The sequence below is a fragment of the Diabrotica virgifera genome, chromosome 4, assembly GCF_917563875.1.
Source record: "Diabrotica virgifera virgifera chromosome 4, PGI_DIABVI_V3a".
NCBI lineage: Eukaryota > Metazoa > Arthropoda > Insecta > Coleoptera > Chrysomelidae > Diabrotica > Diabrotica virgifera.
In genome coordinates, this window is record NC_065446.1 from 62982540 (window position 1) to 64103263 (window position 1120724).

General features: G+C 33.3%; 4 protein-coding genes across 8 annotated transcripts; 2 read left to right on the plus strand and 2 right to left on the minus strand.

The window, feature by feature from the left end:
* Nucleotides 1-85010: 85010 nt before the first annotated feature.
* Nucleotides 85011-810060, plus strand: LOC114325841 (fibronectin type-III domain-containing protein 3a). 5 transcript variants are annotated; one of them, XM_050649163.1, is made up of 14 exons: nucleotides 85011-85135; nucleotides 119756-120179; nucleotides 634035-634219; nucleotides 748856-749254; nucleotides 756697-756933; nucleotides 768877-769154; nucleotides 778088-778363; nucleotides 781328-781504; nucleotides 782894-783140; nucleotides 787028-787353; nucleotides 789557-789815; nucleotides 797757-797962; nucleotides 804012-804417; nucleotides 808426-810060. In XM_050649163.1, the coding sequence occupies exons 2-14, from the start codon at nucleotides 119789-119791 to the stop codon at nucleotides 808774-808776; spliced, it is 3738 nt and encodes a 1245-aa protein (XP_050505120.1). In that variant the 5' UTR covers nucleotides 85011-85135; nucleotides 119756-119788; the 3' UTR covers nucleotides 808777-810060. The 5 variants fall into 5 exon arrangements, with proteins under 5 accessions (XP_050505120.1, XP_050505121.1, XP_050505122.1 ...); XM_050649164.1 differs by lacking the exons at nucleotides 85011-85135; nucleotides 119756-120179 and adding an exon at nucleotides 395717-396171; XM_050649165.1 differs by lacking the exons at nucleotides 85011-85135; nucleotides 119756-120179 and adding an exon at nucleotides 400435-400464.
* A 29763-nt stretch (nucleotides 810061-839823) lies between these two features.
* LOC114325833 (uncharacterized) lies at nucleotides 839824-891809 on the minus strand. Its single transcript, XM_028273962.2, has 5 exons — nucleotides 891667-891809; nucleotides 853224-853390; nucleotides 849565-849743; nucleotides 843084-843299; nucleotides 839824-840412 (listed from the first exon to the last, which is right to left on the minus strand). The coding sequence occupies exons 1-5, from the start codon at nucleotides 891682-891684 to the stop codon at nucleotides 839976-839978; spliced, it is 1017 nt and encodes a 338-aa protein (XP_028129763.2). The 5' UTR covers nucleotides 891685-891809; the 3' UTR covers nucleotides 839824-839975.
* A 54582-nt stretch (nucleotides 891810-946391) lies between these two features.
* On the minus strand, nucleotides 946392-983957 carry LOC126883528 (uncharacterized). Its single transcript, XM_050649167.1, has 3 exons — nucleotides 983758-983957; nucleotides 962436-962714; nucleotides 946392-951713 (listed from the first exon to the last, which is right to left on the minus strand). The coding sequence occupies exons 1-3, from the start codon at nucleotides 983767-983769 to the stop codon at nucleotides 951111-951113; spliced, it is 894 nt and encodes a 297-aa protein (XP_050505124.1). The 5' UTR covers nucleotides 983770-983957; the 3' UTR covers nucleotides 946392-951110.
* Nucleotides 983958-988817: 4860 nt separating this feature from the next.
* On the plus strand, nucleotides 988818-1023900 carry LOC126883580 (ribosomal biogenesis protein LAS1L-like). Its single transcript, XM_050649229.1, has 3 exons — nucleotides 988818-988872; nucleotides 1013468-1013691; nucleotides 1023613-1023900. The coding sequence occupies exons 1-3, from the start codon at nucleotides 988818-988820 to the stop codon at nucleotides 1023898-1023900; spliced, it is 567 nt and encodes a 188-aa protein (XP_050505186.1).
* Nucleotides 1023901-1120724: the final 96824 nt, after the last annotated feature.

Consider the following 1120724-nt stretch of genomic DNA (forward strand, 5'->3'; position numbering starts at 1 on the left):
CTGAATATCAAAACATAACCTAACATAACATCATTTAGCTCTACAACTCTATGTGAGTCTTGGTCGCGTTTACTATTTCCCTCCATTGTTGTCGGTCTTGAGCAGCTATTTCCCATTGCTTTACTCCCATTTTGTGTAGATCATTGGCTACTGCGTCCTTCCGTCTCCTTCTTGGGCGACCAACTGACCTTTTTCCATCAGGCCTTTCCCAGTATGTGGCGTTCAGTAGTCTTTCATCACTCGATCTTAGCACGTGTCCCATCTTATTCTGTTTGCTTTTGTAGTGTACTATGTTTTCATCTCCATATACTGTCTGGAGTTTATCATTGTGTCGTCTTCTACATTCTCCTGTTGTCTCATATCTGCAAGGCCCATAGATAGTCCTCAGTATCTTTATTTTAAGTACCAGTAATTTTGTCGTTTCCCGCTGGTTCAGAGTCCATGTCTCCGTTCCATACGTTATTGTGGGACGAATTATTGTCATATATACTCTTATTTTTGCTGGTCTTGAGAGTATTTTTGATTTAATTACGGTCATTAATGAGTAATATTCCCTGTTTCCTGCAATGATCATGGTTGCCACGTCCTTTTCATATTTATTTTCAGATGTTATGATCGCTCCCAGGTACTTGAATTCTTTGACGACTTAAAAGTTGTATTCATGAATTGTTACGTTTTGTCTAACCCTTGGTCTTAGGTTCTTCGTAACCACCATGTACTTGGTCATGTCCTCGTTGACCTTAAGACCAACTTCCTTGGCTCCGTTCTCAAATAGGGTGAAAACTTCTATTGCATCTCTGGTGGATTGTGCAATTGTGTCCACATCATCCGCAAAGTCCAATAGTATTTTTGATCCTTGGGCGACAAATCCGTTTGTCAGTTGTGGCTGAGCTTTCCTTACTGCATGTTCCATTGCGAAGTTAAACAGCAGGGGGCGAGAGGATCTCCTTGTCTAAGCCCGGTATCAATGAGGAATTCCTCCGACGTGGTGCTGCCAATTCTGATCCGTGCGGAAGCGTTCTCCGTGCTGACCTGTGCTAATCATAACAGCTTTCCAGGTACTCCCATTTTTACCTTGGTCTCCCACAATGCTTCTCTGCTAACAGAATCGTAAGCTTGTTTAAAGTCCATGAAGATTTGGTGGGCATCGCGGTTGAATTCCCAGTTTTTTTTCCAGCACTTGACGTAGGACGAAGATCTGGTCTTCCCGATCTGAATCCGCTTTGGTAGTCGCCTATTATTTCCTCTGCGTATGGAGTTAGTCTTCTAAATAGTAGTATGGATATAATTTTGTATGTTGTATTGACTAGCGATATTCCCCTATAGATCCGACATATTTGTTTATCTCCCTTCTTGTGGATAGGTATTCTATGGCTTTCATGCCAGTGTTTCGGTATTTCTTCTCTTTCTCAGACTTCTCTTATAAGATGAAACTATCTCCATTGGCGGCTTATCTCTTCGTCGTCTGTGAGCAATTGTCCTGTATTGTCTTTTATAAATTTTGGGCTGTTGGTCGTGTTGCCCTTCATTGTTTTTAGGTCCCTATAAAACTGTCTAGACTGACCGGTTCTATGTTCCTCCTCGAGTTGCTGTACTCGTGCTTCTAGGTACTGTTTCTTTTTTCTTCTCTAAAGTCTTCTCGTTTAAGTCCTTACTCTGGTGTAGTCTTCCCTTTTCTCTTCTGTAGGTCGTGTTAGGATCTCCAGATTGCCCTCTTGATTGCTTTCTGCTGCAAGCTTTTTTCGCAATCCTGATCAAACCACTAGTTGTTCTTCTTGTTATTCCTTTTTTCTCTATAGTTTCCGCTGCGGCGCTTTCTATGGCGTTTGTTATATTTTGCCATTTCTGGTCTATGGTCAATTCTGGTGTTGATGTTTCTTCTTCTTCCAGTGTCTGCAATTTATTTTGGATCAGTGACTAATATTGTCGTTTATTATCGATCGGGTAGATCGAGCCTTGAAATGCCCCATCTGTTTCCTTGTTGGCGTTGCTTTTTATATCTCGTGTTTAGCCTTGTTCTCATTTTTGTTCTGACCAGAAAGTGGTCAGAGTCACTTTCTGCTCCCTTCAGACTGTGTGCGCCGATGAAATTGTTAGAGTGTCTTCCGTCGATAAGCACATGGTCTATCGGTTTCGTGTGATTCCGTCATTTGATACCCAGGTTACTTTATGTATATCTTTCCTTTCGAACTGTGTAGTTTTTACTACCATATAATTGGCTACAGAAAACTCTGCCAGTCTTGATCCGTTATCATCAGTGTTACCGTGTAAGCTATGTGTGCCGATCACCGCTCTAAGATGGTCTTATTTACCTAGTTTGGCACTGAAGTCTCCCAGTATGATTTTGACATCTTGTCTGGGTGCCGTTGTGTACTTTTGTTCTAGAATTTCATAAAATTCCTCCTTGTCGTCATTTGTTTCTTCAGTTGGTGCGTTGGTTGAGAAGAGGGTTAGGTTAGACCATTTTCCTTTAAGCTTTAGAGAACACATGCGCTTGTTGATTGATTTGAAATCAATTATGGCTGACTTGAGTTTTCCGTTAACTACAAACCCACATCCAAATTCGTGCCTTTCCTCTTCTCCTGACCAGAAAACCAGGGAATTTTCCATTTGTAGTCTTCCCGATCCTGTCCATCTTATTTCCTGAATCGCTGTTACGTCCATCTTATATTTTTGAAGCTGTTTTGTGGCATGTGTTGCAATTATATTCCGGGGCAATAGTATTCGATTCGTAGTGTCTTTCTTTTTCCATGTATGGGTTGCTGGTCCATAGCAAAACCCACTGACCCTGTCTTCCACTGGGGTTGGGAACTTAATCTCCAGCAGGGTTGCTCAGGTTCTCCGGGGTTCACCCGTGCAGCCTAGGCCGCACTTCGTGGAGGTGAGGATAGGAATTGAGTAGGACAGGCTAGAGATGCTAACTGGAAACAGCATCATGTATTGAGCTTCACTACCCCATTTGGACCACAACTTAACCATATATACATTTCAAAAATTACTTACCTGAATGTTGTTCTGAAGATATTTCCTTGTGGCATTTTTTAATCAACTATTTCTAATGGGAATAAGCCACAATTTTACCCAAAAAAAATGTTTGACTTTTCGAACTTACGCAACCACAAAGAAGACACTTAAATGGCATTTAGTTAAAATGTTAATAAATGACCCTCCAAAATTAAAAATAAAATTTCCTTTTCACATAAACGTTGACAAATACCTACGACCAATGACATAGGTATATAATATATAACGATCTTTTGATATTGTCAACTTCATAAAGATTCTTCTTTTTTCTCTTTTTATTGGCTTGCATACTTGTGCATCTGCCAGTACATTGGGTTACATTGCAGCTCGTATAAAAAAAATAAACAACAACAAAGCAAATCATGCTTGTGATACTTTTTACAGCATTGGCTGGGTCTATATATTCTACATCATTGTTATTACACGATAGTAGATATCTCTTGGACAGTGGCGCCATTGGTAGGTGAGGCTAAGTACTTATCGGACGTATCTAATCATAAAGATTATTTTTTCTCATACTTATATAACGAAAAGTAAGTAAGTGCATTCATTTCATTATGACAACTTCAACCTACACAAAAAAGTCAAAGAACTAGCCGGAATAGGAAATAGAAGAACCTCAAATATATTGCTCGACAAAAATGGAAATATTATAATGGAGACAGAACGAAAACTACGACGATGAAAAGAGTACATCGAGGAAGCGATCTGATAAAGTTGGTCAACGAGAAAAACCTGGACATAATAGTAGAACTGTTCAACGCTATCTATATTACGGGAATCATCCCTAGAGAAATGTTGATATCAGCATTTTTGTGTTTGCCAAAGAAAGTGAATGCCAAAGAATGCAGTGACTACCGAACCATAAGTTTAATGTCACATACCTTGAAAATTCTGCTGAAAATTATCCACGCCAGAATACACTCTAAACTGGAGCTGGATATTAGCGACACTCAATATGGATTCCGCAATGGCATGGGTATCAGAGAGGCATTATTCTCATTCAACGTGCTGACACAGATATGTTTGGATGTTAACCGTCCTCTTTACGTCTGTTTTATAGACTACAATAAAGCGTTTGATAAAACATGATCGACTCATGGAAATTCTGAAAACTAAAAACCTAGATGAAGAAAATTTAAGACTAATAACACACCTCTATTACAATCAGAGAGCAATAGTAAGAATTGAAAAAGAAACATCTGAAGAAATAGAAATAAAGAGAGGAGTCCGGCAAGGCTGCATACTATCACCTCTATTATTTAACGCTTATTCTGAAGAGGTAATGCGAGAAACTCTGGAAGATGAAACAGTCGGCATAAGAGTAAATGGAGTCTTAGTTAACAACATCAGAGATGCAGATGATACAGTAATAATAGCCGATAGTTTACAAGACCTGCAAAGACTCATGAGTAAAATAGTAAGGTGTAATAGGGAGTACGGACTCTCTCTCTCAATATCAAAAAGACGAAGTTTATGAAAATTAGTAAAAACAACCATAATACTAACGAAATCTTGATAGTAGAGGGCCAGCAGATCGAAAGAGTAAAAAAGTACACTTACCTAGGAACACTTATAACAGAAAATAATGACTACACTCCAGAAACCAAAGTCAGAATCGAAAAGCACATTGTAATTTTATGAAAATGAAAAAGGTCCTATGTAGCAAAGATTTAACATTAGCTCTTAAAGTACGCCTAACAAAATGTTAGGCGTACATATACAGTGTACTATACTATGGAGTGGAATCATGGACATTAAATGTAGAGACAATGAGACGACTTAACGCCTTTGAAATGTGGACCTATAGAAGAATTATGAGGGTTTCCTGCGTAGATAGATTTACGAACAACGAAGTACTAAGAAGAATAGGTAAAGAGAAGGAAGTTGAACTAACAATTAAAGAAAGAAAACTACAGTATCTCGGACATGTGATGCGGGACGAGAAGTATGGCATCCTGCGACTCATAATGCAAGGAAAGATAGATGGCAGAAGAAGCATCGGAAGAAGACGAATTTCATGGCTGAAGAACCTGCGAGAATGGTTTGGATGCAGCTCAAAACAACTATTTAGAGCTACTGCCTCAAAAATTAAAAGAGCTATGATGATTGCCAACCTCCGTAGCGGAGATGGCACCTGAAGAAGAAGAAGAAAATTGCATTATGATGTAATCATCTCATTCTGATTTGTGTAGAAATTACACAACTACACAACTGAAGGACAAAAATATTTATAAATATTGCAGAGAATGTACTTTGTCTAGTAGTAAAACAAAAGTTTTTTTTTGGCACAGGCTTTTGCCATTCAGCCAGTCACAACTTTTTAAGTTCTTCCTAAAGCAAAGAAAAGAAAGTAATTATCACAATACCTATTTGATTATCAGTAAGGAATACACATGGTTACTCGCTTCTCGTCTAGGGACCCATCCAGACATTAAATTAATACACAATCTAGACTGGGTCACGGAAAGAAATATAACAAAAGTTAGAAAATATAACATTGCTTATTACTTATTACTTATTACTTAGATAACATAAAAGAACACCGCGGTTTTTTATATGCCATTTTCTACAAAGTACTGTTTGGACTTTTGAGTTTTTACACTAAGCCCACGATATGAATACATTTAAATACTCATTTACCACACAAACTTTTTTGCAAAACTTCGCTGTTACCAAAATTGAAATATTGATACGGGAAACATTTTTAAAAACTTGTAAATAATATTTCAATGTTTCAAATTTTATCTAGCTGCTACGCAAGTTTTTATCAATAAAATCTTGCCAAGAACAGGAATTGTGTACGTATCTTACAATTGAGGTATTTGAGTAGTGTATAGAAAATAATTGAAATAATCTAATTTGAAACACAACCGGAGTATAAGAAAGGGTAATGACAAATCTCATTATAGTTCATATTCAGTAGTAATTTATAATAAATAAGCTCTCAAACGAAAGCTTAGATGTGTACGGAAAAGTAAATCGTTAGCATTTGAGTTTGCAAGAAATATACCTAGTTGATTTTGCGACCGCGACTTAAATTGTTACGGATACAGTCCAATTAAAAAATATTTGTACATTTTAATGATTCTAAAAATCTCACCAATTTAAAAGTTCTACCGTTGAAATATTGTTTTGAGTTCTTACTTTCTAAAGATCCACGAGGAAAATGAAATTCCTCTAGCTGGCTGTATACCATAAATCACAAAAAATACAAGATCCTTTGTAAAAGGTATATTTAAAAGACCCCAATAAGGGTTACATCACAAAACACAACGTTTTCGGATTAATAGGTTATCCATCATCAGTGTTAAGCCAATAGCATGCATGCGTGAGCCACCAAAAAGTTATGGATGAAAACCCTTTAAAAGTTTTAAGATCTTAAATGATACTACATATTATTATTAATACAGATGAATGTTGCAAATATTCCTGGATATAACCCAGGACAACACAGGTCTCTAACCCACGTGGATGTGATATGCAAGGAAGAATATGCTATGCTTCCTTGCATATCACATCCACGTGGGTTAGAGTCCTGTGTTGCCCTGGGCTATATCCAGGAATATTTGCAACATTCATCTGTATTAATAATAATTATGTAGTATCATTTAAGATCTTGAAACTTTTAAAGGGTTTTCATCCATAACTTGTTGGTGGCTCACGCATGCATGCTATTGGCTTAACACTGATGATGGATTTCCTATTAATCCGAAAACGTTTTGTTTTGTGATGTAACTCTTATTAAGGTCTTTTAAATATACCTTTGACAAAGGATCTTGTATTTTTTTACTTTCTAAAGCTCTTTGTTTCTATTTTCAAAACGGGATAAATCATATAGGTCTGGATCCCGCATAAGAAAAAAAATTTGATTAATAGCAAGCTGAAAATTTTTTAATAGCTTAACGGTGTCTAATCTGACAAGCTTTGATATATGGGAACATTGGAACAGGGGAAGTTTTAATGGTGGAACAGGTTAAACATTCGGAACGTCAGACTACGAAAACGTCAGATGTATTTTGTCGGACAGAACTTCCAATTGATTTGTTCCCCTTTCATTAAACTCTCTTGCAAAAATCAGACTACTATTACTAACCAACATGATTCCTGTCATTTGACATATGCTTCGTGTTCCACTCATTAAAATGCGCAGTGGGTGATAAACACCAGCTGCAACATTATTTTGACAAATTAAATTTAGATGAAGTAAATCCATCTATGATCTCAAATGCTGTTATAACTCCAGGAGTCTCACTTGAATAAGTAACGTGTTTATATTCTGATATGGCAAAATTTTCTTTAATTTTATTTGTACCCATGACGAGTTCCCTTCCATTTTTTTTAAATAGGCTGGCCACCAGTCCTGTCCTGTTTGTCGATCAGGTTTTGTAATTACTTTTTGACTAACACAACTTTTTCCAAGTAATCGAGCTTAAATTCGCATATTATTCTTATATTTTTCAGGGTTTCCCAGGCCCCTTTTGGTTTCCCTTCTTTTCTCAATTTAATAGTTTCATTACTTGCATCAGAGATATCAGACATTATGCCAACGAATATTGTTAAATAAAAAAATATTAATGTTTATCAGCAAAACTACTAATAATCCGGTCAACTTAGACATCAAAATGCTTGGCAAATAACAAAAATTGCCGGAGAGCCAAATTTTGGTGGAGAGCTAGGGTATACCATAACAAATAAAGTTTAAAAAGTCCCCATCGATCCCATGTGTGCGTCAAAAGTTATTCGGGGTCAAAGGTCAAAATTTGAGATTTTTTGGATTTTTTTCGAAAACGGTAAGTTTTATCAAAAAAAAACCTCAAACCAAAGTTGTATATCTTAACATTCTCTACAAAAATTGTCCTTACAGTTTTTTTCCTAAGAGTTACCATTCCTGAGATATCGCGATTTTAAAAGTTACTTTATACATTATATGCACATATAAGCCACGTATATTATACATATGTGGCCCTTAAGACAAGTATAAATGCCTATTTGTGTCTCTTTTATATAGTATATTATACTATTCTGAAAATATTTCTTCAAAAGGTAATCAGTCCCAAACTGAATTTCCTCTGTTGTTCTGAAGCTATTTCTTTGTGGCATTTTTATGATTAATTATTTATATGGGAAATAAAATTATTTTTTCATTTTAATTGTGGCTTATTTCCCATATAAATAATGAATTTCCTCTATCCACGTGGCCTTGAAAAACATTTGGCTATACCATTGTTTAAAAAAGAACAGATTGTCTATTATAGGCAATGGCTACAGTATTGTCCGTAGGTCTGGTTCATAATATTATTTGTTTCTTTTAGTGCTAAAGGTTCAGTTCAAGTGAATATAAGTACTTATTACAAGCGTCTACCATTTAGTACCGTTACCGTTATTTGTACAATTTTATAGTTTTAAAAATGTCTCAGTTTTGCTTTATTTGCAATAAACTTTTAAGTGAAACTAAAACAGTTGTGGTTGATCGTCGAACTACAAAAACATCATCGGGTTCCGAGATTATCTTTGATGAAAATATAACAGTTCCAGCGAATCAACAACAATTTTTCGCCAACATTAATAATAAATCTCGTTTCATTTCCATGTTAACTGACAAATTAATAGCTGCGAATATTGAAGTGAAACAAGCTAAAAATGACGCAGATGTCCTTATAATTGAGACAGCAATTGAAAAATTTAAGGCAACAAACACAACAATTGTAGTTGGTGAAGATGTTGATTTGTTGGTACTGATTACTGCAAGGACTCCAGTAGATAAAGTTATTTATTTTCTGAAACATGGAAGGGCTCAACAGCGAACAGAGATATATTCTTCGAATAGTTTATCGGCTTATCCCAAATGCCAAAAGTACATTTTATTTTTACATGCGATAACCGGCTGCGACACTACGTCCTCAATGTACAGAAGGGGCAAAACGTCAGTACTTAAATTATTCGAAAAAAAAAAGATTTGACTGACTGCTGTAAAGTTTTTACAGAACTTGATTCTACACCGCAAACAATAATTACGGAAGGAATTCGCTTTCTTCTTGTGGTTTATGGAGCTCCAAAAAAATTATTTGTCTTGATATATACCGATACTTAACTTTTGTAAAAAATACGCGAAACAAGAAACAAGTACAACTATCATGTCTTCCTCCAACATCAGCATCTGCTTTTCAACATTTGTATCGAGTATATTATCAAGTTCAAACAGGGCTAGGCAATGAACTGAGTCCAGAAGACTGGGGTTGGAAACTAATAGATAATACTCTGGAACCGATTAAAACCTTACTCCCACCTGCTCCAGAAAAACTCCTTAACACTATTTTTTGCAATTGCAATAAAGGTTGTAGTGCCAAATGTGGATGTAAAAAAGTCGGGTTGCTGTGTTCTCTAGTGTGTACCAACTGCCAAGGTCAGTCTTGCTCAAATGTCCAGTTTAGTACAACAGAGGAAGACTCCTGTGATTTTAATGAAGAGACCAATGACTCAGTCACATTTGAACAATTTTTGAACATCCAGCAAGAGGAAGAGGAAGAAGATGAAATCGAAGAAGACTTGACTGTTGAAGTAGACTTTCAAGAATATGAATCTGATTAAAATATCTAAAGAAATCAAAACAATAGTTAACCTAATAATCAATAGCAATATCAATAATCAATATCAATAATAAGGTAATATCTAGAACTTGACCGGTATTGTTTCCTTAAATTATCCTAAAATTGTCAAAACAGCTAGTGGAGTAGGCCTACAGGGTATACCACGGTAAAAAAATCGCGCCGAGTACACTACCTCACAGTAGGTGGTGTGGAAACGTGTGCATATCATGTATAATGTGACTCTTTGAATCGCGATATCTCAGGAATGGCAACTCTTAGGAAAAAAATAGTAAGGACTATTTTTGTAGAGAATTTTAAGATCTACAACTTTGGTTTAAGGTTTTTTTTTGATAAAACTTACCGTTTTCGAAAAAAATCCAAAAAATCTCAAATTTTGACCTTTGACCCCGAATAACTTTTGACGCACACATGGGATCGATGGGGACTTTTTAAACTTTATTTGTTATGGTATACCCTAGCTCTCCACCAAAGTTGGGGTCTCCGGCAATTTTTGTTATTTGAAATGTCTATATAGACCGGGTTATAATGCACACACGTGTTACAGCTAACGGAAATAATAAAATCAACGACTCTGTAAACAAAATGACACAAACGATGGTGGCGCCACAAGAATTATTGTATAAAGGTAATCAGTCCTGGACTAGTTCCCTTTATACACTCAACAAAAATTTTATCGTACGATATTTCGCATATTATGATAAGAGATACAAATTTCCTTTGTAGACTCATCGATCCGTCGACGTTGGTTTAACAAAATGTATACCTATCTCACTTTAATTTCGTACGGAAGTGGACTTATTTCCTTTATACAATAAGCGATTCAAATATACCTAGCTTTTGACATCAGATTTCTTTCAACAATAATACACTACTCCAAGAAATTAACTCACCACCTTAAAAATGGGTAATTTTTGATATCTCGAATTTCCTAAACCTGTTGTCCGATTGAAGTGATTTTTTAATACGTTATAGCCTTATTCTTTACCAATATCGCTGTAATAAAATTGTTGCTAGACAGGTAAATTGTCACTGTATACCGGGTGTACCAATCAAACTGTGTTTTTTTCTCAAAGTTCACCGCACAATGTGGATAATTCCAGCCCTATAAAATACTGAAATTGAAACCCAACTATAGTCTCATGTTTTCTTATCATTCTGTTTTTTGATTCGTTCGCTTATGTTGGATAATAAAAAGGTTATGAACTTTAACAACTAGCCATGTTTTTCATCAATACAGGTTGTGTGACAAACTTTAAAGGTTAATTCTACATGAAAAAAATGATATTTAGTTTGCTTAATAAAATTATGTCCGCAAATGCTTCGTTTCCGATATACGGGGTGTTGATATTTTTTTTACAAACTGACGATTTATTTATTGCTCTAAAGCCGGTTGAGATATGAAATTGAAATTTGACGGGTTTTAAGAGGCAGTTATTGCGCATTTTTTGACATAATTAAGAATTTTATATTTATTATTGGCGTGCATGAATATAAGATCGGCAAACGGTGAATATAAAACGATTAGTTATATGTCAAAAAACGCAATAACTAACTCTTAAACCCCACCAAATTTCAACTGCATATCTCAACCGGTTTTAGAGCAATAAATAAATCGTCAGTTTGTAAGAAAAATTTTAACATTCCGTATCTTGGAAACGAAGCATCTGCAGACATTCTTATAAAACAAACTGTCATTATTTTTCATGCAGAATTACCCCTTAAAATTTGCCGCACTTATTTAAAAATACCCTGTATTGATGAAGAACATGGTTATTAAAGTACCAAGTACCAAGAAAAGTAAGTTTTTATTATCCAACATTAGCGAATGAATAAAATAACAGATTGTTAAGAAAACCTGAGGCTATAGTTTTGTTTTAATTTCAGTATTTTATAAATGCTGGAATATTCCACAGGTTGCGGTGAACTTTGAGAAAAAAACACAGATTGATTGGTACATTCGGTATACGGTGACAATTTAACTGTCTAGCAACAATTCTATTACAGCGATATTGTTGAACAAATATGGCAATAATATATTAAAAAATCACTTAAATGGGACAACAGGTTTAGAAAATTCAAGACATCAAAAATGACCTATTTTTAAAATGGCGCGTTAATTTCTTTGAGTAGTGTATATGTATATATATTGGAATATTCGCTCTTTTATTAAAATCATTAAAAGTGGGACTGCTTATGAAATTTTAAATATCATTATTGAATCATTAACATCGTTAAGTTTTTGACAGTCTATTAGTTTTTAGTGGTTAAATTTGAAACATTGTTTATTTATCCACAGAGAACGGCAGTTCTCACCAGTGGCGCACAACACCCCTACATGCGACACTATATATACACGAAATTTTCGATTTTCTAAACCTGACTGAATTGAAAATTGGGACAAATTCCATCTTAAAGTTTAGGAAAAGACTCGTCCATTTATATGTCAACCATCAATTTTGGTCTAAGAGTGTGGATTTTACGGCCCTTCCCATTTAAAGCCTGTTTTTCGTTCTCGTCGTCAAAACTCCCAAAAATTTCAAAAATTTAAGCCCGACCTTTGCGGCTTCTGATAGCACAGATAATTGCCTTTCCAACGCATGTTAAATTTTGAAAATCGGTTATACCATTCAAAAGATATCGAGCTCAGAAATATGACTCAATTTTTATTTAAAAAATGGAAAATGTTTGTGGATATGTATGTATGTATGTATGTATGTATGTGTGTGGAAAAGTAACACCGATCTGAATGTTTTTTTCTGTGTTTCAAGAAGGTGTGAGGGCCGATTCAGGACCGGTCTAATTTTTGACTTCTGACTACCCTTAAGCCAGCTAGAGTGCTGGGTAGATACAAAATAGCATATTTTTTGGGCGTATCTATCTTAGGTTCAAGGAAAGACAGGAAAACCGCAAATACACCAAATCAATAGGGTTGAGTCAAGCTTTCAAATGGCGCCTAAGTGATCAAGCTAATACATACACACTGCTCACCATAGCCAAAAAACTGAAAAATTAAACTTTGAAAATTTTGGTTTTTCGACAATTACTCAAAATTTCAACCTATGAATTGCGCCAATAACTGAGCGTTTGTAGAAGGACTCAGGACACGTCTAACGGTGTATACCTCATATCTGGGAAAATTCGAATTTTTAAGTTATAGGCTTCATAAATATGATTAAATCTATTTCTTATGGGAAAAACGGTTTTTCAAGCTCAATAATTCCTATAATACGTTCAGTTATCACACTCGATCTTGGATGCATCAGATACTACTTGTCAATACGTTTCAAATTCATGTTTAGTGATCAACATCAGGTAAGCCGTTCAGAAGTTATAGAGCTCCAAATGTATAATTAGTCCAGGAACTGAAATTTTTCACTTCGCAATTTTTACAAAATGGATAGATTTGCTTGAAAATTTGACAATAAGTAGTGGATAGTCCAAGGATGAAAATCTATATGATGCAGAAATACGCTTTTACCATGGGGTGGTTCCCATATCATTTTGAGGGTGGAAATTTTTTATTATATTTTGACCGCAAATGCTGGTAAAAACATTATTTATAAGCAAAAAATGTTCATTATACATTTTTTTGATAAAATTAATAGTTTTCGATTTAGTTGTTATCGAAGCTGTTAGTTTTATATCGAAAAAATTACCAGAGAACGGCAGTTCTCGCCAGTGGCGGAGAAATACACCCCCCAATACGCGACACTATTATATGCACGAAATTTTCAATTTTCTAAATCTGACTGAATTAAAAATTGTGCCAACTCCCATCTTCAAGTTCAGAAAAAGACTTACCCATTCATATGTCAACCATACATTTTGGTCCAAGGGTGTCGATTTTACGGCCCTTCCTATTTAGGGTCTGTTTTTCGTTCTGGTCCCCAAAACTTCCAAAAACTTAGAAAATTTAAGTCCGACCTTTGCGGCTTCTAACAATACTGATCATTACCTTTTCAACTCATGTCTAATTTTGAACATTACCAGAGAACGGCAGTTCTCGCCAGTGGCGCACACCCACACCCCCTACACGCGACAGTATATATTATATACACGAAATTTTCGATTTTCTAAATCTGACTGAATTGAAAACTGGGCCAACTCCCATCTTAAAGTTCAGAAAAAGACTCACCGATTTTAATGTTAACCATCGATTTTGGTCCAAGGGTGTAGATTTTACGGCCCTTCCTATTTAGGGTCTGTTTTTCGTTCTCGTCCCCAAAACTCTTAAAAACTTTAAAAATTAAGCCAACCTTTACGGCTTCTAATAGAACTGATCATTACCTTTCCAATGCATGTCTAATTTTGAAAATCGGTTATACCGATTTTAGGGGGTCAGAGCTGATTTAGAACCGGTGTAGTTTGTGACTTTTGACCACCCCTAAGCGAGCTATAGGACTTGATAGGTACAAAACGGCATATTTTTTGGGGGTATATATATTCGGACCAAGACGAGGCAGGAGAACTGCAAATACATCAAATCAATAGTGTTGACCTAAGCTTTCAAATGGTGTTTAAGCCGTCAGGATCAGACATACACACAGCTCAGTATAGCCGAAAAACTGAAAAACTAAACTTTGAAAATTTTGGTTTTTCGACAATTACTCAACATTTCAACCTACGAATTGCGCCAACAACTTAGCGTTTGTAGGACTCAAGACGAATCTAACGGTGTATACCTTATATCCGATAATATTCGAATTTTTAGGTTATAGGCTTCATAAGTATGATAACATCTATTTCCTGTGGGAAAAACGGTTTCTCAAGCTCAATAATTCCTGTAATAGCTTCAGTTATTATACTTGACCTTAGATCCATCAGATACTACTGGCCAATACGTTTCAAACTCATGTTTACTGATCAAAATCGGTTAAACCGTTTAGAAGTTATTAAGCTACAAAAGTATAATCCAATTAACGATTATTCCCGAAGTGGTTTATGTAGTTGTAGTGGTTACGACGCTAAATTTAATCTGGCAACGGGCAATCCGACTTCATTTACCGGCCATCTCAATATTTTTGTTTCAATCTATTTCGAATAGAAAAAAATCTAGTGTACATTCTAGTGTACACTAGATCATTTGGGATATAATGCAACAAAGGTGACCATTTATAAAGCTTGACGTGTAATATGGGAACATTGCATTCAACTTCATACATTTAATTTATAAATAACTTTGAAAAACTCCTGATACAAGAATAAAAAACCGCTAAACGCCGTAAAAATGAGTGGCGCATAAAATATTCCAGCTACAAAAGATCTGATATGAATATTACGTGGCGCGAAAATGGATTCTCATTTGATGCAAAACAAAATTCTAGTTTTATTTTAAAAGATTTTTCCATAATATTTGCTAAATTTAAAGTAAACGCGCCACAAAAGAGTTTCAAAATTCAAACTGTATCAAAGTTACTCTTTTGTGGCGCGTTTACTTCAAATTTAGCAAATATTTGGAAAAATCTTTTAAAATAAAACTAGAATTTTGTTTTGCATCAAATGAGAATCCATTTTCGCGCCACGTAATATTCATATCAGGTCTTTTGTAGCTGGAATATTTTATGCGCCACTCATTTTTACGGCGTTTAGCGGTTTTTTATTCTTGTAGATATAAACACTGCGGATTCCGATATAACCTAGCAATAGGAGAGAATTTGCAACAAAATGACACTTATACATTTCAATTTCATTATAGCTATGTCCATTTGAAAACGAAAACGCGAAAAAGGTATTCAAATGTTGCTTTGTGCATTTAAATCAAATTTAATGTATTATTGCGTATGGGTTCAATTTTTAATACGTTTTATTCTCTATGTGAAAATTCATAAATTCCGATGATTAAATTAAGATAAAATACACTACACACCGATTGCTATATGAGGTACATCCATACCAGAAAGTGAGGTTACACGGCAAAAAATGGAAAAGTGTTTGGCCCCAGTTTAACCAAAATTTTTGACAAAGGATATTATAAACTAATTGCCTTAGATTGTGGTCACCAATAAATTCAATAGGTTAAATACAGCGTCATGCTAGACGTTGCATACCACATTTGTCGGTCACCGGCAACTATACAAAATAGGCTATGATTTATCAATAAACGCCGTAGGTCGCGTCCAGCGTCAGGCTGTGGTCTCCAATAAATACCGTAGGATGCGTACAGCGTCATGCCAGATGATGCATACAGCGATTATTGGTTACCGGCAACATCCGATTTGTGTCGTTTTTTATGATGTCACAAAAAATTTATGTATTAATTATTATTATTATTTAGTTAGTTGATAAAAATAAAGTAATTTTGAAAAAGACATATATGTTTTGTACACACTTCTGACAAATGAACGAAAGGAAAAATAAAAATATTTTGAAAATGTGTAAAGTATTTTTAACACTTTTAAAATACTTTTGTTTTTACATTCATTCATTTCACTTATTTTTCCCAACGTTTGATTTTCAAGATTGTTTTTATAATTTTTACCGCTGGCATCAATTGGTCCGATAGCTGTGAGACATTTTTGAGTAGGTAATTTAGGCAACCTGAAATTTTTCCAGGTGATACTTCCATGACTGCCCAATACAAAAATGCCGGTCTGGCTGGAGGGTAGCGGTTATTTTATCCAAAAATTCCCCCCAAAGTTAAAAAAAAAGGTAAATATTGTTGTTACAAAAAATATCATTGGCGTGACTTTAAACTAAATTTAAATATTCAAATATAAAGAAAATAAACAGACCAGGCGATTTGAGTTCGATTTTAACTCTGCAAGATACTTTCATGGGCGCCCCAGGATTATTTTCAGGGGGTGCATCTGAACTTCAGAAGATTTCATCTGGATCTGTACATACTATTAACGAGTATAAAATATACAACTATACATGCATAGCTGTGTACGTTCCTTCCTCACAGGGAGGTGCAATTGTTATTTTGACAGGGTATTTTTTAATATTAAAAATAAATATTCTAAAAAAGACAGGTTTTTTTTGGTGAAATTTTCCAACTGCCAGATGATTAAATAAATTACGCGTGCATGTGAATGAAAAGGGCTATCGGTAATTCTTCAACACCTAACGGAAATGGATGCATACTAACATATTTTGCCAAGGAATTAAAAAATATTAAATTTAAGCAGAGTTTCGTAAAATTTTGAATTGAACATTGGTCTACAGATTAGATGGTGCCTTTTGTTGGCAATTTATTAATAATTTTAAATTATGATTTATGTGATTCGTATGTTGTAAATAATGATGGTATAGAAATGTCGATCAACGGTAACATGTCCTGCGAAAATCACGGAGAAGCCGACACGAAGATAGTTCATCACGTATGTAAGCGTACTACATTAGCAAAGACCAATGTTCTTATTAAAACTTCTGATACAGATGTTTTAATGATTATGCTTTTAAACATGGATCATCTCCAAAGTGACGATCTGGAGATTTTTATGGAGTATGGTACTGGAAATTCTAAAAGGTACATAAATATAACGAAGCTACATAGAGCCATCTTTATGTACGAGTTTGCCTGCTTTCCACGCATTAACCGGATGTGATTATAATTCGTCTTTTGTCCAAAAGGGCAGGATAAGACCGTTTAAAATATTTTTAAAAAATGAATATATCAGATAGCATTAACGGATCTTGGAGTTGCCCACGTTACCGGTACGCGCGATGAAATTTTCGAAACTTTGGAAGAATTTGTGTGCGAAATTTATGGTAAAAAAAATTTATCAAATATCAACACAGCACAATTTCAAACCTTCTGCCGAAATTATAAGTCTAATAAGAAAAATGAGCCTTTTATGAAAATATTGAAAAAGTGTGATCCATCTACTTTGCCTCCGTGCAAAGCCGAATTGAGACAACATCTGCTAAGAACTTATTATATCACAAGAATTTGGCAAATCGCATATTTACAAGTCCCTAGTTCTTTAACACCTATCGAAAACGGATAGATACTAAATATGGATAAATTAGATTTTAATTGGTTTGAGGGAGATTATTTGCCTTAATCAGTTTATTCAGATATATTGCTGAAGGTAAGCTTACATACATGTTCTTTTTATAACTGAAATAATTTTTTTAGTTAACTCAATTTTCTGCTTCTTCGTGTGCCTCATCCTTTCGTGATAATGAATTCTGAAGAGTTCTATTGTTGTTTTTGACACTCCACTACTTTAAATTTTTCAACCAGGATATGCATCGTCTTCCCGGATCTCTTTTTTCTTGCACTTTTCCTTATATAACCAATCACATTACGTTTTTTTTAGTATATGACCAAAGTAGCTCATTTTTCTTTCCTTCATAGTGTTGAATATTTCTTTTTCCTTTTTTATCTTTCTTAATGTTTCCGTGTTTGTTTTTACAGATGTGTTAATAGTATTTACAGATTCAGATGAAATCTTCTGAAGTTCAGATGCACCCCCTGAAAATAATCCTGGGGCGCCCATGTAAGTATCTTGCAGAGTTAAAATCGCCCTCAAATCGCCTGGCCTGTTTATTCTCTTTATACTTGAATATTTAAATTTACTTTAAAGTCACGTCAATGATATTTTATGTAATAACAATGTTTATCATTTTTTTTTAAATTTGGGGGGATTTTTGGGGAAAATAACCGCTAGCCTCCAGCCAGACCGGCATTTTTGTATTAAGCTATCATGGAACAGTCACCTGAAAAAATGTCAGGTTGCCTAAAATACCTACTCAAAAATGTCTCACAGCTCTTATACTATATATTGACCTTTTTGACCAACTGAATTATTAACAGCTCGTCTTTTTCTCTTTTATGAATTAATTGACTCATTTCGCCGTGTTAAAACGCATACCAGCCGTACGTGCAATGCTCTAAAGTAGCTAACGACGCTGTGTACAACATTTGAAGTCGGTCATATCGGATACGCACTGCGTTCAAGGTCCACTAGAGACCAGATCCATTATTTTTATTGTATAAAGCACTCAGACGCGACCTACTGCGTACGCAGCGTACGTCGTCTATTAGTGACCCGCCTGTGAAAACACGTTCAGCAGTCTCATGCTGCTTTCGATATACGATAAGAGACCGCAACTATTATTTATTGTATTAAGCATTCAGACGGGACCTACGGCGTCTATTGGAGACTACCGACTTAAGTCGACATGTGTCACAATACCAAAGAAACATCGTGCAACGACATGCGGTGATTATCAAACAATAAGCCTAATGAGTCCCGTTTTGAAAATCTTCATGCTAGTAATATGTAGCAGAATATACACGATATTAGAAGAGAGAATTAGCAAAACGTCAGATTTAGGAGTGACTTGGAGAGATTAGAGAAGCCATTTTCAGTATCTAAACAGAGATGCAGAGATATCAATCAAAATGTATACCTTTGTACTTTGTGCATCAGGCGCGGATACAGAGGGGGGTCAACAGGTCTATGGACCCCCCTATTGTATTTAGTCTATAAGTATTTTTTTATTATATATTATTTTTTTCTGCCAACCAGAGCTCAATTCTTTTGATACCGTAGGTATCTGAGATGACTGAATTTTATCCTTAGAATAAGTGTGAGTCGTATGGCTAAATCTGGACAATAAAATATTTGCGGTACTTCTGGCCCCCCTATTATGAATTTCTAGATCTGCGCCTGTGTGCAATCGATTCGAAAAAGATTTGACAAAGTCCGACGTAAAACTGCTAAAAATATTCAAAGGTTGGATTGGACGACAAATCGAATAATTACAATACTCGATGGATTCATATCTAACTAACTTGACTAAGTCACTAAATTGTGGTGACTGTCCGAAAACTTACATCGGTCAAACTGGCAGAACCTTTGACAAACGGATAGCAGAACACAAAAGGTCTTTCAACAATAGAAAAACAGACACTTCTACATACGCACTTCACCTTCTAGATCATAATCATTCTTTTAATGATGAGTTTCAAATTCTGCATATTCAAACTAAAGGCCTTAAGCTATCTTTATTAGAATCTATGGAAATTAATAAATTAGAAAATACAGATATAATTCTGAATGCCCAACTCGAGACAAACAGCTCCCCACTCCTCAACCTCTTCAGTTAAAGACTTTAAAAAAGCAAACACATAGTAAACTAAATCACTTGAGAAATGCACTCTGCAGAAACAGCTGTAGTCACATAGTTATAATAAATTTTGTGGAAGTATAGCAAACAAACGTTTTCAGTGTTTTATTGTTAGAATTACAATACTGGCATCAAGTGACCAGAATAAAAGTTGAACAACAACTGTCGGATGAAATAAATATAAAAAGCGGAGAGAGACAGGGATGTATACTATCGTCTTTACTCCTTAACTTGAATTCAGAGGAAACATTTAAGGAAGCCTTAATGGAGACAACAGAAGGTATTATTGTGAACGGTGTAACCATGAACCGTATATAGATAGTCCGACAATACCTTCGCGCTGACTAGTTGCGGTCTGCGGAGAAGGTCTTCAAAATTTGATGAACAAAATAAAACAAATTTTAATATGTGATTAGTATGGATTAAAACTCAACGTCAAGAAAACTAAATATGTACCACCTATAAACAAACAAAATTATATACAGGGTTACGCTATAAAAGTCGTAGATGCCTAGCAGAGTAAAAAAACTCGTGTATCTCGGTAATATGAATGCGAGCTGGGATCCATCCGTAGAAATAAAAAGCCGATTAGAACAAACGTGTAATAAGTCCGAGATATTCCAATTTTCTTGTTTTAACTGTATTTGATTTTCATTTATTTATTCATCCTTGTAAGAACCTCTTTATGTTGTTCTGAAGCTATTTCCTTGTGGCATTTTTATAAATAACTAACTAGATGGGAAATAAGCCACAATTAAATTGAAAAAATAATTTTATTAACGTTTCGACGCCCAAATCGGGTGTCGTTGTCAAAATACAACATACTACTGTTTATGACGTGTTCTATCCACGATATTTTCAGAACTCTTCTATACACCCACAACTCGAATGATTCCAGTTTATACATTGATGTTGCATTCAAGGTCCAAGCTTCCATTCCATAAAACAAAATCTATAAAACGTTACACATCGCTAAGCTAACTCTTTACTCCAACTTTAAATCTCTTGTGTAAAGCATTCTTCTCATTATATTGACATTTGCTCTAACCTTTTCTATTTTTAACAAAATCAATGGGAAAATCCCATTAGCTGGTTGTATACCATAATTAAAAATCATACAGAACAAGTAAAGACTTCGTTTGTACAATGGTATAAAAAGTTTATTGAAAAACTATTAAAAAGTCATCCAAAAGGATTCGCAAAACGTTTTCGATCTAGATCAGATCATCTTCAGTGCCTAGAACGAAGTATTTCCACGTTAGAATGAATGAAAAAGGTTAAAATTATGACTAGTTAAAGAAAAATGTGGATAATACTTACGTTCTGCTTAGTAGATGAAACTAACAACCTTATAAAATGGGTGACATCGAGAAATATGATTTACATGTTGATAATCTGATGGTATTAGCGACTCTATGTCGATGTTAAAAGATAAATTTGTTAAGAGTGCTCAAAGGGCAACATGATTCACTGCTCAATAAGAACGTGTGGTTCTTGCCAGTTCAATGGACACAGACCAACAAGAGTATAGGGGATGACAATCTAATTATCAGACAGAAGTGAAATGACAAGAGAGGTAGTCAATGTTTGGTTATGAATAAAGCTCGGATTATAGGCAAAATGCCTTTTCTTTGCCTATTTTGCCTATTATAATTGTTTTTTGCACTTTTTGCCTTTTTTCGTAAATTCCGCCTATTTGTGCCTTTTTTAAAATTTCATGGTACTACCCATGATATTATTCTATTACTAAACCATTCTATAATAAAATTTTGGGTCAATATTAAAATATCAATGGTTTGTTTATATAACAGATTTCTAGGAAAATGTACCTGATCGAGACTTGAGGGTTAACTATTTGGAAATCCCTAAGCTTTATTAGTTTATTATCAGTTGTACAGTCGGTTACTGTATCAGAGTTTAGTCACAAATTGCTATATCCTAGTTTAGTTTTGTTGCGTATACCGACAAGCAAAGAACACGTTTTAAAACATTTTAGACATTTGTGTGAAAAGATGACATCTAAGTTAAGGCTATTTAAGCGGTAAGTTTTATTTTTTCTCTTTTTTTCTCGTCCCACAATATAACTAAATTCTAAAGCGGTTTTAGAATTCTAATTATTTTTTTTTAAATTCTCAGATTTCAAGTAGAAAAAAGTACTTTATTGACCAGCATTGTAGAACCCCACTTCATAAACGTAATTTGGAAAAATTAAATTCCTCTAAGTTAGCCCAAATATCTCTGCGGGATAGTTTAAGCAGTTCAAAAAAAAAGGAGGAAGACGCATTTAAATTTGATTTATGCCAGATGATCATTGCATCCAACATTCCTCTATATTAAGTTAATAACCCTAGTTTTAAATGCTTTTTCGAAAAATATCTTAATAAATCCTTACCGGACGAGAGTACATTGAGAAAACATACTATGGAAAAATGTTATGTGGAATGTATTTGAAAAATTAAGCGGGAGTTAGAGGGCAATTTTTTGTATATTATCGTGGATGAAACGACAGATATATGCGGCAGGTATATAGCTAATTTAATGATTGAAATTTTGAACGAAAACTTTGCGAGAAAACCTTATTTAGTTGCCGTTAAAGAATTGGAAAAAACAAACAATTTAACAATAAGTCGATTTATACAAGATAATAAAAATGTATACCATTTTTTTACCAATTTTTGTACCAATAAGTTTTCAATTTAAAAATCTTTTAGTAATATTTTTAATATTTTCAATATTAATAATTTACTATTAGGATTGAAAACTACTTCGTCTTCGTCTTATACAAGATAGTTTAGCAAACCTCTTTTTACCCAACCCTATACCAGTGAATAAAATAGTTTTAATGCTTTCAGATGCTGCGGCATATATGTTAAAAGCTGCTGTTAATTTAAAGATTTTTTATCCTAATTTAATTCATTGCACTTGTGTAGCCCACCTGGTAAATAGAATTGCTGAAGAAATAAGAAATCTGTTTCCGTTGGTAAATAATTTTATTAATTTTATGAAAAAAGTTTTTGTAAAGGCTCCGTTGAGGGTGCAAATATATAAAGAAAGATTTCCCGGTGTCCCTTTGCCACCTAAACCAGTAATTACAAGGTGGGGAACCTGGCTCGAAGCAGTTTTTTTTTTACTTTGAACACTGCAATGAAATAGAATTAGTTATGTCAGAATTTGATGATGATATTTCCGAAGCCATTCGAGAAGCAAAAAAAATATTAAAAAATCCCAAATTGAAACAGAAACTCGCTTATATCAATGACAATTATAAATTAATAGTTACCACAATTACCTTATTAGAAAAACAAGAGATAAATTTATATGAGTCAGTAAAATTAGTAGATAATTTAAAGACGAAAATTAAATCGGCACCTGGAAGTAACGGTCAATTAATTTTTTAAAAAAATGAAATATGTTTTCGACAAGAATGAAGGTTTTTCGTTTTTATCTAATGTTGCTAAAGTTTTGAATGGGACATTTTCCGAGGAATTACAAATTATGCCAGATTTATTATCCGCTCTGAAATATGCTCCAATTACATCTGTCGATGTCGAACGTTCGTTTTCAATGTACAAATTAATTTTAAGTGATCGAAGACATAGTTTTAAGACCGAAAATATTGAAAAACATTTAGTTGTTTCTATTAATGATAAAATTTTAAGTGGTTATAAATAATAAATTATATTCCTTTATTGCCTATATTTTGACTAAATGTTAATATTCCTGCCTTTTTTAATAAAAATCTTTGCCTATATAGACGGCTTTTTCTTCAATTTTTGTTGTCTATAAATCCGAGCTTTAGTTATGAACTTAAAAATAGTGTAGTTTATGAATTTAAATTATTAGTTAAGCTGAATGGATGTTAATAACTGTATTAAAGTGGAATTTAAATTATAATAAATTAGATTCTATTGTAAAAGTCTAAAAGGTAACTCTCTGTTACAGAAAGGACTATTATTATTATGTTAATAAAAGTGTTATTCATAGCAAAGTCAATGACGTCATTGATGACAGTTTAAAAAAGAAGACGAAAGTTGAATTTAGTTTGAAATAAAAAGAGAAATGAAAAATACTTAAACGTAAACAACTTATAGACGGAAAAAATATAAGATACATAGTAATGTTGTAAAAGATGAAAAGAGAACCACACGTTCTTATCGAGCAGTGAATCATGTTGCCCTTTGAGCACTCTTAACAAACTTATCTTTTAACATCGACTTAGAGTCGTTACTAACATCAGGTTATCAACATGTAAATCATATTCCTCGATGTCACCTTTTTTATAAGGTTGCTATATAGTTTCATCTACTAAACAGAACGTATTATCCACATTTTTCTTTAACTAGTCATAATTTTAACCTGTTGCATTCATTCTAACGTGAAAATACTTCGTTCTAGGCACTGAAGATGATCTGATCTAGATCGAAAACGTTTTGCGAATCCTTTGGGATGACTTTTTAATAGTTTTTCAATAAACTTTTTATACCATTGTACAAACGATGTCTTTACTTGTTCTGTATGATTTTCTGTTTTTATTTTTATTTCCTTTCTTAAAATGCAAGACATTAAAAAATTAAACAAATTATGTGTTCGTTGGTAAAAATCCTTCTATTAATTTAATTTTATCTTTCTCATTCATATTGACATGGCAGACATCTATAATATATTTTAAAGGAGATGACTTTAAAAATTTTTCAATATTTTTGAGTTGCGTTCCTGAGGCGACTTTATTGGAATATGGCTCATTCGATTAGGAGAAATATAAATCTTAAGAGTAGCCCTCAGAAAAATCATAGCATGTGATTTGTCTTTAAAAAGACAATCGTGTAAATAATGGTAAAATATAAGGGAATGTTTCAGATACGAAATATAAGTATTTTTCTTCATTGAGGATCTTGATATATTAATTCTAACTTTGTAAAATCAATCATAAACTGTTCGACAAATAGTAATTCCTTTTTTTGTCTTCTTAATTTTCGTTTTTGATCTGCATTACCGCTTGGTTGTTTAAAAGTTTTTGTAAAGTTGCACTTTATTGTGAAAATATCATTTTTTCTTCCAAAAGAAAATTGTTCCACAATCTTTCGTCTACTGCTGGTAACCCGAAATGAACAGTTTGACTGTATACTGTTAGTGCTGTTTCACAATATAAGAATTTAAACGTGCGAGGGTTAGAACGCACGACGACATTCCAATGGTGGCCCATGTAATCATATGGAGCCTTTCTCACTAGACGGTGGTTGGAACGTTCGGTGAAGTCGCCGTGTTTATGCCGTCCCTCGCTTATAACAACAGACGGCAGACGTGCCGTCTTTACGCACCCAGTAGCATAGGGGACTTAATGCATCCTTTCAAATGATACTGTCGTTCAGTCGCACGAAGGTAGTTTCTTTAGTTGTTTAGTACATTATTTTCATTTACACTTTGTGGCTGTTTAAAGTAGGTGCATATATTTCATATTATGATGTCGCAGATTGATAGTGAAATATTAATAATATTAATTGAAGCGACACCTCTTCGTTGGGACAAAACAATAGAAATATATAAAGATAGAAACTTGAGAAATGCTTGGAATGGTGTATTCCAGGCGCGGATCTAGATATTCATAATAGGGGGTCAGACTTACCTCAAATATTATATTTTCCAGATTTAGCCATACCTACGACTCCACTTACTCTAACGATAAATAAATACACATATTTATAATCCCAGATACCTACAGTATCAAAAAGATTGAGCTCTGATGGGACTCTTTCCGTATTATCAAGCCGTAGTTGCAAGTAAAATTAAACGGAATTATCATAAATACATTTAATATTAAATCATTATTAATATACACAATTTTAAATATAAAGTGACAAATGTGACAAAAATCTTTTTCTAAGGTCGGTAATAATATAACAATAAAGACAAATATATTAATATAATGGTTTCTAAAAGTTGTGAATAAAGTAATTATAAACCAGATTTATGGAAAGCAATACATACGCTACTAAACACAATTTGTGATACTGGGAACAGTTTGGTTTAACAATACACATAAAGAAAACAAAACTAAGTTATCCTAGTTTATCTAAGAAAACTTACGATTATCAGTAAGAAATGTAAAGTCATAACAAGAATCCAGATAAAAAAATGAAGATATTGAACAAATGGACAAAATGAAATACTTAGGAGTCTGGATTAAGGAAAATCTAAATATGCAATCATAAATTTAATCAAGAACAAACCAATCAAAAGCAGCCTTTTTGAAGATAAGGAAATTACTAAGTATGAGTAACCAAAGACTCAAATTGCAACTCCTATATCGAGTGGTAAAATGTCCACTCTATTCTTCTTTTAAGGTACTGAAGCTTGGATTGCTAATGTTGACATAATTAGAAAGTTAGAGACTTTTGAGATGTGCCTTCTTAGAAAACATTTGAAAATACCATGAACTGATCATATTACGAACGAAATGATGTTGCAAAAACCGGAGGAGACAGAGAACCTTTGACCACCATTAAAAGGAGGAAACAGCATATTTTGGGCACATACTTAGAAATGATAAATACGATTTGTTATAGCTAATTATGAAGGGTAACATCGAAGGAAAAATGGGTCCTGGCAGGCGACAAATGTCCTGGCTGGAAACATTCGCGACTGGACCGGGTTTAACACACAGACGCTTTTAAGAAAAGCAGAAGATAGAACCGCTTCAACAATTTTTTTCTCAATAGCACTACCACAACTGTCTATGAGGTCATTTTGCGTTGTCTTACTTATTAGTGTTGAATTCTTGGGAGAATTTTTGAGATGGTGTTCCAGAATCTGATCACCTGCATCAATTCTATATTTAAGAAGTTCCCTGAAGTTCCCTTCGTTTGAATTATTGATTGATTCAGACGATTCCATTTCAAAATCAATAGCACCATCATCTCTGTGCCCTCTTAAACGAATGTTTTGTCGACCGCACAAAATAATTTTTTTTATAATAGGAACAAGTTTTATTCGATTTTCCTTGACTGTTTTTGAAACTTTATTATTTAATTGACAGATGACGTTTTCTGACTTACCTTCACACACTCTTTTAAAGTTGGTACATTTTAATTGAGCCGCTTTATGATAGTTATTATCAAAATGGCTTTTTAATATCTCACTCGCTTTCTTGAATTTAACGAAGGGGCTTAGTAACTAAATTTTGTAATGCGATTTTACTTTAGCCCCCCTCTTTAGGCCCGAATAAAACACACACACGGCAGTAAGCACCTTCATCTTTCTTGCTGTAAGATAAGATTTTAAGATTTTAAGATTTTAAGTCGTCACTGCACTTCTCGTTACCCACAAAGCAACCGATATCGTTATAATTAGTGGCTGCCGAATCTGTATCACACGTAATAATCCGGTCAACTTAGACATCAAAATGCTTGGCAAATAACAAAAATTGCCGGAGAGCCAAATTTTTGTGGAGAGCTAGGGTATACCATAACAAATAAAGTTTAAAAAGTCCCCATCGATCCCATATGTGCGTCAAAAGTTATTCGGGGTCAAAGGTCAAAATTTGAGATTTTTTGGATTTTTCGAAAACGGTAAGTTTTATCAAAAAAATCCTTAAACCAAAGTTGTAGATCTTAAAATTCTCTACAAAAATAGTCCTTATTATTTTTTTTATAATAGTTGCCATTCCTGAGATATCGCGATTCAAATAGTCACATTATACAGGATATGCACACGTTTCCACACCACCTGTGAGGTAGTGTACTCGGCGCGTTATTTTTTACCGTGGTTTCCCCTATAGGCCTACTCCACTAACTGTTTTGACAATTTTAGGATAATTTAAGGAAACAATACCGGTCAAGTTCCAGATATTACCTTATTATTGATATTGATTATTGATATTGCTATTAATTATTAGGTTAACTATTGTTTTGATTTCTTTAGATATTTTAATCAGATTCATATTCTTGAAAGTCTACTTTAACAGTCAAGTCTTCTTCGATTTCATCTTCTTCCTCTTCCTCTTGCTGGATGTTCAAAAATTGTTCAAATGTGACTGAGTCATTGGTCTCTCCATTAAAATCACAGGAGTCTTCCTCTGTTGTACTAAACTGGACATTTGAGCAAGACTGACCTTGGCAGTTGGTACACACTAGAGAACACAGCAACCCGACTTTTTTACATCCATATTTGGCACTACATACAACCTTTTTTGCAATTGCAAAAAATAGTGTTAAGGAGTTTTTCTGGAGCAGGTGGGAGTGAGGTTTTAATCGGTTCCAGAGTATTATCTATTCATTTCCAACTCCAGTCTTCTGGATTCAGTTCATTGCCTAGCCATGTTTGAACTTGATAATATACTCGATACAAATGTTGAAAATCAGATGCTGATGTTGGAGGAAGACATGATAGTTGTACTTGTTTCTTGTTTCGCGTATTTTTTACAAAAGTTAAGTATCGGTATTTATCAAGACAAATAATTTTTTTTGGAGCAAGAAGAAAGCGAATTCCTTCAGTAATTATTGTTTGCGGCGTAGAATAAAGTTCTGTAAAAACTTAACAGCAGTCAGTCAAATCTTTTTTTTTCGAATAATTTAAGTACTGACGTTTTGCCCCTTCTGTACATTGCGGACGTAGTGTCGCAGCCGGTTATCGCATGTGAAAATAAAATGTACTTTTGGCATTTGGGATAAGCCGATAAACTATTCGAAGAATATATCTCTGTTCGCTGTTGAGCCCTTCCAGGTTTCAGAAAATAAATAACTTTATCTACTGGAGTCCCTGCAGTAATCAGAACCAACAAATCAAGACCTTCACTAACTACAATTGTGTTTGTTGCCTTAAATTTTTCAATTGCTGTCTCAATTATAAGGACATCTGCGTCATTTTTAGCTTGTTTCACTTCAATATTCGCAGCTGTTAATTTGTCAGTTAACATTTCAGCTTTTTTCAGCTTTCTTCTTGCGGTTTATGGAGCTCCAAAAAAAATTATTTGTCTTGATAAATACCGATACTTAACTTTTGTAAAAAATACGCGAAACAAGAAACAAGTACAACTATCATGTCTTCCTCCAACATCAGCATCTGCTTTTCAACATTTGTATCGAGTATATTATCAAGTTCAAACATGGCTAGGCAATGAACTGAATCCAGAAGACTGGGGTTGGAAATGAATAGATAATACTCTGGAACCGATTAAAACCTTACTCCCACCTGCTCCAGAAAAACTCCTTAATACTATTTTTTGCAATTGCAAAAAAGGTTGTATGTAGTGCCAAATGTGGATGTAAAAAAGTCGGGTTGCTGTTTTCTCTAGTGTGTACCAACTGCCAAGGTCAGTCTTGCTCAAATGTCCAGTTTAGTACAACAGAGGAAGACTCCTGTGATTTTAATGGAGAGACCAATGACTCAGTCACATTTGAACAATTTTTGAACATCCAGCAAGGGGAAGAGGAAGAAGATGAAATCGAAGAAAACTTGACTGTTAAAGTAGACTTTCAAGAATATGAATCTAATTAAAATATCTAAAGAAATCAAAACAATAGTTAACCTAATAATTAATAGCAATATCAATAATAAGGTAATATCTAGAACTTGACCGGTATTGTTTCCTTAAATTATCCTAAAATTGTCAAAACAGTTAGTGGAGTAGGCTTACAGGGGAAACCACGGTAAAAAAAACGCGCCGAGTACACACCTCACAGGTGGTGTGGAAACGTGTGCATATCCTGTATAATGTGACTATTTGAATCGCGATATCTCAGGAATGGCAACTATTAGGAAAAAAATAATAAGAACTATTTTTGTAGAGAATTTTAAGATCTACAACTTTGGTTTAAAGTTTTTTTTGATAAAACTTACCGTTTTCGAAAAAAAATCCAAAAAATCTCAAATTTTGACCTTTGACCCCGAATAACTTTTGACGCACACATGGGATCGATGGGGACTTTTTAAACTTTATTTGTTATGGTATACCCTAGCTCTCCACAAAAATTTGGCTCTCCGGCAATTTTTGTTATTTGAAATGTCTATATAGACCGGGTTATAACTGATTCTGGTGAAAATACATTTACACCAATACTATAGTTTCCGACAGCTGACGTTAACGTAGGCGTACTATTTCCATCGGCAACATTAGTAGACCGAGGACTTACTTGAGAACGTGGCTTCTTTATGAACTGCATTATGTCGGTTTGAATCTTTCGTTTGGACATATTCACTATTAATAATTAATGAATAATTATTTGTCAACGCTAGCAAACACAATTCACGACTATTAATCTCACTGGTCACTTTTTTCCAACTGGAGGTGTAAAGATTAACGTTTCTACCATCAATGAGTAGGTACGCGCCCCTGGATTATCTAGTAAAATTCAAATTTTTATATCTTTATTATATCTACCGCAAATTTGAAACGTGACTTTTCATGAGGTAAGGTTTATACCCAGTGTAATGTATTTGCATTTTAAGATATAATTTCTGTTATTCTTTGAATTGAGAAAAATATTTCAGTTGTTTATGGCTTTATCGGTACCCAAACAAATCCGGCTTCAACTTATTTTTCAGAAAAGGCTGGTTTTATTAGATTTTATTGCTTCTTTCAATAATTCTTTGGAAGCGGTTTTCGATCAATTTATTGTTCTACTGATGGCTTAAAGTTTAGGGTTGACAGAAAGAAAATAATAAATAATAAAAAAATACTTATAGACTAAATACAATAGGGGGCTCTATAGACCCTTTGACCCTCCCCTGTATCCGTGCCTGGTGTATGCCGTGCATTTAACAGTGCACGAATTAATTTGAATTAATTAATTTGACGAATTAGGTGAAAAAAACCGGTTCCTCTTATTTCTCTTTCTTCGACGATAAAGTAAACACAACGCTATAATTTGATTTCGCTTCATATAAATATACATTTATTCTACGAAATTATATTTAGTTTTATAGGGTAAACAACTTTGTGAAAACTGGAGTAGGGTTGCGGTCACGTCTTGTGTGAAATTATCTAAAAACAACATTTAAAACGAGAGGAACAACATTTAAAAATGAATGGATGACAGAGGGTCTTTTAAATTCTATACATGAAAAACATAGATTGTAATGTTGTTCTGAAGCTGTTTCCTTGTGGAATTTTTATAATAAACTAGTTTAAATGGGAAATAAGCCACAATTTAACTAAAAAAAATAATTTTATTAACGTTTCGACGTCCAAATCGGATGTCGAAACGTTAATAAAATCATTTTTTTAGTTTAATTGTGGCTTATTTCCCATTTAGAATAGTTTATTACATATAGTGTATGAGCTAATTGGTCTACCCCAAAATCCCGACAGCCAAAATCCCGACAGCACAAATCCCGACAGCCACAATCTCGATGGCCAAAATCCCGACACGCCAAAATCCCGACAGGCCAAAATCCCGACAGGCCAGAATCCCGACAGGTTTGATAAGTTTCTTTTTAACATATAATTACATTTATTTCTTGTTTTTTGTTTATGGCCATCTGTTTTTTATTTTTTGTTACCAAACAAAAGTATTTTGTATTAAAAGTATTAAACAAAAGTCGGAAATTTTACTTATGCGAGGATTGTTGCATGTCGGGATTTTGGCCTGTCGAGATTCTGGCGTGTCGGGATTCTGGTGTGTCGGGATTTTGGCTGTCGGGAATTTGGCTGTCGGGATTTTGGGCGGCACCGGAGCTAATTAGATGAGCTAATGCAAGATCCCACAAATAACTTAGTGGAACAACGATTGTAAAAACAAATTAAGGCTTTTAATTAAAAACATAAGAAATAATAACTGACCAAATAGAAATTGCAAATGAATTAAATACGCATTACAGTACATTAGGACAAAAGTATGGACAAAAAATACTCATGTGTATATACATCGGATACATCGTAATTATATAATAAATATCAGACATCGTATCATGTACCTACCTCAGCCACAAAGTGTAAATAAAAATAAAATATACCAAACAACACAGCAAAATATCTTCGTGCGACTCAATTCTTACTGTGTGTAAAGGATAGGTGCATCAAAACTATCGCACGAGAAATTCCCTCGCACGTTCAAAATTCTTATAATGTGAAACAGCACTTGGTCATTTTTTTCTTGTTACCAACCACGCATGTTCTTAGTTCTTTTAATATCGACATCGAGAATATAGTAGAGTATGACGTTATCATATTAGGTGAGTCTCCTCTTCACATACTGACAAATATATAAAATAAAACCATCAAAATTTGGGCGATTCATTTATCAGTGAGGTCCATCGTTCACGGTGCAACTGTTTTATAAAAACGGTCTGAAACCGATTGCACTCGCAACTATTTTGTTATATCGGCAGCGTAAACGCATGAGGATTCGCCCACGAGGCAATCCACGTGGAGCTGGCAATCCACGTGGAGCTGGTTTCCAACTAGTTTTCAACCGTTATTTTAACAATTACGTCGTGGGCGCTGGTCTAAGACATCAATTCTTTACAAAAAATGAATAATACAACTACGCTTAACTTACTGCCACAAAATCATAGATACTTTTAATAGTATAGTATATTATCGTTATCCTGAGCACATATATTTGTGGACGAAAAATATTTGATTACAGTTAGTCACACAAAAATCAGTTTTTTGTGACATTTTTCGTTTGGCCATAATAGTCTAGTCAAATAAAATTACGACGAAAATCACAATTTAATTCCGTACAGGTTGGAAAAAATTTTATATCAATGTTTAGGTGAGAACAAAAAAAAATTTCAAGAAATTATTAGTAGTAATTGCACAAGAGCTCTAAAATTATGGAATTTTTCCCGAGTGACACTTTGACAGTTTTAATTTCACGACCCGAAGGGGAGTGAAGGGGAGTAAAATTATGTCAAAGTGTCACGAGGGCAAAAATTCGATAATAATTTTAGAGATCGAGTGCAATTTGTTGCGATTATTTCATGAATAAAACTGTTCAAAACCAAAATTTTATTGTAATTTATTTATGTAAGTACAAATTAGTACAATTAAACACACAGTTGTTATAAATATTTGACGGTTGAAAGTCATCACTTTTATAATTTTTAAAATATTAATTGTCATTAATGTCACCGAATGTATTTTTTCGTAGCAACGAAGGGCATCTGACGTAATATACTTGACGACGGGATATTATAAAAAATTATCAGTTTAATTTTTATTTCTGTAGCTTTCTATTGGTCAGAATCTCCTATGAATGAAATAATCTTATCTATGTTTATCATGGAATCATTGTTTAAATAATTAAAAATGGGACATTTTTGCACACAATTTACCTTTTCAACTGCTGCGGTAATTTCTGTTTTTATGAAGGTTTTTACGATTTTTTTTCTGAAAGAAAAAGCTTTCTTTTAAGACTTATTAAATTAAATTTGAACCTTTGTTTATTGAAATAATTGTATATAAAGCTTGAAAAACAAATTTGAAAAAAAATATTTGCATTATACATAAGAACTATTAAATACATTATTTTGCAAAAAAAATTTGAAAAAAAATTGTTTATGACAAATGAATGAATTTCTATTTATTGTAAATAGGCTCAAGCAGATAATATTATTATTCTTATAGGCTACCTTATTTTTCAAAATATTCAAAATATACAGTGTGTCCAGAAACTCTACCGACAAACGAAGACAGGAGATTCCTCAGATAATTTTAAGACAATTTAACCCAATTCACCTAGTCCGAAAATGCTTCCTAAGGGAGCTAGAGCTCTTTGAAGATGGCGCCATGTAATTAGTTTTTCTTAAATACCTCTAGAACATTTCTATTTAGAAAAATGAAAATTTGTATACATATTTACTTTCCAGAAATTAATCGATTACATCTATTGCAAATTTCTAGTACCGGTCATAGACGTTCGTTTTGGGTAGGGCAAAGGTTATTTTATCGCATAACTTTTTTGTCTTTAACTTTTAAGCATTTTTGATACTGGATTATTAAATTATGAGGTATTCTAGTACTAAAAGGTACTCTTACTTTAAGTCGGTAGGACACACTGTTTTCTAGAAAAATCGATTTGAAAGTTTTTAGTTTTGGGAATTTGAAAAAAAATTGAAAAAAATTAAAAAAAAAGATGTATTTTACCAAGTTAAAGCAAGAGTAACTTTTCGTACTCGAATATCTCATAATTGAATAATCTAGTGTCAAAAATATTTAAAAATTAAAGACAATAATAAAGTTATGCTATTAAATAACTGTTGACCTACCCAAAACGGACGCCTATGACCGGTACTAGAAATTCGTCATTAATGAAATTGATTAATCTCTGAAATATAAATAAATGTACCAGTTTTCATCTTTCTAAATAGTTTTTTTTTAAATTTTTTTTTTTTTTAATTCAAAGAAAGAAAAATTTTCAAATTGATTTTTCTTGAAAACGGTGTATCCTATAATCCTATCGACTTAAAGTAAGAGTCCCCTTTAGTACTAGAATACCTCATAATTTAATAATTCAGAGTCAAAAATGCTTAAAAATTAAAGACAAAAAAGTTAGGCGATAAAATAACCGTTGCCCTACCCAAAACGGACGCCTATGACCGGTACTAGAAATTCGCAATGGATGGAATCGATTTATTTATGGAAAGTAAATACGCATACCAATTTTCGTTTTTCTAAATAGAAGCGTTCTGGAGGTATTTAAGAAAAACTAATTACATGACGCCATCTTCAAAGAGCTCTAGCTCCCTTAGGAAGCATTTTCGGACTAGGTGAATTGGGTTCAAATGTCTTAAAATTACCTGAGGAATCTCCAGTCTTCGTTTGTCGGTAGAGTTTCTGGACACCCTGTATATAAATAACATTGTTAATTAGTAGGGATGATAGCTGTACTCATGCAGTTTTAAATGTTTTTTGCTATTTTATTTGAGAATAAAGCCACAATTTAATGTTAAAATTATATTTATTTTTGACCTTTCGACTTCCACTTTAAAAATCGTGTTCTTTATTTTTTTTATAGCGATTTCCCAAGTCCAAACTCACAAACGTCAAAAATAAATTTAATTTCAAACTAAAATTGTTGCTTTATTCCCAAATAAAATAGTAAATTACATAAGATGCCACAAGTAAATAGCTTCAGAACAATATTAAACGTTATTATTGATAAATAAACAAATTATAAATTTTTAAAGTGGGGAAAGCTATCTCGGCAAAAAATAGTCCTATAAAAACGTTTTTTATATATATTGTAGCGTGATTAGTGTAATTACTTCTAATTACAATAAAACTAGCGGTTCGTAATTTATATACGACTTTATTTATATAAGTTACAGACGAATTTATCTTATACACTAAACTTATTCACAAAATATGCCCGTATTTATACCCGGTTGTTATTCTGGAACAATCGACTCCCATCTCGAGCTATCGGCTTGTTCCGCCTACGTGACGTACCTTCCAGAATTCTCCGGCGAGGCCTAGCACATCCGATTACGTCATTCTCGAGGTGTTTACTGTTATACGGGGATCGGCCAAGATTTCTCTTCCGCTACACTGCTCCCCTCTTAAGATCTGAGCGTCTCGATCAGCAACTCTAAATGAAGGCCCAGGATGGCGGAATCTACACGACTCTCCAGCTCTGCATACACCCTTCAAGAAGAAATAACAGTCTACTGTCTTTGAAGGGTACGACATCTTCGGGTTCATGCAACACACAGTGATTTGTACACCAGTTCCTCTGAAGACCACTTCAAGCATGCTTCTCACAATCTTCCAATCCAGATTTTCTACTGCATGGCCTATTTTTGGTAAAGCCAAATTTTTGATGTCATAATTACACACGATTTTCTTCAAATTAGTTAGAGCACGCCATATGTTCTCGTAGATTGGCGTGTCCGTATAAGACTTTCTGGTCACCATATACAGCAAAGATCGAGGACCATCTTCCAATCGCAGTACTCTTCCAATTTTAGGCTGCTGATTTCTTAACTCGTCCAGGCGGCCGAACTTTCTATTGAATACGGACGATATTCCTTTAGTCATCTCGAGGTCTTGGGCAACACAGTGGGCCAGAGAGACGTTTTCTGGAACACCAAACAGATCTTGCTGAACTTCTGTGATCACGCCGAATCTAGCACTCTTTCTCGCTGCGTAATTTGACATAAATTGATTAAAACTTGGCTGTGCGACATCTTTCATCTCCTGTTGGAGGACTCGTGCTTCTTCTGTTTCATTTGAGCCAGCATATGGTGCAAGACGATTTATGTGAATAACTTTTGGTTTACCGTTTGGCAACTTCTTAATTCTATATATTACGTCATTTATTTTCTTCTTAACTTCATACGGACCTTCCCATTGTCTTTGCAGTTTAGGACACAAGCCTCGACGACGTTGCGGATTATAAAGCCAGACAAGATCACCTACTTCGAAGCTTTCATTCTTGCATCGAGAATCATATTGATCTTTCATTCTGTCACTGGCTATCTGGATGTATTGTCGGGCAAGTTCATGAATGTTGTTCATTCGTAATTTCAGGCGGTCAACGTAGTCTTCGCCTGCAACATGTTCCTCGGAAGGTCCGCAGCCAAACTCTAGGTCGCAGGGCAACCGAACTTCACGACCCAACATCAGGCAGGTTGGTGTTTGACCTGTAGTTTCATTTACGGCCGAGCGGTAGGCCATCAGGAATAAATGAATGTGTTGGTCCCAATCTCGCTGATGTTCAGATACAACTTTGGACAAGTGTTTACCCATCGTTCGGTTCATCCTCTCGACCATCCCATCTGATTGAGGATGCAGGGGTGTTGTTCTGGTCTTATTGGCACCAATCAATTTACAAACGTTTTGGAAAAGAGCTGACTCAAAGTTTCGCCCTTGGTCGGAGTGGATCTCCAAGGGAACACCAAATCGGCTAAAGAATTCTTTAACAAGTACCTCTGCAACGGTAGCAGCTTCTTGATTTGGTAATGCATAGGCCTCAGTCCATTTTGTAAAATAATCCATGGCTACCAGGATGTATTTATTTCCAGCATCGGTTTCTGGAAATGGACCTGCAATGTCGATAGCTACTCTTTCCATAGGACTTCCAACATTGTACTGTCTCATGGGTGCTCTCTTTTTACCAACCGGGCCATTACCGGATGCACACGGTTCACATTTTCGGCACCATCTTCTTACATCATCTTTACAGTTCACCCAATAGAACCGTTCTCGAACCTTTTGCAGAGTCTTCGTAATACCAAAGTGTCCACCTGATGTACCGTCATGCAACTGACGCAATACTTCTGACACTTTACTTTTAGGTACAATTAACTGAAGCTTAGATTCTGTACCATCATCGTTCTCAAAGGTTCTGTACAGAAGATCATCTTTTAGTACCAGGCAATTCCATTGGCTCCAGTAGGCCTTGACTTCTGGACTACATGCACTAATGTTCTGCCAACTAGGTCTCTCACCTTGCCGCATCCAATCCAATACTCTTTTTATACATGGATCATCTTCTTAGGCGTCTTGTAACTGTTGGGGCTGCCATTGCTCATTAATTACGGTGGTTCGTCTCACGGGGCAAAATCGTTCCTCTAATTTGGCACAGTGATTACAATTCGCACTGCATGGTCGTCTCGAAAGGGCATCAGCATTTGAGTGAACTCTTCCGGCCCTGTGTTCTATCTCGTAATCATATTCTTGTAATCGTTCTAACCATCTTGCCATCTGGCCCTCTGGATTACGGAATTGTATGAGCCATTTTAGAGCAGCGTGATCGGTGCGAAGAAGGAACTTTCTGCCATACAAGTATTTATGGAAATGTTCGCAAGCCTTCACTACACCCAGCAGTTCTCTTCTGGTAACGCAATAGTTTCTTTCCGGTTTCGACAGGACTTTGCTGAAATAAGCGATGACTTTTTCCTGTCCGTCCTGGATTTGGGAGAGAACAGCTCCTATAGCACTGTTGCTAGCATCGGTATCCAAAACAAATTTTCCTGCCTGTCCCGGGTAGCTTAATATCGGTGCACTGATCAGAGCCATTTGTAGTTGTTCGAAAGCTTTTTGGCACTCTTCACTCCATGTATATTCTTTGCCCTCCTCCGTCAACTTTGTTAGGGGCTTGGAGATATTGGCAAATCCTTTGACAAATCGTCGGTAATATGTACATAGGCCAAGGAAACTTCTAATTTCATGTTTATCTTTTGGTACTGGCCAATCTTTAATTGCTTCAATCTTTTCAGGATCAGCTGTTACACCATTACTCGATACAATATGTCCCAAATACTTAACTTCTCGTCGAAACATGTGACATTTCTTCGGACTTAACTTCAAGTTCGCTGCCCTCAATCGTTGAAAGACTTCTATTAGATTCTTGGCATGTTCATCAAAGGACCTTCCAACCACAATTACATCATCCAAGTAAACCAGGCATGTTTTCCATGTTAGACCTCTTAAAACTGCCTCCATTAATCTTTCAAATGTGGCAGGGGCATTACATAAACCAAACGGCATAGCCGTAAACTGCCAAAGCCCTGATCCTATCGAAAATGCGGTTTTCTCCCGATCGGCTGGCTCCATGTCTACTTGCCAATATCCACTTTTTAAATCGAGTGTGGAAAACCAACGAAAACCGGAGAGAGTATCCAATGTATCGTCTATTCTGGGCAAAGGATAACTATCTTTTTTTGTTACCGCATTGAGCTGGCGGTAGTCGATACAAAAACGCGTTGAACCATCTTTCTTCTTTACCAGAACTACTGGTGATGTCCATGGACTGTTCGATGGTTCAATTACCCCTTGTTTGTCCATATCCTTGATAATCTCTTCGGCTTCATCTCTTTTCGCAAATGGAAGTCGTCTAGGCCGTTGTCTGATTGGCTGAGCGTCTCCGGTATTTATTTTATGCGTTACTATGCTTGTTTTGCCCTTATCCTTCTTATCAATAGCAAAAACATCTTGATACTCTATCAGCATAGACCTTACTTTTTCCGTTCGTTCATAATCAAGGTCTTGGCATCTTTCAATGATCATCTCGACAAGGTCTTTTGGATATTTTGACTTTGATGATTTCTCATTGGTATTCATAGAGCAAATAGAAGCCACGGAAACACACTGTCCGATCAAAGCTCCTCTACTTAACTTAATAGCAGTTTCCCTTAAATTCATAACTCTTACAGGGATGACATCTCGAACTTTTACCAAAGTTTTCGCCGTTAGGAACTCGACATTTTCTACATCTTCGACCATCCTTAAACTTCCCTCTCGGCAGTGTCCATCAAGCATGGTCATCAGAATTTTCTCACTATTACCGGGTATGGTTACGTCGCATGTAGTTAGTAAGCGGATGACATCTTCTTTGTCGTCGTGAAAGGGCAACTCTTCACCGTTGATCCTGAGAACTCCATTTTGAACATCCAATATTGCCCCCACTTTTCGTAGTACGTCCATCCCCAATATGAACTCGTCGGAGATCTCGGCAATTAATACTTGATGTTCAACTGTGGTCTGGCCAATGGATACTGACATATTAGCCTCGCCATATGTATTAATTAGCTCACCAGTCGCTGTTCTAAGCTTTACTGTTGCAGGTGATAATTTATTATGGTCTCGTACTACATCTGGACGTGCGATAGTTCTCGTTGCACCTGTATCCACCAAAAATGATCTACATCTATTACTGATACGACCTTCGATGTATAAGTTGTGGATTCCACCGGAGGACGTAAGGTTGACAGTTACTATGGGGGCTCTAGTTCTCGAGGTCGGCAGTTGCCCCTTGGTGTCGACCCGCTCTAGTTTTCCGACGGCTGTACGATCTTCTTACAATTACGACGAATGTGGCCTACGTCTCCACAATTCCAACATCTAGGCTCGCGTCTCTTTGGCATCTGATTACTTAATACTCTCCGTATCATTTCCTCCAGACGTTCATCGTTGTGTTCGTCACTTTCTTCAATGGTTCTTACTCTATGGCCTCGTGAAGTTTGACTAGCCGTTTCGTGTTCCAATGCAATAGCAAGTGCTTCATCTAAAACTTTCGGTCTTGCTAGTCGTAAAGCTTTCTGTAGTTCATTATCTTTCAGCCCATTGACGAAGGTATCTACTGCAATTTCTTCTAAAACGCTGTCTGGCACCTCTGGATAAGCCAACCGCATCACACGAGCCACATCTGCTTCAAATTCTTGCAGATTCTCACTTGCTCGTTGACTTCTACTTCGCAGTTGTGCTTTGTATACTTGTTGTAGATGGGCATCTCCATAGCGTTTTTCTAGACGAGTGAACAAGGTCTGGTAACAATTTTCTTGACCCTTGGAAATTGACCTTAATATATCTGCAGCATCACCTCGTAAAGCAGCAGTCAAGGAAACAGCCTTTTCTTGTTCGGTCCAATGATTGGCGGTCGCAATAGCTTCAAACTGTCTAAGATATATGGACCAAGAGGACTTTCCATCAAATGGTGGTAATTTGAATCTCATATTATGCGACGTTTCGTCTCTCGGTAGTTCATCTTTCACTAAAGGATCTAACGCTGCTGCATTAACTGATGGTTGTACTTTTGTATCGGTTATCCTGCTCTCTAGCTGTTTGATCTTTTCTTCTACGGTCTCTACACTTTTCTGCATCTTATCGAATGTTCTAGAAACTTCTTCAAATTTCTCATTGTTCTGTTTACAAACTTCTTCTAGTTTTTCGTTGTTTTGCCTACAGACCTCTTTAATTATTTGAGAAGTCTCATCGAATCTTTTAGCAACATTTTCGAATTTCTCGTCGCTTTTTCTACTAACTTCTTCAAGTTTCTCGTTGTTCTGTCTAGAAGTTTCATCGATCTTTTGAGAAACACTTTCAAATTTCTCGTTGCTTATCTTAGAAGTATCATCAATCGTTTCAGAAACAGTTTTTAATTTCGATAAGATTGCTTGTTCTGCTGACTGGAAATGGAACGTCTCTGGATCATCTCCGTTCTTCGTTAAGACTTCCTCGAGTCGTTCTTGTAGGACTATCTTGAGCCCACTGCTGTCCAGATCCCGTTCCTCTAGCTGTTCACGGAGCTGTTTTACTGTAAGTTCTCGTAGCAACATCTTTGGTCGGCACACACGTACTTTCCAAAATGTCTTTTAAAAGTCTTTCCGAATACCGAACAATCAACGCACTTTAACTATTCCCGACGAATAAAGTCCAAAAGTCTTTTAAAGTCTTTCCGAATACCGAACAATTAACGCACTCCGGTTATTCCCGACGAATAAAGTTCAAAAGTCTTTTAAAGTCTCTCTGTAATTCACTTATTTATATCGCACTAAGTTTACCGAACACCGACACCAACTGTAGCGTGATTAGTGTAATTACTTCTAATTACAATAAAACTAGCGGTTCGTAATTTATATACGACTTTATTTATATAAGTTACAGACGAATTTATCTTATACACTAAACTTATTCACAAAATATGCCCGTATTTATACCCAGTTGTTATTCTGGAACAATCGACTCCCATCTCGAGCTATCGGCTTGTTCCGCCTACGTGACGTACCTTCCAGAATTCTCCGGCGAGGCCTAGCACATCCGATTACGTCATTCTCGAGGTGTTTACTGTTATACGGGGATCGGCCAAGATTTCTCTTCCGCTACAATATATTAAAAATTGTCAGCCACACGAATATCAAAACAGAACTATTATTTTAAACAACGTTATTAAAAAAAAACAAGTTAAAAACAAATTACAACAATTTTAGAACACCATTTTGGAGGGCAGTTTGCCCTCCAAAAAAATTTTGATTTCTGATTGCATTATTTATCGAAAAAATACATAAAAACAAAAAAAGTGAGAGCTTGTAATAGTGTATACTTTTTCGGCAACAACCGTGTTTTTGCAATTGAAAAAATAGTAACATTAAAAAACAAATTAAATATCTCATAAACTTTTTAACATTTTTCAAATAAAAATTGCTTTATATTGGTAACGAAACGCAACTTTTCCTGCAAAATAAAATATTTTGTAGTGCTTATTTAATAATGCAAATAATAATTTTTTGCAAATTTAAATTATAATTTTTTGCAAATGTCTTTTTTAAGAGTTATACATAATTATATAAATAAATAAATAAAGGCTCCGATTTAATTTATTAACTCTTAATTGGAAGCTTTTTCGTTCAACTTTGCAGAAAAAATCGTAAAAATCTTCATAAAAAGATGAATTACCGGAGCAGCTAAAAAAGTAAATTTTGTGCCAAAATGACCCATTTTCAACGAAAACTTTTCGTTTATAAATTTGCAAAAGTCTGTGTGTTATTGCGTTGCCGCTCCTGCAATACTTAGAGCAGATGTATCGATGGATTCTTATGTAGTTTTGTCTTCTGAATCCAAATCTGAAAACGGCATTTCGATATCTCTAACCTTCTTCGAGATAATCGACCTCAAAATCTAAAATGTGACGTCACAATCCGGTTATCTCCTACCAGGCACTAAACGTCAGCTGAAATCTTTGATTAGGAAGTAGGCTACTTTTTTAATCTGAATTTGTTAAGCAAAGCAAATGTTATTATTTATATTTGAGTTTGACACTTCGTTAATGTCAAACTAAATTTTAAATTATTTAGCTATTAATAAAACATAAATGTCATTTTATAGTGAATTTAATTATTATATTATTATAAAATAATATGTGTAATAAATGTATAAAAATACAATTTGAGTATATTTTGAAAGCAATAATACATATTATACTATATTAATAATGAATCAGTAGAAACGATTATATTTAAATTTGGTAAATTATCTGTAACTCCACTCGACCAGCGACCAGCCAGCGACCAGCGCACACAACTCAAAACACAAGTACGTAAATACGGTTGCGTGAAGCGTGGCGCAAAGCCGTGGAATTTACGAGACTCGCTAGGTCTGTAGATCCAAGTAAAGTTCATCAGTAAAAAGTATCTTTATCATGTATGTATTATTTATTTTACAATATTGGAAAATTGTTATTTAAAATGTGGTTTGGAATAAAAAAGTATGTTCTGATATATGAAATTACATCCTTCTAATGGAAAAAAATATTTGACGAATTTTCTCAAATTATGGATACCAACATCATTTTCATTTATAACTTTTGTATTTTTAATTTGACGAAGAAAAGTTATTCTTCATAAAAATCTCTTCTTGGTCTAAGATTTATGATGCAACCATCATGAATAAAATTTTATTAATTTTATACGAGGTATGTAAAAAAATATGAATTTCGAGTAAAGTATCTTTATAGTTCACAACATTTAAATTAGAATGATGTACTTGCACATTAAAACACAATTTTTAATTCTAAACAGTTTTTCGTAATAGCAATTTTCTATGTTATGAATTTAAATAGGTATATAAACAAAGTTTTCGTTATGATAATGCTCGCATTTTCAGCTTGTTAATTATTGAAACAATGATCTCCTTATATAAATTATATACCTTTGTGAAAATATATTTTGTTTTCACCCAAATTTTGATATAAAATATGTTCCAAAGCTAAACAGAATTACATGTTGATTGTTTTATTTGATTATGCTATAAATAAAATAACATTGTTGTAGATATTGACGAAAAAACATTACATTTGTTAGATTCTCTTCGTAATTACAACACGCATACCTAATACTCCTTTTGGATAAGTTAAAACTTGGTAAACATAAACTTATAAAAAAAATAAACTGTAAGTCTTAGGTATACGTAACTAACACCTTGTCCTTTAATATTAATAGACAAAATAATGTCTTTCGTGCTAACCTAGAACTTATAGTTTAACAGGGTCTGTAAAGGTTTTTCTTATTTTTCTATACATGTAGCAATAATAGTCCAATGGAATTTTGTATCTAATAATTTTTAATAGATCATCCTAGTGAATGTTCAATTTCAAGGGATTAGAAATTCAACCTACTACTGTATTTTAACCTGTAAATAAATGTTTTTGTACATATTATATAATAATAAATGAGACACAGATACACTAAATGTTTCTTTTACTCCCTTAATTCCCCATTAAAAGTCCTACTGGGTACTCTTAATAAAATAAAGTCAATAATATGTAGTTAGCAATAAAGCTACAAATGCGCTGTAATGTTTATAAATGTGAAACGGAAGTAAAATGTGTTTAACGGTTAAAAAGTTCCCAAACAAGACACAAGATTAAATAGAAAATAAAAGAAAAACAAATGTATGTAACAACGTTCTATAAGTGAACGGCACTTGATACACTACAGCAACAATGCGACTTTGCATTAAATAATAAGTTTCCTGAAAACTTGAATCCCACGAGGAGTGCAGGATCATGGCTGCGCAGCGAAAGACACCACTGACTTCTAGGTAGGCTAGGAACCAAGGTCCCTATACCATAGGTTGTATGGTAACTTTGACATTGACAAATGAAATATTGTCATCGTGACGTCACCCAGACGATCAATTTTACGAATTGTTTGTAAACATAATAGGATACGTGGTTTGGAGGCTATATTTTGTTATTAAATATCGTTAGTGTTTTAATTTGTGTTTATATCTTGAGATATAATGTATCTATAGATATCATTAAGTGTTTTTAGTATAATAACTTAAACCCAAAACTCTTTTACAAGTGTTAAGATACATTTTAATGTGGTTGTATTAAGTACCTACTGGATTTTCTTTCTGCTGTATTGTATAGTAAAGAACATTCTTGTATAGAGACATTACAGTTCTGTAATGTCTCTTGCGGTTCTTCACATCAAGTTTACATCATCTGTGTAGGTTGCAATCTGCTTAGACTTATTGAACAATATATCTATTTAAGTCTATAGATAATAGATCTATTATATGTAATTGTTTCATATAAAATTATAACCAATATTGCAGCCATCTGAAGATCGTTTGAATAAACAATTATAAACTAAATGAATATATAAAATGGGGAAAATTCCCTTTATTGCACTGAAATTGTATTTTTGTATAATTTACTGTTAATGTAAAACTTCACAGGTACCTATTGAATGGAATCATAATGTTTTAATAGTTTTAGATATTATAATCCAGTACCTAACGTAATCAGATGCTCTTATGTTAAACTTAAGAGAAAAACTACTAATTTTGATACATAAATCTTTAGTTGAATCTCTTTTTCACCATGGTTTACATGTTAGGAGGAATTTATAATAATGTACTACATGCATTATCCCCAATTCAAAATTATTATATACCTACTCAAAATCATTTAAAAAAGTAAATTGTATTCAACCCATTATTAATATACCTAGGATATTTGAATGATTTAGTCCCATATATACACAAGAAAGAATCTCCTTCTGCTTTAATTAAGTAGTAATGCTATTCTACTGCATATATTTAATTGCAATTATATTCTATGATTTTTGTAACTCTACAGGTATCTACCACATTTTTTAAAGAATATCTGAAATAAATAGTCATTAAAAATCCAAACGTATTTTTTTTAAATATACACATTTTCAATACATTCCTACTTTCCGAGTTCATTTCAATGAGTGAAGTGAATGAATTTGTATGCAGCATTCTGGGTGACGTCACTCCCGCCATTAGATTCTCGACGCTGATTGGTGGAAAGTTACCATGCAACCTGTCTATTTATGAACCTTGGCTAGGAACAAAGTGATGGTGGCCTTTATAGACACGCATACTTCGTTTGCGACAAAATGCAAAAATTGCGTACAAAAGCTGCACTTTTTACCTTTGACATGCATTTTCATTTTTGTCGATAGAACCCTCTGATCAAAAGATATCGAATTTTAACCGTTGGGTTGATACAAATTCTATTTAAAACATTGATAAGGCGCGCGTAACTGACATTCAAAATTGGGACAGCTTGTATATTAGTGCACCCTAAATATTTTGGCATTGGGTCAGAGCTTGACATGTAACACCGTTGCCATATCCTCTATTTTTTCATACTATTACATTACATAAAGTTACATTATAAAATAGTTTTGAAACACCAATTAAGTAAGTTTTTTAATAAAAAAAAGCTCAAAAGAGGCATTTTCAATCAAAGTTATCTTAAAATTGTTATATAAAAAAAGATCAACTGATAAATAAAAAAGATCAATGAAGATAAACTATATAAATGTTTTTAAGTCAAAGATATTTTAAATTGTTATAGAGAAAGTAGATAAATAGATAAATCAAACAGACCAATGATTATAATAAATTAAAAAATAGTTTCGAACACCAATAAAGTATAGTTTTTTAATACAAAAAGCTCAAAAGAGGCATTTAAAATCAAAGTTAATTAAATTTGTTATAAATAAGAAGATCAAATGATAAATAAAAAAGATCAATGAAAATAAACTATCAAAATGTTTTTAAATCAAAGTTAATTTAAATGGTTATAAAAAAGTAGATAAATAGATACCTAAATCAAACAGATGAATGATTATAATAAATTATTCTTATAATAATAAATCTTAAAAAATTCTTACAAAATGATTATATTATTATTGTAGGTACATTTAACATTGATTGAAATTATGAAGGAAATAAACAAAAAAGGATGGCAACACTGTGACGCACAAACATAAGATTCAGATGTAGAGTACGTAGGGTGCACTAATATACCACCTGTCTCAAAATTGCCGGTCGATTCAAGCGTTAAAGCGTTATTTCTAAAGCACATCAAAGAAACATGAAACGTAAATCACGTTTCATAAAATTAAAACACTGCTAAACAAATAGACGTCCGGCCATTTATGAAACTCTCCGAAAATAAAAATGTTTTATGAGCATGAATCACACTCGTTTCATTGGTAGGCGGACTTCAAGATTTGTTTACCTGTGTTTTATTTTCATGAAACGTGTTTTACGTTTCATGTTTCATGTTTCCTTGGTGTGCGGCTTGCCTTAAAGAACGGTTCATTCTACACAAAAATTGCTAATAAACATTTTGTTACAAAAATATATCAGCTACATTTCTTACTTACTTCCTCACTGAAACATTTTTTTTTCTATGGCGTACAGATTCTTTTTGTGGTCCCAAATTGATATTCTGAGCAAAAGTCAGCTTGTTTGTATGACTTTTAGGAATCAAATCTCTGACAACTAGACCACAATAATAATATAAAATATAATCTACCTGATCAATTTGTGCCTATTATTGACCTTCTGGTCGATGCACTTTATCTCGACTAATAAAGAGTGATTCATTTAGAGGTACTTTTTTGGTGAGGATTTTTTGGGAGATCGTGCATGAATGGTATCACCTAAAGTTAGTTTTTTTATTCAGTATTGTTTGACATTTCATCCTAGAAAGACTTAACTCGGCACAACGTCTAGAAATTATTTAGCTGTATTACGAAAATATGCGTTCAATGAGGAATGTGTTTCGTGCGCTTAGAGCAAAAAAATGTTTTACGATGAGGCCAGTTTTTGGCTTAATGAGGACATGAATTAACAAAATGCCCGTATTTGGGTTGATCAGCAACCCAAAGAGGTTTAAGAGTTGCCAATTCATTCAGAAAAAGCCACTGTTTGGTGTGGTTTATGGGCCGGTGTCATCGTCGGTCCATGTCTTGGACCGGCCAGAATGTTATTGTGAATGGAGACCATTCTCGCGCCATGATAACGGACTATTTGGTACCAGAAATTGAAGTTCGTAGTTTAAGTGATATTTGGTTACAAAAATATGGCACCAACTGCCATACATCCCGTGAAAGCATGGCTTTATTGAGAAAACGGTTCGGTGAGCAATTTATTTCACGCTTCGGACCAGTGACTTGGGCGCCTATATCCTGTGACATCACACGTCTAGTCGTTTTCTTCTGGGGCTACCTCAAGTCCAAAGTCTACATGAATAAACCTGCTACGATTGTGGTATTGGAGGCCAGTATTACTCGAGTCACTGGACAAATACCAATCGAAAAGCTCGAACGCGTCATGGAAAATTACACCTTCAGAATTGACCGTCTTAACTGCAGTCATTGCATTGCATCAGTGAAAGAAATTTTCTTTAAGAAGTAATCGTAAAGAATGGTTCTTTTTTAGGACAATAAAGATTTTCAAATAAAATTCATTTTTTCATTGTTTTTTCTTTTTAAAAAAAGTACCTCTAAATGAATCATCCTTTACATGTATTTATTTCTTTAACTCACTACATATTCAATTTTATGTCAATATAAAAGTGGGTAAATGTGTTTTTAATCCACATTATCCACATATTATAGTATCCACGTTCATAGACTATTATCTCTGTACAACACCGTAAAAAAATCGTTAAAAAAACCTTTAAAACGAGGACGTATGTAATACTGTTATCAGCATTTCTTTACTTTCTAAGAAAATATTGCGTGTTCTTATCGTAAAAGTTTTATAAGGTATTAGGGAACCCTTAACCACTTTTGACTGCCTCTTACATAGGACCGGACCCTATAGACATAAAAGTTTTAGTCGTATTCCACAGATAATCTTTGGAAAGCTATCTGTGTTCTTTTTACTTGTACAAACTAAAAACCAAATAAACTTTAAGGGGATCGGTACAAAATTTCGGCTCCAATGCTATTTAAATGGGATTCATTTTTTTTCGAATCCTGAGAAAACTAATAATAGTCTGGGCAGATTATCGGAGAACAGGCCATTTTTGGGAAAAGTTATTTACCAGCTATTTTATTGCTGGAATTGAATCTTATGATTGTATATATTAATAATATAGGTATGCAAAGTGCGCAGATAGTGAGCTATTTTTTTATAAACAAAATGGCGCCCGAAAATCGTGTTTTTTTCAATTTTTGCTCTATAACTCCAAGGATTTTAACTTTACACCAAAAACACCCAAATAAAAATTCACCGTAATTAAATTCTAAATAGAGACGTGTTTTCCCGATTTACCCCGACAAAAATTTTCCCCGGAAAATGCCGGTTTTTCCAACAAGATCTTTAATTTTCAACTAAAATTTTAGATAAGTAATTGTATATCAATAATTAAATAACTTGGTAGCATAAAAGCCCCTTTTGTATAGATTACAATTCCAGAAGCCGATGGAAATTGAATGAACAGTTTAGCAACAATTGAATTATTAATTAAAAATTTACGGTCGCTATAATAACCACAATAATTACGATAAATAAGAATAACTATGATTTTTGTATAACAAGACACTGTACCTATCTGGTATCCTTTACAGAATTGAAATTGGACTATTTAAGCGGCCTCAGGAATATTTTAAAATTATAAACAATGTTTTGTATAAACAAATATAATATCTCGGGAAATATTAAATTAAATTAAATCACGAAAACAGTATTGGAAAAAAAGTGGCAGGACGCTTCTTTTAAAAGAAAAAACATTTAATTGTGATGAGTGGTACCTGAGATACAACCGGTCAAAATTGACCGGCATTTACGGCAAAGATATAAAAAAAAATAGGATCATAATTTTCAAACCATCACCTTTTAATTCTTATCTTCTCTCTTCACACCAATTTTCATATCTTTAAAATAATTATAACATATATTATTATAATAAAAACTATCGATATTACGAGTGAAAATTGCCAAAAATAGCAAAATTCCAATCAAAAATTAGGTTTATAATTTGTAATTTGTTTAAATAAAGATTGTTTAAATAATAATACAGCTTTCAAATGAGAATATTTGTGATTTTAACGTTAAAAGGTACACTTGTAGTAAGTTTATCTAAAAAAAGTCTACAACTGGAAAAAAATATGTAGTTTTTTTTTCTTATAAATAAATTAATCTATTATAACAAAAAAAAGCAACTTTGACATTTAATAATGCGTTAGTTAGATGGCTCTACTCGAGTTACTTGGGAACAAAAAAAGAATGAAGAAAGAAAATGCATGTTTTTAACGTATACCGACTTTAAACTTTGAGATTACATTTTCTCAATATTTTTGGCAATTTTCACCCGTATTATCGATAGTTTTTATTATAATAATATATGTTATGATAATTTTAAAGATATGAAAATTGGTGTAAGGAAAGAGAATAAAAATAAAAAGGTGATGGTTCCAAAATTATGATCCTATTTTTTATATCTTTGCCGTAAATGCCGGTCAACTTTGACCGGTTGTATCTCAGGAACGGCTCATCACAATTGAAGATTTTTTCTTTTAAAAGAAGCGTCCTGCCGCTTTTTTTCAATACCGTTTTCATGATTTAATTTAACCTAATATTTCCTGAGATATTTTATTTGTTTATAAGCCAAAAAATTGTTGATAATTTTAAAATATTCCTGATACCGCTTAAATAGTCCAATTTCAATTCTGTAAAGTACATAAGCGTTAATTTTTAATTAATAATTCAACTGTTGCTAAACTGTTCATTCAATTTCCATCGGCTTCTGGAATTATAATCTATACGAAAAGGGCTTTTATGTTACCAAGTTATTTACTTATTGATAAACAATTACTTATCTAAAATTTTAGTTGAAAATTAAAGATTTTGTTTTAAAAACCGGCATTTTCCGGGGAAAATTTTCGTCGAAGTAAATCGGGAAAAACACGTCTCTATGCAGAATTTAATTAAGGTGAATTTTTATTTGGGTGTTTTTGGTGTAAAGTTAAAATTTTTGGAGTTATATAGCAAAAATTGAAAAAAACACGATTTTCGGTCACCATTTTGCTTATAAAAAAATTAGCACACTATCGCGGAGTTTGCATACCTATATTATTAATATATACAATCATAAGATTGGATTCCAGTAATAAAATTGCTGGTAAATAGCTTTTCCTTGTATTTTGCTAATTAGCCCAGAGTAAAAATATTTTTGAAAAATTTAAACGCAGAATGAAAGATTACGTTCTTACCGAGGGCCGAAAGTCCCTGAAAACTTCTATAATGTTTATTTTAATAAGTTACAGGGGTGAAAAACTAAGAGAAAATGTAGTGTGATTTTTAATTTCAAATATTATATCATTCAAAAGAAACTTTTTATTTATTTTAAGGAACTTTCAGCCCTCGATAATAATTTAGTCTTCATTCTGCATTTAAATTTTTTTAAAATATTTATTAGTTTTTTCAGGATTCGAAAAAAATGGACACCATGTCCGTGGTGATATTTTCCAAATCGAGCATTCGCTATCTTTGTCATACAACGCACTGAATCGAATAGAATATGGTGACAAGACAATGACAATTTTTAATATTTGACATGGCATCGGGAATATTTTGAGTTGTTGATTAAGTAATATTGATAGTGTATTTGATTAAGACGTGAACTTATTAAAAAGTTATTTATTGTTTATTATTTATGGAAGATCCAAGCAGAGAATACCCCAGAATATATTCTGTGATCCAAGTATTTTGTTGTTAAAGATGTTAAAAATTGTAAGCCTTCCATAGTAACAGTATATTATTAAAAAATCACTTTATCACTTTTCCTATCTTCTCGATTGAGTATTAATTTTTGTTGTACAGTATATAAATTATTACAATCACTGAATACATAGTTATACAAGTAACAGTCATCCAAGAACATTCAAAAGCTATCTCTTTAAAGTTCATGATGACATTGTCAAGTAATGTTTACATATCCATACCAGTGAGAATTTTACTACTCGTACTTTGCCATGTATAGACAGAAAAAGTAGGGATAGCTATAAACTATTTGCGCCTACACTCTTAAGCAAATTTGTTTACAATTGGCAGTCTTTGCTGCCAAGTTTTACATTAACCCACTTTATAGGGCAAATACTACTTAAACTGTGATTAATTCTAGCATTTGCACTTTATGGCTCTTCTTTCAAAAACCAAAAATTATTAAAAACACAACAATATCAGCTTGTGTTTGTTATAAACAATGTAAGTATATTAATTTTTTGTACGAGCGTGCAAAATAGCTATTTGTATAACAAGGTAGGAAAGTGCTACTTTTCCTCCCGAGAATGAAGTTTACTGCTCGACGCGTAGCGGAGGGCAGTAATCATTCAAGGGAGGAAAATGCACTTTACTCCCATGAGTCCCATGTTATACATATGATTTTTCCGCCTTCCTCAAATAACAAGTATTTTTTTCATTTTTAAATAATGTATTTATGTAACTAACTAACAAAATTTATTAGAGCACTATTAGAGCAAAACTATCAAGTAGGTACAGTATAACTGTCAACTGTCAAATATAAGTCAAATTATTAATGTATTGTTAAATCAAAATAACAATTAACTATTTTTATCATTCTGCATAATACAGTGTGCTCTATAAATAAACGTTAAAATGTATAGATACTTACGTAATAGATAATAGAATACTGTATAGGGCGTCAATAAGTTATTTAATCAATGACATACGTCACTTTTACTTTTCCCCCTAGGGAGTAAATGTAAAAGTGATGTCATGGTATGTCATTGATGAAATAAATGATTGACGCCCTGTACAATATTCTATTGTCTATTACGTAAGTATCTATACATTTTAACATTTATTTATAGAACACCCTGTATTTTGCAGAATGGAAAAAACAGTAAATTGTTATTTTGATTTAACAATGTTTACATTAATAATTTTTGTAAAACCTCCAAGTTGGGGGTTAAGGCATCGGGCTAACTCCTCGATACTTGTAAAAACAAGCAAATGTTAAACGACCCAATAATCAGACTCGGATGAATGGACGGATCACTCGGCAACGAAAAAAGCGACGAAAAAGGACTATGAATTTTGGAACGTGGAACGTTCAAAGCCTCTCAAATAAAATGGATGAAGTTATATTAGAGCTAAAATACATGAAAATGGACATCGCAGTGGTGACAGAAACTAAGAGGAAAGGCCAAGGATCACAGAAATTGGGCTACTATGATCATTTTTATAGTGGAGTTCCAAAACACATAAGAGCTCAACAAGGAATATCGATCTTCATACGCAGAACATTAAGAAAGCACATAACATCGTGGGAAGGAATAAATGAAAGAATGATAAAGGTCAACATGAACATATATGGCTATAGAATAACTATTTTGGGAGTATATGGTGTAAACGAGGACGCACTGGTAGCTAACAAAGATGAGTTCTATGAACAGCTCAACGATGAAATCGTCAAAATAGGAAATGCCAGAGAAATTATATTATTAGGAGACCTAAATGGCAGAACAGGCAATAAAAAACAGGATGACGTAGTAGGCAGATACGGCGAGGAAGTACTCAACAATAATGGAACAAGAATAATTAACATCTGTAAACAGAACAATTTAAGAATTATGAACGGCTTCTTCCAGCATAGATGCATTCATAAATATACTCGGACCCAACCTACTATGAACCAGAAAAGTATAATTGATTATCTTTTCGGATAGTACAGTTCCCCGTAATGAAATCTCAAAAAAATCTAAATCCACGAGAACAAGGAGGAAACAAATTGGCACCAAAAAAAAATACAACCTAGAAGGCTTACAACAAACAAGCATAAGAACGTTATACGAAAAGCGACTGGACGAGAAACTGAAAGGACAATATACATTTATAAATACGGAACATCTTCATACACATATAACACAATGTATACACGAAGCTGCATATGAGGCATTGGGGGAGTACAAAGACAACATAAGAAATAAACCATACTGGTGGGACTTAGAAATAGCCACCGAAATAGACGATAAGAGAGAAAAGTACCGGAAATATATGAGTACACAGAAAGATTCCGATAAGGTTTTATACAAAGAAGCACAAGCAAGAGTGCGGAAAAAAATCACACAGAAGAAAAACGAAACGTGGACAAACAAATGCAATCAACTTAACGCCTATATAGGGGGGACAAGAAACACAGAGAGCTGGAAATTCCTTAAAACGTTGAGAACAGATACCAAAAGGGATATAATAACACCGATTACTCTGGAAAAGTGGGATGGCTATTTCAAGCAGTTACTAGTAGAAAATAGAGAAGATTTTATTAAAAACGAAGATCACGAAAGTTTCAATGTAATTGTCAGTGGCTCACCGATTCGGTTAAGACTGGAAGAAGTACGAAATGCATGCAAATCCCTAAAAAATAGAAAAGCGTCAGGGCCTGGCGACATAGCACCAGAACTGCTCAAATACGGTAGCAACACCCTGTATGAATACCTACGAGATCTATTTAATAGATGTATGAATGGCGAAGTCATACCAAAAGAATGGCAATTATCTGTAATTTCTACAATACACAAGAAAGGCAGTAAAAATATATGCGATAATTACCGGGGAATATCTGTCACAAGCACCATCAGCAGAGTTTACGGAAAAATTATCAAAAATAAAATAGAAGAAGAATACAAGGACTTAGAGGCCGAAGAGCAAGCCGGTTTCCGCGCTGGCAGATCCACCACTGACCACCTATATTGTGTAACACAGTTAATAGACAAACAAATAGCCTACAATCAAGAACTGCATTTAGTGTACATAGACTTAAAAAAAGCATACGATACTGTACCACAAAGTAAACTTTGGGAAGCCCTCGAAAAAACTAACATCAGTCTGAACCTCATTAAAGCTGTAAAAAATCTATACCAACATAATATAGCAAAAGTTAAGCTAGGCAAGGAAATCTCGTCAGGATTTGAAGTGAATAAGGGTCTTAAACAGGGCTGCTGTCTATCGCCGACACTATTTAAAATATATTTAGAGCAAGTTTTGAAATCCTGGAAAAGGAAATGTAAGAATATGGGTATACCGCTAAATGATGATAACATGCTATACACTCTATGTTTTGCGGATGATCAGATTCTTATGGCCCAGGATTATCACGATATTGAATATATGACCCGAAAAATCATAGAAGAGTACCGGAACTGGGGTTTAGAAGTGAATACCAAGAAAACGGAATATATGTGCGTTGGAGGTATACAGCAGGATCTAGCGTTGGAAAATGAAATAATTATTAATCACTGTCAGGAATATAAATACTTGGGTCTTACAATTACACAAGATGGAACGTTGGACAAGAATATCCAAGAAAGGTGCACACAAGGAAGGAAAGCTATCGCATTATTGAACAAAATCCTATGGGACCAAAGTATCTCCAAAGAAAATAAACGTAACATCTATAACAGCATTGTTAAGAGCATTATAACATACAGCAGCGAAGTTTGGCCACTTAAAGAAAAATCCGAAAATATGCTCAGAACAACTGAAATGGACTTCTGGAGAAGATCTGCTGGTATATCAAGAATACAAAAAATCAGAAATACAAGAATATTGGAGATAATGGATGTAAAGCATACAATAATGGACGATATAAAAACAAAGCAACTAAGATGGTTTGGCCACGTACAACGTATGGGAGAAGACAGATTACCCAAGCAAGTGCTACGATGGGCACCAAAAGGACGGCGGAAGAGAGGAAGACCTAGGAAAAGCTGGATAGAAGGAATCCATAGGGAAATCGGAGAAAGAGGCTTGAACGAAGACATGTGCTACGATCGAGAGCAATGGCGATTGGGAATCGGAAGACGTCGTAGAACGTTATGAACCGATTATATATATATATATATATATATATATATATATATATATATATATATATATATATATATATATATATATATATATATATATATATAAGAAATACTGGATATTAGTGACTGTCGATATAAACAAACAACTAGTTTATTAGGGTTGCAGTCAGAAGGTTGGCCAGGATGTTAAAGAAACACTCTTTTGACTTTTTGTCTAGCTTTCGGAATGGTTTTATTCCTTTTTCAAGACTCTGTAATATAGATAAAAAGAAATATGTAAATTTTTATAAAATATCACAATTCGTCAGTTCAACTTACTAGTCGTTGAGATTATTTAAAAGCTTTATGACCCTCAACAATACTAACACAAACATAGAATACAGAAAATAATGGACAAAATATATATATATATATATATATATATATATATATATATTGATGTGATCTTGATTATTGATATGAGATAATATTCTTATATGTCACTTAATTTAATCAATGTATTAATACTAATCTAATTAATTAACCAGATCACATATCAATATGTTTTCAATCTCAGGGCGAATTATAAATTAATTACTTACTTTCGTGGCTTCAAATATTTCTTAATGGTTCCTAATCGGGATAGAAAAGAAAAAAGTAAAAAAAAATACACATATGGGTTACAATTATAATCAAAATATTTTTTATTTTATTTAAAAGGCAATCAATGCTTAATATTTGCTATTTCTTATTATTCTTAAACATAACATTTACAAATGGGAATCTTATTTCCTTTTGGTTTTCAATTGAAAGTTTTTATTAACATTTAACTATTAGGAGTTATTAGGAACAACTCTATTTAAGTTTGATGAAGCTTTTCTGATATTATTGATTATGTTATTCAATTTTTTTTGTGGAATTTAATACGAAAAACCCATACATTCATGTCCAAACAAATGAGACTGACCTTTTCCTGGTGAACTGAAAATGTCCTCACACAAGACCCGTTTCCTGCTATCCTTGGCTGCGATCAAACCTCGTCCTGGCTTCCAGTAATGTTCTCCTTTGAAAAACTAGCTCGAATAGCTCTCGTTCCTGCGTCTGTCGTGATGCTGTGTTCTACCTTTTTCGAAATTGCTATCAGCTACCGGGACACTCTTGGCTCAAGGAGGTTCTTTTACTCTCGACCTGGCCTACTTCTCGTTCCACGATAGATACTCCACACTCACGGAACTATACCGGCTTTCTCACTCTCCGTACACTACCGTCTACTACTCGACTTCACTTCTCGACAGCTCAAAACATTCTGATCTCACTTTCTCATGCATTCCCCTACTTTCTAAATATCCCTTCCAGATTCACAAATCAATCTTCCACCACCAACTCTCATTCGTAATATTCCTCAAAACCAATTTTTAATCTTTCTAAATATGCTTAATGGATTTCAAAAGAAAATATTTAATTCCCATTCTAAAATACTTTCTAACTATTTACAAATTTTAATGACCTATTCTCTCTTTCAAATGAGTCTTATTTAGCATAGGCTAATGATCGAAACCTTCCGCGAAAAACAATAATGAACTATCATCTATTTCACTGAGTTTTATTTAGCATAGGCTAATGATCGACCTTCCGAGAAGAACGATAATGGTACGCGTCATTCACTTTGTTTATCTAAGCACATTGTTCCGAGTTTCGTACGCTTATTCTAATCACTTCTTAAAATTAAATATAACAATTTGTTGTATACAGGTTGTTCTAAATTTATATGCCCGAGGTTGAGAAAATTAAAAATATTTTATATTAAAGTGAATTTTGTTTATAATTATCAAAATTTAATTTTCATATCAAATAGAAATATAACAAATCCCCGCCTTGTATTCGATAAAATTTATCTGCATTTTTAAATAAATTTTCTCGAGGCAAAACCAACTCCCTGTATATTTCCTTACTTTAATCTACGTCTTATATCCTAACTTACTATCTACTTCATGTAATTCTGTCTTTTATTCGTGATATTTGTATACATCGTGAATATTATAAATTCCTCGGATCTTTTCCGAGTTCCTGTGCCTCAACTCATAACTATTTATCCCATTTTCATTATTCACGATGTACGGGCCTTCGAAAACAGGCATCAACTTTGCGCAAATGCCCCCAGGAAGATTTGATACTCGTAATGCCCTCACGAGTACTTTTTCACCCTTTTGGAAAGTCACTGGTCTTCTTTTTCTATTTTGTTCCTGTCTTTGGATATATTTTTCGTTGCTTCGCCGTAATCTTCTCTGTACGGTTTCAATCACCTGTTGATATTCTTTTGGCTCTTGGTCTTCCCATGGCCTTATCGGCAGTACACCCTTCATGATGTATTCTGGGGTCTCTTTTGTTACTGTGCTCGGAATTGTATTTAGATACCTTTCTATTTCCGCCATTTTCCTGTCCCAGTGGCGATGTTGACCATCTGTTGCAATGCGAAGAAATTTCGTCACTTCCTGTATGAATCGTTCCGAAGGATTACTCTGTGGATGCCTGATGCTGACAAAATTTGTCTCTATTCCTCGTTCTCGAAGTTGTCCCTTGAAACGATCATTTCGGAAATACGTTGCATTGTCCAGTAGAATCTTTTTTGGTGTTCCTACTATGGCTATAAAATTGTCGATTTTTCTTAATATTTCCTGCCCCTTTGTGGTGCGGCAACTATATAATTTTACGTATTTTGAAAACACATCCACCATTACCAGAATATGTTTGTTCCTTTTAGTGGTCATAATTAGATCGCTTAACATATCTATTGCTACAATGTCTAGTTTGTTTCGGGCTTCAATATTTTTGGCAACATTTTCGTTTTTGAAATTCCGACTCTTATATTTTTGACATACATCGCACTTCTGGGTAATTTCCTTTGCAATGCGGTAATCCTGTCGGCTGATGTAATTTTCCCTAAAAACGAGCCAAACTTTTCTGCTACCGATATGCCCATTGTCCTCATGTAATTTCTTTATTATCTTTTCGGCCAATGTCTGTGTCACTAAATATAGTTCCTTTCCGTCTATTCTCTTAAAATATATGTCATTTTCTATTTCCGCTCTTCTTTTCTCTCTTTCCTCTAGGTCTTCTTGGTTTGTCCTTATCTCATTTAACGAATATATCCCTTCTTCTTGTATTAATCTATTTAGTCCCACCTGTAGAGTAATTGTTTCCTTTTTTCCGGTGTCCTCATCCCGTGTTAGAGCGTCGGCTATTATGTTGTCTTTTCCTTTTATATATCGGAACTCAAAATCATACTCCTGTAATAATAGAATGCCTCTATGTATTCTATTATTTACTAATCTATTCTTCATGATATGTACTAAAGCTGCATGGTCTGTTTCGATTGTGAATTTTGCTCCCAATAAGTAAAACCTCAATTTGTTTACGCAATATAGTACACTGGCAAACTCCAATTCTGTAACACTATATTTTCTCTCATGTGTTTTAGTCACTCGAGATATAAAATATATCGGCACTTCTTGGTCGTTTTGTATTTGAGACAGAACTCCTGCAAATTTTTGTATGGACGCATCAGTTCGGAGTATAAAAGGTAAATTGTAAATGGGGTGGTATATTTTCGTTCCTTTTGCGAATTCTCGTTTTAATGTTTCGAAAGCTTCCTCCTGTTCTTCTTTCCAATTCCATTTTATTCCTTTTTTAAGCAACTTTATCAGAGGGATTTCCTTTTGGCTCAAATCGGGAATCAGTTTTTTAAAATAATTAATCGTGCCAAGAAAACCTCTCAATGTTTTCAAATTCGTTGGTCTTGGGTATTCATCTATGAGCTTGACTCTGTCTTCGGCTAATCTTACTGTTTTGGTGTCCAATTGAAAACCCAAATAAATGACTTCTTTTTGAAAAAATTGACATTTTTCAATGTTTAATTTCAATCCCGCTGTGTCCAATTCTTCCAGAATTATTTCTATGTGTTTCAGATGACTCTGAGTATCTTGTGAAAAAATTAATAAATCATCGATATAATGAACTATGAAATCTTCGTGGCGATTCAAAATGGTATGTAGAGCTCGGACGAGTGCAGCACAAGCACTCTGCAATCCAAACGGCACTACCTTAAACCGGTAGACAATACCATCAATAGAAAAAGCGGTGTAGTTTCTACACTTTTCAGCTAACGGTATCAACCAAAAACTGTGTTTTAAGTCAATTTTCGAAAATATGTGTGACCCCGTGATTCTTCCAAAAATGGCCTCGATGTTTAGAGGTGATTCATATTGTGATACAGTGTGCTGGTTGATATTCCTGGCATCTAAACATAATCTCAATTCTCCACTGCTTTTCTTTACTATCACAATCGGGTTAACATACGGTGAATCACATCTTTCGATGATTTGATCTTCCAACATTTTATTTATTTCTTCTTTCACCTCTTGTCGATACTTGTATGGAATCGGGTAAGTCTTTGATCGAAAATTTCCCAAGTTTTTCACCTCAAATGAATGTTCGTACTTTTTAGCCACTCTGTTTTCCTCATTGATCAAATTTTCGTAGTTTCTTAACATCATCCGTAATTCTTTTTCTTTCCCTTCTCCACATATCAATTTTCTGTCTTTTTTCTCAGATTCTTCACACATGTTTACCGTGCATTCTGCATCCTCGTTTGCATATACCTCCTCTTCAAATACCACTGTTTCAATCATATTCTTTTCACTTTCATTTTTTAGCTTTATTTCTTCTTCTCCTGAGCCCGTCTCTTCTTTTGAGGAATCCCAGGTTTCCTTTGTTTCTGATACTCTCAAATTTTCTTCTTCTGGGCTCAACTCTTCTTTTGAGGAGCCACAGGTTTCATTTTCTTTTATCTTTTTCTGACCTTTTCTCCTTTTTCTTCTTTGTCCTTGCTTCGCTGCCAAATTCATTTCCACTGTTTGTTCTTTACCTGATTCGTCCGTATTTTGTTTCTCATGTTCCTTGTCCTGTTCTTTTTCTTTTTCTTCTGTTAGTTTCATCGTATTATTTTTAAAATCTATCACTACATGTTTTTCTGCCAATTCGTCCACTCCTACTATCATGTCATGTGACATGTTTGGCATTATTACACATTGTAGTGCATACATATTCTTGCCCAGTCGTACCATTACTCGTATGCCTTCATTTATAGTTGCCAATGTCCGTTTGTTTGCGCCCACTAAATTTACCCTAGGTATTTTATAAATTAAATTTGTTAAGTTAACTTCTTCTATTAGTTTTCTGTTGACCAATGTTATTTCAGATCCAGTGTCTATCATAATTTTAATTGGTTTCTCGTTGATAAATCCATCCACAAATTTTAAATTAACTCCATTTTTCTTTTCGTTGTTTCCTGCCAATTTAATAAACTCCTTGGGGTGACAAAAGATTCCTGTTTGATTTTTGGTTTTTAGTGAGCGCCGTCGTGAAAAGACGCCGGTTGCTCATCGTTGTTTATATTTTCGTCATAATGTCTCTCTCCGTCATATTCATCTGTCTGGGTATTATTTACTTCTCTTCTATTTTCTCTTGGTCTGTCGGATCTGTTTCGGTTTTCTCGATATCCCTGTTCATTTTGTCTACCATTATTTCTGTTTTCTTGATTTGAGCGTGTGGTGTTTCTATTCTGGTATTCTCGATTTCTGTCCTCATTCCATTGCCTATTTCTTTGTTCATAATTTCCTCTTCCGTTGTCTCTTCTATTGCTTGTTTCATTTTTTGTTGTGTTTCATCCATTTTTTGATCCAATTTTTGTTGTGTTTCATCCATTTTTTGTTGTGTTTCATCCATTTTTGTTGTGTTTCATCCATTTTTTGATCCACTTTATCCATTTTCTTTGATGTTTCTTCCATGGCTTGTCTCGTTTCATGTTGATTTTCATCCATTTTCCTTTTTGCTTCATCCATTTTTTGTGACTGGAGTTGCATCAGTTGTAATAGTTTATCTATTCCTGATAATTCTTGCTGTTCTGATGCCATGATTGTGGTGTCTAAAATATCTTCTTGGTCTGAATGTTCTTTTTGTTTTTTGTTGTCCTTGCTTTGGCTTCTTGTCACAGACATTTGTTTTCAAGAAGTATTATCCCCGCCAAATATGAAATTTTACTAGTATGTTACCAAGACGACTTTTTTTTTACCCAAATATTATAAATTGTCAATAAATATATCAAATGTAAATATCGTAAAAATAAAATATTAAATCAGTTATGTAAAATTTGTACCTAAAGAGATCTAAAATTTTATGTTATCAAATGTAAGTATCTCACTTTTTACCACAGGCATATAAATTTTCAAACACCGGCTTTACTCTTTCTATCCTTCAAATTTGCCACTAGAAATACTTTACAATGCTTTCCACGTTGGACGACAGTTGATGTGATCTTGATTATTGATATGAGATAATATTCTTATATGTCACTTAATTTAATCAATGTATTAATACTAATCTAATTAATTAACCAGATCACATATCAATATGTTTTCAATCTCAGGGCGAATTATAAATTAATTACTTACTTTCGTGGCTTCAAATATTTCTTAATGGTTCCTAATCGGGATAGAAAAGAAAAAAGTAAAAAAAAATACACATATGGGTTACAATTATAATCAAAATATTTTTTATTTTATTTAAAAGGCAATCAATGCTTAATATTTGCTATTTCTTATTATTCTTAAACATAACATTTACAAATGGGAATCTTATTTCCTTTTGGTTTTCAATTGAAAGTTTTTATTAACATTTAACTATTAGGAGTTATTAGGAACAACTCTATTTAAGTTTGATGAAGCTTTTCTGATATTATTGATTATGTTATTCAATTTTTTTTGTGGAATTTAATACGAAAAACCCATACATTCATGTCCAAACAAATGAGACTGACCTTTTCCTGGTGAACTGAAAATGTCCTCACACAAAACCCGTTTCCTGCTATCCTTGGCTGCGATCAAACCTCGTCCTGGCTTCCAGTAATGTTCTCCTTTGAAAAACTAGCTCGAATAGCTCTCGTTCCTGCGTCTGTCGTGATGCTGTGTTCTACCTTTTTCGAAACTGCTATCAGCTACCGGGACACTCTTGGCTCAAGGAGGTTCTTTTACTCTCGACCTGGCCTACTTCTCGTTCCACGATAGATACTCCACACTCACGGAACTATACCGGCTTTCTCACTCTCCGTACACTACCGTCTACTACTCGACTTCACTTCTCGACAGCTCAAAACATTCTGATCTCACTTTCTCATCCATTCCCCTACTTTCTAAATATCCCTTCCAGATTCACAAATCAATCTTCCACCACCAACTCTCATTCGTAATATTCCTCAAAACCAATTTTTAATCTTTCTAAATATGCTTAATGGATTTCAAAAGAAAATATTTAATTCCCATTCTAAAATACTTTCTAACTATTTACAAATTTTAATGACCTATTCTCTCTTTCAAATGAGTCTTATTTAGCATAGGCTAATGATCGAAACCTTCCGCGAAAAACGATAATGAACTATCATCTATTTCACTGAGTTTTATTTAGCATAGGCTAATGATCGACCTTCCGAGAAGAACGATAATGGTACGCGTCATTCACTTTGTTTATCTAAGCACATTGTTCCGAGTTTCGTACGCTTATTCTAATCACTTCATAAAATTAAATATAACAATTTGTTGTATACAGGTTGTTCTAAATTTATATGCCCGAGGTTGAGAAAATTAAAAATATTTTATATTAAAGTGAATTTTGTTTATAATTATCAAAATTTAATTTTCATATCAAATAGAAATATAACAATATATATATATATATATATATATATATATATATATATATATATATATATATATATATATATATATATATATATACATTAATAATTTGACTTATATTTGACAGTTGATAGTTCTGCTGTACCTACTTGTTAGTTTTAGTTTTCTAATAAATTGTGTTAGTTACATATATAAATTTTTTTAAAATGAAAATATGACTTGTTACTTGAGGAAGGTGGAAAAATATAATAAGCGACAGCGTGGATAATAAGAGTATAAAAAGCGTGGACATAATAAACTTCGTTGTTTTGGGGAATGTCAGCGAAATTTCTGTATGAGATGTTCCGGGCTCAATAAGACCACCACAAAAACTCTCCTGGACCCAAAAAATTCAAATTTAAAATTTTTCTGTACAGTATGTGATTCGCCAAGCCTCAGATATTTAAATGAACAAATAACAAATCTATCAAAAAATCAGATACCACAAGAGAAATTAATGCCTTAATTCAACTAACTAAAAAACTGACTGATAATTTGCCCGTTTTCACGGAGACATATCTACGACTTATTAACAAAAAATGATGGCAAATTGGATTACCTTACAATAGATGCAACAAGATATCTTCAATATATCGTCAGTTTTTTTCGGCTGTTCCGATGAGACTATTAAGGTTCAAGTTGAAGACTCAAATTCATCCGAGATCAAATTTGGATTACAAAGGCTATCTGCAAACATCAGTGAGATATCTAATCAGATGAGTAATCTTTCTAACAAACTACCTGCTATACAAACTGAAAAAGAGGTATCAAAGAAAAAGATAGTGTGTGTCACTTCAAGCACCCGAACTGACGACCCTCAACATTTCCAAACCTGTCCAGAAAGAAAGTCAAAAATTTCAGAAGATAGGTGTCACTTTGTTGTTTTTAGTAACTTATCCCCAGTATACATCTCTATACAAATAGTTCACTACATTAGAGAGAAGCTAGGTATTAAGGAATATATTAGATGTTACGCTCTCCTTAAAGACGCCAACGCAGCAACTGGTTCCTCATTCAAAATAGCCAAAAAATCTAAAACATATATCGACTTATTATTTAATAAGGACATTTGGCCACCTGGTGTCAACATTAAATGGTCTACAGTCTACAGAATCATCATACTCTGAACCAAAGACTTCATTTAAACAAAATATGAATCCGAAGTACATCAGAAGCCCGGTTAGCTTGGAAAATCCAATTACCATTCCAAGCAACAATAAAAATGAAGTTGAAAACACAAATATATTTACAGACAAGCAAATATAACTCGAAATGTAACTAGAAAATGATAAGAGATACGAAAAAAAGATAGTGTACAAAAATGTAAAGTTTTTTTCAGATAAAAATTTTGTTTTCATTTTTGATTACTGTATCTCTGATTATTTATAAGTTACATGGAGACAAAAGAAGATTTTTAAGAAAATTTAAAAAAGCGCTCTATAATTTGATCTTACTTTTTCAAAAACCATTCATTTTAAACCCGTGCAACTTTTTGAACCTATAAATAACACTATAATAAAAAGTATTCTAGAAGGAAAACGATGCATTTAAATTCTGGCGGATGAGGGGTTAAATAAATTTTTCATTTTTTCTTAAAATAGATACATTAGTCATCAATTTTTTTTGCAGCAATTCTCTTTTATTTCAAGTTGAATGCACCGATTTGAGCATGCACCATAAAAACAAACTCTTTTCACCTACCATATTTCTGTTTGTATTATAGCTAGTAGGTTTATGAAGGAACGAATCTCTGTGTTTTTTATAAGCTACAAAAATGTTATATAGTTTTTTTAGTTAGATGCATGGTTTTTAAGGTGTATTCGCAAAAAACCGTCCGAAAAGATGTCGTTTTTCAATAAAAATGCTTAATTTTCAACCACGAATAACTAAGAAAGTATTGAGTTTTCAAAAGAAAATTATAGAACAGTTTTTGCTTAGAGTTGGGTTATCTAAACACACACTGGTGGTTATTTTGACCAAAAAATTTTCCACCCCCTTGAAGGGGTGGTATCCGCCCCCAAGATAAAAAGCGCCATAGTATATAGGGTAGACTTTGAATTAGGAGATAAGTAGAGGCTATTCCCAAAATTTCATTAAAATCCATGCAGTAGGATAGAATTCTGAGGTAACATCGTGTTCTTGCTCTCATTCACTGCCGTAAATTTTTATCCAAAAAAATCTATATATTAAACGAATGAACCAATCCTGATCTCAGTAACTCCTCGCAAAATAAATAAGTCTCAAAACAGTCTAATTATTATTATAACTCTCGAGCAAAATCGCTGAGACGCGTCACTCACGAAAACTTTCTTTTCGTTACTTTTACGGCAATATTTGTAATTAACACCATAACTTTACTCTTGAGTATCAATAAAAAGTTTATCGCCGACACCATACTAATAAAATACTGTGATGGCTCATAACGATAGAAAGAATATATATCTGTATTTTGAAAAATAAATGCTCTCAAGAAGATCATAAAATATTGACTTTAAAGCGTGTGAAGTGCTGACATGTTTTACATGACTTAGTGTCATTATTCTAAGTTATATTGCACCTGGGATTAGCTCCTGTTTTGGTCTTGTAGGAAGTATTTAAATTTATAGATATATCAGAGGTGATTTATTGTACCGGGTGTCCACTTATATTTCCCCCATTTTAACTCCCTATAACTTCTAAACGGCTCAAGATAGAAATATGCGGTTTTCGCTGAAATGTCTTATTTTAGTAAAAGTTTCGTTTGAATGAATTGAATTTTTCATATCGCTTTTAAATAAAAAATGGCGGATTTTTGAAGAAAAACGTTGTTGCCTTTTTTTATTGAAACATCCAGTATATTTTTTGTAAATTGAAAGAACGGTCATTTGCCTATCCAGTAGGGATGGCGGTTTTTGACAAAACACCGGTTTTCGGTTATACCGGTTTTTTTTGCTTACGGTTTAACCTGGCGGTTATAACCGGCCGAAAAAAAACCGGTTTTTGGAAAAACCGGTTATCGTTTTTTTTTAATCCAATAGGTTACAAAGTTACATTTACAATGCACTTTAGTTTGCGATACTCCATTCGACTCGATATCGATATGATCAAAATTAGTACTATCGAAAGAACATCAATATCAATATAAATAAAACACAATTTTTAATAAAACCATTTTATTCTATTAATTAATATATTTATTTATTATCTACAATACCCACCAATTTTCCTCTCCTCCCAAACTTAAAAAATTCCCCAACCATTTCAACTTATAAAAAATTTCCCAGATTCTTTGAAATGGGATTTAAAAAAAAAATAATATCAACATAAATATTTTACTTAAAACTAAATTGGATAATGCAATTTATCTTTTATTTTTACTACCATCAAAAAAAATTATCATGTATTACTTTTAACACGTTTGTATATATTTGTAGAATAGGTACATTTTAACTTTAACTCATTTAATACTTCCTGTATGCGTGTATCGTTTTGAAAACGTAGCGAAATTCTTGGCGATTCGTATTCGTAATCAGTAATACGATATGCATAGTCGGAGCATTATTTTTGGTAATCAGAAAAAGTCATTCAACCACTTTCAATGTCAAGAGTTAAGAGTTTAGTGTGAAAAATAGATGATGTTTGCATCTAATTCAAACAGACACTTCTTATGTAAATATTATGATTAGAGATACCTTTTCAAGGAAATATTATAATAAAAATAACTGCTTCTGGCTGATGTGAGATTGCACTTTCAGTTTGCTTCTGTATTTATAAAATAAAATAAAATTTGAATTATGGTTTTGTTGGGAATAATTACTTGAGAATAATAATTATGATTGAGATAAAAAATAATACTTAATCACCGTAAAAACCTAATAACCGGTTTTTACTTTAAAAAGAAAAAACCGGTTATAACCGGGACAAAAAATAACCGGTAAAACCGGTTACTGCGAAGTAAAAAACCGGTTTTAGGTTTAAACCGGTAGGTTTTTCCCATCCCTACTATCCAGCGATATAAAGTTTTTTAAATTCGGTTGTCAAATGACTAAGCCATTAATTTTTAAAATGAGAGATGCAGTGTGGCAATCACATAACATAATATCAATTTGCTTAGTTATGTAATATAAATATATGATATACACGTTGCACCTCTCATTTTAAAAATTAATTACTCAGTCATTTGACAACCGATTTTAAAAAACTTTATATCGCTGGCTAGGTAAATGACCGTTTTTTCAATTTACAAAAAAAAATATACTGGGTTTTCCATTAAAAAAAGTCAACAAAGTTTTTTTCAAAAATCCGCCATTTTTATTTCGTAATTGAAAGCGATACAAAAAACTCAATCCATTCAGACAAAACTTTTGATAAAATAAGCGAAAACCGCATATTTCTATCTTGAGCAGTTTATAAGTTATAGGTAGTTAAAATGGGGGGAAATATAAGTGGACACCCGGTATAATATGAATATGGAACTATGTATAAAGCACATATTATTATGTATGGTTGGTACAGTATGAATACCATTGCACGTCATTATCTACGTCAGAGATCTAAGTTGACATTGTTGCCAAATTACAAAAAAAATCCTGAATTCATTTTAGATAAAATATTATATTAAATCCCTAATTATTGCAGAAGTGGATTATACAACAACAAAAATTAATATTCTATGTAAATAAATAAATAAGAAATTGAAAACAAGAATTACGTAATAATCTTCATCATTATCATCAGTCAGCCTATATTTGTCCACTGCTGAACGTAGGCCTCCCGTAGTTCATCCCACAAAATCCTGTCCTGAGCCACTTGCATTCAATTTTGGCATATCCGCTTCACGTCATCTGTCCATCTTGTTGGTGCTCGTTTTCTGCTTCGAAATGCGTCCTATCTGGGTCTCCACTCGAGAATACGTTTTGTCCATCTGCCGTTCTTCGTTCGCACGATATGCCCTGCCCAGTTTCATTTCAAGGTCCACATTCTTTTGATTGCGTCGGTTACTCCCAATCTACAGCGCAATTCTGTGTTGGTTATTCGGTCTCTTAGGATTAATCCCAACATGTATCGTTCGATTGCCCTCTGTGTTGTTCTAATTTTGTCTGCAGACGTCTTAGTGATCGTTAGCGTTTCCGCACCATGGGTTAGAACCGGCGGCACACATTGATCAAAGACATTTCTCTTTAAGCAGATGGGAAGAGCTGATTTGAAAACGTCTCTTAGCTTTCCATAAGTAGGCTTACCATACGTTCCGATTTGACCGGGACGGTTCCGGTTTGAGATCCCTGTCCCGGCCGGTTTGTATTAGCGTCCCGGTCAAACTTGAGCAACACCGACACCCCGCCCATTGATCAAGGACCATATCAAGTGCTCGAAACACAAGACCAGCGCAAGTGCCATTCTCTCTTCACAAGCTCGTTTTTCAAATTGCGGAACTAAGCGGAAAGAAGCTATTTGCATTCCATGCAGCAATGCACAATTGCTCCTCTAAACTAAACTAAACTTGCTAAAACACCTGATTGCTTCTCTAAATTAATATCGAATCTTTTTGAGCCCAAATTCGGGTCTCTGCATACCAAGTGCGAAGCGATCATGACGACTGTGATCGCACTGACGCGATGGAAAGAGATCACAATGAAAGAATTACACAACGAGCTAAAAGAATGCAATTCTTTGAGCATTTCAACAGATACATTGATACATCAAACAGACATGATGTTAAATTGGCACCCATAGTTGTTAGGTACTTTGTACCTGAGAAAGGCATAACTGTAAAGTTACTCGATTTCGTCTATTCCAGGCTCAAGGAAGGTTAACAAGTATACAAAGCATTGGTTGCAGCGCACACATCGTTCACAATACAATCCAACATACAGTTGATGTCTTCCTGCCGATATAGAGGCTATCGTAAAAATGTACAAATATTTTTGAATACCGTACCTACGCGTTACAAACTTAAAAGAGTTTTGTGAGACAGCTGACATCGAGTACAAAAAATTAGTGAAACATGGAAATACAAGATTTCTGTCTTCATTACCAGCTGTGGAAAGAATCCTGCAACTATACGGAGGCCTGAAATCTTATTTTCTTGCTGAAGTAAACTGCCCTCTCGACAGTGCTTCTGTTTGTGCTGGGACAGTTACATGTATTCAACAAAAACATTGAGTCTATGGAAAAGACTAACTCAACTGCGACAGATGTATGGTACGGAGTTGGCAAAGTTAACTAATCTTCTGAACAGGATGAAAAACAAATTTCTTCCTCAAGCAGCTAAACAACTCTTAAATAAATAATTGAGAAATTCCCTAAAAAGTGTCGAAAACTTTATGAGTGACGTTCACGCTTTTTATGAGCGCTGCATTTCGAATATAGAATTGAGGGAAAAGAGCTTCGACGGAGCCGATGATTTTGAGTGGATCTGCTTGGAAAATTAGCTTACTGGAGTAAAATGAAAAAAAAAATAACAGGAAGTATAAATAAAATGAAAAAACTTCAATCGAAAACCCAAATAATGATTGATGAAGTGTTATTGGCAAAAGGCTTCTTCCAATATTCTAATAGTTACTCCTGAGAAATGGAGTGCCAGATGAAAACCATGAAAAACACAAATTAAGCGAAAAGCAAAACAAACATGAGACTCTTCCTCTTTTGCGTCCCGGTTTAGCTCTTCGTAATTATGGAAAGCCTATCCATAAGCCGCCCAAGTCAACCCTATTCTACGTACTAATTCATTGGTCTGGTTGTCTCTACTTAACCGAATTTCGTGCCTCAGATATTTGTATGCTGATGTTTGTTCTATACGCTCTGAGCTTCGCTGGTGTCGCTCCTAGCGGATTACTAATGCAACTTTCACCGGTAATTTTTAAATTTATTATTTAATTGTTATCGCTTAATATTTACAACGCAAAAAAGTAATTAAATTGTAATCGATTTTTTAAAGATTTTGCTAATCATTTTAACGTTCTATTAATGAAATATTAATTTCTTACTTCGGATACTTTCACAATTATCGTGTAGATGGCGCTTAGATTAATTTATAATTACATATTACGAAATATTAAAAAAACTTGAATTCAGTATTTAAAACGTATGCTTCTTTTCATGAGAATTTTTCAGTGCGTCACAAATAATAGAAAAAAAGGTAAGTCCGTGATAATATACATTTTAGCGACATGACATTTTAGTTAAATCTGACAGTTGTCACATTTTATTTGCAATTTGGCATAAAATCAAATCAATTGTGTTTATTGCATTTATAAAATGGTATTTTCTTTGATTTGTATAGTGTTATAAATTGAACAGATTATATTCGTAGATATATTATATATTTCGTAAATATTTTCTTTCGATTACAGCGCCATCTATTGACAACCAGAATAAATGTTATAAATTTCACCGACGAAATGTAATCACCGACGTGCGTTTTTTTCTGTCACATGCAATTTAATGCGTTAGAAAGAAATCGAAAAACTGGGGCGCACTGAAAGATCCTCATGAGAAAAAGCATACAAATATATTTAAGGTAACAATATACACCACAGATTTGACCAACTAATATTATTTCCTATTAATGTTTTTAATTTCAATGTTTTAAATTAATCACTTTGACATTTATGTCAAATTTCCAGTAAAAGCTTATAGACTTGTTACTACTAGCGCTCGCGAATTTTTAATTATCCTGAACGAGGTTTGTCATCACTTGTGTTTTTGAGTGGTTGATCTTTAAACCCACTTGTGGAGAGACATGGTAGAGCCTTTCGCACATTTCGATGGCATGATCAATGCGATCTGTTATGAGGACTATGTCGTCCGCGAACCTAAGGTAACTAAGTTGCTCTCCATTTATGTTAATGCCCTTTTCGTCTAGGTTTGCACGCTTACACATGTATTGCAATAATGTTTTGAAATTTTTGGCGAAATGGTGTCACCCTGGCGAACTCCACGATGAATGTTGAACTTATGTGTGTCTTCATGGACTCTGACGCATGGCGTAGCATTATCGTAGATATTTTTGATGACAGTGGTGTAGCGGTGATCTATTCGGCATTCTTTTAAAGCTTCTAGCATTTTCTGATGGTTTAATGTGTCAAATGCTTTCTCCTAATCCACAAATATTAAGACGAGTGGTTTGTTGTACTCTACAAATTTTTCGATGAGGCTTTTAACCCGCGAGTAGTCGCGCCGTTAGATAGAATCTCACATTGTATCCTTATTTGCGATAACTTGATCAAAAATTTAACAATTTTGAAAAAATTTCATAAGTACCTCGAGGAACGGTGTAGTAATGCGTAAGTATTTTTTGTCTTCTTCTTCTTTTTGTGGAATTTATGGCTTTGGAGAGAGCCAATTAGCTTTAATAATTGTTAGAAATAATATTTCTAACATCGCAAGTAAATAAAAATACTATAAAATAAAAATTTATTGTAAATTCGTATTTAATACAGTGGTGTTAAAAAGTCCTGCATCACCTTACCAAATACGCGGTCTGTCGTCGATTTTTCCTTGTTCAGCATACTTCTTAATGACTCTAATTACTGTAGATTGGTTACAGTTTACTGCGGATGATATTTCGCGACTAGAATTGTCGTTTTTATGGTGAAAAATAATTTCAAAACGCTTTTCGTTCGATAATTTAGTTTTTTTGGTCTGGGATGACATTTTGACCTTTTTATCAAAAATCAAAGAGCGAATAAATGTGTTAGGGTAACTACAGTGTTTATATAGTCAAAATATGTGGCAAATTTGTCATTAAGATTCATTTAATAGTACTTTAACGACTTAATAATCACCTCATAATTTTCTCGGATTATGGGAAATCCCTTCAATCAAATTATTTTAATCTTTTCTGTAGAATTTTGGGTTAGTAATTAAAAAACATTAGTAAGTATACCGATAATGCTAATTAGAAGCACAAACTTAAAACGAATTATTAGCGAAAATATACAAAAACTTGTGTTAAACCTCAAAAACTATAAGGCACTTAGGTGATGCAGGACTTTTTAACACCACTGTAAATTCGTATTGTGAGATGAAATCTAACACGCGACTATTCACGTTACAGAAGTGAGCGCGACTACTCCCGGGTTAATAACTTGTAGATGGTCATTTGTGCCGAAGCCGGACCTGAATCCTGCCTGCCCACATGATTGGTAAAAGTCCATTTTGTTCGAAAGCCTGTTGGTTATGACTCTTGTACAAAGCTTATATATGTGTGACATGAGGTTGATTGGTCTATAGTTTACGAGATTTGTTAAATCTCCTTTCTTAAACATTAGAATGATCACTGCATTTTGCCATTGGGATGGTGTTGTTCCCCGTTCAAGGCATTCTGTGAAAAGTATGGTATGCATTTTTATGGCCAAAGCTAATTTTATGGCTTCAACAACGACCCCATCATCGCCAGCTGACTTATTGGTTTTCATTTGTAGGAGAGCTTTTTTAATTTCCTCTACAGTAACATCTGGTATGTTTTCAGAGCCCTGGTTTAGAACTTTTGGCATGTTGTCATTTGGGACATTTTCTTCTATTTTGTTGTAGAGTTCGCTGTAAAATTGTCCGACATTTTGTAGAATTTCCTGTTTAGCTGTTATGATTTCGCCCTTTGTGGTTTTCAGTTTGTAAATATTTTTCTTTCCTGCTGGCTGTTTTCTTCTAAAGACTTTTAAACTTTTGTTCTTTTCTATGACTTTTGATATCTCTCTGGTCTTGTAGTCTCTTATGTCGTTTCTGATGTTCTTTGTGATTTGTTTGTTTAGTTTTCTCATCTTTGTTAGATTAGTTCCGTACTTATCTGTTAGTTGTCTTCTTTCCTCTAATAAAGTTTTCGGGCTTAGGCTTTCGACTATTTTGTAGTTTAGTTGTTCGATATGTATGTTTTCTGGTCCTTCATTTTGTAATTTTTCTTCAACCGTACGTTCAAACAGTTTTGCATTTTCAGGTGGTATACCCATCTTCTAAAACTTGGTTTAGGAACATACTGTATCCTTTCCTTTTTAAAGTTAAGGATTACTTTTGTTCTTATCACCCTATGGTCGCTGCCAGCAGAGAACTTGTTGACTATTTTACGACTTGCATTATATATTTGTTATCTGTAATTATTATAAAGTCTATTTCATTTTTCACGTACCATCAGGGCTTATCCACGTCCATTTGTTTTGGGTTTTTTTTTTTAAGAAATAATTAATTTAAAACGTGCATTGATGATGTAGAAAGTTTAGAAGCATGTCCCTTTTGCGTTTCTTATCCCGTAGCCGTATTTTCCTAACGCGATCTCTGCTTGGTCTTGTTTGAATCCGAGTTTTGCGTTGAAATCGCCCATAAGAACAGTATATAGTGTTCGTGTTCTTTGTTGTGTAGAACATTCTGTTCTTGTTGTACTTAGTCTACATTGTAGACTAAGAATGTGTAGGTAAATACCAACTAGCTATGTTAGAGGTTATTGACAGGTTTAAGGTTTATTTGAACTGAGTGACAGGTTTAAGGCTTTGGACAATAAACAGCAAGTTTAGATTTTTAAATTGAGTTCGAGTTAAAGAAATACAAACAAAAAATCTAAAAATAAATGCACAAGAATTGGCAAATATCTATATACACTGCTGATCTCAACGTTAAAGAATTTAAATTTGAAATAAAAAGTTTCAAGCACCACGTTTTATCAATTGACGAAAATTAAAGGGAACCGAATCAAGACTAATCAAGGTTAAATCTAACTTAAAAAAAATAAACTAGAGGATGGCTACTGTTATAAAACTGCCTTTTACTATTTTATTATTTTTTTTATGCACTAAGTTTAATTTAAATAAAGGAAGATTAACCTATTATTATTTTATTTTACATCACTTATTTATTTAATAGTTACAAATAACTCAAACTAACACATCTAATTTTTTTACAAACTCAAATTTATGATTTTACTAACTAAACATAATAATTCCGATAACTAATACATTTCAAATACACTCGATTCGAATACAATAATATCACGCGTCGATCACTGACTGGCCTGACTGACGGAATTTCTCCTCTTATATACTTCGGTAGCGTTCGTCCCGAATGCCGTGGTAAGGACTCGTATTCTCTCGTGATGACTAGATTCTTCCATCAGAAATAGGCCAGGTTGTGAGCGGCATATTATAAATAATGTCACATTGCCCCCTCCTTAAAAGATGGTTCCTCTTGGAACCTTGTCGGGACTGGAACTGGATGCTGGTATCTGCAACTGGACACTCTTTTACAACTCAAGAATTTCTTCTACCATATTTCGGATAACTCTCCAGTCTAATTGGCTGCATTCTAACTTTGGCATGGCTAACTTTTGCACGTCGGACTCCAACACGTGCTCTCTCAATTGAATTAATGCATCCCATACATCTTGGTAGGTAGGTTGGTCATGGACAGTGTCTTTTGTTACCAGATAGAATAGGTAACGTGATGCATCTTGGAGTTTCAATGCTTTGCCAGGAGCTGGCAGTTGGCATTGAAGTTCTGCAACTCGACCAAACTTCCTTCGGAAGGCGGATGCCAACCCTCGTGCGTCTCTGATACTGGCCGGGATGGTATGGGCCAGTGAGTAGTCATTGGAAAATGCGAGTAGATCTCGCTTTTCTTCAGTGGTAACACCATGTCTCGCTTTACCGGTACCTCCATAGGCCCCCATTACTTGCATCCGTATCTAAGATGAACTCTCCTTCTGGCAGTGGATACCCTAGTATTGTCGCTGTAATTAAATGCCTCTTCAAAGTTTCAAAGGCCGTTTGGTAGTCTCCATCCCAGCAATAATCCCTTGCTTCCTCTGTAAATCGCGTTAGTGGCTTAGCGATATCTGCAAACTTCTTAATGAATCTCCGGTAGTAAGTACGTAGTCCCAGAAAACTTCTCACTTGATGTTTATCAGTTGGTTCAGGCCATTCCTTAATGGAATTGATTTTTCCTTTATCCACGGCCACTCCTTCTTTACTGACTATATGACCTAAATAATTGACTTTACTTTGAAATAGGATTTCAAATTTCTTGGGATTTAACTTTAACTGGCAGCTTTAAGTCGATTAAAAACGTCTTCTAAATTCTTCAGGTGGTCTTCAAACGTCTCCCCCAAAACGATTATGTCGTCTAAATACACCAGGCACGTTTTCCAAGATAACCCTCTCAACACATTTTCCATAAGCCTCTCAATTGTCGCAGGAGCATTACAGAGTCCAAACGGCATAACGTTGAATTCCCATAATCCAGATCCTGTCGTGAAGGCCGTCTTCTCCTTGTCCACTGGATCCATTTCTACCTGCCAATATCCAGACTTTAAGTCCAACGTAGAGAACAATTTACTTCCAGCCAATGTGTCCAACGTGTCGTCGATCCGAGGCAGAGGATAGCTATCTTTCTTGGTAACATTATTCAACAAACGGTAGTCCACACAGAACCTCGTAGTTCCATCTTTCTTCTTGACCAGGACCACCGGAAAGACCCATGGGCTCGTAGAAGGTTCTATCACCCCGTCTTTCTTCATTTCTTGAACAATGCTTTCAGCTTCCTCTCTCTTCGCTTGTGGTAATCGTCGAGTTGTTTGACGAATTGGCCTAGCGGTACCAGTGTCAATTTTATGTTTGACAACTGTCGTTCTTCCTGTCTTTCCTCCTTTCGTTACGAATACGTCACGATATTGCCGAAGAAATTCCCTTAATTTCCTTTTTTCTACTTGGTTTAGAGACTGGCCTGCAACTGCAACCATTTGGTCGAACTTGTCGTTGGAATTATCTGATGTTGTCGTCTGACGGATTATGGACGTCCCGGGTACACAAGTTCCTACTTTTGTCTCCTTCTTGATGGTCACCGGGTAGTCATTGACATTAATCAATCTCACGGGAATTTCTTTAGCGGGAGTAACCAATTCCTTTCCAATTATGATTCCTCGGCCAACCTCCTCGTCGTGGTTCCATGGCTCCATCATAACAGGTGTTCCTTCTTCTACAATTCCCTGTAGCCGCGCTATGATGATCGTTTCACTCCTCGCAGGCACAACTGTATCTTCTTTAATGACTGCTAGCACAGTGCTGTCATCATGTGGATGAAGAAATACCTTCTCGTTGCCAACTTTGATTACCCTGTTCTTAAAATCCAATTGAAATCCATGCAAATTCATTACGTCTATTCCTAATATAACATCTTCTTCTATGTCTGCAACTATAACAGTATGGACGAACTTTTCTGCTCTAATCCCTAATTGTATCTGGATTCCTCCGTGGGTGTTGGCATTTTCACCCGTGGCAGTCCGCAGTCGCAACCTCGTTGGTAAGAGTTTCTTACGGCTGTTTATCACTGACGGTCGTATAATGGTCCTGGTCGCTCCGGTGTCCACCAACAATGTATACTTTTTACCATTTATTTCTCCATCTACATATACACTATCTTCACGACGTTTCAAAGAAGCTATTAGTATTAGATGGTCTTTAGAGAAGTTCTGAGTCGAGGCTGCACTCCTAGGGTCTGTCCGTTCTCTTATTTCCTGCTGGCGAGTTTCTTTATTTGCGTTCTTACTTAAACTCCGTGCGTGGCCCTTTTCGCCACAAGTGCAGCAATTCATGGTCTTCGTTTTCTTCGATGTAAAGCCTTTCACAATATTTACCAGCTGGTCAAGTTTGTCTTCATCCTCTTCTTCTTTCACAGTTCGAACTGCACTGTACTCACCAGAGGCCTGTGTAGCTGATTCGAACTCGAGGGCCGCGGACAATACATCGACCAGCGTCTTGTGACGAGCTAATCGCAGTGTTCTCTGCATTTCAAAATCACGAAGACCATCGATAAATGTTTGAACAGCCAACATTTCCATCATGTTTTCGGGAGCTGTTGGATAAGCAAATCGTACTAGCCTGGCAATATCTAGCTCATATGCTTGAAGAGCTTCATCTTTCTTTTGTCGTCGGTTTTTAAGCCGCGCCTGATAGACATACTCCAAATGTTCGTGTCCGTAGCGCATGTTTAGTCTCTTCATAAGTTGTTCAAAATTGTTCGTCTCCTCTACAGCTATGGTCTGGAGTACATCCAAAGCCTCTCCTCGAAGAGCAATAACCAGATTTACAGCTTTTTTTCAGACCATCCGTTCGCTCTTGAAACTGTTTCAAACTGTTTTTTATAACTGTTCAATGACGACTTTCCGTCGAAATTTGGCACCTTAACCCGAGCATGACCTACACTCCCTTCAACTATCGACCGTGGCTCCAATTTTTATTTGGTTTCATCATCTTTAATGTCTGTTAAGATGCGTTCCATCTCTTTGTCTACTTTTTCCGTTTCCTCCATTTTCTTTTCTATTTCCTTGATCTTTTCTTCAAAAGTAGATTTTATGGATGATATCTTATCGTCAAGATCCGAAGTGACTTTAGAGATCTCGTTAGTCATCTTGCTTTCAAAGGATGAAATATCACCCGAAACTTTCAAAATCTCACTAGAAACTTTATGTTCTAATGATGTTATATCCGCCGAAACTTTGTTCTCTAACGATGTGATGTCTGTCGAAACTTGGGAGATTTCACCAGAAACTTTTTTTCTAACGATATAATGTCCGTCGAACCATCCGAGGAAACCTGGGAGATTTCACCAGAAACTTTCGAAATTGACGAAATCACAGCAGCATGCTTGTCTTCAAATAAATAGGTTTCTGGATCTTGACCCTCTTCTTGCAGAGCCTTCTTTAGACGTTCGACTAGATCAGCTTTTTTTCCAGTAGTGTCCATGTCTCTCTCCTCTAACTCGTTGCGTAGCTCCTTAACGAGCAGATCAGTAATTTTCTGCTTATGCTGTGAAAACATGGTCACACACTTTATTTATTACGATTTATATTTTATTTATTTTTAAAGATTACACACTGTATTTAACGCGAAAATTTATGTTGATTTTATTTATCTAAAATATCCCCACTTCTCACACCATTTGTTATAAAACTGTCTTTTACTATTTTATTATTTATGTTTTTAGGCACTAAGTTTAATTTAAATAAAGGAAAACTTACTTATTATTATTTTATTTTATATCACTTATTTATTTAATAGTTACAAATAACTCAAACTAACACATCTAATTTATTTACAAACTTAAATTTATGATTTACTAACTAAACATAATAATTCCGATAACTAATACATTTCAAATACACTCGATTCGAATACAATAATATCACGCGTCGATCACTGACTAGCCTCACGACTGGCCTGACTGACGGAATTTCTCCTCTTATATCTCTCCTACTTCGGTAGCGTTCGTCCCGAATGCCGTGGTAAGGACTCGTATTCTCTATTATCTCGTGATGACTAGATTCTTTCATCAGAAATAGGCCAGGTTGTGAGCGGCATATTATAAATAATGTCACACTACCTTAACATTACTACTGCACTGAGAATGTCTCACGCTGCTAGTTATAGTGTCATCTGAATAACGAATTTCGGCAAACTTAATATCATTAAAAACTTCATGAGAAGTACAATGGAACAGAAGACACTCTCTATTATAAGTACATATAGGTAAAATATCAATTGAACACAAACGAGCATGCTTAATCTTAATCCTTAGCTTGCACTTTGCAGCTAAGAATGCTCGAGGAATTAATTTTTGAGGTACAATACTGTAGAATTATTGAGATAATCTTTATTTAGCACATTATTACAATTATTATATCTAAAAGCAATAGTCTCTATCATTAACCTATCTTCTACTGCCAATCACCCAATCCGACAATGGGCAATCCGACAATCCTGACATCTTGTCATATGTCATTCTCTCTAAAGAGGTTCTGTCTACTGCACCGACTACGGTTCTGAAGAAAACATATAAGTGGTTGCATACCGAGCTGACTCTACATTCTCCTCTTTTTACGTGATGTGAGCTACAGAGCTCTCTATGAAAATTCCAGGACCCCAGCAGATATAGAATGAATACCTAACATGATACATAAATTAACAACTATAGTCGGACAAGTAAATCGGCTTTTAAATGTTCCTTTTGTGCCTCAATAACAGATCAGGTTTTTGTACAGGTAAGTGTCTGTTTTGAGTCTGTTTCAAAAATCAAATCTTTGACCCTTGTTATATAATGATTAAACTTCTCAGCTGCCCACGTAATTGCCAGGGCTTCTTTTTCTATCTGTGCATAGCAACCTTCTACTTGACTTAATAATCAAGATAAAAATGCCACTATTTCGCGAGACTTATTTAGATTTTCCTGCATTGGACAAGTTCCTATACCAAAACAACTAGAGTCTGAATTTATAACAATAGTCTTGTTCGCATTAAAATATGATAAATTTTGGAAACTTTCTAAACATTTTTTTAGAGTATTTAGAGCTTGAATTTGAGCAGGTCTCCATAAGAATACTGAGTCCTTTTTTAGAAGAGATGTTAAAGGTTCTAAAATTTTAGATTAGTTTTTAATAAATTTACCAGCAAAATTCATCATACCTAATAATCTTAAAAGTTCTGTTTTATTTTCTGGTTCTGGGAATTCTCTAATTGCCCTGACCCGTTCAGGATCTATTTTAACACCAGAAGTAGTGATGACATATGACATGCTCCAAGTACTTGACACACTTAGCAGCAATGACACATTTGTTTTTATTAAGGGTTATACCTTCATTGTGTAATTTTAGTAGAACTTGGTTTAAAATTTCGTCATGTTCTTTTACTGAACTAGCATAAATTAAAATAGCATCCATATAAAAGACTACCACTTTCATACCTGAAAGAATCTTAGAAAACCTAAGTGCAAAATATTCTGGAGAACATGAAATTCTAAAAGAAAGACGTGTAAAAAAGTATTTACCAACTGGTGTGATGAAAGTAGTTAGCAATTGGCTTTCTGGTTTCAGTTTAATTTTGAAGTAACCACTAGTTGTGTCGAACTTAGAGTAGAGAATATTATTGAGTTTTTCAGTTGAGCCAAAGTATGCTCTATTTTTGGAAGTGGGAAATAAGCTCTTAATACTCTTTGGTTGGGCTTTATGTAATCTCCACACAACCTAACAGAGTCACCTTTTGGTGCACAAACAATAGGACTTACCCACCTGGTATGTTCTTTAATGGGTTTTATTATACCCAACTGAAGTAGACGGTCTAACTCAACTTTTAACTTGGGCATGAGTGGTAGTGGAACTACTCGTGGTACTGACTGGGCAAATGGCTGAACATTAGATTTTAGCTCAAGCTTTATTTGTGTTTTGAATTCCCCAATATCATCAAATATTCCCTGAAATCACCCGGCTATCGTTTCTAATGAGTACTTGCTAGCACTGTAGCTATCTGATTCTGCCCCAAATGCATTTATAGTTTTAGATACTAAATTATTAATATAATGTGAACTATTTTTATTAATATTGAGCATTTTTAATTTTATTATTCCAGGCCGACCAAGAATAGGCATCTTAAGATTTTTTACAACAATTAAAGATTCTGAACACATATTGTCATTATTAGGGAGCGGATTTATATGCGATCAATTTTGATGAAATATGCGCATATATATGCAGTAAAAAATTACGAAATATGCGCGAGATATGCACAAAAATTCAAAAAATGCGCATTTCGAGAAACCACAAATTTTCTGTTCTATTCTATTCTAGGGGGTTCTTTTATAGGGGCGGCGGCAATCTTATTTATTATCTTTCAAATAAAATCATTATTTTTTATATATATGCAATTTATTCACATTTTTTACAAAAACTGATACCAATAGTTATGTACATATTTAAAATAAAACAACGATATCACTATATATCGTCGATTATAATTCACTAGGTACAATGTGTTTTTCCAAATTTTTTACGGGGAAACATTTTCTTTGATCAAATAAAATATTTTTATAACTTGAAAAACTCCTTTTAACATCAACAAGAATAATTGGGGTGTATTTAAAATAACTTGATAAAACCGAAAATTCTGCACCAAAATCAATTTCAAAATTTCCATTAAAAATTTCGCATATGTCCTCCAAAGTTTTAAGCAGTTTAAAGACGGGATCTGATCTAAAGCATGAATATTTAATTTTCCGTTAGAAAATCGAAAAACTATGGTTAAAGTTGTAAATTCTCTTAACAATAGGGGATTTAAAAAATCATCAGAATTATAGGTAGGTACCTATGTACCTACTAAATTGGGATACAAATTGTATCCCGGTAAACCATCCTTTATCATTTTAACATCCTATAATCATTTTATAACGGCGTACTATAAGCACTATAAGTACTTTGTGTAAAGATCGGGTATTTTCTAAGAAAAAATGAAAAGGCAGTGAATGAACCGTCTCTCTTCAGGTAGTTCTCGAATTAATAGATACTACAGCCTGTGCGAGGAAATATTTTGTGTCGAATTAAAAAAGGAAAAAAAATTTTTTGGACTTGTTTTTAAATGTTTTTAAATAGGCACAAAATATGCATGGTTTTTTAAAAATATGCAAAATTTAGTAAAGTTCTCAAATATGCGAAATATACATGCAATATGCATTTAGCATAAAATCCGCTCCCTAGTCATTATAAGTCAAATTAACATCAATTTTACCCTCAATTTCTAGTTTTTTATTATCAGGGCCGCCTATGGACTCCTGGCAAACACATTTTATTTTTGTAAAAATCGGACAACATATTTCTAGAAACACAGCTTACATCAGCACCTGTATCAACAAAAGAATGCATAACATATTTATTGTCAACTAAAACTTTTGCAAACCACTGATCTTTATCATTTGTGTAAATGTGTCCTTATATGAAAATCAAAGTCATTTACCTGTAAGTTTTCCATTTCATTTTCTATTCCTACCTCACTTTCAGCGCAGTTTTTGACCAACTACTCTTACATTCCTGCTGGATATACACCTAGCTTGCCAATGTCCTTTCTTTCCACATAATCGACAACGACTATCTTTTGCTTGACATCTTTCTCTGCTGTTGCAGCTTGGTACACTACAGTATGTACCTACTGCAGTTTTGGTTGGATGTCCCCTGTGTGTTCTGTTGTCCATATTTCTTTGGTTCTGCTTGTGATTGTGACCAGTAGTTACCTCTGTTTGCATTGACTGTAGCTACTTCTTGTACTCGTTCTTGCCTAAGAATCTTGTTTTGAGAATTCTGAAGCTCGGCTTGACGTAGGTACTGTTAATACAGCTTCCCCTAATGTTAGATTATTTTGGAGTTGTAACCTCTCACTTACTTTTACATCTAAAACTACTACTACTATGCGGTCTCTTATTAACTCATCTTTTAGAGCACCATAACTACAATGCAAGACTATGAAGTGCAGTGATATATGTATCTACTATACGGACTCCCCTGGCTGTCAACTACGTGTGTTGAACTTAAATCGTTCAACTATTACATTCTTTTGGCGTACAAAATGAGCATCAAATTTCTCGATAATAAGTACTATAGAACGCTATAGGATAGGTATAGTCCGTCCGCTATAACTTTTCCCATGCGGTACAATTCATTTTCAATCAAATTAAGTCAAAACATAAATTGAAACGAACGTCGATGTGTATGTATATACATTTTTTATACTGTATACTATATACTACACACATCGGCGTACGTTTCACTTTCTGTTTTGACTTAATTTGATTGAAAATGAATCGTACCGCATGGGAAAAGTTGTAGCGGACGGACTATTTACTTGCTGTGCGGGTGTTAGATTAAATTGAGTAATAATTTCCTCTGCTTCTGTCCCCATTAAATACACTAGCATAGCATATCAATTTTTTCAGCTTCTGGTTTGTTTATAAAACCGCTAACCGACATGTGTATCTTTGTAACATCTTTTTTCACTGATTCCATGATACTGGAAGCAGTGGCGTAGCGTAAGTGTCGGCTGCCCGGGGCGGAAGAAAATTTTGCCGGGCTCTTATTTAGGTATTTTAATTTAATATATAATATACATTACATACATTAATTATAGAGAACTTTTCGGCGAGAACAGTCATCATTATTTTGCATTACACAGGTTAGATTTTAAATAAAAAAAGTTTATTAAGTTCTACAATCACGTTTATTAATACAAAAATTCTTTTACTTTAACCAATTAGATACATTGATATAACTTAGGTACCTATCACTTAAGATTAGGTACACCTTGACGATCGACAAGATTAATTAAAATTAATTTTTAATTAGAACTAGAACGATACTATAATGTTATATTTTTATTTTTATTGAAAAATAATATGAGTATTTGTTAGAATTAAAAACAAAACTTCCGTTTTCAATTAAAATTTTATACGTCTACTTTTTTTAAGAGCAAAGTCTTTTATTGCACCGTCAATGTCTATCGCATCACACACCTCTTGCTCAATAGACAAAATAGCCAAATTAGTTAGTATTTAGAGTACTCACTGTCGATCTTAAATAATTTTTAATTAATTCAAATTTTGAAAAACTTCTCTCACAGCTGGCATTGCTTATAGCAACTGTGGAAATATTCGGAACATTATTAAAATATTGGGCAGAGTATCTTTCAGCTTGGATTTAACAATAAATTTAAATAATTCATTAATCAATTTATTTTCGTTGCCTGTAGCAGCAACGAAAGTCCGAAGTCGAAGTATTTCCAGCTTGAAATCCTGCTCGTCAATTTCGTCAGATGCGTAGTCTAGATTACATTCAGTGTTGTCTGGATCTAATAATATTGGGACCGTGCAAGTTCGGCAAAGCGACCCCTATTTCTACGCTCTATACTAAAATTCGCACTTTTAATTATATTGGCCAATTATATTAGTCCTGGTTACTGGATAATTGTCAAGGCCATACTCCAAAAAAAATAATAAGAAGAAAAAATAAGATTCAGGTTATGTTATGAAAACGTCAACAATTGTATGTAGTAAATAAAATTAGTTATTAAAATGCAGTACTGCAAGCAAAATAAAATTAATTAAATTTACCTTTATATAATAATTGCATATCATATCAATATTGTGGAGCAATATATAATTTTTCTACTTCATTGACAGAAGGTATGAAATATACGTCAATTTGACAATTTCAATTGACAATATGAATTATTTAAGATAGTTGCAATATTTCTCCGCGACTCGCGCAGGGTCGTTTCTCGTTTCCCCTTCCAAGTACTTGCACACCGCGAATAGCCGGCGTTAGATAAGCAAACTTATCCGTTAAATTCTGTAGCTATTAAAAACGCTCACGAATTTCTACAATAACTATCTAACGAATAAAACAGCTTTCGTCTCAACTCATTTTACCATGACAAGTTAGCATCTCTAGTTCCGTCATCAAAAATATGCTTTCTTGTTATGCGCCTCCGAGGTTTTATGGAAATTCCAAGTTCTTCACACATATTTTTTGCATAACCTGCAGCACCATTTGCCCATTTCTCTCTGCACATCATCTGCAAAGCATTCACTTTGTGAGCGCACAGTCAAGTTCCCTTGTTTTTAAATATGTTTGTGCATCAATCACTTCATGTACCACCGGTTGCCACAGGCCCAAAAAACAAAGAAAGGAAAATGACTGCATCGAAAAAAAAAAACAATTAACTTACATAACAAAATAAATATTTATTCTTTTTATAAGAAAACAACTAACTGAAAAATTTATTCTCAATCATTTAATTAAAATTAAAGGCATTAAAAAAAACTCTAAAGAATTAAATGTTCGACTCTTGAAGTCAACAAAAACCTAATCGATCATACAATGCAAGTCTCATTGCATTCAGCTGATCTGGGCTGTATCTGACTGCCGAGTCAGTATAGACGTTGTTGTCAGTCGCTACAAAATATCACTCAAAGAAAAGAAATTCCCCGAATTCGTCACAAAATAAGTAATGAAAAATTCCGTGCTCCTCTTTCAATCGGTCGGATTTGTAGCTGCAATCAAAATATAAAATGGTTAAAATATTTACAAAATATTTTTATTATTTATTGTTAAATTTTGCCGCCCCCTAAAAAGTTTCGACCGGGGCACGCCGCCCCTGCCGCCCCCACTACGCTACGCCACTGCCCGGAAGGAGCATTTGAATTCTAAAAATGATGGACATAACATACAAAAATGGGGAATTTATTTTCTTGCGCGCCATCTATTATTGAAATGGCCAATTTGTCACGACGTTGTGACGTTCTCAGCGAACGATCGAACATTTCGTACAGTTACCTACAGTCGTAGGTCATAGATCGAACATTCCGTACAGTTTCCTACAATTTCGGTCAGTTTACTGCGTCGTAGATATTTGTTTATTTGTACAGAACCCTGACATATTGGTTCTTGTCGTCTATACCTCGTCGCGTCAATCGCAGTAAACAAAAAATCGATAAATATGGTGGTTAAATGTATTCGTGTGTGATAGGTTGTCAATTGTTTTTATAAAAACTACGGTAAGTAGGTACTAAATTAATTCTTCTATTGGCTAGTAGTACTGTATTTATAACTGTATTGCCTTAGTGGATTGATGTACACGCGTCAGTGAAGAATGTTGTTTCAAAGAAACACTAGAATTTGTTGACATATTCGAATTTAACTGACATGTGGGCGTATTTTAAATGTCAAAAACCTTTGAAATGCATATTGAAACTGGTTTTCTTCGTATTTGACGAAGTTTTTAACAATTTGATTAGTTGATCTGTTGTTTTAAATTGTACTTTTCCATTATTAGTAATATAGTTTGATCTTTAGGTAACCTTAAAGTCGGTGTTGATACGGTGTTATAGAAATTTAGCAGGTTTATCCTGCTTCATTGTTGATATTAATCATAGGTAATTTGAAATGCATTTAAAACCAAAAAAAAAACATGATACTACCTGTGGAAATTTATATATTTTAATCGTACCGCCCATATCTGTTCTATCAATATGACATATTGCAATTCTTGCAATCATAATTACCAATTATTTCAGTCCTGATTTTCCTGCATGGATGGAATTCGTTTAGGAGTGCCTAATTAACATGTTAGCAAGGATTTTACTTATTTATTAGAAATTTAAATGATTTGTTCATAATATGCAGTTATAAGTGAGGCGTATCATTTTGCCAGAAAGATTCCAGTCGGTTAAGACGTTTCTGATAATGGCAAAGTAATTCGGTTATCATCTGTAGATTATGGGAACTTCCTGACCTGAGAGAGTAGTTTGATAATTAAACATTTACTTAATTTATAGCAATTAAAATGCAGATGTGTCACTTTTTTAATAGGTCAGTCATTGAACGTAAAATACGGCGATACCGTGTAATTTTCCGTCTCACCACCGAATTGCATGAAAATTTTTACTTAGGTTCTACTTATCCTCCACTTTAAAGTTGGACTTGTGCTGTTGGTTGCTTTTACTTGGGGGGTAAAAAACAGTGGCGTAACCAGGGGGGTTTTGTGGGTTGCAACCCCCCATGGGGATGTACTTTGAGCTCTACACGCTTAACACCATTACTATTCCATACCCCTAGAGACCCTCCAGTAGTTGTAACCCCTTAGGATAATCCTGGTTACACTGTTGGAAAAACACCTCTTTTCGGGGGTGAAAAACATACGCTCAAAATACGTCGGAAATGGATAAACTTATCTACTAATTCTGAGTAACTTTTGTGCTATGGAGTTTTTTCACTTTTCGAGTTATTTTCAAGTGAAAATGTTAATTTTTCATCCAAAAAACCACGTTTTTAGACGGTTTTTCGTAAATAACTCGAAAAGTAAGTATTTTATCGAAAAAATATTCCTAGCAAAAATGTAGCTTATAAAAAAATAAAATTGTGTATGTTTACCCCATTCCACGAATATACGACACTCTTGGATTATCGCGACAACGAATATTTTACTGTGCAAAATATGAAGAACCAAAGTAAATTGCAAATTATATTGTTGTTTATTGGAGTAATTATTAGAGCAAAATACTTTCGTACTTCTTATGTTGCACAATAAAATATTCGTTGCCGCGATAATCCAAAACCGTCATATATTCGTGGAATACACCATATAAAGTCTGCTGACCCAGTAGAAGCAGAGTTGTAGCCAGAGACATGTTAACCGTAGACAAGGCATACTGAGCAAAAAAGCGTAACGCGCGGCAGTCGATCGGTGGTCTGTTTATCCTTTTTTACTAAGCGATACCGCTCATATGACGGGCAAAGATGGCTAGACCACTCAAAATGAATATTGACCAATGGCGTCCTTGATATCGCCGTTACACCTCGATGCACAGAGCGGCCCATAGCTAGTCTAATCTACAGCTTATTATATCTATGGTTGTATCTCATAAAAAGTATTTAAAAACACCTTTAATTTCGTTTTTTGTTATACAAGTTTCTATCATTAAAACTAAGCAAGGTACGCTCAAAATAAAGTTTTTCGTAAATGAAATTAATCGTTACAATAACTTAACTTATGTATTGCTTATATTATCTATAAGTTTCACTTGTTCAAAGTGCTTATTTTTAAAAAGGTTGTAGTTGAAAGGGATTGAATGAGTGACTAATCTCGAGTGTATGCAAATTATGAACAGCCATAATGTTAACAAATTTTTGTCTTACAGAAAAACAAAAAAATCTACTAAAATATTCAGAAAAGCAAATCCATTTTTTTAATCTTCGAGAGTTTTCGTATCAATAATACTTTGTAAGTTATGTTGAAAAAAATGAATTTTTGTCAAAATATCAGAAAAAAATTACTTTAAAACCAGATTTTTTCAAAAATAAGCCCTTTGAACCGGTAAAACTTACAGATCTTATAAACAATACATTTATTTCATTTGGGATGCTAAAGGGAAAAACTTTATTTTGAGCGTATAACTTGCTTAGATTTGACGATAAAAACTTTTATTAAAAAAAAATAAAAAAAAAAGCTTTTTTAAACACTCTTAAGTTATGAAGAGTTTTCCCCGAAAAATGCTTCATTTTTTGGTTATTTAACGTAAAATTAAATATGTAAATTCCAATAAAATTAGATAAAATTAATTAAAATGATATAAACTTAAATATAATTAATTAAAATTATACAAAATAGAATAAAATTACTTAAATAGAATTAAAAAAAATTAAAAAATGAAAAAAAGAAAATTAAATTGAATTAATTAGGTAAATAAAATTAATAAAATAAATCGAATCGAGTAGAAACGAATTAAATCGAACCGAATATAATCGAATTTAAAACAAATATTTACTTCTGTCGTCACTCCGCAAGTGCTCTGTTCTTTTTGTCGATAACATACTTATTTTTTTGAGTTATTTGCGAAAAACCGACTGAAAAGGTGGTTTTTTGTTGAAAAATAAACATTTTCACTCGCAAATAACTCGAAAAGTATTGAGTTAGGTAGTTGAAAAACTCTTAGTTAAGTGCTTAGAATTAGCCAATTCGCCCATTTACGGACTTATTTTGAAGGTATGTTTTTCACCCCCGCGAAGGGGTGGCTTTCACTCACCAAGTATCCCTGTGTTTAAGTCCACAAGTGACGAGAAAAATTACACTAAAAAACGGTCATTTACTGACTTCTAAGTGTAATCAAAAATGTACCTACAATATTTAGCCCAATAAATGACCGTTTTGGAGTGTAATTTCCAGGGGCAACTCCGAATTGCATGAAAATTTGGAATTAGGTTCTACTTACCCTCCACTTCAAAGTTGAATTTGTGCCGTTGGTTGCTTTTACTTGGGGGGTGACATTTGCCCCTTCTCGGGGGGTGAAAAACGCGTGTTTAAAATAAGGCCGGAAATGGATAAATTGACTTATTTTAAACACCTTTTGTTCTACAAAGTTTTTTACGTAAGTCAATACTTTTCGAGTTCTTCGCGATTTAAAATGTTGATTTTTCGACAAAAAACTACGTTTTCAGACTGTTTTTCCCAAATAACTCAAAAAGTAGATATTTTATCGAAATATATATTTTTATCAAAAGTGTAGCCTATCAAAAAACGAAAAAAATGGTGTACCATTAAAGTCTACAAATTGAGCAGAAGCAAAGTTGTAGCTCATGAAAAATACGTTCTTATTCGTCTAATTCCAAATCGAATAATTCAACGCGAAATCACCGAAGAAAGAAGCGTTTTTCGGGAAAACCTTATTAACATTTTTAAAGTATCGAAAAAAAGCTTATTATTCGTTTTTTACAAAAGTTTACAGCATCAAAAATAAGCGAGTTACACTGAAAAAAAAGTTGGCCCCTTTTTTTGGTAAAAAATAATCGTGAAAACCTCCCTCTATTTAGCACCCTAAATGAAATTAATCGTTTGGCTTTACCATCTATGTTAACTGTATGTGTATTGTTTATATGATCTGTAAGTTTGATTGGTTTGAAGTGCTTATTTTTGACACCATTTGGTTTTATCTTAAAAAAAATTTTCTAAAAATTTTTGAAAAATTTAATTTTTTCAGAATAACTTAAAAAGTATTAGTGATAAGAACAATTTTGAAGAGTAAAAAAATGTAGGTTTTGCTATTATAAATATACTAGTTTCATTTTGTTTCTCTGTAAGACAAAAATTGGTTAAAATATGGCTGTTCAAAATTTGCATACACTGATTAGTGACCGATTCAAGCTTTCTCAATTATAACCCTTTCAAAAATAAACACTTTAAACCGGTGAGACTGACAGATTATATAAAAAATAGATAGGTAAGTTAATTGTTTGTAAAGCGGCAGCGATTAATTTCATTTGAGGAGCTAAACACGGCGAGATTTTCATGATTTTTTACAAAAAAAAGAGGGCCAACTTTATTTTGAGCGTAACTCGCTTATTTTTAATGCTAAAACTTTTGTTAACAATTAAAACAATGCTTTTTATAAACACTTTAAAAAAGTTTAAATGGGTTTTTCCCGAAAAGTGCTTAATTTTTCGGTGATTTCACCTTGAAATATTCGATTTGGAAGTAGACGAATAAGAACGTATTTTTCATGAGCTACAACTTTGTTTTTATCTGATTGATAAACTTTAATGATACACCATTTTTTTGGGTTTTTTATAAGCTACACTTTTGCCAAGGATATATTTTTCGATAAAATATTTACTTTTTGAGTTATTTGCGAAAAACCGTCTGAAAACGTAGTTTTTTTTTGTCGAAAAATCAACATTTTCAATGGCAAATAACTCGAAAAGTATTGACTTACGTAAAAAACTCTATAGAACAAAAGTGGCTTAAAATCAGTCCAGGAGCGTCATTTGAAATTTTGTTTGGGGGGGGGGCAAGCACTATATATACACTACATTATATGATGTTATGATGAATATTGATGTATTTTCTGTAAATTTAAGTCATTTTCAGGGTCGGGGGGGCAAATGCCCCCCCTGGACGCCCAAATGACGCCCCTGAATCAGTAAATTTATCCATTTTCGGTCTTATCTTGAACGTATGTTTTTTCACCCCCGAGAAGGGGTGACTGTCACCCCCCAAGTAAAAGCAACCAAAGGCACAATTTCAACTTTGAAGTGAAGGGTAAGTAGAACCTAAATCCAAATTTTCATGCAATTCGGAGTTGCCCCTGAAAATTACACGGTATCGAAGAATTTCCCGTTCATTTACTGGGCTAATTCTATTAGGCGAGCGGCACACGCCTAATTTGAGGCTTAGAAATAGAAAAAGTGACCGTGATAGGTGAATGGCAAATTTTGGTTATTCTTTGTTTTAGAGGTCGCTGAATACGAATATGAAGTTTATTTTTATCTAGAATTGGTGGAACATGTTCAAAAATCTACTTTTATGCAAAAGTGCGAAAAATCAATTTTGATAATTTTTCATAATATAATTTACCTCGCTGTATCTTTGGTCGCTGTAAATATTTTCTTTTAAAAATTTTACTGTGTCGTCTTTGAAGAATTTAGATAACAATGAAATTTGTCCGAGATGTTTAAACAAATTAAAAGAGAAGCTGTTAATTTTTAAACAATTTGTCGCCAGATTTCGTTAGTTTAATGTTTACTTAAAAACGTTGGGTGACAAATTTTTAGTTTAGAATAATTTTAATCAACACAATATTAAACTATTGTCCTTTTCATGATCATTTTTCAGTGCGTAACAAATGATAGGAAAAAGGGTAAGTCCGTGATAATACACATTTATGACATTTATTCTAACATGACCTTTTAGTTAAATCTGACAGTTGTCACATTTTATTTTCAATTTGGAATAAAAACAAATCAAATGTGTTTCTTGCATTTATAATGGTGTAAATTTATACCGGGTGTAACAATAATACTGTGTTGTTTTCTAAAAGTTCGTAACACCCTGTGGAATATTCTGGCATTTAAAAAATATTGAAATTAAAACTCAATTGTAGCCTTAGCCTTTCTTAACATTCTGCTTTTTGACTCATTCACTTATGTTGGATAATAAAAAAGTTAGGTACTTTGACAACTAGTTATGTTCTTCATCAATACAGGGTGTTTCAAAATAAGTGCGACAAACTTTCAGTGTTCATTCTGCATGAAAAAATAATGACAGTTTGCTTTATAAATATATGTCCGCAAATGCTTCGTTTCCGAGATACGGGATGTTGAATTTTTTCTTACAAACTGATAATTTATTTATTGCTTCAAAACCGGTTTTCATATGCAAATGAAATTTGGTAGGTTTTAAGAGGTAGTTATTTCACATTTTTTGACAAACAACTAAAAATTTTATATTCGCCATTGGCGTGCATACAGGTAATATGACCGGATAATATGGCCCGTATGCACGCCAATGGTGAATATATAATACATAATTGTACGTCAAAAAATGCGCAATGACTGCCTCTTAAAACCCACCACATTTCATTTGCATATCTTAACCGGTTTTAGAGCAATAAATAAATCGTCAGTGTGTAAGAAACAATTGAACACCCGGTATTTCGGAAACGAAGCATTTGCAGACATATGTTTATAAATCAAACGGTCATTATTTTTTCATGCAGAATTACCCCTTAAAGTTTGTCGCACTTATTTAGAAACACCCTATATTGATGAAGAACATGCTACTTGTCAAAGTACCTAACTTTTTTATTATTCAACATAAGTGAATGAGTCAAAAAGCAGAATGTTAAGAGAGGCTAGGGCTACAATTGAGTTTTAATTTCAATATTTTTTAAATGCCAGAATATTCCACAGGGTGTTTCGAACTTTCAGGAAAAAACACAGTATTATTGTTACACCCGGTATACAATGACATTTACCTGTTCAGCAACACTATTACTACATCCATATTCTTAGAGAATAAGGCTATAACATATTAAAAAAATCACTAAAATCGGACAACAGGTTTAGGAGATTCGAGACATCAAAAATGACCCATTTTTAAGGTGTCCCATTTTTTTGGCCAGGAGCGTATATATCTACCGTTGATTGATAAATACGGAAAGATACGAAAGCCTATGCATTATTTTGTTGTCTTTAAAACCTGCCCGTATAGTGGCGCGTCTAGCTTAAATTTGTTGGAACTAGCCTTAGAGGGAAGTGTAAAATTCTCCGTACTCAAGGAACTAGCCAAGAACACGCGGTTATTTTACGTGGCCCGTATTCAAAATTTTAACGCAGCAGTCACTATCATATTAATCTGTATTATTTTTTTTTGTTTCTGTTTCTGCAAAAATGTTGAAAATATAAATTGACTATAGAGTTTTTTTCACTAGTCTTGACCTCACAAGTAAATACTTTTCGAGTTATTTGCGAGTGAATATATTCATTTCTCAAAAAATAGTACGTTTTAGACGGATTTTCGCAAATAACTAAAAAGGAAGTATTTCACCAAAAAAACATTCATACCAAAAATACAGCTTATCAAAAAGTGAAAAAAATGTTTTATTTATATAAATATGACATATGAAGTCGTAGACCCAGTAAAAGCAGAGTTGTAGCTAATGAAAAGTAGGTTCTTATTATTTGTCAAATTCAAAATTGAATATTTCTACATGAAATAACCAAAAAATTAAGAACTTTTCGGGGAAAACTTATCATAACTTTTTTAAAAAGTTTAAAAACAGCTTTATTTTTTTTTGAGTTTCTAGTATCAAAAGTAAACAAGTTGCGCACAAAATAAAGTTGATCCCTTTTTTTGTAAAAAAATCTAAAAATCACCTCCTAATTAGCATCTCAAATGAAATTAATCAGTAGCGTTTCATAAGTTACTTTACGTATGTATGCTTATAGAGGATCTGTAAGTTTCATCGGTTCAAAGTGCTTATTTTTGAAAGGCTGTAGTTAAAAGGGCTTCAATGAGTCACTAATCACGAGTATATGTAAATTCTGAACAGCCATATCTTAACCAATTTTTGTATTATAGAAAAACAAAATATTCAGAAAAGCAAAACCTTACAACTTTGGGATATTTCGTATCACTGATAATTAGAAAGTTATTTAAAAAAAAGGCATTTTTTTTTTCACAATAAAAAAATACTGTAAAACTAAATTTACGATGAAACTTACAGATCATATTATAAACAATACATAAGTAAAGTCACTTGTGAAGCGGTAACAATAATTTGATTTTATTCGTCTTGAGGGGCCAAACGAAAAACACAAACAACTTTTTTTCTGTTTAAACAGTGTTCTGTTGTGATTTATAGTGGTAGGGGAGCCCAAGCGGGGATTTTTGTAGTAACTCGAGCGCGTCAGATTATCATATGGGGAGAACCCTGGTACCCTGTAGATGTACCTCTACCATATATTGGCTCTAAACACAGGGGAGTTCGTTAAGGGGGGGCCGAAAAAAATATATATCCTTAGAAAAACTTGAAACCGTCAGATTAAGACAAAGTAAGTTAAGTACATGCAAAACAGTGTATATTTAAAAAATCTGACGATTTGGGCGGGGCGTAAGGAAATGGGTGACGAAAGTTTCACAAGAAAAAAGCGAATATTTCGCGAAATGAACGATAGATCTAAAAACTAAAAAATACGTGCTTAATATTTGTCAAAAGTCTAACGAAAGATATCAAACACGACTGCCCACGAAGAGGGGTTGGGGGTAAATTTGAAATTTTAAATACGAATCCCGCGATATTTCGCGAAATGAACATCAGATCGAAAAACTGAAAAATACACTTATTCAATATGTTTGAAAAATCTATCGAATGGCACCATACACGACCCCCCACGGATGTGGGGTGGGGGGTTACTTTACAATTTTAAATAGGAGCCCCTATTTTTTATTGCAGATTCGGATTCCTTACGTAAAAATAAGTAACTTTAAAGGCGCGTTTACATGTATCCAGTAACTGGCGCCAGTCGCACTGGAACGACAGTGCTGGCATCATGTAAACGCTTTTTTGTTCCAGTCCAGCGCTGTCTGCCAGCGCTGTCTCGAATAGAAGGCTGGTCTATTTTTCGTGCCAGTGGCACTCGTCCGCGTCCCCTCTAACCCCGTGCCAGTGGTTGTAGACACGTGTAAACACAGCGTTCCAGTCGCTAGCGCTGTCGTACCTGTGGTTTCAGTGGCCGTATTAGGATTTTTAATAAGAGTGCCAGTGAGATTGGCGCCAGTTACTGGATACGTGTAAACGAACCTATCCAGCGCTGTCTTAGTCAAGCACTCGCATTCCAGTGAGACTGGCGCCAGTTACTGGATACGTGTAAACGTTACTTTTTTGAAACATTTTTTCGAATTATGGATATATGGCGCTATAATCGGAAAAAACTATTGTTGGAAATGGAAAATTAAATTAAAAATGGAAAGTCTCCACTAAAATGGCAAACTTTACTTAACTTTTTTTTGGTTTTAAGACCTACTCTTCACAACCCAATAGGTCCCCAAGGCGCTTGAGTGACTGCGCATTTAGCATACTTTCCTCCCCTACTATAGCAAATTTATAGCATCTCTTTCGAAATAAAAATTTTATGCAAGTTCCCTTTTAGAGGGTGATTTCACGCTTTTTTAAAACTATCTTTTACAAAAAAGGACCAACTTTATTTTCAGCGTAACGTGCTTACTTTAATGCTAGAAACTGTTTTAAAAACAAAAACAAAGCTTTTTTAAACTCTTTAAAAAAGTTGTGATGAGTTTTCCCAGAAATGTGCTTTATTTTTTGGTTATTTCACGTTGAAATATTCGATTTGGAATTTGACGAATAAGAAATTACTTTTCATTAGCTACAACTCTGCTTCTACTGAGTATAAAGATTTTATACAGACATTTATTTTTAAATTTTTTATATACTATATTTTTATTGAATACTTTTTTCGATAAAATACTTACTTACTGTGTTATTTGCGTAAAACCGTCTAAAAACGTTTTTTTTTATTAAAAAACGAACATATTCACTCGCAAATAACTCGAAAAGTATTAGCTTAGTGAATAAACTCAATAGAACAAAACTTGCTACAATTAATCAGTTTATCCACTTGATAGATAATAGATACATAGTATTAACTTATTGATATTATCGCTACCTAGCCCTATACAAAGTGGATTTAGAAAGTCCACATCTACATTAGACAACCTAGTGGATATTGAATCTGTAATTCATGGGTCATTTGGATGTGATAAAGTATGTTTGGCTTATGGCTATCTTTTATTATATTTTATAACGCGTGCCATTTGGGGATTAGATATAAGAATTCTATTAAGTTGGTCAATTCCAGGAAATATAAAATTTATTAGAAATTTCCTATATATACGAAACTTATTCGAATAGATAACGTTCTTTTAACATACGAAATAGATAACATACATTGGGGTCAAAATTTACCCCCCTTGGTCAGCCTAAAGGTTAAGCAGTTATAAAGAAAAAAGTGTTAAATAGAAAATGAAATAAACCAATAAGTAATGCTATAAAAATTTACAATATTTAAAAGTTCTAATTAAAAATGGAGTAATCCTGAACCTATCGACTTAATTATTTTAATGTGAAATCAAGCCCAACTAAGTTGTCTGTCTCGTAAAATCTCGATTGCTCTTCTCGGGTTAATTCTGATTTATTTTTTAGTTTTATCTTCATTAAAATACCCCATTAAATGTCGTTAATTCGGAAATTTCTAGACGTCTAATTAACCCCTCTCTCGGAATCAGAAAATGTCTTAAACACCTCTCGTATTTATCAAGATCTCTTTTTCTTAGCATCCGCCGTGTGTACACGTAGTCAGACATTTCCATCTCTTTCTCTTTTGCAAGCTTTTCGGGTGATTGCGATCTACAATGTTGCCGATATAGTTGAATTGTTCGAGTTCTTTAGTCTGTGATAAAATATTTAACCCCTGAATTATCGTTTGCAATTTCAATAAACTGAAAAAAAAATGAATAATAATACAGAATATAAATACAAAACAAACTTCTACTTGACAAAAGGTTCATAATTAGTAACGTGTATGAACGTTTTGTACATTAAAACATTTTTACAGTATTTAAATCAAACTTTTACTTTAAACCAAATACAGTGGAACCTCGATAACTAGGATTAATCGGGACCGCGGCCGATTCGGATTAACCGGAGAATATAGTAAAAATTCATAAAATACGGTATACTTACAGATAAACTCCGTTATAATTGAAATAACATGAAATATATATGCAAGTACACATCTAAATTACTAAAAACACGCAAACACAAACCTAATCAAACGGAAGCGAACAATACAAGACTGTACTACACACAATACAGTCACAATCGGAACGATATTGTTATTTAAGAACAGTGGACACGAAGACCATTGTTTAAAAAACAATTTTTTAAATAGTATTTTTAGTCTTTTTTAAACAATGCTAAGACAGTTTGAAATAAATACTTAAAGGAAACAGGTGCCCGTTGTTTCCGATAATAGTCCGAGAAAATGAATGTCGCTCTGTCGCCGTGTCCCATGAGTCATTTTTACTATCGCATAGTTCAAATTACACAAATACACATTATCTCTCAAATATTATTTTAAATAAATTTTTATTGTTGAAATGTTTGTCTGGTGAAAATCGGTCCGGGTTAGCCGAACTTCTGGGTTATCGGGGGCCGACTTATCGGGGTCCCACTGTACTTTAAAGGCAAAAACGTTCGAGCACTACGTGTTGCCAGTTCTGACATACGGAACTGAATCTTGGGCTTTTAACAACAGCGTAGTCCACCAACTTCAAGTGACTCAGAGAGATATGGAACGGAGAATGCTCAACATTAAGCTCAGCGATCGCAAGTCCAATGAAGAGATAAGAAGACGATCAAATGTAACAGATGTGATCCAGAAGATTGCCATTTTAAAATGGAACTGGGCATGACACATAGGAAGAATGAAACACAAACGTTGGAGAAAGCGAGTTCTTTAGTGGCGATCAAGGGCAAGCAAAAGAAGAGGCAGACCTCAAACAAGATGTACTGATAACATCAAGCAAATGGCTGGCCACGAATGGATCCAAAAAACACCCAATAGATATGAATGGGCAAACCTAAGGAAGGCTTACATCTGACGATGTGGAATAGCTGTTGATGACGAACGTTTTGTATCGCTGAAAGCAGATAACACACGCGTGACTCACCGCCAGATGTTTATTTTTACTTGTTTTTGTTTGCGAGATGGACGTATCTCAAATGAATACGGATGTTACCTAAGTAAAATTTATTATGATAAATAAAATATTATCATAGTCAACACACCGAGTGAAAACTGCGTTGTCTTTGTCATTAATTTCTGTTAACTTTTGGTAGACTAAATAAGCGGCGATACGAAATTAATAATCAAAGTTATGCCTTTACAAAAACACATTATTAGAAAAATAAGTTGAAAAATGATTCATGTTACTTAAAGCCGTGATCGATAAAAATATCGTATTACCCTCAAATTCAACTTATCGGCATATTACATTTTTGTTTATTACATAGTACATTTTTGTTTAAGCTAAAAATTAAAAACGAAATATGCAGATAGTGTTATTTTTTATGACCGATCAGTATCGAAGGGATTATGAATTATGACCTGCAGTAATTGTAAATGATTGCGATCCTGCAGTAATTGTAAATGATTGTGATTAGAGCAGTAAATTGAGGAATATGAGTTATGACCGAGCAGTAGGGAAGAGATTATTTTAAATATGTAGGTATTATGTGCAGAAATAAAATACTCAGCGTAAGATATCTATTTATGCACCCGCTTATGATCAAATTCGATGTTTTCGAAAGTCATACCGCTACGACTACTAGGGACGTGTAAGATATTTTTAAAACGTTACTAGTTGCAAGTACATCAGTATTTTGTAATCAGTATTTGTGCTCAGTACCACTAAGAACCGGTATCAAAAGTAACCGTTACATGTCCGCACTGATTTTGCCCGTCTCTATTCGCCACGTCGATAGCCAACGGTTGGGTTGGGTTGTGTTCAATATGCGGTACGCTAGAAAAATAAATGCACGGGTCACCCGTCCCGCCGGCGCAGGTTGTGTCTAGCTTAGGTTCAATTTGCGCCGGGCCAAGTGTAGCATACCAATGTATAAACACAAATGGAATGAAGGCTGCGTTGCTCAGAACCATAGGGGTAACCCCCCTGTGGTTTTGGGGGTTATAACCCCCCTTTTGGATGTACTTTGAGCTCTATACGCTTAACACCATTATTATTCCATACCCCCCAGATATCTTCAAGTAGACATAACCCCCAACCCCCTTAGGATCATCCTGGTTATACCTCTGCTCAGAATCGCAAGAGATGCGGGGGTGGTTCGTATCCGCGATCTAATTCACACAACTTTGAATCTCCCCTGGATTCTCACGACCTCCTCATGCCTATCTCGCGGCGATTGGTTGCAATCGCAGAGGGTACCTGGCAAATACTTACAACCACTTTAATTTTGCTAGCGACTTTCTAAGTCCCAAATGTAAATAAATAATTTAAACTTTTTTATACTTATTGTAGAATGTTTATTTGAATGTTTATGTAAGTTCCAATATTTCAAGATACCTATAAAAATTTTCGTTGGAATACGTAAAGGACACCGCACACATCTTATGGAAAATATTCTTCTTCTTTACGTGCCATTTCCGCGACGAAGGTTGGCAATCATCATTGCTATTCTCACTTTTGACACTACAGCCCAAAAGAGTTCAGTTTTAGCTGCATCCAAACCATTCTCTGAGATTTCTTAGGCAGGACATTTTTCTCCTACCTATGCTGCGCCTTCCTTGAATCTTTCCCTGCATAATTAATTTTAGGAGTTCATATCTGTCACCACGTGTTATATGACCCAAGTATTGAAGTTTTCTTATTTTGATGGAATCCAGTATCTCCCTGCTGTTCTGTATTCTCCTTAGTACTTCCTCATTGGTTATTCTGTCTGTCCAGGAGATTCTCAGCATTCTTCGATACGTCCACATCTCAAATGCTTCCAATCTATTGAGACATTGTTTATTGAGAGTCCATGTCTCCACACCATACAAAAGAACAGAAAATACATAATATTTTAGTACTCGCTTTCTAAGATTTAGGCTGAGGTCTCTACTACATAATATTTGTTTCATATTAGTGAATGCACTTCTAGCCTTTTCTATTCTAATTCGGATTTCTTTGGTATAATCGTTTGTTTCACCAATGTTTGTCCCTAAATAGTTATAATTCTGAACTCGTTCTATCGTCTTATTATTTACGTGTAGATTGATGTTTCTAATATTTTCTTTGATATAACCATGAATTTCGTTTTTGTGATGTTTAGTGACAGACCAAATTCTTCACTCGTTACAACAACCTTATCTAAAATTCTGTGAAGATCTGTAATAGTTTCTGCTATTACCTAGTATTGTGTCATCGGCGTATCTAATTTCACATATGGGTGGACCATTTATTTTTATGCCTGCTACTTCATCTTCTAATGCTTTTTTGAATATTTCTTCTGAGTATGCATTAAACAATGATGGCGACAAGACACAGCCCTGTCTAACGCCTCTTTTGATTTTTATTTTATTGGTGTTTAAATTATTTATTCTTATTTCAGATTCTTGGTAAATATATGGAAAATATAGTGTCACTCAAATGAAATTAAATTTATATGAATATAATTGTCCCAAAATTTCAATAATTTGATACCATTGCGCCAGCGCCAACTCTGAATTTTGCTTAATTAGGGCGTTAATTATAATTAAAGTTTATCGATATCGCATTTTGAAGTCCATAAAACTGGCAGTTATAAATAATATTAGTCTAGCGGCTATTAGAAGCAGTTTATTCACCAAGAGCTTAAGCCGATTAGAGGCGGTACAACGAGCAAATTGTACCTACTTTATTATAAATAATAATGAGATAAGATAAGAGTAAGCCTCTGCCTTAAACCCCTTAAAATGATTTACGGACTAAGCGATTTTTTTCTCTCTAAATACACACGCACATTCCCATTTGAAATTAGATTTATTTTTATCAATTTTCGCTTTTACTATTCAAAATACAGAGTTGGCGCAATGATAAAAAATAATCGAAATTTAGAAACGAATCTATTCATGTAAATTTTATTTCATTTGAGTGACATTATATTTTCCATAAGATGTGTGCAGTGTTCCATAAGACGCAAAACATTAGGACTTAGCGAGGTCGCATACCGATGCAATATCTTAAATCGCATGTGGCATGCATTGCGAAAAGATACACACTGAGTGTCACATCTGGTTTTCGGTGAATCTTCGGTGACTTTCGGTGGAATTTCGTTCACCGAAAACCAGATGTGACACTCAGTGCGTATCTTTCCGCAATGTATGTTGTGCGATGTAGGGATATTGCTTTGGTTTGCGAGCTCCCTTAATGTTAAGCACTTAGTGCTTCGGGCAACTATAAACATTTTATCATATACAGGATCGCATAAAAGTCGTTGCTTTCTGAATTAAATGGAATTAAAAAAAAATAGTAAGCGGGCTCCACACTCTCGGCGAAGTTACTTCGCCAAAGTTGACCGAAGTCCGAAGTACCTCTCTACACACTCGCTATACTTCGCGAGGAAGTGCGATACCGACAAAGAGCGGTGCGATACCGACAAAGATCCCTTTGACTCGGACGCACCAGACCGACAGAGAATGGAAGTAGAACGAAGTAAGGCAAAGTTGCGCAAGGTGGCCGTCTACACTTTCGTACTTGTTGAACCTCGATCAACTTCGGCGAGAGTGTGGAGCTGACAGTAGAACAGTTAGTACATTTCTTTCATCAGTCCGTTACTTCGTCGGAACTATTTCTCCAATAAAACCGTTCCCAAATTCTTTGAAGGGTTTTCTTTTCACCGAAATGCCCTCCTGATGGACAGTCGTGTAACTGACCAAGTACTTTGACTATTCTGCTCTTTGGAATCACGAACTGTGTTCTCTTCTCTGAACCATCATCTTTTCCCAGTACTCGTTTAAGCAAGCCGCATTCCATGATAGAGGAGTCCTACAAGGAGTACAGGTAAAAGAAGGCCCAGTACGTTTGCACTACTGTGCATAGGTTTGCTCAGTAATCATTTTTTGCCAAGACGACGGTTTTCTTCTTTCTATTTTCGAATGGAAAATGTCATTTGTTGTTCCTCTGTATATAACTTTCAAAGTTGCGTCTTTTTCGATTTGTTAATAAGTAATTTTCAATTACACTTTTTTTATTAACATAAATTTTCATGAAGCATCAATTGGCTTTGTTAACGAATCGATAAATGTTTTGGTAATCATTTTTCATTGCTAAGTATAGTCCTGTCACCAGGAGGGGTACAATGGCCTTCTTTATTCAGATGGACTTACCCAAGTTTCTTTTATGTATTTTGACCCGTAGAACACGAATTTTTTGGGTAACAGTGGATCCGGATGTCGATAAGATTGTTATAAACAAAGAACTTTAGGAATTACATAACAGCGATTTTTCGCAAAACAAAACATTTTTTTGTATTTTTTGGGTCATTCTAAGCAAAAAATGTTCTTACATGTTTTTTCGTAGGATGCATAGTTTCCGAGGTAAACGCGGTTGAACTTTCAAAGAATCGAAATATTGCAATTTTTGAACCCGAATAACATTTGAAAGTACCGCGTTTGAAAGTTCAAGTCAAATACTGCCAGGTTTGATTATTTGCATTGCTAAAAATTAATTTTTTTATTGTTAAACAAAGCTATAAACAAATAGTGTTTCCGTGCCCAATGCATGGGGTTTAATGCATGCTACGTAGAAATTGCCTGTTTGTATGCGCGCCTACTCGTTCAATTTTAAATGAGAGTAAGTTGCATTGAAAACATTACTCAAGCACTATGGTTTATAGCTTTGTTTAACAATAAAAATATTTATTTTTAGTAATGCAAATGATCAAAACCGATAGAATTTGACTTGAACTTTCAAATGCTGTAATGCTATTTTATTTTTTAATCAAAAGTTATTCGGGTTCAAAAATTGCAGTTTTTCGATTTTTTGAAAGTTCAACCGCTTTTATCTCGAAAACTACGCATCCTACGAAAAAACTTGTAAGAACATTTTTTGCTTAGACTGACCCAAAAAATACAAAAAATGTTTTGTTTTGCGAAAAATCGCTGTTAAGTAATTCCTCAAGTTCTTTATTTTTTATAAAACAATCTTATCGACATCAGGATCAACTGTTACCCAAAAAATTCGTGTTCTACGGGTCAAAATACATAAAAAACTTAGGTAAGTCCATCTAAATAAAGGAGGCCGTTGTGCCCTGCCCCCCCCCCTGACGACAGGACTGTAAACCAGTTTTTTTAAGTAAACCAGTTCTATTTTTTTATGGAGAACATGGGTATCCGGATTCTTCTCCCAATTAATCTCTGATATATAGTTCAGTGGGAGCAAAACTGCATAATTTAAAAAGGCAAATTTTAAGTAGATAAACAACATGACCTTTTACTGTCCCGAGTGCCACTAATTTTCTTCAAAGCTGTGGCAACGTAGCCTCGAGTGCACCAAATCCGTTTCAGCGTCGGCTACGATACAGACGTCGGCGTCTGTGACGTCGGTGACGTCTATCACATCGTTTACAACCCTGCGTTTTGCCACTAAGGGCACTCTGGGTCGACGGGGCGCGTAAACCGCTCCCTTCCCACCTCCGCCCTGTCCGCCTCCTCATGCAACACTGCCATTGCAAGAAGTTAAAATCTTAGAACGAGACTTACAGATAAAATCCGTTTAAGGAGTTGGTTGTTTTGTTGGTTTTTCTCATGTTGGTAAAAATAAGTTCGAGATTTGTTCTAATGCGATGTACAGACTGAAAAAGAGGCAGGTATGGCAGACAAGTTTTTTCAAGACCTTGGGGCGGCGGCGACCTTCAATTTTTTGTTAGATCCCGAAAAGGGTTCGAATTTATATAAAAAGTTAATGAAAAATTACAGCTAATATTTATGAGCTACATTATCACACACTTTCATGTCATTGAAACCAGAAAATAAGATTATTCGGAAGAAAAAAACAGGTGAAACAATCTCATGCATTTTTTTTCTTCCCTATTTTTTTTTTCTTTTTTAATTTTTGGTAAGATTTGTAAAATTTTTGGAAAGTGGTAAGACTTAAAATTAGTTTATTCTTTAAATAAAATATAAATAAATATACAAGGCGAAAACGGCGGGTTCGTTAGAAAAAATATTCCCATGAGATTTTTTTGCATAATCACATTTGTGAGAAATCCCAGAATAAGGTTCAAGAAGTCGCCCACGTGAAAAGTGGTCCAATTTTGTTTAACAATTTTTTTTAATCAAATTGCAAAAATCGATATTTTTGGTCCGTACAAATTTTTGTTAGGTTTTTTTGGACCATTCTGGTCAAAAAAGGTCTCTTGTAATCTTCTCTAAAGTTGATAGTTTTTGAGTTATAAACAATTTAAAATTTGAAAAAAAAAACGAAAACTGGCGATTTTCAAGGCTTAATAAATTGGTTAAAAGTTATTATTATGAAAGTCAGAAAGTGACTTAATCAAAGTTTAAAGCGCCCACCCCCCTACAAGATCCTGAAGAAATTTTTGTAATAATTTTATTACTAAGCTGTTATTTTTAAGTAATAATAATGAGCGCCAGCACGTATTAGGCGGCAGTCTATGGTGAGTGCGAGAGACATGCCATTCCGGCAGTCGGATGGGGCACTTACTCGCATTCACATTTACAGCCGCGTCAATACGCTCTTACGGCTTATTGTTAATAATTAAAAATAACAGCTTAGTAATAAATTAATGACACAAATTTCTTCAGGATCATGTAGGGGGGTTTTAAACTTTGATTTAGTCACTTTCTGACTTTCAGGGAGTATACATTGATTGAATACTCTTGTTTTTAGGTATTGCGGGTATTTTCTGTTCTTTAGAATATAAGACAGTTTTCCGAATGATGCCCAGGCCAATCTTATTCTTCTCTTTATTTCTTCGGTTTGATTTTCTTTATTTAATCTAGCGATTTGTTCTAGATATATATACTCTTTTACTTGTTCCATTCTTGTTTGTGCCACTGTAATTATTAGTTCTTCTTGTTGATTGGTCATGGTTTTTGTTTTACTGTAATTCATCTTCAGTACTATCTTTGTCGATTCTCTATCTAGTTCTTCCATCATTATTTGTAATCCTTCACTTGTTTCTGTTATTAATACAATATCATCAGCATATCGTAAGTGATTCAGATATTGCCCGTTTATGTTTATACCCAAGCCATCCCAGTGTAGTTGTTTGAACACATCTTTTAGCTCTTGGTTGAAGAGCTTGGGCGAGATGGTATCTCCTTGTCTTACTCCTCGGTTTATTTTAATAGGCTCCGTTTGTTTCATTAGCGTAATAGTTGTTGTTGCCTTATCATATACAGGGTGTCCAGAAACTCTGCCGACAAACGAAGACAAGAGATTCCTCAGATAATTTTAAGACAATTTAACCCAATTCACCTAGTCCGAAAATGCTTCTTAAGGGAGCTAGAGCTCTTTGAAGATGGCGCCATGAAATTAGTTTTTCTTAAATACCTCCACAACGGTTCTATTTAGAAAAACGAAAATTGGTATGCGTATTTACTTTTCAGAGATGAATCGATTCCATCCATTGCAAATTTGTAATACCGGTCATAGGCGTCCGTTTTGGGTAGAGCAACGGGTATTTTATCGCATAACTTTTTTGTCCTTAACTTTTATGCATTTTTGACACCGGATTGTTAAATTGTGAGGTATTTTAGTACTAAAAGGTACTCTCGCTTTAAGTCGGTAGGACACACCGTTTTCTAGAAAAATCGATTTGAAAGTTTTTCGTTTCTGGAATTTGAAAAAAAAATTGAAAGAACTTTTCAACATAAACCGAAGTATTTTACCAACATAAAGTAAGAGTAACTTTTAGTACTCGAATACAATTAATTGAATTGAACTCGAATTAATTCAAGACAAAAAAGTTATACTATAAAATAACTATTGACCTACTCAAAACGGACGCATATGACCAGTACTAGAAATTCGCAATTAATGAAATCGATTTATCTCTGGAATATAAATAAATGTACCAGTTTTCGTCTTTCTAAACAGTGTTTTTTTTTTAAATTTTTTTTAATTTAAAAGCGAAAAATTTTCAAATCGATTTTTCTAGAAAACGGTGTGTCCTACTGATTTAAAATAAGAGTACCTTTTAGTACTTGAATACTTCACAATTTCATAATCCAGTGTCAGAAATGCATAAAAGTTAAAGATAAAAAAGTTATGCGATAAAATAACCGTTGCTCTACCCAAAACGGACGCCTATGATCGGTACTAGAAATTTGCAACGGATGGATTAGATTTGTATCTTGTAGATAAATACGCGTACCAATTTTTGTTTTTCTAAATAGAAACGTTCTGGAGGTATTTAAGAAAAAACTAATTACAAGACGCCATCTTCAAAGAGCTCTAGCTCCCTTAGGAAGCATTTTCGGACTAAGTGAATTGGGTTAAATTATCTTAAAATTATCTGAAGAATCTCCTGTCTTCGTTTGTCGGTAGAGTTTCTGGACACCCTGTATATTTGTAATTAAGTCGGTATATCTGTAGTCTATTCTGCTGTTTTGTAGGGAATTCTTTACTGCCCAGTGTTCCACACTATCAAATGCTTTTTCGAAGTCAATAAATGCCATGTATAGCGGGATATGATATTCGTTAGCTTTTTCTAACGAAGCTTTTTCTAAAAAGCTAACGAAAAAAAAGCAAAATCTTTTACTTCTGTTTAATCTGGATTTTAATTAGTTGGTTTAAATTAACTGCATCTCGTGTATGTATAATCGAAAATAATGAAGTTTGCATCGAGATGCTAAAAATAAACTTGTTGCTGTTTATCATACTTCAGTAAGTGCAGTTTTTCCAATATCTGTAAATATTTAATAATCTCAAAATAGAGTTCTGAGAAAATCTCTACTATATTATTTTTAAAAACGCAATTAGGTATTTATGTCTACGAGCCTTTTTCTTTTGCAAATATAAATGATGTCAATAAAGTGTCATCAAAAAAGAAATGTATCTGCTTTTAGACAGGAATAAGCAACATGAAGAGGAAGAGACAAGATTGGAAGAAAATTACCACAATAATTATAAATAATTAAAAATAATGCATGTGTTTTTATAAATGTGTAAAAAGCTCAGGCAATAGATATAGTCCTGTCTCCAGGGGGGGCACAAAGGTCTTCTTTATTTAGATGGACTTACCCAAGTTTTTATGTACTTTGACCCGTAGAACACGAATTTTTTGGGTAACAGTTGATCCGGATGTCGATAACTATCCAGATTTAGCCATTCGGCTCACACTCCCTCTAAGGGGAAAATTGACTCATCTTAGATACCTACGGTATCAAAAGGATTGAGCTCTGGTGGGACTCTTTCCATGTTATCGAGCCCTAGGTGACTTGGTATGCAGGTGTATCTCCCAAAAATGTTCGTACACTTCTGACCGTTGCGAGTAGTACAGCTTTCTTCATGGTCTTATAAAGATGTTCATTCAGGCCTTTTTATGCTTTCGAGGAGGGTTTTCGGAATGGCTCTAGTAGTAGACATAATAATCGGTATCGCCTAGTACCTTGCATTCTCCATTGCCTTTGTATTTGAATTTCCAGATCTCTGTACTTGAAGATCTTTTCAGTAAATTTACTACGTAGATTATTGTTGTTAGATGTCGCCACATCAATTAGTGTTATTTGTCTTGTTGATTTATTAACTAGTACGAGATCTGGTCTACTATGTGCCACTGTTTGGTCTGTGAGCACAGTGCGGTCCCAGTATAGCTTGTAGTTGCCATCCTCAAGCGTGGAACGTATTGATAATACGGGAGATGGTCCGTTTGGAGAAGTCCCAGCTTGATAGCTATCTCTTGATGAAGGATTCTTCCCACTGCGTCATGCCGTTCCGTATATTCATTTGCAGCAAATGTCTGGTAGCCCCCTGTTAGATGTTGGATGGTTTCTTGGGCTTGACATCCATATCGGCATCTGTCGTTTTGAACCTGAGGGTCTCTGATGATATATTTCAGGTAATTTCTGGTTGGTATAACCTGATCCTGAATGGCCAGTAATGAACCCTCCGTTTCAGGGAACATCTTTCCTGATGTCAACAAATAGTTCGACGCTGTATTGTCCACATAGTCTTGGCTGATCTCATTGGGATGTCGCCCGTGTAGAGGTTTACCCATCCAGGTGCACATTTTTTCGTCTTTAGTGAGGTGGTTTATGCGCATTTCTGGTTCCCTCAGTTTGATCGGTGTTGTGTCATCCACTGCGCAAATAGACCGATGTAGAGTAGATGTCTCAGCTTGCATCTGAAAATAAGTTTTTAAATTAGCAATTTGTTTATCTAATTGCTCTCCTTTATCCATAAGTCCTCTTCCTCCTAGATTCCGTGGCAATGTCGTTCTTTCTACTGCACTTTCAGGATGGTGTTTTTGTGCCTTTGTGAGGTGTGTTTGTACTTTTCGCTGAAGATTTTCTATATCTGTTTTTGTCCACTTAACAATACCAAATGAATAGCTAAGCGCGGAACAAGCATAGGTGTTTAGTACCTTAAACAATTTTTTACTGTTAAGCTGTGAACGAAGCAGCTGTTTTATTCTTCGTATAAACTCAGTAGTTATCTCAGTTTTCATTTGCTTATGGTCAATTTTCCGCGCCTGCTTTACTCCAAGATATTTGTATATATCGTTGCACCCATGGCCTCGATGTTCTGGCCATATTGCATATCGAATCCACCGGGCTGTATCTTTCCTCTGACTATATTTAAAACGCGGCACTTGTCTAGTCCAAAGTGCATATGAATATCATTAGAGAATGTTTCTACTGTTTTTAGCATCTGTTCTAGATTGTCTCGAGTAGAAGCCATTAATTTCAAATCATCCATATACAACAGATGATTAAGTTTCGCTACTACAGTATTGTTGTTTTTAATGCTAAAACCTCAGTCAGTGGAGTTTAATAGCTGTGATAGGGGGTTCAGAGCCAAACAGAACCACAATGGACTCAGTGAGTCTCCTTGAAACAGGCCCCGGTTGATTGCGATATTTTCCGTTTCGATATTGTTTTCACCAGGTATTTGGAGGTGAATTTTAGTCTTCCAACTTGTCATTATATGCCTTAAAAAGTCACTATGTTATCATCGACTTTGTATATTCTTAAAATATCTATAAGCCATTCATGCGGCACTGAATTAAGGGCCTTTTTCTAGTCAATAAAAGCAGTAAAGAGGTTCCTTTTTTGGTGAATGCCTGGTTAGAAATGACTGAGTCGATGACAAATTGTTCTTTGCAACCCATAGAACCTTTAGCACATCCTTTCTGTTGAGGCTCTATGATATTGTTTAGAGCACAGTGTTAGTAGATACGCCGGGTTATAGAGGATGTAACCAATTTATACAAAGTTGGTAGACAAGTAATTGGGCCGTACTTGGCTGGATCTTGGGTGTTATTTTGATCCTTCGGTATTAAATAAGTGGTTCGCTGAGTTAGAAATGATGGTATTTCCTGCGGGTTAGAAATAGCACGATAACTATTATTATGTTTCCATTTTCTCAACTGGCTCAACTTTTCGGCAGCTATACTCTTGACGTTATGATTCTTGTGACTGGCCTATTGCCAGAATAAATTTCGGAAAAAGTTATCACTTCTTTTTCTTCACTGGCTTTACAACTCAGTGTGAGTCTTCGCCGCATTCACTATAGCTTTCCATCTTCTACGATATTTCTCTTCCATTTCCCATTGTTGTACCCCAATCCTAGATAGATCGGCTTCAACAACATCATCCTTCCATCTTTCTCTGGGCCGGCTAACTGATCTTCTACCGTCAGGTCTCTCAAAAAAACACGACAACATTTATCACGTCTTCCATAATTTAGTCTGTTATTAATACTTTCAGTATTGAGTGGTTCATTATTGAATTAAGATGGATCCTTGTTCGTTCGTCAGGTGTGAAGATCGTCTTATCCCTGTCATGATGCGCGTTAAAGTCTCCTGCCAAGATCACAATTTCTGCGGAAATCATGATCTTTTACATTTCTTCAAGTATATTTGCAACTCTCCTGTACATAGAAAAATGATTAGTGTTACCTTCTTCTTCTTCAGGGTCCTGATTCTAAATCAAATTTCGACACTAAACAAGTCGCTTTCAATCTTGTGGATTTTAGTTGAACTAACGAAATGACGTCACGAAATAGCGACTATCGAAATTAATAGCGACTCCAAAAAAATGGTTGATATTATAATTTCGATGTCGAAATTATTTGACACGGAGATGAATGAATGGCCAAAAGCGAGGTTAGGTTTAGTTTAGATGTGTTTTATTTATTTCTTGCAAGGAAAACTAAAGCAAAAGGTATTAATATGGCTGGGTTTAATTGAAATTTGCTTGTTTTGAGGAATTAGATAGAATAGTATTAAATTAGAAATATAATAATTGAGAATGTCCACAACATGAACAATCAACTCAATGAAAGATGTAAGATAATAATCTGGGAAAATTAGTAAAAAACAAGGAAAATTAATTACCAGCTATTTTATTGCTGGACATGCTGAAATCAAATCTTAAGATTTCCTATATTAGTAATATAGCTGTGCAAAGTCCACAGAAAGTGTGCTATTTTGTTTATAAACAAATTAGCGCTCCGAATTCTTTTTTTATTATTGCTCTATAACTCCGAAAATTTTTACTTTAAACCAAAACACTCGCATAAAAATTGACAGTAATTTAATTCTGCACATTGATAATTTATTCCAATTTCCTTCGACGGAAATTTTCCTCGGAGAATTCGGGTTTTCAAAACAAAATCTTTAATTTTCAACTAAAATTTGGGAGAAGTAATTATTTATCAATAATTAAATAATTTGGTGACAGTGACATAAATCTTTTTTGTTATGAGTGTCTTGAAGATATGAAAATTTGTATGTACAAAGAGGACCGGAATTAAAAGGTATCTAATGGTTCAAAGATTAAAATCCTGTTGTTTATAACTCTGTCGCAAATGCCGGTCAAATTTGACCGGTTATACCTGGAATCACTCCTCGCAATTCAATTTTTTTTTCTTCGAAAAGTGCACAGAAGCCGTGCCCTTTTCAACAGCGTTAACATAATTTAATTTAATCTAATATTTTCTGAGGGGTTCTATTTGTTTATAAGCCAAAAAAATGTTTCATTCCTGAGACCGCTCAAATGGTCCAATTTTAATCCTGTAAGGTACGTTGAATAGGTATAGTGCTTTTTTATACGAAAATCATAGTTATTCTGGTGTATCATAATCTTTCTGGTTATTATTTCGACCGAAATTTTTTAATTAACATTTTAATTATTGCTAAACTATTGGTTAGATTGTCGCCGGTCTCCTGATATACAGAGAGGGGCTAAATTATGGAATAAATTCATTTTATCTAAAATGGACGAAACAGGCCGATTTTTATTTTTAAATTAAATTTTTTTGGCATATATTTCAATCTAGTGACGTCATCCATCCGAGCGTGATGACGTAATCGATTATTTTTTAAATAGGAATAGGGGTTCGTGTTGTAGCTCGTTTACAAAGGCGTTCAATTCTCTATTCAGTATAGGGCTTTTCATTCACAGTCATTTATTTCGAGCTTCTGTCATATTTCGTATAATCCGTAAATATTAATATTATACACAGATTATTCAACATATGACAGGAGCTCGAAACAAATGACAATCGATGAAAAGCCCTATTATAAACATTAATATCATTATTTATACAGGGAGGCCAAAAAAATTTTTGAATTAAATTAATTGACGCAAGAAGAATTAATTTATTTAACTCAAAATACATTCTATTGCTGTCAGAAAATAGAAAAAAATGTTTATTTTGCAAATAAACATTGGTTTTAGCTTAAATTAAATGTTGAAACTGCCAATAGGTAGGAGGGAGGCTGTTTGTGATTTAATTTAAGCGAAAAGAAATGTTTATTTGTGAAATAAACCTTTTTTTCTATTTTCTGACAGCAGTACAATGTATTTTGAGTTAAATAAATTACATACATTCTTCTTTTTGCGCCAATTAATTTAATTCAAAAATTATTTTTTGGCAACCCTGTATAAATACCTCATTATATTAATGTTTATATTACTGAATAGAGAATTGAACGCCCTTTCAAATGACCTACCACACGACCCCTATTCCCATTAACAAAATTATCGATTACGTCATCACGCTCAGATGGATGACGTCACTAGTATAAATATATGCCAAAAAATTGTAATTTAAAAATAAAAATCGACCTCTATCGGGATTTTGCTCCAAAATCGTCCGTTTTAAAGAAATGAATTTATTCCATAATTTAGCCCCTCTGTATAATCTACTATAATAAATCTTTCAAGTCATCAATTATTTAATTATTGATAAATAATTAGGTACTTCCCTATTTTCCCTATTTTAATTGAAAATTGCAGAATTTTTGGGAAACCTCGGATTTTCTGAGTAAAATTTTTGTTGAAGGAAATCAGAAAAATAAATAACTTTGTGCAGAACTAAATTACGGTGAATTTTTATTTGAGTGTTTTTGGCTCAAAGGAACAATCTTAGGAGTTACAGAGCATGCACTAATTGAAAAAAAAAGGAAGATTTAGGAGTGCTAATTTGTTTATAAATAAAATAACACACTTTCTGCGGATTTGTCATACCCCATATTACTAATATATGCAATCTTAAGATTCGATTTTAGCAATAAAATAGCTGGTAAATAATTTTTCCCAAAAATGGAATTTTTTCGATAATTTTCCCAGACTATCAACAAATTCCAATAAACCGGAGCGCCAACCCAAATTCTGAGCAGTGTCAACATGATAAGGTTAATATCCCCAGTTGTAACTAATATCGAAATGAATAAGAATCGCTATACTCTGCGGCTGTCATGGCGGTGTCGAAATGAAATTGCGACTGTCGAAATGAATTAGAATCAGGGCCCAGGTGCCATGTCCGTATTCAGACGTTGGCCGTTATCATGTTTACAAGTTCGTGAAACCTTTCTCTGTCGGCTGCTGCGCGAAATAAGGTAGATGCAAACCAGAGATCTCGATGAAGATAACTAAAAAACTATTTGTATTTGTACATTCGTATTTTTGTGCAAATAAAAGGTTTTGTACGCAATTTTACTTTTTTCCTTTTTATGGGTCTATTAAATTACTTATAAAAATTGCATTGTTATTAAGGGTGATTTTTAAGGGTTAAAATATTATGATATTATATCCTACAGCATAAAACATCATTATTTAACCAATCAAACCCAAATTTTACCCATATTAAAGTTTACAATGTTTTTATATAATTTTTGACAATAAGTGGTAGTTGCACCCCTAAAATTAATCAACGCCCTTGAGCATGATAACTAAAAAACTATTTGTATTTGTACATTAGTATTTTTGTGCAAATAAAAGGTTTTGTACGCAATTTTACTTTTTTTCTGTATAGATCTATTAAATTACTTATAAAAATTGCATTGTTATTAAGGGTGATTTTTAAGGGTTAAAATATTATGATATTATATCCTAAAGCATAAAACAGGGGTGGCCAAACTGTGGCTCGCGAGCCACATGTAGCTCTTTGAAAGATAATTTGTGGCTCTCAATAAATGTACCTGGATTACTTTTAATTTTTGGGTTTCAAAATGTATTAAATTACTGACAACAAATATAAATGACTAAGTGTAACATCAGGACTTAAACAAGGAGACCCCTTATCACCGTTGATAGTCAACCTGGTCTTAGAATATGTAATAAGTAAAATACCATCTGAGTTGACAGGGTGATTTGCGAATGAAGTATCAAAACTATTGTTAGCCTTTGCTAACGATCTAGGTGCAGTCGCTTATTCTACAAGAGACGTGAGAAAGGTGTTTTCACAACTCGAGGAAGACACAGGTATTCTGGGCCTTCGAATAAATGAAGAGAAGATGAAATACATGATAGTAACCAAAAATCCAAGACCAAGAGATAGGCAGAACATAAATGTTAATGACCACAACTTCGAAGTAGTAAAAAAGTTTAAATATCTAGGGGCGGTAATCACAGATGACAACCACATGTAAAAAGAGGTCTCAGCAAGGATAGCTGCGTGGAATAGAGTATTTTACTCCCTATTATCATTACAAAGATCTAAGCTGCTAAAAAGACAATCGAAATTAAGACTGTACATGTCAATTATTCTCCCAATTCTTACATATGGAAGTGGAACATGAACTATACATCAGTGAGAAATAAATAAGCTGCTGGTATTTGAAAGGAAAGTTCTCAGAATGATATTTGGCCCTCAACGAGATGAAGTGACAGGAGAGTGGAGAAGAGCCGCAAAGGTGAATTGGTGACTGTGTATGGTACTGATAACATTCTCAGACATATAAAAGCTAAGATAAGATGGACAGGTCATGTGGTAAGATCATTGTAAGATGGAGTGTTAAACAAGAGTGTTTTTGAAAGACGGTAGATCAGTTAGTAGGCTGTCCCAGAAAACGATGAAAGGATGATGAAGAATCGAAGTATCCTGAATTAATTTGTAGAATTATTTGCATATTTGAAACAACGACGTGAACCATTTTATTTCACTTTAAAATTCGTGAAATGCAAACACTGAGAGAAAAATTTAATACCTTTTTTACACTTTTTAAATAATTGTTTAATTGCGACTCGCGAAAAATTTCAAATTTTGAAAAATGACTATCAAGGAGCTTCTTGGCCACCCCTGGCATAAAACATCATTATTTAACCAATCAAACCCAAATTTTACCCATATTAAAGTTTACAATGTTTTTATATAATTTTTGACAATAAGTGGTAGTTGCACCCCTAAAATTAATCAACGCCCTTGAGCATGATATAGAATATAGAATATGAAGTACAGGGTTAGATGACCCGAATCCCAAATTTTTATGCAAATAAATGCAAGCCGAAATCATTCTCTTAGGATAAATAAATTTTTTATAATAGCTCCAACAAGGGTGGTTTTAAGGCTTGAAATATTATGATATTATATCCTAGAGCATAATACAATCATTATTGAACTAATAAAAACCAAATGTTGTCCACATTAAGGTTTAAAATATTATTTTATAAATTTTTACAATTAGGGGTAGTTTTGACCCTTAAGAAACCAAAAGCGTACAACAGCTCAGTATAGAAAATGAACTAGAGGGTGAAATGAGCATAATCCCAAATTTTTGTACAATTCGATGCTGGACGAAAAAATTGCGAGGTTTTGCCATTTTTTCAGCTTCATTTCCTGACCTACATATGTAATACAGAGTATACAGCTCATCCATCGGTAGACCTCAAGCTGTAGAATATATGCGACGGTAGACCGCATACTATAATGGCATTCACCAGACTGTCAATTAAAGTAAAATTAATTGGGAAATGTCTGTAACTTTTTACAATTCCCACTAGCATTGTAATAATTAGTTACATAAATCCGAGAAAAAGTTAGTTACGGAAATTACTCTCAGAAATTAACTTTTCCTACCGAATCTTCGATATACCCCGAAGTCCTTTCTAGTTTTCTCTCCATTATTTTTCTTTTGCCTCGAGGATTACAAACAAACCCTGCCGATAGAACGCCCGGAAGTAGACCAGATGGCGGACTTAAATGGATACACAAAAATGCACTTTTTCATAAATCTAATCTTAAGTCCGAACAATAGTTACAAGATCTAATAATAAGAAAGATTAACGTGTTTGTTTTTGTTGGCTATAAAAGGTTGGAAATAGTTTTTTGGGATTAAAACAAACCAAAGAAAAATTAAATTTTTGCTGCCTTAATTTGCGGTGCATTTGATCGAGTATTTTTCTTAGATATAGAAAACTTTGACTATCGAAAAGTATTTACCATTACCATCAATTTTTATTTAATATTTCCAATGTCCAATTTTATTAGTTTGGAGATTAGGTGTCTAAATTTTTACGAATTATAAGTAAACCATGACGGACTTGTCTAAAACTGACAGTTCACCATTAATGTTTGTGTATATGTTATAGTCATAGCCCGAATTTCAGGCACTCCTAGGTTTGACTACTCAATCCTCAGGTCTGACTGACGGTCTTAGTCAAAGCCCGAAATAAATTACAGTTTCGGCCTTTGACTAGTCAAACCTAGGAGAGACTAAGTTGGTCAGGCAAAGGTCGAAGTTTAATTTTATGAAATCGGCGTTTGACTAGTCAAACCCCGATCAGCTATTAAAATGTCGTAATTTGTTAGATTAGGTTTAATAAAACGTCAATATTTTAATGTTTATTATTTTTATATTGTTCTGTGCCGGGCCGGGCTGTGCCGTGCCGGGCCGGGCTGTGCCGTGCCGGCCGTTCATAATGGGTTTCTTGCTGTAGTCTCTCCTAGGTTTGACTAGTCAAAGGCCGAAACTGTAATTTATTTCGGGCTTTGACTAAGACCGTCAGTCAGACCTGAGGATTGCCTAGTCAAACCTAGGAGTGCCTGAAATTCGGGCTTTGACTATAACATATATACTACATAGTGATAATGAATTTTACTCTTGATGAAATGCTATACCGGGTGGTGAATTGGAAAACGGGCCATAGGAAACTCGATGTAAAATTCTAAACTGTTGAATTCCTGCTTCCCTAATTATTCTACATCAAAAGATATGAGAAACTATTTGTAGAGGATTGAAACCTTTATTGAAAGCAATAATTGTTAAAATTGTTCTACGAATTAAACACATTCCAAAATTTTGTAAAATATAATAAATTTTATCAAAGTATTTGCCAAATTTAGGCCACACACAGTGTAAGAATGTGTATAAGGTTGCCTTCGGTCACAATGAAATTATTATATTAACAATATTTTGAACTGTCAGTATTTTTATTTTATCGTTTTTATTGTTTAAAAAACAATAAAGTCGAAAAGATGTCCTCAGTTGAGGAGAAAGTAGTAATAATAAAGATGTTTTATTCAGTCAATAGTTTGCGTAATGTCAGAAATAGTAACGTGTGGCCTTACTTTTACGCACTTACTTAGGTATGGCAAATTTATTCTAATTTTCAAAATTTTGGACTCTGTTTAAATCGTAGAATAATTTTACTTTTTGTTTTTAATACAGATTTTAATCCTCTATAAATAGTTTCTCATGACTTTTGATGTAAAATAATTAGGGAAGCAGGAATTCAACAATTTAGAATTTTACATTGAGTTTCCTATGGCCCGTTTTCCAATTCACCACCCGGTATAATATGATCTGGATATTCGGGGAATGCAATAAAAATTAGTTATTATGCTTCTTTTCATGAGTATTTTTCAGTGCGTCACAAATTATAGAAAAAAAGGTAAGTCCGTGATAATATACATTTTAGTGACATGACATTTTAGTTAAATCTGACAGTTGTCAAATTTTATTTGCAATTTGGCATAAAAATAAATCAATTGTGTTTATTGCATTTATAAAATGGTATTTTCTTTGATTTGTATAGTCTTTTAAATTGTTCAGATTATATTCGTAGATATATTATATAATTCGCGAATTATTTATTTTCGATTATAGCGCCATCTATTGACAACTAGAATAAATGTTATAAATGTCACCGACGAAATGTAATCACCGACGTGCGTTTTTTTCTGTCACATACAATTTAATGCGTTAGAAAGAAATCGTTAGAAAAAAACTGTGACGCACTGAAAGATCCTCATGAGAAAAAGCATATCAGTAAGAATAGTAACAATTGAACGAACGAACAAAACTAAGCGAAGCAATAAAGCACTAAAATCGGCCTTACCTCCGAAAAAAAAGACAAGACGGATCTTAGTAATTCCTTTTGCATTCGATTCGTGAATGCGCCAGGAAACTTTGTGACCCCTAGCCATGAGATAATATTGCATACAAGAAATGCATTCTTAAAGTGCATCTCAGACAATAAAAAAAATTCAGAACTCATCAATTATCGGAGGAAATGGTCTCCGGAGTGTAAATCCTTGGAAGGATCCTTGGAAGTGATCTCCGGAGTATCTGGTGCCCAGGGGACCTACTGTTTACCTTGTCTTCTGGAGTTTTCGGCAAATTCATTAAAAAATTAGTCAAAAATCATTGCTTGGGGGTTTTTGGGCTCGCTGAAAAAGAAGATGACATTGAAAATTATTTCCAGAGTACCTGGTGCCTAGGATACCTACTTTTTACGTCAACTTATGGAATGTTCGTTATACAATCAATCAAACCAAGCTTCAATCAGCCAATCAAATAACTTCCAAGTAAACTTGGAAGTTATTGGATTCACCGAAAGTAAATTTCTGAATGTTAATGGTCTTCAAGATATGTAGTATAGATTGCAGTTGGATTTAATGCGAATTCTTTGATTTTGTATTATAAAAATACATGTATTTAAAAAATACAATTAAATGGATGGACACATTGATGTTTATATTTCATTATTTTCTTCTTCTTCGCTTTCCAATGAAATTAGACTATACTTTGCAAGTGGACCAGGCATTAGAGTCATTTTTATAGGAACTAACGATTTATCCATTAATTCCCAATCACACTGTGTTGGATCCAAACTGTCTTCACCTTCTCCATGCATCCAACTTTGTACTTGGAAGTAAATTCTTTTTAAATGTTGGGTGAAGGCATCTACAGTAGAAAGTATACTGTATTAGCCACATACTGTGTCTTGGTGTTAAAATGGTTAATGTCAATTTTTGGGTTTTGTTTTGTCAATATTAAATTTTAAATAAATCTGTACAAAAAAGTAAAATATTGACATTATCTCTTTTAGCTCTAAGCCATGCATATATTTTAAGCGGGAGATTGTATTGTTTACTTTCTCTATTCTCTCCTTCTTTTCATACGCAGTGGTACAATAGATTTTATAAAGATTCATCAATGCTACCAACAGAATTTGAAACGCCAAATTAAAAAGGGTGTTATTTTTTAAAGATAACAAATGAAACTCTATGACGCAGAGGTTGTTCAGAAGATCGTTTTCGATATTTAATACGTTCTCATCGAGCACAAAAGCCCTCAAGTATCAAGTTTTCACTAATTATTTATCAAAATTATCGAAAACTCCAGGAGGCGAGGTAAACAGTAGGTACCCTGGGTACCAGGTACTCCGTAGATCACTTCCGATATCATATTCGTTGTCAGCGACCCCAAAAACCCCCCGAGTAATGATTTTTGACTAATTTTTTAATGAATTTGCCGAGAACTCCAGAAGACTAGGTAAAAGTAGGTACCCTGGGCAACAAGTTCTCCGGAGATCACTTACGACGTCATGTTCGTTATCAGCGACACCAAAAACCCCCCGAGTAACAAAATTGTACTCATTTCCGCCAATAATTGACGAGTTCTGAATTTTTTCATTGTCGCCCTGTTTTTAACCCTTTTCGATTCAACCGGTTTGCGGTTTATTAGGGGAGCGCATGCCGTATCCATTTGAGCAGCTACACCGAGCACGGAGCACCCACGTATGGATACGTACCTTGAGAGATGCGATGGAAGAAAATTTAATTTAGCATTAATTTGCTTAAAATAATAAAAAGTATCAGATGATTCCATATAAGTTTGGTTGAGTGTACAGGGTGTCCCAAAAAGATTGGTCATAAATTATACCACACATTCTGGGTTCAAAAATAGGTTGATTGAACCTCACTTACCTATATACAATAGTTCATACAAAAAAAGTTACAGCCCTTTGAAGTTACAAAATGAAAATCGATTTTTTTTTCATATATTGAAAACTCTCAGAGATTTTTTATTAGAAATGAACATGGGGCATTTTTATGGCAGCAACATCTTAAAAAAAATTAAAGTGAAATTTGTGCATCCCATAAACATTTTATGGGGGTTTTGTTCCCTTAAACCCCCCAAACTTTTGTGTACGTTCCAATTAAATTATTATTGTGTCACCATTAGTTAAAAACACAATGTTTTGAAAACTTGTTTGCCTCTTATTTTCGATAAGCCAGTGTTTATCGAGATATTTTGAATATTTGTCGAATCCACCACATATTTGTATATGGTTAAGTACCATTATACAAATGTAGAGACCTGTTAATAATTTGAAAATTTATTTATAATTTACATTTTTAGGTATATTTTGAAAAAGAAGCTACATCTCGATAAAAGGTGACTTAGGAAAAAAAAAGACTAAGAGGCAAAAGTTTTAAAAACACTGTGTTTAACTAATGGTACCACAATAATAGTTTAATTTCAACGTACACAAACATTTGGGGGGTTTAAAGGAACAAAACCCCATAAAATTTTTACGTAAATATATTGAAAAAGCAGCCGCATCTCGATAAAAACTGGCTTATCGAAAAAATACTAGGACGCAAAAAGTTTTAAAAACGTTGTGTTTAACTAATGGTACCACAATAATGAATTAATTGGAACGTACACAAAAGTTTGGGACGGTTTAAGGGAACAAAATCCCCATAAATTTTTTATGGGGTGGACAAATTTCACTATAATTTTGTTTTAAGATGTTCCTGCCATAAGAATGATACATGTCCATTTTCAATAAAAAATCTCTAATAGTTTTCGATATATTGGAAAAAATCGATTTTAATTTTGTAACTTCAAACTTTTTTTTTATGAGCACATTTGTACTAAGGTAAGTTAGGTTAAATTGAAATATTTTTGACCCCAGAATGTGTGGTATAATTTATGACCAATCTTTTCGGGACACCCTGTATATACGAGTGAATAGAAGTATGCAGTTACTGATTTCATTAACACATGATTTTATTCCAGGTAACGAGGTCCATTTCGCGCTAAACTAACCCTATGGTGAAAGTAAAAGACGAGCCTCCAATGGCAGAACCCAATTCTGCACCAAATCACCGCACGTCATCAGCATCAACCAACAACCCCCCTTCCACGTACTACCCGCGAAAGCCTCGTCCACATTCCCACCACCATCACCATCCACCTTTCCAGCACTATACGCACTTCCACCCATGCTCGTACTCGCCCGAAAACGCCGAAGCTAGCAATGGTGCTACCTCGCCGGCCAAGTTCTATTTCGGTCCTGGATTCGAACCTCAACAGCAAATGCCGGGAGGGGGCTTCCCGGGACCGAGCCAAACTCAAGGAAACGAGTACATAGTTTTGTTCCACGTTAATCCTGGAGTTACAATCAACCTACAACTTGGTGAAAACTTGGAGGTTTTGACAGGTATGTCATATCTTATATTTATTTAATTATTTGTCTTGTATTGTTTAATGCTTTCGTGATGTATTATTATTGCATTTGAATAGATGTGGATCAGTGTCAATATCAGAATTTTGTAGAGTACAAAATTGTAAGTAATAGAAACGCTAAAATTCCAAGTGCCAACAAAAATAATAATATTAATAAAAATGTATATATAGTGGCTAAACACCCCTTTAGGGGTTACGCCGCTTATGCTCTCTAGATCTATGTTTTGAGGTAGATCAGTCCTCATGTTCTTTATTTAATTTTCTCGGTTATTTTTCTCCACTCTTTCCTATCTCTGGTTTTTTCTTTCCATTGTCGGATACCCACCCTGTTGAGATCATTAATTGATTGGGCGTTAAAATCTCACATTACCAGTATTGTGTCTTCTCTAGGTAAATTCTCCATATCTCGTTCGAGTTCCTCATACAAGTTGTCTTTTTCCTCCGCAGCAACATTTTCAGTTGGGGCATATACGTTTATAATTGATATATTAAATCGTTTGGCGTTAATTCTCAGGTAAGCTATACGTTCATTTATTGGTTTAGATTGCATGATGTTATTTTTTATTTTTCCCATAATTATGAAAGCAACTCCATATTGACCTTGTTTTTCATGTCCCGAGTACTTGGTATGTAATTTTTCTTATTTATTTCTCCTTGACCTGCCCATCTAATTTCTTGAAGCACTGCAATATCAATTTGGTATCTTTCTAGTTCTGAGACGATCTCCTGCATTTTTTCTGGTTCAAGCCTTGTTCTGATATTCCACGTATGTAAAAATGACACTTAGAAAAACTATTTGTGCTGTGAAATGCAATGGTCTACAATTTAAATGGTCAAGTCGTAGAACTAAATGACGAATTCGTTGAGAGAATGATTAAATCACTAAAAAATAAAAAAGCATGTGGTCCAGAAGGAATCCCAGCGGAACTTATAAGAAATGGAACTGCAAAATAGATCAAACTAATAACCATAATTTTCAACAACTACACAAATGGAGAAAAAACATACCAGAAAATTGGAAAATAGGATGGATAACCCCAATACACAAAAAGGGTAACAAGGAAGACTGCCAGAACTATCGCTGTATTAATGTAACCAGCACCTTTAGCAGATTATATGGGAAAACTCTAAAAATTCTAATAGAAAATGAATATGCACCTTTAGAGATCGACCAACAGGCAGGATTCCGAGCAGGAAGATCCTATATCGACCACATCTTCACGATCAACCAACTCAACGAAAAAAAAGTAGCCAGAGACAGATAAATACATCTACTATTCGTCGATCTAACTAAGGCATATGATACCGTACCACTTTGTAAATTATGGCAAGTCCTGGAAAAATCCCCTATTAATATAACTTTAATAAAAGCAGTGCAACAATTATATAACAATATCCAAGCAAACATAAAAATCAATAGCAGATTATCCAATAGCTTCATGGTAAATAAGGGACTATGACAGGGATGCAGCTTATCGCCAACACTGTTTAAAATCTATATAAATGAGGTCTTGAATAAGTGGCGAAAATCGTGTTCTGGAATGGGGATACAGCTAAACGACGACTCAACACTATACACACTGCATTTTGCTGATGATCAGGTGGTGATTGCATAGGATAAAGATGATCTAATATTTATGACAAACCGGCTGTTTCGAGAATACAAAAAATGGGGCCTATACGTTAATATAAAGAAAACCAAATATATGTGTATAGGAGGACAGAAAAGTGAGTTACACCTAGAGGATGATATGGTTATCGAGCCAAGCTCTGATTATGTATACCTTGGAACGAGAATCCAACAAAGTGGAAGGACAGAATTCGAAATAGAGGAAAGAAGGTAATAGGAGCTTTGAACTCACTACTTTGGTCAAAAACCATATCAAAAGAAAAGAAAACACAGCTTTATAATAGCATCTTTAAAAGCGTGGTACTGTATGCATGTGAAACTTGGCAACTGAATAAGCGAACAGAACAGAAGTTGCTCGCACTGGAAATGGACTTCTGGCGAAGATCGGCCTTCATCTCCAGACTCTCACATATAACCAATGAACGGGTGCGAGATATTATGAATAGAAAAACAAACATAATTGAAGAAGTCCAACAAAAACAACTTTGTTGGTATGGCCATGTACAAAGAATGGAGGAACATCGACTCCCAAAGCTAATAATGAAATGGCAACCCCCGGAAAGAAGGAAAAGGGGCAGACCGATACAACCTGGATAAGTGGAATCCAGAAAGCCATGTCTGAGAGAGATCTCCGACCAGGAAATTGGACAGATCGACGCGGCTGGAGAATAGGAACCGGAATGCGGAGGACGCTATAAACCGGTGTTATATATAAATGTAATGGTACAGTCTCAGAAGAATTCGAAGTAAAAAAAAGGGTTGGTCAAGGGGACCCATTGTCCACTTTGCTATTCAATATAGCTCTGGAAAAAATTGTGATGGATATTGGGATAATTAGGTCCGCAACTCTTTTCTACAACGAACACCAATGCTTGGCGTTTGCTGATGATGTAGTTTTCATTGCAAGAAGTGGAGAAGAACTGGCAAGAACGACAAAATGACTGTTTCGAACTAGCGCTAAAATTGGACTGAAAGTGAATATAAATAAATTCAAGTACATGGAAATTGCGAGGAAAAAAGAAAGAAACAGCATGGGACACTTTAAGTTAGAGGTGGATGATGCATCAGAGGTAGAATTTCAGAAGGTGGATGAATATCTGTATTTGGGTACACATACAGGGTGATTGATTAGTGGGGTAAAGCTCAATAGATCCGCTATAGTAATAGATAGCAATAAAAGTTAATAACTAAAATTTTAGCCACCTTTGAGCTTCACATTACAAAATTAGTTAGAATGTTACATGGTGTTGGATAACACAGTGGCAGACTAAACTTATGGCACAAAAATATAAAGATTTGTTATGTTATACAGGGTATTTACAAAGTTATAACCGATTTTATATGAAAAGCGTAACAAGTTCAACTCCCTGTGTAAATAAAAATAAGCAAAACAGCAATGGTTTATTAATGCCATATTTTTTACGTATTGTCAAAATTTTCAATAATGATTGATTGATATTGCTAATTTTCTTTATATCAAAGACAGGGTGAGTCAAAACGCAAGTACATTATTTTCTCAGTAATTTTAAACGGAACACCCTGTATTTTATATCACTATTGAAAAGTACCATTACCGTACTTTAATTTTTAGATAACATTCCCTATGTCTAAATTTATTAGTTTTCGACATATTTTCGTTTTTCAATGGACCAGTAGCGTGACCACCCAAATCGCCAGAATTTAATAAACTGGACTGATTTTTTTGGGGTTACGTTAATAATGAAGTTTATAAAATACCTCCAACAACAAGGAATGAGATCAAAAATAGAATACAAAGTATATTTCGATCTGTTAATTTACAAATGCTTCGTAGAGTAAGTAGCTCATTCAGTGATCGTTTTTAGGCGTGCATAAATTTGTTAGGAGGTAATTTTGAACACCTAATGTAATTAGTTATTAAAAATATTTTATTAAAAGTAGCTTCTACTTTTTTCAAACATGGTTTTTTTGCAAAATGTATTACTGATAAATTATTTTTCGTCCTTTATTTGTTACATTGTTACATTTACATACAAAAGTAGTGTTTAATTGTCTTCACAAGATGTTGTGTTTTGGGTTTGTGGGTTTTTTTAAATTTATTACTAATTTTCTTTCTTTATTTGTTACATTTACATAAAAAGTAGTTTTTAATTGTTTCAAAAATGTTGCATGTTGTGGTTGTGTTTTCTTTTGTGAAATGTATTACTAATAAATTATTTTTATTCCTTTATTTGCTACATTGTTACATTGCATACCGGATTGATAATCAGTAATCGTCAATTGTCAATTCAGTCATGGCTCATGGCTTACTTAAAATTTAGATAAATTTAGACACCTAAAATAATTTGCTCTGAAAAATGAAAATATCTCGAAAACTAATAAATTTAGACATAGGGAATGTTATATAAAAATTAAGTTACGGTAATGTTACTTTTCAATAATGATATAAAATACAGGGTGTTCCATTTAACATTACTGAGAAAATAATGTACTTGCGTTTTGACTCACCCTGTATTTGATATAAAGAAAATTAGCAATGTCAATAATTCTTGAAAATTTTGACAATAAATAAAAAAGTATGGAATAAATAAACCATTGCTGTTGTGCTTATTTTTATTTATACAGGGAGTTGAACTGGTTACGATTTTCATACAAAATTGATTACAACTTTGTAAATACCCTGTATAACATAACAAACCTTTATATTTTTGTGATGTAGAAGTTAACAGGATTTCGAATATAAAATAAAATATAGGGTGTTCCATTTAAAAAACGATAAGTTTGGTCTGCCACTATGTTATCGAACAACCTGTAACATTCTAACTAATTTTGTAATGTGAAGATCAAAGTTGACTAAAATTTTTTTTATTAACTTTTATTGCTATCTATTACTATTGATCCGCTATTGAACTTTGCCCTACTAATCAATCACCCTGTATTGACCAGCGTGGCCCGTCAAAATGGCCCGGTCAAAATAGCCCCATCAAAATAGCCCGGACACAAAATAGTCCCGACAAAATAGATCGCACACAAAATAGACCCGGTCAAGACAGCCCCGGCTAAAACAGCCCCAGCGAAAACACCCCCAATAAAAAGTTTTACCTTTTAACGGAGTACCATTTATTTTCACTATTCTAATTGGAAAATAAGCCACAATTTAACTTAAAAAAATGATTTTATTAACGTTTCGACTTCCACTTCGGACGTCGTTGTCAAAATACAAAATATTAATAAATTAACCAAAAATGTTGTTTAGTAAAAAAATTCTTCTAATAATTTAATTTAATCTGACTCATTCCTATCGACAATTCAGACATATATTAGGTATACATTTTAACGTAGAAGACTTTAAAATGATATTGCCAATATTTATGAGTTGCGTTCCTGGGACGACTTTATTGAAAGATAGTTCATTCGAGTTCATGAAATCAACTTTAACTTAAGAATATCCGTCACAAAAAAATCATAGCATGTGATCCGTCTTTAAAAAGACAACCACACGCAATTGTAACAGTAAAATTCTCGTGTTAGTGATTCCATAGTAAATCACGAGGAAAAACCAGGAATATTTTTTCCTGGTTTTTCCTAACAGAAAACATTGGGTCCGAGTTCTCTGAAAAGACCATTATTATTTAATGTAGTTAAGATAAACATCTGAATAGAGGATAATTACCATTTCCGAAAAAATGTATTGTTAAGGGGTTATTTCAAGATGAATTCTGAAGGGGGCTTTTTTATCGGGACTATTTTGTGGGCGAGCTATTGTTTCGCGGCTATTTTGTCTGCAGGCTATTTTGTGTGCGGGATATTATATCGGAACTATCTTGTCGGAGCTTTTTCGACGGGGCTATTTTGACGGGGTACCATTGACCAGATATATAAGGAAGAAGCAGAAATCCGGTTTAGACTGGCCAAGAGTAATAGGGGTTGGGGCTACGAACAAAATAATTAAGGCCAAAGAAACATCGCATAATACATAAATAAGAAAATACAAAACGATAATTAGACCCACAATGCTATACAGGGCCGAGATATGGACTATGAATAAATCCATTCATTATAGCTTGGAAGCCTGGAAAGAAAGATTCTTCGTAGAATATTTAGCGGAAAAGTAGTTGAGGGAGAATGGAACAGACTGTACCAATTGTATGCTAACATAAGTCAGAAAAAAATGAACTTACCATAATTCTACGGGTTGCATAAGCAAGGGAGTGAGTTATTCCATCAAAAGAATTTAAATAATTGATGGATTCGGCCGTTACTTGATGAAAGTTCATTTTATCTAACAATGAAACACTGAAAACGTTTGTTTTCTATATTTCCACAAAATTTATTATAACTATGTGACTACAGCTGTTTCGGCAGAGTGCCTTTCTGAAGTGATTTAGTTTACTATGGGTTTGCCTTTTTAAAGTCTTTAACTGAAGAGGTTCAGGAGTGGGGAGCTGTTTGTCTCGAGTTGGTTATTCAGAATTATATCTGTATTTTTTAATTTATTAATTTCCATAGATTTTGATAAAGATAGCTTAAGGCCTTTATTTTGAATATGCAGAATATGAAACTCTTCATTAAGAGAATAATTATGATCTAGAAGGTGAAGTGCGTATGTAGAAGTATCTGTTTTTCTATTGTTGAAAGCCCTTTTGTGTTCTGCTATCCGTTTGTCAAAGGTTCTGCCAGTTTGACCGATGTAAGTTTTCGGACACTCACCACAAGTTAGTTTGTAGACACCACTCTGTAGTTGTTCTCTTTCGGCTCTTATTGTTCTTAATATATTTGCTCAAGTTGTTGTTAGTTCTGAAAGCTGGTGTTATTCCTTTCTTTTTTATGTATCTGGCTATTTTTGTTGTTATCTTGCCAGTATATGTGATAGAGCAGAAGGTACTGGGTTGTTTCTGTGGTGGTGGAGATACTAATTTCAGGGCTTTCTTATGGAGTTTTTGGTTTAATATAGCAGTAAACAGTGGCTATAACGAACAAACAATTAATAAAATTTTAAACCAAAAACTCCATAAGATAGCCCTGAAATTAGTCTATCCATCACCACAGAAAGAACCCAGTACCTTCTGCTCTATCACAGAACTAACAACAACTTAAAAGTAAACCAACTAAACCAAGAAACCTAGTTTATGGCTGTTTTAATGATTTTTTATAATGGTTTTTAGCATTTGTCACTGTCACCATATACATGATTTGATGCAGTTTTGTTTTAAATCTGACTCACGTATGAATATTATGTGTTTGTTTACATATAAGAATTTACCATGTAGGTCTAAGATAAGTACGTGTTGTAAAAAAGTGACTAATTGTATAGAGATATGCAAAAATTATTCACGAACATAGTTCCGGAATGGTTTTACGATATAAGTCAAAACGTTCATTTGATAAGAAAGTCACGACATTGTAATTTATTTTTTTGAGATGAATTTCGAGTGTAAAATATTAAATGACGGTATATTGTACTTACTTATTCATGTTTAGAATAGAATATCTCGGACACATAATGAGAAACGGCACTAAATACTGAAGGTAATCCTTCAAGGTAAAGTATTCGGAAAGCGAGGAATTGGGAGAAGAAGAATATCATGGTTAAAGAACCTAAGGAAATGGTTCTCCACAACAACAACTAATCTATTTAAAACATCAGTTAATAAAATAATTATAGCCAGAATAATCGCCAAGATTCGAAACGAATAGGCACTAAAAGACGAAGAGATTCATGTTTATTTTATAAGCAGCATTAGGCCTCGTTCGCACGGCAAAGTATTGCACTCTTTTTTGCAGTATTCGATTTACCGAATAAACAGTGGAACATTGGTTATACATAGATCAGTTGGATCCAGTGGCGTGCGGTGACTTTTTCGGAAGGGGAAGCGATTCAATAAGGATATAAAAATATTTTCTTAAGGGTCGAGGGTCGAGCCACTTCCCACCTGATAACACTCTGATGCGCTATAGGGGCTCTCTCTCAGCAAAGTGCTTATGTGAGACGTCCTGGGTACACACTAAATCCTACCCCGATCAATGCGTGAGGCACTCTATTCCCGCTATTTCTAGTGACTAGTGACCTATCATTGATCTATATTGCTAGCTCGGGCCTTGAGTCCTCGCGCCGGGCTTTGTTTCCTAAAGAAGAGTTCTATTTTAAAAAAAAATATATTCCGAGGCATTTTCCACAACACACAACTTTCAACAATATGACACTTATTTATACTTGAGGTCTATTCTCCTATCAACTTCTGATAATTGTTGAATGCAGTCTTTTTCAATGGATAATAGGGCTAAATTTCGCTTGTTGAATTTCTTTTAAACTCTTAATTTGAAACTTTTAATGCATTTTAATAATGAAAAACTTCGTTCAAGTGATGCAGTTGTGGCTGGGATAGTTAGTACCTACTACTTCACACAACTTGACCACTTCGCACAGTGACTTGTTTAAACCAGTAGTTATAAAGAAATACCCAGATTTCTGGGTATTTCTTTATCACTAATGTCAGTTGTTTCATAAACGACACTTAACTGAGAATGCAAAGCTGGGATATCAAAAGATTTTCATTATTTAATCGTAGTGAAATAAGTTCCTCTGCGGGAAATTTTGATGAATTATAATTAGAAATATTAAGATTATTATATAAATCTACAAATTTTAAATCGTTAAAATTTTGAATGTTAGAATTCATTTGTTATAGAATATTATCAAAAGGTCTCTCTGTTGCCGACATTATCAATCTTCATTATTTTTTTTTTCATGTTCAAACCCCATATTTTCAGTTTTATCCCAAATATTTTTAAACTGCTCTCGTTTTTTAATTATCGTATTAATAAAGTCATCAATTTGTCTTATACAAAATGCAATGTCATTTGACTTCATCTGTAAAATGTCAAATAAAAGATCAGTAAAAGGAAAAATATCTGCAAAAAATTTAAATCGAAATACATATTCTTTAAGCGAATGTACATGTACGTACCTAACCACCGCTGCAGCAGTAACAGTCGGAAGGCGCTAAGATGCGCTAGGACTGTCGCTTCCAGAGAATACCAAAATTCGCGCGACTAGTGGGTTGCTGTCATTGAACCCTGACCAATTTTTAAACCGAACTACCGGACAACTGCTTGACAAGCGGCGATTTTGAGATGCGCTTCTGTCAGGAGTGGACCGAATATGTAGTTGAATTGTGTGCATATTGATTTCGTTCGTACGCGATTAATTTTTAATATTTTTCAATGTAGGTAATATGTAGATTACTTGGATTAGGGAAAAATTTTTGTTATTAAATAGGTATTAATTAATAATAGATATATTTTCTTATATCGAAGTAGGTATAGGGAAGCGGCGCTTCCCCCGCTTCCATGGACCGCACGCCTCTGGTTGGATCAGTTCACACGGCGGCGTTTGTACTGCAAAAAAACGGACTTAGCCTAAACACGTTTATCGAATACCCAACGATTTTGTCTTTCAGAGACGGACAAACGTACTTATGCTGCACGCAAAACTGCAACGGATTTGTTTTTTTTTTCGAATGTAAGATGTATTAACGTTTAAAATCGAATACTGCAAAAAGCATGCAGTACAATGCCGTGTGAACTTAGCCTTACAGTATTATACTCTTTTCTATTTCATACTGGCATCGATACAAACACATAAAACTATCGATCCTTTATTTACAAAGTATCTACTAGAGATTGCAATGGCTGGATCCAGCATCTAGCAATGCAGCTGGATCCAGCGTCTTTTTTTACATGCTGGATCCAGCAAACCTTGCTGGATCCAGCAGCGCGGATCCGCAAACGTGTCAAATTCAAAATAAGGTACTGCATGTCTTCATTAGCCTCTTTATTCAAAGCCGTGTGTCGGCAACAGTTTGCTTAGTATGCTGGAACGTTTCTATAGCCTAAAATTTTTCATCGAAAAAGCGTTGATAAACATTGATTCTGCGATAAAATTCTCTGCTGGCGAGTGGTTAATAGTCAATGAGTTTATCGCTACTTTTCAGTCGGTGAAACTAGCTGTAGAAGATCTTTGCAGAAGAGAGTCCACTTTGATAACGGCCTACACAACCATGAAATTTGACTTAGACAAACTAAATAGCCAGGACTCTAGCCTTAGTGCCGAGCTGTCGGAAGCACTACCCAACATATAATCGCGAAACGGCGCCTCTCTGAAATTACAGCTACATTAATGTACTTACAAAATCCAAAAGTGGATGACGAAGGACTAAATAGTCCTGGTTATTTTCCCATGCCGAAAAAAAAATGCAATGCGACAAGAGATGAAAAATTTGTTGAGTGGTATAAATAAACAAGTGATTGTGGAACCAGTGCAAGAGGACATAATGGAAGTAGAAGATGGGCCGCTAATCCGGAGTCCGTGAATTTTACTTTAGAACAAGAATTTGAGATTGAACTGAAACGAGAGAAAAAAAAAACTTTTATAACCAAAAAAAAGCATAAAATCCTTTATAAAAGGTATATTTGTTAAAATCCCTATACAGGGCTACATCAAAGACAGAACTAGTTTTCGATCGGTTGACCGATCATCATCAGTGCAATCCTAAAATGTGTACAACCAGATAAAATGATGAAAAGTATTTAAAATGTTGACTAAGGTTATAAAAAGTTATAGGTTATACTCAGTTAGAATCTACATGCAAGCCACCAAAGTAAAAATAACAGGGTAAAAACCCTTTACAATTGATCCGTCATCGGAACATATGACAAAGATGTGAATTATAACATGGATGATTAAGATATCCAATGTTTTTCGCCCGAGGTACCAATGAGCTCTATCTGACAAGTTCACATCATGACTGTATGGAAGCAAGTGATTTTGATAACGGAAATTCTGAATGGTGGCATGACAAGAATGACAGTTCCACAGGAGTTCCACAGTCATTCTTGTCATGTCACCATTCAGAATTTCCGTTATCAAAATCACTTGCTTCCATACAGTCATGATGTGAACTTGTCAGATAGAGCTCATTGGTACCTCGGGCGAAAAACATTGGATATCTTAATCATACATGTTATAATTCACATCTTTATCATATGTTCCGATGACGGATCAATTGTAAAGGGTTTTTACCCTGTTATTTTTACTTTGGTGGCTTGCATGTAGATTCTAAGTGAGTATAACCTATAACTTTTTATAACCTTAGTCAACATTTTAAATACTTTTCATCATTTTATCTGGTTGTACACATTTTAGGATTGCACTGATGATGATCGGTCAACCGATCGAAAACTAGTTCTGTCTTTGATGTAGCCCTGTATAGGGATTTTAACAAATATACCTTTTATAAAGGATTTTATGTTTTTGTAATGGTATACAGCCAACTACAGGAAATTTTTCCTCGTGGATTTCAAAAAAAAAAGGTTCTCAAAAAGATTATGCAAAGATATTGCAAAAGGAAATGACCGTTTACGAGACCGAAGGAGCGAAAGGCGATCGTTTGTCAATGGTCTATGACTATTTGATGACCTTAAAACTGACCAGCACAGATGCCGAAAGGGCTTTCTCCGCAACCGGCTATATGTGCAGTTTTGTGCGAAGTAGGTTTGGCGATAAGACGATAGATAGAATATATTTTTTATGGTCTCACTTCCAAAAAACTAATTAATTCATGTTTCTTTTGTTTAGAAATTTATAATACAGAATACAGACTGATTTTTATCATGAGATCCAAAAAACGTCCTCAGTAAGCCATGGAAGGAAAAATATTATGTTGCTTAAATTTGCTTCAAATTAACTACTCTTATAACAGATAAGTTCATTTGGATAAAGTTTCATTCGTGACAATTCTCAGCCGATACAAGCAATGTGTCACTTCCATGGCTTACTGAGGACGAGTGTTTTTTTGGAATCTCATGATAATTATAGCATTTGCCCTAGCCATTTTAAGTTAAAGAGACGTAAGATTAACTGCGAATTGCGACTGATTATACGTCTTTATTTGATTAGATTGATACACCTAAGATAATTTTTATTTTGAGTTTTTATTTTATTAGTTTGTGCAAAAACGCTTAAATAATAAATTAATAAAAAAACGTGTTAAACCGTTAAAATAGTGTTTTTATTTTGAATCCACATTTTGTTGGATCCGCGCTGGATTCAGGCCAATCTTGCAAAAATCCAGCTGGACTGAAAATGCTGCTGGATTGCAATCCCTAGTATCTACGTCCGTACGGGAATAATGCAACCAAAACTGAAACAGTTGTTCAAAAATTGGATTGGCTTTTTGTAAATAAATTCCTGACCGACATCAACAATAGAGAAGAGTCAATCAAATGCACCATGGAAAAAGAACAAACAATTCACTTCCTTTTCTGGATGTGCTCATCACTAAAGAACGTTCAGGATATGCAACTAAAATTTACAGGGAACCAACCCACACCAACAGGTATGTAAATTTCCACTCAAAGTACAACGTAAACATCAAAAAAAGAATCATCAAATCATTATATAATACAGTGGAACCTCGATTATCCGTCTCTCCATTAACCGTCACCTCTGTTAACCGTCAGGGTTCGTACATAAGTTGTATTGACTACATAAGCAAAAATTGGGTCATCAATTGATTTTATTTGAGCATTGCGATAAGCCAAACGAAATTCGTTGAAATGTACAGTGTGGTAACAAATGAAGTTATGGCTGAATGGCTGTTTTGTTTTTATTGGCTAAAGATGACATAAACGAATTGTTAATTTGTGATAAGGACGCAAACGGCTATCGATTGCGGGCAGATGATGAAATCATTGCAATGGCAAAAGAGGCGGACGAAACAGTTTCAGAAGCTGAAAATGTCAATGATGTTATTGCAACTGGCAAAGATTTGCGCAGAGAAGCTACATAAGCTGCATCGCACATGCAACAATTCATCGAGTGGTATTCTTGACAAGAAGCCAATAAAGTAGATTGCATGATCTTACGAGAATTAAGAAAAATGTGAAGCATCAGTAAAACAAACAGCCCAATATATCTGCTTCAATGAGAAGGCATTTCAAGGAGAAAAAACCTGCTAACAAAGGTTTTAACAAAAATTACTACCCATTGTAATTTACACAAAAGGAATTCCATAACATAGAAGAAAGAAAACAACAAACCACAACACAAGAAATGCAGCAATACCCACAAGAAGGAACTCTAGGATGACACTAGGATGACAACAATATCATTATGTAAAGGGATTATCAGAAAAATTAAAAAGGATAGGAAACAAGTACAACATTTAAAACAACCATCACACTCAGATCGATCCTTTCCAAAACCAAACCCATAATATCTAATTTAGTGCTAACATTCGCGACTATCCGCGGTGTGCAAGTACTTGGAGGGGATACGAGAAACGATCGTGCGCGAATAGCGGAGAAATATTGCAACTTTCTTAAATAATTCATATTGTCAATTGAAATTGTCAAATTTACGTATAGAAAAATTATACAGAGAGTCTGTAAAGTGGAATAAATTCAATATCTCAAATACTAATTGTTTTTTTGGAAAATGCTCAGGCCCGTCGATTAGTATTTCAAATTGTCCTTTTTGACATTCAATAAAAATGTATACAGGGTCTCCCAATTTAGAGATATGACGTCATCGTCGATTTTCTTAAATGGCAACACTGTCATTTTGATAGCTAATTTGATAGGGTTTGTAAAGTTATACATAACTGCAAAATATCAAATTTTTATTCTCTACCATTTACAAGATAATAGAAAATAACAAAGTTATATCTGTAATTTGGAATATATTCAATAATTAAAATACTAACTGTTTTTTTGAAAAATGCTCAGACCCGTCGATTAGTATATCAAATTGTCATTTTTGACATATAATAATAATGTATACAGGGTGTCCCAATTTAGAGATATGACGTCATCGTTGATTTTCTTAAATGGCAACACTATCATTTTGATAGCTATTTTGATAGCGTGTGTAAAGTTATACACATCTGAAAAATTTCAAAATTTTATTCCCTACCATTTACAAGATAATAAAAAATAACAAAGTTATGAAGAACAAGAAGTAATCAAATAATAATTGAATTTATTTATTTCAATTAAGCAAATGCTCATAACGTTGCCCATTGACAATTTGACAATAATTGAGGGCAACATTATGAGTTTTTGCTTAATTTATTGAAATAATTAAATTCAATTATTAGTTGATTACTTCTTTTTCATAACTTTGTTATTTTTTATTATCATCTAAATGGTAGAGAATACAAATTTGAAATTTTGCAGTTGTGTATAACTTTACACAACCTATCAAAATAGCTATCAAAATGACAGTGTTGCCATTTAAGAAAATCAACGATGACGTCATATCTCTAAATTGGGACACCCTGTATACATTATTATTATATGTCAAAAAGGACAATTTGATATACTAATCGACGGGTCTGAGCATTTTTCAAAAAAACAGTTGGTATTTTAATTATTGAATATATTCCAAATTACAGATATAACTTTGTTATTTTCTATTATCTTGTAAATGGTAGAGAATAAAAATTTGATATTTTGCAGTTATGTATAACTTTACAAACCCTATCAAATTAGCTATCAAAATGACAGTGTTGCCATTTAAGAAAATCGACGATGACGTCATATCTCTAAATTGGGACACCCTGTATACATTATTATTGAATGTCAAAAAGGACAATTTGAAATACTAATCGACGGGTCTGAGCATTTTCCAAAAAAACAATTAGTATTTGAGATATTGAATTTATTCCACTTTACAGACTCTCTCTGTATATTGCTCCACAATATTGATATGATATGCAATTATTATATAAAGGTAAATTTAATTAATTGTATTTTGCTTGCAGTACTGCATTTTAATAACTAATTTTATTTGCTACATACAATTGTTTACGGTTTAATAACATAACCTGAATCTTATTTTTTCTTCTTATTAATTTTTTGGACTATGGCCTTGACAATTATCCAGTAACCAGGACTAATATAATTGGCCAATATAATTAAAAGTGCAAAAAATGTTGCTGAGCGTAGAAACCAGGTGTCCCTTTGCCGAACTTGCACGGTCCCAATACAATTTGACCTGTTTAAATTTTTATACAATACTAACTCGAAAACGGCATAAAATTTTTGTATCTTAATGAGAAATATAGTAAATACACTCTGATAACTACTCGTACTTACTATTCTATTTCGTTAGTATTATTCATAGAATATGACTCTGTATGGTTAGCCAATTTATCCTACGATACGTGGGCGCAAATTGAGTATACTACAGTCATCACTGTAATCTTCTTACATAATTAAAAAAAAAAAGAGAATTGCAGTCGATACAAACTATTTTAGGACAGTGTCGGGAGTTTTGGATAACACTACAGGCTAATGCAGAAGAGAATTAAATTTTCGCATATTCAGACATACCTATTAGTGGAGTCACTGAAGGTGGATATGAGCTATTACCTCCGATTTCGTTGAACCTCCATCGATTTGCATGAAAATTGGTGAGTGGTTAGAGGATATCTTAAGGGTCAAAGGTGACATGGTGCCAACTTGCGCTTTTACCCTGGGGGTGGATGCCACCCCTTCTCGGGGGTGAAAATTATTTTATTAAAAATAACCCCATAATTCGATAGAGGGATAAATTTCAAGCAAAATTTGTTATATAAAGTTATTAAAATAAATCAAAACTTTTTGAGTTATTAAAGATCAAAGATTTTAATTTTTCTTGAGAAAAATGCATGTTTTTAACCAATTTTTCATCAATAACTCAAAAAGTGTAAGTTTTTACAAAAAAGTTATTATTATCAAAATTGAAGCTAATAAAAAACGAAATAAACCCGTTACTAGAAAAACCTTTTAATGTTAACTAAAAGTGAGTTATAGGTAATTGAATGTATATTTTTTTCGGCGAGTAAAAAACTCTTAAGTATTCAAGCTGAAATAACGGGAAATTGATGCATTTTATAACATAAACTTATTAAACATTTGTCAAAGTACTTAAAAATATTTATCAAATGAGCCCCGAACATGTAGATAGCGTTAAAATTTATGCACCAAATTTTTTTCAAAATTTATCTTAAAAATTTTTCCAAAAAATGTTATTGTTTTTTTATAACTCCGTTCTTGTTTACGATATCAGGTTCATCTAAAAACTGTTTGAAAGTTAATTCCAAGTTCTATTTAAGCACGTTGAACTTAATCTTTTAAACCCCTTACTTTTTTAAAAATAAAAAGTTAAATGACCCCGGTTGCATGGTTCCCACAGCAAAATTTAAGATTTAAACGTTTCTATCTCGGTTATTTTTTACCCCATAGAAATAGTAAAACAGGTAAAATATTTGGCACAGAAAAAACTAAAATGTGATTATATATAATTTTTTACGCATATTGAGTATTTTTGGAGTTATTATCAAAAGAATATGAGAATTACAATAATTTTAAACAGTATGATTTTTTTAAAATATATTTTTTTCAAAAATATGCATTCTAAACCGGTCAAAATTATCAGTAGTAATTGCACAAGAGCTCTAAAATTATTGAATTTTTCCCGAGTGTCACTTTGGCAGTTTTAATTTCACGAGCCGAAGGCGAGTGAAATTATGTCAAAGTGTCACGAGGGCAAAAATTCTATATTAATTTTAGAGTTCGAGTGCAATTTGTTGCGATTATTTCATGAATAAAACTGTTCAAAACCAAAATTTTATTGTAATTTATATATAAGTACCAATTAGTGAAATTAAACACACAGTTGTTATAAATATGTATTTGACGGTTGAAAGTCATCACTTTTATAATTTTTAAAACATTTGTCATTAATGTCACTGAATGTATTTTTTCGTAGCAACGAAGGGCATCTGACGTAATATGCTTAACGACGGGAGATTATCAAAAATTATCACCTTAATTTGCATGTCTGTAGCTTTCTATTGGTCAGAATCTCCTATGAATGAAATAATCGAAAACATTACTTATGCTAATATAAAGAAGTTCTTTTAAGGATTACTATAAATTTGAATTTTTGTGGAAATGGCGTATGTTTTATTTTTCACTTTTTCCTAAAAAAATCGAAACGGTTCTTTTATTTTCATTATAACTTGCTTAATTTTGACGCTATTACCTTGTTCTGAAGCTCATTTGATAGGTATTCCGAATTATTTTGACAAATGTTTAGCAGGAATATTTTATACATTGCATCGTTTTCCCGTTATTTAAGCTTGAATACTTAGATCTGAGTACTTACTCGTCGAAAAAAATACACATTCAATTGCCAATATCTCACTTTGAACTAACATTAGTTTAGTTCTTTATGTGAGGAATGTATTCAATTTTTTATTATCTTCAATTTCAGTAATAATAACTTTTTTTGTAAAAGCTTATAGTTTTTGATTTATACGTAAAAAACCGATTTAAAACATGCATTTTTTACGAGAAAATAAAATCTTTGGTCTTTAATAACACAAAAAGTGTTGATTTATTTTAATAACTTTATATAACAAATTTTGCTTATAATTTGTCTCTCTATCGACTTATGGTATTATTTTTAATAAAATAATTTTCACCCCCCAGAAGGGGTGGCATCCACCCCCAGGGTAAAAGCGCAAGTTGGCATCATGTCACCTTTGTTCCTTGAGGTATCCTCTAATTACTCACCAATTTTCATGAAAATCGATGGAGGTTCAACGAAATCGGAGGTGAAAACCTTCAGTGACTGCACTATATGTACAGCATGATTTGTGAAAGAATATTTATCAATGCTTTGCAGGAAACTGAAAGAGGTGTTTTGCTGGACGGGTACCTGCTAAATAACATCAGATATGCAGTTAATACCATAGTATTTACGGACAACCTAAAAGACCTACAATCTACAACTTCTTTTGAACAAAGGCACGTATTAGTCAACAATATGGACTGAATATTAATGTAAAAAAAGACAAAGTTTATGATCATTAGCAAGAAAAAGATAAAAGAAGGTCAACGCTACGTCAACCAAACCTCCGTAGAAAAAGTGACGAACTACAACTACATCAGCACCATAATAAATAAAGAACGGACCAAAAACCAAGAGATGAGAGCGCGCATCGGAAAAGATAAATCCACCTTCAACCGGATTGGGAGCCTTCTTCATGAGCCACAACCATCTCTTGGTTCTTCTCCGACACCTTTTTTATGATGTTACATCGTGGACCTTAAACGAAGCTATGTGCAGAAAATTTGAAGCATTTGAGATGTGGCTATATCGGAGAATACATAGAATCCCGAGGACCTCCCTCACTTATGACTCGAAGAATGAGGAAGAACCGAGAGGTCCTGACCGCCATCGAATCTCGAAAGTTACAATTCTTCTGACACATTATGCGAAATGAATCCACATAAACGTCATCATCGGAGCTAATTTTCAATTAGTAAAATAGTACCGCTACATTGAGGTTTAAGCATGAGCATTTTAAGAGTATAAATACCAATTTTAATTAAAACTGCTAATAGGCGAGCGGCAGCAACCACTACTAAAATTACGTTATACCGACCACGAAAATCAACTTTTTCTACAACCGTGTTAAAAATGCAATTTTTAGCACTAGTATATAGTGTAGGAAACAAAGGTTGAACCTTGCAAAATGGACACAAGTCCGGTTTTATTTTTTTCTGGTATATCAAGGGTTGTTTATTATAAGACTAACTTTTTCTGAAAAAATTTCGCCCCGACCCCCATTTTCACCCCTTTAAAGGGGGTAATTTGTGGTTTTTGCGGAACGTAGCCCTTCCTGTACCTTTTACAAAAAATTTCTTTTATAGAAATATGAAGAGGACTCTATTTTCTACGATTTATTTCCCGACGGTAACTGTCTATCATCCACCGTTTAGCGGGGGTGGCGCCCAAAAGTTGACAAGTTTTTAAAAAGGATGTTTTAAAAAAAATACATTTTTCCCTAACTGTAACGGAAATTAAGAAGAAATCCTGCGGCAATTATTCACAAATAATTGATTGATTTTTTGGTATAGGTTTCACTTAAGGTTAATAGCCCTTTTTTTAATTACAGGGTGTTACATTTTAAAAAACCCCTTTTTATACCATCTGAACCGTTTATGCTAGTGTAAAAAAACTTTCAGCGATTACCCATGTACTGGTGCTATTTACAGATTTGTATATTGCACCCCCATTTTTCCCCGGAACCACCCAAAAAAAAGAAGAATTAATAAAGTGATTTTCTTGGAATCCTTCACACACAATGCCCTTCATTAATATGCTTCATATATCATTTTGTGCTGGTTATTATTACCCATGCATGGACACCAAAAGCGATTTCCTAGTGCAACCCCTGTAGCCAAAAAAAAATAAATAAAATGGAGGGTTGAAATTTTTTTTTGTTTTTTGCTTTTTGATCCATATGGGCCTATGCTTCATCAATAGTGCTTTTTAAAAATATATATGGTTATTGCAACATCCCTGCGGAAATCACCCCTATCCTTGAAAATATACTGCAGAAACTACCCCTAGCCCTTGGCGAGCATGTTTTTACGATTTTCTCATTACCTATGCATTATTTTTAAACAATAATTATGCAAGTTTAAAGACCTCTATTTACTCTAAAAATTAGGTCCTATTAATTTTTTTCGTATAAGCAACCGTTACGGCACAGTGGCGCCGTAAACCTCATATATGCTTTGGCGGGCTCCAGTTTTTGTTTTTTATTTCGTCATCTGTTCGTTTTATTGATAAAGTACTTATGTAAAATAAAACAACACAGTGTAGCCTACAAATTATGACCTATGCACATTTTACATTCTTTCCGCCCCAAAGCCGCAGTGGTGACCCAAAGTCAATTTTTGCATATTTTCGCCACCTACACGCATTTTGTTGCATCAATGCTACTTTAATAGCACAATATTCACCCTTAAGTGGTCACTAAGCAGTGGCGGATCCAGGGAGGGGTGATCGGGGCGATCACCCCCCCCCCTCTCAAACCAAGTGATATTCTATTTAAAGATTATAAAAATATTCATTTATTTTTATAGAAATACTTATATTATATTATTATTTTTATAAGAATGGCGTACGTTTTATGCTTTAGCGACAGTGGCGGATCCAGCATCGTTAAGAGGGGGGTGCCAATTGGCTAAATTTTTATAAAAATAAATGAATATTTTTATAATCTGTAAATATAATATCACTTGGTTTAAGAGGGGGGTGATCGCCCCCATCACCCCTTCCTGGATCCACCACTGCTTAGTGACCACTTAAGGGTGAATATTGTGCTATTAAAGTAGCATTAATGCAATAAAATACGTGTAGGTGGCGAAAATATGCAAAAATTAATTTTGGGCCACCACTGTGGCTTTGAAGCGCAAAGAATGTAAAATGTGCATAGGTCATAATTTGTAGGTTACACTGTGTTGTTTTATTTTACATAAGTACTTTATCAATAAAACGAACAGATGACAAAATAAAAAACAAAAACTGGAGCCCGTCAAAGCATATATGAGGTTTACGGCGCCACTGTGCCGTAACGGTTGCTTATACGAAAAAAATGAATAGGACCTAATTTTTAGAGTAAATAGTGGTCTTTAACGTTGTATAAGTTTTGTTTAAAAAGAATGCATAGGTAATGAGAAAATCGTAAAAACATGCTCGCCAAGGGCTAGGGGTAGTTTCTGCAGTATATTTTCAAGGACAGGGGTGGTTTCCGCAGGGATGCTGCAATAACCATATACATTTTTGAAAAGCACTATTTATGAAGCATATGCCCATATGGATCAAAAAGCAAAAAACAAAACAAAAATTTCAACCCCCCATTTTATTTATTTTTTTTTGGCTACAGGAGTTGCACTAGGAAATCGCTTTTGGTGTCCATGCATGGGTAATAATAACGAGCACAAAATGATATATGAAGCATATTAATAAAGGGCATTGTGTGTGAAGGATTCCAAGAAAATCACTTTATTTATTAATTCTTCTTTTTTTGGGGTGGTTTCGGGGAAAAAATGGGAGTGCATTATACAAATTTGTAAATAGCACCAGTACATGGGTAATCGCAGAAAGTTTTTTGACTCTAGCATAAACGGTTCAGATGGTATAAAAAGGGGTTTTTTAAAATGTAACACCCTGTAATTAAAAATAGGACAATTATCCTTAAGTCAAGCCTATACCAAAAAATCAGTCACTTATTTGTGAATAATTGTCGCAGAATTTCTTCTTAATTTCCGTTACAGTTAGGGAAAAATATATATTTTTTTAAAACATATTTTTTAAAAACTTTGGGGCGCCACCCCCGCTAAACGGTGGATGATAGACATATACTGTCGGGAAATAAATCGTAGAAAATATAGTCCTCTTCATATTTCTATAAAAAATTTTTTTTGTAAAAGGTACAGGAAGGTCTACGTTCCGCAAAAACCACAAATTACCCCCTTTAAAGGGAAAATGGGGGTTCCGGGGCGAAATTTTTTCAGAAAAAATTAGTCTTATAATAAGCACCCCTTGATATAACAGAAAAAAAAATAAAACCGGACTTGTCTTCATTTTGCAAGGTTCAACCTCTGTAAAAGTTTTTGTAGATATTGTTAGCCCAATAAATGAATGTTTTGGAGTGTAATTTCCAGGGGCAACTCCGAATTACATGAACATTTGAATTTAGGTTCTACTTACCCTCCACTTCAAAGTTGAATTTGTGCCGTTGGTTGCTTTTACTTTGGGGGTGACATTTGCCCCTTCTCGGGGGGTGAAAAGCGCGTGTTTAAAATAAGGCCGGAAATGGATAAATTGACTTATTTTAAGCACCTTTTGTTCTATAAAGTTTTTTACGTAAGTCAATACTTTTCGAGTTATTCGCGATTTAAAATGTTGATTTTTCGACAAAAAAAAACTACGTTTTCAGACCGTTTTTCCCAAATAACTCAAAAAGTAAATATTTTATCGAAAGAAATGTTTTTAGCAAAAGTGTAGCCTATAAAAAAACGAAAAAAATGGTGTACCAGTAAAGTCTACAAATTGAGTAGAAGCAAAGTTATAGCTCATGAAAAATACGTTCTTATTCGTCTAATTCCAAATCGAATAATTCAACGCGAAATCACCGAAGAAATAAGCGTTTTTCGGGAAAACCTTATTAACATTTTTAAAGTATCGAAAAAAGCTTATTATTAGTTTTTTACAAAAGTTTACAGCATCAAAAATAAACGAGTTACACTGAAAAAAAAAGTTAGCCCCATTTTTTTGGTAAAAAAATCGTGAAAACCTCCCTCTATTTAGCACCCTAAATGAAATTAATCGTTTGGCTTTACCATCTATTTTAACTGTATGTGTATTGTTTATATGATCTGTAAGTTTGATTGGTTTGAAGTGCTTATTTTTGATTATTTCATTCATAGGAGATTCTGACCAATAGAAAGTACAGAAATCTGAATTAAATCGATAATTTTTTATAATCTCCCGTCGTTAAGTATATTACGTCAGATGCCCTTCGTTGCTACGAAAAAATACATTCAGTGACATTAATGACAATTAATGTTTTAAAAATTATAAAAGTGATGACTTGCACTCGTCAAATATTTATAAAAACTGTGTGTTTAATGGTACTTACATAAATAAATTACAATAGAATTTTGGTTTTGAACAGTTTTATTCATGAAATAATCGCAACAAATTGCACTCGACCTCTGAAATTAATATAGAATTTTTGCTCTCGTGACACTTGTGACATAATTTCACTCGCCTTCGGCTCGTGAAATTAAAACTGTCAAAGTGTCACTTGGGAAAAATTCAATAATTTCAGAGCTCTTGTGCAATTACTACTGAAAACATTTGGTTTTATAGTAAAAAAAATTTTCTAAAAATTTTTTAAAAATTTAATTGTTTCAAAATAACTACAAAAGTATTAGTGATAAGAAAAATCTTAAAGAGTAAAAAAATGTAGGTTTTGCTATTATAAATATGTATGCTAGTTTCATTTTGTTTCTCCGTAAGACAAAAATTGGTTAAGATATGGCTGTTCAAAATTTGCATACACTCGTGATTAGTGACCCATTCAAGCTTTCTCAATTATAAACCTTTCAAAAATAAACACTTTAAACTGGTGAGACTGACAGATCATATAAAAAATAGATAGGTAAGTAAATTGTTTGTAAAGCGGTAGCGATTAATTTCATTTGGGGAGCTAAACACGGCGAGATTTTCATGATTTTTTACAAAAAAAAAAGAAGGTCAACTTTATTTTGAGCGTAACTCGCTTATTTTTAATGCTAAAACTTGTGTTAACAATTAAAACAAAGCTTTTTATAAACACTTTAAAAAAGTTTAAATGGGTTTTTCCCGAAAAGTGCTTAATTTTTCGGTGATTTCACCTTGAAATATTCGATTTGGAATTAGACGAATAAGAACGTATATTTCATAAGCTACAACTTTGTTTTTATTTGATTAATAGACTTTACTGATACACCATTTTTTTTTGGGTTTTTTATAAGCTACACTTTTGCTAAGGATATTTTTTTCGATAAAATATTTACTTTTTGAGTTATTTGCGAAAAACCGTCTGAAAACGTAGTTTTTTGTCGAAAAATCAACATTTTCAACAAAATGGCAAAATAACTCGAAAAGTATTGACTTACGTAAAAAAGTCTATGGAACAAAAGTTGCTTAAAATCAGTCAATTTATCCATTTCCGGTCTTATCTTGAACGTATGTTTTTTCACCCCCGAGAAGGGGTGACTGTCACCCCCCAAGTAAAAGCAACTAACGGCACAATTTCAACTTTCAAGTGGAGGGTAAGTAGAACCTAAATCCAAATTTTCATGCAATTCGCAGTTGCCCCTGAAAATTACACGGTATCGCCGAATTTCTCGTTCATTTACTGGGCTATGTCCTGTAATTACGTTTGTAGAAAAAATATTGTATGATATGCGTGTTAAAAAGTACATTTTTAAGGCAGTCATGTGAATTGCAGAACTCGCTATCGCTCACTCTGCAAACTTTCATATGCGTGCCTTAAACGTGTACTTTTAACACATATCATAAATAACTATTAAGGTGAATAACCAATTTTGGTGGTTCTTTATGTTTTTGAGGTCGCTGAATCTGAATATGAAGTTTATTTTTATCTAGAACTAGCTGACCCGGCAGACTTCGTACTGCCTCAATAAATAAAAAAAAGCTAAACTTTTGTATAAAATAGACTTAAAATAAACAAAAGGAATTCGTAATTAATTAATAAACAAATAATGCTCGATATGACTGAGGTTTTATTATAATTTTCAATTAATTAGAATATAATAGAAATATGCTTTATTGTCACTGAAAATTATACAAATTTTATGGACAAAGCTTAATTACACATGGACGTTTGATGTTTGAAGTAATAAAGTTTAGTTGGGAGTAACAGAATAAAGTTTGTAGTGTAACAGTTACATTCTTAAATTTGTTTATTAATATATTTGAAATTATTAAATATATGTTTTTGTTTAATCAAATAAAATTTAAACAAAATTAATAAAAAGTAAATAAAATTTTATAATTTGCTGCTTGTTCTTTTCGTGTGCTCAGAATTTTTCTCCTGCTTGTCGTTCGTCAGAAAAGTTCCATTTAGAGATATTTTTTGAAAATGTCGATAAATTAAAAAAAAATGTATTTTGCCCAATTTAAGTCCAAAAGTTGATTTACAACGTATGCTGCACCAATTCAACATAATCGCCAGAAAATTTAACATGTTAATTTCCTCAAAAAAGACAAAATGCATGGTTATAACAGCAGATCCAATAAGATGTAAATTGGAGCTGGAAGGTCAGATAAGAGAACAAGTGATGGAGTTTAAATACCTAGGCATCACACTATCTAGCTACGGAAGACTCGAAACAGAAGTGGAAGATCAAGTGAATAGAGCAAACAGAGCCGCAGGTTGCCTGAATGACACAATATGGAGAAATAAAAATATTGGAAAAGAAATGAAAGGCAGAATTTACAAAACAGTCATCAGCCCAATAAAGACATACGCGGCAGAAACACGACCCGACACAGAGGGGACAAAAAGATTGCTCGAAACAGCGGAGATGAAAACCCTTCGAAAAATCGATAGTAAGACTCTATGGGACAGAGCTAGAAGTACAGATATACGACGGAGATGCAAGGTGGATAACATTAATAACTGGGTAAGAAACAGAAGATTAGAATGGAATGACCACATAAGCCGAATGACATCAAATAGGGTAGTCTGGACAGCGAGAGACGGTTCCCCAATAGGAAGACGATCAGTGGGAAGAGCACGAAAACTAGTGTTGCCCAAAATCGGTCCTGGTCTTGCAGTCTTGGTCTTGTTCTTGCATTTTCGCAAGACCAAGACCAAGACCAAGACCACTTTATTTTAGCAAGACCAAGACCAAGACTGACCGTGCAAGACTTGAGCAAGAACAAGACTAAGCCTGCAAGACTCTTGCGTCTTGCAGTTAGGATTGAGTGTCGTTTTAGGGAATATAGTAGTTCGGGTATATGCTTAGAGACTATGAGACGCCAAAAAAGGTAAAAAAATTTTGGAAAATTGGACTTATGCGCATTATGAACAATACAATAAACATACATAGCGAATCAAAATATACATTAACCCTCGTAAGGCGGTGCGGGGTGCAACTGCACCCCAGACCTCGTTTTTCTCACCTATCTTTTCTAATAAATTTTTTTGATTTTTGTCCATTTTTTTTATTCGCATTAAATTCAATCCTAAACACATTACACCCATTGCTGCATCTAAAAAGTTTTACGTTTACGTGATTTTTTAGAAAAATGGTGTTCCACTTGGAGCTAACAGAGCTACGGGACAAGGTCGGTGTTACTTATGTCGGAGAAAAAAGCCCGAAAGTCCCGACATAACTGTATTTTGTGTAAAAACTTTGCGTTGGTCACTCTGTGAAAAATTTCATGTGTTTATCTTGCAACGAGAATAATTTTTTTTAAGAAGAAATGGGTACTTTGTTTGTAAAATTATGTTTCATACTAAAATAAACAAGTCCTAATTATCTTTCAAATCAATTTTCCCCACGTTCACATATAAAAAAATGGATATACAGATGGGGTGCAAATGCACCCCGCACCGTTGTTTACGTAAGAATCTAAGCACCGCTTTACGAGTGTTAAAAGAACACTTGACATATTTATTTGACACGTACTCACAGGTCATAATAAATTTGTACAATGTAAAAATAAAATATTTTATAATACATTCTTTCTTATATAGCAGACCACGCCTTCGCTCTGAAATTCATTGTAATTGTCTGGATTTTGAGAATAGGTCCTTTCATAAAATAATCTTGTGTTTTGACACCGACAGTAATAAATATCCTTTTGAAACTTGTTATGATGTCACCAAAGCTGATATAATACGACACCCACTTGATTGTTTTTCCTTATCAGTCTAAAGACTAAAGACTATCGTAGGTATATAAACTTTTTGCAGAGTGTGCAATTATATCAATGCGTCAAACAAAATACCATTCTAGACAAATGTTCTTTAATACAGTCAAGTTTATGCCATTTATTGGATTTTTTGTGTTTTAACCATGTTTTTAGCACATGTAAGGTTATTAAATGCAAATGTTTATTAAGAAACAGACTGACTCCCGTGGGACATCGTAGATAGCTCAGTTAGTGAGAGTACCTATAGGCAGGGATAGTTTAGATTGTGGGTTCAAGCCCCACCCGATGTGAGTTGTTTATACATTTATTAATTTTGTTGGTTTTGTAACTAAAGGAACAGAATCATGAAAATTGGAACGAAGGGGTTTTAAAGAGTGATCTATTTAATGAAAATATTTTCATCTATTTCCTACTTCCGGTTATACCGGAAGTGGCTTATAACTTCATTTTTTTGAATGGGACACCCTGTATATTTTTACTTACATTTTTAAATTCTCCTCGATGTCTTCGTTGTTAAAATGTTTTGTAATGTTATATAAGGTAGTTTAAAAGAGAATTAAATTTTTTTCTTAATTTCGCAGCAATATTCACACCCTGTAGAATTGTAGTAGTTTGACATCCAAAACTATATTTATGTTCAGATGATTTTTAATGTAATCTACTATTGTTAAGAATTGTTAGTATACCCCATTCCACGAATATAGGTACGACTCTCTTGGATTATCGCGACAACGAATATTTTACTGTGCAAAATATGAAGGACGAAAGAAAATTGCAAATTATATTGTTGTTTATTGGAGTAATTATTAGAGCAAAATACTTTCGTACTTCTTACGTTGCATACTAAAATATTCGTCGTCGCGATAATCCAAAACAGTCGTATATTCGTGGAATACACCATATAGCTAAATTTGTACTTTTAGAATACAGGGTTGGTCGAAACTCGGAAGGAGTATTTTCTGAGTTTGCTTAAATGGAGAACCCTATATTTTAGTATTGTAATGATATAATATGGTACATACTTTTTTATTTATTAAGCGTTTCCTATACCTAACTGCTTTAGTTTGTGAGTTATTGGTGATTCAAGCCAAATATTATTTGCAACAAAAAATATGTGAAATTTTATTAGGTTGGCCGTGAACATAAAATGTTCGCAAATAATTCAATAACAAATAATTTTTCGGAAATAGATACATATTAATCTAGAGTCTAGAGTCTAGAAGTCTAGACTGATCCTAAAAATTACCAATAATTGTTGAGCTATCAATACGTAGTTAAGATTGTTAGTGCGATTAACAATTAAGCACAAATTAAGGCAGTTAGGTATCGAGAATGCTTAATAAATAAAAAAGTACCATAAAATATCATTTCATTACAATACTAAAATACAGGGCGTTCCATTTAAGAAAACTCAGAAAATATTCATTCCGAGTTTCGACCAACCCTGAATACCAAATTCAACATTTAGCTATACTAATAATTTTTAACAATAGTAGACTATATTAAAAATCATTTGAACATAAATAAAGTTTTTGATGTCAAATAACCAATTCTACACGGTGTGAAAACTGCTACGAAATTAATAAGAAAACGTAATTATCTTTTAAACTACCCTATATGATATTACAAAACCTCATATTTCAGAAAGAAGACATGGAAGAGAATTCAGAAATGTAAAAATATACAGGGTGTTCCATTTAAAAAAACGAAGTTATAGGCAACTTCCGGTATAACTGGAAGTAGGAAATAGATAAAATATTTTCATTAAATAGATCACCCTTCAAAACACTCCATTCCAATTTTCATGATTCTGTTGTCTTTAGTTCTGGAGATATTTTTAATAGGAAAGTTTATCTGCCTCACCCTGTATGTTAAGTCAAGCTGAAAATTTACCTATATGTTACGTTGTTCTAAGATCTAAAGTAACGTTTAATAAATAGTAATATGCTAGTGGGCAACTGCGAGACTTGCAAGACTCTTGCTGCAAGACCAAGACCAAGACCAAGACCGGGAGTGCAATACCAAGACCAAGACCAAGACCAGGTGTATTGGTGCAAGACCAAGACCAAGACTCTCTAAGTCTCGTCTTGGTCTTGCATTTGGGCAACACTAACGAAAACGTTGGAACGACAACTTAATAGAGGCACATTGAAAAAACAGACAGTCATGTCTATACAAAAAGAAGAAGAAGAAGAAGAAGTCCAAAAGTTAAAGAGTTGCACTTTTCTCCGATGAAATTTGTTGCTCGTTGTACGGGTATGAAATATAGATAACGACCTACTCCCAGTCCGGTCGAATATACCTGCCAAATTTCATAAAAATCGGTCAAGTCGTTTAGGAGGAGTATGGTAACAAACACTGTGAAAAGAGCATTTTATACATATAGATGTAAAAATTTTGGTGGCTACTAAAATGACTATATAAAACCGTGTAAACCTTCCCTGAACTTCCACAAATCATTCAACATCAAAATTAGCCAAATCGGTCCAGCCATTCTCGAGTTTTAGCGAGACTACCGAACAGCAATGGATTTTTATATATAAGATGTAAATATTTAGATGGCTATTAAAAAGATAACGGTTAGCCAAAGAAAAGTGAAAAATTAGAATTGTATTTATCTTTATATCTACATCATATAAAATTAAGAAAAAAACATTTGTCCAAAAAAATAAAAAAAAAATATCAGGGGGGCAACCCCCTTTGTGACGTACGGGTATGAAAAATAGATAACAACCTATTCTCAGTCCTGCCGAATATAGGTGTAAAATTTCATAAAAATCGTTCAAACCGTTTCGGAGGATTACGGCAACAAACACTGTGAAAAGAGGATTTTATACATTTATGTAGATGTAAAAATTTTGGTGGCTACTAAAATGACTATATTTATAAAACCGTATAAACCTTTCCTGAACTTCCACAAATAATTCAACATCAAAATTAGCCAAATCGGTCCAGCCATTCTCGAGTTTTAGCAAGACTAACGAACAGCAATTGATTTTTATACATAAGATTTATATATAAGATTGGTAGAACATCTTTAAAAATCAAATTTTATGCAAAAATGTGAAAAATCAATTTTGATGATTTTTCAAATTTACCTCGCTGTATCTTTGCTCGCTGTAAATATTTCCTCTTGAAAATTTTACTGTGTCATCTTTGAAGTATTTAGATAACAACGAGCTTTGTATAAAAATGTTTATACAGTGAGCACGTAAAGGTTGGAATGAATTCATTTTCTCGAGAATGGACAATTTTGGAAAAAAATCCTGAAATAGGTCAATTTTTATTTTTAAATTACGATTTTTTGGCATATATATTATACTAGTGACGTCACCCATCTGGGCGTGATGACGACATCGATGATTTTTTAAATCAGAATAGGGGTCGTGTGATAGCTCATTTGAAAGGTAATTCAATTCTCTATTCAGTAATATAAAGATTAACATAAATATTTATACAGGGTGTCCAAAAATATTTTTTTTTGAATTAACTTTGTTGACATAAAAAGAAGAATGTGTGTAATTTATTTAATTCAAAATACCTTTTACTGTTAACAGAAAACAGGAAAAAATGTTTATTTGGCAAATAAATATTGTTTTTTGTTTAAATTCAATATTAAACAGCCACTCACCAGCTCCGGGACAATTTGAACATTAGTTTAAGCGAAAGGCCGTGATTATTTTTCAAATAAACATTTTTTTCTGTTTTCTGAAAGCAGTAAAATGTATTTTGAAATAAACAAATTACATACATTCTTCTTTTATGTCAATAAATGTAAACAAAAAAAATTTTTTGGACACCTTGTATAAATAATTATGTTATTGTTTATATTACTGAATAGAGAATTGAAGTACCTTTCAAATGAGCTATCACACGACCCCTATTCTCATTTAAAAAAATCATCGATGACGTCATCACGCCCAGACGGGTGACGTCACTAGTAAGATATATATGCCAAAATATGTATTTTAAAAATAAAAATCGACCTGTTTCGGGATTTTTTTCCAAAATTGTCCATTCTCGAGAATGAATTTATTCCAACCTTTACGTTCTCACTGTATAAATTTAAAAAAGAGCTGTTAATTTTTAAACATTTTGTGGTCAGATTTCGTTAGTTTCAAGTTAAATTTACTTAAAAAAGTTAAGTGACAAACTTTTTAGCTTATAATTTTAATCAAGACAGCAATAAAACATAATTCACGGGGAAGTTTTCTAAAAAAATTTAAGTCAAAATATTTAATAGGAAAAAAGTTATGGGACTTTATAGACGAGCGGCACACCACTAAAAACGCTTATTTCTCGAGATGCTGTGTGGTGTCGTGGTGTGATGACCACGGTGTGGTGAATGGGTAATTTTGGTCATATGTACTTTATATTTTTGATGGTGGTGAAAACGAAAATTAGGTTTATTTTGAATTTTACGTGAGGGAACAGTGGCAATATCGCAATTTTACCCCAAAAATTCATGGTCGCTTTTTCGATTTCTAAGCCTCAAATTAGGGGTGTGCCGCTCGTCTATAAGTACTTTGTCCTCGGTACAACCCTAAACATCAGAAAACAGAAAAGTCAGCCACATACACGTTAAACAAACACAAAAAATTTTTATCATGGGATAGTAGAATTATCTCTAGTTACTAGGCCAAAATGGATGGGTGATACCTAGACCTATACCATGATAAACATTTTTTGTGTTTGTGTAACGTGTATGTGACCGTTTTTTCTGTTTTTGCTGTTTGGGGTGTACTGAGGACAAAGTACTTAGCAGTCATAAAGTACTTAGCAGTCATAGGTGAATATTAAATTCTTACATGTATGTAAAAAAATCTACAACAACTACGTCTTAAAACCCACTAAATTTCATTTGCATATCTCAACTGGTTTTAAAGCAATAAACAAATCGCCATTTGCGGACATATATATTTATAAAGCAAATTGTCAATATTTTTTCATGTAGAATTACCCCTTGAAATTTGCCATACTTATTTAAAAACACCCTGTATTGATGAAAAACATGGCTAATTGTTAAAGTACCTAACTTTTTTATGGTCCAACATAAGCGAATGAATCAAACAACAGAATGTTAAAAAAACATGAGGCTATGGCTGGGTTTAATTTGAGTATTTTATACATGCTAGAATATTCCACAGGGTGATGCGAAGTTTGAGAAAAAAACACAGTTTCATTGGTACACCCGGTATACAATGAAAATTTACCTGTTTAGCAACAATATTATTACAGCGATATTGTTAAAGAATAAGGCTATGTGTGTGTTTTGTGTTTTATTGTCACTGGTTTTCACAACCAACTGGCCAGTCAATTTCATAATTGTTTTTTAGACTATAACTTATCACTAACTCGGGAGTAATGTGTAGTGTGTGTGTGTGTGTGTGTGTGTGTGTGTTGAGTAAGTGTCTTGTTACTTTGCAAAGTCGACGTCATTGTCTTTGCACAGAGACGCTAATTGTATCCGAACGTCTGCGGTCCCTCCGGTGAATACCGATCCCACAAGGACAGAAACTATTTTCATTTATTAATTTATAATAAACGAAAAATTTCTGACCCTGGTGAGATTCGAACTCACGACCTTTTCGGATTTTTCCATCCATAGGCAGGCGCTCTTACCACTGAGCCACGGAGGGGGTAGAATAAGGCTATAACATATTAAAAAATCACTTAAATCGGACAACACGTCTAGGAAATTCGAGACATCAAAAATGACCCATTTTAAGGTGTCCGCTTAATTGTGCACCCCAGTGTATATCATACTAGTGACGTCATTCATCTGGTCGTGATGACGTAATCGATGATTTTTTAAATGAGAATAGGCATCGTGTGAAAGCTCATTTGAAAGGTTTTTTAATTCTCTATTCAGTAATATCAACATTGACATAATTATTTATACAGGGTGTCCAAAGAAATTTTTTAATTAAATTAATAAAGACAAAAAGAAGAATTTATGTAATAATGTTACATAAAGTCTTCTATATGCTTCATTAAAATTTAATTGAAAATACAATTTACTACTGTCAGAAAAGAGGCAAAAATGTTTATTTGACAAATAAATATTGTTTTTCGCTGAAATTCAATGTTAAAGCTGCCACGCGCCTTCCTCTTTGCAGTTTGAACATTTAACTTAAGCGAAAAGCATTGTTTATTTGGCAAATAAACATATTTTCTTTTTTTTTTTTGAGAGCAGTAAAATGTATTTTGAATTAAATAAATTACATATATTCTTCTTTTTGTGTCAATTAATTTAATTAAAAAAAATTTTTGGACACCCTGTATAAATAATTATGTTAATGTTTATATTAGTGAATAGAAGATTGAATAACTTTCAAATGAGCTATCACACTACCCCTATTGTCATTGTCATCACGCCCAGATGGATGACATCACTAGTATGATATAGTTGCCAAAAAATCATAATTTAAAAATAAAAAATGACCTGTTTCGGGATTAATTTCCAAAATCTCCCATTCACGAAAAAATGAATTTATTGCAACCTTTACGTGCTCACTGTATATAGTGATAGTTCATAAGCAAATTTTGCCAAAAAAAAACATGAACGTTTATTATAGTCTTTATTTTGCAGTTGTAATTTTAGGAGTCAGGGCAGTCATAACGACTACCAGCTTTATAATATTGATGGCAGTTAAAAAAAATAAAAAAAATATGAGCTATTATCTATTTTTCAAATAATATTTGAAAATAAGTTTTCCTTCACGATTGCATCTTGTCTTTGTTTTATCAATATTACTTCTGAAAACTAGTAAAAATGACCACCTAACCTCAAAAATTCGTGGTTGCGCTACTGGTATTATACACTTATTACGGATGAATGAACTTTGTTGATGTGCTGGCTAGAAAGTGTTGAAAGAGTTATTTTGCATTATTTGAGTATGAATCGTTTATTATTAAAATTCAGTACAACCGTGGTCGGGGGCATGTATGTGCGGGAAAAATATCTTAACCATATATTTCATTGAAAATTAAGGCATTTTTTAGGTCATCTATTTGACACAATGGGTGGTATGAATAACAACGAAGTATATATGTGATGAGTTTCTACTCACCGTACATAAGAGTAGATACTACCACGTGGAGTACGTACTCCAAAAGTTGGAGTGTAAACTACATTCTCATTTTTATTCATACGAGCAAATATCTTTGACTTATTTATTCTTTGCGATAGAGGAGAATACTTCTCTTATAAACTCATCGTAATGCTGCCCATTAGCTTTTTGTAAGTCGTTAATTTTTTGCTGATACACATTTTAGAAGTCTGGAATCCTGTACTGTCTAATGGATGGGTACTATATTAAGTTCTTGGAGCCACTTAGTAAGTTCCAAAAGGTGTTTCACACCTGCGGTCTATTGCCTCGTAACTCTTAGTCATGCAAGATATGGTTAACAATTTCATGTTTTCTGCTACAGAATCTACAACTTAAATATCCATCAAACAGCCTCATTTCATGCCTGTCACTTGACTGGCGCATGTCCAGTAAGGTGGCCTTTTGTGACTCTGAGCTGATTCATGTTTATTCTCCGCAGTACTTCATCACTGTTAACACTTGTTCATCCTATTGACATTTGACCGTGTATATTTTCACAAGTTATAGTTATGTTGCCTTCGGATTTGGAAAACCGCTGTTGGAACGATTATTATCTGTCTAACAACGGACATCATTATCATACGGTGACAGCTTGGTAATTAATTATTAATCAGTGGTTGCACACATTTCAAATAAAAACCAATCTACCTAAATAATTCTGGTTTTTCATTCTGGGTTCGGCTAAAAGCTCCAAATCATCCTCACTACTATCATAGTTGGAAAAATTAAGGCTTCCTTCCCCGTCAGACATATCAAAATATAATTATATTAACAAAAAGGCAACTAATAAGACACTAATTAATATCAACTCTAAAATAACAGTAAACGGGAGATCAATCAGGAGATAAACGTATTAACTTAACTTCTTTCTTCTGATCAATTACAGTTTCAATATAATTTAACATAGGTCTAAAAAATTTAAAGAATAAAATCCTACTGCGCAAGCCAGTCCAACCTGTCCATGCATATACCCGATTACTGAAATGATCAAGTGACGAAACCGTCACTGGAAGATCACAATTCTTGTTGAAACAGTGGGAAGGACGATGCGATGAACGATCATGTTTGTGTTTGAACGTATTTTGTTTACTGCGCAGGAGCGTAACCGTTACGTGACGGTTTTTCTTTGGCGCGCCGCACATTGAGACGCAGGCAACGCAGCGTAGGACAGCACAGGTTTCTGTTTTTCCGTACAATTACATTATTCCGCGCAAATTGGAACGCAGGGCAGCACAGAACTGTGTTTAAGAAAACCTGCCAGCGCAGTCGTCCGGACACAGATTCCTGTGCCACGTGCAGAGCAGTTTGTTTGTTTCTAGTAAAATTTTGTGGGGTTATATTCGAAATGTATGAACAATTAATTGAATTGGTGAGAAGCCAGACAATTCTTTACGATACCAACGATCCCAATTATTTAAAAGCAAAATTGAAGGATGAATTATGGAATGATATAGGAAAAAACTAAATTTAAAAAGCGGTAAGTTAAACAAATACTTGTAATTATATTAATTATATCAGAACAGTGAGTACATAGCTTCGTTATTTTTAAAAACATAGACGCAAAATGTCGCCTGTCAAAATGTTCAATGTATTTTAAATGCATTTTTTTTCGAATCCTGAGAAAACTAAAAAATATTTTTGAAAAATTTAAACACAGAATGAAAGATTACATTATTACTGAGGGCCGAAAGTCCCTGAAAACTATGTTTATTTATTTTAATAGGTTACATAGGTGAAAGTCAAAGAGAAAACTTAGTGTGATTTCTAATTGCAAATAATTCATTCAAAAGAAACTTATTATTTATTCTAAGGGACTTTCGGCCCTCGGTAATTACGTGACCTTTCAATCTGCGTTTAAATTTTTCAAAAATACCTATTAGTTTTCGCAAGATTCGAAATAAATTGATACATTTAAAACATATTGAAAATTTTGACAGGCCACATTTTGTACCTTTCCCCTTAAGGCCACTACAAGATTTTTCTGCGTAAATAAAATATTAAAATTTTCCTTGTAAAATACTTGATTCTTGCTAAGGTATTTGCCCTTCTGTATTTAAATATTGCGTAAAGTTTTCCCTTATTAGGAAAGCGTTTGATGTACTTCGGATATTATTGTTTCGCAATGAAAGTAGCTGACTTGTAGTGAGTTCGGTATCGGTTCCATCCACGTGGCTACAGGCTTCTTTACAGCATCTTATGTACTTGTGCAGGACACAGGCTGCTTTTGTAAAATTCACAACACTTTCAACTTTTATTTCAAAAGGCTTTTTGAATACACGAAACCAAGAGGAGAGAATTCCAAAGGCACATTCAACACATTGACGGGCTCGCGCCAGCCTGTAGTTAAATATTTTATTTTCAAGATTACCATTACCAATAACGCTTCGTCTCGGATAGGGTCGCATCAAATTTTCTGTTGGCGGAAAGGCTTCATCGCCCACAAAAACGTATGGTAAATGCACTTCAGCTGTACCAAATAAAGTCGGCTGTGGAAGACCCAAAGTTTTTCTCATCATGCTTTTCCCAAGTGGGCTGCTTGAGAAAATATTACCATCGCTGAATCTCCCCATGGACCCAACATCAATGGTAGTAAATTTATACCATATTGCATCTCGTTTACTATTTTAGCAACTGTTCGATCCCCCCTTCTATAGCTGTACGCTATGCTTCTGTAGCTATCTCCAGAAGCTATATACCTACAAAAAAGTTACACATGTGCTACTATTTTTCAACACATCATGCAATATTGCATAAATCTTTTATCCCCTTTACGCCTGAATTAATTTAAAAACAAAACTTTGTTACAGGAAATGAGACGAAGACACTTTGGCTTAAGCTTCGTAACTGCCACCGCGATGCACTGCAAAGACAGAAAAAGTGTCTAAAAAGCGGAGCTGCTGCTGTCGTCATAAAAATATGGAAATTTCAAAAACAGATGAATTTTTTGATTCCATGTATGTCCAATAGATCACATGAAGGTAATTTACAAGAAGATAGTGAAGATGAAGACCCACAACAGGAAGACTCCATAGTTGATCCAGACAGTGAAATTGTTGACGAGGTGACCAGCGACATTCGACATGATATCGAAGAAATCGAGAGTGTTAAAAATGACATTGTTAATGAGCCGTCTACGTCTGGTATTGTTATACAAAAAAATAACGAAAAAGAAAATGCCAAACGTAAGGCAACTGAAGACCAATCAATCACAACCAAACCAGCTAAAAATAAGAAACCTAAAAATGATGATATACAGGAAGTGATAAAGCAGTCAATTATCCAACATCAAAAAAGGACCGAAGAAAGAGCAGTTGAAAGAGCAAATGATGATCTCTATCATTTTTATATGTCAATGTACAAAATAACCAAAAAAAATGCCTCCTAAATTTCAACATCGTGCAAGAAATGATGTGTTTCAAGCTATATCGCAGCTGGAAGCTGCATATCTAGAAATTCAGGATCCCAGTCAAGGAAACTACACTCATAGTGAACAAAGAGTTTTTACAGGTGCATATGTTAATGTTAATACCCATATTCAGCAGCCCCCTTACTCGTCAACACCTCTTCCATCACCAAGTTCCAGTCACAGTAGCCAGCATACTGAGAATCAACATTATAATAATCCTCTAGCTCCTATTACTATCAACTCTTTTTTATGCTCAAATGCTTACAACTCTAGAAGCACCAATAATTATTCATCTACTACACTTACCCCCAGGTTGTCTTCTGAGACATCTCCTCAAACCGCTAATACCGGTAATATTCGTAATTTTGTGGAAAATTATAGAGTATAGAGTATAGAATTATGATTGTTTAAATGGATATTTTTGTATTTTTTGATAAAACATAAAATTAATAAAAATAATACCTTAAAAAATAGCTAGTTTTTCTTTAGTTCCTATTGGTTTTTGGGCATTACAACCATCTGAATAAATACTGTTTTCTATTTTATTATGTATTTCATCAACTTGTTTTCTGCTTAACCGAAAATAATTTAAATAAGCAGGCACAGAGAATTCAGATGATAGTGCAAATTCCCCATGAGTATTTCTCTTTTTCAAATAGTTGCTTTTCCAAAATGATTTTTTTCTCTTTGACATGTTGAATAATAAAACTGTTGCTTCAAATTCAGCGTTTCTCTTTGACATGTTGAATAATAAAACTGTTGCTTCAAATTCAGCGTCTGACTCTGACTCGGAACTGTCCAGAAATAACGCCATTATTTAAATTATAAAATTCTCTTTATATGTTCACATAATTTGATATTCGCACCTCAAAATTTTCGAGAGGACTGCTTCCAAATATGCGCTCACACTGCGTGACACGAATATTTTCTGACCTGTGTAACCTGCTCTGCACTGCGTCGCCTGTGTCACCTGCGTCCCAATGTGCGGGTTGCTTTGTGTTGGAACAAACCTATAGATAGATGAATATGGTAAGACTGGTGACGTTCTTAAAAACTGTTGGACGTTAAAAGACGTTGTGAAAAGTGTTTTGTTTTGTTGTGTTCAAGAATTCTATCGTGTACACTAATGCTCCATTGTATTGGTTTATTTTTAATGTGTTGATCACTGCAGGTTTTATCAAGGCTGAAAGACGTTTACTTAACACACTAGTGTTGACTTCTATTTCTTTGCACTCACACAGTACTTTGTTGCTTTCCCTCGTAAACGTAATATCCGAGCGAATGCAAAGAACGTACAATGGCGTTAAAATTATCGACTTTCACTATTGCGTTGCGTAACACACAGCTTCCATGTTAGTGAACGCAAAAACCATATTTCCTGTTTGAAAAATCACAATTACAGGCGAAAAATTCTCTCACACCAGACACAATACAATTGGATGTCGGAAATATCTATCGGTTGTACACCTCTAACGTGATACGTGTTATGTACACCGGGATTAAACACATTTTAAACAAGGTTGCATTTTCCTCCTATTGTTTTCAGTTGGATCAGTTCAATTTTTGCAGACGATCAGATCCGTCTTTGGTTTCAGTTTTTGCATGTGCAATACACTAGAAACTAGAATGCTATCAGAACAGGACTATCGGTTTTTGAGGGTTTGTATCATAGGTTCGATAACATGTGAGATTATCACTTACCACACATATGAGCTTTAAAATTAATTATAATTATTGAAGTTGTCATCTAACTTTATCTGCAAAAATCCGAATGCCACTTCAAAACAGATCCGGCCTGGGGTCTAATTCCCATGCCCAGTAATTTGTATTAATTGCTGTTCAGCGACACCTGATTTAGTTAACCTACAGACAACGCAAAGGTTGGAGACGAAACAGTAGAAGAATGTACAGGAGGATATGGTCTGGGCAACAGAAACGAAGGAGGTGACAGGCTTATCGAATTTTGCCAAAATAATAATTTTGTCATAACTAATACATTGTTTACAATGCCAAAGAGAAGACTATATACCTGGAAGTCACCAGCAGATCAAGAAGGGTGAAACACCGTCGAATGATACCAAACACGACTCCCCACGGAGATCGATGGGGGTAAATTTAAAATTTTAAATGCGAATCCCGCGATATTTTGCGAAATGAACATCAGATCGAAAAACTAAAAAATACACGTATTCAATATTTTTGAAAAATCTATCGAGTGGCACCAAACACGACCTCCACGGAGGTGGGGTGGAGGGTTACTTTAAAATCTTAAATAGGAGCCCCCATTTTTTATTGCAGATTTGGCTTCCTTACGTAAAAATAAGTAACTTTTATTCGAGACATTTTTTCGAATTATGGATAAATGGCACTATAATCGGAAAAAACGATTGTTGGAAATGGAAAATTGCATTAAATTGCATCTACAAATAAACCGCTAAGAAAAATTCTAACTGTGAAAAAAGAACAAAACAAGAGCAAAAATAACAGTCATGGAAGAATAAAAGGAGGAAGACCGGATAATAGCTGAAGAAGAACTGTAACAAGAGATCATGAAACAATTGGCATAAGATGGAGAAAGGAGGAAATTTCGATGGAATAAAAGAGAGTAGGATGCGTTGACCCAGCCAAGCAAACATCTTTCATAACATAAAATAATTATACAATAAATGTGTTAGTATAAGCGATAATTCAATATTTAATTAATTCCACTATTATTAAGCGATAATTCAATACCACTAAAAAATTAACATAAGGGACGTTACACCACACAAGTAAATAAATTATACAAATCGCTTTCTTTATCACGACCTAACGTTTAATACCATTAATTTAGTATTATAGATTTGCTATTATCTTTATATTTGTACGGAATACTGTATAATTTGAATTCGTGACAGACCTTATTCACTATCGGTCGTTATAATATAAAAATGTTGAACCTATAAACGTTTGCAGTTGTATTATGAACGAAACATGAGACACGTTTTTAAGCAATTAACCCAAAATTTTAAAGAGTGTAATAAATTATTGTTTGTGATAATTTTATTTTTTGGCCCAATTACCACAACTATATATAATATGTCACCGGCCAAACCCGATTTCAGGACAAACTAGTTTGCTACATTTTATAAATTTTATAAATGCTAGATAATTCCACAGGGTGTTCCGAACTTTTAGAAAAAAATACAGTATTATTGGTACACCCAGTATACAATGACAACTTACCTGTCTAGCAATATTATTATTACAGACATATTGTTAAAGAATAAGGCTATAACATATTAAAAAAAATCACTCAAATCGGACAAGAGGTTTAGGATATTCAAGACATCAAAAATGCCCCATTTTTAAGGTGGTGCGTTAATTTTACTGCTTAGTGTATTAATCACTATTGTTCAACTTTCGATACGACCTCGTATATATAAATAAAGAATTAGGTTATTACGTCGATTCTATCTGATGCAATGTGTGTAATAGCTTTATACTTTAGCGTTTGAGGTTTATTAAAACGTTCGTTGCAAGGATGCAATTATTTTAAAATAGTTATTAAATCGATTTGACAAAAGCTACGTATATAGGTTATTGATTTCTAGAATGGTAAATGCCAATCTCGACAAGATGCCGGCATTTTTATTCGATCCAACGTTGTGCATGATACTCTTTCCAAGGGCGAATGCGTTTAAACTGAATAAATATAAATAAAACAGTTGGAGATCTTTGTATTTTTACTATCGTTAACAGCAAAAGAAACATTCAGAGAAAATTTAAACATAAACAAACCAGAACCGAACGAATAAAGCAAGAAAATATCTAACTAATAAATAAAAAAGATAATAAAAAGGTATTAAAGGTATAGAAAAAGCCAGGGAACATAATAGACCAATGCTGCTTTGTTTCATAGATTATACAAAGGCTTTTGATTCAGTAAAATGGGATCTACTCTGAAGTATAATGGAAAATATATGGGAGTACCTAATCACTTAGTTAACCTAATGAAAAAACTGCATGATAAAGAACAATTAGAAGTTTTAGATCCGAAACTCTATTAACTTCTACTGTTGGAACCAAGATCTTGTGACAACCCAAATTCGTACCTTCTAAAATTTTGCAAGGCAAACGAACGATAAACGAAAGAAGACTAGGGGGAATCTAAGATTGCATTCCACAACCCGTCTATTTATCTAGGTACAATTCCATCGAATCTTGGTTCCTTGTACTAAGATGGAAAAGGAAAGACAGTTAATATTTCATTCTGTTTCAGAGGCGATCATCATCATCTTACGTACGTTTGACTCATTTCGAAGGTCTCAAATGACCTTCGAAAAGGCCTATGGTCTGCTCTGAATCAAAAAGACCTCTGTAGATCTCAAAAAAAGTGAAACGTACGTAAGGGGATGATGGTCACTTGTGAAACAAAATGAAATATTAATTTTACTCCTATCTGTGTACAAGGAACTAAGATTCGATGGAATTTTACCTAGATAAATAGACGGGTCTTGGAATGCAATCTTAGATTCCCCCTAATCTTCTTTCATTTATCGTTCGTTTTCCTTGCAAATTTTAGAAGGCACAAATTTGTCACCAGAATTTTGTTTCAACAGTTGAAATCTTTTGATTTTCTGATCTAAAACGTGTAATTGTTTATATAGTTCTTTCACGCCATCTTTTCCCTTGCATAGGGTGACCAACTAGCCCGAAAAATCCGGGACATGGCCCGAATTACGAAGTCGCGTCCCGGACAAGGCTTCCGGGCATCCGAATTTTCAACGTTTTGGTAAACTTCTATTTTCAAATTTTGACTACGTTATTCTTCTAAGAATTCACATCAAATTGAATTGGCGATAAGAAAAAAATTCGATAATTTCTAGAGTGTAATACTAATGCCACATCCAACACACATGCATTTTATATCGTGGTATTATAGTTCTACGAAAAGTAAAACTCTGGACTTTTGGTCGTTTCTGTATTTTTATAAATAATTATTGTCTTCTGAAAAGACGATTCGAAAACACGAATATGTATTTTTATAATTTTTTTATAATTCTATTTTTATATTAAATTAAGGTTCTTTAGATGGAAGTCCAACATCAGTTTTATATTATATTTCTGAAACCACCTTAGTCCCACAGAAAAACATGTTAGTGTAATAATCTCAAAATCGCTAAAATGTGACTTACGTTGTTTCTAAAATAAGGGATTCAGTTAATTTTATAATTTTTCTTTTTTGAAAACTATTTCGGGATTAGAAGCGAAACGTCAAAAACAAACAAAAATGTGATTATCATTACAACCCATACCACCAAAAAAATTTTTGTCAACATGAAAATATTAAATAATATCAATAAAATGATGATATTAATGCTCTATACAGTGTGGGCCAAAGAAAACAGTCCACCTCGATATTTGGCAGTAGTTATTGGATTTTAAGGAAAAGCCGAAACAGGTCGATTTTTGATCTAAGAGGGACACATTTTTACGGTACATACATCTATCATTTGTCAACCCCCTCCCTTCCACTTCCCCTACCCCTTATTTTTGAATAGGGAATACGGGTCGCGTGATAGTTCATTTGAAAGGTTATACAATTCCCTATTCAGTAATATAAATATTAACATAATTATTTATACAGGGTGTCTAAGAAAAAAATTTTAATTAAATTAATTAACACAAAAAGAAGAATGTATGTAATTTATTTAATTCAAAAGCAAAATACATTCTACTGCTTTCACAAAACAGAAAAAAATGTTTTTTGATAAATAAACATTACTTTTCGCTTGATTTCAGTGTTCAAATTGCTACCCATCTGTCTCTTGGTAGGTCGAATATTGAATTTAAGCAACAAACAATGTTTATTTATGAAATAAACATGTTTTTCTGTTTTCTGTTAGCAGTAGAATGTATTTTGAGTTAAATAAATTACATATATTCTTCTTTTTGTGTCAATTAATTTAATTCAAAATAATTTTTCTTGTACACCCTGTATAAATAATTATATCAATGTTAATATTACTGAATAGAGAATTGAATAAACTTTCAAATGAGCTAGAACATGACCCCTATTCCCTATTTAAAAATAAGGGGTGGTGGAAGTGGAAAGGAGGGGGTTGACAAATGACAGATGTATGTATCGTAAAAATGTGTCCCACTTAGATCAAAAATCAACCTGTTTTGGCATTTCCTTAAAATCTAATAACTACTGCCAAATATCGAGGTGGACTGTTTTCTTTGGCCCACACTGTATTAAAAAAAAGATTGCCCGATTTTCATTGAAAAGTCCCGGATTTCAGGTATTTTTTTCAGCCTTGTCCCTAAATCGACCGAATTGGAGTTGGTCACACTACCCATGCATGAAATTATTCACGAATTACTTTTTAAACAAGTAATTGGACTTCGTAAGTCCTATAGGTTTTCACCCAAACTAATCGAAAGCAGAACTGGAAGTCGGTATTTAAACTCTTCGTGTAACTATGCGTCGATTGATATAAATATATGGTTTTACTAATTTTGAGTGATTGTTGCAACTATAAAACCGGAAGTGCGATGTCAAATTTTTCATCTTTAATACCATCCTTGGGTTAAGCTTTCATTCGACACCTCATTTGTCATTCTACCTGACATAGTGATGGAGTAGTTATATTCACGGTCAGACGGACAGACAGCCTAGATCAAATTTCTTAACTTTAGTACCATCCTCGGAATATCATCTTTTTTTGACACATCATTTGTTATTCTACTTGGTATAATGACGGAGGAGTTATATTCGCGGTCGGACGGATAGACGGACAGACAGCCTAGGTCAAATTTATCACCTTTAATACCATCTTTCCTTGGATTATAAGCATTCATTTGATACCTCATTTGTCATTCTATCTGGTATAATGACGTAGGAGTTATATTCGCGGTCGGACGGACAGTCAGCCTAGGTCAAATTTATCACCTTTATTACCATCCATGGATTATAAGCTTTCATTTGACACCTCATGTGTCATTCTACCTAGTATAATGACGGAGGAGTTGTGTGCACAGACAGACGGACAGCCGGACGTGAATTCAAAGTTTTCACATTTTTTCAAAATTGGGTGAAAACAACTAGGTTTTTTTTAACTCACAAAAACTAGTATCGTAAAATTAAGCCGCTTTTCAGTAGAAATCACAATAAGTTAAACAAGGATAAACAATAGCTTATCAAAGACGTACAAACAGTCTTTGATAGTTTATGAATTTTGACGTTTATAATTTTCAGTGACAGTGACAGTTTATTGGTTTATTTGCATTTATTGTTTATTTGGTTTTATAAATCAAGAAAGTTCTATTTATCAATAAAGTTTGCTTGGTTTTATATTTATAAAAGATAAATATAATATTTCAGTTAAATAAAGGAAGAGTTGCAATACTGACTTTTGGGTCCCCAGACAAAGACGAGTAATTCACTTGATAGTTTCGTATTTCTCGACCTTAGGTAATATTAAATCTTCTTCACAATATTAGCTTTTTTGTTGTGACTGTTTTTAATTTACTTATTACCGTTCTATATTTAGCTTTATAGGTCTTATCTTTATGTTTATTGTTAAGTCCATCAATCTCCTCAATAGTGGAAAAATATTAAAAACTTCAATAAAATAACTTCATAAAATACGTTAACGGGGTAATAGCCATTTCCTAATTATTACCACTTATTAATATCACATCAATATTTACATATTAATATAACCACATTTAATAAATATAAATATTACACATCAATCTCCTCAATGGTGAAAAAAGATTAAACAATTCAATAAAATAACTTACTTATAAAATACGTTCACGGAATAATAGCAATTTCCTAATTATTACCACTGACACTCGGATAGTACGTATTTGATACTACACATCGACGTACATTTCACTTTATTTTTTGATTCAACTTGTTTGAAAATGAATCGTGATGCATGGGAAAACTTAAAATGGAAGAAGGAAGAACTATATTTGACTAAATTTTTCATATATCGCGCACCCCTGCACGGCACTGGTCAACGACACATCAAGTTTTACACTATTAAATGGCTGTGAGAAAAATTGTATAATTTCAAATAAAACAAGTCGTTGCCCAATATTCTTTTAATTATTATTACTGTTATTAATGTAATGGAGAAAGAATCGCACTAACCTACCTCAACAAGAATTACCTTACAATAATTATTATTACCGACAACTTTCAATATCATGAGAAATATATATAAATGTGAAGAAACAAATGAATGCAATCCCATAAGTGGGTGGGAAAATGCTTGCTTAATGTGATGGTTGCTATTTATATTTAATATATTTTTTATTACTGTATAAAGATCACTTTTAAGGACATTTGAAAGAACCCTTTTGTAACGCATAATAAGCTAACGGTAATTTTGTTGTTCGTTTTTCCTTTGTGACTTTGTCAAATATGTCTGAGATAGACATAACAATAATTCGGCATTTCGACTTCCAACTTTAATCCATTATCTCCAGGAATCTTACTGTTCTTATTGCGTACTTAGTCCATTACTAAAAGTTACTCTTCTGTTACTGAAAAGTCTGTTGGAACCATTCTCGTTGGAGCTTTACTGCGCTGAGCAGATGTGACGTGAATTATAAATTGTAAAATTCCCTCATCTTCCTTAGTCTCAGCATCCGTTATGGCTTGCAAATTGTAGAAGCCTCGGAGGTGTTACCAGAGAAGGTTCCAATTGTTTTCAATTTGGTAGGATGTAGAGTAACATCGTTTGGTGTTGTTTTATGCGGACTGGGACGTTTCGCCGTCGCCATTTCGCCGTCGCCGTTTCGCCGTCGAGCCACTTCGCCGTCGGCCGTTTCGCCGTCGAGCCAGTTCGCCGTCGGCCGTTTCGCCGTCGCCATCCCGGCATTGGTTAAGTTTACAAGAACGTGATAACATACTAACTTTTTTTTATACTAAATGTCAGTGTAAATAAAATGCTGATGTTGATAGTTAAACCAAGTTATATTTTCGTATTCAACTATACATTGTTTTCGTCTGAAAAATAAAATATTTACAGTATTCAAAATATGAATATTATCAGATTCCCGGAAATAAACAATATTGAGAAAAGGGATTTCAATTTCAATTGTTTTTACTGTATCAAAAATAAAAAACTTCATTATGCAAAAGTGTTAGAAATATAATCGTTCGAAAACCATTCAAAACTTATATACAAGTAATAGCGACGGCGAAATGGCTCGACGGCGAAACGGCGACAGCGAAATGGCTCGACGGCGAAAGGGCGACGGCGAAATGGCGACGGCGAAACGGCGACGGCGAAATGTCCTAGACCCGTTTTATGTGCTATTAGATTGACAACACAGTCAATAAAGTCATGATAGAAGGCAGTTTTTCAAATCAGTTTAACGTCAACAGAGGATTAAAACAAGGGGACCCCCTGTCAACAGACTTATTCAATCTAGTGCTGAAAAAGATAATTAGAGGAGCCAATATCCAGACAAGCGGCACGATTCTTAACAGAAGACAACAGGGTATAGGTTTTGCAGATGACTTGGTGTTTCTGACACGTTCAAGAACAGAACTTTAAAAAATGTTCAAGCAATTTGAAGAAGAAGCAAAAAAATATGGCCTGACTATAAACCAAGAAAAAACCAAGTATATGGAAATGAGAGGAGAAAACGCTGAAGAAAATAAGTGGATTACTCTAAGGACAAACGACAAAGATGATAAATCTCAGAAGGTAACTAAATTTGAGTAACAGTTACAAATAGAGGAGACGAACAGAGAGAGATAGATAAACGGTTGTTAAAAGGTAGCAAATCAGTAGGTTCATTAAACGCACTGTTGAAGGCAAAAATCGTGTGAAGGGCAGTCAAGATCCGAGCGTATGAAACAATAGTGAGACCAACGGTGTTGTATGCATGTGAAACTTGGACAATGAACCATAAAGTAGAAAAAGCTAGAAATTTGGGAGAGAAAAATATTCAGAAAAATTTTTGGTGGTATAAAGAAGGCTAACGGGGAATGGCGCAGAAGAACAAACCAGGAGCTAATGGAGATGTATAAGTAACCTAAAATAACTCAGAAAATCAAGGCACAGAGAGTTAGATGGTTGGGTCATGTTTTACGAATGCCACAAGAAAGAAACGTCCTAAGAGTTTTATCAGCAGGAGAACAAGGGAAGAAAAGAAGAGGGATACCACGAAAGAAGTGGTTTGATGCCGTCCGGACTGACCTAGAAGAAATGGGTACAAGAGACTGGAGAGGACAAGTACAGGACCGCAAAAAGTGGAAGAAATTAGTTAAGACTATCGAAGCCAAGGGCCTCTAAGGCCTGTAGTGCTGTTATAAATATACAATTTCATCGAATCTTGGTTCCTTGTACTCAGATAGGAGTAATAGGCCAGGAACCGAAGCTTTTCACCTCGCAATTTTTACAGAATGGATCGATTTACTTGAAAATTTGAGAATAAGTAGTGGATAGTTGAAGGGTCAAAATCTATATGATGCCGAAAGGCGCTTTTACCATGGGGGTGGTTGCTGCTTCATCTCGGGGGTGGAAATTTTTTATTATATTTTGACCGCAAAAGTTGATTAAAACATTCATTCTAAGCAAACCATGTTCTATACATTTTTTTGATAAAATTTAGTTTTCGATTTTTTCGCTATCGAAAGTGTTAGTTTTGTATAGAAAAAATCAATGTTTTTCGATATACATAGTCATTTCCGATTCACTCAATTTTTGCCGTAGAAATTTTTTTTTTCAAACCAAGTTCTTGGGAATTAAATAACCTACAATTTTATATTGAAACATTTTTTCGTATCTCTGATGCTAATCTTTCTATTCTGAAGAAAATGGCGTTTTATACCAAACTACAAAAATTCGTTATTCGCTTTTAACTCCAGTTTTTTAAAATTAATCATTCCAAGCCAGTCAAACTTCTAGAATATATTAATAATAAATAAGTAAATAAGAATGAATAAGGCCAATGACTAAAAACACCGCCAACTTACATTATTATGCTTCCAATTGGATTTCTCCTTTTTTTTTTTCAAAAAAAAATATTGATTTTTTAACCATACCTTTTTTATTTTTATCCTAGAAAGTTTGGTAAAAAATAATTTTGTAGGTTTTTACAAGATCTATAAGCCTATTAATACTAAATATTTTTAAAATCCTGATTCGCAAAAAGAGGTAACTTCGAAAGGGTTGGTAAAGGTGGTTTTTGCATGTTATTACAAGTTTTAATTGTCAATAGCTCACTCAATCACTCAATAAGATTGAAAACTTAGATTTTGCTAGCAGTTGCCGCTAAGGCATCCCTGCCATTTCGTTCGTTGCAATCCGTGACTGCATGCCGGGGTTTGTTCTAGTTGGGTCAGAAATAGCAGCATATGTGCCTCCTGATGAGCGACTAATAAGTTTCGAAACCGGTAGAGGTGCTTGCTGCAATCTCTGATTGGACTAGAATAATGATGCGGCTGTAGTTTCGTGTTGCAGCGAAATTGAAAATGGTTATTCATTTTTGATTTACATGTTTACTCGGATTGGAGTACGAAGGGAACAATTCTCGTTGGAACTTTACCGCGCTGAGCAGATGGGATGTGAATTATAAATTGTAAAATTCCCTCATCTTCCTTAGTCTCAGCATCCGTTCTGGCTTGCAAGTTGTAGAAGCCTCGGAGGTGCTACCAGAGAAGGTTCCAATTGTTTTCAATCTGGTATAATGTAGAGTAACATAGTTTGGTGTTGTTTTATGTGCTCTTAGATTGAAAACTTAGTTATTGAAAAGTCTGTATTACTAAAAAACAAACCAACATCTTAAGATATTCGAATGATACGTTAGATAGGTCCACATATTAGCTCCCCAAATCTGTAAGAGGCGAAGATCATTATGAAAAATTTGATGACCGTCAGAGGAAGATTTGTTGCAAAAGACAATTTCGACAAGACCAAAGATAGAAAATACTAATGCTTTTGATCTTTATCCTAGAAAAGTTAATGCTTTTGATGTTAACTTGCCTAAGATTTATATTGTTTTATTGTTATATATCAGTAGAAAACATTCTCCAATGTCCTCCGATTTCCAATATCTACCCCGATTGGTCATTCAATAAGTTCTTTTCCAGGTCCCTTTCACTCATATCCTAATTTCTGGACTTTCTGTTTCCTGCTGGTGTTCATTCCATGGGGTGTTTTGAGATTCTACTTATATCCATGCGCCGGACGTGTCCATCCGACACCAGGTGTTTTTAATAGCTTCTGTGATTCTCTTTTGAGGTTTTGTGAGCTATTATTTCTCTTCGACATATCCCCACCAATGTCCTCTTCAATACTCCATTACTATTTTTTTTAATTCAAGATTAGATTACTCGTTCTATGGAACACATGATAGTGATAAAAGAAATGATTCAAAGGCACATATAAAACCTAAATTTGTCGATTAACAGTTCAGACCAGGCTGTATACTGCTGTCTTGTGGTGATAAGCAACAGTTGATTGTCTAAACCAGCGGTTGTCAAACTTTTTTAGTCGTGGCACCCTGGTAGGGCTAAAAATATTTCGAGGCACACCAACCCTTGAAGCGATTTGGGAAACGACAATAAATGAAAAAAATACAATTCTGAGCTCATTTGATTTCAATATAAACTTTATTTCAGATCAATAAAATACAGTAGGTACATTTGATATTCAAATATCCTTACTTAATGTGATGAATGAAACTGTTGCGATGATGTTTTCATTAAATCCTATATAATTATGAGAATCTTTGTAAGTTTGACCCTGTGATCGAATGAAACTGCTGCGATGATGTTTTCATTAAATCCTATATAATTATGAGAATCTTTGTAAGTTTGACCCTCAAATCCCTTGATGCTTGAAGTTTGCTTCTGTATTGGTTTTTAATGTAAGCATATGCGGAGATAGAAGACTCACAGAGATAAGTCGATGTAAAACACACAAGTTTTTTCACTGCCACCTTGTCAACAACATTATTTTCAGAATATACCTGCATCCAGAACTATTCTTGGCTTCCTTCACGGTATTTGAGTTTTAAACTGCTATCTCCGCTGATCTCAAGTAGATTTTCAAAAACTTCATTTGTCATTCCGACAGGTTTATTTTTGGGTTTTCCAGCTTTTGCAATGTGCAAACCAACAATAAATGTTGCTTCAGTACTTCAGTGGCGTTTTAGTTTTCATTTTTGCAGACTCTTTCCATCATGCATGACCCTGCCTGAAGAGATGAAGTACGACGTTTGAAGGTTTCTTCGGCCTTATCGGCTAAACCAGGATGATTACTTTCCAAATTGCTTTTTAATTTAGATGGAACCAAGTACCCATTACCAACAATTTTGTGACAATTAACGCTTTGGCCTTCTGGTGCCTGTTCGTTGCCAACTTAAATAAAGCCATATAACGTGAGATAGCTAGGATCATACCTTCTTATTTTTTCCCGAATTTCTTTTTGGTAAGGAACCTCCTTTTAACGAATTGAGGGAGAACAAGTTGGATGAGCTCAACTCGAATGGATCTCGTGGACACTTGCATCTTCTCCATCTCTGCTAGTTGCCACTGAATCAGTTGATTCAGATGTTTCACTGAATTCAACTACATTTCCTTTTCAAAGCCAATTTTCCATTATTCTGGAATGAAAAAAGTGTCCTAAATAAAAGAGAGCAAAACATTGCCAACAATGAAAGGTATTTTCCAACCGTAATAGTGCAAGACATATTTTATGGCAAAAATAGCAACAAAAGTACATAATATTATACATACTAATTCCAATGAATATATGTAATTACTTACGTCGTCACTTTTCTTCTGCAGTTATATCTAAAACTTCCACTTTGAAATCTAAGTCTAATTTTTACAAAACTCACTTATCGGCTGCAAGAATTAACTGTGGAATGAATGCAGGTATCAGTCGCGTCGGTCGAATTCGGCTGTTTGTGGCGCAGCGGCCGGTTGTTCGACTTTTCTTAAATGTTCCACGTCACCCTTGGCAAATGCTTGAGGCACCCCAGGGTGCCGCGTCACCCACCTTGAGAACCTCTGGTCTAAACACCTCCTCCTTTTAAGTGCCTTCTCTATTGAGGTTGACGATCAATATGGCAAATATGGTTCTCTCTGTTCTGGGCTAGATGAACTAAGTCATTTCCTGTTGAGTAGGTCCAATCTCTGATGTTTCGGAGCCAGGATTTTTCTTTCTTCCCATACCCCTTTTACCTTCGATTTTGCCTTCTAATATTACCTGGAGCTGCTCAAATTCCCTATGGCGCATTATGTGTCCTAGATATGGCGTCTTTCTTATTTTGATTGTATTGACTAGATGAGGACGTATGTTTTTTTCAGTACTTCTTAATTCGTAGCTGTGCTGGTCCAGCTTATTCTTAGCATTCGGCGGTACACCCACATTTTGAAGGAATTCAGTTTGTTGACGTCATACTGTTTTAATGTCCCGGTCTCACAGCCATATAGTAATAGAGACCACACATAACACTTTAGTGTTCTCAATCTTATTGTGACTTAGCTTGTGGTACGTTCTTTAAAGGTAAAATATTGCAAAACCTCTAAATTTTTAAAGAACCGTTTGGATTGACATGAAATTTGGCATACACATAGCTAACAAGTCAAAGAAAAAAAGTGATATTGTGCCGATATGTGCTTTTGCCCTAGGGGTCAGTTTCACCCCCTTTTGGTGGTGAAAAATATATGTTTGAAATAAGTCCGGAAATGGATAAAGTGACTAATTCTAAGCAACTTTTGTTCTATAGTTTTTTCACCAAGTTGATACTTTTCGAGTTATTTGCGAGTGAATAATATGTTAATTTTTCTACAAAATAACCACGTTTTCAGACGGTTTTTCGCAAATAACTCAAAAAGTAAGTATTTGGTTGAAAAAAAAAATTTAATCAAAAATATATCACGTAAAAAAGTGAAAAACATGGTGTATACAGGGTGTTCCGAAAAGAATGGTCATAATTTATACCACACATTCTGGGGTCAAAAATAGTTCGATTGAACCTAACTTACCTTAGTACAAATGTGCTTACAAAAAAAGTTACAGCCCTTTGAAGTTACAAAATGAAAATCGATTTTTTTCAATATATCGAAAACTATTAGAGATTTTTTATTGAAAATGGACATGTATAATTCTTATGTCAGGAAAATCTTAAAACAAAATTATAGTGACATTTGTCCACCCCATAAAAAATTTATGGGGATTTTGTTCCCTTAAACCCCCCCAAACTTTTGTGTACGTTCCAATTAATTCATTATTGTGGTACCATTAGTTAAACACAAAGTTTTTAAAACTTTTTTGCCTCTTAGTATTTTTTCGATAAGCCAGTTTTTATTGAGATGCGGCTTCTTTTTCAATATATTTACGTAAAAATTTTATGGGGGTTTTGTTCCTTTAAACCCCCCTAATGTTTGTGTACGTTCCAATTAAACTATTATTGTGGTACCATTAGTTAAACACAGTGTTTTTAAAACTTTTGTCTCTTAGTCTTTTGTTCATAAGTCTCCTTTTATCGAGATGTAGCTTCTTTTTCAAAATATACCTAAAAATGTAAATTATAAATAAATTTTCAGATTATTAACAGGTCTCTATAACCGTACTTAACCATATACAAATATGTGGTGGATTCGACAAATATTCAAAATATCTCGATAAACACTGGCTTATCGAAAAAGTACTAAGAGGCAAAAAAGTTTTAAAAATAATGTGTTTAACTAATAGTGCCACAATAATAATTTAATTGGAACGTACACAAAAGTTTGGGGGGGTTTAAGGGAACAAAACCCCCATAAAATTTGTAAGGGGTGCACAAATTTTACTTTTAAGATTTTTTTTTAAATTTTTTTTTAAGATATTGCTGTCGTAAAAATGCCACATGTCAATTTTCAATAAAAAATCTCTGAGAATTTTCGATATATGAAAAAAAATCGATTTTCATTTTGTAACTTCAAAGGGCTGTAACTTTTTTTGTGTGCACTATTGTATATAGGTAAGTGAGGTTCAATCAACCTATTTTTGACCCCAGAATCTGTGGTATAATTTATGACCAATCTTTTCGGGACACCCTGTATATTAGGTCACTATACCTAGTAGAAGCAGAGTTATAGCTAATGAAAAATAGGTTCATATTCGTCAAATTCCAAATCGAATATTTTAACGTGCCATAACCAAAAAACGGAGCACTTTTTTGGGGAAAACTCATTTTACCTTTCTTAAAGTGTTTAAAAAAATGCTAATTTTTGTTTTTTAAAATAATTTTTTAACATCCAAAGTAAACAAGTTACGCTCAAAATAAAGTCCCTTTTTTTTTGGTAAGAAATCTGGAAAATCACCCCCTAATTACCATTTCAAATGAACTTAATTGTTACCACTTCACAAGTTTTTTACTCGCGTATGTATTGATCATATATGATATGTAAGTTTAATTGGTTCAAAGTCTTTATTTTTGAAAGAGCTGTAGTTAAAAGGGCTTGAACGAGTCACTTATCACGAGTGTATGCAAATTTCGAAACACCGAATCTTAACCAATTTTTGTCTTACAGAAAAACAAAAAATACAAAATATTCAGAAAAGTAAAGCCGATTTTTTTTAATGTTTAAGATTTTTGGTATCTCTAACTTTAAGTTATTTTGAAAAAAAGCATTTTTTTCAAAATTAAAATTTTTAGAAAAATTTACTTTAAAACCAAATTTTTTCAAAAATAAGCACTTTGAAGCGATGAAACTTACTGATCAGATAAACACAACATAAGTAAAGTAACTTGTGAAGCGGTAACGATTACTTTCATTTAAGTTGCTAATTGGGGGGTGAACTTCCTGATTTTTTTTTGCCAAAACAAAAGGGACCAACTTTATTTTGAGCGTAACTTGCTTACATTGGATGCTAGAAATTTTTTTTATAAAAACAGAAATAAAGCTTTTTTTAAACACTTTCAAAAAGTTGTAATGGTTTTCCCCAAGAATGCAAAGTTTCATTATTTGGATATTTCTCATTGAATTATTCTATTTGGAATTTTTCGAATATGAACCTATTTTTCATTAGCTATAACTCTGCTTTTGCTAGGTATAGAGACCTAATATATTCACCTTTTGCAAAAAACTGTCTAAAAACGTGGTTATTTTGTTGAAAAAGGAACATATTCCCTTGCTAATAACTCGAAAAGTGTTGTTTTGGTGAAGAAACTCTATAGAACAAAAGTTGCTTAAAATTAGTAGTTTATCCATTTCGGGACTTCTCTTGGACATATATTTTTTCACCCACAAGATGAGGTGAAACTCACCTTCTAGGGCAAAAGCACACATCGGGACCATGTCACTTTTTTTCTTTGACATGTTAGCTATGCGTATACCAAATTTCATGTCAATCCAAGCGGTTCTTTAAAATTTACAGCAAAACCCGTGAAAGAATGTACTATTGGGGTTACAGAGCATTTTACGCATATTCATGAAACCAGACCTTACTATTTCAATGCGTCTTCTAATTTCTTTTGAGTGGTCTAGCTGACTATTTAGCTTTCTGCCCTGGTATATGAGGCTTTGGGAACTCTGAAGGGTGATGGGTGATACCATTTATTTGTATATTGAGTGTAATTTGTTCATGGGGGTTGTGAAATACCATGATTTTGGTTTTGAAAAGGTTAATGTCCAAGCCCAGTCTGTGCCTTTCTTCTGGTAGTATGTTCATCAATATTTTTAGTTGGTCTTCTGTTTCGCTAATAATACGGTGTCATCGGCATATCTTACATTGTTAATGATGATTCCATTGACTCTGGCACCTTCAGGGCGATCTTCAAGAGAAGCTCTGATGATATGTTCGGCATAGACATTAAATAGTAGAGGGGACAGAATGCACTCTTGACGCACTCCTCATTCTATGTTTATGTAATTGGTGTTTCCGTTGACTGTTCGAATGTATCCTGTGTGGTTCCAGTATGTATTGCTTTTTATAGCTATGTCGTGTCCGTCCAACCCTACTTCTTTTAGCACCTCAATCAATTTTTCGTGTCTTATGCAGTCGAAGGCCTTTCTATAATCGACAAAGCACACATACAGCTTGTAAACACCACAGTTCCAAAATTAGATGAATGCTGTCATATGTGAATATTTTATTCAGACACGTAGAGGAAAAAATCATTCCTCATACTGACATTTATGTAACTTATAGTCTAAACAAACCATCTTCAAAATTTATCAAATTCATAGAGACACAGAATAGTAGCCTCGGTACTAAGAATTGGAGAACGGTTGCTAAAATTGAACTGGTCTTTAAGTGAACCATACATCTGTAGAAGCTTTATACAGATGGCTATTTGTTCAACTACAAATTTAGGAAGACAAAAAGTTACTCGGGCTAGATCAAGTTCTGCATCTTCAAGCAGAGCTACGACAACAGCCAATAGCAAAGGATCAAAGAATAAGGAGATTTGCAACTGTTGCAATCGATTCATGAAAGATCCTCAAAATCCGTTAAAAATGATTTCCCTAAAACCAGTCAGGTTCCAGCCACTGAATGCACGTCTCTCAAAAACTGCATCTAGCATAGTTAATTGGAGCTTCAGCAAAAACCTAAGTTATATTGGACTCCAGTCACCTGTGCAGCTGGATAATACTCCACTCTCTGGGGCAATAAATTTAAAAAATCATCTGACACAAGCATAGTTTTGGTTGAAACATTCTAGAAGTATTTCTAAATATTATTGCTAACCTAAAGGACCAATAACACCTATTATTCTCATTATGTTCTGTGTTTTTGGCCTATTAGTATGAAAAGTAAAGGAATCTCTTATGATTTGAGCGAAGTATTACCATGCTCAGTAAAAACATGTTTTCAGTATTAGTCCAGAAAGCCACTGCGCATCTGCTAGAAAAAATATTCCGATTCGGAATTTTTGCACAATCTTACTCAAAAAGGACCCCTTATGGACCTCAAAAGGACACGTTATGTGTGGTCGTCTCCATTAAAATTATATTATTTGTAATTAATATTGTGTAAATTTCAACGCTCAAAGAAAATTATAAACTGAATAACATAAAATCGTTTCAGATTTCCGAAACAGCTCGGCAGACTAATTTGTTACGTTTTGACTTCGAAAAATGATGAATGTGCTGTTAAAATGGAATGAGGTATAACTGCGGCCATGTATTTGGTTTCGTTACTTTCGATCATTATTATTACTCCTCGTCCTCAGGTCTCATGATATTATGTCTAGACTTTGTTTTGGTTTTTCTTTTTTATTTAGTAAAGTGTGAGAGTCCACAGTTAAATATTTTTTATGATTCTACCCCAAAATCCCGACAGTCACAATCCCGACGGCCAAAATCCCGACAGGCCAAAATCCCGACAGGCCAGAATCCCGACAGGTTTGATAAGTTTCTTTTTAACATATAATTACATTTATTTCTTGTTTTTTGTTTATGGCCATCTGTTTTTTATTTTTTGTTTATGGCCATCTGTTTTTTATTTTTTGTTACTAAACAAAAGTATTTACCATTTAATATGAACTAGGTAATTTTCTAAATAAAATTTCTAACATGGGTATATGATTTAAATTATTTTTTTTGCCAATATATAGTCCAATAATATAATGTATAATCAAATCCTGAATTCAAGTTTACTTTCATATAATAGATATTATCACGTCACTTACAACCTTCCATTTCAGTAAGTATAGCTTTTATATTATAAAATGAAGTGTTTAAATAATTTTTTCTTTTAAAATACATAATAATTTACATGTCGGGATTCTGGCCTGTCCGGATTTTGGCCTGTCGGGATTCTGGCGTGTCGGTGTTTTGGCCGTCGGGATTTTGGCTGTCGGGATTTTGGGCAGCACCGATTTTTTATATGAAGTCAATTTCTTCTGGAATGTATGTTATTTTCCCACCAAAAAGAAAGTTCAACAGGAAAACACCCGTGGTCCAAAATTTAATGTGAAAAATAGTAAAGATTCAAAATTACCAGGAAAATGGAAATAGTCGCGTGAAGAAAATTGGCAGGACATCGTAGTGAAATCGTATATCAATCGACGCAAAATTACACGAAGAGTTCAAATATCGACTTCAGTTCTACTTTCGATCACGTTGGGTAAAAACCTAGAACTTACGAAGTCCAATTTCTTGATATGCAATAGCAATATAATTACTATAAATGATTTCCAGTCTCTTTAAAAATTACTTTTTCATTAAATCAACACTATCGAAAATGAAAATCGGTTTAGCACAAATTCCTGATGAAACTTTCACCTGAAATCTGTCAGTGGAAACGATGTATATTCGATATAAATATTTTTCGTATTATTTAAGAAAACCCATTATATAGAGTTATAGAGTATAAAGCAATTTATAGTATACATAGTTATAAGATTATAAGATTACGTAGATTGTAGATAATACTATTACTAGATAGATGGTTTGTCTACGTCACTACGTCACTGACAAATACATTTGTGTACATGGACAGAAATTGTTGGTCGAACAAAACCCCAACCGTTTAGAAAACATAAACGGTTTGGAAGATTTAAGTATAGAGTCGGGCTCCAGAGAATTATTGAATGTTTCGTCAACTTCTCTTTTTTTGGTACAATCCGGGAGCTTGAGACTGTAGTTATATTTGGAAAACAATTTTATCTGTATGAAATACCGATAAAATTTCTATAAAAACACAAATATTACGTTTCTGTTCTCATTACTCCGTACTCCGTGGCGTTTACAACCCTTCGTAGGTTGTAAAAATCAATAAAGCTAAGACAAAAATAATGGTGGTTGACAGATTCGACACTATTCAGCTGACTAACAGGTTTCAAGAATACCAGATAGTAAACACCTTTGTCTATCTCGGGTCTAGTATAACTAAAGATGGTAACTGTGAAGCAGAAGTTCGGAGACGTATTGGTATGTCAAAAAATGCGATGAGTCGCCTAAATAAAGTTTGGAAAGACAGATCTATCTCTCAAAATATCAAGATGAGACTGGTGAATGACCTTGTATTCTCAATATTTCTATACGGAGCAGAGACTTGGATTCTTCGCGCATGCGAGCGCCAAAAAATTGATGCCTTTGAGATGTGGTGCTGGAGAAGAATGCTGCGCATACCTTGGACAGCTCATAGGACAAACGTTTCCATTCTAAACCAACTCAAGATTAAAAAAAGGCTGTCCACAATATGTTTGCAACGAATACTGCAATTCTTTGGTCACGTGGTTCGCAGAGGTGACAACAGTTTGGAGAGATTAATTGTTTCTGGAAACGTTACGGGGAGAAGATCAAGAGGACGATCATCAACTAGATGGTCCGACCAAATTAAGAATTTAGCTGGAAAACTAATTCTGCGAAGCTCTTAGAGCAGCTGAAGATAGAGACCAATGGAGAAACATTGTTAGGAATATTGGAAGAAATCACGATCCTCAGTAATGGGGAAACGACAAGAGAGAGAGAGTAGGTTTTAGCCGATTTGACAATATACCTCAATTTCTCTCTGTCTTGGGCAATCTCCATCCAATTCTCCACGCGCCCATAGCTTTAAAGTCTCCTACTATATTATCTCGCCTTGGAGTCGAGGTCGTTCACGTGGTATTCCTCCAGTTGGGACTTCTTCCCATTCCAGCTTTACTATTCTTTCGTAAGAATGTATTCTGTGTAGGTGTGGTATTTAGGAGCCTTATTCTCCGGTAGATAATACATTGCTTTTTGTTTCAATTGGTACAATAACCCCTTCCGTCCATTCATCTGGCATTATGTCTTCTCGGCAATGCGTCTACTGCCTTATTATTTTTATTTTTAATTGCCCGGTTTACTTCTTCGTATGTCGGGTATTGGTCTTCTATTTCACCTGTATGCACTTCTATGTTTGATGTATGTCTCCTAGATTTGTTGTTTAACAGTTGATTGAAGTATTCCTTCCAGATTTTTAGGATTTCCTTGTCATCAGTAATAATCTGTCGGCTTTAAATAAGTTTCCTGTTCTTTTTTGGTACTCGGCCTGGGTCTCTGAAACTCCTTTAAAGAATTGTTTTATTTGGTTGGTCTTCCGATTTTATTGAATATTTCTGATTATTTGTTCTCCGTACTCCTTTTTTTTTTTCATTTTCATTAGTTTTCTTAACAATCGTTAGTTTAGTTAATATATCCTAAAAGAAAGTTCATTTTATAACTGTTAATCCCAAACCCATAGAGTTTTTAAAGTTTGGTTAATATGGTCCAGCAAAATAAGTACGATTATATTATAGTCTTCTTCTACGGGTACCATCTTCGCTGAGAAGGTTGCTATGATCATGGCTATTTTAACTTTACAAACAGCCGCTCTGAAGAGTTGACCTGAACTGCATCCAAATCACTCCACCAAAGTTTTGAGCCGGGATATACGCCTTCTCCTCATACTTCTTTTGCCCAGTATTTTTCCTTGTATGATTGAACTCGTAGAATTCTGTCTTTCACCCTGCGTTTTGTGCTCCAGGTATTACAGTTTTCATTTCTTAACAATTGTTTCTACTTATTTTTCTTTTCCCATTCTTTTCAGCACCTCTTCCCCCATTAATAACTCTGTCAACCCATGATTTGCTGAGAGTTCGCTTGTATAACCGCATGTCTTCTTCTTCTTCTATTTCGGCTTTTTCCCATTATGAATCGCCGTTTACGTTAGGTGAAAACAAGATGGCTACAAGATAAAAAAACGTACATAGAAAATGGTATGATAGATAAAGACCTCAGAGAAGTTGATTGGAAGAATAGTGCTGTGGAGAACAAAAACGGCGAACTCATAATGAGAAAAAGCCGAAGAAGAAGAAGACCTCGTACTCCAAACTCAAAGAAACAAAATTTGGTTTCATTAATTCACATACCTACTTCATTGACATTTCTTAATGCCGGATTTATACTCAGCTATTGCCACTGCTGCTACCGCTGACGGAAATATTGCCCGAAATACGATATCGACGCGGGTGAGGTGTTCACATCAGTTCCTCGCCAGTGTACTCACAACTCATTATCGAATAGGGGTCGCCAACTTCTTGAAAATTTCAAGATCCTGTCTTGATCTTGTCTTGATTTCAAGACAAGAAGTAATTTTAGATTTCAAGACAAGACAAGGAATTTTATGTCAATACCAAGATTTCTTGTCAAGAAAACAAGAAATCTTGAAATATCTTGACTAATAATGAAAACTCTAAAACGTATTTATTTGTGAAAAAGATAACATTATTATAACATAACATAACATATTTTAATTTATTGAACACTTTTTTTGCTAAATCGATTTGCAAAAATGTAAATTAAAAATAATAATTAATGCTTACACAATCCTCTTGAAAATAAAATTGCAAACTAGATTTTATTTTAAATTACAAATTTAGCACCTTTTTGAAATCGCAATTGATAAGCCAGATAACACTTCACATGGAGTCAACGCCCAGCCGATTTCTTGGCTTAGTTCTTTATCACCTTTCTAAATAATATCTAAATCAAGATCGTTATCTTCTTTTTTCAGACTAAGTGCTGGCTCTGGTATTGGATTCTGTAAATCAGCGGTTCTCAATCTGTGGTACATGTACCACTGGTGGTACATATCGTTATTTGAGGTGGTACATAAAACGCAAAAACAGCTAAAATCAGCACCACTATTATAGTTAATTAGATCACCTAGCTAGATAGGGATTTAGATCACCTTTAGTTAGGTGGTACAATAAAAATAATAAAAGTATTTGGTGGTACATGGCCCAAAATGATTGAGAACCGCTGCTGTAAATCATTCTGGGATTTATTACTTTATTACAGTAGTCAGTCAGCTTTAACTATTTCTTCAAATTTTTGTACTACCTTTGATTGTAGAAGCTTTGCCCAAGATGAAGAAGAAAATGCCTCTACTTTGTGCCGAGGATCCAAAATAAGAACTATACAGTATAATATACAATTAGTTTTATTATAGTTTTTCAGTATTTTATCTCTCGCAGCTTGATTGCAGTAACGTCTCTCTATCAATTTTATTATCAAATTCATGAGCCCAATATTTCCAATTTATCTAAAAGTAAGTTTACTCCAATTATCACCAATGGGAGTGTGCAATATTTTTGCCCTTCGAGTATTGAAGAAAGTGTTTTAAAGCTTCTCAGATGCTGACAAAATTTACTGATCAGAACCCATTCTTCATCTAATATTTGGCAATTATGTATTTAGATTTTTGATGTTGTCGCAAAATATAGTTAAAACATTTTTACACTTAAACACCATGTTGGCATCTCGAAAGTTGAATGCCACTTTGTAGGCACATCTAATTTTGGCATAGTCATTTAGTCATCTTACCCTGAGTTTTTGATATTTTTTGACAAGATGTTTAATTTTCCTTATAGGAGAGTTGAAATCCAAAGCCGTATCATTTATATCATTTTCTACTTCGATCTTATCCTCCAAATAATCAAAATCTTTTCAATATCGGCACTGTTATGATTTGGTTCAATCATTTTTATGAAATCCTGGACAGTTAAGTTAAGAATATGTGCGAAACATACAAAATGCTTATTTTAAGCATGCAACTACGAATCAAATTTGGTATTCGTCAAGGAAACAACCGCAGATCGGGACACCCCCCCCCCCCAGTGGCAGTGGAAGCCGTGTTAGCAAGAAACGCAATAAAAAGGTCGCCGGGGAATCACCGGACTGGGTAATCAAGAAATTTCAAGATCTTGAAATTTCTTGAGTCAAGACAAGATATAAGATGTCAAGAAAACGTCAAGACAAGATTTGTTTAAATTTCTTGATTTTTTCTCAAGACAAGACAAAAAGTTGTAGTCCAAGTAATCAAGCTTAAAATAGGACAAAACCTCGCAATTTTTACAGAATGGATCGATTTGCTTGAAAATTTGAGAATAAGTAGTGGATAGTCCAAGGATCAAAATCTATATCATGCCGAAAGGCGCTTTTACCATGGGGGTGGTTACCACCCCATCTGGGGGGTGGAAATTTTTTATTATATTTTGACCACAAAAGTTGGTAAAAACATTCATTCTAAGCAACAAACGTTCTATATATTTTTGTGATAAAATTAATAGTTTTCAATTTATTCGCTATCGAAAGTGTTAGTTTTATATCGAAATAATCAATGTTTTTAATAAGTTTTCTGCTAATAACTCCAAAAGTTTTCGTTTTATCAGAACAACTTTACTAAACAAAAATGTACCTTTTGAAAAAATAAACAAAACCGTTTTTTTAAATTTTCTTTAAAACCAATAGTAATCGAGCTATACTTTATTATAGTTAGCTCATCTTTGTCAAATGCTAAATATTGTAGTTTCAGAGTCAAAAGACGAGAAAACTATGCATTTTTCGAGGATAACTTGTTCATACTAATTTAAAGTATTTAAAAATATCTATCTCCAGAAATAGAAAAAAAATCTCTTGCTCAAAAATTAAGTGACTTATAATGAAAAGAATGTCAGTCACTATTTTTTTCAGCGAAAAAGTGATCTGAAGCAACCGCCCTAATCACCACCCTAATTAAAATTAGTCATTGACCTTATTTGGTCTTCTTTATTTATGTATTATTAATAGGTTCTGAAAGTTTGACCGGCCTCGAATGATTGGTTTTTAAAAAAATGGAGTCAAAAGCGAATAACGAATTTTTGTAGTTTGGAAAAAAAAAGGATTTTTCTTCAGAATAGATAGATGAGAATCAGAGATACGAAAAAATGTTTAATAATGAAATTGTAGCTTATTTAATTCCCAAGAGCCTGGTGTGCAAAAATTTTTTCTACGGCAAAAATTCAGTGAACTATTGACAATAAAAACTTGTAATAACATGCAAAAACCATCTTTACCAACCCTTTCAAAGCCACCTGTTTTTGCGACTGAGGATTTTTAAAAGATTTAATAGTAATATGCTTGTAGACCTTGTAAAAACCTACAAAATTCTTTTTTATCAGGCTTTCTTTGATAAAAAGTAAAAAAGTTACGGTTAAAAAATCAATATATTTTTTTGAAAAAAAAAAAAAGGAGAAATCCAATTGGAAGCATAATAATGTAAGTTAGCGGTATTTTTAGTCATTGGCCTTATTCATTCTTCTTTACTTATGTATTATTAATAGATTCTAGAAGTTTGAGTGGCTTAAAATCATTAATTTTTAAAAAACTAGAGTTAAAAGCGAATAACGAATTTTTGTAGTTTGGTAAAAAATGTCATTTTCTTCAGAATAGAAAGATTAGCGTCAGAGATACGGAAAAATGTTTATTTATAAAATTGTAGGTTATTTAATTCCAAAGAACTTGGTTTGAAAAAAATTTTTCTACGGCAAAAATTGAGTGAATCGTAAATGAGTACAATTGATAAAACATTGAATTTTCCGATATAAAACTAACACTTTCCATAGCGAATAAATCGAAAACTATTAATTTTATCAAAAAAATGTATGGAACATTTTTTGCTTAGAATGAACGATTTTATCAACTTTTGCGGTCAAATTATAATGAAAAATTTCCACCCCCGAGATGGGGTGGTAACCACCCCAATGGTAAAAGCGCCTTTCGGCATCATATGCATTTTGATCCTTGGACTATCCACTACTTATTCTCAAATTTTCAAGCAAATCGATCCATTCTGTAAAAATTGCGAGGTGAAAAGCTTCGGTTCCTGGACTATTGTTGTCAAGACAAGAATTCTGGTCTTGTCGACCCCTATTACCGAACGACTCACAAGAATGGAATGTGACGACAGCATCGTCTTGCTCCCTTACTCACTTGCCGCCGGCAAAGCGAGTGAGTAGTTGAATGTGAATGCTTACTCGCGCTCGCGCTGCCCAATTCCCTGTCCAACAGGACTGAGTATAATGCGGTATATGACTTCAACTTAACGTTATCAACAAAAAATAATTATGTAGTACGTATCTACTCCTAATAATTAACCAATCGATTGGTAATTTTTATCTCGAGGCTGCGTTCTGAGGCCCATATATGATCGCATGACCTCCGTGTCTGCAGAGCGATGTGGTTCAAAAAGTATATAGTTACTCTGTGTCGTTTCCGTGGTAACCGCATGCCTTTCTATCTATCTATCTTTGCCCTTCATTTGACCAAAGTTGAACGGTAGGCCTCCCCCTTATTTTTCCACTCTTCTCGGTTCAGTGCTAATCCTGTTCATATGGTCCCTGCGTATCTTTTTAGGTCATCCGACCATCTCATCTGTGGTCTGCCCCTTCCTCTTTTGTGGCCCCAAGGTCTCCAGTGGGTTATCGCTTCATTCCATCTTCTGTCTCTTTGTCTGCTGTTGTGTCCTGCAAATTTCCATTTGAGACTGCAAGCCTTTATGTATAAGTAAATATATTGTAGTTTAGAGAACTTTAATGCCTTAATTCAACTAACTAAAAAATTGACTGATAATTTGCCCGTTTTCATAGAGACATACGATTTATTATCAAAAAAAGATGGCAAATTGGATTACCTTACAAAAAAAATTGACGAGATCCATAAATTAAATAGCCTGATGAATCCGGAACATCTTTTAAAATCGGTACGGCAAATGCAACAAGATATCTTCAATATATCGTCAGTTTTTTTCGGCTGTTCCGATGATACTACTAAGGTTCAAGTTGAAGACTCAAATTCATCCGAGATCAAATTGGGATTACAAAGGCTATCTGAAAACATCAGCGAAATATCTAATCAGATAAGTAATCTTTCCAGCAAACTACCTGCTATACAAACTGAAAAAGAGGTATCTAAAAAAAAGATAGTGTATGTCACTTCAAGCACCCAAACTGAAGGCCCTCAACATTTCCAAACCTGTCCAGAAAGAAAATCAAAAGTTTCAGAAGATAAGTGTCATTTTGTTGTTATCAGTAACTTAACCGCAGCATACACCCCTATACAAATAGTACACTACATTAAAGAGAGGCTAGGTATCAAGGATTATATTAGATGTTACGCTCTCCCTAAAGACGCCAACACAGCAACTGGTTCCTCATTCAAAATAGGCATAAAATCCAAACCATCTATCGACTTATTATTTAATAAGGAAATTTGGCCACCTGGTGTCAACATTAAATGGTCTATAGAATCACCACACTCTGAACCAAAGACTTCATCTGAAGAAAATATGAATCCGAAGTACATCAGAAGCCAGGTTAGCTTGGAAAACCCAATTACCATTCCAAGCAACAACAAAAATGAAGTTGAAGACACCAATATATTTACAGACAAGCAGGCCATCACAATTTGCAAATCTCAAGAGCCTTTCCGTTCCCTTATCAATTTTGTTAAGAAAGATACTTTGGAACCATCCATAAATTTGGATCCTTTAACACCACCAAGAGTTAGACTAACTAATAACTCGAACAGTCGATATCTTCTTGCAAGATTAAGGGAACCGGACATCTTAAGGGCAATTAAACTACATCTTGCTTTTCTTCACGATCAGCCTGCTTCTGTATTTTACGACGGATATACCAACACCAGCGTGAAACTCTTTTTGGCTTCCGAAGGACTACCTACTAAGACTGAAGAACTACGAAAAGTTCTTCTAGAATTTAACCATGCCTATGGAATTGGTCCAGCTGAAGTGGAAGCTGATCTTGCCGCTTATAGGTCCTATCTCACTTCGGAAAGAATTATACACCTACAAAAGTCAAGGGAATGTCACCGAAGTTATTATTCCACTGGCTCTCCAAAGCGAAATTTTTAAACAACACGACGTGTTCTGAGGGACTAGAAACCTCAAATTATTGTAGAGATGACAACTTTGGCATGGTTCTGATTAATATTCGTTCTATAAGAAATAAAACTGATGAATTATTTTTGTTTCTGGAGGAATTAGGATTTCCTCCGATAGTTGCGGTTACAGAGCACTGGCTTGAAGTTAACGAGCCTTTTTTTGTAGAAAAATATACCACAATTGCCAGGTATGATCGTCCAAGTTCGGCTCATTGAGGCACCCTGATTCTCTCTAGAAATAATGATTTTTCTCTGGTAACAAAATATGACTTTTTGTTAAGTGAATCCTTCTTTGAGTTTTCCTTAGTTTATAATAAAAATCTTAATCTTTACATTATCTGCATTTATAGATCACCTGATTCTACCGTGGAACTATTTTTTCAGAACCTGCTAAATTTGTTAGATGACCTGCCTCATAAAAGCAGAAAAATTCTATGCGGTGATTTTAACATTAATTATGCTGCTGCTAGTGCTACCCAAGTATCCCTGGCAAACATATTTGAATCGTATGGTCTCTCAATGCACGTTGATTCTCCTACAAGGATTACAAAAACTACATCTACCATAATCGATTATATTGTCTCAGATTTCTCACCCCTTGATGTCTGCTCTACAGTTATTAATGCGGGACTATCTGATCATGAAGCAGTGTATACGAAGTTTAACATCTTCAGCAAACCCTCCTCAAAAACCCGACGTTTAGGTAGGATTTTTTCCGCCCAGAATTTTCGTAAATTCCAAAATTTATGCTTAACTTCTGAGTGGCAATTTCCTTCTATAGACGTGGACTATAATTTCAGTGTTTTTCTAGATAAGCTTCTCCACATCTTCAATAAGGCATTTCCTTTAATTCCTATTAAGCCAAAACATCGGAAACCTTGGGTTACGAAAGGTATTCGCATATCAGCTAAGAATATGCGTTCACTACTATACATCAAGAAATTTACTACCAATGTTGCTGTCACTGAATATATCATGAAGTACAGGACAACATATCTAAAACTTGTCAGGTCAGCTAAAAAAGCCTATTATCAAAATCGTCTGGGAAGCTCTAAAAGTGTTGCAAAAGAGACTTGGTCTATAATAAACGATCTTCGAAATAAAACTCACACAGCTCAATCATTTTCCCTTCCAAATCCTGAAAGTCTAAACGACTACTTCGTTAATGTGAGTAAAAATATAACATCAACAATTTTGCCGCAACAAGATCCCATTTCCTATCTTCCTAATTCAAGACAGGTCTCGAATTCATTCTTTTTACGACCAGTCGATAATTCTGAACTTATCCAAACAATCAATTGTATCAAAAGCAAATCATCCTGTAGTACTGATGGACTATCTATAAAAATTTTCTCTAATCTCACATAAAATGTGTTGGAAATCCTCCTCTCACTAATTAATGATTCCTTCGAAAAAGGTAAATTACCAGAGTGCCTAAAGACAGCCATTATTATTCCTCTTCATAAGGGTGGCGAAAAATCTAATGCCTGCAACTATAGACCTATTGCCTTCCTAACGGTACTCTCCAAAATTATTGAGAGACTCATTAAAACTCGGCCTATGTCATTTATCGTTGATAACAACATTTTATCACAAAATCAGTTCGGCTTTTTAACAAATAAATGTACCACTGATGCCATGTTTTCTGTACTACATGAGGTTTACCAAGCACTAAACAATAATCTTTATACTGCCACTGTTTTCTGCGACTATGTCAAAGCTTTTGATTGTGTAAATCACGACATCTTGATTACAAAACTAAATTTCTACGGAATTCGAGGTATTTCTTTGAATTGGTTCCAATCCTACTTGAATAATCGGAAACAACTAGTTAGAGCAAATGATACTGACTCTAGTCTCAAAAACACCGTATGTGGAGTACCACAAGGTTCAGTATTGGGTCCTATACTGTTCCTTATCTTTATAAATGACATCACTAATTTAAAAATCAATGGGAAAATTTTTCTTTTTGCTGATGATACCAGTATCACTTGGAGCAACTCAACTATTGCATCTCTTCATGAAACTATAACTTCGGATCTACTGACGATAAAGACCTGGTCTGACTCTAATTTACTCTCTTTTAACGTAAATAAAACAGTAGCATTATCCTATAAAGGAGCTCTTCAACCTTTGCCACTTTATAACAGCCAGATCAGTACCGTTGATTCTGTAAAATTTCTTGGTATTTTTTTAGACAGCAACCTCAAATGGTCACTTCATATCGATTCGTTAAGTAAGAAACTTGCCTCAGCTTGCTATGCAATACGATCTGTCTCAAGGGAACTCAATTTAGCATCTTCTAAAATAACATATTTTTCGTTGTTCGAGTCTCATCTTCGATATGGTCTTCCTTTTTGGGGTTCTAGTACAGCTGCTCAATTTGATGTCATTTTTAGATTGCAAAAAAGAGCAATAAGATATTTGTTTGGCCTCAGAAGATCTACACATTGCAGAAGTTACTTCAGAGATCACGAAATTTTAACACTTCCATCTTTATATATTCTAGAAACGGTTTGTTTAATTCGTAAACACCTTCATGTCTTTCCATCGAGGCCCAATCATCTTTACTCCACCAGAAATTCAATCTTTGATATTTATTTACCGATTCCATCCACTGAGTTAGTAAAGAAATCTATATTATATTCCGCAAAGAAACTGTACAATCTTCTTCCGTTACAACTTCAATCTGCAACATCTTTCCCTAAGTTCCGAAAAATGACAAAAGCCTATCTATCCAAAAGACCATATTATTCAATAGAAGAATTTCTTAATGAATAACTAAGAAAATTGGGTTCCATGCGCAGTAGCATAAACTTGTCAGCTCCTTATGTTGTACCTATTTTATTTTATTTGTTGTATGTTTAATTTGCAATTTATATATATTTTGCAATAAATTGTTTTTGTCTTGGCTTTTATATCTTATACTGTACATTATTGACGATTTATCTAATTTTATTAAATTGTAGTTGTTATTTGTTATTTATATTATGTTTTTCTTTTGACTGTATGTAAGCTTTGTCCATAAAATTGTAAAAATTTTCAGTGACAATAAAGCATATTTCTATTCTATTCTAGTGAAATACAGTTTCAACAGAAAGAAAAGTGTGACTATGAAACATGAAAATATGAAATACATTTAATTGTTTGAACACCATTTTTCTAGAGAGCCATTCCTCACCAGCCAAAACATTAAAAATAGCCGGAAATAGTCATTTATACAACGATAAATTAGTTTCTTGATAATAAGTTTTTGTATAAGTTTACTTCACATTTCGTTTTTTAACTGAACTAACGCTGCTACATCCATATAGCTCAGCTCACTTACTATTCCTTTTTAACGTCTTACTGGCCACTACAGACCTTTAAAAATGTCGATGAGATTAGAACTTGGAGGATAGAGAATCCTATAAGGAATTTTAAGACGCTGGAAATTCCATATCGGCTTACAAAACTTAAGATTATTCATTTGTGTTGAAGTAAGTGATGTTTGATCTGTCGTTTTTTTGTTAGTTTTTTAATGCAACTTAAGAAGCACAAAGAAAATAATATTATTTTCTCCTGATGTTGAAGTACATATTTAAAAAGTTTAAATGCAATTATATTACATACATACATACATACATAATCGATGATCCTCTTATACCGTAAGGTGTCGAGGGTAATTATATTAATTCGATTTTAAGCAGAGTACGCAGATATTAATCAAAGTAAGCAAATACATAGAGGGATTGTAAGAAATCAAATTTAATATTTTAATTTTGTGGACATAAAACTAAGTAACTGCTACTGATGTGTTTGTTATAAGTTATATTCATTAATTTTAAGTTTGCTTTTTTAATTTCACCTTTAAAGGTATTTCAGATATCACCTATTATTAAAATATTGCATTAACCTTTCGTTATCCCTCGTTAGTTAGAGAAGTGATCTCTCTAATCATACGAGCTAAGGCTTCATCATAAAATAGTATAGCCATAACCAAGCAAGAATTAAATGGATATCAACTAAAGAAGAACAATGGATATCATCGAAATGAATAGAAGAACAGAGTAAAAAGAAAGTCGTCGCAGACCAATGCTGCAAAAACAATAAAAAGCTGTGGATGGAAGAGTTTTTAAAGGACCTAGAAGAGAATAGTCACGACAGCGCTAAACTATTTGGATACCTAAAATCTCAACAAAGTGGTTAAAATTGACAATGGATCACACATGGGAAACACACCTGAAGAGGAGGAATGCGCAATGGAAGACATGAGATTTAATGAAACAGGGATACCAACATATGATGAATATTTATATGTACATCATTAAAAAAATGAATCAAAAAAAAAAATACTTGGCCCAGATGAAATTGGCTTGGCCAATCCAGTACAGATGCGATCCACATAATTACACAAACAATCGAGAAATGCCACGAACACAACATAGAACTCTACACCCTCTTCGTATACGTCAGACAAGCCTTTAACTGTATTGGAAGAAGTAAATTATTTATTGAAATGAAGAATGAAGATATACCGGTAATGCTAATCAGATTAACACAAATGACTATGGATGAATCTCGAGCTTAAGTAACAGCAGAAGAAGGTAGCACAAAATCAATTGCAACAAGGTGATTCCCTGTCAACCACATATTCAACATAGAAGTAGAAGGAACAGTCAAGACCAGCGGAATTAAAGGAACTGTAGCCCACTCCTCAACACAAATAGTAGCATATGCAGGTGACATAATTCTTATGGGAAGAGACAAGGAAAGATTAAAAGAGTCAGTAACAACCCTGGCAAACGAGGTACGGAAAGGAGGTCTAGAAATTAACGAAGGAAAAACAAAATAATATCTACTCTACTGTAGAAGAGAAAATAATATATAACAAGATGAGAGAAATCAAGATAGGAAACTACACTTTTGAAAGAGTTTAACAATTTAAATATCTGGGCGTAGGTAATTGCAAATTTTTAGACATTCTTTTCATTCTTAACCTATTTTAATTTTCAACCAGTCTATTATACTTTTATAAACTATTTTATTATATGAATAACTAAGTGAAATAACTTGCCAATATCGTTATGCAAGCAGACCATAAAGTAATATTGTTATAATAGAAATGAATTCATGTATGTTTAGCGCAGGTCAACACTCTCGATTCATTCTACTGTTTCATTTATTCAAATAATAATAACTAATAACATTTTTTACATTAAATTTGATTTATGATCATTCTATAGTCATGTAGTTATATGACATCATTGGCTGACCAGCATAATAATAACGGCTTGTTAAATCAGAACACTAATAATTCCAGAATTTAAATGACATCAATTATCAGGGGATAGATAATATAACTGACAAAACATATTTTGCTGCAGATATTTGCAATAACTACAGGAAAACGTGTTTTATTCAATAATAATTTCTTCATATCCTTGATGAAAAAAATTACACCAAGCAAAGATAACAATTTTCTGGTATTCGCTATTATAATAATAATAATATAATAATACACGGTGTTCAAGAGAAAATCTAAATAAAAGTTGATCGAACCCCCTATTTTTTTTGCTTTTATGCTAGCAGTATCCCTTGTAGATTAAAAATACGTCAAAAATAAAATCGGCTACGGGGCACTTTTTTGCGCATGCGTAAAAGAAAATTTTTTCTATTTATTTTTCTTTTTTTTTATTTTTCTTTATCTGTATAATCGGATTTACATATATTTTAATATGTGTGAGTATGTATATGATGTGTATACATACCCACACATATACACACAGACATACACATACACACACAAATATACCGGGTGTTGAATATGTAGTTAAACGGGCCATAGGAAACAATGGGGAATTCTAAACTGTTGAATTCCTGCTTCCCTAATTATTTTAAATCAAAGGTCTTGAGAAACTATTTGTATAGGACCGAAATCTGTATTAAAAACAAATGTTAAATTGTTCTACGAATTAAACACATTCCAAAATTTAAAAATATTTTGCAAAAATTTAAAACAATTTCCAGATTATTATTAGTCCAATCGACCTCTAAAAGTCAGATTTTACCTCTAAAAACCATACCAACTAGCTGAATTTTGCTAAGAATATCAATTTTAGGAACACAAAAAAGACGCAAAAAAGATTGCCACTCCTACCCCCGGGCTTTCCCCTAAAACCACCCGTCGTAGAGGGGGAAATCGAAAACTTCATATTACCAAGAATATGTTTACGCCGAATAAAAAAATTATTTATACAAAATGTAGCTGAGATTTTGAACAAAAATGTTTGTTAGCATTTTTTGTGCAGAATGAACCGTTCTTTCAGAAACAACGCTTGAAGCGACCGGCGATTTTAAATGCAGTTACGCCCGCGAACTCAATTTTTGGAATAGAATTTGTATCAACTTGACGGTCAAAATTCGATATCTTTTGATCAGAGCGTCCTTGTAACAAAAATCAAAATGCGATTTAAAGATAAAATATGTTTAGCTTTGGTGTCTAATTTTTTGCATTTTGTAGCAAATGAAGTCAGTTTCTGTATAGCTGTTAAAGAAATAAACACTACTCGATTTTTGCCTCATTTTTGACGATTTTCATGAGATCAATAAAATGTATTATTTTCATTGGCTGGTCGCTTTGGAGTTTCCATTATTAGAGCAGAATCTTCAAATATTCAAAAATTCGATTTTGAGTTTTGGCAACAAATACGAGGCATTTGAAATATGCCTAAAACACGCTAAATTTAAACTTTCACGTTACAAACGATCTAAAACATTGAAAACTGCTTCTGTTCGATAACACAAGTTTCTCGAAATTAAACAACTTTAGAAACAAATTCCACTCACGTCTTTCTTCCTGGAAGCATTTCCCTGACGTGAGATCATTTGTAATGTGATATTTTAAATTTAGCGTGTTTTAGGCATAATTCAAATGCCTCATCATAGTGGTTGCCAAAACTCAAAATCGAAATATCATGTTACAAATTTTGAAGACTGTGCTCTACTCTAATAATGGAAACTCCATAGCGACCAGTGAATGAAAATAATAAATTATATCGATCTCATGAGAATCTTAAAAAATGGCAAAAATCGCAAACATTTATCTATTTAACATTTATATAGAAACTGACTTCATTTTCTCAAAATGCAACAATTGGATATCAAAGCTGCACATTTTTATCTTTAAAGCGTATTTTTATTTTTTGGTAATAACACTTTGATATACCGAATTTTTACCGTCGATTTGATACAAATTATATTTAAAAAATTGAGTGTTTGCGCTTAACTGACATTCAAAATCGCCTATCGCTTCAAGCGTTGTTTCTAAAAGAATGGTCTATTCTGCACAAAAAATTCTAACAAACATTGTGGTATAAAATCTGAGCTACATTTAACATTTTTTTTATACGGCATAAACATATTTTTGGTAATATGAAGTTTTCGGTTTCCCCCTCTACGAGGGGTGGTTTTAGGAGGAAGCCCGGGGGTAGGAGTGGTAAACAGGTTTTCATCTTTTTGGGGTCCCAAAATTGATATTCTTAGCAAAAAACAGCTTGTTCATAAAATTTTTTGAGCTCAAATCTGACTTTTAGAGGTCGATTGGACTAATAATACTCTGACAATTGTTTTAAATTTTTGCAAAATTTTGGAATGTTTAATTCGTAGAACAATTTTAACATTTATTTGTTTTTAATACAGATTTCAGTCCTCTACAAATAGTTTCTCATGACCTTTGATTTAAAATAATTAGGGAAGCAGGAATTCAACAGTTTAGAATTCCCCATTGTTTCCTATGGCCCGTTTAACTATCCAACACCCGGTATATTTGTGTGTGTATGTGTATGTCTGTGTGTACATGTGTGGGTGTGTATACATACTCACAGGTATTAAAATATATGAAAATCCGATTATACGGATAAAGAAAAATAAAAAAAACAGAATAATAAATAGAAAAAAATTTCTTTTACGCATGCGCAATAAGTGCCCCGTAGCCGATATTAATTTTGATGTATTTTTTATCTACAAGGGATAATGCAAGCATGAAAGCAAAAAAATAGGGGGTTCGATCAATTTTTATTTAAATTTTCTCTTGAACACCGTGAATAGTCTACCCTATTACGTCGTAGAAGCCCACACATTGGAATATCTGCACATGCTAATCTACTGTGCAGCAACAGCAATTGCTAATGTAATGGGCATTAAGATCAGAACACGACGGCGTACTAATAACGGAAGAACTTGCAGAATAGAATTGCACCCTAGGAAAAAAGACTGCTCGGAAAAATTGAATTACTGCGTAGGGATATTGGTCAAGTCGCAGAATATAATTCTATAGACTAGAATTCACCTTCAAATACCTGGTGAAAATAACATCGAAACTGAAAATATCGCAATCAGCCGGGGCGTGTTCCAAGGAGACTCGTTAAGGCCACTGTGGTTCTGTCTAGCTATGAACCCACTATCTCAGCTATTGAACTCCACTGACGCAGGTTTTAGCATCAAAAATAACAACAATGTGGTGGCGAAGCTTAATCATCTGTTGTATATGGATGATTTGAAATTAATAGCTTCCACTCGAAACCAACTAGATGAGATGCTAAGAACTGTAGAATCCTTTTCGAATGATATTAGTATGCACTTCGGACTAGGCAAGTGCCGCGTTTTAAATATAGTCAGAGGAAAAGTACAGCCCGGAGGATTAGATATGCAAAATGGCCAGAACATCGAGGCCATGGGTGAAAACGATGTATAAATATCTCGGAGTAAAGCAAGCGCGGAAAATTGACCATAAGCAAATGAAAACTGAGATAACTTCTGAGTTTATACGAAGGGTAAAACAGCTGCTTCGCTCACACCTTAACAGTAGAAATTTCTTTAAGGCGCTAAACACCTACACATGTTGCTTGGGTCTAGGAAAGTTGGTCGAGAACACTTCGTCGACGGAAAATTAGTCGACAACATTTGGTCGACAAACAGTTGGTCAAATGCACAATGCATCGAATGTACAATTCGTCGACGAACATTTGATCGAATGGATTTTTCGTCGACAAACTGTTATTTATCTTTAGGATAAAGGGATTAATGGTGACAAACGACGATTATTGTTTTTTATTTTGTTAACTGGAATTATACATATCTGAGTTTTTTTTGGGGTTTTGTTAATTTTTTTTCTAAATCTTAATTATTTTCAAATTTAATGAAAAAATTGGCTGCGTTGGGAGAGTAGAGAGCAAATATAAACCGATATTTTAATTAGTGATGTTGTACCGTTCTTCTTTTTGGTGTCGGCGCACTTGCAAACTGAGCTTTTTCGGACAATTCAAATTTGTGGGCACTTGCGAACAAGGCGAAATATGCGAGATGCTGAGGTAAATAAATTGTTAGGGAATTGAGGCATTTCCGTACAATTTTTTTGACTGCAATAATCAGTCAATATCAATAAAAAAGTAAAGAAATCGTGAGAATAAACTTTCCTTCACACTTTATTGACTGGCAATCTATAAAGTATATTTTTTTTGATATGGTTCAAAGAAATTAACTTTATATATTGCCATGTTTCCGCCATGTATTATTCCCTTTAAGTCTTTGTCGATGAAAAATCCATTCGATCAAATGTTCGTCGACGAATTGTACATTCGATGAACTGTGCATTCGACCAACTGTTTGTCCACCAAATGTTGTCGACTAATTTTCCGTCGACGAAGTGTTCTCGGCCAACTTTCCGACACCGTCCGCGCTTAGCTATTCGTTTGGCATTGTTAAGTGGAAAAAAACGGACATAGAGAATCTTCAGCGAAAAGTAAGAACACACCTCACAAAGGCACAAAAACACCATCCTAAAAGTGCAGTAGAAAGAACAACATTACCACGGAATTTAGGAATAAGAGAAAGAGATGGATATAGGTGAGCAATTAGATAAACAAATTGCTAATTTAAGAACTTATTTTCAGATGCAAGCTGAGACATCTACTCTACATCGGGCTATTTGCTCAGTAGATGACACAACACCGATCAAACTGAGGGAACCAGAAATGCGCATAAATCACCTCACAAAAGACGAAAAAATGCGCACCTAGATGAGTAAACCTCTGCACGGGCGACATCCCAATGAGGTCAGCCAAGACTATGTCGACAAAACAGCGTCGAACTATTGGTTGACATCAGGAAAGATGTTCCCTGAAACGGAGGGTTCATTACTGGCCATTCAGGATCAGGTTATACCAACCAGAATTTACCTGAAATATATCGTCAAAGACCCTCAGGTTCAAAACGACAGATGCCGGTATGGATGTCAAGCTCAAGAAACCATCCAACATATTACAGGGGGCTGCCAGGCATTTGCTGCAACTGAATACAAGGAAAGGCATGACGCAGTGGGAAAAATCCTTCATCAGGAGATAGCTATCAAGCTGGGACTTCTCCAAACGGATCATCTCCCATATTATCAATACGTCCCTGAGAGTATGCTTGAGGATGGCAACTACAAGCTATACTGGGACCGCACTGTGCTCACAGACCAAACAGTGGCACATAATAGACCAGATCTCTTACTAGTTAATAAATTAACCAGACAAACAACACTAATTGATGTGGCGATACCTAACAACAATAATCTACGTAGTAAATTTACTGAAAAGATCGCCAAGTACAGAGATCTGGAAATTCAAATACGAAGACAATGGAGAATGCAAAGTACCCAGACGATACCTATCGTTATGTCTACTACTGGAGTGATTCCGAAATACCTCATCGAAAGCATAAAAAGGCTGGGTCTAAATGAACATATTTACAAGACCATGCAGAAACCTGTACTACTCGCAACGGTCAGATGTGTACGAAAATTTTTGGGAGATACACCTGCATACCAAGTCACCTAGGGCTCGATAACACGGAGAGAGTCCCACCAGAGCTCAATCCTTTTGATACCGTAGGTATCTGGGATGAGTCAATTTTCCCCTTAGAGGGAGTGTGAGCCATATGGCTAAATCTGGGTCTTTTTGAATAGAATCAGAACAAGAAAATTGGGGTATCTCGGATATATTACACGTGGGGAGAGATACAACTTACTCCAACCGATTATGCATAGAAAGATCCAAGGAAAGAGAAGTATTGGGAGATAAAGAATATCGTGGCTGCGCAACTTGAGAGAACGGTACAGATGTACATCAAATGAACTTTTTAGAGCAGCCCACTCTAAACTCCGAATAGATGTGATGATTGCCGACATCCCTCGCGGAGATAGCACTTGAAGAAGAAGAAGAATAGTGTTTTCCCTCTAAAGGTCTGTCTTCATTGGCATCACAACACGTTTCCTATTTATTGACAACTCGCCAGATGAATCTAGATCCGAAGACAGATTGAAAGAGAGAAACACAGGCATGTGAGCAAATTTCGCACATATCATTCCGCTATGTAATCCGCCATCTAATTTAAATGACAGAAAATCGATACCACTATGTCTTTGACCTATGTAGCCTTGCTTATCGTTGATAGTTGCTGAGTAAAGGGAACCTGCAACGACAATATATAGTTAACTTCACAAGTCATTCATGCTGTCCCCCTATATTTCACCATGACAAGTAAACCTAAACAAATGGCCCTTAGTCCAAATGGCAGATATTATTTACTCACACCGGCTGGACACAGTGATATTAATTAACAAAATAGTGACATAGAATGTACAAGCATTGTTTATTTAATGATGGTGAAACAATGACGCAAATTAGATGGTTTATGGTTTAATAAACTATTTATTAAATAAATTTTGTTTAAATATTGCATATCCGGAATGTACGCAAAAAGTACATACAAACTATAAAAAGAAACGTCGAAATCCATAAACAAGAACTAGAGATACAGTTAACAGCTCCTTTCCTTTCAAAGCAGATTTTGAGAACCACATTTTGAGGCTTCGTGGACGATTTCGTTGATAGGTAATGTTTTTCGAATTTGGCACATTAAGGGCCGATTGTTCGAACGCTAATCAAAACTGATCATTATCAAATATTTAATTACAATTACATTTGATTAAGCGTACTTCTGACAGATGTCGCATTTTGAGGTTATGTTGACTGATTTATTTTATTATTTTGGTTTTAATTTAAAATAAAACATAATTAAACTCTTTCTGATGTTAATTTCTTGTTTTTACTTACAAATCAATAATAATAATAAGCAATTTTTAATAATTTAAGAGCTGCGGCTATATTTTAATTACTGTTTTACCTACAATCAATAATTGATTAGTGTTTTACATGTATTTTTCATGTCGCGATTTGATTCCCATCAAGAAAATTGATTACAATAAATGATTGATTATAATCAACTTCTTGATTAGCGTTCGAACAACCGGCCCTTAAACTTTAAAGCGTGGTAATTGTTATAAACAAAGCAGCTGTGAATTAAAAAAAAAAAAGGATCAACTTAGTCCCGAAATGTCTTAGGACAAGAATTTTCTTTTGTTAAAATTGTGAAAAAAGACAAGCTTTCCAAATATAAGACTATAATTTTCCAGTAGGCAATGGTTAAAAAGTTATTCTAAATATTTGTATGCAAAAAAATCGACATGTTTTTGCAAAATAGTTTTGGAATATACAGGGTGTCCAGAAACTCTACCGACAAATGAAGACAAAAGATTCCTTAGATTATTTCATTCATAGGAGATTCTGACCAATAGAAAGCTACAGAAATCTAAATTATATCGATAATTTTTGATAATTGCTCGTCGTTAAGTATATTACGTCAGATGCCCTTCGTTGCTACGAAAAAATACATTCAGTGACATTAATGACAAATGTTTTAAAAATTATAAAAGTGATGACTTTCAACCGTCAAATACATATTTATAACAACTGTGTGTTTAATTGTACTAATTTGTACTTACATAAATAAATTACAATAAAATTTTGGTTTTGAACAGTTTTATTCATGAAATAATCACAACAAATTGCACTCGATCTCTAAAATTAATATAGAATTTTAGAGCTCTTGTGCAATTACTACTGACAATTTTAAGACAATTTAACCCAATTCACTTAGTCCGAAAATGCTTCCTAATGCTAAGGGAGATAGAGCTATTTGAAGATGGCGTCTTGTAATTAGTTTTTCTTAAATACCTCCAGAATGCTTCTATTTAGAAAAACGAAAATTGATACGCATATTTATCTTCCAGAGATAAATCGATTCCATCCATTTCGGATTTCTAATACCGGTCATAGGCATCCGTTTTGGGTAGGGTAACGGTTATTTTATCTTATAATTTTTTTGTATGTAATTTTTAAGCATTTTTTTACTCTGAATTATTAAATTGCAAGGTATTCAAGTACTAAAAGGTACTCTTGTGTTAAATCGATAGGATACACCGTTTTCTAGAAAAATCGATTTGAAACTTTTTCGTTTTGTGAATTTGAAAAAAAAATTCAAAAAAAACTACTTAGGAAAACGAAAACTGGTACGTTTACTTACATATATTCCACAGATGAATCGATTTAATTTATTGCGAATTTCTAGTAGCGGCCATATGCGTCCGTTTTGGGTAGGTCAACTGTTATTTTAGCGCATAACTTTTTTGTCTTTAATTTTTAAACATTATTGACACTAGATTATTAAATTATGAGATATTTTAGTACTAAAAGTTACTCTTGCTTTAAGTTGGTAAAATACGCCGTTTTTTTTTTAATTTTTCATTTTTTTTTCAAATTAAAAAGACGAAAAATTTTTAAATTTATTTTTCTAGAAAACGGTGCCTTTTAGTACTAGAATACTTCAAAATTTAATAATCCAGAGTCAAAAATGCTCAAATTTTAAAGACAAAAAAGTTATACGATAAAATAACCGTAGCCCTACTCAAAACGGACGTCTATGACCGGTACTAGAAATTCGCAATGGATGGAATAGATTTATCCCTGGAAGATAAATGTGCGTACCATTTTTCGTTTTACTAACTAGAACCGTTCTGGAGGCATTTAAGAAACACTAAATACAAGACGCCATCTTCAAAGAGCTCTAGCTCACTTAGGAAGCATTTTCGGACTAGGTGAATTGGGTTAAATTGTCTTAAAATTATCTGAGGAATCTCCTGTCTTCATTTGTCGGTAGAGTTTCTGGACACCCTGTATAAATATTTTTCTTCATTTTTGAAGTTATACTTCTTTACGATCGAGAGTGAAATTTTATAATACCGGGCGCATGCGCACACAGACAGTATGTAGTTCGTTGCTAATCTTTTAGTATATGTATGTATCAGCACTGTCAGCGCAAATAAGCCATTAAAAGGATATATTAGTGTTTTTAGTAAATGTATTATTTATTATAATTTTTGTGTCTTTGGATTTGTCTTCCTCGGGAATAAGATATTTTATAATAATAGTAAGTATATTTAAAGTATTTTTGTATACTTCACTTTTGGTCTATTAATTTGTCAGTATGTATGAGAAATCTTGTAACCTGTCAAAGCGAAGGGAATATAGCTCAGTGGGAGAGCGTGTGACCGGAGATCGAGAGGTCCCGGGTTCAAATCCCGGACGATTCATATTCTTTTTTTTTTTATTTTTGGTATCGTTTTAATATTTTTTTTAAAGTGGTAGGTAAGAAAGTTAGTTTAATATTTAAGTAAAATACAAATAACCTGTTAAGTATACTTATTTCTTTGAAATTATATAATAGAAGTATAACTTCTTACGTGCGTACAAAGTACACACACATTCTTTTTTTTTTAATTATTGATAGAATAAACCTTCTTCTTTCATAAGCTACTCTTAGAATTACTATAACTTCATGTAGTTGCAAAAAAGTTAATTTGGGATAAATAAATAAGATAACTTTTAAACTACTTAAATTTCGTGTAATGTGAATGTTTTAATTAATTTTTTAACAAGTTATTACCATTTATAAAAAACTGAAATTTTTTACTTATTTTTTGCAATTTTCTAAGCAACCAGGGTAGAAACGCCATTTTGAAGGTTTATATGACTTATAAGCTTCTGACTTTCAAACTTGTTTCAAATGCTTCACATGTTACATGAAAATGTTAGATGTTCAGTGTTAGATGAAAAAAGCTTACCTTTGTTTGTTTACCTAATTAAGTAGAAACAATTGGCTGCAGAAAACGTAATGTGTATAGGCTTGTGTTATAGAGGTCCATACTACTCAAAACAATTGTCGTTTGCCTACTATTTAATTGTAACGTACACAAAAATTGGGTGCTGATTAGGAGTATTCTATAAAAATTTTACTATACTGCGTTCCACGGTCACCTTTCAGTACAGACTCTTATGAAGAACAGTGTTGCCAAGAGATATTAATATTTATATTAAATAAATTTTTAAAGTATTTTTATACCTCACTTGGTCTATTAAATTTGTCAGTATGTATGAGAAATCTTGTAAGCTGTCAAAGCAAAGGGAGTTAAGCTCGGTGGTAGCGCGTTCGACCGGAGATCGAGAGGTCGCCGGTTCGAATCCTTGGGTTATCTAACTTTTTTTATTATTTTTAGTATTGTTTTAATAAAAATTTTTGGAAAGTAGTAAGTAAAAATTAGTTTAATCTTTAAATACAAATAACCTGTTGAAAGTATATTTATTTCGTTGAAATCATATAATAGAAGTATAACTTCTTACGTGCGTACAAAGTACACGTGTTAAAAAGTACATTTTTAAGGCACTCATGTGAATTGCAGAATTCGCTTCGCTCATTCTGCAAACTTTCACATGCGTGCCTTAAAATTGTACTTTTAACACTTATATCATAAATAACTATTAAATATAATATTAATCACAGGCTAATTATAATTAATATTCAAATGATATTATATCTTTAGTATCTTATAAATATCTTTCATAGTACATACCTATCTATGAATTATTTAAAAATAATAAAACCCACAGATTTTCAAATCAAGATGTTTTGGACTTCTGGAATATTCTATTTAGACGGACTTTAAGTTCGTCTGCTTAAAACCGGCAACACTGAGCTGCAAGGTTCCATAAGTTTTATATTGGGATTTGCTGCCCACACTGCAAAGTGACTGCGGAACGCAGAATAGGTGCACAGATTTCGTTAATTTTGAAATGTGCTCTTATCATAAGAAACCCACGTATCAATTTCCATTACAAAATGTCCGAAAGTTCAGGAAGTATTGGGAATAATCGATTTTCAATTTGTAACTGCAAAGGCTGTTACTTCTTTTGTGTCCACATTTGTACAAAATTAGGTTCGATCGAGCTATTTTTGGTCCCAGAATATTTGGCTTCATTTATGACCTATCTTTATGTTACACCCTGCACATATATTGATAATAATAATTTGGTCATCAATAAATAGGTGCAAATGTAGTGTCCAGTACAATGCCATGTGCAGTTGTATTCTTGCCCATTGCTGATGACGTTACTTAATTCTTTTACCACAGTTTTTCGCGAAAGAATGTCGTATTCGACATACTTCCCAGTCAGTGTCAATTCTGATCGACGGCGATACCGTTAGTCGTACCCGTTCTATCTACCAGTACCACCATGTAAACAACAACCGGCCAATAAGTATGCAGGGCCGGTTTTAATGATGAATGATAAATTCCTTATCGCTGAATAATCAAAATCTGCATTATTGTTGATATATGAAATCGTATGATGCCTAACTGTCGAATGTCCTATCTTTTACTGTTATTTTGGCTTGTGAAAATGTGACAAATTGTCAATAAAGTGGACTAGATGATGAGGTATTTCCATCTCTGCCAGCACGCTCAAAAGTTAACTCCACTTCAGTTGATCGAAGGTCTTTTGATAATCAATAAGACATAATTCAACCCCTGCAAGGAATAACGTTGTAACCAGCATTCTTCAGCAGTGATAAAAAAGATGCCAATTATTTCATTTTTGTGATTTCTGAGTGCAACTCATAAGCAAATTAAATCTTTTTGAATTTTTTGTTTCGTATGATCTAGTGACGAGTTCTGATGTCCACCGCAAAATCCATTTTTTTTGTGAGCTGCCTATCAAAATTTGTCACCAATGGCTTACTTTTCAATATTTTGGATTGAATTTTTTTCTAAATATTATTTGAATTGTACTTAATATGTTTATTAAAGTCCCCCACTTTATGAAAAACTTTACTTAACTTTTTTTTGGTTTTGGAACTTACTCTTCACAATCCAATAGGTCCCCATAACGCTCGATTAACTGCAAATTTAGCATACTTTCCTCCCCTACTATAGTATCCACCTGCATAGGCGTAACCAGGATGATCCTAAGGGGGGGTTAACTACTGGAATACAGGAAGGTCTCTGAGGGGTATGGTGTTAAGCGTATAGAGCTCAAAATCCATCCCAATGGGGGGGGGTTATAACCCCCAAAACCACCCCCTGGTTACGCCTATGTCCACCTGCACAAAATTATCGGAACTTAGCAGCCAGTGCGGCGAATAAAATTGTAACAATAGTTACGGCGTAGTTTTGAAATGTGAGAATTATTTTGATACGTTGAATCTGTAGTTACTCTGTTATTCTACAAATAATTCAAATATTTTTTGTATTTACGTTATTACTCCATTCGGAATCTTTCTTATATAGACAAGGCAGAAACGGCGGGTTCGTTGGGAAAAATATTCCCATGAGATATTTTTGCATAATCACATTCATGAGACATCCCAGAATAAGGTTCAAGAAGTCGCCCTTGTGAAAAGTGGGCCAATTTTTTTTAACAATTTTTTTTTAATCAAATTGCAAAAATCAATATCTTTGGCCCGGACTAATTTTTTTTAGGTTTTTTGAACCATTCTGGACAAAAAAGGTCTCTTATAATTTTTCTCTAAAGTTGATATTTTCCGAGTTATATGCAATTTAAAATTTGATACACGCGAAAATGGCCATTTTTAAGATTTAATAACTCGGTTAAAAATTATTATTATGAAAGTCAGAAAGTGACTAAATCAAAGTTTAAAGTCGCCGCTACATGATCCTGAAGAAATCTGTGTGATTAATTTACTACTAAGCTGTTATTTTTAATTAATAACAATGAGCGGTTAGATCGCATTGACGCCGCTGTAAATGTGAGTGCGAGTAAGATGCACAAATGGACTTCTGAAATGGCTTCTCTCTCGCACTCAGAATTTACAGCGGCCGCACACGTGCATGGCGCTTATTATTATTACTTAAAAATAACAGCTTAGTAATAAAATAATGACAATTTCTTCAGGATCTTGTAGGGGGGGCCTTAAACTTTGATTTAGTCACATATTGACTTATATAATAATAACTTTTAACCGAGTTATTAAGCCTTGAAAATCGCCATTTTTCGTTTTTTTCAATTTTAAATTGCTTATAAGTCGAAAACGATCAACTTCAGAGAAAAATTATAAGAAACCTTTTTTGTCCATAATGGTCCAATAAATTAAAGAAAAAATTGTTCGGGCCAAAAATATTGATTCTTGCAATTTGATTAAAAAAAAATTGGCCCACTTTTCACGTGGGCGACTTCTTGGACCTTATTCTGGGATATCTCACGAATGTGATTATGTAAAAAAATCTCATGGGAATATTTTTCCCTTCGAACCCGCCGTTTTCGCCTTGTCTAATAAATGAAGTTACAGCCACACCGATCATATTGGCAGATACAGCATAAAAAGTTGTACAAAAAGGACACTGTAACTCAAAATCGCCAAAAATGTTAGTTACAACGTTATTCTGTGCAGGGTTGTAAATGTGCCCCAGTTTGTTGAATTATCTTCTGATATTTTCCATAATTTGTTGTATATTCAGTATATATTCTCATGTGCCCGGTCCATGCATAAACCGTGCTTGTTCTTGAGGTGTTGCTGGATAAATGTGGAGTTCGAGTCTTTCGTGAATTATATGTAGTAATATCTTGCTAATGAAAGCTGCAGGTAAGGAGGGAAAACCAAACGAATTATTAAAATATTCTGAAGCAGCACTGACAGAAAAATTAACAACAATAATTAACAAAATTATAAAACACAATAAAACACCTGAAGAAATAAAAACTAGCGAACTAATTCCACTATTCAAAAAATGAGATAAAAACAGACAGAAAACTACAGAGGTATAAAGTTGTTAAATACTACCCAAAAACTTAACTAAAATTTTACAAGAATTAATTAATCAAAGGATTAGTTTAGCAGATGAGCAACAAGATTTTCGTACTGAAAGATCAGGTACAGATGCAATCTTCGTCATAAAGAAAATTACTGAGAAATCTCTGAAACTGAATATAATAAACCAGCATTTCGGTATCTGATTGACTTGAAAATAGCATTTGTAGCATGTTAGCATAGTAACACTGTAGCGTATTTTCTGTAAATCACTGTATTTTCCAACAATGTTATAAACAACAACTGTTTTTATGTTTGTATCCATTAGTACATAAAAAATGGAGATTATGTTGCCGGCATCTATTTAAAGTTGATCAACCCCAGTAACTTATTCACCAAATTCCTGAAGAAATTTGGTGAAGTATAACAAAGCACCAGGTCCAGATATGATAGCAGCAGAAATACTCAAAACCATGGAAGAAACCGGAATTAAAGTGCTTCACTTGTTCTATCACAAAACATGGCATTCAAAGCAATGGCCTGACGACTGGACCAAATCTACAATAACGGCAATACATAAAAAAGGCAGCTTCCAGAAATGCGACAATTATAGAACCATCCTCCTTATCTCACATGCCAGTAAAATATTGCTACACATAATTCATAATAAACTTTCCTACAAAGAGAAATACCCCAAGAGTACACTGGATTTACCAAAGGTAGAGGTACTAGTAGACGCCTATTGAATATAAGACAGGTAATCTAAACATCTAGGGAATTCATTATTACACTGTACTTTTGCTTTATAGATTATCGTAAAGCGTTCGACAGGGTCAAGTGGAGACACTTATAGCGTTATATTAAAAGAGGTAGGTGTACGATAATACTTAATTTCACTTATAACTGAACTATACGAACACACTACTGGAACAGTTAAAATACTTGACAGACTCCAATTCCATCCAGAGCAGGGTAACAGACAAGGATGTACACTGTCTCCACAATTATTTAACATGTATTGGGAGCATATTATAGCAACCTAGGTTTTGGAGATGACACAGTTCTTCTTGCAAATAGTCAAGAAAAGTTAAATGATCTCATACGACTGGTTAAAAACGTAATTCAAATATTTGGTCTGCAGTTAAACATATCAAAGACAAAGGTCATGATAGTGGATAGACTACATAACACTGATCCACACATAACGACATAACCACGATTGGCCGGTTTGATCTTGTGATTTCATACTTATAATATCTGGAAGCATTTATCACAAACACAGGGTCACTACAAGAAGAAATAAAACGTAAATGTGTCTCCACCCTTCTCTGTCCTGGGCAGCTGCAGTCCAGTTTGTCGCTATTCTCTTAATATCGTCGGTCCATCTGGTAGGTGGTCTTCAACGACTTCGTTTGTCCGCCTTTGGCCGCCACTCTAAGATCTTCCTTGTCCATCTGTTATCTACGTCTTGCGACGTGTCCTGACCATTTCCATTTCAACTTCGTAATGCGCTTTATGATGTCTTCCACTCCAGTTCTTCGCCGTAATTCATAATTTCGTATTATGTCTCTCAAAGTTAGGCCAAGCATGGATCTTTTCGCGGTAGGAAAGCTGACCAAAATATGGAAGGGTTCTTGAATTTCACGAAATCTAAAAATGTGGTTGACCAACTGCTTAATAGTCCCAATACGGATGTGAATATTGGACTCTAAGACGAGTGGAAAAAAGGAAGATAGATGCCACTTTAATGTTTTGTTGGACAAGCATGTTACGAATTCCGTGGACCCACCACATGATAATTCAGTATTAAGTGAACTAAAAGTCACCAAACAACTCTCCAGCAAAGTCCGTCTCCAACAATTAAAATACTAGGACCTCGGATAATAAGACCTTGGACGTATTGTCCAAAGAAAGGTAGAAGGCCGAAGATCGCGAGGAAGGTCCCAACAAGATGGATGGACCAAATTACAGGCATATGCAAAAGACCTACACGTCAGTTAAAAGAAGTGACCAGAGACAGAAACCTTTGGAGACGGCCAATACGACATCATGATGACCATTACACTCTCTCCGGGGGATCAGGACTGAAGAGAGAGATCCATTAATACTGAGTTAACAAAATTGTGATAGTATAACCTATAATTGAATCGATTATTTCATAAACAACCTAAGTCACATTTTAGCGATTTTGAGTTTATTGCACTAACATGTTTTTCTGTTGGACTAAGTTGCTTTTAGAAATAAATATGAATATTTTAAATCGTTATAAAATCATCTATGCTTACGGGACTTAGGTGTATTCTGCATTATATTGTGTGTAACCCACAGAAATATAATGTTGGTTTAATAAATTCAAAATCACCAAAATGTGACTTAAGTTGTTACTGAAATAAGCGATTCAATTGCATTCAGCCAAATTACTATGACTTATTTGTATTCTTTTCTATTTTTAATCACGTTTCCATCGGTGTTTAAATCAGATTCTGTAGAGACTACTACCATATATTTTTGTTTTCTCAGCGTTAATGATCAAAATCGATTTGTAGTGTTTTCCACTAATTTTTTAATTAAATTTATAGTATCGTCAATATCTTTAGCAAGGATAAGATTATTCTGCAAATAATAAAGTATTTACCTAATTTTTATTCCCATTTTATTGCATTTCTTGTTTCCATTTTTCTCAGTCTAGATTAATCAATTAGGATTGAAAGCGTAGCACCTTTGCCTCGATAGTATAGTTTACTAAAGACAGAGTAACATTTAAATCAGCAGCAAAATCAGCGTCGAAACTTTGCTAATAAAATTCCATTTTAAGCATGCCATCAGGACCTAAATCTGGAAGATACTCTTTCATTGTTGTGGAGACATCAGCCAGATGTATTGATTTGTCCAAAAAAGAGTTAAAAATCTATCTACTTGTCATTGCGAGCTTCAGAGTGCAAGCCTGGAAAGTATGTCCAAAGTTGCTCTTTTAAATTTTCCAAGCTCTGTATCATGCAAGGAATTTTAGCCGATATTGCAAAACTTTGGTCTGTTGTATTATCTTTAACAGTCTTCTGAACACATGGACAATACTGAAACATTTTGGGCTGCAGGTAGGTTGACTACAAACGAAGTTTTGCATGAAATGCTTTTACTTTATCTTTAGCTGTATTCTCTTCTCTCCTGTCTTCCTTGAAGGTTCTTGTTCAAATTGTTAAGGTGACCAAAAAGCTAATTTCAAAAGCCAATAGGATCAGAAAATCGATAAGCCTATTTAGATTTTTCATCTTGCAAGAACATTAACAATTCAACTCTCAGTTCCAGAACTCGTTTCAATACCTTTCCTTTGAACTGCCACCTGACCTCTGTGTAATAAGGAGATTTTGACGAAGCGAGCCCATATCTTCACAAACGATTCTGAAAAGTCGGGTTTGCAAAGCTTTGCCTTTGATATAATTCACAAGTTTTATTACCTCCTTGAGCACGTCATTTAAATCAGAAGGTACTACCTTAGAAGCTAGAGCATGTCGATGAAGAAAACACTGTGTCCAGGATATGTTTGGCATTATCGATTTTATTTTGCAATGAGTTAGCTATATTTGCCAGTCGTAGCTTTAGCGCCATCGTTACAAATAGCGCTACATTTTTTCCAATCAATATTGTAGTCGCAAGTGATTTCTAAAAACATATCGTACAAACACTGGCCAGTAGTGTTTGCAGGAAGTGCTTGGCAAAATAAGATTTTTTCCGTGATACTGCCATCTGCTTCAAAGCGTACAAATACATTTTATTTCTTTGGCTTTCTATGACACAAGGGGGTCGCCAGAATATGTCAACCTGTAGAGGGGTAAGGAAATCAAGAAGATTGAAAAACACTGCTATAAACTATAAAGTAATAATAATATCTTCGCAGGATACAACAAAAACAAAATTCCCCGAACTGAATTCGGCTCTGTATCCAGACAGTATTCTTCAGATCATTCGGCCTTTGCTGCGTCTCTCTCTTGCATAAATAATCGATGATGATTTCTTTTTCTTATACATGTGAATGCATTTTTGCAGGAAATTCCGAGCGTACGTGGAATTTCTCTGACGGTGGACCACTTTAGAATGTAATCGTCGCATGGTCGCATCAGTACGACCTACTGCATTGGCTTTGATGCAGTTCTTGATTTTAATGATTGGGATTTTACCTAGTTCAAGAAATTGTCCGTGGATTTATATATTCTGGAATTTTGTATTTCTTCTTGTTTTTGTCGGTTTTATTTATTTGTTTTTTTTTATGATACATACATAATATATTTTGTGTATAAAAAATGTGATAATATAGCCTCCAAAAAATTAAGGCACCACCTTAAAAATGGGTCATTTTTGATGTCTCCGATATCCTAAACCTGTTGTCAAATTTAAGTGATTTTTTTAATATGTTATAGCCTTATTCTTTAACAATATCGCTGTACTAATATTGTTGCTAGACAGGTAAATTGTCATTGTATACCGGGTGTACCAATCAAACCGTGATTTCTTCTAAAAGTTCGCGTGACCCTGTGGAATATTCTAGCATTTATAAGATGCTGAAATGAAGACCCAACTATAGCCTCATGTTTTCTTAACATTATGGTTTTTGATTCATTTGCGTATATTGGATAATAAAGAAGTTAGGTACTTTAACAACTAGCCTTGTTTTTCGTCGACACAGGGAGTTTTTAAATACGTATGGCAAATTTTAAGGGATAAGGGCCGGGGTTCGAAACCCAGCGCCGGCGAGAATATAGACATTTTTAAATGTCTTAGTCCCCACGTCGACTTAGCCTGAATAAAAATGAGTACCTTGGGTAAAACCAGGAGTAATAATAGGCGGTTGAAGCGTAGCATTGGCCGTTACCTTCCTTGTATACCTTGGGCCCTATATATAGCAGACTACCCTGCTATAATCCTAAAGCCGCGTTAGCGGTATAAAATGGGAGACTATTATTAAACTTTAAGGGATAATTCAGCATGAAAAAATAATGGCAGTTTGCTTTATAAACGGATGTCCGCAAATGCTTCGTTTGCGAGATAGGGGGTGTTGAAATTTTTCTTACGAACTGACTATTTATTTATTGCTCTAAAACCGGTTAAGATGTGCAAATAAGATTTGGTGGGTTTTAAGAGGTAGTTATTGCGCATTTTTTATTTACAATTAGGAGTTCAATCTTCACAAAGGTCGCGCATACGGGTAATATATAAAATTCCTAAATAATAATAATAATAATGTTTATTTAGGAATAACAATAAAGATTTACAAAAAAAATAATAAAAAGCATAATAAGTACTACCTAAATAAACATAAATAACTCACTGAAGTTGAGCTACCCTGTATATATATTACTAATATACATACAAAAGTAGCACCCCTTGTGCGTGAGACTTAAAAATATAATATACTAATTTACAAATATAAACAAACACAAAAAATATTTAACAAATGTATAAATGTATACAGTTATATGAAAATTTATAAAAATACTAAAAACTCTTAACATTAATCAAGAAAAAATAAAAATATAATAATTTTAATATAATTTGTGATATAAATGTGGCCATCAATAATTCAAGAAATGTCGCAGTTGATAATAAAAATCTATTTAGATAACATTTTTATTTTCGATACAATTTTTTATTTCTAAGTAAGTTTATTTATTACAATTATTGTCCATTAATAAGTTCTTCGCAGAATTTTGTTGATTTGTTCCCAATCCATTGTTTAATTTCATATAATTTATACCTATGTTTTTTATAATTTTTAAATTGTTTTAAATTATCCGGTAGCAAATTGTACAATTTGCGCCCTATGTAACCAACATATCTTTGAAGGATGGATTTATTACATTTTGGTAGAATTGTATTATGTTTTATATATCTAGTTTGGTGGGCATGACTGTTAAAATTTAATATTATCTTTTTTTCATGTATATGTATAAGGGCTTTATAATAGAATAATTTACGTACATTTAAAAATTTACTTTCGTTATATAACAGTTCACTAGAATATCTTAAATTTTTCCCGTATATAATTCTGATTAGCCATTTCTGAATAATATTTATAGAATGTAAGTAATTATTGCGTATTCCACCCCATCCTAAAAGGCCATATTATGTAAGTTGAGATTGTATAAGTGCATAATAAAGAATTCGCAAATGAGTTATTCCTAAAAATTGTTTTAAAAATTTAAATCTTGATAAGAGTCCTCTTAATTTATTTACTATATTATTTGCTTGGGTGTTCCATCGTAAATGTTTATCAATTATTATACCTAGATATTTAATCTCGTATGTATGTGGAATTTCATTTTTTGCATCAATTTTTAATGAGCCAAGATTTGGGAGGTTATTAACATATGATGTAAATGGTATATATTTTGTTTTTTCTATATTTAAGGTAAATTTATTAAACTGAAACCATTTCTGAATTGTAGCAAAATCTGTTTCAGTTTTTTGTTTTAAATTATTCCATGTATTTGCATCATAGAAAATAGCTGTGTCATCTGCAAAACTTATTATCTTACCTGTGACATTCAGTGTGAATAGATCATTGATATAAATATTGAAGAGAATTGGTCCCAAGACTGTTCCCTGTGGTACTCCGTAAGAATAATTCTTCCGTTACTGATTTCTCCATCTACAGAAACATGTTGTTGTCTATTTAGCAGATAACTTTCTAGGATGTTATATGCAAGTCCTCTTATACCATATTTTTGAAGTTTATTTAGCAGTATTTTATGTGAAACTGTATCAAATGCCTTTGCTAAATCTACAAATATACAAAGAGATGGTTTTGCATTATCAAGAGCTTTGTAGATGTTAGCTGTTAGAGCACAGATTGCATCTTCTGTTGATTTTCTCTCTTGAAACCCTTATTGACATTCAGATAGTATATTAATTTTTTTTAAAAAATGTGTGAGTCTTATTTTAATTAAATGTATGTCAAAAATGCACAATAACTACCTCTTAAAACCCACCAAATTTAATTTGCATATCTCAACCGGTTTTAGAGCAATAAGTAAATCGTCAGTTTGTAAAAAAAAATTCAACACCCCCTATCTCGAAAACGAAGCATTTGCGGACATACGTTTATAAAGCAAACTGTCATTATTTTTTCATTCAGAATTACCCCAGAAGTTGCAACTTCAACTTCGAAAGCGCATGATTAAATGTTACATTTGGTCAGTCCTCTTGTATGGTGTCGAAGCATTTACATTAAAAATATCCACCATTAATCGTTTGGAGGACTTTCAAATGTTGCTGCACAGACGTACACTGAAAATACCATGGACGGCTATGCTGACAAATGTGGCAGTCCTTAAGAGAGCAAACGCTGCCCGCGAGCTGCTTGATAACATCAAATTATAGAAAGATGGCCTATTTTGGACACGTAGTAAGGGGAGACCGGTGTACTATTCTTCAACTTATTATGATGGGTAAAATCGAAGGACGCAGAGGAATTGGTAGAAAGCAGGCCTCTTGGTTGAAGAATATCCGGGAGTGGACAGGAATAAAGAAAGCAGAACAACTATTTAGAATAGTTTGAGACAGAGACAGTTTCGTCATTTTAATCGCCAACGTCAAGGGAACTTGATAGGGTACGTTAAGAAGAAGTTCTTTGACCTCTCCTGTATGTTCTTAGGTTTAGTTTTGGACAGGACAGATCTAAGTGTGTTGGTTGTTTTGAATGCTGATATTATGTTGCAGTTCCTATCCTTTTTAATTTTTCTGATAAACCCTTTACATATGATATTTTTATGAACCTTGAGTCCCTTTCTTGGGTGTAGCTGGATAGCTTGTGTTGTTTTGTTGTTTCCTTTCTTCTATCTTGTGGAATTCCGTGTTTATAAATGACAATGGGTAGTCATTTTTTGTTGAAACTTTGTTAGCAAGTTTTTTTCTTGTTGAAATGCCTTTTCATTGGAACAAGTATTTTGGACTCTCTCGTATATTGATGTGATAATTTATTTTTTGATGTTTACATTGTAATTTGAGTGGAAATTTAAATACCTGTTGGTGTGGGTTGGTTTTCTGTAGACTTTGGTTGCATATCTTGTAACTTATTTGCTGGTCAACACGTCCAGGAAAGGAAGTGAATTGTTTTCCTCTTTTTCCAAGGTGAATTTGATTGATTATTCTTTATTGTTGACTTCAGTAAAGAATTTATCCAATGCTACCGGTCCGAGAGGCCAAATGGAAAACACAACGTCTACATATCTCTACCATACTGTAAGTTGTTTCGTTGTTCATATTGTTTGTGTACAATATTCTGTTCGAAATCCTCCATCCAACCTCATATCTTTTAACCAACCTTATATCTTTTCAGCCAAAGTTGGTTGATGCGTACAACCATGATAGGCAAAGTACATTCAAGACTCAATATTTGTAGACTTATAACATAACCTCAATAACAACAATTGGCGGTTATACACACTTTCTCAAACAATTTCTCTTAATTTTTTGATAACGATTTCCGGTGAAGAAATCGAAACGACAAGTATTATTTAAATAAAATATGTAATTGTCATTACAACCTATCTGTGGCAAATCCCATATTAGTACTGTTGCCAGGGGGATACAACGGCCTCCTTTATTTAGATGGACTTATCCAAGTCTTTTTTATGTATTTTGGCCCGTAGAACAAACATTTTTTGGGTAAGAGTTGGTCCGGATGTCGATAATATTGATATAAACAAAGAACTTGCAGAATTACACAAAAGCGATTTTTCTCAAAAAAAAACATTTTTTTGTATCTTTTTGGGTACATTCTAAGCAAAAAATGTCCTTAAAAGCTTTTTCGTAGGATGCATAGTTTTCGAGATAAGCGCAGTTGAACTTTCGAAAAATCGAAAAATTGCAATTTTTGAAGCCGAATAACTAGGGAGCGGATTTTATGCTAAATGCATATTGCATGCATATTTCGCATATTTGAGAACTTTACTAAATTTTGCATATTTTTAAAGAAACATGCATATTTTGTGCTTATTTAAAAACATTTAAGTCCAAAAAAAATTTTAATTTATTAATTCGACACAAAATATTTCCCCGCACAGGCTGTTCTATCAATTCGAGAACTACCTGAAGAGAGACGGCTCATTCACTGCCTTTTCATTTTTTCTTAGAAAATACCCGATCTTTACACAAAGTACTTATAGTGCTTATAGTACGCCGTTATAAAATGATTGTAGGATGTTAAAATGATGAAGGATGGAGGATAGTTTACCGGGAAATCCGAATTTTATTTACTTTTATTATATTTAGTACAATTTGTATCCCAAGGTACCTATAATTCTGGTGATTCTTTTAAATCCCCTATTCTTAAGAGAATTTACACCTTTAACCATAGTTTTACGATTTTCTAACGGAAATTGAAATATTCATGCTTTAGATCAGATCCCGTTTTTAAACGGCTTTAAAAATTTGGAGGATGTTATAAAAATATTTTATCTGATCAAAGAAAATGTTTCCTCGTAAAAAATTTGGAAAAACATATTGTAGTGAATTATAATCGAAGATATATAATGATATTGTTATTTTATTTTAAATGGCTAACCATTGGTATCAGTTTTTGTAAAAAATGTGAACAAATTGCATATATAAAAAATAATGATTTTATTTAAAAGATAATAAATAATATTGCCGTTCCCCCCGCTAGAATAGAATAAAACAGAAAATGTGTGGTTTCTTGAAATGCGCATTTTTTGCATTTTTGTGCATATCTTGCGCATATTTCGTAATTTTTTACTGCATATATATGCGCATATTTCATCAAAATTGATCGCATATAAATCCGCTCCCTACGAATAACTTTTGACTAAAAAATAAAATAATTCTGCTTACAGCTTTTGAAAGCTCAGGTCAAATTATACCGATTTTGATTATTTGCATTTCTGAAAAATAATTTTTTTATTGTTTAACAAAGCTATAACACGTAGTGCTTTAGTGATGTTTTCAATGCGTCTCATTTAAAATCTAAAGGCGCATTTAAATCAAAGAGAACACGAACGAACGAACGAAGGAACGAATTCGTAGGTGTTCGCTTGGTCATTCGTTCGCTACAAAGTAGGGCCATTTACATTGAAGCGAACGTTCGCATTCGTTGATGATCGGCATATTGCCCGCAGATGTTTTAAGATCGGCCAGTCCACACATTGTGTTTAAGTTTATTGTCGTGTTTCTTGTGGGGTAAATTTTAATACAATAATAACTTATAAAACGCAATGTGTGTTCTGTAAGAAAAAAATATGTCATATTCATAAATATAAGTATAAATTTTGATATGACTTCAATAATTTCATTTTGTCCTGTGTCTATTTTATAATTATTTAATTTAAAAATTTGATTTTAATAATTCAAATAAAATAAAAATTATTTCCCGTCTCAAAAATAATTTATTCAGGCATTTTTTATTATTTTGTTAAAAATTTTGATGATAGTTTTATTTATTAATATTTTATTTAAATCTGGCATTACCAACTAAAGTTTGAGATATAATAAAACGTCCAAAAATGTCTACCAATTACAAATTCATATTTCTTCTTCTTCTTCTTAAGATGCCGTCCATTTCTGCGTAGGCGTCCACCGTACATTGTCTTGTTTATACAATATTACTGTTTTTAGCAGCATTGCAAAGCATTTCACAGACGTGGATTCTTGTCCACTGGCGGTGGTGATTACGCAGCCATGGCATCTTTTTCCCAGACCGCTCTTACCCTCTATCTTTGTTGCTGAAAAAGTGTATCGTTCCCCTCGTTATATGTGCCTCAAGTATGCAGTTTTCTTACTTTTACATAATTAAAAAGTTCCCTATCCTGTAAACCCGCTCTTATTAGTACTTAATCATTTCCGTCCTTCCATGACATTCTAGGCATTTGACGTAGGCACCACATTTTAAACACTTCAAATTTATTAATGGAACTGGCCTTTAACGTCCATGCTTCCATTCGGCACGAGAGCAAAGGTCAAACGTAACACTTTTTAGCACATAAATTACTTACAAAATATTTGTATTCATATTTCTAATAATGACAAAAGTAATGACAAAAAAAATTATCTTCTTAAAATAATTTTGAATTCAATATATTTAGATAGGTAGGTACCTGTAATGTGCTTCGAACTAATGAACGCAATCTGTATCAGCAGCCAGGTAGCAGGTATCATACGCTGTTTGAGGGAGCATAGAGAATATATTAAAGAACCAGCTTTCTTAAAATTATTCTTCGAAAAAGTTGCTTGCTCTTGGTATTATAACTATATTATGTTCAAATAATAAATTGTCAAATTGGTGTATCAAAATAAATTTCCTTTTAATTAATTTTAGCAATTAATTTGATTTGCTTACCTCTTTAGTCTTTCTGGGTTGTAATTTATCGAATACAAACATTAGGATTTTAAAAGCAAACCACTTCGAACCCTCTTCATGCTTCGAACCCGCTTATGCCAGGTGCTAATTCATTTTTTTTTAGTTCAGAGACATCACAACCCATTATTTCTATACAATGTTATATTCCTCCTATGTTATATCAAGCATCAGTTTTTATGTTTATTATTTTATATAGCTTCGATTTCAGGTTTCATAGGCATTCTTAATTTCTATATAACTCAATTAATTGAAGTATCTTTTCATTGGACCATTCCATATTGCAAAATTATATTTTCACGACTACACAATAAACAACCCTCTCAAACTAATGTTTGTAAAAATAAAAAATTAAATCAGTACTTCTAAACGAATTCGTTCGCTACCGTCTATCCACTGTCCACATTGAACAAAGATTTCCTTTGATGATTCGCTAACTTACCGACATCGGTTGGAACATGTGCGATTGCGAACGAATTCGTTCGGTCGTGCTCGATTCGCTGTACAAATACAATAAAGTTAACGAACGAATTCGTTCGTTCGTTCGTGTTCGCTTTAATTTAAATGCGCCTTAACGAGTAGGTACAAGTTCAAGCGCCAGCAAACAGGGAATTTCTACGTAGCATGCCTTTAAACATATGCATTGGGCACGCGTCAAGACGCTCAAACACTATTTGTTTATAGCTTTGTTAAACAATAAAAGAAATAACTTTAAACAATGCAAATAATCAAAATCAGTATAATTTAACTTGAACTTTCCAATGTTGTTAGCAGATTTGCTATTTTATTTTTTGATCAAAAGTTATTCGGGTTTAAAAATTGCAATTTTTCGAAAGTTCAACTGCGTTTATCTCGAAAACTATGTATTCTACGAAAAAACTTGTAAGCACTGGCGAAGCGTCCATGTAACCACTGTTACCATTGGTAACAGTTAAAATTCTTGCAAATAAATATTTTATGACTACATACTACGAAATAATTCCATTTATATTTTTTACCAATAGAAATATTTGTTAATAGTACCTAATTCAGTAAATAGCCAACTAGACGCACGAAAATATTGGTGAGCTTATGTGAATCAGTTGCACGTTATTATAGGTTGTTGCCACTTTTGGTTGTGGTAACGTAGGAAGATGAGGGACTGACTCGTTTTTGAAAATTTTGAAGGAGCGACGGATCTTTCTAGCGACGGCGTGGGCACGCTGTGTATATCTGTATTGTTACCACTTTTTGTTTTGGTAACGTTAGTTTAGTATCTATTATAGATTACAGTGTGCGTTCATTTAAATATGGAAGAGTGTTGCTGCGTAATCGATCAACTACTTGAAAAGTCATTCTCCTTGTATATTTTTTTATATATATAATTTTGAAGAAAAAAATGAGATTATTGAAAATGGAAGACTTAAAATATAAACAATAGTTTTCAAAATATGTTTTTTTTCCTACTTGTTCATTTTTTTATGTTAATTTTATGGTAGAATAATCTGGTTAGTTTGTTTATTATTTTACTGTTATACCTATTGCATATACATAATTACATGCATATGATTTGGGAATAGTGATTTGTTTAATTTTATCCTACAGTATTGAAAACAAAAACTTGGGCTGGGAGGTTCAAAATATTTTTTTAAATAAGATTTTTTTACATCTGGTTTTGGTAACACTTTAGAAAAAGTCACGCGTCGCCACTGCTTGTAAGGACATTTTTTGCTTAGAATGACCCAAAAAATACAAAAAAATGTTTTGTTTTGCGAAAAATCGCTTTTGTGGAAATCTGCAAGTTTTTTGTTTATAACAGTCTTATTGACATCCGGACCAACTGTTACCCAAAAAATTCGTGTTCTACAGGTAAAAGTACATAAAAAACTTGGGTAAGTCCATCTAAATAAAGGAGGCCGTTGTACCTCCCCTGGCGACGGCACTATATAAACGTGATATTTAATTTAAACATGCCACAAGTCAACAGTTTTAGATGCTCGAACTAATTCTAGGTTCTGGTTTATCAAATATAGTAAATATACCTACAAAAGAAAATGTAGACTCTATTCATATTAAAAAAATTGAAGTAAAAATTAATACGTACTATACATATTAGTATTGCTACAGAGATTTGTTGCATAACCGACTGCTCGTTAGATTGAGTCGATGACGACGTGAAAAAATCAGCTAGAGATTGCACCATCGAAAGCATGTACTTAAAACGTTTTGATATATCTGTTCAATCCATTCACATTTACGCCTGCTTGACGTGAAGGACAAATGACATCATTCTTGATCCATTGCCGTCTGGAAATTGTTGACAATACTGTTAAAAGAAGCAATATTGTTCATCTAAAAATCTGTAAAACGGCCTTAAAACATTTCGCTAAAAATGTAACTAGTTGTAATGTAGAAGAGGATCTGAAATAAGGTCGATTTGTACCGATCTGTTTAATGGATAAAAGTTATTGGATGTGTAATTTAGCATGTTAACAATTACAAAAAACAAGGGTTGCCCGATCTAATTTTGTTCTAACTATAATTAATTAATAATTAAAAAATGATATTTTTTGTGAATTTAAAAAAAAAATCTACCCGGGAAGATATTATATCTGCCATTTTGTTTAGAATGATCCAAAAAATCTGCCCGACCCAGGCAGATTTTTTGGATCATTCTAAACAAAAAAGGACTTTTGTAATTCTTCTCTAAAGTTGATCGTTTTCGAGTTATAAACAATTTAAAACTGAAAACATAACGAAAGATGACAAGTCTCAAGGCTCAAAAACACAAGTAAAAAATATCAGGAAGTACAAAACTCAAAGAGGTACCACAAAAAGTGTATATTAATAAAAGGTCATAAAAGGACGCCTTTCGGCTCTTCACGAGCCATCATCAGCTTTAAAATACAGGAGCAAAGACGAAAACTGTCCTACAATGTAAAATGGAAATTTTAAGCATGTGGTGATAACGCCCACCTCAGCAAAAGAACTTACCAGACCAGGAAGGAGGAAGAATCTACTAGATTACATTATTTAAGGTTCTATAGGCTTCAACATTTAAAGTTTTAAGTACTGTATTAGACATTAAGTTATATGTGAATATAAAAATTCATTAGAAAGATTTTTATGACTTCCACGTTGGGAGGAACCATCTTGCGAACAGATCAGGTGCAAGGAACTTTTTGGTGAAATGTCTAATTACTGTCAAAAATGACCGATGACATGTAGTACTCAAGGATGAATTTGTCGTTATGTGGTAAATTCTGTAACTAGAAGACCCCACAGACTAGGAAAAGAAAAAAGAAGAAGATTAAACGTCAGATTCAAATTTGTAAGGTGAATGAACAGAGGAAAAATAAATATGACAATATTGAATGTGAACGGTATTAAAACGACGAGGAAATGCGTAAAAACAATGAAGAATAGCAATAATCGATAATATTTGATAAGTAATTACCGAGGTGGACAAGACCACTCAAAGTTTAAAAAGAAGTAGGACAGTTTAAGAAAAAAGAAAAAGATTCAATCAGGACAAAGCATATTAGGTAGCTCCATATAAATTACATTAAAAAGTCAAGTATCACAGTCAAGTTGTGTCAATGTAACATATAAATTAGATAAATCACAGTTTTTTCAGTAATTTATATGTTATATTGACATAACTTGACTGTGATACTTGACTTTTTAATGTAATTTATATGGAGCTACCTAATATGTTTTGTCCTGATTGAATCTTTTTCTTTTTTCTTAAACTGTCCTACTTCTTTTTAAACTTTGAGTGGTCTTGTCCACCTCGGTAATTACTTATCAAATATTATCGATTATTGCTATTCTTCATTGTTTTTAAGCATTTCCTCGTCGTTTTAATACCGTTCACATTCAATATTGTCATATTTATTTTGCCTCTGTTCATTCAACTTACAAATTTGAATCTGACGTTTAATCTTCTTCTTTTTTCTTTTCCTAGTCTGTGGGGTCTTCTAGATACAGAATTTACCACATAACGACAAATTCATCCTTGAGTACTACATGTCATCGGTCATCTTTGACAGTAATTTGACATTTCACCCAAAAGTTCCTTGCACCTGATCTGTTCGCAAGATGGTTCCTCCCAACGTGGAAGTCATAAAAATCTTTCTAATGAATTTTTATATTCATATATAACTTAATGTCTAATACAGTACTTAAAACTTTAAATAATGAAGCCTATAGAACCTTAAATAATGTAATCTAGTAGATTCTTCCTCCTTCCTGGTCTGGTAAGTTCTTTTGCTGAGGTGGGCGTTATCACCACATGCTTAAAATTTCCATTTTACATTGTAGGACAGTTTTCGTCTTTGCTCCTGTATTTTAAAGCTGATGATGGCTCGTGAAGAGCCGAAACGCGTCCTTTTATGACCTTTTATTAATATACATTTTTTGTGGTACCTCTTTGAGTTTTGTACTTCCTTACCTCGAGACCACATTTGAGAATGGATACTTCTCTTCATGTAAAAAATATCATTTTTGTAATCGTCAAGTACAAAAATTCAAGTTGAAACCTTTTTCTATCAGGTTTCGATAAGAATTTTAGCTATGTTTTATTCTAAATCATATTTTTTAATTGATAATGAGGAAGGTTTCTTATGGGGACACGGGCATTAACAACTAAAAAACAATGTTTCAGAATGAAATAAGTCCAAAAGACTTATCCAAGAACTGATAGAATACGGTTTTAACTTAAATTTAGGTACTTCGTGATTTCAAAGATGATATTTTATACTTGTACTATTGAGCTTGATTTTCTTTAAGACCAATAGTAATCGAGCTATACTTTATTATATGTTAGCTCTTCTTCTTCAAATGCTAAATATTGAAGTTTCAAAGTCAAAAGACTGGAAAACTGCATTTTTCGAGGATAACTTATAGGAACTAATTTAAACTCTTAAAACAGATATGTCTCTAAAAATAAAAAAGTCTCTAGATTAAAAATTAAGTGACTTATAATGAAAAGAATGGCAGTTCGTATTTTTTCAGCGAAAAAGTGATCGGAAACAACTTACTAAATACCACCCTAATTAAAATTAGTAATGGACCTTATTCGGTCTTCTTTATTTCTGTATTATTAATAAATGCTAGAAGTTTCACCGGCTTAGAATCATTAGTTTTTAAAAAAACCGGCGTTAAAAGCGAATAACGAATTTTTGTAGTTTGGTAAAAAATGCCCTTTTATTCAGAATAGAAAGATTAGCATCAGAGATACGAAAAAATGTTTAGATATGAAATTGTAAGTTATTTACTTTCCAAGAACTTGGTTTGCAAAAAATTTTTTTACGGCAAAAATTGAGTGAACTATTGACAATTAAAACTTGTAATAACATGCGAAAACCACCTTTACCAACCCTTTCAAAGTCGCCTCTTTTTGCGACTGAGGGTTTTAAAAGGATTTTATATTAATAGTCTTACACATTTTGTAAAAACCTACAAAATTCGTTTTTTACCAAACTTTCTAAGATGAAAAATAAAAGGGTTACGTTAAAAAACCAATATATTTTTTTGAAAAAAAAAATTGGGAAATCCAGTTGGAAGCATAATAATGTAAGTTAGCGGTGTTTTTTTGTATGGTGTACGTTAGAAACTTATATATACGCATACATTGATTCATACTCGACTAATGAAACCATATAACATATACGAATACGTATACATATTTGTGTATGCGTGTATCCGTAAATTTTAGGTGGGACGAATATAGATGAATATAATTATTACATAAATCATTCGAATCAAATTTTATCCTCCTGAAGCATTCTTGAGCAATTTTGGGCAAATTTAAGCAATTAGGAGCAGTTTGCACCCTTAAAATTGAACTTTTAAAGGGTCAAAATAGTCAATAAATATACTTAGAGTGTTAGACAATTATTAGGTAATGCATCTGAACAAATTTGACTCTTTTTAAGCTTTTTATAGGTTTTAGCAATAAGGGGTAGTTTTCGCCCTTCAAAAATAAATTTTTAGGGGTTCAAATACTCAGAAATTATATTAAGAATATCAAACCATTATTACATAAATCATCCGAATCAAATTTTATTCTCCTTACGCATTTTTGAGCAAATTTGAGCAATGAGGGGTAGTGTGAACCCCTAAAAATGAACTTTTAAAGGGTCGAAATAGTCAATAAATATAGTTAGAGGATTAGACAATCATTATGTAATGCATCTGAACAAATTTCACTCTTTTTAAGCTTTTTTATAGGTTTTAGCAATAAGGGGTAGTTTTCTCCCTTCAAAAATAAATTTTTAGGGGTTGAAATACTCAGCAATTATATTAAGAATATCAAACCATTATTATATAAGTCATCCGAATCAAATTTTATTCTCCTTAAGCATTTTTGAGCAATTTTGAGCAAATTTGAGCAATGAGAGGTAGTTTTCACCCCTAAAAATGAACTTTTAAAGGGTCGAAATAGTCAATAAATATAGTTAGAGGATTAAACAATCATTATGTAATGCATCTTAACAAATTTCACCCTTTTTAAGCTTTTTTATAGGCTTTAGCAATAAGGGATAGTTTTCACCCTTAAAAAATAAAAAACGCCTGTCAGCACAATATAGATTTTGAAGTAGAGGGTAAGGTGAATTTAATTCCAAATTTTCATTCAAATCGATACAATCTGTAAAATGAGGTTTTGTCCTATTTTAAGCTTCATTTCTTGGACTATAAGTTCAAATGTATTTTTTTTTATTTTTCCAAGTGAACCGATAATTTTTCACAAATAACTAACAAATAAAAAAACAATTTCGCCGAATCGCTTCGGAATTTTTTCAATTGTCTCTCATTGAAATAACCAGTTTTTCTCAATTAGCAATTTTTCAAAAAATGCTTCATCTTCGAGTTATGTTCAGTCTACTGTTGAAAAAAAAAATCTTAAGTAATATTTAGGATTTTTTTCTAAAAAACTAGGAAATAAATTGTAATTGTACAAACAGCTTTATAATCTATAAGCCTTCAAGTACAAGAACAGTGCAGTCTACCGCTGCTATACAGCGTGTACAGCGGCTGCGGCGATACAAGCGCGCAGCGCATAAAAACCTTTGTTTAAATTTAAAACATTAATTTAATACAAATAGTACTTATAATTTATTTAGAAAAATAGATATTATCTAATTATTTTTATAAAGACGTATTATAATAATTAAAACAATTGAAATTAATTTTTTTATTTTAATAAAATTTTAATATCATTGAATCTTCTATTACAGTGAAACATATTAGTCAATATATTTCCAACTGGAACGCTGATTATAATCGAGAGAAAATTCAAATTATAATAGCCAGTCCGAAACGCGCCCTCATTGGTCGTGGCGCCATAAAATTAAAAATGTTAAAGTTCCTCGCCATTAATTCATTAGGTTTGATATTCGTTTACTTGTTGTAGTCATCTTATGGTGTATCTTAGTTTTATAAATCTTTAGATAGTTGCTGTGAACAACTACAGATTTCATAATACATAGTGTGTTTTTTATTAAGACAGTTTTTTTAAAATGACCGGAGACGGTTTTTCTAAAAGACAGTATGATAACTTAACCATTATGAACATAAATTTTTATTATTATGATTAGCTTATTTTAATTTTATAGTTAAAACAGCTCCAGAAATATATTGTATAGGTAAATATCATTCAATCTGTAATGTACATCTACCAAAATATACCAAAAGTTATATTTTATTTTCGTTCAAAATACACTTGATTTATAAAAAAAACTATTAAGCAGAGAACATACATTAAATACTTACATTCAAATTATTTTCACATACATGAACACCTCTAGAATGAACTAAAATGTGTTTAATGTCCTTTCAACAAGCATATGACCACTTTATTAAACGCCGTTTATTCTCGACTGGTAATCTAATAAATATTTTATTGGGGGGTTTTAATGGTTGTACTTTAACACAGTGGTAGTAAACAACACTTATAGTATCTACTTTTATTTTCCAAAGACATACAATTCAATACTATCTCTTCGAAAACTGTATCAAATAGTTTTATGTGAGATAAGAGAAATGTCATTACAAAATATTACGGTATAACGTCACAAGTGATGGCGCACTTTTTCGATCGTTTGAAATGATTTAAATACATCTTCTTCTAAAAGTGCCTATCTTCTGGAGATGTTGGCGACCACATTGACCCATCGTATTCGATTTACGGCAGCTCGAGATAGATCAGTTGACGTTAGACCAGTCCATTTTCTAAGATTGGCCAGCCAGGATATACGTCTACGTCCAGGGCCTCTCCTGCCCTCAATCTTGCCTTGTAGAATCAACTGTAGCAGTCGGTATTTTTCATTACGCATAATGTGGCCGAAGTAAGCCAATTTTCTGTTCTTTACGGTGTTAATTATTTCTTTGTCTTTTCTTAGCCTCTGGAGAATAGTTATGTTAGTTGTGTGGTGTATATATGAGACCCTCAACATACGTCGGTAGCACCACATTTCAAATGCCTCTAACCGTTTTATGGCATCTTCTGTCAGGCTCCAGCTTTCAACTCCGTAGAGGAGGACACTAAAGACGTAACATCTAGGAATTCTTATGCGTATATTGATACTTAAAGACAAGTTGCACAGAATTTTCCTAAGACTGTTAAAAGAGTTTCTGGATTTTTCAATACGAAATTTTATTTCGTAGCTATGATCCCAAGTATCCTTAATGTTGCAGCCGAGATAGCATATTTTCTGTACTCTCTCAAGGGGTGTATTGTTTACGGTAATTTGGGCGTTTATGTTGGTGTTTTTACTAATGATCATTATTTTTGTCTTCTTACAGTTTAGTTTTAGGCCGTATTTGTTACATGCTTCTACAACATTATCCATGATCCTTTGGAGCCCCTGCGCACTATCTGCCAGCAATACTGTATCGTCTGCATATCTAATATTATTTATAAGTTATCCATTCTGATTCGTCCAAGGCCTCTCTAAAGATGTTTTCAGAGTATATGTTAAATAATGCTGGTGACAGTAGGCAACCCTGTCTAACTCCTTTTTTGACTGTGAAGATTTCGGACAGTTCATTTTCGAATCGAACTGTTGCTTCTTGTTGGAGATATAAGTTTGAGACGAGTCTTATATCCTTACCATCTCGAGTCCCGATGTTTTTAGGATATCGATTAGTTTTCCATGTGGGACTTTATCAAATGCTTCTCGAAATCTATGAAACATGCATACACATCGCAGTTGACATCCCTGGCTCTCTGTATTAGAACTTTGCAAGCTGAAAAGTGCTTCCCTCGTTCCGAGTCCTGCTCTGAATCCAAATTGAACTTCACTCAGCTATTCTTTTAATTTGGTGTATATGCGCGAGTGAATGATAGTAAGGAGTACTTTAAGTACATGGCTCATTAAACTAATTAATCTATGTTTTTCACATTTTCTAGCGTTGGCTTTTTTGGGAAGTGGAATGAATATTGATCGTAGCCAGTCTTTTGGTAAGTTACCAGTCTCGTATATGTTGTTGAATAACTTCGTAAGAGCTCTAATTTGGTGTTCCTCTAATAGCTTTAAAATTTCACCATGGACCTCATCAGGTCCTGGTGATTTCCCATCTTTAATCCGCTTAATGGCCATAGTTACTTCTTCGTTTGTTATTTCTGGGCCGTAGGCATTGTCTATTTCATACGGACTTTGTGCAGCATCTTCGAATAATTCTTGCATATATTCTTTCCATCTTCTTAATTTATCTTCAATTGTAGTCAAAATCTGACCTTCGACGTCTACGATTATGCCTGTATTACATTGTTTTCTGATGTTCTGTACTTCTTTAATCTTTTTGTGCATATGGAAATCGTCACGTTTGCGTTGTAGTGTGTCAATTTCCTTACATTTCTCCATCAGCCATGCTACTTTTGCCCCTTTTATTTCCCTTAGTATACTCTTATTCAACTTTTTGTATTAATTGTCATTTCTACCTTTTAATTTCCTTCGCTCTTCCATCATCTGCAATATTTTATCTGTCATCCATTCTTGCTTCTTTTCTCTTTTTGAAAGATATTCATGCGAAAGTGTGTTAATAGATGTCTTCATTTCGTTCCATTGTTCTTCTATGCCACTAGGAGTGTCTTCAAATATTTTCGCAAAATTCTTATTAATCTCTGTTTTTACTTTTTCCTGGATGTTATTTTCTTTCAGTAGTTCGATATCTATTTTGGGTCTCATTTTCTTATGAATTATTTTGAGTCGATATTTTGATGTTGATATTGATAACTAATAGACTATGATCTGAGAAGACATCGGCGCCTGGATATGTTTTTGTTAAGGTGACAGAATTTCTAAACCTTTTGTTTATGTTGATAAAATCAATTTGGTTTCTTTGATTTTCCCTGGGGTATCTCCGGGTGCTTTCCATGTATAAAGCCTTCTTGGATGTAATTTAAAAATGTGTTAATTACAACCATATCCGTCTCTTGGCAGAATTGTATCAGCCTTTCTCCTCTTTCGTTTCTTGTGCCAAGACCATATGACCCCACAACATTCTCGACTGTTCCTTGTCCTATTTTTAAATACATAGAAGATTTTAAATTTGTACTTCTAAGCCATTATGAGGTTTGAGGCGTGAAATTTTGGAAATCTTATTTTTAAATGAAACTGAACATTATTATGTAACAAAACAAAAATATGCAAGTTCCCTATTATCATATCGTGCATGCCGTCTCAACAGTCTTAAATATGCTTCCAGTATGACTTCACTTGTACAAAATCTGTGAAATGTACTATACAATATTTTCTTATATTATCGTTACAATGTTACGTGCTTTGCTTTTAATTTCCTTCTTTTCATATTAAACATTAAATTAAGTCAAAATACGGGTTCTTACATTCTCACATAATACACGTCGTAAAATCAGTAAAGAGGTTATTATAAAAAAACATTGGCCGTTGATATTTACTACTTTGATTTTCTTATACATGATTATGGGTTTTTTTATTACTGAGAATTAGATCATTTGCATTTTAAATCGATATTTATGCTGAGAATCTTTCGAATTATTACCATATATACAACCTGTAATAGACGGGTATACCCGTGTCGCTAGTGTACGCTAGTCAATGTTGGTTTTTAGTGTTCTGTGATTTTTCTTAAATATTTCATCATCATGTTTAGGTGTTTAATGTAGATCGTTGTATAAATAAAATACTGTTATCCAATAATAATGAAGGCAAATTTTTATAATTACTTAATAGAGAAATTTACATCTGCATAGATCGCTAATATTGCCCTGTGGTCACTACCACCAAATTCAAATTATCTGTAAAGCAGAAGTTGATCCCTGGTTGTGCATTGCCTAGAGCAAGATGCACATAACTCTACATGTATTGTGTAAATGATTACATAGTCGAAACAGCAAAAAAAAAGAAAAAGAAGTAGGCTTTTTACAATATGATTCTGATGTGATCATATAACCCTACATGTATTGTGTAAATAAACATAGTCGAAACCCAAAAAAAAATGAAGAAGAAGAAGCAGGCTTTTTGGTTTTTTATATTTCTCGACTTCTAGTTTTATGTACGAGTAATAATTTATTGTAATATTTCCATATTATATTGTAGTAAGTATGTATGTTGACATTTGTCTCTAGTATTATTACTGTCTTTATGCTAGTTCTCTATGTTTCTCTATTCTTGGTTGCTTGTACTGCACTGTATCTAGCAGTTTTTATGACTGTGTAAATCCGCTCTCTTTGAAGAGGAAGAATGCGCAATGGAAGACATGAGAGATAATGAAATAGGAATACCAACATATTATGATTAATATTTATACATAATTGAAGAAATGAAACTGAAAGAAACACCTGCCCCAGATGAAATCCCAACGAGCTATTTAAAAACGGAGGGAAAAGTTAATAAAAAGTATCTATAACCTAACAGTTCGAATATGAGAAGCAGAAGAAATGCTCGAGGATGGTAAAGAAGGCAGAATTATAACAATATTTAAGAAAAGGGAATTAACAGACTGTAACAACTATGGAGGAATATATCTACTGACTACAAGATACAAAATTCTAATAGCTCTCATTAGACAAAAACTCACTCAATCCACAGAGAAAAAAATTGGGGACTACCAGCAAGGATTCAGAGAAGGCAGCTCCACTAGAGATGCGTTCTACATAATTTCACAAACAATCTAGACCACGAACACAACATAGAACTCCACGCCCTCTTCGTCAGACAAGCCTTTGACTATGTTGGAAGAAATAAATTATTTATTGAAATGAAAAATCGGAAAGATATACCGGCAAAGCTAATCAGATTAACAAAAATGACTATGGATGGATCTCGAGCTAAAGTAACAAGAGAAGAAGATGACACCATCTATCTATCGTCGGTCGGCAAATTCAAATAAAAATATAACTCCAGGCCATCTTTTACCACCTTTAGTCCAGACAAATTAATATATGTATTTAATATATTTTTACCTCCAAAAATGAGATGTTTTAATCAAATATTGCTTCAAATATAATCTGCAGAATAATTTTGAATCACGTTCCGCTAATGAAGTTGCTTTTTTATCCTTAAAAGTAGAAAAAAGTTTCAATTCTATTGCTTAATATTTCATCTAAATATAATCGTCTAGCAATTTTAACTGTACTAATGCCCAAGTATACATTTTCAAGTGTTAAACTGATTGATTTACGATGAGTAACCCGGTTGTAAAAATACCGGCATGTGCCTTATCAAAGGGACATTGGTTTACTCGAATTTCATAACATACAAATGTTATCTGTTTGAATTGGCCGACGGACGAAATATCTATGGACCCGACTTTAGCACAATATCAATTGCAATAGAACAGGAGTGCGGCAAGGCGACTACCTGTCAACAACACTTGGAACAGTCAAGGCCAGCGGAACTAAAGAAACTATAGCCCACTCCGCAAGATGGTTCCTCCAGATGAACACGTTTTCTTCATATCTTCCAGCACCAACCACTATTTTATTGAAACACAATAATGTAAATCGTTACAAAAGAAATTTTAATATACTTGTGTACGTGAATCTTATTGATCGAGCCTAATAGATCCTTCCTCCTACCTGCGGGTCAGTTTTTGGTTTCCTGTAATTGCTGATGATGGTTTGTGTTGTGCCGAAGCGTCCAATATTTTAACATTTAATATTTTAATAAAATTATCTTTATAATTAAAAATCTTCTTAGAGTTGAGTACTTTGTTGGTATTAATAAGTTATTAGAATGACAATTATTAATTTGCTTTGATATATCTATTAGATGTCTAGACGTTTTTAGAACCAATATATCAAACTGTAGTTCTATCATATCATTATTTTCTTTTTGTGTCGCAAATTTAACTCACCGACTAATCATTCTAGTAACTAGTTGTCAATTTTTTTTGTCTAAAAATGTTTTTGTAACAAATATATTTAAATAGTTATCCGAGTATTGCATTCAATAGTATGCATTTTTAAACATAATTTAGTTGTCTGATTCAGACGAAAAATTTGAATTACAGTTTTATATAGCTATGGTTTGCTACAAAATTAAAGAGTTTGCATATTTTCAAATTCATATTTTTTTACCTTTCTCATTGTTGTTCTGAAGCTATTTCTAAATAACCTTTCTCATGTTATCTATAGAAATAGACATTTTTTAATGTTTATGATATTTGTTTTAACTAAAATTATTTTTTTTGCAGGTATGTTTTTACATTACTGGAACGATATCGGATATTGTAAGTAATTCCAATGTACCTTCTGAACAACTAGATCTAACATATTATATTGTCTTTATTTCCTTTTAGTCTAAGAGCTAGTGAACCCTTCGACTAACGGTCGTCCTGTAAGGTTAGAAAATTTTCTAGTGATAACTCATAGCACACCAAGGCTAAAAACCATGACCTGGCAGGCCTCAGTGGTGCACGTGTATCTACCAGGTGAATCGAAAAGTGCAAATTTAGGGGGTAAAATAAACTTTCTCCTGTAAGGTTTAAATTTAAGTATGTGTTTAAGTAAGTCATTTAAAAGAAATGTGTACAATGACAGGCGATTCTGAAGAGCATAAGACCTTGCCAGGCGAGGGGAAAGATTAGGGGTTTTTCTTAAATTTATTTTTTTACATCAAACAAAGTTTTTTTAAGTTTTTTAAATCATTCCAAACAGAAAAGGTCTTTAGTGATTTTTCTCTTAAGTTAATAGTTTTTGTTATATAAGCGATTGAAAATTTTGAAAATTGCGAAATCGACCAGTTTTAACCCTAAATCGGACATTTATCTAAAAATTTCAAAGTTGCCAAGGTAGGTAGATATTCTTTAAACATTGATTGATGAAATCCCAAAGAGTTTTTTGCAATACAATATCGGAAACCCCTTTGTTTTTTAATTGCTAATCAAGCGGACGCGACACTGTAGTATAAGTGAGGACGTTTGAGTTGGCATAAATGCATTACAGTAGAACCCCGTAAATCCGAACCCCGCGAATCCGAACTTTCGGCAAATCCGAACCAATGGAAAGTGAAAAATATTTAAAAATTCAAGACAAAAACTTAAAAACATGTTTATTATACAGAGTAAAGCCAGAAAATTGGACAATGTAGGATTACTAGGACTTTAACATTTAAAATTTCTTAAAAATAAATATTATACTTTAATATATAGGTTTATAAAGTGTTTATATAAAGGTTAAACACAAACTTACTTTGGTTCTCTCGTAGTCAACTTGAGTCCAAAAATATTGTCCACACTCTTGCGAGAACGTTTGGCTACTCAAAATCACAATGAAAGCTTTGAACTACTAGTTAAGGCTAACTTTCGGATAATCCGAACTTTTCGAAATCCGAACAGGCTGTCCCCCCAATTAGTTCGGATTTGCGGGGTTCTACTGTATCTCGAGAATAAGCAAATATCAAGAGCAATCCTCAGACAGGTCGATTTTTATTTTTAAATTAGGACTTTTTGGCATATATATAATACTAGTGACGTCATCCATCTGAGCGTGATGACGTAATCGATGATTTTTTTAAATGAGAGTAGTGGTTGTGTGATAGCTCATTTGAAAGGTTATTTAATTCTCTATTCACTAATATAAACATTAACATAATTATTTATACAGGGTTTACAAAAAAAATTTTTTTATTAAATTAACTTTGATTAAATTTGACAAATAGAAGAAAAAATTTTTTTGTACACCCTGTATAAATAATTATATTAATGTTTATATTACTGAATAGAGAATTAAATAACTTTTCAAATGAGCTATCACACAACCCCTACTCTTATTTAAAAAAATCATCGATTACGTCATCACGCCCAGATGGATGACGTCACTAGTATTATATATATACCAAAAGTCCTAATTCAAAAATAAAAATCGACCTGTCTGAGGATTTCTCTTGAAATTTGCCCATTCTCGAGATAATGAATTTATGCAAACTCAAACGTCCTCACTTATACTACAGTGTCGCGCCCGCTTTATTAGCAATTAAAAAAACAAAGAGGTTTTCGATATTTTATTGCAAAAAACTCTTCGGGATTTCATCAATCAATGTTTAAAGAATATCTACGTACCTTGACAACATTGAAATTTTTAGATAAATGTCCGATGTAGGGTTAAAAATGGCCGATTTCGCAATTTTCAAAATTTTAAATCGCTTATATAACAAAAACTATTAACTTAAGAGAAAAATCACTAAAGACCTTTTCTGTTTGGAATGATTCAAAAAACCTAAAAAAAAATTAATCGATACAAAAAGAATAATTTTAGGAAAAACCCCTAATCTTTCCCCTCCCCTGGCAAGGTCTAATGCTCTTCAGAATCGCCTGTAATTGTACACATTTCTTCTAAATGACTTACTCAAACACATACTTAAATTTAAACCTTAGAGGAGAAAGTTTATTTTACCCCCTAAATTTGCTTTTTTCGATTCACCTGGTAGATACACGTGCACCGCTGAGGCCTGCCAGGTCATGGTTTTTAGCCTTGGTGTGGTATGAATTATCACTAGACAAATTTCTAGCCTTACAGGACGACCGTTAGTCGGAGGGTTCACTAGCTCTTAGACTATTTGGTCGTCTGCATATCTATTAGGAGACGCTCGTTACATGAGTATTTGTTGTGTTTGAGGTATAAAGTTTTCTTCCCGTTTTTAAATTAGTCAGTATATTATCGTACAGTAAATATTGAAAAATATTTTCAAGACAAAAACAAACCCGAAAAACAAGGTATTTGTAGCTTTGACACTTTGATCTAAAGATTTTATTTAAAAACCTTGATTTAAATCAATTGTTTTTGTCGATTTGACAAAGACGTACGACAACGTGCCGCTTTCTAGGCTCTGAACTGCAATCACACTTATATAAAAACTGTAAGGAATCTCTACAATAAGAATACAAGCTATGAAACACTACAATCCTCTGTCGGAAATTTCAGAATCAGAAAAAGGATTGAGGCAAGGATGCTGTGTGACGATAATATAATTTTATCGTCTAGAGTACGTCAATGAAGTAAGTAAAACGTGTTTTTGTACCGTCTTGGACGATATAAAAGTGGGAACGAAAAGCCTACTTGATTATTATTCTTGAAGCGTTGATCGAAGAATAATAAACAACAGCGAGGTATAAGAGGTGAGTTTATGTAGGTAGTATTTCTCTACCATTTTCGGCTGTCGTTTTGGCGAGCTGAGCGAATCCGACAGTTTTCCTCTTACCTATCCTTTTACCTATCCTTATACGAGCGGTGATCGTATATCCCTAATATGTCTTTTCATCTGGCGAGCTGAGCGAGATTCCCTTTCTTCCCTTTCCTTATACATTCAGGTCGTATTAATGAAAGCAATTCCTATTTCACGCGATCGTCAAAGTCATTCATTCATGTACAAAATATCGTCACATCGGCCCGAACATAAAGCTCGATGCGTAGATTATAAATATATTTTATTAACGAAATTAACGAGTAATTAAGGCTAATTATCTTATCTTTTGTATGTTTTGATTCCATATAAGAATGTCTTAAAAAGCGAACTCTTTTCTTCGACTGATTTAGTTAACTGGAGCACCAACGCAACGACCTCGTTACAGCTGTAATGCCCCAACCCTATTCAAAATATACCTAAATGAAGTTTTAAAAGAAGACTTCAGTTGAAGACTTAAAAAGGCAAACACATTGTAAACTATATCACTTGAGAAAGGCACTCCGCCGAAACAGCTGTAGTCACTTAGTTATAATAAATTTTGTGGAAGTATAGAAAACAAACGTTTTCAGTGTTTTATTGTTAGATAAAATGAACTTCCATCAAGTAACGGTCGAATCCATCAATTAGTTTTAAAAGAGTTGAAAAACAAATGTGACAGAATGGGTATTGAAGTAAACAAAGAAATATGATTCTTCCTCAGCTTTGCCGATGATCAGGTCACTGTAGCAAGTGACGAAGAAGACGTCCTTTACATGATAAGAAAACTGAATGAAGATTTTGTCAAATAGGCCATGGAAATAAAATATCTAATAGTAGGGGGAAACACTAGAGATTTTATAATGAAAAGCCGATCATTAGTAAAAGCTCACCACAAAAATGCAAACATTTTGGATCATTAATTGCAGAAATGTGGGACAGCGACAAGGATATTTTAGAAATATGGTACAATTGCAATTAGACAACGGCACTCATTAATTTGGAATAGGAACACCAAAACAATAAGAGTTATAAAACGACTTTACAATAGTATTGTAGATAGCCGCATCTCCCACACATCCGCTCCATTGTGATATACAGATCAGCGCTGTAGGCCATTACAAAAAAAAAACTAATAAGGTATGTTCTAGCAAAACAGTCAAACTAGTCAGCAAACAGTTGGTCAGTGAGAAAACATAATACAGTCATCACGTCATCAGTGCTATCCCCTCTACTCGCGCTGGTCCACTATTCGCTGATGGTTTCAAACCGTTTGAAACTGATGCTAGAACAAACCTAATAGTCTCCCTTTTACCGCAGAAACAGACGAGCCACTCTGCAGCGCTACTGAGGAGCCACAAGTGGCTCGTTGACGTTTAGACGCCGCGATAAATGCGAGCAATTTGTTGTGACGATAAATTGCTACGATTTATTGATTTTTTTAAAGCTGTTTAGACGCTGCGATATATTGTCGCGATTGATTATAAACTGAAAGAACTCGATCGTTACAATAAATTGATGCAATCCGATACCAACTCCAATCCAACTCCAATTCCGATAAATCGCTGAAATGTACCTTTTACATATAACGATAAATTGAAATAACTCGATTGATATCGATTAATTGCTCGGATTTATAGCGATGTCTAAGCGCTGCCTTATGTGTTGCTTCTCCCTCTTTTGTCTAATAATATGACCGGTTCCAAAGCACCCAGAAATTTTTTAAAGAAGCATTAGCAAAAGCTAAGCTACCAGTTACTGCCGAAGACCCTGAAAAAAACGTGGGAGTACACAAATAAGTGATCATTGAATAAATAATTGATGAAGAAAATGACGAAGTTATTCAAGGTCAAATTTGACTATTCAAGCTCAAATGGCTATTCAAGGTCAAATGACTATTCAAGGTCAAATGGCTGTTCAAGCTCAAATTTGACAAATTTAAGTACCTAGGATCGGTATTACAGAGTAATGGAGAAATAGATGGAGATGCATGCAGTAGAATTAGGGCTGGATGGATGAAGTGGAAAGAAGCGAGTAATGTGTTGTGTGACAGACAAATTCCAATGAAGCTGAAGGGAAAATTCTATAAAACAGCCATAAGACCGGCTATGATGTACGGAACTGAATGTTGGGCAGTGAAAAAGAAAGAGGAACAACGAATGCATGTGGCGGAAATGAGAATGCTTAGATGGATGAGTGGAGTGACAAAGAAGGATAAAATTAGAAATGAGTATATTAGGGGAAGTCTAGGTGTGGTACCAATTGATGCCAAAATGAGAGGGCATAGGTTAAGATGGTTTGGTCATCTTCAACGTCGAAAAGATAATCACCCAATACGAAGAATTGCTGAAGTGCAGATTCCTGGAAGGAGTAGGAGAGGAAGACCAAAGAAGACCTGGGGGGAGACGATAAGGCAGCACATGTTGGTAAAGGGGATTAACATTGATATGACCCAAGATAGAATTGTGTGGAGAAATGCAATTAGGGAAGCCGACCCCGCATAGGGATAAGGCAAAGAGAGAATGAATAAATTCAAGGTCAAATTTGACGTGTACAAAACACAATTTGACATCTAATTTTGCTGTGAATAAAAAGAAAATGAAAAAATTTAACGAAATAAAACATGTACTATAATAGGACATGTTCTACTTCGTCAAATTCCTTCATTTTCTTTTGATTCGCGGTAAAATCACAGAACACTTTAGGTGATCTGTGGGCAAAATTGGATGTCAAATTGTGCTTTGTACCACAAACTATACTTGTTGTACACGTCAAATCTGACCTTGAAGAACTCAATTTATTGTTGGTGTAAAGCGGGTATAAGGCCGTGGTTTTTATTATGTTCTAAATATCATTGGAAAAAGTAAAAAAAAATAAAAATTTTGGGGGAGGTAATAAATATAGAGGTTGCATGAAATCGTCAACTTTGGTGCGTCCGACAACTGGAGTACGTGTTTAGGGTGCCGGACGAACAAAAATACCCCCTTGTTCGACAAAATGATTTTCGTTTTGTGCATAAAAAAACTGGCGATTATAAAGGAAACATTCATTGAGGTCATAAATTTGGACATCTTGTATATTAGTGCACCCTAAGGCCAGTATTATATTAGGCAACTAGTGACGCCACCAAGTTGCTCCACCAGTGACTCATTACGTCACGGGGCATTTAAGTAAATGAGACCTATTAGACTACGGTAACTGGTTGTGCCACCAGTTGTCCATATTGGCCACCAGTTGCCCGTAATATTTTGTGTGCTTTAATTTGGTGGAGCCACTAGTTGCGCCACCAGTTGCCCCACTAGTTGCGCCACCAGTTACCTAGTCTAATAATGGCCTAATATGTCTGTGTAGATTTTGGCATTGGATCCGACCATCACTTGTAACACCATTGCCGTATCCTCTATTTTTTCATACTACCACGTTACAATTTTTTGTGATATTATACACTAGCGGGACACCCTCAAGAAAGCGCTTAGTTTTCGAGATACTGACCACGGAGGGGTGAATGTCTAATTTTATTCACACTTTATATTTTCGAGGGTGCTGAAAACGAAAATGAGGTTTATTTTGAATTTTATGTGGGGGAACATTGTCAGAATCGCAATTTTAACCTAAAAATAAAAAAATGAAATCACGTTTTTTGCGTTTACCTCGCTACAATTCTGTTCCATTTTAATATTTTTTTCTGAAATTTTTACAGTATATAGCTCTAACATTTCTGAAGACAAAGGCGCCTGCTTCAAGTTTTTATTCATATCATGATAAAGGTTATGAATTTTTCAAAGAAAAAGGTGCGGATTTGTGCATTGCAAAGTTTAATCGCAAAAGTTGTGTGACGAAGTTTAAAATTTAGCTTCTTAATCACGTTTATTTGAAAGTAGAGAGTACAAAGAAGTTTTCTGGTAAGTTTTAGATCAAAATGTTTTATAGAAAAAAAAAATAGTGCAGCTTTTAATGTCGACATTAGAAATCCCCAATATAACGCTTATTTTTTGAGGGACAGACAATCTAGCTCTAATTTCTCACCTTTAATACTATCCTTGGATTATAAGCTTTCATTTGACACCTCATTTGTCATTCTACCTAGTATAATGACGGAGAAGTAAACGTTCTTGTTCTATTATTCTTGTAGGTACATTTAACATTGATTGAAATTATTATGAAAGAAATGGCATGGCAACACTGTGACGCACAAACATAAGATTCAGCTGTGCGTTACATAGGGTGCACTAATATCCAAGATGTCCATAAATTTTTTGAATAGGTACATCAAATTGACGACTTTTCACTGAATCCCACAAAAACGCCCCCTACCAAAAATTTTCCGAAATAGAAAAGTTGTCAGACTCGAACTCGACATGAATAACTGAATAAACGAAGTCTTATGAGAGACGTAATCATGATTTTTTTAAGGGTAGGCCCAAGACCTATTTCGACTTCATTCGCTGGTAGTATAATTTGGGTATAATTTATAATTTGCCATTTGAGTATCGCAGATTACTGATTTTTCTGCCTCCTATATATGATTCCTCCATCCATTATCTAGTACTTTTTTCAGTATACAGTGCATCCATAAAATAACGCATAAATTCATTATTTTGTAAACCGGCGACTTTGTGAAAAAATCCCGAAACAGGTCGATTTTTATTTTTAAATTATAATGTTTTGGCATATATATCTTACTAGTGACGTCATCAATCTGGGCGTGATGACGTATGAGATGATTTTTTTAAATGCGAATAGGGGTCATGTGGTAGCTGGTTTGAAAGGGTATTTAATTCTCTATTCAGTAACATAAACATTAACACAATTATTTATACAGGGTGTCCAAAAAAATTTTCAATAACTTAATTGACAAAAAAAGATGGATGTATGTAATTTATTTAATTCTAAATGCATTTTACTGCTGTCAGAAAACAGAAAAAAAAAACTTTGACAAATAATTAACATTGATTTTCGCTTAAACGAAATGTAACTTCTAAGGGGCAAGTAGGTGGCAGCTTTAACATTGAATTTAAGCGAAAAACAATATTTATTTGTCAAATAAATATTTTTTTCCTGTTTTCTGACAACAGTAAAACGTATTTTGAATTAAATAAATTACATACATTCTTCTTTTTGTCTCAATTACCTAATTTAATTTAAAAAAAAATTTTTAACACTCTGTATAAATAATTATGTTAGTGTTTATATTATTGGATAGAAAATTGAATACCCTTTCAAATGAGCTATCACACGACCCCTATTTTCATTTAAATAATTATCGATTACGTCATCACGCCTAGATGGATGACGTCACTAGTATGATACATATGAGAAAAAATCAAAACTTGAAAATAAAATCGACCTGTTTTGGGATTTTCTCTTATATTCGCCGGTTTACGAAATAATGAATTGGTATTTACCAAGCATTGGGTTGGAATGTTTTCAGGTTTTGCCTTTTTGAGGTAGATGTTTGAAGGATACCTATCTAAAATTTTAAACTTACAGGCTTATTCCCAATAAAAATAGTAAATTGTATTAAGATTCCACGAGTAAATAACTCAAGGAGAAAGGCAAAATGTCGCCAAAAAAATCCTGAGAAAACTAAAACTATTTTAAGGGCACCCAAAGTCCGAAAATTTAACTTTTTTGGGTTATGATTGAAAATTATTCTCTGAAATGTTCTCTTTTCAACGATATATAACACATTATAGTATAAAATATCCATGGTTACAAAACTATTTGTTTTCTAAACGTCTGCACTCAACTTACCGTGTACCGGTAGCTCTATAGTCTATTAGAGTGTTTTATGTTTTTGCGATTTCCCGAATACTAGGTTTTTAACTTTTGATGTCAGATATCTTTGTTTCCTGAGATGATAAAAGGTCCAAATTTTTACAGTAATTGTAGATAGATAATATCTAGTCCCGCGTAAATTTTTATTGAAAAATGTGCAAAAACAAGTAAAATAAAAAATAAAATCTAAATTTTTTTGGGTTTTTTTGTAAGAGTATTTTAAAAATTTTTAAAATAAATGTTTCTTTCACTCTAACTTTACAAAAATCTACGCGGGACTAAACAATACATGTAGTTTCAAAATAAAACAAAAATTAGGTCTCTAAGTGCTTTGGTTACAGAGCTATATGACATAATGTTAACATTGTCGTTAAATGGGACTTTGGGTGCCCTTAAGGTGAAATTGTGATTTATTCCTAATAAAAATAATAAATACGTATATAATGTCCCTTTTGTACAGACAAAAACGTTTGAAGGATTTAATTGTTCGTTCAATTTTGGTGTAACTACCAAAACTAGATACAACGCTGTATTACGACAATAATTCCACTCCTCAATCGTCCTTTTCCAATCTTCAGCTAAATTAAACATTTATTTCAAATCTAGAGGAGATTCCTCCGAGCGATAAAAATTCAATTTTACAATTATTTCGCCAGTCGAACCGATGCCGATCCTACTCGCATTATACTTACAAACAGAAAAGAAACACTTGAAAGCCTATCATTACCTACTACGTTCTTTTCGATATCGCAAACAAAACATCTGACTTGAAACGTGCAATTGTCTTTACTCTCATAACTCTTACTGCAATTGTTTCACGATATTCACTTGGCAACAGCCGGCAGTTCTGCTACAGAGTGTGGCATATAGAGAAGATAAATTCTTTACACATTCTCATCAAGAGATGAGCATCTGGAACGTACAAATTACTGAAGTTTTACCTTTTACATAATGTCAACAAGCAATTTGGATATCGATTTTTCGAATTTGTCGGACAAGGGGATATTTTTGCTCGTCCGACACCACAATCACTTACTCCAGTTGTCGGGCGCACCAAAGTTGACGATTTCATGTAACCTCTATATTTATTACCTCAAAAAACCTTTGAGTTTTGTTTACTTTTTCCAATAATATTTAGAACATACATATAAATTAAACACTACGGTCTTATACCCGCTTTACACCAACAATAAATTGAGTTCTTTAAGGTCAAATTTGACGTGTACAATAGGGTGGGCCGAAAAAACTAAAATTATTTTTTTCAAGTCGTAATACCGCGGAAAAGTTGCGAATTTATGCGACTAAAAAGGGGTAAGAATTTAAAAAATATCGGTTTATATCTTCCATTCGCGCATGAGCCATAAAATTTGCCGAAATTGGTAAAAAACTGATTTTTTGCGATAATTTTTAACAGATTAAATTTAGCGTGGATACGTTTGTAATAGTTCATTTTCTCATTCTTAATACCCATCCTAACTAAATTTAACCGTGTTATTAAAATCCCTTAACATTTTTCGTTCGCGCATAAGCCGTAAAGATAGCCAAAATGTAAAATATTTGCATATTTCATACACGTTAAATCTTTCATATTTAAAGTTTTTCTGAACCTAATAGTTCAGAACGTGCTGTATTAGCTTAAAGTAGCTTCCCCGCTGTGTTGTGATTCAGTTGCGTAAATGCATAATTGAAGGCCTATACTTTGATGGGAGGAAGGACGACACTTTAAAGATAGAAGTAGCTCATTCCAAACGATTTCGCAGAATGAAGAAAGAAGAGCACATCTCGTTAATTCAAGAACCTAGTTCAGAATATATCGGACATGTTACTCCCACCTCCGGAAGTTCTGAACATATTGTCACATGTATTGTTTCTTATCGTCTAGTCGTGATATTTCTCTTGATAGACTAATTGTTATTGGATGTGATGGCACTGCTGTAAATACCGGTTTGAAAAGTGGCGTAATTGGTCGCATCGAAATACATTTAGAGAATCCGTTACAATGGGCAAGTTGCCTCATTCATTTGCACCTAAATTTGAGATGCACCTAGGGCATTTGCCTAAATGGTGAATCAACGGGACCAAAATCCCTTAAAGGACCGATTGGAGAAAAGCTTATTGACTGTGAAAAACGTCCAGTAGTTGCATTCAGTAATATTGAGTGCCAGATACCTACAATTGACAGAAGTCAACTAAGCAAGGATCAGCAATATCTGCTTGATATTTCAATTGCAGTATATTCAGGGATCTGTAAAGATGGTGTGTATGAGAGTCCATACGAGATCCTGGTTTCTTGTCGCATTCTAGGTGCTTGACAACAGCAAACCGAACCCTCAGGTTATACTTAAGTGAAGAGAATCCAACTTGTGATCTCAAAGAAATCGTTCAATTTACATTGAAAACATAACTACATGCCCATGTGGTTTTGTATAAAAAATAGTAACAGCTTTACAGATAAACCAAAACTTGTACACCAATCAATACAAACTACAAGGTACCTGCCTGAAGAATTGCGTAATGTTGTTGACCCTGTTATTGAGCGTAATGCTTTTTTCGCCCATCCAGAACATTTGATGTTGGCCATGACACAAGATAACAGAAAACATTTAAGAGAGCTTGGACTTCGCAGAATTCTGAATGCTAGACAGCTAGATAAAACAAGATCTAACATTAGATTATTCAAACCGCCAAAACTAAATTTTGAATGTCGACACTATTCAGAAATAATTCATTGGTTAGACTGTGACTTATCTTCTCCTCCATTATTAAAAGATATAAATGATGATGAAATAACATTAATTATTCAGAGTGATTCAGCCCCTAACTGGGATGTAATATTAAAGTCATTTCCTGTTCATGCACAGGCAGTAGAACGATATGTAAAACTCGTAACAGAAGCCGCTGGAAAAGTTTGCGGAGCTGAGAATCGCGACGGCTTCATAAGAACAACATTGTTATCAAGGTCTGCAATGCCGGACTTTACACAGAAATCACAGTTCAAAGTGCCTTCTACTATCTAATAGCAAAAAGGTGTTAAAATAATACAAGATGGACTGGACGGACAATGGACTGGTGGACATTGGACCATATTGTTTTTTTTTATACTCACAAACAATATTTTTAAATAATAGCCTACTAAAGTTCTGAAAATGATGTGTTTAAAGTGTGTTTATTTTAAGTGTTCTCAATACAAGTTTAACAAAATGTATATGTGAGTATTATCTTCATTCAACTAAACTCTTAATTACGAAACATTAAACGTGTATGAAATATGCAATTTTGTCACATTTTGGCTATTTTTATGCCTTATGCGCGAACGGAAAATGATAAGAGATTTTAATAACACAGTTAAATTTAGTTAATATGGTTATTAAGAATGAGAAAATGAGCTATTACAAACGTATCCACGCTAAATTTAATCTGTTAAAAATTATAGCAAAAAATCAGTTTTTTACCAATTTCGGCAAACTTTATAGCTCATGCGCGAATGGAAGATATAAACCGATCTTTTTTAAATTCTTACTCCTTTTTAGTCTCATACATTCGCAACTTTTCCGCGGTATTACGACTTGAAAAAAATAATTTTAGTTTTTCGGCCCACCCTAGTGTACAACATGTATGATTTTTGTGGTACAAAGATGGTACAAAGCACAATTTGACATCCAATTTTGCCCACAGATCGCCTAAAGTGTTCTGTGATTTTACCGTAAATCAAAAGAAAATGAAGGAATTTGACGAAGTAGATCATGTCCTATTATAGTACATGTTTTATTTCGTTAAATTTCTTCATTTTCTTTTTATTCGCAGCAAAATTGGATGTCAAATTGTGTTTTGTACACGTCAAATTTGACGTGTTGATCTTCAATGATCACTTTCTTATTTGTGTACTCCCACGTTTTTTCAGGGTCTCCGGCAGTAACTGGTAGCTTAGCTTTTGCTAATGCTTCTTTAAAATTTTCTGGGTGCTTTGGAACCGGTCATATTATTAGACAAAATAGGGGGAAGCCACACATAAGGTGGATGAAGAAAAATACTACATAAATATTTCGAGAGATTAATTAAATTATTCTCGGAAAAGTATTTCCAGGCGCTGGCTCAAAATATATAATATTAGTTTAGACGCGCGCACCCTTTTTTTTTACACTAAAAAGATTCGTTGATCTCGATTTAGTTTATAGGCGTTCAAAGATAGTTATTGGTAGAAATAAACAAACTCACCCTGCGCTGTGGTTGCCTCTGGTTGTTTTTTCTTATCTGGCCAGATAGGTATCCTTGTGTAGCTGTTTGAGGTAACCTACATACGGTTTGCGAAAAACTGTTTTATAAACACATAGATACGCGCACTATTTTACGCACTTTTGGCTCAGTAAAGCCGGTAGAATTTTTTTGGCGGTAAATTTTTCACGTGGATGACGCGGACCCGTTAATGAGAAGTGTTTTTAGTTATTCACTCCTCGAGATTGAAGAAGAAAGTGATCGATGCAACGTGGTTAAGTCTTTTTTCGGGAAGGGAGGAACGCTTCGCGCCAGAAAAAATAATACTTATATACGCCGCTAGAGTTTGCGGTTCACTTAGGGGTTATTTTACGAGGGAGCGTCTGAAATTATTATTTTGGACGCTGGTTAAAATTTGTATTTTAACATATTGCCGGGGGGCGCCATGAGCGAGTACGCCTCTGGTTATGTAGTAGTGTTAATAATATAGAAAGTGAAATATAAAAATTGAAACATTCTGAGATACCCTCGTAACAACTAGTGATTTTTTTTTTTTTAGCTAAGTAACATATTTATTATAATTAGTATCTAACGCATAAAGGATTGAAAATCAATAAAAATTAATGAGTTTACCTAAATGACTAACCTAGAAAGACAAAAAATTAAATAAAAATTACTGAACTAGTAATTGCATGGTAATACTGCAATCTTTCTAATAGCTCGCAAGTAGTCGCCGTTGGAGGAATGAACCCTGACTGTGCGAATGAGATTGTCCCTACCAGGGAGTACCTCGGTCACTTTTGCCAATGGCCAAAGTAGAGGAGGTGTATTGTCGTCTTTTAATAAGACAATATCACCTACTTGTACAGGATTGGTAGGTACCGTCCATTTTGGTCGGTGTTGGAGAAGATTCAAGTAATCCACTTTCCACCGTTGCCAAAAATTCTGTTGGATCCGGCTCACTTGTTGATAAATAGTGAGACGGTTTTGAGGTATATCAGAAAGTGTAGGCTCAGGAGGTGCAGTCAAGCTCTGTCCTACTAAGAAATGACCTGGGGTCAAAGCTGTTAGGTCATTGACGTCATTAGAGAGTTTGGTAATAGGTCTAGAATTAAGGATAGCTTCAACTTGACAGAGAATTGTATAGAATATCTCAAAAGTAGGGAATTCCCAATCAACCTATATAAATGGTACTTAGCACTCTTGATGCCAACTTCATGTAGTCCGAATTGAGAGGGATTACGAGGAACGCCAAACTTAAATTTAATAAAATTCTGGGTACAGAAGTCTTGAATTTGACGAGTATTATCCTGATTTAGAAAAAATTCATGAAGTTGTTTTAATTGATTACGACCACCGTAGAAGTTGGTCGCGTTGTCTGATCAAATGATGCTGGGAGTTGACCTTCTAGCGATAAACCTCTTGAGGGTAAGAAGAAATGCATCAGCAGACAGTCCAGTGACCAGTTCTAAATGAACACATTTGGTGGTCATACAAATGAAAAAAGCAATATATACTTTATAGAGTTTAGCATTTTTTAAAGGCGAGGCTTTGACAAGAAAAAATCCACCATAGTCAATGGAGACTCTTTCGAAAGGTCGGCTAGATAAGACACGATCTGGATGAACATCTGCCATTTGTTGAAAATAATTAGGAGTCATGAATCTAAAACAATTGATGCAATTATGAATGACTTTCTTGGTTTGTCGAAGACCATCAAGGGGCCAGTATTTCAATCGTATATGAGATAAAGTGGTTTGTGCGCCTGCGTGGCACAGCTTTTTGTGTTGCTGTTCAATCATCAGAGCAATAATACGATTCTTAGAAGGAAGGAGAATTGGATGCTTTTGTGAATAGCTTATGGAAGCGAAACGTAACCTGCCACCTACTCGTAACAGTTTATCATTTTCATCGATAAAGGGATTCAGGGCTCTGATGGCTTTATTGGAGACAGACAGCCGTTTGGACAATTCATGAATCTCCTTAGTGAAAGAAATGGATTGAATATACTTGAGAACAAGGCAAGTAGAAAATTCAATTTCCTCCACGGAAAGTACATCAGTATCTATAGCAGTGTGATTTGATTTTGCTTTAAGATTGGAAACAAATCTAAGAACATAGGCTAGGGATCTTTGAATTTTTGTGAAAGATGAACAACGATTAAATAAATCATCCAAGGTGTCATTTGACTGAGCAGTAACAGTGACATTTAAGGAAACTTGATATTTTCTTAATTCAGGTAATTCCCCATTCCATTTTTTAATCTGAAATAGTGAGTAATCGATTTCCGGTTTAATTAGAAATTTCGGACCATGAAGCCACAGATCAGTAAGTTCAGCATTAGAACAAATAGATTTTGCTCTGGAGGGCAGATCCGCTGGATTTTGTTTCGACTCAACGTGGTGAAATTGATAAGATTCACTGAGGGAACGTATCTTTATGACTCGAGACTGTACAAACTGATTGTAGAGAAACTTAGATGTAGTTACCCAGGTCAGGGCTATTGTACTGTCCGAGAAGAGATGAGTTTCAGAAATTTTTAAATCTTTCTGTAAGATACCTTGTGAGCGGTGAGTTAACTGGATTCCTAATAGAATGGCGGACAGCTCTAATCTTGGGATAGTTAGTTTGTTTTTTAGGGGAGCGATTTTTGTCTTGGATGTGACAAGTCTCACCGAGACGGTAGAGTCGTCATAAGTGACTCGGAGATACACGCAGGCAGCGTAGATGTCCTGAGAAGCATCACAGAAGGTAATAAGCTGAGTTAAGATAACCTTTTTATCTAGGACTAAGCATCTAGGAAATTTTGTTAGATTTATGGATTGGAATTTCGTTAGAAGAGATTGCCAATCAGAAAGAATTTTATCATTGGTAATGGGGGTGTCCCAATCTAGTGACAATGACCAAATCCTTTGCAACAGAAGTTTTGAATATACAAGAGTTGGTGAAAGAAGCCCTAAAGGGTCGAATAAACGAGAGACATAACTAAGAATTTTTCTCTTAGTAATTGGCGATGTTACCTCGCATACAGGAGGCTTGAATGAAAAAGTATCCTGATCAGGTGACCAAATAATACCTAATATCTTGTCTGAGGAACCAGCCAGGCTTAACTTAATTTCTGGAGTTGGAATCAACTTATGTTTTTTAAGAAATTCTGGATGGTTCGAGCTTAGTTTATGGAGCTGAAAGCCGTGCTTACTCAACAAGGAACTTAACTGAAAGTGGAGAGTCTCAATTTCTTCTAAATTGTTACCACCAGATAGTACATCGTCCATATAGGTAGAGTTGAGCAAGGTTTTTGCCGCAGATGGGTGTGAAATTGCATGAGTATCAGCAATGTGTTTTAATACACGAGTGGCTAAGAAAGGGGACGAGGATAAACCAAAGGGTAATCGGTTGAAACGAAAACACTGAAGTTTGTCATCCTGTTTATCCCTCCATAGAAAGTTGAGAAGGAAAGTTTCTTGTTCATTTATGGAAATTTGCAGAAACATATGCTTAATGTCAGCTGCTAGTATATACTTGTAGTGGCGAAAAGTGATTAAGATATCAAAAAGTTCTGGTTGCACCGTGAAGCCTTTATCTAGAACCTGATTTAAACAAATACCTGATGTGGACTTGTTGTTGGGATCAAAGACAATTCTCACGGGAGTGGTGGAGCTTGTTTTTATTATAGGAAAGTGAGGCAGAAAATAATTGAATTTTCCGTCAAAATTTCTTACTTGAAGAGGAACGTCTGAGACTAAACCTTGAGAATGGTAATCTTGAATAATTTTAGAATAGCTTTGCAACAGGACAGGGTCTGAATGCAATTTTTTCTCCAAATAAAAGAATCGTTTTTTAGCTGTGATAAAGGAATTTCCCATGTGTAGGTCATCAACAGAGTGTTTTAAGTTTAGATTAACTTGATATCGACCTGAAGGCAAAATCTTAACAGTTTTCAGAAAAAGTAATTCAGATGGATGATTTTCAACAGATTCAGAAATAGGAGGGTTGACTTCTTCGGATTCCCAGAATTTTTGAACAATCTGAGAGAGATTTTCATCAGTGGTTTGAGATTCAGGTGATTCTGGAGTAGAAGACAGTGTCGTACATGTAACCAAATTATTTACATATTGAGAGGTACCATGCTTGCTTTTTATACAATTTTCAGGAATGCGGCCAGAGATGATAAAACCGAATATAGTGTTCTGCAGAATTGGTAGACCAGTACCTAAACGAATAATTTGACCTAGTATAATATCTCCATAGTAATCAGCACCGAGTAAAATATCAATGTCTGAAGTGATATGGAATTGAGAGTCAGCAAGTTCCATTTCTTGTGGAATTTTTAGTTTGTTGGCAATAATTGGCAATTGTGGCAGACAGTTTGTAATTTTAGGTAGAATGGAACAAGAAATGTCCAACCTTGAATCATTTGTGGAAGAATAGATAGTCAGATTAGCCGTTGATTTGGAAACCGAGACAGTTTGATTTACTCCGGTGATCTGTAACTGCTTGTTAAAGGTGGGAGTGCTTAGCTGATTAATAAGATTTTGTGTAACAAATGTAACTTGACTTGCTTGATCGAGAAGCGCCTTTACATAAATTCTTTTCCCACTGGGGGCAAGGAGGTATACCTGTATGGTACTTAGAAGGACAACAGGTGTGTTGACCGTATTAGCTGACAACACGTGTGACATAGAAGATTGAGATGGGTGCGTGTTGTCCCTATCCTGATTTTGTGAAGAAGAAGGTCTATTATTTGAATTAGTTAGTTCATTGTACGTGTTTGGATTTATTGGATCACGTTGGGGAGAAGAAGAATTTTTTCTCATATCAAAATGTAAATAGCTATGGTGCTTGCCACCGCAGTGGGAACAAGTTGTCTTACTTAGACATTTTGGAACGGAATGACTTGAACCAAGGCAGTTATAACAGAGATCATGTTGTTTGACGAACATGCTCTTGGCTCGTGGTGTGAGTTCTTTGAAATCCCTACAGATGTAGATGGAATGGTTACCTTTACAGTAGGGGCATAGTCTAGACTTAGAATTATTGAAGGAGTTCGTTTGTTGGTTGTCGTGTTGGTTATTAGTGGTGTGATATGAATGTCTTACTTCCTTGGAAGTTTGTGATTTGTAATTATTTTGGGACTTGGACGAAGAAGAAGATTGCAGATTTTCCAAATGGTTGGCTCTGATATTTATATTTGCTAGAAACTTTGAAAACTCTATGACCTTGTCAGCATCAGGGGCAAATTCCATTGAACGCAATGTGGCTTGGTCAAGCTTCTGTGAAGTAATGTGAATTAGGATTAAATTTAATAATTCATCGGATGTCTTATTGAGATTAAGCAAAGCCTTGTAGCTATTTGAAACAGAAATATGAAATTCTCTTAACTGGGAGGAATTGGCATGATTGTTCAAGGGTTTAGCTTCAACAATGCCTGAAATTAGATCTCTAATAAGAATGCGATCATTAGTATATCGAGCTTTCAGGGTATCTAAGGCGATGGTATAATTAGTCTCAATCAATGGAATATTTTCTATTAAGCGGTAAGCATCGTCCCTGAGTAGATTTCTTAAGTAAATAAATTTTTCGATGTTAGTGAGGGTTTCATCTTGATCAATGATGCTGAGAAAGGTTTGGTAGAAGAATTGAAACTCACTTAATTTTCCGGAAAAATTATTGATACGAAGTTCCGGGAGCTTGACAGTTCTCTGTTTGGTGGTGGCATTTTGAGTAATTTGAGTAGAAGGAGACGGGACATTGGGATTTGGGACACTAGATATTTCAGATGTTGTAGAACTTGTAGGTGGAGTTAGGAGGCTTTCGAGTTTTTCCTCAAGTAAAGAAATGCATTTATAATATTTTTTTACTATCGGATCTACGTCTTCAGTAGTAGCTAGCTCTGCAGCGAGAAGATTAGTTGCGTCATTATAGGTACGAAAAGCATCTCTGAGTTGACAAAGTATTTCCTTAATCATATATTTAGTTAGAGAAGCTAAGTCAGTTTCTACACTACTACATAATCTAGTTAAATCTAATTTACTGGCAGTTTTGGACCTCGTTAATTTGTTAATTTGTCCCTGTTCCATTGTGATAATTTATTTTAATTGGTAATCGATAATAAATGTTTAATATAAGAATTATTTAAGATATTAAAGAGTCTTTTTTTTGTAAAAATGTGTAAATATTATCAAACGCACCCCCGTATGTCAGTGGAAAATTCTTTAGCGTTGTTAGAGCAAAGTGATTTGTACGTGTTGTGACGTAGGTGGTTTCTTCGTAGTACCACGTGACCGATGGAATATTCCGTCAAGTCGTAGGGAAAGAATCGAAAACGAAAATACCGTTATAAGATGGCGCGCGGCGAGATTTTGCAAATGAATACAAGAATTTTTTCTTTTTTACGCAAATTAGAAATGGCTAATTATCCGGCTAGTAACGAAGGACCACTAGATACTTATGAAGAAAAATACTACATAAATATTTCGAGAGATTAATTAAATTATTCTCGGAAAAGTATTTCCAGGCGCTGGCTCAAAATATATAATATTAGTTTAGACGCGCGCACCCTTTTTTTTTACACTAAAAAGATTCGTTGATCTCGATTTAGTTTATAGGCGTTCAAAGATAGTTATTGGTAGAAATAAACAAACTCACCCTGCGCTGTGGTTGCCTCTGGTTGTTTTTTCTTATCTGGCCAGATAGGTATCCTTGTGTAGCTGTTTGAGGTAACCTACATACGGTTTGCGAAAAACTGTTTTATAAACACATAGATACGCGCACTATTTTACGCACTTTTGGCTCAGTAAAGCCGGTAGAATTTTTTTGGCGGTAAATTTTTCACGTGGATGACGCGGACCCGTTAATGAGAAGTGTTTTTAGTTATTCACTCCTCGAGATTGAAGAAGAAAGTGATCGATGCAACGTGGTTAAGTCTTTTTTCGGGAAGGGAGGAACGCTTCGCGCCAGAAAAAATAATACTTATATACGCCGCTAGAGTTTGCGGTTCACTTAGGGGTTATTTTACGAGGGAGCGTCTGAAATTATTATTTTGGACGCTGGTTAAAATTTGTATTTTAACAGTGGATGACCTGAAAAATCACTCTGGTTCGACGTGGATGCACATAGCTTGAGATAGAGAAAGATGGAGGTGCGAAGGGGATGCATATTTCCAATGGATTTCTAAAGTTTAATAGGTAAATAAGGGACTAATTTTATTATTATAATACCGGGTGTCCACTTATATTTTCCCCCATTTTAACTGCCTATAACTTCTAAACGGCTCAAGATAAAAATATGCGGTTTTCGCTGAAATGTTTTATTTTAGTAAAAGTTTTGTCTGAATGGATTGAATTTTTTATATCGCTTTTAAATACGAAAATAAAAATGGCGGATTTTTGAAAAAAAAACGTTGTTGACTTTTTTTTAATGGAACACCCAGTATATTTTTTTTAAATTGAAAGAAAATTCATTCACCTATCCATCGATGTAAAGTTTTTCAAAATCGGTTGTCAAATCACTGAGTAATTAATTTTTTAAATGAGAGGTGCAACGTGGATATCACATACCTAAATAACATAACTAAGCAAATTGATATTATGTTATGTGATTTCCACATTGCATCTCTTATTTTAAAAATTAATTGCTCAGTCATTTGACAACCGATTTTAAAAATAATTATATCGCTGGATAGGTAAATGACCGTTTTTTCAAGTTTTTAGGTAAATGACCATTTTTTATATCGCTTTTAAATAAAAAATGACGGATTTAAAAAAAACGTTGTTGACTTTTTTTATTAAAACACTCAGTATATTTTTTCGTAACTTGAAAAAAAAACGGTCATTTACCTATCCAGCGATATAAATTTTTTTAAAATCGGTTGTCAAATGACTGAGCAATTAATTTTTAAAATGAGAGATGCAATGTGGAAATCACATAACATAATATCAATTTGCTTCGTTATGGTATTTAGGTATGTGATATCCACGTTGCACCTCTCATTTTAAAAATTAATTATTCAGTGATTTGACAACCGATTTTGAAAAAGTTTATATCGCTGGATAGGTGAATGACATTTCTTTCAATTTACAAAAAAATATACTGGGTGTTCCATTAAAAAAAAGTCAACAACGTTTTTTTCAAAAATCCGCCATTTTTATTTTCGTATTTGAAAGCGATATAAAAAATTCAATCCTTTCAGACAAAACTTTTACTAAAATAAAGCATTTCAGCGAAAACCGCATATTTCTATCTTAAGCCGTTTAGAAGTTATAGGCAGTTAAAATGAGGGAACATATAAGTGGACACCCGGTATTAGGGTCTCCCAAAAGTAGCGGAACGGTCGAATATTTCGCGAACTAAACATCGGATCGAAAAACTGAAAAATACGTGTTCAATCATTTTCAAAAATCTATCCAATGACACCAAACACCAATCCCCACCAACCCTCTGGAGGTGGGGTGGGGGGTAACTTTAAAATCTCAAATGGAAACCCCCAGTTTTTCTTGCAAATTTGGATTCGTTACGTAAAAGTAGGCAACTTTTATTCAATACATTTTTTCGAACTGTGGATAGATGGAGCTATAATTGGGAAAACGATTTATCCTGATACCATAGGTAAATTATAGAAACGGTCTAATATCTCACGAAATACACTTCAAAATGAGAAACCAAAAAACAGATTTTTAATCTTTTTCGAAAACCTATGGAATAACATCAAACATGACCCTCCAACCCACCTCCTGGAGGTGGGGTGGGGGTAACTTTAAAATCTTAAATAGCAACCCCCACTTTTTATTACATATTCGGATCCGTCATAAAAAATTAAGCAACATTTATTCGAAACATTTTTTAGAATTGTTAATAGATGGCGCTAATAAATCGTATTTTTCCAATTAAAGCGGCATCTATTAACAATTCTAAAAAATGTTTCGAATAAATGTTGCTTAATTTTTCATGATGGATGCGAATCTGTAATAAAAAGTGGGGGTTGCTATTTAAGATTTTAAAGTTACCCCCACCCCACCTCCAGGGGGTGGGTTGGAGGGTCACGTTTGGTGTTATTCGAAAGGTTTTCGAAAAAGATTAAAAATCTGTTTTTTAGTTTCTTATTTGAAAGTGCATTTCGTGAGATTCTAGACCGTTTCTATAATTTACCTATGGTATCAGGATAAATCGTTTTTCCCAATTATAGCGCCATCTATCCACAGTTCGAAAAAATGTCTTGTATAAAAGTTGCTTACTTTTACGTAACGAATTAAAATCTGCAAGAAAAACTGGGGGTTTCCATTTAAGATTTTAAAGTTACCCCCACCCCACCCCCAGGGGGTGTAGTGTGGGTTGATGATTGGTGTCATTGGATAAATTTTTGAAAATGATTGAACATGTATTTTTCAGTTTTTCGATCCGATGTTTAGTTCGCGAAATATTCGACCGTTCCACTACTTTTGGGACACCTCGTATATAGTATCATATAATTAATGTGAATTTATCGCAAATTCTCCAATTTGTAATAAATATAGGATAATCATAAATATCCTTAATAAATCTTCAGTAAGAAATATAAAACCTAAGTAAATTTGACTGCGCGAAATTAAGTGATTGCCAATTCGTTAGAATTTATCTGCGACTTTATAGACCTGGATCCCGCGTAAGAAAAAAAAAAGTTGATTAATAGCAAGCTGAACATTTGTTAATAGCTTAACGGTGTCTAGTCGGACAAACTTTAATGGGGAAGGGGAAGGGGAAGTTTTAATTGTGGAACAGGTTAAAAATTTGGAACGTCAGACTACGAAAACGTTCCATGTATTTTTTCGGACAGAACTTCCACTTGATTTGTTACCATTTCATTAAACTCTCATGCAAAAATCAGACTGGTGTTTATCACCAACTGTGAAACACCAAGAACATGTCAAATGACAGGAATCATGTTGGTTAGTAGTAGCAGTCTGATTTTTGCATGAGAGTTTAATGAAAGGGTAAGAAATCCATTAGATATTCTGTCCGACAAAATACATGGGACGTTCTCGTAATCTGACGTTCCAAATTTTTAAACTGTTCCACAATTAAAACTTCCCCTATCCCAGTGTTCCCGTACATCAAAGTTTGTCCGACTAGACACCGTTAAGCTATTAACAAATTTTCAGTTTGCTATTAATCAACTTTTTTTGGTACGCGGGATCCAGGCCTATTACAAATTAAAACATTTGTGGTGTTGTAATCTCTAATGAGATCTAGATACTAATTGTCCAGTTTCGGTTACAAAACATCGCCGACAGTGGTATGCTTAAAACTTGTCATTTCGTTAATACCGAATCAAATTCGCGATACCTTTCTAAAAATTATCATAAAAATAAATACCATGCTATGACTATTAGTCGCGGTATAAACTCTATTATTGCTGTAATTAACATATTTGTTTTTATTATTGAAACTATCATAGAACTATCATACCATGGAATCGTTACATTGACCTAATTTTTGACAAATATGCACTTGGTTTTTTTTTGTTGTTCATCTAATGCTACAGTCTAGTCCTAGTCAAAGACCAATCAGTAACTTTTTTATAGATCCTAACTTAATATATAATTTAATGTAAAAATCAGCCCAGTGGTGTATTCTGTTGTTCTAATTTTTAAAGCAGTTTTTTCTTGTGCGCCAATCTCAATAGCATTTTCACTTAAATGGCACTATACATAGGGTTACCATAATTTAAGGCCAAATCCGGACAGGGGTAGTCCAAGGAGTTGTAGAAAAGGTAAAATGTGAATTTGACTGTGTTGCTACCCCTACATTGTACCTAAGTACATATATATGCGAAATGCTTACTTTGTACTGGGCCCAGGGATAGGATGTTCTTTATCTGTTCTTCTTTCGTACTTTTCAGAAGACATAATTTTTCTCAAAAGTGGCTTATCATTTTTTATTTTATCATGGAATTCGGAACATGACATTACAGAATTTGCTTTAATATTGATAAGCTCCTTTATAATAGGTCTATACACTACATTGACTACACTAATTCATGATTTTGTTCTCTTGAGTCTTCTTTTTGCCAAGAGTTGTCCAGAAATGATCTAAATGGTGTCTGTGAAAGTCTTTTTTCGTGCCTGCATGCGATTTTTTGTATTTCTTCATCAACATACCCATGCAAAAACACTTGCACTGCAAATCTTAAAAGATTGTAACTTAATTCTTGTTCTCTATTTCTTAAGTTTTTACTTATTTACATTGAATATTAATTTGTTTTGTTGTATAATCCACGTTTACAATATTATGTGATATATTTGATTTAAAATGGATTCAGGATTTTTGAAGTTATACTTCTTTACCGGCGATATGAGGGTGAATTTTTATATGTTAAAACCTATGATCCCGGCGCATGCGCATTATAACTTTGTTCTGATTGGATGTTCAAATGACATGTCAAAAATTATTCAATATGGCGGCTGTGGCACAGCTGTACGTAGTTTGATTATTTATGGTTGTTGCGTTTTGAAATTTGTGGGAAAAGAAACAAAGTTAGTTAATAGTTATACTGCCTTTTTAAATAGTTTTCATATACCTATATTTTTGGACTTTTGGACTATTTTGGACAAGAAAAACTCATTCTAATTTGCTAAGTATATATAATATATAGTAAGTAATACATACATTTATTTTCTCAAGAATGGGGATTTTAGAGAGAAATCCCAAATTAGGTCCGATTTTTATTTTTAAATTATGATTTTTTGGCGTAGATTTATTTATCTAGTAGGTATGTAATGCTTTGATTTACATACTTAATTTGATTACCAACAAAAGTTCTACCAATATTCATCTAATATATTATTTTCTTACTGTTTTGTTATATTTTAATATATTCTTCCACAAAATTTAAACTACATAATTTAATTATATTCAAAACAACTGTCAAACAGTAAAACGTTCAGTTACCCTATTTTTCCACATGACAAATAATGTGGAATTGGACGAGTGAGTCTAAGCTTCGATTACGAATCAAAGCGCCCCGAAATTCACGGGTTCGATTCCCGATGCAAGTTTTTATTTTTTATGCATTTTATGATTGTAAGTATATTTGTTATATAATTTTTTTTTCAGAAAATGCGTATTTAAAATTTTTGCCAACAATTATTATCGTTCAGAAATAATTTTTTCTTTGTGGCATTTTTCAATGTGTTTGTGTGCGTTTTATTCTTTTATTTTTTTAAATTTTTGGTATTGTCTTAAAAATCACATAATATGTAGTAGAAGTATAACTTCTTACGTGCGTACAAAGTACACACACATTCTTTTTTTTTATACTTTGGCAACTATGTCAACTTAGATCTCTGGCGTAGATAATGACGTGCAACGGTAAGTAAATTAGATGGACTATAGGTGTGTACATATTTATTGTAAAACTAATAATAAACGAGATATTTCAATAATTCAATAATTATGCTCCAACTGTCACTATTTCCCCTCATAACACGGAAAATATCGACAGCACGAAAAAAATTATCGCATTTTCAACAATTTCAGTTTCTACACTTTTTGTTAAAAAATTGAAAATGGCGGAGATATTAAACAAAAACGGTTCTCGTTTAAAATCAAGATGGCGGCTAACGCAACGGTGGAATTCAGTCGAGATTTTAAATTTATACTAATATTGGCCCTCCCTAAAGATTAGAAAAATAAAATTTGGGGCAGCTCGTAATGCAAGGTCAAATGCTATCCCGACTGGGCTATATGCAGTTGATCTATAATGCTTTGCTTGGATCTAAACCCAAACTGATATGACACAGGTTTTTATCTTCAATACGTTTTTATAATCTTATCGGGAATAGTTTCTCAAATAGTTTTGATAAAACAGGTAGTAGAGATATTGGTCTGTAAGAGGAAACATTATTTGGAGATTTACCTGGTTTCGGGACCAAGATAGTTTCTGCTACCTTCCATTGTAAAGTAATATATTTTAATCTAATTACTGCATAAATGATGAACTTCACAAGTGCCCTTTTTGGATATGGTTCCAGTTCCAGTTATCAAGTCAAATCCGCGATATCTTTCTAAAAATTATCAGTAGTAATTGCACAAGAGCTTTGAAATTATTGAATTTTTCCCGAGTGACACTTTGACAGTTTTAATTTCACGAGCCGAAGGCGAGTGAAATTATGTCAAAGTGTCACGAGAGCAAAAATTCTATATTAATTTCAGAGGTCGAGTGCAATTTGTTGCGATTATTTCATGAATAAAACTGTTCAAAACCAAAATTTCATTGTAATTTATTTATGTAAGTACACTTAAACACACAGTTTTTATAAATATTTGACGATTGAAAGTCATCACTTTTATAATTTTTAAAACATTAATTGTCATTAATGTCACTGAATGTATTTTTTCGTAGCAACGAAGGGCATCTGACGTAATATACTTAACGACGGGAGATTATCGAAAATTATCGATTTAATTCAGATTTATGTAGCTTTCTATTGGTCAGAATCTCCTATGAATGAAATAATCAGTAGTAATTGCACAAGAGCTCTAAAATTCTATATTAATTTTAGAGATCGAGTGCAATTTGGTGCGATTATTTCATGAATAAAACTGTTCAAAACCAAAATTGTATTGTAATTTATTTATGTAAGAACAAATTAGTACAATTAAACACACAGTTGTTATAAATATTTGACGGTTGAAAGTCATCACTTTTATAATTTTTAAAACATTAATTGTCATTAATGTCACTGAATGTATTTTTTCGTAGCAACGAAGGGTATCTGACGTAATATACTTAACGACGGGAGATTATCGAAAATTATCGATTTAATTCAGATTTCTGTAGCTTTCTATTGGTCAGAATCTCCTATGAATGAAATAATCAGTAGTAATTGCACAAGAGCTCTAAAATTCTATATTAATTTTAGAGATCGAGTGCAATTTGGTGCGATTATTTCATGAATAAAACTGTTCAAAACCAAAATTGTACTGTAATTTATTTATGTAAGAACAAATTAGTACAATTAAACACACAGTTGTTATAAATATTTGACGGTTGAAAGTCATCACTTTTATAATTTTTAAAACATTAATTGTCATTAATGTCACTGAATGTATTTTTTCATAGCAACGAAGGGCATCTGACGTAATATACTTCGACGGGAAATTATCAAAAATTATCGGGTATAATATTACAAGAGAGTGAAAATAAATTGAAAATAATGCGACAGTTTTTCGAAAATTTGTTGTCTGGCAATAGACACGAGAGCCCGCAGGGCTTTCGTGTAGTCTAAGAGCTAGTGAACCCTCCGACTAACGGTCGTCCTGTAAGGCTAAAAATTTTTCTAGTGATAATTCATAGCACACCAAGGCTAAAAACCATGACCTGGCAGGCCTCAGCGGTGCACGTGTATCTACAAGGTGAATCGAAAAGTGCAAATTTAGGGGGTAAAATAAACTTTCTCCTGTAAGGTTTAAATTTAAGTATGTATTTGAGCAAGTCATTTAGAAGAAATGTGTACAATGACAGGCGATTCTGAAGAGCATAAGACCTTGCCAGGTGAGGGGAAAGATTAGGGGTTTTTTCTAAAATTATTCTTTTTGCATCGAACAAATTTTTTTTAGGTTTTTTGAATCATTTCAAACAGATAACGTGTTTAGCGATTTTTTTCTTAAGTTAATAGTTTTTGTTATATGAGCGATTGAAAATTTTGAAAATTGAGAAATCGGCCATTTTTAACCCTAAATCGGACATTTATCTAAAAATTTCAATGTTGCCAAGGTACGTAGATATTCTTTAAACATTGATTGATGAAATCCCAAAGAGTTTTTTGCAGTAAAATATCGAAAACACCTTTGTTTTTTTTAATTGCTAATCAAGCGTGTGGGACACTGTGGTATAAGTGAGGACGTTTGAGTTTGCCTAAATTCATTATCTCGAGGATGGGCAAATTTCAAGAGAAATCCTCAGACAGGTCGATTTTTATTTTTGAATTAGGACTTTTTGGCATATATATAATACTAGTGACGTCATCCATCTGGGCGTGATGACGTAATCGATGATTTTTTAAATAAGAGTAGGGGTTGTGTGATAGCTCATTTGAAAGGTTATTTAATTCTCTATTCAGTAATATAAACATTAACATAATTATTTATACAGGGTGTACAAAAACAATTTTTCTTCTATTTGTCAAATTTAATCAAAGTTAATTTAATAAAAAAAATTTTTTTGTACACCCTGTATAAATAATTATGTTAATGTTTATATTAATGAATAGAAAATTTAATTACCTTTGAAATGAGCTATCACACAACCCCTACTCCCATTTAAAAATATCATCGATTACGTCATCACGCCCAAATGGATGACGTCACTAGTATTATATATATGCCAAAAAGACCTAATTTAAAAATAAAAATCGACCTGTCTGAGGATTTCTCTTGAAATTTGCCCAGTCTCGAGATAATGAATTTATGCAAACTCAAACGTCCTCACTTATACTACAGTGTCGCACCTGCTTGATTAGCAATTAAAAAAACACAGGGGTTTTCGATATTTTATTGCAAAAAACTCTTCGGGATTTCATCAATCAATGTTTAAAAATATCTACGTATCTTGGCAACATTGAAATTTTTAGATAAATGTCCGATTTAGGGTTAAAAATAGCCGATTTCGCAATTTTGAAAATTTTCAATCGCTTATATAACAAAAACTGTTAACTTAAGAGAAAAATCACTAAAGACGTTTTCTGTTTGGAATGATTCAAAAAACCTGAAAAAAATTTGTTCGATGCAAAAAGAATAATTTTAGGAAAAACCCCTAATCTTTCCCCTCGCCTGGCAAGGTCTTATGCTCTTCAGAATCGCCTGTCATTGTACACATTTCTTCTGAATGACTTACTCAAACACATACTTAAATTTAAACCTTACAGGAGAAAGTTTATTTTACCCCCTAAATTTGCACTTTTCGATTCACCTGGTACATACACGTGCACCACTGGGGCCTGCCAGGTCATGGTTTTTAGCCTTGGTGTACTATGAATTATCACTAGAAAAATTTCTAGCCTTACAGGACGACCGTTATGGAGAATTCTCACGACGAGGTCGAGGCGCGTGTTGAAGCGAGATTCAAGTGGGTCCTAATTTAAACGTCGGCAAAGAGAGATATAATATATATAATAGTGGAAAAGAAAGAGAACGCAGATACCCTACAAGACGGTAAAATTAGTAATATTTACACTTTGTGATAAAATGTCCCGAAGAATACCGGCAACCAAAAAGTTGACCGCTCTCAGTGGTGGAGATAAAAATATTAGTTGGTTTTTTTAATTCTCACAATGATAAAAATTAGAACAAAACGTAGTTTGACCATAAAATTACCACGCCACTGATCATACCCTCGGCTGACGAGACATCCACACTATCTACAGGCTAATAAATTTTACCATTTGGTGTTATTTTAAGGGTCATAAATACCAAATTTTGACAGAAATTTCTCTATCTCTTCTTACGTTTAATCTTTTTCACGTTGGGTTGAATTCCGTCTTCAGTTTTTATCTTTTTCTGTTACATTTTTTTATTTCACTCATAATGTCGCAACACGCTCTGTCAGTTTTCCTCTTTAGTCGGAGGGTTCACTAGCTCTTAGACTAGTGTCTATTGCCCAATGACAACAAATTTGAGTAAAAAATGAAGCATTATTTTCTTATTTATTCTTACTGTCGTGTGATATTCGTATATTATGGTTATTTTCTTAAATATGACAGTTGGCAAAACTAGGAAACTGGTTGCCACTAAACAGAAACAATCTACTTAAAAAAATTCTATCGGTAATTTTCTGCAGTAAATAATTCTCAGTATAATTTTAATCTGATTGGACAGAATTAAACATGTGACCAAATATCTTACTATACGATTGGAAGTTAAAATCATCAAAAAATAATCAGTTTAATTTTTATTTTTGTAGCTTTCTATTGGCCAGAATCTCCTATGAATGAAATGATCATAATAATAAATACCATGCTACGACTATTAGTTGGGGTATAAACTCTATTATTACTGTAATTAACATACCTATTTGTTTTTATTGTTGAAACTATCATAAAATTATCATACTATGGAATCGTCACAACGTTGACCTAATTTTGACAAATATGCACTTGGCGATAGATTTATGGTATTGAATAGTTTGGACGATTTTGAATTCCTAATTGGTCTAGAGTAGAGCTTCGAGTAGAGTCTTCCATTTAATTGAAAGGATAAGTTAAAAATACAATGAGCGGTCAATAAATAAACTCCTTAAAAAATCTCATCGAAAAATTGAACGGTGACAAGAAAGCAGTGAAAGCATTGAAATGCACCATTCAATACGGTTAAACAATGAGAATGATTCAACCAAAGTGAACCATGTATTTTGCGATTCAATAAAAGCGTTCAACAAAATTGAACGTTGAAATAAGTTTGGACAATTTCTACTTTTGTTCATCTTCGTTGTACAACTAGGATAATTCATCATCATTGACGCGTCTATACAAGCTTGTCGATTGTGTTCAATTCAATTTCAAATGTTATATCATTTTGACTTGTATTCATTTCATTTTTGGGACATATATAGTTGATTCCTATAAGCTTCTGGATCTTCCGTTGCCATTTCCAGCATTAACGTTTTTGATACCCCTTTCTTATTTCGCCGCATCACCCATAGTCTAGTCATCTAGTCCTCCAACGCCGACGTCTTCTTTCTAGCCTTTTCTGCTTATTTTTCAGATATTTTTCACACGCTTCAAGTAAATGTTCGAATAATCATAACACCGATCCACACAATTTCATTTGCCGACATTTTGAAATCAAAATAATAATTGAAGCGCCTGTGCCCTATATAGTGGAGTCACTGAAGGTTTTTACCTCCGATTTCGTTGAACCTCTATCGATTTTCATAAAAATTGAGGAACAGTTAGAGGATACCTCAAGCAATAAAGGTGACATGATGCGAACTTGCGCTTTTACCTTGGGGGTGGAAGCCACCCCTTCTGGGGGGTGACAATTAGTTTATCAAAAATAATACCATACATCGATATAAGGACAAATTGTAAGCAAAATTTGTTATATAAAGTTATTAACATAAATCAATGCTTTTTGAGTTAATGAGGATTAAAGATTTTATTTTTTCGTAAGAAAATGCATACTTTAAAACTTTTTTTCACGTATAACTCAAAAACTCTAAGGTTTAAGAAAAAAGTTATTATTACCAAAATTTAAGATAATAAAAAATTGAATACACTCCTTACTCAAAGAACTAAATTAATGTTAACTCAAAGTGAGTTATGGGTAATTGAATGTAAATTTTTTTCGACGAGTGCTCAAATCTAAGTATTCAAGCTTAAATAACGGGAAAACGATGCATTTTATAAAATATACCTGTTAAGCACTTGTCATTTTAATAGCATTAAAATTAAGCAAGTTATGATGAAAATAAGAGAAACCTTTCGAATATTTTAGGAAAAAGTGAAAAATAAAACATACGCCATTTTCACAAAAATTAAAATTCATAGTAGATAATCCTTACAATAGTTTCTTTATATTAGCATAAGTAATAATTTCAACAATTTTGACCGGCTTAGAATGAAAATTGTTGAAAAAAGGTATAATTTAAAAAAATCAGTTTTTTTAAAATGATCGTAATTTTCATTTTGTTTGGATAATAACTTCAAAAATACGCAAAAAATGATATATAACCAAATTTTAGTTTTTTCTGTATCAAATATTTTACCTGTCTTATTATTTCTGTAGGGTAAAAAATAACGGAGATAGAAACGTCTAAAGCTTAAATTTTGCGCGAGAACCATGTAACCGGGGCCATTTAACCTTTTATTTTTAAAAAATTAAGGGGTTTCAAAGATTACATTTAACGTCGTTTAATTGCCCTTGGAATTGACTTTCAAATGGTTTTTAGGTGAATCTGATATCCTAAAAATGAACGGAGTTATTAAAAAAAACAATAACATTTTTTGGAAAAAAATTTAAAAGATAAATTTTGAAAAATTTTTGGAAAATAAATTTTAATGCTATCAACTTGTTCAAAGACTTATTTGATAGATATTTCTAAGTACTTTGCCAATAAGTTTAACTTTGCTAATAAGCCAATAATAAATTTATGTTATAAAACGCATCATTTTCCCGTTATTTAAGCTTGAATATTTAGATTTGGGTACTCACCGAAAAAAATATACATTCAATTACCTATAACTCATTTTCAGTTAACATTAAAAGGTTTTTTTAGTCACAGTTTTATTTCATTTTTTATTAGCTTCAATTTTGGTAATACGCACTTTTTTACAAAAACTTATAGTTTTTGAGTTATTTATGAAAAATCGGTTAAAAATATGCATTTTCTCAAGAAGAATTAAAATTTTTGCTATTTAATAACTCGAAAAGTTTTGATTTATTTTCATCACTTTATATATCAAATTTTGCTTAGAATTTGTCCCTCTATCGAATTATGGGATTGTTTTTAATAAAATAATTTTCACCCTCGAGAAGGGGTGGCACCCATCCCCAGGGCAAAAGCGCAAGTTGGCATTATGTCACCTTTGTTCATTGATATATCCTCTAACCACTTATCACCTTTCCAGCAAATCGATTGAGGTTCAACGAAATCGGAGGTAATAGCTCATATCCACCTTCAGTGACTGCACTAATATGCATGCTTTTCAATTTGTTTGAACAATGTAATTGAATCATCAGCATTGTTCAACCGATTTGAATGCTGTATTCCTCCTTTAGATACGTTGACGACACTGTCAGTTTTGCGACAGTCTCCAGTCCAGGGCCTTATTGGTTATTGGTTTTTCAAGTTGTCGTTTCATCGTTTTCGTGGTCTTCCCACTGATCGTCTTAGAAATATGCTTTATTGTCACTGAAAATTATACAATTTTATGGACAAAACTTAACATAGATTCACGAAAAAGATATACATAACAATAACAAATACAATTTGATAAAATTAGATAAATCGTCAATAAAAAAAATATAAACAAGTTAAAAAAGTGAAGTAAAAACCAATATATTGCAAAATTACTATAAATTGCAAAATTGAACATACAACATAATATAATAAAACACAAACAAAGGAACTAATAAGTTTAAGCTGCTGTATGTGACACCCAAATATATATAAATACACTTTAGTTACTTATACATTACTGTGATTTCTAGTTAGTCATTAAGAAACTCTTCTACTGAATAATATGGTCTTTTAGATAAATGAGCTTTTGTCATTTTACGGAACTTGAGAAAGGATGTTGCAGATTTGAGTTGTAAAGGGAGATGGTTGTATAGTTTTTTTGCGGACTATAGTATAGATTTCTTTACTAACTCAGAAGACGGGATCGGTGAATAGACATCAAAAGTTGAATTTCTGGTGGAGTAATCATGATGAGGCCTTGCTGGAAAGACATGCATGTGTTAACGAATTAAGCAAACAGTTTCTAAAATATACAAAGATGGAAGAGTTAAAATTTCGTGATCTTTAAAGTAACTTCTGCAATGGGTTGTTCTTGTGAGGCCAAACAGATATCTTATTGCTCTTTTTTGTAATTTGAAAATAACATCAAATTGGGCAGCTGTACTAGACCCCCAAAAAGGAAGACCATATCGAAGATGAGACTCGAATAAAGAAAAATATGTTATTTTAGAAGATGCTAAATTGAGTTCCTTCGAAACAGATCTTATGGCATAGCAGGCCGAGGCGAGTTTCTTACTTAACAAATCGATATGAAGGGACCATTTGAGATTGCTGTCTAAAAGAATACCAAGAAATTTTACAGAATCAACGGTAGAGATCTGGCTGCTATTCACAAGCAGGGGTTGAAGAGCACCTTTATATGATAATGCTACCGTTTTATCCACGTTAAAGGAGAGTAAATTAGAGTCAGACCAGGTTTTTATCGTAAGAAGATCAGAAGTTATAGTTGCATGAAGAGTTGCAATAGTTGAGTTGCTCCAAGTGATACTGGTATCATCAGCAAAAAGAAAAATTTTTCCATCGATTTTTAAATTAGTGATGTCATTTATAAAGATCAGGAAAAGTAGAGGACCCAATACTGAACCTTGTGGTACTCCACATATAATGTTTTTGAGACTAGAGTCAGTATCATTTGCTCTAACCAATTGTTTCCTATTATCTAAGTAAGATTTGAACCAATTCAAAGAAATACCTCGAATTCCATAGTAATTAAGTTTTTTAATCAAAATGTTGTGATTTACACAATTAAAAGCTTTGGAATAGTCACAGAAAACAGTGGTAGTATAAAGATTATTGTTTAGTGCTTGGTAAACCTCGTGAAGTACAGAAAACATGGCATCAGTTGTACATTTATTAGTTAAGAAGCCGAACTGATTTTGTGATAAAATATTGTTATCAAAGAGAAAGGACATAAGTCGGGTTTTTATGAGCCTCTCAATAATTTTGGAGAGTACCGGTAGTAGGGCAATAGGTCTATAGTTGCAGGCATTAGATTTTTCGCCACCTTTATGAAGAGGAATAATAATGGCTGTCTTTAGGCACTCTGGAAATTTACCGTTTTCAAAGGAATCATTAATTAGTGACACGAGGAGTTCTAACACATTATCTGTGAGATTTGAGAAGATTTTTATGGATAGTCCATCAGTACTACAAGATGATTTGCTTTTGATACTATTGATCGTTTGGATCAATTCAGATTTATAGATTGGTCTTATAAAGAATGAATTCGAGACAATTTCTGAATTAGGGAGATAGGAAATGGGATCTTGTTGAGACTGAATAGTTGATGTTATATTTTTACTCACGTTAATGAAGTATTCGTTTAGATTGTCAGGGTTTGGAAGGGCAAATGTTTGAGCTGCGTGGGTTTTATTTCGAAGATCGTTTATTATGGACCAAGTTTCTTTTGCAACACTTTTGGAGCTTCCCAGACGATTTTGATGGTAGGCTTTTTTAGCTGATTTGATGAGTTTTAGGTATGTGACTCTGTAATTGGTGATATATTGAGTGACAGAGACGTTGGTAGTAAATTTCTTGATATAAAGTAGTGAACGCATATTTTTTGCTGATATGCGGATACCTTTGGTAGTCTAGGGTTTGCGACGTTTTGGCTTAATCGTAATTAAAGGAAATGCCTTATTGAAGATACAGACAAGCTTCTCCAAAAAATCACTGAAATTATAGTCCACGTCCGTAGAAGGAAAATGCCAGTAAGAAGTTAAACATAAATTTTGAAATTTATGAAAATTCCGAGCGGAAAAAATCCTACCTAAACGTCGGGTTTTCGAGGAGGGTTTGCTGAAGATGTTAAATTTCGTATATACTGCTTCATGATCCGATAGTTCCGCATTAATAACTGTAGAGCAAACATCAAGGGGTGAGAAATCGGAGACAATATAATCAATTATGGTAGATGTAGTTTTTGTAATCCTTGTAGGAAAATTAACGTGCATTGAGAGACCATATGATTCAAATATGTTGACCAAGATCATTTGGGTAGCACAAGCAGCAGCATAATTTATGTTGAAGTCTCCGCATAGAATTTTTCTGCTTTTGTGAGGCAAGTCATCTAACAAATTTAGCAGGTTCTGAAAAAATAGTTCCACGGAAGAGTCAGGTGATCTATAGATGCAAATAATGTAAAGATTAAGATTTTTATTAAAAACTAAGGAAAATTCAAAGAAGGCTTCATTCAACAAAAAGTCATATTTTGTTATCAGAGAAAAATCATTGTTTGCAGAAAGAATTAGGGTGCCTCCATGAGCTGAGTTTGGACGATCATACCTAGCAATTGTGGTATATTTCTCTACAAAAAAAGGCTCGTTGACTGCAAGCCAGTGTTCTGTAACAGCAACTATTTGGGGAAATCCTAATTCCTCTTCCTATTTTGGAACCGTCTCTCGCCATCCTGATTACTCTATTTGTCGTTCCATTCTACTTTTCTGTTCTTACGGTGTTTGGAAATTAGAAATGCTAATCCCAGACTGCGTATGGGAGTGGGTGGCTCGTTGTCAACATATATTTGGAATAAACTACTTAGATGACATGGTCAAGTACACAAGTAACAGAATGGACTAAAACAGACCGATTTAGAATCACTGAACCGTAGGAAGTAAGGGAGACCTAAGAAAACATGGAAAGAGGAATAACTAAAGCAATGAATGCTGGATGCATTGATGCATAAAATTGTTATTGAACAATAACAATTTGATTATTTTGATGCAACTTGAGAGATGCCCATCAAAATAATAAAACTTTTAACTCAACCCTCAATTGTTATGGTGATTTATTTAACCGTCTAAGGTATGTTGGGTCAATGGTGACCCGCGACTATAAATCCTGCCTGCACGTTTTTACATATTAGTCCATTCTTTCACGGTTTTTGCTCTAAATTTTAAAGAACCGCTTGGATTGACATGAAATTTGGCATGCGTATAGCTTACATGTCAAAGAAAAAAAGTGATATTGTGATGGTGTGTGCTTTTGCCCTGGGGGTGACTTTCACCCCCTCTTGGGGGTAAAAAATATATGTCCAAAATAAGTCCGGAAATGGGTAAACTGACTAATTTTAAGTAACTTTTGTTCTATAGAGCTTTTTCGCCAAGTCAACACTTTTCGAGTTATTTGCGAGTGAATATGTTCATTTTTCAACAAAATAACCACATTTTTAGACGGCTTTTCGCAAATAACTCAAAAAGTAAGTATTTTGTCGAAAAAAACGTTCTTAGCAAAAATATAGCCTATAAAAAAGTAAAAAAAAATGGTCTACGTGTTAGGTCTTTGAATCTCGTAGAACCAGAGTTATAGCCAATGAAAAATATATTCATATTCACCAAATTTCAAATAGAATATTTCGATGTGAAATATCCAAAAAATTAAGCACTTTTTGGTGAAACCCATTATAACTTTTTTAAAGTGTTTAAAAAAAAACTTTATTTCTGTTTTTACAAAAAGTTTCTAGCATTAAATTTAAGCAAGTTACGCTCAAAATAAAGTTGGTCCCTTTTGTTTTTGCAAAAAAAATCGGGAAGACAACCCCTAATTTTAGCAACTTAAATGAAATTAATCGTTACCGCTCCACAAATTATTTTACTTATGTTGTGTTTATATGATCTGTAAGTTTCATCGATTCAAAGTGCTTATTTTTGAAAAAAATTGGTTTAAAAGTAAAATTTTTAAAAATTTAAATTTTGAAATATATGCTTTTTTTCAATATAACTTAAAAATTGTTAGAGATACCAAAAATCTCGATAAACAAAAAAAGTCAGATTTGCTTTGCTGAATATTATGTATTTTTTTGTTTTTCTGTTAGACAAAAATTGATTAAGATTTGGTGTTTCTAAATTTGCATACATTCGTGATCAGTGACCCGTTCAACCCCTTTTAACTACAGCCCTTTCAATAATAAGGACTTTGAACCGATGAAACTTACAGATCATATAAACAATATACGCACGAGTCAAGAAACTTGTGAAGTCGTAACGATTAAGTTCATTTAAGATACTAATTAGGGGGTGATTTTCTCGATTTTTTTAGCAAAATCAAAAGGGACTAACTTTATTTTGAGCGTAACTAGTTTAATTTTGATGCTAGAAATTTTTTTATAAAACAAAAATGAATTTTTAGACACTTTAAATAAATTGTAATGAGTTTTCCCCGCAATGTGCTTCATTTTTGGTTATTTCACGTTAAAGTATTCCATTTGGAATTTGACGAATATGAACCTATTTTTCATTAGCTATAACTCTGCCGCTACTAGGTGTAGAGACGTGATGTATACACCATTTTTTTTTTAATTTTTTACAGGCTATATTTTTGCTACGAATGTTTTTTCGACGAAATACTTACTATTTGAGTTATTTGCGAAAAAACGTCTAAAAGCGTGGTTATTTTGTTGAAAAAATGAACATATTCACTGCCAAATAACTCGAAAAGTATTAACTTAATGAAAAAACTCTATAGGACAAAAGTTACTTAAAATTAGCCAGTTTATCCATTCCCTGACTTTCTTTGGACGAATATATTTTCACCCCCAAGAGGGGGTGAAAATCACCCTCAGGGCAAAAGCACATATCGGCACAATATCACTTTTTTTCTTTGACTTGTTAGCTATGTGAATGCCAAATTTCATGTCAATCCAAGCGGTTCTTTAAAATTTAGAGGTTTTGCAATATTTTACCGTTAAAGAACGGACTATATTATATCCAAAATATGTTATCTTGTAATTAGTTTATTTTATTAATTAAACCTTTAGGAAAAATATAAAACAAGAAAATAAATGGATACAGATTATAATATACCTTATTATTATGTTATGAACTAAACATAAACATTGCATTTTTTTGCACGTTGACACAAAAACTAAAAATAATAATAGAAATATTTAAAAAACGCCAGTTTGATTATACTTTTTTTTCAACTTATTTATGTTCGTCCTGTAAAAAAAGGAGAGTACTGTAAAAAATAGAAGAATTCATAGCTGGCCAAATGCTGTGCGCGGATTGCAATATTGGTTAAATTGTCAAACTAAATTTTGTTGGGTCAATATTTACCCACCATACCAGTTGAGGTTTAATTTCTTCTTCTGTACTTTATCTGTATTTTCACACATTTGTGTATTTCGATTGCCATGTTAGACTTAACTCTATTACATTATCTTACGGTATTATAAGGTTTATTGATTGATTTCCTGAACCTTATCTATATTCGCTTGTTCTGTATAATTTTTGATTATAATATATTTTTTAAACGTTATAAAAGTTATGATACGGAGAATCTTCGTTTACTCAGATTTTGTATACTAATTTTTAATCGTTAGTTTTTGTTAATTGGGGTTATCGAATTAATGGTTTTATTTTGGCATTATTTTCCTTAATCTGCATATATCAAGGATAACCAGTAATTCGCGGTATTATTGTTCTTTGAAGAATTTTATTTTTTTTTTATTAAAAAATGTAAAGCAAATTAATAACAAAATAACAAAAAGTTTTTAGAAATCATCGCTAGATATAGTTGCTTCAAGTATTCCAAATATTTAATACAAAATGTTTTAAAGGTTTCAAAATAAGTAATATAGTATAATATACATAGTGTTTGGTAAAGAATGGGCCATAGCTTAACCTCAGATTCCTTAGGTTAAAATAGGTCGATTTAAGCTAACTTACCTTAGTACAAAAGTTGATAATAACCGAAATAGGGCAGGCAATGAGGGTATTTGGCTCCGAATTCCATCCTACAACATCGATTCACTTGATATTTTCACAGTAAGTAGGGAATAGCCCAAGAAACAAAGTCTACCCTATGCCGATGTGCGCTTTTATCTTGGGGTGGTTCCCACCCCTTCTCGGGGGTGAAAAATGTTTTGGTTAAAATAGCCACGGAAAAGGCTAGAGAACCTAATTTTAAGCAAAAACTGTTCTATGATTATTTTTTGAAAACTCAATACTTTTTGAGTTATTCGTGGTTGAAAATTAGCCATTTTCATTGAAAAATGACACCTTTTCGGACGGATTTTTGCGAATACCTTAAAAACTATGCATCTAACAAAAAAACTATATAAAATATTTCTGTAGGATATAAAAAAAACAAAGATATTCGTTCCTTCATAAATCTTCTAGTTCTAGTTAAAATACAAAGAGTGATATGGTGGTATGTAAGACGAGTTTGTTTTTTTGCTGCATGCTCAACTTGAAATAACAGAGAAACTGTCGATTTTAGGTGTATAATGATACTAATAACTTTTGTAGTCCTTGAAAAGACCTTTAAAATGAGCAATACTAATTGTCGATTACATGCAAACTAAGCGAGATATTCAACAAAAAAGTTAATGACTAATGTATTGTAAGAAGAAATGAGAAGTATATTTAACCCCTCATACATCAGAAATTAAATACATCGTTTTCCTTCTACAATACTTTTTATTATAGTGTTATTTCTATGTTCAAAAAGTTGGGCTGGAATAAAATGAATGGTTTTTAAAAAAATTAAGATCAAATTCTAGGTAGAGCGCATTTTTAAATTTTCTTAAAAATCTTCCTTTTCCTCCATGTAACTCGAAAAAGATAAGAGATACGAAAAAAAGATACCACACAAAAATGTAGGGCTTTTTCAGATAAAAATTTCCTTTTTATTTTTCATTACTGTATCTCTTATCATTTTCAAGTTACATGGAGAAAAAGGAAGATTTTTAACAAAATTTAAAAATGCGCTCTAAAATTTGATCTTTTTTTTCAAAAACCATTCATTTTAAACCCGTTCAACTTTTTGAACATAGAAATAACACTATAATAAAAGGTATTGTAGAAGGAAAACCATGCATTTACATTTTGGTGGATGGGGGTTAAAATTACTTCTCATTTTTTCTTAAAATACATTAGTTATCAATTTTGTTTGCAGCATATCTCGCTCAGTTTTAATGTAATGGACCTTTATGATAGCTCATTTTAAAGGACTTTTTAAGCACTACAAAAGGTATTAGTAGCGTTATACACCTAAAATCGACCGTTTCTCCGTTATTTCAAGTTGAATACACCAATTTGAGAATGCACCAAAAAACAAACTATTTTCACCTACCATATCTCTTTTTGTATTATAACTAGAAGATTTATAAAGGCAAGCGTCTCTTTGTTTTTTTATAACCTACAAAAATGTTTAATATAGTTTTTTTAGTTAGATGCATAGTTTTTAAGGTATTCGCAAAAAACCGTTCGAAAAGGTATTATGTTTCAATGAAAATGGTCAATTTTCAACCACGAATATCTCAAAAAATATTGAGTTTTCAAAAAAAAAATTATAGAACAGTTTTTGCTAAGAATTAGGTCCTCTAGCGAATTTCGTGGTAATTTTAACCAAAAAATTTTCCACCCCTAAGAAGGGGTGGGAACCACCCCCAAGATAAAAGCACACATCGGCATAGTGTAGACTTTCAATTAGGAGATAAGTACATAGAAGCTAGGCCCAAAATTGCATTAAAATCCATGCAGTAGGATAGAATTCGGATGTTATATCCTATTCTTGCTCCCATTGACTGGCGTAAAATACAGGGTGTCAAAGTTGAACTTTTATTTTATTTATTTTTGAATATTTCCTGACAGGCATGGGACAACAACACGAACTTTGGTAAGTGGTGCTGGTACTGTACATCCTACTAAATTATGTTAAACAAACGTTTCTGGCTACTACCAGAGGCGTACGACGGGGGAACGTGAATGGTTGACCCTTCCCAAATTCTACGCCACTGGCTGATTTGCTATTCTAGTGCAATTTTTTTATTCTCCAATACTTTCTATGTAAATAACATACTCTTTATTCGTAACGATAAAGCCATTAGTTTTCGAGATATTTGAAGCTAAAAACGAAGTAGTGTGACCAACTAGCGCGAAAAATCCGGGACATGGCCCGAATTACGAAGTCGTGTCCCGGCGTCCCGAACAAGGCTTCCGGGCCATCCGAATTTTCAACGTTTTGGTAAAATTCCATTTTGAAATTTTGAATACGTTATTCTTCTAATTCACATCAAATTGAATTGGTGGGACGAAAAAAATCGACAATTTCTAGAGTTTAGATAATTCTAATACCACATCGAAAACGGTGGACGGTGGACTTTTTTCGTTTCTGTATTTTAATTATCGTCTTCTGAAAAAAAAAAATGGCCCGATTTTCATTGAAAAGTCCCGGATTTCAGGTATTTTTTTCAACCTTGTCCCGGATTCGACTGAATTGGAGTTGGTCACAAATCATTAGAGGTATGTTTGTAATAACCGATACTTTAGGTAGTCAGTTAAGTACTACATTAAAATCGATTACAGAAAATATTTTTTCTACAACCACTATTCAAAGTGCACTTTTCTGCACGGTTTTATGTTAGCAAACTTGATATTTTCTCACAGTATAAGATATTTGACATTAGTGTGCAGAAAAGTGACGTTTCTGTGCCGCAAAGTGACGTTTCTGTGCCGCAAAGTTCTTTTCTGCACAGTTGACTACCTCATTCTGAGTAACGTTATATTCTGTTTACATCCGTGGACTACCGTATTCTGAGTAACGTTATATTCTGTTTACATCCGTGGTTAAACTTTAGACAAATATATAACCTATAAGACAATTATTATATTTAACTATAGCACAGAAACTAAATTATGGAAGTTACAACTGTTTTATTTTACAATTTTATTCTTACTAAACATTTTATAATTATCAAATAACCAATAAGGATTTAGCAACCTGTGCAAGAGACGTCGAATGAAGTAGGTTTTGTGTAAATCCGTGACTGCATAAATATAATGTCAATAATGTGTAATAATTGTTTAAATTTAAACAAATTAAGGCAGTGCATTAATTTTTTAACTGATTTCTGTGTAATTTATTTAGGTATAAGGAATTTAAATTGATTAGTAGGTATTAATTAAATACAGTTTAAAATTTATCACATAGGTACCTATTATAAATAATCGTCGTTTGGAAATTGTGATTTTTATTTTTAGGAAAAACTGTGCTTGTAGAAAAAGTATAGTGTGAAACACGTGCAGAAAGATAATTTCTCACTCGTTTGAATTGCGGCACTCGCTTGCGCTCGTATCGCAACTTTTCAAACTCGTGAGAAATTAGTATCTTTCTGCACTTGTTGCACAATATACTATTCTGTGTGACCGCTCGGTGGTATATCAGTCTAACGCTTGTTTTTTATTATTGTTAATATTATTTTATGAAATTAACCATATTGTCTGGTTGACGACGCAACTGTTAATTTATTGAACCAGACGCGAACAAGTCACTGCTCGGATTATTAATACTGATGGTTAAATTATGGTTAAAAAGATTGTTTTTACATGACTGGTGATCTAATTATTCTATAAATATTCTAACGTGCTTAATAAATAAGAACTGCTGTTGTAAACTGTAACATAGGCTGGTGACGCCAGAATGAAATAAAGATATGTTTAAAGTAAAATATAACTGGATTGCAATGAAGCACAAAAAAGTGTAGTTGTAAAACACTATTTTAGTCTAGGGCCTGTTTCGTGGCCGGTCCAAGTACACAGAGTTGTTCTTCTTCTTCTGGTTCCTATCCGTTTCGGATGTTGGAAATCATATTGGCAATCATAACCTTGCTCGCTGCTGCTCGAAACAGTTCCGTTTAAGTTTTCTTAAACCATGTTCTCAAATTCCGCAGCCATGATTTTCTCCTTCTGCCGGGTCCTCGCTTACCTTTGACTTTACCTTGCAATATGGACTGCAGCAGGGTGTAACGGTGCTGATTTCTCATAACGTGTCCCAGATACTGCAGTTTTATGCGTTTGATGGTAAACACAATCTCCGATTCCTTCTTCATTCTTTCTAGAACTTCCTTGTTCGTGATCCTTGCTGTCCAGGATATTCTCAGCATTCTTGTATAGAGCCACATCTCAAGCGCTTTTTTTTAATAATGGCCTCTGTAAGCGTTCTTGCCTCCGCTCCGTACGATAATATAGAGAAAACTGGTTTTTACACAGAGTTGTAGTTGCAAATATTTCATTTCATGTCATTTCTGATGTCACATTCTAGTTCTTCTTTATCTGCAACCAAAAAGTTTCTGAAACCGTTTTCTAGTGGAATGTTTAAGTTAAATATTGCATTCAACATTCAACAATACAACTACTGTACACCATTCAACACCATTAAAGATATGAGGTAGAAAAGAAAAAAATGAATACTTGAAAAGCATAAATTGGTCCAGTGGCCAGGGCTGTTTCGTGACCAATCAAAGTACACAGAGTTTCAGAATATAGGCACAGAATAAATAACCACACAGAAGCGAAACTCCTGCCGAAAACGGTAACATAATTTTCATGCTCATGTGTCAACGTAACTGGTGCAACCTCACTTTTACGACTGACGTGACAGTTGTTTATAGTTAAATTTTATATTTATATATGTTTTATTTTATATTTTATTTATATTTTATAGTTAAATTTTATATTTCATATTTAATTAATAACTACTTGTCAACAATATTAGCTAATTTTTAATGGTCTATTCCTTAGAACAGTGGTGCTCAGATTTATACTGCGTGGGATCTACCACATAAACTGCAAGCGTCCAGCGATCGACTACTAGTAAAAAAAAATTGAAAATAAAAAAATTTTATTGCACATTTCTATTTAATAAAAAGTTGTAACTACAGGGAGTTGTAATTAAGGTCATGTTTTTCATCTGAATTTTATTTGTATGTTGATCCATGATCTATCCCAAGTTTTTCTTATGATGGTAAGTAATTACCGAGGGCCAAAAGCAAGCATGATGAGAGATGTTCGTAAGTAAGCCTATGACGCTACTTTGATTTCACTACCTTCATTTGGGACATTGCAGGCTTACACAAGTACGTTGATCCAAAATGTAAGCTCCAGAGCTACTTGCTTCAAAGATGGACAGTTGTCAGACGATATGAAAGACCAACATGTCGTATCGGTCGCTCTGAACTTACAGTGTACATTCGAAATTATTTTCAGTACCTCAGTTTGGGCGGAAATGATCTCCATGTTGAAAGTAATGAATATTTCTGTGGTAATTTTTTCTACGTCTTCACAAGAAAATGGATTAGACACGAATGTTACAATATCTGTCAGATTTTTTAAAATCAGCGAAGCGTCTTTTAAACTCGCTATGTGCTTGCAGCTCCGTCTCGTCATAAACATAATTCAAATGAGCGGCTACCCTTTTTTTTCAACGATGGAAAGTTGTTTAAATCCTTTCTGTTCATTTGATTAATCAATGTTTTTTCTGTATTTGTATTTTTTCCGTGAATCGCGATCGCCTTCAAAATCTTTGGCGATCGACCCTTTGAGCACCACTGCCTTAGAACATCAAGTTTTATTCTGTAACTGGTGCACAAGGTCAAATATTTCGGTTCCAACAAAATCAATGGAATTGACAGTCAGATTCGCTTCTATGTGGTTATTTATTCTGTGATATAGGTATTGTTGTATAATTTTTATGGGAAAAATTTAGAAAATAAATTTATATCAGAGACCACGAGATCATAGATTTTCATCGCCCTGTATATGACCAAAAATTGTAAATATTATAACTTAGTTAGTAAACAGTGTTTTTCGCGGAAAGTGAAATCGTTAAGTGATTTGTTAATGGGTCTCGGAACGGATTCAAACAATGGTGCGGTAAAAATTAGAAAGTACATTTATTTCGCTTTAGAATGAACAATGACGTTTTATAAATAAATTTAAATTTAAAATAAATAAATAAATGACAAAATAAATTGGTTCTTATGAAATGAAAATATGGATGTCGTGGGTAGAGAGGATGTCTGTGATTGGCGGAGAAAGATAGATGGTGGGGATGAGAGTGTTGAGTCGGATTTTGAGGAGAGAAAAAAGGTCACTGTGTAATGAATATCTGGAGAGTACAGTCCAGTTTTTAAAAAGTGAGAAGTCGGTGTAAAGTGGTGAAATTGGCCTTTGCGAGCAGAATCGTAGTGAAACGAAATCGTTGACCGAGTTGAGAAGTTAATTTTCCTTGTGTCCGAGGAGATTACTGTTTTCTGTCTAGAACGAGTAGCCGGTGGGTATCAATTTGCACAAGATATCGAACATAGTGAAAACTGAATAGAGATTTCGAGCGAGTCCCGTTGTTTGTTTGTTGGTGAAGCAGTTTGGACGAGAAGGACCTTTCGCTACATCCTAGGAGCACGTGTGGGAGAATCGAGGACTGCGCAATCCAGGAAGAAGAAGTACAGAAGAAACAAAAAGGTTAGTCAGAATTTTTGTGAAACGGAGAGAGTTTGTTTATATCCACACCATATTTGTTTATTTTTGTATTGATCATTTCTATAGCATAATTTAGTCATTCCAAAATTTAAAGAAGAAATAAGTAATCATTGTAATCAATTCAAAAGGAGAAAAGTAAATTTTAGTATTTTTTGTAAAAATAGTCTAACGAATTATTTAAACAAAATTGTTGTTAAAACAAAGGAGATATCAGAATTAAAGTTTAATTTATTAGATGAAAAATAGTTGCAACAGAATAAATTTTAGTATAATTTTTAAATCTTGATTTTATGGTATATTGGAAAAATAAAAAATATTTATAACATTTATATGACATCGAATGTGTTTAATTTCCCTGTTTTGTCCCTGGATGAAGTAAGCAACTAGAGATACTAGAAGCCACAAACGGAAGGTAAGGCATTAAAATTAAAATAGCCCTAAGAATAAAATTTGTTAGAAAATTTAATTTAATCTTGGTTTAATTTTATATAAGTAATACTTAATTAATATCTATAAAAAAATATGAAAAAAAAATTTTTAGGAAACACTTTTCTTTAGTTCCGAATAACTAAAATTAAAAATATTAAAAAATCTACTAGAAAGCAAAAAATAAAAAAAATTGAAAAAATCCAACACATTCGTCAAAGAAAAGCGTGGCGCGTCTTCATCGAATAAACGGTTTTCGCCCCACGCTTTTCTTTAACGAATGTGTTGGATTTTTTCAATTTTTTTTATTTTTTGCTTTTTAGTAGATTTTTTAATATTTTTAATTTTAGTCACTCGGAACTAAAGAAAAGCGTTTCCTAAAAATTTTTTTTCCATATTTTTTTATTTTTTACTTTTTAGTCTTACACTTTTCAAACATTAAAATATATCGTCATGTTTATTAAAATATGTATATAAAATATATGATGTACAAACATAAAAAGTAGTCGGTATCGGCAAAAAGTTTGAAACTTCATTGTTTATTTGTGAAGCATAACGTAAACAATTAACGTAAAAAGTGAAATTATGTATAGTTCTTATCATTAGCTACAATCCGTAAAAATTTCAAATTTCTACATTGTAAAAAACAAAAGAATTTAAGCATTTTCCATTACAATCGTTTTTTTTTTTTTATTTAAACAATTATTAAACATAAACAAAATTTTTTTTAACTATTCGTGTATTGTTCCCGCGAATGCATATGTCTGCAAATTTTCATTAATTTGCATTGAAGAAAAGGCAGGCAAATTGACCTTTAAAGATTTGACGCAAACTATTAAACTAAAGAAAAGCGTTTAAAAAAAGAAGAATGTGTGTAACTTATTAAATTTAAATTAAAATACATTTTACTGCTGTCAGAAACCAGACAAAAATGTTTATATCACAAATAATCATTGCTTTTCGCTTAAATTGAATGTTAAAACTTCCAAGAGGCAGGTGGCTGGCGGGAGCTGGCTTGAATATTTAATTTAATCGAAAAGCAATGTTTATTTCTGAAATACACATTTTTTTCTGTTTACGGGCAACTGTAAAATGTATTCTGAGTTAAATAAATTACATAATTTTTGTCAAATAATTTAATTAAAAAATTATTTTTGGACACCCTGTACAAATAATTATATAAATTTTTATATTACTGAATAAAGAATTGAATGACCTTTCAAATGAGCTGTCGCATGTCCCCTATTCTCATTTAAAAAAAAAATCATCGATTACATCATCACGCCCAGATGGATGACGTCACTAGTATACCATATATGCCAAAATATCGTAATTTAAAAATAAAAATCGACCTCTTTCGGGATTTTTCCTTAAAGTCGCTTTTTTACGAAATAATGAATTCATTCCTTTCATTTGCATCGTACTGTATAAACAAATATATGAGTGTTCAAAATTTAAAACTTTATTGTTTATTTATGACTCATAACGTAAACAATTAACGTAAAAAGTGAAATTATGTATAGGTTATATCATTAGCTACAATCCGTAAAAGTTTCAAGTTTCTACATTGTAAAAAACAAGAGAATTTAGGCCTTTTTCCATTAAAATCGTTTTTTTCTTATTTAAACAATTAATAAACATAAACAAAAATTTTTTGTTGTCTATTCGTGTATTGTTCCCGCGAATGAATATGTCTGCAAATTTTCATTCATTTGCATGGAAGAAAAGGTAGTCAAATTAACATTTAAAGATTTGACGCAATCTATTGAACTAAATAAAAGCGTTTAATAATAATTAAGTAATTAATCAAAAGAAGAATTTACTGATCAATCTCATAACAGAGAGAAATACAGAGCATAACAGTATATATTTACAAAAACCGCTGAATTCGAATTTAAAACTTACTTTTGCGTCGGAAGTGACAGGAATAATTCGTAAAGTAACAAATATAAATATCCTTCTTCTTCTTCCTTCTTGTATGTAGGCTTTAAAGCCTGTTTCTTCTTCAATATTAGCCTCCTAAATTATTTATGTTAAGTATCGCACCATCTTTTTCTTGGTCTGCCAATACTTCTTCGTCCATTTGGTGACTTATCTCGTGCTATTCGTACTATCCTATCCTCTGTCATTCTACTAATGTGTTCGTTCCACTCCTGTTTCCTTTTTGTCACCCATCTATTTATGTCTTCTACATTGCATGATGTTCTTATGTTTTCGCTTCTCTCCCTATCCAACAAACTTTTCCCTGATATTCGTCGGAGTATTTTTATCTCTGTTGTTTCTAGTAGTCGTCTCGTTTTAGATGTGTCAGGTCTTGTCTCCGCCGTGTATGTCAATATAGGTCAAATTGCTGCTTTATAGATTCTTACTTTTGTGTCTTGTCTTAGGTGTTTGTTCTTCCAGATTGTGTCGTTAAGGGATCCCGCCGCTTTACTCGCTTTTAAGCTTTGTTGTCGTACTTCCTCTTCAACATCTCCGTAACTGGTTATATCTATTCCCAGATATCTAAATCTTGCTTCCTGCTTTATTATTTTCCCATCAATTTCGATTTTACATCCTAGTGGGTATTTAGATGTTGTCACACATTATAAATTATATTGGCAAAATTACCAATTATTTAGTAATTATTAACTAATTAGTAATAATTTTTTTTGTCCAATTGGCAAAATTATTGACTAAAATCACTAGCCAGTTGTGTCTGAGTTTAGCGAACCGACAGTATATGAAATAATATTGTTTGGTATAAAAAATTATGGTCTGATATGTGCAATTACATCCTTCTAATGGAAAAAAATATTTGAAGATTTTTCTCAAATTATGGATACCAACAATATTTTCATTTATAACTCTTTTATTTTTAATTTGACGAAGAAAAGTTATTTTTCATAAAAAGCTCTTCATGTTCTAAGATTTATGATGCAACCATCATATATAAAATTTTATTAATTTTATACGAGGTATATAAAAATATGAATTTCGATCAAAAGTAAACTACCTTTATAGTTCATAACATTTAAATTAGAATGATAGAATTGCACATTAAAACATAATTATTAATTCTAAACTACTTTTCATAATAACAATTTTCCATTATGAATTAAAATACGTAAATAAACAAAGTTTTCGTTATGATAATGCTCGCATTTTCAGCTTGTTTTATATTTCTATTTTTCACTGTACATATATGTTATATTATGTGTTCTTGTATTATTTCTTAGTTATTTCCTATGTATACAAAAGTGACTTATTTATATTGTGACATGACATGTAGTGTTTACTATGTAAAAATTATGTCTTAACTAAACAAATATAATCACACAGAGGAAAACAAAATAGTATTACTACAATAAGTACGTACGTGTCTAATGAGTCTTTCAAACAAAGGTCAATGTGCACTATTTGTCTATCAAAACTTTACTGGCACGCAGGTCCTGGATATAGTGGTATGAGGAGCACCTGGCAACGTTGATTGGTTCCAGCTACCAAGGGCGATGCAACTTCTGAACACTACTAGTAACGTGTAAACAAAGAGCACTACTAGTAACTTTCTATATTGCTTATATTATACCAACAATGCACATTGTGCCAGATGTTAGAGAGTACGTAGAGTTAAGGCAGGGTAGGTACCGGGAATTCTTGACGAACTTGTGAGAAAAACTGCCAAACAGAGATGTTGTTTGGCCAACGTCTTGAATTGCTCTTTTAAGTGGAGTAAAATCCGGGTGGAGCGCAACAGGGAGGTTGCGTCAGCTTCTTCTTAACTTACTTTGGGGAGTGGAGTACATGGTAATAGGGATGTTGCGTCAACTTTTTGCACACTGAGGGCCTCATTGGCCTATTGCATCGGCCTCACCTGTAATCATACTGCGGGTTGAGAGCGGGTGCACGGTATTTGGAAAGTCTTGTCAAAACACATGTCTTTTTGGCACAAATTAAAACCAAACTCCGTTTTTCTTTTATATTTACAATGTTGACAGTGTTGCATTCAACGATGGAGTTAAATGTATTACAAAATTAAAAATATTTTTAATAGTTTTTTACCATTTCAAAACAAATGCCGCCTGGACTATATGTTATAAAATACGAAGTCATCTTATAAAAAAGGATTCCTCGGCTGATGTAAGTTTTCTCATGGAAATTTACAGAACTTACAGAAATTTCATAATGCTTGGAATTTTTAATAAAAAGCACTTTTTAATTATGATATTCTAAAGCGATTTAATAGTTATTTATGATATAAGTGTTAAAAGTACAATTTTAAGGCACGCATGTGAAAGTTCAATTCACATGAGTGCCTTAAAAATGTACTTTTTAACACATATATCATACAATATTTTTTCTACAAACGTCTTATATATCAACATTTATAATTTATTCATTCTCAATTACAGGACAATATCTACGAAAACTTTTACTTGAACTTGACTGACATTCCATTTTTATATTTTTCCTGACATTACATCAAAACTGCCTATACTGTCAATACGTAAATCATAACAACTATAGAATAACATCTTACTTTTATTGTTGTATATTCTAACAAATTTTAATAGTTTTTTTCTACAAATGTGTTAAAAATGCAATAATACAGTTTAAATTAAATTTTAAAAAACCTTTTACACCACCCTTTTCAAATTGCGCAAGTTGTGGTTACTATTAATATTAATGTTAATAAATGAAATATAAATATTTTGACGTTTCACAATTTGACAATTCACTTTTAACTGCAGTGCCTTAAAATTTTTAAAGCACTAGTGCTTTAAAGTAACATTTTTTACGCTCCTGTGGAGTGCTAAAAATTGCATTTTTAACACGGTTGTAGAAAAAATATATTAAATGTTCCCAAACTAATAATCGTGTGTGTTGAGATAAAATTAATTTCTACAACAATCGGGCGAACATGAAGAACGTCCTAAAAGAGATAGTTATGTACAAGCATAGGTTGCTGGTTGAAAAATATGAGACTCTTGCCTGTAATATAGGTATAATATATTAACGTATTATAATAAATATAATATATACTAACCAAGTATTGGTTCAGCATCAGAATCAAACGGCAGAGATAACTAGAAGAATCCGAATGACTTGGGCAGCACTAGGAAGACTCAGTGATGTGTTGAAAAACAAAAAGAAACCAGTAAATCTAAAGAATAGGTTATTCTACCCATTATGATCTATGGAATAGAGTCTATGACTATGACACTTACAGAGGTATCAGCCAATAGATTAAGAACGACACAGAGGGCGCAGCGCCGGATAAAGAGGCGGGCGAGCCGGGCGACCGCCCGGGGCCCGAACTTTGAAGGGCGCCAAATTTTGTGGGATGCTGATATGAAAATAAAATATTTTTTACATGATTTTTTTATAACTTTGAGCATTATTCCTAAGACATGATTGAATAATAATTTTAATAATAAGAAAACTATGGCTAGCTATAATCAGAATCAATAACTCAAAAAAAGAATAATAGACAAAAATAAAAATTTTCTAATCATTGTAATGCAACCTAAGAATTTTTATCGGCCATACAATATTAATGCAGACTAAAAATGTTTCTTACGATCTAAAAAGTTTGTTCAGTTTTTAAAAGGACATTTTTGTCACGTACCTATCACTTATGGTAACAATGTAATACATACATACTTAAAAAAATTGACAAAGATCAAATATATGAATAGTCAGGGATATTATTATAATACTGGCGCCTAATCAGGGATATTATGTTAGAGATGTTACATACGCCTCAATGGTTAAGGTTAAATAATTTTGTCTTTCTGTTCTATAAACTTCCGTTAACAAGACTGGCGTGTGCCCGTGGGTGTGTAATAATTAAAGTGAAATTAAACAAAGATTTGTTAGATATTGAGAATTTGTGGTATTGTGGTATTGATTAGGTATTTTTTTTATTTTTACGTTATATAAATTTCGGTAAGTAGGTATCGACGTAAAAAAATATATAAAATTTGTGGTAGGATACATATTATTAAATTGCACATTGTCAGGAGGTAAACAGAATTTTGAACATTAGAAGAGGATTTTGAACATTTGAAGTGGTTTTTTAAAATTATTATTCTCATCCGTGTTAGTAAATAAATTTACCTATTATTTCATTTAAAAGTGATTTATTTCTTCTTTTGACAATATGGGTATGGACGAATTAGAAATGACAAGTTCTTTTTCATATGAATATATTATATGTTTTATTTTTTGCATAAAAACGGCGCGTTCCATGAAAAAAGAAAAGATCAATTTTTGTATCACAAATTGAACGAAGAATTCCAAAATGATAATTTCCAAACGGTAGATATAAAATTCTTAATTTTGTGTCAAAAAATGCGCAATAATTATCTCTTAAAACCCATCAAATTTCATTTTCATATCTCAACCGGTTTTAGAGCACTAAATAAAACGTCAGTTTGAAAGAAAAATTTCAACAGCCTGTATCTCGGAAACGAATATTTGCGGACATACCCTGTTATTTAAAAACACCCTGCATACAGGGCCGCGCCGTCCATAAGGGCGAAGAGGGGCGGCGCCCCTCGGCGCCGAGTCAAAAAGGCGCCGAGCCGGTAGGTGTCGAAAAAAAATTTGACAATACCGAAATTACTAGAAATATTAGTAATATTTTATTATCTTGTAAACTTGAAAACTTACCAATCGTAGGTATCTAAATATTAAAATAGCAATTAGTATTACCACAGAATAACTAACTATACAGAAGCGAATCTGAGTGTCGTTTCGATTGATTTTGTTGGGACCGAAATATTTGACCTTGTGCACCAGTTACAGAATAGAACTTTATGTTCTAAGGAATAGACCATTCCAAATGATGTAATATTTTTGACAAATAGTTATTAAATAAATATGAAATATAAAATTTAACTAGAAAAATAAATAAAACATAAAATAAAACATATACAGGGTGTCTGCGTAACTTGGAACCATATGGGAAACTTTTTTAATATCAATTTTACGAAAAAAAGTCATTCTTTATAAAGTGCTCTGCATAGTCTAAAACCTAAGATGCAATCATCAGATATCAAATTTTGTTAACAGTATACGAGGTATGTCAAAAAATATGAATTTCGCTCAAGAGCAAACTACGTTTATATTTAAAAATATCAAAAAATTTTATTATAAAAAGTTATTTGTAATTAAAAACCATATTCAAATATGCAATAACAGCTTTCTACTTGAAAAAAGAATTCTGAAATTTTCCTAAATTACCGATTCCGAACATCATTTTTATTTATTAGACATGTAATAACTCTTTTATTCATAATTTTAGAAAAAAATGTTATTCTTCATAAAAATCTGTGCATAGTCTAAACCTCAAGATGCAACCATCAGTTATCCAAGTTTGTTAATTTTATACGAGGTGTGTCAAATAATATGAATTTAGAAAGAATTTTTTTTAATTCATATTATTTGACACTCCTCGTATAAAATTAACAAACTTGGATAACTGATGGTTGCATCTTGAGGTTTAGATCATGCACAGATTTTTATGAAGAATAACTTTTTTCCTAAAATTATTAATAAAAGAGTTATTACATGTCTAATAAATAAAAATGATGTTCGAAATCGGTAATTTAGGAAAATTTCAGATTTTTTTTAAGTAGAAGGCTGTTATTGCATATTTGAATATGGTTTTTAATTACAAATAACTTTTTATAATAAAATTTTTTGATATTTTGAAATATAAAGGTAGTTTGCTCCTGAGCGAAATTCATATTTTTTGACATACCTCGTATACTGTTGACAAAATTTGATATCTGATGATTGCATCTTAGGTTTTAGACTATGCAGAGCACTTTATAAAGAATGACTTTTTTTCGTAAAATTGATATTAAAAAAGTTTCCCATATGGTTCCAAGTTACGCAGACACCCTGTATAAATATAAAATTTAACTATAAACAACTGTCACTGTCAGTCGCAAAAGTGAGGTTGCACCAGTTACGTGACGCATGAGCATGAAATTTATGTTACCGTTTTCGGCCTGTGAGTTTCGCTTCTGTATGGTTAGTTATTCTGTGGTATTACTTTGATCCCATAAGTGTACGAACCTACGAACCCTTATTTCTCTCCTTAAACTGAACTATTAGTCCATTCACTCACGGTAAAATATTCCAAAACCTCCGAATTTTAGAACAGCTTAGATTTGACATGAAATTTGGCATACACATAGCTAACGTCAAAGAAAAAAATTGATATTGTATCGACGTGTGCTTTTGTCCTAGGGGTGAGTACCACACCTTCTTAGAGGTAAAAAAATACAAGTTCAAAATAAGACCGGAGGTGGACAAACTGACGAATTGTAAGTATGTAAAATTGTTCTATATGTTTTCAGATTAAGTCGATACTTTTGGATTTATTTACGAGTGAATATGTTCATTTTTCAATAAAAAAAGCACGTTTTTAAACGCGTTTTTCCAAATAACTCAAAAAGTAAGTATTTTAACGAAAAAATATTCTTGGAAAAAATTTTGAAAAAAAGCATTTTTTTCAAAATTTCGATTTTTTTTAATAAAACCAATTTTTTTTAAAATAATCACTTTGAAACGGTGAAACTTAGAGATCATATAAAAATACATAAGTACATAAATACATAGGTAAATTGTAAAGCTGTAACGATTAATTTCATTTGAGATGCTAATTAGGCGGAGATTTATGCGATTTTATTATCAAAAAAAGGCACAAAAAAAAATGCTAGAAACATTTTAAAAAAACAAAAATAAAGCTTTTTTTAAAGACTTTAAAAAGGTTATGATGAGTTTTACTCGAAAAGTGCATTTTTTGGTTATCTCAACTTGAAATATTCGATTTGGAATTTGACTAATAAGAACCCATTTTCCACGAGCTACAACTCTGCCTCTACTAGGTCTACTGACTCCATGCATACACAATTTTTTTCATTTTTTTTATAAGCTATATTTTTGATAAGAAAATTTTTTCAATAAAATACACACTTTTGTTTTATTTGCAAAAAACAGTCTAAAACCGTGGTTTTATGTTGAAAAATGAACATATTCACTCGCAAATAACTCGAAAAGTATTGCCTTGTGGACATATATTTTTTCATCCCCGAAAAAGGGCGGCACTCATCCCCAGGGTAAAAGCACACATCGATGCAATATCAATTTCTTTCTTTGATACGTCAGCTATGATAGTGTAATCTGTTCTCTGATAGTGTAATCGTTGTTTTTTGTAAATATTTATAGTATCCATAATAACTTATTAGCATATTACCTTCATGTTGCTGAAAATCTAAGAGCAGATAACTAAGAGTTACCCAGAGGGCCATGCTAGGAATCACAAGGAGAGACAGAATACCAAATAATATCATCAAGCAAAGAAAAAAATCAAAGACATAGTAGAACATGTAGCAAAAAAGAAATGGAAATAGGCAGGTCATGTGGCAAGAACACCGTCATGTGGAATAGCGACCGCGGGCGGACAAACGAAGCAGAGATCGGCCACCAACGCGCTGGAGTGACGACGTAAAAAGAACTGACGGGAACTAAATGATGGTAGCTCAAGATAGGGAGACATGAAGAAAATTAAAGGAGGCCTATGTTCGGCAGTGGACGATAACGGCTAGATTATGATGATGATGGTACTTTCCTAACACATAACAAATAATAGTTTGTAGGTATACCGTATACCGATTCACTAAGTTGCAAAAAACTACTTACAAAGGGAGGAGGAAAGGGGCGCTTAAAATTACCTGCCCCGGGGCGCTTGAAAGCCTTGGCGCGGCCCTGCCTGCATATTACTAAAGATTTAAGCAGTTTTCACTTTATTGGATTAAATGGACTGCATATTCTATTATCCATTTGGATAGCTACTTTTTTATTCTTGTAGATTTCTCTTATTAATATTAGTGGAATTTCCATGTCTTCCATTGCTTTCCATAGTTTGGTTCTGAGTATCGAATCATAGTCCTACTCATTATATGAGATAAATAAAAAATTAATGAATGCTTTTAATTGAATTTAGATTTAGATGATTGTAAGGCCAAGGATATGACAGTGGCTCTAATATGAATGGATAAAATAAAGGTGTACAAGCTCGTGTTTGCAAAGACTATCGTTCTGCTTTTTTTATGCCATATAGATGCCACTCCCTCAATTTAGTCACTGGGGATGCAGCTGTATCTTGCGCACAATCAACATCTTTTTTGGTATTGTACAACATTATTAACATTTTTTTCTGCTTGATGACAATGTGCATTTATCTTTATCTTTTATCTAGCCCCTTCGTCGTTTGAACTTCCTTATGCTATGTCATATGTTTGATCAGTTATAAATAATAACTACTGTACTATTTTTTAAATAAATATATTTTCACATAGTTTTTTATAGTGAAATTTTGATTTTCTTGCCTTTTCTTCTATTTTTTTTATATTTGCCGAAAATTTGTAGGTATATTCTTGTATGAAAGGGCGCCAAATTTTATTTTGCCCGGGGCGCTCAAAACCCTAGAACCGGCCCTGAGAGGGCGATCGAACGAGCTATGTTAGAAGTATCTCTGAGGGAACATATACGAAATGAAGTGCGAAGAAGGACGAAGGTGGAAGATGTAATTGGAAGAATTGCGCAAATGAAATGAAACAGGGTAGTAGACAAAAAATTGGAAGGTGGACGAGAAACATTGTCCATTGGAGACCACGCGAGCACAGTTGTAGTAGAGAAAGTCCACAAAAACGATGACTAGACGACATCAAAGCAAAAGAATAGAAGAAACTGGCACCAAATACAAGAGAAGAATGGAGAACTCATGGGGAGGCCATTGTCCAGGAGTGGATGTAAACAGGCCGAAGAAGAAGATTGGGTCAAAAAGCTTTTCGAAAGGGGTACTAACGAATTATTCTAGAGAAAAATAAAGAGAAATAAAGGAGCAGAACTAGGAAATAAAGAGAAAACATACATATAAACAAATAGATCATACCGAGAAAAACAAAGTACTATAACTACCATAAGTATTTACGAGTACCATGGGCGATGCAACTTCTGAACACTTGTGTACACTAAGAGCACTACACTAATAACTTTCTATTGATTGCTTGTATACCAACAAAGCACAATCTGCCAGATTGTAGAGAGCACGTAGAGTTAAGGTACAATGGATACCGGGAATTCTTGACGAACTTTGAGAAAAACTGCCAAACACAGATGTTGTTTGGACAACGTTTTGATTTGCTCTTTTATATATATTTATATATATATATATATATATATATATATATATATATATATATATATATATATATATATATATATATATATATATATCGGTTTTAAAACGTTCTCCTACGTCTTCCGATGCCTAGTCGCCATTCACTTCGGTCCATCCAAAGGTCTTCATCCAATTCTCTTTCTCTCATTTCTCGATTTATGCCTTCTCTCCAACTCAGGCGGGGTCTTCCTCTTTTTCGTCTACCATGAGGGGTCCACGTTAGGATTTGTTTCGGGAGTCGTTCTTCGGACATTCTTTGTACGTGTCCATACCATCTAAGCTGTTTGGTACTAATGTCATCTACTATTGTGTGTTTCACATTCATTATTTCCCTAATTCTGTTGTTGGTTACCCTTTCTAATCTTGATTTTCCTGCTGAGCGCCTCCAGAAATCCATTTCTGTTGCTTCAAGTTTTCTCTTGTATCTTTCTTTTATTTGCCATACTTCACTGCTGTAAGTGATTATACTCTTAACAATTGTATTGTATATTCTATGTTTGTTGTTGTTTGATATTGACTGGTCCCAGAGGATGCTATTGAGAAGGGTAATTGCTTTTCTTCCCTGGTTGTTTCTTTCTTCTATCGTCCGGTCTACGCTTCCTTCTTGTGTGATGGTCATACCAAGGTATTTATATGCGTCGCAATGTTTAATAATTTCGCCATTCCCCAGTGTAAGGTCCTGCTGTGTCCCACCGATACACATATATTCGGTCTTCTTTATGTTTATTTCCAAACCACCTTTTTTGTACTCCTCTATTAATTTTCTTGTCATATATTCTATATCATCGTAGTCTTGCGCTAGTACAAGTTGGTCGTCTGCAAATGACAAAGTGTATATTGTATTGTTGCTGATCGGTAATCCCATGTTTTTGCATTTGCGTTTCCAAAGTTTTAGAGTTTGTTCGAGGTAGATCTTAAATAATGTCGGTGAAAGGCAGCACCCTTGTTTTAGGCCTTTGCTAATTTGGAATCCTCTCGATAGCCTGCTTCCAACTTTCACCCTTGATGCAGTTTTGGTATACAATTGTTTCGTCGCTGTTATTAAATTTGCGCTTATATTGGTTTTCTCTAATGCTTCCCATAATTTGTTTTGTGGGATGCTATCATACGCTTTTCTTAAGTCCACATATAACAGATGCACCTCCTGGTTGACGGCCAGTTTCTTCTCAATAATCTGTGTAATACAAAACAGATGGTCAACCGTTGATCTCCCTGCCCTGAATCCTGCCTGTTCTTCAGCTTCTATATCTTTATATTCGTTTTCGATTTTATTTTTAATCAGTTTTCCGTATATTCGGCTGATCGAGTTCGTTACAGCGATGCCTCTGTAGTTGTCACATTGATCCCGTCTGCCTTTTTTATGTATGGTGGATATCCATGATGTCTTCCATTCTTCTGGGATTTCCGCTCCGTTGATGCATCTTTGAAAGAGTTTAGCCAGGTTTTCATATAATTTTGTTGTGCCATATTTTATTAGTTCAGCTGGTATGTTCCCTGGTCCTGGTGCTTTGTTATTTTTTAAAAACTTACATACTTCTTCTACTTCTTTTGTTGTTACCCGTAATGGTGAGGCTAAGATATTTACATTGCTGGTATCACTGTTATTTAAAAATTCCGCTCTGTCCTCATTTAGGAGTTTTTCAAAATATTCGTCCCATTGATCCGGTGTGATTGCTGATATTATATCTCTTTTCTTTTCCTGTCGTAGCGATTTTAATACTTTCCAACTTTCTGTACTTCTCCGTCCTCCTAAATGTGTGTTAATCATGTTACACTTTTGCTCCCAAGCCTCATTCTTCTTTTGGCATATCATTTTTCGCACTTTAGCTTGGACCCTCTTGTATTCTACCTTATCGGCGTCGGTCCTTGTGTTCAGAAATTTTTTATACTTCTCTCTTTTATTTTTAATCTCTTGTTCTATTTCTTCGTCCCACCAATACGGAGTTTTTCTGTGGTTTTTTATTTGGAGTCCGAGGGCCTCTGTTGCTGCTTCCTGAAGACATGTTTTTATATAATGATAATGCTCTTCATTGCTGGTAAATTGTATGGTTTCTAACTTTTTATCTAATCTACTCCTGTATAAATCCCTCACGCTTTCTTGTTCTAAGCTGTTTAGGTTGTATTTCTTTTCTGTTAATTTTTCTATTTCCGCTGCAGCTTCTTTTAAATCTCTTGCTCTATCTATTCCTATTGTGAGCTTTGTTTTTAATAGATGGTGGTCACTGCCGCAAGTGGCTCCTCTATATACGCGCACATCCTGTACAATCAATTTAGTCTTTTGTCTTATGATTGTATAGTCTATGATTGATTTCAGCCCTCGGGTATTTTGTGTCCATGTATATTTATGGATATCTCGGTGTTGGAAGAATCCGTTTGTGATTTTCATATCATTTTGTTCGCATAAGGCTATTAGCCTAGTACCATTGTCATTTATAGCTTCTTCACCATATTGGCCTATGACTTTATTGTGCTGTTTCTTGCCTGTTCTACTGTTTAGGTCCCCCAAGATTATAATTTCTCGTGATCTGCCGATATTTGCAATTTCTGAATGTAGCTTTTCAAAAAAGTCGTCCTTAATATTCACCAGTGCATCATCGTTTACTGCATATACTCCAATAATCGTAATCTTTTTTCCTTTGATAGTTAAATTCATTTTTATGAGCCTTTCGCTGATGGCTTCCCAAGCAGTTATGAATCTCCTTAGTTTCTTGCGTATAAGTATACCTACACCTTGTTGTGCTCTTTTCTCCTTTGGTACCCCGCTGTAGAAGTAATCATATTCTCCGATATTTTCTGATCCTTGACCCTTTCGTTTTGTTTCGGTAATCACTGCGATGTCTATGTTCAGTCTATTTATTTCGTGTATTACTTCATTTATTTTTTGTTTAAACCCTTGTACGTTCCAAGTTCCAATATTCGTCATCCTTTTCCGTAGCATGTGTCGTCGTTTTATAATCAATCGATTCCGAGGCGTTTCGCTAGGTTTTTTAACAGTTTGAATTTTTCCGAGTAACGGGGAGTTAACCCGATGCCTCAACCCCCGACCTGGAGGACCAGGGTTTGATTTTGGAGTATTCCTTCTCCTAGAGGATTTGCTTTCTCTACAGCTTTAGAGCATCCTCCGCCCTACCTGTTGGTCCGCGGGTAGTATTTTATTTCCTACCTATCCGCCAGCACTAGGCTGGTGAGGACATGCCCCTATCCGCCACCTTGGGGACGCGCTCTCTAGGGGTTACAGGTTCCCCCGAGAGGATTTGCTCTTTTAACTGAAGTAAAATCCGGGACGAATTTTATTGGAGCGCAACAGGGAGGTTGCGTCGGCTTCTTCTTAACTTACACTGGTGCCTGGAGTACACGGCAACAGGGATGTTGCGTCAACTTTTTAACCCACACTGAGAGGTGCCGCGAAATCCCTTTGAGGTAGCAACAGGGTGTTAGAGACCGACCGATTAATCGGCATCGGCTTCGGCCACCTTCGGCCAATATTTAAACCTTCGGCCAAAACGAAGCCGATGGTTTCGCGGAAGGTGGCATATAAAATGCTCTGTCAGTATTATACTATACTATACCTATAAATAATCTCTAAACAATATGCTTCGGCGAGCCCTTGATAAGTTGAATAATATTTACACTTTATACCCTAAACTAAAATGTTTCACAAACTTTCAGATAGTAGGTAGGATATAAGTTTTAACAATAGGACAAGGTGTCTCAAAGATCTTCATTTGAATATTTCTCACGTAGTAAAATTCTGAGAAACTAATAATTTTATTGTATTTGTTAAAACTTAAGATTACTGGTGTTTTGACTACCTACTGCCTAAATATTAATAGCAAAACATCGACTATCCCTACTATGCAAATGTTTTATAACAGTTTAGAAGAGCTAATTTGTTATGAGAAAACGCTGACAAGCTTCTTTTTCTGACGTATAATATTAGGATGTTTGATTTCGAATATTAGCTACGAGATCCAGTAAATTGAAACGGTTGGAAAGTTTACATACAGTCGGAAAAATGAAAGAATACCCATGAACGAACATATAAAACACGCTGTATTTTGCTGTCACCGTGTCACAAAGAAAATTGCCCAGCGCAAGTACTGCGCAAGTACATGTAATAATATGTACTTGCCTAGCGCAAGTACATGTAATAATAATTATTCATGTACTTGCGCTGGCCAATTTTTTGTGTGACACAGTGACAGGAAAATACAGCGTGTTTTATATGTTCGTTCATGGGTATTCTTTCATTTTTCCGACTGTACCTGGGAGTAGAAATATATGCCGACGGATCAGAAGATGGAGAAATACGGAAGAGAATAACGCAGGCACACAGCGCTTATTTTACCCTCTCCCTATTTCGGTCTAAAAGTGTCCACCGAAATACAAAGATGAGAATCTTACTTACTTACTTACTTAAGCCGTCCTCTTGTACCTTACGGTGTCGAGGTATGTCACGAGGTGTGTACGATGTCGAGATGAGAATCTATAAAACCTTAATTCGACCAATAACTTGCTATGGCAGTGAAGCGTGGGTCCTGAAAGAAACATCCAAAAACAAGCTCGGCATATTCAAAAGGAAAGTACTGAGGAGAATACTCGGACCTGTGAGGGAAAACGGAATCTTCTGAAGTCGATACAACAACGAACTTTATCAACTTTATAAGGAAACCTCCCTGTCAGACTTCATTAGAATACAAAAATTGCAATGGGCCGGACATGTGATAAGAGTAGGAGAGGATAGGCTACCAAAAAAATCACTGAATGCTAAAACGCAGTGAAAGAGACCGGTTGGAAAGCCAAGAAAGCGCTGGGAAGACACAGTAAACAGCGACACACAATCCCTTTTAGGAGTCCATGTATGGAGAAGAGCAGCCACAGACAAGCAAGGGAGGAGGCAAAAAATAAAGGAGGCCAAGGCTCAATTTGGGCTGTAGTGCCGTAGAAGAAGAAGAAGAAGATCCAGTAATCAGAAATACTCACTTTCTTTAATGTTATTTATTTTTAGTATAGCTTATATTATTATTACCAAATAATGTATAAATGTTTGATTTTTTTTATGTTATAATTTCATATTTTTGTTTATCACTCATCAGTTAATAAAAATATAATGCACATTATTTAAATTATTAACATTTAATATATTTTTAGTCACCTTCGGCTTCGTCTTCGGCTTCAGCGAAGATACAGTCGAACCCGCTTATTGCAATAGCCTTCGTGACAATCAAAATTATTCTTATAACCGGGATATTCTAATAACCGATCATTGATCGATAGTAGAAACGTTTAGCGACCTCAAATTTCTATTCCTTAAACCGGGATATTCCTTTAAGAGGTATTCTAATAAGCGGGTTTGCGATCTCTCCAGGGTGTTGCATCGTCCTCGCCTGTAATCATACTGAGGGCTGAGAGCGGGTGCACGAGCGGGTGCATGGTACTTGGAAAGTCTTATCGAAACACATGTCTTTTTGGCACACATTAAAACTAAACACTGTTTGACTTTTATATTCACAATGTTGACAGTGTTGCAGTCAACGATTGAGTTATTGTATCATCATCATCATCACTGGCTCGACAGGCTTTTCTGGGTCTTGGCCTGTTTCAGGATTCTTCTCCATTCTGATCTGTTTCGTGCTTTTTTTCTCCAGTTTTTTATTTTTAAGGTTATTATATCATTTTCTATTTGTTCTAAATATCTCAGCTTCGGTCTTCCTCTTGTTCTTTTTCCTACTGGCATATTTTCTATTTGTTCTAAATATCTCAGCTTCGGTCTTCCTCTTGTTCTTTTTCCTACTGGCATCTGTTTGAATATTTTGTTTGGTATTTCGCCTTCTTCCATTCTGTCTACATGTCCCATTCAACGCAGCCGTCCTATTTTAATGAATGTTATGATATCCGGATCCTGGTATATTTCGTATAGTTCAAAGTTGTACCTTGTTCGCCTAGGTTATTGTATTACAGAATTAAAAATATTTTTAATAGTTTTTACTTTACCATTTCAAAACAGATCCCGCCTGGACTATATTTACATAAAATACGAAGTCATCTTATAAAAATGGATTCCTCGGCTAATGTAAGTTTTCTCATGGAAATTTATAGAAGTTACAGAAATTTCATAATGCTTGGAATTGATAATAAAAAACACTTTTTAATTATGATATTCCAATGTGATTTAAAATATATTAAATGTCCTCAATCTAAACGAATTTCAACACAATCGTGTCGGTTAATAAACAAATTACGAGAACCATAAAACTTTCCAATTTTTCAATTAAATTGATGGCCAGCAATGTAGCAACGTGATCGATGGAGAAAATAAAACGTTGGGTTTATCTTGTTTTTTTACAATTGCAATTATGTACTGCATAGTGCAATAATCCAATGATTCAATGTGTATAGTTGTGGTGAAAGTAGGATCCAATTGTCTGTGGCGATTTGAAGTGTTTTTATTGTGCATACAGGGTTTTTTGCTGACTGAAATGAATTGTATATATTTATAGTTTTATTTTCTGGTTTATAAATATTATTTTACGGTGAAAAATAAAGGCTCTATTGGCCCTAAACGCTAATTTGCTCTCAACCAATGGGAGCAAACATAGGTTGTCCTTTTCATGAGCATTTTTCAGTGCGTAACAAATGATAGGGAAAAGGGTAAGTCCGTGATAATACACATTTATGACATTTATTCTAACATGACATTTTAGTTAAATCTGACAGTTGTCACATTTTATTTTCAATTTGGAATAAAAACAAATCAAATATGTTTCTTGCATTTATAAAATGGTATTTTCTTTGATTTGTATAGTCTTATAAATCATACAGATTATATTTGTAATATTATTATCTAATTAAAAAAAATTATTTTTTTTATTATGACGCCATCTATCGACAACTAGAATAACTAGAATAAATGTTGTAAATGTCTGTAATCTCGGACGTGCCTTTTTTTCTGTCACATACAATTTAATGCGTTAGAAAGAAATCGAAAAACTATGACGCACTGAAAGATGATCATGAGAAAAAGAATACCTCCGATTTCTATCCTAGTGCATGGATTTTAATGGAAATTTGCGAATAGGGAATTTGGGAATTTAAAATCTACCCTATGCTGATATAAAATCTACCCTATGCTTACTAGTGTTTGTGGAAAAACTACCCCGTATTCCCAAAATTAAATAAAAGTAGTTGTAACGTAAATCAAAGAACTTTTTAGGCTTTAATAGCGTTTGATTAAGTTAAATAATGTTTTTTTATACTTTAAAACATTATTGTTGGTTGGCTGAATAACTTATCTCTTATAAACCAACCCCTTGTGTAAAAAAAGTGATTTATTAATATTTTTATTTAATTAGAAATATCATATAATTATATCATTATATCATATAATTATATCAGTATTTTGGGTCAATGTTGTTTTTCGTTTTTTATATCTTTATAACATAACGAAATAAAAATATGTAAATGTGAACATATCATTTATTTATTTATGTCTTTATTTACATGGCGCATGATTCGTTTTTGTAATTTACAATAAAAAATACCTTTTTGTAATTTTACATCCCTTAAACCTACCCCTCATGACGAGAGAATAAAATTAAAGAAAAAAATTATCTTTGCAGGAAAAAAATTAAAGAATTTATACAAAAGGTGTACAGAAAAATATGTAAAAATGTTTTAAGACATTTAAAGAAAAACATTCCTGACTAACTTTTTTTTACAAGAACTCCGTTCATTTTAGAGTTGCCGGATCCATTCAAAAACCATTTTAGAGGAATGTTGAAGGACTATAAAACCACATTGATCACATCAATTCAGACTCTTTAGTTTTTAACAAGAAAAGGGTTAAAGGTCGCAAGAAATGTGATACTCACGCTATCAACCTAACTTATAGTAGTTATATCTCTGATAGTTTTTATGCTATACTAATGAAAAAATCAAAACTTTTGTCAAAAAAACCCTACATTTTTGTATTGAATCTTTTTTTATGAAAAATTGATATTTGATTTTTACTTTTTTGCCACTAGTCTAAGAGCTAGTGAACCCTCCGACTAACGGTCGTCGTGGCTGGAAATTTTTCTAGTGATAATTCATAGCACACCAAGGCTAAAAACCATGACCTGGCAGGCATCAGCGGTGCGCGTGTATCTACCAGGTAAATCGAAAAGTGCAAATTTAGGGGTTAAAATAAACTTTCTCCTGTAAGGTTTAAATTTAACTATGTGTTTGAGTAAGCCATTTAGAATAAATGTGTACAATGACAGGCGATTCTGAAGAGCATAAGACCTTGCCAGGCGAGGGGAAAGATTAGGGGTTTTTCCTAAAATTATTCTTTTTGCATCAAACAATTTTTTTTTAGGTTTTTTGAATCATTCCAAACAGAAAAGATCTTAATGATTTTTCTCTTAAGTTAATAGTTTTTGTTATATAAGCGATTGAAAATTGCGAAATCGGCCATTTTTAACCCTAAATCGGACATTTATCTAAAAATTTCAAAAGTTGCCAAGGTAGGTAGATATTCTTTAAACATTGATTGATGAAATCCCAAAGAGTTTTTTGCAATACAATATCGAAAACCCCTTTGTTTTTTAATTGCTAATCAAGCGGGCAGTGGTAGCGGGTAGATACTTCTCTGCGATCCCGGCAGGGAATAGATCTACTTCAGGAATAGCACACCTGCCCACGCGAGCTCATGGATTTCCCCAGCATCCCTTCACCGGGGAAACCATGTCCTATCCCAAAGCAATCCCATCTCCACCCTTTCCTCCCTCCACATCCAGTCCAACTCGCCAACACGCACTAGCCAAGCGTGGCGTTTTAATGGCTTAAAACCCCAAAGGCAAATTTTCATGAAAGACGATAGTACTGAACGGCCCTCAGTCTCCGGCCGCTCCAATACCCCCAACCAAGGTAGCGGATGGAAAAGGGTTGGAGCAGAGGGTGCTAAGAATCCCCGGAAAAGATCAGGCTACCACAAAGAACGACAAATGCATATCACCTCATACAATGTTAGAACCCTTATATCGGACCAGAAGATGATGGAACTGGAGGAAGAGCTGAAAACAATAAAATGGGACATCATCGGCCTCAGCGAAATCAGACGAAGAGGAGAAGCCCAAATTACTCTTAAATCGGGACATTTATTTCATTTTAGAGGAGAAGAAGACACTTCACACGGTGGAGTAGGATTTATTATACATAGAAAACACACCCAAAATATAACTAAAATTAACAGCATAAGCCCCAGGATTGTATACCTCATCTTCAAACTAAATGCAAGATATAACCTTAAGATAATCCAGGCATATGCTCCAACGACAAGCCACTCCGATGAAGAAATTGAAAAATTTTATGATGACCTAGAAACAGCATTACATACTACACCAGCATATTATACAATAATTATGGGCAACTTTAATGCGAAAATTGGCTTCAAACAAGATGATGCAGAAGTAGCAATGGGCAAGTATGGGTATGGCGACAGAAATGAACGAGGACAAAGACTGCTTAATTTCTTACACCAGGAAAATTTATCCATGATGAACTCTTTTTTCGATAAAAAGCCTCAGCGTAAATGGACATGGATAAGCCCAGATGGCAGTGTCAAAAATGAGATAGATTTTATCATAACAAACAGAAAAGAAATCATTAAAGACATTGAAATACTTAACAAATTTTTGGTAGGAAGCGACCACAGATTAATCCGAGCAAAGATACGATTAAATGTCAATTTCGAAAGAACCAAGATGATCTTCAAAACACGAAAGACGAAATGGATTCCCCCAGGAAACAACAACCTCTATGAAGATGTACTAACCAGACGTATACAAGACCTTGAAAACGACATAGAAGACATTGAACAAGCAAATAATGTCATAACGAAAGCACTAAAAGAAACAGAAAGGGAGTGCTGCCCGACTGTCGTGACCCATAAAGAAAAATTAAGCCAAAATACCAAAGAGTTAATAAGTAAAAGAAGACAATTGACGGAAAAATACGACTCCAACTACACAACACTGAAGAAATTAAATAAAGATATCCACCGATCAATCCGAAAAGACATAAGAGAAAACAACACAAGAGAAATAACTCACATAATTCAAGAAAACAAAGGTTTAAAAGTTTTGAGGCGTAATACGAATAACATCGGTAACAAAAATATGTACAAAATCAGAAACAAAGATGGCAACATTGCCATCGATAAAGCCGAAATCCTCAAGGTTGTCGAATCGTTTTATCGCGAAATGTATGAGAGCACCAACGAAAGGCAAGATCAGCCCCTGCCCAAAATCACAAACCAGGGATCAGAATTAATGCCAGAAGTAACACCACATGAAGTTAAAAAGGCACTTTCAGAAATGAAAAATAATAAATCCCCTGGCGATGACGGAATAGTAATCGAAGCAATCAAACAAGGTGGAAATAAAATTATCCAGGCTTTGGCCAAACTTTTCACCCAATGCATTTACCAAGGAAAAACTCCTTCTCAATGGAACAATGCAGTCATTGTTTTATTACACAAAAAGGGTGACATAACAGATCTGAAAAACTACCGTCCTATCAGTTTGCTATCACACATATATAAACTTTTCACAAAAATTATCAAAAAAAGACTGGAGGCTAAGTTAGACTTCTATCAACCTAGAGAACAAGCTGGATTTAGATCTGGATATAGCACTAACGACCACTTACTGGTAATAAAAAATCTAATAGAGAAGTCTGCGGAATACAACAAACCATTGGCACTGATATTCGTGGACTACGAGAAAGCATTTGATACCATAAGCCAGCAGAAAATGTTAAAAGCATTGACAGAATGCCGAATAGACCATCGCTACATTAACATGATCAAATATATCTACCAAACGGCAACGGCTAGCGTAAGACTGTCTGAACAACAAACAAATACATTCTGTATACAGCGAGGAGTACGGCAGGGAGACACCATCTCACCAAAGCTGTTCACAACCCTTTTAGAACACACATTTAAGAAGGCAGATCTAAACGAATATGGTATCAATATAAATGGAGAGAAGCTCAGTCATTTGAGATTCGCAGATGACATTGTCCTTATAGCCGATCGTATGGATGATGCAATAATAATGTTGAACAAATTATATTACGCTTCCTTAGAGGTCGGACTAAAGATTAATATCAACAAGACGCAAATAATGACTAATCTGGTGCTAAATCGTAATATTGTTGTTGATGGAATGGATATTGAGCAGACTGCATCTTATAAGTACTTAGGACATGAAATTCGGTTGGGACGAGATAACCAGACGTGCGAACTCCCACGTCGCATAGGATTAGCCTGGGCAGCGTTTGGTAAACTTAACTATGTATTTAAATCGGACTTGCCCATATGCCTCAAAAGGAAAATCTTTGACCAATGTGTGTTGCCTGTACTCACTTATGGAGCCGAAACATTAACACTAACAAAAAAGGTAGTGAACAAGATTCGCGTAACTCAGAGGGCTATGGAGCGCCAGATGTTGGGTGTCTCCCTGAGAGACCGAATCCCAAACGAAGAAATACGCCGTAGAACAAAAACAACAGACGCTGTCGAAAAAATCGCGTCGCTTAAGTGGAATTGGGCAGGACACGTCGCCAGATTGCCAGACAACCGATGGACAAAACGTATTGTCGAGTGGAGGCCGCGAGAAGAAGCACTACGGAGCAGAGGACGCCCACTAACCAGATGGGCCGATGATTTGAAACATGTTGTCGGTAACTGGATGCAAGCCGCACAAAATAGAGATGAATGGAAAGAGCTGAGGGAGACCTATGTCCAGCAGTGGACGCGTACGGGTTGATGATGATGATGATGAATCAAGCGGGCGCGACACTGTAGTATAAGTGAGGACGTTTGAGTTGGCATAAATTCATTATCTCGAGAATGGGCAAATTTCAAGAGAAATCCTCAGACAGGTCGATTTTTATTTTTAAATTAGGACTTTTTGGCATATATATAATACTAGTGACGTCATCCATGTGAGCGTGATGACTTAATCGATGATTTTTTTAAATGAGAGTAGGGGTTGTGTGATGTGCTCATTTGAAAGGTTATTTAATTCTCTATTCACTAATATAAACATTAACATAATTATTTATACAGGGTGTACAAAAAAAATTTTTTTATTAAATTAACTTTGATTTTTGACAAATAGAAGATAAATTTTTTTTGTACCCCCTGTATAAATAATTATGTTAATGTATATATTACTGAATAGAAAATTAAATAAATTTTCAAATGTGCTATCACGCAACCCCTACTCTTATTTAAAAAAATCATCGATTACGTCATCACGCCCAGATGGATGACGTCACTAGTATTATATATATATATATATATATATATATATATATATATATATATATATATATATATATATATATATATATATATATATATATATATATATATGCCAAAAAAACCTAATTCAAAAATAAAAATCGACCTGTCTGAAGATTTCCCTTGAAATTTGCCCTTTCTTGAGATAATGAATTTATGCAAACTCAAACGTCCTTACTTATACTACAGTGTCGCACCCGCTTGATTAGCAATTAAAAAACAAAGGGGTTTTCGATATTTTATTGCAAAAAACTCTTCGGGATTTCATCAATCAATGTTTAGAGAATATCTACGTACCTTGGCAACATTGAAATTTTTAGATAAATTTCCGATTTAGGGTTAAAAATGGCCGATTTCGCAATTTTCAAAATTTTCAATCGCTTATATAACAAAAACTATTAACTTAAGAGAAAAATCACTAAAGACCTTTTCTGTTTGGAATGATTCAGAAAACCTAAAAAAAATTTGTTCGATGCAAAAAGAATAATTTTAGGAAAAACCCCTAATCTTTCCCCTCGCCTGGCAAGGTCTTATGCTCTTCAGAATCGCCTGTCATTGTACACATTTCTTCTAAATGACTTACTCAAACACATACTTAAATTTAAAATTTAAGTAATACGAAAGTTTATAATAAACGAAAGACAGTTTCAAAGCCAAAAAAAGAGCCACTTTCAGGCACGCATTTCGTTTCCGAAAGTTGCACTTTCCCGCACGGTCTGCGGGAAAGTAAAATACCTTGTAATATGGCATTATAATATATTATAATACATGCAATAAACTAATATTTAGATATTATTTACTAATTTATTTTAAATTTATCTTATTGTGCTCATGTTTTAATGAAATTAGCACGATTATTTCATTCATAGGAGATTCTGACCAATAGAAAGCTACAGAAATCTGAATTAAATCGATAATTTTTGATAATCTCCCGTCGTTAAGTATATTACGTCAGATGCCCTTCGTTGCTACGAAAAAATACATTCAGTGCATTATTGACAATTAATGTTTTAAAAATTATAAAAGTGATGACTTTCAGTCGTCAAATATTTATAAAAACTGTGTGTTTAATGGTGTTTACATAAATAAATTACAATGAAATTTTGGTTTTGAACAGTTTTATTCATGAAATAATCGCAACAAATTGCACTCGACCTCTGAAATTAATATTGAATTTTTGCTCACGTGACACTTTGACATAATTTCACTCGCCTTCGGCTCGTGAAATTAAAACTGTCAAAGTGTCACTCGGGAAAAATTCAATAATTTCAGTGCTCTTGTGCAATTACTACTGATAGTTCGATGAAATAAAATTATTTTGACATAATATTTAAAAGTCATAATGTTGTTCTGAAGCTATTTTCTTGTGGCATTTTTATAATCAAGTATATTCAAATGGGAAATAAGCCACAATTTTACCTAAAAATAATTTTATTAACGTTTCGACGCCCAAGTCGAGTGTCGTTGTCAAAATACAAAATAATTTTATTTTGTATTTTGACAACGACACTCGACTGGGGCGTCGAAACGTTAATAAAATTATTTTTAGGTAAAATTGTGGCTTATTTCCCATTTGAATATACTTGATTATTTAAAAGTCAGATCAGTAGACAATTACAATGGTTTTGAATCGTCGTCATGGAAACCAATATCGTCGCCGTGGTAACCCATTATATTGAAAGTTTGGTTTTGACAACCTTGTCAAAGAATTAATTTGTGTATTTTCACTTCTACATAAAAATTGATATAACTCTAGTTTTTGTGGCTTTTTTCCAAACGTACGGCCCTACAAAAAATATTGTTCCTAACTCATGCGGAAAGTGTCTTCCCCGCACTCGACTGCTTGCCCGAACTCCGCTATCGCGTCGTTCGGGTCAACGGCAGTCTCGTGCGTGAAAGTATCACTTTAACAATTTTTTTTAATCAAATTGCAAAAATCAATATTTTTGGCTCGGACAATTTTTTTGTAGGTTTTTAGGACCATTCTGGTGACTAAAGTGACTAAATCAAAGTTTAATGCCTCGCCTACAAGATCCTGAAGAAATGTTTGTCATTATTTTATTACTGAGCTGTTATTTTTAAGTAATAATAATGAGCGCCATGCACGTGGTAGGCGGCCGTAAATGTGAGTGCAAGTGAGATTCACAATTGGACTGCCGGAGTGGCATCTCTCTCGCACTCAGCATTTACGGCCGGCTACCACGTGCATGGCGCTCATTATTATTACTTAAAAATAACAGCTCAGTAATAAAATAATGACAAACATTTCTTCAGGATCTTGTAGGCGAGGCATTAAACTTTGATTTAGTCACTTTCTGACTTTCATAATAATAACTTTTAACCGAGTTAATAAGCCTTGAAAATCGCCATTATTCATATATTATTCATTATTTGTATAACTCGAAAACGATCAACTTTAGAGAAAAATTATAGGAGACCTTTTTTATCCAGAATGGTCCAAAAAACCAACAAAAAAATTGTCCTGGTCAAAAATATTGATTTTTGCAATTTGAATAAAAAAAATTGTTAAAAAAAATTTGGCCCACTTTTCACGTGGGCGACTTCTTGAACTTCTGGGATGTCTCACGAATGTAATTATGCAAAAAAATCTCATGGGAATATTTTTCCCAACGAACCCGCCGTTTTCGCCTTGTCTATATACCTTCTTTAAGTAAAAATAATAGTGGAATAAAAGTTTTGACCTCAAAATTATGTAGAATGGGGGAACAATTTAACGTATTAAATTAGCGCCGAAAGCGGCATGTGGCGCCCTCTAGGTAATATATAATTTTTGGTGAAAAATTTTGGTTTTGTCGTTCCAAAAAAAAACAATTACCAAATTTCGTGTTGTTATCCCATGCCTGTCAGGAAATTTTCAAAAATACATAAAATAAAATTTTAATGTAATAGTATTTTGTATTTTGACAACGGCACCCGATTTGGGCGTCGAAACGTTAATAAAAATCATTTTTTAATAATATTGTGGCTTATTTCCCATTCTAAATAGTTAAAATTATAAAATTTTAATTTTGACTCACCCTGTATTTCGGTTATTATCAACTTTCGTACTAAGGCAAATTAGCTTATCGGCTTATTTTAAGCTCAGAAATCGAGGGGTAAGCTATGGCCCATTCATTACCAAACACCCTATATATTCTGCGATGTATAATTTGAAGAAAAAGTTTTAATGTATGGCTCATTAGACTTATTAACCTATATTCTCTGCACTTTTTCGCTCCCCGTTTCTTTGGTAACGTAATAAATTCTGAAATAAGTCAATCTTTTGGAATATTGCCTGTGTCATAGATATTATTGAAGATTTTGCATAGTATTCTTAAAGATTCATCATCAAGAAGTTTAAGAAATTCAGACTGTACTCCGTCTGGTCCTGGAGCTCTCCCTTCTTTTAGTGATATTATGGCTGCTCTTATTTCTGCCACTCAATAGTCAATATTATAATATACGTATTTGAAGCACCCGCCACTGTGAAATTGCGCAAAAGTGTAAGTGCATTTTGTGCACGATAATTATTTACTCGATTGCTCACTCCAATCAATCAACATTTCATTAACAACATAGAAATTAGCGCCGCAAAATATCATGTTGCAAAATTTTTGGGTTCGATACACGCCGTAATTATGACTATGAAATTTAATGTGAGAGAGTACTGCCCTACAACATTGGAGTAGAAAACCTTGTGCCATTAGAAGTACTTTGATATTTTTCCTTTTAATGCTGGGGCCACAGTAACGTCTAATGCCATTAATTAACGCATTATTTGCATTACAGAGATGGCAAATAATGCGTTAATTATCGGCATTAGACGTTACTGTGGCCCCAGCATAAAAGAGATAAATTGAGTTGTGTCGAATTACTGGTAGTTAAAAGTAAATATAGTGTGTAAATTACATATGAAACGAATTTTTTTTTTGGAGTGTTTTAGAAGAAAAGGTAAATATCTGTTCCAAAAATACCTACTCATTTTAAATCAAAATTGCAAAAAATATACACTTTTTCGAAAAAAAGTACATTTTTAGGTTATGTACACTGAACATACGGGTCTATAACAAATAGATAAGGTTTAGAAAAGCCTCAATCAAGTATTCGTGTGGGTTGTTTGAAATTTTTAAATTGATTGCAACACGCAGAAAAAAAAACAAAATAATGACGGTTTTGGTCAAGGGAAGGGGGCGGCGGACTAAAATTGCACTCAGTCTTATTTTTTTAAACACATAAAACGTGAAAAAAGAATATGGTTGTTGGGGGGTTCAAAAGTGTTTCGCCCAATTTTTGAATGTTCTAGATTCTAGAGGACTCAGTTAGTTCAAATTATATGTATATATAATCTATAAAAAAACCTTGAGTATGTATTATCGTTGATTGATAAATATACCTTGTATATTTCTATCAACGGTATTATTTATATTATTTTAAAGTCCGCATGTTCCACTTGTCGTGGACTAGTAATAGTCCTGTCGCCAGGGGGGGTACAACTGCCTCCTTAATTCAGATGGACTTACCCAAGTTTTTTTATGTATTTTGACCCGTAGAACACGAATTTTTTGGGTAACAGTTGATCCGGATGTCGATGAGTTTGTTATAAACAAAGAACTTGAGGAATCACATAGGCAACAGCGATTTTTTGCAAAACAAAACATTTTTTTGTATTTTTTGTGTCATTCTAAGCAAAAAATGTGTTTACAAGTTTTTTCGTAGGATGCATAGTTTTCGACATAAACGAGGTTGAACTTTCAAAAAATCGAAAAAGTGCAATTTTTCAACCCGAATAACTTTTGATTAAAAAATAAAATAGCAATTCTGCTTATATTATATTACTGCATTTGAAAGTTCAAGTCAAATTCTATCGGTTTTAATTATATGCATTGCTAAAAATTAACTTTTTATTTCTTAAACAAAGCCATAAACACATAGTGTTTCCCGTGCCAAATGCATGCGTTTTAATGTACGTAATCTACGTAGAAATTGTATGTATGCGCGCCTACTCGTTCGATTTCAAAGGAGAAATGCATTGAAAACATCATTCAATCACTATGTGTTTATAGCTTTGCTTAGCAATAAAAAAATTAATTTTTAGCAATGAAAGTAATCAAAACCTATAGAATTTGACTTGAACTTTCAAATGCGGTGAGCAGAATTGCTATTTTATTTTTCAATCAAAAGTTATTCGGGTTCAAAAATTGCAATTTTTCGATTTTTTGAAAGTTCAACCGCGTTTATGTCGAAAACTATGCATCCTACGAAAAAACTTGTAAAAACATTTTTTGCTTAGAATGACCCAAAAAATACAAAAAAATGTTTTTTCTACAACCACTATTCAAAGTGCACTTTTCTGCACGGTTTTATGTTAGCAAACTTGATATTTTCTCACAGTATAAGATATTTGACATTAGTGTGCAGAAAAGTGACGTTTCTGTGCCGCAAAGTGACGTTTCTGTGCCGCAAAGTTCTTTTCTGCACAGTTGACTACCTCATTCTGAGTAACGTTATATTCTGTTTACATCCGTGGACTACCGCATTCTGAGTAACGTTATATTCTGTTTACATCCGTGGTTAAACTTTAGACAAATATATAACCTATAAGACAAATATTATATTTAACTATATCATAGAAACTAAATTATTGATGTTACAACTGTTTTATTTTACAATTTTATTCTTATTAAACATTTTATAATTATCAAATAACCAATAAGGATTTAGCAACCTGTGCAAGAGACGTCGAATGAAGTAGGTTTTGTGTAAATCCGTGACTGCATAAATATAATGTCAATGATGTGTAATAATTGTTTAAATTTAAACAAATTAAGGCAGTGCATTAATTTTTTAACTGATTTCTGTGCAATTTATTTAGGTATAACGAATTTAAATTGATTAGTAGGTATTAATTAAATACAGTTTAAAATTTATCACATAGGTACCTATTATAATTAATCGTCGTTTGGAAATTGTGATTTTTATTTTTAGGAAAAACTGTGCTTGTAGAAAAAGTATAGTGTGAAACACGTGCAGAAAGGTAATTTCTCACTCGTTTGAATTGCGGCACTCGCTTGCGCTCGTACCGCAACTTTTCAAACTCGTGAGAAATTAGTACCTTTCTGCACTTGTTGCACAATATACTATTGTTTTGCAAAAAATCGCTGTTATGTGATTCCTTAAGTTCTTTGTTTATAACAATCTTATCGACATCTGGATCGACTGTTACCCAAAAAATTCGTGTTCTACGGGTCAAAATACATAAAAAAACTTGGATAAGTCCATCTGAATTAAGGAGGCCGTTTTACCCCCACTGGCGACAGGACTATAAGGGACTGTCTCCGCAAACATACTTAATGGTTTTGAATCGTCGTCATGGAAACCATAATCGTCGTCATGGTAACCAATTTTATTGAAAGTTTGGATTTGACAACCTTGTCAAAGATAGTATTAATTTGTGTATCTTCATTCCTAAATAAAAATTGATATAACTCTATTTGTTGTGGCTTTTTCCCAAACGTATGGCCCTAGAAAAAATATTGTTCCTAACTCATGCGGAAAGTGTCTTTCCCACACTCGACTGCTTGCCCGAACTCTGCTATCGCGTCGTTCGGGTCAACGGCAGTCGTGTGCGGGAAAGTATCACTTTCCGCACTTGTTAGGAAAATAACTATTTTGATCAAATACATAAAATAAAAAAATTAGACCTGCAGTGTACTCATCTTTGCACTACTTCTTCTCTTCTACGAATCAGATCCCCTTCTTATCCTTAATAATTTCGATCTTTGACTGGAAACTTTTCTTTATTGTTCTAGTTTTCTTTCTCAAATTTTCTATGGTTTTGTCTGGATTTTTCTTTACTTTTTTGTCTACCTGCTTACTATTTTCAGTATGTCGCTATTTCTGTTTCGTAATTGTCTAGATTACTCAATGAATCAATCTGTTTTAGTACATGTAGGCTTCTTTACAATTACTAGTTCTTCTTAAACCTAACAACTGATTGTTACCTAAACTCTGCCATGTGAGGTCCTACCTTTAAATATTCCAACCAATATGGTTGTGGTCATGTGATGCCAGGGGTTAACCTACAAAATATTTTAACAGCCTTTAAAATTTTTATAATATACAGGGTGCGCCAAACCTCTGGTCTTCTTTGATTACGGCTAAACTATGAGATATACAAAAAAATGTTTATACCAAAACTAATGTGTATCAAAGAGGTCTATAATTTAAAATTATTTTCAATTACACAGGGTGAGTCAGAACGACGGTATGAACCAAAGTTGTATTATTTTAAATGGAACACCCTGTATATTAAATCATTTTTGAATATATTATTTAAAAATATGAAAAATTTGTATAAGGTCTTATAGGCCTAAAGTTAATAATTTTCGAAATATTTACATTTTTATTGAGAAAAATGGTAATATTTATAGGGTTGTGGATTATGTTTCCAAGGAAATAAAAATTTAGGTGATAGGTCAAAGTTTTTAAAATATAGTGTTATTTTTAAATAATTTAATATTTTTTACTTTTAGCCATAAAATATACAGTGTGATCACTATTTGCAAATACAAAATTTTCTCATTTTTTTTTAAATGGGACACCCTGTATATTAGTTTTGCGTTTGGTAGTAAATATTACAACCTTTCTTTTGATATAAGGTTGTATGTACCTAGCATGTTTCGTTTTGTAGATATTTTAAAAAAACTATAGATTTTACGTTTTTGCGGATTTTTTATTTAAAAAATTTTTTTCAAAAAAAAATAATTATAATCTGGTTTTAGAAACATACACTAAAATATAAAATATGAAAATAAAAACGTAATTAAAGATTAAAATAAATCGTATGCTAGTACAATTCAATTGAATTTAATAACTTTAAATTATTTTACAAAAAATATTTTACGTTATTAATGAATACATAAATTAGTTACTAAATTAAATAAACAACCAAATTTTAAATCAATCGTAGCAATTCTTCTACCGCAGCAGCTTTCCTGTACCAAATTAATTGTTAGTTATATTGTATTTACGAGTAAGATCAGTTAATAACTTTTTAATTTACCTACATCTTGAGAACGTATAAAGTATGCTTTGAAACAAATGAACGTTATGGAAGTATATTAAGAAGTAAATAGTATCTATGTACCTACTCGTGTCACAAAAGCTGGTAATAATTTCTAATGGTTTCGCCCAAAACAAATGTCATATCCAAAAATTTTTCGGTTAAAAAATTAAAATTTAAAATATAAAAAATTGTTACAAAAATTTCAACTACAAAAGTATTACCAGTTTTTGTGACACCAGTAAATACTATTTATATTAATAAATAATTTGGATGATACATTTAACATTCATTTGTTTCAAAGCATACTTTATAATAATTTTTATATTCTCAAGATGTATGTAAGTAAATTTAAAAGGTAAATTAAAAGTTTAACTAAATACAATTTAACTAACAATTAATTTGGTACAGGAAAGTTGCTGTAGTAGAAAAATTACTACGGTTGATTTAAAATTTGGTTGTTTATTTAATTTAGTAACTAATTTATGCATTCATTAATATGGTAAAATATTTTTTGTAAAATAATTTAAAGTTATTAAATTCAATTGAGTTGTACTAGCATACGATTTATTTTAATCTTTAATTACGTTTTTATTTTCATATTTTATATTTTAGTGTATGTTTCTAAAACCAGATTATAATTATTTTTTTTGCAAAAAAATTTTAAATAAAAAATCCGCAAACACGTAAAATCTATAGTTTTTTTAAAATATCTACAAAACGAAACATGCTAGGTACATACAACCTTATACCAAAAGAAAGGTTGTAATATTTACTACAAAACTCAAAACTAATATACAGGGAGTCCCATTTAAAAAAAATGAGAAAATTTTGTATTTGCAAATAGTGATCACACTGTATATTTTATGGCTAAAAGTAAAAAATATTAAATTATTTAAAAATAACACTATATTTTAAAAACTTTGACCTATCACCTAAATTTTTATTTCCTTGGAAACATAATCCACAACCCTATAAATATTAATTTTAGGCCTATAAGACCTTATACAAATTTTTCATATTTTTAAATAATATATTCAAAAATGATTTAATATACAGGGTGTTCCATTTAAAAAAATAAAACTTTGGTTCATACCGTCGTTCTGACTCACCCTGTATAATTGAAAATAATTTTAAATTATACACCTCTTTGATACACATTAGTTTTGTTATAAACATTTTTTTGTATATCTCATAGTTTAGCCGTAATCAAAGAAGACCAGAGGTTTGGCGCACCCTGTATGTAATGTAACCTTTACAATTTTAAAATAACTTAAGGGTTTTACCCATATATTTTGGTGGCTTAAAGCGTGTAAACCTGTGATAACACTGATGATGGAATATTGATGCCGAAAGCGGTCTGTTGTCATATAACCCTTTTTAGGGATTTTAAATATACCTTTTATAAGATAAGGTTTTTTTTTGTCCTATAAATCTTGGCCTTTGTTTCTGTCCGTAGATGTGTGTTGCGCCAGAAAGTGTGTTTAAGATATCCTGCTATTCTGTTGCCTTTGTTTATTTGTTGGGCAACTTACGCTTCTGTATCTCCATAACTTTGCATTAGTACTCCCAGATAGCTGATATTTCTTTCTTGCTGGATTATTTTGCTGTCCACTTCCAACTTGCACCTTATTGGATCTTTAGAGATTACTATACTTTCTGTTTTATTTGGTGATATTATCAGGTTGAACTTTTTTACTGTTATATTAAATTGATACAAAAGTCACTGAAGGTCATTTTCAATCTCTGCAATAAGTATGGCATCATCTGCATAGCATAGGTACTATAGAGATAATTTCTTCACCCATTCTGTACCCTGTACTCAGGTTTTTGACTTTATGAATAATTTCATCCATGATTAGGTTAAACAGCAGCGGGCTCAATGATTCTCCTTGACGTACGCCTCTTTTCACTGGTATCGGCTGTGTTAGTTTGTTATTAATTCTGGCTTGTATACCTCATCTAATTTACTTACCGTTGCACGTCATCCGCGCCGTAGCCTGTGACACGATACCAACACGAAATATTTAGGCGGTGGGTGTGTTCTTTTTTAGAATCAAAATGATTCTAAAGGGGAACACACCTACCGCCTAGATATTTCGTGTTGGTATCGTGTCACAGGCTATAGCGCGGATGACGTGCAACGGTAAGTAAATTAGATGAGGTATATGTTATTCCTGCTGTTAGTTCAGAGAAATAAGGAAAAAAAATATCCTGTTGGTGACACAACCCCCTCCAGGCCGAAACCAAATTTTTTGAGTAGTATGGACATCTATAATAATAACCTATATGTTTCCTGCAGCCGATTTTGATGATATACATAGTTATAAACAAATGAAGATCAAAAAACGGTAAAGTTTCGCTTTTTTCGTCTATTACTAAAAAAATAAGCATTTTAAACAAATTTGAGAATAAGAAATTCATAAACCGTATAAAAAACTTTAATATGGCGTTCGCTTAATATGTCTATCCTTATTGGTTGCTTAGAAAATTGCAAAATAAATCATAAATTTTGAGTTTTTATAAATATTCATAACTTATGTAAAAATTAACATAGAACCTTCTTATTACACAGAATGCTGAGACTTATGGTGCTTAATTCGTATCCTAAATTTCAAAGCAATTGGTCAAATCGTTTAAAAGTTATTTAATTTGTTTATCCCAAATTATTTTTTTTTGCAACACTGTAAGTCAGAAAATGATGAAGCTACACTAATACTTTGGATAGTTTATGAAAGAAAAAAAATTTACAGTATTAATTTAATTAAAAAAATAATTATAAATATTGCAAAATAATTTTGCAAAAACATGTAAATTAAAAAAATGGGGGGGCTAACTTTGTCCCTAATTGTCCTAGGACAGTTGTTTTTCTTTCTAAATGTGTATAAAAATTCAGTCTTTCTAAATATGAAAAAATAAATTTTCTACGGGTAACGGTTAAAAAGTTATTCTAATTGTTTATAAGTAAGCAAAAAATCGACATGTTTTTGCAAAATAATTTTCAACTGTTTAAAATTATTTTTTGTCATTTATTTTTAATTAAGGTAATAGTATAAATGTTCTTCTTTCATAAACTGTCCGAAGTATTATTGTAACCTCATAATTTTCTAACTTATCGTGTTGCAAAAAAAATGAATTTGGGATAAACAAATTAAATAACTTTTAAACTATTTGACCAATTGCTTTGAAATTTAAAATATAATTTAAGTGCAAGAAGTATCAGTATTCCGTGTAATAAGAAGGTTCTAAATTAATTTTTACATAAGTTATGAATATTTATAAAAACTCAAAATTTATGATTTATTTTGCAATTTTCTAAGCAACCAATGAGGATGGACATATTCAGCGAACGCCATATTGAAGTTTTTTATACGATTTATGAGTTTCTTACTCTCAAATTTGTTTAAAGTGCTTAACTTTTAGGTAATAGACGAAAAAAGCGAAAATTTAGCGTTTTTTGATCTTCATTTGTTTATAACTATGTATATCATCAAAATCGGCTGCAGGAAATATATAGGTTAATAATATAGATGTCCATACTACTCAAAAAATTTTGTTTCGGCCTGTAGGGGGATGTGTCACGAGAAAAATCTTATTTCTCTGGACTATGTATATGTTTTCGATAGTCTTGATAATATCTGATGGAATGTTTCGTTTATATAACAGGTGAATTACGTCATTCAGCTCTACACGTTGGAATGCCTTTTGTAGATATATGAAGCAACAGTAAGCCGGGACGTTGTAATCTAGTGATTTTTCCATGACTTCCCTGACGACTGCTTGTTGTTCATCTGCTAGATTTATTTCGTTGGTGATTTTGGTGGTTAAGCCTTTTGTGGCAATTTCAGAGCGGTACTAAGCAGGTTTATTCCTCTGTAGTTTTCAGGTACCGTTTTATCACCCTTTTTAAACATTAAGATCGTTGTGCTAGTGCGCCAGTTGTTAGTATGTTCCGAAAGATTTTTTTGTTAAAATATCCTAGTTGTTCAGTTAATGTGTTTCCACCGTATTTCAGCATTTCGTTTGGAATCTTGTCCGGTCCTGGAGATTTACGGTTTTTCAGTTTTTCTAATGCTTTAGATTCAAAATATCATCTGTATAAATCTTTTTCCGTAGGTGTTCATCTAGCAGTAGATACTCTGGAAAGTTTTTGAGGATATTTGCTCTTAACAAAATAGTGATTTGCATCTTCTCGGGCTTCTAGGCTTCTCTGCACAATGATACAAGAATAAAAAAAGAATGTGTGTGTACTTTGTACGCACGTAAGAAGTTATACTTCTATTATATGATTTCTTAAAAATAAATAATAGTATGTATGGAGAACGGTAACGGTTTTATACCGATCGAAGACAATTGTTTGGAGGAGGAACAGGGCGACGACTCCAATTATTGTCTGAGATCGGTTACCCTTAACGTTCGACATGCTTATAACGTTTTTTGCACGATTGATACCATTATAAATTATAAAATTAAACATTTTCGTCATATTGACTAGTTTCATTCATTTTATCAAGATAGATACTTTGATTGTTAGGTAGTAACTAGGGTGCATAACAACAATGGAGAATTGAGTTTTTATTTAGTTGTCAATAATTTTAAGTACAATTTTGATTATTATAAATTAAAATTTGAGCGAAAGTGAATTTGAAGAAATTGAACGGGCTTGGGAAGAAGGGTGTTCCGCAATTATTCCCGAAAAATCCAAAATCCGTTATCAAAATACCTACCAAAGTTTTAAAAAATGGTGCGAAGGCAAGAATTTAAGAATCGAAGAAAAGACTATTGGCATATTTCGTTCAAAGACATATGCAGTTGAAAGCTCCTGGAAGCCTCTGGGCAGAATATTCAATGATTAAATCCACCGTTTTTCTTTATGATGGCATTGATATTTCCAAGCTTTCAACTTTGATCGCGTATTTGAAGAGAAAAAATTTTGGCTATGGACTAAGAAGTTTTAATATTAATAAATAATTCGTTAGTTTTCTTTATTCTTTCAAAAAATAAATTAAAATTAAGAGATTTTTTAACTCGACGGTAAGTGAATTACTTACCGTCGAGTTGGAGTACTTACCGTCGAGTTGGATTACTTACCGTCGAGTTGCTAATAAATGTCACCTACTGACGTAAAATCTGTCACGGTAAACAGTCAAAAATGATCAATCGTGCAAAAATATACTTTTTAAACAGTTTGTTTTAATTTTTTTAAACACCAAACTAATTTTACGCTTACCGCTTTCAAAAAAATAAAAAAAAAGTATAGGATTGCTCCGGATTCGAACTCAAGACCTCTCGATCTCTAGCCGAATTCTATTGGGACCGTGCAAGTTCGGCAAAGCGACCCCTATTTCTACGCTCTGTACTATTATTCGCACTTTTAATTATATTGGCCAATTATATTAGTCCTGGTTACTGGATAATTGTCAAGGCCATAGTCCAAAAAAAATAATAAGAAGAAAAACTAAGATTCAGGTTATGTTATGAAAACATCAACAATTGTATGTAGTAAATAAAATTAGTTATTAAAATGCAGTACTGCAAGCAAAATACAATTAATTAAATTTACCTTTATATAATAATTGCATATCATATCAATATTGTGGAGCAATATGTAATTTTTCTGCTTCATTGACAGAAGGTATGAAATATACGTCAATTTGACAATTTCAATTGACAATATGAATTATTTAAGATAGTTGCAATATTTCTCCGCGACTCGCGCACGGTCGTTTCTCGTTTCCCTTTCCAAGTACTTGCACACCGCGAATACCAAATACGCTGCGAGGACTGTGTCTGTATCGGTTCGGACGTACCTAATGACAATTCACGGTAACAAACAGACAAGGTGAAATATAATAAATATACAATAAAATGTTTTAATAATACTCATCTTACTCCTGAGGAAGACAAATCCAAAGACACAAAAATTATAATAAATATATTTACTAAAAACACTAATTAGTCGAGGCATTGAAGCACAAAAAAAGCCTTACTGTCGATTTTTGGCGCAGTAAGACGGATTTTAATGCAGTTTGGGGCGTTGGATTCGTGAGAATGTCAGGAAATTTTGTGAACTAATGTAATGGATAAGAAATCTGAAATTGGATTTGTGCATAAGAAAAATGCATTTCAAAAGTGCATTTTGAAATAGGCAATTATTATAAATTTGCCACTCGGTAAATAGTTGGGCAACATCCCGATTAATTATTTTAATTATTTTTAATCATTTTTTAAGTCCATGTAATAGTCTAACATGTCAATAACCATTAATAATAAACAAAAAAATTTTCCGTATGCGGAATCGAACCAAGTACTAACATGTCCGTAACTAGATACACATACCGCTAGCCTACGCAGACACTTGCTAGAAACGGGCGATATTAGGTATAAAAAAAGAAATAGGTAAGTAAAAATTGTAAAGAAAATTACTACAGACTTAAATGTATTATAAAATTAATATATTCCTAAATTTTAGAAGAAACATTCGTAAGTAGGTACATTTATACAAAACATTCGTAAACACAAAAGCATGTAGGTACCTGCACATAATAATTGCCTATTTCAAAACGCACTTTTGAAATGCATTTTTCTTATGCACAAATGCAATTTAAGATTTCTTATTCATTACATTAGTTCACAAAATTTCCTGACATTCTCACGAATCCAACGCACTAATCCACATTAAAATCCGTCTTACTGCAAAAAGATCAACACTTTAATCCTTCAATGCCTCGACTATTTTTCTAACTAGAAGCATTCTGGAGGTATTTAAGAAAAACTAATTACAACAGGCCATCTTCAAAGAGCTCTAGATCCCTCAGGAAGCATTTTCGGACTAGGTGAATTAGGTTTAATTATCTTAAAATTATCTGAGGAATCTCCTGTCTTCGTTTGTCGGTAGAGTTTCTGGACACCCTGTATATAGATGGCTATTCAAAAATAGAGGTTGGTGAAAGAAGGATAAAAATTAAGGGTTGTATGTATTTTTTAAAGCTATATCATAAAAATTTATGGTAGACAATTTTGGCCAAAAAAATAAAACAAAAATGTCAGAGGGGTAACCCCCCTTATAACTTATGGGTATGAAAAATAGATTACAACATATTTTCAGTCCTATAGGATATACGTGTGAAATTTCATCAAAATTGATCAAGCCGTTTCGGAGGAGTATGGTAACTAACACTGTTACAGGAGAATTTTATGTATATATAAGTAACTGTGAATTAAATAAAAAAAAGTGGCCAACTTAATTAACCGTAATTAACCTAGGCGAATTTTTTTTTGAAAATTCGTGTAAAAGTACCAGCTTTTCAAATCTGAAGTAAATTTAGTCCACAGTCAATACTAACAAAGTTATTCAAATTATTTATTTATAAGCCAAAAATGACTCTACTTTAGTAAAATGTTTTCGGAATTGTAAAAATGACTTTTTATTGATTTCTTTAAATACTTTGAAAATATAAGTATAATCAGAAGTAAATCATTATTATTTTGTGGGAAACATTGAAAAAAAAGCTCTTTGGGATAAACAAATTGAATGAAATTTAAACTAATTGACGAATCGTCTTGAAATTTTTTGTGTATTATATAAACTGTTTGACTCTACTTTTCATGCAATATCAAAGTCTTAAGTTTATTTTCGCAAAAGATACATATAGCTAATTTTTGATTTTCGAAATTTTAGTCTTACTTTGCAATTTCCGAAGCAACAAATGATGGGACCAAAATTCTAAAGCTGCCATTTTAAACCTTTGCTCATCTACTAAAAGATGAATACTCCAAACAAGATGTTTAATTATCACATTCTTACATGTAGCGATTTAAACGAAAAAACTGCCATTTTTGACCCTTATTTGTTAATAACTAAAATTCTCGTCCGAACTGTGACGGGAATGTTTGTATTTATAATGTATTAGGCATATAGTACCCAAAAACCCATTTGCAACCTGGCTGGTCAAGTGTCCCGACAAAAACCTTATTTCTCTGGACTAATATTCTCGTGCCAAAATATAATGAAAAAACGTTACATAAAACAAGAACTTAGTATTCGTGTCACTTCCAACGTTTAAAAAATATCCCGATCTCAATGAGCTCCAAAGTATAAATTATCAGTAAGAAAATACGTATTTAGTATAAGCTATCGCTAAAACTTCAGTAGTTTTTCTGGTCTGTAGCAACCGACAAATACCGTCATACCCTTAAATTAGGGTCGGCATAATTATTTCATGATTATCAAGTAATTGCAGTATATCAGTGCAGTCACGTTATACTCATACCTGAACGGCGCCAGACATGAAGAATTGTTTTAAGAGTAGTAAACAGTTTTGAATTTTTCAAAATGAATATGTTTATATAAACTTAACCGCAGAAGTCTTGCACCACCAAAAATTAAGCTCATTTTAAAAGTTAATTTTATCGTGAATGGATTTCACTAATTTTTTTTATGTTTTTCTTATGTTAAGTTTGAGACAGCCTGTAGGGAGGACAGAGTACAAGGGTGGGTATACATCTAAATCATATTGTAGCCTTATGCTTTGTGAACATTTTGTTTTTAAATATTGTTTACGTGTATTTTCTCTCTGTTACGAGATTGATCAGCATCTTATTAATTCAATTAATTAATTATTTTAACTCCTACTCATGGAAACAAAACTAAAATTTAATAAAACTTTCCAATAAAATATATTTTCAGGGATAATTGGTTTTTAATATATCACCTTTAGTTTGTGGCTTCGAGTATTTCTCGTTGCTTACTTTACCCAGGACAAAACAGGGAAAATAAATATAAGTACTCAAAATCATATAAATTTTATAAATATTATTTATTTATATACTAATAAATATAAGATTCAAAATGGATGCTAAAACTTTATTCTGTTGTCAAAATTTCTTATCTAATAAAAATAATCTTTAATTCTACTATCTCCTTTTTCTTTTAACAAATTTTCGTTTAAATTATTCGGTAGACTGTTCTTATTATTATGAAAAAACAATATCTAATTTACCTTTTAAATAGATTATTACTTCTATGAATTTTTGAATGAATAAATTATGCTGTAAAACTGTTAAATTGACAAAAAACAATTATGGTATGTAATATACAACAACTCTCCCCTTTTCACAAATAATCTGACTAACCTTTTTTACCTTCTTTACTTCTCCTCATGGATTGTGTGGTCCTCGGTTCTCCCACACGTGCTCCTCGGATGCTGCTACGGTCTTTCTCTTCCAAACTGTTTCACAAAACAAAAAAAACAGCACTCACTCGAAACTTCTCCTCTATTTAGTCTCCGACTCGATACAAACAATATCAATCTTTATAATTCCAAGATTTTTTCTCTCAGCTCGATATCTTGTGCAAAATTGATACAAACCGGCTACTCGTTCTAGACAGAAACTGGAATCTATTCGGACACGAGGAGATTGTACTTCTGGACTCGATCACGATTTCATCTTAAGAGGAATCTGCTTACACGGACACCAAATTCACTGCTTTACACAAAATTACTAATTTTCAAACTGGACTGCTCCCTTCCGATCTTAATAACACAGTATAGCTATTTGTATAACAAGGGAGGAAAGTGTAACTTTTCCTCCCGAGAATGAAGTTTACTGCCCGACGCGTAGCGGAGGGCAGTAATCATTCAAGGGAGGAAAAGGCACTTTACTCCCATGTTATACATATGGTTTTTCCACCTTCCTCAAATAACAAGTAATTTTGTCATTTTTACTTAATTTATTTATGTAACTAACCAACAAAATTTATTAGAACTAAAACAACAAGTAGGTACAATATAACTGTCAGCTGTCAAATATAAGTCAAATTATTAATGTAAACATTGTTAAATCAAAATAACAATTTACTGTTTTTTACCATTCTGCAAAATATAGGATGTTTTATAAATAAACGTTAAAATGTATAGATACTCCGTAATAGAAAATAGATATTATACAGGGCGTCAGTAAGTTATATTTCATGAATGAAATATTATGACGTCACTTTTACTTTTCCTCCCTAGGGAGGAAAAATATTTTCCTCCCTAGGGAGGAAAAGTACAACTTTGCTCCCTACAATCAGGTCCGGAAAAGTATACTTTCGGTAGAGGTAGGTGGAAAAATCTTTTTCCTTTCCACTTTCTAATCCGACCGTATTTTAGTTCATTGTTTAATTTGTATAAGCCCGTTCGTAGAACCTTTACCACTAAACATTTCCTCTTTCCACGAAACACTGCTTACGGCTAAATCATATTATTTACAAATTTTGGCTATATACAGGGCGATGTAAATTTTCCCCATAAAATTATTTAACAATATATTCCTGATATCTTTAAAAACAAAGAAAATAGCCGGTCTTATTCTTTAACATAATATTGTGTTTTAACTAAAACAATACTAAATTAATAATAAAATATAACAATTAACAAAACTTTAAAAACAGAAAGCCACAATGAAAACAGTTCTGATCGACACTTTTGTCGACCAGGTGATCGGTATGCACAGCGCAACATAAGATATTGTTTAATGGAGGCTCGGTGACGTTTTGGGATGAAATTTACTTGACAGCAAAAACGGATTTGGTGTCTTTACGTGGAGACACTTTAAATAGCGAAAGGTACATTACAGAGATTTTCTTTCTTCGAACACTTTATTCCTTCGCACTTATATAGGAAATAATTGCATTCATAGGCGTAACCAGGATGATCCTAAGGGGGGTTACAACTACCTTAAAGGGGGGGGTTACAACTACTGGAAGGTCTCTGAAGGGTATGGTGTTAAGCGTATATAGCTCAAAGTACATCCCAATGGGGGGGTTTATTATAACCCCCAAAACCCCCTGGTTACGCCTATGAGTGTCCTCACGTATCCCGTGTCGTTACTCAATATTTAAGTGAGGTAAATATTCAGATATTGAATTAACCACCTCACAGTCCCCACATGGATCCTATTGATCACCGTCAATATCCGGATATTGGCGGTAGAAAATTAAGACTTCGTCAGCATCTTCCTGTTTCCCTGCAAGATATAGAAACTATGGTTACTGTTATCTGAAACTACATAGACCAAAATCAAATAGTCCGCTTAATATCTAGCATGCCTAGGCGATGTGAAGCTGTCATTACAATTAGATATTAGTTTACGTTGTTTCTTTCTGTTTTTAATAGTCCATGTGGTGAGACCGCTCCCGCCTGAAAAAAATTCTGATTCGGTTTCTTTGTGGATTCCTATTAAAAAATGTCCCTTTTAAACAAATCTGAAGGGTGCCGGGCGGAATTTTTGGGCAGAAATTGTTTAAACAATATTTTTAAACAAATACAAAAGATCACCTTTTTTGAGCCGAAGAATATTTTTTTAGGTTTTTTGGGCCCTTCTAAACAATAAAGGTATCTTGTATTGTTTCTCAAAAGTTGATAGTTTTCGAGTAATAGGCGATTTAAAATGTGAAAAATGCGAAAATACGCATATTTAAATTACGCAAAACTCATATTTAAATAAGTATTTTTGAGGTTGCCAAGTACTTGAATTGTAGTTTAAACATTCATTTTCAAGATTCTGCAGACTGATCGGGTGTAACTTAAATTTACACTGTTGTGATTTAATTGTTAATTATGCGTGTCCATCCGAATTTTTTGCCGGTGCGGCGCGCACTTTTTCCAAAAATCTCCTATTTTCCTCCGAAAAATATATTTTTTAGATTTTTCGGGACATTCTAAATAAAATAGGTTTCTTGTTATTTTTCTCAAAAGTTGATAGTTTTAAAGTTATAAGCGATTTAAAATCCGAAAATGCGCTTTAAATCGCTTATAACTTATAACTTTAAAACTATTAAACTTACTATTAAAGTTTTTTATTATGGTATACAGCCAACGAGAGGAATCTTTTCCTTTATATTTTAAAACTATTAACTTTTGAGAAAAATGACAGGATACCTATTTTATTTAGAATGTCCCGAAAAATCTAAAAAATAAATTTTTCGAAGTAAAATAGGACATTTTTGGAAATAGTGCGCGCCGCACTGACAAAAAAATCGGATGTACACGCATAATTAACAATTAAATAACAACGGTGTAAATTTAAGTTAGACCCGATCAGTCTGCAGAATCTTGAAAATTAATGTTTAAACTACAATTTAAGTACATACTTGCCAACCTCAAAAGTACTAATTTAAATGAGTTACCTCAAATCATGATTTGGGAGTGCTCCTCGTGATTGTTTATTTCTAGTGCATCTTTATTGTGATTGTAGTGTAGACAGTTGTGTCTCAAATTAGCGAATCGACTATATAGGCCAATCAAGTTAGGTTTTTACTAGACATAACGGAAAAGACGAGGTTTGACAGTTGAAATGTGTAGTATGAGATATTACAAAAAGACTACCATCTTTGGATTCATCAGTTTTTTAGTGGAACATTTTTTAAATAAACAATCAAAACGTCAAACTTAGTTTTTTACTCATAACTTAAAAACTTGTTTATTTAGAAATTTGACGTCCACAGGTAACTTTCTCAGAAGAAAAAGATACATCGAATGAGATACGCTAAATAAAAATCGGTTAATAAACAAAAAAGTTATTGCAAAACGGATGACAAAATCACTGTTTTTGAATAGAGTTAATAACAATTTTATTGTTTGTTAAAATACGTTTTAATATACCCAAAACTGAGGGCACTATGGTGTTTGAATGGTGTGCAAAAAATGGTCCAGATCTGTTAAATAGTTTTCGTAAAATTGAATTTGTTTATAAATTTTTTTGAAAAACGAGCTAATTTCTGAGGCTGGTCCAGTTAATATGGCTGAATCTATCTCAATAATCCGGAGCTCATTTCCTTCGTTAAGATGTATACTAACAGCTTATGAAAAAAAAAGTAAAAGAAAATTACATATACGTACACAAAATTATTTGTTAATAAATAGCAGATTTTAAGCTTATAAACAATTACAATAATTTCGTAGAAGTTAGATCAAATTAAATGGCAATAAAAAATACGGAAAGCTGGTTAAAATACACAACTTTCAAAAAAAATTTTTAGGTCCTACGACCCTTGGGGTCTGAGATAACCCCTTTTTTTGAAAAAATCACTGTTACGTTAATTAACAACACTAAGAGCTGAAATTAACCAATCTTTTATAAGAAAAGTCAAAGTTTTTAACAAAGTTTTTAGTAAGAAAAAATGTTAAAAATTGTTTAAATAGGAGTGTTATAAACACAGAGTATTTTGCGTTCCGACTAAAGTAAAAAATAGCGGGCCTAGTCGACTGACTGAATAGTGGGCGCGGTTGGCGACCGGCATGCGGCAGCAACTATTAAAATTACGTTATCCCGACCACAAAAATCCACTTTAAGGTGAATGACAAATTTTCGTCTTTCCTTATGTTTTCGAGGTCTCTGAATCCGAATATGGAGTTAATTTTTTTCTAGAATTAGTGAAACATGTTCAAAAATCAAATTTTATGCAAAAATGCGAAAAATCAATTTTGATGATTTTTCAATTTTAACTCACTGTATTTTTAGTCGTTGTAAATATATCCTTTTGAAAATTTTAATGTGTTATCTTTGAAGCATTTAGATAACAATGCGATTTGTCCAAAATGACTCAACACGTTAAAAGAGAAGTTGTTAATTTTTAAACATTTTGTCGTCAGATTTCGTTAGTTTCATGTTTACTTAAAAAAGTTGAGTGACAAACTTTTTAGTTTATAATTTTAATTAACATAGAAATAAAATATAATTTATGAAGAAGTTTTCCAAAAAAATTTAATTTAAAATATGCAATAGGAAAAATGTTATGTGACTTTATAGACGAGCGGTACACCCCAAAAAAAGCTTATTTCTCGAGATACTGATACTAATTTTGGTCATACTTTATATTTTTGATGGTGCTCAAAACTAAAATTAGGGTTGTTTTGAATTTTACGTGGGGGAACATTATCAAAATCGCAACTGTACCCTAAAAATAAAAAAAAATCACGTTTTTTTGAGTTTTTTGCTACAACTCTGTTCCATTGTAATATTTTTTTCTGATATTTTTATAGTATATATTTCTCACCTTTCTGAAGACAATGGGACCTGCTTCAATATTTATGTCTTGCCATAAAGAAAGGTATAAATTGGTTGAAGTAAAAGGTGCAGATTCTTGAATTGCAAAGTTTAATCGCAAAAGTTGAGTAACAAAATTTGAAATTTAGCTGTTTAATTAATTTTAAGTTAAAATCTAGAGGACAGAGAACAAAATGTTTTATAGAAAAAAAGTGGTGTAACTTTTAATTTTAAGAAAAACGTGATTCCATCTTTTTTTTATTTTTAGGGTAAAATTGCGATTTTGACAATGTTTCCCATCTAAAATTCAAAATAAAACTCATTTTCGTTTTCAGCACCATAAAAAGTATAAAGGAAGACCAAAATTAGCCATTCACCACACCGTGGTTGATATCTCGAGAAATGAGCGTTTTTTTTTGGGGGGGGAGTACCACGTACCACTCGTCTGTAAGGTCGCGTAACTTTTTTTCTGTTGCATATTTTGACTTTGTGGCCTTTTTATTGTTATTTTTTAAATTTATTTATTTAAAATATAATTTTACTAAATAAATGTGCAACATAATAATATTCATAAAATTCAAATTTCTACCAAAATATATAAATATAATATTAAGCTTCAAATCCGGTATACTGTCAATGTTAAAAATGGGCTGCAACGCTGTAGCGCTAGCGAATGCTAGTCCGCGAATTTATTCTCATTCGGCTGCGCCCATCATTTTTTTTACTTTAGTCGGAACGCAAAATACTCTTTCTTTATAACAATACTGTTTAAACAATTTTTAACATTTTTTCTTGCAAAAAACTTTGTTAAAAACTTTGACTTTTCTTATAAAAGATTGGTTAATTTCAGATCTTAGCGTTGTTAATTAACGTAACAGTGATTTTTTCAAAAAAAGGGGCTATGTCAGACCCCAAGGGTCATAGGACCTAAAAATTTTTTTTAGAAGTTGTGTATTTTAACCAGCTGTCAGTATTTTTTATTGCCATTTAATTTGATCTAATTTCTACGAAATTATTGTAATTGTTTATAAGCTTAAAAACTGCTATTTATTTAAAACTATATATAAAAACAAATAATTTTGTGTACGTACATGTACTTTTTTTTACTTTTTTTTTCATAGGGTATTAGTATACATATTAACGAAGGAAATGAGTCCCCGATTATTGAGATACATTCAGCCATATTAACTGGACCAGCCTCAGAACTTAGCTCGTTTTTTCAAAAAATTTTATAAACAAATTAAATTTTGCAAAAACTGTTAAACAGATCTGGACCATTTTTTGCACACCATTCAAACACCATAATGCCCTCAAGTTTAGGTATATTTAAACATATTTTAATAAACAATAAAATTGTTATTAACAATATTCAAAAACAGTGATTTTGTCGTCCGTTTTGCAATAACTTTTTTGTTTATTAACCGATTTTAATTTGGTGTATCTCATTCGATGTATCTTTTTTTTCTGAAAAAGTTACCTGTGGACGTCAAATTTCTAAATAAACAAGTTTTTAAGTTATGAGCAAAAAACTAAGTTTGACATTTTGATTGCTTATTTAAAAAATGCTCCACTAAAAAATTGATGAATCCCAAGATGGTAGCCTTTTTGTAATATCTCATACTACACATTTCAACTGTCAAACCTCGTCTTTTCAGTTATGTCTAAAACGGCTTATTTTTTACTAACTTGATTGGTCTAATACCAGTAAAACAATAATTGTTACATGCCGCACAAGATCGAAAAGATTTCAGAAACAGGCGACTTTTTTTTAAATCATAAACACGTTAATTTTAATTTTTGAATGGCCATCGATTGCTATATACGTGTGGAACATTACGTCATCAGTGTTGGCATAATCACGTAATCGATGATTTTTTTAAATAAAAACCGAAGTCACGACACATCATTTGAAAGGTCTAACCGGCTTTGCAACGACACAATTATTGGAATAGCCTTCGTGAAAAGCAAAAGTATTCTTATAACCGGGATATTCTAATAACCGATCATTGGTAGCTAGTAGAAACGTTTCGGGACCTCAAATTTATATTCCTTAAAGCGGGATATTCCTATAACAGGTATTCTATTAAGCGGATTCGACTGTATTTACTAACGTTTTCGACGACTTCAGGAGATTGTTGTGCCATTTTCGTTCTCATGCGCTCCTTCAACTCTTCTATATTATTCGGTCGATTTTGATACACTTTGCTCTTTATATCCCCATAAAAAAGTCTAATAGAGTCAAACCTGAAGACATTGGTGGCCATTCGATAGATACCCTTCTTGCTATCCACCTAACTGAGGAAACGTTTTTTTAAATAATTTCGTATCTCAACTCCGTAGTGGGGGGAGTCCCATCCTGTTGAAACCACACATCCTTTTTATTTGGAACTAGGTGATTTTAGCATTAGATCATTCTGAAGGAATTCCAGCTAACGAGGAGCAATTAAGTTTTCCTGAAAAAAGTATGGCCCCATAATAGATTGTTTATAATGCCCAGGATTTTTATTTGCCCAGTATCGATATTATGTCTGGCGGTTTACGTGACCGTTGATAAAAAAAGTCACTTAATCTGAAAAAAGCACTTTTCTATGAAACTTTGATCTCTGTTGAAACATCTTTCAAACATTCTATGAAACATCTTTCCATAATGGTTTCTCAGAATATCACTCAACTCTTCTATAACAGCCCTGAAACAAATAATAATGTACTTTGTACGGATGTCACTTCTTCTTTTTTAGCACTCAGACAACAGTTGATTGGTGGACATTATTATTTAGTCGATCTGTCTCGAACTTGTAGGGGGATTTTCTTGAAACGTCAGTACAGTGTCTAGTTTTTTGTCTTCGGGTATTGATTTTCTATCAGTTCAATATTGCTAATTATTGATTGCGCTGATCCGGTCATCAGCCATCTTTCACTTTTGGCTAAGAAACGCAAGAGAGCCCAATACTCCATAAGGAGGGAAGGCATTAGAGAGAATTATTGATTGAGAAATCGGTTCGCAATTGGGATATTTAGTATCAAATAAATAACAAGCTTCTGCTTGAGTCCTCACTCCTCACTCTATCTCTTCAACCAATAATAATTAAAGTTTCGGTTCGTTCTGATTCGGTAAGTGGGTGCGGAGTCAGATATTTTATGGGCTCCAGGAACTCATCTTTTGTAAAATAATATGCTAAAAATAGGGAGAATAAAATCTCAAGAAAAATGCTCTACAACAGTTGATGATGCATGAATGATTCCTCATTTTGTCATCATGTTTATGGCTCATTTAAGACAATTTCGCTGATTATAAAACTTTGACATGAAGGTATTTGGATCTAGTAACTATACTTTTTTATCTTGAAGCTTTATTTTTCTTAATTTAGAATTTTTACAAAACAGGTTACAAATAAACATTATTAACGTGTTGTTTTAAAGTATTTAAAAGCTTCGCCTTTATTTTATAGCAGACATAAACACTGCATAATCGACTAATTGTTTCAAAGGTCTTTTATACAAACTAAAACATGAATGCTCAGTCACGATTTTTTGTAGATCCTGGTAAGTTATTATAGAGTCACGCATACACAAGATGCGCTTTATGCGCATACTACATTCAAGCAGTATCAATATTCTTTAAGAGAACGTGGAAGGACGTTTGGATACAGGGTAAATCTAAAAAGTGGCTTAGTAAACAGTACTTTAAATGTTTCTTTCCTTTTCATTTCGCTTTCATAAGAAAGCTCAAATATCTTACAAATGATTTTCACATGGGTTTCACCGAATGGAAATACAGCTAATCAGATTGACCAAGTGCTTATAGATTCTAGGCGTCTCACAGATATACATAGTATCCCAGAACGGCAGTTCTCGCCAGTGGCGCACAACCCTCCTGCATGCGACACTATATTTTGTATACACGAAATTTTCGATTTTTTAAAATCTGACTGAATTGAAAACTGGGCCTGATGCCATCTTAAAGTTTAGGAAAATACTTGCCCATGCATACATATGTCAACCATCAATTTTGGTCCAAGAGTGTGGATTTTACGACCCTTCCCATTTAGGGCCTGTTTTTCGTTCTCGTCACCAAAACTCCCAAAAATTTCGAAAATTTAAGTCCGACCTTTGCTACCTCTGATAGTACTGATCATTACCTTTCCAACGCATGTCTAATTTTGAAAATTTGTTATACTATTCAAAAGTTACTGAGCTCAGAAATATGACTCAATTTCTTTTTAAAAAGGGAAAAATGTTTGTGGGTATGTATGTATGTATGATGTATGTATGTGTGTGTGTGGAAAAGTTACACCGATCTGAATTTTTTTTCTGTGTTTCAAGAGGGGGTCAGATTCAGAACCGGTGTAGTTTGTGACTTTTGACAATCCATAAGCCAGCTATAGGACTGGGTAGGTACAAAACGGCATATTTTGGGGGAATATATCTTAGGTTCAATGAGAGACAGGAAAACCGCAAATACACCAAATCAATAGCGTTGAGTTTAGCTTTCAAATGGTGCCTAAGTGATCAGGATCAGACATACACGTGTCTCAGTAAAGCCGAAAAACTAATGAAAATTTTGGTTTTTCGACAATTACTCAAAATTGCAACCTACAAATTGCGTCAATAACTGAGCGTTTGTAGGAGGACCCTAGACGCGTTTAACGGTGTATACCTCATTCTGGAAAAATTCGAGTTTTTAAGTTATAGACTTCATAAGTATGATCACATCTATTTCCTATAAGAAAAAAAGAATGTGTGTGTACTATGTACGCACGTAAGAAGATATTCTTCTATTATATAATAGGTAATTTAAACGAAGTAAATATACTTAAAAGGTTATTTGTATTTTTTTTTAAAATCAAACTAACTTTCTTATCTACCACTTTCAAAAAATTTTTATTAAAACGACCAAAAATAAAAAAAAACATGAATCGCCCCGGGAATTGAACCCGCAACCTTCCAATCTCAGTGCTAACGCATTTCTAACTACTCCATCGAGGCACTAGAAATGAACATGTAAGTTTCGGATATAATTACACAACACGGCGATATATAGTGTAAAAATATTATGCTTACATAATATTTTATTAATCCAAAAACACAAGAATTATAATAAATAATACATTTCCTAAAACCACTAATATATTCTTTTAATGACTTATTTGCACGGTTACAGATACATACAGTAGGAAAAATGAAAGAATACCCATGAACAAACATATAAAACACACTGTATTTTCCTGTCACCGTGTCATACAAAAAATTGGCCAGTGCAAGTACATGTAATAATTATTATTACATGTACTTGCGCTGGGCAATTTTCTTTGTGACACGGTGACAGGAAAATACAGCGTGTTTTATATTTTCGTTCATGGGTATTCTTTCATTTTTCCGACTGTACATACCTATCTTGCTTGAAAGATTAGCAATGAACTACATACTGTCGGTGTTTTCAAGCTCAATAATTCCTGTAATACCTTATCATCCTTGACCTTGGATCCATCAGATACTACTTGTCAGTATGTTTCAAACTCGTGTTTAGTAATCAAAATCGATTAAGCTGTTTAGAAGTTATGGAGCTCCAAAAGTATAATCCATTTAACCATTATCGCCGAAATGGTTTATGTAGTTGTAGTGGTTACGACGCTAAATTTGATGGGGAAATCCAAGTTCATTTGCCGGCCATCTCAATATTTTTTTTCAATTTCGAATAGAAAAAAAATCTAGTGTACATTCGATTGCCACAAAGAATTACATTAAAAAAAAGTATTAGGATGGCTGGGATATGAACTCGGATTGTCCTATCACAAGTTTATCGACGTAACAACTACATCATTTGGGAGATAATGCGACAAAGGCGACCATTTATAACGCTTAACTTGTAATCGAGAAACATTAGATTCAACTTCATACATTTAATTCATAAAAAACTTTTAGAAACTCAAAATACAAGAATAAAAAACCTCGAAACGACGTAAAAATGAGTGGCGCACACAATATTCCAGCTACAAAAAAGCTGATATGAATATTACGTGGCGCGAAAATGTATTTTCATTTTGATGGAAAATAAAATTCTAGTTTTTTAAAAAATTTTTCCATATTATTTGCTAATTTTGAAGTAAAACGCGCCACAAAAGAGCTTCAAAATGCAAACTATATCAAAGTTACTCTTTTGTGGCGCGTTTTACTGCAAATTTAGCAAATATTATAGAAAAATCTTTCAAAATGACACTATAATTTTATGATTAATTATTTATATGGGAAATAAGCCACAATTAAAATGAAAAAAATATTCTTGAGTTGGGGTTAATTTCATGTAATCGAATGAACTATCTTTCAGTAAGTCGTCCCAGGAACGCAACTCATAAATATTGGCAATATCATTTTAAAGTCTTCTACTTTAAAATGTATAATATATGTCTGAATTGCCAATATAAATGAGTGAGATTAAATAAATTATTAGAAGAATTTTTTTTTTGCTTAGCAACAACACTTTAGTTTATTTTAGTAATATTTTGTATTTTGACAACGGCACCCGATTTGGGCGTCGAAACGTTAATAAAATTATTTTTTTCATTTTAATTGTGGCTTATTTCCCATATAAATAATTAATCATAAAAATGCCACAAGGAAATAGCTTCAGAACAACACTATAATTTTATTTTCCATCAAAATGAAAATACATTTTTGCGCCACGTAATATTCATATCAGATCATTTGTAGCTGGAATATTATATGCGCCGCTCATTTTTACGGCGTTTAGCAGTTTTTGAAGTTATACTTCTTTAGGCGCGATTGAGAGTAAAGTTTCATAATACTGCGCGCATGCGCACACAGACAGTATGGCGCTTAGTTGCTAAATCTTTCAAGTTATGTATAAAAAATATATATCAGTGCAAGAAAAGGCGTGAAAAGAATATATTTAGTCGAGGCATTGAAGGATTGAAGTGTTGATTTTTTTTGCAGTAAGACGGATTTTAATGCGGATTAGTGCGTTGGATTCGTGAGAATGTCAGGAAATTTTGTGAACTAATGTAATGAATAAGAAATCTTAAATTGCATTTGTGCATAAGAAAAATGCATTTCAAAAGTGCATTTTGAAATAGGCAATTATTATGTGCATGCTTTTGTGTTTACGAATGTTTTGTATAAATGTACCTATTTACGAATGTTTCTTCTAAAATTTAGGAATATATTAATTTTATAATACATTTAAGTCTGTAGTAATTTTCTTTACAATTTTTACTTACCTATTTGTTTTTTATACCTAACATCGCCCGTTTCTAGCAAATGTCTGCGTAGGCTAGCGGTATGTGTATCTAGTTACGGACGTGTTAGTACTTGGTTCGATTCCGCATACGGAAAAATTTTTTGTTTATTAATAATGGTTATTGACATCTTAGACTGTTATATGGACTTAAAAAATGATTAAAAATAATTAAAATAATTAATCGTGATGTTGCCCAACTATTTACCGAGTTGCAAATTTATAATAATTGCCTATTTCAAAATGCACTTTTGAAATGCATTTTTCTTAAGCACAAATGCAATTTCAGATTGATTATTCATTACATTAGTTCACAAAATTTCCTGACATTATCACGAATCCAACGCACCAAACTGCATTAAAATCCGTCTTAGTGCGCCAAAAATCGACAGTAAGGCTTTTTTTTGTGCTCCAATGCCTCGACTAAAACGAAAATCTGTAATCATATTTATCTTTCAGAGATAAATCGTTTCCATCCATTACGAAATTCTAGTACCGGTCATTGGCGTCCGTTTTGGGTAGGGCAACGGTTATTTTATCACATAACTTTTTTGTCTTTAAATTTTAAGCATTTTTGACTCTGGAATATTAAATTGTGAGGTATTCTAGTACTAAAAGGTACTCTTGCTTTAAGACGGTAAGAGACACCGTTTTCGAAAAAAATCGATTTGAAAATTTTTCGTCTATTGAATTCGAAAAAAAAAATTTTTTTCAAAAAAACAATGTAGTTTACCAACTTAAAGCAAGAGTAACTTTTAGTACTAGAATACTTCATAATTTAATAATCTAGTATCAAAAATGCTTAAAAATTAAAGACAAAAAAGTTATGCGATGAAATAACCGTTGACCTACCCAAAACGGACGCACAGTAGGAAAAATGAAAGAATACCCATGAACAAACATATAAAACACACTGTATTTTCCTGTCACCGTGTCATACAAAAAATTGGCCAGTGCAAGTACATGTAATAATTATTATTACATGTACTTGCGCTGGGCAATTTTCTTTGTGACACGGTGACAGGAAAATACAGCGTGTTTTATATTTTCGTTCATGGGTATTCTTTCATTTTTCCGACTGTACATACCTATCTTGCTTGAAAGATTAGCAATGAACTACATACTGTCGGTGTTTTCAAGCTCAATAATTCCTGTAATACCTTATCATCCTTGACCTTGGATCCATCAGATACTACTTGTCAGTATGTTTCAAACTCGTGTTTAGTAATCAAAATCGATTAAGCTGTTTAGAAGTTATGGAGCTCCAAAAGTATAATCCATTTAACCATTATCGCCGAAATGGTTTATGTAGTTGTAGTGGTTACGACGCTAAATTTGATGGGGAAATCCAAGTTCATTTGCCGGCCATCTCAATATTTTTTTTCAATTTCGAATAGAAAAAAAATCTAGTGTACATTCGATTGCCACAAAGAATTACATTAAAAAAAAGTATTAGGATGGCTGGGATATGAACTCGGATTGTCCTATCACAAGTTTATCGACGTAACAACTACATCATTTGGGAGATAATGCGACAAAGGCGACCATTTATAACGCTTAACTTGTAATCGAGAAACATTAGATTCAACTTCATACATTTAATTCATAAAAAACTTTTAGAAACTCAAAATACAAGAATAAAAAACCTCGAAACGACGTAAAAATGAGTGGCGCACACAATATTCCAGCTACAAAAAAGCTGATATGAATATTACGTGGCGCGAAAATGTATTTTCATTTTGATGGAAAATAAAATTCTAGTTTTTTAAAAAATTTTTTCATATTATTTGCTAATTTTGAAGTAAAACGCGCCACAAAAGAGCTTCAAAATGCAAACTATATCAAAGTTACTCTTTTGTGGCGCGTTTTACTGCAAATTTAGCAAATATTATAGAAAAATCTTTCAAAATGACACTATAATTTTATTTTCCATCAAAATGAAAATACATTTTTGCGCCACGTAATATTCATATCAGATCATTTGTAGCTGGAATATTATATGCGCCGCTCATTTTTACGGCGTTTAGCAGTTTTTGAAGTTATACGCTATGAGCTTCGCTGGTGTCGCTCCTAGCGGTTACTAATTCAACTTTTACTGGTAATTTTTAAATTTATTATTTAATTGTTATCGCTTAATATTTACAACGCAAAAAAGTAATTAAATTGTAATCGATTTTTTTAAGATTTTTCTAATCATTTTGACGTTCTATTGATAAAATATCAATTTCTTACTTCGGATACTTTGACAATAATCGTGTAGATGGCGCTAAGATTATAATAGATTATTTATAATTAGATATTACGGAACATTAAAAAAACTTAAATTCAGTATTTAAAACGTAAGTATATTTAAGGTAAAAATATATACCACAGCTTTGACCAACTAATATTGTTTATAATTAATGTTTTTAATTTTAATTTTAAATTAATCACTTTGACATTTATGTCAAATTTCCGGTAAACGTTTACAAACTTGTCACTACTGGCGTTCGCGAATTTGTAAATATCCCCTCTACGTACGAGCTCACAGCGTATACTTCTTTAGGCGCGATTGAGAGTAAAATTTCATAATACTGCGCGCATGCGCACACAGACAGTATGGCGCTTAGTTGCTAAATCTTTCAAGTTATGTATAAAAAATATATATCAGTGCAAGAAAAGGCGTGAAAAGAATATATTTAGTCGAGGCATTGAAGGATTGAAGTGTTGATTTTTTTTGCAGTAAGACGGATTTTAATGCGGATTAGTGCGTTGGATTCGTGAGAATGTCAGGAAATTTTGTGAACTAATGTAATGAATAAGAAATCTTAAATTGCATTTGTGCATAAGAAAAATGCATTTCAAAAGTGCATTTTGAAATAGGCAATTATTATGTGCATGCTTTTGTGTTTACGAATGTTTTGTATAAATGTACCTATTTACGAATGTTTCTTCTAAAATTTAGGAATATATTAATTTTATAATACATTTAAGTCTGTAGTAATTTTCTTTACAATTTTTACTTACCTATTTGTTTTTTTATACCTAACATCGCCCGTTTCTAGCAAATATCTGCGTAGGCTAGCGGTATGTTTACTAGTTACGGACGTGTTAGTACTTGGTTCGATTCCGCATACGGAAAAATTTTTTGTTTATTAATAATGGTTATTGACATCTTAGACTGTTATATGGACTTAAAAAATGATTAAAAATAATTAAAATAATTAATCGTGATGTTGCCCAACTATTTACCGAGTTGCAAATTTATAATAATTGCCTATTTCAAAATGCACTTTTGAAATGCATTTTTCTTAAGCACAAATGCAATTTCAGATTGATTATTCATTACATTAGTTCACAAAATTTCCTGACATTATCACGAATCCAACGCACCAAACTGCATTAAAATCCGTCTTAGTGCGCCAAAAATCGACAGTAAGGCTTTTTTTTGTGCTCCAATGCCTCGACTAAAACGAAAATCTATAATCATATTTATCTTTCAGAGATAAATCGTTTCCATCCATTACGAAATTCTAGTACCGGTCATTGGCGTCCGTTTTGGGTAGGGCAACGGTTATTTTATCACATAACTTTTTTGTCTTTAAATTTTAAGCATTTTTGACTCTGGAATATTAAATTGTGAGGTATTCTAGTACTAAAAGGTACTCTTGCTTTAAGACGGTAAGAGACACCGTTTTCGAAAAAAATCGATTTGAAAATTTTTCGTCTATTGAATTCGAAAAAAAAAATTTTTTTCAAAAAAACAATGTAGTTTACCAACTTAAAGCAAGAGTAACTTTTAGTACTAGAATACTTCATAATTTAATAATCTAGTATCAAAAATGCTTAAAAATTAAAGACAAAAAAGTTATGCGATGAAATAACCGTTGACCTACCCAAAACGGACGCAAATGACCGGTACTAGAAATTCGAAATAAATGAAATCGATTCATCTTTGGAATATAATTAAACGTACCCGTTTTCGTTATTCTAAATAATTTTTTTTTAATGTTTAAAACGACAAATTTTTAAATCGATTTTTCTAGAAAACGATGTACCCTATCGACTTAAATCAAGAGTACCTTTTAGTACTAAAATACCTCACAATAGGGCTTTTCATCGATTGTCATTTGTTTCGAGCTTCTGTCATGTGTCACATAATATTAATATATCTACGTCATACGTCTTTGGTTTGTATCATTGGTATATACCAATAACGTATGACGTAGATATATTAATATTATGTGACACATGACAGAAGCTCGAAACAAATGACTGAATGAAAAGCCCTATTATATAATACGGAGTCAAAAATGCTTAAAAATTAAAGACAAAAAAGTTATGCGATAAAATAACCGCTGCCCTACCCAAAACGGACGCCTATGACTGGTACTAGAAATTCGCAATGGACGAAATCGATTTATCTCTAGAAGGTAAATACGCATACCAATTTTCGTTTTTCTAAATAGAAGCGTTCTGGAGGTATTTAAGAAAAACTAATTACAAGACGCCATCTTCAAAGAGCTTTAGCACATCAAATAAACATGAAACGTAAATCACGTTTCATGGAAATAAAACACTGCTAAACAAATAGACGTCCGGCCATTTATGAAACTCTCCGAAAATAAAAATGTTTTATGAGCATGAATCACACTCGTTTCATTGGTAGGCGGACTAAGATTTGTTTACCTGTGTGTTATTTTCATGAAACGTGTTTTACGTTTCATGTTTCATGTTTTACGTTTCATGTTTCTTTGGTGTGCGGCTTACCTTAGGAAACATTTTCAGACAAGGTGAATTGGGTTAAATTGTCTTAAAATTATCTGAGGAATCTCCTGTCTTCGTTTGTCGGTAGAGTTTCTGGACATCCTGTATATTGTCCTGTACTTCAATAAGCCTGGTTGTTTGCAATAAAAAAACATACAAATAAAAAAAAATTAAAGCAAAGATACAGTTTTAGAGTTTTATACTTTATGTCTATCTATCCAAACATTTTGTGAAAGTAGCGTAGTTTGAATCAAAATCACAATTAGTTGCGTTGCTAACATCTTACGAACACCGCTTAGTTAAAGGATAAACAGAAATTAAAGAAGTGTTCAGGATTCTTCTAACGAACCCTTATTTTTATCCCCCAGTAAGTTTGTGCCACCCAGTATAGTGCAGTTATACATATGCACATACTTTCGCATGATTTATGTTTGAAGTAAATCGAAACAGTATGAACGAACGCAACAACAAACAACTGCATTAAATATTACACGAAGACTGGAAAGTGCAAATCGCATTTCTATTCACTAAAAGTGGGACAAAGCACGGCATCAACTACTTCCTCGATTAAATAAAATAATGTTAATGACCATTCTCGAATGACGTCTGCATGTACATATAGTATTTGGTAATTTTTTTAATACATATTATCTGAGCACAGGAATTCCAGAAGTCTATGTTATTTTCATTCATGTATTTTTTAGCACTAACCTGCAATATATTTGATTCATTTGAGTTTAGCTAATTTATACAGGGTGTCGCATTAGAGTGAGCAAGTCCAATTTCTCGTAATAGATATCAAAAAAATGTATTTAGATAAAAGTTGAGGAAGATAATTTAAAAATATTTTCGGAACACTCTGTATATTTTACATTTTTAGATTCTCCTGGATGTTTTCTTTCGTAAAATGTCAGGGTTTTACTCTGGGCTAATTAGCAAAATTCATGGAAAAGTTATTTACCAGCAATTTTATTGCTGGAATCGAATTATAAGATCCTATATATTAATAATATAAGTATGAAAAGTCCGCAGATAGTGTGCTACTTTTTTTTATAAACAAAATGGCGCCGACAAATCGAATTTTTTTTAGTTATTGCTCTATAACTCCGAAGCTTTTAACTTTATAACAAAAACACCCAAATAAAAATTCACCGCAATTAAATTCTGCATAGAGATATGTTTTTCACGATTTGCTCCGACGAAAATTTTCCTCGGAAAATGCGGGTTTTCCTAACAAAAACTCTAATTTTCAAATAAAGTTTTAGGTAAGTAATTATTAATCAATAATTAAATAACTTAGTGATATCAAAGCTTTCTTGGTATAGATTGTAATTCCAGAAGCCGGTGAAAATTAAACGAATATTTTAGCAACAATTCAATTGTTAATTAACAATTTATGATCGCAATAATAACCAAAATATTCATGATACATTGATCAAACTTATAAAGATTATAAAGATGAGATGCTTATTTAATATTTTATCGACAAAATATAAATTTTTCTTTTTTTTTGCATTAATACTCTGGTCTAATTAGTAAAGTACAGTAAAACCTCGATATAACGGAATAATTGTGGGGACGGGATGTCCGTTAAAGCCGAAAGTCCGTTGTATAAAAATAAGTTTAAAATCAATATTTTTTTTAATTATGTAGGTACTGTATTTAGTGTACAGTGTACAAATCTGTAAGTTAAAAAAGGAATAAAGTTTGGTTTTGTTCACTACTTTTTTACTTTTCTACTTCATCTAAAAGCTTTCTGCAATATACCTACTCATTTGGTTGACAAAATTATTCACTGATGCATGGGCTGAATAATTGATGTATTTTTTTGGCAAAACATACAATTAAAGTTGCCATCTTCTGAATTTAGAATATTTTCAGGGGGATAAGCAGGAGCTTTGTCTAAAATCAATAAACATTTCACCTCTTTAGGCGGTATTACCAGTTTCTTCTCTTGAAATTTTCTCACTGCTAGTAGAAATTCTTTAAAAAACAATTTTTGAAAATATGTATCTCTGGTGAAACATGCACTATTAGAGCTATAATATGAAACGGGCAGATGATGCCTTTTGATGATCTCTGACAACACTAGTTTTACGAGATTTACCAACAATTATAGTAGTCATTCCATGCAATCCATCGGCGTTAGCACAAAGCAATGCCGAGATCCTGTCCTTGTTGTTTTTCCTTCTAGAATTCGATTTTTCATATTTTTTTGTATTTAAATTTTTTTTACTCATTTGATCTGATTTTTTGTCCGTTATATCCGACGTCCGTTAAATAGAGGTCCGTTCTATCGAGGTTTTACTGTACAAAGAAAGGTTATTTACCAGCAATTTTATTGCTAGAATCGAATTATAAGATCCTATGTATTATTAATATAGGTATGCAAAGTCCCCAGATAGTGTGCTACTTTTTTTATAAAGAAAATGGCGCCGACAAATCGTATTTTTTTCAATTATTGCTCTATAACTCCGAAGATTTTAACTTTACACCAAAAACACTCAAATAAAAATTCACCCCAATTTAATTCTACATAGAGGCATGTTTTTCCCGATTTGTTCCGACGAAAATTTTCCTCGGAAAATGTGGGTTTTCCCAACAAAATCTCGAATTTTCAAATAATTTGTTTGGGCCAGTAATTATTTATCAATAATTATATAGCTTGGTGAAATAAAAGCTTTCTTGGTATAGATTATAAATTCAGAAGCCGGTGAAAATGAAACGAATACTTTAGCAACAATTCAATTGTTAATTAACAATTTACAGTCGCAATAACAACCAAAATAATCATGAGACATTGATCAAACTTAGAAAGATTATAAAGGTGTGATGCCTGTCGACAAAATATAAATTTTTCATTTTTTTGCATAATCTTTAAATGTTTAAAAAAATTGTTATAAACAAATTAACATTTCTCAGAAGTTGTTTATTATATTCTAATTTTAAAAATACTTAAAATGCGTATTTCATAGGTCTTGAAAATGAATGCTTTAAAAAAATTTTCCAACCATTTACAAAAAAGTTATGAAACAGCAAAGTAAATATACGATTTCTTCGTTGTTTATAATTTGTTTTAATTGTTTCAAAGCTTAAAAGTGAGTCTATGGTACAATCTAATTACTCACACAGAATGTCAAAAATTAGTGCAATGGTTATATTTTAATCAAAGATTAAAAATACTTTTTTTTGTAATTTTTAGCGAAAAAGTAGGCCTGATACAGAGTCGGAGCTAAAATGTTCACTCGAAGCGACTGACACGCAGCATACATTATTTATTAAAAGTGTACGTCGCGTGTCCGCCGGCCGGTCGTCGCTCCGAGTGAAAATTTTAGCTACAGTACTATATTATTCTACTTTTGCGCGTGTAAATTACAAAAAAATATATTTATAATCTTTAATTAAAATATAACCATTAAACTTATAATCGATATTTTTTTGTAAATAATTAGCTTGTACTTTAAACTCACTTCTACGCTTTGAAAGAATTAAAAAAAATTATAAACACCGTAGTAATCGTATATTTACTGCAAATGGTTGCAAAAAAGTTTTAAAGCATTCATTTTCAAGATATTTGAAATGCGCATTTTAGATATTTTTTTAAATTATAATATAATAAAAACTTTCTGAGAAACATTAATTTGTTTATAACTATTTTTTTTAAACATTTAAAGATTATGCAAAAAAATAAAAAATTTATATTTTGTCGACAAAATGTTAAATAGGCATCTCATCTTTAAAAGATTTCAAAGTTTAATCAGTGTATCATAATTCTTTTGGTTATTATTGCGACCATAAATTATTAATTAACAATTGAATTGTGGCTAAAATATTCGTTTAATTTTCACCAGCTTCTGGAACTATAATCTAAACCAAGAAGGCTTTTAAGTCACCAAATTATTTAATTATTGGTAGATAATTACTTATCTAAAACTTTATTTGAAAATTAAAGATTTTGTTGGGAAAACCCGCGTTTTCCGAGGAAAATTTTCGTCGGAGCAGATCGGGAAAAACACGTCTCTATGCAGAATTTAATCACGGTGAATTTTTATTTGAGTGTTTTTGTTGTAAAGTTAAAATCTTCGGAGTTATAGAGCAATAATTGAAAAAAACACGATTTTCGTGCGCCATTTTGTTTATAAAAAAAGTAGCACACTATCTGAGGACTTTGCATACCTATATTATTAATATATAGGATCTTATAATTCGATTCCAGCAATAAAATTGCTGGTAAATAACTTTTCCCAAAAATGGCCTATTCTCCGATAATCAGCCCAGACTATTTGTAATGTTATTCGAGGTAGTTTAAAATATAATTACGTTTTTTTGTTAATTTTGTAGCAACACGAACAAAAAAGTTTTTTTGTAGTAAAATGATTTTTAATATAGTCTACTATTGTTATAGTTGTTCTATTTTATCTTTGCCCATGTGTTATGATTCATTTGCAAACAAGGAAAAAAAAGTCACAACAACAAAGTTAATATTATGGGCATCCTTGTCATTTCGTTCGTTGCAATCCTTGACTGCACGCCGGGGTTTGTCCTAGTTGGATCAAAGAGAGCAGCATATGTGCTTCCTGATGAGAGACTAATTAGTTTCGAAACCGGTAGAGGTGTTTGCTGCACTCTCTGATTGAACTGGAATAATGATGCGGCTGTAGTTTCGTGTTGCAACGAAATTGAAAATGGTTATTTATTTTTGATTTACATGTTTACTTTGATTGGAGTACGAAGGGAATCATTCTCGTTGGAACTTTACCGCGCTGAGCAGATGGGACGTGAATTCTAAATTGTAAAATTCCCTCATCTTCCTTAGTCTCAGCATCCGTTATGGCTTGCAAGTTGTAGAAGCCTCGGAGGTGTAACCAGAGAAGGTTCCCATTATTTTCAATCTGGTAGGGTGTAGAGTAACATTTCTTTATGTTGTTTTATGTGTTATTAGATTGAAAACTTAGTCTTTTGCTAGCAGTTGTCGCTAGGGAATCCCTGCCATTTCGTTCGTTGCGATGCGTAACTGCACGCCAGGGTTTGTCCTGGTTGGGTCAGAGAGAGCAGCATATGTGCCTCCTGATGAGATACTAATAAGTTTCTAAACCGGTAGAGGTGCTTGCTGCACTCTATGATTGAACTAGAATATGATGCAGCTGTAGTTTCGTGTTGCAACGAAATTGAAAATGGTTTATTCATTTTGGACTTATATTTATATTTAAGGTGTATTTATTTTATATTTTCATATAGACAAGACGAAAACGGCGGGTTCGTTGGGAAAAATATTCCCATGGGATTTTTTGCATAATTACATTCGTGAGACATCCCAGAATAAGGTTCAAGAAGTCGCCCACGTGAAAAGTGGGCCAAATTTTTTTTAATCAAATTGCAAAAATCAATATTTTTTCCGGACAATTTTTTTGTAGCTTTTTGGACCATTCTGGATAAAAAAGGTTTCTTATAATTTTTCTCTAAAGTTGATCGTTTTCGAGTTATAAGCAATTTAAAATTAAAAAAAACGAAAAATGGCGATTTTCAAGGCTTAATAACTCGGTTAAAAGTTATTATTATGAAAGTCAGAAAGTGACTAAATCAAAGTTTAATGCCCCCCCTACAAGATCCTGAAGAAATTTTTGTCATTATTTTATTACTAAGCTGTTATTTTTAAGTAATAATATTGGTCCATAAAACCTACAAAAAAAATGTCCTAGCCAAAAATATTGATTTTTGCAATTTGATTAAAAAAAATTGAACCACTTTTCACGTGGACGACTTCTTGAACCTTATTCTGGGATGTCTCACGAATGTGATTATGCAAAAAAATCTTATGGGAATATTTTTCCCAACGGACCCGCCGTTTTCGGCTTGTCTAATACTATTAACATTATTATCATTATTGCATATCATTACACATACATATTACACTTACACCTTCTGAATTTGAATTCATTTTTAGAGTTCACTATATTTTGATAAATGTAAATCCAATTATACTTCTATAAATCCAATTAACCTACAAAGATAAATGAAAGTACAGAATATACTACAGAACAAATAAAAATGGATAAAAATAACAAAACGAAAGAGGTAAACACAGGATATTAGAAAGAAATTTGTTTTTAATACTGTGCCTACTGTAGTAAACGCGTCTATAAGGTCTATTTTCGAAAGTTGACAATCGAACTGTCAAGTGTCAAATCGAAAATCTGTGACCCGTGATTGGTCCAAATTCTCCCATAACACCATTCCTGGAGAAACTGAAATCTAGCGTGCATTAGCTGTTCAGAGGAAAAAATTCGACCTTATCGAACACCCAATTTTGTAATGCGCAGGCGTTTTCCCTCTGGATAAGTTCAGGATGTGCTCTGCGAATAGGACCTATAAAGAACTAAGCAGTCAAATTTCTCATTAATAAATTTTGCTGATGTTTACCATAATTCTTGTAAATATGGAGTTAAAATATAAACAACAATATGAACTTTCTAAGAATATTTTCGGTTGTATAAATTATTAAATTAGTTGGAAACAAATAACAGAATAAAAATTTGTCTTTAATAAATGATAAAAATTATTTTGGGATTGAATATAGCAGGAATTTGGAAAGCTATTAGTAACACTTTGATAATTAAATAATAAAAATAAGTATTGCTTGTAAATAGAGTTTGATAAGACGGGGTCATGGAACGCAATAATTAACACTCGTGTTGCTGTTTGGTTATTGTCAAAAGGTTACAAAATTCTCAACTATTTTCCATCACGCTGATCTGTCAGCTTTTTTATGAATGACAGTAATTACACCTTCAATGTATTCGTTCGGGAAGGTTCATGATTTTAATATGTTTCCACCTAGGATCATACAGGGTGTAACAAAAAGGTAGGTTATAAGTTAAATTACATATTCTGGAACCAAAAATAGTTCGATTGAACCTAACTTACCTTAGTACGAATGTATACTAGTGATGTATCGAATATTCGTATTCGCATTCGCGAATATTCGCATGTTCTTGCATATTCGCATTCGCATCCGCATTCGCGAAATTTGTGCGAATGTTTTGCGAATATGAAAACCAGAAAAAAATAATTTTAAGATACTATGAGGTTAATAAAATCAAAATATATTCACTTCTCATCTTTTTTATTAAGAAAAGGTAACTTATCCTCAAACATGCAGCTACTCTCAAATGGAAATATGCAGGACACAACAGCAGACAAAGAGACGGAAGATGGAATGAAGCGATAACTCACTGGAGACCTTGGGACTATAAAAGAGGAAGGGGCAGACCACAGACGAGATGGTCGAATGACCTAAAAAGATACGCAGGGACCAGATTAACAGCATTAGCACTGAACCGAGAAGAGTGGAAAAATAAGGGGGAGGCCTACGTTCAACTTTGAACAAATAAAGGGCAATAGATAGTAGATAGATAGAACTTAACCTTGTATAATCACATTATCAGCCTTCACTTTTTTTTATTATTTGGTATTGTGTAATAAAGCTTAAGATTCAAATTGATTTACACTAAATATCAATTAACTTTTCATTATAAATTTAGGAAACATTACAAGAATAGAAACAAATTAAAAAAAACTGAATATTCGCATTCGCATCCGCATTCTCGAATGTCAGTAGCAGATATTCGCATTCGTATTCGCGAATGTTCAAGAAATGACATTCGTTACATCACTAATGTATACTAAAAAAAGTTTTGAAGGTACAAAATGAAAATCGATCTTTTCCAATATATCGAAAACTGTCAGAGATTCTATATTGAAAATGAACATGTGGCATTCTCATGGCAGGAATATCTTTAAAAAAAAAATAACAGTGAAATTTATGCACCCCATAAAAAATTTATGGGGGTTTTGTTCGCTAAAGTCCCCCCCGCCCCAATGTTCGTGTACGTTCCAGTTAAATTATTATTGTCTTTATTGACTGCAACTCTTTTGCCTCTTAATACTTTTTCGATAGGCCAGTTGTTATTGAGAAAATCCACCACATTTGTAAATGGTTAAGTACCTAAGATTATAGAGACCTGGTAATAATATGAATTTGTTTATAATTTACATTTTGTTAGATAGGTGCTCAAAAATTTTGAAGCATATTAAAAAATAAGCCGCATTTCGATAATACGTACTGGCTTATTGACAAAGATGGACAGGGTTACTGCTAAGGCACTTCATCTGGACCTCCGGAGTACCTGGTGCTCAGGGTCACTGCACGTCATCTTGTAGAGTTTCGTGGGTTTTTGGCACTAAATTGATACAAACCGATTACAGTTTTACATTAACAATTACAGCAAATTGATACAACAGTTTTTGGGGTTGCTGAACACGAATATGACATCAAAACGGACCCTTGGAGCACCTAGTACCCAAGGTGATTGATATGCACGTCATCTTTTGGAATTTCGAAGATTTCGGTTTTCGGATGTCGTTTCTGACGGTGTATTCGTATTCAGCTACCCCAAAACCCCCCAAGTAATCTAGGTGTATCAATCTAGTGTCGGAAAGCCTCGAAATTCCAGAAGATAATGTGCATATCATTCACACTGGGTACTAGGTGCTCCGAGGGTCGGTTCTGATACCATATTCGTGTTCAGCAACCCCAAGAACTCCCCGAGTAATCTTTTTGTATCAGTTTAGTGACGAAAACCATCGAAACTCCATAAGATGACGTGCCTCAGCATTGCTCCTAGGCACCAGGTGCCCACGGGCACCCTGGTACACCTTATTTCTGAGATCTGATCCACATTCGTGTTCACTGACCCCAATAACTCCCTGAATAACAAAATCTGGCCCTTAATATACGTATTCTAACATGTTTATTCACTTTTAGATGCATTTTAAAGTGCAATTATGCATTTCCACCCATTTTTGCATAGTAGACTTTTTCCTGACGTCATCCTGAACACAATGCAAAAAATTGCAAGTCTCTAGGTGCTGTATTTAAAAATCGATTTATTTTATACTAAATACCTTTGGTCTATTTGTAATTCTTCATCATCTAGTACTACACTAATCATCAAAATTAACGCACCACCTTAATAATGGGACATTTTTGATGTCTAGTATTTCCTAAACCTGTTGTCCGATTTTAGTGATTTTTTAATAGGTTATAGTTATTCTTCAAAAATATCGATGTAATAATATTGTTGCTAAACAGATAAGTGTTATTGTATACCAGGTGTAATAATGATAGTGTGTTTTTTCCTCAAAGTTTGGAACACCCTGTGGAATTTTGTAGCGTATATAAAATATTGAAATTAAAACTCAACTGTAGCCTTACGCTTTCTTAACATTTTGCTATTTGATTCATTCGCTTGTGTTGGATAATAAAAAAGTTAGGTACTTTATTTAACAACTAACAACGTTCTTCATCAATACAGGGTATTTCTAAATAAGTGCGAGAAACTTTAAGGGGTAATTCTGCATGAAAAAATAATGACCGTTTGTTTTATAAACATATGACCGCAAATGCTTCGTTTCCGAGATAAGGGATGTTAAATTTTTTCTTACAAACTGACGATTTATTTATTGTTTTAAAACCGGTTGAGATATGCAAATGAAATTTAGTAGGTTTTAAGAGGTAGTTATTGCGCATTTTTTTTTTGGATACAATTAAGAATTTTATATTCACCATTGGCGTGCATACGGGTCATATTACCCGTATGCACGCCAATGGTGAATATAAAATTCTTAATTATATGCCAAAAATGCGCAATGACTACCTCTTAAAACCTACCAAATTTTATTTGCATATCTCAACCGGTTTTAGAGCAATAAAAAAATCGTCAGTTTGTACGAAAAAATTCAACATCCCGTATCTCGGAAACGAAGCATTTGCGGACATATGTTTATCAAGCAAAAGGTCATTATTTTTTCACGCAGAATTACCCCTTAAAGCTTGTCGCACTTATTTAGAAACACCCTGCATTGATAAAGAACGTTGCTAGTTGTTAAAGTACCTAACTTTTTTATTATCCAACATAAGCGAATGAGTCAAAAAGCAAAATGTTAAAAAAGTGTAAGGCTAAGGTTTTAATTTCAATGATTTATTTGCGCTAGAATATTCACAGGGTGTTCCAAACTTTTAGGAAAAACACACTATCATTGTTACACCCGGTATACTTACAATGACACTTATCTGTTAATAGTATTACATCGATATTCTTGACCAACAAAGCTATAAAATGTTAAAAAAATCGCTAAAATCGGACAACAGGTTTAAGCAATACGAGACATCAAAAATGTCCCATTTTTAAGTGTATGTATGTAGTTGATTTATTAATTTACAAGTATTGTTCGTCCGCTATAACTTTTCCCATGCGTCACGATTCATTTTCAAACAAATTAAGTCAAAACATAAAGTGAAACGTACGCCGATGTGTGTAGTATATAGTATACAGTATACAAAATGTATTTACACATCGACGTTCGTTTCACTTTATGTTTTGACCTAATTTGTTTGAAAATGAATCGTGACGCATGAGAAAAGTTATAGCGGACGAACAATATATCAGTATAAATATTTTTAACCATAAGTACATAAGTCATCTGTTTTTCTAATTTGCAGATATTTAGTCAAAAACTAATTTACACTAAGCCTCCCCTAATTACGTTTTTTCATTAGGTACTATTATTATTATGATAACCAGATAGGTTTTAGTGGTTCAATTTGATACTTTATCTCCTGTGATTGAAAGTAGGGAATTTTCAGAATACCCCCGTACAGATCCAGATTAGTTAAACATTCCAGAACAAAAATTATCATAAATCTGGGACTTATCGATATGGAAAGAATGTGAAATTGTAAAATAACCGCTCACTCCAAAGAACAACACTCGCATGAACTGTAAATAATAGTGATGTACTGTCTAAAATTAACTGAGAAGTAACTGACAGTGTTGCCAAGTCGGCGGAAGTGAATTCTTTAAGCTTACAAACGTTCATTAAAAATTTCATTGACCAGTAACAGACCAGACGCCTACTTATTATAAAAAGAAAAAAATATCGAGCTGGAGAATTTAGATTATGTATTGCAATATGCTATAAATTTGTTTCTATATAAAATGAAATGATTTCATCTTCTTGAATTATGTAGAAAGAAGTATGTCATTAATAGAAAACTCATGATGATTTTGACATTACAGATTTCAGATTGCGCAAACCTTCTGAAGTTTAGTAAATTTGTTTGTTTGATTTAGTGTTTGCGTCTTTTATTTGAGATTATCTGTCAATATACCTATTGGGACCGTGCAAGTTCGGCAAAGCGACACCTGGTTTCTACGCTCAGCAACATTTTTCGCACTTTTAATTATATTGGCCAATTATATTAGTCCTGGTTACTGGATAATTGTCAAGGCCATAGTCCAAAAAAATAATAAGAAGAAAAAATAAGATTCAGGTTATGTTATTAAAAAGTAAACAATTGTATGTAAGTATGTAGTAAATAAAATTAGTTATTTAAATGCAGTACTGCAAGCAAAATACAATTAACTAAATTTACTTTTATATAATAATTGCATATCATATCAATATTGTGGAGTAATATATAATTTTCTTCTTCAATGGCAGTAGGTATGAAATATTCGTCAATTTGACAATTTCAACTGACAATATGAATTATTTAAGAAAGTTGCAATATTTCTCCGCTATTCGCGCACGATCGTTTCTCGTATCCCGTCCAAGTACTTACTTGCACACCGCGAATAAGTCCTTTATTGACCTATAGTCAATGTCATCGTTGAATATTGGGTGATCTTAATGTGGGCTAAAATTTAATGTGAGCTAAATAGCTACCAATAAACTAACTAGACTAACAGGAGATTAACTGATTAAGTCACTTTACAGACCAAATCATAGAAAAATACCAGGATCAATTGAGACCAGGACGGTCTACTATTGACTAGTTATTCAACGTAAAACAAATTTAGCTAAAGCCTGTGAGCACGATATGGATAGTATCCATTGGAACTTACAAAATCTTTGTACATTTTTGACAAGCTTATGATAAACCGTTATAAACCATTTATAAGAAAGAGAGGGGAAAGACAAGAAAAATTTTATAATTTTTTTAAACATGTTTTTAAATTCTCGTTTTAATAACTTACCAATAAGAAACAGTGTTTCAGTGATTGACTTCCCGAACCGGATGTTTCTATTTAGTTTTAGTTCATTTACTCACGGTTTTTGCTCTAAATTTTAAAGAACCGCTTGGATTGACATGAATATTGGCGTACACATAGGTAAAATGTCAAACGAGAAAAGTGATATTGTGCCGATGTGTGCTTTTACCCTGGGGGTGAGTTTTACCCCTTCTCGGGGGTGAAAAAATATACGTTCAAAGTAAGTCCGGAAATCATCAACTGACTAATTCTAAGGAACTTTTGTTCTGTAGCATTTTTTCATTAAGTCAATACTTTTCGAGTTATTTGCGAGTGAATATTTTCATTTTTCAATAAAAAAAACAAGTTTTTAGACTTTTTCGCTAATAACTTAAAATATATTTATTAAGCGCAACAGGCCTTGTAGGCCTAGGGCTAAAATGTTTACATTTCTGATTACATAAATAATATAATAAATAACTTAGTATAACTTAAATAACTTATAAAACTTGTAAATTTTATTTAAATACACTTCAGTCTTTTTATACACTCCTTCACCACCTCTCTCCATCTCCTTCTTTCCAATGCTAGTTCTTTCCATCTCTCAATGTTACTTTTCTTCAAGTTTTCATATACACTGTCCTTCCATCTTTTTCTTGGCCTGCCTTTCCTCCTCTTTTGTATTGGTCTTCGTGAGAATGCTATTTTTGGCATTCGTTTACTTCCCATTCTCTCTATGTGCCCCAAGTATCGTATTCTCTGTGCTTTGATCGTCGTCGTAATCGTTGGCTCTTGATATAGTTCTTCCAATTCTTTATTGGTTCTTCTTCTCCACTGACCTTCTATTTTCACACCTCCATATATTGCTCTTTGCATTTTTCTCTCCCATCTTTCTAAATAGGTCTGTTTCTGACTTTTTGAGCACCCATGTTTCACTTGCGTATGTTACTGTAGGTCTGATAACAGTCTTATAAATTCTTATTTTTGTTTTTCTTGATACGTATTTGGATTTCAATAATGTGCGTAATGCTCCATATTTTTTATTTCCTTTAGCTATTCTTGTCTTTATCTCCCCTTCCTCATGACCATTTTCATCTATTCTGGCTCCCAGGTAAATAATTTCTTTGGCTCTTTTGAACGAGTATGTTTTTTCTCCATCTATTTGTACTATGATGTTATTCCCTTTTTCTTTTTGGATCTCTCCCATTATCATATACTTTGTCTTTTCTTCATTTATTTTAAGTCCGAATTTTTTGGCTTCCGTTATTATGTTTTTCATTAACTTTTGTAGTTCTTTTTTGCTTGTTGCTAATAGCGTCAGATCATCTGCAAATGCTATGCATTGGTGGCCGTTTTTAAATATCGTTTCTTGCATGTTTATTCTGCTTTTCCTGATTATTCCTTCCAATGTTAGATTGAATGCCATAGTTGATAGTGGGTCTCCTTGTCGTAATCCTTCCTTGGTTTCAAACTTTTTGGATGTATACCCTTTCCAAGCTATTTCGTTTGTTGTGTTTTCCATCGTCATTTTTATCATCCTAACAATTTTACTTGGTATCCCCAGTTCTTTCATCAGTTCGTACATCTGCTGTCTATTTACTGTGTCGTAAGCCTGCTTAAAGTCTATGAAAAAAGCATATAGTACTGTTTTATGTTCGTAACAGGTAGTCTGTATTTCTTTTAAGGCAAATATTTGGTCAGTCGTTGATCTGTTGTTTCTAAAACCTGCCTGGTATTCCCCCAGTATTTTTTCCGAATAATGACTTAGCCTTTTTCTTATACTTTGTGCCAAGATTTTGTAAACTATTTATAATAGTGCGATGCCTCTGTAGTTTTCGCATAGCATTCTGTCACCTTTTTTATGTATAGGGCATATTCTTGCTATGGTCCACTCTTCTGGCATTTTTTCTACTTCCCATATTCTTTTTATCAGGTTATATATCTCTTTCTGTAGTCTTTTCCCTCCTGATTTTATCATTTCGGCCGATATTTCTGTTATTCCTGGGCTTTTGTTATTTTTCAAGCTCTTTATTTCGTTCTTTATTTCTTGTTCTGTGGGTATTTCTATTGCTATCTGATCATCTTCAATTTCATGGCTTGTTTCCTTTTGTACTTCGCTCTTATTTAGCAGTTCTGTGAAATAGTTTTGCCAGTTTTCCATTATTTTTTCCGGCTCATTTAGCAACATCCCTTTATCATCTCTCATATATGGGTTGTTTTTTTGATATCCTCTTTCCATTTTTTTTGCTTCCTGGTAGAATGATCTTATTTCCTTTTTTTGAAATTTTTCTTCTATTTCTTTCAGTTTGTTCTCATTATATTTTCTCTTTTTGCTTCTACATTTTCTTTTCATGATTTTTTTCAATTCTCTGTATTCTTCTCTAGTGCTTTCTTCGTCATTTGTGAGATTTTTGAGTCTTACTTTTCTTATTGCTTCTGCTACTTCTTGACATTCTTCATCATACCAATCTTTTGTTTTGTGTTTTCTTTTGGTTTTCGCTAGAATTGCTTTACTTGTGTTCAAGATTGCTTCTTTGATATTTTGCCATTGTTTGTCTGGGCTTGACGTTTCTTGTTCCCTGATTAGTCTGTTGGTTATTCCCTGTTCATACTTCTTCTGTGTGTTGTTATCTTTTAGTAGTCCTATGTTGAATTGTTTTCCAATTTTTTCCGTTGTTTTATTGTTTCGCTTTATGTTATGCTCGATTTTGTATTCTGCTCTCACCAAGTAGTGGTCAGAGTTACAGTCCGCTCCTCTCATGCTCTTTACATTTATTACATTGTTTGCATGCTTCTTCTCTATTAAAATATGGTCTATCTGATTTACTGTCTTCTTATCAGGGGAAATCCACGTTCCTTTATATATATATATATATATATCTTTTCGGCGTAATTGTGTGCTTCTTATCACCATTTGCCTTTCTGTTGCAAAGCCTATTATTCTTTGGCCATTATCGTTCGACACCTCATGCTTACTATATTTCCCTATTATGTGTTCGTATATATTCTCTCTTCCGACTTTGGCGTTGCAGTCTCCCGTTATTATTTTGATGTCAAACCCTGGTAATTTATCATATTGTAGCGGAAGAGAAATCTTGGCCGATCCCCGTATAACAGTAAACACCTCGAGAATGACGTAATCGGATGTGCTAGGCCTCGCCGGAGAATTCTGGAAGGTACGTCACGTAGGCGGAACAAGCCGATAGCTCGAGATGGGAGTCGATTGTTCCAGAATAACAACTGGGTATAAATACGGGCATATTTTGTAAATAAGTTTAGTGTATAAGATAAATTCGTCTGTAACTTATATAAATAAAGTCGTATATAAATTACGAACCGCTAGTTTTATTGTAATTAGAAGTAATTACACTAATCACGCTACAGTTGGTGTCGGTGTTCGGTAAACTTAGTGCGATATAAATAATTGAATTACAGAGAGACTTTAAAATACTTTTGAACTTTATTCGTCGGGAATAACCGGAGTGCGTTAATTGTTCGGTATTCGGAAAGATTTTAAAAGACTTTTGGACTTTATTCGTCGGGAATAGTTAAAGTGCGTTGATTGTTCGGTATTCGGAAAGACTTTTAAAAGACATTTTGGAAAGTACGTGTGTGCCGACCAAAGATGTTGCTACGAGAACTTACAGTAAAACAGCTCCGTGAACAGCTACAGGAACGGGATCTGGACAGCAGTGGGCTCAAGATAGTCCTACAAGCACGACTCGAGGAAGTCCTAACGAAGAACGGAGATGATCCAGAGACGTTCCACTTCCAGTCAGCAGAACAAGCAATCTTATCGAAATTAAAAACTGTTTCTGAAACGATTGATGATACTTCTAAGATAAGCAACGAGAAATTTGAAAGTGTTTCTCAAAAGATCGATGAAACTTCTAAACAGAACAACGAAAAACTTGAAGAAGTTAGTAAAAAGAACAATGAGAAATTCGAAACCATTTCTCAAAAGATCGATGAAACTTGTAGAAAAAGCGATGAGAAATTTGAAAGTGTTTCTCAAGTAATAAAAGACGTTTGTAGACAGACCGACGAGAAATTTGAAGAAGTTTCCAGAACATTCGATAAGATACAGAAAAGTGTAGACGACAATAAAGAAATGCTAGAAGAGAAGATCAAACAACTAGAGAGCATGATAACTGATACAAAAGTACAACCATCAGTTAATGCAGTAGCTTTAGATCTTGTAGTGAAGGATGAAACACCGAGAGACGAAACATCGCATCATATGAGATTTAAATTACCACCATTCGATGGGAAGTCCTCTTGGTCCATATACCTTAGACAATTCGAAGCTATTGCGACCGCCAACCATTGGACCGAACAAGAAAAGGCTGTTTCCTTGACTGCTGCTTTGCGAGGTGATGCTGCAGATATATTAAGATCAATTCCTAAGGGTCAAGAAAAATGTTACCAGACCTTGTTCACTCGTCTAGAAAAACGCTATGGAGATGCCCATCTACAACAAGTATACAAAGCACAACTGAGAAATAGAAGTCAACAAGCAAGTGAGAATCTGCAAGAATTTGAAGCAGATGTGGCTCGTGTGGTGCGGTTGGCTTATCCGGAGGTGCCAGACAGCGTTTTAGAAGAAATTGCGGTAGATACCTTTGTCAATGGGCTGAAAGATAGTGAACTACAGAAAGCTTTACGACTAGCAAGACCGAAAGTTTTAGATGAAGCACTTGCTATTGCATTGGAACACGAAACGGCTAGTCAAACTTCACGAAGCCATAGAGTAAGAACCATTGAAGAAAGTGACGAACACAACGATGAACGTCTGGAGGAAATGATACGGAGAGTATTGAGTAATCAGATGCCAAAGAGACGCGAGCCTAGATGTTGGAATTGCGGAGACGTAGGCCACATTCGACGTAATTGTAAGAAGATCGTACAGCCGTCGGAAAACTAGAGCGGGTCGACACCAAGGGGCAACTGCCGACCTCGAGAACTAGAGCCCCCATAGTAACTGTCAACCTTACGTCCTCCGGTGGAATCCACAACTTATACATCGAAGGTCGTATCAATAATAGATGTAGATCATTTTTGGTGGATACAGGTGCAACGAGAACTATCGCACGTCCAGATGTAGTACGAGACCATAATAAATTATCACCTGCAACAGTAAAGCTTAGAACAGCAACTGGTGAGATAATTAATACATATGGCGAGGCTAATATGTCAGTATCCATTGGCCAGACCACAGTTGAACATCAAGTATTAATTGCCGAGATCTCCGACGAGTTCATATTGGGGATGGACGTACTACGAAAAGTGGGGGCAATATTGGATGTTCAAAATGGAGTTCTCAGGATCAACGGTGAAGAGTTGCCCTTTCACGACGACAAAGAAGATGTCATCCGCTTACTAACTACATGCGACGTAACCATACCCGGTAATAGTGAGAAAATTCTGATGACCATGCTTGATGGACACTGCCGAGAGGGAAGTTTAAGGATGGTCGAAGATGTAGAAAATGTCGAGTTCCTAACGGCGAAAACTTTGGTAAAAGTTCGAGATGTCATCCCTGTAAGAGTTATGAATTTAAGGGAAACTGCTATTAAGTTAAGTAGAGGAGCTTTGATCGGACAGTGTGTTCCCGTGGCTTCAATTTGCTCTATGAATACCAATGAGAAATCATCAAAGTCAAAGTATCCAAAAGACCTTGTCGAGATGATCATTGAAAGATGCCAAGACCTTGACTATGAACGAACGGAAAAAGTAAGGTCTATGCTGATAGAGTATCAAGATGTTTTTGCTATTGATAAGAAGGATAAGGGCAAAACAAGCATAGTAACGCATAAAATAAATACCGGAGACGCTCAGCCAATCAGACAACGGCCTAGACGACTTCCATTTGCGAAAAGAGATGAGGCCGAAGAGATTATCAAGGATATGGACAAACAAGGAGTAATTGAACCATCGAACAGTCCATGGACATCACCAGTAGTTCTGGTAAAGAAGAAAGATGGTTCAACGCGTTTTTGTATCGACTACCGCCAGCTCAATGCGGTAACAAAAAAAGATAGTTATCCTTTGCCCAGAATAGACGATACATTGGATACTCTCTCCGGTTCTCGTTGGTTTTCCACACTCGATTTAAAAAGTGGATATTGGCAAGTAGACATGGAGCCAGCCGATCGGGAGAAAACCGCATTTTCGATAGGATCAGGGCTTTGGCAGTTCACGGCTATGCCGTTTGGTTTATGTAATGCCCCTGCCACATTTGAAAGATTAATGGAGGCCGTTTTAAGAGGTCTAACATGGAAAACATGCCTGGTTTACTTGGATGATGTAATTGTGGTTGGAAGGTCCTTTGATGAACATGCCAAGAATCTAATAGACGTCTTTCAACGATTGAGGGCAGCGAACTTGAAGTTAAGTCCGAAGAAATGTCACATGTTTCGACGAGAAGTTAAGTACTTATGACATATTGTATCGAGTAATGGTGTAACAGCTGATCCTGAAAAGATTGATGCAATTAAAGATTGGCCAGTACCAAAAGATAAACATGAAATTAGAAGTTTCCTTGGCCTATGTACATATTACCGACGATTTGTCAAAGGATTTGCCAATATCTCCAAGCCCCTAACAAAGTTGACGGAGGAGGGCAAAGAATATACATGGAGTGAAGAGTGCCAAAAAGCTTTCGAACAACTACAAATGGCTCTGATCAGTGCACCGATATTAAGCTACCCGGGACAGGCAGGAAAATTTGTTTTGGATACCGATGCTAGCAACAGTGCTATAGGAGCTGTTCTCTCCCAAATCCAGGACGGACAGGAAAAAGTCATCGCTTATTTCAGCAAAGTCCTGTCGAAACCGGAAAGAAACTATTGCGTTACCAGAAGAGAACTGCTGGGTGTAGTGAAGGCTTGCGAACATTTCCATAAATACTTGTATGGCAGAAAGTTCCTTCTTCGCACCGATCACGCTGCTCTAAAATGGCTCATACAATTCCGTAATCCAGAGGGCCAGATGGCAAGATGGTTAGAACGATTACAAGAATATGATTACGAGATAGAACACAGGGCCGGAAGAGTTCACTCAAATGCTGATGCCCTTTCGAGACGACCATGCAGTGCGAATTGTAATCACTGTGCCAAATTAGAGGAACGATTTTGCCCCGTGAGACGAACCACCGTAATTAATGAGCAATGGCAGCCCCAACAGTTACAAGACGCCCAAGAAGATGATCCATGTATAAAAAGAGTATTGGATTGGATGCGGCAAGGTGAGAGACCTAGTTGGCAGAACATTAGTGCATGTAGTCCAGAAGTCAAGGCCTACTGGAGCCAATGGAATTGCCTGGTACTAAAAGATGATCTTCTGTACAGAACCTTTGAGAACGATGATGGTACAGAATCTAAGCTTCAGTTAATTGTACCTAAAAGTAAAGTGTCAGAAGTATTGCGTCAGTTGCATGACGGTACATCAGGTGGACACTTTGGTATTACGAAGACTCTGCAAAAGGTTCGAGAACGGTTCTATTGGGTGAACTGTAAAGATGATGTAAGAAGATGGTGCCGAAAATGTGAACTGTGTGCATCCGGTAATGGTCCGGTTGGTAAAAAGAGAGCACCCATGAGACAGTACAATGTTGGAAGTCCTATGGAAAGAGTAGCTATCGACATTGCAGGTCCATTTCCAGAAACCGATGCTGGAAATAAATACATCCTGGTAGCCATGGATTATTTTACAAAATGGACTGAGGCCTATGCATTACCAAATCAAGAAGCTGCTACCGTTGCAGAGGTACTTGTTAAAGAATTCTTTAGCCGATTTGGTGTTCCCTTGGAGATCCACTCCGACCAAGGGCGAAACTTTGAGTCAGCTCTTTTCCAAAACGTTTGTAAATTGATTGGTGCCAATAAGACCAGAACAACACCCCTGCATCCTCAATCAGATGGGATGGTCGAGAGGATGAACCGAACGATGGGTAAACACTTGTCCAAAGTTGTATCTGAACATCAGCGAGATTGGGACCAACACATTCATTTATTCCTGATGGCCTACCGCTCGGCCGTAAATGAAACTACAGGTCAAACACCAACCTGCCTGATGTTGGGTCGTGAAGTTCGGTTGCCCTGCGACCTAGAGTTTGGCTGCGGACCTTCCGAGGAACATGTTGCAGGCGAAGACTACGTTGACCGCCTGAAATTACGAATGAACAACATTCATGAACTTGCCCGACAACACATCCAGATAGCCAGTGACAGAATGAAAGATCAATATGATTCTCGATGCAAGAATGAAAGCTTCGAAGTAGGTGATCTTGTCTGGCTTTATAATCCGCAACGTCGTCGAGGCTTGTGTCCTAAACTGCAAAGACAATGGGAAGGTCCATATGAAGTTAAGAAGAAAATAAATGACGTAATATATAGAATTAAGAAGTTGCCAAACGGTAAACCAAAAGTTATTCACATAAATCGTCTTGCACCATATGCTGGCTCAAATGAAACAGAAGAAGCACGAGTCCTCCAACAGGAGATGAAAGATGTCACACAGCCAAGTTTTAATCAATTTATGTCAAATTACGCAGCGAGAAAGAGTGCTAGATTCGGCGTGACCACAGAAGTTCAGCAAGATCTGTTTGGTGTTCCAGAAAACGTCTCTCTGGCCCACTGTGTTGCCCAAGACCTCGAGATGACTAAAGGAATATCGTCCGTATTCAATAGAAAGTTCGGCCGCCTGGACGAGTTAAGAAATCAGCAGCCTAAAATTGGAAGAGTACTGCGATTGGAAGATGGTCCTCGATCTTTGCTGTATATGGTGACCAGAAAGTCTTATACGGACACGCCAAGCTACGAGAACATATGGCGTGCTCTAACTAATTTGAAGAAAATCGTGTGTAATTATGACATCAAAAATTTGGCTTTACCAAAAATAGGCCATGCAGTAGAAAATCTGGATTGGAAGATTGTGAGAAGCATGCTTGAAGTGGTCTTCAGAGGAACTGGTGTACAAATCACTGTGTGTTGCATGAACCCGAAGATGTCGTACCCTTCAAAGACAGTAGACTGTTATTTCTTCTTGAAGGGTGTATGCAGAGTTGGAGAGTCGTGTAGATTCCGCCATCCTGGGCCTTCATTTAGAGTTGCTGATCGAGACGCTCAGATCTTAAGAGGGGAGCAGTGTAGCGGAAGAGAAATCTTGGCCGATCCCCGTATAACAGTAAACACCTCGAGAATGACGTAATCGGATGTGCTAGGCCTCGCCGGAGAATTCTGGAAGGTACGTCACGTAGGCGGAACAAGCCGATAGCTCGAGATGGGAGTCGATTGTTCCAGAATAACAACTGGGTATAAATACGGGCATATTTTGTAAATAAGTTTAGTGTATAAGATAAATTCGTCTGTAACTTATATAAATAAAGTCGTATATAAATTACGAACCGCTAGTTTTATTGTAATTAGAAGTAATTACACTAATCACGCTACAATATTCTCTTTCCAATTGCTCGGAGAATTCATCTTTTTCTTCTTCTGTGGCATCTTCAATCCGTGCGTGTACATTTATTATACTTATGTTTCGTTTGTCCCCTTTTAATCTTATTGTGCATAATCTATCTGATATTGGTTGGAATGCCATTACTCTTTCCTTCCATTTTCGCTGTATTTTAAAACCTGTTCCTAACCTTCTGGTTTCTCCCCCGCTTTTAAAAAATACCACGTCTTCTATTTCTACTATTTCTGTCTCCAATTGTTTTGTCTCTTGTAAAGCTATTATTTCTACATTATATCTTTTAATTTCTCTAATTAATTCTTTGAGTTTTCCTGTTTCGTATGTGCCTCTTACATTCCATGTACCCAAGTTGACTTTAGTTTTCTTTTTGTTATCTTTACTTATTTCCTTGTCCATTGCCTGCGTCGTTTCCGTCTTATTTATCTCTGTTGCAAACTGTATCTTGTCATTTTTCGGCTTTTCTTTTTTATTGCTGTCTTGATTTGTTTTATTTCCATAGTTCGTAATCCTCTTCTTTGCATTTTTCGTCGTAATTTGTTTCCTTTCATTGCTATTGCTTAGTTTTTTGCTTTGGTCTCTACCACCAACGTTTGGTTCATTCCATCCCAGCGCCATATTTCATGATCTGCATATATTTTCTTATACCTTAATAACTTAAAATGTAAGTGTTTTATCGAAAAAAATATTCTTAGAAAAAATATTCTTAGAAAAAATATAGCTTATAAAAAACTGAAACAAATGGTGTATATTGGAGGTCTCTAAACCCAGTAGAAGCAGCGTTGTAGTTATTGAAAAATAATGTTCATTTTCGTCAAATTTCAAATCGAATATTTCAACGTGAAATAACCAAAAAATGAAGCACTTTTAGGACGACTCATTATAACTTTTTTGAAGTGTTTAAAAAAAAGCATTACTTTTTGTGTTTTAAAAAGATTCTAGCATCAAAAGTAAGCAAGTTACGCTCAAAATAAAGTTGGTTCCATCTTTTTTAAATCGGGAAAATCACCCCCTAATTAGCATCTTAAATGAAATTAATCGTTATTGCTTCACAAGTCGCTTTACTTATTTATTATTTATATGATCTCTAGGTTTCATCGGTTTGAAGTGCTTATTTTTGAAAAACATTTTGTTTTATAATAAAATTTTTATAATTTTTAATTTTGAAAAAAACAACTTAAAAATTATTAGTGATACCAAAAAATCTCACACAGTAAAAATGTAGGTTTTGCTTTTCTGAATATTTTGAATTTTTGGTTTTAATGTAAGACAAAAACTGGTTAAGATATGTCTGTTCAAAATTTGCACTCGTGATTAGTGACTCGTTCCAGCGCGTTCAACTACAGCGCTTTTAAAAATAAGCACTTTGAACCGATGAAACTTACAGATCATATAAAAAATACATACACGAGTAAAGTAACTTGTGGTGAAGTGGTATCGATTAATTTCATTTGGGATGATAATTAGGGAGTGTGATCTGGGTCTAGTGATCTCATGCATACATAATTTTTTTTTTTTCACTTTTGTATGGGCTTTATTTTTGCTAAGAATGTTTTTTTTTTTATTAAAATAATTACTTTTTAAGTTATTTGCGAAAAACCGTCTAAAAACGTGGATTTTTTGTTGAAAAATGAACATATTTACTCGCAAATAGCTCAAAATTAACTTAATGAAAACACAGTATAGAACAAAAGTTGATTAGTGATCTCATGCATACATAATTTTTTTTTTTTCACTTTTGTATGGGCTTTATTTTTGCTAAGAATGTTTTTTTTTTATTAAAATAATTACTTTTTAAGTTATTTGCGAAAAACCGTCTAAAAACGTGGATTTTTTGTTGAAAAATGAACATATTTACTCGCAAATAGCTCAAAAAGTATTAACTTAATGAAAACACAGTATAGAACAAAAGTTGATTAGAATTAGTCAGTTTATCCATTTCCAGACATATTGAACGTATATTTTTTCACCCCCCGAGAAGGGGTATGAATATGAAGAAGGTGAATATCACTTTTTTTCTTTGACATGTTAGCTATGTATATGCCAAATTTCATGTCAATCCAAGTAGGTCTGGATCCCGCGTATCAAAAAAAGTTGATTAATAGCAAGCTGAAAATTTGTTAATAGCTTGACGGTGTCTAGTCGGACAAACTTTGATGTACGGGAACACTGGAACTGGGAAGTTTTAATTGTGGAACAGTTTAAAATTTGGAACGTCAGATTACGAAAACGTCCCATGTATTTTGTCGGACAGAACTTCCAATTAGTTTGTTACCGTTTCATTATAAACTCTCATGCAAAAATCAGACTGCTATTTATCACCAATGTAATTCCTGTCATTTGACATGTTCTTCGTGTTGAACTTCTATTAAAATGCCCAGTTGGTGATAAATACCTACCAGTCTGATTTTTGCATGAGAGTTTAATGAAAGGGTAACAAATTAATTAGAAGTTCTGTCCGACAAAATACATGGAATGGTTTCGTAGTCTGACGTTCCAAATTTTTAACCTGTTCCACAATTAAAACTTCCACTGTTCCAGTGTTCCCCTTCATCAAAGTTTGTCCGACTAGACACCGTTAAGCTATTAACAAATTTTCAGCTTGCCATTAATCAACTTTTTTTGGTACGGGGATCCAGACCTAAAGCGGTTCTTTAAAATTTATAAGTTTTGCAATATTTTACCACAGAATAGGAAACAATTATTTCCTATTCGTGATTTTACCGTCGGTGAACGAACTATTTGGGTTAACCAGCGTTTCCCAAACTTATTTTTCCGTGGCCCGGTTATTTTTGTGTTAAACATATTTAAATATTTACAGTTATATTTTAACAAAGAATCAATAGATTAAACAAAAATGTAATAAAAAAAAATAAAAATCAAATACTTAGCGATCAACAGGTAGCAAAAACGCGTTCCAAGATTGCGGCTGTAATTTTGAATATTTTTTCGAGATATTTGGCACACGTATTCGTAATATAATAAAGAATGACGGTACACAGCCCAATTTGAAAAATATATTAATATGTGGAAATTACTCTGTAATTAAATACAATATTAAAAAAACGAGCCTGTACCGCCATTAAGAAGAACAAAAAAATACACTTTCTTCAAATAAACTTTTTTATCCGATGCCCAGATTTCGTGTCATTTTGGAACTACTAAAATTTTTTACTTCATTAGTATGTAGTTCCAAAATGACACAAAATCTAGGCATCGGATAAAAAAGTTTATTTGAAGAAAGTGTATTTTTTTGTTCTTCTTAATGGCGGTACAGGCTCGTTTTTTTAATATTGTATTTAATTATAGAGTAATTTGCACATATTAATATATTTTTAAAATTGGGCTCTGTACCGCCATTCTTTATTATATTACGAATACGTGTGCCAAATATCTCGAAAAAATATTCAAAATTACAGGCGCAATGTTAGAACGCGTTTTCGCCACCTGTTGATCGCTACTGTTTCCTCTTAATGAGACATATCGTTTTTGGTTAAAAACTTCACTTTTGGAGGAAAACATGACAATTTTATCCTCAGGTCCGGTTCGACTTCCAAACGATTCCTATACTTATTTTTGAGGAAAGCCAGTGTTGAAAAAACTGCCTAACACTTATAGGTCGTAACAAAAGGAATTAAAAATTATCGCTTTTTCTGCTGAAACTTGGTACTCCTGGCGGCAAGATTGCCAAAAATTTATCAGTGGTATTTTGTCAAGTATGTCTTTGAGTGCTCTGTCACACGATAGTTCAGTTACTGACTCAATATCTATATCCGGAAGCCTTGTCTCGGATTCTAGGTCCATTGTAAATGGATTCCCTATCCATGCTTTGTTGCTGTAGATGGGGGGTAAATATTCCTTCAGATTTGCCCCAGTCCTAGCAGGTGTTCCTTGAAAGCGGCTGAAATCTCATCCGGCAATGATTCACATTATACTCTTTTTGTAGTTCTGTTAGATTTGTAATTTCCTGCTTCTGCGCGACGTGTCCACAAATTAAGTTTTTGTTGCAGCTTCCACCTTCTCTGATACTACATTGCTACCTTGTAATGGCATAAAGAAATCAAAAATATCACAAAGATAGGCTACCTTGACTAACCAATTGACATCATGAAAATTGTCTTTAAATTAAAATATTGCATCCCTAGCCGTTGGTGGATGTTGTTCTAAGAATATTGAAACTTCTTCCTTCTATTCAATTAATTCAATTAAAGTTTTTTTAAAACATTCCATTTGGATTGCCAACGCACTTCGCAGTGTAAAAGAAGACGTTCATGTAAAACGGCGAGGCGAGGCGACCCGGCGTTTTGCTTTCATGACCCGGTATTGGGTCGCGACCCACCATTTGGGAAACGCTGGGTTAAACAATAACGGCTTGTATTTTGCAATACCTACTTGAAATCTGATAAACATAATCATCTGATATTGAATTTCTCGAAATAAATTCTTTTTATTTTTTCAGTCACTAAGACGCCGGATGCCGCTCGAGACTATAAAGAGTTTTACTAATTTTTTTCTAGGAATTATTTGCCACAAAGTCCAACAACGATGGCGTCCAGCTTCCTATTCTTTTCAATATTTACGATTTTTTTCTTTTGTCGGTGCACGTCCTACATGGCGTACTATAGGTACCAATCATTTTCAAAGAATTTAATTATTTACCTGTTGAAATATACAGGATGTATGAAAAGAAAAGGAACAGTCGAATATTTCGCAAAGTGAACATCGGATCGATAAACGGGTGTCCAATATTTTTCTTAAATATATCGAATAATACCGAACACGTATAGTCCAGAAAGCCACTGCGCATCCGCTAGAAAAAATATTCTAATTCGGATTTTTTGCACAATCTTACTCAAAAAGGACTCCTTTTAACAAATTTGCATGTTGCCAGGACCAAAAGGTGGTCAAAAATTTTTTAAAGGTTTTTTTTTTTTGTTTTTTTCCTAAAATTATTTTTTTTGCATGGAAAAAAGTTTTTTTAGGTTTTTTGGATCATTCCAAACAGAAAAGGTCTGTAGTGACTTTTTTCTAAAAATGATAGTTTTTGACATATAAGCGATTAAAAATTGAAAAAATGCGAAATCGGCCATTTTTAACCCTCAAAAACTATGTGAAAAACTGAAAATTTGAATGTTGCCAAGGTTGGTAGATATCTTTAAACATCGATTGATGAAATCCCGAAGAGTTTTTTGCAATACAATATTCAAAACTCATTTGTTTTTTAATTGCTAATCAAGCGTGCGCGACACTATTTTCCACCGACAGTATGGTGCAAATGAAAGGAATAAATTCGTTATTTCGTAAACCGGCGACTTTAAGGAAAAATCCCGAAACAGGTCGATTTTTATTTTTAAGTTATGATATTGTGGCATATATGGTATACTAGTGACGTCATCCATCTGGACGTGATGACGTAACCGATGATTTTTTTAAATGAGAATATGGGTCGTGTGCTAGCTCATTTGAAAAGTTCTTCAATTCTCTATTCAGTAATATAAACATTTATATAATTATTTATACAGGGTGTCCAAAAAATTTTTATTAAATTAAATTATTTGACAAAAAAAGAAGTAGAAGGACACCCTGTATAAATAATTATGTAAATGTTTACATTACTGAAAAGAGAATTGAAGAACCTTTCAAATGAGCTACCACACAACCCCTATTCTTATTTAAAAAAATCATCGATTACGTTATCACGCCCAGACGGATGACGTCACTAGTATACCATATATGCCACAATATCATAACTTAAAAATAAAAATCGACCTGTTTCGGGATTTTTCCTTAAAGTCGCCGGTTTACGAAATAATTAGTCAGCACAGTAATTCAAGAAAGAGCCAACAGACATCACGAGAAATTGGAAGACCACCCCAACCAATTAATATTACCATTACTGCAGCCACTAAACAACAGAAGATTGCGAAGATTATGGCCCATAGATCTTCGCTGAAACTGAGGTGAAACCGCTGGGTGATGTACCTCATAACGCCATTTTAGTGTACAATAATACATTGATATATGTTATTGTACTTGTTATCAAATTAGCTTATATAATATGTAATTATGATTGCTAATAAATGCTTACAAAAAAAAAAAAAAAAAAAAAAAATTCCTTTCATTTGCACCATAATGTCGGTGGAAAATAGTGTCGCTTGAGTAGCAATTAAAAAACAAAGAAGTTTTGAATATTGTATTGCAAAAAACTCTTCGGGATTTCATCAATCTATGTTTAAAGAATATCTACCTTCCTTGGTAACATTTAAATTTTCAGTTTTTCACATAGTTTTTGAGGGTTAAAAATGGCCGATTTCGCAATTTTTCAATTTTTAATCGCTTATATGTCAAAAACTATCATTTTTAGAGAAAAGTCACTTAAGGCCTTTTCTGTTTGGAATGATCCAAAAAACCTAAAAAAAACTTTTTTCCATGCAAAAAAAATAATTTTAGGAAAAAAACAAAAAACAACGTTTAAAAATTGTTTGACCACCTTTTGGTCCTGGCAACATGCAAATTTGTTAAAAGGAGTCCTTTTTGAGTAAGATTGTGCAAAAAATCCGAATCAGAATATTTTTCCTAGCGGATGCGCAGTGGCTTTCTGGACTAGTACCCTCCCAGCCAGACCCTTATTTAGAGATGCGAGACTTTGAAAACTTAAATGGGAATCTCCATTTTTATTGCATTTTTGGATTTCTCATGAGTCATGAAGATGGAGTTACTACAAATAAAATGATATCTTTGGATGGTGAAATTATTGTGAAAAGTGAAAGTTTTAAATACCTAGGATCAGTATTACAGAGTAATGGGGAAATAGATGAAAATGCATGCAGTAGAATTTAGTCTAGGCGCCAGAAGGGTCACCGTGTCATATTCAATTCTGATGGACAAACTCAACGGTTTCGTATGGATTTTTGGCTGCTGATTACGAATTTCGAGGGGGATTTCGATCCGAGTGGTCAAAAAATTGTTATAAATAATTTAATTGTTTATAAATTGTTTATAAGGCTCTGGCTCATAAACTAAAAGAGATAAAACAAAAATGTTTCAAATAAAATTTGTTCCTTAATAAAAAACGAAGAAAAAACCGTTTACTAAACTTAAATCTAACAATTAGAACTCAAGATATTGTAAAATTAGTGCACAATGCAAATTGCAAATTGCAAAATAAGTATTTTTCGAAGCTTTATCGATTGTAACTTGGCTTCTACGCACGCAAATAAGTCTTAGAAGGTGTCGTTTTAAAGCTTAATTAACAGGCTTCCAAACAAAGTTTATTAAATTACTTGATCTTCATTTGTTGTAAAGTTATACCCGTTTGAAGTTACAATTTTCTTAAAAATATTGTACATTCATTTGTTTATAAGGCTTTTAAGCAAATTTGAGCTATAAACATTTATACTTTAATGAACAATAATGATAGAAAAACTCAAAAGGAACAATTTGAGGTTATAGAAATGTTCATAAGTTTATTTTTGGCCAAGATGTCGATATTTTAATGGCGCGCGCTATGAGGCGCAAGATCGGCTCACCGCGTAAAGGTTCACGCGCTAACTTCTCGATGCAAATTATAATTTCTATGTATACATACGTTATCTTCATTTTTCATTTTTGAAGATCCTAATAAAATTTTATCATATAATTCTTATAATTAAATCATCATACTGTACCTCGTATCACCTTTCATTCTATTTACATTGTCTTCTATTTTTTGCACTAAATGAGAAAAAAACATTAAAAACTAATATTTCAGAAGTTTAACTAAAAAGTAAGTTGATATTATTTATTAATACTATTTTTACAAACATTTTTTTCATGCATCTGCAAATCTGCATAGAGATATACAGGGAATATCAGCTTTTTTACATCTGCATAAGTTCTTAGCGAAATTTTAACAGTTATATGGTGGTACAAGTCTGTTCTTGTAGGCAGTAAAACTAAAACTTTTTGAGGCTTCAGAGTCTAATTATCTATATGATATCCATATAAAGTGGATCTAGTTCTTTTGCAGCATCATCAAGGCCCGTCAATTGTGTGTATGCCGCCACATCATAAATGCTCGTTTTATATGCAGTGATGATGCTGCAAAAGAACTCGATCCATTTTTATATGGATATCACATATTGGCTCATTTTCATGCGTAGAAGCCGAGTTACGATCGATAAAGCGTCGAAGAATACATACTTGACTGTGAGCCAATCTTGCGCCTCATAGCGCGCCATTAAAATATCGACATCTTAGCCAAAAATAAACTTACGAACATTTTCGTAAGCTCAAATTGCTCCTTTTGAGTTGTTTTATCATTATTGTTAATTAAAGTATAAATGTCTATAGCTCAAGTTTGCTTGAAACCTTTATAAACAAATTAATGTACAATTTTTTAAAGAAAATTATAACTTCAAACGGGTATAACTTTAAAACAAATGAAGATAAAATAATTTAACAAACTTTTATTGGAAGCCTCTTAATTAAGCTTTAAAAGGACACCTTATAAGGCTCATTTGCATGCGTAGAAGTCGAGTTACGATCGGTAAAGCTTCGAAAAATACTTATTTTGCAATTTGCAATTTACATTGTGCACTAATTTTACAATATCTTTAGTTCTAATTGTCGGATTTCAGTTTAGTAAACGGTTCTTTCCTCGTTTTTTATTAGGTAACAAATTTTATTTGAAACATTTTTTTTTATCTCTTTTAGTTTATGAGCCAGAGCCTTATAAACAATTTATAAACAATTAAACAATTTTTTGACCACTCGGATCGAAATCCCCCCTCGAAATTCGTAATCAGCAGCCCAAAATCCATAAGAAACCGTTGAGTTTGTCCATCAGAATTGAAAATGACACGGTGACCTCTATTTGGCGCCTAGACTAATTAGGGTTGGATGGATGACATGGAAGGAAGCGAGTGGTGTATTGTGTGATAGAAAAATTCCAGTGAAGCTGAGGGGAAATTCTATAAAGCAGCCATAAAACCGGCTATGATGTACGGAACTGAATGTTGGGCAGTCAAAAAGAAAGAGGAACAACGTATGCATGTGGCAGAAATGAGAATGCTTAGATGGATGAGTGGAGTAATAAAAAATGATAAAATTAGGAATGAGTATATTAGGGGAAGTCTAGGAGTGGCACCAATTGATGAAAAATGAGGGAGCATAGGTTAAGATGGTTTGGTCATATTCAACGTCGAGACGTCAATTACACAATGCGAAGAATTGCTAAACTGCGAGTTCCTGGAAGAAACAGAGCAAGACCAAAGAAGACCTGTGGGAGACCAGGCAGGACATGTCGGTAAAGGGAATTGTTATTGATACGACCCAAGATAGAAACTTATGGAGAAATGCAATTAGGAAAGCCGACCCCGCATAGGGATAATGGCAGAGAGAATGATGATAATGATGATTTTTTATTTCTCATAAAAAGAATTGTAACTTTTATAAGAAACTTTTTTTTGAATTATTGATAGATCTCTAGATATATTGATAGATTTATTCGGATTATTCGGATTTATTGTGATACTTTATCGGTTCATCGTGATAAATTACACAGGCCTACAGAAAAAAAAATTGTTTTGGTGCCGTGAATCCTTAAGCTGATTTTTACTATATTAGGGGCGGTAAATCGAAATATGGATTTCGTTTTTTTGTATCAGCTCTAGTTTTATGGATATGGCAAAATCCGAAATTAGAGCTTTAATATTTGAGATAATGAAGAATGTGCTATTCAAAGGAATGAACATTGTTAATTAAACTTATTCCTCAGTATATATTTGTTGTCCTCACTGTATTATGCCTTATTTATGCAAGAAATAATACTTTATTATCGTTACATTACTATTTTATAAGGAAATAAAACAGCTTGGAGAGTATTTTTAAACTTTTAAAATGATACATTTACCACTTGTAAACCCATTCAGCCTCCATCTAATAATGGCTCATAGCCCATGGACCATGCTTCGCCTACATAGGAAGGAAGCTTCCCCAGATAAGTATGGAAAAACTTAAAGCTGGAATCTTTGATGGACCACAGATCAGACTTCTTACAGAGGATCCGGCTTTTGTGGGGTCAATGAATGAAGTAGAGAAAAAAGCTCGGCTTTCATTTGTGGATATTATGAAAAATTTTCTGGGAAATCACAAAAGTGACAACTATGCTGAGCTGGTAAACTGTTTGCTGAATGACTTCCAATCACTTGGATGGAATATGAGCATCAAATTCAACTATCTTCACAGCCACCGGTCTGGATCCCGCGTATGAAAAAAAAAGTTGATTAATAGCAAGCTGAAAATTTGTTAATAGCTTAACGGTGTCTAGTCGGATACACTTTGATATATGGGAACACTAGAACAGGGGCAGTTTTAATTTTGGAACAGATTAAAAATTTGGAACGGTCAGACCACGAAAACGGCACATTTATTTTGTCCGACAGAATAGACGTAAACTCTCCCAACAGAGATTAAACTCTCATGCAAAAATCAGACAGCTATTTATCACCTGTCATAATTCCTGTCATTTGACATACTCTACATGTTCCACTCATTAAAACGCCCATTTGGTGATAAATAGCAGTCTGATTTTTGCATGAGAGTTTAATCTCTGTTCGGAGAGTTTAAGTCTGTTCTGTCGGACAAAATAAATGTGCCGTTTTCGTGGTCTGACCGTTCCAAATTTTTAAGCTGTTCCACAATTAAAACTGCCCCTGTTCCAGTGTTCCCATATATCAAAGTTTATCCGACTAGACACCCTTAAGCTATTAACAAATTTTCAGCTTGCTATTAATCAACTTTTTTTTCATACGCGGGATCCAGACCTATGTACCGTATTGCTGAAAACTTAGATGGCATAAGTAATGAGCAAGGTGAGAGACTTCACCAAGAGATAAAAACCATTGAGGACCGCTACCAAGGAAGACGGGGCATGGGCAGCCTATGGAAAACTCAAAGACATCTTCAAAAGCGATATACCAATTTCTTTAAAACGTAAAACATGTGACCAATGTGTGTTGCCTGTGGTGACTTATGGTGCCGAAACTTTGACATTGATAGCTACAACTTCTAAAATGCTGCAAATAGCTCAGAGGAAACTGGAAAGGTCAATGCTGAGTATATCGCTTCGTGACCGAGTTGGAAATTAAGACTTAGACTAAGAACATGAGTTACCGATGTAATTTCCCGAATTGCCACCCTGAAATGGAACTGGGCCGGGCACGTCCCCCGAATCAGTGATTGGAGGTAGACGAAGAGATTACTTGAGTGGAGGCCGAAATTAGACAGTAGAGGAAGACCCCCTACTCGTTGGACTGACGATCTCAAGAAAATGTCAAGAAATTGGATGCAAAGTGCTCAAAATAGAGCACAATGGACAAAAATGAGGGAGGCCCATGTCCAGCAGTGGACGCAAAGGACTGGATGATGATGATGATGATGATGAAATGGCTTAAAATATACGTATTTTTTAATTGTTTGGTTTTTATTTTAATTTAGTATATTCATATCAGCATATTCGAATTTTAATGCATAAAAGCTGGCATGATCTACGTTATCTTGAAAACTAGAGCTGATAGAGCAAAACTAACTGAAATACTTCGGCACCAAAAACACTGTAGGCCTGTGTTATAGAAACTGTCTAATATCTCGAGAAATACACGTCCAAATGAAAAACAAAAAAGAGGTGTTTAATATTTTTCAAACATCTATCGAATGGCGTTATCGACGAATCTATGGGGATTAGTGGGTGGATAATATTGAAATCTTATGGAAAACAACATTTTCAATTACTGATTAATATTCTTCGGAAAAAAACAATTTTTTTTTGATTTTTTATTGGATTTGCGACAGATGGCGCTGTACGCACATAAAGCTATTATACAGATCTGAAGTCAGCAAACTAATTTTTATGGTACTGAATACAGTTTGTAAAGAATGTGTTGTGGAATCAGGATCTGCAGTAAAATATGGGGTTACCTGTTAAATATTTCAAAGTTGTCCCTCACACGAATACCAAGGAATATTGTGGGGGTTCATGTTTGGTGTCACGCGATAGAGTTTTTAAAAATATTGAACAAGTGTTTTTTAGCTTTTCTTTTAGAAGTGTATATCTCGAGATATTAGACCATTTCCATTATTTTCCTGGGGTATAAGGACAAACCTATTTCCGATTTTAGCGCCATCTATTATCAGTTCGAAAAAATGTCTCGAATAACAGTTACTTATTGGTCTAAGGAATCTTGCATAAGGAATTCAAAACTGTAATAAAGATTGAAGGCTTCTAATTAATATCTTAAAGTTGCCAACCCCCACCCCACCTCCAGGGGTGAAATGGTGGGTCGTGTTTTTAAGTTTTTCGATCCAATGTTTATTTTGCGAAATATTCGACCGTCTCGCTCCTTTTCACACACCCTATATTATATATCAATATCACAAATACTATGAGTTCATATTATACAGAATGGTGCAAATGTCTGGAATAAATTCGTTATTTCGTAAGCCGGCGACTCTAAGGAAAAATCCTGCAACAGGGCGATTTTTATTTTTAAATTATGAATTTTTGACATATAAATATTATATTGTACTAGTGACGTCATCCATTTGGGCGTGATGACGTAATCGATTATTTTTTTAAATTAGAATAGGGATCGTATGCTAGCTTATTTGAAAGGTTATTGATTTTTCTGTTCAGTAATATAAACATTAACATAATAATTATTGTTTGTACAGGGTGGCCACGAAAAAATTTTTTGAATTAACTTAATTGACACAAAAATAAGAATGTATGTAATTTATTTAATTCAAAATACATTCTACTGCTGTCAGAAAACAGAAAATTTTTTTTTTGATAAATAAACATTGCTTTTCGCTTAATTTCAATGTTCAAGTTACCACCCATCAGCCTCTTGACAGTTTGAACATTTAATTTAAGCGAAAAACAATGTTTATTTGTAAAACAAATATTTTTTTAAAAGGGAAGTTCCCTAGGTTGGCTGTATACCATATAGTTAAAAAACTCTAACAAGAAGTAAAACCACTTCTATGTAAATTGGTATATTTATTAAAACTTAAAAATCCCAATGGATTGAATAAAATATGTCCAATTCAGAACGTTTTCAGACCTATCGGTCCATCATCAGTGAATGTGCATACTTGCTAAATAGCCCCAGAACCAAACAATGGTTGAATTTAAAATTCGATTTACATTATTTAAAAATAATATTCAACAGGCTAAACGCCGATGTTACAGGATATTGCCTATGGGAACATGGTGAAACCCTACCAAAACCTCAATCAACCATCTTAGGCCAACTTTGACTATAAAGTTTATCTAAGTGACTTTATAGTCAAAGTTGGCCTAAGATGGTTGATTGAGGTTTTGGTAGGGTTTCACCATGTTCCCATAGGCAATATCCTGTAACATCGGCGTTTAGCCTGTTGAATATTATTTTTAAATAATGTAAATCGAATTTTAAATTCAACCATTGTTTGGTTCTGGGGCTATTTAGCAAGTATGCACATTCACTGATGATGGACCGATAGGTCTGAAAACGTTCTGAATTGGACATATTTTATTCAATCCATTGGGATTTTTAAGTTTTAATAAATATACTAATTTACATAGAAGTGGTTTTACTTCTTGTTAGAGTTTTTTAAATATTTTTTTCTGTTTTCTGCCAGCAGTAGAATGTATTTTGAATTAAATAAATTACATACATTCTTCTTTTTGTGTCAATTAATTTAATTAAAAATAATTTTTCTTAGACACCCTGTGTAAATAATGATGTCAATGTATATATAACTGAATAGTGAATTGAATAACCTTTTAAATGAGCTAGCAAACGATCCCTATTCTAATTTAAAAAAATCATCGATTATGTCATCAAGCCCAGATGGATGACGTCATTAGTATGATATATAGGTCAAAAAATCATAATTCAACAATAAAAATCGACCTGACTCACCTGAATCGACCTGGATTTTTCCTTGAAGTCGCTGGCTTATGAAATAACGAATTTATCCCAAATGTTTGCATCATACTGTATATTCATATTTTATAGATATAAAGTAGGGCAAATTGAAGTTTAATAATCGCAAATTAGAGAGCAACATTTTTAGTTTGATAAAATTTTACCGGCAATAATCAAATTGTTGATTTGTCAGTGAATATTAATTAAAATTCATTTTTGATTTGCAGATTTTCATAATTTTTGTGGAATTTCTGTTTTTTATTTATAGGTCTGGATCCCGCGTATGAAAAAAAAGTTGATTAATAGCAAGCTGAAAATTTGTTAATAGCTTAAGGGTGTCTAGTCGGATAAACTTTGATATATGGGAACACTGGAACAGGGGCAGTTTTAATTGTATAACAGGTTAAAAATTTGGAACGGTCAGACCACGAAAACGGCACATTTATTTTGTCCGACAGAATAGACTTAAACTCTCCGAACAGAGATTAAACTCTCATGCAAAAATCAGACTGCTATTTATCATCTGTCATAATTCCTGTCATTTGACATATTCTACATGTTCCACTCATTAAAACGCCCATTTGGTGATAAATAGCAGTCTGATTTTTGCATGAGAGTTTAATCTCTGTTCGGAGAGTTTAAGTCTGTTCTGTCGGACAAAATACATGTGCCGTTTTCGTGGCCTGACCGTTCCAAATTTTTAACCTGTTCCACAATTAAAACTTTCCCTGTTCCAGTGTTCCCATATATCAAAGTTTGTCCGACTAGACACCCTTAAGCTATTAACAAATTTTCAGTTTGCTATTAATCAACTTTTTTTTTCATACGCGGGATCCAGACCTATTACATATTTAGTCTAGAAATAGTAGTATTAGTTATAACCAATTTGAAATTATACGAGGTTATTCATCAACAATTATATCCTTTTATTCCAGTGCACAATACTTCCTGTATTTGTTTTGGTGCCAAAACCAATCGATACTGTTGAAAATACACAGTTGAAGAATTTTTTCTAATTTTTTAAATTCCTCTGAGCAGTATAATATATTATGCAAGAAAATTTAGTTTTACGAAAAGTTCTTTAAAAGTCAATTGATTTCCTTAACACCTGAAACTATTTAGTAAGATTTCTTCTTCTTCTTTTTCTTTCTCTTCTTCTTCTTCTTCTTAGGCGTTGACCTGATGGTGATATCATGAAGCTATTAGCTGATTTTTTCAATGTTCCCTTATAGCCCGATCAAAGAACAATCTGATCCAAAAAAATAAAGGATGAAAATTTGGGACTAGGTAGTTGAAATTGTCTATTATTATATGAGAAAAAGTTTACTATTCTACATCCCCTCCATTTTACAGAAGTATACCCCCTTCTCGGGGGGTGAAAAATATACTTTAAAATAAGTCCGGAATTGAATAAAATTACTAATTTTAACAAACTTTTCTTGTATAGATTTTTTTCACTAAGTTAATACTTTTCGAGTTATTTGTGAGTGAATATGTTCATTTTTAACAAAGAAAAACATGTTTTTGACGGTTTTTCGCAAATAACTCAAAAAGTAGTATTTTATCAAAAAAATATTCTTAAAAAAAATATAGCTTATAACAATGTGAAAAAAATGGAGTATGCTTGAAGTCTGTAGACTCAGTAGAAGCCGAGTTGTAGGTAATGAAACGTAAGTTCTTCATCAAATTCAAATCGAATATTTCAACGTGAAATAACCAAAAAACGGAGCACTTTTTGGGGAAAACTCATTACAACTTTTTAAAAGTATTTAAAAAAAGGTTTTTTTTTAAACTTCTAACATTAAAAGTAACTTATTTACGCTCAAAAGATTGTTGGCCGCTTTTATTTTTTGGTAAAAAGAATCGCCAAAAGCACCCCCTAACTAGCATCCAAATAAAATTAATCGTTACCGCTTCACAGGTTACTTTACTTATGTATTGTTTATATGATCTAGAAGTATCATTGGTTCAAAGTACTCCTTTAAAAAAAATTGGTTTTAAAATAAAAAAAAAATTAATTTTGAAAAAAATTCCAATTTTTTTTTCAAAATAACTTAAAAATTATTAGTTATACCAAAAATTTCAAAGAGTAATAAAATTATTATTTTGCTTTTCTGAATATTTTGGATTTCTTGTTTTCCTGTTAGACAAAAATTGGTTATGCTATTATATGGCTGTTCAAAATTTGCATAAACTCGTGATTGTGACTCGTTCAAGCAATTTTAACTACAGCCTTTTAAAAAATCAGCACTTTGAACCGATGAAACTTACATATTATATAAAGAATGCATAAGCAAAGTAACTTGTGAGGCGCTAACGATTAATTTTATTTGGGATGCTAATTAGGGGGTGATTTTCGCGATTCTTTTACCAAAAAATAAACAGGACCAACAATATTTTGAGCGCAACTCACTTGCTTTTAATGTTAAAAGTTTTTTTTAAAACCAAAAATAAACCAACCTTTTTTAAAATACTTTAAAAAAGTTGTAAAGAGTATTCCCCGAATAGTGCTCCGTCTTTTGGTTATCATGGTGTAGCTAGCTAGCATGGGTGACACTACTACTACTATCATTGTTTGATTTGCGTGTATAGATAAATTGCTATGTGGAAATGCGATCAATGATTGTCCCCGTTTAGGATTTTGTCCTCTTCAGGGTTTGTAGTGAATGTATAGTGTTGGCAGCAAAAGCAAGCAGTCCGAGAAACACACTGGGGCAAGCGCCGTGTCCTGGTGTTTTTGGATCCTGGGTTATGCCGGACGGTGGTGTCCAGAAGGCTAAGAAGTCAACAGAGAGGAAAGTTTGATGGATTGTTGTTGGTTCCATAGACATTTACGTGTACTGTCCGTGCTTTGCTCTCGACCAGTCTCCCTAGAAACCATTGTACAACGACAGGCGAACCTGCGTCCCTCGTCGGCAGTCAGGAGGTGGCTTTGAGCGCAGCGTGGACAGTGTGCGTTCGAGTGGAGAAAATAGTTGCGGCTATTTTCTTGGGACGAACAGGTATAATTGTGCAATGAAGTTGGGAAACCGCAAAAAACCAACTTCTCCCTGTTCGGGGTAGGGAAGAGGAAATGTTAGAGGTGGGTACGGTAGGCTAACGGGGTAGCCTCGAGGATGTTTTCGTACTCCACCGGGAGTTCGTCAATGCATGTTTGCATTAGAGCGGACGGTAAATGAATCTTTTTGCGTTTGGGCTTTCGGTGGAGTACGTGGCCGGAAGATGAACAGGAACATTTGAGAGATTCTTGTGTGTCGGAGGGGGGGGCGTTGATTACTTTGATTGTGAAGTTCCTGTTCAGAGAGTTTATTCTCTCGGTGATTTTGGGGATGTTCGAGATGTTATGGATTTCGTTTGAGGGATATCGCCAGTGCTCATAGTTACATCTACGCAAGATTCTACGTTCAGCGCGCAACAACCACTCTTGTTTTGCTCTAGCGCAAAGAGAGTAGAGGCAAGATTTGTACTCCATGACGGGTCGAATAAAGGTCTTGTAAGTGTGAATGAGAGTCTTCTTGTGTGTCTTGCATGGGTGACACCCAGGGCGGTAATCAATGGTGTCACCCCAAATTCTAAATATAAAGATTGTGAAAATCAACGATAATCCGATAAATGTATGGTTTGTATAATGAAAAAAAAATAAGAATTAGTTATAGTTAATGAAATTACACCGATGTTATTTGGCCATGTTTGCGTTATTGTTGCTCGCAAGTAATTCTGGATTAATTTTAGTTACTAAAACTTCTCTCACATGAAGCAACCAATACACAAATGGTCATAAACATTTTTAATGCGACCATTAAGTATGGGAGGGATTCCATGAAATCCCATTCCACAATAAATTTTAAAAAAGTCTACAGATAACCATTTAGAGGCTGTAATATTGGCCGCTTATAAATGTCTTCTGAACCTTGGTATTTCTAACAGCAAACCTGCTTCGAATACTTTTTCATGGTAAAAATCACAAAAGGTTGAAACAGCTAATTTCAACTGTTCACTGTTCGTGAAAAGCAAAGTGTGTGTCTGCACAACCTCGAACAATGAAGCCACATCTTGAATGGACTTTAATTTGGTTTCGAGTTCAACATTGGATACGTCAAACCATTCAACATATCCTTTTGAAGTTCGGTTTGAAGTATGAGTCCTGTATCGTTAGCCAACTCACCATTTTTGACGTCGAAGACGTTTTTCTCCTAGAACGACGAAGTTCTCCTATTTTGGTCGCTGATTGATTAACGGTTATACCTTTACTTTGCAGTTTAATCTGACAAAAATTGATTTCTCTTAGTACATAATTCCAAAATAAAAGATAACAAAGAAATGTGAAATTACACACAGCGGGCATAAGGTTATGGGCCACACCTCTGGTGTCTAAATTTTATTGCTGATGACATAATTCTTCAATTGCAGCAACTTTAACTTTAGCTGCCAATACTTTAACTGCGGCATAGTGAGCACTCCAACGCGTTGTGGATAGTCGCTTAACAGATACAGCTTTGCTGTGTTTAATAAGCACTTCCCAGCAGCTAGTGGAAACGGAAGAAAAATTAAAAATTGCCTCTAGTGTTCTGAAACTTGTTACATTAGATGTATTTTGTACAAAAAAGTGCTAGCCACATAAATTAATTAAATGATCAATACATCCAATGAAAATAGCCTTTTTGTTTTTTGCTTTAATAATAGCTTGTATTCCTCCATGTACGCTGATCATAATTATCGTATCGCATTATCGTATCTCTGTGAACGGTACTTCATAACATCTAAATCATCAATTTCAAGCTTCTTCACAATTTCGTTACTTAGATCAACTACATTTTTGCTTTTAACGTAAAAAATCCAAAAATGCCCCTTTGACCTCGACTTTTCTCTGTTTCGTGTGTTCACAAAATAATGTCGAATTGTATTTTGATTGTAAAGTGAGTAAAGTTACAAATTAACGATTCATGATTTTGTGATCGTGTCTCCCAGGTGTCACCCCCGAACGGGTGACACCCGGGGCGGACCGCCCCCTCCGCCCCACCCTAGCTACGCCACTGATTTCACGTTGAAATATTCGATTTTGAATATGACGAAACTTGGTTAATTACAACTCTGCTTCTACTGGGTCTACAGACTTCATGCATACACCATTTTTTTCAATTTTTTATAAGCTATATTTTTGTTAAGAACATTTTTTTCGATGAAATACTTACTTTTTGAGTTATTTGTGAAAAACCGTCCAAAAACATGTTTTTCTTTGTTAAAAATGAACATATTCACTTGCAAATAACTCGAAAAGTATTGACTTAATGAAAAACTCTAGAACAAAAGTTGCTTAAAATTAGTCGTTTTATCCAATTCCGGACTTATTTTGAAGTATATTTTTTATCCCCGAGAAACAAAAATGGAGGGGATGTAGAATTGTAAACTTTTTCTTATATAATAATAGACAATTTCAACTACCTATTCCCAAATTTTCATCCTTCCTTTATTTTTTTGGATGTTTTTTTAAAGTTTTGTGTTCTTTGATCGAGCTATTATTTGTCTCTAATTTCTGTCATTCTAGAACATTCTAACAATGCAGCGCCAATAGTAGTAAAAATATGGTTTGTCTATCGTGTGGGAGATCTACCTTGACTTCTTTTGCCTCCTACCGTTACCTGGATGGTAAGTTTTCAAGAGCATTTTTTCGAAGTACATGTCCAGAATAGCCTCTTATTTGTTCTGATATTTGTGTTCTTAGTATTTTCTTTATGTTTAGCTGGTTCAGTATAGATTCATTTGTTCTTCGGGTCACCCATGGTATTCGTCTCCAACAGTACATCTTTAATCAATCAATTCGTAAACATCTACATGTCTTTCCACCAAGACCTAATCATGACTACTTCACGAGAAATTCTACCTTTGACGTCTATTTACCGACCCCGTCATCTGAGTTAGTAAAGAAATCTATATTATATTCCGCAAAAAAACTTTACAACCATCTCCTTCCCCAAATTCCGTAAACTGACAAAAGCCTACCTATCCGAAAGACCATATTTATTATGCAGTAGAAGATTTTCTTAATCAATAACTAAGAAATTACAGTACCCTTTGCACAAGTAGTATTTTTATTATGTATTATTTTTCATCTATATTTGGGTGTTATATGCAGCAGCTTACCTTTTAAACTTAATTGCTAGGTAGACTATGCAATTTGCAATTTATTTAAATTTTGCAATTTATTAACTGTTTAACTTCATTATTATTATTATTATTTTATTTATGCTGACGATTTATGTAATTTTAGTAAATTGAATTGTTATTGTTTTGTTTTCTTGACTTTTTGTAAGCTTTGTCGGTAAAATTGTACAATTTTTCATGACAATAAAGCATATTTCTATTCTATTCTATTCTAAATACATCTATCATATTTGCATCTATCTCCATAAGGGTCCAGTATTCCGATGCATAAGTGAAAACTGGAAAAATTAGACTTCATAGTAGTCTCATTTTTGTATCGATAGTTATTTCGGCTTTTCCAATTTTTTGGTAATTTTGCCATAGAGCTTTTTGCAATTGCTGAGTGCGCTTTATTTCTTCAGTAAAGTCCCCTTATTAGTTATTAAGAGCCCGTATACATAAATTTATCTACAACAGCGATAATATTTATCATCGTTAGATAATTTTGATTGTTGTTAGCTCAGTCAATTATCAAGATTCTCGTTCTGTCTCTGTTTATTTTAAAACTCATCCTTAAGCTTACTTCTTCAATCCGTTGTAGCAGGTGAAAAAACCTGCCACATTCTACTCCAGTTGACTAGGTCGAAAGCTTTACTATATTCTATGAAGCACAGATATGTTGCCATGTTGAATTCTCTGAAATTTTCTATAATGTGTCGTACGTTTAAAATTTGTTCCTTAGTACCATGTCTGAGGACGAAACCTGTTGTTTCTCCGCAATTTCAAAAAGTAAAAAGGGCTTTATCCTCTCTAGAATTATGTGTAAAAGTATTTACTGCAGTAAATGCAATTTTAGAGTAATTTTGAAATAGTTGCTACATAAATATTTCGCTCCCTTTAATGTATGGGGATATATACAGTCCGTCTAATATACTTACCGTTGCACGTCATTATCTACGTCAGAGATCCAAGTTGACATAGTTGCCAAAGTATAAAAAAAAATCCTAAATCCCTTTTAAATCAAATAGATCACATAATTATTGCAAACGTGGATTATATAACAAAACAAGTCAATATTCAATGTAAATAAATAAAAACTTTAGAATTAGAAAACAAGAATTAAGGTATAATCTTACGTTAAGGCCATGGGTACATAATTCGCAAATATTTTACAGCTATCCGTACCTTTTCTGTCTTTACATGACAAATTACGTGTATGTAGTAAAATTCAGACTGGTATGGATATGAAAATATTACTAGAATGTCATTCTACTTGACAATGTCATCACTAACTTAAAGAGATGGCTTTTGAATGTTCTTGGATAACTGTTATTTTTTGTATAATTGCAAATGTTAATTCAGTTAATAAATGTGATAATTTTTTCACTAACTATGTATTCAGTGATTGTAATAATTTATTTTATGTACCTACAACAAAAGCTAATACTCGATCGAGAAAAGAGGAAAAGTATTAAAGTGATTTTTTAATAATATATTGTTACTATGGAACGCTTACAATTTTGAACTTCTTTAACAACAACATACTTGGATCACAAAATATATCTTGATGTATTCTCTACTTCTATCTTCCATAAATAATACTCAATAAATAACTTTTTATACAGTTCACGTCTTAAATCAATTATTTATCAAATACAGTATATATCAATATTATTTAATCAACAACTCAAAATATTCCCTATTCATGTCAAATATTTAAAATTGTCACTGATTGTCAGTGTCTGACTGACAATATTCTATTCGACTGAGTGCGTTGTATGACAAAGATAGATTTGGAAAATATTACCACGGACATTGTGTTCATTTTTTTCGAATCCTGAAAAAACCAATAAATATTTTTGAAAAATTTAAACGCAGAATTAAAGACTAAATTATTACCGAGGGCCGAAAGTCCCTTAGAATAAATAAAAAGTTTATTTTGAATGAGATATTTGAAATTAAAAATAACACTAAATTTTCTCTTACTTTTTCACCCCTGTAACTTATTAAAATAAACATTATAGAAGTTCTCAGAGACTTTCGGACCTCGCTAATAACGTAATCTTTCATTCTGCGTTTAAATTTTTCAAAAATACTTATTAGTTTTCTCAGGATTCGAAAAAAATGAATCTCCATTTGAATAGCATTGCAGCCGAAAATACGTACCGATCCTCTTAAAGTAAATAATGAAAACAGTAAATATAATAAAACAAATGCTTGTAGTAAAGAATAAAAACAAATATGAAGTGTCATCACCGCAACTGTCAAATAAATGTTACCAATTTATGCTAAAATTACACCTTCGTTCGATTACAGTGTTACAGTGTGTTTCGAACAAATGTGCTTCATAAAAACGCATTATAATCCATTTATACAAATTAAATGAAACATAATAATTGTGTATTTCTTTAAGTTAACATTAATAGAAATCTTCAAATATTATTTCTACGCGTATATTTATAATAAAATATGTCTAGTGGCTCTAATTCCAGTGTACTCGGCAAAATGATTCTAAAAAAGAGCACACCTACCGCCTAAATATTTCGTGTTGGTATCATGTGACGTCACGGGCTATGACGCGGATGACGTGCAACGGTAAGTATATTAGACGAAGTATAGTTATGTATTTTGTTCAATCATCAGGACCTCGATTTTTGACCCTTTGCTTCGTTATCGATCATTCGCTATCTGTACACTAAACAGATACGAAGCAAATACGTTCGATAACGAAGCGAAGCGAAGGGTCAAAAATCGAGGTCCAGGCCATGTACCGGTCTCCCACACTCTTTGACAAATTTGATGTATTATATCCACTCCAACGTCGTCTAGGATTCAAATCATTTCAATAGGTATGATATCTAGTCCAACAGGGTGACTCTTTTGCCTCATAATTGCTCCTTCAACTTCACTTTTGATTACGTCAGGTTCCGTCCCTTAAATAGTATATTCTTGTTGTGATGGAGCGTCTGTGCTCTCCTCCATCAACAATCATCCACAATATTCAATCCACGTACGTAAAATATTTTTTTGTGGAAGTGAGTACATAGAGTTCAGTTATCATCTTTGATAGCAAAGTAATTTGGTGTAAAGTAATATGTGTTTTCTTCATTTTTTTTAAACATGTCTCTGGTCTCACTTTTAGTTTATGCTCTTCAATTTCCATGCAGAGTGTCTTCAAGTGTGTGTTTTTATCTCTTTTGCAGAGTCGTTTTATTTGGGTGTTCAGTACTTTATACTCCTCTTAATAATTTTCACTGTTCAGCCCTGTAGCTTTTAAGCACTTTCTCTCCTGTATTTTAGTCCATATGTAATCTGTTATCCGTTGTTTCCTTTTTTCTTCTCTATCACTCTTTATGTTAGGTTTAGTGTTTCTTATTTACACCGAGACCATTGATATCTATACGGGGACATGTAATAAGAACAAACACAAGCTCAGATATCCAATTAGGTTTAAACACTCATGTTTGTGAAAGTTATAGTTTGAAACAAAGTATATCAAAAGGGTACTCGATATTTTATGTTATTTTTACATTATTTTTCTGCAAAACTTATTATAGTCCTAGTCGACTCTCAACGTATAGAAATTAGATAATATTCCGTAATAATGTTGTGCTTTTTCTGTCAGCAACAGTAACAGAAAGAAAATAATATTGAAATTTCGCAATATATTCTTTGGAAAGACCTCGATTATATGAAACTGCTTATTACAAACCTAACTACATAATTAAAAATAATTGCGGTCTTGTTATATACAGTTATTACATTACTAACCAGTTGCACCGCCAACTGAAAGAACAACAAGAATAAGGAATTAAAAAACTGCGCTCTCTTGGGAAAATTACATTTTCAGCTGACAACTTAAAACATAAATGATGACCTGCAGGATGTTAGATATATATGTTGACAATAACGATTTCTTTTTCATTTTTGCAATTTATTTGAGTTCTAGAAGATAAATACAAAACTGTGTGTCTTATTGATTAGTTGTGTCGTAGTCGTAGCCAGTGCCGGTTTAACCTAACTTCAGGCCCTGGGCGCTGAATATTTAGGGGCCCCCTTAATTGCTACTCGTTGTCAGATTTTTTTACAAGAAAACACATTCATGTATTTGTACCCGTAAAATCCATACACTTCATTTTCTATAATACAATAGTGATATGCGTCTAGATTTTCTTGACCCAAATTTGGCGTTATAGTATATTAAGTATGGAGAACGGTAAGGGTTTTATACCGATCGAAGACAATTGTTTGGAGGAGGAGCGGAGCGACGACTCCAATTATTGTCTGAGATCGGTTACCCTTAATGTTCGACATGCTTATAACGTTTTTTGCACGACTGATACCATTATAAATTATAAAATTAAACATTTTCGTCATATTGACTAGTGTCATTCATTTTATCAAGATAGATACTTTGGTTGTTAGGTAGTAACTAGGGTGCATAACAGCAATGGAGAATTGAGTTTTTATTTAGTTGTCAATAATTTTAAGTACAATTTTGATTATTATAAATTAAAATATGAGCGAAAGTGAATTTGAAGAAATTGAACGAGCTTGGGAAGAAGGGTGTTCCGCAATTATTCCCGAAAAATCCAAAATCCGTTATCAAAATACCTTGTTTTGGTTTTAAAAAATGGTGCGAAGGCAAGAATTTAAGAATCGAAGAAAAGACTCTATTGGCATATTTCGTTCAAAGACATATGAATTTGAAAGCTCCTGGAAGCCTCTAGGCAGAATATTCAATGATTAAATCCACCGTTTTTCTTTATGATGGCATTGATATTTCCAAGTTTTCAACTTTGATCGCGTATTTAAAGAGAAAAAATGTTGGATACTACTAATGTATGCGATTCTGCAGGAGTTTCTGTTAGAAGTGAAACCACAGCCCAAACAAGTGGGATTTCATTAAATAATTTAACAAATTGTACCATAAGTTTCAATATTAATAAATAATTCGTTAGTTTTCTTTATTCTTTCAAAAAATAAATTAAAATTAAGAGATTTTTTAACTCGAGGGTAAGTGAATTACTTACCGTCGAGTTGGAGTACTTACCGTCGAGTTGGATTACTTACCGTCGAGTTGCTAGTAAATGTCACCTACTGACGTAAAATCTGTCACGGTAAACAGTCAAAAATGATCAATCGTGCAAAAAATATATTTTTATCTTTTTAAAGCCGAAACAGACCGCTCGCCTGATGCATTAGAAGTTGGCATCGTGAAATAAACTCGCAGTAAAGGTAAAATATTGGGAAATGTTGCCTTTACAATCTTTATATGCTGGATGACACCAAATTTTATAAATGTTTATTCAACTATTGACATAATGTTATAGAATGGGTAATTTCATTATGCAAGTTCTCTTTGGTTTCATCAACATATTTTTTATATTTCACATATAAAGTATTAATTGACGTCTTGACTGCTTCTTTATCTAGCGTAGAAAATCATTTAACAGCTGATGTAACATCTTTGTAGCATATAATAGGTATCCTCGTCTTCGCAAAAAAATAATTTTGGCTTCTAGTTCAATTTCGCTTGACATATTTCTTACGTCTCCAACAAATCTCAAAATAGATGTCATTATTTCTACTCCAATTGACACGTTTAAGTCCATAGTTTCTTCACGTTCACGTACTGCTTTTGCATTAACTCGTTCCAAAGTTTTTGTCCAAATCAGTGTCAATAGAGTCTCAAAGATTTTATTCTGCAGTCTCTTGGCTTCATTTTTAATTACTAATTTTTCGTCTCTGTTATTGCTTAACTGGAAAAATAGGTTAGATGGATCTCTAGTTTTTAACTAAAGCATTTACAGCGTCAAAAGTTTATACAAGCTTTGATTTCACTACTTCCACTTCCAAGAATTCATTGCAAATTTGGTGAGACAGATAGCTGACTGAACCTTTTCATTTATTCTCATTCCGTTGTAAATGCTTATCTAAGAAGTAGTCAAATTTGCTTAAGTAGTTTTCTTTATGATGACTCGTTAAACCCTCATTGCATCAACGGAAAGCTAGTCCTTGAGAATTTAGCAAGTCATTTAGTAATGACAACAACTCTTCTTAGGACGTTTATCCAATAGTCAGGTTCGCATTTGATTTGCTCTTTCAAGGCAGCGTCTATAAATCCAATCAATGATGATCTTGTTATTAATGTAACCATAGAGTTCAGATGAAATTTACTTTCTTCGTGAAATTTGAGCAAAATATTCAAATGTTTCCATTGGGTCCATCCAAACTCAGTTAAACTATTTTTTCAAATGAAAATAATTTGCACGGGTAACAATAAACAGCTTTAACATTTGCGTCGTATATTAGCCAATCTCTCTTTTCTTTGCCTTCATTGGGTTTTTCTCTATAAAAGTTGCTTTTATTTAATCTTCTATAATAAGCTTTTTCTCCATCTTCAAACATTTTTTTACATTGTTCTAAGGAATCACTTTTTTGTTTAAAAGTTCACAGTTTTTATAAAATCATCAATCTTAAAATCAGACCATTTCGAAAACGCAGGTATTTCGTCGTCTTTTTTTTCTATTCTGAAAAATACGTAGATTATTTAAAGGAGTTTACTCTTTTATTAGTAAAAGGAACGGGTCCTTACGGGCCCCTCCGGGGCCCCAAGCCCCTGGCCGCCCGCCCCAAGCCCCTGGCCGCCCGCCCCAAGCGCTCAGTGCATAAAACGGCAGTCGTACAAGAAAATTTGAACGTCCGCTTCTTTAATGGAGTATCTTTTGGATTTATTATATTGCAATAATATACAAAGCAACAAAAAATCCATACTCAATTATAACGTTATAAACGTCACTTGTTTATTAATTTCATTTAATTAATTATTTTATTCCAATTTTGGTTTATTTTTTTTTTCATTTAACTTTGTGTTTTATTTTACTATTTTTCTTTTAAAAATAGTTGGTGCTCAATTCTTTTGTCAACTAAATATCCTGTTGGAGTTTTCAGTTATCTTCTATCCACCGTATTCAAACGCAATAGCTAACTTAATCGTAGGCATATAAAATTTCTGTGATGTGTAGACCTAACTTGTTGTAAAAATATATTTGTTAGTTAGCAACTCTTGAACTTTTATCGTGTCATGTAATGTTTTTTCTGGATCTTGTATATATATATATATAACATGATGTTCCTGTGCAAAATTCATTTTATTGCTTTAAAACTTCTTAATGTTGTTCTGAAGCTATTTCCTTGTGGCATTTTTATAATTAACTATTTAGATGGGAAATAAGCCACAATCAAATTGATAAATAGCTATTTGTATAACAAGGGAGGAAAGTGCTACTTTTCCTCCCGAGAATGAAGTTTACTGCCCGACGCGTAGCGGAGGGCAGTAATCATTCAAGGGAGGAAAAGGCACTTTACTCCCATGTTATACATATGGTTTTTCCACCTTCCTCAAATTAATAACAAGTCATTTTTCATTTTTACTTAATTTATTTATGTAACTAACCAACAAAATTTATTAAAACTAAAACTAACAAGTAGGTACAATATAACTGTCAACTATCAAATATAAGTCAAATTATTAATGTAAACATTGTTAAATCAAAATAACAATTTACTGTTTTTACCATTCTGCAAAATACTGGGTGTTTTATAAATAAACGTTAAAATGTATAGATACTTACGTAATAGAAAATAGATATTGTACAGGGCGTCAATAAGTTATATTTCATGAATGACGTCACTTTTACGTTTCCTCCCTAGGGAGGAAAAGTACAACTTTGCTCCCTACAATCAGGTCCGGAAAAGTATACTTTCGGTAGAGGTAGGTGGAAAAATAATTTTATTAACGTTTCGACGCCCAAATTGGGTGTCGTTGTCAAAATACAAAATATGCCCCAAAAAAAAGGACACTGAAATCCGGAAGAGTGTGAAATATAATCGCGTCATATGAAACAAGTGACAATAGTTGTCATGGTAATTTTAAACATTGTTTATTCTAACAAACTGTCAAAAAGATTCGAAATGGTGCTTACAACGCAAGAAATAGCCATTTTCCACCTACCTCTACCGAAAGTATACTTTTCCGGACCTGATTGTAGGGAGCAAAGTTGTACTTTTCCTCCCTAGAGAGGCAAAGTAAAAGTGACGTAATGGTATTTCATTCATGAAATATAACTTATTGACGCCCTGTACAATATATATTTTCTATTACGTAAGTATCCATACATTTTAACGTTTATTTAAAAACACTCTGTATTTTGCAGAATGGTAAAAAACAGTAAATTGTTATTCTAATTTAACAATGTTTACATTAATAATTTGACTTATATTTGACAGTTGACAGTTATATTGTACCTAGTTGTTAGTTTTAGTTCTAATACATTTTGTTGGTTAGTTACATAAATAAATTAAGTAAACATGAAAAAATTACTTGTTATTTGAGGAAGGTGGAAAAACCATATGTATAACATGAGAGTAAAGTGCCTTTTCCTCCCTTGAATGATTACTGCCCTCCGCTACGCGTCGGGCAGTAAACTTCATTCTCGGGAGGAAAAGTAGCACTTTCCTCCCTTGTTATACAATAGCTATTTGTAAGTGCTACTTTTCCTCCCGAGAATGAAGTTTACTGCCCGACGCGTAGCGGAGGGCAGTAATCATTCAAGGGAGGAAAAGGCACTTTACTCCCATGTTATACATATGGTTTTTCCACCTTCCTCAAATTAATAACAAGTCATTTTTCACCTTTACTTAATTTATTTATGTAACTAACCAACAAAATTTATTAGAACCAAAACTAACAAGTAGGTACAATATAACTATCAACTGTCAAAAATATAAGTCAAATTATTAATGTAAACATTGTTAAATCAGAGTAACCATTTACTGTTTTTTACCATTCTGCAAAATACAGAGTGTTTTCAAATAAACGTTAAAATGTATAGATACTTACGTAATAGAAAATAGTTATTGTACAGGGCGTCAATAAGTTATATTTCATGAATGAAATACCATGACGTCACTGTTACTTTTCCTCCTTAGGGAGCAAAAATATTTTCCTCCCTAGGAAGGAAAAGTACAACTTTGCTCCCTACAATCAGGTCGGGAAAAGTATACTTTCGGTAGAGGTAGGTGGAAAAAATATTTATTATTGTGTATTATTTCCGCTCATACGGGAATGGACGATCAAATGGACGTAGTTTGTTAATGGTTGCCAATCAATGTCGGGAAGAGTTTCAGAAGCCTGCACCGACTAATAAGGACTTGTTAAGAGTCGTTGCAAAATTTCGACGAACAGGAAGCGTTCTAACTCAACGCAAAAGCTGTACTGGTCGTCCAGTTACCGTGACAACAAATGCTAATCAAGGAAGGCTATTTCAACAGGTGTTAGAATCACCAAAAAGAAGTCTCATCTCTAAAAACGAATTTGAGTGAAACGTCTACCCGAAGAATGTTTAAGAAGATTGGTGGTTTTCCCTATAAAATAAAGATTAGGCAACACTTGACAAGACAAGAAATCAAGAGTTGTTTATTGTGCTTCAGTCTTGGCAATGGTTTATGAACAACCCTTTTTTTTTCTAATGTGTGGTTTACAGACGAATGTCACATCCATCTGAATGGATTTATCAATCGACAGACAAATCGGTTTCTTTTGACACCATTTTTTATTGATCTCAGACAATTCTGTCGTGCCAGAAACATACAGTTGAATACCCAATGGTTCCAACAGGATGGGGCTACTTGTCATACCACGAGAGCATCCTTAGATCTGATTCGAGAAAATTGAAGACCGCGTAATTTCCCGTAACACGAATTTTCCTTACCCTTCTCATTCACCTGATCTAACAACTCTTGATGCTTACGTATGGGGTATGCTGAAACAAGCCGTTTTTACAGAAAACCCACCGGCAACTATTGATGAACTCCATGAAAAAACTTTGACCTTTTTCAGAAGAATGCAGCAGCCTATTTTTAATAACATGCTAAGCTGCTAAGCAATCTTGTTAAGCGTTATGAGTACTGCTTGGAACGCAATGGCGAGTACTTGGAACAGATTTTGTATACAAGCAAAACTTAAAATTCGCATTATTTGAAATGTTGTTATTTAATTTTTCATGTTTAATAAAGCTTTAGAACCCCCTCTGTGGCTCAGTGGTAAGAGCGCCTACCTTTGGATCGAAAGGTCCGAATGGTCGTGAGTTCGAATCTCACCAGGGTCGGGAATTTTTCGTTTATTATAAATTAATAGATGAAAATAGTTTCTGTCCTTGTGGGATCGGTACTCACCGGAGGGACCGCAGACGTTCGGATACAATTAGCGTCTCTTTGCAAAGACAATGACGTCGACTTTGCAAAGTAACAAAACACTTACTCAACACACACACTACACATTACTCCCCTGAGTTAGTGATAATCTAAAAAATCATTATGAAATTGACTGGCCAGTTGGTTGTGAAAACCAGTGCCAATAAAACACAAACACGCACAATAAAGCTTTTCAGTGTCGTTTGTTTTGGCGCATACTGTACTAGGTACTTAAAACTTTTTGGGTGAGTAGTGTTTTTTTTTCTTTCATACCTTCACACTTAAAAAAAAATATTACCTCTTTTATGAGACTTCTTTTATTCAGTTATTTATGTCGAGTCGAACAACTGTTTTATTTCAGAAAATTTTCGGGAGGGGGGCGTTTTGTAAATATAGAGGTTTCTAAACTTTGGTGCGTCCGACAGCTGGAGCAGCCTTTACAATTTGTCGGACAATGTCACCAGGTAATTGTAATTGAAACCTGCAAAAATCATCTGTGAGGGTATACATTTTATGACTCTTTATTATGCGTACGCCTCACCTCCACCCCTCCCCCCCCCCCCATGGGGGCGAACTATGGAGTCATAAAAGTTGATTTTTTGCAGTGGTAAAATTGTCCGTTAATAGTACGCCTATAGAAAGCTCGATATTTACGAAAAGACCCCTCCCGAAAATTTTCCGTATTAGAAAAAGTCTCATGAGGGAGGTAATATTTTTTAATTGTGGGCCCAAGGTCTGCTAAATACACTCACCGGCACAAAATTCCGCTACACAAAATTTTTGATTAAGTTTGACAATTTATAACTTTATAATTTGTGCTCCGATTTTCAATATTCTTGCACCAGTTTGTAGGTACATGTATTGATATCGCTATTCCGGTAATAAATTTTTTTTGCTTAGATGGTATACGAGGGTGAATCAAAGCGTTGTTTTTTCTCCAAATTTTAAAAAATTTTGTGGAAAAATTGGAGGGCTGATTTTGTTTCATAGTCCTGTTCTATTATCCCGGAGGCATCACTAAGATTTTGTTTTTTGAATTATCCGAATATCTCTTTTGTTGTAAGAGCTGTACCATTTTTTGTAAATAAAAACACTGATTGACTCATAAAATAGAGGTTGGATTGATAAGATTAGAATGGTCCGCATGCAGCCCAGATCACAATCCTATTGAGCATTTTTATAAGATGAACTAAAATTTGCCGTCATCCTAGCCCTCCAGAAAATTTGGTACAGTTATGGCCCTGGTAGAGGAATATCGGGCTATTCCCCAGGCTAGTACATCTTTATTCGATGCTAAACAGATTGCGAGCACTCGTTGCTGCAAGAGGTGGGACATACCCACAGCTCTTACAAGAAAAGGGACATTCGGATAATTCAAAAGACAAAACCTTAGTGATACCTCCAGGATAATACAAGGGTTTGAAATAAAATCAGCCCTCCAATTTTTCCACAAAATTTTTTAAACTTACGAGAAAAAACAACGCATTCATTCACCCCCGTATAATGCCATCTAAGCAAAAATTTTTGAAGTTATACTTCTTTACCGGCGATATGAGGGTGAATTTTTATATGTTAAAACCTATGATCCCGGCGCATGCGCATTATAACTTTGTTCTGATTGGATGTTCAAATGACATGTCAAAAATTATTCAATATGGCGGCTGTAGCACAGCTGTAGTTAGATTATTTATGGTTGTTGCGTTTTAAAATTTGTGTGAAAAGAAACAACAAACAAAAGTTAGTTAATAGTTATACTGCCTTTTTAAATAGTTTTCATGTACCTATATTTTTGGTCTTTTGGACTATTTTGGACAAGGAAAACTCATTCTAATTTGGTAGGTAGTTTTTATTATAATCATATTGTAATTATACATTTGGATTAGGTTGAAATAGAGTAGAGCGTCGATTATCCGAACTAATTTTGGGACATAGGTGTTCGGAAAACCGATTTGTTCGGATAATCGAACTACAATATATTCATACATATTTATAGTCATACATATTTATCCACAAGTGAATAAAAGCCATATTTATATACCTACATATTTATTTATATCTTGATAATGACAACTAGCAACTAAACAAAAAAGTGCAGTCTTTGCAACAACATAATTATTTTTGGATACAATATTGAAGAAAATTGAAGATATTTTAAGCGTCAATTACTAACGCTTGCTCGGTATTCGAGTGCGGGACGCGGGAGTCGATAGTTCGAATAAGCGGTCGTGCGGTTGATCGACGTTCGGATAATCGACGCTCTACTGTACATTTATTTTCTCAAGAATGGGGATTTTAGAGAGAAATCCCAAATTAGGTCCGATTTTTATTTTTAAATTATGATTTTTTGAAATAGTTTTGAAAAGCCGCAGGTACGTAATTCTAAATGTTTCAGTTGTATGCCAATAAAAAATTATCTTCATACCTATCTATTTGGAAAATGTAAAAAAATAATGTAGTTACCTATTAGTAGGCAATGCTTTAATTTACACAATCTGATTACAAACAAACTTTCTACAAATCTTCATCTAATATATCGTTTTCTTACTCTATGTTTTGTTGTATTTTAATTCGACAAAAATCAAACTAATAATTTGATTCATATAAATAAACAAAATGTCAAAAAGTTTATGGTGTAAACGTTTAGTCAAGCAAGTTGTTATTTTTTTATTTTTTTTTATAGATTTTATGATTGTAAGTATATTATTATATAATTTTTTTCAGAAAATACGTACCTATTTAATTAAAATTTTTGGCAACAATTATTGTTCAGAAATCATTTGTGGCATTTTTCAATGTGTTTGTGTGTGTTTTATTCTTTTATTTTTTTAATTTTTGGTATTGTTTTAATAAAAATTTTTGGAAAGTAGTAGAGAAACTGTTTAAAGTATATAGGGTGAGGCAGATAACTGGCCTATTAGAAATATCTCAAGAACTAAAGGCAACAGAATCATGAAAATTGGAATAAAGGGGTTTTGAAGGATGATCTATTAAATGAAAATATTTTCATCTCTTTGCAACTTCCGGTTATACCGGAAGTTGCTTATAACTTCGATTTTTTAAATGGGACACCCTGTATATTTTTACATTTTTGGATTCTCTTCGATGTCTTCTTTCTTAAAATGTAAGGTTTTGTAATATTATACAGGGTATTTTAAAAGATAATTACGTTTTTTTATTAATTTCGTAGCAACATTCACACCCTGTAGAATTGTAGTAGTTTGACATCTAAAACTCTACTTACGTTCAAATGATTTTTAATATACTCTACTATTGTTAAGAATCATTATTATAGCTAAATTTTTAATTTTAGTATACAGGGTTGGTCGAAACTCGGAATGAGTATTTTCTGAGTTATCTTAAATGGAACACCCTGTATTTTTGTATTGTAGTGAAATGATATTTTATAGTACTTTTTTATTTCTTAAGCATTCCCTATACCTAACTGCTTTAATTTGTGAGTTATTGGTGATTCAAGCTAAACATTAATTGCAACAAAAAATACGAAAAATTTTATTAGATTGGCCGTGAAAATACTCAATCCCAAATATTTTTTCAGAAATAAATACATATTAATCCAGACTGGTCCTTAAAATTACCAATAATGGTTTAGCTATCGAAATACCTACTTAGTTAAGATTGTTGGTGCGATTAACAATTAAGCGCAAATTAAAGCAGTTAGGTATAGGGAATGCTTAAGAAATAAAAAAGTACCATAAAATATCATTTCATTATAATACTAAAATACAGGGTGTTCCATTTAAGAAAACTCAGAAAATACTCATTCCGAGCTTCGACCAACCCTGTATACTAAAATTAAAAATTTAGCTATACTAATGATTCTTAACAATAGTAGAGTATATTAAAAATCATTTGAACGTAAGTAGAGTTTTAGATGTCAAACTACTACAATTCTACAGGGTGTGAATATTGCTACGAAATTAATAAAAAAACGTAATTATCTTTTAAAATACTCTGTATAATATTACAAAACCTTATATTTTAAGAAAGAAGGTATCGAAGAGAATCTAAAAATGTAAAAATATACAGGGTGTCCCATTTAAAAAAACGAAGTTATAAGCAACTTCCGGTATAACCGGAAGTTGCAAAAATATGAAAATATTTTCATTTAATAGATCATCCTTCAAAACCCCCTTATTCCAATTTTCATGATTCTGTTGCCTTTAGTTCTCGAGATATTTCTAATAGGCCAGTTATCTGCCTCACCCTGTATTGACTTCGTTGAAATCATATAATAGAAGTATAACTTCTTACGTGCGTACAAAGTACACACACATTCTTTTTTTTTTGTTACCGGAATAATAACAAACGACATCAATACATGTACCTACAAACTGATGCAAGAATCTTGAACATCGGAGAATAAATAATAAAGTTATAGATTCTCAAAGTTAATAAAAAATTTTGGATGGCGGAATTTTGTGCCGGTGAGTGTATGTTTAGCGCCACCGATAAATAAACGCATAAATGTTGTAAAACTTCACTTGAAAAAGGTGCGTTGTCACCGAAATATATGTAGCAAATGTAGCACCATAATGTACGGATTTATTACTAATATTTATTCTTGTTCCAGGTAAGAATCTCAATTGAATGGGAGCAAGAACTGTTGTATCATGGGTAACGTATTCAAACAGAATTTTACATCATTAATAATAGGCAATCATTATTAATAGCCTAGGCCAAACTAGGACAAACTACTTTGGCCTGCAGTGTGTGTATTTATATCAGGATAAACTAGTTTGGCCTAGGCCATACTAGTTTATCCTAAGGTTCTGAAATCGGGTTTGGCCGGTAACATAATATACATATTTCAAAAATCTGACGATTTGAGCGTCAGCTGAGTAAGGAAATGGGTGAGTCTCAAAGTTTCACAAAAAAAAGCTATTTTTCATTAGTTACAACTCTGCTTCTCTGGGTCTAAAGACCTCATGGATACACCGTTTTTTTCACTTTTTTATGTTATATTTTTGCTAATAATGTTTGTTTCGATAAAATACTTACTTTTTGAGTTATTTGCGAAAAACCGTCTAAAACGTGTTTTTTTCCTTCAGAGTTGAGACTTCTGAGCTTCACTGATGAGGCATAAGGATGCTGAAATAGCTATATGGAGGTGGTGGTCCAACTCTGAATCAAATATAAACAAAACCTGCCTTGATCTTTTTTATGTTTTTTTTTTTTGTTAAAAAATGAACATATTCACTCGCGAATAACTCGAAAGTATTGACTTCGTGAAAAAACGCTATAGAATACAAGTTTCTTAGAATTAGTCAATTTGTCCACTTCCGGACTTATTTTGGACTTTGGACACCTCAAGGCACACATCGGCACACTTTGGGCACACATCGGCACAATATCACTTTTTTCTATGGCATGTTAGCTATGTGTATGCCAAATTTCATGTCAATTCAAGCGGTAGTACGAAAGTTGATAATAACCGAAATATAGGGTGTCAAACTTAAACTTTTAAATTTGGTAGGTGTACAGTACCTACACTTTCTGCCAAGTGTGATAACGTCACACTTGGTATAAAGTGTAGGTGCTGTAGACCCTACTAAATTATGTTAAATAATCGTTTCGGGCTACTACCAGAGGCGTACGACAGGGGAAAGTGAATGGTGGACACTTCCCAAATTCTACGCCACTGACTTAACTGCTATTTTAGCATAATTTTTAGATTCTCCAATACTTTATATGTAAATAATGTACTCTTCATTCGTAACGATCAAGTCATTAGTTTTCGAGATATTTGAAGTTAAAAATGAAACGGCAGTTCTTTTGATTAATGTATTATGCTCCTTCGTTTTTAACTTCAAATATCTCGAAAACTAATGACTTTCTCGTTACGGATGAAGAGTATATTATTTACATAAAAAGTATTGGAGAATCGAAAAATTGTACTAAAATAGCAAATGCGCCAGTGGCGTAGAATTTGGGAAGGGTCAACCATTTACTTTCCTCCGTCGTACGCCACTGGTAGTAGCCAGAAACGTTTGTTTAACATAATTTAGTAAGGTGTACAGTACCTACACTTGAACGAAAACTACTTGAAATGGTTTTTAGTAGCTACAATGAAACACAAAAAATTGAATTTTGCATCGTATATTTAAAATGCGTTTATCTCGATTATTTCATTCATAGGAGATTCTGACCAATAGAAAGCTACAGAAATCTAAATTAAATCGATAATTTTTGATAATTTCCCGTCGTCAAGTATATTACGTCAGATGCCCTTCGTTGCTACGAAAAAATACATTCAGTGACATTAATGACAATTAATGTTTTAAAAATTATAAAAGTGATGACTTTCAACCCTCAAATTAATATTTATAACAACTGTTTGTTTAATTGTACTAATTTGTACTTACATAAATAAATTACAATAAGATTTTGGTTTTGAACAGTTTTATTCATGAAATAATCGCAACAAATTGCACTCGATCTCTAAAATTAATATAGAATTTTAGAGCTCTTGTGCAATTACTACTGAAAACTGTTCAGTTCAGTGAGATGATATGAAAAGTATATCTTTTTTAAGTAAAAATAATAGGGGAATAAAAGTTTTCATCTCAAAATTATGTAGAGTGGGGGATAAAAAAAATTGAACGTATTAAATGAGCGCTGACATATGAGCGCTAAAGACGTATGTGGCGCCCTCTGGGTAATATATAATTTTTGGTGGGGAATTTCGGTTTGTCATCCCAAAACCCCCCACTTACCAAATTTCGTTACTGTCAGGAAATATTCAAAAATAAATAAAATAAAAGTTTAACTTTGACACCCTGTATTTCGATTATTATCAACTATCATACTAAGGTAAATTAGCTTAAATCGACCTATTTTGAGCTCAGAAATCTAAAGTTAAGCTATGGCCCATTCGTTACCACACACCCTGTATAATTTATTGTATGGTTTATGTACTTACCGACCATCAAATATTTGAAGAATTTTTAAACCACCTTACCTAGTGATTAAAAAAACACTTAACCTTGGCCCATTTGTCGGATATTGTGTGACCTGTGTGTGGGACACAACCGGTCATCATCTTCATTGATAAATGTATTTCTTCTTCCAGTAACTAAGCAGTTATATAGAGAAAACTAGTTTTGTTTTTCTTTTAAATAAATGTGCTATTCCAAATATCAATATTTCTTTTGTTACAGAACAAAGAGAAGATATAACGATATCTTGTTCTTGGGAACACTGAAATTTACATTTTCGTCACGTATGGGGTATGAGATAAAAATATTTGATAAAAAATATATAATATACATTCAATTTATACAAATTCAATCAAAACGTAAAGGCAAACGTATGACTAGTGGAGTCAATGAAGGTGGATATGAGTTATTACCTCAGATTTCGTTGAACCTCCATCGATTTTCATAAAAATTGGTGGTTAAAGGATACCTCAAGGAACAAAGGTGACATAGTGCCAACTTGCGCTTTTTGCATTTTAGGGGTGAAATACACCCCTTTTTTAAAAATTATTTTTTAGATTTCTGAAAGTGCAGTCACTGTAAGTTTTCACTTCCTATTTTGTTGAACCTTCATCGATTTTCATGAAAATCGGTAAGTAGTTAGAGGATATCTCAAGCAATAAAAGATATATAGCATCAACTTGCGCTTTTACATTTTAGGGGTGTCATACACCCCTACTTTTTAAATTGTAAAAAGCAGATTTCCGCGTTATGGCGCAAGTAATCTCGTTTAATTAAGAAAAATAAATATTTTTTTTATATTTATGTGCATGAATTACATTTTTTTTTTTTAATTTTTCAAACCTTATAGCAATTAACAAGTCGAAAATCACGAAAACCTTATTCTTCTATATTTCTGAAAGTGTAGTCACTAAATGTTTTCACCCACGATTTCTTTGAACCTTCATCGATTTTCATGAAAATTGTTGATTAGTTAGAGGATACTTCAAAAAACAAAAGTGATATGGCACCAAGTTGCGCTTTCTGCATTTTAGGGGTGAAATGCAGCTTTTTTTTTAATGATAAAAATGCAGATTTCAGCATTCTATGGTCCATTCGTTACCACACACCCTGTATAATTTATTGTATGGTTTATGTACTTACCGACCATCAAATATTTGATGGCACACTTTGATATATGGGAACACTGGAACAGGGGCAGTTTTAATTGTGGAACAGGTTAAAAATTTGGAACGGTCACACCACGAAAACGGCACATTTATTTTGTCCGACAGAACAGACTTAAACTCTTTGAACAGAGATTAAACTCTCATGCAAAAATCAGACCGCTATTTATCACCAAATGGGCGCTTCAATGAGTGGAACATGTAGAATATGTCAAATGATAGGAATTATGACAGGTGATAAATAGCAGTCTGATTTTTGCATGAGAGTTTAATCTCTGTTCGGAGAGTTTAAGTCTGTTCTGTCGGACAAAATAAATGTGCCGTTTTCGTGGTGTGACCGTTCCAAATTTTTAACCTGTTCCACAATTAAAACTGCCCCTGTTCCAGTGTTCCCATATATCAAAGTTTATCCGACTAGACACCCTTAAGCTATTAACAAATTTTCAGCTTGCTACTTTACAGGCTACGTTAAATATGAAGTAAATGTGGAAGATATACACTGGTTATTCATTTCAATTTAATTTGATTGTTTTTTAATCGTTTACAATATTTAAAATAATTAAAGACATAAAGTTAGGGATTTCAAAAATAAATTCAGTTCTCACTGGCAGGGTGGAAAATAATAAAGTGCCATACAATAGCATTTCATTACAATGCTCATTACACGCATTACAGGCTGCTCCGTTTGAGAAAACTCATACTCTCAAACTTTGAGAAAACACTCATTCAGTTTCGACCAACCCTGTATTAGCTAAAATTAAACGTTTTGCTAGATTAATAATTTTTGATTTCCAAATTGATTTTCTGATGTCAAATCACTACAATTATACAGGGGGTGAATATTGCTATGAAATTTGAAAATAAAAACGTAATTATCTTTTAAACTACTTTGTATAACATCACAAAACCTGATATTTTAAGAAATAAAACATAGAGGAGAATCCAAAAATGTAAAAATATACAGGGTGTTCCATTAAACAAAAGATAATTTTGTTTCACCCTGTCAATATGGGTGGCCCTGTATATTTGGAAATGTATTTAAATTCTGATATTATCTATGCCCCAATCTCACCTAAATAAACTTCTTTCGTATCTCCTACAACAAACGACTAATTGGACTTCCCACAACCTGTATACATACAAAATCTCCGCTATAAAATTTTTTCAAAGAAAATGTTATTGGTTTTTTTAAAATAACTCCGTTAAATTTTGAAATATGAGATTTATCCAAAAACCATTACAAAGCTAAGTAAAAGGTCTATAACACTGTATTAAACATAATTTTCTAAATCCTTTATTTTTTTTAAATACAAGGTGAAAGGGCACCGGTTACATGGTTCTCGCAGTAAAATTTAGGTTTTAAATGTTTCTATCTCGGTTATTTTTTGTCGTAAAAAATATTAAAAAAAGAAAAAGCTTAAATAAAGTTAAAACTAAAATTTTGTTCTCTACCATTTTTTAAGTATATCGAGTATTTTTGGAGTTATTATCAAAAGAAAATGAAATTCACGAAAATTTGAAAAATTCTAATTTTTTTAATCTTTTTTTTTTCAAAAATATGCATTCTAAACCGGTCAAAATTGTTGAAGTTATTACTCATGTTAAAATAAATAAAGTTTTAAATGGGTTACTATAAATATATTGCATATAAAAGTATTCCTAATATCGTCCAATAGCTTCCAGTAAGCTTGAAAATCTCAAAAGTTGAAACACTTTGGACACATTATGCGAAATGAATCTAAATATGCGCTCCTACAAGCCTCCTGCAAGGATAAATATTTGAACAGCGGGGTCCAGGATGAAGAAGAACATCCTGGTTGAAGAATCTCAGAAACTGGTTCAACACAACATCTGTTCAGCTTTTCCGCACTGCTACAGATAAAATTAAGATTGCCATGATGATCGCCAACATTGGTCACGGATAGGCAATCAAGAAGAAGAAGCTCTGTGTAGAGAAGTCTCTCGACTTCTTGTTGCTTGTTGCTTCACATTATTACATTTTGCCGGAAATGTAACAATGTATGTGAGAGATACAATAAGAAACAAGGGACTTAAATGAAGATGCGGGATAACAAAGATCCAAGTAAAATCGTTGTGTTTTAACTGTAAAAAATGAGATGAAAAAATGAGTTCAAATAAATTTAGTAAAACAAAGTGATTTTGGATTTGTGCCCAGTAAGTAATAATGATTAAATACATTGTTCCGACCAACTAAACACGCATATTATACTCTTTTTATGAGATCTTTCAGTTTCGCATCGTAAATTTTTGTCGCCAAACAATTACATCGTTATTTCACGGTTTACAAATTCGTTATATATTTCAGGCTATTGTCCGATGAACGAATACACTTGGCAACGTCGCGAGCTCGCTTCACCTCTCCTCGCAGAGAGAAAACTCCGAACTCCAAGCAAAGATCCTTGTAGTTCGCGGTCCGTTCAGTTTAACCAGCGCCTGGTCGCTGATAGCGCGTTTTCATTCCACCAAAATATCACATTTTTTTATTTTTTACTGTCGAGCGAGAGAGCTGACTAGGCTCAACACTCCTTTCACAAATCCGAGGCATGCGGTCGTCCACGTAACCGTTTACGCTAACACGGTGAACAGTGTTTCAGTGAACCAACAACGGAGAAATATAATTCTATTAGGAGGCAAAAAAGTGTGAGAAAAGTGCGACAAAGTGTCTCAGCGGGATTTCGGGCGTCAAAGACGTGGAGTTATACGACCACGCAGTGTTATGGTGGCCAGTCAAGGCGTTGAACCCCAACAGAATGCAGAGATGTACTGCGGACCCGTACATTCCCCATATGGTGATTACTACCAGGAAAATCAGTACTACTTGCATCCGGAAATGTGCCCGGCGCACGTCTGTGCTATGGGAGATTTCGGTAAGCAAAACTTCAGATCCTCTTCTATTTATGTGGGATGCCTTAAGGATTATAGAAATTATATTTAAATTTACGTCACTTCTGAAAAGTTTTACTAGTGAATGAGAATAGAAGATACTTTACGATTGTATTAGCGAGAAATCAATATTTAATATTTTACAAATTCATAAAAACATACCTTTATAAGTACCTAATCTAGTTTCTGCTAGAAAGCAATTATTGTTGTCGTTTTACTACTTTTACTGAAAGTTTGTAACTTTCAAGGCGAGTGCAAAAACACAAAATACAAGTTAAATTGCAAAAGATTTCTTATACCATCATGGTGTGAACTTAAACTGTTTTTGTAAACTGTACCTATAATCTATAATACGTGATAATCCTTTTACCAAAATTCACAACAAAGCTTTAAACATTTTCAAGAGTAACACGTTCACCAACTGTTATTAAATAGATCAAATTATTTATAATTTATCTTTCATAGAAATTCCCAATCTTCTTCCGATTGTACCTGAGGCCTACTACAACCACTTGTTGATTACTTAGTTTTTCAACTTGCTGCATGAAGACTAAAGCTGCCAAATATTGCCTTGCCGATTTTGAATTTTATGTCATTTCAGTACTTTGTTAGACTCACTAGTACTTGTTTTATACTTTATGAACTTTCAATATTCTTTCAGTATCGGGTGCGAAAGTCATTATTTTCATCTGTTTTTTCAAATCTTCATTGGAATTCAGTTTGCACGAAAGTTAGAGAATTTCGAACCATTCTTTACAGAATTGGTATGGAACGAATGGGATCAAACATACATAGGTACGTTAGTAGACAGGCGCGGATCTAGAAATTCTTAATAGAGGGGCTAGACTTCCCGAAAATATTAGATATTATTATCCAGATTTAGCCATACGGTTCATGCTCCCTCTAAGGCTCTGAGCACAGTGCGGTCCCAGTATAGCTTGTAATTGTCGTTTTCAAGCATTCAATCAGTTGTTTTCAATCAATACGTCCCAATCTCAACAGGTTATTAAATTAGCAACATGCTTGTCGACTTGCTCGCCTATGCCCATAAGCCCTCTTCCTCCTAGATACCGCGGTAATGTTGTTCTCTCTACTGCACTAAGTGGATGATATTTTTGTGCCTTTGTGAGAAGTGTTTTTTGTTTCTGCTGAAGACTTTCTATATCCGTTTTTGACCATTTTATAACTCCAAATGAGTAACTAAGCGCGCAACAGGCGTTAAGCGGAAAAATTCACTCATCACAGATACTTACGGTATTAAAAGAACTGAGCTCTGGTGGGGCTCTTTCCGTGCTATCGAGCCCTAGGTGACCGGGTCTGCTGGAGTAGGTATCTCTCAAAAATCTTTGTGTATATCTGGACGTTGAAAGTGGTAAAGCTTTCAGCATCGCCTATAGAGATGTCCATTCAGACCCAACTATTTTATGTTTTCTAGAAGGTTCTTCGGAATGACTCCAGTAGTAGAGAGACTAAGAGGTATTGTCTGGGTACTTCCAAATCTCTGTACTTGGCGATTTTTCGTTATATTTGACATGCAGATTATTGTTGGTAGGTACTGCCACATCAGTTGTGTTGTTTCTCTCATGAATTTATTAACTAATATGAGATTTGTTCTATTATGTGCCACTGTTTGATCTTCAGTTCCAGTTTAACTTGTAATTATTGTCATTCTCAAGCATGCTCTCAGGGACGTATTGATAATATGGGAGATGGTTGGTTTGGAGAAGTCCCACTTTGATAGTTATTTATCTCTTAATGAACGATCTTTCCTACTGAGTCATGCCAGTTGCCAGTTGCAGCAAACGCCTGGCAGCCCCTGGTGAGATATTGGATGCTTTCTCGGGATATACATCCATATCGGAATTACGTAGTCGTTTTCGATCTGATTGTCTTTTAATACCGCTAGTTTTGCTACACCCAAACCGAATTACAACAGTGAATAAAATATATTGAATGAAGTACCAATGTTGCCACATAGGCTAACATACTGTCCATTGTTTAAAAGGTGTAAAACATATCATTTCATAAATTAATAATTCAAATTAAACATTCTGCGTCAAATAGTTACACAAAATGATAATTTATAACAGTGATGTTTCTTTGCTGAAGGCGGGACAATTGTAAAAATTTAAAAAAATAATATTTATAGACTAAATATAATAGGGGGTCTAAGGACCCATTGAGCCCCCTCTGTATCCGCCCCTGTTAGTAGATATACTAGCCATTCATGTGATTTTTAAATACACAGTGTCTAGTTTCTAGTACTCCTTACGTACTCCGTGACGTTACAACCCTTCGTGGGTTTTAGTTGACTCAACAACATGCCTCCATTTTTCTCTGTCTTGAGCTTGAGCCATCTTTATCCAGTTCTCCAAGCCCATAGCTTTCAGGTCTAGTGCTATATTATGTCGCCACCGAAGTCGAGGGCGTCCACGTGGTCTTCTTCCAGTTGGAAATGTCTTCTGAGGTGTCCTCTCCATTGGAGTCTTGTGGACTTTATTTCTTTTATGATCTTGGCATCTGGGTATAGTTCTTCCAGCACTTGTTAGTTCTTATCCTATATTGTCCTACTGCTTCATCAAGCATAGGCCCAAAGATCTTCCTTAAGATTTTTCTTTCCTAAACACGTAGTCTCGTTTCGCTTCTATACATTACTACGAGTCGTATTATTGTTTTATATAGTTGTATCTTTGTAAGTCTTGTTAGTTGTTTCGATTTTGTAGGGTTTTGAAGGGCATAGTGGGGTGGCCAAGCTCTTTGATAACCCGAGCCATTTTTCAAAATTTGAAATTTTTCTAGAGCCGCAATTAAACAATTAGATATTGAAAAGGTGTAAAAAGGTATTAAATTTTTCTCTCAGTGTTTGGATTTCACGAATTTTAAAGTGAAAGTAAACGGATCATATCGTTGTTTCAAATATGCTAATAATTTACAAGCAGCCTTTACTAATTCAGGATACTTATTCGAATCTTCATCATCCTTCGATCTTTCTCTAGGACGGCCTAATCTTCTACCGCCTCTCAAAAAACACTGTCTTTAACACTCTGCCTTCCTCCGATTTTACCACTTGACCTGTCTACCTTTTAGCTTTTATATGTCTCACGATGTTTTGATTACCATACACAGTCACCAATTCAGCTTTGCGGCACCTTCTCCACTCTCATGTCAATTTATCTTTTTGAGGGCCAAATATCATTCTGAGAACTTTCCTTTCAAATACCAGCAAGAATTGGGCGAATAATTGGCATGTACAATTTTAATTCAGATTGTCTTTTTAGCAGTTTAGATCTTAATAATGATAATAGGAGTAAAATGCGCTATTCCACGCAGCTATCCTTGCCGAGACCTCTTTTTTTATATGTGGTTGTCATCTGTGAATACCGCCCCTAGATATTTAAACTCTTTTACTACTTCGAAGTTGTGGTCATTAATATTTATGTTCTGCCTAATTCTTTGACAATTGGATTTTTGGTTACTAGCGTGTATTTCGTCTTCTCTTCATTTATTCGAAGGCTCAGACTACCTGTTTCTTCCTCGAGTTGTGAAAATACCTCTCTCACGTTTCTTGTAGAATGAGCGACTGCACCTAAATCATCAGTAAAGGCCAACAATAATTTTGATCCTCGATACGCAAATCTCCTGTCAACTCAGATGAGATTTTACTTATTACATATTCTAAGGCCCATTGAATAGCAACGGTGATAAGGGGTCTCCTTGTCTAAGTCCTGATGTTACACTAGTCTTTTATATTTGTTGTCAGTAATTTAAGATATTTTGAAACACAAATATTAAAAGTAATTCAGGTACATTTATTGAGAGCCGCAAATAATCCTTCAAAGGTGTTTCAAATCACATGTGGCTCGCGAGCCACAATTTAGCCACCGCTGGATAGTTGTTTCTAGTAGGTCTTTCTAATTATTTTTATTAGGAATTTTCTATTTTTGATATTTTTTACTAGTTTATCAGACACTTCTTACCGTTCCGTGTCTGCTAGGACGTTGAAAGTAGTTATTTTTATGTTCTTTTTTTTTGTCTTTCGTTGGCAATAAAGTATGAGACAGTGGGACAAAGTGTCTCAGCGGGATTTCGGGCGTTAAAGACGTGGAGGTTATGACCATGCAGTGTTATGGTGGCCAGTCAAGGCGTTGAACCCCAACAAAATGTAGAGATGTACTGAGGACCGGTACATTCCCCATATGGTTATTACTACCAGAAAAATCAGTACTACTTTAATCCGGAAATGTGCTCGGCACACGTCTGTGCTATGGGAGATTTCGGTAAGAAAACTTCAGATCCTCTTGATTCTCTTTATGGGAGATGCCTGAAGAATTACAGAAACTGCAATTATTAAATTTATGTCACTTCTGAAAAGTTTTGCTAGTGAATCAGAATAGAAGTTTGCCATTGTGTACCCAGAAAATAACATTTAATATTTTACACATTCATAAAAAACACCTTTATAAGTACCTGCCTAATTTAGTTTGTGTACTATAAATTAGAGCGTATAGAAAGCAAATTGTTGTTGTTTTACTACTTACTACTTATAAGTTTGTAGCTTTCAAGTCGAGTGCAAAAACACAAAATACAAGTTTATTTCTTATACCATCCTGATGAGGACTTAAAGCCCTCCACTCACGGTACTGCGGCATAGTTCAATTTAGTTGATCGTGTGTGACCGTGCATCCACAAAATCGTTCAATTTGTCCACAGAGAGACTGGCCTGTCTCCTGTCTGCTGCAGTATGCAGAATTGATATCATCGACGATCTTGTCAAACGCCCTACTACAACCACTTGTCGATAACTTGGTTTTTCCACTTGCTGTATAACCACCAAAACTACAAAACTTTCCTGATTTTATTAACCCTCTTAAGGCGGTGCGGGGTGCAGCTGCACCCCCGATCTCGTTTTTCTCACCTATCTTTATTAATAATTTTTTTTTGATTTTTGTCCATTTTTTTATTCGCATTAAATTCAATTATAAACGCATTCGACCGATTACAGCGTTTAAAACTCTTTGCGTTTACGTGCTTTTTTGGAAAAATGACTGTAGGGTGCAAATAATGAAAATTTCATATCCTGAATTGGACGTTTCTGATGTTTTACCTGGAGCTAACAGAGCTACAGAACAAGGTCGGTGTTACTTATGTCAGAGAAAAAAGACCGAAAGACCCGGCATAACTGCATGTGTTTATGTGTAAAAACTTTCTGTTAATAATAATTTTTTTTAAAGAAGGAATGAGTACTTTGTAAAATTTATGTTTCATAGTATAATAAACAAGTCCTAATTATCTTTCAAATCCATTTCCCCGACGTTCACATCTAAAAAAACGGACATACAGGTGGGGTGCAAATGCACCCCGCACCGTTCTTTACGTAAGAATCTAAGCACCGCCTTACGAGGGTTAAAAAATGCGTTCGACCTCTCTATTTGATACTTCGAATCATTTCAGTACCTCTTGTAAACTAGTACTTCTAATTTTTAAGACTATAAATTTTAAAAATGTTCTGTCAGTATCGGGTACGAAAATAATTCTTTTCAGCTATTTTTTTTTTTCACTCGAATCCATTTTGCACGAAAATTGAAGAATTTGGTCTTGTCCCATTCTTTATAGAATGGAATGATAGGAATGAAGCATACACATGTTGGTAGCTACACCAGCTATTCATGTGATTTTTTTTATACTTCGAATCATTTCAGTACCTCTTTTAACTAGTACTTCTAATTTTTAAGACTATAAATTTTAAAAATGTTCTGTCAGTATCGGGTACAAAAATAATTCTTTTCAACTATTTTTTTTTTCACTGGAATCCATTTTGCACGAAAATTGGAGAATTTGGTCCCATGCTTTATCGAATTAGTATGGAATGATAGGGATGAAGCATACACATGTTGGTAGCTACACTAGCTATTCATGTGATTTTTAAAGAGACAAGTTTTGCTAGTATAAAATTAGAATGGAAGATACAGTCGGAAAAATGAAAGAATACCCATGAATGATCACATCAATCACTTATTTTGTATTTGCTGTCTTTTTCTATAAATAACAAACGTTTGTTATAGAAAAAGACAGTAAACTACAAAATAAAATGATTGATGTGATCTTTCATGGGTATTCTTTCATTTTTCCGACTGTAGTTTACGATTGAGTACCTAGAAATCAATATTTAATATTTTACACATTTATAAAAAAACATCTTTATAAGTACCTAATCTAGTCTGTGCCAGAAAGCCACATAGCAATTGTTGTTTTACTACTTAAAAGTTTGTATGAGTTAGTTTGCAAAGATTTCTTATACCATCGTGGTGAGGACTTAATATTGTTTAGAACTATAATATATTATAATACCTACTTAGTCATCCGTTTACCACAATTGACACATTTATAAAAAAACATCTTTATAAGTACCTAATCTAGTCTGTGCCAGAAAGCCACATAGCAATTGTTGTTTTACTACTTAAAAGTTTGTATGAGTTAGTTTGCAAAGATTTCTTATACCATCGTGGTGAGGACTTAATATTGTTTAGAACTATAATATATTATAATACCTACTTAGTCATCCGTTTACCACAATTGACACATTTATAAAAAAACATCTTTATAAGTACCTAATCTAGTCTGTGCCAGAAAGCCACATAGCAATTGTTGTTTTACTACTTAAAAGTTTGTATGAGTTAGTTTGCAAAGATTTCTTATACCATCGTGGTGAGGACTTAATATTGTTTAGAACTATAATATATTATAATACCTACTTAGTCATCCGTTTACCAAAATTGACAACATATCTTTAAACATTTTCAAGAGGAAGACGTTCAAGAATTTTTATTAAAAATATCAAATTATTCATAGTTTGAAAATTTGGGAAAAAATTCTTAATCTTCTTCCGAATGTTGGAAGACCAATGTTGAGGCCTATGACAACCACTTGTTGATAACTTTGTTTTTCCACTTGCTGCATGAACACTAAGCTGCAAAAAATTGCTTTACTGATTAAAAAAAATGCTTTTAATCTCTAGACCGGGAGATATTAGATAGAAGTTCAGCCATAATTTTCCGAGTCCTGCCCTTTGCAATAGTGAAAGGTTAGAGGAGGTACTTACAAAATCCACGGGTTTTCCGTGACATTTTCCTGTGAAAATGGGGTGTTGCAATGAATTTCTGAGTCGCCATATCCATAAAATGACAGGATATTATGTCGATTTTATGACCTACCTACCTAATCTAGTTTGATCTACCTGCTAGAAAGCGATTGTTGTTGATTTTCTACTTATAAGTTTGTAGCTTTCGAGGCGAGAGAAAAAACACAAAATACGAGTTAGGCTCTTAGTCTAAGGTGAAATTTCTTGAATCATTTTAGGCACGATGGGACCCTATAACTTAAATAGTAGAACCTAAAAGAAAACGTTTGAACACTGTGCCGTCACTTTTCAGTGGCACATGCGTCGACAGTGGCGCATCAAACTTTCCACTTATGGACGGGATAAATAAATTAAAAGATACCCTCCCTTACTAACAGAATTAATTTTTTTTATTTTTTTAAGTTCTATGTGATTAACACATAGGATTCAGCGTAATTTTAACCCACCACCCCCTTCCCCCTGCCCTCACCATCAAAAACTTCAGTTTTCGTTTTTATTTTTTTTGGTGGGATGCAATCAATTTTTAATTTTAAAAAAATCCACACGCATAGCTGAGGCTTTTATAAAACATGCCTATTTTTTATAGACCATAGGTAGAGTGTACATAACCTCAAAAAATTAAAAGAAATTTTTTTTTTCAAAAAAGCGTATAACTTTTTTTAAGGAATAGCTGCAGGTCTAATTTTTTCTTAATCTTGTGTGTTTTATCAAACACTATATTTTTAATTTTTTTCAGATTTTTCCGTAAGGCTCCCCACCTTCAAAAATCCGAAAAACTGTTTTTTGGGGGGTTTTGGGGGATTTTCCCTATTTTATAGACTTCATAATATATCAAATCAATTTTGTTTTTATAGGTTATATGTAACTTGAAGTAACTGAGTCCTTTAGAATATTTAAAAATCAGAAAAACACGTTCAAACCCCCCAAAACCCCCTTAAAAAACAGTTTTTTGGATTTTTGAAGGTGACCAGCGTTACAGAAACATCTAAAAAAATTAGAAATATTGTGTTTGATAAAATACACAAGACTAAGAAAAAATTAGATCTGCAGCTATCCCCAAAAAAAAGTTATATACTTTTTTCCAAAAAACAAATTTTAAAATTTTTTTGAGGTTATGTACACTCAACCTACTGGTCTATAAAAAATAGACGTGTTTTATAAAAGCCTTAACTATGCGTGTGAATTTTTTGAAATTTTAAATTTGATTGGATCCCACCAAAAAAAATAAAATCGAAAAATAAAGTTTTTGATGGTGGGGGCAGGGAGAAGGGGGTGGTGGGTTAAAATTACGATGAATCTTATGTCTTAATCACATAGAACTTAAAAAAATGAAAAAAAAATAAAATTCTGGTAATGAGAAAGGGGATTTTTTAATTTATGTATCCCGTCCATAAGTGGAAAGTTTGATGCGCCACTGTAGACGCATGTGCCACTGAAAAGTGACGGCACAGTGCTCAAACGTTTTCTTTTAGGCTCTACTATTTAAGTTATAGCGTCCCGTCGTGCCTAAAATGATTAAGAAATTTCACCTATAGCGGCTCTTAGTCTATTAGTTTTCAAATATTTTTTACACCATCGTGTTGAGGACTTACTGTTTAGAACTATTTTACCTGGTCATCATTTTACCAAAATTCACAACAAATCTTCATTCACGAACTTTTATTACAAAGATCAATTTATTCATAATTTGAAAATTTGGGAAAAAATTCTCAAACTTCTTCCAAATGTTCTTTAGGCCTACTACAACCACTTGTTGATAGCTTGATTCGTCCAGTTGCTGCATATATGCACTAAAGCTAAAAAAGCATGCTTTCTTGATTTTATTAAAAAATGCTTGTGAGCTCTCTGTTTTCTTCTTCGATTTTAGGTCATTTTAGTACCTCTTTTAGAGTCACTAGTACTTCTAATTTTTAAGACCTGATAAATACCTATATCTTTAAAATGTTCTTTAGGATCGGGTGCAAAAATCATTGTTTTTAGTTATTTGTTTCTTCATTTGAATCCATTTTGCAAGAAAATTGGACAGTTTCGTCCCATTCTTCACAGAATCAGTATGGTATGAAAGGGATGAAACATACGCACATTGGCAGATTCGGTTAGGGCTTGTTCTTATAAGAGCTGTTTGCCAACGTCGACGCCGCGATTCACCAGTTTAAACGCTGGTAAACTGGCGGTTGTATATTATGTACGATGTTGAGGGGTTGCATTGGTTTCTATGTTAACTTGAACCGCGGCGGTTGGGTTTTTCAGGTAAACCGCGACGTCAACGTTGGCAAACCGTCCGTATATGAACGAGGCCTTAGCTGTTCATGTAGGTTTTAAACAGACAGCGTCTCGTAGGTCTTTTAAAATTACGTCTTCAATAATTACTTCTTGTCTATCATTGATATAGATCAGGGGTGGGCAAATACTTTTAAGCGCGGGCCAAAATGAAATTTTCAAATTGTTTCCCGGGCCGGTGTACTATACCGCGTACGTACGCTGTGCACATGCGAATGTTTTTGGTAAAGTTTTGCCCTGCCCAAGAAATTTTTTGACAAAAATACTTCTTCTTCTTTTTATATAGACATGACTCTGTCTGATTTTTCAATGTTCCTCCAGTAAGTTGTCGTTCCATAGTTTTTGTGGTCTTTGCACTGATCGTTTTTCTATTGGGGAACCGTCTTTCGTCGTCCTTATAGTGCTCTATTTATGGTCATTTGGCTTATGTGGCCATTCCATTCTACTCTTCTGTTTCTTACCCGCTTATTCTCCCGGGATCTCCGTCGTATATCTATAATTCTAGCTCCGTTCCATAGTGTCTTGCCATCGATTTTTCGAAGGGCTTTCATCTCCGCTGTTTCGAGCAATTTTTTTTTCCTCTCTGTGTCAGGTCCTGTTTTTGCCGCGTATGTCAATATTAGACTGATGACTGTTCTGTAAATTTTGCCTTTCATTTCTTTTGCGATAATTTTATTGGTACATATTGTGTCATTCAGGCAACCTGCGGCTCTGTTTGCTCTATTCACATGATCTTACACTTCCGTTTCGTGTCTTCCGTAGCTAGATAGTGTGATGCCTAGGTATTTAAACTCCATCACTTGTTCTATTATCTGACCTTCCAGCTCCAATTTACATCTTATTGGATTTGCTGTTATAACCATGTATTTTGTTTTTTTTGGGAAAATTAACATGTTAAATTTTCTGGTGGTTATATTAAATTGGTGCAGCATACGCTGTAAATTATCTTCACTCTGAGAAATTAGCATTGCATCCTCTGCATTGCAGATTATTTTAAGTTGTTTTTCTCCCATTTGGTATCCTTTTTTGGTTCTTACTTTTTTTATTGTTTTATCTATGATTAGGTTGAACAATAAGGGTACACATAATAATAACTCATAGAATCCCCCTGTCTTATCCCATTTCCAGCTTCAATTGGGTCAGTTAGTTAATCTTCTACTTTTACTTTTATTGTGGTAGATGTTTTAGATCGTTGACAACAATATGTTAAAGCATTTGGACAAAGAAATTTTACTGTTTATAATAGATAATAGTAACAATAAATTATCTTACTGGGGTGTGCATGCAAACAATTTGTGCCCAGTAAAATATGTCACGTAATGTTTAAAGAAATATGGTTCATTGTATCATTCATAACAAGGATCCAGATAAAAAATGAAGATATTGAACAAGTGAATAAAAGGATTCTGTATTACAAAAGATCTAAATCCGAAATCTGAAATTCGATCAAGAATAGGGCAATCAAAAGCAGCCTTTTTGAATACTAGGAAATTTCTGAGTAGCCAAAGACTCAATCTGCAAATCCAATATCGGATGGTAAAATGTTATATCCACTCTATTCTTCTTTATAGTGCCGAAGATATTGAACAAGTGAATAAAAGGATTCTGTATTACAAAAGATCTAAATCCGAAATCTGAAATTCGATCAAGAATAGGGCAATCAAAAGCAGCCTTTTTGAATACGAGGAAATTTCTGAGTAGCCAAAGACTCAATCTGCAAAACCAATATCGGATGGTAAAATGTTATATCCACTCTATTCTTCTTTATAGTGCCGAAGCTTGGACTGTTAATGTTGACTTAATGAGAAAGCTGAAGCTTTTGAGATGTGGCTATTTAAGAGAATTTTGAAAATACCCTGGACCGATCATATTACGAAAGAAATGGTGCTGCACATAATGGGAAGAGACAGAGAACTTTTGACTTATCATTAAAAGAAGAAAGATGTCATATTGGGGCACAGAAATCATAAGTATGAGTTGTTGCAGCTGATTATGAAGGGTAAACTCAAAGGAAAAAGGGTTCCTGGTAGACGACAAATATGCTGGCTAAAACCAAAACATCACTCTCTCGAAGAGCGAGAGAAGTGATCGTTCAATTCTATGTAGTAAAGTAGGAATATACGTAGTTACAACTGTTCGAAATTATAATACTCTTTATTATTTACATATTTCATTATTTATATGAACATTACGCACATTAATACTGTTAATTTCAACAAAATCGCATAAAAGAGATTAAAAAAATGCTTCTGGGATTTTTCAACGGGCCGCGGGCCGGCTTTTGCCCACCCCTGATATAGATATAAACAACTATATCAGTGTTTTTTAGTCCACTGTCATTATGATTAAGGGCGTAGGCGCAAAATTTCGCGCCAATGTGTTTTAAATGCATTGAAAATGTTGTGTGATTTTTAATTTCAAATATCTCATTCAAAAGAAACTTTTTGGATATTCTAAGGGACTTTCGGTCCTCGGTAATAATGTAATCTTTCGTTCTGCGTTTAAATGATTCAAAAATACCTATTAGTTTTCCCAGGATTCGAAAAAAAAATGCATTTAAAACACATTGGCGCGAAATTTTGCGCTTAAGACCTTAATCCAGGAATTTCGTCGTGATCCGGTTATCTTCTACCTTCGATCTTTTCTTCAGGTATGAATTGTAGAAGTATATTTTTCACTTCTCATAATATGATCGAAATATTTTTCCACTCTTTAACCCTGTATTTGGCAAAGTATTTCAGAGTGTAAAAAATATCTGAAATTTGATGTTCTGTGTCAGTTTGGCATCACAATCGATACGCAACAAAAATAAAATTCACAAAACCAAAAGAACGTGACTTTTGAATTTGTAGCTAAGAAGCTCCATAGCCAATTACAAAGCAAAGTTACAAGTTTGAGGTACAAGTCTTTCCTAGCAAGGTGTGTAGTTATATAAATCAGATGATCAAATTTAATATTTTATGTTTATTTACAATAAAATGTAATAAAAAATATCAAACATGTTAAAGGACATTCAGAAGAACATGTGAAATTTTTCCAAAAATATTAGAACTGAACTCTGAGTAAAAGACATGTTTATGCTTCATTGTGAAAACAAAAACATTTCTTTTACTCAGAGTTTAGTTCTAATATTTTTGGAAGCATTTCACATGTAGTATGCTTCATTGTGAAATCAAAAACAATTTTTGGTTTTAGTCAAACATATTCGTTTGTCGCTTATACTGCATGCTATAACAGCAAATCCAAATGTACAATATCTACGACTACCTTGGTAGTATGTTTGGAGTTTGGGCCAATGAGTAACTGACTTTGGTTGGTGGCTTTATCTCATACAAGAGATTAAAATTTATTTTTGGTCTTCAGGGAAGGTCTACCTCTTTTGCTTTCTTTATCTATGTATGAAAGTAAACTTGCTAACTCTATTCTAAATGCTTTCATAGGCATATGTTTTTCTTTCAGATTCGTACAGATATTTTTGTAGAGCATTATATACAATTTTCCTATAGGTAGGTTTATCCAATATTTAAGTCAGATTGGGAAAATATCATATCTTGGCTCTACTTTGACTTCTATACATTCCAAGCAGAGAGTTTGCTTTATCAACCCCTTTCATGTACTTGTTATATTGGGAATTCGAGTAGGGCAGGATCTATTTACTTTCCTTTTTTTAGTTTTACAGAATCTTTGTACATAAGTTAGTAAATCCCATAAAAAGTACTCGCTAAAAGTACACATTTACTGTCACTCCATTTAGTAATTATAATACCCTTTTCGGTTGTTTGATACTTCGGTTGTTTGATTGTCCTTACCTATCTTAATTTCCAACATAATCAAACAACCGACTTATCCAGAAGAATAATACAAGGATGGGCAGCATACGGAGCTCTTAGGAACGTTTTTAAGAGTGACATTCCAACTAATATGAAGAAAAAAGTTTTCGACCAATGCGTGCTACCGGTGATGACATGACCTATGGTGCAGAAACATTATCGCTCACAAAGAAAAACGCACAAAAGCTAAGAGTAGCGCAGAGAAGATTGGAGCGATCAATAATAGGGGCCACTCTGCGAGACAGGATTAGAAACGAAGATCTACGAGCTAAGACCAAAGTCATAGACGTCATTGAAAGAAGCTGTAACTTAAAATGGAAATGGGCTGGACACGTTGCCAGAATGAAGGACGGAAGATGGACTCGTAAACTAGTTGAATGGAGACCAAGAGCCGATAAACGTAGCAGAGGAAGACCACCAACACGATGGCAAGATGACTTACGAAGGACAACAAAAAACTGGGTACAGCAAGCACAAGATAGAACACTTTGGAGACAAACAGGGGAGGCCTATGCCCAGCAGTGGATTGAGAGAGGCTGCTGCTGATGATGATGATCGAGATGATGATGATGGTGATGAATACCCTTTTCGGTATCAGACTTATACATATACTGATAGTCCTTGTCCTTACCTACTTTGTCGCTTTCGAATATACATACATCCCTTGATCCTCTTTGGACTAATTGTTCCTTCAGAGAAATAAAAAGCTCCAGATCGAAAAACCAGCTGTCACAAGGAATTACTGAATTTGGCGAATCATCATAATAAAAAGTAGTTTTCCTTGTAAAATCTGCAACAAAAAAAACTTGTTATAAACTTGCAATGTTGCTTTTTAGCTACAGTTTTTTGAATGCAGATTTTACCGTTACATAGGTCATCTGTCATTGTAAATATTTCAAAAAATAAGTAATGAACCTTTATGTTTATGGACAGATGGTTATAATGAATCCTATAGATTTATATAGATTTCAGACATATAGAGGTAGGGGAAGACTTCTGATACAGAGAACGGATGCTATAAAATAAAGTACTTCTTCTTTAAATGTCATCTCCGCGACGAAGGTTGCAATCATCATGGCTATTTTGACCTTCGAGGCAGCTCCTCTGAACAGTTGCCTTGAGTTGCAACCAAAGCATTCTCTCTGGTTCTTCAACCAGGAAACGTGTCTCCTTCCTACTCTTCTCCTGTCCTCTCTTTTTCCTTGAATTATGAAACTCAAGATGTATATTTCGCCTTTTATCATATAACGCAGAACTAGTTACAATAGTTACAGCAAACTAGATTTGTACAACATATAAGATCGGGAGCACTAGAGACAACTAAGGGAGACTTATGTGCAGCAGTGGACGCTACAAGCTGTGTAAAGATGGTAAATTCTCTTGATAGCTGATGAAAAAAACACACGTTAAAAAATCTATACAGAGCAAAACTAGCTCCAGTAATGAATATTGCCATGTATAAAAAACTATACAGAGCAAAACTAGCTTCAGTAATGAATATTGCCATATCTAAATTAAGTTAGATAATCCTAGTTAATTATATAATATAATACTTAATTGCCACGCTAAGTAGGACTTATGTCACGCAAGTTCAATTTTAGAATAGGAACAAAACATTCATTAACTCATTTAGTCACCACTTACCAGAAGCAAGATTGAAAAATTAAAGTTCTGATGCTATTACTGCATCAATTTAAATGCGGTTTATGACCAAATTAATTATTTTCTACAGTTTCTTTTATTTCCCGTAAGTAGAGATATTGTTCGAGATATATTAAAACTGCGAAATGGCTGTTGTAATCTGGGCTGATTATCGGAGAATAGGCCATTTTTGGGAAAAGTTATTTACCAGCAATTTTATTGCTGGAATCGAATCTAATGATTGTATATATTAATAATATAGATATGCAAAGTCCGCAGATAGTGTGCTACTTTTTTTATAAACAAAATGGCGCCCGAAAATCGTGTTTTTTTCAATTTTTGCTCTATAACTCCAAAGATTTTAACTTTAGACCAAAAATACTCAAATAAAAATTCACCGCAATTAAATTCTGCATAGAGACGTGTTTTTTCCGGTTTACTTCGACGAAAACTTTCCCCGGAAAAAACGGGTTTTTCCAACAAAATCTTTAATTTTCAACTAAACTTTTAGATAAGTAGTAAATTATAAACAATTTTTTGGCTTATAAACAAATAGAATATCTCAGGAAATATTAAACTAAATTAAATTGTGAAAACGGTACTCGAAAGTCAGCGGCAGGACGCTTCTTTTAAAAGAACAAACGTTTAATTATGGCGAGTAGTTCCTGAGATACAACCGGTCAAAGTTGACCGAAATTTACGGCAAAGATATAAACAATAGGATCATAATTTTTAAACCATCACCTTTTTATTTTTGTCCTCTTTCTCCACACCAATTTTCATATCTTTAAAATCCTCATAACATATTATTATTATAATAAAAACTATCGATAATACGTGTGAAAATTGCCAAAAATAGCAAAATTCCAATCAAAAATTAGGTTGGAGAAAATGTAACCCTCAAAGTTCAAAATCGGTATATGTTAAAAAAATGCATTTTCTCGGCTTCCCATGGAGCAATTTCCTTCATTCTTTTTTTGTTCCCAAGTAACTCGAGTAGACCCATCGAACTAACGCATTATTAAATGTCAAACTTGCTTTTCTTTTGTTATAATAAATTAATTTATTTATTATAACACAATATTTTAATTTGTTTAAATAAAAATTGTTTAAATAATTATACAGCTTTCAAATGAGAATATTTATGTTTTTAACTTAAAAAGGTACACTTGTAGTAAGTTTATCTAAAAAAAAGCCTACAACTGGAAAAAATATGTAATTTTCTGTTCTCATAAATAAATTAATCTATTATAATAAAACAAAAGCAAGTTTGACATTTAATAATGCGTTAGTTCGATGGCTCTACTCGAGTTATTAGGGAACAAAAAAAGAATGAAGGAAATTGCTCCATGGGAAGCCGAGAAAATGCATTTTGTTAACGTATACCGATTTTGAACTTTGAGGGTTACATTTTCTTCAACCTAATTTTTGATTGGAATTTTGCTATTTTTGGCAATTTTCACACGTATTATCGATAGTTTTTATCATAATAATATATGTTATGAGGATTTTAAAGATATGAAAATTGGTGTGGAGAAAGAGGACAAAAATATAAAGGCGATGATTTGAAAATTATGATCCTATTATTTATATCTTTGCCGCAAATTCCGGTCAACTTTGACCGGTTGTATCTCAGGAACCACTCGTCATAATTAAACGTCTTTTCTTAAAAAAAAAAGCGTCCTGTCGCTGTCTTTTGAATACCGTTTTCACAATTTAATTTAGTTTAATATTTCCCGAGATATTCTGTTTGTTTATAAACCAAAAAATTGTTTATAATTTTAAAATAATCCTGAGGCCGCTTAAATAATTCAATTTCAATTCTGTAAAGTACATTAGATAGGTATAGTATCTTTTTATGAAAAAATCATAGTTATTCTTATGCATCATAATTATTGTCGTTATTATAGCGACCGTAAATTTTTAATTAACATTTTAATTGTTGCTAAACTGTTCATTCAATTTCCATAGACTTCTGGAATTATAATAAATACGGAAAGGACTTTTACGTTACCAAGTTATTTAATTATTGATTAACAACTACTTATCTAAAAGTTTAGTTGAAAATTAAAGATGTTGTTGGAAAAACCCGCTTTTTCCGGGGAAAGTTTTCGTCGAAGTAAATCGGAAAAAACACGTCTCTATGCAGAACTTAATTGCGGTGAAATTTTATTTGGGTATTTTTGGTCTAAAGTTAAAATCTTTGGAGTTATAGAGCAAAAATTGAAAAAAACACGATTTTCGGGCGCCATTTTGTTTATAAAAAAAGTAGCACACTATCTGCGGACTTTGCATATCTATATTATTAATACATACAATAATTAGATTCGATTCCAGCAATAAAATTGCTGGTAAATAACTTTTCCTTGCATTTTGCTAATTAGCCCAGAGTAGTTGGTACCTTTTAGATAAGCGCCAGCCATTTGTTATTTGCATTTTAGTATTTCCATCTCCTTGTAATGTCCCAGAAATGTTTTATACTTAGATCTTATTCGAAATAAACTATGTATTCTTCTTCCTCTTTAGCAATTCTGCTTGTTTATCGGCGGATTGGTTTCTCTATGGAAGGTTGCCACTAGTGATATACTTCTTCTGCAGAATGGTGATTTATCTCTTGCTATTTTGACCACACGCACACGGGTCAAATTTTAGTATACTCCGTCTAATTTACTTACCGTTGCACGTCATCCGCGTCATAGTCCGTGACGTCACATGATACCAACACGAAATATTTAGGCGGTAGGTGTGTTCTTTTTTAGAATCATTTTGCCGAGTACACTGGCATTACAGCCACTAGACATATTTTATTATGTACGCGTAGAAATAATATTTAAATATTTCTATTAATGTTAACTTAAAGAAATACACAATAATATTTTTCATTTAATTTGTTTAAATCGATTATAAAGCGTTTTTATGAAGTACATTTGTTCGGAACACACTATAACTGTAATCGAACGAAGGTGATATTTTGGCATAAATTGGTAACATTTATTTGACAGTTGCGGTGATGCCACTTCATATTTGTTTTTATTCTTTACTATACGTATTTGTTTCTTTATATTTACTGTTTTTATTATGTACTTTAACGTAAGATTATAACTTAATTCTTGTTTTCTATTTCTAAAGTTTTTATTTATTTACATTGAATATTAATTTGTTTCGCTGTATAGTATAATCCACTTCCGCAAAAATTATGTGATGTATTTGATTTAAAATGAATTCAAGAATTTTTTGTAATTGGGCAACAATGTCAACTTATATCTCTAACGTAAATAATGACGTGCAACGGTAAGTAAATTAGACGGACTGTACACGGGTACTAAAGCCCTGTATAGACCACGATTCATATTAACTTTACGTCTCTTAAGCTGGCAGAGCAAGGTCAGCAGAATCGAAAAATTTTTTGTGCAAAATTTAAGGCTAATTAAAGACTAATTAAATGCCCTAATTAAAAATTTAGGGCTCAATTAGTTTGCCGTAAAATGAATGTTCTGCTAGCTTAAGTTTAAGTCAGCAGAACAATGCGAAAAACAGTGCTAAAACTATTTAATTCGCAATTCTATTGAGCCCTAAATTAAAGGCTATTTAAAGGCTCTAAGAAAAACCAAAAATGAAATTGATTGAATAAACGATTTTCCGAAAAATTAACCATATCTATAATCAGAAGCTCGAACGAGCAGAGCAATACAGAAAAAGTTATAAAAACTATTTAAATCGAAATTTATCCAACGTCATATTTAAAGGCTTTTTAAAGGCTCTAAGAAAAACCGAAAATAAAATTGATTGGAAAAACGATTTTCCGAAAAATTTACCATATCTATAATCAGAAGCTCGAACGAGCAGAGCAATGCAGAAAAGGAAATAAAAACTATTTTAAACGAAATTTATCCAACGTCATATTTAAAGGCTCTTTAAAGGCTCTAAGATAAACCGAAAATGAAATTGATTGGAAAAACGATTTTCCTAAAACTTAACCATTTCTATAATCAGAAGCTCGAACGAGCAGAGCAATGCAGAAAAAGAAATAAAAACTATTTCAATCGAAATTTATCCAACGTCATATTTAAAGGCTCTTTAAAGGCTCTAAGAAAAACCAAAAATGAAATTGATTGGAAAAACGATTTTCCGAAAAATTTACCATATCTATGATCAGAAGTTCGAACCAGCAGAGCAATGCAGAAAAAGTAATAAAAACTATTTGAATCGAATTCAATCCAACGTCATATTTAAAGGCTATTTAAAGGCTCTAAGAATAACCGAAAATGAAATTGATTGGAAAAACGATTTTCCGAAAAATTTACCATTTCTATAATCAGAAGCTCGAACGAGCAGAGCAATACAGAAAAAGTTATAAAAACTATTTAAATCGAAATTTATTCAACGTCATATTTAAAGGCTATTTAAAGGCTCTAAGAAAAACCTATAATGAAATTGATTGGAAAAACGATTTTCCGAAAACTTAACCATTTCTCTAATCAGAAGCTCGAACCAGCAGAGCAATGCAAAAAAAGTAATAAAAACTATTTTAAACGAAATTTATCCAACGTCATATTTGAAGGCTCTTTAAAGGCTCTAAGGAAAACCGAAAATGAAATTGATTGGAAAAACGATTTTCCGAAAACTTAACCATTTCTATAATCAGAAGCTCGAACGAGCAGAGCAATGCAGAAAAAGTTATAAAAACTATTTTAATCGAAATTTATCCAATATAATCAGAAGCTCGAACGAGCAGAGCAATACAGAAAAAGTTATAAAAACTATTTAAATCGAAATTTATTCAACGTCATATTTAAAGGCTATTTAAAGGCTCTAAGAAAAACCTATAATGAAATTGATTGGAAAAACGATTTTCCGAAAACTTAACCATTTCTCTAATCAGAAGCTCGAACCAGCAGAGCAATGCAAAAAAAGTAATAAAAACTATTTTAAACGAAATTTATCCAACGTTATATTTGAAGGCTCTTTAAAGGCTCTAAGGAAAACCGAAAATGAAATTGATTGGAAAAACGATTTTCCGAAAACTTAACCATTTCTATAATCAGAAGCTCGAACGAGCAGAGCAATGCAGAAAAAGTTATAAAAACTATTTTAATCGAAATTTATCCAACGTCATATTTGAGGAAATGACAATTTGCCTCAAGACAAAACCTTCCTTGGCAACTACACCGCTATTTGCCTGCAGCGAGAAGTAAAATGGGTCGAATTCGATGATTTACGCTACCAGGAAAAGCCAAGGGGGAAATCGTTCATGTGCCGTCCAAGCCTACTGATATTCAGAAAAAAATTGTAAAAAAGAAGCCGGCCCTAATAAAAAATTCCTTTTGACAAATCTTCAAGGTTTTGTTTTTATTGAAAATTGAACTAATTTATCAGAAGACAAATTGACGATGAATGTTAAATTTAAAAATAATATTTAGCAGAGGACATAATAATCAAAAAATTAATGAACATATACCTCGTACAAGAAGATCGCACATGCACAGATTCAAATAACATATTCAGTGATAATATGGTAAAAAAACAAAGTAGTAACTTTTCTAACATGAATTATCTACGGCAGGGCTAAATGTATAAAGAAATTTCGATCATAACAACTTTAATCAATGTTTTTAAATTGCTCTGCTACATCGAACCTCCAAAGATTTTAATCTTGAATTTTTCGAAAAATCGTTGTTTCAATCGATTTCGTTTCATGTTTTTTTTTTCAAACCCTTAAAAAGCCGTTAAAGATGAAGTTCAATACGTTTTGATCGAAATAGTTTTTGTTACATTTTTTGCTATACTGTACAAATGAAAGGTTTAATTCTAGAAATTTTCAATTTTTCAAATCAATTTCATTTTTAGTTTTTCTTATAGCCTTCAGAGAGCTTTCAGAGATTACGTTAAATGAATTTAGATCAAAATTGTTTTTGTTACTTTTTATCCCTTGTTCTGCTAGCGCGAGCCTCAAATTATAGAAATCGTTAAATTCCACGAAGATAGTTTTTTAAATAAAATGCGTTTTTGTTTTTTCTTATAGCTTTTAAAGATGACGTTAAATAAATTTCAATCAAAATAGTTTTTATTACTTTTTCTGCATTGCTTTGCTGGTTCGAGCTTCTAATTATAGAGATGGTTAATTTTTCAGAAAACATTTTTCCAATCAATTTGATTTTTTGTTTTTTCTTAAAGCCTTTGAAGAGCCTTTAAATATGACGTTGAATAAATTTCGATTAAAATAGTTTTTATTACTTTTTCTGCATTGCTCTGCTCGTTCGAGCTTCTGATTATAGAAATGGTAAATTTTTTGGAAAATCGTTTTTCAAATCAATTTCATTTTCGGTTTTACTTAGAGCCTTTAAAGAGCCTTTAAATATGACGTTGGATAAATTTCGTTTAAAATAGTTTTTATTACTTTTTCTGCATTGCTCTGCTGGTTCGAGCTTCTGATTATAGAAATGGTTAAGTTTTCGGAAAATCGTTTTTCCAATCAATTTCATTATAGGTTTTTCTTAGAGCCTTGGAATAACCTTTAAATATGACGTTGAATGAATTTCGATTTAAATAGTTTTTATAACTTTTTCTGTATTGCTCTGCTCGTTCGAGCTTCTGATAATAGAAATGTTAAATTTTTCGGATAATCGTTTTTCCAATCAATTTCATTTTCGGTTTTCCTTAGAGCCTTTAAAGAGCCTTTAAATATCACGTTGGATAAATTTCGTTTAAAATAGTATTTATTACTTTTTCTGCATTGCTCTGCTCGTTCGAGCTTCTGATTATAGAAATGGTTAAGTTTTCGGAAAATCGTTTTTCCAATCAATTTCATTATAGGTTTTTCTTAGAGCCTTGGAATAACCTTTAAATATGACGTTGAATAAATTTCGATTTAAATAGTTTTTATAACTTTTTCTGTATTGCTCTGCTCGTTCGAGCTTCTGATAATAGAAATGGTAAATTTTTCGGAAAATCGTTTTTCCAATCAATTTCATTTTCGGTTTTCCTTAGAGCCTTTAAAGAGCCTTTAAATATGACGTTGGATTAATTTCGTTTAAAATAGTTTTTATTACTTTTTCTGCATTGCTCTGCTCGTTCGAGCTTCGGATTATAGAAATGGTTAAGTTTTCGGACAATCGTTTTTCCAATCAATTTCATTTTCGGTTTTTCTTAGAGCCTTTAAATAGTCTTTAAATATGACGTTGGATTAAATTCGATTAAAATAGTTTTTATTACTTTTTCTGCATTGCTTTGCTGGTTCAAACTTCTGATTATAGATATGGTAAATTTTTCGGAAAATCGTTCTTCCAATCAATTTCATTTTTGGTTTTTCTTAGAGCCTTTAAAGAGCCTTTAAATATCACGTTGGATAAATTTCGTTTAAAATAGTTTTTATAACTTTTTCTGTATTGCTCTGCTCGTTCGAGCTTCTGATAATAGAAATGTTAAATTTTTCGGATAATCGTTTTTCCAATCAATTTCATTTTCGGTTTTCCTTAGAGCCTTTAAAGAGCCTTTAAATATCACGTTGGGTAAATTTCGTTTAAAATAGTTTTTATAACTTTTTCTGTATTGCTCTGCTCGTTCGAGCTTCTGATAATAGAAATATTAAATTTTTCGGATAATCGTTTTTCCAATCAATTTCATTTTCGGTTTTCCTTAGAGCCTTTAAAGAGCCTTCAAATATGACGTTGGATAAATTTCGTTTAAAATAGTTTTTATTACTTTTTTTGCATTGCTCTGCTGGTTCGAGCTTCTGATTAGAGAAATGGTTAAGTTTTCAGAAAATCGTTTTTCCAATCAATTTCATTATAGGTTTTTCTTAGAGCCTTTAAATAGCCTTTAAATATGACGTTGAATAAATTTCGATTTAAATAGTTTTTATAACTTTTTCTGTATTGCTCTGCTCGTTCGAGCTTCTGATTATAGAAATGGTAAATTTTTCGAAAATCGTTTTTCCAATCAATTTCATTTTCGGTTATTCTTAGAGCCTTTAAATAGCCTTTAAATATGACGTTGGATTGAATTCGACTCAAATAGTTTTTATTACTTTTTCTGCATTGCTCTGATGGTTCGAACTTCTGATCATAGATATGGTAAATTTTTCGGAAAATCGTTTATTCAATCAATTTCATTTTTGGTTTTTCTTAGAGCCTTTAAATAGCCTTTAATTCAGGGCTCAATAGAATTGCGAATTAAATAGTTTTAGCACTGTTTTTCGCATTGTTCTGCTGACTTAAACTTAAGCTAGCAGAACATTCATTTTACGGCAAACTAATTGAGCCCTAAATTTTTAATTAGGGCATTTAATTAGCCTTTAATTAGCCTTAAATTTTGCACAAAAAATTTTTCGATTCTGCTGACCTTGCTCTGCCAGCTTAAGAGACGTATTAACTTTAAATTAAGTACTTTCGATAGATACGGTCAAATACTTCCCGTACGCCTATGTATAAATGGTTGGCGGTTTGGCTTTCATTAAATTGAGATTTAACTTTCAAATACTCTGAGATTTAGTTCGAATAGCTTTTATCAACAAAGAGTATCAATAATATATTGACTTTTGTTGACAAAATATACAGGGTGTATCATTAAGAATGTCCGATCTGTGAGTTGTAGATTCTAGACCTCAAAATATTTACATTTAACCCAAATCATTTAAGAAAGTGTGGCTACTATACACCCTACTAAATTATGATAAATAAACGTTTCTAGCTACTACCAGAGGCGTACGACAGGGGATAGTGAATGGTTGACCCTTCCCAAATTCTACGCCAGTGGTGGAATTACTGATTTAGAGAAATTTTTCGACTCTCCAATACTTTCCATGTAAATAATAGACTCTTCATTGGTAACGATAAAGTCGTTAGTTTTCGAGATATTGAAAGTTAAAAATGAAACGGCATAGTTATTTTGATTAATGTATTGTGTCGCTTCGAATGGTCGTGAATTAGAATCTCACCTGGGTAGAGAATTTTTCGTTTATTATAACTTAATAAATGAAAATAGTTTCTGTCCTTGTGGGGTCGGTACTCACCGGAGGGACCGCAGACGTTCGGATACAATTAGCGTCTCTTTGCAAAGACAGTGACGTCGACTTTGCAAAGTAACAAGACACTTACTCGACACACACACTACACATGACACTAGGTACCTAACTGCAAAAATTCACCGTACCTACCATGCCAGTGGCCATTAGTTGTTGAGGCATTGCTAAACAAAAAAAAAATTAAAATTTTATTTTTACTCCGGAGTAAGATATTTTTTAAATCAAAATTATAAAATATGGATACTAAAATCGAGTATTTCTTCCTCCAACTCGAATAAGAGCTCTCATAATTTCTGGTATAGACTGGATCAAAACAGCAATCTCGTTTTGCGTTATTTGTTCCCACTCGTTCTAACCCTCGTATTTGATCTAACGCTACCATAGTTTCAAACTCGCCATAATTTTGCCTAGCTACCCTTCCCAAGTTGTCCCACAAATACTCCATCGGGTTAAGATCTGGACTTCTAAGAGGCTAGGCTAGCAACTGAATACCAACAGCTGTAAAGTATTACATTGTTATCCTGGCTGTCCGCGGTCGACCATTATCTTGCTCTTGCATCAGGAGAAAATCTTCATCTACAAAATGTATATGAGGTAACACATGCACTTCCAGACATTCCCTAATGTACCTATCAGAATTAAGGCCACCTATCACTAACATCACAGACCATTTTACCTCCACCATCAAACTGTACTCTAGGAGTTAAGCAACATTTATTAAAGCATTATCCAGGCCTTCCACACACTCTTTGACGGCCATCAGGTAAATATGTCATCATAAACAAGATTTGTTTGTGAACAGAAAGTGTCTTCCATATTCCAATATGCATGAGCACGACAGGATTTCAAGCGTTTTCCCCGATGGGCTGCGGCCAATAAATGGCCTGTAGGAGCTAGATAAGATAATAACCTTTGTTCGCTTAATCTTCGACGAATGGTGTCAGGTCAAACATGCTACCATGAACATCTACCAGTTTTCTAGTAACTGTCCGCTCTCGAAGCAACTGAAGTCTAAGAATCCGATTTTCCACGGCGTTTGTGGACCTTGGTCTTTCCTGTACAGGTCTTTTTGAGTAAGAATCAGTTTCCGAAAATCTTTCTAAAGCATCGGATATTGTACTTCACGGAAAGCCAAGCATATTTTCAATATATCGAATGGAACGCCATCATGATGAAGAGTAACAGCTTGCACTACTTGACCTGGCTTCATTACAGATTATTTTTTCTTATTAAACACATTTTTCTTTTCCCGAAAAAGCTGCCAATATACACCAAAAAGGAATACTATCCCAGAGAACGGCAGTTCTCGCCAGTGGCGCACAACCCCCCGTACATCCGACACTATATAATATACACGAAATTTTCGATTTTATAAATCTGACTGAATTGAAAATTGGGCCAAATCACATCTTAAAGTTTAGGAAAAGACTCGCCCATCCATATATCAACCATCCATTTTAGTCCAAGGGTGTGTATTTTACGGCCCTTCCCATTTAGGGTCTAATTTTCGTTCTCATCCACAAAAATTTCGAAAATTTAAGTTCGACCTTTGCGCCTACTGATAGTACTGATCATTACCTTTCCAACGCATGTCTAATGTTGAAAATATGTTATACCATTCAAAAGTTACCGAGCTCAGAAATATGAGTCAAGTTCTATTTAAAAAGGGGAATATGTTTGTATGTATGTATGTATGTATGTATGTATGTATGTATGTATGTATGTATGTATGCATGTATGTATGATGTATGTGTGTATGTGTGTGGAAAAGTTACACCGATCTGAATTTTTTTTCTGTGTTTCAAGAGGGGGTCAGGGCCGATTCAGAACCGGTGTAGTTTGTTACTTTCGACCACCCATAAGCCAGCTATAGGACTGGGTAGATACAAAACGGCATTTTTTTGTGGGTATATATCTTGGGTTCAAGGAGAGGCAGGAAAACAGCAAATACGCCAAATCAATAGCGTTGAGTTAAGCTTTCAAATGGTGCCTAAGCGGTCAAGATTAGACTTACAGACGGCTCAGTATAGCCGAAAAATGAAAAACTAAACTCTGAAAATTCTGGTTTTTCGACAATTACCCAAAATTTCTACCTACGAATTGCGCCAATAACTGAACGTTTGTAAGAGGACTCTAGACACATCTAACGGTGTATACCTCATATCTGGGAAAATTCGAATTTTTAAGTTATAGGCTTCATAAGTGTGATCAAATCTATTTCCTATGGGAAAAAACGGGTTTTCAAGCTCAATAATTCCTGTAATACTTTCAGTTATCATACTTGACCTTGGATGCATTAGCTACTACTTGTCAATACGTTTGAAATTCATGTTTAGTGATAAAAATCGGTTAAGCCGTTTCGAAGTTATTGAGCTCCAAAAATATAATCCATTTAACCATTATCGCCAAAATGAAATAGAAAAAAAATCTAGTGTACATTTGATGGACACGAGATCATTTGGCAGATATGCGAGAAAGGCGACCATTTATAACGCTTAACGTGTAATCGAGAAACATTACATTCAACTCCATACATTTAATTTATAAATAACTTTTGAAAAACTTGATACAAGAATAAATAACCGGTAAACGCCGTAAAAATGAGTGGCGCATACAATATTCCGGCTACAAAAGAGCTGATATGAATATTACGTGGCGCGAAAATGTATTTTCATTTTTATGCAAAATAAAATTCTTGTTTTATTTTAAAAGATTTTTCCATAATATTTGCTAAATTTGAAGTAGAACGCGCCACAAAAGAGCTTCAAATGCAAACTGTATCAAAGTTACTCTTTTGTGGCGCGTTTTACTTCAAATATAGTACCTAAATATTATGGAAAAATCTTTCAAAGTAAAACTATAATTTTATTTTCCATTAATAGTCGAGGAAATGAAGCATTTTGGCTCGCAATTTTTTCGTCCAGCATGGATTTACTTGAAATTTTCACAGGCGGTAGGGAATAGTCCAAGGATCATTTTCTATATCATGCCGCTGTACGCTAAAACCTTGGGGGTGGTTGCCACCCCATCTCGGGGGCAGGAATTTTTTATTACATTTTAACCATGTAAATCGATGTAAAAAGTAATTCTAAGAAAAAAATGTTTTTTACATTTTCTTCGTAAACCTACTATTTTTCGAGTTATTCGCGCTTGAAAGTAACAGTTTTTCGACGAAAAAATCGACTTTTTTAGAGGGTTTTTTTGAGAATACCTCGAACAATATGCATTTAATCAAAGAAACTGTAGATATATAAATTGTATCTTTTAGTAACACAAACCAAATTCTTTTTCTGTAATATCTTTAAGACCAATACAAATCGAGATACAGCATGTTAAAAGAGTTTTTTTCGTCAAATGCATAATTTGAAATATTCAAAGCCAAATAACGGAAAAACTTTGCATGTTTAGAGGAAAACTTAAATAATATTTTTTCAATTATACAGTTAGTCCTTTCCAAAAATAATAATAAAAAGTTTCTAGCCTGAAAATTAAGCAACTTATGATCAAAAAAGGTCGGTACCTGCTTTTCTCTATGAAAAAATCAGTGAAAACAACCCCCTAACTACCCTCCTAATTAAAAATTGGTGTTCGCCTTTTTGTAAGTCCTTTTATATTTATATTATCAATACACCCAAGAAGTTTGACCTAATTAAAAGGCCTAATTTTAGAAAAATTGGAGTTTAAAAAAGAATTAATTTTTTGCAATTTCCCATTTTTTACCTTTTACTTAAAAATATATCCGAAAATACTAGAGATACGAAAAAAATGATAGACTACTAAATTGTAGCTTTTTTAATAGCTAAAATTTTCTTGTGCATAGATTTTTATTACAGTGAAAAGTTAGCGAGATATAGCTATTTAAAACCTCTATTTACGAGCAAACACCCCCTTATTCAAGCCTTTTAAACCCACCCTAATTAAAACCTAAGGGAACTTACGGAATTAAGTTTACACAGTCTTATAACTCTTTTAAAATATTATAAAGTCATTTTTGAAAAAACTTTTTATCGCCAAAAATGAAGGAGATATGTTTATAAAACGAATTTTTTTTCGAAAAATTCGAATAGTCCGCTTATGGATAATTTTCAATGTATGTATGGCACCACAGAACCAGTTCTTATACTGGAAGATGACAAAAAACTATTTGTATTTGTACATATTTGTAAATTCGTATTTTTGTGTAAATAAATGTTTTTGTAATTCTTTAATTCTACTTTTTTTCTGTATAGATCTATTAAAATATCTACTTATAAAAACTGTAATATTATTAAGGGTGGTTTTTAAGGGTTGGAATATTATGATATTATATCCTAAAGTATAAAACAATCATTATTTAACCAATCCAAACCTAATTTTACCCATATTAAAGTTTACAATGTTTTTATATAATTTTTGACAATAAGGGGTAGTTTACACCTCTAAAAATAATCAACGCCCTTAAGCATGATATAGAATATGAAGTACAGGGTGAGATGATCCTAATCCCAAATTTTTATCTAAATCGATGCAAGCCGAAATTATTCTTTTAGGATAAGTAAATTTTTTATGTATAGCTCCAACAAGGGTGGTTTTAAGGGTTGAAATATGATGATAGTATAACTTAAAGAATAAAACAATCATTATGTAACTAATAAGAACCAAATGTTGACAATATTAAAGTTTAAAATGTTATTTTATAATTTTTTACAATTAGGGGTAGTTTTCACCATTAAAAAACCAAAAGCGTACAACGGCTCAATATAGAAAATGAAAGGGTGTAATGAGTCTAATTCCAAATTTTTGAACAAATCGATGCTGGACGAAAAAATTGCGAGGTTTTGCCATTTTTTCAGCTTTATTTCCTCGACTATAAATGGAAATACATTTTCGCGCCACGTAATATTCATATCAGCTCTTGTAGCTGGAATATTGCATGCGCCACTCATTTTTACGGCGATTAGTGGTTTTTTATTCTTGTCAATTTAACAAGCATTATTTTAAGGACATCGGCGCAAATTGTCATATTTTTGAAAAATTTAAAGGCAGAGTGAAAGATAACGTTATTACCGAGGGCCGAAAGTCCCTGAAAGCATTTATAATTTTTATTTTAATAAGTTACAGGGTTAAAAAAAAAAGAGAAAATTTAGTGTGATTTTTAATTTCAAATATCTCATTCAAAAGAAACTTTTTGGTTATTCTAGGGGACTTTAGGCCCTCGGTAATAATGTAATCTTTCATTCTGCGTTTAAATTTTTCAAAAATACGTATTAGTTTTCTCAGGATTCGAAAAAATGAATGCCTTTAAAACACAGAGCAACATTTTGCGCCTGTGCCCTGTAACTATTCGATTTATCGAGGGCATCTTAACAAAAACTATCTTCTCAAGCAACAAAAAATGAAGAATTTTTACCTGTTCAAAATAAACTAATGGACAAAAGCAACAAAAAGCACCTTATATCTTGATAAATATATTTAATTGCTATATAGGGCAATTTAACAAGACTAAAAGGTGAAAACTATAGAATTTCACATGTCCGGTTACTTTTGCGGGTCTGTGTAGTTTACAGAAACACCTCGCAACCCTCAAAAATGTTATTTTTATTTCAATCTAAAGATTTTTTATAAGATATCAACTTGCATAGATACCTTCACCATAATAATAAATTTTGTTGAAATACGGATTTGTTACACTTTCTTTCGCAATTTCACTAGATAGTAGTATACAACATTGTAGTTATGTATACGCTCAAGGACGTTACCAAGAAATCTCAACGTCGCACAAAGAATTTCAGGACATTTAAAGAAAAGTCCGTGCTGATTTCTTAACGTTCGTTACGGTTGCTGCATTTGTACATAACTTATACACGCTAGTTTGATGTTTATTTAATAAAAAAATGCATATATACAGGAAGACACAAGCTAACATTATTTGATTGGAATTGTGAAATTAAACGTGGTGTTAGTTACTTTGGCTGTCTTATTTTTTTTAATGGACTTTCAGGATATTGTTACATAATTTCCGCGATCATCTACTGATTATCGATACAATCAAAATGCTTTTTTTTACTGCAGGTTATTATTTTGTTTATAATCGTTCCATTGTACTTTGACCTATATCTCTCAATTTCTGTCATTCCATGTAGTGTCTGCCATCATCTGTCATCCATGACTTGCATGTGGTATTCCTATATCGGACAGTTCGGAGGATTGGTATATAAGCCTGTTCGTCCTTTGGGTGATTTCTCGATAGTATATGTTGCTGTCTGTGAAAATTTAATGGTTTTCCAGGTACCTTCATCCTACAAATAAAAACCTTTGGGAAAATAAACTAATTGAAAAAAAAAAATATAAATAATTCGAATATTTGTATATTTATGTTTCATATTATTCTATTATATAAGGTGTCCCAAAAGTAGTGGAACGGTCGAATATTTCGCGAACTAAACATCGGATCGAAAAACTGAAAAATACGTGTTCAATCATTTTCAAAAATCTATCCAATGACACCAAACACCAACCCCCACTACACCCCCTGAAGGTGGGGTGGGGGGTAACTTTAAAATCTCAAATGGAAACCCCTAGTTTTTCTTGCAGATTTGGATTCGTTACGTAAAAGTAAACAACTTTTATTCAAGACATTTTTTCGAACTGTGGATAGATGGCGCTCTAATTGGGAAAAACGATTTATCCTGATACCATAGGTAAATTATAGAAACGGTCTAATATCTCGAGAAATACACTTCCAAATGAGAAACCAAAAAACAGGTTTTTAATATTTTTCGAAAACCTATGGACAAACGCCAAAAATGACCCTCCAACCCACCCCCTGGAGACGGGGTGGGGGTAAATTTAAAATCTTAAATAACAACCCCCACTTTTTATTGCAGATTCGAATTCGTCATGAAAAATTAAGCAACATTGATTCGAAACATTTTTTAAAATTGTTGATAGATGGCGCTAATAAATCGTATTTTTCCAATTAAAGCGCCATCTATCAACAATTCTAAAAAATGTTTCGAATAAATGTTGCTTAATTCTTCATGACGAATCCGAATCTGTAATAAAAAGTGGGGGTTGCTATTTAAGATTTTAAAGTTATCCCCCACCCCACCTCCAGGGGGTGGGTTGGAGGGTCATGTTTAGTGTTATTCGATAGGTTTTCGAAAAGTATTAAAAACCTTCTTTTTGGTTTCTCATTTGGAAGTGTATTTCTCGAGATATTAGACCGTTTCTATAATTTACCTATGGTATCAGCATAAATCGTTTTTCTCAATTATAGCGCCATCTATCCACAGTTCGAAAAAATGCCCAGAATAAAAGTTGCTTACTTTTACGTAACGAATCCAAATCTGCAAGAAAAACTAGGGGTTTCCATTTGAGATTTTAAAGTTACCCTCCACCCCACCTCCAGGGGGTGTAGTGGGGGTTGGTGTTTGGTGTCATTGGATAGATTTTTGAAAATGATTGAACACGTATTTTTCAGTTTTTCGATCCGATGTTTAGTTCGCGAAATATTCGACCGTTCCACTACTTTTGGGACACCCTGTATAAATACCAAAACAATACAAAGTACTGCATATCGCTAGTACCTATGATTAATGTGATTTCTAATACATTTCCAGTGAAAATAATAACTCTTTGATAAGTATTGGCGATTACATTTTTTTATATGCGTGTCCGCGAAGATTCTTCTTCTTCTTCAGCCTGTGTTCGTCCACTGCTGGACATAGGCCTCTTTCATTTGCTTCCATCGATTTCTACTCTTGGCAATTCTCATCCACTGTTTGCCCGCGACTTGTTTGATATCATCTGCCCACCTCTTCTGCGGTCTGCCTACTCCTCGCCTGTTCTCTCTTGGTCTCCAGTTTGTTAGTCTCTGTGTCCATTTTTCGGGATTATCTCGGGCAACATGTCCGACCAATTGCCACTTGAGCCTTGCTATACGTTCTACGACATCAGTAATCTTTGTTCTTTCACGAAAGTCGATATTTCGAATTTTGTCTCTCAAACTAATCCTTCGCATGGCCCTCTCCATCGCTCTTTGAGTTGTACTGAGCTACTCTAAGGTTTTCTTTGTAAAGGCCATGGTCTCCAGTCCATATGTAGTTACAGGCAAGGCCGCGAAGATTATAACTCCCAAAATATTTATAATGAAAAGATTTAGTTCATAATAGTTGCCGACGAAAACATTTATTTCCCTTTCTGTTTCTGTGTCTGCCGACAAAAACAATTATTTCTGAGAACTTTTTACTAATTATAATTTTCGTGGACCCACAAACAGAAATGATGTTTTTTGCCGATACTCCTCAAAAAATAAATTTTCTCGCTAACACTTCATTAGGGATTATAATTTTCACAATCATATAATCGAAAATAATATTTTTTGCGGCGTTCATTGAAAGTTCTACTCTTAACGGCATTTTTCGGAGTTATACTTTTCGTAGGCGGCGGCGATATGTAGACGATGTAGCTATCATTAGTAGGAGAAAGCAACGTCTAATGGAAGTGTTCAAGACTTAGACTAGAAGATGCAAAAACAGCAAAGAAAATATTACAATGGAAGCCGATATAAAGACGAAAAAAGCAAGGCCCAGAAAGAGATGGTTGGATGAGGTGGAAGATGACCTGAAAACCATGAATATAAGGGGGGGGAGGAAAGGGCACAAGACAGATCTGAATGGAAGGAGCTAGTCAGAAAGGCAAAGACCCATCCAGGGTTATTATGCCAAAAAAAGTAGAGATCATTTTGTTGCAGCCTGACTTAAATTTTATTTGGTTAATTTACAGAGTTTACAGATAATACTACTTATTTTCATTAGCATTAATTTTTGGGTTTATTAATTTTTTTTATTTTAAAATAATATTGTTTTTCTGTGGATGCTATACAATGTGCAACTTCTCTCACTACTTACATACATTCAAAACGAAAAATTTCCCATGCAGTGAGAAATATTTTTTCTCATGGGTTGTCCTACGGTTTTTCTACATGATCGCCGTTTCCATGGTAACATGCACAATACAAACACAATTAATATCGCCAAAAAAATGTGTTGAAGCAAAACTTACCAGGAATTACCTTTCAAAACTGTTCAAAAATAACTCTTAATTAGAATTTTATATAAATAACGTATATAATTTTAAGAATAATAAATACCTACATATACAGGGTGTGAGCGTAACTTGGAACCATAGGGGAAACTTTTTTAATATCGATTTTACGAAAAAAAGTAATTCTTTATAAAGTGCTCTGCATAGTCTAAAACCTAAGGTGCAATCATCAGGTATCAAATTTTGTCAACAGTATACGAGGTATGTCAAAAAATATGAATTTCGCTCAAAAGCAAACTACCTTTATATTTCAAAATATCAAAAAATTTTATTATGAAAAGTTATTTGTAATTAAAAACCATATTCAAATATGCAATAACAGCCTTCTACTTGAAAAAAAAAATTCTGAAATTTTCCTAAATTACCGATTCTGAACATCATTTTTATTTATTAGACATGTAATAACTCTTTTATTAATAATTTTAGGAAAAAAAGTTATTGTGTGTCAAATAATATGAATTTAGAAAGAATTTAGAAATTCTTCAAAAAATAATATTTTTTGATATTTTGAAATATAAAGGTACCTAGTTTGCTCTTGAGCGAAATTCATATTTTTTGACATAATAATAATAGGATTTATTTAGCTTTTTAGCTATTACATTACAAATAAACATTTACATATATTTAAACAAATATAACTTAAAAACGAAAAATCAACTAATTCTTAAAATACAATTTTTTTAACCTACTTTTGAAGACTTTAACATTTGGTGAATCTTTTATGCTAGATGGTAGACTGTTATATATTCTTAGTCCTTCAACAAAAAGAGTTTTTTCCATGGCACTTGTATTGAACCTTTCAATATGATAATTATCAAATCTTAAATTATACTGACCTAACAAAAGTGATCTTTTAATGACATAATATTGAAGTATTGAGGAGCTTGCTTGTTAATAATTTTAAATATTAACACCAAACATGACTCAGTAATAAGCTGATTAACATCTAAAAAATTTAATGTTTCCAGCATAAAGTTTATAGAGGTATACTTGCTACATCCAAGGACAATTCTCATAGCTTTATTTTGAAGCAATTTTGACATACCTCGTATGCTGTTGACAAAATATGATATCTGATGATTGCATCTTAGGTTTTAGACTATGCAGAGCACTTTATAAAGAATGACTTTTTTTTCGTAAAATTGATATTAAAAAAGTTTCCCATATGGTTCCAAGTTACGCAGACACCCTGTATATGTATTTTATTTCAATGTATGCATATAATATACCTAAAAGCATCTAAATTATTTAATTTTGAAGTTTGAACTCTTGACAAAACTGCATCCATAGAAAAAGTACAGTGTACAACACATGAGAAAATGACATATTTCTCCCTCGCTTAATTTGCGGCACTCGCCTCGTGCCTCGGCTCGTGCCAACAAACTTCTGCGCTCGTGAGAAATATGTCTTTTTTCTCACTTGTTGTACAATATACTATTTCTCATAACTCATAACAATAATATAATTCTCCCATGGACAAGCCAACGGCAGCGAAGACATGAGAGAATTTATACATAGGTACCTATATTTATATTGGAGTAGAAAATATTCTATGAAATCCAATTAGACCAAAACTAATGAAAATGGGTAACTGTTATAGGGGAGTGCAATTAGAACGAAAAGATACAATGTTTCGGAAAAAATCAAACAAGGTTATATTTTTCTAAAACTTTTTTTGTCAGTTTATAAATATGTTAAAGTAAAAAGTTCTACTCACAAATTTCGCCGCTAATTGTTTATTAATTGTTTAAACAATAACAATTGTTTTGTATAAATATAATGTTAAGAATATGGGTGAATTCAACATTTTATTTTGATAAAAAATGTTTTTACTTAAGTTTTGATTATGCTGAACCCGAATCTGACATTACAATTTGCAAACTCAGAATGGCGGATTTTTCCTAAAAATCCTTAAAAAGTAGTTGTAAAATCCGATTTTTGTTTATAAAACGTGTTTGTTTACATATATGTGGATATTTTTGAGAGGTTGCTGAACCTGAATCAAATTTTGATAATTTAAATTATAAAATGGCCGATCCAAAATGGCGAATAACTTAAAACATAGTTGTAAAATCATAATTTCTTTACAAAATGTATTTATTTCTACATATATTTATTTTTGAGAGCTTTGATAAACCTAACTTAAATGTTAACATTATAAACTGTAAAATGGCGGATCCACAATGCGGATTTTCTAAAAAGAACATAAAAAAGAACATTTTTCTAAAACATTTATTGTCTTTATTTTTAAGAGGTTGTTGAATCTGAATTAAAGATTAAAAATTTAAATTTCAAAATGGCGGATCCAAAATGGCGGATTTTAAATGAAAAACAAGTAGAATCCAATCAAACAAATATGGAATTTCATTCTTAAAAAAAAAGATAAACAAATAATTTTCACAATAATATTAAAATTTAAAATGCATTAGAAAGAATATTAAAAAAAACAAATTTTTGATATTAGAAGGATATAATTACATACTGGAACATAGTTTTTAATTCCAAACAACTTTCCTTTATAAAAATTTTCGATCTTGTGAAATATAAAGGTACTTTACTCTTGAGTGAAATTCATATTTTTTGACATACCTCGTACAAAAGTAACGAAATTTGATATTTGATGGTTGCGTCTTATGTTATATATGATGTAGAGTATTTTACAAAGAATAACTTTTTTTTCGTAAAACTGATATTAAAAAAGTTATCAATAGGTTCCAAGTTACGCAGACATACTGTATAAGAGCTAAAAAAAATTTTTTTGTTGAACATTTATTATTGTTGAAGCTTATTATTAAATGTATTTTAGGTAAGTTTTACAGAAAAAAGTTTTGATCACTCTGTATATACATTTTTTCAGCTGGTCATTTTCGGTTTTTGTATTACATTTTTGTTATCTTTCTTACTTTTCTCAAAAAGAAATTGTTTATTTCATGTTTGAACTAAAATAATTCAGTGTTTTTTAAAGATTACATCCCAAGCTTTAAAAAAATAGCAAAAAAAATTGTATTAGATTTATTCAAACTTGAGTAATACCGTCTTAAAATGGTGGAAATTCTGTAAAACTACGAAGTTTTCAAAAATTACATTTTTTGAGACATCGTATTATTTGAATTAAATTTTTGAGATTTTTTTTGAATAAAATATCGTTTAGTAAGATTATTGAGAGGTAAGTTGTGCAAATTTGAGAGTTTTATAAGTAAAATTGTATTAGTTACACATTTTTAAATCATTTTTAAACAAAATTCATGTAAGGCTCACTTTCCGCCCACACCGTACTTATGTCCATACATTTTATTTCTTTTTATTGCAACCATAAGATAGCTTATTTTATCTTCTTTCATGTCCAATTTGTAAAATTTCTTTTGATCCATTAGTTAAAGAATTACATTAAAAAAACTCAACCGTGCACTTCTTCCAACGCTAGTTTACAGTGCGCCAATGTGTGTGAGAAGGGTGACTTTAGCGTTATAAATAAAAAATTACAGAAGCTAGAGATTTAATTTTAGAGAAATCTTTATGTAAGGTTTTTTTTGTAAAATTTTCTGAATTTTTCAATGGGCGAGTCAGTTTTTTTCTAAAAATTTATTTTCGGAGTTATTTAAAAAAAAAAAAACATCTAACTTCGCTGTTCATTTGTTTAATAAAAAATGAAGCACCCACTTCTCAAGTAGAACTTTTTGATATGTTGTTTATTAAACATTTCTTAATGAAATTACAAAAAGTTTTATCTTGTTTGATTTTTTCCGAAGTGAAAATCTAAATGCACCCCCTATTAATCGAATTCTGCCAACAGCAATTTCTAAAGTTCTTAAACGGATTCGACCAACATAAAAACATATTTTATATAAATATACCTGACTCCATCAAACGAGAAACACCAAGTGAATCATAGACTTTGTTATAATAAAACAAATGAAAAAGAGGACCGTCATTGTAGACGCACGTCCTGGTCCTAGCATATAAGCAAAACGCTCGGACAGGTCGATTTTTAAAATAATCATAGTATATTATAGCATCAACGTTTCGAACTTTGCGCGATCCCTCTTCAGGTAACAGGCATAACTTTGATTTTTTTAAATGGTACATCATGTGACACCTCATTTAAAAGCTTTTGAAATACTTATTACGGAAATGTATAATACTTTAATCCTATTTGAGATCATAGGCGCAAAATTTCGATCGAAGTCTTTTTAAACGCATTCATTTTTTTTTCAAATCCTGAGAATACTAATAAGTATTTTTGAAAAATTAAAACGCAAAATGAAAGACTACATTAATACGGAGGCCTGAAAGTCCCTTCGAATAAACAAAAATTTCATTTGAATGATATATTTGAAATTAAAAATCAGACTAAATTTCCTTTTTTTCACCCCTGTGACTTATTAAAATAAACATTACAGAAGTTTTCAGGGGCTTTTGAGCCTCGATAATACTGTAATATTTCATTCTGCGTTTAAATTTTTCAAAAATACTTATTCGTTTTCTCAGAATTCGAAAAAATGAATGCATTTAAAAAGAATTATATCGAAATTTTGCACCTACGTTCTACGAGTAAAGTATTATACATTTTTGTAATCAGTATTTCAAAAGCTTTTAAATGAGGTGTCACATGACACATGATGTACTTTCCCATTTATAAAAATCAAATTTATGCCTGTCACCTGAAGAGGGATCGCGTAAAGTTAGAAACATTGATGCTATAATATACTAAGATTATTTTAAAAATCGACCTGTTCGAGCGTTTTGCTTATATGCTAAAAATAAATGAGTTAATAAGAGGGGTAACACTTATTCCAGTGCACTGTATAAAGCAGTGGAGTGGAAAAACAACAATAGAACTCTTCAGAACCGCTGCAGACAGAGTAAAATGGGCCATGATGATCGCCAATGACCTTACAGAATGAGGCACATGAAGAAAAGACAATAAGAAAGTCATATAAGTAGACAACGTCAAGAGTATTAAGAGGACCGGAGTGCGGTACTTAGAGTTGCACAAGTTTGACTTGAATGTTTGAACTTGACTTGAGTTTGACTTAATTTCAAGTCAAACTCAAGTCAATCCTTCTGACAAATAATTCAAGTCAAGTCAAACTGGTCAATCGTACAGGTTTGAAAATTCAAACTGTTACTAGTTTGAAAGAGTTTGAAAAATAATTTATTTAGTAGAGAGAGTTTTTTGTCGAGATTGACATGTTAGTTGCTAATTAAGATAAGAAAATTAATATTACAATGAGTGCCACTTAAAAGTATCTTCATACAGGAAGCGATTATAATGAAATAGGGTACATTTTTGGAAAATGATTCCTGTATGTATGCTTAGAATTGCTTGCTGGTAAGTTTCGTTTTATCAATATAACTTTTTTATCTTTTTTATATTAGAGTGTCACTAGATTAAAACAAGGAATTCGTTGGATAGTTTTTTTATCATACCAAGTATAATTTTATCTACTTTGGAAGCTTTAAAGTATTACGTAACGTAAGTTGGGGGAGGGTAACGCAAGTTAGTAAATGGAATAATTAAACATCTAAGATCTAACAACATCACGAGAAAAGCCAAATGCAAAATATACAAAACCCTGATAAAACCGGTCCTTATATATGGATCAGAGACATGGACACTGTCGAAAAGCGATTATAAGGGGGTGAAAGCAAATGACCTATGGCGCAGAAGATATAATTTTGAACTATACTCAACATACAACGAACCCGAGGTCATAACATCCTTAAAGATCGGACGTCTGCGCTGGATGGGCCATGTTAAACTAATGTTGGAGACCGAAACAGCAAAACATATAATGAGGCAAACACCAGTAGGGAGAAAGTCAAAGGGAAGAACCAAACTTAGATACATGGAACAAGACCTGAAAACACTTGAGATTACCAATTGGAAGAACAAAGCAAGGAACAGAACAGAATGGCGGAAAATCCTAGAACAAGCCAGGACCCAAAAAGGGTTGTCGAGCTGCGAACAGCGCGTTACATAACATTGTTTTTTAACTTAAATAAAAAAAAACTACGGAATCACAATCTCCCAACTTTTCAACTTTCGTTTATATTTTACATAGAACCCCTGGATTGTATTATATTGTCCCCTCACGCTCCGCTCATGTTACAATAGGACAATAGTATTCAAGTGAAAAAATCTTAAAATTTGTCTAAAAGATCAAGCACAGTAACACATGTTGGCAATAAATAGCTGGACCGTTCTTCACAACAAAAGATAAAAAGGTACAGATGGGATAAAGAGGTTGTAAAATTGTGTTACTATGATACTTGAACGGCCCCTTTAACAAAAATTTATGAAGGAACAACTAGTGATGTAAAATTTCCGGGAAGATTCGAACGCTGGAAATTTTACGGAAACTTTCCGGGAATATTGGAAATTTTCGGAAACTTATGGAAATATTGCAATTTTTATTAAAATTATTATAGTCAATTATACAAATCAGTAAGTTAGCTTTACTTATTGTTGTGGTATTGTATTACGACTACAGAAAAAATCGGTTAAAAATTAAATGTCCAAAAATACTTACAAACATTTATTTAACTTAATTTAAAAAATACTCTGAATATTTGTTATTAGCCATTAAAATAATTAAAACATTAGATTTGGCAGACAGACAAATCCCAAATATGTATTCCTATAGATAAAATATGTAAATAACTAAGAGTCTAGTATTGTGAGTCGGAGACATTTTCTTCACATAAGCTGAACTCTGTATTATGAAGAGAATATATAATGAAGAGTCTCTCTCCGTCTGGCTTAATCTTTCATTTTCTGATATGGATTTATAGTCTTGCCCTGGTTCCAACAGATGAGTTATAGAAAGACTCTCATCACATACCATTTTTCCATGTTTATAATATTTTAGGAGTTTTTCATTATGAGCTATTCACTTTAACATTAACTTCCCTGCTCTATCTATAGTCAGTCTATTTCTTCTTTTGTTATGTATGAAAGAGTATGTGGTATAACTACGCTCTGTTTCAGCGTAGTAATCTAGTAAACCCAGTATTGTAATTGCCAAATCTTTTAAAGAAGTTTTGGTGCACATTCCTTGTCACCAATCTACTGATCGTGCTGTAATCAAATAAAATCCATTGACCAAACGTCTGCTTTTGCACAGAACTTTGTTAGTTCTGTAAAAATATTTTCTTTTTTGTTAAGAAACTTGGGACGATTGGTTAATATCTTTTCTATACACTGCATAGCTAATATTATATGCTCTTCACCAGTGAAGCTTTGTTATGTTAAAGAAGAATCAAGTAAGTTTGCAGCATAGTACACATGATTCACTGCCAGTTTTTTTCTTTTTTCTAATTTAGATAAGCATTCCTTTTTCTCAGACTTACTGATTGAAAGTAATGGAATATTCTCGGTAAAAATATTTTCTGTATCCTTAAATGCCTTGACAACCTAGGATATTTTAAACATATTGCCTTCCAATAAATACCTAATCCACACACAATTGGTGTTAGAAAAACTGCTACTTTTTGCAACTTTATCCAAAATATTTCATCATCCAGACAGTTCTGTTTAACATTCCGTGAACATTTTAAATTTTCTCCCTCTATGACCATAAGCATCGTTAAAGCACTTTTAGACGCAATAAGGTTATTTATACAATTAAGGATTGAACCCCAACTAGTTTTTACAGGAAGTTTTAATGTTATAACTTTATTGTAGTTTTGATTTTTTTCTTTTTATTTATTATTTCTTTTTGAAATATTCCCACGCGTTATACCTATACTACAATCATAATATAGATGCACTAGAAATAAACAAACCAAGGCACATTGAATTTTCGAGGAGCACTCCCAAATCATGATTTACAATGTTTATAAATTGTAAATCCCAAATCATGATTTGCAAAGTTTACACATTTTAGTATAGCTTTAGGCATTTTTAGGATAAAAATAATGAAGGTAATGTTCCTTTTGTACTTGGTAGTGGTAGATGTTCGCCGGCCGTCTGAATTAAATAGCGCTACTTCCATGTAAATTCAAATTACGTCACTGACTCTTATGTCCAAAAGGCTCCTTGGTATATTCTCAAAAGTTCTCGGAAATATTATGGAAAGTTCTCGGAATTATTCTCGAGAATTTTCCATTGAAATTTTCCTAGAATATTCGCGGTTAGGAGAAGATTTCCATTTTTTACAGGCGAATATTCTCGGAAACTTTCCAATGTTCGCGAATATTCGCTTGGAAATATTCTCGACTCACATCACTAGGAACAACAAAATATTATATTTTTGATAGACTAGGTTTAATGATTTTTTTGCGACTTTTCAATGTCGTCTTAAAGAATTAGTTCACTTATTGTCATTTTATAACACTGTTCTTTATTTTTACATAATACAAGTATGTACTTTTCAATTTTCATTGTTTTGAAATCGCCTGCCGCAATATCAAATAAATCAGTATATTTATTTTTCTTAATTAATACTACTTCAACTACAGATTTTTGTCTCTTAATTTTTGCAGTGGAAGAGAAGAGATACCTTCAAAATCAGACTCAATTTGATCTGGTACTTGTTCTGAGCCGAAAAATATTCAGGTTCAGATATTATTAAAAGTAAGAACAAAAAAAGGATACCAAATGGGAGAAAAACAACTTAAAATAATCTGCTATGCAGACGACGCAGTACTAATATCTCAAAGTGAAGATGATTTACAACGTATGCTGCACGAATTTAATATAACCGCTAGAAAATTTAACATGTTAATTTCCCCAAAAAAGACTAAATGCATGGTTATAACAGCAGATCTAATAAGGTGTAAATGAGAGCTGGAGGGTCCAATAATAGAACAAGTCATGGAGTTTAAATATCTAGGCATCACACTATGCAGCTACGGAAAGCTCGAAACATAAGTGGAAGATCAGATGAATAAAGCAAACAGAGCCGCAGGTTGCCTAAATGAAACAATATGGGGAAATAAAAACATCGGAAAAGAAGTGAAGGGCAGAATTTACAAAACAGTCATCAGACCAATAATGACATACGCGGCAGAAACACGACCTGATACAGAAAGGACAACAAGACTGCTAGAAACAGCAGAGCTGAAAACATTGCGAAAAATCGATGGTAAGACGATGTGGGATAGAGCTAGAAGTGCAGATATACGAAGGAGATGCAAGGTGGACAACATTAATAACTGGGTGAAAAGCAGAAGAGTAGAATGGAACGACCACATAAGCCGAATGACAACAAATAGAGTAGTAAGGACGGCGAGAGACGGTTCCCCAATAGGAAGACGATCAGGGGGAAGACCACGAAAAAGATGGAATGACAACCTACTGGAGGCACATTGAAAAACAGACAGAGTATTGTCTATATAAAAAGAAGAAGAAGAGAAGATATTATTTCACAAAGCACACACTTCAAAACGAACGTAATAATCAAGCCAAGCACATACTTCTTAATATGAACTACAAACTAATTTGAGGAGTAGCAGAGTACAGATTCAGACCTATCCAAATAAGTCAAAACAAAAAAGTCAGTAGGTACCATCTCAATTAGAAATGGAAATAAACACGTTGCACAATATGATATTCAAACTTCAAACTGTTTGAAGAAGTTTGATTTCAAGTCAAACCTAAAGATATCGAAATCAAGTCAAGTCAAACTTTTTTACAAAAAAAAAATTTTGGTTGTCAAGTCAAGTTTGTTAAATAAAATCAAACTAGTTTGACTTGATACATCTCTATGCGGTACTGACCACGATATGGTTAAAATGCTACTACCTACAGCATTGACCGCCACTACTACTACACCTAAGTGACCAGCACAATTAAAATCACTGGAAATGAACACAATATTGATCCAGTGCATAAGGACTCAACCAAAAATTAACAAACCTGATCTCCTCAGTCCAGAGTACGTACCAAGACAATATAATGAATAAAATCACTTGCCCGGTTGCACCAACAGATCTTAAGCTTAAGTCGAGAATATCATAAGAATTAATATAATATAATTATAATATATTGCAATAAGAATACCATAATATAATAATAGATATAATTGATAATAAGGTAAGAATCTAAAATTATGGTGCAACGTAAGTGATATTCAAGGAGGCCCTATCTATAAGTAGAGCTTAGCTAAGCTGGAGCTTAAGATCTGTTGGTGCAACCAGGCATTATGCCTTGGCATTAAAGCATTAAAGCAGCTTGCGAAGCTTGACACGATCTCAAGAAACAAAAAGCATACTCCACTATGGTGGACAAAAGATCGATAACGTAGTACACAACAAATGATCGATAATGTAGTGCGCAAACAATCGTATCAAAAGTAGCAACAAACAAATGATCCAGATGATAGTTGAACATATGCAAGATTAGACAGAGGATTAAAAAACCTAATAACTAAAGCAAAAATGTCTTCTGGGAAAGTAAATGTGAAAAACTCAACAAATATAGTAGAGTCAAGGGAAGCATGGAAAACGGTCAAAACCTTAGAACAAACAGAAAAGAAACGAGTAGAAAATAGAATATAAGAAAGATCTTGGATGGAATGTTACAACTTCTAACTGAATACAACAACAACAACAGATATCGAGTGGAATACGATGAAATAACAGTGGCAGGAAGTCGAAGATGCAGTAAAAACTCTAAAAAATCGAAAATCATGTGGACCACAAGGTATATCTTGCGGTCTTGTTTGTTTTTTCCCGTGTTGTTCATGTCCCATAGGTATGATTTGTGTCCTTTTTAAGGCTTTTTCTTTCTAGACTAATATCCTGTATGTTGATGTTTAATTTAAAAGTATTTGGTCAATTATTAAAAACTTCTGGGGAAGTTTTTAATAATTGATTTTCTATTTAAAAAAAATGGGATTCTCAACGTTCCTGGAAATCCATTGACGTTCTTAAATGCTAATATCGGTTGATCAAATAACATATGTTTATTAATCATATCGCACAATACTTGGAAGACAAATAACACTTAAATTATATTTTTAAATTAGACTTTGAACTATGCATTTAAATAATAATAATAGTTGTTAGTGGGCTTACACATTTGAACTAATGAATAACTACAAACAATTTTTTTGGAAGTAGAATAATAAACATAATAAATTGTTCAAAGGAGAATACAAGACGTATCAATAACTATACTTATTGCATGTGTGTATATTGTAAATTATCCAGTACGAAGAATGAAATGAATGAAAATAATTTTCTTCATACAACTGCTCTCAATAAGTGATATTTATTATCCAGTTAAATAGATAAGCAATTCTAATAGTGGTTTGGTACAGGAACAGAAATAAACGCCAAGATAAATCAGGCACAACGATGAGACACTACACAATAACAAATTTCTAAATACTGTACCATATTTTTATAATTCGACCAGCAGTCACGTATAGAAGCGAAACATGGACGCTAACAAAAAGGGAAGTAAATAAATTGCTGGTGTGGGAACGTAAAATCCTTCGAATTATATACAGGGTGTCCAATAATTAATTGGACATTAGCTAATGGGTGATAGAAGACATCAAAATATTAACATTTAACCAAAATCGCTTAAATAAAATAATGGCTCCTTACTGAGTTACAGGGTGTTTTATTTAAAAATTTAAAAACTATTTTTGCTCAGTATTTTAAAACTATTCGACGTATCCTCCTCATACTTGGCAGAAAGTGTAGGTATTATACACCCTATGAAATTATGATAAATAAACGTTTCTGGCTACTACCTGTGGCGTACGACAGGGGACAGCGAATGGTTGATCCTTCCCAAATTCTAGGCCACTGGCGGAATTGCCATTTTAGCGCATTTTTGAATTCTCCAATACTCTTTATGAAAATAACGTACTCTTCATTCGTAACGATAAAGTCATTAGTTTTCGAGATATTTGAAGTTAAACATGTAACGGCACAGATATTTTGATTAATGTATTGTGCCGCTTAATTTTAAACTTCAAATATCTCGAAAACTAATGATTTTATCATTAAGACTGAAGTGTATATTATTCATTCTTAACGATAAATTAATTATTTTTCGAAATATTTAAGATTAAAAATTAAGCGGCACAATACATTAATAATTAAAATACCTAACTGTGCCGTTACATGTTTAACTTCAAATCTCGTAAACTATTAACTTTATCGTTACGACTGAAGAGTACGTTATTTACATAGAGAGTATTGAAGAATCGAAAAATTGCGGTAAAATGGCAATTCCTCCAGTGGCGTAGAATTTGGGAAGGGTCAACCAATCGCTGTCACCTGTCGTACGCCACTGGTAGCCAGAACCGTTTATTTATCATAATTTCGTAGGGTGTATAATACCTACACTTTCTGCCAAGTATGAAAAGGATATGTCGAATAGTTTTAAAATAGTGAGCAAAAATAGTTTTTAAATTTTTAAATAAAACACCCTGTAACTCAGTAAGGAGCCATATTTTATTTAAGCGATTTTGATTAAATCTTATTATTTTGATGTCTTCTATCACCCATTAGCTAATGTCCAATTAATTATGGGACACCCTGTATATGGCCCTTGCAGAGACAGCGTGACAAACAAATGGAGGCGTAGAAACAATAATGGAAACAATAGACTCAGATGGGCAGGGCATGGGATACGCAGTAATGAACTTAATAAACAATGTGTTTTGGCAAAGGCCAGATGGAGAAGGTCTGTGGGACGGCCTAGAAAATGGTAGAAACATGCAGTCAGAGAAGATCTAGAGAAAATGGGAGTGAGATAATGCCGCCATTGATGATGATTTTAGAGTTCTAGGAAATACAAGCAAAACATAAACTCCACTGTCCTTTTAGTGGGAAACAACCATTAGAAATTTTATTCTAATTAAGACATATTCTTCATTAGAACCCGTTCACATGGCAGGCGCTTAACGCGCGATTACAATTACATACATTTTACTTGAGACCGTTCACATACTAACGCGCGTTTTAGGTCATTAAAACGCGCGTTGGCATATGAACGGTCTCGAGTAAAGTATGTAGTTGTAATCGTGCGTTATCAAAACGCGCGTTAAGCGCCTGTCATGAGAACGGGGCCTTAGCGTTTTATTTTTGTCATAAAACAAATAATGTTTTCCTACATTCGCCGTAAAATAATTATTAATATCTTCTAAGTAGTCATTTAAAAGGAAAACAAAAAAGTAAACTGCTGTTAAAAAATATTTAATATCGAAGAAACTTGCTTTATAAAAGAACACGATACTAAACATGTCAGAAAAATAAGTACAATAGACTCTCTTTGTAACGAACACGGATATTACGTGGTTTCGCTTATAACGAGGTACACTGGATGTCCCATGAAATTCCTATTGAACTATAACACCTCTATAACGAGGCATATTTGGTTATAATGAGGCAAATTGAAATCTAAGAATATGTTTCTTTACATGTTGTTGGCGTGGGGATGGCCATAAATAAATACCCCAACTGCCTATATACAGGAATGCCCAACATCTGTGTGCTTATCGAGACCAGTGCTGTAATAAACTCCAGCGCCTGTAATAAACTTCTTCCTAGTTGTTTATCTATCGACCGATATTGAATATTGTAGGAAATTTACTTAATTTTTTGATAACGATTTCTGGAGTGAAAATTGAAACTTCCAAGTATTTTTTAGGTAAAAATGTAAGTGTCATTACAACGAAGCTGTGACTAATCTGATACAAACATAACGTTTATCCATATGATCCATTGCCAATTTTTTGTATAAATTCAAAAGCATAAGCTCAAAAATGGCCAAAAGCAGCTATTTTTGAACTTTTAGGATAGGATATCTCAGAAATCAGAGCCAATTCGGCAATGTGGAGCTCAGATTCGTATTCAGCGCACCAAAAACTTTCGGAAAAGTATACTCTGTTTACTGGGTCTAATGCGGCCTGTGTAATTGTATTGTATTAAATATACCAATAATTACAAAAAATATTTCCTTATCATTCCCTTTAATGTTTTAAATGATGGTATAATAGCCAACCATATTTTAATTAAAAATATCTCAATTTATATGACAAAGTCCGCAGAATGGCAACTAACAAATTATTCTACTTGAAACTTTTGTTCTGTTATGCGCAGATACATAAAAACGTTCTCGCAACTGAATGTAGGTATCCTCGATTAAATATAAAGTGAATGAACTCTTTTAACCGTAAAAATTTCGATACTTTCAATACAACAACCGAAGCGAGAGTTAGTTGCCTTCGAATATAGTCAACAACCTTATTTATTCTAATTGGTTTTCTATTTGGCCAATTCGTCAGAGACAAGAAAAGGGAGCATCTAGAAACCGTAGAAGTGTCAATATTCTTAGAACTAATGTAGTTTGAACTTAAAATACTTAAATTATATATCTTCTTCTTCTTCTTTTACTTCTTGGAGATCTGTCGATCTGTTTAATTCTGAAGTAGCATCCTCTGGTTAATTTCCTGGGAGGTGGATTACCAACTATCCCTCTATCTTTTAGGTGGTCTTCCGGGGGTCTTGAACCGGGCGGGTTGTTTTCTAGGACAATTTTTGGGAGTATATTCTCATCTCATCCATTCGTCTTACATGGTTGTACCACATCATCTTGCGCTGCCTTCCCCATCTTACAATATCTTGAATTTTGCATTGCTCTCTAATGTTTTGTATTTCTCACCCTGTCTCTTCTTGTTTTTCCCACTATTGTTTCCATTTCGGCAACCCTTAGCATCTGTTTCGTTTTGTTTTTTTGTCTTCGCGCACTTCTGTGCCATATGTCATGATCGGTCATAATAATATGCAAGTCTTGTAGATTCTAATTTTACTATCTGTGTGCATATACGGATTTGACCAGACTATCTCCCGCAGACATCCTGACTATGCAGATGCTTTGTTGTTCTGACTCCTTAGGTCCTTTACTGGGTCGTGGGTGCTTGAGATATCTATGCCCAGATATCTGAATTGCATCACCTGTTCTATGGGGTTGTTCTCAACCACTAACTTACATCTGAGCGGATCTTTTGCTATTGTCATACATTTAGTTTTGTTGGTAGAAATGTTCATATTGAATTGGCGGCTTATTTGAAAGAACTAAAAGAGCTGTCTCTGAGGATCATCTTCTGATTCGGCATTAGGTAATTGCTGCATCATCTGTGTAACACAACATACCAATTCTTTTGTTGCCCATTCTATATCCGAGATTAAGAGATGTTACTTTGTTTATGATTTTGCCCATGAGTAGGTTAAACAAGAAGGGGCTTAAACTCTCGCCTTGTCTAATTCCTCCCGGTGTTGGAATATTTTCAGTGAATTGGTATCCTGCTTTATCTTTTGTTACGTTATTGTTATTTAGGTTATGGATCTTTGTTATGCTGGTCGGTGTTTTATTTTTTAATAATATATTTAGAATGTCTCAAGGCCACCCGGTCAAACGCCTTCGTCAGATCAGTAAAGCAAATATACGCTGGTATGCCGAACTCTATAGCTTTTTCTTTTATTTGTTTTATTATAAATACTGCGTCTGTTATAGACTGCCCCTTTGTAAAACCTTGTTGTTCTTCAGCATTAGTGATTTGACTTTCCAATTTGTCCTTAAGAACTCCCGTGAAAAGTTTCATCGTCAAAAATTATAAATCAAATTCTGGACCTCGGAGGTAAACTACACTATGTCGACATGGTGTTATTTTAAACAAGTTCCTTTAATCCACTTATTTTATTAGTTGGTCATATAAATATGGTCATATTGTCTTTCAACCAATTATTTGATATATATATATATATATATATATATATATATATATATATATATATATATATATATATTATATAAGATTTTTATTAATATCCTAAGTGCTCTAAACTTTGTTGCAAATACAGGATAAATATTTGCCCGAAATGACATAGTGTAGTTTACCTCCTAGGTCCAGAATTGTACTATTGAATACAATTTACTATTTTTACTACGAATTAACCACAATTTTAGTTCAAAATATATTTATTTTGAAAATCCAGAGAAAAATAAAATTCCTGTAGCTGGCTGTATACCATAAATCACAAAAAATACAAGATCCTTTGTAAAAAGGCATATTTAAAAGACCCCAATAAGGGTTACATCACAAAACAAAACGTTTTCGGATTAATAGGTAATCCATCATCAGTGTTAAGCCCTAAAATAGTTTATTTATTTAGCGTATGGCTTAAGTATATCACAGAATATATTTAGATTTATGCATTATACAATGCATCACAAACAGATGTCCAATTTTTTTATATATTCGATTGACCCTTCGGTTGCCATTACAAAGTCTATAGGCTCGCCTGTGTATGCTCTGCGTGGGCAGTCCTGAACAATGTGACTGATCGTCTGTCTTGCAGCGCCGCAGTCACAAGAAGGCGAGGGGAGTTTACCCCATCTGTGGAGGGAGTCAGCGCATCTTCCACAGTTTGTTCGAATTCGATTAAGGGCTGCCCAAATCTTACGGGGACGTTCAAATTCGCCAGGTTTCCCTATGATGTCCGGTAGACTATGGTAATGCGGATCTGTCCTACTTTCCCAATCTTCTCTCCATCGGGTATTTAAGTCAAAGTTGGATTGCTGCAGCGCTTGAGCAGATTGTAGAGGGGGTAACCTGGATCGGAGACGGTTTCCAAGAATATCGGGGATGTCGTTGTGGACTAGAAGCTGGCGACTGTCCATTATTTTGTTATATTCTTTAACCAATGCATGTTCGCGGCGTAGGTTGGGTGGTGCTATATTACTAAGGGTAGGTAGCCACATTGTAGGGGTGGGCTTAATTGTGCCTGTTATCATACGCATAGTACGGTTTAGTTGGGTGTCGACCAGGTGGGTATGCCTGCTATTTAGCCACACTGGAGCACAGTATTCTGCCACCGGATATATCAGGCCAAGAGCAGAGGATCTTAATGTTGATGCTGTGGACCCCCATGTAGTGCCGCAGAGTTTCTGTATTATATTGTTGCGTGTTTTCAATTTTGCTGCTGTTTTCGTCAGGTGTTCTCTGAATGTGAGCGTTCTGTCTAGAGTAACCCCAAGGTATTTCGGGTATTTATTGTGTTTTAACAGTTTGTTATTAAAATACACTCGTAATTCTCTGTTTGCCAACTTTTTGTTTAGATGAAAAGCTGATACTTCAGTTTTTGTAGTACTTGGCCTAAAATAGTAAGTACATATAACCCAATTACTAATAGACAATTTTATAAAAGTTGACTAGGGTTAAGAATAGACAGAGGCCATACTTACAATAGCATGCATGCGTGAGCCACCAAAAAGTTATGGGTAAGAACCCTTTAAAAGTTTCAAGATCTTAAATGATACTACATATTTTTATTAAAACAGATGGATGTTGCAAATATTACTGGATATAACCCAGGGCAACACAGGACTCTAACGCACGTGGATGTGATATGCAAGGAATGAACCTCACATATTAAAAATTGAGTGTCAACTGAACTGAAAGGTGAAAGAACTTTAGAAGTATGATAGTGACAGATTGTCAATGCGACGTTATGAACTATTTTGTTACTTCAGCCAACGAATTTAAAGTTTATGTTGATGTTGAAAATAAAACTTTATCAAATATCCATATATTGGTGTTAAGGAAAAAGGCCTTTTTAATAATTCTAAGTCTATTACCACTTCTGTAAGATCCTAATGTGTTGCTGACTGTATAACTCCTAGTACCTATTTATCATTTGTCATGTTCATATATATTATTTAATCATCAAATATTTCACAATTTTACATTTATGTTCGAATATTTCTAACACCAATATATGGATATTTGATAATGTTTTATTTTCAACATCAACATAAACTTTAAATTTCTCACCACAAAACGCTCAAAAATGACCAGAATGGACCTTAGCGATTTCTTATGGGATTTTACAGGGAAAATATCCAGAACCTCCAAATATCCAATAAGTATTTTTTAAAAGACACTAAAGATTCTTTATGTTTATTGCTTAACTTCCAGAACTGCACAAAAACAACTAAAAACAACAATGTTGAGTACAAGTACACAGTAGTATATTATTACTAATATAATATGTATACAATCTCGTGACCAGTAAAGTTGAACTGATATGACAAACGATTGAAATAGTTAATTCTAGGAACTGCAGAATCATAGGGCGCCAATAAATGTTGACCAAGATTTATAAAGGACTCAAAAATCGTCAGAAAACATACCAAAAAATTCTCTTCTTCTTTAAGCGTCCGTTGCGAAAGTCGGCTATTAACATGACAATTCTAATCTTGCTTACGGCACTTCTGAATAGTTCGGCCGATGTGAGCCCGAACCATTCCACCAGATTTTGGAGCCACGAGTATCTTCTGTTGCCCGGCCCGCGCTTACTGTCTATTTTCCCCTGGATAATCAATTGCCGTAGACGGTACATGTGGTCTAGATATTCAAGTTTTTTTTGTTAAATTGTGCTCATGATTTCTTTCTCTTTTCCGATTCTGTGGATTACCTCTATGTTGGTGACATGTTCGGTCCAGGAGGTCCAGGATATACGAAGAATGCATCGGTACACCCATATCTCGAATCCTTCTAGTTTCTTCGTGAGCGTCTCTGTCAGCGTCCAGGCCTCCACACCAAAAAACTACGTAAGGAAAACTATTAATGTTGACAATTGACATGTTCATCTATCTATATGCTGCAAAAAAATATATATGTTACAGTTCAAGTTCATTATCCGGTTGGACTCCAACTAGTTGGAGTCAACTCTAAGGGCTGGTTTCAGTAAAAGTTGATTCTAATATAAAATGAAGATTTATATTCAACATTTACTAGTAAAAGTAGACTCCAACTAGGAAAAGTATACTCTTCCCAATGCCATTTAGTAAAAGTTGATTCTGATTCACACAAACAGCCGATTCTAGAAATTAAATGTTACTGAATATGTTCAAATTAGTCTAGGCTGTATCGTCGCCCCCGTTAGGTAAATTACTCCGATTCGCATTTTTTGCACAAACTTACTAAAATAGAGGTCCTTATAACAAAATCTACTGGGTGCCAGGCAGTACCTTGATCGATAAATTGTTTAAACAATTTTTTTAGACAAATTCACAAAAATAATTTTTTCACTTTGAGTAATTTTTTTTAGGTCATTTGGGTTATTCTAAGCAAAAAAAGGTATTTTGTGATTTTTCTCTAAAATTGATTGTTGTCGAGTTATACGCGATTTAAAATTTGAAAAATGCGAAAATAGCCATTTTCAAGGCTTAATACCTCGGTTAAAATCCATTATTATGAAAGTCAGAAAGTGACCAAATCAAAGTTATAGATCTCCCCTCTACAAGATCCAGCAGAAATTTTTTGTCACTATTTTATTACTAAGCTTTATCTATAATTATTAACAATGAGCGCTAAGTGCGTATTAGGCGGCCGTCAATGGTGAGTGCTAAAGAGATGCACCATTCCGGCCGTCCAATGGTGAATCTCACTCGCACTCACATTGACGGCCGCCTCAATACACGCTTAGCGCTCATTGTTGATAATTAAAAATAATATCTTAATGAAATAATGTTAAAAATTTCTTCAGGATCTTATAGAGGTAGCTTTAATCTTTGATTTTTTTTAGTTTATGACTTCACCAAAATCATTCATTATTGTACTCATTTGCCCTCATTTTCGGCAGTAAAGTAACACTTTGTTGTATTGAAAGAAGAATGTTACTTTACCTGCCGCGATTATTAATCAAATTAACCGAGATTGAATGTAAGTGGTCAATGGCAGCAATCGACTATTTATTTGAATGAAATTAAAATTTATTTACTTTAATTATTAAAAATATTGAACAAAATTTATCTTATTATTAATAAAATTTATGTCAAAAAGTAAAACTCTGTAGTGTTTCGCAATTATATTCATACAAAATAGATTGTTACTTCACACACACTTTAAACCCTTCATGTACTGCTATCTATATTTACAATTGTCACACAATAAAACCTTTACACTTTACATAATATGAGATAGAGTAGATAAAAATTATTTTTGTGAATTTGGTTAACAAAAATTGGTTAAACAATTTTTCGACCGCGGTACCGCGTGACACCCTGTGTATTTGTTATACGGATGTATTGCTTTGAGTAAGTTTGTGCAAGAAATCGAATCAGAATAATTTACCTACGGGGGCGACGTTACAGACTGTACTAATAAGTAGTTGAAACGGTCAAAACAAAGAAACACAAACTCATCGAAAATGCACTTGAGATTCTCGTATAATCAACATTTACTGAATCGATCCAGGAAGAGTCAACTCCAACTAGTAAAAGTTTATTTAAATTTTTAAAATCAACTTTTACTGCTCGTTTCAGTTGGAGTTGACTCCAACTAACTCTAACTGAGAATCAACTTGAACTGTAACATATACATATATTCAATAAAATGAAATCATAAAAAAATAGTTAACTTCAAAAAATATAGACGCATACTAACATCAACAATCTTATAGCTAAATAGATTGCGGTCTTTTATAAAATCGAAATAAATGATTATTCAAAATTAATTAAGTACTGCTTAAACATGTATTTTTTAAATATTGGTAAATGTGGCTTTGGACCACAATCTTTCAAACCGAAACATCTTTTTGGTTAAATATAAATTACACATACCAATATTCGATATAAAAAAAATAATGTGTAAAAATATGTAAACACAAAATGTGATCATACAATGAATTATGTAAGCATTTTGCTTTGCTTCAATTATTTTTCATCATCCTTTTTGTTGGCCACCGATTTTTAGTATTTAAACCTCGTCGATGGTAATGATGCCAGTTATTTGTGTTTTATACATATTAGAGTTTTCAGTCTAATATATTCACTGTTATTTTTAATCCTTATCCGAAATCTATTATCTTTGGTGTCATTAAAATCAGTTTATTCAGTAATTTGTGATAGGTATATTTTGTAGAATTTATAATTTATACCATTAGATATGAGAATGGTAGTGACAGTAGTGAGTTGTATTAAGCCATTAAGCTTTAAGGCATGTTCAGCTGGTTTAATATATATTAATTCTTCGTTATTTTAGAATGAAATGTAAATGTATTGTAAAGATTTGAAAACCTGTTCTATGGTAACTTGCCATGTAAGATCATTTACCAACAAGTTAATGATATTGCCGGTTTATTATGTATAATATGTTCAAGCAAAGTCGACTTATTATGAGCTATATTACACTGCCTGTCTGTGAAAAGAATGAAAAAATTCATAAGACCTTTTTTATTACCCCAATTTAGTTAATAATCTGTTCCGTTAGGAACAATCAGTTAAAGTTATTACTTTCTTAGGCTATGATATGTATCTTCTTCTTATGGTGCCTATCCGTTACGGATGCTGGACACTAACATGGCTATTCTGACTTTGTTGACTGCTGCCCTGAAAAGTCCGGTAGTGGTTAAGTTAAACCATTTTCGCAGGTTATGCAGCCAGGATATCCTTCTTCGTCCTGGACATCTTTTCCCGTGCACTTTACCTTGAAGTATGGTCCGAAGTAGGTCATATCGTTGTTCATTGCGCATTATATGGCCCAGGTATTCCAGTTTGCGACGTTTTATGGTTACGACTAGTTCGCGCTCTTTACCCATTCTATGTAGAACTTCTTCGTCGGTAACTCTGTCTATCCAGGAAATCCTCAACATGCCTCTATAGCACCACATCTCAAATGCTTCGAGTCTCTTCAGTGATGCTTCAGTTAAGGTCCATGACTCCACGCCATATAAAAGAACGGAGAATACGTAGCATTTTAGTAAACGAACCTTTATTTCCAATTTTATATCGTGGCTGTTAAAGATTTTTTTCATTTTGACGAAAGCTGATCTTGCCTTCTCGATCCTTATCTTAATTTCCGTCGATTGGTCCCACTGTTTATTTAAGTTTGCACCCAAATAACAAAAGTTGGTGATTTGTGTTATAGGTTGTTGGTTAACTAGTAATTGACGAGGTGGTATCCTATTTTTGCTTATAACCATGTATTTGGTTTTTTTGATGTTAAAATCAATCCCAAACCTGCTACTTACTTCTGCCACCCTGGAGACAAGTGTCTGCAGACCTTCAAGACTGTCTGCAAAAATGACAGTATCATCAGCGTATCTTATGTTGTGCAATCGTTCTCCGTTTATAAGTATTCCCTCGTCTATGTCCGTTAGCGCTAGGTTCATAATGTGCTCTGAATATGTATTGAACAATAATGGGGACAATATACATCCCTGTCGCACACCTCTTTTTATCTTTATGTCGTCTGTTAACTGATCCCCTACTCTAACAGCTGCAGTTTGTTCGTAATAGATATTGTTTATTATACGGCGATCTCTGCTGTCTAGAGTCTAGACCAATTGAATTTAATATTTTCATCAGTTCTTCATGTTTTATTCTATCGAACGCTTTCTGGTAATCAACAAAACACACGTATATATCACAATTCACGTCTCTACATCTTTGAAAGAGAACTTGTATTGCAAAAAGTGCCTCTCGAGTACCCAATGCATCCCTGAAGCCGAATTGTGTGTTTGTCATGTGTTCTTCACACTTTTTATATATTCTTTTTTATGTATAATTTTTAAAAAAGTTTTCAGGGGATGGCTCATAAGGCTTATTTTCGATAATCTTCACATTTTTTGGCATTGGGTTTTTTAGGGATTGTTATAAAAGTTGATCTTAGCCACTGTTGGGGTATTTTTCCACTTTGGTATATATTGTTGAAGATCAAGGATGACATGTATGTAGGTAAGAATTCCAATGAAAACTTTCCTTTCTAAATTATCAACAAATGTATAGATAGTACTACTAGTAAAATAAAGTAACACTTAAAATAGTTCTAATTTATCTCAAATCTGTTTGGTAAGTCAGTTGGTTTATAACGCTTAAGTATGCGAACTTCACCCTCCCGTAAGACCTAATAAAATTCTCGTTGTTTACGAATCAAAGAAGCTTCGCGGAAATGATTATTTTGAGAACTGTATGACTTATTGAAGTATGTTCAGAGTGTTAAATTGCTGTAAAATGGAGCAAGTCAAGGGGATGTGGCAAGACAATGTTAGTCGTTCAACTGTGCAGAAAACTTACCAAGGATTTATTAAGACCTCATTAACGGTGACACGGTACGGGTGCCAAAACGAAGACAACAGTCAGAGAAGTCACTATTGCTGCATTGCTAGACCGGGCGTAAACTGCTAGAAAGCTCCAAAGCCATCTTCAGCAATCTCAAGGACCAGCAATAAGCGTTTCGAATGTTTTCCGTCGGTTCAAAGAGCAGAGTTTGACAGCTTGCAGTCCAGCAACGGTGCATTACTTACTGCTGCTCACAAAATACTTACATTTGCTCGCAAACACGTCAATTGGACAATAGATAATTGGAAAAAGTATTTACGAATGTGTGTATAATATTCTTCTTCTTCGTCTTTGTAGGATGATCGATCACGCTAGTAGGCTACTGTCTGTTCATTGCCATCAAGTCTCCCCGGACGATGAGGTCCAGCGTTCTCGCCATCGTTTTGTTGGTCTACTCTGTGGTCTTTTACCTACTGGGTTATTCGTTTTTGCGCTTTTAACGAGTCTGCTGTCCTCCATTATCTTTATATGTTTGTTCCAATATCTTCGTCTCTGTCTGGCCCACCTTCCTATGTCCTATATTCCACGGTTTTGTCTGATGCCTTCACTTCTTATTCTGTCACGTAGAGTTTTGCCTTACATACTTATTAGTGTTCTCATATCAACTGTTCTCATCATTTTATTTGTGTCTGGCCTTGTTTCTGCCGCATATGCTATAATAGGTCTTATTGTTGTTTTTATTTTGACTTTGCTTTCAGTATTTAGATATTTGTTCTTCCATGCGGTTTCTTTCAGGCATCCCGAGATTCTAGCCGGTTTCTTTGTTTGTCTCTGACCTCTTATGAGAGATTTCCATTGCTTGTTATTTCCGCTCCAAAATATTTGAAGTGATTCACCTTTTCTACAGTTTTGGAGTCAATTTCCAATTTGCATCTTATCGGTTCTTTGCAAATTGTTGATGGGTTGATGAGCATATTTAGTTCTTTAGCTTTGGCATTAAATGCATGCAGTAGCCTTTGGAGATTGTCTTCTAACACATTCTAAAGAATGTGTTACCCATCTTAAATCCAACTGTTCTGGTAATTTCTATTATTTTGTCCATTATTAAATTAAATATGAAGGGGCTCAGTGAATCGCCTTGACGGATTCCTGTGTTTATAACTATGTCTTCTGTTGTGAAATAATGCCCTACTTTTATTTTTAATAACAGAGTAGAATATTAATTTGTGGAAAAGATGGTGGAAGTAAGGGCTGGAGAACGCTATGCTGCCTGCACTAGATCATAGCGGGTTAATTTTTTAGCAATAAGATAATGCAAAACCACACTCGACAAGGATTGTATTACAGTATCTCGAAGAGGTTGGTATTCCAAAAACGGACTGGCCTCCTCAAATCCCGGAAATTAATCCTATATACTATATAGTATTTATATGGAACCGGCTTAAAAGGCGTAAAATGTCGCAAAGCTGCTACAACATGTGAAGAGTTTTTAATGGCGCTCATTGAGAATGGACCACTTTTGCCCAAAGGAACATCTAAAACGTGAGCAGTTTTATGCAAAATCAAATAAGTAGTGTCGTCCAGAACCGTGGTGGGGACACACATTATTAAAAAGTAATACTTGCCTTTTCTTGATTATATAATTAAATTCTTGTTAAGGCCCTGATCGACAGTCGAGTAAAACCGCGGTTTTGTGGCTCGTCGGTAAAGCTCGCCAGTGTATCATTGCAATACGGCGGTTTTATTTACCGACAAGCCTGGCTCGCGGCTCGTCAGTTTGTTTTATTTTTTACTTGGCTCATCGTTCAAAACCGCGCGTGTATCACGGCTGGCGAGCCAAGCCGGCAGTTTTCGGCGATCGTTGAAGTGAAAAGACCAGTTTTTAATCATGAATATGCGAAATCTTAGCCACGACTTTTTTAGAAATGTACATCGCCAGAGTATAAAAACAAAGCAATTCGACTTACCGCATAATATGTTAAACTCTTAAATATCGTAAAAAACATGAACCCAACTCAACTAGAGCCGATGTCAAGAAAAAAATTCAATCATTGCAAGCTTCCTACAGGAAAGAAAGTAACAAGGTTACGACATGTGGGCTGTGGACGGTTGACACGACTGTTTTGCTCGCTAGTCGATCAGATCATATCAGCACCAACGAGCCGCGAGTAAAACCGTCGTTCGTAAAACCGCGGTATTATCGCTCGCACGTCGATCACCCACTTAACAGTACGTACAGTGACGGTATTTCCCGCGATTTGAAATACTAGAGACTCCACGAGCGATTTATCTGTGAACCATATCCATGTATAGTATCCAACAAGCTATATAAGAGACTCATTAATATTCAGCTGAGTAGAGTCTATTGTTCGAGGTGTGAAATTCCATGGACCAGGGCTCTACCTGTTTTATGAAGTGATCCCTTGTTTATATAATTGCACACCTCGAACAATAGCACCCTGCTCAGTTGAATATTAATACCGTATTTTATTAGACCATCTTCCAGATCTACAGAGCGAGTTATCGAAACTTTATTACCTTTGTGTGTTTATTTGAAACTGGTCTTTCTATTTATTATTCCTTGCTAAGACCGGTGCGGTGTCACAACTAATATATTTATTTTAATATTACCAGAGAACGGCAGTTCTCGCCAGTGGCATACACCCACACCCCCTACACGTGACACTATATTTATATACACGAAATTTTCGATTTTCTAAATGTGACTGAATTGAAAATTGGGTCAACTCCCATCTTAAAGTTCAGGAAAAGACTCACCCATTCATATGTCAACCATCCATTTTGGTCCAAAGGTGTGGATTTTATGGCCCTTCCTATTTAGGATCTGTTTTTCGTTCTCGTCCCCAAAACTCCCAAAAACTTTAAAAATTTAAGTCCGACCTTTACGGCTTCTAATAGTGATCATTACCTTTCCAACGCATGTCCAATTTTGAAAATCGGTTATACCATTCAAAAGTTACCGCTCTCAGAAGTATAACTCAATTTCTATTTAAAAAAGGGAAAATGTTTGTGGATATATAATATGTACATATTATGTATGTATGTATGTGTGTGGAAAAGTTAAACCGATTTGAATTTTTTTTCTGTGTTTGAAGAGGGGGTCAGGACCGATTCAGAACCGGTGTAGTTTGTGACTTTTGACCACCCATAAGCCAGCTATAGGACTTGGTAGGTACAAAACGGCATATTTTTGGGGGTATATATCTTCGGTTCAAGAAGAGACAGGACAACCGCAAATACACCAAATCAGTAGTGTTGAGTTAAGCTTTCAAATGGTGTCTAAGCCGTCAGGATCAAACATACACACGGCTCAGTATAGCCGAAAAACTGAAAAACTATACTTTGAAAATTTTGGTTTTTCGACAATTACTCAAAATTTCAACCTAAGAATTGCGCCAATAACTGAGCGTTTGTAGAAGGACTCTAGACGAATCTAACGGTGTATACCTCATATTCGGGAAAATTCGAATTTTTAAGTTATAGACTTCATAAGTATGATCAAATCTATTTCCTATGGGAAAAACGGTTTCTCAAGCTCAATATTTCCTGTAATAGCTTTATTTATCATTCATACTTGACCGTAGATCCATCAGATACTACTGGTCAATACGTTTCAAACTCATGTTGATTGATCAAAATGGGTTAAGCCGTTTAGAAGTTATTAAGCTACAAAAGTATAATCCAATTAACGATTATTCCCGAAATTGTTTATGTAGTTGTAGTGGTTAAGACGCTAAATTTGATCTGGCAACGGGCAATCCGAGTTCATTTACCGGCCATCTCAATATTTTTTTTAATCTATTTCAAATAGAAAAAAAAATCTAGTGTACATTCGATGGACATTAGATAATTTGGGAGATAATGCAACAAAGGTGACCATTTATAAAGGTTAACGTGTAATCGAGAAACATTGCATTCAACTTCATACATTTAATTTATAAATAACTTTGAAAAACTGATACAAGAATAAAAAACCGCTAAGCGCCGTAAAAATGAGTGGCGCATACAATATTCAAGCTACAAAAGATTGATTTGAATATTACTTGGCGCGAAAATGTATTTTCATTTTGATGCAAGACCAAATTCTAGTTTTATTTTAAAATATTTTTCCATAATATTTGCTAAATTTGAAGTAAACGCGCCACAAAAGAATTTCTCGAAAGTTACTCTTTTGTGGCGCGTTTACTTTAAATTTGGTAAATATTATGGAAAAATATTTTAAAATAAAACTAGAATTTTGTCTTGCATCAAAATGAAAATACATTTTCGCGCCACGTAATATTCATATCAGATCTTTTGTAGCTGGAATATTGTATGCGCCACTCATTTTTACGTCGTTTAGCGGTTTTTATTCTTGTATTTTAACAAATTATAATATATCTTTATGAGAGTACCTATATTATAAACATACTACAACGTGTGTGTCTGTGCATAAGTGCATACATACTTTGATTTGATTTTGGTTTTTCCAAATACCCTGAAAGCCCCCATTCGCTTGAGTAAAACCTGTCCCAGACTCCATAATAACGATATGTTGAAAAGTTTACCAACCTAAAGTGTATTTTCGTACATATTTGAAAGTAATCGACCTTGAGTTGAAATGTTTAACAGCTTCTTAGAATTTAAAGATTGACGGGTGGAGCGTGGTTAAAAATAAAACGAATCAACATAATAATAAATGTTGAAAACGAATTTTTGCTGTTTTATTCCATAAATTTAAATATCAATTTTGTGTAAATACCCCGTTTTTATTATTTGCTCAAATCTACCTAAATTTTGATTTTGTACATGGTGATCCGGTTATCATCATGGCATTTACACTCCTAGCGGAGTGATTGCCGCCCTCTTTGGGCTCTTCCGATTCGTTTGTCGCGGTGAATCAATCCGCATTAACATTTTGGTTTTACAGTTGGTTGTGTGACTTGGTATCTTCTACAATTTTCCTCCATTCGTTCCTGTTTTTGCTTCTGGTTACCCATTCTCTGACTCCCATCTTCTAAGGCCCTCCACTATCTGGTTCTCCCATCTAGTTTTGGGTCTTCCTCGTGGTCTACCTGATACAGGTCTCCATTTGGAAATTTTCTTGATAACGGCTTCTGGATTCCTCCTTTTTATATGTCCGATCCATCTGAGTCTCTGTGCCTTGATAAATCTGACGATGTCTTCTCCTTTCAGAAATTCATTATTACCTAAGTTTAGTGGTCCTGCTATCCTACGAATTATTTTCCTTTCTAGGATCCTCAATCTTTCTTCCTCTTTCTGTGTCAGACACATTACTTCAGCACCATATGTGATTACTGGTCTAATTGCTGCTTTGTAAATTTTCAGTTTTGTATTCTGAGTAAGCTTCTTATCTTTGAGGAAGTTACTGTATTTCCAGTAGGTTCTGTTTCCTGCCTGGATTCTTTCATTAATTTCGACACTTCTATCATTAGTTCCATTAACTGAGACTCCAAGATATTTAAAATGTTCTACCTTTTCAAATTTATATTCACCAGTATTTAAGCTTATCATATTAACTGGTTTTTTTCTTGAGCATATTAGGTATTTTGTTTTGTTTTGATTTATTTCTAAACCCCTTTTGGATGCTTCTTTGCATAACTTCATAAATTCTTCCTTTAAACTGTTTAGGTTTCTGCTAATTAATGCTATGTCGTCAGCATACGCCACAAGTTGCGACGTCGATGTTATAATCGTACCTTTTATTTCTGTAGCTCTTATTGTTCCTTCTATAGCGACATTAAACAGTGACGTTGATAGAGAGTCGTCTTGTGGTACTCCACTTGCTATTTCTATATTTTTGATGATTCCGTTATATGTAATTATTGCTGCAGTCGATCCTTCCATTGTCATTTTCGTAAGCTTTATGAGTTTCATTGATATATCTAGGTTTTTCATGTCTTCTATTAGGTCGGGTCTTGTTAAGCTGTCAAAGGCTTGCTTGAAGTCTATGAAAAGGATGTGTAAGTCGATATCATGTTCGTAACATTTCTCAATTGACTGTGTGATTATGTGAACTGCGTCTATTGTTGACCTTACCTCTCTAAATCCGTGCTGGTAGTCTCATATTTTAGTTTTAATGTGTTTTGAGAGTTTTTGTCTAATTAATGATATCAATATTTTGTAGCAGCTGTTTAACAGTGTTACTTCTCTTTAATTGTTGCATTTTGTGGTGTCCCCTTTCTTAAGAATCGGAAATATCCATCCAGTTTTCCATTCTTCGGCCATTCTTTCTTCTAACCAAATCCTTATTATTAGGTCGTATATTTTCCGTTGTAGTTCTTCTCCGCCTCGTTTTATTAGCTCATTTGGGATTTCATCTGGGCCTGCTGCTCTCTTTTGTTTTAGATTTCTTATCACACGTAAAAAGTCCTCATATGACGGCTTTGCGATTTCGATTTCATCATCAAGGTCTGTTTCTTCTGTATATTCGGGAGAACTTTCTCTCGCCTTAAATAACTGTTAGTAGTATTTCTCCCATATTTTGGCATCAATCTTAACTGTTGGTTTCTTCTTGTTTTGTGATTTTATATATTTGCAAAGCTATTATTATTCTTGCTATTTACTTCCAACTCTTCTATAACTTCATCAATCCATATCTTTTTTTTATTTGTACAGCATTTGTCTGAGTCTTTCTTTTTCCTCCTATACTCTTCCAGATCTTCTTCTCTACCTGTCTTTAGCCATTTCTTTCGAGCTAGGTTTTTCTCCCTGGTTGCTGTTTCGCAGTCTTCGTCATACCATTCTTTTTGCCTTTTTATTTCTTTGTATCCTATTACTTTTTCTGCTGCTATCGAAATGTGACCTTTTATTTCTTTCCACGGTTCTTCTATGTTAGTAGGGTTCGAAACTTTTAAATTTGCTTCAAACTCTTTAGAATAATATTTCTGAGCAGTATCCGAATCTAGTTTCCTTACGTTCCAATTTTTTCTTTTCGTGAATTTCTTTGAAATTTAATTATTTTCATTTCCATATTTCCTATTACTAGGAAGTAGTCAGAATCTGCATTTGCACCACGATACGACCTGACATCTTGAATTGTTCTCCTCCACTTTTTTGAAATCAAAATATGATCGATTTGATTACCCTCCGTTGATGCTGGTATTAGCCATGTTACCTTATGTTCTTTTTTGTGTTTGAAGTGTGTGCTCATTATAAATGTGTCTGTTGCTGCTGCTAGGTTACAAAGCATTCTCCCATTAGTATTGGTAATTGTGTGGAGAGTTTCCTTACCAGCTACGTCCTTGTTTATATCTTCCTTTCCTATCATTGCGTTGAAATCACCTAGTAAAATTAATATCATTCTTGGGTATATTTTCATATATCTTCGAATTTCTCGTAATAATCGTTTTTGTCTTCCTCATTCGCATTCTCGGTGGGAGCATATGCATTAATGAATGTTAAATTAGATTGCTTGTTCTTTATTCTGATATAAGATAATCTTCCACATATTGCTTTGAAAGATATCACCTTGTCCCTTAATTTGCTGCCAATTAGGAAGTCTGTACCATTATGTCCTTGTTTGGTATCTCCGGAATAAAATATTGTATATTTCTTTTTTACTATTGCCCCTTGATCTTTCCATCGAATTTCTAGTAGCGCTAAGATTTCGATCTTGTACTTTTCCATCTCATTCTCCAGCTCTTCCATTTTCCCTGCTCTTATTCCATGTTCCTATTCTGATCCTGTTGGTTTTCCGTTTACTTCGATTTTTTTGGTTTTTGTTTTTTATTATACTCTTTACAACCGTTCCCTTATTCATAGCCAATTTTCGTTCCTGATTTTTATCGTTTGCTGAATTATTTTTTAGTTTTTTGGAGTAATGTTTAGCTTTGTTATCTTTGCTATATTATCTTCTGTGCTTGAGCTTCCCATGGGAGATCTTTGACTAACTTTCCTAGAATTATATTTGTTTTCCTGTGATCTACTGTCTTCTCCAAATTGTTTTTCTCAGTGGGCACATTTCTTTTGTCGGTTCGTTTATATCTTCGCTCTGAAGTTGGTCGAGTGAATACCTTTCTCCATGTATCCATAATGTATTGTATCTTAAATGTGCCAGGTATCCTTCCTCTCTTGTTCCGTGATCCGGTTATCTAGTAATAATTGAACGCCAGTCAGGCTGAGGCCAGACAAGCGACAATTTATAGCGCTGGAAGAGCAGTAAAATGAAGCGCGAAAATGGGTCCTATCCTATGTTGCTATGTTGCTGCGCGATATTTTACAGCTTAGCGGGCCATCCATTACACTCACCGGTGGACCCATTTTTCGCGTTTCATTTTACTGCTCTTACTGTGCTGTAAATTGACGCTTGTCTGGCCGTAGCCTTAGATAATTACACTTTTATAAAAAGAACTTTTTTATAATTCTTAAAAACTTTTTATTATTTATAGGCAAGAATATAAAATAATTTAACGATAAACGATTTAACGATAACATGCTTAAAATTCCAAAAATTACACTCGTAATAAAAAAGTACTTTTTATAATATCACGGTTTTGTTATTGTACATATTTTTTTAATGTTGTAATATTTACAATCTGTTCTTAACTAAGAACAATAGGTAAATTCTTTGACAAAAATTGAAAATTTGACCTGTAGAGGGAGATCCAGTGATCACCCTCTTTACATAAATTAAACTAAAAAAACAAGTTAAAAGTTTAGTTATCACAGATTATTCGAATCTTCTTGCTAGGTCCACTACTTTGAATCTCTTCAGGCGTCGTACATCATTGTGGTCATCAATGAGGTTGCAGGCTAACTCGTTTGGATGAGATTCTAGTATGTATCTTGGAATATTTTTTGTAATATTCTGTTATTACTGTTTTATGGATGGCACATTGAGGTCTTGCTCTATCACTTAGTTTGGCACGTACCAAGGGGCATTCAGCATTGTTCTAAGGACTTTGTTCTGGAATCTCTGCAGTATTTCTAGGTTACTTTAACTGACTGTCCCCCAAAGTTGGATACCATAGGTCCACACTGGTTTTAATATAGATTTATATATCGGCAGTTTGTTTTCAAGAGATAGTTGAGATTTACGACCGATGATCCAGTACATTTCTCGGAATTTTATTCCTAGTTGTTTTCTTTTTGTAAAAATGTACTTTTGCCAAGTTAATCTCCTATCAAGATGGATTTCTAGGTACTTGACAATATCGGTTTGTTAGAGTTGCGTTTCATTTAGTGTTACAGATGGACATGTTTGTCTTTTCATGGTGAAGGTTACATGGATGGATTTACTCTCATTCGCCTTTATCTTCCATTTTTTAAGCCATCTTTGTATATTATTAAGGTCTTTCTGAAGGATTCTGGATGCTGTATTTGGATCATGGTTAGAGGCTAGTACAGCAGTGTCATCAGCAAAAGTTTCACACGTTGTTCTGTTACTTGTGGGTAGGTCAGCAGTGTAGAGCAAGTACAATATTGGTCCCAAGACACTTCCTTGTGGTACTCCGGCTTTTATTGGTCTTAGGCTTGTGTATTCATGATCCTGCTTGACTAGGAAATGTCGGTTGGAAATATAGCTTTTTAGGATTTGATAAAAAGGATAAGAAGGTTTTTCTTTAGTTTAAAGAGCATACCAGCATGCCATACCTTGTCGAAGGCCTGACCAATGTCCAGGAATGCCGCAGAACAATACCTTTTATTTTCTAGATCGCTTCTGATATGTTTTACCAGTCTATGTACCTGTTCTATCGTTCCGTGTTGTGTTCTGAACCCAAATTTGTGTTGGGGAATTAGTTTCCTTCCTTCTTTAACTGGGGATAATTGTTTAAGGAGAAGTTTTTCCAAGATTTTTGATAGAACAGGTAGCAGGCTTATTGGTCTGTATGAAGTCACCTGAGTTTTATTTTTCCCTGGCTTAGGTATGAGAATTATTTGAGCAACTTTCCATTGTTCTGGGTAGTAACCTAGCCTAAATATTGCATTAAATACTTGCGTTATAATTTTCAGACCTTTGCATGTCAATTGCTGCAGGACTTTCCCGTTGATCATGTCATACCCTCTAGCTTTTTTGCAAATGCTTCGGCTTTTTCCTTATTATTTCTACACCAGTTTCCCTCTTGGTTCCGTATTGGTGGTATTTGTTGTTTCGGGTGTTTGATTTTTCCCGTGGCCTTCCAAAGGGAATATTCACTATCTGCGTTTGTTGATAAACCTGTAAGATATTCGTGTATTTTATTATTTTTGATATTATGCAATTTTAGTTTAATTTCCTTGGTGATTTTATTTAACTTTGTCTTGTTCCCAGGTGTTCTTTTTCTTCGCCATTCCTCCTTTATTTTTCTCTTTCTAGCAATCATTTCCTTTATTACAGTTGGGCAATGCTCTTTAAATTCTGTTTAGTAGCAGTCAGGGGTAGCATACCAAGCAGCTTATTGTATAGATTTCTGAAGATTTTCTACTGCTGCGTAGATGTCACTTTCTGTTTTCAATGGGATGTTTATGTCAATTAGTTCATCTAGTTTAGTCTTGAAAATGCTCCAGTCTGTTTTGTTACTGTATAGTGATGGTTGTTTAGTACTTTTTGTTATTTGTGCATACCATGTCGCGATTACGCTAGAGTGGTCAGAGGGTAGATTGTAACAAGATTCTACTTTTGCCAATTTAACATTAATTCCTTTAACAATATAGAAGTCAAGTAGATCAGGTATTTTTGCATTGTCGGTAGGCCAGTAAGTTGGTTCCTTTGTGGTGAGATAATTTGCATTGGTCGCTTTTATAGCTTTAAGAAGTTCTCTGGATCCCCAGGTAATATGATTAGAATTAAAATCTCCTCCTGCTATAAATCTATTTCCTAATGTTTTAAAGAAATTTTCAAACTGTTCCGTTTTGTTATTGTGCTTTGGCGGACAGTATATAGCTGATACTGTTAGTGGGCCTAGTTGATCTTCCACAATAATGCTGGTGGCCTGTAGATAGTCGCATTCATGTTTTTGTATTTCGTAGTGCTTTAGTTTATTACTAACTATTATTGCAGTGCCTCCATGTGCTTTTTCGTTGGGATGTTGCGTATGATAAGTTGTAAATCGTGAAATCTTAATGTGGTTTTTGGATGTACAATGAGTTTCTGTAATCAGCATTATGTCATTTTTTTGTGTGTTAATAAATAGTTTTAATTCTTCTACATGTTGACTTAAGCCATTGGCGTTCCATAATACTAGCTTTAGTAACTGAGTCTGAGCTTTAGTAACTGAGTAACTGATTGTACATATAGGACACAACATGTTTGGAAAGAATAATTAACTTATAAAATATGATTTTTAGTAGGTGTATTAACTGTTATTTATAATTATGATTCCAAAAATTACACTAGTATAAAATAGTATTTTTTATAATACCACGGTTGTTTAAAATGGTATATATAATTTTAGATATATAAACTTTTAATTATTTATTAAAAAAATTAAAAAAAGATACGCAACAGCCGGGTCCCAACTGGGGACCTCTCGATCTGCAGTCTAATGCCACTGAGGCAATATCAATTTGTAGATATCGATTTATTAACGTACTTTAAAATATCATTGCATTAGTCACATTTTTAAAATAGTTTGAAATAAAAAAAAATCGATTTATCCATACAGTGTGATTGGTCAGTGGGGTAAAGCTTTGTAGATCCGTTATAAGTAATAGATAGTAATAAAAGTTAATAACAAAAATTGTAGCCAACTTTGATTACAGATTGATAATCAGCAATCGTAAATTGTAAGTTTTAGACAATTATTCAGTCATGGCTTACTTAAAATTTGGAAAGATTTAGACCCCTAATTATTAATAATTTTACTCTGAAAATTGATATTATCTCGAAAACTAATAAATTTACGCATAGGGAATGTTATACAAAAATTATAGTATGGTAATGGTACTTTTCGATAATGATATAAAATACAGGGTGTTCTATTTAAAATTACTGAGAAAATAATGTACTTGCGTTTTGACTCACCCTGTATTCAATATAAAGAAAATTAGCAAAACAACCATTTTCGAAAATTTTGACAATAAATAAAAAATATGACGTCAATAAGCCATTGACCTTGTGCTTGCTTTTATTTATACAGACAGTTAAACTTGTTACGATTTTCATACAAAATTGGTTATAGTAAATACCCCGTATAACATACCAAACCTTTATATTTTTGTAATCGAAAAGTTACGAAGATTTCGAATATAAAATAAAATACAGGGTGTTCTATTTAAAAAAACATAAGTTTGGTCTACCACTATTTTATCGAACACCTTGTAACATTCTAACTAATTTTGTAATGTTAAGCTCAAAGTTCGCTACAATTTTTGTTATTAAGTTTTATCGCTATACATTATTATAACGGATCTACTGAGCTTCACCCCACTAATTATTAATCACCCTGTATAATAGCAGTAAAATATTGTATTGTCAGCTAGTTGTAAGCTATCCTGAAAATTGCAGGTGTCTAGGTAGCCTAGAACTATTTTTAAAATGGATTATAAAATTTGCGGAGTCCGTGACACCAACCAAGCCAAGTATATAAAAAGGTTTTAAAATGAATATATATGTTACCGTAAAAACCCGATTTCAGTTAAAACCCGAATTTACTAGAAAAAACTACATAGTGTTAACTATGAGCTTTAGACAATTCTAGTTTTAACTAGTGAAAACTATAACTATCAAATATTTTCAGTTAATTCTAGTTGAGATTAAACATATTTCAGTCAAAACTAGTTTTTACTAATAGGTCTGGATCCCGCGTATGAAAAAAAAGTTGATTAATAGCAAGCTGAAAATGTGTTAATAGCTTAAGGGTGTCTAGTCGAATAAACTTTGATATGTGTGAACACTGGAACAGGGGTAGTTTTAATTGTGGAACAGGTTAAAAATTTGGAACGGTCACAGCACGAAAACGGCACATTTATTTTGTCCGACAGAACAGACTTAAACTCTTCGAACAGAGATTAAACTCTCATGCAAAAATCAGACTGCTATTTATCACCAAATTGGCGTTTTAATGAGTGGAACATGTAGAATATGTCAAATGACAGGAATTATGACAGGTAATAAATAGCAGTCTGATTTTTTCATGAGAGTTTAATCTCTGTTCGGAGAGTTTAAGTCTGTTCTGTCGGACAAAATAAATGTGCCGTTTTCGTGCTGTGACTGTTCCAAATTTTTAACCTGTTCCACAATTAAAACTACCCCTGTTTCAGTGTTCCCATATATCAAAGTTTATTCGACTAGACACCCTTAAGCTATTAACAAATTTTCAGCTTGCTATTAATCAACTTTTTTTTCATACGCGGTATCCAGACCTATAAACTTTTCAGTAATTTTTAGATTCAACTAAAACTCGGTAAATAATTTGCTGCTCTGGTTGTTTGTAAATAATTTCTCTAAAACGTAAAATACTGGACACGATCGTTAACGTAAAAAACGCAAGTCCTTTGACCACTTGTTGTTATTATATTGCATCCATTTTCTCGATGTCTTGGTTAGCTCGCTCTACTTGAGTCTGGTTGTGCCTTGGTTTTCCATGAACTAATTTCGCCTTAGGCCAGTATGACATTACCGCATTTATAACTGCATTACCGAACTCTCGGCCATTATCGGAAAGTAAAATGCATGAATGTAAAAAGTCAAGAATATATCTGTTAATTATTGATAACCAACTTCGTCCGCCCTCTTACTTTGTAATGGTCTCAAAAAAATTTTTTGTTAAATTATCTTGATAAACCACAATAAACTTGTAGCCGTGATCCTCTTGTGATTGCATATCGATCAAATCTACCTAACACCGACTATTTCTTTCTGAATGCAATATAGGTTTCGACACAAGACCCCTCTTCGCTTTACTCTTCTTCCGTTGGCAGGTCTCAGAAATTGATATAAAATTATTGAACATACCAATTGTTATATTTGGGTATTTTCTGGCTGTTTCAGTCTTCAACCTATCTCAACTTCCATGACCAATAGCAACGTGGGCTGCTTCAATTATGTCAAAAATGTCTTCAGCAGGTACATAATATTTGATGGGTTAAATTCCAGAAGCCAACTTTTTTATTTCGCCACTTCAACAATTTTAAATCGTTTTAGTGTTTTCTGGGCAGACAGTTCCGCATCTTGTACTTCGGGCATTAATTTATTATACATGCTTTGGTCACAACATTGTAGTGACTTTCTTTCTTCTCGGTCTATTCCTTTTCGTGACCCGTCAAAATAGCCCGGTCAAAACAGCCCCGTCAAAAAAGCCCCGTCAAAATAGCCCGGACACAAAATAGCCTCGACAAAATAGCCCGCAAACAAAATAGCCCCAACAAAATACATAGATCGCACACAAAATAGCCCCGGTCAAAACAGCCCCGGCTAAAAGAGCCTCTTAGAAAACACCTCCAATAAAAAGTTTTGCCTTTTAACGGAGTACCATTTATTTTAAATTACTATTCTAATTGGGAAACAAGCCACAATTTTTTTAAAAAAATTTATTTATTAACATTTCGACTTCCATTTCGGACGTCGTTGTCATAATACAAAATGTTGATAAATTAAACAAAAATGTTGTTGCTCAGTAAAAAAATTCTTCTAATAATTTAATTTAATCTGACTCATTCATATCGGCAATTCAAACGTACAGTATGGTACAAATGGAAGGAATAAATTCGTTATTTCGTAAACCCGCGACTTTAAGGAAAAATCCTGAAATAGATCATTTTTATTTTTAAATTACGATATTCTGTTATATATCTCATACTAGTGACGTCATCCATCTGGGCGTAATGACGTAATCGATGATTTTTTTAAATGAGAATAGGGGTCGTGTGCTAGCTCATTTGAAAGGTTATTTAATTCTCTATTTAGTAATATAAACAATTACATAATTATTTATACAAGGTGTCCAAAAACTTTTTTTAATTTAAATTATTTTACAAAAAAAGAACAATGTATGTAATTTATTTAATTTAAAATGCATTTTACTGTTGCCCGAAAACAGAAAAAAATGTTTATATCACAAATAAACATTGATTTTCGCTTAAATTAAAGGTTCAGACTTCCAAGAGGCAGAGAAGACCGGACTCGAGTTCTCTGAAAAGACCATTTTTATTTAATGTGGTTAAGATAAACATCTGAATAGAGAATAATTACCATTTCCGAAAAAATGTATTTTTAAGGGATTATTTCATGATGGGGAGCTTTTTTGTCGGGGCTATTTTGTCGGAGCGTTTTCGACGGGGCTATTTTGACGGGATACCATTCCTTTTGTAAGATCTTTTCCAAAAAACGTTCTTTTAGTTTTTTCTACTAGTTTAAACTAGTATAAACTACTCTAAATAAAATTTGTTCGGGATTTCTGGTTTTAACCGAATTTAGCAGTCAAATCTAGTTTTGACTAGTTAAAACTAGAATTGTCTAAAGCGCTTAGTTAAAACTAGTTTTTCCTAGTAAATTCGGGTTTTAACTGAAATCGGGTTTTAACGGTAACTTATACAATAGTATCCAAAATTCTGGAAACTTTATAAAAATTATTGTTTTCCAGCAACACTCATCCCGTGATCGTGATTTATATAATCACGTGATTGTGATGGCCGTTTGCCAAAAGCTGATATGTCCACTTTTTGTGATTTGGACTTTTTTATGCCAGTTGATAATGTGTGATTATATGCTCCATCTGCCCAAAGTAGATATGTCCAGTGTACTGTGAAATGTAGTTTACCCTCCATGTTTAAATCTGGATATCTCCACATGACCAGATCAACGTTTGCCAATAATAACCGATATGTATCCTTGTAAGTTGTAAGTCATAAAATATTGCGCATGCCAAAAGCAGATATATTTATGTACACTTGAAATGGATTTATCATATTTTGGCAGACGTTTTTTTCTATTTCTTGAACTTATCTTGTTTCTTTATGAGCAGTATTTTTTTTATTTTGTATAAAGATTTTGTTTTAAAAATGTTTAACTATATTATGTTTTCAAATTTTTTTTATTTAGGAAGATTACATTATAATATACAGGGTGTTTCTAAATAAGTATGACAAACTGTAAGGGGTAATTCTATATAAAAACTAAGTACAGCTTGCTCGATAAACATATGTCCGCAAATGCTTCGTTTCCTAGATACGGGGTGTTGAAATTTTTTTTTCAAGCTGTCAATTTATTTATTACTCTAACACCGGTGGAGCTGTGAAAATGAAATTTGGTAAGTTTTAAGAAGTAGTTATTGCGCATTTTTTGACATACAAATAAGAATTTTCTATTCATCATTGGCGCGCTTACGGGCAATGGTCTAAATTTTTTTAAAGAAAAAAATAGTACGCCACTGAGAGGTTCCAAATTAAAAATTATTTCTGAATTCCATTGTTAATTAAAAACCTCTCCTGCCTTATTTTCGTATGATGAACCGTTTTTATGCAGAAAAATATAACATCTTAGCGCGTATTTTTCATTTCATTAATACATTACCAAGAACTACAATAATACTAAACTAGAAACTTGTATCTAATACAATAATACTAAACTAGAAAAATAACGGAAAATAATACTAATAAGATTTCAACTAGGCGCAAAGCTACAACATATGTTCAAAATGGCCTCCTTCACTGGTGGCAGAAGACTTTTATATTCATCATTGGCGCGCGTATGGGTAATGGTCTGAATTTCTTTTTAAGAACAAAATAGTACGCCACTGAGATCCGTCAAATTAAAATTCATTTTTGAATTGCTCGTATAATTTGTGACAAAAAATATATCTTACCTTTTTTCATATATGGCGCCCTTTTTATACAAAAAAAATAATACATCTTAACGCTTATACAGTATTCGAGGTAGTTTCCATATTTATTATGCATAGAAACTTATTTCAAATACTTTGTAAGCGTTAAGATGTTTTATTTTTTTGCATAAAAACGGCGCATCATATGAAAAAAGACAAGCTATATTTTTTTATCGTAAATTGAACGAGGAATTCAAAAATTATTTTTAATCTGGAATATCTCAGTGGCGTACTATTATTTCTATTAAAAAATTCAGACCATTACCCGTACGCGCGCCAATGATGAATATAATTCTACTGTCACCTCTGAAAGAGGTTATTTTGAACATTTGTTGTAGCTTTGAGCGCAGTTTAAATCTTGTCAGTTTTATTTTATATTATTGTTCTAGTCTAGTATTATTGTATTAGATAGTTCTTGATAAAGTATTAAATAAATGAAAAATACGCGTTAAGATATTTATTTTTTTACATAAAAACGGTGCACCATATGAATATAAGACGACAAAGGTTTTTTATCATAAATTAAACGAGGAATTCAAAAATAATTTTTACTTTGAAATATCTCAGTGGCGTACTATTTTTTTCTTTAAAAAAATTTAGACCATTAGCCGTATGCGCGCCGATGGTGAATAGAAAATTGTTAGTTTTATGTCAAAAAATGCGCAATAACTACCTCTTAAAACCCACCAAATTGTATTACAATGTTGCCAGTAATTTATTTAAAAAACGTTTGCCAAGAGCTGCACTTAGATCCGTAAATTTTTGCATTTTGCAAAATTAACAGAAAATATTTATGAAATTTGTAGTTAGTTTCAATGTAAACTCATATGGATAGCTGTAAGAAAATTAAACTCAAAACCAAATATGATATTTCTAAAACTGTGATTTTATGGACGTCGTAGAAATTTCAATTTGCTCTCCTGAAAAGTAGCAAAAATGGACATTTTGGCAAACGACCACTCATTTGTATTTTATTGTTTTATATTTCGGCTTACACATCAGAGTCGATTCAACGAAAATGGTTTCCACAAACGTAAAACGGGTTGACTGATCACCAGGACAGATATCTAAGCAATTACCCTTCGTAAATGTTACATATTATCAAGAGATGGTAAACAAATTAAGTGTTAGCACCAAAGAATCAGATGTAATGAAAGCGTGTAAACGTTGACATGATACTAGAATGACAAAAGCACCAGAATAAAAAAACAGGAAGACAACCGAAACTTAGTAAATACGATAAGTGCAGATTGTGCTGCATGTCTTTAGAAGATTGTCGCAGTTTCGCAAAAGACATTAATGCTTTTGTCAAATTAACTGGCTTGCAAAATATCGGACTCCGTTATCAGAAGAAGGTGGTGTGAAAATGAATAAGGTGGTGTGTAAATAAGACAGGAGTCTTATTAGCAGACAATGGTTTCTGAACAAAAAATACAGACAAAAATACATTAATTGGGCTTTGCCACACAGGAGGGGAACAGAAACTTCCTAAAAATCAAAAACAGTGGGTACAAATTTTAGTGGGGGTACAAATTTTAAAAAGTGTGTCGAAAAAAAGTTACTTTTTTTGCGTAAGGAGTATCCAAATGTGCAATAAAAAATGGGGTGGCGTAGGGTAGCTTTTGGGGTCATTCGATATATTTTTGAAAAAAATTACACGTATTTTTCAGTTTTTCGATATGATGTTCATTTCGCAAAATATTCGACCATCCCGCTACTTTTGGCACACCCTATATTATGTGGTTTTAGCTACATCGCCCCATAAAAATCGTCAGATTATATTTTTCCGAAATTTAAAGGTTCTCCTTCAAAATAAAAAAAAATCAATCACGCCCGAGTCGGTATTTCAAGATGACGTTTTTTTTACAACTTTGTGACTTACCCATTTTCTTACGCACTGCTTAAATCGTCAGATTATTGAAGTATACACTGTTCTTTATGTACGTAACTTATCTTGTCTTAATCTGACGCCCTCGAGTTTTTCTGAGGATCAATTTTTTTTACTAACAGCCCTCAACGCACCCTGCAACTTAAAAGTCCATATATATGGTAGAGGTGCATTACAGGGTACAAGGTTTCTGCCCATGTGATTTTCTGACGCGCTCGAGTAACGTGCAAAATCCTCTCTTGGGATTGAAACCAAAACAGTGAAATAGGATAATTTGGAGTGATGAAACCAGAATTTTGATCTTTGGGAGTCATGTAGTGAAGTTTGTTCGCCTCCGACCGAGGGAAGGCCTTTTTCCATGGGTACTGCGGTCAGTATGAAGCACCCTCTGTGCCAAGGTATAACTTTGTATGAACACTAATGGAGTTGGACGTTTTTACATTAATAGAGGGCAAAAAAATATCAGAAGAAATACTGTAAAACAATAACTGCTGCCGACTATCAGAGATTTGTTTGAAGGGGATGCTCAACAATGCATCTTCCAGCAGGATGTATCGCCCTCTCACACAGCTCAGACTTCTATGCAAGGATTGAGAAACCATGACGTCACTATTTTCGCTTGGCCTAGAAATATCCCCGATCTAAATCCAATAGACAATCTATGATCAAGGCCGAAAGTATTAGTATCACTCGAAAACCAAGTAATAAGCGAGAACTGAAAGAAGCCATTATTCAAAATTGATTTAGAGTTATTACACCAGAAAATTTGGCTCGTTTTGTGAACTCCACGCTTCGCAGAATAGGGAACTTGCATAAAATTTTAAATTAGAAAAAAATGTTATAAATCACAACAGAAACATGTATCAAAGATAAAAAAAAGTTGTTTTTGTGTTCCGTTTTTCCCCTAAAAACGATTCTAAATTCAAATTATAGCAGCTAGCTCAAAACGCGTCGTGACGTCATAATCTGGTTTTATGTTTACATTCTGCACCAACAAAGTAAACAAAATTGTATATAATTTTAAATTAGACATTATAAACTTCCGTAGAAAATACAGTTACGTGACGTCACAAGTGTTTTTATCTTTTGAACTATTCATAGAAAACTTGTACTTTTACAAAATAGTTTTATTTTCCATAGTAAACCTTCTTTCATTTCCTTCAAAAACTATATCATACTACAAACTCAACAAACTGGTATATATTATTACAATGACATACGATAAATGTCATTAGTACGAGTATATAAATATTTTTCCTTTTTTCCGCGAAGATGAGCTGGCCAAATACCCAAGTAGGTGGAGGCCAATAAACTAAAGAAGGAGAAGGTGAATATACCTAAATATAACCATAAACATAGCCATATAGTAAAACTATGTGACGTCACGGGTCGTCTGAACTATTTTAAATCAGAGATGATTTTAAATTTGTATTTCTAAGTTATTATGAGTTTTTGAAGCGTTAAATTTTGGAAATCTCATTTTTAAACAAAACTGAACATTATATTATGTAATAAAAAAATGTGCAAGTTTCCTATTCAGTCTGTGCTAAAAAACAAAGCTAATTCCACCAAATACTAGTTTTATTCATAATAACTAGGTATTGTGTCATTTTTTTAATATATCTACTAATAGCTAAATGCTCTTTGATTTATTTTTAAATTGTCAGATGTTTTGCCATCTTAAAATAGACGTTAAATTTTAAGTACAAGCATAAAACGATGTAATAAAATTATACATTATTTTGTAAATAATATAAGTTGTGTGAAAAAGAGGAATGCTCCTAACAAAACTAAATTTTTTGTAAAATTTCCAGAATTTTGGCCACTGGTGTAAATTTTGATTCAGCCGTTTTAGTGAAAACTTAGATATTTTAAGATCACTCAAGATTAAACAAATCATTCAAGATGTACAGTGAGTGATCATATTATTAGAGCCACCTAGTAAAATTCAATGTTTTAGAGGAAGGGTATATAATTAAGCTGTATCATATATTGATGGATTTGTTTCCATTTGGCTGTCTTGCTACATTTTATGAAAGTGCAATAAATAGTCTGACAATCGCAATGTGTGGCAATGCGTGACTCAGATGCCATTGTTTGTCAGTGCTGCCCAGCCTAGCTTGCAACTCGTGTGCGTATTATTTTGTATTCTTGCTGTTTAGAGTTATAATAAACTTTGCGAGTTGTCATTGCTCTCTAGTGATATTCTGACAGACCTATACTATTTTTTGTGAATTTAGTAAAAATTGCGCGTTCGTTACACTAGTGGTACCAGAACATCATGGGAAATCCAAAGACACCTCACCAAGGAAAATAGCAGAAATACAAACTTTAATATTCAATACTAATCACTCCAACAGAAACCTAGCATCCATTTCTAAAGTTTCAAAGGCAACGTGGACCGTATAAAGAAAAAACTTACCATTATTAAACAAAAGTAAAATTTTCTGAGGTGGCTCTAATAATATGATCACCCACTGTATTATACATATAAGTGTTTCTTATAATAAGAAATGTGCGGAAACCCCACGATCTAATACAAGCCTTCAATACTAGTATTAGATCGTAGTAAGATTTAAAAGTAAAATATTTGTAGGAACAAACTAACGATTAAAACTAATAAATTTCAATATTATGCATCTTCGTCATTCAATCTTCTCTTGTCCACTGCTGGACAATCATTTCTCACATAATCTCCCTCATAATTTTCCATATTCTTCGATCTTGTACCTGTTGCATGCAATTCCTATGACAAAATGTAGTCATAAGATCATCACTCCAACGTGTTGGATCATCATCTCTTGGTCTCCGTTCCAATATCCTCATTGTTCATGTTCATCTGTTATCTGTCATTAGAGCCACGTGAGCTACCCAATTCCATTTCAGTAATGCCATTCTCTCTACTACATTAGCCAATCCTGATCTTCGTCATAGGTGGCGGTTTGGATCTTGTCTCGCAGTGAACCTCCCAACAAGCGCGCTCCATAATCCTTTGAGCCACACGGATTTTTTGCACTGTTTTCCGTGTCATGGTCAACGTTTCCACTCCGTGGTCCGTGAGTCGACACTGACAAAACCCAAGGATTAAAGGTTTTTCTCTTAAGAGATATTGGTATGTCGGACGATTTGAAAATGTGGTCCAAGTTCAGATGTACGTCTTATGATACATGGAAGACAACTAAATGGACACCGTCCTTCCCATTCCGTAAGCATATAAAGGCATGCCACTATTTTTGTTTCAGAATTTGTTTATTTTGTTGTTTTGTGCCACATAAATTTATGCTGGTTTTTGGTACATCGCAAAATGGCTGTGGGCCGGAGTATTAGCTCCTTCGTTAGCTTCAGTACTATTATAAATCTCATTGCCAATAATTTACTTAAGCGCTGGTACCAAAAGAGGAGAAGAAACGAGCAGAATATTCTTTACACCCTTCATTTCGCTGGCAGTCAAGGTGCTGTATCCCAATTCAAGGAAGAAGACCTAGAATTTATGGCTAGAAGGTTGTTTGGAGCTTCTTATTTTTAGTGGTTAACCTATTACAGGTATGATTTCATGAGTTGAGCATCTCGATGTTGCTCAATTTTTCTCCATCTTTTGTTATTTTTCTACATTTTTTCAGTGGAAAACCTATGGTTGCAAATAATGTGATCCAAGTATCTTGTGCGGTGTAAGTCTCTACTTCTTTTACCTTCTACCTTTCTCTATCTTCTTTGCACCATATACAAATAGACATACGTGCCATACCATACCACAGACAAACGTGACTAATATGGCAATTTTTTCTGTATATGCCGTTGTTACTCCAGGAACTCGGCAACAGCGCGTTTGTATAAATATGTATGTCTTGATTTCCAAGCGCTAAGAATTAACGCATTTTTATACCTTCATTGTTATTTCACAGTCGTGCGGAAGTTTTAATTTAGAATGCCATTAAAATTATATGGTTCGCAAGTAATCAAGGAAATTTTATTAACTTATAACTATTTCAACTTTCAACAAGTCTGAGTAGTACTTTTTTATCTACCGTTTTACATTGAAACCGCAACATTAAAACAAGTAATCTCGACGAAATTTTTACAGATAATGTATGTGAAAGTAAATACATCCTCCTCCTCTATCTGTTCTCCTTCGTAAGGATGTAGTGGCGTCATGTAAGTCGTTTGACTATTTTTTTGTCCAGTTCTCTCTCTCCTGTGCGTGTTGTTTTGCTTCGGAGAATGAGTAACCGGTCATGTCCTTTATTTGGTCCGACCATCGTAATGGAGATCTTCCTCTGGATCTTCTGCCCTGTACGTTGCCTTCAACTATCATTCGTTCCATGCCTTCTCTTCTTCTAGTTATATGTCCAAAATATCTCAGTATATTTTGGTTGATAGTTGTGCTGATGTAAATACATATGTACTAATAAAAAGGCTATGGCGGGATAAGATGGGAAAATATGCACTCGGCTTGATATTTATGTGAGCTCCACACTCTCGCCGAAGTCGATCGAGGTTCAACAAGTACGAGAGTGTAGACGGCCACTTTGTGCAACTTTGCCTCACTTCGTTCTACTTCCATTCTCTGTCGGTTTGGCGCGTCCAAGTCAAAGGGATCTTTGTCGGTATCGCACCGCTCTTTGTCGGTATCGCACTTCTTGGCGAAGTAGAACGAGTGTGTAGAGAGTTACTTCGGACTTCGGTCAACTTTGGCGAAATAACTTCGCCGAGAGTGTGAAGCCCGCTTTAGGTATTTGGGATTGGGCACTCGAAAGTGTCTACAATTTAAAAACCCCTTTAGATGCAGTTTTTTCGAATTGACGGTCTATGTTTCTGTCTGAAAATGGCCAATGTGACTCTAGTATTAGAAAAAACGGAGAAATTTATGAGAAATAGTTCTTCATTCACATGCAGTTGAGGTTAGGGGCTAAAATTGTTAAAAATGTCAAAAAAAGAAGAGTATTTCGGACATGTTATGAGATGTCCCAAATATAGGTTGCTACAAAATATTATGCAAGGGAAAATACATAGCAGGCAAACCCAGTCCAGGAGGAACAAGAACCTCATGGTTAAAGAACTAAAGAAGTTGCGAGATTCTTATGGGGTTGATACAAGCATGGTATTTAGGATGGCAGTGAATAAAATTAAGATAGCTATGATGGTAGCCTACGTTCTGAAAGGACATGGTACATGAAGAAGAATTATATTGTTCTGTATTCACTGCAGTCTTTAGTGTTTGTATTTTTTGGAATAGCGTAAAAGGTGGAAAGGAATAGTCCAGAGAAATAAGATTTTTCTCGTGACACATCCCCCTCCAAGCCGAAACCAAATTTTTTGAGTAGTGTGGACATCTATATCAATAACCTATATGTTTCCTGCAGCCGATTTTGATGATATAAATAGTTATAAACAAATAAAGATAAAAAAACCGTAAATTTTCGCTTTTTTCGTCTATGTATTACTAAAAACTGAAGCATTCTAAACAAATTTGAGAATAATAAACTCATAAATCATATAACAAACTTCAATGTGGCGTTCGCTGAATATGTCTATCCTTATTTGTTGGTTAGAAAATTGCAAAATAAGTCATAAATTTTGAGATTTTATAAATGTTCATAACTTAGAACGTTCTTATTACACGGAATGCTGAGACTTCTTGTTCTTAAATTATATTTTAAATTTTAAAGCAATTGGTCAAATAGTGTAAAAGTTATTTAATTTGTTTATCCCAAATTCATTTTTTTTGCAAAACAATAAGTCAGAAAATTATGAGGTTACAGTAATACTTCGGACAGTTTATGAAAGAAGACCATTCATACTATTAACTTAATTAAAAAAATGACAAAAAGTAATTTTAAACAGTGTAAAATTATTTTGCAAAAACATGTCGATTTTTTGCTTACTTATAAACAATTAGAATAACTTTTTAACCGTTATCCGTAAAAAAAATATTTTTTCATATTTAGAAAGACTTAATTTTTATACACATTTAGAAAGAAAAACAATTGTCCGAGGACCATTAACCCCCCCCCCCGGTTTTTTTTTAAATTCATATATGTTCTTGCATATACATATATTCAAAAAAACCTTTTTACCACATAGGCCTGTTTACCACATGGTGTAAGGCTTCTTGCAAAATAATTTTGCAATATTAAGAATTATTTTTTTGTCATTTTTTTTAATTAAATTAATAGTGCAAATCTTCTTTCATAAACCATCAAAGTATTACTGTAAGTTCATCATTTTCTGACTTATAGTGTATCAAAAAAAAATTAATTTGGGATAAACAAATTAAATAACTTTTAAACTATTTGACCAATTGCTTTGAAATTTAGGGTATGATTAAGCAACAGAAGTCTCAGTAATTCGTCTAATAAGAAGGTTCTAAGCTAATTTTTACATAAGTTATGAATATTTATAAAAACTCAAAACTTATGATTTATTTTGCAATTTTCTAAGCAACCAATAAGGATATACATATTCAGCGAACGCCATATTGAAGCTTTTTATACGATTTATGAGTTTCTGATTTTTAAATTTGTTTAAAATGCTTAACTTTTTGGTAATAGACGAAAAAAGCGAAAATTTACCGTTTTTTGATCTTTATTTGTTTATAACTATGTGTATATCATCAAAATCGGCTGCAGGAAATGGTAGGGGAGCCCAAGCGGGGATTTTTGCAGTTACTCGAGCGCGTCAGATTATCATATGGGGAGAAACGTGGTACCCTGCAGATGTACCTCTACCATATATTAGCACTTAACACAGGGAAGTTCGTTAAGGGGGGCCCGAAAAAAAATCTATCCTTAAAAATACTCGAAATTGTCAGATTAAGATAAGGTACGTTAAGTACATGCAAAAGAGTGTATATTTCAAAAATCTGAAGATTTGAGTGGGGAGTACGGAAACAGGTGAGTCAAAAATTTTCACAAAAAAAGCGAATATTTCGCGAAATGAACGTCAGATCGAAAAACCAAAAATTTCGTATTCAATATTTTTCAAAAATCTATCGAAAGATACCAAACATGACCCCCCACGGAGAGGGGTGGGGGGTAAATTTAAAATTTTAAATTCAAATCCCGCGATGTTTCGCAAAATAAACATCAGATCGAAAAAAACTTTTTTTGGTTTTAGGACCTAATAATCACAACCCAATAGGTCCCCAAAGCGCTAGAGTGACTGCACATTTAGCATACTTTGCTCCCCTACCAAAACATATAGATTATTATTATAGATGTCCATACTACTCAAAAAATTTAGTTTCGGCTTGGAGGGGGTTGTGTCACCAACACGATATTTTTTTTCCTTATTTCTCTGAACTAGAACGATTGTTTCTGTATATGTTCCCTTTTGTATATTGTGTTGAACGAGTGTACTACAATGTCTAAGATTTCATCATTTATGCATTTTCAGTTTTCTACTGGAATTTGGTCTGGAGCTACTGTTCTGCAATTTTGCTGTTTTTATCGCTATTTGGTTCTATATGTTTGTCTTTCTTTTTATTGTGCCGTCTTCTAACGAAGTTTGGCGGTTACGTCTTTAAACACTTTCCTATCTTTTGCAACCAACACTGAGATTACTCCAATCTTTGATATTCCTCAGCCAAGAATTTTTTGCTCAGGTGCAATGTTTTTCTGATTTTAATTGTGTTCATAAGCTTTCTGCCATATTCAATTCGATTTTTTTTTACCAATTTGGCTTTCAGAGTCCAAGCTTCTACCCCATATAGTAGTTGAGGCCAAACAACATTTAACGAACCTCAATCTGACGGCCATACTCAATTTCTTATTTGCAAACATTGACTTGTATTTTATAAATCCTTTTCGAGGTATTTCTGTTCTCACCTTTATCTCCTCATCTTGATCTAACTGTGAGTTTATAATTGAATCGTTTATTTCAGAAAGGGGTCAAGTCACAAAAACCTGCTTTTGAAAAAAAAAACAAAAAAAAACGTGTTTACATTCAACAAAAATTTTATTTATATAAAATAAAAATTCTCACTAATAACCTGTAGTGTTTGTCAAAAAGTATTGTATTTTTCAAAAATTTATCTTGTGAATTTGGTTAAGAAAAAAATAAATAATTTTTTTGCACTTGGCCCCTTTCTGAAATAAAATTGGTGTTTACATTCAACAAAAATTTTATTTATATAAAATAAAAATTCTCACTAATAACCTGTAGTGTTTGTCAAAAAGTATTGTATTTTTCAAAAATTTATCTTGTTAATTTGTTTAAGAAAAAAATAAATACTTTTTTGCCCTTGACCCCTTTCTGAAATAAAGTTGGTGGTTACACAATTTTTAAGCAAGGAGTCATGCGTTGCATGGCCCCTTTCTGCACTAAACGCTAATTTCCCTGCGCTGCCAAGGCAACACCTATGGCAGCAATTGATTCCTTTCTGCAACAAAAGCTGTATTTACGTTTAAATTAAAAAAATCCACCAAAAACTCATTTTGTCAAAATTAGTCACTTTACCCCTTTCTGAAATAAACGATTCAATTGCTCCGAGGTATTTATACTTGTCGACCCTCTCTAGCAGTTTACCCTCCAATGTCAGATGCATGTTGTCAACAGGGTTTTTTGAGATCACCATGTATTTGCTTTTATTTAGATTCATTCTTAGTCCCATCTTTTTGCTTTCTCTGTTAATGATTTCTAGGAGAATTTGTAAATCAAATATATTCTTTGCCATGATCGCGGTATCGTCTGCAAATCTTATGTTATTAATGAGTTAATTGACTTTTGACTAGCACTGTATAAAATGAAAGAAAATTAACAGCGAAAATCTGAGATGCTGATATCTCACAATTTCTCTGAAATAACACAAGTTTTCGACGAGTAAAATAGTAAATTTGCTATAAATACAGCAGGAAGGTTGGATTAATTTTAACGGGTTCGGAACTGAGGAAAATATGTAGGCGTTGTTTGTTGAACGTGAACTTTGACATTTCGTGGGAGTACATAAACTTTCAGTTTAACGTAGTAGTGGTCAAAAATTGAAATATTTTCATGCTGCTGCGACCAATTTTAAATCGTTATTAAATTTGTACAGTGCCATAATACCGTTGAGAGGTAATGTGACTTTTTTTGATAAATCAAACAGTGGACAACATGAAAATTATTGAATGAACACGTCAAGAACCACAAAACTTCCTACGTGGACAAAAATACAGTAGCTAAATACTACTATTACTATCGGTTTACAGCGTTCTCCGACGCCTTCCGACTCATATCAGCCATTCTTCTGCACATATCTTCGTTCAAGGTCCACGATTCGACACCATGAAACGGTTCAAAAGAACTCAATTCGTAAATGTCATTGTTACATATTTTTGTCTCACCCTGTAGACATAACAATAAATTCAAGAAGTTTATTTCTGTCCCAAAAAACGTGAGTATAATTCAATACGGAATTGTACTTTATCAATTTTGTTAAAAAAAAAGACATTATGTACATTATTTTGCAGACATATCTAATTTAAGTTTTTCTGTGGTTATTTATATTATCGCTCGAAAATTGAACTCTTTAACGTACAGTTTGTGAGGTAGAAAAGAGTTACAAAGTATTTTTAATGGTCAATGGCGCCACGAATTTAGGTAGTTAATATGTATGTATCTAAGTTTTTTTTTTATTAAGTGTCAATAATAATAATAAAAACTTCGGAGAGGAAAAAATATCGGAGAGGACCACAAAAAATCAAGTGGTGGCTGCTGAAAGATGAGAAAGAAGGTCTATTCAGGAGAAGAATAGTAGAAAAAATATGTTGGAACATGAAAGGAAGCCCTAATACAATTTGGAGAAAAATGGCCAGTAGTATTAGAGAGACTGCTATTGAAATACTTAAGAAAACGTCAGGAAAAAAGTTTGAGGATAAAGAGATTTGGTGGTGGTCAAACGAAGTACAAGGAAAAATAAAAGAGAAGAGAAAATTATATAAAAAGTGGCAAGAAACCAGATCCGACACAGATCTTCAAAACTATATGGTGGCGAAAAAGGAAGCGAAAGTAGCAGTAGCAAAAGCCAAAGCAGAAGCGTATTCAAACCTATACGATCAACTTGATACCAGGGAAGGCGAAACGAATATATATAAAATAGTCAAGCAGAGAGCAAAGAAAGCAAAAGATTTTAATCAGATTAGATGTATCCGAGATGAAAATAATAAAATACTAGTTCACGAAAGGGATGTCAAAAAGAGATGGAGAAAGTACTTTGACAGCTTATTAAATGAAGAATTTGACAGACAGCCTGTAGAGTCAACGGAGACAGTAGCAGCAATGGTCACCAAAATAACCAACGAGGAAGTGGCTCAAGCGCTTCAAAAAATAAAGAAAGGAAAAGCGGTAGGACCAGATGATATTCCTGGGGAAGTGTGGGGAGCATTGGGAGAGACAGGAACTAGGTGGCTAGCAGGTCTATTTAATAGAATTATGGAAGTTGGACAAATGCCAGACGAATGGAGAAGCAGTATACTGGTACCTGTTTACAAAAACAAGGGAGATATACAACAATGTACAAACTACAGGGCTATAAAACTGCTTACCCACACCATGAAAATATGGGAAAGAGTAATTGATAGACGGATACGTGAAGAGACCGAAATATCCGAGAATCAATTTGGCTTTATGCAGGGTAGATCAACAACAGATGCAATTTTCATTATAAGGCAGTTGATGGAAAAATACAGGAGTAAAGAAACAAACGCTCATATGGTATTCATTGATCTTGAGAAAGCATATGATAGAGTTCCTCGAGAGATTCTTTGGTGGGCACTCAATAAGAAAGGAGTCCCTGGTGAATATGTAAAGATTGTGAGGGATATGTATGAGGGAGTAACGACTAGTGTTACGACAGGTGTGGGAGAGACTGATAAATTTCATGTGAAAGTAGGATTGCACCAAGGCTCTGTGCTTAGTCCGTATTTATTCTCATTAGTTTTGGACCAGATAACAGCGAAACTACAGGGTAACATTCCATGGTGCTTAATGTATGCTGATGATGTCGTGTTAGTAGGAAATAGTGAAAGAGACTTGGAACAAAAACTGGAACAGTGGAGACAAGCTCTGGAGGAAAAAAGTTTAAAACTTAGTAGGACAAAAACAGAGTATTTGGAATGTTCATTTAAAGATGGAGCTACTACAAATAAAATGGTATCTTTGGATGGTGAAATGATTGTGAAAAGCAATAGTTTTAAGTACCTAAGATCGGTATTACAGAGTAATGGAGAAATAGATGGAGATGCATGCAGTAGAATTAGGGCTGGATGGATGAAGTGGAAAGAAGCGAGTGGTGTGTTGTGTGACAGAAAAATTCCAATGAAGCTGAAGGGAAAATTCTATAAAACAGCCATAAGACCGGCTATGATGTACGGAACTGAATGTTGGGCAGTGAAAAAGAAAGAGGAACAACGAATGCATGTGGCGGAAATGAGAATGCTTTGATGGATGAGTGGAGTGACAAAGAAGGATAAAATTAGAAATGAGTATATTAGGGGAAGTCTAGGTGTGGCACCAATTGATGCCAAAATGAGAGAGCATAGGTTAAGATGGTTTGGTCATGTTCAACGTCGAGACGTTAATCACCCAATACGAAGAATAGCTGAAGTGCAGATTCCTGGAAGGAGTAGGAGAGGAAGACCAAAGAAGACCTGGGGGAGACGATAAGGCAGGACATGTTGGTAAAGGGAATTAACATTGATATGACCCAAGATAGAATTGTGTGGAGAAATGCAATTAGGGAAGCCGACCCCGCATAGGGATAAGGCAAAGAGAATGATGATGATGAATAATAATAAAAACTTCCAAGAATTTAATTTGAAGTTATTTAAGTATTTTTAAAGTCAATATGAGCAGAATCATTTGGAAGTTTATTTATTTTTGAACAATCATTTGGAAGTTTATTTATTTTTGCTGAAACTTTTCATGAAAACAACCATTTTTGTACTTTTTATGTAAATTCAGTGAAATGTGAGTGTTTTTGACATTAACAACGAGAAGAATAAAGACCGAACTATCTACAACAAGGTATTTCATGTAAACTTTTTTATTTTATGAAAATGGTCTCTTATATTGTACATCCACAAGAGATCCATCATTTTCCTTTTTATTTTTATTTTAATAAAAAGTTGATTCATTTTGCAATAATGTTTTTTAACTATTAGTTATTATCTGATCCCTTTCTCTTGGTCCTAAATGCATTTCTTCTTATCTCCCTTTTTACGTATCGAGGTTATAATATGTGCTTTGGACCATCCATCTGGTGAAGCTAGGACAAATAATCCCTGGACAAATAATCCCAGACAAAAAATCCCCACAAATTATCCCTGGACAAAAAATCTCCAGACAAAAAATCCCCGGACAAATAATCCCCGGACAAAAAATCCCCAAGAAATATTTACTGCCGAATAGTTTTACTAGTTTTAGTAAACTCTAAAAGTTTTCCTGAAATTTTAACCAATTTCGAATTCCAATTCCATGCTGAAAACTTTATTTGTGTTATATTTTTGTTAACTTTATTTGTTTATACATGACAAAAAAGTGTGAGTTTTTTCAAAAATCGTGGGAAATATGGGGAATGAGCTAGGGCGCCGTTTTCATGTTTAACGTGCATTTTGATAACGCGCGATTACAACTACATACATTTTACTTGAGACCGTTCACAAGCAAAACGCGCGTGTTAATGACCTAGAACGCGCGTTAGTATGTTAGTCTGGGCTGAGTATCGGAGAATAGGCCATTTTTGGGAAAAGTTATTTACCAGCAATTTTATTGTTGGAATCGAATTATAAGATCCTACATATTAATAATATAGGTATGCAAAGTCCTCAGATAGTGTGCTACTTTTTTTATAAACAAAATGGCGCACGAAAATCGTGTTTTTTTCAATTATTGCTCTATAACTCCGAAGATTTTAATTTTACAACAAAAACACCAAAATAAAAATTCACCGTGATTAAATTCTGCATAGAGACTCGTTCCTCCCGATCTGCTCCGACGAAAATTTTCTTCGGAAAATGCGGGTTTTCCCAACAAAATCTTTAATTTTCAAATAAAGTTTTAGATAAGTAATTATCTACCAATAATTAAATAATTTGGTGACTTAAAAGCCTTTTTGGTTTAGATTATAGTTACAGAAGCTGATGAAAATTAAACGAATATTTTAGCAACAATTCAATTGTTAATTAATAATTTACGGTCGCAATAATAACCAAAATAATTATGATACACTGATCAAGCTTTGAAATCTTATAAAGATGAGATGCCTATTTAATATTTTGTCGACAAAATATGAATTTTTTATTTTGTTGCATAATCTTTAAATGTTTTAAAAAAATAGTTATAAACAAATTAGCGTTTCTCAGAAAGTTTTTATTATATTATAATTTTAAAAAATAACTAAAATGCGCATTTTAAATATCTTTAAAATAAATGCTTTAAAACTTTTCTGCAACCATTTGTAAAAAAGTTATGAAACAGCAAAATAAACATACGATTACTACTGTGTTTATAATTTTTTTTAATTCTTTCAAAGCGTAGAAGTGAGTTTAAAGTACAAGCTAATTATTTACAAAAAATATCGATTATCAGTTTAATAGTTATATTTTAATTAAAGATTATAAATATATTTTTTTGTAATTTACACGCGCGAAAGTAGAGTAACACAGTACTGTAGCTAAAATTTTCACTCGGAGCGACGGCCGGCCGCGTGATGTACACTTTTAATAAATAATGCATGCTGCGTATCAGTCGCTTCGAGTGAACATTTTAGCTCCGACTCTGTATCAGGCCTACGTTTGCGCTAAAAATTACAAAAAAAAGTATTTTTAATCTTTGATTAAAATATAACCATTGCACTAATTTTCGACATTCTTTGTGAGTAATTAGGTTGTACCATAGACTAACTTTTAAGCTTTGAAACAATTAAAACAAATTATAAACAACGGAGATTTGGTATATTTACTTTGCTGTTTCATAACTTTTTTGCAAATGGTTGGAAAAATTTTTTAAAGCATTCATTTTCAAGACCTATGAAATACGCATTTTAAGTATTTTTTTAAATTAGAATATAATAAACAATTTCTGAGAAATATTAATTTGTTTATAACAATTTTTTTAAACATTTAAAGATTATGCAAAAAAATGAAAAATTTATATTTTGTCGACAAAATATTAAATAGGCATCACACCTTTATAATCTCTCTAAGTTTGATCAATGTCTCATGATTATTTTGGTTGTTATTGCGACTGTAAATTGTTAATTAACAATTGAATTGTTGCTAAAATATTCGTTTCATTTTCACCGGCTTCTGAATTTATAATCTATAACAAGAAAGCTTTTATTTCACCAAGCTATATAATTATTGATAAATAATTACTGGCCCAAAAAATTTATTTGAAATTTCGAGATTTTGTTGGGAAAACCCACATTTTCCGAGGAAAATTTTCGTCGGAGCAAATCGGGAAAAACATGACTCTGTGCAGAATTAAATTGGGGTGAATTTTTATTTGAGTGCTTTTGGTGTAAACTTAAAATCTTCGGAGTTATAGAGCAATAATTGAAAAAAATACGATTTGTCGGCGCCATTTTGTTTATAAAAAAAGTAGCACACTATATGCGGACTTTGCATACCTATATTAATAATATATATTAGGATCTTATAATTCAATTCCATCAATAAAATTGCTGGTAAATAACCTTTCTTTGTACTTTACTAATTAGACCAGCGTATTATAACTATTTTTTTTTTCAAAATTTAAAGATTATGCAAAAAAAAGAAAAATTTATATTTTGTCGATAAAATATTAAATAAGCATCTCATTTTTATACTCTTTATAAGTTTGATCAATGTATCATGATTATTTTGGTTATTATTGCGATCGTAATTTGTTAATTAACAATTGAATTGTTGCTAAAATATTCGTTTAATTTTCACCGGCTTCTGGAATTACAATCTATACCAAGAAAGCTTTGATGTTACTAAGTTATTTAATTATTGATTAATAATTACTTACCTAAAACTTTATTTGAAAATTAGAGTTTTTGTTAGGAAAACCCGCATTTTCCGAGGAAAATTTTCGTCGGAGCAAATCGTGAAAAACATATCTCTATGCAGAATTTAATTGCGGTGAATTTTTATTAAGGTGTTTTGGTTGTAAAGTTAAAATCTTCGGAGTTATAGAGCAATAATTGAAAAAAATACGATTTGTCGGCGCCATTTTGTTTATAAAAAAAGTAGCACACTATCTGCGGACTTTGCATACCTATATTATTAATATATAGGATCTTATAATTCGATTCCAGCAATAAAATTGCTGGTAAATAACTTTTCAATGAATTTTGCTAATTAGCCCAGAGTATGTATGTAGCTGTAATCGCGCGTTATCAAATCGCGCGTTAAGCGCCTGACATGAAAACAGGGCCTTAGCTTATTCCCCATATCTTCCACGACTTTTGAAAAAACTCACATTCCTTTGGCATGTAAAATTTGAAGTTTTCAGCATGGAATTGGAATTCGAAATTTGTTAAAATTTCGGGAAAACTTCTAGGTAACTGTTAGGCAGCAAATATTTCTTGGGGATTTTTTGTCCGGGATTTTTTGTGGGGATATTTTGTCCAAAAAAATTTGTGGGGATTATTTGTCCGGGATTTTTTGTGGGGATTTTTTGTCCAGGGATAATTTGTGAGGATTTTTTGTACGGGATTATTTGTCCGGACCCCCCATCTGGTATTTCGTTCAGGTTTATAGCGTTATTGAACATTTCGTGTATAATTTTGTGTAATTTGTGTGTTCCGTTTGGCTGTATGTATTTCAGTACATGAATGAATAAATTAATTATACATTTCAAACAGCTTATCTCTGTTTAACCAAACTAAAAATCTACGCAGATAAAACTATTGTTAGAATGAGACAACTATGATAAATCGCCATTCTATATTTCAAACGGACAAAGTCTGTTATCTATATATTTATTGAATGACACAGTTTCATATACTACTTTCATCTAATAATGATTATTTTTGACGGCTTTCAGGGGCAACTGGCAAGCTCTCGCGTGATATGATATCAGTTACATGTAACAGTTACATTGATTTACATTATATCTAAGTGCTAGCGATAGTTTCTCAGCACTTGCATAATTCATATTTTCGAAGAAGAACTAATTTTCTCGTGAATAATGGTAATACGGATTATACAATAATCGTTAAATAGGTAACATTATGAAATTATGCGTTTTAAAAGATGTAAAAGCTGAAATACAGATGCGGTAGTTTCGGTTAAGCAAATACTTGCTATTATGGTCAGCGTATGGCAAACTAACAGACGTGTTCAAGGAAAACGTCCCTATAAAGCTAAAAAGAAAAGCATTTAACCAGTGCGTACTTCCGGTGCTTACTTATGGAGCTGAAACACTGACATTGACTAAAGCATCAATAAGAAAATTACAAATAGCACAACTTCTTCTTCATGTGCCTTGTCCGTTCCGAACGTTGGCAATTAACATGGCTATTCTGACTATTTTCTGCTGTCTATTTTCCCTTGGATGATTAGCTGTAGTACTACTCTATATTTACTGTGCCTCATAACGTGTAAGCTGCTATATTATATTGCAATAGTAGTTGTCAGATAGATGGACCAATTGTTTCCAATTTGTGTACTTACAAGCCCTCGCTGATGAGTGGAAAACCACGAAACACGTATAGAAGAATGATGAGAATCGAATGAAATGCAACCGTCTAAAGGACACCGCACACATCTTATGGAAAATATAATGTCACTCAAATTCAATAAAATTTATACGAATAGATTCGTTTTAAATTAACGACCAATTCTTATCATTGCGAGAACTCTTAATTATGATTAATTACGGTGCAAATTGCAATTGTTTATCGAAATCACATTTTTGGAGTCAATAAAAGTGTCAGTTACAATCACTATTGCTCTGGGTGCTATTCAAAACAGCCTAAAACCCCGCTGGGTCTAAGCGAATTAGTGAAACTATTATAATAAGATGCTTAATAGCCCGAGAAGATTTATGAAGTACCGATAATTTGGGTATTTTAAAATATTTTTTTCTCTCTAACTTATGTACGTACCCATTTGATTTCAGATTTATTTATATCAATTTCTGCTCTTATTATTGAAAATTCAGAGTTGGCGCAATGATAGAATTGGCCGTTAATTTGAAACGAAACTTTTTTTTTCTCTGATTCTGGCTTTGGTTTAGAACTATAACCTTTAGCCACGTAATTGTATAACTTATCACTAAGTCAGGGGAGTAATGTGTAGTGTGTGTGTTGAGTAAGTGTCTTGTTACTTTGCAAAGTCGACATCATTGTCTTTGCAAAGAGACGCTAATTGTTTCCGAACGTCTGCGGTCCCTCCGGTGAGTACCGATCCCACAAGGACAGAAACTACTTTCCATTTATTAATTTATAATAAATGAAAAATTTCTGCCCCTGGTAGGATTCGAACTCCCGACCTTTCGTTTCAAAGGTAGGCGCTCTTACCACTGCGCCACAGAGGGGGTTTGAAACGAAACTATTCATATAAATTTTATTGAATTTGAGTGACATTATATTTTCCATAAGATGTGTGCGGTGTCCTTTATATACTTAGTTTAACGTCTTTACTTTACGTAAAGAGGTGGTTTACATGAGTAAACTGCTGATAGTAGGGAAGGCAAGTATGCTAAATATGCAGTTACTAGAGGGTTATGGGGACCTATTGGGTTGTGAAGATTAGGTCCTACAACCAAAATAAGTTAAATTTTCCATTTTAGTGGGGACTTTCCATTTTTTAATTTAGTTTTCTATTCTGTGCTCTGGTATATGTATAGTACTGAATTCAGGTGTAATCAACTGTTACCAATCAACGCCAGAAGTCCGACGGATTGTGCTTAATAAGGACCAAAAACTGCCGAGTGGTGGTCACACGATCATGTTTGTGGTCAATTGTCACCAAACGCAGGACCCAGCGGCAGGATAATTTTTTCGAATTCAAAACTTTGTTCAATAATAAATATAACTAGAAGTGTGCTATTATGCGTTCTTTAGTAATTCCTGTGGTCACTTTCAAGCACCTTCACTTAACGATCAGCTAAAGGCGTTTGATGAACTCTCTTCACATGCATCATTTCTTGAACTTGAAAGATGCGACTCCCTCGAAATAATGTTGTTTGTAGAGATCACTGCGCCTTAATCGGCGAATGAAGCTACTTTGGACCACCAGATACAAACTTAAATTTAGCTCTATAGCAGAGCTACTCATGTTGTGTAAAATGAGCAAGTATTTCATCATCATCATTGCACAGCCAAATTTGTCCACTGTCGGGCATAGGCCTCCTCAAGATGTCTCCACCCTTCTCTGTCCTGTGCAGCTGCACTCCAGTTTGTCGTTATTCTTTTAATGTCGTCGGTCCATCTGGTAGATAGTCTTCCACGACTTCGCTTGTCTGCCTTTGGCCGCGACTCTAAAATCTTCTTTGTCCATCTGTTGTCTCTCTGTCTTGCGACGTGTCCCGACCATTTCCACTTTAACTTGGTAATGCGTTTTATGATGTCTTCCACTCCAGTTCTTCGCCGTAACTCATGATTTCGTATTCTGTCTCTCAAAGTTAGGTCAAGCCAAGTTTACACTAACAGCGACCTCTACATGTGCAAACATGAAGTCAGGGGACTCAGTCTAAACTGAGTTGTTAATAAAAAGTTATCACCCATATATTTTTATAACTACAAATCGAATAGAGTTCAGCAAGTCAGAGCGGAATTTGTAGGAATTGATATTCTGTAAATCATCTATCATCTCGATCTCTACTATTGGAACGTTGAGTAGTAGTCCAGGGCTCATCTGTTTTGAGATGGACGTTGAGAGGTGACTCAATTTTTTTTTGCAGATATTGCTTAAAAATAACTCAAATAATAATATTTGAGTTATCCTCCCACTCAAAATGGTCCGGAACATTGTTTAAATAATCAAAATGTCAAAATATGAAGGAAAAATTCGATTTTTTTATTGGTTTTTTGAATATAACTTTAAAACTGTTCATTTCTGAGAAAAGTTGTACTGACATAAAAGTTGCGTAATTAAATTTACTATAATATAGGATTGGTTACAAATTTAAAAAATAGTCACCCTTGTTGCAAAATAGCAATACTTACGAAAAAACCATACAAAAACAAGTACCTATTCGCATTTTACGTTTTTCAACCATTTATGCTACACTTAGGACCTTCATATTTTACCCAGAAAAACTTTATGATATAGTAAAACAACACTGTAAATTTCATTAAGATCGGTTTAATAAATTTTGCAAAATAAATTTTGAAATCCAGCTTTCGCAAAAAAAATTCATTTTTTAAAAATGTTTCAGGACTGAAAATAAAGCAGATAGTAAGTTGAATTTTTTTTGCTTATAGAAGTGTACTGTACCTTTCATTTGCAATTTTCAAAATTAAAATTGAATAATTACCACGGCGTCAGGAAATTTTTTAAATAAACATTAATTTTTGGTGCTGCGTGCAGGACAGCGGTGTTCGATTCACACAAGTTGATTTCCATCAAAATTTCTTCTAATCTTTATTTAATATATTATTTTCTTACTCTATATTTTGTTGTATTTTAATATTTTAATTCCACAAAAATCAAACTAATTTTATTATTGTTTGTGAAATATTGTTTAAACAATTGCATATGTTTAAAAATAATAAACTTTTATTCTCTAAGTTAAAATATATGAACAAAGAAAGTTTTTGCTAAAAAAAGTGTTATTTCAAAGGATAGAGTATGGGTTTTTATTTTGCAATAAACAAATTTATTTATTTATATCGAAATGTAATAAAAATTAAAATGTATCAATCATTATCAAAGGTCATTGAAATGCCCAATCAGAGCAAACTATCCGCTGTCCTGCGCGTAGCACCATTAATTAATGTTTATTTAAAAAAATTCCTGACGCCGTGGCAGTTAATCGATTTTAATTTTGCAAATTGCAAATAAAAGGTACAGTACACTTCTATACGCAAAAAAAAATTTCAACTTGCTATCTGCTTTATTTTCAGTCCTGTAACAATTTAAAAAAAACGAATTTTTTTTGCGAATGCTGGATTGCAAAATTTATTTTGCAAAATCTATTGAACCGATCTTAATGAAATTTACATTATTGTTTTACTGTATCATAAAGTTTTTCTGGGTGAAATATGAAGGTCCTAAGTGTAGCATAAATGGTTGAAAAAACGTAAAATGCGAATACTTGTTTTTGTATAGTTTTTTCGCAATTATTGCTATTTTGCAACAAGGGTGACTATTTGTTAAATTTTTAACCAGTTCTATATTGTAGGAAATTTAATTATGCAACTTTTATGTCAGTACAACTTTTCTCGGAAATGAATACTTTTAAAGTTATAATCAAAAAACGAAGAAAAAAATCGAATTTTTCCTTCATTTTTTGACATTTTGATTATTTAAACAATGTTCCGGACGTTTTTGAGAGGGAGGATAACTCAAATATTATTATTTGAGTTATTTTCAAGCAATTTCTGCAAAAAAATTTGAGTCACCTCTTAACGTCCAAATGTACTAATATTTTTACAGATCCGCCCTGGTCTATAGAAATTGATTTCGACTACACAAGCCCTGTCGAGATCACATTTCGACATCGAAATAATGGGTCTTGACGCTTGCGCATTCGCATTATTATTGTTGTTTTGACATTTATTTCTTAAATTACTTAGCGATTTTAGTCTGTGTTATTATTTGTATTTAGATAATTATTGTATATTTATTTTATGTACCAATAAATACAGCATCAAGGTTAGTAGGAATCATTAAACCTTTTAAGAAATGCTACTCTAATTAATTTACGTTCAAGACGTAGTAAGATCAGAGATATGTCAACAATAGATCTGGCTCTGGCTAGTCATATGCCGCTCAATGCTTCGGGGTGTAACGCCGATATCAAGTACGGTGGTCTAACTATCTTTGTCTGTCGTGCGAGTGTGAGCGTATCTACCAAGAGGTGGGAGTAATGGAACGACAGTGACACAGAGGCGGCAGCCATCATATTCTAGAGAGAGAAAGCTAAGCGCCGGTAGAGAGAGATAGATAGACCACCGACCCGAATTGTTCCGCGTTACGCTATTTTTCGGACTGGCCTAATCTATTCTGTTATTATATCTATGAGTAAGATGGACAAAAGCACGACGACACTTGTGGAGAGACCATGTAGATCGGATGGACCCTGAACGTATGGCGAAATGGGCGAAGACACTGAAACCCAACATCAAGCGACCCATAAGAAGACGCAAAAGCGATGGTACGAGAGCTGGAATTCCGGATCGCAGCAGAGACTAACAGAAGAAACAGGACATATTCCTATTAAAAGAAGGAGAAGAAGAAGATTCATTTACTGGTAGAATGTGTAAACTTGAACGTACCTAGTGTGTTTCAGACGAAAAACCAAAATTTTTCTTAAGGAAAAAACTTACTTTTACCGTGCAACAATATTGTATGTTCAGAGATAAAGTCTACTCTTTAATTTAGATGTTTTTTTGGTGTTCGTGTTCCCAATCGGTGTTGCACTTGCCATTTTTTATTCTTAGTGTGTTGAATTTGTCAAACTTAACCACAACCATCCAAAACAAAACCAAAATATCTTCTTTCTTTTGATGAATCCTTCGCACAGAACATCTATTTTTTCACTTTACAGTGCGGTGTTGCCACTTCCTCCTGAGCGCGTCAAGTAGAAGTTTGAGTTTTCGATTTACAATGATTACGATGTGAGTTACAGAATGCCAATCCAAACACGAAAACGACCCGATAGATATCCAACATTCCGATTTCGGGTAATTACAATTCGACTTGTCATTTTAATTCGATTTGTTAAAAGTTCTAAAATAAGGCTGAAAACGGTCTGTGGCATAGTCCGAAAGGGTTTTTTTTAATAAATTATAGCTTGTTTAAGGGATTTTTAATAACATTGTAGAATGTATTGCTACTTGGGGTATATATGTTACAGTTCAAGTTGATTATCCAGTTGGAGTTGACTATTCCTAGTTCGAGTCAACTCAAACGGCTGGTTTCAGTAAAAGTTGATTATAAATATAAAATGAAGATTTTATTCAACATTTACTAGTAAAAGTAGACTCCAACTAATTAAAGTATACTCTTCCCAATGCCATTTAGTAAGAGTTGATTCACACAAACAACCGATTCTAGAAATTAAATGTTACTTGATATTAGGTCAGTAAATGAAGCATTTTGGCTCGCAATTTTTTCGTCCAGCATGGATTTACTTGAAATTTTCACATAAGGTCGGGAATAGCCCAAGGATCATTTTCTATATCATACCGCTGTACGCTAAAACCTGAGGGGTGGTTGCCACCCCATCTCAGGGAGGGATTTTTAATTACATTTTAACCATGGAAATCGATGGAAATTGGATTCTAAAAAAAATGTTCTTTACGTTTTCTTCGTAAAACTAATATTTTTCGAGTTATTCGCGGTTGAAGTAACAGTTTTTCAACGAAAAAATCGAATTTTTTAGAGGGTTCTTTTGAGAATAACTCAAAAAATATACATTTAATAAAAAAACTGTAGCTTTAAAAATTGTATCTTTGAAGCACAAACACAATCCTTTTTTATTATTTTTCTACAACCAATACAGTTTGAGATATGACATGTTAAATGTTAGCTTTTTTCGTCAAATGCATAATTTGAAATATTCAAAGCCAAATAACGGAAAAACTTTGTATTTTTCGAGGAAAACTTACAGGATATTTTTTTAAGTATACAATTAGACCTTTCAAACGAAAAACTAGAATAGTCCTCTTGGGAGTGTAATAGAGCATTTTCAATGTAGGTATATAATATCACAGAACCGTTTTTTGGCAGTAATACGGTATAATATATTCCACTTTCCCCATTCAAATCGAAAGACAGAAAAGAAGAAACAAATACCACTTCTTCTGGGTGCTCGGGGGATGATTGCAACAATAGCCCACCAGTTATAGAAAAAGACGAAGATGATAACGATCTCGATGAAGATGACTAAAAAACTATTTGTATTTGTAAATTCGTATTTTTGTGTAAATAAATGTTTTTGTGCGTAATTTTACTTTTTTTCTGTATAGATCTAGCAATTAATATGTATGTACTTATAAAAATTGCAATGTTATTAAGTGTGACTTTTAAGGGTTGAAATATTATGATATTATATCCTAAAGCATAAAACAATAATTATTTAATCAATCAAAACCAAAATTTTACCCATATTTACATTTACAATGTTTTTATATAATTTTTGACAATAAGGGGTATTTTACAAGCCTTAAAAGTAATCAACGCCCTTGAGCATGATATATTAGAATATGAAGTATATGGTGAGATGATCCCAATCCCAAAATTATTTTAGGATAAATAAATTTTGTATATATAGCTCCGACAGTCATTATCAAAATAATCATTATTTTAGTAATAAAAATCAAATGTTGACCATATTTAAGTTTAAAATGTTATTTTATCATTTTTTTACAATTAGGGGTAGTTGTCACCCTTACAAAAGAAGCGTACAACGGCTCAATATAGAAAATGAACTAGAGGGTAAAATGAGCCTAATCCCAAATTTTTTGTACAAATCGATGCTGGACGAAAAAATTGCGATGTTTTGCCATTTTTTCAGCTTTATTTCCTGGCCTATATGTTCAAATCATGATAAGTAGTTGCAACGATCAAAACAAAGAGACGCACAGTCATCAAAAAAGCACGCGAGATTATACTCGTATAATCAACATTTACTGAATCGATCAAGGAATAGTCAACTCAAACTAGTAAAAGTTGAATTAAATTTTTAAAATCAACTTTTACTGCTCGTTTTAGTTGGAGTTGACTCGAACTAGGAATAGTCCTAACTAAGAATCTTGAACTTTACATAATATTATATAGTGTGACTAACTAGCCCGAAAAATCCGGGACATGGCTCTAATTACGAAGTCGTGTCCCGGCGTCCCGGACAAGGCTTCCGGGCCATCCGAATGTTCAACGTTTTGGTAAAATTATACACTCGCGATCATAAAAAACGGGTCACTCGATGAATTATTCAAGTTGGATGTCTCGAATTTTCTAAACCTGTTGTCCGATTTGAGTGATTTTTTTAGTACGTTATAGCCTTAGTCTTTAAAAATATCGCTATATTAATATTGTTGCTAGACAGGTAAATTGTCATTGTATACCGGGTGTAACAATCATACTGTGTTTATTCCTCAAAGTTTGAAACACCCCGTGGAATGTTTTAGCATAGATAAAATATTGAAATTAAAACTCGATTGTAGCCTTAGGCTTTCTTAACCTTTTCTTTTTTTATTTATTTGTTTATGTTGGATAATAAAAAAGTTAGGCACCTTAACAATTAACCATGTTCTTCATCAATACAGGGTGTTTCTGAATAAGTGGTACAAACTTTAAGGGGCAATTCTGAATGAAAAAATAATGACCGTTTGCTTTATAAACGTATGACCGCAAATTCTTCGGTTTCGAGATACGGGATGTTGAATTTTTTCTTACAAACTGACGATTTATTTATTGCTCTAAAACGGGTTGAGACATGCAAATGAAATTTGGTAGATGTTAAGAGGTAGTTATGGCGCATTTTTTGACATACAATTAAGAATTTTATATTCACCATTGGCGTGCATACGGGATGTATCTAAAATGTTTATACCCGTATGCACGCCAATGGTGAATATAGAATTATTAATTGTATGTCAAAAAATCCACAATAACTGCCTCTTAAAACCTACCAAATTTCATTTGCATATCTCTATTGGTTTTAGAGAAATTAATAAATCGTCAGTTTGTAAGAAAAATTTCAACATCCCGTATCTCGGAAACGAAGCATTTGCGGACATATGTTTATAAAGAAAACTGTCATTATTTTTCATACAGAATTACCCCGTAAAGTTTGTCGCACTTATTTAGAAACACCCTGTATTGATGAAGAACATGGCTACTTATTAACGTGCTTAATTTTTTTATTGTCCAACATAAACAAATAAAAAAAAATTGAGTTTTAATTTCAATATTTTATCTATGCAAAAACATTCCACAGGGTGTTCCGAACTTTTAGGAATAAACACAGTATGATTTTTACACCCGGTATACAATGACAATTTACCGGCCTAACAGCAATATTATTATAGCGATATTTCTGAAGAATAAGGCTATAACATACTAAAAAAATCACTCAAATCGGACAATAGGTTTAGAAAATTCGAGACATCAAACTTGAATAACTCATCGAGTGACCCGCTTTTTATGATCGCGAGTGTATTTTAACATTTGGAATACGTTATTCTTCTACGAATTCACACCAAATTGAATTGGTGGGACGAAAAAAATATATATTTTTATAATGTATATTTTTATATTAACCTAAGGTTCTATTTACATGGAAATCGAACATCAGTTGATTTTCTAATTTTTCATTTTTTGAGAACGTTTTCCGGATTGGAAGTCGAAACGTCAATAACTAACAAAAATGTAATTATCATTACATTCCATCCCATCAAAAAAATTTTTGTCAACATAAAAATGTTAAATAATCAATAAAATGATGATATTAAATTTTATATTAAAAAAATAGCCCGATTTTCATTGAAAAGTCCCGGATTTTAAATATTTTTTTTCAGCCTTGTCCCGAATTCGACTGAATTGGGTCACATTTAGGAAGCTGAAATTAGAAATAATTTTTGGATAAAATTGACCATAACTTTTTAAATACCCCGTAAAGTGTCATAAAAACTTTAATTGACGGTATGGGAGAAATGAGCTTCATCTAAATTTGAAATGATGTATAGGGTGTTCCATCTAAACGAAGTGTAGTTTTATCAAAACTTTAAAAAGGGGGGTAAACCCTGTAGGTGGCTGTAAACCTTCAATATAACAACGTGGAATGAAGTAAACACTTCTATTGTATGTGGCCTATGAATTTATTAAAAATTCTTAAAATTTATCCACAAGGAAGTGAAAGTACAAAACTTTTTCGGTCAAACTGACCATCATCAGTGTAAACGTCCAGTGTACAAGTAATTGTAACTAGCCACTTCAATAGGTATAAAAACCTCTAAATTACATTATTGTTACATTCTATATTAAAAGTGGTCGACATTAAGTCGATGTCTTAAGATTTTACAGATCACATGTGGGTGTATTTCATCCTTGCTCGAAAATTGCACAAGGTAGGTACTTGTGTTCAAGTGAGAGGTTACCAACCAACCACTTTTTAATATAGAATGTCACAATAATGTAATTAGAGGTTTTTGTACCTATTGAAGTGGCTAGTTACAATTACTTGTACACTGGACGTTTACACTGATGATGGTCAGTTTGACCGAAAACGTTTTGTACTTCTACGCCCTTGTGGATAAATTTTAAGGATTTTTAATAAATTCATATGCCTACATACAACAGAAGTGTTTACTTCATTCCACGTTGTAGTTTTATCGTTTTATTACTATATACCAGGGGTGGCCAAACTGTGGCTCGCGAGCCACATGTGGCTCTTTGAAAGATTATTTGTGGCTAATTGAAGGATTATATTTGTGACTCTCAATAAATGTACCTGAATTACTTTTAATTTTTGTGTTTTAAAATGTCTTAAATTACTGACAACAAATATAAAAAACTGTGTAAGATCATGACTTAAACAACGAGACCCCTTATCACCGTTGCTATTCAATTTGGCCTTAGAATATGTAATAAGTAAAATATCATCTGAGCTGACAGGGGATGGCCGAATCGAGGATCAAAACTATTGTTGGCATTTGCTGATAATCTAGGTGCAGTCGCTCAATCTACAAGAGACGTGAAAGAGGTGTTTTCACAACTCGAGGAAGAAACAGGTTGTCTGGGCCGTCGAATAAATGAAGAAAAGACGAAATAATTAGTAACCAAAAATCCAAGACCAAGAGTTTGGTAGAACATAACTAATAATGACCACAATTTCGAAGTAGTAAATGGTTTAAATATCATTATTATTAAGATCTAAGCTGCTAAAGAGACAATCTAAATTAAGACTGTATGTCAGTTATTCGCTCAATTGTTACACATGGAAGTGGAACATGGACTACTCTACATCAGCGGGAAATAATAAGCTACTGGTGTTTGAAAGGAAAGTTCTCAGAATGATATTTGGCCCTCAAAGAGATGCATTGACAGGAGAGTGGAGAAGGTGCCGCAAAGTTGAATTGGTGACTGTGTATGGACTGAAAACATCGTAAGATATGTAAAAGCTAAGATAAGATGGGCAGGTCATGTGGTAAGATTAGAGGAAGACATACTGTTAAAGACAGTGTTTTTTGAGAGACGGTAGAAGATCAGTAGGCCCTCCGAGAAAAAGATGGAAGGATATGATGAAGAGTTGAAGCATCGTGTAATTAGTTAAGGTTGCTTGTAGAATTATTTGCATATCTGAATCAACGAGGTAAACCATTTTATTTGACTTTAAAATTTGTGTAGTCCAAACAGTCACAGAAAAATTGAATACCTTTTTTTACCCTTTTAAATGATTGTTTAATTGTGGCTCGCGAAAAGTTTCAAATTTTGAAAAATAGCTCGATTATCAAGGAGCTTGGCCACCCCTGCTATATACTACCTACATACGTAAGCCTTGCAGTTCGACCTATAATGGGTAATTTGGAAGCTAACTATAATTATTATAAAATCTACACATTAAGTATTTTTACTATTATTTTTGTACAACTAAAATACATTTTACTACATTTGATCAATCATTACACGTTCTTATGAATTCGTTTAATGTTTTGAATTTTTGTTATGTACTTATATACAAACGCTTGTAAAATGTTCGAAAACATCCCAGTTTATTTCTATGCGACAGGTCTAAAATTATCTTTTTGAATCTGGATCACTAACTAAATGAATCGACCTTTATTCTCTTTTGTTTTTTTGTGTAACGTCGTCTAGCAAGGTCGTACCCAAAAATAATTTTTAAAAGGGATAACATTAATATCGACCAATGAATGGTAGATATGTGTGAATATCGTCTTAATAAGTAAATATCAGGCAAATAATTATTATTAATTTGTATTGTGTTTTAACATTTAAACACTCTGTACTTTTAACATTAGCTTCCGCTGATTAGCCATAAATTCTTATATAAATTAAAAGTGCCATTTTAGACTAGCGACAGTGGGCAACAACTGTCGCCGATCCTCGCTGCTAGTCGCGTTCACTACAAAATCGCATGTCTAAGCCACTTTGTGGCGCCACAGAGTAGCGCTGCAGAGTGGCTCGTCTGTTTGTGGGCTAATAGTTGAGCGATTTATCCCTAAAAAGATGCCTGGAAACGGAGTATGCCGGCTAATTTTTTTTTCATTTGGACTGCATTAATTCTTTTTTATTCGATTCTATAATAAATTCTTCTAAATTTAAATGTATTTTTTAATTTTTCCAAGTGGGCCTTCTTCTTCATGTACCATTTCCTTTCAGAACGTTGGTTACCATCATAGCTATCTTAATTTTATTCACTGCCACCCTAAATAGCATGCTTGTATCAACACCATACCATGAAGCCGGCCGGAAATTGTTATTAACAAATAACTTATAAAAAAAAGAATGTGTGTGTACTTTGTACGCACGTAAGAAGTTATACTTCTATTATTATGATTTCAACGAAATTAATATACTTAACAGGTTATTTGTATTTTATTTAAATATTAAACTAACTTTCTTTACCCACCACTTTTAAAAATTTTTTATCAAAACGATACCAAAAAAGGAATATGAATCGTCCGGGATTTGAACCCGGGACCTCTTGATCACCGGTCACACGCTCTACAACTGAGCTATATCCCTTCTGCTTTGACAGGTTACAAGATTTTTCATATACTGACCAAGTGAAGTATACAAAAATACTTTAAATATATACTTACTATTATTATAAAATATCTTATTCCCGAGGAACACAAACCCAAAGACACAAAAATTATAATAAATAATACATATATTTACTTAATACTAATATATCCTTTTATATGATATAATATGACTTATTTGCGCTGACAGCGCTGATACAAACATATCTTGAAAGATTAGCAACGAAATACATACTGTCTGTGTGCGCATGCGCCCGGCATGTGATAAAATTTCACTCTCGATCGTAAAGAAGTATAACTTCAAAAAACAGATGAATCTTAACTATACAGTCATTCAGGCCTATTCTGTATCTGTAACTACAAATCGAATAGAAATAAGTCAAATCGAATACTCGTAGAGTTCAGCAAGTTGGATCGGAATTTGTAGGAATTGGTATTCTGTAACTCATCTCGACCTCTACTATCAGAACGTTGTTGGGTAGAACTTGATTTCGACATTTCGACTAGATAAGCTCTGTCGAGATCACATTTCGACATCGTAATTGGTCTTGCTTGACGATTGCGCATTGGCATTATTATTGTTGTTTTGACGTTTATTTGTTAAATTAATTATCGATTTTAGTCTGGGTTGTTATTTATTTGGATAATTGTATATTTAATTTTATATACCAGTAATTATACAGTATCAAGGTTAATAGAAATCATTAAACATTTTAATTATCTCCATATTTATTTAAAATCTTCATATTGCAGAAGTACGAGAAGGCTTCGCAATGGTGATCGCCAGCGTCGGATAATTCTGATAAGGCACGTGAAGAAGAAGAAACATTTTAATAATTAATACTCTAATTTCTAATTAATTTACTGGTAGAATGTGTAGATTTGAACGTATCTATACTCAATTTACATTCAAGATGCAGTAGAAATAAACAAATCAAGACACGTAAATTAGGGTGGTTCGAAAAAAACTTTTTGTTTTATTTCAGATCGCTATAGTGCGCAAAAGTTGCCATTGGTATAGACTTGAAAAAAGCGCTAATTATTATTTTTTTATTAATTTGTCTTCCGGTCGCGCAATGCCATCGAAGTTAGCAAAAATTGAGAAAAATCTTAAGTTTTCATATATTTTTTTAAACAGGCCAGATGGTTTTAATTGCGTTCCTATACCATGAATTAACTAGTAAAAGTATGTAAAATCAATATAAATGCACTTATTATACATTTGTTTCATATCTTCCGGTCGCGCAACATAATACAAAATGAGTAAAATTAGTAGTTTTTGCAAAATTTCAAAGTTTGACTGTTTAGTGCAATTTAATCATACGACTTTTAGAGATGCTATAGTTTAATTAAATTACAATAATATATTTAAAATCCAAGCATATAGGATAAATTTTGATATTCAAGTGGAGTTCGGTCGCGCAGCTTCGTCAAAAACAGCAGACTACCGAGAGGCGAGGCGAAAGTGACGAGTGCCAGGGAAGCGCGCAGCCACAAATAGAGATACATGTGGGAAGACCTCTACAATGGAGTATTTGTCTTCTCCATTATAACGAACTGCCATTCCACCACCTTTTCCAACACTTAGATGAAAATTCAACAGGCCCAACAGGATATTCCGGACCAATTGGAAAGGCCCTACCTGATTGTGAAAGACTACCATTTATTGATTTTAATCCTATTGATTTTGAGATTCCAAAAGTTGAAAAGCGTATTCTTAGCAAGCATCAATAATTGTACTTGCTTGAGATATCATTAGTCATCAAGTCAGGACATTGTTCAGAAGACTTTGTAGTGGGTACGTGATCCTAGCCTAACGTCACATTCAAGATGGCTTGCTACTGCTAACAGAGTTTTGCGTTTCTACATCAGTGTGTCCAACCCATCTGAAAATCTGAGAGAGATTGTCACATTCATTCTCAAAAGTTATAATATGCCTATATGGTTTGCCACAAAAATAAACCACAAATTCACAGATGAGCCTAGACATGATTACAAAATCATTTAATCTTCAAGGTTGTTACCAAAAGAGCTTCTTCAAGTTGTTGATCACGTCTTACAACAGAATGCTTACTTTGTCCACCCGAAAATTTACTTTTGGCTATGGTAACTGATGAAAGAAACCATATCCGAGAGCTGGGCTTTAGGTGTATCATGAAGGAGAAGCCAGCAATATCTGAAAGAGACTTTATCAGAATCTTTAAACCATCAAACTTAAACTTTGAAGGTAAATATTATTATGAAATTATCAAATGGAACACCAGTATACTGACTCCTCTCCACTGCTAGGAACATTGACTAATGAAGAGATAAAACAGTATGTGAGCAATGACTTCAAGCCTGTTATGAGTATAGATACTTTCCCATGCCATACACAGGCAGTTGAAAGATGCGTTAAGCTAGTGACCGAAGCTTCAAGTAAAGAGTGTGGACACAGTTCCAGCGACGGCTATATTAGAACCACATTATTGCACCGCTCAGCGATGCCAACTTTGACATTGGGCCAGGATCACGTACCACAAAGTTTTCTGAACAATGTCCTAACTTGACGACTTCTGATATCTCAAGCAAGTCCAATCGGTCTTTGCTAAGAATCCGCTTTTCAATTTTTTGAATCTCACAATCGATAAGATTAAAATCAACAACTGGTAGTCTTTCACAATCAGGTAGGACCTTTCCAATCGGTCCGGATATCCTATTGTGTCTGTTTTATTTTCATCTAAGTGTTGGAAAAGGTGGCGGAATGGCAGTTCGTTGTAATGGAGAAGACAAATACTCCATTGTAGAGGTCTTCCCACATGTATCTCTATTTGTGGCTGCGCGCTTCCCTGGCACTCGTCACTTTCGCCTCGCCTCTCGGTAGTCTGCTGTTTTTGACGAAGCTGCGCGACCGAACTCCACTTGAATATCAAAATTTATCCTATATGCTTGGATTTTAAATATATTATTGTAATTTAATTAAACTATAGCATCTCTAAAAGTCGTATGATTAAATTGTACTAAACAGTCAAACTTTGAAATTTTGCAAAAACTACTAAATTTACTCATTTTGTATTATGTTGAGCGACCGGAAGATATGAAACAAATGTATAATAAGTGCATTTATATTGATTTTACATACTTTTAGTAGTTAATGCATGGTATAGGAACGCAATTAGAACCATCTGGCCTGTTTTTAAAAAAAATATGAAAAATTAAGGTTTTTCACAATTTTTGCTAACTTCGAAGGCATTGCGCGACCGGAAGACAAATTAATAAAAAAATAATAATTAGTGGTTTTTTGAAGTCTATACCAATGGCAACTTTTGCGCACTATAGCGATCTGAAATAAAAGAAAAAGCTTTTTTCGAACCACCCTAACGTAAATGCTACTAGGAGCACTCCAAAATCATAATTTACAATTATTTGGAAATCATGATTTGGGATTTACAATGTATATACATTGTAAATTATGATTCGGGAGTGCTCCTAGTAGCATTTAACTTGTTTTGGTTTGTTTATTTCTACTGCATCTTTATTTTGAATTTAGTGTAAAATGTATTAAACGAAAACAAAATTTTTCTTAGGTAAAAAACTTACTTTTACCGAGCAATAATGTTTTATGTTTAAAGATAAAGCTGCTCTGCTATGTAATCTAAATGTTCAGCAAATGTTTTTTTCTTTTGTGTTCGTATTCCCAATTGGTGTTCCACTTGTCATTTTTTAGTGTTGTTTGTTGGTTGAGTTTGTCAAGCTTAATCAAAACCAAAACAAACCAAAATTTCTTCTTTTTTTTCTGATGAATTCTTCGTACAGAATCTTTATTTGACTTGCCACCTCTTTTTGAGCGCGTCAAATAGAAGTTGGCTTTTTCGATTTACCCTAATTACGATGTGAGTTACGGAATGCCAATCCTTCTCTTCTTCTTCTTCTTCTTCTTCTTCTTCGCGCGACTAGGATTACTCCTGTTTGTCTGCCTCTTATTCTGTTTTAGTTGTTGTTGAATGTACATTGTCTTTCCACCTTTTCGGCGGCCTTTCAACGGGTCTTCTGCTATAATGCTTGTTGTTTTTACAGATGTTCGCTAGTCTATCTGGTTCCATCCGGTTTACATGTTTGTTCCAGTTTTTCTTTCTTGTTTTTATCCACCTGTTAATATTTTGAATTTTGCATCTTTCTCGTATACTTCTGTTGCTTTGTCTGTCTCTTAATGATATGCCCGCTATTGATCTGAATACTTTCATTTCGATATTGTTGATTTGTTGTTTCGTCTTTCTTGTATCGGTCCTTGTCTCCGCTGCATATGTTAGGATAGGTCTTACTGTTGTCTTGTATACTTTTATTTTGCTTTCCGTGGTCAGATATTTGTTTCTCCATATGGTTTCTCGGAGGCAACCACTTACTCTTGCCGCTTTTGTTGCTTGTGTTGTGGTCTCTGTTCTTATATTCCTGTCACTAGTGATCTCTACTCCTAGGTAATTGAATTTCATTACTTGTTCTATAATTTTGCCGTCTATTTCTAACTTGCATCTACGCGGCTCTTTACTTATCACTATACATTTAGTTTTTTCTACTGATATTATCATATTAAGTTTATTTGCTGTGATATTGAAAGTGTGGAGCTGCCTTTGTAGGTCATCCTCTTATCAGCAATTAGTAAAGCACTTTTTAAATCTACAAAGCACATGTATGCTGGTTTTCCATATTCAATAGCCTTTTCTACTATTCGCCTGATAATACAAATTGCATCTATTGTGCTGCGGTTCTTCCGGAAGCCTTGTTGTTCATCTGCCATTTTCGCTTTTTCCTCCATTTTATCTTTTATGACTGCCGTCAACAATTTTAATGTGCTGTTCATCAGACTAATGCCTCTATAATTTTCAGGATTTTTCGAGTCTCCCTTTTTGAGTATCGGTAGCAGGAGACTTTCCTTCCATTCCGCTGGTACTACTCCGATATTTATTATATCGACAAATAATTTTAGGAGCCATTTGAGTAGTGTTCCTCCTCCATATTTTAGCAGTTATGCCAACTCAAACACGAAAACTACTCGATAGATATCCAACATTCTGATTTGGACTAATTACGATTCGACTTGATCATTTCTATTCGATTTGTTAAAAGTTACAGAATAGTTAAGTTAGTTACAGAACTGTTCAACTCAGCAAGTAAAAAAAACGTTATACCAAAAAAAAGTTGATTAATAGCAAGCTGAAAATTTGTTAATAGCTTAAGGGTGTCTGAGGTTTCTGAGGAAAGCCTTGGGGTAGGAATGGCAAACTTTTTTTGAATTTTTTGGGGACCAAATATTGATCCTTTCAGCAAAATTCAGCTTGTTCGTGTGATTTTTAGAGGTCAAATCTCTCACGATTGAACTAATAATGCTCTGGCAAATGGTATTGTATTTTTGCAAAATTTTAGAATGTGTTTAATTCGTAGAACAAATGTAACATTTGTTTTTAACAGAGATTTCAATTCTCTACAAATAATTTCTCATGACTCTTGATGTAAAATAATTGGGAAAGCAGTAATTCAATGATTTGGAATTTCCCATTGATTTTCCTATGGCCCGTTTGATGATTCACCACCCGGTATAAAATTTCTCCGTCTACTAGGCATACGACATACCATAAGGATCCGTGATCTTTAACCCTCGAAGCGTATTATCGAAGCGTAAACAATTGTATAGAAGGTGTTAGCGAACTTTGTAGAATATGCGCCCTCCAAAATTAATTACTCATCACATATTTAATCCCGACACGACAAGCGGTGGCTCAGCCCTACTGTCAAACGGTGTTACACAATGAAATCCGTGCTTTTGTTAAACACAAGACGGAATGTTGGTGTACAAAGATATGGACAAGAAAGTCAAAGTTTTCAACCTAATAGAAATATTAAAGATATTAAAAATATTCCTAAAAGGACCATTTTCCTGGTAACACCTCCATGGCTTCTAGAAATTGCAAGACAGATGGATGCTGAAGCGAAGAAGACAAGAAGGAATTCAAAAACTTATAATTCACGACCCCGTCTGTTCAGCTGGTTAATTTCAACGGAAAATGGACTTAGTTATTCAAAGGAGTAAAACTAATATAGAATAAAATAAAAATGTATACCATTTTTATTCAGTTGCAATGCGAAGGCAAAAGTGTCTTATTTTTCACTTAGAACAGAGAGTGCAAACCAGCACTCTAAATCGACGATTTTCGACTCTAATTGGAGTCATCATCAGAGAGGCGTAGGTTTGCTGCTCTCTGCCCCAAGTGACGAAACTCCGAGAGCTTATCCCCGCATTGTTTACTCCATAAAACTGACGTTTACTCCATAAACGGCAGTTGCAGTGCGCCAAGTGACGAAACTCCGAGAGCTTATCCCCGCATTGTTTACTCCATAAAACTGACGTTTACTCCATAAACGTCAGTTGCAGTGCGGGGATAAGCTCTCGGAGTTTCGTCACTTGGGGCAGAGAGCAGCAAACCTACGCCTCTCTGATGATGACTCCAATTAGAGTCGAAAATCGTCGATTTAGAGTGCTGGTTCGCCCTCTCTGTTCTATGTGAAAAATAAGACAGTTTTGCCTTCGCATTGCAACTGAATAAAATTGGTATACATTTTTATTTTATTATATGGACAAGAGTTTGTTCACATCCCATACCTAATGTACGAGGGCTATCCAGAAATTTCATTACGTTTTGATCTGTAGCCGCTAGGGGCGGGGCTAGCGCGGCCATCTTAGCATCGTGGCGTTCCTCTATTCAGTAGCTGCCCAGCCGTGCTAGCGCAAAGGCACTGTCTCTTTTTGTTATTTTGCAATAACTGTTTAAAATGTGTGCCGCGATCGAGAATTCCTCCAGTTGTGAGGTGCGATAATACAGTAGTTCTTGTTGGCTGAAAACAACAAACCAATTTATCGCGAAGTTTGTGCTGTTTATAGGAACAATGTGATCACTGAAGGTGGAATGCGTCAGTGGTGCATTATATTCAAAAATGGCCGAACCAATGTCGACGATGAAGAACGAATTGGACGGTCAAGCATTGTGACTGATGAACCTGTGTCTTCAATTCAAGTGGGATGTGTTTCCTCATCCGCCGTATAGTCCGGATCTTGCACCTAGCAACTTCCACCTGGTTCGAGCAAAGAAGACCTGGCTTGTAACGCAGCGCCTTGATGACGATGCGGAGCTACGGAACGGCATTGAACATCTGGTTGAAGTCTCGGGCCGCAGAATTCTATGGCAATGGTATTTCAAAGCTAGTTCACCGCTATAAGTGCCCGAATTTGATGTGAGATTATGTAGAAAAATAGTATTTGAGTGTCTCCTTCAAATATATAAAATAAAATCTTTTTCTTATACATACTTGTTTTCTTTTTTCTACTCCAAAACGTAACACTTTGTGGATAGCCAGCGTATATAAGACCAATATTTTTACTTTTCGACCACACGTAACTTCTACAGTTTTGCAAATTATTTCATCAAAAAGTTGACATTATACCGAGAAAAATAAGACCTTGTGCGATAAAAGCAGTCCACTGGGCTCAGAGATCTAACCCTTCCTTCTTCTTTACGTTCCATCTCCGCGACGAAGGTTGTCAATCATCATTGCTATTCTCACTTTTGACACTACAGCCCGAAAGAGGTCAGTTAAACTGCATCCAAACCATTCTCTGAGGTTTCTCAGCCAGGACATTTTTCTTCTACCTATGCTGCGCCTTCCGTGAATCTTTCCCTGCATTATCAATTTTAGGAATTCGTATCTCTCACCGTTTGCTATATGGTCCAGATATTGTAGTTTTCTTATTTAGCTCTTGCAATATACCGTAAAAAGGACTATTGTTGACCCTTTCGATGGGCATATCTCAGGCCCAAGGTTACCTCTGCCGTCCTCAAATAAAACGCGGTATGTGCAGCCGAGTATTGATAAAACCGAGAAATCGGCTCTCAAAGTTTTTTCTCAGGACTCTATATGTTTTGACAACTTTTAACGTAAAACATGTTCTAATGATAGTTGAACATTGTTTAAAAATATATTCTTAAAAAAACATGTTTTTATCAAAGCTGTAAATAAAAAGTCATATCTAACAATAAAACACTGAAAATGTTTGTTTTCTAGACGGATAAAAAGTCATATACTTACCGCGTTTTAATTGAGCGGCGGACATATTACTGGATCAGAAATAGTGCCGTATCTGCATTTTATTTACAAATAGGATTTTTTACAAACAAGAATAGTTACCAAAAAAGAAAAATAAATAGCTTATAATTGTTTATTATATACGCAAAATACCTACATGTCATAAATGTTCAAAATACGAGGTCGCAACACGAGTCTCGATAAAAACGCGGTAAATGTGCTGGGCTCAATTAAAACGCGGCCAGCACATGATACTCGCTAGCACATACCGCTTTCTAGTTGAGTACTCTGTAGATACTGCATTTTAATTAAGCAACTGTTGAAATTTAGCACATACGGCATATTCCAATTTGTTTATTTTGGTAGTAAATAAAATGATACGGCTTTCAGACATTGCAGAAGCATAAATAAAGTCACAAGGAAACCAAATATAGAAAAAACTCTGTTTTCAATATTTTGCAGATACCGCGTTTTAATTGAGGACGGCAGACCTAGACGCTACCTTTTTAAGATACAATAATATACTAAAATTTGGTAAAAATCAGCGAAATTTCACGTAAAAATCCTAGTAAGTTTGGAGGTTGAGAAGGTATATTATGAGGGGAAGCTTTTTGGCTTGCTTTTTTTTAACGGTCATAAAAAGCGAAAATATCATGTTTTGTCTATATCCCTCCTAGAGTCCAATCGAGAAACGTCTTACATACATAGGTTACATTTGGTGTAAGGAAGAACCCGATTTAATTTGGGGTCAATATGCCTTCCTTTTCTGTTCATTTTATTCTCATGCCGTTTCTTTTTCTTCAAGCACAGATCTTAAAAATGACAAGTCCTTGAAACTTTGTTTACAGGTAGAGCTCCATTCCCTGGAAATTCCCGAGACAAATTTCGCAAGTCCTTGAAACTTTGTTAACAGGTAGAGCTGCATTCCTGGGACAAATTTCCCGGGAAATCAGTAAAAAATGAAAATCGCGATTACCGGGAATTCTTACAGATTTCCCGGGATTTTCTTAAATATTTTATTTTAAATTATGAGCGGAGATATTACTAACTCAAAATGAATAAATGATTCTGATACAATTATTATGTCTGTCTGCTTAACCCGGGAGCAGTCGCGCCGTGAGAAAAAATCTCACATTTTATCCATTTCCGTGATAACTTGATGAAAGATTTTTCAACATTGCTTTCCACTCATAAGTGCCTCAAGGAAGATCGTAGTAATGCTTGGAAGTTTTTTAATTTTTTTTTGTGGAGTTTTGGAGTAAATTGTTAATAGATATTTTAGCAAGTAAATAAAAATATTATAAAATAGAAATTTGATTTAAATTCGTATTTAAATCTATATTGTGAGATTTTTTCTCTACGCGCGACTACTTACGTTACAGAAGTGAGCACGACTGCTCCCGGGTTAATAATCATTTTAAATCATTCCACTTAAAATATTTATTTTTCAATTATATTTTAAACCTTCCAATTTTGGCGTTAAATCGGGATGTATCATATAAATCAGCATAGACATTCTTTTGTTTATGCGGGGATCTGATTCATTCGGAAGCATCCAGAATTATTGTTCTGAAGCTATTTTCTTGTGGCATTTTTATAATCAAGTATATTCAAATGGGAAATAAGCCACAATTTTACCTAAAAATGATTTTATTAACGTTTCGACGCCCAAGTCGGGTGTCGTTGTCAAAATACAAAATAATATTAAATAAACAAAAATGTTGTTGCTTAGTAAAAAATTCTTCTAATAATTTATTTAATCTGACTCATTTATATCGGCAATTCAGACACGTATTATACATTTTAAAGTAGACGACTTTAAAAATGATATTGCCAATATTGATGAGTTGCGTTCCTGGGACGACTTTACTGAAAGATAGTTCATTCGATTACATGAAATCAATCCCAACTCAAGAATATCCGCCACAAAAAATCATAGCATGTGATCTGTCTTTAAAAAGACAACCAAATGCAACGGTGGTACTGAAATTCTCGCGTTAGAGATTCCATAGTAAATCACGAGGGAAAACCAGGAAAAACCTCGTGATACTATCCCGACATCGCAAGTATTTGGGTTTACATTTAGTTTACTCTCAAAACTAATACCAAATTCTGACTTGATATTTTAAATTTTAAATAATATTAGTATTTTAAATAAATAATATTTAGTATTTTAGTATTATTTAAAATTTAAAATATCAAGTCAGAATTTGGTATTAGTTTTGAGAGTAAACTAAATGTAAACCCAAATACTTGCGATGTCGGGATAGTATCACGAGGTTTTTCCTGGTTTTCCCTCGTGATTTACTATGGAATCTCTAACGCGAGAATTTCAGTACCACCGTTGCATTTGGTTGTCTTTTTAAAGACAGATCACATGCTATGATTTTTTGTGGCGGATATTCTTGAGTTGGGATTGATTTCATGTAATCGAATGAACTATCTTTTAGTAAAGTCGTCCCAGGAACGCAACTCATCAATATTGGCAATATCATTTTTAAAGTCGTCTACTTTAAAATGTATAATACGTGTCTGAATTGCCGATATAAATGAGTCAGATTAAATAAATTATTAGAAGAATTTTTTACTAAGCAACAACATTTTTGTTTATTTAATATTATTTTGTATTTTGACAACGACACCCGACTTGGGCGTCGAAACGTTAATAAAATCATTTTTAGGTAAAATTGTGGCTTATTTCCCATTTGAATACACTTGATTATCCAGAATTATTATAACATAAATATTTATTTTGAATTAAAATTATGTTTATGAAGAATTAGTACATAGGAAATTTAATACGTTATTATATTGGTGCGAATCAGCTGACCGGACGTTTAAAAAAATGACCTATACTAAAAAGCATCAGACCTACATCAACAGAAAATGCGTTTTCACCTTCAGCAAATTTCTGTACAAAAAAAAGCCAGCCTAAATGATCAATGTACTCAACAAATTTATGGTTTTTTAAACATATTTCAATAAGAAAAAAAAAACAACGAAAATTCAGATTAAACACATATTTATAATTTTTCTATTTTTAAAATTTCCTTTAAAGTTTTGATTTTTTTTTTAATTTTTGAATTTTTCTACACATTTTTAATTCGTAATCAAATGTATACGTTTTTATACTAATTGCATTGAAAAATTAAAACAAAAACAATTTCTTCTTTTTATTTTTAAAGGACCAGGCAACACTCCTTATGGAAAAGTGGTCCCGGTCAAATTTGATGAAAGTTTGGTCAATGATACTTCTTGATGTGTAGATTAAAAAAGTCCATGGCACCTGGGTCTGAATAACTACTATTCTCGAGTTACAGCCTTCTGAAGTTATTGGATTCGGGTGCTCGGTTTACGTTAAATGCACTAATTTACGGTCAAGTGAACGAAAATATTTATTATTAGAAGAAGAGAAACTCATGTTCTTCATACATACTTGCGTGTTGTATATGAATTTGTGGTCAAAAATAGTTGGATCGTATTTTAGTCTTCAGAAAACCTCCGAAAAGTCTTCAGAAAACTAAAGAAGTGCGTATAAAATGTGCTGCTAGATCGATATAAGCATTATCATGTTTTCATGAATGCTTCTCAGTTATGCAATACCAGCAAAACTGCAGTTCAGCTTTATCTTTAGAAAACTACTGAACAGTGGCGGATCTAGGGGGGATAGGGGTAATTCCACCGGTAGCATGTTCCAGAATTAATGAAATAACTTTATTTAACGAAAATGAACGAGATGGAGCCATCAAAACACATTTATAACCAAAGAGCGGATATTGTGACGAAAAGACGTAAGCCCAGAGCACGGGCGCCCATATAAATATTTTTAGGGGGGTGGCAAACGTGAACATGTTGCACATTATATTTTGTATACTTTGAATAACCATATATAATTCAAAGCACCCGAAAAGCCAGGGGGGTCACGGCCCCCCTGCCCATGGGTATGGACGCCCATGGCCCAGAGTACGATTTAAGGACCAGAGAAGATGAGTTACGGGTGTTAAGAGTACGAAATTAGAAAACCAAGGCGGAGGATAGAATGGAATGGAAGCTGATTCTCGAACAGACCGAGGTCCGCCAGGGGTTCTACAGCCAATGATGATGAGCTTTTTAATACAAAATATTATGGAGAATAATTTTGTAGGGTTATTTTTATAACAATTATAATATTCATACTGAGGTATAATCATATAGAAGAAATGGTCAATGCAGAAGGCTTCATAATCATGATTTTGCTAACTTTCCTGTTTTCGACTTAGACTACCTAAAAGACCTTACGATTGGGATATATCAAATTAAACTGGCACCATCTTACATACAAGATAAAATAATAAAAGAAAATGACGAAGAGTTTCAAATTAATGAGAATATGGATGAACCGGGATTCATAAGAGTTCGAATATTTTCTAGGTTTCAGCAAGCTACAAAACACCAAGTATTCATTTCCTATACGGTTGATGAAGATAATGATGAAGATGACCCTGTAGAAGAACCGATTAACGGGTACTACTGTACCTGTCAATCTGGTGCGAGAACTGTAGGTACTTGTGCTCATATCACCAGTGTGTTATGGTTCTTAGGCTTTGCAAGACATCAACCCAATGTTAAGTATCCTGATAGGTCATTAGTTAACACGACGTATGATGCATCTAACCGAAATCAGCAAAATGTTAACATACGAATAGTCGAAGATGATTTAAACCCGATTTTTACATAGACAATTGTAATTAATATTGTAACAAAATAATTATTGACCTACCCTCGTATACCAGCTCCCGTCTCCGGACAGACAGAACACTATCGATGTTTCGAGATACGCCGATGCAGCGCCGATGACGTGCAAGCGGTCGAGTCACATGGACATAGCTGGAGATATATAGATATTTCTGGAATATCTGTATCGCATATATAAATAGGACATATTTGTAAATAGAGTTAGTCTTAAGCTAAAAGTTGTAAAGTAAAGTCTGTAAAAAATAAATTCGTCTGTACTGTTATATAAATAAAATCGTATATAAATACGAACCGCTTGTTTCTTTGTAATTATAAGTTATTACAGTAAATAACCGCTACAGTGGTGTTAACGGTGTGGAGTGTAAATAAATGAAAAGTGAAAAAAAAGACTTTTGAACTTTATTCGTCGAGAATAATCGGAGTGCGTTAATTGTTCGGTATTCGGAAAGACTTTTAAAAGACTTTTGAACTTTATTCGTCGGGAATAATTGAAGTGCGTTGATTGTTCGGTATTCGGAAAGACATTTTGAAAAGTACGTGTGTGCCGACCAAAGATGTTGCTACAAGAACTGACCATAAAACAGCTCCGTGAACAATTAGAAGAGTACGAATTAGACAGCAGTGGGTGCAAGATAGTCCTACAAGCACGACTCAAGGATGTCCTCACGAAGAACGGAGATGACCCAGAGACGTTCCACTTCCAGTCAGCAGAACAAGTAATCTTATCCAAATTAAAAACTGTTTCTGAAACGATCGATGAAACTTCTAGAAAAAGCGACGATAAATTCGAAAATGTTGCTAAAAGATTCGAAAGTGTTTCTCAAAAGATTGATGAAACTTTTAAAGAGGTCTGTAGACAAAACAACGAAAAACTTGAAGAAGTTTGTAGACAGAACGACGAGAAATTTGAAGAAGTTTCTAGAACATTCGATAAGATGCAGAAAAGTGTAGAGACCGTAGAAGAAAAGATCAAACAACTAGAGAGCATGATAACCGATACAAAAGTACAACCATCAGTTAATGCAGCAGCGTTAGATCCTGTGGTGAAAGATGAACTACCGAGAGATGAAACGTCGCATAATATGAGATTCAAATTACCACCATTTGATGGAAAGTCCTCTTGGTCCATATATCTTAGACAGTTTGAAGCTATTGCGACCGCCAATCATTGGACCGAACAAGAAAAGGCTGTTTCCTTGACTGCTGCTTTACGAGGTGATGCTGCAGATATATTAAGGTCAATTCCCAAGGGTCAAGAAAATTGTTACCAGACCTTGTTCACTCGTCTAGAAAAACGCTATGGAGATGCCCATCTACAACAAGTATACAAAGCACAACTGCGAAGTAGAAGTCAACGAGCAAGTGAGAATCTGCAAGAATTTGAAGCAGATGTGGCTCGTGTGGTGCGGTTGGCTTATCCAGAGGTGCCAGACAGCGTTTTAGAAGAAATTGCAGTAGATACCTTCGTCAATGGGCTGAAAGATAATGAACTACAGAAAGCTTTACGACTAGCAAGACCGAAAGTTTTAGATGAAGCACTTGCTATTGCCTTGGAACACGAAGCAGCTAGCCAAGCTTCACGAAACAATCGAGTAATAACCGTGGAAAAAGGCGATAAGAGAAAAGATGAACGTTTGGTGGAAATGGTACGGAGGGTGATTCGTGACACGATGCCGAAGAGACGCATGAAGAGGGCTGGAAGAGTTGGTTCAAATACAGATGCTTCCTCGATACGGCCATGCAGTGAAAGTTGTAATCACCGGCTTAAACTAGATGAACAGCTTTGCCCTGTGAGACGAACTACCGTCGTTAATGAGCAATGGCAGCCACAACAGTTACAAGAAGCCCAAGAAGACGATCCATGTATAAAAAGAGTATTGGATTGGATGCGTCGAGGTGAGAGACCTAGTTGGCAAAACATTAGTGCATGTAGTCCGGAAGTCAAGGCCTACTGGAGCCAATGGAATTGCCTGATACTAAAAGATGATCTTCTGTACAGAACCTTTGAGAACGATGATGGTACAGAATCTAAGCTTCAGTTGATTGTACCTAAAAGTAAAGTGTCAGAAGTATTGCGTCAGTTGCATGACGGTACATCAGGTGGACACTTTGGTATTACGAAGACTCTGCAAAAGGTTCGAGAACGGTTCTATTGGGTGAACTGTAAAGATGATGTAAGAAGATGGTGCCGGAAATGTGAACTGTGTGCATCCGGTAATGGTCCAGTTGGTAAAAAGAGAGCACCCATGAGACAGTACAATGTTGGAAGTCCTATGGAAAGAGTAGCAATCGACATTGCAGGTCCATTTCCAGAAACCGATGCTGGAAATAAATACATTCTGGTAGCCATGGACTATTTTACGAAATGGACCGAGGCCTATGCATTACCGAATCAAGAAGCTGCTACCGTTGCAGAGGTACTTGTTAAAGAATTCTTCAGCCGATTTGGTGTTCCCTTGGAGATCCACTCCGACCAAGGGCGAAACTTTGAGTCAGCTCTTTTCCAAAACGTTTGTAAATTGATTGGTGCCAATAAGACCAGAACAACACCCCTGCATCCTCAATCAGATGGAATGGTCGAGAGGATGAACCGAACGATGGGTAAACACTTGTCCAAAGTTGTATCTGAACATCAGCGAGATTGGGACCAACACATTCATTTATTCCTGATGGCCTACCGCTCGGCCGTGAATGAAACTACAGGTCAAACACCAACCTGCCTGATGTTGGGTCGTGAAGTTCGTTTGCCCTGCGACCTAGAGTTTGGCTGCAGACCTTCCGAGGAATATGTTGCAGGCGAAGAATACGTAGACCGCCTGAAGTTACGAATGAACAACATTCATGAACTTGCCCGACAACACATCCAGATAGCCAGTGACAGAATGAAAGATCAATATGATTCTCGCTGCAAGAATGAAAGCTTCGAAGTAGGTGATCTTGTCTGGCTTTATAATCCACAACGTCGTCGAGGCCTGTGTCCTAAACTGCAAAGACAATGGGAAGGTCCGTATGAAGTTAAGAAGAAAATAAATGACGTAATATACAGAATTAAGAAGTTACCAAACGGTAAACCAAAAGTTATTCACATAAATCGTCTTGCACCATATGCTGGCTCAAATGAAACAGAGGAAGCCCGAGTCCTCCAACAGGAGATGAAAGATGCACCACAGCCAAGTTTTAAGGAATTTATGTCAAATTACGCAGAAAGAAAGAGTGCTAGATTCGGCGTGACCACAGAAGTTCAGCAAGATCTGTTTGGTGTTCCAGAAAACGTCTCTCTAGCCCACTGTGTTGCCCAAGACCTCGAGATGACTAAAGGAATCTCGTCCGTATTCAATAGAAAGTTCGGCCGCCTGGACGAGTTAAGGAATCAACAACCTAAAATTGGAAGAGTATTGCGATTGGAAGATGGTCCTCGATCTTTGCTGTATATAGTGACCAGGAAGTCTTATACGGACACGCCAAGCTACGAGAACATATGGCGTGCTCTAACTAATTTGAAGAAAATGGTCTGTAATTATGACATCAAAGATTTGGCTTTACCAAAAATTGGCCATGCAGTAGAAAATCTGGATTGGAAGATTGTGAGAAGCATGCTGGAAGTGATCTTCAGAGAAACTGGCGTACGGATTACTGTGTGTTGCATGAACCCGAAGATGTCATACCCTTCAAAGACAGTAGACTGTTACTTCTTTTCTAGGGGTGTATGCAGAGCTGGAGAATCCTGTAGATTCCGCCATCCTGGGCCATCTAGAGTTGCTGATCGGGACGCTCAGATTTTAAGAGGGGAGCAGTGTAACAAAATAATTATTGACCTACCCTCGTATACCAGCTCCCGTCTCCGGACAGACAGAACACTATCGATGTTTCGAGATACGCCGATGCAGCGCCGATGACGTGCAAGCGGTCGAGTCACATGGACATAGCTGGAGATATATAGATATTTCTGGAATATCTGTATCGCATATATAAATAGGACATATTTGTAAATAGAGTTAGTCTTAAGCTAAAAGTTGTAAAGTAAAGTCTGTAAAAAATAAATTCGTCTGTACTGTTATATAAATAAAATCGTATATAAATACGAACCGCTTGTTTCTTTGTAATTATAAGTTATTACAGTAAATAACCGCTACAATATTTAGCATTTACAAACTACCATTTACTTTGTTTTTTTTTGTATTGAAATCAAATGATGTCCATGTTCTCTACCTGTCTTATATCTGATATGAGGCACAAGTTTCATGTCAACTAATGTATTTTTTTATGTTTCAACAATTTTTTCTTTAATTATTCTGGAACATGTTACGAGTGGAATTACCCCCATCCCCCCTAGATCCGCCACTGTTCAGTAGTTTTCTAAAGATAAGGCGGAACTGTAGTTTTGCTGGTATTCCATAACTGAGAAGCATTCATGAAAACATGATAATGCTTATATCGATCTAGCAGCACCTTTTATACCGCACTTCTTTAGTTTTCTGAAGACTTTTCGGAGGTTTTCTGAAGACTAAAATACGAACCAACTATTTTTGACCACGAATTCATATACAACACGCAAGTATGTATGAAGAACATGAGTTTCTCTTCTTCTAATAATAAATATTTTCGTTCACTTGACCGTAAATTAGTGCACTTAACGTAAACCGAGCACTCGAATCCAATAACTTCAGAAGGCTGTAACTCGAGAATAGTAGTTATTCAGACCCAGGTGCCATGGACTTTTTTAATCTACACATCAAGAAGTATCATTGACCAAACTTTCATCAAATTTGACCGGGACCACTTTTCCATAAGGAGTGTTGCCTGGTCCTTTTCCGATTTTTGGGAATTCCCGTGAAATCCAAATTACAGACTCCCGATTCTCGGGAAATCAAAAGGGCCCGTTAAACTGGAGCTCTAGTTACAGAAACCTCTTGATGACTTAATTTGAGTTCAACAGGTCTTTTTGATCAGCTTCATATACTTTTTCGTTTTGAAGAAAAACTTCTAGAGTCTTAAAACTTGGAAATAGGCACCTCTTAATAATATGAAAGAATCCTATTGTCTTTGTACAATCTTTTCTTGTTGTTATATTCTTCGAAGAAAAGATCTTGGGTGTAGAAACTCTAAAATCAATAGGTATTCCTCTTATTTTGGGCGTTTTCTTTTTCTTGACGGGAAAGTCAGCAATTTTTAAAACTTGGTGTAACTCCTCTTAATGTTACTTTCAGGAATTCATTATGTATCCTAGAGAAGTCCAGATACATCTATGTATAAAATAATAATTATTATTAAAGAAAATGCTGACAGAAAAAGACAAAATCTCATGCAATTTAGTAGTTTTTAGATAACCAGACTTACATGCTAATTATTTATTATCATACACGGAAAGAAACCTAAAAAGCTCGGATATGCAAATTTTTTTAAAATTAGAAGTTATCATTCTTTGTAGAAGTTAATTTAATATACTTAGTAGAAATACTAAATTATTTTAGATCACAGTTGATAATAAATGGAAAATTCCCATTAAAGTTATAAATTTTAAAACTATTATGAATAAAGACTAAGTTTTCAATCTAATAGCACATAAAACAACACCAAAAATATTACTCTACCACCAGATTGAAAACAATGGGAACCTTCTCTGGTTACACCACCGAGGCTTCTATAATTTGCAAGCCATAACGGATGCTGAGACTAAAGAAGATTAATGAATTTTACAATTTATAATTCACGTCCCATCTGCTCAGCGCGGTAAAGTTTCAACGAGAATGGTTCCTTTCGTACCAAAATCAGAGTAAACATGTAAATCAAAAATGAATAACCGTTTTCAATTTTGTTGCAACATGAAACTACAGCCGCATCATATTCTAGTTCAATCAGAGAGTGCAGCAAGTACCTCTACCGGTTTCGAAACTTATTAGTCTCTCATCAGGAGGCACATATGCTGCTCTCTTTGACCCAACCAGGACAAACCCCGTGTAGTTACGGATTGCAACGAACGAAATGGCAGGGAAGCCCTAGCGGCAACTGCTAGCCAAATACTAAGTTTTCAATCTAATAGAATAGCACATAAGACAACACCAAAAATAGTACTCTACGTCAGGGGTTCTCAATCTGTGGTAATACCACTGGTGGTACATATCATTATGTGCGGTGGTAGTATACACAAAACGCAAAACACAGATAAAGTCCAGCATATTTGTAGTTAAGGATTGCATTAGGATTTTATAAGATTAGATAGTTTTTCCTTTTTATGTAGCTAGTACATATTTATGTTTTTATTAAGTAACTAATATTCTTTTATTATTTTCAGGTAAGGCCCGTTTTAATCAGAAATTGGTGTTTACGTAAGTAGTCCGTTAAATATAACCCTAAATAAAATTCAATAGGCAGAATCCAACGTACCTCTTAAGGCACGTATCCACTACAATTGCGCTACGCGCTGCCTACAACTGCTCCAATCGATACGGCTTGCGCTCCTCTACATATAAAACGCCCCCCATTGGAGCGGTGAGGCGGAGCGCGCAACGTTGCACGGTCCGGGAGTGCCAACGTATCCACTATGTGGAGCAGCTGCTGGAGCACGGAGCGCAAGTGTAGTGGATACGTGCCTTAACCAACCCTTAACTACAGAAATTCCATTATTACCACGTAACAACAGATCCCCGGTATTTTTTACCGGCCATTATAAAGTAGAGTCAAAATATAGTTAATAATAAAAAACAATAAAATTATGTATTATGCGTTTTTATGGAGTCTCTAGATATGGGAAAACTGGTGAAATGAGTGATTTTAATAATATAGGTCAGCGGTTCTCAAACTTTTTGAGTCATGTACCACCTACAGTTCTTTTTAAAAATTTTGGTACCACCTATATTTTTATATTGTATTAACAAGACTCACTATGTACTACTATTTTGATTTTTTTTGTGTTTTGTGTACCACCGCAAATGATGAGATGTACCACCAGTGGTACATGTACCACAGATTGAGAACCGCTGATATAGGTAATACGAGATTTTTAGAGAATAATCTATTCAACGATAATTTTGGTAACATTTTTGGTATATTGAAACAAACGGCGTTAAATGCTATGAACAAAAAATTTAGATTTTTTTTAACAAATAAACGTAACATATAATCACAAAGAAAATATAAAAGAGTATTTATGAAAATTTACACATCCATGAAAAAAAATCTCCAAGAGGTAAAATTGTCACACAATTAAATATCAATTCGATTTTTGCAAAGTTTCCTTAAAATTATGTTCAAATTTAACCTTTATTGAAGGTCCAGGATGACTTCCACAGTCTATTTCTTAACTCTTTCCCTAAAAAACACTTTTTCACATAATAACCAAAAAACAAAATATTGGAGCCAACGTGAAAAATTTTAAATTGAAATGTTCCAATCGTCCTTTATATATTATATTATGTTAATGTTGTAAATCAGTGTTTCCCAACGTGGGGCCGACGCCCACAGGAGGACAATTTGATTGTTAAGGGGGCAATTCGAAATGGCTTCGGTACCAAAGACGAAAAAAAGCAAAATCTTAAATAATTGCGGTAAACAATTATTAGGTGTAATTTCGCTAGACCAAAAAATATCAACTGGATCTTTGGCGCCGTCAAGTAAACTTAAAATTTTGAAAAAAAAACATTTTCTCTATTTGCTGCTCACACTTCAAGTAATAATCGGGCTCTTGAGGATAGTAATCCAATTTCTTTTTTAATCGCTCAAACAGAAAAAAATCATACTATAGGGTAGAATTTAATAACACCGTCACCGTCAATAGCAGCATTTCTTAACGGTTCTTGAAAAAGATCACAAATATGTAAACGCTGTGCAACTCAGTAACAATACATCCGAAAAATAGACGAAATGAGTGAAGATATTGAAAAACAACTTATTGAAAAGCTAAAAACAAGAAATTTGTCAGTGAAAATGGATGAATCAACTTTAAGAGACAGTGAATCAGTATTGATAACTTACATAAGATATACCTACTGATAAGTATAATAGGGCAGTTTGTTGAAAAATTGTTGTTCTGTAAAAGACTAGAAAGCACCACTAATTTCAAAGATATTGTGACACTATTTAGTCCGCTCACGAATTGGCCTATTTCTTCCCGAAGCTTCTCGGCGTTGCGAGACAATACCATTCCTATCCACGGCGTGCGAGACGACCGCTGCCGAAGTATATATAGAACCGAGATTCGAGCACAGGCCAGTCATTCATTCATCGAAGCGCGTCGCGTAACTTAATGTATTCGAATCGAAGATATGAAATGTATTTATTAGTTATCGGAATTATTATGTTTAGTTAATTAAATCATAAATTTGAGTTTGTAAATAAATTATATGTGTTAGTTGGTGTTATTTGTAATTATTAAAATAAATAAGTGATGTAAATAAAATAATATAAGTAAGTCTTCCTTTATTTAAATTAAACTTAGTGGCTAAAGATATAAATAAATAAAATAGTAGAGTCAATCGCGTAACAAATTGGTGTCAGAAGTGGATAAAAAATAATAATAAATAATATAAAGCTCGGTTTAAAACAGTGTGGAATCCTTAAAAATAAATAAAATATAAGTCGTAATAAATAAAGTGTGTGACAATGTCTTCACAACATAAGAAAATCACTGATTTGATCGTTAAGGAGCTCCGCAACCAGTTAGAGGAGAGAGACATGGACACTACTGGGAAAAAGGCTGATCTAGTCGAACGTCTAAAGAACGCTCTTCAAGAAGAGGGTCAAGATCCAGAAACCTATTTGTTTGAAGACAGGCATGCTGCTGTGATCTCGTCAATTTCGAAAGTTTCGACAGACATTACATCGCTAGAGAACAAAGTTTCTAGTGAAATCTCCCAAGTTTCCTCGGATGTTTTGAAAGTTTCGACAGACATTACATCGTTAGAGAACAAAGTATCGACAGACATTACATCGCTAGAGAACAAAGTCTCGACAGACATTACATCGTTAGAACATAGAGTTTCTAGTGATATTCTGAAAGTTTCGGGTGATATTTCATCCCTTGAAAGCAAGATGACTGACAAGATCTCTAAAGTCACTTCGGATTTTGACGACAAGATATCGTCCATAAAATCTACTTTTGAAGAAAAGATCAAGGAAATAGAAAAGAAACTGGAGGAAACGGAAAAAGTAGACAAAGGGATGGAACCCATCTTAACAGACATTAAAGATGATGAAACCAAATACAAACTGGAGCCACGGTCGATAGTTGAAGGGATTGTAGGTCATGCTCGTGTTAAGGTGCCAAATTTCGACGGAAAGTCGTCATGGAACAGTTATAAGAAACATTTGAAACAGTTTCAAGAGCGAACGGATGGTCTGAAAAAGACAAAGCTGTAAATCTGGTTATTGCTCTTCGAGGAGAGGCTTTGGATGTACTCCAGACCATAGCTGTAGAGGAGACAAATGATTTTGAACAACTCATGAAGAGACTAAACATGCGTTATGGGCACGAACATTTGGAGTATGTCTATCAGGCGCGGCTTAAAAACCGACGACAAAAGAAAGATGAAGCTCTTCAAGAATATGAGCTAGATATTGCCAGGCTAGTACGATTCGCTTATCCAACAGCTCCCGAAGACATGAGGGAAATATTGGCTGTTCAAACATTTATGGATGGTCTTCGTGATGTTGAAATGCAGAGAACACTGCGATTAGCTCGTCACAAGACGCTGGTCGATGTATTGTCCGCGGCCCTCGAGTTCGAATCAGCTACGCAGGCCTCTGGTGATTACAGTGCAGTTCGAACTGTGAAAGAAGAAGAGGATGAAGACAAACTTGACCAGCTGGTAAATATGGTGAAAGGCTTTACATCGAAGAAACCGAAGCCCATGAATTGCTGCAATTGTGGTGAAAATGGGCACGCACGGAGTTTAAGGAAGAACGCAAATCAAGAAACTCGCCAGCAGGAAATAAGAGAACGCACAGACCCTAGAAGGGCAGCCTCGACTCAGAACTCCTCTAAAGACCATCTAATACTAATAGCTTCTTTGAAATGTCGTGAAAATAGTGTATATGTAGATGGAGGAATAAATGGTAAAAAGTATACATTGTTGGTGGATACCGGAGCGACCAGGACCATTATACGACCGTCAGTTATAAACAGCCGTAAGAAACTCTTACCAACGAGGTTGCGACTGCGGACTGCCACAGGTGAAAACGCCAACACCCATGGAGAAATCCAGATACAATTAGGGATTGGAGCAGAAAAGTTCGTCCATACTGTCATAGTTGCAGACATCGAAGAAGATGTTATATTAGGAATGGACGTAATGAATTTGCATGGATTTCAATTGGATTTTAAGAACAGGGTAATCAAAGTTGGCAACGAGGAGGTATTTCTTCATCCACATGATGACAGCACTATGCTAGCAGCTATTAGAGAAGATACAGTTGTGCCTGCGAGGAGTGAAACGATCATCGTAGCGCGGCTACAGGGAATTGTAGAAGAAGGAACACCTGTTATGATGGAGCCATGGAACCACGACGAGGAGGTTGGCCGAGGGATCATAATTGGAAAGGAATTGGTTACTTCTGCTAAAGAAATTCCCGTGAGATTGATTAATGTCAATGACTACCCGGTGACCATCAAGAAGGAGACAAAAGTAGGAACTTGTGTACCCGTGACGTCCATAATCCGTCAGACGACAACATCAGATAATTCCAACGACAAGTTCGACCAAATGGTTGCAGTTGCAGGCCAATCTCTAAATCAAATGGAAAAAAGGAAATAAAGGGAATTTCTTAGGCAATATCGTGACATATTCGTACCGAAAGGAGGAAAGACAGGAAGAACGACAGTTGTCAAACATAAAATTGACACTGGTACCGCTAGGCCAATTCGTCAATCAGCTTGACGATTACCACAGGCGAAGAGAGAGGAAGCTGAAAGGATTGTTCAAGAAATGAAGAAAGACGGGGTGATAGAAAGTTCTACGAGCCCATGGGTCTCTCCGGTGGTCCTGGTCAAGAAGAAAGATGGAACTACGAGGTTCTGTGTGGACTACCGTTTGTTGAACAATGTTACCAAGAAAGATAGTTATCCTTTGCCTCGGATCGACGAGACGTTGGACACATTGGCTGGAAGTAAATTGTTTTCTACGTTGGACTTGAAGTCTGGATATTGGCAGGTAGAAATGGATCCAGTGGACAAAGAGAAGACGGCCTTTACGACAGGATCTGGAATATGGGAATTCAACGTTATGCCGTTTGGACTCTGTAACGCTCCTGCGACATTTGAGAGGCTTATGGAAAATGTGTTGAGAGGGTTATCTTGGAAAACGTGCCTGGTGTATTTAGACGACATAATCGTTTTGGGAGAGACATTTGAAGACCACCTGAAGAATTTAGAAGACGTTTTTAATCGACTTAAAGCTGCCCAGTTAATGTTAAATCCCAAGAAATGCCAGTTATTTCAAAGTAAAGTCAATTATTTAGGTCATATAGTCAGCAAAGAGGGAGTGGCCGTGGATAAAGGAAAAATCAATTCCATTAAGAAATGGCCTGAACCAACTGATAAACATCAAGTGAGAAGTTTTCTGGGACTATGTACATACTACCGGAGATTCATTAAGAAGTTTGCAGATATTGCTAAGCCATTAACGCGACTTACAGAGGAAGCAAGGGATTATTGCTGGGATGGAGACTGCCAAACGGCCTTTGAAACTTTGAAGAGGCATTTAATTACAGCGCCAATATTAGGGTATCCACTGCCAGAAGGAGAGTTCATCTTAGATACGGATGCAAGTAATGTGGGAATTGGAGGAGTGCTGTCGCAGATCCAAGGAGGACAGGAACGAGTCCTTGGATATTTTAGTAAAGTGCTTTCAAAAAAAAAACCTGAACGAAATTATTGCGTCACGAGAAGAGAACTTCTAGCAGTAGTGAAATCAGTGGAACACTTTTATCAATACCTCTACGGAAGGAAGTTTCTAATCCGAACCGACCATGCCGCCCTTAAATGGTTAATGCAGTTTAAGAATCCAGAGGGTGAGATAGCCAGATGGATTGAACGACTTCAAGAATATGATTTCAAAATCGAGCATCGGGCCGGAGTTAGCCACAGGAACGCTGATTCTCTATCTAGAAGACCGTGTCCAGCAGAATGTTCCCATTGCAACAAAACAGAGTCAAAGGAAGCAGCAGTACTAAGAACAACAGTGGTCAACGACGAGTGGACGCCTACCAAGATCAAGGAAGAACAAGAAAAAGATCCAGTTTTACAGAAGATTCGAAAATGGAAAGAAGAAAATCGTCGACCATCTTGGCAAGAAATATCAAGCCTAGGCTCAGTAGTTAAGACGTATTGGGCCCAGTGGGACTCATTTATCTTAGAAGACAGCTTGCTTAAACGAGTAATAGAAAATGATAATGGTTCAGTGAGGAGGACACAGATGGTGATTCCAAAGAGCAGAGTAGCCGAAGTACTCCGTCAGTTACACGACAGTCCATCAGGAGGGCATTTTGGTGTAAAGAAGACCCTTCAGAGAATTCGGGAACGATTTTATTGGATGAATAGTTCTGACGATGTGAAGGACTGGTGTAAGAAATGTACTACCTGTGCTACAAGTAACGGACCCTACCGGAAAAGAAAGAGAATGAGACAGTACAATGTTGGAAGTCCGTTTGAAAGAATAGCTTTGGATATTGCCGGGCCATTTCCAGAAAGTGACAATGGATGCAAATACATGTTGGTGGTAATGGATTACTTCACGAAGTGGGTGGAGATCTACGCAATTCCAGACCAGAAGGCCGCCACTATTGCAGATGTGCTAATCAAAGACTGTATCAGCCGATTCGGAGTACCTCTGGAGATCCATAGTGACCAAGGAAGAAACTTTGAGAGCGATCTATTTCAAGGAATCTGTGATAAACTAGGCATGAAGAAGACAAGAACCACGGCCTATCACCCGCAATCGGATGGAATGGTGGAGCGAATGAATAGGACAGTCGGCAAGTATTTGACAAAGATGGTGTCCAATCATCAACGAGACTGGGACCAGTACCTTCCATTCTTCGCAATGGCCTATAGATCTGCTGTTAATGAATCAACTGGCCAAACACCAGCAAAAGTCCTATTTGGACGTGAGATGCGTCTACCCTCTGATCTAGAGTTTGGATGTCGACCTGGAGAAGATGTTGCTGATGAGGATTACGTGAGTGAATTACGAAGAAGAATGGACGATATACATGAGTTGGTCCGTTCTAATCTTCAGATCGCTAGCGACCGAATGAAGAAACGATACGATACCCAAGCCGAGAGGGGATGTTTCAAGGAGGACGACAAAGTCTGGCTTTATAATCCAAAGAAGCGAACAGGTTGTTCTCCCAAGTTGCAGCAGTTCTGGGAAGGTCCGTACCTCATTGTCAAGAAAATTAATGACGTTATCTACCGAATAAGCAAGATTCCTAGGGGAAAGCCGATGATAGTCCACCATAACCGGTTGGCGCCGTACGAGGAAGACCACGACGTAGATGAAGAAGTGGAAGTAAACCAAGTTCGAGAGATGCCTGACCTCACGTTTGAGGAGTTCATGGGGGCCTATGGAGGTACCGGTAAAGCGAGACATGGTGTTACCAATGAAGAAAAGCGAGATCTACTGGCACTTCCCGATGACTATTCACTGGCCCATACCATCCCGGCCAGTATCAAAGACGCACGAGGGTTGGCATCCGCCTTCCGAAGGAAGTTTGGTCGAGTTGCAGAACTTCAATGCCAACTGCCAGCTCCTGGCAAAGCATTGAAACTCCAAGATGCATCACGTTACCTATTCTATCTGGTAACAAAAGACACTGTCCATGACCAACCTACCTACCAAGATGTATGGGATGCATTAATTCAATTGAGAGAGCACGTGTTGGAGTCCGACGTGCAAAAGTTAGCCATGCCAAAGTTAGAATGCCGCCAATTAGACTGGAGAGTTATCCGAAATATGGTAGAAGAAATTTTTAAAGACACCGAGGTCCGGGTGTTAGTCTGTTGCAATCCGCATAGTTACTGGTGCGGAGCGAAGACCGTCCCCTGCCACTTTTATACAACTGGGAGTTGTAAAAGAGGGTCCAGTTGCAGATACCAGCATCCGGTTCCAGTCCCGACAAGGTTCCAGGAGGAACCATCTTTTAAGGAGGGGGCAATGTGACACTATTTAGTCCGCTCACGAATTGGCCTATTTCTTCCCGAAGCTTCTCGGCGTTGCGAGACAATACCATTCCTATCCACGGCGTGCGAGACGACCGCTGCCGAAGTATATATAGAACCGAGATTCGAGCACAGGCCAGTCATTCATTCATCGAAGCGCGTCGCGTAATTTAATGTATTCGAATCGAAGATATGAAATGTATTTATTAGTTATCGGAATTATTATGTTTAGTTAATTACATCATAAATTTGAGTTTGTAAATACATTAGATGTGTTAGTTGGTGTTATTTGTAATTATTAAAATAAATAAGTGATGTAAATAAAATAATATAAGTAAGTCGTCCTTTATTTAAATTAAACTTAGTGGCTAAAGATATAAATAAATAAAATAGTAGAGTCAATCGCGTAACAATATTATATATTATAATAAGCTAAAAAACTGCTTGATGTCAATGATATACCAATAAAAAATATATCATCTTGCACTGTCGATGGTGCTCCTAACTTGATGGGAAGAAAAATGGTTTCTTAAAACTGATGAAAGATGCAAATTCAGAAAGGATTATTGTGCACTGTGTTATCAATAGGGAAAATTTGGTAGCTAAAACATCTCGTCTGTTCTAAATGAAGTACTGCATTCAGTAATAAAGTGTGTTAATACTATTAAAAATAACGCCAAATATGAGCGTCTCTTCAAGCTGTTTTATGAAGAAAAAATGAAGTGCCTATGAGACTTTTATTTCATACTGAAATAAAATGGCTACCTAAGATGCTTGAAAAGATTTGTGGGACTGTTTGATAACTTGTTGAAAAAGTTTGCAGTTTCAGTGACTCCAAATATTATGTGAAGTAACTGATACCGCTTTACTTGTTATTGCTAATCATCTGTGAACAGTCAATGAACAATTAAATTTTTTAATATTAAAAAAATTATATATCTTACATAGGGAGGGGGTGCATAAGAATTTTAGAAAGGTTAAGGGGGGCATGGTCCAAAAAAGGTTGGGAAACACTTGTAAATGAATTTTATTTTGTGTGAATGTTGTTGACAAATAATTTTAAAAATTTCAATTGTTGTCCCACTAACAGAAGAATTTTCTCCAACTGTTTTCAAGAAAACTGGAGTATTCTCTAAAAATGATAAAAAATCTGTGTTCTTCTACTCATATGGAAGCTAAGAACTTTTAGTTTAATGCTGTACCTCGAAGGGATACAACACTATGTCCATTTTCATAACTAAGGAGAACAGTTTTAAATTGCTTTTCAACACAGGGACAAATGACTTGATGTTCATTATCTCCATTAACAAATGGTTTAGATCTAGTGCTCCATTCTTTTAAATAAAATGATAAAAGTTGATTATTAGTATGTAAAAATGTCATAATTGAAAAAAATGGACATAGTATATTATTGTATCCTTATACATATTTAACATAATTTACATCAAAATCTACTATCTTTTTTACCATTTTATTTTGATCGAAGATCATAACATTGAAGACAAATAGACATAAACATAATACACTAAGCAGCAAAACTAACGCACCACCTTAAAAATGGGACATTTTTAAGGTCTTGAATTTCCTAAACCTCTTGCCCAATTTGAGTGATTTTTTTAATATGGTATAGCCTTATTCTTTAACAATATCCCTGTAATAATATTAATGCTAGACAGGTAAGTTGTCATTGTATACCGGGTGTACCAATCATACTGTTTTTTTCTAAAAGTTCGGAACACCCTGTGGAATATTCTAGCATTTACAAAATATTGAAATTAAAACTCAATTGTAGCCTTAGGCTTTCTAAAAATTTGTTTTTTTGATTTAATCGCTTATGTTCGATAATAAAAGAGATATGTACTTTTATATTACAAATGAGGTTTACTATTTGGTCTTGAACAATATCATTCCAAATCTCGAGAGCTACTGTTTCTACCTCTGTAAGGTTCTAGGCCTAGGAGGTGGCAAATGCTGTCATAGTCTTCTGCCAATTATGCCCCACAAATGTTTGATTGGGTTAAGATTTGAACTATGTGGTGGCCAATTCAAAGTCCGAAAATTTACCTGTTGTAAATATTCGGTAACAGTTCGTGCAACGTTATGTCTTGCATTATCGTGCATTAGCAAAATAAGCCTTCATTATGTAAGGTCACTGCTTGAATACACTCATCGCGGGTCAAATTCCTTGTAGCGCGTTCCATTTCTACCAAACAACAAAAAATATTACGGACTTAATTGAAACTTTAAATAATAAATCTACTAATTTTCACAACAAATCACAACAATTTTTAACTATTAATAATTTGACATTTATCAAATTGTTAATTTCTCATAGCCCACTGTAAGCTTGGTTATTAAACTAAGCAGAAAATGAGGATTTATCGATAAAAACATGGCTAGGTGTTAAAGTACCTAACTTTTTTATTTTCCAATATAAGCGAATGAGTCAATAAACAAAATGAGTCAATAAACATTTTATAAATGCTAGAATATTCCACAGGGTGTTCCGAACTTTTAGATAGAAACACAGTATGATTGGTACACCCGGTATACAGTGACAACTTATCTGTCTATCAACAATATTATCACAGGGATATTGTTAAAGAATAAGCCTATAACATATTATATTAAAAAATCACTTAAATCGGACAAGAGGTTTATTAAATTCGAGACATCAAATTTGTCCCATATATTCATCAAATTTAGACATCAAATTAACATAATTATTTACAATCGACTATAGTTTACGATTATTATATTATAAAGTTAAACGTAATGTAGAATCGGCCTTGAAGAATATCACTGAATCTTAAAGAAATTCAAAATAAAAGACACAACCAATAAAATACACGCCTAGGAGGAATCACGTTAAAGAATATTTTAGCTAGCAAACAGGTTCTGAAAGTTTGATTAAATTTTCTTTCAATAATTCTATAATAGCCTTTATTAATTCAATGTGTCATGTAATTTATTGTGTTCTAAAAATATTCAATATGTTAAATAAACTTATTAAAAACTTATAAGCAAGACGCTATTATTATTAAAACCTTGTTTTCTACAAATAATAGGTACATGCCATGGTGATTAGTTAGTCAATTCCACTCTTTTATTAAGGCAAAGAATTACATTACATTCTATTACATTAATGTAAACAAATCAATTCTTCTTAAATCTTCTATCGAAGGTTGGATATCAACATGGCAATTCTTATTTTACTTACAGCAGCTCTAAATAGTTGATTAGAGCTCAGACTAAACCGTTCCCTTAGATTCCGTTACCATGATGTTCGTCTTTTTCCTACATCTCTTTTACCTTTTATTTTGCCCTCTATAATTAAACGCAGCGGACTATAACGAGGACCTTTTACTATATGACCGAAATATTCAAGCTTCTGCCTCTTAATTGTGTGTATAATTTCTTCCCTCTTATTAACCCTATCAACAACTTCAATATTGCTAATTTTGTCTACCCATCATATTCGTAGCATTCTTCGATATCACCAACGGCAAGAGCTTCCAATGTCTTAATCTCTTATTGCTTCAATGTCCAGATCTCAGATCCGTAGAGCAAAGTTGTAAGAATGTAGTAGAACCTAATCCTTAGTATCTAGAGTACCTTATCCTTAAGGTAAGTACCTTATCGATCCATTCTTAGGTCTCTACTACATAATAGATGTTTCATTTTCACACATTTTGCCCTTGCTATTTCTATACGGTTTTTAACCTCTTGTGTTCTGCGTTTTGACTTAGTATTTAATACCATATATGGTACACTTTTCGATCAGCCGTTTCACTATGTTTGTCAGACTTTGTAGAGTTGAAGTGAATATGACAGTGTCATCGGCATAATCTCCTATTACTAAAGATTTTACCATTTAGGATCATTCCATCCTTATACTCTCCTAAAGCTTCTTGGAAGACGGCTGAAGAAGGTATAAATGAAAAATATTTTATCTAGACATATGTCATATTATATATAAGTTTTTAGTTTGTGAAAACTGTCATTATAGATAGCAGTGCGTGAAGTGTTTAAAGTGTGCGTGAAGTAACAATGTATTTTAAATGGGACTTACTTTTTCGCACTGTTTTTGACACACTTTATAGAATAGAGAATAGAAATATGCTTTATTGTCACTGAAAATTTTTACAATTTTATGGACAAAGCTTACATACAGTCAAAAGAAAAACATAATATAAATAACAAATAACAACTACAATTTACTAAAATTAGATAAATCGTCAATAATATACAGTATAAGATATAAGAGCCAAGACAAAAACAATTTATTGCAAAATATATATAAATTGCAAATTGAACATACAACAAATAAAATAAAATAGGTACAACATAAGGAACTGTTATGCTACTGCGCATGGAACCCAATTTTCTTAGTTATTCATTAAGAAATTCTTCTATTGAATAATATGGTCTTTTGGATAGATAGGCTTTTGTCATTTTACGGAACTTAGGGAAAGATGTTGCAGATTTAAGTTGTAACGGAAGATGATTGTACAGTTTCTTTGCGGAATATAATATAGATTTCTTTACTAACTCAGTGGATGGAATCGGTAAATAAATATCAAAGATTGAATTTCTGGTGGAGTAAAGATGATTGGGCCTTGATGGAAAGACATGAAGGTGTTTACGAATTAAACAAACCGTTTCTAGAATATATAAAGATGGAAGTGTTAAAATTTCGTGATCTCTGAAGTAACTTCTGCAATGTGTAGATCTTCTGAGGCCAAACAAATATCTTATTGCTCTTTTTTGCAATCTAAAAATGACATCAAATTGAGCAGCTGTACTAGAACCCCAAAAAGGAAGACCATATCGAAGATGAGACTCGAACAACGAAAAATATGTTATTTTAGAAGATGCTAAATTGAGTTCCCTTGAGACAGATCGTATTGCATAGCAAGCTGAGGCGAGTTTCTTACTTAACGAATCGATATGAAGGGACCATTTGAGGTTGCTGTCTAAAAAAATACCAAGAAATTTTACAGAATCAACGGTACTAATCTGGATGTTATGAAGTGGCAAAGGTTGAAGAGCTCCTTTAGAGGATAATGCTACTGTTTTATTTACGTTAAAAGAGAGTAAATTAGAGTCAGACCAGGTCTTTATCGTCAGTAGATCCGAAGTTATAGTTTCATATCCTTTCATATTATAATCAAATATCCTTAACTTTCGCGTTGTCATGGTGATGACATAATGAGCAACAAATTACGACAAAAGTTTTGACAGTTTTGTGGTTTGAAAGAAGTTAGAATTTTTCAAAGTTCTAAAAATTGTAGAATAGAAATAAATTCCAGTGACGAAGAGTTACAGTTCTTTTATTTGTTCATCATAGATAAAATATTGTATGAAACTGTGCGTGAAGTACTTTTTGCGAACTTACGCGATGTATATTTAAACATCGCGTGCGTTCGCAAAAAGCATACTTCACGAACTGTTTCATAAATAACTATTTGAATATGAAAAATGTGAAAAATATAAACAAAATACAGTTTTATTTGTCATTTGAAAATATGTCCGTACTAAGATGTATCATTTCAACAACAATTACTGTTTATATGTTCACATTAAATATCAACGAAAATGCTTTTTGAAACACAAACAAAAAATATGATTGCTTTTCTTAAAGCATCATGAAATCGTTGAATAATGCTTAAAGCAACTGCTACTAACGTTGCAGCTATTTTTCACTGCTATTTTAATTTAGCAGTAGCAGAATCAACTACTATATCAAAATAACGAGTCGGACAGATCTCTCGACTGAAGTACTCGAAATACAACGTAGTAAGATGGAATCAAAAGAGTTTATGAAATAGTATAGGCATGAAATGCCTATTACGATATTAACACGTTAATCGCCATGACACCCGACATTTGGGTTTCAGATTCTCTGGTCGTATACGCCTCGACACCCATAGGGCAACCTTCACTACTAGCGTTAACATCAAAGCCTGTAACCCAACTGCAGTGCTTCGAAACACATTTATCTATATAAAAGTGTTTACAGAGGGGCCTAGCAGGCAATACTAGTGAATGAGCTCGGCACTTTTTATGTGTTTACTATGATTAAAAAAATTTTCAAAAAGTTATAAGGATTTATGAAAAAATATTTTTATTTTAATTAAATAATGCAAATAGTTTTTATTAATTATACAGAATAATGGTGAACATAAAAAAAACATAACAAACAATAAAACTTATTACATGCATCACATGCAAATTTTGATTTTGGTCCCTTCTTCTGAACGGTTTTCTGCCTTCTTCAGCGCTTATTTTCACGTAACATTCTACACATTTTCGATGATCTTTTAAAGCAACTTCATATGTGAAATATGCTTTCTGTTATCATTTTCCGGCACTCTCCGGACATCTACTTCATCGATTTGTAACATACATACTTAGAGCAATGCTCTGTCTAAAATCCGTTATTGATATTTTGGCATTTGTCACCGTTTTGTATATTATAAAAGCGTTTACTACTGCTGAGCCAAGTAATATTTCAAAGGCAAGTGTTCTATACCACTTAATCCCTTTACGCAAAGGGGAAGAATATGATTTCAATGACGGATAGAATGACTTTCATGAATTATAGTCCACTATAACAGATGGATTTTCTAGGTCTGTTCCTCTTCTTGTATATTTAGTGGTTGTGTCAGTATGAATAGTGCTTAGGCAAACAATATCACGTTTATTCTGTCATTTTATAACACCTACTTCTGTATTACTTTCCTTTGCATAAAGGTGTTCTTTATTTAATTTTTTGGCTTCCACATCCTTTGGATTGTTTTTATACTTTTTCTTAACCCATTAGCGCCGTGCGTTGCTTTAAAGCAACGGCAGACATGCCTGTATTTGGGAGGAGCTTGAAGTCATAAGAAAGTCAAAAAAGAGGTGTGACCTTGCAAATTCCATCAACCATAATCGCTCACACTCGGTTATGCGTATCTATTTGCGGTGTTAAGAACTGTTTGTTAGTTTGGTGCATTTGAAGTTGATTATAATATTAGAACGTGAAAATAATGGACATTCGATTTGAGTAAGTACCATAATTTCGATATAAATGAAACTTATTATTTATATACGTTAAATTTGTGTTGATTATACTTCTAACAAAACATATTTTAAATAATTTATATGAATTGATCAATAACTACTTGTCAGTGCCTGTTGTAACCCAGCCGTTGCCTTAAAACAACGCTAGGCGCTTGTACTAGGTACCTATATTTTAAATTTTATCGTTTTTGTTCTAGATTCTAGACGAGGATTTTCGCTTGCTCAAGCCCTTGATATAATTTATAATGATGAACTAGGTGGCGATATTTTTGTAGAACCTCCAGATACAAAAAATAATGTAGACACTGACGAGAATTAATATGAACCACTCGCGAAAACCGAGTTCCCAGAGGATGTCCGTTAACTCCTAAAAATGGGTTTCTGAAAAAAGATCGAATTTATTTTGAAACAGCTATTGAACGAAATGATGGACAATTATATGTCCGGTGGATGGATAATGCAGCAGTAACAATGATTTCATCATCCTGCGGCATTCAAGAAGTAGGTCAAGTAAGAAGATTTTCTCAGAAACTCAAACGAAACATACTTGTTTCTAGACCGAAATTCATCGCCGAGTATAATACATTTATGGGAGGAACTGACCAAATGGATCAGAATGTAAGTTGCTACCGGATCAGTATTCGTGGCAAAAAATGGTATTGGCCAATTTTTACGTGGATGCTTGATGTTGCATTACAAAATAGTTGGATATTGTATAATAAAACTGGCAAAGAAAAGGTATCGCAATTAGATTATATTATAAGAGAGATTGTAAGCACATGCTTAGCGAAGTATCGTGTACTTAGTAAAGGAAGTGGAAGACGGTTGGCTTCCTTGACAGCATCTGTCGACAGCCGAGTATCGGATGACATTATTTTGGACACCATCCAGGGGCGTCATTTTATATGCATATAGGGGGGCATTTGCCCCCCTGACCCTGAAAATTACTGAAATTTACAAAAAATAGATCAATTTTGTATTATCTTTGCATATAATATAATGTATTGTATATATAATGCTTGCCCCCCCTACCAAAATTTCAAATGACGCTCCTGACAACATCAATCATTTGATAAAGTACATTCCAGATATGAAAAAGAGAAGATGTGCGTCTAAAACATGTAAATCTATCGTTAGAACAATGTGTTTAAAATGTGATATTGGACTATGTACTTCTTGTTTTATACCGTTTCACTCTCGATAGTGTAAATTGTTATAATTAATAACATCGAATTACATTTTTTTATGAATAAATATCTATTTTTGTTTTATTGCTTACTTTACTGTATCCCAAATGCTTTAATTTTTTGGTTTATTATTTTCAACAAAAACTAGGTAGTGTAAGCGCCTAGCGTTGCTTTAAGGCAACAGTTAATATCTCAGAAATGAAATATCTCAGAAAAAATATTTTATAAAGTTTTTTATTATTTAAACACAATTCATTATTAATATTGCAAAAAATAATACAAAATCAATAATTTATTAATCTCGGCGCTAATGGGTTAAAGTACCGACAAGTTTCAACGAATGGATTGTAGAGTAAATAAAACATCTGAAATTTTAGCACACACAGACTTGTTAGAATTCGAAAAAAATGACAACCGATATTCGGGTTTCGCGGCGCTCGGTCGTCAGAGGATCTGAAACCCATAAGTAGGGGGTCATTTTCAAAATACATTTTTAGGGGATTTTTTTAACCTAGCACTTTATAACAGCATGTATATCAAATCCAGTGTAAAAGCCTAATTATTTACTAGAAAAACTAAGTTGGGCCTGGGGGTGGGATATTTTTCGCTTCATTTAGGCGATTAACGTGTTAAGAGCTTTACCAAGATAATAAGATATTATCTTGGTAAAGCACTAATCAAAATTTTGAGGGCAGTTATTGTTAGAAAAAGAAAAACCCTAGAACACGTGTACGCTATTGAAAACAAAAAATTACGAAAATCTCAAATTCCAGTTACAAAGACAAGCGAGGTACGGGAAGCATCCAAACATTTCGTATAATATCTCTTTCGCTCCTAGGCCTTTTCTTTTGGTTTTTTGAGGCACGCGGCCATGTTTTAACCAATAGGCGGCGAGGTGCCAAACACGTATAACATGGAATTATTTTGGTGCGAAATTCATATATGGAATGGTTTACATTAGCGAGACAAATTTAACATGAGGTTATTGTGTTAGAAAACACTTCACAATGTCACTATTAATTATTAAACACGTTTTCTGGCGATAAAATGGCTCAATGTCAATTTTTCCATTAAGGGGTTGTTTTCACCCCTTAAAAATAAAAAACGGAGTTCGGGTCAATATCACTTTTGAAGTTAAGGGTAAGATAAGCCTAATTCCAAAATCTCATGTAAATCGGTTCATAGTACAAAATTTCGGAGGTAAAAACCTATTTTACGCTTTAATGACTGCACTAAATAAGACGTATGTAGCGTGAAAACCGGCCTTTAGATGCGTACAGGAAGACCACGGAAAAAATGATCATGATACCCTTGCGAAGACGGAACAGTCAAAGTTCTGTAGCGAAGACGGTTCCTTATGTATGATTCCTTAAAAATAAAGATAAATTAACCCATTAATGGCCAAGCATTGAAATAATTAGATTTTTCGCAATTCAAGTTTATATACTTTATAAATAAAGGTATAAGAACAATCTTTTACTTAAAATTATAAACAATAATAATTGCAATATACAAAAAAATAATGTTTCGTTAACAAAACTTTGGCATAATATAGGTAGTAAATTGAAAGTTATACGTTTTATAGTGTGTAAATGAAATTTCTTAGTTTTATCAATTAAAAACTAAAGATATTGCTACAATAGTTAATTATATAAAATAAAATGATCACTTGGCAGTATGGTAGTATGGCAAGAGAAAGCACTAAAACAGTCAGCGTTCAAGTGAACCTTGCATTTTCCGCACATATAAACAGAGTTAGTTTTGCACAGTCTGCACCGCCGTCTACGGCCCTCCTCCTCTTCGCGAACGAAGTTATGACCAATCTGGTCATATTGAATATCAGAAGGCAAACTTCCTTTAGAAGAACGACCTCATGCTGATTTGGATGGCGTTGGCTCTGGGTCTGATTCGGAGTCACCTTCTTCAGCAGCTGTTTTTACTGTAAATCTTTTTTCGTTCAGTATCAGTGACAAAACCAACGAAGAACGGAATTGCAATTGGGATAGTTATTCGCAATGTTGTAAATTCTCCATGAATTTACAACTGTGCAATCTACAAAGTTCATAAACAAGGGCCACTACCACTTTTTACTACTTACTCAGATCCTGTAATTTGATACCAAATTATCTAGGAGACTTTGACCCCTTATAACTACCTTCGTCCCTCACACAGCGTTCGGCCCCTGAAGATTTTACTCAGTTAGGTCACGATCTACCTATTCCCAAATTTTGGTGCCCTATATCGATCTCGAACGTCACAAAAAACCCCTCATAATTTTTATATTCACCCCTGCCCCCAACTCTTTATCTCCCACGCAACGTTCCACCCTTGGAGATTTTTTTAGTTACGTCATGACCTATTTATTCCCAAATTTTAGTGCACTATTTCTATCATGAACGTCACAAAAAAACCCTTATAATTTTTATATTTACCCCTGCCCCATCCCTTTGTCCCCCACGCAGCGTTTCGCCAATGGAGATTTTACTTATTTACGTCATGACTTATTCCCAAAGTTTGGTGCACTATTTCAATCATGAGCGCCACAAAAAAAATAATAAAAACGGCGACTTTGACCCCTTAAAACTACCCTCGCCCCCCGCTCTGGTTTCCGCCCGTGTGGAAAAGTGACTAATTCAACATATCCCCGTATAGTTTGTCCATATTACTTATCACGAGCAAAATCCGCTTCCAGCTCTTGGACTATTAGTAAACTATCCGATATGGATCATAAATTCACGGATCCTGCCAAAGTTTCATAAACGAAACATTATCTTTAAAGCGTTATAAAATTTTATGACTAGTCATATTTCAAATCATGTTTGGATAATATTATTCTACAATATCTAATTGAACAAGGAATGCTGATTTGGTCGAATTTTAAATATTTTGTGATTTATTCTGCGAGCTCAAACGGCACCCACAGATATTACTAAATTTGGAGTGTTTTGTTTATTATTTCAAAAATTATGCAACAGGTAATTGAGACCATTAAGATAACAAACACGTCAATAAACTATCCATATAAAAGAGCAATACATAAAATATAATAATCATCATATTAAAATCATAGAAAAAAAATAATTAAAGAAATGTTTCGTTTTCGATACTTTGGCCATTAATGGGTTAACCATAAAAAGTTCATTGGTTTTCCGGAACCCCAACAAACGTACTTTCTCTACTTTGACGCCGCCAATGCTTGCCAAATGAGTGGGCAGAATGAATTAAACGTCGGTGAAACAGGTGTTCTCATATGTAAGCTTTTTTTCAGATGTCAACGACACTGTTTTCTCTCTCGTGTACTCACTGAATATGGCCAATGACTATTTCACAATTGCTTTTCATAAATTTAGCCGCGAACACTTAAAGACCATTAAATATTTGTATTGATTTCTACGGAACTGACTTCCTTTGAAATGAGAATATCTAACAGAAAATTTACACCGACATTACAGAGTTAATTGCTCTTTACCATAGTCGTTAAGTCCTTCACTTCAAGTTATATTAACTTAAGAATGTAGAATTAATAAAATGATTATGAAATAATACTAATAAAGAGAGCAATATGTCTCTGATTTCTAGATTCTCCGGTAGATCCACATTTCAAAAGCCTCCAATTTATTTACGGTTGACGTTTTAAGGGTTCACGTTTCAACTACATAGAGAAGAGTCAATCGGACTCTGGTCTGTTTTATTCTCAATCTTAGTTCTCGATCTCGATACGAGACATTAATATCTGAAATCCTTTCATACTGTCCACAAACACGACTGTATCGTCTGCATATCTAATGTAAATGAAGTGAAGTTCTTAATTAGTTGTAACATTCATACAATGCTATTCAGCGATAATAATTAATGCATATGGATATCCTTCCAATATCGTCTAATAGCTGGGATATGCGTTTAGTCCATTCACTAACGGTAAAATATTGAAAAACCTGTAAATTTGAAAGAACCGCTTGGATTGACATGAAATTTGGCATACACATAGGTAACATATCAAAGTAGTGATATTGTGCCGATGTGTGCTTTTGCTCAGGAGGTGAGTTTCACCCCTTCTTGGGGGTGAAAAAAATGTACGTTCATAATAAGCACGGAAGTGACTAAACTGACTAAACAACTTTTGTCCCATGGCTATTGTTTTTCACTAAGTTGATACGTGTATAGTTACTTGCGAGCGAATATGTTCATTTTTCAACAAAGAAACCACATTTTTAAACGGTTTTTCGCAAATAACTCAAAAAGTAAGTATTTTATCGAAAAATATAGACTACTCGTAACAAGTAAAAAATGGTGTATGTACGAGGTCTCTATACCTAGTAGAACCAGAGTTGTAGCTAATGAAAAATAGGTCAAATTCCAAATTGGATATTTTAACCTATAAAAACCAAAAAATGAAGCACATTTTAGGAAAATTCGTTAAACCTTTTTTTAAAGTACTAAAAAAGCTTTATTTTTTTTTATTTTCTAGCATCAATAGAAAGAAAGTTATGTTCAAAATAAACTTGGTTCCTTTTCGTCCAAGTAATGAAGCTTAAAATAGGACAAAACCTCGCAATTTTTACAGAACGCATCGATTTGCTTGAAAATTTGAGGATAAGTAGTGGATAGTCCAAGGATCAAAATCTATATGATGCCGAAAGGCGCTTTTACCATGGGGGTTGTTACCACCCCATCTCGGGGGTGGAAATTTTTTATTATATTTTAATCGCAAAAGTTGGTAAAAACGTTCATTCTAAGCAAAAAACGTTCTATACATTTTTTTGATAAAATTGACAATTTTCGAGTTATGTATTCGCTATCGAAAGTGTTAGTTTTATATCGAAAAAATCAATGTTTTTAATAAGATTTCTGCTAATAACTCCAAAAGTTTTCGTTTTATCAAAACAACTTTACTTAACAAAAATGCACCTTTTGAACAAATATACAAAACCGTTTTTTTTTAATTTCCTTTAAGACCAATAGTAATCGAACTGTACTTTATTATATGTTGACTCTTATTCGTCAAATGCTAAATATTGTAGTTTCAAAGTCAAAAGACGGGAAAACTATGCATATTTCGAGGACAACTTGTTCAAACTAATTTAAAGTACTTAAAAATATCTATCTCCAGAACTAAAAGAAGTCTCTAGCTCAAAAATTAAGTGACTTATAATGAAAAGAATTTCATTCCCCATTTTTTAGCGAAAAAGTTATCGCAGGCAACCCCCTAATCACCACCCTAATTAAAATTAGGCATTAAGCTTATTTGATCTCTTTTACTTATGTATTATTAATAGGTTCTAGAAGTTTGACCGGCTTAGAGTGATTAGTTTTAAAAAAAAATGGAGTTAAAAGCGAATAACGAATTTTTGTGTTTGGAAACAAATGCCTTTTCTTCATAATAGCAAGATTAGCATCAGAGATACGAAAAAATGTTTTAATATAAAATTGTAGGTTATTTAATTCCCAAGAAAAAGGTTTGAAAATAATTTTTGTACAGCAAAAATTGAGTGAGCTATTAATAATTAAAACTTGTAATAACATGCAAAAACCACCTTTACCAACCCTTTCAAAGTCACCTCTTTTTGCGACTGCGTATTTTAAAAAGATTTAATATTAATAGGCTTATAGATCTTATAAAAACCTACAAAATTATTTTTTATAAAACTTTCTAAGATAAAAAATAAAAAAGTTACGGTTACAAAATCAATATATTTTTTTGAAAAAAAAAGTAGAAATCCAATTGGGAGCATAATAATGTAAGTTAGCGGTGTTTTTAGTCATTAGCCTTATTCATTCTTATTTATTTATGTATTATTAATAGATTCTATAAATTTGACTGGCTTAGAATGATTAGTTTTTAAATAATTGGAGTTAAAAGCGAATAACGAATTTTTGTAGTTTGGTAAAAAATGCCATTTTCTTCAGAATAGAAAGATTAGCATCAGAGATATGAAAAAATGTTTTAATATAAAATTGTAGGTTATTTAATTTCCAAGAACTTGGCTTGAAAAAAATTTTTCTACGGCAAAAATTGAGTGAATCGTAAATGAATATATCGAAAAACATTGTTTTTTTCTATACAAAACTAACACTTTCGATAGCGAATAAATCGAAATCTATGAATTTTATCAAAATAATGTATAGAACATTTTTTGTTTAGAATGAATGTTTTTATCAACTTTTGCGCTCAAAATATAATAAAAAATGTCCACTTGATCCTTGGACTATCCATTACTTATTCTCAAATTTTCAAGCAAATCGATCCATTCTGTAAAAATTGCGAGGTGAAAAGGTTCGTTTCCTGGCCTATTTATTTTTGGAAAAAAAGTTACTTTAGGTATGTATTTGAAAGGGCTGTAGTTGAAAGGCCTTGAACGAGTCAATAATCACGAGTATATGCAAATTTTGAAGAGCTATATCTTAACCAATTTTTGTCTTACAGGAAAACAAAAAATCCAAAATAGTCACTTTGAACTGATGAAACTTATAATATCATGTAAATAAGACATACATAAGTTAAGCTACTTTTGAAGCGGTGTTGATTAATTTCATTTAAGAAACCAAGTAGGGGGTAATTTCCCGATTTTTGTTTTACCAAAAAAGGGACCAAATTTACTTTCAGCGAAACTTGCTTACTTTTGATGCTAGAAACTTTTTTAAAAAACAAAAATTCTCAATCCAAGCCTTCTTTAAAATTCGGAGCGAAAACCGTGAGGAAATGGACTATTTATTTTGGTTTAAAATTTATTTATCAGTGAAACTCTCTCATGTATCTAATAAGTAACGGTATCTGTTATTTAATTGAATCTAATTTTCTATTAATAGCGTAGCGCTATAAGGGCATATTATTATTTCTCAGTGCCATACATTTTATTTCACAGCGTAATTATAAAGCAGTATTACATGAACTAGTACAAAAAATCACACAAAAATTTCACCATTTTAAATTCGAACAGACAACTATTGTTAATTTGGTAAAAGCGCCACGAGTCGAGTAGTAGTGATATAAACCTTTAATAAAAAATCCGCCTTGACCATGACAATTACACACAGAACACACAGAAGAAGTCAACGACATTAAAACTGCTTACAAATAGTTCCATAACTCGCTGCTTCATATTTGGACACAGCCCGTACGCCAACCAACTACAGCAAGTGGAATAGAGGTAACTTCTATACCGGGTGATCCACGTTCACAAAGAATTATTTCGTGTGAGACAAAAAAAATATGTTACGGTTAAAACGCGAATACTTATTAGTCTAGTCGCAACATAGGGGGTCCCGTGGACACTTTTAGTTCGCCGCGATTTGATGGTGGTATTATAGGTTTTTTGGGTCGCTGAATCCAATGGAAGTGGTCAGGAAGCCCAAATGTGGTGCGTTTAATTGTTATTTACAAATTATGGTAAAATTAGGTGTTTTTCAGGAATTATGAGAAGCCCTGTAAATAAATTGATAGTGTTAAGGTCTTCTCTGGTGTATTTTTGGTCGCTGAATCGAATGCGACTAGTCGCGATTACTCAAAATGTGTTATTATTTTGTTAATAACAAAATAATTGTTTATTCGCCGAAAAGCTCGAAATGCATTATCTACAGCAAGTTTGTAGTCTTTTTCATAGTATTTTTATACGCTAAATCGATTATCACTAGTCGTGATAGCTTAAACCACGTTCCGACTTTGTTATTAATAAATTATTGCAAAAATAACGTTTTATATTACGTTTACTCACGGTTTTTGCTCTAAATTTTAAAAAACCACTTGGAATGACATGAAATTTGGCATACACCTAGCTAACATGTCAAACAAAACAATTGATATTGTGCCGATGTGTGCTTTTACCCTAGGGGTGAGTTTCACCCCGTTTCGGGGGTGAAAGAAGAAACCTTGAAAATAAGTCCGGAATTGGATAAACTGATTAATTCTAAGCAACGTTGGTTCTATATAGTTTTTTCACTAAGTCAATACTTTTCGAGTTATTTGCGAGTGAATATTTTGTTCATTTTTCAACAAAAAAACCAAATAACTCGAAAAGTATTGACTTAGTGAAAAACTGTATAGAACAGAAGTTGCTTAGAATTAATAAGTTTATCCACTTCCGGACTTATTTTAAAGGTCTCATTTTTCACCCTCGAAAAGGGGGTGAAACTCACCCCCAGGGTAAAGGCAGACATCGGCACAATATCACTTGTTTTGTTTGATATGTTAGCTACGTGTATGCCAAATTTCATGTTAATCCAAATGGTTATTTAAAATTTAGAGCAAAAACCGTGAGTGAACGTACTATAAACCGTTATTTTTGCAATAATTTATTAATAACAAAGTCGGAACGTGGTTTAAGCTATCACGACTAGCGGCAATCGATTAAGGGCCAATTTCTCATATCGAGTTCAACTCCAGTTTAACCTGAACTTTTAGTGAACGTGAGTTTAAAGTCAAAATCGTCTTTCTCAGTTCGCGTTCAACCGATGGCAATTTAAACTTGAACGATGCTTGAACGCTGGAATTCGGCCGTTCAAAGATTTCTGAACCCAGTTCAGATGATTTCATGGATTACGCATGCGTTGTATTAACACGAAACGCTGTCATAATATAAATATAACCTATTTTATTATATTAAGCCTAAAGATAAAAGATAACATTATTTTTGTTTTTATAACATTTATTTATAATTATTAAAATTACTATTTGACTATAAATACTTAAATTTAACTTCGTTCAAAAACAGCATAAAAAAAGGTAGTTCAAAATGGCGACAGTTTTTTACCTTTTGCCATCTATTGGCATTTCTCGAAAGCTGTAGAACGTGCACTGACATGAACGTGCAATGAGAAATGTATCCCAAACAAAACCGAAGTTCACCGGTGAACCTGGTTCAACTGAACCATAGATTACCGCAGGTATGAGAAATCGACCCTTAGTATATAAAAATACTATGAAAAAGACTACAAACTTGCTGTAGATAGCGCATTTCGAGCTTTTCGGCGAATAAACTATTATTTTGTTATTAACAAAATAAGAACATATTTTGAGTAATCGCGACTAGTCTCATTCGATTCAGCGACCAAAAATACACCAGAGAAGACCTTAACAGTATCAATTTATTTACCGGGCTTCTAATAATTCCTGAAAAGCACCTAATTTTACCATAATTTGTTAATAACAATTAAACGCACCACATTTGGGCTTCCAGACCACTTCCACTGGATTCAGCGACCCAAAAAACCTATAATACCACCATCAAATCGCGGCGAACCAAGAAAGTCCACGGGACCCTCTATGCTGCGACTAGACTATATCGGGTAATTCTAGAATTACTCTGATAAAGTTAAAATAAAAATATCCAAACATATTTGTAAATATGTACTTTGTTGTATTCTGGATTTGTCTAATATTTGGTTAATACTGTATAATCTGTTCAAATAAATAAATAAACAGAGTTTGTAATTTGGAGTAAACATGAATATGATTTTTGTCTTCTTCTTCCCGCTTCCTTAATAGGTTGTCACTTCATCTCTTCCTTGGCCTTCCTATACTCCTTCAGCCGTTTGGTGGTCTGTCCCATGCTATCTTTACCAGTCTTTCTTCTCACATTCCGCTTATATAGCTATGCCATTCTTTTTTTCTTTTCAGTGGCCAGTCATTTATGTTCTCTATATTACAGCTTTGCCTGAGGTGTGTGCTACGTTGTCTGTCCCATAATGATTTTCCTGTGATATCTCAGACTATTTTTATTTCACACCTTTCCATTAGTCTTTTTGTCCTTGTGGTGTCAGGTATTGTTTCCACAGTGTAAGTCATAATTGGCCTAACTACTGTCCTATAAATCTTGACTTTTGTTTCTGTCCGTAGATATGTGTTTTGCCAGATGGTGTCTTTAAAACATCCTGCTATTCTGTTGGCTTTGTTTATTTTTGGGCAACTTCTGCTTCTCTATCTCCATAACTGTGCATTAGTACTCCAGGTAGCTGATACTTCTTTCTTTCTGGATTATTTTGCCGTCCACTTCCAGCTTTCACCTTATTGGATCTTTAGAGGTTACCATACTTTTTGTTTTATTTAATAATATCATCATGTTGAACTTCCTTTCTGTTACATTAAATTGATATAAAAGTCTCTGAAGGTCATCTTTACTTTTTGCAATAAGTATGGCATCATCCGCATATCATACTATACATATACATAATTTCTTCACTCATTTAATTCTGTACCATATATTCAGGTTTTTGAGTTTATGAATAATTTCATCCATGATGAGCTTAAACAGCAGCGGGCTCAATGAGTCTCCCTGACGTATGCCTCTTTCCACTGGTATCGGCTGTGTTAGTTTATTATTAATTCTGGCCTGTATGATATTTTTGCTGCATGTTTCGATAGTCTTGATAATATCTGATGGTGTTGAATGACGTCATTCAGCTCTACACGGTCGAATGCCTTTTGTAAATCTATGAAGCACCAGTAAGTCGGGACGTTGTATTCTAGTGATTTTTCCATGACTTGCCTGACGACAATAACTGCATCGTTACAGGATCGTTCGTATCTAAAGCCTTGTTGTTCATCTGCTAGATCTATTACGTTGGTGATTTTAGTGGTTGCGACTTTTGTGGTCAATTTCAGAGCGGTACTGAGTAAATTTATTTCTCTGTAGTTTTTGGGTACTGTTTGATCACCCTTTTTAAACATTAAGATCTTTGTGCTAGTGCGCCAGCTGTTAGGTATTGTATTTCCCGAAAGAATTTTTTGTACAAGTATCCTTTGTTCTTCAGTAATGTGTTTCCACCGTATTTCAGCATTTCGTTTGGAACCTTGTTCGGTCCTGGAGATTTACGGTTTTTCAGTTTTTTTAATGTTTTAGTAATTTCCGTCATTGTGAAATAATTACATTTTCGGTTGTTATTTCTGGAGTTTCTGGTAAGGTCTGGTCTTATGATTTTTGTCAATGTTAGTTATAGAAGGTTCTCAATGCTTAGTTTATCTTTTGAGCAATTTCGTCTTCAACAGCGAGAAAATAACATAGTGATAAACTGTCTTGACATTCTATACTGTATTAGGTAGGAAGAAATCTAAATTAATTACATGGTAACAACAGAAAATTATGATATAAAAAGAATAGCCGGAAAAAATTGGAAGTATATTGCTCAGGATAGAGATCGGTGGAATGAATTGGGATAGGCCTATGTCCAAACGTGGACGATAGAATTATTTATGAAACAGTTCGTGAAGTATGCTTTTTGCGAACGCACGCGATGTTTAGAGCACGAGCGACAGCGGCGCGAGTGCTATACATTGCGTAAGTTCGCAAAAAGTACTTCACGCACAGTTTCATACAATATTTTATCTATGATAAACAAATAAAAAAACTGTAAATTTTCGTCACTGGAATTCATTACTATTCTAAAATTTTTAGAACTTTGACAATTAAAAATTCTAACTTCTTTCAAACCACAAAACTGTCAAAACTTTTGTTGTAGTTATACAGGGTGTCCCCGAAAATAGTGCGTTCCTTAAAGGCATAGGTAGAAGGCATCATGTAGAGCAAAAAATCTTATAACATTTTTTTCTAAATTCCGCTGTTTGAGCAAAAAATCAAAATACATTTTGGAAGGCAAATTTAAATCTGACAACTATGTGCAGTACAAAAATCTAAATAAAGACAGTCACAACTTAAGAAAACATTATTGAACATTTTCTGTTGTATTTTCAGTCGTAACCTTACGAATTAAACCATAGTACAGTGGAACCTCGATAACTCGGATTAATCGGGACCGCGGCCGATCCGGGTTATCGAAAATCCGAGATAGCCGGAGAATATGGTAAAAATTAATAAAATACGGTATACTTACAGATAAACTCCGTCAGAATTGAAATAACATGAAATATATTTATAAATATGCACAGTACCTACACATCAAAATTACTAAAAAAAAAACACCAAACACAAACGTAAGCAAACGGAAGCGAACAATACAAGACACACAATACAGTCACAACGATGTAATGTTATTTAAGAACAGTGAAAACTAAAGACCATTGTTTATAAAAGAATTTTTTAAATAGTCTTTCCTAAACAATGCTAAGACAGTTTGAAATAAAAAGGAATAGGTACTACAGACAGGTGCCTGTTGTTTCTGCGGCGTGTGCTATGAGTCATTTTTACTATCGTATAGTTCAAATTACACACATACACATTATCTCTCAAATATTATATTACATACATTTTTATTGTTGAAAGGTTTTTCTGATAATTAACTATTTTGATGGGAAATAAGCCACGGGTGCGGGTTAGCCGGACTTCCGGGTTATCGGGGGCCGACTTATCGGGGTTCCACTGTAGATAGTTACTTACTTATGTTAAAATAATAATGTATTGAAAATTTCCAGCTTTAATCCAAAACATCAATTAATTCAGATAATAGCAAATGCCATATTATTAAAACAAGAAATAGTTATTTTGCAGATATTAAGTACCTACATTAGGATGAAAAAACGTCTCGTAAAAACGGGATTGTCCCGTTTTTTAACGATCGTACTGAGGGTCCCGAAAAAGTCTCCCGGGATGCCCAAATGTCCCGTATTTACGTTGGCATTATTAGAACATAATATGTGACGTTGGGTTGATGATTTTTGTTGCGTCTCTCTTCGATCCATCCAATAATCCTTTAAGTGGATAATTAATACATATGGTTTGTCCATAGAAAATTTAATATTTTTCAGCAAGGAATTAAAAAGATTGAAAGAAGTACAAAAAGTGTCATGAAAGTTAGGGACCGTTCAAGTATTACGTAACGCAGCTGGGGGGGGGGGGGGTCAAAAATCTTCAAACATTGCGTTACGCAATAGTTAAACGCCCATTAAGTAGAGTGCGTTACGTAGGGGGAAGGGGGTCCAAAATCGCGTTACGTAATACTTGAACGCTCCCTTAATGATGTATTGGAACCTATTCTCATAGTTTTGACCAGAAGAAAAAAGGAACAGTTCTTATCATTTAATGTAAAATCCATTCTTAAGTGTGGCAGTATTATGCAACAAGACGAAATTAACTTCAGAACTGAAGTTAATGACTTTTATGAAACCTGCAAACTTACTGTATCTTGAAAAATGGAGCGTACTTTTCTCTACTTTCTCAAAGTTTAAATGGGTGCTTTGAAGGAGATTCCCAGTTGGAACAAATTGAAGAAACTCTGTGTTATTCGAATGAAAACCCCATTCGTAGAAATCATACTTTGCTACTTGATCAACTTGCACCATTAAGGGATTTTGTAAGTAAAAAAAATAAAAAATGAACTGATCAAGATAACAAACTACCTCAGTGTCACGAAAAATGGGTTTGTTTTTTAAAACGCATACCAGACCAGGAATTTTTAAAGATATGCAAGTATGTGTTTGCGATCCCTGCCCTGAACATTCAAAGGACTGAGGAAGGAACAATATGGGAGTGGATACCCTTTCTGTAATCTTGTAGGTAGTTAGTCTACAATTTAAAAATGGACTGTTTTAGTTTTTACAACTTTATATTGGAAAAAGAAGAGGTTTTAAAATTGGCTGGAACGAAAGAAAAATATCCCCAATTAAAATCCTAAAGATCTTTTGATTCCTAAAATTTTAACTTTGACCAACAATTTAAGCTATCTTGTTTAATTACGTTTTCAAGTACCTATGCTATAATAAATAAGTGTTCATTCCAAAATTGTTGTTTTAAATTAAATTACATATTCATAGGAAAAATGAAAAGGATTTATAGGTCACAAATTAGCTAAAAAAAGAATGTCTCAATACATAATTATGTCTCCATGCAGGCGCCTCGGTCGGACACCCCTTTAGTTGGAGTTCATCGCCCCAAACCCTTCTTGGTTATGACCATAGATAAGATGACCTGTTTTTTCAATTGGTCACCCTAAAGGCTGATTCACATTATAGCTCAAGTCACGCTCCGCTCACGGTCAGCTCAAGCCACGATCAAAATATTCTCTCGGAGAAACCACGCGGTCCAAAAAAAGGGACGGAACTTGACCGTCGTGTTTAGTGCGGATAGCATGATTAAAATGCGTGTAAGAATAGTTGACCGAACCTTGAGCTGAGCGTGAGCGTACCGTGACCTGAGCTATAATGTGAATCAGCCTTAATCCACATAATAGCTCAGGTCACGCTCCGCTCACGGTCAGCTCAAGCCACGATCAAAATATTCTCTCGGAGAAACCACGCGGTCAAAAAAAAGGGACGGAACTTGACCGTCGTGTTTAGTGCGGATAGCATGATTAAGATGCGTGTAAGAATAGTTGACCGAACCTTGAGCTGAGCGTGAGCAGACCGTGACCTGAGCTATAATGTGAATCAGCCAAATGGCTGATTCACATTATAGCTCAGGTCACGGTCTGCTCACGCTCAGCTCAAGGTTCGGTCAACTATTCTTACACGCATCTTAATCATGCTATCCGCACTAAACACGACGGTCAAGTTCCGTCCCTTTTTTTTTGACCGCGTGGTTTCTCCGAGAGAATATTTTGATCGTGGCTTGAGCTGACCGTGAGCGGAGCGTGACCTGAGCTATTATGTGAATCAGCCTTAACCTACATAGATGTCGACGACCTTGAAATAATAGTAAATAAAATAAGGTTGGATTATGCTAAAAGCCTTAAGTCACAAACGATAATATTGAGTGCCCCTTGACTGCGGACGGCGACGTTGTCAGATTGGTTAAATTTCTGTAAATAAAAATTCACGTATATGGAAAACAATGTAATTTTTATTTTGGAAACGGCTAACTTTAGAAAAAAATGTTATAGGACTTTTTTGTTCCTAATTGTGAATTATATTCATACCTTAAAGGAATGTACTATTTTCGGGGACACCCTGTATATAATGACAGTTTTTACAAACTTAAAACTTATACATAATATGACATAGAGCAGTGGCGGCCCGTGAGGTAGTGCCATAGAGCCATGGCACTACCTTCCTAACTATGCAGAAGCATATTTTTTATTTTTAAAATCTTTTAATGCCTGCTCATTTTTTTGTGTATTTCTTTTTATCTTCATAAATTATATAAAATCTGGCAACTGTGCGCGTAGTACAATCGCTGCCACTTAGCCCCGGCGCAAATAGATCCTAAGCCAGACACAACGCGTCGGCGGACTGCGTAGAGCGTTCTGCGCATCCTACTATCACTTCATGCGTTCGCAGGTCGAGCTTGGGAAGGCCTGTCGTCAACGTACAGTTTTCTGGGCCTTGGGACGGGTGACTCACCGCCAGATGTGTATTTTTACGTGTTTTTGTTTGCGAGATGGAAGTATCGAAAATGAATAAGCGGCGATATATTTTACACTATTTTTATGAATAACATTTTATTGCTCTGTTGTATCAATCAGCACTGCTCTAGAAGTTTTCGTTTATTCGTTTTAATATTTTATTGCAATAGTAGGGAATATAATACATCTGATTAAAACAGTGAATTTTTTACATGTTAATTATTTTTAATTTCTTGTGAAGTATCTAGTGTGGCTTTAGCCAATAAATCAAAGTTATGCGTTTACAAGAGCATATTATTTGAAAAATAAGGAGTACCATAATGTGTCATAATTATAATCTCTTTTATACAGATCAAAAAATTGTTTAGTATGTATTTTTAAATCCACACAATCATTGGAAAATTATTCATGGTAAAAAATATCTATTAATGACACTGTAATCGACAAAGTCGATCAATTTTAAACTTGTCATCATAATATATTTATTAGACTTTTGTTTATCGTTAAAAATTAAATGATGGTTGTGAATTGTATTTGTTGTGTTATTTAATATTTTAACAAAATACATAATCAGCAAAAATCTTAATTAAAACATGCGAACCGTTTTTGCAATCACAATCAATGCAGTGTTTAACTTATGTTTGTTATTATAAAGGTATGTAGAAATAAAATACTCAGTGTAAGATATCTTTTTATGCACCTGCTTATGATCAAATTCGATGTTTTCGAAAGTCATACCTCTACGACTACTAGGGACGTGTAAGATATTTTTAAAACGTTACTAGTTACAAGTACGGAACTACCGATTTAAGTTGCCTACTCAATTCAGTAAATACAAGAATCAGATACATCAGTATTTTGTAATCAGTACCACTTAGAACCGGTATCAAAAGTAACCGTTACATGTCCGCACTGATTTTGCGAACATGCGAACCGTTTTTGCAATCACAATCAATGCAGTGTTTAACTTATGCTTGTTATTATAAAGGTATGTAGAAATAAAATACTCAGTGTAAGATATGTTTTTATGCACCCGCTTATGATCAAATTCGATGTTTTCGAAAGTCATACCGCTACGACTACTAGGGACGTGTAAGATATTTTTAAAACGTTTCTAGTTACATGTACGGAACTACCGTTTTTTAGTTGCCTACTCAATTCAGTACAAGGATCAGATATATCAGTATTTTTTAATCAGTATTTGTACTCAGTACCACTGAGAACCGGTATCAATAGTAACCGTTACACGTTTGCACTTATTTTGCCCGTCTCTATTCGTTACGGCGACAGCCGACAGTCGGGTTGGCTTGTGTTCAATATGCGGCACGCTAGAAAAATAACTGCACAGGTCACCCGTCCCGCCGGCGCAGGTTGTGACTCGCTTAGGTTCAATTTGCGCCGGGGCTTACAGCGGAGATTATTCGGCTGGAGAATCTTGAGCCAAAATTGGTACTGGCACGGCTGAAAAGAGAAAGATTTTACGAGCATCCTATATAAGTGACAGAGAAAGAGCTATATTGGACTATTTAGTATACCTTAAATGAGAATCTCGTGCCGGGCACAAGGGTATGTCTATTTTCTGTTAAAGTTTTTGTATTTATAATATTATTATTAAACTTTTAGTGCATTGTGATCGTGGGTGTAGTATAAATAATGTTTTGATTATTTCTTAAGTTTAATTTATTAATTGACAATAAATTAGATTAGTATCTTAAAAAATTCTTTTGATGGTTTTTCTTTACAAATTTTATAAGGTTTTGTGGAGCTTTCGAGTTAGCTTAAAGAGGTCACGACGAAAAAAAATTCACATAATAGAGGCATATTTAAGGAACTGGTCAATTTTAGCGCCGAATTAGACAACGACTTAAAGGTTCATAATATTTAAAGTTCCAGATCTTTCAAAGGTCTACCGTCTCCTAACATGTAGTTGCTTCTAATTTATTTATGTCGGAGAAGTTTTCTGCTTACAAGCGTCGATTCCCCGAATCATTTTTTAATGAAACATGGAGACAATTTTAATTTTTAAACAAAACTCGGTTTAAAACTGAATTAGAAGTACTGTATTAGTGAGACGAATTAAGTACTACCTCTGGGGCTACTCCGCTATGAGTTTTATTAAATGAGGAATGTTTAAAAAGCACATTGGAAGAAACTATTAAACTTTTAATCATTTTAATTACCATTCCTATATCAATATCTGAAGCAGAACGCTGTTTTTCGATGTTAAAACGAATTAAAACATTAGTTAAAAATACAATGAAAGAAGAACGACTTAGGTATGTTATCTGCAGAAAAGCATTTTGTAAATGGTATTGATAATTTTAATAACAAAGTCATTGAAAACTTTGCAGCCAAAAAAAAACAAGAAGGATGTATCGTAAACTTTAAAAGTGGTATTAACACAACTTTGTGCATGTGTGTAAATAATGAAATAGTATTATTTTTATAATTTTGTAAATAGAGACTAAATCGTAATACAAGCTAAGTAATATTAGCATTAAATAATGGTTGTAAGTTGAGAGTTTTTTATTGTTAATGAATTTACGGAACTGTTTTGATAAATTATGAACAATTTCTTGGCACCTCAGATAAATATACATAAGGTAAAAGTATCAGCGCCTATTTTTTTTAATTTTTTTTTATAACTTTTTTGACAATATTGTGAACCCGTCACTAAAAATTTTGGCGGCTGTCCGAATTCTGGAACTACCTTCTTAAAGTGGTACGAGCCGCCACTGACATAGAGTAGATAATACATAGTTATTTTTCTACAACCACTATTCAAAGTGCACTTTTCTGCACGGTTTTATGTTAGCAAACTTGATATTTTCTCACAGTATAAGATATTTGGCATTAGTGTGCAGAAAAGTGACGTTTCTGTGCCGCAAAGTGACGTTTCTGTGCCGCAAAGTTCTTTTCTGCACAGTTGACTACCTCATTCTGAGTAACGTTATATTCTGTTTACATCCGTGGACTACCGCATTCTGAGTATACTACATTCGCTCTCGCGAGATTTTTTTTGAGACATTCGGAATAGGAAACGTACAACACAAAAATTCCTACCTCACACTATTAACTGCTAAAATCAACTCAAATCAACCTAATCTTTCATTAAAAAAAGAAGAATTATTAGAAATAGTGGGAGTGTCTACTAATCTCATAAAATTTTGTGAAGTTTATTTCTACAAAATATTTTTATTTTGTACAATAAATAATTTTCTCATTTGCTATCAATACATTATAATGGTTTAAATAAATAAATATTGATTGGCGTAAGGTTTATGTTATTTTTATGTCTGTTTACTATTAATAATATTGGATATGAGCAGGTGCGTTGGTTTTGTAGTAATTTCCAGTCACTTCTGACAACTGAATTTTTCAAAAAAGAAATTACTAACGTCAGTGTCAAAAAAAATCTCGCGAGAGCGAATGTAGTATAACGTTATATTCTGTTTACATCCGTGGTTAAACTTTAGACAAATATATAACCTATAAGACAATTATTATATTTAACTATAGCATAGAAACTAAATTATGGATGTTACAACTGTTTTATTTTACAATTTTATTCTTATTAAACATTTTATAATTATCAAATAACCAATAAGGATTTAGCAACCTGTGCAAGAGACGTCGAATGAAGCAGGTTTTGTGTAAATCCGTGACTGCATAATAATATAATGTCAATAATGTGTAATAATTGTTTAAATTTAAACAAATTAAGGCAGTGCATTAATTTTTTAACTGATTTCTGTGCAATTTATTTAGGTATAAGGAATTTAAATTGATTAGTAGGTATTAATTAAATACAGTTTAAAATTTATCACATAGGTACCTATTATAATTAATCGTCGTTTGGAAATTGTGATTTTTATTTTTAGGAAAAACTGTGCTTGTAGAAAAAGTATAGTGTGAAACACGTGCAGAAAGGTAATTTCTCACTCGTTTGAATTGCGGCACTCGCTTGCGCTCGTACCGCAACTTTTCAAACTCGTGAGAAATTAGTACCTTTCTGCACTTGTTGCACAATATACTATTTCCTAACAAGTGCAGAAAATCATCATCATCACAAAAACTCCCGCTTCGCGTCGTTCGGCAAACTACAGTCGCGTGCGGAAAAGAGACTTTCTGCCAGAGTTAGGAACAATATTTTTTCTAAGAGTCTTTAAAAAATTACCAAATCTTAATCAATTAATTTAATTAATATGAAAATACATACACAAATTAATTCTTTGACAAGGTTGTCAAAACTAAACTTTTAATATAATGGGTTAGCACGACGGTGATCTTGGTTTCCATGACGATGATTCAAAACTACTGTTATTGTCTACCGATTTGACTTTCGAATATTATGTCAGAATAATTTTATTTCATCGAATTTCATTAAAACAAGAACACAATAAGATATATTTGAAATAAATTAGTAAATAATATCTAAATATTAGTTTATTGCATGTATTAGAATTACTTAAGGCCATATTAACATATCTAAATTAACACGCGTGCGGAAAAGTAAAAACCGCGTGCGGAAAAGTAACACGCGTGCGGAAAAGTGAAACTTTCTAAACTAAAATGTGTGCGCGAAAGTAGACATTTTTGCACGCTCTTAGAAAAAAGGTATTATCTATCACTGGTACTTTAGTTTAAATGAAATGTAACGTATTTTCTAATACTGGGGCCAGAGTAACGTCTGATGCCGTTAATTAACGCATTATTTGCGTTACAGAGATGGCAAATAATGCGGTAATTATTATCGGCATTAGACGTTACTGTGGCACCAGCATAAGCAATTTTGATTCCGTTTAGATGTTAACAATTTTTAAAGTGTAACTTTTAATTGTTTGACGTCTTATCATAAACTTATTTATCTAACGTGTTCGTAGCATGCAGATGTAAGAAACTTGGTAGCAGCACTTTAGATAATTATTACGAATAGATTTGTACAAAGTGTGATGAAATTAACTTTTACCCAAGTTAAATTGAGCTCAGCTAAAATATTTCGTCATTAAAGAGCAATAATTTTAATTAGATAGCTCGTAGGTTAAGCATTCACGATAAAGTTTCTCATCACGTTAGGTAACTATTAACAAACTTGATAGAAACAGTGGTATGAAATGAAAATAGACAATAAAGTCATGTTACAAAGTAAGAAACATTGTAGAGTTTTCAACACATCAACGTTTTCAACGAAAATTTTGTTTTTGTTCATAAATTCGCAAAGTTTGTTCGTGCGTTGCTGCCCCTGCAATACTTAGAGCCGATCTACCGTTGGAGTCCTATGTAGTTTTGTCTCTTGAATCCAAATCCGAAAGCGGCATGCAAAGAAAATGCGCGGGGCAGTTAGCTACTAACGTCTTTTCGGGACGTATGTAGAGCTGACCCTGACAAGGATGGTCAGCGAGTTCTGTCGTGTCGGGTGTTCAGATCGGTTCGTGTGTAGGCTCTCTTAGGATAAATCCTACCCATAGATAATTTAACTTAGACCAGGGCCTAGATTCCGTGCACTGTAGATATCTACATGTCGCTTTCTATCGATATTTCAATATCAAAATATTTGAATTTTTAGCTTTAATTGAATTATTTTCTAGTTTTGCTAGGTTATACTCTAATTGATAAACTAGAGCAAAACTAGAAAATAATTCAATTAAAGCTAAAAATTCATATATTTTGATATTCAAATATCGATAGAAAGCGACATGTAGATATCTACAGTGCACGGAATCTAGGCCCAGACCTCGACTAAGAATAGTTAAGAGATCACAGCAGGTCCAGATTTGTTCAAAATATTTGTAAAGTTTAAGAGGCTACAGTAGCGATCAACAGGTAGCAACAAACGCTCTCCAAGAGTGCGGCTGTAAATTTGAATATTTTGTCGAGATGTTTGGCACACATATTCGTAATATAATAAAGAATGGCGGTGCAGAGCCCAACTTGAGAAATATGTTAGTATGTGGAAATTACTCGTATAACTAAATAAAATATTGCAAACAGGAGCCTGTACCGCCATTAAGAAGAACAAAAAAATGAACTTTCTTCAAATAAACTTTTTTATCCCATGCCTAGATTTTGTGTCATATTGGACCTAGTGAAATTTTTTATCTCTAACAAGAAATCGAACATATTATAACTAAATATCTGATAAGTCAACATAGAGAAAGTGTCACTGTCATTTTGACAAACCTGCGTCAGATTTCTGTTCTGTTATCTGCATAGGGATTACGAACACTCGATACGAATCGTATCCGCCATGTTTTCCCGTAGCGCCGTAGAGTGTTCGTAATCCCTATGCAGATAACAGAACAGAAATCTGACGCAGGTTTGTCAAAATGACAGTGACACTTTCTCTATGTTGACTAATCAGTTATTTAGTTATAATATGTCCGATTTCTTGTTAGAGATAAAAAATTTTATTAGGTTCAATATGACACAAAATCTAGGCATGGAAAGAAAAAGGTTATTTAAAGAAAGTTTATTTTTTTTATTCTTCTTAATGGCGATACAGGCTCCTTTTTGCAATATTTTATTTAGTTATAGAGTAATTTCCACATACTAACATATTTCTCAAATTGGGCTCTGTACCGCCATTTATTATATTATGAATATGTGTGCCAAATATCTCGACAAAATATTCAAAATTACAGCCGCAATCTTGGACCGCGTTTGTTGCTACCTGTTGATCGCTACTGTTGCCTCTTAACTGAACGAACATTATTTACAATCTCATATAAATTGATTAACTTTTACTATGCTTTATTTTTAAACCAGGAGGAGTAAACTAAAAAGACAGATTGACCCCAAGAAAGTTAGTAGAAAATCACCAAATATATGTACATCTTCTTTTTTTGGTTGATCATGTCGGTCTTGGACGGTAATCCATAAATATTATATTATACTAATAAATACATCATTAAAAAGATCTAAAAACAACTGTTTTTGTATAAAAGCAGACTGAAAATCTCCAAAAATAAAAGGTATAAGGTAGAAAACACAGAAAATCGCCGATATAACTTAACTAACGTATGGAATGCCAATAGTGTCAAAAGTTCATAAATGTCAATAGTGTCCAAATTTCATAATAGTGGAGTAAACTTGCCTGCGGTTCGACCAATTACAAAGAAGCATAACGGCGCGGTAAATTAGATTACTCCTTCTGGTTTAAAAACAGACCTTAGGAGTATGCAATTCAACAATCTTAGCAATGCAGTTCTGTAGTTACAACTGTAGCCAACAATCTTAGCAATGAAGTTGTAATTACTGAAGGTATACAAACAGTTCATATTGTTGGTCCGCTATAACTTTTCCCATGCGTCACGATTCATTTTCAAACAAATTAAGTCAAAGCATAAAGTGAAACGTGCGCCGATGTGTGTAGTATATATATACAGAGAGCACGTAAAGGTCGGAATAAATTCATTTTCTCGAGAATGGACGATTTTGAAAAAAAATCTCGAAACAGGTCAATTTTTATTTTTAAATTATGACTTTTTGACATATATATCGTTCTAGTGACGTCACCCATCTGGGCGTGATGACGTCATCGATGATTTTTTTTAAATGAGAATAGGGGCGTGTGGTAGCTCATTTGAAAGGTAATTCAATTCTCTATTCAGTAATATAAATATTAACATAATTATTTATGCAGGGTGTCCAAAAAAATTTTTTTGGATTAAATTTATTGACATAAAAAGAAAAATGTATGTAATTTATTTAATTCAAAATACATTTTGCTACTCTCAGAAAACAAAAAAAAAATGTTTGAAAAATAATCATTGCTTTTCGCTTAAATTAAATGTTCAAACTCTCAAGAGACAGGTGGGTGGCTGCTTTAATATTGAATTTAAGCAAAAAACAATATTTATTTGTCAAATAAACATTTTTTTCTGTTTTCTGATGGCAGTAAAATATATTTTGAATTAAACAAATTACACACATTCTTCTTTTTATGTCAATAAATTGAATCCAAAATTTTTTTTGACACGCTGTATAAATAATTATATCAATGTTTATATTACTGGATAGATAATTGAATTACCTTTCAAATGAGCTATCACTCGACCCCTATTCTCATTTAAAAAAATCATCGATGACTTCATCACGCCCAGATGGGTGACGTCACCAGTATGATATATATGCCAAAAAGTCGTAATTTAAAAATAAAAATTGACCTGTTTCGGGATTTATTTCCAAAATTGTCCATTCATGAAAAAATGAATTTATTCCAACCTTTATGTGCTCACTGTATAGTATACAGTATACAAAATGTATATACACATCGACGTTCGTTTCACTTTATGCTTTGACTTAATTTGTTGAAAATGAATCGTGACGCATGGGAAAAGTTATAGCGGACGAACAATATCACAGTAAACAAAAATTGACACCGTTAAGAATAAAATGACAATTTTAGTAGAAATATTAAAATTTAGCAAGTTAGAATTGCAATTCATGAAGCTGAAAGTATTCGACAAATAACCTCGTTAAAAAACTTAGAATCAGAAAATGAAGAAACAGGATCACAAAGCAAGGATGATCCACATACGTTTCTTTTTTTACTTAATTAGGTGGCTATGGTAAGGACCAATTAGACACGATAATTTTTTATTTCGTTTAAATACGGTTTGAATATAGTTTAAATTACTCGGGGGGTTTTTGAGGTTGCTGAAAACGAATATGTCATCAGAACGACACTCGTACCACCTGGTGTCTAGGGCCACGTCAGCTTCTGAACTTTCGAGTGATTTCGCTGTTAAGTTGATGCAAACAGATTACACGAGGGTTTTTTGGGGTTGCTAAACACGAATACGTCATCAGAAGCGACTCCCGGAGCACCTGGTGCCTACGGTCACTGCTAAGGAACATCACCTTTAGTTTTGAATTTTTCTGCACTGAATGCATGCAAATAGATTACTAAGCTGTTTTTGGGGTGGCTGAATACAAATACGCTATCACTGCCCAAGGTCACAGCAAAGGCATGTTATCTTCTGAAGTTTGGAGGGTTTTTTGGATCCAGGTGTACCGGGGGTCGGTTCTGATGGCGTGCACTTCTTCAGCAACCCCAAAAACGCCGGAGTAATCTGTTTGCATCAATTTGGTGCTGAAAACCCTCGAAACTCCAGATGACGTGCCTTAGCAGTGAACCTAGGCACCAGGTGCTCCGGTAGTCGGTTATGATCGCCTATTTGTCTTCAACGACCCCAAAATGCACTGAGTAACAAAATCTATCCCTTAATACACTTATGTTGACGTGTTTATGCAATTTTGGGTGCATTTTATGCACTTTGAAATGTAATATTATGCAATTCCATACATATTGCTATTGTATACTTGTTTCTTGACATCATGCTGAACAGCATGCAAAAAGTTGTAAGTTTCTAGGTGCTGTATTTAAAAATTTTAAAATCCAATACGTTGTAAAATTCATTAAGGTAGTCAGCCTTAGGTCATGTAGTCAGACGAGAGGAAGATGCCATAGTCAAAAAAGGTTTTGACCGAAGAGGGCCGATGGGACAACGAGCAAGAAGAAGACTGAGACTTAGGTACCAAGACAACCTGGAAAATGATTTGAAATCTATTGGAATTAGAGCATGGAGAAGAGTTGCCAGAGACAGGAGCGAATTGAGGATTGTTCTGAAGAAGGCTTTGGCTCATAAAGAGCTGTAACGCCACTGATGATGGTGATAATGATGAAAATCCAATACTCCTAAAATCGGGATTACCTCGAAAAGACAGAAAGAGATTTTTACAGTGAAATTAAAGCAGTGAATAGAGAAGTTTTGTGAATGTATCTTTTAGGTAAATTAGGAAAAGACCGAGTTAAACAGACATTGTATAGTCGGTCTAGAAAGTATCCGGAATTTTATATTTTTCCTAATTTTAATAGATTTCCTTTTTGTAACATTTTAAGACAAAAGTAATACATCAAGTAGGTTGTGCCGATATTAGGTTATGGACAAAATCTCATGACAACACCATCTGTCAAATATTGTTGTTTGTAAACAGACTTAAGATTTGTGAAATAATGTCGCAAGTATAAAAAAGAAAAGTGGTGGAATATTTGTATAGAAAGGGTGTCCGAAACGTTAAAAAATTAGTGCAATTGACTGAACTCGCAAAAAGTGCAGTGTATGAGACAATAAAGAGGATAAAAAAATGGAATAGATATGAGACATAGACCAGTTTCGGGTAGACCGCGTAAGATTCGCGGAAACAATTTAAATGCTCTAGTGACTTTAGCACGACAAAATCCGCGCCTAATGGCGCGTCCGCATTGGTGAATTTTTCGTGCGTATTGAACTAATGGTTCGTCACAAATTTTTACCAGTGAGGACGAGGTGCTCAAATAATTTGATCTTCGCTCGAAAACGATAACCGATGGAGCATCTGCGTTGTGTGCGTCGAAAATTCTTGCGTCCGATTTATGCGACGAACACGTCCACACTAGCACAATTATTTACTTCGAGCACGCAAATATTTGCGACGAACAGCTTGCTCGACGCAAATTTTTACCAATGCGGACGCGCCATAAGGTTTCGAAAATTAGCGAACAGATTTGGAAATCAACGAAGAATAAAAGTGTGCCCAGAAACTGGGCCTAGATTCCGTGCACTGTAGATATCTACATGTCGCTTTCTATCGATATTTGAATATCAAAATATATGAATTTTTAGCTTTAATTGAATTATTTTCTAGTTTTGCTCTAGGTTATCAATTAGAGTATAACCTAGCAAAACTAGAAAATAATTCAATTAAAGCTAAAAATTCAAATATTTTGATATTCAAATATCGATAGAAAGCGACATGTAGATATCTACAGTGCACGGAATCTAGGCCCTGTCCGCATGTCACTGAAAAAGCAAGGCTACATATCGAGGAATCCAAAAAAAAATCCCTACGACACATCTGCAAAGGCAATGAAGAATAGATTTTTGTCAACGTTTTCGAGAAGATAATTTTAATAATGTCTTTATATCTGATGAAAGTTGTTTTCAGCTTGGTGCAAATAATCTAAAAGTCCTATTAAGAGAAAATGTTACCGTTCAAATTTCCAAATTTCCCACTAAAATAATGGTTTGGGGAGCAATATCTCAGCGTGGTGCTACACCTCTCTGTATAGTGAATGGCACTATTAATAGTGCGAAATATTGTGACATCCTAAATGGTTTTCTTCTTGAAAGATAATGCAAGATGCCATACTTCTGCTTATACTCAAGCTTGGATGCAAGAACACGAATTGGCAACAATTCCGTGGCCAGGAGCATCTCCAGATCTTAGGCCCATTGAAAACATATGGGGACTCACTGGGGACTGATGAAGATTGAAGTGGAACGAGCAGCGCCACGAGATAAAGAAGGTTTGATTCGGTCAGTTTTACATGTCTGGAACACCATTACCGAAAATTATGGCCTTGACCTAGTTTCGGGTGTACCTGGACGTTTAGTTAAGTGTTTAGATTTAAATGGAGGTTGTATAAGTAAATGAGATGAATTGTTTGTTGAAATTTTATATTTCAAGTGATAGAAATAAATACCGTAAAATTATAATTCTGCTTTCTTGTTTCCGGATACTTTCTAGACGGACTATAATTTTTTGGTATGTTTATTTAAAAGAACCCTTTCAGGCTACATCACAGAACGTGGTATACATGGGTGGAATCCCTTTAGACTTTAGGTTATAAAATTGGTATTATATTACATTGTCGCTGATAATTTTATCTTTATCTTCTTCTTCTTCTTCTTCATAAGCCTTGTACTTCGGAACGTTGGCAATTAACATAGCTATTCTGACGTTGTTTACGGCAGATCTGAATAGTTCGGCAGGTGACAATCCGAACCATTGCCGCAAGTTTTGGAGCCACGAGTGTCTCCTCCCTGGACCCCAGGACCCAGGATAATTTTATGGGTTGTTTAAATTTTAAGGTGATTTACTTCATGGTAACGTAAAACTCCCAACTAGGGGGTTGCTGGCCTGGAGGCCTTGTAAACGGTTAGCTACCTAAAAGGTCTGTTTAAAGAGCATGTCTACGGGCCAAAAACCTCCTAGTTTTTCTTTGCCATAAAGTGAATCAGTTTAAAATTAGTAGTTATTTATGTATTAAGAGCGAAAAGTGATACATTATTGCTTGAGATAAGGGCCGTCACATAGCGTGAAACGCAAATGTAACGAAACTGCAACCCTCAGTTACTTTTGAGTTTCATTTGGGTTTATGCCACACACACCTATGAGAGACCACACATCATGGCTTTCATCGGATTTCGCGTCTTTGTGGGTACAACAAAATGGAAAATCAACAGGAATCCTATATAGTTCCATAGAATACTCTTCTGTGAACCAAGACATGAATTTTGGAAACTTGTTATGAATGCGTTGCATGCCTAAAAATGACTTAGCTCATTTAATGTTTAAATATAAGTAATAGTATTGATAAATACTATTTTGACAACGACACCCGATTTGGGCGTCGAAACGTTAATAAAATCATTTATTTAGTAAAATTGTGGCTTATTTCCCATACAAACTAGTTAATTGAAAAAATGCTACAAGAAAATAGCTTCATAACAATATTTATAAACATTTGATTTCATCATTTCATCGTTTCAACTCACACATTCCCTCACATTAGTATTGTGTTTCTATAGCTGAGGTGTCATTATTTCAACAAGTTCAAGATAATAATATGTAGTTTTGCTCATACGATAACAATGCATGAATTTTCTATCAGTTTCTTGTAATTCTTTGGCAGCCACAGACATACAACTGATATTCTTCTCAGTGTACAATGTAGGGATGTATCCACACCACACAGTTCTTCTTTTGCGCCATTTTCTTTGCCGAGAATATAAATACATAACCACTACTGCTTCATCATTTTTCCCCGAACAGGGAGAAGTTGGTTTTTTGCGGTTTCCCAACTTCATTGCACAATTATACCTGTTCGTCCCAAGAAAATAGCCGCAACTAGTTTCTACATTCGAACTCACACTGTCCACGCCGCGCTCAAAAGCCACCTCCTGACCGCCGACGAGGGCCGCTGGTTTTGCCAGTTGGCGTACAATGGTTTCTAGGGAGATTGGTCTAGAGCAAAGCATGGACAGTACACACATATGTCTATGGAACCAACACCAACTCCATCATGCTTTCTTCTTTGTTTCTGATAGCCTCCTGGACCACCACCGTCCGGCATAACCCAGGAACACCAGAACCACCACACTTGCCCCTATGGTTTTTCGGACTGTTTGCTTTTGCGACCATTGTTTATTTGTTGTTCGACTACAAATCACATTCACCACAAACCCTGAAGAGGACAAAATCCTAAACGGGGACACTCAATGTTAGCATTTCTACAAAGCAAACCAAATCTTTACACGCAAATCTATACATTGATGATGATGCTTCATCACTTGAACAAGACCTTTTACAGACGTCTGTTCTCACAGAAAACTGAAATGATTGTGAGGTTTGAGGTTGCGGCGTGTGTGGTAAGCGATTGAAACAAGTTTCAAACTAACGATTTCAAAAGGGTTTCGTTGCAGTTTCGTTTCACCGTATGTGCTGCGCCTAAGAGCGGTAATTACTCGAAAGGCAATAATGTCACTTTGCGGTTGTAACACATACAACATTTTGTCTACAATCACTTAATAAAATGATATACAGTGATGAGCGCGCTAATAACCGGCAAAATAGCGCAAAAGATGGAAAATATAATACCTTGCGAAACAAACAGACATGAAACTAGTGGAGGTGGAAATGATCGTTATAAACGTATAAAATAACATTACATTACATTACATAGTTTCCTACCTTTAGACCTCTGTGACAGGAGTATTTTATAAAATTCTACTGTCACAGTGACAGTTGTCATACACCTAGGATACATCTAAAGGTGGGAGCCTATGTATGTTTTTAACGATTATTTCCATCTCCACTAGTTTCATCTCTTATTGTTTCGCAATGTATTATGTTTTCCATCTTTTGTGCTATTTTGCCGGTTATTAGCGCGCTCATCACTATATAAATATTATATAGATTTCATAGCGTTCTACGCCTTTCCGTTCCTAATCGCCACTCCTTTCTATTGTAGCTTTCTATTAATAAAATGAAACTATTTTTATTGAATCATTACCTTAATTGTAACTATTTTATATCTGTCATTATAATGTCATATCATTTACTTTTATATCTGTCAGTTTGAATGTTCAATGTGTTTGTATTATATGGTTGTACGGTTGCTACGGACGACGAGCGTAAAATCAAACTTTACGCGCTAGAGCGATAAAGTGACGGTATACTCAGTAAACGTCAACTTTTCGTTGCCATTGACAAGCGAAAAAATCTTCTTTATCAAGTGATTGTAGAAAAACATCCTTAATCACCAATTTTATAACATTTAGGGCCGATTGTTCGAACGCTAATCAAGAAATTGATTATAATTAAGTCCCCTTAACAACCATCAAATAACAACACCCCTCATTGGTACGTCAATCAGTCAATTGTAATCAATTATGTAAATTATCATTATGATAATTAACATAATTTATTGATTAATTAATTAATATTTATTAATTAACATAACAATTATTAACATAATTGATTAATAAATCTCATAATTGTAATCAATTATGTTTTCAACAACCCAAACAAAGTTGACATTGACATTTGGTGACAGTAATTAAATATTTGATAATGATCAGTTGATTCCATTTTTGATTAGCGTTCGAACGCTAATCAACAATGATCACTATCAAATATTTAATTACTGTCACCAACTGTCAATGTCAACTTTGATTGGGTTGTTGAAAACATAATTGATTATAATTATGAGATTAGTTTATCAATTAACATAACAATTATTAATATAATTGATTAACTAATTTCATAATTGTAATCCATAATTATGTTTTCAGCAACCAAAACAAAGTTGACATTGACAGTTGGTGACTGTAATTAAATATTTAATAATGATCATTTTTGAGTAGCGTTCGAACAACCGGCCCTTAGGGCCGGTTAGGCTAATCAAAAATGGAATCAACAGATCATTATTAAGTATTTAATTACTGTCACCAACTGTCAATGCCAACTTTGATTTGGTTGCTGAAAACACAATCGATTACAATTGAAATTAATTGATTAATTAATTAATAATGTTTATAGTTCTTATGTTAATTAATAATTAATTAATCAATAAATTATGTTAATTATCATACTGATAATTAACATAATTGATTACAATCAACTGATTGGCGTACAAACAACGGATTTTGTTATTTGATGGTTATTAAGGGGACTTAATTATAATCAACTTCTTGATTAGTGTTCGAACAACCAATCCTAAAAGGGTTTTCACCATTTTATTTAGTGTACCTTGTAGCAGCACTGAAGATGCAACTTTCATTCTGAAATTTTGTAACTTTTTACATTCATTTTAAATTGAAAGATTTAAGTAAGAAATACTTACAAAAAATAAATTAGACTAAATTATTAATATGTATTTTGTATATATAGATCGTTTCAACGAGCACTAACAAGAATGTTTATTATTCCTTTATTTAAAAGAGGCCGTACCATTGGTAGTAGGTACTACTTCCACGAGCGCTGATGACGCACTTGGTACGACCGGTCACCTGGTGCCTCTGTGGCGTCCTTGACGATGGCGTTGTCCTCTCTAGAATAACTCTACGATGACCTTCTGGTCCGTGAGTTTTGCCACTGCCAACATTGAACTGCGAGTGCTCAGTCTATTATACCAGAATTCCCGCTGCACGAACAATTTAGACTAATCCGTAAATTTTGTTTTTGTGGTATTTTATCGAAGCATGACAATATTCTTTGAAATCTTTTAGAATTTGTATTAGCTGACCACAGACTGTAAAATTATTGGTGAAATCCAAAAATAAGTCATAAATTAACATTTATCTTTTTTTAAATGAAAATGTTACAAATATGCATCAATTTACTTGATATTTTTTTATGTAAGTGGGGAATAGCTGGCTAATAGTAACAAAATCTATCCTATGCCAAAATATGCTTTTATCTTGGTGGTGGTTCCCACCCTTTCTCGGGGTAGACATTTTTTTTGTCGTCAAAATAACCTCGGAAGTCGTTAGAGGACCTAATTCGAAGCAAAAAATGTTCCATAATTTTTTTTTGAAAACTCAAAACTTTTTTAGTTATTGGTGATTGAAAATTTCCCATTTTTATTGAAAATTAACATCTTTCGAAACCATTCGTTTTTTCAGTGATCTAGTTTCAATAAAAAAAGATATGGAAAGAAGACATTTTTATAAATGCCCGAATCGGTGCAATCACCTTTAAATAACATATTATTATAAATGATCGATTTTGGAATTAAGACAGTACTCATAGAATGAGTACTGTTAAATATCGATTGTATGTATTAAAACTAAGCGAGATACGGTGCCAAAAATGTTGATCACACATATACATATTGTAAGAAAAAATGAGCTCATCCACCACAATTTAAATACTTCGATTTTTTTCTGTAAAAGCTATTTTTAGTATTATTAATATGCACAGAAAGTTTAACTGGTTTAAAGTGCATGATTTTTGAAAAAAAAAGATCAGATTATACAACCCATTTTTAATTTTTTTTTTAAATCTGCCCTTTTCTTCGTGTAACTTGAAAATGATAAGAGATACGAGAAATATTATTCAGATTAAAAATTTGTTTTTTTTTGCCAAAATTTTGATTGTCTTTCTTTACAACAACTATCGATAGACATCGCTACTTCAAGTTAGGTTGATGGCGCAAGTATCTGAGATACGGTGCCAAAAATGTTGATCACACATATACCTATTGTAAGAAAAATTGAGCAGTATATTCCTCTCATCCACCACAATTTAAATACTTCGATTTTTCTGTAAAAGCTATTTTTAGTATTATTAATATGCACAGAAAGTTTAACTGGTTTAAAGTGCATGGTTTTTGAAAAAAAAAAAGATCAGATTATACAACCCATTTTTAATTTTTTTTTTAAATCTGCCCTTTTCGTCGTGTAACTTGAAAATGATAAGAGATACGAGAAATATTATTTAGATTAAAAATTTGTTTTTTTGCCAAAATTTTGATTGTCTTTCTTTACAACAACTATCGATAGACATCGCTACTTCAAGTTAGGTTGATGGCGCAAGTATCTATCTCATTGCTTGCGCCCTTTAAATCTCTACTTTGTAAAAACTAAAGATTTTTAACTTATGCAATCAATGTGGATTTTATAGCCCTTCAAATTTCCTTTAAAATAGTTTTTGACCATATATGGAATCTTTAAAACGAACGGAGTTTTGTAACAAACATTGTAAACAAACCTAAGTTTAAAGTTTATAAATTAAGCTTTAAAATGAGACGTTGTAAAGCTCATTTGTATGCATCAAAGCTGAGTTACAATTTAAAAAGCTTCGGGTGCAAAATACTTATTTTGCAAACCATTTTAACAGGAATGAATATTATTATGGCAACAATGATGTAGATTAGAATAAATTAGTGACATGACTGTTTTTCTTTAAATGTCTAAAAGTTTTTTACGTGTTTGTCTATACATCTTTTCTATAAATTTATTTATTGTTGTGTGTAAAGATCATTTTTTCTCTACCTTTATATTTTTTATCATAAGGTGTAGTTTTAAAAGTTATTTATGATATAAGTGTTAAAAGTACACGTTTAAGGCACGCATGTGAAAGTTTGCAGAATGAGTGATAGCGAGTTCTGCAATTCACATGAGTGCCTTAAAAATGTACTTTTTAACACGCATATCATACAATATTTTTTCTACAAACGTAATTACAGGACAATATCTACAAAAACTTTTACTTGAACTTGACTGACATTCCATTTTTATATTTTTTTTGACATAACATCAAAATTGCCTATACGGTCAATACGAACTGCAGTGCCTTAAAAATATTAAGCACTAGTGCCTTAAAGTAGCATTTTTAACGCTCGTATGGAGTGTTAAAAATTGCATTTTTAACACGGTTGTAGAAAAAGGATGTTAAATTATAAAAAGATATTTTTATTTGTTTTAATATTTTTTTATTTATATTTTTATATTCATAAAAAGTATCAACGTCATGTAAATAAAGATAAAAATAAATGATTATGTTCAAATGTTATCGGCATAGAAGGGTAGACTTTGAGTTAGCAGTTGAGTAGAGCCTATCCCCAATATTTCATCAAATTCGATGCATTAGGATAGAAATCGGATATAATATCCTATTTTTGCTTATACTCCAGGGTAATAAGGCTAGAAATAGATCATGTTCGGGACACTCAAAGATCCAGGTACCTGACTACTTTTTTAGTTATTGTATACCTATAGGATGAAAACCTACCTGTTTCCTGGCTAGAGTTCGCGTCCGTTTTTTAATTATTAACAATTTAGTGCAAAAATCGCGATTTTTTCGATTTTTTTCACCCCATTCAAAAGCTAAATAGTTGACATAAAATTACAAAATTTAATTTTTTAGAACATTAAAAAACCTTCAAAATGCCGATTTGTGAAAGTTAAAAAGTTAATTTGTTGCTACTCAAACTGAAAAATAAGTGAAAATCGTTATTTGTTAATAACTTTTTCTAAAACTACCTTTGAACTTTAGTGTTTCACCCAAAGTTGGGTATTGGGTACTTAACAAACCTTCAAAATTTGAGACCGATCCATTAATTAGTTTAAGAGTTATTCTAATTGTTTATCCCAGAGACCTTTATTTTGCAATAACATAAGACAGAAAATAATGAAGATAGGGCAATTCTGCGTATGCCAAATGAAAGTAGAAAACTGATACTATCAAAATGTACTAAAAAACGATAAAAAAATTATCTAAAATAGTCAAAAATCCTAATGCCAAATTTGTGAAATTTTGTAGTTTAAAAACATTTAGAATAACTTTAAAAATATTGTCCGTAGAAAAAGTCATTTTACATATTAGAAAAGCTGGTATTTTACACGAATTTTTAAAAATGTAGTTCAATTGGTGACTAGTCGTGGTAAGTGAAAGGGGAGCTGGGAGCCGACAAATGCACGAGTTCAAAAACTAAAAAAAGTAAAACTACTATCATTTTCTATATCTCGACTGAATATATTTTGATCGTTCTTTTTTTAATCTGTATGTAATTTTTCTGTACATTACAAATATGCAATTTGTCTAGACATATATTAATTAATAAACAGTCTAATTTGTTTAAACAATTTTTGAAAAAATAATTTTTTCCCAAAAATCCATGATTTTAAGGTACTAGTACACTTTAGAAGACCAAAAATAAGCATTTTTTCAAGATATTTTTTCTCAGAACCTGTATTAAAAATGAACATAAAACTTTTTACATATTAATATCTAACTCTTAAAGAATATAAAAAATATATCTCTTTTCATTTATGCAGGTGTACTAATATTGTAAAGGGCGCCAAAGTCGAGGCCTCGAAAAAAAGTAGTTCCGATGGCGGACAGTTAATCTCAGGATTGGGATCTCTGAAACAAAAATATCGTACGGTATTTGAAAAAGAAAGGTTTCTTACGTGACAATTTACCACCGTTAGTGAAAAATTCCGCAATAAAATAGATTTTACGGAAACTTGAAAAAATTTTGGGAAAAAATCGCCCTTTTTTCTTCAGTTTTTCATGGTTAAAAAATATTTATTTTTTATTTTTTGGGCAAATTATGGTAAATTGTCACGTAAGAAACCTTCCATTTTCAAATTCAGTACGAATTTTTTGTTTAAGATATCCCAATCCTGAGATTAACTGTCCGCCATCATTTTTCGAGGCCTCGACTTTTGCGCCCTCTACAATATTAATGTACGCACACAAATAAAAAAAATATATTTTTTGTACTCTCTAAGAGTTAGATATTAATATGTAAAAACTTTTATGTCCATTTTTAATAAAGGTTCTGAGAAAAAAATTCTTGAAAAGAATGATTATTTTTGGTCTTCTAAAGTGTACTAGTACCTTACATACTATCCCTATTAATCATAGAAAAAGTTATGGTATACTTTAATAAATAAATTATCTTCAATAAATAATTATCTAATAAAAATCATTTATTTATTAACTACTATGATTAAAAAAATAGATTTTTGTAAAAAAAATATTTTTTCAAGAATTGTTTAAACAAATTAGACTGTATTAATTAATGAACTTATAAACAAATTGCATATTTGTAATAATTGTACGTAAAAATTACATACCAATTAAAAAAGAACGATCAAAATCCATTGAGTTGATCCGGAGATACAGCAAATTATATTCGTTTGAAATTGCTTTTTCGGTATTTTAACTCGCTGGATTTGTAGATTCCCCCTAGTAATCGTCTGCACTACATTTTTGAAAAATCGTAGAGGGTGCTGTGAAGGTATACTGTTTGTGCAAATTTTTTAAGAAAAAATACAACTCCCATTCTTTAAAATGGCATTAATGAGATTCCTTAATTATAATAAACAAATTAGCTGTGAATTAAAAAAAACATATGGCTAACTTTGTCACAAATGAGCCCAGGCTAAATTTTTTTATTTGAAAATTCGTGTTAAAATACTATCTTTTCGAATATATAAAAAGATTATTTCTACGGACAACATTTTTAAAGTTATTCTAAATGTTTATAAACTACAAAATTTTAAAAATTTGGCATTAGGATTTTTGACTATTAATTATTTTTTTATCTTTTTTTAATACATTTTGATACTATCACTCTTCTACTTTCATTTGGCATACTCAGAATTGCTATATCTTCATGTTTTTCTGTCTTATCTTATTGCAAAATAAAGGTCTCTGGGATAAACAAATAGAATAACTCTTAAACTAATTAATGGATCGGTCTCAAATTTTGAGGGTTTGTTAAGTTAAGTACTCCAATATGCAACTTTTTGTGAAACACTAAAGTTCTAAGGTAGTTTTAGTAAAAGTTATTAACAAATAACGATTTTCACTTATTTTGCAGTTTGCGTAGCAACAAATTAACTTTTTAACTTTCAAAAATCGGCATTTTGAAGGTTTTTCAATGTTCTAAAAAACTGAATTTTGTAATTTTATGTCAACTATTTAGTTTTTGAATGGAGTGCAAAAAATCGAAAAAATCGCAATTTTTGCACTAAATTGTTAATAATTAAAAAACAGGTAGGTTTTCTTCCTATAGGTCTACGATAACTAAAAAAGTAATCAGCTACCTGGATCTTTGAGTGTCCCGAGAAAATCCTTATTATCCTGGACTATTAGGTTCATCGGTCGGTCCATCGATTAGTTTGATTAGTGATTAGTTTGACATTATTTAAATTGTTTTAATTGTTTAATTTGAATTATTGTAATAAATAAATAAAAATGTATTGTTTATGTTTACTTACTTGTATATTGACGGAAAATCTCGTCAAATATCTGCCGAGAATTATTATCTTCACATATTTATTTATAAATCTGGCAATAAAAAATATTTTAATTACATTTCTTTCTAATTTACTTTTCTTTCTAACTAAATATGATTTTGTTTTGTTACAGGTAAGAGAAAAGTCTAGTCTAAAATTAGAAGCAATAGTGACTTCTTTATACGTCCTTGTGTAATATTAAAACCTAAATGGTGAGTATTATTCTTTATTCCCCACATTTATAGCCCCACATCAAAAAATCAATTTTTTACTATCCTGGCGATCGTGGTGGACAAACAGTTGGTCATTTACTAGCCTAGCTCTACCTCTAGCCTATCTAAATAAAGTTATTATTTAGATTATGAATAAAAGCAGTGTGATAAACTGGAGCACTGTCGTGTAAAAACCACATTTTTCGTTGATTCTTGGTCTCTTTACACATTCAAAAATCTTAGAACCATTCACGTGGCCGTCAAAAAAATGTAGGCCAATCACATAATTCCCAAAATACCACCCTAACATGTTAGGGCTTGGTCCACACTTAAAAAAATGGACAGCTTGTATATTAGTGCACCCTAATATTAATGTGAGTATTTTGGCATTGGATCCGAGTTTGACATGTAACACCGTTGCTATATCCTCTATTTTTTCATACATTACATAAAGCTGCATTTAAAAAATAGTTTTGAAACACCAATTAAGTAAAGTTTTTTATGTTGTTGTTTTCACCAATTTTGAAAAAAATGTGAAAACGTTGAATTATCTACGTCCGTCTGTCTGTCTGTCTGTAAACTCAACTCCTCCGTCACTATACCAGGTAGAATGTCAAATGAGGTGTCAAATGAAAGCTTATAATCCAAGGATGGTACTAAAGGTGAGAAATTTGACATAGGCGGTCTGCGTCCGACCGCGAACAAAACTATTCCGTCACTATGCTAGGTAGAATAACAAATTAGGTGTCTAATGAGAGCTTATAATTCAAGGATGGTACATTGACCTAGGTTGAAGATGAGACATTTGACCTAGGTTGTCTGTCCGTCTGTCCGTCCGACAGCGAATATAACTCCTCCATCACTATACCAGATAGAATGACAAATGAGGTGTCAAATGAAAGCTTATAATCCAAGGATGGTACTAACGGGGAGAAATTTGACCTAGGCTGTCTGTCCGTCCGACCGCGAATATAACTCCTCCGTCACTATATCAGGTAGAATGACAAATGAGGTGTCGAATGAAAGCTTATAATCCAAGGATGGTACTAAAGGTGAGAAATTTGACATAGGCAAATCCTATCCTAAGTCCGTCTGTCCGTCCGACCGCGAATATAACTATTCCGTCACTATGCCAGGTAGAATAACAAATGAGGTGTCTAATGAGAGCTTATAATTCAAGGATGGTACATTGACCTAGGTTGAAGATGAGACATTTGACCTAGGTTGTCTGTCCGTCTGTCCGTCCGACAGCGAATATAACTCCTCCATCACTATACCAGGTAGAATGACAAATGAGGTGTCGAATGAAAGCTTATAATCCAAGGATCGTACTAAAGGTGAGAAATTTGACATAGGCAAATCCTATCCTAAGTCCGTCTGTCCGTCCGACCGCGAATATAACTATTCCGTCACTATGCCAGGTAGAATAACAAATGAGGTGTCTAATGAGAGCTTATAATTCAAGGATGGTACATTGACCTAGGTTGAAGATGAGACATTTGACCTAGGTTGTCTGTCCGTCCGACAGCGAACAAAACTATTCCGTCACTATGCTAGGTAGAATAACAAATGAGGTGTCTAATGAGAGCTTATAATTCAAGGATGGTACATTGACCTAGGTTGAAGATGAGACATTTGACCTAGGTTGTCTGTCCGTCTGTCCGTCCGACAGCGAATATAACTCCTCCATCACTATACCAGATAGAATGACAAGTGAGGTGTCAAATGAAAGCTTATAATCCAAGCATGGTACTAACGGGGAGAAATTTGACCCTAGCTGTCTGTCCGTCTGACCTAGGACTTGCGGATTTATTATATTATTCGACTTTATTATATTTCGATTTTATTATATTTTATTATTCGACCTGCCAAGACGAGAACAAATATATACTTCCAGTTTCATGACTGTCTGTCCGTCTGTCCGTCCGTCCGCGAATACAACTCCTCCATTATTAATATAGATAGAATGACAAATGAGGTGTCAAATGAAAGCTTATTACCCAAAGATGGTACCGTAGGTGAGAAATTGGTCATTTTATCTGTATTAATAACGGAGGAAGTTGTATTCGCGGGCGGATAGTCATGAAACCGGAAGTATATATTTGTTCTCGTCTTGTGAAGGCGCGTCGAATAATATATCGCTTGTACTATTCCAGTGACTTTAAACCAGTACTTCTAGTCGCATTTTTAAAACCGGAAGTCCTAGGTCAAATTTCTCACATTTATTACCATCCTTGGATTATAAACTTTCATTTGACACCTCATTTGTCATTCTGCCTGGTATAATGACGAAGGAGTTAAATTCGCGGTCGGACGGACAGACAGCCTAGGTCAAATTTCTCACCTTTAGTACCATCCTTGGATTATAAGCTTTCATTTGTCATTCTACCTGGTATAATGACGGAGGAGTTGTGTTTACGGACAAACAGACAGACAGACGGACGTGGATAATTCAAAGTTTTCACATTTTTTCAAAATTGGCTTCAAGTTAAACGTTCTTATAAAGTTATTCTATTATTCTGGTACATAGGTACATTTAACATTTATTGAAATTATGAAAGAAATAAACAAAACAGTATAGCAACACTGTACACGCGTGTGACGCACAAACATAAGATTCAGATGTAGGTTCCATAGGGTGCACTAATATACAAGCTCTCCAAAAAAATTATTACGTCCCTCATGAGACTGTTTTTATTCAGTTATCCATGTCCAGTCGGGCAACTCTTCTATTTCGGAAAATTGTCGGGAGGGGGGCATTTCGTAAATACATATAGAGTTTTCTAAACTGTGGTGCGTCTGACAACTGGAGTAGCCTTAAAAATGTGTCGCACAATATTACCAGTTAATTGTAAATATTTTTATCAAACAATCCTGAAAAAATCTGTGATGGCTACATCAGCCATGATGGGCGTACTATGGGGTCATAAATCGATGGCTAAGAGGACAAATATTGTATGTCCATTTTTGTTTAAAATGAGATAGTTCCTGGTCTATGCCAGTCGAGATGGAATCTTTATTTTGCTCAATGTCTACTTAGAACGGTTTGGTAGTTACTAAAGTAGCATTAAAGACATGTCCATTAACAACATCATAAACTTGTAGAGCACAAATGGTGTAGATCCAATAATACAATACTTTTGCGTTCACAAAATTCAAACCAAACGACTCTTTTATTGTATGTCCAAATATACAATATTTGTCCACACTATGAATTTCGGCCCTCGGTAATAATGTAGTCTTTCATTGTGCGTTTTTTCAAAAATAAAAAAGGGTTGGTACGAAATTTTGCACTTAAATAAAACATTAATTTGTACTACTAATACTATTTTAAACATAATTTTATGATATTTTCACAATAATTGCAGTATGGAAATAATATATTGTATGTCCAATGTTTTACTTCACATTTATTGTATGTCCATACAGGAGGTTACTTTTAGCTTGTTTAATGTGATTAACATTTAACCCTAACAGAAATAGAACTGAATAAGATATAAAAGAAAGGTGTAGCAAGAACTTAACTGTAATTTAGTTACTTTTAAAGTATGTACGGTTTGTCACGGATAACGCAAACTTTTAAATTGATTTTACCGAAAACATCAATTTTGGACATACAATATTTGTCCTTTTAGCCATCGAAATGATGATTTTTTTAGTCCCTCCTTAAAAATTTCCTAAATAGAAAAGTTACCGACTTGACATGAATAACTGAATAAAAATGTCTCGTGAGAAAGGTAATAATTTTTTAAGTGTGGGCACTAGGTCTGTTTATAGAGCACCCCAAATATTTGTTATAGACCATCTAGTTTGACAATTACTTATTTTTTGCCAATAATTTTAGGCACCATAAAAGTCTATAACTTAGATACTACTTAGTAGCCTTAGTAGCCTACTATCTGAGTTATAGACTTTTATGAAAATTATTGGCAAAAAATAAGTGATTGTCAAACTAGGTGGTCTATAACAAATATTTGGGGTGCTCTATAAACAGACCTAGTGCCCACACTTAAAAAATTATTACCTTTCTCATGAGACATTTTTATTCAGTTATTCATGTCAAGTCGGTAACTTTTCTATTGAATTCTGGAAGTGAGAGCATTTTACCTATTTTACCGGGGGTACCCTTTAATATATTTACCCGGTCCATATAAAACGTTACATGGTCCATATAAAATGGTCCTACACGGTCCATATAAAACGTTAATGATATAAAACGATACACATACGATAAATGACGAAATCAACGAAATACAACTACGATGGTTTGGTCACGTACAAAGAATGCATGAAGAGAGAATCCCAAAACAGGTACAAAACTGGAAACCGCAAGGTAGAAGAACAAGAGGTACACCGAGGAAAAGTTGGCAGGTAGGAATAAACAAAGCCATGGATGGAAGAGGTCTGCAAGTAGATCACTGTGCGGTGCGGACAGAGAGGAATGGCGACCGAGTCTTCTTTTAGGTCCTACTATTAATAGGACCTAAAAGAAGACTTATGAGCACTATGCCCTCAATTTTCAGTCACATGAGTCGACCGACGGTGGAAAATCAAACTTATCACTTATGGACCGGGTGTAAATATATTATCGGTTTACAATGTTATCCCTCTTCCGATACCCGTTCGCCATTCCTCTCTGTCCGCACAGTGATCTACTTGCAGACCTCTTTCATCCATGGCTTTGTTTATTCCTACCTGCCAACTTTTCCTCGGTGTACCTCTTGTTCTTCTACCTTGCGGTTTCCAGTTTTGTACTTGTTTTGGGATTCTGTCTTCATGCATTCTTTGTACGTGACCAAACCATCGTAGTTGTATTTCGTTGATTTTGTCATTTATCGTATGTGTATCGTTTTATATCATTAACGTTTTATATGGACCGTGTAGGACCATTTTATATGGACCATGTAACGTTTTATATGGACCGGGTAAATATATTAAATGGTACCCCCGGTAAAATAGGTAAAATGCCCTCACTTCCAGAATTCAATTTTTTAACATTATATGTGATAAAAAATAAGACTCAGGGCAATTTTAAAGAAATTACCAAAAAAAACTTATAAGTAGTAGAACCTAAAATAAAACGTAAAGCACTATGCCCTCAATTTTCAGTGTCACAAGCGTCGACGACGGTGGAAAATCAAACTTATGGACCGTGTAAACAAATTAAAGGGTACCCCCGGTAAAATAGGCAACATGCCCTCACTCCCAGAATTCAATTTTTTACAAATCTAGGTCATATCAAATAAATTTTTTCTATCTCTTCATCATCATTCTCTTTGCCTTATCCCTATGCGGGGTCGGCTTCCCTAATTGCATTTCTCCACACAATTCTATCTTGGGCCATATCAATGTTAATCCCCTTTACCAACATGTCCTGCCTTATCGTCTCCCCCCAGGTCTTCTTTGGTCTTCCTCTCCTACTCCTTCCAGGAATCTGCACTTCAGCTATTCTTCGTATTGGGTGGTTAACGTCTCGACGTTGAACATGACCAAACCATCTTAACCTATGCTCTCTCATTTTGGCATCAGTTGGTGCCACACCTAGACTTCCCCTAATATACTCATTTCTAATTTTATCCTTCTTTGTCACTCCACTCATCCATCTAAGCATTCTCATTTCCGCCACATGTATTCGCTGTTCCTCTTTCTTTTTCACTGCCTAACATTCAGTTCCGTACATCATAGCTGGTCTTATGGCTGTTTTATAGAATTTTCCCTTCAGCTTCATTGGAATTTTTCTGTCACACAACACACCACTCGCTTCTTTCCACTTCATCCATCCAGCCCTAATTCTACTGCATGCATCTCCATCTATTTCTCCATTACTCTGTAATACCGATCCTAGGTACTTAAAACTATTGCTTTTTACGATCATTTCACCATCCAAAGATACCATTTTATTTGTAGTAGCTCCATCTTTAAATGAACATTCCAAATACTCTGTTTTTGTCCTACTAAGTTTTAAACCTTTTTCCTCCAGAGCTTGCCTCCACTGTTCCAGTTTTTGTTCTAAGTCTCTTTCACTATTTCCTACTAACACGACATCATCAGCATACATTAAGCACCATGGAATGTTACCCTGTATTTTCGCTGTTATCTGGTCCAAAACTAATGAGAATAAATACGGACTAAGCACAGAACCTTGATGCAATCCTACTTTCTCATGAAATTTATCAGTCTCTCCCACACCTGTCCTAACACTAGTCGCTACTCCTTCATACATATCCCTCACAATCTTTACATATTCACCAGGGACTCCTTTCTTATTGAGTGCCCACCACAGAATCTCTCGAGGAACTCTATCATATGCTTTCTTCAAGATCAATGAATACCATATGAGCGTTTGTTTCTTTACTCCTGTATTTTTCCATCAACTGCCTTATAATGAAAATTGCATCTGTTGTTGATCTACCCTGCATAAAGCCAAATTGATTCTCGGATATTTCGGTCTCTTCACGTATCCGTCTATCAATTACTCTTTCCCATATTTTCATGGTGTGGCTAAGCAGTTTTATAGCCCTGTAGTTTGTACATTGTTGTATATCTCCCTTGTTTTTGTAAACAGGTACCAGTATACTGCTTCTCCATTCGTCTGGCATTTGTCCAACTTCCATAATTCTATTAAATAGACCTGCTAGCTACCTTGTTCCTGTCTCTCCCAATGCTCTCCATACTTCCCCAGGAATATCATCTGGTCCTACCGCTTTTCCTTTCTTTATTTTTGAAGCGCTTGAGCCACTTCCTCGTTGGTTATTTTGGTGACCATTGCTGCTACTGTCTCCGTTGACTCTACAGGCTGTCTGTCAAATTCTTCATTTAATAAGCTGTCAAAGTACTTTCTCCATCTCTATTTGACATCCCTTTCGTGAACTAGTATTTTATTATTTTCATCTCGGATACATCTAATCTGATTAATAATTTTTTCTATCTCTTAAATAGTATATTATAGATCTTGGGCCCGCACTTAAAAAAATTATTACCTCCCTCATGGGACTTTTTTAATTTCGTTCATTTGAGTAAGACAAATTTTCTAATACGGAAAATTTTCGGGAGTGGGGCGTTTTGTAAATATAGAGGTTTCTAAACTTTGGTGCGTCCGACAACTAGAGTACCCTTAAAAATTTCTCGGACAAAATTACCAGTAAATTCTAAGTATTTTTATCAAGCAATCCTGCAAAAAAATCATGATTTATGACCCCATAGAAATGGGGGTGCGCACGTAGTATAAATAGTCATAAAATTCTCACAGCTGATTTTTGCAGGATTGTTTGGTAAAAATATTTACAATTAGCTGGTAATATTGTCCAACAAATTTTTAACGGTACTCACTTTTGTTGTCGGCGCACCAAAATTTAGAAACCTGTACATTTACGAAATGCCCTCCTTTCGAAAATTCTACGTATTAGAGAAGTTGTCCGACTTGGCATGAATAACTGAATAAAAAAAGTCTCGCGAGGGAGGTAATATTTTTTTAAGTGTGGGCCCAAATCCTATTATTGTTGTTTTGATAACATATTAGCAGAGAGGTACATTTGAAATCGGTAGACTAAATTTTGAATTTAGTTCGCCTTAATTAAATCACCCTTTAAGGACATAGAAACCAGAGTTTCAACTCCTCCTCAGCAATGTTCCTCAATTAATTGGATATTCACGTGTTTCTAGTCTTATGTACATAGTTAGTGAAAATTTAAAGGAAAATTCTACATGGTTTGGAAACGTGTTGATACACTCGTCAAAAAAGATATTTATATATTAGAAAAAGGTTTCAGGTTTAAAATTTGATAAGTCAATCATCCAAAAAGTGTTTACCACAAATTAAAATATATAATAAAAAAAGAATGTGTGTACTTTGTACGCATGTAAGAAGTTATACTTCTATTATAGATTCCAACGAAATTTATATGTACTTTAAACAGTTTATTTATATTTCATTTAAATATTAAAATAATTTTAATACTACTTTCCAAAAATTTTTATTAAAACAATACCAAAAATTAAAAAAAATAAAAGAATAAAACACACAAACACATTGAAAAATGCCACAAAGAAATGATTTCTGAACAATAATTGTTGGCAAAATTTTTAATACGCATTTTCTGAAAAAATAATATATAACAAATATTCTTACAATCATAAAATGTATAAAAAAAAAATAAAAAATAAAAACTTGCATTGGGATCGAACCCGCGTTTATTCGGGTGCTTAGGATTTGAAGTTGAATCCTCTACTCATTTTGCCACCTACACGTACCTGTCATGTGCGAAGATAGGCCAACTAAACGTTTTACTGTTTGACAGTTCTGAATTTAGCCAAATTAGTTTGATTTTTGTGGAATTAAAATATTAATTAAAATACAACAAAACATAGAGTAAGAAAACAATATATTAGATGAAGATTGATAGAAATTATGTTGGTAATCAATTTACGTAAATCAAAGCATTACCTACTAGATAGGTACATACATTTTCCAAATAGGTAAGTACCTATGTAATTTTTTATTACAATACTGAAACATTTACAATAATTACGTACCAGTTGCTTTTAAAAACTATTTAAAAAGTCACTACAATAATTATAAACTTGCTTTTTTCTCTGTCCTCACAACAATAAAAACTAATATACACAACATTTGTTTACCCATAACCGACATATTGAACAATTGTTGACAGGTTATTGTAATTACCCAATCAGAGCCCGTATTACGTTTGAGCTGCGCTCAGGGCCAAGACTTATGATGAATTCGCGCGCATATAAATTTACTCCCAACACGCCTAAAGAAGTAGGTATAACTTCAAAAAACAGTAAAATAATTAAAAAACAAAATAATAGAAAGCAACACTACCTATGTATCTATACAAATAATATTGTAGTACTTAGTGTAGTATGTTGTGAAATACGAAATTTATGACTATAAATCTGCAAGCAATCACAAACAAGTCTGACTAACTGGCTCTGCTAAAGCCATTTTTCAGGAAAAAATCATGCAAAAATTGAAATTAAGAAATTTGTGGATAAATTTTTTAAAAGCAAAGGAAATTGAGGATATAATTCAAACAACTTTTTTATAGAATTATTTAATAATATTAGTTATTGGTAAATACATTTTAATTAAAAATAAATTTTTTAGATTTTCATTTTCTATTTAGTAAGGAAACAGCACCTCTTGTAAAGTAAAAAATATTTATCAAAATTATGATATTTTTTTTCTAACTCGTCCATAACAGTAATTTCTGAAAATATTTAAATTATAGCGATTATTTTTTAATTATTTTAATTTCCAATCATATAGTAAGATTTTTCATCACGTGTTTAATTCTGCCCAATCAGATTATTATTATTATAGTAGGGATTTTCTAATTTTCTACCTAGATTATTGCAGTGAGAATATTTTTACGTAGAGTGTTTCGGGTTATTTACAACGAATTTCCTAGTTTTCAAAACTATCACATTAAAGAAAATGAACCATAATAAACTTCTAGTTCTGCATCTAATAGTCTAAGAGCTAGTGAACCCTCCGACTAACCGTCGTCCTGTAAGGCTAAAAGTTTTTCTAGTGATAATTCATAGTACACCAAGGCTAAAAACCATGACCTGGCAGGCCTCAGCGGTGCACGTGTATCTACCAGGTGAATCGAAAAGTGCAAATTTAGGGGGTAAAATAAACTTTCCCCTGTAAGGTTTAAATTTAAGTATGTGTTTGAGTAAGTATTTAGAAGAAATGTGTACAATGACAGGCGATTCTGAAGAGCATAAGACCTTGCCAGGCGAGGGGAAAGATCAGGGGTTTTTCCTAAAATTATTCTTTTTGCATCGAACAATTTTTTTTAGGTTTTTTGAATCATTTCAAACAGAAAACGTCTTTAGTGATTTTTCTCTTAAGTTAATAGTTTTTGTTATATGAGCGATTGAAAATTTTGAAAATTGAGAAATCGGCCATTTTTAACCCTAAATCGGACATTTATCTAAAAATTTCAATGTTGCCAAGGTACGTAGATATTCTTTAAACATTGATTGATGCAATTCCGAAGAGTTTTTTGCAATAAAATATCGAAAACCCCTTTGTTTTTTTAATTGCTAATCAAGCGTGTGCGACACTGTAGTATAAGTGAGGACGTTTGAGTTTGCATAAATTCATTATCTCGAGAATGGGCAAATTTCAAGAGAAATCCTCAGACAGGTCGATTTTTATTTTTGAATTAGGGCTTTTTGGCATATATATAATACTAGTGACGTCATCCATCTGGGCGTGATGACGTAATCGATGATTTTTTTTAAATAAGAGTAGGGGTTGTGTGATAGCTCATTTGAAAGGTTATTTAATTCTCTATTCAGTAATATAAACATTAACATAATTATTTATACAGGGTGTACAAAAAAAATTGTTCTTCTATTTGTCAAATTTAATCAAAGTTAATTTAATAAAAAAAATTTTTTGTACACCCTGTATAAATAATTATGTTAATGTTTATATTAGTGAATAGAAAATTCAATAACCTTTCAAATGAGCTATCACACAACCCCTACTCTCATTTAAAAAAATCATCGATTACGTCATCACGCTCAGATGGATGACGTCACTAGTATTATATATATGCCAAAAAGTCCTAATTTAAAAATAAAAATCGACTTGTCTGAGGATTTCTCTTGAAATTTGCCCATTCTCGAGATAATGAATTTATGCAAACTCAAAGGTCCTCACTTATACTACAGTGTCGCACCTGCTTGATTAGCAATTAAAAAAACAAAGGGGTTTTCGATATTTTATTGCAAAATACTCTTCGGGATTTCATCAATCAATGTTTAAAGAATATCTACGTATCTTGGCAACATTGAAATTTTCAGATAAATGTCCGATTTAGGGTTAAAAATGGCCGATTTCGCAATTTTCAAAATTTTCAATCGCTCATATAACAAAAACTATTAACTTGAGAGAAAAATCACTAAAGACGTTTTCTGTTTGAAATGATTCAAAAAACCTAAAAAAAAATTGTTCGATGCAAAAAGAATAATTTTAGGAAAAACCCCTAATCTTTCCCCTCGTCTGGCAAGGTTTTATGCTCTTCAGAATCGCCTGTCATTGTACACATTTCTTCTGAATGACTTACTCAAACACATACTTAAATTTAAACCTTACAGGAAGTTTATTTTACCCCCTAAATTTGCACTTTTCGATTCACCTGGTAGATACACGTGCACCACTGAGGCCTGCCAGGTCATGGTTTTTAGCTTTGGTGTGCCATGAATTATCACTAGAAAAATTTCTAGCCTTACAGGACGACCGTTAGTCGGAGGGTTCACTAGCTCTTAGACTATAATGTCAAACTATCACAAAGACAACACAAATTGGCAATAGTAAGCGCTCGATTGTACTTCTGTAAGATTGTTTCATGAAGAAAACTGTATGTATAACTAATGTTACCTAATATTTTATTGATATCTTGGTCTGTATACTTTGATTGAAGTTGAAAATGTGTGTCACATTAATTGGGATAAATGTCACTCAATATTTTATACATAGACTTGAATTTTGTGTGTAAGTATTAAAAAATAACCTGTCAAATATCACAGAATAATAAGAATAAATAAGAAAATAATGCTCCAATTTTTTTCTCAAACTTGTAGCCATTCGGCAATAGTCACTTGATCATTCCGGGCTCTCGTGTCTGTTCCAAATAACAAGTTTTCGAAAAATTGTCACATTATGGTCAATTTGTTTTCACTCTCTTGTGATATTAATGTTGAAAATTTTGGTTGATGCATAACGTTTGAAACTATGTGTAGAATTTAGTCAATGATCCAGAACTTTTTGATTTTAAATACCTTTTACCGGAACTACAAATTAATAAAGTTAAATAATTCGCAGCAATGTTTGAATATATTTTGTGGCCCGTCTACGCAGTTTAAAATTCTACGTATGAAATATAATATGTATGGAATGTAATATAATATAATATAATATAATATAATATGGAATATAATATAATATGGAATATAATATAATATAACTGTAATTAGACCTGGATCCCGCGTACCAAAAAAAGTTTATTAATAGCATGCTGAAAATTTGTTAATAGCTTAACGGTGTCTAGTCGTACAAACTTTGATGTATGAGAACACTGGAACAGGGAACAGTTTATGCTTGTGAAAACTAGCAGGTTGTTTTTAAGTTTATTCAATAGCAAAATTTTATAATATGAAAAAATTTTTGTCTGGCATTTTAATATGTCCGACATGTAGAACATGTCAAATGACAGAAATTATGTTGTAATTGGTAATTGGTGGTAAATAGCAGTCTGATTTTTGCATGAAAGTTTAATGAAAGGGTAACAAATCAATTGGAAGTTCTGTCCGACAAAATACATGGGACGTTTTCGTAGTCTGACGTTGGAAACCTGTAACGTGTTCCACAATTAAAACTTCCCCTGTTCCAGTGTTCCCATACATCAAAGTTTATCCGACTAGACACCGTTAAGTTATTAACAAATTTTCAGCTTGCTATTAATAAACTTTTTTTTTGGTACGCTGGATCCAAGCCTAAATAGTTTCCATTAAAATTACCACATTAGATCACAAACACACCAGCGTTAATCAGCAAATGGAGAAAGTCAACCGTTCGTGCGTTTCTACTGGTTGTTGAATATGTATTTTATTTTAATTAATACTCATGTAACGATTCATTAAGTTTTAGTTTGGTTTATTTAACTATACGGGATGTTGGAATGTAATTATATATTATATGACGTTATAGATAAAAACATTAGTTATTAAAAATAACTCTAAGCAATTTATTTATCTAATGACTAATAAGCAATTATTTTATCTGTATTTAGTTCGGTCTAAATGACCATACACTAAGTATCTATATACTCTTTGTTTCGCAGACGGCCAAATACTAATAGCACAAGACTACTATGATATCTGTTACATGTAATAGAGAAATACAGGAAATGGGGACTAGAGGTCAACATAGGAAAAACCAATGAATATTGGTGGGACGCAGTAGCACTTGAAACTAGACGGAGGAGAAATAATCAGTAAATGTAATGAATGTTAATACCTGCGCACAGTATAAAGAGGGACAGTAGAACCACTCTCCGAAAAATTGGAAGTAAAATCTTTAGTCGCGCATGGCGACCGCGCAATGTCCCAGTCGCTTTTGCCCCACTCTCGCATTGCTAGTCGCATAGAAACGTACGGGTTTTAACAGGGAAAACCCACATCCACCACTGGTGAATTATCAATTGCGTACTGCCGCTATTACTTCTTGAGATCAAAGTGCCGACATGGAAGAGGTTTTACTGTCCCTCTTTATACTGTGACCTGGGTATGAAAATCACGAGTGACAGAACACTGGACGGGGCCATTCAGAACGAAATATTCAGGGCAGGACAACAATTACGCTTCTAAACTCAGTATGAGACAAGCAAATAAACAATCAAAAGAAGAAAAAGATCTATAACGCCGTAGTGAAAAGCATTATAACATAGGTACAGTTACGAAGTATGGCCTATGAAGGAAAATCAAAACAGATGTTAGAGGTCTAGCCCAGTCGGGATAGCATTTGACCTTGCATTAGGAGCTGCCCCAAATTTTATTTTTCTAATCTTTAGGGAGGGTCAATATTAGTATAAATTTAAAATATCTACTGAATTCCACCGTTGCGTTAGCCGCCATCTTGATTTTAAACGAGAACCGTTTTTGCTCAATATCTCCGCCATTTTCAATTTTTTGACAAAAAGTGTAGAAACTGAAATTGTTGAAAATGCGATTTTCTATAATTTCATTTAGTATAATTTTTTTCGTGCGGTCGATATTTTCCGAGTTATGAGGGGAAAATAGTGACAGTTGTAGCATAATTATTGAATTATTGAATTATCTCGTTTATTATTAGTTTCACAACAAATATTTACCTATACAAAAATGAAGAGAATTAAATTTTGTACAATTTTGATGCCGTTCATTTTTTTGATAAAATCAATATTTAAGGTAGTACGTATGTGGTAAAAGTGCGAGCGTAAGACCTGATTGATTTTGTAGAAATGGTTTTTGTTCAATATCTCCGCCATTTTCAACTTTTCGACAAAAAGTGTAAGAACTGAAATTGTTGCAATTACGATTTACTACAATTTTTCGAGAGAATCAGTGGCGGGTATACAAGGGGGGAAATGGGAAAATTCCCCCCAACAGGGTCCAAAATTAAAAAAAAAATTGTTGGAACATCACGATATATTAGCTGACATAAAACTTAAAATATCGACAGACAAATTCAACCAATAAAACCCGCTAGTTAATAAAATTAAGTGAACTTAATGTATATAATGTCTTTTTATGTCTTTTATATACTTAGTTTGGTTGATGTTTCATTGGAAGTTTCAAAAATTGTATAAAATATAATTCTCTTTATTTTTGTTTATGTACAATTATGTCGTAAAGTTAATAATAAATGAGACAATTCAATAATTATGCTTCCCCTCCGCTTCCATTATTTTCCCCCTTAACTCGGAGAATATTGATCGTATAAAAAAATTGTGCCAAAGAAATTGTAGGAAATTGTATTTCCAATAATTTTCTTTCCCACCATTTATATCGAAAAGTTGAAAATGGCGGAGATATTAAGCAACAACAGTTCTCATTTAAAATCAATATGGCGGCTGATGCAACCGCGGAATTCAGTCGAGATTTTAAATTTACACTACTATTGATCTCTCCTAAAGGATATAATTATAAAATTTGGGGCAGCTCGGATACAAAATTCAATTCAATATTTATGCTCCCCCCTCCACTTTTTATTATTTTCCCATGTAACTCGGAAAATATCAACCGCATGAAAAAAATTGTTAAAAAGAAATTGTAGGAAATTATATTTTGAACAATTTTAGTTAAAAATGGCGTAGATATTGAACAAAAACAATTGCTATAAAATCAATCCGGTCTTACGCTCGCGCCATTACCGCATACGTACTACCTTAAATATTAATTTTAGCAAAAAATGAAGAAAATCAAAATTGTGTAGAATTTAATTCTCTTCATTTTTGTACAAGTACATATTTGTTGTAAAACTAATAATAAACCAGATAATTCAATAATTATGCTCCAACTGTCACTATTTTCCCCTCATAACTCGGAAAATATCGACCGCACGAAAAAAATTATAATAAATGAAATTATATAAAATCGTATTTTCAACAATTTCAGTTTCTACACTTTTTGTCAAAAAATTTAAAATGGCGGAGATATTGAGCAAAAACGGTTCTCGTTTAAAATCAAGATGGCGGCTAACGCAACGGTGGAATTCAGTCGAGATTTTAAATTTATACTAATACATTTTGACCCTCCCTAAAAATTAGAAAAATAAAATTTGGGGCAGCTCCTAATGCAAGGTTAGGCCTGTTATTCGTCTAACCCGACTGGACTAGTCACCGAAATGGGTTTCTGGAGAAGGGCTGCAGGAAGATTAAGGGCCGATTTCTCATATCGGGCTCAACTTCAGTTTAACCTGAACTTCTAGTGAACGTCAGTTTAAAGTCAAAATCGTCTTTCTTAATTCACGTATAACCGATGGCAGTTTTAAGCTACGTTCAACTTGCACGCTGAAATTCGCCCGATCAGAATCCACTGAACCCAGTTCAGATGATTGCAAGAATTACACATGCGTTGTATTATTGCAACTTGAGATGAAACGTTATATTAAGCATAATGATAAACGATAACATTATTTTTATTTTTATTAGATTTATTTATAATTATTAAAATGACTGTTTGACTATAAATACTGAAATTTAACTTTATTCAGAAACAGCATAAAAAAGATCATATACATAATGGCGACAGTTTTACCTTTTGCCATCTATTGACATTTCTCGAAAGCTACTAGTTACGGTGTAGAACATGATCTGACAATGAGAATTGCATTTCCAAACAAAACCAAGTTCACGGATGAACGTCAGTCAATTGAACTGTAGATTAACTCAGGTATGAAAAATCGACCCTAAGAAGAGAACGTGTCACCAATGAACGGATACGAGAAATAATGAAGGTAACACATACAATAAATGAGGAAATCAACGAAATACAACGTATATGGTTTGGTCACGTACAAAGAATGCATGATGGCAGAATCCCAAAACAAGTACAAAACTGGAAACCGCAAGGTAGAACAAGAGGTAGACCGAGGAAAAGTTGGCAGGAAGGAATAAACAAAGCCATTGATGAAAGAGGCAATTGCAAAAGCAAGTAGATCAATGTGCGGACAGAGAGGAATGGCGAATGGGTATCTGCAGACGGAGAACGTTACAAATCGATAGTATATATACCTATTATATAGGGAGGAAGGCAATTATGGAATAAAATTATTTCTGTCCTTAAGCCTCAAATTAGGAATGTAGTCTGGGCAGATTATCGGAGAATAGGCCATTTTTGGGAATAGTTATTTACCAGCAATTTTATTGCTGGAATCGAATCTTATGATTCTATAAAATATATTAATAATATAGATATGCAAAGTCAGCAGATAGTTTGCTACTTTTTTATAAACAAAATGGCGCTCGAAAATCGTTTTTTTTTTCAATTTTTGTTCTATAACTGAAATTTAATAAACAGTTTAGCAACAATTAAATTGTTAATTAAAAATTTACAGTCGCTATAGTAACCACAATAATTTTGATGCTTAAGAATATATTAAGATTTTTGTATAGAAATAGACAAGGCGAAAACGGCGGGTTCGTTGGGAAAAATATTCCCATGAGATTTTTTTGCATAATTACATTCGTGAGACATCCCAGAATAAGGTTCAAGAAGTCGCCCACGTGAAAAGTGGGCCAAATTTTTTTTAACAATTTTTTTTTTATCAAATTGCAAAAATCAATATTTTTGGCCCGGACATTTATTACTGAGCTGTTATTTTTTAGTAAAAATAATGAGCGACATGCACGAGGTAGGCGGCCGTAAATGTGAGTGCAAGTAAGATGCACAATTATTGGACTGCCGGAGCGGCATCTCTCTCGCACTCAGCATTTACGGTCGGCTACCACGTGCATGGCGCTCAATATTATTACATACTTAAAAATAACAGCTTAGTAATAAAATAATGACAAAAATTTCTTCGGAATCTTGTAGGGAGCATTAAACTTTGATTTAGTCACTTTCTGACTTTCATAATAATGAAAGATAATGGCCTTGGCAATGGCCATTTTTCGTTTTTTTCAATTCTAAATTGCTTATAACTCGAAAACTATCAACTTAAGAGAAAAATTAAAAGAGACCTTTTTTATCCAGAATGGTCCAAAAAACCTACAAAAAATTGTCAGAGCCAAAAATATTGATCTTTGCAATTTGATTAAAAAAAATTGTTAAAAAATTTGGCCCACTTTTCACGTGGGCGACTTCTTGAACCATATTCTGGGATGTTACGAATGTAATCATGCAAAAAAATCTCATGGAAATATTTTTCCCAACGAACCCGCCGTTTTCGCCTTGTCTAAAATGCACTATACCTATCTGATGTACTTTATACTACTTTACAGAATTATTGAAATTGGACTATTTAAGCGGCATCAGGAATAGTTTAAAATTATAAACAATTTTCTGGCTTATAAACAAATAGAATATCTCGGCAAATATTAAATTAAATTAAATTATGAAAACGGTTTTGGAAAGAACGCGGCAGGACGCTTCTTTTAAAAGACAAAACGTTTAATTGCGATGAGTGGTTCCTTGGATACAACCGGTCAAAGTTGACCGGCATGTACCGCAAAGATATAAACAAAGTATGGTAATTTTCGAACCATCACCTTTTTGTTTTGGTCCTCTTCACACAAATTTTCATATCTTGAAAACACTCATAACATATATTATAATAATAAAAACTATCGGTATTACGAGTGAAAAATACCAAAAATACCAAAATTTCATTCAAAAATCAGGTTGGAGAAAATGGAATCTCAAAGTCCAAAATCGGTTTACGTTAAAAAAATGCATTTTCTCAGCTTTCGATGGAGTAATTTTCTTCATTATTTTTTTGTTCCCAAGTAACTCGAGTAGAGCCACGTAACTATTATTAAATGTCAAAGTTGCTTTTGTTTTGTTATAATAAATTTATTTATTGATAAGAAAATAAACTACATATTGTTTCCAATTGTAGACTTTTTTTAGATAACTTACCACATGTGTACCTTTTACCGTTTAAAATACAAATATTCTCATTTGAAAGCAATAATAATTATTTAAACAATCTTTATTTAAACAAATTAATTTTTTTTGTTAAAGTAAATAAATTAATTTATTATAACAAAACAAAAGCAACTTTGACATTTAATAATGCGTTAGTTAGGTGGCTCTACTCGAGTCACTTAGGAACAAAAAAAATGAAGAAAATTGCTCCATGGGAAGCTGAGAAAATGCATTTTTTAACGTAAACCGATTTTATACTTTGAGATTCCATTTTCGCCAACCCGATTTTTGATTGAAATTTTGGTATTATTGGTATTTTTGGTATTTTTCACTCGTAATACCGATAGTTTTTATTTTTATGATATATGTTATGAGTCTTTTCAAGATATGGATATTTGTGTGGAGAAAGAGGACCAAAATAAAAAGGTGATGGTTCAAAAAATTACCATCCTATATTTTATATCTTCGCCGTACATGCCGGTCAACTTTGACCGGTTGTATCTCAGGAACCACTCATCGCAATTAAACGTTTTTTCTTTTAAAAGAAGCGTCCTGGCGCGTTCTTTCCAAAACCGTTTTCATAATTTAATTTAATATTTGCCGAGATATTCTATTTGTTTATAAGCCAAACAAATGTTTATAATTTTAAAATATTCCTGATGCCGCTTAAATAGTCCAATTTCAATTCTGTAAAATACATCAGATAGGTATAGTGCATTTCTATAGAAAAATCTTATTTATTCTTATGCATCATAACTATTGTGGTTACTATAGCGACCGTAAATTTTTAATTAACAATTTAATTGTTGCTAAACTGTTTATTAAATTTCAATCGGCTTCTGTAAAGATAATTTATACCAAAGTAGCTTTAATATCACCAAGTTATTTAATTATTGATAAATAATTACTTACCTAAAATTTTAGTTGAAAATTAAAGATTTTGTTGGAAAAACCCGCATTTTCCGAGGAAACCTTTCGTCGAATTGATTAATGAAAAACATGTATGTATGTATGCAGAATTTAATTACGGTGAATTTTGATTTGGGTATTTTTGGTGTAAAGTTAAAATCTTTGGACTTATAGAGCAAAAATTGAAAAAAACACGATTTTCGGGCGCCATTTTGTTTATAAAATAAGTAGCACACTATCTGCGGACTATGCATACCTATATTATTAATATATAGAATCATACGATTCGATTCCAGCAATAAAATTGCTGGTAAATAACGTTTCCTTTTATTTTGCTAATTAGCCCAGAGTAGTGTGCCTACTACGGGTCTATAAAAAATGTACATGTTTTGTTAAATCCTCGACTAGGCGTGTGAGTTTTTTGAAATTTTAAAATTGATTGCTTCCCATCTAAACAAAATGAAAACGAAAAATGAAGTTTTTGAAGGGAGAATGAGGGAAAGGGGTGGTGGGCTCAAATTATGCTAAGTCTTATTTTTAATGATATATAACTTAAAAAAAATTAAAACAATAATTGAATTCTGATAGTTAGGAAGGGTACCCATAAGTGGAAGTTTGATGCGCCACTGTCGACGCATGTGCCACTAAAAAGTGACGGCACAGTGTTCATACGTTTTCTTTTATCTACTATTTAAGTTATAAACTTTTATGGTGCCTAAAATGCTTAACAAATTTCACCTATGCCGGCTCTTAGTCTATCAGGGATTGTAGTCGGATCCTATCTCTGCTCCAGGCAATTCCGAAAAATTTGTAATAGCATTCCAATATTATGTTCTATTAATTGTCACGTAATCTATTCGATTCCTTTAAAATCGGCGACTTCCATGTGTAAAACCTCCTGGGTGGTAACGTTTACCATGTACCTATTCGTTATGACTAGTTCTTTGTCTTGGGAGACTTTGTAGCTATTATTTGGTTTCTTTTATTTATAATATTCTGCCATAAACCTTCGTAATATATGTATGGATGACACTCTTTATTAAAATTAATATCGTCCATCGTCCTCGATTTTTTATAGACCGTTTATAAATGGTAGATTCTGCATGACTAACCATTCCGCATATGCACGTACTACTTGTCTATATTATCCACCTTATAAAATTAGAAATCTGCATTTTATGCCTACGTAATAACCATTGAAGATAATAATTATTTATGCAATTTGCTTAATTTGTTTACATAATTTTGCAAAATTTCCACTTACGGTTATTGTACCGAAAGATTACCATCAATCAGCTACTTTCAACATCGTTCTTTAAGAATTTATCTTCAGAACTACTACGCAACTATTCATTTTTATTAGATGAAGTGCCGGGATAAGTAAAATTTTCTAATCATTTTAGGCACCGTAAGAGTCTCTTGGTTTAACAATAAACAAAAAGAAAACAAAAACCATGGTGCTCAGTAAGAGGGGTAAAGTCGTAACAAGGATCCATATAAAAAATAAAGATATCGAACAAGTGGACAAAGTAAAATACTTAGAAGTCTGGATCACGGAAGATCTAAATCCGAAAGCAGAAATTCAATCAAAAATAGAGCAATAAAGAGAAGCCTTCTTGAAGATAAGGAAATTTCTGAGTAACCAAAGATTCAATCTGCAAATCCAATATCGCATGGTAAAATGTTATATCCACTCTATTTTTTGAGATGTGGCTTTTTAGGAGAATATCGTCGGGTTACAAGCAAAACACACTAAGTCAAAAAAGTGGCTTTTGAGTTATTGCAGTTTTAAATTTGACTCTTCATCTTATTCATCATTTAAAGATCCGCGTTAGTTTTTTTAAATTAAATCTCTGCTCAGTATATCTTCACACAAGTTTTAAAAACAATCTTTTATTAAAAAAATAATAAATTTAATAAAGGAAGAACTATACATGGTGTCTATGAACTATGTATAATAAACTAGTTTTTGTTAACGTGCCAATTAGTCCTGTCGCCAGGGGGGGTACAACGGCCTCGTTAATTCAGATGGACTTACTCAAGTTTTTTTTATGTATTTTGACCCGTAGAACACGAATTTTTTGGGTAACAGTTGATCCGGATGTCGATAAGATTGTTATAGACCAAGAACTTGAGGAATCAAATAACAGCGATTTTTGGCAAAACAAAACAATATTTTGTATTTTTTGGGCCATTTTAAGTAAAAAATATTTCTACAAGTTTTTTCGTAGGATGCACAGTTTTCGAGATAAACGCGGTTGAACTTTAAAAAAATCGAAAAATTGCAATTTTTGAACCCGAATAACTTTTGATTAAAAAATAAAATAGCAAGTCTGCTTACCGCATTTGAAAGTTTAAGTCAAATTATATCGGTTTTGATTATTTGCATTGGTAAAAATTTATTTTTTTATTGTTTAACAAAGCTATAAACACGTAGGGTTTCCCGTGCTTTTACATGCGTTTTAACGCATGTAACGTAGAAATAGTCTTGATTGCACTAGTACCTATTCTACCTACTCGTTCGATTTTAAATGAGAAATCATAGAAACATCACTCACGCACTAGTTGTTTGTAGCTTTGTTTAGCAATAACACAATAAATTTTTAGCAATGCAAATAATCAAAACCGACATAATTTGACTTGAACTTTCAAAGGCGCTAAGCAGAATTGCTATTTTATTTTTTAATCAAAAGTTATTCGGGTTTAAAAATTGCAGTTTTTCGATTTTTTGAAAGTTCAACCGCGTTTATCTCGAAAACTGTGCATCCTACTAAAAAACTTGTAGAAATATTTTTTGCTTAAAATGACCCAAAAAATACAAAATATTGTTTTGTTTTGCCAAAAATCGCTGTTATTTGATTCCTCAAGTTCTTGGTCTATAACAATCTTATCGACATCCGGATCAACTGTTACCCAAAAAATTCGTGTTCTACGGGTCAAAATACATAAAAAAAATTTGGGTAAGTCCATCTGAATTAACGAGGCCGTTGTACCCCCCCTGGCGACAGGACTAAATGACTTAATGTGTTTTACCTGAAACTGAAAAATTAATGTGTTTTTTCTTGTACTTTTATAATCACATTGTTGACTTATTCGTACTTTAAATTTTCGTTTTATGGAAAGTATTTAAATAACCTCATAGAAAATTAGTAAAAAAAACTTAAAAACAGTTTTTTATTAAGTAAAATTAATGTGACAGTATAAAAATTATTTGAAATGTTGAGATTTTAATTTATACTATCTCTTCATCCTCTGAATCACTAAACAGATGATGGTTCGGCTGCATTGTCCCTTACTAAGGTTGAAGTTGGTAGACTCTTATACCAACAATCAAGAGTAGAAGGTACAATTTTTTTTTGCTTCAGAAATTGGCAACTTAGTGCCAACATGTTTAGTGTAAAATTTAGGAATGGTCACAATTTTTGAAACGTCCTCTTTAACGTTTCTCTTGCTAAGAAGGGTTTGTTTAAAGTTAACATGTATACTTTTAAAGTTATCTACAAAATTATATTTATATTGAATAATGTTGGGCAACTGTTTTTAATACCTAAAACATTTCACGTTTAACCAATTAACAATATTTCCTTCAAAGTCCTTGTTTTTATTTATTATCATCATCTGAGCCAGTTTCTTCAAATCCAAAAATTCCTTATGTTCAATTTCTCTTGTTTTGTAAGCATGTACACTAAAAATATATATTTTGTGCTTGGCGGTTTCGATGACACTATGCATAGTATCCACTTCCATGTAGGAATGCCCACTAACCATAAACTTTTGTTCAATGACATCAAGGGTTGGATGGCATTGAACAGTATGAAGCAATACAGCGGCTATTTAAATGTTTCGATTTTGGCCACCACACGTATCAGAGAAGATAGTTATTATACACGCATCACATTTTTTCTATTCTCTGTTAATGATTGTATATAACAGGAATGGCCAAGCTCCTTGATAGTCCTAGCCATTTTTCCATATTTGAAATTTTTCGCGAGCCGCCATTAAACAATAATAATTATCTAAAAAGTGTAAAAAAGGTATTACATTTTTCTCTCACTGTTTGGATTTCACGAATTTTAAAGTGAAATAAAATGGTTCACATCGTTCTTTCAAATATGCAAATAATTCTACAATCAGCCTTTACTAATTCAGAATAGGTACTTCGTTTCTTTATCATACTTAAATCTTTTTCTGGGACGGCCTACTGATCTTCTATCATCTCTCAAAAAACACTCTGTCTTCCTCTGATCTACCACAGGACCTGCCCATCTTAGCTTTTATATGTTTGACGATGTTTTCAGTACCATAACAGTCACCAATTCAGCTTTGCGCTGCCTTCTCCACTCTCCTATCAATTCATCTTTTTGAAGGCCAAATATCATTATGAGAACTTTGCTTTCAAATACCAGCAGCTTATTTATTTCCCGTTGATGTAGAGTCCATGTTTTACTTCCATATGTAACAATTGTGCAAATAATTGGCTGTACAGTCTTAATTTAGATTGTCTTTTTAGCAGCTTAGATCTGAATAATAATGATAGGAAGTATAATGCTCTATTCCACGCAACTATCCTTGCTGAGACCTCTTTTTACATGTGGCTGTCATCTGTGATTACCGCGCCTAGTTATTTAAATTATTTTATACTGCTTCGAAGTTGTGGTCATTAATAGTTATGTTCTGCCCAACTCTTGGTCTTGGATTTTTGGTTACTAACATATATTTCGTCTTCTCTTCATTTATTCGAAGGCCCTGACTACCTGTTTCTTCCTCGAGTTATGAAAACACCTCGCTCACGTCTCTTTTAGAATGAGCGACTGCACCTATATCGTCAGCAAATGCAAACAATAGTTTTGATCCTCGATTCGCAAATCCTCCGGTCAGCTCAGATGATTTTACTTATTACATATCCTAAGGCCAAATTGAATAGCAACAGTGATTGATAAGGGGTCGCCTTGTCCAAGTCCTGATTAACGCTTAGTCTTTTATAATTATTGTTGTCAGTAATTTAAGACATTTTGATACACAAAAATTAAAAGTAATTCAGGTACACTTATTGAGAGCCACAAATAATCCTTCAAAGAGCCACAGTTTGGTCACCCCTGGTATATAAAGTGACAATCAGGTGCCAATTTCACAAGTACCTTTTGTTCAATTTACTTCTGTCCAAAAATAACAAAATGCGTTAGTGGGTGGAGCAGCTTCATAAATTGTAAAATTGTATTAGTTTAGTTTCTGTAAATAATGAAGAAAACTAATTTCAGATGTTGGAATTTGTAACACACTTTGCATGGCACAGGAAATGAATATGAAACCATTGTCATCAGTGGCTCTCTGATTGTCATCTTTTCGTTCTAAATGCATTTGATACTTTTGTTCCAGCTTTGTCCTTTCCTCTAGAGCGGCCTCTTTATATTCTCTGCAAGCCATACATTGATCTTTCTTTGGTTTGAAAAATGAAAAATTGAATTCCTTACAGAAGATTCGTCTGTAATAGTCCACAATACATCGTGCTTTTTGGAAGGTGATTATAAAAGTCTTAAAAATGGTCTTAACTGCTTCGTTTGAGCTAGTCTACCACTTTCTGAAAAATTTCACATTGCAGGTTGGACACGTTTCCGCGTCACGCGTCATTAACATATTTGTGTTGTCGGACTAACGAAACGCGGCTGTAAATTTGTCGAACAAGAGATCGACAATATTTATTAATTAAATATAAGTACTTTAAATTGAAAGTTAAGAGTTTTGTAATAACAAAATCGTAGAGTCCGACGTCACTCTCGCGCGGTAGTTTTGTTATTACAAAACTCTAAATTTTCAATTTAAAGTACTTATAGTAGGGGAGCAAAGTATGCTAAATGTGCAGTCACTCGATCGTTATGGGGACCTATTGGGTTGTGAAGAGTAGGTCTTAAAACCAAAAAAAGTTAAGTAAAGTTTTCCATTTTAGTGGGCGCTTGCCATTTTTTAATTTAATTTTCCATTTGCAACAATCGTTTTTTCCAATTATAACGCCATCTATCCATAATTCGAAAAAATGTTTTAAATAAAAGGTACGTACTTATTACTAAGGACGTACGTACGTACTTATTTTTACGTAAGGAATCCAAATCTGCAATAACAAATAGAGGCTCCTATTTAAGATTTTAAAGTAACCCCCCACTCCACCACCGTGGGGGGGCGTCGTGTTTGGTGCCATTCGATAGATTTTTCATAAATATTGAATAAGTGTATTTTACAGTTTTTCGATCTGATGTTCATTTTGCGAAATATCGCCGGATTCGTATTTAAATTATTAAATTTACCCCCACCCCTCTCCGTGGGAAGTCGTGTTTGGTATCATTCGATAGATTTTTAAAAAAATATTGAGACATATTTTTTAGTTTTTCGATCTGTCATTAATTTTGCGAAGTATTCGCTTTTTTCTTGTAAAACTTTGGGACTCCCCCATTTCCTTACGCCCGGCTCAAATTGTCACATTTTTGAAATATACACTGTTTTGCATGTACTTAACTTACCTTATCTTAATCTGACAATTTTGAGTATTTTTTAAGGATAGATTTTTTTTTCGGGCCCCCCTAACGAACTCCCCTGTGTTAAGAGCCAATATTATATCGTAGAGGTGCATCTGCAGGGTACCAGGTTTCTTCCCATATAATATTCTGACGCGCTCGAGTAACTGCAAAAATCCCCGCTTGGGCTCATTAGTCCAAAGTCATTAATCCATGTAGTATCTGTTCTTGTATCAATAACCGCAAGTAACATTGAATTGTCATGTTTTGTTATTATTTAAATGTGTATATAAACATTAACTCGGTGGAGAAAGATTATTGTACTCAGTTAGTAATTATTGTTGTAGTAGGTCGTTACTGTTAAATGTAAACATATTGTTATGGTTAGTCGTTGATGGAGGTGATTGTAAATATAATGTATTTGAACCAAACAATAGAGTTTTAATTAATTGGGACCAGAAGGCATAACATCACACTATTTATTACATGGCGATCCTGCCAGGATCGCCATGGATCGCCAGGATAGTATATTAGTATTGAGTATTATGATTGAGGTTGTGAAATTTGTAGAAGAGTTTGATCTATGCAACGGAAGTATACCCGCTTTTATTTAGGTAAGACGCAGAGGTTTCGTGGCTAGTATATGGAATGATTATTATGATGAAATGATATAGGAAGATGAATTATGTGCACTGTAGAAGTGTTATATGTGGAGAAAAATGAAAAAATATATAGTGTAGTACCAGACAAGAAGAAGAAGAGAAAAAAAAGAGAATTTTTAATAAAATATGTGGGAAAAATGAAAGAAGAAACATAAAAAATGCCAAAATAAACAAGCAAAATTAAGAAGATACTAAGCAAATAAGTAGCTAATCATTGAATTTTTGTCTAAGAATTAAAGTTGAAATTTTTTTCTCTAAAGTAACGTAAACTATAAATAACTTATTTTTAAATGTATATAATGAATTCAGGTTAAATTTTCGTGGAAAATGGAAGTGTTTGAATTAAGGATAGACAATATCTTACAATAGTGTTAGTAGATAGTAAGCAAAGGGACACAAAAAGTGAAGTTCTTAGAGAGATTAAATCTTTATTATAGGTACAAGAGAGTTATTAGAAGTTTTTAGAGACACATATTTAGAGAGTTTTAGAGAGATTACATTTCTATTATATGTACAATATTTTAAAGTTAGTAAGGCGTATATAAATAAATCAAAATAAGACTGAAATAATAAGATGAAATAGTAAAGTAACGTTAAATTCTTTTTTTATATACCATTTAATAGAAGTTTAGGTAATATTTAGCTTAGCTTAGGAAGTATTAAAGTCGAGATTTTATTACAATTAGATTAGTTACGGCTTATAGGCACTAAAAGACTATTTAAAAGTAAGGATCAATTTCATTCACTGTGGACACTGTTTTGATGAAGTGAATTAGTGAACGAAAAAAAAAAGGACGAAAAGACACGACGTGAAAGTACGTGAACTAGTAATAGGTTATAAAATACCAGTTTAGTATAGGGAAAATATGAACTTTTGTGTAAAATAGGAAAAAGAATATACATGTTTAGGGAAAAATTGATTGATCTGAAACGTACCATGTTACAGTTAGTTAGGATAGTTAGGAAATTTAATTTTTGAAAATAGTATTAGGTAATCATAAACACTCTGTGAAAGGGAAAGAGGGATATACACTCAGATATTCTTCTTCTCTTCTTAGGACTTTCTTTTTAAAAAAAAACGGCGATGATAGACAATCAATCTTATTTTAAAAATATGTAATTTTAACAAAACGGGGAGGTGTGGTATTATAATATCACCCTGTACAAAATATGTTTAAAACTCATTCAAAGTCATTAATCCATGTAGTATCTGTTCTTGTATCAATAACCGCAAGTAACATTGAATTGTCATGTTTTGTTATTATTTAAATGTGTATATAAACATTAACTCGGTGGAGAAAGATTATTGTACTCAGTTAGTAATTATTGTTGTAGTAGGTCGTTACTGTTAAATGTAAACATATTGTTATGGTTAGTCGTTGATGGAGGTGATTGTAAATATAATGTATTTGAACCAAACAATAGAGTTTTAATTAATTGGGACCAGAAGGCATAACATCACACTATTTATTACACCCTACCATTATATTTAATTAATAAAGATTTCTACGGACTTTCACTAAACACTAAGAAAACAAAATGTATGATTATCTCTAAGAACAAACAGCAATTTGGACGAATCAGTGTGAATGGTCAACAAATAGAAAGAGTAAAAACATATACCTACCTTGGTACGAACGTCAATGAAAATTGGGACCATTCTATAGAAATCAAATGTAGGATAGAGAAAGCAAGATCTGCATTTCAAAAAATGGCGAAGTTGTTCAAATGCCATGATTTGTCGATACCCATAAAAGTCAGATTACTACGATGTTATATCTTTCCTATACTGTTGTACGGAGTTGAGTCGTGGACTCTCACAGACGCCACCTGCAATACATTGACGCTTTTGAGATGTGGCTTTATCGTCGAATCCTGAAGATATCTTATACCGACCACATTACTAATGAGGGTGTTTATCTGAGAATGCAAAAAGAAAAAGAGCTGTTAATCAAAATAAAAACAGCCAAAATCGAATACCTCGGTCACATCATGAGGAACAGTGAAAGATATGGGCTGCTGCAACTGGTCTTACAGGGAAAAGTAGAGGGAAAGCGAGGACCAGGAAGGCGAAGTATTTCGTGGCTGAAAAATCTACGTACGTGGTTCAACACAACCACTACAAATATTTTCAGAGCAGCAGTGTGCAAAGTACAGTTTGCCATGATGGTCGCCAACATCCGAAACGGATAGGCACTACAAGAAGAAGAAGAATAAAGATTGTCGATCTCTTGACCGACAAATTTACAATTTCGTTCTCAAATTTTTTAACGTTGGCAAATATTTTGTCAATACGTTTCACAATGAAGTTTTCGTTTCAACGTCTGGGACTGGGACACGACTGACTCTTCAATCACCACATATAAAGCGAGGAAGAAATAATTTGCAAGCTAAAACTTGTACTAAATCCTTCTTAACGGGAGTTTTAAAACCAAATTTAACCAGTAAAATCCACTATGTGAAATAATTGCCTTCAGCAAAATCCACTAAGTGACTTAATGGATTTTACCTGAACAAAAATTCGTTGTAAAGACTTAGTGAATGTAGAATTTTATTGTTTTGTGTTGTCAAGGAAGAGAAAATACTTACTGGATTTTGCTAGTATGTACATAAACTAAACAAATGGTCATATCAATATGTATGTAATTATGTACAATGTCAAATTGACAAATGACAAAAACTGACTTAGTGTATTTTGCTTGTAACCCGATGATATTGAAAATACCGTGGACCGATCATATTACGAACGAAATGGTGTTGCACAGAATGGGAAGAGACAAAGAACGTTTGACCACCATTAAAAAAGAGAAAAACTGCATACTTGGGGCACATACTTAGAACTGATAAGTACGAGTCATTACAGCTGATTACGAAGGGTAAAATTGAAGGAAAAATGAGTCCTGGTAGACAACAAATATCCTGCCTGAAAAACATTCGTGATTGGACCGGGTTAAACACACAGACGCTTTTCAGAAATGCAGAAGATAGAGACGAATTTGCAATGGCTATAGTCAACCTTCATTAGTGGAGTCAGTATTAGAACAAGAAAAGTCTTAACTAGTAGAACCAAAAACAAAACACAATTATTTTCATTTACACAAAATCAAACTTTCCAATTTGTGTGGATAGGGTAAATAAATTCACGCGCACCCCTCGTTAAGACACGCCAAATTCCCTCACCCCCAGAATTCAGTGTTTTTACATTCTATGTGAGTAAAAATAAGACTCAGGGCATTTTTAACCCACCACCCCTTTTCCCTTCCCCCATAATCAAGAATTTGTTTTTTTTAGATGTGATGCAGTCAATTTTAAAATTTCAAAAATTTCACACCCATAGTTGAGGCTTTTACAAAACATGTCTATTTTTTGAAGATATTCTTCTTTAGCGGCGAATCGATTGAGGGTAAAATTTGATTGATCCGCGCGCATGCGCACACGGACAGTATGGTATTAGTCGTTATACGGGCTCTGATTGGGTGTTGAAATTTTGAAATGATCTGTCAATAATTGTTCAATATGGAGGTTATCGGCAAACAAAAAAATATTGTATAATATTAGTTTTTATTGATGTGTGGACAGAAATAAAATCAAATTTATAATTATAGTGACTTTTTAAATAGTTTTGAAAAGCCGCAGTTACGTAATTCTAAATGTTTCAGTTGGAAATACCTAATAGTTTCAATACCTATCTATTTGGAAAATGTAAACAAAATAATGTAGTTACCTGTTAGTAGGCAATGCTTTAATTTACATAATCTGATTACGAACAAATTTTCTACAAATCTTCATCTCATATATCGTTTTCTTACTCTATATTTTGTTGTATTTTATTTCGACAAAAATCAAACTAATAATTTTATTAAATTCATATAAATTTATGGTGTAAACGTTTAGTTTGTGTATATTCCCAAATGACGTATACGCGAATGTGGTGCAGTTTGAAATGCCGTCAACTTTCGTACGGCGCGGTAGACGTGAAGTGGGTTCGAGCCCCAAGCAAGTTATTATTTTTTTATTTTTTTTTATAGATTTTATGATTGTAAATATATTATTATATAATTTTTGAAGATATTCTTCTTTTTTGAAAGTGGTAGATAAGAAAGTTAGTTTGATTTTTAAATAAAATAAGTACAAATAACCTTTTATTTACTTCGTTTAAATTACCTATTATATAATAGAAGAATATCTTCTTACGTGCGTACAAAGTACACACACATTCTTTTTTTATAGACCCATAGGTTGAGTGTACATAACATGAAAAAAAATTTTTTTTGATAAATTTGTATACTCATACATTTTTTTGAAGATTGCTGCAGGTGTAGTTTTTTTATTTTGTGTATTTTATCAAATACATACTTTATTTCTATGAATGTTCTAAAGGACTCCTACGTACAACCGACCATCTTCAAAAAGTTACGTTTTTTGTTAAAAAAAATGTTTTCGAGTTTATGTATTCAATCTACGTTTGTATAAAATTCTGTAGAAGCCTCATAGTCCAGGAACCGAAGCTTTTCACCTCGCAATTTTTACAGAATGGATCGATTTGCTTGAAAATTTGAGAATAAGTAGTGGATAGTCCAAGAATCAAAATCTATATGATGCCGAAAGGCGCTTTTACCATGGGGAGTTGCCATCCCATCTCGGGGGGGGGGGGGATTTTTTATTATATCTTGACCGTAAAAGTTGAAAATAACATTCATTCTAAGCAAAAAATGTTCTATACACTATTTTGATAAAATTAATGGTTTTCGATTCATTCGATTTATATATGGTAGAAAAAAATTTTTCAAACCAAGTTCTTGGGAATTGAATAACCTACAATTTCATATTTAAACATTTTTTCGTAACTCTGATGCTACTCTTTCTATTCTGAAGAAAATGGCATTTTTTGCCAAACTACAAAAATTCGTTATTCGTTTTTAACTCCAGTTTTTGTAAAACTAATCATTCCAAGCCAGCCAAACTTCTAGAATCTATTAGTAATACATAAATAAAGAAGAATGAATAAGGCCAATGACTAAAAATGGAAAGTTTGATTCGCCACTATCGACGATGTGTCACTGAAAAATGATGGCATAGTGCTCAGCTCATACGTTTTCTTTTTGGTGCTACTATTTAAGTTATAGAATAGACTCGTACGGTGCCTAAAATGATTATAGACCGTATCACGTTAAGAATGGAACGTTGCTTAGATAGACCAATGTATTTCTTATGGAAGATAGAAGCGCGCCGATGCCACGACGTACTGATTAGAATAAATCGTATATCGGCAGTCTTGAGGAGTAGCCAACCGTGCCCAAGAGGTTTGGTAACACTGATCTCCATAAGTTCAATGTTCCTTTCTCAACGTGAAACAAAGTATAGCAAGTTTTACCTATTCCGGCTCTTAGTCTATAAGAACTACTACGCAACTATTCATTCGTATATCATAAATATTACAAATTGCTGGCATTGTTTTTTTTTTCGAAAGGTAACCATAAATATTAAATTCCCGTTTGTTGACATTTCTAATATTTACTGTATTGGTAATAAATAACTACTTTTAACAATACTTATCTACAACAAATTATTTAATTGGCACATTAGTTTATGAATAAGTACTAAAACTCATTTAGGTAGGTAATTATTATTTAGAAATATGTACTCTTTTATTTGTACACTAATCAATAATAATATTTGAATAAAGGACAACTATTAAGACTTTCATCATATTTATAATATTATGAGTACTATTAAGCCGGGATCCAATGGAGTGTGATGTAGCGCTCTTACCAGTTTACGTCGGCAAAGAAAAATAGAAAATATTATAACGTTATACAATAACATCATTATCATCACGTAGCGCTACAACCCTCGGCGGGTTTTGGCTGACTCTAAACTGACTTAGTGGCGTAGCTGAAGATTGCGGGGCCCCCCGCGACAATTTTTGTGGGCCCCCGTATTTTAAACATAACGACAACAACTAATAACAGTATAATTACTAAAATATGTGTAAATGACAATAATTTGGCCTTTCTTTAATAAGTCTTCATTAGTTAGTGTTAATAGTTTTTTTGGGAATAGACATGAAAACCTTTTATACATATATCTTAATACGACAAACCTATTAGTAAGTTAGTAAGTTGTTGCAATATTATATCTAAATTTAGGTCAAGATCCCGCATAAGAAAAAAAGTTGATTAATAGCAAGCTGAAAATTTGTAAATAGTTTAACGGTGTCTAGTCAGACAAACTTTGATATACGGGAACACTGGAACAGGGGAAGTTTTAATGGGGGAACAGGTTAAAAATTTGGAACGTCAGACTACGAAAACGTCAGATGTATTTTGTCGGACAGAACTTCCAATTGATTTGTTACCATTTCATTAAACTCTCATGCAAAAATCAGACTGGTGTTTATCATCAACTGGGCGTTTTAATGAGTGGAACACGAAGAACGTCTCAAATGACAGGAATCATGTTGGTTAGTAATAGCAGTCTGATTTTTGCATGAGAGTTTAATGAAAGGGCAACAAATCAATTGGAAGTTCTGTCCGACAAAATACATCTGACGTTTTCGTAGTCTGACGTTCCAAATTTTTAACCTGTTCCACCATTAAAACTTCCCCTGTTCCAGTGTTCCCATATATCAAAGTTTGTCCGATTAGACATCGTTAAACTATTAACAAATTTTCAGCTTGCAAATTAAACAAATTAAAAATTAACTTTTTTTTCTTATGCGGGATCGAGACCTATTACATTGAAAACAATAACTAGAAAACATTTTTTCTAAAAGTTATTTTTTCATCGCAGCTGAGCTCATCGTAAAATTGTTTTATACATTTTATCCGTTTTTTTTTTAAATTCCGGTATAATACCCCACTATTCTGCTATTCCTGCTGCTTTTGCTAACGTTTCGGAAAACGAATTTCTCATTTCTAGAAGATTATCAAGAGTTTTTTCAAAAAGTTGAAGGGCGACCGTTAACTCTGCCGTTTCAGATTGCAAAAGTGTAGATGTTAGATTAATAAAGTTAAGTATTTTAGATTAAATAGTAATGTTAACGACAAATTCAAAATTATTCATATGCTCTAATAATGCATTACTTATAATTTTTCATCGTTTTTTAGATAGCAATGATTTCATTACTTGTCGGAAAGCTCGACGCAAAGCCATAACAGCATCATGTCTGGATGACCACCGGGTTTCACATAACCTTATAAGTGTTGGCAAACGCGATGGATCCAGTCATAATAGTAAATATTAATAGTAATAGTACATCCTATCTTTTAATACTTGCACTAAAAACATAATCGCTTAATTATATCCTAAAAAAACCGACTCCTGTACACCAGCAACGGCATCATTCAACACTAGGTTCAGTTGTGTACGGAAAGGTGCTTTGATTGTATAAATATTAAAATTTCATTTACAAGACCTTCTTCACTTTGGGCTAACATGCGAATAAAACCCCAAAAAACTTTGACAACCTATGCTTTAGAAGATAAATTATTTTCATCGCAAGTTACGTACCAGAAAATAAAATTAAGCTAATCGTGTTTCGAAATATTTTGAGTGGTATTAAGAATTATTGAATAAAAACAATTTTTTTTTAAATTAATCAATTCGTCTTCAGTTTCTTGAGCCAGCAAATTTATAACTTTGTTTTGTATTTGGGGGCCTAAGTAATGTGTTTTTTTTTAGTTATTGTTTTTATCGATTAATTTAGCTAAAACAGGATCATATTTAGCTAGTAAAAGAACCACCGACAAAAATTACCTTTTTGGGATTCACTGTCATCTAAACTACCAATGTCCACGAAAGTACGAAACGCTAAATTGCGCCCGAAAACAGAAAGAGTTAAGTCAATTACCCTCTTCACTATTTCCTTCCAAGTTCCCTATTTTGATGCTTATTAGGAAAATATGTTTTGGTCCCCAATTGAAAGATAGAAGTATTAAGCTTGAAGGCTTTAAGGCGCCTTGTGGGTTACAATACCGGAATTCCGGGATCCCGAATACCGGGATTCCGGACGATTTTTTTCCGGTATTCGATACCGGTATTTATAATAAAAATACCGGTATTTCGGTATTAGCTTAATTTATAAAAAGTGAAATGATGCACAATAAACTTTCTTCTAAGATATTTTTTTCTATTATAAGAAATTATTTTTGAAGATAAACAACCAATATCATTGTTAAAAATATTTATTAAACACGTTTATTACACATACAAGTCAAGTATGTCAAGTAGTTCTAAAAGCGCGAATGTCGTTAATTTAAGGCGAAGGGTTATATCAGCTTCTACAACCAAATTATTAAATCTCGTTTACACAAATACATAAAATGAGATTTAGCTAATGCCTCGACTAACTAATGGCCTCGAACTAATGGCCATCGGCATGATAGTTACGGTGAATTTTTGCAGTCAGGTACCTAGTGTCATGTGTAGTGTGTGTGTTGAGTAAGTGTCTTGTTACTTTGTTAAGTCGACGTCATTGTCTTTGCAAAGAGACGCTAATTGTATCCGAACGTCTGCGGTCCCTCCGGTGAGTACCGATCCCACAAGGACAGAAACTATTTTCATTTATTAATTTATAATAAACGAAAAATTTCTGACCCTTGTGAGATTCGAACTCACGACCATTCGGAACTTTCGATCTAAAGGCAGGCGCTCTTACCACTGAGCCACAGAGGGGGTAGAATAATCAGAATTGTTTTTACATTTCATATATATTTTTCATTTTTTGTGTGTATCGTGGTGTATAAATTAGGCTCACTTATTTTCTGAATTATTAATAATAATTGAAAATATATAGCGGTCTAAATACAGAGTAATCCATATAAAATATTTGTCACAGTAAGTTAATCTTTGTATTAATATATTTTAAAGTTAAATTAATTTACAAATAGCAAATTTCATAAATAAAAGTACTATCCTATTATATGCAAAATTTATTCTAGAATCAAATATATAGTTTTTCTATTTGCACATTTTTTGTATCTATCTATTTCTACTCTCTATGTAATGTTATAAACAACATCTACTCTTTTCAAAACAAAATTTAATAGGTTTCATAATATATATAATAATTAATAACAAGTCAATATAACAACTAAGGATAGTATATAACGTGTATATTTTTTATTCATAATAGGTACCGGTTTTAATACCGGGATCCCGGTATTTTGAATTTTTAAATACCAAATACCGGTATTGAGATTTTGGCTCGGTATTGTAAGCCCTACTTGTGGGCCTGTCAGCTACGCCACTGCTGACTGTACAAGATTTTTCCGATTTGTTCGGTTTTCCATCAAGCTAAGGTCAAATGGAATGTTCATGTTCCGCAAATCTGCTTGGATGTTATCTCTCTATCGCATTCTGGGACGTCCGAGTGTTTTTGCCTGTAGAAATCTCCTCCCATACCAGTCTTATAAGTCTCTCGTTGTGAAGTCTGTGCACGTGGCCTGCCCATCTTAGTTTCTGTGATTTAATTTCTTGGACAATATCAGTGTGATTGTAGAGTGCTTTTACTTCGATATTGGTTCTGATCCTGTACTGGTTTGTGGTGAGGTTCGAAAATGTTTTTAAAGTATTTTTCGTTCAAAACGTCTGAGCTTTCCTTCGTTTTCTTTGGTCATGGTCCGCGTTTCGCATCCATATGTTAGTACAGGTTTGACGATGGATTTATAGATTTTGATCTTTGAACTTCTTGAAAGATTTCTTGATTTTATAAGCTTATCCATATCCAGTGTGAATAGACAGTGATTGTCCGATTGAATTCTGTCTTTTATTTCTTCAATAACATCCTTCTCAGCTGTCATTCCGGCCCCCAGATACTTAGATGTTGTACTCTTTCGAAATTGAAGGTGTTGACCGTCACATATTGTCATATCCTGTCTCTTCGTATCGTTCTATTTATAAACATACATTTCTCCTTCTTTCATTAATTTTCAGTCCTACTTCACTTGTTGCTCCTTGCATCTTTTAAAGCCGATGCCGCACTGCAGGATGCTAGATGGTGGCTTGGAGGGTGGATTTTAAAGGTGGATGGTGGAGGGTCGCTGCATCCTGGACGCAGTGAAAGAGTGAAATGAAGTCAGAAGTCAGTATCCAACTGACTGCTGAGGAATCGTTTGTTTCATTTGTTACGTTACATTTGGTTTGTTTTTTAGCTTATTGTCATATTAGAGGTAAAACTCACTCACTAAACTTTTCAGAAAGTGGAGAAAAATCGACTTAAAGGCAAAAATTGTTTTTTAAATTCACCTGACTTGAATATTGGATTTTTTTTAATGCAACTGCAAAGAATAAATAAATCAGATATTTTAAGCCATGTTTCGTCACAAAGTGGGTCAGCTGGCTCCCAAATTGCCCTTCTTTTATACACAGCACTTATTACGCTTTCATCCATAGCAAGGCTACCCGGATGGATTATCAAACACGACTGATATGGGTGGATAGACGCCTGGCGGACCACCGGGTGGGTAGATGGTAGTGACAGGCCACTGCGGCTACCGTCATTGTATTATTCGTGGTATAAGTATCTGGATGGTCGCCAGGTGGGTATCTACCATCCACCATCCTAGCAAACTTCCTGCACTGCGGCATCGGCCTGGATAGGATGGATATGGATAGGATGGAGTCTTCAACGAGATCAATTTCATCTGCATATGCTATTAATAGCTTGGAACCTTGAATCGATAGCAATTTTGTTTTTATTTCGGCCGACCTCATGCTTTCTCTAAGACAAGGTTAAAAAGTAGTGGAGATACGCATCACCCTGTTTGAGTCCACTGTTGATTTCAAAGATGTCAGACAGTTTATTATTTACACGTATTTTAGATATTCCACCCTCCATATAGACTTTGATCATTCGATTGAGTTTCTTTGGTATTGAGAACTCCGCCATGGCATTCCATACTTGGCTTCTTTCTACGGTATCATATGCCTGTCAAAAGTCTATGAAGAGATTGTGTATGGGTCTGGTACACATTCATCCTTTTTCTAGATGCTGTGTATGGATGTGACTAATAGGAAAATGACAGATAGATAAAATGAGAACAAAAAATCAAAAAATACTTAATTCTAGAAACTGCAAAATTAATGGGCGCCATTAAATCTTGACCAGAAATCTATAAAGGACTCAAAATCATCATGAAACATCAAATAATTACTATACATACTCAAAACTACTAAAATTGCCTGTTCACTATATTTTATAAAATTCGTCAATCAAATAAAATAATCAAAAGAGTAATAAACTTCAACAAAAAAGTATTTATTCATTACTAAAAAAAAAAGGACACATGCTGACATCAATAATATAATAGCTACAGTAGTAAATTATCTAATAGTAAACCTGGTAGTTTACATAAATAAATTTATTCATATTTATAAATTACATATGTTAATTGATGATTGCAATTTGTTAAGGTGACAAAGAATTATTAGACTCGTTAAAAAAATTTTTATTACACATGTTAATATTACAACATTTTGGATCCAGCATTTATAGGGGAGCAAAGTATGCTAAATGTGCAGTCACTTGAGCGTTATGGGGACCTATTGGGTTGTCTTTGGGAAGACTAGGTCCTAAAACCAAAAAAAGTTAAGTAAAGTTTTCCATTTTAGTGGGAGCTTTCCATTTTTAATTTAATTTTCCATTTCCAACAATCGTTTTTTTAGATTATAGCGCCATCTATCCATAATTCGAAAAAATGTTTCGAATAAAAGTTACTTATTTTTACGTAAGGAATCCAAATCTGCAATCAAAAATGGGGGCTCCCATTTAAGGTTTTAAAGTAACCCCCCACCCCACCTCCGTTGGGGGTTGTGTTTGGTGCCATTCGATAGATTTTTAAAAAATATTGAATGAGTGTATTTTTAAGTTTTTCGATCTGATGTTCATTTTGCGAAATATCGCGGGATTCGTATTTAAAATATTAAATTTACCCCCCACCCCTCTCCGTGGGAAGTCGTGTTTGGTATCATTCGATAGATTTTAAAAAAATATTAAGCACGTATTTTTTAGGTTTTTGATCTGTCATTGATTTTGCGAAATATCCGCTTTTTTCTTGTGAAACTTTGGGACTCACCCATTTCCTTACGCCCCGCCCAAATCGTCAGGTTTTTGAAATGTACACTGTTTTGCATGTACTTAAATTACCTTAATCTGACGATTTCGAGTTTTTCCAAGGATAGATTTTTTTTCTTCTACCCCCCCCCCCCCCTTAACGAACTCCCCTGCATTAAGAGCCAATATATGGTAGAGCTACATTTTCAGGGTACAAGGTTTCTCCCCTTGTAATAATCTGACGCGCTGGAGTAACTGCAAAAATCCCCGCTTGGGCTCCCCTACCATGTGATTTTTAATAATTATTATTGTTCTAAGTTGTCGTATATTTTGTATGCAATTTAGGATCTGCAGTTTAGATTATTCAAACCTTGATATCATAATTCGTATTCAGCTTGGTCGAAAACATTCCATACCGATTTCCTCCTCCTCTATCCTTTATCCTTCGTAAGGATGTGGTGATGTTATGGTATTTGACGAATCGAATGGTTGCTATCCATTCTTCTCTCTCCTGGGCGCGGTGTGTTGCCTCAGACAGAGAGTAACCGGTGGCGCATTTTATTTGGTCTGACCATCGGAGTGGCGATCTTCCTCGAGTTCTTTTACCCTCTACCTTGCCTTCAACCACCAACCTCTCCATGCCTTCTCTTCGTCTGGTAATGTGTCCAAAGTACCTCAATATAATATTTTGGTTGATGACGGTGGTAAGCCTAGTGTGTTAAGCCATACCGATTTATGTCCTATTAATTCAAATTTTATGACAACCACATTCGCAACCACTTGACTCGTACCGTATCTATTTATGTCCAAATAGTTCGAAATATATGAAATTTGGTCCGTCATATTGGATTATCGATTACGCCATTTTGAATTTTTCAATTTTGACATCAAATTCATAATCAGTAGGGTTGAAAGGCTTAGAGCAGCGGTTCTCAACCTTTTTGAGTGATGTACCACCTACAGTTATTTTTATTATTTTTGGTACCATCTATATTTTTAAATTGTATTATCAATACTTAGTACCTACTACTATTTTAATTTTTTCTGTGTTTTGTGTACCACCGCCAATAATGATATGTAACACCAGTCGTACATGTACCACAGATTGAGAACCTCTGGCTTAGAGTACATAATCATGTCCAAATTGTTAATATCTCGAAAACGATCAACTTTATAGAAACAATTTTAGAGACACTTTTTGTTCAGAATGATAAAAAAACCTAAAAAAGTTGATTTGTACCATTTGTGTTCAAAATGTTTAAATAAACTAGGACCACTTTTGGAATGAGTAACTTCTTGAACCTTATTCACAAAACATATTAAACGTATATTAAATCATTCTGTTAGCGGCTGCTTTTGCACTTAAGGGGAGGGGGTGTGGTTTGAAAGTTTCAATTTTTTTATTATTTCAAACGAAAGTGCATAACTTCAAGAATAATTTCTGAAAACTTCACATTGAGTGGAGTAAAATTACCAGAGATACAGCATGTTGAATATTCCTACTTTTGACTCAATTTACCCCGGTTTCGCGCCAGCAAGCTTGAGCATGCTCGAGTAATGTGAGTATTGTCCAACAACTGTTCTCTTTTGTAGATTATTCCGCGGTTCAAAAACATATTTCGATGTTCATCACTTTACGATTTGACAGATAAATAAGAAGACGAAGACTAAATTGTCAAAGCTTTAAAGGGGTTTTTCTCAAAACTGCTTTTTTAGCATTGTAACTCAAAAACTACTTGATGGATCTACCTGGCATGTGGCATGTGCATATATTTTCTTTAGACATTTCGTGAGGTAACCCTGTCGAGGCAACCCTGTTGTTTTTATGCTTATTTTTTGTTTATCAATAATAATTATGTTGATGTTGATTTTCACCCTTTTGTTACAAAGAATTTCGTTTTTTTTTTTCCTCCGAGCGATACCTAGAACTCAAAAATCGTTGAAAATAAAAACTCGAAAGCCTTACTTCGAAAAACTCATAGGCCGATAAAATCTTTTTGAATTTTTTTTTTCACATAATCCAGTGGCGAGTTCTGTGTCCAGTGTCTGTAAAAAAAATTTGCCAGGGTTGGCTTATTTTCCAATATTTTTCCTTGAAATTTTTGTTAATATTCTTTAAATTGTACTTAATATGATTATTTAATTAAAAAAAATTGTACCATAGTTTAAAAAAATCACAAAAATGTGCTTGAAATGTTGATTTCAAACCATACTTCTCCCCTTAATTGGATATTTACTTTAGACACTTTACAACTATTTAGAACAAAAATACACTTTTATAAAAAAGAACTTTTTTATAATTAAACGTTTTTATTGTTTACAGGAGAGAATATAAAATAATTTGACGATATAAAATGCTTGAAATTCCTAAAATTACACTGTAATAAAAAAGTACTTTTCATAATAACACGGTTTTGTTATATACAAGACACAACATGTTTCGAAAGAATAAAATATGAATTTTTAGTAGGTGTATTAACAGTTAAAATTATAATTCCAAAAATTACACTAGTATAAAAAAGTACTTTTTATAATACCATCATCATCATCATCATCAATGGTGCTACAGCCCTATGAAAGAGCCCCGACCTTCCCAAGTCTATTACGCCAGTCAGTCCTATCCATTTTTATAATACCACGGTTGTTTAAAATGGCATATATAATATTTATATATAATAATTAACTTATTAAATATGAATTTTAAGTATATCAACTTTTAATTAATTATTAAAAAAATTAAAAAAGATACGCAACAGCCGTGTTCGAACTAGGGAATTCTCGATGTGCAGTCTAATGCCACTGACCTACCATCAATTTGTAGATATCGATTTATTAACGTACTTTAAAATATCATTGCATTAGTCACATTTTTAAAGTAGTTTGAAATAAAAAAAATCGATTTATCCATACAGGGTGATTGATTAGTGGGGTAAAGCTCCGTAGATCCGTTATAGTAATAGATAGCAATAAAAGGTTATAACAAAAATTGTAGCCAACTTTGATTAAAGATTGATAATCGGTAATCGTAAATTGTCAGTTTTAGACAATTCAGTCATGGCTTACTTGAAATTTGGATAGATTTAGACCCGTAATTAATAATTTGCTCTGAAAAATGAAAATATCTCGAAAACTAATAAATTTAGACATGTTATATAAAAATTAAATTACGGTAATAGTACTTTTCGATAGTGATATAAAATACAGGGTGTTTGATTTAAAATTACTGAGAAAATAATGTACTTGCGTTTTGACTCACCCTGTATTGAATATAAAGAAAATTAGCAATACCGATCATTTATGAAAATTTTGGCAATAAATAAAAAAATATGGCACCAATAAACCATTGACGTTGTGCTTATTTTTATTTATACAGGGTGTTAAACTTGTTACGATTTTCATATAAAATTAGTTATAACTTTGTCAATACCCCCTGTATACCATACTAAACCTTTATATTTTTGTAATGGAGAAGTTAAGAGGATTTCGAATATAAAATAAAATATAGGGTGTTCCATTTAAAAAAACATAACTTTGATCTGCCACTATGTTATCGAACACCCTGTAACATTCTAACTAATTTTCTAATGCGAAGTTCAAAGTTGGCTACAATTTTTGTTATTAACTTTTATCGCTATACATTACTATAACGGATCTACGGAGCTTTACCCCACAAATCAATCACCCTGTATAATAGCAGTTAAATATTGCACGTTAGCTAGTTCTATGCTATTCTGAAAATTTCAGGTACCTAGGTAGCCTAGAACTACTTTTAAAATAGATTACAAAATTTGCGGAGACTGTGACAACAACCAAGCCAAGTACACACACCCAAACTTATATGGAATCACCATGTATTTCAAAGTAATTTTTATTTCTTTTGAAAAAATTTGTTATTGTTGCTAAGAATAAAGGTTTTTATTGAAAATAAACAAATATATAAAACAATCGGATAGTATTGCTTGGTATATAGGTTATTTGCTTGAGTTGCAAATTGAACGAAAATAAATAAACTAACTTTTGCGTCCAAAAACAAAAATATGCCTGATGTGGGTTTATAGAACTTACAACGAGGAAAGATTATTTGTCTTGTGGAGAAAGTAATGTTCTCAGAGGGACATAGCTGTAGAGCTAGGGGTAATACAGGGCGTTCTGTCCAAAACCTATGCTAGGTAACAGGAACTAAAAAAGCTCAAAAATAAAGCAAGGGAAAGTCGCCAAAAGTAATAACGGCTCTCCAAGATCGTTTAATTTTCCAATCAGCTGGAAGACACCCAACCATTTCTCACCTGCAGCTCCAAAGGCAGCTTTTGGAAGCTACAGGTGTAACTGTTTCAGTTGAAACGATAAGAAGAAGAGTTCGTACCAAGAAGTATACAGCAGGAGACAGTTATGGGTTCCCGAGTTATCCAGGCAGCACAAGATTGATCGCCTAAATTGGTGACTTCACCACCAAAACTGGAACATTGGGAATTGACAAAATGTGCTATTTTCAAAAAAAGTCAGGATTTGCGTAAAATCAGATGACCCATGAAATCTTGTACTTAGAGGTCGAGGAACACAAGCAAGAACGAAAACTGTCAGATCTGTTCACAAATATACAAGGGAAAGTGTAATGTCTGGATAGGAATTGTGATCCGTAAAAAAACTCTTTTAATTTTCATCCAACCAAGTTTAACTGCTCACAGGTATGTTGATAACCTGTAGTCAGGCACTAGAAAGGTGCAACAGGAGAAAATTTAATTTTATTGGATGATAATGGACCTCTACATACCATTAGAGTGACTACAGACATCATTGAAGCATAAGGTATCCCTTGTTTGGAGTGGCCTGCTTGCTCACCCGAGCTTAATTCTATAGAGTATTTCTGTGATATGCTTAATAGAAAAATTAGAGCTTACCGGGATAATCCATAAAACACCGCACGGTTAGTACAAGCTGCTCTTAAAGGATGGAGCAACCTACCACAACAAAATGTTGATAATTTGATTAGGAGCGCGCCCACGCAAAGTGAAGCTTGCATAAGGACTAGAGGTGATAACACTGACTACCACAAAATACAAAAAAATAAATAAAAACAATTTAAGCATTATTCGTTTTACATTGAAATTTTGTATGCTATTGACTTTAAAACAACTACTTTCAATTTGTTTGTTAAATACTTTATTGTTTTATTTAATTGTTATGTATTTGTTATTAAATTGCTTTAAAATAAATATTGTTTGACTTCGTGTGTTTGTTTTTTTAAATTCGCACGAAATAGTAAGAAATATCAGATGATTCCATATAAGGTTGGGTGTGTGTATATATAAACGTTTTAATAATATTTCCTAAACTATAAAATGTAGTTTCATAGTACCAATTTCTACATTATTTGCTTTTCTTGCTAAACATTATCTTTATGTAGTTTCCTAGAACAGCAAGTTTCTTTAGCTATGTTTAACGGTACTTAAATATGAAATAAAAAAAGGTATAACCCATGAGAACTTTTTTTTAAAGTATGAAACTTGTTATAACATTTGATTTTTTAATTGCCTGTTTAATGGTCTTGCTCATACTTTAGTATCCTGAGATTGTCGCAAATATAAATTATAATTTCATAATATTAGTACTCATGTTAAGATTACGTGTGATTAAAAGAATTAAACGGGAAGCATCGTCTCACGAACATCCACTTTTAATCAACGTGAATTGCCTTACACACGTAATTTTATTGATTTAATGGTTTTAAAAATTAACATTTTTTGTTCACCAAAATAAGAAATGGAACTGAAGGAAGGTTCTTCAGTTTTCGTTTATCTAAAGGTGGATATACATATGCGCTCTGCTCGGTGTGCGAGCCGCTCGCGCGCAGCGTATTCGTCAGATTAGTACGTGTTTTCAAGTGACGCACAAACGGCACGCACACGGCGCACCACGGTCTAAATTCTGTCGGTTTTTCAACAAACGCTTTGATGGTTCGCAGTACGTATTTGGACGGGTTTGCGAGTGGTTTGTTGGTTTTGGCGCGTCTGAGTTGAATATTTGTTAGTAATGGAATGGTCGGAACTGTCGGAAGGAAATATCTAACTTATTGATGTTTACCGTGGAGAATCATTATTGTGGGATCCTCAATAAAGAACCATTTAATTTAAAGAAACAACTTAAATCCGATCTGAAATAGAAGCTCAAATAAAAAATATACATGCGGACTAATGTAAAAAAGGTTAGTTCATTGTTGTATTAAAAATATCATGTTGTATTAAAAATAAGATTTACTATTTTATTTGGGCATAAGCCACAATTCGAGTTTGAAATCAAGTTCCACAATTCGAGTTTGAAATCAAGTTTACTTGACCTTTCGACTTTCACTTCAGAAATAGTTATCAATATCAAAAAAACATTCATAAGCAGATATATTATGTGTCACCGGAAAGCGAAATAGGTAACGCACAACTTGGAGAACCTATAGTTTTCTAACTTCATGTCTGGTGAAGCAACGCAGTTGAAACAAGCAGATATATTATAATTGTTTCACCGGAAAACGAAAAAGGTAAAGCACAACTTGGAAGAGCCTATAGTTTCCTAACTTCGCTTCTGGTGAAGCAACGGAGTTGGAACAAGCAGATATATTATAATTGGGTCACCGGAAAACGAAAAAGGTAACGCACAACTTGGAAGAGCGTATAGTTTCCTAACTTCGCTTTTGGTGAAGCAACGGAGTTGGAACAAGCAGATATATTATAATTGTGTCAACGGAAAGCGAAAAAGGTAACGCACAACTTGGAAGAGCCTATAGTTTTCTAACTTCGCTTCCGGTGAAGAAACGGAGTTGGAACAAGCAGATATATTATAATTGTGTTACCGGAAAGCGAAAAAGGTAATGCACAACTTGGAAGAGCCTATAGTTTCCTAACTTCGCTTCTGGTGAAGCAACGGAGTTGGAACAAGCAGATATATTATAATTGGGTCACCGGAAAACGAAAAAGGTAAAGCACAACTTGGAAGAGCCTATAGTTTCCTAACTTCGCTTCTGGTGAAGCAACGGAGTTGGAACAAGCAGATATATTATAATTGGGTCACCGGAAAACGAAAAAGGTAACGCACAACTTGGAAGAGCCTATAGTTTTCTAACTTCGCTTCTGGTGAAGCAACGGAGTTGAAACAACCAGATATATTATAATTGGGTCACCGGAAAGCCAAAAAGGTAACGCACAACTTGGAAGAGCCAATAGTTCTCTAACTTCGCTTCTGGTGAAGCAACTGAGTTGGAACAAGCAGATATATTATAATTGGGTCACCGGAAAGCGAAAAAGTTAACACAGGGCTTGGAAGAACCTATAGGTTTCTAATTTCGTTTCTGGTGAAGCTACGCAGTTGAAACAAGCAGATACATTACAATTGTGTCACCGGAAAACGAAAAAGGTAACGCACAACTTGGAAGAACCTATAGTTCTCTAATTTTGTTTCTGGTTGTAGGAACAAGCAGATATATTATGGTAGGGGAGCAAAGTATGCTAAATGTGCAGTCACTCGAGCGCTTTGGGGACCTATTGGGCTGTGATTATTAGGTCCTAAAACCAAAAAAAGTTAAGTAAAATTTTCCATTTTAGTGGGGACTTCCCATTTTTTAATTTAATTTTCCATTTCCTACAATCTTTTTTCCGATTACAGCGCCATCTATCCATAATTAGAAAAAATGTTTCGAATAAAAGTTGTTTATTTTTATACAAACGATCCAAATCTGCAATAAGAAATGGGGGCTGCCACTTAAGATTTTAAAGTAACCCCCCACCTCACATCTGTGGGGGGTCGTGTTTGGAACCATTCGATAGATTTTTGAAAAATATTGATAAAGTGTATTTTGCAGTTTTTCGATATAATGTTTATTTTGCGAAAGATTGCGGGATTTGTATTTAAAATTTTAAATTTACCCCTCTCCTTGGGGGTCATGTTTGGTATTTTTCGATAGATTTTTGAAAAACACTGAAAACGTAGATTTTAGTTTTTCAATCTGACGTTCATTTTGTGAAATATTCGCTTTTTTTTGTGAAACTTTTTGACTCACCCATTTCCGTACGCCCCGCTCAAATCGTCATATTTTTGAAATATAGACTCTTTTGCATGTACTTAACTTACCTTATCTTAATCTGACAATTTCTAGTATTTTTAAGGATAGATTTTTTTTCGGGCCTTCCTGAACGAACTCCCCTGTGTTAAGAGCCAATATATGGTGGAGGTACATCTGCAGGGTACCACGTTTCTCCCCATATGATAATCTGACGCGCTCGAGTAACTGCAAAAATCCCCGCTTGGGCTCCCTTACTTATATATATTTGTGTTGCCGGGAAGCGAAAAAGGTAGTTCCCGAAATGTTCCCAAACTGTGGCTTATTCCACATAAAATAGTAAATTGCATAAGATGACACAAGAAAATAGTTTCAGAACAATACCAAAATAAGATGTAGTAGAAGTACAGGACAGAGACATGATTATCTACAATTACTAAACGTTCGTAAGTTTCCTCTGGATCGTCAAAATGAAAAAATTTAACGAACAATAACCGCGCGGCGCACACACGGCGCGGATATCTGTCTCCGCCTTAAAGGTACGTATAGATATGCGCGCCGAACACTTCGCGCCGTGTGTGCGTTAAGGCGCATTTATATCAAAGCGAACACGAACGAACGAACGAACGAGGAACGAATTCGTAGGTGTTCGCTTGGTCATTCGTTCGCTACAAAGTAGGGCCATTTACATTGAAGCGAACGTTCGCATTCGTTGATGATCGGGAGTGCATATTGCCCGCAGATGTTTTAAAGATGGGCCAGTGCCAGTCACACATTGTGTTTAAGTTTATTGTCGTGTTTCTTGCTGGGTAAATTTTAATACAATAATAGCTTACGAAAATACAATGTGTGTTCTGTAAGAAAAAAAAATGTCATATGTATTCAAAAATGTAAGTATAAATTTTGATACGACTTCAATAATTTCATTTTGTCCTGTTTCTATTCTATAATTTTTTCATTTAAAAAAAATTGATTTGAATAAATAAAATAAAATAGAAATTATTTCCAGACTCAAAAATAATTTATCCAGGTATTTTTTATTATTTTGTTGAAAATTTTGATGTTTTATTTATTAATATTTTATTTAAATCTGGCATTATCAACTACGGTTTGAGACATATAAAACGTCCAAAAATGTCTAGCAATTATAAATTCATATTTCTTCTTCTTCTTAAGATGCCGTGATTTATAAAATATTACTGTTTTTAGCAGCATTGCAAAGCATTTCATAGCCGTGGATTCTTGTCCACTGACGGTGACGATTACGCAGCCATGACACCTTTTTTCCAGACCCCTCTTACCCTCTATCTTTCTGTCGAGTATGTTGCTGAACAGTTTATCGTTCCCCTTGTAATATGGGCCCCAAGTATGCAGTCTTCTTACTTTTAACATAATTAAAAAGTTCCCTTTCCTGTAAACCCGCTCTTCTTAGTACAGTGGTACCTCGATATACAAGCGTCCTAATATACGAGTGTTTTGAGATACGAGCCGCCGAGCGAGCGATGTTTTGCTTTGAGATGAGAGCAAAATTTGAGATACGAGCAACCGCTTTTTATTAAAATTTATGGCTCTTTTTGACTACCTACTTCTAACTTGAAGGAGGTGATAAAGGGTATAATGCCAACTAAGGGCGTTACAATAATTTTGAAGCTCCGGACCTCTCTCCATGAAAAGATAGAGAAACTAATGATGGTGTGGGTGACAGAGAAGCAGCATCAAGGAGGAACCTTAACACAAAGCATCGTATGTGAGAAGGCACGAGCGATTTATGAAAAGGAGGAAGAAACAAACCTCTTTAGACAGTTTTTTAAACGAGCTGCAGATGAAAATGAGCAAAGTGTGATGAAAAAGCGAAGAACACTGACGAAAATTAAGCGCTTCCGTAAGCACCTCACTTTTTCTTATGTTTTTACAGAATATGTATGTATTTTTTGTTATTTATAAATAAATGTCTCTTTTTGTAAAAACATTTTTCTTATTTAAAAACACTTAACAAAAACAACTAAAGTGATTTTTTTGGGACTGAAACGGATTAATGACATTTCGGTTAATTTCAATGGGGAAAATTGCTTTGACATACGAGCAATTTGACATACGAGCAAGGTTACGGAACGAATTACCCTCGTATGTCGAAGTACCACTGTACTTAATCATTTCTGACTCTGTCTGTCCATGATATTCAAAGCATTCAACGTAGGCACCACATTTCAAACACTTCAAATTTGTTAATGGAACTGGCCTTAATGTCCTTGCTTCCATTCCGCACAAGAGTACAGTTCAAACGTAACACTTTTTAGCATATAAATTACTGATAAAATATTTGTATTCATATTAATTTCTAATAATGACAAAAGTAATGACAAAAAAAAATTATCTTCTTAAAATAATTTTGAATTCAATATATTTAGCTAGGTACCTGTAATGTGCTTCGAACTAATGAACGCAATCTGTATCAGCAGCCAGGTAGCAGGTATTATATGCTGTTTGAGGGAGCTTAAAGAATAACATAATAAAGAACCAGCTTTCTTAAAATTCTTCCTCGAAAAAGTTACTTGCTATATTATGACTATATTATGTTCAAATAATAAATTGTAAAATTGGTGTATCAAAATAAATTTGCTTTTAATTAATTTTAGCAATTAATTTGATTTGGCTACCTCATAGCTCGCTAGTGTTTCTGGGTTGAAATTTATCCAATAAAAACATTAGGCTTTTAAAAGCAAACCACTTCGAACCCTCTTTTTGTCTTTCTCGTCTAAATGATGCCAGAAGCTAATTCATTTTTTTAGTTCAGAGACATCATAACCCATTCCTATAGAAATGTTAAAACAAGCATCAGTTTTTCTGTTTATTATTTTATATGTCATAGTTTCCTTTAAACCCATACGAAGGAAAGACTTATTATTACGGCATTGATTACGTCTAGAAGTAAATGCATGCGTAGTATCATCATAATAAATGCATGCGTAGTATCAATACATACAAACCAAAGAGATAGCAATAGCCGCTTTTTTAGATATCGAAGGGGCATTTCATAATGTTACCACCAACTCTTTGATAAAAGCAATGAGTAGACGAGACACACCTGCGGTAATATACAGATGGATAAGGGCATCCCTCGAGAAGGGGATCGTAATATCCACTCTGGGTAAAGGAATCACCAAAGCAAGATCAGGTTGTCCAGAAGGTGGAATTCTGTCAACTCTGCTTTGGGCAACCTTGATACATCATCTCAAAAATCTGTGTACAAAAGACATTTACTTCCTAGGATACGCTGACGATTCGGTAATCACCGTCAAGGGTTTTATGTGGGAGAATGCAAGAAGCCCTAAATATAGTTGATAACTGGTGTAAACGTGGGAATTTAACTTCACAAAAAAGCCCTAGAACATCAAGTCCATCAAGTTTGTTTAATATCGTTATGAAGGTGGGTCAAATGGCAGATGAATACCAATGCACAAATTATACGAGTTAAAAAACTGCTTAAGCTGCACCTTGTGATTAACAAATATTAATTGATTGAGATTCATATTGAGATTGAGATCCATAGAAAATAAAATTGTAGATAGGACAAGCATGAAGAATGTTCTACCACCTAGATCGTGACTGTAGAGGGGGATATGGCAACTCTGGTGTCTAGGCTACCAAAAAAAGATAAAAACTTCTAACACTTACTAGTTTAAACAAAAAGGGATTAATTGCTCTTATACTAAAATTGGGACACTCTTTGACTTATTGTAGAGCACTTTGTAAGTACAGTAGAACCCCGCAAATCCGAACTAATTGGGGGGACAGCCTGTTCGGATTCCGAAAAGTTCGGATTATCCGAAAGTTAGCCTTATCTAGTAGTTCAAAGCTTTTATTGTGATTTTGAGTAGCCAAACGTTCTCGCAAGAGTGTGGACAATATTTTTGGACTCAAGTTGACTACGAGAGAACCAAAGTAAGTTTGTGTTTAACCTTTATAAACACTTCTTTATAAACCTATATATTAAAGTATAATATTTATTTTTAAGAAATTTTAAATGTCAAAGTCCTAGTAATCCTACATTGTCCAATTTTTTGGCTTTACTCTGTATAATAAACATGTTTTTAAGTTTTTGTCTTGAATTTTTAATTTTTTTTTCACTTTCCGTTGGTTCGGATTTGCCGAAAGTTCGGATTCGCGGGGTTCGGATTTACGGGGTTCTACTGTATATAGAGTAAATCCTTGACGGATTTTTGAGAATGTCTGCCAACAGAGATGTTGCTTCGTCCTCGTCTTTGTCTTAATTTGCGCTGATTTTTAGGCGGGTGTTTGGTGAGTATTTTCTAAACTTACATGTCTTTTAGACACACATTAACACTAAACACTGTTGCTATTTATATATTTAAACAATTGGTGAATCATTGTCAAAAGTGGAGTTACATTTTAAAATAGTTTTAGAAATGTACCTAAACTAGGTACGAATATTTTTAAATAGTCTTAACTGTTTGAATGGATTTATTTCAACAAAAATGATGACTTGTTCCATAATTTTACCATGATGTAAATATGGTTGGTTATTAAAAAAATATTTTACAACAAATAAGTTCAGCTGAGGAATAATAACGTCCTCAGTTCTAGATGCTCATTACTTAATATTCAGTATATTTACTTACCAGTCATTGTACATTAATGTTGTCTTAAGGATGAGCATACGTCGTTGTTGCTGCTGCAGCAGCTAACATCAAAAGAAAATAAGATAAAAGATTAAAACGTAGGCGTTGCGGTTGTGCGATAGGAGGTCAAGTGACCGGTGCATCTGGTTTTGCCGCATTATTTATTACTGAATCAGACATTCCTTGACTACAGCAGTAACAACAGTTGAAAACTCTCAAGGTTGGGGCGATCCGACGATCTAATAGTAAATGCGATTTAATATACGTTTGTATTTACCGTATGTTGCACATACTTTGGTTGTTAATAGATTATAGAGGAGTCAATGTAGATCAAAAACTTTCATTGGTTCGAAAAAATCAAACAAGCTTACATTTTTCTAAAACCTTCAGTTTATCAATATGTTTAAGTAAAAAGTTCTACTCACAGATTTAGCCGCTAATTGTTTATAATTGTTTAAACAATAAAAATATGTTTGTATAATATGTTACAGTTCAAGTTGATTCTCAGTTAGAGTTGACGTATTCCTAGTTCGAGTCAACTCCAACTAAAACGAGCAGTAAAAGTTGATTTGAAAAATTTAATTCAACTTTTACTAGTTTGAGTTGACTATTCCTGGATCGATTCAGTAAATGTTGATTATACGAGTATAATCTCACGTGCTTTTTTGATGACTGTGCGTCTCTTTGTTTTGACCGTTTCAACTACTTTTATCATGATTTGAACATATTGGCCAGGAAATGAAGCTGAACAAATGGAAAAACCTCGCAATTTTTTCGTCCAGCATCGATTCGTACAAAGAATTTGGGGTTAGGCTCGTTTTACCCTCTAGTACATTTTTTATATTGAGCCGATGTACGCTTTTGGTTTTTTAAGGGTGATAACTACCCCTAATTATGGTAAAAAATTATAAAATAACATCTTAAACTTTAATATGGTCAACATTTAGTTTTTATTAGTTAAATCATCATTGTTTTATGCTTTAGGATATAATATTATAATATTTCAACTTTTAAAACCACCCTTGTTGGAGCTATATATTTATAAAAAAATTATTTATCCTAAAAGAATGATTTCGGCTTGCATCCATTTGCATAAAAATTTGGGATTAGGATCATCTCACCCTGTACTTCATATTCTGTATCATGCCCAAGAGCGTTGATTATTTTTAGGGGCGTAAACTACCCCTTATTGTCAGAAATTATATAAAACATTGTAAACCTTAATCTGGGTAAAATTTGGTTTTGTTTGGTTAAATAATGACTGTATTATGCTTTAGGATATAATATCATAATACTTCAACCCTTAAAAATCACCCTTAATAACATTGCAATTTTTATAAGTAATTTAATAGATCTATGCAGACAAAAAAGTAGAATTACGTACAAAAACATTTATTTACACAAAAATACGAATTTACAAATACAAATACAAATAGTTTTTTAGTCATCTTCATCGAGATCGATGTCATCTTCGTCTTTTTCTATAACTGGTGGGCTATCTTATAGCTATAAGATCTAAATTACATATATATTATACTGGATCAATCTATCAATCAAAGATAGAATAAAAATTTTAATTTTTTTAATATAAGGCGGGCACATAAATTTGATCCACCCTGTACATTGATTTGTAACTATTTATTATAAGTAGTTTTTAAGAAGTGATTTATCGTTAGTAAGTTTTTTCCCTGAAAAATAAAACATTAGGAAAGAAAGTGATATGAATAGACCATAATTGTTCAGGGTATTTGGAGATTATAACGGTATTTTGTTATGCATGCCACAGTAATTAGTTCTTAGGAAATTGAGGTAAAGAAAGTTTGGAATTTTAAATATGTTTGTTTAATGATAGGAATATTTAGATAATTATAATTTCCGAAAAGTCATAAGTTGAGTAGGAATATTTTTGAAAGAATGACTGTTTTTTTTTTCGAATGTAAAGAAAGGAAGGTGGGGAGATAAATGTTTCTGATTGGCTAGGCACTTTGGAATGGGGGAAGTTTTGTTTTGAATGTTGAGATAGTTTTGGAAAGAGGAATTCATTATGTGATTGGCATCGCTGAAGAGCAGTCAACGTTTTCGTGGATAGTTAGATAGCAAGTACCAGTGGGTGTTTTGATAGTGGAGAATAGAGCTGAAAAGTGGAACGAGAGACGGATCAAATTGAGACGAAATACCTCTTTGATTCTGTATTATTGTGAGAAGGAGAGGAGAGAATTTTTGGAGTTTGTGTTTTGTTGGAGAATTGGTGCTGGTATGCTGATAGATTTGAAGCTTGAGAACGGAAAGGGCTTTGATGGGTAGCCTAACATAGTCAACGAGGGAGAGCTGTTTTGGGTCAAGAGAAGACATCAGAGTGAGTGAAGCAAAAGGTCAGTCAATTTATGTGAAAGATATTTTTATGTTCGGAAACTAAAATTTTGAGTAAAAGCATATGAATTAAGATTCCAAAATTTCAAAAAGTAAATAGGAAGTATAGGTAATTTGCGAATACCTAAATTTGTTTGTTTAGCTTGTTTTATCAAAGTCATCGGGAACAAACCGATAAATTGTTTTTTTAACTAGAATAAATTTAAGTGGTAAAAATTTCATTCGGACAGCTGTGTCCACAGGTTTTAAATTTGATCGATTTTTAGAGTATTGATTTTGATAATAAAATTCTGTATGCTTATTTTATATTTCTATTTAATTCCTTTTCCTAATATTTTTTCCCGATTAGAACCAACTAAGAGATACTGAAACCACGAGAGAAGATAAGTAGAACATAAGATAATTTAGATATTTTTTTGTGTTATAAAAAGGCACCCTGAGATTTTTTATTAATTTTTTTGTATGATTTGCGACCAATGGATAAGTCAGTGCTTCCCAACCTTTTATGTCTGGCGACCCAACTTCCGATGTTTTTTCATATTAGCGACCCATCCCTCACCAATGATGAGAGAAAAAAATAAGGAACACGGCCACTGTACGCTACTCAGCTACTGTAAGAGCCACGCCGCGACCCACTTGAAATCCGCCAGCGACCCACTAGTGGGTCGCGACCCACCAGTTGGGAAACGGTGGGATAAGTGATTAAATAATTAATTGGAGTAATCAAATAAAGATTAAGTGATATTAAAGTAATAAAAAGTAGATCATAACAATATTTATATAAAGACTTATGTTTTTAAGTAAGGTGAGTTTAAAGGGCTTGTTTGCTTGTAAATAGAGGTTTTAAGCAGCTATACCTCGCTAAATGTTCATTGTAAAGAAAATCTTTGCAAAGGTTAATTTTAATTATTAAAAAAGATACAATTTAATACATACTTTATAATTTTTTTTTGTATATCTAATATTTTCGGAGATATTTTGAATAAAAGATAAGAGATATTTTGAATAAGAGATATTTGACGACATTTCAAAAACTAGTAAATGTTGAATAACAATCTTCATTTTACATTTATAATCAACATTTACTGAAACCGGCTGTTTGAGTTGACTCGAACTAGGAATAGTCAACTCCAACGGGATAATCAACTTGAACTGTAACAGATAAACAATTTAAAAAATATCGGTGAGTTCATTATTTTACTGTGATCAAAAATTGTTTCCATTTTTTTTTATTATCCTGAACCCGAATCTTACTTATTCATAAAATAATACTAATGTAGTAATATTTTTAGTATTATTTTATGTGTCATTAGATTGAAAACTTAGTCTTTTGCTAGCAGTTGCCACTAGGGCATCCCTGCCATTTCGTTCGTTGCAGTCCGTAACTGCACGCCGGGGTTTGTCCTGATTGGGTCAGAGAGAGCAGCACGTTATGTGCCTCCTGATGAGACACTAATAAGTTTCGAAACTGGTAGAGGTGCTTGCTGCACTCTCTGATTGAACTAGAATATAATGCGGCTGTAGTTTCGTGTTGCAACGAAATTGAAAATGGTTATTCATTTTTGATTTACATGTTTACTCTGATTGGCGTATGAAGGGAACCATTCTCGTTGGAACTTTACCGCGCTGAGCAGATGGGACGTGAATTATAAATTGTAAAATTCCCTCATCTTCTTTAGTCTCAGCATCCATTATGGCTTGCAAATTTTAGAAGCCTCGGAGGTGTAACCAGAGAAGGTTCCCATTGCTTTCAATCTGGTGGGAGCAGAGTATGGGGTATGGAGTAATATTTGTAGTATTATTTTATGTGCTATTAGATTGAAAACTTAGTCAATTAAGATAAGATTCTATTATGAAAATTAGTTTGTTTTGTTTAAAATTTAGCCATAAAAGATAGTTAACTCCTTTAGTTAAAATAAAATATGATGGCAGGACGAAACAATTTCACAGCAGACAGACGGTAAAACGAAATTCACATCTGCTCCAAATTCGTGTGTAAATAATATACCCTTCATTCGTAACGATAGATAAAATTATTAGTTTTAGAGATATTTGAAATTAAAAGCGAAGGGGCATAATACGAGTACATTAATCAAAATACTGAAAGATAGGGAGAAGCGTACAAAAGTACGCTTCTCCTTGTCTTTCAGTAGTCATAAGTGTGTTCGAAAAACTATTTCGGTCTTAACATTTTTAATCAAAATAGCTGCCGTTTCAAAAACACCCTGTAACTCAGTACAGAGCCACATTTTATTTAAGTGATTTGGGTTAAATCATAATATTTTGAGCCTAAGAATCTACAGTTAAAATATTTCCAGTTATTAATGAAACACCCTGTATAATGTCGATTGTGAACTATAAGGCACGTATCCACTATGTTCGCGAGCCTCTTGCGCTCCGCGCTTTTTGAAATTGCTCCAATCCCATCGATACGGCATGCTGTCCTCGACATATAAACCGCCACCGATTGGAGCGCTGAGGTGGAACGCGCACCGTTGCACGGTCCGGGAGCGATCCACTATGTGGAGCAGTTGCAGGAGCGTGGAGCTGAAGAGGAGCGCGAACATAGTGGATACGTGCCTATATTATACTTGTGATATTATGTGTTTATATTACCAATGTACTAGTAAAACCTCAAATTCTTTTTCTGTTATAATTTTATCAAAGGGGTCGTCCATTAATCACGTGATGTTTTTTTGGCATTTTTTAACCCCCACCCTCCCACTTGGTGATACATGGCGAAGTTTAAGACCACCTATATAACGTGTACAATGACATTTCGTGATTTTTTATGGACTCCTCCCATCCCTTTCGAGCCTCACGTGATTAATGACAGCCCCAAAACTATAATTTTACACCCCTGGCACAATAATCGAATATGTATTTCCCTTCTATTTGTAAGTGTACTTCCACATGCTGCGGATTATCATCTATTGTAGTGGTTCCCAACCTTTTATGTTTGGCGACCCACCTTCTGGATGTGTTTTCATATTCGCGACCCATCCCTCACCCATGATGGCTACTAGGATGCGCTACTCAGCTACTGTAAGAGCCACGCCGCGACCCACCTGAAATCTGCCCGCGACCCACTAGTGGGTCGCGACCCACCGGTTGGGAAACGCTGACTATTATTGTGTAGTAGTTGTCGAATGGAAAAATTATTACATATCTTGAATGTTCATAAACAATTATATAGAAACCAATCAAGCTGCTTTAACAATTTGGAATTTCCTATAATATTATAGACATGTGTTATTATTATTGCGGTTTTATCTCTGTAAGCTGTTTATTAATTTCGACTCTTGGCTTATTTGAGTATGATTTAATTTACAAATTTTGTGATTTATTTGTGAGTTCCTGGAAATTAAATTGATTAAAAACATGTTCTATAAAACAGATGATATTTACTAATACATACTAACAAAACTAATACTGGTTAAGTATTATGTTAATTCCACATACATGTATCATTGATAGAAATTTCTATTAATATTGTATACAAAGGGAAATTAAGCTGAATAAATAAAGCTTAATTAATAATTAATATTAGAGGAGTAATTGGTATTAGTGAAATGGCTGATTTTCCACTCAGAAAGGATTTTTCAAGCCGTAACAGATCCAGCGTCGCCTCACAGTCTACGCTTCATAAATTTAAGTTTTTGGTCAACAAAATTTTACTCCGATTTCTAGTTATGTCTATTCTTTCTTCTAGTACTAGTTGAGACATAACCTTCTTCTAGTACATCATAAGACGTTGATAAAACTTTTATCAACTGCAATGATTAACAAAAATGTTTTAAGACATCTGCTCAATAAGATTTTAAAAGTAGATTCTCAGTCTACGCCGGATCATCCGTGTAAATTTAACGATGCAGCAGATTTTATAGGGGAGTCAATATAGAACGAAAACTTGCATTGTTTCGGAAAAATTCAAACTTTCTAAAACTAAAAGTAAAAAGTTCTACTCACAGATTTAGCCGCTAATTGTTTATTAATTGTTTAAACAATAACAAATATTGTTTTGTTTAAATAATTTTAAAAATATCGTTGAATTCATCATTTTACTTTGATCAAATATGTTTCTATTTTGTCTGAATATGACATTACAATTTGAAAATTAAAAAAGTTTTTTTGGCCCTTTATACAGTATGTCTGCGTAACTAGGTATGGGACACTTTTTTGTTATCAATTTTACGAAAATAAGTTATTCTTTATAAAATACTCTGCATAGTCCAAAATCTCAAACTCAATCAGATATCAAACTTTATCAATTTTATACGAGGTATGACAAAATATGAATTTCGCTTAAGAGTTAAGTACCTATATAGTTCACAGTATTTCAATTAGAGGGATGTAATTAAATGTTGAAACATAGTTTTTAATTCTAAACAACTTTTCTTAATAACAATTTTCGATATTGTGAAATATAAAGCTACTTTACTCTTGAGCGAAATTCATATTTTTTGACATACCTCGTATAAAATTAATAACATTTGATAAATATCTGATGGATGCATCTTAGATTCTATACGATGCAGAGCATTTTATGAGGAATAACTTTTTTTCGTAAAATTAATAACGAACAAGTTTTTAATAGGTTCCAAGTTCCGTGAATATACTGCAAGGGCGATTAAAAAAAAATTTTTTACGTTTATTATTGTTTAAGCTTGTTATTAAATGTATTTTAGGTAAGTTGTGCAGAAAAAAGTATTGATGACTTTTTAAATTCCATTTCCAATTTGTAAATTTTTTTTTTTGATCAATTAGTTAAAAAATTATAACAAATTAACTCAAACGCGCGCTGCGTCGAACGCTACTATACAGTGCGCCAATGTTTGTGAGAGGGGTGACTTGAGCATTATAAATAAAAAATTATAGAAGCTGTAGATTTAATTTTAGAAAAATCTTTATATAAGGTTTTTTTGTGTAAAATTTTCTGAATTTTTCAATGGTCAAGTCAGTTTTTTCTAAAATGTATATTTTCGTAGGTATTTAAAAAAAAACAATTAATTTCGTAGTTCATTTGTTTAATAAAAAGTGAAGCACCCACTTTTGGAGTAGACCTTTTTGATATGTTGTTTATTAAGCATTTCTTAATGAATATAATAGCAGGAAAAAGGTCCATAGGAAGAAGACGAAACTCCTGGCTAAAGAATCTACGGGAATGGTATAGCTGTAGCAACAACGAATTGTTTCGGTCAGCAGTTTCGAAAATATGTATAGCCCTGATGATCGCCAACCTTCGGAACGAAGATGGCACTTGGAGAAGAAGAATGAACTTACAAAAAGTTCTATCTTGTTTGATTTTTTCCGTAAGCATAAACTCCATTGACTCCCCTATTAAAAATATAGCTCGTCTATTAAAATGGTACGATGACAATTATTCTAGTGATAGTGATGGAGATAACCTAACAGAAATTTTTAATATTGAATCAGACCAATACGGATTCGGAGTTCAAATTCAGAAAGCAGTGGTTTAAATGATGATGATTAAAAGAACATAGGTAAGAATAGGTACAGGTGGGGCATTTCAGAAGTTCCTCCCTCATCAAAAATTCGAAAACTCAACATAACATTATGATGTAAGTACATATTCTAAAAGCAAATAAGCGATGGGGAAGCTGCTGATCCATATTAGAAAGGGATGATACCTTGACAACAAAGACCAAACTGAACGTATCAGCTATACTGGTAGGGGAGCCCAAGCGGTGATTTTTGCAGTTACTCGAGTGTGTCAGGTTATCACATGGGGAGAAACCTTGTACATTGCAAATGTATCTCTACCATATTGGCTCTTAATACAGGGAATACCCTAAGGGGAGCACGAAAAAATAAATCTATCCTTAGAAAAACTCGAAATCGTCAGATTAAGATAAGGTAAGTTAAGTACATGCAAAACAGTGTATATTTAAAAAATCTGACGATTTGAGCGATGGAACGTAAGGAAATGGGTGAGTCACAAAGTTTCACAAAAAAAAGCAAATATTTCTCGAAATGAACGTCAGATCGAAAAACTAAACAAGACATTTTCAATATTTATCAAAAATCTATCGAATGATACCAAACACGACCCCCTACGGAGAGGGGTGGGGGTAAATTTAAAATTTTCAATACGAACCCCGCGATATTTCGCGAAATGAACATCAGATCGAAAAACTGCAAAATACACGTATTCAATATTTTTGATAAATCTGTCGAATGACACCAAACACGACCCCTCACGGAGGTGGGGTGGAGGGATACTTTAAAATCTTAAATGATGAGCCCCCAATTTTTATTGCAGATTTGGATTCTTTACGTAAAAATAAGCAATTTTTATTCGAGACATTTTTTCGAATTATGGATAGATGGCGCTATAATCGGAAAAACGATTGTTGGAAATGGAAAACTAAATTAACAAATGGAAAGTCCCCCACTTTATGTAAAACTTAACTTTTTTTGGTTTTAGGACCTACTTTTCACAACCCAATAGGTCCCTATAACGCTCGAGTAACTGCACATTTAGCATACTTTCCTCCCCTACTCTAAGGGTAAGAACAGAACAAGTGGGTCTCGGTGGAGGTGGAGGTGGAGGTCGCGGTCGATGTCGACATCCATGTAAAACAAACACATTGTAGTGAATGAAAGAGAACAGAGAAGGTAAGTCGCGGTGAGGGTTTAGCGCGATGCCATCCAGGAGGTTTACATCGATGCTTTTGAAAATAAAAGAGTTTGTTTTACATGGATGTCTACTGCGCGGCCTACAAGGATGCTTCCCTGTGATTGGTCCGTTCGAAGCCAAGTTGTCATTACCTGCGCTATCTGAGTTGATAATTTTTATATAATCCCTTTTTTGTATTCAGTTTATTTTTGAATTTCTTAGGGATCTAGATTTCTAGACGATCTGATTATTTACAGCTGACATTTCATCACTATCATCACTTGACTGACACAACATCGCAAAAGCACAGTCTTTTTGTTATTCAAATTTCATTAAACTACTTCACTTGATAGTGGTTCTAGCTCGACTGACAGCGCAGGTGACCTCCTTGCTATGTGCTGTCGACATCGACCGCGACTTAACTAGTAGCATCCACCACGACCTACACCTCCACCTCGACCCACTTGTTCTGTTCTTACCCTAATGGATCTACTTGTTGTGAAATTGAAAATAAGTGTGATCTGTGCAAACTGTTACTTTGCACCGATCCTTTGCACAGATTACATGCAGACTGAGCAACGCCACCAACGGGTAGTCACTGTTCTTACTTGGCCCTACTAATTGGCCAAACGTATACTGGGGACTTTACATTACAAAACATAATAGGTTTGTTCTAGCAAACAGTTAGACTAGTCAGAAACCGTCAGCAAACAGTTGGTCAGTGAGAGAACATAATACAGTCACCAGTGCTATCCCCTCTACTCGCGCTGGTCCACTATTCGCTGCTGGACTCAAACCGTTTGAAACTGATGCTAGAACAAACCTATTAACACCAATTAAACATATACAGGGTGTTTCATTAATAATTGTCCATATAGTAACTGGAGAAACCTTAGCACAAAATACGAAGATTTAACCTAAAACACTTAATTAAAATGTGGTTCCTTACTGAGTTACAGGGTGTTTTATCTAAAAATTTAAAAATTATTTTTGCTCAGCATTTTAAAACTATTCGACGTATTCTTTTCATACTTGGCAGAAAGTGCGACTACTATAAACCCTACCAAATTATAATAAACAGACGTTTCTAGCTACTACCAGAGGCGTACGACAGGGGATAGTATATGGTTGACCCTTCTCAAATTCTACGCCACTGGAGGAATTCCTATTTTAGTGCCATTTTTAGATTCTCCAATACTTTCTACGTAAATAATATACTCTTTTTTGGTAACGATAAAGTCATTAGTTTTCGAGATATTTGAAGTTAAATATGAAACGGCACAGTTATTTTGATTAATTTATGAAATAATTCATATGATTAAAATTTATAAATTATTTGTACCCAGTACTTTAAAACTATTTGGCGTATTCTTATCATACTTGACAGAAAGTGTAAGTACTGTACACCCTACTAAATTAAGATAAATAAACGTTTCTAGCTACTACCAGAGGCGTACGACAGGGGATAGTGGCTGGTTGACCCTTCCCAAATTCTACGCCACTGACGAAATCGCTATTTTAGTGTACATTTTTGATTTTCCAATACTTTTTATGTAAATAATATGCTCTTCATTCGTACCCATAAAATGATTAGTTTTCGAGATATTTGAAATTAAAAATGAAGCGACACAATACATTAATCAAAATAACCGGGTCGTTTCATTTTAACTTCAAACATCTCGAAAACTAATGACTTTATCGTTACGAATGAAGAGTATATTATTTTCGTAGAAAGTATTGGTGAATCTAAAAATTGAACTAAAATAGCAATTCCGCCAGTGGCGTAGAATTTGGAAAGGGTCAACCTTCACTTTTCCCCGTCGTACGCCTCTGGTAATAGCCAGAAACGTTTGTTTAACATAATTTAGTAGTTTGTATAGTACCTATACTTTCTGCCAAGTATGAAAAGGATACGTCAAATAGTTTTAAAATGCTGAGCAAAAATAATTTTTAAATTTTTAGATAGTACACCCTGTAACTCACTAAGGAACCACAATTTATTTAAGTGTTTTAGGTTAAATCTTCGTATTTTGTGCTAATGTTTCTCCAGTTAGTATATGGACCATTATTAATGAAACACCCAGTATTGAAAAACTTTAGTGTGAGGAAACGTGTGAGGAAATATCAAATAGTGATAACGGATATAATTTTTCTTAATAAAAAAGGAATTTTAATATTTTTTTATTATTTCGTGGCAGTATAAAATGATACAGTACTAATTTTGATTATTTTATTAATATTCCGCTTTTGTTCCAGGACCGGTGACAGTTCCCATGGTGTCAACTAATTCCTCGCCTCCCATAGCGATGCCTGTTCAAGTTCCTCCAGGCCACATGGTGCAGCAAATAGTTGACGAAAGTGGTACCTTAAGGCATGTTATACTGTCACCACAACATCCACCGAATCTCTTACCTATGCCGTCACATAATCCTCAACATTATGTAAGTACATTTTGTATTTTATTTCTTTAATTTCTTTTTATTCTATTGCTAATGAATGGAGACATCATACATTTTTCTGTTTTTCACATCATGGAGACTGGAGACATCATACATTCATGTTTCTGTGAACATTTTAAAAACGTGAATATAAATCACTTTTTTAATTTTCAATTCAGTAATGATCGTTCAGTAATTTTCGATCGTTATTTCGAGGGTTGAGAACCACAGGGTTCCAAGCGACATTTTGTACAAAATCGGTTTTTGTAAAGGATTCTATTTAATAAAGAATTCTGCATCGAATGATATTTGAAATACGTTGAATTGTTTCTAGATAACGATGCAATCAATAATGAAATAATGGTTTCGAGGACGTGAAATATTTTCAGGTTTATAAGGTTCCAAGCGACAAGTACATATGTCAGAAATAAAGTAAAAAGTTTGTTGATTCGTGATGTATTCAATAAATAAAAAAGATAAATTTAAATAAGTAGGTACATTTTCCATAATGTATAATATAATTCTTTTTTTATTTTCATTTCAAGTTCTGTTTTTTGAGCTTAATTTAGGAAAAATATTTTTTTTTGTTTTCTGTTATGATTTTCAATTTAATAATAAATATTCGCTTTACAATTTTGAAACTTATTGCTTAATTTCACCATTGCGCTAACAATATTTTGGAAAATTAAAAATTTTCTGTGGACCGTTTATCTTATAATTCGATAAGGTTCCAAGTACAATCCTTACAGTGCATTAAGGTTCCAAGTATACTGCGGACGTCGTAAAAATGTTACAAAATCACACATTAAAATCCTAGAGGAACTGGTCCGAATATGGGCCCCCCATTTGTTTTTCTATTGAAACTTGCTTATAATATTTTATAACAATGTCTAAATATCATTTATACATGCTATGAGACCTTAGAAAAAAAACTGCTAACTATGTATTTTTTATAACAAAGTTTATTTATTTTACGGGTAATAATATGATGTGAGGCATATTTTTCTAACCAGGCCAGGCTGTCTAAAATATGGGCCCCATTCAAAAACCAACAAAATTTTCTTTTGACAACAAAAATACGAAATAACCTAGCCAACAATTTATGCTTGGAGAATAAGAAACATATATGTGAAAAAATAAAATGAAATTAACTGCAAAAATCGCAAACGTAAGAGTCTTTCTCAGTTCCGGAACACTGTTCATGTGCCCAGACATTGCACATTAAACATTGAACCCACGGTTCTCCTCTAGTATCATCAGAAAACTGTTGTTCAGGAAATAGACATGCGGTGTCATTGATGCTTTCAGGAGAATACTGTCCTATCTGTTTTACGTCAAGGTCTTCGTCAGCAGGCAAAAATTCCTCTTCCTCTTCTTCATCCGAACTGAATTTGATTTTTCTCTTGGGTTTCTTTACATTTTCTTTCGGCTTTAGCGCAGAATTTATTAGGAAGTTCCCCCCTTTCCTTCCTTGGTTTTTACATTTTCTTTTGATTCAACTGAAAACACAGTTCTGTTCCCCGTTCTTTTTTTGATTTATTTATATTCTCAATTGATAATTCAAGGTCTGATTTATACGAAGATGAAATTATAACTTGAGAACGAGAATTTTTCCTTCCTCTTGAAGACGCTCGCTTCGTAACTGATGGGACAGTTGAAAAAACGAATGGACTCGTGAATGTTTTGAACGGTGTTCTAGCACAGTTGTTGTGTTCGTTGTTTTCCTTAATAGTTGATCTGGGTCTTTAGAATAACTTGGTCCTTGATCTTCTGAACGAACTGTTATATTTTCTGAAGAAATCGTTTTTGCAAGGTCGCTTGTCAATGCTTACAAATAAATTTCAGTCAAGTTACAAGTTTTCTCAGATTCAAGTTTTTCAGCACTGAAATCAGCATCAGAAAAAATGGTTATATTTATTGGCTCTATTTCTGTTACTTTAAAACCATTCTTAGCTATCTCTGCCGCCTAGCATTTCAAAAATAATGCCGTTTCCCATAGTTCTGCTAGATTTATGCGAGCGGTCTAAATATGGGCCCCTAGCCCATATTTACGTCACACAAGGGGCCCATATTTCAAAATATGTACGTTCAAGAAAAATAGTAGCTTATGATTTTGTAATTATTTTTTGTTTCCAACCTATATCAAAACTATTTTCCTCCCTTTTTCTGCCACACAAGCATAATATATCAATTCCGCAATAATGTCAATAAACACAAATATCACGTAATATAAACTTGCCCAATAAATTTTTTTCAAAAGTCAAAATCAAACGGTGTACACTGTGTAACAACAACATATGTGCTGGTCGACGAATCTGTAAATATATGACAAGAGAGGGGCCTTCTAGTATATTTGGGCATTTTCTAACAGATAGCACTACTTGTTTCATAGATAGTGGGGTGGCCCATATTAAATACATAGCCCATATTCGGACCAGTTCCTCTACTTATGCCATTATCTAACGTGAGGCGTTGTCACAATTTGCCACACTGTAGTATAAAGGAATTTTAACATTATTAATTTACAGACCTTCAAATAACGAAGTTATAGACGGAGAGGCAGCGCTGAAAAATCTATTTGAATCTACTAAAGCTAGATTTTTCACAGTTGATTACTGTGAGTGTGTAGAGAAACATACTGCGATCGGTCAAGCGAAACGTAGAACAGGGGTTACTGAGAGGGTATCAAAGTTGCATTCCTACGAAGGTAATTATTTCCATTTACTAAGGCTGAAAATAAGTACACACATTCTAAATTAAATATAAATAAAAGTTATTATGCATTTTGGCTCGCAATTTTTTCGTCCAGCATGGATTTACTTGAAATTTTCACAGAAAGTAGGGAATAGTCCAAGGATCATTCTATATCATGCCGCTATCGTACGCTAAAACCTTGGGGGTGGTTGCTACCCCATCTCGGGGGTGGGAATTTTTTATTACATTTTAACAATGTAATTCGATGGAAAAAGTGATTCTAAGAAAAAAATGTTTGTTACATTTTCTTCGTGAAACTAATATTTTTCGATTTATTCGCGCTTGAAAATAACAGTTTTTCGACGAAAAAATCGACTTTTTTAGAGGTTTTTTTTTGAGAATACCTCGAAAAATATGCATTTAATCAAAAAAACTGTAAATATCAAAATTGTGTCTTTTAGTAACACAAACCAAATTCTTTTCCAATAATATCTTTAAGACCAATACAAACCGAGATTCGGCATGTTAAAGGTTAGCTTTTTTTCGTCAAATGCATAATTTGAAATATAAAAAGACAAATAATGGGAAAAATTTGCATTTTTCGAGGAAAATTTAAATAATCTTTTTTCAAGTATACAATTAGACCTTTCAAAAAAAAAATAACAAAAAGTTTCTAGCATGTAAATTAAGCGACTTATAATCAAAAAAATGTCGGTACCTGCTTTTCTCTACTAAAAAATCAGTGAAACAACCTCCTAACTACCTTCCTAATTCAAAATTGGTCTTCACCTTTCTGTAGTTCATTTTATATTTATATTATCAATACACTCAAGGAGTTTGACGTATTTAAAATGCCTAATTTTGGAAAAATATTATATCTCACTGTGTGCTGATTTTTGCCTTAGTAAATGGATTTAATTACCTTCGTAGGAAAGCAACTTTGATACCCTCTCAGCAATGAGACCCCTCAATAACGATTTTGTAGGATTTTTAAAGAGCTATAAGTCTGTGTAAATTAAATTCCGTAAGATGCCTTAGTTTTTAATTGGGGCGGGTTTAAAGGGCTCGAATAAGGGGGTGTTTGCTGGTAAATAGAGGTTTTAAACAGCTATATCTGGCTAACATTCACTGTAATGAAAATCTATCCATCCATCCATCCAATGGCACTACAGCCCAAATCGAGCCTTGGCCTCCTTCAACAATAAGTCTGTTGTTATTCAATATTTTTTAACCACTTTGGTGGAACTTAGAACCTTTGTAATTCGCTTAGGAAATTCTTTGTAACATACTTAAATCGTGTACCAAATTTCATTAAAATCGACCTAATAAATTTTGCATAATAAATTTGCAATCTAAATGTTTTTAAAAAAGTTCAAATTTTTTAAAATTTTTCAACAAAAAGTAGACCATTTAGAAGTTGGCTAATTTTTTTACGTATAAAGAGGTACTCTACCTATCTAATACACTTTACAGAATTAAAATCGGATTATTTAAGGGGCCTCACCAATGTTTTAAATTTATAAACAATTTTTTGGCTTATAAACAAATAGCTTTGTTTAATAATAAAAAAATTAATTTTTAGCAATGCAAATAATTAAAACCGATATAATTTGACTTAAACTTTCAAATGCTGTCAGCAGAATTGCTATTTTATTTTTTAATCAAACGTTATTCGCGTTCAAAAATTGCAATTTCTCGATTTTTTGAAAGTTCCACCTCGTTTATCTTGAAAACTATGCATCCTACCAAAAAACTTGTAAGAACATTTTTTGCTTAGAATTACCCAAGAAATACAAAAAATGTTTTATTTTGAGAAAAATCGATGTTATGTAATTCCTCAAGTTCTTTGTTTATAACAATCTTATCGACATCCGGATCAACTGTTACCCAAAAAATTCGTGTTCTACGGGTCAAAATACAGAAAAAAAACTTGGGTAAGTCCATCTAAATAAAGGAGCCCGTAGCACCCCCTCCTGGCCACAGCACTAATTTGTTTATAAGCCAAAAAATTATTTATAACTTTAAAACATTGCTGAGGCTGCTTAAATAATCCGATTTCAATTCTGTAAAGTGCATTAGATAGGTGGAGTACTTCTTTATATGTAAAAAAATTGACAAATATTTTTATGTTCTAGTTTTTGTTGTGCAAGATTTGAAAAACTTTAAATTTAAAAAAAAAAGTTTATATTGCAAAATTATTATGCAAAATCTAGTAAGTCAATTTTAATGAAATTTGGTGTACGGTTTAAGCACATTACAAAAATTTTCTAAGCGAATTAGGAAGGTTCCAAGTGTAACCTAAGTGATGGAAAATCATTGAATAAGGACAGACTTGTTTTGCCCCCTTATTTTATATTCATTGCTATTTTGAAGCAAGGGTGGTGATAAATTAAGACATTTTTAACCAATCGCATCTGATAGAAAATTTAATTATCTTTGTTTTATTCCTTTACGACTTTGTCCTAAATTCTAAAATGAATAGTTTTTAAGTTATAAGCAAAAAAAAGTAGAAAAAAAAACGAAATTTTTTGAAATGTTTAAATATTTTATTTTTTTTATTAATGTTCCGGGCATTTTTGAGAAGGAGCATAATTCAATTATTATTAACGAAGTTATCACCTAACTTTATCCGCAAAAATCTGAATTCCACCTCTCACATCCACCTAAAAACAGATCCTTACTGGTCTAATATTATGTGAAGTTCGTATTGATCTGTTTTTTATTGAAAGTCCTACTTGTTTGACATACACTTTTGACTATGTACCACGAGTGGCTTTATATTACATTATTTATATCACACCAGGATTTAGCTTTCCGTAATCCTCCCTTTATTATTGTTTCAATGTCTGTTCGATGAGTTGTTCTTTTCTCTTTCTTCGGTTTGATTTTTTTTATAATTGGTTTGGCTTAGTCAATTAGCCAGACTATTTGTTGTAAGTTAATTATTCTTTTTTTGTATACAATAAATTTACTGGCATATTAATTAATTAATGATGTTTTTTCTCTCAAATCTAAATATTATTATTTTTTGTTTTGTTTTTTAGTTTTTACGAGATTTTTTTAATGATTTTTTTATCTAATTTTTATGCGATTTTAATCTTTTTTGATATTAATTTTTTTATACTTTTTTTTTGTTTTTATTTATTTATTAATTACCTTGATTTTTTATTCTTTTTTCTTAATTTGTGATAGATGGCCTAGGACCTGCTGTATAGTAACCTTTTTCTTTGTCTTGTCAGCAATTTTTTTTACCAATCCCTGTTTTGACACGATACAATATTTTGTTTAAAAGGTCAATAATTTATGTTAATAAATTCAACTTTGGAATTTGATGTAGGTAATCAAACTGAAATCACTGTTATTTTTCGATAGACACAAACGTGTTTCATAAATTTCATGTTTCCGTATACTATTGATTAGCTTGTTGACGTTGATGTTATGTATTCTTCAATATTTTAACATTGAATAAACATAACTTTAGTGATTAGAAAGTCGGAACTTATTAATTTAATGAACTCGTCAAACTCATAGAAGAGTATTTTGGTTGCGTCATACTGCCATACCGATTGCATAAAATAAACTGCAAGCAATTATTTCATACGACTTTCCTAAAACAAGTTTATGAGTAAAGGTCGCGGCAGATTATCATGCTCGAATCGTTTCCAGCACGTAGCGTAGTCTCCGAAAAACCTGATTTTACAAATATGTGTCTGATACGATACGTTCCGGACAGTGTGAATTGTTCATATTTAAAACCATTAAAATCAATATTTTTCGGAAACTAAACGCTACGTGCCGGAAACGATTCGTGCATGATAATCTGCCGCTACCTTAATAATGCTACTTCTATCAGCACGATGTTTACGTTTGCATTTTAATGTTGCTTCGAATACCAACTGTTTTTAATTTATATTATTGGTCCAATTTAGCATTCCCAACATATGTTTGTTGTCTATAATATGATGTCATGCCATTCCCAACATGTCAATTTTGCGCAAATTTACTTTGATATAGATCCACATTTCAAAAGCCTCCAATTTATTTGCGGTTGATTTTTAAGGGTCCACGTTTCAACTGCATAGAGAAGAGTCGACCAGGCGTAGCATGTGTGGCGACACGCTTCAATTACTATTTTGCTAATTTTAATTTTTAATAATTTTTCTCTCAAAACGAAATAATATGCCCCATTTAAAATTCACATTTTTTTCCGCTGATAATATACCAAACCATATTCATAAAAGGGTCTGTTCAGTTTTAAGAAACGAATTATATCCCTATTCAGATAAAATGCCATTTCAGCTTTTCAAATCTAATAAATTATCGCCTGTCTGGCCATATGGTAAAACCACATAATGACAAATTAATGTTTGTAGTTTAGTTCAGTCACAACTTGCAGTCCGGTCGGTCATAACCCCTCGCTCGGCAAAAGAATAACAAGCCCTTACGAGATATAAACAAAGCACGCCTTTTTACCGAAATAAATAAATACATTATTGACAGTTGTTTTACGTTTTATTTATTACTTTTATTTTATTTGTTTCCGTGGACAATAAGGTTATTACACGCATCCACACACACCAAGGAACAGTAGTACAATTTCGAGTTTTATTCGAGAATTACACAGCAGTCTTTTGATTTTTTCGAAAGATTTTCTGGCCTGTTCTATTCTCGATCTTATTTCTCGATCAGGATTTATCAATCCAACATCCCAGGTAGGTACTTAGATTTGTTGACCTGTTCTAAAATGTGCACGTTTATTGTGCAGGGTTGAGGCACATTTTGGTTTTTTTTTTCGGATTGACATTAGGTACTTTGTTTTTTTTTTTAATGTTTATTTTGATACCAAATTGCTCACAAGCCGAGTTGGTCCTGCGATGAGTCATTGTAGATGTCTGTTGATATTTACCCCATTCACGTTGACGCAGTCCTTGGAATCCTCCACCGCATCTTTAAATAGAAATTTGGAATAAAGCTTAAATAGCAGGGGTGACAAAACACATCCTTGTCTAACTTCCCTCCTAATTTCTACTTCTACGAACGTGGAACCTTCGATCCTAACTCAGGCGTTGTGGTTCCAGTACAAGTTTTTTAGTTGCTTGATGTCTTTTCCATCTAAACCGACTTCTTGCAAACGTTCTAATAGTAGGTCGTGTCTTACTCTATCAAATGCTTTTTGTAAATCTATGAAGCATATAAATATATTGTTCTGTTGGTCGCAGCATTTTTGAGCCAGGACTAGTAAAATGAACAGGACATCTCTCGTTCCCATGCCGGCTGTGAATCCAAAGTAACTCGTCTCCGATTGTACTTTTTCTAAATTCGGTTATGTAATATGTAATGTATGACTTTTAATAGGACATTTACTGCATGACTCGTAAGGTTTACCATACGAAACTCGTTGCCATGTTATGGATTTGGCTTTTCGGTAGTGAGATGAATACTGATTCTAGCCAGTCTTGTCACTAATTAAAGTAAAAAATAATGGCGTATTCGCAGTTTCTTTATTCGGTATTAAATAAAAAAAATGAAATAACAATACCTCTTAGTAATATGAAGACGTATATTGACGTATTTATTAAAATTATGCACAAGAAAGTTTGCAATCGGACTGTTACGTCCATAAGCCTTTGACTTTTTCCTCTTTGTATTTCCTCTGTTTATGTCTTTTTATTATACGTGTGAAGTATTAAAGAAAATCCGCATCAGCCGAGTCGTATCCCACGTCCATACGCGTTACTAGCGTGCTGTCTGCTACAATATATTAAACGCAGACATTTCGGACAGCTTGTATATTAGTGCACCCTTATACCGCATTTATACCCTTATACCTCAGTCCTCTTGGACAGGGAATTGGGCAGGGAAGTGGGCAGCGTGAATGTGTAAATAGCTCACTCGCGCTGCTGCTCGTCATGCTATTGCCATTGCACCTACATACCCTAAAAAGTCGGTTTTTGTGGCGGAAGTCAAAAGAGAGGCAGCGCGAATACGAGTGGGTATTCACATTCAGCTACTCTCTCTCTCGCACTTGCCGCCGGCAAAGCGGCAAGTGAGTAGCAAGACGATGCTGTTGCCACATTCCTTTCTTGTGAGTCGTTCGGTAATGAGTTGTGAGGACATTGGCGAGGAACTGATGTTAACACCTCACTCGCGTCGATATCATAATATTTCGGGCAATATTTCCGTCAACGGCAGCAGCAATGGCAATAGCTGAGTATAAATCCGGCATAACACAGTTGCCATATCCTCTATTTTTTTATACTATCACATTACATAAAGTTACATTATAAAATAGTTTTGAAACACCAGTTAAGTAAAGTTTTTTAAAACAAAAAGCTCAAAAGAGGCATTTTAAATCAAATTTATCTTAAAATTGTTATATAAAAAGATCAACTTACTTACTTACTTACTTAAAAAAGATCAACTGATAAATAAAAAAGATCAATGAAGATAAACTGTATAATTGTTTTTAAATCAAAGATATTTTAAATTGTTATAAAAAAGTAGATAAATAGATAAATCAAACAGATGAATGATTATAATAAATTAAAAAATAGTTTCGGAACACCAATAAAGTAAAGTTTTTTAATACAACAAAAGCTCAAAAGAGGCATTTAAAATCAAAGTTAATTAAAATTGTTATAAAAAAGAAGATCAACTGATAAATAAAAAAGATCAATGAAGATAAACTGTATAAATGTTTTTAAATCAAAGATAATTTAAATTGTTATAAAAAAGTAGATAAATAGATAAAGCAAATAGATGAATGATTATAATAAATTATTCTTATAATAATAAATCTTAAAACATTCTTATAAAATTATTTTATTATTCTTGTAGGTACATTTAACATTGATTGAAATTATGAAGGAAATAAACAAAAAAAGTATGACAACACTGTGACGCTCAAACGTAAGATTCAGATGTAGGGTACGCAGGGTGCACTAATATACAACCTGTCCAATACTTCTCCTGTGTACAATAGAGACACATAACGGTTTTAATATGAACATTATGTATTTAAATTGTATCTTGTATCAATTGTAGGTCATCTTAATTTCGTAATCAAGCAGATGTATGCTAACTGTCCTATTTTGTAAATTTATATTATGATTATATTTGCTGATCGAGTATCTTAACCACAAAAGCTGTATTTATTTGTTATTATTTTGAGACCTATGTCGATATTCAAGTGCCTCCATTTCAATAAAAATAAATAAACAATCTGTATTTACATTTTGATATTACCTGTCTAGACGGTATGTATTTCGTATAGCTTTACTCCAATCAATACTTGATTGTTGAATTTTACCTACAATATTAAAAACTGGTTTGGTAAATATTTTAAATAATTTGCATAAACAACCTGGATTTTAGGTGCCTCTCTCCATAGAATGAGACTGTTTTTGTTATGTTTTTAACATCATATTCTGCGGAATTGGAAACAATCTTGTATGGTATGCTACATATATTTTATTTTGATCTATCTATACTACTTATTTCGATGCATTTTTTTCTGGAAGTCTTTTATCGTCAATATTTTTCAAATGTGCTTCTGATGCACGGTACACAGAGAATGTAAATTTACTGTATGTAAACTACTACTGTATGTAAAATGTTAATGTACGAATGTAAATTGATTGTAAATCAACCTTCTTCTTCATGTAGGTACCATGTTTTTTCAGAACGTTGGTTACTATCATCTTCTTCTTCTTTTTCTTATGCAATACACTAATGGATGTTCGCGATCACGTTTGACCATTTTTCTCTATCCCTTGTATTATGTATTAGGTCTCCTATGTTTCTTAGTCCTGTCCATTGTTTGACATTACAGAGCCATGCCATTTTCTTCCCGCCCACTCCCCTTCTTCCTTCGATCTTTCCTTCAATTAAGGTTTGCAGAAACTTGTATCTTTCGTTTCTAATTAGGTGCCCCAGGTATGCTGTTTTTCTCTGTTTAATTGTGCATAGCAGTTGTCGTTCTGTACCAATTCTCCTCAGGATTTCTTCATTTGTTATTCGTGCGGTCCAGGGAACTTTAAGGATTCGTTGATAAATCCACATCTCAAATGCCTCTAGCTTATTCATTGTGTTTATTTTTAAAGTCCATCCTTCCATGCCATATAGGAGCACCGACCCTAATATATAGCATTTCGTGAATCTTAGTCTTAGGTTCAGGTCCAAGTCAGAGTTCGTAAAGACGTTTTCTAAATTTCATGAATGCACTGTTGGCCCTTTCTATCTGACATTTAATTTCCATATCCGACATCCAGTCTTCACATAGCCAGGTTCCCAGGTACTTAAATTTTCTTACGCGCTCTACATCTTGATTCTTATATGCTAGTCTTGCATTTTGATGTTGACATAATTGACGACTGATTTTAAGGAACTTCGTCTTTTTTATGTTGATGCCAAGTCCCATGTTCTCGCTATGTTCTCCAATTTTATTAAGGTTTTGGAGGTCTTCTATATTGTCTGCTATTAAGACCAAGTCATCCGCATATCGTATATTATTGACCCAGGTACCATTTACTTTGATGCCGCTTTCGCATTCCTCAAGAGCTTCCTGGAAGATACTTTCTGAATATAAATTGAACAGTAGTGGGGGGAGAATGCATCCCTGTCTTACACCTCTAAGAATTTTTTGAACTTGCGTTGTTTCATTATCCACCTTGACGACAGCTGTTTGATTCCAGTAAAAAGCTTCTATGCAACGAATGCCTTTTTGATCTATGTCGAGTTGTTTTAGTATATGTACGAGTTTATGATGTTGTACTCGATCGAAGGCTTTTTCATAATCTATAAAGCAGATCATTACATCCTTTCTTTGATCGTAGCAATTATGTGCTAGCACTTGGGTTGCAACTAGTGCTTCCCTGATACCCAGGCCTTTTCTAAATCCATATTTCCATATTTACTTTAAAGACTATTAAAGATATCGATCGCATCAAGCATCTTGTCGAAATGAATCGCGAGCAGCGCGTCGAGAGTCCTGGCGAGCAGCATGTCCAGATGAGCGCTAAGATTACAGGAGACTGTTGATATTTTATTGTTAAACAACATTTTGTTCACATTCATTATATTCCATTGCTAATGTTTACCAAAACTTTGTGTAGACTATGTGCACACCTTTTCTTGTTTATGTATAGGTTCAATGTTCTTCGGAATGCAGATTTTTATTTCTGATAAAAATGTTTCACTGTGCACTTCTCACGTCCCCAAATGAATCGTGATTTAGGAAAGAGGTCAGGACTACTTTGACGTCGATATTTTCAGTTTATTAATATCTGTGTTCTTGTTAAAATCGATAAAGTAAGGATTTATTTCTCCGTTGGTCGGTGTAGATACATTGTTGTGTTTGTAGTGAATTTCTGCTTTATTACGTCTATAAAGTTCTTTCACCGTGGTCGAATTATACGGTAATGATGAATTTTGTTATTAGTTTATGTGGTGAGACCGCTCGTGAAGAAATGTCTGATTTGGTTTCTTTGCGGACTCCTATTCAAAAATGTTCCCTTTAATTAAACAAATCTGAAGGGTGCCGTGCGGAATTTTTGGGCAGAAATTGTTTACACAATTTTTTTAAACAAATACAAAAGATCACCTTTTTGCCCCAGAAAATATTTTGTTAGGTTTTTTAGGTCATTCTAATTCTAAACAAGAAAGGTATCTTGTCATTTTTCGCAAAAGTTGGTAGTGTTCGAGTTTCCTGTTATTCTATCGTACGGTTTTTGTAGACACGTTCATGTTTATGTATCACTTACAAGAAGGCTTTTAAGATAAATATGGTTCACCAAGGTGATGTTCTATATTCTTCACATTTTTCACTATTTTAAGTAGTTTCAACTCTCGATACTTCTTTTCTTTTTTTCACCAAAATTATCTTCATTTCCTACAAACAGGGCCCCCGCAAGGTTGAGCGGCGCCCGTGTGTGGGACATATTTTAGCGCCCTTTAAATCCACTACATACAGTGCGCTGGAATAAGTGTTACCCATCCTTAATAACCTATTTATTTCTAGCACATACGCAAAACACTCGGACAGGTCGATTTCTAAAATAATCAAAGTATATTATAACATCAATGTTTCGAACTTTACGCGATCCCTCTTCAGATCAGATGATAGGCAAAACTTTGATTTTTCTAAATGGGAAAGTACATCATGTGATAGCTCATTTAAAAGTGTTTGAAATACTGATTACAAAAATGTATTAATACTTTTATCCTTTTTAAGAGCGTAGGCGCAAAATTTCGATCGAATTGTTTTTAAACGTTATCACTGTCACCTGAAGAGGGACCGCGTAAAGTTCGAAACATTGATGCTATAATATACTATGATTATTTTAAAAATCGACTTGTCCGAGCGTTTTGCTTATGTGCTAAAAATTAATTACATTAACATTACATAATTAATATATACAGTTATGAAAAAACTCTATATTTTTTAATTTTTTACTTGTAATAAAACAACAGAAATTGCAAGAACTCAAATTTTACTTTTCTTGTAACTGATTTGCTAATGATGGCAAAAAGAAACAAATAAAACATTCATATGTTAATTAAATCTAGAAATCGGTACCTTAAATCTAAATCGAATTAAATGAGCCAGGGGTGTCATTTCAAATTTTGATTTGGGGGGGGGGGGGGACAAGCAGTAGAAGAAGGATGAAATTTTTACTGTAGGTATACATCTCATACAGTACCAGTACAGTAGGTACTGTACTGTTTTACTTTATAAATTGATACTGTAGTTATTTTGTTCCATTAGTAATGAATCATTAGTATATATTATAAAGTTTATGTTCCTAATTATTACAAATAAATTATTATAGTCAGTTTGTAAATTCCAATATTATAGAGAGGGGGCAAATGCCCATCCTGACTCTATCAAATGACGCCCCTGAAATGGGTATTTTTCTAGATATGACTGTAGCAAATTCTTTTATAATATGTATCTTTAAAGTTAATTTTATTGATTAGTTTTTGCTTTATAACTAATATTGCCAAACTAGATAATCTTTTCTCTGCCATAGTAGACCTCAAATAATTTTTTATTAAAATTTTGAAAATGATCTCTCACCAGAAGCAACAGACACAGGTAAAGTGAGGAGGATTCTGAATGAAATACTGATATTTGGTAAAGATGAAGTTAAATATTTTCAAATATATATTGAAGATTATGAAGAGGATCTGATGAGTCGTGCAATGAAAATAATTTTAAAGCTTTTATCTCACTAAATAAATCAGTTTCACCAATATCCGCCTCTGTTCTGACTGGATCAGTTAGCATTTGTTGAAGATCAAGACAGTTTTAGTTTTTACACAAAACAAGACAGTTTTTAGACAAAATATCTATCTATATTTAGTACACTTATGTACTAAAAAAACAATAACGTCATATCAAATCTACTATTTAACGAAATTAGTACCTACTTGATCAATTATTATTCTAACACTGTCTACTTTCTATGTAAAAGGTAAAAGGTATATCTGCTATATCTGTAAGATTCTCACAAATTTTAATTATACGAAATTTGAAGGGCTTGATAGCTTCTATCCTACTCGACCATCTTGTTTCACTTAGGGGTTTTAGATTTAACTCAGGAACATCTAGTTTATAATATTTCATCTTTTATGGAGGAATAGAAACATAGTAAAAAGTAAACAATACAATAATAGTAATTAGTAATTATTAACACCAAATATAGAATACTTAAAATATTATTTATTTTTTCAGTAATACCACAATATTTGATTTTTGAGACTTCTCTAGGTGTTCATGAAAAAATTAAAATTAAAATTGAAAAAATGATTATCCCATTTAAAATAAATATTTCTTAGTTACCAAACCCTCGGGTTTGCGCCCTTCGGGGGTTGCGCCCGCGTGCGTCGCACGCGTTGCACGCCCGGTTACGGGGGCCCTGCCTACAAAAGAAGATCTGGAGTGTGAAAGACAGGGCAGTCAATGAGGATATTTGGCTCCGAATTCCATCCTACTACATCGATTTACTTGATATTTTCAAAGTAAGTAGGGAATAGGTCAGGAAACAAAGTCTACCCCATGCCGACGTGTGCTTTTATCTTGGGGGTGGTTCCCACCGCTTCTCGGTGGTGGGAAATTTTTTTGTTAAAATAACCACGAAAGTGGCTAGAGAACCTAAATATTAGCAAAAACTGTTCTATAATTTTTTTTTGAAAACTCAATACTTTTTGAGTTATTCGTGGTTGAAAATTGGCCATTTTCATTGAAAAATGACACCTTTTCGGACGATTTTTTACGAATACCTTAAAAACTATGCATCCAACGAAAAAAACTATATAAAATATTTTTGTTGCTTATAAAAAAACAAAGAGACTCGTTCCTTCACAAATCTTCTACTTATAACACAAAAAGAGATATGGTAGGTGAGAAGATTTTGTTTTTTGGTGCATGTTCAAATCGGTGTATTCAAATTGAAATAACAGAGAAACGGTCCATTTTAGGTGTATAATGCTACCAATATCTTTTAGAGTGCTTGAAAAGACCTTTAAAATGAGCAATATTAAAAAATGTCGATTACATTCAACTTACGCGAGGCTGCAAAATACTGATGATTAATGTATTTTAAGAAAAAATGGGAAGTTTTCTTTCTACAATACTTTTTATTATAGTGTTATTTCTATGTTCAAAAAGTTGGAGGGGTTTAAGATGAATGGTTTGTGAAAAAAGTAAGATCAAAATTATAGAGCGCATTTTTAAATTTTCTTAAAAATCTTCGTTTTCTCCATTTAACTCGAAAATGATAAGAGATACGAAAAAAAGATACGGAACAAAAATGTAGGATTTTTTAGGTAAAAATTTTGTTTTTGTTTTTCATTACTGTATCTCTTATTGTTTTCAAGTTACAGGGAGAAAAAGAAAGATTTTTAAGAAAATTTAAAAATGCGGTATATAATTTGATCTTATTTTTTTTCAAAAACCATTCATTTTAAACCCGTCCAACTTTTTGAACATAGAAATAACACTATAGTAAAAGGTATAGTGGAAGGAAAATTATGCATTTAAATTTTGGTGGATGAGGGTTAAATATACTTCTCATTTTTTTTTAAATACATTATTCATCAATTTTTTGCAGCATATCTCGCTTAGTTTGAATGTAATCGACATTTAATATTGTTCACTTTAAAGGTCTTTTCAAGCACTACAAAAGGTATTGGTGGCATTATACACCTAAAGTCGACCGTTTCTCTGTTATTTCAAGTTGAATACACCGATTTGAGCATGCACCAAAAAAACAAACTCTTCTCACCTACCAATCTCTTTTTGTATTACAACTAGACGATTTATGAAGGGACGAATCTCTTTGTTTTCTTATAAGCTACAAAAATGTTTTATATAATTTTTTTAGGGAGATGCATAGTTTTTAAGGTATTCGCAAAAAACCGTCTGAAAAGGTGTCATTTGTTAATGAAAATGGCCAATTTTCAACCACGAATAGCTCATAAAGTATTGAGTTTTTGAATAAATATATAGAAGAGTTTTGGCTTATAATTAGGTTATATAGCCACTTCCGTGGTTATTTTAACCGAATAATTTTCCACTCCGGAGAAAGCGCACATCGGCATAGGGTAGACTTTGAATTAGGAGATAAGTAGAGGCTATTCCCAAAATTTCATTAAAATCCCTGCAGTGTGATAGAATTCGGAGGTAATATCCTATTCTTGCTTCCATTGCCTGGCGTAAGAAAACGTATATCAAAAACATGAATTATTATTTGTGTTTATGTGACAATAAAACTAGTGAATCATATTCGTGAATTTTCTGACTCACCTCTTTTTAACACGTACTGGTTAACCGAATGGTCAACATCCGTCTAAATTTATATGCTAATTTTAAAACATTCAATAAACCTACGAGACTGGATTTTGTTGAATATGAGTCTGCTCTGTGGTAGTTTTTATAATTTTTCATATATTTAGTTTTTAAAAAAACTGTTATAAAAATATTTATTTTTAAATGATCAAGGTCGATTAGAAAATTAATAATTGTTGTTTCTCTTTAGCATTATTACGGTATATTTTTGAATTTACTATTATTCTAATTGGGAAATAATCCCACGATTTAACTTGAAAAATTCTCGTGCTAAAATATTTTATATTTTAAAAAATATAATGAATTAGCTTATTGACGTTTCGACTTTCACTTCGGGCGTCGTTATCAAAATACAGTGTTAATAAATTAAGCAAAAATGTTGTTGATTAGTAAAAAAATTCTTCTAATAATTTATCTTAATCTGACTCATTCATATCGGCAATTCAGACATATATTATACATTTTAAAGTAGAAGACTTAAAAATGATATTGCCAATATTTATGAGTTGCGTTCCTGGGACGACTTTATTGAAAGATAGTTTCATTCGATCACATGAAATCAACTTTAACTCAAGAATATCCGTCACAAAAAAATCATAGCATGTGATCTGTCTTTAAAAAGACAGCCACATGCAATAGTGACAGTAAAATTCTCGTGCTAGTGATTCCATAGTAAATCACGAGGAAAAACCAGGAAAAGATCTCATGATCATATCCCGACATGGTAAGTATTTGGCCTTAGATTCAGTTTACTCTCAAAACTAACACCAAATTCTGATTTTATATGTGTGATTATTTTAAATTCTAAATATTATTAATAATACATAGATATATAAATAATAATAAAATATAAATTATGTATTATCCTCTATCTATGTTATTAACTTACTAATCGTTGTATTTTCTTTCTATTGACTTTTAGTATGGGTAACAACATCAATAAGAGCAAGTCAATATAAAGAAAATACCACGATTAGTAAGTCAATAACATATCGAGAATAGTACATAATTTATATTTTAGTATTATTTACATATCTATACATATTATTAATATTATTTATAATTTAAAATATTATACCTATAAAATCAGAATTTGGTGTTGAGAGTAAACTGAGTGTAAGACCAAATGCTTACCATGTCGGGATAGCATCATGACTAATCATGAGGCTTTTTCCTGGTTTTTCCTCGTGATTTACTATGGAATCACTAGCACGAGAATTTTACTGTCACATTGCACGTGATTGTCTTTTTAAAGGCAGATCACATGCTATGATTTTTTTGTGACAGATGTTGTTGAGTTAAAGTTGATTTCATGTAATCGAATGAATTATCTTTCAATAAAGTCGTCCCAGGAACGCAACTCATAAATATTGGCAATATCATATTATACATACTTTAAAATGTATTATATATTATGTCTAAATTGCCAATATGAATGAGTCAGATAAATTAAATTATTAGAAGCATTTTTTTACTAAGCAACAACATTTTTGTTTAATTTATTAATATTTTGTACTCATTTTGATAACGACATCCGAAGTGGAAGTCGAAACGTCAATAAAATAATTTTTCAAGTTAAATTGTGGCTTATTTCCCAATTAGAGTAGTAAATTACATAAATTCTACAAAGAAATAGCTTTAAAACAATATTAAGAAGTCTTTATGAATGTTAATACACATTGAGTCATTGCAGAATCTTTTACATGTTCTTAAAGACAAGAGTCCAGTTTGACTATGAGTTCAGGTTAGTCACTGCAACTCAAGTACCGCACGTACCTGGTATACATGTGTCAAGGAAGGCAGGTGATATTGACAGCAATATTGTTCCTAGGCAAAAAACCAAGATTCGTATAAAAACTAGGACTGAGAAATAAAACAACAACACTCCGGCCACCGTAGGGTAAATGAAGTAATACTAGCGATCAGTAAACTCAAGTAAAACGTTCAGATTGATCAGTAAACTTAAGTAAAAAGTTCAGATATGATAACAGCAGAAATGCTCAAAGCCACAGAAGAAACTTAAAATAAAATTGTTCCACTTCTGTAACAAAATGTGGCATTCCAATCAATAACATGACGACTGGAGAAAATCTTCAATCACGACAATACATAAAAAGGCAGCTTCCATATATGCGACAATTATAGAACCCTCTTCATGATCTTACTTATGAGGAAAATAATTACTACACATAATCAATGAGAGACTGAATATTTTCCTACAAAGAGAAATACGCCAAAAACAAACTGGATTTATCAAAAAGAACACTACTTGAATAATCGAGAACACCTGAATATAAGACAAATAATAGAAAAATCTAGGAAATTCAATATCCCACTATACATACATTTGTTTTAGAGATTCGCACAGGTTCGACAGGGTCAAAATACTACAACACTTAATTTCTCTTATAACTATACGAACACACTATAAAATAACACAATAAAGTTATTTTATCCCTTTTGCATATAAATCTTGCAATAATTTTTGATTTCCGGCATGACGCACATATCCAAAAATTTTGCCAAGTTTTCTTGCTGATCTCACTCGATTTATTGAATACCTGTGCCCCTTTCCAAAAAGCGATTACTAGTGTGTTTAATTATAAATACATCCTAGCTTTGGCCTAACTTCCCATAAAAAATCTTTAAAATGTTACAGGCACGTTGCCAGAAACGCCGAACGGTAGTTTCATGTGACATTTCGATAACAGATGGTTCTGTAGAGGTTAAGTCGGGTCTGCAGGTCTTGACCGCATCAATTTATATCAAATGAATTGGCTCATGAAGTCATCAGCTGACAGGTGGTTTTCTTTGTGTGCTTTTGTACGTGCCTACGTGGCATGATGATGGTGACATCCGATTTAAATTCCAAATATCACATGTTTAGAAAGTTGCATTTGGAGAAGATGAATAGAGAGGTAAATGCAATAAACCGTATTTTTGTATTGTATTTTTACTACTTTTTCTCAATGAGATCGAAAATACTGTACAATTTTAGCACAAGAATATTTAGAGACCATAAATGTGAAGTACTAAGACTCATCATACGAGGAAAGATCAATAGTCCAGAGAAATAAGGTTTTTGTCGGGACACTTGAGCAGCCAGGTTGCAAATGGATTTTTTGGGTACCATATACCTAATACATTATAAATACAAAAATGCCCGTCACAGTTCGGACGAGAAACTTAGTTATTAACAAATAAGGGACAAAAATGATAGTTTTTTCGTTTAAATCGCTACAGGTAAAAAAAGGAAAGATGTAATGATGTGCCTTTATAGATTATGAAAAAGCCTTCGATCGAGTACAACATCATAAACTCGTACATATACTGAAACAACTCGACATAGATCAAAAAGACATTCGTTGCATAGAGGCTCTTTACTGGAATCAAACAGCTGTCGTCAAGGTGGACAATGAAACAACGCAAGCTCAAAAAATTCTCAGAGGTGTAAGACAGGGATGCATTCTCTCCCCACTACTGTTCAATCTATATTCAGAAAGTATCTTCCAGGAAGCTCTTGAGGAATGCGAAAGCGGCATCAAAGTGAATGGTACCTGGGTCAATAATATACGATATGCGGATGATTCGGTCTTAATAGCAGACAATATAGAAGACCTCCAAAACCTTCTTAATAAAATTGGAGAGCATAGCGAGAACATGGGACTTAGCATCAACATAAAAAAGACAAAGTTCCTTATAATCAGCCGTCAATTATGTCAACATCAAAATGCAAGACTAGCATATAACAACCAAGATGTAGAGCGCGTAAGAAAGTTTAAGTACCTGGGAACCTGGCTATGTGAAGACTGGATGTCGGATATGGAAATTAAATGTCGGATAGAAAGAGCCAGAAGTGCATTCATGAAATTCAGAAACGTCTTTACGAACTCTGACTTTGACCTAAACCTAAGATTAAGATTCACAAAATGCTATATATGGTAGGTGCTCCTATATGGCATGGAAGGATGGACTTTAAAAAATAAACACAATGAATAAGCTAGAGGCATTTGAGATGTGGATCTATCGACGAATCCTTAAAGTTCCCTGGACCGCAAGAATAACAAATGAAGAAATCCTGAGAAGAATTGGTACAGAACGACAACTGATGTGCACAATTAAACAGAGAAAAACGGCATACCTGGGACACATAATTAGAAATGAAAGATATCAGTTTCTGCAAACCTTAATTGAAGGAAAGATCGAAGGAAGAAGGGGAGTGGGCAGGAAGAAAATGTCATGGCTCCGTAATGTCAAACAATGGACAGGACTAAAAAACATAGGAGACCTAATACATACTGCAAGGGATAGAGAAAAATGGTCAAACGTGATCGCGAACATCCATTAGTGGATTGCATAAGAAGAAGAAGAAAAATAGGGTAATTAAATATCGTATTTATAATATTCTTCTTTTTGTAGATGGGCCAAGGTTTAAAATGGCACTTTTTGAATTTTGGTCCGATCCTTTTTTGTTTCGGAAAGTGCAAAATAAGACTAAAATTTCAAATTAAAAAATGTTCTATAACTTTTGCGAAAATGGCCTTAAGACTTTGATATTGCACGAAAAGTTGAGTCAAACATTCCATATAATGCACAAAGAATTTTAAGACGATTCGTCAATTAGTTTAAATTTTATTTAATTCGTTTATCGCAAAGAGCTTTTTTTTTTCGCAATGTTATTGTTCAGGAAATAATAATGACATAGCAATTCTGTGGAAACCGCATGCAAGAATAATAGTTATATTTTTAAAGTATTGAAAAAAATCATTAAAAAGTCGTTTTTATCACTCCGAAAAAAGTTTAATAAAATAGAGTCATTTTTGGCTTCTAAAAAATTTGAATAACTTTGTAAATATTGACCATAGAGTAAATCTACTTTAGGATTTCAAAAGCTGGTATTTTTGTACGAATTTTCAGAAAAAAACTTTTTGCCTAGGCTAATAATTAGGTTCAAAGTTAGCCACTTTTATTATTTAATTCGCAGTTACTTCTATAAACATCAAATTCTGCTGTAACAGTTTTAGTTACCATACTACTCCGAAACGGCTTGGCCGATTTTTATAAAATTTTGCACGTTTATCCTGTAGGACGTTGAAGAGGTTTTAATCTATTTTTTATACCCATAAGTTATAAGGGGGGTTGCCCCCTGACATTTTTTTTTATTTTTTGGACAAAATTATCTAACTCAATTTTATATGATATATAATTAAAAAATACATACAACCCTTAATTTTCACTCTTGTATCACCAACCCCTATTTGTTAATAGCCATCTATACATTTACATCTATAAAATTCTCCTGTCACAGTGTTAGTTTCCATACTCCTCCGAGGCCGCTTGACCGATTTTTATGAAATTATATATGTATATTCGGTAGGTCTTAGAATCGGTCGTAATCTATTCTTCATATCCCTGAGTGATAAGGGGAGTTCCCCCTAACATTTTGTAATGTTAGGTGGGGTTGTGTGTACATAACGTAGTCTATAAGACTACTAGTACATACAAATTAAAAAAATTATGATCAAAATCCATCAACAAGTTCCAGCGATATTAATCGCAGCATATGTTTGCAAAATCAGTTTCATTTTTTGAGTTCACGTATTTTAGTAATTCCCCTCCACCGACCACGAATTAACTCCGTTCGGACGCCATTTTTAAAGCTTTATTAACCACTCTGTTGAGGTTCAAAGTTTACTCAAACTTTTACACATAACCTATATATCTTCAACTTCAAAATGGCTCTAGTTAGGTTGCTTGATTGTTATAAACAAAGTAGCCGTCAATTAAATAAAAAAAGTGACTAACTTTGACCGTAATTAACCTAGGCGAAAAGTTTTTCTTTGAAAATTCGTATAAAAATACCAGTTTTTCAGATTCCATTGTAGTTTTAGTCTACAGTCAATATTAACAAAGTTATTCAAATTGTTTATAAGCCAAAAATTACTCTATGTTAGCAAAATGTTTTCTGAGTGATAAAAAAACTTTTGAATGATTTTTTTAAATGCTTTGAAAATATGACTATTCTTCTTTCATGTTGTTTTCACAGAATTGCTGTATCATTATTATTTTTTTTCTCGATCCTGGCCTTGGTTTAGAACTAGAACCTTTAGCCACGTAATTTTATAACTTATCACTAACTCAGGTGTAATATGTAGTGTGTGTGTTGAGTAAGTGTCTTGTTACTTTGCAAAGTCGACGTCATTGTCTTTGCAAAGAGACGCTAATTGTATCCGAACGTCTGCGGTCCCTCCGGTGAGTACCGATCCCACAAGGACAGAAACTATTTTCATTTATTAATTTATAATAAATGAAAAAATTTCTGACCCTGGTGAGATTCGAACTCACTACCATTCGGAACTTTCTATCCAAAGGTTAGGCGCCCTTACCATATTATTATTTTCTGAACAATAACATTGCAAAAAAAATGCTCTTTGGGATAAACAAATTGAATAAAATTTAAACTAATTGGCACATCGTCTTTAAATTTGTGCATTGTATGGACTATTTGCCTCAACTTTTCATGCAATTTGAAAGTCCTAAATTCATTTTCACAAAAGTTATAGCAATTTTTTTATTTTCGAAATTTTAGTTTTATTTTGCAATATCCGAAGCAACAAATGATCGTACCAAAATTCAAAAAGGGCTATTTTAAACCTTGGCTCATCCGGCGGGTGTAATTTCCTCACCAAAATAATCTTTTACCTGCATTTAGAAGGGTATGTCTTAATCCCACAGGTATTTTCCTCACCAAGACATAAATGGTTATTTCAGTTATTTCAGGTAGATTTTACTAAAAGGCATTCAATTGAATTATTTATCTACTATTAAATTACTGTTGGTACCTATAACAATTAATTGATTAATTATATTATATCATTTTTAGTCACATTTGTAATTTTGACAAAAATGGCATGTTTAATAGAAAGTGATCGCGGTAAAACCTTACTCGGTATTGGTATTTGAAAATTTTATTTTTTATAAAGTGAAAGTTTTAAAAAGTGCAGAAGTGTTCTGGAGGATAAAACAACTTGTAGTGCGAAATTTTTTACTATTGGTGCAACTTTTACAATATCTAGAAGTAGCCTACAACATAATCATGAACCAGATTGTCAGAAGTTAGATCGAAAAATTATTTCTAACTATTGTAAACGTAAAGCCAAAGAGAATATTGAAAAACCAACAAAAATTATACGCCAAGCGCTTGCAGCTAATTTGTCTGAAACAAATACTACGATTGTTGTCAGTTACATAAGAAAAAATATGTAATTATAGGCGAAAAATGATGCCTGGTCGACTTACTTCCAATATTGATGAGGTTCAAGAATTTGTGAAGAGGTGTGCTCAAAAAATAACCAAGACCAAGAGGGAAAATTTCCTCTTTATAAACTGTGTCAAAAGTAGGATAATTGTATTAAGTTGTGAAACAAATACAAGAAAGATTTTAGCCACATTGAATTTTATTATATGGATGGCACATTTTCTTACTGTACCACATATTATTTGCAATTATTCACTATTCATGGGATAATTAATGGGCATTATATTTCTTTATTATACTGTTTACTGCCAAACAAAAAAACAGAAATTTACAATATTTTTTATTCGTTAAAATCAGAAATTTTTAAAGATCTCAAAATTGAGTTTAATGCTAGTAAAATTTTTGAAGATTTTGAAAAGGCTATACATAATGTAATCATTGAAATGTGTCCGAACACTGAAATACATGGTTGTAAATTTCGGCGGGTGTAATTTCCTCACCAAAATAATCTTTATACCTGGGTTTGGAAGAGTATGCCATAATCCCACAGGTATTTTCCTCACCAAAATCGAAGTGATTATTTCAGGTAGATTTTACAAAAAGGCATTCAAGGGAATTATTTATCTACCTGCTCTAAGATTACAGTAGTAATAATTAATGAGTTAATAATTATGGTATTTTATTTTTAGTCACAATTGCAATTTTGGCATATTTAATATGCAATGGCATATTTAATAGAAAGTAATCGCGATAGACCTTTACTGCTATTTGAAAATTTTATTTTTTATTAAGTGAAAGATTTATAAAATGAAAGTTTTAAAAAGTGAAGAAGTGTACTGGAGGTGTAATAAAACAATTTGTACTGCGAAATTGCTTACTATTGGTGCAAATTTTACAATTTCTAGAAGTAGCCGACAACATAATCATGAACCAGATCGTCAGAAGATAGATCGAAAAATTGTTTCTAACTCTTGCAAGCGTAAAGCCGAAGAGAATATCAGTGAAAAACCAGCAAAAATTATACGCCAAGAGCTTGCAACCAATTTACCGGAAACAATTACTACAACTGATGTCAGTTATATACGAAAAAATATATATAATTATCGACGGAAAATGATGCCTGGTCGACTTCCTTGCAATATTGATGAGGTTCAAGAGTTTGTGAAGAAGTGTGTTCCAAAAACAACCAAGGGAGAAAATTTTCCTTTTTATAAACTGTGTCGAAAGTAAGGTAATTGTATTTAGTTGTGAATCAAATATAAGATTTTTACCCACATTGAATTTTGTATATATGGATGGCACATTTTCTTACTGTACCAAATATAATTTGCAATTATTCACTATTCATGGGCTAATTAATGGGCACTATATTCCTTTATTATACTGTTTACTGCCAAACAAAAAAAAACAGAAATTTACAAAAATCTGTTTTACTTATTAAAATCAGAAATTTTTAAAACTTTGAAAATTGAGTTTAATCCTAATAAAATTTTTGTAGATTTTGAAAAGGCTATACATAATGCAATTAGCCAAATATGGCCGAACGCTGACATACATGGTTGTAGATTTCACCTACACCAAGCTTAGTATAGAAAAATTCAGTCTCTTGGTTTAACATCAGAGTATACAAATGATTCTGAAGTAGGCAAGTGGCTCAAACTTATTTTTGGCCTTACATATATAAAACCAGAAGACGTATCAGATTGTTTTGTGTTTGATTTAATGTCATGCAAACCAGAAAATGATATTTTAGATAGATATGTTGATTATTTAGTTGAAACATATATAGACGAAAATGCCATATTCTCCCCATATTTATGGGCAGAGGCAAATTCTTCTGTTATTCGTACCACGAATGCTTGCGAATCTCTTTATTCGCATTTTAATTCATCTTTTTATAATACGCATCCATCCATATACATTTTCTTAGAAAAAATTAAAGAATTTCAGGTAGATACGTATGTTAAAATTCAAAGTTTGCATATTGCAAAACCAATCAAAGATAAAAAAGTTAAACTAAAATTGAAAAATGTAGAAAATTTATTAATAAGGTATGTATCAGTCAAATCTACTGACTAGACTGGATTTTGTACAGTGTGTCTCTTATTATAGTAAATATTAAATAATAATTTATAGGGGAGTCAATATACAATATGTCCCTGTAGGTTGGAATCATATAAAACTTTTTTATTATTAATTTTACGAAAAAAAGTTATTTTTCATAAAAAGTTCTGCATGGTCTAAAACCTAAGATTCAACCATCAGATATTTTCTTAATAACAATTTTCGATATTTTCAAATACTAAGGTACTTTACCCTTGAGTGAAATTCATATTTTCAAATACAAAGGTATATTTGATATTTGATACATTTTAGATTCTACATTCTATACGATGCAGAGCATTTTATGAAGAATAACTTTTTTTCGTAAAATTTATAATAAAGAAGTTTTCCATAGGTTCCAAGTTGCGCAGACATACTGTATAAGAGCGCAAAAATTTTTTTGAACATTTAATATTGTTTAAGCTTGTTATTAAATGTATTTTGGTAAGTAAGTTGTACAGAAAAAAATTTGATGACTTTGTGTAAACATTTTTTTAACTGATAATTTTCGGATTTTGTATTACATTTTTTACCTTTCTTAATTTTCCCAAAAAGAAGTTGTTTATTACATTTTGAAGTAAAATAATTTAGTGCACTTTAAAGACTATATCTTAAGCTTTAAAAAACACTTATAAAATTGTAATATATCCGTTTAAACTTGAGTACGGAGCACACTAGTTAGCTCGCGAGTTCAAAAATCCCTTTTAATATAATACAGTTTAAAAATAATAGTTTTCGATCCGAAAACTGTATACATACTGGTTCGCTTCAATGGTAAAGCAGGCTATCACAGGCAATGGTTTTACGCTCAAGTAATGAACTGTTTTCCTTGTTCACTAAGTAATCAGCAAATCTAACTAAAGTCTATAGCAAAATATTCACGTACGTCTAATGGATCTAGGAAAATCCAATTTTTGAATTTTTCTACACCATGATTGTCCGAGATGAAATCTAATCATTTTATTTTCGCAGAGAGAAACACTTCACTTACGGCTGCATGGATCTCTTTTTCGAAATCGGAATACACAATCTTGGGATTAAAAAGGTTTAATTTTTGACACAATTTAAGGCAATCACATATGAATTTGCTAACTTATTTGAAAGCAAAGAATAACGGCACAAAGTGTCCATTATTGAGTCCATGAATTGTAAATAGTTAAGTAAAAAATTTTGTGCAGTATTTAAAAGTTCCATCAACCTAAATAATCGCTTCTAATTTACTTAAAAACGTTAAGTTGATTTTTTTTGAGTAAAACATCGTTTAGTAAGATATTTAATAAGTAAGTTGTTTAGTAAGATTTTATAGTCCTATAGGTAAAATTGTATTAGTTACACATTTTTAAACCATTTTTGATTATAATTCATGTACGTCTCACTTTTCGCCAACACCGTACGTTTGCCCATATTTTTTCTGTTTATTTCAACTGTAAGATAGCTTTAATATTCTTCTTTCGTTTCCAATTTGTAAAATTTAGTTTGATCAATTAGTTAAGAAATTATAATAAATTAAAAAAAAACAATAGAATCCTTTATAAAAGGTATTTTGTAAGCACACATCATCAGTGCTTATCTAAAATGATTGGTCAACCAATCGAAAACTAGTTCTGTGATGTAGCCCTTTTTAGGGATTTTTAAATATATACCTTTTATAAAGGTTTTTTTTCGTTTTTTGTATTATATGGTATACAGCCTACAGGAAAGCTTTTTCCTTGTGGATTTTTATAATAAATTAATTCAAACGCGCGCAGCGTTGAACGCTTCTATAAAGTGCGCCAATGTTTGTGAGAAGGGTGACTTGAGCGTTCTAAATAAAAAAATTATAGAAGCTGTAGATTTAATATTAGACAAATCTTTGTATTCGGTTCTTTACGTAGAATTTTTAAGTCAGTTGTTTTCTAAAATTTATAATTTTCGTCGGCATTTAAAAAAACAATTAATTTCGCAGTTCATTTTTTTAATAAAAAGTGAAGCACCCACTTTTGGAGTACCTACTACTTTTTGATATGTTGTTTATTTAACATTTCTTAATGAAATTATAAAAGTTCTATCTTATTTGATTTTTTCCATAAGCAAAAACTCCATTGACTCCTCTATTATGCGTTTTGCCTATTATATTATAAACTATTATTATAATGTAAGGAAATTAACGACTTTATATTCGGATTTCGGATTCTTTCATAATAAATATTCTTAAATTACATCTACCTTTTTATTTTATTACCTGAGTGAGTTGGTGAGGAAAATACCTGCCGGATTAATATGAACCTTTAAATTTGGTGAGGAAAATACCTGTCGGATTATATGTTTTTAATGGTTGGTGAGGAATTTACCTCCGCCCGTAAATTTCACCTACATCAAGCTTGGTATAGAAATGTTTTGGTTTCCTGAATCAGAATATAAAAATTATTCTGTAGGAGGCAAGTGGCTCAAACATACTTTTGGCCTTACATATAAAACCAGAAGACGTATCAGCTTGTTTTGTGTTTGATTTGATGTCATGCAAACCAGAAAATGAAATTTAAGATAGATATGTTGATTATTTAGTTGAAACTTATATAGACGAAAATGCCATTTTCTCCCCATATTTGCGGACAGAGGCAAATTCTTCTGTTATTCGTATTACCAATGCTTGCGAATCTTTTCATTCGCATTTTAATTTATCGTTTTGTAATACGCATCCATCCATATATATTTTCTTTGAAAAAATTAAAGAATTTCAGGTAGATACGTATGTTAAAATTTAAAGTATGCATATTGCAAAACCTATCAAAAATAAACAAGTTAAACTGAAATTGAAAAATATAGTAAATTTATTAATAAGATATCAGTCTAATCAAATGACTAGAATGGATTTTGTAAAGTGTCTGTCTTATTATAGTAAATATTAAATAATAATTTATACGTCTTGCATATTATCTATACTATAAACTATTATTATAATGTAAGGAAATTAATGTCTTGTGTTCGGATTTTGGATGCTTTCATAGACATTTTTAAATTAAACCTACGAGTATATTTTTATTTTATTACCTGAGTGAGTTGGTGAGCAAAATACCTTCCGGATTAATAGGAACCTTTAAATTTGGTGAGGAAAATACCTGTCGGATTATATGTTTTTACTGGTTGGTGACGAATTTACCTCCGCCCGGCTCATCTACTAAAAGAAAAATATTATCAATAAGATATTTAATTACCCTACTTTTACCTGTAGCGATTATAACGAAAAAACTCCTATTTTTGACCTTTATTTGTTAATAATTAAATTTCTCGTCCAAACTGTGACGGGCATTTTTGTATTTATAATGTATTAGGTATATAGTACCAAAAAAACCCATTTGCAACCTGGCTGCTCAAGTGTCCCGAACATTGTATATTTTTGCCTTATTTCCCTGGCGTACAAGGTTAAAAGAGCCATAGACCGAAAGATTTTCTGGCTGAGAACCCTTTTAGAGCTGCTACCAATAAAATTTGAATGGATGGGATGATAACCTACCTCAGATAGGGGAAGAAATCATAAGAAGAAGTACGTTAAATTTATCTATGATCGATCCTCGTGAAGTGAATACTTCTTATCGTTCGGTATGGAATTTTGGCGGGTGTAAAGTAATTGGGCGCCATTGAAAATAGTGATGCGAGAGCGTCTCGTGACGCTAGAGGTTAGCTTGAGGTATAAATATCATAATTAGTCCAGGGCGCATCTGTTTTGAGATGGACGTTGAGAGGTGACTCAAATTTTTTTGCAGAAATTGCTTGAAAATAAATCAAATAATAATATTTGAGTTATCCTCCCTCTCAAAAAGGTCCGGAACATTGTTTAAATAATCAAAATGTCAAAAATTGAAGAAAAAATTCGATTTTTTTCTTCGTTTTTTGATTATAACTTTAAAAGTATTCATTTCCGAGAAAAGTTGTACTGACATAAAAGTTGCGTAATTAAATTTCCTATAATATAGAATTGGTTAATAATTTAAAAAATAGTCACCCTAGTTGCAAAATAGCAATAATTGCGAAAAACCCATACAAAAACAAGTATTCGCATTTTACGTTTTTCAACCATTTATGCTACACTTAGGACCTTCATGTTTCACCCAGAAAAACTTTATGATACAGTAAAACAACACTGTAAATTTCATTAAGATCGGTTCAATAGATTTTGCAAAATAAATTTTGCAATCCAGCTTTCGCAAAAAAAATTCATTTTTTCAAAATGTTACAGGACTGAAAATAAAGCAGATAGCAAGTTGATTTTTTTTTTGCTTATAGAAGTGTACTGTACCTTTCATTTGCAATTTTCAAAATTAAAATCGATTAATTACCACGGCGTCAGAAAATTTTTGAAATAAACAATAATTTTTGGTGCTACGCGCAGGACAGCGGTGTTCGATTCACACAAGTTGATTTCCACCAAAATTTCTTCCAATCTTTATCTAATATATTATTTTATGACTCTATATTTTGTTGTATTTTAATATTTTAATTCCACAAAAATCAAACTAATTTGATTATTATTTGTGAAATATTGTTTATACAATTGCATATGTTTAAAAATAATAAACTTTTATTATTTAAGTTAAAATATTATTAACAAAGAAAGTTTTTGCTAATAAAAGTGTTATTTCAAAGTCAGTATGTGTTTTTATTTTGCAATAAAAAATTTATTTATTTAAATCGAAATGTAATAAAAATTAAAATGTATCAATCATTATCAAAGGTCATTGGAATGCCCAATAAAAACAAACTATCCGCTGTCCTGCGCGTAGCACCAATAATTATTGTTTATTTAAAAAAAAATCCTGACGCCGTGGTGTTAATCGATTTTAATTTTGCAAAATTGCAAATGAAAAGTACAGTACACTTCTATACGCAAAAAATTTTTCAACTTGCTATCTGCTTTATTTTCAGTCCTGTAACATTTTGAAAAAATGATTTTTTTTACGAAAGCTGGATTGCAAAATTTATTTTGCAAAATCTATTAAACCGATCTTAACGAAATATACATTATTGTTTTACTGTATCATATAGTTTTTCAGAATGAAATATGAAGGTCCTAAGTGAAGCATAAATGGTTGAAAAACGTATAATGCGAATACTTGTTTTTGTATGTTTTTTTTTCACAATTATTGCTATTTTGCAACAAGGGTGACTATTTTTAAAATTTTTAACCAATTCTATATTGTAGGCAATTTAATTACGCAACTTTTATATCAGTACAACTTTTCTCGAAAATGAATACTTTTAAAGTTATAATCAAAAAACCAAGAAAAAGATCGAATTTTTCCTTAATTTTTTGACATTTTGATTATTTAAACAATGTTCCGGACCTTTTTGAGAGGGAGGATAACTCAAATATTATTATTTGATTTATTTTCAAGCAATTTCTGCAAAAAAATTTGAGTCACCTCTCAACGTCCAAATGTACTAATATTTTTACAGATGCGCCCTGGTCTAAACATACGTATTACGTATCTATCTATTATCTATACATTTAATTAAATTAAATAAAGGAATTATGTTATTGAGGTGAATACTTTTTATCGTTCGGTAAGGAATTTTTTCGGGTGTAAAGTCATAGGTATTGGGCGTCATTCAAAATCGAGACGCGAGAGCGTCTCGATACGCTACAAGTTAGCTTGCGGTATAAATATCATAATATACGTAGGTATCTACACACCTATTTAAATTGAGTAAAGGAATTATTATTTATTTACTAATTGGATTTAAGCAAATTTTGTTATATTCAAATAGTCATAAAAAATTATAATGATTTTATGTATCAACAAATAGGTCTGGATCCCGCGTATGAAAAAAAAGTTGATTAATAGCAAGCTAAAAATTTGTTAATAGCTTAAGGGTGTCTAGTCGAATAAACTTTGATATATGGGAACACTGGAACAGGGGCAGTTTTAATTGTGGAACAGGTTAAAAATTTGGAACGGTCAGACCACGAAAACGGTACATTTATTTTGTCCGACAGAATAGACTTAAACTCTCCGAACAGAGATTAAACTCTCATGCAAAAATCAGACTGCTATTTATCACCTGTCATAATTCCTGTCATTTGACATATTCTACATGTTCCACTCATTAAAACGCCCATTTGGTGATAAATAGCAGTCTGATTTTTGCATGAGAGTTTAATCTCTGTTGGGAGAGTTTAAGTCTATTCTGTCGGACAAAATAAATGTGCCGTTTTCGTGGTCTGGCCGTTCCAAATTTTTAACCCTTTCCAAAATTAAAACTGCCCCTGTTACAGTGTTCCCATATATCAAAGTTTATCCGACTAGACACCCTTAAGCTATTAACAAATTTTCAGCTTGCTATTAATCAACTTTTTTTTCATACGCGGGATCCAGACCTAAAAGTGTATTGTTCGTTCGCTATAACTTTTCCCATGCGTATTTATTTTCAAACAAATTAAGTCAAAACATAAAGTGAAACGTACGCCGATGTGTGTAGTGTATAGTGTACAGTGGCGGCTCGTGGTAATTTAAGGAGGGTGTTCAATTAAAGAATGTAATTATACAAACGCTGAATAAGCGCCGCAGGCGAAAAATTTTTGGGGCCTCGCCAAAAGATGTTCTGTAAAATGAAACCTATCTTTGACCCGATTAGTCAGGATGTCACACACTTTTTTTGTTTTGTGCAGAATATAATACCTACTGAATGATGGCGCTTCTTCGGTGGTGAAGGTGGAGGCAGAAGTTACGAATAATGAAATTGCTTTGTCAAAACTGTTTAAAAATCCGTTTATTTTAACGGCATCCAAAGACCCAGATTGAAATTATAGTTTTATTCTTTGAAAATACTAAACATGGAAAACAAAGAATGTAGTTTATCAGACACACATAATCACTAAGTTTTTCTGTATTGTTCAACTTTAAAACAATGTTTAAACTTTTGTTTCTTATTGCACATTCTTGTACCAAGTTTATCTCCGGCCAAGTTAGTCCATTCTTTTTATAAGAAGTCGATTTTCAAAACTATTTGCATTTTCTTTTATAAACTTCACTGAATAAGCCTCCACCATCCTAAAAAAACTACCTACCAATATTGTATTTAATAAAATCCCACAATAGAAAATGCCAAACTGTGAAACGAAACGCTTCGTCCCGGTCTCTGTGTGCAGTGCACAAAATCGTCAATGTTTTAAGATAGGAGAATCCCTGGTTCACGGATTTAAGAGCTCTCGTTGTTCTATAGGGTTACTGTATAGTGGCTGGGTTCAATTTGAATTCTGCACTTACCACGTGCATCTAGCGTAGCGGTGTTGTGCAAACAAATTATGTGATTAATAAATACAGTTATGTTTTAATAATACTATGATATTTATGAGATTTAAGAAAAAATATTTTAATGATATTTATGAGATTTTTAAAAATATGTAGTTTTATGAAATTTGATTGGGTGTTCACTGCACGAGTGAACCAATGGAGAAACCGCCCCTGATGTGTCCAGTATACAAAATGTATATACACATCGACGTTCGTTTCACTTTATGTTTTGAATTAATTTGTTTGAAAATGAATCGCGACACATGAGAAAAGTTATAGCGGACGAACAATATACGTTGTTTGCGTTTGAGTTTGACAGATCCGTCAAACTAATTTAAACTAATTTTTAAATTATATACCTTTCAAATGATGTGCCACTTGACTAATAAACAAACTGGGGTGCTGATCCGGGGCAGGGATAGGGGGACGAATTTTGCATGAAAACATCAATACAAATTGACATGTTTTTTTTTAATTCTGAAAAAAACTCTTGGGTCCTGAGTAACTGCGGAGGGGGTCAAATTTTCGTTGGAACATCCTGTATATAAACACACACATACATACATACACATTATATCATACTAGTGACGGCTTCCATCTGGGGGAATAGGGGTCGTGTGCTAGTTCATTTGAAAGGTTATTCAATTCTATATTCAGTAATATAAACATTAAGATAATTATTTATACAGGGTGTCTAGGAAAAATTATTTTTAATTAAATTATTTGACACAAAAAGAAGAATGTATAATGTAATTTATTTAATTCAAAATACATTATACTGCTGGCAGAAAACAGAAAAAAATGTTTATTTGACAAATAAACATTGTTTTTCGCTTAAATTAAATGTTCAAACTGTCAAGAGGCAGATGGGTGGCAGCTTGAACATTAAAATTAAGCGAAAAGCAATGTCTATTGATCAATAAACATTTTTTCCTGTTTTCTGACAGCAGTAAAATGTATTATGTAATTAAATAAATTACATACATTTTTCTTTTTGTGTCAATTAATTTAATTAATTTTTTTTTGTTGAACACCCTGTATAAATAATTATGTTAATGTTTATATTAGATACTGAATAGATAATTGAATACACTTTCAAATGAGCTAGCACATGATATGACCCCTACTCACATTTAAAAAAATTATTGATTACGTCATCACGCCCAGATGGATGACGTCACTAGTATGATATATATGTTGCAGGATGATATATATGTACCTGTTCCAGGATTTTTCCGTAAAGTCGCTAGCTTACGAAATAACGAATTTATTGCAAACATTTGCACCATACTGTATATTAAATAAAATTAAATCTAATCGAATGACATCAAACCGAATATAATCGAATTTAAAAGAAGTATTCACTTCTGTCGGCACTCTGCAAGTGCCACCTTCTATTTTTTTTTAATTGTACAAATCTCAACCTCTGACCGTTTGGAGCGCTTTTTCTCTTTCATCCAAGTTATTCAAATTAAAATTAATATCTTGGCTTGATGGTTCACTAGATCCTTGGATTTACGATTCTGGTGTATTTTACTGTGAATTATTTTTACATAAAACATTTCTGCAAGGTTAATTTTTATTTCTGTAGAACAATAATTTGATTTGGACAAATTATAAGAAATATATACTGTTTTCGTTCTTACGATTTATAATAAAAGTAGGAATATCGTGAAATACTTGCATGGAGAAAATTCCATACAACCAACACCATAAAAGGGCAACTTTCTCCATACCAGAAGGTAGATTCGTAGATTTGTAAATGACTTGCTAAGAAATAAATAAATTGTTTTTACAATTCATTACCTTCAAATTTTCTAGCTGGAATTTCATATCAATGACACATTACTTACATGTTACAATAACAAAATGGTTCGTCAAAGAATGCACTGATGAATTACCAATCATTTCGAGAATATGCACACATATTGCTGGACGTGAGCCAGAAAATATGGAACTTGTGTTAGATTTGTATTTTAGAAACTATTGTGAGACTAAAATAGATTTTTCGATTGTAGTGCAATCATAGTCTAAGAGCTAGTGAACCCTCCGACTAACGGTCGTCCTTTAAGGCTAAAAATTTTTCTAGTGATAATTCATAGCACACCAAGGCTAAAAACCATGACCTGGCAGGCCTCAGCGGTGCACGTGTATCTACCAGGTGAATCGAAAAGTGCAAATTTAGGGGGTAAAATAAACTTTCTCCTGTAAGGTTTAAATTTAAGTATGTGTTTGAGTAAGTTATTTAGAAGAAATGTGTACAATGACAGGCGATTCTGAAAAGCCTAAGACCTGGCCAGGCGAGAGGAAAGATTATGGGTTTTTCCTAAAATTATTCTTTTTGCATCGAACATTTTTTTTAGGTTTTTTGTATCATTTCAAACAGAAAACGTTTTATGTGATTTTTCTCTTAAGTTAATAGTTTTTGTTATATGAGCGATTGAAAATTTTGAAAATTGAGAAATCGGCCATTTTTAACCCTAAATCGGACATTTATCTAAAAATTTCAATGTTGCCAAGGTACGTAGATATTCTTTAAACATTGATTGATGAAATCCCGAAGAGTTTTTTGCAATAAAATATCGAAAACCCCTTTGTTTTTTTAATTGCTAATCAAGCGTGTGCGACACTGTAGTATAAGTGAGGACGTTTGAGTTTGCATAAATTCATTATCTCGAGAATGGGCAAATTTCAAGAGATATCCTCAGACAGGTCGATTTTTATTTTTGAATTAGGACTTTTTGGCATATATATAATACTAGTGACGTCATCCATCTGGGCGTGATGACGTAATCGATGATTTTTTTAAATAAGAGTAGTGGTTGTGTGATAGCTCATTTGAAAGGTTATTTAATTCTCTATTCAGTAATATAAACATTAACATAATTATTTATACAGGGTGTACAAAAAAATTTTTTCTTCTATTTGTCAAATTTAATCAAAGTTAATTTAATAAAAAAAATTTTTGTACACCCTGTATAAATAATTATGTTAATGTTTATAGTATTGAATAGAAAATTCAATAACCTTTCAAATGAGCTATAACCCCTACTCTCATTTAAAATAATCATCGATTACGTCATCACGCTTAGACGGATGACGTCACTAGTATTATATATATGCCAAAAAGTCCTAATTTAAAAATAAAAATCGACTTGTCTGAGGATTTCTCTTGAAATTTGCCCATTCTCGAGATAATGAATTTATGCAAACTCAAACGTCCTCACTTATACTACAGTGTCGCACCTGCTTGATTAGCAATTAAAAAAACAAAGGGGTTTTCGATATTTTATTGCAAAAAACTCTTCGGGATTTCATCAATCAATGTTTAAAGAATATGTACGTATCTTGGCAACATTGAAATTTTTAGATAAATGTCCGATTTAGGGTTAAAAATGGCCGATTTCGCAATTTTCAAAATTTTCAATCGCTTATATAACAAAAACTATTAACTTAAGAGAAAAATCACTAAAGACGTTTTCTGTTTGGAATGATTCAAAAAACCTAAAAAAAAATTTGCTCGATGCAAAAAGAATAATTTTAGTAAAAACCCCTAATCTTTCCCCTCGCCTGGCAAGGTCTTTTATGCTCTTCAGAATCGCCTGTCATTGTACACATTTCTTCTGAATGACTTACTCAAACACATACTTAAATTTAAACCTTACAGGAGAAAGTTTATTTTACCCCCTAAATTTGCACTTTTCGATTCACCTGGTAGATACACGTGCACCACTGAGGCCTGCCAGGTAGCCAGGTCATGGTTTTTAGCCTTGGTGTGCTATGAATTATCACTAGACAAATTTCTAGCCTTACAGGACGACCGTTAGTCGAAGGGTTCACTAGCTCTTAGACTATCAATTCTGATTCTAGCAGTCTTAATTCATGTTATCGATGGTTACTAGGAAACAAAAGGGTTATTATTAGAAATAATTAAAAGTAATGAATATATTTATAAAAATGGTGAAAATATAAATAACATTCGTTATGCCGACGATACAGTCATTATCGCTGAAAGTGAGAAAGACCTGCAGACAATCACAATTTGTGATACTGGGGAACAGTTTGGTATAACAATAAACAAAAAGAAAACAAAAACCATGGTGGTCAGCAAGAGGGGTAAAGTCATAACAAGGATCCAGATAAAAAATGAAGATATCGAACAAGTGGACAAAATTAAATACAGTAAAACCTCGATATAACGGACTAATTGGGGGGACGTTAAAGCTGAAAGTCCGTTATATAAAAATAGGTTTAAAATAAATAAAAAAAACTTCTTTTTTGAAAATGTGTACACTGCATTTAAATATAAATAAAAAACACAAACAAAATTCTATTTAATTATCTTCAGAAATTCGTCGTGAAGTGACGTTGTTTGATATCGACACGCTTGCTTTCGGTATTCCTGCTTTGAAAAAAGAATCAAGTTTTGTTTGCACTTTTGAAGTTTGCTGTTTTTTATAATTAACTCTCTAAAATTAAGAAATTGCCTATAATACAGTTGAACTTCGTTGTCTGAATAATCAATAAATGTTATTTGATCGTTAAGATGCGATCTTACCTCTGAGAACTTCATTTTTCGCAGTGTTGTTTTGCCTTCTTTGCTATCTTCACTTCCATCCTCATGTTTTAGGTTCATAACTTCATCTGCTATTTCACTTTCAGTCGTGATATTATACCCAGGGACACTTTCATCTACTTCTAGCCATTGTAAAATAAAACATCTCAGCTACCTACTTCTTCTCCGGCATTATTAGATATGTATTGTCTTACAGAAATCAGGAATTTCCAACCCTTCTAATCTTATGTCTGCATCTTGGCCAACAGACAATTTTTTTTACTAGATATTCGTTTGGTTTCCAAAATTATTCCCTGATCCATGGGTTGAATATGCGATGTTGTATTTTTGGCAAAAACTTACAACTAAAGGTTCTAGGTAGGTGTAGCATTTGGAGTCCACGGGGACCCCGTTGGTATTCAATGTATCTTGGTATGTGACAGGTTAAGGATGTATCATATCAACAGGACGTTTTTAATTTTTTTACATTTGACCGGATTTTTCGTCCGTTATATAGAGGTCCGATATATCGAGGTTTTACTGTACTTCTGAGTGGTGCGCAGTCTAAATTACGGAAGATCTAAATCCGAAATCAGAAATTCGATCAAGAATAGAGCAATCAAGATCAGCGTTTTTGAAGATGTTGATATTTCTGAGTATCCAAAGACTCAATCTGCAAAACAAAAATACCTAAAGTTTTTTTAAACTTTCAAAAAGTTGGAATGAATTTTCCCCAAAAAGTACTTCATTTTTGGGTATTTCACGTTGGGATATTTGATTTGGAATTTGACGAATATGAACCTATTATTCATTACTCTGCTTCTACTAGGTCTAGAGACCTAATAGAACACTATTTTTTTTTTCAGTGTTTTACAGGCTATATTTTTGTTAACCCGTGAGTAGTCGCGCGGTGAGATAGAATCTCAATTTTTATCCTTTTTCGCGATAACTTGATGAAGAATTTTGCAATTTTGAAAAAAATTCGTGCCTCGAAGAAGGGTGTAGTAATGCGTAGGAATTTTTTTTCTTCTTCTTCTTTTTGTGGAATTTATGGCTTTGGGGAGAGCCAATTAGCTTTAACCCGCGAGTAGTCGCGCCGTTAGATAGAATCTCACATTTCTTCCTTTTTCGTAATATAGTAAAATCTGTCAGTAACGACCACTAAAATGAAAGAACTATTGGCCGATATAGAAAGGTGGCCGCTATTGCCAGTTTTTGTAGTCTACATATAATTGGTTTGGGAAATTTTTAAACTGGCCGTTAGGGCAGGTGGCCGATGTTGACAGGTGGCCGTTAAAACATGTCTTACTGTACAGTAAAATTTGTCAGTAACAGCCACTAAAAATGAAAGAACTATTGGCCGATATAGAAAGGTGGACGGTATTGCCAGTTTTGTAGTCTATGTACATTACATATAATTGGTTTGGGAAATTTTTAAACTGGCTGTTAGGACAGGTGGCCGATGTTGGCAGGTGGCCATTAACACAGGTTTTTTTAATAAAATTGTTAGAAATATATATTTTCAATATAAAAAGTAGATAAAAATAGTACAAAATAAAAATTTGTTTTAAATTCGTATTTTGAGATAGAATCTCATACTCGACTATCGACGTTACAGAAGTGAGCGCGACTACTCCCGGGTTAAGAATGTTTTTTCGACAAAATACTTAATTGTTGAGTTATTTGCGAAAAACCATCTAAAAACTTGAAAAATGAACATATTTACTCGCAAGTAAGTCTAAAAGTATTGACTTGGTGAAAAAACTCGGTGATATAGAACGAAAGTTGCTTAAAATTAATTGGTGCATCCACTTCCGGACTTATTTTGGACGTATATTTTTTCACCCCCAAGAAGGAGTGAAACTTACTTCCAGGGTAAAAGCACACATCGGTACAATATCACTTTTTTGTTTGATATGTTAGCTATGTGTATGCCAAATTTTATGTCAATCCAAGAGGTTCTTTAAAATTTAGAGGTTTTGCAATATTTTACCGTCAGCGAACGAACTATATACCAAATAATGCAAGGACTATCCGGAGGATAAAATAAGGAATAAGAATAAGAATTAATACTATCCTACAACTAGACAATGGTTCAATTAATTATTACTTACAAGAGTTAACAGATGAGGTAGCACTGGTTATTTCTTGTGGAAGGCTACTGAAAAGACTCTTTCACTCTTCGCCATTAAACTAGAAAATGAAAACTGGGCCCGAAGTAATGCACAAAAATTAGAGCTATTTGCTACATATTTTGGAAATACATTAAAACCAAATGCAAGTAAATGATGAGAACTGCAGTCAAGAGAATGTAGAGAGATAAGAGGAATCTGTTCAATTAGAGGTAGAAAATCCACTAACTGCATCAAAATAGTGCTTGTAGAAATAAAGGAAAATATTTACCCGACTATTTCACTAGACTGTTTTTAACTGATAAAACTTCATAGCAACGCATCGTTTCCTACTGACAAAACTTCTTAGCGACGTGATTTCTCAGCGACAAAATTATGACAGGTCCGTCACGAAAGTGTCTGGTAATAACAAATAAATAAAGATTATATTTCGTTGATATGGTGCATTAATTGTCTCGTGAAATAGTCTTGTCGAATATCATTTGAGAGAAAATTATTTCCGGCAAAATTTTCTCCTGGTTTCATTCAAGTTCGTTGCCTTTTGGTAATTTTCGCTTATGAAATTTTGACAAAATCACTCGACTGACGTCTCGTGATTTAAGTCAAAATTTAATTCGCGAAAATAGCCAGGCAACAAACTTTCATACCAGTCGAAAATATTGCCGGCAAAATTTTCTCTCTTGTGATATTATATACGAATAAAGCTCCGGACTATGAATTAATTACGGGTGAGCTGCTAAAAAATCTTCCCCGAAAAACCTAATTAATGCTGCATTCAGATTAAAATATGCACCAGTGATATGAAAAATGGCCGAAGTCATACAGACCGACATCTCTGCTCCCTGTAATACCAAAACTGTTTGAGAAACTTCTCAAGAGAATTAAACCAATTATTGAAACAAAGGATCTGATTTCGACATGTCAATTCGGGTTTAGGAATAAGCAAACAACAATCGACCAGGTGCACAGAATCACAAAAACATAAAAGGTTTTTGTCTAAACACTACTCACAACTTTTGCAGTTGTATATAAATGAACTGCATTTTAGAATTAAGCAAGGAGACTATTTTTCAGAAATTAGGGAAGGTGTTCCATACGGCAGTGTTTTGGATACGGTCTATACCTACTATACACGAGATATATCTGTACAGGAAGACAACAAAGTTGCAATATTTGCTGATGATACGGCTAGCGAAGCAGTAGGGACGACTAGTGAAGAGGTGACCAACTAGGTTCAAATCATTTGGACTACATTGGGTTTGTAGACCAACGCTGGCCACCGATCCCGAAGTTACGCCAAGTATCCTGAGGTTACGCCAGTAACGAGTACACGTTGGCTCAACTAATTGGCCACTACTGGGGCCTTAATAGTCTAAGAGCTAGTGAACCCTCCGACTAACGGTCGTCCTGTAAGGCTAGAACTTTTTCTAGTGATAATTCATAGCACACCAAGGCTAAAAACTATGACCTGGCAGGCCTCAGTGGTGCACGTGTATCTACCAGGTGAATCGAAAAGTGCAAATTTAGGGGGTAAAATAAACTTTCTCCTGTAAGGTTTAAATTTAAGTATGTGTTTGAGTAAGTCATTCAGAAGAAATGTGTACAATGACAGGCGATTCTGAAGAGCATAAGACCTTGCCAGGCGAGGGGAAAGATTAGGGGTTTTTCCTAAAATTATTCTTTTTGCATCGAACAATTTTTTTTAGGTTTTTTTAATCATTCCAAACAGAAAACGTCTTTAGTGATTTTTCTCTTAAGTTAATAGTTTTTGTTATATAAGCGATTGAAAATTTTGAAAATTGCGAAATCGGCCATTTTTAACCCTAAATCGGACCTTTATCTAAAAATTTCAATGTTGCCAAGATACGTAGATATTCTATAAACATTGATTGATGAAATCCCGAAGAGTTTTTTGCAATAAAATATCGAAAACCCCTTTGTTTTTTTAATTGCTAATCAAGCAGGTGCGACACTGTAGTATAAGTGAGGACGTTTGAGTTTGCATAAATTCATTATCTCGAGAATGGGCAAATTTCAAGAGAAATCCTCAGACAGGTCGATTTTTATTTTTAAATTGGGACTTTTTGGCATATATATAATACTAGTGACGTCATCCATCTGAGCGTGATGACGTAATCGATGATTTTTTTTAAATGAGAGTAGGGGTTGTGTGATAGCTCATTTGAAAGGTTATTGAATTTTCTATTCACTAATATAAACATTAACATAATTATTTATACAGGGTGTACAAAAAATTTTTTTTTATTAAATTAACTTTGATTAAATTTGACAAATAGAAGAAACATTTTTTTGTACACCCTGTATAAATAATTATGTTAGTGTTTATATTACTGAATAGGGAATTAAATAACCTTTCAAATGAGCTATCACACAACCCCTATTCTTATTTAAAAAAATCATCGATTACGTCATCACGCCCAGATGGATGACGTCACTAGTATTATATATGCCAAAAAGTCCTAATTCAAAAATAAAAATCGACCTGTCTGAGGATTTCTCTTGAAATTTGCCCATTCTCGAGATAATGAATTTATGCAAGCTCAAACGTCCTCACTTATACTACAGTGTCGCACACGCTTGATTAGCAATTAAAAAAACAAAGGGGTTTTCGATATTTTATTGCAAAAAACTCTTCGTTGGAGATCTACTTACCTTGGAAAGACTGAAATTTTTAGATAAATGTCCGTTTTACGGTTAAAAATGGCCGATTTCTCAATTTTCAAAATTTTCAATCGCTCATATAACAAAAACTATTAACTTAAGAGAAAAATCACTAAAGACGTTTTCTGTTTGAAATGATTCAAAAAACCTAAAAAAAAATGTTCGATGGAAAAAGAATAATTTTAGGAAAAACCCCTAATCTTTCCCCTCGCCTGGCAAGGTCTTATGCTCTTCAGAATCGCCTGTCATTGTACACATTTCTTCTAAATGACTTACTCAAACACATATTTAAATTTAAACCTTACAGGAGAAAGTTTATTTTACCCCCTAAATTTGTACTTTTCGATTCACCTGGTAGATACACGTGCACCGCTGAGGCCTGCCAGGTCATGGTTTTTAGCCTTGGTGTGCTATGAATTATCACTAGAAAAATTTCTAGCCTTACAGGACGACCGTTAGTCGGAGGGTTCACTAGCTCTTAGACTATAAGATCGAGACCTGCATCAAGCAATTTTGAACTGATGCTACGCATGCGATTTTTTTACTTCTTTTTTAACTGATATTTTATTTTTTAGCATTATCATTAATTTGATATATAAATAAATGTAAACGTGGTCTTGACACTTGCTCTGTGACTGTGAGGTGAGGACAGTCTGTTTCTACTCATGTCCAAAGTACACCCATAATATGTACTTATTAGCTGTTTACAAATTTTTAAAGGAAACGACAAACAACTTTACATAATCAAATTAAGTACATTCTTAAACATCCAAAACTGATACGAATGATAACATTTAATAGTTAAAACATTCCAATTCTTCTGGGGTATTTAAGAATTTAGATTAAGCATATAGTCCGTCATAACAAATAAGTGTGTTAGTGTAAACAACACACTGATCAAAAAGAGATGTCATATGTTTTTGATTTACTACAAAACAAAATTAATTAGACTGTGACTTCTTAGCAAGTCATTGACTTCAGTAATGATACCACGAAAGTCAGCAGCAATTTTTTTTACAATCAATTTTTTTGTTATAAAAATCAACTCATGCTTATCATAGGAAACAAATGTGTTTTGTTAGTAATAGTGCTTTCTTATTATTTTATAAACTGTTGTATTAACCATTTTATTTCTTTTCAATAGAACTGAAATATAGATACAGTTGTATACATATACAGCGTGTCTACTTAAGTTGGAAACATATGGGAAACTTTTTTGTTATTCATTTTACGAAAAAAAGATATTCTTTATAAAAAGTTCTGCATGCTCTAGAACCTAAGATTCAATCATCAGATATCAAATTTTGTCAATATTATACGAGGTATGTCAAAAAATATGAACTTCGTTCAAGAGTAAAGTACCTTTATTTCTCTCAATATCGAAAATTCTTATTATGAAAAGTTGTTTGGAAATAAAAACTAAGATCAAATATGCAATTACATGCTTCTAATTGGAAAAAAATATTTTCCAAATTTTTCTCAAATTTGTTGATACTAACTTCGTTTTTATTTATTACACATACGATAACTCTTTTATTATTACTTTTACGAAAAAAAGGTATTCTTTATAAAAAAGCTCTGTATGTCCTAAGACCGAAGATGCAACCATCAGCTATCACATTTTGTTAATTTTATACGAGGTATGTCAAAAACTATGAATTTCACTCAAGAGTAAAGTACCTTTATTTTTCACAATATTGAAAACGGTTATTAAAAAAGTTGTTTAGAATTAAAAACTATGTTTCAATATGCAATTACATCCTTCTAATTGAAATATTGTGAAATATAAAGGTACTATAATCTTGAGCGAATTTCAAATTTTTTGACACACCTCGTATAAAATTAATAAAAGTTGATATATCATGGTTGTGTCTTAGATTTTAGACCATGAAAAGTTTTTTATGAAGAATAACTTTTTTTCGTAAAATGAATAATAAACGAGTTATCATATTTGTAATAATTAAAAACGATGTTGGGTATCCATAAATTTGAGAGTTTTTTTTTCAATTAGAAGCATGTAATTGCATATTTGATCTTAGTTTTTAATTCCAAACAACTTTTTATCATAAGAATTTTCGATATTGAGAGAAATAAAGGTACTTTACCCTTGACCGAAATTCATATTTTTTGACATAAGTACCTCGTATAATATTGAGAAAATTTTATATCTGATGATTGAATCTTAGGTTTTGGGGCATGCAGAACTTTTTATAAAGAATAAATATTTTCGTAGAATATTTTCGTAAAATTAATAATAAAAAAGTTTCCCATATGTTTCCAACTTAAGTAGACACGCTGTATATGTAAAATACCAATACCAGAACCAGAAAATTATAAAAACTGTAAAAGAAAACATAAACATGAAACCATTGAGGAGAAAAATCGAAAACGGCAAAATGTAAATCTTCCAACTGAAAGACAAAAATGAAAATTTAGTTTCAGATAGATCAGACAAATAATATGCCATGTTATGCGACACCCAGATAGATCTAATATACTTGATTTAATAATACAACGCAAGGTAGACGGAAGAAGAGGGCCAGGTCGAAGAAGAACGTCATGGCTTAAAAACCTGAGAGAATGGTTTGACAGATCCTCTGCATCCCTTTTCCGAGCGGCCGTCAGCAAAATCACTATAGCCAATGTGATAGCCAACGCTCGATAATCGAGCACGGCACATGAATAAGAAGAAGATGACAAATTACATAGGGTGTAAAGTTTCTATGAAAGATTATATCAAAGTCAGAGTTAGTCATATTCATCATCATCATCATTGGCTCGACAGCCCTTTCTGGGTCTTGGCCTGTTCCAGGATTCTGGGTCTTGGCCTGTTCCAGGATTCTTCTCCACTCTGATCTGTTTCGTGCTTTTTTTCTCCAGTTTTTTATTTTTAAGGTTTTTATATCATTTTCTATTTGTTCTAAATATCTCAGCTTCGGTCTTCCTCTTGTTCTTGTGTCCACCGAAATACAAAGATGAGAATCTATTAAACCTTAATCCGACCAATAACATACTATGGCAGTGAAGCGTGGGTCCTGAAAGAAACATCTAAAAACAGGCTCGGCATATTCGAAAGGAAAGTACTGAGGAGAATACTAGGACCTGTGAGGGAAAACGGAATCTTCAGAAGTCGATAAAACAACGAACTTTATCAACTTTATAAGGAAACCTCCCTGTCAGACTTCATTAGAATACAAAAATTGCAATGGGCCGGACATGTGATAAGAATAGGAGAGGATAGGCTACCAAAAAAAGCACTGAATGCTAAAATGCAGTGAAAGAGACCGTTTGGAAAGCCAAGAAAGCTCTGGGAAGACACAGTAAACAGCGACGCACAATCCCTTTTAGGAGTCGATGTATGGAGAAGAGCAGCCACAGACAAGCAAGGGAGGAGGCAAAAAATAAAGGAGGCCAAGGCTCAATTTGGGCTGTAGTGCCGTAGAAGAAGAAGAAGATCCAGTAATCAGAAATACTTACTTACTTTAATGTTATTTATTTTTAGTATAGCTTATATTACTATTACCAAATAATGTATAAATGTTTGATTTTTTTATGTTATAATTTCATATTTTTGTTTATCACTCATAAGTTAATAAAAATATAATGCACATTATTTAAATTATTAACATTTAATATATTTTTAGTCATCTTCGGCTTCGTCTTCGGCTTCAGCCGAAGGTACAGTCGAACCCGCTTATTGCAATAGCCTTCGTGACAATCAAAATTATTCTTATAACCGGAATATTCTAATAACCGATCATTGGTCGCGTAGAAACGTTTAGCGACCTCAAATTTCTATTCCTTAAACCGTGATATTCCTTTAAGAGGTATTCTAATAAGCGGGTTTGCGGTCTCTACAGGGTGTTGCATCGACCTCGCCTGTAATCATACTGAGGGCTGAGAGCGGGTGCATGGTACTTGGAAAGTCTTATCGAAACACATGTCTTTTTGACACACATTAAAACTAAACACTGTTTGACTTTTATATTCACAGTGTTGACAGTGTTGCAGTCAACGATTGAGTTATTGTATCATCATCATCATCACTGGCTCGACAGCCCTTTCTGGGTCTTGGCCTGTTCCAGGATTCTTCTTCATTCTGATCTGTTTCGTGCTTTTTTTCTCCAGTTTTTTTATTTTTAAGGTTATTATATCATTTTCTATTTGTTCTAAATATCTCAGCTTCGGTCTTCCTCTTGTTCTTTTTCCTACTGGCATCTGTTTGAATATTTTGTTTGGTATTTCGCCTTCTTCCATTCGTTCTACATGTCCCATTCAACGCAGCCGTCCTATTTTAATGAATGTTATGATATCTGGATCCTGGTATATTTCGTATAGTTCAAAGTTGTACCTTCTTCGCCAAATTCCATTTTCTTTTGTGCCCTTATATATGTGTCGCAAGATTTTTCTTTCAAAGGTGGCTAGCAATGTTTCCTCTCTTTTAGTGAGTGTCCAGGTTTCTTAGCCGTATGTGAGTACCGGTCTTATTAGGGTTTTGTATATTTGGCATTTTGTTTTCCTTGCGACGTTGTCTGATCTTAGTTGCCGAATTAAGCCATGATAACTTATATTGGCAATAAATATTCGCCTCTTCACTTCCTCTGCTACGTTATTATCAGATGTGACTAGGGATCCCAAGTATGTAAAGTTTTTTACCCCCTCAATGTTGTATTCTCCTATTGTTATATTTTGTGGCTGCCTTATTTCTGTGTTTTTACTTACCTGCATATATTTTGTTTTGTTCTGGTTGATTTTCAGGCCACTATTTTGTGCAGCTCGTTCTATTTGATTGAATGCCTCTATCATTTCTCTTCTTGATCTTGCGATTATGTCAACATCATCTGCAAATGCTAGTATTTGCACGCTTTTATTAATTATTGTTCCTCGAGTATTGACTGTTGTGTTCCTCTTTCTCGAGTACAATGTTGAACAAGATGCATGATAGAGCGTCTCCCTGGCGTAGTCCCTTTTTCACATCTATTGTTTCCGTTAGTTCGTTTTGTATCCGGATTTTACTTTCTACTTTTAGAGATTCTTTTATCAATTCTATTAGTTGTGTTGGTATATTAAATTCTTTCATTGCTTTTATTAAGAATTCTCGGTTTATATTGTCATATGCGCTTTCGAAGTCTATGAAGAGATGATGTGTGTCGATGTTATGTTCACTTGTTTTTTCAAGGATCTGTCGCAGAACAAATATCTGGTCTATTGTTGACTTCTGTCTACAGAAGCCACTTTGGTACCTGCCAACTATTTTTTCAGCGTGTAGTCTAAGTCTTTCATAAATGACGTTGGACATTATTTTGTATGCTGCATTCAGCAGCAGAGTTAGTCATATTATGTCAAGTTATTCCATAGATCATCGAACAGCCAATACGAAAGGTACAGAATGTAGGATCGGAGGATATAATATAGTAGGCTCGGAAATCAGCTAGAAAATTTAAACAGAATATAACAAAATTCAGTTTGGCAACATTGTGTGAATACCAAGTCCTCTCGGATATAAACAGAATCGTAATTTAGTGCGGACAAATTAATATATTTTTTACCAACAAAAATGAGATGTTTTAACTAAATAACGTTTCAAGAATGATATCCAGAATAATGTTGAATTCGGTTTAGCTGATGAACTTACCTTTTTTGTCCGTAAAAGTAAAAAAAGTTTAATTTCTCCTGCTTTATTTTATCGTCTAATAATTTTAACTATACTAATATGCAAGTTGTTTACTGTAAAACGGGCTCCACACTCTCGGAGAAGTTGCTTCGCCAAAGTTGACCGAAGTCCGAAGTACCCTCTCTACACACTCGTTCGAAGTGCGATACCGACAAAATGCGGTGCGATACTAGCGATACCGACAAAGATCCTTTTAACCAGACCGACAGAGAATGGAAGTAGAACGAAGTGAGGCGAAGTTACACAAGGTGGCCGTCTACACTCTCGTACTTGTTGAACCTCGATCGACTTCGGCGAGAGTGAAGTGCGGGCTTAACGACGTTCTACACCTTCGTTGCGGGGTATGCCTCTCAGAGGAAAGGGGGGAAACTTATATGCAAGCGAAAGTTGGTAACAATGTATTTATAGCAGAATACTCAAATCATATATTTCAGTATTGAATACTTTATAAAAATAAATTATAATAAATTACGGAAATTACGGAATAAATTACGGAATTAATTATAATAAATAAATTAAAAATAAATGGTACGGTAAACAATCCTCATTTTTTAATATGTTATTCCTTACAAAAAAACCTTTAATTTAAGCAAAAATAATTAAAAATCGTAAATTTGGGTCAAAAGTTATTAACTGTTTAAGAATTCCCATAAGAGCCCATGTTAAAACTTAACTTTGACCCTTAATAGTAATTAAACGGCACGGTAAAACAATTTTTAAAAAATCAAGTCTTAGTTTTTTGACGTAAACTATAACATACTAAAATTTCATGCAAATCCTTAATTCTTTGCCGAAGGTGTAGAACGTCGTTAAGTTCTAAAAAGAATAATTTACGTGATTAATGGGATGTTAAAATATCGGCAAGTTCTTATTGTTAAAGCGGCTTCTCGAATTTCTTAAATATTTATACCTACCATTGCTACCGCCATGTTTTTGTATATTCTGACAGAATTCCATTTCTACTCTACCACATATTATATCACGGGAGGACATTCTAGTGCGGCAGATTCGTGCAAATATTATAAGAATTGTGCATTTAATGATAGAAGCATATAATTTGAACACATATACTAAACATATAAAGATTCAAAATTAGATAGGAGGCCATCTCAGATTTTGCCTTCTACAAAAATGGCGGGGATTCAAAATGGCGACTATACATATATGTGACTAATAGCACGATAACTTTTGAACGAGACTTCAGATTTCAACCAAAACTGGTATATGGGTTGATTTTTGATGTATAATTTTTGATGTATAAGATCGAGGTCTTGAACCGGAAGAATCGGTTTACCAGAAGTTGTGTTTTTCCTGGTTTTTATGTAAAAATATGTTGTTTTTTTTTAATTATTTCACCCTGTATATATTAATTTTTCAAATAGTTAATACGGTCATTAAAAAGAGCGTAAAAATATTTTTTAGGAAATATTTTTAACTTTTTAGTTATGTTAATTACCATTTATTAAGTGTAAAACGTATCTTCACGTGTACCTATAAGCGGCAGATTCGTGCAAATATTATAAGAATTATTGTGCATTTAACCCGGCACCTGCCACGTGGCTTTGCAAGGCGCCAACTGCCACGTGGGGTGCTCACAGCACCCCTTAAAAATTGTCCGTGATCTACTTGTTTATAAACAAAATAATGTGTTGAGTTACACAAGTATATAAAAAAACATGCTTTATTAACTTACTAGCTACTAATATATTATAAAAGTTAAAAAATAAAATTAAAAATGTGTTATAAGCAAATTATCAAGTACCAACCCATAATAAATGAAGTAAAGTAAAATATCTAAAAAAATTAAGATTTATTGAGTATAGAGACTATATTAATAATTTAAATCAGTTGTTACAATAAAAAATGTAAATTCCACCTGTTTATCAAAAACACAAAAAAAAATTTAAAACTTAAACTGCCAGATGATGACACCCCGATTCGACTTTAGAGCTACAAGTTCAGAATAACACTAAATAACCACTTCAAACGCAAACAGATCTATGCAATATAATATTATATAAAGCTACTATGACGCACAGCACGGTTAACAAACTTGAAATACCAAATATTTGATGAAAATATGTTATGGGGTGCTGGTAGCACCCCACGTGGCAGGTGCCGGGTTAATGGTAAATGCATAATTTGGACCACATATACTACACATATGGAGGTTCAAATTTAGATACGAGGCCATCTCAGTTTTTGTTCCTTTTACAAAAATGGCGGGCATTCAAAACGGCGACTATATATGTGACTAATAGCACGATAACTTTTGAACGAGATGTCAGATTTTAAACAAATTTGGTATATAGGTTCTTTTTTTGATGAATAATATCGAGGTCTTGAAACGGAAGAATCGGTTTACCAGAATTTGTGTTTTTACTGTTTTTTATGTAAAAATATGTTGTTCCTGTTTCAATTCTTTCACCCTGCATATATTATTTTTTCAAAAAAAGGTGATACTGGCGTTGAAAAGAGCGTAAAAATATCTTTTAGGAAATATTTTGAACTCTTTAGTTATATTAATTACCATTTAATACATGCATAACGTATCTTCACATGTAGGTACCTATGTGCGGCAGATTCGTGCAAATAATAATATAAGAATTATTGTGCATTTAATAGTATATATAATGTTCTTGAACTCCTAAGTGGAGCATAGAGCTTCAGTGAAAACGCGCCATCGGATTCTATTTTGCGCTAGGGCCTTCACCTCATTCCAAGACTTTCCTTGACTTCTTATCTCGTCCATGATGGATCTTCTCCAAGTTTGTGCTGGGCGACCTCTTTTTCTCTTTCCTTGGGGATTCCACTCTAGGGCATTTTTTGCAATACTGGAACTATCTTTTCGGAGTGTGTGACCTATCCACCCCCACTTTCTGTATTTTATTTCATTTTCTACCCTCTTTTGTTGGGTCAGGTGTAGCAGATCTTCGTTTCTGATGGTGTTTGGCCAGAAAATACGAACAATTCTTCGTAGACATTTGTTAACAAAGACCTGCAATTTGTCTGTAAGGTATTTTGTCACTTTCCAGGTTTCACATCCATAGAGTAGAACAGACATAACATTTGACTGGAATATTCGGATCTTTGTCCTTGTAGTATATTCTCCAGACCTCCAAACAGGGTTAAGCATGCTGAAAGCTTGTTGAGCTTTTCGTATCCTCATACGAATATCGTCTTCTGTACCTCCGCTTTCTGTTATGACACTTCCAAGGTACGTGAAGTTCTCCACATTTTCAATCTGCTTGTTGTCGATATTAAATAGCGTGTTGTTCCTTGCATTTATTCTCATCGACTTGGTTTTACCAATATTGATTTTTAAACCTATTTTATTGGCCTCAGTGGATAGTGTTTCCAATTGGTCGGCCACATCCTGGAACCTTTGTCCTAACAGGCAGATATCGTCGGCGTATTCCAGATCACTTAGGCGTGTGGTTAACGTCCATTGTATCCCTTTTGTGTCGAAGTCTAGTTTGGAGAGAACATAGTCCAGAGCTATGTTAAACAGAAACGGAGAAAGCACACATCCCTGTCTGACTCCAGTACGTACGTCAAATTCGTCACTGTTGACCCCATTGTGTGTCACGCTGCACGTCGCCTCAGTGTACAGTGACTTTATAATGGAAATTATTTTATGAGGAATGTTTCTTAGCTCTAAAATTTTCCATATAGCAGCATGAGACAGGCTGTCAAAGGCACGTTCGAAATCGACAAAGACCATGTATAGAGGTGTGTTCCATTCAACCGATTGTTCCATTATTACCCTCACTGTATTAATGTGATCTATGCAGGAAGATTCTGGTCTAAAACCTGCTTGATTCGCTCGAAATTCAACCTTGTTTGTTAATCTTTTATGTATGATGATCGTAAAAATTTTATTTATGACGGTAAGCAAGGTTATTCCTCTCCAATTTTTGCACAGTGTGAGGTTGCCCTTTTTTGGAAGCTTAATAATATTACCTTTTTTCCAGCCCGCTGGAATGCGGTTTGTTTCCCACACCTCTCGGATTATGGGGAGCAAAAGTTCAGCGGTTAGATGCGGGTCAGTTTTAAGTAGTTCGGCAGCAATGTTATCGATTCCCGGGGACCTGTTATTTCTCAGAGATTTGATAGCTGTTATTATCTCCATTTTGGAAGGGGGCTCGCAAGATATATGCAAGTCTACATTCTGCGGGTTTTCGACAATTTCATCCGCGTTATCCCTGGGCGTGCCTAGCATCTCCTGAAAGTGCTCTTTCCATCTCTCTACTTGATCATCCGTTGTAGTAAGTAATTCACCTGTCTTGGATCTTACAATGTTCGAACAGTTGGGCCCATTTTTTGTTAATCGTCTGGTAATTTGGTACAGCTCTCTAGTCCTGTTGTGTTGTGCAGCTGTTTCTGCTTGTTTTGCCAGTTCTTCAGCCCACCTTCTTTTGTCTCTTCTTGCATTCCTTTTAACTGCTTTATTTAGTGTTTCGTATTCTTGTTGTCGGTTCGTTCTTTCTTCTACAGTTCTTGCTTGCAAGATATCTTTTTTTCGTTGTTTTCTTTCCTCGATAAGATTCCAAGTTTCATCTGATATCCATTCCTTTCTATCTTTCTCTTTTTTACCCAGTTTGTCTTCAGCTATTTCTGTCAGAACATTTGCCAAATCTTCCCAGCTATTTACTTCACGTTCTCTTGTTTTTACTTGAAGCTCCTCCCTAAACATGTGTTTTCCTGGAAGAGTTTTTAATTTGTTCAGGTTATATGTGGGTCTGTTGGTGTTTCTTGTGATTTTGTTTTTGTTTTTTGCCATCTTGATTTTAATGGTACCAATTAACAGATGGTGGTCACTTGCGATGTCTGCTCCTCTTTTATTTCGTACATCAAGAAGAGATGATCTCCACCTTTTTGATATGGCGATGTGATCTATTTGGTTTTCTCTGGTATGACCAGGGGCAGTCCATGTTACCTTGTGAATATTTTTATGTGGGAAGATGGTTCCACCAATAACTAAACGGTGATTGGAGCAAAAATTTGTAAAGCGCTCTCCATTTTCATTCATCACTCCCAGGCCATGTTTGCCCATTACGGTTTCTAAATTAATATTATCTTCTCCAACTTTGGCGTTCATATCGCCCATCACTATTAGGATATCGCCTTTGTTTACTTGTTGGGTTGTTTGTTCTAGTTGTTCGTAGAAAATGTCTTTATCTTCGAGGAGAGATGTGTTCGTAGGAGCATAGCACTGAATAACTGTTATCTTACGGTATCTGGTATAAAATCTGACAGTCATAATTCTGTCATTAATGGGTTTCCATGAAATGAGGCTTTTTTTGGCTTGTTTACTGAGTAGAAGACCCACTCCGCTCTCGTGACTTCCATTTTCTTTACCACTATATAATAGAAGTTCTCCTGTTTGGGTATGGTGTTCACCATTGCCCAACCATCTTACTTCCGATAGACCAACAAAGCTTAATTTATATCTGTTTAATTCTTTTACTGCTTGAGCCAGTTTAGAAATCTCATACAGTGTTTTTACATTCCAGCAACCAAATCGTGTCCGTGTTTTCGGTGATGCCAAAGTCGTCAACATTTGATCCGTCCGGTTTGTTTCTACCAAAGTTTTAGTAATAATAGTAGAAGCATATAATTTGGACCACATATACTACACATACAAAGATTCAAATTTAGATATGAGGCCATCTCATGTTTAGTCTTTTACAAAAATGGCGGGCATTCAAAATTAATCTGCCGCCCCTAGGTACATGTGAACATACGTTATGCATTTATTAAATGGTAATAAACACAACTGAAAAGTTCAAAATATTTCCTAAAAGATATATTTACACTCTTTTCAATGGCGTTATTACCTTTTTGAAAAATTTATATATACAGGGTGAAAGAATTGAAAAAGAAACAACATATTATTACATAAAAAACAGTAAAAACACAAATTCTGGTAAACCGATTCTTCCGATTCAAGAACTCGATATTACTCATCAAAAAAAGAACCTATATACAAAATTTGGTTGAAGTCTGACGGATAGTTCAAAAGTTATCGTGCTATTAGTCACATATGTATAGTCGCCATTTTGAATGCCCGCCATTTTTGTAAAAGGAACAAAAACTGAGATGGCCTTGTATCTAAATTTGAACCTTTATATATGTAGTATATGTGGTCCCAAATTATGTGCTTCTACCATTAAATGCACAATAATTCTTATTATATTTGCACGAATATGCTGCATATACGTTCAAAATACTTCCTAAAACGTTCAAATTACTTCCTAAAAAATATTTTTACGCTCTTTTCAATGGTGGTATTAACTTTTTGAAAAATTAATACATACAGGGTGAAAGAATTGAAAAAAAAAACAGCGTATTTTAACATAAAAACCAGGAAAAACTAAACTTCTGGTAAACCGATTCTTCCGGTTCAAGACCTCGATCTTATACATCAAAAAAAGAACCTATATATCAAATTTGGTTGAAGTCTGAAGTCTCGTTCAAAAGTTATCATGCTATTAGTCACAATGTATAGTCGCCATTTTGAATCCCCGCCATTTTTGTAAAAGGCAAAATCTGAGATGGCCTCATATCTAAATTTGAACCTTTATATGTGCAGTATATGTGGTCCAAATTATATGCTTCTATCATTAAATGCACAATTGTTTCACATATCGGCTGCACTATTCAGCATGCTCTCAAAATCACTCGTTTAAATGTTAATTATAATAATATCTCAAAATATTTGTTAAAATAAATAGTATCTACTTGTGTCACAAAAGTTGTTAATATTGTAGTTGCATTTTTTGTAACAAATTGTAAATGAGAATTTTTCAACTAAAAACGTAGATCTGACGTTTGTATTGGGCGGATGCCTTATGGTTGGGGAGCCCAAGCGGGGATTTTTGCAGTTACTCGAGCGAGTCAGATTATTACATGGGGAGAAACCTTGTACCCTGAAAATGTACCTCTACCATATATTGGGTCTTAATGCAGGGGAGTTCGTTAAGGGGGGGCCGAAAAAAAATCTATCCATAGAAAAACTACAAAACTACGGAATATGGCTACATATTGTAGAATCCTTTTCGCTTTCTTTATTCGTCGTCTGTTGTCTTATAAATTATAAAAGTCACAGGTTAAGGATGTACCAGAAAGAATTTCCAACAAGAAAAGTTTTCAGATTTAAATAATTATTTACCATTTTAATTTTTATTCTAATGGTGAATTCTGTATCTGAGGATTTTCGCTTTTATTAAACTATACATTATATTATGTAACCAGTTTTTAGTAGAATTATATACGGGCAGACACATTTCTTTAATAAAGAGACAACTGTTACATAAATGAATTTCATACAATTCGATAAGAAACAGTTTTATTTTAACCTTTCACAAATGAAAGAATAATGTGATTGTGATAATAAAAGATAGTTCAATTTATTTAATATGAATTACAAAATACTAACTAAAAGAGAAATTATTCTTAACTATCAATTCTCTTTGTGTTAGTTTGTAATCTGACGCTAGTATAAATTTTCTTTTACAAAATTCCATTCACGGCAATCATTCGATCAATTTTAAAAGTCAGTCTATCGCTAGTAGTATAATAATTAGATCCAGCAAAGAACAATAGGCCAGAGTAAAGTGTACTTTCTCTTTTTATGCTGCAAAGGTTACCGCAAATCCGATATCTCGAACGGTTACCTTCACATTTAACCGGATGCATACTTGCAGTAGACTGTGTACATGTACATTCTCTCATAAAAATTGTGGGAATTAAATAATTTAAAGAATAAACAGACTTTGCGAAGAAAAAATCAGCCGTTCACAGTTTGGTTTTCGGAACGCAGTGGGTACGAGAGAGGCTCTCTTTTATAGACCAGGGCGCATCTGTAAAAATATTAGTACATTTGGACGTTGAGAGGCGACTCAATTTTTTTGCAGAAATTGCTTGAAAATAACTCAAATAATAATATTTGAGTTATCCTCCCTCTCAAAAAAGTCCGGAACATTGTTTAAATAATCAAAATGTCAAAAAATGAAGGAAAAATTCGATTTTTTTCTTCGTTTTTTGATTATAACTTTAAAAGTATTCATTTCCGAGAAAAGTCGCGTAATTAGATTTCCTACAACATAGAATTGGTTAAAAATTTAAAAAATAGTCACCCTGGTTGCAAAATAGCAATAATTGCGAAAAAAACCATACAAAAACAAGTATTCGCATTTTACGTTTTTCAACCATTTATGCTACACTTAGGACCTTCATATTTCACCCAGAAAAACTTTATGATACAGTAAAACAATAATGTAAATTTCATTAAGATCGGTTTAATAGATTTTGCAAAATAAATTTTGCAATCCAGCTTTCGCAAAAAAAATTCATTTTTTCAAAATGTTACAGGACTGAAAATAAAGCAGATAGCAAGTTGAAATTTTTTTGCTTATAGAAGTGTACTGTACCTGTACCTTTCATTTGCAATTTGCAAAATTAAAATCGATTAACTACCACGGCGACAGGAATTTTTTTAAATAAACCTAATTATTGTGCTCGCCTGCAATGCATCCCTTGCAGGTCCGTTATCGCCGGCCCTGGTCACGAAGTTGTCTCATGCTCTAAACCCTCTTTTTGAATTACTTATGGTTTGAAATTCACATCTCAAAAAATACTTTTCAAAAATACTTCTTATTTTTACACCCATTTCAACACCCTGTATCTTGAGTGGAATTTGAATTTTTACCACTTCTGTCGTCTCGATCGACAGTCATTTATTGGCACTAATCATAAACACAGAGCTACAAACAAGTCATTTTAATACGTTACTTGAGTTCAAATGTCGAATTTAAATGAATATGGAGCATGAGTCAAGTGGGAGGGCGGTCGAATTATATATGATTCCAGTGGCGTACTGTCCCAAAAAAGATGTTGGTGCTTGTCGACGACGCAGAAAAAAGATTGTGAATAGTAAAACTGTAAAAAAAAACACTTGGCGACGATGGAATACTTTAAAAAGGATTGTGAGTGGTAAAGTACAAAAACATGTTGATTTTTAAATTCAGTGTTTAAAAGGATATATTCATTCACATTCATAAATCACTTATTATGGGAACGATCCGACCTTTGTTGTCTGATGATATATTAGATAATTTAAAAAGAAGTATTTTTGAACATTTAGCATTTTTCTTTCTAATTATAGGTGACAGTGACATTATCAGGAAAATTGTTGAATGATAATGATAAACAGAATGTTAATCGATGACATAAAATTTATATAGGGTAAGTCCGGGATACTTGGCCACGAAGAAACATTTTACTTGGTAGTGCGGTAGTGAGGGCTTAAAACATCACGCTAGCACACGACCCCTCTTCCCTATTTAAAAATAAGGGTTGGGGGAAGTGGAAGAGAGGGGGTTGACGAATGACAGATGTGTGTACCGTAAACATGTGTCTCCCTTAGATCAAAAATCGACCTGTTTCGTCATTTCCTTAAAATCTAATAAATACTGCCAAATATCGAGGTGGACTGTTTTCTTTGGCCCACACTGTAAATTTATAATCCAGTGAAAACTGTGTCGAATTGTGTAATCGTGAATTAATTTTCACTCATAAATTAAAAAGAAACGACTTATGTCTGACAGCCAGTCCCTTGTACCAAGTCCTGTTCTTTCATTAAACTCTAAAATCAGAAACTTGTTTAAGAATTTCTCCTGGCTCAATACCGACTTTGTCAGCATATGAGTGTATATCGTCTCATGTATCTATTCCGGTAGGTGTGAGTTGACGGAATTAATTAAAAATAATAAAAATAAGTTAACGACGAACAGCAAAATATTGAGAGTGCGGGCGTGTCCGCGTGGTTCGCATGCTGTGAAGAGACTGTAAGAAAGCCACAGACGCTAATCTGTTTGTGTTTCTACCCTCTGACCAGATGGGCAATAAATTATTTAGATCTGGCGTATAAAAACAGAAACACTTCTACAGTTTTCGAATGCATGTCCAAAGTGAGTTGTTGACACATATGGTCTGATATGGTAATTAATTTATGGGGAATTCATTTTGTTAAACTGAACAAACCAAAAACCGTATGGTTAGGGATGCATTTCGTTTCGTAAAACCGTGTCTTTCTTAGCATCTGGTTTGTATATGAACTGTGACTTTTCGTTTTGAGAAAAATTATTAAAATTAAAATTAGCAAAAATAGTAATTAAAGCGTATCGCTATATATCTAAGCATTTTACATCTACAATATCTGGCTGATTCTTTTTTCAGCTCGCATGGTTAATGAACCCTACCTATGTTACAGAAGTGTTCTCTCAGCTGAGAGTATTCGGTCACCATCTGTGTAATCGTCTTTAGCTCCCGTCTTTTGAAATTAATTAGACCAGGCCAAAGACTCCTGTGAATGTTGTACACGATTTTTTTTAGTATAGGCTTTCCCATGTAGAGCTCTACATTTGTTATTATGACTCTTTTTCCATTCACTCTTAATTTTATTTTTAGCACAGATATACATTACTTATTCCGTGACGTTACGACGCTTCGTGAGTTTTAGTCGACAAGATGTCTTCATTCTCCATTACCATAAAATTCTCGATGCCCATAGCTTTAGCCTATCAATGTTCTCATTGTCAGCTGATGATCTGATGTACTATATCCTTTGCGGAAGCCAGCCTGTTCCACCGGTTGGTAATTGTCATATCTTGTAGGTCAACAGGTTGTTGATAATTCTCATAAATAGTTTGTATACTTGACTGAGCAACAATATAGGTCTATAATTCTGTAGGTCACATGTGTCCCCTTTTTTGTGTAAGAGTATTACTAAACTTTCGTTCCAGTCTTTAGAGATAAGGCTATTAGCGGTGTGCAAGTTCTTGGAGGGGATACGAGAAACGATCGTGCGAGAATAGCGGAGAAATATTGTAACTTTCTTAAATAATTCATTGTCAATTGAAATTGTCAAATTGACGTATATTTCATATCTACTGTCAATGAAGAAGACAAATTATATATTGCTCCACAATATTGATATGATATGCAATTATTATATAAAGGTAAATTTAATTAATTGAATTTTGCTTGCAGTACTGCATTTTAATAACTAATTTTATTTACTATATACAATTGTTTACGTTTTAATAACAACCTGAATCTTATTTTTTCTTCTTATTATTTTTTTGGACTATGGCCTTGACAATTATTCAGTAACCAGGACTAATATAATTGGCCAATATAATTAAAAGTGCGAATAATGTTGCTGAGTGTGGAAACCAGGTGTCGCTTTGCCGAACTTGCACGGTCCCAATAACATAACATGTATTAAAAAAATTACTTAAATCGGACAACAGGTTTAGGAAACTCGAGACATCAAAAATGACCCATTTTTAAGGTGGCGTGTTAATTTCTTGAAGTAGTGTATATTTCCATTAATGAAATGTCATACCATACAAAGTTAACAACAAGTTGATAACATTACAATGCTAGTGAATCATAGTAAATTGTGGCTTTTAAATAAATTGTCTTTGGCGACTATTAACTTTCTGTAACATGCTTAGACCAAGAACACATTAGAATTCCGATCTGATATCTTTTCAAGCAATCTCGTTGGGATACTTAAAATGTAAGTGACAACCACAATGCGCAGTTATATAACGTTTTTATGTGAATTCATGTATTTCAATTGTTTTATGTTTTACTAAAATAGACATATATTGCTCAAGCTACCTAACGATAAAATTAATCAGTTGTCTTGATATTAGTCATACTTAAACTAACGAGACACTATGTGCTTTGAATTTCATTGAACTGAAAATCAAAAGAATTTATAAAAGACATAATTGCTTAAGGTATGTGTATAATACGGGAGGATGCGAAAATTCTCCCCGCACATACATACACACGCACACAACAAGGTCCAAAATTAAAGAAAACAATCTGGAATATGAAGTAAAACCACTTCTATGTAAAAGGTATATTACTAAAATTTTTAAAAATCCGAATGGATTGAATAAAATGTGCTCATCAGAACGTTTTCGAACCTATCGGTCCATCATCAGTGAATTTAAAATCAAATAAGTAATCCCACTATTAAAATTGAAAAGATGGTTGAAATTTTGAAAGTTAAAAAGTGTGGTTATGATAACTTACTTGCGTACTTGCAAAATAGCCCCAGAACCAAACAATGGTTGTGATTATAAATCAATCTACATAAGTAGTGTCAAAATAATATTGTAAAGGCTAAACGCCGTTGTTCATGAATATAACCTCTGGGAACATGGTGATACTCTACCCGTGGACCCAATCAACCATCTTAGGTCAACGATGACTACCAAGTGTCAAAGGTTTTTAAGGAAATGCTTGATGTGACATTGACAGTTAAGGAAGAAGATAGTCGATTTTCAAAAGAATTTAAAACAAAAGTCATGATCCAAAACGATGGTATGGTAAAGATTTTAATATCTGAAAATGTCTGTTATTTAAATTTATTGTTTTATTAAAAATGTGTTTTACAAAATAAAAATTATTTTTAACTGTAACTACAAATTGACTATATAAAATAAAATTAAACTGATCAAATTAATCAAGATGAAAAAAGTGAGCTGATTAGTAGTAATGATAGAAATAATTTTTTTTTTTTAATTTTGAATTGGGATATAATCATACAAAGGAATTACTATGTCAGCAACATAATGTATACTAATATTGTATTGGTGGTTGTATATGTAGAAGGGAAATTTTTATTTGAATGTAGGTGAAAAAGTTAAAAATAAATAAATTGGAATTAAGATATAGTCATTCTGATAGTAGGAAATGTATGATTAAAGGAAAGCAATTATTATGAAACATTTTTTATAAAATTGAGAAAATTCTTGTGACAAAATGGTGAATGTGTAAAATTGAAGATAAATAATTGTAGGTTTATAGGTGAGCCTAGGTGTGAATTGTAGGTTTATAGGTGTGAAGAAAACAATAGTTAAAACATAATCCTCTAGTTAACAAAATGGAGGGAACTTACCACATGTAAGTTATTATTTATATCTTTTATGTAGTTTGCGTTTATTTGGGGTTTTTATGTACCGGGTGTCCACTTATATTTTCCCCCATTTTAACTGCCTTTAAATTCTAAACGGTCAAGATAGAAATATGCGGTTTTCGCTGAAATGTTTTATTTTAGTAAAAGTTTTGTTTGAATGGATTGAATTTTTTATATCGCTTTTAAATAAAAAATAACGGATGTTTGAAAAAAAAAACGTTGACTTTTTTTAATGAAACACTCAGTATAAGGTTTTTTAAAATCGGTTGTCAAATAAATGAGCAGTTAATTTTTAAAATGAGAGATGCAATGTGGAAATCACATATCATAATAATTCAATTTGCTTAGTTATTTTAATCATGTTATTTAGCTATGTGATATCCACGTTGCACCGCTCATTTTAAAAATTAATTACTCAATCATTTGACAACCGATTTTAAAAAACTTTCTATCGCTGAATATTCGAATGACCGTTCTTTCAATTTATAAAAAAATATACTGAGTATTCCATTAAAAAAAATTCAACGTTTTTTTCAAAAATCCGCCATTTTTTTATTTCGTAATTAAAAGCGATATAAAAAATTAAATCCATTCAAACAAAACTTTTACTAAAATAAAACATTTCAGCGAAAACCGCATATTTGTATCTTGAGCCGTTTAGAATTTATAGGCAGTTAAAATGGGGGAAAATATAAGTGGACATCCGGTATTTTGGTTGGTGTTTCATTGGAAGTTCGCCCCTCCCAAGGCATGTCTAGATCCGCCACTGGCTTTTACTGAAGGGCAGACCGCATCTTACGTGATTCAGTGAGTGGTTTTTGAGAAGATTAAACTAATCTGAGCCCTAAAGTTATTATGACATGTCAGATATCTTCTGGAAGTGTACAGAATTAAGAAATGTTGTTAAAATGATAATATAATGATAAACATTACAGTGATAAACTATCCTTCGGTTTTGTCGATCTTAAAAAGCCTTTGACTTGGAATCACGGGAGAAAATATAAAAAGCTGTTGAAGAGAGAGGGACTGACAAGCTATTCCTAGCTCTCAAATGTATATGGCTGTACAAAAAAGGTGATCAGAATCAACAACAAAAAATCGAAAGAAAATGGGTGTTAGACAGGAGGGGTACTAAGAGCTCTCTTGTTTTGTCTACGAACATTAACGAAAGCCAAATACGTCTCCAGAAGAACAAAAATCAGAATTTACAAGACAGTTATCAGACCTACAGCAACATACGCATGCGAAACATGGGTACTGAAAAAGTCAGAAACAGACCTGTAGGAAAGATGGGAGAAGAATGTGCCACGAGTAATGTATGTAGGTGTGAAAATAGAAGGCCAGTGGAGAAGAAGAACCAATAAAGAGAAGAAGTGTATAAAGAGCCAATGATAACTACGATAATCAAAGCACATAGAATACGATATTTGGAGCACATCGAAAGAATGCCAAAAATGGTATTCTCACGAAGATCAATACAAAAGTGAAGGAAAGGCAGACCAAGAAAAAGATAGAAGGACAGTGTGTACGAAGACATGAAGAAAAGTAACTTTGAGAGATGGAAAGAACTAGCACTGGACGGAAGATGGAGACAAGTAATAAAGGAGTGTATGTTGTTCTGAAGCTATTTCTTTTGTGGCATTTTTATGATTAACTATTGTAGATGGTAAATAAGCCACAATTAAATTGAAAAAATAATTTTATTAACGTTTCGAACATTTATTAAGCAACATTATTAAGCAACCACATTTTTGTTTATTTTAGTAGTATTTTGTATTTTGACAACTAAACCCGATTTGGGCTTCGAAACGTTAATAAAATTATTTTTTCAATTTAATTGTGGCTTATTTCCCATCTAAAATAGTTAATCAAAGGAGTGTATAAAAAGACTGACGTGAAATTAAATAAAATTTATAAGAATAAAATTAAATGTAATTAGAAATGTAAACATTTCAGCCCTAGGCTTACAAGGCCTGTTGAGCTTAATAAATAAAGCCACGATTGTACTTTAGAATAAGTCTACATATTTGACGTTTGGCTTTCTACTTCGAAAATCGTGAAATTAACTGGAAATCGAAACGTGAAATAAACTTTAAAGTAAAAGTGTGCCTTATTCCCAACAAAAATAGTAAGTAACTCCTTTTGGTATCAAAAACCTTGTGCAACTTAAACAATTTTGTTCTGAAGCTGGTTCTTTGTGGCATCTTATGCAATTTACTGTTTTATTGGGAAATAAGCCACAATTTAAGTTAAAAATGAAATTTGTTGACGTTTCGACTTCCACTCCTTTTATTAAAGTTCTTCCTTCTTGCAGCTAATTAATTTTGCGATCAAATAAACCCTATTCAAAATATTAAAGCATACAGCACAATATTGTAAAAGTTTAGTTAGGTAACTCGTCTTATATTTGGCAAAATTTACAATCTCATCTAAATTGTCATGCCCTTAAAGTTAGGAAAAGGTCTGACAGTCGATGCAATGCAGTAACTCTCGCGTGGAACGTGGTCATTATCATTTAGATGAAAGAGAAGCGACAGAGAAGCGGAAAGAGGAAAGAGAAAGACGATATGAGTTGAGTTTGGAAGTTAAAGGAGTTTGCTTTGGCGTTTCTGATGAAAACAGGGACTAGAGAGGCGTACTGTTTTAGACGAATAGTTCCCAAGTAACTTGACTATTAAATAACTTTCAAGTTATTTCAAATACTATAAAAGTGAGTAAGACTAAATTGTTATATTATTTAGGCTATGGTCTCCAATAAATGCCGTAGGTTACGTACAGCGACAAGCCAGACGTTGCATACAGCGTTTGTCAGCCACCGGCAACTTCACGTTGTCAATACAAAACATAGTCCATGGTTATTAACAAACACCGTAGGTCGCGTCCAGCGTCAGCTGTGGTCATCAATAAATGCCGTAAGTTGGGCACAGCGTTTGTCGATGGCCGGCGACAACATTGCGATCGTTTTCGTTATCAGTTAAGCGCGATATTGCAACTTGTTGATAAGCAACTCGTCTTGTTCTTTTTTACTACTTGTTTTACTCATTTCGCTAGGTTAAAACCTGCACAGAACGCCAAACATAGCTGAAAGTGTGAAATTCCCATTGCCTGCGCGACCAATGAAGTGAGAACGCCATACAAATGGTCTGGTCCGTCAGTGCGAGTGAGAGGTCGGTCGTATGACGAATGCGCATCATGAGCGTGGTTATTTTCACACTTTCAGCTATGTTCGGTGAACTGTACCAGCCGTACGTTGACATGCTCGAAAATAAAGACGCTGCTTCCAACATTTAAAGTCGCTCATAGCAGATCGACATTGCGTTCGACATCCAATAAGTAGAGACCGTATCCATTATTTATTGTATAAATAAAGCATACATACGCAACCTACTGCGTGACAGTGTAGGCATCGTACGGCGTTTTTTGGTGAACACCGACCGCAACTATTTATATTGTATAAGCATATAGACGCGAACTACGGCGTGACAAAATGGAAACATTTTATAAATATGTACTTACTTTTAGTGCAGTTAATGAGGGTATTTGGCTCCGAATTCGGCCCTAATAAAAATTTACTTTACTCGTGTTATCGTTAACTTAAAGAAGTAGAATAGTAGGGAATAGCTCAAGACACAAAGTCTACGTGATGCCAAAATACGCTTTTATCTTGGGGGTGGTTCTCACCCCTTCTCGGAGGTAGAAATTTTTTGTCAAAATAACCACGGGAGTGCAATTCTAAGTAAAAACTGTTTTATATTTTTTTGTTTGAAAAATCAATATTTTTGAGTTATTCGTGGTTGAAAATTTGCCATTTTCATTGAAGAATGACACCTTGTCGGACCGTTTTTTGCGAATAATTTAAAAATAATGCATCTAACGAAAAAAACTGTAAGAAACAATTTTGTAGCCCATGAAAAAACAAAGAGATTCGTTTTTTCATAAATCTTTTGGTTACAATACAAAGAGAGATATGATATATGATGTAATAGGTGAAAGGAGATTTTTTTTGCATGCTCGAATCGGTGTAGTCAATTTGAAATAACCGAAAAAGAGATCAATTTATAGAGCCGAATTTATAACCGAATTTTTAAATTTTCTTAAAAATCTGCCTTTTTCTACAGGTAACTCGAAAATGATAAGAGAAAAGGATTCAATACAAAAATGTAGCGTTTTGTAATAAAAAATTTGTTTTATTCTTCATTAGGGTAGCAAAAAAACTATCAGATATATCACTTCTTTAAGTTAACGATAACACGAGTATCACCATTCTTGCACCCTTTAATCCTTTACCTACCTTTTAGAAACTAAAGATTTAGAATAGACGTGATCAATGTCGTTTTATAGTCCTTAAAATTTTCCATAAAATAGTTGTTGAATGGAACCAATATTTTTAAAATAAACGGAATTATTTAAAAAAAAACAAACAACTTTTTTTTCAATTTTGGAGCATATACCAATTTTGGAGCAGATGAGAATGGGGTCTCAGTCTACCGACTATTCACTTTTCACAGTTGCTGGTCAGAAGCGCTGCTGTCAAATTACCATCACTCGTACCTACATTATAAAACAAAACCTACAAATTTTTTATATCTTCAAGAGACTCGTAACATATTTATTATTGTAATAAAAACGATCACGTATTATGCGTGAAAAATAGCAAAATCCCAATCAAAAACTAGGTTAAAGATAATAGAATCTTAAAGTTCAAAATCGGTATGCGTTAAAAAATGTATTTTCTCGGCTTCCCCTAGTAGTGCTGTCGCCAGGGGGGCACAACGGCCTCCTTTATTTAGATGGACTCACCGAAGTTTTTTTTATGTATTTTGACCCATAGAACACGAATTTTTGGGTAACAATTGGTCTAGAGGTCGATAAGATTGTTATAAAAATAAAAAAAAATTGCAAAACTACAAAAAAGCTATTTTTTGCAAAACAAAACATTTTTTGTACCTATTTTTTAGGTCATTCTAAGTAAAAAATGTCATTACAAATTTTTTCGTAGGATGTATAGTTTTCGGGACAAACGCGGTTGAACTTCCAAAAAATCGAAAAATTGCAATTTTTGAACCCGAGTAACTTTCGATTAAAAAATAAAATAGCAATTCTGCTTACAGCATTTGAAAGTTCAAGTCAAATTATACTGATTTTGATTATTTGCATTGCTAAAAATTAAACTATTGTTAAACAAAGCTATAAACACATATTTGAGTGATATTTTCAATGCATATCTCAATTAAAATCGAACAAGTAGGTACAAGTGCAAGCCCCTGCAAAAAGGTAATTTCTACGTAGCATGCATTAAACGCATGCATTGGGCACTCGCCAAAACGGTCAAACATTATTTGTTTATAGCTTTGTTTAATAATAAAAAATAATAATTTTAGCTGTGCAAATAATCAAAACCGGTATAGTTTGACTTGATCTTTCAAATGCTGTAAGCAGAATTGCTATTTTATTTTGAATCAAAAGTTATTCAGGTTCAAAAATTGCAATTTTTCTATTTTTTGAAAGTTTAACCCCGTTTATCTCGAAAACTATGCATCCTTGTAAGGACATTTTTTGCTTAGAATGACCCAAAAAATGCAAAAAAGTTTTGTTTTGCGCCAAATCGCTTTTTTGTAATTTTGCAAGTGTTTTGTTTATAACAATCTTATCGACATCTAGACCAACTGTTACCCAAAAATTCATGTTCTACGGGTCAAAATACATAAAAAACTTGGGTAAGTACATCTAAATAAAGGATGCTGTAGTACCCCCTTGGCGACAATAATTATAGAGCCATTTTTTTCATTTTTTTCAATCCAAAGTAACTCAAGCAAAGCCAGCGAACTAACGCATTACCAAATGCCAAAAATGCTCTAGTTTTGTTATTAAGCTATAATATAGTCCATGTGGCGAGACCGCTCCCGTCTGAAAAACATTTCTAATTCGGTTTCTCTGCGGTTCATATTCAAGGTTTTTTAGGTCATTTTAAACAAGACAGGTATCTTGTGATTTTTCTCAAAAATTGACAGTTTTCGAGATATAGACGATTTAAAATTTAAAAAATGCGAAAATACGCATTTTCGAGGCTTAAAAACTCATATTTAAATTAGTATCTTTGAGGGTGCCAATAACTTGATTAAAGGTTAAACATTCCTTTTCAAGATTCCGAAGAGTGATCGGATCTAACTTCAATTTAGACCGTAGTTTTTTAATTGTTAATTATGCGTGTCCATCCGGTTTTTTGCCGGTGCGGCGGCACTATTTTCGAAAATCTCCTATTTTCCTCCGAAAAATATTTTTTCTAGATTCTTTGGGACATTCTAAATAAAATAAGTTTCTTGACATTTTTCACAAAAGTTACTAGTTTTAAAGTTATAAGCGATTTAAAATGCGAAAATGTGTTTTTTTGTCATTTTTCGGATTTTAAATCGCTTATAACTTTAAAACTATTAACTTTTGAGAAAAATGTCAAGAAACTTATTTTATTTAGAATGCCCGAAAGAATCTAGAAAAAATATTTTTTGGGGGAAAATATGAGATTTTTGAAAATAGTGCCGCCGCACCGGCAAAAAATCGGATGGACACGCATAATTAGCAATTAAAAAACTACGGTCTAAATTGAAGTTAAACCCGATCACTCTTCGGAATTTTGAAAAGGAATGTTTAATCCAAGTTATTGGCACTCTTAAAAATACTAATTTAAATATGTGTTTTTTTTTAAGCCTCGAAAATGAGTCTTTTCGCATTTTTTAGATTTTAAATCGCCTATAACTCAAAAACGGTCAATTTTTGAGAAAAATCACAAGATACCTTTCTTCTTTAGAATGACCCAAAAACCCTAAAAATATATTTTTTGGAGCAATGAAAGGTGATATTATGTATTTGTTAAAAAAAATTGTTAACAATTTCTGCTCAAAAATTCCGTCCGGATCCCTTCAGATTTGTTTAAAGGGGACATTTTTGAAAAAAAAACACATTTTCGCGTTTTAGATCGCTTATAACTTTAAAACTAGTAACTTTTGTGAAAAATGTCAAGAAACTTATTTTACTTAGAATGTCCCAAAGAATCTAGAAAAAATATTTTTCGGAGGAAAATAAGGAGATTTTTAAAAATAGGGCCGCCGCACCGGCAAAAAACCGGATGGACACGCATAATCAACAATTAAAAAACTACGGTCTAAATTAAAGTTAAACCCGGTCACTCTTCGGAATATTGAAAAGGAATGTTTAATCCAAGTTATTGGCACCCTTAAAAATACTAATTTAAATATGAGTTTTTAAGCCTCGAAAATGAGTCTTTTCGCATTTTTTAGATTTTAAATTGCCTATAACTCAAAAACTGTCAATTTTTGAGAAAAATCACAAGATACCTTTCTTCTTTAGAATGACCCAAAAACCCTAAAAATATATTTTTTTGAGCAATGAAAGGTGATATTAAGTATGTATTTGTTAAAAAAAATTGTTTAAACAATTTCTGCCCAAAAATTCCGTCCGGATCCCTTCAGATTTGTTTAAAGGGGACGTTTTTGAATATGAATCCGCAGAGAAACCGAATTATAGTCTGTTCGCTAAACTCAGACGCAACTTTCTAGATATTTTAGTTGGTAATTTTGCCAATTTTAGCAAAATTGGCAAAAAATAATTTTTAAATAGTTAATAATCACTAAATATTAAGTAATTTTGCCAATTTTTGCAAAATTGGCAAAAAACAAAAAAATATCGACTAAAATATCTAGCCAGTTGCGTCTGAGTTTAGCGAACCGACTATAGAAATGTTTTTCAGACGGGAGCGGTCTCACCACATGGACTGACTAATATAAGATTACCGAATATGTTTTAATATTAATTAAATAATATTCCTCTACATCAACGCAAAGCTGTGTATAATGTCCATCTCTAAAAACACGTTTTGTCCTCTTCGATCTCATCAGCTCTCCGCATTTCTGTTAAGTGTCGTCGGTTGACGACGCTTATGGCCCTTCTTGCCGAATAGATGTCATTTGATTTTACCGAGTGCATGGAAGGAATAATCTATGATTTGGATAGATATAGGGTGTTGTATTTAAGAAAAATAATAAAAATGGTTTTTACAGCGAAATTGGTTATCAAAATGGTTTTTTCAATGGTTATAGACAGCGAAACCGATCGTCGAATGTAAATATACGGATTGTGAGAACGTCTTTTGTTTCATTACTTACTTTATGATTTTAATTTGAAAAATGTAGTAACTTGGGAATAAAAAAAATTGTAAATTTTTATTTTTTGTTACATTAGTCATTATTTTGGAATGTTGGAACGTTGGAATGTTCATTTAAAGATGGAGTTACTACAAATAAAATGGCATCTTTGGATGGTGAAATGATTGTGAAAAGCAATAGCTTTAAGTACCTAGGATCGCCATTACAGAGTAATGGAGAAATAGATGGAGATGAATGCAGTAGAATTAGGGCTGCATGGATGAAGTGGAAAGAATCCAGTGGTGTGTTGTGTGACAGAAAAATTCCAATGAAGCTGAAGGGAAAATTCTATAAAACAGCCATAAGACCGCCTATGATGTATAGAACTGAATGTTGGGCAGTGAAAAAGAAAGAGGAACAACGAATGCATGTGGCGGAAATGAGAAATGAGAATGCTTAGATGGATGAGTGGAGTGACAAAGAAGGATAAAGAAATGAGTATATTAGGGGAAGTCTACGTGTGGCATCAATTGATGCCAAAATGAGAGAGCATAGGTTAAGATGGTTTGGTCATGTTCAACGTCGAGACGTTAATCACCCAATACGAAGAATAACTGAAGTGCAGATTCCTGGAAGGAGTAGGAGAGGAAGACCAAAGAAGACCTGGGGGAGACGATAAGGCACGACATGTTGGTAAAGGGGATTAACATTGATATGATCCAAGATAGAATTGTGTGGAGAAATGTAATTAGGGAAACCGACCCCGCATAGGGATAAGACAAAGAGAATGATGATGATGAGTCATTATTTTGGAATTTGTTTTCTATTTTATGGTTTGTCATTGAACATACAATAAAAACAATACATTGGAATTGAAGTGAAATTACTTTTTATAATCTTAGTGTCCGGTAAGTTTTGCTGGTCAGTGTAGTTTGGATCTGGCTATATTTGGGTTGAGTTCGTTTAAAAACATTCAAAGTAAAGGATATCCTTAAACAAATCTTAAAATTACATTACCAACCGTCATCTGCCGATATTGCAACTTAGTATGCAACTTAAAATTCCATAAAGTATGTTTGTTTTGGCAGCGAAACCAAATGAATATAAACTAACCAGCTCTGTTATAGTTCGGGATATAGCGTCAAATTTGACCGGAGCATTTTGGCATGGCTGTTTTTTTTTATACAGGGTGATTGATTAGTGAGGTAAAACTTAATAGATCCACTATAGTAATAGATAGCAATAAAAGTTAATAACAAAAATTGTAGCCAAATTTGAGCTTACAAAATTAGTTAGAATGTTACAGGTTGTTCGATAACACAGTGGCAGACCAAACTTATGTTTTTTTAAATGGAACACCCTATATTTTATTTTATATTCGAAATCCCGTTAACTTCTCTATCACAAAAATATAAAGGTTTGTTATGTTATACAGGGTATCTACAAAATTATAACTAATTTTGTATAAAAATCGTAACCCTGTATAAATAAAAATAAGCACAACAGCAATGGTTTATTAATGCCATATTTTTTTATTTATTGTCAAAATTTTTAAGAATTATTGACATTGCTACTTTTCTTTATATCAAATATAGGGTGAGTCAAAGCTAAAAGAAGAATCTGAAGCAATCGGAACAATACCTGAAGCACAGTTCGGATTCAGATCCGAGCACTCGTGTGAACTTCAAGTGCTGAGGTTAACAGAATATATCACGAAAGGGTTCAACGAAAAGAAATATACAGCGGCCGCCTTTCTAGACGTCAGTAAAGCATTTGACAGGGTATGGCACGACGGCCTGCTGTATAAAATGAACCAATATGGTTATAGTGAGGCGATGACGTGCCTTCTCTCGTCATACCTAGCCAACAGGAGGTTCAGAGTTCGGATAGGGCCAACCCTGTCCGAAGTTGGGACCATGGAGGCTGGTGTGCCACAGGGGGCAGTGTTGTCGCCATATCTATATACCATATATACGGCAGACACCCCAACTCAACCCAGATCGTTGCTAAGTCTATACGCAGATGATACAGCGATAGCTTTTAGCAGTACCCACCCAGATTTTGCAACAAGACATCTACAAAGAGCTCTTGACGAACTACAAGAATGGTGTGTGCAGTGGAAAATAGCTGTCAATCCTGACAAAACACAGGCCGTTATGTATCAAAAAAGAAGAGGCAGACCAAATGAGGTACTATCCCTATTTGATACCCAAATTGAATGGTCAAATCAAGCCAAATACCTAGGCGTAATGTTGGACAAAAGGCTGACCTTTACAGAACACGTAAAACAAACGGTCAACAAAGCTAAAGCCCTTAGGAGTCAACTGTCATCGCTAATAGGTCGAAAGAGTAAACTGAGATTTAAGACAAAGATTAGGATGGCAAATTGTATAATTTTGCCAACACTAACATACGCCTCAGCCGCATGGGGGCACACGTGTAAAACCAATAAGAAAAAATACAAACCATCCAAAACCACATGATCAGGGAAGCTCTGAATATACCTACATATGTCCCATTAAGATATGTATTTGGACATACGCAACAAAAGAAAGTCCTGAGAATGATAGACGAAAGAGCACATGAAATATTTAACAATATCAGAAACCATCCTAGCAGATTATTAAGAGAATTGACTAACTACGACGAAAACCAAAGAACGGTACATAGACGGCCTAGACAGCAGTTAGCTGGATTTAGAGGAAACCCTTAAGAATGAAAAATTGAGATAACCACAGAATATCGAAACACAAATGTCGCCCTTCAGGCACTAAGTACCCTTCAGGTAGGTCAAATGGACCATAGCCGCGGAATGTGAGCATCAAGGTCACGTACCGACAGACGTGGGCTTGATGGCCACACCTTTCGGGCGCTCAGCCGTCGAGGAGAACAAAATTTATTTTGCCAATTCGCCGGCTGAGTGACCGAGCACACACGGTCTGGACAGCAAGACACCGATTTAGATTGGTGCCTTGATGTCCGGAACACATTTTTTTAGGACTCAAGTCCAAAGTAAAGTAAAAAATTAACTTAGTCATTAATAGGGAGAAAAGCTCTTCTAGCTACCCCTAAAACCAGGTGGCTTAACCACATGAAGTAATACAAAGGATGTCCCATTACCCAGGGCATCCAAAGTAACATTAAGATCAACGCCTCCCCATTCGGTATGTCCTTCGATGGGGAGGGGTGGAGGTATAGCTTGGGGGTCAGATAGGTACCACTCCATTACGGGGTGTGACCGGTTTGATCTTCGGACATGTGGGTTCCACTTTTCCATTGGAACACACATGTTCCCCGGGGCTGGAGTTGATACGAGCATGTGTGTGTGTGGGTGAGTCAAAACGCAAGTACATTCTTTTCTCAGTAATGTTAAATGGAACACCCTGTATTTTATATCATTAATGAAAAGTAACATTACTGTACTTTAATTTTTATATAACATTCCCTATGCCCAAATTTATTAGTTTTCGAGATATTTTCATTTTTCAGAGCAAATTATTTAAGGTGTCTAAATTTATCTAAATTTTAACTAAGCCATGACTGAATTGACAATTGACGATCACTGATTATCAGTCCGGTAATCAATGTAACAATATAGCAAATAAAAAAAAGAAAATTAGTAATAAATTTTACAAAAAAAAACACAAACACAAAATACAACATTTTGTGAAGAAAATTAAACACTACTTTTGTATGTAAATATAACAATGTAACAAATAAAGAACAAAAAATAATTTATCAGTAATACATTTTGCAAAAAAACATGTTTGAAAAAATTAGAAGCTACTTTTATGGTGTATTCCACGAATATACGTCTGTTTTGAATTATCGCGACAACGAATATTTTAGTGTGCAACATAGGAAGTACAAAAGTATTTTGCTCTAATAATTACTCCAATAAACAACAATATAATTTGCAATTTACTTTCGTTCTTCATATTTTGCACAGTAAAATATTCGTTGTCGTGATAATCCAAAACAGACGTATATTCGTGGAATGGGGTATAATAAAATATTTTTAATATTTAATTGCATAAGGTTTTCAAAATTACCTCCTAACACATTTATGCACGCCTAAAAACGATCATTGAATGAGTTACTTACTCTACGAAGCATTTGTAAATTAACACATTGAAATAGGTACACTTTGTGTTCTATTTTTCATCTCATCCCTTGTTGTTGGAGGTATTTTATAAACCTCATTATTAACGTAACCCAAAAAAATCAGTCCAGTTTATTAAATTCTGGTGATTTGGGTGGCCACGCTACTGGTCCATTGAAAAATGAAAATATCTCGACAACTAATAAATTTAGACATTGACTAAAAATTAAAGTACGGTAATGGTATTTTTCAATAGTGATATAAAATACAGGATGTTCCATTTAAAATTACTGAGAAAATAATGTACATACTTGCGTTTTGATTCACCCTGTATTTGATATAAAGAAAATTAGCAGAAGAAAAATAGAAGAAAAATATCAGTCGTTCTTGAAAATTTTGACAATACGTAAAAAACTATTGCGTTAATAAACCATTGCTGTTTTGCTTATTTTTATTTAGGTATAGAGGGAGTTGAACTTGATACGATTTTATCTGCTAACATAATATATAACATAACAAACCTTTATATTTTTGTGATAAAGAAGTTAACAGGATTTCGAATTTAAAATAAAATATAGGGTGTTCCATTTAAAAAAACATAAGTTTGGTCTGCCACTGTGTTTTCGAACACCCTGTAACATTCTAACTAATTTTGTAATGTGAAGCTCAAAGGTGGCTAAATTTTTGTTCTTAACTTTTACTTGCTATCTATTACTATAGCGGATCTATTGAGCTTTACCCCACTAATCAATCACCCTGTATAGTCAGTTGCATGGAAAATGAAAACGAGGGCATAAAAATATACGGTGAGTTAACCAACAATATCACATATGCCGATGACACGGCGATCCTTGCCAGTAGCAAGGTAATGGAAAGGGTTAATTCAGTTAGTGATGAACAGGGCCTGAGTCTCAACTTTGAGATGACAAAGTAGATGCTAATAAGCAAAAAGCAACGACCTGCTCGACAGTTACGGATAAACAACATACTAATTGACAATTTAGAATCTTATGTATACCTTGCCACTAACGTAAATGCAAAATGGGAACACGGCGAGAATAGAACGAGCTATAGCAGCATTTAACAATATGAAAAATCTCCTCATAAGCAAAGATTTATCTAATTGATGGATTCGACCGTTACTTGATAGAAGTCCATTTTATCTAACAATAAAACACTGAAAACGTTTGTTTTCTGTACTTCCACAAAATTTATTACAACTACTTATGTGATTACAGCTGTTTCGGCAGAGTGCCTTTCTCAAGTGATTTAGTTTACCAACTCAATGTATAGATGCGTTTAAAGATTGAAATGCTTTGTAGAAATGCTTACAATGAGTGTCCCCGTTTAGGATTTTGTCCTCTTCAGGGTTTGTAGTGAATGTATTGTGTTGAACATCGAAAAAGTGGTAGCAAAGGCAAACAGTCCGAAAAACGCACTGGGGCAAGTGTGGTGTTCCTGGTGTTCCTGGGTTATGCCGGACGGTGGTGACCAGAAGGCTATAAGACAACAGAGACGAAAGTTTGATGGAGTTGATGTTGGTTCCATTGACATTTTTACGTGTACTGTCCGTGCTTTGCCCTCGACCACCCCTCTAGAAACCATTGTACGCCAACTGGTAGAACCAGTGGCCCTCGTCGGCGCGGTCAGATTTAGTTTACTATGTGTTTGCCTTTTTAAAGTCTTTAACTGAAGAGGTTGAGGAGTGGGGAGCTGTTTGTCTCGAGTTGGTCATTCAGAATTATATCTTTATTTTTCAATTTATTAATTTCCATAGATTCCAATAAAGATAGCTTAAGGCCTTTATTTTGATATGCAGAATTTGAAACTGTTCATTAAAAGAATGACTATGATCTAGAAGGTGGAGTGCGTATATAGACGTGTCTGTTTTTCTATTGTTGAAAGCCCTTTTGTGTTCTGCTATCCGTTTGTCAAAGGTTCTACCAGTGTGACCGATGTAAGTTTTCGGACAGTCAACACAAGTTAGTTTGTCAACACCACTCTGTAGTTGTTTTCTCCCTCGGCTCTTATTGTTCTTAATATATTTCCTTAAGTTGTTGTTAGTTCTGAAAGCTGGTGTTGTTCCTTTCTTTTTTATGTATCTGGCTATTTTTGTTGTTATCTTGCCAGTATATGTGATAGAGCAGAAGGTACTGGGTTCTTTCTGTGGTGGTGGATAAACTAATTTCAGGGCTTTCTTATGGAGTTTTTGGTTAAACATTTTGTTAATTGTTTGTTCGTTATAGCCATTGTTTACTGCTATTTGTTTAATGATGTCCAGTTCTATCTCGAAGTTATTTTTTGACATGGGAATTTCTGTCGGTCTATGTATCATGCTATGGTAGGCTGCTAATTTGTGTTGTGTAGGATGGGATGATGAATTGTGTATAGTTCATGTGGGTGGGGGTATCGATGCATTCTTCATATATCCTGGACCGAAAATGTCACCAACATAGAGGTAATCCACAGAGTCGGAAAAGAGAAAGAAATTGTGAGCACAATTAAATAAAAAAACCTGAATATCTAGACCACATATTGAGACACGATAAGTACCGTCTACTGCAATTGATTGTCCAGGGGAAAATAAACAGTAAGCGGGAGCCAGACAGGAAAAGCCACTCGTGGCTCCAAAATCGGCGGATGTGGTTCGGGCTCACATCAGTCGTCAGAAGTGCCGTAAGCAAGATCAGAATTGCCATGTTAATAAGCCAAAGCTTATTAACAATGAGGTGTCAGCTGGCCCAAAACCGGGGCATAAAATGAAAAAAATACCAGGAAAATTAATAATTTACTTTGTACTTTGTACACACGTAAGAAGTTATACTTTTATTATATGATTTCAACGAAATTAATATACTTTAAACAGTTTATTTATATTTTATTTAAATATTAAACTAATTTATACTTACTACTTCTCAAAATTTTTTTTAAAACAGTGCCAAAAATTAAAATAATACAAGAATAAAACACACACAAACACATTGAAAAATGCCACAAATGTTTTCTGAACAATAATTGTCGGAAAAAATTTTATATAAATACATACGTATTTTCTGAAAAAAAAAATTATATAATAAATATACTTACAATCATAAAATGTATAAAAAAATAAAAAACAAAAGTTTCTATTGGGATTCGAACCCGCTTATCAGCGCAGTTAGTATTAAAATTCATTCACCTTAAACTTTTACCCACGGAGACCATGCGTCATCATGTGCGAAGATCAACGAACTAAACGGATTAAACTTTTAACAGTTCTGAATTTGAGGTTTTCAAAGCAAGAAAACAATATATTAGGTGAATATTGATAGAAATTTTGATGGTAATCAAATTATGTAAATCAAAGCATTACATACTATTTTACTCTTTTTAAATTTTCCAAATATGAAATTTTTTATTAGGATACTTAAACATTTACAATTATTATTACGTACCTGTTATTATGTCGCTTTTAAAAACTATTTAAAAAGTCACTACAATTATAAACTCTTTTCTCTGCTATCACAACAATAAAAACTAATATAATACACAACATTAATTTTTACAATTAATTTTACATTAATACAATTAATTTGTTTATGCAAAATCTCCATATTGATTATTGACAGATGATTTTAACACCCAATCAGCTCCCGTATAACGTTTATACCATACTGTCGGTGTGCGCATGCGCCCAGTAAAATCAGAATTTACCCTCGTGCCTAAAGAAGTATAACTTCAAAAAAGAACTTTTATAATACCACGTTTTTTTTTTATTTATAGGACACAATATAAAAAAGTATTATAAAAACAATTATTTTTCAAATGAAAATGTCAATTTTAAAAATAAAAAGATTTCCGATGCTGGGAATGAAATCCGAGCCCCCTGGGTGCAAGCCAGGTATGGGAACATCCATAAACTACGTCGTTGAGAAGAAGGAGGGGGGGGGGCTTGCTTATTGCGACGGAATACGAAAGGGGGAGGGGGTATATGAGTGCAAATTCGACGTCGTTTAATATATTGGTATATTTAAATTTGTCGGTATTGTCTCTATAGATATAATTTTTTACTAGCTTTTACCAGCATTAAAGTATCAGATATTCATATAAAAACGTATTAGGACAGTCAATGAGGGTATTTGGCTCCGAATTCCATCCTACTACATACATCGATTTACTTGATATTTTCACAGTAAGTAGGGAATAGCTCAAGAAACAAAGTCTACCCTATGCCGATGTGCGCTTTTATCTTGGGGGTGGTTCCCACCCCCTTCTCGGGGGTGAAAATTGTTTTGGTTAAAATAGCCCCGGAGGAGGTTAGAGAACCTAATTTTAAGCAAAAACTGTTCTATAATTATTTTTTGAAAACTCGATACTTTTTGAGTTATACGTGGTTGAAATTTGACCATTTTCATTGAAAAATTACACCTTTTCGGACGGATTTTTGCGAATACATTAACTATGCATCTAACAAAAAAACTTTATAAAATGTTTCTGTAGGTTATAAAAAAACAAAGAGATTTGTTCCTTCACAAATCTTCTAGTTAAAATACAAAGAGGTGTATGATAGGTAAGAAGAGTTAGTTTTTTTGCTGCATGCTCAAATGGGTTTATTCAACTTGAAATAACAGAGAAACTGTCGATTTTGGGTGTATAATGATACTAATAACTTTTGTAGGGCTTGAAAAGACCTTTAAAATGACCAATACTAAATGTCTACCACATTCAAACTAAGCGAGATATTCTGCAAAAAAGTTGATGACTAATATATTTTAAGAAGAAATGAGAAGAATATTTAACCTCTCATCCATCAGAACTTAAATACATGGTTTTCCTTCTACAATACTTTTTATTATTGTGTTATTTCTATGTTCAAAAAGTTGGACTGTATTAAAATTAACGGTTTTTGAAAAAAATAAGATTAAATTCTAGAGTGCATTTTTAAATTTTCTTAAAAATCTTCCTTTTCCTCCATGTAACTCGAAAAAGATAAGAGATACGAAAAAAGATACCACACAAAAATGTAGGTCTTTTTCAGATATAAATTTTATTTTTATTTTTCTTTATTGTATCTCTTATCATTTTCAAGTTACATATAGAAAAAGGAAGATTTATTAAGAAAATTTAAAAATGCGCTCTATAATTTGATCTTTTTTTTTTCAAAAACCATTCATTTTAAACCCGTCCAATTTTTTGAACATAGAAATAACACTATAATAAAAGGTATTGTAGAAGGAAAACGATGCATGGACCTCTAATATAGCTCATTTTAAAGGTCTTTTCAAGCATTACAAAAGGTCTTTTCTCAATTATTACAAAAGGTATTAGTAGCATTATACCATTAAAGTTGAGCGTTTCTCTGTTATTTCAAGTTGAATACACCAATTTGAGAATGTACCAAAAAACAAACTATTTTCACCTACCATATCTCTTTTTGTATTATAACTAGAAGATTTATGAAGGCAAGTGTCTCTTTGTTTTTTTATAACCTACAAAAATATTTAATATAGTTTTTTAGTTAGATGCATAGTTTTTAAGGTATTCCCAAAAAACCGTTCGAAAAGGTATTGTTTCAATGAAAATGGCCAATTTTCAACCACGAATATCTTAAAAAGTATCGAGTTTTCAAAAAAAAATTATAGAACAGTGTTTGCTTAGAATTAGGTTCTCTAGCGAATTCCGCGGTAATTTTAACCAAACATTTTTCCACCCCTAAGAAGGGGTGAGAACCACCCCCCAAGATAGAAGCACACATCGGCATAGGGTAGACTTTGAATTAGGAGATAAGTAGAGGCTAGACCCAAAATTTCATTAAAATCCATGCAGTAGGATAGAATTCGGAGGTAAAAATAAAACAAAACGTTTACGAATAAATATACCTTTGTTAAAATTAAAAAGAATTCTTTTATAGATACTTTTATCGCATACTTTTCATTTCGTTTTTATCAGTCACAGCGTTAAAATAATATTAGGTAGCACTTTTGTACAGGACAACAAACAATACGACATTGTTCTTTGGGTTTAAACGAGCGCTTTTATATACAGAACAACGTCTGGAAGCAAAAAATATTAAATTGTTAGTTCATTCATGTGCTGCATATTGTGTGTGAAACAATAGTTCTGAAAAAACGAATAGAAATAAAATATTGTGTTCAATTTAGTTAGTAAATCGTATTTATTCTTCGAAGATTTATACGCAAAATCTTGGTCCAATGCTATTTAAATGTATTTTTTTTTTCGAATACTAAGAAAACTACTTCTTCTTCTTCAAGTGCCATCTCCGCGACGGAGGTCGACAATCATCATAGCTATTCGGACTTTGGAGACGGCTGCTCTGAAAAGTTCGGTTGATGTACCTACATCCGTACCATTCTCTCGGGTTGCGCAGCCACGATATTCTGCGTCTCCCTATGCTTCTTTTTCCTTGAATCTTTCCTTGCACAATGAGTTGGAGCAAGTTGTATCTCTCTCCACGTGTAATATGTCCGAGATATTCCAATTTTCTGATTTTGATTGTATTTAAGACTTCCATTGCTTTATTCATCTTTCTCGGAACCTCTTTGTTTGTGACGTTTCTGTCAATGATATTTTCAGAATTCTTCTATATACCCACATCTCGATTGATTCCAGTTTTTTCATTGATGCCGCATTCAAGGTCCAAGCTTCCATTCCGTAAAACAGTCGAGAAAACGTAGCACCTAGCCAACCTTACTCTTAGCTCTAACCTTAGATCTCTTGTGCAGAGCACTTTTCTCGTTTTGTTAAAATTCGCTCTAGCCTTTTCTATTCTAATTTTAATCTCCTGGAAGTAATAATTTGTGGAGTTGATCCTTGTTCCAAGATATGTATATTGGTCTATTTGTTCTTCTCATAAATTTTGTCTTCTTGATGTTCATTGTTAAACCGTATTCTTGGCTATATGTCGCTATTCTGTTAACCAGTGTCTGAAGATCTTTAATATTTTCGGCTAATACGACAATGTCATCCGCATATCTAATGTTGTTAATGGGAACTCCGTTAACCTTTATTCCAGCTGTTTCACCCTCAAGAGCTCTTTTTAGGATCTCTTCCGAGTAGGCATTAAAGAGAACTGGCGACAATACGCATCCCTGTCTCACCCCACGTCTAATTTCAATTTCTTCTGACAACTGTTCGTTAACACGTTAACACGAGAAAACTACTAATAAAGATTTTTGAAAAATTTAAACATATATTGCGAGATTACATTATTACCGAGGGCCAAAAGTTCCTGAAAACATCTATAATGTTTATTTTAATAAGTTACAGGGATAAAAAGAAGAGAAAATTAAGTCTGATTTATAAGTTCAAAAATTTCATTCAAGAGAAACCTTTTGTTTATTCTAAGGGACTTTCAGTCCTCGGTAATAATGTAATCTTTCATTCTGGGCTTCAATTTTTCAAATATATTTATTAGTTCTCTCAGAATTCGAAAAAAAATAATGCATTTAAATAGCATTGGACCAAGATTTTGCGCCTGCCTCCTTAATTGTTCTTGTTATGAAACATTCGCAAATAAAGTTTCAAAGTTGATTTAAAAAAAAAACAGAAATAACATTGAATTTTTTTAAATCACTGAAAGGGGGGTCGTGAATTACAATGACGACGTCGACATGGGGGGGTTCGTCTGTAAACGACGAATTACGACGGAGGGGGAAGGGTATTAAAAAGTCCAAATTTTTTACGACGTACATAGTTTATGGATGCTCGCTATCCTAGCCACTAGACTAGATGGATGTGATGCATGAAGATAAATATTTGACATATAAGTTCTAGTGATTTTTTTCAATCTATGTACTTTCATATTATTTTTTCTTGTCTAAAAGCCCCGGAGTCGCGCCAGCTGACAGACATTTTCAAACAAGTACTAACCACCAAAATAAATTCATAGAATCCGTGCCAAAATATCCGTAAAAATTTGACACTACCTCCCAGACTATTACTCGGCCAAAAACCAATTACGTAAAAATTAAAACTATGATTGTAAAACAGTTATAATAAACCGATATGTTACCAACGATGTGTTACCAACGCATATAGACTCTGTGTTACTCCGTTAAGAATCTCGATGGCGTCATTTCAAGGGGAAATCCTTATTATTTATTGTTATATCACTCACAAGGCTATGTTTTTAGAAGTAGAAATTTTGCTATAAATAACTGTGTTCCATTTCTAGTTCCGTTTGTTACTCTTTCGCGTAGACAAAAATTATAATAAAACAACATACCGGATGCATGCAGAAAAGAGTATTTTTAATTGTTTATTTTGATTGAAAATATTATCTCTTAATGAATATAAATAGTCACAACAACAATGATCACAATAATATGTTTAAATAATTTTTTATTTTGTGTTTTCCTTTATAATCTTACTTTACTTTATACATGGTATTGTATGTATACCTTGACACTGTAGATTGTAGATGGAATTTTTTTCCGAAAACGTTCTGTGGTGTAGCCCAATAGGGTCTTTTAAATAAATATACCTTTTATAAAGGACTTTTTATTGCAAATTTTTGCAAATCTAATATTTTATTGTTATTACTTTTATATTTTAATATAGAAATATTTTTATTCCTCGGGTTTTCGGTCTGATAAATTCACTATTATAACAATATAACATAATACTATATAACATAATACTATATAACATATAACTATACAACATATAACTATATAACATATATCACTATATAACACTATTCTTGCTTAAACGTTTCGGCTATCCGTTAACATCTCGAGCTCGAGAATGAAGCATACATTTTTCTGAATGTTAAAATATAACGTGTATGTGAAAATATATTGTTAAAAGTGTAATGTTTTAATCAATAAAGTGCTTATTATAGTGTTTCAATTATCAGACCGAAAAACCCAGGAATAAAAATATTTTTATTAAAAATTTTCACGGTCAGGAAATAACAAACTATTTATATTTTAATATAGAAAAGACATTGGATGTCTATGATCGTCAATATAAAAGTATATTGACTTAGTCACCTACTACTCGTAGTAATTGATGTACCTCTACAAGGTCTGAAACATCAAAGGATAACTAAACGAAAATTGAATTTATAAAAACTAGAATTAGAAGAATTGAATAACGAATATAACATGGACATGTCAAAATTATTTTACTGTACTACAATCACAATAAAGATGCACTAGAAATAAACAATCCAAGACACGTTAAATGTTATAGCCAGGGAGCTAGTGTCAAATTTGACTGGAGCATTTTAGCATGGCTGTTTTCTTTTTATTTAGTTAGGTGTTCCAAAACTTATTAACAAATGATGTGTCAGCTGGCCCAAAACCGGGGCTTTTAGCAAGAAAAGGTAAAATATGAAACTAGATGGAAAACCCTACAACTTGACAGTTACATCAATAATAGCCTAGAATACCTGGCTCCTGGTTTTCACCCAGGCGATCCGGGTTCGATTCCAGGCGTCGGAATTTTTTTTTGTTTTTAAAATTGACGTTTTGATTTGACAAATAATTATTTTTATAATACCACGTTTTTATTATTTATACGACACAATATAAAAAAGTCTGTATGTCCTTTATAGAATCGTAAACTATGCATTTGATCATATGATGACCTCAAGCAAAGTTGTTGTACATGAACCCGGGAAGGTTTCTTAGTTAATACGACCAACCTAAGTAATCATTATTTAAGCAGACATCACAAAAAAATTTTGTTAGAAAAATTAGAAAAAGGGGTTGTTAAGGGTTGCATGTATCTTTTCGCTCTAGGTACATGATATAAAATAAAGTTTGTCAAAAAAAAATAAAAAAGAATGTCGAGAGGGGGAGGGGCAACCCCCTTTTCACTTAGATTGGTCGTACCAACTCAGGAACCCTTAGGGGTTCATGTACAACAACTTTGCTTAAGGTCATCATAATATGATTCGACGATTCTATAAAGGACATAGAGACTTTTTATTTATTGTGTCGTATAAATAATAAAAACGTGGTATTATAAAAATAATTATTTTTCAAATCAAAATGTCAATTTTAAAAACAAAAAAAATTCCGACGTCGGAAATCGAACCCGGCTCGCCCGGGTGAAAGCCAGGAGCCATTTATTCTAGGCCATGATGTATGTAAGTCATGGAGATAATTATTTGACATATAAGTTGTATGTTTTTTCATCTTGTTTCATAGTTTATCTTTTCTTGCCTAAAAGCGTAATAGCCCAACTAGCTGACACATCATTTGTTAATAGGCTTTGGAACACCTTGTAATGGTATGCCGTGAGCAGCACGTCGACAGATTGAACGTTTAAGCGTTTCACCGTTCGCGCAACACCAGGCCTCACTCATTTCCACTTCTCCAAAACATTCCAGGCAGAGAGCGTACTTAACGAGGCCACCGAGCGGAGAGTCTTCGTCTTCAGTTTTGTAGCGACAGCTCTGGACTCCAAGGCCAGCCAAGCGGAGTGAGCAGGCAGGCCGACCTGAATAGCTAGGCACCGTACTGAAGTGATTCGCACACTCGTAATTAAACGGTAGCCGTGGAGTGAGCGTGCTTCCGATAAAAACCATATGGCTCCCGTATGATTATTAATATTTTGATTGCGTGACTGTTTGTGCCTTACACTGGAGTGAGGTGTAAGAATATTTCATTTTGTTATTAATTTTATTTTTCTTTCGCAGACATCTATCCAGGGGAACTTACTGCAACGGGACGATATATTTTATTTTGTTTGTTTAACCTGTATATACAAATCGCCGAAATATATTTACTTTGTTTTTAACCTGCGTTTTACTGAGTCTGTCGTTCTGAAAGAGCTACCCGTCACAACCTATCCAAATAAAAAAACACAGCCATGCTAAAATGCTCAGGTCAAATTTGACACTACCTCCCGGACTATTACTAGGAGCACTCTCAAATCATGATTTACAATGTATATACATTGTAAATCCCAAATCATGATTTACAAACTTTATACATTGTAAATCATGATTCGGGAGTGCTCTTCGTAACATTGAACGTGTCTTGGTTTGCTTATTTCTAGTGCATCTTTATTGTGATTTTAGTATACAACCAAATTATGAAGCATAGTTTTAAGGAAGCATAAATTAAGCAGTGATTATGAGAAAACAATATACGAGTATGATAATTATATTATGGGTTTAATCAAGATTGCGAGAATGCAATGGAAGAAAAAAATAAATTAATTGAAAATATAGATATCCTTTACTGACATGAAAAAATTAAACCTGCTAATATAATATACACCTACATTACCAAACTATTTACGTTTTTTTATTGCCTTATCTTTAATAACCGAAAATATCATGGGACGCCTACAATGCGCTTATCTCTTATTTGCCGTTCGCATGCCGATGTATCTTCTTTTGAGTGGTCCGGTCTAGGTATAAACATAAACGTAAAATAGATAAATCAGCAAAATTTATTTAGTAAACTCCTTTAAATAGGTTTAAACAGTGCGTCCATAAAGTAACGCATAAATTCATTATTTCGTAAACCGGAAACTTTAGGGAAAAACGCCGAAACAGGTCGATTTTTCTTTTTAATTTACGATTTTTTAGCATATAAATAATACTAGTGACGTCATCCATCTGGGCTTGATGACGTAATCGATAATTTCTTTAAATAGGAATAGGGGTCATGTGATAGCTCATTTGAAAGGTCATTCAATTCTCTATTCACTAATATAAACAGTAGCATAATTATTTATACAGGGTCTTCAAAAAAATGATTTTTAATTAAATTAATTGAGACAAAAAGAAGAGCATATGTAATTTATTTAATACAAAATACCTTTTACTGTTGTCAGAAAACAGAAAAAAAATGTTTATTTGAGAAATAAACATTGATTTTCGCTAAACGAAATGTTTAGAGCTTTAACATTGGATTTAAGCGACAAACAATATTTATTTGTAAAGGAAACATTTTTTTCCTGTTTTTTTGACAACGGTAAAACGTATTTTGAATTAAATAAATTACATACATTCTTCTTTTTGTCACAATTAATTTAATTAAAATTTTTTTTTTGAACACACTGTATAAATAATTTTGTTATTATTTATATTAGTGAATAGAGAATTGAATACCCTTTCAAATGAGCTGTCACATGACCCCTATTCTTATTTAAAAAAATCATCGATTACGTCATCAAGCCCAGATGGATGACGTCACTAGTATGATGTATAAGCCAACAAATCGTAAATAAAAATAAAAATCGACCTTTTTCGGGATTTTTCCTTAAAGCCTCCTGTTTACGAAATAATGAATTTATGCGTTACTTTATGGACGCACTGTATTTATTAAAAGTCCATTAAAGGCATCAGTTTCAATTCAATGCAAACAACACTTCAAAAACCTACTTCAAAAGCTATGTCAAAAACCTGTGTTCTGCATTTTCATAACAAAGCTAAACATTCGTAATAGGGCAAAAGTTTTGCATGGATGCACACAGACAATAGGCCTTGTTTTGAACATAGTTATTCAAAGCAGAGTGAGCAAAAGATTTAAGCTAATGATTACAACATGATTCCCACAGCCTTAGCTCATTCCCCATATCTTACACGAGTTTTGAAAAAACTCACATTTTTTTGTCATGGAATTGGAATTCAAAATTTAGTAAAATTTCGGAAAAAGTTTTAGAGATCAATTCGGCAGCAAATATTTCTTGAGGATTTTTTGTCCGGGATTTTTTGTGGGGATATTTGGTCCATAAAAATTTGTGAGGATTTTTTGTCCGGGGATTTTTTGTCCGGGGATTTTTTGTCAAGGGATAATTTGCGGGGATTTTTTGTCCGAACCCCTCAGGGAAGGAGCAACCCGTGTGGGGAGTCCTGTGATGTCTGGTGCTATATCTAGAACAATTTCAACCATCGCTTATAATTAAACACAACAATGTAAATTTTTCATAATTGTAGGTACTATTTGTTAAAGATTTTTTACCCACATATTTTTACTTTGGTGATCAGCATGTTATCATCCTGTTTCAGCACTGGTGATGATTTTTTTAGATCGAAAACGTCCTGTGATTGTGATGTAGCACTTTAAGGGACTTAACCTTATAAATACCATTTATAAAGGATTTTACTAAATACATTTTTTGTTGTTTTGGAAAAACTCAAGATCCATACGATAATTACAAGACTATAAGAAACGAAACACATTCAGTCGTAAGAAGAATAAAAAAATTATCACTGGGAACGTTTTTCGAAAGAAATGGAACATGATTTTTATGGTCTTCAAAAGGAAATATGGCGCTTTATAAGAGATCAAAGAACGGAGGTGAAGGAACTAATAGAACCAAAACACATAAAAAAGGATACATGGGTTGAATATCTAAAAAAGCTCTATACAGAGGAGGAACAAATGATACTAGAACCGGAGACACCAGAAATTACCACAAATGAAAATGTTAATGTAAGTACACAGGAAGTACGAAAAACACTCGAAATGCTGAAGAACAGAAAAGCTGCAGGTAAGGATGGAATACCAAACGAATTACTGAAATATTGTGGAGCAGCAATAACAGAACAATTAACAACATTAATTAACAAAATCATAAAACACAATAAAATACCGGAAGAATGGAGAACGAGCGAACTAATTTTACTATTCAAAAAAGGAGATAAAAAGCAGCCAGAAAACTACAGAGGTATCAACTTGTTAAATACTACCCTAAACCTTACAACTAAAATTTTACAAGACCTAATGAATCAGAGGATAAGTTTAGCAGATGAACAACAGGGTTTTCGTACTGGAAGATCGTGTACAGATGCAATATTCGTCATAAAGTAAATTACTGAGAAATAACTAGAGTATAATAGACCAGCATTTCTATGTCTGATTGACTTGAAGAAAGCATTTGTATAATACATCTTCTGTTCTAAACATCTTCTGTATAATAGAGAAGTCCCTCTAGATATCATAAAAACTATTGAAAGCATCTACCAAAAGAACAAAATGGAAGTTAGAATAGATGGACAGCTTACAGAACCTATAGATATAGGCAGCGGAATAAGACAGGAAGACTCGCTGAGTCCTATGCTCTTCAATTTAATCATGTATGAAATCATCAAAAACGTCAACAAAGGAAGAGGATATATAATGGGAAACAGAGAAGTAAAAATACTCTGCTACACAGACGACGCAATATTGATAGCTCAATATAAGGATTTAGTCCAAAAGTCTGCAAAGATTAGTCCACAGATTTAACAATTGAGCAAAAGAATTCAATATGACAACTCCATCTCAGAAAACCAAAACAATAGTAATCAGTAAAGAACCAATCAGATGTAAAATAGAAATTGATGGTATCAGTATTGAACAAGTAATGGAAGTAAAATACCTTGGAATTACATTGTCAAGTTACGGAGACCTAGCCAAAGAAGTGAGAAATCAAGTACAAAAAGCAAATAGACTGGCAGGATGCCTCAATAACACTATATTATGGCGAAATCGGCATATTAACACTGAGATGAAGTCAAGAATTTATAAAGCCAGTTTATTACCAATAATGACATATGCATCAGAAACAAGACCCGATACAGCCACATCACAAAGACTATTGGAAACGGCAGAGATGAGAGTACTGAGAAGAATTGCAGGAAATACACTGAGAGATCGAAAGAGGAGTGAAGATATCAGGAGACAATGTAACGTACAGTGTATAAACGAATGGGCACTAAATAGAAAAAACGAATGGAACAACCACATAACCAGAATGGGGGAGACACGTGTGGTCAAGCACGAGATAAATCACCAATCGGTAGAAGAAGTATCGGCCGATCGCGCAAAAGATGGAGTGACAACCTTCCATGGAGGTATCAATCCGCCAATGAACAATCAGAATTGCTTATAAAGAGGAAGAAGAAGAAGAACACATTTATTGTACAGCCAGCTACTGGAAATCATTTTCTATGTGGATTTTGGATAAATCAGGTCAAAAAATAGAAATTTGAATATTTTTTAAAAAGCATCAGAAACATCCAAGGTGAAAAAATATGTGTATTCTCTTAATATTCTCAAAATATTTTTGTAATTAGAATTTTAATATGGCAAAATTACTGGAACGCCTGATAAGTAACCTCCTTTGAAATGAAAAACAAGTTTTTCCAGACAATTCTTTTATTTTATTTGATATAGTCTCCTTTTACCTCAGTACAACGATTCCAGCGATTTTCCAACTTCTTTATGCCGTACGAATAATACCATTCTGGAAGCTCTACAAATGTTTCGTCCATTATCTCTTCGTTTGAGATGAATTTTTATTTACGAACCAGCCCGTCAGATTAAAATTTAGGAACAAATAATAATTGGAAGGGACTAAATTAGAAGCTTCTCACTGATTCAGTTCGACTTGGCCGATTCGGCACTTTTGTCGGCTTCAGTCCACTGCCATGCATTCATTCTATTCTCTGGTGTGTAGTAATAGATCCAGGTCCAGGTTTCATCAACCAATCGACGCCAAAAGGAAGACGCATTGCGCTTAATAAGTTCCAAACACTGTTGAGAAGTGATCGCACGATACACGCTTATGTTTTCAGTCAATGATCTTTTCATATTCAAAATTTTCAAACTCATATCGAAATACTTTTTTCGTATTTAAAATTTCGTTCAAAATATGACTAGTGGGCTCTTTTCTAATATTGTTGTGACCTCTGCTAATGCACACACCTTCACTTTACTATCAGCTAGAACCATTTAGTGACTTTTTCACATTTTCCGGTGTAACTGCATCGGTGGACCGCCCAGAACCTGGGTCATACAATGTTTACCATCCAATGGAATCAAAATTTAACAGTGTAATCTGAAGGAGCATTAGTCTCGTAATATGTATTTAACCTTTCTTTTGATTCGCTTTCGCCGTTTTATTCCTCAATTAATAATGTTTAATGAGAGAATTTTGCCAGGAGCATAATGTTATAGCCGCAAATACATTCTTTAAATTACTTAAGCGTCGCCTTTATACATGGAAATCGCCAGCTGACAAAGACAACAAAATCGTCAGAACTCAAATTGACTACATCCTAATAAAGCACAGATATCGAAACTCAATTAAGGCAGTAAAAGCATATCCAGGAGCGGACGTATCTTCTCATCACAGTCTTCAAATTGCTAGGTTTCAACTTCAACTAAAAAAGGCGCAAAAAAGCCGCAACAACAATAAACTTAACATACAGAAACTAAAGTCAGAAGAAACAAAAGAAAATCTGAAACACGAAATTAACACAAATCTAGACAGAAACCCAGGAAATAATTGCAACGTAGAATAGCAGTGGCAATTCTTCAAAACCTCTATATTAGAGCCAAGTAAGAAAGTACTTACAACAACCAAACGCAAGAACGAAAAATGGATGACGGAGGAAATTCTAGAGTTGATGAATAAGAGAAGAAAAAACAAAACCATCAATAATACCCATACCCGCTATAAACAGCTTCAAAACCAAATAAGAAGAAAAATTAGGGAGGAAAAGAAACCTATTTCTCTGAAAAATGTAAAGAAATAAAAGAACAGCAAAACAGATATGACAACTTTAACCTACATAAAAAAGTCAAAGCACTAGCCGGAATAGGAAATAGAAGAACCTCAAATATATTGCTCGACAAAAATGGAAATACGATAATGGAGACAGAACGAAAACTACGACGATGGAAAGAGTACATCGAGGAACTACTTCATGTCCAGAGAGAAGCTAGTACATCCGTAGATAGCCAAACCGGAGATGTGGGCCCAGAGGTAACCAAATCAGAGGTTAGTCAGGCAATAGACTCGTATGAAAACCAATAAATATGCTGGTCCAGATGAATGACCTAGTGAGCTGATAAAGTTGGTCAACAAGAAAAACCTGGACATAATAGTAGAACTGTTCAACGCTATCTATACACGGGAATCATCCCTAGAGAAATGTTGACATCAGCATTTGTGTGTTTGCCAAAGAAAGTAAATGCCAATGAATGCAGTGACTATCGAACCATAAGCTTAATGTCACATACCTTGAAAATTCTGCTGAAAATTATCCACGCCAGAATACACACTAATCTGGAGCTGGATATTAGTGACACTCAATATGGGCTCCGCAATGGTATGGGTACCAGAGAGGCATTATTCTCCTTCAACGTGCTGACACAGAGATGTTTGGATGTTAACCGTCCTCTTTACGTCTGTCTTATAGACTACAATAAAGCGGTTGATAAGGTAAAACATGATCGACTCATGGAAATTCTGAAAAAATAAAACCTAGATGAAAGAGATTTAAGACTAATAAAACACCTCTATTACAATCAGCGAGCAATAGTAAGAATTGAAAAAGAAACATCTGAAGAAATGGAAATACAGAGAGGAGTAAGGCAAGGCTGCATACTATCACCTCTATTATTTAACGCTTATTCTGAAGAGGTAATGCGAGAAACTCTGGAAGATGAAACAGTCGGCATAAGAGTAAATAGAGTCTTAGTTAACAACATCAGATATGCAGATGACACAGTAATAATAGCCGATAGTTTACAAGACCTGCAAAGACTATTGCAAAGATACTGAGTAAAATAGTAAGGTGTAGTAGGGAGTACGGACTCTTTCTCAATATCAAAAAGCCGAAGTTTATGAAAATTAGTAAAAACAACCATAATAATAACGAAATCTTGATAGTAGAGGGCCAGCAGACCGAAAGAGTAAAAAAGTACACTTCCCTAGAAACACTTATAACAGAAAATAATGACTACACTGCAGAAATCAAAGCCAGAATCGAAAAAGCACGTTCTAATTTTATGAAGTGTACATGAAGTGTATATGAAAATGTTATGTATACAGTGTACTATACTATGGAGTGGAATCATGGACGTTAAATGTAGAGACAATGAGACGACTTAACGCCTTTGAAATGTGGACCTATAGAAGAATTATGAGGGTTTCCTGGGTAAATAGAGTTACGAACAACGAAGTACTGAGAAGAATAGGTAAAGAGAAATAAGTTGAACTTACAATTAAAGAAAGAAAACTACAATATCTCGGACATGTGATGCGGGGCGAGAAGTATGGCATCCTGCGACTCATAATGCAAGGAAAGATAGATGGCAGAAGAACCATCGGAAGAAGACGAATTTCATGGCTGAAGAACCTGAGAGAATGGTTTGGATGCAGATCAAAACAACTATTTAGAGCTACTGCCTCAAAAATTGAAATAGCTATGATGATTGCCAACCTCCGTAGCCGAGATGGCACCTGAAGAAGAAGAAGAATGAGAGATCGAAAACTGTTTTCCTCCACATGCATCATTTCCGTCATTTCTCGGACACGCCAATTTTATGCAACTGTCAAAAATATAAATAACATAAGCATAATATAAAAAATATGAAAAAGGTTTCTAATGTTTGTTTTTGAGATGGCAGCGACCTAATCAATAAAGGAGGTTACTTATCAGACCACCAGTTTTAAGGTCTTGTACACAATACATACATGCATTGTTATTGTCTTTTTTTTGCTTTATGAATTTACGGTTATATCTGTCTTCCTTCTCCTTCTAGTGACAATCACGTTCAGATTGAGTCTTAGTCTTCTTTGATTTCTGTCACTTTTTAATGTCATTTGTTCTGTAGCATTCCTTTTGATCTTCTACTTTGCATTTTATTTTTTGGTGCTCTTTTTGTCAATTTGCTCTGGAGCCTGGAGAGTTTTAAGATAGGTATTTTTTTTAAATATTTGCTGTAGTTATAGTTTATTATATAGTATCTGTATCTCCATACCTATTTCCGTTGGGATATCTTTTGCCTATTCTGTCTTACTCAAATATTCGTCTATTGATAGTGGAACTTTTTACTGCGTCATGGTGTTTCATTTAACACGTTCCGTGCGGATGGCATACATGTGAGGCACATGATGCCTTTACCAATGTGCGGACGGCGCGCATGTATGCCATTGATTTTAAATATGTATTTTTTTTGTCATAAGTATAAGTCTTAGGATCAGACACCCGCACGCAATGTGTTAAGCGAAAAAATCGACTTTTTTCATTAATTTCAATATTGTGAAGAAAGTAAAAAATTTCTATACACACGAGACTGTACGCCTTTTCTCTTGACTTCCTCCGAATATTCCAGTTAAACAATAGCGCCCAGTAATTTTTACATTTTTAAATGTTTCGTTTCCTGTTGTAGTTGTGCTGTTATTTTTGATATTAATTATTGAACATTAATTTCTATCAATGGTCGCTTTCTAGGTTTAAATAAAAGATGAGTGTGTTTGTACTTTGTACGCGCGTAGGAAGTTATACTTCTATTATATGATTTCAACGAAATCAATATACTTTAAACAGTTTATTTATATTTTGTTTAAATATTAAACCAATTTTAACACTTACTACTTTCCAAAAATTTGTATTAAAACAGTACCTAAAATTAAAAAAATAAAACACACACAAACACATTGAAAAATGCCACACAGAGATGATCTCTGAACAATTATTGTTGGCAAAATTTTTAACTAAATACGTATTTTTTGAAAAAAAAATTATATAATAAATATACTTATAATAATAAAACGTATAAAACAAATAAAAAATAAAAATTTACATTGGGGATCGAACCCGTGTTCATTAGGTTGTGAATCAAGCACCTTAAAATGCAGCCAATTAGACACGCCAACTGAACGTTTTAAACTTTTTGACAATTGGTCATATTCGCTTATTGTGTGAATTAACCAAATTAGTTTGATTTTTGTGAAATTAAAATACAATAAAATATAGAGTAAAAAACAATATATTAGATAAATATTGGCAGAAATTACCTACTACATTTTATATTTTCCAAATAGGTAGGTATGTAATTTTTTACACAACTTTTAAACAACATTTAAAAAGTCACTACAATTATAAACTTAATTTTGTCTCTGTTTTCACAATAACAAAAACTAAAACAACATTTGTTTACCCATAGCCGCCATATTGAATAATTTTTGAGAGGTCATTGTAATGCCCAATCAGAGCAAATGTATAATGTTTCATCTGCGCGCAGCGCTAAAATTTTTTTAAGAATTCGCGCACATATACATTTATTCGAAATCGCACCTAAAGAAGTATACAAAAATAATTTGTTGACCAAATTTCATCAGTAATTTTTGTGTTTTTTAGAAAACACCTCCTTACACCGGACCTGTTTTCAGAGAGAATGGTTCGTGTGTAATAATATATTTAGATAAGCACCTCCGGAAATGCTCTAATCATGAAATGTTATTATGTGAAATTGTATCCGGCATGATACAAACTACAAAATTTATCTGGCTATCTTCTTGAAATGCGTGGAGGGGTTACTTCTACTATTACGACGTATCTCATTCATAAAGTACGACCGGACGGCCATCCATTCATAAAATTTTGATGCCGCCTTTGACACGACGATTTTGTAAAATTGGACAGATAGGCGGACTGATGTCAGAAAAATTACTATAGATGTGATTGGTATAAAAATAGTCACGTGTATATTGTTGTGATATACCAGATGGTATTTGGTGGTATTTGGTGGTATTTGGTGGCTGAACAAGCAGATTTATTAAAAGAATGTACCTATTTTAAAGTCTTAAGCAATAAATTTGTTTAGATAAAGTGTGCCAGGAATGCTCCTCAAAATATTGGAGGCTTGACTTTAAACTTTTATACACGGTGACAACTAATTGTTGTAATTGTTATAATAATTGAATAAAACACTGAAAACTTTTGTTTTCTACACTAAAAAATGATTACACTGTCTGGTCAGTCAAGAATTTGTATTTGTATTTTTTAATTTATTAATTTCCGTAGATTTTAATAAATATACATAGCTTAAGGCCTTTATTTTGAATATGGAGAACTTGAAATTGGTCATTAGAATAATAATTATGATCTAGATAATCTAGAACGTGAAGTGCGTACGTATGATCTGCTTTCCAGTATTGAAAACCATTTTGTGTTCTGCTATACGTTTGTAAAGGTTCTTCTAGTTAGGCCAATGTAATTTTTTGAGCAGTCACCTTATTTAAGTTTGTATAAACCTTTGTGTAAGTGCTTTTCCTGTTGGCTATTATTGTTCTTTATATTAGCTAAAAATGTTGTTTGTTTAAAGTAAGGACTTTAACATAAATTGTATTAAACGAATAAAATGGTCTAAAATACGTTTAAACACTTTTAATCACTTGTAACATAAATAGGTTATCAGTTGTCAGTAATGCAATAAAATTCTGACTATGTTGTATATTTTAACTATTTTAAAAGTTATAAAGCATGTGAAAATCCTACAAACTACACTGGGGTGCAAAATTAACCGGACACCTTAAAAATGGGTCATTTTTGATGTCTGGAATTTCCTAAACCTGTTGTCCGATTTAAGTGATTTTTTTAATATGTTATAGCCTTACTCTTTAACAATATCGCTGTAATAGGCACGTGTTTCCTAAACCTGTTGTCCGATTTAAGTGATTTTTTTAATATGTTATAGCCTTATTCGTTAAAAATACCGATGTAATAATCTTGTTGCTAAACACTTAAATTTTCATTGTATACCGGATGTACGAATCAAACTGTGTTTTTTTTTCAAAGTTCGTATCAACCTGTGGAATTATTTAGGCAGCCTCAGCAATGTTTTAAAGTTATAAGCAATTTTTTGGCTTATAAACAAATTAGAGCTGTCGCCAGGGAGGGGGTACAACGGGCTCCTTTATTTAAATGCACTTATCCCAGTTTTTATATGTATTTTGACCCGAAGAACAGAAATTTTTTGGGTAACAGTTGATCCGGATGTCGATAAGATTGTTATAAACAAAGAACTTGAGGAATTACATAACAGCAATTTTTCGCAAAATACAACATTTTTTTGTATGTCTTGGGTAATTCTAAGCAAAAAATGGTTTTACAAGTTTTTTAGTAGGATGCATAGTTTTCGAGATAAACGCGGTTCAACTTTCAAAAAATCGAAAAATTGCAATTTTTGACCCCGAATAACTTTTGATTAAAAAATAAAATAGCAATTCTGCTTACAGCATTTGAAAGCTTAAGTCAAATTATACCGGTTTTAATAGTTTGCATTGATAAAAATTAATTTTTTTATTGTTAAACAAAGCTATTTGTTTATAAGCCAAAAAATTGTTTATAATTTTAAACATTGCTAAGGCCGCTAAAATAATCCAAAATTAATTATGGAAAGTGTATTAGATAGGTAGAGCGCCTCTTTATATGTAAAAAAATTGGCCAACTTCTAAATGGTCTACTTTTTGTTCAAAAAGTTTTTAAAAAATTTGAACTTTTTTAAAAAAATTTAGATTGCAAATTTATTATGCAAAATCTATTTGGTCGAGTTTAATGAAATTTGGTAGACGGTTTAAGTATGCTATAAGAATTTTCTAATCGAATTACTAAGTTTCCAAGTGCCATCAAAGTGGTTAAAACACATTGAAAAACAACAGGCTTATTTTGCCCCCTTATTTTGTATTTATTGCTATTTTGCAGAAAGAGTAATACTTTAAGACATTTTTAACCAGTCGCATATCATACAAAATTCAATTATCTTTATTTTATTTTTCTACAACTTTGTTCCAAAACGAATCGTTTTAAAGTTACATATAAGCAAAGAAAGCAGAGAAAATCGATGTTTTTCGAAATTTTTAAATATTTTAATTTTTTTATTAATGTTCCGGGCATATTTGAGGAGCATAAGTCAATTATTATTACTGAAGGTGTCACCTAACTTTATCTGCAAAAATCCGAATGCCACCTCTCACATCCAAAAATAGACGTTTTTTCACAGATCAGCCCTGGTCTAAATTTAAATTTATAAAACTATTATTGCGCTGCTAAACAATGCAAATGGCGTCAATGAAAATGCCGAGAAAATAATTTCTACACTCACTCAAGACTCAAGCTGCTATTTATTAACTGCGAATATTGGTATGTCAATTAATGCGCTGGTGTTCTATCATTGGCCATGCTAAAAATAATATTTTATCATTTGAAACTAATCTGTTACTAACGTGTTTATAGTTATAATGAACTCTTATTGTTTTACTATAGTTTTAATATTATATCTGTTCAAAACCGGGTCAGCTAGTTTTTTCATAAAGAAATTTATTGGGGAATCACATAATCCTGCTTTATATTTTTTGTACTATATTATGTACTGAACAGATTTTTATGAAATTTTACACGTATATTCGAGCGGACTGGGAATAGGATAATATGGAGTTTCATACCCGTACGTCATAAGGGGGCTTGCCCCCCTCATGTATTTTTTAAATTTTTGGAAAAACCGTTTTTTACTAATTTTATGAGATGTAGATCCAAAAGATACATACAATCCTAAATTTTCAATTTTCTATCTCAGACCGTTATTTTTTAATAGCCATTTAAATATTTTACATCTATATATTAAAAATTCTCCGGTCGCAGTGTTTGATACCATACTCTTCCGAAACGACTTGACCGATTGTTATGAAATTTGGCAGGTATATTTGACCGGACTGGGAGTTGGTTGTTATCTATATTTCATACCCGTACGTCATAAGGGGGTTGCCCATGACGCCGTAACTCTCACAATAATGACGTGAAAAATACGAAATTAAGTAGGTAGACTCCTTGCTGAATTCCGAGCAGAACCGTACTAAAATAGTAATAGTAAAACCGTAGAAATATTCTGAGGACAGAAGAAGAACGAGCGACAAATTTCGTGGAAAGAAGTGGAACAGTTTAACTTTGGGACTCAAATTGGGCAAAATATGAATTTTTTAATTTTGCGAAATTTTCAAAAAATATCTAATCTTGAGTTCACTGATGATTGATGATGGACTGATAGGTCCGAAAAACGTTCGTTCTGAACACATTTTAGACAATCCATTGGGATTTTTTAGAATTTTTTAATATACCTATTACATAGAAGTTGTATTATGTACTTTGGTGTTAGAATTTCTTAACTATATGGTATACAGCCAACCCAGGGAAATATCCCTTTTTAGTAAATATTTACATCTCTAAAAACGAATTACTCTATAGTATACACAGTAAATAATTATGTTTTATGTAAATTGTTTGATAACATAAATATTTTCTTTTCGGTTCATTGAAAGTTTGAGGTTAATATTTGACGCTGAATGTTTTTGTTATATACCTTGCTTGTTGTAAAAACAAACCTTATATACCTCGTCCAATTTACTTACCGTTGCACGTCATCCGCGCCATAGCCTGTGACACGATACCAACACGAAATATCTAGGCGGTAGGTGTGTTCCCCTTTAGGATCATTTTGATTTCAAAAAAGAACACACCCACCGCCTAGATCTTTCGTGTTGGTATCGTGTCACAGGCTATGGCGCGGATGACGTGCAACGGTAAGTAAATTGGACGAGGTATACCTTGATATTGACTGGAAAGTTGGGTATATTAGTGTTCAAAAAGGGGTTAAAGTTTCAGAGTGATTCATCAATTTAGTTTTAAAATTATTCAATTTGTTTGTCACAAAAAACCTTTTTTTTTGCACTAACATAAGTCAGAAAAAAATGAAGTTATATATACACCGTTCTTAGGCGTCAACGCCCTTCGGTAGGGATCTATGGAGGAGTATCACCAAGCCGCAAGCCCTTATTCCTTGCCGTACCGCTCCTCCATAGGCCGATCAGACGCCAGTTTATTCCAGACCAAGCCATAGACTATATTATTGAGTTTTATACTACGGCGTTGGCCTTTTATTAATTTCATGACTTAGCTGATGCTCGAACCAGCGATCGCAAATCGCAAATCCACTAAACTTGTTGATCGACTGCGCCTCAGCTAACTGGACCGTCTAGATCGACAAAAAAAATGAACTAAAAACAATGAACTTACAATGAAAATTAGAGATAGCCCAAGCACGAGAGAGAGAGAGAGAGAGAGAGTTATTATATCAAGAAAAAAGTTTGATTTTGAAAAGAACGATTTGACAGACAAAAAAGAAATTGAAAATAAAAGTTGACAAGACTTTCAATGCCTTTTTCTCAAAACTGCTTTTTACAAAGGCGGTAGACATTGTAACTCAAAAACTACTTGACCGATTCACCTGCAATTTCGTAGATATTTTCTTTAAACATTTCGTGAGGTAAGGCTGTCAAGATATTTTTTATTTTTTGCTTAACAGTAATCAATATGTGGATTGTCACCCCTTTTTTGCAAAAAAACCTGTTGTTTTGACTTATGAGTAAGGGCTTGTTCATATAAGAGCGGTTTGCCAACGTCGACGCCGCGATTTACCAGTTTAAGGCAAGCGTCCACAGACCCGCATCGTACGCATCGGACGCATAGTACGCAACGGATTTTAGTTTGCCTTGTACAGAAACTTATGTAACCGCGTCCACTGATCCGCATCGTACGGATCGCATTATCGATTGTCAAACTAAAATCCGTTGCGTACGATGCGTACGATGCGGGTCTGTGGACGCTTGCCTTTAAACGCTGGTAAACTGGCGGTTGCATGTGTACGATGTTGAGCGGTTGAATTTGTTTCTATGTTAACTTGAACCTCGGCGGTTGGGTTTTTCAGGTAAACCGCGACGTTAACGTTGGCAAACCGCCTTTATATGTTCGAGGGCTAATACCAAAAAGTCAAAAATCGTTAAAACTAAAAAAACTCGACAGGGTTACCTCGAGAAACTCATAAGCTGATAAAAACTTTTTGAATTTTTTGGTGGACATGATCCAATGATGAATTCTGATGTCCACCGCAAAATCCATTGTTTTTTGAGGTGTCTTTAAACCGTTGTTGGCTTATTTGTTAATATTTTTCCGTGAGTTTTTTTTTGAATATTCTATGAATTGTACTGAACACGCTTATTTAGTTTAAAACTAAAATAATTCTACTATACTTTCAAAAAAAAGTTCACAAAAATATGCTTGAAATGTTTATTTGTCTATGTATGAAATAAAAAAAATGTTTCATCCGGAAAGCAGATGGGTGAAGGTCGACATAGATTCGGATCTTAGATTAGTATGATTTTTAAAAAGTACTTCACGCACAGTTTCATACAATATTTTATCTACGATAAACAAATAAAAAACTGTAACTTTTCGTCACTGGAATTCATTTCTATTCTACAATTTTTAGACCTTTGCCATTTAAAAATTCTAACTTCTTTCAAACCACAAAACTGTCAAAACTTTTGTTTATTGCTCAGATGTCATCACCATGACAACGCGAGTTAAGGATATTTGATTATAACGACAGAGATGTACATGTCTATTCTTAATTCAGATATACTTTCCAGTTTACCCTATGAGTTTACCTCACATTTGCAGTGTACGTCAACTTAACAAGAAGAGTTAGGTTATGTAGAGATGTTGGTGGTGGACATATACAGCATATTGTTTGATTTTATTTATTATTGTTACTTATAATTTTGTTAATTCTTTTTATTTTTTATTAAAGTTCTGTGTTAAAGGTTTTGACTGATTTTTTATGTTTTATAATGTTAATCAAAATTAATTGATAAACCAATGATGTAAATTCAGATTAAAACAAGACATACGTAATTTTTTGCACGGCTAGCTTTGATCCCAATAATTATGGATCGCTCGTTATGAAAGTGTGCCAAAAAACAGTGCGAAAAAGTAAACCCCATTTAAAATACATTGTTACTTCACGCACACTTTAAATCCTTCACGAACTGCTATCTATAATATAATGACAGTTTTACAAACTAAAAACTTATGCATAATATGAGATAGAGTAGATAAACGTTATTTTAGGTGTTCGGTGTCCCAACTTTCTCACATAACTCCTTACATTTAACTACTTTTTGAATGGTTTAAAAATAATATTAATATTTATATCCCACAATATTAAAGTTATATTTTTGTGATAAGCGCATATTGGTTAAGTGCTCATAATAACAAGCAAGTAATAAGCGGAGCGAAATCTACTTAAATGTAAAAATATAATTTGACTAATTCTGGTAATAACAATTTTATTATTTAGTCGTTGGTATATTTTAAATTTCGCGCACAATTTGACATATAGTACTACCTTTCGACAAGGTCAAAACAATATTTGACCCATTATAGAGACAGGTTTACATGGAACACATATTTGCGATAATGAGCAATATCAGCCAGCAATCATTACCGCTCTTTTCTTCGTGAGGTTTGGTTGTATCGGTTCCAAGACAAAGGTAACTAAATTAGTTTTTAATATAATTTTTGTTGCCTTTTTTGTCATTTCAGTATAATGTTTTAAATAGATAATTTAATTATAGTTAGAAATAAATATAAATGTTGAATACATCTCCCAGAAAAGTGTTGTTGGCCAATAAGTAGTTATATTTAGGCAGAAGTATTTAGTTATTTCCAAATTTAATCAAAACAAATCTAGTAAGTCTTTTTTCTTTTTTGTAAATTTTACAAATCAACTTTTCTACAGTCTTTTGTAATTTTAATATGTACTTGCATTCGATGTATATATGTATTTGTTTTCTCGTAGTAATCTATTATTGAATTGTTAGCATATATCTATCTATAAGCGAGGTTCCTACAGCCTCTGCCGCTTCTCGCATTTCGACCGCCATCTTTTTCTGTCCATCCATTCGTCTTCTTTGAGGGCTCTATCTCTCATGATGTGCCGTACATTTTCTTCCCAGCCAACTGAAGGCCTTCCCCTTCTTTTTTGTTGTGGTATGCAATTTAAAGCTTTCTTTGGCCATTTATCTTCATTCATTCGTTTCACGTGACCATACATACCACACTAGTTGTCTCGTTTCAATTCTATCTACACTGGAATCTTTTTTGGATATACCTACCACACGCTCTCCTTAGATAATCCATTTCTACTACTTCTATCCTTTTTCTATCTTTTTTCGTGATCTATCAAACTTCTGCCCCATAAGTCATAATAGGCTCTACCAAGGTACGATAGATTGTCAATTTCGTTTTTTGTCTTATATCTTTAGACCATAGTAGAGAGCTTAGAATGTTTACCGCTTTTTGCCCTGCTGCGTTCTGTTTTCGATGTTTCTTTTGGTAGTGCCTTCTTTAGATATTATATATCCGAGATATTTATATTCTTTATAAATCTTCAATATTATCTTCATCATCCCTTATTTTAAGATACTCTGTCTGTGACATAAATATTCATATTGAGGCCCCATTTTTCATACTCTTTCTTTAGTTTTCTAAACATGTAGTCCATGTCTTCCTCATCATGCGCTACGACTACCTGATCATCTGCGAAAAACAAAATTGTTAGACATTTACCACCGCCTATGTCTATTCCCATTCCGAATACTTGTTTCCTCCACTGCTCTCGCGATGATTTGAATATATATATTTTAAATAAAGTCGGAGACAGACAACATCCTTGTTTAAGCCTCTTTGTTATTCGAAATGATTCAGATAAGTTTCCTTCTTTAACGACACTTCTTGCACTTTTGTATATATTTGCGATAGCATCCACATACATAAAACCTACTTTCGTCAATGTTTGAAACAGTTTTTCCTAGGTCCTAGCGGGATCTGAAAAAACTCACAAACTGCAAAACTCGCCAGTTTTCAAAAAATTTGCGAAAAGTTGCAGTTTTGTTTTATTCGAGAGGAGCTTTTGTATTGTTTTTGTTTTGTGCATTTAGTGGAAAACGGTCATTACATGTTTATTGCGGTACAATTATTATATATTTTACTACCCATACAAGATTAGTTTGAAAATATCTAGGACATTATCGCCTGATTACGGACGTAAACGATACGTTTTCAGTGCTTCACAGAGGTGGCATACCATAGATTGTCGTCATTTAAAAAAACATACAATTCTATTAATCCATTAAAATAATCTTATCTATACGTTAGCAAATTATACTCCCGCGAGGCAACGTAAGCAATACAATCATTCATATACCAGTATCAATTCCTGCCACATCATATATTTTTTAAGTTAGTGAAGTGTTTGTTACCTATGTATGTAGAGTTCAGTAAGTGTTTTCGATATACAGGATCGGTATCATGCAAAAAGACGATGATAACATTTTTTGTAAAGATGTTGAAGATGACAAGAGTGATAACAGTAAGGTAGGTTAGTTATTGCATAATTTAGTGACCTTAATTGTCGCTATGGAAGGAACATATGGTGACCTTGTGATAGTGGATGTACTGAATAAACATATATTTGCGATTAGCGGTTAGGTTAAGTATTGTTGTATTGTTGTCTTTATTTATTAGAAACCAATTATTGCTGTCTATTCTTCTGGGTTTTCACATATTTCTTCTTCTTATGGTGCCTATCCGTTACGGATGTTGGACACTAACATGGCTATTCTGACTTTGTTGACTGCTGCCCTGAAAAGTCCGGTAGTGGTTAAGTTAAACCATTTTCGCAGGTTATGCAGCCAGGATATTCTTCTTCGTCCTGGACCTCTTTTCCCATGCACTTTACCTTGAAGTAAGGACCGAAGTAGGTCATATCGTTGTTCATTGCGCATTATATGGCCCAGGTATTCCAGTTTGCGACGTTTTATGGTTACGACTAGTTCGCGCTCTTTACCCATTCTATGTAGAACTTCTTCGTTGGTAACTCTGTCTATCCAGGAAATCCTCAACATGCGTCTATAGCACCACATCTCAAATGCTTCGAGTCTCTTCAGTTAACAGTTAAGGTCCATGACTCCACGCCATATAAAAGAACGGAGAATACGTAGCATTTTAGTAAACGAACTTTTATTTCCAATTTTATATCGTGGCTGTTAAAGATTTTTTTCATTTTGACGAAAGCTGATCTTGCCTTCTCGATCCTTATCTTAATTTCCGTCGATTGGTCCCACTGTTCATTTAAGTTTGCACCCAAATAACAAAAGTTGGTGATTTGTGTTATAGGTTGTTGGTTAACTAGTAATTGACCAGGTGGTATCCTATTTTTGCTTATAACCATGTATTTGGTTTTTTTGATGTTAAAATCAAGCCCAAACCTGCTACTTACTTCTGCCACCCTGGAGACAAGTGTCTGCAGACCTTCAAGACTGTCTGCAAAAATGACAGTATCATCAGCGTATCTTTTTAACCATGTATTTGTTTTTTTTGATGTTAAAATCAAGCCCAAACCTGCTACTTACTTCTGCCACCCTGGAGACAAGTGTCTGCAGATCTTCAAGACTGTCTGCAAAAATGACAGTATCATCAGCGTATCTTATGTTGTTCAATCGTTCTCCGTTTATAAGTATTCCCTCGTCTATGTCCGTTAGCGCTAGGTTCATAATGTGCTCTGAATATGTATTGAACAATAATGGGGACAATATACATCCCTGTCGCACACCTCTTTTTATCTTTATGTCGTCTGTTAACTGATCCCCTACTCTAACAGCTGCAGTTTGTTCGTAATTTATATTGTTTATTATACGGCGATCTCTGCTGTCTAGCTAGACCAATTGAATTTAATATTTTCATGAGTTCGTCATGTTTTATTCTATCGAACGCTTTCTGGTAATCAACAAAACACTCTACATCTCTACGTCTCTACATCTTTGAAAGATAACTTGTATTGCAAAAAGTGCCTCTCTCTCGAGTACCCAATGCATCCCTGAAGCCGAATTGTGTGTTTGCCATGTGTTCTTCACACTTTTTATATATTTTTTATGTATAATTTTAAAAAAGTTTTCAGGAGAAGGCTTATTATTCGATAATCTTCACATTTTTTGGCATTGGGTTTTTTAGGGATTGTTATAAAAGTTGATCTTAGCCACTGTTTGGTATTTTTCCACTTTGGTATATATTGTTGAAGATCAAGGTAAGTCTTTTTACTTCGTCTTTATCCATAATTTTTAAAAATTCTGAGTAGATCTCGTCTGGTCCTGCGGCTTTTCCCTCCTTAATGTTGTTTATAGTAGCTTCTACTCCCGCTTCGAGAATAGGTGGTCCGGTATCGTCATTTTTATTTTGTGTGACATTCCTATCGTCTTCAAATGTTGTCACATAGTTCATCCATGTTGTTTTTGTTTCTTCAATATCAACTATTTGATTTCCTTGAGCGTCTGTTAAGTGTCCCGGCCTTTTTGATTTATAGTTGCCCGCTGCTTCTTTGATCTTTTTGTGGAGGTTGAAGGAATCGTGTTTACGTTCCAATATCTCGATTTCTTCACACTGTTCTTCCAGATTTCTGTTTTTAGCTTCTCTGACAGCTGTTTTTATCTCTTTGTCTAGAAACTGATATACAAGGTAGTCTTTCCGCTTGGATTCTCTTCTTCTGTCCATCATCTGTAATATACCGTCGGTCATCCATGGTTTTTTCTTTTCTGTCTTTTTCGGTCGCAGGTATTAGTCTAATATTTCCTTCCCAATGTTTTCTAAGTGGTTTATTTCTGTGTCAACATCATTAACTACTTCTGACTTAGATATGTTGTTCTTCAGTTATTCCCGTACTTCTTGCTTTATGTCATCATCTCTTAGTTGTTTGAGATCGTATCTTATAGGATTAGGTTTGTGGATTTTTTAAATTTCAGACGAAACTTACCGGCAAGTGGGTTATGGTCTGAAATAATATCTGCACCAGGGTAGGTTTTCACTGATGTTATTGAGTTTTTGAATCTTTTATTTATTAAAATATAGTCAATCTGGTTTCTTATGAGATTTTCTGGCGTGTCACCGGGTGAGCGCCATGTGTACAACCTTCTGTATGGTAATTTGAAGAGTGTATTGGTGATTACCAATATATTACACATATTACAAATAATACTTGTTTTTTATGGTGTTCATGTGCATTAAGTAAGCCACATGCTTGGCTTTAGATATTTTAAAAGAATATTTTTACTACTACTACTACATACAGTCGGAAAAATGAAAGAATGCCCATGAACGAACATATAAAACACGCTGTAGAAGCGCTAGCAAAAGCACGCAAAGAAAATTGCGCTGAGATTGAAATGAGATTCCTTAATTATTATAAACAAATTAGCTTTGAATTAAAAAAAAACACATGGATAACTTTGTCCCAAATGAACCCAGGCTATTTTTTTTTATTTGAAAATTTGTGTTAAAATACTAGCTTTTCGAATATATAAGAAGATTGTTTCTACGGACATAATTTTTAAAAATGAATAACCATTTTTTAAAGTTATTGTAAATGTTTATAAATTACAAAATTTCAAAAATTTGGCATTAGGATTTTTGACTATGTTAATTAATTTTTTTACCTTTTTTTAATACATTTTAACCCTGGAATGCTACCTGGGGTACAGTTGTACCCCAACCTTGTTTGTAAGTTACACCAATTTGCAGTAGTGGGTGTGGAAAATATGAAAATAAACTTGTGGATAATAGTATAATAAAATATTTTTGTATACAAAATAAATTCTTAACATGTTATCTTAAGATTGTTTTTGTCATAAGTTCTTAAAACATACATAATATATAATTATTTTAGGTCAATTTTATTTGGGGTACCAGTGTACCCCGGTGTAGCAGATTGAGTTTAGAAAATAAGTGTAGCAATCCAGGGTTAATACTATTACTCTGCTACTTTCATTTGTCATACTCAGAATTGCCCTATCTTCATTATTTTTGTCTTATGTTATTGCAAAATAAAGGTCTCTGGGATAAACAAATAGAATAACTCTCAAACTAATTAATGGATCGGTCTCAAATTTTGAGGCTTTGTTAAGTAGGTACCCCAATACAATAACTTTGGGTGAAACACTAAAGTTCTAAGGTAGTTTTAGTAAAAGTTATTAAGGTGACACAGTAGCGATCAACAGGTAGCCAAAACGCGTTCCAAGATTGCGGCTGTAATTTTGATTATTTTTTCGAGATATTTGGCACACGTATTCGTAATAATATTACGAATAAATTACGAAGTAATTTCCACATACATATTATTATATTTTTCAAATTGGGCTCTGTGCCATTCTTTATTATATTATAATAAAGAATGGCACAGAGCCCAATTTGAAAAATATAATAATATGTATGTGGAAATTACTTCGTAATTTATTCGTATAATAATTATATTATAATAAAGAATGGCACAGAGCCCAATTTGAAAAATATAATAATATGTATGTGGAAATTACTCTGTAATTAAATACAATATTAAAAAAACGAGCCTGTACCGCCATTAAGAAGAACAAAAAAATACACTTTCTTCAAATATTAAAAAAACGAGCCTATACCGCCATTAAGAAGAACAAAAAAATACACTTTCTTTCAAATAAACTTTTTTATCCGATGCCTAGATTTTGTGTCATTTTGGAACTACCAATGAAATAAAAAATTTTAGTAGTTCCAAAATGACACAAAATCTAGGCATCGGATAAAACAGTTTATTTGAAGAAAGTGTATTTGTTTTGTTCTTCTTAATGGCGGTACAGGCTCGTTTTTTTAATATTGTATTTGATTACAGAGTAATTTCCACATATTAATATATTTTTCAAATTGGGCTCTGTACCGCCATTCTTTATTATATTACGAATACGCGTGCCGAATATCTTGAAAAAATATTCAAAGTTACAGCCGCAATCTTGAAACGCGTATTCGCTACCTCTGTTCGCTGTTTCCTCTTAACAAATACCGATTTTCACTTATTTTTCAGTTTGCCTAGCAACAAATTGACTTTTTAACTTTAAAAAATCGGTATTTTGAAGGTTTTTCAATGTTCTAAAAAATTAAATTTATTTTTAATCGCAATTGTTAATAATTAAAAAACGAACGCGAACTCTAGGCAGGAAACAGGTAAGTTTTCATCCGATAGGTCTACAATAACTAAAAAAGTGGTCAGCTAGCTGGATCTTTGAGTGTCCCGAGAAAATCTTTATTTCCCTGGACTATGTAGGACAAAAGCTATTTTCGTAATCTATAAAACAACAAAAACAGCTTGACAGCTTGATTATAGCATTTTGGATCAACATTTTGACTGAACGCCTCTCATGCTTGTATTAATCCGTTTAAGAAACCCAATTATGTCTCTCCGATAAGTTCTTCACGTTTCGAGTATATTCGAGTATGTCCAGTCGTTAGGTCCTTCCCTTTGCGTAATTGTTACAAAAATTGATTTTAATCAGTCAGTTGAATTTTGCCTGAAACATCATATACATATTCAGTTCAACAAACACGTGAGATGTTTAGGGTCAAATATTTTAAGAACCTTGGTATGCACATCCTCATGACCATTCTCCATTGCTATCGGGGCTTAATGAATCCCAGATTCAAGAATTTCCAAGCCAGACCATTTTTCTCAGGTGTCAGTTTGTCTAACCCCTCTCTGATCTTCAAACAGCAATTGAGGCATATCTTTCCCATACGTTGCATAGCTAGCACTGGATGCAAGATCAACTTTCCATCATGTTTTAATAATACTGGAGGTTTCTCTGTCATATCAGTACTTTCTTTAATATTTTTATGAAAATTGATATCGTCATGTAGAGTATAAATATAAGCTCTATGGTTGTTAAAATTAGAAAATTAGCCACTTTTCTTTAGCATGTTTGCATTTTTGTTTAAGGGGATGGGTACGAACTTTCGGGTTCAATGCTTTTTAGATGGGATTCATTTTTTTCGAATCCTGAGAAAACTAATAAGTACTTTTGAAAAATTTAAACGCAGAATGAAAGATTACGTTATTATCGAGGACCGAAAGTCCCTGAAAACTTCTATAATGTTTATTTTAGTAAGTTACAGGGATGAAAAACTAAGAGAAAATTTAATGTGATTTTTAATTTCAAATATCTCATTCAAAAGAAACTTTTTATTCATTCTAAGGGACTTTCGGCCCTCGGTAATAAAGTAATCTTTCATTCTTCATTTAAATTTTTCAAAAATACTTAGTACTTTTCTCAGGATTCGAAAAAAATGATTACAGTTAAAATACATTGAAAATTTTGATAGGCGTCAAAATGTTCCTTTCCTCTTAAGAATTCTGTTTAGTTCAAAATACTTTTGATGCTGCAGTTGGCTTTTGCCCATATCAAGGACATTAATGTTGTTTAAAAGCACGAGACAATATTTTGAGTCTTACGTATAATAGACCAGTAAGGATCTGCGAAAAAACGTCTATTTTTGGATGTGAGAGGTGGCATTCGGATTTTTGCAGATAAGGTTAGGTCACACCTTCAGTAATAATAATTGACTTATGCTCCTTCTCAAATATGCCCGGAACATTAATAAAAAAATTAAAATATTTAAAAATTTCGAAAAACATCGATTTTTTTCTGCTTTCTTTGCTTATAACTTTAAAACGATTCGTTTTGGAACAAAGTCGTACAGAAATAAAATAAAGATAATTGAATTTTGTATGATATACGACTGGTAAAAAATGTCTTAAGGTATTACCTTTTCTGCAATATAGCAATAAATACAAAATAAGGGGGCAAAATAAGTCTGTTGTTATTCAATATTTTTTAACCACTTTGGTGGCACTTAGAACCTTAGTAATTCGCTTAGGAAATTCTTTGTAACGTACTTAAATCGTGTACCAAATTTCATTAAAATCGACCTAATAAATTTTGCATAATAAATTTGCAATCTAAATGTTTTTAAAAAAGTTCAAATTTTTTAAAATCTTGCTGAACAAAAAGTAGACCATTTAGAAGTTGGCTAATTTTTTTACATATAAAGAGGTGCTCTACCTATCTAATACACTTTACAGAATTAACATCGGATTATTTAAGGGGCCCCAGCAATGTTTTAAATTTATAAACAATTTTTTGGCTTATAAACAAATAGCTTTGTTTAATAATAAAAAAATTAATTTTTAGCAATGCAAATAATTAAAACCGGTATAATTTGACTTAAACTTTCAAATGCTGTCAGCAGCATTGCTATTTTATTTTTTAATTAAACGTTATTCGCATTCAAAAATTGCAATTTCTCGATTTTTTGAAAGTTTCACCGCGTTTATCTCGAAAACTACGCATCCTACGAAAAAACTTGTAAGAACATTTTTTGCTTAGAATTACCCAAGAAATACAAAAAAATGTTTTATTTTGCGAAAAATCGATTTTATGTAATTCCTCAAGTTCTTTGTTTATAACAATCTTATCGACATCCGGATCAACTGTTACCCAAAAAATTCGTGTTCTACGGGTCAAAATACATAAAAAACTTGGGTAAGTCCATCTAAATAAAGGAGCCCGTAGCACCCCCTCCTGGCCACAGCACTAATTTGTTTATAAGCCAAAAAATTGTTTATAACTTTAAAACATTGCTGAGGCTGCTTAAATAATTCGATTTCAATTCTGTAAAGTGCATTAGATAGGTGGAGTACTTCTTTGTATGTAAAAAAAATTGGCAAATCTTTGTATGTTCTAGTTTTTGTTGTGCAAGATTTTAAAAAATTTTAATTTTTTTAAAAAAAGTTTAGATTGCAAAATTATTATGCAAAATCTAGTAAGTCAATTTTAATGAAATTTGGTGTACGGTTTTAGCACATTACAAAAATTTTCTAAGCGAATTAGGAAGGTTCCAAGTGTAACCTAAGTGATGGAAAATCATTGAATAAGGACAGGCTTGTTTTGCCCCCTTATTTTATATTTATTGCTATTTTGAAGAAAGGGTGATAAATTAAGACATTTTTAACCAATCGCCTCTGATAGAAAATTTAATTATCTTTGTTTTATTCCTATAGGACTTTGTTCTAAAATGAATAGTTTTTAAGTTATAAGCAAAGAAAGTAGAAAAAAAAAGAAATTTTTTGAAATTTTTAAATATTTTATTTTTTTTTATTAATGTTCCGGGCATATTTGAGAAGGAGCATAAATCAATTATTATTAACGAAGTTATCACCTAACTTTATCCGCAAAAATCTGAATGCCACCTCTCACATCCACCTAAAAACAGATCCTTACTGGTCTATAACGTAAAGTAGCATATTTATTTTGGTACATTTGCATATTTACAGTTCTATTTTAAGTTTGTTGTATATCACTTTAGCAATCTAAAATTCCATCTGGTCTTTTTATATAATACTGTATAAAGTATACAAAGAAATGACAAATATAATAATAAAATATTACTGTTTTGCCAATGTAATCATTACCTAACTAACTTAAACAAAATCCATCTAAAATAGAGCTTTTCTGAATTTTTGCACGAATTTCGTATGCAGTTGACAGCGGAATGGTGATTTTACTTGTACCTTGAATTTTCTGTAGTTGGCTGTATTAGTTGGTCGTTAACGTCTCACTTGTGCACTACCTTGTGCAATTTTCGAGCAAGGATAAAGTACATCCACATGTTAATTTAAAAAATCTTAAGACATCGACTTAATGTCGACTGCTTTTTAATGTCTAATGTAGCAATAATATAATTAGAGGTTTTTAGTTTTTACACCTATTGACGTGGCTAGTTCCAATTACTTGTACACTGGACATTTACGCTGATGATGGTCAGTTTGACCGAAAACGTTTTGTACAGTTTTCACTTTCTCGTGGATAACTTTTAATAATTTTAATAAATTCATATACCTACCTAAATACAACAGAAGTGTTTACTTCATTCCACGTTGTAAATTCTAATACTTTTTTGATGTTATTCGTTTCGTTTAGAACGTTAGAGTTAGGATAATCTTCCATAGAAGAACAGGCGAGGGGAGTCCGTTATACAACATCTAAAGTTTTAATTTTATTAAAAATCTATAACAAGGATATTAACAAACAGCGGTTTTATGTACTTTCGAATGTACTAAAAATAATTAAAATAAATAATTACTTTGTAAATCGATGATTGTAAAAAAATAATAAAATAAATAATATATAAATAAATAAAAATTTTTTAATAAAACCACTTAATTCGTTTTTAAAAATATTATTTAATATTTAAAGATACAGAAAACATAGTATGAAGCAATTAAATTAAGAAAAACATAGTATATGAGCCACATACTTTTTTTTTTTTTTTTTGGAGGTCGTCTGACATATGTCTCCGATGGCACTGCAGCCTCATGGGCTTATTGTGCCAACCATCCTACCTTTTATGTCACCCAATCCACAAGCTTGGTTCCACGTACCAAATTGTACATCCCTAGCATGGGTTGGGTGGCATATTCTGCTGGACTTAATTTTGGTTGTCCATAAATAGCCTGCCTTTTGTGATCCAAAGCCTCACACTCGTACAGTACATGATGTGCTGTTTCAGTTCCCCTATTGCACAGTCTGCAGTTAAGGTTCCCTTCGTACAGCCCAATTCTATTCAGGTGTCCTTTTAGGGCACAGTGACCCGTGAGAAGACCTGTAATTATGCGGAGCTGACTCCTATGTAATTTTATTAGTTCCTCAGCTCTCCGTTTTGAGGGTTCCCTTATTAAGGGCCTCCCGTGTCGCTGACCAGGTACGTTCCCCCAGTATTCTTTGTGTTTGTTTTTGACCCATTCCCTGACTTGTCCCCTAATTATTGTTTTAGGTACTCCTAGAGCAGGTTCTGGGCCAAAATATAAAGTTGATGAACCGTTCCTTGCCAGCTCATCTGCTTTCTCATTACCGTCTATCCCGGTGTGTCCTGGCACCCAGAATAGAGTTACACTATTTCTTTCGGCCAGTTCTTCCAGTTCTTGCCGGCATTCCCATACCAGCCTTGACGTCACTTTCGGGCTCATTAGTGCCTTCAGTGATGCTTGGCTGTCTGTGAGTATATTGATCCGTCTATTTTCATAGGCCCTCAAGTTGTTCATTGCGACACACTGCAGAATTGCGTACATTTCCGCTTGAAACACAGTTGTGTATGTTCCTAGTGAGAAACTGAGCCACATACTAAAAATATGTACTTCGAAACGATAAAAATATACTATCTGCTACACGTCATCATGCAAGGAAGAGTGGAGGGGAGAAAAGCCTTGCGTAGGAAGAGGAAATCTTGGCTGATATTGGACTAACCTAAGTTTTGAACAGATATTTCACATTGCAAAAGGTAGGGAAGCATTTAAAGAAGTGACTGCTAACCTTCGTTAGAAGACGCTAATAAAAAGAAGAAGAAATATGAAATTTCGCGGTAGTCTGCCGTAGCACCTTCTGTAGCAATTTTTTTTATACTAGATAATAATCCTAATCACTACTATATACAAGGCGAAAACGTCGGGTTAGTTAGAAAAAATATTCCCATGAGATTTTTTTGCATATTCACATTCGTGAGACATCCCAGAATAAGGTTCAAGAAGTCGCCCACGTGAAAAGTGGTTCAATTTAAAAAAAAAAATTTTTAATCAAATTGCAAAAATCAATATTTTTGGCTGTACAAATTTTTGTTAGGTTTTTTGGACCATTCTGGACAAAAAGGTCTCTTGTAATTTTTCTCTAAAGTTGATCGTTTTCGAGTTATAAACAATTTAAAATTGAAAAAAAGAAAAATGGCGATTTTCAAGGCTTAATAAATTGAATAAAAGTTATTATTATGAAAGTCAGAAAGTGACTAAATCAAAGTTTAAAGCCCCCTACAAAATCCTGAAGAAATTTTTATCATAATTTTATTATGAAGTTGTTATTTTTAAGTAATAATAATGAGCGCCAGCACGTATTAGGCGGCCGTCTATGGTAAGTGCGAGAGAGATGCCATTCCGGCAGTCCAATGGGGCATCTTACTCGCACTCACATTTACAGCCGCGTCAATATGCTCTTACGGCTTATTGTTAATAATTAAAAATAACAGCTTAGTAATAAATTAATGACATAAATTTCTTCAGGATCATGTAGGGGGGCTTTAAACTTTGATTTAGTCACTTTCTGACTTTCATAATAATAGTTTTTAACCGAGTTATTAAGTCTTAAAAATGGCCATATTTGGGGTTTTCAAGTTTTAAATTGCTTATAACTCGAAAACCATCAACTTTAGAGAAAAATTACAAGAGACCTTTTTTTGTCCAGAATGGTCTAAAAAACCTAAAAAAAATTTGCCCAGACCAAAGACAATAATTTTTGCAATTTGATTAAAAAAATTTGTTAAAAAAAATTTGGACCACTTTTCTCGTGGGCGACTTCTTGAACCATATTCTGGGGTATATTACAAATGTGATAATGCAAATTTTTTTTTCCATAATCATCACTACAATGATGATTATTACAATTACAATCTGGTCATAATTGACCAATGAGCAATTTTAATTTAACCTAAATTACTACTGTTCCTTAAAATTAAGAGCTTACCCCATAGCGTCTTTATCTAATATAACAAGATAGTGCATTATTCTAGCATAAACACTAACGCGCACAAGCACTATGCTCTGCTTTTCACTATCACCTATCACTTAAACTAGTTCAAAAGGCTTTGTCCTCTTCAGTCTTCTAATTTGCCCAGTGGTATCGAGGAGCTGGATTGCCTCAAAAAATCTCATGGGAATGGCGCCGTTTACGCCTTGTCTACTACTATAAAACTAACTACAGTTCATTTCGGCGCGTACCTATTATCTTGATCTTATAAATTATATTCCCGGTTTTATATTATTATTTCCGATAATATAATTACTTTCAGTTTTATATTTCCGATAATATAAGTATTTAATAAAAGGGGGTAGTTCCCTGGGTTGGCTGTATACCTTATAGTTAAACAAACTGGAACATGAAGTAAAACCACTTCTATGTAAAAGGTATATTTACTAAAATTTTTAAAAATCCCAATGGATTGAATAAAATGTGTTCATCACAACGTTTTCGAACCTATCGGTCCATCATCAGTGAATCTAAAATCAAATAATAATCCCACTATTAAAATTGAAAAGATGGTTGAAATTTTGAAAGTTACAAAAGTGTGGTTATGATTACTTACTTGAAATACTTGCAAAATAGCCCCAGAACCAAACAATGGTTGTGATTATAAATCAATCTACATTGTGTTATAATAATATTGTAAAGGCTAAACGCCGATGTTCATGGATATAACCTCTGGGAACATGGTGATACTCTACCCGAGGACCCAATCAACCATCTTAGGTCAACGATGACTACCAAGTGTCAAAGTTTTTAAGGAAATGCTTGATGTGACATTGACAGTTAAGGAAGAAGGTAGTCGATTTTCAAAAGAATTTCAAACAAAAGTCATGATCCAAAACGATGATATGGTAAAGATTTTAATATCTGAAAATGTCTGTTATTTAAATCTATTGTTTTTAAAAAATGTGTTTTACAAAATAAAAATTATTTTTAACTGTAACTACAAATTGACTATATAAAATAAAATTAAACTGATCAAATTAATCCAGATGGAAAAAAAATGAGCTGATTAGTAGTACTGATAGAATTTAATTGTTTCAGGGTGGCGGTCCAGGCAACAACAACCCTCAATCTCAGCAGTTCTACCCGGGACTTCCTACCGGCTTTGCCCCACAACAATTCCATTCCAATCTTCAAACCGGTCATCCGGTACCCAACCACCTAGGTCACTCTCCACCTCCAAATCCAACTTTTTACAAAGACGAGAGGACACAGCGACAACACATCAAACTTAAGAAAAAATTACATGACAAACAGCAGAAAGGCGACGGTTTGATACCTAGGAAAGAATTAGTAAATGGTTTAAAAAGAGCGGGATTAAAAGATAAAGGTATGAATAGTGTCGGGACTAGCGAAGATGGAGAGGAGAGCAGCGTACCCGATGAAGAAGACTCTATACAGATTGCTACTGATATTTTGTCGTCCGTCCAGGCACCTAAGGTAAGTGATGTTAGAAGAGAATATTCTCAAGAGAATATTCTCGGCCAGAAAATTCTCTCGAGAATATTCTCGGCAAAAATTTTCTATATTTTCAAAAACCGAAACAAAAATAAAAACTAGATTCGGGTCAAATTATTATAATTTAAAAAATATGTAGGTATATTGTTTTTGCCAATCCCACGAACCACTAGCAAGGGTGTTTACAGTGTCAATATTTATTGTTTTGGTGCAATATTAACGTGCAAATATTTAGAATGGTGTTAATTTAAGCAGAGAAGAACAAGTTGAGGAAACTGAGTTTGTAGATAATTTAGCAACTTTAAAATATGGTGATGAGTCGGCTGAAATAATGGCAGATTTGGCACTTTATCGGTCTAAGGAGGGATTTTTTTGGAAAACCATACGTTGTAAAATCAATTGAAAAACTAGACTTAATCATATTTATGGTGAAAAGGTACATGTTTCGGAAGTAGTTGATATATTAAGCATGCCTTCATCCAGTGCAGCGACTGAAAGAAGTTTCAGTACTTATGGTTTTTTTATCCACTCCTCTAAAAGAAACCGACTCACTGCTGAACGGGCTCGTAAGATAACTTTTATTGCTCACAATTTAAAATTGTTAAACGTAGACCAATCCATGACTGAGCTGGCCACTCGTGAAAAACAAAATCCCACAACTCATCAGTACATTGAAATGCAGATTGTAGATGACTAGGATGAGCTAATGATAGACATATATTCTGAATCTGAGGTCTCATCTTTTATCATACCACATCGATTATTTGCTGTTAAGAAGAAAATTTAATTTTCTTATCAAAGAAATTTTGTGTTTTCTGTTGTTTTTGTATTTTTTATATACAAAGAACACTTTGTTTCGTCTCATAATTTTGTATATAAGACATGATTTATAAAACCCTATTTTTTTTGGGGTTCATTCTCAGAAAATTCTCCATATCGAGAATTTTCCAACACTACCTAAGGTATGTTTGCAATTATGTTAAGCTCACTAAAAATGTTTTAACAATTTCATCACTACCCAACACATTATTTTAAATTCTTTCAGTTTAGTATCAAAGTTTAAAATATTGTATCGATATAAACAATCTCTACTTTTAATACCTCTATCAAACTAATACATAGTGCACTACTTCTTCATGTACCATGTCCTTTCAGAACGTTGGTTACGATCATAGATCTTAATTTTATTCATCTGACAAGTTTATCAACCATGAAGTCCTTCTTCGTCCTGGACTGCATCTTTACCTGCTATTTTCCATTGAATAGTGCACTTATGAGGAAGAAATTCAATAACCCAATATGCAAGTGGATTATTCAGGTGGTTCAGAACAGAATAATATCGACACATACATGTGATAGTGTCATAAAACTGGGGGCAACTACGAGGTGTATTATTATCATCAACATTATGAAATCTAGTCATTGGCGACCTGATTCATGAACTTAGCATCCAAGTAATCTTGGTCCAGGGTTTTCGCTGACAATATTCTAATAGTAGTTGTGGGAAAATTTCCCAGTATTGTTCTGGATCAGATGCCATGTCCCCTTCATTACATAAACAAATGGTGTCTGAAAGATTACGTCTCTGTAAACCCTTCTAAAACTAAACTAATAGCTTTTATTAATAAGAAGAAGCTCAATGAATGAGCTGAAATTATGGGGGAAAGAACTAGAAAGACCAATTAGATCAAGTATCTAGGGATAACACTGGATCCCAAACTCAAATGGAAAACTTATATTAACAACATAACCTACGCGACTCGTCTGGAACTGCAGCTAAGTTGTAGGTAAAACCTGGATGTTGAAACAGAAGATAATATGTTATACAGATGACATATGAGAGATACGACTAAGAGTTACATATGGTTTAGTACTTTGGTGGAAAAAGACGGCGTTGCAATCTTGTATGACTTCTCTCACCACCCTAGAAGGACGAGAGTTTTTACATATGGCAGGAGGCTTTATGACCATCTTGAGAGCAAACCACACTTGGAAGCCGAATTATGTATTAATTATTAAAAGATCACTGGGTCTATCCTTTAGATGAACTCAGATATGATGACACCATAATAGACTAGGAAGGATCTGTTTTTAGGTGGATGTGAGAGGTGGCATTCGGATTTTTGCGGATAAAGTTAGGTGATAACTTCGTTAATAATAATTGACTTATGCTCCTTCTCAAGTATGCCCGAAACATTAATAAAAAAAATAAAATATTTAAAAACTTCAAAAAATTTCGTTTTTTTTTTCTATTTTCTTTGCTTATAACTTTAAAACGATTCATTTTGGAACAAAGTCGTATAGGAACAAAACAAAGTTAATTAAATTTTCTATCAGATACGATTGGTTAAAAATGTCTTAATTTAACACCCTTGCTGCAAAATAGCAATAAATATAAAATAAGGGGGCAAAACAAGCCTGTCCTTATTCAATGTTTTTCCATCATTTAGGTTACACTTGGAACCTTTCTAATTCGCTTAGAAAATTTTTGTAATGTGCTAAAACTGTCCACCAAATTTCATTAAAATTGACTTACTAGATTTTGCATAATAATTTTGCAATCTAAACTTTTTTTAAAAAATTAAAATTTTTTAAAATCTTGCACAACAAAAACTAGAACATACAAAGATTTGTCAATTTTTTTTACATATAAAGAAGCACTCCACCTATCTAATGCACTTTACCGAATTGATATCGGATTATTTAAGCAGCCTCAGCAATGTTTTAAAGTTATAAACAATTTTTTGTCTTATAAACAAATTAGTGCTGTGTCCAGGAGGGGGTGCTACGGTTGTTTTTATGTATTTTGACCCGTAGAACACGAATTTTTTGGGTAACAGTTGATCCGGATGTCGATAAGATTGTTATAAACAAAGAAGTTGAGGAATTACATAACCTCAATTTTTCGCAAAATAAAACATTTTTTTGGATTTCTTGGGTGATTCTAAACAAAAAAATGTTCTTACAAGTTTTTTCGTAGGATGCATAGTTTTCGAGATAAACGCGGTGGAACATTCAAAAAATCGAAAAATTACAATTTTTTAACGATAATAACTTTTGATTAAAAAATAAAATAACAATTCTGCTGACAGCATTTGAAAGTTTAAGTCAAATTATACCGGTTTTAATTATTTGCATGGCTAAAAATTAATTTTTTATTATTAAACAAAGCTATTTGTTTATAAGCCAAAAAATTGTTTATAATTTTAAAACATTGCTGAGGCCCCTTAAATAATCCGATTTTAATTCTGTAAAGTGTATTAGATAGGTAGAGCACCTCTTTATATGTAAAAAAATTAGCCAGCTTTTAAACGGTCAACTTTTTGTTCAGAAAGATTTTAAAAATTTTGAACTTTTTTAAAAACATTTACATTGCAAATTTATTATGCAAAATCTATTAGGTCGATTTTAATGAAATTTGGTAGACCAATTAAGAAAGTTATAAGAATTTTCTAAGCGAATTACTAAGGTTCTAAGTGCCACCAAAGTGGTTAAGAAACATTGAATAACAATAGGCGTATTTTGCCCCCTTATTTTGTATTTATTGCTATATTGCAGAAAAGGTAATACCTTAAGACATTTTTGACCAGTCGTATATCATACAAAATTCAATTATCTTTATTTTATTTCTTTACTACTTTGTTCCAAAAGGAACCGTTTTAAAGTTATAACCAAAGAAAGCAGAAAAATTGACGTTTTTCGAAATTTTTAAATATTTTAATTTTTTTATTAATATTCCGGGCATATTTGTCTAGTATAGTAAATTCTAGTATAAATCCGGAGCATAAGTAAATTATTATTACTGAAGGTGTCACCTAACTTTATCTTCAAAAATCCGAATGCCACCTCTCACATCCAAAAATACACGTTTTTTACAGATTAGTCCTGGTCTATAACTAATCTTCACTGAGAAGATTAACACAATATTACTATCTAGAGAATAAAGAATACCAAATATTAATGAGGACTTAATATTATGGTTCACTGATTGATCTAAAAATGCCCTGGCACTTTGTCCTGTTGATACTGGATCAGGAATATTTGGGCAAACATGAAATTAAAACGAATCTTACAGCCTAGGTCAATATACACATGTATTCTAGGCTGAAATGTTTGCTTTGGTGGTATTGATGAAATACTGAATGTAGGTCACAAAGCAATGAGAATCAACAGGTGTACAGATGACCAAAAGGATATTATGGCCATAAAGAACCCACTCACCAAATCAAAACTTTTAACGAACTGCAAAGATATCCTCTCAACATTCTGGCAAAAGACAATAGCGTGTCTTTAATATTGGTGCCGGGTCATGAAGAAGTGCATGAGAATGAACGAGAAGATTTATTAGCAAAACATGTCACGAGAGAATCTATGTATGCCCAGAATTATTGTGTGGAACCACCAAAGATCCTGCAAGAAACGGAAGTCAGAAGTGATAAGGAATCATCAAAAGAAATGGAGAGCCACGATTATTTCCACATCGGAATGATATCTCTTGCCACGGAGTATTCTTTTAGTTCTTAAAAAAGGTGGTAATTTCTCGGGGCCAGATCTGGACTATACAGTGGGCGGGGATGCAACTCTTTAACAAATAAGGCCCTTTCTTTTAGATTTTGTTCTTCAAAATGACCAATAATGTGATTAGTAAACAATACTAGGAATGCACAAGTTGAACGGTACTTTCCACCACTCTCGCCCAAACAGGTGAAGAGTACTAGTCATTTCAAAAACATACTTCCTTTGAGCTGGACCCTGTATATCATGAATGAATACATTACAATGAAATAAAAATGTATGTAATTCAGTTGCAATGCGAAGGCAAAACTGTCTTATTTGCGGGGATAAGCTGTCGGAGATTGGTCACTTGGGGCAGAGAGCAGCAGGCCTACGCCTCTCTGATGATGACTCCAAATAGAGTCGAAAATCGTCGATTTAGAGTGCTGGCTGGCGCTCTCTGTTCTAAGTGAAAAACAAGACAGTTTTGCCTTCGCATTGCAACTGAATAAAAATGGTATACATTTTTATTTCATTTTATATTGGTTTTACTCCTGTGAGTAACTAGGTCCATTTTCCGTTGGAATTTACTAGCTGAACAGACGTGGTCGTGAATTGTAAGTTTTTTGAATTCCCTCTTATCTTCTTCGCTTCAGCATCCATCTGGCTTGCAATTTTTAGAAGACATGGAGGTGTTAGCAGGAAAATGGTCCAATGAGTTTTCAATTAAATATCTTTTAACAATATTTTTAATATTTTTTATTATTATTAATATTTCTATTACGTTGAAAACTTTAAAACTTTGAATACATTACAATTTTTTAAGACTTTTTTTTATTAGAAATAACCCGCATCAACCATAAAAGGTTATTAGCGGTGGTACAATGATACATATTAATTTGATATAAAATATAAACTATTTTACAAAGTTTTTTTTACAGAGTTTTTACAAAGTTGATTTTAATTTATGATTGTTCTGAAACGTAGCACTCACATTTGGTTATATAATTGAGTTTCCTTTAAAAACCTAATGATTTTGTCACAATCCGCACTGTTTAACGCACACTTTATATCACATGGTAGTCCAGTAGCTTGTCTTTGCAGATGATATAATGGACAGTCTATAACAATGTGACAATGTGACCTATATTGGTGTCACAGGCGTAGCACATTTATTGATTTTTTTTTAATTGAGGTTTTCTTGGGAAACATCTGTATCTTCGGAGTTATCATTTTCAGTTTGATCTAGATTTAGTTGACGACGTATTTTCTTCCTTATTCGTGTAATTCTAGATTTAATGCGTCTGTCTTCGAGTTTGGGGTAGATTTCTGTTAGCATTGTTAATAGTCCTGCTATGTCCTTCGTGTATTCCTGTGCGATACTTAATGGATTGGGGGAACCGTGTGCATCATCGAGAAAGCTGACTATCTCTGTATAGTTTAATTCAAAAAGGGCTGAAGCTTTATCAAGAAATTCCTTTGCCGGTTGGATAAGTGATTCAGTAGAAACTGTTTCTCCAGTTTTTGTATCAGATTTAGTGACTTTTGGCTTTTTTGTTGATCTTGCTTTAGGTTTTGTAAAATCTATTTCTGTGTTTTCTACCGGTGGTGTATTAACTGGAGACGACATTACAGAATGAGAACGTTTCGGTATAGTAATTTCTGTAGGGAGTTCTTGGGAGTCCATTACTTCACCAGTGTTTTCTGTTTGATTCTGGACAGAGTGATTTTTGTCTTCAGCTGTTGCATTACAGGAAGAAATAGAGTCTTGGTCAGTTTGGGATGTAGGTATGGACGGGTTTGACTGGGGCCGTATAGGTACATGCTGAGGCGATATGACCAGATTGATGACAGAGATAGCAAGTGAGTCCATCAGAAAGAAAGATTTGGTAAGATGTATTATCGAAGTCAATGAGAATTGATTCAGGAATAACAAGATTGTCGACAGGTGTATAGTACACCTGCCTACAAAAGCTTAATACGTGACTATATTGAGGATCTTGAATTCCCGCTCTTAAGAAAGACATCGGTGAAAGAAGATGAAAGCCCTTCTCGGCAATATATTTTTCGAGGATGTGATGAGGAATAGACGGACAGACACTAGACAGCAGTAACCTATTAGCAGGAGTGACTAGTCTTCTTGCTCTGATAACATTATCTCCTATTTTTATACCTCCGTGGTCTGTTAAAAAAGTGTCAACAACTTCTTTGCTGGAAAGGTAGATGCAGATTCTGCCGTTAGAAATTCGTGATGAAAGAAGTACATTTTTGGGTTGTACTAGTGATCCTATTGCTGTAACGTAGTCTTCTAATTTTAGTGTGTCTACTGCTGGGATAATAACGGCTTGTAGTTTCGAAGGGAATGTAGCTGCTTTCTGTTGGGTAATTGTAGAGTAAGATGGTGTTTGTTGATCGGGCAACATTGGAGGACCTCTGTAGTCAGAAGTACCAGCCATCGGATGAAATTGTTAAATACTTTTTATTTTGATTTTCTTATTTCGTTTCATTATATTGTAATTGGGTCAGTACGACTCTGTCAATTACAAAGTATTTAACTTATCGAAGAAAAGCCAAAAAACAAGTTTTTGTTAAACACCTTTGAATTTACAAAACTGTATGACTGGATTGAAATTCTATAAGATTTTGATGAAACCGTAAATATATTGATAAAATTACTTACGGCAATCAAATCACAATTAATAACTAAACTACTGGTTATGTTTCTTATAATTAATTTAAAAATTTACTATGGTAAAGCGATGAAAAACTTCGAGACTAAATTTAGGTGTACTTAATCAACTAGGTTCAGGACCGCACTCCTTTTTAACACTTCTTTTCAAATAGTTTCGTGTTTATGTGAAGATGTTGGATGAATTTTTTTGAATACGATAAATAATTAACAGGTTTCAAAATGCATATTTTTATTTTAGGTGTCTGAATTAAGTTCCCGTAGTGCCTTATTGCAATGGGCGCCACCCGTCCGTTTATCTGAATCAGCGAGCAACGATAGCCACGACATTGACATTTCAGAGTCCGATCTAAGGTACGAGGTCCTCCTTAGCGATAAAAGCAGAGAAATGAAGTTTAAATCCATCTACAGTGGTCCTTCTCTCTCCTGTAGGATACAAGACTTAAAACCTGGTCAAGAGTATTCCGTATGTGTTCAGGTAAGAATTTGAAATACATTTGACAAGATTTTGAAACTATGTTGAAAGAAACTTCTTAATGATGGTTATTTACAAGAATAGTATAGCTTCATATTCCTACTCTTGTACGCACTATAGCTACACACACCACAGCAATATGCTCTGCTTTTACACTCCTTAACACTTTACAAAACATGGTTTTCTCCCTTTGAGTCTTCTTTCTAACCCAGTATTATCGAGGAGCTGGATGGCCTCGATGTTTACATGACTATGGAGCCGTTGTTCGCGATTACCTGCTATCATCTTGATAACCTTATCTACATCTTCCATCTCAAGGTCCTTGTGGAGGTCTGGATTTCTGATATGCAAAGGATCATCAACGATGTTCCTTAATACTTTATTTTGGAACCTCAAGTCTAGATGGTTTGGATATTATTTGAATTGCCCTAGAGCTGGCAACCATACGTTCATACTGGTCTCGGTTTTTGTTGTTAGTATAACAGGTGTTTGTTATGTATTAACAATACTGAATTTCTTCCCATCAGCCAATACATTTTCTTGTAACGGATACCTAGTTATCCCGTTTTCTTTTTAATATGGACTTTCCAGCGAAGTCTTGCTTTGATGCCTAAATATTTTCTGGACGCATAAATATGGTATTTACACATCATTTATTATGTATAATTGGAATATTTTGGATTTTTGTATTTGTAAAATAAACGTGAATTTATTTAGATTCATTTAGCCTACTTCCTTAATATGTACTTTCCAGCGAAGTCTTGCTTTGATACCTAAATATTTTCCGGACGCATAAATATTGTATTTACACATCATTTATTATGTATAATTGGAATATTTTGGATTTTTGTATTTGTAAAATAAACGTGAATTTATTTAGATTCATTTAGCCTACTTCTCCGTTTTTTATCCAATTATGGATTTTATTTATTGACAACTGTAGTTGTTCAGCTGCTTCTTCGCTGGTATCAGCTACTGCAAAGATAGCGGTATTATCTGCAAAGGTGGTAGATAGTATTATTTTCTAGTTCAGTATGTTGTATGGCGTATAACAGGTCGAGGACTGGACCTAATACACTTCCTTGAGGGACTCATGCTTTGATTTCTTTTAGATCTGTGTACACGTTTTTTGCTTATTCTGAAATATATCTCAAATATATATGAATGCAGTTTGAGTTTGTAGATTAAACCTTCATGCCATACTACTACTATCGGTTTACAGCGTTCTCCGACGCCTTCCGACTCCTAACCGCCATTCTTAACTGTTCTCTGTCTAGTTCTTTTTCAATTCTCTCCTTCCAGCTTTTTCTCGGCCGTCCTCTTTTCCTTCTCCCTTGTGGTGTGCGCGCCAAAATCTGTTCTGATTCTGTCTGTTCTGATCCTGTCATCTGACATTCTCTGTATATGGCCGTACCATATTAGTTGTTTTGTTTTTCTTCCTATGTCTTCTTTTTCTTTTATATAGGCAGTACTGCCTGTTTTTCTTCAACGGTGCCTTTCATTCTGTCTCTAAATTGTCATTTCATCTTGCCCTTGGGTGTCCTATACTTCTTCTGCCTAACGGTGACTTGTCCCTGGCTATTCTTACTATTCTTGGTTCACAAATCCTGCTTATGTGTTGATTTCTTTTCTGTTCTTTACTCAGGTATTTATATTGTCTACCCCGCATATGCGTCTGATTTACTCACTTCTTACGCTGTCCTGTAGTGCTTTTCCAGCAGTCCTTCTTAAGATCTTCATTTCGTTGGTCTCCAGATGTCTTTGTGTTTTGCTTGTATCTGGTCTTGTTTCGGCCGTGTAAGTCATAACTGGCCTATTAACTGACTTATACATATATTCGGGCGTTTGTTCCACTCTTAGGTGTTTGTTTTTCCAAATTGTCTCGTTTAGGTATCCTGCCGTTCTACTGGTTTAATAATTATTTGATCTTTTAACTCTTCTTCGATATTGTTGTCGGCTGATAGATTAATTCCCAGATACATATTTGAAAGTTATGTTTTGTTTTTAGTAATGGATGTGTGACTCCCATCATTTCTCGTATTCTCTCATTTGGTATCCGATCTCTTCTTGATTTACTTGCTGCTTTTCTCCAGAAATCCATTTCTGTTACTAGTAACATTTTCTCTGTTGTTTGTTTCAGTGGACAAACTTCACTGTCATATGTGATTCTACTTTTAAGTATGGTATTGTATATGAGCTGTTTGTTCGCTTACATATTGTTTGGTCCCACAGAAGCCGTTCATCATGGATATGGCTTTTCTACCCTGTATGTTTCTGTCTTTTATAGCAGCATCGAGTGTTCCATCTTGATTTATCTTCATGCCCAGGTACTTGTATTCATCACAGCTGTCATATCTTCATGCCATACTTTGTCAAAAGCCTTAGTTACGTCTAAAAAGATTATAGAACAGACTTTCTTTTATTCTAATGATTTTCAGTCTAAGCATGTGTACCTGATCAACCGTAGAATGTTTATTACTGTATGAGATTGATGTAAGTGATATATATTCCAACTGTTCGATCTAGTTTAAATGACAATTTCAGATTTATAGAAATTAATTTGCGTCTTTTATGATTTGTTTAAATTTTAAGACGAAATTTCCAAGAAATTCAAACATTTTTTTACTCTTGAACCGTCTACTTTTTACTTGATAAGTAGAAGTTTATTCTACTTATGTTATGAAAACTGCCAATAGTTGTTATTGTTTATGAATAGCTATTCAATTTTAATAATAAGTATAAAATGTTTCACTATCTTTGTGTATTTTATTTATACACGTGAAATTGTGAAATGTGTTAACAAGATAACCTCGGGTCATACATACATTGTATCATTTTCGTGAACTAGATATGAATTCATTCAGTATTTCTAATTATCCGTTATCAGTATAAAATTGTATTATCAACAAATTTATAACACTTAATGCAATACGAGTAAAAATTTTGTCAGGAAAATATTATCATTTTTTTTTGTGAACTATTTTATTATTTTCATCTCGGGACAGAATAATTAACTATTTAGATGGGAAATAAGCCACAATTAAATTGAAAAAAATAATTTTATTAACGTTTCGACGCCCAAATCGTTCACGCCCCGTTTTAACATAAATCAGCCAACGTTATCAACAATGTGGTCGCCAACGTTTTTAGAAGATAGGCACCTTTAGAAAAAGAAGATATATATTTTTGTTGTACCCTGTCTGGTGTCAAAATGATGCTATAAATGCTTCTGCTTATTTATAATGTAATGTAATGCTACAAATTATAGTTTTGATGATATATGTCAGACCTATTGTCTGGCCACTCTGTATGAAGCTGTCTCTCTCTTCCCTTTATTTGACCACCACTAGCTCTCTTTAGTCTCAAACTTTTTTCCTCAGATTTCCAAGTATTTCACTAACTGTATCTCTAACAATAAAAGCCATCTAACGATAAAACACTAAAATCGTGTATTTTCAACCCTTCCACAGAATTTATTAAAATTTATTATCACTATACCTACGTAATCAATAAAATACAAGTGGCACAGAGAGCAATGGAGGGGTCAATGTTGAACATATCAGTTACAGAATTACAACGCTGAAATGAACCTGGACAGGACAGGTTGTCAGATTCAAAGATGGAAGATGGACAAAGAATATTTTAGAATGGAGACTAGACACGATCCTTATCGTAGTCAGAGGCATCCTCCAAGCCGGAAGACATCAAGCGCATTCAGCACAATTGGATTCGGGTTGCTCAAGATCGAATGCAATGGAATTATTTACGGGAGGCCTATGTTTAGTAGTGGATTCAAAAACGCTAATGGTGATGATGATTTTCACTACTGCTATTCCGGCGGTGTGCCTCTCTCAAATCTCTCTCATTATACTAATATAAAATAATACACATCCAGAGTTGAAATTTGAAACGTCCGCATATTATATTGCATCTGTTTTCATAGTGCATATAGATTTTCACTTCGGAAAAAATCAAACAAGATAGAACTTTTTGTAATTTCATTAAGAAATATTTAATAAACAACATATCAAAAAGTTCTACTCGAGAAGTGGGTGCTTCATTTTTTATTAAACAAATGAACTACGAAATTAGATGTTTTTTTAAATAACTCCGAAAATATAAATTTTAGAAAAAAACTGACTTGACCATTGAAAAATTCAGAAAATTTTACAAAGAAAACCTTATATTAACTTCGTATCTTCTGTGATTTTTTATTTATAACGCTAAAGTCACCCTTCTCACACACATTGGCGCACTGTAAACTAGCATACGGCGAAGTGCATGCTTGAGTTATTTTAATGTAATTCTTTAACTAATCGATCAAATGAAATTTTACAATTTAAACATGAAAGAAGAATAATTAAGCTATCTTATGGTTATAATAGAAAGAAATAAAATGTATGGTCTTAAGTACGATGTGGGCGGAAAGTGAGCCTTACATGAATTTTGTTTAAAAATTATTTAAAAATGTGTAACTAATACAATGTTTCTTATAAAACTCTCAATTTTGCACAACTTACCTTTCAAGCATCTTACTAAATGATGTTTCATTCAAAAAAAATCTCAAAAATTTAATTAAAATGATATGACGTCTCAAAAAATTTAGTTTTTGAAATCTTCGTAGTTTTATGGAATTACCACCACTTTAAGACGGTATTACTCAAGTTTGAACAAATCTATTACAGTTTTATAAGTACTTTTTTAAAGCTTAGGATGCAATCTTTAAAACGCATTAAATTATTTTACTTTAGAAATGAAATAAACTATTTATTTTTGAGAAAATTAAGAAAGATAACAAAAATGTAATACAAAAACCGAAAATTACCAGCTAAAAAAATGTTTATACAAAGCGATCAAAACTTTTTTCTGTAAAACTTAGCTAAAATACATTTAATAATAAGCTTCAACAATAATAAATGTTAAGTAAAAAAAATTTTTTTAGCTCTTATACAGTATGTCTGCGTAACTTGGAATCTATTGATAACTTTTTTATTATCGGTTTTACGAAAAAAAGTTATTCTTTATAAAATACTCTGCATCGTATATAATCTAAGACGCAATCATCAAATATCAAATTTAATTAATTTTATACGAGGTATGTCAAAAAATATGAATTTCACTCAAGAGTAAAGTACCTTTACATTTCACAATATCGAAAAGTGTTATTAAGAAAAGTTGTGTGGAATTAAAAAATTTGTTTTAGTGTTCAATTACATCTTTCTAATTAAAATATTGTGAATAATAAAGGCACTTAACTCTTAAGAAAAATTCATTTTTTACATACCTCGTATAAAATTAAAAAAGTTTGATATCTTATGGTTGTATCTTAGATCTTAGACCAGGGAGAGCATTTTATGAAGAATAACTTTTTTTCGTAAAAGTGATAATAAAATAGTTATCATAATTGTAATAAAATGATGATGAGTATCCGTAATTTGAGAAAAAATTGATTTTTTTTTTCAATCAGAATGATGTAATTGTATATTTAAACATAGTTTTTAATTTCAAACAACTTTTCATAATATCATTTTTTGATATTCTGGAATATAAAGGTACATACTTTATTCTTTAACGTAATTCATATTTTTGACATAACTCGTATAAAATTGATAAAATTTGATATCTGATGGTTAAGTTTTAGATTTTTGACTATCCAGAGCATTTTATGAACAATAACTGTTTTTCGTAAAATTGATAATAAAAAAGTTTTCCATGTGGTTCCAAGCTACGCATACATACAGAGCTTCTGTATAAGAATTTTCAAATTGCAATGCCATATTCGGATTCAGCATAATCAAAAACAAAATAAAAACATATTTGATCAAAGTAAAATGACGAATTTAACGATATTTTTAAAATTATTTATACAAAACAATTGTTATTGTTTAAACAATTAATAAACAATTAGCGGCCAAATCTACGAGTAGATCTTTTTACTTTAACAAGTATACAGGGTGTTTCATTAATAATTGTCCATATAGTAACTGGAGAAACCTTAGCACAAAATACGAAGATTTAACCTAAAACACTTAAATAAAATGTGGTTCTTTACTGAGTTACAGGGTGTTTTATCTAAAAATTTAAATACTATTTTTGCCCAGCATTTTAAAACTATTCGACGTATCCTTTTCATACTTGGCAGAAAGTGCGACTACTATACACCCTACTAAATTATCATAAACAAACGTTTCTAGCTACTACCAGAGGCGTACGGCAGGGGTAGTAAATGGTTGACCCTTCTCAAATTCTACGCCACTGGAGGAATTACTATTTTAGTGCCATTTTTAGATTTTCCAATACTTTCTACGTAAATAATATACTCCTTATTGGTAACGATAAAGTCATTAGTTTTCGAGATATTTGAAGTTAAATATGAAACGGCACATTTATTTTGATTAATTCATGGTATGATTCATATGATTAATGTTTAAAAATTATTTGTACCCAGTACTTTAAAACTATTTGGTGTATCCTTATCATACTTGGTAGAAAGTGTAGGTACTGTACACCCTACTAAATTAAGATAAATAAACGTTTCTAGCTACTACCAGAGGCGTACGACAGGGGATAGTGGTAGATTGACCCTTCCCAAATTCTACGCCACTGACGAAATTGCTATTTTAGTGTAATTTTTTATTTTTCAATACTTTTTATGTAAATAATATACTCTTCATTCGTAACGATAAAATTATTAGTTTTCGAGATATTTGAAATTAAAAATGAAGCGACACAATACATTAATCAAAATAACCGTGTCGTTTCATTTTTAACTTCAAAGATCTCGAAAACTAATGACTTTATCGTTACGAATGAAGAGTATATTATTTTCATAGAAAGTATTGGAGAATCCAAAAATTGAACTAAAATAGCAATTTCGCCAGTGGCGTAGAATTTGGAAAGGGTCAACCATTCACTTTCCGACGTCGTACGCCTCTGGTAATTGACAGAAACGTCTGTTTAACATAATTTAGTAGTTTGTACAGTACCTATACTTCCTGTCGAGTATGAAAAGGATACGTCGAATAGTTTTAAAATGCTGAGCAAAAATAATTTTTAAATTTTTAGATAAAACACCCTGTAACTCAGTAAGGAACCACATTTTATTTAAGTGTTTTAGGTTAAATCTTCGTATTTTGTGCTAAGGTTTCTCCAGTTACTATATGGACAATTATTAATGAAACACCCTGTATAAACTAACAGAAAAGGTTTTAGAAAAATATAAGCTTGTTTGAATTTTTCCGAAACAATGCATGTTTTCGTTCTAATTGCACTCCCCTATAAATTTAAGTTAAAGAATTTCATGAGAGCTATATTATATAAGTTTTATTTCGACAATTTCTTGTGAAATTCATAACGTTAGCTACGTCTTTTTCAATCACTCTGTGATTATTTGTCAATTATGCAAATGAAGTATCAAATAATTCAAATAACATCTTTGTTCTCCTTTGCCAACAAACAAATGCCATTCTCCATTGCAGTTTGTCTTTTGCATTTCGTATTTCGCAGAATTAATTATATTAAACAACGGGCAAAGTTGAAATTACAGGTGTGTTGAAAAATGTAAGAGAAATATCGAATATTTTCTTAATAAACATTTCACAAGTACCTAGTTAAGAACATGTTTATTTCTTGTTTTCGTAAATATTTAGTCTAGTAAAATTTTAGTTGATATAAACAGACTATTATCAGACTACCGAGATTTTCGCATATTTGTAAACACGAATTGATTTTTCATCACCGTTTAATAACTTTGGTTTTAGGAAATATACGAGGATTTTCAGTTTTCGCAAAACCAATAAAAAGGGAAACATTAGAATAATCTGTTTTATTTTAGTGATTTCCAAATATTCAACGCAAAGATAACAATGACAGTGTATAAAAATAAAAATGCACCAGTCGATAGTCACAGTCTCCAATACGCGCTGTACGCAGCCTATGGCGTCTATTGGAGACAATCGGCTAAGTTGGCGTGGCCACTCCAGTTCACCCCGTAATTTGAATTTGTTGTAGTATTAATCTTTTTCAACTATTTTCGGTTATAAGAAAGTTTTTGTCCTTCAAAGTTTATTAAAAGTAACGAAAATTAACAATTGACGCTGTACGCAGCCTACAGCGTCTGATGCCCTAGCGGCAACTGCTAGCAAAAGACTAAGTTTTCACTCTAATGACATATAAAACAACATAATGTTACTCTACATCCCACCAGACTGGAAACAATGGGAAACTTCTCTGGTTACACCTCCGAGGCTTCTACAATTTGCAAGTCATACGGATGCTGAGACTAAGGAAGATGAGGAAATTTTACAATTTATAATTCACGTCCCATCTGCTCAGCGCGGTAAAGTTCCGACGAGAATGGTTCCCTTCGTAATCCATTCATAGTAAACATGTAAATCAAAAATGAATAACCATTTTCAATGTCGTTGCAAAACGAAAATACAGCCGCACCATATTCTTGTCCAATCAGAGAGTGCAGCAAGCACCTCTACCGGTTTCGAAACTTATTAGTGTCTCATCAGGAGACACATATGCTGCTCTCTGATCCAACCAAAACAAACCCCGGCGTGCAGTCCCGGATTGCAACGAACGAAATGGCATAGATGCCCTAGCGGCAACTGCTAGCAACAGACTAATTTATACTATACCTAATACTGGTGGGATGTAGAGTAACATTATGTTGTTTTATATGATATTAGAGTGAAAACTTAGTTTTTGGTAGCAATTGCCGCTAGGGCATTTATGCCTTTTCGTTCGTTGCAATCCGGGACTGCACGCCGGGGTTTGTTTTGGTTGGATCAGAGAGAGCAGCATATGTGCCTCCTGATGAGAGACTAATAAGTTTCGAAACCGGTAGAGGTGCTTGCTGCACTCTCTGCAGGACATTGAAAATGGTTATTCATTTTTGATTTACATGTTTACTCTGATTGGAGTACGAAGGGAACCATTCTCGTTGGAACTTTACCGCGCTGAGCAGATGGGACGTGAATTATAAATTGTACAATTCCCTCATCTTCCTTAGTCTCAGCATCCGTATGGCTTGCAAATTGTAGAAGCCTCGGAGGTGTAACCAGAGAAGGTTCCCATTGTTTTCAGTCTGGTGGGATGTAGAGTAACATTATGTTGTTTTGTATGCCATTAGAGTAAAAACTTAGTCAAAGTGTCTTTATTTTTTTCGTGCAGAATTACCTCTTAAAGTTTACCATGCCCATATTAAAAGCACCCTTGATGAAAAACATCGCTAGTTATTAAAGTACCTAACTTTTTTAATGAAACATAATGATTTTAAAAAACAGAATGTTGAGAAAATATGAGGCTGTATAGACCAGGGCCTTTAGCACAAAATAAATATTTTTTTAAATACAGCACCTAGAGACTTGCAGTTTTTTGCATTATGTTCAGGATGACGTCAGGAAAAAAGTCTACTATTCAAAAATGGGTGGAAATGCATACCTGCACTGTAAAGTGCATAAAATGCATCCAAAATTGCATAAATATAAAAATAAAGTGAAAATCAGTATACTAAGGAACAACATTTATTATTAGGGGGGTTTTTGGGGTCACTGAATACGATTACGCCATCAGAACTGACCTCCGGATCACCTGGTGCCCAAGGTCACGGCAAGAGACGTCATCTTCTGGAGTTTCGATGGTTTTCGGCATTAAATCAATGCAAATGGATTACTCGCGAGTTTTAGGGGTCCCTAAATACGAATATGCCATCAGAATTGACGTCCGCAGTACCTGGTGCCCAGGGTCGTTACTAAGGCACATCATCTTCTGGAGTTTCGAGGGAATTCGGCACTAAATTGATGCAACTGGACTATTCGGGGGGTTTTTGAGGTGGTTAAACACGAATACGAATATGCCATCAGAAGAGACTTCTGGATCACCTGGTGCCCAAGGTCACTGCAAGAGACGTCATCTTTTGGAGTTTCGAGGGATTTCGGTATCAAATTGATGCAAACGGATTACTTACGGGTTTTTGAGGTCGCTAAAGACGAATATGCCATCAGAATTGGCCTCCGGGGTACCTGGTGCCCAGGGTCGCTAATAAGTCACGTCATCTTCTGGGGTTTCGAGGGTTTTCGGCATTTAATTGATGCAAATGGATTACTCACGGGTTTTTGGTGTCGCTAAACACGAATATGTCATCAGAATTGACCTTCGTAGTACCTGGTGCTCAGGGTCGCTACAAAGGCACGTCATGTTCTAGAGTTTGGAGGGCTTTCGGTATCGAATTGATGCAAACGGATTACTTACGGGATTTTGAGGTCACTAAACACAAATATGCTATCGAAACCGACTCCCTGTGCACCTGGAGCCCAAGCTCACAGCAAGGGGCGTCCTGTTCTGGAGTTTGAGAAATGTCGGCATTAAATTGATAAAAGTGGATTACTCGGGGGGTTTTTAAGTCGTTAAACACGAATATGCCATCAGAATAGACCACCGGATCACCTGCTGCCCAAGGTCACTGCAAGGGACGTCATCTTATGGAGTTTCTAGGGATTTCGGTATTCAATTGATGCACACGGATTACGGTGCAAAGGTCTGTCATGATGGCATCTTCGTGTTTAACCACCTCAAAAACCCCCGAGTAGTCCAGTTACACCAATTTAGTGCCGAAATCCCTCGAAACTCCAGAAGATGACGTGCCTTTGTAGCGACCCTGGGCACCAGGTACTACGAAGGTCAATTCTTATGACATATTCGTGTTTAGCGACACCAAAAACCTGTGAGTAATCCTTTTGCATCAATTAAATGCCGAAAACCCTCGAAACCCCAGAAGATGACGTGACTTATTAGTGACCCTGGGCACCAGGTACACCGGAGGCCAATTCTGATGGCATATTCGTGTTTAGCGACCTCAAAAACCCGTAAGTAATCCGTTTGCATCAATTTGATACCGAAATCCCTCGAAACCCCAGAAGATGACGTCTCTTGCAGTGACCTTGGGCACCAGGTTATCCAGAGGTCTGTTCTGATGGCATATTCGTGTTTAACCACCTCAAAAACCCCCCGAATAGTCCAGTTACATAAATTTAGTGCCGAAATCCCTCGAAACTCCAGAAGATGATGTGCCTTAGTAACGACCCTGGGCAGCAGGTACTGAGGAGGTCAATTCTGATGGCATATTTGTATTTAGGGACCCCTTAAACTCGCGAGTAATCCATTTGCATCGATTTAATGCCGAAAACCATCGAAACTCCAGAAGATGACGTCTCTTGCCTTGACCTTGGGCACCAGGTGATCCGGAGGTCAGTTCTGATGGCGTAATCGTATTCAGATACCCCAAAAACCCCAAACAATAAATTTTGTTCCTTAGTATACTGATTTGGACTTTATTGTTATATTTATGCAATTTTGGATGCATTTTATGCACTTTACAGTGCAATTATGCATTTCCACCCATTTTTGAATAGTAGACTTTTTCCTGGCGTCATCCTGAACATAATGCAAAAAACTGCAAGTCTCTATGTGCTGTATTTAAAAAATTATTTATTCGGGTGTTTTTAGTGCTAAATGCCCTCGTCTAGTAGTTGGGTTTTAATTTCAGTATTTTATAAATTTTGGTTTGTGCAAACTTTGAGAAAAAAAAAACAGTTTGATTCGTACACCCGGGATACAATGATAATTTACCTGCTTAACAACAATATTATTACAGCGGTATTGTTAACGAATAAGGCTATAACATATTAAAAAAATCACTTAAATCGGACAACAGCTTTAGGAAACACGTGACATCAAAAATGACCCATTTTTAAGGTGGGCGGTTAATTTTGGCCCAGAGTATAGAACGATAAGATTTAAATTTTGCCGTACCGGGGACCTGAGGATGCATAGTAAATTATATTATGGGAAACATATGAATGTCTTATTTATTTCTTTTACCTAAAATTATGTATGAATGTATGCAAGAGGTAACCAATTTTTTTTATCTATTTACAGGTACATTTAGACGAGCTTCAAGGCTCCGCATCAGATCCAGTTAAATTCATCACTCCGGCGTGCGAGCCTGACCAACCGCAGCCTCCAAAGCTATTGAACAGAACCAAAAATTCACTACAATTACGCTGGAATGCTGTCAACGACAACGGCGCTCATATACAGCTCTACATTTTGGAATATGACGAAGGAAAAGGAGGAGAGTTTGTGGAATTCTACAAAGGAAAGAGCAAAACGCACACACTTCAGAAATTGCTTCCAGCTACAGTATATACCTTCAGGTATGAATGATAATTTTTATTAAAAAACATGAAGTAAAGACCATTTCTATGTAATTGGTATATTTATTAAAAATTTTAAAAATCCCAATGGATTAAATAAAATGTGTCAAATTCAGAACGTTTTCGGACCTATCGGTACATCATCAGTGAATTCAAATACTTGCTAAATAGCCCCAGGACCAAACAATGGTTGAAATTATAATTCAATCTACATTATGTTGTAGTAATATTGCAACAGGCTAAACGCCGATGTTAAAAGATATAACCTCCGGGAACATCGTGAAACTCTACCAAGAAACTCAATCAACCATCTTAGGCCAACGTTGACTACCAAGTCTTGGTAGTAAGTTTTCAGGGACTTTTGGGCCCTCGGTAATAACGTAATTTTTCATTGTGCGTTTAAACTTTTCATATATTAGCCTTCTCTGGATTCGAAAAAAAAATGAATGTATGTAAGTAAATAGCATTGGAGTCGAATATTTGCGCCTATCTCCTTAAATATATTAAATAAAGAGTGGAATCTGTTAATGCATTTAACGCACCAGATAAAGTTATATTCTAGACTTGAATTTGTAAAAAAAATAAACAAAAACCATATTTTTAACCTTTTAAATAAATATATCACATACTCTGAAACTATCAAAACTATTTTAGTTATTATTTCGTAAGATTAATATGACTGACGCAGTGATGAAAGTTTTATATCTCAAGGGAAACAGTTTATTGCTTTTAATAAAAGTTGAAATTTAATTAAATTTTATTAAAATCTAAAACTTAACAAACATTAGTCCAGGAACCGAAGCTTTTCATATCGCAACTTTTACATGATGGATCGATTTTCTTGAAAATTTGAGAACAAGTAGTGTTATTTCGCTATCTAAAGTGTTAGTTTTATATCGAAAAAATCAATTTTCGATATACTCATTTGCGATTCACCCAATTTTTGCCGTAGAAAAATTTTTTTCAAACCAAGTTCTTGGGAATTAAATAACCTACAATTTTATATTTAACCCTTAAACGCCCAAGGGTGGGTAAAAAATGTCCACCTAATGCGTATTCCCTTGTAACATATCTATTACGTGTTTAAAAAATTTTTAAAAATTATTTATTGTTAAAAAGACAGCCTTTTATCGAATGTTAATTTGGTTCTACCGATATTTTTGAAAATAAAAGTAGCATCTTGAGTTAAATATCGGTGGACATAAAAAGTACACCCTTGGTAAAACTTGTTCCTAAAGGTTTCTATATAATTTCTCGTTGGTAGGAAGATAATCCATATAATTATTGACGTATAATTACATAATCTACATAATTATCCGCCAATGAGGAGGCTGAAAGGAAGAATGTGGAGAAAATCGACAAATCTGAATTACTAGCTTTTACTGGTATGTTAATTTTTATGTACATTGTAATTTTGTTGTAAGGTTTGTAAATTGTTTATATTAATATTTTAGAAGATGCTGTGTTTATTAAGCATAAGATTCTTAAGTTTAATCCATTTCCAACAACTCTCAATAAATATATTAGCTATTTTCGAGGTGGACAATTTTTACCCACCCTTGGGCGTACATGGAACCTAAAAAAGGTTGGGCGTTTAAGGGTAAACATTTTTTCGTATCTCTGATGCTAATCTTTCTATTCTGAAGAGATTTTTACCAAACTACAAAAATTCCTTATTCGCTTTTAACTCCAGTTTTTTTAAAACTAATCATTCTAAGCCAGTCAAACTTGTCGAATCTATTAATAATACATAAATAAAGAAGAATGAATAAGGCCAATGACTAAAAACACCGCTAACTTACATTATTATGCTTCCAATTGGATTTCTCCTTTTTTTTTTTCAAAAAAATATATTATTTTTTAACCTTAAGTTTTTTATTTTTTATCTTAGAAAGTTTGGTAACAAAGTTTTTTGTAGGTTTTTACAAGATCTATAAGGCTATTAACATTAAATCCTTTTAAAATCCTCAGTCGCAAAAAGAGGTGACAGGGTTGGTAAAGGTGGTTTTTGCATGTTATTACAAGTTTTAATTGTCAATAGCTCACTCAATTTTTGCAGTAAAAAAATTTTTGTTAACCAAGTTTTTGAGAATTAAATAAGATACAATTTCATATTTAAACATTTTTTCGTATCTCTGATGCTAATCTTTCTATTCTGAAGAAAAAACCAAACTACAGTTTTTACCAAACTACAAAAATTCGTTATTCGCTTTGAACTCCATTTTTTTAAAAACTCATCATTCTAAGCCGGTCAAACTTCTAGAACCTATTAATAATACATAAATAAAGAAGACCAAATAAACTCAATGACTAATTTTAAATAGTGTGGTGATTAGAGGGTTGTTTCCGATCACTTTTTCGCTAAAAAAAAAATAGGGACTGACATTCTTTTCGTTATAAGTCACTTAATTTTTGAGCTAGAGACTTTTTTTATTTCTGGAGATAGATCTTTTTAAATACTTTAAATTAGTTTGAACAAGCTATCCTCGAAAAATGTATAGTTTTCCCCTCTTTTGACTTTGAAACTACAATATTTAACATTTGACGAAGAAGAACTAACATATAATAAAGTATAGCTCGATTACTATTGGTCTTAAAGAAAATAAAAAAAACGGTTTTGTTTATTTTTTCAAAAGGTACATTTTTGTTAAGTAAAGTTATTTTGATAAAACGAAAACTTTTTGAGTTATTAGCAGAAAACTGATTAAAAACATTGATTTTTTCGATATAAAACTCACATTTTCGATAGCGAATAAATCAAAAACTATTAATTTTATCAAAATATGTATAGAACGTTTTTTGCTTAGAATGAATGTTTTTGCCAACTTTTGCGGTCAAAATATAATAAAAAATTTCCACCCCGAGATGGGGTGGCAACCGCCCCCATGGTAAAAAGCCTTTCGGCATCATATAGATTTTGATCCTTACTTTTTAGTACTTTAGATTATTAAATTTTGTTAATGTAACTTATTTAATCGGATCTTAATTGATCCATTATAAATTTAATGCTTTTGTGACTTTTGGTTATCACTAATCATCGTAGATTCAGATAAGAGTGGGAGGTTTTAAGGATTAAAAAATATGAAGTGATAATCATTGTCGACATTTTTATAATCCCATACTTTATTATTACGAAAATTAGTATTGTATCTGGTACATATGATACTTTTATCTTTATTGTCATCTTCAGACTGTGCTCCCATATTTTTTGTTTTTATTATTTTTGCTCTATTATTTATAAAGAAAATAGTACACATATACAGGGTGTCCCGAAAAGATTGGTCATAAATTATACCACACATTCTGGGGTCAAAAATCGATCGATTAAACCTAACTTACCTTAGTACAAATGTGCTCACAAAAAAAGTTACAGCCCTTTGAAGTTACAAAATGAAAATAGATTTTTTTTTCAATATATCTAAAACTATTAAAGATTTTTTATTGAAAATGGACATGTATCATTCTTATAGATGAACATATTAAAACAAAATTATAGTGAAGTTTGTCCACCTCATAAAAATTTTATGGGGGTTTTGTTCCTTTAAACCCCCCCAAACTTTTGTGTACGTTCCAATTAATTCATTATTGTGGTACCATTAGTTAAACACAACGTTTTAAAAACTTTTTTGCCTCTTACTATTTTTTCGATAAGCCAGTTTTTATCGAGATGCGGCTTCTTTTTTAATATATTTACATAAAAAATTTATGGGGGTTTTGTTCCTTTAAACCCCCCAAATGTTTGTGTATGTTCCAATTAAACTATTATTGTGGTACCATTAGTTAAACACAGTGTTTTTAAAACTTTTTTGCCTCTTACTCTTTTTTGACAAGTCATCTTTTATCGAGATATGGCTTCTTTTTCAAAATATACATAAGAATGTAAATTATAAATAAATTTTCAGATTATTAACAGGTCTTTACAATGGTACTTACCATATAAAAATATGTGGTGGATTCGACAAATTATATTCAAAATATGTCGATAAACACTGGCTTATCGAAAAAGTACTAGGAGGCAAAAAGTTTTAAAAACATTGTGTTTAACTAATGGTGCCACAATAATAATTTAATTGGAACGTACACAAAAGTTTGGGGGGGTTTAAAGGAACAAAACCCCCATAAAATTTTTATGGGGTGAACAAATGTAACTTTAATTTTTTTTTTAAGATGATGCTGCCATAAGAAAGCCACATGTCTATTTTCAATAAAAAATCTCTAATAGTTTTCGATATATTGAAAAAAATCGATTTTCATTTTGTAACTTCAAAGGGCTGTAACTTTTTTTGTGAGCACATTTGTACTAAGGTAAGTTAGGTTTAATCGATCGATTTTTGACCCCAGAATGTGTGGTATAATTTATGACCAATCTTTTCGGGACACCCTGTATATTAACAGATTATCGACTTTTAAATATACAGTTTAGATAAGATTTTACATTTTTCCCTTGAGACATATTTTTCTTTTGGTCTTCATATTCTTTGTTACTACCCAGTTCTCACAATCATAAATTTCTGGAGGTCTATTTAGTGTTAAGTAGTTTTTGTTCCATTCTGACTGCTAGACCAGGGCATTTAGCACAAAAAATAACTTTTTGCATTGTGTTCAGGATGATGCCATGAAAAAATTCTACTATACAAAAATGAGTGGAAATGCATAATTAGACATTAAAGTAAATAAAATCCTTCCAAAAGTGCATAAACATCTCAAAATAAGTATAATAGTTTTTGGGGTCACTGAACACAAATACGTATTTAATAAGAACCTACCTCCGAAGCACCTGGTACTCAGGGGCACTGCTGAGGCACAGGTCATCTTCTGAAGTTTTGAGGGTTTTCGATACTAAATTGATTCAAACAATATTATTCGGGGCGTTTTTTGGGGGTTGCTGAACACGAAGATGACATTAAAACCAACCCTCGGAGGACCTAGTGCCCAGGATGAATGATATGCATTTTATCTTCTGGAATTTCGGCTTTCGAAGATCGGCTCTGATGATGAATTCGTGTTCAGCAACCCCAAAAACCCCCGAGTAATCTATTTGCATCAATTTAGTATCGAAAAGCCTCGAAATTCCAGAAGATGACGTTCCTCAGCAGTGCCCCTAGGCACCAGGTGCTCCAGCGGCTGGTTTTGGTGACGTATCCGTATTCAACGATCCCAAAAACCTCCCAGTAACCTGTTTGCGTCAATTGAGTGCCGAAAACCATCGAGAGTCCAGATGACGTTCCTGAGCACCAGGTGCTTCGGAGGTCGGCTCTGATTACGTATTCGTGTTCAGTGACCCCAAAACCCCCCTAAATCATAAAAATCATCATCATCATCATTCTCTTTGCCTTATCCCTATGCGGGGTGGGCTTCCCTAATTGCATTTCTCCACACAATTCTATCTTGGGTCATATCAATGTTAATCCCCTTTATCAGCATGTCCTGCCTTATCGTCTCCCCCCAAGTCTTCTTTGGTCTTCCTCTCCTACTCCTTCCAGGAATCTACACTTCAGCTATTCTTCGTATTGGGTGATTAACGTCTCGAAGGTGAACATGACCAAACCATCTTAACCTATGCTCTCTCATTTTGGCATCAATTGATGCCACACCTAGACTTCCCCTAATATACTCATTTCTTTATCCTTCTTTGTCACTCCACTCATCCATCTAAGCATTCTCATTTCCGCCACATGCATTCGTAGTTCCTCTTTCTTTTTCACTGCCCAACATTCAGTTCCGTAAATCATAGCCGGTCTTATGGCTGTTTTATAGAATTTTCCCTTCAGCTTCATTGGAATTTTTCTGTCACACAACACACCACTCGCTTCTTTCCACTTCATCCATCCAGCCCTAATTCTACTGCATGCATTTCCATCTATTTCGCCATTACTCTGTAATACCGATCCTAGGTACTTAAAACTATTGCTTTTCACAATCATTTCACTATCCAAAGATACCATTTTATTTTTACTAACTCCATCGTTAAATGAACATTCCAAATACTCTGTTTTTGTCCTACTATGTTTTAAACCTTTTTCCTCCAGAGCTTGTCTCCACTGTTCCAGTTTTTATTCTAAGTCTTTTTCACTATTTCCTACTAACACTACATCATTAGCATACATTAGGCACCACGGAATGCTACCCTGTAGTTTCCCTGTAATCTGGTCCAAAACTAATGAGAATAAATAAGGACTAAGCACCGAGCCTTGGTGCAATCCTACTTTCACGTGAAATTTATCAGTCTCTCCCACACCTGTCCTAACACTAGTCGTTACTCCCTCATACATATCTCTCACAATCTTTACATATTCGCCAGGGACTTCTTTCTTATTGAGTGTCCACCACAGAATCTCTCGAGGAACTCCTATCATATGCTTTCTCAAGATCAATTAATATCATATGAGCGTTGGTCTCTTTATTTCTGTATTTTTCCATCATGAGTTACCTTACAATGAAAATTGCATCTGTTGTTGATCTGCCCTGCATAAAGCCAAATTGATTATCGGATATTTCGGTTTCTTCACGTATCCGTCTATCAATTACTCTCTCCCATATTTTCATGGTGTGGCTAAGTAGTTTTATAGCCCTGTCTCCCTTGTTTTTGTCGACAGGTACTAATATACTGCTTCTCCATTCGTCTGGCATTTGTCCAACTTCCATAATTCTATTAAATACACCTGCTATAGCCAACTTATTCTTGTCTCTCCCAATGCTCTCCATACTTCCCCAGGAATATCATCTGGTCCGACTGCTTTTCCTTTCTTTATTTTTTGAAGCGCTTGAGCCACTTCCTCGTTTGTTATTCTGGTAACCATTGCTGTTACTGTCTCCGTTAACTCCACAGGCTGTCTGTCAAATTCTTCATAATTTAATAAACTGTCAAATCTTTACTTGCTCCATCTCTTTTGACCTCCTTTTCCTGAATTAGTATTTTGTTATTTTCATCTCGGATACATCTAATCTGATTAAAATCTCTTGCTTTCTTTGCTCTGTGTTTGGCTATTTTATATATCTTTGCTTCGCCTTCACTGGTATCAACTTGATCATATAGGTTTGAATACGCTTCTGCTTTAGCTTTTGCTACTGCTACTTTTGCTTCCTTTTTGGCGACCATATAGTTTTGAAGATCTATGTCCGATCTGGTTTCTTGCCACTTTTTATATAATTTTCCCTTCTCTTTTATTTTTCCTTGTACTTCATTTGACCACCACCAAGTTTCTTTATCCTAAAACTTCTTTCCTGACATTTTCCCAAGTATTTCAATATCTAATAATATTGGTCATTTTTCTCCAAATTGTGTTAGGGCTTTCTCCTTCTTTCTAGACCTTCTTTCTCATCTGTTAGCATCCACCACTTGATTTTTTGTGGTCCTCTCCGATATTTTTGTTTAGTTTCGCTTTTTTACTTCGATGTCCAGATGCCCCCTAAATCATAAAATGTGGTTCTTAATATACTTATTTTGACACGTTTATGTACTTTTGGATGCATTTTCTGCACTTTAGAGTGCAGTTATGCATTTCCACCCATTTTTGCATAGTAGACTTTTTTTCCTAACGTCATCCTGAACATAATGCATAAAGTTGCAAGTCTCTAGGTACTGCATTTAAAAATCGATTTAAGTATTTTATACTAAATGTCCCGCTCTATACGGATCTTGACTACACATCATTTTTATAAGGGTTATGTATTTACTAGAAATACCCGGGAATACCTACATCATTTTTCAGTTTTGAATTCCATTGTCGTAACACAGGTAAATTCTTGGGCTTCGTCCATCGACTCTTAACTCCTAAATCATCATCATCGTGAATCCGCCTTGATTTGTCTATTGCTGAATATAAACTCCTCCAGATATTTTCATCTATTTCGGTTCTGCGCCTTTGGTATCCAATTGGTCACAATTAATTTGAGGTCGTCAGTCCATCGCGTGGGGATCTTCCTCGGCCTTAATTGTCTGCCTGTGGTGTCCATTCAGCCTCCCCTCTCCATTTTTGTCGTGTAGTACGTTCGGATATGTCTTCAACTCCGGTTCGTCTACGAACTTGCTCGTTTCTTAGTCTATTTCTCAAGCTTATTCGAAGCATCGATTTCTCCATTTTTCGTTGTGTCTGGACTGGTAGAACGCACTGTTTAAAATCTTTCCTTTTTATATGGATTGGTACATTTATTTTAAATAGGTTCCATTGTTTCGAATACAGCCCAACCTAAACTTACTCTTCTGAGGCGATTTTGGGGAGATTTATGGATTTGTATTAGCTCATTGGAGATTACATTTGTCATTTTTGTATTCCCATTGTTTGTCTTTAAACCTATTCTCTGTACTACTTGCTGTAGTTGCAGCATAACTAAGCTAGTTGTAACATAACTCCAACTTATCCGAAGTCGTGTGTTATGGGAACAATGTCATCGACTTATAGAAGATAATTTAGTTTCTTTCCATCGATGTTAATACCCTTTGAGTCATACTCTAATCATTTAAATGCGCACTCCATGACTTATATTTTTGGCGAAAAAGTATTTGCCTGGGTCACCCCTCTGCCAATTTTTTTTCTCGGTTATGCAATGAAGGTTTAAAGTTGTTACATTTTCGTGTATATTTCGCATAATTTTCTCACACATGTGATCCTGAATTCTGATAGTGTTTTTAAGGTAGCGACTCTCTCCACTGTGTCAATTGCTTTGGGAAAGTCAACAAAAATAAATTTCGTATCTCCTTTTTTATGAAGGATGATTGTAACCGAACTTTCTCCATGTATTTAGAATGTTTTTTGCCCGGTGGACGGGTTTACATTGTGAAGAACTAATAAGTATATCAGCGAATAGAGTAACATTTGCTGAAGTAGCCGCCAATAATTGAATAGGGCACCACAATACTAGGTAGTGCTTTATTAACTCCAAACGCCTGCAAATCTATACCAATATTAATAAATTCTCTCTTTTTTTTATAGGTTAGCAGCTCAAAATGAGGTAGGCAAAAGTTCTTACTCTGATTGCATAGCGTATAGTACTTTTGACAATCCACCTACCCAGCCTAATACACCGACGTTGCATGAAGCAAACGTCCAATCGTTACATCTTCTATGGCAACGTCGACCAAAAGATGATGAATTTATCTTACAAATGAATGATGTTGACAACAAGTACGGTTTCTTGAATGTCTACCTAGGCAATGAAAATCAACACATCTGCAGGAATCTAAGAGAATGCAGTAGTTACGCTTTCAGGTAAGTTTAATCGAGAATATAGAATATTATTGAATAGGGAATAGGAATATAAGAGAGTTTATACTTTAATTTTTGCCAAAAAGAAATTTAAACCATTTACTGAATCTATGATTCGAGGTATTTATCGAGTTCCTGTAATATTTCCAATTGTTGTTTTATTATTTTGAGTACCCCATTCATCTATCTAAGCATTCTCATTATTTTCTTCTTCTTCTTTGCTTGTCTTATTAAGTCCTCCTAATTAGACAAGTAAGCGATAACACTGCAAAGCCCTCTCTCTGTCTTGAGCTATTCTAAACAGTTGTTCTGCTCATCTTATTCCGGTCCAGTCTCTGATATTTTTACTCAATACTTAAGATTTGTTTAATTTTCTGCTTCTACTTCAATGGTCTGCTTCCAGTATCATACATTGGTATCCTAACATTCGACACTTGCTTTATAGTGTGTCTTATAGGAATGAAATAGAATTATCATTTAAACTATAGAATTATCACTAATAGAACATAATTACCAAACTAGGGGTAACATCAAAAAGGACCTAGTATTATCACAGTTAAGTCGAGGAATAAGCCAGCATTCTGTGATTTTTAGGGCACCCAAGTATTATAATTTACTACCGAACAAAATAAAAGAAATGAAATCAATAAAAAAGTTTAATAAAAAAGTAGTTGATTGTATTACTGAAAAAAAAAAACACAATTTGAATTGTAAATCCTGATTTTTTTTTAATTTGGAATTCTTAATACCTGTAAGTTGTTTTTTTTTACATATTTTTAGATATGTTGTTTAGGTACTTAGTTTTAACTTAAGTTCATAAATATTTTGATTCTCAAATATTTTTTATAACTATGTAATTGTAACTAATGCTATGTTTGTTTATAACTAATGATTTATATTTACTTAGGATTTTTCTATTCGCGGTGTGCAAGTAATTGGAAGGGAAACGAGAAACGACCGTGCGCGAGTCGCGGAGAAATATTGCAACTATCTTAAATAATTCATATTGTCAATTGAAATTGTCAAATTGACGTATATTTCATACCTTCTGTCATTGAAGCAGAAAAATTATATATTGCTCCACAATACTGATATGATATGCAATTATTATATAAAGGTAAATTTAATTAATTGTATTTTGCTTGCAGTACTGCATTTTAATAACTAATTTTATTTACTACATACAATTGTTTATGTTTGCATAACATAACCTGCATCTTATTTTTTCTTCTTATTATTTTTTTGGACTATGGCCTTGACAATTATCCAGCAACCAGGACTAATATAATTGGCCAATATAATTAAAAGTGCGAATAAAAGTACAGAGCGTAGAAATAGAGGTCGCTTTGCCGAACTTGCACGGTCCCAATAGACACACACATATGTTTTCACATCTAGGTGTCTTTCTGTACAATATTATTATATCTAGTTAAAATTGTAAATTTTGGTTAGAATTGAAAATTGAAATTGAATTGAAACTTTTACTTTTTGAGAGAGCTTTTGCTCAAGAATTTATTTGATAAATAATAGCACAGTAGATGCCAGAAGTGAATGGCAGAGTTAAGGCGTCAAGTCCAAAGATTTATCTTGTAGGTATTCCAAAGATGTATTCTTCTTCTACGCACTACAACCCTGGGTGGTTTTTCCTGACTGCACAACTCACTTCCATCTAAAACGGTCGTCCATGATAGTTGGGTCAGTGGGTAGCCCCATTGTTCTTAAATCTGATCATAGCGACGGTTGAAAGGTAAAAGGTTGTAACCCACAAATCAACTTTTTTCCGGAAGTAGAAAAAACACTCAATTTAAGTTATTTTATGAGGAATTAACCGAATAATTTTTTGCATTAATGTGGGATTCGTTAAAGACAATCGTAATAAAAGTCCGTGTGATGTATAACAGTTTTAATTAATAAAATAGATAACTAAATTATTGATACTATTAAATTGACGAAATGTAAAAGTGTTTGTGTAATTGCGACTAAAATTTTACGAGTTCTCACAAAAGAAACTGTCTTTGAAATAATCGCGTTTATCTACTTAATATATGACCGGCTTGTCAATATATAAGTACGTCTTAAACTTCGTCCTTTCGATTATTGCAAAATACAACGTCTTTCCTCAGAATCTCAAAATCGACTGACTATACAACCCTACGCTAAAACAAATTCTCTTAATACCTCTAATCTCCTTTTTCCGTTTTAACCTATTAAGATTGGATCAAAGTATGTACCGACTTTTTCCCAATAAACGAAAACTATTAAAATTAGTCAAGGCGGCTACTTGCTCATCTTGCGTCTTTGATAACTCCGATTTCAAATCCCCAAGCCAATCCGCACATGTGTTCGGATGCGTGAGACTCTTATTTCGTTTTCGTAATAATAATTAAGAGGAAAAATATATACAGGAGTCTTAAAAATTAAGTTAAAATATTTACAATTCTACATTAATTTATAGATGAATTTATTGATCTACAAATTAATGAAAAAACTTATTTGGTTAATTCCTCATAAAATTACTTAAATGGAACGTTTTTTCTACTTCCTGAAAAAAGTTGATTTGTGGGTTACAACCTTTTACCTTTCGGCCGTCGATTATGTTATCTCTCCGTCTCATTCGTGGACGTTTCTACGGGTTTTCTTTCTGACTGGGCTTCCTCCCAGATTTATTTAGCAAGGCGGTTATTACAGAGTCTATGAGCATGGCCTGCCCATCTTATACGTTGACATTTAATTTCGTGGACTAAGTCGCTAGCCCTATACATCTGTATGACCTCGGCATTTGTTCTCATTCGATATTGGCTAATATTCGGATCGTGATAACGGTGTATCGACGCTCGATATCGATTTCAAATAAAGTACAAAACGTGCGAAAAGTATATTTGCTAGGGTGAATCATAAACTAATATCGATAGAGTTAATTCATTTTAGGATAAGAGCTGTTTTTAATAGGACTAAATTTTTGTTTAGGTTAAGGTCAAAAAACGAAAGTGGGACATCACCCTGGTCGGAAGAAGTGACTTATAGCACCTTGCCCGACAAACCTTCTAGACCATCAAAACCTGTAGTTAAAGGAAGGATACACGCACACTCTTTCAAACTGAAGTGGGAACCACCTAATAATACTGGAGGATCTGAAATAACCATGTAAGATTAATTTTTTTAATGCAATTAAGTTTTGAATACTCCATATAAAAGAATTTTTCTGCTTTTTCTTCGATTATAAATATTTGTTTTTAACTGTTTTACCACTCACTACGAAAGGTACCTGATGATTGGAGTGGTATCCACATTGGCAGAAGGAATGCCTGCAATCTTAAAATAAAACGATGTAATTATTAAAAGAGACTTAAAGACATTCTTACTCATTATCAGTTTTGTAAGTCAATTCGTCAAAATATTTTACAGCCTTCTATTTTGGGGCTTAGTTGGGCGCCATTATATGTGTTTATAAAGCCTCACACGTTGGGCGCCATTTTGTGTAGATATGTTAAAGGCTGTAACGAATAATTATCAGGATATCACAGACGAATGGCACCTAGTTTTTATGACGAGAAAAACTTCTTTCCCAAGTTTTGAATACTTTTGGACATTATAAACAAACTGACGATAGTCAAACATGTCAGCTTTGGTCCAATGAATATTCATATGGAAAATTCTCGGTCATTTTGAGAAAACTCCCAAATTTGCCCGTAACGCTAAAACTTTTAGACTCAAACAAGACTCCTTCTAAAGTCAATGTTGATTACTCTAAGGATAATTCATAAGTGATGCTCTCACGAAAGAGATAGCAGCATGTGTATTATACTCTGCCAATTCATATCGTAAATAATTGACTAATTGTGAAAAAGCGCGTGGTATACGGTTATTAAGTAGTAAATTATAAAAAATTGTTTTGGTAAACTAAAAGTCAAACAATTAGGCGTGCACGTCATAGATTTAATGACATCATAACCCACCGCACCGGTATAAGCTTGACGGCAAACAAATTCAACAAATTTTTTCTCATATTTTAGTTTTTTGCTACCGTCAGGTTTAGCAGGAAAGCGCTGTTGCCAAATAAAAAACATATAATTATGTATTTACCACAGCAGTTACCGACTACACTGTTTCTCTTTGCATTTAAGAGTGTGAAACAAAGATAACTATCTGCACTACAAGTGTCAATACATGTGAAGTCTGTTCAAATATAAACTATCCCACGAAACTGCCTACACACTAAGTTCTGTTACTTTAGTTTCTCGATTTGATTTTGATTCAAATTATTGGATATATTAATTGAACTGTATAAACAATAATATATTTCTATTTCGTCTTCCCAGATTATAATTTGAAAACAATATTTTGACATTATATTTAACCTCCAATATTATGACAACCGTCAGTTAGTATTATTACTTCACCACTTCATGGCATGTCAAGAAAATCTGATTATTCCCTATATATTTTTTCACATTTAAAATATGGCAACAAGGGGAAAATTGCGTGCAAGCCTTATTGTTTGACTTCGATCATAACGAAATTTTTCTGTTTTAGGTACATTTTAGAGTTAAATTCGGGTAGTGGCTATGAAATTGTCCATAAGGGCCTAGAAACGGAAGCAGTCTGTGATAAACTGACACCAGGAACTACTTATCAACTCAGAGTGAGTTGTATCAGTGCCGGTGGAGTTAGCAACTTTTCAGATCCTTGTACAGTAACTACGGATGCTGTTAGTCCTGGTCAGTGTTCGCAACTTAGGGTCGTAGGAAAACCATTAGCTAATTCTGTTTCTATTCGATGGGTAAGTGTACTATTAAATAATAAGATTTTATTAGGTCAATAAAATAGGATAGTGTATGCAAATACTAATACATCCAACTTCCACAGAAGTCTGGAAGCACGTTGCCACTAGCGCCACTGTCGGCTTGAGTTAAACTACGTTTTGACAACGTAAAATTTGACGTAAACATTCAAATTTAATTTTATAAATTTTTGAATAACGAGCTAATTTTGCCAAATTAAATTAAATAAAAAATAGTTCAAACACTTATACAAAAACAATAATAAAGCAATTTTATAAATGTAGGTTAGATTGCTCTGGTTATCCTACTCATACCGCTGGATGGCGCTATTTTTTGCTTTCTCAAAATTAATGGGAAATGTCAAGAGTTGTATGTATTATAGTCTATAGTATTTGGTATATGTGTATTTCTTGTATAAGGTTTTTGCAGCTTCCACTTATTACTGTTAATGTACTCGCACGTGTTGTAGTAATTCTTCAAAGAAATACTATTAGTTACATCTTTAATAGTCTTAGAGAACTTGTACCTGTCTCGTCTGCTTTCATTAATATTATTTACTCTTGTTTTATCTGTCTCACCTGACGATATCTTGCTCTTCGCATATGTTACATCTTCAATTTTTTCTTGCAAATGTTTCAGAATACCATTAGAGCTTTTGTAGCTCTTCATTAGTGTTTGTTCCGTTGAAATATCTACCCTATTTGACGATGTTTTGCACTTCACAATATTGTGAAACTTTAGTATTTATTACGAATGTTTTGTCTACCTTCGTTCCCGGCGTATTCACGTCATTCTAGTACGCTTTGACTGCACTATTTCAGTTATTACTCTGGTTATTGTTGCTACAATATTCCTGTAAAAGGGCAAGATTAAATTTGAAGAGTTAAATAAATCTTTATGTGTAAGTGGTCATGAATCACAATAATTCAAAACTGATAGGACTTTTCATCGATTGTCTTTTGTTTCGAGCTTCTGTCATATGTTGTATAATCTGTATATAATATTAATATACACAGATATACAATATATGACAGAAGCTCGAAACAAATGACTGTTGTTGAAAAGCCCTATTGTAAAGTGATATTATATAACTCCAACGATCGTTTCCAAACTCTTACTTGGGTTTATCCAAACGTAATTTTTTAAGTAACGTCTGGTTAACATGATATTCTGTTCTAAGACTTAACACCTATCCTAACCTAACCAAAGATTCGGAGCACTTAACCTTCTCCAAAAAGTGACATGCAGTTTATATTTAATAAGAGGGCAAATAGTGTTGCTGATTCGTTCTTAAAGTTATCAAGGATACAATTCAGTTTGGTATCCATGATTATAATGGTATATTTTGAACATTCCAACTGGTCTGGGTCAATTCTATGCATATTTCTTTATCATCAGCTCTCAACTCGAAATAGAACCTTGACACCACGTGAAAACGAACAATGTTGTTTTCTACAGACAATGAAATTGCTTTCCCTAGTTTTATTAAATTATACCTTAATCCACCAGCATCCTATCTAATGCAGAATTAAAACGTAAAATTTTGCAGTTCATAAATATGAACTATACCTTACACTAGATGTAGATCTGACTCGTGCAAATAATGTTTTTAGCATTCATTTTTTTGCGGGCATGCGCATTTTAGAGGTTCATGAGATTTTCCGCCAATTACAATTAATATTCAAAGGTTTCAAACTGCTCATATCGTTGTTAAATATTCTTTAGTTTGAGTTTGTTCCTATGTTTTCAGCTCCTATAAAATATGTTCCTCGTTATCCTATAAATGTTGCTACATTGTTCTCTTCTAGCTGTAAAATTTTTGGATACTGCGATAAATATACTGCTTTTGAGACATGCACACGAATATTGCATCCCTTATGTCCCCTGTCTAGGATAATGAATATGAAAACACAGTGACCGAAATATTATATTTCAAATATAAAATGCAAAACATGTAACTAAATACTGCAACAAGAATTTGGAAAATGTTGAAACATTATACAGGGTGTCCAGAAACTCTACCGACAAACGAAGACAGAAGATTCTTCAGATAATTTTAAGACAATTCAACCCAATTTACCAGGTCCGAAAATGCTTCCTAAGGGAGCTAGAGGTCTTTGAAGATGGCGTCTTGTAATTAGTTTTTCTTAAATACCTCCAGAACGCTTCTATTTATAAAAACAAAAATTGGTACGCGTATTTATCTTCCAGAGATCTATTCCATCCATTGCGAATTTCTAGTACCGATCATAGGCGTCCGTTTTGGGTAGGGCAACGGTTATTTTATCGCGTAACTTTTTTGTCTTTAATTTTTAAGAATTTTTGACTCTGATTTATTAAATTGTGAGGTATTCTAAAAATGAAAGGTACTCTCGCTTGTTAAGTCGATAGGATACACTGTTTTCTAGAGAAAAATCAATTGAAAATTTTTCGTTTTTTGAATTAAAAAAAATTAAAAAAAAAACTATTTAGAAAACCGAAAACTGGTACATTTATTTATATTCCAGATATGAATCGATTTCAATAATTGCGAATTTCTACTATACTACCGGTCATAGGCGTCCGTTTTGGGTAGGTCAACAGTTATTTTAGAGCATAATTTTCTTGTCTTTAATTTTTAAGCATTTTTGACTCTGATTTATTAAATTGTGAGGTATTCTAAAAATGAAAGGTATGTTGTCTTTACTTTTTAAGCATTTTTGACACTAGATTATTAAATTATGAGGTAATCGAGTACTAAAAGTTACTCTTGCTTTAAATTGGTGAAATACATCGTTTTTTCTTTTGAAAATTTTTTTCATTTTTTTTTCAAATTCGATAAACGAAAAATTTTCAAATCGATTTTTCTAGAAAACGGTGTGTCCTACCGACTTAAACAATGGTACCCTTTAGTACTAGAATACCTCACAATTTAATAATCCACTGTCAAAAATGCTCAAAAAAGTTAAAGACAAAAAGCTATGCGATAAAATAACCGTTGCCCTACCCAAAACGGACGCCTATGACCGGTACTAGAAATCCACAATGGATGGAATCCATTCATTTCTGGAAAGTAAATATGCACAAAAATTTTCGTTTTTCTGAATAGAAGCGTTCTGGAAGGATTTAAAAAAAAACTAATTACATGACGCCATCTTCAAAGAGCTCTAGCTCTCCCTTAGGAAGCCTTTTCGGACTAGGTGAATTGGGTTAAATTGTCTTAAAATTATCTGAGGGATCTCCTGTCTTCGTTTTTCGGTAGAGTTTCTGGAGACCCTGTATTTCAAATATAGAATGCAAAACATGTAACTGTTTAATAAGAATTTTAACATATAACTTTAACATACTGCAATAGGAATTTGCAAAATGTTAAAACATTATATAAGTAAGTCACGAAATAAAAACTGTCGATAATTATTATTTAAATATTTTATGTTTCAAATAACATATCTTGAAAGGCTATATATTATAAAATAAATTATTTTAGATTGTATATTAAAATATGCTAAAAAATGGATTTATTTAAATTTATTTGTTAAAAAATCAGATATAAATCTTTCTTTGCAACTAGCAACAATAATTTAAATCTGATAAAGATCAGAAGATAAAGATCAGAAAACAGATAATACAATAATTGTATTTAAATAATTATTGTATAAAATAATTATTTAGAGATAATTATATAAAATATTAACTAATACAAGTATGCTTTAGCAATTTTGAAAGAACCCTAAGACAATAAAATCTTACTACATATTATATACATCTCTGACATTAAATGAAAATCACGGAACTGAAGTGCCCAAAACCTTCCATAGAAGTATGATATATCAACAAAATAAGTTTGATATCTTCCAGGTCTCAAAGGAAGTCTTTCAATACATCAAAATGAATATCTGCATTTTAGGTGGAACCAGATTACAACGGAGGAGCACCTATTCTTGACTATGAAGTAGAAATGACAACTCCAGACAACGCCCAAACTCTTGTCCATAAAAACAAAGAGACCGAATGCTCAGTTAACACCTTGAGTCCTGGCTGTGAATATTCCTTCCAGGTTCGGGCTGTTAATAGAATAGGGCCTGGATCATGGTCGGACGTTTTGAAGATCACCAGTGGTGCCGCACCTCCATGTGCACCAGAGTTGCCACAAATTCAGTGCAAGAGTCCTTTCCATGTTTATGTCGACTGGACGGAACCTGTGTCTAATGGGGCGCCCATCAGTGAATATAGGTACGTATTTATGTTTGTGTAATTTTCTTTTCTACAATGCATTTATTTTATTAAATTGTTTACAGTTTCTTCTCTGTGTGGCTTCTTAGCAAATGGTGCTTATTGATGTTTCTCAAAGGCACTTCGCATTCAGTATCTAGAAATCAGTATAGTATTATATTATCAGTGATTAGTGATTAGAAATATAAGAATATAGGTACTGAAGATCCATTCTATGTAACTATACTAAAATCACAATAAAGATGCATAGAAATAAACAAACCAAGATTACGAGGAGCACTCCCGTATCATGATTTACAATATATAAACTTTGTAGATCATGATTTGGAATTTACAATGTATTACATTGTTAATTTTGATTTGGGAGTGCTCCTTTTAACATTCAATTTGTCTTGGTTTGTTTATTTCTAGTGCATCTTTATTGTGTGTGTGTGTTGAGCATTATTGGCTTCGGAGTCAATGTCCATTCGCCATCTTACCTTTTTGTAATTATTTGTATTATTTATGCAGAAGCTCTAAAGGAGTGCTTCCTGTTTTCTATTGGTTTGTTTAGGTAGGTATCCAATCACAATCCTGCTCCAATTTTACAAAGAACTGTTTTATATACCTATATCTAATTTTTCAACGATTTTTATTTCTATTTGGAATTATTTCCTTTCGTTGTGATTTTTATTAAATCTTTTTTTTATTTATTTACTTATTTATTTATTCTTTTTATCATTTTTTTTATTTATTTTTTATTTTTCATTTTTTTTTTCATTGTCTTTTTTCCAATATAAATTGGGATATTAGACTAGGACACAATTTGACGCTCAGGGGTCGATCAGAGCATTTAGTGTATCTTTATTGTGCTTGTAGTATAATACATTCAAGAAATATCAATGGACGACAGAAGAAATACTAGACCTTATGAAACAAAGAAAACAAAGAGAAATAAAAAAAAATCGAGCGGCTTAAGAAAAGTGGATGACGGATCGATGTTCAGAAATGGAAAAATTAGCAAAGAAACGTGCTGTGTTCAATAAGCACAAGAAAATTCGTGAAGTGGTTGGCCTGTATAATAAGAAAACCATCAATACTCTAGTAGATAATGCAGGAACATGGAGCAATTATATAACTGAATTGTTCCAAGATGGCAGGCCAAATGTAAATGAGGCAGGATGGCAGGAGCAATGTAAATCAAGAAGGACCTGACTGAACCTTTAAAATCTGAAGTTCTTCATGCAATAAAATCAGCAAAAACCAAGAAAGTAACTGGACCAAACAACATTCAAGGTGATCTCTTAAAAATGTTACAAGAGGACCGGATCAGTGCTCTAGTGCTTTCCCCAGTGGTGAACTGATCAATAATCTTATACGCTGACGACACTGTTATTTTATGCTATAGTTTCCAGGTCCTTCAAGAGTAATTGGATTGCGCAAACACAGGAAGAGAAATAAGTCTAAAAATGAATGCTTCTAAGTGAAAATTTATGATATTTAGTCGATAATCTCACGACAATGAGGTTCCTTCCTAGAGATAGATCAACAAAACATTGGGAGAGTTACTGTTATAAATTATTTGTTTTTTATCTTTTTTACTCGTTTGTTTAGCAGAATTTGTCTTATATTGACTAAAACATTTCATTGGTGGTTTTTCACTAATAAAATAAATTATAGACAGAAAGTATTTAAAAAGTCGTTATATATTCCTATGGTTTGTTTTTAAACCAGGAGGAGTAAACTAAAAAGACAAATTCAACCCAAGAAAGTCACTAGAAAAATCACCAAATACGTTTTCTTTTTTGTTGGTCATATCGGTCTTCGGCTGTAATCCATAACTACTATATTATACTAATACATCACTAAAGAGTTTTAAAAACGTATGACGTTTATATAAAAGCATCCTAAAAATCTAAAAATTAAAATAATAACGAAGAAAACACAAAAAATTGCAGATATACCATAATTAACCTTGAAATGCCAATACATAGTGTCAAAATTTGATAAATTTCATTAATGTCAAAACTTCATAACAGTGGAGTAAACTTGTCTGAGATTGGACCAATTACAAACAAGCATTACGGCTCGGTAAATTTGAATTACTCGTCGTGGTTTAAAAACTTTTTAGGCTTTTACTTATTATAAAATATCAATAACGTGATAATATCCCAAACAAACAACAACAACAAAAGTAATATGGATTAATTATGGATTTTTACAGACTAGAAATGAGTCCTGACTTAAGTGAAGATAAATTCTCCAGTGTCTACCAAGGCTCTCAACTGAACTATGACGTAAAGGGTCTGACCCCTTTTCATTCCTACTGCTTTAGAGTGCAAGCTGGTAATAGTGCTGGTTTCAGCGGATTTTCTCCAGTTGCTACCACATTAACACCTGCAGCACCTCCTTCTGCTGTTACGTCGTTGAAATCTGAGTCAACTCCTACCTCCATTACCTTATATTGGAACACGCCTAATGAGGTAAGTATTGTGAATCAACCTAAAGTAAAAGGTGATTAATTTAGAGGTACTTTTTTGGTGGAGATTTTATGGGAGATCGTGTATGAATCGTATCACCTGATGTTGCGTTTTTATTCAGTATTGTTGGACAGTTCATCCTGGAAAGACTTGTACAGGATTTCTATTAGCATCCAAAAAATAAGAGTAATCCATATCGATTTAATTTTTGAAGTCTCAAACAAATATTATTTACATGTACTGTTTACATTACGTAAATGGGTGACATTGCTTCTGCAATATAGGCCACTCGTTTTGAAAACAACGGAGTCAGCAATTATGTTACTATTAGGAATTCATGGTCACGTTCAGGTGTAGTCAATCATAACAAAAATAATTACGATTTATTTATAGATACGTAGAAAGTAAAGAAAGATATTATTCATTATTCAGAAACCGACGTGGTTAGAGTAGAGACATTATCCATCCCGACACCATCTAGTTACTGTCGTACATAGTGTTATAAATAAATATATATTTCGGTAATTAGTGTTTCAACTTAATCAACTCCATCATCGGGGGTAACAACCCCCAGTACCAAGATAGACTTAAGAGGATCGGTACGTATTTCCGGCTGCAATGCTATTCAAATGGGGATTCATTTTTTTCGAATCCTGAGAAAACTAATAAGTATTTTTGAAAAATTTAAACGCAGAATGAAAGATTACGTTATTAGCGAGGGCCCAAAGTCCCTGAGAACTTCTATAATGTTTATTTTAATAAGTTACAGGGGTGAAAAACTAAGAGAAAATTTAGTGTTATTTTTAATTTCAAATATATCATTCAAAATAAACTTTTTATTTATTCTAAGGGACTTTCGGCCCTCGGTAATAATTTAGTCTTTCATTCTGCGTTTAAATTTTTCAAAAATATTTATTGGTTTTTTCAGGATTCGAAAAAAATGAACACAATGCCGTGGTAATATTTTCCAAATCTATCTTTGTCTTACAACGCACTCAGCCGAATATAATATTGTCAGCATATATTGTCAGTCAGACACTGACAATCAGTGACAATTTTAAATATTTGACATTGCATCGGGAATATGTTGAGTTATTGATTAAATATTATTGATGTATAGTGTATTTGATAAATAATTGTGTATTATTTGTGGAAGATCCAAGCAGAGAATACATCAGGATAATATATTCTGTGATCCAAGTATTTTGTTGTTAAAGATGTTCAAAATTGTAAGCGTTCCATAACAATATATTATTAAAAAATCACTTTAACACTTTTCCTCTTTTCTCGATTGAGTATTAGTCTTTGTTGTACAAATAAATTATTACCTACAATCACTGAATACATAGTTAGTGAAAAATTTATCATATTTATTAACTGAATTAATAATTTGCAATTATAAAAATATCAGTTATTCAAGAACATTCAAAACCCATCTCTTTAAATGAATGATGACATTGTCAAGTAGAATGACATTCTAGTAATGTTTACATATCCATACCAGTGTGAATTTTACTACATGTAATTTGCCGTGTAAAGACAGAAAAAGTAGGGATACACGTAAAATATTTGCGAATTATGTACCCATAGCCTTAACCCGGTACAGCATCTAGAAATTAATTAGGTCTACTACGAACATAGGCGTTCTATGAGGAATGTATTTCGTGCGCTTAGAGCAATGTATGGTCCACATAATTGGTCTACCGAACGTATAATTCACTATGCCATCAGTAAGTTTGAATTATTGGATAAGACGCGACCAAATAAACGACATTCAGCACGTACTGAAGAAAATATAGCGACGGTAGCGAATGGTATACGCGAAAATAATGAAGAATCGATTCGTCGACGTTCCCAATATCTTGGCTTGTCGTATGCAATAGAGAGTTATCGAAACCCTAAGTTAAAAGTTCCTTTATTACAGGATCTTTTAATAAAAGACAAATACAGGATATGTCTAATGAGAGTTATCGGAAACGCAGCTTTAAGGAATCTCTTATTTTGACAAATGACACATTAAATATTTTTGTAAATATAAAAATAACTTATAAAATTCTATTTGTTGATAAAAACATAAATATAAGTGAAGTTAGACGCCTTTCAGCTCTTGTTTCTTCACATAATTTGACAAATTTGTCACATTTTTTACACGTTACGTCAAAATACAGGATCCTTTATTAAAAGATTTTTGTTCTTTATTTTTCCTTAAATACGGGCGGCCTGTATTTTATTACAGGACAGAAATAAAGGACGCGATACTGCGCTTGCGTATATGTCAAAATAAAGGATCTTTTATTAAAGAACGATGTTAAATGGGGTTTCGATATCTCTCTAATAACTTGGAGTATTTTACATAAAGATCTTGGTTTAAAGGCCTACAAAATTGAATTAGTGCAAGATCTGAAGCCGATCGACTTTCCAAGTGGTCACCGTTTTAGTCGACGTGCTCTTGATAAGCTTTCAGAGATCCACTCTTTTCGAAAAAAAAAAAAACGGTTTCCGATGAGGCCCATTTTGGCTTAACAGGGACGTGAATAAAGAGAATGCCCGTGTTTGGGATGATGGTAGTGTAACCATCTCCAATTCGGTCGAATCCGGGACAAGGCTGAAAGAAATACCTAAAATCCGGGATTTTTCAATGAAAATCGGGCCATTGTTTTTTTCAGAAGATGATAATTATAATACTTCTTCTCGTTGTCCTTATGCCTAATAAGACCGTCAGACTTTGCTATCACCAGTATCACCTATCTATCTTTTACTCATTTCTTCCACGCCTTCCGGTCAGGGTTGGCATAGAATTTCCCCATCTTATAAAACCCAGTGGGTTTTTTCGGATTTTTTCAATTGATAAAACCCACTATTATTGGGTTTTTTGGGGTTTTTTCAAAAATAGCAAATTTTCAGTTGAATGAACGTCATATACATATATTTATTTCTGAATAAAAACAAAAACTAGCGTAAATACCATGAAGTAAGTAGTAGGTGAATACAAAATGAGAGAAACTGAAACTAAACTAATAAAACACTTATTTTAAACATGGTATATAGACAAATAAAAAAATAAACAAGTTTCTTGTTAAACAAGGCATCAGCAAAGCATATTAGTTATCAGGAAAATCAGAATCTGTATTTTTGTCACATTCCCAATTCCCATTCGTTATTCGTTAGACTCGGTCGAGGACGAGGACTCGGATCTTAAATGATTATATATTTTTACCAAGTTTGCAGCTCTATCGGCACCTAATTTGTTGCGAAGCTTAGTCCATATTAATCCATAAGAAGAAAAAATCCGCTCAATAGATGCAGATGAAGCTGGACATGAGAACAAAGATAACATATAAATACAAAAGTCATCTGGTATTTTATTTGTTTTTTTATTTTTTACTGATATCAGCTTCCACCATTTCTTTGTTGAGAATTTTTTGACAAGTTCTTCTTTGAAAAGTGTTGCGGGGAACATATCTGTATCCTTCCTTAATCTTGAATGATAACATCACTGCCAAAAACTCATCAGAAAGATTCGATGCAACCCATTGTTCGACTGTTTCCTTTTCTTCCCCTGTAAGTCGTCTTCCCATGTATTTGGGATCCATAGTATTTGCAAAAAGGTGAAATGGTTGAATTGCAAAGTCATATCTCTTTTTTATTTCTTGTCTGTATGACTGTAACAAATAATGGTCGAGGGCATCTTTCCATATTTCTACTGCATCAGAAATGTTTACTGAATCGCTTTGGAATCTGTCTAGAGCTTTCACAATAACGGCAAGCTGTTTTTGCGAATACAGAGCCTCTCTATATATGGCGACATGATCTAATATTTTGGAGATATTTTTATCAAATTCTTGCTCCTTCTCTGTCCTAATTTCAACATATATGTGATAGTTGCTTATAAATGTTGCAAGACAGGCTTCATATGATTTCCAACGGGTTTCATTGGGTAGCTGAGGCATTAGACCCTTTTTTTCTTTAAGCCACCCATGTGTTAAATGTTTATTTCTAAAATATTTATGGATCTCAATTATGTGCTTGGTAACTGTTTTGGGTGTAACATATGTTTCTAATAAATTCATTAAATGAGAGGAACACCCATATGTTAGTAAATTTGGATAAGTTTCCTTCAAAATGTCTTTAATATTGACCAGTTTTGCCTCATTATCGGTACATATAGCAAAAACATCTTTATTATAAGTTTCATTAATATATTCAATATTTTTTTAGCTATTTTTTTTTCATCAGAAGGCTCCACAGCATCAATCAACATACTATGTTCGCCAGTATGAATACTCATAGCAATTATAGGGTCATTCTTAATACTGGGCCATCCATCCTGCATCATTGTGAAGCTAACGTCTTCAGCACTGAGTTCACTTTTCAGGGTTTCTTCTATTTCCTTATAAACTGTATCTAACAGCTCTCCTGATACTTTCTTGCCGCTAGGTGGATCATATCCAGGTCTCAATGCGCAGATCATGTCCTTGAATAATTTGTTATCAGCAATATTGAATGCTATGTTAGAGCCATAAAAAAATTTGGCTATTTTAATATCCAATTTCTGCTTTTCACTTGCGGAAGTCTGCACAACAAAGCTTTCAATACTTAAAACAATTTACATAAAATTAATTATGTTTGTTACTTTTCTTGAAATTTCTTCTTATTATAGTAGACCAGACACAGGGTGGGTAGAAAATATATAGATATACAAATATACATCCTGTATATCCTGTCAAAGTTTGGGTTATTTTGGGCATAGTTAGTAGCATAAACATAATATGATGTTTTCACTTTCTGCGACGCCACTGGAAGTTACATTAAAATCGGCGAAAACACTTTGCAGCAATAATTGACAAACTTTGACACCCCTTTATGATTGCGATAATTCGATATATGACAAAGTATACTAATACTTATTAGTTATTTTGACATTTTCTATTGATTTTAGATATTTGAAGTTTTGCCAAATAGTTAGACCACCCTATACATATATTATAGATTGAATCCAATATCAAAATTGAAGGAAATAATAAAAATAACAATTGGTTAGCGTTGGTTAAATTTTAAAATACTAAATTTAAATTACGGAGAATTTATTGAATTGACGTAATTAATTCTCAAATATAGAATATAGTATAATGAATGATTTAATAATTTTATCATACGTGTCTGTCTTTTTCTTTTAATAGGTACATTCTTTGATGCACTTTCTTCAAAAAAACGGCTGCTACCACCACCACTACTACAACTTTCTATTTGACTCATTCTATTGATGTCCCCGTCAGCACGTTCAGTCACTCTTTTTTTAGTTAGCACCGCACATTTCTGCAAGTGTGCTTTTATTCTTTCAATTTTGCTGCTAATTAAAATTTTACAATGTTTACATTCGGCTTTAAGCTTTCCTTTCCGTTTCAATTTTGTTAACGTCTGCCCAACTGAAATCTAATTTTCTTCCACATCTACTGTTATTTGCCATAATTTCAGAATGATGTAATTTCACAACTCCAGAACGCCACGGCAAAACGCACTCATCAATGCATCGTACAGTTAAAATTGACAAAATTAAGAGGTTTGTGCTCTAAATAAATCCCCGAAGAAATATCGGTGATTCCCATTATCCGGCTGTTAGCGTGGAGGCAAATGACGTAGTGCAGGTGCTGATGCACTGATGGCCAGTAATGCCAAATGTATTTATTTATGTCAAGTTGATTTATTTTGTAAGCATATTTTGTTATTTTATTATTTTTGCAATAAAATTCATAATTTTTGTAAAACTTTTGATAGAGCAGAAACTATATATCAAATCTAAATAAAAAACTGAAAATCCCCAAAAAAACCCGAAAAAAACCTAAAAAACCCAAAAAACCCGTCGGGTTGGGCTTTAAAAAAAACCCGGGTTTTTTCCAACCCTGCTTCCGGTCTCCTGCCATTTCCTTCATCTGTTTCACTGTTTTCCCTCTCTTGGTCCAGATTTTCTGGATTTGTTCCATTCACCCCTTTCTAGGTCTGCCCCTCCACACTTTCCCCTGTCTTTTCGCATCTGTCACCTTCTTTACTAGTCTGTTCTCGTTCATTCTAGTTATATGTATGTCCAAATCAATTCAGTTTTCTTTTTTCAATTTTTTTCTCTATTGCTTCTCTGCTTAGCACGTTTTTTATGTTTTCGTTCCTTTCCCTGTCCAGCTATTTTTCTCAGCTGCTTAATTTCTGCTGCATTTATGGCACTTTCATGTCTTTTATTTGTAACCCATGTCTCGCCTACATATAGAAGAGTTGGTACTGTGATTGTATTATAATACCTACATGTATTTTTGTTTCCTGGCTGATTTCCCTTTTTCCAAGTATGTATCGTATTATTAATCGCAAATATATTCTCGTAGCTTTCTTTGTCCTATTTGCAATGTCTAAGTGTAGCTTTCCGTCGTTCGAGAAAAATTAAAATTAAATTAAAATACAGAAACGAAAAAAAAGTCCACCGTTTTCGTTTTCGTAGAACTATAATAATACCACGATATAAAATGCATACGGTTTTGGATGTAATGTTAGTATTACACTCTAGAAATTGTCGACTTTTTTTCGTCCCACCAATTCAATTTGCTGTGAATTATTTGAAGAATAACGTATTCAAAATTTCAAAATAGAATTTTACCAAAACGTTGAAAATTCTGATGGCCCGGAAGACTTCTCGGGACGCCGGTACACGACTTTTTATTTCGGGTCATGTCCCGGATTTTTCGGACCAGTTGGTCACACTAGTGATGAGCAACCCAAAGAGGTTCAAGAGTTGCTACTACATCCAGAAATAGCAACTGTTTGCTGTGGTTTATAAGCCGGCGGAATCGTCGGCGTCGGTCCATAGGTATTTCTTTAAAATTGAGGCCGACCAGAATGTTACTGTGAATAGAGATCATTATCGCGCCATGATAACGGACTATTTGGTGCCTGAGATTGAAGCTCGTGGTCTCGACATCTGGTTCCAACAAGATGGGGCCACTTGTCATAATCCCGTGAAAGCATGACTTTACTGCGAAAACGATTCGGTGAGCAATTTATTTCACGCTTCGGACTATTGAATGGACCGTGATAGTCGTGACGTCAAATCAATGTTGGCTACTCTGAATTGGTTTCCAAACAAAGCAGAAATTCACACATGCTGTTTGTTTTGGTTTTTATAATTGGAATATATTGCTTGTAGGATGTTTAATTTTTACAAAATGGTAATGTGTTGGGTACCCGTGATTGTAATCAATGCTCATAGTATATTTCCCACCACATTTCCAAATAGGACTGGTTAAAAACCTGAAGAAACACAGTAAGTACATACTATGAAGTCTGTAAATCCTTGATTTTGTGTAAGGGCATTTATAAAATTAAAAGCAATATGATTGATATGACTAACAAAGATTGTGTCTTTAGAAAAAAATGTGCAGATGATTGTTAAAACAAAATAAAATTAAAAATTATTACACAAATCACGTGTATAATGAATTGACAGTTGCTTTGTTTGGTATTTTTATATCAATATTTGGAAACCGTTTTGACGTTTTGACGTCACACTATCACGGTCCATTGGCCGTCTATATCCTGTGACATCACACCTCTCGACTTTTTTCTTTGTGGCTACCTAAAGTCCAAAGTCTACATGAAAAAACCGGCTACGATTGAGGCATTGAAGGCCAATATTACTCGAGTCATTGGTCAAATACCAATCGAAATGCTCGAACGCGTCAACAATAGACCGTCTTACTCGCAGTCACGGTTAACATTTGAAAGAATTTATCTTTAAGAAGTAATTGTAAAGAATGGTTTTTTCGTATGATAATAAAGACTTTCAAATAAAATTAATTTTTTTTGTTGGTTTTTCGTTTTGAAAAAAGTACCTCTTTATAATCCAAAATGAGTACATCATCTTTTTGAGAAATTATTTAACATAATATATTTTTTATTTTTTAGAATGGTAGCCCTATTACGAATTACAATATTGAAATCGGTGATAGGACAATATCAACAGATGGCGCTGTAAATGAATATACTGTGGAGGGTTTACAACCGGAAACAAACTATAAAATCAAGATCCAAGCAGTTAATGATGTTGCACATGGTCCATTTTCGTCTTCATTGAGAACTGCTACGTTGAGGCTGCCCCCGACTGCACCCAGGTAAGTCAATTTTTTGAAGCCATTATTTCAGCTTTAATTGTGATTCAGAAAATTTTTTTTTCAAAAAGTTCGAAAACCAATTCAAAGAACATTATCAATATGGCGTAAATCGGTTCTTTTTACGATACATTTCTGATTTTGTTTTCGAAAATCTGTTGAAATTGTTATATTAGATTCTTTTGGTTTTATTTTAAATCTTTGGACTAGTTTTTACAGACTATTCTCATCTTGAGCTATGAATATTGCATCGTCTGCGTGACAGAGAATTTTTACTTATGTGTTTCCAATTCTGTATCCTCTTTCTTTAGTAACACTTTTGACGATTTCATGCATAATTAAATTGAAGAGCATAGGGCTCAACGAGTCCTCCTGTGTTATTCCCCCACTTATGTCTATAGGTTCTTTAAGTTGTTCATCTATTCTGACTTCCCTTTTGTTGTTTTAGTAGATGTTTTGAATAGTCTTTATGATATTTAAGGGAAGTTCTCTATTATAGAGAAGATGGCCTATATCTCTGAGTATTACTCAGTAATTACTCAGACTAAGATTTCTCGGCAATTTGCTTTATGACGAATATTGCACCTGTGCACAATCTTCCAGTATGAATACCCTGTTGTTCATCTGCTAAACTTATCCTCTAATTCATTATAGTCCTGTCACCAAGGGGGGTACAACGGACTCCTTTATTCAGATGAACTTACTTAAGTTTTTTTTTATGTATTTTGACCCGTAGAATACGACTTTTTTGGGTAATAGTTGATCCGGATGTCGAAAAGGTTATAAACAAAGAACTTGAGGAATATAACAGCGATTTTTCGCAAAACAAAATATATTTTTGTATTTTTTGAGTTATTCTAAGCAAAAAATGTTTTTACTAGTTTTTTCGTAGGATGCATAGTTTTCTAGATAAACGCGGTTGAACTTTCAAAAATCGAAAAAATTGCAATTTTTGAGCCCAATAAATTTTGATTAAAAAATAAAATAGCAATTCTGCTTACCCCATTTGTAATGTTTTGATTATTTGCATTGCTAAAAATTAAATTTTTTATTGTCAAACAAAGCTATAAACAAATAGTGATTCCCGTGCCCAATGCATGCGTTTTAATTCATCCTACGTAGAAATTGCCTGTTTGTAGGATGGCATACTCGTTCGATTTTAAATGAGAAATGCATTGAAATCATCACTCAAGCACTATGTGTTTATAGCTTTGTTTAACAATAAAAAAATTAATTTTTAGCAATGCAAATACTCAAACCGATAGAATTTGACTTGAACTTTCAAATGCGGTAAGCAGAATTGCTATTTTATTTTTTTCGTCAAAAGTTATTCGGGTTCAAAAATTGCAAGTTTTCGATTTTTTGAAAGTTCAACTTATCTCGAAAGTGCAAGTCTATCTCGAAAACCTTGCATCCTACGGAAAAACTATTAAGAACATTTTTTGCTTAGAATGACCCAATAAATACAATGTTTTACAACGTTTTGCGAAAAATCGCTGTTATGTAATTTCTCAAGTTTTTTGTTCATAACAATCTTATCGACATCTGGATCAACTGTTACCCAAAAAATTCGTGTTCTACGGGTAAAAATACATAAAAAAAACTTGGGTTAGTCCCCCTGAATAGAGGAGGCTGTTGTACCCCCCCCCCGGCGACAGGACTATTAGTTTTTGTAAAATTTTAGTTCTAATAAGTTTTAGGGTAGTTTTTAAGTTTATAGATCTAGTTGTATGGCTATTTTTATCTCCTTTTTTGAATAGTAGAGGTAGTTCGCTGTTTCTCCGTTCTTCCGGCATTGCATTGTGTTTTAGAATTTTGGTTATTAATGTTGCTAGTTCTGTTGTTGCTGCTCCATAATTCTTCAGTAAATCGTTTGGCATTTCGTCTTTAATTATTTTTCGCGTTTCCGGTTCTAGCATTATTCGTTTTTCCTCTGCATAACGCCCTTGTAGATAGTCAATTCAGGTATCCTAACCGTTCTTTGGCTTATTATATAACGTCATATTTCCTTTTGCAGTGATTTCTTACAAGTGCATGGCTTTCGTTTAATACTGTCTTGTAATTATCGTATGTTTCATGTGTCTTGGTTGACAAGTATTTCAGGTAAACTTTTCCCTTTATATTTTCCTTCACTTCTGTATAAAACCGATGGAGTTTCTCACTTTCGGAAAGATTTATTTTTATTTATATGTCTTTCACCAAGAACCTCTTCCTTTGCTGAGGCTAAGATATTAGACTCACAATATTTCCTGTTGTAAACTCATAATCATACTTACTCTGTTATTAGATACACCACAATGCCATATAAATATAATGATTTTCTTGACATTTTCCGATATCATACTCTCCAGGCAACCAAATAACGTTTAAGAAACGTTGAAAAGACGTCATAATTATCACTAAACCACGTCAAATTCATCACGTTTTTTCGACGTCGAAGGTCACGTGAATTTGTCCCACCATAATTTACGTCACTTTTATCACCTTTTAAATAAGTGGTATCAAAAACGTAGTTTTTATGTCGTTTTTTAGATTATTTTTCATTTTATGGTTTTAAAGATACACAAATATTTGTTCGTATGGGCATTGTTGGTATTGCAATTTTTCATTTAACCGTTTTAAATTTAACCCATAGGCTAAAAGTAAAACCAAATGGAAGACTCTCTAAAATGTATAGAATTACAATACTTTCAATGGCACATACCTACATATGAGGCGGTGAAAGGCAAAGTGGTGTAAGTCACATGAGCATGATTTTGAGATATAAACGGTTTTACTAGAAACATTGTAATTAAATCTACGTAACATTTATAAACATGCTTGTGATATTTTTTTATTTATTAAGAACATCTGTAACTCCACTAACATTTTTGTACAAATAAAACTATGTTCAGGGTAGTTTTTAAGGGGTGAAATGACTTACACCAATTTTCCTTCAAGAGTTTAAAGAGAATGTAAAGAAAGCAAAACATGTTTATTGTTTTTTACATTAGAAAATCAAAAATAAATTCACTAGTTTATTAGTCATTGTTTTCTTCTGCATCAGGAAGTGGTCCAGCTTCGTCATTGATACTTCATTAGATGATATAAGATTTCTAAATAAGAATGGTGGACTGGAGCAATCCAGTTAAAAAATTTTCAACAGTGTTGGTCTTCCCTTCTGCCTGCTTCGGATATTAATTTGTGAAAAGGAAAAATCTTCATTTAGTGTTTCTTAATAGAACAATGAAAATGGCCCATTTTTTTTCACTCTCGTCCACTGAATTTTTAAACATGACACTGGTTGGTTAGTATTGGTTTTTCTTTTCGTAATTGATTTAGTGAGATTTTTCAGATCTTTAATGTCTTCTCTAAGAATTTTTGTGAAATGAAAGCTTTTTTCTTTCGACGCCGAACTATGACGGAGAACCAATCTTCAGGCACATAAATCTGTTTACCTTTAGAGTGAGTTTCAATTGAACCAAAGTCTGAGTCGTTTGGTAAGTAAGAGTGTCCTCTTACCATAAACTTGTGATCGACTACTTCGATACTATTATTTTCACTCTGAACTAATTGTAACAAGGCCGAGTCAAAATTCCAGTTTCTATTTTGACCGATGTAGCTGTCACTGTACAATACAACATGTTTTGAATTTGCTGCACGTAATTCTATCTGCTTTGTGACACAGGCACTGATTTGCTGAAATCCGTTCGAAGCTGTTGTTTCATCCCTTCCATACATGCAGCATGTAGCCTAATCCAGACGATAGCTCATGGCAGCCCAAATTGTAAATGTACATAATACGTTTATAGTATGCGATAGATGTGGTTAGTTTTGGGAAAGCTAGGGCTTTCTCTAGGTCAAAAGTGAATACATAGTAAGAATCGACGGTCTGGGCCTTTTCTGTATCATTTTATTCCTAAAATGAAGTTCGTGCTCAACTTCAATCTGTTTTATCTCATTATCATCTATTGTTGCAGCTTTTTTTAATTTGTAAGCATCACACTTAGAGGACGTATCTTTTTGTGGTACATGAAAATGAAGGTTGTACTCATTATTGAGTGTACAGCGATAAATATCACTGGAAACGGGGACAGTACCTTGTTCTCGACAGTACTTACTGTACAAGCGATACAGCATGGTAACATTAAGGTCAAGGTCAGAGATAGATACCTACGATTGGGATTCTTATTCCTTGTGTAGTGCGATTGATAAAATGGAAAATTTTCAATATGCTTCCGGACACAGTTCATACGTTCTTCAGACATTTTATTAGTTATTATACCATGGCCTCGATTATCTGAACCAGGTGGTTCCCCTTGTTTTATCTTATTAATGGCCCGTGACATTCGGCCATCAGATATCTGAAGATTACTTTCTTGTTGAGAATCAGAAGGCACCCACTCATCTCCTGAGTAAGCGAAAATACTAGGCTCATCACTCACATCACTTAAACAGTCGTCATCCATTGTATCGAAAAATCGCAACTGCAAAATACTAAACAACATAGGAATGAGGGAATAGTGGTGTAAGTCTGACTTGCACCACTTTTTCGTCTACTACAACAGAGATTTTGTTTGACTGTCAAGTTTGTGCTGCTATCTATGAGCAAATGGAAGAGTTATGACTTACATCACTGTTGCGTCTGATAGATTTAAATATGGAGATTTTGAATATGCACTTATCTCTATTCTATAAAAAAGTGACTTACGCCACTTTTCCTTTCACCGCCTCATATGTATATAGAATTTTCACTTTTTATATATACTTACTGTGTCAAAATTGAAACAACATATAAACTAATAAATAATTTATTAACAAATGTTAATATAATATGTATGTTAAGATACACAAATATTTGTTCGTATGGGCATTGTTGGTATTGCAATTTTTCATTTAACCGTTTTAAATTTAACCCATAGGCTAAAAGTAAAACCAAATGGAAGACTCTCTAAAATGTATAAAATTACAATACTCTCAATGCAACATACCTACGTATATAGAATTTTCACTTTTTATATATACTTACTGTGTCAAAATTGAAACAACATATAAACTAATAAATAATTTATTAACAAATTAATTTAATTAAACTCGATAACACACAATTAGTTCGGTAACAAAAAATAAACACCAAAACAAATTAAACCATAACCTCAAACAATTTTCACGAAGAATTATCGCGTTAAACTAACTCACTTGAGTAAAAACGAATAAAAATCTCTTAATTAACACGTTTCTTCAACTAAATATCTAAATGAAAAGTCTTATTTTACCACACAAAGCACGTAAACAATAAATGAAAAACTTCTTATGGAAATTGTTTGGAGTCTTAAGCATTAACTAAGTCTTTAAGCTCCTCCCAGTTTTGTGACGTCAGACTTAGACTGTCTGAAATGAAAACGTGTTTTTAAGGCGTATTTTAAACAAAAAATATTTACATCCAAAACAGTATGTATTTAGATAGTAGTATGTTAGTTTCTTATGTACATATATTTAGAGTTAGAAATACAGAAAAAATTCCTCTGATTGAAAAAAAAATGTTTCGTTTTTAAAATAAAATGTCTGGCCAATTGGCTCAGCCAAGGCCATCAAATTCACACAAAAAAATGTCATTAATCTTACGTATTCAAAATCACCTACAAAAGACGTTTATACGACGTAATCTTCAAACACGTGTATATATTCAACCAAAAACTGACGTCTCCTCAACGTTCTTGACGTCACTTGGTTGCCTGTGACTATTGATGTACCCAACTATATTACTATATAAATAGTTAGATCCAAATTTTAATTTAATTTGTTTTATTCCATTTTAGTTTAACGTTAAAGCTTCTGTATTTTGAAAAGTTCAAAACTTATATTGTTAATTATATACGAAATTGCATCAAGCTCTTTGCGTCTATTTTCAGTACCTATTATTATTGTGTATTAAGTCACATTATTAGTGTATGTTACCATAAAATGTATATGTATTAGATTAGAATATAAATAAACTATCATTAACTTGTACATGCAGAATAGGATTTGATATAAAGATATTCACACTAAATGTGATAATAAAATGTTTCAGGTTAGAATGTATTGCCACTGCTCATAACTATATTAAATTGAAATGGGGCGAGGGCAAAAACACCGAATACACCCAATACTGTGTGGAAATGGACAATCCCCGCATGGGAGATTATCAGTGTGTATACAAAGGTACAGCTCTCACATGTAAAGTCAACAAGCTACACGAATCTACGACATACAGATTTAGGGTGAACGCAGCCAACGATGCAGGTGTTGGAGAATTTTCTGAAGACTATGAGTATACTACTACTGTTGCTCCTCCAACGACGCTGAAAGCTCCCAAAGTTATAGAAGTGGAACAGAGGAGTTGTTCTCTTGAGTGGTTGCCAGCTAAAAATGCATTTTCGGATTCCGTTGTCTACAGAGTACAATTAGCAAGACTAAAGGAACAAGTGTTCAAGCAGGTAAGGTCTTTTTCTTCTTCTTCTTTAAGTACCGTGCACAACCTTTAGCTGTGGGTTGCGCGGCATGTAATAATTTATCTGCTAATTATCCAGTCCATTGACGTAGTCAATCTTAGTCCTCACGTAGTCCTCTTTTTCCGTCGAATATTAACTGTAGTATCCTGTATCTCCTACCCCTCATTATATATGTCTCAGATATTCAAGTTTTCTCTTTTTTATCATCTTCATTAAGTCACCTTCGCCTTGACCTACTTTGTTTAATACTTCTCTGTTTGAAATGCGTCGAACCCATGATATTCTGATCATTCCACGATATGACTACACCTCGATGGTTTCTAATTTGTTCATCATGTGAACCTTCATGATTTTACATCCATATAATAATAAGGATACACATAACATAACATTTTAGGAACTTGACTCTTAGTTGTAAGTTCAGCTGAGAATTGTAAGGTCAGAATAGATCTAAGTTTCATAAATGCTCCTCTAGCAATTTCCATACGAATTTTAATTTCTTCATCCGGATTTAATGTCTCGTTTATCCAAAATCTTAGGTATTTAAAGTGGTTAACTTTTGTTATCTGTTCATTACTGACAATTAGTTGCATAGCGCCGACGCACAGTGGTCCAAAAACCCGAAAAGATTGCCAAAATATGAAAGCTTTTTTGATTTGCATGAAATTAGGCATCCAGGTGTTTCTAAGGTAGCTTACGAATCCGAAGTCTAAATTAAAAAAAAAACAAAATGGCGGATGTAATATGGCGGGTTTATGTATTTTAAATATATGTAATACCGTCGAAATTTGATATCCGGGGGGTTTTGAGGTTGCTGATTACGAATCTGAAATCGAAATTTCAAAAAACAAAATGGCGGATGCAATGGCGGATTTTTTATTCCAACGTTAAATTCGATTATTAATCATATGAAAGTCAAAACTAATTTTTACTTTATTTTTCAACAATACTGTACCTGACCCTTTTATCTCTGATTTTACCCTATAATACTGAAATAACTAAAGATCTACAGTCATAACAACTACCTGAATGCTGTGGCATGATCTGTTTATTCTGCGTTGTTAACGATTCATATGGAAACTCATAGCGCAGAGCGCTTGTACAAAAAATTCTCGCAAAACCAGAGGGACAGATAGTGGCAGCAATTTTTTTTTTTAATCTTAAAGAGAAATATAAGCTAAAAGATGATTGTAGTAACATCTTGGAATTCGATGGAATATATAACTATTTGCCTATCTGAAAATTAAATTTTTTCAAAATATATACATACATACTCTCTTATTACTTAATTTAAACTTAAAATATACTAAATATAACACATACAAATATTTTGATATTATCATCGGCTTTTATTAAAGATGGATCCACGAATATCCTCCATTTTGAAGGATTGAATTTGCGCACTTCGTTTTCGAGATACACGCACAAGACTGTCTGTATAAAATATTCGTTTTTCTTAACTGCGCTTCTGTTCCGTAAGAAGGTCAACTTTGAACTGAACTGGAAATTCAGATATACGAGATATAGCTCTAGGGTTGCCAACACTGAATAGGGAATTTAATTCTCTTTTAGAAAATATAATAATATTCTCGAAACGTGGAATTTTTTTTTGACTTTTGGCCAGCTTTTCGGGATTTTGGACCGCTGTGCGACGTCTCGTTTACTACAAGTAACTTTTTCTTTGTTGTATTTATGCTAAGGCCGTTATTGGAGCATTCTCTAGTGACTCGATCTATAAGGATTTGAAGATCTTCGATACTTTCAGCCAAGATCGCGGTGTCATCTGTATATCTGATGTTATATATATCTGCATATCCTATAAGGCTTCGTTAAAAATTATTTCTGAGTAAACGTTAAACAAAGTTGCGGATAACACACAACCCTGTCGTGACACCTCTTTGAATGCAAATTTTCAAATTTTCTCTGTTGTTTCTTTGCTGTCTATCAGCATAGAAGCTTCTTGATTTCAATATAGATGTTGTAAAGTCTTAGATCTTTATCATCTATTCCAATCATTTCTAGATATTCAAACAGACTATTGAGTTGAACCCTATTAAACGCATTCTCAAAATATATAAAGCAGACGTAAATTTGTTTTTGTACTTGCCATTATTGTTGAAGTAATGTTAGCATTGAGAACAAAGCTTTCCTTGTTCCCAATTCTTCTCCGAAACCGAATTGTTTGTTTTCCATTGTCTCTTCACATTTCTGCTTGATTCTATTAAGAATTATCTTTTTACATGATGGTATAGTAGGTTTTTTGGGAGTGGGAAAAATGTAGACTCCAACTATATAATATGTGGTAAATGTTTGCCAGTCTATAAGCCAGTAAGGTCCTAGGGCTTTTAAAATTTAATTATATTATATTTGACCGTATAAATACTACTGTGAGATTTTATTATGCTAAAGATATAGATAAAAACATAAATCGTGGGACATATTTATCCCAGTAGTCATGAATAATAAAACAAATATGCCCCAAATATGTCCCAAAAGTAATAAAGTAACAGTATGGTATAAAAGAAATAATTTTATTTTTATGAACTGGAAAACATTCCGTATATGATAGGAAGTAAAAATTCAATACAAAGCGGTACTTGACACTGACTACAAATAATTTTTGTTCTTTTTTCGATTTTAAGATATTTGCAGCGAAAACATCTATTCTTCCCATTTTTTTTTCAATTGGAAGATCGTCATTCTATGAAGAGATTATGTATTTCGAAGATAAATTCCTTTGTTTTTTCGAATATCTGTCGTAGAACCAATATCCGATATATTAGTGTTTGCGAACTATTTTTTCAGCGTGTGGTCTAATCTAAACCTTTCATAAATGACCTTGGTCATTATTTGTATGCTGCGTTCAACATCGTGATTTCCAAGGTAGTATCCAGTTGTAAAGATAATAGATAAGGTGGAGTGGGGTAAGTTCGGACCGGTTTTTGTTAAGTTTGACTATAATAATTTTTTTGTAAATTATATTTCCAATATTTAACATTTTCTTGGTATCAACGTGGAGTACCATAAATACGTTATAATTCGCATTGCCAAAAACACCAATTTACATTAGAAATTACAACTTTTATAAAAAATTAGAAAAAACAGTAACTATTCCGAACTTACCCCATAAATTGGGCAAGTTCGTAAAAAGCTATTTAAAACTCATTGAAATCTATCTTTATATGTTACGGGACAAAATTGGACTTACTAATCCGTCATTTATAAATTGCTTTTTGCCAGATTAAAATAAGTTGTTTAGTTTAAAAGTTATATATTTAAATATAAAGAATGGTTTTTGCATGGCATTTATGCCCTTTATGCGCCTGAATTTCTATCAATGCTTCTTTAATTGTTTCTGCTGATTACGCTCTCCGTTTCGTTTTTCTAACATAATATCTAACTATTTTAGATCTGAGAAAAAAGTTATAATTGAATAATTTGAGAAAGAAACCATAAAAAGTACAAAACAATCTTTAAAATTGACTGGGAAAAGCACAAGTCCGGTCTTACCGAGCCACATGCTTCGAACTTGCCCCGTGCACTAATATATGCGTGACAAGACTAGAGTAGTTTTTTTTTTCAGTAAATTTCAAATAATCAAAAGGATTTATTTATTTAACGTAAAGTTTAAACAATGTTCTTAATAAGTACCTACCAAAAATAAATGCACAAGACACAAAATTTGCTGTAAAATATCGGCACTTTGTTCAACTTTAGGTTAGATATGTACTGCGCACGTGTTGCACACGTACTCACATTTTATAAATGGCAAAACAATGACAGGATTGCTTCTGAATGAGAGACATCTATGTCAATCAGTTCATACTAAACTAGTACAGATTTCTACTCCTTAACTTGTACAATTAAATGTATCTTATGATAGATTTAGAGCTAATACGAAGTTGCCCCGTTTACGATATTACCCCACTTCACCTTATATGCGTAAAATACAGAGGTTTGCTTTTGTATTTAACATTATTTTAAATGTTCTAGGTATCCAAGACTTCTGAGGGTAAATGTACAATCGAAGACCTGGAACCAGGGACCGACTACATGGCTCGTATTTGTCCTGTCCGTCTGACATCGACCGGGGAACTTCCCGGTCCAGCATCACCTTCAGTATCCTTCACAACAACCGCGTTGGAACCAGCGGCAGGCTCACCTGCAAAGTCCACCTCCATAGGAACTACTGCTCCACATGGGCCCTCTCACAAACATCGTACTCTCTATCATTCCATTTGGCAAGCGCTCACCTTTTCCGAGGAGTACAGACCTTACATGTACGTGATGTTGGTATTGCTAATCGGAATTGTCATATCCCTGCTGATCACGTCGTTTTTGTAAAATGGCGACGGTACACAAAATGCGCATATGTAGAAATGTATAAACGAAGGGAGGAACGTTTGGGAGAGAGTGGTGGTGGTAAATTTATATTTTTTAATTTATGTGTTGTACAGTGTGAAATTAAGCAAGCCTTAGACGAGTACCAGACTCAGACCGAAGTATTCCAAATATAGTTTCTTTATAAAATTTCAAAAATTAGTTATCCAGTAAATTATGTCACTAATATACATTTGTAGTTACTTTACTGCAAATTTTAATTATAAAACAAACGTCATTTTGGTATTATAGTTAAATGGACAAGTTAGATGTTTTTTGTTAAGAAACTAAATATTTTTCATGTAGTTAACTGTATCAGTTAATTTAATTTCCAAATTCGTGACGGTTGTGTTGTAGAAATTTTTTTATCGTGTATATTTGTGATAATAACTTACTAGAAAACAGATTTTTGAAAATGTTGTTCAGGAGGCAGTTTAATATACAAATTTGACTATATTATCAAAGAAATCCAAGTTTAACAAAACAAAATTAAGTGGCTTAATACTTATTTGCTTCCTAATTAAACTGAAATTGCCTTAACCTTTTAATGTTTTACAGTTCTTCCAAATAATTATAAATTGTTGTATTGTCTACTGTCTAGGTTAGATGCCAATATAGACTGTAGAAATATATTAATATATTTGTCAATCTAATTGTTTGTTAATCATAATGTATATTCTGTATTGTTCAATTTTTTCTTTGATTTACTGTTAAAAATTAAATATTTTTATAGTTAGTATAGATGACTATATTATTATATTATATATTTCATATATCTCTATTATTTTTTATGTAATTATCTTAGATAGTTATAATATATTTTATATTTTTTTAATCAAAAATTTTGAAGTGACTGTTACTGTGCTTATATGTTTCGTGAGATTATTAGTTTTTATCCCATTCATTATCAAAGTAACTATAAAAAAGTACGTTGAACGTTTTTTATAGATTAGCTTAATGTGAATATCTAAATTAGTTGTTACTAATAACATTAGTAACAGTTCCATAAATTTGGCAAACACAAAAATTTTGCAAGGCTCTTTTTTGAATTGATAAAATATGTGGGAAGTATATAATTTTAAACTATACAAGCAAAAATATGTCTCTTTGTCTTTATTATTATTCATTATACATTTTATTTTTTTTAATATACGCATATATAAAATATTATGTAATCCATTAAAAACTTTATTTGAATATCAATATGTATTCTATATTTAAAAATAAAAACATCGACTAGCTGTGGGACTGAATTTTTTTTATAAATACACCTAGACAATCTTGTTTTGGTTTCTTCTACTCGTATTGATTTATCTGCAAAATTGATGTTTGTTTCGTCAATTATTATCTCTTTGTTTCAGCTGAATATTTTATTTATAATTCATCTCTTCAGATTTGGAAATCCATAATAATTAGATGGGACTAAATAAGTCTGATAAGAGAGTAATGTAAAATCCAACTCATGAATTTTTATCATCCAACGATCTAAGTAGGTGCATTCTTTAGGAGAAACGCCACTTTTTCTTCTGCGCTTGGAGCCGTTTCTAACTGAGTTCCTGTTTTAATTTGTCCATTAAAGCACTAAAATATTGGCAATTAATAGTTTTGTACAGTGACCATAACTTTTCAACCTATAGAGCCACTATTGGTCATCTCCGAGCACTTTTGTCGGTTTCACAAAAAATATTAGTTCGTCAAAGCTATATTTTTACCTTAAGAGTAAACAGTAGCGATCAACAGATAGCAACAAAATATAACTTCGGGAGATAGTATCATAAAATTTGGCAACAGTGGTAATCTTTGACATTATCTAAGATTAATATTTTGACAATATCATTCTTCTTCTTAAGGTGCCTATCCGTTCCGGATGTTGGCGACCAGCATGGCTATCCTAACTTTGCTTGCTGCTATTCTGAATAGTCCGGTTGTCGATGTATTAAACCACTTTCTCAGGTTTTGAAGCCAAGATATTCTTCTTCTCCCTGGTCCTCTCTTTCCAAATACCTTGCCTTGAAGAATGAGTTGCAACAAGCCATATCTCTGTTCATTCCTCATAACATGGCCAAGATATTCTAGTTTGCGCTCTTTGATTATGTTAATAATCTCGCATTCCTTGCCTATTCTACGTAGAACCTCAATATTAGTCACACGATCCACCCACGAAATTCTCAAAATGCGCCTGTAACACCACATCTCAAATGCCTCGAGTTTTCTCAAAGAAGCCTCGGAAAGTGTCCAGGCCTCTACTCCGTATAATAACGTAGAAAATACATAGCATCTGATGATAGAGATTTTGGTAGCAAGAGGTAAATCGTGGCTTCTGAAAAGAGACTTCATCATTATGAACGCTGATCTCGCTTTTCCTATGCGTTGTTTTATTTCACTTGAGTGGTCCCACTGGCTGTTTATGTTGGTACCAAGGTATGCGTAGCTGTCGACCCTGTCAATTAGTTGTTGGTTAACCAAAAGCTGTGTATTTAATATTTCGCGCTTACTGACTACCATATACTTTGTTTTTTTCGTATTGAGATCAAGTCCGTATTCTCTACTTATATCTGATATGCGCGACATTATTCTTTGCAAACCATCTAGACTGTCTGCAAAAACTACAGCGTCGTCGGCATATCTAATGTTGTTCAGACGCACTCCGTTGACTAATACGCCTTCCTGTAGTTCTCCCAGCGCTTGCTCGAAGATACATTCAGAGTATATATTAAACAGCACCGGGGACAGGATGCATCCTTGCCTCACTCCTCTATCTATGGAGACTGCCTCTGTTAATTGGTCTTCCACTTTAATATTGGCAGTTTGGTTGTAATACAAATTATATATGATTCTCAAGTCTCTATCATCTACTCCCGCTTCTTTCAAGATGTTTATGAGTTTATCATGTTTTACTCTATCAAACGCCTTTTTGTAGTCGATAAAACAAATATACACTTCACAGTCAACATCCCTGCATCTTTGCATAAGCACTTGGACAGCGAATAGAGCCTCTCGGGTGCCTAAGGCATCGCGGAATCCAAACTGCGTCCATGATATCTGTTGTTCGCATTTTTTATATATTCTGCCATGTATCACCTTCAGAAACGTTTTGAGTAAGTGGCTCATTAGGCTAATTGTTCTGTAGTCTTCACATGTTTTGGCATTTACTTTTTTGGGTAAAGTTACGAAGGTCGACTTTAACCAGCTTTGGGGTATTTTTCCAGTTACGTATATTTTGTTGAATACGGTTGTTATCCATTTTATTCCTTGTTCATCCATAAGTTTTAGGAATTCTACATAAAACTGGTCAGGCCCTACAGCTTTACCATCTTTAGTTGTTTTAATAGCTGACGTGACTTCTTCAATGGTAATCGGGGGTCCTGTTTGGCATTCAATGTCTTCAATGGTATTCTGCCTTTCATCTGCAAAAGTTACTTCCACATATTTCTTCCACGTGTCTAGTTTTTCTTCCACACTTAACAGTGGTTTGCCTTGGTTATCTGCCAAACACCCAACTCTTCTAGGTTTGTATAAGCCTGCAGCTTCTTTAACTTTTTTGTGCATATTGAATGAATCGTGTTTATGTTGCAATTGCTGGATTTCCGCACACTGTTCTCTTAGTCGTGTATCCTTAGCTATTCTAATTGCTATGACAATATCATAGTCGCGCTAAATGGAAGTAATAGAAAACGATTTTATTATTAATAAATAGATTTTTATAAAAATAAACCAAAATCGGTGAAAATTTTATGTTACGATAGGTATTTAGAAAGGTATTTGCATGAAATATTTATCTATTTTTTGTTGTGAAGTGAAACAAATTTCGATTTTCGCATAATTTTGACACGGTTTTTAATGGACTTTTTCTTGAAAGGTTTCACTTTATTTTTCGTTTGATTTACTTTTTCCATTTTGTTAAACTATTGATAATATTTTTAGAAGAAAAAATCCTCCTAAAACTTTATATACTCGCATTATAATTCGAAATATTTTTACGTAAAATATACTTACCTACCTACATATAACTAAAACTCACAATTAACAACAATCTATTCTTTCAAAGAGGCCAACAACTTACAACAACAAATATGTAATAAATTAACTATCAATAAACATTACTTTCCTATGAAACAACAATAACGAATTCTTAAATTAACACACTACTGCACTGAACAGATATCTATAAAGATAACAGAACATATTAGAGAAAATCTGACGCAGGTTTGTCAAAATGACAGTGATAATTTCTCTATGTTGCCTAATTGGACCGCGTTATGTAATAACGGATTAACCGCCAAAAGTCCAAAATCGAGATAATAGTGCCATATTGCAGCTAGGGTGCAAATCTATGTATAAAAATATGTTTTTTGTAAAAAATTAAAAAAAAAAAGCTGTTTTTAAATGTCAGTAATAAGCGACATTTTTTATTTTATTAAAAAAAATCTCACACTAGGATTTGTAATATCGAACTAAACGCCAATAATGGTACATAATACATTGTCATAAACAAAAATCCGCATCTTTGTAAGTGTAATAACGAATCAAGCGCCCTGAATAGTCCGTTAATTCTTTATTACAAAATATAACATATTTACTAACGTTTAAGATATCGAATTAACTTTGTCAGGAAACATCAGATTAAGCGCCAACTATGTCTCTTAATCCGGTATTCGGATCTTAACTCATGCATATCTTAAAAAATCATTAACGAATTAAGCGACATTTGATCGAATAACTTTTAAAATATAAATTATTTTTAAAAAATTTTAAACACATGTAAAAGTCTATTTACATTTGCATTAATATATTAAATATGAAACATGTCAGTACTATATTTTAGAAATAGTACCAAAAACAAATTTAAAATCTTTAAACTGATTTATCTCACAACTACATTTTGGCGCTTAATCCACGATTACATAACGCGGTCCAATTAGTTATTTAGTTATAATATGTTCGATTTCTTGTTAGAAATAAAAAATTTTAGTAGTTCCAAGATTACACAAAATCTAGGCATGGGATAAAAAAGTTTATTTGAAGAAAGTTTTTTTTCTTAATGGCGGTACAGGCTCCCTTTTTCAATATTTTATTTAGTTATAGAGTAATTTCCACGTACTAACATATTTCTGAAATTGGGCTCTGTACCGCCATAATTTATTATATTACGAATATGTGTGCCAAATATCTCAACAAAATATTCAAAATTACAGCCGCAATATTGGAACGCGTTTGTTGCTACCTATTGATCGCTACTGTAGCCTCTTAAACATACTTACGTTTTAAATACTGAATTGATTTTTTCTAAGCGCCATCTACACGATAATTGTGAAAGTATCCGAAGTAAGAAGTTAATATTACGTCATTAATTAATAGAACGTCACAATGTTTAACAAAACCTTAAAAAAATCGATTACAATTTAATTACTTTTTTGCGTTGTAAATATTACGCGATAAAAATTAAATAATAAATTTAAAAATTTCCGGGGAAAGTTGCATTAGTAATCCGCTAGTTAGCGCCACCAGCGAAGCTCAGAGCGTATTCGCTCTGAGCTTCGCTGGTGTCGATCCTAGCGGTTACTAATTCAACTTTTACCGGTAATTTTTAAATTTATTATTTAATTGTTATCGCTTAATGTTTACAACGCTAAAAAGTAATTAAATTGTAATAAATTTTTTTAAGATTTTGCTAATCATTTTGACGTTCTATTGATGAAATATTAATTTCTTACTTCGGATACTTTCACAATTATCGTGTAGATGGCGCCAAGATTATTAGATTAATTTATAATTACATATTACAAAACATTAAAAAAACGTAAATTCAGTATTTAAAACGTAAGTATATTTAAGGTAAAAATATATACCACAGCTTTGATCAACTAATATTTTTTATAATTAATGTTTTTAATTTTAATTTTAATTTAATCACTTTGACATTTATGTCAAATTTCCGGTAAACGTTTACAGACTTGCCACTACTGGCGCTCGCGAATTTGTAAATATCCCTTCTACGTACGAGCTCACAGCGTATACTGGATTTTTCAAAATGGAGTTGATGTTCGTTTATGAACTCCTTTTTTCTTTGCAGTTTTAATTGGCCCCTGCGGGTTATAGATAGACCACTTAATATCTGTGTTATTGAAAGTTAATATTCATGTCAATTTAATCTCCAAAAAAGTGCATAATTTTTCTTTAGTGCGAGCACATAGTCCTGTATTAGAAGTCGAACATATAAAAATTGGCAAAAATATTTATTTTCGGTGTTCCATTCATGACCCAAGTACCCTACGGCACAGGGTCAACTTTGAAGTTCAGGGTAAGTAGAACCAATAGCCAAATTTCGGTGAATTTGGTGCAGGCTCAGAAAATTACTCGAGATGACCATTGACTGGACTAATTTTTGGATCTCTAGTAAATAAAGTAGGCATTTTGTAGGTAGACGTTCAAAATAATAATGGTTTATTCATTAGTATTATTATTTTGGTTTTTTTATATTGCATAAAGCTAATAAAAGTACATATTCTAATTCTGAAAACCTTAATATAAATTCCTAATTGTTATTTGTGCTCTATAAATTGAAGTTTTTGCGTCCCTATGAAAAAGATCAGTTATTGAGAATATGATTACTGCGAATATTTTAAATAAATGGAAATCAGAATAATCAGGATTACATTTCTCACCGTGCTCTTAACGAACAATATTCTTACTGCAATATGTGGCTGACATACATTAGCTACAATATTGCCAACAGTATCGGCCAGATTATGCAATATAGAGGACTGTTTTTAGTATGTCTCAGCCATAGAGCCCGTAATAGCACCAGAGACATGTCAAGAATAGATCTGGCTAGGGATATGCTAAACAATGCATCGGGGTGTAACGTCGATATCAAGTACGGTGGTCTAGCTATCTTTGTCTGTCGTGCGAGTGTGAGCGTATCTACCAAGAGATGGGAGTAATGGAACGACAGTTACACAGAGGCGGCAGCCATCATATTCTAGAGAGAGAAAGCTAAGCGCCAGTAGAGAGAGATAGATAGACCACCGACCAGAACTGCTCCGCGTTACGCTATTTTTCGGAGTTGGCCAAATCTATGTGTATAAGATCTTTGAATAGCACACAGTTTTGGTATCGCCCGTATTGTTTTACAATATTTGTCTGATGATCCCTTGGCGATCGAAAATACTTACAATAATTACTTTGTTTTGGTGATATAATTTTGTTATTTTGGAAAATTTTGAAGGAATAAAATGACTAATAATTGGTCGAATGAGAGGATTATAGTTGTGGAATGTGGAAATGGAAATATATAAAGATTTAAATTAAAAAATGACGGATAGCTTGTCGCAGGCTGGATAAATCGTACAAAAAATTCAGAATAAAATAAAATAAAATTCAATTTTAAATAAATCATTATAAAGCCTTACTTCTAGATTTATTTTAACCTGTCTGCCTGTTTAAGTAAGGGCGAATGCACAATTTTTCTGAAATTTTCTTTTAACACAACAGAAGTCTCTGCGACGACTATGATTGTATCATGCATTGTTACCCGATTATATGTCCCGTTTACGAATAAACTTCCGAGCTATACTACTGCTGACACTGTTGTGGAGATATAGACTGCCGAGCAATCTGCGGCATTCAATGTTGAACTAAATGTCTAGGCTATTTTTGCCAGTATTAGAGCAAATTGCAGATAAAATATTGCTTGTTTAGGAGCATCATTAGTTAGGTAAATTTTAAGCAGTTGGTTGTACAATACCGACAGAGTAGGAATATCATTGATGATGTGAAACATACTTTTGGAAAATTTGAGGCCCTCAGAGCAACATAGGCCAAAAATTGAGAATTTTTAGATTAATATATCAATAAAATCAGCAACATTAAATCTTCGGATTAAGAGAGGTCTACACAACCTACCTCTATATTTGGCCTACACAATTTATAGCGCCATCTACATAAGGGAAATATGAATGCAAATATTGCATTTATCTCCAAATTTTGTTTTTGGGCTTAGGCCACTGTTGCTCTGATAGAGCCTCATTTGTATTTTGACTGTTGTTGTTAAATGCTAATGAAAATCATTTAGTGTATTCTATTAATTTATATTAATTCTTATATTATTTTATCAAAGGTGCAAGTAACTAATGGTAATTTGCCATGCATTTTTAATAATTATATTATATTCATAAATTCACACTTATAAATAATTAATTATTTTGAAGTCATATATAGTTCTGTTGACTAGTTACTGAATATTAAGTTTACGTACTGGAGAACAAATTAAATGTTTCTAATCATTGGAAAGCATAGATCTATACAAATCATTTTAATGTGTTCTCTGGTGTTAGATATAACCTATAACCAGAAATATTAACTACTACCACCACTATCTCTCAAGGTGTCTTCCAATTTGAGATTCCTCTCTCCGCGATTCTTAAGTATTATTAAACTGGGCTTTTAATATGAAGTATAATTATAGAGGACCAAAGCGTAATGTTTTGGTATTTTTATACGTGTCTCCCGTACTTGGTGTGGTGCTATAACTTCAGTGATATCGTTTAAGGGCAAATCTAATAGACTAATAATATTGGCAAAAAACTTCTCGATAATAACTATGAATGCACCTAAAATGCAAAAGTTCTAACATATTTTAAGCATTAATATCGAAAAGTAAGCTAAGGACGATCACAATTTATACAATCAGTTCCAATGTAATGAAGGGCTTCGAAGTAAAAAATAAGTGTCATACAGAATCGGACAAACCAGGAAATGAGAATTGGTTATGGAAAAATTGGAATAAAACAGACACTAAACCATGTAGTTGAAAGACTAATAAATTTTGTACACATTTGACTGAATACAGGAAGTAAAAAATTGTATATTAAAGTGTGTACAATCCGACAAGCGAGAGCAGGCGGGTGACACAAATGCGTGGTTGCCGTATCAAAAATTTAGTTGGGATCTGAAAATTACGTTAGTAGAAGATAATATTTATAAAATACCAAAGCTCCAATCATTTAATAATACACATAATTCAAAAACAGGACAAGGAAACAGATTTTGATACACATCTCTCCCATTTTCTGGTACATGTGCACCTATAGATTTTAGGTGATTGGAATAGTGTCATACAAAATAAGAGAAACGAAGACATGATGATATAATAATAGCCTCTCTTTATACTCTCAGTGTAGTTTGCTATTTCTTGGGCCTAAGGTATACCTAAAGGAAGATAACATCGATTGGCCTTGTGATGCTAAATGTTTAACATATCTATTGTGTGTGTCAGATGCATAGATATAATAACCTGTCTACGGTTAACATGTCTCTGGTCATATGTCATGTCGCATGTCCCATATAAAACGTGATATGTGACTAATGGCATATTTCAAACATACCGAAAGAAAAAAATAGGGGCATTAAATATTACAGGATAATTGAATTAGTGAATATTTCGTAAAACACCCTACAGATATTGGGACTGAATTGTTCCAATTAGTGCATTTGAAAACTTACTAATAAATTTGTAAACTGTATATTTACTGAATTTGTACATATTTGGCTGGCAGTGATTTTCAGATTATTCCCCATAAAAAATATTTCCGATCTGCATTCTGATGTCAAAAACAGCACTGACTATTCTGTATTTGTTTTAAATTCGATAATATTAAGCTAATAACTGCTTCTGAAATTTTTCTACAACCGGATCTTATTTTATATTTTTTATTATATTTTTTTACCTTGCGGGATCCGGTGGAAAGTTTTAGAGAGCTTGGAGATTTAGCCCGTCTCGATATCACTGACAATTATCTTATAGATGTGATGTGATGAAAGTTGCTCTAAAGAGCTGAAAATTAATAAAATTTTCTTTTTCATAATGTTAGAGCTGCGTTACGTCATTATGTGCAATCTAAATTTAAATCATTGAACTCCCAGTAAGGTTGGCCGTAAATGAACAGCTTCAAGCAGATGAGATCGATTATTTGAAGCAGCTATCGCGGGGTGAACTATAATCTTATATTCGCTGCCATACATACGACAGCTCGAACAGTAGCTATCGCTTCAAGCTGTCAACAGAACGATGAAATTCCATCGAGCTCTCGACAGCTCGCGAGCGGTTGCAAGGCGCACACTGACTGATCGGGCAGCTGACTTTCTGCCGCAGTCGAATCATGGATTATGACTTGGAAGCACTCGTAGAAGAGCTGTAAATTGCTCCTAGCGCAACAGCTCGAAAAGTCAGTGTATGCTGTGCATCCGCTCGCGAGCTGTCGACAGCTTGATGCGTTCGATACTGCTCGAGCTGTCGTGTGTATGGCAGCAAATATAAGATTATATTTCACCGGGCGGTCGCTGCTTCAGTCAGTCTATCTCAACTGCTTGAAGCTGTCCGTGTACGACCGACCTAAGAAGTTCATAAAGCAATGTAATTTTTATTAATTCTCAGTCAATTAGTAGCGATAACTTGTCTAAATGGGGTGTTATTCCAGTCATAGTGTACATATTTACTTATGTAATGCTGTTGGCAATATTTAAATTATTATCTAGATGAAATTTATGTAAAAGTGGCTGGATAGTCTACAGGTATATACAGAACGGACTGATTATTAGTTTTTTGTCAATTACTAGTGCAATGTTTTTATTGAATGTAAATACTTTAGTCAATGGGAGGCTTCCTCACAAAAAGGGAACTATTTAAATATAGATAGTGATTTTGAAATATGTTCGTGGTAATCCTCATAAAAGATAACACATTTTTGACATTGAAAAATAGGTAAAAAATCCAGACAGTGTTCGACAAATATGCAAGTGTCATGGAGTGTTTTGCACACTTGACTAAATATGACGGTACTCGCTCACTTCCAGCAAATACTATTGACTGTAATACATACAACTCTTGACATTTCCCATTACATTTGAGGGAGCAAAAAAATAGCGTCATCTAGTGGTCCGCGGTGATAACCAGAGCAATCTAACCTTAATTTATAAAATTATATATTCTAATTTATAAAATTGCTTTATTATTGTTTTTGTATAGGTGTTTGAACTATTTTTATTTTAATTTAATTTTGCAAAATTAGCTCGTTATTCAAAAATTTATAAAATTAAATTTGAATGTTTCACCGCAAGCCGACAGTGGCGCTACTGGCAACGTGCTTCCAGATTTCTGTGGGAGTTGGATGTATTACAGTCAATAGTATTTGCTTCCAGTGGCTTCTAAAATTTCTTGTCATTTAAATAACATATTTCAGAATCATTACTACATTAAATAATCATACTCTAAAACAAAGCTTTTTTTTTGAAAATATCCAACCTTTACACCCATGGCAAAGGTGGTTTTGTTGTGACTGTTACATTAAAACTGACAATTCGTAAATAATATTTACAAAGTGTTTGTATATTTTATATTAATGTATTTTTTAAAATGTTAATTTTTATGTCAAGTAATGTCAGTGTTGTGCAGTTTTTCAGATGAATCGTGACTGAATAGTACTGGGGTTTAAATAATCTGATTGCGCAACACAGCAGTTCTAGTTTGGTTAGTACGTTAACCCCTGATTATTTACAGATGATTCTTAATCTGGAAAAGAGTAGCAGTGTTGTTAAATTACAGCCGTTATGCCTGGTTGTACCAACAAATCTTAAGCCCCAGCTTAGCGCAGCTCAACTTATAGATAGGGATGCTTTAAGTCTTACTTAGTTGAACTATAATTTTCGATTATTATCTATGTAATCCGCGTGGCAATCCATATGGCTTTTCATCGATTGTCATTTGTTTCGAGCTTCTGTCATGTGTCACATAATATTAATATATCTACGCCATACGTCTTTGGTTTGTATCATAGTATCATTCAATATACCACTAACGTATGACGTAAATATATTAATATTTAGTGACACATGACAGAAGCTCGAAACAAATTATTGTGAATGAAAAGCCCTATTGTGGCAAGCTGAAAATTGATCTAAGACTCGATGGTGCCACGCGTATGTTTCGTAAGTTGAGCTTAAGGCACGTCTTCAGTTTAAGATCTGTTGGTGCAACCAGGCATTAATGTTTTATCGAGTATATGTGCAATATTTATAGTCTACAGGTATCAAGTTATGGCTTTTATGTTCTAACAAGACCATGCAAATCAACAAATGTATATACATTATAATTTAAATCCTTGATAAATGAATCTTTTTTAAAAATAAGTTTATAATGTACCTGAGTTGAAAATTATTTTGCGTTTATATGTAATGCATTTACAGTACAAGATTTCTTCTCCCACCAAAAAGTAAATTCAGTTATCTTTATAAGAAACATACAGCATAACATATAGCGCAAAACCGCGGTTTAAGCCACCTTCAGGAATTAAAAATACGGTCGCTTTTGAGTGAAGTAATGTTACCAATGGGATGTAATTAGTAAAATCTGTATGCATTATTTTACTTAATGAGAACTTAAAACTGCGAGGTCAAGATTATTTGGCACTACTGTAATAAAATAAGACTAAAATGAGATTAACGCTCTTACGAACAGCATCATATTCCTCTCTCTCCTCTACGATGTACGGTGCAAGCCTACGACTTGACAAGCGACAATTACAGCGCTGTAAGAGCAGTAAAATGAAGCTCGAAAAATGGATCCTATAGTGAGTACAGTTGAGTCCGCGAGTCTTTACCCATGCGTCATCATTTAAAGCATACGAAATAAGTCGGAAATGTACTAAACGCAACGGCAAGTGGATATTATTCCGATCACGGGTTATAGTATAAAATTTGACGTTATCAAATAAATAGAATGTCAAATTTAAGTTTTGCTTTAAAATATTGGTGCATAATTACAGCTACATTTGAAGTAGCTTAATAAATTATTTTATCATCATTGGTTAATAAATAAATAAACAATTTATAAAAGAATTCAATAACATAATTTCTTTTTGTTATTTTATTCACTTTGGCGGAACCTTAAACACAAGCATTCAACTGTGTCAACAATGAGGTTAGCTTTGTACGTTGTCAAAATTTATCGTAAAATATCATAAACTTATTACAAAATTTCTAACTCCAATATAAAATTAGTTGTGAAAACAACTGTTTGTATACTATAAAAAACTTCAAAATGCAAAAATTCGACAAAATAACAGCAAAAAATTCAACAAACTGACAGTCAAAAAAGTAAACAAACCAAAACGTCAGAAATTATACTTAAAATATGTGAAGACATCCCCAATCGTCTTTCTTTGTACCTATATCTTTTCAATGCACTGCGTCTAAATCGTTCATAAAAATAACATGTTTTTTTACTTAATAACAGGCGGTAGCTGGTTTGTCATTAATTTCATGGGTGGAAGAGAATGATGCTAAATAAAAAGTATGTGTTTTATCTCGCCAGGTATTAATGACGCACGGGTAAAGACTCGCGGACTCAACTGTATAGTGGATGGCCAGACAGCGCTGTAAATATCGCTGCAGCGATCCATTATACTCACTGTAGGACCTATTTGCCGAGCTTCATTTTACTGCTTTTACAGCGGTGTAATTGTCGCTCGTCTGGCCGTAGGCTAAATCACTTATGCGCTTTTACTTCTATCTGCATCTCAATATGTATTTGTATATGATAGATCCTGTTCACATGACAAGCGCTTAACGCGCGTTCAGATAATGCGCGATTATAACTACATACATTTTACTTGAGACCGTTCACATGATAACGCTCGTTTTAGCTCAATAAAACTCTCGTTAGCATGTGAACGGTCTTAAGTAAGATGTATAAGGGTAGTTGTAACCGCGCCTTATCAAAACGCGTGTTAAGCGCCTGTCATGTGAACGGGCTCTAATATTGCCGAAAATGAGCGGAAGATTTTTTTTATGCGCCCGTCTTTAAATTTTACATCCATGTCGGCCTGAATGTAACATCGAATTGGTCATACATACTTACAAAATAAAAATGTAACTTTTTCAATTTTGTTAATGGGCCTATAAAAGAGGCTGTCCAATATTTTTTGCCTATGCTTATAATTAATTAAATAAAATGAAGTAAAAGACAGACGTACTCGCAATCATTTAATACTAACGACAACCAGTTTCGATTTCTACAATATTCAGATCATCTTCAGGTCAGCGGTTACACGTTAACTAAATTATGCCGTTACAAGGAGTGATTTCTAAAGTCTTCAATAACATGATTTCTTGCTAAAATTATGCTAATAGGAAATTGATGGGATATACGGACAATGCTGCATAGGTTAACAATTATATGGGCAAGTTCATGAAGGTAAAGAGAAAAGTGGCGAAAGATAGCCAACAAATCTGTGTTTGATATTTTGTTTGTATTATCTGTCCAAAATATCAAACACGTAATTGTTGGCTGTCTTTCGCCACTTTTTTCTCTATCCTCAAGAACTTGCCCATATACACTTGAGTCCACGAGTCTTTACTCGTGCGTCATCATTTAAAGCATACGAAATAAGTCGGAAAGAGCCTAGCCGGGTAAGATGATGAATAATGCCCCCAACTAGATTCGAATTCCATATAGGTCACAGTTTAGCACATATAGAGAAACTCACTTTCTGAAATTTTTAGCCCCCTAGGTGGTTACGTGACCCACCTAGAGCCTAATTAGACTTTTTATGTTTTTATTATTTTATCTCGGCCGCATCGAGAGCTAGCGAAAAATTTTAAATAAAAAAAGTTGTAAGTTTCAGAAAGTTTTTTCTGAATTTTTTTTTATTTTTTGGCGGGAAATTCAAACTTTAGGACAATTTTAAAATTTTAAATAAATATAAAAAAATTAATTAAGACATTCGTTCTTACGACACAAATTTATAACGTGTATTTTTACATAATGTTTCACCCAGAATTTTTTCAAATTTTTAAAATTGGTGAAACTTACATTTAAGAATAAAAAACCGCATTTTTTCGCTTTTTTTTCGCGCATATGGGTAATGGTCTGAACTTTTTAAAGAAAAAAAGATAGTACGCCACACATATTTTAAATTAATAATAATTTTTGAATTCCTCGTCCAATTTCGGACAAAAAAGCTTTCTACCCTTTTTTCATACGACGCGCCGTTTTCATGCAAACAATAAAATTCAACAGTTCCAAACTATTGGAATTAAGTTTTTCTATGGATGTACATATTATGAGTATAATGTATGTAGATGTATAGAAACTCATATAGAAATTCGAATACTTTGTAAGGATTAAAATATTTTATTGCATAAAAATGGCGCGTCGTATGAAAAAATTAGAAGATAGATTTTTTGTCACAAATTGAACGAGGAATTTAAAAATGATTGTTAATTTGAAATATGTCAGTGGCGTACTATCTTTTTTTCTTTAAAAAGTTCAGACCATTACCCGTATGCAGGCCAATGATGAATATAAAATTCTTAATTGTATGTGAAAAAATGAACAATAACTACCTCTTAAAACCTGGCAAATTTTATTACAATGTTGCCAGTAGTTTCGGCAAAATCGTAAAAAATGTGTAAAATTTTGTTTTCTTCAACGCTCTGTCTCTTGAAAATGGATGACATTAAAAAATTTTTTATTAAGCAAACCCCAATTATTTTTTAGTTTTTTTCCTGTACTAGTGACTGTGTGACCTTTTTTAAACACCCTGTATAAAATTGTGTCAAAAAGCGAAAAAATGCGGTTTTTTGTTTCTAAAGTACGTTTCACCAATTTTAAAAATCTGAAAAAATTCAGGGTGAAACATTATGCAAAAATACACGTTATTAATTTTTTTCGTGAGAACGAATGTCATTAGTTATTTTTTTATATGTACTTATTTAAAATTATAAAATCGTCCTAAAATTTGAATTTCCCGCCAAAAATTAAAAAAAAATTCGGACAGAACTTTTTGGCACTTACAACTTTTTTATTTTAAGTTTTTCGCTAGCTCTCGATGCGGCTGAGATAAAAAATAAAAACATAAAAAGCCTAATTAGGCTCTAGGTGGGTCACGTGACCACCTAGGGGGCTAAAAATTTCAGAAAGGGAGTTTCTCTATATATGTGCTAAACGTTGACCTATATGCAATTCGAATTGAGTTGGGGGCATTTTTCATCATCTTACCCGGCTAGGCCCTTTACTAAACGCAACAGCAAGTGACAGTAAGTAGCTCCTCCTCCGATCATGGGTTAAAATTTGACGTTTATCAAAAAATAAAATGTCAAAGTAAGTTTTGTTTTAAAATTTTGGTGCAGAATTACAGCTACCTTTGAAGTAGCTTAATAAATTCTTTTAATATCATTGATTAATAAATAAATAAACAATTTATAAAAAAATTCAATAACATATTTTCTTTTTGTTATTTTATTTACTTTGGCGGAACATTAAACACAAGCATTCTTTAACTAAGGTTAGCTTTGTACATTGTCAAAATTAATCGTAAAATAACATAGACTTATCATAAAATTTCAAACTCCAATATAAAATTAGTTGTGAAAACAACTGTTTGTATACTATAAAAACTTCAAAATGCAAAAATTCGACAAAATAACAGCAACAAATTCAACAAACTGACAGCCACAAAAGTAAACAAACCAAAACGTCAGAAATTGTACTTAAAATGTGAAAACATCCCCAATCGTCTTTTTTTGTACACTTCGCGTCAAAAAAACTGGTACAAGTCTTATAACCGAAAATCGTGTTTTTCTAGTTGTGTAAATTGGTCTTGTCACATATGTCATTCTTATTTCTAGGCAACGTTGCCAGTCCAACTAAAATATTATATCAAACCAGCTAAAAGCAGGGCTGTGCGGCAGATCGCAAGTTTTTAGTAGGTTTACTAAAAATTAAAACAACATCGAGCAATCTTGATTAGTCAGTCACATTTATTTAAACATGCATCCTAAAAAATTCTCTTATTAATTTTGTAATGTTCCATCATCTCATTAAGTACCCATAAATAAATTCGTGTTCTATTATAATTTATGACAGATATGACATGAATGGCAGATAATAACTCTAGACATGATTTAATCGAGACATAGTTTAATTTAAAATTGAGAAGTGTGAAGGGTTTCTCGTAAAGTGTAGCACAAAACTCTTTTAGAGTTGTGGGATACTAATAAATAAAACACACTGGAAAATTTAAAATTTGAAATTAATACAAAATGAATAACTTTAACAGTGAAAAAGTGTGGAACTTAAATATCATGTATTACAATAAAATTCGAAACTGCTGAAATATTAAAGACATAGGTGGAAAATGTCGCCTGTCAAAATGTTCAATGTGTTTTATTAAATGTATTCATTTTTTTCGAATCATGAGAAATATAATGAATATTTTTGAAAAATTTAAACGCAAAATGAAAGATTACATTATTACTGAGGGCCGAAAGTCCCTGAAAACTTCTATGTTCATTTTAAGAAGTTACAGGGGGAAATAAAGAGAACATTTAATGATGTTTAATTGCAAATATTTCATTCAAAACTCAACTCATTTAACTCAACCGTCTCTCTGGATATTAAATTTATTAGATAAGGTTTTTTGTTGTTAATGGTAAAAATAATACCTGCCTAAAATTTTTATACCGAATGGTGAATTGGAAAACGGGCCATATTCAATGTAAAATTTTAAACTGTAGAATTCCTGCTTCCCTAATTATTTTATATCAAAACACATTTCTAAAGGATTGAAATCTGTATTGAAAACAACTGTTAAAATTGTTCTACGAATTAAACATATTCCAAAATTTTGTAAAAATATAATAATTTTTCACAGAAATACGCCAAAGTTAGGCCACACACATTACCATAATGTTTATCGGTTTCGTTCGGTCACAGTGAAGTTATTATAAATATTGACAATTTGAACTGTCAAAATTTTTATTTTATCATTTCTTGTTTAAAAAATAATAAAATTGATAAGATAGCCTCAATTGAGGAGAAAGTAATAATAATAAAGATGTTTTATTCAGTCAATAGGGCTTTTCATTCACAGTCATTTGTTTCGAGCTTCTGTCAAATGTCGTATAATCCGTGTATATTAATATTATACATAGATTATACAAAATATGACAGAAGCTCGAAACAAATGACAATCGATGAAAAGCCCTATAGTGTGCGAACAATCAGGTAAATAATAACGTGGGCCTAACTTTTACACACATACCTACTGTGGCAAATGTAGGTATTTTTCAAAATGCTGGAATGTGTTTAAATCCTAGAACAATTTTAGCTTTTGTTTTTAATATAGACTTTAATCCTCTACAAATAGCTTCTCATGACTTTTGTTATAAAATGATTAGGGAAGCAGGAATTTAACAGTTTATAATTTTACATTGAGTTACCTATGGCCCGTTTTACGATTCACCACCATGATTTTTGAACGTTATTTTTTGTATTTAGATTTAGTGCAATTCCATTATCTGTGCTGGCAACAACGCCGTGATTCACGAGCCATTGTGTCCAGTCTAGCGTTACCAGGTGTCCCGATTTGCGCGGGACGTCCCGATTTTCAGGGGTCTGGGGACGCGTACCGATTTGTACCTGATCGGGACACTAAATGTCCCGATTTTCACCCACGAAAACCAACTTCAGGAGGACTTGCAGTGAATTTTATAACTATGTTATAAAAACAAGGCACTCCTAAAAGCGGCAAAATCGAATAAAAAATATAATTTTAATAAAAGATAAATATGTAATTTAGTTAATCTACGATTTTTTTTGTAAGTTCGTCTGATTGTTATTATTTAGGATTAAATACAATCCGGCGATGCCGTGTATTTTCAGGATCAACTCCGAATTGCATGAAAATTTGGACAACTTGTGCTGTTGGTTGCTTTTACTCGGGGGGTGACAGTCACCCCTAGTTGGGGGTGAAACACCGCGCGTTTAAAATAAGTCCGGAGATGGATAAACTGGCTAATTCTAATCAATTTTAGTTTTATAAAATGTTAACTAAGCTAATACTTTTCGAGTTATTTACGATTGAAAATGTTTATTTTTCGACAAAAAATTCACGTTTTCAGACGATTTTTACAAATAACTCAAAAAGTAAGTATTTGATCGAAAAAATATTCTTAGCAAAAATGTAGCGTAATATAAAAAAATGAAAAAAATTGTGAACTCGTAAAGTCTATAGACCCAGCAAAAGCAGTAGCTCATGAAAAATACTTTCTTATTCGTCAAATTCCAAATCAAATATTTCAACGTGAAATAACCAAGAAATGAAGCACTTTTCGGGAAAAACCAATTAAAACTGTTTTAATAAAGCTTTATTTTTATGTTTCTAGCATAAAAACTAAGCGAGTTATGCTCAAAATCAAGTTGACTCCTTTCTTTTGGTAAAAAAATCGTGAAAATCTCCCCCTACTTAGCACCCCAAATTAAATTAATCGTTATCGCTTTACAAACAATTTACTTTACTTATGTATTTTTTACATGACTTAAACGGCCTGAACGAGTAACTAATAACTAATCACGAGTATATGCAAAATATGAACATGAACAGCCATATTTTAACCAATTTTTGTCTTACAGAAAAACAAAATGAATCTATCATATTTATAAAAGCAAAACCTACCTACTTTTTACTCCTTGAGATTTTTAGTATCCCTAATACTGTTTAAGTTATTTTGAAAAAATGGCATTTTCCAATATTTTGGGAATTTTTTTTTACTATAAAACCAATTTTTTTTTTCAAAACTAAGCACTTCCAACCGGTAAGCCTTACAAATCGTATAAATAATACACATGTAAAGTAAATGGTAAAGCGGTAACCATTAATTTATTTTTACGGTGCTAAATAGGGGAAGATTTTCACGATTTTTTTTACCAAAAAGAGGGGCCAACTTTATTTTGAGCGTAACTCGCTTAGTTTTAATGCTAGAGACTTTTATATAAAACAAAATTAAAGATTTTTTAAACTTTAAAATTGCTTAATTTTTGGTTATTTCAAATTGAAAAACTCGATTTGGAATTTGACGAATAAGAACGTATTTCTGATAAGCTACAACTTTGCTTTTACTGGTTTTATAGACTTTCTGAACATACAATTTTTTGCTCTTTTAAAAGCTATATTTTTGCTAAGAATATTTTTTTCGATAAAATTACTCGAAAAGTATTGACTTTTTGTCAGTATTGAGTTTAAAAATTATATAGAATAAAAGTTGATACATTTTGGGACTTACTTTAAACGCGCGTTTTTTTACCCAAAAAGGGGCAACTGTAACTGTCACCCTCCAAGTAAAAGCAACCAACGGTACAAGTTCAACTATGAAGTAGACAGTAAGTAGAACCTAAAACCAGATTTTCATGCAATTCTGAGTCGACTCTGAAAATTACACTCCAAAACGGTCATTTACTGGGCTATTGTTTATTTGTCCCGATCTACAACCCTAAATCCCGATTTGTTTTTGCTTATGTACCGATTAAAAACAAATCGGACCTGGCAACACTAGTCCAGTCTGAACACAGGTTTACATTGGAAAAAAAAAGTGTACCAGTTTTTTTTGACGCGAAGTGTACCTATCTCTTTTCAATGTACTGGGGCTAGATCGTTCATAAAAATTACATGTGTTTTTACTTAATAACAGGCGGTAGCTGGTTTGTCATTAGTTTCATGCGTGGAAGAGAATGATGCTAGATAAAAAGTATGTGTTTTATCTCTTCAGGTATTAATGACGCACGGGTAAAGACTCGTGGACTCAAGTGTACTTGTTAACCTATGCAGCATTGTCCGGCTATCCAATCAATTTTCTATTAACATAATTTGAGCAATAAATCATGTTATTGAATAGGGCTTTTCATTCACAGTCATTTGTTTCGAGCTTTTGTCATGTGTCACATAATATTAATATATCTACGTCATACGTTATTGATATAACCAATGATATAAACCAAAGACGTATGACGTAGATATATTAATGTTATGTGACACATGACAGGAGCTTGAAACAAATGACAATCGATGAAAAGCCCTATACTTTAGAAATCACTTCTTGTAACGGCATCATTTAGTTTACTCGTAACCGTTGACCTGATGATGCTCTGCAAATTGTAGAGAGCGAAACCGCTCGTCGGAGTAAAACAATAGATTGCGAGTAAGTCTGTATTTTACTTCATTCAAAATGAACTCGCATATTCAACCCATTCAACATTTTAATTGAGTAGACTTTAATAAACGTTGTTTTTTTAGGAAGTGGAAATAAGCCGTGATCTATAGGGCTTTTCATCGATTGACACTTGTTTCGAGCTTCTGTCATGTGTCACATATTAATATATGTACGTCATACTTCTTTGGTTTGTATCATTGGTATATGCCAATAACGTATGACGTAGATATATTAATATCATGTAAACATGACAGAAGCTTTAAACAAATGACTGTGAATGAAAAGCTCTATTAATTTATACTACCTACTCTCTTAGTAGTGTTTCTAATAATTATCATCAGATCATTGCACTCATTTGGAATATTCTCATTCATTAGCATTTGGAATAGCACACCTAAATTAGGTATGCTCATAAAAACCATTAAATGCTTTTTCTTATATTCGAGTTCTTTTTAACATAGTATTGAATTTTAATTTTTTTAAACCTGCTAATTTTTATTTCTGCTTGGTATAATTTTGTATTAATGTAAAAAACCATAATTAAAGTAGTTTGCTACTCCATTAGCCATAACCTGGATTCCAGTGAAAATAAAATTAAAAATAAAATATAATTTCAGATATGATGAATTTTAAGTTTTTCTACTATTAGAAATGTTTCAGAATATTTTTCATTAAAAACTATTTTTTATATCTCTCAAGATTCCAGGTTTCAGTGTCCTTTATTTTGATTAATCTTTTTTCTATTTTGATTTTTTTGATTGATTTCAATTAACTAGATGCTCCTGAAAACTTGTAGTACTAAATATAAATAATACCGTTAAGATATACCAAACGTAAAATAAACGTATTTTAAATTGAAATTCTGGTTAATTCCCACTAAATATAATTAATGGTTACTAAATAGTGAATAATAATTTTTTTAGTAATTTTTGTGATATGAATATGGTTACTTCTTTTAAATTAGCTAGATAAAATAGTACTAAAATTTGATTTGAAAATTAAAAAATATGTCATCCATATTTTTAATTTATGGTTGCACTTGAAGCTTGATACTTTTTCGAAGTTTCCTTCCAAGACAATAATAAAACTAATAATAACGCAAAAACCCCTTAAAGTATAGATGACTCTGTGCATGGAAAACCTGTACATAAATAATTAGAAAAATCTGTTTAAAACAGCTATTTCGTTTTATTTTTTAATTGCTAATATTAATTTTATACAGAATATATTTATAAAAGATTTTTATACAGCATTTATTTATTTAGTGTTCCATTTTTCATGTTAGCTATTCGCTATATAGTCTAGAACAACTATTTATACCGTAACAGGACATATCGTAACGCGATAGTTCGTAACCACACAAAAGGTAACGGACAATTCGTAACGGTGACAGTTCGTAACGGCGAATTTGTATCGTCAAAAAGAATTATTGTGTTTATTTTTGTTAACGTGGAAACTAACTTTTATTACAGTTACAATAGAAATTACATTTATAAATTTAATGTCCGACTGGTATATTATTTGCCAAATAACGACATATGATTTCAAAGTCAGTTAAATATGACATATTTACCTAGGGTGTTATTTAAAAAAAATATTAAATTTAAATAACTACATAGTTAAATACTGTCAAGTTGGCAAATAACAACCTAAGTAAAACTATGGTTACCACAATTGATCCTGGTGGTGATCCTGGTTCGTTATAGTTATTAAATTACCAAGGGTATTATAAAGATAATAACGCTTTCGGTCAACGTATATCCCTCGGGCCAAAGGCCTTCGGGGTACACACCATTGACCTCAAGCGTAATTAACCTTATAATACCCTTGGTAACTTAATAACTATAACGAATCAGGTAAACAGTTTTAACACATTTTATAATTATAATTTATGATGATCAAATATTATATTGTGGATAAATATAAATTTTTTAAATTATGTCTTAAAATAAATATAATCCAGTAATGTAAATTACATATCCTAGTAAATACATTATTATTAAACTGTTTTATTTGTCTCATTATTTTTCAGACGTAGTTTTACTACTTTAAAGTGATATAATAATAGATATTATAGTTAATAATAAAGTAATAAAATTTAATACAATTCTTTAGTTGTCATTTTAACAAGAATCTATGCAAAATATGTGTGAAGTAGGTATATTTAAAAAAAGTTGTTCTTAAAAAAGTACTTTCAGTATAAGAATTTATGCAGAATGAGTTTGTTTTTATAAATTCAGTAATACTAAATTTGCTAAAAAAACTTATTGGCGTTACGAATATGTACAGTTACGAACTGTCACCGTTACGATGTGTCGCCGTTACGAATTGTCCGTTACCATTTGTGGGGTTATACGAACTGTCGCGTTATGAGATGTCTGGGAACCTATTTATACGCAACCGATCAGGATGTGTAGATTTGTGAGAGTTTTACATGTTATTGTTAACAGTCCGTCTGTATATGCAGATATTAACATATGAAAAATGTATATGTTGAAAAAATATCCATTAAATTATATGAATCTAATGTTAATCGTTTATGATCTAATCATTTATAATTTTAAAGTTGGCTATACTGGGATGTGTAACTGTGCACGTTGCACTATATGAAGAGTTATTATAATTATTATAGGTAAATATACATTATATATAAAAGAATCAATTATATTTTATCTACTAGAAATAATGAGTTTTATTTGTTTTCCCCCAAAACCCAAAGGATGGAAGCTTTGACTTCAACGGTTCGCTGTGCTGAGAAAGTTAACCCTGCGTTGGTGTGCACAGATAATTTAGCACGAGAAGTGTTCCGGGGTATGTCATTCCCCAAACTAACTAACGCAGGAACTTAAAAATGTTAAATTTTGATTATTTAAAATGATTAATCTTGGTTTTTGCGTATTTATGAGTCAAATAAATTAAACATTGTACTGTAAAAGTCTTATATTTAAACATCAGTTGGCCTACATATTGCAATTTTGCCAGTCAAAAAACACTGGTCAACAATAATACACTTAGATATTATGAACATCTTATTGAACACACAAGTCTAAAGAAATTTATAGACTGATGTTCTACAAAGTAAAGAAAAAAATGTTTGCCAAAAGACATCGAAAAATAAAAAAGTTAGAACTCCTCAAAATATGCAAAATTTGAACATATTGTAACGAAAGAGTTTCGAATCGGCGCAATAAACAGTCCCCGGCTTGGGAGAATTCCAACCGTCGGAATAACAGTAGCCGTGACGTCACAGAAGCGACGGCGCTGTGAGTGAAGATCTCCAGAATATTCATTAGGCCGAGGGATATGTAGACATTTCGAGAACAGGACCTATTGGCTATTTAAGCGGAGCGCGCTGTTATTAGAGTTTAGTCTTAAGCTAAAGTTTGTAAAGTAAACTTGTATAAATAAAAAAATAAAGTCGTATATAAATTACGAACCGCTAGTTTTATTGTAATTAGAAGTAATTACACTAATCACGCTACAATATGAATAAAAAATTGGAATATCACATCTCATACATATGTAAAATGTCTTCCCATCTTTATTTCTTGGACAAACAGAACATATATAGGTACTTCTTGTCCTAAGTCGCTTAGGTCCCAATTGGTGAACCTCTGGTTGCTGATTATCACGTCGTGGTCGACGCAAGGAAGGGTTTTGTCTTCGTTGGTTTCGAAACTCAGAAATCAGCTGCATTCCCAGTTCTTTCAAAAACATTCGTTTGACCTCAAGCGTTATTATTCTTATAATACCCTTGATACCTTAATAATTATAATATCGTATCAAATGCACAACTTTCATTAAGATAACAAACAACGGGTAGAAAATATTGGTAAATTACTAAATATGTATTGCAAGATATCTATTTAGTCTCTTTTTCTTTTAACACAATATTGAAGATAATAATATAAAACATCTTGAAAATACAGTCTAAGTAAGTAGTACTCCTTTTATGGACACTAACACAATGGATAGTTAGTAGAACTGATAACAAGTTTTTTTATTAATTTTTTATTCCCATAATTACTAGACTAGATTCTACTCCACCCACAACAATAAGGAGGTCATTGTTAATAACTTATTCATTTTAATTAACATACACGTTATTACTCACTTACATACAGAATAGAAACAAAAAATAATAGAATTTGAATAGCAATTTAATCAAAGTAAGAAAGCAACAAGTATAAAATGTATCTGCCACAAATTAGTAGATGAATAATACAATTGCAAATACAAGATTTAATGTTAGTTGTCCCCCTATGCCCATCTTCATTTTTTTGGAAGGATTTAAAAAAAATGGAGATGGGCGGGACATGTTGCAAGAATGAAAGGCGCCAGATGGACAAACAATTGCTTGAGTGGAGATTACGGGCAGATATGCGAAGCCGAGGAAGAAGTATTGGAGAGGTAAGTGCCTGCTGTATGTCAGCTTTTTTACTTCCTTTGAACTGTGTTGATTTACTGACAAATGATTGGACTGCCCACGCCGACCATAAAACAAGGGTCTACTCTAGCCCGTAGATCGTAAACAACAAGTATTGAGAGAATGAACGGTATTTCACGTTTCGTTGGTCTTTTTCACGAAAACTTTTCGTTTATAAATTCGCAAAAGTCTGTGTGTTATTGCGTTGCCGCTCCTGAAATACTCAGATCAGATTTATCGATGGATTCTTATGTAGTTTTTTCTTCTGAATCCAAATCTGAAAACTGCATTTCGATATCTCTAACCGTCTTCGAGATAATCGACCTCAAAGTCTAAAATGTGACGTCACAATCCATTTATTTTCTGCCGACACACTACACCTCAGCTGAAATCGTTGCTAGTAAGTAGGCTAGTTTTTTAATCTTGATTTGTTAAGCAAAGCATAGGTTATTTACATTATCTGAGTTTGACACTTCGTGAATGTCAAGCTAAATTTTAAATTAAGTATTAATAAAATATCAATGACATTATTTGATAGTGAATTTAATTACCTAGGTATTATATAAAATAAATAAGATGTACAAAAATACAATTTGAGTATATTTTAAAAGCAATAATTTATTAACCGCTTTAAAAAGGTTTATCTAATGATACATGGACTGTTCCATTCGTTATGAAATGAAAATTGTTATTATAGTCGGTTCGCTAAACTCGACACAACTGGCTAGTGATTTTAGTAGGTAATTTTTTTGTTTTTTGCGAATTTTGCCAAAATTGGCCAAATTACTAATTATTTAGTACTTATTAACTATTTAGTAATTTTTTTTGCCAAATTGGCAAAATTATTGACTAAAATCACTAGCCAGTTGTGTCTGAGTTTAGCGAACCGACTACATGAAATAATATTGTTTGGAATAAAAAATTATAGTCTGATAATGTGCAATTACATCCTTCTAATGGAATAACATATTTGAAGATTTTTCTCAAATTATTAATACCAACAACATTTTCATTTGTAACTCTTTTATTTTTAATTTGACGAAGAAAAGTTATTCATCATAAAAAGCTCTTCATGGTCTAAGATTTATGATGCAACCATCATATATAAAATTTTATTAATTTTATACGAGGTATATAAAAAATATGAATTTCGATCAAGAGTAAAGTGCCTTTATAGTTCGTAACATTTAAATTAGAATGATATAATTGCACATTAAAACATAATTATTAATTCTAAATAACTTTTCATAATAGCAATTTTCCATATTATGAATTAAAATACGTAAATAAACAAAGTTTTCGTTATGATAATGCTCGCATTTTCAGCTTGTTTATTACTTATTTTCTGTTTCTTACCACTCGCGCGCACTGTCGTAAATTTTACGAAAAAAACACGTGATACCACAGCCAAATACATTGAGCTTCTAGGTTTGCGGTTTGCGAGGTTCAGTATGTTCCTAAACTAACAACGTATCGGGTTTATGCACAGGTATTTCATATTATGCTCAAAATTTCAGTTATGCGTAAAATTTACGACATGCGCAGTTTAATGTAATGTAATATAATCACTGTCACTAGATGATCCCATCTAGCGATAGCGAGTTCATTACTTCGAGCAGCACTTTGAAAATAATCCTACAGAACAAGAAAACACGTCAAATTCGTCCGAAGAAGAGGAGGACTATCATAGGAATACCTAAAAATTTTTTCGTTGGAAAAGGTAAACTAACAAAATTGCGTAAGGCCTTGTTCACCTTGATATTAAGATTAATAAAACTTTCCTCTTTGTAGCCAGTGGAACGCAATTGTCCAGTATATAAGGTAAAGGAGGCCGGTTTAAGAAGTACTATAAAAGTAGTAGTAAAGAGAACTGTTGAAACATTCGATTTACTTTGTCAATATTCGACAGTAAAAATTGACTGCCAAGAATAAAAATCGTCATCAACAGTAGCACGAAGTCTCAAATCTTTTATCTTGCAAGACAACAGAGCTAATACTATGCTTCAGCGATCTATTGTAATTCCTGGTATTGGCCAAAGGTGAGTACTCACTCTTTTTAATTTGATCCGACATTGTTAAGTCTATCTCGACCTATTAATGAGTACCAGAAATCGAACGCGAATCTACTTCATCATCAACATCTTACCCTTAGAAGTACTTACCAGCAAATCAGTAAATATTAAAAATCCTATAAGTACGTCTAAGAAATGTGTTAGTAAACTTTTTTTTTTATTTATATTATTACAGCATTAGTAAAATGTAGATATTATTGTTTTATTTGTACGTGTTTGAGTATTTTAGGAGGTACTGATCATATGGAATATCCACCAAGAGGTTAAACGAAGCAATGAACAATTTGTAAGATTCTAGAAATACGTACTATCCTTATAGTAGCAAAGAGGGCACCTGACAGCAGACAATAAGGAGAAGATAGAGATAACGTGAGTATTTCAGCGAGTTACTCAACGAGGAACTGAATGGTAATGATAGGAACAACTGGTAGTATTATGGAAGGATAGCGACAAAGAGGCATTAATAGAGACACCGACTATTGAAGAAGAAAGAGAAGTAATAAAAAGCATGAAAAACAATAAAAGTGCAGGTAGTAATGCTTAATTATAACACGTATATGCTGATCAAAATCCAGGGAAGGAGGGGAAATTCCGGAAGAACGAAGTGAGACAAAGCGGAATATGGAAACTATAGAGGTATTATTCTTTTAGCTATAATTTACAAAGTAAGGTAGGTTCGCCAAATAAAGCCCGGTTCCTAATAAAGCCCACTCGACCTTATTCCTCAGGATGGACAAATAATGGCAGTATCTGCAATGTACAGACGCAGTAGAGCCATCTAGGTGCAAATTGTTACACTAAGTTGAGCAGCGACGCGAACTGTCGCTTTTATATGATCATTCGTTTACAGTGGTCAATGGGTAAATATCCAATCTAATATTGAGGTTAGTATGCTTTTGTAATTTAATACGATTATGAGTGCGATTTTTTTTATTCTGCATGACATTTTTGTACTCATTAGTTGTACTTTCATAGTACCTGAATTACCTTATGTTTATTAAAACGTAAATAACGGTAATGTCTAAAAAACATTGATCACCTACAGTATTCCTAATAAGGCCCGGGTGGGCCTTATTAAGACTACGGGTGGGCCTCGTTAAGACCACTACAATAACACGTTTTATAAGTTTTTAACTTTGTTTCAGAAAGAATACTAAAAAACTTAAGATGCCTAGAGCTTTATGGACTGGAGAACAAATGGCTTTGGCCTTGCAAGCAGTTAAAAATGGGATGTCAGTAAGAACAGCCGCCAAAGAATTTAATATTGCCCGTTGAACACTTAGGAATCATTTGCTTAGTGGAAAAGCGGAAAGGAAACTTGGGCGACCTTCATGTTTAACCCCCCAACAAGAATCTGAGTTGTGTGGAAGAATTTTTAGGCTAGCTGACGTTGGAATGCCTCTGACATCAACAGTGATAAGACGTTCTGTCCATGAATATTGCCAAAGAAATGGCATATCTGCACCTTTTATCGATAAAAACTTAGCTGGTCGAAAATGGCTCAAACTTTTTTTAAATCGACATCCCGAAGTAGTTAAAAGAAAATCTCAATTCATGAATCCAGCTAGAGCCGCCAAATTAAACAGATTCATAGTCAATGACTATTTTGAAAAGCTACGCGAAGTTATGTTGAAGCTTGATCTCCTGCAAAGCCCTCAACGCATTTTTAATATTGATGAGAAAGGTTGCCGCCTAAACCTTCATAAATCACAACAGGTATATGCTCGTAAAGGTGTCACACGAGTTCATTTGATTTCGCAAGAGCACGCTGAGAATGTGTCAATCGTCGGTTGTGGAAATGCTATAGGACAAATAATTCCACCTATGATCTTGTTCAAAGGAAAAAGAAAGAAGAATGAATGGTATGACAATCTTCCTGCTGGAACAGTTATTGAAATAACCGAGAAAGGAAATAACCGCCAGTTTTCATTAAGTGGGTACAACATTTTGCTAAGTACAAGCCAATAGGAAGAGTACTGCTTATTTTTGATGGAGGTATTAATGCCCATTTGGATGCAGGTATTGTTGATGAAGCCGAGTCGCATGAAATTACGCTTTTTTGCCTGCCAAATAATTGCACACATGAACTGCAACCTATGGACAAGGCGGTATTTAAAGCCTTCGAATCTTACTGGGACGACGAAGTTATCACCTACTGGACAAATAAACCAGATCGAACGATCAATAAATTTTCGTTTGGCACAATTTTCTCAAAAGTATGGCCAAAAGCAACTGCAGCATCAAATGTTATTTCAGGTTTTCGTGCTACGGGAATATACCCGTATGATCCGAGTGTCATTCCTGATATAGCTTTTTGCCCATCAGAAATAACAGAAAATAAATTAGACTCAGAAGATTCTGCTATTCCATCAGCTTCGACTTCCGCAACGAATAATCCTATTGGCAGCTCCACTCCAGACAGAAAAAAGAACATAAAAGCTCTAAAGGAGAAAAATACGCAAGATAGCTCTGAGTAGAATTTTCAGTACATGACAGCTCAGAAGAAGAAAACGAAATATCAGTAAGTTTCAACGCAGTGTTAATAACACCAGAATTGGAAACTGGAAAACGCAAAGGTGCTAGAAAGAAATCACTGAACTATCGAGCACAGGAAGTCACAAAATCATTGTTTGATGAAGCTGGTTTAAATGACCCTAAAAACCAATCAAGAAAAGGAAAAACTTGGAAAACGGAAAAATAGTCAAACAACAACTAAAAAAAAGGAGAAGAGAAAAATAAACACTGCTCACTTGAAACCTCAAAAAACAAAGAAGAACGAAAAGATAGTTGGTATTGTTTCGTCTGCAGTGAGGATGTCGTTAAGGATATGAGACTTTGTGACAGCTGCAAACGATATATTCATGAAGAGTGTGTAGGACTTTCAGCAGATGATAAAGACTTAGTTTTCATATGTCCAGACTGTTTGCAATAATTATTTTAAGTATCTATTATTTTTTACAAAATAAATGTCCTACATGTCACCTTTGTTTAATTTGATTAATGTATAGTTGCACCAATAGACCTTAAGCTTAAGACGTGGAACGTCAATGCGACATAAGCTGAACTGGGCTAAACTGGAGCTGAAGATCTGTTGGTGCAACCAGGCATAATTGTCACATTTAAAAAGTGGGCCTTATTAAGAACATGAAGTGGGCCTTATTAAGAACATAGTGTTCCTAATTAGGCCCAGAAGCAACCATTTTTTAAAGACTAAAAAGTAACAACTCATAAAACATTTGACAAAATTTAACAATCTCATATTAAATTTAAATATGTGATTTATCTTCACTGTGGTTTTCAGATTTATATCGTGATTTTATTTATCAAAAAACAACTAACAAACATTAAGTGGGCCTTATTTGGTCAACTTACCTTACTCATAATATCTAAGTATATATTAAAGTATTAATATATCTTATTGCTGGTATGCAGAACCTAGTTCAGTTCAGAAAGTAATAATTTTACAAATAATTATTTTAAGTTATATTAGTTAAACAATAATTTACAAAAAACTGAAGACAAATTTCAGTTCTGTGATGTTAACACATAGACTCAGTCTAAATATAACGCTTGTGCTTAATAATATCTCAAATTTAAATTAAATAATATTCCTATTATATTTAATAGTACCCAAAACTAATATCATGTAAGGGTGCAGCTCCATCTGACGGCAAAGCGTAGTCCTTACTTAACTGGTCCAAAATTCCTCCTGACCTTCCTGCGACTGGAATTGAGGGTGCGGGCCTTGGTTGATAAACAGGTGCAGGCCTTGGTGCAGGGGCAGGGGCAGGAGCGAACCTGGCAGAGGGTATGTCATACGATGGTGCTGGTCTCGAAGGAATTGGAGCTGGTTGAGCGTAGGTTACTCTTGGAACTTGAGTTCTAGTGACTGATGCTGGAGCTGGACCAAACCCATCATCGATAGGAGAGGGCCGAGCACCAGGAATTTGCAAAGGTCGTGGACGGGGTGCGGGGGCTGGTGCTGGAGCGAATGACCTTGCTGGGGATGGGCGAGCTACTGGTCCAAAGTCGAAATCGAAATTTGATTGTGCTGGAGCTGAAAAATGGATAAATTATTAATTATATTTGGTTTGGGGATATTTTTTTAAACCCTAATGATTGAAAACTAATTCATAAAGATTGCTGTTTGTAATTATTTCTACTTACAATCTACAGATAAATTGTTACTTTTGGACGACAACATACTGTTAATTATCGTATCGTGTGTTTGGTATTTTTACCATTTTGGTAAGTGCTGTGAAGAACTAAGAAAACAGAACAGAAAAAAGAGTAGAAAATGATCTTATAGCGCGCCCTTAATAATTTCATATCCTTTCATATGTATCATAATAGAGTACTGGACCTACTGGAAGAGTTTGAAGAAAAATGTACGGTAATGAGTGGTGTGAAGCCAAGAGTAAAGTTGTGGTATTAGCGGAAGAGGAGGTCCTAAGAAAAACGTTTAGTAAATGGCCTCTTAAGGATAAAGAAACTTGGTAGTGGAACGATGAAACGCAATAGAAGGTTTGGTAGAAGAAAGGTATGACAGGTGTAAAAGAAATGAAGATAAATTATATGCAAGGTAGCAGAGTGAAACAAAGGGCACAGTATGTATTGCTAAGGACAGATCGTGTTCACATTTGTATAAAGAGATAGAAAGCAGAGGAAATGAAAAGATCATACATTAAGGATAAGTTATCAAAGGACTTGACTCACGTGCGGCATAATAACAGTACGGATGGAAGAGTGTTAAGAATCAATATTGAAGTAAAGCAGAGATGGTATGAAATCTTTAGAAAGTTTCTAAATGAAGAACACCAGGGGAGAGAGAGGATATGAGATCATATGAGATAGATGCTAGGCTTAGCGTGCTGAGTTACTTAAAATTTTAGTTCTATGGCCAGAGGGGTACAACGGCCTCCTAGAAACAAACAACTTGAGGAATTACATAACAGCGATTTTTCGCAAAACAAAACATTTTTAAGAATGTTTTGGGTGATTCTAAGTAAAAAATGTTCTTACAAGTTTTTTAGTAGGATGCATAGTTTTCGAGATAAAAATCGAAAAATTGCAATTTTTGAACCCGAATAACTTTTGATTAAAAATAAAATATCAATTCTGCTTACTGCATTGGAAAGTTCACGTCAAATTCTATCGGTTTTGGTTATTTGTATTGCTAATATTTTTTTTATTGTTAAACAAAGCTATAAACACATAGCGTTTCCCGTGCCCAATGCATGCGTTTTAATGTACATAATCTACGTAGAAATTGTCTGTATGCGCGCCTACTCGTTCGATTTTAAATTTTTTAACAATAAAAAATTAATTTTTAGCAATGAAAATAATTAAAACCGATAGAATTTGACTTGAACTTTCAAATGCGGTAAGCAGAATTGCTACTTTATTTTTTAATCAAAAGTTATTTGGGTTCAAAAATTGCAATTTTTCGATTTTTTGAAAGTTTAACCGCGTTTCTGTCGAAAACTATGCATCCTACGAAAAACTTGTATTACAAACATTTTTTGATTAGAATGACCAAAAAAATACAAAAAATTGTTTTGTTTTGCAAAAATCGCTGTTATGTGATTCCTCAAGTTCTTTGTTTATAACAATCTTAACGAGATCCGGATCAACTGTTGCCCAAAAAATTCGTGTTCTATGGGTCAAAATACATAAAAAAACTTGGATAAGTCCATCTGAATTAAGGAGGCCGTTGTACCCCCACTGGCGACAGGGCTACATTTACCTATCCAGCGATATAAAGTTATTTAAAATCGGTTGTCAAATAACTGAGCAATTAATTTTTAAAATGAGAGATGCAATGTGGAAATCACATAACATAATACCAATTTTATTGCTTATATTAGTATGTAGTTATGTTATTTTTAGTTATGATATATCCACGTTGCACCTCTCATTTTAAAAATTAGTTACTCAGTCATTTGACAACCGATTTTAAAAAACTTTATATCGCTGGATAGGTGCATGACCGTTCTTTCAATTTACAAAAAAATATACTGGGTGTTCCATTAAACAAAAGTCAACAAAGTTTTTTTCAAAAATCCGCAATTTTTTTTTGTCGTAATTGAAAGCGATGTAAAAAACTCAATCCATTCAGACAAAACTTTATGCTAGCATAAAACATTTCAGCATAAAACATTTCAGCATAAATTTCAGCATAAAACATTTCATTACTAGCATAAAACATTTCAGCGAAAACCGAATATTTTTATCTTGAGCCGTTTAAAAGTTATAGGCAGTTAAAATGGGGGAAAATATCAATTATGATTTCACTACCTGTATCATAATGAACTTCATTATGATACAGATTTTCATTACGATACAGATTTTTAACCAATAGAATCGCGATATGGCATTCGCGATGAAGGTGGCACACGCACTGTGACCAATGACAAGTCAAATACATATGCTTTGACAGTTCTCAATATGTAAATAAATTGACAAACTACTTAATTTGGTTGCGTTACAAAATTAATAAATTTGAATATATTTTTTGTTGTGAATGATCACACAAAAAATCGTGTATACAACTTGCATTTAATTATCATTATGAAGCTTGTACTCTATACGAAACTCGCCGTTGGGCGGCTCTTTTCGTATCCCTCATACTCGCTTCATAATGACCATCATTAAATGCTCGTTGGATGATATAACATTAAATAACTCTTAAAAATTTTTTTCAAAAAATTTTCAAAACAAAAAAATACCTGGACGAGGGGGAGCTGGTGCAGGTTCAAACTGTTGTGGAGGAGAATAGTCTTCGAAAGCTTGTTGTGGCTGAGGTTGTTGCTGAGGTCTTGGTCTTGCGATTGCTGCTTTTCTTATTGGTATTTGTGGTTGAGGTTGTGGTTCATAATAGTCGGCATCTTGTGGACCTTCTTTTTGAGATTCATCGACTAGTGTTGGTGGTGGTACAGTTATGCCTAAAATATATCATTTTAAACTATGACGAAAAACAATATATTTACATACAAAATATTACAGTATATAATTTATTCAAATACGCGAACGCTAGTACTACTGGCAATATAAAGCGACAAACTATGCGTCACTGCGTAAGATATTTTCCGGAGGGTTAAATAACGGATACACATTTTAAACACTTCAGATTAAAGACAAAATTAAAAAAATCATAACTTTGGTACTCAACCACCTAAAGACTTGCTTAAATGCTTTAAATTTAGGTTTTGTTATCTATTTTATTAATTCGTTTTAATATTTCTGAATAATCATACAGATGAGGGATATCATTAATGACAACGTATGTTGGCTTACTTATGAAGCAAAAAGCAAAATTTTTGTTCGGTAAAAAAATAGTTAAAGGTTTGAGCCAAAAAATCCAATAAGTAAAGATTGTTTTATACACATAGAACAGTAGTGCAGTAACTGAAGGTTTTCACCTCCGATTTCGTTGAACCTCCATCTATTTTTATGAAAATTGCTGAGTAAGAGACCTGGTAAGAGACCTCAAGGAACAAAGGTGACATGGCCGCTTTCATCCTGGGGGTGGATACCACCCCTTATCGGGGTGAAAATTTTTTTTGTTAAAAATAACTTCAGAAATCGATAGAGGGACAAATTATAAGTAAATTTTTTTATATATAATTATTAACATTAATCAATACTTTTTGAGTTATTAAAGATCAAAAATTTTTAATTTTTCGTGAAAAAAATGTATGTTGTAAAGTGGTTTTCATAAATAACTCAAAAACTATAAGTTTTTGCAGAAAAGTTATAATTACCAAAATTGAAGATAATAAAAAATTTAATACACCTTACTTCAAAAACCATTGAATATTAAATCAAAGTACGTTATATACAATTAAATGTATATTTTTTTCGGTGAGTACCTACTCAAATCCATAGGCGTAACCAGGATGATCCTAAGGGGGGGTTACAACTACTTGAAAGGGGGGGGGGTTACAACTACTGGAAGGTCTCTGAGAGCTATGGTGTTAAGCCTATAGAGCTCAAAGTACATCCCAATGGGGGGGTTACAACCCCCAAAACCCCCCCCCTGGTTACGCCTATGCTCAAATCAAAGTATTCAAGCCTAAATAACGGGAAAACGGTGCATTTTATAACATATACTTATCAAACACTTGTCAACGTACTTAACAATACCTATCAAATGAGCTTTAGAAGTAGTTGATAGTACGGTGCATTTTATAACATATACTTATCAAACACTTGTCAACGTACTTAACAATACCTATCAAATGAGCTTTAGAAGTAGTTGATAGTTTGATAGCACCACAATTTAGCAAGTTATGATGAAAATAAGTGAACCCTTTCGATTTTTTTAGGAAAAAGTGGAAAATTAAACATGTGCCATTTCCACAAAAGTTAAAATTTACAGTAATCCCTATAAGGCTTTCTTTACTTTAGCGTAAGTAATGATCTCAAAAACTTTAACTGGTTTAGAATGCATATTTTTGAAAAAAAAGTATGATTTAAAAAATCAGAATATTTAAAATTTTCGTAATTTTCATTTTCTTCTGATAATAACTCCAGAAATACTCTATATACGTACAAAATGATATAGAACCAAATTTTAGTTTTTTCTTTAGTAAATGTTTTACTGTTTTTAGTATTCCTGTAACATAAAGAATAACCGAGATAGAAACGTTTAAAGCTTTAATTTTACGGCGAGAGCCATGTAACAGGGGCCCTTTAACCTTTATGTTAAAAAAATTAAGGGATTTAAACGATTAAAATTAATACTATTTTAGAGCCCTTAAAATTACCTTTTAAATGATAATTAGACAAACCTGATATCATACAAATTAACGAAGTTATTCTTAAAAAAAAATTTTTTTTTAATTTTTAGAGCATAAATTTCTAAACATTTTTGAAGCATAAATTTTAATGGTATCAACTTTTTCGGCAGCTCATTTGATAGATATTTCTGAGTGCTTTGACAAATATTTAGTAAGTATATGTTAAAAATGCATAGTTTTCCCGTTACTAAGCTTAAATACTTAGATTTGAGTACTATCCGAAAAAAATATACATTCAATTATCTATAACTCACTTTAAGTTAGTAATAAAAGATTTTTCAGACAACAAATTTATTTTGCATTTTATTAGCTTTAATTTTGGTAATTATAAATTTTTTTGTAAAAACTTATATAGTTTTTGAGTTATTTATGAAAAACCGCTTTAAAACATGCATTTTTTCCACGAAAAATAAAAATTTTTGGTCTTTAATAACTCAAAAAGTATGAATTTATTTTAAAAACTTGATATAAGAGATTTAGCTTAGAATTTTTCCCTCTATCGGTTTATGGGATTATTTTTAATAAAATAATTTTCACCCCCAAGAAGGGGTGGCATCCGCCCCCAGGATAAAAGCGCAAGTTAACACCATCTCACCTTTGTTCCTTGAGGTAGGTATCCTCTAACCACTCACCAATTTTCATAAAAATCGATGAAGGTTCAACGAAATCGGAGGTAATAGCTCATATCCACCTTCAGTGACTGCACTACAGGCAATTTTAGGAAATTTGAGATTATCAGGTAAAAGTACCATCAGTTTACAAATGACAAAAAGTGAGATGCTTGAAAAATGGGTATTTTTAAACAGGTGTATCTTCGAATATAGTATAGATGGATTTTAGTGTGCAAATTCTCGTTTGAAAGATGTTTAAAAACGCTTTATTAATCTGTCGGTTTTCCCTTTTTCCTCATTTAGTTAAATTTTGACAATCAGTTTTAAATTATAAAATCTTAAAATTTTGGAAAATAAATCAGAGAATAAAGATGATCATGATGAAGCAATTATTATAGTCCTGTCGCCAGGGGGGGTACAACGGCCTCCTGTATTCAGATGGACTTACCCAAGTTTTTATTATGTATTTTGACCCGTAGAACACGAATTTTTTGGGTAACAGTTGATGCGGATGTCGATAAGATTGTTATAAACAAAGAAGTTGAGGAATTACATAACAGCGATTTCTCGCAAAACAAAACCTGTTTTTGTATTTTTTGGGCCATTCTAACCAAAAAATGATCCTACAAGTTTTTTCATAGGATGCATAGTTTTCGAGATAAACGCGGTTGAACTTTCAAAAAATCGCAAAATTGCAATTTTTGAACCCGAATAACTTTTGATTAAAAAATAAAATACCAATTCTGCTTACCGCATTTGAAAGTTCAAGTCAAATTCTATCGGTTTCGAATATATACATTGCTAAAAATTTATGTGTTTATTGCTAAAAAAAGCTATAAACACATAGTGTTTCCCGTGCCTAATACATGCGTTTACATGCATGCTACGTAGAAATAGCCTCGCTTGCACTTGTACCTACTCTATCTACTCGTTCGATTTTAAATGAGAAATCATTGAAAACATCACTCCAGCACTAGGTGTTTATACTTTTGTTTAACAATAAAATAATAAATTTTTAGCAATGCAAATAACTAAAACCGATATACTTTGACTTGAACTTTCAAATGCGGTAAGCAGAATTTCTATTTTATTTTTTAATCAAAAGTTATTCGGGTACAAAAATTGCAATTTTTCGATTTTTTGAAAGTTCCACCGCGTTTATCTCGAAAACTTTGCATCCTACGAAAAAATTTGTAGGAACACTTTTTGGTTAGAATGGCCCAAAAAATACAAAAACATGTTTTGTTTTGCGAGAAATCGCTGTTATGTAATTCCTCAACTTCTTTGTTTATAACAATCTTATCGACATCCGGATCAACTGTTACCCAAAAAATTCGTGTTCTACGGGTCAAAATACATAAAAAAAACTTGGGTAAGTCCATCTGAATACAGGAGGCCGTTGTACCCCCCCTGGCGACAGGACTATTATAAAGAATTGCCTGCAATACATTTTTGAACTAATAATCTGGATAAAATAAATACGACACCGATTTTTAGATTTCACTTTGTTTAAAAACGATATTTGTCTATTTAAGTTTATTTCTACAAACCAAAAAGAGGCATGGACACTGGAGGAAAGATAGAACGCCTTCAAAGTAGTCATAAAGTCTACAGCAACAGCAATATGTGGAATCAGAAAACATAACAAACACCATAAAAGAACGAGATGGTGGAACAATGAAGTTAAAACAGCAGTGAAGAAAAAGAAAATAGCGTGGAAAAAATACATTGAAACCGAGCTGGAAGAAGATAAAGAAGAATACAAAAGGCTGAGACGATTAGCGAAAAACACCACAAGACAAGCAAAAACAAAGTCGTGGGAAGAGTTTGGAAAATAATTACAGGAAAACTATGTAACAAACAATAGAATCTTCTGGACAACAATCAGCCATATGAAGAAAGGAAAACATAAATAAATAACAGCCGTAAGGGATACAACAAACCAAATCCAAACAAACCCAGAACAGATGGCTAAAATATGGAAAGAATACTATGAAAACAAATTTAGAAATGAAACAATAGATGATAGAAATGAAACATATCAAGATAAAGAGAACAAATAAATATAGCAAATAAGTAGAAAAGAAGTAATACAGGAAGTATCAAACGTAAAAATAGGTAAAGCTGGAGGGGATGATCACATAGACCCGGAAGTGGTCAAGTACATGGGAGAACAAGGGATAAACTGGTTGTTGCGAATATACAAAGAGGCATGGGAAAAGCAGCAAATCCCAAAAGACTGGCAAAGTAACCTTATAATGCCAATATACAAAAAGGGAGAACACTTCAACTGCGAAAATTATAGAGCAATATGTTTATCGTCGGTATGTTTTAAAATATACACGAAAATAGTAGAGAAGAGGCTAAGACAAGAGGTAGAAAAAGAACTGGGAGAAGAACAAGCAGAGTTTAGACCAGAAAGACAGACAAACGATAACATTTATATCATTAGAAATATAATAGAAATAAGTATTGACTCGGGGGGAAAGCTCATTCTAGCATTTATAGATCTAAGGGCAGCATTCGACTCTATAGAAAGAAAAATTATATGGAAATGCTTGCAGAACATGAAAGTACCAATTACACTGATAAAAATAATTGAAAGTATATACAGAGTAGTAAAAGGACGTGTACAGATAGCAGGAGAAAGATCTGAAGAATTCAATTGGGAAAGAGACAGTATCAAACAAGGAGACAGTCTTAGTCCGCTAATATTCATAATAGTCATGAATGAATTGACTAGAAATACTGGAGAAAGAACGAACCAAATACAAACAACAATAGGATACCAAAGATTACAGCCAATAAAAATAGAAGCCTTATTGTATGCGGATGACATAGTCCTTATAACAGATTCCGTGACAAAAATGCAAAAACTTATAAACATACGGACAAAAGAAATAGAGAAATTAAAAATGGAAATAAACATCGAGAAAAGTAAAATAATGGTCATCGGCGAAAAGGAAGAAAATGAAGTAAATATAAAATGCAAAAATACTCAAGTGAAAATAGTTACCGCATATGATTATCTTAGAAATATAATTACCAATGATGGGAAAATAGACCTCGAAATAACAAACAGAACTAAAAAATCAAACAAACTGTACTACGCACTAGCGACAGTTCTGAGGAAAAAAGAATTGTCCCACGAAACAAAAATTAAAATATATAATACTATTGTGACACCGACGATACTGTATACGAGCGAAAATTGGATTTTACAGAAAAAGCATAATAGTAGGATAAATGCAATTGAGATAAAACATCTACGAGCTATAGCCGGAAAGACCAAATGGATTAAAATAAGAAATGAGTCAATAAGAGGGATAACTAAACAGGAACCAATAATGAATAAAATAATAAAGAGACAATTAAACTGGTATGGACATCTGATGGGAATGAAACCTAGTAGACTAACAAGAAAAATTCACGAAACAAGGAATATTACAAAAAAGAAAAAGGCAGACCGAGAAAAAAATGGATACAGCAAATAGTAGAAGCAGGAAAAATTAAACAGAAAACGCTAGAAGAAATGAAACTAATAGCACAAGACAGAAAAGAATGGAAGATATGAGTGAATATGTAGCTAAACTAAACCCAAATCCAACACCTGAAAGGGTATAAGGAAGGGGAGAAAGAAAGAAAGAAAGTTTATTTCTACTAGTAATCAGGAAAAAATAAGTTAATTAATTAATTAATTAGGTCTTTCGTGGCCATTTCTTTAAAGTTCCGCTTTAGGGTTTAAATAAAAAAAAACTGTTTTAGTATTAAAAACAAAGAAAAAAAAATATATATACCTTCTCCACTGGGATCGAAACCATATTTGGTGGCACCATATTCTACAACACGGACTTTACCGGTGTCGTCAATATATCCATATTTTCCTTTAACATCTCCAGTTGGTAATTTGGTTTCTATTTTAAATGTACCATCTGCTGATTCGTATCCATAAGTATATGACCCATCTTCGTTGTGCCTAAAGAAGTTAAAATTAATGATAAAGTTCGTTGTGGCTGAGTGGTAAAAATGAATAATAATCTAATACGTAAACAAGCAACAATGTTAGACAAAACAAAGATATACCAATCTTTGATAGAAATCAGATCCCACTAGACGACCGAAGTCCATACACATAGATATAATAACAAGTAGATTAGGCCAGGTCCGAAAAATACCGTAACGCGGAGCAGTTCGGGTCGGTGGTCTATCTATCTCTCTCTACCGGCGCTTAGCTTTCTCTCTTTAGCATATGATGGCCGCCGCCTCTGTGTTTGTGTCGTTTCATTACTCCCACCTCTTGGTAGATACGCTCGCACTCGCACGACAGAGAAATACAGCTAGACCACCGTACTTGATATTGGCGTTACACCACGATGCATTGAGTGCCATATAACTACCCTGGTCTATTGTTAACATGTCTCTGTCCATACATCCCAAATGAAGCTTTGTGGTATTAATAAGACTACTCGCTACTCGCCATTATGATGCGACCATTTGTATATAATTTGAACGAAAGATTTTCAAATCAATGTATTGGAAGTATAGAGTATAGAGGAGCATATAATGTCCAGCTAAGTCGCCAGACCTTACTCTGCTGGATTTCTTTTTGTGGAGATATATTAAATCAAAAGAATAAGTCACTCTATTAAATCATATCAACTTATTGAATTAATTAATTCGTACTGAAATTCATGCCATTCGACTTCAAACTGATAGTACATTCTTTCACGGTTTTTGCTCTAAATTTTAAAGAACCGCTTGGATTGACATGAAATTTGGCATACGCATAGCTTACATGTCAAAGAAAAAAAGTGATATTATGCCGATGTGTGCGTTTGCCCTGTGGGTGACTTTCACCCCCTCTTGGGGGTGAAAAAATATAAGTCCAAAATAAGTCCGGAAATTGATAAACTGACTAATTTTAAGTAACTTTTGTTCTATATAATTTTTTCGCCAAGTCAACACTTTTCGAGTTATTTGCGAGTGAATATGTTCATTTTTCAACAAAATAACTACATTTTTTGACGGTTTTTCGCAAATAACTCAAAAAGTAAGTACTTTGTCGAAAAAAACGTTCTTAGCAAAAATATGGCCTGTAAAAAAGTAAAAAAAAATGGTGTACGCGATAGGTGTCTGGACCACGTAAAGCCAGAGTTATAGCCAATGAAAAATATATTCATATTCACCAAATTTCAAATAGAATATTTTGAAGTGAAATATCCAAAAAATTAAGCACTTTTTGGGGAGAATCGATTAAAACTTTTTTTAAAGTGTTTAAGAAGAGCTTTATTTCTGTTTTTATAAAAAGATTTTATCTTTGAATTTAAGCAAGTTACGCTCAAAATAAAGTTGGTCCCTTTTGTTTTGGCAAAAAAAATCGGGAAGACCACCCCCTAATTAACAACTCCATAAATTATTTTACTTATGTTGTGTTTATATGATCTGTAAGTTTAATCGATTCAAAGTGCCTATTTTTGAAAAAATTTGGTTTTAAAGTGAAATTTTTAAAAATTTTAATTTTGAAAAATATGATTCTTTTCAAAATAACTTAAAAATTGTTAGAGATACCAAAAAACTCGAAAAACAAAAAAGTCAGCATTGCTTTTCTGAATATCATGTATTTTTTTGTTTTTCTGTTAGACAAAAATTGAGTAAAATTTGGTGTTTCTAAATTTGCATACATTCGTGATCAGTGACTCGTTCAACCCCTTTTAACTACAGCCCTTTCAAAAATAAGTACCTTGAACCGATGAAACTTACAGATCATATAAACAATACATACGCGAGTCAAGAAACTTGTGAAGTCGTAACGATTAAGTTCATTTGAGATACTAATTAGGGGGTGATTTTCCCGGTTTTTTTTTACAAAAAAAGGGACTAACTTTATTTTGAGCGTAACTTGTTTACTTTTGACGCTACAAATTTTTTTAAAACAAAAATGAAGCTTTTTTAAACACTTTAAATAATTTGTAATAAGTTTTTTCCCGAAATGTGCTCATTTTTGGTTATTTCACGTTAAACTATTCCATTTAAATTTTACGTATATGAACCTATTTTTAATTAGCTACATATCACTCTGCTTCTACTAGGTATACAGACGTGATATATACACCATTTTTTTTTAAATATATTACAGGTTATATTTTTGTTAAGAACCTTTTTTAGACAAAATACTTACTATTTGAGTTATTTGCAAAAAACCGTCTAAAAGCGTGGTTATTTTGTTGAAAAAATTAACATATTCACTGGCAAATAATTCGAAAAATATTGACTTAGTGAAAAAAACTCTATAGAACAAAAGTTTCTTAGAATTAGTCAGTTTATCCATTTCCGGACTTACTTTGTACGAATATTTTTTCACCCCCAAGAGGGGTGAAAACCACCCCCGGGGCAAAAGAACATATCGGCACAATATCACTTTTTTTCTTTGACTTGTTAGCTATGTGTAGATATGCCAAATTTCATGTCAATCCAAGCGGTTCTTTAAAATTTAGAGGTTTTGCAATATTTTACCGTTAAAGAACGGACTATGACGAAAACGTGATCCGTGAATTTTAAAAAAGCATGGCTTATTGCTACGAAGTGGCTCTTTTACATGTATTTATTGATTTCTCATCACCCGAAGTTGCACAGCAGACAATTGATGTAACATCAAATCTAAATATTGTGATGCATTTTAACATCTAATATCCAACGTTATTTATATTTATACACAACAACTCTAAGTAGTGGTACTTCTTTTTTATACATTGACCATTAGCTCCGAAGATAACAATTTTGTCGAAAGCTCTTAGCTAAGGAAACTAAAATACCTTTTTCTATGGATGCTATATAATGTGCAACTTCTCTCATACTTACATACATTCAAAACGAACAATTTCTCACAGAGTGAGAAAAGTCGGCCATTGCAGTGAGAAATACTTTTTCTCACGGGTTCTCCACACATATGATCACCGTTTCCATGGTAACATGCACAATACAAACACAATTATTTTTGTCAAACAAAATGTGTTGAAACAAAACTTACCAGGAATTACCTCTCAAGACTGTTCAAGTATAACTGTTAATTATAATTTTAAATACATAAAGTATATAAATTTTAAAAATAAAAATTCCTAGATGTATATGTATTTTAATTTATGCATATAATATACTTAAAAGCGCTATTTAATTTTGCAGGTTGAACTTTTGACAAAACCACATCCATAAAAAAAGTACAGTGTACAACAAATGAGAACATGACATATTTGTTCCTCGCTTGATTGGGGGCACTGGGCTCGTGCTGCGCTCTTGAGAAAAATGTCTATTTTCTCACTTGTTGTACAATATACCATTACATACTCACTTTAATATACGAATTTTCACTTCCTTTATTCATTTAAGTGTGTACAAAATGTATCAGTCGTTCAACTATTATCAAATCAATTATTATAAAATAAAATATTAACAACTATACCTATTTATCTGCTTAAGAATTGGAACTGGTGTTGGTCTGGGTGCTGATGGTCCTGAGTAATTAGGTTGAACTCTAGCAGGTGCAGGTCTAGGTCTAGGCGCAGGCTGAGGTTCATCATCATAATAGTCTTGAGCAAACGTTGCAACTACTAGAGTAAGCACAGCCAACTGAAACAAAAAACTAGATTAATTTCGAATATCGAAATTTTTTATAAAATAAATAAATTGGTCGTTTCAGAAACAACTCAACTCATTTTCTTTACAGAAATTAAGACTTTTTTGTACCCAAGTGTCGTTTGAATTTGGTGTCATATAAAAGTAAAACGCCTAAGAAGAAGTATACAATCTCGGCATTTTAATAATAAATGTTATGTCACAAGTTCCACTGGCAAAAAGTGTTGTCAATATTCATTCAACATTAATAATTAATCTCCACCTTTCTTGTTAAAGAAAAAGCTCCAATAGAACAACTCGGAAAGAACATAAAGAATCCGGCAAAGCATTGCCTTTAAACATTATTAGATTAAAACTTACATTAGTAGTTTTTCCACTAAAATGGTAAGGAAAAGACAAATTTTTGCTTTGAAGAAAAATTGATGGTATGAGTCAAATGTTATATAGTATATTTTTGTTCATAACTTATTATGTAAAATTACTTCTATCATACTATATAATATACTATCTATTTAGTCTAATAATTAGAATGCAACAACCGAAAGATTAATATGTTTCATTATTATATTATACATTTATTTTTCGCTAATATACCTTATATAACACTTTTTTTAAAGTGTTTGCGTAAGTAAAAATATAATAATTATTGTCATAGGATTTAGTTCAATTTATAGCGGACGCAGTGAAGTGGATACTGGACCACACCCACTCACTATCTTATAGGGGAGACCGGCTTTATAACAGATTTTTTGATTTATTAATTTTTTTTCTCACCGGAGGGACCGCAGACGTTTGGATACAATAAGCGTCTCTTTCCAAAGACAATGACGTCGACTTTGCAAAGTAACAAGACACTTACTCAACACACACACTACACATAACACTAGGTACCTAACTGCAAAAATTTACCGTACCTACCATGCCAATGGCCATTAGTTGTCGAGGCATTAGCTAAAAAAAAATAATAATTTTTGAAGTTATACTTCTTTAGGCGCGTTGGGAGTAAATTTATATGTGCGCGAAATCATCAAAATCTTGGTACCCGGCGCAGCTTAAACGTTATACGTCCTCTGATTGGGTAATTACAATGACCTGTCGACAATTGTTCAATATGTCGGTTATTTTATTAATACGTCAATGGTTATGGGTAAACAAACTGTATGTAGTATATTAGTGTTTATTGTTGTGAGAACAGACACAAAAAGCAAGTTTATAATTGTAGTGACTTTTTAAACGGTTTTTAAAAGAATCAGGGACGTAATTTTAAACGTTTCAGTATTGTAATAAAAAATTAGGACCTACATACCTATTTGGAAAATATATATACCTATAGTAGGACCTACATACCTATAGTAGGACCTACATAGCTGTAGTAGGTAATGCTTTGATTTACATAATTTGATTACCAATACAATTTCTACCAATCTTCATATCTAATAAATTGCTTTATTAGTCTATATTTTGTTGTATTTTAATATTTTAATTCCGCAAGAATCAAACTTATTTAATTAAAAAGAGAATAAGCAACTGTCAAAAAAGTTTAAAACGTTTAGTTGCTATATCTTCACACAGCATTCAAATGTCTTGCTAGCTAAGTTCTGAGTGCGGTGAGTTCAAAATCTAACAACCTTATAGACGCAGGTTCAATTCCTAATGCAAATTTTTATTTTTTTAAACACATTCTTTTTTTTATTAAAGGAAAGATCGCCCAGCTGACCCGTTTAAGGAGTGACAGGCGCCGCACCCTTGTGTGTGTTTTATTCTTTTATTTTTTTAATTTTTGGTATTGTTTTAATAAAATTTTTTGAAAAGTAGTAAGTATTAAAATTAGTTTAATATTTAAATAAAATATAAATATACTGTTTAAAGTATATTAATTTCGTTGAAAACATAATAATAGAAGTATAACTTCTTACGTGCGTACAAAGTACACACACATTCTTTTTTTTATTAAAGGAAAGATCGCCCAGCTGACAGGTTTAAGGAGTGACAGGCGCCGCACCCTTTCTAAGTTGCATATAAATCACCAGGAGTGACTCGAATATATTGGTTTTAATATAAAAGAAAGATAGACACTAGACGAAGACGAAGTAAAACCAATCAGTGTGGACGAGATAAGATTAACCTTAAAGGAAATGAGAAACTAGATAGCTAGCGAATCTGGAAACATCCCCATTGAATTAATAAAATTTGGACAGTAAACACTAATATAATTGTTGGCTATAACGAACAAACAATTAATACAATTTTAAACCAAAAACTCCCTAAGAAAGCCCTGAAATTAGTCTATCCACCACCACAGAAAGAACACAGTACCTTCTGCTCTATCACATATACTGGCAAGATAACAACAAAAATAGCCAGATACATAGAAAAGAAAGGAATAACACCAGCTTTTAGAACTAACAACAACTTAAGCAAATACACTAAGCATCAAAATGAACGCACCACCTTAAAAATGGGACATTTTTGATGTCTTGTATTTCCTAAACCTGTTGTCCGATTTTAGTTATTTTTTTAGTATAGTATAGCTTTGCTCTTCAAGAATACCGGTGTAATAATAATATTGCTAAACAGCTAAGTGTCATTGTATACCGGGTATAAAAATGATGGTGTGTTTTTTCCTCCAAGTTTGGAACACCCTGTGGAATATTCTAGCGTATATAAAATATTGAAATTAAAACTCAACTGTAGCCTTAGGCTTTCTTAACATTTTGCTTTTTGATTCATTCGCTTATTGGGAAAATAAAAAACTTAGGTACTTTAACAACTAGCCATGTTATTCATCAATAGAGGGTGTTTCTAAATAAGTGCGACAAACTTTAAGGGATAATTCTGCATGAAAAAATAATGACCGTTTGCTTTATAAACATATGTCCACAAATGCTTCCTTTCCGAGATACGGGATGTTGAACTTTTTCTTACAAACTGACAATTTATTTATTGCTCTAAAACCGGTTGAGATATGCAAATGAAATTTGGTAGGTTATAAGAGGTAGTTATTGGGCATTCTTTGACATACACCTAAGAATTTTATATTCACCATTGGCGTGCATACGGGATGTATCAAATGTTTATACCCTTATGCACGCCAATGGTGAATATAAAATTCTTAATTGTATGTAAGAAAATGCGCAATGACTACCTCTTAAAACCTACCCATTGCATATCTTAACCAGTTTTAGAGCAATAATTAAATCATCAATTTGTAAGAAAAAAATCAACATCCCGTATCTCGGAAACAAAGCATTTGCGGACATATGTTTATAGAGCAAACGGTCATTATTTTTTCATGCAGAATTACCCCTTCAATTACCCCTTAAAGTTTGTCGCACTTATTTTGAAACACCCTGTATTGATGAATAACATTGCTAGTTGTTAAAGTACCTAACCTTTTTATTATCCAACATAAGCGAATGAATCAAAAAGTAAAATGTTAAGAAAGCCTAAGGCTACAGTTTAGTTTTAATTTCAATATTTTATATAGGCTAGAATATTCCACAGGGTGTTCCAAACTTTGAGGAAAACACACACTATCATTGTTACACCCGGTATAGAATGACACTTACCTGTTTAGCAATAATATTATTACATCGATATTTTTGAAGAATAAAGCCATAATATACTAAAAAAATCACTAAAATCGGACAACAGATTTAGGAAATACGAGACATAAAAAATGTCCCATTTTTAAGGTGGTGCGTTAATTTTGATGCTTAGTGTATATTAAGATCAATAAGAGCCGAAAGAGAAAACAACTACAGAGTGGTGTCTACAAACTAACTTGTGGTGACTGTCCGTAAACTTACATCGGTCAAACAGGCAGAACCTTTGACAAACGGATAGCAGAACGCAAAAGGGCTTTCAACAACTGAAAAACAGACACTTTTACATACGCACTTCACCTTCTAGATCATAATCATTCTTTTCATCATCTTTAATCATAAGAGAAAAAAAAACTGGAACTGGAAAAAATGGACTAGCTAAGAAGAGAATGTCAGATATCCAGACTAGATCACATGCCAATGAAGAAATAAGATGAAGACAGGAAAGATTTACAATACCGTAGATACAATAAAAACCAAACAACTTGTATGGTAGGGGCATGTAATGCCAATTAAAGACGAACGAGTTCCAAATCAGGCCTTAAGCTATGTTCCATGGAATAGGAGAAGGATAGACCAGCATTAAAATGGAGCAAAGCAATTACAGAAATAAGGAATGTAAGTAAATTTGTGGCTTATTTTCAATAAAAATAGTAAATTAAAAGATTGTGCATTGCACAATGTGCAACCAATATTCTCTATTAATTTCTTCTTGTGCTTAATATAAGAACTCCAGTTGTCCCCATCTGCTACTTTTTAAATGACGGATAATATAATGACTTTCAATTTTATTTCCAGTTCGCTTTCTTGTCTATAGGTTACGTTACTGGCTGTCTATATCGTGCTAATTGACATTGGAATTATAACAAAAAAGTGATATTCAAATGAAACCGGTAACAAAATAGTACACTATTACAGAATTATTTAAATAAAAAATGAAAGCTATTTAGTTCGGTAATAATCTTGTTGATATCTATGTTAAAATTTGTCTGCCCAATACAATGAATAAGATTTTAATTCATTTATATTTTACGTTTATTAATATTTACCTTGCTCATGATTTTATAGTAATATTTTTATATTTCAACAAGGAGATTTTCCTTAATGTACTTAATATTGTGAAGACTAAATAAAACATCCGAAATGAATACCTACATAATGTATAACTCACGTTTAGGGACCACTTCTGAACTATTTTCTGAACCATTTAAATCACAGAAAATCAGAATATATAATAAAACACTGCTCAAATTTAAGGAATACTTGACAGAATACTAAAGAAGAACATTAACACCAAACTACACCAGGACACCACACCTATATGGAATCTGGAATCCCACAAATTCACAAAGAAAATGTAACCCTCAAACTAATTTGCAGAAACATAGGTTCTCCTTGCAACAAACTCTCAAAGTTCGTCTTAGACCTAATACAGCCTTTAGCACACAACACAACATTTATTAAAACCCACACTATTTCTTGCCAAATTTAACAGATACAGGTTACAATTCCAACGATATGCTAGTCAGTTTCGATATCACCAGCATTTATACCGTTCAATTGGAGAAAACTAAAAAGTTATAAGAAGAGTTAAATTAAAGAAGGATGATATAGTAACAAAATCCAAATTGAATATATCAGTTCTCTCAGAGATGATTAGCATGGTTTCATCCTTATCTATATTATTAACAGATAAATATATTCATGAAGGATTTCGAACAAAATATTGTACAAAAACAAAACAAACAAACAACAGTTTGGTCGGAATATGTAGATGATGCGTTCTCTATTTGGCCTCACACACCAGTAGCATTGAATAAGTTCCTGATGAACATCAACAACAAGAAAGAATCAACCAAATTTATGATTCAGAACAACAATGTAAAATCCAAAAGGAAATTATCAAATCATTATAAGATAGAACCCTAAATAGCTTATATATAATGAAAATTCATTCCAGGAAGAAAAAAAACCCGTTAACAAAAGAAGCACCAAAGCATCACAAGCAATACAGAAAAACTCACAAAAAGGAATTTAATGATGATAAAAATATCATAGGAAAGCGTTTATGGGGAAAATAAAAAGGATAGGAAGTAAGTATAACATCACAACATTCAAAATAACCAATGCACTGAGATCTATCCTGTTCAAAACCAAACGTAACGACACACAAGAGAGATTAAAAAACTGCATCTATAATATACCCTCTGGAGGCCGATCCTGACTGTATGTCGGAACGGTGTGTTTATTTTGGCTCTACAAAATAGTTCAAATTAAGTGAGAATAAGTTTTCAAAATTTAACCAAACTTGGTAAAGTTATTAGTGATCAATTGAATCTCAACTTTCCAAATTTGTAAGTACAGTTTTACTGTAATTTCCACAGAAAACATCTAATTAGTATTTAACATTATTGTAAATTTTTATATCGAAATCTGCTTGACGTTAAACAAAAACATTTAATTACCATCGACCTGTGTGTCCACTCGGCTTTTTTCCCAGCCGGGGACAGGTCCGTACTTAGAAATGTTTAAAAATCGATCAAGATGTCACAAAGCGATGAAATAAATTTACCAGGAAATTCTCAAATGGATAATTCTACACCAAGAAGTTACTCTACCGCCCTTATTCAACAAAAACATCCCTCTAAGCGCCAGGCAATCATTTTTAATTCCATTGAAGATGCGAAAATACAAGATTACCTCCTCCCGCTGGGAAAAATCATCCATCCAAAAAATATACTATTCTGCTCTAGATTATCAAACAATAGAATATGTTTGTATTTATCATCTGAAAATATCGTAGAAAAATTCATGACTGAAAATAACGGCAACATTGTGGTTAACAATCAGATTATACAAGCTCGAAGGTATATAACTCCTTCCGAAAGAATTATTCTCTCTAATGTTTGTCCATCAATTCCTCATGATGTATTAATTAAAGAACTCGAGTCCATGGGACTTGTTATTCAATCTACAATGTCCTTTTTAAAAATTGGTGTACCGTTACCTGAATTTAGTCATATAATGAGCTTCAGAAGGCAAATCTTTATCAGCCCAACAGACCTCACAATTCCAGAATCGTTTTTAATCAACTACGATAATACTTCATACAGAATATTCTTATCGAGTGGCAACTTGACATGTTACAACTGTAAACAAAATGGTCATACGGCAACTAACTGCAAAAACCCTATCAATCCAAACTCAAATCCTATCGCTTCGACATCAGTAGAAAACATCCCAACATTCACTCCTCCAGAAATACCAACCAGCATACCAGAACCTATCAATCCAAAACCAAATCCTATTGCTCCAACCACAGTAGAAAAAAACCCAATATTAAATCCTCCAGAAATATCAACCATCACATTAGCATCTGTTTCAATTCAATCAGCTACCCCAACTACAAACAATCAACTGAACCCCAAAGAAACTGAGAGCGAATCAACTACCTTACATATGAATATTGAGTCTTCACGAAATAGTTCAAAAAGAACGATTGACGATACCTTAAGTCCTCCCCCGCTCCCTAATGATACCACTGATAAACCGATGTTTACCAATCCTGCAGAAATAGCACTTAATCCCAAGAAAAAGAAAAAACAAAATAAAGGAAAATCTCTAGAAGCATTCATAAACCAGCAGTCGCCACCATTTGTTCTAAGCTATGTTCAGATAATAGACCTATTCGAAAACATAAAGAGTTCACCCGATCCACTTATTACCGTTGAAAATTATACAGATAACTTTACAGCTCTCATCGATATGTTAAACAAAATATATCCCTATACTCAAGACAGATCTACAAAGACTCGAAATACCAAATTAAGGAAAATTCTTCTAAAACACTTACAGATGCAAATCCCACAGGACCTAGTATCCGATACAGAAAGTGACTCCTCACAAACAAATCAATAAATAAATTTAATAAATTAAAATGGAGTTTAATAAATTAATACAGTGGAATATAAATGGCTATTTCAATAATTTACCTATGCTACAGATCATTCTTTCAGAACAAAATCCAGCTTTTGTATGTTTACAAGAGACCAATTTTAAACCAAATCAAAATATAACCTTAAGAAACTATGTTTGTCATAATCAAATAAGACTTAACCAGAACATTGCTAGTGGCGGTGTATCAATTTTAATTAATAATTCATATGACTCGATAAGAATACCTCTAAATACTAACTTAGAGGCCATTGCTGTCACCGTTATTGGGAAAACTAATATAAACATTTGCAACATATATCTACCTCCTGGAGCAGTAATTTCCAGAAACGAACTAGAGGATCTTTTTAAACAAATTCCTACTCCTCGAATCATTTTGGGTGACCTAAACGCATATAATCACATCTGGGGATCAGCATATAAAGATCAACGGGGTACCGCCATTGAAGAAATTATAGATCATCTTAATTTGTCTCTCTTAAATGACGGAAGCCCGACTAGATTTAATATAAGAACTGGAGAAGCTACACCACTTGATCTAACAATATGTGACAGTGATCTTTACCCACATTTGTCTTGGTATCCAATGCAGTACACATACAACAGTGACCATTATCCATTAATTATAGAAAACAATCAACATAAACGCACAACCCATTTCTCTCCCAAATGGAAAATAGATAAAGCCGATTGGAAGCATTTCGCCCAACAGATAGAATCATATATAAACAAGTGCTCGACAACAATAATTAATGTCGAAGAATGTCTAGACAATTTGACCCAAATAATTATTAAGGCAGCTGAAAACTCAATCGGTAAAACAGCTCCAACGAAACATTCAACACCAGTTCCATGGTGGAACGAGTCTTGTAAAAAGGTCATTAGAGAAAGTAAAACTGCCTTTAATAAATATAAAAGAAATAAATCACTTCAAAACCAACTAGAATATAAGAGAACTCGAGCCATAACTAGATTGACAATAAAGACAGCTAAACGTCAATCCTGGATTGATTATGTTTCTAAAATAAACAGCTCTACTCCTATGAGTGACATATGGAAGAAGATAAAACGAATATCGGGAAAAAGTTTAAATTTAAAAATCAACTCACTAAATATTAAAGATAAGGTTATTACCTCCGACAACGAAATCGCAGAAGAAATGGCTAACACTTATAAACACAGATCTAGTAATACCCAGTATAACCAGAGCTTTATTACACTTAAGCAACATGAAGAACGTAATCTAATTAACTTCGATGAGATAGATAAAAGTCCTATAAACTCTCCTTTTTTAATGGAAGAATACAACGAAGCCCTTAACTCATTTAAAGATTCGGCAGCGGGACCTGATGATATTCCGGTAAAATTTATAAAAAATTTACCTTCAAACGCTCACCAGTACTTACTAAGGTTATTTAATTTAATCTGGACTCAACATAAATTTCCACCAAAATGGTCAGAATCTATTATTATACCAATTTTAAAACCAAACAATCCAAAAAGTAATCCAAATTCATATAGACCAATATCTTTGACATGTGCTATGGGTAAATTAATGGAAAAAATTGTAAATAAAAGGCTTTTATGGACTCTTGAGAATCGAAACCTAATCATTCCAAATCAAAGTGGTTTTCGTAGAAATCGATCAACAATAGACAATATTTTAGCATTAGAAAATGACATACTTGAAGCTTTTGCTGCCAATCAAAAATGCGTCGCTATATTTTTTGACATCAGGGGAGCCTATGATGTCACTTGGAAACACCTAATAGTCAAGAAACTACATAATTTAAATATCAGGGGACACTGCCTAGCGTTCATTAACAATTTCCTTACCAATAGATCATTCCAACTTAAAACTAATGGTATGCTATCACCAAAAACAAAACTAGAGAATGGTATTCCACAAGGATCAGTGTTAAGCCCTACACTTTTTTTAGTAGCAATAAATGATGTCCTAACCAATATGAACTTACCACTGAAAGGTCTCTTATACGCAGACGACCTTGTTATCTATGCGAGAAGTCAAAATATGGAAAACATCACGAATATGCTACAAACGTTCTTACATCAACTAGAGAAATGGTCGCAAAGTTGTGGGTTTCAATTTTCTACAGAAAAAACACAATTTATATTATTCTCAAAGAAAAGCTGCCCTAATCACCCTTCACTCTCACTATATAACAATTCGTTAGTTCGGAAAAATACTGTAAAATTTTTAGGAATGATATTCGACCAACATCTAAATTGGAAAGAACATATTAAGAAACTGGCAATCGAATGCCAAGGAAGACTTAATATCATTAAATCATTGTCAAAAAAAGACTGGGGAGCAGATAGACAAACTATGCTCTCTCTCTACAGAACTCTAATCAGATCTAAATTAGACTATGGCGCGATAGCATATTCATCGGCTACTGAGTCTTCTCTTAAAATTTTAGATTCAATCCACAATACTGCACTCCGCATTGTCTTGGGAGCTTTCAGAACCACACCAATAGAAAGCCTGTATTGTGAAGCAGCTGAATCATCACTGTATTACAGAAGAATGTACTTAAAGTTAACCTATGCAATTAAATCAAATGCAAATCCTAATAACCACACCTTCAAATATGACCACCTTAACCGATTATCAACATTTTTCTCCAATAAACCACGTCTACACAAACCTTTCTACCACCGAATCAAAATGGATCTCTCATCTCTTAACACCACCTTACCTCCTTGCTATCCTGTTAGTTTTGAACCTGCTACGCCATGGATTTTGGGAGTACCAAAAATAATTACCACCTTAACTTCATTGGACAAACATACTACTAACCATAGTATAATACATCAAAATCTGCAAAACTTATTATCAAAGTATACAAACTTCTCTCAAATATATACAGATGCTTCAAAATCAACAGATGGCGTGGGAGCAGCAGTTATATCCTCGAATATGTGCCAAAAATATAAGTTGCCAATACACTGCAGTACTTTTAATGCAGAATTATATGCCATATACGGGGCACTGACATATACATCATTTTGACTGATTCACTAAGCTCACTACAATCCATAGGAAAAATATACCCAGAGAATTACATTCTGGGAAAAATAAAACAAAATCTGATCGAGATACAAAATCGTATTAAGGAGGTAATCTTCATCTGGATCCCGTCACATATTGGTATAAGAGGCAATGAAGAAGCAGATAAGTGTGCGCGTGAAGCCGTCAACTCAGCTGACTCTACTATCGTGCAATATGTGACAACTAGTGATGTTTCAAGTGTTATCAAATCGCGTATCCTAAGTGAGTGGCAAAACCGGTGGCAATTTTCAGTGTCCAATCTTTGGAATATTAAACCGAACATTAAACCATGGACATGTTTCCCCACCAAAAGAAGGGATCAAGTGACAATAACCCGCCTTAGGTTAGGTCATACCAGTGCCACACACAAGTTCTTAATAACAAAAGAACCTGAACCGAAATGTGATCAGTGTAACGTTAAACTCTCGGTAAAACATATAATTGTAGACTGTCCAGTTTTCTCCACAGCAAGAAGAATTTACGGTATTCCAACAAACTTAGAGAAAGCACTTGGTGCAAATTGTTCGTTCACAAATATGTTAAACTATTTAAAAGCTATTAATTTTGTAAATATATAATATTTAATATTGTAAATCTGCTCCTCGCTAATAACCTTCGGGTTGATGCGAATTTCTCAATAAAAAAAAATATACCCTCTGAATGCAACAGTTTTTAATTTTTTTAAATTTTAGATCACATTATTGAATACTACATATTTTCAAATTGCTTTTTCTAATATGTAGATAAGTACCTTAGATGTGTTTATAAATAAAAAAATCTCAGTTGGCTTTGAAAAAAATACATCTTCCGAGTGGATGATTTCTAGAAATTTAATATACTCAGGATATATTAATCAGGAAATTAATTAACTTTAAACAATAATTATATTTTTTTATTATTAACGAATTTATCAATGTTGTCTGGGTTAGTTTAATGAATACCCAAAATCCTTGGCATTTAAATTTTAGGATCTAGATTTTCGAATAAAGCACCTTTATAATTTTATTGATATCACCATTGCCAACTACTTGGGCGGGGCCGATCAGACCCGTTATCTCAAATCTCGTAAACATGGTAAAGGTAACTACCGTATGGAGTCACTCAAGGTCTTGTCTAACACATTTTCAAAAGCGATCTTGAAAATTCCAATCAGTTGATGAATTTCATAGACTCCTATAATACCTATATAAATAGGGAAATATGCAATATTTGCAGGTCCGGTGTCAGTTATCATTTTTCTTATTATATTAACACTATTGTTCCATTTATTCTTTATTGTAATATATTATAATCTTAACAAGCCTTAAATGAAGAGGTAGGCATTCAAATCAACGGAATTAATGTTAATAATCTGAGATGCGAAGACGACACGGTACTGATTATTATTTATTCTTATCTGTTATCTCACATTGCCATCATTTATTCACAAAAATATGTTCTCTTATCAAAGTTATCTTCCTTGAGTTCCTGAGTTATATCGATTTATAAGGATGCATTTTTTTTGTTTTAATGTTCGAATACTCGAAGAATTTCTACTATCAAATATTAGGGCTATTTTTTGACTAGCAGTTTGTAGGTTTTTCTCAAACTGAAGCATAATATATATTATGGCATCATTTATTATATTGGCAGCTGATTTTTTTTATCTGTCTTACTTGTCCAATTGCCCAAACTGTTATATTAGCGTCTTCACCAAAAGAACTGGAACAAAGTATGAATAGCCTAAGCCCGGTCAGCAAGGAATATGATTTGAAAATAAATATAGAGAATCAAAGTAATGATCATCATTAAAATCAGAAACAATCAAGCAGAGGTAAGAAACATGGCAGGTTACGAATTGGTCAAACAATCTAATACTTAGGCTGCGTTATTACTAACAGTTGAGGATGCGAAGACGAGATCCGTCGACGCATCACAATGGCAAGATCGGCTACAGCCACAAAAATATGGAAGAACACTGACATTTACAAAAAACACAAAGTTACGCCTTGCTCGAGTATTGTTTTTTCCTATCGCCACCTACGCTTCAGAAACTTACGCAATCAAAAAAGCCGATTCGAAGCGTATACAGTAGAACCCGCCTATTAGAATACCGCTTAAAGGAATATCCCGGTTTAAGGAATAAAAATTTGAGGTCCCGAAACGTTTTTATTAGCGACCAATGATCGGTTATTAGAATATCCCGGTTAAAGGAATACTTTTGATTGTCACAAAGGCTATTCCAATAAGCGGGTTCGACTGTAATTGCATTTGAAATGTGGGTCTACCGTAGAATGTGGTCTACCATGGACCGCACATCGCACAAATAACTCAATTCTAGCAGAACTTAAATAAAAACAAGACTCACCACAATTATCAACCAAACTATTATCAACTATACTGAAATATTTTGGACATATGACTAGAAGAAGAAAAGGCATGGACCGAATGATAGTTGAAGACAACGTAGCGTGCAAGAGATTCAGAGGAAGATCTCCAGTACAATGGTCTTGCAAAATAAGAAACATGACTGGTTACTCATTCTTCGTAGCAAAACAACAAGTAAAGGAGAGAGATAATTGGACAGAAAGAGTTAAACAAATTACATGACGCCACTACATCCTTACGAAGAAGAAAATGTAGAGGAGGAGGAGGACTCATCAGATTTGCTGATGATAAACTAAGTGGATAATTGATCCCGTGCTAGAATTAACAGAAAAGTAACCGGTAAAATTTTTTACATTAAAAGAAATACAGACTATTAAATACAGACTGCTATGAAAATAATTTTTCCACCTACCTCTACCGAAAGTATACTTTTCCGGACCTGATTGTAGGGACCAAAGTTGTACTTTTCCTCCCTAGGGAGGAAAATATTTTTCCTCCCTAGGGAGGAAAAGTAAAAGTGACGTCATAATATTTCATTCATGAAATATAACTTATTGACGCCCTGTATAATATCTATTTTCTATTACGGAGTATCTATACATTTTAACGTTTATTTATAAAACATCCTGTATTTTGCAGAATGGTAAAAAACAGTAAATTGTTATTTTTATTTAACAATGTTTACATTAATAATTTGACTTATATTTGACAGCTGACAGTTATATTGTACCTACTTGTTGTTTTAGTTCTAATAAATTTTGTTGGTTAGTTACATAAATAAATTAAGTAAAAATGACAAAATGACTTGTTATTTGAGGAAGGTGGAAAAACCATATGTATAACATGGGAGTAAAGTGCCTTTTCCTCCCTTGAATGATTACTGCCCTCCGCTACGCGTCGGGCAGTAAACTTCATTCTCGGGAGGAAAAGTTACACTTTCCTCCCTTGTTATACAAATAGCTATTTCCACCTACCTCTACCGAAAGTATACTTTTCCGGACCTGATTGTAGGGAGCAAAGTTGTACTTTTCCTCCCTAGGGAGGAAAAGTAAAAGTGACGTCATTCATGAAATATAACTTATTGACGCCCTGTACAATATCTATTTTCTATTACGTAAGTATCTATACATTTTAACGTTTATTTATAAAACACCCAGTATTTTGCAGAATGGTAAAAACAATAAATTGTTATTTTGATTTAACAATGTTTACATTAATAATTTGACTTATATTTGACAGTTGACAGTTATATTGTACCTACTTGTTAGTTTTAGTTTTAATAAATTTTGTTGGTTAGTTACATAAATAAATTAAGTAAAAATGAAAAATGACTTATTAATTAATTAGTTATTAATTTGAGGAAGGTGGAAAAACCATATGTATAACATGGGAATAAAGTGCCTTTTCCTCCCTTGAATGATTACTGCCCTCCGCTACGCGTCGGGCAGTAAACTTCATTCTCGGGAGGAAAAGTAGCACTTTCCTCCCTTGTTATACAAATAGCTATATCCCTTCAGGTGTTGTTCCAGGTATGAAGCACTGAGTTCCTTAGGTATACCCGCAGAACTGGTTAGGTTAGTAAGACTGATGCTGAATAGCACACGAAATCATGTAGTATGGAAAGGATTCTCATCGGATGAATCTGAAGTGAACAGAGGTCATACACAAGGGGATCCGCTATCCACGGTGCAATGTCTGGCCTTCGCTGATGATCTTATTGTTCTAACGAAAACCAGAATTAAAAAATGTTATAAAAAGATTAGGAAAGGAGGCAAAATTTTGACCTAGAAATAAACCAGGAAAAGCCAAAATACATGATACTCGAAAATATAGAGCAAAAACAAGAGGGACAGTTTACTTTCATATCTATTGAATCAAGGGAATATAATTTCGAGAAAATGGTCCGCTTTACGTATCTGGGGTTTATTATAGAAGAAAAAGGTCAGGAAAAATAAGAACTAAATACCAGATTGGCAAAGGAAAATAAAAAGATATGAAACATAAGACCGTTGATGAAATTCAAATATGTATCGAGAAAAACATAGTTAAGGATATACAAAATGGTAATAGGGCCCACAGTGACGTATAGTAGCGAAGTAAAGACCATGAAAAAAAAAAAAAACAAATAAGGAGAAATTGGAAAGACAGGAGAGGAAAATGCTCAGAGCTATGTATGGAGGCAAAATCACGGTGGAAGGTTAGGTGCGACGAACAAACAGGGAGCTAGATGAACTGAATAACGAAACAAGCATCAGTCTCTTCATAAAGGCACACAGAGTGAGATGGATTGGGCTTGTGATGAGAATGGAAAGGAAGAGGATGAAAAAGATGATCCTAATACGGGGCCCAATCTGGAAAAGAAGAAAAGGACGGCCCAGACAAAGATGGGTTGATAGCATACAGGAAGATCTAAGAAAAGAGGAAATTGATGCTTGAGAAGAAAAATCAACAGTTGGGTGATGAATGGAGAAGAATAGTAAGTCAATTTAATATGCAAGTATTATATTAATTATATTTTAGCCCTATAGCCCAGTAAATTAACGGGAATTACGGCGATACAGTGTAATTTTCAGGGGCAACTCAGACTGGCATGAAAATTTGGATTTATGTTCTACTTACCCTCCACTTCAAAGTTGAATTTCTGCCTTTGGTTGCTTTTACTTGGGGGGTGACAGTCACCCCTTCTCGGGGGTAAAAAAAACATACGTTCAAGATAAGCCAGGAAATGGATAAGTTGGCTGATTATAAGAAACATTCGTTGTATAGAGTTTTTTATGTAAGTCAATACTTTTTGAATTTTTTGCGATTGAAAATATTTATTTTTCGACAAAAAAACTACTTTTTCAGACGGTTTTTCGACAATAATTCAAGAAAAAATATTTTATCGAAAAAAATATTTTTATCAAAAATGTAGCTTAGAAAAAAACGAAAAGAGTTGTGTATTCGTGAAGTCTATAGATCCAGCAAAAGGAAATTTGTAGCTCATGAAAAATACGTTTTTATTCGTCCAATTCCAAATCGAATATTTCATCGTGAAATAACCAAAAAATGAAGAACTTTTCGGGAAAAACTCATTTAAACTTTTTAAAGTGTTTAAAAAAGCTTTATTTTAATTGTTTATAAAAGCTTCTAGCATTAAAAATAAGCAAGTTACTCTCAAAATAAAGTTGGCCCTTTTTTTTATAAAAAAAAAATCATGAAAAGCTCCCCGTGTTTAGCTCGTCATTTACAAACAGTTTACTTTACTTATATATTTTTTATATGATCTGTCAGTTTCACTGATTTAAATTGCTTATTTTTGAAAGCTATAGTTAGTTATAGTTATAGTTGAAAGGGCTTGAGCGAGTCATTAATCAAGAGTGTATGCAAACTTTGAACAGTCATATCTTAACCAATTTTTGTCTTACAAAAAAGAAAACAAAATGAAACTAGCATATTTATAACAGCAAAACCTACAATTTTTTACTCTTTGAGATTTTTCGTATCACTAATACTTTTTAAGATATTTTGAAAAAAGGAAATTTTTCCAAAATTAAAAAAAAAATTTACTATAACACCAAATGTTTTCAAAAATATGCACTTTAAACCGGTCAAACTTACAGATCATATAAACAATATACATACATTTAAAGTAAATGGTAAAGCGGTAACGACTAATTTTATTTAGGGTGCTAAATAGAAGGAGATGTTCACAATTTTTTTTACCAAAAAAGGGGTCATCTTTTTTTTTCGGCGTAACTCGTTTTTTTGATGCTAGAAAATTTTGTAAAAAATAAAAATAAAGCGTTTTCACTTCAAAAAAAATGTTAATAAGTTTTTCCTGAAAATTCTTATTTTTTCGGTGATTTTACGTTGAAATATTCAATTTGGTATTAGACGAGTAAGAACATATTTTTCACGAGCTACAACTTTGCTTTTACTCGGTTTATAGCCTTTACTGATAGGCCATTTTTTTCGTTTTTTTATAAGCTACACTTTCGTTAAGAACATTTTTTTCGATAATTTAATTAGGTTTACGTTTTGAGTTATTTGCGAAAAACCGTCTGAAAACGTAGTTTTTTTGTCGAAAAATAAACATTTTCAATCGCAAATAACTCGAAAAGTATTGACTTACATAAAAAAAGAATGTGTGTGTACCTTGTACGCACGTAAGAAGTTACACTTCTATTATTATGATTTCAACGAAATTAATATACTTAACAGGTTATTTGTATTTTATTTAAATATTAAACTAACTTTCTTTATCTATCACTTTTAAAATTTGTTTATTAAAACGATACCAAAAATATATAAAAAAAGAATATGAATCGTCCGAGATTTGAACCCGGGACTTCTTGATCTCCGGTCACACGCTCTACCACTAAGCTATATCCCTTTTGCTTTGACAGGTTACAAGATTTCTCATACATACTGACAAATTTAATAGACCAAGTGGTATACAAAAATACTTTAAATATAGGTACTTAGTATTATTATAAAATATCTTATTCCCGAGGAAGACAAATCCAAAGCCACAAAAATTATAATAAATAATACATTTACTAAGAACACTAAAATATCCTTTTTCGTACTTCCGGGCCTAAAGTGACAACTTCACTCCCTTGTGACAGGTACTAAAGTGTCACATTTAATCCCTCCGGGATTAAATATTGACGAAACTCCCGGAACGATTAAATCACAAACAAACGAATTTAAGGGATATTTTATTGAAAAATATAATTAATTAGAATGGTAATTAACGTTAATATTCAAATTAATATTGTGACAGTTCGTCATATTGACCAGTCTTTCCTGGGTTAATGCAGCAGGTAACTGACGAGTAACAGATAGGTCCTTTTCATATTGAACTGGTGTTTGTTTCGAAGATCCTGCGGAAACAGGAAGCGAGAATGAGGACTGTGGCATAACTATAGTGGACGAATCGGCGACTTGACCAAATATTTTATCTGAAATTTTTTGTTTATTTTTAATAGACGATTCAATATATCCCTCGGCCACGTTGGAGGATTTCCATCCTCCATGTCTCTTCAGCACGTCTATTGTTGCTCCCGAATCAGCTAACAAAGACGCAGATGTGCGTCTAAAACAATGTCCCGTATAAGACGTCGCATTTTCTAATTTCAAGAAAGCTGCTATTTGCCGTGGAATTGTACCAAACATGTTTTTTCCTACTACTCGCGTAGTACATTCTTTGTTGATGTATTGAACAAAAAATTTTGAATGAGTTGTCCCTGTCTTTCGCAATGCCACATATTTCCGAAATATCGCCACAAAACTGATGGCACTGTTTTCTGAATTTTTGATCACAAAATTTCGGTCAATTTTATTTTTGGTGTTTCTAATCGCAATTAGGAAGGAATCGCCCAAATCTCTCACATCGTCGATTTCTAAATCAACCAACTCTTTTCCACGACAAGCTCCCGCAACGCCCAAAATAAGTGCAACCTACAAAAAAATTGATTTCTTAAAATTTCTGAATATAAACAAATTTCCAAATTTACCTTAAGCATTAAATATTTATCATCCGGAGCCTCCCGTAAGAACTGATCTACCTGCTCAGACGTGAGAATTCTTGACTTCTTTGGCTTAAATCCCTCATTTCTTCTCTTCAAAAAAGCTAATAATTTTGGAAATTTACTTATATCAATATCTTCTCTAATGTTAATAACCGATTTCAGCATTGAGTAATGTGCCCAGAGAGTTGAGGCACAAACCGCTTTTGATTTATCATCGAAGTAGACTAACAGCGCATTTTCAGTAGGTTGTCTCACATTTTTTAAGCGGCACCACTTTTTAAAAGCATCGTACTGCTGCTCGTATAGTTTTCTAGATTTCGGTGGTAACAATTCTTCACCTACTTCGGCTGCTCTTTTATCAATATCAGATACACCTTCTTCACTCATGATACCAATAATTATCAATAACAATGTTTCTTTACAATGACACTAGTAATGACAATGTTTCTAAATTATAACTGTCACAACGCAATGTTACTATGGTAACTTATTTTAAAGACAGTTTATTAAATGAGTTGAAGAGAGAAAAAACTGATTGAAATTATTGAAATAATTAATAAAATCATACCGGAAGTACGAAAAGTATCGTATATACCTTGCGACTGAAGTACATTTAATCCTTCAGGTAAATTATGGCCCTCCCTGCGGTCGGGCCATAAACTTTACCTTCAGGATTAAATGTACTACTTCAGTCCCGCGGTATATAATGTACTATTATAAGATATAATATGACTTATTTGCGCTGATAGCGATGATACATACATAATATCTTGAAAGATTAGCAACAAAATACATACTGTCTGTGTGCGCATGCGCCCGGCATTATAAAATTTCACTCTAGATCGTAAAGAAGTATAACTTCTAAAACTCTATAGAACGAAAGTTGCTTATAATGAGTCAATTTATTTATTTCCCGGCTTATTTTAAACACGCGTTTTTTCACCCCTGAGAAGGGGTGAATGTCACCCTCCAAGTAAAAGCAACCAATGGTACAATTTCAACTTTGAAGTGGAGGGTGTGTAGAACCTAAATCCAAATTTTCATGCAATTCGGAGTTGCCCCTGAAAATTACACTCCAAAACGGTCCTTTACTGGGCTAACTAGGTCTTCAAGGCCCGTTGAGTTTTGTAAATAAATGTATGAGCGGTGTGGCAAAATTCAATTGAGTCGTGTTACTTTGAAAAAAAAAAACTAGTATCTTCAGTCGAACGTAAAAGCAACAATTTCAACAAAACTTGAAATATGCTTAATACGATTCTGAGTATTAATTTGTTTACAGCCCCGCCCAAAAAGATATAAAAATATTTTTTCATTCCACCGACGCCGAACAATTTAATCAGGATGTGGAAATCAATATAGAATATATGCGGTTATTTAGTGCAAGGATATATAGCGATTGATTATATTAAATGTGATTTACTGAAAGATAAAATATAACTGGTTAACAATTAATACTAATATTAAATATGCTAGATTGATAACTAATTAAATTAAAATAGCTAAAATATTTAAAGGTTTCGATACCATTTCCTGTTTTGAATAAAACGAATAATCTTAAGACTATTAATTTCAGGAAGAGCTAAATTTTGTTGTAAAATATTGTTTCCACCCATATTTCTTTCCTTCGTCATTAGACGAGATATAATGACGAATGAGGTGTCAGATGAAAGCTTAAATACAAGGTATTGCAAGACATTTGACATCGGACTTTCGGTTCCACAGTTGCAACCCGAGGTACTGTTTTAAATCGGTGGCGCCCAAAATCCTGACAACCAAAATCCCGACAGCCAAAATCTCGACGGCCAAAACACCGACACGCCAGAATCATGACACGCCAGAATCCCGACAGGCCAAAATCCCGACATGCAACAATCCTCGCATAAGCAAAAATCCCGACCACTACATTTTGAATATTTATTGTTTCCTTTTCACATGCAATACCAAATCATATTATAGAGTATTGAAATTGAAAAATTAATTACTTACTAATAGTACGGGTACTAATTATTATGTATTTTAAAAGAAAAAATCATTAAACACTTCATTTTATAATATAAAAGCTATACTTACTAAAATGGAAGGTTGTAAGTGACATGATAATATCTATTATATATGAAAGTGAACTTAAATTCAGGATTTGTTTATACATAATATATTATTGGACTATATATTGGCAAAAAAATAATTTAATTCATATACCCATGTTACAAATTTTATTTAGAAAAATTAGTTCATATTAAAATTTAAATGGTAAATACTTTTTTCTACGAGCGTGCAAAAATGTCTACTTTGGAGCACGCGTTTTAGTTTAGAAAGTTTTACTTTTCCGCACGCGTGTTACTTTTGCGCACGCGTTTTACTTTTCCGCACGCGTTTTACTTTTGCGCACGCGTGTTAATTTAGATATGTTAATATGGCCTTAAAGTAATTATAATACATGCAATAAACTAATATTTAGATATTATTTACTAATTTATTTCAAATATATCTTATTGTGTTTATGTTTTAATGAAATTAATGCAAGAATTCGATGAAATAAAATAATTTTGACATAATATTCGAAAGTCAAATCAGTAGACAATAACAGTGGTTTTGAATCGTCGTCATGGAAACCAAGATCGTCGTCATGCTAACCAATTATGCTGAAAGTTTGGTTTTGACAACCTTGTCAAAGAATTAATTTGTGTATGTATTTTCATATTAATTAAATTCATTGATTAAGATTTGGTTATTTTTTAAAGACTCGTAGAAAAAATATTGTTCCTAACGCTTGCAGAAAGTCTCTTTTTCGCACTCGACTGCTTGCCGAACTCCCGCTTCGCGTAGTTCGGCAAACTGCAGTCGCGTGCGGAAAAGTATGACTTTCTGCATTTGTTAGGAAAATAACTATTGTTTAATAACAAAAAATAATAAACCGATGGCCATAAACCAAAAACCAGAAATAAATGTAATTATATGTCAAAAAGGATCTTATCAAACCTGTCGGGATTCTGGCGTGTCGGGATTTTGGCCTGTCGGGATTCTGGCGTGTCGGGATTTTGGCCGTCGGGATTTTGACTGTCGGGATTTTGGCTGTCGGGATTTTGGGGTAGACCCGTTTTAAATACAACTTTTAGTACAACAAATGTATACAACCGAAATAGTACAAGAGGTATATTATTCGACGCGCCTTAGGAAGTTGAGAACAAATGTATACTTTTAGTTTCTATATCATTTCGGGATAGAAAGTCTAACCGGAAGTGCCTTATTGTAGTAGCAGAAATAGTATAGTCCTTTTCATGACCATTTTTCAGTGCGTAACAGTTTTTCTATTTCTCTCTAACGCATTAAATTTTATGTGACAGAAAAAAAGGCACGTCGGTGATTACTTTGGTAATTATTCTAGTTCGGTGATTATTCTAGTTGTCGATAGATGGCGCCATAATCAAAAAAGAATTATTTATTTAATAAAATCATAATATTATCAATATAATCTGTACAATTTATAAGACTATACAAATCAAAGAAAATACCATTTTATAAATGCAATAGACACAATTGATTTGTTTTTATTCCAAATTGAAAATAAAATGTGACAACTGTCAGATTTATAGTATTTTTACCACAAAAGCGATATTACGTAGGTCAAAATTTTTGACGTAAGAGAACTGTCAAAACATTAGAATGTGAGTTTTCATTATTTTCACTATTTCATTTAAATAATGAAAAGTCACATTCTAATGTTTTGACAGTTCTCTTACGTCAAAAATTTTGACCTACGTAATATCGCTTTTGTAGTAAAAATACTATAACTAAAATGTCATGTTAGAATAAATGTCATAAATGTCTCTTATCACGGACTTACCTTTTTTTCTATAATTTGTGACGCACTGAAAAATGGTCATGAAAAGGAGAATACATATGATAGACAGTAATAAGCGTGCTAATAACCGGCAAAATAACGCAAAAGATGGAAAACATATTAAGTTGTGAGATAAAAAGAAATGAAACTATACCCTTGCATTCTATTTACTGTTTCTCACCTTTAGAAGTATCAGAGGAGTATGTCAACTAGAACTGTCACTGTCAAAGTGACAGTTGCCAAACTCTTCCGATACGTCTAAAGGTGGGAAACAAGTAGAATGTAAATGTATAGGTTTTTATCGCTAAATCTCCCACCACCACTAGTTTCATTCGTTTTTATCTCACAACTTAATGTGTTTTCCATCTTTTGCGTTATTCTGCCGGTTATTAGCGCGCTCATCTCTGTATAAATCACATACTGAAAAGTCGAACTTAAATTTTAGTTCCGGTTTTGACGTCTTTGCTGTTAAAAAGTTATGACCAAAAGTTTGGTAAAAATACTCAAAATTAGTGTAATATCAATTGACAAGAAGTTACACGTAGAGTTCAAATTACATGACTTCCGGTAATACTTCCGGCCAGGTTACGAGAAAATCTAGGACTTACTTACTAGTTAAGAGGAACGAAGCGGAATGCAAAATTTTGACGCATGTCAAAATTTTCAATGTGTTTTAAATGTATATTTATTTTTTTCCAATCCTGAGAAAACTAATAATTATTTTTGAAAAATTTAAACGCAGAATGAAAGATTACATTATGACCGAGGGCCGAAAGTCCCTGAAAACTTCTATAAAGTTTAGTTTAATAAGTTACAGGGGTAAAAATAAAAGAGAAAATTTAGTGTGATTTTTAATTGCGAATATTTCATTAAAAAGAAACTTTTTATTTATTCTAAGGAACTTTCGGCCCTCGGTAATAAAGTAGTCTTTCATTCGTTTAAATTTTTCAAAAATACTTATTAGTTTTCTCAGGATTCGAAAAAAATGAATACATTTAAAACACATTGAAAATTTTGACATGCGTCAAAATTTTGCATTTTGCTCCGATCCCCTTAATGTTCCGATAATGATTTGTTAAAATAATATTTTTGAAAAATTATTAATTACAATCAAAGCAATTTATACTTTTTTGTATTCCTATTTTATGGATACTTGGACTTGTGTCCGTTCCATTGTGGTATGCCTCCTTATTCGGTGTACAGATTATCACTTCATCTTTTTCTTGGTCTTGCTGTATCTTCTAAGCCATTTCTTGATTAATCCCGGACTATTTTTCATAGTACATATGTACTCTTACGTTCTACTTATATGGCAGTTTGACTTTTATTTTCGATATAATATCCATGATTATATGATATAGTCATAATAGCTGAGGATCTAGGAATGGCAAAAGAGATGGTAGAGGAACTCGTTGTGGCTACCCAACCAGAATAACATTATTGGCGGACAAGAAATAGAACTTGTAGGTAAAGGTAGAATTCCTTTGTAGAAAAGGTGGTTTCTAAGACAATAACTCTATTATAAAATTAATCTTTAGTAGCATTAAATTTTATTTCGGACAGTATTAATAAAAATGTATTATACAAATCACTGTCAACTCCGAACTGTCGCGCGACGACACACTTTACCACTGCTCTCGTAGGAGACTGAGAAACTGACGACACTCAGGAGACACAGACAGGCGACAGTGGCTGGTCGCTGGTCTCGGTCGCGGGCTGCAGAACTACCCTGATTAATAATTGCATTGAGAGCAGTCGTGGTGAGACCACAATCGGTCTCGCCTATCTGTCGCTTGTCGCGGTCTCCTGTCTCGGTCGCTTGGTGCGGAATTCTACCTTAAATATAAATACGTAGTACATGAAATTATGATTGATAGGGATCATCATAATCATTCAATTTTTGCATCCAATTCCTATGACAACGTTTTAGGTCATCAGTTCAACGTGTTGGTGGACGACCTCTGCTTCGGTAGGCATCATCTCTTGGTCTCCGTTCCAGTATCCGCTTTGTCCATATATTATCTGTCATTCGAGCCACATGACCTGCCCAGTTCCATTTCAGTGTTGCTACTCTCTCTATTGCATCAGCCACTCAGTTCTTTGTCGTAGCTGGAAATTTGGGATCTTGTCTCGTAGTGAAACGCCCAACATAGCACGCTCCATCGCCCCTTGAGACACACCGATCTTTTGCACTGTGCTCCTTGTCATGGTCAACGTTTCCGTACCGTAAGTCAACACTGGCAAAACACACTGATTAAATGTTTTTCTTTTAAGGAATATTGGTATATCAGATGATTTGAAAATATGGCTCAACTTGTCGAAGGCTACCCAAGTCAGTCTAACACGACGGAGAATCTCAACGGTTTGGTTATCTTTTCCCATACGAATCTCATAGGTATTTATAGGCCAATATCTGGTCTATGGATCTTGTTCCTACGCATATACCTTCGCTGACTACAAGATTTGTCATCATCTGGGTTTTAGATAAATAGATTTATTTTCGATTCCCCTTTTAACGAGGGAAGGTAGAGCTGATTTAAAAGTTCTTTGACCTCATCATCTATCCTATCAGCTATTAGTACAATATCATCTGCCAACAGCTGTTGGCTAAGCTTTTCTCCGTTTCTATTTATGCCCTTGTTGGTCAGTTTTGCCCTTTTACATGTACATATACCAACTAGATGGTCTGACCAAATAAAGCATTCAGCTGGAAACTCATTCTGCGAAGCTCTTAGAGCAGCTGAAGATAGAGACCAATGGAGAAACATTGTTAGGAATATTGGAAGAAATCACGATCCTCAGTAATGGGGAAACGATAGGAGAGAGGAAGATATATACATATATTCCAATGGCAGGGATCATCAGACCAGAAAAGAGTCGGTCTTGGGTGTGATTTGTTATATGACCAATATCAGATACCAGATATTACTACAACTGGTTTTGTTTTAATACCATATTTTTATATATTTTCTCATAAATAGGATTTGTCGTTTTCACCCTATTTTGAAAAAATGTGAAAACTTCGAATGATCCACGTCCGTCTGTCCTTCCGTCTGTCTGTCTGTGTGTCTGTCTATCTGTTCGTAAACATAACTCCTCCGTCATTATACCAGATAGACTGACAAATGAGGTGTCTAATGAATGCTTATAATGTAAGGATGCTACTAAAGGTGAGAAATTTGACCTAGAACTTCCAGTTTTAGAAATGCAACCAGAAGTACTGTTTTAAAGTCACCGGAATAAGACAAGTGACATATTGTTCGACGCGCCTCGGCAAAACGAGAACAAATGTATACTTCCGGTTTGATGATATAACTCCTTCGTCACTATACCTGGTAGAATGGCAAATGAGGTATCGAATGAAAGCTTATGATAATCCAAGGATGGTACTAAAAGGTGAGAAATTTGACCCAGGATTTCCGGTTTTAGAAGTGCGACCGAAAGAACTATTTTAAAATCACCGGAATAGTAAAAGTGATACATTATTTGACACGCCTTCGCAAGATGAGAACAAATATATACTTTTGGTTTTTATATAATTTCCGGTTAACAATTTCTAACCGGAAGTGCAATATTATAGTCTCAGAAATAGTACATGTGGTTCATCAATCGAAGCCTATTGAAAAGTCGAGTTTTAATCTTTAGTACCGGTTTTGAAGTCATTTCTGTTATCACGCAAAAGTTTAATAAAAATAACTCAAAATTAGTGAAATCGTATATCAATCGACACAAAGTTACGCGAATAGTTCAAATATCGACTTCCAGCTCTACTTTCCATTACTTTGGGTGAAAACTAGGACGAAGTTCAATTACTTGCAGGACCGGCGATAACGGGCCTGCAAGGGATGCACTACAGGCGGGCGCCTCTGTTTGGGGGGCGCCAAAATGAGCTTTTTTTCTGTTGGTGTTAGGTGTTACACAAAATACCTGAATTAAAAAACCCGAAGGGCGCCTGTGCAAGTTCTGCAGGCGGGCACGATATACCCCAGCGCCGGGGCTGATTACTTGTTTTAAAATCAACTTTTAAAATTCACTTCTTATATAAAATTTGATTTTGATTAACTTTCACATTTATGTAAACTTTTCTAAATTGGAAACAAAACGTAATTGTATTCACAATGGGTGGCTCATTGAAAGTCAACTGATACAAGATGCTTATCAGAAACAAATATGTCTGTCACTAAACTTGAGTAAAAAACTACGTACGTGGTCTAGAACGTGATATTTCGATTGAAACTTAATGAATGTTAATATGCGGAATATGTTAAGGTGGGAATAAATGCAGAGTGCAAAGAGGTACAGGGTGTTACCCATAGTTTGAATATGTAAATTCACCTTAAGCAAAAAAAATTATGTCAATATTTTTTCCATTTTTAATGTAATTAAAAAACTATCTAAAGTATACCTAAAGTATCTATTACATTAATACAGGGGTGGGCAAATATTTTTAAGCGCGGGCCAAAATGAAATTTTCAAAATGTCTCCCGGGCCGGAGACCTATACCCAGTATGTACGCTGCGCACACGCTAATGTTTTTGGTGGAGGTTTTTCTCCGTCCAAGAAAGTTTTTTGACATAAATACTATAAGTTTCATTTTGAAGCATTTGGACAAATACATTTGACTGTTAATAATAAATAATAGTAATATGTAATAAATTGCCTTACTTGTGTGTATGTACATGCGAACAATTTGTTCTCAGTAAAATTACGAAATTTTTAATATGGTCCATTATATTAAGCCATAACAGGGATCTAGATAAAAAAATGAAATTCAGAAATTCAAGAGCAGCCTTTTTGAAAATGAGGAAATTTCTGAGCAACCAAAGATTCAATCTGCAAATCTGATATGGGATGGTAAATGTTAGGTCAAGTCAACCATCATAGTCGAAATTCAAAGGTGTCAACTGATCTAGTGTGATCATGTAGAAAAAATGTGGACGACGACAGGCTGCCAAAACAAATTTTAAAATGAACGCTAAGGAAAGAAGAAAGAGAGGAAAGCCGAATCAATCCTGACTGGGTGACATTCAGAAGACAATGTCGGAAAGAAACGTTCATCCTGGCGAATGCAACGACGGACGAAGCTGGAAGCTGGGAACCGTCCCAATCTGATGGCCATACTCAAACTCTTATTTGTAAACATTGACTTGTATTTTATAAATTCTTTTCGAGCTATTTCTATTCTGACCTTTATCTCACAATCTTGATCTAACTGTGAGTTTATAATTGCTCCAAGGTACTTATACTTATCGACCCTCTCTCGGTTTTTCCGGCAATGTTAGATGTATGTTGTCAACAGGGTTTTTTGAGATGACTATATATTGTTCGTCCGCTATAACTTTTCCCATGCGTCACGATTCATTTTCAAACAAATTAAGTCAAAACATAAAGTGAAACAAACGTCGATGTGTATATATATTTTGTATACTGTATACTATATACTACACACATCGGCGTACGTTTCACTTTATGTTTTGACTTAATTTGTTTGAAAATGGATCGTGACGCATGGGAAAAGTTATAGCGGACGAACTATATTTGGTCTTAACATATGAATACGTTTTTATTATATTCCCTGCATTTTTGTAACCCTGTCCCTGCTAATGGACCAGAAGCATTAAACTAATTCGTGATGGATATCAATAATAAAGAAGAGTCAATTTAAATTCACAATGGAAAAATTAAAAACAATTAACTTCCATTTCTGGATATTCTAATCACAAAAGAGAATACAGGATGTGCAACCAAAGTTTATAGAAAACCAACCCATATCAACAGATATTTCATTAAACACTTAAATCACAACGTAAACACCAACAAAGGAATTTTTAAATAATTATTAGATTATCTATGATAGATCCCAGAACACTTAATCTAGTGAAAATACATTTCACGTAGAAAAAAACTGTTAACAAAAGTTTTAACTAAAAATAACTATGCATTGTCCTTTATAAACCAGGATTTCTACAAGATAAAAGAATGAAAACAATAACACTACAAGCAAGCTATAAATACTCACATGAAGGGACAGAAGGATGACAACAATGCCATATGTAAAGGGTTTATCAGAAAATTAAAAAGGATCAGAAACAAGTACATCACAACAATATTTAAAACAACGAATACACTCAGATCTATCATGTTCAAAACCAAACCCAACAACACACAAGAAAGATAAAAAACTGCATCTATAAATTACCTTGTGAATGCAACAATTTTTATGTGGGAGAAACTACACGACCACCAAGTATCAGGATAAACGAACATGAAACATACATACATCAAAAATAGGGATATCGACAAATTACAGATACACAGACATGCCTGGGACAATAAACATAGAGTGTAATGGACAGAATCCAAGAATCTCTTATCCTACTCAATGAAGAAAAATGTGTAGCAAATCAATCAGCAGACTGTAGCAGGCAAAAGAAGAAGTCAACAACAACAATATACCAACAATAGCCGATAAGAGAATCTAAGACATATCGCCTACAATAAAACACAATACATATGCAAATCACAATCACACACGAACACTTCTACACATAAAAATGTATAAAGCAAATAATGCAGAAACACACAGAACAGTCAGAAATTGATGTTTCATACGTCAGTAACCCACACTCAGATCTTTTTAGCCATAGGATGGCTGTTGCCTATAACAGTGTAACGGACCAACCAAGTCAACCCTTAACCTTGAAAAACATAACCCTTTCAACAACTTTGGCGCTTATGCACTCCTTTCTAACACAATTATTAAATAATATTTTTTCGAAAACGATTTCCGGATTGTAATACGAAACGTCAATTTTTTTAGTTAAAAATGTAATTTTAAATATAATCAATTTGGATAAACAGCGAAATGTTCCAAGAAATGTTCCAGAACCAATGTTGATACCAATGTTCAAGAAAAGAGACAAAGAAGACCCTAACAATTATAGAGGTATAAATCTACCGAACACCGCCCTTAAGCTAACCACAAAAGTCCTTACCAACAAAATCAATAAACGAACAACTTTATCAGAAGAACAACAAAGCTTCAGATCCGGAAGATCCTGAGTAGACGCCGTATCTGTACTAAGACAAATCACAGAAAAGACCATTGAGTACAATAAACCAGCATAGCTATGTTTTATAGACCTGACAAAGGCTTTCGATCGCATCCAAGTCGAAGACGTCTTATTCTTTTTCTCATGATCATCTTTCAGTGCGTCACAGTTTTTCGATTTCTTTCTAACGCATTAAATTGTATGTGACAGAAAAAAAGGCACGTCCGTGATTACAGACATTTACAACATTTATTCTAGTTATTCTAGTTGTCGATAGATGGCGTCATAATAAAAAAAATAATTATTTTAATTAGATAATAATATTACAAATATAATGTGTATAATTTATAAGACTATACAAATCAAAGAAAATACCATTTTATAAATGCAAGAAACACATTTGATTTGTTTTTATTCCAAATTGAAAATAAAATGTGACAACTGTCAGATTTAACTAAAATGTCATGTTAGAATAAATGTCATAAATGTGTATTATCACGGACATACCCTTTTTCCTATCATTTGTTACGCACTGAAAAATGCTCATGAAAAGGACAATACACTTACTGTACCTATATAAGAAACATACCAATCAATATTATACAAACCATCGAAAATATTTACTTCCATAATCGAATACAGGCAAAGATAAATTAAATGGAAAATTAACACAGGTTATACCAGTACACAGCGGAGTCAGACAAGGTGAGTCGTTAAGCCCACTTCTCTTTAAGATAATAATGGTCCAAACAATAGAAGCAGTACATAAAGGTCATGGTTACAGAATGGGAACAAAGAAATCCAAATATTATGTTATGCAGACGATGCCGCAATAATCACCGAAACAGAAGACGATAACCAAAGTTTAACATACATCTTCGATACAACAGTCAAGAAATACAATATTATGATAATATCAGCAGAAAAAACGAAATATATTAGACCTAATGAATGAATACAGTAGAACCCCGGTTAACCGAAATAAAGGGGGGAGAGCCGTTTCGGATAACCAATTTTTCGGTTTAGCCGTCATATGCTAAAAATAGCCTAATAACAAGGCGTATAGGGAAAATGAATTTACAAACAATGTTTGTATATACTGTAGTATGTACAGTACAGCAATACAGTATTTTATTACAGCTATACAAAATATTTAAAATACAATAATGGATTGGTAAATACATAGTAGGCTACTAGAGTATGTACTGTATAAACTGAACAACTTAAGTTACTACAGCATTGTGACATACTGTATTACAAACACTTTTAAATATTTACGTTCCGGTTGACCCGGGTTCCGGTTAACCCGATGTCGGTTGACCGGGGTTCTACTGTATATGAACACCTAAGTACCCACTAGGATGTAAAATCGAAATTGATGGGAAAATAATAAAGCAGGAAGCAAGGTTTAGATATCTGGGAATAGATATAACCAGTTACGGAGATGTTGAAGAAGAAGTACGACAACTAAGTTTAAAAGCAAGGAAAGCGGCGGGATCTCTTAAATGACACAATCTGGAAGAACAAACACCTAAGACAAGACACAAAAGCAAGAATATATAGCAGCAATTAGGCCTATATTGAAATACACGGCGGAGACCTGACACATCTAAAACGAGACGACTACTAGAAACAACAGAGATGAAAATAATTCGACGAATATCAGGGAAAAGTCTGTTGGATAGGGAGAGAAGCGAAAACATAAGAAGATCATGCAATGTAGAATACAAAAGTGGATGGGTGACAAAACGGAAAAAGAGTGGAGAAATACATTAGTAGAATGGCAGAGGATAGGATAGTACGAATAGCATGAGATATGTCACCAAATCGACGAAGAAGTGTATACAGATCAAGAAAAAGTTGGTGCGATAATTTAAACAATTTAGGAGGCTAATATAAAAGAAAAAACAGGCTTTAAAGCTTACATACAGGGTGTCAGTAAATAAGTATGAAAAATTTTAAGGGCTAATTCTACATGAAAAATTAATACCAGTTTGCTCTATAAACATATGTCCGCAAATGCTTAGTTTCGGAGATACTGGGTGTTGAAATTTTAATTTTAAACTGCCAATTTATTTATTGCTCTAAGACCAGTTGAGCTATGAAAATGAAATTTGGTGACTTTTAGGAGGTAGTTATTACGAATTGTTTGACATACAATTTAGAATTTTGTATTCATCATTGGTGCGCCTACCGGCAATGGTCTGCATTTTTTTAAAGAAAAAAATAGTACGCTACTGAGATATTTCGAATTAAAAATTATTTTTGAATTCCAAGTCTAATTTATGATAAAAAACCTTTCTTGCCTTTTTTTCATATGATGCATCGTTTTTATGCAGAAAAATAAAACATCTTGGCGCGTATTTTTCATTTCTTAATACATCATCAAGAACTATCCAATATAATAATACTAAACTAGAACAATAACAGAAAATATTACTCATAAGATTTCAACTAGGTGCAAAGCTGCAAGAAATGTTTAAAATGATCTCTTTTACAGATAACAGAAGAATTTTATATTCATCATTGGCGCGCGTACGGGTAATGGTCTGAATTTTTTGAAGAAAAAAATAGTACGCCATTGAGATATGTCAAACTAAAAATCATTTTTGAATTCCTCGTTTAATTTATGACAAAAAATCTTTCTTTCCTTTTTTTTATACGAGGCGCCGTTTTTATACAAAAAAATAAAACATCTTAACGCTTACCAAGTATTTGAGGTAGTTTCCATATGCATAGAAAGTTAGTTCAAATACTTTGTAAACGTTAAGATGTTTAATTTGTTTAAAAAAAGGTAAGAAAGATTTTTTGTCGTCAATTGAACGAGGAATTCAAAAATGATTTTTAGTTTGACAGATCTCAGTGGCGTACTATTTTTTTTCTTCAAGAAATTCAGACCATTACCCGTACGCGCGCCAATGATGAATATAAAATTCTTCTGTTAACTGTAAAGGAGATCATTTTAAACATTTCTTGCAGCTTTGCACCTAGTTGAAATGGTATTAGTAATATTTTCTGTTATTGTTCTAGTTTAGTATTATTATATTGGATAGTTCTTGATGATGTATTAAGAAATGAAAAATATGCGCCAAGATGTTTTATTTTTCTGCATAAAAACGGTGCATTATATGAAAAAAAGGCAGGAAAGGTTTTTTATCGTAAATTAGACACGGAATTTAAAAATAATTTCTAATTCGAAATATCTCAGTGGCGTACTATTTTTTTCTTTAAAATAATTCAGACCATTGCCCGTAGGCGCGCCAATGATGTATACAAAATTCTTAATTGTATGTCATAAAATTTGTAATAACCACCTCCTAAAACTCACCAAATTTCATTTTCATAGCTCAACTGGTCTTAGAGAAATAAATAAATTGGCAGTTTGAAATAAAAATTTCAACACCCCGTATCTCCGAAACTAAGCATTTGCGGACATATGTTTATAGAGCAAACTGGCATTAATTTTTTATGTAGAATTAGCCCTTAAAATTTTTCATACTTATTTACTAACACCCTGTATAAGAAGGAAGAAGAAGAAGAAATATAATTAATTTAATAAATTAAATATCTATATATAGTTATACTCTGTATGCAACGACATTGGATACCGTAACCGTAGTCGACCTAAATCGCAATGAAATTGTTGCAACAGTGTCTTTCGAGAAAAAGTCAATGAAGGTTTAATAGAGCGTTTATTCTATGTTTCTCATGTTAATATGTATATTTTTGCGTTAAAGAATGAATTGGTAATTATACTAATAATATATGCAATAAAATTTTAACAATGCCGACAGGAAGTTTATATGCAAGGTACTAACAATATCAAGAAATGAACCATTAATTTATTAGATAATTATTTGACAGAATAGTAGTTAAAAGATGTTTATTTAAAATTTGTTGTTTAATTCTTCTGGCTTGTAACATAGGTCATTCAGTCAGTTACATAAAAATTATCATCTTGTTTTTTTGGGCCGAGTACTTCGACAGACAACAACGAAACCAATAATACAAATATCCTAGCCTCAACTACACCGAAAGAAGTAGAAGAGATAGCTAATTTGTTAAAAAATAACAGGGCTCCTTATCCATAAAATATCGGGAACTAAAAAAATAGCCTATAAATAGCCTATAAAATAGCCTAGGCGAAAAAGCCTAGCCCAACTTTTCCAAAGTTACATTAACGGAGAGGAAATCCTAGAAGAATGGAAGCCATTCCTACCGTATGCAAGAAATTGAAAAAGACTGTATGACTTGTACACACTTCTAAGTAGGTCAAACTGGCAAACAGGTGTATGTTCTCAAAAAATTGATAGTGTTAAACATTTTTTTTTATTAATTAGAAAAGTACTTTCAGCACATCACGTGCCATCATCAGAGCTTCGTCCTGTTATAGGTATAAATAGGTATATATAATAGGTATAAATCCTTCATAGAAGAGCAATTGTTCACTCACACAGAACTCACACAGCTATTCACTTGAACTCACAACAGTTTGACGTAGCCATGTTGTCTTTCTGAGATGGAAATAATTTAGATGTGATTTTATTAATTTTAAGGGTTTTTATACCCGAGATCTGTGGCTTTGCCCAGTATCTATGCATTTTAATGTGTTGTTTGGCAATTGCTCTTCTATGAAGGATTTATACCTATAGGAAGAAGCTTTGATGATGGCACGTGATGTCCTGAAAGTACTTAGCTAATTAATAAACACATTTTTTACACACTATCAATTTTTTTGAGAACATACACCTGTTTGCCGGTTTGACATATACAAGAAAGGCAGAAAAGACGACAGTGACAACTACAGAAGTATCGCTGTGACAAACTTAAGTCAGTAGAAAATATATCATGGAAAAGTGATTAAAGGTAAAATGGAAAATGAATACAAAGGTATTGAAGCGGAAGGAAAAAGCTTATTTTTTACAAAGCTTTATTAAAGAAGAACCAAAAATTTAAAAGGGACTGGTAAAGGGAAACAAAGCTTATTTTCACACATGGAGCTTGTGTGCCGCTCCAAAAATCCACACTGGAGGTCAAAAATCCGGGTCTACAAAACTATTACCAGACCAATAGTACGTTATAGATACCAGGCATAGGTGATGGCAGAAAACAAAAAAAGAAAGTTAGAAGTCTTTGAAAGTAAACTAAGGAAGATATTTGGATCTATTAACGAAAACGGAGTATGCAGATCCAGGTACAAACACCAAACTAACTGTTCAAAGAGACATCGATCTCAGAATTCTTTAAACTTCAGACACTTCGATATGCTGGTCATGTAGTGAGAATGGAGACAATCAGATTGCCGAAAGGAGCCCTAGGTAGTAAAATGCGGGACGTAAAACTAAAAGGAAGGCCACGGAAAAGGTGGGAGGATCAAGTGGCAGCGGAGGTGCAAAATTTACTAGATGTAAGAACCTGGAGATGGCTACCATGGCTATCGAGAAGCACGTGGGAAAAAATAAACGAAAGGAAACTACTTAAATGTAAAATGCTAAAAAATGATCAAAGAGATAGGGAACAAATGAAGAGAGAATATAGAGAGAAAGACAAAGAAGTTAAAAAAAGTGCGAGAAACGACAAAAGACAATATAACGAAGAACTGTTAATAGAAGCAGAAACAGCAGCAAAAAACAACGACATGGGAACTCTATATAAAACGACGAAAAAACTAAGCTCGCGCGGAAAAATGAACGTTGAGCATGTAAAAGACAAGAACGGGAAAATATTGAACAATGAAAAGGAAATAGTTGAGAGATGGATCGAACATTTTAGAGAAGTATATGCCAACAGAATAATAGAACACGAAATGGAAAATGAAGAAATAAAGGAAGAACTAAACTTCACCGAATCGGAATTCACAAAGAAAGAAGTAAGTAAAGCAATACAACAGCTGAAAAGAGGGAAAGCAGCTGGAATAGATAACATTACCACAGAACTACTGAAAGCAGATAGAGAAACATCGGAAGAAATCCTGTATGTACTAATAAACAGAATATGGCAGGATGAGAGAATACCTGATGATTGGAAAAAAGGTATAATAGTAAAGATAACCAAGAAGGGAGATCCAACGAATTGCAACAATTGGAGAGCAATAACACTACTTTCTACAGTGAGTAAAGTTATGACAAGGATGATACTAGAAAGAATGAAAGAAACTATAGACCAGTTGTTAAGACCAAACCAAGCGGGCTTCAGAAGTAATAAAGCATGCACAGATCATATTAACACATTAAGAAACATTGTAGAAAAAACAATAGAATGGCAGAGCAAAATCTATATAAATTTCATTGACTTTAGACAAGCCTTTGACCGGATTAACAGAGAAAAAATGTGGGAAATATTAAAGAGATATGGAATTCCATTAAAATATATAAGAATTATCAAAATGTTCTATGAAAACTATACCGCACAAATCATACACAATGGGAAACTCACAGAACCAATCAACATAGACAGTGGAGTCAGACAGGGGTGTATTCTATCTCCAACCATATTTTTGAACTTAATTGACTGGGTCATGAAGAAGGCAACGAAAAATAAAACAGGAATTAGATGGAATGCTTTCGGTCAGCTTGAAGATCTAGACTTTGCGGATGATATATGTCTGGTGTCCGAAAAAAGACAACATATGCAGAAAAAACAGAAAAGGGGACAAAAGAAGCAAGAAAAATAGGACTAGAGATTAACACAAGAAAAACCAAACTTATGAAGATAAATACGGAAAGAGAAATGGGTATATTCATTGAAGGAGAAGAAGTAGAAAATGTACAGAAGTTTTGCTATCTGGGAAGCATAATTGACGCTAGCGGTGGAATAGAAGAGGAAATTAATGGAAGGATAACTAAAGCCCAAAATGCGTTCTATATGCTGAAGAAAACATGGGAGTCCAATAAATTAACAACCAAATCCAAAATCAGGATATTTAATACAAATGTAAAGAGCATTTTGCTATATGCAGCAGAAACTTGGAAAATAGAGAAAAAGATTATACAAAAGGTTCAAACATTTGTAAATAGATGCCTTAGACGAATATTGCAAATATATTGGCCAAATCGGATAAGTAACAAGGAACTTTGGAGAAAAACTAATCAAGAGCCGATAGCCAAAACGATAAACAGACGCAAATGGAAGTTTATTGGACACACATTAAGGAAAAATGAAGATGATGTAACCAAACAAGCCCTGGATTACCAACCAACTGGAAAAAGAAAACAAGGCAGACCAATAACATCCTGGAAAAGAAATATTACCAGAGAGCTAGAAGACAATGGGTTAACATGGAAAGAAGTGAAAGCCCTGGCCAGAAACAAATGGAATCAAGAGGAGTGAGTGATAAGGTTGTAGGCATATTTTGGAAGAGGTCAAGGCTCGATTTGGACTATAGCATCATTGGAGGTAGAGAGAAAGACCAATAATGTACACATCAGAAACATGAACAGATACAACCATAATATAAAGGGTATTTGAATCAGCTGAGATGAGAGTACTGAAAATAATTACAGCAAATAAGCCGAGATACCGAAAGAGAAGTGAAGATACAAGATGGAAATGTAATGGATTGGTTATAAACAAGTGAAAATTAAACAGGAGAAAAGAATGGAAAAATCAGACAACTAGAATGTAGGCCACTAAAGGTAGAAGACGTGTTGGTTGACCGCACAACAGATAGGTTGATAACCTTCAATAGAGGTATCAATCCGTCAATGAACTAATAGAAGAGTGACAGAGAGAGAAAAAAAGAAGAAGTGCTGAGGTTGGTTATGAGAGCTGAAACTCCTATATTAAATAGGGTATCAGCAAATTAGTATACCTTGGAACTGGCATAATTTGAAAGATCACTTTTGAGATTACTATCATAAATCGACCATTGTGAATTGGACAATAAAATTTCAATGAACTGGTGAAAAGTACTAATCAAACTAATAATGAATGACAAAATTAGTTTGGAAACGAGTACAGAAAACTTTTCATGTAATAGACCTGGATCCCGCGTACCAAAGAAAGTTTATTAATAGCAAGCTGAAAATTTGTTAATAGCTTAACGGTGTCTAGTCGAACAAACTTTGATACACGGGAACACTGGAACAGGGGAAGTTTTAATTGTGGAACAGGTTACAGGTTTCGAACGTCAGACTACAAAAACGTCCCATGTACTTTGTCGGATAGAACTTCCAATTGATTTGTTACCCTTTCATTAAACCCTCATGCAAAAATCAGACTGCTATTTATCACCAACATAATTCCTGTCATTTGACATGTTCTACGAATCGGACTTATTAAAATGCCCAACATATTTGTCGGACAAACATGTTTTCATATATTACATAAAGTTTGCTATTGAAAAAACTTAAAAACAACCTGCTAGTTTTCACAATCATAAACTTGTCAGGATGAGTTCCACAATTAAAATCACGTTGCACATCCCCTGTTCCAGTGTTCCCGTACGTCAAAGTTTGTCCGACTAGACACTGTTAAGCTATTAACAAATTTTCAGCTTGCCATTAATAAACTTTTTTGGTACCCGGGATCCAGGCCTATTGTTAGATACCGATATATGCAGATATTTCAAATTAACCATAAAGTACTATAATCAAATATTTTAGTTTTAATAATAATCTGGATTTTAAAAACTATGTAAACTAAAAATTTACCAAAACATGATATAAAATAAAATAAATAAAATATTAAAATAATTAAAAATGAATAAAATCGTCAAAATTAACAATTGGGGGCATTATAACATCGTAAAAGTATTTCACTATCCAAAAACTACCCCTCCCCACATATGGTACACTTTCAATCACCTCCACCATCACAACTTTTTAAAAATTTTAAACCAAAATTGGTGCATGTGGTACTCACATTTCTTAAAATTGTCATGTTCGTGAATGTAGGCACAACACTAGAGTGGCGCGGGGGGCAACTTTTACCTTTTATAAGGTGAGATAAAAGAAGAGAAAGAAGGGGCAAGGTCCCGGAGAAGCGGATGATGTCTTTCGTTGTCCATGGTTATTTTTTTGTTAGTTATCGGAACTTTACTAATTGTATGCATTAATTTTCATAAAGTAAGGAATAAGTTAACAATTTTTTAACCGTAAAAGACAACTTAGAAGTAAAAAAATACTTCTTTACAAAGACAAAAAACACAGTAAAAAATTATTTATTTTTAATACGTGGACTCTAAATCTCTACTATTAATACTCTTAAACTTGCAAACTTATAAAGAGAATCTATATAATGTACTTATTTATCATTCAGGGTTATAAATCAACGGCCTAGGATTAACCTAAAGAATCAACTTCCACATCCGCTACGATACTGAATAAAAATAAAATAACAAATGTAATTTTTATGTTATGTTATTATTTTAACTAATCATCTTTGTCTTCTGCATGCTTCTTCTCATTCTTCCTCTTTATAAGTACTTTTTTTTGTTCCTTGGCGCAGTGATACCTCACTCCAGCTTTTGCTCGGTCGGCCGATACTTCTACCGATTGGTGATTTATCTCTTGCTATTTTGACCACACGAGTCTCACCTATTCTGCTTATGTGGTTATTCCATTCTTTTTTTTCTATTTGGTGTCCATTCGTTTATTACCAGATAACTGCAGTCTCGCCAGTGGCGCACACCCACACCCCCCTACACGCGACACTATATATACACAAAATTTTCGATTTTCTAAATCTGACGGAATTGAAAATTGTGATTTGATCCCATCTTAAAGTTTAGCAAAAGACTCACCCATTCATATATCAACCACCTATTTTGGTCCAAAGGTGTGGATTTTATGGCCCTTCCTATTTAGGGCATGTTTTTCGTTCTCGTCCCCAAAACTCCCAAACACTTCGAAAATTTAAGTCCGACCTTTACGGCTTCTAATAGTACTAATCATTACCTTTCCAACACATGTCTAATTTTGAAAATCGGTTATACCATTCAAAAGTTACCGAGCTCAGAAATATGACTCAATTTCTATTTAAAAAAGGGAAAATGTTTGTGGATATGTATGTATGTATGTGGCTGGAAAAGTTAAACCGATCTGAATTTTTTTTCTATGTTTGAAGAGGGGGTCAGGGCCGATTCAAAACCGGTGTAGTTTGTGACTTTTGACCACCCATAAGCCAGCTATAGGACTTGGTAGGTACAAAACGGCATCTTTTTTGGGGTATATATCTTCGGTTCAAGAAGAGATACGAGTACCTAAAATACACCAGATCAAGAGTGTTGAGTTAGGCTTTCAAATGGTGTTTACGCCGTCAGGATCAGACATAAACACGGCTCAGTATCGTCGAAAAACTGAAAAACTAAACTTTGAAAATTTTGGTTTTTCGACAATTACTCAAAATTTCAACCTACGAATTGCGCCAATAACTGAGCGTTTGTAGAAGGACTCTAGAGGAATCTGACGGTGTATACCTCATATACGGGCAAATTCGAATTTTTAAGTTATAGGATTCATAAGTATGATCAAATCTATTTCCTATGTGAAAAACGGTTTTTCAAGCTCAATAATTCCTGTAATAGCTTCAGTTATCATACTTAACCTTAGATTCGTCAGATAGTACTTGTCAATACGTTTTAAACTCATGTTTAGTGATCAAAATCGGTTAAGCCGTTTAGAAGTTATTAAGCTACAAAAGTATAATAAAATTAACGATTATTCCCGAAATGGTTTATGTAGTTGTAGTGGCTACGACGCTAAATTTAACCTGGCAACGGGCAATACGAGTTCATTTACCGGATATCCCAATATATTTTTTTTTCAATCTATTTCGAATAGAAAAAAATCTAGTGTACATTCGATGGAGACTAGATCATTTTGGAGATAATGCGACAAAGGCGAGCATTTATAAAGCTTCACGTGTAATCGAGAAACATTGCATTTAACTTCATACATTTAATTTATAAATAACTTTGAAAATCTACTGATACAAGAAAAAAATGAGTGGCGCATACAATATTCCAGCTATAATAAATCTTATATGAATATTACGTGGAGCAAAAATGTATTTTCATTTTGATGAAAAACAAAATTCTAGTTTTATTTTAAAAGATTTATCCATAATATTTGCTAAATTTGCCACAAAAGAGTTTCAAAATTCACACTGTATCAAAGTTACTCTTTTGTGGCGCGTTTTAGTTCAAATTGAGCAAATATTATGAAACAACCTTTTTAAAACTAGAATTTTGCTTGGCATCAAAATTAAAATACATTTTCGCGCCACGTACTACTCATATAGTCGGTTCGCTAAACTCAGACACAACTGGCTAGTGATCTTAATAAGTAATTTTGCCAATTTGGAAAAATTGGCAAAATAATAATTACTAAATTGTTAATAATTACTAAATAGTCAGTAATTTTGCCAATTATTGTAAAATTGGCAAAAAACAAAAAATGACCTACTAAAATCACTAGCCAGTTGTGTCTGAATTTAGCGAACCGACTATATCAGAGATTTTGTAGCTGGAATATTGTATGCGCCACTCATTTGTGGTTATTCCATTCTTTTTTTTCTATTTGGTGTCCATTCGTTTATACATTGTACATTAGATTTTCTTTTAATGTCTTCACTCCTCTTTCGATCTCTCAGTGTATTTCCAGTCATTCTTCTTAGTTCTCTCATCTCTGTCGTTTCCAGTAACCTTTGTGTTGTGGCTATGCCGAGTCTTGTTTCTGATGCATATGTCATTATTGGTCTTACACTGGCTTTACAAATTCTTGACGTATTTTTACTTCCTTGTTTCCCATTCTGTATTATCTTCTTTTGTTGATGCTTTTGATGATTTCGTCAGGAAATGAAACGAATACTAGGATATATAAATCAACAATAAGACCGATAATGACGTACACAGTGCTACCATTTAAAGGGGTGCGTTTTTGGGAGATGGGTGCACTTTTGGTACAAACACGTCTACATAAAAATTGTTTCTGGTTAAATTTCCTATCTAAATATAACTTTTTGAAGTCAAAGATACTTTTTTTTACAAAAATATATTCAAAAGAAAAAGCACAAAGAAACCCAAAAGAAAGAAATTTTGTTTTTTGTCCCATAACTTTTGTCCACGGGGATATAGGTATAGACATTGCTTCACAGAAAATAAACTTACATATTTTCTCTTTAAAATGATGTTTGGTCGAGGTCATTAGGATTTACAGTTTTCGAAATGTAATTTTTCAAAATTCGCCACTCACAGCAATTTTGGGCAATTTTCCTTGTTATTTTGCAAATATTGTTCTGTACCTGTTTTCTACGTAACTTTAGGCATATGCAATGGTACATGTAAGAGGAATAGAAATCAATTACCTTTAAAATGTTCTACTATATAATGTTGTACGACTTCTTTTAAAGAGGTTATCTTTTTCAAGATTTTATACATTTAACGAGTTTTTATATTTTTTACCATTATTTTTTTAATGTTCCATTATAACTTTTTTTTCTACATTTAGGTACATATTATATAATAGAAAAGAACGCTTATTCTGTTTACTTTAAAATGGTGTATTATAAAAAATTCTAAGATTATTTTTGAATAAGATATGCTTTTTCAAAATGTAATAAGTACTTGCAACAATTTTTGATTTTAGGATTATTTTTTAAATTCCTGATTATAACTTTTTTATGTGATTGTGTGTTATGATTGAATCTTATTATTTATAGGTAATACTTTGGATCCACTTGACTCGGCCGGGCAAACTACAAAATATGGATTAATTCCAATAATTACTGTCAAAGCTCCTGCACCACAAACAAGTTTTGCTTGAAAAAATAACATGTAAATGTACCAAAGGATGTACAAAAAACTGCGGCTGTAGGAAGATAGGAATTAGTTGTTCAATATTCTGCAAAGGGTGCATGTGCATGGGTACTAATTGTGGGAACTCTAAAAGATAACTGAGGTGTCAGAGGAAGATATTGAAGCTAATGCTAACGAAGAGATGGACTTTGATTTTGACAATTTTTTAAATGTCAACGTTTAAATCATTTTAACTAAAGTGATGTTTTCTAAGAATAATGTTTAATGTAATTTTTGTAAAAGAAAGCCCTCTTTATTGAGGAATATATAGTATATTCGTTGCATATAGTATATTCACAAGTACTTATTACATTTTGAAAAATAAATCTAGAATTTTTTGTAATACACCATTTTAAAGTAAAAAAAATAAGGTTTTTTATTATACAATATTACATATACCTAAATGTAGAAGAAGAAAAACTATAATGAGAAATTTCAAAAATAATCGTAAAAAATGTAAAAGTAATATTTTTTATAGTAGGTATTATATTATAATATACAGGGTGTCCCGAAAAGATTGGTCATAAATTATACCACAGATTCTGGGGTCAAAAATAGGTTGATTGAACCTCACTTACCTATATACAATAGTGCACACAAAAAAAGTTACAGCCCTTTGAAGTTACAAAATGAAAATCGATTTTTTTTCATATATCGAAAACTCTCAGAGATTTTTTATTGAAAATTGACATGTGGCATTTTTACGACAGCAATATCTTAAAAAAAAATGAAGTAAAATTTGTGCACCCCATACAAATTTTATGGGGGGTTTTGTTCCCTTAAACCCCCCCAAACTTTTGTGTACGTTCCAATTAAATTATTATTGTGGCACTATTAGTTAAACACATTATTTTTAAAACTTTTTTGCCTCTTAGTACTTTTTCGATAAGCCAGTGTTTATCGAGATATTTTGAATATTTGTCGAATCCACCACATATTTGTATATGGTTAAGTACGGTTATAGAGACCTGTTAATAATCTGAAAATTTATTTATAATTTACATTTTTAGGTATATTTTGAAAAAGAAGCTACATCTCGATAAAAGGTGACTTATGAACAAAAGACTAAGAGACAAAAGTTTTAAAAACACTGTGTTTAACTAATGGTACCACAATAATAGTTTAATTGGAACGAACACAAACATTAGGGGGGTTTAAAGGAACAAAACCCCCATAAAATTTTTACGTAAATATATTGAAAAAGAAGCCGCATCTCAGTAAAAACTGGCTTATCGAAAAAATACTAAGAGGCAAAAAAGTTTTAAAAACGTTGTGTTTAACTAATGGTACCACAATAATGAATTAATCGGAACGTACACAAAAGTTTGGGGGGGTTTAAGGGAACAAAATCCCCATAAATTTTTTATGGGTGGACAAATTTCACTATAATTTTGTTTTAAGATGTTCCTGACATAAGAATTATACATGTCCATTTTCAATAAAAAATCTCTAATAGTTTTCGATATATTGAAAAAAATCGATTTTCATTTTGTAACTTCAAAGGGCTGTAACTTTTTTTGTGAGCACATTTGTACTAAGGTAAGTTAGGTTCAATCGAACTATTTTTGACCCCAGAATGTGTGGTATAATTTATGACCATTCTTTTCGGGACACCCTGTATAATATAATATTATATAATATGTAATATATTATATAATAAGATTATTTTATTTTTATATTATAGTATAAAAAATCGTTAAAAGTATAAAATCTTGAAAAACCATAATCTCTTTCAAAAAAGTCATACAACGTTATACAGTAGACCATTGTAAAGGTAATTGATTTCTATTCCTATTACGTGTACCATTGCATATACCCAAAGTTACGTAGAAAGAAGTTACAGAACATTATTTGCGAAATAACAAGGAAAATTTCCCAAAATTGCTGTGAGTGGCGAATTTTGAAAAATCATATTTCAAAAACTATAAATCCTAATTACCTCTACTAAACAATATTTTAAAGAATAAATATGTAGGTTTTTTTTCTGTAAAGCAATGTCTATACCTATATCTCCGTGGACAAAAGTTATGGCACAAAAAACAAAATTTCTTTCTTTTGGGTTTCTTTGTGCTTTTTCTTTTGAATATATTTTTGTAAAAAAAAGTATCGTTGACTTTAAAAAGTGATATTTAGATAGGAAATTTAACCAGGAACAATTTTTATGTAGATATGTTTGTGCCAAAAGTGCATAGAACTCACCCTAATGTAACCTGTGCCCAGGGACTAATTCACTTATTTCTCAAAAACGCACCCCTTTAAATGGTAGCACTCCGCGGTTTTTTCATATATAGATTTCCATTGACCATATGAAATAATACGTTGTAGTTCCTTTTAGCTATCTTATCTTGAATATAATCAATAGCCTATAATACAGAGTATGGCATTAGTAAATAGAAATTTTCTATTTTACTAATGCCATACTCTGTATTAGAGTACAAAGACTCGATTCATACAGGTTCTCTGAACCGTAAATTGGAATATTTTCCTAACGGTGCCTTTTGGTATTGTCATACCTGGGTTAAACAGAGAACTTGAATCGAGTCGACATTAATTTCACTTATTTTCCGTTAGAGGGCGTTCTAACCATACTGCATAAATAGTTTATTTTATACCGAGAAACTACGGACGTGTTTGTGTGAATTTGTCTTCTGCAGAGCCTCCTTGACAACGGGTAGACCTAGAAATAGTACTATCGGGGATGGCAGGAGACAAATTTAAATCAAAACGAAACCATAGATTTTCTATTTTAATAATGATAATATTTTTTTGTATAAGACATTAGGTAAAAAAATAAAAGCAAGAGACCAATAAAATAAAATAGAATTTATAAAATAGAATAAAATTATAAAGTATTTGACATGAAAGCTTTGTGGGGTATAGGTTATTAAGTCTAATAAACATGTTACAATCAACTACTTGTTCCTAATTTAACTAAATTAGGTATGATGTGTTGCAATCCCCATATTATCTTACAAGGTTGGCAGTAATTGAAAAACATATTTTAATATTAATTTTTCCATGTTAACACTAACAGTGATTTACTGTGAGCACCACCCATTGTTTTATTTATTAATTTGACGCAAAATTAAATCCTAAAAAAGTAGTTTCAAAGTCACTTACTTAAGAAATAATGATTTCGATTGTCTGTGGTTTCATCGACTATTCTATTATTGTACATGCTTCTGTAATATAGTAGAACTTTCTCAGTATAATTAACAAAAAATAAAGTTTAGATATTTACGCCTTTTTAAGTTTTTTCAAAATAATGTAAATTACTGCATAATTTATTTTTATGCCAGTTAAATACCTAAAATTGATAGAAATTATTTTACGATGATAGTGTACCCCACGTTAAGATAGACAAAATGCCCTCACTCAATTTTTTCAGAATTCAATTTCTTTCATTTTTTACGTTTTGTGTGATTAAATAAAAAAGAATGTGTGTGTACTTTGTACGCACGTAAGAAGTTATACTTCTATTATTATGATTTCAACGAAATTAATATACTTTAAACTAAAATAATTTTAATACTTACTACTTTTCAAACATTTTTATTAAAACAATAGCAAAAATTAAAAAAATAAAAGAATAAAACACATTGAAAAATATCACAAATGATTTCTACAATCATAAAATGTATATAAAAAAAAGTTTGTATTGGGGATTGAACCCGCGTACCTTGGCGCGGTTAGTTTTGAAATTCAAGCATCTTTAGATCTTGGCTACGGAGACATATGCATCATGTTGGAAGATAGATCAACTGAACGTTTTAAACTTTTAACAGTTCTGAATTTAACCAAATTAGTTTGATTTTTGTGGAATTGAAATATTAAAATACAACAAAACATAGAGTAAGAAAACAATATTAGATGAATATTGGTAGAAATTTTGTTGGTAATCAAATTATGTAAATCAAAGCATTACATACTAGGTTGGTTTATTTTATATTTTCCAAATAGGTAGGTACCTATGTAATTTTTTATTGAGATACTGAAACATTTACAATTAAGTACGTACCTGTTGCTTTTAAAAACTATTTAAAAAGTCGCTACAGTTATAATCTTGCTTTTTTCTCTGCCCTCACAACCATAAAAACTAATATACACAACATTTGTTGTGCATATTAGTACATATTGAACAATTATTGACAGGTCATTGTAATTACCCAATCAGAGCACATTTAACCTTTTAGTTGCGCCCAGGACCAAGACTTTTGATGAATTCGCGCACATATAAATTTACTCCCAACGCTACTAAAAAAGTATAACTTCAATAAGATTTAGCGCCACTCCCTCTCCCCTTCCTGTTTTTAGGTGGAATCCAATCAATTTAATGCGTTTATCTCAAAAACGGTTGAGTTCAGCGAGATGAATTTAGTATACCTTTTTTAATTAAAAATATTAAGAGAATTTTATTCAAAAAGTATGTATAATGAGTAATAAAAAAAATTGAACCTATTAAATGAGCTCTGAAAGGCGTACGTGGCGCCCTCTGGGTAATACATAATTTTTTTGGTGGCGAATTTAGATTTCTCATCTGAAAAAACTCCCACTTACCAAATTTCATGTTGTTATCCCATGCCTGTCAAGAAATATTCAAGAATAAATAAAATAAAAGTTTAACTTTGACACCCTGTATGTCGGTTATTATCAACTTTCGTACTAAGGTAAGTTAGCTTAGATCGACCTATTTTAAGCTCAGGAATCTAAGGTTAAGCTATGGCTCATTCTTTACCAAACACCCTGTAGTTATGATTTAAAGTAACCGAGTCCTTTAGGATATTTAAAAATTGAGCGAAACTCCTTCAAACACCAAAAAATAGGCCTTTTCAAGACTTCTAAGGGTTTTTGGTATTTTTGCGGGGTTAGTCAAATTCTTTAAGGTCGGTACAACCTGAATAACGTTTTTTATTTTTTTGCGTATTTTATATATAAAAAATCAGACAGCGGAATTTTAGTCCTCACCATCTCCCCCTATCCGAAAAACGTCATTTTTTGTTTTTATTTTGATAACGTCACTTTTTTTCCGCAAGGTGCGCCACTTTAAAAAATTCTAAAAACTGGTTTTTATGGGTTTTTGGGGATTTCCACATTTTATAGACTTTAAAATAGATCAAATTAAGGTGTTTTTATTGGTTATATATAATTTGGTGTGACTGAGAGTTTTTTAGAATATTCAAAAATTGGGTGAAACACTTCCCACAAAAAATCTATATTTTTCACGGCTTTTTAAGGGTTTTGCGGAGTTATCATATTTTTGAGACCTATATAAAGTGAATATTGCGTCTAAAATTCATAATAAAAAAGATATGGAAAATAATATTTGCAGGCATCACAGAAGCAAATAATGGAACCATCCTTTATGCTTTTGCTACCAGTATGTATCCTACAAGGAATAGTCTGCAATGCTATATCTTGACATACATCCAAAAAAGAAGACCTAAATGTAGAAAATGCAATCATGTTAACAACTCATTATGACCCGATTTATTTTTTTCAGAACACAAACGAGCTTTCAACAATAGAAAAACAGACACTTCTACATACGGACTTCAGCTTCTAGACCATAATCATTCTTTTAATGAACAGTTTCAAATTCTTCATATTTAAAATAAAGGCCTTAAACTATCTTTATTAGAATCTATGGAAATTAATAAATTGAAAACTACAGATATAATTCTGAATGACCAACTCGAGACAAACAGCTTCCCACTCCTCAACCTCTTCAGTTAAAGACTTTAAAATGCAAACCCATAGTAAACTAAATCACTTGAGAAAGGCACTCTGCCGAAACAGCTGTAGTCAGATAGTTATAATAAATTTTGTAGAAGTATAGAAAATAAACGTTTTCAGTGTTTTATTGTTACAAAAAACATGTGTTACATAAATGTAACGCTAGGTCATTACACTACCGTAACTAATATAAAACAAATTTTTAAGAAACATGTCATAATGAAATTTATTTTAAAACTTGAGTCTTTTCCTACGTATATGTATATTGTAATTCCAATGTATAATTACAGTAAATATACATACCCACATAACATTTGCTACACATTGTTCGAGTACTACTGCTACACCGTCTCCTTCACAGCGACGTCTTTAGTTGTGAAGTTGTCTACTCCTTAAAGGCGCAGTCTCTCTTATGCGATTGTCGCATGCGTTTGACGCAAGCAGCAGTCGCAAGCGATGTTCTGTGCACTCCTCAAATGTAAACTTTATACGATCGGTTTGTCTTGTACGTCCGACGCGAGGAATCGCATGCGCCTGCTGCATCGACTGGTGATGATAGCAGTGCTTTGCAGTGACTGCATGCGTCCATTTCATAAAACAACAAAAAATTTGACATAGAATTTAAAAGTTTGTTGTTTATCAACTTATGATAACGAGGTTCGAGGTTAAGAAGCTTTGTTAATTAATATTTTAATAATATGTAATTTCCAGATATAAATAAGCAATGCTGTTGTTTTCATAATTGCACAGAGAATTAACATTTTGTACTAACCATTAATGTGACACCAAGTTTTTCTTCTGGTGTTATCACTCTCTTTTCACCATTCTTGTAGGAGATTTCGTTATGTCTTCCTTGATAACACATAACAAGAAATGGAACTGGTTCTTCGTCACGCGAAAGAAACTATGAAACTTGGTCTCATTATCAACCATATATTTACTTATTAAATTGGTTTGGTATCCTTCTTCAACCCTATTCACATACATTTAATCAGTTTTACTCTTTTTTGGTTTACCTTCATCTGAGAGCATCATTTTTAAAATGCTCTCCTCCAATTCTTGCTCTTTTAATATGTGAAAATAAACCTGTCTCTGTAGATGCTCCATTATTATTATCACTAAATTAATTACTACTTACTACTATTACTACTACCTACTAATTATAAATTACTAAATATTACTATTATTATAAATGACTAATGAATATTATTAATTACTAAGTATTACTATTATTATAAATTACTAAAAATTCCTATTATTATTAATTACTAAGTATTACTATAATTATAAATTATTAAGTATCAATATTATTATAAATTACTATGAAGCAATGTTACTATGTTATCGGTGCTATTATATAATATATAACCTAACCTATTATTTTTTTAAATTCCCGCTTTTCATCAGCTGTTTTATCTGATGCGTCTAAACGCACAAGAGAGACCACCCCAACCACTGCGTTAATTGCTTGCGACTGCTGCTTGCGTCGAACGCATGCGACAATCGCATATGAGAGCCTGCGCCTTTACTGTCCCAAAAATGTCGCTTGCTAGGTTTGCAATCGTATCCACTCACGATGAGAATTGCAATGCATTTCTTCCGCCGTAATTAGAGAATCTGGACAGTTTTTAAAAATGGCATACCTTCTTGTTTCTGCTACTAACATCTGGATAATATTATCATCTAACATTTTTTTGAACATAGCAACAGGATCTTCGATATCTTTTTTATAACATTGCACAGGAAGAAGTCGTGCATATAACGGAACTAAGTCACAATTCTCGTTCCAGTTGGTTTTACTGTTCAGCTTGATTTTTGAAGTTATACTTCTTTACGATCGAGGGTGAAATTTTATATTTGCCTGGCGCATGCGCAGACAGACAGTATGTAGTTCGTTGCTAATCTTTTAAATTATGTATGTATCAGCGCAAATAAGTCATTAAAAGAATATATTAGTGTTTTAAGTAAATGTATTATTTATTATAATTTTTGTGTCTAGATTTGTCTTCCTCGGGAATAAAATATTTTATAATAATAGTAAGTATATTTATTTTAAATTTTAAATTATTTTTATACCTCACTTGGTCCATTGAATTTGTCAGTATGTATGAGAAATCTTGTAAGCTGTCAAAGCAAAGGGAGTTTTGCTCGGTGGTAGCACGTTCGACCGGAGATCGAGAGGTCCCTGGTTCAATTCCGTGTGTTATCTAACTATTTTTTTTTATTTTTAGTATTGTTTTAGTAAAAATTTTTGGAAAGTAGTAAGTAAAAATTAGTTTAATCTTTAAATACAAATAGCCTGTTGAAAGTATATTTATTTCACTGAAATCATATAATAGAAGTATAACTTCTTACGTGCGTACAAAGTGCACACACATTCTTTTTTTTATATCGACCTCTCTTCCTGCTTTTCGAGATTATCATTTTCTATAGTTTCTCCGTCTGTGTTTTGTTCGCATGCATCATCGAAGAAGCTTCGTCATCATCACCACCTGTATATTTTTTAAATCAAATTTACACTTTAGACAGAAGTTGACGGCCAGTTAGATTGTCTAAAGTCTAAAGTACCTCCCTCATCCTCATTTCCAGAATCCTCAACCGTTAATTCACTGGTATCCGGAGGTTCAATGAAGATTTCATTTGCATTATCTTTTTGTAGAGTTAAGACTCTTTTAAAAAGAAATAAAAACCGCGCCACAAAAGAGCCTCAAAATGCAAACTGTATCAAAGTTACTCTTTTGTGGCGCGTTTTACTTCAAATTTAGCAAATATTATGGAAAAAATGTTTCAAAATAAAACTAGAATTTTATTTTCCATAAAAATGAAAATACATTTTCGCGCCATAGTACATTCTTTCACGGTTTTTGCTGTAAATTTTAAAAAACCGCCTGGATTGACATGAAATTTGGCATACGCATAGCTAACATGTCAAAGAAAAAAGTGATATGGTGCCGATGTGTGCTTTTGTCTTAGGGGTGAATTTCACCCCATCTAGGGGGTTAAAAAATATATGTCCAAGATAAGTCCCGAAATGGATAAACTGACTAATTTTAAGCAACTTTTGTTTTATAGAGTTTTTTCACTAAATCAATACTTTTCGAGTTTTTCACAAATAACTCAAAACGTAGGCATTTTGTTGAAAATAATATTTTTACCAAAACTATAGCCTATAAAAAAGGGAAAAAAAAAGGTGTATATATTAGGTCTCTATACCTACATAGCAACAGCAGAGTTATAGCTAATGAAAAAGAAGGTTCATATTCGAAAAATTCCAAATAAAATAATTCAATGTGAAATATCCAAATAGAAGCATTCTTGGAGAAAACACATTACAATTTTTTAAAATGTTTAAAAAAAGCTATATTTCTGTTCAAAAAAAAGTTCTAGCATCAAATGTAACCAAGTTACGCTCAAAATAAAGTTGGTCCCTTTTGTTTTGACAAAAAAAATCAGGAAGATCACCCCCCAATTAGCAACTTAATTAAAATTAATCGTTTCCGCTTCACAAGTTATTTTACTTATGTTGTGTTTATATGATCTGTAAGTTTTATCGATTCAAAGTGCTTATTTTTGAAAAAATTTAGTTTTAAAATAAAATTTTTAAAAATTATAATTTTGAAAAAAATGCTTTTTTTCAAAATAACTTAAAAATTGTTAGAGGTACCAAAAATCTTGAACAATAAAAAAGTCGGCTTTTCTTTTCTGAATATTTTGTATTTTTTTGTTTTTCTGTAAGACAAAAATTGGTTAAGATTCGGTGTTTCTAAATTTGCACACACTCGTGATAAGTGACTCGTTCAAGCCCTTTTAACTACAGCTCTTTCAAAAATAAGGACTTTAAACCGATGAAACTGACAGATCATATGATCAATACGTACGCGAGTAAAAAACTTGTGAAGTGGTAAGAATTAAGTTCATTTGAAATGCTAATTAGAGGGTGATTTTCCCGATTTCTTACCAAAAAAAAGGGACCAAGTTTATTTTGAGCGCAACTTGTTTACGTTTGATGCTAAAAAATTTTATTAAAAAACAAAAATAAGCATTTTTTAAACACTTTAAAAAAAGTGAAAATGAGTTTTGATCAAAAAAGTGCTTCATTTTTTGGTTATGGCACTTTAAAATATTCGATTTGGAATTTGAGGAATATGAATCTATTTTTCATTAGCTATAACTCTGCTTCCACTAGGTATAGTGACCTAATATATACACCATGTTTTTCAATTTTTTACGTGCTATATTTTTTATATGAATCTTTTTCGACCAAGTACTTACTTTTTGAGTTATTTGCGAAAAACCGTCTGAAAACGTGGTTATTTTGTAAAAAAATTAACATATTCACTCGCAAATAACTCGAAAAGTATTAACTTGGTGAAAAAACTTTATAGAACAAAAGTTGCTTAGAATTAGTCGTTTTATCCATTTCCGGACTTATTTGGTACATATATTTTTCACCCCCAAAAGGGGGTGAAACTCACCCCTAGGGCAAAAGCACACATCGGCACAATATCACTTTTTTTCTTTGACTTGTTAGCTATGTGTATGTCAAATTTCATGTCAATCCAAACGGTTCTTTAAAATTTAGAGGTTTTGCAATATTTTACCTTTAAAGAATGTAGTGCCACGTAATATTCATATCAGCTCTTTTGTAGTTGGAATATTGTACGCGCCACTCATTTTTACGGCGTTTAGCGGTTTTTATTCTTGTTCTATTTACAACCACTATCGTTCGATATTTTATCATAATCATTAGGAATAACAGTACATATTTCTTACATTTATGCATACCTACTGCAAAAAATCATCCGCTTAAATGATGTGAAAATAGTATAATGAACCTACTAACTTATTTTTATTACTTTATTATTTTACAGTTACACGGTAAACCATAATATTTATGGGGTAACAGATACAAATAGAAATAGATCAACGTTTAATTAACTATTTAGTTTCATATATTCACACTAAACTCGGTAAAACCATAATATGGTCTTATACTATTACTTAGTTTGTGATATTTTTCTGGTATTTATATGCAACAATAAATATGTAATTGTTACTTTTTGTAAGCAGTATAAGCCGTAATTGGCATACATTAGTTTAGCGTACCACAAATATATATCGCACATTCAAAGGGCGCCGGTAGCGGGGTGCAAGGGGTGGGATTTCACCGCCCTATCTGGAAAGCAAGTACGTAGCTATAAATTATAGTTCAATATTTTATATTGGTTGGTAGTATGTATAGATTCAGATGCACCCCCTTAAAATATTCATGACGGCGCCCATGTAGGCGTCATCAAATATTGCTCTAAGGATTTGTAATATCCAACACAAAATGGAAAATATAACTAATATAAAAAAAGGTAAAGAGTATTATAAAACCAACAGGAAGGAAGCTAAACTATAATGCAGATAAACGAAGAAAAAATTACTGGAAAACCCACTAAAAATAATAGAACACAACCATGTCCAAAATGAAATTAGAAATTTTTATCAAGGAGTAAAAAAGACACGAGTGGCACAAAATAAAAGTACAATGTTTTACAGAAAAAGAGACGGCATGTTGCTATGAGTCAAAACAACAAACAAAAATAAAAGATATGCAGAGTATTTCGACAAGAATCATAGAATTCTTACACTACGTTAACATCATGTATAATAGTGTTAGTTCAGTGTGTATAGAAAAACATTTTCTGTGAGTACATAATTTTCCATTAATAAGTAATTCATAACCAAAGAATTTTATAAAACCGTCAATAAACAACACCAGTCATTTATCGACACCAGTTTTTTGTCGCTAAAGACAATTACCAAAACCCGAAGCGGAACAGGTCCGTACTTAGGAAAATCAAATGGTGTTGAGAAATGGAATTTGACGTCACTAATCATAGCGATGAATTATTATCGCAATCCACATCACAAAAACCTTTATCTTACTCAGCTGCAGCCAGCAAACAACAAGAAGCGATCTATCCATCCAAGCTACAAGCAGTAGTTTTTAATTCTCTCAATGATGTTAAATTAGAAGAATACTTGTTAGCGGTAGGATCTCTAGTTAGTCCAAAACACATTCTTTTTTCATCAAGAATCACCAACAATCGTATCTGTATTTATTTTTCAACCAAACAAGTCGTAGATGATTTCTTTTCAAACAGTAGAGGTTTCATAAGTGTAAACAATACACAAATTCAAGTCCGTAGACTAATTACTCCAAGTGAAAGACTCCTAATATCCAATGTTTCTCCCACTATCCCGCATAAGGTAATAGAAAACGAACTACTGATCTTAGGGCTAAAACCAACTTCATCAATGTCATTTTTGCGAATAGGAACCAACAATCCTGAATACAAACATGTACTCAGTTTCCGTCGACATATTTACGTATCTCCACCCACAGGCCCAATTCCCGATTCCATTTTGATAACTCATGAAGATACTAACAATCGAATTTTTTTGACACTAGACAACTTATGTTTCCTTTGCAAACAACATGACCATATTTCCAGTAGTTGCTCAGCAAATATAAATCACTCAGACACAGCTGTCCCAACTGCTATACTTTCAAACAGAAACGAATCTACTACGGTAACTTCAACAGAAACGACTACTATTACACCTTCAACAACATGCACCTCTACAAGCATATCAAATTATTCAACGTCACTAACAAAAATATTATCTACAACCAACCTAACATCTCTTGATACATCAACTACAGATAATACGATGCCAGTGATATCCAAACCAAATATACCCACCTCACCAACCCAATCAACTCATACAATCATAACTAAACATCCTTCATCTTCCAGTCTAAACAATATTTCTTGCTCTGTTAATGAAAATAAAGAGAATCCAGCACCACAAGTATTTAGCGTATCCAACGAGGAAAATACATCAAAATCGTCCTCCAAACGAACTGTATCTGAAGCAATATCACCCCCGATTGAGACATCAGCTAGTGACGATGTATTTTCAAAGCCAACTCAGAAACAAAAAAGAATAAAAACAAAAACATCAACAATACCTTTAGAAACGCTAATGCAACCAATTAGAGATTTATTCAATTCCGAAAAACAAATGTTAACTTTCGAGGAAACAGTTGATTTACTTGAGAACACTCATGGAACAAAAGATGTTCTCAGCGTTATAAATAAATATACAGTAGATATTCCAAAACTTAGAAAATTCTTATCTAAAATTCATTCATATACATCCGAGCGCTCATTAAAATTGAAATGTACAAAGTTAAACAAAAAAATTACGAGACAGCTTACAAAAGGCAACTATGAGGATGAAGAACCTGACACGGATACATCGACTGAATTATCCCAGGAGCTGAACATTCAATAATTATAAATATAACATTTAATTTGTTACAATTCAATATAAATGGGTTTTATACCCATTACTAAATATACTTCCATCAACAAACTTTTAAAATTTTCTAAATCCTATCATACTTATATTATACAGACGCTTCTAAAACACCTACTGGAGTTGAGGCAGCTGTCGTTACTCCAAATAGTACACTTGAGTATAAACTACCATCCTTAACCTGTATATATACTAGCGCGCTATACGTTATCTATCAAGCTCTCGTTTATATTAACTTCAGTAATATATCCAATGCTCTTATAATTACCGATTCCCTCAGTTCAAACAATACCATTAACCAACTGTACACAAAACATCCAATTGCTCTCCTTATTAAAAAAGAAATAAGCTACCACACAGAACAACAACCATACTGTACAATCTCTATAGGTTCCTTCACATCTTGGCCTTCAAGGAAAGGAAGAAGCGGATCGTACAGCCTAACAAGCAAGGAACAGTGAAACCGCAAGTGTAGCGACAAATGTAGTTCTTAATGATTTAAAATCATTTATTAAAGTGACAATTGAAAATCTGTGGCAAAATCAGTGAGACAGTTCAACATCAAAACTTCGCGAAGTGAAAACATTATTTATAAAACCGTGGAAATCTCAAATTCCCAACAGAACTCATCAAGTCATTGCTACTCGTCTTCGTCTAGGACACATAGTTGGACTTACCACGGACGTACAATTGGTCACACTGATCCCATTTTATGTGACAAAAGTAATATTCCACTAAGTGTTAAGCATGTACTTGTAGAGTGTCCAAGATACCAGTTGTAGAGACAGACCAACCACATCATCGGATCAACAAGTGAAATTCTTAGGAGAAAATTGTAAAATCGAAAATTTGGTAAAACTCTTTAAAGATATCAATATATTTAACAAAATTTAACATTTGCAAGTAAACCATCTCATGTATATGTATATATGTCGCTAATAACCTCAGAGGTTGATGCGACTATTTTGTAAAAAAAAAAAAAAGTATTTCGACAAATTATTAAACAATAAAGACCAAAAAGGAACAGAAATACAATAATGATCACAACAAACAGAAGTATAACAAACCCAAGAATTGATACAGAAGGAGGTAGGTAATAGAAAACAGGAAGAGAAGAAAAAAGTTGAAGATTTTAAAAAGAATCTCCGGACAAGTTTTTGGTAAGATAAAGGAAGCTAACGGATAATGGCGCAGAAGATCAAACCAGGAGCTAATCTAAACGTAAATTTATAAGACCTAATATAACACTGAAAATGAGAATACAGAGTAGATTTTTGGAAAAAGTTTTAAAAATGCCAAAATAAATAAATTTCCTAAGAGATCATTAACCAGAAGAGCGAGGCCGCAAAGAAAATGTGTTAATATATTACATTATTTAAATATTTTTATTACTTTTGAGTTGATACATAGCGAACTATTTTTCATTTATACTCCGGTATTAATTTTTGTTTAAACATTTTGTAATACTGCCCCTGACTTTTGACAGTTCTTCTTGGACAGATCTTTTCTTTTGTTTTTAAATTTAAAGTGTGCAGAAAATTTTAATAATTACTTTTTACAGCATTGGACATTTTTAATCTTTATATTCAATTTCTTTTTTTACTGTCTGGTCGAATTATATAGTTATTAGTAATTTAATCGGTTAGCTCAACTGTTTTAGAATGTAAATTTTGTCTAGAAATGTGTGTAAATTGTGATTTTATGTAAAACTTAACTACCAGGTATCGAAAATGTGGTATTTCACCTTAAATTACATATATCACTTGTCCGCAACTTGGTCTAATTATTACGTGAAAAGAAAGTGAAACCTGATGAACTTAAATAGATCGAACCTGACCAACATTCACTTAGGCCAGTCGTCAAACACAGTTATCAAACTAGAACAACAAGAAATATCAATCTTATTACAGAAATATAAAAAAAGGCAGAATCGCATTAACTCTAGCTAGACTAAAGTTTAGACTAGAGGGCGGCTAAAGAGGTATCTATACTTATTGAAGAATGAAAACCAATTGGGAAGCATTTAATAATAGGATAGTAATTACGAGTCTAAACATCTGCGGACACAGAAATATAATATTTCTCGAAAGAGGGTTTGTTTAATAAAAACATTTTAATCTGTCTGGTGATCTACCATATGGCCAGATAGGCGACAATAATTTATTAGATCTGGCGTTTTAAAAGCTGAAAACATTTCTGTGGTTTTTAAGAAGTTGACATAAAGAAGCTGGCCCTTTGTCTGGTACCGTAATCTATGAATTTGTGTTTCCCATGAAAAAGCCATTAATTTTATACATTCTGGTTTTGTATTTAGGAGCGAAACACATGTGAATTTTAAATGACCCATATTATTTTCGTTTAGAAAAGAAAGTTAATATTTAAAATTAGCAATTAAAAAATAGTAAAATAATAATTGAAACGTGTCGCCACAGTGCAAATGTGCACATCAAAAAAGTTATAGCTCCTTGAAGTTACAAAATAAAAATCGATTTTTTCCAATATATTGAAAACTATTATAGATTTTTTATTGAAAATGGACATGTGGCATTAAATAAAAATAAAAGTTAAATTTGCGCACCCCATAAAAATTTTATGTGGGTTTTGTTCCCTTAAACCCCCCCAAATATATGTGTCCGTTCCAATTAAATTATTATTGTGGTACCATTATTTAAACAAAGTATTTCTAAAACTTTTTTGTCTCCTTGTAATTTTTCGATAAGTCAGTTTTTATCGACATATTTTCAACATTTGTAAAATCCAACACAAATTTTTACATGGTAAGTAAGATTGTGGAGACCTGGTATCAATATTAACAATAATAATGAAAATTTATATTTTTTAGATATATTTTGAAATTATATTAATATCTCGATAAAAAATCGATTATCGAAAAAATACTAAGAGGCAAAAAACTTTTAAAACACTGTTTTTAACTAGAGGTACCACAATAATAATTTAATTAAAAAGTACACAACCATTTGGGGCGTTTAAGGGAACAAAACCCCCATAAAATTTTTATGTTAACATATTAAAAAAGAAGCCGCATCTTGATAAAAACTGGCTTATCAAAAAAATACTAAGAGGCAAAAAGTTTCAAAAACATTGTGTTTAACTAATGGTACTACAGTAATAATTTAATTAGAACGTACACAAAAGTTTGGGGGGGTTTAAGGGAAAAAACCCCCATAAAATCTTTATGGGGTTTACAAATTTCACTGTTATTATTTTCTTGAGATGACCCTAACATAAGAATACCACATTTTCATTTTCAATTAAAAAATATCTAATAGTTTTCGATATATTGAAAAAAATCGATTTTCATTTTGTAACTTCAAAGGGCTGAACCTTTTTTTATGTGCATATTTGTACTAAGTTTGTAGGTTTGTAAGTTAGGCTCAATCGAACTATTTTTGGTCTCAGAATATGTGATTTAATTTATGACCTGTATTTTTGTTACACCCTGTATATAGGGGTATATTATGCCCCTAACGAAGATGCATCAGTACAAGATAAAGACACGTTCTATCAACAACTGCCAGACACTCTCAAAAGTATGCAATCAGCAAGAAGTGACAAATAAAAACGGAAAGAGACGTATAAATAACGCTGCCTGGGGTAATTGCGGAGTAGATCGAGTAGCTCTGGATAAAACTCAAAGCTCAAAGAAACAAAATGTGAAGCCTCGAAACTGGACTGATCATATGAAGACGACCATGGCAAGAAATAAGGACAAACGAAAAACATTAATGAGAATTAACACATGAAACATCAGATCACTCAACACTAGAGATAAAGAAATCACCCAAGTGTTAAAAAAGAAACAAATAGATATATGCGCTCTAAAGGAAACAAAAAATAAAGAAAATGGAGAATCAAGATTAGCTGAATACATACTAATCCACAGTGGAATACCAAAAGAAAACAGGGCCAAAAAAGGTGTAGCATTACTAATACATGTTATCAAAAATACCAAGATCACATCAAATATAATATATAAGAATAAATTGTCACAGCAAAAATTACAATGGAAAAGGAAGACCTGAACATCATTGGAGTATACGGCCCAGAAAATAAGAAGCATCAAACAACAACGAAAATCTTTTATGACGAATTTCAACAAGTACTAGATCAAGTTAGAGAGAAGATGATAATATTGGGGGATTTTAACGCTCAAATAGGTAACCAAGTAATACCCGAAACTAAGCATAGACCTAATGAAAATGTTAGAAACGAAAATGAAGAACTGATGATAAACTTCTGCACGATTAACGAACTTAGAAAAAATAACACATTTTTTGATCACAAAGACCAATTCAAATATACATTCAATAAGACCCGTGGACAAAGGTCTATGATAGATTATGTTGTAACTAACAGAGATATACATCCATCAAAAATAATCGACGTACGATGCCTCAACTCAGCAGATGTAGGTAGCGACCATAGCCTAGTAAAATATGACTTATGTAGAATATGAATCACTATGAAATACTTTACACTCAAGAGAACACCACCAACACTAAGAAAAATCAGAGTAGAAGGACTAAACCCGGAATCCACGGAATACTTATACAGAAAAAATATCAGAGAAAATGAATGAGAATGAAATATTAGAAAACAATAACATCGAAGAAAGCTGGCAAAAACTCAAAGATAATAGTCCGTTCTTTAACGGTAAAATATTGCAAAACCTCTACATTTTAAAGAAATGCTTGGATTGACATGAAATTTAGCATACACATAGCTAACAAGTCAAAGAAAAAAAGTGATATTGTGCCGATATGTGCTCTTGCCCTGAGGGTGGTTTTTACCCCCTCTTGGGAGTGAAAAAATATTCGTCCAAAGAAATTTCGGAAATGGATAAACTGACTAATTTTAAGTAACTTTTGTTCTATAGAGTTTTTTCACTAAGTCAATACTTTTCGAGTTATTTGGCAGTGAATATGTTCATTTTTTCAACAAAATAACCACGCTTTTAGACGGTTTTTCGCAAATAACTCAAATAGTAAGTATTTTGTCGAAAAAACATTCTCAACAAAAATATAGCCTGTAAAAAATTTAAAAAAATGGTGTATATATCACGTCTCTACACCTACTAGAAGCGGAGTTATAGCTAATAAAAAATAGGTTCATATTCGTCAAATTCCAAATGTAACATTTTAACGTGAAATAACCAAAAATGAAGCACATTTCGGGGAAAACTCATTACAACTTATTTAAAGTTACAACTTAAAAAAGCTTCATTTTTGTTTTATAAAAAAAATTCTAGCATCAAAATTAAACAAGTTACGCTCAAAAATAAAGTTAGTCCCTTTTGGTTTTGGTAAAAAAATCGAGAAAATCACCCCCTAATTAGTATCTTAAATGAACTGAATCGTTACGACTTCACAAGTTTCTTAACTCGTGTATATATTGTTTATATGATCTGTAAGTTTCATCGGTTCAAAGTCCTTATTATTGAAACGGCTTTAGTTAAAAGGGGTTGAACGGGTCACTGATCACGAATGTGTGTAAATTTAGAAACACCAAATCTCAATCAATTTTTGTCTAACAGAAAAAAAAATACATGATATTCAGAAAAGCAAATCTGACCTTTTTGTTTTTCCAGATTTTTGGTACCTCTAACAATTTTTAAGTTATTTTGAAAAAAATCATATTTTTCAAAATTTAAATTTTTAAAAATTTTACTTCGAAACCAAATTTTTTCAAAAATAAGCACTTCAAATCGATGACATTTACAGATCATATAAACACAACATAAGTAAAATAATTTGTGGAGCGGTAACGATTAATTTCATTTAAGTTGCTAATTAGGGGGTGGTTTTCCCGATTTTTTTTTGCAAAAACAAAAGGGCCAACTTTATTTTGAGCGTAACTTGCTTAAATTTAATGCTAGAAACTTTTTGTAAAAACAGAAATAAAGATTTTTTAAACACTTTAAAAAAATTATAATGGGTTTTTCCCAAAAAGTGCTTAATTTTTTGGATATTTCACGTCGAAATATTCTATTTGAAATTTGGTGAATATGAATCTATTTTTCATTGGCTATAACTCTGGTTCTACGAGATCCAGAGACCTAACGTGTACACCGTTTTTTTTACCTTTTTATAGGCTATATTTTTGCTAAGAACGTTTTTTTCGACAAAGTACTTATTTTTATGTTATTTGCGAAAAACCGTCTAAAAATGTGGTTATTTTGTTGAAAAATGAACATATTCACTCGCAAATAACTCGAAAAGTGTTGACTTGGCGAAAAAGCTCTGTAGAACAAAAGTTACTTAAAATTAGTCAGTTTACTCATTTCCGGACTTATTTTGGACATATATTTTTTCACCCCCAAGAGGGGGTGAAAGTCACCCCCAGGGCAAAAGCATACATCGGCACAATATCACTTTTTTTCTTTGAGTTGTTACCTATGTGTATGCCAAATTCCATGTCAATCCAAGCGGTTCTTTAAAATCTAGAGCAAAAACCGTGAAAGAATGGACTATAACATAATCAACGCTGCAACAGAATCACTTGTAGAGAGGAAAGTAACGAATACTAACATATCAAAAAAGAAAACCCCCCATTATTTAGAGAGCAATGAAGATGAATGTGAGGAAAAGAAGAAAGCCTTTTTTCAATACAGAACAAAACAAATACAACAGGCCTACAACCACTACAAACGAGTCAGAAAGAAAACAAATATTTTACGGGCAGAGGAACGGGCAGGGAACACGGGCAGAGTTTCTCAAAACAGATGGAACACGACTTCTACGGAACACAAAAAGAAGTATGAAGAATGATTGGAGGACAAAGAAGAAAAGAGATAAACGAATTAATAAAAACTAAACACATTCAGAAGGAAACATGGGCAGACTACTTTCGATCTCTATTTGCTAAAAGCGAAGAATAAATATCGAATAAACAGCGAGGAGGGAGAGGTAAAGGAAGCCTTCAGAAAATTAAAAAATAGAAAACCTCCAGAATATCGAACAAACTCCTAAAGTTTGTTCGATAGTCCTAAAAGGACAAGATTTGACTAAACAACGAGGCACTCCATATTAATAATATCAAGATTGAAAGGGTAGACAAATACAAGGAACAATCTAGAAACATTGGTTAGTCAAAACGCAGATCAAATACAAGAGGTTAAAAGCAGTATAGAAATGGCAAGGGCAAAATTTTTGAAAATGAAACACCTATTATGTAGTAGAGACCTAAGAATGGATCTAAGGATAAGATTGTTTCGCTGCTACGTTTTTAAAACTTTGCTCTACGGATCTGAGGTCTGGACATTAAAGCAATTAGTACTCTGGGCTAATTAGCAAAATTCATGGAAAAGTTATTTACCAGCAATTTTATTGCTGGAATCGAATTATAAGATCCTATATATTAATAATATAGGTATGCAAAGTCCGCAGATAGTGTGCTACTTTTTTTATAAACAAAATGGCGCCGACAAATCGTATTTTTTTCAATTATTGCTCTATAACTCCGAAGATTTTAAATTTACAACAAAAACACTCAAATAAAAATTCACCGCAATTAAATTTTGCATAGAGATATGTTTTTCACGATTTGCTCCGACGAAAATTTTCCTCGGAAAATGCGGGTTTTCCTAACAAAAACTCTAATTTTCAAATAAAGTTTTAGGTAAGGGATTATTAACCAATAATTAAATAACTTAGTGACATCGAAGCTTTCTTGATATATATTGTAATTCCAGAAGCCGGTGAAAATTAAACGAATATTTTAGCAACAATTCAATTGTTAATTAACAATTTATGATCGCAATAATAACCAAAATAATCATGATACATTGATCAAACTTCTAAAGATTATAACGATGAGATGCTTATTTAATATTTTATCGACAAAATATAAATTTTTCGTTTTTTTGCATAATCTTTAAATTTTGAAAAAAAATAGTTATATTACGCTGGTCTAATTAGTAAAGTACAAAGAAAAGTTATTTACCAGCAATTTTATTGCTGGAATCGAATTATAAGATGCTATATATTAATAATATAGGTATGCAAAGTCCGCAGATAGTGTGCTACTTTTTTTATAAACAAAATGGCGCCGACAAATCGTATTTTTTTCAATTATTGCTCTATAACTCCGAAAATTTTACTTTACACCAAAACCACTCAAATAAAAATTCACCCCAATTTAATTCTACATAGAGGCATGTTTCTCCCGATTTGCTCCGACGAAAATTTTCCTCGAAAAATGTGGGTTTTTCCAACAAAATCTCGAATTTTCAAATAATTTTTTTGGGCCAGTAATTATTTATCAATAATTTTATAGCTTGGTGAAATAAAAGCTTTCTTGGTATAGATTATAAATTTAAAAGCCGGTGAAAATGAAACGAATACTTTAACAATTCAATTGGTTATTAAAAATTTACAGTCGCAATAACAACCAAAATAATCATGAGACATTGATCAAACTTAGAAAGATTATAAAGGTGTGATGCCTATTTAATATTTTGTCGACAAAATATAAATTTTTCATTTTTTTTGCATAATCTTTAAATGTTTAAAAAAAAATTGTTATAAACAAATTAACATTTCTCAGAAATTGTTTATTATATTCTAATTTTAAAAATACTTAAAATGCGTATTTCATATTTCTTGAAAATGAATGCTTTAAAAAATTTTTCCAACCATTTGCAAAAAAGTTATGAAACAGCAAAATAAATATACGATTTCTCCGTTGTTTATAATTTGTTTTAATTGTTTCAAAGCTTAAAAGTGAGTCTATGGTACAATATAATTACTCACAAAGAATGTCAAAAATTAGTGCAATGGTTATATTTTAATCAAAGATTAAAAATACTTTTTTTGTAAATTTTAGCGCAAAAGTAGGCCTGATACAGAGTCGGAGCTAAAATGTTCACTCGAAGCGACTGACACGCAGCATACATTATTTATTAAAGTACGTCGCGCGGCCGCCGGTCGTTGCTCCGAGTGAAAATTTTAGCTACAGTACTGTATTATTCTACTTTCGCGCGTGTAAATTACAAAAAAATATATTTATAATCTTTAATTAAAATATAACCATTAAACTTATAATCGATATTTTTTTGTAAATAATTAGCTTGTACTTTAAACTCACTTCTACGCTTTAAAAGAATTAAAAAAAAATTATAAACACCGTAGTAATCGTATGTTTATTTTGATGTTTCATAACTTTCTTACAAATGGTTGTAAAAAAGTTTAAAAGCATTTATTTTCAAGATGTTTGAAATGCGCATTTTACCTATTTTTTAAAATTTTAATATAATAAAAACTTTCTGAGAAACGTTAATTTGTTTATAACTATTTTTTTTAAACATTTAAAGATTATGCAAAAAAATAAAAAATTTATATTTTGTCGACAAAATGTTAAATAGGCATCTCATCTTTATAGGAGTTCAAAGTTTAATCAGTGTATCATAATTATGTTGGTTATTATTGCGACCATAAATTATTAATTAACAATTGAATTGTGGCTAAAATATTCGTTTAATTTTCACCAGCTTTTGGAACTATAATATAAACCGAGAAGGCTTTTAAGTCACCAAATTATTTAATTATTGGTAGATAATTACTTATCTAAAACTTTATTTGAAAATTAAAGATTTTGTTGGGAAAACCCGCATTTTCCGAGGAACATTTTCGTCGGAGCAGATCGGGAAAAACACGTCTCTATGCAGAATTTAATCACGGTGAATTTTTATTTGAGTGTTTTTGTTGTAAAGTTAATATTTGAGTTATAGAGCAATAATTGAAAAAAAATACGATTTTCGTGCGCCATTTTGTTTATAAAAAAAGTAGCACACTATCTGAGGACTTTGCATACCTATATTATTAATATATAGGATCTTATAATTCGATTCCAGCAATAAAATTGCTGGTAAATAACTTTTCCCAAAAATGGCCTATTCTCCGATAATCAGCCCAGACTATAGAGAGTTAGAAATTGGAAGCCTTTGAGCGTCGTCAGTGTTATCGAAGAATGCTACCACTATGATGGGTAGACAAGATTAGCGATATTGAAGTCCTTGACAGGGTTAATAAGAGGGAAGAAATTATACAAACAATTAAGAGGTGAAAGCTTGAATATTGGTCATATACTAAGATGTTCTCGTTATAGTTAAGAAGAAGACATATTTCGCAAATACGTCTACAGACCACCAAAAATATCCACATTTATTGTGCTGACAATAACTCTACTAATTTAATACTGGCCTGTTTCAAAACTATAAATAGGAAATACAGAAAATGAGACTATTACAAATACATCATGAATATGCGTTGGTATAAGTAGTCTTTCACATTAATACCTATTAAATCATAATTATAATCAATACAAAAGAAATCAGTTACAATCTAACATCATTTATTCAACGTGAAATATAGGTATTGTAATCAAGACTGTGACTTGAAAGTTTATTAGTTCTCCTGAAAGTTGTTTGGTTTAACAGAGAGTAGACACCCATGCCTTTGGCGTTTTGGGTCAATGTTAGCAACTTTTCAATATCAGTGTAATTATTTATATGTGAATATCTTTCCTTTATCACAGTTAAAAATAATGGAATGATCTATGCGTCTGGTATATCTAAACTACAGTTTAAGTACGTTGGAAATAAAATCATGAGCATTATTGCAAATTATTTTTAACTAAACATTTAGGAACTATTATAATATTACTAGAAAAAGATACACAGTATTAAATTAATTATACGTTTCTGTTGATGATGTTCAATGATCAAACAATAGAAATCAGAACCAAGATAGAAAGAGCGTCTGTAAAAATGAAAAGTCTACAGGGTGTTTCAAAAAGGTATGTCATAAATTAAATCACGCATTCCGGAGAAAAAATAAATTGATTGAATCCAACTTACCTTAGTACAAAAGTGTACACAAAAAAAGTTACAGCCCTTTGAAGTTACAAAATGAAAAACGATTTTTTTCAATATATCGAAAACTATTGGAGATTTTTTATTGAAAATGGACATGTATGATTCTTATGGCAGAAAAATCTTAAAACAAAATTAAAGTGAAATTTGTCGACCCCATAAAAATTTTATGGGGGTTTTGTTCCCTCAAACCCTCCCAAACTTTTGTGTACGTTCCAATTAATTCATTATTGTGGTACCATTAGTTAAACACAACGTTTATAAAATTTTTTTGTTTCTTATTATTTTTTCGATAAGCCAATTTTTATCGAGGTGCGGCTTCTTTTTTAATATGTTTACATAAAAAATCTATGGGGTTTTGGTTCCTTTAAACCCTCCAAATGTTCGTGTACGTTCCAATTAAACTATTATTGTCGTACCATTAGGTAAACACAGTGTTTTTAAAACTTTTTTGCCTCTTAGTTTTTTTTGATAAGTCAACTTTTGTCGAGATGTGTCTTCTTCTTCAAAATATACCTAAAAATGTAAATTATAAATAAATTTTCAGATTAATATAATATATAACCAGGTGTAATAATAATATAAACAGGTATATCATAGGTACTTAACCATAATATACAAATATGTGTTGGATTCGACAAATATTCAAAATATCTCGATAAACACTGGCTTATCGAAAAAGTACTAAGAGGCAAAATAGTTTTAAAAACATTGTGTTTAACTAATGGTGCCACAATAATAATTTAAATGGAACGTACACAAAAGTTTGGGTGGGGTTTAATGGAGCAAAACCCCCATAAAATTTTTATGGGGTGCACAAATTTCACTTTAATTTTTTTAAAGATGTTGCTGCCATAAGAATACCACATGTCCATTTTAAATTAAAAATCTCTAAGAGATTTCGATACATGAAAAAATCGATTTTCATTTTGTAACTTCAAAGGGCTGTAACTTTTTTTGTGTACACTTTTGTACTAAGGTAAGTTGGATCCAATCAATTTATTTTTGTCCCCGGAATGCGTGATTTAATATATGACATACCTTTTTGAAATACCCTGTATATTCAAAGAAGCGTAGACGAGATCCAAGATAGAATCAAGAATAACGTAACCAGCATAGACATCAGGTACGCCGATGATACCATGCTAATAGCAAGCAACGCACAATAACTATAAAATATAATCGACATAGCGAAATGTTTGGTTTACACTTAAATCTTTCCAAAACTAAAATTTTATAATATTCTCAAAGACACCAATAAATGTATAGGGCTGGATCCCGCGCACCAAAAAAAGTTGATTAATAGCAAGCTGGAAATTTGTTAATAGCCTAACGGTATCTAGTCTGACAAACTTTAATGTACGGGAACACTGGTACAGGGGAAGTTTTAATTGTGGAACAGTTTAAAAATTTGGAACGTCAGATTACGAAAACGTCCCAAGTATTTTGTCGGATAGAACATCCAACTGATTTGTTACCCTTTAATGAAACTCTTATGCAAAAATCAGACTGCCATTACTAACCAACATATTCCTGTCATTTGACATGTTCTTCGTGTTCCACTCATTAAAATGCCCAGTTGGTGATAAACACCAGTCTGATTTTTGCATGAGAGTTTAATGAAATAATAACAAATCAATTGGAAGTTCTGACCGACAAAATACATGGAACGTTTTCGTAGTCTGACGTTCCGAATTTTTAACCTGTTCCACAATTAAAACTTCTCCTGTTCCAGTGTTCCCATATATCAAAGTTTGTCCGACTAGACACCGTTAAGCTATTAACAAATTTTCAGCTTGCTATTAATCAACATTTTTTGGTACTCGGGATCCAGGTCTAGTACATTTGTATGCAAAGGGACAAATAATAGAGCAGGTAACGTCCATAAAATATTTGGATGCAAATGTCAATAGCCATCATCATCATCACGTAGCGCTACAACCCTGGGTGGGTCCTGGCTGACTGTACAACTTTCTTTCAATTTGTTCGGTCTTCCATCAACCTAGGGTCAAAAATGGAATGTTCATTTTTCGGAGATGTGCTTGGATGTGGATGTTATCTCTCCATCGCATTCTGGGACATCCGAGTGGTCTTTTGCCTGCAGGAATCTCCTCCCATACCAGTCTTCCAAGTCTCTCGTTATGAAGTCTGTGCACGTGACCTGCCCATCTTAGTCGCTGTGATTTAATTTCTTGGACAATATCAGTGTCATTGTAGAGTGCTTTTAATTCGAAGTTGGTTCTGATCCTATACTGGTTTGTGTTAATGTCGTGGTGAGGTCCCAAAATTTTTCTAAGTATTTTTCGTTCAAAAAGTCTGAGCTTTTCTTCGTTTGATTTGGTCACGGTCCACGTTTCGCAACCATATGTTAGTACAGGTCTGACGGTGGATTTATAGATTTTGATCTTGGAACTTCTTGTAAGATTTTTTGATTTTATAAGCTTATCATCCAGTGCGAATAGACAACGACTTGCTGATTGGATTCTGTCTTTTATTTCTTCAGTAACACCGTTGTCAGCTGTAATTACAGCCCCCAGATACTTAAAACGTTGTAATAATAATAGTCTCCCGTTTTATACCGCACGCGGCTTTGGGAGTATAGCAGGGTAGTCTGCTATATCTAGGGCCTACGTTATACAAGTTGTATAAAACGGTATAAAACGTTGTACTCTTTTGAAATTGAAGGTGTTGACCGTCACATTTTGTCCTATCCTGTCTCTTCGTGTCGTTCTATTTATACACATATATTTCGTCTTCTCTTCATTAATCCTCAGTCCTACTTCGCTTGTTGCTTCTTCCACCTTGTTGAAAATGGCTTTTGTGGATAGGATGGAGTCTCCAACGAGATCAATGTCATCTGCGTATGCTAGTAATAACTTGGGACCTTGAACCGATAGCAGTTCTGTTTTTATTTCGGCCGACCTCATGGCTTTCTCTAATACAAGGTTAAAAATTAGTGGAGATAACGCATCACTCTGTTTGTATATTTGTCAATAGCCAGTGTAACAAAAAAAAAAAAAGAAATCCCATCAAGAATCGAACAAGCGAGGAAAACACTCATGAACATGAAAACATTTTTTACAAGATCAGACCTTAGTCTGGAGCTCAGAATCCCAATGATCAGATGTTATGTGTTTTCTATCTTGCTATATGGCTGTGAAAGTTGGAAAATGGACTCTGAAACAGAAAAGAGAATAGATGCCTTTGAGTTGAGATGTATATGTTATACAGATGGATATTGAGAATTCCATGAGTACACAAGTTTCTAACAATGAGGTACTTCGGTAACAGGTACTTTAGGTAACAATGAACAAACAAAATAATTTCTAAGAATAATCCAAGGAAAAAAAATACAATACTTGGGCCATGTGTTGAGAGGGGAAAGGTATGACCTACTTCAAATCATATTGGAAGGTAAAGTACCGGCAAAAGATTAGTAGGAAATCGCCAGAACTCCTGGCTGAGGGACTTGAGAAGATGGTTTGATCGCTCATCCGCAGAAATTTTTAGTGCAGCAGTTTTCAAAGCTACAATTGCCATTTGGATCGCCAACCTCCGACAGCAAACGGCGCAATAAGAAGAAAAAAATGAAAACAATTCTCTGAAATAACTACCTTAGATTAGTACTGAGAGTATGAGTTTTGAGATGATACGTTTTTTCAATAATACAATATGGACTTAAGAGTTTAACTCTGAAGAATAGCCGCAACGAAATAGGTCATACATAATAAACAAATCATAAACAAACCGCGCTTCGTTTTGGTAGTCTGAAAATTGAAGAAGAGCCTTACGTTCCCTGACTTGACAGGCTCCCTTCCGTCCGGCAAAGATCTCAATTGCACTGACAATGTCAGTTTCTTTGGTTAGCCGTCCGTTCCAATTATAATGAGCTCCCACTTAACTGTGCCACCTTTCGCCACTACTCTGGTGACAGTGCCCTGCCTAGCAGAGACGATACCCCTTACCGTCTCTACCATTTCTCTACATCCTCCTAGTTCCAGTACAATGCCATGGTCCCTGGTCTGCCTAACACGTTTAAGGACGACGTCGCTCTTGCGCAGGTTTGTGCCTTTCCTGCCCAGTAGTTCACCGAAGGGCTTGTCCTTCTCCTTGATGGGAATTACCACTCCTTTTCTGCCCATTATAGCAACTTTCATGTAAGGTGTGTCCCCAGACACATCGGAGTGAAGAGCTTTAAGCTCTTTCTGTCAAGCTGGTTAATCATATTTAGAAGTTTACGAATTGCCTCCAAGAACCTGACCGCCTCAGGTACATTCGTATTGTTTGCTATGAGTTTATGGATGCACCCTTCAGTGCAGGCTTTTCACCCATCACCATCAACAATGCTCATAGAGCTGAACATTGTGCCAACTCCACAATCTTTGTCCTCAGCTACCGAAGTACCCATGAAGTCTGGATACCTCTCTTTAAAGCGTCCTAGGGTCTTCTCGTCGGTCTGGTCGGCAGAAATATACATAGCCTCGTCACCACTAGAGTTTAGCGGGCTGTCGTCTATAACAGAAATCTTGGTAAACAAGGCCTCCGGCCAATCCTTTCATAGATCACAGATCTCCTCAAGGGGTTTGCTCCATACCGGTTTTAATATTCTGGACCCAACGTTCAATTTATGCAGGGTTCTCTAATGGGGACACCTGTACAGACTGTACACCCAGAGCCGTGCGGTACATATCTTCAATAAATATGATGCTAGTCTTCGAAATGCCGCCCCTTAAATATTATTGAAACTTAACGAAAATTTTATTTTACAAACAAAACATACTTTAAATTAAATTAAATATGTATTAACACTACATTAAGTGGGTAGGTGCAAAATTTGCTTGCAATGATTTTTAAATGCATTAATTATTTTCGAATCCTGAGAAAACTAATTAGTATTTTTGAAAGTTCCTGAAAGTTTCTATAATATCTATTTGAATAGGTTACAGGGTGAAAAAAAATTGATTGTAATTTTTAATTTCAAATATCTTATTCAAAAGAAAACTTTTGTTTATTCTAAGGGACTTTCGGCCCTCGGTAATTATGTAATCTTTCAAACTGCGTTTAAAATTTTCAAAAATATTTATTAGTTTTTCAGGATTCGAAAAAAAGTGAATGCATTTAAAAAGCATTGCAAGCAAATTTTGCGCCTATGATTTAAAGTAACATTTACAAGAATTAAAATTTTACCCTTCTGACTTTAATTTTGGCAAACTCGTCAATCAGATTGGTGTAGTCTAGTGGAGATAGATAGGTGTGCTTCTTTTCATGAGCATTTTTCAGTGCGTCACAAATGATAGAAAAAAAGGTAAGTCCGTGATAATATACATTTTAGTGACATGACATTTTAGTTAAATCTGTCAGTTGTCACATTTTATTTGAAATTTGGCATAAAATTAAATCAATTGTGTTTATTGGATTTTTATAAAATGGTATTTTCTTTGATTTGTATAGTCTTATAAATTGTACAGATTATATTCGTAGATATATTATATAATTAGTAAATAATTTTTTTTCGATTATAGCGCCATCTATTGACAACTAGAATAAATGTTATAAATGTCACCGACGAAATGTAATCACCGACGTGAGTTTTTTCTGTCACATGTAATTTAATGCGTTAGAAAGAAATCGAAAAACTGTGACGCACTGAAAGATCCTCATGAGAAAAAGCATAACAGCTAGTGAAAACTCTATTGAAATAAGGGCTAAATTTTTTAGTTTTGTTTGTCTTATCGAGCTTCGTAAACAATTTTTCCACCTACCTCTATCGAAAGTTTACTTTTACTGACCTGATTGTAGGGAGCAAAGTCGTACTTTTCCTCCCTAGGGAGGAAAAGTAAATGTGACGTCATGGTATGTCATTGTTGAAGTAACTTTTCTACGACGCTCTATACAATATTCTATTATCTATTACGAAAGTATTTATACATTTTAACGTTCATTTATAGAGCACCCTGTATTTTGCAGAGTCTTAAAAACAGTAAACTGTTATTTTGATTTAACAATGTTTACATTAATAATTTGACTTATATTTGACAGTTGATAGTTATATTGTACCTACTTGTTAGTTTTAGCGCTCTAATAAATTTTGTCAGTTAGTTACATAAATAAATTATTTAAAATTGAAAAAATTACTTGATATTTGAGGTAGGTGGAAAAATCAAATGTATAACATGGGAGTAAAGTGCCTTTTCCTCCCCGAATGATTATTGCCCTCCGCTTAAACTTCATTCTCGGGAGGAAAAATAGACTTTCCTCCCTTGTTATACAAATAGCTATTTAATTATGAAAAACTTCTTTCCCCACTAGCTACCGAGACGGGGAGTGTTAATAAAATCCTTAGTTTACAACTGCATTTGGGTATAAAGAAATTAGGTCATTTTGGCACAAATAGTTCAAAACCTCTAAAGGTTTCATAGAGTATGGTTTCATTTGAAATATATCACGCAATTCTTTTAGAATATCATTATATAATCAGTTTTTTTTTCTTTTTCTATGAAAGTATTGAATGAAGATTCATACAATAGTGTTCCATCATCTATTTCCCTCAATTTAAAAATACCATATAAAAATTTAAAATGTTTATTATGAGTTTCTAGAAGCGAAAATCGAACAATCAAGGAATTAACGGCAGTATCTAAAATGTAGATGAACAAAATTTATTTTAAATTTAGTTTCATCTGGTAAGGGCTCGTCCACAGATTTTCAAATAAACGCTTTTTTCTTCTGGCTCGAATTTCATTTTCAGCTAGAAATTCGGAACTTATATCAAAATTTTCTGCAATTTCATTAAATTTTCATTTGGTCATTAGACATATTGTCTGTAACTTTTCATTTTTTCTATAGTTTATGATAGCATTTTTACACAATCGGACAATTTTTTTTATTTTACTGATTATGCCGCCCCACTTGTGATGCCGCCTGATGCGACTGCCTCGCCGCATCATAGCACGACTCGGCCCTGTGTACACCGATGTTTTTCTTCTCTCTGTTTAGTCGATTTTTACGACAAGAAGAATATTAAAATATTTACAAGTATACCTGTACGCCACTGTACGGGTAAGTTATTTTGGGGGTATATAGGTGATGGTCATGGTCTAACAATATTTCTTTTTGAAGTTCGTTCTGTCATAGGTTACAAACTATACTGCATCGCATATGTAAATGTCTGTCGCAGTTGCAGACGAAACGTCGGAGATAAATAATTAAACATCACATAAATACCAAAACCAATGTATCATTACAAAAAATAGGCCCGGAAAACCTACACTCCTTAATAAAACATTGACCTGTCCATATTTTTCAATGACCTTTTAAGACTAAAATTATTCTATTTCTTGAGTGGTATCCACACTGTAATTCGAATCTCCGTATATACACAAAATGCCAATTCATTACCACTGTAGCTTTAATAGTAGCAATAACATTGCAAAATATCAAAAGTTAAAAAACTAGTTCAGTAGGAGTTTCGCAGGTATCTTACATTCCTATAGAGACCATTCAAGGTTTTCCTGACTCCACCCGTTCACTTTATATACGCATGGTACCGCCGAGCATTCTTAGTATTATTCTGGTTATTATGAAACCGTTCCTTCTAATATTATAAGAGAGGTGGAGTACTTGCGAGACACATTTTTATTTGGATAAGTCATTGTTCTTTATTGCATCAGGAATTTGCCATTTCTTCAAATTGGTCTAAATGGTGTGATTATTGTTAACGAGTTTATCTCGTGGACATTTTGATTGTTTGAAAAGTTCTAATCTCACATGAATATGTACAAATTAGTTGGTGGTAAAATAATACAATCAATTATTTTTTGAATAGAGCGAAGTTAACTTATTGCGTATTATTTTGTATTTACTTAAAATCTTTGATTTATTAGTAAGGCTACACCTTCCTTGGCCCTGTTCTCTTTTACTTCTGCACTGTGGATTGGTACATATTCAACTAATTTTGATTGTCATTTTCCTTTCTTTTTTGTTTTATGTATAGCGTATATATCCCTTTGTTTCTCTTTCAGCACTTGAGATATTTTTTGGTATGCTGTGTTGAGTGATCTAATGTTCCATGTAGTATCTGGATTTTGTATGTTTTGCTCTTGTTCTTATTTCTTGCGGTAGTCGTCTCCATTGCCGCTGTTTTTGTTATTTCTACAGTACTCATATAATATTACTTCTGCTTTTCTTCTTTTGTTGTTCTTATTTTTCTGCTTCCTGCTAGGTGCAAGTATTGCGTTCCATCAGATGTCTCCTCGCTGACATCGTATGAACCCTCTGCTGATGACGAACATTAGACCGGTACCCTTGACAACTGGTGCATACTAATAAGCAAAAAAATTCAACTTTTTTACAGCTACATTTTGCATTACATCCCGCTTTTTACAATTGTATTGAGGAGTGTTTCCTCATCAGATCCGACCCCTGGAGCACCTGGTGTCCAGGGTGACTGAGGACATTGAGGAGTGTTTCGTCATCACATCCGATCCCTGGAGCACCTGGTGTCCAGGGTGACTGCTATGCACGTCCCGGGCACCAGCTGCTCCTTAGGTCGGTTTTGATAGTGTATTCGTATTCAGCTACCCCAAAGCCCCCGAGTAATCTGTTTGCATCAATTAATAATTAAATCCTCGAAACTCAAGAAAATGACGTGCCTTAGCAGTTATTATCGTCACTGAGGGTGCTCCAAAGGTCTGTTCTGATGGTGTCTTCTTACTCAGCAACTCCAAAAACGACCGAGTAATCTGTTTGCATCCATTTAATATCGAAAACTATCGAAACACCAGATGACTTTCCTTAGCAGTAAATAAGCACCAAGTGCCTATGCATATTCAGCATATTAAGCATCCACCGACCCCAAAACCCTCGAGTAACAAAATCTGGTCCTTTATATATGGATGCATTTTATGCACTGTAAATATGCATTTTCACTTATTTTTCTACATGTCTTTGCAGACATTTTATCTGTATTTAAAAATCGATTTATTCCGTCTATATTCCGGTGTCTTTTGTTCTAAATGTCCGGGTCTAAATACAGAACTGTGTAAACATTTATTAATTTAAAAACTAATACAATAACTATTATTGCTATTATTGCTATATTATATTGTCAGGACGTAGGTATACGCCTATATTTTTGACCCTTTGTAAAAGCAGATAAACATTTCTTCTTCAGCCTGTGTGCACTCCTGGACAAAGGCCACTCCATGAGTTATCCATTTTTCTCTGTTTTGTGCTATTTGGTGCCAGTTTTTCCCCATTTTTGCTTTGATGTCGTCTAGACATCGGTTTTCTGGTCTTTCTGTACTACGACCGTGCTCGCGTGGTCTCCAATGTACGATGTTTCTCGTCCACCTTTCGATGTTCTGTCGTGCCATGTGCCCTACCCAGTTCCATTTCATTTTGCAATTCTTTCCTTATAGATACTCCTAACATAGCTCGTTCTATCGCCGTCAGACAAACATTTAGCTGAATATATTTCTGACTAATGTTGAGCTTTCCAGCTCTCAAAAAATAAATACTTTTTCAGTCGCAGATCGAGTAGAAGGTAATACCATTAAATCAACTTCTTCGCCAACAAAAACAGCTGTATTTGACCAGTTAATCTGTTTTATTGTTGATTCACTATTAATATATCAGCCAGAGCCAGTTAAGGTTTTGAGCACCCCGGAAATAAAATTTTGGCGCCCTTTCATACAAGAATTTACAAACTTACTGCAAATTAAAAGAAAATAGTAAAAAAAAACAGAACTACACAATACAAAACTCTGTAAAAATTTATTTATTTAAAAAATAATACAATAGTTATTTACATAAAAGTGATACATAAACCCAACATATTTATAAAGAGTGGTTCTTGCAGTTGTTGAAAACAGACTATTTTTAAAATGTCTGCTGCGGAACTTCCGACTTAAATATACTCAGTGACATTAGGGTAAGAACAGAACAAGTGGGTAGAGGTGGAGGTGTAGGTCGCGGTGGATGCTACTAGTTAAGTCGCGGTCGATGTCGACAGCACATAGCAAGGAGGTCACCTGCGCTGTCAGTCGAGCTAAAACCACTATCAAGTGAAGTAGTTTAATGACATTTGAAGAAATTCAAAAATAAACTGATTACAAAAAAGGGATTATATAAAAAGTATCAACTTAGATAGCGCAGGTAATGACAACTTGGCTTCGAACGGACCAATCACAGGGAAGCTTCCATGTAGGCCGCGCAGTAGACATCCGTGTAAAACAAACTCATTTTATTTTCAAAAGCATCGATGTAAACCTCCTGGGTGGCATCGCGCTAAACCTTGAAGCATTTTTACATGTCTGCTCATATGGGGACAAGGAAAGACTATCTACTAAGATACTGGGGGGGTCGAAATGGGGCTAGTAGAAGGAACAGACACGGAAACCTTCATGCGAACGACAGCTCATTTTTTGTGCGGTGGCGGGTCGTAGATTCGTTGGGAGGGGTAGGAGGGTTTAAAGAAGACTAACTACATAACCAAATAAGCAAAGGATACTTACACAGACTTGAGGACTTTCCTACTATTTAAACAAATTGGGACGCCGTTTGAAAAAATCCTCAAATTCTCATATCGAGTACTTACTGGAAACCAACTGGGGGAATATTCGTCGTAGATTCCTCGTTGGGGTTATACTGGGCTATCATTTACCTTTATTGGCTTCTATGCCATTACATTTTCTTCTATTCTAAAACTTAATTCGCTTGTATTAGATATCTGTTAATAATTTTCTTGAAGAAAGAGGTTACAGAAATAAAAATGTGTACATGTTATAATGTTTATTTAAACCTTTATACCTTTTTATTGTGAGAATAAACATATTCTCAAACAAGAAATGAATAATAAAAACAAATACATGGTTTTACAATTCTTAACCTTATTTATTTTTAGCAGTGTACCAAAACAAAAATTTGACTTATGGCTGTCAAAAGTCACTGCCATTAAATTTACTTTACATAAAACTTTCCAAGAATCCATGTTGAAAACAAATTATTTAAATATGTAAAACCTTTACCAAATTAATATCCACTTGTGAATTATTTTAAATAAACATTATCCATACCTTAAAACAAAAATCCATGTCACACGTTCAAACACTTATCCAAAATTTTCCATTCTAAGCGGGGCTGGGAGGGGAGACATTCAATTTTGAACCACAGGACACTGGATAAAATTGATACCAAATCAAATACAATCGGGATACTTCAATACAGGAATGTTACCATAACATCATAAAAACAGGAACCAGGAACCACGCACTTCTTTTTTACTGGCAAATCAAACTGCATAACAATAATAGTGTTTCACAAGAATATATCCATGTAAATGTTGTGAAACTATTGTAATAATATTCCTTGACATTTACTGGACAAACTGCCAGTCCTTCACTTCTTTTACCATAAAAAGAAAACCATTTTAAAGCCGGCAAAGTGCGTTTCTTTGTGAGTCTGTTGAGTTCTACACAAAAAGATGCTTATACTTCAAACATGCTTTCAGAACTAAACTTTATTTTCAGCGGCATACGTACCGCGTACCTTCTCTTCCCAAAAAAATTCTCCTACGCTTCAAGCCGATCATTCTTTCGGTTTGACATTTGACCAATCGGCGGAGAGAACTCAACGATCTTTCAAAATTCTGACCAATAATATCATAGGGTTTTTAGCGCTCAAAACTTAAGGGAAATATACTGGGATTTTTCAACGGATCCTTCCAGAACAATAAATGTTTATACAAGTAAACAGGAAATTTCCTATGATTTTACTATGTTGCGAAACAAACAGTATTACTCATAAGCAGGGACGGCTTAGAATTTTTAGTGATATATTAACTCACAAAATATATTAGAAAAATAAATATTTTTCTTGGGATAGGATTAAAATTAATGGATATTTTTTATAAAACATTGTAGTAGAAATCCATCTGCTACAACTAGCGATGTGAAATTACGTGTAATTTCAGAAATTGTAAGTTACACGTGTAAAATTACCCAAAAATTACAAACCAGATGTAATTTATGTAACTTATGTAATTTATGTTCATTGTATTAAAAAATCAATTGTTTGCATTCATATTGAATATAATAAACACAAAGTAACTACATACTTATGAAATAAAGAAAAGTGGATAAGAAATACATACAAATAATAAAGAAATGAAAACATAGGTTCTTTAGTTTTGTTTTAAGCGGCTTTTATAAATCACAACTTCCTTTTTCGCAGACAACTGGAGACCTTCTTGTTATAAAACGTCGAAGTTTCAATTGTTTGCTCTTCCAATGAGCCTTGTGTAATTTTTTTTATCTCCGGCAAATCCAGAACTGCATCCTGAAATTAAATAGGAAAGTGTAAACATAGAGAGTAAAAATAATGGGTTTATAATATAATATATACAGATCTAACTACCTTGTTTTCGGCATCTGAAGTATCCTTCTCGACTTCCGTTTTTTTTTGGGGTTGTTCTGTGCCTTTACCCTGAAATTGATAATTTTGGAATATAAACAATAAATATGTATGTGTTTACACTAATTTACCGATTTCATTAAGACGTTTTCTAAAATGTTCACTTTGCTTTGTCTCAAAATGCGTGCTGGTCTCTGTTCCCTAGTTTCCATTCTTTGATCAATTTCATCATCGGTCATTGCAAAGTCAGCAAAATTAAAATCATCGTCGGAATTTCCATTTCCTGTTGTATTTGAATGCCATGATGATATTGTCTGAAAACATAAGATTTATAATTTTTTATTCGAAAACGGTGGAATGCATTGGAAAATCGGAAAAGAAGCAAACTGCATATATCACATGCACATATCACATATCTAAAAAATGCCTAAATTTAAAATTACCTCGTCTAATTCTTCCTCTTCGGAAATATGGTTTTCAATTACTTCTATCTCCTTCTGTAAGTTTCTACCTTCTATCGAAACGTTGTTCTGTACAGTCTCTTCTATAGGATATTGACTTTGTATGTGATGTTGTCGTGAACGTTTCAGCAATTTTGAATTATATTGTATATAATTTAAATTTGCTGCCCTTTGAGTTGTTAGGCGATTTCTTCTCTTCGTATGAATGCTGCTCTGGGAGCTAAAGCTTCTCTCTGTTGCCGCAGAAGTGCACGGCATTGTCAATATCCTGACTGCAACTTTGGAGAGGCATGAATGTCCACAAAATCCTTTCCACCATGTAACCAAAGAGACATTATCGAGTATGTTCCATAAAAATGTTTCGCCAAAAAAGTCTGTTTTAGCTAAATAGTTTCCTAAATCCTCAGTAATCTTTGACACTCCTTCATCACCAATCTCTATCGTGGTCGTGGTTGACATAGTAGTAATGTATTTCATCGCTTCAATCCTTTCGGCTGATGATAAATTTGCACCAACAGACCGAGGGTTTAGTAAGTCTGCGGCAAAATGGATCGGTTGAAGGGCGTATTCCTTCCTTGATATAAATTTATCCATCGCTTCTGTTTTTTCGCAATCCGTTAGTTTCACGCATTCTAAATGAGTAGATATGTTACTACCGATTTTCGCGAAAGTTTCACAAACCAAATGAATTGACGAAGAATCTCCTTCAAGACGTGTTATTGCTTCAGTAATTGGCTTAAGCAATTCAACAAGAGCGCTAGAATTTATCCAGAATCCTTCATCAAGTAAATTTGCTTTTGCGCTGCGTATTCTATCTTGAATTGTTTTATCTGGAGATATTGCTAGACGTTGTAGGACGGACTTGCATTTAGTCAGATCTTGAAGACATTTTACATGTGAACCCCATCTTGTTTTTACAGGTAGGCTAAGAGACACTCCACACTTCATCTCATTTCTTATTTCTGTGAATTGAGCTCTCAGTACTTGACACTGGTTAATAGTTTTAACGATATGTATAATATGTGACAAATGTGTCTCTATTGAAGATAATTTCAAAATATCGCTGCACAATAAATGTAATGTGTGCGCTAAACAGCCGTATGATACAAGATGGGGATACATCTCTTCACATTGTCTCACAGCCTTCCTCATATTCTTTGCGTTATCAGTCACAATAGCGAAAAATTTTTTAGGTCCATACTCCTCCAGAACTTCAACCATTAATTTTGTTATATATTCTGCGGTATGCTTCTCTGCTTTTGTTAGTACTGATTTGACAAATAACGGTTCGGGTGTTGTAACAATGAAATTAATTACACTTTCATTTCGCAAGTTGGACCAACCATCGCATTGCAATGATAAATTGTCAGCTTGCTTAATTTTATCATTAACTTGAACTTCAACTCGCTCGTACTCTTCGGTCAGGAGACGATTTGATAACATATATCTCGATGGTAAGGTGTATGAAGGTCTAATTTTTTTAAAAAACAATTTCCAATCTTCATTCTCGGTAATTGAATGTGGTGCTGAACTGGTGTAAATAGCTCTAGCAAGCAAAATATTCAATTCGTTATTTTGTTCGTGTGTCATTCGATCACAAAATGATTGTATTCTGTTGATTTTTGTGCAAACAGGTGTTTCCACATGAATGTTATCAGAAGCAGATGTTGATGCTGTGGAAACCGTTGATGATGTACAAGCAGCATCAGTGTTATCGTTATCCAATTTTGCCGATGTGATCTTTTTCATGGATGTTTCAAATGGAAATTTAGAGTGATTCCCCTTTGACTTTGGAGTTAAAATATTGAATTTAAGTTTTATCATATGCGGCACATAAGTGCATTGTTGAAGATGAGATTTCATTCTTGTAGCATTTTTTGCATGTACACTCTTGCAAAATTTACACCTCACATTTATGGTCTTTTGATTAGAAGAACCCGCAGGTAACACTTCAAAATAAAGCCAGATATCTGTCTTACGTTTCACCATGTTTTATGACCTAAAAAAAATATTCAGGTAGACTTAAACATTAAGAAGGGAAAAAACATTATTTTTCAAAGTATTTGATGGGCACGAGGGCATAAAAAATTGTTAGGCATCCTTAAATAGAAGAAAGATTAAAATTGAATCTGTGTAACAATTTAATGAAATTCGAATAAGCAGAATACTGGATCGGACAACTACATTATTTTGCCCTCAACGTTATCAAAATTTTTTATTTAGTAAGTTATGTCAGTGTAATTCAATTACACATGCTACATGCACAAGTACCCCGTTGCTCCTATCATTCTTATAGTTATTGTACAGTAAACTAATCTAAAAAATCGAATAAAACTTGGTAAACCGAATTCAGAATTAAGTACTGTAGCCACATATAAAATGACGCGCGTTAGATTTAACGTACAGTCGATATGCGATAGGCCCGCCCCTGTGTTTCCCAATCTAAGGTTGCTATGGACATCACCGGCACGTGTTTTGCTGTTTGTAGAAATAATATATTTCTTACCTTATAGTTTCTGTGCTTCCTTATAAATAAATGTAAAGTAACCAACGCTGCGTGAATGAATAGAGAAAGAACAGTCGAAAACTAACTTATACATACACATTACACATACAATAACAGAAATGTAAACATAACCTGCCTGACTCAGACTAAGGAACGACTAACGAGCGACGAGCGTAATAGCACCCACTGGTTCGCGCGCGCCGGCACCGGCGCACCGCACTTACGACAATTGCGCGCGCATAAGTTGCCATAATATATGTAATTTTACCAGTAATTACATAAATTACGGTAATTTATGTAAATTTATCATAAGTTACGTTAAATTTCATAAATTACGTAAATTCCAAAAATTACATAAATTACATTAAGTTACGGGTATCATGTAATATTACCGTAAGTTACGTGTAATTTATGTAACGTAAGTTATGTAATTTTACAACTCACATCACTAGCTACAACCTCCACCGCGACTTACCTTCTCTGTTCTCTTTCATTCACTACAATGTGTTTGTTTTACACGGATATCGACATAGATCGCGACATCCACCTCCACTTCCACCGCGACCTACTTGTTATGTTCTTACCCTTAGAAGTGTTACATCCAGAAGGAATCATTTCTTGAACTTTATTTTTTTGGCAGCACAATGACTGTATTTAAAGCATACTATGATAGCAATATCAATGTCTTATCTTTTATAGTTTTTGTAAAAATAAAGTTTTATCTTTAAATTTTTTTGTGAAAAGACCAATTTATGAAGACCGGTTGGTACAGAAATTTTTAGTTATTATTCCTCAGTCTAATTCTATTGAGTGCAAGAATATGCCTCGAGTTCGAAGACACCAAAATTACCACCATTTTAGCGATTTTGACAGGGGTAGAATTATTGCCTATAGAGATATGGGTGTGTCGTAACGCGAAATTGGCCGTCGTGTTAATTTTACGGCAATGACAGTTATGCGAGTGTGTCGTGTGTGTACAAACGAAGGTAGAGGAACACGAAGAAGACAAACTGGTCCACCGAGGCGTACAACTGCGAGACCGTTTTGCCACTTCCACTGTCCACTTTCCACAATCCTCCACAGACTCTGGCACAGTTAATCCATGAAATTCAAGTTGCTTGGAACGAGGTGCCACAAGCAGACACCGATCATCTCATTTTGTCAATGCCTAGACATGTACAGGAGTGTATTCAGCTAAGGGGTTGCCAAACACATTATTAATTTTTTTTGATTACATGTCAATAAAAAGTCTTGCAAATGTTATCGTTTCATTATTGATGAAATGTACCATGTTGCCAAAAAATTAAGTTCCAGAAAAGATTTCATCTAGTTGTAATAAGTCTAATGTCAGTGAGTATACTTATTCCGTCGGTATACGCCAAATTTTTGCATCACGTGTTGTCAGGTTGTCAGATCAGGTGAGTCGGCTGGGTACTAGCAGTCTGTGCCACGAGAAACTGTTTTAAAAATGTTCGTGAAGTAAGTAGAATTCGTAACGCTCGTCGCGTTGAAATTATTACCCGATTTACCAAAAACTATTATCAAAATTTCGTAAATCTCCAACAAAAGGTGTAACAATGTTCTCTCTCTGTAACACTCTTGGTTAACAGTAACTGTTATTATCGAAGTCATGTACAGCAGGGGCTAGATACTATTGGAAATTGATGGTAAAATGAAGCTTATTTTCAATATAACAAAACCAATAATATCATATGACATGACAATCATTTATTTATAACTTAGATACAGGGTGAGTCATGAGAAACTGTACATACTCCTACCTCGTATAGAGGCTCCTATGGGGAATAACAAATGACCATTAAGAAGTGTCTGCTCCCATTGTTTAATAATATACAGGGCGAGTTTCGCATTTTGACAGAAATTTGTATTCGTCATAATTTTTGAACGGTCAGATCGATGTGTCTTTTATTTTGGTCAATCGTTACACTATTACCAACTAATGAACTGATTTATTCAAACTAGAAAAAAATCAGGTCCGGCTTTAAAAAATTAGTTCGTTTGGGTCTTAGAAAAAACTTCACCCTGTATAAGCTTTTTGAAAACTCTAATATGAATTTTACAAATTAGACAAATAGGCAATTAAAATGACATATTTATTTTTTCCCCACACGATTACTTAATTTTTTATTAAAAAATCAAATTTGTCAAAATCGGAATTTTAACTTAAAAATGAAAAAAAAAAAATGAAATCACGGTTTAACTCGCTACAACTCTGTTCCATTTTAATATATTTTTTTAATTTTTACAGCACATATCTCTTACCATTGTGAATACTATGAAAATTGTTGTAGACTTTCAGTCTTCTTCTCGTAAAAGTTATGAATTTTTAAAAATAAAAGGTGCAGATTCGTGAATTGCAAAGTTAAATCGCAAAAATTAAGTGAATAAATTTAAAATTGATCTATTTGATCACGTCTATGTTAAACTATAGAGTCCAAAGAGAAGTGTTATGGAGAGTTTTAGATCTAGACGTGTTATAGAAAAAAAAAATGGTGAAACTTTTAATTTTAAGAAAAACGTTGTTTAATTTTTTTTTATTTTTATGTTAAAATTACGATTTTGATAGATTTGATTTTTTAATAAAAAATAAAAAATTAAGTAATGGTGTGGGGACAAAATAAATAAGCCATTTTAATTGCCTATTTGTCTAATTTTTAAAATTCATATTAGAGTTTTCAAGAAGCGTATACAGGGTGAAATTTTTTCTAAGACCCAAACGAACTAATTTTTTAAAGCCGGACCTGATTTTTTTCTAGTTTGAATAAATCAGTTGATTGGGTGGTAACATAAATTAAATATTTGTTTAAAAAAATTAATTTTTGTAATAAAAGTTAATTTTTTTAAATCTACGGTTCACTTTACCAAACTTTTAATTTATAGTCAAATTTGGTTTTTTTATAAAAAATTAAGTAATCGTGTGGGCCGTGGGGAAAAAATAAATATGCCATTTTAATTGCCTATTTGTCTAATTTTTAAAATTCATATTAGAGTTTTCAAAAAGCGTATGCAGGGTGAAATTTTTTCTAAAACCCAAACGAACTAATATTTTAAAGACGGACCGGATTTTTATCTAGTTTGAATAAGTCAGTTGATTAGGTAGTAATAGTGTAACGATTGACCAAAATAAGAGACACATCGATCTGACCGTTCAAAAATTATGACGAATACAAATTTCTGTCAAAATGCGAAACACGCCCTGTATATTATTAAACAATGGGAGCAGACACTTTTAATGGCCATTTGTTATTCCCCATAGGGGCCTCTATACGGGGTAGGAGTATGTACAGTTCCTCATGACTCACCCTGTATAGAGACCTACATACAGACTGTTTCGTTTTCAATTAGATATACGCATTAGAAATGGCAACACTGTTTTCCTTGATGCCCAACTAATGTTGCACCGATTCATTCAGTCTTCAGTCATTCGTCATTCTACAGTGGCAATGCAACTCATTCGCATAAGCAATGTTGCCGACTTTCGCGCTTCCTTCGTTGGGGTATATCTAATCAAAGACTAAACATTCTGTATATTAAAATATGTACCTAAAATGTTGCTTTTGGGCAATTTTTGTCGTTTCCTTATCTGTTATGATCTATTTAAAACAGATCCAAAACTGCTATTGGGTTTTTATTTAACTTATCATCATCAACAGCTATTCCATCCATCGTCGGGTGTAAGCCTCCCTTAGATGTGCCCATTCATATCTGTTTGCTGTTTTTTTCATCCATTCGTGGCCAGCCATTCGCTTGATGTCATCATCAGTCCATTTTGTTTGAGGTCTGCCTCTACTTCTTTTGCTTGCCCTTGGTCGCCACTCGAGAATTCGCTTTCTCCAACGGTTTTCTTCCATTCTTACTATGTGTCCTGCCCAGTTCCATTGTAACATGGCAGAATTCTGGATTACAACTGTTAATTTTGATCGCCTTCTTATCTCTTCATTTGACTTTCGATCACTGAGCTAAATGTGGAGCATTATTCTTTCCATAGCTCTCTGAGCTACTTGGAGTTTCTGTTAAATTTCTTGACTACGCTGTTGTTAAATGCCCAAGTTTCAGTTCCTTATATCAGAACTGGCAACATATACTGATCGAACGTTTTTGCATTTAAAGTATTAGGTAAGTTTTTGATTTATCTATTAAATCCAAAGCAAGTTTAGTCTATTTCAAGTGGAAGTATTAATTTCTAATTTACTATACGGAGTACTAGTACGTTCTTCAAAGATAAAATATTGCAAAACCTCTAAGTTTTAAGGAACCGCTTGAATTGACATGAAATTGGCCTACACATAGCTAACAAGTCAAAGAAAAAAGTGATTTTTTCTATGATCTGATATGATTTTCTTTTTATATGATCTGATATTGTGCCGATGTGTGCTTTTTTTAGGGGTGTTTCACCCCGTTTTGGGGGTGAAAAATGTATGTTCGAAATAAGTCCGGAAATGGATAAAATGACTAATTCTAAGCAACTTTTGTTCTATAATATTTTTTCACCGAGTTAATACTTTTCGAGTTATTTACGAGTGAATATGTTAATTTTTCTACACCATAGCCACGTTTTCAGACGGTTTTTCGCAAATAACTCAAAAAGTAAGTATTTGGTCGAAAAATATTTGTATCAAAAATATAGCACGTAAAAAACTGAAAAACATGGTGTATATATTAGGTCACTCTACCTAGTAGAAGCAGAGATACTTCTAATGAAACATAGGTTCATATTCGTCAAATTCCAAATCGAATACTTTAACGTGCCATAACCAAAAAAACGAAGCACTTTTGTGAGGAAACTCATTTTAACTTTTTTAAGTGTTTAAAAATTGCTTATTTTCGTTTAAAAAAAATTTTAGCACCAAAAGTAAACAAGTTACGCTCAAAATAAAGTTGGACCCTTTTTTTGGTAAGAAATCGGGAAAGTCACCCCCTAATTAGCATTTCAAATGAACTTAATTGTTACCACTTCACAAGTTTTTTACTCCCGTATATATTGATCATATGATCTGTAAGTTTCATCGGTTTAAAGTTCTTATTTTTGAAAGAGCTGTAGTTAAAAGGGCTTGAACAAGTCACTTATCACGAGTGTATGCAAATTTAGAAACACCGAATCTTAACCAATTTTTCTCTGGCAGAAAAACAAAAAAATACAAAATATTCAGAAAAGTAAAGCTGACTTTTTTTATTGTTTAAGATTTTTGGTATCTCTAACGGTTTTTAAGTAATTAAAAAAAAAAAGCATTTTTTTCAAAATTAACTTTTTTAAAAATTTTACTTTAAAACCAAATTTTTTCAAAAATAAGCACTTTGAATCGATGAAACTCACAGATCATATAAAAACAACATAAGTAAAGTAACTTGTGAAGCGGTAACGATTAATTTCATTTAAGTTGCTAATTGCGGGGTGATCTTCCTGATTTTTTCTTGCCAAAACAAAAGGGACCAACTTTATTTTGAGCGTAACTTGCTTACATTTGATGCTAGAAATTTTTTTATAAAAACAGATATAAAGCTTTTTTAAACACTTTAAAAAAGTTGTAATGTGTTTTCCCCAAGAATGCTTCAGTATTTGGATATTTTACATTGAATTATTCTATTTGTAATTTTTCGAATATGAACCTATTTTCATTGGCTATAACTCTGCTTTTGCTAGGTATAGAGACCTAATATATACACCGTTTTTTTCACTTTTTTATAGGCTATAGTTTTGATAAGAATTTTTTTTTCGACAAAATGCTTACGTTTTGATTTGTTCTCGAAAAACCGTCTAAAAACGTGGTTATTTTGTTGAAAAATGAAAATATTCACTTGCAAATAACTCGAAAAGTATTGATTTGGTGAAAAAACTCTATAGAACAAAAGTTGCTTAAAATTAGTCAGTTTATCCTTTCGGGACTTATCTTGGACATATATTTTTTCACCCCCAAGATGGGGTGACACTCACCCCAGGGCAAAAGCACACATCAACACCATATCACTTTTTTTCTTTGACATGTTAGCTATGCGTATGCCAAATTTCATGTCAATCCAAGCGATTATTTAAAATTTACAGCAAAAACCGTGAAAGAATGTACTATACAGTCTTGAGCTTCTGAAGCCTCTTTTAAAAAGCGTATCTTAGGAATTTTATGAGTTGATCGGTTGAGTAATGTTAAAGTTGTAGGTATAATGGAAAATGATTGCGAGATCATTTATACGATTAAAGAGCATAAGTTAAAATATTTAGACCACATTATGAGAAATAGGCAGAGACTTAACAATCTGATAAAATGGTTTAACTTCTCTCCTTTTTCTTATTCCTTGAACCAATGTCGGGGCATGATGATGATGACAGTCTTAATATAAATATTATTGGTGGACTGCCAATAATGCCAGGTAAGGTGTACAGTTTTATGTAGGGATTTTTATGTAGGTTAAGATACTCTTATTTTACTGAGGAAAACCAGACTGTGTAGCAATTCTCCCTATATAATAGAGTAGTACTTCCTATATAATAGAGTAATACTGTCCGGTAATATCAAGGGTACTCTATACTGACGAAATATGGAAGTATAAAGTTTGAAGAAGTCATCCAAAAAGGAAATCTGATTCTTGGTATCGAAAATAGAAGTTGCTGTACCCATTATCTTGATGTCATCAGTCCATCTGCCTCTAATTCTACAGGGTGTCCCAAAAAGATTGGTCATAAATCATACCACAGATTCTGGGGTCAAAAATAGGTTCATTTAACCTAACTTACCTAAGTACAAATGTGCACATAAAAAAAGTTACAGCCCTTTGAAGTTACAAAATTAAAATCAATTTTTTCCCATATATCGAAAACTATTACAGATTTTTGATTGAAAATGGACATGTGGTATTATTATAGTAAGAACATTTAAAAAAAATTACAGTGACATTTTTTGTGCACCCCATAAAAAATGTATGGGGGTTTTGTTCCCTTAAACCCCCCCAAACTTTTGTGTACGTTCCAGTTAAATTATTATTGTGCTACCATTAGTTAAACATAATGTTTTTAAAACTTTTTTGCCTCTTAGTATTTTCTCGAAAAGCCAGTGTTTATCGAGATATTTTGAATATTTGTCGAATCCACCACGTATTTTTATATGGTTAAGTACGATTATAGAGACCTGTTAATAATCTGAAAATTTATTTATAATTTACATTTTTAGGTATATTTTGAAAAAGAAGCTACATCTCGATAAAAGGTGACTTATGAAAAAAAAACTAAGAGGCAAAAGTTTTAAAAACACTGTGCTTAACTAATGGTACCACAATAATATTTTATTTGGATCGTACACAAACATTTGGGGGGTTTAAAGGAACAAAACCCAAATAAAATATTTTACGTAAATATATTGAAAAAGAAGCCGCATCTCGATAAAAACACGCTTATCGAAAAAATACTAAGAGGCAAAAAAGTTTTAAAAATGTTGTGTTTAACTAATGGTACCACAATAATGAATTTATTGGAACGTACACAAAAGTTTGGGGGGGGGGGGTTTAAGGGAACAAAATCCCCATAAAATTTTTATGGGGTGGACAAATTTCACTATAATTTTGTTTTAAGATGTTCCTGCCATAAGAATGATACATGTCCATTTTCAATAAAAAATCCCTAATAGTTTTCGATATATTGAAAAAAATCGATTTTCATTTTGTAATTTCAAAGGGCTGTAACTTCTTTTATGAGCACATTTGTACTAAGGTAAGTTAGGTTCAATCGAACTATTTTTGACCCCAGAATGTGTGGTATAACTTATGACCAATCTTTTCGGGACACCCTGTATTATTTGGTCTTGGTATCCATTCAACAATACGCTTCGTCTAACGGCTGTCTTCCATTCTTCCTGTTCATGATTATAGTAGTTTAACTTGCGATGTTGCATTGTCATATAGGGTCTAGGACGTTTCCTCGCCGCCAGTTCATCGCCGCCGTTTCGATGCCGCCAGTTCATCACCGGCCGATTCATCGCCAGTCAGTTAATCGCTATCTGATATATTTCCGAATTTTCGACAGTTACATTTATTATTTATTTTTAGTGTTAATTAGGAATTCTAGGAAATACGAGATATGAACATTCCCGTTGCCATACTTAATCTTTTAATAGACGTTTAAACTTTTATAATATAAAATATATTTTAACTATTTATAGTGGGAAATAAGCCACAATATTATTAAAAAATGATTTTTATTAACGTTTCGACGTTGCATGTGGTCGTCTTTTTAAAGACAGATCACATGCTATGACTTTTTTTTGTGACAGATGTTCTTGAGTTGGGGTTGATTTCATGTAATCGAATGAACTATCTTTCAGTAAAGTCGTCCCAGGAACGCAACTCACAAATATTGGCAATATAATTTTAAAGTCTTCTACTTTAAAATGTATCATATGTATCTGAATTGCCGATATAAATGAGTCAAATTAAATAAATTATTAGAAGAATATTTTTACTAAGCAACAACGTTTTTGTTTATGTTAGTAGTATTTTGTATTTTGACAACAGCACCCGATTTGGGCGTCGAAACGTTAATAAAAATCATTTTTTAATAATATTGTGGCTTATTTCCCATTATAAATAGTTAAAATTGTTAAAATGCCACAAGAAAATAGCTTCAGAACAACATAAAATATATTATAATGATAATCTTTTAAATTTCACGGTCAACATTTTCAACCAAGAGAAACTGTTTCTTAAATTCGAAAAGAACCCAAAATTTCTTTAGGGTAAATAGAACAGTAAATAAAATAATATTTTTTATCTTTTTAATTGTCATAAGTTTTGAACTGAATTTAACGTCGTGTCGTGTCATCTCCCATAATAAAAAATCAACTGACTAACTGGTGATGAAACCGACGGCGATGAAATGGACTGGCGATGAACCGGCGGCATCGAAACGGCGGCGATGAACCGGCGGCGATGAAACGTCCCATTCCGGTCATATACATTCTTAATGATTCTTGTATATGGGGCATATCAACTCTATTATTATTTAAGGCATTAAGGATTCTTCTTCTTCTTCTTGACTGGCTTTACAACTCGGGGTGAGTCTTCGCCGCATCCACTATGGCCCTCCATCGTCTGCGATCTTGCGCTTCGATTTGCCATTGTTGTACCCCAATCCTAGATAGATCGGTTTCAACATCATCCTTCCATCTTTTTCTGGGACGGCCCACTGATCTTCTACCGTCTGGTCTCTCGAAGAACACTGTCTTTAGCACTCTGTCTTCCTCTGATCTTACTATATGACCTGCCCATCTTATCCGATTAGCTTTTATATGTCTGACGATGTTTTCAGTACCATATAGAGTCACCAATTCAGCATTGCGGCGCCTTCTCCACTCGCCTGTCAATTCATCTCTTTGAGGACCAAATATCATTCTGAGGACTTTCCTTTCAAATATCAGCAATTTATTTATTTCTCGCTGATGTAGAGTCCATGTTTCACTCCCATATGTAACAACTGGGCGAATAATTGATATGTACAGTCTTAATTTAGATTGTCTTTTCAGCAGCTTAGATCTTAATAATGATGATAGGGAGTATAATGCTCTATTTCCCGCAGCTATTTTTGCTGAGACCTCTTTTTCTATGTGATTGTCCTCTGTGATTACTGCTCCCAGATATTTAAAGTCTTTTACTACTTCAAAGTTGTGGTCATTAATAGTTACGTTCTGCCTAACTCTTGGTCTTGGATTTTTGGTCACCAGCATATATTTCGTCTTCTCTTCATTTATTCGAAGGCCCAGGTTACCTGTTTCCTCCTCGAGCTGTGAAAACACCTCCCTTACGTCTCTTGTAGAATGTGCGACTGCATCTAGATCATCGGCAAAGGCCAACAATAGTTTTGATCCTCGATTTGCGAATCCCCCTGTTAGTTCAGACGATATTTTACTTATTGCGTATTCTAAAGCCAAATTGAATAGCAATGGTGATAAAGGGTCTCCTTGTCTAAGCCCTGATGTTATACTAAATGGCATCGATGTTCTGTTTCCTATCTTTACCTGTGCATATGAGTCTGCCACGCACATTTGAGTGAGCTGCACTAATTTTCTTGGTATTCCCATTTCTAGCATTGCTAGCCATAGTCTGCTTCTTTTTATCGAGTCATATGCTTGCTGGAAATCTACGAAGATTTGGTGTACATCTCGGTTGAATTCCCAGTTTTTTTCTAATATTTGTCGGATGGTAAATATTTGATCTATTGTTGACCTTCCACTTCGAAAGCCGCATTGGTAGTCGCCTAGAATATCTTCCGAATACGGAGTGAGTCTCTTTAGTAAGATAATTGATAGAATCTTATACGCTGTACTAATAAGCGATATGCCTCTGTAGTTTCGGAATTGCTCTTTATTTCCCTTCTTATGTATGGGTATTATAACGCTTCCATTCCATTCTCTAGGCATTAAGGATTGCTCAAATTTATATATGGAGTCAAATGCCTTCTCGAAATCTACCATAATTATCCAGAATGTCGTATCTGTTTGATTTTTCGATTAGTGTTCTTATTACTTGTATAAGGTGCTACATATATGGATATGGAGATATAGATCTATGGTGCTATAACCTTTTATAAATCTTGCTTGTTTCCGAGGCTGATAACTATCCGTATTGTTTGTTAGTCGTAATGTAAGTATCATCAGAAACAGCTTATACAAAACTGATGGGGCATATGTTATATAAAGTTTAAAACCTGCTAGTTTTCACAATCATAAACTTGTCAGGATGACACGTTCCACAATAGGACGTTTTCGTAGTGTGACGTTCGAAACCTGTAACCTGTTCCACAATTAAAACGTCCCCTGTTCCAGTGTTCCCATACATCAAAATTTGTCCGACTAGACACCGTTAAGCTATTAACAAATTTTCATCTTGCTATTAATCAACTTTGCTTCAAACAAGTTGAAAGTTATGAACTCATTGAAAGTTTTTAAAACAGTTTTAATGTCATTTGTGATTAATTCCCCATTAAAGTTTTTTGACGTGTGAATTAGAGTACGGATTTTCACAAATTGTCTATCAACTGTAACTAGAATGAAACTTCAACATATCTTAAGATTTTTGTAAAACACCCTAGGAAAATTATTGAAATGGTTTAATATGTCGAGAAATACACTTCTAAATAAAAAACCAAAAAACACCGAATCTTCAATAAAAATGTGGTTGGGACGCAGGTTCGTATTTGTTGCCATTAAACGATAAAAAAAATATTGAACATGTTTTTCTCAATTTTTCGACCAGATGTTTCATTCGCAAAATATTCAACCATCCCCCTTCTTGTATGACATCCTATATAACAAATATAATGGTACAACCTTCTACAGACTTCAGGTAAAAATTTTCATTTAAATCTATTTTCAACCGCCCACATTTTACACGAAGAACAAAAATTGCAAGTAGTAATTGATGTAAAACCAAATTTATTGCACTTTTAACAACACAGAGTTAATAATAAGATCTTGTAATAATAAATATCATTAAACCTACATTAAAACAACCTCAACATCCCACATATTATGTACAAAACCATGGCGTTTCTAGAAATTAAACACTTTTCTTTAACTTCTTTTACTTTAAATAAAGTAGAGAGTGAAAGACATTCGATTATATAGGTACATATATATCAAATGTTTAATTATTAGTACGACCATTTACATTTTTTTTATTTTTACTAGACTAGTCAAAAATATTTAACCTCTTCAACAAGAAACCGACAATAAAGTATTATTTTTAATGCAAATACATACACAAAATGCAATGTAAGATATTTTTAAAACAGTACAGTGAGTTTTAAAAAAGAACATTAAAAACTATTGTCTATTTTTTACAGAAAACAGTGAAACGGAGACAAAGTTTTTGTTTGATTCTGTTTGTATTCATTTCTACCGATCCAACTGTTAATATGTTGTTATTTTTTCACTTCTTATATCTGTGATCCTCACTATCACCCTTTCATCGGAGTTTAATTTCTACGTTTATCACTTTTTGGATTGAACCAACTGCTTTTAGATCTATTCTGTTGATATTTGCTTGCCAGCTGACTTTCCTTTTTTGAAGTTTACATAATATTAATTAAGTATCACACTGAAAGAAGAGTTGAATTTCATGATATGGGAAGCGTTATTCAAAGTAACAATGGATTTAAACTCTTGATTGGAGAGCTGAGACTTAAGCAAGCAGCTCAAGCTATTAGTACAATGTCCAATTCCTCGAAGTTTCAAAGTACAAGATTACCTGGACAACACAAACGATGCTCAAGTACTTAAGTTTGCTGAAGATCGTTTTCTTAGACTTCAAGATTTGTTACAGCTTTGGTTGAAAATTAACAGATGTTCATGATGCAGTGGTTTTCTCAGACATTGTAATCAATCGTTAATGAAACAAAGAGAGCTGTTAGAATTATTAGCACACTGAATATAATATTATGTTGTACATGCTTTGGGAAGAAGCCTGTATCCAGTTAATTTTGAAGAAGAGGATATGCAAAGGAAAACCTTCAAAATAATGGACAATAATTATTATTAACTTCGGAACTACTCATGTAATTATATTGGATAAAGGCATCAACGTAATTACTAAAAATAAGAAGTGTATTTTGTCTAATAAATAACAAATTAAGACAATGTTTTCAGTAGTAACTGCACAAGAACTCTAAAATTATCAATTTGTCTCTCGAGTGACACTTTGACAGTTTTAATTTCACCACATGAATAAAACTGTCTTTATAAATCATTTTAACTAATATTTTATTGATATTTTCACCTGAATATTTGCTAAACCAGTTTATTGGTGTACACTGTGACAAGTTGTAAAATATTAATTATCATTAATGTAACTGAATGTTAATGTAACAAAAATGAAGCATTATTTTCTTATTTATTCTTACTGTCGTGTGATATTCGTAAGATTATTTTTTAATACGTATATTATGGATATTTCATTAAATGTGACAAACTAGGAAACTGGTTGCCATTAAACAGAAACAATCTACTTAAAAAAATTATATCGGTAATTTTCTACAGTAGATAATTCTCAGTATAATTTTAATCTGATTGGACAGAATTAAACACGTGATCAATTATCTTACTATAGGATTGGAAGTTAAAATCATCAAAAAATAATCGCTGTAATTTTTATTGCTGTAGCTTTCTATTAGTCAGAATCTCTTATGAATGAAATAAAGTTTTAAATTAATTATGTTATGAAAACTGGGCTGGAATTAGAAACATTACCACACAAAAATTATTATTTAACAGTTTATTGTTTACTCCAACGAGATCTTCTTCTTCTTAAAGTGCCTATTCATTACGGATGTTGGCGATCATCATGGCTATCTTGACTTTGTTTACCGCAGCGAAGAAGAGTTCAGTGGAAATGTGTCTTCTTCCCGGTCTTCTTTTACCATTTACCTTCCCTTGGAGAAGCAGTTGGAGAAGGCCGTAACGTTCTTGATTACTCATTATATGTCCTAGGTATTTAATTTTTTTGTTTTGATGGTTATGAGAATTTCTCACTCTTTCCCCATTCCAGCGACATAATATGTCAAAATTAACGGTTAAATATAAACTTATACTTTTTTTCAAAAACTACACTGGCTTATATTATAATCTAACTAAAAATTGAATTACAGATTTAAAAATATGTCTGGTTCTTGTTGAATCAATTGTTACACTCATAAAGAAGTCTGACATTTAAGAGTAATTGTTAAAATTGTATAGTTATTACAGTCACAAATAATGCTTTATGTGTTCTAAATAACAAATAGCCTTTATATTTCTTGGATTTTATGAACTTTAAAGGTAATTACATTTATCTATGATAATTTATTACTACTATTATTTTAATCTAGTGCATAGGCTAAAGTGTAGAACATGTTCAATTTAGATTTAGATTTATAAAATGTAGATTTGTATATTAAAAAAACATCTCACAAAGGTAGTCGCTGATTTTATAATTCCCTAAAAATTTGAGTTAGATGAAAGAATGAGAGTTATAAAATTTGAGTAAAAATGTCAGATGAGAACATGCGGAAAATACATATTTGTTAAGGTGATTGAAGTTTCTACGACTTATAAGCAAAAACTCTGCAAAACAAATTATGAAGTCGATTCCAAAGGAAAACGCTAGACAAAGCATGATCCTTCTGGCGAACTAATATCATTACTATATCTGATAACATGCGGTTCCGGTTCCACTAACTAAACTTAAATATGTTTTGCATCTGTAATGATTCGATGTGTCTGGTAACATGTAGACACGAAGAAATCCGGAGTGGAGATGGAGACCAAGAGAGACGAGAAGAAGGACAGAGTAAAGTTAAAAGGAATGGTAGACCACATAAGAGCAATGACAAGCAAGAATTGAATGAGGTTGGTGCAGGTAAGACAAATATGCAAACAATTGAAAGGGACATATTATATTCAGAAGTGGATGGATACAGCTTGACGAAGGGAAGAGGGAAATACATGGAAACGAAATAACGACATGTCACAATTTTGTCCAGGATTTTTCACTGATATTAGCAATGAAGCAACAATTAGCAACAAAGTATATATTTATGCTAATACTTTTATTCAAAGCTTGAATAATAATATATACAAAGATGAAGATATGATATGGATACCAAGACAATGTCTGTATAAATTTTGACCATTTGTTTTTATTATTTTTCAATTAAAATAAACGTATTACAATAATATTCTCTATGCTAAATTATCTTTATACAGATATGTTGATAATTGTTTCCATAACTCCCTCTATCTTAAAAAATGGCACCTTAAAAATATTAGCTAATATGGAGAAAAAGTACAAGTTTTTATTGCAACACTTTATCATGTTTAATTTCATTTTCATATCAACTCTGAAGTCAAAAATTTGAAAGGTTGTAAAACATAACAATTACTAAAAATATTCCACAGTCTGAAATGTCAACTGTAACTGACTAGTGTGAATCTTGCCTCTGCAGATCAGTCTCTATGTTCTTGTGCTCATTATAGGCCTACGGCTGTGTGTAGCTAACCTATGACAAGGCTGCGACTAAACTAAATCTAAATTTGTCTTCGACAAACCCTACAAAATAATAACAAGACAATGTAGGGACTCAAATGTGGCAAATTCGTATTGCATACCTACACATTGATGGCTCTAAAACGTAAGAAGGCTCAGGATGCGGGATATACTAAAGATTACTGAACCTAAGTATAGAGTGTGCTATGGGCAAAAATGCCATCGTAGTTCAGACGGAACTAAGCGCTACTAACCCTGAATAGACCACGTGTCACCTCAGGGTTAGTAATGGAGTGTCACGAGTCACTAGGCTAAGTGTCGGATGGTAAGAACATCATACTGAGGTGGGTTAAAGGACAAAATGGAAATAAAAGCGAGCGCATTGCTGACGAGCCAGCTAGGAAGGCGGCAGGTCTAACACACTTAGGACCTAGTGATCTTTTTGGTTGGTCAACTACAACAATCGTGGAAATTGCCAAATATCACTCCCACACGTAAACCGTGAAAAGATTGGAAGAAGGGCAAGGATGTAGCCCTGCAAAACTAACACTAAGGAACCTTGTAAAGTCAGCACCAAAAAAGTACTGGGGAATGACCATGAAAAACCTACTCTTAACAGTTAGTTTTTTTAACTAACCATTGTCAACTAAACAAACACCTCCACACACTGGGGTTAGCAGACACACCTGTATGTAAGAACTGTGAACGAGACAACGAAACTTTCGAGTATGCCCTATGTGAATGTCTGCAGTGATCGTCAATACGAGAGTACGCGTTCGGCTAGCCCTGGCCTACACCTGCTCATATATGGGGAGATGTCACCGGCTGAATTGGTCACCTTCCTGTAAATGGCAGGATTGACAATGAGCTAAGAATAACAGCCCTCTGGGAGGATGCACAATGGGTCACTTGTGACCTATGTGCTGTGGGACTTGACCCACCCTCCCTACTCTTATGGCATTATTTAATTAGTGGTAAAAAATTTGGTAATATGGGTATATTATAATATAATTAATACTTGTACTAACTAATATCGTTCAATACAAGTAAATGAATCCACAACTTTATGAGTGCTGGTACTTTGAATAAAGTTTATTAGCCTAACCTAACTATTGTTTATCTTTTATACTGAACTGTGTAAGACCCAGTGTTAATATCCACGTTCTGCGCTGGGTGGCCCGTCCAGACAGGACCGTTTGGTTGGGGAGCGTTATAACTAGGGTTGTTGTTCCAACTTGGATTGCTGTTCCAACTTGGAGCAGGGTTGTAGTTGTTGTTATCGTTTTGGAATCCAAAGTTTGACTGCGGTCTATAAGCAGGTTGTGGCTGATACCTTGGAGCAGGTAGAGGTTCAGGTTCTGGATCGGTTCTGTAATAGCTTTGAGGTTTGTAAGCTGGTTGCGGTCTGTAAGCTGGTTGTGGTCTATAAGCTGGTTGTGGTCTGTAAGCTGGTTGTGGTCTGTATGAAGTTTGTGGCCTGTAATTTGGTCTTACTATTTCAGGCTCAAATGGTTCGAAAGGTTCAGGTTCTTGTCTGTATGCTGATTCGGGTCTATACCTGGGAGCTGGCCTTTGTTGAGGCTGAGATTGCTGTCGTTGGACATAGGGATCGTCTTGGTAATATGCCGCAGGATCTTCCCTGTACTGTCCATCATCTTCTTCATTTGGAGCCAGAGGTCGGGCATTTGGCGAGTTGGAATTTAGAGTAGGTGGAGCGACCTAAAAAATGAAAATAAAATAAAATTCAAAGTTCAAATTTGAAAATATCAACAATATTTGTTTTTTGGGACATTGAACAATGTTTAATTTTTTTGCATATTACAGGGTTGAAAATTCCAGAAAAGAATATATAAAATATCTGTTAAGCAGTACTACTTAGATTAGCCACATATATTTGTTTTGGTACGTACACTGAATATAATAGAATAGAAATATGCTTTATTGTCACTGAACATTTTTACAATTTTATGGACAAAGCTTACACACAGTGAAAAGAAAAAACATAATATCAATAAAAAATAACAACAACAATTTACTAAAATTAGATAAATCGTCAATATATGTACAGTATAATATAAGATATAAAAGCCAAGACAAAAACAATTTATTGCAAAATCTATATAAATTGCAAATTGAACATACTTACAAAAAATAAAATAAAATACATAAGGAACTGACAAGTTTATGCTACTGCGTATGAAACCCAATTTTCTTAGTTATTCATTAAGAAATTCTTGTATTGAATAGTGTCTTTTAGATAGATAGACTTTTGTCAATTTACGGAAGTTTGGGAAAAATGTTGCAATTTAAGTTGTAACGGGAGATGGTTGTACAGTTTTTTTGCGGAATATAATATAGATTTCTTTACTAACTCAGTGGACGGAATCGGTAAATAAATAATGTCAAAGATTGAATTTCTGGTGGAGTAAAGATGATTGGGCCTTGCTGGAAAGACATGAAGGTGTTTACGAATTAAACAAACCGTTTCTAGAATATATAAAGATGGAAGTGTTAAAATTCCGTGATCTCTGAAGTAACTTCTGCGATGTGTAGATCTTCTGAGGCCAAACAGATATCTTATTGCTCTTTTTTTTTCAATTTAAAAATAACATCAAATAGAGCAGCTGTACTAGAACCCCAAACAGGAAGACCATATCGAATGAGACTCGAACAACGAAAAATATCTTATTTTAGAAGATACTAAATTGAGTTCCCTTGAGACAGATCTTATTGCATAGCAAGCTGAGGCGAGTTTCTTACTTAACAAATCGATAAGAAAAGACGATTTGAGGTTGCTGTCTAAAAGAATACCAAGAAATTTTACAGAATCAACGGTACTGATCTGGCTGTTATTCAGAGGCAAAGGTTGAAGAGCTCCTTTATAGGATAATGCTACTGTTTTATTTACGTCAAAAGGGAGTAAATTAGAGTCAGACCAGGTCTTTATCGTCAGTAGATCCAAAGTTATAGTTTCATGAAGAGATGCAATAGTTGAGTTGCTCCAAGTGATACTGGTATCATCAGCAAAAAGAAAAAATTTCCCATCGATTTTTAAATTAGTGATGTCATTTATAAATATAAGGAAGAGAAGAGGACCCAATACTGAACCCTGTGGTACTCCACATACAATGATTTTGAGACTAGAGTCAGTATCATTTGCTCTAACTAGTTGTTTCCTATTATTCAAGTAGGATTGGAACCAATTTAAAGAAATACCTCCAATTCCATAGAAATTTAGTTTTGTAATCAAGATGTCGTGATTTACACAATCAAAAGCTTTGGCATAGTCGCAGAAAACAGTGGCAGTATAAAGATTATTGTTTAGTGCTTGGTAAACCTCATGTAGAACAGAAAACATGGCATCAGTGGTACAATTATTTGTTAATGATAGCAGTTAACACTGCACTATGTAGATTCATTTTCCTAATATTATAAATACTATAGAAGAGCAAGCTTAGTGTTAGTTGATCGCTATTGAAGCAGGTGTCTGTTTAATATTTAAATATCTTCTTTTTCTTCCTTTTTGTAAGCAATTCTGCTTGTTCATTGGCGGATTGATACCTCTATGGACGGTTGCCACTCCATCTTTTGCGCGGTTGGCCGATACCTCTGCCGTTTTTAGTAGTCTTTGTGTTGTGACTGTGTCGGGTCTTGTTTCTGATTACTTATAATTAATTATTGTTACTGATTATTGACCTTACACCGGCTTTGTAAATTCTTGACTTCATCTCAGTGTTAATATGACAGTTTCGCCATATAGTGTTATTAAGGCATCCTGCTAGTGTTTTCTTTTTGTACTTGATTTCTCATTTCTTGGTCCAGATTTCCCTAGCTGGACAGTGTAAGTGTAATTCCAGGTATTTTATTTCTATGTTCAATACTGATAGCATCAATTTCTATTTTACATCTGATTGATTTTTTGCTGCTTATTTTTTATTACTATTGTTTTAGTTTTCATTATAGATGTGATCGTCATATTGAATTATTTTGCTCTATGTCAAATCTATGGACAAATACTTGTAGACAATCTTCATCTTGGGCTGTCAATATTGCGTCGTCTGCGTAACAGAGTATTTTTACTTCTTTGATTTCCATTCTCTATCCTCTTTCTTTGTTGATACTTTTGATGTTATCATCAATAGGGCTTAATAAGTCACCCTGACCTATTCCGCTATATATGCCATCATAGTTGATGTGCTATATATGTTCTGTAAGGTGTTCATCTAATCTGACTTCCGCTTTTTTGTTTTGGTAGATGTTTTTAATAATTTTTGTAATATCTTGGAAAGCTTCTCTATTATACAGAAGATGGATTACATCTTTGAGTCCTACTCTATTAAACACTTTCTTCAAGTCAATCATAAATAGCAATGCTGATATATTATACTCTAGCGATTTCTCAGTAATTTGCTTTATGCCGATTATTGTATCTCTATACTATCTTTCGAAAAAATCGCGTCGCTTAAGTGGAATTGGGCAGGACACGTCGCCAGATTGCCAGACAACCGATGGACAAAACGTATTGTCGAGTGGAGGCCGCGAGAAGAAGCACTACGGAGCAGAGGACGCCCACTAACCAGATGGGCCGATGATTTGAAACATGTTATCGGTAACTGGATGCAAGCCGCACAAAAGAGAGATGAATGGAAAGAGCTGAGGGAGACCTATGTCCAGCAGTGGACGCGTACGGGTTGATAATGATGATGATGATGATGATACTATCTTTCAGTATGAAAACCCTGTCGTTCATCTGCTAAACTTATCTTCTGATTCATTAGTTCTTGTAAAATTTTAGTTGTAAGTTTTAGGGTAGTATTTAACGAGTTGGTACCTCTGTAGTTTGCTGGCTGTTTTTATCTCCTCTTAGTAGAATTATTACATTCTAAATACTATACAAAATAGTTCGACAGGGTCCGACATGAAAAACTAATAGATTTATTGAAAAACAGAGATATAGACTGACGAGATTTACGAATTATCATCAATCTGTATTGGAATCAAAAGGCCAACATAAAGATAGAAGAACAAGAATCCGAGAATATTGATATAAAGAGAGGAGTAAGACAGGGTTGTGTTCTGTCGCGGCTACTGTTTAACCTGTACAGTGAAGCCATATTTCAGGAAGCGATAGCGGAGCTAAGTGATGGAACCTCTATAAACGGAAGAATAGTAAATATTATAAGATTCGCTGATGACACCGTTATAATGGCAGACACCCTGAAATCGCTACAAGAATTGCTAAATAGAATTAACGATTATTGCATTCGATACGGACTAAAAATAGACATGAAAAAAACTAAATTTATGATTGTCTCAAAAAAAAAATTAAAGTCCAAATTGAAACTGCAAGGCAAGCATTTATAAAAATGAAGACACTGCTTACAAACAAAGACCTTCAGTTGCCTCTCAGATAGAGGGATCTAAGATGCTACATATTTTCTATATTGCTATACGGAATGGAAGCTTGGACATTGAAGAGACAACACATACGAAGAATAGAAGCGTTCGAAATGTGGTGTTACAGAAGAATATTGAAAATTCAGTGGGTTCAAAGGATTACCAATGTTGAAGTGCTACGACTTTTAAATAAGGAGTTAGAAATTATGAAAAGTATAAAAACTAGAAAACTGGCATATTTGGGTCACATTACCAGAGGAGAAAAATATGAGTTGCTAAGAATTATTATGCAAGGAAGGATCCAAGGAAGAAGAAGCATAGGAAGAAGACGCACCTCCTGGCTGAGGAACCTTAGAGAATGGTTTAACTGTAGTTCATTACAACTATTCAGAGCAGCAGCCAACAAAGTGACCATAGCCATTATGATATCCAACCTCCGATAACAGTGGGAACTTTAAAAAGAAGAAAACTATACAAAATACTCGTTCATACTATACATACTACTCCTCGTTCTTCATTTTTCCGGTGTTTTATAATTTTATTAATCGATATTGTTAATTGTTGCGTCATTCCCGTTCCAGAATATTTCAGTGACTCTTTTGTTATTCCGTCTTTACCTGCAACTTTTCTGTTCTTCAGCTTTTCAAGTGTTTTTTGAATTCCTTGTGTACTTATATTAACTTCTTCATTTGTGGTAATTTCTGATGTTTCCGGTGCTAGCGTCATTTGTTCTTCCTCTGCATAGAGCTTTTTAAATCCATGTATTCATTTTTTTGTTTTGGTTCTATTTGCTCCTTTACCTCCGTTCGTTGACCTCTTATAAAGCGTCATATTTCCTTCTGCAGGCCATACAAATCATATTCCATTGCTTTTGAAAAACATTCCCAGTGATAATTTTTTATTTATTGTCATGTAATAATGTCATGTAATCTTATGCCTCTTGTGTCTTGTATTGGTCGACATGCATTTCAGGTAAGCATTTTTCTTTTTTTTTGCCTTTTTCCTTCAAAGAAATTAAAAAAGTACAAGGAGAATACAAGATATGCAGAAAAAATCGTTCTGTTAAGCAGATGACGCCATCCTGATTTCCTGATATCAAATAACAAAGATATTCTTTACCCAATGGCACAAGCATTAAAAACAGCCACCGAGACATATCATATAAAACTATCTACTTCTGAAGCAAAAGTTTTTCTTTATAAATGGCACAGACCTTAGTCATTAAGCCAGTTCCAATAGATTCTCAACATTGCTCTGCGATCGCAAATCCAATGAAGAGATAAGAAGTCGATCAAAAATAACAGATATGATCCAGAAGATCAGCAAAATGAAACTGGGCAGTGTTAAAATATATTCAACTATAAATTATGGTATTCTTATTAGTGTTAAAATGGACATATGCAGTCTAAGTGGGCGGGCTGATTCCCCGAACCTTTTAGGTCGAAAACTCTTACATAGGATTGCATGAAAGTATCGTGTTACAAGACATATGGATGTGAGAGCGATGTTAGTAGTTTTGTGTTTGATATTTTTACTGTAGTCTAGAAGAATATCTCGTTGTAGAAACACGTATCTTAATTTCTTTGTATATTGTAATATTACGGTTTTTCGGTTATAAAATAAATAGTTTGTTTACGTTTATTTGTAACTTTTATTATCTGCTATTTCTAATAGGTTATGGGCCTCAGTTACGTTGTTAGCTCACCTGTATTGAGATAATAATTAAAAGTGTACAGTCGCGAAATTTTCATGTTAACCGAATACATAATGGCGGAGAGTTCGAAATATCACGTCGAAAAGTTGAACGGCAAGAACTATCAATCCTGGAGTTATTTAGTGAAAATGTTACTCATCAATGCTGATCTATGGGAAATAGTTTCGAGTGAGTTACCATTAGAAGCAGATCGAAGCAGTTCTTGGAAAAAACAAAATGATAAGGCTTTGTCAACTATAGCCTTACTTGTTGACGTTAATCAATTAGTGCATATCCGAAACAGGGAATTCGCGCGCGATGCGTGGGTAGAGCTAAGGGAGGATCATCAGAAATCAAGTTTGTCTAGTATGGTGTTTTTGTTAAAGCAAATCTGTAGGCTATCGCTAGAGGAGAATGGTGATATGGAAGCACACATTAGTTTATTCCTAGAATCGTTGAATAAACTGGCCGCCTTAGGGGAAGAAAGTAAGGACAGGTTCTCAGCAGGAATTTTGCTGGGAAGTCTTCCAGACTCATACAGTTTTTTGATTACAGCGCTGGAAAGTAGGCCATCGAGTGAATTTACTCTAGAATTTGTTAAAGTAAATTAATAGATGAGTACAGGAGACGTCAGGGAGCTTTGGAAAGAAATCAAGAGGAGTCGGTGATGAAGTCAGTATACGAGGGTAACAAAAATAATGGTACTGCAAGGGCAGAAGCAAGGAAAAGGCCAATAAAGTCACTGAAGGTACTGATGATGCATGTTTTATGGTCAATTATAGCTCAAGGGACGGAAAAAGGGATTCTGCTTCGTGGTATGTGGACTCAGGAGCTTCGACATGGTTAATTACAAAGGATTCTATACCCAATTTGACGGTAGCAGAAAGGGCGTTGTAAGTTTGGCGGAGAAAGGGCAATACTCCGAGGTTCAGGGTATAGGGACAGGACTTATTGAGTACGTGACTGGATCGGGAGTGGAAAATTTAAAAATCGACAAAGTGTTGTATGTGCCGGGATTAGACTCAAATCTGCTTTCGGTGAAAAAGCTAACAAGTGCGGGACATAATGTGCAATTCGATAAAAACGAGTGTAAAATCGTTTTACACGGAAAAGTCGTCGCGAGTGCGGTGCCTTCACCGGACTTATACAAACTGTGGACCATGGATTGAGTGCTTTGGAGCACTCCAGCAACTGTCAACATGCATGGCATAGACGGTTTGGACACAGGGACATGGATGCAGTCAAACCCTTAATGGAAAAGAAAATGGCAGTCGGGATTGATATGACAGACTGTAGGATTAGGGAAACTTGTGAATGCTGTATGAAAGGTAAAATTTTACGTAAGAGTTTTCCAAAATTTTCTCATAGCAATACATTTAATATTCTTGACTTATTACATTCGGATATTTGCGGGCCCATGAAGACTGTTACTCCAGGGGGTAAACGTTATATTTTGACTTTAATTGATGATTTTTCTAGATATACAACTATATATTTATTAAATCATAAAAATGAAACGGTAAAATGTATAAAAGAGTTTATAGAATTTGCGAGTTATCAGTTAGGTAGGGTTCCAAAAGTAATTAGGTCGGATAGGGGTGGCGAGTACGTAAATAATAATTTAAGGGAATTTTTAAAGGGTAAAGGTATAAAAATTCAATATACAGCAGGGTACTCTCCAGAACAAAACGGGGTTGCAGAGAAAAAAAATCGATCTCTAGTTGAAATGGCTAGGTGCATGTTAATCGATGCGGGTTTAGCAAAGAAATTTTGGGGGGAAGCGATAGTGACAGCCAATTATTTGCAAAATCGATTACCTACTAAGTCGAAAGAAAAAACGCCCTATGAATTGTGGCATAAAGTAACACCGAATGTGTCGAATTTGCAAATATTTGGGTCTACGGTTTATAGCCACATTCCCAAAGAAAAAACGAAGGATAAATTTGATCCAAAAGGTGAGTCACTGATATTTGTAGGTTACTCTGATGAATCAAAAGCATATAGATTGTCAAATGTAGATAAAGAACGTATTACAATTAGCCGTAGTGTGGTGTTTTCCAAGAGAAATATATGCGTCGAGAAAAAGGAGGCAAAAAGTGAGGAAATATCCATTGGGTCCATGATGGAACGGAAGAAAATAGAGCCAAACGACGTAGAAGACAGAGAGGTTGCACATTTTGAAAATACGGAGGAAATAGAAAATTCTACGGACACATCTAACACGTATGAGAGCTTAAGTTGGGAAGAATACCATGACGATGACGGTGATTCTAACTATCAATTAGATACAGATCTCAATATAGAGAATTCAGGTGATCGTAGATCTAGCAGAATAAATAAAGGTATTCCACCTGAGCGCTACATAGCAAAGTTGACAGAACTCGAAGAAGTAGAACCTAGAAACTTTAAAGAAGCGCTTAAAAGAAGTGATAGTGAAAAATGGAAGCAAGCTATGGAAGAGGAAATCACGTCATTAAGGAAAAATAAAACTTGGGATTTAATACAAGCACCAAAGGGAAAGAATATAGTCTCATGTAAATGGGTATTCAAGTTAAAAACAGGCGAAGATCAAAGCTCGAAGAAGTACAAAGCACGGCCGGTAGCAAGGGGTTTTAGCCAAAAATTCGGCGTAGACTACGATGAAGTGTTCGCTCCGGTTGCGCGGCAAGCTACTCTTCGATTTTTATTAACAGAGGCATGGAGTAAAAATCTCATAGTAAGGCATATAGATGCAAAAACAGCCTTTCTAAATGGAGAACTGTCAGCAGAAATTTTTATGAAACAGCCTGAGGGATTTGAAGAAAAGGATACAAGTTTTGTTTGCAAATTAAATAAAAGTTTATATGGTTTGAAACAATCTGTCAGAACTTGGAACCAAAAGCTTGATGAAGTTTTATCTAAAGAAAATTTTTGTAAAAGCAATATTGATACATGTTTATATATCAAGGTAATAAATAATGAAAGGGTTTACGTACTTATATACGTGGATGACATTTTAATAGCAGCAAAGGATACACAGGTAATTGATACATTTGAAGAGAATCTAAAATGTAATTTTGAAATAACGAGTTTGGGATTATTACAAAATTATCTAGGTATGAAGATTGAAAGGTGCGATCAAGGGATATCTAGTTTAAATCAAGCCAGTTATATTGACAAATTGCTGAACAAGTTTAAGATGAAAGATGCAAAAGAGTCCAATATACCACTGGATGTTGGATACTATAAGCTTAGCAGAGAGAAGCCGATGAAAAACAGTGAAATATACCAACAACTGATTGGTGGTTTATTATATATTGCGGTAAATACTAGACCGGATATATTGGCAAGCGTCACCATACTAAGTCAACAGAATAAAAATCCAAAAGAATTAGATTGGATTGAAGCAAAGAGAGTGTTGAGATATTTAAAGAAAACTAAATATAAAAAGCTTATTTTAGGACAACAAGGAACAGATAGTGCATTATACGGCTATGCAGACGCTGACTGGGCAGAAGACAAAGGGAACAGAAAATCAAATAGCGGGTATATATTTTTATTACGGGGTTCGCCTATAAATTGGGGATGTAGAAAACAGGATTGCGTGTCTCTATCATCAACTGAAGCAGAGTACATAGCATTGGCTGAAGGATATCAGGAAGCAATTTGGTTAAAACAGGTTATAAAGGAATTTGTGGGTTTAGAACCGGAATTAGTCATATACGAAGACAATCAAAGCTGTCTAAAACTTTTAGGAAATCACAAATTCAGTAATCGGACAAAACATATCGATACAAAATACCATTTCGTAAAGGAATTGCATGAAAAAGGGGTTGTTAACTTTAAGTATTGTCCTACCGAGGATATGATAGCTGATATGTTGACTAAGCCGCTGAATAGGGGTAAGTTAGAGTACTTAAGTAGTAAAGGGGGTCTGTTTGACTAATTCAAAAATAATTTTAGTTGCGAGGGGATGTTAGAATATATTCAACTATAAATTATGGTATTTTTATTAGTGTTAAAATGGACATATGCAGTCTAAGTGGGCGGGCTGATTCCCCGAACCTTTTAGGTCGAAAACTCTTACATAGGATTGCATGAAAGTATTGTGTTACAAGACATATGGATGTGAGAGCGATGTTAGTAGTTTTGTGTTTGATTTGTAGTCTCGAAGTATACGTTGTAGAAGACACATCTTAATTTCTTTGTTTGTATATTATTATAATACGGTTCGGTTAAAATAAATAGTTTGTTTAGTATTATTTGTACCTTTTATTATCTGTTATTTCTAATAGGCAGGACACATCGAAAGAATGGAAGATAACCGTTGGATGAAGCGAATTCTCGAATGGCGACCAAGAGCAAGCAAAATAAGTAGAACAAACCTTAAACAAGATGGACTGCTGACATTAAGCGAATGGCTGGCCAGGAGTGGATGCAAAAAATAGCAAACAGGTATGAATGGACATACCTAAAGGAGACTACACCCGACGATGGATGGAATAGCTGTTGATGATGATGAATATATTCTCAAATCAGAAAAATACACAATCCTATCTCTAATACAAAACTATCGCATAATTAATAGAACAAAATTCGATAAGGAACATATACTCTTGCTCCTCGTCTATGGGCCTATCAAGACATTCTTAGTTGACAAAGATTACTGGACCACGGAAAAGGTGTTATAACATTTAGGATAAACGAAGGGTGCAAATCTAAATTTCCATATGACCATGATAGAAAAAAGTTTGTTTTTGAGAAATAAATTACTTACTGAAGAAGTAAAATACTTACATTGTAAATGGTATAAAATTTTTATTAAAAATTATGTAAATTGAATTAGTAAGAACATCACAGAACGACCGTTTTCGATCATAACAGATCATCATCAATGTACACTCTAAGTCATAGTAGTCGAAACAAGCCACAAAAATTGGTCAAATGACCGTAAAATGATATAATCATTTAAATTGTATAAAAAGGTCTTCGTCTCTCACCTAAAGCAGCACGTACAGGGCGGACAGGGATGAGTACATTCCCTTGTTAATTGTATTCCATTAACATCGACTCATTGTCGAACTCTTATTAAATTTAAATGATAGCTATGTAATTTAACGGTCAATTTCTGTAGCTAGTTTCAACTACGATGACTTAGAGTGTACATCACTGATGATGGTCTGATACGGCCGAAAACGTTCGTTCTGTGATGGTCTTACTAATCCAATTTAGACAGTTTTTAAAGAATTTTTAATAAAATTTATATAGAATGAACACTGGAAGTCTTTTACTTCTTTAGTAAGTCCTTAACCATGTTATACAGACAACTACAGCGATTTCCCTTGTAATGTTAAATAAATTACTCTTTTTACCTGTATTTCATTTCCAGCGGGTTCGAAACCTCTTCTACTGGCACCATATTCGACTTCACGTAATGCTCCAGTATCGTCGATGTATCCATATTTGCCGTAAACTTCGCCATTAGGATACTTCGTTTCGATTTTGAATGTTCCATCAGCTGCTTCGTACCCGTAGCTGTAGCTGCCATCTTCGTTATGCTTGTCGATCTGCTTAAGGATCGGTACGGGGGTAGTGTATTGTTGGTTGTTTTTGGCTGCAGAAGCTACGGCGCAGAAGACCGCTGCTAGAATCTACAAAAGTATGCGTTAGTGTAGTTACTTAGACGAGTTGCCGAGGCAATTAAATAAATTGCTTACATTCTTCTTTTGTATCAATTAATTAAAAAAAATTGTTTTGAACACCCTGTATAAATAATTATGCTAATATTTATATTACTGAATAGAGAATTGAATATTCTTTCAAATGAGCTTGCACACGACTCCTATTCTTATTTAACCTTTAACTACCCGCGCATCAAGTTATAACATAACTACACGCGTGGCGTACTTTGTACGCCACAAGAAAATACACCTAAAAATAGCGGATTTGTTTAATTTTTTTTTGAAAAAATACACTTAGTTGTTTGTTATAAACCTTATTCGGCATCAGTGAATACTTGGAGTTCCTTTTCAGTAAGCCAATTGGGATTTATAACTGGAATCATGGAATAACTGGATTCCATGATAAATAAAATTACTAATAAAAATTTTTTTAAATGTGATTTTTTACAGGAGAAAAAGTATTGTTTACAAAGAAAAATATATTTTTTGCCATAATGACTAAAAAACAATTAAAATATGTACTTATGTTACGACTTATAGTAATATAATCCTGGGGTATATTGTCGACCACCGGAAACAACAAATAATAAAATGTAAATTACGATATTTCTAGAACGCCGATTATAACGAAACTAAAACCAAATTGTAAAGCACATTCCAGCGATAGGTTAGAAAAATAAGCAAGGTCAAAAATTAAATTTTTAAATATATTTCCAGTAGAATTCTTATATCTGGCGTACAAAGTACGCCAGCGCGTGTAGTTAAAGATTAAAAAAATCATCGATTACGTCATCACGCACTAATTAATGACGTCATTAGTATGATATATATGCCAAAAAGTCATAATTCAAAAATAAAAATTGACCTGTTTTGGGATTTATCTCCAAAGTCACCCATTCTCGAGAAAATGAATGTATTCCAACCTAAACGTCCTCACTGTATATGGAATTTGAGAATCAATTTTGTTGATATAAATTGCATTCTAATGTTCAATTTTTAAAAGCTGTTTTAGATTTCCGATATTCAGGTTTTTAATTCTGACTGGAGATTTAGATATAGAAAATTTTTGAGTTTCATTATTTACAAAAACGGCTGGAGTAAAGTGATCAATCATGTCAGTAATTTACTGTTTTAAATTAGCTTGAGTTTTTATAAATATAAATATGATGATTTATATTTAATATTTAAAAAACTTTTGATATACAATGTGTGTTTTATTGGGCGGGGGGGAGGGCGTATCCAATTGGAACCAGTGCCCGCGTATCTATCAGTACACTACTGTATACGCATGTGTGGTTGATTACGAGAAAACGTTTGATCGAGTACAGCACGCGAAGATGATGCAAATACTAAGAAGCAGGAAGTAACAGCCAAGGTCTGAAAATGACTAGAGACCTTTACTGGAATCAGACAGCAAATCTCAGAATTGAAGGTGAATATACCGAGTTTGTGAAAATCATGCATGCACTGGGGAAAGGCTGTATTTTGTTTCATCTAATCTTCAATCTCTACTCTGAAAGAATATTTATCAAAGCTTTGCACAAAATTGAAAAAGGTATTCTACTAAAGGGGTACCGGCTAAACATAAGATATGCAGATTACAACTTAGAAGACCTATAAGTTCTTTGAACAAAATCAGGTATTACAGTAAACAATGTGGATTCAATATAAACGTAAAGAAGGCAAAGCTTATGATAATTAGCAAGAAGAACAGAATAGAAGGTCAACAACTCTACGTCAACCAAACCCCTTTAGAAACAGTGACGCACCACAGCTACATCTGCATCATGATAAATGAAGAATAGACCAACAACCAGGATATCTCAAGAGCGCTCATCGGAAAAGCTAGATCCACCTTCAACCGGATGGAAGCCTTATTCAAAAGTCACAACCTCTCTCTTGGTATAAAGGTAAGAATGCTGCGTTGTTACGTCTTCATGTTCTTTTTATGGTGTGAAATCATGGACCTAGAGCGAAAATATGTGCAGAAAATTGGAAGATTTCGAGATGTGGCTCGATGTCGGATAATACTCAAAATCTTGTGAATAGACCGAGTCAAAAATGAGGAGGTCCTCAGAAGAACGAGGAAGAACCGAGAGGTATCTACTGACCATCATCAAATCGCGAAAGTTTGAATACTGCGGACAGATTATTACGAAATCAGTTCAGAAATGATCTCCTACAAGCCATGACAATAGCCAACATTCGCCATGGATAGGTAAATCAAGAAAAAGGTCAGAAAATTTGCTAAATAACCCTTTTCTTAATATACAGTGAGTAAATCGTTCAGCTGGACATAGGGAACATACATTGTATATATTTAGATACCTAAATTCATACATTGTATTATATTAAGATAATTGTGGCAACTTCGCTCTCTCAATGACAATATAGTTGTTAGCATTAAGGGGCATTAACCTCAAAATTGATAATTAATTTCGGGTGACACAAATAAATGTCAAAACATGACATTGTAGTAGAACTATTTTTGACTAAATGGGAAAACTGTGTCTGCTTAATTTGGAAATTAATTTTTAAATAAAAGATATTTTAAAAATTAAAGTAAAATTATTAATTCATCAGTCATAATCTTTGTTTTTGATTTATTTATGGACTGCCTTGCATTCAAAATCACTCATTCTATTCGTTCTAACAGCTCTATTGGACCAGAAACTCGTACTTGAACAGAAGTTTCAACTAACACAGGTTAGCGCAGTTGCCACAATGATCTCACTGTATATTCCTTATGTCCAACAGAACGATTTACGTACTGTATATAGTGACTGTACACCCCGATATGTGGCTAAGTCGCGAAAGCTTTCTAGATCCTATTTCTTGGGAGGATCAGTCCCTTTTGCTTGTTATCTTCTTAACGATTTCTCTCCATATTTTCGTGTCTCTAGTTTTTCTCCGCCATTCTCTGATTCCTGCGTTTTTATAAGTCTTCTTCAACTTCTTGCAACCATTTTGATCTTGGTCTTCCTCTTTTCTTTCTTCCTCCTGGATTCCATTCTATCATAGCATATGTCACTTCTTCATCTCCTGCGCGCCAGACGTGACCTAACCATCTAACTATACATTGCTTTATTTTGGTCACGATATCTTCTTTCAGTACTTTCATAATCTCTGCATTTGTTCGGCTTCTATATTCATTTTCCTCTGTTCTGATTGGTTCCAGTATGATTCTCCACTATTCTTAAGTTTTCTTTATCTTTTTTAGTCATTGTCATTGTTTCTGCTGCGTATAATAATATTGGTATAATTATGGTGTTATACATTCTCATCTTGGTTTTAATAGTCAGTATTTTACTTTTAAGTACCTAGTGTTTTATTTGCAAAATATGCTTTATTCGCTGCCAATATTTTTTCTTTTATTTCTGGTATTCTTTTACTCGTTTGGCTTATTGTCACTAAATTTATAATTTTGGTTTTACCTTTTATTGCTGTTTTCCCTAGTCTTAATATTTTTGTCTTTTCTTCATTTAATCTAAGTCCCATTGTCTCTCCTTTCTCTTTTATTTCTTCTAGCATTTCTTTCATTATGTTTCTATTCTTTGCAATAATAACAATGTCGCCTTTCCGATTCGATTATTTGTCCACCACTTGTTCTTAGGTTCCCTTTGTTTATATTTCGTAGTACATATTCTAAAGATAGATTGAACAGTGTCGTGGATAAGGCATCTCCTTGTTTGTCCTTTATTTGGAAGTTCTCCTAATTTTGGTAGTTCTCATTGTCATATTTATTAATTTTCTGAGTTTATGTGGGATTTTTAATTTTTCCAGGGCAATCATTAGTTCTTTTCTCTTAATCGAATCAAATGCCTGTTTCAAGTCGAGCATTTCTAATTTTAGTTTGTATTCATTTGCTTTTTCCATTATTTGTTTTATCGTGCGTATAGCATCTATTGTCGATCTTCCTTCTGTGAATCCACGTTGTTATTGTCCCACTCTCTTCTTCGTGATTTTTAACAATCTTTTTCTTATTGAAGTCAATATTTTATACGTTGTGCTTAGTAATGTTATTCGTCTATAATTTTCACAAATTTGTTGGTCTCCCTTTTTATGCATTGTTATTACCTGCCATATCTTTTCATAAGATTGTTATTATTAAAGAAAAACATTCTTGAATATTTTTGTTGAATAAAAAAAATTTGAGTGGATTCTTTTAGTAAGTTTTGAATTACTTTTATTTAAAAACTCTCAATCGACCCCACAATCTCATCCATTTGTAACTTATAATTATGTATTATATTTATGTTTATATATTCTCTAAAATAATGGGAATATTCTCTAACGAATAACAAATGAAGAAATCCTGAGAAGAATTGGTACAGAACGAAAACTGCTACGCACAATTAAACAAAGAAAAACGGCAAACCTGGGGCACCTAATTAGAAACGAAAGATACCAGTTTCTGCAAACCTTAATTGAAGGAAAGATCGAAGAAAGAAGGGGAGTGGGCAGGAAGAAAATGGGATGGCTCCGTAATGTCAAACGATGGACAGTGCTAAGAAACATAGGAGACCTAATACGTACTGCAAGGGATAGAGAAAAATGGTCAAACGTGATCGCGAACATCCATTAGTGGATTGCATAAGAAGAAGAAGAAGAGAATGGGAAACCATACGAAAAAACAGGAACGTATGGGACCAAAATGTTAATGCGGAATAATTCCCTGCGACAAATGAATCGGAAGAGTCCAAATAGGGCAGCAATCACTCCGTTGGGAGTGCAAATATAAAAAAAATGAACAAAAAAAAAGGATATCAAATGGAAGAAATCCAACTTAAGATAATCTGCTATGCAGACCACGCAATACTAATATCTCAAAGTGAAGATGTTTTACACTTTACAGAGTATGCTGCACCAATTTAATATAACCGTTGGACAATTTTACATGTCAATTTCCTCAAAAAAGACCAAATGCATGGTTATAATAGCAAATCTGATAAGACGTAAATTATAACTGGAGGAGCAGATAATGGAACAAATCATCTAGGCATCAAACTATCTAGCTACGGAAAGCTCGAAACAGAAATGGAAGATCAAGCGAATAAAGCAAACAGAGTCGCAGGTTGCTTTAATGAAAGAATATGGAGAAATAAAAATATCTGAAAATAAGTGAAAGGAAACATTTACAAAACAGTAAGCAGACCAATAACGACATACGCAACAGAAACATGACCTGATTTTAAAGTGGATAAGACAGTAGCATTAACCTATAAAGGAGCTATTCAACCTTTGCCTCTTAATAACAGCCAGATCAGTACCGTTGATTCTGTAAAATTTCTTGGTATTTTTTTAGACAGCAACCTCAAATGGTCCCTTCATATCGATTCGTTAAGTAAGAAACTCGCCTCAGCTTGCTATCTTGTTATTTTTAAATTTCAAAAAAGAGCAATAAGATATCTGTTTGGCCTCAGAACAACTACACACCGCAAAAGTTACTTCAGAGATCATGGAATTTTAACACTTCCATCTTTATATATTCTAGAAACGTTTTTTTTTAAATTCGTAAACACCCTCATGTCTTTCCAGCAATGCCTAATCATTTCTACTCCACCAGAAATTCAACCTTTGATATTTATTTACCGATCCCCTCCACTGAGTTAGTAAAGAAATCTATATTATATATATACACCGTTATTAGGCGTCAACGCCCTTCGGTAGGGATCTATGGAGGAGTATCACTAAGCCGCAAGCCCTTATCCCTTGCTGTACCGGTCCTCCATAGGCCGCTCAGACACCTGTTTATTCCAGACCAAGTCGTAGATTCTATTGAATTTTATACTACCAACGTTGGCCTTTTATTAATTTCAAATGACCTGGCTGAGGATCGAACCGTCGATCACAAATCCACTAAACTTGTCGATCGACTGCGCCTCTGCCAACTGAGCCGTCGTGACCTATATTATATTCAGCAAAAAACTTTACAACCATCTCCCATTACAACTTAAATCTGCAACATCTTTCCCAAAGTTCCGTAAAATGAGAAAAGCCTTTCTATCTAAAAGACCATATTATTCAATAGAAGAATTTCTTAATGAATAACTAAGAAAATTGGGTTTCATATGTGGCAGCTTAAACTTATTAGTTCATAAAGTTGATTTTATTTGTTGATATTCAATTTGTAATTTATATACATTTTGGAATATATTGTTATTGTTTTTGCTTTACTGTAATACTCTTATATACTGATATTTGACGATTTATCTAATTATAGTAAATTGTATTTGTTATTTGTTTACTGATATTTTTTGACTGTATTTAAGCTTTGTCCATAAAGTTGTAAAATTTTTAGTGACAATAAAGCATATTTATATTCTATTCTACAGAAAGGACAAGAATAATGCTAGAAGCAGCAGAGATGAAAGTACTTCGAAAAGTCAATGGTAAGACACTATGGTATAGAACTAGAAGTGCAGATATACGAAGAAGATTAAAGGTGTACAACAGTAATATATATATATATATATATATATATATATATATATATATATATATATATACCGGTCTTTTAGGCGTCAACGCCCTTCCGGTAGGGATCTATGGAGGAGTGTCACCGAACCGCAAGCCCTTATCCCTTGCCGTACCGCTCCTCCATAGGCCGATCAGACACCAGCTTATTCCAAGACCAAGTCGTAGATTCTTTTTAGAATTTTAGACGACGACGTCAGCCTTTTTATTTTTCTATTCACCGGGCTGGGAGTCGAACCTCGATCGCCTCGACCGCATATCCACTAGATTTGTCAATCGTGCGCCTCAGTCCGCTTGGCTAATCTGATCGACATGTAAACAACAGTGATAACTGGGTAAAAACCAGAAGAGTAGAATGGAACGACCACATAAGCCGAATGACAACAAATATAGTAGTAAGGACGGCGAGAGACGGTTACCCAATATGAAGAGGATCAGTGGGAAGCCAAGAAAACGATGGAATGACAACTTATTGGAGGCACATTGAAGAACAGAGAGTCATGTCTACACAAAAAGAAGAAGAAGAAGAAGTGTAAATGCCATGTTGATGATTATGTTTGTATGGCATTGAGACACAATTGAGGCGCTCAGAGCAACAGGGGCCTAATCCATACATTGAGCATTTTTAGATTAATATATCATATTTGGGTAATATAGCGGTACATAATTTGTAGCGCCATCCCATAAGCATACTGCAAATACGAATCCAAAGATTGCATTTATCTCAAAGACCACTGTTTTGCTCTGAGCGCCTTAATTATTGGTGTAATAAAAATTATATTTTTAATTAACTAATGTTTAACGTTTCGATTTCCGCTCTGGAAATCGTTCTCAAAATATTTTATTCTAAAAATTATTCTGGGAAATTTTCATGATAATATCTTTCCAGAATTTGTAGATTAACCTTGTTAATCCACTTTATATTAACTTTTTAATACAACCAAAAATATGAATATATGCAATAGTCTCGCAAGATATTCATGAAGAATAATCTCTAAACATAAATTGGGACACTTAATGTGCGGAAATCATTTCCTGCATTATTTATGAATAGAGAAATGTAAGAGAAATATCCTTGATCCTTGAAAAAATGCTAATCATACATATTAGTCATAACCTGAACTAACTGGATTTTATTATATACCACATTTTGCCGGTGAGATTGGTCCTATATACTTTTTTATATATCAAGGTAATACTATGAGAATACGGTATAGATACAGTTATATTTATATAAATATAACAATATGGCTAAAGAATAGTAGTATAATATGCACATAATTTAAAGTTTATAAGACTTTCAACTTTGTTTTCCTTTTGTGATGACCATTCGCTTAAATTCTTGTTTCTTTTACAAAAACTCACTTTAACCTAATAAGATTATTAGCGGAACGGTAACAGTTAATTACACTGTGCTAAGTAAATTAAAGTCTTTTAAAAACAAAAGTAGGTTATCTAAAGTGTTTCTTGAATTTAAAATATCTTTACGATTGTTTGGTAAATGGTATTTAATTCTGTGACTATTGAACTTCTCGCACTCTTCTAGTAACACGTTTTACTGTAAGTACTGAATGATTGCCATCACAGACCGCCAAACCGCCTCGGTTCTTGCCGCTTGCAAGTCACTTACAAGCAGCTTGCACACCACGGCGCAGCTCGAGAGTGCAGTGGGTGCTAAATTCAACTCATGTACGCAAAAACACTCAAATATAGGCGGTCTTCTTCTTTAAACAAATGTTCATGAGAAAACTGGGTAGGTATGTCCAAGCCGTAAAGGGGAAATAATTATTTGCTTTGGTCTGGATTAGCGATGTGAAATTACGTGTAATTTCAGAAATTGTAAGTTACACGTGTAAAATTACCCAAAAATTACAAACCAGATGTAATTTATGTAACTTATGTAATTTATGTTCATTGTATTAAAAAATCAATTGTTTGCATTCATATTGAATATAATAAACACAAAGTAACTACATACTTATGAAATAAAGAAAAGTGGATAAGAAATACATACAAATAATAAAGAAATGAAAACATAGGTTCTTTAGTTTTGTTTTAAGCGGCTTTTATAAATCACAACTTCCTTTTTCGCAGACAACTGGAGACCTTCTTGTTATAAAACGTCGAAGTTTCAATTGTTTGCTCTTCCAATGAGCCTTGTGTAATTTTTTTTATCTCCGGCAAATCCAGAACTGCATCCTGAAATTAAATAGGAAAGTGTAAACATAGAGAGTAAAAATAATGGGTTTATAATATAATATATACAGATCTAACTACCTTGTTTTCGGCATCTGAAGTATCCTTCTCGACTTCCGTTTTTTTTTGGGGTTGTTCTGTGCCTTTACCCTGAAATTGATAATTTTGGAATATAAACAATAAATATGTATGTGTTTACACTAATTTACCGATTTCATTAAGACGTTTTCTAAAATGTTCACTTTGCTTTGTCTCAAAATGCGTGCTGGTCTCTGTTCCCTAGTTTCCATTCTTTGATCAATTTCATCATCGGTCATTGCAAAGTCAGCAAAATTAAAATCATCGTCGGAATTTCCATTTCCTGTTGTATTTGAATGCCATGATGATATTGTCTGAAAACATAAGATTTATAATTTTTTATTCGAAAACGGTGGAATGCATTGGAAAATCGGAAAAGAAGCAAACTGCATATATCACATGCACATATCACATATCTAAAAAATGCCTAAATTTAAAATTACCTCGTCTAATTCTTCCTCTTCGGAAATATGGTTTTCAATTACTTCTATCTCCTTCTGTAAGTTTCTACCTTCTATCGAAACGTTGTTCTGTACAGTCTCTTCTATAGGATATTGACTTTGTATGTGATGTTGTCGTGAACGTTTCAGCAATTTTGAATTATATTGTATATAATTTAAATTTGCTGCCCTTTGAGTTGTTAGGCGATTTCTTCTCTTCGTATGAATGCTGCTCTGGGAGCTAAAGCTTCTCTCTGTTGCCGCAGAAGTGCACGGCATTGTCAATATCCTGACTGCAACTTTGGAGAGGCATGAATGTCCACAAAATCCTTTCCACCATGTAACCAAAGAGACATTATCGAGTATGTTCCATAAAAATGTTTCGCCAAAAAAGTCTGTTTTAGCTAAATAGTTTCCTAAATCCTCAGTAATCTTTGACACTCCTTCATCACCAATCTCTATCGTGGTCGTGGTTGACATAGTAGTAATGTATTTCATCGCTTCAATCCTTTCGGCTGATGATAAATTTGCACCAACAGACCGAGGGTTTAGTAAGTCTGCGGCAAAATGGATCGGTTGAAGGGCGTATTCCTTCCTTGATATAAATTTATCCATCGCTTCTGTTTTTTCGCAATCCGTTAGTTTCACGCATTCTAAATGAGTAGATATGTTACTACCGATTTTCGCGAAAGTTTCACAAACCAAATGAATTGACGAAGAATCTCCTTCAAGACGTGTTATTGCTTCAGTAATTGGCTTAAGCAATTCAACAAGAGCGCTAGAATTTATCCAGAATCCTTCATCAAGTAAATTTGCTTTTGCGCTGCGTATTCTATCTTGAATTGTTTTATCTGGAGATATTGCTAGACGTTGTAGGACGGACTTGCATTTAGTCAGATCTTGAAGACATTTTACATGTGAACCCCATCTTGTTTTTACAGGTAGGCTAAGAGACACTCCACACTTCATCTCATTTCTTATTTCTGTGAATTGAGCTCTCAGTACTTGACACTGGTTAATAGTTTTAACGATATGTATAATATGTGACAAATGTGTCTCTATTGAAGATAATTTCAAAATATCGCTGCACAATAAATGTAATGTGTGCGCTAAACAGCCGTATGATACAAGATGGGGATACATCTCTTCACATTGTCTCACAGCCTTCCTCATATTCTTTGCGTTATCAGTCACAATAGCGAAAAATTTTTTAGGTCCATACTCCTCCAGAACTTCAACCATTAATTTTGTTATATATTCTGCGGTATGCTTCTCTGCTTTTGTTAGTACTGATTTGACAAATAACGGTTCGGGTGTTGTAACAATGAAATTAATTACACTTTCATTTCGCAAGTTGGACCAACCATCGCATTGCAATGATAAATTGTCAGCTTGCTTAATTTTATCATTAACTTGAACTTCAACTCGCTCGTACTCTTCGGTCAGGAGACGATTTGATAACATATATCTCGATGGTAAGGTGTATGAAGGTCTAATTTTTTTAAAAAACAATTTCCAATCTTCATTCTCGGTAATTGAATGTGGTGCTGAACTGGTGTAAATAGCTCTAGCAAGCAAAATATTCAATTCGTTATTTTGTTCGTGTGTCATTCGATCACAAAATGATTGTATTCTGTTGATTTTTGTGCAAACAGGTGTTTCCACATGAATGTTATCAGAAGCAGATGTTGATGCTGTGGAAACCGTTGATGATGTACAAGCAGCATCAGTGTTATCGTTATCCAATTTTGCCGATGTGATCTTTTTCATGGATGTTTCAAATGGAAATTTAGAGTGATTCCCCTTTGACTTTGGAGTTAAAATATTGAATTTAAGTTTTATCATATGCGGCACATAAGTGCATTGTTGAAGATGAGATTTCATTCTTGTAGCATTTTTTGCATGTACACTCTTGCAAAATTTACACCTCACATTTATGGTCTTTTGATTAGAAGAACCCGCAGGTAACACTTCAAAATAAAGCCAGATATCTGTCTTACGTTTCACCATGTTTTATGACCTAAAAAAAATATTCAGGTAGACTTAAACATTAAGAAGGGAAAAAACATTATTTTTCAAAGTATTTGATGGGCACGAGGGCATAAAAAATTGTTAGGCATCCTTAAATAGAAGAAAGATTAAAATTGAATCTGTGTAACAATTTAATGAAATTCGAATAAGCAGAATACTGGATCGGACAACTACATTATTTTGCCCTCAACGTTATCAAAATTTTTTATTTAGTAAGTTATGTCAGTGTAATTCAATTACACATGCTACATGCACAAGTACCCCGTTGCTCCTATCATTCTTATAGTTATTGTACAGTAAACTAATCTAAAAAATCGAATAAAACTTGGTAAACCGAATTCAGAATTAAGTACTGTAGCCACATATAAAATGACGCGCGTTAGATTTAACGTACAGTCGATATGCGATAGGCCCGCCCCTGTGTTTCCCAATCTAAGGTTGCTATGGACATCACCGGCACGTGTTTTGCTGTTTGTAGAAATAATATATTTCTTACCTTATAGTTTCTGTGCTTCCTTATAAATAAATGTAAAGTAACCAACGCTGCGTGAATGAATAGAGAAAGAACAGTCGAAAACTAACTTATACATACACATTACACATACAATAACAGAAATGTAAACATAACCTGCCTGACTCAGACTAAGGAACGACTAACGAGCGACGAGCGTAATAGCACCCACTGGTTCGCGCGCGCCGGCACCGGCGCACCGCACTTACGACAATTGCGCGCGCATAAGTTGCCATAATATATGTAATTTTACCAGTAATTACATAAATTACGGTAATTTATGTAAATTTATCATAAGTTACGTTAAATTTCATAAATTACGTAAATTCCAAAAATTACATAAATTACATTAAGTTACGGGTATCATGTAATATTACCGTAAGTTACGTGTAATTTATGTAACGTAAGTTATGTAATTTTACAACTCACATCACTAGTCTGGATACCTTGGATGGTTGTCATGGTGCAATCTTATTTTCTATCTCATGAAACATTGATGGTGTGGACTTCCATTCATTTTTCCAGTACTTAAACAGGACCCCGATTTTTTACCCTTCGCTTCGTTATCGATCATTCGCTATCATTATCTGTAGAGTGTAGAGAGCGCGAATGATCGATAAAGATGCGAAGGGTCAAAAATCGGGGTCCTGGTGCTTTATGAACAAGCATTTTAGATCAGTTTTAATCATCATTTAGAACAAGGAAAGATGAAAAGTCTGTAATCCTTATTTATTGTAATTGGTCCAACCGCAGGCAAGTTGAAGATTTCAAATAATAATTATGAAATTTTGACAATATTTACATTTAAAATTCATAGGCTAATTAAGTTATATCGGCGATTTTTTGTATTTTCTGCTGTAGTACTTTAATTGTTAGATATTTAGATTTTTAGTCTGCATTTATATAAAAATCCTGTTGATTTTAGAACTGTTAGCGACGTATTAGTGTTATTTGTCTTATAAGTTGTCCGATACTGATTACTGGATTATCGTCGAAGGCCGATATGGTCAATCGAAACAGAAGATGAATCTGGTGATTTTTCTAGTGACATTATTGGGTGTGAATTTGTCTTTTGAGTTTACTCCTACTATAAAAATAGGGTGTAACATAGCTAGACAGGCACTAAAATATCAACCTGCTGGAAAAAGAAGAAGATACAGGATGGATAACAGCTGACGAAGAATGACAACAGGAGAACATAAAATAATTGAAGAGTATACAATCGATGATCGAGAAATAAAGAGTGCGGGAGGATTTACTGAGGAAATTTCAATGGAATGATATAAAGAAGACACTCTAATCTAGACAATCACCTACTTTACATTACAGGTTAAGAAACGCAAAAATGCATCAAATGATCCATTAAAAAGGAATGGTACCGAAGAAGATCAAAAGTGTCAAAAATATTCATACTTTTGATGATTACCAATATTTAAAATAAAAATAGCAAATTAAAAAATATTAGAAAATATTTATTTATGAAACAGTTCGTGAAGTAGGCTTTTTGCGAATGCACGCGATTTTTAGAGCACGAGCGACAACGGAGCGAGTGCTATAATTCGCGTAAGTTCGCAAAAAGTACTTCACGCATAGTTTCATACAATATTTTATCTACGATAAACAAATAAGAAAAGCTGTAACTCTTCGTCACTGGAATTCATTTCTCTTCTACAATTTTTAGAACTTTGACATTTAAAAATTCTAACTACTTTCAAACCACAAAACTGTCAAAACTTTTGTTGTAATTCATTGCTCATATTGTCATCACCATGACAACGCGAATGTTAAGGATCGTCACCATGACAACGCGAAAGTTAAAACAGTGCGAAAAAGTAAATCCCATTTAAAGTACGTTGTTACTTCACGCACACTTTAAATCCTTCACGCACTGCTATCTATAATGACAGCTTTCACAAACTAAAAACTTATACATAATATGACACAGAGCAGATAAAGTACTTTTTAAAAAAACTTTTTTCTACAACCGTGTTAAAAATTCAATTTATCCACTCTATGTCATATTATGTACCTATCAGTTTTTAGTTTGTGAAAACTGTCATAGATAGCAGTGCGTGAAGGGTTTAAAGTGTGCGTGAAGTAACAATGTATTTTAAATGGGATTTACTTTTTCGCACACTTTCAATGGGTTTTTTGGCACACTTTCATATAATCAAATATCCTTAACTTTCGCGTTGTCATGGTGATGACAATATGAACAATGACTTACAACAAAATTTTTGACAGTTTTGTGGTTTGAAAGTAGTTAGGATTTTTAAATGTCAAAGTTCTAAAAATTGTAGAATAGAAATCAATTCCAGTGACGAAGAGTTACAGTTTTTTTATTTGTTTATCGTAGATAAAATATTGTATGAAACTGTGCGTGAAGTACTTTTTGCGAACTGTTTCATAAATAACTATTTTAGCACTCCATTTGAGCGTTATAAATGCTAGTTTAAAGCACTAGCGCTTTAAATTTTTAAGGCACTGCAGTTAAAAGTGAATTGTCAAATTGTGAAACGTCAAAATATTTATATTTCATTTATTAACATTAGTATTAATAGTACAACTTGCGCAATTTGAAAAAGGTGGTTTAAAAGGTATTTTAAAATTTAATTTAAACTGTATTATTGCATTTTTAACACGTTTGTAGAAAAAAACTATTAAAATTTGTTAGAATATACAACAATAAACGTAAGATGTTATTCTATAGTTGTTATGATTTACGTATTGACAGTATAGGCAGTTTTGATGTAATGTCAAGAGAAATATAAAAATGGAATATCAGTCAAGTTCAAGTAAAAGTTTTTGTAGATATTGTCCTGTAATTGAGAATGAATATATTATAATTGTTGATATATAAGACGTTTGTAGAAAAAGTATTGTATGATATACGTGTTAAAAACTACATTTTTATGGCACTCATGTGAATTACAAAATTCGCTTCGCTCATTCTGCAAACTTTCATATGCGAGCCTTAAAATTGTACTTTTAACACTTATATCATAAATAACTATTAATTGCAGTTATAACTTTGACCGTCTAAAACTCTTAGTCTATTTTACGATTAAAAAATCGAAGAAATTGTCATATTCATAAAAACTACTTAGAACATTGAGAATTTCCAATATAATATTATTTAAGAGGGCACATGAAAATAAATAAATATGAAATTAAATATATTGCGTTTCAGTGACAACTGATTTTTTTTAAATGCAAATATTTGCATACCACACATACTTATCTAGAAAGTAGAACAACATATTTTTTCTGAACAATTACACCCTTCCTTATTAATATGTATTAGAAATCAATCAAGTCACAAAATATTTTTCTTAGCCTTGAAATAACCCAGCCTATTAGTAACACAAGAACAAGAACTACACAATCTCAGTAAACACGAGACTATAATAACTTCAAGAACAGGTGACAATCTTGAATCAACCTACCTTGATTTTTCTTTGGTTTATCTTGATTATATAAAAAGTTGATAGTATGTGAAAAAATAATAAGTATGTAGTTTAATAAAAAATATATAATATTAGGAGGACTACGATTTTATAATACATCGAATCAAAAATTAAACGAATAGGTAACACACTTTTAGTTATAACTAAAAGAACATTGTAAAGGCCTATAATAAGACCTATTAATATGTGTACCTCGGATTATAATAAATATTATTATATAATTATAAACGGGCAATGTATAAATAAGTGAAATACTGATGACACGGTCATTATGGTAGATAATACTGAAGCACTGCAACGCCTAATGGACCGAGTGACGACAGCCTGCAGAGAATTGGGAATGAAATTGAATACAAAGAAAACAAAAACGATGGTCATCAGCAAGCACCAAAACAGAAGGTTGAAGGTCAATGTCGACACAACAGATCTGGAAAGGGTAACAAGAATAACTTACTTCGGAAGTAATCTTGATGAAACTTGGGACCAATCACTAGAGATAAGAATACTCCTGGAAAAGGCACGTAATGTTTTACAAAATGAAAAAAGTTCTATGCAATCGCCAGCTGGGTATCTCATTGAGAACTAGAATACTTAATTGCTATGTTTTCTCCACCTTTCTCTATGATGTTAAAGCCTGGACAATGACAGAAGCAACACAAAAAGGAATCCAAATATTCGAACTCTGGTGTTACCGTAAAATGCTCAGAATATCCTACATGAGCCATACGACAAATGTGGAAGTCTTGCGGACTAATGCGTACGATGAACAAGAAAAGAGAGCTTATGCTTATAATAAAAGAACAGAAAACACATCGTATGAAATCAAAAGTATGAACTGCTCCAACTTATAATCAAAGGCAAAATCCATAGCAAAAGAAGACCAGGAAGAAGACGCAACTCTTGGCGTAAAAACCTACGACAATGGACTAATATGACCTCCACAGAACTATTCAGGGCGGCTGCAAATAAGATTAAATGGGCAAACATAATGGCCAACGTCCTTTAGGATAAAACACCGTAAGGAGAAGAATAAACTGTGCCCTATGACACATGGTCTTTGGTGAATAAAGATGATGATAATCTGAAACGTTTTAAAAGAAGAATATTTTTGAATCTGTTTGAGAACCGAATACTATTTACAGAATCGTAATAGATGTCTTTTTTTAAAGACAGATCACAGGCTATGATGGAACTGTCACTTCTGTCATGTCATCGTTCAAGAGTCCCGCTATCATCTTCACCTGCCACCATACAGTCAACATGTAAACAAGTTGATCTAGAGCTCAGATGGTACCTAGAGCATATTACATAAACTATTTTGAACATCCATGTTTAAGTTCACATATTTCATCTATGTTTCCATGATGGATTAATTTTAAAGGGTTTTTATCCATATATTTTTACAATATTTTATTTTGGTAGTTAGCATGTTAGATCACGTGAGTATAACCTACAACTTTTCTTAAAACCGTAGTCAAAATGTTAAAAACGTTGCATTATCTTATCAGGTTATACGAATTTTAGGTAAGCACTGATGATGATTGGTCATCCGATCGAAAACTAGTTCTGTAATGTAGCCCTTTTTAGGAATTTTTAAAAATATACCTTTTATAAAGGATTTTTGTCGTTTTTTTTAATATATACATTTTTAGAAATACTTAAACTAAATTGACCCGTATAAGATAGTTCCTAGCATATTTTGGATATACCGCTTATGTATTACCAAGGCTTTGGGAGCGTTTCAAAAAGAAATATCAATTTTGTCTACTCTAATACATAAAATTCTAATAAACAAGTAATAAAATGAATGCCTGGTTGCACCAACAGATATTAAGGGCACCCAAAGTCCGAAAATTTAACTTTTTATTTTTTTTGGGTTATGATTGAGAATTATTCTCTGAAATCTTCTCTTTCCAACGATATATAATACGTTATAGTATAAAATATCCATGGTTACAAAAGTATTTGTTTTCTGAACGTCTGCACTTAACTTACCGTGTACCGGTAGCTTTATAGCCTATTAGAGTGTTTTATGTTTTTGCGATTTCCCGAATACTAGGTTTTTAACTTTTGATGTCAGATATCTTTGTTTCCTGAGATGATAAAAGGTCCAAATTTTTACAGTAATTGTAGATAGATAATATCTAGTCCCGCGTAAATTTTTATTGAAAAATGTACAAAAACAAGTAAAATAACAAATAAAATCTAAACTTTTTTGGGTTTTTTTGTAAGAGTATTTTAAAAAATTTTAAAATAAATGTTTCTTTGACTCTAACTTTACAAAAATCTACGCGGAACTAAACAATACATGTAGTTTCAAAATAAAACAAAAATTAGGTCTCTAAGTGCTTTGGTTACAGAGCTATATGACATAATGTTAACATTGTCGTTAAATGGGACTTTGGGTGCCCTTAAGCTTAAGACGCACCTTAAGCTTAAATATAAATGTAAATCCTTATCCTGGTACCACACTAGCGTCTAATACCATTAATTATCGCATTATTTTTGACATACATATTTCTAATGAAAATAATGGGATAGTTAACGGTATTAGATGATAGTGTGGCTCCAGTATTAAAGTATAAGCAGAGCTTAGCTAAGCTGGAGCTTAAGATCTGTTGGTGCAACCAGGCATTAGTGTCATACTAAAAGATATTGGTTATATTTTTTCCCGTCCTGATGAGCATCACTGAAAAATGTATAAAGGGACAATCTGATATCACATGAACACCACACATTTATAATGGACCGTGATAGTCGTGACGTCAAATCAATGTTGGCTACTCTGAAATGGTTTCCAAACAAAGCAAAAATTCACACATGTTGTTTGTTTTCGTTTTTATAAGTGGAATATATTGCTTGCAGGATGTTTAATTTTTACAAAATGGTAATGTGTTGGGTACCCGTGATTGTAATCAATTCTCATAGTATATTTCCCACCATATTTCCAAATAGGACTGGTTAAAAACCTGAAGAAACGCAGTAAGTACTATGTAGTGTGTAAATCCTTGATTTTGTGTAAGGACATTTATAAAATTAAAAGAAATATGATTGATATGACTAACAAGGATTGTGTCTTTAGAAAAGATGTGCAGATGTTTTTAAAACAAAATAAAATTAAAAATGATTACACAAATCACGTGTATAATCAATTGACAGTTGCTTTGTTTGGAAACTTTTTTGACGTTTTGACGTCACACTATCACGGTCCATTCAGTACGTATTGTCGCTTCTGATATATAGAAGATAGTCCATAAACTTTAAGTGACTCAGAGAGCTATAAAACGGAGAATGCTTAACATTAAGCTAGCGATCGCCAATCCAATGACGAATTAAGATACGATCAAAAGTAAGTGCTGTTAAAATGGAACTGGGCAGGAAACATAGGAAGGGTTAAAGATAACCTTGAATGATAACCAAGATCAAACAAGAGAAGTAGAGGCAGACGTCTAACCAGATGGATTGATAACATCAAGCGAAGACTGGCCACGAATGGATGCAAAAAACAGCAAACAGATATGAATGGACACACCTAAGGGAGCTGTTGATGGTGATTATGATGACTAAATGCTTCTTTTTGCACCAGGGATTCAACTTATGTGGCAGTCAAACACCTAACCATTATTTACTAGTCCATTATTACACCAGAGATGGAACCACAACGTAGTAAAACATGATCAAAACAAAAAACGGTAATATTATTTATAATAACAGATAAAATGCATCAAAATCTTTTTTAAAATTGTATATATCTGATACTAAAAACCAATCTTACGTAAAACCCTACAAAATACTCCATTTGGATCCAGAAAAACAGTTAAGAAAAAGAAACAAATACACAAACAATGCTACAAACCAGGCTACACTATAATACAAAAATAATAGTAAAACTAGAACTAGACACAACAAAAATAAAGACTACCCTCATGAGTTGTCAAGAGAATTAGATCAATATAACTGAATTAATAGCGCTAAAAGGTAAAAATGATACTAAAACATCAAATGGATACGCTGCCTTTGAAAACTTTATAAATCTTAGAATATTGCCTGACAATCAGCGTAATCCAGACTAAGACTAAATCTTCGATTGTTTCTAAAATAATGATAGATTGTTAGAGATAATGAATGAGTTAGATTGTACAAGATTTTGCAAGGAGGAATTTGAAGACAATGAAGAAAAGACCTAAAGAGACATAAAGAAGACTGAATTAAGTTAATTAGAAAATAACAGAAAACGTACAATTAAATAAAGCAAATGAGTGAATCGTTTTGCCTTTTAAAGAAATTGATGAAAAATACAAGAATAGAAGAAATACAAGAGTAGAAGCTAAGGCTCAAAATTGTTACTACACTAAGCGTCTAAATTAACGCACCACCTTAAAAATGGGACATTTTTAATATCATATATTTCATAAACCTGTTGTCCGATTTTAGTGATTTTTTTAATATGTTATAGACTTATTCTTCAAGAATATCCATGTAATAATATTGTTGCTAAACAGATAAGTGTCATTGTATACCGGGTGTAAAAATGATAGTGTGTTTTTTCTTCAAAGTTTGGAACAGCCTGTGAAATATTCTAGCGTATATAAAATATTTAAATTAAAACTTAACTGTAGCCTTAGGCTTTATTAACATTTCGCTTTTTGATTTATTTCATTGTGTTGGATAATAAAAAAGTTAGATACTTTAACAACTACCAACGTTCTTCATCAATACAGGGTGTTTCTAAATAAGTGCGACAACCTTTAAGGGGTAATTCTGCATGAAAAAATAATGACCGTTTGCTTTATAAACATATGTCCGCAAATGCTTCGTTTCCGAGATACGGGATGTTGAAGTTTTTCTTACAAACTGACGATTTATTTATTGCTCTAAAACGGGTTGAAATATGCAAATCAAATTTAGTAGGTTTTAAGAGGTAGTTATTGCGCAATTTTTGACGTACAACTAAGAACTTTATATTCACCACTGGCGTGCATACGTGTCACATTGCCCGGTCATATTACCCGTATGCACGCCAATGGTGAATATAAAATTCTTAATTGTATGCCAAAAAATGTCCAATAACTACCTCTTAAAACCTACCAAATTTCATTTGCATATCTCAACCGGTTTTAGAGCAATAAATAAATCGTCAGTTTATATGAAAAAATTCAACATCCCGTATCTCGGAAACGAAGCATTTGCGGACATATGTTTATAAAGCAAACGGTCATTATTTTTTCATGCAGAATTACTCCTTAAAGTTTGTCGCACTTATTTAGAAACACCCTGTATTGATGAAGAAAGTTGCTAGTTGTTAAAGCATCAACTTTTTTATTATCCAACACAATCAAATAAATCAAAAAGCGAAATGTTAAGAAAGGCTACAGTTAAGTTTTAATTTCAATATTTTATATACGCTAGAATATTCCACAGGGCGTTTCAAACTTTGAGGAAAAAAACACTATCGTTGTTACACCCGGTATACAATAACACTTTGTGTTTAGCAACAATATTATTACATAGATATTCTTAAAGAATAAAGCTAAAACATATTAAGAAAATCACTAAAATCGGACAACAGGTTTAGGAAATATGAGACATTAAAAATGTCCCATTTTTAAGGTGGTGCGTTAATTTTGGCGCTTAGTGTAGAATAGTAATGTAAAGAGCACTGATCCTTTGTTTTCAAGTAGTTTAGGTGAACACAATAAGAATTAGTTGTTCGCATTTGGTTGATTTTTATAGCGCATAGAAAAAAATTAATAAAAATCTGTATTACTGTTTTCTTATCATTCTAAAAAATAAACACAATCAAAACGACTTACGTATAATTTCATCTGGAACGAACACTTAGTATATCGATGTGAAAAGAGGTAAACAGCCGCACCCACCTTAAATGAAAGCTTTTATACCAACCTATCCCCACGTAAATTGTCGCAAGGTTACAATTTGTGCTTCAGTTTCGATTTTGAATAATATCCATATTAACTTTAAGAAATATTTTTAATCACCACCTAATTTGTATTAATTTGTCGTTTTAATAAAACTTACGATGACACATGTTTCGATTGGTGTTTAGCCCCTGCTAGTTGATACTGAATACTACATTATTCAAGGATTATGTGAGCGGTAAATAGTGCAAATAAAAATAAATTGTTTATATGTCATAATATAGTTACTATGATTAATATAATTTTATTGCATTAGAAAAAAAATTAAATTCAAGTCCTCGAGACAAAATGCCACTGAACCTCTGAAAATCATAAAAGCAAGCTGCATTTTGCTCAGAATATGAATTCTTTGGGACACTAAAAAGACGCAAATAAGTTTTTCACTTCTTTCCTCGGGCTTACCCCTAAACCCCCTCGTAAAAGGGAGGGGGTACAGAAAACATCGATTTACCAAGAATCTGTACTCCTAGAAAAAAAGCGCTGAAAAATCTCTTTGAATTTACTAAAGCTAGATTTTTCACAGTTGATTACTGTGAGTGTGTAGAGAAACATACTGCGGTCGGTCAAGCGAGACGTAGAAGAGGGGTTACTGAGAGGGTATCAAAGTTGTTTTCCTACGAAAGTAATTAAATCCATTTACTAAGGCTAAAAATCAGTACACACATTCTAAATTAAATATAAATAAAAGTTATTATAGTCGGTCAGCTGTATAACGGGACAGAGCCGGTCGGTCGGCCCCAATAGTCGATTGATAAAATGAAGCATTTTGGCTCGCAATTTCTTCGTCCAGCATGGATTTACTTAAAATTTTCACAGAAGGTAGGGAATAGTCCAAGGATCATTTTATATATCATGCCGCTATCGTACGCTAAAACCTTGGGGGTGGTTGCCACCCAATCTGGGGGGTGGGAACTTTTTATTACATTTTAACCATGTAATTCGATGGAAAATGGGTTTCTAAGAAAAAAATGTTTTTACATTTTCTTCGTAAAACTAATATTTTTCGAGATATTCGCGCTTGAAAGTAACAGTTTTTAGACGAAAAAATCGACCTTTTTAAGAGGGTTTTTGAGAATACCTCGAAGAATATTCTATATATTTTTGCGATAAAAAGTTTCTTCAAAAATGTTTTTGTAGGATTTTTAAAGAGCCATAAGACTGTGTAAATTAAATTCCGTAAGATCCCTTAGTTTTTAATTGGGGCGGGTTTAAAAGGCTCGAATAAGGGGGTGTTTGCTGGTAAATAGAGGTTTTAAACAGCTATATCTGGCTAAATATTCACTGTAATGAAAATCTATGCCAAGGGTAATTTTAGTCACTGAAAAAGCTACAATTTATTAGTTAATATTTTTTTCGTATCTTCAGTGTTTTCGGAGATATTTTGAAATAAAAGGTGAAAAATACCAAATTGCAAAAAATCAATTTTTCTTTAAACTCCAATTCTTTCAAAAAGGTAAAACTTCTTGGGTGTATTGATAATGCAAATATGAAAGGAATTACAGAAAGGTGAACACCAATTTTTAATTAGGAGGGTAGTTAGGGGGTTGTTTTCACTGATTTTTTCATAGAGAAAAGCAGGTATGGTATGTTAAACAGTAAATGGTTAAGTTCAATTAGTTACCACTATAAACAGCCCGGATTAACCGATAATAGTATAAAAGGCCCGGTTTCAGGTAAAATTTATTTTAGGCTTTATTATGGGCGTACCGTCTAGTCAGTGTTAATTGCAAAAGACCAAAAGGTAGACTCTGTCTACCTCGGTGGCTTATCGCTCCGGGTGGGTCTTAACAATGGGCCAGGTCAGATAAATTTAATAATATTTACGACCGCACTAATTGAATTCAAACCATTTAATGTTGAACAAACCATACCGACATTTCTGAAGTTATAATTTTTTAGGCGCGATTGAGAGTAAAATTTCATAATACTACGCGCATGCGCACACGGAGAGTATGGCGTTTAGTTGCTAAATATTTCTAGTTATGTATAAATATATCAGTGAAAGAAAAGGTGTGAAAAGGATATATTAGTGTTTTCAGTAAATATATTTATTATAATTTTTGTGTCTTTGGTTTTACCTTCCTCAGGAGTAATATGAGTATTATTAAAACATTTTATTGTATATTTATTATACTTCACACCTTGTCTGTTTGTTACCGTGAATTGTCATTAGGTACGTCCGAACCTATACAGACACAGTAGTCGTAGCGTGTTTGGTATAGCATTCGGCCAGAGATCGAGAGGACTTGAGATTAAATCCAGTGCAATCCTATAATTTTTTTTTATTTTTTTGAAAGCGGTAAGCACAAAATTAGTTTGGTGTTTAAAAAAAATTAAAACAAACTGTTTAAAGTATATTTATTTTTAAGAAATCATATAATAGAAGTATAACTTCTTACGTGCGTACAAAGTACACACACATTCTTTTTTGATCATAAAGCGCTTAAGTTTCGTGCTAGAAACTTTTTATTATTATTTTTTGAAAGCCCCAACTTTATTCTTTGAAAAATAATATTTTAAGTTTTTCTGGAAAAATGCAAAGTTTTTCCGTTATTTGGCTTTTAATATTTCAAATTATACATTTGACGAAAAAAGCTAAATTAACATGCTGTATCTCGGTTTGTATTGGTCTTAAAGATATTGCAGAAAAATAATTTGGTTTGTGTTACTAAAAGATATTTTGATATTTTGATATTCACAGTTTTTTTGATTAAATGCATATTTTTCAAGGTATTCTCAAAAACCCTCTAAAAAAGTCGATTTTTTCGTCGAAAAACTGTTACTTTCAAGCGCGAATAACTCGAAAAATATTAGTTTTACGAAGAAAATGTAAAAAATATTTTTTTCTTGGAATTACTTTTTACATTGATTTACATGGTTAAAATGTAATAAAACATTCCCGCCCCCGAGATGAGGTGGCAACCACCCCCAGTGTTTTAGCGTACAGCGGCATGATATAGAAAATGATCCTTGGACTATTCCCTACCTGGTGTGAAAATTTCAAGTAAATCTATGCTGGACGAAAAATTTGCGAGCCAAAATGCTTCATTTCCTCGACTATTAGTCCAGAAAGCCACTGCGCATCCGCTAGGAAAAATATTCTAATTCGGATTTTTTACACAATCTTACTCAAAAAAGACTCCTTTTAACAAATTTGCATGTTGCCAGGACCAAAAGGTGGTCAAAAAATTTTTAAACGTTTTTTTTTGTTTTTTTCCTTAAATTATGTTTTTTGCATGGAAAAAAGTTTTTTTAGGTTTTTTGGATCATTCCAAACAGAAAAGGTCTTTAGTGACTTTTCTCTAAAAATGATAGTTTTTGACATATAAGCGATTAAAAATTGAAAAATTGCGAAATCGGCCATTTTCAACCCTCAAAAACTATGTGAAAAACTGAAAATTTGAATGTTACCAAGGTAGGTAGATATTCTTTAAACATCGATTGATAAAATCCCGAAGAGTTTTTTGCAATAGAATATTCTAAACTCCTTTGTTTTTAAAGGAATAAATTCGTTATTTCATAAACTGGCGACTTTAAGGAAAAATCCCGAAACACGCCGATTTTTATTTTTAAGTTATGATATTGTGGCATATATGGTATACTAGTGACGTCATCCGTCTGGGCGTGATGACGTAATCGATGATTTTTTTAAATGAGAATAGGGGTCGTGTGGTAGCTCGTTAGAAAGGTTCTTCAATTATCTATTCAGTAATGTAAACATTTACATAATTATTTATACAGGGTGTTCTTCTACTTCTTTTTTTATCAAATAATTTAAATTATTAAAAAATTTTTGGACACCCTGTATAAATAAATATGTAAATGTTTATATTACTGAATAGAGAATTGAAGAACCTTTCAAATGAGCTAGCACACGACCCCTATTCTCATTTAAAAAATCATCGATTACGTCATCACGTCCATATGGATGACGTCACTAGTATATCATATATGCCACAATATCATAACTTAAAAATAAAAATCGAGCTGTATCGGGATTTTTCCTTAAAGTCGCCGGTTTACGAAATAACGAATTTATTCCTTTTATTTGCACCATACTGTCGGTGGAAAATACTGTCGCGCACGCTTGATTAGCAATTAAAAAACAAAGGAGTTTTGAATATTGTAATGCAAAAAACTCTTCGGGATTTTATCAATCGATGTTTAAAGAATATCCACCTACCTTGGAAACATTCAAATTTTCAGTTTTTCACATAGTTTTTGAGGGTTAAAAATGGCCGAATTCGCAATTTTTCAATTTTTAATCGCTTATATGTCAAGAACTATCATTTTTAGAGAAAAGTCACTAAAGACCTTTTCTGTTTGGAATGATCCAAAAAACCTAACAAATCTTTTTTCCATGCAAAAAAAATAATTTTAGGGAAAAACAAAAAAAAACGTTTAAAAAATTTTTGACCACCTTTTGGTCCTGGCAACATGCAAATTTGTTAAAAGGGGTCCTTTTTGAGTAAGATTGTGCAAAAAATCCGAATTAGAATATTTTTGCTAGCGGATGCGCAGTGGCTTTCTGGACTATATTAATTTGCTCAGAATATGAATTCTTTGGGACACTAAAAAGATGCAAATAAGTTTTCCACTTCTATCCTCGGGCTTACCCCTAAACCTCCTCGTAAAATGGGAGGGGTACAGAAAACGTCGATTTACCAAGAATCTGTACTCCGCAGAAACAAATATTTCAAACAAGAAATGCAGCAGAGATTATATTTGAACAAATATTTATATTAGTAATTTTGTGTAAATTAACCGCTCAGAAAATGAAGTAGAACTGACTTCTGTTGGAGACTAATGCTACGAATTCCAGGGATAAATAATACAATTTTAAGAGAGGTAAAAGTTAGCCAACGACTCTACACAAAGTCCATCTCCAGCAATTAAAATACTTTGGACAAATTATAAGCGCAAACACAGAAAACATGGAAAGACAAGCAAAGGAAAAGGCCGAAGGTCACGAGAAAGATCCCCAACAAGGTGGATCTTTCAAATTACAGGAACATACAAAAGACCAATGCATGAGTTAAAAGAAATGACCAGAGACAGAGATCTTTGAAGACGAACAATACACGACATCACATTGACCACCACACTCCCTCAGGGGGACAGGATTGAAGAGAGACAACCTCTCGGACACCGCTAAACAGAAATTAAATTAACGTTATGGAAATGCACCATTATTAGCAGATGTATGGACTGAATAAATCCTACCTAAGGAATGGAATAATGGAATTATAGTCAAGCTTCCAAAAAAAGGGGACGTACAGCTATGCGAAAACTGGAGAGGAATAACGCTGTTATGTTCCATAAATAAAATATTAGCATTTATTGTTCATCAAAGAATCAACAATATAATAGACAAAACTCTCAGAAAAGAACAAGCGGGTTTCAGAAGGGGACGATCCTGTATAGACCAAATCTCGACGGCAAGAATCATCATAGACGAAACTATAGAGAAGAACGCAGCCTTGATAATGGCCATTATAGACTTTGCTAAAGCCTTCGACAGCATAAAACATACAGCCCTGTGGAAAATCTTAAGACTAAATAGATTACCTCCAAAGATCATTGGAATAATCAAAATGATGTATCAGCAAACAACATGTCAGGTATTGCATAAAGGGCAAATGACAGATAAAATACCAATTGAAGTAGGTTTAAAACAAGGTTGCATACTGTCACCTTTGCTCTTCAATATATGTCTTAATCATATACTGGAAAAAACAATTGAAAGAAAAAATGGGATCCCTTGGAACTACCTTCAGAACAAGAAACTAGCAGATATGGAATACGCAGATGATATCTGTTTCGTAGCGAACACAATAGATGATATGAAGAACATGTTAAGGAAGCTAGAGGTGAAATCGGCAGAAGTGGGTCTTAAAATCAACACGAACAAGACAGTAGAGATGAGAATAGGAGTAACTAACTGTGACAAACTATACATCAACCAACAAGAAATAAAACAGGTTCAAGAATTTTGCTACCTAGGCAGTATAATCAGTGCAAAAGGTGGAGCTCAATCAGATATTAAACAGAGAATACGAAAAGCACAACAAGCCTTTGGAACCCTCGCAAATATATGGAGATCAACACAGATCAGCCAAAATACTAAAATAAGGCTATTTAGAGTAACGTGAAAACTGTGCTAGTTTATGGGAGTGAAACATGGGCAATAACTGACGGAAATGTAAATAAAATCCAAGTTTTTGTAAATAGATGTCTACGTAAAATTCTAAAGGTATACTGGCCCAATATCATAACAAATGTAGCACTATGGAAAAAAACCAAACAAGAACCCATCAGAACAACAATAAAGAGGAAAAGATGGAACTGGCTGGGACACACACTGAGGAAAGAAAATGCAGACATAACAAAACAGGCACTCAAATGGAATGCAGTAGGACGAAGAAGCAGAGGACGCCCGACCAAAACATGGAGGAGTACCGTTGAAGAAGACCACAAAAGTATGAAGAAAACCTGGGGAGAAATAGCAACCATGGCCAGAAATAGAGGAGAATGGAGAAGCTTCGTGGATGCCCTATGCTCCTTCACGGAGTAACAGGATTGGATATATATATATATATATATATATATATATATATATATATATATATATATATATATATATAAATATATAGATATATATATATATATATATATATATATATATATATATATATATATATATATATATATACATATATATATATATATATTTATATATATATATATATATATATATATATATATATATATATATATATATATATATATATATATATATATGGAAATGTTTTGGAAATTGAAAATTTGGAACGTCAGACTAAGAAAACGTCCAATGTATTTTGTCGGACAGAATTTCCAATTAATTTGTTACCCTTTCATTAAACTGTCCTGCAAAAATCAGACTGCTATTTATCACCAACTGGGCATTTTAATGAGTGGAACACGTAGAACATGTCAAATGACAGTAATTATGACAGGTGCCAAATAGCATGAGAGTTTATTTAAAGGGTAACAAATCAATTGGAAATTCTGTCCGACAAAATACATGGGACGTTTTCGTAGTCTGACGTTCCAAATGTTTAACCTGTTCCACAATTAAAACTTCCCCTTTCAGTGTTCCCCTTCATCAAAGTTTGTCCGACTAGACACCCTTAAGCTATTAACAAATTTTCAGCTTGCTATTAATCAACTTCTTTTTTCATACGCGGGATCCAGACCTATAAAGCTGTTACATAAATAAACGTTGCGCGATTTTTGCTATTTTTTATAAAGGTTAACAAGTTTATGGAAATTCTTTGGAGAGAATGGAGAATTTCCATCTCACCGCCCTCAAGAATTTCCATAAACTTGTTAACCTTTACAACATTCTCCGTCTATTCCAACATATCCCGTTACATAACTTGTGCAAGATATCATGTTATTGAATCCTCAGGAAATAGCTCCTTGTAGCCGAATATAAGTACGACACGTTATCATTGCATGATTACAGACAGCATACATTTGCATGTGTTTGTTAGCTTGGGGACGTTTGTTGCCGCCCCCGAGTATACATGCATATGTATTTGTCTGCTGTCTTAACTACTTTTTATGTATGTTGATCAATATTGGCTTGATCTTATGGATCTTTAGCATATTTTATAGCCAGACACTGTTTTAACTCTGTTTTTTATTTGTAGCATTTAGTGACTTGTAACCGTTGACCTGAAGATGCTCTGCATACTGTAGAGAGCGAAACCGGTCATCGGAAGTCACAATAAATGATTGAGAGTACGTCTGTCCTTTACTTCATTTATTATCGAAAACCTTGCAGTCGGAACCATTGAGAATTGATAAGAATTGAATTTTGTGAATTGTCAGAAAGGCGGCCTTTATTGTTGAAGCAATATTTTTTTTTTAACATCCCATTTATTTACAATCTGTAATAATGATTACAATAAGTAAATTGTTTAACAATTAAAAGAGACTTGCAGGAGACTGTCCAGTGACAATAACCTATAAAATCATAATTTTAGTACTTAACAAAATTATTTGTGACTAATAAATAAAACCCTATAAATAAAACTCTATAATAAACAAAATATTTTTGAAAATTTAAAATTTAAAATTTAAAATCTTGTTCGTAGATCGCTTGGAGTGTGGCGCTTTAGCCTTCTGTTTGCCTGGGGTCTCATTAGGTTCTTCGCTAGCCTGTTGGGGTGGTTTTGTAGTCGGATGTCGGATTTTTGGGCGTAACTGGCAATTTCTTCTTTGACAGTCTTCATTTGGAGATCACGATTGATGTGTTCATTGGGCATGTACCACGGTGCATTTGTGATAATGCGCAAGGTTTTCGATTGGAATCTCTCCAGGATGTCGATATTGGATCTCGACGCAGATCCCCACAGTTGGATACCATAGCTCCATATTGGCTTAATCACTGCCTTGTATACTAAAATTTTATTGTACAAACTCAGTTGTGACCTTTTTCCTATCAGCCAGTACATTTTATTGAGTTTCAGACCCAACTGTTTTCTTTTCGTGAATATGTGTTTCTTCCACGTTAATCTGCGGTCCAAGTGCATACCTAGGTATTTTACGTCATCCTTTTGTTGTAGTACTTGATTATTTATTGAGACGGTTGGGCACGTATCTTTTCGATTAGTGAACGTTATATGTACTGACTTGCTTTCGTTTACTTTAATTCGCCATGTTTGTAACCAGATATTTATACTGTCGAGATTTGTCTGGAGCAGTTGCGAGGCGATGTACGGGTTTGAGTGAGCTGCAATGATTGCTGTGTCATCTGCATATGTGGCTGTGATGATGTTTTGGCTTGTAGGAAGATCTGCTGTGTAGAGTAGGTAGAGAACTGGTCCAAGGACACTACCCTGAGGTACTCCAGCGTTGATTGGATATAAGTTAGTGCACTGATCTTTAACTTTTACAAGGAAATGGCGGTCGGAGAGATAGGACTTGAGGATTAGAAAGTAGTTGAGAGGAAGGACTTTTCTTATTTTGTATAGCAAGCCAGTGTGCCAGACTTTATCAAAAGCCTGCGAGACATCCAAAAAGGCTGCAGAGCAGTATTGCTTCTCTTCTAAGGCTTTGCTTATGGAATTGCAGACTCGATGAATTTGCTCGGTGGTAGCATGTTGTTGTCTAAATCCAAACTGGTGGTTGGGTATTAGCGAAGCAATATTAATTGACGAATAATAATGGTACAAAAACTTCAATTGTGCAGTGAAGGAGAATGGATCTAGAGTTACTAATGGCACCTGCTTTTGATAATTATTGGTAAAATTCCCATGGTTTATTACCTTATTATTTAAATTTATTGTTGAAACATTTCATTTGCATTTAATTCAGAGAATACTGTGGTATTCAATTATTTGATGATTTATCAATAATTATTGAACTACTGTTCAATGTTAAAGTTGAACTACTGCTAGCTTGAAATCACGTTGGCAGAATATGCGATAAATTAAAAAAAAAGAGCAATAACTTTTGTCTTGGAACATTAAATTTGCATTTAATTTAGAGAATACTCTGGTCTTCTTTTTTACGTGCCATCTCCGCGACGAAAGTTTTTAAAACAATGTACACTTTTGGTTTTTAATAATTTTGGGTTAAAAAGTTCTAACCGGAAGTGCTATATTATAGTCGCAGAAATAGTACATGTGACATATGAATCGAAGCGTATTGAAAAGTCGAGCTTGAATCTTTAGTTCCGGTTTTGAAGTCATTTCCGTTTAAAAAATTATGACTGAGAGTTTAGTAAAAATAAGTCAAAATTAGTAAAATCTTATATCAATCGACGCAAAGTTACACGAAGACTTTAAATATCGACTTTCGGGTCTACTTTCGATCACTTTGGGTGAATACCTAGGACTTACGAAGTCCAATTACTTGTTTCTCGCAGTAGAAGTAAATAGCAGAGTAGAGAAACTGCTGCAACTCTGTCATACAATGAATAAAAAATTTATCAGCAGAAATATGACGGATTACAAAAATGAACGTTGAGATTAAATGACTTGGGACAAGGTAATCGGAAGGGTATTAGAGACAAGAGGAGTAACATGGACAGATGCAAAGAGATAGACACGAATCCGAAAAGAATGGAAAAATACGAGAATAAGTAAATTACATCTTACTCCATTATATTATACAGGGTGTTTCATTGGGAAACGGAAATACTTTAATTGTGAATAGAGGTCACCGAGGCGGTTCTAGGTATACTACATTTTTTGCCCTACCGACTTTTATAACCGAGTTACAGGGTGTTTTATCGATTTTGCCAATTTTTTTCCTAAGCCATAACTTTAGAATCACCCTGCATATTTTTTTGATATTTGGTACACATGTGTCTCATCCAAAACCCAAACTACCGACATACTAATCACAAGACAAATCCAGGTCCGGACTAACAAACAATTATAAAGTAATTGTGACCTTAAAACAACACCCAGTATATTGAAATTCTGAAAATCTGTTTGCATATTTGAAAAGAGCACAAAAAACTAAGTCTAATCGTTCGCTTAAATTTTTCGGCCAGACAATTTTATGACTTTAATTTTAAAATTATATTGAATTTTTTAAGAACTCTGACATTAAAAAGAAGGTAATATTAACTTTTAATTATAAATTATATTAAAGCTATTGAATAAATACTTATTTTAAAATTAATCAATATTTATTTACCACATTGGAACGACCCAATTATTAATAACAAGAAAAATCCAGGTCCTGATTAACAAAAAAAAAAAATAAAGTAATTGTGATCTTGAAACAACACCCTGTATATTAAAATTTTCAAAATTTGTTTGCACATTTGAAAATACCACAAAAATCTAAGTTTATCGGTTTGCTTTAATTTTTCGTGAAGGAAATTTAATGACTTTAATTTTGAAATTAAATATATTGATAATTTTAAGAACACTGAAATTAAAAAGCAGATTATTAAAGCACTTTTAACAATAAATTATTAAAGTTATTAAATAAATAGCCATTTTAAAAATAATCAATACCTATTTACGACATTCGAATGATCCACTTACAAATCACAACAAAAATCCAGGTCCGGATTAACAAAACAATATAAAGTAATTGTAACCTTGAAACAACACCCTGTATATTAAAATTTTCAAAATCCGTTTGCACATTGGTATGAAAAGTGCACAAAAAACTAAGTATAATCGTTTGCTTCAATTTTTTGGCCAGACAATTTAATGAATTTAATTTTGAATTTATGTCGAAATTTTTAAGAACTCTGGGAACTCATAATTAAAATTTCGATATAATTTCAAAAGTAATGTCATTAAATTGTCTGCACAAAAAATTAAAGCGGGACATTAAACTTAGTTTTTCGTGCTCTCTTAAGGTGTGCAAACGTATTTTAAAAATTTAAATATACAGGGTGTTTTTCAAGGTCAGAATTACTTTGTATTTTGTTGTTAATACGGACCTGGATTTTTCTTGTGATTAGTAAGTAAGTTCTTCTAATGCTGTAAATAATAACTGATTATTTTTAAAATTAGTATTTATTCATTAACTTGAATGATTTATTAATAAAAGTGCTTTAAAAACCTGCTTATTAATTTCAGGGTTCTTGAAAATTTGAATATATTTAATTTCAAAATTAAAGTTAATAAGGTTTTGCACAAAAAATCAAAGTGAACCCATAAACTCGGATTTTTGTGGTCTTTTCAAATGTGCAAACAATTTTTGAAAATGTCAATATACAGGGGGTTGTTTCAAGGTCACAAATACTTTATGTTTTTTTGTTAATACGGACCTGGATTTTTCTTCTGATTAATAATTGGGTCTTTCCAATGTGTTAAATAAATATTGATTCATTGTAAAATGAGTATTTATTCAATAAATTTATCAATTTATAATTAAAAGTTAATAATACCTGCTTTTTAATGTGGAGTTCTTAAAAAAATTCAATATAATTTCAAAATTAAAGTCAAAAAATTGTCTGGCCGAAAAATCGAAGCAAACTATTAGACTTAGTTTCTTGTGCTCTGTTCAAATATGCAAACAGATTATCAAAATTTCAATATACAGGGTGTTGTTTTAAGATCACAATTATTTTATAATTTTTTGTTAATACGGACCTGGATTTTTCTTGTGATTAGTATGTCGGTCGTTTGGCTTTTTAATGAGAGATATGTGTACCAAATATTAAAAAAATATACAGGATGGTTCTAAAGTTATGGCTTAGGAAAGAAATGAGCAAAATCGATAAAACACCCTGTAACTCGGATATAAAAGTCGGTAGGGCGAAAAATTTAGTATACCTAGAACCGGCTTGGTGACCTCTATTCACCATTAAAGTATTTCCGTTTCCCAATGAAACACCCTGTATAGGAAGGTTTTTGTATTATAAATATATTAAATTTTTATATATTTTAGTAAGAAACTGTACAAATGGTTATTACATTGCTAAATTATATAATATTTACAGTTGAGTCCGCGAGTCTTTACCCGTGCGTCATCACTTAAAGCATACGAAATAGGTCGGAAATCTATTTCACGCAACAACTACTGACAGAAAGTGGCTGCTATTCCGATTACGGGTTTTATTATAAAATTTGACGTTATCAAATATATAGAATGTCAAATGTAAGTTTTGCTTCAAAATTTTTGCGCAGAATTACAGCTACATTTGAAGTAGCTTAATAAATTCTTTTATTGTTATTGATTAATAAATAAATAAACAATTTATAAAAAAATCCAATAACATATTTTATTTTTGTTATTTTATTCACTTTGACGGAAATCTAAACACAGTCATTTCTTTACTGTGAGAATGACGTTAGCTTTGTATGTTTTAAATATTAATTGCCTAAATATAATTATTTACCTTAAAATTTCAAAGCCCAATATAAAATTAGTTGTGAAAACAACTGTTTGTATAATATAAAGAAACTTCAAAACGCAAAAATTCGACAAAAACCGCAAAAAGTTCAACTGACTGACAGCCACAAAATTAAACAAACCAGAAACGTCAAACAAATTGTGCTTAAAATATGAAAACATACCGAATCGTCTTTTTTTGTACCTATCTCTTTTCAATGCACTGAGTCTAGATGGTTCATAAAAATAACATGTGTTGTTACTTAATAACAAACGGCAGCTGGTTTGTCATGAGTTTCATGCATGGAAGAGAATAATGCTAGATAAAAAGTATGTGTTTTATCTCGCCAGGTATTAATGACGCACGGGTAAAGACTCGCGGACTCAACTGTATACATAGTTGCAAACATATTTTTACCACCTGTTGCGTTATTGTACAAGAAGGTCGGTTAATACATTCCTAAGACATATTTCATCTAAATTAACATTTTTAAAATAATATAAGATCATATTATGTCAATTATAACGCTAATATTTAATTCAACTCTATTATCGACCCAAATAAATTACAAGTCAATGAATACCAGTCACTTTAAAATGTATTTTTTAAATAACATATTGACCGAACCTTCAACACGCCTAGAATCACTTTACGCATACTGGATATCCTCAAAACCATTAGTTGCGGTGGCATTGCATCCTCTTTGTTACTAAAAAAAGAGGTAAGTATTGATAATTTTATTCTACAAGCCGCTTCATATGAGAACAGAATGATTCATTGTAACGTTAAGTTAGACCAGGGCCTCCATTTTTGACCCTTCGCTTCGTTATCGAACGTATTCGCTTCGTATCTGTTTAGTATACGAAGCGAATACGTTCGATAACGAAGCAAAGGGTCAAAAATCGAGGCCCAGGGCATTTAACACAAAATAAATCGACTTTAAATACAGCACCTAGGGACTTCCATAAAATGCATCCAAAAAGTGCATAAATATGTAAAAATCAGTATGCTAAGTGCCTAAGTGTTTTTGGTTTTTTGTTCGATAACGACATCAGCGCCAACTGCGGAGCACTTGGTGCTCAGGGTCACTACAGGGGACGTCATCTTCTGGAGTTTTGAAAGTTTTCGATGCTAAATTGGATTACTCGTAGGTTTTTGGGGTTGCTGAACGCGAATAAGCCATCAGAACTGACACCGGAGCCCCTGGTGCCTAAGGTACGTAATTTTCTAGAGTTTCGAGAGTGTTCCGTATTGAATTGATGCAAACGGATTACTCGGGTATTTTTGAGATATCTTTTTTGAGATATAGCGCAGCCACTAAAGGTGGATATGAGCTACTACCTCCGATTTCGTTGAACCTCCATCGATTTGCATGAAAATTGGTGAGTGGTTAGAGGATGTCTCGATGAACAAAGGTGACACGGTGCCAACTGACGCTTTTACCCTGGGAGTGGATGCCACCCTTTCTCGCGGGTGAAAACTATTTTCTTAAAAATAACCCCATACTTCAATAGAGGGACAAACTCTAAGCAAAATTTGTTTTATAAAGTTATTAAAATAAATCAAATTTTTGAGTTATTAGAGATCAAAAACTTTAATTTTTCGTTAGAAAAATGCATGTTTTTAATCGATTTTTGATAAATAACGCAAAGACTATAAGTTTTAACAAAAAAGTTTTTCTTACCAAAATTGGAGCTAATAAACAACGAAATAAACTCTTTACTAGAAAAACCTTTTAGTGTTAACTAAAAGTGAGTTATAAGTAATTGAATGTATATATTTTTTCGGCGAGTGCCCAAATCTAAGTATTCAAGTTTAAATAACGGGAAAATGATGCAATTTATAACGTAAACTTATTAGTCCTGTCGCCAGGGGGGGTACAACGGCCACCTGTATTCAGATGGACTTACCCAAGTTTTTTTTATGTATTTTGACCTGTAGAACACGAATTTTTTGGGTAACAGTTGATCCGGATGTCGATAAGATTGTTATAAACCAAGAAGTTGAGGAATCACATAACAGCGATTTCTCGCAAAACAAAACATTTTTTTGTATTTTGTGGGCTACTCTAACCAAAAAATGTTCCTACAAATTTTTTCGTAGGATGCATAGTTTTCGAGATAAACGCGGTTGAACTTTTAAAAAAACGAAAAATTGGAATTTTTGAACCCGAAAAACTTTTGATTAAAAAATAAAATAGCAATTCTGCTTACCGCATTTGAAAGTTCAAGTCAAATTATATCGGTTTGAATTGATTGTATTGCTAAAAATGTATTATTTTATTGTTAAAACAAAGCTATAAACACCTAGTGCTTGAGTGATGTTTCAATGATTTCTCATTTAAAATCGAACGAGTACGTAGAGAAGGTAAAAGTGCAAGCGGGGCTATTTCTAAGTAGCATGCATTAAAACGCATGTATTAGGCACGGGAAACACTATGTGTTTAACAATCAAAAAATAAATTTTTAGTAATGCAAATATTCAAAACAGATATAATTTGACTTAAACTTTTAAAGGCGGTAAGCAGAATTGCTATTTTATTTTTTATTCAAACGTTATTCGGGTTCAAAAATTGCAATTTTTCGATTTTTTGAAAGTTCAACCGCGTTTATCTCGAAAACTATGCATCCTACGAAAAAACTTGTAGGAACATTTTTTGGTTAGAATGACCCAAAAAATACAAAAAAATGTTTTGTTTTGCGAGAAATCGCTGTTATGTAATTCCTCAACTTCTTTGTTTATAACAATCTTATCGACATCCGGAACAACTGTTACCCAAAAAATTCGTGTTCTACGGGTCAAAATACATAAAAAAAACTTGGGTAAGTCCATCTGAATTAAGAAGGCCGTTGTACCCCCCCTGGCGACAGGACTATATTAAACGTTTGTCAAAGTACTTAAAAATATCTATCAACTAAACGCCGAACAAGTTAATTGCATTAAAATTTATGCTCCAAAGATTTTTCAAAATTTATCTTTTAAAAATTTTTTCAAAAAATATTGTGCTTTTTTTTAAATAAATCCGTTTATTTTTCGATATCAGGTTCACCTGAAAACCATTTGAAAGTTAATTCCAAGGGATATTAAACCGCGTTAAATTTAATCTTTAAAACCCTTTACTTTTTTAAAAATAAAAGGTTAAATAGCCCCAGTTACATGGTTCTCGCAGCAAAATTTAAGCTTTAAACGTTTCTATCTCGGCTATTTTTTACCCTACAGAAATAGTAAAACTGGTAAAATATTCAATACAGAAAAAAATAAAATTTGGTTATACATATATCATTTTTACGTATATTGAGTATTTTTGAAGTTATTATCAAAGAAAATGAAAATTACGATAATTTTAAAAATTCTGATTTTTTTAAATTATACCTTTTTTCAAAAATATGCATTCTAAACCAGCAAAAATTGTTTAAATCATTACTTATGCTAATATAAAGAACTTACAGTAAGAATTACTAGAAATTTTAATTTTTATGGAAATTACGTACGTTTCATTTTTCACTTTTTGCTAAAAAATTCGAAAGGGTTCTCTTATTTCCATCATAACTTGCGTAAATTTAATGCTATTAACTTCTTGTGGTGCTCATTTTATAGGTATTCCAAAGTACTTTGACAAGTGTTTTTTTTTTTTTTTTTTAATTAATTTGATGGCTTTGGTAAGGACCAATTAGCCAGACAATTTTTTCTTTAACTATAACAATTCTTTTTGTTTTTTATTTTTTTTTTAATTTAAAACTCATCCTTCCTCACGATTACAATGCTCAAAATATTAGTAAGGTAAGATTAATGTGTGCAAATTTTTCTTTTGTTTTCTTTATAATTTAATTTTTACTTATCTTTTTATATGTATAATTTATTTTGCTTTTTTTTTTTCTTTATATTCTTTTTTACTATTGTTTTTTTTTGTTTTTTTTTTATTATAATTTTTTTTTTAATTTTTTTTAATTTTTTTTAAATTAAATTTTTTTTTTTTTTAATTTTTTTTTTATATTTTTTTTTATATTTTTTCGGTGCACACGTACAAAATATAATTAGTTGCAGAATTGCTAACAAAGATGTGGTTAGTAATTTACAATTTCATTTTGCACCTCTTGGTGTGATTATACAGGGTGTCCCGAAAAGATTGGTCATAAATTATACCACAGATTTTAGGGTCAAAAATAAGTTGATTTAACCTCACTTACCTATATACAATAGTGCACACAAAAAAAGTTACAGCCCTTTGAAGTTATAAAATTAAAATTGATTTTTTTTCATATATCGAAAACTATTAGACATTTTTTATTGGAAATGAACATGTGGCATTATTATGGCAGCATCATCTTAAAAAAAAATTAAAATGAAATTTGTGCACCCCATTAAAATTTTGTGGGGCTTTGTTCCCTTAAACCCCCCCAAACTTTTGTGTACGTTCCAATTAAATTATTATTGTGGCACCATTAGTTAAACACAATGTTTTTAAAACTTTTTTGACTCTTAGTCATTTTTCGATAAGCCAGTGTTTATTGAGATATTTTAAATATTTGTCGAATCCACCACATATTTGTATATGGTTAAGTACGATTATACAGTCCTGTTAATAATTTGAAAATTTATTTATAATTTACATTTTTAGGTATATTTTGAAAAAGAAGCCACATCTCGATAAAAAGTGACTTATCAAAAAAAGACTAAGAGGCAAAAAAGTTTTAAAAACACTGTGTTTAACTAATGGTACCATAATAATAGCTTAATTGTAACGTGCACAAACATTTGGGGGGTTTAAAGGAACAAAAACCCCATAAAATTTTTATGTAAACATATTATAAAAGAAGCCGCATCTCGATGAAAACTATCTTATCGAAAAAATACCAAGAGGCAAAAAAGTTTTAAAAACGTTGTGTTTAACTAATGGTACCACAACAATGAATTATTTGAAACGTACACAAAAGTTTGGGGGGGTTAAAGGGAACAAAACCCCCATAAAATTTTTATGGGGTGGACAAATTTCACTATAATTTTGTTTTAAGATGTTCCTGTCATAAGAGTGATACACGTCCATTTTCAATAAAAAATCTGTAATAGTTTTCGATATATTGAAAAAAATCGATTTTCATTTTGTAACTTCAAAGGGCTGTAACTTTTTTTATGAGCACATTTGTACTAAGGTAAGTTAGGTTAAATCGAACTATTTTTGGCCCCAGAATGTGTGGTATAATTTATGACCAATCTTTTCGGGACACCCTGTATAAGAAATACAATATATTATTATTCGTATTGAAAATTATACAATTTAAATTTATGGGTAAAAAAATGTTGTTATTAACTATTTCATTATAGAATTTATCAGTGCTTGCACTATTTAATGAACACCCGAGTATTATATGAGTTAAGTCTCCCAGTTCACCACATAAACATGAAGAATCATCAATTAAACCAATTTTAAATTTATAAGTTGGTGACATTGCATGATTTGCTCTTATTCGGTTAATGGTAATAATAAAGTTTCTGTTGTTTTGGTTGTGGAACCATCTTAGCCTCGGGATCTGGACTTGACATGATTTGTAATTTAGTCCTGTTTGTTTGCTGTTATACAATTCTTGCCATTTGGTTTTGAGCTGAATTTTAAGTATGGAATTCAAATCGGTATAAGGAATACGCTGATTAATACACTCTCCGTCTAAGTCTGACGCAGCCTTTGCAAACTTATCGGCAATTTCATTTCCTTGAATACCCGAATGTCCTTTTATCCAAACTATTATCACCTTTCGTTGTGAGCTACCTATTTCGTAATTGGTCTGTAATATTTCTACTTCTAGATGATTTAAGTTCTTCGACGCACCTATATTCTTTAGTCTCTCCACGACACTTTTGCTATCTGTAAATATAATACTTTTCGATCTATCAGTCCTAAGTATATACTTTAGAGCTTCACTTATTGCAAACATTTCTGCTGTATATATCGTTGCCTCATCTGGTAATCTGATCTCTTCGTGATATTTTGTGGTGTGATCGTAAAAAGTGGCGCCTGTACGAATTTGTTTTGATCCATCGGTGTAAATCTGGTTGTAGTCGGGCCATCGTTGATTAACCGTTTCGAGAAAGTGGTGTTTGTCGATCTGAAATGTCTTGATTTGTTTAGAAAACAGAATATGTGGACGTTCTGAAAATATTGGTTGGATTTTTGATGTGTATAGTGACAACCTGTATTGAGAAAGAGTGGTGTAACTTTCACAGATAAGTGGAGTTTTCTTTTTTAGCCAATACGACTGAGTGAGTACTGAAACTGAAAGTTCATGGATAAGTGTTATATAACTTGCGGATTTGGAAAATGCTTTCGTGATGAACTTGTTACTAATTAGTTGCCTTCTCAGTTGTAATGGTGGTTCTACGGCTTCTGCTTCCATAATATTTATTGGAGTTGACTTGAGATATCCAAGACATATTCTCAAGCTTTTGTTTTTTTGGTTTTCTATTTTATCTAAATGCGTTTGTGCCGCTGATATTACAAATGGATACCATAATCCAGGATTGATCTTATCATAGTTCTATAAAACAACAAGGCAATATTTGGGTCAGCTCCCCATTTGGTATAACAGAAAGCTCTCAGTATGTTAATAGCATTCTCAGACTTTTTAGGTATTTGATGTATACAGTCTTTCCATAGCAGTTTCCGATCTAGATATAATCCTAAGTATTTCACTACATTTTTTATTTGGAAATTATAAGGTCCCAGTTTTACATGATCCTGCTCAATGTTTCGTTTTCGGCTAAATACACACACCTCTGTTTTTTGTTCAGAGAGTGTAAAATTATTTTCATTCAGCCACTCATTAAAGATGTCATAGGTTTTGTTCAGTTCATATTCACATGTTTCAAAGTTTTTCCTGGTACAATAAAAAACAATATCATCTACAAATTGTATTGTTCGTATATTTTTGAGTTTAACACTGGCATCCATTGTATATAATATAAACAAAAGTGGACTTAAAATGCTGCCTTGGGGGAGTCCAAGGTTCGTGATTCTAGGTTTGGTGATTTCTTGATTTATTTTTAAATGAATTTTTCTGTTGGTGTACAGGGAAGTTATAAAGTTCGCTAATTGTTTATGAAATCCAATTGAAATCAGTTTGTTCGTTAGAACATTTAGGTTAACGTTATCAAATGCTCCTGTAATATCGTTGAAACCTGCCATAGTCATAAAGTTACTAGAAAATCCAGCTAAAGTGTCTGTTACTATTACTGTTAATGCCTCCAATGCTGACCTAGATTTTCTGAAACCATATTGTGTGTCAGGCAGAATATGTTCTTTCTCTAACCATTGCTCAAGACGATTTTTGATAAGCCTCTCAAAGGTTTTCATTACACATGAAGCTAATGATATGGGTCTATAAGAAGTTGGAATGGAATCCGGTTTATCATATTTTTTTATTGGGATGATAATATACTCCTTCCAGCTTTCAGGGATTGTTGTTTGTCCTGTCCATATTGCATTATATATAGGTACTTAAAAGATATTTTTTCTGATTCATTGGCAAATTATAAAGCATGGAATATGAAATATTGTCTATACCAGGAGAGCTATTGTTGGTATGTTTCATACATCGTTCCAGTTCCCACATAAAAAAACTATCGCTTAGATTGGTCATGTTCCTTGGTACTGACGAAATTTGGGGATCATATGCAACTTGGTTGGTTGGTACCCATGGCGGTGAAATTTTGATGTGCAATTCTTCTATCCAATTCGCATTTGGGTCTATTGGTAGTCTATTTTGGACTTTCCGATTTTTATATGAGTTTACCTTTTTCCAAATTTGTGAAATTGGTGTATGATGGTTTAAACTTTCACAGTACTCAATCCATTTTTGCCTTTTTGTGAGTTTGAAAGTGCGTTTGGCAAAAGCGTCCATTTTTTTGAATTCTATTAAATTTTCACGATTTGGAGTTCTCTTATATTTGATGAAAGCTATTTTTCTTTGATGAGCAGCGTTGTTACAAGTTTCGTTCCACCAAGGCTTCGGACAGTGATTACGGTGCTTAGTCTGACTAGAGACTTTTCTTGGGATGGAGATTTCTGCAGCTTCATTAATCATAGAAAGGAATTCATCATAATTTTGAGCTATATCTCTGGATTCAAGAATAGCTACATATAGATTCCAGTTTGCATTTTTTAACTGCCATCTGTTGTGCTCCGAGGATACAGCTACTTGATGATCATCTTCCACATCGAGTGTAATTAATATGGGTAGGTGATTTGATCCATGTGGGTCCTCAATTGTGGTCCATGTAAAAAATTGTACAATATCGTGAGAGCATAGAGTGTTTAACAGGTATATTTTATAAAATGCATAGTTTTCCCGTTATTTAGGATTGAATACTTAGATTCCAGCACTCGTCGAAAAAAATATACATTTAATTAGCCAGAACTCACTTTGAATTAACATTAGTTTAGTTCTTCAAGTAAGAAGTGTATTAAATGTTTTATTATCTTCAATTTTGGTAATTATAACTTTTTGTAGAAGCTTATAGTTTTTGAGTTATACGGGAAAAACCGCTTTAAAACATACATTTTTTAAAACTCAAAAAGTGTTGATTTATATTATTAACTTTATATAACAAATTTTGTTTTTAATTTGTCTCTCTATCGATTAGTGGTATTATTTTTAATAAAATAACTTTCACCCCCGGGAAGGGATGGCATCCACTCCCAGGGTAAAAGCGCAAGTTGGCGTCATGTCACCTTTGTTCCTTGAGGTTGAGGTATCCTCTAACTACTCACCAATTTTCATGAAAATTGTTGAAGGTTCAACGAAATCGGAGGTGAAAACCTTCAGTTATTGCGCTATTATTTTTGCTGAATATGAATTATAAAATCAGAACCGACTCTCGGAGTTTTTTTTTCTTTATTTCAAGATTGACTTACTAGATTTCAATTTGATAGTATTATTATTATCTGTTGGCGTTTTTATTCATCATCCTGCACACCAGACACTTCAGAGTCATCTAAATTATATTCGTTAACAGCAACCCGAAAGACAGAAATCCTTATGCGTCAATTTAGTGTCGAAAACCCTCGGAAATCCAGAAGATGACGTGCCTTAGTAATGACCCCGAGCACCAGGTTCTCCCGGGGCCGGTTCTTATGGCATATTCGTGTTAAGCAACCCCAACAACCTCCGAGCAATCCATTTGCATAAATTTAATGCCGAAAATCCTCGAAACTCGAGAAGATGACGTTCTTTGCAGTGAACCTGGGCAACAGGTGTTCTGGGAGTCGTCGCTGATGTCGTATTTGTGGTCAGTGATTCCAAATACCCCCGAATAACAAAATTTGGTCCCATCTCTACTGATTTTAAAATGTTTATGCACTTTTGGATGCATTTAATGCCATTGTACACAGTTATGCTAAGCTAAAGTAGTATATGTAGTATCTACTCTACCTACAGACAATAATAATAATTTATTAGAAACTAATACAAACTTTAAGCTAGTACCCTTATCTATTTGTTTTTTGTTGAAAATCTCTTCCAGTAAATGCTGCAAGAGGTGAAAGTGTAGTGATTATAACACAAAACACCATAAAGACATTTCAATAAATACGGAACACATGAGGGTCACATTTGTTAATATATTTTTCCGTCGACAGTCCATTTATGATCAATTTCAATACCCTCAAAATCATTGAATAATGACCCCGATTAATGAATGATTTTCTATTAATGAACGATTTCATTATAGGCAACACAACATACATTGCTTGCATAAATTAATTAAACGCTCTGTGATTGGCAGTGACCTGTGGTATAGGCAACCAAACATATACCTATTTATATTCCCACTAATAAATTTAAAATCAAGTAGCCGCTGTTAGTACTATCTGTCATTGTATGTCATTATTTACTTTATTGTTTAAAATTCTGTGTATTTGAAAAATCAAAAGATGGATATATCTTTATTTCTGAAAAGTACGGTCGACGGAAAAGTTTTGTAACGAACTCCTGAATTAAAATGGCGATTAACAATCTTGAACATTAACGCGCTCGCTCCGCTCACGCGTTAAAATATCTCAATTTTTAATCGCCTTTATTAATACACTTGTTGGTTAAATAACTAATACCATACATCATCAAGCAGCACTGATTTGTCCACTGTTGAACATAGGCCCCCTCCAGATATCTCCATCTTCTTCTGTTCTGCGCCTTTGCTATCCAATTGGTCACAATTATTTTGAGGTAGTAGGTCGATCGCGTTGGGGTCTTCCTCTGTTTCGCTTGTCTGCCCGTCGTCTCCGCTAATGCAATTTTTTTGTCCATCTGTCGTCTTTCCTATTTGCAACATGTCCCGCCCATCTACATTGTTGCCTTGTAATACGTTCGATAATATCTTCTCCGATTTTCGTCTACGAATCTCTCCCCGTTTTTTACTCTATTTCTTAAGCTTATTCCAAGCATTGATCTCTTCATCTTCAGTTGTGTCCTTCGAAACATAACATAGATCTATAACACAAAAACAAGTGGGCGCCATAAAAGTTTACCACGCTAATGTTTAAGACAAGAAGAACGAGGCGGCGTTGTTCAGAATCTCTATAGATGTGGAGGTGGTTCTTTGAATCATTCTTACTAATTTGATTAATGTATCTGCCTTTAGGTGTTTTTTCTGGCCAGGAACCGAAGGTTTTCACCTCGCAATTTTTACAGAATGGATAGATTTGCTTAAAAACTTGAGAATAAATAGTGGATAGTCCAAGGAACAAAATTTATATGATTCCGAAAGGCGCTTTTACCATAGGGGTGGTTGCCCTTTTTTATTATATTTTGATGACAGAAGTTGATAAAAACATTCATTGTAAAAAAATGTTCTATACATTTTTTTGATAAAATTAATAATTTTCGATTTATTCGCTATCGAAAGTGTTAGTTTTGAATAGAAAAAAGCAATGTTTTTCGATATACTCATTTACGATCACTCAATTTTTGCCGTAGAATTTTTTTTTAAACCAAGTTCTTGGGAAATAAATAACCTACAACTTTATATTGAAATATTTTTTCGTATCTCTGATGCTAATCTTTCTATTCTTAAGAAAATGGGCATTTTTTACCAAACTACAAAAAATCGTTATTTGCTTTTAACTCTAGTTTTTTAAAAACTAATAATTCAAAGCCAGTCAAGCTTCTAGAGTCTATTAATAATACATAAAACTAAAAACACCGTAACTTACATTATTATGATTAAAATTGGATTTCTCCTTTTTTTTTTTTTCAAAAAAATATATTGATTTTTTACCGTAACCTTTTTATTTATTATCTTTTTTATTTATTATCTTTGGTAGAAAGTTTGGTAAAAAATGATTTTGTAGGTTTTTATAAGATCTGTGTATAAGCCTTTTAATACTGAATCTTTATAAAATCCTCAGTCGCAAAAAGAGGTGACTTTGAAAGGGTTGGTAAAGTTTTAATTGTCAATGGGACGAATCGGTCCCATCTTTTACAAAGTTTATATATTTTTATTGTTTATTTTAATAATTATAAACAATTGAAAAATGCGTACTTTTGGGTTTAATTTGCAATCGCTTTTTTTATATATAAACATTAGATAGCAACCTTAAATGGTCCCTTCATATCGACGTGTTAAGCAAGAAACTATCCTCAGCTTGCTTTGCAATAAGATCTGTCTCTAAGGAAATGGATTTAGCCTCTTCCAAAATAACATACTTTTCATTGTTCGAGTCCCATCTTCGATATGGTCTGCCTTTTTGGGGTTTTGGGACAGCTGCCCAATCCGATGTTATTTTTAAATTGCAAAAAAGAGCAATCAGATATCTGTTTGGCCTCAGAAGAACAACACATTGCAGAAGCTACTTCAAAGATCACAGAATTCTAACATTACCTTCTTTATATATTTTAGAAACTGTTTGCTTAATTCGTAAACATCTACATGTTTTTCCAGAAAGACCTAGACATGACTATTCCACCAGAAATTCTACTTTTGACATCTATTTATCGATCCCGTCCAGTGAGTTAGTAAAGAAATCTATATTATATTCTGCAAAAAAACTATACAACCATCTCCCTCTACAACTTAAATCTGCAACATCTTTCCCCAAGTTCCGTAAAATGACTAAAGCCTATTTATCTGAAAGACCATATTATTCAATAGCAGAGTTTCTTAACCAATAACTAAGAAATTACAGTATTGTTATGTATAAGTAGAATCTTAATCTATATTTGAGTGTCACATGCAGCAGCATAACTTATTAAATTACTTATTAAATTTCTTAAGGCAGATTACGCAATTTGCAATTTTTTTTAAATTTTGCAATAGATTGTTACTGATTTTTATTTGACTTTATTATGTTATATTTATATTGACGATTTGTATAATTTTAGTAAATTGTATTTGTTATTGTTTTTATTTATGATTCTTGTAAGCTTTGTCTATAAAATTGTTAAATTTTTCATGACAATAAAGCATATTTCTATTCTATTCTATTTTAACATTTTTTAATTTAGAAACTCTCACTTCAAAAAGCAAGTATTTTCAAAAAAGTTGTTTTAAACGTTTTCATCTACAATGCGTAGTTTTTTCAAAAAATATTGAAATGAATGAAAAGAGTCACTTTTTTTGCTTAAATTTTAATAAAAAACCATCGAGCAGTTAAATTTCGACACCAACGAGAAGGTACACCTTTTCTGTTGACTCTCTCCAAATATTCCAGTTGAAAAGTAGCGCCCAGTAATTTTTAGGTTTTTAAATGCTTTGTTTCCTGGGGTAACACCAGATACCTTGTATAGTACAGTTGTTTATTTGCAAACAGTCTGGGCAGATTAAATACAAATTATCAAGTTTTTATATTTGACGACAGTATTATCGGAAATTGTTGAAATAATTTCCGCACAGACAGGTTTCCTTCCTGCACCTATTAAAGCATTTTGTAATGAATTGCTAGAGTCCATCAAGATCACCACAAGTATAGAATCGCATATGAATAGTTGTACCGAGGCCGACACACCCAATAATAAACTTATCGTCAGTAACCTACTCCACATTCCATTAGTAACACTAATCACAAAAATATGTAATAATAGTAATTTTAATTTAATATTTTGTATTTTAAAGGTCTTTGGGAAGGAACAACCCAATGGTTTAGAGCTGAATATTGTAACATAATTTAAAGTTGATTTTTTGCTGCAATTATTTTTTCTACAACAATCAATAATACCATTTTGTATTAGCCTACAGTGCTCCTTCTGCATTTCCTCTCTTATACTCCAGGGAAATAAGGCAAAAATATACCATGTTCGGGACACTTGAGCAGCCAGGTTGCAAATGGGTTTTTTGGGTACTATATACCTAATAAATTATACATACAAAAATGCCCGTCACAGTTCGGACGATAAATTTAGTTATTAACAAATAAGTGTCAAAAATGGCAGTTTTTTCGTTTAAATCGCTACGAGTAAAAATAGAGTAACTAAATATCTTATTTTTACTATTATTCTTTTAGTAAATGAGTCAAGGTTTAAAATGACAGTTTTTGAATTTCGGTTCGATCATTTGTTGCTTCAGAAATTGCAAAATAAAACTAAAATTTCGAAAATAAAAAAATTGCTATAACTTTTGTGAAAATGACCTTATGACTTTCATATTGCACAATAAGTTGAGACAAATAGTCCATATAATGCACAGAAAATTTTAAGACGATTCGTTAATTAGTTTAAATTTTATTCAATTTGTTTATCCCAATGAGCTTTATCTTCGCAATATTGTTGTTCAAAAAATAGTAAAGTAATAGCAATTCTGTGAAAACCATATGAAAGAAGAAAAGTCATGTTTTCAAAGTTTTTTAAAAAATCATTAAAAAGTCATTTTTATTATTCCGAAAATATTTTACTAAAGTAGGGTCATTTTTAGTTCATAAACAATTTAAATTACTTTGTTAATATTAACTGTAGATTAAAACTACTTTGCTATTTGAAAAGGTGGTATTTTTATACGAATTTTCAAAAAGCACTTTTTGCCTAGGTTAATTACAGTCAAAGGTAGCAACTTTTTTTATTTAATTGACAGCTACTTTGTTTATAACAATTAAGCAACCCATCTAGCGCCATTTCGAAGTTGAAGGTATATAGTTTATGTATAAAAGTTTGAGTAAACTTTAAACTTCAACAGAGTTGTTAATAAAGTTTTAAAAATAACGTTCTAACGAAATCGATTTGTGGTCGGTGGAAATGAATATTAAAATCTGTGCACTCAAAAGATGAAACTGATTCTTCAAACATATGCTGCGATTAATATCTCCAGAGCTTGTTGATGGGTTTTGATCATAATTTTTTTAAATTGTATGTACTCGTAGTCTTGTAGAGTACGTTATGTACGTAAGTCTCCACCTAACATTTCAAAATGTTAGGGGGAGTTCCCCTTATCACTCAGGGATACGAAAAATAGATTACGACCGATTCTTAGACCTACCGAATATACATATATAATTTCATAAAAATCGGTCAACCGGTCTCGGAGGAGTATGACAACTAACACTGTGACAGGAGAATTTTATAGATGTAAATATATAGATGGGTATTAACAAATAGGGGTTGGTGATGGAAAAGTGTAAATTAAGGGTTGTATGTATTTTTTAAGCCTACATGATACAAAATTAAGATAGACAATTTTGTACAAAAAAATAAAAAAAAATGTCAGGGGGGCAATCCCCCTTATAACTTATGTGTATGAAAAATAGATTAAAACCTATTATCAGTCCCATAGGATATACTTGTAAAATTTCATAAAAATCGGCCAAGCCGTTTCGGAGTAGTATGGTAACTTACACTGTTACAGGAGAATTTAATGTATATTGAAGTAACTGTGAATTAAATAATAAAAGTGGCTAACTTTGACCGTAATTAACATAGGCGAAAAGTTTTTTTTTGAAAATTTGTGTAAAAATACCAGCTTTTGAAATTCCAAGGTAAATTTACTCTACAGTCAATATTAACAAAGCTATTCAAATTGTTTTCAAGCCAAAAATGACTCTACTTTAGTAAAATGTTTTCGTAGTGACAAAAATTACTTTTTAATGATTTTCTTCAATAATTTGAAAACAATACTATTGTTCTTTCATGTGGTTTTCACAGCATTTCTATATAATTATTATTTTCTGAACAATAACATTACAAAAAAAATCTCTTTGGGAAAAACAAATTGAACAAAATTTAAACTAATTGACGAATCGTCTTAAAATTTTTTTGTGCAGTATATGGACTCTTTGACTCAACTTTTTGTGAAATATAAAAGTCGTAAGGTCACTTTCGCGAAAGTTATAGCAAATTTTTTATTTTCGAAATTTTAGTTTTATTTTGCAATTTTCGAAGCAACAAATGATCGTACCAAAATTAAAAACTGCCGTTTTAAACATTGGCTCATCTACTAAAAGAAGAATACTATAAATCAGATATTGATTTATCCTGTTTTTACCTGTAGCGATTTAAACGGAAAAACTGCCATTTTTGACACTTATTTGTTAATAACTAAAATTCTCGTCCGAACTGTGACGGGCATTTTTGTATGTATAATGTATTAGGTATATAGTACCCAAAAAACCCATTTGCAACCTGGCTGCTCAAGTGTCCCGACAAAAACCTTATTTCCCTGGAGTATTAAGGCATTTTATTTTGTTAGATACGGACGGAGTGGAATTTCTTCCACAAGAAAATATATGTAATAATAGTTTTTCCGAATATAAACATGTTTCTAAAAAGCGAGATTGATTGACTAAAAAGAAGAGTAATTTTTAAATGTTTTTTTAGTAAATAATATCGTCAATTATGGCCGTTCTCATCCATTGACCTGTTATTTTGCAAAACTAAATCTATGGACGCCTAGTGCTTAGACTATTGTATAAGTATAATTATGCAATAATTATGTACCGTAAAGCTGATAATGCAGACCAGTTATAATTTTTTTCGGCTACACTCCACTTACAACCTTGGTATAGATATGATCCTGAGGAATTTTGTGTTAACTAAACCATTTTGTCACTAAATTGAAAATGTTTGTTTTAAAAATATGTTATTCAGTAACAAGTAAAAAATAGTAATTCATGTAATACATGTGACATTTGATTTCCCAGTTCAGGACCAGATTTGTTAAAGGTATAATTCCAGTAAATAATCTCTTCTTTTAAAAGTATCCTTTTTCATATTTTTTGAATATTAATAAGAGACGCATTGATTCAAGCTGTGTCGATTTCACAAATATCATTAACCCCAGAAAATCTCTTAAAAACCCTTTAACCTTTAACTACGGGCTACGGTGTACACAGTACACCATGCGTGTTAAGTTGGTTGCCGTTTCTTAAAACTATTTTCTGTGTTTACGGCGCTCGACGTAACCTATCAGTCAGTATCAGTATAGTATCAACCATTGTCTGTTACAGTCGATACGTGATTTTTGATCGAATAGTTAAGTTGTGATAAAAAATATCAAAGTGAGTTCCCGAACGGTGCCTTCAGTACACCACGCACATAGTTATAGTTTTGTAAGTAAATTTAACGAATGTTAAACTTTAAATTACCTGTAAACGAGTTATTTTCTGTGTAGTAAATGTTACATTGTACTTTTTATACAAAAATGTGAAATGGAAACTTGGGAGAAATATTTTTTATAGGGATCGAGTGCGTGTTAGAAACCCTAAAAGTCTCACACAAGATGAGCTTAGAGCTATGGCTGAAGCATTGTTCGAATAAGAACCTGAGGAAGAAGTTATTAGGGGAGAAGAGGATGCTAGTTCGTCAGAAGAAGAGGAAGAAATTACGGAAGACAACGATTATAACACTGAGTCGGAGATAGAACTAAATGATAAAGAGTCTTCTGATTCAGATAACGAGAGCGATGGTGAGAGTTTAGAAAGCGATGAAGATGAGTATTTTATAGCGAAAGATAACCAAACAAAGTGGTATAAAAATTCAGTGGTGAGCAAATTTAGCAAAACTTCCAGCAAAAATATTGTAAAAATACTTCCTGGGCCAAAGCTGAGTGCTAGAGATATTACCAATAGCTACAATGCTACAATGAGAGTGTTTTCGAAAAAATTTTTAGTGACGACATTATTGAAAATATAGTTGAGTGTACAAACTTGAAAATTGCAAATATGCGAATAAAGTATAACCGGCCGAGACGGGCTAAAGACACAACAAAAACAGAAATTATGGCATTTATCGGACTACTACTTCTTGCAGGAACTAAAAAGCAAAACCATATACATTTTCTTGAATTGTGGACTAAAGACGGAACCGGCTCAGAAATATTTAGAGCATGCATGAGTGCTGATCGATTTTTATTTTTGCTTGCTGCTCTAAGATTTGATGACAAAAATAGTAGAGGGATACGCAAGGAAACTGATAAGCTTGCTGCTATTCGAGTTACACTGGATCGTTTTGTGGAGAACTGCAACAATAACTACTGTTTAGGAGAAGAAGTAACAATTGACGAAATGCTAATACCTTTCAGAGGTAGATGCAGTTTTATTCAATATATCCCGTCCAAGCCTGCAAAGTATGGGTTAAAAGTATTTGTATTGTGTGATGCCCAGACATTTTATGTTACAAATTTAGAGGTGTATTGTGGTAATCAGCCATAAGGACCTTACAACAAATCAAATAAACCTGCTGATATTGTACATCGTTTACTTCAAGACTGAAAAGGGAAAAACCGGAACTTGACATGTGATAATTGGTACACAAGTTACTCATTGGCCAATGATCTTTTGAAAGATAAAGTAACAATGGTTGGCACACTAAAGAACAATAAACGGGAGCTGCCATTGAAGTTCCTACCACATAAATAAAGAGAAGTTGGATCGTCCCTTTTCGGCTTTCAAAAAGAGGTAACTATAGTGTCATATGTCCCTGCAAAAAATAAAGCTCTGCCTTTGATATCAACCATGCATAATGATTCTGCAGTAGATCCGGAGAAAAAAAAGCCAAATATAATTTTAGATTATAATTCTCACAAAGGAGGTGTCGACACAGTTAAAATGTGCGGTACATACTCGGTATCAAGGAGAACGCAAAGGTGGCCGATGGTTATATTTTTTCAGCTCCTAAACATCGCAGGAATTAACAGCCAAATCCTGTATAATGCTGCAAATATAAACAATCCTCAAAAATATAGAAGGATATTTTTAAAGGAATTATCTTTATCTTTGTTGAGACCACACCTTTCAGAACGAGCTGAAATACATAGTTTGCCCTTAGATTTAAAACTATTCCTGAAGAAATATAAAGCTACTGTAGTGGAACAAGAAGAAGAAGAACCACCAGAAAAAATACGAGGAAGGTGCTATTGCTGCGGAAGGCGTAAAAATAGAGTGACAAGCATTTCGTGTCAGACATGCAGGAGAATGGTTTGCAAAGAACATTCCACCATTATTTGTCCTGAGTGTATTAACTCAAATAACCAGGAAGAAGACGAAAGTGAATAAAGATTCGTACGTGTTTATTTTTCTACCTAGTTAAGAATTTAAAAATTTTCGCATATTTTTTTAGGTTGGTGTTTCAATATGCAATAAATTACTGTTTTCGTTTTTTCTCACTGGTTTACCATTTTGAATTATTTTTTAGTTTTATTTTTTATTATACAGGGTGTCCAGAAACTCTACCGACAAACGAAGACAGGAGTCCGAAAATGCTTCCTAAGGGAGCTAGAGCTCTTTGAAGATGGCGTCTTGTAATTAGTTTTTCTTAAATACTTCCAGAACGCTTTTATTTAGAAAAACAAAAATTGGTACGGGTATTTATCTTTAAAATATAAATCTAATCCGTCCATTGCAAATTTCTAGTACGGATCATAGGCGTCCGTTTTGGGTAGGGCAACGATTATTTTATCGCATAACTTTTTTATCTTTAACTTTTATGCATTTCTGACACTGGATTAATAAATTGTGAAGTATTCTAGTACTAAAAGGTAGTCTTGTTTTAAATCGGTAGGACACACCGTTTCCTAGAAAAATCGACTTAAAAATTTTTCGCTTTTTAAATAAAAAAAAAAAAAAAAATTAAAAAAAAACTGTTTAGAAAGACGAAAACTGGTACATTTATTTATATTCCAGAGATAAATCGATTTCATTAATTGCGTATTTCTAGAACTGGTCATAGGCGTCCGTTTTGGGTAGGTCAACAGTTATTTTATAGCATAACTTTTTTTTCTTGAATTTTTGAGCATTTTTGACACTAGATTTTTAAATTATGAGGTATTCGAGTACTAAAAGTTACTTTTACTTCATGTTGGTAAAATACTTCGTTTTTTGTTGAAAAGTTCTTTCAATTTTTTTTCAAATTCCAAAAACGAAAAATTTTAAATCGATTTTTTTAGAAAACGGTGTGTCCTACCGACTTAAAGCAAGAGTACCTTTTAGTACTAGAATACCTCACAATTTAATACTCCGGTGTCAAAAATGCATAAAAGTTAAGGACAAAAAAGTTATGCGATAAAATACCCGTTGCTTTACCCAAAACGGACGCCTATGACCGGTACTAGAAGTTTGCAATGGATGGAATCGATTCATCTCTGAAAATTAAATAAGCATACCAATTTTCGTTTTTCTAAATAGAAGTGTTCTGGAGGTATTTAAGAAAAACTAATTTCATGACGCCATCTTCAAAGAGCTCTAGCTCCCTTAAGAAGCATTTTCGGACTAGGTGAATTGGGTTAAATTGTCTTAAAATTATCTGAGGAATCTCCTGTCTTCGTTTGTCGGTAGAGTTTCTGGACACTCTGTATAATAACTAATTATTGATTAAACACAAGTTGTGCAATTTAATATAGTTCTAATTATTAAAGAAATTTTGTTTCTGTAGCTATTTGTAACTGGTGTATAGAGTACACCGCGCCCGCATTTGAGATTCATGGTTGGGCGCCCGTAGTTAAAGGTTAAACACCATAAAAAACATGGTTTTCTGGCGGTTTAAAAGTCTTTAGTTCAATTTGTGAATCTTTTTAGGAATGAGTGACTTCGTGGGATTCCCTGGGCTTAGTTTTAACACGAGGTCAACCCATTTTATGCATTTTATCTTTACTAATTTTATTATATATCCTTATAGAATCTATAGTCTAAGGTTTGGTCTTTTACGTCATATATCATTTTCATTTGTCGCTCCATATATTAAATTTTGCACAGTATTTGACGGGCGAAAACACCCCCCCAAAAATGGTAGTTCGTGACTATAGGTACTTTGTCAGTGTCCAGATTTCGGAGACATTTTTGTTAGCAACAGACGTATCAGAGTTTTATACAATTTAGTTTTTGTTTGCCTGGACAGGTTTCTTTTTCTGAATTTAGGGAACAGACTTGGCTGTTGACGAGTGAGTCCAGATAAACGAAATTATGTCACTTTTTCAAAACTATAGACAGTATCTGCTCCTTTTGTTTTGATACATTTACTATCATTTGTTTTGTCTCCTCTCATTTCCATATATTGCGGTTTTGTTTGGTTTATTTTTGGACCGTATATTTTCCCTTCTTTTTCAAATTTCTAGAAAATCTTTTTAAGATCGTTTTTCGTTCTCGATACCATCACCACATCATCCGCGTAAGCTATTACTTAGTTCCTTACTACTGAAAATAGTCCTGTTTGGCCTTACAATTATTTGTTGTAATACTAGGTTGAATAACATCGTTGTTAGCGGATCTCCTTGTGTTATGATGTTACTCTTCCATTGTTATACTACCGGGTGTCCACTTATATTTTCCCCCATTTTAACTGCCCATAACTTCTAAACGGCTCAAGATAGAAATATGCGGTTTTCGCTGAAATCTTTTATTTTAGTAAAAGTTTTGTCTGAATGGATTGAATTTTTTATATCGCTTTCAAATACGAAAAAAATGGCGGATTTTTGAAAAAAAACATTGTTGACTTTTTTTTAATGGAACATCCAGTATATTTTTTGTAAATTGAAAGAAAGGTCATTCACCTATCCAGCGATATAATTTTTTTTAAAATCGGTTGTCAAATGAGTGAGCAATTAATTTTTAAAATGAGAGATGCAATGTGGAAATCACATAACATAATATCAATTTGCTTATTTATGTTATTTAGGTATTATAATATGTGATATCCACGTTGTACCTCTCATTTTAAAAATTAATTACTCAGTGATTTGACAACCGATTTTGAAAAACTTTATATCGCTGGATAGGTGAATGACCTTTCTTTCAACAACGTTTCTTTCAAAAATCCGCCATTTTTTTGTATTTGAAAAAATTAAACCACCATTAAAAAATATTACCTCCCTCATAGGACTTTTTAATTCAGTTATTCATATACGAGTCTCTATTTCAGAAAATATTCGGGAGGTGGTGTTTCGTAAATATAGAAGTTTCTAAACTTAATACAGGGTGATTGATTAGTAGGGTAAAGCTCAATAGCTCCGCTATAGTAATAGAGAGCAATAAAAGTTAATAACAAAAATTTTAGCCACATTTGAGCTTCACATTACAAAATTAGTTAGAATGTTACAAGGTGTTCGATAACACAGTGGCAGACCTAACATATGTTTCTTTAAATGGAACACCCTATATTTTATTTTATATTCGAAATCCTGTTAACTTCTTCATCACAAAAATATAAAGGTTTGTTTCGTAAAATCGTAACAAGTTCAGCGTCCTATATAAATAAAAATAAGCACAACAACAATGGTTTATTCATGCCATATTTTTTTATGTATTGTCAAAATTTTTAAGAATTATTGATATTGCTAATTTTATTTATATCAAATACAGGGTGAGTCAAAACGCAAGTACATTATTTTCTCAGTAATGTTAAATAGAACACCCTGTATTTTATATCATTATTGAAAAGTAACATTAACGTACTTTAATTTTTATATAACATTCCCTATGCCCAAATTTATTAGTTTTCGAGATATTTTCATTTTTCAGAGCAAATTATTTTAGGTGTTTAAATTTATCTAAATTTTAAGTAACCCATGACTGAATTGACAATTGAAGATTACCGATTATCAATTCGGTAATCAATGTAACACTGTAGAAAATAAAGAAATAAAAATAATTTATTAGTAATACATTTTACAAACAAAAACACAACCACTATATGCAACATTTTTGAAACAATTAAAAACTATCTTTTTATGTAAATGCAACAAATAAATAAAGAAAATTAGTAATAAATTTTACAAAAAAACACACAAACACAAAATACAATATTTTGTGAAGACAAGTAAACACTACTTTTGTAAAGTATGTAAATGTAACAATGTAACAAATAAAGAACGAAACAATTTATCAGTAAAACATTTTGCAAAAAAACATGTTTGAAAAAATTAGAAGCTACTTTTAATAAAATATTTTTAATATTTAATTAATAAGGTGATCAATATTATCTCCTAACACATTTATGTACGCCTAAAACGATCATTGAATGAGCTACTTACTCTACGGAGCATTTGTAAATTAACACATCGAAATACACTTTGTGTTCTATTTTTCATCTCATCCCTTGTTGTTGGAGGTATTTTATAAACTTCATTATTAACGTAACCCCAAAAAAATCAGTCCAGTTTATTAAATTCTGGTGATTTGGGTGGCCACGCTACTGGTCCATTGAAAAATGAAAATATCTCGAAAACTAATAAATTTAGACATAGGGAATGTTATCTAAAAACTAAAGTACGGTAATGGTACTTTTCAATAGTGATATAAAATACAGGGTGTTCCATTTAAAATTACTGAGAAAATAATGTACTTGCGTTTTGACTCACCCTGTATTCGATATAAAGAAAATTAGCAATATCGACCATTCTTGAAAATTTTGACAATAGTTAAAAAATATGGCATTAATAAACCATTGTTATTTTGCTTATTTTTATTTATACAGGGAGTTGAACTTGTTACGATTTTCATATAAAATTGGTTATAACTTTGTAAATACCCTGTATAACATAACAAACCTTTATATTTTTGTGATGGAGAAGTTAACAGGATTTCGAATTTAAAATAAAATATAGGGTGTTCTATTTAAAAAAACATAAGTTTGGTCTGCCACTGTGTTATTGAACACCCTGTAACATTTTAACTAATTTTGTAATGTGAGACTCAAAGGTGGCTAAAATTTTTGTTATTAACTTTTATTGCTATCTATTACTATAGCGGAGCTATTAAGCTTTACCCTACTAATCAATCACCCTGTATAGAGGTGCCCCCGACAAGTCAAGTACCCTTAAAAATCTGTCGGACTATATTACCAGTAAATTGTAAGTATTTATATCAAAGAGTCCTGCAAACAAAATTATCTTTTATGACTGCATAGTCTGCCTCGCAAACGGGGGACACGCATCATAAAGAGTCATAAAATTTATATCCTCACACCTGCTATTTGCCGAATTGCCTGATAAAAATATTTACAATTAACTGGTAATATTGTCCAAAAACTTTGTTAGGGTACTCCAGTTGTTAGTCGGGGAAATGAAGCATTTTGGCTCGCAATTTTTTCGTCAAGCATGGATTTACTTGAAATTTTGACAGAAGGTAGGGAATAGCCCAAGGATCATTCTCTATATCATGCCCCTGTACGCTAAAACCTTCGGGGTGGTTGCCACCCCATCCTGGGGGGTGGGAATTCTTTATTACATTTTAACCATGTAAATCGATGTAAAAAGTAATTTTAGGAAAAAATGTTTTTTACATTTTTTTCGTAAAACTAATATTTTTCTAGTTATTCGCGCTTGAAAGTAACAGTTTTTCGTCGAAAAAATCGACTTTTTTAGAGGGTTTTTTGAGAATATCCTGAAAAATATGCATTGAATATAAAAACTGCAGACAACAAAATTGTATCTTTTAGTAACACAAACTAAATTTTTTTCTATAATATCTTTAAGACCAATACAAATCGAGATACGGCATGTTAAAAGTTAGCTTTTCTCGTCAAATGCATAATTTGAAATATTCAAAGCCAACTAACGGGAAAGCTTTACATTTTTCGAGGAAAACTTAAATTAATTTTTTTCAAGTATACAATTTATCCTTTTAAATAATAATAATAAAAACATTTTTTCATGAAAATAGAGCGACTTATGATCAAAAAAAGGTCGGTACCTGCTTTTCTCTACCAAAAAATCAGTGAAACCCCCTAACTACCCTCCTAATTAAAAATTGGTCTTCACCTTTCTGTAATTCCTTGTATATTTGTATTATCAATACACTCAAGAAGTAAAGTAAGACCTATTTAAAAGGCATAATTTTAGAAAAATTTGAGTTTAAAGAAAAATTTATTTTTGCAATTTCGTATTTTTCACCATTTACTTCCAAATATTTCCGAAAATACTGGAGATACGAAAAAAATAAGACTACTAAATTTTAGCTTTTTTAATAGCTAAATTTATGGTGTGCATAGATTTTCATTACATTGAATAGTTAGCAAGATATTAAAACCTCTACTTACGAGCAAACACCCCTTATTCGAGCGCTTTAAACCCACCCCAATTAAAAAGTAAGGGATCTAACGAAATTTAATTTACACAGTCTTATAGTTCTTCAAAAATCCTACAAAATCATTTTTGAAAAAACTATTTATCGTTTTCGAAATAATATTCGAATAGTCCGCTTATGGAACATTTTCAATGCATGTTTAATACTACCGAACTGGTTCGTATACTGGAAGATGATTTAAAAACTATTTGTATTTGTACTTCTACATATATTTGTAAATTCGTATTTTTGTGTAAATAAATGTTTTTGTAATTCTTTAATTCTACTTTTTTTTCTGTATAAATCTATTAAATTATCTACTTATAAAAATTATAATTTTTGTTAAGGGTGGTTTTTAAGGGTTGAAATATTATGATATTATATCCTAAAGCATAAAATAATCATTATTTTTAGCCAATCAAAACCAAATTTTACCCATATTAAAGTTTACAATGTTTTTACGTAATTTTTGACAATAAGGGGTAGTTTACACCCCTAAAAATAATTGACGCCCTTAAGCATGTTATAGAATATGAAGTACAGGGTGAGATAGTGAGATAATCTTAATCCCAAATTTGTATGTTAATCGATACAAGCCGAAATTATTCTTTTAGGATAAGTAATTTTTTATATATAGCTCCAACAAGGGTGGTTTTAAGGGTTGAAATATTATGATAGTATATCTTAAAGCATAAAACAATCATTATGTAACTAATAAGAACCAAATGTTGACAATATTAAAGTTTAAAATGTTGTTTTATAATTTTTTACAAGTAATTCTTTTAGGGGTAATTTTCACCCTTAGAAACCAAAAGCGTACAACGGCTCAATATAGAAAATAAACTAGATGGTGAAATGAGCCTAATCCCAAATTTTTGTATAAATCGATGCTGGACGAAAAAATTCCGAGGTTTTGCCATTTTTTCAGTTTCATTTCCTCGACTATGTCGGACGCACCAAAGTTTAGAAACCACTATATTTATGAAACCCCCCCCTTCCGAAAATTTTCCAAAATAGAAAAGTTGTCCGACTCGACATGAATAGCTGAATAAAAAAAATCTCATGGGGGAGGTAACAATTTTTTTTAAAGGTGGGCCCAAGTAATACCTAATACATTATCCTAAGTTTTGTTTGTAACTAATATATTTTATAAATAATTCTAGGATTGTTTCTACTTTAAATTATTCTCTTTAGTTTTTCTAAATTTCTTAACTTAATGGCAAAACTTTTTTAACTCTGTGTTTATGTAGGTTTCTTCTTCTATGTTAGGTAAAACAGGGTGAACAGTTATTGATAGGCAGCATCCAAAAGGTCAACATGATAATTAGATTTACTTAATAATGTTGTTGATTGTAAATAAACAGTATAATAGAGGAAATAATTTATACTTTGTAATACACTACAAATTGGGGAAGTACTAATAAATAATATTTATGAGTAAAAATTATATCAATAAAAGCAATAAAAAATTTAGTCTATTTTAATAAGTGTTTTTTACTTTTCCGATTTTTCAATAGATCTAAAATGTTAATATTCCTGTGGATCTTCCCAAATTAATGCCAGGCAGAAAACTAAATACATCTGGACATGGAGGATTTGCTACCAATATGAAGGAATCATTTGAACACACACCGGCCCCAACTATCGTACCATACAGAAACATGAAAACGGTCAAAAAGGATATTAAAAATATCGTAAGAAATGTCCACCTATTTTTCCAGCATCTGTAAGTAAGGGCTCTTTTTCTTCTTATATTCTGTAATATTTCTTCTATTTGGCGGTCAGCTTGAATCATTTGACATCGTATAGTTTGAATAATGGCGCATTTGCAATGCAAAATTTTGTCTTTTCTCGAAACTGAATGGGGATATTTACTTACAGATTTTTGTGGTGAACTCCACAATTCGGTCATATAATTAAATTCTAAAATTTATGGTTTTGCCAAATAGTTTGACGTTTGACGATAACAGTAAAACAAATTGCTTCTGTCACATAAATTTGACGTACACTGTAATAATGTGTATAAACTTTTTATAGTATATCTAAAAAATATTATTCAAAAATTAGTTTTAAATTGGTATATAAATGATATTTGTCAAAATAACTGCCAATATTTGAACACACATTTCAAAGTTCTCTGCAAATTTTGTGATTTTAAGACATTCTTAAACAGTTCGAATTCGTGATTCATACTGTTCGAGTTCATCTTGACGTTTTGTATGATAATTAAGTTTATCTAACATCAGCAGTTGAATCTGCAAAAAAATATAATTATAAAATAAATAGTGAAGTGACAGTGACGTACCAAATTCTGTTTTTCTACAATGAACAATTCACACATACGGAAAACATACAACCAGTGTCTATTGTGGTATTAGCAGAAATTGGACCACTATTAATATACATCCAGGAACATGCACCCAACTCCCAAACAATATCCGCCCCAGAAAACACTACCGAAAATGCACCAAATTCTGTTTACTACGGTCAAGAGGCAAATAGTCCTATAGCAAACATTCCACAAAATCAATTTATTTTTCCAGCACAACTACAACAATTTCCACTACAATCACAACCAATGTACCACGTCCAAAACAACCCATCCACTGCAGAGCAGACCTCAAAAAGACAGATAAATCTTGAAAATATACATTCAGAAAACTCAGATATTGAGTTTAGCGAAGAAGAAGACAAATAATCCCAAAATAAAAACTCATGGCAAGTAGTCAAAAAATGTAAATTTAAAAATAAAGATTCTAATTCTTTCAGTTCACCACCAACAAAAATACAAAATCGATACATTGCATTATCAAACGACGAAAACACTGAACACACTTAAACAGAAAAACAACAGAAGGTACCAAGACCACCTCCAATATTCATATATGGTGTCAAAAACTTTAAAGAAATGCTCGATAACTTTGCACAAATTATACAGAAAGATACCAGAACCCTGCCAAACGACACTGTCAAAGTTATAACACATACAACAGATACCTATCGTCAACTGGTAAGACATTTACGAGAAGAAAAAATCGTTGACCACACTCACCAAATAAAGGAAGAACGTGCCTACAGAGTGGTAATAAGACATATCCATCACTCTATACCCACAACAGATATAACAAAGGAGTTAGAAAATGCCGGCCATAAAGTTCGCAATATAACCAACATCCGACACAAACAAACAAAGGAACCCTTATCCTTATTTTTCATAGAAACACACACACTTCCGCACCAAAATAGCAGTGGAAGCACCAAAGAAGAGAAACTCAATCATCTAATGCATGCGATGTCAAGCTTACGGTCATAGTAAAACATATTGCACTAAGCCACACTACTGCGTCAAATGTGGAGAACAACATGATACAAAACCTTGTAAAAAACCTAGAAACACTCCAGCCAAGTGTGCACTATGCAAACAAGATCACCCTGCTAACTATAAGGGCTATGTTGTCTACATGGAACTAGTAGAAAACAGAAATATGCCAAAAAGAGGAAACCAACAGCCCCAAAGAACAACATTTAACAACCCAAATGTAAGTAATGAGACAAATCAGCTAAATACTACCACAGAATAAATAACCATACAGAAGCGAAACTCCTGCCGAAAACGGTAACATAATTTTCATGCTCATGTGTCAACGTAACTGGTGCAACCTCACTTTTGCGACTGACGTGGCAGTTGTTTATAGTTAAATTTTATATTTATATATGTTTTATTTTATATTTTATTTATATTTTATAGTTAAATTTTATATTTCCTATTTAATTAATAACAACTTGTCAAAAATATTACCTAATTTGGAATGATCTATTCCTTAGAACATCAAATTCTATTCTGTAACTGGTGCACAAGGTCAAATATTTCGGTCCCAACAAAATCAATGGAAACGACAGTCAGATTCGCTTCTGTGTGGTTATATATTCTGTGATACTACTCTACAAAATCATCATAGAACATAATATGCAAATGTGACAGCACATCAAATCAACCACGACCAAGAACCTAAAACTACCATAGAACTACAACTAATAACATTCCTTAACGAGTTCAAAAACATGTTCCCACAACTCATGAGTCAAAATAGTATGATATTAAATTTACTCACACAAGTCATTAACCGAAGGAATTGATAATGTTAAACATACTTAGAATTGCCACATGGAACGCTAATGGCCTGCTAAACAATAAGCAGGAAGTAATCACTTTCTTAAACCAAAAAATAAAATCGATGTACTGCTTGTTTCAGAAACCCACTTTACTGATCTAACTACGTTCAATATTCTGCTTTATACTACATACAGTACATCTCACCCCGATGGTACAGCTCATGGTGGCTCGGCCATAATCATACGAAGCTGTATATCACATCATGAATTGCCAAAATATGCAACAGAAAAAATTCAAGCAGCAATTGTTCAAGTGAATGCAACGCCTTGGCACTTTAATATATCTGCAATCTACAGCCCACCTCGTCATGCAATCTCCACAGATGAATACAAAGCCTTCTTTCAATTACTTGGCAGTAAATTTGTAGCCGGGGGAGATTGGAATGCGAAACACACACATTGGGGCTCAAGAGTCATAACAACAAAAGGTCGTAACCTTTTAAAAGCGATGACCGACAACAACTATGATTGCCACACCAACGGAATCCCTACTTACTGGCCAAGTGACCCCAGAAAACTTCCAGATGTGCTAGACATTTACATAAGCAAAGGAGAATCCAGAAACAACTGTCACATAGAATCCAGCTATGACCTCTCATCTGATCATACACCAGTTATCATGAACAAGAGTACCACAGTGATAAACAACACCCCCCCCCCTCGACTAGCGTCAAAAAACACCAACTGGGCAGATTTTCAATACTACTTAGAAGAAAAGATTAATCTTAATTTGCGAATCAAATCTCCACACGAGATAGATACAGCAGCTCAATATTTCACCACCCTCGTGCAAGAAGCGGCATGGCAATCTACACCACGAAATAAACGTAGACCGACACATACAACAAATGTTCCCCTACACATTCGGCAACTCATTGCTGAAAAACGTCGTGCGAGAAGAAACTGGCAAAGATCTAGAAACAACATAGATCAACATATATACAATAGACTACGTAGACAACTTGGAGTAGCCATCAAAGCTGCAAACAACGAAACCTTCGAATATTACATTACAAACCTTACAGCAAATGATCAGACGCTATGGAAGGCGACTAAGAAACTCAAAAAACCATACACAACTATTCCTCCCCTCCATAAACCAAATGGTGAATGGGCTCGTTCCAACAAAGAAAAAGCGGACGTCTTTGCTGAACATCTTACGAGTGTATTTCAAACCGAGCCACCAGACCCTGATAAAGAAGTGGAAGAACTAATTAGCGCAGCATGTCAAATGTCCCTTCCAATCAAAAGTTTTACTCCTATAGAAGTCAAGAAAGAAATAACCAAACTCAACTCACGAAAGGCTCCAGGTTATGACTTAATCTCGGCACAAGTACTAAAACAACTTCCTCGTAAGGCCATTATTATGCTAACAGTAATATTTAATCGCATGCTAAGTTTATCATACTTTGCAAAAATATGGAAATTTGCAGAAATCATAATGATCCTTAAGCCAGGCAAAGCGCCCAATGAAGTAACATCTTATCGACCCATCAGCCTACTCCCAATCGTTAGCAAAGTTTTTGAAAGATTGCTGCTGCAAAGAATATAAGCAGATCATGAATTCCTAACATTACTACTAGAACATCAGTTTGGTTTTCGGGAAAACCACTCTACTACACAACAAGTCCATCGAATAGTAAATGAAATATCAAAAACTCTCGAAGAAAAGAAATACTGCAACGCTGTATTCCTAGATATCTCACAAGCGTTTGACAAAGTTTGGCACAGAGGTCTGCTTTACAAAGTAAAATTAGCACTATCTAGTAACTATTTCCTCCTAATCAAATCTTACTTATCAAATAGATATTTCTCAGTAAAATCCAAAGACCAACAATCCAGCCTCTGTCCTATTGACTCCGGAGTTCCGCAAGGTAGTGTTCTCGGGCCGCTGCTTTTCTCACTCTACACAGCCGATATACCAGAGTCTCATAATACTACGATCGCTTCCTTTGCTGATGACGTAGCAATACTCGCTGTAAATGAAAATCACATACAAGCCTCACAAGACCTGTAACACCATCTGGAGATACTAAGTAAGTGGTATACAAAATGGCGAACAAAAGTAAATAAAACAAAATCATCTCAAATAACGTTTACAAACCGTCACAATACATGCCCACATGTAAGAATGCAAAATGTACGAATACCAACAGTAACAGACGCTAAATACCTTAGCCTCCATCTTGACCAACGTCTTACTTGGAAAAAACATATACAGACCAAAAGAAGACAACTAGACTTGAAATTTCGTCAAATGTATTGGCTCCTTGGACGCAGATCAAAACTCAACATCCAAAACAAAATTCTTCTGTACAAAACAATACTGAAACCTATTTGGTACTACGGACTACACCTCTGGGGCTGTGCAAAGTCAACATCACTCAATATCATCCAAAGATTTCAGTCTAAAGTCCTAAGGTCAATAGTGGATGCACCATGGTATGTAACTAATCAAACACTTCACGAAGACTTAAATATACCTTTCATCAGAGAAGAAATCCATCGAGCATCTGAATCACAAAACGAGCGTACTATTTACCATGACAATGAATTAGTAAGGGAATTATTCCATAATGGCCCTGCCACAAGGAGACTAGATCGAACCTGGCCTCAGGACCTATTTTAAAACTTAAACATAAATAGAATAAGATGAGACATCATTGGAAGTCTCTTCTTCATGCCCAAAAACATGGAACAAATTTACTTAATACTCTTTTAATGATGTAGATTGTAAATAAACATAATTACATAAGAAAAGATATAAATGTTACGGATAATAATGTAAACTAGACATTGGCATTTTCTCTGGTTATTAACGACAATGCCCGGCCTTTAATGACATTAGCTATTGACCAATGTTGTAAAAAATAACTTAAATTAACAATTAACAATTAAATAAAAATTAGAGTTTCCATCAATACCCGGTCAATAACGACAGTGGCCGGAAGTAAATGACCAATGTTGATAAATAAACAAAATTTTCCCTGATGTATTATTTTTTTTTAAAACAACTTTTGAAGACCAATCATTTTTATTTTTACAAGATAGTGAACCATGGCATTTTAAATTACAAATTTTATTAAAAATAATAACCATTTTCAATTTCGTTGCAACACGAAACTACAGCATCATCCCAGTTCAATCAAGGAGTGCAGCAAGCACCTCTACCGGTTTCGAAACTTATTAGTCTCTCATCAGGACGCCCATATGCTGCTCTCTCTGACCCAACTAGGACAAACCCCGGCGTGCAGTCACGGATTGCAACGAACGAAATGACAGGGATGCCCTAGCGGCAACTGCTAGCAAAAAACTAAGTTTTCAATCTAATAGCACATGAAACAACATCCAAAAATGTTATTCTACATCCTACCAGATTGAAAATAATGGGAACCTTCTCTGGTAACACCTCCAAGGCTTCTACATCATCTTCCTTAGTCTCAGCATCCGTTATGGCTTGCAAATTGTAGAAGCCTCGGAGGTGTTACCAGAGAAGGTTCCCATTGTTTTCAATCTGGTAGGATGTGCTGGTTGTTCTATGTGCTATTAGATTGAAAACTTAGTTTTTTGCTAGAAGTTGCCGCTAAAGCATCCCTGTCTTTTCGTTCGTTGCAATCCGTGACTGCACGCCGGGGTTTGTCCTAGTTGGGTCAGAGAGAGCAGCATATGTGCCTCCTGATGAGAGACTAATAAGTTTCGAAACCGGTAGAGGTGCTTGCTGCACTCTCTGATTGAACTGGAATGATGATGCGGCTGTAGTTTTGTATTGCAAGGAAATTGAAAATGGTTATTCATTTTTAATTTACATGTTTACTCTGATTGGAGTACGAAGGGAACCATTCTCGTTGGAACTTTACCGCGCTGAGCAGATGGGACGTGAATTATAAATTGTAAAATTCCCTCATCTTCCTTAGTCTAAGCATCCGTTATAGCTTGCCTCCCCCAAAATAATGGTTATCAACTGATTTTGGATGATTATAACATAAAACTCCAGGCGACGAGTTCAACCCTGAGCAGTAGGTACGCCATCACCAACATAAAATTTGTACTTAGCGGCCTCCAAAACCCCCGAGTATTGGTTATTGACTGATTTTGAATTATTACAATGTAAAATCGGAGGCGATGAGTTCCACCCTGGACACCAGGTACCTTGGACACCATCGCCGACATGAAATTCGTTTCAAGTGACCACCAAAACCCCCGAGTATAACAATTGAAATTATTTCTATCAATATTTCCCGAGTTCTAAATTTTTCATTTACCATCTCTTTGAGAATGATGGAGGAACTAGAGAATCTTGGAATCCCAGAAAAATTAAGACATATTTTAACAGTGAGCCTAAAAAATACCACAGCAAAGATCAGCTTCAACGGAACAAGTTCTAACGAAATCAATATAAACAAAGGCGTAAAACAAGGCGACTTTATCTCACCGACTCTATTTAAACTGATGTTGGAAGTAATAATAAGGAGGACAAACTTTTCAAACAAAAACATTATTACTGTTTTAGTATGGCTTAGTCTTTCAGCTTCGTTGACGTAAAAGTTTCTGACGGTACCACGTACCGCATGTCAGTGTTTATACTTCTTATTTGTGTGCCGTGATTGTTTTCAAGGGTTGGCTATCGTCGTATATAAAGCTGATAAAATGTTTCTCGGTTGGCAGCTATATGAAACAAATCCTCGACAGTTCGACCTGCCCATTGTCTGATGCTACGAAGCCAGGACAACTTCAAATAGTAGCATATGCAGATGATCTAGTCATCATAGCGAAGACGAAGATGACACTTATAAAAGCCGTTGAAAAATTAGATAAAGAAGCGAAGAGAATCGGGATACAGATATACCAGCACAAAACAAAATATATGACGGTAGGGAAGGACGACACAACAAATCAAAAACATCTAATAACACAGAACCATAAATTTGAAACTGTATCAACCTTTAGCTACTTGGGAACAACAATAGGGAAGACCGGAAAATAAAGAACAGAGGAAAGAATTCTGAAAGGCAAAAAACCATTTGGAATTAACAGAAATCTGCTGAGAAGCAAGACCCTAAGTAAGAGAACCAAGATGAACCTGTATAAGATCTTAATTAGACCGGTTGTTACATATGGGATGGAAACAACAACGATTAATAAGAAAGAAGATAGTCTTCTGAAATTCGAAAGAAAAATAATGAGAACAATACTGGGCCACAATGTAACAATCGAGGGAGAAATACGAATGAAAACAAATGCCGAAATTGAAGAAGAATTAAAGAGAGAAAATATAGTCAGATACATAAAACAGCTTCGCTTAGAATGGATAGGACATATATACAGAGACGCCCACAAACAGATATGTTGAGAAGGATAACTAACTGGACACCACTATGACCCAGGTGCAGAGGAAGACCCAGAAGAAGATGGCTGGCTGATGTAGAAGAAGACATAAGAGCAATGAATGTGAAAGACTGGAAAGTTCAGTGCAAGGACAGGAAGAAATAGAAAAGAGTCACGAGAAGACACACAGCAAGCTATAAAATGACCGAGGAGTAATCCACCTTACCCAAAAATAAGATTTTAAACGTCATGGCGTTAGCTATAATCCCTAGGGATTTTAATGCTTAATGAATGAATGAAACCTCTTTGAGATGCGCATTGAAAATATATTTTTCTTATGCCTAAAATGCAATTGTCAACTCCCGGATATCAAATTAGTTCACAAAATTTCCTTACAATCTCCCAAATCAAATGCAATTAGTGGCATGATGATTCACCTTACTGCACAAAATTGCTAGGTTTACTGCTTCGTTGCCTTGCCTATTGCTAACAAGCTGAGCTCTGCTCCAGATAACACAAGCCTATTCATAACATAACATAAGCCATCATCTACCGATATAATACCTATTGCCTTGACTTAGAGATTCTACGAAACTTCTGCAGTTTGTGTCCGACTTCAGGAAATACCAAAAAATTCCGAACAGAACGTGGAATTAGACAGGGTGATACTATCTCCCCGAAATTATTTACAGCTCTACTCGAATATATGTTAGCAAATGGAATGAAAGAATATTAGTAGTAGGGTTTTTGCAGTTAGTCGAGTCCGTCAGATTATGACATGGGGAGAAACCTTGTACCCTGTAAATGTACCCCTACCATATATTGGATCTTACTACAGGGGAGTTTGTTAAGGAGGATCCGAAAAAAAATCTTTCCTTAGAAAAACTCGAAATCATCAGATTAAGATAATGTAAGTTAAGTACATTCAGAATAGTGTATACTCGTATTTTTCCAAAAATCTGATGGTTTGAACGGAACATAAGGACATGGGGTTAGTCGCAAATTTTCACAGGAAAAAAGCGAATCTTTCGAGAAATAAACGTCAGATCGAAAAACTAAAAAATACGTGTTCAATGTTTTTTAAAAATCTATCGAATGATACCAAACACGACCGACCCCCCAGGGTGAGGGGTAGTTGGGAAAGTAAAAATTTTAAATAGGAACCCCGCGATATTTCGCGAAATAAACATCAGATCGAAAAACTGCAAAACACACCTATTCAATATTTTTGAAAAATCTATCGGATGACACCAAACACGACCCCCACGGAGGTGCAATGGGGGGTTACTTTAAATATTTAATAGGAGGATTCTTTACGGAAAAATAAGTACTTTTATTCGAGACTTTTCTCGATTTATGGATAGATGGCGCTATAATTGGAAAAAACGATTGTTGGAAATGGAAAATATAATCAAAAAATGAAAAGTCCCAAACTTTATGGAAAGCTTAACTTTTTTTTAATTTAGGACCTACTCTTCACAACCCAATAGGTCCCCATAACGCTCGAGTAACTGCAAATTAAGCATACTTTGCTCCCTTTCTATTATTTTTTGACAATAAAAATCAAAATCATTTGTCAAAAGACAATGTAAAAAATCATCATATTGGGAATCTTGTGAGAGTAGGGGAGGAAAGTATGCTAAATTTACAGTTACTCGAGCGCTATCCCCACTTAAATGGAAACCTTTACTTATATTTTTTTTGGTTTTAGGACCTAATCTTTACAACTCAATAGATCCCCATAACGCTCGAGTAACTCGCAAATTTAGCACACTTTCCTTCCCTACTATAGGGAATTAATATTTTTTTTTCTCTGATTCTGGCTTTGGTTTAGAACTAGAACTTTTAGCCACGTAATTGTATAACTTATCACTAACTCAGGTGTAATGTGTAGTGTGTGTGTGTTGAGTAAGTGTCTTGTTACTTTGCAAAGTCGACGTCATTGTCTTTGCAAAGAGACGCTAATTTTGTTTCCGAACGTCTGCGGTCCCTCCTGGGAATTAATATAAATAGAGAAGATCTGAACCACCTAAGGTTACATCCCTAATCCAAAATAGTCGCAAATCCGTGAAATATACTAAAGGTGTCGTCAGGGCTTTAGGTCAGTTGACGTCCTAGGCAATTCTCTAGAAGCCGCCCTTCAAACATGTACCATTTTTGCGAAAAAAAATTGAAAGTAGAATTTCTTTTTAAATTTAAATAAGAATGCACTAAAAATGGATTTAAACTACGATGTTTATATACATATTAACAGAAAAAATTGTCATTCCAGTTCGATCACATAAGAGATTTCTTTCTTGATTTTTCTTTTTCAAAATCATCTATAATGTCGTCATAATTTATCGCCTTTGTTAAGTCACTTTCTATGGACAAAATCGACAAATTTTTAATGCGTCATACTTGATCGGAAAATTTTTAATTCTTGACATTTTCTAAAATGACCTTTCAGCGGACACGTTGGCAACTGGGATGCACAAAGCAATGTCAAAATTAGGGAAAATATCTTTCAATCCACTCTTCTTTAAATATTTAGATATGTCAATTGGTGATTTATTTTATTGTGGTATCCAAATGAACCTTTAAGTGAATGCATTCATGTATGAATGATGCATCTAGGTCGTCTTTATAAATTTGTATAAGATTTTCAGCTTATTTAATAATTTCTTCATTGTTTAATTTTGGCAAATATGTTATAACACGAAATCGTTGATAATTAAGTCGATAAGATTCCACACTTCAGGTCTCTTATCAGAGTGTCGATTATAATATACAAAGTGTGGATTTTCATCTCATTACTAGCTGACAAGTTTAGTTCATCATCGTCAAATTGAATTTTTTCTTTTTCTCTTTCTTATTTCTTTATATGTTTTATTTGGTCATAATTTTTTGGCCTCCTCTTAATAAATGGCAAAATTATTTCTGATTGAGGTAAAGTAATTTGAAAGAACTTATTGGACATACTGGACATACTTACTTATTGGATAGGTTCACTCTTTCTAAAACATGTTGCCAAATGACAGCTAATAAAGCCATTTCAAAAGTGTCCATTTTTTTATGTTTTACAGCTGCATTCGTTAACATTCGTCGTTTGAGATATTAAAAAGCGCATTTTTTATTTCGTTGAAGTCAGTGTAGGTATAACGCTTTAGTTGCGTCCGCCCTTGCGGACCACCTAGTTTCACTAACTGTTTTCTATCCTATTCCATTGATGGATATACTTAAATGTTATTTTTTGTGCAGTATTTTTGCCTCCCTCTCATAATTTTCCGCTTTAGGCAATTGCCTATATTGCCTAATGGATAAAGTGGCCCTGGGTGTCGTTGAAAAGAGCTTTTATAGGAAGAATATTTACATCTCTACCGTATGTATGATTGTTTAAAATAATTTTACAAAAGTGTAATTACCTACTGTATCATCATCATACATTTTTAATTTACGTTAAAGGAAATTAATATTTTGAAAAAAGAGTAAAAGTAATAATATTCGAACTATTTTATTAACCAGAAATAGATGAAATAGGCGAAAGCGCATTACAATATTGCCGCAGGAACTAGGTAAACGACAAGTAAATAAATTCACAAACTGGTTTCTAAACTATAGATACGCAACAATACATACGCGTGAATGAAGGTTTGCATAACTGCTGCAGAACAAAATCATTCAATGGCTTGTTAAGCATCTAAATTCAATATAAAATGGAGACACTATTTTTTATAAATGACATCGGCATCAAAATAAAGAAAATTTAGGATATAACACAACCAATTAAGGTCAATTAAGTTGACAAGAGTTGTGTAATATTCTATAGATGACTTCTTCTTTAGCTTATTGGTAGGTATCTAGGTACTCAAGAAAAATGAGATTCAAAAACAAAACAAAAATTAAAAGAACAAGTCTTATCCACGTGATACTAATATAATGTTTTCCTCTTAATCTACAATAAGTGTGAACTGGTTTTGAAAAAGATCTTCTTCTTCTTCTTTTTTCTTCTTCTTCTTCTTCTTCTTCTTCTTCTTCTTCTTCTTGTTCTTCTTCTTCTTCTTCTTCTTCTTCTTCTTGTTATACTTATTGTAGATCTGTCGATCTGTTAATTCCGACGCTGAAGTATTTCTTGGGAGGTAGACTGCCAGCTATCTCTCCATCTTTTTGGTGGTCTTCCCGGTGGACGCTTGCATGCTGGTTTTCCTTCTAGCGCAATTCTTGGTAGTCTGTGCTCCTCCATTCTTTTCACATGACTGAACAATTCTCTTCGTCTTTGCCTGCCTCATCTGACTACATCTTGCACGCCACATTGTTCCCTGATGATATTGTTTCGTATTCTATCTCTTCTTGTCTTCCCTGCTATTGCTCTTAGTGTCTTCATTTCGGCTGTTCGTAGCATCTTAGAAAAACACCTAAGACATATAAATAAAAAAATATCCAAATATAGACCAAACAAAGCAAACAGTTTTAGATTAGATGTGTCAGAGAAAATAATAAAATATTATGGTTTGTGTTTAAGCCAGGAGGAGTAAACTAACAGATTCATACCCAAGAAAGTCCCTAAAAAATCACCAAATACATCTTCTTTTTTTGTGTATCATATCGGCCTTTGACGGTAATCCATATAAAATATTATATTATACTAGTATGTCGCTAAAGAGATCTAAAAACAACTCTTTTTTTATATAAAAGTAGAATAAAAATCTAAAAATTAAAGGAATAACGCAGAAAACACAAAAAGCGCTGATAAAACTTAATTATCGCTGACATAGCCTATGAAACTCCAATAGTGTCAAAATTTCATAGGAGTGGAGTAAACTTGCCTGAGGTTGGACTAATTACAAACAAGAATTACGGCGCGATAAATTTGAATTACTGCTCCTGATTTAAAAACAGACCATAGTTTACGAATAGGATGTCAAAAAGCAAAAGGTCATCAAATAGCAAACGAGAAAGTTCCACTTCAAAAAGTGAAAAGAAAAGTAGGCAGTAGGGGGGCGCACTATGAGTCATGATTGATGAATTTTTGCAGGATTGTTTCATAAAAATACTTACAATTTACGGGTAATAGTGCCCGAAAAATTTTGAAGGGTACTCCAAATGTCCGACGCATCTAAGTTTAGAAACCCCTATTAGGGGAGTGCAATTAGAACGAAAAAATACATTGTTTCGGAAAAATACGAACATAGCTTATATTTTTCTAAAACTTTTTTTGTTAGTTTTTATACATGTTAAAGTAAAAAGTTCTACTCGCAGATTTGGCCGCTAATTGTTTATTAATTGTTTAAACAATAATAATTTTTTTGTGTAAATGATTTTGAAAATAAAGTTAAATTCAGTATTTTACTTTAATCAAATATGTTTCTATTTTGTTTTTGATTGTGCTGAATCCGAATATGGCATTGCAATTTGAAAATTCTTATACAGAAGCTCTTATAGAGTGTGTCTGCGTAGCTAGGAACCACATGGAAAACTTTTTTATTATCAATTTTACGAAAAAGTTATTCTTAATAAAATGCTCTGGATAGTCAAAAATCTAAAACTCAACCATCAGATATCAAATTTTATCAATTTTATACCAGTTATGTCAAAAATATGAATTTCGTTAAAGAGTAAAGTACCTTTATATACCAGAATATCAAAAAATGCTATTATGAAAAAATGTTTGAAATTAGAAACGTCTAAATATGCAATTACATCATTCTAATCAAAAAAAAAATTAAATTTTTTCTCAAATTACGGATACTCATCATCATTTTATTACAATTATAATAACTATTTTATTATCACTTTTACGAAAAAAAGTCATTCTTCATAAAATGCCTGGTCTAAAATCTAAGATACAATCATCAGATATCAAACTTTTTTAATTTTAGAGAGTTAAGTGCCTTTATTATTCACAATATTTTAATTAGAAGGATGTAATTGAACACTAAAACAAATTTTTTAATTCCAAACAACTTTTTTTAATAACAATTTTCGATATTGTGAAATGTAAAGATACTTTACTCTTGAGTGAAATTCATATTTTTTGACATACCTCGTATAATATTAATTAAATTTGATATTTGATGATTGCATCTTAGATTATATACGATGTAGAGTATTTTATAAAGAATAACTTTTTTTTCGTAAAACTGATAATAAAAAAGTTATCAATACGTTCCAAATTATGCAGACATACTGTATAAGAGCTAAAAAAAATTTTTTTGTTGAAAATTTATTATTGTTGAAGCTTATTATTAAATGTATTTTAGGTAAGTTTTACAGAAAAAAGTTTTGACTTTGTATAAACATTTTTTTAGCTGGTAATTTTCGGTTTCTGTACATTTTTGTTATCTTTCTTAACTTTCTTAAAAAGAAATAGTTTATTACATTTCTAAAGTAAAATAATTTAGTGAATTTTAAATATTACATCCTAAGCTTTAAAAAAGCACTTATAAAACTGTGATAGATCTGTTCAAACTTGAGTTATACCGTCTTAAAATGGTGGTAATTCTATAAAACTACGAAGATTTTAAAAGTTACAATTTTTGAGACGTCATATCATTTAAATTAAATTTTTGAGATTTTTTTTGAATGAAACGTCATTTAGTAAGATGATTGAAAGGTAAATTGTGCAAAATTGAGAGTTTTATAAGAAAAATTGTATTAGTTACACATTTTTAAATATATTTAAACAAAATTCATGTAAGGCTCACTTTCCGCCCACACCGTACTTATGCCCATACATTTTATTTATTTCTATTATAACCATAAGATAGCTTAATTATTCTTCTTTCATGTTCAATTTGTAAAATTTTATTCGATCAATCAGTTAAAGAATTACATTAAAATAACTAAACCGTGCACTTCGCCGTACGTTAGTTTACAGTGCGCCAATGTTTGCGAGTAGGGCGACTTTAGCGTTATAAATAAAAAATTATAGAAGATACAGATTTAATTTTAAAAAATTCTTTATATAAGATTTTTTTTGTAAAATTTTCTGAATTTTTCAATGGTCAAGTCAGTTTCTTTTCTAAAATTTATATTTTCGGAGTTATTTAAAAAAAAACATCTTATTTCGTAGTTATTTGTTTAATAAAAAATGAAGCACCCACTTCTCGGGTAGAACTTTTTGATATGTTGTTTACTAAACATTTGTTAATGAAATTACAAAAAGTTCTATCTTGTTTGATATTTTCCGAAGTGAAAATCTATATGCACTCCCCTATATATTAACGAAACGCCTTCCCCCGGGAAATTTTTCCGTATTAGTAAAATTGTCCAAATGAGTCCGAAGTAAGTAATGTAAGGTTATTTTGTAAGTAAATACTACGGTTTGGCTGCAGCTCAAGGTACTCGAAGCTCAAAATAGCCATGATGATTGCAACCTTCGTCGCGGAGATGGCATTTAAAGAAGATGAACCTAGCATTCCACGGAAGCTTGGCCAGAATCAAATTCAATAAAATTGGATGACACTTCATTATTGATCTGTTTGTAGACTTCAGAGACTTCACTCAACAAACATGAAAGCGTCAGATTTGGAGAACGAATTTAAAGATTGATTATGTTGGCTGTTGTTTAAGTGTATTAAAAAATTCATCAGAGTTGATACGATTGGTTATACAAGAGATGGAGTTTAACTACCTAGGCATCACACTATCTAGCTACGGAAGGCTCGAAACAGAAGTGGAAGATCAAGTGAATAGAGCAAACAGAGCCGCAGGTTGCCTGAATGACACAATATGGAGAAATAAAAATATCGGAAAAGAAATGAAAGGCAGAATTTACAAAACAGTCATCAGACCAATAATGACATACGCGGCAGAAACACGACCCGACACAGAGAGGACAAAAAGACTGCTCGAAACAGCGGAGTTGAAGACCCTTCGAAAAATCGATGGTAAGACTGTATGGGACAGAGTTAGAAGTACAGATATACGACGGAGATGCAAGGTGGATAACATTAATAACTGAAGTAGTCAACTTTGTGCAAGCATATTATTTTCTGTGAAACTGTGTCCGTGTTCTGTGTCTATGTCGCAAACATAGACATATAATATCTAGATTACGCTCTGCAATCTAATTTTTTTTCTTAGTGCGACAAAGAAAAGTGTTTGTAATTAGATTAGGCATCTCTTTCTAATCCGCGGGGTTTATAAAATCTGCAGCAGTGGGAAGGGCGCATATGAAATGCCTTCCGAAGAAGGGTTTCTTACCTGTCGCTAAAATGGTCACATACGAATTGTCTCCCAAGCCCTAATATATTACATGCTTCTAATCTTTATGTGAAGGTGAGACGTTGCCACATCTTCGTCTCTTTTTAAATTTTTGGCAAAATTGGTAATTTGTTATTTAATTTATTTTTTCTACAACCGTGTTAAAAATGCAATTTTTAGCACTCCATACGAGCGTTAAAAATGCTACTTTAAGGCACTACTGCTTTAAAAAATTTTTAAGGCACTGCAGTTCGTATTGACCGTATATGCAATTTTGATGTAATTCAAAAAAAATATAAAATTGGAATGGAAGTAAAAGTTTTTGTAGATATTGCCCTGTAATTACGTTTGTAGAAAAAATATTGTATTATATGTGTGTTAAAAAGTACATTTTTAAGGCACTCATGTGAATTGCAGAACTCGCTTTCGCTCATTCTGCAAACTTTCACATGCGTGCCTTAAACGTGTAGTATTAACACTTATATCATAAATAACTATTATTTTCAACCTTTATGTATTAAACATTATTGACACTAGGCAGTATTTATAAATTTCAACTAAATTATACATATGTAATTAAATTAGTTTTATAACCCTTATAATAACCATTATTTTTTGTTATTAATAATTTGACAAAAAATACAAACATATAATAAGTATTTTATAGATTTAATTAAAATAACGTCACAAAACAATTATTTGGAAAATATTACAAAATGTGGATGGGTCATTCCATTTCAAATCACTCAATTTTGGAGAAAAAAAAAATTTGGACCTCTGATTTGTCTGAAAATTGGTATATAGCTTCTGCGGGACGTAAAAATAAGATATTTAAGGTCAAAAAATCTTCTTCTTTTTTTCTCAAAATGTTATTTTATGCGTTTTTACAGTGATTTGGTGTTTATTTATACAAATTTGCATTTTCTATCGTAAAGTATCAATGGAAGACAATATTTTAATAGAAGGGACTCAAAAATGTCATTATATGGCATTATAACAAGTTCCTTTGATTCAAAATAAGCTTTTGATCAAATTTTATAGTGTAGAAAACGTTAAAATACCGTTTTTTTTTACATTTTTCTCCATTCCCAAAATACATCATAATCAATTTGCCTGAAAATTTGCCCACAGATAGACAAAACATAGGACTTTAAGTGGTGAGAAGTATTTGAATTATATTACAATATCAAAAAGTTACAAGCAATATTATAGTCAAAAATATAGGCGTCTACTGTAAGTACAATTAACTCGAAAATATCGACCTCACGACAAAAATTGTTAAAAAGAAAGTGTAATAACTGTAAATACGATTTATTTGGAACAATTTAAGTTCCTACCATTTTTGTCGAAAAGTTAAAAATGGCGTAGATATTGAGCAAAACAGGTTCTCCTTTAAAATCAAGATGGAGGCTAACGTAACGAAGGAATTCATTCGTGAGTTTAAATTTAGGCTACTATTGACTCACCTAAAGATCAGAAAAATAAAATTTTGGGCAGCTCGGCATTCAAGGTCAAATGCTATCCCGACTGGGCTAATATATACTTTTGAGTCTGATATTACTGCATGTAACTTTTTTGGTATTGTAATATAATTCAAATCCTTCTAACCATTTAAAGTCCTATCTTTTGGCTATCTGTGGGCAAATTTCAGCCAAATCGATGATGATGTATTTTGGGAATGGAGGAAAATGTAAAAAACGGTATTTTAATGATTTTAACACTATAAAATTTGATCAAAAACTTGTTTTGATTCAAAATAACTTGTTATAATGCCATATAATGACATTTTTGAGTCCTTTCTATTAAAATATTATGTTTTTCATTGATACTTTACGACAGAAAATGCAAATTTGTTTAAATAAACACCAAATCACTGTAAAATCGCATAAAATAATATTTTGAGAAAAAAAGAAGAAGATTTTTTGACATATCTTATTTTTACGTCCCGCAGAAGCTATATACCAATTTTCAGACAAATCGGAGATCCAAAAGTTTTTGCCTGAGTGATTTGACATGGAATATACCGTATGGAAATATAAAATTACAATAGTTATTTTCCTAACAATTGCAGAAAGTCATACTTTTCCGAACGCGACTGCAGTTTGCCGAACGACGCGAAGCGGGAGTTCGGCAAGCAGTCGAGTGCGGAAAAGAGACTTTCTGCAAGAGTTAGGAACAATATTTTTTCTACGAGTCTTTAAAAAATGACCAAATCTTAATCAATTAATTTAATTAATATGAAAATACATACACAAATTAATTCTTTGACAAGGTTGTCAAAACCAAACTTTTAATATAATTAGTTAGCATGACGACGATCTTGGTTTCCATGACGATGATTCAAATTGACTGTTATTGTCTACCGATTTGACTTTCGAATATTATGTCGAAATAATTTTATTTCATCGAATTGTCGCGTTAATTTTATTAAAACAGGAACACAATAAGATACATTTAAAATAAAATAATAAATATTATCTAAATATTAGTTTATTGCATGTATTATAATTATTTTAAGCCATATTAAAATCTCTAAACGCGTGCGGAAAAGTAAAACGCGCGCGGAAAAGTAAAACGCGTGTGGAAAAGTAAAACTTTCTGAACTATAACGCTTGCGCGAAAGTAGAAATTTTTGCACGCTCGTAGAAAATAGTTATTTTCCTAACAAGTGCAGAAAGTCATTCTTTTCCGCACGCGACTGCAGCAGTTTGCCGAACGACGCGAAGCGGGAGTTCGGCAAGCAGTCGAGTGCGGAAAAGAGACTTTCTGCAAGAGTTAGAAAAAATATTTTTTCTAAGAGTCTTTAAAAAATTACCAAATCTTAATCAATTAATTTAATTAATATGAAAATACATACACAAATTAATTCTTTGACAAGGTTGTCAAAACTAAACTTTTAATATAATGGATTAGCACGACGTCGATCTTGGTTTCCATGACGATGATTCAAAACTACTGTTATTGTCTACCGATATGACTTTCGAATATTATGTCAAAATAATTTTATTTCATCGAATTTCATTAAAACAGGGACACAATAAGATATATTTGAAATAAATTAGTAAAAAATATCTAAATATTAGTTTATTGCATGTATTATAATTGCTTTAAGGCCATATTAACATATCTAAATTAACACGCGTGCGGAAAAGTAAAAACCGCGTGCGGAAAAGTAACACGTGTGCGTAAAAGTAACACGCGTGCGGAAAAGTGAAACTTTCTAAACTAAAATGCGTGCGCGAAAGTAGACATTTTGCACGCTCGTAGAAAAAATATTTTTCCTAAATTTATATGATACTACTTTGACAAATTCTATTCTATTTATTTTATATTCTCTTAATTCTAAAATTTTTTCAGTCAGAAAATTTATTTTTGCTGTAGGTACTTTCCGCAACAATTTTTTTTGGTGTCGAAACAGAATTCATTTTAATGTAGGTAATTATTTGAAATTGTAAAATTATATCAATAAAATTATTAATGTTAGGATGAGGGCAGTATAAAGAAGAATTATACTTGGAGTGAAAACTTTCGCATGAGTTTGTGGTTCTTTGTAAGAATAAAAAGTGCTCAGCCCAAAGATGTGGAGGAAATGTCGAATTTTCAGATACAGGTCCAGCGATATTTAAACGGATCATAGCCAATACATGTATTTCGGCTCTAGGCGGTTGGCCAACAAAATATTTTCAAATAATTATTATATTATACAAGTACAATACCTCAGTCGACTACTGGATTCTGAACTAAGCTACGTAAATGCAAAAGCCCGCCTACATTTACCATTTCATTCTGTTTAAATCAACCGAACGAGACTAGAGGTGGGCTAATTTACGATAGTGATATTTTATTCATTGTGATTTTTGTCTGTAACTGAATCAGTCATTGTGAAAACAATACATGTTACAATGTGTAAACTTTTAAGGAAACGTAAAAATATTTTCATTAATAGTTGGATATTCCGAGATAATACAATATTTTAAAAGTGAGCACGTAAAGGTTGGAATAAATTCATTTTCTCGAGAATGGACGATTTTGGTAAAAAATCCCAAAACAGTTCAATTTTTATTTTCAAATTGCGACTTTTTGACATATGTATCATACTGGTGACGTCACCCATCTGTACGTGATGAGGTCATCTATAATTTTTTTAAATGAGAATAGGGGTCGTGTGATAGCCTATTTGCAAGGTAATTCAATTCTCTATTCAGTAATATAAACATTAACTAATTATTTATACAGGGTGTCCAAAAAAATTTTTTTTTTGAATTATGTAAATTTATTGACAAAAAGAAGAATTTGTATAATATATTTAACTTAAAATACATTTTACTGCTGTCAGAAAAACAGGAAATAATGTTTATTTGACAAATAAATATTGTTTTTTGAATAAACTCAATATTAAAGCCGCCACCCACCTTCCTCTTAACAGTTTGAACATTTGATTTAAGCGAAAAGGAATGATTATTTTCCAAATAAACATTTTTTTCTGTTTTCTGAGAACAGTAAAATGTATTTTGAACTAAATAAATTACATTCATCCTTCTTTTTATGTCAATAAATTTAATTCAAAACAATTTCTTTTGGACACCCTATATAAATAATTATGTAAATGTTTATATTACTGCATAGAGAATTAAATTACCTTTCAAATGAGCTATCACACGACCCCTATTCCCATTTAAAAAAATAATCGATGACGTCATCACGCCCAGATGGGTGACGTCACTAGTATGATATATATGACAAAAAGCGTAATTTAAAAATAAAAATTGACCTCTTTCGGGATTTTTTTCCAAAATGGTCCATTCTCGAGAAAATTAATTTATTCCAACCTTTACGTGCTCTCTGTATAAGTATTATGGGTTATAAATGAATCTTTCTGAAAGGCAAAACAAGTTTAAATGTTTATGTATATATTTATATGTAAATTTAATGGCGTTGAAAAGCGTCGTCATTTTACCCAAAATATGGTCTTAGATTGTTTTCGCAATGACCGATTCAATTGTGATTTAACAGAGCAACGAAATATTCGTATATTAAACTCCTAATAAAAAGTGTTACCACTGTGGACCATCGTAAAATTCTACACGTATTATTATTTTGTTTAGGTCACTATTACAAAATTGGGTTTGCTATTAGAACGCATACCATGCCATTAGTGCCAAACAAAAATAGAAAAATTTAGTAGTTTATGGAACGTTTTTATATAAGTGGATGATAATTATGCATCATGCAATATTTGTAAGATAAAGCTGTCTTATCAAACTTAGAGAACGTAGAAAACAAAATTTTAATACATTATTGTTTCCTATAATGCACAAAATGTTAAAGGTGGTACAAAATGATGTGAAAATGAAACATTTTGGATGCTGTGCACACACAATAAATAAACTTTATTGTGAACGATGGCTTAAAGGATGAGGAAATCAGCCACAATTTAACTTAAAAAAATGATTTTATTGACGTTTCAACTTCTACCTCAGATGTTATCAAAAGTGATATAAGAAAATCATTAAAAATTTAACCAAAATAAAAAATACCATTAGCCACTTTAAAAAGAGTTCTACAAGCAACTGCTAAACTTTTAGATTTTGAAAAAATCCAGGAAACGGGAATCCTCTCAAATTACTGCAAGATGTTTCCACATGTTGTAATTCGACATTTTATATGTTGGAAAGATTTATTCAGCTAGAAGAAATTGTTAAGGCTATTATAAGCATAACAAATATGTACGTAAACACTAGTTCAACAATGTATGAGTATTTTATTAAACTGTCGATAACTGTCGATTTCAACTTTTCTTGGCAGAATAAGGTTTCGACTAATTCCTTTTAAGGATCCAACAAATGCGGAAATAGCACAGAAAATAGAATCGCTCTTATTGCAGAAAAACTTGGAATGGAACAAAAAGATAAAGGATTTACGACTCAAATTTTATTAGAACATGAGAAAACATCTGCAGATCCGGATGATATTATGGGATCGCAGGATCAGCCACGAGGCACTACGACAAGCAGGGCAATAATAGAAATGCAAAGATTTAGGGAATGCGATCGGTTGCCGCGAAATGAAGATTCGTTAAAATGGCGGAGAGAAAATAAATATATTTTTCCTTATCATGCACAAGTAGCTCAAGAACGAATTAGTGTCATTGGAACATCAGTGCCTTGCGAACGGTTATTTCCAAAGCTGGTCTAATTATTTCTGATTGAAGAACTCGAGTTAATTATAAAAAGGCTAAAAGGCTGCTATTCTGAAATTTTAATTTAAAAGTACCAAATAGTAACTAATAAGTATTTGTAGAAAATACTGGTATTTAAAGTTTACTTTGTATTTCGTTTTTAAGAGGGTAGGCGCAAAATTTCGGGACAATGCTATTTAAATGCATTTATTTCTTTCGAATCCTAAGAAAACTAGTAAGTATTTTTGAAAAATTTAAATGCAGAATAAAAAATTACATAAGTACCGAGTGCTAAAAGTCCCTGAAAACTTCTATAATGTGTATTTTAATAAGTTACAGCGGTAAAAAGAAGAGAAAATTGAGTGTGATTTTTAATTTCAAATATCTCATTTAAATGACACTTTTTTGTTCTAATGGACTTTCGGCCCTCGATAATAATGTAATCTTTCATTCCGCGTTTATATTTTTCAAAAAAACTTATTATTTTCTTAAAATTCGAAAAAAATGAATGCATTGAGAAAGCATTGGCCCGAAATTTGGCGCCTATGCTCTTGTTAGATTTTCTAATAACAATTAAGACAACGAAAAAAACATGAAATTATTTATTAATGCAATATTATTTTCATTACAAAAACTACTTTTTGAATAAAATTGTTTCCTACCTAGACAAAATAATAACACCTGTTGAATTTTTTTGAACATTTTTAATTAGGAGTTTAAAATACGACTATTTTGTTGCTCTGTTAAGTCAAGCGTCCACAGACCCGCATCGTACGCATCGTACGCAACGGATTTTAGTTTGACAATCGATAATGCGATCCGTATGATGCGGGTCAGTGGACGAGGTTACATAAGTTTCTGTACAAGGCAAACTAAAATCCGTTGCGTACGATGCGTCCGATGCGTACGATGCGGGTCTGTGGACGCTTGCCTTTAAATCACAATCACAGGTAAAAATTACGATGGGTTACCGTTACATGACTGCAAATACTTCTAGCCCACCTCTAGGTCAGAATCAGGTATAAGAATTATTATACGACCGGTTCCTATTTAAGGGTCCGCCTCGCGATCGCGCCAAGGAATAGAACCGAACCGACCGGCGACCTGACTACATGCAGAAGGCGATTGCAGAATTTGCAGATCCTTCTACCTTTTTGTGCATACGCGGTACGAATAGATTATTTTATTTTTATAAGTTTAAGTTTATGGATACGTACCTATTTAAAACATATTTTTTCACCTAAAATATTGTCTGAAGCTATTTCTTTGTGGCGTTTATGTAATTTATTATTCTAAATACGAAATAAGCCACAATTTAACTTAAAAAATTATTTTGTTAACTTTTATTTCGAACGTCATTGTCAAAATACAAAATATTAATAATTTAAACAAAAATGTTGTTGCTTAGTAAAAAAAATCTTCTAATAATTGCCGATATGAATGAGTTAGAATAAATTATATTATTAGAAGAAATTTTTTTTACTAAGCAACAACATTTTTGTTTAATTTATTAATACTGTGTATTTTGACAACGACGTCCGAAGTGGAGGTGGAAACGTTAACAAAATCATTTTTTAAGTTAAATTGTGGCTTATTTCCCATTTAGAAAAATAAATTACACAAACGCCACAAAAAAATAGCTTTAGAACAATATACATAATATTATGTATAATGCCAATCATCATTATCCATAAATAGATACACATGAAATATTTAGCACTATAAATATTAAAATAAATATTTTAGGTTAAATTATATGTATTAAATACATATCCAAAAACTTATAAAAATAATAACCCATTCGTACCGCGTATCTGCAATCGCCTTGTCTGTGCATGTAGGTAGTGGGTTCGGTTCGGTTCTATTCCTTGGCGCGGTGCGGCCCCTTAAGTCCGATTATGTACTTTCGGCTCATTCGGCTGGGCTCGCTATTTTAGTAAACTCCCAAAAAGAGAGATAGAAGTAGGAGGTTCTAGTTCAAAGATATTTTTTACATGCCAATGTTAATGTTGCTATGATTTCTGGTTTTAATGTCTGGAACTTTTATATTGGTCCACTATCTCAAATGCAGTTCAAACACTGTGTCTTAAAAAGCTATGTTCCATATTTCTTTAATTTATACTGTATGTAATTATCAACAAGATAATCACAAAACTGGGTGACTCTTTCATCGACTGGTTTAATTTCTGCCAAATCTATAGCACAAAAATCGCTAACATCTTTAGAATGTAAGAATGGAATACCAAAAATATAAATAAGAAAATGCGTAATTTCAGTTGAGTCAACACCTTTTTTCTGGTATTCTGGAGCTAAGCCCAGTGCTTGAACCTTCCTATACCATGCCTGACCCAAATGAAAACGACATTCATGAAGATCTGCTTCAGGGAATGCCATACAGTTACTGTTATGAATGAAAATTTCAAAGTTTGAAGTTATTATTTTAGAAAATACATTTGGATACAGGACAATTCATTTCAGAACATTCTTCTATGATATATTTAAAAGCGAGATAATATGAAGATGACTTTTTATCTTGAAGTAAACAAAAGACAAGCCATGTATACTAAATAATTGAGTGAAAAAACGAGGACAGTATTCAAAAGTTCCGGCAACATTCCAATTGGAAACAGTCGAAAAAAAAACGAAATTTTGAAAAACATATTATATCACAATATGATTATCTTTGTCATTTACAATTATAAAATTTTCGTTTCTATTTGTAATAATAGAAGATGAATCAAGATGTTTATGAAATTCAGATATATTTTTTGGAAGTTATTTGGGAATTAGTGGTTCTAGCATTATATACATTTTGTCTAACCCTAATAATATCATTGATAGTAAATGTCTCTATATTTGTCTTCTTAAGTTCTTTACAGATGAGTTTCATTGGTTTTTCACTGAGATCTTCCACGGCTGCTCTTTTTGTTGAGTTGCTTACGGATTTTCTATTATAAACTTCGGCAGACAACTTCTCGTGGTTATGATCTAATATTGATTCAATTATCATATTTTCACATCCCTGTGTTTTCACAAATGCTTTGCAGGTTTTTTTAGTACATGTCTACCGTTTTACTGTATCTTTGGCCAACATTTTTTGAAAACCGAATGTATAACCATCAATTATTGATAGTGAAGGTTTGCCCTTTTGACTGACACTTATCGTTGATTGCATTACTTTGGATGTTATGACTTAAACACAATTTGATCTTGAAATTGACGAACTGACAAGCTTGAAATAGACAAACTAACTGATGCAAGAGCTAATAAACTTTCAAGTATTTATACAGCATTTAGCCAACTAATACAATATACAAAAGAGAATATGAACAAACAAAATATAACTATTTAGTTTACCTATTTAGTACCCATTTAAATTACCATTTGGCAAAATTGTGTCATTATACAGAGATTAAATAGACAAAATATCAGCCTAAATGATTAACGAAACGGAGGCATTTCGATTGTACCTGGAAGGCATTTCATGCATGAAAATATTTACCTAAAAAGTGGGAGGCATTTTGATAACGTCGGTGGGAAAGTCAAATGGTCGATAAACCCAACGTCATTGGATAAATTGCGTCGATTAGAAAGAGATACCTACCCTAATTACAAACACTTTTCTGTATCGCACTTAGGGAACAGTTTTAGATTGCAACGCGCAGTATAATAGGTATTACATGTCTATGGTCACTAAGGATGCTAAGATCGCTAAGGATGCTTAGAATAGCATGATGGACACGGAGGAAAACGAACACGGAAGTACTGCGAGAGATGAAAGAATGCGAAATAATAAACACAATAAAAATAAGAAAGTTACAATATCTGGGACACGTAATGAGGAGAGTGTCATGGTTAAAGAATTTAAGGGACTGGTTTAGATGCAGTTCTATAGAACTCTTTAGAGCAGCGGTGGATAGAGTAAAGATAGTGATGATGATATCCAACCTCCCATTAGGAGACGGCACTTGAAAAAGAAGAAGCGCAGTATAATAGGTATTACATGTCTATGGTCGCAGCTGTCACAGTCAACCAGAGTGTCCAGATTGTCTTTAATTAATGCATTATTAAGTTTTGAGGTTATAAATTAAATCAACTAAGATCTAGACGAGTCAACGAACCAGTAAAAAGTCCAAAAACAGTGAGAGACTCAAATTTCCATAGAACTCAAGACAGGGCCCATCCTGGGCACCAGGTACCTCGGAAACCATTGTCGGCGTGATATTAATGTTCAGCGACCCCAAAAAACCCCGAGTAATCAGTTTGACTTGATTTTGTATTCAATTTCCATAAAACTCCAAGAGACCAGGTCCATCCTGTACAACAGGTACCTCGGAGACCATCGCCGTCAAGATATTCGTATTCAGGAAGCCCAAGCACCCCCGAATTCCAAAATTTAACTCATTTCCGTCAATTATTTCCTAATAACAAAGTCATTCTTCATCACTTCCAAATGAACTTTGGAAAATGCATTCTCCTTGTTCATTAATGCAATTTTCATTTCGTCATCATCATTTTTATTCGTAAAGCTTCCTAAGACTCTTACGAATCGAATGCAAAAGTTTCATCGAGATTAATCCAACTGCAAAAATTTGGTAGGTTTAGTGCTTTATTTCCCCACCCAATCGTATAATTAAAATTGAAATATGTAAATGGAACCTTCTTTGTAATGTTGCAGAAAGTAAAATAATTCAACTTGAAACAATAATTATTGTTAATATAGATATTCTGAGAATACAGTAAATAAAAGAAGAATTAGAAGTCTACTCTTGTAAACAATAAAATAAGTTTAATCTGTAATTTATTGTATTTATTTCTTTTATTTTAAGCTACATTGCTTCATATCCGTTATTCAACGGTTACACGATTTTAGACTACGTGTAGTGATTTTAACAAACCAGTAATATAGTTAAGTAACTTATTCTTGAGAATTTCATTTGACTGTGCATATGACCACGCACTTTTCCTAACCTTCTATTGACCTTAATTGTAGGTGTAGCAGTTATTTTAAAATTGTATCTGGATTGAGTCAGAATTCAAGAAATTGTAGTAAAAATTCGCATTTTAAACTCATTGTTTCTTTGTTGGATAAATGCTCAGGTGCAGAAATATTTTTAAGTATTTTATCGCCTATGACGTAGTCAAAACGTAGAAAAGATAGAAGCAATACCTAATATAGACAATAGGGAACTTGCACTTTTTTATTACCTAATTATGTTAAGTTTTGTTTAAAAATGAGATTTCCAAAATTTCACACTTCAAAAACTCATAATAACTTAGAAGTACAAAAATTTAAAGTCATTAACGCCCAGTTCCACCAACGTGACTAAAGTGAAAATTTGATCTTAGGAAACAATTTTTACTTAAGTCCCGTTGAGTTTCGTTCCACCAACGAAAAATATTTACTTAAGAACAAATATTTTTGCTTAAGCTTAAGTCACCTATTATGACGACTTAAGTAAAAATTTTAACTTGACGCATGCATTGAAATTCATCTTCTGTCATTTATATAAACAAATAAGTGAGGTTAAATTTCTTCTGTTGATATTACGTTAGGATAACTTGCATTTTTGCGATCTATTTTGATTTATATATTCCTATTTTTTGTAAATTCTACCGTAATACAGGGTGTTTCATTAATAATTGTCCATATAGTAACTAGAGAAACCTTAGCACAAAATACGAAGATTTAACCTAAAACACTTAAATAAAATGTGGTTTCTTATTGAGTTACAGGGTGTTTTATCTAAAAATTTAAAAACTATTTTTGCTCAGCATTTTCAAACTATTCAACGTATCCTTTTCATACTTGGCAGGTAGTATAGGTACTGTACAAACTACTAAATTATGTTAAACAAACGTTTCTGGCTATTACCAGAGGCGTACGACGGGGGAAAGTGAATGGTTAACCCTTTCCAAATTCTACGCCACTGGCGAAATTGCTATTTTAGTTCAATTTTTGGATTCTTCATTACTTTCTATGAAAATAATATACTCTTCATTCGTAACGACAAAGGCATTAGTTTTCGAGATCTTTGAAGGTTAAAATGGAACGGCACGGTTTTTTTGATTAATGTATTGTGTCGCTTCATTTTTAATTTCAAATATTTCGAAAAGTAATCATTTTATCGTTACGAATAAAGAGTATATTATTTACTTAAAAAGTATTGTCAACCAGCCACTATCCCCTGTTGTACGCCTCTGGTAGTAGCTACAAACGTTTATTTATCTTAATTTAGTAGGGTGCACAGTATCTACACTTTTTGCCAAGTATGATAAGGATACGCCAAAAAGTTTTAAAGTACTGGGTACAAATAATTTTTAAATTTTTATCGTGATATGAATCATATAAATTAATCAAAATAACTGTGCTGTTTCATATTTAACTTCAAATATCTCGGAAACGAATGACTTTATCGTTACCAATGAAGAGCATATTATTTACGTAGAAAGTATTGGAGAATCTAAAAATAGCACTAAAATAGTAATTCTTCCAGTGGCGTAGAATTTGAGAAGGGTCAACCATTCACCAACCCCTGTCGTACGCCTCTGGTAGTAGCTAGAAACGTTTGTTTATCATAATTTATTAGGGTGTCTAGTAGTCGCACTTTCTGCTAAGTATGAAAAGGATACGCCGAAAGTTTTAAAATGCTGAGCAAAAATAATTTTTAAATTTTTAGATAAAACACCCTGTAACTCAGTAAGGAACCACATTTTATTTAAGCGTTTTCGGTTAAATCTTCGTATTTTGTGCTAAGGTTTCTCCAGTTACTATATGGACAATTATTATTGAAACACCCTGTATATAGTATAAAGTAGTATATAATAGTTTATAGTATATAATATAGTGTAGTGTAGTCTCTTTATCTTTGGTATACACACCATTGGTTTTTTTATTTTCAATGATGTCCTTGTATTTGGACACCAAGGAAACCAATTCCTCGTATTTTGATCAGAAAAGTTTACTCATTTTTTAATTTTTCCATATTCTTATAAACTATTTTCATACTCTGACAAACCAAAACTATTACATACCTTAATTTTTAAAACTCTCTCGAAATTTTTAAACCGTTATATTTTAATACTAGCAACTAAATTAATGCTAAACTAATTAATAATTCTCAACTAGGTTAATTTTAAATAAGCAAATAATTTCGCAAAATACACAAGAACATGACAAGAATCATATAATAACAATTTACAATAAATATTGAAATGACATTTTCTAATATCTAATGACATTAATGTCAAAAATGGCACAAATATTCTTCTTTTTTGGTGTTTTTTCATTAAAAACGAGTCAAAAGGTTAAGAATTTTTTACAATTTTGCAAAGTTTGTATCTCTGATGATTTAAGTTTTTACTTGTATGGTGGAACGCAAATTTCAACTAAGAAATTTTTTTGACTAAGCAAAATTTACCTAAGATTTTACTTAGATCACGTTGGTGGAACCGGGCGTAAATAATATACAAACACTATAAGTGTTGTTGAGTGCCATTTTGTAAAAGTACAAGTTTTCTATGTTTCTAAAATAGTTCCAACGATCAATAGTATTTTCTACTGACGTTTATAATGTCTAATTTAAAATTATATACAATTTTGTTTACTTTGTTCGTGCAGCATGTAAACATATAATCATATGACGTCACGACGCGTTTTGGGCTAGCTGCACTAATTTGAACTTAAAATAGTCTTTAGGGGCCGAAGGGAACACAAAAACAACTTTTTTTTTTATCTTTGATACATGTTTTAAATTATGTTCTGTTGTGATTTATAACATTTTTTTCGAATTTAAAATTTTATGCAAGTTCCCTATTATTTTAATCAGTGTGGTCCAACCTTTTAGACATTGCGGGCCGTATTAAATTTGAAATTATTATGAAGGGCCAGAGAACTCGACTCGTTCAAAAAAAGTTTATTTTAAAAAATAATATACAAACGAAATATTATTTACAAGTATTTTATTATGGTTTACAATTTACATGTTATGTTTAAAATTTAACATAAAATAAAAAATCAATGGTATATTTGAGGCAAGGGTTTATCCTCTACTAACTTTTGCACATCTATATCTATACTAGTCGTAGTGAGTCTAATAAACGCTTTCAGAGAATCGTTTTCCATGCGATTACGTGTTTTAAATTTAATATGCTTCAAAAATGTACTTTCACCACATATATACGTACTACGAAACATTGAATATAGTTTCAACGCAAAGTTACGAAGTTTAGGAAAACGATCCTTGGAGAGTAACTTCCAAAAGGTACTAATGTCTTCATTTTACTTTGCTTGATAAAAACGAATCGGACTGTAGTTCGCACAGCTCTAATTGGTATTCTGCTGATTGGTTCTGGATGTTGACTCCTATTGGATTGTTAAAAAGCTCAAGATCGGGTTTTAGGGCATCAAATTCCGAAAACCTTTCATCGAATTCTCTTTTTATTGCTGTAAGAACTTTTGGAAACCTCGAGAAATCGACCACGGTTTCTTCTTGATTTATTTCGAAACACGCAGGAAAATGTGTGAGGTCGTTTATTTTCATGCATTATTTTTCAGGGGTCTTATTTTTCCCCTGGAGTTGTAGGTTTAATGTGTTCAAGTGAGAGGTGTCTGTTAGAAATGCCAGTTCATGAAGAAATGTTTTGTTCTTAAGTTTTGTTATAAATATGTCCGTGTTAATAACAATTTCCGTTTCAAAAAACAGTAAGATCTCTTTTCTTAAAGAAAAATTTTTTTTAAGGCATTTACCTGCACTCAATCAGCGTATCTCTGAATGTAGGGGGACGTCCTTATATTCAGTATTTAATTCCTCCAAAAAAGAGATGAATTTTTGGTGTCGCTGAGCTCTGTTTCCTCCTCTTAAGCTGTTTACTATCTGCACTACAGTTTTCATAGTATCGCTGATTTTAGTTATCTCTCCGCAGAGAGCCTCTTGATGGATTTGATGGATATTGCAATGAAACATAACACAGTTAACACCATTTTTCCGTAAAAGTCCAGCCAATCCCGTTATGCGTCCCGTCATTGCTTTTGCTCCGTCGCGCGTCGGTGCAAACGCAAGAGCACTTTTGAAAACCGCCTATATTTTTCACAGCGTCACTAACTGCTTCAAATATATTTATACCTTTGGTTCCGTCTTCCATGTGGTGCAGTTTTAGAAGTTCCTCAGTTACACAAAAATCTTCACTGATGCATCTAACAAAAATTAATAGCTGATTTTTGTCAGTAATATCAACAGATTCGTCCAGGGCTAAGGAGTAGTACAAACAATCACGAACTGTGTCGACCATTTTTTTTAAATACATGAGTATTCAGTTCATCAACTCTTCTAGATACAGTTTGATGGGAAACTGAAACACATTCAAAATTTTTGGCCATCTTTTCATCTCCAAAGGATCGCGCCATTTTAACGGCACACCGCTTGATCATTTCTCCATCTCTAAATGCTTTTTTACTTTTGACAAGCTCTAAATATACTTCATATGATGCTGCTAAGCTTGATGATTGAACAGCTGTCGGTTTTGTAAATAGAGATTTTTGTTTATTCAATTTAGCTTTAAGTTCTTTTACAAGAGTATTGCGAGCTTCACCTTGATATTTGTCGTATTTTGTTTTGTGATGGGTTTCATAATGCCTACTAATATTGTATTCTTTTGATACCGCGAGTACTTGACAATAAATAATGCACTGAGGTTTGCCTTTTAATTCGATGAAGAAATATTGATTTTTCCATTTTCCTTGGAACGTACGCTCTTCGAAAATTTTGCGTTTTTTGGCACTATATTCATTCTGAATTTAACATTCAATTTATTCGCCACTGTTAATTTAACACGACACTTGCAGCTGACTGAAGCTAACTGTCCGCTCATCGGGAGTGTGTGTTCAAGGTTAACTACTTTCTTAAGATTACGGAAAGTTAGACAGGGTTGGAACAGTTAAAAGTTATCAATGGCAATATTTTTGAAATGTGTTTGCGGAGGCCGCAGTTTAACGAGGCTCGGGCCGCATGCGGCCCGCGTGCCTGATGTTGGACCACACTGATTTTAATAGTAGGGGAGCATTGGATGCTAAACTTGCAGTTGCTAAAGCGTCATGGGGACCTATTGGGTTGTAAAGATTAGGTCCTAAAAACAAAAAAATGAAGTTTTCCATTTCAGTGGGGATTTTCCAGTTTCAAATCTCCTGATATTGGTTTCAAGTACCATTTGCATATTCTTCAATTAATGTCAGAAACCTATACTCTATATCATCATACTGCGGTATCACTAGTTGATCACCTGCAAATGACAAAGTTATATGTTATTGTTGTTAATTGGTGTTCCATATTTTTGAACTTCTGTTTCCATAGTTTTAACCCCTTCGGTACGGTGATGCACCCGTGTGCATCATGCTCGACTGTCCGCTCAGTACGGTGATGGACACGGGTGCATCATGAGTTTTCGTTCACCATATACAGCGGTGCCACCATCTGCATTTCAGGTATTTTTGTTCCGCCCGAATTACCTTATTTAAATCTAAAAGTGGGGAAATCACGCCTAAAAGTGGGTGATGTCCAGAAGGAGATTATATTTAGTTAATTTTATTGGTGATAAGGTTGTTTGGATGTTTGATTGATGGGATTGTGTGGGAGGTGAAGTTACTGTGCTGCTGTTTACAACTTACCTTATTATCCCTTGCAAGATAATTCGGATGGAATTTCCCAGATTAGGAGACTGGGACGACATCAAGCACAAAATAATCTGGTAAATTCCATTCGAATTATCTTATTTATCTTTTTTAATAATTTTTGCTTAAAATGGTATCTTATGGATAAAATTTAATTTAACTCACATACTATGTAGAATAATAAATTTAATAAAAATAGTTTTATTTCTAAAATTAGTGTTATTATTACATTAACTGTAATTAGTTCCAGTGTGATAGTTTATTTTAACAGACCGCGCGAAAACGCCCCGACTTGCCGAATGACGGTCCGGCACGAAGGGGTTAAAGCCTGCTTTAGATAAATTTTAAATAATGGGAACACAGCAGCCCTGTTTAAGACCTTTACTCATTTGGAATCCATTTGACAGACTATTTCGAACCTTTACCTTTGCGCTAGCATTAGCGTACAGTTCTTTCTTCATACTTATTAACATAGGCGTAACCAGGATGATCCTAAGGGGGGTTACAACTACCTGAAAGGGGGGGTTACAACTACTGGAAGGTCTCTGAAGGGTATGGTGTTAAGCGTATAGAGCTCAAAGTACATCCCAATGGGGGGGGTTATAACCCCAAAACCCCCCTGGTTACGTCTATGCTTATTAAAATGCTTATATTTGTTTTCCCTAACGCTTCTCATACTTTATATTATGTATTGTGGCCTTTAAATAAGCCTTTCGTAAAGCTACATTCAGTAAAAGCACGTCTTGATTAAGAGTTTTTTTCTTTTCAATAATCGCAAAATATGCAATAATAGCAAAGATACAACACACACATCATTAACACACAATACATAAACACATATTACTTAAACGCTTAATACATAAACAAACAACATAATCAGAATTATTGATGGATTCGACCGTCGTCACTTGATGGTAGTTCATTTTATCTAACAATAAAACACTGAAAACGTTTGTTTTCTATATTTCCACAAAATGTATTATAACTACAGTCGGAAAAATGAAAGAATACCCATGAACGAACATATAAAACACGCTGTATTTTCCTGTCACCGTGTCACAAAGAAAATTGTCCAGTGCAAGTACATGTAACAATAATTATTACATGTACTTGCGCTGGCCAATTTTTTGTGTGACACGGTGACAGGAAAATATTAATATAAATAATTATATGTTCGTTCATGGGTATTCTTTCATTTTTCCGACTGTATGTGACTAAAAACTCCATAAGAAAGCCCTGGAATTAGTATATCCACCACCACAGAAAAAACTCAGTACCTTCTGCTCTATCACATAATATACTGGCAAGATAACAACAAAAATAGCCAGATACATAGAAAAGAAAAGAATAACACCAGCTTTCAGAACCAACAACAACTTAAACAAATATATTAAGAACAATAAGAGCCGAAAGAGAAAGCAACTTCATCAGCATCAGAGTGATGTTTTCAAACTAACTTGTGACTGTCCGAAAACTTACATCGGTCAAACTGGCAGAACCTTTGACAAACGGATAGCAGAACACAAAAGGGCTTTCGACAATAGAAAAACAGACACTTCTACATACGCACTTCACCTTCTAGATCATAATCATTCTTTTAATGAAGAGTTTCAAATTCTGCATATTTAAAATAAAGGCCTTAAGCTATCTTTATTAGAATCTATGGAAATTAATAAATTTAAAAATACAGATATAATTCTGAATGACCAACTCGAGACAAACAATTCCTCAACCCCTTCAGTAAAAGAATTTAAAAAAGCAAACCCATAGTAAACTAAATCACTTGAGAAAGGCACTCTGCCGAAACAGCTGTAGTCACATAGTTATAATAAATTTTGTGAAAGTATAGAAAACAAACTTTTTCATTGTTTTATTGTTAGATAATCAGAATTTGATATCATCTTGATGGCATCACTTTCAGAATTATCAGTTGAAAGCATGGCTATATGCCTACAAGATCAAGGTCAAGTCAGTCAACCGTCAATTTGGAAAACAATAACTGCCAAATAATTACTGTCAAATAACGGATATATCTATAAAATGTAATTTTCATTCCAATCAACTGTGGCTTAATCCCTTCTAAACCTAATATTTATACTTCATATAAATCTATAAATCAAAAAGGCCGGGACACTTAACAGACGCTCAAGGAAATCCAATAGTTGATATTGAAGAAACAAAAACAACATGGATGAACTATGTGACAACAACATTTGAAGACGATAGGAATGTCACCATCACACAAAATAAAAATGACGATACCGGACCACCTATTCTCGAAGCGGGAGTAGAAGCTGCTATAAATAACATTAAGAAGGGAAAAGCCGCAGTACCAGACGAGTTCTACTCAGAATTTTTGAAAATTATGGATAAAGACGAAGTAAAAAGACTTACCTTGATCTTCAACAATATAAGTATACCAAAGTGGCAAAATACCCCAACAGTGGCTAAGATCAACTTTTATAACAATCCCTAAAAAGGCCAATGCCAAAAAATGTGAAGATTATCGATTAATAAGCCTTATGAGCCATCTCCTGAAAACTTTTTTAAAAATTATCTATACATAAAAGAATATACAGGGTGTAACAAAAATACAAATCACATATTCTGGGTCCAAAAATAATTCGACTGAACCTAACTTACCTTAGTACAAATGTGCACATAAAAAAAGTTACAGCCCTTTTAAGTTACAAAATGAAAATCGATTTTTTCGGATGTATCGAAAACTATTGGAGATTTTTTATTGAAAATGGACATGTGGCATTCTTATGGCAGTATCATCTTAAGAAAAAATTATAGTGAAATTTGGACACCCCATAAAAATTTTATGGGGGGTTTGTTCTTTTAACCCCCCCAAACTTTTGTGTACGTTCCAATTCAATTAATGTTGTAGTACCATTAGTTAAACACAATGTTTTTAAAACTTTTTTGTCTCTTAGTACTTTTTCAAAAAGTCAGTTTTTATCGAGGTATTTCGAATATTTCTCAAATCCACCACATTTTGTATATGTTTAAGTACGATTATGGAGACTTGGTAATAATATGAACATTTATTTATGATTTACAATTTTAGAGATATTTTGAACCATATTAAAAAAGAAGTCTTTCTCTCGATAAAACGTGCTTTTTCGAAAAAATAAAAAGAGGCAAAAAAGATTTAAAAACACTGTGTTTAACTAACGGTACAGCAGTAATATTTTAATTGGAAAGTACACAAACATTTGGGGGGTTTAAAAGAACAAAACCCCCATAAAATTTTTATGTAAACATATTGAAAAATAAGCCTCAACTCGATAAAAACTGCCTTATCGAAAAAATACTAAGAGGCAAAAAAGTTTTAATAATATTGAATTTAACTAATGGTACCACAATTATAATTTAATTGAGACGCACACAAAAGTTTGGGGGGTTTAAGGGAACAAAATCCCCATAAAATTTTTATGGGGTGCACAAATTTCACTATAATTTTTCTTTAAGATGTTCCTGCCATAAGAATGACACATGTCCATTTAGTTTTCGATATATTTGAAAAAATCGATTTTCATTCTGTAACTTCAAAGGGCTGTAACTTTTTTTATGTGCATATTTGTACTAAGGTAAGTTAGGTTCATTCGAACTATTTTTGATCCCAAAATATGTGATTTAATTTATGACCTGTATTTTTGATACACCCTGTATAAAAAGTGTGAAGAACACATGACACACACAATTCGGCTTCAGGTATGCATTGAGTACTCGAGAGGAACTTTTTGCAATACAAGTTCTCTTTCAAAGATGTAGAGACGTGAATTGTGATATATATGTGTGTTTTGTTGATTTCCAGAAAGCGTTCGATAGAATAAAACATGACGAACTGATGAAAATATTAAATTCAATTGGTCTAGACAGCAGAGATCGCCGTATAATAAACAATATCTATTACGAACAAACTGCAGCTGTTAGAGTAGGGGATCAGTTAACAGACGACATAAAGATAAAAAGAAGTGTGCGACAGGGATGTATATTGTCCCCATTATTGTTCAATACATATTCTGAGCACATTATGAACCTAGCGCTAACGGACATAGACGAGGGAATACCTATAAACGGAGAACGATTGAACAACATAAGATACGCTGATGATACTGTCATTTTTGCAGACAGTCTTGAAGGTCTGCAGATATTTGTCTCCAGGGTGGCAGAAGTAAGTAGCAGGTTTGGGCTTGATTTTAACATAAAAAAAACCAAATACAGGGTTATAAGCAAAAATAGGATACCACCTGGTCAATTACTAGTTAACCAACAACCTATAACACAAATCACCAACTTTTGTTATTTGGGTGCAAATTTAAATGAACAGTGGGACCAATCGACGGAAATTAAGAAAAGGATCGAGAAGGCAAGATCAGCTTTCGTCAAAATGAAAAAAATCTTTAACAGCCACGATATAAAATTGGAAATAAAAGTTCGTTTACTAAAATGCTACGTATTCTCCGTTCTTTTATATGGCGTGGAGTCATGGACCTTAACTGAAGCATCACTGAAGAGACTGGAAGCATTTGAGATGTGGTGCTATAGATGCATGTTGAGGATTTCCTGGATAGACAGAGTTACCAACGAAGAAGTTCTACATAGAATGGATAAAGAGGGCGAACTAGTCGTAACCATAAAACGTCGCAAACTGGAATACCTGGGCCATATAATGTGCAATGAACAACGATATGACCTACTTCGGACCATACTTCAAGGTAAATTGCATGGGAAAAGAGGTCCAGGACGAAGAAGAATATCCTGGCTGCATAACCTGCGAAAATGGTTTAACTTAACCAGTACCGGACTTTTCAGGTCAGCAGTCAACAAAGTCAGAATAGCCATGTTAGTGTCCAACATCCGTAACGGATAGGCACCATAAGAAGAAGAATAAATACTAATAAAATATTAAAATATATATAAAATTTGCATTTTATTTGCTTGTTTTTTATTCTTAGAAAGACTTTTTATGGCAAAACATTACACCTTCAAAAAATATTTTTTGTTGAATATTTATATTAGCGCTTACAGTTTTTAGAAATATTAATAAATATAATTTCTATTCCTAATATGTACAGTATTTTTAGTATTTTGGGAATAGATTATATTCGCAACTTCAAAACCACATTTTTTTGCTAAAATCGATTTAAAACCCATCCAAAGATACTTTGAAGAATTTCGCATTAAGTTTGATGTATTTATTGACTAAAATGTTTGACGTTTTATGGAACTGGATTTAGATTCTCGAACTCAAGAATTTCACAGTTATTATTGCTAATTTTAAACGGCGCCAAGATACCCAAAAAAATAACAGGAAAACAAACGAAAAATTTAAATAAAGTTGTATGAGTGACATTCTTTTAGTAGGGAAAAAACAAAACGGATTAAGATCTTCTTTACTTTTCAATACATTGTTTCCAGTGGCGTAGGCGCAGGAACAAAACAAGTTTATTGATTTGTACACCATTTCTTTACATTGTATTATTTTATTTTTCACATATCTAATAAATTTGCATTGTGGGATACCAGTGACCAGCATATGTACATGGGCAGTCCGATAAGTACTTAGCCTACAAAAGAAAAAGGAAAATTTTGGAAAAGTGGCAATTTATTTCTCTACATAGTCTCCTTTTAGCTCGATACACTTGACCCAGTGATGCTCAAACTTCTTTAACCCGTCTGAAAAATACCTTTTCCCGAGGTCTGCAAAATAGGCTTCCGTGGCGGCGATGACCTCCTCATTCGACTTAAATTTCTGCCCAGCGAGTATATTTTTCAAGTTTGGAAACAAATAGTCGTCGCATGGGGCCAAATCTGGAAAATACGGTGAATGGGGCAACATTTCGTAGCCCAATTCGACCAATTTGGCCATGGCTACGGCGGAGGGGTGAGCCGGTGCGTTGTCATGGTGGAAGAGCACTTTTTTCTTTGCCAAATGGGGTCGTTTTTTCTTTAGTTGGGCGTAGAATCGGCCCAATAATTCGGCATAATAGGGTTCTGTGATCATTTTGCCCTTCTCCAAGTAGTCGATGTAGATCACACCTTGTGAATCCCAGAAAATGCTGGTCATCACCTTTCCGACCGATTGGACTGTCTTCACCTTCTTCGGAGGACGTTCGCCGGGTGCTGTTCACTCTTTTGACTGTTCCTTGGTTTCTGGTATATACCAGTGAGTCCATGTTTCGTCGATGGTTATGAAACGATGTAAAAACTCCTTTGGATCACACTTAAATAGCGTCAAACACTGCTCTGAAATGGTCTCACGGTTACGCTTATTGTCTGAAGTGAGCAAACGCGGCACCCATCGCGCCGACAGCTTTCCAGGCCCAAAATTTCATGCAGGATATGACCTATGCGGTCTTTTGAGATACCTACTGTGTCAGCTATCTCGCGCACCTTTAGTCGGCGGTCTGCCAATACAAGCTCGTGGATTCTTGTCACGTTATTCTCCGTGGTAGCCATTTTTGGGGCACCTACGCGTGGCTCATCAAAAACCGACGTTCGTCCACGTTGAAACTCATTAAACCAATTTTTGACAGTTGCCATTGAAGGAGAAGAGTCACCGTACACAGCATCCAAGCGCTCTTTGATTTCGCTGCGTGATTTCCCTTCCAAAAATAATAATCGATTCACCGACCGATATTGCTCTTTTTCCATATTATTAAAATCCGCGGACAAGCTGACATTCACACGCAGACATTCACACGCAATCACAAAAATACTATAATTTCGATTTGGCTGAAATTTTGACAATTCTATTATTACGGAGTTATTATAGAGCTCACTTAATAAGCATTTCTGAGTACTTTGACAAGTGTTTAGTATGTTCCTGAGTACTTATACAGTGCGCTGGAATAAGTGTCACCCCTCCCTATTAACTTCTTTATTTTTAGCTCATAAGGAAAACGTTCAGACAGGTCGATTTTTAAAATAATCATAGTCTATTATTTCATCAACGTTTCGAACTTTACGCAATTCCTCTTCAGGTGACAGGCATAACTTTGATTTTTTAAATGGGAAAATACATCATGTGACACCTCATTTAAAAGCTTCTGAAATACTGATTACAAAAATGTATAATACTTTAATCCCTTTTGAGAGCGTAGGCGCAAAATTTCGGTCGAATGCTTTTTCAAAGTATTAATTTTTCTCCAATCCTCAGAAAACTAATAAGTAATTTTGAAAAATTTAATCGCAGAATGAAATATTACAATATTATCGAGAGTCGACAGTCTCTGAGAACTTCTATAATAATTACTTTAATCAGCCACAGGGGTGAAAAAAAGAGAAAATTTAGTCTGATTTTTATTTCAAATAAATTATTCAAAAAAAACTTATTGTTTATAACTTTATAACTTCCGTTATTTAAGCTGGAATACCTAGATTTGAGTACTCACCGAAAAAAATTATAGAAACTAACTTTGAATTAACGTTAAAATGTTTTTCAAGTAAGTAATTTCTTAAATTTTTTATTAGCTTCAATTTGGATAATTATAACTTTTTTGCAAAATCTTATCGTTTTTGTGTTATTTATGAAAATCGCTTTAAATCATACATTTTTTTTATGAAAATTTAAAATCTTTTATCTTTAATAACTAAAAAATGATTGATTTATTTTAATAACTTGATATAACAAATTTTACTTAGAATTTGTCCCTCTATCGGTTTATGGGGATATTTTTTTTAATAAAATAATTTTCAACTCCGAGATGGGGTGGCATCCATTTCCAGAGTAAAAGCGCAAGTTGGCACGACGTTACTTTTGTTTCTTAAGGTATCCTCTAACTACTCACCAATTTTCATGAAAATCGATGGAGGTTCAAGGAAATCGGTGGAGAAAACCTTCAGTGACTGCACTATGTACAAATTATTGAACATTTTTATATTTATTAAATTTTTCTATTCGTTATTGCGTAACACGATAATCACGTAATTACATTCTGTGCACATGATGTTCCAGATAAAATCTCTAATCCCAAATGTTAATATTTGCTTCGCTCATCTACGCCTTTGACTAATAGTTGGTTGCGAGAGCATGCAACAGAAATTCCCAGTATTTAATTTATAACGTGTCTCCACCTTTAGCACCTTGACACATAAATTTTTTTGTAATGTGTCTATGTCTAATCCCTTGCAAGATTTTTTCAAATAAAAAATGATGCTGTTTTTATGGAATTTCATTCCTTTCAAGTCATTGGTGTTTGAGGAATTAGGTCCGGGAAGGAGGGTAATGACGGGGCAATGTAGTCCAATCAACAGCCATTTTCTCGTGGAATTTTGAGAACCAAGGTCGATTTCCTTGAAAATTTGGATTTAGGTAGCATTTATAATAGTATGAAATCCGAATAGGAGGTCGAAATGTACCCACCTGCTTGCCGGATGAAACATTTTTTTATTAAATTTCATACATAGACAAATACGACCAGCATGGGTCGCCTATTAAAATCGTGTCATAGCTATCCTTAAGGGGGGCCGTAGGGGTTGAAATCAACATTTTAAGCACATTTTTGTGAATTTTCTTTTGAAAGTATGAGAAAATCATTTTATTTCTAAAATAAATAAGCATATTAAGAGGAAACAGTAGCGATCAACAGGTAGCAAAAAAGCGTTCCAAGATTGCGGCTGTAATTTTAAATATTTTTTCGAGATATTTGGCACACGTATTCGTAAAATTATAAAGAATGGCGGTACAGAGCCCAATTTGAAAAATATATTAATATGTGGAAATTACTCTGTAATTAAGTACAATATTAAAAAAAACGAGTCTGTACCGCCATTAAGAAGAACAAAAAAATACACTTTCTTCAAATAAACTTTTTTATCCGATGCCTAGATTTTGTGTCATTTTTGAACTACTAAAATTTTTTATTTCATTATTAGTTCCAAAATCTAGGCATCGGATAAAAAAGTTTATTTGAAGAAAGTGTATTTTTTTGTTCTTCTTAATGGCGGTACAGGCTCGTTTTTTTTAATATTGTATTTAATTACAGAGTAATTTCCACATATTAATATATTTTTCAAATTAGGCTCTGTACCGCCATTTTTTATTATATTACGAATACGTGTGCCAAATATCTCGAAAAAATATTCAAAATTACAGCCGCAATCTTGGAACGCGTTTTCGCTACCTGTTGATCGCTACTGTTTCCTCTTAAGTATAATTCAAAAAATATTTGAAAAAAATTCAAGAAAAAATATTGAAAAATAAGCCCACGGTGGCAAATGCTTAAAGACACCTCAAAAAAACAATGAATTTTGCGGTTGACATCATAATTTATCATTGGATCATGGTAGTCAAAAAACTCAAAAAGATTTTATTAGCTTAAGGGCTTCTCGAGGTAACGCTGTTATGTTTCTCTTAGTTTTAATGATCTTTTTCAATTCTTTTTTGTCTGTCAAATCGTAAAGTGGTGCACACCGGAATATGCTTTTGAATCGCGGGGTAATTTACAAAAGAAAATGAGAACAGCTGTTGACCATTTCTCACTACGCTCAAACGCGCTGGCGCGAAGATGCTGCAAAGCGAGTCGAAAGTAGGGAGATAGTGTTGAATATCCCTATCTTCGACTCGCTTTGCAGCAGGTTCATGACAGCACGCTTGAACCTAATGAACAACGGTTAACAGCTGTTCTCGGTTTCATTTGTAAATTACTCCGCGATTCAAAAATATATTCCGTTGTGCATCATTTTACGATTTGACAGACAAAAAGTAAATTGAAAATAAAAGTTGACAATACTTTAAACGCTTTTTCCCCAAAACTGCTTTTTTCAAAGGCTGTAGACCTTGTAACTCAAAAACTACTTGTCCGACCCACCTGGAATTTTGTATATATTTTATATAGACATCCCTTGCGAGAATTATAGAGCAATGTGCTTGTCATCGGTCGCCTTCAAGGTATACACGAGAATTATAGAGAAGCGTCTAAGATCAGTGATTGAGAAAGAATTGGAAGACGAACAGGCTGCATTCAGATCAAACCGTCAAACAAACGATAACGTCTACATCATAAGAAATATAATAGAGAGACAATGCCGTAAAGGGAATGAACTATTTCTCATGTTCGTCGATCTGAAGGCGGCATTTGATACGATAAACGGAGAAATATTGTGGAAAATATTGTAAAGCTATAATATACCAAAAAAGATGATAAAAGTCATACAATCTATATATATGGAAGTAGAAAGCCAAGTACAAATAAATGGAGAAAGATCAGGCACTTTTAAATGGGATAAGGGAATTAAACAAGGAGATGGACTAAGCCCCCTCTTGTTTATAATAGTCATGGATACTCTAATCAAAAATACCAAAGATCAAACAAGAAACCTTCAATACATAGTAGGATATAAAAACTTAAATGCAATAAAGATCAACTCCCTTCTATACGCTGATGATATAGTTTTAATCACAGACACAGTAGAGAAAATGCAGAAACTAATAGATATTTGGCAAAAAGAGATACATAAATTAAAAATGGAAATGAATCTTAACAAAACAAAACTTATGATATTAAATGAAGATGAGAAAAGAGAAATGAATACTAATATAATAGTAAGGGAAAAAGTAATAGAACACGTATCTACTTTTGAATATTTGGGAAACATAATAAAGGATGATGGGAAAACGGACTTGGCAATAAGTAATAAACTGAAGAAGGCAACTAGCGTGTATTACTCTTTAAATAATACAATTTTTGGAAAGTCAGAATTAAGCAACAAAACTAAACTCAGAGTATATAACAGCATAGTAAATCTGATAATGACATATGGGGCGGAAACGTGGATTGTCCAAAAGAAACATGAATCAATGGTAAACGCGACCGAGATGAAATACATGAGAAGAATAGCCGGAGTTACGAAGTTTGATAGATTCAGAAATGAAGATATAAGAAGAGAGCTGGAACAAGAACCGATAATGAGGAAGATCGAAAACAAACAATTAAGCTGGTTTGGACACATACAACGAATGGAGCAAAATAGACTTACAAAGAAGGTACATGAAGCCAAAATGGGAAACAAAAGAAAAAAGGGAAGGCCGAGGAAGACATATATGGACCAGATCCAGGACATAGGTGAAAGGAGACACATCAGTATGAGGGATATGAAGAACCTGACCACCAATAGAAGCAATTGGAAGAAGTGGATAAAAGGCGGAACCCGACATCCGACGCCCTGAAGGGCACTAAGGATTATGAGAAAGAAGAAGAAGAAGACATCCCTTGAGGTAACGCTGTCAATATATTTTTTGTTTTATGCTTTTTTTATTTAACAATAATAAATATGTTGATTTTCGCCCTTTTTTGTGCAAAAAATTTCATTATAACTAAAAAACTCGACAGAGTTTCTCGATAAACATATAAGCTAACAAAATCTTTTGGAATTTTTTGTTTACCATGATCCAATGATCAGTTCGGATGTCCACCGCAAAATTCATTTTTTCTTTTCGATGTGACTTTAAAATTTTTCTACCGTTGGCTCATTTTTCAATATTTGTCCTTGCATTTTTTTTTGAGTATTCTTTGAATTATACTGAAAATGCTTATTTAATTTAAAAATAAAATAATTTTATCATACTTTAAAAAAAATTCACAAAAATTTGCTTGAAATGTTAATTTCAACCCCTACGGCCCCCCTTTAGGATAGCTATGGCACGATTTTGATTGGCAACCCATGCTGGTCGTGTTTGTCTATGTATGAAATTTAATAAAAAAAATGTTTCATCCGGCAAGCAGATGGGTACATTTCGATCTCCTATTCGGATCTTAGGCTATAAGTTTGGTCAAAATCTACCCTACGAAGAAGCGTGATTTTACCCTGGGGTGAAAATAACTCCATCTAGGGGATGAAAATCTTTTTAATCAAAATACCTACGGAAATCGATAGATTGACCAATTCTGAGTAAATTTTGTTCTATAAATTTTTTTGCAAATTTGATACTATCTAAGATATTAAACATCGAACCTATGCATTTTTCATTAAAAAAACTCACGTTTTATAACCGTTTTTCATGAATAACTTGAAAAATTTTAATTTTACAGAATAAATCATAATGAATAAAATTGTAGCTAATAAAAAAACAAAGAGATTCACGTCGGAAAGGCCTATGTAAGCCAAATTGACCATTTGGCAGCTTATTCTTTAAAAATCAGAAAATATTTCTCAAAAATTCATTCTTAATTTATTTTTAAATCTTCGATACAACCATAGTACACTTAAGAGGATTGGTACGTATTTTCGGCTGCAATGTTATTCAAATGGGGATTCATTTTTTTCGAATCCTGAGAAAACTAAGAAGTATTTTTGAAAAATTTAAACGCAGAATGGAAGATTACGTTATTAGCGAGGGCCAAAAGTCCCTGAGAACTTCTATAATGTTTATTTTAATAAGTTACAGGGGTGAAAAACTAAGAGAAAATTTAATGTGATTTTTAATTTCAAATATCTCATTCGAAATAAACTTTTTATTTATTCTAAGGGACTTTCGGCCCTTGGTAATAATTTAGTCTTTCATTATGCGTTTAAATTTTTCAAAAATATTTATTGGTTTTTTCAGGATTCGAAAAAAATGAACACAATGCCGTGGTAATATTTTCCATATCTATCTTTGTCTTACAACGCACTGAGCCGAATATAATATTGTCAGCATATATTGTCAGTCAGACACTGACAATCAGTGACAATTTTAAATATTTGACATTGCATCGGGAATATTTTGAGTTATTGATTAAATATTATTGATATGTAGTGTATTTGATTCATAATTGATTTAAGACGTGAACTTAATAAAAAGTTATTTATTGTGTATGATTTGTGGAAGATGCAAGCAGTGAATACATCAGGATAATATATTCTGTGATCCAAGTATTTTGTTGTTAAAGATGTTCAAAATTGTAAGCGTTCCATAACAATATAATATTAAAAAATCACTTTAACACTTTTCCTCTTTTCTCGATTGAGTATTAGTTTTTGTTGAACAATTATCACATTTATGAACTGAATTAATAATTTGCAATTATAAAAATAACAGTTATCCAAGAACATTCAAGAGCCATCTCTTTAAATTAATGATGACATTTTCAAGTAGAATGACATTCTAGTAATATTTACATATCCATATCAGTGTGAATTTTACTACACGTAGTTTGCCGTGTAAAGACAGATAAAGTAGGGATACACGTAAAATATTTGCGAATTATGTACCCATAGCCTTAATGTAATTTGTGACTTATCCAATAATATGAAAAAACTTCACCATCAAGTTTCTTTACATAGTGTATTCCTTAAAAAAATCGAGTTCTGTTTTTGAGGGATAACTTTTTAATTGATTTTTATCTTGGACCTTAAGTCTTTTCTCAATATGTATTTTATTTTTAAAAACCAGATTTATAGTCCATGTGATGCTGTCTGGAAAAATTTCTGATTCGATTTCTTTGTGGATTCCTATTCAAAAATGTCCCCTTTAAACAAATCTGAATGGTGCCGGGCGGAATTTTTGGGCAGAAATTGTTTAAACAATTTTTTTAAACAAATACAAAAGATTACAGCAAATTGAACAAATTGAAGGAGGAATGGAGGAATTTAGAGGAGTGCATGCTAGCGCTGTTGAGGAAGCCTGAAATGGTGGAAACAGCTGTCCAGCGATTATGCAACCCTCTGAATCGAAAACAAGCAAAATCATCTATTTACAAAATATTACGTTTTTTGCTCCGGTATATATATTTTTAAGTTTTGTGGGTCATTCTAAACAAGAAAGGTATCTTGTAAATTTTTTCAAAAATTGATAGTTTTCGAGTTAATGGCGATATAATATCTGAAAAATGCACGCATTTTAGAGGCCTAAAAACTCATATTTAAATTAGAATTTTTAAGGTTGCCAGATACTTAAATTGAAGTTTATACATTCAGCTTCAAGATTCTGAAGAGTGATTTCGTCTAACCCTAATTTAAACCACTCTTTTTAATTGTTAAATATGCACGTTCATCCGATTTGTTTGCCGGTGCGGCGCGCTCTATTTCAAAAATCTCCAGTTTTTCTTCGAAAAATATTTTTTCTAGATTGCTTGGGACATTCTAAATGAAATAAGTTTTTTGACATTTTTCTCGAAAGTTAACAGTTTTAAAGTTATAAGCGATTGAAAATCCAAAATGTTTTTTCGGATTTTAAATCTTATAACTTTAAAACTATTATTATCTTTTAAAAAAAATGTCAAGAAACTTATTTTATTTAAAATATCCCAAAGAATCTAAAAAAAATATTTTTCGGAGGAAAATAAGAGATTTTTGAAATAGAGCGCGCCGCACCGGTAAAAATATCGGATAAACAGGCATATTTAACAATTAAAAAACAACGGTATACAGGGTGTCTGCGTAACTTTGCACCATATGGGAAACTTTTTTAATATCAATTTTACGAAAAAAAGTCATTCCTTATAAAGTGCTCTGCATAGTCTAAAACCTAAGGTGCAATCATCAGATATCAAATTTTGTCAACAGTATACGAGGTATGTCAAAAAATATTAATTTCGCTCAAGAGCAAACTACCTTTATATTTCAAAATATCAAAAAATTTATTATGAAAAGTTACTTGTAATTAAAAACCATATTCAAATATGCAATAACAGCCATCTACGAGAAAAAAAAATTCTGAGATTTTCCTAAATTACTGATTCCGAACATCATTTTTATTTATTAGACCTGCAATAACTCTTTTATTAATAATTTTAGGAAAAAAAGGTATTCTTCATAAAAATCTGTGCATGGTCTAAACCTCAAGATGCAACCATCAGTTATCCAAGTTTGTTAATTTTATACGAGGTGTATCAAATAATATGAATTTAGAAAGAATTCTTTCTATATTCTTTCTAAATTCATATTATTTGACACAGCTCGTATAAAATTAACAAACTTGGAAAACTGATGGTTTTTTCTTGAGGTTTAGAACATGCACAGATTTTTATGAAGAATAAGTTTTTTTCCTAAAATTATTAATAAAAGAGTTATTACATGTCTAATAAATAAAAATGGTGTTCGGAATCGGTAATTTAGGAAAACCTCAGAAATTTTTTTTTCACGTAGGAGGCTGTTATTGCATATTTAAATATGGTTTTTAATTACAAACAACTTTTCATAATAAATTTTTTTGATATTTTGAAGTATAAAGGTAGTTTGCTCTTGAGCGAAATTAATATTTTTTGACATACCTCGTATACTGTTGACAAAATTTGATATCTGATGATTGCATCTTAGGTTTTAGACTATGCAGAGCACTTTATAAAGAATGACTTTTGTTCGTAAAATTGATATTAAAAAAGTTTCCCATATGGTGCAAAGTTACGCAGACACCCTGTATATAAAAGTTAGACGCGATCACTATTCTGAATCTTTAAGCTGGATGTTTAATCTTCAATTTAAGTATCTGGCAACCTCAAAAATACTAATTTAAATATGCCTAAATATATTTTAAGGCTCAAAAATGCGTATTTTTGCATTTTTCAGATTTTTTCTACAACCATGTTAGAAATGCAATTTTTAGCACTCCATACGAGCGTTAAAAAAGCTACTTTAAGGCACTAGTGTTTTAAAAAAATTTTAAGGCACTGCAGTTCGTATTGACCGTAGGTATATGCAATTTTGATGTAATGTCAAAAAAATATAAAATTGGGTTCAAGTAAAAGTTTTTGTAGATATTGTCCTGTTATTACGTTTGTAGAAAAAATATTGTATGATATGCGTATTAAAAAGTACATTTTTAAGGAACTCGCTATCGCTCATTCTGCAAACTTTCACATACGTGCCTTAAACGTGTACTTTTAACACTTATATCATAAATAACTATTAAATCGCCTATAACTCGAAAACTATCAATTTTTAAGAAAAATTGCACGATACCTTTCTGATTTAGAATGGCCCAAAAACATAAAAATGTATGTTCCAGAGCAAAAAAACGTGATCTTTTGTATTTGTTTAAAAAAATTGTTTAAACAATTTCTGCCCAAAAATTCCGCCCGGCACCCTTCAGATTTGTTTAAAGGGCACATTTTTGAATAGGAATCCACAAAGAAACCGAATCAGAAATTTTTTCAGACGGGAGCGGTCTCACCACATGGACTATTATTTAACTACAGACTTTGTTAAAAATTGTTCAATTCGATTATTTACTTTTCTAAAAAAAATTTCAATACTTCAATATTATATTCAAATTTGCTAAAATGTCATTTTATGTAAACTGTCACTTGTTACGAGGAAAAAGGAAAACATCTAAACGAAAACATCCTGTCTATGCCGGCTGTCATTAAATGCCTCCATGCTGACAACGTACACTTCAGATGGTAAGGTTTTTTGACCTTACCATGATCAAATATTTGTAATCTGTAATGTAATTTTTTGTGTGAGGGTCCTTTGTGCCCGTATTTGATGTTTTTTAATGTTTCCGACTACAAATCGACAGTACCACTGGACAGTTCTTTCAACAGCTAGACAAGGTTTTTTTCTATCATTAAAAGCTGCATAAGAAGGAGAAGTCTTTTTATATCGTACATGGGATCCCTCTCTCTCCATAGTGGTATTGTGAACTTTTTGACGTAAGTGAAACTTTTGAAATCTAGGATCAATTATTCATTAGAGACCTTTTTATTGTAGCATAGCTCTGAAGATGGCTTTATAAGCCGAAAGCGCTCAGATAGAAATTATATATTTTACACACTTCAAAAGTACGCTTCTCCCTGTTTTTTAGTAGTCATAAGTGTGTACAAAAACTATTTCAGTCTTTACATTACTAAAATTAAGGCTATTAAATCCATATTCCCAGAGACAATCAAACTGCTGAACTACAAAGAAAAATCACCTAGCGTGGGCCGTATATCAGAGCTCTATCAGACATCTTCTAAGATGTCTAATGCCAAATTATTTGAAAAATATGTTCGACCAATATGTTTTTTCAGTCTTGACTTACGGTTCCTAAATACTTTCCTCAATCCAGCCTACAGCAAGCAAACTCAGAGAGGCTCAGAGGAGAATGGAATGGTCCTTACTTGGACAGACTCTCAAAGACACTTGGACAGACTCTCAGACCTATAACATCAATACTAAAATTAAGGATATGAAATATATATTGCCAGAGACAATGAAACTGCTGAACTACATAGAAGAATCACCTAGCGTGGGCCGTATATCAGAGCTCTATCAGACATCTTCTAAGATGGCTAATGCCAAATTATTTGAAAAATATGTTCGACCATTGTATGTTTTGAGTCTTGACTTTCGGTTCCCAAATAATTTACTCAGGCTACAGCAAGCAAACTCAGAGAAGCTCAGAGGAGAATGGAATGGTCGTTGCTTGGACAGACTCTCAGAGACACGGTTAGAAACGATGAAATAAGAAATACAGACGTCAGAGATGTGATAAAGCGCATAGCATCTCTCTCTTGACGTTTCCCCATTACTGAGGATCGTGATTCGTCGAAGAGGTGGATTCCAAAAGTGCTTAAGTCATTTTTTTCACATTTTGAGGTTTTAGTTGGATCTGATTCTAGAACATCATTTCTAACATTAGAAAAACAATTCATGTCATAAAAGCTTAAGTCAAGTATAGTATACAGATTACAAATCAGTAATGTTTTCCAAAAGCGCTTTAGTCATGCTTTTTCTATGCAGTTGTGTCTCCCACATGAATTTTCCAAAGGTGTTTAAGTCACTGACTAAGGTCGTTTGAATTTTCCAAAAGTGCTTAAGTCACTGACTTAAGGTCGTTTTGAAAAAAAAAACCAAATGTTTACCTTCTTAAAAGCCATGATTTTGTGTTCAAATCTTACTTTAAATTGTCTTGAAACAAGAATTTGAACCTCCAAATTACATGACTGATTCTATTCCAAAGTAACATTTAATTATACTCTTAAAAATAGAAAAAATTCGTTTCTGAAAAATTTACTTTTTTGACTTAAGACCTTTTGGAATCCACCTCTTCGATTTCTTCCAATATTCCTAACAATGTTTCTCCATTGATCTCTATCTTCAGCTGCTCTAAGAGCTTCGCAGAGTTTCCAGCTGAATTATTTATTTGGTCGGACCATCTAGTTGGCGATCGTTGTCTTGATCTTCTCCCCGGAACGTTTTCAGAAACAATTAATCTCTCCAAACTGTCTTCACCGCTGCAAACCACGTGACCAAAAAATTGCAATATTCGTTGCAGACATATTGTGGACAGCCTTTTTTAAATCTTGAGTTGGTTTAGAATGGAAACGTTTGTCCTATCAGCTGTCCAAAGTATGCGAAGCATTATTCTCCATGCGCATAGCATGGCTGAAGTGAAATTGGAAGGGCCGTGACGCCAAAATGAATTACTGGCGATTATGGACACAAAAAATTATAGTATAGAGACTACGAGTAGGCAGAAAAAGTAGAGGCCACCTACAGGATAGAAAGATGACGTCAAAAAATCGCATGAAATTGACTGGAGGAAACTCCAGACTGACAGAACTAGAAGAAATTAGGGAAGGTCTATGTTCACCTTAGTACGCAAATGGCTGGATGATGATGATGATCAAGAATTGCGCATTTTTCAATTATCGCGACCAGATTACACAAAAAAGGACCAGAAACAGAATCAGAAAAATAAATTCTTCTAATGGAAGACATTTAATTTTAATATAATCTATCTATTATTTGTTAAAATCTTTTTAAAAGTCGCTTACTTTTTCGTGTTTCGTTGTTAGTATGTTGCTATATATTTTTTATACAATATTCTGTTTTATATTTTAATACAAAGTATTGGTAATACGGAAATCGTTAATATTTTATGGCTATTGGCCGAAAGTATGCAAATATGATCATTGTTACCAGGTTGCAAGGTAACAGATATACTTTTCATACCACTCTGGAGAAGATTAATTAAACCTCTTATTCTGTAGATACCTGAAGGATGAGTCATCGCCGAGGAATTTTACTCTATATTAATGATTTTTAACGAGGTCCGGTTAAGAGATAACGATGGCATAAATGCAAATTTGCTTAAGACCTTACACCTCCTACTACGTGTTGTGAGTTAATCTAACTCAAATTTCAGTTGGTTAGGCGATTAATCATGGTATAATTTACATGGAGTTTACGATTTGTTCGTTTGGAGTTCGAAAAAGAGGCGACATAGGCGTAGACCTATATCGAGATTGCCAAATTGATAAATTTTACAAGCTATTATTAAACGGTATTTTATTCTTAGCATTATACAGAGTGGGCTAAAGAAAACAGTACACCTCGATATTTGGCAGTACTTATTAGGTTTTAAGGAAATGAAGAGAGAGGTCGCCTTTTTGATAATACATTCAATCCACAGAGAACGGTAGTTCTCACCAGTGGCGCACAACACCCCTACAAGCGACACTATATATACACAAAATTTTCGATTTTCTAATCCTGACTGAATTGAAAATTGGGCCAAATCCCATCTTAAAGTATAGGAAAAGATTCGTCCATCCATATGTTACATCTCCATTTTGGTCCAAGGGTGTGGATTTTGCGGCCTTCCCATTTAGAGTCTGTTTTTCGTTCTCGCCCCCAAAACTCCCAAAATTTTTAAAAACTTAAGCCCGATTTTTGCGGCTTCTGATAGCACAGATCATTACCTTTCCAACGCATGTTTAATTTTGAATATCGGTTATACCATTCAAAAGTTATCGAGCTCAGAAATATGACTCAATTTTTATTTAAAAAATGGAAAATGTTTGTATGTATGTATGTATGTGTGTGGAAAAGTTACACCGATCTGAATTTTTTTATCTGTGTTACAAGAGGGTGTGAGGGCCAATTCAGGACCGGTCTAATTTTTGACTTCTGACTACCCGTAAGCCAGCTAGAGGACTAGGTAGATACAAAATAGCATATTTTTTGGGCGTATATATCTTAGATTCAAGCAGGGACAGGAAAACCGCAAATACACCAAATCAATAGGGTTGAGTTAAAATTTCAAATGGTGCTTAGCGATCAACCTGAGATATACACACTGCTCACCATAGCCGAAAAACTGAAAAATTAAACTTTGAAAATTTTGGTTTTTCGACAATTACTCAAAATTTCAACTACGAACTACGAACTGCGCCAATAACTGAGAGTTTGTAGAAGGACTCAGGACGCGTCTAATGGTGTATATCTTATATCTGGAAAAATTTGAATTTTTTAGTTATAGGCTTCATAAGTATGATCAAATCTATTTCTTATGGGAAAAACCGTTTTTCAAGCTAAATAATTCTTGTAATACGTTCAGTTATCATACTTGATCTTGGATGCATCAGATACTACTTGTCAATACGTTTTAAACTCATGTTTAGTGATCAACATAAGTTCAGCCGTTCAGAAGTTATAGAGCTCCAAATGTATAATTTGTCCAGGAACTGAAACTTTTCACTTCGCAATTTTTACAGAATGGATTGATTTGCTTGAAAATTTGACAATAAGTAGTGGATAGTCCAAGGATCAAAATCTATATGATGCCGAAAGACGCTTTTACCATGGGGTGGTTGCCACCCCATCTCGAGGGTGGAAATTTTTTATTATATTTTGACCGCAAATGTTGGTAAAAGCATTAATTGTAAGCAAAAAATGTTTTATATTTTTTTGATAAAATTAATAGTTTTCGATTTATTGGTTATCGAAACTTAGTTTATATCGAAAAAATCAATGTTATGTGTCAATCATGGTTTATGTACTTATAGTGGTTACAATGCTAAGTTTGATTGGGCAATCCGAGTTCATTTGCAGACCATAATTACATAATTAGTAGGATGGCTGGGATATGAACTCGGATTGTCTTATCACTGGTGTCGTAAGTACTAGATCATTTGGGAGAGAATGCGACCAAGGCGACCCCAGAAAACGGCAATTTTCGCTAGTGACGCACAACGCCTCTACATGCGACACTATACAGGGTGTTTCATTAATAATTGTCCATATAGTAACTGGAGAAACCTTAGTACAAAATACGAAGATTTAACCTAAAACACTTAAATAAAATGTGGTTCCTTACTGAGTTACAGGGTGTTTTATCTAAAAATTTAAAAACTATTTTTGCTCAGCATTTTAAAACCATTCCACGTATCCTTTGCATATTTGGCATAAAGTGCGACTACTATATACCCTACTAAATTATGATAAACAAACGTTTCTAGCTACTTCCAGAGGCGCACGACAGGGAATAGTGAATGGTTAACCCCTCTCAAATTCTACGCCACTGGAGGAATTACTATTTTAGTGCCATTTTTAGATTTTCCAATACTTTCTACGAAAATAATATACTCTTTATTAGTAACGATAAAGTCATTAGTTTTCGAGATATTTGAAGTTAAATATGAAACGGCACAGTTATTTTGATTAATTTATGATATGATTCATATATGATTAAAATTTAAAAATTATTTGTACCATTACATTAAAACTATTTGGCGTATCCCTATCATACTTGGCAGAAAGTGTAGGTACTGTACACCCTACTGAATTAATATAAATAAACGTTTCTAGCTACCACCAGAGGCGTACGACAGGGGTTAGTGACTGGTTGACCCTTCCCAAATTCTACGCCACTGACGAAATTGCTATTTTCGTGCAATTTTTTGATTTTTCAATCCTTTTTATGTAAATAATATACTCTTCCGCCGTAACGATAAAATGATTAGTTTTCGAGATACTTGAAATTAAAAATGAAGCGACACAATACATTAATCAAAATAACAGTGTCGTTTCATTTTTAATTTCAAATATCTCGAAAACTAATGACTTTATCGTTACGAATGAAGAGTATATTATTTTCATAGAAAGTATTGGAGAATCTAAAAATTAAACTAAAATAGTAATTCCGCCAGTGGCGTAGAATTTGAAAAGGGTCAACCATTCACTTTCCCCCGTCGTACGCCTCTGGCAATAGCCACAAACGTTTGTTTAACATAATTTAGTAGTTTGTACAGTACCTACACTTCCTGCCAAGTATGAAAAGAATAAGTCGAAGAGTTTTAAAATGCTGAGCAAAAATAATTTTTAAATTTTTAGATAAAACACCCTGTAACTCAGTAAGGAACCACATTTTATTCAAGTGTTTTAGGTTAAATCTTCGTATTTTGTGCTAAGGTTTCTCCAGTTACTATATGGACAATTATTAATGAAACACCCTGTATATACATGAAATTTTCGATTTTCTAAATCTGACTGAATTAAAAAATTAAAGTTTAGGAAAAGACTCGCCCATGCATATGTGAGCATTTTATTTTGGTCATAGGGTGTGAATTTTATGTCTATTCCTATCTAGGGTCTGTTTTTCTTTCTCGTTCTCAAAACTACCAAAAATTTCAAAAATATAAGTTCGACCTTTGCGGCTTCTGATAGTACTGATCATTACCTTTCCAACGCACATCTAATTTTGAAAATTACCAGAGAACGAAGTTCTCGCCAATGGCGCACAGCACCCCTACATGCGACACTATATATACACGAAATTTTCGATTTTCTAAACCTGACTGATTTGAAAATTGAGCCAAATCCCATTTTGAAGTTTAGGAAAAGACTCGTCCATCCATACATTACTTCTCCATTTTGGTCCAAGGCTGTGGATTTTACGGCCCTTCCCATTTAGGGTCTGTTTTTCGTTCTCGTCCCCAAAACTCCCAAAAATTTCAAAAACTTAAGTTCGACCTTTGCGGCTTCTGATAGCAAAGATCATTACCTTACCATCACATGTTTAATTTTGAAAATCGGTTATACCGTTCAAAAGTTAGAGAATTAGAACTCAATTTTTATTTAAAAGGGGGAAAAATGTTTGTGGATATGTATGTATGTATGTATGTATGTGGAAAAGTTACACCGATCTGAATTTTTTTTTTCTGCGTTTCAAGAAGGTGTGAGGATCGATTCATAACCGGTGTAATTTTTCACTTACGGGCTGACGGGACGTACAGGCTGACTACCCGTAAGCCAGCTATAGGGCTAGGTAGATACAAAATGGGCGTTTAGTATACGGGCGTATAGTTTTGGGCGTATATATCTTAGGTTATATATCTTAGGCGTATATATCTTAGGAAAAATTGAAAAACTAAACTTTGAAAATTTTGGTTTTTCGACAATTACTCAAAATTTCAACCTACGAATTGCGCCAATAACTGAGCGTTTGTAGAAGGACTCTAGGCGAATCTAACGTTGTTTACCTCATATCCTCGAAAATACGAAATTTTAAGTTATACGCTTCATAAATATGATCAAATCTATTTCCGATGGGGAAAAACGGTTTTTCAAGCTCAATAATTTCTGTAACAGCTTTAGTTTTCATACTTGACCTCAGATGCATCAGATACTACTTGTCGATACGTTTCAAACTCATGTTTAGTGATCAAAATCGGTTAAGCCGTTTAGAAGTTATTAAGCTACAAAAGCATAATCCAATTAACGATTATTCCCGAAATGGTTTATGTAGTTGTAGTGGTTACGACGCTAAATTTGATCTGCAACGGGCAATCTGAGTTCATTTACCGGCCATCCCAATATTTTTATTCAATCTATTTCGACTAGAAAAAAATCTAGTGTACATTCGATGGAAACTAGATCATTTGGGAGATAATGCGACAAAGGTGACCATTTATAAAGCTTAACGTATAATCGAGAAAAATTGCATTCAACTTCATACATTTAATTTGTATATAACTTGAAAAACTCCTGATACAAGAATAAAAAACCGCTAAACGCCGTAAAAATGAGTGGCGCATACAATATTCCAGCTACAAAAGATCTGATATGAAAATTACGTGGCGCGAAAATGTATTTTCATTTTGAAGCAAAACAAAATTCTAGTTTTATTTTAAAAGATTTTTCCATAATATTTGCTAAATTTGAAGTAAACGCGCCACAATAGAGTTTCAAAATTCAAACTGTATCAAATTTACTCTTTTGTGGCGCGTTTACTTCAAATTTAGCAAATATTATGGAAAAATATTTTAAAATAAAACTAGAATTTTGTTTTGCATCAAAATGAAAATACATTTTTGCGCCACGTAATTTTCATATCAGATCTTTTGTAGCTGGAATATTGTATGCGCCACTCATTTTTACGGCGTTTAGCGGTTTTTTATTCTTGTAATAAATATACGTCTCAACATAGACCTATTTCACACAAACCTTTCTATGAGAGAATGCGATTTTATCTAAGATATTTATAAGTAAACTTTCCAGATATATTCCTAATAAATTGGGACCATCCCCCTCCTTGGAAAACTGATATCCCCCAAATAAATTATAATCTTACTGCATTTAGTAAGCATTCAAAAAATCCAGATGTTTAATTAAATCATAGCCAAACAGGGAGATAATTGATGGATTCGACCGTTACTTGATGGAAGTTCATTTTATCTAACAATAAAACACTGAAAAGGTTTGTTTTCTATACTTCCACAAAATAGTTTAGTTTATTACAACTATGTGACTACAGCTGACAATTTTGCTAAATTTTAAAGTTAAATAAGTTGACAATTTTGCTAAATCAGCTTATGTAATCGGAGAAAAAATAAACAAAAATTTAATTCCAGCTTCAGATATTGATACTTTTAGCAGACAAAAACTTAAAAATAATTGGCAATTGCATTACAGAGAATGTAATACTGGCTCAAATTTTGCTCATTGTAACCCTAGGATATTCTCAAAAAGATGGTTTTATACAGAATATAACAGACATTTTATAAAGACCATTAATCGGCTGAGAGCCAATCATGCTCTTACGCCATATTACATGCATAGAATCGGCTTGTCAGATACTCCCAATTGTACTTGTGGCAAAATCGGAGATCTAACACATGTCATATTAGAATGTCATTTAAACATAAATAACATAAACGACCTTTATAAAGAATTAAAAGATTTAAAATGTTTTTTCCCAATAAACCTTAATACTTTAATATTTACAAATGATATGGAAGTTCTTCATCTCATTTATAAACATGTTAAATTATGTAAATACAAGTTGTAAACTTAATATAATAGGCATAATTTGTTAATGTGGTTTGAAAAAATTAAAAAAATATATATATATAAAAAAACACATAATAAAATAATAACAAAAAAAAATAATAAATAAAAAAAAGAAAAAAAAAATAGAAACAAACATAAAAAAAATAGAAACAAACATAAATAAAAAAAGAAAAGAAAAAATAGAAACAAACATAAAAAAAAAGAAGTGTTTCGCACAAATTAAAATATATTTTATATTTAAAAACAGTAAAATAATTTAAAAAAAAACAAAATAAAAAAAGCTACACAATGTACCAATGTATCTATAAAAATAATATTGTAGAATGTACTTATGTTTATAAGAAATTTATGACTATGAATCTGCAATCAATCACAAACAAGTCTGGCTAATTGGCTCTGCCAAAGCCATTTTTCAAAAAAAAAAAAAAAAAAAAAAGACTACAGCTGTTTCGGCAGAGTGCCTTTCTCAAGTGATACAGTTTACAATGTGTTTGCCTTTTTAAGTCTTTAACTGAAGAGGTTGAGGAGTGGGGAGCTGTTTGTCTCGAGTTGGTCATTCAGAATTATATCTGTATTTTTCAGATTATTAATTTCCATAGATTCTAAAAAAGATAGCTTAAGGCCTTTATTTTGGATATGCAGAATTTTAAACTCTTCATTGAAAGAATCATTGACATTGTTAATCATCGACCAGGTAGGTGTGCACCAGGTTTTACGTGGTAGGTCAAACCCAAGAGGTCTCTCTGTGATGCAAGGTTTAATTGTGTTTGGTTGAGCTTCGGACCATTGACGGGTTCAACAATATTCAATAGAGAAAAACCTATGACCTAGAAATTAAGACCAGAATAAGACAAGCTAGAAAAACTATAGTATGCCTTAACGGAATTTTCTGGAACAAGAGTATAACCAAGAAAAGAAGTTTAATATCTATGAAACTCTGGTACTAACTATGCTATCATTATCATAGGGCATAGGGATGCGAAACATGGCGACTAAGAGACAGAACCATCTCCTTCTGCCTCCGATAGATATCTACAGGAAGCAATAAGAGAAAAAATCGAAAAAAAACATGGATGAAAGCTGTAAGAAAATTGATTTTAGATAGTTGAATTTCTAAAGTCTTTTTTATCAATATAGATTCAAGAACAAATTTCCATGGTAATAAGATTTTTTTCATGACACTTCAACAGCCAGCGTACTGAAGCGTTTTTTCCACAGGTAAGTACCTTTCGACAGGAAAAAATAGACACATCTTCGAGAGCATGGAAAAGTTTTAAAATGGCGTATTACAAAGTTTGATATACTCATTTGTTGTTAATATAAAAAAAATTATTTCGCATTAACTATTGTAAAAATTAGTGTACAGCTTTGAAATTTTTGTCAAATGGGGGTCCTTTGGTGCTTAATATGTGACAAAAAAAGAGCTTTTTTTTGCAATAACCTGAGAAAAAAAAATGATGTTAAAACCATTCTACAGGTGTTAAATGAAAGAGCATGAGCTAAACTTATACATTGGTTTAAGAAAAGTAAATAAAAAATGCATTTATTAGTAATAAATAATTATGCAAAAGTATCGTAAATTTTTCCTTATAAACTGTTTAGTTTTTTATATAATAAATTATATATATTTATTACAATTTTTTATTATATTATATACATAACTCTACTTAGTAGTTTTGCACCTAAAACACGTTAAACAAGTAGATTTTTTTGAAAAAAATTATTTAAAAAGTTTATAAGGAAAAATTTACGATACTTTTGCATAATTATTTATTACTAATAAATGCATTTTTATTCACTTTTTTTAAACCAATTTGAAAATTTCGCTCATGCTTTTTCATTTGACACCAGACCTGTAGAACGGTTCTAACATCATGTTTTTCTGACTTCTGTTATTGCAACAAAGAGCTCTCTGGGATAAACAATTTGAATAAAATTTAAACAATCGAATGAATCGCTTTGCAATTTTTGTTACATATTAATGGTAGGGGAGCCCAAGCGGGGATTTTTGCAGTTACTCGAGCGCGTCAGATTATAATATGGGAGAAACCTGGTACCCTGCAGATGTACCTATACGATATATTGGCTCCTCACACAGGGGAGTTCGTTAAGGGGGGCCCGAAGAAAAAAATCTATCCTTAAAAAAACTCGAAATTGTCAGATTAAGATAAGGTAAGTTAAGTACATGCAAAAGAGTGTATATTTCAAAAATCTTACGATTTGAGCCAGGCGTAAGGAAATGGGTAAGTCCCAAAATTTTACAAGAAAAAAGCGATTATTTCGCGAAATGAATGACAGATCGAAAAACTAAAAATTATGTGCTCAATATTTTTTAAAAATCTATCGAATGAAACCAAACACAACTGCCCACGGAGAGGAGTGGGGGTAAATTTAATATTTTAAATACGAATCCCGCGATATTTCGCGTAATGAACATCAGATCGAAAAACTGTAAAATACACTTATTCAATATTTTTGAAAAATCTATCGAATGACACTAAACACGATCCCCACGGAGGTGGGGTGGGGGGTTACTTTAAAATCTTAAATAGGAGTCCCCATTTTTTATTGCAGATTTGGATTCCTTACGCAAAAATAAGTAACTTTTATTCGAAAACATTTTTTCCAATTATGGATAGATGGCGTTATAATCGGAAAAAACGATTGTTGGAAATGGAAAATTAAATTATAAAATGGCAAGTGCTCACTAAAATGGAAAACTTTACTTAACTTTTTTTGGTTTTAGGACCTACTCTTCACAACCCAATAAGTCCCCATAACGCGCGAGTGACTGCACATTTAGCACACTTTGCTCCCCTACCATAAACACCAAAAAACGCTCGTTTGACAAAAATTTCTAAGCTGTATACTAATTTTTACAATAGTTACTGCGAAATTAATTTTTTTGCAATTTCGAACTTTTTCGCAATTATATTAAAAATAAATGAGTATATCAAACTTTTTAATAAGCCATTTTAAAGCTTTTTCCATGCTTTCGAAGATGTATGTATTAAGGAAGCTCTCATACCAAATGCAACACATAAAATAAAATTCATACGTAAAATGTTGCACAGTTCATAATTAATAGCGTACATCTGTTTACACTCAACAGAGATAACGTCGCATCACACATTTTATATATTATGTAGAATACAGGAGCGTCCCAATTTTGAAACTTCAGTAAACTGCAACTTTACGCTTTTTGACTTAAACTGGAACAGAAAACAAGTGTCAGTAGGAGATTCGAAGCTCGGGTTAAATGATGCCATAAAAAATGATGCCATAAACTTTTGTCTGTCAAGAGGAGGCAGTTCAAAATAAAAAAACATTTGGAATCAATACTTTTTCTTTTATTAAAAAGGGCCTACCTACCTATCTTCCAAGGACCAATGGCCCAGTCAAAAAAATAACAACATACGGTTTCAGAGTGTCGCTAGAAAACAGAACAATACAAATAAATATACTATTTACGAAGTAAAAAATATAAAGGGCTCCATACACGAAAAAAAATATTAGAGGAATTAGAGAATACCAAAAAAGTACAAAAAAAAAACAGTATACAAGAAAGTCTAAGCAAAATCTTGAAAAGCCTTAATGATAAAATTAAGCAATTGAAGAATGAAAAGCTCTGGGCAGTATGCGAATAAGAATAAGTTGTAAAAGAATCATATTATATTAGTAGGATTAATTTCACTGGGGATGCTGATTAGGTGGTGATTTTCACGATTTCTTTTTACGAAAAAAGGAAGGGACCAACGTTATTTTAAGCGCAACTTGCTTACTTTTGCTACTAAAACAAAATTAAAGTTTTTTAAACAATTTAAAAAAGTGGTTTTTCCCAAAAAGTGCTTTATTTTTTTGGTTATTCCACGTTGATATATTCAATTTGAAATTTGGCGAGTATCAATGTGTTTTTCATTACTTATAACTCTTCTTTTACTAGGTAATCTCATACTTAAACCATTTTTTTTCACTTTTTTATGGGATATATTTTTGCTAAGAATGTTATTTTTTCGATAAAATACTTACTTTTTAAGTTAGTTGCAAGAAACCGTCTGGAAATGTGTTTTTTTATGAACACACTTACTCGCAAATAACTCGAAAAGTTTTAACTTAATGAAAAAATGCTATGAAACAAAAGTTGCTTAGAATTAGTTAGTTTAGACTTAGATGAAACTCGCCCCCATGCTACCTATATATGTATATGCCAAATTTCATGTCAATCTAAGCGGATCTTTAAAATTTATAGGTTTTGCATTATTTTACCGTCAGCGAACAAACTATCAATTGCCCATAAACTTTAAAAATATCACTTAACTTAATTTGTATAAAAAATTATTTTTTTGTATTATTAGGGAAAGAAACATGAAAATAAACATGGAGAAAACAAAGATAATGGTCATGGGAAATGAGGATAATCAAGTAAATATAGAGATAAATAACCAAAAACTAGAACAAGTAACAACATATACATAAATACCTGGGTGTGAAAATAGAAAATGGAGGAAGATCAGAAGAATAAGTCAACGAAAGGATAACCATGACTTCCAGAATGTACTACAGCTTAAACAGAGCATTCATTGGAAAGAAAGAAGTAAGCAGTAGGACGAAGATGGGGGTGTATAAAATGATCTTCAGGCCGATCCTCACCTATGATAGTGAGAGCTGGGTGCTAACACAATCATCGAAAAATAGAATAAACTCAATGGACATTAAGTACTCATGAAAAGTAAAAGGAATTACAAGACGCGATAGAATCAGAAACAGCATTGTAAGAGAAGAACTACAAGTCGAACCAAAAACACAAATACTAGATAAGAACAAGCTTAAATCTTTTTGGGTTTTGTGTAGAATGAACGACAATAGACAAGTAAAACGCGTATGGGAGGCATCAGTACAAAACAAGGGAGAAAAAGGGAGACCAAAGAAAACTTGGAACGAAGAAGTGGTAAGAATTCTGAAGAAAAATACAACTTGGACTGAAGCGAAACGAAGGTCCAAGAATAAGCAAGAGTGGAGACGATTTGTATATGATATAGATGCATGAAATGTATTTTTCCACCTACCTCTACCGAAAGTATACTTTTCCGGGCCTGATTGTAGGGAGCAAAGTTGTACTTTTCCTCCCTATGGAGGAAAATATTTTTCCTCCCTAGGGAGGAAAAGTAAAAGTGACGTCATGGTATTTCATTCATGAAATATAACTTATTGACGCCCTGTACAATATCTATTTTCTATTACGTAAGTATCTATACATTTTAACGTTTATTTAAAAACACTCTGTATTTTGCAGAATGGTAAAAAACACTAAATTGTTATTCTGATTTAACAATGTTTACATTAATAATTTGACTTATATTTGACAGTTATATTGTACCTACTTGCTAGTTTTAGTTCTAATAAATTTTGTTGGTTAGTTACATAAATAAATTAAGTAAAAATGATAAAACGACTTGTTATTTGAGGAAGGTGGAAAAACCATATGTATAACATGGGAGTAAAGTGCCTTTTCCTCCCTTGAATGATTACTGCCCTCCGCTACGCGTCGGGCATGAAACTTCATTCTCGGGAGGAAAAGAAGCACTTTCCTCCCTTTTTATACAAATAGCTATTTCAAACACCTTAAGAAAGGATTAGATATAGATTATATATATAAAATTATTTACTACTTGGACTAAATAAAAAAGGGATTTGTGTACCAATTTAACAAAAAATTATACTAGAAAAAAATGATTTGTCAAAAAACTGTAAACATTAGATAGATAAGTCAACAAGCATGTTTATTCTTTTAAGACTTTTTTAAGTTTATTATGTAAGTAAACAAATTATTGTAAAAAATTGATTTCAATAAACCTATTATCTCAAAAATTATAATGCCCTAGGATCCCTCTCGTTCTACGCTTTCAATCCCAAATATGTATACACATCTGGGCATATGCAATGGCACACTCTGACCTTTTTTGAGTATCCGACCCCGAACGACGTTTCAAAGAATTCTAGGTAATAGTTTAAGTGCATTGAATACATATATTAACGGCTGATATTTATTAGACCCTGCTGTATCGTTGCCCCCGTTAGGTAAATTATTCAGATTCGTTTTCTTTGCACAAACTTACTGAAAAAGAGGTCCTCATAATAAATCCACAGGGTGCCGGGAGGTGCCGCGATCGGAAAATAGTTTAAACATTTTTTAAACAAATTCAAAAAATCAATTTTCTAACTTCGGACAATTTTTTTTAGATTCTTTCTGTCATTATGGGCAAAAAAGGTTTCTTGTAATTTTTCTCTAAAATTTATTGTTTTTGAGTTATACGCGATTTAAAATTTGAAAAACGCTGAATCCTCTTTTCAAAGGGTCTGGATTTTCCATATTCCCTTCGTTAAATTCATTGTATTATGATTGTCAAATAACTATTTTATATTTTAATTTGAAATATTATTATAAATTGATTGATCGTTCTTAAGATTTGGTCATTAATATTATGTAGACGATTTTATATTGAAATGGGGGTTGGACTTCCTATATTAACAAGTTCCTGATACAGGTCTAATTGATTTATTTTGTAATTGGGCATTCAAGTAACATATGAGTTATACTTCCTATTTGTCAACATTCACAAAAAGGAGTATCACTACAATTGATTTTAAACAAATAATGATCTGGTGTGAGGCCCAGGGCCTATTTTACCACTAGGCCAGTGAGGCACCTGCCTCGGGCCCGCATTTAATTGGGGCCCGGAAAGATCATCAAAAAATGTTGATTGCAATAAAACAAGATAAATTTTCAAATTTGTCAACTGTGGTCTTAGAACCACATGAGCCACACTTTGAAAATCTTTCTACGTATCATCCACAGTAGAATCAGAGATAAATGTGAAGAAGACCAGGATGAAACACAATAATTTGGCTTCAGAAATGGACTGGGAACCCGGGTCGCAATCTTTGCACTAAATGTATTATTGAATTTACTATTGCATTTACACTAAATGCAAAATACTTCCTATTTGTCAACATTCACAAAAAGGAGTATCACTATAATTGATTTTAAACAAGTAATGATCTGGTGCGAGGCATTGACCCGTTCGCATCCTAATAATTGAAGTACCTTCGATTAACAAATGTGAATTTGTGGAACCAAGGGTTTGTAGAAAAATCACTTTGGTATTGTTGATACCATTTCCCTTTAGTTTTAAACTGTTTTGTCCATTCAACTTTAAACTCAATTACAACTCAAACTACAATTTTGTGTTTAATGAAAGGTAAAAAGTCAAATTTATATATTTCAATGTCTCTGCATTTCAATGCAGAAACGTTTAAAGTCTTGCCTATATTTGCCAATTTATCAGCCTCTTATTCCCCTTTACTCCAGTCCTGGAATCCAAGCTAAGATTATATATAACACCAAAATGACCATTTTCAAGGCTTAATAACTCAGTTAAAAATTATTATTATGAAAGACAAAAAGTGACTAAATAAAAGTTTAAAGCCCCCCCCCCCCCCTACATGATCTTGCAGAAATTTGTGTCATTAATGTATTACTAAGCTGTTATTTTTAATTATTATCAATGAGCGCTAACAGTGTATTGAGACGGCCGTCAATGTGAGTGCGAAAGAGATGCACCATTCCGGCAACCAACGGTGCATCTTACTCGCACTCACATTGACGGCCGCCTCAATACGCTGTTAGTGCTAATAGTTAAAAACAGTTTAGTAATAAATTAATGACAAAAATTTCTTCAGGATCACGTAGGGGGGCTTTAAACTTTGATTTAGTCACTTTCTGACTTTCATAATAAAAATTTTTAACAGAGTTAAAGCCTTGGGTTTTCAAATTTTAAATCGCGTATAACTCGACAACAATGAATTTTCGAGAAAAATCATAAGAGACCTTTTTTGCTCATAATGTCCCAAAGAATCTAATAAAATTGGTACGAAGTGAAAAAATTAATTTTTTAAATTTGTTTAAAAAAAATTGTTTAAACAATTATCCGACCGCGGCACCTCCCGGCACCGTGTATTTGTTATTAGGACCTTTTTTTAAGTAAAAACGTTTGTGCAAAAAAAGATGGATCGAAATAATTTACCTAACGGGGACGACGATACAGTCTGGACTATATGGGATGTTGCGTGTTACATATATCGATCGGATATCGCTTTTGGTATGACCATAAGTTCCACTGTTTTCCATTTATTTGAAAAAAAAAGGAGAAAGGCCGTATTTTGACACTAAATTGTTTATAAATAAAAATTGCCGCCAGATCCTTCGCAGGAAATAGTTACAATTTGTTCTTATAGGTATTACCTGTCGAACAAACGCTTCAATACCCTGGCTGTTGAAGTGTCACGCACAGGGTATATTTTGGCCTTGGCCTATACCAACAAAACCAAAATGCAGTATACTTATATCTCACGTACACAGAAATATGTAAACAAATTGATGTTATTTGAAAGTCTCTGGGTAGGGATAAGACTGGTGTGGCGTTGAGATGATAAATGCACGAGGGTGTAACGGATACCATTTTAACGTTCTAGGGGGTCCCTGCAGCGTGACTTTTAAAACATTAAATAGCTCGATATACGGTATACTGGGTATACCAACTGATTTAACATCTCTTTTAATGAACATCTTGAATTGATGGTTGTAGTTATTACTTATACAAGTACAGTGGCGTGCGGTGACTTTTTCGAAAGGAGAAGCGATTCAATAAGGATATAAAAATATTTTCTTAAGGGTCGAGCCACTTCCCACCTGATAACAATCTGATGCGCAGGGGCTCTCTATCAGCAAAGTGCTTATGTGAGACGTCCTCGGTACAAGGACTCACACACTAAATCCTACCCCGATCAATGCGTGAGGCACTCTATTCCCGCTATTTCTAGTGACTAGTGACCTATCATTGATCTGTATTGCTAGCTCGGGCCTTGAGTCCTAGCGCCGGGCTTGGTTTCCTAAAGAATTCTATTTAAAAAAAAATTATATTCCGAGGCATTTTACACAACACACAACTTTCAATAATATGACACTTATTTATACTTGAGGTCTATTCTCCTATCAACTTCTGATAATTGTTGAATGCAGTCTTTTTCAATTTCAAAGTCTGTCTTCGCTTGTTGAATTTCTTTTAAACTCTTAATTTGAAACTTTTAATGCATCTTAATACTGAAAAACTTCGTTCAACTGATGCACGTGTGGCTGGGATAGTTAGTACTAATTCACACAACTTGACCACTTCACACAGTGACTTGTTTAAACCAGTAGTTATAATTACCACTAATGTCAGCTGTTTCATAAACAACACTTAAGTGGGAATGCAAAGCTGGGATATCAAAAAAATTTCATTATTAATTTAATCGTATAGTGAAATAAATTCCTCTGCTTGAAATTTTGATGAATTATAATTAGAAATATTAAGATTATATATTATAATTCTACAAATTTTAAATCGTTAAAATTTTGGAAGCTAGAATTCATTTGTTGTAGAATATTATCAAAAGGTCTCTCTGTTTCCTCTGTTCTCTCTGTCTCCGACATTATCAATCTTCATTATTTTTCTTTCATGTTCAAACCCCATATTTTCAGTTTTATCCCACATATTTTTAAACTGCTCTCGTTTTTTTAATTATCGTATTAATAAAATCATCAGTTTGTCTTATACAAAATGCTATGTCATTTGACTTCTGTAAAATGTCAAATAAAAGATCAGTAAAAGGAAAAATCTCTGCAAAAAATTTAAATCGAAATATTCTTTAAGCGAATGTATGTTGACCTAAGCACCCCTTAGCAGTCGGAGCATCTCACTTTTGGAAGGCGATAGGACGATCGCTTCCAGAGGGTACCAAAATTCGCGCGACTAGTGGGTGCGGTCATTGAACCCTGACCAATTTTTAAACGGGACAACTGCATGACAAGCGGCGATTTTGAAATGCGCTTCTGTCAGGAGTGGACCGAATAGTTGAATTGTGTGCATATTGAGTTCGTTCGTACGCGACTAATTTTTAATATTTTTCAATGCCTATTGCCTAGGTAATATATAGCTTACTTGGATTAGGGAAAACATTTTGATTATTAAATATTAATTAATAATATATTTTCTTATATCGAAGTATAAATAGGGAAGCGGTGCTTCCCTCGCTTCCATGGACCGCACGCCTCTGTACAAGTATTATAAGACAAAGTATCAAGTTATTTTTGTAAAAGTAGTAAGTTATCTTTATTATTTCCGAAATGAAATTTTTAAAACCAAATGAATAAAATTAATCTAATGATAAAAACATAATAAATTAGAATATCGGTACGTATGACTTTGTAGATATGTACTATATTGTCTAATTTATCGATTTTAGTCAAATTGCCCCTTATATCTTCTCCCACTCCCCCACCCCTCTTAGGTAATTGTTGCATCTCGTTCGGGGACGGCGGCCCACTAGCCCAGTCGGGATAGCATTTGACCTTGCATTTGGAGCTGCCCCAAATTTTATTTTTCTAATCTTTAGGGAGGGTCAATATTAGTATACATTTAAAATCTCGACTGAATTCCACCGTTGCGTTAGCCGCCATCTTGATTTTAAATGAGAACCGTTTTTGCTCAATATCTCCGCCATTTTCAATTTTTTGACAAAAAGTGTAGAAACTGAAATTGTTGAAAATGCGATTTTATATAATTTTATTTATTATAATTTTTTTCGTGCGGTCGATATTTTCCGAGTTACGAGGGGAAAATACTGACAGTTGTAGCATAATTATTGAATTATTAAATTATCTCGTTTATTACTAGTTTTACAACAAATATATACCTATACAAAAATGAAGAGAATTAAATTTTGTACAATTGTGATGCCGTTCATTTTTTTGATAAAATCAATATTTAAGGTAGTACGTATGTGGTAAATGTGGGAGCGTAAGACCTAATTGATTTTGTAACAATTGTTTTGTTCAATATCTCCGCCATTTTCAACTTTTCGACAAAAAGTGTAAGAACTGAATTTGTTGCAATTACGATTTATTACAATTTTTCGAGAGAACCAGTGGCGGGTCTACAAGGGGGCAAATAGGAAAATCCCCCCCAACAGGGTCCAAAATGAAAAAAAAAATGTTGAAAGATCACGATATTTTAGCTGACATAAAACTTAAAATATCGACAGACAAATTCAACCAATAAAACCCGCTAGTTAATAAAATTAAGTGAACTTAATGCGTATAATGTTTTTATGCCTTTTATATGTATACTTAGTTTGGTTGATGTTTCATTGGAAGTTTCAAAAATTGTATAAAATATAATTATCTTTATTTTTGTTTATGTACAATTATGTCGTAAAGTTAATAATAAATGAGACAATTCAATAATTATGCTTCCCCTACGCTTCCATTATTGTCCCCCTTAACTCGGAGAATATTGATCGTATAAAAAAATTGTGCCAAAGAAATTGTAGGAAATTGCATTTCCAACAATTTTCTTTCCCACTATTTATGTCGAAAAGTTGAAAATGGCGGAGATATTAAGCAACAACAGTTCTCATTTAAAATCAATATGGCGGCTAATGCAACCGCGGAATTCAGTCGAGATTTTAAATTTACACTACTATTGATATCTCCTAAAGGATAGAATTATAAAATTTGGGGCAGCTCGCAAACAAAATTCAATTCAATAATTATGCTCCCCCCACCACTTTTTACTATTTTCCCATGTAACTCGGAAAATATCAACCGCATGAAAAAAATTGTTAAAAAAAATTGTAGGAAATTATATTTTGAACAATTTTAGTTGAAAATGGCGTAGATATTAAACAAAAACATTTGCTATAAAATCAATCTGGTCTTACGCTCGCGCCATTAACGCATACGTACTACCTTAAATATTAATTTTAGCAAAAAAATGATAAAAATCAAAATTATGTAGAATTTAATTTTCTTCATTTTTGTATAGGTACATATTTGTTGTAAAACTAACAATAAACGAGATAATTCAATAATACAATAATTATGCTCCAACTATCACTATTTTCCCCTCATAACTCGGAAAATATCGACCAGACGAAAAAAATTATAATAAGTAAAATTATAGAAAATCGTATTTCCAACAATTTTAGTTTCTACACTTTTTGTCAAAAAATTGAAAATGGCGGAGATATTGAGCAAAAACGGTTCTCGTCTAAAATCAAGATGGCGGCTAACGCAACAGTGGAATTCAGTCGAGATTTTAAATTTGGACTAATATTGACCCTCCCGAAAGATTAGAAAAATAAAATTTGGGGCAGCTCCTAATGCAAGGTTAGGCCTGTTATTCGTCTAACCCGACTGGACTAACATTCCAAATAGTGCTAATATCTCACGACATTCATATTACTTTCCCTTCTGTCACTTTGTTAAAGTGCTCATTCTACGTCTGTTTTATTTTTATTACCCAGTTGTCAATATCCTCGAAATGACAGGAGCTAATTAGGTTTTTGCATTTTTCTTTATCCATGAGTAGTTAAGGCTTTTAAAAAACTTTCATTCGCAAGTTAGTCATCACTATACTTCTGCTTCCCGCTTATAAGCAATTCTGCGTGTTCATTCTTCTTCTTCTTTTGGCATCCTAACCCTGGATGTGTCTTTGCCCGTCTGGCTATGTCCTTCCATTCAGATCTCTCTTGTGCTCTTCACCTCCAGTGTCTTATATTCATGGATTTCAGGCCGTCTTCCTGTCATCCAACCATTTTGTTCTGGGCCGTCCTTTTTTTCACCTTCATATCGGCTTCTGCATGTTCATTGTATGGTACATTCCACGTCAAATCACCCAGGCACAAACTTTTGGATCTTCAATTTTTCTGAAACTTGGTGTATAGCTTCTGCGGGACGTAAAAATAAGTATTTAAGGTCAAAAAATCTTCTTCTTTTTTTTCTTAAAGTGCTATTTAATGCTAGTTTACAGTAATTTGGTGTTTAATATTTAAACAAATTTGCATTTTCTATCGTCAAGTATGAATGGAAAAAATAATATTTTAATAGAAGGGACTCAAAAATGTCATTATATGCCATTACAACAAGTTATTTTGATTCAAAACAAGATTTTAATCAAATTTTGTAGTGTAGAAAACGTTAACTCTTTCAAACCTGAATTCTCTTTTTCAAAGGTAAAATTTTTCTGTTGATATTTTCTTCAATTGGACACCTAATTAACGCTGGAAATATTTTTTATAAAATGTTTGCCTCCCCACTTTTTATTTTACAAATTGGTAGCAAATGCCACCAAGAGGTTTTTACCCAAATTTTATATATACCAATATTTTTAACCAAACGGAATTGTGTACGGGGAGCCCAATAAAGTCTTAGTCTCGGAAAATTAATAACTCCCATTACAATAGGCAAGGCAACCTGTGGCTCTTTCTGTCACTTTCATCATAACTAATATTAATTTCACTTGGAGGTACAATTTTTACATCCTTCCAAATATTTTTTGTTTTTCACTTTTTTAGCCTTTTGATGAATTTCTTTTTTTTATAATGCTACTTCATCCTCATCCGATGTTGATAGATCAGCCAACTCATAAACTGGATCTCCATTAAATTATATACCAGAACAGTCGTCATTCAGGGCAGTTGATGCTTCTTCTGCTTGGCAAGGGTCGCATTAACTTTAGTTTTACCTTTCCCGTAAAATAAAATTGTAGGCATCTCATTTGAAAAGAATTCATTGTTGAAAATCTTCTCATAAATTCTAGTCTATTTAATCCACTTCTGTAACTGTTAACACCTACTGGTGGCATTTTGCCTTTTATAGGACCATACCAAAAATTAGCAAATGCATAAACAATTACAATTTATTCTTAAATGAACTTATTATAATGTTAGTTAGTAAATACCAACAGCTATATGAAACTTTTTACAACACAATAGCAATATTAGAACAAAATAACAAATACGTACCAAGAAAAAAGGATCTCGTTCACTCGCCATTACTTCAAGTAGAACAACAAAACCTGTTTACATTCCAAATGCCTTATAAATCATCTTATATACGAACTGTAGCCGCCCTCTATTAGATTTACATTAAAATTAAATAAGTCGTATCACAGATATCTGTGCGGAATTATAGGATTCGCAATTGCCACCGTCATGACCGAAAGGGTTAAAATACCGTTTTTACATTTTCTTCCATCCCCAAAATACATTATAATCGATTTGGCTTAAAATTTGCCTACAGATAGCCAAAACATAGGACTTTAAGTGTTTAGAAGAATTTGAATGATATTACATTACGAAAAAACTTACATTCAATAATATCAGACTCAAAAGTATATTAGTCTAGTCGGCCTAGCACTTGACCTTGCATGCCGAGCTGCCCAAAATTTTAATATTTCTAATCATTAGGGGGGTCAATAGTAGCCTAAATTTAGAATCGCGAATGAATTCCTCCGTTACATTAACCGCCATTTTGATTTTAAATGAGAACCGTTTTTGCTCAATATCTCCGCCATTTTTAACTTTTCGACAAAAATGGTAGGTACTGAAATTATTTCAAATATGTCGTATTTACAATTATTACAATTTTTTTAACAATTTTTGTCGTAAGGTCGATATTTTTCGAGTTAATTGTACTTACAGTAGACGCCTATCTTTTTGACTATGATATTGCATGTAACATTTTTGGTATTATTATATAATTCAAATCCTTCTAACCAATTAAAGTCCTATGTTTTGGCTATCTGTTGGCAAATTTTCAGCCAAATCGATTATGATATATTTTGGGAATGGAGGAAAATGTAAAAAAAAAACGGTATTTTAACGTTTTCTACACTATAAAATTTGATCAAAAACTTGTTTTGAATCAAAATAGCTTGATATAATGCCATATGATGACATTTTTGAGTCCCTTATATTAAAATATAAATATGTTTTATTAAAATATAATTACGTTTTCCATTGATACTTTACGATAGAAAATGCAAATTTGTTCAATACCAAATCACTGTAAAATCGCATAAAATAACATTTAGAGAAAAAAAAAAAAAAAGAAGAAGAAGACAATTCGACCTTAAATGTTTTATTTCTAGATCCCGTAGATGCTATACACCAATTTTCAGACAAATCGGAGATCCAAAAGTTTTTTTTATCCAAAATTGAGTGATTTGAAATGGAATCACCCGTATCCATTTATTAGTTCATTCACCTTCGGTCTTAGATCTATTATAAAACGGCATATTTCCTTTTTTTAGACAACAGCGTCATGTTTCACACTGTTGCCAATTTGAGCTACCTGATGACAAGTCTTTCTGATGAGACCTGAATACGTCGAAACACGTGTAGAAGACTGGTGGAGCTCAAATTGAAAAGAAATGCAATCGTGTACTTTCGTTTTAATGTCTTTATTTTAGTCTAGAGTCAAGAGTCTAGAGTCTAGAGTCTAGAATCTAGACAAAGAAGCTGGTCAAATTAATGTGACTGTATTAAGTTGAATAGGAATTACTTGGAACTTGATAATTTTCTACTTGTATAATTGTTATACATATTTGCAAAAATAATTACGTTAATACAATAATTGTATTCTTTAAGGATGTAGAACGAAGAGAGGTAAAAACCTACATATTTTTGAATTTTTTTTCTCGTAAAATTATAGAATCTATAAAATAATATTGTTAGTGTTAAAAATAATACACAAATATTTAAGCCTTATCCAAATATCTAATACAGCGCCTCACCCATACCAAATTCTCAATAATTTTTAAAAAATATACGTTGTCTGCATATTCTAAAGAATACTTGAAATTGTTTTGATTTTTTAAAAACGCAAAGAAAAATACTTCGCAGAAACTGATGGCGCATGTTTTGTTCAAGGAACATTCCGATCAAAAGATACGTAGCCTACCAAAGTGGCAATAAAAATTGAATAATAAACAATTATTTATTTACATAAAAAGAAAGAGTGGGCACCCCTATTATAATTTATTGGTTAAAACAATTGTACGTATTTACATAGATTAATATTAAATATTTAATAGCAGGTTATATGTTATGCATCTAGTTTTTTGCTTTGATCTCGAAACACCGAAAATAATAATATAAAATTGAAAATACACATATATCTATTTATTGTTATATAATATACAAGCTTTACAATTCCCAGAGAAAGGCAGTTCTAGTCAGTGGCGCACAACAAATTTTCTAAATCTGACTGAATTGAAAAATGGGCCAAAGCCCATCAAAAAGACTCGCCCATCCATAAGTCAATCATACATTTTGGTCCCACGGTGTGGATTTTACGACCCTTCCCATTTGGGGTCTGTCTTTAGTTCTCGTCCCCAAACCCAAAACTCCCAAATATTTAGAAGATTTAAGTTCGAAATTTGCTGCTTCTGATAGTAGGTACTGATCATTACCTCTCCAACGTATGTCTAAGTTTGACAACAATCCATGTGTAAAATAATGAATATTATATACCATAATTTTGTTACATATCCTTGTTAAGGACTATTGTTGTCTGACGGAATTTACCTTTGGCTTTTGCCCATCGTTACAGTTATATCGAATACGGTATTTTCTGTAATCTAAATTTGACCTTTGTTATTCTAAATGCATTATTTCATTTGCCCAAAATAATCGATAAAAAACTATCTCTAATAATTTATTTACTGTTATTTTCATGCATATATCAATTACCTTCGGCGATAAATATATGTTTTCAATGTGTAAGTAACCTTTCACCCGCAAACACTATAGGTAATCGATTACACATTCTTTCGATGTTTCAGTTTTTTAAACTTGACCCCATTCTTACTAGCTAAGGTAAATTTCTACATCTACATAAGAAATGAATCAAATTGGAACGAAAATTGTGAAATAAAATTTTTGATTCTGATCACATTATGAGATGAACCAAAAAAATGCAAAAGGTAACATTTCATTATATTGCCAATGATATAAATATGTAAAATGCAGTGTGCGACTGTATGTAGATCAAAGGATGAGAAATTTAATTTCTTTTAGATGACAATTCATAGTATTATTCAACGATAATTTATCAATCTTACTCAATATTTTTTATTATTGCATTTCATTGCGCATTTTTTTTTTTTTTTTTTTTTATTATTTTAATGGCATAGACATTAGTCATTCAGCCAGTTGCAATAAACAAAATACAATCCTAATCCTAATACAAAATAAACAGAAACAATATATACAAACACAATAAATAATACAATACAATAATAATACAATAAAAACAATAATGGAACTCTGATAAAGTGATAAAACATTTATGACAAAAAAAAAAGATGCAAATCTGAACTTAAATCATAAAAAATCTCATGCCCGCGTACAAATCTTATAGGACTGTGCCTGTATTTGACAAGAAATCTATAATGATATTGTATATTTGTTGTGAGCCTGTAGCCAGCAAAGACTGTATATTGAATGGTGCATGCATATCAAGTTGAATTAAATTTTTATAGAGAGAGTTTGAATGCTGTTGAAACTTAGTACATTCAAAAAAGATATGATCAAGATCACCCTGCTTTCCGCAATGTTTGCAATTATTGTCTTCAATCACATTTATTTTATATAAATGACTTGGATAGCAAGCATGCCCAAAACGTAATCGATTTATAGTTGTTATATATTTACGTGGAGCTTTAAAACTCTTAAACCATGTATTTTGTGGAATCACTGGTTGTAAAGTGGTGTATCTTGTGGGGTTTGTTAAGCAGTAAAGATTCCATTGATCTTTCCATATCGATAGTTGGTTTCTTTTAAAAATAGTAATAACATCTGATACACATAAAGAATATGACAATAAAGTGCCTGATGTTATACTGGATTTGGCTAAGTAGTCTACATACTCATTATCTTTGAGTCCAATATGTGCCTTAACCCAAATAAATTTTATATTGAAGCCAGAGTCTTCTAACTGCTTTAACATATCCTTTATTAAAAATATGTAAGGATTACTAAATGTTTTGGGCAAAAAAGTATTTTTGATATTCTGTAAAACTGATAGGCAGTCTGAAAGAATTAACGTTTTTTTAGTATAAGAGTTTTTAATATATTTCAACGCTTCGAGTATGGCCAATGATTCCGCAGAGAAAATTGAAAACTCATTGGGAAGTTTGTATTTGAATTCGAAACCTCCTGAGGGTAAAAAATACGCACAGCCAGACCCTTCTCCTGATTTAGATGCATCTGTGTATATAACTGTTGCATCACTGTAGCAGTTCAAAATAGATTTCAGGATATTGTTGCTGATTATGTTGTTTTCGTTGTATGTGGGTATTATTACATCAGTTTTATGGAAGAGAGCAAAGTAGTCTAAGTTTTTGTCTACTGTGTTTAATTCCTTTGAAAAAATAGGATTGTTCTGTAATGCAGTACATAAAGGCGGAGATGGTTTTTTAATCCAATACTTGTGAGTAAGATCTGATTCGTTAAGATGACATATACTGGAAAATAATTCGAAATTTGTAGTGTGTGCTTTAAGTACCCATTTTTCGCTTAGTAAATTTCTTCTAATCTCTAAAGGAGGCTCAGAAGCTTCAACATGTATTGGTTGTATAGGAGTAGATCTCATAGCACCTAAACAGATTCTCAAGGCAGAGTTTTGGAAAACGTCAATTTTTCTTAAAAGGTTTTTGGAAGCAGAACCGTAGAGAGTAGCACCATAATCTATAATGGATCGTATATAAGCTCTATAAAACAATAAAGATGTTTCAACATCGCAGCCCCACCACACTCTAGTTGTCATTCTAAGGAAATTAATACCTTTGCTACATCTATCCAGCATATATTGTATGTGTGGTTTCCAAGTTAGTTTTTTGTCCAGAATGAGTCCCAGATATTTGACATTATTTTTAAATGTAAAAGATTGATCACTAAGTAATACATCTTGGATTATAGGAAGATTGTGTCTTGTAAAGACAGATACTGCTGATTTTTTAATTGATAAATTTAAGCCGTTCTCTAAGAACCATGGAAATAGGGAACTACAAACTGTACTTAGGTTTTGCATACCGTTTTCATATTTCTTGCTTTCCATATAGACACAAAAGTCGTCTGCATATTGTATGATTTTGAATGGGATGTTGTTTATTTGCATCTTATGTATGTCAGAGGTGTACAGATTAAATAAAATTGGTGATAATACTGAGCCTTGTGGTATACCGTAATAATTATGTCGAGGTCCTATTAGTTTATTATTATGATCTCTGATGTAAATTACCCTATCTGTATAGAAACCGATTATTGTGTTAACGAAAGCAATTGGCATATGAAAAAAATTTACCATTTTATGTTTTAAGGTTGATAAACAAACTGAGTCATATGCTCCTTCAATATCTAAGAATAGTGCTGCTAAGTAGTTATTTTTAGTTAAGTTATTCTGTACATCTACAACAAGTGTTGTTAAAGCGTCTAGAGTTCCAAAACCTCTTTTGTAACCAAACTGGTTTACTGGAAGTAAATTCTCTTTTTGTAACCACCAATCTAATCTAAATTTTATAAGCCTTTCTAAAGTTTTAAAAATACAAGACAGTAAGGATATTGGTCTATATGAACTTACGATGTTTGGGTCTTTTCCGGGTTTAAGGATAGGAACAACTAAGATGTCTTTGAAAGAATCGATAACTATATTTTTTTGGATGATATCATTGAAGACATTTAAAAGAAGTTTTTTAGCCACATCTGGAAGGTTGGTTAACATGGGGTATTTTATATGATCGATACCAGGAGAAGTATTTATGCGGTTTTTAAGGGCAAAATCTAATTCAGTTTCAGTAAATGGTTTTAACAGGAAGTGATTATTTGAATGATGACTTTGTGTAGATCGTGTAGGTGAATTTTGAGCAAAAGGAGGACATACTTTATTAAAAAAGTCGTCTAATAGATTATCATTGAAGGGTTTTATACTAATAGATGCTTTTCGATTCATTTTGTTGGCCTGTGACCATATTTCCTTAGAGGAGGTATTTTTGCTTAAATTAGAACACCATTTAATCCAACTAGCTTTGGCTTTTTGTTTCAACTGCTTTTTAGTATGAGCAGTAACTTTCTGACAATTTAGATAATTATCAAGGCTTGGTGAACGTTTATACAATGCTAATGCTTCTTTTCTGTCATTGATTATCAGATCGCATTCTGGGTCCCACCATGGTGGAGGCGATCGATTTTTAGATTTAAAAATTTTGTATTGAGGAATAGATCTAATTGCAGCATCATTAATGCAATCTAATAGAAAACTATAATTTTGATAAGTATTGAAAGAGCTATTGTAGTTGGAAAACATGTTTTCAATTAAGGATGTATACAGGGACCAATTGGCTTTCTTGATATTCCATTTGCTTTTTGGATAAATTATTTCTTGTGAGGTGTTGGTTATTGAAAAATTCATAGATATAGCAAAATGATTCGAGCCTAAGGTGTCAGATAAAACTGACCAAGTAAATTTACTGGCTATATTAGCTGTGCAGAGTGAAATGTCAATAATAGATTTTTGAGTACCATATCTAGGAAGATATGTAGGTTCTCCATTATTCAAAATTACAAGATCTAGGTCTTCGATACTGCTAACAATTTGGTTACCAACTGGATCATTACGCAGTGAGCCCCATAGTGAGTGATGAGCATTCATATCTCCGCCAATTAAAAAAGGTGATTTGATTTGTGAGAAGATATTTATCCAATCGTTTTTGGATGTACTAATATTTGGAGGTCTATATATAGATAAAAAACTTAATTCTATTGTGTTACATTTAACGATAGCACCGCAAACTAAAATTCCCTCATTAAAATTGTTTCTAATATTTATTTCACGAAATGGTATAGTTGTTTTAATTAAAATTGCAACACCTGCATACCCGTCATATCTATCTTGGCGAATTACATTATAACCTTTAAATGTATAATTTTGATTTGGTTTGAACCAGGTTTCACTTAATAATACAATATCAATATTTTCAGTTATTAAAAAATGAATTAAACTATTTTTATTCGAAACAACGGATCTACCGTTCCATTGCAAAATTTTTAATGATTTAAGTTCTGGGAACATGTTATTTATGAGTGATATCCTCTAAAATCGTTTTTATACCATGGTAAATACTATCTTGACTCATAGTTTTTATATCATCTACAGTTTGAATATTTGTAATCAAATTAAAAATATAATTGGAAATTAGTGTTTCCAATACTCTTTGATCTGATTTGCTTTGACAAATTGGGGGTTTTAAATTAGCAGGAAGGGGTTTGGAGGGCCCAAAATTAAAAGGGAACATGGGTGAATTGTTTTGTGTTTGGTTTGGTGATATTTTTCGTTTTTTAGCTATATTATAGTGGCTTGAGGAGGGTTGGGATTGGCATGTATTATTTGAAATGTTTTGATTTTTATGTGTGGTAGTAGAAGGGGATGATTTTTTTGAAGATGTTGGGAGGGGAGGAAAACTGTCTTCGATATTGTCTAGTGTGGAAAATCTATTCTGAATAAACAATCCCGAGAAGGACGATTCACAGTAATTTTTTGCCTCGATAAAGGAAATTTTTTGCTCAATCATCACGTTCTTTATCTTCTTTTGATGTTCGTATTTTGGACACTTCTTGGATATGGAAACATGATCTTTACTATCACAATGTATGCATTGAACATCATTATCTTGACATGTATGATCTTCATTTTTGATTTTTCCACATTTTATGCAATGTGCTTGTGGACTGCGACACTGCTTGGAAATATGTCCAAATCTTAAGCAATTGTAACACTGTGTTACTTTGCCAATGTAGGTTTCAACAGGAAAAAATACACTATTTATTGAAATGTAGCTAGGGAGAATATTTCCTTCGAAGGTGACTATCATTGTCCTTTTGGGTACATAGTTAGTTTTTCCATCGGTGTCAACTTTTCTGTAAGTTCTTTTAAAGGCTATTATGGGGGAGGGAGATTTACTATTATCTAACAAATACTTTTCATCGTATTGAGTATCAATATCTCTTATTAGGCCTCTTATTTCTAGTAAATGGTTAGGGACATATGCTACTAAGTTTTGGTCTTTTAATTTTATATTTTTAACTAAATTATTTGCATCTACGATTGACCTTAACAAAACTTTAATTCTGTTTTTTCCAATGGCTTTTATTTCAATAATATTAGGAATGTTCAATTTTTTATGCAAAATGTCCGCAACAGTAAGTGGATGTAAACGGCCAATATCCTGATTGTTTGATTTTTCTATATATACATAAACATTATTAAAATTGTACTTATCTGATGCAACGTTGAACAATTTTTTCTCTACAACTTTTTGCGGAGGTGGAATTTGTTGTGTCGGCACTTTAATAACATCTCTGGTTTTAGTTGTAATTTTCGCAGTAGAATCATCCAAATTTTCTATTAAACTTGATTCAATAATATCCATTTCACTATTCTCACTAGCACCTGAAAAGTTTTCACCTAATGGTGTCCCTGGGGAAAAAGCTTCCCCCATTGGGGGTCGCTTATAGCACTGTTTATCGCACTCAATCAATATCAGTTTTTAAATCACACCAAGTGTCCTTTTTTCTACTAATTAACTCGCTAAATAGTTAATTTTATTAAGAGCAGATTTTAATGGGCACTGTCAGTTTGACGTTTTGCGTGACAATGCATTGCGCATTTACGGTTGCCTTTCACCGTTTATTTTGATACCACTATTTTGATACATTTTATCTTTTTTTATAACTAACTATAACTACATATACATAAACTAAAGTTTGAGGTTGCAGTCATTGATTCAAAGGGCAAGATAAGAGAAAAATCTTTGTTAATATCGAGCTTTCACAAAATTAATTTGCTACATCAGGATATAGTAAGACAATTTTTTTTGTATTTAGCTTAAATATCTCGACAACAAAGCCCATTGGCATTTTACAGTTAATTTAGCTATCAGTTATCAGACAGTGTAATGTGTAGTGTGTGTTGAGTAAGTGTCTTGTTACTTTGCAAAGTTGACGTCACTGTCTTTGCAAAGAGACGCTAATTGTATCCGAACGTCTGCGGTCCTTCCGATGAGTACCGATCCCACAAGGACAGAAACCATTTTCATTCATTAATTTATAATAAACGAAAAATTTTCTACCCAGTTGAGATTCGAACTCACGACCATTCAGGCCTTTCGATCCAAATATAGGTGCTCTTACCACTGAGCACAGAGGGGGTTATTGAAATTTAATGAACGATTTTCTAATAATTACGACGATACACCAGTTCCAAAAAGTCAGGAATCACTAGTTAAGAGAAAACAGGGTAACAACTCGAATTGTTACACTTTAGAACTAAAATTATTACCGTTTTATAAAAAAATACATGTGTGAAATTTCACAAAACGTTAGTATAGAGTTATTACCGTTTGGAACTTATAAGTTTTGGTTATTGAAGCACTTTCCAATAGTTAACACAAAATTACCAAAATTCAGAATTGGTACTCTTTGGAACTGGTGAATCGACGTGATCTATTGATGCACATGTGCTTTTATTAATTCTGATGTAACTTTTATGTAACGTCAGTCTGCCTAATAGATTTCTGGATGTTTGTCCGATGTACGGCACATCACAATGTTCGCATAATTAAAACTTTAGTTTGCATAATGTGTCAGTCATTAATACCGAACTGCTAAATAATACATTTAAATATATTATTTAACAGAAATCTAAAATAATAAATCATTATTATTTCCTAATTATTATACGCTTTCAAATCAAACAGATTGTTCGTAAAATGTTTAGTGGAGCATATTTTTTAGCTTAGACATATTTGTTCACTATTGTGGTTCTGATAGAATATATTAACATAGACAAGTATTATTTACGAGGTCTAACTGTTATAGTTTAACATTTTTGCATAATAAGACAACGTTTTCGGAATATTGTTAAAATTTCCACTTCAAATAAACACTTAAAATAATAACAAGAAAATACGAGCCAATGACCTTTCTGATCGTATAATAAAACAGTTATCTTGGAATAGTTCAGCACTTAAAATGAATTATAGATTAGCAATCATTAATTCTCTTTTATTAAAAACTATTAAAAACGAAGATATAAAAGGACCCCGCAGAAACCTTATGGGAAACGGCTCTCTGTCAAATGCTCTGAAACTTTGGGTTCTGGTAGTCCCTGATGTGTAGAACAAAAGACTCAATGGGCGCGTAGCTCCAAAAAATCATGGTTTTAAAATATGGGCCTCTGAAGTTATAGGTACAGTGAGGACGTTTGAGTTGGAATAAATACATTTTCTCGAGAATGGGCGACTCTGGAGATAGATTGCGAATCAGGTCGATGTTTATTTTTGAATTCTAATTTTTTGGCATATATATCTTACTAGTGACGTCATCCATCTGGGCGTGACGACGCAATCGATGATTTTTTTAAATAAGAATAGATGTCGTGTGATAGCTCATTTGAAAGGTGATTCAATTCTTTATCCACTAATATAAACATTAACATAATTATTTATAGAGGGTGCCCAAAAATTTTTTTGAATTTAATTAATTGAGACAAAAAGAAGAATGGATATAATTTATTTAATTCGAAATACATTTTACTGTTTTCCGAAAACAGGAAAAAATGTTCAATATATACATATTGTTTTTCGCATAAATTCAATATTAAAGCTGCCACCCACCTGCCCCTTAGCAGTTTGAACATTTAATCTAAGCGAAAAGCAATGCTTATTTTTCAAATTAACATTTCTTTCTGACTTCTGATAGCAGTAAAATGTATTTCTAATTAAATTGATTATATACATTATTCTTTTTGTCTCGATTAATTTAATTCAAAAAAAAATTTGGGCACCCTGTGTAAATAATTATGTTAATGTTTATATTAGTGAATAGAGAATTGAATAACCTTTCAAATGAGCTTATTTTAAAAAATCATCGATTGCGTCATCACGCCCAGATGGATGACGTCACTAGTATGATATAATAAATGCCAAAAAATTATACCTAATTTAAAAAAAAATCGACCTGATTCGTAATTTATCTCCAGAGTCGCCCATTCTCGAGAAAATGAATTTATTCCAACTCAAACTTCCTCACTGTACCTATAAATTCAGAGGCCTATACCTTAAAACCAAGGTTTTTTGGAGCTACGCGCCCATTGAGACTTTTGTTCTACACATCAAGGACTACCAGAACCCAAAGTTTCAGAGCATTTGACAGAGAGCCATTTCCGATAAGGTTTCTGCGGAGTCCTTTCTGATCTAAATTGATTAATTTAAGTAAGTTTCATCATCATCATTGGCTCCACAACCCATGATGGTTCTTGGCCTGTTCCAGAAACAGCTTCAATTATTTCCAATCCTTCGCCTTGGTTTTCCAATTTCGTACTCTTAATATTCGTAATACTTAATATTCGTCTTCCACCTGGTCCTAAAATCGTGCTCTGGGCCTGCCCTTTCTCGTCACTCCATCCGGTCTTTGGTTATACATGTGTTTCGACGGCTCGATCTCATTTTTTCACTAAACGCGAATAAAACAACAACCCTTGTGTTTCGCGCCCCACTGTGTCACCAAGAATCATTAAAAATGAGGACGACCAATACCCACTAAGACTGATGGGAGAAAGGCTCTTGCTCAGCCCGAATACAACCTACTTGGGAGTACTGTTTACCAGGACTCTCAACTGGGATGCAGATCTAAAGGCAACTTTAGATAGAGTGAGAAATAGAGCCAGACTACTCCACCCTCTCTCTGGGAATATTGCCAAGACACATACCAAAACTCTCATCCACACTTACAAGACCTATATTCGACCCGTTATTGAGTACAAATTAGGTCTCTATTGTCTTTTCAATAGACTAGAAAACCTGAAGTTGTTGCGTGCAGAACGTAGAATCCTGCGTGGAGCAAACTACAAAGCCTGGAGATTCCCCTCAAATTAAATGCATAACATTTCTAATATCCCCAAAATTATCGAGAGAATAAACTCTCTGAACAGGAACTTCACAACGAAAGTCATCAAGGGCCCCCTATCCGACACCCGACAATCTCTAAAATGTTCCTGTTCATCTGTCGGCCACGTACTCTGCCGTCGAAAGCCCAAACGGGAAAAAATTCCCCCACCGTCTACTCTAAAGCAAACGAATTGATTACTTTACATTGACGAACTCCCGGCAGAGTACGAAGATATCCTCGAGGCTACTCCGTTAGCCTGCAACCGCACACTCCTTATCTGATCTCTTCCTTTAACCGAACAGGGAGAAGTTGGTTTTTGCGGCTTCCCAACTTCATTGTCAATTATACCTGTCGTCCCGAGAAAATAGCCGCAACTATTTTCACTCACTCGAACGCTCACTGACCATGCAGTATCCAAAGCCACCTCCTGACGAAGACTGCAGGCTTGCCTGTCCAGTGTAAAATGGTTTCTAGGGACTGTGGCCGAGGGCAAAGCATGTACAGCACACACATATGTCATTTCTGGAAAGAACACCATCTTCCAACTCACTCTCTCTTCTCTGCTTTCTAACAGTCAGCTGGAAAACACCGCCTAGCATCCTGCAAGCCACCTAACACCTTGCCCAAGCGCTTTTTCGGACTGTTTGCTTTTACTGCCTACACCAATCATTCAACTGCATACCCTGAAGAGGACCAGAATCCTCAACAGGGACAAAACAATGTATTCCTCTCGACATAAAGTTTATCCTTACCTATCCACATAATGTACATTATCTACTACTTCGATCTCATTCAATCTCTCTAAGTGGCCTAACCACCGCAGCCTGTTTATTTTCATAGCCTTAGGCCCGGTTGTTCAAAGGCTAATCAAGAAGTTGATTATAATTAAGTCCCCTTAACAACCATCAAATAACAACACCCCTCGTTCGTAGGTCAATCAGTTGATTGTAATCAATTATGTTAATTATCGTTATGATAATTAACATAATTGATTGATTAATTAATTATTAATTAACAAAACAATTATTAACATAATTTATTAATAAATCTCATAATTGTAATCAATTATGTTTTCAGCAACCCAAACAAAGTTGATATTAACAGTTGCTGACAGTAATTATATATTTGATAATGATCAGTTGATTCCATTTTTGATTAGCGTTCGAACAACCGGCCCTTAATAACACATTAAGCTCACTATAAATTTAAAAGCGGTAAAGCTCAAAATTATAGTGTCTACGCCATAATCCGTTTTCATGAACACCTTTATAAATATGTCCGAGGGTGTACGTCATCTCTGGAAAGAACACCATCTTCCAACTCACTCTCTCTTCTCTAGTTTCTGACAGTCTCAGCTGGAAAACACCGTCTAGCTTCCTGTAAGCCATCAAAGTGTGAGAGAGGAGTAGGTGCTGCCTTCGTTACCCCAAGCAATACTTATCAATTTCGTCTCCTATCCTACTTCTCGATTTTCTCTGCTGAGTTCTATGCAGTGCTCAAAGCTATCATGCATATCAATTTTAATGACATTTCTAATTCAGTTATATTAAGTGACTCACTAAGCGCTCTTCAAACCCTTAAATATATCTATCCCAAAGGTCCTATTGAGAAACATATTAAATTCGAACTGATGCAGGCTCAAGAAAACGCTAGACGAATCAGATTTATATGGATAATATTGGCATTGCAGGCAACGAAAAAGTTGACCAGTGCGCGAGTGAAATTACTGTATGTACCGATATAGAAAAAGATGAGTGTCGAAATACCGCGAGTGATATAAAAGCTTACTTTAAGAATCGTGTTTTGTGCAAGTGGAAAAACGAATGGCAATCGTCTCAAACGTCACTGAGACTAATTAAAAATGACATTACAGCCTGGGAACCGTCAACTCGTAACAGAAGAGAACAGCTGGTGATAACTCGATTGAGAATTGGACACACGAGATTTACTCATTCATATTTACTGTCTAAAAGCGATCCACCTGTATGTGAAATATGTAATGTACAAATTACTGTTAATCACTTGTTCATTGTATGCCCCCGTTTTGTCAGTTATCGCGCCATGTTTAACATACCTAACTGTATAAGTAATTTATTGGGCACTAATTGTTCAACGGACAAAATTTCTAAAAGCCACAGGAATATTTTATAGAATTTAGCATTGTATTCTGTAGCCGCCGTTAATCACCATCAAGGTGGATGCGGCTGTAGTTTCTAAATAAAAAAAATTGCATTTCATTACAGTTTGAACTTACTACAAGAGTACCTGATAAGAGAATAAATCGAAACACGTGTAGAACAATGGTGGTGTTCGAATTGAAAGGAAATGCAATCGTCTATTTTCATTTTAATGTCTTTTCTCTACGTAAAGAGTGTAAAAAATAGTTTTTTCAACGGTGAATTGTAGATGCATTCTAGGAAGAAAACTTTCTGCTAACCTCTAGTAATCCATCTCTGTAGCTTTAATGATCTTTTCTGTTTTATCTTTGATCTGCCATATTTTACTGCCATATGTTATGATACTATCGATAATGGAGTTGTAGTTCCTTTTTTATTTGTTTTAAAGGATGGCTTGTCTGACTGTATATTTGTTTCTTTACTGACCCTGTATTTCGATCTGAGTTATCTGTAGCCTAGTTACTTACATATATTCTTAACAACATTCAATGTCTACTCTATCTTCCAGCATTTAGTTTTCGTCATCTCCCCTATGCAGCTTTTTAGAGGCATTCGAGATTTGGTGCTACCGACATACACCATAAAACTAACGTAACTCTCTCTATTCTCTCTGGATACCAAGAAAAGAGAAACAAATAATCAACACCGTAAAGAACAGAAGATTAGCTTACTTACTGTTTCTTACCAGTTATTAATGTTATACACCTTGCATCTCCGTCGTATATCTGTACTTCTAGCTTTGTCCCATAGAGTCTTACCATCGATTTTTCGAAGGGTTTTCATCTTTTCATCTCCGCTGTTTCGCGGCCGCATTATGCGTAATAATAAATATAGTTAGCATAAGAAGGTAGACTCTTTTAGAAGAAGTTCCTGCAAGGGATAGAAAAGAAAGGCCAAAGAAGAATTGGAATTAGATAGTTCGACAAGACCTAATTTCTAAAGTGTAGTACAAATAATATCGGTATGTCTCAGGAGAGAAAATAATGCATAAATTTAATTAGGGAAGTCCACCCTTCATAGTGGAAATGACCAAAAAATTAACCATGGTAATTAATTATTTCCAATATATAATATTTAAAATTACCATAAAGTTTAAGTTTGATATTATATTTTTTCTACAACCGTGTTAAAAATGCAATTTTTAGAACTCCATACGTGCGTTAAAAATGCTACTTTAAGGCACTAGTGCTTTAATAGTATATTAAGTATGGAGAACGGTAAGGGTTTTATACCGATCGAAGACAATTGTTTGGAGGAGGAGCGGAGCGACGACTCCAATTATTGTCTGAGATCGGTTACCCTTAACGTTCGACATGCTTGTAACGTTTTTTGCACGATTGATACCATTATAAATTATAAAATTAAACATTCTCGTCATATTGACTAGTTTCATTCACTTTATCAAGATAGATACTTTGGTTGTTAGGTAGTAACTAGGGTGCATAACAACAATGGAGAATTGAGTTTTTATTTAGTTGTCAATAATTTTAAGTACAATTTTGATTATTATAAATTAAAATATGAGCGAAAGTGAATTTGAAGAAATTGAACGGGCTTGGGAAGAAGGGTGTTCCGCAATTATTATTCCCGAAAAATCCAAAATCCGTTATCAAAATACCTACCAAAGTTTTAAAAAATGGTGCGAAGGCAAGAATTTAAGAATCGAAGAAAAGACTCTATTGGCATATTTCGTTCAAAGACATATGCAGTTGAAAGCTCCTGGAAGCCTCTGGGCAGAATATTCAATGATTAAATCCACCGTTTTTCTTTATGATAGCATTGATATTTCCAAGTTTTCAACTTTGATCGCGTATTTGAAGAGAAAAAATGTTGGCTATAGGCCTAAGAAAGCGAGCATTTTTACACGGGAGCAATTTGAAAAGTTTCTGATGGAAGCACCGGATGAAGAATTTCTAGTTCACAAATAATTTAACAAATTGTACTATAAGTTTCAATATTAATAAATAATTCGTTAGTTTTCTTTATTCTTTCAAAAAATAAATTAAAATTATGAGATTTTTTAACTCGACGGTAAGTGAATTACTTACCGTCGAGTTGGATTACTTACCGTCCAGTTGCTAGTAAATGTCACCTACTGACGTAAAATCTGTCACGGTAAACAGTCAAAAATGATCAATCGTGCAAAAAATATTTTTAAGGCACTGCAGTTTGTATTGACCGTATAGACAATTTTTATGTAATGTCAAAAAAATATAAAAATGGTATGTCAGTCACGTTCAAGTAAAAGTTTTTGTAGATATTGTCCTGTAATTACGTTTGTAGAAAAAATATTGTATGATATGCGTGTTAAAAAGTACATTTTTAAGGCACTCATGTGAATTGCAGAATTCGCTATCGCTCATTCTGCAAACTTTCACATGCGTGCCTTAAACGTGTACTTTTAACACTTATATCATAAATAACTATTATACATAAATACGTACGATTCAACGTTAATATAACATCCCTCGTAGTATGTGCTTTAAGAAAACTTACTTTAATTTTCCAAGAAAATAACGTTACATGGCATTACGGTATATATCCCACGATCTCGAAAAAAGCTTAAGTACAAATTACTTTTACATCACAGTATGTTGTTAACGGCTGCGAATTTAATCTTGAAATGTATTGGCGCACGTTATAACTATAAATTAAATCTGCCTCATGATTTAAAAGGGACCCAAGGTATTTTTGGAACGCAACTTAACGGTATTCTGAACCACTTGATATACTTTCAGAAGATGGATTTTCGCTATAATGACAAATAAAATACCGTGTGGTAAATCGTCAAAGAGGCCATAGGAAACTCAATGGGAAATTCTAAATTGTTGAATTCCTGTTTCCTTAATTGTTTTACATTAAAAGTCTGTAGATGACTGAAATATCTATTAAAAACAAATGTAAGATTTTCTACACATTCCAAAATTTTGCAAAAATATGGAAATGTGTTGGAAAAATTGAATTTGGCACATTTGCCAAATTATTATTAGTCCAATCGTTGGAACAAGCTGAATTAAGCCGAAAATCTTAATTTTTGGAACCAAAAAGGCCACTTTTACCAGGAGCCCTTAAAAGCTCCATAATAATCATAAAGAATATAAAAAGGCGCAATTTTCATTTAAACGCTGTATAGAAATTCACTTCATTTGCGATAAAATGCAAAAAATTGGATAAGAAAGCTCCCCTTTTCACCTTTGAAACTCATTTTGATTTTTGTACATAGGGCAGTCTAATCAAAAGATATCGAATTTTTTACTTCAAGTTGATACATCATTTTATTTAAAAAATTGATTTCAAAATTATTTTAGCCACATTTCTTGTTTGAAACATTTTTTTCTACGGCATGCAGATTGTTGATAAATCGATGTTATTGGCCTCTTTTCGAGGAAGGATTTATGATTAAGCCAGAAGCCAGGGGGTAGAAATGGAAAACTATTTTTATCTTATTTGGTATCTCAAAATTAACATTCTCAGCAAAATTCACCTTGTTTGTATGATTTTTGATGTAAAATCTAATATCTAAGGAATAAATTAATACTTTGGCAAATGTGTTAAATTTTTGCACAATTTTGAAATTTGTTTAATTCGTAGAACAAATCTAACATTTGTTTTTAATAGAGACTTTAGTCCTCTACAAATAGTTCCTCATGGCTTTTGATGTAAAATAATTAGGGTAGCCGGAATTCAACAATTTAGAATTTCCCATTGAGTTTGAAATCACCACACGGTATATTGCCGGTCTGGAATAAAAATGACGTAACTGCAAAAAGCCAAATTTCTCAAGAGGACAAAAAAACGATTTTTAAATATTTAAAATAGGGATTAAATGAGGAGTGATCGTGCAGGAACATCGGTATGGCGTTTATTCTTACAATGATTGCTTTTGTTTTTATCCCTATTGGTTCGAATTTCACTATCTTAATTTAATCCCCCATTTTAAACCCTTTTTACAGTTGCGTCATTCTTTATCTAAAAATTTTTAAATATTTAAAATAGTGATTAAACAAAAAGTAACCGTCCGGGGCATCGGTATGGCCTTTATTCTTACAATGATGGCTTTTAGTTTCATCCCTATTGGCTCGAATTTCATTATCTTAATTTAATCCCCCCATTTTCAACCCTATCTAAAGTTGCGTCATTCTTGATCTTAAAATTTTTTTGTCCAAAAAAACTATTTTTAAATATTTATTATGCCGTTCATTCTTACAGCGATGGCTTTTATTTTCATCCCTATTGGTCCGAATTTCATTATCTTAATTTAGTCCCCCCATTTTTAACCATAATTACAGTTGCGTCATTATTCATCTGAAACAAGATCTAAAATGGTGCATATTTCAATAACGACGAAACTACCCTGTAGTGGCTCAGCACACAGTTACAGTTCTGTCGCTTTTGTATCACCTTTACACAATATTTTAGAGGTTAATTACGCAATAAACAGGAATTGACAAAATTTGCTGTTACGTCATTCTTAACGGCGATATGAAGATTAAAAAAAATAAAAATATTTGTCTACGATATCGTCAAATATTTGAAAATAGGGCGACGTACCGGATCAATTAAGTGGTTTACTGTAAAGAGACCGAAATCATTAGACCGAAAGCAGTAGACCGAACTCGTTAGACCGAAAAGCACTTTACCGAAACCTCACTAGACCGAAAAGCAGTTCTTTTTACTTGTCGCAGTAAAAGAGATAAGACTAATGTAATTACAACTAAATGTTATTTAGATGGTTATTATAAACAGTTCAAATGGTGTTAACGTCACTCTACCCTTAATTTATGTTTACTTTCACTAATTTGTTTAACAGATGAAAATTATTTTATATCAGACTGTACAGAGTAACAATTTACACAGTCTATATATAAAATAATACAAAAAAAATACAATAAACAAAAGACAGATATACAAAATCTTAGCATAATTTACTGCAATCTTTTTAAATTCATTTCCATTTCGGTCTAGTGAGGTTTCGGTAAGGTGCTTTTCGGTCTAATGAGTTCTGTCTACTGCTTTCGATCTAATGATTTCCGTCTAATTGTCGTGTACCCAATTAAGTTAGTTGGAAAATAGATAGGACAGATATTTCACATGTTTTTATTTTTTTTTAATTATGACTGAAAATGAAATATACATAGAAATGATTAATCAAAATATATATCAACTAGTGCAAGTATGGGAAAATCAAAAAATAATTAAAAGAATGGGTGGGATAGACATGAATCTTTTAAATGTGTAAAGTTTTTTTTATTCCTACCTGAGCGCTTTAGGCTTACAAAGCCACCATCAGAGTTATCCTACAATAAATAACTCTAAGAAATAACTAAATTTAGATTTAAAAAAGTTTACCTTACGTCCAAAGTTGTAAAAACTTTTGAACTTTAATTTCATGAAATTTTCACAATTAAAATGTTTAAGAGCCATAAGGTATTAAAATGAACTTAAAGAAAACAAAATTCATGGTCATCACAAAACATCTAAAAGGCAACCAGACACTCCGTATTAATACAGTAGACTCGCGATTATCCGAGTCTCGGTCATCCGAGCCACTCGGTTAACCGAGGCAAAAGTCAGAACAGGTGAGTTACAATTTTCAACCATGCCGCAACATCGCCGCCTCAAAATCAAAAATAGGAGCAAAGCTTATGCAAAATCAAATACTTTTTTAAACAGTAATATTGATAAGGTAAATGTTTTTATCTTTTATAGACAGTACTGTATTAATTTTGTCATTAAAATATCCACAGTTATGATTATTCACATGTTTTTCTATCAATATAAACAACGTCAGTGGTTAACCGAGTTTTTCCGTATCCGAGGTAGTCACGGTCCCAGTTACCTCGGATAATCGCGAGTCTACTGTAATATCATTTTATACCATTTTATACAAAGATGCCATTTTATTTGTATTAACTCCATCTTTAAATGAACATTCCAAATACTCTGTTTTTGTCCTTCTAAGTTTTAAACCTTTTTCCTCCAGAGCTTGTCTCCACTGTTCCAGTTTTTGTCCTAAGTCTCTTTCACTATTTCCTATTAACATTATATTATCAGCATATATTAGACATCATGGAATGCTACCCTGTAGTTTCGCTGTTATCTGATCCAAAACTAATGAGAATAAATAAGGACTAAGCACCGAGCCTTGGTGCAATCCTACTTTCACCTGAAATTTATCAGTCTCTCCCACACCTGTCCTAACACTAGTCGTTACTCCCTCATACATATCTCTCACAATCTTTACATATTCGCCAGGGACTCCTTTCTTATTGAGTGCCCACCACAGAATCTCTCGATGAACTCTATCATATGCTTTCTCAAGATCAATGAATACCATATAAGCATTGGTCTCTATTCCTGTATTTTTCCGTCAGTTGCCTTACAATGAAAATTGCATCTGTTGTTGATCTGCCCTGCATAAAGCCAAATTGATTATCGGATATTTCGGTTTCTTCACGTATCCGTCTATCAATTACTCTCTCCCATATTTTCATGGTGTGGCTAAGTACTTTTATAGCCCTGTAGTTTATACATTGTTGTATATCTCCCTTGTTTTTGTAGACAGGTACTAACATACTGCTTCTCCATTCGTCTGGCATTTGTCCAACTTCCATAAATATATTAAATAGACATGCTAGCCAACTTACTCCTGTCTCTCCCAATGCTCTCCATACTTCCCCAGGAATGTCATCTGGTCCGACTGCTTTTCCTTTCTTTATTTTTTGAAGCGCTTGAGCCACTTCCTCGTTTGTTATTCTGGTAACCATTGCTGTTACTGTCTCCGTTAACTACACAGGCTGTCTGTCAAATTCTTCATTTAATAAACTGTCAAAATACTTTCTCCATCTCTTTTTGACATCCTTTTCGTGAATTAGTATTTTATTATTTTCATCTCGGATACATCTAATCTGATTAAAATCTCTTGCTTTCTTTGCTCTCTGTTTGGCTATTTTATATATCTTTGCTTTGCCTTTGCTGGTATCAAGTTGATCGTCGTATAGGTTTGAATGCGCTTCTGCTTTATCTTTGCTAGTGCTACTTTCGCTTCCTTTTTGGCGACCATATAGTTTTGAAGATCTATGTCTGATCTGGTTTCTCGACACTTTTTATATAATTTTCCCTTCTCTTTTATTTTTCCTTGTACTTTATCTGACCGCCTAAGTAAATTAAAAATCGTCATGTTGATATCCAACATTCGGCAGAAGATGGAACCTTAAGAAGAAGAAGAAGAATGAACATATTGCTGCTTTTTATCTTACATAATAGACCGGGCAGTATCGTCGCCCCGCTATCGAAATTATTCCGATTCGATTTTTTTTGCAGAAACTTACTCAAAAAGAGGTCCTTATAACATATCCACAGGGTGCCGGGCGCAATTTTTTTAAACAAATTCACAAAAATAATTTTTTCATTTTCAACAATTTTTCTTTAGATAATTTGGGTCATTCTGAGCAAAAAAGGTCTCTTGTCATTTTTCTCTAAAATTGACTGTTGTTGAGTTATACGCGATTAAAAATTTGAAAAATGCGAAAGTGGCCATTTTCAAGGCTTCATAACTCGATTAAAAATGATTATTATGAAATTAAAAAAATGCAAAATCAAGATTCAAATACCTTCTTCAGCGTCCTGAAGAGATTTTTGTCATTATTTTATTACAAAGCTGTTATTTTTAGTTATTAACAATTAGAGCTATAGTCCAACTGTATCGTCGCCCCCGTTAGCGGAACTATTTCGATTCGATTTTTTTGCACAAACTTACTCAGAAAGAGGTCCTTATAACATATCCACAGGGTGTCGGCCGGTGCCGTGGTCGAAAAATTGTTTAAACAATTTTTTTAAACAAATTCACAAAAATAATTTTTTCATTTCCAACAATTTTTCTTTATATAATTTGGGTCATTCTGAGCAAAAAAGGTCTCTTGTCATTTTTCTCTAAAATTGACTGTTGTTGAGTTATACGCGATTAAAAATTTGAAAAATGCGAAAATGGCCATTTTCAAGGCTTCATAACTCGATTAAAAATGATTATTATGAAATTAAAAAAATGCAAAATCAAGATTCAAATACCTTCTTCAGCGTCCTGAAGAGATTTTTGTCATTATTTTATTACAAAGCTGTTATTTTTAGTTATTAACAATTAGAGCTATAGTCCAACTGTATCGTCGCCCCCGTTAGCGGAACTATTTCGATTAGATTTTTTTGCACAAACTTACTCAGAAAGAGGTCCTTATAACATATCCACAGGGTGTCGGCCGGTGCCGTGGTCGAAAAATTGTTTAAACAATTTTTTTAAACAAATTCACAAAAATAATTTTTTCATTTCCAACAATTTTTTTAGATAATTTGGGTCATTCTGAGCACAAAAAGTTTTCTTGTCATTTTTCTCTAAAATTGACTGTTGTCGAGTTATACGCTATTAAAAATTTGAAAAATGCGAAAATGGCCATTTTTTATGGTTAAAAATTATTGAAAGTCAGAAAGTGACCACATCAAAGTTTAAAACTTTGTTTTGTTTTTTTATTTTGCAAATATATTGTTTAATTATTTTTTTTGCGAATGTTATTCAATTTTTCATCAACTATCGCCAAGTTAAATGCATAATATTTTATAATAGAGAGTTATTGCCAACGTCTTTTAAGTCGACCTGTAATAAAAGATCCTTTATTTTGACATATAAGCATGCGCAGTATTGCGTCTTTTATTTTTGTCTTTTAATAAAATACAGGCCGCCTGTATTTAAGGAAAATTAGAGGACACCTTTATTTTAATAAAAGTTCCTTTATTTTGACATAACGTGTCAAAAATGTGAAGAAAGGTCTAACTTCACTTGTATTTTGAATTTATCTTGTCGCTTCTTTGGATTGATAATTTATGTATTGTGGGATTGATGTTTGATTAAACTTTCATCATTAAAGTTGTATGTTGGGTTTTTTTTATTAAAAACAACTCTAAGTAATATTCTGAGATATAGATTATTGATGTTTTGACCCAAACGAATATAGAAAAGAACATTTTATTGAAGCTTGAGTTATTACAAGAAGTTGTAAAAAGGAATATTACGTAAATAATTTTAAATTGTTACTAATTACAATGATCAGACTTAAAATATCAGTAACTCATTTATTAAACTCAATATAGTTTACATTTTTCTATAGAAATAAATATTTATTGAAGACATAAGAGATTGAAGATATAAGATCAATAAATTTTAATGAAAGTTAGGATTTGTTAAAATTCTAGATTCAAAATAGAGTTCTATTCAACAGATATATAACAACAGGTTAACAAAATAAAACAAAGGTTCAAGTATTTATTTTTGAAAATTTAATCTTTTATAGATTAGTATCTATAAAGTTTTTAATCAAAAGTATTAATACACTTTCATTTTCATGCCATCTTCTTCTTTTGGTTCTTATCCGTCTCGAATGTTGGAAATCATATAGCAATCGTCACCTTGCTAGCTGCGATTCGAAACAGTTCCATTGATATTCTCCCTCTACCAGGTCTTCGCTTACCTTTGACTGTACCTTGCACTATGTACTGCAGCAGGGAGTAACGGTGCTGATTTATCATATGTGTCCCAGATACTGCAGTTTTATGCGTTTAATGGTAAACACAATCTCCAATTCCTTCTTCATTCCTCCTTGTTAGTGATCCATTTCATGCCATCAGTATTTGTTTATTTAAACATTGCCAAAAAAATTAATAAAAACCAGCATAAAGCTTAATTCTTCTATTATCTTTTTGCATATCGGGAAGTTTATCTGACAGATTAGAGGTCTTTTCATTTTCAGATAACTAATTATTGGGAAGTTTATATAACAGTATCCTTAGTATCTGTCTTTTGAGCACCGGATAACTAGTTAACGGGAAGTTTTTCTCTGTCAGATATCTATTAGTATCTAATCTGTCAGATAAACTTCCTGATAACTAGTTATCCAGAGGTGAAAAGAAAGAAAGAGAGGGCCATAATGGATAAAAGATCAAACGCCAATAGCATGTATGTATATATTTATAAATTTATTATTTAAAACCTGCTAATGATCATAAAATACTTAAAATCAGTCACCAATATAATATTTATATTTATTTATAAATTTATTAACAAACTGCAGTCCAATAAAAATAAAATTAGTTTAAGCGCTAGCTTTAAATGTCGAACAATAATTTTAAACAAACACACACACAATTTAGTCGCATTAGATTAGCTCCTGGTTGAAAATGTACTGCCACAGCTTCTATATCAATATCAACAGCACACTCATTTGCCAGTATTTCAACGTTTTCTCTATTATGTACTACTGCAATATGTAAAACTGAACAAGCTGATATTATTCTTTGAATAAAAGGTAACTTGCATCTCATTACATATGGTAAAATGGGAAATCTCTTCACAATACCAAATGTTCTTTCAATAACAATTCTTGAAGGGATTTGTGATGGATTATAAAAACACAACTTCTGTCTGAAAATTCTGGAATGATGTCATTCGGTAGTTGTAGTTGAGGAATGGATATCCACTATTCCCTAATAATATATTCTCCAGAAATTCCCCATTACATATACCCATAATGCAAAAGTATTTAAAAACTCCTAAAATAGTATTTCCAATTTATTGCACTTCCATATTATTGAACGATGAGTATTATAGGATATATTATGTTGTTCTCTAAACATCTTTAAATGACAAAATAATTAAATTTAACGTTTTACTCTTCAATTATCTTGTTTTAATTTATATCGACAAATGGAATTTTATAGGTTATTTTTATATTTACAAAAATATTTCATGTCATTTGTCAAAATAAAAGATTCTTTAACTGCGTTTGCAATACCACTCTTTTAGACCCGTCCTGTATTTGTCCTTTATTAAAGTATCCTGTAATAAAGGATCCTTTATTTGCCGGTGGCAATAACTCTCTAATAGAAGCAAACAGTCAAACTAGTCAGAAAACGACAGCAAACAGTTGGTCAGTGAGAGAACATAATACAGTCACCAGTGCTATCCCCTCTACTCGCGCTGGTCGACTATGCGCTGATGGTTTCAAATCGCTTGAAACTGATGCTACCGTGTATAGTAGGTAATTTAAATAAAAAAATGTAAAAATAAACGTTTTAATGAAAAAATTATTCTTTTTCGTTTATTTACTTATTTATTATATTATGTACCTATATGATTAATTACCAATATATATAATTGACATAATTGATTCTAAATCAAATATTTAATTCGGCTTTTTACTTGACGAGAGTAGTTGCCATTAACATCAACACCAGAAAATAATTTCTCACTTAGCGCTAATTTTTAGTAATTAAAAATAACATCTTTGCAATAAAATAATTTATTCGGGATCTTGAAAGAAGGGTTTTAACTTTGATTTGGATACTTTCTGACTTTCTTAATATTAATTTTTAATTGAGTTATTAAGCCTTATAAATGGCCATTTTCGCATTTTTCCAATTTTTAATCGCACATAACTCGACAACAGTCAATTCTAGAGAAAAATGACAGGAGACTTTTTTTGCTCAGAATTACCCAAATTATATAAAAAAAATTGTTGGAAATGAAAAAATTATTTTTGTGAATTTGTTTAAAAAAATTGTTTAAAAAATTTTTCGACCACGGCACCGGCCGGCACCCTGTGGACATGTTATAAGGACATCTTTTTGAGTAAGTTTGTGCAAAAAAATCGAATCGAAATAGTACCGCTAACGGGGGCGACGATACAGTTGGACTGACTATAGCGCTAATTGTTAATAACTAAAAATAACAGCTTTGTAATAAAATAATGACAAAAATCTCTTCATGATGTTGAAGAAAGTATTTGAATCTTGATTTTGTCACTTTTTGAATTTCATAATAATCATTTTTAATCGAGTTATGAAGCCTTAAAAATGGCCATTTTCGCATTTTTCAAATTTTTAATCGCATATAACTC

Coding starts and splice junctions, on each gene's coding strand:
- LOC114325841 (XM_050649163.1), top strand. CDS start 119,789: ATGGTGAAAGTAAAAGACGAGCCTCCAATGGCAGAACCCAATTCTGCA. Junction 781,505..782,893: donor GGAGGATCTGAAATAACCAT/GTAAGATTAATT, acceptor TTTCTGTTTTAG/GTACATTTTAGAGTTAAATT. Junction 797,963..804,011: donor CTGCCCCCGACTGCACCCAG/GTAAGTCAATTT, acceptor AAAATGTTTCAG/GTTAGAATGTATTGCCACTG.
- LOC114325833 (XM_028273962.2), bottom strand. Junction 849,744..853,223: donor ATTCTTAAGCAGATAAATAG/GTATAGTTGTTA, acceptor TAACTTCTTTAG/GCACAACGAAGATGGGTCAT. Junction 840,413..843,083: donor ACCAGCTCCCCCTCGTCCAG/GTATTTTTTTGT, acceptor TCCATTTTTCAG/CTCCAGCACAATCAAATTTC.
- LOC126883528 (XM_050649167.1), bottom strand. Junction 951,714..962,435: donor CCGCTGGAAATGAAATACAG/GTAAAAAGAGTA, acceptor TTCATTTTTTAG/GTCGCTCCACCTACTCTAAA.
- LOC126883580 (XM_050649229.1), top strand. CDS start 988,818: ATGGAAAGACAAGCAAAGGAAAAGGCCGAAGGTCACGAGAAAGATCCC. Junction 988,873..1,013,467: donor CGAGAAAGATCCCCAACAAG/GTGGATCTTTCA, acceptor TGTTCGAATAAG/AACCTGAGGAAGAAGTTATT. Junction 1,013,692..1,023,612: donor AGTGGTATAAAAATTCAGTG/GTGAGCAAATTT, acceptor ATATACATCCAG/GAACATGCACCCAACTCCCA.